Source organism: Lissotriton vulgaris, chromosome 12 (genome assembly GCF_964263255.1).
Source record: "Lissotriton vulgaris chromosome 12, aLisVul1.2, whole genome shotgun sequence".
In the NCBI taxonomy this organism is placed as follows: domain Eukaryota; kingdom Metazoa; phylum Chordata; class Amphibia; order Caudata; family Salamandridae; genus Lissotriton; species Lissotriton vulgaris.
The window spans coordinates 349117889-350173855 of NC_141700.1; the positions used below are offsets into that span (position 1 = coordinate 349117889).

A 1055967-nucleotide genomic window follows, 5' to 3' on the forward strand; every position below is an offset into this window, starting at 1 on the left:
CACTTATTCAGGGTACCAGATATAATTTGTAAGTCCGCTATTGCATGGGCGAAAGTGGCCTTTTCCACGCTAAAACGAGAAGCAAGGGCCTGGGCATCACAGCATAAAAATAGCTGCATGCAATATATGATGGTGAAGACTAAGAAGAAAATGGAAATGTACCTAATATTGGAGATGCCGGCCATGCATAGAAGATTATTAACGTACTTTCGTTGATATCTGTTTCTGTAGTTGCTAGTGGGCTGGCACAAGCCTTTAGAATGGCCCGATGCACATGCGATATGACCTCTGCACTAGACACTTTACATATTATTTGTATCTACCCCAAATGGACTGCTTTGCGTCACATGTATGTTTGACGTCTTCTTGTGCCCTTGAATTTTAAGCAAGTAGGATCAACTTTATTGTTACTGCAATTTTTAGACCATTTTTAATGTTTGCTGCTTTTTATCTCGGTTTTTAATGGGGGTGTATCATGCTCATTTATGAAATTGATGGATTATGTTTTTATTGTTGCTATACATGTTTTATTGTACTTTTAGGATTGCGTATGCAAATCCAATAACAATATTTTGATTGATACCCCATTAAATAGTTACCTTTTCTGAATTTCTTAGATATATCATCCCAACGGCTTTCTGATAAGATAACATTAAAATATTAGGTCTCAAACTCAACTTCTGGACTTCCTACTTAAGATAATGCAGCAATACATAAGAGGTTATTAACAGGTTTTACTTAACAATCACGTCTCCTGTTGCGAATTAGTATTGTCCCACTTAATCTGAATTTAAAACATGCTCCCTCTTTGTTGCATTTAGAGAAACAAACGCCTTGGCTAGGGGTGAAACAAAAAGGTTAAGTGCCGATTTAATGCCTAACAGAGACCATATATTCACTGATTTACTTTTTTCCTGCAGCATATTTTATATCGAGTAGAATCAGACTTGTGTGCAGTTTCTTTAAGTAAATGCTATTTAAAGTGGATTTTAAAAGTTGAGTTTGAAGGAGCAACATTAATTTACTGTATTTCAAATAAGCCACTGAGTACTTTCAAAGCAGCTTATCCAGCCTAGCCCACCATTCCATCGCTTTATTGAAAATACCCCTTCGATTTACAATTCATCATTATGCATTAATTTACTGAATAACATTGTCTGCATTTCAGCCATTGAAGTGAATAATTGAATCGCCAGCTACTTGATAGCAACAATGGGGCAGCACTAAAGCCCTTTCAAGAACCTCCCCATCAATTATTCAGCTTTAAGCTGTGATACAAGTATTTTGTCTGTGGGTGGTTTTACAATTATAAAGGAACTATTTTTACTTTACACTTTACACTCGCAGTGAGGTTTCCTGCCATCTGCATCGCATTCCCTGACGCTACAGGAGTAGCTTGTTGACTAACCCGTTTCCAGCCTGAGAGGAGGAGGTGAGGAGGAATAACATCTGCGTGGCCGCAGAGGAGGCGCGAGGCGCGGCTCCGGGACTGCGAGGCTCAGCTACCAGCTACATCAGCTGTTGCCTCTTCCCGTGCGAGCCGCGCCCCCTCCCAGTGCCCGCCCCCACCAAATTGCCTACAACCTCTCGCGGCTCCCGCTACGCGGGCGCCACTCGCAGTGAGGTTTCCTGCCATCTGCATCGCATTCCCTGACGCTACAGGAGTAGCTTGTTGACTAACCCGTTTCCAGCCTGAGAGGAGGAGGTGAGGAGGAATAACATCTGCGTGGCCGCAGAGGAGGCGCGAGGCGCGGCTCCGGGACTGCGAGGCTCAGCTACCAGCTACATCAGCTGTTGCCTCTTCCCGTGCGAGCCGCGCCCCCTCCCAGTGCCCGCCCCCACCAAATTGCCTACAACCTCTCGCGGCTCCCGCTACGCGGGCGCCACTCGCAGTGAGGTTTCCTGCCATCTGCATCGCATTCCCTGACGCTACAGGAGTAGCTTGTTGACTAACCCGTTTCCAGCCTGAGAGGAGGAGGTGAGGAGGAATAACATCTGCGTGGCCGCAGAGGAGGCGCGAGGCGCGGCTCCGGGACTGCGAGGCTCAGCTACCAGCTACATCAGCTGTTGCCTCTTCCCGTGCGAGCCGCGCCCCCTCCCAGTGCCCGCCCCCACCAAATTGCCTACAACCTCTCGCGGCTCCCGCTACGCGGGCGCCACTCGCAGTGAGGTTTCCTGCCATCTGCATCGCATTCCCTGACGCTACAGGAGTAGCTTGTTGACTAACCCGTTTCCAGCCTGAGAGGAGGAGGTGAGGAGGAATAACATCTGCGTGGCCGCAGAGGAGGCGCGAGGCGCGGCTCCGGGACTGCAAGGCTCAGCTACCAGCTACATCAGCTGTTGCCTCTTCCCGTGCGAGCCGCGCCCCCTCCCAGTGCCCGCCCCCACCAAATTGCCTACAACCTCTCGCGGCTCCCGCTACGCGGGCGCCACTCGCAGTGAGGTTTCCTGCCATCTGCATCGCATTCCCTGACGCTACAGGAGTAGCTTGTTGACTAACCCGTTTCCAGCCTGAGAGGAGGAGGTGAGGAGGAATAACATCTGCGTGGCCGCAGAGGAGGCGCGAGGCGCGGCTCCGGGACTGCGAGGCTCAGCTACCAGCTACATCAGCTGTTGCCTCTTCCCGTGCGAGCCGCGCCCCCTCCCAGTGCCCGCCCCCACCAAATTGCCTACAACCTCTCGCGGCTCCCGCTACGCGGGCGCCACTCGCAGTGAGGTTTCCTGCCATCTGCATCGCATTCCCTGACGCTACAGGAGTAGCTTGTTGACTAACCCGTTTCCAGCCTGAGAGGAGGAGGTGAGGAGGAATAACATCTGCGTGGCCGCAGAGGAGGCGCGAGGCGCGGCTCCGGGACTGCGAGGCTCAGCTACCAGCTACATCAGCTGTTGCCTCTTCCCGTGCGAGCCGCGCCCCCTCCCAGTGCCACGCCCCCTCTCACCTAACAACCACTTAACCGCATTACCAACGCGCATCGCGGGACGCGCGCGGGTCGGAGCCCGGGGCGAAGCCCGGGCCAAGGGCGGGCCCGTTGTTGCCCGTTAGTGCCCGATAGAGACCGGACCGGGCCATCCCTCTTACATCAACGAACCGGCAATAAACAACATGCCGCCAAAAACCAGAAGCACCTCCAAATCCAAATCGAAATCCAAACACGCGCAGGAGGTAGCTCAGGTAACAGGCCCCATTGACCTATTCATATCGCGGGTACATGAAACAATAGACCAAAGCATAGCCTTGATGGAAAAGAGAGTCTCTATGGACCTCATGAGCGCAAAAGCTAAGCGCTCATCTCTCGGCGCCATAGCGAACGCTGCATCCCCAATTAATCCAACCTCCCAAAACAGTTCACTTCTAGTGCTCCTTCCAACCACTGAACTTAACACCGTACCATCAGTAGTAGATTTGTCAGTTACGCACTCTGATTCGGACCCCTCATTGTCATCAGATGACTTGGAAGCAACCCCAGAGCTAGTTGGTTGTCACACGCAAGAAGGCACCCAAATTTCCAATACTCTATCCCAATATGGCGAGAAAGAAAAGGAAATATTGGAAACCCGACCTACACCCAGAGGTGAAACACAAAGTGCACCAACGACCAATCCAAATTCTTCATGCTCTAACAGCATATTGCACATTCCCGACTGCACCCTCCCGCACAAGCCAATATCCAGCAACAGCAACGCAGCCGAGCAATGCAAGACCTGCAGAATTACGTCACAAGTGCTAACTACAACAAAAGACTTACTTTACCAATACCTTAAACCCATCCAGTTGAGCATAAGAAACCTCGAGGCCCAACTAACAATAATATCAGCTACTCTTTTAGATACAAACACCAGGATAGACGTGAAGGGCCAGCGAAACACCATACACCCACCAAAAAAGCAAACCCAAAAACATTCTCAGAAACCAGCAAATCCTACAAATGCAACAGCTATAATACAAAAGGACCCCAACTCACTGTCTCTTATACCCAAATCAACAGAACATACATCTCACCCCCAGCAAGACAAACCACCGCAACAGAAGACAACACAAAAAGTGCAGCAGGCAGATAATAAAGGGAAGGCCACGGTACGAACCCCATGTCCAGCACAAGCCTCAGACCCTAGTAGGGTCCCCCAGGAGAATCCTGATTCCCAGCCCATGAACTCCCCACCCCCTCAAAAAACACTCAAGAACGTAACGGAAACAGCCCACAAAAAATACCCAGCAGTGAGACGCCCTGCCCACTTGCCCCCCGAAGCTACTCCATATACAATAGTGCTAACAGGAGTACCCGAGTTAGTAGATGACACCCCAGAAACTGCTTGGTCACTTAAAAACAAGGCCATGCAGTGGCTTAGCATAAACAGACCTCTTGAATCCCATCTATCAGGAGGAATTACGTCAGCACGTAGGGTAGCCTGGATAGGCAAAACCAGGAAAACAACACGCGGTGACTGCATTATAGTAACTTGCAAAGATCCCGCAACGGTTGACTATATATGTGCCTGGCCACAACTCGAGAAAAAAGGGGGAATAGACACTCGTCACCTCTCCTTCTTTTATCCCCCAATGAAACATCAACACAACCCCCCACCATGGGAATGGCATCATCACCACAAAGGCCAACGGAACCAGGACCCATGGCGCCAAACACCATGGACCCGGAGGGATTTCCCACCTGAATACCTTGATAGGGGGGGGCCAAGAGAAAGGTATGTCGATAGCCAAATTCCATACTGGCAGGACAGATCTTACCCAACATATGAGGGGTGGCAGGGTTTTCCGACCCAAAACCGCTACGAGTGCCTCGACATGGTCGATTGACCATCCACCATTAACCTTAAACAACCCAAAGTTGCCTCCTCACATCCAGCCGACGTCCTACAATCGTTAGTTCCCGACACACACCAGATAACTTCTTTCAAACAGTCTGAAGCATCAGAGACCCGAATGATCCAATATAACAATCTGCCTATCCTTCCGGCTCCAATGAATCTGGCCGCGAACAATGGATCACTTACAGTACAAACCCCAACCACTGAAATCTCGAACAACAGCAAAACAGCACATGTAACCTCGACAGTCAACAAGGCCACGACCATAGGCATAGTTTTCTGGAACGTTGCAGGCTTGACCGGAAAAATAACATGCCCTCAATGGTTGGAAATCGCACGAAGCCACCAAATCTTGTGCTTACAAGAGACTTGGCTCCTATCCCCCCTCCATCTAGCGGGATACAAAACCTTCTTTACCCAAGCAACGCCAAGCACAATGGGGAGACCAAAAGGTGGCCTCTTGATTTATATTTCCAACACCCTAGCAGTTAAGGTAAAAACCACGAAAGAAACACCAACCTTTCAAGTCATTCAGATCACGCACCATAACACCGCATCAAAGAACGTTCACATACTCATAAATTATTACAACAACATAGGCACACAGGATTGTTGTACAAACTTGGACGAAATGGCAGCCCACATATCAACACTCCAAAACTCGAATTTGAGCGAGTCAATAAAATATATCTGGGGTGGTGACTTTAACCATCATTTATGTCCAAATCACAAAAACGGGACCTGTGGCCTACAATCCGAAACTGGCAACCCGATTCCCCATTTCGCTCATACCCAAAGTGGAAACAAGCTAAATGAAATGGTATTCAGCCTGGACCTTGACTTTGTAAATGAGCTAGTGCACCCAGCCCAGGATTTCCGACCCACTTTCCATGGGCGAGGTAGCACATCCACTATTGACTTTATCTTAGCCTCCATCATCAGTAAGAACTCGCTAATTAACTACAAAGTAGGGTCCTGCCCGATCAGCGATCACTATCCCCTAAGTATGGAGATTATTTTGGAGAAACCAGGTCCTTTTATAACAAAAATCAGCCCTCTTGACCAACAAGCAATATCACTGAGGAAAAGAAATGGGTTCACAATCAAATGGGCCAAAGTTGATCCTGAGGTGACCTCGCAAAGAATATTTGAAAAAACGTACCCCTGGTTAAGGGACTGTCTCTCCGCAGAGGCTTCGCCTGAATTAATTATTACTTCCTTCCATAACATTCAAGGGACAATAAGAGATGAGTTAGTTAAACAAAGGCCAAACAAACCAATATCCCAAACTAAAAGATGGTTTAACTCAGACTGCAGAAAGGCCCTCTCGTCGCTAAAAGAAGCCCTCCGGCAGGAGCCAAGAGACATCCAACTAATCTCATCTCGGAGGAAAGCGTACAACGAAGCCAGGAAAAACCGCAGGTCCCAGATAAAGAGAGATCTTTGGTGCCAATTACATGAGAGCGCACTAAAAAAGGACAGCATAACTTTTTGGCAGACCATTAGATCACCCTTTTTTGACAAAGATACCGATCCGAATCCACTCGACGTAGCAGTAACAGAGTGCGAATGGGTTCGCCATTTTTCGAAAATTTTTGACCCACTACCTGCCACGTCTCGACCAGAACACGAGGCCGAAGCTGAGAACCATCTTCGCCCTATCAACTTACCCATTAATCTACGCTTCACAGTAACTGAGGTTAGAAAAGCAATTGCAGCATCAAAAACTGGCAAGGCTCCCGGCCCAGACGGGGTGCCCATGGACATATTCCTACACAACAGTGACTATTGGTCGTTAATAATAACTCGGGTAATGGCCGCAGTCACTGAGATCGGTCTCCTTCCATCATGGTCATCATCTACACTCTTGCCAATATTCAAGAAAGGGGACCGAAACGACCCAGCGTGCTACCGGCCGATCTCCCTTCTGGATGCCACGGGAAAAATTGCAGGTCGACTACTCCTGGACCGATTACAATCTTGGGCCCAGGAAAACAACATCTTTACAGACCTGCAATATGGCTTCCAGAAGGGGCTCGGTACAGTGGAGCAAGCCCTAAATTTGACCCTCTTGACCGACAAATATGTCCACGCAAAAGATGGGATAATTCACCTGGTCTACATTGATTTGAGCGCAGCTTTCGACTGCGTTCAGCACGCAAAGCTGTGGGAAATCATGTCGAACCTTGGAGTAGAACCGGCGATATTGGCTTTTCTCAGGGGCCTATACACCAACGCAGAAGGCCGAGTGCGCTATGGCATCGGCGGCGACCTGTCACGTCCTTTTAAAATCACGCGAGGAGTAAGGCAAGGGTGCGTATTGGCTCCCTTTCTATTCAATCTATACACCAACGGGATTGAAAAAGCAATGTTGGCAGGAAGCCAGGACCTCCCGCAAATTGATCGGCGGCCTATACCCATTCTACTCTACGCCGATGACTCGGTCATCCTGGCCCGAACAGCCAACCAACTCCAACGGCAACTGAATAAATATGTAACGTTCATGGACTCCCTAGGATTAAAAGTAAACACAAAGAAAACATTCACAATGTCCTTAGGCCCCAAATCTGGAAAATCAAAATCCATACATATAAACAACACCAAGTTGGAAAAAACGTCAGCTTACCTGTATCTGGGTATACTTGTGGACGACTCAATGACCTGGCGAAAAGCCATCGAAGCCAGAAATTTAAACTTTCGCCGAGCAACATCAGCGCTTTGCGCTTTCTCCAGGAAACTAGGAAAACCAGCCCCGTCGGAACTACTAACACTATATTACGCAAAATGCCATAGTGTGGCGAGTTACGGAGCAGGCATCTGGGGTCACGGAAACATCAAACAAATACAGGCAACCGAGAACGCCTTCATTAAGTATGTCCTGGCCCTTCCCCAAAGCTCCCCGATCTTAGCATCACATCGAGAGCTAGGGATGGAATTCGTGACAGACACCATACGCTGCCAGCCTCTCATTCTATGGCATCGCATTTGGTGCAATCCTGAAAGTCACGTAACACGCTCCCTCATCACAGATTGCCTGAGCCTAGCACATTGGAGAAAAATTCCCTGGCTTAACTATGTCTTCAAATTTTTTAAAGACCTTAATTGTGAACAATACTTTTTTGATCCACCCTCAATCGAAGACATACCCAAAAAACGGCTGAAAGATCTATGCCTAGGCCACTTGAGAGAACTCCGCAACCAGGCGGAAATAGTGAAAACGCAAAACGAAAAAATCTCCCAATTGCAAATAGGGAAATTGATACAGCCTTACCTTACGTTCTTTCTATCGAACTATGAAAAGTTTTTACTGACAAGATTCCGGTTTGACCTCTTCTTTCGCCTGGTCTCATTCCCAGAACAGAATAACTGGTCACGGAATTTGATTTGTTGTCCATGCGATGGGGCCTCCAAGCAAACAACGGTCCATGTCACATTGTTTTGTAAATATTACAGTGCGGCTAGGAAAAAATGGATTCTCCCCCTCTTACGCTCTAGTGGTCTTAGAAACACATATCCAGCGCTTGCCTACCTCCAGTCGCCGTTAAACCCTCATGAAGCCAAAATGACAGTGACTTTTTTAAAAAAAGTAATGAAAATACGACAGGACACTGTTTTGTAAAACGTTTCATGTGAACTCTAGCTTAACATTGATGGTTTTTAAATAATGTTGTACTTTTTATGATTATGCAAATTTTATAATCGAATAAAAGTTTATGAAATTGAAATTGAAATACTTTACATATCTGCTTATTGTACTCAAAATCTCACTTACCATGATCTTTGTACGCAGAGACATCATATTTGTAAAGATGGCACCAAATTCATGGGACTGCCTTCCTTCTAATCCCCAAAACTAAGGTTTCCAACTTCCAATTTAAGCCTAATGCATTAATAAATAATTTAATGTGTAAGAAATGAACACACCATTGTAATTTAAATCAGTCCCTCTTTTATTGCGATGCAAGCACACCAGAGAAGGTGAAATGATACACTAAATAACCGTTAGCAGAAGCTGAGAGAGAAATACTCCTCAGAGTGGCCAAAGAGAGACTATGTATATGTTAAAAATGGTTGACCATGGATCTTGCAGAGGGCTGTGTTCTAAAGCCTGATCTAATGAGAACCAGTAGGAGGTCACTGGGAGATGCAACCAATAGGTCCCAGCAGAAATTCTTTATCCTATTAACAGTTCGGTTGCATGAGGTGAGACAACCAGGAACTATCAAGTCGAAGTTGATTGATGGAGCTGCTTCGTCAAAAGCAACAGGAGAGAAGTGTTCGCCGCCTTGCAAATTGCACCACAACGGATTTCGATGTAGTGCATCAAATGCCTGCGCTTTTGGGAACAAGCCTTCCTATAGTATTCAGTAGGGTGTAGAACGAGAATCTAATGTTTTTTAAAGCGGTGTTCCTGAAAATATTCCTTTGTTGGCATTTTCCTTATTCTTTCACAGGATACTTGAGGCCTCTTTGCAAGGTGAGCGTGAGTGGTAAAAACAAGTGTCAAAAGCACCAGTGTGGTAATACAGTCGCATTCTTTGCCAAATTGTGTCTTCACATTTGAATATCACTTTTGTGTTAAATGCTGGGCAAGAGCGTCAACAGTTTTTAAAATTTAGATTTTGCTTATGTTTTTGGCTCTTCCACACAATTTTTGGCACATAATTGTCTCTGGTTGGACTTGGTGATGATTTCCTTCTAATAAATCATGAGTGAGGGTGATGTTTACTCCTTTCCTAATGGTCACAGTTACAAAACTGGGCCACATTTATCGAAGATTTTGCTATTTGCGCCTACCTCACTGTGAGTCCTCTGTATGTATCTTAACCCTCTCCCAATCCCAGTATTGCATAAAAGCTTTGAAGTCACCGGCTCCCTCACTTATGAAGCTCTGATGAAAACACACCTGTCTTCAACCTCCAGTATATATATATTTTTTAATTTCTATATATTTAGTTTGTTTTTTGGAGGGCAGTGTGTTCACAGGCAAGTATGCACATAAACCGCTGCTCAGAACAACCCAGCAATAGTATTCAAACCAGCAAGGTTTCCGCAGTGGAAGAGGGGTGAGGAAGTAAGTGTGTGTGTGTGTGTGTGTGTGTGTGTGTGTGTGTGTGTGTGTGTGTTCTTGCTATTGCTGAAGTGACAAATGATAGACACTAGCTCAAGGGTCACATCTGCTTATTTGAAATAGGACAAACAAAATTGCACAATAACAAAAAAGTACATCTACGTTCACAAATCTGGACTTGAGGGGATTTATTTTCGCAGCTCGCTATTTTAGTAGTACCTGAGGCACAAACTTTCCTAGAAAGCAAACCTCACAATGAAACAACAACTTGGGCTACCACAAAATGGAGCTGGAAACTACAGCTTAATTTTGCTAATGTGGTGTTACGAAAAGAAGCCACAAGATGAAGATGAAGTTTGCATTTAAAATGGTGAACATAAAAGGAATACAAACCAAAATATTGCATTGTAGGTACTTTTGATGGAGGGACGGTATGTGTGCTCTTTTTAAGAATCTCTATCTGCACCCTCATCTTCCCTTTGTAAACCAAAGAAGCCGTAAGTCAAGCAACAGGTTGCTGTGACAGTAAAGTGAAATAAAACCTTGCAAGGATGATTAGGGAATAGAACTGTCTTTATGGTAGGCTAAGGCATCCAAACAGTAGCACTTTAGAAACAAATCCAGCATTGTGGCTGCTAGCGCAAGATAAACATGGCGGCAATGTAGCGTGCTGTTGCGGGCATGCTCTTGAGGCCGTTCCATCAGTGGTATGGAGAATGTGGTTTTCTCCCCTCCCCTTAGTTTTTTGAGATAGGGACTTGGATTATTATAATGTGTTTTGGATGTATAACCTACCTATAGATGAGTTTGGGGGACCAGGGTGTGCTCCTTGACATTCTGGTGCAGTGGACGACGCGGCTATTGAAGGGAGAGAGTGAGAGACACTGCAAGTAGGATTTCCTACCAGGTCAGTTCAGGCGGAGTCAGCATAGTGTGATAGACTCCTGCATTGGGGGAAACCAGGGAAGGCAGGCTCTTGCAGCTACAATGGGTACGCGCCAGGCAAAGAAGTCCAAGATACTCTTGTAGTTTGAAAAGTCTATTCCAATGAATATTTCCCAAATGTTAATAACACATTAGGCTAAGCCAACGCGTTTCGGTCTCTCACCGAGAACAGGACTTAAATAAAGCAAAGCAACAGTTCAACAATACCAAATCGGTGTGGTCCAGTATGAGTGCTCCGGTGTGATAAGCTGGACACACAAGGGAATTCCCAGGGCTAGGTAACGCCCGACAACAAAGATACGAAGAATTAATCCAAGCGCAACGGTCCTTGTGAGTCTCTTGTGTGGGGTTGAGAAGCGGATTGATAAATGCCTGGAGGAGACGTGGGGGTTGGTGAAAGGAGCCACTATGAGCTTAGGACTGGGAGGAGGGGAAGGAGGGTAAAATGTAAGGTGCCAGATGGAAAGTAAGTGGTTTATGCCCTTTGGTTTCGGTTGATCAGTTAGGCTTTGAAGACACTTTAAAAGTGCTACATAAAAAGGCATTGAACAGGTATGCACTGCGCTCCAGAAAGTGAGAACAGACTAATGTGTCAGGGAAGTCCCTACACTGCTTATGACAGAAAACAACCTAGGCAACTAATATTTCATAGTGTAATATACGTAAGGACAATTGGCTACACAATATTAGAAAAATATATGTTTTATTATAGATTTTTTTAAGCATTTAAAAAGACATATGGCATAAAACAAGAAATTAAGGACAAAGAACACACATCATACAATATCAATAAAAAGTTCATACATTTATAACATGAAATGTTAACACATATTAGATAAGTTAAAAAATTGAGAGTGGCAAATTGGGTCTCTACGCGCATTTCGGCGAACCAGCGCCTTCTTCTGGAGTAGCCACACAAGCTCTAAAAAGATACATGTAAAAGAATGCATTAATTATACATGGTTCAATAAAAAAGAAAACATATAATATCCTATATCCTAACTCAGTAGCCAAATTGTCCTATTTCTAATTAAGAATTATTTATACATTTCTTCTTTTCATTTCCTTGCATTTATCTGCAGACATATCATGAGGGAAAGGTGTCTCAAGTAAATGGTCTAGATGAGTTGATACTCTGTGTTTCAGTTCGAGATGTTTATGAAAAACAGGAGGGTAATTACAGAGAAAGGCCTTTCCAAAGAAGGATCTTACTGGCATATATTGGCCTCTTGATATATATATATATATATATATATATATATATATATATATATATATATATATATATATATATGGAGAAGGCTTGTTTGATTGTATTAATTCACATTAATTCTAACTTAGTTTTCTAACTTTAGAATAGATGTCTTGTCAGTGGATGATACTCACAAGCAATAACAAAAAGTACACCGAAGGTTGATTGCACGTCTGATTGATATCCGGGTATTTTCTAAGTAGAAGACGTATTCTAGGTGTTTTAAAGGGGAGAGAGGTAGGAAATTACATCTGTTTATTAGTTTATCCAATATTTTCATCCCTCAATAATTATGTAGTTAGATAGCTCTTTTCTAGTTTACCTGATTTGGTGTGACTTATCAAAATTAATTCCCGCCAGCCGGAGACTTGTCATAGATTAGCCATGTTTAGTTTCGTCTCATTCTGTAGAACTGATTTATCTGTTTTAAGAGTAAAGGAAAGAATAATGGTGGCTTTTATTAGTCTGTTTATTCTATCTAGACATTTTCTAGCTTCATATTCAAATTAGAAAAGGGAGGTATGTTATCTAGGGCTTATCGGCTGCAATTAAGTTTTATGTCTTCATTTCTATGTTCTATGTTGTTGAGGAGAGTATTAGAGTCACAAGATGGATTTCGGCTCTCTGCTACATACGCCGTATACCTTCCTTTCATGAATCTGGGAACGTCTACATAAAGAGCTCTGCCGAATATCTCGGGTAAGATATCTCGCATTTATCAAGGTCTAAATGTAGCAGAGAGCCGAAATCCATCTTGTGACTCTAATACTCTCCTCAACAAATTTTTCCCATGATGTCCCATAGGCAGGGAGATCTTTTAAACATACCGCTGTATATTTACTTTTCACGAATCCTGGAACGTCTTGTTAAAAATTCCAAGGTAAGCCCAATACTCGCCAAGAAGTTTGAAATTCAACAATAAATGAATCTAGATAACTGTAAAAAACAGAATAGCGGACTTTACTCCTGGAACATAGAAATGAAGACATAAAACTTAATTGCAGCCGATAAGCCCTAGATAACATACCTCCCTTTTCTAATTTGAATATGAAGCTAGAAAATGTCTAGATAGAATAAACAGACTAATAAAAGCCACCATTATTCTTTCCTCTACTCTTAAAACAGATAAATCAGTTCTACAGAATGAGACGAAACTAAATATGGCTAATCTATGACAAGTCTCCGGCTGGCTGGAATTAATTTTGATAAGTCACACCAAATCAGGTAAACTAGAAAAGAGCTATCTAACTACATAATTATTGAGGGATGAAAATATTGGATAAACTAATAAACAGAGATGTAATTTCCTACCTCTCTCCCCTTTAAAACACCTAGAATACGTCTTCTACTTAGAAAATACCCAGATATCAATCAGACGTGCAATCAACCTTCGGTGTACTTTTTGTTATTGCTTGTGAGTATCATCCACTGACAAGACATCTATTCTAAAGTTAGAAAACTAAGTTAGAATTAATGTGAATTAATACAATCAAACAAGCCTTCTCCATATATATATATATATATATATATATATATATATATATATATATATATATATATATATCAAGAGGCCAATATATGCCAGTAAGATCCTTCTTTGGAAAGGCCTTTCTCAGTAATTACCCTCCTGTTTTTCATAAACATCTCGAACTGAAACACAGAGTATCAACTCATCTAGACCATTTACTTGAGACACCTTTCCCTCATGATATGTCTGCAGATAAATGCAAGGAAATGAAAAGAAGAAATGTATAAATAATTCTTAATTAGAAATAGGACAATTTGGCTACTGAGTTAGGATATAGGATATTATATGTTTTCTTTTTTATTGAACCATGTATAATTAATGCATTCTTTTACATGTATCTTTTTAGAGCTTGTGTGGCTACTCCAGAAGAAGGCGCTGGTTCGCCGAAACGCGCGTAGAGACCCAATTTGCCACTCTCAATTTTTTAACTTATCTAATATGTGTTAACATTTCATGTTATAAATGTATGAACTTTTTATTGATATTGTATGATGTGTGTTCATTGTCCATAATTTCTTGTTTTATGCCATATGTCTTTTTAAATGCTTAAAAAATCTATAATAAAACATATATTTCTCTAATATTGTGTAGCCAATTGTCCTTACGTATATTACACTATGAAATATTAGTTGCCTAGGTTGTTTTCTGTCATAAGCTTCATTTTCCCTGACCTAGGAACTATGGTATCCGTACTTTCAGGGGGTCCTTGTTAAATACACACTAAAAGTCCCTACACTGCAACAAATAGAAATGTTATTAGGTCCAATGAAAGTAAAATGTGCCACTCGAGGAAGGTCAAAGAACTGGGAGTATGGAGGAAGAGACATTCGCGAGACTCAAAGAGTGAAGTACATGGTTTTGCAGACACAGGAAAATACATGCAAACCTATATTAAAAGACATACCCCCTTGTTACGATCTTACCTTAAGGTTACTGCAGACTATAATAAGAAAAATGTAGGCAAATTAAGTTACCCGTGACTGAGCAATAAGTATAAAGCATATGGCGTTGATGTAGCTATCTCGGTGACTTGTATTGTCAATGAGGATATTAAGACGATGGGGGAGGGGCTAGAGAATGGTACAAAGGCACAGTGAATCAGATGAGAGCTGTTACTCAGACAGGGAAAGAGGGGGATCAAGTGAGTTAAGAAATACAAGAAATTCAGCTGTACCCACAAATGTATACTTCTAAAACCGTTTAGCAGAAGACTAGGTCCTCAAGGCTTACTTCCTAAATTTGGTTATGGAGGACATTTTTCAAGGTAGCATAGACATTAACTGGGAACAAGAAATCCAAAGGATACACTATGATCCCCATAAGTTGAATGCGAACAGGAAATAAACCAGGAATATTTTGTATAACTTCCAGTCATACTTCCTAAAGGAGAGGATATTGTCTGGGGCCTTAAAAATAAAGAAATCCACACATCAGAACTGTATTTTTCAAGTGCAAAGGGTATATGTCAGGCCACTGAAGATGGGCAGTGGGAACTGGGCCAGCTATTGAAGGAGATGAGGAGATTATGTGTGGATGTTCAAATGAAATTCCCCACCATTCTAGGGCTCATGTGGAAATTTAAAAGCAAAAAAGATGTAAGGGAGGTGGGAAAACTGGTTCAAGCAATAAAGTGTAGCACGTAAACAACTGAGATAGGATAAGGAGAGAAGGGGAGTACGTGGCTTTTAGTAATTAGCTGAGGAACAGGCAACAAGAGATTGCCCTAATAGGTACTCTTAGATAATGCAGGTCAAGAAGGGTTCCCATTAGAAGGAAGGGAACAGTTAGGGTGGAGAGCATAAGGGGGAAAAAAGAAAAATAAATCCAGTCCTCTAACATTATATTCCACGTAGATGGGAAGTGCATTTAAACAGGAGTATGGATAAAGAGGGGTGGGATTGATAGGACATTACATCTCATGACCTGGAATATGAATGGTTTAAGGGTCAGGAAGAGAGCAAGGATGGTAATGGATTTTTTAAGAATGTCAAAAGCCCATATACTAGTTGGAATATGTCTTCTCAATGACATCACTGACTAAGTTTGCTTGCTTGCTCCTGAAGTCTTTCTCGAGGAGAAATACATAAGTTCTGTTGTTGTAGGATTAGCTGTCTTTACTCCTAGGGTTGACTTCCAAACAGACACAAAACTTAGAGACACAACAGTGGCAGAGTAGCACACAAGGTGACTCTTTCAGTCAACTTAGCAGGTGTGAGATGCATCTTTATTAGAGGTGTGTGAAATTCACTTAATTTGCTCTTACGTAATAACGTGACATTTTGGCAAAATTATGTTTAATTATGCAAAATTCAAAACTAACATTTGTCACTTTATTTTAGTTTGAGATTTTTCCTCTTTGGTCACAAAGATGCATTTTGAGCTAAAAAAGTCAAAAAGAAAAGTATAGCAAACAACATCCACTCGCGCTCTGGCATTCATCTTGTTCCTGTGTGTATGCACTACATTTTTACACCGAATACCGCATATGCGTTGTGGCATAATAGTACAATTTTGAAATTTCGTAGGACGAGTTTTGTGACTAACAAAATTATGCTAATTAGACTGGCATAACACGAATTTTGCCTGGGCCTAATCTTTATTTGGTAAACAGCATCTCGACATGGCCCAAAATAGGTGCAATGTACATCATCGGACATCTAGTATTCGTATATTTGTAAACCTACCAGTACATTCATTTGCAATGACCACTGCCTTTGCGTGGAAATGCACAGGCTGAGCTCAGGTTGAAGCACGAGCGGGTCAGGGCAAGTTAACAAACATGGAGATTGCAGCAGAACTTTCACTTCTTGCAAGCACTCCAACAAACACAGCCTGTGCTGCATAACTACCCTACCCTGGTGAAAGGCATTGAATTATGCGTGCAAAGAGTATTTGTACATTCATAGAAAAAAGGTCCAATGAAAACATGCACTGAATGTGTTAAAACAATGGGGCATGTTACTCTTTTCTAGAAGTGTGAAAAACACATAGATCCTTATATAAGCTTATACTTCATCAGCGCGTGGTTTGTCTGGTTGGGTACCACCCACTGCTCCCTTCCTTTAAATTATGTGGGTGTCGATTATTCTGCAGACTGATGGCTTGCTGGGCACTGAACATGTGACGGCAAGCTGATAGTAGGTCAAAGTTATACTGTCTGCTTGGAAGACACCTGACTGTTAACTGCTATCCCCCATCTAGACCACCAGGAGTAGACCCGGATGACTGGGTGCAGTGCCGGATGTTTTCAGCATGGCAGCTGGCCAAAGAAGGAGGCCCATTCAAGGAAAGAATGATGGATAAATGAACAGTGCAGTGTTTGTAGCATTGCTCCTCCTAGCCCTTATCGGGTGTGAGAACAAGGGTGAACTCAATGCAACAAATTACACTGAAAACGTGCTGTGGATATAATTGTTGGGTTTTCTGGAAGCTGGCAGATTTCTGGCCAGAAACAGCCCCCCACCCCCACTATGTGGACATTGTATAGCACCCAGGCTGATGACAATCGCTTACCCTAGTAGCACTCACCCTGGAGGAAAGCATTGTGACTGGTAAATTCAGGCTGAGATTTGCAGCCAATGCCCCTTTCCATGTGCTCATGTCACAATACGCGCTGCACGAGCCCCCCTGACCTCACCATGTCCATCACTGAATGCCAACCCCCAAAAAGGGACAGCCCTCTCTGCAAATCACTTAGAAGACTCCCTTTGGCATGACGCTAAAGGCAAAACAAGATGGCGGAAACACCTAAAATTGTCCTTTAAGACCAAAACAGCAATCCATCTAGTAGGGGAGCAACACTTGGATGCTTTCCCCTCTGTGTCGCCCTGCAGGTGGCATGGCCAGCTGCATTCTTGCTCGTTTATAGTAAGAGTTTAAGAAGCCCGAGCATCGTAATATAGCGCACAAATATCTAGGCCAGTGTTCATGAACACAGCGGCTGGTTTTACTGTGGCAGGATCACATACTGTGCATGCAGCAAAAAGATAAGTGTACACTAAAAACAAAAAATGTCGAAGACCAACAACAGCAACCAAGATTTTTAAAAACACAAAGGAAATGGGGCATTAACTTATTATCCCTGGCAAAGGCTGAGTGGGGTTTTAGATACTTGTATTAGTGTGATAATGGATTCAAATATGGTACTCTATATTTTACAGTGAGTGATGAAAGATTATAGTAGTGTATGATGAGGTGTATTTGATTGTCACGTGGATGATGTCATTTGAGATGTCATCAGTGATGTCACTGACCATCTCATTAATGATGTAGTATGTGACATCATCACCAGTGGATTGCGGGCGCGAGAGTTACAGTTAATACAACTAACTATAATGGAGGAATTTCAATGGTTTTTTGTTTCGGTGAAATGTCCAGTGAATATATATATATATATATATATATATATATATATATATATATACCGTCTTGATTACGAACACGGTCAAATCTTTACGTTTGCCAGGGAATACGATCACCTCAAAGCCTCACACACAACTACAGCGGCAAGCACATCAACGGCTAAACCACCATTAAGGGCGGGAGCGGCTGAAACCTCATCTGTCTCAGATGGCAGCTCCAACATCAATAGTGAATCTGATAATGAGCTGGCAAGATCACAGAGGGTGGGGTTTCTCAAGTTCACCCTTGCACAGGAGCTAGAGGTAGTCCAGCGGGATCGCAAGCAGACCCTCCGCTCAGGTGCCCAGGGTGCAACCGCAGGCAAAACATCAACGCCAAACGGGCAGCAAGGAGGCGTTGCAACAAACTATTATGGGAAATAAAACACCCAGGCAACAATTATACACTGGCAAAGTATCAGACAACAAATGAATAAAAAATGGTGAGGCACTGAAATTAGCACAATGGTTTCAATTTAATAAATTGCATAAAAATATCATGAACAGATTCATTGACATATGGATTAAAAAAAGGAATAAAAAAGTTTCTCAATTGATATAATACAGAGATATGTTTTGATTTCTTTAGTCAGGTGATACAGTGTGGAGATGGTTCCGTCTACGCGTTTCTACACAGTAAAAGTGTCTTCCTCAGGACACTACCATCTTGTCACTGTAAATAGAATTGACAATATATAAAATATTATATTTCTGTGCTAAACAGTGCATGGTTATCAATATAAATCGTTTGAACAACTTTGCCAGTGTTTTTTGATACAAAAATTTGATGGTCCGCATAACATGTTCATTCTATTATCTTAGAAACTGCAGCATTTCTAAAACATGATTCAAATGAAGCATAGATCTTTTCATCATATAAAAAAGGGCATGATTGTGAGCCAAGAAAAAAGTTTCACAGCACATGATTTGATCAATACATATGTTAATTTGCACATGGAACAGTTATTATTTTACAATATATGAGAGAACATAGTTCATAGATAGAATTCTCACACAGGTTTATAATAGTCAAGAAAATACAATAAAGAATGAAAGAAAAAGCAGTATGCAGTATATATAAAAAAGTGAAGAGATCTAGTGGACCTCCTGTCGACTTTTCCTTAAAGTGTTGTTATCCTTTTGTATTAAAGGTGGTAGGAAATTTTATTATCTATTTGTCTTTCTTTTAAAAAAAATAATAAACCCTAATTTCAATGGAGGAATAGAAGGGGGGAGTAAGGTAAAAGTGCGTCGCAGAATACAATAAATTGGCTAGGAATAATATATTGCTTGTATAGAATATGTAATGTCGGTACTTACCGGAATCTTTTAATCCAGGTGGGTATAATCAGAAAATTCATACACGGTTTTCTTTCTCTGTTGGTAATTGTTAAGAGAGAAACCATACAAAACCAACTATTATAATCAGAAAGTTCATGTAAGGTTTTCTTTCTCTGATGGTAATTAATAAGAGAGAGATGTTGAGGCAAGACCATAGATAAAAGAGAAAATTCAAATTTGCTAGTCATGTTACGGATGGCAATAAATGGACAAAATGAGGTACAATTTTCATTTTCAAGTCTCTCTGGTTAGTTTACTTATCTCTAATAGATCGAAATGAGGTACAAATTTCATTCACAAGTCTCTCTGGTTAGCTCACTTATCTCTAAAAGATCGAATTAAACTGTTTCTGTATTAACTTAGTAGGTGCATATGGGATTCTCATTTGCATTATATATTGAATACCTGAGGTGCAGCTACTCCTCAGGCATTCTTGTCCCACTATAGCGATTCAATATATAATGCAACATAAAGTTAAAACAAGAGCCAACAACCACTGAAGACACACCAAATCTCCCTGTGTGTTTCGATTATTATGATCGCATCTGGTTTAGGAGTTTATCACACATCAACACGCAGGAGCACAACCCCCTCCCGAATCACCGCTTTTCTTATTTATATTCCTTCGTACACTATTACTTTTTTGGTTTGCGTACCCGCGCTGTCTTGGTGACTGCACCGCATTCCCTTGCCTGCTGGGTGCTGGTGCGATCCTTGTCATGTTATTTATTTATTTTTACTTTAGCTCTGATTTGCATGGATTTAACATCGCAGTAACATAATTGCCCAGGCAGCTACAACACCACTTGCTATTGGTCATCAAGCCCTACCTTAACTAGTGCTATGTAATTCAAGGAAGTGATGCACTTTCAACTTGTTTTTCTTGTTGGCTTTTGTTCCAGGGTGGGGTTGTAAACGCTTAAAAGCCTAATATATAACTGTGTTTTCATTATGAAAATGGCAATAACCACTATGAAAGACCTGCTACAGGATGCAGCATGTTTACTATTGCATTTGGCTTTCACAACACGCCTCCAGGGGCGGCCTTAGGCATGTGCAATCTGTGCACCTGCACAGGGCCACCAAACCCCAGGGGCCACCACGCCAATATATATCCTTAATATAATAATCCTCTGAGGATGGATACATATTTGCATGGTGGCCCCTGGCAGGGATTTGGCGGCCTCCGGCTCTGTTCCACTTCCAAACACCTTGACCACCCCCTCTTCACTGGCCTCCTCGCAACGCCCCGCACGCACCCCCTCTTCCGGGGCCCCCTACCTAAGCTCCCTGCCCAGGGCCACCATGAGCCTAGAGCTGCCCCTGACGCCTCAGTGATGTAAACTGTATTGATTTCTAACTAGCATGAATCTAACTTGTAATTATACATCATGATACTAACTAGGAGCATTTTCAGCCCGCTCGGCCACTTATTCGTGATATTTTTCAATTAACATGATGAGCGGATTAACATAAAGATTGGATGCACAGAGAAGGTGTCTTTGAGTATGAATTGTGCCCAATCCTACGAGCTATGAAGGGCCTTTTTCTGGGCGCTACATGTTTAGTTTTAGATTGGGGTTTGAAAGCGCACCACAGTAATGTAAACTGGAACGCTTTGTAATCAGCACGAATTTCACTATTAAATATACATCATGGCATTATCGTGAAGTGCTTCTTGTATGTGACGCGAAGCCAAAATGTCACTGCATTTTAAATTCACACAGCAACAGATGTAACCAACAATAAATAATCCTCCTCCAGGGCAGCAATAAATATAGGGCTTTGAAGTCTGTGTAGACTTACTGGAGTCACTATGGCATGTGAACGTGCTTTGTGAGTGGCCAGAGGCAAATTCATCGATATGGAATTATTCAGAAAGTTGATTACTCATCTACATTGTTTCTGGTGACCTTTGAACTCAAGCTCCCTTCACCGCTATCTCTACTCTTTTATAGACCACAGAAGTCGGCGTACAAGGAAACAGTGCTTTTTACAGCGTGTGCAGGTACAGTGGTGCAGTGTGCTTGTAGCAACATGGACAATTGATGGAGGATGATAGTGCTTTTAAGTAGCAGCCCTGTGTTTCTTCTTGCTGGTGCTGGCAGCTGTTGCCAGAGCTCCCTGGTGGGACGAGGGTCCCAGGGGCATGCGCTTACTGCCCTGGTGACAATGCCACCACCCCGGGAGAGGACTGCAACTCCCAGGGTGCAACTCTGTTTACACAGCTGCCGTGAGTGAGGGGGAGGCGTGTCCATCGTGCATAAAGCGCTGCCTCCCCACCCGCGGCGCTGGAAGCGCGCGGGGCGAAGCCTGGACGAAGCCAGGACCAAGGGCGGGTCCGTCTAAGCCCGTCAGAGACAGTAGGAGACCGGGCTGGGCCACCCCTCTAAGCCTTCGTGCTCAAGGACAATTTCTTTATTTTGCGCCTGTTTGGCTGTGTTGGCTTCATAACATTACTCGTGTGCGGTTATTGTTAAAATGAGTAAGCGGAGGTTAAACAAAGGTCAGGGGATAGTAGGCGCCTGCTGAGGGCTGAATCAGCACTCATTAATGAAATCAAACTTACAGAGTGGAGGCTGTCTTTGGAGCCCTTCCCCTTTCAAAGTAGACTCTCTATGACACCTGTACTTACTGAATCCAGAGTGATGATTAATAATGAGGCATCCCCTATCCGGTCTGGTGTAACATCATGTGTAGTAGTAGATCAACCGGTGGATATTGTTTCTTCATCATCCTCAGAGTTAGTGCTCAGTCCTGTTAGGCCCCCAGTTACTACTAGAGGGCAAAATTCCAAGTCTAGGATAGACTACACTGCTGAACCACCATCAAAAAAATGGAGGAGTAGGAACACCCGGAAACCAAGCAAATCTGGGCAGAGATTAAATGGAAAGGCAGCGAAAACTCTTTCAAGTGCAAGAGAACCTAGTGAGGGCCAATTGAAAGTCACTAGTTCTAACGTGACTGATAAATCTGTTGACCGAGTACTAGATGGGAACTTTTGGGGTAGACTCGAAACAATGATGTCAACCCTGCTGGAACCTATCATGTTAAAAATTACCACTGTCGAAAATAAGCTAGCTGTGGTGGAGGAACTTGTTAGAAACAAATACCCAGCTGTTTCTCTAGATACCCAGAAGCCAGACTCCAGTGTTTTAAATAATAGGGAGGTAAATACGGGGGTTGGCCTCCCTAGTTGCACTATAAATGGACAATCTAGGGGTAACCATGAATATGAATATGACCTGGGAGCCTCAACAAATTAAATCATAGCTCAGACTGGCCCAACTTACTGGCGGAATTCTGAAACTTTCCAACACATCTACTTACAAACCCATCGGCCCGCCTTTGGAGATTTATAGAATGCAGGCAAAGGGGGCTGTTGTATATGGCGGAAAACTTTGGGGCTGCACCTGCAGACCAGAGATCACCTCCACGGAGAACATATTTTTAAGACAACTCCTGTCACTGCTGCCTAGCACTCCTCTTTTACCCCTCCGGCTCGATTTAGGTATTAGATCGATAGAGGAGGAATTGGGCCTTAAACCACTAAGATTCTGGCGGAGACTGTGGACAACACCTGAGCTCCACAACTACAGGCAGGAACTTCAAGAGAGATAAGCTTACCAAATCTAGGTAAAATTCCCTGGCTTATGTATATTAAGAAAGAATGCGGGAGGTTGGGAATATCATCACTATGGTCTGATCCTGAATCTGCCGGTAATGTTATATCACGCAAGCATCTGGCCAAACTATTTTATGATAGCAAAATATCTGCAGCTTTGCACAATTCAAAGATCGGCACCTTAACAGAATCCTTTTTAAAAGTTAAAGATTTTTATCATTTTGAACATGTGTTTGATGATATTTTTCCAATTTTAACAAGAAAATTATATCTACAATGGAGACATGGAACTTTACCAATTAGAGCCCTTACCAGTAAGTGGGCTCCATCTACACCAAAAAACTGTCCTTGCTGTAATTGTGAGTCTGAAAGCGATTTGCATTTGCTGTTTTTCTGCCCAGCTTATCAAAAGTCTAGAAAGTACTGGATTGTACCTGTATGCAAAAATTTGGGATTTACTAACTGCATGCAGGCCTATCGAATATTTAAAACAGACCTATCCGGTTTTATTGTATTCACTATAGCAAAATTTCTGACAGCAATGTGGTACAAGCGCAAGCTCCTAACAATTTCTGCATAGAAAATACTTATATGTCCAAATGGCAAATTGTTTTTTTAGTGTTGATTAGATCTATAGTCTGCAGTTTTAGTTTTTTTGTGTAATACTACGTGTGGTGCAGTTTTGATTTTTACTTGCTCCTGTATTGTAGATGCTGTTTCTCTTTTAACTCACCTTCATGTTTTTACAAGTAATGCATTTTATCTGTACTATGTGAACATCTTTTATGGCTATAAAATTGCCGAAATAAAGATTTATGGTGATGAAATGGACAAACACAGGGTGGGAGCAATATCAACATTAATGATTCAGAGGCAGCAACTACTTAAGCTTGTACTAGGCAGCCTCCCCTCAAAGAAGGTTCCCTTGTGGCATTTCCTAATAATCCCCCTGGTACTGAGAGAGGAGTCTCGATTGTTAGGACGCCTGGTTCATACAAGGACAGAGAGAGAGAAGTGTGAACTCTGACGACCATCTTGAAACTCCCCAATGTCCCCTCGTTATTTAAATCTTCCCCCAGAAGTTAGCCCTTACACAGTGGTTCTGGCTAACACCCCTCCCCTAACCCATAATGCTTTTGAACATTGGGCGGCGTTAAGGAATAAGTCACTTAATTTTCTGAGTTTAAGGACCGGTTTAGAGAACCCCCTTTTCTCTGAATTTAAAATGGCCCAAAGAATAGGATGGGTAGGTCCCTCAGTTAAGTCATAGTGGTGATTGTGTTGTGTTAACTTTCAGTTCCCCCTTCCTAGTCCAAACAATTCTGGAGAGAGGAAATAATGGGCCTCGCAACTCCAATGACATATGTGGAACAGGAGCCCATATTACTATCGATGCCCAGGCTGCTGGCGCAAGTCGCCTCTTAGTTCCCATTCTGAATAGTTACCAAATAAAGAGACGGGCGCTGGGAGCAGGAATCACAAGAACAGAGTTTAATTCTCATGAGGAGAGCCTGTCATTTCAGACACGAAACAAGATGTCATCGGGAGGTGCTCTAACAAGTGAGCTGAGACTCTGTCTTTTATACTTTACAAAACACTTGGCATTACAATCAGGACATTGTGACGCAAAAGAAAAGACATCCCTATAATCCTCGTGTCAATCCTACCCCACATATGTTCACAATAGGGACCCTTGACCTGCTGATAAGAGGGGAGGCAATGACGCAGCTGAGTGTTCCGCTGATTATTAGGAGATGTGCGCCTGATCGTAGCCCAGGGGGTGGGGAGGCTAGGATCAATAGTGGGTCCTTTAAAGAGGAGTGACTCCATACAATAAGCAGTAAACAGCATCTCCTGGCTTAGGCGATGACCTCAGACATGTGTGGACAGTCAATCGCGGAGGGAGGGTTTACTAACAGAGGGGTTATTCATGAAAGGAGAGGAGGTGCTGGTCAGGCGCGGCCGTGACTCCCAAGGACAGGGTCTTGCAGAAGAAGAAGGTTTATGACTTGCCCATGTGAGGAGAAGGGAGGGGGAGCCAGGGTGGACACAGGGACAGAGTCGCATAGAGAGAGAGAGATCTTATGACCCGTACATGAGAGAGCGGGGGCAGTCAGGTGCAGCTGGGGAGGGCTATGTCAGCTAAGGCGAAGGATGCCTCTTCAAGAGGGAATGGGGGGGGGGGGTTTGCGTGGGTCAAGCAGAAGGGCTGCCTTTCAGGGCAGGGTCGCGCAGAGGGAGAGGGTTTCATGGTTTATGCATGTGAGAGAGAGGGGGGGGGTTTCAAATACACGCAGAAGGGAAGCCGGTGATTCTAATCTTAGGCGGCCAAAAGGCCAGGGTGCCTAAAATGGCTGTCATGTACACATGGGTACAGGCCTTTGCTGGCAGAGGGATGCAGTCAATGCTTTACGGTATTCATGGTGCGCGCAGGGAGAGGAGTGGGAAAAGGGAAATGAACGTTGCTTATGTACATCAATATTTCTAATTTTCTACAGTCGCCCCTTTTTACATAGCAAAAGTTCATTTTCGTAATCGATGATGGTACATATAAACAGGCACGGTCGCAGAATTAGCATTGTCGATATTAGCATATGGCAAATAATCATGGACAGTTGATGTGTTTGGCAGAATGCAGCACATAGGAAATTGCATTTGTCGAGTTCCTATCATTTCAAATCACTACATAGCATAAATGTTTCTGACTTAAAAATGTGACCAATGAACATTTTGACCAAGTAGTTGAGGGCGGAATTTAGTTCAATACACAAGATCTCTTCGTCACAGTGTCTTTTAGCAGTGAGCCATCACTGGTAGGCTCTAGTCCGTGTCTTTTCGTTGGCGCTGTTCAGCACCGGCGGTGGAGCTATAGGTCCAGCTCGGGTTTGTCCTTACGCGTTGCAGGGTGCGGTCAGTCCTCTGCTGTTAGACCACAGTCCTGTTCCCTAACCAATCCGTTTAGTGGCGCCTTATGCTCGGCACCTATATTTCCGTGGCAACACCCTATTCCCACTTGAATGCAGTTCTTCCCTTTGGCAAAAAGTCACGTGGAAAAGAGGGTGTGTGTTGTTCAAACAGTCGATAGGAGAGAGAGTGGAGTTGGGTCAGAGTTCCTGGGACACACAAAAGGAACCAAGGGAGCAAAGGATAACAAGCAGGCAGGCCCATCAATCGGGCCCAAAGAAGGGGGACAGAGACTCCAGGCACACGTGGGTTAGCAGACGAAGGGCTTCAAGGCGGCCCATCATTTTTCATTTTCCACGTTGAAATTGCGGTCTCGTCCCGTATCTTGTTGCTCTGCAGCTCCACCTTTGGTCGAGGTCACACGTGTCTCAAGATCTGCAGCCAGGCTGTACGTCACGTCTGACCCTTCTCCTCCGGTGATCGTATATCTTTGAAATAGGTACAAAACAAGCTTTAGAGAACTGGTCAGGAGAAGACATTTATGCATGTGAATTCTTCCCTCAATCCAACGCACTTGGGAGATACGCTCATCGGTCACAGTCAGAGGTCTATTACCAAGCAGTGCATATGTCGGCATTCCTACTGAGTTCATGCCAAGTTTATTCATCGTCCCATTTATAACTCAAGTGAGGATAAATAAGATTCCCATCAACTGTGCATTTCATCATATTCAACATTTCGGAGCATTTCCCTTCAAGGCTAGCTAACCTTTTCAAACAGGGCGGGGGTGCCATCATCGAGAGTCAGGTAAAACAGGGTTTTCTCGAGGGACGACAGTTACTCATGGTCATCATGTTTATATCCGGGACAGCAGCTGGGGTCTATCAAATGGGGCGGGGATGCTTCGGGCGCTCGCGCTTGGGTGCAAAAGGGGGTGGGGCAATCTGGGCATTGGGGGCCAGTCTGGACATTGACGTTTGTCTCTAACAACGATAAAAATAGGGTGCCATTGACATATAGTTCCCTTTTTAGGAGGGCCAGATTAGGGGACCTTAGTCGTCTCACCTGTCCTTTCTTTCTTAGCCAATTCGAGTTCATTCATTTTGCAGAAAGGAGAGGTAGTAATATGGCGAGATACAATCACTTTAGTTTTGGTCAATTTCGCTGAACACCTTCGCGTTCAATAAGTTTCCAATCAGACTAGTGCCAGCGAGGCACGACTTTACCATAAAAAGGAAGAGGAAATAGGGAGACTCTCAGAGAGTGAGAGTCGTCCGCAATGTAAACGAGCCATTTGGTACACGTATGACATGTAGAGAGAGAGAGAGAGAGAGAGAGAGAGAGAGAGAGAGAGAGAGAGAGAGAGAGAAAGGGAGAGAGAAAGGGAGAGAGATATAGAGAGGAAAAAGGTGGGATAGAGATAGAGAAAGACAGAGAGATGTGTACAAAAATAGGTCATTTAGTGCGTTCACAACACAGAACAGCAGGGGGTCAGGTAACGGAGAGACGCAAACAAAGGGAGAACATAAACCCCTACAGCACATACACACGAACTCAGACAGAGGAAGACAGTACATGTATTACATATATATAAGACATTCACGACAAAACAGAAAACAATAGTTGGCCAACAAAATCCATATTATATCCTACGTACTATCCTATTTATCCACGTGCTTAGCTCTTTCTACCCTTCCCTCCTTTTCCTTCTCGCTTGTTATCTCTGCGAGCGTTCTCAATTGCCAATACTTACACCTCGGTTAGTCGATCAGAAATTAAACTGGTCGCGCTATTTACCCATGGTTGGATCTTAAACCATTTTTCAGTTTCTTCCTTTGGTGGGAAGTTCTCCAGGCTGAGGCAACGGCAAGTATTGATCGGGAGAACAGTCGGACAGCTTGGCTATATTTATAAGAGTGTGAGAAAAGGGGGCAGTGCATTGAACATCAGCAACATTTCTAACTTCCCAGATGGGTGGTGCCGTGGTAACCCTTACCCACACACTTTTCCTTGTCCTTTCCCTACCTAGTCAAACGTCTAGTTACATTGTCTAACGTGTTATTTCTAGTCAATTTTCGTCATACAGTACCCGTCAAGTTTCTATGTCAGTCCATCCTCCCAGTCGCTATGTTCTAAGGAGGAACAGTCATGTTTAAGTCTACGTCTTTTAAAAACTTATCGTCATAAGGACTATGCACATATTCCCTCCTTCCCCTTTCGTCGGTGGTTCGACCATCGCTCTCCCACACTTCAGCCGACGTTCTGACGTGACCTGCAGAAGGGAGGAGAAAGAAGGAGTGGGGGGCAGCATTCAAAGCACATCAGCATGCAGTAGTCCGAAAATGTTTTACCTACCACATACTCGACCTATCTCCACGTACTGCATTTCTTTACCATCTCGGCGTTTAAGCCCAGAGGGACCAGTAATGTCAGATAGATAATCATTGACGATCCGCGTATCTACATGAGTTACTTGGTCGCAACCCCTTTTGTTGGGTGCAAGGGTGGCGGTCAGGTGGCATTTCTGTGGTGTCGTTTTAAGGGCGTCTAAAACACTTTTCCGGCTGCCTGTGACACATAATGTAGCTGCTAAATATCTGGTCCTTTTTAACCTTCAGCTTTCATCATACTTATTCTTCGCTCATCGTAGTAAAACATCCAAAACTCATTAATGCAACTGCTACAACCATGCTTTCTGTTTCAAAATACTTTTAATAAAAAGTGTTGATGTATAAATACAGGCCTACAACCCAGTGGACCGGCCACGGAGCTGGTTGAAACTGTACATAAGAAGAACGAAGTTGGTGGCAGTTCATTGCATAAAGTGCAGCAGTGCAATAAAATCGTATTAAACTTCCCTACAGAGCAAGCATGATGCATGTCAGCAATTCAGTTTTTAATTAATTCATAAATTCATTATCCAATGCTCATTCATTATCTAAATTACACCAATTCATTTTCCAAATCATAATCAGTACCCACTCTAAGTCAGTTCATTGTCCCAGCACATACTCAATATCCTTCATATCTACTTTCACTATCCAAAGACTGCATACATATCTCGGGACAAAAAGCTGCGCAATCAGGGTGCAACAAAGTTTATTTAAAAAGTCTCATTTTGTGTCGGCGCCATTTTTGGGTGGGGTCAGGCGAGTTCCAGCACAGTCAGAATGTCTCCAATGACTCGTGGTTGGACCAGAACCTTCCGCTGGTAGTTCAAAAGGTTTTGAATCATGTGGTAACAGTCTAACGACAGTCAAAGAGTGGGGAGGGCGGCAACAATTTTCCTACCGGGTCATTCTGGTGTTCCTCCGGAACTGAACAAGTCTGTGCCGTGGCTGCACTTTAGCCATTTCCAAACTGAAGCTGGCGCTGGCAGGAGTGCGTCGATGTCGCGGTTCCCAGTGAGGGGGACGGGGGCGCCCATGTGGAGGGATCGGGGTGCCCCCCGGCTCTCATAGAATCTTCAAAGTTGAGGAGAGAAGGCATGGGGCGTGTGCCCGTCCTGGGCAAAAGACCGTTTTTCGATGTTGACCCTCTTTAAGCAAGAGCATTGGGGCGTCGCTGGAAGCCTCCACCTGGAGGGAGGTGGGGGAGGCTCGTTCGCGTCACCTCCCCCTTCCAGCGACCCCGCGCCGTTCTCCGGCTCCAGTTGTTTTTGGTAAGGCCGTGTCAGGCGATGAAGATGGGGGGGGGGTCGGTGGCTGAGGCAAGACATCCCCCCCCCCTTTTTGACATGTGGCGGGACTACCTGTAATTGCCCAGGCGCTGACATGTGGCGGGACTACCTACAATTGTCCAGGCGTCGGCATGTGGCGGGACTTCCTGTAAGCGCCGCCGTCCTTGCTTCAGCTTCGGCCTTCTTTGCGGCCCGGATTCAGGCGAGAGTGAGAGGGAGGGGGTGGTCGGTGGCTGAGGCAAGACAGCCCCCCCCCCCCCGTGGCCTGCAGGGCAGCAGAGGAGAGGAGAAATGGAGAGGTCCTTATTATTCTTTGGGCCGCCTGCCCAACAGCCTCTCCTTCTGACCGCGGCCAGGCGAGCCTCGCATGCCTCGAGGCCTCGCCTTCCGGATGGGCGTAACCGCGGACCTGTTGCACTTCGGGAGCTTCTGGAATGGGGGTAGGTACCTATTGAATTGTTTCTATTTCATGTGACCGTTATTTGGGCGTGGTGGGCAATGAGGCAGACATGTTTGGAGTAGGAATAGGCAATGGAGCCTAGCTACCTCGTGGCTGCCTTGGTGTCAAGCTTGTCTTCCCTCGCCATTTTTATGTTTCTTATTGCGGGTTATTACTAACGTTTCTTATTTTATTTTTAGCGAAGTTGATAACTCATCAGTGGCCTACTGATTTCGCTCAACTCTTTTTCTTGTATTTTTATGCCATAACCTATTATAAGCTATAGCGACTAGTCCACACTTAATGAACATGTCCTTATTAGGTGTACCCTCCAGTGGAGCTGGATGGTTCATCTCTAATAAGCGGTCCGGGCTAAACAGGCTACCAACCAGTGGGGAGAAGATAGGCATGACGGATTACAACGGGGACAAAGGTCTGCATTACCTATCTTATCACAGCGGGCAAAGACTAGGCAGAATATTTCTATTCTCCGTTGTTTGGCGGCGGTGAATACCTCAAAAGAACCAATATCGAACAATCAATGTTCGGTCAATCAAACAATCAGTGGGGAGAATAAGTGGGCACGAAAAGTTATCGTTACCTACTCTTTCTCTACCTGCAAAGAGAGACCTTGTTCTTCCCTGTTTGCAGACAAAGAATCTCCAGACTATAATCCACTAACGACAGTTCGGGAAACAGTGGGGGAGGAAGATAGGCACGACGGATTACAACGGGGACAAAAGTCTGCGTTACCTATCCTTCACTGCTTGCAAAGGGAGAGCCTGTTGTTTTCTCTGTTTGCAGACGGTGAATCTCCAGAGGTTTCAACAAAGCGTAATACTAGTATTATCCAAACCAAACATTTCACAATTTGTCGCATTTACGCGACCTTACCCGGACCGGACCGTGTGGGCAGTTCTTCGCCTTCCTCCTTCCAGCGCCCGATCGTTCTCTTACTCCATGATTTTACCGCAGCAGTCCTGTGGGATTCCAGTCAGGACAGTAGGTCACTCGAGAGAGGTCCGTTCAGAATCGGTGAAGTTCATTCAATCGGCAGCCGGACGAGGGCCCTCTCAAGGCAGGTATACTCCGATCATTTAGATGTTCACCTCATCGTCTGGATCTCTCTTACTGGACCTTATGTCACTGATGGGCCCCGCGTTGGGACGCCAATTGTGGAACAGGAGCCCATATTACTATCGATGCCCAGGCTGCTGGCGCAAGTCGCCTCTTAGTTCCCATTCTGAATAGTTACCAAATAAAGAGACGGGCGCTGGGAGCAGGAATCACAAGAACAGAGTTTAATTCTCATGAGGAGAGCCTGTCATTTCAGACACGAAACAAGATGTCATCGGGAGGTGCTCTAACAAGTGAGCTGAGACTCTGTCTTTTATACTTTACAAAACACTTGGCATTACAATCAGGACATTGTGACGCAAAAGAAAAGACATCCCTATAATCCTCGTGTCAATCCTACCCCACATATGTTCACAATAGGGACCCTTGACCTGCTGATAAGAGGGGAGGCAATGACGCAGCTGAGTGTTCCGCTGATTATTAGGAGATGTGCGCCTGATCGTAGCCCAGGGGGTGGGGAGGCTAGGATCAATAGTGGGTCCTTTAAAGAGGAGTGACTCCATACAATAAGCAGTAAACAGCATCTCCTGGCTTAGGCGATGACCTCAGACATGTGTGGACAGTCAATCGCGGAGGGAGGGTTTACTAACAGAGGGGTTATTCATGAAAGGAGAGGAGGTGCTGGTCAGGCGCGGCCGTGACTCCCAAGGACAGGGTCTTGCAGAAGAAGAAGGTTTATGACTTGCCCATGTGAGGAGAAGGGAGGGGGAGCCAGGGTGGACACAGGGACAGAGTTGCATAGAGAGAGAGAGATCTTATGACCCGTACATGAGAGAGCGGGGGCAGTCAGGTGCAGCTGGGGAGGGCTATGTCAGCTAAGGCGAAGGATGCCTCTTCAAGAGGGAATGGGGGGGGGGTTTGCGTGGGTCAAGCAGAAGGGCTGCCTTTCAGGGCAGGGTCGCGCAGAGGGAGAGGGTTTCATGGTTTATGCATGTGAGAGAGAGGGGGGGGGGGGTTCAAATACACGCAGAAGGGAAGCCGGTGATTCTAATCTTAGGCGGGCAAAAGGCCAGGGTGCCTAAAATGGCTGTCATGTACACATGGGTACAGGCCTTTGCTGGCAGAGGGATGCAGTCAATGCTTTACGGTATTCATGGTGCGCGCAGGGAGAGGAGTGGGAAAAGGGAAATGAACGTTGCTTATGTACATCAATATTTCTAATTTTCTACACATATACATTCTTCATTGGGCTACTTTTACAAACCACTGAATCTCCTTAAACCCCAAGGTCCCTTTTATATGGGTAGTAACTTCAGGGGTATGGGGGAGCCAAAATTCTTGGTTCTAGTGAATAACTGCATCAACGCCTTGCGCACACTGGGGGATATTGATTGACTGGTTACAGGAAATTTGTCACTCCCTAATCCCTCAGCGAATGGTTTCGGTGTGGGGGGAACTTCTGGCTTACCTAGGATGGGAAAAGCTGGCCTGTTTCCACTACTACTGACGTATGTGAAAGTAATGAGGTCCCAAGAGCGATAATTGTGGAGGCTAACCATTTGTCTGAACCCTTGTACACCTTAAATGATCCTTTTCCATCTAATAGCACAAGAGAGGATCCAATTGGAACAGTCTCAGTTAATTGTTCTGTGAGTGGCAACTCCACCCTTTGTAATATTCTCTCTTGGAACATTGCTGGTATTTCTTCAAAGTTACCTAATCACCTGTGGGGAGAATTTATTAGTCATTTTGAGATCCTGTGTCTTCAGATAACTTGGGCAAAGGAGCTGGAACATTTGAATGGATATAGGAAATACCACTGCCCAGCAGTCAATAGTTTGAGTGGCAGGGCTAAGGGTGGTCTCTGCACATACATATTGAGCAGTATTAATACCACAAAGATAACAATGCTTGCTAATGATAATTACTATCAATTAGTTAAATTGGACCTAGATCCTTCGCATTCCATAATTGCACATTATGTATGAATGCCGGGGACAAAGTATGCGAACCTCTGAATGATGATGGGGCATGAGATGTTTGTCTCATTTTTGGCATTCAGTTCTGGGGGAACAATTTAACGAACTTATTTTCTCCCTTGATCTAGGATTTTTAAAGGAAATGTGTTCAGTTCCTGCTCCTATGGCAGGGGTCTTTGCTCTACCATTGACTATATTTTAATTTCTAATAGTCATGCACACAGTCTTCATTCTTTCTATGTTTCTGATCTTTCCATTAGTGATCATTTCCCTCTCTGCCTGGTGATTTTACTACCGTCTAATATAACCCTAAGACCCAAAAAGAATAATCAACTGCTAGAAAATATAGCTTTAGGGAGTACTAATGGGTATTCCCTTCATTGGACTATGGTGGATCCAGCAGCAATGGTCAAAACATTGGTGGGTAAATGTAATTCAGCCATAGAGACATGCCTGAGTGAACCAGCTACCTCAGAAAATATTCTAGCTTCATTTCGGGCACTATCCAATGCCGTCAAAGAGTCTCTAACTAAACGAAAAAGCACCAAGGATCATCATAATGGCTTGTTCGATTCTAGGTGCACCCAAGCTTACTCCCGACTAAAACAAGAGTTACATAAAATTCCTAGAAATAAAATTGATGTAAAGCTGGCCAGAGGCGCATATAAACAAGCAATTAGGGATAGAAAGGCCACACTAAAGAACAAGGTGTGGGATGCGCTACACAAGGCCTCAATAGCTAACGATAGCGTGGCTTTTTGGAAAGTTATTAGGGCACCTTTTCTGTCCAGAGAGGTGGGTCAGTCACTTGAAATAGCAAAATCGAGGAGCAATGGATTAAGCATTTTACAAAAGTGTACCTTGGCAAGGGAAATTTAGACATGACTGATAGTTGTGTCCAGGCGTTTGTCATTCGGAAATTCCCCCTCAACCGAAGACACTCTTTTTCACCCTGGATGAGGTGGAGCGGGCTCTCTCTGTTAGTAAGGGAGGTAAGTTTCCCGGACCAGATGGGTCCCACTAGATTTGTATAAATCTATTATTTCTCTCTGGGGCCCCCTTTTAACACAGGTGCTAAAAGCTAGTTGTAGCGCAGCCTTTCCACCCATGTGGGTGCAATCAACCATTGTGCCCATTTTTAAAAAGGGGACAGGCAGGATCCGGCGTGTTACAGGCCAATTTCCCTACTGGATACCATAGCAAAAGTAGCGGGCAGAGTAATACAGGAATGGGCAGAGGAAAACTCTGTTCTATCGGGCCTGCAATATGGTTTTTTAACCGGTGTAGGGACTGTGGAGCAAGGTTTGAACCTGTCTCTTCTGGTAAGCAAATACACAAGGGCCAAGAAGGGGACAGGGGCGGCCTTAGGCATGTGCAAGCTGTGCACCTGCACAGTGCCACCAAACCCCAGGGGCCACCACGCCAATATATTTCCTTAATATAATAATCCTCTGAGGATGGATACATATTTGCTGGTGGCCCCTGGCAGGGATTTGGCGCCTCCGGCTCTGTTCCACTTCCAAACACCCTTACCCCCCCCCCTTCACTGGCCTCCGCGCTCCGCCCTGCTCGGACCCCCTCTTCTGGGGCCCCCTACCTACGCTCCCTGCCCAGGGCCACCATGAGCCTGGAGCCGCCCCTGCAGGGGAATCTATTTCTAGCATTTGTTGACCTTACGGCCGCATTCGATTGCGTTGTTCATAACAAGCTCTGGTCAATTTTTGGTGTGATGGGGGTTGATATTCAGATTATTTATTTTCTTAAACGTTTTTATTGTGATGCCAATGCACGCGTGCGCTGTGGTGCGCAGGGTGAACGCACAGCCCCCTTTCCTATAAGAAGTGGAGTCAGGCAAGGTTGCGTCTTGGCCCTGTTTCTTTTTTAATCTATATATAAACGGTTTGGGGGAGGCTCTCTTAAAAGATAATCATGTCTTACCCCAAGTGGGGGGACGACCTATACTTGCTCCCTTGTATGCAGTTGATGCGATGCTGAAGTCTCGCACAAAAGTAGGACTTGAGAGGGTACTTGATATTTTCACCAATTTTATGAATGATCTAGGTCTAAGAATCAATTCCTCCAAGACCTTTATTATGCGTTGCGGCACTGGCATCACAACATTTAAAGATATGTTTGTGGCAGGACAGAAGATTGAGGCTACTAAGAAATTTTCATATCTGGGAATCCTTTTTGCCCGTAATGATTCCTGGGCACACGCTGTGTCTGCGAAAAATTGACGTTATTACATACTACTTCTGCCCTCAGTACTTTCGCAAAAAATTAGGTAAAAGATCACCTGAGAAGTTTATTAAGATCTACAAAGCAAAATGTGTTTCAGCTGCAGTTTATGGGACTGGGCTCTCGGGCCAGTTGATTTGCTCTCCATCCAAAGAGTTGAAAATTCCTTTTTAAAATATATTTTATCCGTCCCGAACGGTACTCCTGTTTGTATATGTCATGCGGAGCTAGGCCTTCCCTTTATTTCTGATATAATCAAGCTTGAGCCTGTGCTGTTGTGGCACAGACTCTGGAGTAAGGAAGAGGCAAAATTAAATAGAAGACATTCTCCTGGATGTTTTGAAATTGGATGGGGCCCTTAGAATTTATTATTTATTTATAAAGTTTTATATAATCCCTTGGATAATCCAAGTCTGCAATTTCCTACAAAACCTCGACCATTTAGAATACTTCACTAATCCCAGTGGCATTAGGAAAATAACTAGGAAGGAATTAAAACTAGAGGGCTTGTCCTTGTTAGATTCTGCCAGACTGTCATCTGAAATAGTAAAACCCACTGTCCTACACAACCAGTTGATTTTAATTACTTTTAATATTCAACCTTATCTTACTTTTGTCTAGAGATTATGATAGGTTCCTCCTTACTCGATTTCGCTTAGGGGTTTTTCACAGATTAGTCACCTTCCCTAAAGTGAATGATTGGTCTCATGGCCTCCAGCTGTGCCCCTGCGATAACATTTCTAAACAAACCACAATACATGTCATTCTTTTTTGCTGATTTTATTCCTATGCTAGGAGAATGTGGCTAGTCCCTGTGTTAAAATGGTTCGGGCTTCGTCAATGCTGATCTGCTTTTCTGGCATTACAACAATTTGACAATGTGCATAGTGTTTTTAGAATGGTAATTTTCTTGAAAAAAGTCCTGAGTCAAAGAAAGCAAATGCTTATTTAATCCTTTTTAATCTAGTGATAGTTTCATTAGCTCTATAATGTGTTATTTTAATTAATTTATGTAAATGAACTTTTATGTGAATTTTTCTTAACGCATGGCATCTTGTTGTCAGTATATTGCTACTGTGCTTTTATGTCTGTTTACAATCGAATAAACCTTTCTTAGGATTTTGATTTTTTGATTTGAGTGGTAATAGACCAGAGGCAAATTCATCGATATGCAAATTATTCAGAAAGTTAATTACTCATCTACATTGTTTCTGGAAACCTTTGAACTCACGCTCCTTTATCAATCAATCAATCAAGAAATTTGTATAGCGCGTCACTCTCCTTTAATCAATCAATCAATCAAGAAATTTGTATAGCGCGCTACTCACCCGGGGGGTCTCAAGGCACTTGGGGGAGGGGGGTCCGCTACTGCTCGAACAGCCAGGTTTACTGCTGCCCCTACTACTTTATAGACCACAGCAGTCGGCGTACAATGAAACAGTGTTTTTAACATGATTTCAGCTCCAATTAGACTTTAGAGCAGGAGTCACTGTAGCTACCAAGGCCAGTTTGTTAAAAATTGTTATGATTAAGGACTCTATCACCACCCCCTCTCCTGACGCTGTGACTACTCCGGTCCCCCATAACTCTTCCTCACTTTTGCACTTCCCTATTCTTGACTCGACCACCCTAGCAAAACTAGCTACCCGGGTCAAGTCTGGTTCCCCGGACGACTGTTGCCCCCCGTCTATATTGCGAGACATCTGCCTCTCTCTTCCCGAAAGCATTCTTCCATTGCTGAACTCGTCTCTTTCCTCGGGCACGGTGCCTGGCTCTTTTAAGGAGGCCGTCCTCGTTCCTCTCTTGAAGAAGCCAGGGGCCGACCCATCGGTCCCAGCTAATTACCGACCTATCTCCCTCCTTCCCTACCTCTCCAAAATCCTGGAAGCCCATGTTACGGCTAGCCTCTCACAGTTTGTCGAAAACTCGAACTTCCTGGAGTCTAACCAAGCCGGTTTCCGACCCGGCCACTCCACGGAGGCAGTCATCTTAGCCGTGCTCGACACTTTGAGAGGCAATGCTGACAAGGGCATTCCCCAGGCCCTGGTTTTGTTAGATCTGTCGGCCGCGTTCGACACGGTGGATCATGACATTCTTATCCGCCGTGTCGAGCAGGCCGGCCTCCAGGGCCCGGCGTTGGCCTGGATCCACTCCTTTCTATCTGGTAGGTCTCAGACGGTCAGTCTGGGGACCTTTCGTGGACCCAAAGTCTCCTCCACTTGTGGTGTCCCCCAGGGTTCTTCTCTGTCCCCCCTCCTTTTCAATCTCTATCTTCGCCCCCTTCTTCTTTCTCTGAGGCAGTGGGACGTCACCGTCTTTAACTACGCTGACGACCTACAACTCATCTTTCCTCTCTCCACCCCTTCTGCTGTTTCTAATTTCCATTCTGTTATGTCTCACATTCTTCTCTGGATGAGCCAAAATCAGCTTAAGCTGAATCCCGGAAAGACAGAGCTCCTTCTTCCTGGCAGGAGCTCCATCTACTGGGGTCCACACTTTTGGCCTTCTGGACTCGGCCCTCCCCCTGTCCCTGTGACATCCGTGAAGAGCTTGGGTGTCATCATTGACTCCGAACTCTCCCTCAAGGCCCAAGTGGGGGCAGTGGTCTCTTCCTGCATGTACCAGATCCGCAGGATCAGGAAGGTTGCTTACCTCCTGTCCCCCGCAGTCCTACTTCAAGTCACTCTGGCCTTAGTCCTTTCCCGTTTGGACTTTTCCAACTCTCTTTATCATGGCCTGCCAAAAACCCTGCTTTACAGGCTACAGGTCGTGCAGAACCAAGCGGCCCGTCTTGTATTTAGGACCCCTAAATGGCAGTCGGCCAAGCCCCTCCTTGCTAAACTGCATTGGCTCCCTATCAATCTCAGGGCAGCCTTCAAGACCGGCTGCCTAGTATTCAAATCCCTCACTGGCCCTTCTCCTAGTTTTCTGAAATCTCTTACCACCCCCTACTGCCCCCCCCGCACTCTCAGATCCTCTCATCTTCACCTCCTGGTCATCCCACCCTTTAAGCTTACAAGGATGGGAGGCCGAAGCTTCTCATATCTTGCCCCTACATTCTGGAATTCTCTTCCCCTTTCTCTCAAATCTGTCACATCACTCATCCTTTTCCGTAAGTCCCTTAAAACCTGGCTTTTCCCCCAATCTGGATAAACTCTAATCTGCCTCTTCAGTATCCCAATCAGCGCCAGGAAACCTACGGTGATAGTGCGCTTTACAAAAACCTCCTAACATAACATAACAGATGTGAAGGAACTGCTTATGGACGTCATATGTGCAAAAGTGGATTGTGTTTTCATAATAATACGTTTCAGCAAGGCCTAGTGCAGCGCTCTCTATGTTACACGCATTTCACTACTACTTTATATTGTATTGAAGCACTTTCCGCGTGTGCAGCTACAGTCGTGCAGTGTGTTTGTAGCAACATGGACAATTGATGGAGTATGATAGTGCTTTTAAGTAGCAGCCCTTAAGGGCCTGCTATTACTTCTTGTTCCCGCATGTTTACTATTTGATTGTGTTTTCAGAACTTGCCTCGGTCTTGTAAACCACAGTGCTCTCAAATTAGCATGGTGTTTACTTTTAGATATACATCATGATAAATGAGTCATTTTCTTCTGCCTCCATTTGTTGTGTTTCTATTAACATGGAGATGGCATGCACAGAGATGACAGATTTAAGTGTGGTTTCTGGCTAATTCTGGCCTGACAGTTGTGGTTATAAGGTCCAAGCCTACCTTGGCTTTGTGTTTAGTCATTCACATGTGCTTGCTTTTGTTCACTCACCTTATTTTCTTGTCTTTGTCCGCCCCCCATCCCACCCTCAATCGAGCATAGCCTGTGATTTACCTTTCTGATTCACTCCTTCTGATTTCAGTGAGTGATAATTTTTCGGATTTTTTTTTTGGGTTTCATGAGTGTGCATGTTTTTTCCACTTGTGTTCCAGTTGTTCTTATCTGCCAACTCCAGCACTTCACTTTATTTGCCCTCCTGTGCATGTTGGATTGGTAAACCGGGCTTTCGGACAGTCGGCCAGTAGCTGAGGCCAAGTTGTGTTTTTCCAGTTTGCTTTTGTCTGCAGAGCATAAGGGCAAGGTGTTAGTGTTTATAATTGGAAGGTGTTGATGGTGGATGCTTCCAGGCATTTGTAGATACACGTACATTCTATTAAACTCTGCTCATTTGTTTTATCGGGCTAGTGCAGGCCTTTACTTGGGATGTCACATATTGATGTTTGTTTTTTGTTTTTTTGTTTAAGAATTTTTATTGAGTTTTCAGACTAACAAGAGAAACAGGAATACAAAAACAAAAGGAATAACATCATATATCAGAATAATAAAACCAAGTAAAAATATTCTATAACAAATGATGGAAAAAATTTAATAGTAATAAAATGCTACTAGAAAAAGAAGGGAGAAATGAAAGAAAAGAGGAGAGGAAAAAGAAAGGAGAAAAAGAATAAATGTAAAAATGTATATGATAAAAGATGATGGAAATAGGAAGAAAGACAGAAAAAGAAAGAAAAATGAGAAGTATTTAGGACATAGATGCATGTGAAGTAAGATAAGTTGTGAAAGGTAACCAAAGAGATGTTTGTTTTTTAGCCAAAAGATGAGTGAGGCAGCTTCCTGCATTTTGAGCCTTCTGCAGTTTTTGGGCCTGGTATGAGGCAAGACCGTAAAGGAGTCTGGCATAGTCAAAGCGGAAGCTAACTAGTTCCCTGAAACTACTGCATGCTTCACTTAGGAAGTGTATGGTTAGGGCTCTCTTGTGGCGATTCATTGGGATTTTGTTTCAGCACCTATCTGATGTATTTACACTGCACATATCCCCACGTAATTCCAAAACACATAATTACACTACAAAAAAATTCTACTTCGCAACATAGCACATAATTCCACACCATATAATGCTACTTACTCCACATAATACCAATACAAACCATGGCACATGATTCCACTCAATCCAATGCCACAAAATTCTGCACCACACAACATAATTCCACTCCACATAATACCACTCAGGGCCACATAATTATACTACACATAATTACACTCTACGCAATACAACATAAATACACCACACATAAAGGCACTCTATGCCACATACCAGCAATCCACATAAATGCACTCACACCATAACAAATAATTCCAAAAAGCATATTTTAGCTCTACGCCACACATTTCCAATACACACCACAGAATTCCACACCAAACCACATATTTCAGATACACAACACAATTCCTCAACACACCACATACCTCCAATACATACCACAGATTTACTAAACATTCCAACACAACCCACATAATTCCACTCCACACCACATGCATCCACTACACTCCAAACCAAAACACATAGGTTAAAAGACATTGGGCCCGATGTAGGTAATTCCGATTTACCTACTCTTAAATACCGAATCATACCGATTCGGTATTTAAAAGCAGGTAAATTGGAAGGAGGCAGATGTAGGTAATTTTTATTTAACAATTACCGAATCTGTAAGATTACGTATTTTCCGATTCGTTAAATACCGAATCGGTATTTCCCTTTGATTCCTATGGGCCTTGAAGCCCATAGGAATCAAAGGGAAATACCGATTCGGTATTTACCGAATCGGTAAATACCGATTCCTGCAAGGGGGAACGGGGTGTCACTTTGACACCCTGTAGCACCCCAATTCCATGATTGTGTGCCATGTGGCATACACACATGCCCTAAGGGCATGTCTGTGTGTCACATGGCACAGGTATACATGCACAGATGTGCATGTACACCTGAATTCGGTATTTTACCACCCAATAGGATTGGGTGGAAAATACCGACTCCTAAAGGGCCTGTGGCACTCTTTGAAGTGCCACCTAAATCTGGATTTACCGAATCGGTAAATATACCGAATCGGTATTATACCAAATCGGTAAATTTACCGATTCGGTAAATTTACTGAATCGGTAAAAAATAGGCCCCCTTTGTTGGAAAAGGCATTTACCGGTCGACCGGTAAATGCCTACCTACATCGGGCCCATTGTCAGTTACAACGCCAATAGTGCTAATTCTTGCAAACGCTGACAGCGGTGGTCCTTTGAAACTAAGGGCTAGATGTAGTTAATTGTAATTTACCGATTCGAAAATACCGAATTTTACAGATTCGGTATTTTCGAATCGGTAAATGCGATGTAGATAAAAAGTCGGTAAAAGATACCAAATCATTTAGATTCGGTATTTACCGAATCGGTATTTACCGATTCGGTAATTGCCATCCACTCCTATGGGCCTGTAGGCCCATAGAAATGAATGTCAATTACTGAATCGGTAAATACCGATTCGGTAAAGTAGGGAAAGAGTCAAGGGTGGCAGGGTGTCACTTTGACACCCTGTTTTACCACTGAATAGTGCTGGTGTGCACATGTGGAATACATACATGCCCTAAGGGCATGTATGTCTGTCACATGGCACAGGTGTAAATGCACAGATTTGCATTTACAGAGGAATTCCTTATTTACCACCAACTAATAGTTGGTGTAAATGTAAATGTATTGGCATTTATATAGCGCACTACTTACCCGTAGGGTCCCAAGGCGCTTCGACCGCTGCGAAACCCTTCCTGGCTTCCCTGAGAGATGGTCCCTTAATGGGTATCTCCAGGGTGAGACCAGGCATCCCCGGCGGTCTGGTGGGGCCGTTAGTGAAGATGAGGCAAGCTAATGCCCAGAGTTGCCGAGTGTGATCGCTGATCAGAGTGGGCACCGAGGCGAGAGAATTATCGAGTCCGCTGACCCTGGTCCAGAAACCTGGTGGTAAATAACGAACCCTTAAAGCACAAAGGGCCCGATATAGGTAGGCATTTACCAGTCGGTAGTGGCCGAATTCGGCCGTTACCGACCGGTAAATGCCTTTTCCAATGTAGGGGGCCTATTTTTTACCGATTCGGTAAATTTACCGAATCGGTAAAGTTACCGATTTGGTATAATACCGAATCGGTATATTTACCGATTTGGTATATTACCGAATGGTATATTTACCGATTCGGTAAATCCAGATGTAGCTGGCACTTTAAAGAGTGCCACAGGCCCTTTAGGAGTCGGTATTTTCCACCCAATCACATCTGTGCATGTACATCTGTGCCATGTGACACACAGAAATGCCCTTAGGGCATGTATGTGTGCCACATGGCACACAAGCCTGGAATTGGGGTGCTACAGGGTGTCAAAGTCACACCCCGTTCCCCCTTGCAGGGATCGGTATTTACCGATTCGGTAAATACCGAATCGGTATGTCCCATTGATTCCTATGGTCTTCTAGGCCCATAGGAATCAATGGGAAATACCGATTCAGTATTTACCGAATCGGTAAATACCGATAAATGTTAAATAAAAATTACCTACATCTGCCTCCTTCCAATTTACCTACTCTTAAATACCGAATCGGTATGATTCGGTATTTAAGAGTAGGTAAATCGGAATTACCTACATTGGGCCCTAAAGCACTCTTTAAATTGCTTCCTACATCTCATTTACCGATTCGGTAAATATCGAATCGGTAAACGATGATTCGGTAAATACCGAATCGGTAAATACCGATTCGTTATTTACCGAATCGGTAAATATACCACCTACACCTGAAAAGGCTATTACCGGTCGGTAACGGCCGATTTCGGCCATTACCGACCGGTGATAGCCTTTCTACATCTGGCCCTAAGTTACTTAAGTAGCAAGTAGTATCTGCGCAATACTGTAGACGGGACACGTGGCCAAGGTCACACAGCAGAATGAGTGACACAGTCTTGGTCGCTCAGTATCTGCTAACAGTATTCACGTCTTTCCATTTCTTTTCAATAACAATTGTGAAGTGATTGTTTTGAATTGATGGTTTCTTAAATGGTTCCGAGCCTTTCTTTGCACTTGATTTTTAACTCGGGCCAGCGTTTGGGTATGATAATCGCGCAGCAGCCACTAGATTCGAATTTCATGGCTGAGTGGTAGATTACAAAGAAGGAAATGGATCTGTTATCATTGAAAAACAGAAGCCTCGACTTATCTTCTCGAGCAGGCCTGGGTGCGGGTGACCGAGGAACACTGTGCACTGTAATTACGAATGCCCTATCTTTTAAAACTTCATTTTTCTTGCCAACTGGGAAGATTGCCTGGAACTGAAACGAAACCTGTGGCATGCATAAGATATAAAGACCCTGCAGGCAAGGCTGACATTCAATTACTTTTCAGATTTCAACTTTTATTGTTTCTCAAGTGGCACAGAATTAAATACAAGAAAGTACAAAACCCTTGCACGTCCTTATGGGGGGAGCTTCCTCCTCTAAATGCGAACTGCAAAACTTCTTATGCTGGGTATGATGATGATGATGAGGGAGGAAGGACTCGCTACTGTAAGGTCCAAGTCTGGCGATGGACCTCAGACCCTGCAGGGCAACGGGGCAGGACCATTCAGGGCCCAAGAAAGGACAGATCAGCACTGGGCAGGTTATGAGCAACCAATGGGCAGATTCCACGGGCCTGCATGGCCCCAGTCCGTCTCTGCCCTGATGATGAGTGTGCTTGGAAGCCGGATCTTGGGCCCTAACAAGAGGCTGAAGGGAAAATGGGTGTTATGCCCCAAGTTCCATGCTTTTGCAGAGCCTCGTGCTCCTGCTTCCAAATTAATTTATAGATGTACAAAGGATGCCTGCTGTTTTGATTAGGTCTTGATTACTACAGTGAATTGGCTGTCTGTTGTGAAATATTTTGTTAGATTACAGTGGGCTCAGAGCCTGCCCATTGCTTACCATTGGCTGGCATCGTTGTCACTATCTCTCATTTGCTTGTTTCTTATTTGTCAGTTTTCGTTGGCTTTCCTACCTCTTCTTTTGTGTGTCCCTCGCCTGGAACACGAACACATTGCTTGTGTCCTTCCACTGCTCATTGTTCAGGCGCTACTTTTTTCTTTTTGTTTAAGCACGGTACAAAAGTACATGTGTTTTCCAGCTGTCTCCCTTGTGTACCTCGCCCTCCTCCTTGTTCCTCTTTCTTGCCCTCCCTCAGTTGCTGTTCTTGCTCCCTTCCCGTCGACTTTCCCTTGCTGTTCATGCTTCCCCACCAAACCTTTCCACCCACCCTCCATTTGTTTCCCCAGCCCCTCCGGTCTATCCTCCATTGTTTGTGTGTTTCAGCATCGCCACCTGCCTGTCGTTGTCAGCTTGCTTCCCCAACCCCTCCCACCCACTCTTCATTGTCAGGTTGCTTCCCCAGCCCATTCCGCTCACCTTCTGTGGTATATTACCAGCTTGTTTGTCCAGCATCTTTGACGCATCATCTATTATCAGTTTACGGCCCCAGGCCCTCCTGGCTACACTGAATGGTCAGCTTCCCCCCCCCCCGCCTCTTCTGCCTCCATTATCCATGTGCTCCCCAACTTCTCCCACCTACCTTCCTTTGTCGGCTTGCTACTCCCAACCCCTTGCATTCACCCTCCATAGGCAGGCTGCTGCCCCATTCCCTCCATTTTCAGCTAGCTACCCCAGTCCCTCCTACCCACCGTTGTTAGCTTACTTCCCCAGCTTCTCCTCCAACCCGCTCTTTACTGTCAGTTGCTGCTCTAGCTCCTGCTTCCCTTCCTCTGTTGTCAGCTTGCTGCTCCAGCCCCTCCCGCCTGCCCTCCATTGTGAGCTTGCTACCCCAGCCCCACCCACCCTTCCTCCATAGTCCACTTGCTGCCCCATCCCTTCTAGCCACTCATCCTATGTCAGCTGAATATGACACTTTACCCTGCATGCTTTTACAATGTATGCCATTACCCCGCATTTTTTACCCCACCAACTCTTTTACAACGCAGGGCTTTACAACGCAATCCATTACAACGCATTGTCCATTACAACGCAATTTACTATTCTAACTCCACCGGGCGTTGTAATGGGGAATGCCTTGTAATGATTTGCGGTGTAAAGGCCTGAGTTGTAAAATATTTTGCAGAGTAAACAATGCGGAGTAACGGCATGCATTGTAATAATGTCATTGTAAACAATGTTTACCATGTCAGCTTGCTTCCTTAGCACGTCCTGTCCACCCTCCATTGTCAGTTTGCTTTGATAGCCTCTGCAGCCCACCCACATTGTTCATCTGCCTCCTCAGCCACTGCAGCCCACCCTCCGCGGTCCGTGTGCTTCCCTTTTGTCTCTCAGGTGTCCTCTACCCTCACCTGAGTCTTTTTCTCCAACCCTCCCTCCCTCCATGTTGCCTCATCCCCAATCCACTTCTCTGTTTGTTTGGTTTTAATAAAGGAGGTTCATAAGTACTGGCCTCATCACAGCGCGTTTTAAAAATTATTTTTAGCCATGCTGTACAGCATGTCTAAAAAACATTACTATAGCCCATAGCTCTCATAGTATGGACTTATAGTCTTTACCAATGCTTGGTAGCAATGTGTTGTAGATGGCACAAGTTGATGCAAGATGCTGTAGCTCTCTTTTTTCTATTTTCCTGGAGGACATTTTTCACCCAGAATCAGATTTCTGCGCAACCTGGCATTAACGGAAGAATGGCCCTACATGTACTTTTGCATCTGGGCCTGCAAAAATATCTGACATGCTTTTCTGGAACCACTGCACTGATCACAGAGCAATAAAGGTTTAAAGATGCTTGTCATCAATCTGTGGCTGAGAAGACCAGGATCTATAGCGGGGGAAGGACTATCTCATCCATGGCAAGCACACAGCTAAGGGGGAACTGCGTTTACAACGCAACTTTTACCACGCAGTACCTTTACCACGCAACTTTTGCAACGCAGGTCGTTACACCGACTTGCGCTGGGGGGCACTGTAGGATAGGGAATAGTTTAATTTACTATCCAAAACCTTCCCTACTATCCACGGGGACTGGAGTTGGAATAGTAAATTAAACTATTCACTATCCAGCGCCCCCAACGCAAGTCGTTGTAACGAATTGCGTTGTAAAACCTGCGTGGGAAAGGCATGCGTTGTAAAAGCATGCGTAGTAACGACATACATCCCAGCTAAGAGCCTAACCTACAATTAAAGTGACTCATTGGGGCCAACATCTGTAGTTTTCCGTAATCAAATGTAGCTGCACTGCCTGCTGTTTACACCAAAGAAGGAAGATTCACTAAGACCTCATAAGAATCCATGTGATAGGGAGGAGGTGTCCCGTTCTAGTTAGGGAATTACATATTGGCAGTGTAGTACCTTATTTAGTAAGGGCCCATTTGAGGGTTATTAGAACCAGGTGTACATAAGAGTGAGGAAATGACACTACCCTTATAGAATGTCCATGTTCTTGTGTTTCGTAGGAGGTCAGGTGGTTCCTCTTCAATTATTTTGTCAATTTCCTCTCTGGAGCCGGTTAGACAGCTCCAATGGCCATATTTTAAGCAGGAAGGCTGCAGAATCATAAAGGACCCGTGCATGGCATATGGCCATTTGTGTCAATGCCTTTAGTTTGGAGTTTAATGATGGCTTCAGGGCAAAGCAATCCAGGCAGAGAGATTATATTTCCTGATTTTTATACTTCGAGACTGAGATCTACCCTGGGCAGCCCTCTGCCACCTGCAGTGCACATAGGTCTCATTTGCACCGATCTCATGTAACATGTGTCCTGCTCTTGGATGAGTTGGTGTCAATCCATGCCACAAGATGTTTCCACGTGATGGTGGGCAAGAGGTGAAAGAGATTGCACATCTGGGACTTCTGGTAGGACAGAGTCTCTAGGCTGAGATTGGTGTGGCAGAAATGAATTGTCAGGAACTGCTATGGTTGATATCTTCTCAAAACCCTTTAATGGAGGGTCTCCACTGTTCTCCTCTGTTTGCTTCTGCCACCGTTGAAGGATACTAGCAACTGGGTTTAGTGGACTTTCATGTGGTAAAACTCACACCTGGGTTGGAGGGAACGTTTGGAGGAACCAGACATTCTGTATTGGGAAATTGCTGCAATAGATTTTCTGATGCTCAAGATGGATCACGTGTTCTTGTCAGAAGAGAGCACATTACAGCAAAGGACCATGTGAATCACTCAGTTGATGATCTTTATATTCAGATGTTTGCTGTGTCATGGACCCTCCACTTAAAATGTCCTAAATGGGATCAATGTCAGTGCTGCTTCTTCATCTCTTCCTAGAATTATTACATGGCCTTGTGAGCATTTATGTGCACCTAAAGAGGAGGGGTCCGCCAGTGACAGGCTCCCTTTCTGCTCCAGAGGATGCCAAGCTGCCATGTTTATTTTGCTGGGACTGGTCAGGAAAAGTGTGGCAAATGGTGTCTTTACTATGCTACTGGCCTTTGGAGTGTGTTCCGAATGGCTCTTCTTTGACGATCTGCCGTGTATTCAAGTACTTAATTCATCTCCACTCAGCTCACAAATTCTATCCTGTGCGACCTTCTTTTGCCTCGTCTCACTGGCATGAAGATAAGAGGGAAGCCCTAGTGAAGAAACAGACAGGATCATGGTGACCCCATCTTTAAACTGTAGACTATTTATTGCCCTATAGTGTCTTGCATCTTGGTCCCTCATTGTGCACCGCCCAGAGGTGTACCTCACACTGCAACTTCAGTGGGCATCCATTCAGGCATTCATCAATGGTGGACTGGGAGCTGAAGGCAGACCTGGAAAAGCGAATGTAGTGAGTGAGTCCGGCTGTCACAAGGATGATGTAGGGGCAAATTATAAGAGTGTCTACAATATAAATTTGTAATTCCTTCAGGGCTGTTTACCAGGCTGGATATCTGATGATCTCTTTGACCATCATACCCAAAGCCGCCCCTGGCGCTCATCCTACAGGTATCTCCCACGGCCAGTGGAGTCCTAGTGTTCAGTGATATGCGTTGCAATGGAGGAGGGTGGGAGCGGTGTAACAATCTTCTAGCCGCATGTGCTTTGCTTGCTTCAGGGTATCTGGCTGCTGGCGAATTGATGATTCCCCGTTAGAATGAGCTCTTGATCTTGCTGGCCCTATACAGCCTGCGTTTTGCACATTTGAAGAAGGTGAACCTAAACTTTCTCACCTTGAAATCCATACTATGCGTTTAAGGGAGCCGAGTTTGCAGTTCTGTAGTGTTTCCTTTCTAAAGAATATCTCAGAAGAGTTGGTGCTAAGGCTGGACGCTTCCTATGTTTCGAAGGTTGTCTCTCAATTTTATCTTTAACAGGAGATTGCTTCCTTAACTGTTCTCTGAACCTTACAGCCTGATTCATCAAGCTGATTTGTGCTCGCAAAGGGCCAGATTCTGAGAATCTGGCCCTTTGCGAGTGCGATTTTTAGGTCTTGCGACCTATCAATGCGCGCATGCGCATTGAGGGGAGCGAGAATTCAAGTGCTCAAAATGCTCGTCAAACCAAGGGCTTTTTGGTGCGGTTTTCTTTGAGTTCACGTGAATCACGTGACCAAACAAGCACGCGCATCAGCCTCCCTCCCTCCCTCCTAATTGCATTTTTTCACGGCCGCACAGCACATCAAAGGGCTTCTCCCAGCGTGTGCTGTGCGGCTTCTCCTCCCCTAATTATTCATGGCTGGCCGGCCGTACTTTCAGTTTCCCGGCCGCTCATCTTCCCGCTTGTTTTTTTATTTTCATTCCCGTTCGCCAATGCTTGTTTTATTAACTGCATATTGATTACCACATTTGATTGTCCTATGTTACTTCAGATCTTTTTGATTGCGGTTAAAGCTGTTGTCTGCCGTTGTCTGTATCGGGCGATCATATTTTCATGTTTCGAAGAACTCTGGCTTCTCGTGCAAAGAAGGGAATATGCATAGTGTTCCATAACCCTCACAAGTTACTCTCCATGTAGGGATAATTGCCCTGCAGTGACCATCGTAATTCAATGCTTGTTTTATTAACTGCATATTGATTACCGCATTTGATTGTCCTATGTTACTTCAGATCTTTTTGATTGCAGTTAAAGCTGTTGTCTGCCGTTGTCTGTATGGGGCGATCATATTTTCATGTTTCAAAGAACTCTGGCTTCTCGTGCAAGGAAGGGAATATGCATAGTGTTCCACAACCCTCACAAGTTACTCTCCATGTAGGGATAATTGCCCTGCAGTGACCATCGTCATTATTCACTCCGCTTACAGCATTTCACGAAGAGCTTACTTGATGTGGTAGCAAGAATGTCATTTTCGTGACACCTAAACTGTTCAAGGTTGATAGCTATGCAATTCTCTTAATACGGGCGGGTGAAGAGGCTACACATACTCCCAAGGTTGACCATTTTTAGAATGAAGTGCTCAGCATCCAGGGGAGTTGTATGTCGCCTTTCTTTCTAAAGGGTTCATGGCAGGGATTGGAGCTTTTCAGTGCATTAAGAGATGAGGCGTCGAAGTGCTTTACAGCGGTGTACAGACAAAATATCGACTCCAAAATATCGACTGGACATAATATCGAGTTTTAAATATAGACTGGAAAAAATATCGACTGGACATAATATCGACTACAAAAATATCGTTTTGTCAGGTAAGTGAAGGAATATCGACTGTATAAAATATAGATAGCAAAAATATCGAATTTTTAATAATATATAATATTTTATAGTGTATTTTTATGTAATAATATGTGTGAATAGGGTGTATTAATGTTATAAAATATTTTATTAAATTAATTTTGTTTTTATAATAATTGTGTAATGTAATTCTGTAGCGGGTTGTGGGTTTATAGGGGAATAGGGTGGGAAGTAATTTAATAATAATTAATTAATTAATATATGTTTGTTAATATTTTTAATTAATAATTAATTGATAATTAATTAATATTAATTAGTTAATTAATTAATATAATTTTGAACATATTTTGTATTAGTAATTAATTGTTAATTAATTAATTGTAATTAGTTAATTACATTAATTAGAGTAAATTTTTAATATATATAATTTTGTGTTATTTTTAAGTAATTCATTTGGAAAAAATAATATTAATTATTAAAATAATTACAGCTAATGTTCTAATATATTTACTTTATTGTTATTGTTAATTAATAATTAATTGGTAATTAAATAATATTGATACATTTTGGGTAAAGGAGCATTTTTAGGGTTCAGGGTCAGTTTTCAGTTTTAGGGTAAAGGGGTATTTTTGGGGTTCAGGGTCAGTTTTCAGTTTTTGGGTAAAGGGGCATTTTTAGGGTTCAGGGTCAGTTTTCAGTTTTAGGGTAAAGGGGTATTTTTAGGGTTCAGGGTCAGTTTTCAGTTCATGGGTAAAGGGGTATTTTTAGGGTTCAGGGTCAGTTTTCAGTTCATGGGTAAAGGGCTATTTTTAGGGTTCAGGGTCAGTTTTCAGTTCTTGGGTAAAGGGGTATTTTTAGGGTTCAGGGTCAGTTTTCAGTTTTTGGGTAAAGGGGCATTTTTAGGGTTCAGGGTCAGTTTTCAGTTTTTGGGCAAAGGGGTATTTTTAGGGTTCAGGGTCAGTTTTGGGTTTTTGGGTAAAGGGGTATTTTTAGGGTTCAGGGTCAGTTTTGGGTTTTTGGGTAAAGGGATATTTTTAGGGTTCAGGGTCAACAAATAAGATTGTAAAAAATTATTTTTATTATTTTCATTTATTATTTAATTATTATAATTTAATTTAAGTAGTTTTAAGTATATTTTAGTAATTAAAATTTAATATTAATTTAATTTAACACTGTTTTTAATAAAGTCGATATTTTTTACATCTATATTATTGTTAACGATATTTTGTACTCGATATTTTTGTACTTACCTGTTTGTAGATACAAACTCGATATTTTGACTGTCGATATTTTGTCCACGATATTTTGGCAAGTCGATATTTTGTCCCTCGATATTATTTCAGTGATCCCTTTACAGCGAGTAGCACGCGACCCGAGAGCTCGAATTTAGTGGTCAGTCCATTTATTATTGGGGTTAGTGTAGTGTGCACATTCCAGGCATAAACGACAGTTTTGTTATGGTACGGTACTGACACAGACATGATTATTGGAGTGAGTATGTGAGAAGCAATTTCTTGCTGTAATTAACAAGATCGTTATTGTTTCCCAAAAAGACCTTGATTGATGGACGGAATGCTGAAACAATGTCAAACATTCACTCCCAGAAAAGAGATCTTGGTTAAATCCATTCTTTTGCTCACAGAGCCACCCAAGTTTGGACGCAGCCATATGCAAATCAGTTTTAAACCAGCTCCTCATGGGTACAGCCCAGACCGAACTGCTAAGCTAAGTCCTTCCTAGCTCACCATGCCAGTGTAGTCAAGCTAGCCCTGCAATGTGGGGTGATACCCTGAAACTGGTCCCCGGATGCTTGTTTCCAGTCCAGGGAGACAAAAAACACAGACCGAAAGTCTACAAGAGTGTGAAACATCACATGTTTTCACCAGTTGGAAACGAAACAAGAACAGGATACTTTAGTGCTTTAAGCTGCGTCATAAAGTTTGTAATCTGTTGCCTGGCAGCATCTGTGAGATGCAAATCAACTAACAGCAGGAAGCTAAGCTCCGGAAAAAAAATAGAAGTCACTGCTGAAGTAAGGGGTAAAAACACAACTCCCCCTTCGCATACGTTTAAATGCACGGAAAATGTTATTACTTTGTAGTCGTCAAGATAAATAAAAATGTCATCTTTGCCTATATTTTACAAAGAGAACGGACCCAGGAAACTCTGTCAAAAGCCGTAAAATACATCACCAAGAAAAGATGTAAATTAAAACATTAGCTTTACTTAAAATACTGTTGGCCAGGCCCCTTGCCCCTATGCGTTTTATTGTCACTGCGCCTGCAGCACCACTAATGCATACATGTAAATCGTCAGTGTGAACTATGCCCATGCTGTTAATAGGATTTCTGCTAATATTACAAGGAACAATTTAATAACAGCCCCAGCAACACTAACAATACATATTAAATCCAGTAAACTCAGCTGTCAAACTGCAAGTATTAAATCGTAATTAAAGCACTAGTCCGGGCCATTACTACAGTTTCTGTGTTAAATATTAAGGGACACCATCACACCACTCAGGGACACCATCACACCACTCAGCAACACCACCACACCACTCAGGGACATCACCACACCACTCAGGGACACCACCACATCACTCAGGGACACCACTACATCACTCAGGGACACCACCACATCATCACTCAGGGACACCACCACACCACTCAGGGACACCACCACACCACTCAGGGACACCACCACAGCACTGAGGGACACCACCACAGCACTGAGGGACACCACCACAGCCCCCAGGGACACCACCACACCCCTCAGGGACACCAACACAGCACTCAGGGACACCACCACAGCCCTTAGGGACACCAACACAGCACTCAGGGACACCACCACATCACTGATGTACACCACAAAATCAATCAGGGACACCACCACATCACTCAGGGACACCACCACACCACTCAGGGACACCACCACACCACTCAGGGACACCACCACACCACTCAGGGACACCACCACACCACTCAGGGACACCACCACATCACTCTCGGACAACACCACATCACTCACAGACACCACCACATCACTCTGGGACACCACCACATCACTCTGGGACACCACCACATCACTCTGGGACACCACCACATCACTCTGGGACACCACCACATCACTCTGGGACTCCACCACATCACTCTAATACACCACCACATCACTCAGCACCATAACAGCATCACTCAGCACCATAACAGCACTGTCCTTGCTGGCTAACAGCAAGCATTCCCATAGCCAATAGGACTCGCATTAGGAAAGTGTAAGCTATTGGCTTTGTAAATAACAATGCTATTAATTTATATATTTTCAATGCCAACACATATTAAACAAGCATTTGCAATGCAATAGGTCTCGCATTAGGAAAGTTTGAGCTATTGGTATTGTAAATGACAAATTTTTCATTTATGTGTTGGTTTTGAAAATAGCTAAATTAATAGCTTTGTCATTTACAATGCCAATAGTTTTAACTTTTGGAAATGTGACACCTATAGCATTTGTAATGAAATATGTGTTGTAGTTACGTGACTTAGATGTATTGATATTACAAATAACAATGGCTTTTATTTTTTTAATAATTAATATTTAAATAAAAGCTATTGTAATTTATAATGGCAATAGCTTTTTGTAAATAATTTTTGTGAAGATTATGTTCAATGTATTTTATTGTGACGAAAATCCAAGAACAGAAGTGAAATATTAACATCTTTTTGTGACATTTGTAATAATGCAATAGGTCTCGCATTAGGAAAGTTTGAGCTATTAGTATTGTAAATGACAAATTTTTTATTTATGTGTTGGTTCTGAAAATAGCGAAATGAATAGCTTGGTCATTTATAATGCCAATAGTTTTAACTTTTGCAAATGTGACATCTTTAGCATTTGTAATGCAATATGTGTTGTATTTACATGACTTAGATGTATTGATATTACAAAGAACAATGGCTTTTATTTTTAACAATAATTAATAGTAAAATAAAAGTTAGCATTAACATTCCCGCCGGCGGCCGGTAGTACAGTGAGTCACTGCCTCTTGACTGCCCAATTACGGAGACCCGGGCGGGGCCTGACCTTAGCAGTCTTTGCATTACAGGCTGTGGCCCCGCATGGGGGGCAGGTGATCGGATGTGACCTCACGAGACCTGGAACAGGCAAGGTCGGTCAGAAGCTGAGCGGGGCCGGGGCCTCGACTGGAGTCACGGGTCAAATTTAAAATTAATCAACATCATGATACCACGAGGACTGGGCTGAGGGCCTGAAGAATCATGCGCGGGTGGCGCGGTTTGCCGCCGATGGACGAGTCATTGCGGCCACTGTAAAAACATTCCTACGTCGTGTGATCCCGGAGCTGCAGCATTTTCGCTCAGGAAGCCTTCGTGAGTTGAGTAAGTTATTCCCAAATCAATACTGTCGAGTGATCCTGGCAAGACACACATTGTCTGTGAATCCCGTGCACATATAGGCTGTGGGAGAGCTAGGGCGGGCATAGTTTAAACTTTTGAAGCCAGAGCACGCAGCCGGGAGTCCGACTCTGCTGCAACTGCCACTGTGTTGTGCTGCGCTGCTGCCAGGGCTCCCAGCGTGGTAATGAACACTTACTACAAAGCTACCAACCCCCGGCAGACTCGTGGGTGGCCGCCGCTGGAGTTGTTGCCTAGTGCCGTAATACTGAAGCCTGCCAGTCACAATGTATTTGCGTTTGAGTGTTAAGTATAAACATATGCTTGGTAGATTCTGCCTCAAGATGTCCTTTTACACACTCGTGAGCTAAAGCGCGAGAGTATGTGTGTGCCTAGTACTCACTTCTGAAAAGATGCTGCCACCACTTTTGCTCTGTGACCGCGGTGGCTGGGACACGCTAGTAGCCAGAAGGAGGCGTGCTCACAACAGGCTGGGGAGCACGCGCACTTGTTCCAGGCAGCGACGGAGGCGTGGCGCGCACCGCCTCCCTGTGCCGTGTCGCGCGCTGTGGATCTCGTCCCCTTTTGCTCTTCCCAGTGTGCGCACCGCAGGGGCCTGTTAACTACGCTGGAGGCCTGCAACCGCCGCTCCCTGCGATGTTGGCGGAGGCTGGCGGGGATGCGCCCCCGGTCTGGGGGAAGCTGCCGGTTTTGCAGCCACTCTCGGTCCTTCCCCTGAAGCCGGGCACGCCTTCCCACCACTGCCTCCTCCACCCGGAGCCTCCGGAGCTGCAGAGGAGCCTGACTCTAGACGGACCGGAGTACGAGGAGGAAGAGGTGGCGATTCCGCTGACCGCTCCGGCGCCTAACTAGTAAGTACCGATATTCTGGGATATGGCAGATCTCCCGATGCATGGGGCAGGGGGTGTGTCTGTGTGTGCGTGCAGGGGGGGGGGTAGGGGGCGGCGGCGTGTGTATGCGTGCTTGTCTGTATGTGTGTGTGTGTGGTGGGGCGGCAGCGTGTGTTCGTGTGCCTGTGTGGTCTGTGTGCAGGGGTGTGGAGGCTGGCTGTGTGCGCACTGGAATATGAGGCACGAGAGGGTCAAATCTGCACTCGTGCCACTCTCGTGTCCACATTCCCAAATACTAGGGTTTCTCTCCTTAGCCACCAGGACCATCTATGGATGTTATCATGTATATATCGGACAAAGTAAAATATGCATAACATATATATTGTCTTTTTTGGACTATGGATCATCTTCATAGGATGGTTCATAATAACTTGAGAGACTGTATAACCACCGTCACAAGGTTAAAAACTGTAAAGTGTACTGCGATCTCAAATTAAATTAACAAATTGGTGGTTGAGACATTTAGCCAAAGATGTCCTGCGCATACTGAGGGGATCGATGGAGACTAAGCACAAAGAAGGAAGAAGACGCGTTGACACACAGCGAGGTCAGCTGAGAGGGACTAGGATAGGTGTATATGTGAGGGGCAGAAAAGATGGGGTATGTTTCGAAGCCTGAGGTTCTGCGGGTGATGGGTTCAGGCCTGCTGTCACTGAACTGCAGAGGGACCAGTGAATGGCCAAGAACAGAAATGTGAGAGGCCATAAGAAAGAGGGGGTACTTATACTGAAGACACCTTAGAAGCTCAGATTTATAAACAACTTTATTTGAGGTTTCACGAGGAGCAGTACAAACTGACCTGCAGAGAAATTAAACGCTCATAGATAGTTGGTGAAGTCCAATAAGGCATGAACATGAAAGGAGCAAAGCGTCACATGCAGTCATAGGGAGGAACTGATAATGACACAGTCGACAACGTCACATGCAGTGTCACTCACATATGGAGAATTTATGGGAAGGCACCAAAACCAAGTATGTTGGGTGGGGGGTTCAAAATAAGCCAGATCTCCGAACCAACCCAGTGACTGATTAGGATGTCGGGGTTTTGGGGGGTTCCCCTGGGGACACCTGAAAACTGCAGCCCCAGACCAGCGGGTCGAAGACACACACAGCGCTCGCTGCAGGGGAGGAAGATGGAACAGGTGTCGGTGCGGGAGTGAGTGTGAAAGACGTGGGCTGAGCACCTTCTTCCGTGCAGCACCCGGAGCCTGTGTCCACTGTCCCAGCCGGTGAGCACCTTCTTCCATGCAGCACCCGGAGCCTGTGTCCACTGTCCCAGCCGGTGAAACGTGTGCCCACCACCCGGAGGAAACACTCACTTCCCCGGGCGACAATGAGGAGCGAGCAGCTTTACCCGTGTAATTTGTTTTTAGACAGCTTTTATTTAGAGGCGGCGCTTAAAATTAACAAGGGGCTGCCAAAGAAACCAGAGGCGATGATGGGACGAGGCCAAGAACTGAAAGGTTGAGGACGAGGGGATCTTTGTATACAGTCCTCTGCGATTTACATTCTGCGGTGCCCGAGATATGACAACAACAGACTGAAATTCAGTAAACCAAGTCTTCAGGATGCAGTAATTAAACGCAACAGTACCGTTTCTCTGCAGCAAAAATAAAACATTTCCCAGTGATGTGCCTTAAAGCTAAACATTATTTCCGGAACCATTCTAATTACATCTGCCTACCAGGATGTATTCCTTACTATTATTTTAAAATTATATACTTTTTACCATGTTTAGGCAATGGAAAGCTTTCTTTTTGTATTCAGTTTTATCTATCCTTTCCCACGGAACATCGCCGCCGGCCTGCGACCAGGAAGTCAGGCAGGCCGGGCGGGACAACCGGAAACAGGAAGTAGGAGGGCGGGAGCCTACCCCACCTCCCACGGAAGAGCCGCGATTGTTTTGAGCACCGGAGCAGGCAGGAGCCTACCCTGCGCCCCGGTGCCGAAGAAGGGAGGAAGAGTCCTGCTGCCGGTGAGAGCCGAGGAAGCCGGTGAGTGGGGCTTCGCCTTGTTACTGGGCTGCGAGGGTGGGGGGCATGTGTGTGCGCGCGCGCGCGTGCGGCGGCGGGCTGTGTACGTGTGTGAGCGTGCGTGTGTGTGTATGTGTCTTGGAGTCTGTGTGTATGCGTGTGTGTGTGTGTGTGTGTGTGACTGTGGGGGGTTGGGGGGTTGCCTGTCTGGGTGCCTGTGTGTCCGTGTAAGTGTAAATGCGTGTGCATGCATGCGCGTTAGGCTGACTTGCTGGGAGTATGGGAGGGAAGTGCACGGCGCGGCACAGGACGGAACGTGCGCGTTCGCGCAGCCAAATCTGCCTGCTAAAGCTCGTGACAGTTTCTTGTCCTCCCATTCCCCTGTGTCAGATAGCTATAAGTCTCCGACCCCTGGACGCATCCTTCGGATGCGAATTCCAGGGCGAGACCTAAAAAATAATTGTCATTTACAATACCAATAGCTCACACTTTCCTAATGCGAGACCTATTGGCAACGCCAGTGCTTGTTGCATTTTGGGATTCATCATCCCAAATGCAAAAATCGGTAATAGCGATTTCGCAATTTTGCGAGGAATTACATTTAAGGAATCTCTATTTGAGATCATTCATAAATTTGCGAATTCGCAATTTCGGCCCGCTATTTACCGCGAGGTCAAACCTCGTGGTAAATAGCGAAAACTCAGAAAAATGCTTTTAAAAGCATTTTTTTCTGAGTTGCATGTTGCACACACACATGTCCTTTGGACATGTGTGTGCGCAACACCTGTTTAAATTTGCAGTTAAGGGGTGCTACAGGGTGTCCTTTGGACACCCCTGGCACCCTTTAAATCGCTATCTTATTTGCGATTAGCTAATTGCTAATCGCAAATAAGGAATACTCCCCATTCATTCCTAAGGGCCTTTTGGCCCATAGGAATGAATGGGGAGTTATTCCTTATTTCTGATTAGCAATTTGCTAATCGCAAATAAGGAATATGTAGGAATCGCATTTTATTTTGAATCGCGTTTTGCGAGTCTGTAATAGCAATTCCATATGAATCGCTATTAAAGACTCGCAAAACGGGTCTTTCATGAATCAGGCTGAATGTCTCTGACACAGGCACAGTTGCAGTCTTTAAACATCTGAAGGGCTGCGGTGCTGTATTTGGTAATGGCTACTTTATCCAGATAACCATATAGTCTCAAGGAATACACAAAGATACAAAATCAATTGTATATCAAACAAATACACAAATTATGAGCTAATGTAGTTAACTCACAAAAATGTGAAAAACACAATTCAAAATGTGATTTTATTTCTAAAAGGCAAACCAATATTCTATATTGAAGCATATCACTTTGTCTTTTTGATCCTAATGCATGCTCTCTTTCCGTAAGCGCCTATGGCTGCTTCCATGGAGGCCTCTAGCAGCCCATACTAGGTTCTATTTGCAGTATTTGTGCTATTCCCATTATTAAGATGAGCATACCAACTTAATTTTTAGCTTCCAATTTCAAATTCTGTCCCATTTACAGAGCTTTTTGAAACTTTCCATTTTCAACTTACTTTGCTTTCTATGTATTTGTACTTTATTAATCTGCTCATGCTATTTCACAGTGTTTCAGACCCTCAGGTGTTCACTGACCACAGGTTAAGAACCGCTGGGTTAGAGGATTAGAAAGTGCAGTTGCCTGTATGGTATGATGGGTACCTTTATCTGTATGAGGTTCTGATTCTATCACGATAGGCAAGGGTGCATTTTGGACAGTTGTTTAAAGGGGTTTTTCAAGGTAGAAAAAAAGGTTATTTTTCCTCAGGCCTCTATATATAACACTCACCAGAAACAGCCATTCCAGAAGTATCCTTTTGTTTCATGATGTCTGCTTGGTCTTTGAGGCGTGGTGCAACATCATTCACTAGATGGCTCCTTTCAGGAATATCTTTGGTGCAAATTTGTAGTGAGGTACCATGGTCTTTCACGTCTGCTTTTGTCTGAGGCTAGGTTGCAGTGCCAAGATTCAAGTCAAGGGCATTTTATTCATTTTAAATTAATTCTTAAAGTTTTCAAACAGTACAAGGAAGGAAATTAAATATGAACAAAGCAAAAAGGCAAACCCACAATACAGAGGGCAGTGAGCGGCACATGTGGATAAAAAGGATTTCTGAAATGAATAGCAACATACCGGCATATTGAAAAGTGACTTTTAGTCTACCTTTATGGGGAACGTATGTATATACAGCGGATCCACAGCAAATCTCCGGAAAAAGTCATCACAAGTACACAGGGTCGAAAGGCACTAAGCAGCATTATGTCCCAACACTATTTTCTTCTGGGGGCATCATCCTTGCGTAGACCACACATCCGACTCCCTCACTCCAAACATATAAGGGCATATTTACAACACTTCACTCAGCAAGCCACCTTGCTGGGCTGCATGAAAGGGAAAGGGCAGCAATGTGCCAAATTTGACAACATATGGCACATTCCTATCCTTTCCTTGGGCTGGCGCACATTTGGCTTCCTAGAGCCAATGCAGGCACTCTTCCACCATGGTGCAAGGGTGCCTGTGTTGTAAGCAGGATTGTTTTTATGCAGGAATTGGGACACCTTCCTACAAAAACGAAAGATAAAGATATTTCTCTCTGTAGGTTTTTGAAGTTTTCCTAGATCTGCCACTAATGGTAAATCTGGGTATGCACCAAAATCCATGCGTGTATGCGTGGGAACACCCACACTCCACCCATGGAACGCCTCCCTGGGACAGATTAACGCAAGGCATTGAGTTGCTCTGCCTTGCATTACTCTAGATTTATCAAGCCATGCAGGACCATGCAAGGTGGACTTGACCGGCTTGATATATCTGACTTTAGTGTTGCCTCGCCGTTGGGACTGCTTTCATGGCGCTAGGGCGACACAACACTATGATAAAATATCCCCATAGTCTCTTAAAAGGCCCCAACGTCACGCGGAGGTGACCTCAGTGGTTGGAGGGACGCATATAACTCAGCATGCTCATTACAAAACACTACGCAACAAGTCCTCAGTCTTCCGTAAGGGACCGTTGAGCCAAGTCCTAGTCACTGTGCTGACACAAGCAGCAGTGCAATCTCCTGCCACCTACCTCGAAGAGTGTCCACCACAAAGCACAGCAGAAACACGAGAGTAGTGCAGACCAGGAAAGTGCCCGCTATCTCATTGAGAACAGGCACCAAGGCCGTACAAAATGTGTGACTCTGAGGGCAGGATCAAGCAAGGTGCCTAAAAGTCCGCCAGGTCAAGAGGTCAGCGAGACACTTTGAGGCACGTAAATTGTCCATTATGTGCATCGTTTAGGGGTGTATGGACCTGTTCCCCTAGTTCATAGTAACAAGCCTAGTTTGTTGGCAGCTGTATCTTCATGTTTTTAGGAGCGCTACCCTCAGGCCGCTCTCCCATCCCTCCTTTAGCCCAGCGTTTGTAGCCAGAGGTGCCTCTTCATCATATGATAAAGTCGAGTCACCCACCCCCTTGTGCTAGTCATTAGGTACATCTGCGCCAGAGGCGCGTGCTTCACTGGCTCATCAGGAAATTTAGGTCAGCACCCGGAAGCAGCATGGCGTATCCAATAATAGGGGAACAGGTAGAGCATGTAGCCGGTGTGTACACCGAACTGCTTCGACATAAGAATGCTGCCATGAAAGTGGTGTGACAAGTGTACCAAGCTCAATCTGATCACGAACTTAAGGGTATTTTGTCATAGGATACACTAGACTATTCTTTAGGATTAAAAATTTACAAATATTTGCTTCAGGAAAATGACCCTTGTGTTGAAGAAGTTAGATCGTTGTACGATTTTCTCGATTTGGTATTTGAAGCTCAATTTTCCTGTCAAGTGTTTTTGCTTATATAATTTTCAAGCTGGTTATCATAGGCACGACGATGAGGGTGTAATGCTTCAATAGTTACCAGTAATCACTGAAGTAGCTAGGGTGCCATGTGCGTATGCAAGAAGGAAAGCGACACCCCATCTGTCAGTTGGGTAGTTAAATACATCTATAATTGGAGTTCAGTGCCCCTACGTCCCCTGGACGTTGGTACCACTGCACCTGCGGCACTATTGACAGCTATGCCCCTGCCATTAATCTCCATTACTCTTCCACGCAGCAGCCATTAAAATGGCCCTCCGCTCTGATGGTTCACCTTCTTCAACTGCTGTTGGGGGCGGGAGGCAGAATTAATGACTTTTGTGATTTATTTTTAAATCAAAATAAAGTTTTTAAATTGAAAAAATTGCAAACATTTTGTCCAAACTTTTTCTTTCCTTTTGTGCACCTCTCGAGTTCTCCACAGCCCATCCCTGATGGCACTGTAAGGCAGCTGACTGATTTTGCCTTGTGGCAGCACCAGCACGGGCTGTTGGTCCTGTATGGCTCTCCTTTGGAGGAGAAGGACCTGTTTAAAGTTTCTGTTTCCCATAGTGAAAATAGGGTAGCACAGTATCTCTCTGGAAGGGGAAGAGTTAGCTCAAGCTAGTGACGGTTGTAACTAGGAAGAATAGACTCAGTAATGAGATTCTTGGTAAGTAATTCTAGCATTAGTCACAGCTGCAACGTCACGTTGACCACTGATCCCAAGGATTCCTTGTAATTTGGAGGTAAGAAAAGGATTACTGTCTAGTTGTGCAAAGGGTATTACGTGAGACACAGCTCAAAGACAGTTTTGAAGAAATTGGTAACTGTAACTAGGAAAAGTGCGATGCTTAACCCCTCTCCACTCCAAACAGTGTCATTTTTTGGATTTTTGGGGCCCTGGGCAAGGAATATTTTTGGTTCCCCAGTTTGGAACTGTTGGACCCGGCCCTTTGGGCAGGTTCACCCCCAGACTTTTTGCTTTTTCCTAGCCTGTTTCTGGAACCTGGTGGTGGTGATTTTAGGCCTCTGCGCACTTTTTCACTGTGGTACAGTGTAAAGTGCTGGAGCTCTCTGTGTATGTATGATGAGTGACCTGCCCTCCCATAGGAATGAATGGGGAATATGTATGCCCATGGTAGTTCCTGATGTGTGGGGAGTGCAGGTGCGAGTTTGGTATGTATGAACTCGTGAGAATGAATGCTGCAAAATGATATATGCGGCATGACTGTGTCTGGTCTAGAATTACTACTTTTGGAAGTTGGCATATTTGTGTAAGTTGGTGCTGGCGTGTGATTGGCTGGTGAGCCTGGCCCAGAGTACCTGGGCCTGCTTGTGGATTGACTGTCTGGTTTGAGGATGACAGGGTCTGGAGAGCCCAGGAGGTTGTCTGAGTCAGCCCATGGATGAAAGGCAGCATCTGCTGCCAGGGAAGTGGGAGGAGATGGCACCTGATAGTGAAGGGCTGTGCCTGCCTAACTACAAAGCTGGCTCCACCTCCCGCTGGGCGACTGTCACCTCTGTCCCTGATACTGAAGGGACTTCCCTATAACCAGTTCTAGCTGGTTCTCACACTGCCTGCTTCAAAGGACTTCAAAGGACTTCAAACACTTTTCACTGTATAAGAAGGGGCTGTGCCCCTTCCAAAATGTTCTTGTTTCTAACTTGAATCTGCCAGGGGCATGCTGCTGCTGGGGCCCAGGGGAATCCCTGAGCCCTGCCCATCCCCTGGACCTCTGATGGACTTTTCCTGCTGGGGGCTCTGCTGCTCCCTCTCCTGGACTGCTGAGGTCCTGGACTGCTGAGGGACTTGTGGACTTGTGCGCTTTCCTGGACCCTAGCGCCTGGGAGGCGCTTTCCCTTGGATGTGCCCTGTTACTGGGGCTCTAGTTGCTGATGGGGCCATCCCTGGGGGCCTGTCTGTGCCCCTACGCTTGAGAGCGCTTTGTTCTGCCCCGCAGCGCCTTGGGAGCGCTTTGGTGCTTGCAGCCCTGGAAGAGCGCTTCGTTTTCTGCCCGTAGCGCTGTGGATCATGTTTAGCGCTAGGAGCGCTTTATTGTTGGGAGCCGGTGCCCACCCAGCGTGGATTTGCCCCACTAGATCGTTGTTTGGTCTGCGAGTGCCCACCTCCCTTATGTGCCGTTTTTGCTTCGGCTGCCCACACCGATATTTTGATTGCCTTGCCGCCTGCCTGTCTGAAAACGGGCCGCCACGCTGCCCGCGGCTACCCGGAAGTGCTTGGCCGGCCAATCACTGCGCGGCCGGCCGGAAGTCCCGCCCCCCGCAGCCCGGGTGCCGAGAAATGGCAACCGCGAGGCGAGGGAACAAGAGAGGAGGAAGCATGGCGGCCGGATCGCAGGGCTCCCAGGATGCGAGGGAGCCCTGCTGCAGCTGGGAGACCGCCGGAGAGGAGCGGCAGGCGGGGACGAGCGGAGGGGGCACGAGGCACATTGTCGGTGCCTGCCCCCACCGCGAGCGAAGGAGAGCCGCCGCCCGGAGGAGCCCGCCCCTGAGAGCCCGGTGAGTCGGCAGGGCTGGGGGGGCTCCGTGTGGCTGCGGTTGGTGCCGGTCAGGGCACTGAGGAAGGGCGGCCCCGAATGGCAGTGGGTCGCCCCACCGTGGTTGCAGAGCCCGTGAGAGGCTCTGGGGGCATGTTGTGAAGCTAGAGTCATATAAACAACAAAGGTACCAGAGGGTCTCAAAAAGTGTGCCCAGCGGAAAAGAAAAGCCAAACCATCCCTGACCTCTATAGAGATGCGTCACAGAGGGCTCTCAACAGGATGAGGAAAATACCCAGCAGTCACCAAACGGATCCGCCCTTCATCATTTGGGATTTTGTCCGTACCACCCGTCTGAGAAGATCGGTGCCACATACAGAGGTCAACCCGGTGGTAAGGGGGTTCCTCAACAGATACCGGCAATGTCAGTGTGGTGTGCCTCTCGATGTTAAGAGTGGCCACGGAAGTGACTGGGGTGTGCAGTGTTGGGAAATATGTGAAAGTGAAGAAACCAAAAAAGGAGGTGTATTAAAATTGGTTGAGAAAGAGCACAAAACAAACTTTATTCTCTGTGTGCCTAACTTACCAATATTAAAAAAGTTACCTAGGACTGTCTAATAATGTAGACCGCCTAGGATGGGCGTGGTCGACTAGTTTCTGCAAGTAAGGGACTACTGCGTCCTTGCATTCATCAGGACCAAGAATATAGATAAAACTACTGCACCGTGTGAAATGAGTGAAGTGAAAACTAACACCTGGAGAACAAACGGCAAGTGCATATGGTCACCTGATTGCTCCGGGTGCCTCTTACAATCTGTGCTGGTCACTAAGAGAAGAAAAGGAATTAAGGAAAAGCGATCACTCTCCTGCGGGCTTTACAAAACATCCATTTAATTTCAAATTAGACAAAACATCACACTCAGGGTATTGATGTAAAGATACTCAAAATGAGTATGGTCCGTTATTATAACATTTGGAAAGGGAATTCATGAGCCAAATGATTTTTTGTGCTTACCTAAATTTGTAAGGTAGGCTGGCCTCACCCCACCTGGCAGCGGCTCAGGGGAAGATGAAGCACCGCTCTAGAAAACATGGAAGCGCTATCAAGGGGTATGCCGATTTGAATACACCGACACTATGTATTATCGGCATGAGGCTCTGCATTGTTCTGTTTTTTAGCACGCACTTTGTGGACATCATACTTACGCTGTGCATCCTTATACTGACAGCATTGCATGAGTACTGCATAAGAGATTTAGGTGTACAAACTGAGACCATTGACTTGTGCTATGTTCTGGGAGGTGTGTACTTTGTTGTTTGTGCTCACTGTGTACAACATGTGATTGCCATGTTTTCTAGAGCGGTGCTTCATCTTCCCCTGAGCCGCTGCCAGGTGGGGTGAGGCCAGCCTACCTTACAAATTTAGGTAAGCACAAAAAATCATTTGGCTCATGAATTCCCTTTCCAAATGTTATAATAACGGACCATACTCATTTTGAGTATCTTTACATCAATACCCTGAGTGTGATGTTTTGTCTAATTTGAAATTAAATGGATGTTTTGTAAAGCCCGCAGGAGAGTGATCGCTTTTCCTTAATTCCTTTTCTTCTCTTAGTGACCAGCACAGATTGTAAGAGGCACCCGGAGCAATCAGGTGACCATATGCACTTGCCGTTTGTTCTCCAGGTGTTAGTTTTCGCTTCACTCATTTCACACGGTGCAGTAGTTTTATCTATATTCTTGGTCCTGATGAATGCAAGGACGCAGTAGTCCCTTACTTGCAGAAACTAGTCGACCACGCCCATCCTAGGCGGTCTACATTATTAGACAGTCCTAGGTAACTTTTTTAATATTGGTAAGTTAGGCACACAGAGAATAAAGTTTGTTTTGTGCTCTTTCTCAACCAATTTTAATACACCTCCTTTTTTGGTTTCTTCACTTTCACATATTTCCCAACACTGCACACCCCAGTCACTTCCGTGGCCACTCTTAACATCGAGAGGCACACCACACTGACATTGCCGGTATCTGTTGAGGAACCCCCTTACCACCGGGTTGACCTCTGTATGTGGCACCGATCTTCTCAGACGGGTGGTACGGACAAAATCCCAAATGATGAAGGGCGGATCCGTTTGGTGACTGATGGGTATTTTCCTCATCCTGTTGAGAGCCCTCTGTGACGCATCTCTATAGAGGTCAGGGATGGTTTGGCTTTTCTTTTCCGCTGGGCACACTTTTTGTGACCCTCTGGTACCTTTGTTGTTTATATGTCTCTTTGGGGAGAGTATCCAGAGTATGGTCTTTAAACTTCCCCTAGGTCCCCCCTACCATAGTTGTTGTTGTGAAGCTAGAGTCCCCCGTAGGGGACTCCACCGTGAAGGCAGAGTCAGGGCAGCCCCGGTTGGCAGTGGGTTGCCCCAACATTGACGAGAGCCCCGAGAGGCTCCCTGGGGGGGCCATTTAAATTGGAGGGGGGCGCCGGGGCACATTGTCGGTGCCCGCCCCCTCCTACCAGGGAGCACATTGGTTTTAGAGCCTGTGTGGCTCCAACGTCTGGGGCCTGTGCGATATGCCCAGAGCCTGTGTGGCTTCAGCATTTGGCCGCAGTGTTTGTTTAGAGCCCTCGAGGCTCTTGGCGCCATTTTGTTGATTTCGAGTCCCCAGAGGGGGGACTCCAATGCTGGGTGCACAGTTAATGTCAGAGCCTGTGTGGCTCCAACCTGGCGCAGTTTGATTCTCCAGCTGCCCAGCACTTTGTGGGCAGCTGCCACGTTTAGGCATTTTGTACTTTGAGACTGGCGCTGCATGGCAGCGCACCCTGACTTTGGACTCAGGGCATCTTTGCACCACAAGGCCAGTTGGCTTAGGGACTGCCACAGGTGGTGGCTTATGTAAGTCATGCGCAATGTGATTTCTATGGTTTTAATAGTAATTGCCTACTGTGTGTTTTTGCGCTATTGACTTATGTTCTGGCACCTCTGAATGTGTAGGTTTATGCATCATGTGTCTTTCTTTCCATGCGCTGCACCTCTGAATGTTTTAGGCATCATGTGTCTTCTTGCGCTGCACCCCTGAATGTATTTTATTGCATCATGTGCTTTATCCTTAACACCTCTGAATGTTTTAGGCATCATGTGTTTCTCTTTATTACTCCTCTGAATGTGTTCATGCATCATGGGTAATGTGTTCTGGTATACCCCTAAATATATTTTATTCTTAGGTGGTTGTCCTTTTTAGTACAGGTGGTCCTAGTAAGGACCTGGTTCCTGTTACCAGTGGATACTGGTTGTGATCTTTTTGATTACCATTTTATGTTTAGTATTTCTTATTCTAAAAGTACTATATCTGATTATGACAGTGGCCCATGTGGCCCTGTCTTGTGAATAATCCCATGTGAATATTGCCCGTGCCAGTTGGCACAATGTATATGTGTGATTTTATCTGATGTGATATTACAATACAAAAGTTATTTTTATAATAACCTTGTGTAGAGTCTCTTTTGTGGTGTGCCTAGTATGTTGTTGCTGTTGTGCGCTGACGCAAATGCTTTACACATTGCCTCCGAGTTTAGCCTTACTGCTTGTGCCAAGCTACCAAGGGGGTGAGCAGGGGTTATCTTGGCGTGTGACTTCCTTGCCCTGACTAGAATGGTGGTTTCTGCCTGGCTTTGGCGTCAGCCTTAACCTACCAGAAATAGCCAGTTCTGACATTGTGGGTCAGCGGTGCGGATTTGGACTTGTGTTTGCGCAGTGCCATAGCGACAACTGGCTACATTACAAAACTCTGCAATTTTTTTCAGATAGTCACATGTTTGGGATTATTGTTTTTGATTTTTTTCCTCAAGAGTGTCATTTTCAAATGTGTTTCTGCGCTTTATGTTTAGTGGCAGATGAGAGAAAGTGACAGGGCGGGACGCCAGTAGAGGGGGAGGTTCCCATAGCTTAGGAATCCCTTGCTGGGTCCAGTGTCCAATCCCAAATCCTGTCCCTGTATGGGTAGATAGGAGAGAGAAGGGGTGTGGAGGAGAAATGGCTAGCTCAGGAGGGTGGTTGTTCCCTGAGTGTAGTGTGTGTGTCTGGATTCCCCAGTGTGGTAGGATCCAGTGGTGGCAGCTTAAATGTGTCCAGTGCGTGTGAAGTCCCATTCCCAGTTCCCAGAGTATGGTGCCAGGTGCTCAGTAAGAGGGGTACAGGTTGTAAGTCAGAGACAGTGAGGAACTGTCTCACCAGTCTGGAGAGGGAGTGTGTGGATGAGTGGTGTCTTGAACTGGAGGAGTTGGTGTGAGTTTTTTTTTAAGGAGCTTGCACGTGAGGTGTACTTCTGGTGGTGTGCAGGAGGTCCTGCAGAGGCACTGGACAAGAAGGTGGATGTCTGGCGGTGTGCTAGATGTCTTGCAGAGGCATTAGGGAGTGATTCCAAAAGGAGTGGCTTGTGTATCTGATGATCCTGTGAAGGGGAAGAGATTCATGTGTAACCCAGCTAGGTCCCAGTAGTATGGTAGGGGTGTAGGGGCTCACGCCCTGTCTCAGTGGAGGCGGAGTGAGTGTGGGACGGTGTGTCCCACGTTGGCCTGAAACCCTATCTCAGGGCCTGGAGGGTTCCCTAAGGGAGCGCCAGGTCAGGGGCCTAAGCTGTACATAGGTCATTTGAGGAGGATCTTCCTGTGTCTAGAGGACGGGGAGTGTCTGTAACCAGAACTCCGGCGGTCCTGGTGTTGGGGAGTACCGTTCCTAAGTGGAGGGTGCAGAAGTCCTGGCTCCCTGAGCATTTGACCGTCTAGAGTGCTTGACCATTTGTGGGGCCTCTGGAGGTCGTTCCCCGAGGAGGGGGGAAAGCCAGGTTGGGGTTGTGGCCTCACCTGGAAGGAGTACTGTAGGAAAGTGTGTCACTGATATGCCGCTGGCGTGTGCTCTGTCTAGCCTGGGACATACTGAGAATTACCCTGTGATAGGGAGTACTGGAGGAGAGTGTGTCTCTGATACACCGCTGGCGTGTGCTCTGTCTAGCCTGAGACATACTGGGCCTGTAGTCATGATACTGGAAGGGGGTGCAGAGGGACGGTGTCCTTACTTCTGACCCCGGTGCAACCTGAGGGTTTAGATCTTAGGTTGGGAGATTAGGAAACTTCTAGGTCAGGAGGAATCTCTACCAAAGTGGATCAGCTGAAGAGACTGAGGGGGCTGCCCTTGCTGTGTGATGTGGGGCTCACCTGCAGTTTGTTGTTTCCACTAAGGTAGAGGAAAGGGGGCTTTGCTGTGTGCTGTGTCCCCCGCCTGCTTGAAGAGGGACTGTGCTGTGTGCTTTGTACCTCAGAAGTGGAATAGTTTCCAGGTGGTAGACCAGTGATGGAGTGAGGTCCTGATCTGGTAGGAGAATTGTGTTCTGGTGAAGTGCTTTTCTGTGAGGGTGCGGAAACCCAGAAGTAGAGGTAGGGTGGGGCATTCTTGCCCGTGACCTCTGGTCAGCCTGGGGGTGTGGACCCTAGGTTGTTGGATCAGTGGTAGTTGTAGCTACACTGAGGAAGAGTGGAGAATGGCTATTGTGTGCCAGGGGTTACTGCCCCCCACTCTGTGGATTAGTTAGGACCTGTGATTTGGATGGCCTATGGCCTGGTCTTGGCTGTGGATGACTAGGGAGTGCCAGTGGGGTACCCTAGTTGTGTCAGAGAGTTATTGTTTAGAGGAAACCATGTGGGTTCAGAGTGGCGTGGAACCGGAAGGTGTCCCTGCTGTGCAGGTCCGTGTCCGTGTTTTGTCGCCCAAAGCAAGGAAGCCCATCAGTAGAGTGATTGGTCTACCCTGCGTTTTGGCTGGAAGGGGGTTGTGTTGGACCCGGCCCTTTGGGCAGGTTCACCCCCAGACTTTTTGCTTTTTCCCTAGCCTGTTTCTGGAACCTGGTGGTGATTTTAGGCCTCTGCGCAATTTTTCACTGTGGTACAGTGTAAAGTGCTGGAGCTCTCTGTGTATGTATGGTGAGTGACCTGCCCTCCCATAGGAATGAATGGGGAATATGTATGCCCATGGTAGTTCCTGATGTGTGGGGAGTGCAGGGGCGAGTTTGGTATGTATGAACTCGTGAGAATGAATGCTGGAAAATGATATATGCGGCATGACTGTGTCTAGTCTAGAAGTACTACTTTTGGAAGTTGGCATATTTGTGTAAGTTGGTGCTGGCGTGTGATTGGCTGGTGAGCCTGGCCCAGAGTGCCTGGGCCTGCTTGTGGATTGACTGTCTGTTTTGAGGATGTCAGGGGCTGGAGAGGCCAGGAGGTTGTCTGAGTCAGCCCATGGATGAAAGGCAGCATCTTCTGCCAGGGAAGTGGGAGGAGATGGCACCTGATAGTGAAGGGCTGTGCCTGCCTAACTACAAAGCTGGCTCCACCTCCCACTGGGCGACTGTCACCTCTGTCCCTGATACTGAATGGGACTTCCCTATAACCAGTTCTAACTGGTTCTCACACTGCCTGCTTCAAAGGACTTCAAAGGACATCAAAGACTTTTCACTGTATAAGAAGCGGCTGTGCCCCCTTCCAAAATGTTCTTGTTTCTACTTGAATCTGCCAGGGGCATGCTGCTGCTGGGGCCCAGGGGAATCCCTGGGCCCTGCCCATCCCCTGGACCTTTGAAGGACTTTTCCTGCTGGGGGCTCTGCTGCTCCCTCTCCTGGACTGCTGAGGTCCTGGACTGCTGAGGGACTTGTGGACTTGTGCGCTTTCCTGGACCCTAGCGCCTGGGAGGCGCTTTCCCTTGGATGTGCCCTGTTACTGGGGCTCTAGTTGCTGATGGGGCCATCCCTGGGGGCCTGTCTGTGCCCCTACGCTTGAGAGCTCTTTGTTCTGCCCCGCAGCGCCTTGGGAGCGCTTTGGTGCTTGCAGCCCTGGAAGAGCACTTCGTTTTCTGCCCGTAGCGCTGTGGATCGTGTTTAGCGCTAGGAGCGCTTTATTGTTGGGAGCCGGTGCCCACCCGGCGTGGATTTGCCCCAATAGATCGTTGTTTGGTCTGCGAGTGCCCACCTCGCTTATGTGCCATTTTTGCTTCGGCTGCCCACACCGATATTTTGATTGCCTTGCCGCCAGCCTGTCTGAAAACAGGCCGCCACGCTGCCCGCGGCGACCCGGAAGTGCTTGGCCAGCCAATCACTGCGCGGCCGGCCGGAAGTCCCGCCCCCTGCAGCCCGGGTGCCGAGAAATGGCAACCGCGAGGCGAGGGAAGAAGAGAGGAGGAAGCATGGCGGCCGGATCGCAGGGCTCCCGGGATGCGAAGGAGCCCTGCTGCAGCTGGGAGACCGCCGGAGAGGAGCGGCAGGCGGAGACGAGCAGAGGGGGCACGAGGCACATTGTCGGTGCCTGCCCCCACCGCGAGCGAAGGAGAGCCGCCGCCTGGAGGAGCCCGCCCCTGAGAGCCCGGTGAGTTGGCAGGGCTGCGGGGGGCTCCGTGTGGCTGCGGTTGGTGCCGGTCGAGGCACTGAGGAAGGGCGGCCCGAATGGCAGTGGGTCGCCCCACCGTGGTTGCAGAGCCCGTGAGAGGCTCTGGGGACATGTTGTGAAGCTAGAGTCCCCCGTAGAGTCAGGGCAGCCCCGGTTGGCAGTGGGTCGCCCCAACATTGACGAGAGCCCCGAGAGGCTCCCTGGGGGGGCCATTTAAATTGGAGGGGGGCGCCGGGGCACATTGTCGGTGCCTGCCCCCTCCTACCAGGGAGCACATTGGTTTTAGAGCCTGTGTGGCTCCAATGTCTGGGGCATGTGCGATATGCCCAGAGCCTGTGTGGCTCCAGCATTTGGCCGCAGTGTTTGTTTAGAGCCCTCGAGGCTCTTGGCGCCATTTTGTGGATTTCGAGTCCCCAAAGGGGGGACTCCAACGCTGGGTGCACAGTTAATGTCAGAGCCTGTGTGGCTCCAACCTAGTGCAGTTTGATTCTCCAGCTGCCCAGCACTTTGTGGGCAGCTGCCACGTTTAGGCATTTTGTACTTTGAGACTGGCGCTGCATGGCAGCGCACCCTGACTTTGGACTCAGGGCATCTTTGCCCCACAAGGCCAGTTGGCCTAGGGACTGCCACAGGTGGTGGCTTATGTAAGTCATGCGCAATGTGATTTCTATGGTTTTAATAGTAATTGCCTACTGGGTGTTTTTGCGCTATTGACTTATGTTCTGGCACTTCTGAATGTGCAGGTTTATGCATCATGTGTCTTTCTTTCCATGCGCTGCACCTCTGAATGTTTTAGGCATCATGTGTCTTCTTGCGCTGCACCCCTGAATGCATTTTATTGCATCATGTGCTTTATCCTTAACACCTCTGAATGTTTTAGGCATCATGTGTTTCTCTTTATTACTCCTCTGAATGTGTTCATGCATCATGGGTAATGTGTTCTGGTATACCCCTAAATATATTTTATTCTTAGGTGGTTGTCCTTTTTAGTACAGGTGGTCCTAGTAAGGACCTGGTTCCTGTTACCAGTGGATACTGGTTGTGATCTTTTTGATTACCATTTTATGTTTAGTATTTCTTATTCTAAAAGTACTATATCTGATTATGACAGTGGCCCATGTGGCCCTGTCTTGTGAATAATCCCATGTGAATATTGCCCGTGCCAGTTGGCACAATGTATATGTGTGATTTTATCTGATGTGTTTTTACAATACAAAAGTTATTTTTATAATAACCTTGTGTGGAGTCTCTTTTGTGGTGTGCCTAGTATGTTGTTGCTGTTGTGCGCTGACGCAAATGCTTTACACATTGCCTCCGAGTTTAGCCTTACTGCTTGTGCCAAGCTACCAAGGGGGTGAGCAGTGGTTATCTTGGCCTGTGACTTCCTTGCCCTGACTAGAATGGTGGTTTCTGCCTGGCTTTGGCGTCAGCCTTAGCCTACCAGAAATAGCCAGTTCTAACAGGAACAAATTTGAATTGTATTACCTATGTTCTGCTAATAAAAGTCTATATAATGCCAAACAATATTGGATTATACTTTAACAATCACACCAAAACAGCTGAAGTTTTTCCTGGGACCCCAACATTCCTCAAAATGATATTGGGCAGAGCCAGAGGTGGCCATAGTCAGAGAGAACTTCTGATAGAGAAATCAACGTAGGAGTGAAGAGCGCGAGAAAGATCACCTTACCAGGGGGCTCCTAGGAAAGGGGGGGCCTTGGCAATTTCTCACTATGCCCATGCATGAAAACATCTCTGCCTCCATAAATGTGCGTAGATCACGTGTTGAGGCCACATCCCTCTTCTGATCACTTCACCACGATTTGCTCATGTCCAGTGGCGGCTCCTCTGCAATGGCGGAGGAGCGTCACTCTACTGCTTGGGGCATTGCTGTAACATTGTTTTATTTTTCGTTTACTAGTTCTGAGCCAGCTTGTGCATGGAGGAGCGTGCCATGGGAAGTGGGAGGAGGAGTGCTTGTGTGCACTCCCTAAGTAATCATATATGTTTGGCCAGCCGTCTCAGGCCGACCAAACACACATGCGCACTTCAGTTTCTCCAGCCCATCAGCATTCAGTAGCCGGACTGGAGAAACCCCACAGACTCCATGACCTGAGCGAGGCGTCTTTCCTGCCCGATCAGGCCAATCCCCGCGCTGCTCTGCAGCACAGGGATTGAACGGGAGTCTGTCCCAGGTGCTGCTGGGACCAGGAAGAAGCCAGCAGGAGTGACGAGAGGCTTCCGGCGGCATCAGGTAAGTTGTTTTATTTATTATTTTTAACATGCCCTCCGCGCGCTCCCCCCCACCCAACCACCCTTTATTAATGGCGGCCGCCACTGCTCTTACACCTAAATACACAAAACCCTGCACATAACACCATATTCGCATTGATATTATTTTTGGTAACAGCAACACCGACAGAACAAGGAAACAAAGCTAGAACGAATGTGTGATGTTCACCCCTTTACCACCAGTTTAGCAGAGTTCACCAACTGCTGCGTTATAGGCAGCTAAATAAAAAAAATGCTAGAAAGATATTTCTCACAATTCTTAAACTTTTTGTTTTTAAACCGAAATTAAATATCTTGTAAAACGGCAGAAAAGAGAGCCCCTGTTTTTGCAAGTTCAATACAATTTCAGTTTCAGTTTTTGAATATGCAAGCTTAAAAAAAATGAAAAAAGTAGAAAAACATGCATTATTGGGTTTCACACATATTGGAACCCCATCCAGTATTTTCTCCCGAGGTGTAAAACTTCGCATTTGGTCAACAAAAGAAATCCCGATACCATACTAGGGTAGTAACCTTTTATCGTCTTCATTCCTTTTGCACTCTGGAGCGAAGGGACCAAAATGTGGCTCACAAATTCTGGTGTCTTTGTTCGTCGGTGTCCATAAATGAAAGCCCTCCGGGAATGGCCTCTTGAATATGAAAGCCATCACGAAACTGACTGAGGTAGGGCAGTTCAGTTGCCTGGGTAATTTATGAAAAAAAGCTACATTTGCATATTTCTTCATGAAAAAGCTAAAATTGTTTTTTTATTTTTGCAGCAAAAAAATTTGAGGCAATTTTCCTTCTTGGAAAATGGATTGCTTATTATCTTGTTCGAGGTCTTATTGTGCATACCTGTTTTACAAACGTATATCCAAAATAGGATTTGTTTTCCTCAACTGCCACTTAACACTGTCCTTGGGATAAATATAAAAAAAATGGCGATGAGTAGTGTGCATCAGGCAGCGTGCGATGGATGGCAGCGTGACCTTAACAGAGCTGGTGATTATATGTGAAATGGCGACGTGGGAGAGAACGTGATGTGAATATGTGAGGGTCGCTCCCGCCCACTTTCTGAAAGGGATGGATGCTCAATTATCCACTTCGGTCTTTTAGCAACTTCAGATGACGCAGCTCAGAATGCATTGCATTCTGTTCATTTCAGCAGGAGGTCCATAACAGAGTGCGTTTTAACTGAAGAGTGGATGTAAGTGCTGGCGATGAACTCGTATCCTTTTTTACCTCCATTTGTAGGTCTGCCAAAAGAGAGCTTTAGTTCTCTTGTAGGTAAAAGACTGTGCCTTAATGAAGAACAGAGGAAAAGGGCATGAAAGGGGCCCTTCACAGTTTTCTCGCCATCTGATCTTATATCCATTGGTAAGCTATTTCTTTCTGTAAAAGGGTGCACGACTTTCCAATTAGATTGTAAATGAACACAGAGAGGATCAGACATAGTGCATGGTTACACTACATAACTGCTTTTAAAGGATCTGAACAGGACAGAGCAAGGTGTCCACTTCACAGATCATGACTGCTGTAGGTGTCCTTTATTAATAAGAATAAAGCAAACACAAGGAGATGATGGACGGAGCGCTGAAACTTTTCAGACACTCAACCCCAGTCACAGAACTGGGTTAAATCCATCATCGTTCTTTAGCTCACTTCACCACCTCAGTTCAGACACAGCTATATACACATCAGTCTTGACCCTGTGCCTCATGGGAACAGTCCAGCCTGAGCTGCCAAGCCAGGTCTTCCCTGAACCCGAAACAAGCATCCTGTTAAAGAATAAACCACATTTCATCCTGGGCGATTTAATTTGTAGTAGAGATACTCCAAATTCCGACCAAATATGTCACAACTTAGCTGTAATAATGAATAGGTCCCTATAGATATGTTCCATTCGGTGAACCATGGTGTGCAGCCGGTTTGCATGTATCATGCCCGGCCCCTTCCTGCACCTATTTGTTAGCTGTTAGAGCTGCACGCTCTACAGACATCTCACCAACCTCTGCGTAGTGTCAAGGAAATGCAGCAGCCATCCACCACCCTCCTAGCCCTTAACCCCGGCCGTCCCCCCAACTGCGTCCAAGCCGCTCCTGGACACACCCATGGACCCTTCTCTTGCAACTCCTGCAAGTTCGACGGCACCAAGAACAACTCCTCATCTACGAACACACAACAGACATCCGACACCAACCACCTAAAATGCATCCTGCTCAAAACCTGCTCGGTCCACAGGCACGCCATCGACCTCTGGAATCTACTAGACACCATCTCCCCGGACGTCGCCTTCCTAACAGAAACATGGATGAACGCCTCATCAGCCCCAGACATCACCATTGCCATCCCGGAAGGCTACAAGATCATCCGTAAGGACCGCACCGACCAAACAGGAGGAGGCATCGCTATCGTCCATAAGAACTCCATCCGCATCTCAACCAGCTCAGACGTCAACCTTGCCAGCGCCGAACACCTTCACTTCCAGATCCACACCGACCCCAAGACCACACTCAGAGGCACCCTCCTCTACCGGCCTCCAGGACCCCGTGCACAATTCAGTGACGACATCACTGACTTTATCACCCCACACGCCCTCCCCTATGAGGAATACATCCTATTGGGAGACCTCAACTTTCACCTGGAAAAGAGCAATGACAGCAGCGCCACCACCCTTCTGGACAATCTCGCCAACCTCGGACTCAAAAGACTTGTCACTACCCCCACCCACATTGCAGGTCACACACTCGACCCTATCTTCACCTCCAGCAAACATGTCTCATTCAGTCACACCACAGCTCTTCATTGGACGGACCACAGCTGCGTTCACTTTATCTACAATAAGACCACAATTCACAACCATCCTCAACCCACTCTGCGAAGAAACTGGAACAAAATCACCATCGACCAGATCTCCTCATCGCTTCTTCGAAACCCCCCCGCCCACTCCTCAAACCCCGACCAAGCAGCCATTAACCTCACCCAATGGCTATCCAACAGCGCCGACATCCTAGCACCGTTGAAAAAACGTCAAATCAAACTAGGCAGCAAAAACGCCTCCTGGTTCAACGACGATCTTAAGAAATCCAAGAAACTCTGTCGCTCCCTCGAGAAGGCCTGGAAAAAAGACCCAAACACCAGCACCAGGGACGCCTTCAAAAACGCCACCCGCATACACCACCAACTAATCCGATCTGCCAAGAAAGCCGCATTCAAAGACCGACTAGATAACAACGCCCACAACAGCAAGGAATTATTCAACATCGTCAAAGAATTTACCAACCCATCAGCCAACTCCAACGACATCACCCCATCTCAAGCCCTCTGCAACTCCCTAGCTTCATTCTTCCACAACAAAATCGCAGACATCCACAACAGCTTCGACAACCGACCCGGAGACCAACCCACCCAACCTTCTGCAGGACCTTCACCCCCCTTGAACATCCTTAATGACTGGAACCCAATCTCCACTGAGGACACCATCCGCCTGATGAACTCCATCCACTCAGGATCCCCAACTGACCCATGCCCTCACCACATCTTCAACAAAGCAGACTCCATCATAGCACCACACCTCCGAGATGTCATCAACTGCTCCCTCAACTCCGCCTCCTTCCCGGAAAGCTGGAAAGACGCAGAACTCAGCGCCCTTCTGAAAAAACCCACAGCTGACCCCACCGAACTCAAAAACTACTGCCCCATCTCGCTCCTTCCATTCCCGGCCAAAATCATCGAGAAAGCTGTCAACAACCAGCTCGCCACCTTCCTCGAAACCAACAAATCCCTCGACTCCTCACAGTCCGGCTTCCAAGCCAAACACAGCACTGAAACCGCCCTTATCGCAGCAACAGACGACATTCGAACTCTACTGGACAATGGAGACACAGTCGCCCTCATCCTCCTTGACCTCTCCGCGGCCTTCGACACAGTCTGTCATAGCACCCTTTTACAGCGCCTCAGAAACGTCGGAATCCAAGGAAAAGCACTGGAATGGATCACCTCGTTCCTCACAGGAAGAACCCAGAGAGTCCGCCTCCCACCATTCAAGTCAGAGGCCACTGAAGTCATCTGCGGTGTGCCACAAGGATCGTCACTCAGCCCCACCCTCTTCAACGTATACATGAGCCCCCTTGCAGCCATCGCTCGCCAACACAACCTCAACATCATCTCCTACGCTGATGACACTCAACTGATCCTCTCACTCACCAAAGACCCTAACACCGCCAAAACCAACTTACACGAAGGAATGAAAGAAGTAGCCGAGTGGATGAAGCACAGCCGTCTGAAACTGAACTCAGACAAAACAGAAGTCCTCATCTTAGGCACCTCCCCCTCCGCCTGGCATGACTCTTGGTGGCCAGAGGCCCTTGGAAAAGCACCTATCCCGACGGACACACACGGAACCTGGGCGTCATCCTGGACTCCTCACTCTCGATGACCAGACAAGTCAACGCCGTTTCATCATCTTGCTTCAACATTCTTCGCATGCTCAAAAAAACATTTCGCTGGATCCCCACCGAAACTAGAAAAACGGTCACCCACGCACTGGTCACGAGCCGCCTGGACTACGGAAACACCCTATACGCCGGTACCACCGCAAAACTCCAGAAAAAACTCCAACGCATCCAGAACGCTTCAGCCAGGCTCATACTAGACATCCCGCATAAAGAACACATCTCTGGTCACCTGAAAAACCTCCACTGGCTCCCCGTAAATAAGAGGATTACTTTCCGCCTCCTAACCCACGCACACAAAGCCCTTTACGAACTTGGACCCGAATGCCTCAACACACGACTGTCCTTCTACACCCCCTCCCGCCAGCTACGATCCTCCAACCAAGCCCTTGCCACTGTACCTCGCATCAACAAAACCACCATGGGAGGTAGATCCTTCTCCTACCTGGCAGCTAAAACCTGGAACTCACTTCCCACTCACCTTCGCCTTACTCAGAACCACCTAGCATTCAGAAAGCAACTTAAAACTTGGATATTCGACAAGTAATTCCCCACCCCTCTTCAAGCGCCTTGAGACCCTATGGGTATGTAGCGCGCTATATAAATCTCTTGACTTGACTTGACTTGACTTGATTGTGTTAATTTAGTTTTGGGTGTTACAGAACATTTTCCAATTTGTGAAGGAGATACTGAAGGCTTCATTTGAGTTTAGAAGAGAGGTTACTCTGTCGAAATGAGGGAGATATACCACCCGCATTACTACATCCACTTGAAATATGCACCATGGTTTTAAAGTAGTACCCCGTCTGCCAAACTTTAAATAAGGCCCTAAATCTAAGGCAAAATCTATTGACAGAATTTCCTTCCACCACACGAACAGTATAATATGGTCGATGAAATCCTACTGATAGGTTCCGAATTTTCAGGTGCTTGTTGTAATCAGAAAGAAGCTGGAACTGTAGGTTCTTAAGTTACTTTATTAATTAAGATGTTAAGTTATAATGTTAACCCCATCAGGAGCAGCTGTCCTGCTGCTCAGCCCTCACTCAACTGACATTCACAGCACAGCAACATTCCAATCATCCAACATTCCATATGACATACATACCAGCTGAGCAGCAGGGAAACACAAGTTATAACAGTGCTCCATGGTTTCAGGTAGCTGAGACATAAACATGTCTATAGGAAAATCTAAACTAATACATGACATAGCACCAGATGTAGGTAACCAAATACCCGTCGGTAACGGCCGAAATACCGAATTTCGGCCGTTACCGACCGGTATTTGGATATTGAGATGTAGGGGTCAAAAAATGTTACGAATCGGTAAATTTACCAAATCGGTAAATTTACCGATTCGAGAATTTTTCCGATTCGGTAAATTTGCCGATTCGGTAAATAAGAAATGGAAAAAATGACTTTTGAGATGTAGGTAACCTCTAAAATACCGAATTTCCATGAAATTCGGTATTTAAGAGTCTGTATTTACCATGCATTGAAAGCAGGTGGTAACCTGGTGCAGGCTATAAAAAAGGCCCCAAAATGCAACACTTTGACCAGAATGGCGGCATTCTACGTCCTAGCGATGCGCCTACGGCTATAGGCAGAAGGAGAGAGGGTCTGGAGAAGGGAGGAGCGGGTCTACAGGCAGAGGATCACCCTATTCCAACTAACTGAGGCAGAGATCCTACGAAGGTACAGGCTACACCCCCAAACCATCCTGGACTTGATCAGGGACCTACACCCACTTTTGGAGCACCCAACCCCAAGGGCGCACGCCATCTAAGCATGAGCGAATTTTGCGGATCTCGCGTTCGCGAATTTTGCGGATTTGCGGATTCGCAATCCGCAAAATCCGCGAATTCCCGCGAATTTGCAGATTTTTTTTTTTTTGTGTTCGCCCGTGTTTCTGCCAGTTCGCGAGGGTTTTGTACACTTTCGCAAATTGCGAACTTACCTGTCGGGTCGCAAGTTTCGCGAACTTGTTGTTTCTACGTGTCCAGCCTGTTTGGGACACTCTTCTTCATCACTGCCACTCTCTGTCACCACTGCCACTCTCTGACTACTCATGCCACCCTCTGGCCCACCCATGCCACCCTCTGTTTCATCACCACACCCTCTGGTTGTCCAGTGTACATTATTTTCGGCAAAGCAAAGCACACCTTCCCTGCCTCAAGTGACCTGAATTAATTTGGGGCTGATTCATGTGTCACAGAATATTTTTTTAGCTGGCACCTGCTTCCTTAGTGCGCCCTGATTAGTGATCTTTTGCACTTGCTAAGTGCTTTCATTGTTGCAAAATTAGTTACAACACCTGCCCTGCCCCAACTGACAATAATGAATTAGGGGCTGATTAATGGATTTTAACTTCCAGCCTGGCTCCTGCTTGTCTCCCTTAGCTGTAATTCAGGACCTTTGTGGCATATGTGTAACTATTCTGAGGTTCAGAGCAGGGTCACATAATAGTTTCAACTGGCAACTGAACTCTGGAGGGGCCCCTCAGGAAGCACTCCAGGAAATGGCTACTAATGATGAGCCTGAACTTTTGAACCTGGTAAGTAGTTACTTTCAGTTTTGCTAAGATCGTATTTCTGCAATTTTGCACTTATTCGCGGGGCGCGAACTCACGCGAACAGTGCGAGCAGTGCGAGCAAAATCCGCTGCTCGCGGATTTGCGGATTTTGCGGGAAATTCGCAAATCTCGCGGATTGCGGATTTCCCGAAAATCCGCAAAATCCGCGAGCGGAACGGATTTTCCGCCCACGCCTAACGCCATCCCACCCCATGTGCAGGTGCTGTGTAGCATACACCTGCTTGCCTCTGGGAGTTACCAGAGTGTGATTGCTGCAGTAGGTGGGGTGTCCCAGAGCTGCCTGTCCCGTTTCTTTAGGAAGTTCCTAGAGGCCATGATGCAGAGAATGCATCATTACATCAGCTTCCCTGAAATGCATGCAGAACTACTCAGGACCAAGACAGACTTCTATCAAATAGCACATTTCCCCAACATCATTGGCTGTATTGATGGCACCCACATCCCAATTTGCCCACCTGCTGCCACAGAGTACATTTACAGAAACAGGAAGTCAACCCACACAATAAATGTACAGGTAATCTGTGATGCAAACTACATTATCATGGACATAGAGGCCAAGTTTCCAGGAAGTACCCACGACTCCTACATCTTTCAGAACAGTGGGATCTACACACGCCTGACAGCGGGGGAATTTGGCGAAGGATACCTGCTAGGTAAAACACTGTGACACACCCTGATAGATATTTCAGATGTATGTGTATGTGTGCATGTGAGTAATGTCTTTTCTATTTTCACATAGGGGATAGTGCATATGCTGTCCGCTCGTTCATCCTGACACCCTACCTCAACCCCCAGCCAGAGGCCATACAACAGGGCACACTAATCAACCAGGAACATTGTGGAGCGCACCTTTGGCCTCTTGAAAAGCAGGTTCCTCTACCTCTACAAAAGTGGAGGGGCACACCAGTATACACCTATCAGCTGCTGTAAGATGATTGCCACTTGTGCAATGTTGCACAACCTTGCGACTAAGAAGGGCACAGAGGTGGAATTGAGCGACTATGAGGACCATGATGATGAACATGCACTGTCTGAACCCAACACAGCAGGAGTTGCTACACCAACAGATGGCAGACATAGACGGGCAGAGATCACACGCAAATACTTTTAAGTAAGTAAAGAGACCCAGACAGATGGAGTATGCACATAAATCAACAAAACCCGCCCACAAGGCAAGAGGTATATATATATGTATATACCGTGTATAGAACACTGATTGTCGTCTTACCACACGGGGTGTATTTATCACACAAATTATAAAAATGTTTTAGCAAAAATAACCTGTTTTCTACTCATGGTTAATTGCTATACATCACTTGCCTTAACAAATTAAAAGAAAAACGTATAAAAAAACGCTTCCTTTCCACTGACAGTCTCTCGAGAGGGGACAACTCTTGATAACCAATTAATCACAATCAAGCGAAAATACATCTGACATAGATGATTAACACCACAAATTTAATGTAACCGTGAAAAAATGTGAAAAAGGCAAAGTGACCCCTCACGGGCGAACCACCCAGGGGAGAGCTGGCAGGTACTCACTGTTCTCATCATTGGTAGTCACTTTGTCTATAACAGAAAAGAGTGTCCAACAAACAAACATAAATGGTGTAGGATAGCGAAATACACTCTCTGATAGTGAAAACAAATATAGTTAAAATTGACAGGCACACCTTTCAGTCAATATTTTATTATTTAATAGGGGTGAACTGTCAAATTAAAAATGTGTATAAGTAGCTATTTATGCACACCCAAATCACATGCCTAGGGGTGAACTGTCAAATTGAAAATGTGTATAGGTAGCTATTTATGCACACCCAAATCACATGCCAACATGTTTCAATGCCTGTAATTTTGCGGCAAATTCTTCAGGGCTAGACCGGTTGTCACAGCACTTCAAGTTGGACACATCCTCCTCAAAATCGACTGTTATGTGGAAGGAAACAAAATACAGCATCGTATCACTAGGGAAAACTGCCTATTGCTCCCCATTATACTCAACTCCCCAAATGAATAAAAACACTATAGTTACCCTCATATGGCTATTCTTGCTCGTACCAGCCTATGAGGGAGCTTATATGTCAACAATCCAATCTCCGTCTGTGAGCTTTCTTTTTGGATTGTAGTCTCAATCTAAACATTATAAAATCAAGACGACAGCATCAGGAACTATCGACAATACTGGATACTTTCTCAAGTGTCATGTTTTTAAACCGATAGAACTGTGCATGCCACAACACCTCCAGGTTCTAACATCAAACATGGAGGCAGTGGGATTTTTTGGAACAGCTCGATATCAATTTCCCTTATTTAGAGAAACAACATGATACTCCAATCATTGTGCACACAGAACTAAACAAGGAGCCAACAAAAGGGGAAAAAACCTCATTGCATGTCCTTGACGATAGAGGCCGCTATGCGTTATAGGTATGACCTTATACATAAGCGGAGAAACAAGTAAAAAGAGCATTTCATAATGCCACGTTTTAGTCAATCTCCTAACCTCGGGACCAAAGCCCTCCACCCCTACTCCTCAACGATCTACAATCTGGGTCGCGCAGGGCATCGTCCTCTCTGCCCGGCGTCCTGCTTCCAAAATCAAGGTTTCAGCGTGGTCACGTGACCAACGTGACTCGCGTCTAATGCAGGCGCCATTTTGGATCGGGCTAGCGATTTTTTCACAGTCCAGATCGCAAATTTATTGATAACGCGTTAAAAACCACCCTCTCTCTTTGCGCTAATCAGAGGGTTAACATACCAGGTGCACTTCACACAGAGTTCCTTAAATTTCATATTAGGCACTTTTGAACCGCCTTTAAGAAAAGAAGAGGGTGTTCCATAATTTGTTCTTACTGTTTTGCCCCCTTGTGATTGTTTTTATTGGGTCACACTGCGAAGATGAAAAGAACATAGAGATGGATGTGTTTGAAAATGTTTTTGAGATATGCGCTGAATATAAGACACTTGCAAAAACCACAGTTGATGGACAGAATGCAGAACAATGTCATACATTCACCCCAGTACAGAGATCTGGGCCTAAATCTATCGTTTTTTTGCACTCCACACCACCCCAGTTCAGATATGGCCATATGCAAATCAGTCTGACCCTGTGCCTCTTGGGAACAGTCCAGCCCGAACTGCCAAGCCATGCCTTCCCAGGACCGGAAACAAGCTTACGAGGACCGGTTTCTGGAATTTCAGCCATCTTCAGCCCGGCTTGCTTGAATCCAGTGAGTCCCATGCTCTCCACACCACTGGATTCAAGCAAGCCGGGCTGAATGCGTTCTATCATGGATACAGGTCAAAGTGCGGCGCTGTTCTTGTTAGATCTCAGCGCCCCCTTTGACACGATGTCCCACGGTATTCTACTCCGGAGGCTTGAGGAGGCAGGGATAGGGGGCCTGGCCCTGGAATGGTTACGTTTCTTCCTGGCTAACCTATCTTTCCGAGTGTCTGTTCCCCCTTTTTTTTCCTCCCAGATCCACTCTATCGATCAAGGGGTTCCCCAGGGTTCGGCCTTGAGCCCATCGCTCTTCAACCTTTACGTCCAACCTCTGGCTGCGGTCGCCAAGCAATGGGACCTTACAATGGTCTTCTATGCTGACGACACGCAGCTTGTGATCACCTTGGCTAAAGGCTCTTCCCCTTCTACTCTAGATTCAAAGAAGGTATGACTGCGGTAGCGGATTGGATGGCGGACAACTGCCCGCAAAACGTTGGTAAGACGGAGATTCTGCTGGTGGGTAGAAACGTCAAACTATGGAACGAGCAATGGTGGCCCACTGCCCTGGGGTCAATACCAACGCCCAAGAGAGTGGTAAAAAATCTTGGAGTCCTAATGGAGTCATCCCTCACTTTTCAAGCTCACACTAAGCAAGTAGCCACCATGTGCTTTGGCATTCTGCGGGGCCTTTGACCCATTTTTAAGTATTTTGATCCACCAACACGTCAACTCATCGTTCAGGCTACCATCCTCTCTCGCCTGGACTATGCGAGCTCCCTTTTTCTGGGGGCAAATAAGGCGGAAATACTTAGAATGCAGCGAGTCCAAAATGCCGCGGCCAGAGCGCTGGTGGGTCTTCCGCGCTTTTGCTCTGGCACTAGCACTATCCGGAGGCTACATTGGCTCCCCATTGGTAAGGGTATTCTTTTTAAGACACTTTGTCTATCCTTTAAAATCCTGAAATCCTCGAGCTTTGCCCTGTTGGGCAACCTGCTTACCCCCTATGTTCCATCTCGTCCACTCCGCTCCGCCGAGCAACATCTGGCGATGGTGCCTAGAGTTAGGCTCTCCCGGATGGGTGGATGCTCTTTTGGATACCTCGCGCCCAAGCTTTGGAACTCTCTGCCCGCACATATTCGTGCTATAGACTGCCTACTTGCGTTTAGGAAAGCTATCAAGACCTTTCTTTTCACCTCACTATAGTCGGGATAGGTTGTATCGCTACTTTTCAGTCTGGTATATGTTGTTTGTGCCCTCTTCGTGGCCAGCGCCGGGACGCCCCTTTGCTGGGGCTGCTGTTGCGCTTTATAAAACTGTCAACATAACATAACAGAACAATATGCTTCTACCAGATGCGTTGGGGGGGAGCTATCTACTTGTGACTACATGGTGGATGGACCAATTAAGAATCTCACATCTAAGGCTACAATGAAAGAATATCTGTAAAGAGCTCCAATTTGCAGTTTGGTGTGTCCCTCAAGATTAGGAGCCCCACAAACTCTTGCTAAAAAGCAGGACAACATGGGAACTTTCAGTAACAAATTAAAAGTTACGGGGATGGGACAGCTGCATAGGTTGCGATGACTTTATCATCTTACTCTGCATGTTATTGCATATTAGTGAACTTTTAATAGTTAATAAACGTATGATTATGGAAGCTGCTCAAAAGAAGGCTAAAGTAGGTTCCTATATTGATAACATAGCTATTCACAGTTGCTAAGTGATGACACTTATCTGTAATGCGGCAGTCTACGAAGAACAGCAGCTATGCTATGCCTGTTATGCTGTCAAGCTAATATGACTTGCTTTTAGAAGCTGCACCTCTTTTTTGTGAGAACAGAATTTTTGTACTGCGTTGTTCTGTGCATTAAAGAAGTTTTTGTGTCTCCCCTAAGTTAAATCCCCTTATATTCCATTTTATGAGTTTTGTATTACTTTGGGATGTGGTTATGGTCCTGTCTAACACAGCTGTTAATTAGTGCCAGCAGCACAGCCATAACCGTCATATTGATCATGACTATCATACTTGTGAAACCGTGGGTAACAGCAATGTTTGTATGGTTTTTAAAGACACGTGATTATACAGAAGGGTTTATGTGGGTGGTGGCACTGATAAGGTACTGCTATTTGGTAGTTTCATCTTGCATAAGGTAGAATGTTTAAACCAGTGACCCTTTGAGGAAATATACATTTTATGGTCAAGAAATGTTCCCTAACGTGTACCCCACCGTCTCCATGTACAAGCTTAAAGTGCATGTAACTTCCCTCCTGTGCCAGCTATGAAGACGCAAATACATTTGCGTCCAACGTTAACATGTCCTCTTTCAGATCCACCCTGAACGGGTTGAATATTCCGTTCCTAAGTATGCCGTGCCAACGTCTTTATGTAGTGTACTTTACACGTTTTCCAGCTCTGGCGAAGTAGGCCCCTGAATTCTGCCATCGAGCCTTTTCCCTGCCTTCTGACTCTGAACGCCTCAGCCTGGGCTGCCTCTGTACCCGTGACCTCTGCCTTACTCCCTGTGCGGCTAACGGCGCTTAGCTCAGCCTGCTGCCTGCCAAGACTGTATTCAACCTTCGAATTATCTGCTCCGCTCCTCAAACATACATTCCTGCCTACTAGTTCAAGTAAACATCCTTCCAGCTGCAGAGCAAAGGGCCCGGCCTCACTGTCTCCGTGCAAGTAATTCATAGCTTCTGTTACCATGGTAGGCCCATGCCCCCTCACATCTCATGCAGACACCTAGACGCCTATACACGCACTCACAGTCAGTATAGAATAGCCTCTTCCCAAGAGACTTTTCCCTCTAGATAATATGGTTCCCAAACATCAGATATCAGATACGATATAGGTACAAGTTGATCTGACATGCCAGACTTCTGTCTCTTTCCGCTAGTGTAAATGTCAAGTCCTCTGCACCCTCCAAGCTCCACGTCAATCACACGTCATATAGCTGCGCACGCATCCAGACTTCCGATTTCTACTGACTTTGCAAGATTCTGCTATGTATCCACCCACTTGTGACACTTTTATGTGACGTTTCTAGCACACACCTCTATGTTCACGCCTAGTTCACGCCTTCTGATTACGTATTGCTAACACGTGTATGCTTTTATCTTGTTTCTCTCAGCTGTTACGCCTACTGTACTGGAATTCATTATATGGTTTAAGTATAAAAGTTATGTCTTGTCAATAAAGTATGCTCTATCCCTTCCTGCACCCCAGTGGTGTCAGGAACCCGATATCCGGTACCAGAACCATTCCTTTTTAAGGAATAAAACCCCTAAGAACTCTAACACCACGGACTCTGCGTCTTTCTTTCCGATTGAGTTATTTTTGTTTAAGTACTTACCTGCATAGAAATTAGGACGGTAAATCAAATATTTACCACATTAATTTGGCGCCCGAACAGGGACCCCTCCCCCACCTCACGCGCCGGTTGGTGCGTTGCAACCTTTGCCCCCTGCCATAAGTCAAGACGGACAATTACGCGTACCCGCAGGATTTCCTGTATCTCCCTCTGGCCCACGGAGGTGACGGAGAGTGCGATCAGCACCCAGACGAGGCGGTGAGGAGTGCGGAGGATCCCGACCAGAGCCTAGCCGAAAGAAGCAAGGTCCGAGGTGTCAAGAGGCCCACCAGTTTCCGAAGTATCCACGTGTCGAGTCGAGTCGAGTCCAGTCCGGTCCAGTCCAGTCGAGTTTTCCGAGGCCTTCTGTTCCGTGCTTCCCGGTGAGTACCATTGCTGGGACGTATCTAGACGGGTGCATTATTATGTACCCGGTAAAGACGTGTTTGGGTACACAAACGCGGTCTGCACTGTTTTAGACAGTGTATCTGTACTGTTTAGCAGTATATCAAGCATTCAAGTTCTTGCACTGTTCTCGACAGTGTATCTGTGCTGTTTAGCAGTACATCTAGTATCAAGGTAGTCATATGTGTTCAAAATGTTTTTCATGTGATTAATGTCGTGGTATGAGTGACTGTCTGATGTACATTTTTGTGTTTTTGTGTAACTAGCTGTGTTCAGAGTAAGTAACAAGTATCGAGTATTCAGTCCTAAGTAACAAGATGCCGTTTTTCAATAAATTAAGACAGATAGGAACTAGGAAAGGGATACTAGAGGAAGAAATTCCTATCCCCCCTAGGGACACTCCTGGAAATTTTATGTACCATAAGCATGGCTTAGATGCCATATTGTATCTAGATTTATGGGCCGATTATACCAAGCACCTAGACGAGAGACACAGATGGCCTATTACAGGAACATGGGATGCCGAGTGCATCATGAAGGTAGAAGAAGCGCTATGGAAAAAGAAAGCCAGACAATCTCAGAAAGACGCCATAGAATTTTGGCGTAAAGAATCACATAAACGTGCCGAAAAAGCACTCCGTAAAGAAGACAGACATAGAGAAGAGTCGGATAGAGTCCGAGAAAACGAATTAGTTAATGAAGGGATCCGAGTGAAAGCAGAACAAGTAGACCGTATGCGAAATAATCTTGTAAATGGCATGTACTTAGTGGCCGAGGGTTCGCCTGAAGCCACTTCAGAAATACCGAAAAATCTGCCGCCACCATTGGTTCCGACTAAAGTAAATCACAGGACCACTAAAGACATATTTCTTACTTCCTATCTAGACGATGTAGCACCAGCTTACACCAATCCACGTGCCCGCGTCCCGCCTACTGACGGTGACGGAGGTGGCAACCCGCCTCAAGACAATATCCAGCCATTACCGCAACAAGGTTCACCTGTCCGACAGTCTGCTCCCCCTGCTCCTCCACCTCCACCACTTCCCACACCTAAGATTGGCACAACAAATCCGTTTACACCTGACCCTAGTAAGAGACAAGTTCAGGTACACATACAGACTCCACAGAGAAATAATGCTCAAGCCTCTGGCTCAGGAGGTGCGACAGGGGGTCTCCAGACCCCGCCAGCAACACATAGATTACACCTTAGGGACATGCTGAAGCAACGTACACCGCAATCACCCCGTCTCGACATACTCAAAGAACCCCTTCCAATTTGCAGATACGATCCAGTCCCCGGTAAAGATGATAGAATGTTGATAGCATCACTACGCTTGCGACAAGCTACAGATTACCTAGTGTTATTCCCAGGGATGGCTGATCACCTAGATAGAATATATCATTTTGTTCAGACTGGGGAAAATCCCGAAAGTATTAAGGAGGCCCTGGCACACCAGAAAGTTGACACTCAAGCATATGTATTACGTTTTTTCATAAATTGCTTAATAAGAGACCGAGACAGGCCTGGGGTAGACCAGGAAGAAATGGAAGCACTAAACAAGTGGGGTCAAAATATAGCCGACGGAAAGCATGATAAACTGAATTGTATATCAAGCATGTACAAGAAAATCAGAAAGGAAGTAATAGAAATACACAGAAAAGAACAAGAAAAGGAAAAAGAAAATGACAACTCCTCCGAGGAGGACGAACCTGAAGAACGAGAAACGACTAAAGAAATGATAGCGTACGTAGGTAAGGGAAATTACCTTAGGAAAGGCATTCGTCCAGAAAGCAAGAGAGTTTTTCTCTCTGGCATATCAAAACCAAGTTCTCCTGAACATCTGTTTCAGGTTACCGATAAAATTCTTCAAGAACAAATGGGGTACCATGTACTCAATTCTATGGACGAACAAGAACTAGCCCGGTCAGCAGTACTATGGGCTGACAATACTAACACGTACAATGATGATACAGTAGCACAGACATTTCTGAACCTTTCCCCAGACGAGCAGAAATTAGCTGGTGTATACATGATTCAGCATCTCATCACGTTATACAGACAACAGCATTCTGATCCAGGTCCCTTGCCTGATACATTAGAAGCGCTACTTATGAATAGATGGAGAGGCCTAAGTACCAGATTAATTCAAATAATTCTAGAACAACGCCGCAGATATAACACTTTCTTAGGCCCACAATATGTTTCAGCTCAGCCACCAGAAAGAAAAATGTGTAATTTTGAGCATTTTGACAGACAGAATCCTTTACGAGAAGTACACCCAGTCATGAATGCCAATCATGCCTTGGAACGTGTGTTTGTGTACACACCTTTAACAAAGTTAGAATTGTTAGAAATGAAGAAACTAGTACCCTGTCACGATAAAGACCCTGCAGGTTTTCACAGAGAACTTAAAGACATGTTACTCATGGGAGATTACACATATACGGATATTATGAAATTGTTAAAAGTACTGCTGCCCACCGGCATCTACGAGAAACTCAAGGAAAAAGAATGGGAGGTGGGAGATAAAAAGATTATATGGACCGAAATAGAAGACGAGGAAAAAGGTCGTACCCCAGGGGTAGGCCTTGGGGACAAAGCTAAAGCCTTACCAGGTTTAATAGTACAGGTCTTGCCAAGATTATTGACAACCAAAAAGGAAGACTGGGACGCAATCTCAGCATGTAAACAGAAACACGATGAAGATACCAGTGACTTCTATTCAAGATTCGAGAAATGTTTTATTATTAACAGTGGCCTAAAACCAGGTAGCGAGTCGTACCCACATCTTTTTGTAACAAAATTAGTCGAGAATTCCCTGACAGCAGTTAAAAACCGTGTATATAAAGTTGAAAGTACATGGCAAGCAAATACGCCATCCCAGATGTTACAAATGTTACAATACCACCAGAATAGAATTAGAGAAGAGCAGGATCACGAACAGAGACGTATGAAAGACACGAAAATGAAAATGTTAGTGGCACAATCGGTTCCAGCCGACGGTCAGAGAAAGAGTACGACCCAGACAGGCAATTCGGCAGCTCCCGTTAAAGGGACATGTAACTATTGCAAACAGCCAGGTCACTACGTACATGAATGTTCAGTCCTGAAACACAATATAGCAACAGGTAAAACTAAAGAAAGACCGCATCCGCCTAGACAAGACCAGGGTCAGCCACAGACTTCACAGAATTCACAGCCTATGCATGCTCCACCACATACAACACAGACCGCAGCGGTATCACAGCCACAGCCCATTGCCGCGACGCAGCAAGTTTCACGACAGATGAACCAGTATGCCCAATCTGATTATCCCGATTATCAGCGATACACATGAAACAGCCTAGAGAGGGAGGTTGGCTTGCCTCTCATTGAGATTCCTGTAGATCAAGAGGGTCCTTATGTACACAGTCAAGTATTGGGAAAAGACAGAAAGTTTTTAATTGACACAGGGGCAAGCCGCACAACGATCAGCCATAATGAAGTCCCAGGGGCACCCCTCTCAGGCTCACAGAATGTTTCCCTTGGTTTTTCAGGACAGCCTATTGTAAATGAGGTATCGAAACCAGTCCCCCTAGCTGTGGGTCCATTATCACGCGTTACAGACTTGTTACTGACTAAATCATGTCCAGAAAACTTGTTAGGTATCAAAACATTGAAGGCTCTAGGAGCTGTGATATGTTGTTCTCCGGAAGGAGTTAGACTTTTCCTGCGTGACTTTAAGGGTCACTATGTATTACGAGAGTTTGATGTCAGATTGAAAAATGTACCGAAACACCTGTGGGCACAAGGCCCAACCGATGTAGGTTGCATGCACATCACACCATACCGTGTTACACTCAAACCAGGAGTTGTTTTACCACGAATCAGACAATACAAGTTACCACCCGATGCTGTAGTGGCTTTACTGGAAATCATTGAAGAGCTCATTGCCCAAGGAGTGGTCGTAGAAACCGACTCCAATATCTGTAATTCCCCTATCATTCCGATTCTTAAACGTACTGATCCCAATGCACCGCCAGTATATCGGCTGGTGATTGATTTACGAGAACTCAATAAATGCATTGTCCCACAGTATCCTGTGGTTCCCGACATCTCATCCTTATTGACTGCTATTGATTCAGAAGCAACGTTCTTTACTGTAATTGATCTCAAGAACGCCTTCTTCAGTGTCCCTATTGATCCAGAGAGCCAATACCTCTTCGGATTCAGTTTAAATGGACGAAGTTTCAAATTTTCACGCGCACCTCAAGGATTCACAGAAAGCCCCAGCATCTATAGCCAAGCACTGAAAAGACAACTTGATTGTATCCAGATGCCAGTTAACACTGCCTTGCTACAGTACGTCGATGATCTGCTGATCACCGCACGAAGTGAATCCGAATGTGAACAAGCATCACTGACAGTTTTACATTTTCTGGCCAACAAGGGACACAAGGTGTCTCCTTCGAAGCTACAATTCTGTGTTCAGCAAGTTGTGTACTTGGGTCACTTGCTGTCCAAAGTGGGGAGACAGCTCACACCTGACCGCATCCAGTTAATTGTAAACATGTCACAACCCCAGACACAAAAGGAAGTGCGGGCCTTTATAGGCCTCACCTCGTACTGCAGACAATGGATTCCTCAATATGCATTTCTAGCTAAACCACTCATTCAGTTGACAACGCAGGAGGCAGCGACTTCGACTGCCCTTCCTTGGACTCAGGAACATACACTGGCCTTTGAGGAATTAAAGAAAGCTTTATGTCAAGCACCAGTTTTAGCGACACCGTGTTACAGTAAACCTTTTACACTTTTTGTTACAGAACGTGATGGTACAGCGTTGTCTGTCCTCACTCAAGATCAAGCAGGTTCACATAAGCCTTGTGCTTATTTTTCAAGTACATTGGATTCAGTAGCCCAGGCGCTCCCTGCGTGCTTAAAGTCAGTTGCAGCGACAGCCTTAGCAATCAGACAGAGCGACTCAATTGTATTAGGACACCCATTGACAGTACAAGTTCCACATTCTGTAGAGGTTCTTTTAAACCGAACCCAGACTCAACACTTGACTATAGCACGGCTGACAGGTTATGAATTGACGCTATTCCAGCCGCACATAGAAATCAGACGCTGTAACATTCTGAATCCTGCAACATTGTTACCCTCGATTATGACAAATTCAACCCCGCATGATTGTATAGAGATCATTAATGCAGTAACAAAGCCCCGACGAGACCTAACAGATGTTCCACTGACAAATCCAGACCTGACACTTTACGTGGATGGTTCATGTATGAGAACAAGCACAGGAGAATTAGTGGCCGCGTATGCAGTGACCACTGAAACTGAAGTTAAAGAAACACATCGTATTGATACACTGTCCGCTCAAGCAGCAGAGCTCATCGCTCTGACCCGAGCCTGTATACTAGCCAAGAACAGAAATGTTAACATACACACAGATTCACGTTATGCTTTCGGAGTCGTACACGACTTCGGAGTGTTATGGCAAGAACGAGGTTTCCTGACCTCTCACGGTGCCAAGATCCAACACGGTCCCCTCATTCAAGCACTATTAGAAGCAATACATCTGCCTTCAGGCATATCCATCATGAAGTGTAAAGCACATACTAAAGTTACAGACTCCATTTCCCAGGGTAACGACCTGGCAGACCAAACAGCAAAACATACAGCATTGACTCACACCCAGACAACTGATGTAACAAAGATCATAGTGCCGACACATTGTATGACAGTTAGGGATCCCACACTAGATGTAATCGATATTCAGACACATGCTACTCCAGATGAAATAAAGAAATGGACTGAACTAGGAGGGATCCAGACAGATCAGGGATGGATGACGAAGGGAAAATCTACATGGTTTCTCCCCGACTCTATGGTTCAAGTCATAATCAATACAGCACATAGTCCAGCACACCTAGGGGAAAAAGCTATGTTAGACAGTTTACAGAATCTCTGGTACAACAAACATTTACGAGCAGCAGCAAAACAGAAAGTGCGTACTTGCATGATCTGTTGTCAGTTCAATCCAGGTAAAAGCGTCCCTGTAGAGCAAGGTGGATTTCATCCTCCCGATCACCCTTTTGAAGTCCTCCAGATGGATTATATCCAGATGGACCGTTGTCGAGGATTCAAGTATGTCCTCGTAGTTGTTTGTGCACTTTCCCGTTGGACCGAAGCATATCCAGTCCCAGATTACACTGCCCCGACCACTGCCAGGCAGCTGGTTCGAGAATTTTTCCCACGGTACGGCTTGCCTCGTATCGTGTACTCAGATAACGGACAGCCATTCTCGTCCGAGCTCATGAAGCAGGTTTCACTTCTGCTAGGATATCAGTGGAGATTCCATTGCGTCCGACATCCCGAGGCAGCTGGCCTTGTAGAAAGGCATAACCAGACACTGAAAACACGCCTAGCGAAAATATGTAAAGAGAAAGGGGTCGACTGGATAGTCGCCCTGCCAGTTGCACTGTTCTATATGAGAATGGTCCCCCATTCGAGATCAGGGCTATCCCCGTATGAAGTGGTCTTTGGCCGACCACCAAATATGTGGGGAACGCCCATGCCTAAGAAAATAACCGATGTTGATTGTAATATGCTGACAGATTACCTTGCCTCCTTGATGTCTGCACTCCAATCATGTCGTTCACAGGTTGCCGCAGCTTTTCCCGACAACACTGATGTAAAGCCACATGATGTCCGTCCAGGTGACACTGTACTGATCCGCAACTTCGACAGGAAAAGCCCGCTAGAACCCCGCTGGAAGGAGCCGAAGATCGTCCTTCTGACCACGAGGACGGCAATTAAAGTTGAGGGCCGGAAGGGATGGATCCACACGAGTCATATTAAAAAATGTAATGAACTGTTGCCAGAGACTGACTCTTCCACCCCCTCAAAGGACTGCCTCGATACTAGTGACTTTAAAGTTCCCAAGAGAGAGAAAACTCCCCATGAGGAGTATAAATTGAAACTACGGTCTAGCAAGTCAGACAGTTTAATTGTTTAAGTCCTCCCCTAGGTGAATCGGTTAAATTAGTTTCTGACATGTATCCCCTAGACCGAGATAGAGAGAGAGAGAGAGACAACTCAAGAAACATGCATATTGTAAATCACTCCGTAGTCACTGCATAGTGACATTATTGATCATGTTTTTCCTAAGTCTTTTGGTTATTGCGGCCAGTATATTGCTGCCTATTTACTACCCTATCTTCAAGCGTGAACAATCTGTTTACAATGTCACTGCCGAACATTCTTTTAGTGAATTACCCCCTCATGAATTATCATACAGACTTGCGCTGCGCAATAACACATTCATTAGTATGTTACATCACTCCCATCAGACTAATAATGCTACCAACTGTTGGATATGTGGCCGGCTCCCTCCCTATCAGAAATACAAGGGAGTTCTGCCCCTCTTTCCGTACCCGTTCACTCACAATGGCTCATGTGGAGCATGGTTTAGAATAATTAATTCCTTAGATCCTGATATTGCTGTTTTCGAAGGAAATTGGGTTTGGGGAAACCTGAACTTAGTTCTGCTTAACGCCTGTTATCCTGACAAGAAGGGACTTCCCATTAGAATAGGAACTGATCTAGAAAATGAAGTATATGGATTAGGTAATTATACAATTAACCTCATGATTCTTACTGTTGAATCCGAAGCTGCACCAGTTCTCCCTGCTATGTCAGTATTACCAGTCACAGGTGACTTATGTGTCAGAAAGAAGGGTTCAGTACACTTAGGCCATAGTAAATGTACTACTGTGGTCGAATTCAGTGATCAAGGCAAGTCTTCATTTAGAGCTACCCGTCATTCCTACTTTGTTTGTGGCCATATCGCATACATACGCTTACCTCCAGATTGGGATGGTACCTGTTATATTGCCTTCCTTCTGCCACCTGTTTTTCTAGCCCCTCCTGATTATCACAGAAATACAAATCTAGTAAAGGATAGACTCCGAAGAGATCTCCCGATTGTCGACTATACTGAAACGACATGGGAGCAATACACAGACTTCAATAAAGGTTTCTTCCCCTACTTAGGTACTGTCTTTAATAGTAAACTGATACGAAAATTAACTAGAACCCTCGAAGCAGTAGTGAATGAAACTACCTCCGCTCTAGGCAACTTAACAGAGGAGCAATCTGCCATGCGGGTTGTTGTTCTCCAAAATCGTCTTGTTATTGACGTCATCCTAGCAGATAGGGGCGGAGCTTGTAAGGTCATCGGGTCAAGTTGCTGTGTTTTCATTCCAGAAAACGCGCCAACAGTATATAAAGCTATCACACGTCTTCATAAAATTGCAAGTTTGATACATCAGAATCCAGGCACCTGGACTTGGTCCGGTTGGTTCTGGACAACGTTGACCGCTTGGGAATGGAAGATCCTATCCTTCCTAGGCATTGCCCTTGTCATAGTTTTCAGTTGCTGCCTGTGCCTACAGTGTGGGCCAGCGATTTGTGGTCTATGCGCCACCTCATGCATTCCACATACCAGTTTCCACTCAAAACGCGAAAAGAAGAAAGAAGAGCAAATGATGTTACAAGAACAGACTGATCGATTTATGAGGATCGATATATCATGAAGGGTCCGAAGGGAACAAGGAGGGAATGAGGAAATATAAATTTTATGGTCAAGAAATGTTCCCTAACGTGTACCCCACCGTCTCCATGTACAAGCTTAAAGTGCATGTAACTTCCCTCCTGTGCCAGCTATGAAGACGCAAATACATTTGCGTCCAACGTTAACATGTCCTCTTTCAGATCCACCCTGAACGAGTTGAATATTCCGTTCCTAAGTATGCCGTGCCAACGTCTTTATGTAGTGTACTTTACACGTTTTCCAGCTCTGGCGAAGTAGGCCCCTGAATTCTGCCATCGAGCCTTTTCCCTGCCTTCTGACTCTGAACGCCTCAGCCTGGGCTGCCTCTGTACCCGTGACCTCTGCCTTACTCCCTGTGCGGCTAACGGCGCTTAGCTCAGCCTGCTGCCTGCCAAGACTGTATTCAACCTTCGAATTATCTGCTCCGCTCCTCAAACATACATTCCTGCCTACGAGTTCAAGTAAACATCCTTCCAGCTGCAGAGCAAAGGGCTCGGCCTCACTGTCTCCGTGCAAGTAATTCATAGCTTCTGTTACCATGGTAGGCCCATGCCCCCTCACATCTCATGCAGACACGTAGACCCCTATACACGCACTCACAGTCAGTATAGAATAGCCTCTGCCCAAGAGACTTTTCCCTCTAGATAATATGGTTCCCAAACATCAGATATCAGATATGATATAGGTACAAGTTGATCTGACATGCCAGACTTCTGTCTCTTTCCGCTAGTGTAAATGTCAAGTCCCCTGCACCCTCCAAGCTCCACGTCAATCACACGTCATATAGCTGCGCACGCATCCAGACTTCCGATTCTACTGACTTTGCAAGATTCTGCTATGTATCCACCCACTTGTGACACTTTTATGTGACGTTTCTAGCACACACCTCTATGTTCACGCCTAGTTCACGCCTTCTGATTACGTATTGCTAACACGTGTATGCTTTTATCTTGTTTCTCTCAGCTGTTACGCCTACTGTACTGGAATTCATTATATGGTTTAAGTATAAAAGTTATGTCTTGTCAATAAAGTATGCTCTATCCCTTCCTGCACCCCAGTGGTGTCAGGAACCCGATATCCGGTACCAGAACCATTCCTTTTTAAGGAATAAAACCCCTAAGAACTCTAACACCACGGACTCTGCGTCTTTCTTTCCGATTGAGTTATTTTTGTTTAAGTACTTACCTGCATAGAAATTAGGACCTGCGAAGCCATCATATCCTGTAAATCAGGATCTCTATCTGACTCTTGTCCCCCGTTGGTCCTTCCTCAGATAATTGATATTGTGAATCCCATTATAAACGCAATGGTTAATGCCTCACTCAGTTCAGGCATTGTCCCATCTGATTGGAAAAAAGCAATAGTGAAACCTTTAATGAAAAAACAAAATAAAAATACCACAGACCTCGCTAATCTACGACCCATATCCCTTCTCCCAGTCCTTGGGAAAAAACCTGAACACATGGTCCATCAAGAGCTGAAGAATTTTGTGAAATTGCATAACATCTTGCACCATCAACAATCTGGCTTTCGTTCAAAGCATTCCACCGAAACGGCTCTTATTGAACTTACTGATTCCATCAAAAATTTACAGGATGAAGGAAAAAACGCTGTCCTGATATTACTCGATATATCGGCGGCGTTCGATACCATTTCCCACAAAATACTCATTGGTAGATTGAGAGAGAATGGAATAATAGAGGGGGCTCTTGACTGGATAAGTTCTTTCCTGTCGGAGAGAACTCAAACCATCCTATTGGGACCTTTTCTCCCAAATGAAAGAAAAATCACTTCTGGAGTTCCCCAGGGCTCCATCTTAAGTCCGCTACTTTTCAATACTTACATGGCGCCCCTCATTACTTTAATTGAAACATACGGGATACTAGTAACACCGTATGCCGATGATACTCAATTGATCGTATCCTTAGATAAAAACTCCACAAATTATGAACAGAATTTTCAGAACTGTCTTACCGACGTTTTTTTGTGGATGAAGAACAACCATCATAAATGTAATTCAAGTAACACTGAAATATTGCCCATGGGTAAACATGTCAACTTTAGCCCCAGTAAATGGTGGCCAAATGGCACTACTCCTCCTTCCAGTTCGGTTGAAGTAGCCAAAAATCTGGGTGTACTTTTTGATTCGTCATTGTCTTTTGACCACCATGTAAGGAGTGTTGCAGGAAGCTGTTTCAATATTATAAAGTCATTGAAGAAATTCTTTGATTTTCTCCCCATCAAATCGAGAAAGTCTGTGGCAGTTGCTCTCATACTTTCCTGCCTCGATTATTGCAATGGTCTTATGGCAGGGGTAAAAAAGCTTACGGTAAAAAAAACTACAAAGCGTTCAACACGCGGCTGCACGATTAGTACTAAAACTGCCTTGAAAATCTTCTGTATCTGCAGCCCTCAGGACATTGCACTGGCTCTCTCTCCACAGAAAGATTCTGTTTAAAATCCTTTTGACTACCTTCAGGGCTCTAAATAACATTGGGCCAAAGTATCTTTCGAGGAGATATACCCGTTACAACCCTACTAGAGTTTTAAGAACAGTTGGCTGTAATTTAATCAATGTTCCTAAATTTCACTACAAAACCAAGGGTCCTTATTGGATGCAATAATGAAGGTGGTAAGCAGAGTTCTTCTTGAGTGTCTTCTGTACTGGCCTGAGGAGAACTCTGTTCTGTCAGACCTGCAATATGGCTTCCGGGCCAGGGTAGGGACTACTGAGCAGGGTATAAACCTTTCTCTATTGGTGGGGAAGTACACAAGGGCTAAGAAAGGTAACCTGTTTTTAGCTTTTGTGGACCTTACAGCCGCTTTTGACTGTGTGGTCCATAACAAATAGTGGTCAATTTTAGAAGTCACAGGGATTGAGCCAAACATCATTTATTTTATTAAACGTTTTTACTGTGAGGCCAAGGCCCGTGTCCGCTATGGTGTGAGGGGAGAATGTTCAGAAGCCTTTCCGATTAAGAGCGGGGTCAGACAGGGTTGTGTCTTGGCCCCGTTCCTTTTTAATTTGTGTATAAATGGATTAGGTGAGGCTCTTCTTAAGGATAACCAGGATTTTCCGATGATGTCTCGTACCCAAATAGGTCTTCAGCGTGTTCTAGATAGTTACTCCCTCTTAATGAAAGACTTAGGTTTAAGAGTAAACTCGCCCAAAACTTTCATTATGCGCTGTGGTACTGGTATCAAGAAGCATAAGGACATGTTTGTGGCAGGGCAGAAAGTTGGGGTTGCAAAGAAGTTCTCCTACTTGAGCATTCTCTTTGCCCATAATGACACCTGGGCCCAAGCAGTTTTAGCTAAAAAGGTTTGTTTTATTACGCACTACATCTGCTTTTATTACTTTTTCCAAAAAATTAGGAAAAAGACCCCCATAGAACTTTTAAAACTGTTTAAAGCAAAGTGCATTGCTGCAGCACTCTATGGCAGTGGGGTGTGGGGTTTTGCTGATTTACTCCCAATCCAGAGAGTGGAAAACTAATTTTTAAGATACATCTTATGCTTACAGAAAGGTTCCTTTGAAAGCGTTTGTCGAGTTAGGGCTTCCATTTATCTCCGACCTGATTAGGGTTGAACCTGTGCTTTTATGGCACAGGTTGTGGTCAAAAGATGAGGCCAATTTAAATAGAGAAATTCTTGAGGAATTGCTGAACCTGGAAGGGGCAATGAGGATTCCATGGCTAAGATACGTGTATAATTTTTTAAGGGATCTTGGCCATCCCGAGTTTTTCACCGATCCCCGCTCCCTTAAGCTTATAACAAGGAAGAAGCTAAGAAAAGACGGTATGCTGCTGCTAGACTCTAACAGAATGTCGTCTGAAATTTTAAAACCCATTGTTCTGCACTATCAGATGGCTTTAATCACTTTTAACATTCAACCTTACCTGACTTACGTACAAGGTGCCTATGATTGGTTCCTATTGACCCGTTTTAGGCTTGGAATTCTTTATTGACTAGTCACTTTTCCCACACCAAATGACTGGTCTCCAAATCTCCAATCCTGCCCCTGTGATAATTTGTCCCCACAGGCCCTGATCCATGTCACCCTTTTTTGTAAATGTTATACTGCTGCAAGGGCCATGTACTTGCCTATTCTTAAACAGTTTGGGTTGCGCCAATGCCGACCACCCTTTTTGGCTCTACAACTTTTAAATAATGAGCATACGGTGTTTTGGATATTGATCTTTTTGAAAAAAGTCTTGTCCTAAATATAGCAACTGTCCATGACCTGATACACTCTGTCAAGAGCTTTTTCTAGTTTAATACTGTCTTTAACTTTTTAAAATGTAGTATAAATTAATTAATATGTGTTTTTTTCTATATGACTTATTGTACTGTATTTTCTATGTGCTTTTATGATTGCCTGTGCAAACAATTGAATAAAGCTTTCTTGACTTGACTCTACAAAGTCTAACAAGTGCTTAATTCAAAATATCCAGCAAGCAATAAAAAAATTCAAGGAAATTGTCATTTCAATGGACCAGAGTTTTGCCCTTGATCAGTTGGAGCAATTAATGGTAAAATCCATGTAAGTTTGTCATTTTTTATACATTTTCTCTGGATGCATGTGAATAGGAGAGGGAATATGTGACAAAGCAGACATTTGTAGATAGCTGCTAGTGAGCAGTTGCTAGGATCTTCTCGTGGTAATGATTGTGAGGATTCCTTTACAGAGAGATACAAGTAACACTAACAGGAGCTGACTCTACTACTCTCTAATCCTCGCTTCGTAGTGCCAACTTTAGAGTCAGGCTATGCTTTACTGGCACTTTTCAGTAAACATGCATTGTACAGCATAAAGTTACAGAACCATTGTACATACAAATGTGCAACAATACTAAGATTTTAGTGGTCTTCAAGCTGACATAAAACCACATTGTTATTGTTTAATGAAATGCAACAGTGTACGTTAAGGCGTACTAGAACATTATTGTTTTCATAGTAAACATATATGTAGTAAGGCAAATATTTTGGGTAGATTCACTTTCTCAGAGCTGCACTGCAATACTAAAGCCTAAATTAATTTTGTTCCTCAACTTTAGAAACTGTACTGAATGCATTAACAGCAGAGGTCTTGGACCAGGCAGCCTCTGAACTGCTTTGCTATTAGCTCCTAGTGAGAAATAGCTTCATTTAACATGGCAGGTATTCTACAATCCCTGTATAAAAGCCTATCTCTAATTTCTTTATAATCGACAACCTTCTGAGACACTCAATCACTGATTAAAAAGAAAAGACATCAAAAGTCAACTGTAATAATTTATTACAGACAACTGTAATAGTTTATTACAGTTGACTTCTGACCTCACAATTCCTGCTGCACAAGACAGCAGCCAGGTGAAAGGCATGTCAGGTCACGGAGCAGCCGTTTAAATTAATGAAAATGTAGCTTTTCTTTTTTCTGCTCTGTTGTTTTTTTGACATTACAGTGTCAAGCAGAAAGCAGATGTTTATGGCAGCACCTTTATTGTTTGCACTCCTTAGGAAATAATAGAAAAATTAGAATCTGTCTGCACGTAGCTGCAGCGCCTTTTTTTTTTTTTACAAAAAAAATTGAATTCTATTCAACAGCTTATAATATCTTTTGTCAACAACTATCTAACAACTTTTTTGATGTGTTTAGTTTTGGGCTAATGATACTTTTTTATTCTTCATGTTTGCTAACATGGTCTCTTTTTCTAAAGAACTACGCACTAAGGATTTAAGTGGATAATGTGAAAGGTGATAGTGTGCCCATATATCATAAGGGATAAAGTGCCCCCTGTCATACGTTAAAAGGTTATTGCAAGTCACCTAGAAGTTCCCTACCCTTATAAAGGAGCTCTGCCTTTGGCCTCGTTCCTCTATATGGCCATGTAACTCCTCAGTCACTTGCAATATCCTTAGAGAGTAGAGAAAAGATTTTGACATTTTCTTTAAACATTCCTTCTTTTCTCGCAGATAATATCCCCAGATAAAGAAACTTAGACAGTACCTTTAAATCTCCTCTGCTCACTCTATGTACCGCATTCCATCTCGTGAGAGCTGTTTTTACGAGGTAGTGTGTGAGACATGCAATGTAAGACGACTCAGAGATACACATTTTGTTAATGGATGCAGATTGTAAGGCAAAAGTCCAGACCGTCTGATCAATTGTGTCATATATGCGAGAATGAGGCCATTATATTGCCACATGACCATTTTGGGAGCCAGACTGTCTCCCATTCAGTTCAATGGACGTACCAGCATGAACGAGTAAAGCAATGAATTAATCTGTGACAGCAGGCAGATTATAACAAAATAAAATCTGGAACTGAATCGAATTAGGTTGTTCTCAAAACTGTAATGCAGTGCCAATAATTGAGTGGCGATATTAAAAGACATGTAGTAAGCAGCACTACATTTTAAACAAATATTCAAATGCTGCTTAAATACGAAGAAAATAAAGGGGAGCATTGACACTGGGTCAGTAGGGACTTGTGAGGGTGTTAACTGTGTATTATTCATAGTGAACAGTGGAAGTTTCGTCTCTGGTTATAGTATTGTCCACAATGTCCATAAAGTCTACTGATAGAGCAACTACATTCACTTCAACACCTAAGGCATCAGCTGAGAGGGGTTGGATTCATTACAATGAATAAAACATCACAAAATACATTTAGAATTCAGAAACTACAATGCAGGTGGCAGACCAACGAATAGAAATACTACACATGACACTGCCATCAGGATGGCATTCCAATGCAGATTAAAAAGCAATTGTTCGTTTGTAATAGTTTATACGTGTATATTGTGTTTATTGATATTTTAAAATAGTTAATAGTGTTCAGTATGGGTGCATGTTTTAAAATAAAATAAATCACATTTATGGGTAACTCCCCAAAACAGGAACACATTATCTTTTTTTCATTTTAATTAGGGATGGGTTTGGAGGATGCACTTCCCATAAGCTTATGTGAATTAATTAATGGTTTTAATTGTAATTCGGATTGGGAGGGTTGAGGGTGTTTACCCCTCCCCACAAACTTAAAAAGGAGAATTCATTAACTGTTTTAATTTTAAATATGCAGCACCATTTTCGGGTTACCATCATTTGCTAAAATAGAGTTAATGAATTAAGGTTATTTAAAGTAAGGATTGGGATTTGGGGGTACTCCCATACAAACTAAAAATGTAATTAAATAATGGCTTTCTTTTTAATTAGTGCGGGGGGGGGTTCTCCAATAAACTTTTTTTTTGTTCAAGCATATTTAATTGATTTTTCAGTTACTTAAATAAACACAATTTATACACAATGTTGTAGTGAGGCTGCGTTTCATACAGTTGTTAGTTACATTTGTATTACAGCTAGTAGCTTAGTCTAGATTGTTATAGCTATATTAGGTAAACATATTCTGTTCCGGAATTACTAAGATTCTGATAAGCACATTGGCGTTAACACATTAACAACTGCCCAACCAACCCAGTCTGGCTACTCGGGTCTAATCGCAGATGCACTGGTACGTCTCGGTCTCTAGTATGCTGGGACCTCTGCATTAATGAACATGCTAACTAGTTAGGTATCCTGCCCGTGGTTGCTCTAGGCTCTATCACATAGTGCAGTATCAGTCCAGCGTGTATCCGCTATACATTAGGGGTTCTGGGTAGGTGAGCCAGCTCTATGGCTTTGAAGGCTTCCATCATGACATCCCATTCCGTAGAGATCGGGTTCTTGCGCATCCCCGGGCTTCCTTCCGCCGTAGAGCCGCACTCTTGGCTCCACCCCAGCGCACCAACTCATTATCCCAGGTGTATACTGTGGGGGGTTTTACCGACTTCCATCTCTTCCCCAATAAACAAATATTGAATTAATAATGGTTTTAATTTAATATATTGTTGGGGTTTCAAGAATTCTAACCTCCCAACTGCTTACAAAAGTTAATGAATTGCTTTAATGTTAGTTTAGCTTTGTGATTTGAGGTTATATCCCCTTATGCAAAAAATATAGCAAATTATTTAATGGATTTAATTTAAATTAAGGAAGGGGAGTTTTTGGGTTAGGTGTTTACCCCAACACAAGCTAAAACACGAATTAAATAATTGTTTTAATTGTAATTAGGGCTGGAGGAGATTTACCATATAAGCTTAAAAATGGGAATAAAAATATAATTAAAATTAAGAATGAAATAGTGATTTAAATTGACTGTGGGGATTTCCCCCAATAGACACATGCAATATAAAACAAAATCTAGTTTTATAGTGCATGTGTCTATTTGGCCCTGCTAGGAACCCAGTCATCTCAAACGTGAACAAAGTAGAACTAAAGTGGGCAGCCCTCTAGAAAATGCCTGTGACATCCTATCTGAAACTTAATATAAATACTGTTATTTTAATCCATAATATCAAGTTTTTTGTAGCGCATGACATCTCAGTGTATTGTACTTAACAATAGTCTAAACAGAATAGGTTAATGTGTAGCCCTGTGAGGCTTTAATAAGCAGCTCTTTATAGGTTGAATGAAGTAAGCTCTCTTGGGAAGTAATCCAGTTCTTTATACCTTTGTTTTAGGCCAATGGTAAAATTGAAATTTTGTATATTCAACTGGACTTTAATTCCATTTAAACTGATTTTTAATAACTTTACAATAACATTACTTACTAACCTATTAGCTATAATAGGAAATATTTGATGGATTTGATTTAAAGATTGAAGAACTTATGGGGGTTACCCCCAATAAGCTTAAAAGGGAATACAATAATGGATCTAATTCACATTAAGGATGAGGGTTGTGACTTTACCCCCCCCCCATACGCTAAAAAATGTATTTATTAAATTAGTTAACTGATTATTCATTTTATTTTTAATTCTTGGGTTTTAATCCCCTATAAGCTAAAAAAGAGAAATTGTTTTGATTTTAATTAGGTATGGGAGTTGGGGAGGTTTGGAACATTACAGTTTTCAGCACGTATAAATCTAATGTAAAATGGAAGCAAACACATTGAATAGAGACATCTAGCTAGTAGTAAACATTTTTTATATAAACTAATTTGTGATACATTTTATTAAGGAGAAATTTAAAAGAAGTTATTAGCGATGTTTGTTAAAAAAGCAGGAATGCATTTATTCAAATAACAGTATACATGTTTCTTTTTTCTGTTTTCTGTCATAAAAAAAGTTGTATTATTAAAATATTAATATTTAGTTTTAACATTTTTAAAATACCTTTAGAAGAAAGACAATTTGTTGTATTTAGTTTTTCAGTGGGCCTTATGCAGATCTTTATGTAGATTCACTATTACCTTTTATGCAGATGTTGCAGAAAAAGTAGAATGACTATCCCCATTCCTTGAGGCAAATAATATCCTGGAGGAGAAACTGGCAGGATTTATAGCTTTTACAGCACTGAAACTACTCTGGTCTGAGACAGAGGATGCCACCCGCATCTTGCTGGATCTGTCGGCATCATTTGACACAGTGTCTTATCTGTGTTGATTGTCCACCTTCCAGAGATTAGCGTCTTAGGCAAAGCTCATGACTCATTCATGTCTAGGGTCATAGTCGAGCAGTTAATACCCCACCTTTTATCTCAAACTACAATAGTATCACTTGTGGAGTCACACTGTGCTTGCTTTCTCAGCCTGACTTCATTTTACATCTGTCTGCACTGAAGCCACACCTATTAAGTATGGTGTCGTGTAGGTCTCCTCCATGAACCCAACAATCTTTGACATCTACGTACTTCTCCTTGCAGCCTTGGTAAGACCCTTCAGCTCCAAGATTCTACTTTATTCTGATGACACTCAGTTCATAATCTCGATCACCAAAGACCCTGAATGTACAGAAGTTAAATTTCAACAGTACATGCCGGTAGTGTCAGAGTGGATGCACTCTAATTTTCTCAAAGATAATTTTGAAAAAAAGAGATACACTTTTTCTTGGTCATTCATCTCTGTTCTGACCCTCTCACAGGTGGCTAGCCTCTCATAGACCCACGCCTTAATTTGGCTTTTCTATCATATGCTTTGCCATCATTCTTGATAAAGATTTGTCAGTGGCTCCTCAAGTAAATCATATTACCACTTCAAGAATGTTGGGAAAATATTTAACTACCTTAATGAAAATCCTCACAAAGCTATTGTACAAGCTCATTATTTTTAAATTGTTTTATGTAAATTCACACAGACTTACCACCCAGGTACAGAGAACACAAAATGTGGCAGCACGAGTCATTCCCAATCTGCCTTATCATGTACATATTTTCCCCCAACTTCTTTTGTCAGTTGTTCTTTATTGTTTCCGTGTTCAGTCATACAACACTGTAGTAAAAATCAACATGTCATGATACATGCCAACAATACAGTTCCCATTATCTAAAAAGTATCTTTGGGGAAGGACTACACAGCATGTGCACATGCAATCTAACTGAGATAACAAAAATATAACTAAAACCCTCAGAATTCAAGCATGCCTTGTATCCCATACTCACAATAACCATCCAAAAGTTTCACATCTTCTTTCCTTACCCAGCTACCAATACCCATTTGGTGCAGGATAGTATTGAGGCATTTGGGACATATTGTCCCCTTTATACGCATATTTCCCTTCAATCCACCTTCTGTATGATACTTTGATGTTCCACACGTAGGCTAAAATTGCTTCCCACAATTGCAAATGTCAATGTGTTGCATCATCTAAGATGGTTTTTCATCCATCTTGGGGTCAACAGTTCTCAGCATCAGCTATCAGTCAACACCAATCTGAGTTTGGGAGCACCCCCAGTTGAATGAGAGTTGTTGTCCATTTCCACCTGCCAAGGTCTGGGGCTGCTGGGAATCCCCAGTTAATAGCTATTTGCCATTTTGGAAGGATTAGTACTAGATCTGTGGATTTGCTTTTGACCTGCCAGTTTTTGGCCTTGACATAAGCCCCAATAAACATATATAACTATACCCCCACGTTTACACATCACACTCACTCCTTATCGTGAAAACAGACATTTTAAAATCCTTAGTCCTGATCCATAAATCAGTTCATGAATCAGAATCTTCAGAACTTCATTTGCAAATACTCCCTGAGCCACGCCTTTTGCTCTTCCAATGCCAAACTGCTGCTAATTACATGCAGTAATCGTTCTTGATACGGTGGGCATGCCTTCTAATTCAGAAGACCAATAAGATGGTGCGCCTTGACTCCTTACCTAAAATTGGAAGACAACTTCTCCTTTTTCAAGAAGAAGTAAAAGACCTGGCTGTTTACAGCCATACTCTGTGTAAGTTATGGTCCCCTGCTTACTGGCTTCAGTGGCAGGATGCCCTTTTTTGGATATTAGTGTGCCCTATGATAATAATGAACATAGGCTCTTCACTACAATACTGGAATGCACCATACTCGTCTTTAACAAATATCAGATAAATAGTTTGCAGCTCATTCAAACTTTGCAGCTAGAATTCGTTTCCCCCTTCCTCTTGGACACCTCTATCCGATCACTAAAACAAGTTCTGTAGCTGCTTGACGACAAGAAAGTCCCATTCAAAAACCTATGCATTTGTCATACAGAGGATAATCATTCCACATTACCCCAGCCTTTATATCTTGATAAAGATCATCTAACTTTTATGAAATCCTTGGCTATTTACAATCTAACCTGCAGACGTCTCTGTGCTATTCCATGTGGGTTTGAGTTTAGCGTCAGGATGACAGGGTGGGCATCCTGGCCAATAGATCTGTGGAAAAAGAATTGTGGTTTAAGGTAGTTATCTTATTGCAATTTTTAAAAATGTGATACATACCATTTTTGCTTATTGTACTCTGTGAAAACCGAAAAGAAAATCATTCATGTTTGACACAAATGATTTCAATAGTTGTTTACCTTTTAAAATCTCAGTTTCCTTCTTCGGAATGTTCGTATTTGAAGGGAAAAAAAGGACACCGAATTAGAATTATAGTCGAGTAATTTAATAGACATTTTTCAGTTTAAATTAACATGTTCCTCTTCTGGGAGACAAAGAGAACTATTAGTTCTTATTAGATATTGATTTTAGACATGTATTAATTGACTTTAATCAGATAAATATTGCAATATCTTTACAAATAATACAGTTCATTTAAATTGTATTAAAACTTTTAACAATTTCGGACATACTTTTTAAATGTTAATGTATTTTCTATTCTATTAGTCAGTGAGTTAGAACAGTTTCCTTCAGTTAAAATCATTTTGTTCCTGTCTTGTATTGAAGGGTAGTCTGTTTTCGGCATTCTGGATGTTGCAGTGACTGGTCGCGGTCACATTGGCTCCAGTAGCATTTTGTTTTTATCAACCTTTATACTGAGCTGAATTTCAATATTTTTGTATAATTCTTATTTGCCTAAGAAAATATAAGTCAAGTCTATGAAGATGATTCTAATACTTTATTCTTGTTTTGCATGTGTCCTACATTGGTTGGAAAATGACACAAGTTATGTACTGCTTTGGAGAGGAACAAAACAGTAACCTTTGGTTTATGTGGAGCAGTTTTTTTTAAATATATCTCGGGCTTTCCATGGAGCATATTTTGTTCCGTTTTAGGGGTCTTCATTTGGATTTTTGGTGGAGTTTTATGGAGTGCTTTTACAATATATATTTTTTTGGGCCCTTTGTGGTTTTTTTCTAGAGCATGAATTTTATTTTTTTTCTACATTTTTCAGGACATTTTAAATGGTAATGTGCTTGGATTTCTTTAGGCAGAAGTATGGATCATGGGTTTTTATCTGGAGTAGAAGGGGTTCATGGATTAATAAGAAGAGAACAGCCAAATGATTATTATTTTTGGCATTCTAATGTAAACAGAATCATTTCTAGGTAGTCTAACCCGGATATTGCACCAAATTATGAGATTTCTAAAAGTAATAGTGCCTGATTTTTCTTAAAACAATCTGGGGTCTGATTCACAAATACAACTTACACTTTTGGCTAATATACACTTTTGAGTATGTAATCCTAGTGTAAGTTGCTACTAAAACAAATCAGTAGTAAGCCCAGCAACACACACTGCCAAACACTGGCATTGCAATTTCTTCCCAGTACTCCCATAGAAATAATGGTGGTAGGGAATTAAAATAAAACACCATTGGAAATAATGTTAAATTAAGTGAATATATTTTAATATTCGAAAACATACAATTAATACATATTTAATATTTATTTATAAAATAATGTAATCTCCTATTTTATAAAGAAAATAATGTAACAATATTTTTATTAAAATGTAACAAACCTAATTTAAATTAATTATGTACACACTAATAATAAATATTATAGCATCATACTTTTTTTAAGTGGGAATTTATCTTTTAATTTAAACTTCAGAATAATATTATTAAATGTAATATATTTCCATTAATTAAAGATTTATTTCAAAATTAAGTTAATAGTGATGTATGATTTTAAATAAATAAATATATAAAACGAATTTACAGCAATATTTAACATAAAGTATTGTTAATACTAATTTTCGAGTTTTTAAACATTTCTCTATAGTTTACTTTAGAGACTGTAGTAGTGGAAGATATCTCTCAATGGTAAAGTATATCATCCATACCATTCAAATTTGGCTCCATTCTAAGGTTAGTAGATTTTATTTCTTGAAAGAACTAGTACAGTTATCTCCAATTTCATTGTCCTAAAGTAAAAAGTTTTCTAGTGTGTGTTACTTTGAGTGGGTCAAGTATTAGTATACAAGTAAATAGAAAAGATTGGGTGGGGAAGTCTTTTACTAGTTGCCTTCTGCTGTTTATGGTGCCTTTAAGTTCAATATGGATAGAAATTGGTCAACAACATAATATGGAATGTTAATGCTTTTTCTTTTACAAAAGAACCAGAGGAATCACATGAGGTTCTGGGTTTTTTTGTTCAGGTATTCTATTGTTTTACTTATTTCTTTCAGACAGCAGATGCAAAGACATTATGTTTGGTGGTTTTAAGCACTCTGTCACCAAGAATCACAGAACGCCTCATACATTTTGAACTGAAGTATCTTACTTACCTTTCAGTGAGCTCTCGGGTGACTAATTTTTACCCTGCAATGTAGTTAGTCCTTGCTTGACAACAATTTATTCCCTTTTTCCAATTTCACAAATGATGCCTTGTCATAGTTTTTCTTTATCTACGAGAAAGAAAAACAATGTTGCATTACTATTACATTAACCACAGCTAATTTCTATCTGATTTTTATTGAATGTATTCTTTCTTCTAATTTTGGGGTCTAGAAGTATGGCGGTCAGACGACCGCCGCCGGGCCGGCGGTGGCAACATTCGGGCCGGTGGCGGTCACCCGCCCACGATCGCAACCCAGAAAACCGCTGGTCCCATTTGCATGGCGGTGACGACCACGGCGGTGAGATTTTCCACCCGCCACTTTTCCGCCAGTAGCAGCGGAGTTGGAACGCTAAGATGGGGCCGGTGCAGGGCCAGGCTCCGCCCGCATGATTATGATGCCGTCAGTAGCCAGTCTTTCCGCGGCGGTGGGACAGCCATGGAAAGGCATGCAGAGAATGGCTCCGGGTTCCCATTGCAGGATCCCAATGTGTTTGGAGGGGGTGGGTGCACTGGGGGGGTGTGGGTGCACTGAGGGGGTACCAGAAGGCAGGCACTCTGCAATGCCTGCCATGCAGTGCAGGGATATGCAGGACATGCTTTTTTGGACATTGCAGCTGTGCTGCTGGCAGCAGCAATCACCGCAATGTTAAATGCCGCAATCCGACCACTGCGGTCCGATTTCGACTGTGGAGCATACTAATTGGACCGGCGGTTATGCCGCGGTCCTATTGGGTGGTGTTTTCCCGCTACCATGGCGGTCGGAGTGAATTTCCGACTGCCATCCTAATAGAACCGTAAGTTTCTCTTTTCAAAGAAGGTGGAAACATTTCTTCGTCTGTCTTTCTTTTCTTTGTAAGTAAGAAGCTGTCTTTATCATCTTCAATGAGATCTTAACTGAAAACCTTTAGGAAAATATCACGTTTTTTAAAATAAAAGCTTTTAAAATCGTAAATCTGTAAAAAAATCAAATACATTTTTCTTTATTCAATGTTTTATTTTCAAAGGTTTCAATGCACTGATCTTCTATTTATTCAGATTCCTTTCTCAAAGCATTGTATTTTTGGAAAATTCTTTCACGGTTATCATTAATATTTCTTTTAAAAGAATTCTATTAAACTACACACTTTTCAGAATAATTGTTCACATTTTGTGTTTATCCTCATGCTGCAGCGCTGCAGTGTTGCTTCCTGAGTCTGATCTGGTGGCAGATCTCCACAGAACTGTCGTCCTTACAGTCTATGAGCTGTTGTTTGGCCTATCAAGGCTCTGAGTGTCAGTCGGAGACTTCTGGGCCGCATTGTAATCGGCCCCTCAGTTTACTTTCCGACTGCTGCATATTAATGTCGGTGGTGGCAAACTAAACCAGCAGGTCATTCTGTCTGGTTTCCAAAGGGCTCCTTGAGCCTGTCAGCCAGTCAGAATCAGTTTGTAATCCTAAAGGGCTGGCCTTTCCGCCCTTGGGATTATGATGCACGGTTACCAGCATGGTTTCCATGCCAGCCTGTTTGACATGGAAACTATGTCAGAAAGCATGTTTGGGGCTACCCAGCAGGGCCCTCTTGGGTGCGCGGCCTCTGGTTTACGGCCATAATGCATGCTCCCACAGGGAAATGTAGGAATGTGACGAGCAGTGTTCTGCCACACCCTAATTAGGCAGTTGGCACAGCCGACCAGAGGTTAGTCAGTCCCAGGAACGACATATCATTATTAGTCCCATAATGGTATGCATTGTTATGGTTAATCCCACAGATATTATTAACTTGTCTTTTAAAGGTAATCATTGTATTAAATGTGTTGCACATGTATGAGTTGTAGTAAAATGCAACCAATGACAGGCCAACATATTTGGAGGAGGTCACAGGCTCAATGTTTTTGCATTCTCCCCCCTTTCGGAATGCCAGACCCACAAACATTGGGCCCCTGGTGGGATAAATGGTGGCTCTGTTTGAGCATTACTTAAAACTGCATTTAGAAATTATTCAGATGAGAAAGCTTTTGATGCTCCGTGCATCACTGATTTAGAAACATCTACTTTTAAAACTGCCTGCTAAGAAATAGATGAATCCATTGGTGATTTTGCCACATGGCTGCACAAATTAGTTAATAATAAGGATGCCATTCACCTAAATATTATTAAAGGATATTATTCAACATCATTTAAAACAAAAAAAAGCTTAAAGAACCTCTTGAACTATGCAGAATATTACAGATTGCTCAAATGCAAGAAATCGTGAAAGCAGGATGTTCAAAAACCTTAGAATAGGTTAGTTGAATAATGTTTTCAAGTAAAGTTAATGTGAATTGTAAGAAACTGGGTTATTAGTTGAGTGGGTTATGTACCACCTTAAGTAATAATCACACTCAAATCAAATCAAATCAAATTCCTTTATTCGGCATTTAGAAAATACCATAAAAGTACATAAAACAATTTAAAAACATTACAACAATTCAATTCATAACATTTCATTTTTCAGAGGGGACTTGATTAACAGGCATGACAATCAACTACTCCCACTCAAATTCCTATTCCTGACTGCCATTTTGATAAAATTCATAATACAGAACAGGGTATGTGCATCGTTAGCCTTTTGCAGGAACAATAAAGCTACCTTGGCGTGTTTGAACTTTACTCTTTTCAAGATTCCCACAAGGTACTTACGCCTTGGTAGACTATAAAAAGGACATAATAAAACAAAATGAAGGGTATCCTGCGGAGACCTATTGTCGCAGCCGCAGGTACCCTTCTGTTCAACCGTTAATATTAAATGATAATCACACTCCTTGTCAGGAGACCCACTAAATACAGTAATTAAACCTGAGCTGAACCATCTGGAAACTAAAACAGGCTTAACTTAGAAGCAATGGGTAAAGTATTTATGCCATACTAAGAAGTGTTAAAGTCAAAATAGAAAACAATAAAATCCCAAGGTGAATTAGAAAAACAGAGTACGATTTAATAAACAAAATGACATAAAAATGACAAAAATCTGTTACAGGGAACCAGAGAAAAGAACTTTAAAAGTTTTAAGTAGAAATAATACCAAGAAGCACATAGTGCCAATGATAGTCAATGGTTGCAGTTGAACAGGACCAAGGCGCAGTTTAATGCTGACAGCGATGGAGTGCGGGTCGAATACACTAACCAGGTTCGTTCTGGTGAAGGATTTTACCTTCTGACTTTAGCCCTTCAAATCCTAATCCATCACAGGAATATACTTCTAAAGGCCCCCATGAACTTTAGGAGAGGCACTTAAAGACTTGCAGGGTGTGAGGCAGAGGCAGCAGCAGGATTCAATCCAGGTTCAGATGCCATTGGTCAGCAGGGCATTTGCAGGAAAAGGCATTTTGTAGCTTGCTGTTTCCCTGCAGCTTTAACACAAGGTCAGCCTTATGACCCTTGGAGTCAACTTCTTTGTCCTGGGTACAAGGGGGGAGAGCAGGTCCAGGCTTGTACGCTCTTTTGAGGTCTTAGACAACAGATTCAGTGCTCAGCTGATCCACCACAACTCCAGGAGTGTTCTGAATTGGATGCCTGGCAGTCCAGGAGTTCCAGGGGGCTACACATCCCTCAAGGGTGACATACAATGTCTATGTGATGCAGGGGCCTGCCTAGGGCAAACACAGGTTCAACAAACCAGAGGGTAGGAGGAAAATGTACGAAAAATAAAAAATGACGTTTAAAAATCAGAGGTCAGTTTGAAAAATAAAAGTCAAGTTTGATGTCAGATTATAAAGGGATTCGTGATATTGACTTAAATCACAGAGTGGTACTGAAAAAACCCAAGTCCTGAAACTCAACACTGAGCACCAATGTAAGGAATTGCTTTATTAGTTGAGGGGTGTAAATACCCACCTCAAGTAATAATCACAATTCATGTCAGGGTAAACTACTAAAGTCACTAATTAAACCTAAGCACAACTCCCTCTTAGCTATGGCTTAGAGCATACAGGGTTAACTAAGAGCCAAAGTGTAAAGTAGGTATGCAGTACTAAAAGAGCAATAACGTTGAAATGTAAAGAAATAAAAACCCCAAAACAAATTAGAAACATACAATGAAAAAAATGACAAAAATCCAATAAGGAATACAGGTGATATGAACTTTTAAAGTTGTAAGTAGAAATAGTTCCAAGAAGCACAAAGTGCCAATGATAGTTATTAGTTGTAGTAGAACAGGACCTAGGCACATTAGATGCTGACGGCAATGGAGTGTAGGTCTGATACACTAACCAGGTAAATGCTGTTTACAAAGTTGTCCTTCTGAGTTAAGTCCTTTAAGACCCCATCTGCCATAGGAGGACACTCCTAAAGTCTCCCATGACCTCAGGGGAAGCACTTAGAGACTCACAGGGTATCAGCAGAGGCCACAGCAGGGTCCAGTTCACTGGTCAGCTGGGCAGTTGCAGGAAGCTTGTTGCGTCCCTGTAGGAGACCAGCCTTATAAATCTTGGAGTCCTGGATACATAGGGAGAGCAGATTTGGGGCCCGATGTAGGTAATTCCTATTTACCGACTCTTAACACCTTGGCTGCTAGGATCCCCATTGTTCATGACGAGCTCAGCTCGTCATAAGCACACAACCAGTGTACTGCATGACGAGCTGAGCTGGTCATGAACAGCGAAGGGGTTAAATACCGAATCATACCGGTATTTAAGAGTAGGTAAATAGGAAGGTGTAGGTAATTCTAATTTAAGAATTACCGAATCTGTATGATTCGGTATTTACCGATTCGGTAAATACCGAATCGGTATTGCCCATAGATTCCTATGGGCCATGAAGTCCATAGGAATCAATGGGAAATACCGATTCGGTATTTACCGATTCGGTAACTACCGAATCCTGCAAGGGTGCAGGGGGTGTCACTTTGACACCCTCTAGCACCCCAAGTACAGGCTTGTGTGCCATGTGGCACACATACATGCCCTAAGGGCATGTCTGTGTGTCACATTGCACAGGTGTACATGCACAGATGTGCCTGTACACCTGAATTCGGTATTGTACCACCGAATTGTTTTGGGTGGTAAAATACCGAATTCTGAAGGCCTGTAGCGCTGTAAACAGTGCCACCTACATCTGGGATTTACCGAATCGGTAAAATTACCGATTCAGTATTTTACAGAATCGGTAAATTTACCTATTCGGTAAATTTACTGATTCTGTAAAATAATGCCCCCTACATCTCAATCACCAAATACCGGTCGGTAACGGCTTGGTGACCTACATCGGGCCCCTAGTCTTCTGGGTTATTTTCAGGTCTCAAGAAGCAGGTTCAGTTAATTTCTGATCTTCCATAGGTCCAGGGGTGTTCTGCACTGGGTGCCTGGAGTTGTCCCCATTTATGCATGGCAGATGCTAGTTGGTGTAAATGACCATATGGGACACACTAACCAATGGGCTAAAGATTCCTAGGGCTAACCCTATCCAGTTTGTGGATTTTCAAGGTGGCTAAAATATTCGTCCATCCAAACTTCGGCTCTGAGGACTGGGTTTTGGGTGTGGGGATTGTCCATGGTAATCCTGGTGTCCTCCCACATTAACACTAAAATCCAGCTGAAGGCAATCCCTGTACCCCAACAAAATCAGAGACAAAGTCTGGTCAAATCAAAGCTGAGCTTTCAGCAACCAGACAGGGGATACACACAAAATGTTTTTTCCATTCTGTGTCCCTTACTTTGAAGTGTGCAGAAATGTTATATGTAAACTCAGCACACCTGTCAAACAGGCTATGACAATGTAGTTTCAAAGAGAGTCCCACTGTGATTGGGGCCTGACTGGCTGGAAGGACAAAATAGAGGTCCTACCGAAGCATCAGCTAACATTTGCCTGTGACAGGGGAAGCCTCTTTCAAATGCTTCCCAAGTGTCATATGAAAAACCTCAACAGACCTGTCAAGCAGGATATGACATTCAAGAAGGGCTTGACATTTGAACGTGAAACATGATGCTCAATCTCCCACCCCATTGGTCACTCTAAACCATTTCTGGGACATCTCTACCTCCCACTGGGAGTGGTGCCTGGCTGACTAGAAGGGCAAAAAGGAAAGCAGGCCTAAGTGTGAGCCACATATGCCTGTGACAAAGAAGGCTGCTTTGAAGTGCACTATGGGTTTGGGCAAAGCCCCCTGGCCATCCTGTCAAGGGGAGGACACATATTCTCCACACCCAAGGACTATTGGCCCGATCCTGAGAGCAGTTCAAACCTCACCACAGCGAGCCGTCATGCTGACATGTGACAGTTGAATTCTTACTCAAATACCTACTGAGGCTTTAGGCAGACAAACGGTAACGTTTGTAAATTACCTTTTCTGCAATAGTTAGACAAAATTCAACTTTACAATTAAATACGATTGTTTTTTATCTATTAAAAAGAGTCCTTGAAATATTTCTCTATCTGTTTCCTATGTGGAGATAACATTCATCACCCATATTATAGTATACCAATGCTTTCCTATGGAACAGTCAGCCCTGCTACAGTGAAAATAGATTTGAGGTGCTATTTACTGGAAGGACATGTTTAACATTAATCTTTACATGTCCTACATTTGAATATCATGCACCCTGTGTTCATAGGCAGTGAGGCTTACTTAGGGTTGAGTTATAAATATTTAGGGAGAGCTTTAAGCCTGCCAAAAAGGGTTAGTTTGACAGGTCGGGTTTGCAGTTTAAACTTGAACAGCCAGGTAACAGGTGGCAGGCCTGCAGTCATGTTGGCATTGTCACTGATGCGGGTGGCACAATAGTTGACTTGTGACATGTGACATTTAACTTTCAGGCACTGGGTACATCTTGGTCCTAAATACTAGGGACTTATATGTATGTTAAATATGCCAATCAGGAGTACACTGATTTTACTATGTTGAAAGGAGGAGCACACACACTTTACCACTGATTATCAGGGATAAAGTACCCAGACGTCTACTGCCAGCAAAAATAGGACTCAGAAAAAAAGTAAAAAGAATAGGGGTGGCCCTACAACAAGGGCAAATTTCCAATGGCAGCAAACATGAATGTGGTGAAGATTGGCATGACCTGTTGCAGACTGTCACTTCCTCTTATAGGTCTATAACCAGTAATGGGTCATGGATGTCACAGAGAAAATCACTTCGTAGTGCTATTCCAAAAAAAAACTAAGATGGCTACCTTCAGTACAAAAGGGCTCCCAGATAGTGTTGGGTTCAATCAGTTGGTCTGATATCTGAATTATTTATTGAGCTGCATCATACTCTTTTCTTCTATTTCATGATTTGCATATTTTTCTGAGCTTCATACTTGTATATGACAAATGTCTGACTGAATCTTTGCTATATATTTCTCTTTCTATAATGCCTTTAGCTTGCAATACACCTTCATGGTTTTTATTATTATACTTGTCAGTCTTTATTGTGAAGACTAATGTGCTTTACATTTAACTCTCAAATGTTATCTGATATTTTGATTTATAAGTTCAGTTGTGGAGCAACAAAATCCTAAGGGAATTAACACAACTCCTGATTCTTCAGTAGTGCTTGTTCTTTAAGTCTAGGAAAAAGTTCTACATCAGCACCTCTTTGCATCAAGAGAGCATGGGTGTTCCAGCGCAAGCACCCATTATTTTGATGTAAAGCCCTATCTACTAATATTGTCAGATGAGCTTTGCATCAAAATGTAATGCCTCCATGAGAGAGGTGTAAAGATGTGGTAACATAATTATTTCTACAAACAGTTCACACATTGCATGGGTATAACACACATCTGATGTATGAAATGTTTTAATAATTGTCTAAGTGCAGGATTTTGTATGGAAGGATATATTTCCTGTACAAACCCAATGCTACACATCACACACATGTTTTCACTTGATGTAAAGTTGGGTGCCTGGCGCTAGGCCGCCTGATTGTAAACAACATCACAGGGAAAGAGAGCAGGAGCAGTCCATATTTAGTAAATATTGCTCTGCGCTGCTCTTTCCCTCATGTATAATGCTGCTCATTAACTTTGGTTGCTGCAATGTGTTGATCTATCTTTGAGCAAATCTGCCTTCATGTATGGTTTCCAGCAGGACCGGCTTTAGGGTGGTGCGACCAGTGCTATGGAACTGGGCGCTGAGCTCAGGGAGAGTGCTGTGTTTTCCAATATCTTCAAAATTCAAAATTCAAATTCAAATTCAATTTTTTTTTTTTTAATTCAAATCTTATATGTTTATAAAGACCTGCTGCAGAGTTACGTGTGTCCAGCAATTTCAAGGTAACATTATAAATGTCAAGATAACTTTGATGATTTTGTCTAGTGGCAGTTTTGACTTAAAATAAAGTAGCACAGAGGATTAATATGCTGCAAAGAATGTCTACCATGCAGATAACAGCACTGTATTTTTTGTAGATAGCTCGGTGGGTTACTGCTTTTGTCACTGCGATCCTTTTGTTATTTGCACTTCATAAGATACATTCATAATATAGCACAATGAGCTACAAACTGTCTACAAGAGAGCTGCATGTAAACTGCAAGGTGTAGCTTAGAACATTATGCTTTTATAGTGTCATTCATTAGCTCTAATAGGATTCCTTACTCTAATCGCCCTCCTAGGCCACCTTCACAACTAACTATCATCCAGCTTAACCATTCTGAGAAAAAACATCTCCTACGTTTATTTATTTATTTATTCAGTGTTTCTATAGTGTGAACAAGATCCAGAATTTGGGTGTCAGAACGCTTTACATTTCCACCACCTTCAACATCAGCAGATATCCAATTCTTACACGTCAAGAATATGTCTACGTATTCCTCTAACATTGGCATATGCTTACCCATACACAAAACACATAAAAAGAATATTAGAAATCATTGGATTACAGTAAAGTATGTTGTGTCATAATTAAATTTAAAATAAGACCACTCCTGAGGTCTTAGATATCCATACTGGTTATAATAATGCTTTTTAAAAAAAAAAAAATTTATTGTCCTCATACGCCAACAAAGATATTTTCGGTATTGATTATACTGAGAATCTTTATGGAAGCTCTTTTTGCAGACACCCAATATGAATCTTACGGTAGCACCATGTCTATAGTCAGCTCAGTCTTGCACTTTACCCGACCCTTGGACTGATCTTAGGGTGGTTCATTCCGCAAAAAGGCATAATCATTGGACAAAGTTGATTTATAGTCTGTTAGACCTGACATCATTGGCTTGAGTCTCTCCTCCATTTTTTCTGTTTGCCTCCACTGTTTTACGATGTTTTGCTGGTATATGCTTTGGGCGCCGTGCCACTGCTGATCAGTGCCATAGCGCAAGTGCTCCCTATGTTAAATTGATGTATCTATTGTATCCATGTTTGGCTTATTTGGTTTACTGTCAGACCCTAGTCTAGTGCACCAGGAGTGCCGGGGCGTGTAAATACAAATGCCGCTCGTGGGCTTGCAGCACGTGTTGTGCCACCCACAGGAGCGGCCTCGTAAAAGAATGTCTACGGGTCGGTCATTGCGAGACCCACGTGCAGCCTAGTGCTGTCACGCAGGCTGCGCAAGTATACCTACTTGCCAGCCCCTCAAACCTTCCCTTGACTTCATGTTAGTCACCCCTACAGTAGGCCCGCGGGCAGGGTGCATTGTAAGTATAAGGTAGGACACGCCTGACGAAGTTGGCGTGACCTAATAGTGAATTACCGCCATCTTCGTTCTTCACTATTGCGAGGTAGCCTGCTCTCCGTTGAGTAGAATGGGCCGCCGGGATTATTAACGCTATGATCCTAGCTGGCTCGGGGAGCACGGTGCAATGTCGAGTTTGGTATCCCTGAACTCGGGGTTTGATTACGCATCCGTTGGTGTGGATGGTTTTTGGACTCTAGGTTCGAAAGTAACACTTTTAGAAAGTGTCTATTTTCTTGTCTAACCATTTCTGGTTTCTGCTGGTCTTGCGTGTGTGTGACAGGAGCTGGGTGGCTCCACAGGTCTGGATGAGTCAGTATGGGATGAGTGGGACATTTGCGTTGAGAGTAGGGGGAGAGTAGTTGTTGATAGCCTGCCCGGCCTGATACAATGCTGGCTCCACCTCCTGCCAAGCGGCTGATGGCTCTGTGCCTGCCATGGACGATCCTAGCCCCACCTCCTGCCAGGAGGCCGATAGCTCTGCTCCTGCCAGTGACAATGCTGGCTCCACCTCCTGCTGGGCGTCTGAGGACCCAGCCCTGCTCAGTGAATAAGCCAGGTGCTTCTGCCTGGCTCCACCCACAACAGACCCAGGATGTTGGGAAAGTCCCCTGCATGGACAAAGGGATCAAAGCCGAAAAGGGGTATAAGAGAAGGACCCCTGAACTACGAAATCAGATCACTTCTGACAAGGAACCCTGTAACCAAGGACAAGAGGCCTGCTGATCTGAGGACTTGCCTACCCCTTCTGCCAGTGTGCTGTTTGCTGGGGGGAATCCTGCAGTGCTTCTTTATTTTTGCCAAGGAACCAGGAGAGAGGAACTGTGTGTGTACTCTCACGCTTGCTAAGAAAATCTCCAAGGACTGGAAGAGTGCCAGTCTCCTGCTGAAGTCACAGGGCTAAAGGACTTCATCTGCTAAAGTGCTATTTGCTGGAACTGTGAATCCAGCACCTCTGAAAGAACCAGCAACCTCGACGCCGACGGACGTCGCCGAATCCAGCTCGACATCGTGAGTAACGGCTCCAGTGTCCCGCTTCCTCGACGCCGGCCGCCGGGCCCGATCGACGCCAGCAGCAAAGCCAGTGAGTAGTGAGTTCGGCTCCAGCTCCAAGGGACCTCGTGTCTGCACCGCTGCTGATCGCATCGACTGCGTGCCCTCTAGACGCCGTGAGCGCTGCTCACTCTGTGCAACCGCATCATCGACAACGACGCCTGCTGAGGCCTGATCGACACCGAAGACGCGACGCCAGATTGCTCGACGCCGCTGATCATCGTGTGCTTCATTTTCCAAAGGTACTGTGTTGTTGGGGGTCCGTGTGACTCCGGGCTCGACGTAGCGCTCCTCGCGGTCGACGCCGAACCTTTGGATTAACTTTGCCTCGACGTCGTGTAGCCCCCGTGTGGGTTACCCTGTTGCTAAGAACTGTATTGCCAAGAAGAAGATTTGCTTTGATACTAAAGACTTTTGTGCTAAAGAAGAAACTACCTTTGAACTATCCTTTTTCCCTTCCCCGAGTATTTAAGATTGTGTACATTTTTGTCGTTATTTGGTCTTGTGCTAAGCCTTATATAAAAATACTTATTTTTATAATACTACTGTGTCGTGTCCATTTATAGTGTATTCACTTTATTACTGTATGTGGTCATAAATGCCTAACACACAGCCTCTGAGATAAGCCTGTTCTGCTCTGCCAAGCTACCAAGGGGGTGAGCAGGGGTTATCGAAGGGTGTGATCCCCTTGCCCTGACTAGAAAAGGTGTGTCCCTATTTGTCAGAAGTGTATACCTCTGCCAACTAGAGACAGCCGGTTCTAACATTAGTGGCAGCGGTGAGGATTTGGACCTTGCATTTATGACCCATGTACAGTGATTAGTGTGCGCTACATAGTGAAAGCAGACCATAGCGCAGTCACAATCTAATTGGGAAGGATCCTATTTTTGGTTCTCCGCTTTTCTGAAACTTGATTTTTTAGACACTGCCAGTTTTGACCATGAGTGACACCGGAGTCACTACCCCTGTTGTTGTTGTGGAGGAGTTTGATAGGAAGAAGCTGAAGACATACGGGAAGAAGCAGCTGCAATACTTTTGCGAGCAGTTCCAAGTTCCTACCACAGGCCTCTCAAGAAAGGATGGATATGTCAAAGCATTGCAGGCCTGGGTGGAATCCAGAGATCCCACTGATCCGGTGGTGGTACCGCCAGTGGAAGGGGATGAGGAGGCGCCAGCGAATGGGCCCGAGTCCTCTCCTGGAAGCAGTGTTTCCTCCAAAGGTCTTTCCCCTGAAGAACGAGAAGAAAGGGCGAAGGAGCGTGCATACAACATGGAAATGGCAAGGCTAAAGATAAATGGGCAGTTGGAGTTAGAAAATGCAAGAGGTAGAAGAGAAGCTGATTTGGAGATCAAAAAGTTAGAGTTTGAAAGAGAGAAGTTAGCTTTGGAGCGTGAAACCAAGTTGAGGGAGTTGGACATCCAAGCTAAGAAGTTAGAATTGAATCCCTCTGGTGGCAGCATTCCATCTGGGCCTGCAGAAAGTAAGTTTTACTTTCCCAAAGATGTGATAAAAGATTATCATAGGAACAAAGATATTGGTCAGTGGTTTAAAGCATATGAGCTAGCATTGTTGGCCCACCAGGTCCCTGAGAAGAATTGGGGAGCGGGGTTGTGGGGTCGCTTTATGAATGAGGGGAGAGATACCCTGTTAGACATGCCTGTTGCGGATAGGATGTCGTATGCTCATATGAAGGATGCTTTAATGTTGCGGTATGGCCTAACCCCAGAGAAGTACAGACAAGCTTTTAGAGAATGTAAGAAATTGCCTGGTACAACGTGGGTTGAATATGTGTCTTATTTTTGCAGAGCCATGGATGGTTGGGTGAATGGGCAGCAAAGTGGAAAGTTATGAAGCTCTTTATGATTTGTTTGCTTGGGAGCATTTGTCTAATAACTGTTTTCCAGAGCTGCGCCAGCACCTGATTGATAGCAAGATATCTAACCCTAGAAAACTTGCTGAGGAGGCGGACCGCTGGGTCAGTACCAGGGTCCACAAGGGTCCAGTGGGAGACTCAGCCAAAGGTGGGCAGGGTCCCCAGCAGAAGAGTGGGGGGGACAAGGGTAAACAGAAGGAGTCTCAGAAAGGGCCCCAAAGTAATCCCCAAGGGAACCAAGGGAAAGGTTCCCAGCCTCCCCCTGAGAAGAAGCCAGGGGCCCGACGGGTAAACCTGTTCATAGGGGCCCCCTAACCTGCTACACTTGTGGGCAGGTGGGACACCGGTATTACGATCCCCAGTGTCCCATGAAGAAATCGAATGCACCGCCGAGAGCACCCCCCGTCAGTTGGCGAGTGTAGCCTTGGGAGGGGAGGAGATGGTTGTCCATGGTGGGAGGGGTCCCGCAGAGATGTCCCTGGTCTCGCTAGGAGACATGCAAATAGTCCCTCCACCCCCTCTGCCTAGTAACACTAGTAAATATAGGCAGTGGGTGACCATTAATGGCCATAGAGTGGAAGCTCTCAGAGACACCGGAGCGAGTGTGACAGCTGTCAAGTGTCACTTGGTGTCCAGAGAGCAGGTGGTTCCCCACGCATTCTACCCCGTGATAGCTGCCGACAACTCCCAGAAAGAGTGTGAGGTGGCTCAGGTTTCCTTTGAATGGGGGGGAGTTTCAGGTACTCTTCAGGTTGCTGTGAGGCCCGCCATGCCTGTCGATTGTCTCCTGGGCAATGATTTAGAAGACTCCCCTTGGGCTAAGGTGGAGAGAGAGGCGCACTTGAAAATGTTGGGTGTGCCAGAGTGGGTGTGTGCAACCACTCGATCGATGACAGCGAGTAAGGGTGTTGATGAGGTCCCGGAGCCTGACAGTACGGCCCAGGACCCAGCTGTGAGGAGAAGAGGCAGGAGGCGCGGGAAACCGGCCCCCGTAGTTCCCGTGGTCCAGGAGGAGGTAGACCCCGAGGGGGATGCCCTGGAGCCCACAGGGGAACAAATTGCCGAACTGGGAGACCTGCCCGAACTGACCCATTGGCAGCAGGATGGTGGTCCCACCAGGGAGGAATTCTGTGCCGAACAGAAGGTGTGCCCTTCTCTTGTGGGCATGAGGCAGCAGGCCTCAGCCCAATCCTCAGGTGATCAGTCAGGGTCACATTTTGTGTACTGGGAGAACGACCTCCTGTATAGCGAGCCTAAGGCTGCTGAGCCTGGGTCAGCCCGTGTGCTGGTGGTACCCCAGCGCTTCAGAGCCTTCCTACTGGGGTTGGCTCACGACGTTCCGTTAGCTGGACATCTGGGGCAGGACAAGACCTATGACAGGCTTGTCACCCATTTTTATTGGCCTCAGATGCGAAGGGATGTAGACATCCATTGCAAGACTTGTCACACTTGCCAGGCAAGTGGGAAAAGCGGAAGGAAGCAGAAGGCTCCCCTCCAGCCTTTTCCAGTGGTCAGCACCCCCTTTGACCGGGTGGGTATTGACATTGTTGGGCCCCTGGACCCCAAGACAGCCCTGGGCAACAGGTTCATCCTGGTCTTGGTGGACCATGCCACACGGTACCCGGAAGCCATCCCTCTCCGAACAGTGACGGCCCCCGTGGTGGGACGGGCACTGATGGGTGTTTTCTCCCGGATGGGGTTCCCCAGAGAGGTGGTGTCAGACCGAGGCACCAACTTCATTTCAAACTATATAAAGTCTCTGTGGAAGGAGTGTGGGGTAACCTACAAGTTCACCACTCCTTACCACCCTCAAGGAAATGGGCTGGTTGAGAGATTCAACCGGACCCTGAAAGGCATGATCATGGGTCTTGAAGAACCAATGAGGCGGAAATGGGACGTCCTCTTGCCATGCCTGTTGTTTGCTTACCGAGAGGTGCAGCAAAAGTCTCTAGGGTTCAGCCCCTTTGAGCTTTTGTACGGTCACCCGGTAAGAGGGCCTTTGAGTCTGGTCAAGGAAGGCTGGGAGCAATCTCCCAGGAAACCTCCCCAGGATGTATACAGCTACATGCTGGCCTTTCAGAACCAGACTCGGCGCTTCAGAGAACTTGCTCAGGCAAATCTGGAGGCCAGCCAGGAGGAGATGAAGCGATGGTACGACCGGAATGCCACTCTGGTAGAGCTTCAGCCTGGTCAGGAAGTGTGGGTCATGTCCCCTGTGGAACCTTGTGCGCTCAAGGACAGGTGGCCTGGACCATTTAAGGTTGTGGAGAAGAAAAGCGATGTCACCTACTTGGTGGACTTGAAATCTCCCAGGAACCCCTTGCGGGTCCTGCATGTCAACCGTTTGAAGCCCCACTTAGAAAGGTCCGAGGTGGGCATGCTCCTAGCTACAGATGCTGGAATGGAGGAGGAGAGCGAGCCTCTTCCTGACCTCCTGTGTGCTAAAGAGCAAGACGGGTCAGTGGATGGTGTGGTCCTCTCTGACACACTGACCCTTGAGCAGAAACAGGATTGTCGCCACCTGTTGGGACAATTCCCGGATCTGTTTTCCTTGGTTCCGGTGTCACTCATTGGTGTGTCCATGACGTTGACACCGGAGACAGCCCTCCTGTGAAGCACAAGGCTTACAGGGTGACTGACAAGGTGCGAGCATACATTAAGGAGGAGGTCTCCAAGATGTTTGCGTTAGGGGTGGTTGAGTCCTCTAGCAGTCCTTGGGCCAGCCCAGTGGTCTTGGTCCCGAAGGCTGCAGCGCCTGGTGCTTCACCGGAACTCCGGTTCTGTGTGGATTACCGAGGATTCAATTCAGTCATGAAGACTGACGCGCACCCCATCCCCAGAGCTGATGAGCTCATCGATCGGTTGGGGGCTGCCCGGTACCTCAGTACGTTTCATCTAACGTCTGGGTACTGGCAGATCGCCTTGACTGATGGGGCAAAGGAGAGGTCCGCATTCTCCACACCAGATGGGCTATACCAGTTCCGGGTGATGCCCTTTGGGATGAAGAATGCCCCTGCCACCTTCCAGAGGTTGGTCAACCAGGTCTTGGCTGGACTGGAGGATTTCAGTGCCGCCTACCTGGACGACATCGCAGTGTTCAGCGCCAGCTGGGAGGAACACTTGCGCCACCTCCAGGAAGTGTTGTTGGCCCTGCGCGGAGCAGGCCTCACAATCAAGGCCAGTAAGTGCCAGATTGGGCAGGGTTCGGTGGTGTACTTAGGGCACCAAGTAGGGAGCGGCAAGGTTGCCCCCCTGCAACCCAAGATTGATACCATCCTGGCTTGGGCGCCGCCCAAAACCCAAACGCAGGTGAGAGCCTTCTTAGGACTCACGGGTTACTACAGGAGGTTTGTCAAGGATTACGGTAACATTGTGCACCCCTTGACTTCGCTGACTTCCAGGAAGCAGCCACGAAACGTGATCTGGACTGATGCTTGTCAAACGGCCTTCGACACCCTGAAAACTGCAATGTGCACAGAACCTATACTCCAGGCACCCGACTTTTCGAAAGAATTTATTGTCCAGACAGACGCTTCAGAGCATGGCGTGGGGGCTGTTCTAGCTCAGGTGAATGAAGAGGGCCGAGACTTGCCTGTAGCCTTCATCAGTCGGAGGTTACTTCCTAGGGAAACGAGGTGGAGTGCGATAGAGAGAGAAGCATTTGCTGTGGTCTGGGCGCTGAAGAAGCTAAGACCCTACCTGTTTGGGACTCACTTCCGGGTTCAGACAGACCACAGGCCCCTCAGATGGTTGATGCAGATGAGGGGTGAGAATCCGAAACTGTTGAGGTGGTCCATTTCCCTACAGGGGATGGACTTTACGGTGGAACACCGCCCTGGTACCGATCACGCCAATGCTGATGGTCTGTCCAGATTTTTCCGCCTTAGTGATGAGGACTCCCTAGGTCAAGGGTAGTTCTCCCCACATTTCAGCTGGAGGAGACACGTGTTAGACCTGACATCATTGGCTTGAGTCTCTCCTCCATTTTTTCTGTTTGCCTCCACTGTTTTACGATGTTTTGCTGGTATATGCTTTGGGCGCCGTGCCAATGCTGATCAGTGCCATAGCGCAAGTGCTTCCTATGTTAAATTGATGTATCTATTGTATCCATGTTTGGCTTATTTGGTTTACTGTCAGACCGTAGTCTAGTGCACCAGGAGTGCCAGGGCGTGTAAATACAAATGCCGCTCGTGGGCTTGCAGCACATGTTGTGCCACCCACAGGAGCGGCCTCGTAAAAGAATGTCTACGGGTCGGTCATTGCGAGACCCACGTGCAGCCTAGTGCTGTCACGCAGGCTGCGCAAGTATAACTACTTGCCAGCCCCTCAAACCTTCCCTTGACTTCATGTTAGTCACCCCTACAGTAGGCCCGCGGGCAGGGTGCATTGTAAGTATAAGGTAGGACACGCCTGACCAAGTTGGCGTGACCTAATAGTGAATTACCGCCATCTTCGTTCTTCACTATTGCGAGGTAGCCTGCTCTCCATTGGGTAGAATGGGCCGCCGGGATTATTAACGCTATGATCCTAGCTGGCTCGGGGAGCACGGTGCAATGTCGAGTTTGGTATCCCTGAACTCGGGGTTTGATTACGCATCCGTTGGTGTGGATGGTTTTTGGACTCTGGGTTCGAAAGTAACACTTTTAGAAAGTGTCTATTTTCTTGTCTAACCATTTCTGGTTTCTGCTGGTCTTGCGTGTGTGTGACAGGAGCTGGGTGGCTCCACAGGTCTGGATGAGTCAGTATGGGATGAGTGGGACATTTGCGTTGAGAGTAGGGGGAGAGTAGTTGTTGATAGCCTGCCCTGCCTGATACAATGCTGGCTCCACCTCCTGCCAAGCGGCTGATGGCTCTGTGCCTGCCATGGACGATCCTAGCCCCACCTCCTGCCAGGAGGCCGATAGCTCTGCTCCTGCCAGTGACAATGCTGGCTCCACCTCCTGCTGGGCGTCTGAGGACCCAGCCCTGCTCAGTGAATAAGCCAGGTGCTTCTGCCTGGCTCCACCCACAACAGACCCAGGATGTTGGGAAAGTCCCCTGCATGGACAAAGGGATCAAAGCCGAAAAGGGGTATAAGAGAAGGACCCCTGAACTACGAAATCAGATCACTTCTGACAAGGAACCCTGTAACCAAGGACAAGAGGCCTGCTGATCTGAGGACTTGCCTACACCTTCTGCCAGTGTGCTGTTTGCTGGGGGGAATCCTGCAGTGCTTCTTTATTTTTGCCAAGGAACCAGGAGAGAGGAACTGTGTGTGTACTCTCACGCTTGCTAAGAAAATCTCCAAGGACTGGAAGAGTGCCAGTCTCCTGCTGAAGTCACAGGGCTAAAGGACTTCATCTGCTAAAGTGCTATTTGCTGGAACTGTGAATCCAGCACCTCTGAAAGAGCCAGCAACCTCGACGCCGACGGACGTCGCCGAATCCAGCTCGACATCGTGAGTAACGGCTCCAGTGTCCCGCTTCCTCGATGCCGGCCGCCGGGCCCGATCGACGCCAGCAGCAACGCCAGTGAGTAGTGAGTTCGGCTCCAGCTCCAAGGGACCTCGTGTCTGCACCGCTGCTGATCGCATCGACTGCGTGCCCTCTCGACGCCGTGAGCGCTGCTCACTCTGTGCAACCGCATCATCGACAACGACGCCTGCTGAGGCCTGATCGACACCGAAGACGCAACACCAGATTGCTTGACGCCGCTGATCATCGTGTGCTTCATTTTCCAAAGGTACTGTGTTGTTGGGGGTCCGTGTGACTCCGGGCTCGACGTAGCGCTCCTCGCGGTCGACGCCGAACCTTTGGATTAACTTTGCCTCGACGTCGTGTAGCCCCCGTGTGGGTTACCCTGTTGCTAAGAACTGTATTGCCAAGAAGAAGATTTGCTTTGATACTAAAGACTTTTGTGCTAAAGAAGAAACTACCTTTGAACTATCCTTTTTCCCTTCCCCGAGTATTTATTAAGATTGTGTACATTTTTGTCGTTATTTGGTCTTGTGCTAAGCCTTATATAAAAATACTTATTTTTATAATACTACTGTGTCGTGTCCATTTGTAGTGTATTCACTTTATTACTGTATGTGGTCATAAATGCTTAACACACAGCCTCTGAGATAAGCCTGTTCTGCTCTGCCAAGCTACCAAGGGGGTGAGCAGGGGTTATCGAAGGGTGTGATCCCCTTGCCCTGACTAGAAAAGGTGTGTCCCTATTTGTCAGAAGTGTATACCTCTGCCAACTAGAGACAGCCGGTTCTAACATAGTCCATCGAGCCAATTAATACAAGGAGTCCAAAAATGCTTCCTTTTCTTCCATACCACTTTATCTAAGCTAAGAGTATGTCTGATTGCCCTAACCCAATCTAAATATATTGGTACCTTAGTACTCAACCACAATTTACATATTTCTCTGCGTGCTAAAATAATTAAGTATAAAAATAACTAATTACTATCTTGAGATACTTCCTCATAATTGGGGGGAATTCCAAAAAATACTTGTTGTGTACTAACCTGTATTTCATACCCAAAGAGAGCTTTCATACCTTCTTGTACTTCAAACCAAAATTGCGATAGTTCAGAGCAAGTCATAAACATATGGAGATCGTCTGCTTTTTCCAGATGGCACTTTGGGCAACAGGGAGTAGGCCCCTTTGAAAATTTAGCAATCCTGGCCGGAGACCAGTATACCCTATGGAGAGAAAACAAGTGATTCCGCTTTAAATTGGCAGGGGAGACCGTAAGGTGTAGCAAATCAAAGGATACTTGCCACAGGGTCTGCAAGTCGACATCCGGAACTTGGTCTCTCCATAGATGTTCTGGGAGGCTGAACTCTCCATCCTCTCCTTCAAGTATTGTCCAGTATAGAGTGGATGTTTTGAGCGGAGTTGTTTTCTTCATTAGTAGTTCATCCAGGATAGATTTAGCACCTTTACCCTCTATGACAGCCTGATCCCAACTTTTTATTTGTAGATACTTAAATTTAGATACATTTTTATCTGTGAGAGCAGAAATGTCTTCCCAGCTCAAAAGATTACCTTCAGGCATTAGCTGGCCCCATAGTCTGATATTTGCGTTCTGGAGAGCTAGGGATAATAGATCTTTAGTCCATTCTGGGGCGCCCGGGGAGTTCCAAATTGGTGCTAAGTTGGCGTAATATTGGATGTTAAGCTTTTTCCTTACTCTGGCCCATACATATGCCATGTCTCTAAGAACCTTTAGACGCACTTTTTAAAAAAAACGCATATCTCCAACCTTAAAGATAAATGCATGAGACCCTCCCTGAGTCTCAGAGAGCATATTTTGAAACTTTATGTCTGTTTATGTACCCCCAAAAGTATCAAATAAACTGATTCCGGCTTTCAATAATAGGGTCCAGGCATACACTCTCAGATCAGGTGCGCACAGCCCACCTTTGCCTTTTTTCCTTCGTAGTGTTTTTCCAGGAAATTCTTATACCTTTTGAGGCCCAGATAAACGAGTTCCATTTAGCTTGTATTTTAGTTAATTTAGCTTCTTTAAAAGCAAGTGGAATGTTCTGAAATATATATATTATTTTGGGTAACAACATCATCTTTACTATATTAATCCTACCAAATAAAGTCAGAGGGAGAAGTGACCAGTTTTTTAGGGAATTCGCCATTTCTTTATTGATCTTTTCAAGAGTTTTTTCTGCAAGTTGGTTTATGTCCTGTGTAATTTGGATTCCCAGGTATCTGATTTGATTTTTCAGGATTGGAATGTGATTAATCTGAGGAATATTCCAACACATGCATTCTGATTTAGCTTGATTAATCAGGTATCCAGAAACTTGACCAAATTGCTCTGCCGCTTTGTAGATAAGTGGGATTGATTTGATAGGGTCAATGGTATATAACATCAAATCGTCCGCATAAAGGGCGACTTTTTTCACCCAGTTCTTATATTTAAAGGGTAGGATATCTTGATCTTGTCTGATCTTTTCTGCGAATGATTCCATGTATAAATCAAATGTAAAGGTGATAGCGGGCACCCTTCCCTTGTCCCCCTTTGACTTTTTAACGGAGAAGATAGACTACCATTTATCAATAATCTGGCCGTCGGAGCTTGATAAAATGCTGCTATTGTGCCACAAAAGTTTTTCCCTAGGTTAACCTTTGCTAATACTTCAGTAAGGAATTCCCAGTTGACACGGTCAAAAGCCTTTCCGGCGTCTAAGGTAATAACCGCTAATGGGATTTTGTTTTGAGAAGCAACATCTATCGCTCCCACCAATGTTTGTGTAAGTTCTTGTATAGAACGACCCCTTATAAAGCCTTTCTGGTCTAAATGTAGAAGTTTAGCTGCCGATCCGTTTAGTCTTTTTGCTAGTATATTTGCCATAAGCTTGTAGTCAGTGTTAAGGAGGGAGATGGGCCTATATGAGTCACACTGGTATGCTCTCTTCATTGGTTTTAAAATGAGAACCACTATGGCCTCTTTCCAAGAAGCAGGGATATTATCCCCTTCCTTAAATATACCGGAAGATAGTCTTTTCAAAATGGGTATAATTACTTGAGCTAATAGTTTGTAGTTTTCTGATGGTAACCCGTCAGGGCCTGGAGCCTTACTATTCTTAGCGGAATCTATCGCCGCAACTATTTCAGTGGAACTGGTCTCTCTATTAAGATTATGGGAGGACTGATCATCTAAAGCTTGAACCTGGAATTGGTCAAGCCATGAATATATTGATTGTTGTTGAGGGTGTAAATCTTCTCTATAAACTTCGTCAAAGTGATGGAAAAAGGCCTGTTCAATATCTAGCCTGTTCTCAGAAATCACATCCAAGTCTATGATCTGCACTTCCTTTATGGAGTTTTTTTCATTATCTTTTTTTGTTTACCAGGCTAAGAGTTTTCCGCTGGTCTCTCCATAATCAAAATGTGCTAATGCACTAGCCTGCCAGCGCTTCCTCAGCCTTCCGTCTAATACCTGCTCTAGTTCTAATTTGCAGGTTAGGAGATCTTTTTTATTGTTGTTCTCTTCGTCTGGGGAGCTGGGGGCTAGCACTGCTTGTTCTAAGGCCCTTATTCTTTCTTCGATCTGTGTTATTAGTGCCCTGTATGCTTTATGTTTTGCAATCTGATATGCTAGTAATCGCCCTCTCAAAAAGGCTTTATACGTATCCCAGACTATTGGGAGTGCGGCTGTGTCTAAATAAACGTGAAAAACTCTTTTGATTCTTCAAGCAATTTATTTGTTACTTCTTTATCTGAAAAGGATGCTTCTATCTATAGTCCATCTCTTGACCATCTGGTTGACCTGAGAGCTTTAAAGTTAAAGTAACCCCTGAATGATCGGAGATATGGGCAGCGAGATGTTTTATCTCCTCCACTTGTTGAACTAAATGTTCTGTAATTAGAAAAAAATCTAATCTCAATTTGTGACGGAGTTTCTTATTATGGAATGTGAATTCTCTTTTTATACAATTTTTTTGTCTCCAGATATCTTTCCAGCCAAACTGAGCTATTGCGGTAGATAATATTGCCCTGGTTTTAGGATTATGAGAGAGCCTGGCCGCAGAGGTTTTATCCATTTTTTTGATCAATTACTAGGTTAAAGTCCCCTGCAAGAATGATTGGATCTTCAAAATCTAAAAGTTCAACTAGGAGTTCTTTTAAAGGTAGGGGGTCATCAATATTTGGACCGTAATATCCTACAATCGTAAATTTATGTGTGTGTTGTTTTATCTTTGCTATAGCCCATCTTCCCCTTTTATCAGACCTTGACTGTATCAGATTTATCCCTAAATTAGATTTAATCAATATAGCAACCCCTTTAGTAGAGGACTGTTGAGAGGAAGTTATAATCTGTTGGATCCATTTTTTTTTCTCAAAGATGTCTCTTAACTCTTGTTCAGTAGAATGAGTCTCTTGTAAAATGAATATATTTTCGGGTGCGTCCTTTAAATACTGAAGGATTCTCTCCCTTCTATGTTTAACTTGTAGCCCATTCACATTCCATGATAGAATCTTGATATATGATGCTGTTGTTACCCTACCTTGCGCTATCTGCCCTAACAAAAGTATAAACATAAAAAATTCGAATCTGACGATTTGGACATTTTTTTGTTTTTTTTCCCCATGCTCCCCACCCAGTGTCCCCACCTCCCCCCCTCACTCCCCTAAACCCCCCGTGCTCCCCTGGAGAACCCCCCTCCTTTTCTTGGCCTAACTTGGCCATCGAGACTCTTTCGTCCGGGCGTGTCGTATAATTAAGTTGTGAGTGGTAGAAAAGAAATTCAGCCAACTATATATAGAAAGAGAGTTTGAAAAAAATATGACAATAATGATAGAGGATGCCTCATCTAGAATCTTTCAGTAATTTGAATGATTTTTAGCTTGTTCTCTCTGATAATCATCCGTGAGTAGTTGAAGGTATTCCTCTGCTTCATCTAACCGTTTTAGAACTTTCATTTTATTTTTATACATCACTTTCAGTGATGCAGGAAATTTGAGCTGGGCTGTAGCGCCTAATTGTTTAAAGGGTTCTAAAAGTTTACCAAGTTCCCATTGCCTAGACACTGTAATAGAGGAGACATCAGACCTGATCTGGTAGGAGAATCCTTCCGACGAGAGTTCACTAGTTCTTAAAGCTCTATTAAGGATCTCCTCTTTTAAAGTATAAGTCTGAAAATAGACCAGGATCTTTCTTGGTCTGCTTTTATTCGGTTTCAACCTGAATGGATCCCTGTGGACTCGCTGGATATCTTTTATTATTTCTGCTTCTGAAACCTCCAGCTCTATAGTTTGCTTGATCAATCTAGCTACAAACTCCTTAATATTGCCTGCCTCAGCCCCTTCCGGAACCTTCAGGAGGCGCAGATTATTGCGTCTTTGCACATTTTCTAGGGACTCCTTCTTTTCCTGGAGCCCTTGCTCCCTTTGTTCGAGATCCTCGAGCTTCTTGTTATGCTGGTTAGCAAACTTTTTTAATTCTACAACTGACGACTCCAGTTCGGAGGTTCTGGTGGCTAATGCGTCAAATTTCTCTTTTAACTCCTGCTGATTGGTTAGTGTGGCTTCAAAACCACTTTTTACCTCGAAACTCAGAGCTTTTAACATTGAGATAACTGACTGATCCATATTTTCTGCGCTCGGTGGGACCTTGAATATGTCGTCCTCACTGGTTGTGTTCGTTGTCTGAGCTGATTGAACTGGTTGAACTGGTACTCCCCCCTCTAAATAAGGATCAGGTCCAAGCTCAGGTTCCTTATCCTCACAATATGTTTGAAGTTGTTTGGGGATTTCTGCTGGCCCTGCGGCTGACCCTATAACTTGTTCCAATACCGGTTCCATCTCTACGCCTTCTAGGGGTTGGTATCTGTTGGAAGTTGGAAGACCTTTTATAGATGCCTCTGCTGAGACCTCATCAGACGGTTTAAGTTCCAGAACTGTAGGGACAGTTTTAAAATATGCCTTCAAAGACGGAGTTGGCTTTACCATTTCAGCTGACTTCTGTGCTTTTAAGTTCTTTTTACCAGTTCTCTTTAGGGATTTTGACTTAGTTTTAGGTGACCAGGGGGTTTCTGTTGAGACATTTAGCGTATTTTGTTTCCCTCCTATACCCCGGGCCCTGGGAATCTGTTGACTGTTTTTGTGACATATACAGTTCAGGATTTAAGGTTGCAAGGGAAGCTGGAGAAGCTAGTTTAACAAAAAAAAATCGTAGCCCTTTGCATTGTGGGATTTGTAGTTTTAAGTTAGAGTGTTCAATGCTCTCAATATTACGGTGTCTGTACCCGGCTGGTTATAATAATGCTTGTCTAACCAACCTGTGGATTGATCGAGATAACACGAGTGTCGGTAGTCAAAGGGACTATCTGTATACAACTTAGCTGAAAATAGCCATTGGAGATCAATCAATGACAGTAGCTTGATTTGTGAGGTGAGCAGTTTCTTTGTTCTACAACTAGCAGGGCATTAATCCGGCTCACACGAGCTTACTTGAACAGCTGAGTGTAAAGGATCACCAGGTTGACTGCAGACTTCCATAAAGTCTTAGTAGTCCCGGTTGTTCGTTAAGGGAGAAATGTACCCATCAGAAATGACTTAGTCTCCTTTTTGAATCATGGAGCATAGGTGATTCTTCTGACATTCGGTGGGAGCGAATTCCAAATTATTGGTGCAGCTCCCGTGAATGGTTTATCATATGTTCTTTTCTTCCAGAAGAATACTGGTTTCAGTAAAAAAAACCTCGGATCCCCTAGAGGGTTTACTGCCTCCTGACAGTGTAACTTTATGGGCCAGGTAATGTGGAGTTTTGTGGTGTATTGTCTTGTGTGTAATACATGCAAGTGTTAGCTCTATTCTTGCCTCGTATGGTAGCCAATTGAGCGCTTTCAGATGTGGAGTGATGAGGTCAAATTTTTTTTAGCCCGTTATAAGTCTAGTTGCTGCATTGAGACACGCTTTTAAGGGAACTGTTGGGATCTTAGGAAGTCCTGATGAAATTGCACATCCATATTTAATTCTTGATATGACCAGTGCCTGGATTGCCATTTTTAAGATCACCGGAATCGATGAATGGTTTAAATTTTCTGAGGTAACTCAGATGGACGCTAACTAGATGTTAAAGTGTACGCTATTAAACTGTCGATCAGCAGTCAAACATGCCACTGAAAAAGTGGAAAACATCCCTCTACGTGATATTGACATTTGTTTTCTCACCCACATCTGCCTAAATTAACACTCAACCCCCATTATTGATGTTCTCATCCCACTTGGCTTCTCAATCATTCGCTGCCACTGTAAGGATCATATTGGTCGTAGATTAGATTAGAAATACACACAGAATCCCTCAATTAGAGTTGGAATCCTTAATCAGTTCCAAAATTCAACCTCCCCCCTACTTTACTTCTGTCGACAACCTTACTTTCCACTATAATACAAAAGTGGCAGAACCTCTGGATACTATCGCTCCTTTAAAAACAAAAAAATCAAGAAGTATCCCCTCCAGATCATTGTTCAATAAAGACCGTAAAGAAGAGAGATGACAACTTAGGCTGGGGGAAAGAATATGGAGATGAGAACCCTCGCAGACCCATCCCTCCCTCCGCTGAGCCGAACGCCTAAAATAAAAAAAACATATCTACAGAGATAAATCTTCTTTCTTCTGAGCCCGAATTTGACCACTCCAGAAACAGAACTAAAGACCTTTTCAGCGTCATAAAACAGCAAACCTCCTCTTTCCCGCAACTGTCAACTATTGACTGTTGAGTTATGTGAAGAGTTTGCCAAATTCAATATTAAACCCTTTCTTAGCCTAGAAGATAACTTTTTGGCTATTAATCATTTAAACCTGCAAAAGCCCTTGGCACTGGCCATATACCTGGAGATCTGAACAAATCAGAACCCTTAATCTGGTTAACATACATTAACCTTTTAACAAATGCTATCGCTGCTGGGGCGGGATTCCTGATTCTTGGAGGGGGGAGAGATAATCGCAGTATGCAAGAAAGGAGATGCTTCTAGTCCCTCTAACTACAGGCCTATAAGCCTAATACACACAATGATGGCGTGGTGTCCTTATATCCGGAGTGTCTGTGGGAAATACCAGAAGCGATTCTGAATATTCTGTTTGTTAATATTCTAAAGATTAATGCTAGTGTGTCTCCTACTCAGGATGGTAATTCCAAGAATTGGATGAGGCGGGCTCACTCATGTAATGTGACATGCTTCATTATAGGCCACCTCGTCGCACCCTCTTAGGTGGGACTACCAGGCCTGACTCTACCGGGTTGGGCTGTCCTAACAGAGATCTTAGATGTTACTAGTTTACTCTGGATAACTTCGGTCCAGTCGGTAACTAAAACTACCTCAAGGTATAGCACAAAAGTATCCTTTTTATTTACGTGGTACTCGGGGTATGATTAAAAGATACCGTTAGGTAATTGCGGAGTATGACTATGGATGCTATGATCCTGGCATACTCCTGGGTTTAACCAACATGTTTCTGCCCTTCTTCCTAGCCTAATCATCTCTCCAAGCAGGCTTTTGTGCTGAAACTAGCACATGTGATCTTGTCTTCAGGTTTATGTTACTTTATTGGAAAGATGTGCTGCTCAAAATTCAAAAACTGTGTGTAGCATTCGTTGACTTAAGACTTAAGAGCAGCATTTGATCTTGTACACCGCAAGAGTCTTTAGAAAGTTCTCAAAGAAAATATAGATTTTGCTCTTCGCTGATGATTCTCCACGCATGTTGAAGACTCTGATAGGTCTTCAAACCTTATTAAGCAAGTTTTTGTTTGTTTGTGCTTCTGGAAGTCTAGAACTTAATGTAACAAAGACTACATTTATGGTATTCTGGAAGGGCAAAACTAGAAGCTGTTTCTGATGAATCACTTGAGAGGGTTCTTAGCTTTGACTACTTAAGAATTAGGCTGACTGATAAGCAGAGCTGGGAATCGCAGCTCAGCAAAAGCTACTTGCTTGTACTTCAAAGACCAAAAGCTATATTGAGACTTCATAAGCAGACACAGTCATGATCAATAACACTAGCATCATTTCCTTGAAAGGGCACGGTTAGAGAGAGAAGAGAGGGAAATAATGAAACCGTCAGTAAGAGCATATCTGGTCTTAAGTACCACTCCCTCTCTGGAACCTTACTTAAAAATTGTCACTAATCCCCTCCATAGAGTTTTGCTTATTAAATTTAGGATGAACTTGATCCCCTACACACTTGGTTGTTTTTCTACCTGAGCAAAACCTGAGGACGCTTCACCTTGCAAATGCGATAACTTTTCTACCCAAGATACTCTACATTTTATGTTCTTTTGTGGACTTTATGCCACCGCTAGAGAGAAATATTTAATACCTATTCTGAAGGATGCCGGCTTTCTCCAGGCCAGGTCAGCATCAATTTTCCTTCAAATGTTGGGCAACACGCACATCATTTTTCGTGTTGCATCTTACCTAACGGCTGCATTTAGATTAAGAAATAAACAAGCCCCAGGGAACATCTCATTTTAAATGTTGGTCCTGTGTGTTTAATTAAATTTTAATCTAAATTATAATTAATGTTTTTTAACTGTAAATTAGGCCAGGACGACTATGAATTGAATTCTGTATGTAAATTGCAATGTGATTTTTATTTGTGCTGTATGTACTGCCTTTTATGATTTTAACAAAAATCGAGTAAAGCATATTTTGACTGACACTAGCACTGGAAGTTTATGATGCTGAGGCCCAAACTGCTGTGCTCTTTGGACCTGAAATTTGGGGCTACGTTGATACTCATAAATTGGTAGTGGGTGACAACTTTGTAAGAGCCCTAATTTTCTTCCCGGACAGCACACCTCTCATTACTTTGTTTCTTGATCTAGGTACAAATGAATTGCAGAAGTTACCCTATTAAAACTCCTGATGCATTGGATATGACTATGGTCTACACCTGAGCTAATTGCCTATGAAGCTGGCTTGTAGGAATTGTTGAAAATGAGAGGTGCTAATAAAATTCCTTGGTTGACCACATTGCAACTTGGTGCAGGACACTTGGGCTGGCTACATTGTGGGAAATACACAAGGCAGATGTAGCTGTCCTATAAATGAAGTATTGGGCATGTGTGCGAGTAACCACTATACTATGAATGCAAACTCAGGGCACTTGACCAATCAGTTCATGAGCTTCAAGACAAGTCCTAAGTTCAAACCTTTCCTAGATATGACCACTCCCAACTTTGGCGAAAAGATTGCATGTTCAATTCTGCTTGAGTTGTTTGCCACTACGGAGTTTTAGCAAATAGACCAGTGATCAGGTCTCAGATAATTGCCCTGCATGTGGTTTGGCTCCCGAGCTGGAGGAACATGTTTTGCGATTCTGCACGGAGTATTGTTAACCCACTAGAATGTTTGAACTTAAAAATCACACGCTAGCTGGTTGCACTTAGGATCTTAAAGACTGATACCTCTGGCCCAATTGGTTTTCAAGTAAGCTGCTTTTTACTAAATGTATGGTTCAAACATTCAAAGATTTTGTCCCACTATTGCTTTAATGTAAGAGTGTGTGTATGCCTGATGGTTTAGTTTTAGCTTGCAGGCGTTTTTTCTGGACAAACATATGAGAATTTATTTGTAATTACATCCTTTTTCTTTGATTATCATAGATTAGTCTTTTATGCACAGTGCACTTTACGTTGTTGGAAGGCTTACCAGTGCTATATTGAGGCAGACAGACTTTGACGCTCTGTCTCATTTAATTGTCCTTTTATTTGCAATGTGCATTAAATCTGTGGCAGTTTTACTGAAAGTAATTGTTAATATGTTTTACATTACTGCAGTGAATACTCACAGCAAGACATTATGAGGTTATTTCTAAATGCGCCTAGCACAAAGATTGCTTTTTGACTGTGTTATTTTTATCTGTGTTGTTTTGTACACTTTGATGTTTTTTTATAAACCGAGTAGTCGTTTGAATGAACAAGCATCAAACTCTTATTGCCCCACTCCATCTCCTCTCCTCGCACCAAAGAGTCCCCTCTACCAAAGACGGTCTTCGCTTTGCCAAACTTTCAACCACTGGTGGCCTCTCAAACTTACTCTTTTAATGAGACAAAGCAATAACCACAATCACATGCAATTGAAAAACAATGCATCCTGGACTAAATTTGAAAATATCTCTGAAGAAGAAGTTACCAAAATAATTGCATGCATGAAGAACACCTCACATCGCTACCCTCCTCTCTCATCAAAATTGTCAGACACATCATCTCCCCAATATGGACTAAAATCATTAACTCCCCCTCATCCAGTGTCTCTGTGCGATCCTCTCTTAAACTTGGCCAAGTCACCCCCCACATCAAAAGCCAGACCCCGAGCCAAATAACATGAATAACTGCAGACCGAAAACTAACCTCCCTCTACTTGCCAAAACCATCGAAATATGTGTGCTCTTGCATCTTAACAACCACATTGAAAAATTCAACCTGCACAACACCTTCCAATATGGTTTCGGGAAAGACTGCAGTATGGTGACTGCAATCTTGAACATCATGAATGAGCTACAAAGAGCTCTAGATGATAGCCAGGCCTGCCAGTTAATCCTCATGGATCTCGCCTTGGCCTTTGATACAGTCAACCACAAAATATTCCTAAATACTCACTAACAACGTGCAGGCATCAATGGTATTGTCCTTCAGTGGTTTGCCTCATACCTGAATCAACAATCGCATCTAATCAAACTAAACAATTTCACCTTACTGTTGTAATTTAGCAATGATTAGATTAAGCATTAGCAGAAGACATCTTGTATTTAGAGACTATCTTGTCCATTTTGCGGAATCCATTTTGTATTTCTGGCAGCCATTTTGTTTGCCATGTGCTCACCATGTGCTCTGTCCTACCTTCCTGTTAACTGCTCTTGAAATCTGCCTAGAAACGAGATATATTTATCCTCTTCTGCACATGCCCAGTAGAGCTTACAGCTGTCCCTAACTTGTAACTGTCATTATGTGTCCACCAGAATTAGCTTACTGTCAGTCCTTCCCACTTACTGCTAGCACACTCTCTGTATGACCATGTATGTATTTGAAACCAGCATTCTGTACCTTGTACCGCCTTCTTTTGAGCCCCTGTGTGGGTACAAGAGGACCAAGCTCCTTCCAGTCAGTGTGCTACCTCATACACTACTGAAGGGTGTTGTGTGAATGTAGTTCCACCTCATGAGGTTTAATAAACTCTGTCTTTTCTATTCCAGTTTCTGTGCCAACTTCTTTTTATTGGTCTAAGGACTCTGAGCAGAGAAGGGCGAATCCCTTGGACTGGTAGGCCTGGCTGAGGCTTGCTACTACATTACCAGCAGTATCATTAATGCAAGGTGTTCCCCAAGGATCAATCCTGTCCCCTGCCTTGTTCAACCTCTATATAGACCCCTTGCAGTGATCCAGAAGCAATCCAGAATTGCCTACCACCTCAATGTTGATGACACCCAACTCTAAATTAAAATCCAATCATCCAATGCCATCCAGGATCCATGGTACAATCCTGGCTGACCAGCAGCCACCTAAAGCCTAACCCCAACATAACTGAAATCCTCCTCATCAAACCAAAAGGAAAGCCCTATCCTGTCCACATGTGGCTTGACAACCTAACTGTTCTAAACTGCAAACTACCTACCTTCAACTCTGTTAAGTCACTAGGGATTACACTTGACAACACCTGAACATGAAAGACCATATCAATGCCTCAACATAAAGTGCAGTGTAATCTCTAGTTCTCTCCAAACTGGACTACGTGAATGCAACGATCACGGTACCCTAAAAATCAACCTCATCCCTATGAACTTCACTAAACGCAGTGGCTAGAATCCTCTCTGGGGAGAGCTGCTATGACCACATCACTCCCAAACTTAAACACTCAACTGACTATCAGTCGAAGCCAGAAGTATACGGCCTGCATAATCGACAAAGCTCTCAACATCGAAAAACCTGTTTACCTTACAAAAAACTATAAAAAGCTGATTGAAAGATGTTGCGAAGTTCAAATACTCTACTCCTGATCCTGGCAAAATTCAAGAAAGAAAAAGCACTCACCCGCTTGTTCTCTAGGAATGTGCCAAGAGTTTAGAATGCTCAACCACAGCACTACACTTCAGAAGTCAATATCCCTGGATATCCTTCTCCCCTTAACCTCTTCGCTGCTGATGACGAGCTCAGCTCGTCATCAGCTACGGTGCTCGTATGCTGATGACGAGCTGAGCTTGTCATGTAACGCAGCTTTTTGAAAATTGCCGCACACAGCGGGAAAAGCCGCCGCAGCGATGCGGTTAATCCTCAAAGATCCTTAAACATCTCTACCTCTAGAAATAACTATGTAATTACTCTTCCTACAACTGGAACAATCTACCATTGTTACCCCTGAACTATTTCATCTACCTGGTACATCATCTATTGTTCTATTGTATATTATTATCCTGTATTCTTCTCCTTTGTATTCCTGCTAACCCTTGCTATGCTTGCTATGTAAACTCTGTAAAGCGGCCTAATACTCTCCAGTCAAGTTTGTGCTATAAAAAACTTGAAAAATAAAATAAATAGAAATAAATCTTTATTAGTAAAGTCAACCCCAACCACTGTGTTACGTTGTAAATCCTGAGCTTGCGTTTCTACAGACAAGCCACCCTTAAAATATACTGCCTACCAGTATGGATGGCATGGAACTTCTACACCTAGTAGTTAATTTTCTAATATAACATATCCTATGCATTCATTTACACAAGAATAAGTCACGGTCTCTGTATGATGTTTGTGTGATATAAAGTGCTCAGAAAAACTATACTGGTTTGAATAGTGCTATAAAACACATGTATTACATGTGAGATGGAGGATATAGTGAGATGAGGAGCACTGTTGGAGGAGGGTGGTTGTGAGAGAATCAGTGGAGGAAGAGGTACTTGGGGGGGCACCAACAAAGATTGTCGCACCAGGTGCCACCTGAACTGAAGCCGGCTCTGGTTTCCAGGTGCCCCAGTAGCGAGATAGATGCGTAATTAATTAAGTTGGGCCTGGTAGTCTCATTATAGCATCACTTTGATTACGGTTGTAATCAGACCTGTCAGCATTTTGCGATCCGTGAAATAATCACTAAATCAGCAGAGGAGCGCGACGGCTGCGATGTTTATCTTTTTGGCCGCAAATCCATGTACAGCCCTGCTGGACATCATGTTCACAGCTTGCATGCTCTGCACTGTGGATTCATAGCTGCACGCGCCTCACAGAACAAACAGGAAAGCAATGCTGTTGAAAAAAAGACAGGAAAATTAAACTAGCACTTCACTGTCAAACTCTGTAAAGAGTTGCTAATGTGTTTGAGTGTGAATAAAACCAATCTGCCCACTATGTCTCCTGTTATTTAATTTTGACAGATTTTTTTTTTTTTTTTAAGTCTTCCATTTTTTTTCCTCTGTCTCGAGGCTGCACTTTGGAAGTGAAAAATATCCAACAGGGACGATATTATCGGCAATGTTCTTTTTTTTTTATCTCTTTTGGTTTCATTTCACAGGAGAACAAATGAAGGAAAGGAGAGGAAAAAGAGGGTCAGACCCGTTTCTTAAAGTCACCGTTTTCAGTAGGTATCTCATGGACAGCTATACAAGAATTCTTATACATAAAATAATAAAGGAATGGGTCTATTTGTGAAATCTAGAAAGTAAGAGGCCAGGTGAAGAAGAAGTGGAAGGGTAATCTAGGGTAATCGCATTGCTGTAAAACCCTGGGTTTGGCTTTTGCACATAGTGGGAATATCAACATGGTCTGGGACTGCCGGCCACCCCCCGCCTTAACATGCAAACTATAGTTAACAAAACTCATCAGTCAAACAACAGAATTCTTTGGAAGGCAGGGGGTCTCGCGACCCCCCGGCCGTATTTATTAAAATATGAAAACAAATTAAAATTTGATTAAAATAACATTAGATTTACCGCAAGTTTAGACAGGTATGATGGGCTAACCTTAACAAATGTCTAATACAGCGTGTTTCCTAACCGAATCTAACTTCCAACATATCAATTTTGCATTCTAAAAATGTCTGGTCCTACGGCAAGGTCGTTAACTGGTGTCAGATCCTTTACCCAGCTACGCCCTCACATCTGAGTGCGCATGCGCGACAAGGGCCCGCTTACTGGGAGAGTTTGTCCCTCTCCTGGTTGCCCTCGTACGCTCCGTGAACTCCATTTAACCAAAAATGAGGGCCCTTACACTCGCGGCATTTGCTGACGTCATAGTGTATGTGCGGGATGGCTTCCAGCCCGAGGAAAGCGTTACTCCCTCCCCTGCACCCTTCCAAGCAAGCAGATATCCTGCCTCTGAGGTTCTAGGAGAGACCATTGTCCCCTCCCCCTGGGCAACCCCATTCGCTAATGGTGCCCCCCCCTAAGGACCTTAAATTGCTGCTCACCGATTATGACCTTACCGCCTGACCCACTTAATAAATATGACAATTCTAATCTATGAAGGGAAAAAAGGCCTAAGGAAAAACAATTAATGCATAAGCAACAACACAACCAATTAAGCAGATTAATATTAACATTGCCTGTACACGGGAAAAAGACCTAAGGAAGAAAACACATCTAACATTACAGCGTTGAAAATAATCTCAGAGGATACCTACCAATGTCCTTTACTTGAATTCTGTTAACAGGGATGGAGGGTGGGGAAAATTACAAGCCCCACAGCGGGGCGAGGAGCGAGCCTGGGAAGCGCGGGCACAAAGAGGACGCTTCCCACGCTCCCCAGGCTCTTAAACCCCCCTTTGCTAATGGTCCCGCCAACTTGACCCGGAAGTGTAAAACGGCTTCCGGGTCAATGGCGGGACCCGCGGACCAATCAGGGCGGGTGAGGGGGCCGGGCCCAGCCATGTGTGTGTGAGGGCCGAGCGCCCGCCCCTTTCCTCATGGTCTGGGACTACCGGCCACCCCCGCCTTAACATGCAAACTATAGTTAACAAAACTTATCAGTCAAACAACAGAATTCCTTGGAAGGCAGGGGGTCTCGCGACCCCCCGGCCGTATTTATTAAAATATGGAAACAAATTAAAATTTGATTAAAATAACATTATTTACATAATTATTAAATGCAAAATTCAGACATTAGATTTACAGCAAGTTTAGACAGGTATGATGGTCTAACCTTAACAAATGTCTAATACAGCGTGTTTCCTAACCGAATCTAACATCCTACATATCAATTTTGCATTCTAATAATTTCAGATCCTTTACCCAGCTACGCCCTCACGTCTGAGTGCGCATGCGCGACAAGGGCCCGGTTACCGGGAGAGTTCGTCCCTCTCCTGGTTGCCCTCGTACGCTCCGTGAACTCCATTGAACCAAACAGGAGGGCCCTTACACTCGCGCCATTTGCTGACATCATAGTGTATGTGCGGGGTGGGTACCAGCCCGAGGAAAGCGTGACTCCCTCCCCTGCACCCTTCCAAGCAAGAGGATATCCTGCCCCTGAAGTTCTAGGAGAGACCATTGGCCCCTCCCCCTGGGCAGCCCCATTCGCTAATGGTGCCGCCCCCTAAGGACCTTAAATTGCTGCTCACCGATTATGACCTTACCGCCACAGGCCAGCATAGTTGACCGACTATCTGGCACCCCCCCAGACTGCCTACACTAAAAGGTCATACCCTCCTAGCAAAACCTTCTACCCATGCTAGTATGTTCCCTATCAATAGGGCATTCCCTGTCTCTGTCAAGTGGACCCCGTGTCGCAGGTAGAACTGTTCCCCCCAAATGTAACCATGAGGTATACTCTGTAGGTGAGGAGTTCGAAACAGCTTGTCTATTTAATTGTTGGCCCTCTTTACCGAGTGATTCAACGCCCTGACTGATTCACCCCCCCTCCACTGAAGCCTCGGTATCAACTGTGACCACACTATAGTGCACCAGCCAACATGCAGCTGAAATGATTTCTTCCAGCAGGACCCTTCTGCCTAAGTCAACTAAGTCATTCCCCCTCCAGGTGCAGGATGATTACTGAGGGCGGTGTGGTGTGTCTTTCCAGTAAATCTGACATGTAGCCCCTAAGCTGACTGAGGCAAAGCCCCCCTCTGCCATGGAAGGAAAGATTGAAACCCCCACACTCCGCCCTCCGTCTACCCGATCCTGCAAGAAAAATTGGTTTGGCACGTTTCACATAAGAATGACCAACTACCCATACTACATGTGTCCTACTTTTGTCTTCCTGCCGTTGCCGAGATGTTGATGGTTGCTTTTGATGACCCTGTAGTAATTTCCGCCCTGCGTCACAGGCCCGAGAAACTCGAAAATAAACATAAACAAATCAGGTGTCAGGGGGTGTCGACAGACCCTTACAACATGTGCAGCCGCACATAACGCTTATAGGCATTGGAAGACCATCTCCCAATCCTCTTCACACTGTTGACATTCAATCCCCTCGTAGTGGCCTCAGTGGCTGCCCCTATCCGGAAAGAATGTGTCCCAAATTCCTTGGGGTTTAAACCTGCTTTGGCAATACTCATAGATAAAACTCTTTGGAACTGAAACCTGGTCAAAGGGGTGCCATCCGCATGCATTAGCAATGCTCCCCTTGCATCACCCGCCCGTTGTTTGATTAAGGCCTCCACATGTGACACTGGGCAGCACGGGTTATTCGGTGCCCGATGTAGAACTAAACTTTCTCCCCTAGCCTCCTGATCAGTCTTGGATTTCCGGATGGTAACCCGCATTGTGTCGCCCCGTATACTGGTATCTCTCAGCTGCAGGCCACCTATCCTGTCAAGTTTGTTGCTAGCCACTAGTTCGCCTACCCGGAACGCCCCGTAAAAGCCCAGGGAAAAGGCAGCCTTGAATAATATGACCTCTACCGAAGAGCTGCATGTGTCCAGCAAGGCGAGGAACACTACTGGCAGCAGTTCTAGACCTATCGGCCTTCTGCTATAAGCGGTGGCTGCCTGTAAGCGCCACCACCCCTTCAGCGCCTTTTGTATTAGGAAGCTGTTCGTAGGATCCCTGGCTCCCCTTGCTTGTGCGAAAAAGGAAACAGCTGCCTTATGTCTGCTAGCTGTCGCCCCTGAGCACCCTTCCTTGTGTAATGTGTCCATGTACCCATTAAAACTAGCCTCCTGATCCCATTTGTTCTCCCAATCCTGTCCCAGAAATTTATAGTAAGACCTGAACGCCCCTTCGTAAGCTGTCCTGGTCCTGGGAGCTAAGCTGACTGCCACGAGGTTATGTATTTGGGGGCACCAATCTGCCAAAGTGTCGATGGGAAGTGAGCTGGGGAGGCCTCTGCAGCTGGTAGGTGTTCCCTGGATACCTGCATCTTAAAGAGAGAAAGAACGTCAGCTGCGTTATTCAAGACCCCTGGAACATGTTTGACCCTGAAATGTACATTCAATTTCATGCACCTCAGCACAATCTCCTTTATCAGGCGCAGTGTGAATTTACACCGTGCTGCCTGTTGATTGATGCATTCAACCACCGTCATGTTATCTGACCAGAAAATGACCGACCGATTAGCCAATTGTTCGGGTCAAACTTTTAAAGCAACCCAGATTGGGAACAATTCCAGGAAACCAATGTTTGCTGTCAAACCGCTCTCCTCCCACCAGTTGGGCCATCTTTGGGCCACCCATTTATTACCAAGTATGGCGCCAAAGCCTACACATGGTCAGTCCATAGTCCTAACTCTGCTGAGGTCAGCGTGGGGGCCCCCCCACAGTACTCTGCCATTGAAATCCGCCAGGAATGCAATCCATATCCGCATATCCTGGTGAACCACGACTGACAGTCGTTTGCGGTGATGTTTTTCCCGCAAAGCCCTTCATGGCTCGCGCAATTGAGCGGGAAAATGGGCGTGCCATAGAGATGACCCTCAATGCAAAATTCAGCTGGCCAACTGTCTGCTGCAAGTGCTGTAAAGTGACTTTCCTTTTCAGCTAACATTGTTCAAGGGTTGCCCTGAATTTCTCAATTTTTTCTTTGGGTAACCTGAAACAACCTTCCACGGAATCCAATTCAATTCCCAAGAATTCCAGACATGTTGATGGCCCAACTGTTTTTCTTGCGCGAGCTGGACCCCAAAAGCACGCATGAGCACGTAAAATTCCTGCAATGCCCACGCGCACGCCTGTGAGCCTGCCAGACTAAGAAAAAGAAAATCGTCTAGGTAATGCATGACATACTGGTGGCCTGTAGCTTGTCTCAGAACCCACTCCAAGAAAGAGCTGAATGTTTCACAGTAAGCACATGAAATAGAGCAACCCATGGGCATACACATATCCATGTAGTATTTGCCTTCTAAGGAAAAACCTAACAAGTGTTGGTCTGCTGGATGCACTGGGAGTAGTCTGAACGCCGACTCAATGTCTGATGTCAGGACCCAAAACTCTCAACATTTCAACTGCCTGGTCAAAAGACTCGTATTTCACACTACAAATGGTCTCATAAATTGCATCATTCAATGATAAGCCCTTGGGTGCAGACAGATTGTGTATGAGCCTATACCCGCCCTTTTCTTTCTTCGGGTCCACTCCTAAAGTCGAGCAGACAAAATTCGGTACCGGGATGTCAGGGAAAAGACCTGCTACTCTACCTAGGTGCAGTTCCTTCTCTATTTTGTTTGCTACCCCCCCCGGGATTGTTCTTAACTGAAAATTGGTTCCTACACTGCGGTGTCCCTGTATAACCCCCAGCTGGAATCCGGAAACCATGTGTGAAACCTTCTTGGAGCATCCTTGCAGAAGTATGATTTGGGTATCTATTAAGCCAAGGAATCATACCAGCCACGATAATAGGTGAATGCTCAATTTGGGGTTGTCCTCCGCTATTCTGGTTTCCTCCTCCCTCTGTTACCTGACGCACTACATTTTGACCGGCATGCCGTTCCTGGGTGGGAAGGATGGCCGCATATGTAACACGCGTGCCTGAATTTGCAAGTGCCCGGTGCCTTGTTGCAAGTTCGCCTTTTGAAATTCCAGCACACTCCTTTCCCACCTGTATTACCTCTGGCCTTCTTGACCACTTCCCCATCTTGCGCAGGCCGAACGGGCTGCTGGGGCTTGGGGAGTATCCTTTGTTCCAGCTAGTGCTAGTACCTGCTGGTTGCCCCCTCTCAAACTGAGAGTGCCAGGAAATTGAGTCAACTTTGTCCCAAGCTAAAGATCTGTTAAATTCCCTCGCTTTCCTGAACGCTATGTCAGACTCTTTCCACGAGTCACCCCCATGATTCTCGTTGAACATTGTAATCCTGCTCTGATAGCAAGCCATCTCAGCCTGCATACCGGGGGAACGTTCGGCGGTAACCGCCATAAACACAGAAAAAGCCCTGATCCAGTTGATGAGTGTCTCCTCTAGCCTAAATTTGTACAACTGAGATCGCCATTCACTAGGCAACATCATCTCCTTCTTTGATTTAGCATATTCCCACTCCCTTTTGTCAATCAGCAATGAGAAACTATTTATATATTTATCTGTCCAAATTAATTCTTTCACACTTTGAGAGACATGCTGCGTCAAACTCTCTCCCTGGAGGGAATCGCGCCTTCGCCCAGTACCGACAGGGCAACCTCCTTACCACTTTCAGCGGGTTGCGTTGATTCAACGGTCTTGACTGTGTCCCCATTGTTCGCTGGACCTGTTTGGGGAGAAATCGGGGCGCTCGGCATGCTACTTTCGCCCCTAGCCACCATGATTTGTGCAACCATTCTCTGTGCCTCTGCCGTGGAGTCAACTGCAGGAGGTAACATTCCCCCAATCCCCAACCATGGAAGCACTGCTGCTATCTGTGCCGCTAATTATGGTGGTACCTGACCCGCCCCAGGTGATGGGCTTGCTGGAATTACCGGCGGTACAACGACAGGGACTGGGTTAATGGGTGGCGTGACTGGCGGCGGGACAACGACAGGGACTGGGTTAATGGGTGGTGATGGAGCGAGTTTCAGAAATAATTTTACTCTGGCTCGCGAAATTAAATCCCTGCTAACATGAACTAATTTATTAAAGAGTTATTGCATGATTTGTTGTACTAATCAATCTTGATTAAAGTTTTACATTACATCACACGCGGGACTAATATTAATGCGCTCATGTTGCATTTGCGAGTCTGTTTTGTAACACCTAACTAATATTGTTTTGTTAGTCCTATTGTCTTTTTCAACATTAATGCAGCTGATTATTTGATGGCATGTGCTTTTATTGTAGGTGCTTATGTGTTTGTCTATGTTGTGTCTGTTCATCCATGTTGTCTGTCTATCTTTTTACTCTTTCAGATATATAAAGAATCCAGCTGGACTTTGTGAAGAATGGTAGATATTAAATGTGCTGCTTTATTTGTGCGCTTCTGCTAGGTGACATATATTAATGGGTTAAATATTAGCAATGGAGGGTGGGTAACAGAAGGGTATATTTTGCTTGAATTAATCATTCTTTTGTGTTTGTTTAAATACTAGCCCGAGAGAAAGGCTTGAGGCCTAGTTCTGGAAAATGATGGTTAGCCTGTATGTGAGCAGAGCCAAGCACAGCCGTGTTGAAGCTTTTCCACAAAAACTATTCTTTGGAATAAACTGAAGTCTAAACAAAGAGACTTGGGCGTAATGTGCTCTGGATGTTATTTCTACAAGGCCAAGGAAGTGACAAGGGTTGGTTTGGCCGAGCTTTGGAGGAAACAGTGAAATGACTTTCGATACTGTATCAAACCTTCGGAAGCCGGTGTCGCTTCATGTCAATGAGCAATGATGAAATGACGTTTTCACTTTGGAAGCGGTGGCCTTTGGTGGTCTGACAGACAGCAACCAATCAGGGTGTTGGAAATTATTAAAACATATCGTTTAGCTAGATTAGTGAGTTAGAAAAGGTATAAAAACCTAGCCCATTGAGAGGAGCGGGGCTGACTGTTCCTGAGGGCGAAGTGCTGTCCGATTTCCTTTAGACACGTAAGAATTCTAAATGCATTTTTTTTTAAAGTTTTCCTTTTCAGGTCAGAAAGCTTAACATAGGGAATTAGGGTTGATGTTTATTAAATTCATTAATTTTGTGCAATTTTGAAGTGACAGACCTTTTGTGCCAATAAACTAATGAATAATACTGATTTATTAAAAATGTTTGAAATTAATAAATGAGCTAATAAAGATTTTGAAACTGAACCTTTGAAACTTAAAAATAAAAGACTTAAAACGTCAAGCTGGTCTTGATTAATTTAGTCGTTACCATCAGTTAGAACCATCAGCCAAAGTGGTCTAGTTAAATGTTATTTCTTATTTACTTATGAATAAAATGATATACTGCAGTTGTATATAATGTACATATGGGTTTGATAGTGTGATTAATTAGGCCACATGATTCAGCTTCTCGAATTTCTGTCTCAGTTCTATGGGCCTTGTTAAATATATAGTAAGGTGAGTATTAGGTAGTGAATGGTGATGCCGTAGAGACAGAATTTCTATAGCCATGCAGGATCAGTGGCGTGACTGGCGTGACTGGCGCTACCGGCACGCTTACTGGGATTTGCGGAGCAGGCGTGGGTGACCCAGGAGCAACAGGCGCTCTATTCGGTACTGGCCTCAGGGACCCCCTTCCTACAAGGGGCTTGCGGGGCGACTACTACCTTTCTTAGCTCTGCTATGTTTTGGTGGTGTCTCGAAATCCCCCCTTGGTCTGGGTGGCACTATGTTCCGCTTAGGCCTCCCCGTCGGCCCTGCCTGTGCTTCAACCCTCGCATCCAACTCAGCGACAGTCTTGCCCAATTTGTCCACTTTCCCCAATCTCTTGTCCAATGCTGACATTCTGTGCATCATGGTTTGAAACATTGGCTCCATGCGCGAACTCCATGCACCCCATCTGGCAGACATACCTACTGTTCTCGCACCTACACTGCACAATGCGTTACTTATTGGCACAAAGTGCCTTGTACCTGTCCAAGTCGGAGGCTCACAGGCTGCCCGTAAGCACCACGCAACTGTGACCGCACACACCAGCTAGCCTGGAGTGTTTGGACGAGCGAACTCTAGCCCCACAGCCTGCCAGAAGCAGTGAAATGCAGGCCTGCCCGTGTCCTCGGATTCCGCCGTCCACCGTGAGCTCCCCAGCTACCTGGTCCGCAGCGGCCCTTGTCTTTAAGCCTAAAGGAAAACATTGTTAAAACCGAATTCTGCAAAAGCTTCCCAAGTGCTTTGCCTCAACTGTTATTAAATCACACAGCCTGAATTTCAACACACCATTAATCCTACTGATCACTTTATCAAAGGCTGCAACTGGGCCGTGGTAAACAGTATGATAATTCAAAACGAGCTGTCTTCTAAACTGTTTTATATAGTGCAAACTTGACCTGAATCAGCTATCAGAGCGCTTCATTTAGCACCAACTCATTTCTTTGTTAGGCACAGTGAGATTAAGTGATTTGCCCGGAATCCACCTATAAACAGTTTTATATGATGCAACTCGACCTGAATCAGCTATCAGAGCGCTTCACTTAGCACCAATTCATTCAAAGAGGACACCTTAATTTATTAGGCACAGTGAGATTAAATGATTCACCCAGAATCACACCTTACCCAGAACTGTCCTGCTTTTCAAATTGCCTTTTAAAGTTTTGCCATGCAATCAGAGTGCTTCCCTTAGCACCAATTCATTCAAAGAGGACACCTTAATTAATTAGGCACAGTGAGATTGAATGATTTGCCCAGAATCACACCTTACCCAGAACTGTCCTGCTTTTCAAATTGCCTTTTAAAGTTTTGCCATGCAATATAAAGGTCTGCCCCCACCTAAATACACAGAAATCCGCTTTGTTACTAAAAAACCCTGCACTGGTCTCCCATTCACTTACTGCCGGGGGGACCCTGCTTCGCCCGTGTGAACTCGAGTCACGTATCCCTCACAGATCGCACCCGCTCTGTCGGGCCAGTCCTCGAGCGGCCGTACCGCAGAGCCCGCAACGTACCTTGTAGCTTGTAAACCTGATTATGAGAAAGCTCGCTCTCTGTGCCTGACGCTCCCACAGCAACACTGCACCGCTGGAAACGAAACCTCCAGATGCAGTCCCCAATCAGCGATCCTGCTCCTCCCGCTCGATGAGCACGACGACCGCCGCTCCAAATCGCCGAAACCTAAAGAAAGCTCGCTCTCTGTGTCTGACGCTCCCACAGCAACACCGCACCGCTGGAATCGAAACCTCCGGGTGAAGTCCCCAATCGCGATCCTGCTCCTCCCGCTCGATGAGCACGCCGACCGCCGCTCCAAATCGCTGAAACCTGCAATATAAAGCAAAGAAAATTACAAGCCCCACAGCGGGCGAGGAGCGACCTGGGAAGCGCGGGCACAAAGAGGACGCTTCCCGCGCTCCCCAGGCTCTTAAACCCCCCCTTTGCTAATGGTCCCGCCCCCTTGACCCGGAAGTGTAAAACAGCTTCCGGGTCAATGACTGGACCCGCGGACCAATCAGGGTGGGTGAGGGGGCCGGGTCCAGCCAATGGTGCGTGGGGGCTGAGCGGCCCCCCCTTTCTCAACGTGGTGTCCTACCGCTAATGGCTCTGGGGGTTGGAAATACCAGCCCCAAATCAGCACAATTCCAAAAAAAACAGGATGACTAGAAACCCTGTACTACTGTCCTTGGATTAACCTATGATCCGGAATGTTACTACAAAGGAGAATATATCAAACAAACACTCTGAGACACTTTAAACATGCCTATGTCAAAGGAGAATATTCTGCCTAAACAGTTTCATTTGATTTAAGGTTGAAATGGAATGATTACAAGTAAAATTAAATGCACAATAATGCCACACATTTTTCATTTTTGTGCCGCAAAATGTCCTATTTTGTCCAGCAAAATTTGCAAATCTATGCCGCAATATCCTAGGGGGTCTATTACAGTGCGATTCTATGAATGATAGAAATTGTGGCTCAAGAGGATTAATATTGAAGGAGGACCCGCACTTACAGCAAATTGTAAAACACAAAGAAACTCCAATGGCCAGTGCGAGAGAAATTAGGAAAACTCTTCTTCAACTCACACCTGTGCTTGAAGGAATATATTTATTTCCTAGCTGAAGGAATCTTAGACAGGAAAACAGCTATAAACATGAAAGTTGTGGTTCTTGGTAAAAAAAGGCAATTTGACCTTCGTTTACACCCTTTAGTAAGGGGGCATTTTGAATATAATTTTTGTTGGCATTTTTCACTTATTAACATTTTACATTTCAACTTCCAGACCATGTGCACAGTTGCTTGTACATTATAATTGTTTTGCATACATAGGGGAAAGTAGGAGAACAAAAGTTAAATGCCATAGAATACAATTTGCTTTCATATGCCTTATTTAACTGTTTACGCCTTAAGCATGCTGTTCCTTATAATCTTTGGACACGCTCCAGATGCAAAAATGTTTTTTTCTAGTTGTGGAGTTTGTAGTTTTAGCTAATATTCTCTTATTTCCAGTTTTTTCTATTTTGGATAAACTTATTAAACCAATATCAACTGCTCTATCCCGGGTCAACACTCACTTGCTTCTTCATTTGTGTCTCGTAAATCCTGATTCTTACTCACACCAAGGGGGTAGCAAACAGGGGTTGTGGGGGAGAGGGTGGATGTAGAATCTACAGCGGGTTGTAAACGTTATCAGTTAGTACAGTACTTCCCTTGTGGGCTTATTGTGATGGAATATAGTTGGTGGTGGGCTGAGTATGTAACCTCAGTTAGAGGGTCTCCAATAGAGCTCTCGTCATCTCCTGAACCAGTCAGTTACTCTAGGGCCGACAGTCGCCCGCCATATGCGGGCAATTTGTCTTTTGGCTTGGAGCAGGGCTAGATCAACAAACCTGTGCCCTATTTTTTGGGCCCTAGGCCTAGGGAATAAATCTAACAAACAAACTTCAGGGCAGTTAGTCACGGTGCGCGCTAAGACTCCATTGAAGATCTCTATAACTTTTTGCCAGTATGTTTGTAGTCCTGTGCAACTCTAGAGCATGTGTGCAAAATTGGTATCTGACTCTTTACATCTAGGGCATTTCTGATCCTCAACCCCATACATGATGTTATGCCTATGTGGTGTGAGGTAAGTCATGTGGAGTATTTTGAAATGTACAAGTTAAAATTGGCATTCCTTGAAATCTTCTTAGGGCTCCCCAAGGTTTTCTTCCATTCCACATTAGCCAGGGGTCTACTGACTAGGTCTTCCCATTTCTCCTGCAAGTGAGTCAGGGCCGGTTCCATCATTGCCAATATTGCCTCATTTTTTTTTTTTTTAAATATATTTTTATTGCAGGAATCAGTAAATCGTTACAATATCGACCAGCATTGTATCATAAGCAATATCAGCACGGTAAAACCCTCTGGCCCCCCCCGTAAGTTTCGTACACAGCCATCCGGCCCACAACCCTGGGGTCGGGCGGCGAAATGCAATGGGGGCTCAGCAGGATGCTTGAGCTGGTCCGGATGATCCACTGTCCATCATCTGCTTTTCCAAACAAGGCTATAAACCCAAAAGAAACCCCCCACCCTCAAAATACTACTTCTTAACCAAAAGAAACCCCCCCAACCCCGCCACCAGCGCCTGGGAGCTACCGCTACAGGATCTGCCATGGGACCCCTGGGGAAAGCAATGGGACTAACAGTGCAATCGTTTACCGGGACTCGGGGCGAGTCGCTTCTTCACCTTCAGAGTCGCTGGGGGCACAATAATCCCTGAGGGCCTGCACCAGCATTTCCCACTCCAACGCGGCCTCCTGCGCCTTTTCATTACGCTGCCTCCAAGCTAGTTGATACCTCAGCGCTCTCCCCCGCCGCCCATTTCAAAAGCTCACTGTGCCATCTGCTGCCTGTCGGACCAACTCGTGCCTTCCAGTTCCTGGTCACCTCCCGTTTAGCAAGGAGAAGCCCTAGGTCGATAAATTTACTAGAAATTTTATTCCTGGGGGTATGGGGGAACCAGTGTAAGAGCCCTACCGCCGCATCAAATGATAAGGACCTCCCCGTCACCTCCTCCAGGGTCTTCTCTACTTCCTGCCAATAAGATGACAATCCCGGACAGGCCCACAACATATGAAGGAGGTCCGCTTCCTGAGCTGGACACCTAGGGCATTCCGCCGAATTCGTGGCAAAATATCGCCTAATTTTCACTGGGGTCAGGTACGCTCTGTGGAGCACGTAATAGTGGACCAGCTGGAAACGGGTGTTGCGTGTGCCCTTCCAGGCTCGTCTCACCAATTGGTCCCAGGTCGTCTCCGGGATCTCCTTACCAATGTCCTCCTCCCAGCGGATTCTCAGAGTGGCAAGAGGAGCCAACCCTTCTTTGATCAACCTGCCGTAAAGGCAAGTGACCACCTTCACCGTGCCCGCAGACATCATCACATACTGGCACACTTGAGATAAGGGGGGCTCCTCCTGCCCGCTCTCCCAGTGTGCCTGGATTGCTCGGACAATGGCCGAGTGCAGCAGAAAATCACCCCTGGGGATCTCGAAGCGGTCAATAAGATCCTGAAAGGACAAGAGCGCTCCATCCTCGTATAGATCTCCAACCAGCTGTAAGCCGGCATCCTCCCAGGCCGCCAACCGTGACCAATCCCCTCCGTGCGGGAGGGCCGTCAGCATCCCCAACGGTATTTCAGGCGCATACGGTGTTCTCAGTTGGCCTCGGGCGTGGGCCCGATTCCAACACAGGCGGACAGTCCGCTCCTCCATCGACAAATCCCGCAGGGCCAAACGTTGTCGCAGCGCTATAAAGGAGAGAACATGCCTGGCCATGCCCGTCCCCCTCCTGTCCTCCGGGCCCCGGAACTCCCTGGCGATCTCCTGAGTGAAGGTCTGGAGCTGCGCCGCCAGATAATACTTTTCAAAGTCCGGCACCGCGAGCCCCCCCTCGTCTTTCGGCCTCATCAGGGTTTTGAAGGCTACCCGCCGGCGGCCCGACCCCCAGAGGAATCCGACCACCATAGAGCGTAACAGTCGAAACGTGGCCGGTGGGACCCAGATCGGTAGGGTCCGAAAGTAGTATAAGAGCCGGGGAAGCGCCACCATTTTGAGCAGGGCGATCCGCCCCGCCACCGAGAGCGGCAGCGTGGCCCAAAAGTCCATGCAGCCTCGAAGTGCTCGAATGCTGCGGGCAATATTCCCATCCAGGAGGTCGGGTTGGTCGTGGTAGACGAACACCCCAAGATACTTAAAGCAGTCGGGTTCCCATCTAATCTCCCTATCTAGGGTAGGGGCGGGAGCGCCTTTGCGCACCGGAAAGAGACAGGTCTTGGACCAATTCACTCGGAGGCCTGAAACCTCCCCAAACTCTGTGAGCGCCACCGCCGCTCCACGTAGAGCGTTGAGCGGGTCCTCTAGGAAGAGCAACAGGTCGTCCGCATACACCGAAACAAAATGCTGGCCTGCAGGCGTCCACAAGCCCGTATAGTGGGCACCCGAACGAAGGTGCAGCGCGAGTGGCTCCACTGCTAGCGCAAAAAGAAGTGGGGATAATGAACACCCTTGCCGCGTGCCCCGTTCTACTGGATACTGTGAGGAGATCAGTGGACCCGCCCGGACCCTGGCTGATGCAGAGGCATAAAGAACCGCGGTCCATCTAACAAAGCCCTCCCCGAGGCCGAATCGCCGCAGCACCGTGCAGAGGTAATCCCACTCCAGGCTATCAAAAGCCTTCTCTAGGTCCACCGACAAGACGACCGGGGACGGAGCATCCACAAAAGGTTCCCCTAGCAAACGGAACAACCTGCGAATATTCATAGTCGTGTTTCGCCGTGGGATGAAACCAGCTTGGTCCTCATGCACTAGGGAACTCATGTGTCCCAGCAGCCTCGAGGCCAAGACGCTACTCAGTATTTTATAGTCCACCGTCAACATCGATAGGGGACGGTAAGACCCTGGGTCGGACGAGTCTCGACCCGGTTTGAGGAGAGGAACCACCAACGCCTCACACATCGAGCTCGGGAGTCGCCCCAGCCTCTTCGCCTCCCTGTAGACCACCAACAATCTAGGGGCTAGGAGATCAGCGTAAGCTGCATAAAACTCCACGGGTAGGCCATCCAGGCCCGGGGTCTTGTTTCTCGCCATCCGTTTAATGGCCCCGCGGATCTCCCCCAGTTCAATGTCGGACCCCAGGGCCTTCGCCACTTCTTGCTCCACTGTGCGGAGCTCCAGCGGACGTAGATAATCATCGAGCCGGGCAGGGTCTCGCGCGGAGCGACTGCGGTATAAGCGTTCATAATAATGCCGGAAGCAGCTAAGAATCTCCGGTTGGGTGTGCACCTCGGTGTCGTCCGCCTCACGCATACTTGTCGTCAATTGGGATTGGCGCGTAGGGTTGGCCAACCACGCCAGCAACGCGCTCGATCTGTCTCCCTCTGCGATGGATCGGACCGTGTAGGCTTTATAATCAAAACAGCGAAGCCGTTCGACCTCTGCCGCTACCTTTTCCCTCGCCTCTGCCGTTCGCACCTGCAATTCCGGATGCCCAGGGCGGCGGATTTCAAGCTCGCGGAGTTGCTGGTCCGCTGCATCTAAGTCAGCCAGGATAACGCGCCTCATGCCCACTTTCTTAGAAATACAGTAACCCCTCACCACTACCTTAAAAGCGTCCCATTCTAACGCTCGTGTACTCGCGGTGCCACCGTTGGACGCAAAATATTCCACTACCTTGTCCCCCAGGTCCGCTCTGAAAACACTGTCCTCAAGAATCTCGGGTCGCAGCTTCCAGGTGGGCACCGCCGGCGCCCCGGGGAACCAGCGAAGGTCCAGCAAGAGTGGGTTATGGTCTGAAATGGTTCTGGACAAGTACTCAGATCGAACCGCTGCCGAAACCAGTTCGGGCGATCCAAGAAAGCCATCCAAGCGGACATGCAACTCATGAAGGCTCGAGAAGTATGAGTAATCCCCTAGACGCAGGGTGGTGCGCCCTCCAGATGTCCGTCAAACCCCATCGGGTTTGCCAATCCTGACGCCCCTTGGCCGTGCGACGAACCGGAGAATCGGGAAGTGGTGGATGGGAGCGGTCAATATCCACGTCCACCACGGAGTTGAAGTCGCCCCCAAGCAGAAGGGGTCTGGAGAAGAAGTGGGCCAACGAGCCCGATAACCTGGAAAGGAAGGCAATTTGGTCCACATTAGGAGCGTACACACAGCAAACGTTCAGGTCCCTCCCTCCCAGGGTGCCCGAGATGGCCACGTAGCGCCCCTCCGGATCTATTACAGTTCTCGTAACTTGGAAGGGGACCCCTGCTCTGATCCATATTAGCGCCCCTCTGGCATACGCAGAGTACGACGTGGAAAAGACCTGCCCCCGCCATCTACGCTGTAGCGCCGCCCCTTCCGCCTTGGTCAGATGCGTTTCCTGCAGCAGCGCCATTTGCACTCCCCTACGCACTAAATAAGCGTGGACCTTGTGGCGCCTGGACATACTGTGAAGCCCCCTTACGTTCCAAGTAACACATTTCAAGTTAGCAACATCAGCCATTGTCCCATATTGTTCTCGCCCAGTTTCCCCGGCCGGGCCCCCACAAAGAAAAGACATCATACATCCCAGTACTGATGGCGGCCATTTTCCCCAACCAAAACCACACAACCCAAGAACAAACCGAACTCCCACCCACCCACCCCAGAACAGGACCCAAACTACACCATCCAGATCCCATCCAAACCTCGCCCTCCATCAACCCAATACCCCCTACTAATCCTACGGTCGCCACCGTAGGAAGGCCTTAAGGGCCAGGTGCGGGCTGGGCGGAGGCAGTGGGCCCTCGACGCTCGAGCCACCAGGACTAAAACAAGCCCTAAACAGTAGCAAAACCCTCTCGGGGCAGAAACATGGGCACCCCACCCCTCCCTCCCTCCTAGTCAGCATAAGTGGACGGCAACCGCCTCCCCCCTGCCGGGCCCCCACCCAAAATAAGGCAGCACACCCCGTTACCCCTGACCATCCAAAAGGTCCTCCACCGATTTCGGTGTGATCACCGGTGTATGGGCACTATCAGTCACTGAGTCCTCCGATTCCGATGGCGCCTCCTCATCACCCGGGTTGTCTTCCTCCACAATGGCTCCGTCCCGTGCACCAGACAACTCCGACAATACTTCCAACACTCCCCTCCGCTCCGATGATGTCTCTGCAGTTGAGGGCCCTCCTGTACGGCCGCGGCGATTCCTGATCCTCCTGGATCGCCGTCTCTGTTCCGGCTCATCTGCCTGTTGGGACGAGGAGCCGAAGCCATCTTTCCCTGCCCTGTAAAGCTCCAGCCAGGCACAAACATCCTCCGGGGTGTCGAAGAACTGAGTTTTGTCGTCGACAATGATGCGGAGCCTCGCAGGATAGAGAAGCGAGTACTGGATGCCCTCGCTCCTGAGCTCGCGCTTGACCGCCAGAAAGGAGAACCGCTTGCGTTGAGTCTCATAGGTGTAATCTGGGAAGATGTTCACCTGACTGTTCGCCACTTTGAATGGACCATTATGTCTGGCGGCATTAAGGATTAAGTCCCTGTCCCGAAAGTGCAATAACCGTGCCACCACCGGTCTCGGGGCGCGTCCCTGTTGCGGTGGCCGCGCCGGGACTCGGTGGGCACGCTCCAGAGTGTAGAAGGAGGATAGCCCCTCCGGGGCCACTGTGTCACGGAGCCAGGTCTCCAAGTATGTCACCATGTCGCCCTCCTCGATCTTTTCCGGGAGGCCCACTACACGGATGTTGTTCCTTCTGTTGCGGCCTTCCGCATCCTCCGCCCTCTGCTCCAGGGACGCAATTCGGGATAAGGCATCTTTCATCGTTGCAGCCAAGGTCCGCTGCGCCGGCTCCAAGGTTTTCACCGAGCTCTCCACTTCCTTGACCCGGTCCGAAAGTTTGCCATGGTCCGCTCTGAGGAGGCCTAGGCTCGTCGCCACCTGGGCAATGTCCTGTTGGAGGGCCGATCTCGTGGTCGCTATCGCCTCCAGGATGCGGTCAAACTGTTGTTGCATCGGTGCGCCATCAGAACTTTTCGGGTCCCCACGTTCCTCTTTATCCTGGGCTTCCGAGTCTGAGGCTGTCGGGGTGGTCCCCTTGGCTCCTCTAGGTTTCCCCATGTCACCGGGGGCACTCCGTGAAGGTCCCGGAGTAGGCGTCTCCGGGCGCAGATGTCGACCACGACCTTCCCGGTTACTGGTTTTTTAAATCGTGTATGGGAGACCTCCTTCTCCAGGGCCTGTGGAGACTCCTCCGCTTCGGCTCACGCCACCGCCACGGCGTCCGAGGGCACCGATGAGGGGGCGGAGATAATCGCCGCCTAGTCGGGCAGGCCCGCTCAGCCGCTAGAGACCCGGGGTGAGGGTCACCAACTCCACCTGACGATTTGTGGCGCCAAAGTGTCGTGCCTCCCATGGAAATGGACTGGTCAGGAGAACGTAGCTGGGTGCGGTGTCGAAGGTTGGGCCACCGTCTGGGTCACAGGGCGTCTGCTCCCGGGGTCCCCTATAACGTGGGCAGCCGCCCAGTCACTCAACCGAGCGCAGGCTCGCTGGAAAAGGTCTGATCCAATTGATATCATGTACACAGAGCCGCCGGGGATGGCAAAGCCGGGCGCAGGTCGCTGCTCGCGCCGCTCCTCCGAGTCAGTGGGTCCGACCAGGGGGACAAAGAAGTCCGGGCGCCATGTTGGGTCGCACTCCGCAACTCCGCAAACTTCGGTGTTACTCCGGATCAACCCTCGTCCAAGCCCCACCAGGGGCCCCGGCAGGTCTCCATCGGTCCGCTCAGCGGAATGCGGGGTCTGGGGTGCCCCGCAGCCTCCGATTTACAGGATAATTCCGGGCTCAGTCCCGGAGCCGAGCTCTCAGGCGACCATCGCCATCGGCGCCCAAGCCACGCCCCCTGCCAATATTGCCTCATACAGCCAATTAACTAGATGTCCGGCAGATCCCAACGTCACCATTGTCTGGAGGGCCAGGTGCGTCCGCGGCTCATGTGTGTCCCTCCCCCAGAGTGAGGCCAGAGTTCCCCAGACATTGCTATAATTTAGGAATTGGCCTGGCCCTATCTCATGATACTCCAGGAATTCTGGAAGGGGGAGTAATTCTCCATCTTGGCAGCAGTCCATTACTGTGGTCCCTCCTGCATCCACCCACTCCCTCAACTGACCCTGTGTGAAGGGGGAACTGTCACCTATTTGGGGCAGTCCCACTATAGGGAGGTCAGGTGCATAGCGGGTAACTCTTGCTCAATGCTTTGTACACCTGTCCGAGCATTTTAGGCCCACTTTTAGCAGTATTCCCATAGTTGTAATCTTATGTTTGGGATTAAGCGTCCTAGGTAGTCGTAGCCCATGTGGGGGTTGCTCTGGTAACGCCAGTGTCTCAACTCACTTCCCGTCTAGCCACTGTGCTAACCACTGTAGTTGTGCCACCAGATAGTATGCCTCAAAATCCGGAACACCTAAACACCCCTAGTCAAGGGTTTTCTTAGGACCATGAGTGACACTATTCCGGCCACCATCCCATATTAGTTCCCTCAGCAAGGTGTTCTGGGGACCACCACAGGGAGATTCACAAAATAATTTAATAATCTAGGTAGAATAACCATTTTGTAGAGTGTTATTCTGGCCATAACCGAGAGTCAGAGAGAGCGCAAGAAAGACACATTTTCTTTTTTGCACGAAGACCCCTGCCTAGGTTCTTCCCCAACAAGGCCATCTGGCTTTGAAACACCTGTATGCCTAGAAATTTAATGGAGCTCGATGACCAGGAAAGTCCCTCGGGTAGGTCAATGGGTCTAGTCAGTGCAGGCCTTGCGGGAAAATCTGGGTCTTCCGAGTGTTAACTAGGAGACCTGACATTTTTGCAAACTCCTCTAGGATGTGCGGCGCTCTCTGTATTCCCTGCGTTCCATCCCTGATATATAATAAAATGTTGTCTGCATATAATCAGATCATATGCTACGAGAATAAAATTAAAAAGTAGTGAGGCACACTATTTTTAAATCAAGTGTAGATCAGTGTAACTTGTAATCTTCTTGGGTGCACATGGGTATCCCCCTCTGGCCTAAGGGAGTGAATTCAATACTCGGAATGAAGCACTAAGATTATCTTCCTTAGTGTCCCTCTGTTGCACTCCTATACGGTTAGAATAACCTTTTTCAAATTCAAATAATTCCACAATTGTTCACTGTCTCTTTATCCAGAAGATTTCCTTTTTATTGGATGTTTTAGCATCATTATGATAATTCTCACCAGTGAATGTACATCATGTAATTAAAGTAAACTGCTTCATGGTATCACATATATTTTACGGTAAACAACATTTACCATGAAACTTTTTCCCCACAGGGAATCACATCGCGGTTGTTACAACGCCCGCGTTGTGATTCCGCATACCATTACTCCGCAACTCAGAATAACGACCTGTGGAGGGGGGGGGGAGGTGTTGGATTTAAAATCCAACGCCTTCCCTCGTGTCCGCACAGACTGATGTTGGAATAGTAAATTATACTATTCCAACATCCAGCGCCCCCCCTCCGCAAGTCATTGTTCCGTCTTGCTGAGTAATGGTATGCGGAATCATAACGCAGTTGTTGTAACAACTGCATTGTGATTCCCTGCGGGGGAAAAAGACTGCGGGATAAAGACATATATTCATATTTTATATCTCGTTTTAATCATCCCAATGCATTTCGGGTCAAAGACCCTTCATCAGGGGACTGTTTGTCCTGAAAATATAAAAAATCTAAATCAAGCATTTGGAGCTTTCCGCTCTCTACAAACAAAGTAAATTACTTCAGGTGAACTTGGGATAGAAGCAAGTAATTTGAACTGGTGCCGGTTGTGCTCAAAAAGTGGGAGAACCACGAGATCCAAGCTGTGCCTTTTTTTATCAATAAAATAATTCAGCATTGCAACAAGTGACCTGAAGTATTCACAGTATCTACCTGGTCAATAATAAGGAGACCATGTCGATTGTGTTCAAGAGTGTATAACATGCCTATCCTAGTGTTGTGATCGAGACAGATGATAGAAAGCCTGTGTTAGTGATACAAGAAGCGTGAAATCCATACTGTGACATTTTGCTTTAAATAAAACAATTCGGCTTTACAAAGGTGACCCGGAGTGTTCACAGAGTCTAAAATTTGAAAAAAGTTATTCCAACCGAATAGGAGTCCAACAGGGCGACACTAAGGAAGATAATCTTAGTGCTTCATTCTGATCATATGCTACGACCCATCCAACTTTATTCTGTGGCTTCCTCCCTCAAGTCTGAAGCGTTCCGCTAGAGATTTCATCGCCAGAGCGAAGAGAAGTAGTGGCAATGGGCATCCCCGCCGTGTTCTTCCGTGTATGGAATAAGGTGGGGACACCACTCTGCCTGTGCGGACCCTTGCTGTGGGGTCTTAAAATAACAAACAAACCCATTGCATCCACTCATCTCCCAGCCCCATTATCTTAATCACCTGCAGTAGGAAATCCCAACACAGTGAGTCAAAGCCCTTTTCCAGGTCGAAAGCCACCACCACAGCGTCTGGGTATTTCGTCAGACCCTTATGAAATAAGACATGATACAGTCTCCTCAGGTTGTTAGAGGTCGACCTGGTCAGGATAAACCCGTTTTGGCAGTGTGCACCAGACTCTGCATGAGTGGCATAAGTCTGGAGGCCAATGCCCTGCTTAGTAGTTTAAAATCAAGATTCAGCATCAACAGCGGTCGAAAGTCCTCCGTACCGGGTGTATCCAATTTGTTTTTGGGCAGTGGGACCACCAATGCCTCTCTGGTGGGGACCGGGAGGAAGCCTACTTGTAAAAAGCTAGAACGCGCATGGAAAAAAGCCTACGACCCTGGGGCAAAAAAGCTTTATCAGGATGTGATTAAGTGCTATCACAAGGCCATTCATCAGGCTCGTTCGGCCTTTCTCACCAATGAGATTAAGGCCAGCAACAATCCTATCAAAAGTATCTTTAAAATACTTCATGATTTTAAAACCAGGAAAGATCCCTCTACTGCGTGTATCACGTCTGAACAACAATGCGAGGATCTAGCCACTTTCTTTGTTCAAAAAGTTGAAACTATTTATAAATCCTTTGCCACTGTTCCTACGGATTCTGCTTCCACTATTTTTCGGCCCACTACTATCCTAGCAGCCACCCCCCCCCCTTCTCCCACGACAAATTCCTTACTTTAAGTAAGAGGGTCAAATCTGGTTCCCCTACTGATCCCATGAAGCCTGCCCAATTCAGAGATGCTCTATCTGTTTTATTGACACCTGTATGTCAGATCATAAATTCTTCTTTTACGATGTCAGTAGTGCCCATGCCTTGGAAAACAGCGAGGGTGGTCCCCTTACTGAAAAAACCCACTCTGGACCCAGCTAAACGTGAAAACTTTCGTCCCATATCCCTGCTACCCTTGGTCGCAAAAATTGCTGAAGCCCACGCTAATAACTTTCTTTCTGGCCACCAGAGCAACATTGGTGCCTTAGATCGCTCCCAGAACGGGTTCCACCCAGGCCATAGCACCGAGACCGCGCTGGTAGCAGTGTACGAACATCTATGGACCTTCCTGGATGAGGCACAAACTGCGGCTCTCATCCTGCTCGACCTCAGTGCAGCGTTCGACACGGTCTCCCAGAAGATCCTCTTGCGCCGCTTGGAGGAGGTGGGGGTGGTACGTCCGGCCCTAGAGTGGTTCCCTTCTTTTCTATCTGATGGATCATTTCAAGTTGTGGCCACCCACTTCCTCTCCCATGCTCATGCCATCAAGCAGGGGGTTCCCCAGGGCTCGGCATTAAGCCCCGTCCTGTTTAACCTCTATGTTCAACCTCTGATGGGGGTAGCAAGGGACTATGGTCTGACCATGATTTCGTACGCCGATGATACGCAGCTGGTGGTGTCCCTCTCTGAAGACCATACTCGGGGTGCTGTGCATTTTTAGGCTGGCCTTGCAGCGTTCGCGCAGTGGATGACCACCAATTGCCTGCAACTCAATGCCAACAATTCAGAGGTGCTGCTGGTGGGGAAAGACAAGGGACTCTAGAGCAAATATTGGTGGCCGGATTCTATGGGCAGTGCCCCCACCCCTAAGTCGTCTGCAAACAATTTAGGGGTCTGGTTCGACTCTAAGCTGGATTTCAAAGAGCATACCAAGAAGATCGCTGGCACCTGCTTCGGTCTCCTCCGGGGTCTGCGTCCTATGCTTGGCTTCTTTGACCCTCCCACCCGCCAGCTGATAGTCCAAGCAACTTTTTTGTCTAGGTTTGACTACGCTAATTCACTTCTACTGGGAGCCAACAAGGCGGAAGTGACGCGCCTTTTAAGGGTCCAGAACGCAGCTGCCCGAGTCCTTCTGTGGCTCCCTAGAATGTGATGCGCATCGGGTGCATTGCGGCGCCAGCACTGGCTGACTGTGCCTCAAAGGATTCAATTTAAGGCACTCTGTCTGACCTTCAAAATTCTAAAATGGTCCTCTCCTGAGATTTTGTCTAATCTGCTGATCCCTTATGTACCTACTCGCAAGCTGCGCTCGGCCGAGCATTTCCTGGCCACGGTCCCCCGGGTGAAGCGCCTTAGAGCTGGGGGTCGGTCCTTTTGGTACCTTGCTGCTAAACTATGGAATTCCCTCCCTGTGATATCCGCAGTCTAGACTGCCTTCTGTCCTTCCGTAAAGCAATTAAAACTCTTCTATTTCCTAGGGTCTGGCTTCCATTCCTAGGGCCCAGATTCTGCACTCTGTTGGCATGGCTACAAGCGCCGGGACGCCTCTTTGCTGAAGCATCTGTCGCGCTATACAAAACTTCCAAATAAAAATAAATAAATAGTGCTGCAGCGAAAATTTTCTTCAGGTTCGGGGGCTAGGAGCACTACATATATATAATATAATTCTGCCAGGAGGGCATCTGGTCCTGGCCTCTTCCCTCTGGCCATTTCCCTAATTGTGGTACTAATTTCCTGTGCAGTGATTGCCATCCCCAGGTTTTCCTTGCTGCCTGGTCCACACCATGCAATCCAAAGCCCTCCAGGTAGGCCACTATTTTTTTTCCTGTACTTCCCCTGACCTACCATACAGTTTAACATAATAGTTTCTGAAAGTGTCATTAATAATTTTGGGGGAGAAGATCATCAACCCCTCCGGTGTTAGTGTGCTGGGGATCCGGGAGCCCTTGTTGTCGGGTCTTATCAACCATGCTAGCATTTTCCCAGCTTTCCCCCTTTCCACATGCTGTCTCTCCTGACATGTGCAGAAATCTAGGAGCCTCCGTTGTTCCCAAATTTCATTGCATTTACTTTTTACGTTAGACAGTCATTCCTTATTCTCTTCTCCTACCCCAGCAGTCTTATATAGCGACTGTATCTGTGTTTCTAATGTCTGGAGTTCCTGGTTAATCTCCCTCCTGGCACCCACTGTGTGGCCCATGCATTGTGCCCTCATCACCACTTTAAACGCGTCCTATTCAATTAAGGGGGTGCTTCCAGTGCCCTGATTTCATTCAAAATAAGTTGAAATGGCAGTGGACAGCTGCTGCTTGAAACAGTCGTCCTCGAGCAGGTTGGGATCTAGTCTCCATAATGGGATAGGGGCTCTATCTGGAGTTGGTGCGAATTTCAAAAGGAGAGGACTATGGTTTGAAATGGAACATTTTAAAATATTTCTGCCCCCCGTCAGAGTGGATGCTACTTGTTCAGAACATAGAAACAAATCTAGTCTTATGTGCAGGCCATAAAGTGATGAATAGAAGGAGTATTCCCTTCTTTGCTTGTTCTGTAGCCTCCAAATGTTTGACAGCACCCACCTGGATATCCATTCCCGTAGGCCCTTTGCTGTCATCGCTGCAATTGTACCCCTCAGTGGTGGCGTGGATCTATCTATGTCCGGGTCAACCACACAATTGTAGTCTCCCTTCAGTATTAAATCGCCTGATGTTATTTCTGACAGAGGTTTGGCAAGTCACTGTAGAATCTGAATCTGATCCTGATTCGGAGCATATATGCTTCCCAGTGTTACTTCTCTCCCATTTAGTCTCCCTTTCACTAAAACAAATTGCCCTACTGTGTCAATAAATTTGTGTGTTGCTTGGAAGGTGTGCTAGGTCTGATCCATATAAGGGCCCCCCTAGTTATGCTGAATAGTTTGTCGTGAACAACTGGCCTCGTCATCTATGCTAGAGTTGGGTAACTTCTTCCGTTGTCAGGTGTGTTTCCTGAAGCATTACTATCTGCGTGCCTCTGCATTTAATGTAGTTTAAGATACTGTAACGTTTTAAGGGAGAGCCCATGCCCGAATATTCCAGGTTAACAGCTTAAATTCTTCTATTTTACTCGATGGGAAAGCCATGAGTTATGTTAAATGACCCACTCCCCACCATTCCCCACATCAAGTCTCGATCTGGACCAGGAGTGGTGGACCCCAGAGCAGCAAACAACCCCAACACTACAACTCCCAAACCCAAGAGCGGACTGGTAACGGCCAGATCCCCAAACCTGCAAACAAACATCAGTTCAGTTAGAACACCACCTTCAGCTCCTCAGGTGGTTCACTCTGGTGAGGGGTGGGTAAAACAAAGATCCTTGGAAGAACGTTGTTTCCGTCCCGGTACCTCGGTTCATGGGGAGGTCTACCCACATTCGCCCTGTGGGGTTATGATGTCTGAAGTCTCTGGTTCCCAGGTCCTCATGTAAGCAAAGTCTTCCAGATGTTGTCTTTGTCAAAGTATTTCATACGCCGTGTGCGGAGTAACTTTCGGTAGGCCTGACTTATTTCCTGTGTTGTCGTCCGAATCGGATGATTGTGCTAATTGTTCCGAAGATGAACCTATTAGCTTGTCAGACTTTTGGGGCGACATCAGCAATGCCACCGCTTGCAGAGTAGCTTTTCTGTCCTGTTGCTTCTGAGAGGTTGTGGGCTTCTGAAGTGCTTTCACTCTCCTGGGCGATGTAGTCTATTCCGTGCTACGCGTTTCAGCTCTCAGGGGCCCTGTTGCGGTCCGGGCAGGGCAGGGGGGCACCTTTCTTGTACTCCTCCAACCAAAACCCCGTCTCCTCTGGTGTGTTGCAGATATGCGTGGTGCCATCCAGGATGATCCTGAGTTTTGCTAGGAAGATCAAAGAGTATTGCAAACTGGCCTCTCTGAGGGCCTTCTTGGCCTTGATAAATGATGTTTGTTGTGCTTGCACTCGGGCTGTGAAGTCTGGAAACATCAAGACTTTGCTGTTGTCCAGGATATAAGGCCAGTGAGTGCATGCAAGTTGTAGGATCAAATCCCTATATAATACAGAAGTTTGGCTACCACTGGTCCTGGAGGCCTCCCTGGGACAGGTACACGCCCAGGTACATGGTGTGCCCTCTGTAGGGTGAAGAACTTGGAGAGGGAGTCCGAGGGAATTTCTTCTCTCAGCCATTTCTCCAGGACCATTAACATGTCCGAGCCTTCTGTGCCCTCCAGGATTCCCAATATCCTGATGTTGTTTCTTCTATTCCGCCCTTCGGCGTCCTCCATCCGTTGTTCCAGTTCTGTCACTCTTGTGATTAGGCTAGGTGCATGGCTTATTGTTTGTGTTCTGGTAGAAGTTGGCAACTGTGGTTTCAACTCCTTTGACCCTTTCAGACAGCTTACAGTGTTCGGTCTGTAATAATCCCAGCCCCACTGACACTGCCCCTATATCTTGGGGTTGCACCTCCTTCGTGTCTGCTATCGCCGCAAGAACTTTGTCTAGGTGGATGTGCAATGAGGATTCCATGTGCGCAGGTTCGCCACCATCTTTTTCAGTAGGCAGTGGGGAGGGTTCACGTGTGTCGAGCGGGGTGTTCCCTGTCTTGTTCTTTGGTTTCGACATTTTGGTATTCACTATTGAGGATGTGATGTGGAAAAGAAAGTCCTAATCTCTCCCTTCTATATCCTTGTCGGTCAGGGGATTTCTAGTTGCATATGTTGTAGGTGTCACCGGTGATTTGGTTGTTCTCAGTAGTTGTGACGTCCGGTGGCAGGAGCCAGCGTTATTTTGTGCGGATCCCTTCCTTCACATGCACACCAGTGCCATTAGCACCTCTCACAGCTTTGTAGGCCACAATTGTCCCACTTGGATTGGCCTTTTCTACCTCGCCACTGGTGTTGCTCTCAGGGGCATCCTTTTCCCTCTTCGTTTGATTCCAGGTCCTACCCCCTGTCTTACCAGGGATTATCGCTTTCAGCACTTTGGGTCGGGATTGCTTATATCATCAATCGGGCCTGGTCTCTCCCTCAATCAGGCCCAGTAATCCACAGTCAGGTCTTATTGCCCCACCTTTGCGCCCTTGCCTCGCACCCTTTTTCGTCCCTGGCCTTTTGGGTCTTTTAAATTCTTCTCCCCCTACAGAGCTTGTTTACCCCTTCTCCCTCCTTCTCATGAGGAGTTTAGTCTCATTCACATAGCTACTGTCCTGTTTTATTGCCGCCAGACTCACCCAGGTGGGGGCCTCGTAGGTCTCGATGATCCGGCCCCCATCCCCCGGTCGTTCTCAGTGTCTGGCCTCTCCAATTTCGCCGAATTGTGAGCAGGTCTGCTGGGCGCTTGTAGGTTTAGCTCCCTACTCTGTGCCATATCGTGTTTCGGTTCGGCCCCCACCCAGGCGGGAGCCTCAGGGGCCTCAAAGGCCTGAACCCCGCACCTCAACCGGTCACTTCTTGTGCCCCGGCCGCCTGGCCTCGTTGGTCCTACTGACTCTTGTTTTCTTCTGCCGGGTGCCTGGAGAAGAGTTTCGTGCCAATTTTTGTGCTGGGCTTCAGGCCGAGGATGTGCTCCTGTTGCCGCATACCCTAATCAGCCGCTCCATCCATTTAGGGGGCTTCACGCTCTTAGCACGTCCGTACCTCTGTCTAGCACCCCCACCCCGCTTCTATTTTGCTGCAGGGCAGACCGTTGCTATGTAGGATCGAGTGTGGGGATTCCAGAGGCTTTCTTGCATTTGTAGGAACTCCGGCGACTCGGGCCTGTGGCCCTCAGCTGTTTCTTTGTTCGCCTCACTATGTTCCTGCAGTCTCTGGAGCTCTCTTTTTTAGCTATTCTCGCTTCCTGTGCTGCTACTGCTTCATTTTATCCCTCGAGAGGTGGGGGGCCTCCTCGCCCAAATATGGAGAAAGTAAGAATTTTATCACAGCCCGAGACAGAGTTTCGCACCTATGCGACCGCCATGTTGGTGTTCCTGGCCACGCCCCCTAGGAAGGGGATATTTTGAATATTATTGGGAGATGGCAGACACACTGATGAGGTTGCTGAAGTAAGAATTATTTTATGTATTAATTGAGCAGACGAATAATGAGGATCTTTAAAATGCTGAATGTGTATGAATTCATTTAAAACCAAGTCTGATAAAAGCGTAGATTCATTTACAGCCTCCAATACTTCTCACTTCTCAGCTGCATCAGATGTGGAACCTTATAGAATACAGTTGCATCACAGGCGTTGTGCTGTGATGTAGAGAGAATCGTTGGGACAAATACACTAATGGGGATGCCTCCAAATCAGCACAGAAAAGAAAGCATAATGTTGTCTATTCAGCTTTATGGATCGCTGATGCAACTTTAGTAATCTAGGTAAATCATGTCAATAAACCTCTTCTCTCTTCTCCTCCAAGTCGAGATCTGCTACCCGGATATCCTTAAAGCATGTGGTACCATCTATATTTTTGTGATCTCATATTGACTGGGGGAATGTCTCCATGGTGACACGTCCCTTGTATAAAAAGCTGTGGGTGTCAAGAATCTGAAGCACTTGGAGACCAGGACATCAGGCCCTAGACGTGAAAAGTGAGGATACTGATGGTCCCAAGAATGTAGGGGCCAGATGGGCCCATGGTAGCAGAATGTCACAACTGTGGAGCTGGATACACAGTTAAGTGAAAAATCTATTTGAAACAAACGGAAAACTGGAGTAAAAACTGAAAAACATCCTCAATACCACCCTCAACTTGTTCTTACCTGGAAATCATGCTCAGCTTCAAATCTTGGATTTTCTTTGCAACTTCACTCTCCCTTCCATCCCTTTTCTTGTCTTTCTCCCTGAGTCTGACATAACAAATGTGGACAGCTTAATACATTTTCCTTCCAAACTCCAATCCTCCCATCATTGAATCACCTCATCCTTTCATCTCCTATGCAACTTGTTCATTTTCTTCTCTAAACTCCCTTTAGTCTTTTCTTCCACCATCACATCTCCAATCCCTCCACCTCATCCATCTTTCTCCTTTCTCCATTTCGAGCACAACCCTGTACTATTGCAATTCCAATTCACTAATATGCCTCCTCGTTCCTCTTCAATTTTCAAATTCCATCCACTTCTTTTCAATTTTGAACCCATCCTCTGTTACTTTATATTCTCCAACTCATCTTCCATTCCATCCTGTGTCCCCTCTCATCATTCCAAGCCCCTCACAACCTGCCCCTATATCCACTGACACCTACCAATGCCTCTTTACATACTCCAAAACCCCCTACTTAAATTTTACAAAACCGATTTCATTTTTTCCAAATTATTTTCTGCACCTCCGATTTCCCATACTCATTCTACCCATCCTTCAACACTTTATTTTTCCTTTACCCACCCCAATCCCCTCGCATCCCTCAACTTTGAATCTCCAAACCTCCTTTTCTACTTAGTTTCCTTTCTTCCCAGTATACAATGCTCCTTCTCTGCTTTAAATTTCTCCACTTGTTGCCCTCCTCTCTGCTGTCCACTCCCTCCTTCAAACATTCTCCACCCCTTTATCCACAGTTCTCATTGTTTTATATTCCCTAAATATCCTCCAACACATTTTCTCATGCTTCATTCATTCTACCTTCCGACCCCCTCTAATTCTCTGTGCCCCACCCCTTGACTCCCCCAGGTCCAACTATATCTCTCCCTGAATTCCTTTCCCATCTTGTCACATCCCTATTTCACCAATCACCGCTCCCATCCACCCCCTCTTTTCCCTCTCCACTTTCAACCCCATTCTCCCTTTGCCCATCTGCCCAACCCACCACACTATTCACTCCCACCCTGCTTCGCTTCCTCCTTTCAACACCGTTGTCTCTTTCCCATCCTCCATGTACACTCCCTCTTTCTTTCCCATCCTTCAGCTCCCTCATCTTTGCTCCATTAACTGCAACTACCTTTATCCATTCTTGCCCAATAGCACTTCCTCTCATTATCCAAACACCACTCTATAAAATCCCTATTATATTGTTTACACATAACCCTCCCATCATTTCATGTTTCTTTCCCTCCCACCAGACAACATCATTCTTCTATCCCTCATCATGAACCACAGTCCTCCTCTGAAGCTCCTTCCCTCCATTCCACCGTCAACCATGCTTCAAACCTTACGACCCATCCTATCAGCCAACTCATAACCACTGTACTCTTGTTCAACCATTTAATCCACATTCTGCAATGTGCCTTCACTTCCCATTCTCCACACCCTCCCTCTTGCTTCTTCCAGCACTATGTATTCTTGCTCTCTCACCCTCCTATCCCCTCCTTCAATACCATCGCTGTACTCTTTCCCTAAAGCAAGTTTCCTCTTTTTCCACTCATCCTTCAGTCCACTCCCATCATCTGGAAACACCATTCATCATTCATCCCTCTCTCTAATCTTCCAGGCCCTTTCCCTTTCATCACTTCACATGCTGTGCTCCCCTCTCCCCTCATAACCCATCCTCACTTCATCCATTTTCTATTTTCCCCATACTTCAACTCACTCAATCATCTCGTCATATCATCTAATTCCTCTACTACTCCTTCAGACACTTCTCCTCTCCTTCAGGTGTCTTACATCCCATTTTCCAACCCAATCTATCTTCAACTCTCTGATACATTCAACTCCTTCCTTTCTCATCTAACCTCTCTCCTCTTCCCCAGTGTTTTTCCCTACCATTATGCAGTGCCCACCTCTTGCTCAAGGAACCGCTCCATCTCTACTCTTGCATTTCCCCTTGCCATCCTGTTGTCCATACTCTCTCTTCAGTCCCTCTTCCAGCTACTGCATCCTATCCTCTGGTACCCTTCAATTCTCACTCACCTCTACCATCCTCCATCCCTTCACCGAACATCCCCATCCTTCTTCCACCTCTCCAGAACCCTTCCTAAAAGCCACCTCCTTCTCCCATCTACCAACTAATTTTTCTCTTCCATATTCCAATTGAGTCCCATCTCATCCTCCAGTCCATCCCCTATCTTCATAATCCAATTACCCTTCCCTTCCATCCCATTCGCCATCCTCTCTAGCCTCATTGCTCCCCCTCCTGGCCCATTTTACTAAAGTCTTCTCTATTCTCTCACCCACTTGCATTTCACTAACATTTTAAATTCCTCATCATCCTCTCATTCTCTAATCACCCTCCTTCTCCCTTAAGCCCTAGCTGTCCATCATTGCTCTCTCCTCTTTTCTACACAAGCTTTATCCAACCTGTCTCTTCTCCTCACTTTTTGTGGCTCCAATCACAGTTTTCCGCACATCAGCCAACCACACTCCTGAGCTCCAACGCCCCTTTCCAATAGTCATCTACTCCCTCTCACCACACCTGTCCCCCGCTCCTATACCCTAGCCTTTTGATCTTTTCTCCAATTTATCCACAACCAACTCTTCTTCCATTTAGTCACAACCATCCCTCCTCCTCTCCAATGCCTCATCACTTGTCTCCAACCTCCCTTCCCCCTCCAGTCTTAGTATTGCAACATCCAATCTCCTTATGTCCCCACACTCAAGGACCTTACATATTCACCTGTGTAATAACCATTCTCCACTGTTACCGCTCAGCCTTAAACACTCATTTACCGCGCTTATCCTACTTTCATCAACCCCTCCGCTAGCCTTTCTGTAACCAGCTTCTTTCCATCTCCCTCTCTACTATATTCACTCCTCTCTCCTACATCATCCCTTGTCTTCTGCACTTCCCCCAAGTACTCTCCTGCTTCTCCAATTACCCCATTTCCACAAACACCCTTAATGCTCTCTTCCCCTTCACAATGATTTACCATGATCAAACAACCTATTTAACTCACATCTTCCATCTTCCTATCCATCTAGCGATCTAAACTTTCCTTCATTCACGCTCATATGCCCCTTCTTATTTTAGAATTCTACCTACTCTCTACCTTCTACCTTTCCACTCCCTTTCCTCCAAATCCTCTTTCTGCCAACTTCAATTACTTTTACACTTTCTATATGTTTCGTCCATACTTCAACTCCTCCTTCATCCTCCAGCGCCCCTTGTCACTTTGTACCTCGGCTCCTCCCAGCTCCCAGACCTCTCTTACACCCCTTCTTTAACCAAACCATTCCCTTTCTCATCCTGCATTCACCTTGCTTTCACCTTGAGCCCGCCCTTCCCGCCCCACTTCTTTACCATATCCCTTCCACCCTCTGTCAACTTCCCATTTTGCCCCAGTTTTGTATTCCAATCCCACTATTTGACCCCCTGCTTCCACTTTTTCACCAATTACAACTCTTTTCATACCACATGCATACTCCAACCACATTTTCATCTTCCCCTTGCATCCACTAAGCACACTCTCTCTCCCATTCTCCAGTCACCACTTCCACTCCCCTTCCCTTCTTCTATATTCTTATACTCCAGCTTTTGCCTGCTGTGAGAAGTTGGCCTGATATGCAGTGCTCACTATTCTAGTGATCACTATGTATCATTCCAAACGACCCTTATTGATGATTGGTTGTAAGTCAACCTTATAGACCAGCTATCCTAGTAGCATGGACAAGAGCAGTCTTTAGGCTAAACTCTAGAGGGTGTGTTAAGCCAGCTGTTATACCATCACATATACCCCTTGAACACCAAGTGAAAGGACACCACACAAGTTGTTATGAAAATAAAAGGATGTTTATTTATAACAAGTCTACCCTGATCTCTTTATGAGTCAGGGAGCTAAGCACACAACAAAACTCTTAAGAAAATACTTTAAGTTACACAATTTACACAAATGCCCGAGGGGCACGAAAAACCATATACTACAAAAGTGGAATGCGAAATACTAGCAGGTAAGTAACTGGATCCAGAGGCTTTAGGATCGCTAGGACTACACTACAGAACCTTCAGGTTAGGAGCAGGAGTCCTAGGGAGATCGGGTGCAGAGTGTGCACTCTCACGCGGGATGCGGGACAAAGTCTATGGATGCTAGATTTCGTAAAGTTAGTGTTATCGGACGAATCCGACTAGGTAGGCTGAAAACGAAAAAGGATCTGGACACTTAGATAGTAAACCTACGTTGGAGCACCGAAATACTCAAGTTACCTAGCCCAGGGGCTGCGGCTGCATAGGGTTCAAAAGACGTCGGGAATCCTCGTTACAGTCTATGGAGCCTGAAAGAAGAAGTTGCTGGCAGGCGACCAGTGATGATGTCTGGAGTGATCCAAGCCTAGATCGAAGATGGAGACGACCTGAAAGCAGAGGGGACTCAGTTCTTAATCACAAGCCAGTGATGAGATGGGCACCAGGATGGCACCGGATGAAGTCACCTCGACCAGGTGAGTGGGCGATGCTGGGCTCTGCAGTCTCTCGGACCAGGAGGCGTTGTCGGCGACCAGGATGGAGGTGCGAGCTGTCCCACGGAGGTATCTGCTGTCAGCGATGCTGGACCCAGGATTGGGGCAACAACTCTTGGCAAATGCAAGCCCACGTGGTGGACTCAAGATGGCGTCTGGAGTGGACCAGGAGGGTCCTGGGTGCTCCTCTGTTGGAGGGGAGCAAGGGCCAGTCTGGAGCAACCAGACCAGCGATGGAAGTGTCATGGTTCGTCGTCAGGAGGGCCACAAGCCAGCAGGCAAGTAGCCGGACAACGCGGTGAGCAGCAAAGAGCAGAAGGGCCCCACGCAAATCTCGTGGATGCTGGGGGCTGGACTTCGGTGCTGGAGCTGCTCAGGGTTAGGGCTTCTCAAACCCCAAAGCACTCACTCGAGGATCCCTCGGCGGTCGTGCTGGATAAGCGTCGTGCAGGTTCTGAAGATGGCCGGTCCCTCGGGTCTCGTCACACCCACGAATCTCAGCTGGGCTGATGATGTAGGTAGAGGTCAGAGATGGCAGGGAATCCGGGTCTCGTCGAGCTGGGCAGTCTTGATCCGGAGGATGGACTTGCAGCAAACCGCATGCGCTTAGATGGTGCCCGCTGGTGCAGGGTGGCTACTCCTTAGCCACAAGGGAGAGTCTTCAGAAAGGTTCAAGAGTTCTTTCGTGGAAAGTCATCAAGATTCAGAATTATCTAATTTGGGAAGGGGGCCCGCTCCTATCTTTATACTAAGAAAAGGGGCTGGCACGCGACTAGGTCCTGCCCATGGGTGGGACCAGGAAGGGGGATGGTTACACCCCTCTCCCCTGTCCGGACTTTCCCCAGCTCAGAGGCTGGTGTGCCCCTGGAACTGGTTCAAGCCGGCATATGCACAGTGAGCACCGGGGTGCCACTTGCAGTCACCTTCCTCTCAGCCCTGCCTACCTGGGATACACAAAACCCTGTCTGGGATGGTTCTAGCACCACCCCTGACAGGAAACCCTTTGTCCAAGCTCTCCTCGCTGGAAGGACTCCCAGCAGCAGGAGGTCAGACTTGCGTCTGTGGTGGCAGCATCCATTTTGTGATGCTGAGGCTCGAGTTAACTTTAACCGGGGTTCACAGTTACATACATGTCGTGTCCCTCTAGAAGGGTGGAATGCTAACCCCGTCGCCAGAATTGGCGAGGGGTTAGTATTCCAATTCGTATGACACCTTACTCGACATGTTTTGATAAAGCGATACCAGAGTTGGCAAATAACCACGAGGATTATAATGCACTTAAGAGTATATGGTACGCGTTATCATGGAACAGCTATTAGGACTTGGTTCCGCAGGCTGCAAACGGGCTCAGCTCATGCCAGAGCACCATCTCACATGATTCCAAGCACTCTGCCTTCAGGATTGTTAAGGCCTGCCATAGGAGTGACTGATAGGAATACATGTGTCCATTTTAGGTTCAGATATAGGTATACTATATCTAAAGCAAAGGGTGATTACACCACCTTGCCCCAGCTGTCGTGCAGCCAGTTGTGTCAGATTTAGATGGCCAGCCAGGGGTGGCATAATACATGCTGCAGCCCCTGGTAGGCCCTGGGTACACCTATGCCCTGGATACAGGGACTCATAAGGTGGCCCAGTACCAATTGGTATATGCACCTAAGGTACACGTGTCAATTTAGTGAGAGAACAGCTAGGCTGTGGGTCTGATTAGCAAGCCCACAGCCAGGGAAGTCGTAAACCAGTGAAGCAAAAAGCAAAAATCTGGGGTGATCATAGGATTGCAGACCCTACTCTCCTACAGGACCCCCCCCCCAAACTTTGGGACAATAAACTAACCTTGACCAGGTGAGTCTTCTTGCTATAAGTGGAAATACCTGGAGAGCCCATCTGCATTGCCATGATCAGTGCCAGGTCTATGCTCCACTGTAAAATCCATCCCCTGTAGGGAAATGGACCACCTAAATAGTTTGGGGTTTTCACCCTTCATCTGATTTAGCCACAAGAGGGGCTTATGGTCGGTCTGAATCTTGAAATGAGTGCCAAACAAGTATGGCCTCAGTTTCTTCAGGGCCCAAACCACAGCAAAGGCCTCCCTCTCAATAGCTGACCAATTTTTCTCTCTGGGGGTCAGCCTTCTGCTAATAAAAGCAATGGGCTGGTCGTGACCATCAAAATTCAGCTGAGATAGAACAGCTCCCACACCCAACTCAGAAGCATCTGTTTGGACAATGAATGGTTTGGAGTAGTCTGGACTCTTTAGGATAGGTGCTGTGCACATGGCCTGCTTTAGGTCATCGAATGCTTTTTGACAGCCTGCTGTCCAGTGAACTTTCTTTGGCATCTTTTTACTTGTCAGGTCATTAAGTGGAGTCACAATTGATCCATAATTTCTGACAAATTTCCTGTAATAACCAGTCATGCCCAAGAAAGCTCGAACCTGAGTTTGGGTGGTTGGAGGAGCCCAGTCCTTGATGGACTGTATCTTGCTCTCCAGTGGCTGAACCTGGCCTCCACCTACAAGGTGGCCCAGGTATACAACCTGTGTCTGCCCTATCTGGCACTTTGTGGCCTTGATAGTGAGACCTCCCAGGTGGAACTAAAGACAGCTATATCATCAAGATATGCTGCACAGAAGTCATCCAGCCCAGTGAGAACTTGATTCACCAGCCTTTGGAAGGTGGCAGGTGCATTTTTCAAACCAAAGGGCATTACCACAAACTGATAATGCCCACCAGGGGTAGAAAATGCTGTCTTGGGCTTGGCTTCCTCAGCTAACCTGATTTGCCAATACCCAGCTTTCAGGTCAAAAGTGCTTAAGTAGTTGGCAGAAGCCAATCTATCTATAAGTTCATCTGCCCTTGGTATTGGGTGGGCATCAGTCTTAGTGACTGCATTGAGGCCTCTGTAGTCTACGCAAAACCTCATCTCTTTATTACCACCCTGGGTGTGAGGCTTTGGCACTAGAACTACTTGACTAGCCCAAGGGCTATCTGAGGGCTCAATGACTCCCAGCTCCAACATTTTCTGCACCTCTGTCTTGATGCAGTCTCTGACATGATCAGGCTGTCTGTAGATTTTACTCTTAACTGGCAGACTGTCCCCAGTGTCAACCTCATGGGTACACCAATTGGTCTGACTGGGTGTCAGAGAGAACATATGTCTAAAGGATTGAAGAACTTGTTTGCAATCCTTTTGCTGATGATCAGAGAGGCTGCCACAAAAGACAACACCATCTACTGACCCATCATCAGGGTTCTGAGTGAGCAGGTCTGGGAGAAAGTCACTCTCCTCCTCCTGTCCCTCATCTGTGGCCATGAGCAAGCTCATGTCCTTCCTGTCGACATATGCATTGAGCCTATTCACATGGAGCACCCTGAGGGGGCTCCTGGGAGTTCCAAGGTCCACCAGGTAGGTGACCTCTCCCTTTTGCTCAATGATTGTGTGGGGCCCAGACCATTTGTCTTTGAGTGCTGCTGGGGCCACTGGCTCCAGCACCCACACCTTCTGTCCAGGCTTGTACACAGTCAGGACAGCCTTTTGGTCATGCCAAGCTTTTTGGAGTTCTTGGCTTGCCTCAAGGTTTTTAGATGCCTTTTCCATGTACTCAGCCATCCTGGAGCGGAGGCCAAGTACATAGTCCACAATGTTGGTTGCAGGCTTTTTGAGAGGTCTCTCCCATCCTTCCTTCACCAAACAAAGGGGTCCTCTTACAGGATGTCCATACAAAAGTTCAAAAGGGCTGTAGCCAACCCCCTTCTGTGGGACTTCTCTATAAGCAAACAAAAGGCAGGGTATCAGGACATCCCATCTCCGCCTGAGCTTTTCAGGTAGTCCATGAATCATCCCTTTTAGGGTCCTGTTGAACCTTTCAACAAGCCCATTGCACTGTGGATGATAGGGTGTGGTGAACTTGTAGTTGACACCACATTCCTTCCACATTGCAGCCAGATATCCTGACATGAAGTTTGCACCTCTGTCAGAGACAACCTCCTTGGGGAAGCCCACTCTGGAGAACACTCCAACTAGGGCTCTTGCCACAACACGTGCTGTAGTGGTCCTAAGGGGAATAGCTTCAGGATACCTGGTGGCATGGTCCACCACCACCAGTATAAACTTGTGCCCTGATGCTGTCTGGGGTTCCATTGGACCAACAATGTCAATCCCCACTCTTTCAAAGGGTACCCCCACCACAGGTAGTGGTATTAGGGGGGCCTTTGTTGTGCCACCTGACTTACCACTGGCTTGGCAAGTGACACAGGAGCGACAAAACTCCCTGGTATCTTCATTCATGTGAGGCCAGTGAAAGTGTGCGACAAGTGTGTCCCAAGTCTTATTCTGGCCTAAGTGTCCTGCAAGGGGAATCTTATGGGCCAAGGTAAGAAGGAAACCTCTCTGTGACAAGGGGATGACCAGCCTCCTGGTTGCACCAGATTTGGGGTCTCTTGCTTCAGAGTACAGGAGTCCATCATCCCAGTATACCCTGTGGGCACCTGTGGCGTTCCCTGCGGCCTCAGCAGCAGCCTGCTGTCTGAGGGGTTCAAGAGAAGGGCAGTCTAACTCTGCCTTCCCCAGGTCTTCCCTGAGGGTCCCCCTGAACCCAGAAACTCAACCTGATCAGGTTCAAGTTCTTTAGGCTCAGTTTCCCTCAGTTCTTTGAGGTCAGCCTCCTCTGAGACTTGATCCACAACCTGGGGCAAGGGGGAAGGCAATGCCTTAACCCTACTGCTCTTTCTCTTGGAAGGTGTCTGGTCCATTGTTCCAGAATCCAGCACCTGTTCAGTGGGGCATCTTCTGGCCTGTGACCTAGTCACAGCAAGGACATGTGCTGGCAAGCCTAACATTTCCATGTGAGTCCTCTGCTCCACTTCTGACCATAGTGATGTTTCCAAATCATTGCCCAACAAACATTCAACTGGGAGGTCTGAACTAACCACAACTTTCTTTTGGCCACTTACCCCTCCCCAGGAGAAATCAACAATTGCCATACTATGGTGGGTAGTGACATTGCTGGCATTGGTCACTAGGTAGTCTGTACCTAGTATGATCTGTCCAGGGTCCACAAAGCTAGGTGTCACCATTGTGACACTGGCACAAGTGTCCCTGTAGGCCTGAGCCATTTTTCCATTAATAAAAGGTGTCTGCCTGTATTTGCCCAAAGTATTGGGACTTGCATCAGGGGATATATCCATATCCCCTGTACAGACAAGGACAGCCTGAGTGAGTGTGCCAACTAGGTTGTCATACCCCTCAGATCCCAAGGTTAACCCAACTAATCCCTTGGGAGGTGCACTACCACTACTGACTGTACTAGGGTGTGCAGGTGCCTTAGGGGCTGTAGTGGTAGGAGTTTGCCCTCCTTTCTTGGTGCACTCACTAAACCAGTGAGTTTTACTTTTACAGTATTGGCACCACCTTTTTGACTGGCCTTCTTGAGTCTTCTTTTTCTGCTGTGAAGCCTGACCCCCACCCTCTTTGGTTTGTTGGGGACCTGTCGAAGACTTCTGGTCATTTTGTTCACTCTTGTTACTACCCTTTTGGTCTGCTTTCTTCTGACCACCCTGGTTCTGAGCCTGGTTCTGCTTAACCCTTGTTCTGACCCATCTGCCTGCCTTCTTTCCCAATTCTTGGGGAGAGGTCAGATCCGAGTCAACAAGGTGCTGATGCAACAACTGGTTCTGACAATAATTTAAAATCTGTTCTCTCATGATCAGATTGTACAATCCTGTGTAATCAGTAACCTTACTGCCCAGCAACCAGCCTTCCAAAGCCTTAGTGGCACAGTCCACAAAGTCAGACCAATCCTGAGACTGAATTTTCTGGGTGTCTCTGAACAGCAACCTGCACTGCTCAGTTGTTAAGCCAAACCCATCAATCAGTGTATTTTTCAGGACTTGGTAATTGTTAGCATCCTCAGCTCTAGTAGTGAGGAGCTTATCTCTACCTTTGCCTTCAAAGGAGAGCCACAAGATAGCTGCCCACTGACTCTGGGGGACGCACTGGACAGTGCAGGCCCTCTCCAAAGCAGTCCTCCATTTGTGGATGTCATCCCCTTGTTTAAAGGGGGGCACTATCTTACTCAGGTGTCTAGTGTCTAAACTCCTGTCCTTTTCTGTAGGTAAAATGCTGCCACCAGTGGGGTCTGCCCCACTCAATTTCTGCTCTCTAGCAAAGGCAAGTCTCTCTTTGGCCAAGGCAAGTTCTTCCCTTTCAATCCTCAGATTGACCTCCCTCATCTTGGCCTCATGCTCTCTCCTCTGAGGGGATGTCATCCCTCTGTGAGAAGAGGTCTGAGAGCCATTGGTTCAAATGGATCTGTTAGAGCCTCTGGATAGAGACCTAACTCGTCCACTCCCAATGTTAAGCCTGCCTAAGAGTGGGCCTGGGGGTCCCCCAAGTCCCTTTTCATGCCTGCTTAACTTGGTCCTGGTGAGTCTACTGACTTCTACCTGACCCTTGTCTGCCTCATCCCCTGACAACTCCTGATCCTCCTCCTCTCCTTCACTAACTGTTCCATTGAGGTGGAGGTCCGGGTCCCCAAGGGTTCCCTCTAAGGGGGGAATGCTCCCATCTGGATTAGGAGGGCTTTTGTTAGAAGCCCTCCTGGCATCATAAGTCTCTAAGAGACCAATCAGGAATGGGATGGTAGGGTTAGAACCCTGTTTTAGCTTCCTGGAGGTACACACTTGTCTCATCTCCTGGAAGCTAAGAGCTGCATATCTTGATATGACCTGTGGAGGGTCGACTGACACAAGGGGGGCCTCTGAGTTCCCTCCTTTGTCTGACATGCTTTTCTAGTGAGGTGTAAGTGGTACACTTGTTTGCCTACTGATCCCTTGCTAAGAGTTGTAGTCAGGGTGTGCTAAGCCCTGTTAAACTACAACAGCTGGTTCAGTAGAACTCAGAGTATTTTAAGCTAAGTTATATGTACCTTGGTACTTATGTGATCTTTCAAATGATATTCTTAGGATACGTGTGGTAAAACAACAGCAAGCTCAAATCCCAACCGCTGCTCACCAATGTGAGAAGTTGGCCTGATATGCAGTGCTCACTATTCTAGTGATCACTATGTATCATTCCAAACGACCCTTATTGATGATTGGTTGTAAGTCAACCTTATAGACCAGCTATCCTAGTAGCATGGACAAGAGCAGTCTTTAGGCTAAACTCTAGAGGGCGTGTTAAGCCAGCTGTTATACCATCACATATACCCCTTGAACACCAAGTGAAAGGACACCACACAAGTTGTTATGAAAATAAAAGGATGTTTATTTATAACAAGTCTACCCTGATCTCTTTATGAGTCAGGGAGCTAAGCACACAACAAAACTCTTAAGAAAATACTTTAAGTTGCACAATTTACACAAATGCCCGAGGGGCACGAAAAACCATATACTACAAAAGTGGAATGCGAAATACTAGCAGGTAAGTAACTGGATCCAGAGGCTTTAGGATTGCTAGGACTACACTACAGAACTTTCAGGTTAGGAGCAGGAGGCCTAGGGAGATCGGGTGCAGAATGTGCACTCTCACGCGGGATGCGGGACAAAGTCTATGGATGCTAGATTTCGTAAAGTTAGTGTTATCGGACGAATCCGACTAGTTAGGCTGAAAACGAAAAAGGATCTGGACACTTAGATAGTGAACCTACGTTGGAGCACCGAAATGCTCAAGTTACCTAGCCCAGGGGCTGCGGCTGCATAGGGTTCAAAAGACGTCGGGAATCCTCGTTACAGTCTATGGAGCCTGAAAGAAGAAGTTGCTGGTAGGCGACCAGTGATGATGTCCGGAGTGATCCAAGCCTGGATCGAAGATGGAGACGACCTGAAAGCAGAGGGGACTCAGTTCTTAATCACAAGCCAGTGATGAGATGGGCACCAGGATGGCACCGGATGAAGTCACCTCGACCAGGTGAGTGGGCGATGCTGGGCTCTGCAGTCTCTCGGACCAGGAGGCGTTGTCGGCGACCAGGATGGAGGTGCGAGCTGTCCCACGGAGGTATCTGCTGTCGGCGATGCTGGACCCAGGATTGGGGCAACAACTCTTGGCAAATGCAAGCCCACGTGGTGGACTCAAGATGGCGTCTGGAGTGGACCAGGAGGGTCTGGGGTGCTCCTCTGTTGGAGGGGAGCAAGGGCCAGTCTGGAGCAACCAGACCAGCGATGGAAGTGTTGTGGTTCGTCGTCAGGAGGGCCACAAGCCAGCAGGCAAGTAGCCGGACAACGCGGTGTGCAGCAAAGAGCAGAAGGGCCCCACGCAGATCTCGTGGATGCTGGGGGGCTGGACTTCGGTGCTGGAGCTGCTCAGGGTTAGGGCTTCTCAAACCCCAAAGCACTCACTCGAGGATCCCTCGGCGGTCGTGCTGGATAAGCATTGTGCAGGTTCTGAAGATGGCCGGTCCCTCGGGTCTCGTCACACGCACGAATCTCAGCTGGGCTGATGATGTAGGTAGAGGTCAGAGATGGCAGGGAATCCGGGTCTCGTCGAGCTGGGCAGTCTTGATCCAGAGGATGGACTTGCAGCAAACCGCATGCACTTAGATGGTGCCCGCTGGTGCAGGGTGGCTACTCCTTAGCCACAAGGGAGAGTATTCAAAAAGGTTCAAGAGTTCTTTCGTGGAAAGTCATCAAGATTCGAAATTATCTAATTTGGGAAGGGGGCCCGCTCCTATCTTTATACTAAGAAAAGGGTCTGGCACGCGACTAGGTCCTGCCCATGGGTGGGACCAGGAAGGGGGGTGGTTACACCCCTCTCCCCTGTCCGGACTTTCCCCAGCTCAGGGGCTGGTGTGCCCCTGGAACTGGTTCAAGCCGGCATATGCACAGTAAGCACCGGGGTGCCACTTGCAGTCACCTTCCTCTCAGCCCTGCCTACCTGGGATACACAAAACCCTGTCTGGGATGGTGCTAGCACTGCCCCTGACAGGAAACCCTTTGTCCAAGCTCTCCTCGCTGGAGGTCAGACTTGTGTCTGTGGTGGCAGCATCCATTTTGTGATGCTGAGGCTCGAGTTAACTTTAACCGGGGTTCACAGTTACATACATGTTGTGTCCCTCTAGAAGGGTGGAATGCTAACCCAGTCGCCAGAATTGGTGAGGGGTTAGTATTCCAATTCGTATGACACCTTACTCGACATGTTTTGATAAAGCGATACCAGAGTTGGCATATAACCGCGAGGATTATAGTGCACTTAAGAGTATATGGTATGCGTTATCATGGAACAGCTATTAGGACTTGGTTCCGCAAGCTGCAAACGGGCTCAGCTCATGCCAGAGCACCATCTCACACGATTCCAAGCACTCTGCCTTCAGGATTGTCACGGCCTGCCATAGGAGTGACTGATAGGAATACGAGTGTCCATTTTAGGGTTAGATATAGGTATACTATATCTAAAGCAAAGGGTGATTACACCACCTTGCCCCAGCTGTCGTGCAGCCAGTTGTGTCAGATTTAGATGGCCAGCCAGGGGTGGCATAATACATGCTGCAGCCCCTGGTAGGCCCTGGGTACACCTATGCCCTGGATACAGGGACTCATAAGGTGGCCCAGTACCAATTGGTATATGCACCTAAGGTACACATGTCAATTTAGTGAGAGAACAGCTAGGCTGTGGGTCTGATTAGCAGGCCCACAGCCAGGGAAGTCGTAAACCAGTGAAGCAAAAAGCAAAAATCTGGGGTGATCATAGGATTGCAGACCCTACTCTCCTACACCTGCCATGCCTGTCCTCCAGCTCCCATCAGCTCTAAATCGCCAAACCAAATAAACCCATTATGCAACATTCCTTACCCCTCCCAACAACCAACTTCCCGACCCTCGCTGTCCCATTTCTGGCACCTCATTCTCCACTTAAGGCTAATCCTTCTCCCAAATACCCCCTCCCTCTTCCCACCCATTCGCCACCACCCCTTTCACCCATTATTCTTGATGCACACCCTTTTTTCTATGCCTACACACAAGTCATCTTTCAGCCCCTTCTCCTCCCAAAACGTCCCTCTCCTGCTCTTCTAAAATCCTATCCAAGCACCACCTACATCTCCCATCTTTAAGCTGTTCTTCTATTCCCAGACTTTGACCTTCTATCAACATCTTCTAACCCCATTTCTCTACCAAATTTACTCTCCTCCCCTTCAGTCCTTCCACCCCATTTTCCTACCTCTCTATCTTCCAAATACATTCCAACCAGATCCATAAATCATTCAACTACCTTTTTCGCCCCACCTAACCTTCACTCGATTCCTGTTTCACCATTAAACCTTTCTTCTTCTCAATCTCACTTCTCACCCTCTACCCATCTTTCCCTTCTCCAACCACCCCATTTCCTTCCATTTACCTAACATTATCCCATCCACACACTTCCCTACTTCTTGCCCTTTCCCATTAACACATCAATCCCTTTGTGTTCTTTCAGCCCACTTCTACTTTAGTCCATAACAAACAACCCCCTCCAGCTTCCTCCATCTATAACAATCATCACTTTTCCGTTTCACAACTCGCTGCTCCTACCTCTCATCTGAACCAAGAGACCTAACTTATGTGAAATGCTGTTAGTCAGTCATCCTCAAACCCTCACCCACCTCTCTATTCAATCCTTCTGGTCCATCTCATCACCCACCTACTTCTTGCTCATCATGCAACAAATACCCTATGTATACCAAACTGAAACTTCCATCTCCCAGTCTAACGTCCAGTCTCCTGCCATTTTTCAACACAGTTTCTGACTTATTCTAACCTTCGTTACCCTCTTCCCATCCTCTGACATTTGCCTCATTTTCCCTCTGGCCAACTCCTCCTTGTTCCTCTAAATCGGCACTTCTCTTGCTTTGGTCTCTTCTCATCAAGCAAACTCCACACTCATTCAAGAACCAATCTCCTTCCTCTCTAACCCCCATAATCCCACCATATTTCTTCCCACTTCTGTGGACATTCCTCCATCTCCTCTCCATTGTATTCTACAAATGCCTTCCTTCCCCATTATTCAAACCTCTTCCACCCCATCCTTCAAAAACCTCTCCTCACATGGTCCAACCTCTCCATTATCCTCCATTTCATTCTATTCCGCTTCCCAGTCTTCCTATCCTTCATTTAACTTCCATGATCCTCTCACTAAAACTCAAACCTCTAAAAAGCCCGCTTCTAACCCAGCTTTGACACCCTTCTTTACCTCTCATCCGTCCCCTCACCTCCCATCATTCAACCACTTCCTCTCCACCCCAACTCTTCAACCTTCTTGTACCTGTCTGTGTATCTCATATCTAAACCCTGTCCTCATCCCACCCCTTCCGCTTCTCAACCTCTTTACTGCCACTGCCTTTTTCCCCTTGCACCCCTGTTTCTATGAGCGTTCTCCCCTGCCTTGACCACCCTGTTTTCCCTCTGCATTTCCTCTTTGTTCTCCAATCTACTGCTTCCCATCATCCAAACCTATTTTCTCCGATTCTCTCCTTGGTCCAACCAACTTCTTCAGCCTACATGCTTCTATCCTCCTTCCATCCTTCAACAGATGAACCATGCACTCCTTTCTCTTACTCTTCCCTGCACAAGCACCCTGCCACCTATATGGGTCGATCTTTAACATTTTATGAAAGGTTTCTGAAAGCTTTTGAAGTGCACACCTTTCTGGAAGTGATAGTATCTCTCCTGGCACCACAAATGGTCACAGAATTATGCATGTTTGAAACTAATATCAAATAACATGTGAGGGAAATCCCCACAAACATTAAACACCTTGAAGCAGAACCTTTAGTTGTAGCTAGATCACAGGATTGGAGATGTCAAATTGGAGTTGCTCTATTGATGACTTCAAAGATGCGTAGTGCAGGACTGGCACGAATAAAGGGCCTTATAATACAGAACTGCAGCCAACAGACCTGAAACTTGCAAGACTGTAAAAATCTGACTATGTCTACTGTAAAAATGGGCGTCCGGGAAATGTCCTGGGAACCTCATGCACTGCGTCAATCACTCGCGTGAGTGTTAACCTTGATTAAACATGCAATGAAAACAATATTTCTACAAAACCATTAGCATAATTAGACTCCAGTAAACAATCTATTAAACATTCAATGAAATATGACAGGCGTCGGCATCATCGATTGGTTGCTCAATAGTTATTTATTGAGTGTTCTTCTCTGAATTTGTTCAATATTCACAAAATCAAACATGAAGAAAACAAGTTCAATTATACATCCCAATGCATTTCGGGCTAGACAGTCTGCCCTTCGTCAGGGGAATCTGTGAGGTAATAATAATGCAAATTACTAAACAATATAGGCAGTGTATTCACGGCAAAACAGTCAAAGGGGACAGGTATTATTAATGTCGATAAACATGATGCTGCAAGTCGGTGCTTAGCTAGTGAACCAGGCAGAGAAACGTGACAAACAGAATGCGAAAAGAATACAGCATCCAAGGGATCACGTGAAGAAACCAACTCCAAGCTCCCGTGTTAAGAGAGGAAAAAGCGTTTTTAAAGTAGTTCTAAGTGGATAATAATATTCAAACCAAGACGCGGGGGGTGAACAATGGAGCTGGTGTGTATATAGGTGGTGCAGGGTTAGGCAAGAGAAAAAAAATTGTAGAAGTGAAGAACGCAATAATGAAGGCTTACTGTATATTAACTGAGAGACGCCCAGTGGCCCATGGTGGGTATGTTAACCTCGAGTCACTATCTTAGGGGAAGATCGTAAAACTGTAAAAAAACGGATGGTATGGAAAAATTCAAAAACTGATGAAATTTTAAAGAAAGCGCTAGCCTTAAGGACAAGGGAGCACGCAAGCGATACATTGATGATATTCTCATCATATGGTGCGGTCCTCTACAAAATCTGGAAAACAACATAACTCAGCTTAACACTATAAATCCTAGAATTCAATTCACACACCACATCTCTGCATCTCAAATCCCATTCTTGGACGTCCTAATCTCCATATCGCACGGGAGAATCGAAACCTCGATTTTCTCGAAACCGACTGACAGAAACAACGCACTGTCTTACCACAGCTTCCACCCGTGGTCACTAAAAAGGCACCTCCCTTACTCTCAGTTTTTGCGGATCAAACGCATTAACACAGACCAAACCACTGGCATGCAGGCCACTGAGGTCTTCAAGGACAAATATAGGCAGAGAGGGTACCCTGACACTATTCTTGAACAGGCAGCTACTCGAGCTTCCAAAGTAACACGTGAAGCTCTTTTGAAGAAAAGAACTGAACCCAGAACGACTAATCAAGAAGTGTTTGTTTCCACCTTCTCTACGCAATCCAAATTAGTGAAAACCATCATCCTAAATCGGTGGTCTTTACTACAATCTGAGCCAGACTTTGGGGGTAAATTCAACTCTCCACCTCTGTTCGCATACAAACGAGCACGCAACCTGAAAGAACTGCTCAACACTAGTCTTCCCAAATCCAATACACAGCATAAAGGTTTACTTAAATGTCTGAATTGTTCTAACTGTAACAATGCCATCACAGGCAAAACCATCAACCACCCTAGGTCAGGTAGACCCATCACTCTCAAATACACAGCAACTTGCAATAGCAATTTTGTTGTGTATTACATTAAATGTCCTTGTGACCTTTATTATGTAGGGAAGACAGAACGCAACCTGCGCACTCGCATCACAGAACACAAAAGCCGAATTCGCACTCAGAATGAAAACTCCCCTTTAGCGCAACACTGGCTCAAGTGTAGACACAACATTGCACAACTTAAATTTGGCATCTTGGAGGTTATTGAGCCTAACCCCCGAACGCGATCGAGCGCTGATACTCTCACAACGAGAATCCCACTGGATTTGGTTCATGCAAACTCTGATTCCCACTGGGTTAAATGATAAATTTGAATTAGCATGCTACCTGTAATTGTACCACTGTCTGCTGTCAACAGTATGTGATGTCTTATCAGTATGTGATGTCTTATCATCATGGACACTGTATATATATATATTTCTTTTCTGAAAGATCTTTTCTGAAAGACTTGTTCATATATATGAGGGTGTAGCATAACCCGACTTAACTCTCAGGCACTGGACCATGTTTAGAGTTATATATGTATGTATCAACGTAAGTTGCCGATTAATAATACAATGCAATGTATAAATTGGAGGCAAGGCTATGTGATACAATTCAGCAAAAGCGTATGTTTCCCCATTATAAGATGGCGGTACCATTTGTTGTGGAAATGACTCTGCGCGTTAGTAATGTCAGTCACCTCTTCTATGTTTACTTTTGTGCATAACCAGCCACACCGATCAGGGTGGTTCACGTGTGATCAAGGCACAATTGTGTCGAAACGCGTAGCGTGTTAACCTGAAAATAAACTCTTTATGCTAATTGTGGATTCCTGAGTGCGCATTTTTCTATTGCTGTGAAGCAATCCCTGGACTATATGGTAATCGGCTTTTGTGGTCCGCCGATCCTCATGCGCCACCTGGCCCAGGAGAAGAATCCCAGCAGGACCCTGTGCTTTGTTTGGAACTTAAACGGAGGGATTCAGTGCCGGCCGCACGACTACAACTTTGCAAGGAGCAACGAGACTTTGTTTGAAACCGGGTAGAAGACAACCGTCCCGACCCACAAGGTAAGCCCTCGATCTCCGACCGGTAGGGGTTAAGGGAGGAACAGTTGCACGCCGCGACAGTCTCTTCTCTGAAGCCCTTGCTGCACAGGATTGAGGCACGGGGTGGGACACGGGCGGCTGTATGTATACAGACTGTGGACATTTCCGTTACAAACCACAACCTACTACGTGGGCTATACGCGTCTGTCATCAGTATACCAAGACACCTATCCGGAACCCATAAGCGGCACCAGGAACTACTTACACAAGTGAGGGAATCCTTAGCATGACAACACCCTAAACGGTTGTGCATACCGTTCATATTTTCAGGGCATACCTACGAGTGCATGAGTTACAGAGCACACACAGGTCATAAATTCTACTGAACCGATCTTCGGCCATGAATGAAGAAGGGGAGAGGAGGCGCGAGGCAGCTACCCTCTTTGCTCGAGCCCCGGGCAAAGGATATACAAATCCAATTATCACAGAAAAAATAGATACCAACTCTTTGAATACCAACCTGAGAAGATATGAAAAACTTATGAAACAAGAGAGCTCCCGGTGGTGGGAAGCCACATCTCTACAAGATTATGTAGACAAAGCAATGGTTCCTCGTGGATTACGTATCTACATAACACCTTCACATGAGTCACCCAATCCGCAAATGCTGGAAGACTGGGCGAATAATTCCGCAATGAGCAGTAAGAATATGCTCAGCATTCTGATCAAGTACGCGTGGGAAGAACGCGAGGGTATCCTCAAGGAACTGAAAGACTTAGATGATGAATTTGCTAAAAGCCCTGAACAAGAAACAATAAGCAAATTTAAGGAGGAACTGAAAAGTCGTCTAAAAAAGCACGAAGACGACATTAAGTACCGCAAGCAACGGAAACTCCATAGGGACTGTGGTGACTATGAGAGTGGACGCATCCTAACCTACAGTCCGAAGTATGATTACTTATATAATCAGGATGGCGCACAGGCGAAACCAGTAGTTAATAGCGCCCAAAGGGAAGAACCTCAAACATCAGGTGCCACAGAAGACTCTGATTCTGATATCTCCAGAAGAACAGCAAGCACCTCATCGGAATTTGAAATCACAGCGAAACCGGCTAATTTTTTTCACGAGTTTCGGGTCCTGAGGACAAGACGGAAAAAAGCAGAGGAAGAAACCCCAACCTTCAAGACGAACGCGACCCGGGGAAGACCAAGGGGACGAGGAAGAGGCAGGGGAGGTCATCAAAAAGACGACTCAAGCTCCAGCAAAGGAGAAGAAAATACCAAAAAAACAGTGGGAAACAAACAAGGTGGTTACAAGAACAGAAAATAATCATGGATGAAAATACGGTAAATAAAACAATTATTAATCTGTCTTCACGTAGCCTTACTCTAAATGAAAAACGTAATCTTTGCTTAGGTTTAAGCTTTTGTCCTACCGAGACATTCGACTATGCTAACACTAGAGTCGACATTTTCAAATTTGTCAGAAAGGTCAAATTAAAGAAATGGCATTTCTTTAAACAAAACAGAAATTCTGACATTTCGGATGATGAAGAGAATATCTTTGAACTTATGAAGGAAAGTGATGTGGACATGGTAGATAGCGATTTGATCCCTACCACCTTGGGAACTGAAAACGAGGTAAACCAAGATGTATTAAGAACGGATAGGGCAGCAGGTACTATGTTCAAACCGAAATCAGTGTTTTGCCCTATAATGCCCCATGACGCTATCGACACGTTTCATGATGTGGTCACGAAAGAACTCACCAAACTTAAACACACGAAAAATGTATGGAGTTTTAAAGACATGAATCTTACTGGTGCACAGAGAAAATTTCTTTTTGAACTAGTGGAAGACAAAACATTGTATTGAGACCATCAGACAAAGGTGGTAATATTGTTCTGTGGGGTAAAGATATGTATGTGAAAGAGGCCCTGAGACAATTGGACACCAGTAACTTTTATGCAAAATGTACCATGACCAACTACAGTGACAGCGTATTAGAAACATGGGAAAAATTGAATGAGTGGCGCACTGAGGGCCTTTTGTCTTGGCAAGAATTTTGTTTTCTCAAAAAAGACTATCCAAAATTGCCTATTTTTTACCTGTTGCCCAAAGTCCACAAAAATGATAAGATCCCCCCGGGAAGGCCCATTATCTCATCCATAGGCAGTGTCAACGAAAATCTATCCCAATATGTTGATTATTTCTTAAGGGAATTTGAATGTGGATTACCCACATACATTAAAGACACCACTGACTTCCTAAACAAAATTGATAAAGTGCAATGGGTGGGGGGCTCCCTGCTCATCACGATGGATGTCAGTGCCCTGTACACTATCATTGATCATGTACAGGGTATGGAAGCAAGCTTCCACTTTCTAAAAAACCGAGATAGAAGTTTCCTAGACCATACCTGCATGCTCATTGAAATGATGAAGATATGTCTTAGGAACAATATCTTCATGTTTGACGGCGTCATGTACAAACAAATACGTGGCGCGGCCATGGGTTCAGCATTTGCGCCGAGTTTCGCGAATCTGTTCCTAGGGAAGTGGGAGGAAGAGATCAGGAGCGATACCAGCCTTACGAGAGAATTTGCGCAGATAACCACTTGGGTTAGATACATAGAGGACCTCTTCCTCATCTGGCAAGGGACTGAGGAGGAGGCCATCCGTTTCATTGAAAAACTTAATAACAACCAGTACAACATTCACCTGACATACAATATCAGTTCGGTGAGTGTTGAATTTCTTGATACGGAAATCAGTGTGGAGGATGGTAAACTCATTTCCAAACTCCACAGAAAAGACACTGCCGGAAACAGCTTGCTCCACGCTCTCAGCGCTCACCCGTATCCCCTGAAATGGAGTATTCCATACGGTGAGCTATTGAGAGCGAGGAGAAACTGTAGCACTAATGAAGGATATGAAATGGAACAAGAGAAAATATTGGAAAGATTCAGAGAGAGAGGTTACCCTGAGGGGGTTCTATCTAAAGCTGTCGTCAAAATCAAACAGGTAGACAGGGCTGATACTCTGAAACTGAAAGACATAGACAAGGATTCCAAGAATGAGACAAGGGTTATAACTACCTTCAATTGTAAATCCAAGAAAGTCCGGAAAATTCTGGCCGATAACTGGAATATCCTTAAATCTGACAACATAGTGGGTCCCCTCCTCAATGACAGACCACTCATCACCTATAGAAGAGGTAGAAACCTTCGAGATATTCTGGTAAAGGGAGACATCACTGCTAAAAGGCAACACATCCAGGGCCTCAAGGGCTTCTACCCTTGCGGCCACTGCAAAGCCTGTAAATCTAGCGTGATGGTGAACAATATTGAGATTCCAGGCAAAAAAGAACCCAAACCTATCAAACAGTTCCTAGCATGTAACACCAATTTTGTGGTATATGTCCTTGAATGTCCGTGCAAACTCAGATACGTGGGAAGCACCACGTGCATGGCTAAAAAACGGGTACAGGAACATCTTAGAGCCATAACACACGCTGATGTAAGATACCCAATTGCACGCCATTTCCAAGAGTTCCATCAATCCAACAACTCCTTCCTACGGTACTTTGCCATCGAGCAGGTTAATATAGGTAGAAGGGGTGGTAATCGTGAACTGGCTCTTAGGAAGAAAGAGTCAAAATGGATTATGGAGCTCGAATCTAAATTCCCCGGGGGGGCACAACCTTGATGAGGAGCTTGCCACACACCTTCATGAGGGATGAACTTTCCACTTGCCCTGTAAATTCCTCCCTCAGCTAGAAAAACATGATGGTCCAGGAATTGAAGTTACAGGTTCATTTAAACGTAGTAGAATGTATAGATAAATTACTGTGTGACTAAACTGCAAATATGTTATAACTCTTTATAAGCTAGATTTTATTAAGAGATTTTAACAGCTGTTTTTTATGTGTTTTTTGTAGGAAAATGGGAATGAGAAGTCTCTTCCATCACAGTCACCTCACGGTCCACCTGACCTTTTTCCTTTTTAATTGGATGAAAGACACCTTCACCTGTATGAAAGTTGGACTTTATTTCACCTAGAAGTGCACTCTATCCCTGCTGGTATGGTCTCGTTTTTGCACCTTGTTGTGTTTTTTTAGGGGTGAATAAGGTGATCTGTATGAATTGAATACAGAGTCCTTGGGCACTAGACCGAGTGGATTTCTTTTCTGAAAGATCTTTTCTGAAAGACTTGTTCATATATATGAGGGTGTAGCATAACCCGACTTAACTCCCAGGCACTGGACCATGTTTAGAGTTATATATGTATGTATCAACGTAAGTTGCCGATTAATAATACAATGCAATGTATAAATTGGAGGCAAGGCTATGTGATACAATTCAGCAAAAGCGTATGTTTCCCCATTATAAGATGGCGGTACCATTTGTTGTGGAAATGACTCTGCGCGTTAGTAATGTCAGTCACCTCTTCTATGTTTACTTTTGTGCATAACCAGCCACCCCGATCAGGGTGGTTCACGTGTGATCAAGGCACAATTGTGTCGAAACGCGTAGCGTGTTAACCTGAAAATAAACTCTTTATGCTAATTGTGGATTCCTGAGTGCGCATTTTTCTATTGCTGTAAAGCAATCCCTGGACTATATATATATATTTGATATCACACATGTAGATTGTGCACACGTCAAGTGGCAGTCTCTGCAGTCCTTTTACCAATCTATTTTATGTTTGCCACCCTTAATTCTGTATTGTCTGGACAAAGCCTGTAGTGCTTGGCTCATACTTGTAATATCAGAGGTATTGTAATATAATCCCTTGCTGCACTCCTCTCGGTGAAAAACACTGCTTTCACACTTCTCCTCACCCTTTTCTATCCATATCGTGTTTCCCCTACTCCCAATATGGCGACCGTTTAGCCAGTCCACTTTCTATTTTGCCCTATGTCTACAGGAAGCCCCATTCATTTCCGTTACGCTAGAAGCTCACGGTCGGCAATACTGCACCGATGCGCTTTTCTTTAAGGTGAGTGCCCACCCGGCATCTAATCATTTTTCACAATGCTTTACTATTATCTAGGGCCCATTTTATTTATCATTTAACTAAGCCTCACTTCACCCCGAAGGGACGCCTCAGTTTTCCTTCATCTGAACACTCCAACACGAGTTTAATAAACGGGTGAGTCTATGTCTCAAATGCATGCTCCCTTGTCCTTAAGGCTAGCGCTTTCTTTAAAATTTCATACGTTTTTCAATTCTTCCATACCATCCGTTTTTTTACAGTTTCACGATCTTCCCCTAAGATAGTGACTCGAGGTTAACATACCCACCATGGGCCACTGGGCGTCTCTCAGTTAATATACAGTAAGCCTTCATTATTGCGTTCTTCACTTCTACAATTTTTTTTCTCTTGCCTAACCCTGCACCACCTATATACACACCAGCTCCATTGTTCACCCCCGCGTCTTGGTTTGACTATTATTCTCACTTAGAACTACTTTAACACCGCTTTTTCCTCTCTTAACACGGGAGCTTGGATTTGGTTTCTTCACGTGATCCCTTGGATGCTGTATTCTTTCCGCATTCTGCTTGTCACGTTTCTCTGCCTGGTTCACTAGCTAAGCACCGACTTGCAGCATCATGTTTATCGACATTAATAATACCTGTCCCCTTTGACTGATTTTGCCGTGAATACACTGCCTATATTGTTTAGTAATTTGCATTATTATTACCTCACAGATTCCCCTGACGAAGGGCAGACTGTCTAGCCCGAAATGCATTAGGATGTATAATTGAACTTGTTTTCTTCATGTTTGATTTTGTGAATATTGAACAAATTCAGAGAAGAACCCTCAATAAATAACTATTGAGCAACCAATCGATGATGCCGACGCCTGTCATAATTCATTGAATGTTTAATATATTGTTTACTGGAGTCTAATTATGCTAATGGTTTTGTAGAAATATTGTTTTCATTGCATGTTTAATCAAGGTTAACACTCACGCGAGTGATTGACGCAGTGCATGAGGTTCCCGGGACATTTCCCGGACGCCCATTTTTGCTTTAAGCCCAAAGGTCCAGCAGAACCTTTTTACCTCTTGCACGCCTGGTACTAGAATATTGTAGAAGTGAATCTACTAATCTAATTGGCTAAAACTGATTACTGAGTGCACACGCTGCTGTGCCATCTTTTCAGACTATGTCTACTGTTACATTTTGAAGAGTACCAACGTCATGAAACTTAACTTGAGACATATGGAATATAGGATGCACATGGCTATAAAGGAGGTCATAACTGAACAGTTAGTTGTTTGATCAAACATTCAATTACATGACGCCCATGAAAACAAGGTACCAGTTTTAAACAAGCAGGAAGAAGGAGAAAGCTAGACCTGACTTCTGACAGGATAAGTTGAAGCACAGTGAAGTAAGCCCACACAACCACAAATGATGGGTCAGATCGTATTTATTAGCCATTAGTCACAAGAGCTCCCAGGAACTGACAACCAGGAGTCCTAGGAACAGCATTCAAAACCTAACATTCTGTATCCATAGAAATAGACATAAAAGATGGAAACTAGATTACTACAATATTTCCCTTCTTTCACAAAACTCAAACTTCAACATTTTAAAATGAATGAAAAGAAACTTTAGAGAACAAACTATCATAATAACATTGGGAAAATGAAAAGAATAAAACATTATAAAGAAAAGAAGAATCATACATTCCCAAAAGAGAAACCAGAATTAGAAAATTGCCAAAGGAATACATAAAATAGCAAAACAGATATCAGAGCAATACATAAATAAAAAACAACATTACATTTTAGAAAATGCTAGCATTCTTAAGTTACAAGTCCATGCGTTTAAGAGTAACCCTAATCCTACTGCTCCTCCTTGGTGGAACATAAACCAACTTAGAATCATTTTTACCAACAATTTCAACTTCTGAATTTCTCCCCCTATTAGCACATCCCAGCTGAGAAACAACCTTCTGAGGCAGTTTATACACACAAGCAAGATTCCACCAGTTTTTGCCATTAACTCTCACTGCAAATTTCGTAACAGCATCAACTTGAACTGGTGAACCAAATTTTGACAAATCCTTAGATACATTATGTGGTGACTTGATTTTAACCCAGTCACCTTCCTTTATGTTGGACACAAAATCTCTCTGAATGTTTGTTTTTTGATGACTTTTAATAACCTCTCCTCCTTGATACTTATTTACATTCACATCAGTTTGAGATTGATTATTTGTCAAGACACCCTCCTGTGTTGACTCATTCTGCATAAATGAACCCCATTTTCTCATCCAAGCTGGACACAGTTGGAATTAAGCTTCTCTTCCTCTCAAAAGCTTGAACGGACTTGAACCAGTAGTTGCATTTGGAGTTGTTCTATGTGCCCATAACATACTCTGTACAGCCTCCTTAATATTTAAATCAGAAGACACTGCCCATTGTATACACTCCACCAAAATTTGGTTATTCCTCTCAATAAAACCATTTGCTTGAGGATGATAAAGAGCCACCCTCTTGTGAACAATACCCGATTGAGACAAGAAGACATATATTTCTTTTGAAGTAAACTGAACTCCATTATCCGAAACAATCTCTTTCGGAAACCCCTCCCTTGCAAATAGACTTTGGAAGAATTTGATAACCTCATTAGAATTGGGATCAGTCATGAAATGGACCTCCCACCACTTGCTAAAGTAATCAGCCACAACGAATGCAAATTTACATTTGTTTGGTAAGATGTTGAATGGACCCACAAAATCCACTGCCAATTTCAACCATGGACCATCCGGCAACATCACATGTTGAATCGGAGGAGAAACAATCTTGACTACTTTGTCACTTGTATTGCAGATTACACAATCCTCCACCACAGAAGTAATCTGTTGGTCCATGGAGGACCACCAATAAAAATTACGAATTCTTTTCTTTGTGTTGGTCTGCCCCAAATGTCCTTCATGTCCAATATTAATTATGGCTGATCTTAATTTCTCTGGTGGTACAAATTTCTCCCCCCTCATAATCATACTGCCTCCTTCTACAGTTAACTCATCACCAACTTTCGCGAAAGGATGAAATTCTTTTTCCAGCAAATTTTCTTTAGGCCAACCAGTGACAATGTAGTGCTTGACTCTCTTCAAAACATTATCTTGCTCCACAGCAGCAAACCATTCATTCTCAGCGAAACAGCCAACTAGACATGCATCCACAGCAGCAATCAAACAGTCTTCTTCTATGTTTTCTTTAAAATCATTTTTAGACATGGGTACTGGGAATCTTGACAAAAAATCGGCACGGGTATTCTTTCCACCTGGTATGTGCGCAAATTGAAAGCTATACTGTAAAAGTTTGCTACTAAGCCTTGCTGTACGCGGTGTATGATCTTTTACAACCTTCCCTTGCAGAATGGGAATCAAAGGTTTATGATCCGTGAGAATGTTAAAATTCCTACCCCACAAAAAACATTTAAACCTCTCAATTGCCCAACAACATGCCAAGAGTTCTCGCTCAATTACAGAATAATTCTTCTCACTTGGTCTCAAAGCCCGTGACGCAAAACCAACAGTAAATTCCTTCCCATCTTTCACTTGTGAAATCATACCACCTAGACCATACAAACTTGCATCAACTGACACAGTACATTTAATATTAGGATCAAATGGTGTTAAAATGTTACATGAACTCAATTCTATTTTACGTTTTTGAACTCTCTTTCACAAATGTCATCCCAATTAAAGATTGCCCTTTTTTTTTTAGAAAATCTCTCATATGTGCAGTCTTCATAGAAAAGCTAGGAATAAATGTGGAATAAAATTCGCACATTCCCAGAAAAGAGGAAACCATATCTTTTGTAGTCGGACTAGGAGCATCTACAATTGCTTGTATCAAACCTTCCCTTGGTACTATACCTGCTCCCGAAATCTGATGCCCTAAATACTCAATTGATTGCACACCAAAAATGCATTTTAACTTATTAGCCACAATGCCATTCTGCTCAAGCCTTTCTAACACTTTAGACAAATTACAATCATGTTGAACTTTAGTTTTGCCAGCTACCAATATGTCATCTTGGTAAACAACAATCTCCACAACACCTTGCAAAACTTTCTCCATAACTCGTTGAAAGACTGAAGCCGCACTAGCTAAGCCAAGTGGCATTCTCCTAAATTGAAATGTCCCTATAGGAGATACAAAAGCTGTGATGTGTTTACAAGTTGGATCTAATTGCACTTGGTGATAAGCTGAAGCTAGATCAATTTTTGTAAAATATCTAGCCCCGCAAACTTAGAAAGAATATCGTCTATACGAGGCAAAGGATGAGAATCTATCCAAATTTCACTATTGACACTGCGAAGATCAATACAAACTCTCAAACTACCATTGGGTTTGCGTCTGACAACCAAGGGAGACAACCAAAGAGATGACTCAATAGGTTCATTAGCTCCGGATTCACACATTTTCCTGAGCTCATTAGCCAAATCATCCCTGACACTATGAGGTACTGTTCGTAATTTATGTTTGATAGGGATTGCATCTTCTTTTAACCTTATCAAATGTTTGAAACCCGAAATGCATCCTAAACCATCCCCAAACACTTTTGGGAACCTATCAAACCATGAACTAGATGTATCCTCTAACTCAAAATCCTCAACCACTGAAACTTGATCTTTCGTACCCGGTCTAAGCTCCATTTTGAATAACCCTTGATGGTACCAACCAAGGATATTGAGTCCTTTTTTAGCTAAATAGACCGTACCTTCAATAGTTCTATGTCTAAACACTAGAATAGCTTCAAAGAATCCTGATATTTCTATTTGCCTTCCCTCATAAGAGAGCGGTCTCCTGTCAGGTGGATAAAGTGACCTTTCCTTCCATGTCTTCTCAAATAGCTCATCAGTTATCATCGTTATACGTGCTCCTGAATCAACCAATAGATCTAAAGGTTTATTGTCCACCAAAACTTCTACAATAGGGTCTTCACAATCTTCACTTTCATCCTTGACAACCACTACCAAATCAGATAATGAGCTCACCCCTTCCCCATCACTCTCATCATCTTGTGTTTTTCCCTATAAACTGTATTCACAGTGTTCTTTGAGTTACAAACGTTTGCAAAATGCCCTTGTTTACCACACTTATGGCAAGACGCATTCTTTGCTGGGCACATTTTTGCATTCGGAAAATGTTCAGCAAACCCACACTTTGTACACACATTTCTTTGTTTGATTTTACTCTGAAAAGATTTAGTACTTTTTGACTCATTATTCCCTTTAAAGTCTACCTTATAAGGCACTTTTGCTTGACTTTTTGTGCTTTTCAGATTTCCTGACTCTTTTACGACACTAACAGAATCTCTTTCTGGTTTCAACTCTTTTTTAGCTTTTTGTGAAAGCTCAATACTTTTTACAATTGAAATAGTCTCATCCAATGGTGGATTTTTAAGTGTTATTAACTTCTCTTGAACTTTCCCACAGTTAGTATGAACAACAATTTGATCCCTTATTAACTGTTCAGTAAATTGTTCAAATTCACACTCTGACGCTAGAATTCTTAAAGCAGCGACATAAGCAATTATGCTTTCACTTTCCTCTTGTTTTCTAGTAAAAAACATTTGTCTTGCGGCGACTAAACTACTTTCGACATCAAATTGTTTTTGTAAAGACCTAACAATTTTCTCAAACTCATCTAGTTCCTCCCCATTTTCACCTAACTGCATTGCTGGCAAATGTTCTAAGACTGCTTGCCCTTCGAATCCAAGATTATGTTCCAGAATGAAACATTTTCTTTGTGCACTAAATCTACTGCCACCAATTGCCCCTAAATACTTTTTAAAAGCCCTAAACCATACTTTCCATTTCACAGGAGGGTCACCTGGGAGCTGCAAAAATGGAGAGGGGCTTGTACATTCTGCATATTTTCCAGTTAAATATTAAACTGTAAATATTAACTTGTTTGAAACCTATTGTTGTAATACTGTACCAAGATAAAGTTAATTATTTAAATATAAATACAATTTTACCAAAGAATTTTACCAAATGTACAGTAGTTATAACATATAAACATAGATTAAGGCAAAGCAAGTCATACAAAAAGCGAAATTATACTTTCCCTCCAGAAATGTCAATGTGCCGCAAATCCATTGGATGGCACTGTTACCAAAAGAATTATCAAGCTCTGTTTTGTCTTACTAATGCTTCGTTGTTAGCTTCAAAGTTTCTGTAGATGCCACGTTGTAAACCAGATTATGCTTCTGATGTGAGTTAACATTAAAGTTTTACTTTACACAGACGGAGTAGACTTATCACTCTTTCCAAACTGACCTGTTGTACTGCAGGCTGGAAAGACTGGCCCGTGAGGAACCCGATGTGTAGCGTCTTCATTCACTGAAACAGAAAGACGGGTGATTTCAGCAGCTAAGCAACGGAAAAAAACAAAGGAAAACTTGTGACGTTGCCAAATCACGTCCTGTCTCCACTGTTCCGCCGACGTTGCTTCGCTCACGCAGAAACAATCACCAAAACGTGTGACTTTGCCAAATCACGTCCTGTCTCCACTATTCCGCCGACGTTGCTTCGCTCACGCAGAAACAATCACCAACACCCACTGAAGATTCCACCACGTCATCAGTTGCCATACAGCACAGGAATGAGCAGATCTCCGGTTGACGAAAAACCATTGGGCAGCCAAAGGACATCTAACTGCTTATTCGACTGACATACGGTAAAATCACTATGTTAAGGTTGCGCTTCCGATCTGAAGCAGCAATATCTCTTGAAAACATAGGTAATGTTATTTCATGTCCTGCAAATATTTTTTTTCTTCGAGCAGTTGAATAAAGCGTGCCTTTTACTGCCAAATTCTTGTTGTTCAAAACAGATCTGCCAAAATTTATCCTTTTAAATGAAGAAAAATCAGGTTTACTCACAGTTTTCTTGAAAGTTTCCAGTTAGTCCATTTGAATGCCGATAGTATAAATCTTTTCTATATCAGCAAAGTTCAAATGAAGTCACAGACATCTTAGTCTCCAAAGTTTTTAAAGCATTTCACACTCATAATAATGTTGTTGAACACAGCTTTTGATACACGCTGAGATCACTGATCCCATCAGCGTAAGAGTTGAATAAAAAAAAAAAATATATATATATATATATATATATCGCAATATTTTCCTTCCAATTCGACTCCAAATACAGTTCAGCAGCTTGAACACACGTGGGTTAGGTGACTAATGGCCAGACCTCGTCGCCAATTTGAAGTAAGCCCACACAACCACAAATGATGGGTCAGATCGTATTTATTAGCCATTAGTCACAATAGCTCCCAGGAACTGACAAGCAGGAGTCCTAGGAACAGCATTCAAAACCTAACATTCTGTATCCATAGAAATGATCATGACCTAGTAATGTTCTGATATATAATAGACGGATCACTGAAATAATATAGACTGCCAAAATATCGACCTGCAAAAATATCGTTGCCAAAATATCGACAGACAAAATATCGACTTTCTATCTACAAACAGGTAAGTACAAAAATATCGAGTACAAAATATCGTTAACAATAATATAGATGTAAAAAATATCGACTTTATTAAAAACAGTGTTAAATTAAATTAATATTAAATTTTAATTACTAAAATATACTTAAAAATACTTAAATTAAATTATAATAATTAAATAATAAATGAAAATAATAAAAATAATTTTTTACAATCTTATTTGTTGACCCTGAACCCTAAAATATACCCCTTTACCCAAAAACCCAAAACTGACCCTGAACCCTAAAAATGCCCCCTTACCCAAAAACTGAAAACTGACCCTGAACCCTAAAAATGCCCCTTTACCCAAAAACTGAAAACTGACCTTGAACCCTAAAAATGCCCCTTTACCCAAAAAACTGAAAACTGACCCTGAACCCTAAAAATGCCCCTTTACCCAAAAACTGAAAACTGACCCTGAACCCTAAAAATGCCCCTTTACCCAAAAACTGAAAACTGACCCTGAACCCTAAAAATGCCCCTTTACCCAAAAACTGAAAACTGACCCTGAACCCTAAAAATGCCCCTTTACCCAAAAACTAAAAACTGACCCTGAACCCTAAAAATACTCCTTTACCCAAAATTTATCAATATTATTTAATTACCAATTAATTATTAATTAACAATAACAATAAAGTAAATATATTAGCACATTAGCTGTAATTATTTTAATAATTAATATTATTTTTTCCCAATTAATTACTTAACAATAACACAAAATTATATATATTAAAATGTACTCTAATTAATGTAATTAACTAATTACAATTAATCAATTACCAATTAATTACTAATTCAAAATATGTACAAAATTATATTAATTAATTAACTAATTATTATTAATTATCAATTAATTATTAATTATAAATATTTACAAACATATATTAATTAATTAATTATTATTAAATTACTTCCCACCCTATTCCCCTATAAACCCACAACCCGCTACAGAATTACATAACGCAATTATTAAAAAACAAATTCCATTTAATAAAATATTTTATAACATTAATACACACTTTTCACACATATTATTACATAAAAATACACTATAAAATAGTATATATTATTAAAAATTCGATATTTTTGCTATCTATATTTTATACAGTCGATATTACTTCACTTACCTGAAAAACGATATTTTTGTAGTCGATATTATATCCAGTCGATATTTTGTCCAGTCTATATTTAAAACTCGATATTATGTCCAGTCGATATTTTGGAGTCGATATTTTGTCTGTTCACCATAATAGACATAAAAGATGGAAACTAGATTACTACGCACAGGTTCAGTGGTGATTAGCCACAGACTTCTTTGTGTCCCTAGAAATGTTTACGTTTTGTCTACCGTGGCATGAATATAAGAAAAATGCTGCAAAACAGCAAAATTATATTCTAAGGGGGAGAGTCATAAGGTAGAGCCCTTGGATGACAAAATGAGAAACTCCTATGGCTCGATGTATAGTGTGGAAGTATGCATGTTCAATTATTGGACCAATACATTGAGGATGGTAGCCAGAGGCCAAAGACTGTTCTAATCAAGAATAGATAGTGTTTAATCACTACTTTATTAGGCAATGAGTAGCTGGCTCTGATATGAATGTATGTGGGGAACTAAGAAGGCAAAACAACTCGGGAATTAAAACAGGCGCAGTTTGAAATGATGAAGGAATGTTCTGCATAGGTGTTATAGTGCCTATTTAAGAAATCTCACAATTCATGCAAGCATCCTCTGTGCCTCTACTCACGAAGCCTCCTGGATAACATATGTTTCCAGGTAGTGAGGTAATCTCAGCAACTGTTGCAATGTTTTGTCATGTCTTGCATTCACATCTGTCTGATTAAGATATTTGTGATCATGCCTTAGGAATTCGTTTTATGGATTTATTTTTGATGTGGGCCTTCTTGGTTTCCATGTGGCTTGGAACCTTTAGAAACTGTTGGTGCTCCATTTATTTGTTTCCTGGTGTCACCTATTGAATTAAGCTACTCATGCCTCATGGAATCATAAGGAATTGCCTAATAGTTGGCTCTTCTTGCCCGTGTGGAACCCTCATTCCAAAAAGTTGTCAGTTTCATGCAGTTCCAAAGTACCAAAATTACCGCCAAGATATTAAAAAAATTAGGAAATATTGGCGCCCATTTTGTCAGCACAACTATATAAGTCACACTCATTTTCTGATACTGGCTCTATAATCTGTGCAGTTGTCTTTCCACTATTACTGGACTTCTCAAATGATGGAATGTGAGATGCTGTCAGACTCACAGTTACACTGTGGGGATGTCTAGACTTTGATGCTACTCAGTCTCGCCCACCTTGTACTCTAAGCAGGCTAAAAACCCACTCATAAGAAAACATCAGGAAAGGGAAATTGGGGAAAACATGTCACTGTTTAGCATCCTCTCTTGAACCTGGTTTAGAATAATATCATACATTCAAGTCCTAAAGACAGTAAATAACCATTGGGTGGTAAGAGTTTCACAGCCACAACTGCCTGCCTATGGAACTCCCTGCCAACCACACCAAAAAAGAGCCCAGCCTATTGACAATTTGAAAGTGCCTTAAAACCTGGCTGTTTAAGGCATGATTCTCACGTCTTAGTTCGTCTGATCTGTATATATCAAAGGCAGAGCCTAGACCCCTAGGGTATTTGTCGCGCTTTATAAATTATTCTTCATCTTCTTCTTCAACATTGTTTCTGTATAGTCTGCTAAACTGAACTATCTACAACAGTGAGTGTAATATATCTTTTAGAGTTGGGTAGCTCTCTGCAGCTATGAATGCTTGTGAACACAAATGGTTTTCCTACAACATATAATGTGAAATGTAATTCTAAAGTCTAACTTCTGTGTGCGGTGATTATATATATCTATGTAGAAACAAATCCATCAGCTACCTTGAATTATATTGAATTTGGTTTACAATATGTTAAGAACCTCAAAGTCTTTAGAAGGAATTGTCCTTCCACATACCTGTGGGTCAATACAATCAATCATGAAACAATAGCACCTTTTGAAGAAAATGCCCAACTCCATACAAACACTGAAGATGGCACTCCAACATCAATCAGTTCACTGAAAAAATTACACCTGACAGAACAGGAGGATTTCCAGAGATCATTGTAGCACAATTCAGTTATTCAAAGTGATTGAGATGCAAGCAAACAAAGTACTGCCATTTGAAACCAAGGTTCTTCAGGTTAAGTGCCTTGCTATACTAGAGCGCAAAGATGGCTTCCACATTTTAGTTCACATGTTCCCATTTAGAATTAGATCCTCACTCTGTGAAAGCCATCTTGGTTTGGGAATGATACACCAGACACTCACTTTTTCGGCTTTCATCTTTAAAGTATAAAACTTTATTTAAATCTACATTTGATATTAAATACATGAAAACAATATTCAAATGGCCATTCAGAATGACTAAATGTAAGAAACCAATAATGTACCTACTGCTTATGTCCATCTTTCTTGACTGGCCCTTGTGATTAATTTTCTCCTGCTCTGACCACAAAGTAAAGAAGACTGAGTTGATGTAACTGACAGGGATCCTGATGGATCGGAAATTTTTACTCTGACTGACAATTGGGTACAAACTTACCAATCTCCTCTGGGAACACAAAAGATATCTTATCAGGGTCTATCCATAAGGAATCCTAAGAAATGCCTTCACATTATGAAAAAACAAGTCCTCCAATTGATGCTTAATGAGCAACAAATATGTAGGTGACTACAAATAGGGTTTGGGCTCCTTCGTGAATTGTTGTGGGGCCTGCGCCACCTATAAGACTTTCAACTTTACATTAGAGATGGGTAGGATACTGGTATCAGCAACATTAGGGACAAATGCCACCTGGTGGCCAATATCCAATGGACCCAATTGTGTCCCTTATTATGATGGCAGTTAGCAGCAGGATGACTGCCATTGCTTCGGGCAGTACACCGCCCAACATTGATTCAGCAGTCCCATCTTCCAAATTAGGATGGGACCACTGTGCTGTTGGATGGAAAGTGCCTTTTTCTACTGCAGTTTGTGCTGCGATCCTAGGTAAAGGTCCACCCACCTCCACTGCGGGCCCGCTTGCAGTATTTTGAGTGTGGCAGTCAGACTGCCATGAGACCATCGGCTCTGCCGGGTTCAAGGATCACTCTGGCCCCAGCAGTCTGAAAGCAGCCTGAATATGCAGGCAGTGCCACTGCCGGCACCGCTGAGCATATTAGAAGTTGCCTTTTCACCGCCCTTTTCATGGCGTGAACCTGCCATGAAAAGAATGGCAGAGAGCCAACTAATGGCGCCCTAACAGGGTCCCCTGCTGGATTTGGGCCCTTGATGCATACGGGGGGCACCGTGCAAGAACATGTTGTAGGCGCTGTCATGGCGGCAGGCATGTTAGGCTTTCCTATATGCCTAACAGCACACTGCCGTGAGGCCGCTGCCCCACTGCCCGCCATCCATTCCACTCGTAATCCAGCAGGTGGGCACAATAAGGGCTTGGCGGTCCAACTGATGGCACGGTGGGGTAGGCCAATAGGAGGACGCCAAACTCATAACAAGGCCCTGAGTCTTTGGCAAAAAGCCTATCAAGGAGCCTCTTGGGCATTGAAGTGCCGGCCCAACAAGGCGTACATCACAGTGAGGAGTCATGCCATCCTTGGGTGGGTGAAGGCTTGTGCTCACAAAAGAAGACAATTTATATTTCCTCCGTAGTCTGGGGCACCAAATAAGAAGAATCCTGACTTTCTTTACAGAACTGCACATTTGTTATTGAAAAAGAGAAACAAATTACTGAAAATTGGTTGGTATATTTAGTGTAGAGACAGACTTGCTGAGCATGGGAATCATTCAAGAATGGTGGACAACTACTTAACGTGTCACAAAGCCATAGCTGTCACTCTTGGTGATAATTGTTGAGAAAATATCTAATCATAACCAATCTGCCTCTGCGAAAGAGGGGGTCAAAGTCCGCCCACCACCCGAGCGGCAATGGGACCGCCCACCTGCCATCCCAATTATGATGCGACTGCCACCACCGCAGCGGTCGCATCTGGCATTTTAATATTGAGGCGGGCGCAGCTGCCTGCAGCACCCGCCGCAATGCTAAAATGCCATGTTGTGGCAGGCACCGTGGAGTGCCTGCCTCCTTGTGCATGGTAATGACCCACCCCCGGGGCCCCCCAAAGCAAATCCCCGCCAGCCTTTCCATGGTGGCGATGCCGTCATTTAACCACATCCGTGCGGCAGGAATGTCACCACTGTGCTGAACATTCCTTAACTGGGTGTGGTCGTGACGGAACCATTCCGACATCAGCACAGCTCAACCGTGACTGATGACGGAATGGTTCCGTCACCCGCATTGAAGGGGTTAAAAACCCAGAATCCCAATGAGGCTGGCGGTGCCTGCTAGGCACCGCCACCATATATGTGCCCCAGCTTCGCCCGGCCGGCAATTATAACAATTGCCGACCGGTGGAAAAGCGGCGGCAGACTTTCCGTCCGCCGCGATACCCTCTGCCATCTTAATATGGAGGAGGTTTTTTCACTTTACGATGGCGGACGGATCGCCGAAGTGGTAAAAAAAGTCCAGTACATTAAGACACTTGGTGCATACTCCAATGAGCCATGTGGCTCAGTTTTAAGGGAGGTAGCCCAAAACATCACAATGGATTTTGCTAGCAGTATGCCCACAATTCCAAGTTTCAGAAGAATGGTTCAATATCAAAAAGAGGTGAAATATGCACAACTAACAGCACCACAAACATTTAGTGATATAAATATTTACCTCAACTAACAGAATCCTTTAACCATGAACTTTTCCTCGTGTGCGACAACAAAAACCCTCAAAAACACATACTAATATTTACTATACTGCATAACATCGCAACCCTTGAGAACAGTGAGATCTGGATGCTGTATGGAACATTTAAGTCAACACCCCATTTATTTTCCAGTTACACTATTCATGCCAACATTAGTAACACACCAATATACCTTGTTTATGGTTTTCTACCTGACAACATATACAGAATTTCTATCTGCAATAAACACTAAACCAATAAACAAAATTCCTAGATAAATAAAAATTGACTTTGAATTGAGGTTGATGAGCACAATTTCGAAAATTACCTAAATTCAAGGTTTTCTTTCAATTACAGAGACATAATATAATATAATTCAAAATATTTCATAAATCTGAAGAATATATGGCAAGTAGATAACTAAAATTTGAACTATGTAAACTAACCGCATAATATTTAGAATCGCCTCAATATGTAGATGAAATCTACACTTCTATTATACAATCAAATAGTTTACAAACATGAAGAAAAATTATTGACACCACTTCAAAATTACTTTGAGGAAACCCGGATTGGCCATCTAAACAGGTAGGGTTACAGAAGGAAACCATATTTTCAAATAGAGTAGTGGAACAGTTACTTGACCTGTTTAGAAGATGGTTCCAAAACTATTAATGTCATCTAGGGTTGGCACAATTCATTAAATAGTTTCATTGCCAAAAGTCATCAAAGCCTAAATCATTTCCTGGAAATTTCGATGAAAAGACAGAGTTTTCAAGAAATGAAACGTGCCCAATTTTTATATGCAGTCTGCAATGTCGAATTTCTTAAAAAAAGTAAATACATGTCATAAAGACTATTGGCAAAAAACCAACAGTCTTCCATGTTGGGAGCTGCAGACTACCTGGAAAGCACTGTGCATACCTTGCATTACTAATCTAACTACAAAGGAAAAAATATGACTCTCCAGTTTTGTTATTTCAACAATTGCCATTTAAAAAAAAAAGTACATGTATATTTTTTCACTTGCTACCTTGATGTGTTCTTTCTTCAAGTTTTGGTGATAATTTATCCATTTACTCACCACGATTCAATGGTAATCAACTAATCCAACATTTTTTTAACAAACCAAATCCTGAAAAATTTGTAAAGATTTTTTTATATAAAAACAGTCTTAACATTTGGGGTTAAAACCCAGCTGCTCCTTCTTCTATCTTTCTTTGATTCATTAGTATTTAAGTGAGCCATTTGAAATCCCAAAACAGGAAAATAAAAAAAATAAAAAGACACTTCTGAATCCACTAATCATTCTTCATTCTTCTATCATTCTTGTCCATTGAAGAACACGCTAGTTTAAAAACCCCAAGTCTTTTTTTTTGAAGAATCATTTAAAAAATAAATAATGAAATCCTTTGCTTGCCATGCTCGTTCTTCAAAGTCCCGCTTTTTCCCTTTAACAAATACCCTAAAAAGACCAACGTAAAAAAGAGGTTGATATTTAAAAAAAAAACAATTACAATATACACTTTAAAACAATTAGATCCGTCATGAAGTGTGTATGTACTAGCAACCTGCATGGAGATTTAAAAGTTATTAAAACACAGAATACATACAATATTAAATTATTTGACAAACTACCTCCTTTACTCTTTCTTTGCAATAAATTACCTTATCTTTATGGTACTACAAGTAACAATAAAATAGATTGTTCCAACCTGGTCACAGCTATACCGTTCTTCCAGCAGATTGATGTTCTACCCTACTGACTGTAGAGGCCGACCCCAGTCAGTCAGTCAGTCACTCCACTTTATTCGGTTAATTAAATTCATAAAAGTACAATACATAATGTACGAAAAAACACATACCTATGAAAACAATAGAGCAAAATATGTAAAACAATGACACTTATGTATTTCATCAGAGCCAGATATCTCAAAGTAAAAAAAAATCCAGAAAAATATTATCATTAAAATGTATACAATGGTTAGCATTGGGTATCTTTTTTTCTGAGCCTTACAGCAGCAACAAGGAAACAAGCAATATTAAAGATATCCCGGGGATTACTCAACATTTGCAAATAAAGTAATGCAAGTCTAACCTGTAAAAAACCCATTCCTTTCAATATAGGGACTAAAAACGTCCTACAAATATCAATGTAAAAATCACAGAACATCATAAAATGTAAAGTATCCTCTGATGTAAAGTTATCACATTGACACGTTTCTGCATCCTCAAGTTTTCACCACCCCGGGAGATCACCCAACAAGAAGTGAATCAAATTAAAACGGAACCTGGTCAGGAGCTAGCGGTGTAAAGGCTTGGTCACAATTTTCAAATAGGGTTCAATTAAAATAGTTGTTTTTATCAAAAAGTGTGCCCTAACTAAGGGTTTCTGTAGCTCCTGTTCTTCCCGTTCCATCATCAATATATTCTTAAAATTCATTTTGACCCACTTCACATCTTCCTTCCTGATCCTTTCTGGGACTTAAAATAATTCTGGCCGCCCTATTTTAGATAACATATGCTTAACATAGGACAGCCAGTTAATATTACGAGATTTATCGGGTTTATACAATCCCGCAAGATCTGGTGGTTCAGGGTTAGTTCTGGGTTAAGCCAGGTTTTAAGCCAACAAAGCAACGGGGCTGTGCTCAGGATATCAGAGACTTAACCCAACCCCCAATTCCTGATGTATAGCAAAAGTTGGGGTGGATTGAGGTACAGACAATAGACTACGTATACATTTATTTTGAGCTTTCTGTACCCCAGCCTGCTGTTTAAATGCCCATATATATGAACCATAGGCCGCAATAGCCAGACACTTTAATCTATATATCTTAAGAATGGTCTGTACAGGTCTAGCCCCCAAACGCTGAGCAAACCCCAATAGGGCTGAAGTAGATCTAATAACTGCATTTTTTTAAAAAAATTGTTGGGGTGTCCAAGAAGATCTTTCATCAAAAAGTACCCCATGGTATGTAAAAGAGGACACCATAGACACTTCCTACCCATTACAATAAAAAGATTTAGCTTTTCTAACTTTATAACCTGTTGTCATAATATGTGACTTCCCAATGTTCACTACCAGGTCCAACCTGCATGTAGGCCCCAAAAGCATCCAAAAGCCGCTGAAGGCCAACCGCAGTGCGTGCTAAAAGCACAGCATTGTCCACTTATAGGAGGACCAGGATTGGACAATCTCCTACACACGGAATATCCAAGCTCGCCTCCACTAAAGACTTGTCCAGGGCGTTAATACTAAGTGTAAAGAGCAGAGGCGCCACTATACACCCCTGACGAACGCCCCTTCCTGATTCAAAAGACCTTGTACATTTGCCATCTTGGGAAATCCTTACTGATGCTGAAAGGTCACAATGAAGATCAGCCAGAAAATAAACTAGACACGGGTCAATACCCATTTCCAACAAGATATTCCATAGCTTCGACCGGTTAACCAGGTCGAACGCTGAGGATAAGTCCATAAATGCCATCTTCAGGCAACCTTCTTTAGCCATGGTGTATTTACTTATTAATAAGTATAGGTTAAGACACTGGTCCATAGTGCTTCTGCCTTGTCTAAAAACCATACTGTAAGTTAGATAAAATCTTATTATCAGTAGCCCAATCTGTAATTTTAGTGAAGATCACCTTACCTAGTATTTTAACTGAAAGATCAATCAGGGATATCGGTCTATAACACAGCGGATCCCTTCTCTGGCCCTTTTTGAAAACTGGTATAATTATCGACTGGGACCATGATACAGGAAACCTTATTGTTCCAGAGGCATTAAAAACATTAACTAATATTTTCGCCCAGAATTTGGGTTCATATTTAAAAAGATCTGTAGGGACGCAGTCAGGGCCAGGTGCCTTATTACTAGAGGTCTCCTTTATACCTCTCTCAATTTCCTTCTCGTTAAAAACAAGTGGTACTAGGTCCTGCTGGGATGATAGCCTGGGGATAATGTCCAGTTTCTCATTGGAGACATAGATTGCCTCAAAATGGGACAACCACTGTGCCTCTGTAATATTGATTTCCTGTGGGTCATTTTCCCAACCGGAGAAGAACGGGGTGTTAACAATAGCCCAAAATCTTGAACTATCCTTTAACACCTTGACAGATAATAGAGCATTCCACGTCTCTGCCTTGATCTCTGATTTCCGCCTATAGACTGCTGTCTTATACTGCCTCTGTAATCTCGCTATCAATACCTTATCACGAGTTAAGCTTTTCAAAGCTAAAACTAGGGAACGGTGGGCAAATGAGCAATTGTCATTAAAGCATCTTTCTCCACGGGTAGTTCTGGGTTTAATATTAGTGGTCAGATACACTGCTATCTGTCTAAAAATGCCATCAAAAGCTCTAAGAACCACATCCTTAGGGCTAGAGGAATCAGCACATATTGCAATATGCCCTTTAGTTTTTTTGCACAGGTCCGTGAAAAAGGTATCAGGCGTTACTTTAGACCACTTAAGCCTCCTCCCCTGATCACGAGTTACCACACTACTAGCGCCCAAATTCTTTCCTCCTATTCCCAGTAGGCCACAACTTTTATCCAGTTCTAATATAACAGGGTTGTGATCACTAAAAGGCGACAGCCTGGCATTATAAAATACTACCTTACCTAACAGCATGGAACAGGAATATATAATCAATAATACCACCTCTGGCCTTAGATTTAAACGTAGGACACCCATCAGATTGATTAAAAAAGCGGGGTTCAAAAAGATCGGCTTCAGTCAAAAGGGCCTCTAATCCCTCCCCGTGTTGAATACTCAAAATGAGTGATCGTCGAGTAACTGTGCCCAAGGTGATCATAAGTAGAGCATTGTATATCACACAAGTGTATATTAAAATCACCCATGAGTAGTATATAATAAGAAGTGGATTGCTTCGACCTATAATCTTCTAAAAAGAGTTTCAAATTACTCAAGTGTTGATTCATAAAAAATGAAAATCTTTGAGGTCTTTTGTGCCGAACACGGGTTGGAAGTTAATATTGCAAAAACGAAGCTCATGGCATTCAACCCGCAGTGTGGTTTTAAAGGGAATTTCGATATGAATGGCCAAAAGGTGGAAATGGTGTTGGATTTCCTCTATTTGGGCATCCATCTGGATAAGGGGATCAAATGGGGCCAACATATTGAATTGGCAACATTAAAACCCTGCCAAAATGTGGGAGTAATATCTGTAGAGCACAGCAAATCCCTCACCAAACCCATCCAGCCAGCTCTTCATCTGTATGAGGCAAAAGCCCTAGGCTCGGCACTGTACGGTGCAGAGATTTGGGGCTACGATAATTCAACACCACTAACACTCATTGAAAACAAGTTTTTTCGTAACCTTGTGGGTCTCCCCAAAAGCACTCCGATGAAACCATTGCGGTATGACTTGGGGAGAAAAGCATTAGCCGATGTAGTCAGATTACGACCTCTTTTATATTGGCGGGGAATCTGGACAACCCCGGAACTCGCTCAATACGCCCAGTGTTTTTTGGAGGTAATCAAAATGGACAAATTTCACAAGATAGTGTGGTTGAAGGAGTTGAGTTAAGCTCTGGGGGAAATGGGGTTGAAGGGGCTGTGGGAAAACCCGGAGCTAGCTCACTTCCCATCGAAAAACAACTTAAAGGAAAAATACTGGGAAATGATCGCTCATTGAAATTGGAATGCCACTGACCCTTCTACTATGGAGGGCCGTTTTCTGGAAATTAAGGCTTCACCTAGTTTTGAGCCATTTTGGGACTGTATTACAAAACCTAGGGACAGGAAGCTTTATTTCCAGGTCAGAGTGGGGTTTCTCCCAATAAGAGCACTAACTGGGAGATGAGCGGCTGGCAATTCTATTATGTGCCCGGCCTGCAACAACGAAAAAGAGACTATTGCACATATTCCTTTTGTATGCAGGGCCTACGCTAATCCAAGATGAGTTTGGCTTAAAGCAATGTGCAAGTTATTAGGCACTAGGGACAGTAGGGTGGCATTAAGATTCATTTCCACCAGCAGCCTACCAGTCATCACATTCGCTGTTGCAAAGTTCTTGGGCTGGATGTGGTCTATCAGAAATACATTTCTTTCCACTGAATGATATTCTGTCCTGGGTGATGTCTGAATTTTTAATTTGTATAACAATGTTTTTAACATACCAGTGTTTTATGTGTATTTTAAATTCAATTGATCAAAATGCTTTTTTATATTAATGATAAACCCTGCTTTTAATAGAACTGTCAAAGCGGTTACTGTAACTATGGAGCAGTAACAATGTCATGTCTGTATTTATGCTTTTATGAGTTTTTGTTTACCTCAAATAAAGCTAAATTTGATTGATTCATAAAATCGCTTTCTCCAGAGTTATAAAAGTTTACAAGTAATAACTTGGGGTAGTTAGAGTTGCTTACTTCTACTATCAAACAGTTAAAAGAATCTAGTTCTATCCTTTTTATAGACCCCAAAAGCTTAAGGGAAAGAAGAAGCATTAATCCACCCTTTGCTCTACCAGCTGGAGCACGGCGGGCAGATAGGAAGTAAGATCTAAACCCGTCCAGCCAGAAATTATCCCCCTGTCCCATGTTTCCTGGAGGGCAGTTATATCATGTGATTTTATGAAATGTAACCAATTTGGGTAGTCTCTTTTGGATCTAAGACCCACGAGATTCCAGCTGATAATTCTACAGTTGATAGGGGTTTCAGCTCCTCTGACCCTATGGTATGGTTTTTAGAGCTTAATTCAAGTTCACAATCCTCTGTCCCCACCAGTCAGTCATTCATATCCATCTGGGTAAGTGAAAGGAATCTATTTGAGAGGTGTAAACCTTCCTCTTTGGGCCTTGGCAACTGGGCTACCAGTTTTGAAGATACTACTCCTCCCCCACTTACTTTCCCCGACCAGAAAACAGGACTTTTACTGTCAGAGGGGCACATCAGGGACTGATGAAAACTAGTGAAACTAGTAACGCTTACCCTATCAGGAGCTCGTAATGCGCTTACTGAGGGGTAGAAATATTTTATTGGCAAGGCCCTAATGCCCCCCCATGTGACTCAGTGGCGTCCCAAAACAGCCTGTTGACTATATCCCGTTTGTTAAAATTGACTATAGTACAGTACATGTTTGGGTCGATTTCCCACCCAGGACACCCGTCTAGCCATTATAATGTGAGCAGAGATCTCAGTTTGGCCAGAGCAGTAATGGTCACACCAGTTTTTTGTCTTATGCAGAAAGGCCGCCATTGATTCGTTATCAGGGGCACTTAGAGGAGGAACCCCTACAAGGACCGCAACCAAAGAAATGGCTTCTGGGGGGAGATTAATTCTACTTCCAGTGTGACTTCTATTTCTCTTTTTCTGAGCAGGTTTCTCGTTAATTGCCGTGGTCGAGCTATTTGATTGCGAGTTGGCTAGACTTATGTCAACATGGGGGGATTTCCCTCCCACTAGGCCCGGACCTTGAGAAACCTCAGGTCTACCAACAGAGTTAGGCATTACACCCCCCTTGAGAAAGAGAATGGTTGATTACCTGAATGTTTCTCTCTGGAAATGGGCCTGGTGTCTGATAGAGGATTGGGTAACAAGCCTAAATTTACATTAACTTCCGGGGTACGCTTTGTATACCTCATGAAGAAGTCCATGAAGGAGTCCAACTGCTCAAATTTTTTCTTTAAATCCGCCACATAAGAGTTCAAAGTATCAATTACATCTTTAGCGATACTAGTCAATATAGATTCAAACCGAGCACTGGAAATGTCCTCAACCAGATTCCGCAATGTCAATTGAATATTCTCATCCCCCACCAGCACCAACTAGGGGGTACTGTTTTTAGAGCCCTTATGCTGCTCACTGGCTTTTCTGCTGATACGTTTTTCCCCTACAGATCCCACAATTGGGCCCCTTCGAGTCCTTTCCTCAACCAGTGTGGGAACTTTGGGTATTGCATCCACACCCCATGACACAGCAGTATCGTAGGTCTGAGCTTCACTCCTCGCACTTGGGCCACTGATCATCATCATCAGGGTATATGTGGCAGGGGATCAGTTGCCTCAATCCCTTCTCCATGATTTTGGCTAGAACCCAGTCCCAATTCCTTTTTGGCGTTAGCTATCTCCTTATTCAAGGCTCCCACGGCCGAGGTCAAGTATGAAATTATAGATGGAGACTTTCTAGGGATTTGGGCTTTTAAAGCCCCCTGTTCTTGACTGCCCAGATGTTTATGCTTACCCATGAGTGGACGTTGGAGGAGTGGCCCAGCCCAGCCTCTTTCAGGTTCTGACGGGAGCAGACGGGCCCGCACTTAGCCCGTGCTTCACCCGGGCGCGCCCCGCAGGAGGGCTGCTGTGCTTTTAACGCGCCCCACTGGGTGCGGTGACGTGAGTGCCGGCTTGCAGGGCCCTCTGGAGGATGTAGTTTTGTTGGGCCGTTCCCCTCACGGCCAGGAAGTTGGAAGATCTGCCATTCCCCTCACAGTGGCAGCAGAGGCTGCGCAACCGGGAAACCCACTGCGGGTAGCTGCGCGCAATACAAGTTCAATAAAAATAACAATGGGCCTGGTCACCACAGGTCAGGTCAGTTTCAGGAGCGTCCCGCGCTGCGGGAGGGCCGCTGTGCTTTTATCGCGCCCCGGCGTGGTGGCACGAGTAACGGTTTGTAGGGCCCTCTGGGGGATGTAGTTTCGTTGGGCCGTTCCCCTCACGGCCAGGAAGTCGGAATATCTGCTGTTCCCCTCACGGCTGCTCGACAATGGGCCCGGTCACCACAGGTCAGGTCAGGTCAGTTTCAGGAGCGTCCCTGAGGCCGAAACAAAACAAAGAAAAGCAAGCTGCAAAATAAAAACGAAAGCAGGACATTTTTTTCATTAAAATGAATGTAATAACATCGTAAAATATGAAACAAATATATATTGAAATGTTACTATACATATGGGTAATAAGCTGAATATATAAAATGTATATTTTTAGAAATTAGAAAATCTAATGTAATTTTTTAAATTTATTTTTATTGAAGCTTTTAAATAAATAATGTGTTATCTTGTATTCATTATTTTTAAAATAACTATTCCAATATTACAATGTTTTATTTTAATATTAAAGGTTATAATGTTATAAAACATTTTTAGTTGTATGTACTTATTTCTTTCATTGGAAAATTATTTTTATTTATATTTAGTTAAATATTTGTATTTCTATATATGAATATATAAGGATTAACTTTGTGATATGTCTATTAAAACATTTCCCTGCCCCTTACCCCCTATACCCCTTACATTCCACGCCTTGTACAAAATGTAGAAAATTAGGCTTATTTTCATTAATGCATTAAGAAGTAAAAGAAATATGTAAATACATAAGTATTCAAAATGAGTGCCTGTGTATTAGTACACTTCCCCTCCCTGCCCCTATATCTTTTTCTTAATTAAGTTTACTTTATAAATTCTTATTTTTAAAAATACATTTATATAATGACACTAGAGTATTCAAATTAATACCTGGTAATTAATACTCTTATGCTATTTCCCTATATCTCTTACATCCCACTCCTAAAAAATACTGTGGTCATTTAGGCTGCCTTTTTTGTTTTTTATAATTTAATATTTTTATAATTTCAATTAGATATAAAGATAGTGTTAAAATAATACACTTCTCCACCCTATATCCCTACATCCCACTCTTTAAAAATACAATATTTAAACATACTTTATTTTTATTTGAAAAAAAATATATTTTAAAATTAAGCAACAAGAAGGGAAACATCCTTTACAACGAATCTTTTACAACGCAGTGCTATTACAACACAGGTTTTACAACGAAAACCATTACAACGCATTGCGCTGGGGGGCGCTCTAGGATAGGGAATAGAATTAATTTACCATCCAACACCTTCCCTAGTGTCCACGGGGACTGGAGTTGGAATAGTAAATTAAACTATTCACTATCCAGCATCCCAAAGCGCTATGCGCTGTAAAGGTTTGCGTTGTAAAACTGGCGTTGTAACAGCATGCGTGGTAAAAGCATGCGTTGTAACGTCATACATCCGTCTTTAAGTCAATATGTTCTGCCTTAATAACTGAAGAATACCATTCACAATCAAAAAGAATACGCCATAAACAGCAGAACCTCTTGATAAGCTACCTCAGAAGCATTTGTTTGGACATTTCTCTGCAATATGAGGGTGACTGAGAAAAGGAGCAGTAGCAAAGGGTATGAACTTTGTCAAGATTTTGATCTGAGTATTTTGCTTATAAACTGCCAAGAACAACTTTTTGAGTTGATTTATATTAGTATACCAGGAATGTAAAGCAGGGTCAGGCCAGAGGCATAGAAAAGGAGATTGAGAAACATCATGGGAGATCATGGGCTATAAAGAGAAATGGAGAGGTCAGACAACAGATCCCAGAGGCTCTGACAAGATCCAAAAGAATGCACTGCAAGATTGTATTGATCTGTGGAGTACTGGACTGTGGAAGCTAGGATCAAGATCTAAACCTCTCATTTCTGTGTTGAGCTCACCACTCCCAGGACAGTGTAGACTGCTGGAGCAGTTAAGCTTGGAGTTAGCATGCAGAAGTTGCCTACCAACTTTCTATATTGGTTGTATGGCTTTCCTATTCAATTAACTTGTCACTGCTGTCACTTTAAGTACTTTTCTTGTTTTCCTCTCTTCCCGGTTAGGCAGGGCTATTGTCATTTGCATTTTCTTTTCCCTTCCATCCCACAGTTTCTTTCTTTGCAGGTATCCTGAGGTGCCAAACCTATACCCTGTTCAGTGTGGTACTTATTATGGAACATTCTGCCAAGTACTTACCTTGTTGTAGATAGGATGCCGATATTCTTGACATTGATATTTTTGTTACGATATTTTTGTAGGTAGATTTTTTGACCTTCGATATTTAGTCAGTGATCCGGGAAAGGCAAAGGACCGTCCGCCTTACACAAGTTCTCGTAGTAAGGCAGGCGTTCCTTGCATGGCTTTGGCGGTGCTGTGTCGGCATAGAGCCGGCGCTCCACCACTAAACTTGTAATTGGCCTCTTAGATCTTTCCTTTTATGTCATAAAAGAATCCTATACATCTATAAGAATTCTCTTGGGAGTCTGTGACTTCCAGAGTGGCAGGGGTGTTGCTTTCTTTCTTAATAATTTTGAACAGTTTCCTAAGGTGATTTTTAACCATATTGATCCCAGACATTATGAAGGATGCCATGGCCTTGAATGTAAACCCATGTACCCTACACATTTTCCCTTTTGCATACACCCCTTTTTTGCCATTGCCTTTTTCTCCTTGCCCCAACCTCCAACTACTTTGTTGTTTTTCTGGACCTCCTTTTCAATGAGCTAACAGAGTCTTTATGCCAGGAGTAGACACAGGATATCCTTACAGCCAGAGCCTAAACTTTATGTGCTCAGACTCAATACTAGGGAGCAAAGCAAAACATTAAATGGTTTGTTTGTTTAAAGTCATTATCTCCCCATGGACAGGCAGCTATGTTTTCCCCAGTTAATTCAAGGTCAACTTGCTTTCCCATCATTGATGTTATGTTATGTATATTTGTAAAGCGCACTATCACCCAGAAGGGTACTCCACCGCTGAACAGGTGAATGTGCCTAGCCCTTCCTATGGTAGGTTGACTAATTGAAAAGCCAGGTCTTCAGCTTCTTGCCGAATTCAAGAAGAGAGGAGGAGGCTCTAATGTAGACTGAGAGGTCGTTCCACTCTTTAGTAGTGATGTAAGAGAAAGCCTGTCCTCCTGATCTGGTGCTGTATATGCATGGGATGTGTGCGAGTAGGAATCCTGTGGAGTGGAGGTGTCTGAGTGATTGGTGGAAGGAGATGCAACTGTTTAAGTAGGTGGGTCCTTAGTTGTGTAGTGCCTAGAAAGTGTTTGAGGAGTAGTTTGAATTGAGCATGTTTGTGTACCGACAGACAGTGTACTTTCCTGAGGTGTGGTGTGATGTGAGTTCTGTGTGGGAGGTTGAGAACGAGTCTGGCTGCCAAGTTTTGGGTGGTTTGTAGTGTTCTAGTGAGCTGCTTGGTAATGCGGAATAGGAACAATAGTCACTTACCTGTAATCTGTGGTTCTCCAGTATTGGTGTCTTTCATTGATTCACATGCCTGAATCATTCCCCGTCGTCGGAGTGGGAGACCACGGTACATAAAAAAGCAGTAAAATATACCCTTTGTACATAACAAAGAACAATATACCCAACCAGGAAGTAAAGTAGCCCCAGCTACAGTAAATAAAACTTCCACATTAGAACCTATCCAGGTCATTATGTATGGACCAAACTGCAGCCAATCAGGCCACAGCTCCCACCAGAATACTCTCCCCAGAGACCCAGGCTCTCAGATTTTGTAGCACCGGAGTGTACCGGAGTAAAGTATAGATAAAACAGCCTGAGTGAGACTCTGAGGGGAGGTGGGTGGGTGCATGTGAATCCATGAAAGACACCAATACTGGAGAACCACAGATTACAGGTAAGTAACTATTGTTCTTCTCCAGTATTAGGGGTGTCTTTCATAGATTCACATGCCTGAATCAGAGTAGTGAGCAGTAATAGCCATAATATCATACATAGCTCTTGGACGCCAAGGCACATAGCAGTAATGCAGGAACATAATGAAAAGCAATAACACAATAGGCGTCAAAAGAGCAAGAGGAGGTGGGAAAGAAATAGCAGAGGCTCACCTTATTGGAAAAGATTACGCAGGACTGCTCTTCCCACCGAGGCATCGGTATCGCTCGAAGAATCCAGACAGTAATGCCTCGTGAATGTGTGCCTGCTGGACCAAGTTGCAGCTCTGCAGATTTGCAGGAGAGGCACACCAGCAAACAAAGCAGTCGAAGAAGAGACTGCTCTCGTAGAATGTGCTCTGGGTAAGGTCTGTAGGGGTTTACCTGCCTGTTGATGGCAGAACCCTATCGCTGAAGAGACCCACCTAGCGATAGTTTGTTTTGTCACTGCACAGCCTTGTCTGGGTTTGCCATGCGCAACAAATAGCTGATCCGTCTTCCTGATGGCAGCTGTCCTGGAAAGATAGAACTTAAGACATCGTTTGATATCTAGCGAGTGTAGAGTTCGTTCAGCTGGTGTCTGCGGATTTGGAAAAAACGTTTTAAGTATGACTGGCTCATTCAGGTGGAAATCCGATGGTACTTTGGGCATGTACTTCGGGTTGGTGCGCAGAATCACCGAATCATTCGTGAATTGTAAGAAAGGTGGTTTAGATGTAAACGCCTGCATGTCACTGACCCTTCTGGCTGATGTTAATGCCAGTAGTAATGTAACTTTCCAGGTGATGAATTTCAGATCAACTTTATGAATCGGCTCAAAAGGATGGCGCATGAGTTGGGCTAATACAATATTCAAGTGCCAGGATGGAGGTGGCCGACGTACTGGCGGAAACATGCGAAATAAACCTTTAAAGAATTGCTGGATTATTCTTGAGGAGTACAGTGAATTCGTACCGTCCTGGCGGTATCTGGATATGGCCGCTAAAAACACTTTAAGTGTAGAGTGTGCCAAGCCTGATTTAGCCAGATGTAAAAAGAAAGGTAAAATCTTGTCTGGTTCAGCATGCATAGGATGTAAATCCATAGTTTTGCACCAAGCACAAAAACGCTTCCATTTAAGCCTGTAAGTTCTGTTCGTAGAAGGTGCTCTAGCATTGTTCAGGACTTCCTGACAGTCCTGTGGAATGTTTAAGTGCGCAAACTCATGGTGTTGAGGAGCCAAGCTGATAATTTTAGAGAATGAGGGTCTGGGTGATATATTTTGCCGTCCTGAATTGTCAGAAGATCCGGAATTTGAGGCAGCTGAACTGGTTCGCACTCTGAGAGGAGAAGAAGCTGTGTGAACCAATATTGCCGGGGCCACCGTGGAGCGATTAGAATCATACGACACGGTTGTCTCCTCATTTTCTTGATGACCTTGGGAATTAAAGGAATCGGAGGGAAGGCGTAGACAAAGAGTCATTCCCAGTTCATTGAGAGAGCGTCCCCGCAAGATTCCCAGTGGGGAATCCAGCTCGCGAAATGGACACATTTCTTGTTGTGGTAGGTCGCGAACAGATCCAGATCGGGGCGACCCCATCTCTGGAAAATTCGATCCAGTGCTGGCTGATGCAGCTCCCACTCGTGAGGGCTGCATTTGGATCTGCTTAGGGAATCTGCTAGTACATTGGCTACTCCTGGGACATGTACTGCTGCCAAGTTGATGTTGTGTGCCAGGGCCCTATTCCAGATTTCCTGATCTTGCTGAGACAACCGGGTTGATCTTGTGCCCCCCTGTTTGTTCAGGTAATGCATGCTCGTCGTGTTGTCTGTTCGGATCACACGGACGAGTTTGACAGAGTCGCTTGAAAAGATTTGAGGGCGAGGAAAATGGCCCTCAGCTCCAATAAATTGATGTGCCATGTCTTTTGCTGTGTGTTCCATTTGCCACTGATTGTCATCCCTTGAAGGTGAGCGCCCCAACCTTCCAGCGAGGCATCCGTGGTTACGATGAAACTGGGGACTTCTGCGAGAAAGGCGCAGCCTACTTGCAGGTTGCGTTCTTGAGTCCACCACAGGATTGCATTTTTCATCCGAGGTGTTAAGACGATGACATCTTCGAATGAACCGGATATTTGCACCCATTGGTGGCTGAGTTCCTCTTGTAGTGGTCTCATCCTCAGACGACAGTTTGGGGATTGGAGGATGCACGATGATAACATCCCTAGGAAAGACTTGAATCTTCGAACTGAAACGCACTTTTTTCTGAGGAGTGCAGTCGCCATTTCCTGGATCTTTGCTTGTCTTTCGCTTGAAATGAAGACTTGAGCGTGTTTGGAATCCAGAGTCGCTCCCAGGAAAGACGTCCTCTGAGATGGTATCAGGTCCGACTTTTTGAAGTTCATTGAGAAGCCTAAATTATGAAACAGGCAAAGGCATGTCTGGATATGATTGCTTGCGGTGGCATAGGAACTGGCCTTGATAAGGCAGTCGTCCAGATATGGGTAAATCTGGACACCCTGTAACCGTAAGTGGGCCGCCACCGGTGCCAACACCTTTGTGAATACCCTCGGGGCTGAACGTAGCCCGAAAGGAAGGACCTTGAACTGGAAGTCCCTGCCAGCCACTCTGAACCTTAGGAACTTCCTGTGCCTGGGGAAGATGGGTACGTGGAAGTAAGCATCCTGAAGGTCCAGTGTTGCCATGTGGTCGCCTTCCGTCAGAAACTGGAGGATCTCTTGGAGTGACAACATTCTGAACGTTAACTTCTTGATATATTTGTTGAGGGCACGCAAATCGAGGATGGGGCGCCATTCCCCCGATTTCTTGCGTATCAAGAAAAAACGAGAGTAAAATCCTTTTCCTCTCTGATGTTGAGGTACTTTCTCGATTGCCCCTTTCCGAATCATTGCATTGATTTGGACGAATAGCTCCCTGAGATGTGCTGGGGGCGGTCCTTTTGGAGGCGAATTTGGAGGGGTCTTCACAAATTCCAATATGTGACCTTTTGAGATTACATCCAAGACCCATCTGTCTGTTGTAATATTGGACCATTGAGAGTAATGCAGGGATATTCTTCCTCCAATTTGTTTCTGGCTGAGGCAAAGTGGCGGCAGGACGCTTTTCTCACTTTTTGTTGGCGTTGTCTCTGCCCCGATAGGTCGTTTTACCTCGGGACTGTGTATAAGTACTCCGTCTTTGGCCATAAGGTTGTTGCTTGTAAGGCTGGTACCTTTGGTTGCTTTGGTTGTTAGAATATGGGCGTTGCTGGTAATATCCTCCTCTACTGGAGAAGTTACCCCTTCCTTTTGCACCACGAAAGGAAGATTTACGGTACTGCAAAGTACCTAATGATCGTGCTGTTTCCGTATCCTTCTTAATGGATTGTAAGGCTTCGTCCACATGTGTGCCAAAAAGGAACTCGCCGTCATACGCCATATTTAAAACCTTGGCTTGTACTTCTTGTCTAAAGGACGTAGATTTCAACCATCCCTCTCTTCTAAGCACTGCAGCTCCTGCCAATTGTCTGAATCCTGTGGCCGCCACGTCCACTGCTGCGTCGATAATTTCAGACGAAGCACATTCGCCTTCTTGCAAAATTTTGGTGGCCTCAGAGCGGTCTGGCTCAGGCAGTTTCTGGATGTATGGCGATATGTCAGACCACATTTGTCTGTCATATCTTCCGAGTATTGCTAACGAATTTGCAGCTCTAACTGTGGTGGCCGCAATAGTAGATACCTTTTTACCAATGGTATCGAGGCGTCTTCCGTCTCTGTCCGTAGGAATCGAGATCTGAGTTGAAGGGTTCCTAGCCCTCTTTTGAGCTGCCTGCGCTATAACCGAGTCCGTTTTTGCCTGACCGATGAGACACGCAGGTGAAGAAGCGGGCGCTCTATATTTTTTGTCTACTCGCGGCAATACCGCAGGAGAAGAGTTTGGCGTGGCCATGATCTTAAGCCCTTCCTTCCAGATAAAGTCTAAAATGGGAATAGACCAACTTTGCTTCTGAGATAAAGTCTTAAAATTGTATAGAAAACATTCATCTTGTTTTGCTTCCATTGAAATAAGAAATCTTTTAGTAGCCTTGTCCATAATCCTATGGAAGTTCGCTATATCCACCGGTGGTGACTCAGCCTTCGGTTGTTCATCTGGGGATGGCGTATCTGCCTGATAGTCTTCATACTCCGACGAGTCAGATTTATTCAATTCCCCTTCCTCATGGGTGTCCCCATCAGAATTGTCATCCTCCTGCTGGTGGTGGGATAATGGTGTGGTAGGCCGGGTATTCTGTGTCTCTTCCGACCTACCAGCCCTTGCACTTTGACTCACTTGAGGCTGTGGGGAGGTAATATGAGAATCGCCCGACTCCGAAGGTGGGAAGCGGCGATAATAATCGCTCAGCATATATTGCAAATTCTCAAAAAGTTCCATTGGCATCTGCATCCCTGGCGCTGGTGTGTTCACCAATGTAGGTGCCTGAATTTGCAGTTCTTCTTCCTCCTGATCTTTAACCTGTATCAGTAAGTCAGAAGGACTTTCAGCCGCTTGGAACATGTCATCACCAGATTCTTCCTCAGAATCTAAGAGCCTGTCGGGCATTTGGAGTGGCGACAATGGCGTGGATTGAGATGACCTTTTCTGCAACAAAGCTGCAGTTGTGGCTGGAGATGGTAGAGGTATGGCAGTGCTTCTTGCTGACCATACTTGCAGGTCTGTACAAGACGACAACCTTGGTGTGGGTGGATTGTCTTGTAATTGTGGTAAATCCGAGCTTTGTGTCGTCGCCTTCGACGTTGAAGACAATGGCTCCTTGGACTTCAGAGGCGGTGTTATTTTCGTCGACGTGGTGGATTTCGTCGTCGACGAGGGAACCGTCGACGGAGCAGTCTTCATCGTCGACGGGGCCGTCGACGAGACAATCTTCACCTTCGTCGACGACGCTCTCGTCGACGCGTCCGTCGACGGGGTCTTTTTCGTCGTCGAAGGGTCCGTCGACGGTATCTTCGTCGACGATGGCGTCGACGTCGGCAAGGCCTTCTTCGTCGACGGAACAGCCGTCGACGACGACGAGGGTTTCTTCGACGACTGTTTCATTTTCGTCGACGTCTGATCGTCGACGAGAGGTGTGACAATCTTCGTCGACGAGATGGGACGAATCTGAACATGAACATAAGTTGGAGAGGAGGCTGAGGACATCACCATAGTCGATTTTGGTGAGGAGAAAGTCAAAGTAGAAGTCATGGCAGAGGCAGCCTGACTGGAATTCGGCAGTGCTGTTGGTGCCTTAGTCACAGGTCTCACAGGAGACACCAAAGACTTTTCTTTTTAAGCCTGGAAGCTTCACAGACTTCTCTGAGGATTTTTGACTTTTAGAAGTAGAAGGCTCACCAGCCTCTGAAGCGATCTGGTGCTTCGCCACCTTAGCCATAGGAGTAGGCACAGCACTCTCAGCCCTCCTCTTCTTTGACCCTTTAGAAGACTCTGAGGCAAAACTTCCTACCTCAGAGAGTGGAGCATCTTTATCCTTTATCCGCTGAAGCCACAGCAGCAGGCGACCCTCTCTATCCCTGAGGGTCTTAGGAGGAAATTTGCGACAGATCTTACACTCCTTAGCCTGATGGTCAGGGTACAAACAGTAGATGCAGCGAGTGTGTGGATCTTCCTTAAAACAACCTCGCTTTTCCACAAGAGTCACAGGTCCTGAATAGGGACTTTGAAGTAGACATTGTAGAAGAAAGAAACTTGACAAGTGAAGAAAGAATGAGCAGAGCTCAGAGGGACTCCCTATCACACGACGTGCGGTAAAAAATCTGAGAGCCTGGGTCTCTGGGGAGAGTATTCTGGTGGGAGCTGTGGCCTGATTGGCTGCAGTTTGGTCCATACATAATGACCTGGATAGGTTCTAATGTGGAAGTTTTATTTACTGTAGCTGGGGCTACTTTACTTCCTGGTTGGGTATATTGTTATTTGTTATGTACAAAGGGTATATTTTACTGCTTTTTTATGTACCGTGGGCTCCCACTCCGACGACGGGGAATGATTCAGGCATGTGAATCTATGAAAGACACCCCTAATACTGGAGAAGGAGTGTTCCCATACTCCAACTTGCTGGTGGCGAGGGCTACTAGTCACCAGCAACTAGTGTAGATTGGAAGCCATTTGAAGATCTTTCTCAGTATCTTCACGGTGTGAAAGAAGGATGCAAGGATGGTGTTGACTTGTGTTGTCCTGTCCAGTTTGCTGTCAATGGTTATTCCGAGGCTCATGGAGTGAGTTCTGGGTGTGGGTCTATGTTTGGCCAGCCAGCAGTTAGAGTCCCATGATGGATTAGGTTTCCCTGGGTGCAACAACCTTTGTTAGCTGTAAATGCTGGATAAAAAGGCTTTCCTAAATTAGTTTTTTGTCCTTCCTCGTAACTTAATATCTTCCAAAAGAATTACACATTAATAATAAAAACTCTATAACAAGATGGCAATTTGTTTTGCCAAATGAATTTATATGTATCATTATTGCAGTTTTTGGTTATTGGGCTGTTTAAGAAAAGCCAATATTTCAACATAGCTAACTTAGAGAAGCAGACCAGTTATTCACACAGGGGCAATATCAAGATGCATTAAAAAAATATTTGTGCACCATGGCTGCAGCCTTTGGCAAAGTAGAATGATGCACCCTTTTAGTGTTGGTGCAAAATGTGATGCACCCAATGTATCATTCCAGGCCTCGCTCTATCTTACTTACTGTGACATTGATACCCATTTCACTGAAACATACGAAGCATTCGCCAAGTCATTACTGTCAAAGTCTCAGGCCAAAGGCTGAAACAGGCTGGTCGAAGACAGTCGATGGTTGAAGTGGGTGAACACATAGCCCCCTCTATATATATTGTACGCAATAGGTCTGTGCGTCAGCTGATTTGCCAAAACACAGACGCAGAAAGCAGTATCTCTTTGGTGTCATTGATGCCTGTAACTGGGACATTAGCATATTAGGCTGCTTTACACTCTAAAAGCTCTGTCTGATCATAGCCAACTGCGGTTATCCGTCAGTTAGTAGGATGTACTGAGAAACAAGGGAACGCAAACACTGAGCACTATAAAGGTGCCATTGAAGTGTAACACATAGACCCTTGTTGGTGTTAGAACACTGTTTCACCTGACCCGGGGACATCCATCACAAATATTGGCTATAAGTAACTATAGGGAAAGATGAAAGGACTTATTTGGACCTACAAATAAATAACTAATGGCACACAATCGAGACCACCATCATTCCCTTGTAGTAACTCTCAAAAGTTAGAGACCAAAGCAAGTTATTTATTTTCCTTTTATTATTGTCACAAAAAGTGTCTGTAATAAATAATACATGTCAGCATTGTGTTGTAAGCCTTCATCTTAATAATTGTGAGATTTACACTCAACATTACAATTACAAGTTGGAGATACATTAAGTGCAGGATTCTTTAGCAGAATCAAAATATCAAAGCCCTATCTAAACAAGCACATTAACACTTGGCGAACATACATGCTTGTTTTGACTCAGCCTACACCATTAAAACAGGTTCTTGGTAAATCATATTTCAAAAAATAAATACATGAGATCTCCCGAAGCCTGGCATTTCATATCTGCTGGTCAGCTTGTGGCTTCATCTGACAGTGCTGGAACCATCACACAGTGCACATTGCATGCAAACATGCAGAAACATTAACTGTGACGCCTCTGAAACAATGCTGGCAGCCAATATGGTAATTGCAATGTTGTCCATGGATGACTGCAAAGCAAGCCTTTATCTTGCCTACGAAAATGCTCCGAACACAACAACACAAATGCTACAGTTAGAATATTAAAATGTTATTAAGTTGTCTGCATACCGATATGAAAGGACATTATGATTTATTTTGAAGGGTGCTGAGAAGTACAGTGGAAAGGTTTGTGCAAACTGTCAGAGAATTGCAAGAATAAGGGTTAAAACAAAAGGTTAACAAAAGCATTAAGTATTCTAAACAAACATTCAGGTTTGTTAAAGGTTTACATGCTATATAACAATAGTTGAAACAATAGTTGACCTGTTTCGGCCTCATGTGATTTGCAACCTTCTCCTTTTCAGGGGCAACTGAATCCAAAAACATATTAACCTTTTGGATTCCTCCAACCAATATATTATTTACAGTTGCTTTAGTGGTAGGTTTATTTACTACATATGAGCGCATATGTAAAGGTTGGTACTCCAAGATCTTGTAAAGTCATCAAGCCAACAGAGTCAACAATGGCACTTCTCGATTAAACAGTGCCAAGAATTGCCCAAAATTGTGATGTAAACCTTGAAGGAGAACCTTCCTTCGAGCGATCTCTAAAAAATATTTATACGTCAGCATCTGGAGGCTTTTCAAAGCTTGATAATATTAGTTCTAACGTTCGACCCTTAACTATTGTGAAAACCAATCTTCCCTAATCACAGATGCAAAAGTGTCCTCCTCACATTTCTTCCTCACGTGCTCTCATTGTCTTTGTTCTGAATTATATTTCTGAGTGCCGGATTACAGTAACTGATCTTGTCCTAATCAGGTATATTGTCCTCACATTTACATAATACCCATTACTTAGCCTTCATGTGCATTAAGTTTACAGTTCAACATTCTTCTTTTCTGCTCCCATTTCTGAATGTAATATCATTCCCCACAATCGCTTGGGTAATTTTTCTTGTAGATTAATGCATGCCGCTTGGCTTTCAGGTCCATATTCTATTCAATCCAGGTTTTAGAGATAATATTGATGTCAATAGTTCTATGCACGTTTCTTGGCTCAAAACAAGTTCTACCCTTTAAATAAATTTTCCATTGATTGTTTTGGCTTGCTCTTAGCTAAGGAGAACAACAGAATCACTCCTTCCAGGTGGACGTGTGTTACAAAAGCAAGTTAAAGAATATGAGGAAATGTTCCTATGAGTTGCAAAGAAGCCTGATTGACAAGGAACACAAAAAAGTGCTACATCTATAAACACATCACATGTTATCCTTTGGTAGCAGGTTTGTTAAAGTTCTGTAACTTTGCAGCAGGTGTCGCGCTTCCAATGGCATGTTCTGCATATTTCCTTATGAAGGATTCACTGCCATCTGTTGGAACTTCATGAAGCGGTGGGCAGCAGTGACCACATAAAAGTGTTTCTAGGAAACAAAGAAAGAAAAGGTGAGTCCTTAACAAATGTTTCTAAATAGTACTATGAAAGTTAAATGCTTATAAAAGTTGTGCAGTAAGATATTGAAGAGATTCCTGATCTGATATGAATTGCTCTTCCTCCCTGGCTCAACTGGGCTGGCAGACTTGGTCAAATGTTGACTCCTCTACCCACTCTCCCAGGCTCATTCATGCTAGCTGCATCTCAGGGAGCATCGGGCAAGGTAACAATCACTGGTTCTGATTCATCCTGACGCCTGGACCACCCCACGCTTCTCAGTCCTTTGTGCTCTTCTTTGCTTAGCTACTGATCAGTTCTCAAACAAACCTGACAAGATAGGTTCTGAGGTGGTGCTGCTTCGGCACACAGCAGCCTGCAGTCCCTGGGAATGCCAGTTGGACCCCCAACGAGGCTGCCTCTGCCTGAAGTGCTACTGCAAATGGATGTCCCATGGGTCAAAAGCCGCTCTCAATAGGTTCCAGCCACAATTTAACTGAGGTGTTCCTGCGGTACTGGGCTGGGGTTGCATGACAAGGCCTGAGAAGGATTGGTTGAATTGCTTTCACAGGATAAACAAAATAGACATGTCTGGTACTAGCAGGCCTATACATTTGGAATGGATAACATAAGTCACCAATGTTTTTCAAGAAGGTGCAGCTGATGACTTCAATGCCCAGCACTGTGCAAGTGGGAAGGGAATGACACGGAGCCCTTGCACCATACTTAAAAGTAAAAATACGATGTGCTGGGCTTTCTGTCTCTCTAGCATTGGAGGAATCAGCAAGCAGGGAGTGCAAAAGCATAGACTTTCCTACTCAGAATCTGCCACAGAATGTTGTGTGGCGGGGTACTCATGGAGAGTTGTCCAACCATGTAGGCGATATTTATTATCCCCCAATAGCTAATGAGTACAGCATGTCAATCATTTCTCCCAATATGGCAGCAATATTCACTTCACGCCACATTGGCATCATCCAGTGTGTGCATGTGATCTGTGCCTGGATACTGCAAGCAATGCCTCCTTCTAACAAGAGTACCATTGCACAGCACAGGCAAACATCACTTCACATTAAAAAGTGATGTTGTAGATGGTTTATTGGCCAATTTGCTGACGTAATTGTTGTCCTCACTGAATCCCCCAAAATGTGATTACTGTCAATGTCATGCTACGAAAGAATTTGGTAGTGTACTTGAGTATAAAATGCTTTAAAAAAAAAATTAGGTTGGCACAACTCCACCTACAATAGATCATATTAGGATGATGTCGGAGTGGATTCATGTGGGCATCTTTTTCACAGATTTCAATCAAATTTTTTATATCAATTATAGGGAAATTCAATCATCCGTCTCTTAGATGCGCGCACTTTTTCATGAAACTCAAATGTTTCTTCGCAAAATATCATCAGAATTTTCAAAAAATATTCAGACTTTCTCAAATTATTCGTGAATTTATTCATTCATCAAAAGAACTTCATTGACCATTATATTCATTGGTTCAATTGCTATTGACTTCATCAACAACGCTAGTTTAACACACACAATGCATTTCGGTTCATTTGCCGACCCTTCATCAGGGGTATGTGGGATAAATACAGAAAACCAAATGATCAAATGTCTAACTGAATGTACGCATAATCATTCATTTAAACATTACATTGATATTATGTTCCCCTATATATCAAACAGCAAACTACAGAAATCACTAAAAATAAAACGACATATCGGCTGAATTTGAACATGTGTAAAGAACAGTGCCCATTCACAGTCATCAGTGACAACAAAATTATCTAATGTTGTACGCGCTAGCGTATCAAGCATATTAAGCATTTACACTGCATTTTCTAACCGTGCATTTAAGTTATCCAAAAATGGGCATTGGCTAGTAAATATTCTAACCATCAGTTTACCAGAAAGCTTCATATCATACTGACCCGCCCTTAAACATGTACCTCATAATGCCTAATACACTATAACCAAACAAATGTATCGCTACCTTTAAATGAAGCAACCTCATGAGCAAGATTAAAAACATGTGAGTCTCCGTGATTGACAGGCAACACAGTACCTGATGTGCTGTACGTGAGCATTACGGGCAAAGGTATATGTGTAAAAATTACACGTTTATCACCCCATCCTGGATTTCCCTGGATGTCTAGTTCACAAAAATGTATCGGTTTGCTAGGTTTCCTTAGATTCCGGCAGAGCTAGGGTCCAAAATACACAGCTAGCCACATTGCAAAAAATGGGTCAGTTTTCCCTGTAAAAATGTGATGTGTCATTGTTGCGTATTAGGCCCTTTCCTGTTGCGTGCACTAGACCTACCAACACAAGTGAGGTGCCATTTTTATTGGGAGACTTAGGGGAATACAGTATAGTAGAACAAGTGTTATTACCAATTATTTTTATTTGCATTTCTGTCTTCCAAATGTAAGACAATTTGTAAAAAAGAAGTAATTTAAGAAAAAATGCCCTCTAATTCACAAGCTTGTATGGGTACCCATCATTTTGGAGATGTGTAAATAACGACTGCTTCTAAACTCTATATTTTTTTCCCATTTCAGAAATACATATGTTTCCTTGGTACCTTTTTTCACACTTTATATTTTACCAAATGAATTGCTATATACCCATTACCCAATGAAAAGCTATTGCAAAACGCAGCTCAGTTACTGGCTCTGGGTACCTTGGGTTCTTGGTGAACTTACAAGTCCTATATATACCCGCAACCAGAAGGTTCCAGCGAATGAAACTGTATATTGCTTTCAAAACTCTGCCATACTTAGGAGAAGTTACAAGTGAAAATGTTGGAACAAATGGCTGTTTTTCCAACTCAATCTTATTTTTTTTATTTCAATTGTTAGTTTCTATAGAAAAACCTTGAAGGATCTAGACAAATGACCCTTGGCTGAATTCAGACTTTTCAGAACTCTATAGTTCTCCGGCATCCATTATTGCTTTCATACCCATTTCTACCACTAACTGGAAGGAGGTTGAAAGCACAAAAAAAAGGAAAAATAGGCTATGCCCCAGTAAAATTCCCAAACTGTGTAATCAAGCATTTGCAATGCAATAGGTCTCGCATTCACGCAAGTTTAAGCTATTGGCATTGTAAATGACATTGCCTTTTATTTATGTTTTAAAATCCAAAACATAAATAAAAGTCATTGACATTTAAAATACTAATAGTTTAAACTCTTGCAAATGCAAGACCTATTGCATTGCAATAAAGGGCCTTCTTGACAGCTTGTTATCAATGGAGGAGACCGGCCTGCGATGTCTTCAAAGTAGTGATAAATGGTGCAGTGAAAAAGATGTGGAAGTGTTGTAAATTACACAGACACAAAGTGTGAAGTGAGAGTTACATATGATCCGAGCTATAAACACTAAAAAAGCACTCCAACATCTTTCACTCTGTGATTACACTGTCAGGACTCAGGAAGAAGAGTGGGAGAGGGGTAGGGGGCTATTTCCTGCCCTCTTTGTGATTTGAGTGTGGAGTGTGGCATTGCGCAATGTCATTGCTTCATTTGGCCTACTAAAAAATGCTCCATCTGGCTTCACCTCCTGGTGCAGGGCGGGGTGTGCTTGATGGCAGGCATGGAGGGATGGTCTCAGCTGCAGCTCTGCCTCGTACAGTGCCCCTGCTATTACTAGTGAGTTTGAGAAGCTGAGATCGTGATATTGGTATTGGTGGTGGTGGTATTGGAATTGCTGGTGGTTGTAGCAGTGGTGGTGGGATTGGTGGTGGTGGTGGTACCTGTATTAGTGGTGGTGGTACTAGGGTTGGTGTTGGTATTGAAGGTGGTGGTATTGGTGGTGAGGGTATTGGTGGTGGGGGTTTTGGGTGGTATACGTATTGATGGTGGTGGTGTTGGTGGTATTATTGGTGGTATTGGTGATGGTATTGGTGGTGGTATTGGTGGCAGTGGTGGTATTAGTGGTGGTATTGGCAGTGGTATTGGTGGTGGTGTCAACCTCAGCCCAATAGCAGACGATTATGTGCTACCTGGAATTCACATTACTTTATTCGCTAATCATTTCTAAATCCATTTTACTTGGGGGGTTGAAACAGACACGAGATAATTCTGTGTTAAAGGTTTTAAAATACCCTTTTCAGGGAAAAAACAGACACTTTCTTCTGCAGCACTTTTTTCCCATTTTCCCCCCAAAAATGCTGTATTTTGGCAAATTTCTTGGCCCCCTTCGGGGTAATCCACTAACCCTGGGTACCTTTAGAATCCTCAATATGTTGGAAGAAAAGGATGCAAATTTGGCGTGGATACCTTATGTGGACAAAAAGTTACAGGGGTCTAAGTGCAAACGATCCCAACTTGTCAAAAAAAGGCTTAGCATGGGGGGGTGGGGGGGGGGGGGGAGGCCTAGCAGCAAAGGGATTAATATAAACTAAGAAAACACTTAGAAAAATGTAAAATTCTGTTACAAAATATTTCATTAGGAGGATCATAAAGTGATTGTAATACGGCTGAGGGGATAGATAACTGTAAAAATATTGGCCTCAGCCATTTTTACCAACATAATAGCAAAGTACGACAGATAAATATTACATGGGTAATATCTTGAGAACAATTTTTGCACAGGTTGCAGATCGCTGATGAACTGTACCAATTAGCCAAGAGGGGATTTAATGGAAGCATACCCTGCCTCAACAGTAGTCAAAAACTGTGCACTCAATGCGGCAGATCCCACAAAAAATATAAGCCTGTGCTTTGTTTATCAAACAGGAATAAATGGCTGGATGGTAACCCTTCTTTGAAATACAGGCCTACCTGCCTTATAAACGCTTAAGGACCAGGTGGCCTGTTTCAAAGTAGCTTTTAATTGGTGTGGTATCAAAGTAAAAACCAAAGACTAGTCTAATTGCAACAAATCTATTGCAATCATAAAATTTGTAGAGATGAATGATTTTTCTTTTAGACCATCTAAACATTTTTTTACAACCAGGACCTGAGTGTACCATGGTCGCTCTTTGCTGGACCCACAGCCCAACGCATTACCCCTGTGAGGCCCTGTACCCAGGTGCTTCTCAGTCCAAATTCAAACCCAAGGGCAGCCACAGAAGATGCTGGATTAACTGAAACTAGGCTTCTAAGAATTGAACCTTTCATTGTGTTTAAAAAGCCTCATTTTGATTAGTCGAATTTTATGTGTATAAGCTGCTGGAGGATCGAAAGGTAACCTCCCATTCACTATGGCACAATCGACCTTTCTCAGCCCAGCCACTAACATTTTCCCTCTTTTATTAATTCTTATTTTGGCGGGGGGGAAAAGAGCTTGTGGTATCCACATGGCTTCCTCTTTTTCTTTCTCCCGTAATCAATCTAAAGTAAAATTAGATATCTGTATATATGTAGCGGAAACTCCTTATCACATGATTTTTTAATATAGGAAAATACCTCACTTAAAAGAAAATTATATGAGGCGTTCTCCGATTTACATCAAAATTAGATAAAGTTACTGCCAAAAATAGGTTACTCGGATCTTTATAACATTCATGTCCCCATTGAATCTTGTTAGACAGTATACATGCCACTCCCTCCCATTGCATGATCCCTCCCTGAAGATGTTGATTCACAATCCATCAGTCATTTCACCCGCCCACCAGGTCTCTTGGAGACACAGCACACGTGCCTCTTAAGAGCTCAAGTAATTTAACATCTCCAATCACAATATGATTTTTTGCTCATTTCTAATAGCAGGGATATTGCAGGTGCTTACTATGAGACAAAACCAGGTACATTATGATACTTGATTTAACATTGAAGGAAAGATGTGAGAATTCAAGGTACACCACACCTAAATAATGTATTAATATATTTACATTACAAATGTTAATGAAAAGGGTGAATGGCAGGAAGGAGATCAAACTCAATACAGTAGGAAACAATGTCAAACAACATAGGGGCTGATTTCGATCCGGGTCGGAAGGGCACCGAACGCGATCCGGCTGGAAAAACTACGAGCTGTACGCTTGTTTTCCGTCTGACTCGTACAGCTGAACGAGCGAGCAAGTACGATGCGAGCTACGTGAAATTCACTGACCGGGTCGTTTTCCGGGTCTGGACCACTCCGTACGTCTCAGCCGTAAGCTTACCATGCCGTGCAATGGATGCGATTTACGACCGAGCCAGTACGATGCACGCGTCGGACAGCCGGTTCGAGCTGAAGTTTCCGGCTCACAAAACATCTGGGACATTGTCTTTTGGGGTACGCGTCGGACCCCCTGTCACCCGCAGCCTTATGACTCGGACACAGGGGGATAACCAGGGGTCTCTCTAACACAAGCAAGTACAGTGTGGATGGCACCGATGCGTACCCACTGTAGGGAGCGCCTGTGTGCGAGCCATACCCATGTACGCGCCGTACAACCGGCTCCCATTGACTTCTATGGGAGTCTGACCGAACCGAGTCTGGCAGCATGCGGCCACATCGTACTCGCGCGGTCGGACTGCAGCAGTCCAGCTCGGTCGGAAAACACTCCGGATCCGGCTCGGTGGGAGAGCTTTCTGACGCGGATCGGAATCCGCCCCATAGTGTTAAAACCATAGCCCCTTGCTATGTCAACAATATACTGTCCATTATCACTAATAATAGCAAACTCTGGAACAATTCCAAAACAAAAAGTAAAATTATATGCATGTACAAAGCAGTTGTTAAGGTTAGACAATGTTCACAAACAACAGGTAATTTAATCACTGACTGACTAGGATCAATACACTGGAATGGGAGATCACAGGCCTTCCATCAAAATTGAGTGACATTGTTACAAACCAGGAACGGTAGCTGTTTGTGGCCTAATCTTTGCAAACACCTTAAACAATATAGAAACAACCTGATTAATTGGCAAACAACACATAGTGTACCTGGTAACCAGCAAATAACCCAGGATTGTCACAGCTTTCTAAAAGTGGGTTTTCTGATCCATGGGGCAGTTAATTGTCTTTGGCATATTTTGCTACCTGGGGTTTAGTGAGTCAGGGACAGCTGCTCCTCACATATGCCTCTCTCCAGCCAGCAAGCTAGTGAGCCAACAAGGTGCTGGACCAAAACATAAACTGCAAACCCAATCACCCCACTCTCTTGTAGCCGTAGATTTCTTAGGCAGCCCTTCTCTAGTCTTTGGTGAGGTTTAGGGGGTATTCAAGGCACTTTACCTGTATCTCTGGGATCCTTGGACTAGCGGGGGCTCCCAAGCATACATGGATAGCTGCTGCACCAGGAAAGGCTAGCCGAGTTTCAGAGGTGGTCTGAAGAATTGTGCCTAGCCATTAGGGTAGGGGCACCACTCAGCTTCACATTGTGGAAGTGTCAACCTGAGCAGTGTCCACATAGCTCCTGGTCCAAAGGTATTCAACAAGGTGCAGAAAGATACATCTCATGTGTCCAGGTCCAGGCAGTTGGAAAATAACCCACTGCAGGTTAGAGTCAGTGTATTCTCCAGCTTCATCAGTTAAGATGGGGCACAGTTTTACTACTCAGAGAGGAGTCTGGGAATGTCCTCTCCCTAGAAGGCAATAAAATAGTCACTGCCTATGAGTAGAAAGCCAATTGCACTTGCCTGGGTGATGCTCTGGCAGACAATCCCGCAAACAACGAATTAGCAAAAGAACAAGTGGGGGAATGGGCAAAACCCATCCTCCATCTTGCAACAGCCACTCTCACAAAAGTAAACCTTTATTAATAGATACAGGTAACCATTAATACTAAGCAGCACTGGTGCTACTCCCTTGAGATTTCGGAGACTAATTACGAGACTTCTCTCTCAGGGTACACCAAAAAATTCCCCTAAGGAGCATCGCATCCATTTTCAGTTTGATGGTCCCTATAGGAGTAGGCTTCCATCAGCTGTGGCCAATAAGCAAAACGACCGGATATTTTGCAGGGACGAAAAAATAATGAAGCAGTCAGTTGCACAGTCTGTCATGAATGTTCGTCGTTACGCTAAAATAATGGATTTGCCAAAAAGAAAAGTCTTGAATTTCGTACTTTAAACAGTTACTTTGAAGTCTATCTGCGACAGGCTGTTGAATGCCAAAACATATTTAATCCATGTGTCTGTATTTGACACACTCATGGGAGCCCTGTGAAGGCGGCTGGCGCTTTTTTCACTGTAGGAAGAGATGATTAGAGCTCAGTTCGAGCAACCTGGGCAGACGAAAGCACTTAAGACTTTAATTTGTCAAACCTCAAAGTAAAAACCTGTCAGCAAAAGCGGCATATAGAAGGGAGAATTTAAATGTATAATTCGGAAAGCGAAGGAAGAAACTTCTTGCTGAACAAAAGAGTCACATAATGAGATGTTATGTTTTAATTGTCGCGTTATAAAACCCGATCTTTCTTTTTGACTCCATTTATTTTTTTAGTAAAACTTTTGAGTAGGCACACGCGGTTGAATTTAGTTTTTCTAATAAAGTATGAAAAGCAAAGCCTAAATGCACAGCAAGCAGTCTCTGTAGATGGTAGAAACCATGTAAAACATATGAGGCACATGCACACATACCTACACCCCCCTCCGCGCCCCCTCCCCATTTCTAAAATGTTATTTAAATTCTGCATTTTATTAGTGGTTTGCAACGCTGTGAATGTCTGCACCTCGCAACTGTGCAATCCCTTTTAAACTTCTCTATGTTCACGAACAGGAAAGATGGCAACGTTAAAAAAAGGAGCAATAAATGGGCCCTGCGCTAGAGTGAGAACATTATCTCGGTTGAGAAGGGCTGCGAGCATGCCACTCAGCAGCCTTAGTGTGCTTTCCTGTGGAGCCACACACCTGTCCAGAAGTCCCAGGCTAAGACTAACAACAGCAGGGACAGGAGATGATTCAGCTGGACAGCTGTGGCTGGTGTGATTCCAGCTTTCCCTCAGGGTTAGACCATCTCTGGTGGGTTACACGACTGCACGGAATGGGTTCAGGTAAAAGTAAATCAACAACTCTTTGGGAGTCTGTGAACTTTGCACTTCTTTGTAAAGCTCCAAATTCTCCAACTATGTCCAACATCAAGATCATAAGGTTTTCCTGACCCTAATTTTGAGACTCGAGTTCAGTGAGTTATACTTGTGTTTAGAGACTGCCATGTACAAAGATTATAAGATAACTACCTTCTAAAATGTACATGCCTAGGGAAGGCTACTCCACATAACTTATGAGAGAGTACACTTTTCGGGGGAGAAGTAAGGTGAGTCATACTAACTGGAGCGCATCTTCCATTAGTGTAGTTGGTACGGGGCACTGAGGTTTAGTTATATGTGCGAGGGACACAACCGTTGTTTCAGTGTGCGTGGTGGGATCTGGGTCTTCATGCTGCTGGCCTCTGTGTCCAATCATACTGGCATTCCTTCTTCCTTCTCCTGCCCGAGCGACTCAGCGTGGGACATCAGTCAATCAGAATTCCACTTACTCTGTCACACCAAGTGCCACTGTGGTTAGTGGGATCCTCATTTTTGGAACTCTGATGACAGCCAGGGTAAGACTTCAGCCAATCACAAAGCTGTTTACTCTGTCACACAGAAAGCAGGGTTGTGATTTGCCCCTGCTCCACTCCCTCATTCAGTAAAATGCATGTGAGATCTGCAGAGCAGTAGGAGTGGCTGCATCTCCACTTACTGTATTTGATTAACAGGCTAGAATATGGTGAACGCTGTCATGGGTCCCCCTGAGGAGGGTTCTTTTGACACTGGGACGCAGGCAAGGATAGTCACTAGGAAGGGGTATATTTTGTGGGACCTAGTCCTGCATGGGCCAGGAAAAGGTTCTCTTGATGACCATGTCCAGGGATGGAAGGGTAATCTTTTGAGTTTTCCAGATAGAAGGGCAAATTAACTAGTGATAGGAAAGATAAGAAGCTGATCTGGAGGGGTTCACGAGGTGGAGAAAGAGAGAACGAGGACCTTGTCATTGGGAGCTATGATGGAGTATGCAGGAAAGACGGGGGAGCTAAATTCCGAGGATAGGGCTGGCGGGTGTCATATCCCAGCTTTTAGCTAGTAAATCTATTTGTCCTGGTAGGGCTGTTAGGGAAAAGGTTTATGTGGGACAGGCAGTCCTGCAAGGTAGTGGAAATTACAGTGGATAATGCATTTGGGGAGTTTGATTATGAGTTACAGAGAAGGGGGAGGAGCAATGAACTTGGTGTTTGATTATCATGGGGTATACAAGGCGATGTGTGAGCACCTAATAATTGAACCCTCTCATGTGGTAGTAGAGTCTATTTATATAAGGTCAGGCGTAGAAATGTAAAGCTAAACATGGGCATTTGTTTGCTTTACCTGGGCAGGTGTTTGGACATATGAATATGACGCAGGCCACATAGACAATATCTGTCCAGGTAGGACAGTAGAAAGGATAGAACTGAAACGCTAGTTGATATTTTATGAATAGTCAATGTATGCGGAAACTTAAGCTGATTATATAAAATTTAAAAGCTCTAACTTTACAACACATTCAGTGTATTTACTGTAAATGACAAGCTGATATTTTGGGACAAATCATGTGTACCCGCAATTAGAGTGGTTCATGCTGATTTGACAAGATTATTTTTGATGCTGCGCAATCTTTTACATGGACCTGGTGGAACTTTCAGGCTGTTTTGATGGATACTTCACGGTGTATGTCGATGAAGTTCAAGATACCGGGAGATGGCTTTTTATTATTTTATACATGCTGTACTTGCTATTTCGGGGCTTACCCTGAGGGTGGGTGGAATCTAAGAGGTGGGACTACCATTTGAATTTGTAACATCTGTATTTGCTACGCATTATGTGACAATTTGTTGCCTTTATATGGTGAGGTAAGTGTAGCTTTCCATTTTCATGGACATGGAATATACTGGCTTTATGAAAAGGAACACACTAATTCTAGTAGATAACATCATGATGCTTGGTTTGTGAAGACACTAAATCTGGAAGAACCAACATTGATAGGAAATCCTAGAGATGCATGGTATTTATTATATGGATTTTCGTGCCTCTTGGTGAATTAGCACAAATTATAAGTTTTCAAAAAAGCGTATCAACGGTGCTTAAAGGTGTGGAGAACCACCAGACTCCACAGACAACAGGCCAACGCCCTATATCAAATATACTTCACTCCCAAGCACACGTTATGTTTTTTTCAATGGTTTCCCTATTTCACATAAGACACAAAATTTTCAAAGCATAATATACACAGTCTTTATGGTCCTTTCTTTTCAGGCTTTTATTCTTTTAGTTTCAGCCACAGCCAACACGTGTTTCCTCGCTATTGGGGCGTAATCCCGCGACTTCATCAAGGCTGTATAAAACATAAACATACAGAATTCCTCTGTATTCAATTTTCCAAACACAGCCTGATTATACACTGCACTTACTGTACATTTAATATACCTTAGTGATCAAAGTATTAACATCAAGAAAATTTAGCACAAGGCGTGTTCAATCGGTTTAACAATTCCTTAGTATAAATGTACAAGAACCTCAAAAGAGGAGGTGAATATTAACCCGAAGGCGATGGAGAGAATGCAGAAAACGCAACAATTATTTAATCAAAAGTGAGTTCCACCTTATTGCCCAATACTGATATAGAAATAATCCGGGATGTGCCTGGTCGAATAACTGCAGTCTAACAGTCTAAGAAAACAAATCGAGCGTAGATGAGTATTCAAGTCCCTGAGCCCCATATGACCCATGCCAAGTGGCATAGTGATTCACAACAATTCCAAACACCATAACCCAAATGTGTTTGTCAAACATATACCTATATCTTTCAAGGTGTCGAGATCTGTAATCAAATTAGATATATACAATATAAGTTCAAAACCAACCACTCTTCCTCGATATCCAGATTTATTACAAATCACAGTCCGTCTTTAAATAATGAAATAGCACCTACTATAAATGTGGTGATACTTCTAAACCACATTGGGGTTCCAAATTAGTATCCCGTAATTTCCAGTAAAGCCGTCTTGTTGTAAATATCCTGCGTATCCATCGTAGATTTCTGCAAGCCATATGTAATAAAAGTTAGCTCTATTCTATAAACGATGTTTATAATACACCCCCCTATTTGTATACATGTTATATTCTCACACCCCAAATCCCAATAATCTATGCCTGCAAATTGTCCGCCAGACCGAGTGCTCTATATATGTTCTAAATCCAGTCACCCGCTGTATTCCGGATTCTCATTGATGCTATAAATTAATCGCATAGCAGAATATCAGCTGTTTAACTATTACTATCAAAGATCAAGTTTGTCAAATCCACTCCCAAGTGCCATCGATAATTATAAATATTAATGACGCAAAAATAACCGTCTGGTTGCACTTGTAGCATAATATATGCTCTCCTTTAAACGTTCCAAACACGGGTCCTATATCATATACACAATTATGCCTCCCCAAGTGCTCGAATGTTGTAGGATCTCGTTACCTTTTAATCAAGCAGAGTACATCCTCCCATATCGTGTCCTGACTTCTTTCGAGTGCGAAACGAAGTATACACATAGGGGGATGTATTATGAACATTGTTTATAGAATAGAGCTAACTTTTATTACATATGGCTTGCAGAAATCTACAAAGGATACGCAGGATATTTACAACAAGACGGCTTTATTGGAAATTACGCGATACTAATTTGGAACCCCAATGTGGGTTGGAAGTATCACCACATTTATAGTAGGTGCTATTTCATTATTTAAAGACGGACTGTGATTTGTAATGAATCTGGATATTGAGGAAGAGTGGTTGGTTTTGAACTTATATTGTATATATCTAATTTGATTACAGATCTCAGCACTGTGAAAGATATAGGTATATGTTTGACAAACACATTTGGGTTATGGTGTTTGGAATTGTTGTGAATCACTATGCCACTTGGCATGGGTCATATGGGGCTCAGGGACTTGAATACTCATCTACGCTCGATTTGTTTTCTTAGACTGTTAGACTGTAGTTAGGCCACCTGGCACATCAGAGATTATTTCTATATCAGTATTGGGCAATAAGGTGGAACTCACTTTTGATTAAATAATTGTTGCGTTTTCTGCATTCTCTCCATCGCCTTCGGGTTAATATTCACCTCCTCTTTTGAGGTTCTTGTACATTTATACTAAGGAATTGTTAAATCGATTGAACACGCCTTGTACTAAGTTTTCTTGATGTTAATACTTTGATCACTAAGGTATATTAAATGTACAATAAGTTCTGTGTATAATCAGGCTGTGTTTGGAAAATTGAATACAGAGGAATTTTGTATGTTTATGTTTAATACAGCCTTGATGAAATTGCGGGATTACGCCCCAATAGCGACGAAACAGGTGTTGGCTGTGGCTGAAACTAAAAGAATAAAAGCCTGAAAAGAAAGGACCATAAAAACTGTATATTATGCTTTGAAATTTTTGTGTCTTATGTGAAATAGGGAAACCATTGAAAAAAACATAACGTGTGCTTGGGAGTGCAACATTGATAGGACTTAGGGGGTGGGGGGTGGCGGGGGACGGCAGATCCTCCAAAGATCGGAGCCTGGAAAAAATACCTAGACTGGTGCCAGCGGGTGAAAGAAGTTGTTTATCAGAGCAGAGGATGCCCCGAAAAATGGGAAAAGATCTGTGGTGCTTGGATGAAATATCGATCTTAAGGGTACAGGGTTGACGGGGAGGGGTGGATGGGGAGGACCCGACACACAGGGGGTTTGAGATCCACTGAGATAGCTAGTTGATGACTGCAGCTGAACTGTACTCTCTTCCTACCACTGCCACAATATGATGTAAGTGTTAATGCATGTGATTGTGTTTGATGCCGCAGTTTAATAATAAAAAAAAAAATAAACTGTCAGAACCACGCCCTGTGAGACTCTGACATTAGTACATTGGAAGAGAGTCACATTGGTATTGAACTACACTGACAATGAGATACAGAATGCTTATGAATCATAAACTGAAGTAGGAGCCAGTGACACACACAGCGCAAAAAGACCCACAGATCATAGGCAGGTTTGATGGAAGGTCACAAGATTCAAATCACTATAAAATCCCCATAAAAAAGTTTTAAAAAGTGTAAAATAGCATAATCCACAGGATTTTTTGTATTCAATACACTAAATATTTTTTTAATGCGTATATTACTAGGAAATCAATTTTAGTGAGAAACTCATACAGTCTTTTACTTTGGCAAGGAGAGATTTCAATTTGCTACTGTCGAGAGGGTGACTTCTTTGAGTATAGCTGGGTATATCTAGGTTTTAGTGATCAGCAACCTCCTCTCGATCAATCAATGTTCCCAAAGATTCTACATAACCCTTGATCAAGATCAATGGAAATGTTGAGCTGTCCCAAGGTTTTTGGATGGGCACGGTTTCTAGGTGATCCCATTGCATAAAGGGGTTTCCCCTATAAGAAAGGATGTGAACTCTTGTAGCACTTTTGTGAAGATCTTAATTCACCTGGGTGGAATGTTTGTTAAAATTGTCTGTGTAAAATGTTGCTCAAAGAACCAATAATACCTAATAGCCAGTTTAACATTTGTCGAATACATACAGTACCCCATTAAAAATCAAGGGTCTGATTCACAATGCACGAGAGTAAGCATTTCTGGTTTCTTTAAATTCGTGAGTAAGTAACACTAAAGTAGTAAGGCACAACTGCTCAAAAAAAGATATTAGCGCATCAGGCCAAGAAATTCAGAAAGATGTTGGCCAATTAATATGTGCAACATGTAATCCAATTAGCCTGGATTTATTAGATGAGACTGTGTTTTGAATAGTTGTGATATAAATTTTAAAGAAGAAAGGTGACCTTTTGTGGTAGCAGTAGATTTCTATGGATTATCCTAAAAACATTTCGTACCAAGGGGATGGCTCACTGGTCAACCTAGTCCAATGTAAATAACGTACATGAGTATTTGTGGTTACTATATAGCAGTTATTTGCTTTAATATGGTGCTGTAGCCAGAGGTCTACGGTGATATAATGGTTAGTAGGACACACGTGGTCCATTTTAATGAACGGTTGGACTTTTATTGCAGCAGCCTTTCTCTATCACCACACCTTATGTGTGGATTTATTTTCTTAATGCCATTAAAGGCTAATTGGGATCATCATTAGTATGTTTAGAATCAATCTTTTGTTCTGTTGCTTATTCAGTAGTCTACTCCATGCTAGAAGTGAAAATCCCACTAATTGAAAGAAAAATGCACACAATGTTGAATTTAGTCAAGTTTTATTTGACCTCCATTCTAGTTCCAGAGATATTAATACCATGTGATAGTTATGAACTACTTTTGGATTTAGAGACTTACCACACAAGGAAATGGAATGGCAATTAATTCCCATAGAAAGAAGTCATGTGGCCGACATCAATATTTTGGCAATATTCCCCTTTTTCAATTGCTACACTGAAGAAATTGAGTTGTTGGTTGATTGGGGTGAGAGCCCTAGCCAAGCAGCAACCACAATCCTTGGCAGGGTGAGGCATAAGCCAACCCTAAAACAACTGTTCTCAACCCTCTGGTAGCTTGGCACAGAGCAGTCATACTTAACTTAGAGCAATGTGTGAAGTATTTGTGCAACACTTCAAACAGTAATAAGGTGAAAAACACCACACACAAGGGATCTCACACCAAATTAGGAAAATAGAACACATTTTAATAGATAAATCAAGACCAAAATAACAAAAACATAATCAGTAGAACCCAATATATGTAATTTTAAAGAATTCAGTGAAAATAACACAAACAGCACAGACCGGGACAAAGTCACAAGGTAAGACCAACTGTGATGGACCACAGGCTGACCTCTCGGACCCAGTTAGATCCGCTGAACAAAAGTATCATAAAATCTGGTGCACGGTTTGCGCAGCATTGCTCTGCGAGGCTTTGCATCTTTGGTTCTGATGGCAGTGTGTGGCGAGGCTTTGTGAGGCATTGCATCGGTTCAGGGGAGCTGTGCAGCATAGTTTGATGGGGGCTTGCGATGGTTCTGATGAGATGGTAGTGTTCTGTGATGCTATGAGTGGCTTAGCATCGTTAAAGTTGATTCTGAAGAGGCTGGCAGCTGTGGGGCAAGGCTTTGTGGGGCTCCAATGAGGACCACAGCTTGGTCCTCATTGGAGACCCACTTCCAAGGGTCCAGGACTGGGGTGGGACCACTTGGTAGGGCAAGACTCAGAGATGGCAGAGTTCAGGTGCTGGGTTCAAGGTTGTTGGAAGCCTGTTATATCCCTGATTCTTCTAAACAGGAGGCCAGCCAAATAGCCCAAGGAGTCACTGTGGGCCGGGTTCTGGGTTCAGAGATGCGGGTCCAGTCCTTCTCAACCAGGCAAGAGGGCAGCAGGTTAGCAGGCCTTCAGAGCAGCAGTCCTTAAGACTGGCAGTCTTGGAGGGAGGAGCTTTGCGGGCAACCAAGATGGCCGCGTGAGCACAGGGTTCCCGAGTCCCTCGTAACCTCCCAAATATATCCTGTCATTTATCCTGTTTCCTGTCGACATCTTCGTGCAGATGAACCACGGGAGAAGTGAAAGCTGAAATGTGTATCCCAATCGGACCCCGTAGGCCGGAGTTGTGGTGCTGGAAAGTTTGCGGCCTCCGTCTCTTGGATGCTCGGCCCATGGTTTGGCATGGCGCCCGGGGTGTAATTGAACAACGTCGGCCTAAGATCGCGGAGGCGGCCGGTCCGGCTTCACTTTCGTTTTTGGCACTTGGTTTGGATCCCGGGCCTGGGGATGCCTCATTGAAGCGAAAGCACGTACCCCTGTTGGTGCTTGAGCGTACTGAACAACATACGAGGTGACGGACCTTGGACTAGAGCGTGAGGCATCCTTTGTTTGGCTAATTCTAGTGCTTTGCCCGAGGGCCATTTTGCACTTTGGCTTTCTGGACTCTGAGGGGATAAGTCACATTGGTCGACTTCCCTAGCAGTTAGGTCTTGTCTACTGCTTGCTGGACTGGACACTTGTTTCCCCCACGCTCTTGATTTGGACAGCAACTGGGGATTTTCCTGAAATGGCGAGCAAACCGGAGGGGGCCACGCAGAAGTCAAAAGCTACCAGACGGGGTGGATATACTCAAACCAATGTCATGGACCAATATGCCCAGGTTAAAGGGTCACCCAGTGGACCGGGTAGGTCACTGGTGGAGGCGAAGGACTCATCGGCTCTGGTAACTGAACCAACTTTACAGGACGTGATGGCCGCCATCGATGGTATCAGGTCTTCCCTTGGGAAGCAGATGGAGACCCTTGCCCATAAATTGGATACAGTGGCGATCGATGTGAATTTGATTCGCACAGACCTTACAAAGATTAATGAAAAGGTCAAATCGTTGGATATAAAGACATCGAGTTTAATGGATGACGTCGTCTATCTGCAGACTGAGGTCCGTAACCTGAAGGCCTTGAATGACATTGTTGTCCGACGCCTGGAGGATTTTGAAGGGAGGGCCCGGAGGAATAATGTTCGTATAATTGGAGTTCCGGAAAAGGCGGAAGATCAAGCGGCTGACCTCTTTGTTGAGGACCTTATCATCAACAATCTAGCGCCCAAGGGACTGAGAAAGTTCTTTACTGTGGAGCGAGCGCACAGGGTCCCAGGCGGCAGACCGAAAGTGGGTGCCCCGCCGAGGCCTATGATAGCGCGGATATTCAACTTTCGGGACAGGGACGCTATCCTCCAGGCCTCTGGAGCGGGTGGGCCCTTGAAATTCGAGAACTCATCAATCAGTTTCTACCCTGATTTCACACAGACGGTCCAAAAACAGAGGCCAAGTTTTCTGGGGGTGAAGAGGAGACTTTGTGATATGGGTCTCAAATACGCAATGCTTTTCCCAGCCAAGTTGAGGATCGAGTATGAAGAACAGGTCTACTTCTTTGATAAGCCCGAGGTGGTGGCCGACTGGTTGGACACTCTGCCGGCCCAACAAGAACCAGAGAGAAAATCTGGCAGAGCGGAGGGAGGAACTATGGAGCAGGAATGAGCACCATCTGTCTGGTTTCTGGGGACACTAGGGGGTTTACCACTGTGGTGGTTCGAGTTTTGATGTATGGTTAATTGCAGATGGAATGGGGGTTGCGGGGCTATCGGAGGGTTTCTCTCTTCCTCAGCTTTACTTCTTGTAGCTTAGTTTAGATGTGGGGGTGACAGGCACACTGCGAGTTGGGGTGGATGTATAGTCGTAAGCAGGGGTGCAGGGTGGGGGTACTGCAATGGGTTGTTTGGGGGGGTGTTGGTTTTCAGGTTACTGTTTTCGCAAGGCGCTATATTGCAAGGCATTTTCATTGACGTGCTGGACTCAGACGGGGGTTGGGTCTTCTTTCTGTTTCATGATGGGGGTAGGGGGTTGAGGTTGATGCGCTGGAATGTTAACGGGTTGGGGCACAAGATTAAACGCGGGGTGGTATTGCAACTTTTAAAACGACATTCCCCTGATGTTGTTCTACTTCAGGAGACCCACTTGATAGGAAACACATGTCATGCCATGAACAGGAAGGGATATCGTCTTGTGGCACACGCTGGGTTCTCTTCCGGGTCCCGGGGGGTTGGAATCCTTCTTAAGAACTCTCTCCCGCTTGAGGCGGACTCTACGGTCCTTGATGAAAGGGGGCGATATGTGGCTGTGTCGTGACGGTGGGAGGGCCGCACGCTTTCCCTGGTGTCTATTTATGTTCCTCCTGGCCTGCAGTCCACACCTTCGCTGGCCTGGGATGGGTTCTACTCGATCTCCCTGGGGGGTTTTTGATTCTAGGTGGTGATTTTAATGCAGTGGTTTCCGGTATGCTGGATAGACACCCACCTATGGATCTCAGGGGGGCTCATGGCTGGCTGCCTGACTTCATTGACACAATAGGCCTGGTGGACTGCTGGAGACTGCTTCACTCTACTCAGCGGCAGTATACGTTTCATTTAGGCGCCCATGGTAGTCTCCCCAGAATTGATTATGTTTTGGTGCCGGCTGCACAAGCGTCCTATGTTGCGGAGGTCAGGCATATGGCTCGGGGCATCTCTGATCACTCCCCGCTGTGGCTTCGGGTTGAATTGGCGCCGGGCTCAGGGAGAAGGATAGCCCTTATTAACCCTTGGTATCTTCGAAATCCTAAGACTCGCAGTGAGCTTGTAAAGGCTGTGGATCATTATTTCCGGGAGAATGAGGGTTCGGTTTCTTCCCCCATATCGCTGTGGGAGGCTTTCAAGACTGTCATTAGGGGCCAAGCTCTCTCGTTAATTGCTGGAGTTAAGAAGCAGAAGGAGGAGGATGTGGTAAGGGTAGATACGGAGATAGCTGATTTGAACTGGAACTAGAACAAGAGGTGACCCGCTCTAGACTGCATGTCCTGCAATTGAAACAGCTGGAATATAGAACGTTGGTAACGGATGGTGCGAAGGCCCTTAGTCAGGAACAGCAAGGAATGGGTTCTATGATGTTGGGGACAAGGCGGGCAAATTAATTGCATGGTTGGATAGGAAAGATGGAGCTAGTCGTGTGGTGCCTGAAATCGAGATGGAGAATGGGGTTCTGATCACTAACCCGCAAGAGATAGTGGCATGTTTCGCCGATCATTTTCACACTGTGTACACTTCCGTGTCGGATAGGCTGGAGGAGGACTCTTGCTTGCTGTTGCGAGATATTGCACTCCTGAGCCTTTCTGAGGCTGACCGAGACCCTCATGGACTATAAAATCACTGCGGATAAGGTAGCGTTAGCTATGCGTTCCCTACACTCGGGTAAAGCAATGGGTCCCAACGGTCTCCCGATTGAGCTTTACAAGCTTCGTCCGGACAAGATTGCTCCGTATTTAAGAGACATGTTCCTGGAGTCCCGAGATCGTGGTCTCTTCCCCCGCGATCAGCAGTTGGCATCGATAGTGGTAATACATTTTTTTTTTTTTAAAAAGAGTGGCAGTCTTTTCCGCAGCACAGCAGTCCAGCTTTTTGGCAGAGTATTCAAAGTTACTGAAGAGTTGATGCCTGAGGTCCATTATTTATACCCAGTTGTGCCTTTGAAATGGAGAGAAGCTTCTAGAAGAATGCCTTTTAAGTGCACAGGTGTCCAGTGTTCCTGTTACTGGCCCCAGACTAACTACAAGTGCTATGCAGCCCTTTGTGCAAAGGCAGGACACATGCAAGTATAAGTGGGGCTGGGCCCATAACCTCCCTCCCATGCCAGTGATGGCCTATCCAGTCACACCCAAGTTTTCCATTGTGTGTGGCTGTTCAGGAGGAATACACAAAGCCTGTCGACTACACCCAGTAATGTGATTATGGGACAGGCTGCAGGCTCTGAATGACTGAGGCAAGAAAATGCACACTTTCTAAAAGTGGAACTTTGAAAATTGTAATTTATAATCAGACTGCACCGTAAGTTAGGATTTGTCATTGCAATTCCAGAGACCAAACATGAACTGATTGCCTGTTTCCATTTGGAAATTACACTTATAAAATGTAATAAGGTTACTCCAATGATATCCTATTGGAGAGGTGGGCCTTGTAGTAGTACACAACGAATTTAGGAGTTTCTCATTACCAGGACATGTAAAACCTAAACGTGCATGTCCTACTTTTTAAATAACTGTGCAACCAGCCCTCTGAGCTGTCCATGGCCTACTCTAGGGGTGACCTATATGTATTAAAAAGGAAAGTTTGGGCCTAGCAAAAGGTTTACTTTGCCAGACAGCGAGGGCAATTTAAAACTGCACACACACAGGCTGTAATGGCAGGCCTGAGACATATTGGAAATGCTACCTAAGTGGGTGGTGCAATCAGAGCTGCAAAGGCCCACTAGTAGCACTTAAATTTATGGTCCTGGGCACAGATAGTGCCACTTTGGCAGTGACATAAAAGTAAATTAAATATGCTAATTGGATGTAAGCCAATCTAACATGTTTTAAGGAGAGAGCAGAAAATAGTCTCTAGGGCGCGAACCCGCCGGTAACTCCTCTTCGTATGTGGCTAGTGTGTCACAGCAATACGCCAAGTCCTCCAACCAGTTGTTTTTTTTAGGTTTTAGTTTGCTGCTCCAGTGTAATGACACTCTCCTTTTTGCCATGAGTAAAGCGATCACGCACAGTCTTCGCCTTTGCACTTTTAGCTGCGGCACCAACCCCAGCAGACATATCTTGGCTGTGCATGGCAGCTCCGCACCCAGCATATCATTTAGGGCTTGGATCACCTGCACCCAATATTGTGCAACCAAGTTACAGTGCCACGCTAAGTGCATAAAATCAGCATTGTCCTGCCCACATCTTACACAGTTGGAGTCATCCCTTAAACCATACCGGTGCAGCCTGTTGGGTGTGTGATACACTTGATGCAGGTATTTATAGTGTATAAGTCTCAGATTGCCATTTGGTGTCAGCATTCCCGTCATTACACAGGATGTCTCCCACTCCTCATCTGTAAGTGTACCCTCTAGTGCAGCACACCACCTCTCCCGGGCCCGTGTAGTGGTACTCCCTATGTGTGCCTGCGCGCTGCTGTAGAGTCTAGAGACCAAGTGTGATGCGGAAGGAGAGGTAAGAACCATTTGCAGTGGGGCCAGTGTCTGTGGCTCAGCTGGGAATGTCGGATAATACTCCTTCACCGCTCGTTGTAGTCGATAGTAGTTGAAGCTAAAGAGCAATGTCGGGTTTTTAATGTAGGTCAGCTCGTGTAGTGTCACAAACTTCCCGTCTTTATACAGGTCGCCCCATCTGTCTATGCCAGCTTGCTTTAGCAGGTCCATACCAACTTGCTCTTGAGCCACAGAAATGGCTGGATGGTGTGCTAGTGGGAGTGCGGGTGCGTAAAGCGGCGTGCTGTGCGCTGTCCTGCCTAGCAGTTTCCATGCTTCAATTGTGGCATTCACCGGATTGATATCATGTGCATGTAGTCGTGGTCTGCTGTGGGACAGAATGCTTGTCAGCGGAATCGGGTCTGCATCCCCCTTTTCCACCGCTACATGCGTTAGGAAGGGTATCTCATGGAACCAGTAGTGCGCGAATTGCGCCTGGGCGCAGAGATAGTAGAGGTACATATCAGGGACCTTAAACCCACCCTGAGCGTATGGCAATGTCATTGTCTGTAGATCTATCCTGGCCTGTTTTCCGGCCCATATTAAAGACAGTATGAGCGATTTTATATTACGGAACACCTCTGCGGGGGGTTTAATGGGTATGTTGTTGAACAGGTACAAAAATTTTGGCAGCAGTACCATTTTCACTATAGCAAGTCTGTCAGCCAAGGACAGTGGCAGTCCAACCCACCTTTTAATTTTATCTTCCAGCGAGGATATGACTCTCCCGTAATTGGTTCGGATAACCAATTCTGGGTCTCTGTGGAACCACACTCCTAGATATCTAGTCGGCTCGTCTTGCCACTCCAGAGGATACTCCAGTGTGGTAGGCTTAGTGCCGTCAGTTAGTGCCAGCACTAGGGATTTGGACCAATTAATTTGCAGTCCTGAATGCTGACCATATTTAATATATTCCCGCAGCAGCGGGTTGAGATGCTGGTTGGGGTTCTTAACATACAGGACCATGTCATCAGCGTATAAAGATATGTGTATAGGTCGTGTTGGAAGTTGAATGGCCGAATGATGGTAATGCTGTCTGATCTTGCACGCCAGTGGCTCGAGCACGAGAGCAAACAACATTGGTGAGAGCGGGCATCCCTGTATGGTGCCGCGTTCAATGGTAATTGGGCCAGAGAGGTGTTTATTAACCCTAATTCGCGCAGTGAGATTCGTATATAACATGGTAATCCAACCTGTAAACAGTGGCGGGAACCCCATTCGAATCAGTACCGCGTGGAGGAAGGGCCAGTCAATGGTGTCAAAAGCTTTGGCCGCGTCCAGGAGGACCGCCACCACCTTTATGTCCGGGGCCAAGTAGTGCGCCAGTGCAAATAGGGTGCGGGTATTATGCGTGGTTGATCTGTCCGGGATGAAACCAGACTGGTCAGGCCTAATCAGCAGCGGCATGAGTGGTTTTAGTCTGTCCGCCAGTAGGCTTGCCAGTATTTTGGTGTCCACGTTGATGAGCGAGAGAGGACGATAGGAGTCGCATTGTTCTTCGTCCTTTCCGGGCTTCAACATGGCAATTAGGAGCGCCTCTCTCATTGACGCCGGTAGCGTCTGCGCCTCATGTGAGGCTTCATAGAGTCGCACTAGGTGGGGCGCGAGGATGTCTACGTACGCTTTGTAGAACTTGACCACAAAGCCGTCCGGCCCCGGGGCCTTGCTATTTGGGAGACGTCGAATGGTGTCTATGACCTCCTGTGTTGTGATAGGGTGCGCTAGGTATTCCCTGTGTCCGTCTGCCAACCATGCTATCTCAAAGTCCGCCAGATAAGTCAGCAGGTCCTCTTGCGGTATGATCGGTCGTGCTCTATATAGTGCCCCGTATGTGCCCATGAACTCCCCCATGATAGTCTGTATGTTGTGTGTGCGTTCGCCAGTCGTGGTTTGAATCACCTCAATGTGCTGCGGTGCCCTGCCCTTACAGATTTTCTCAGCTAGCGCCCTGCCAAGTCTACCCCCCTCGCCGTATCTCCTGGCTGTCGTTCGTTTGAAGATGTATTTCAATTCATCTGCCGCAAATGTATGGTGTTCTGATAAAAGGGCCCTGATGTCTCCCAGCAGTGCAGCATCCCCCGTGTGTGTGTACCGCTGTTCCAGTTCTTGTATGTCCTCCTCCCGCCTCTGAAGTTGGTGTCGTATGTCCCTCAGTATGCCAGAAGTTGTGCTTATGCATGCGCCCCGGATAGTTGCTTTGAACGCTTCCCACAGGAGGCAAGGGTCCTCCGTTGTGGGTGAGTTTAGCTCATAGTAGTCTGTGATCGCCTTCAGGATAGTGTCCGCATATAATGGATCCCTCAGTGCTTGTGCGTTGAATCGCCATACATACGGCGGCGGAACATAGTGAGGGATATGTAGCTTTATTAGCACAGGGCTATGGTCTGACAGTGTCCTGGGGAGGTGCTTGACGTCTTTCACCCATGTCAGTGTGTCCTGAGTGCCTAGCCAGAAGTCTATCCTGGACCAGCTGTTATTAGCCGCGTTTATGTGTGTCGCCTGACAGTCCCCAGGGTGCTTTATCCTCCACACGTCAACCAGGTGTAAGTCAGTCATCGCTTCTTGTAGCATTGCCCTCGCCTTGACATGTGGTTCCAGAGTATGTAGTGCTCTGTCTAGCCCATCTTTAAGTGTGACATTGAAATCTCCCCCCCATAGTATGTTGTCTGCCTCAACATCTGCCAGCGTGTGCCACAAAGTTTCATAGAAGTTGGAGTCATCTATATTCGGGCCATATACATTCACTAGTGCGATCTGCTGTTGTCTCACCTTGCCTACCACCACCACGTATCTGCCCTCCGTGTCTTTGCGTGTGTCCGTGATCTGAAAGTGGGTTCCCCTTTTTATCAGTATACTAACGCCCCTTGAGAAGGTTGAATAGTTGGAGCTAGTGATCGATTAAGCCCACCTACTCCCCAGTTTCGGTGTGTTAGTGGGCGCCATGTGTGTTTCTTGTATAAAGGCCACATCTACATTAAGTCTGTCTAGATATGCAAACATGTGTCGTATCTTCTTCGGATTTCCCAGGCCTCGTATGTTCCACGTGATAAAGTTCAGCGTGTTAGGGCGCGTCATCGCTGAGTGTCTGGCTGTCGATTCTGTGCGTTAGTGTTTGGTATATTGATCATTATGCAGTTTCCCAACTCTGTGCTGTGTGTGTGTCGTAGTACTCCTACTGGGAGCATAGTAAGAACCACTTCATTCCAAGCGACGGATGGAGTCGCAATGCCTCACAGATACAGTGCATATATTTGAACCTTCCCCAACTCCCCTCTCCACCCCCCTCCCACTTCAGCACCCAAACTTTGCCAAAGCCATCCCCATAAGAACTTCAAAACAATGTCGAAACTTGAGTTGGGGTACACCCGCGTGGGGGTGTCGCCAAGAGCACACGTCTCCATCCACATAGTGGATGTGGACGGGTGCGGAGTTCAGTCACATATGTGTCAGAGTTTGTCCCTCATCTCCCCCCCTTGCGGCTCTTTAGGGTGAGGCAGCAACTATCTCCATAAACAGTCTAACCTTGCTCTGTAGAGCGTGAGATAGTGCGCTCCAGTGCACCTACGGTGTCCCTTCAGTAGAGGGTTCCACCCAAGACAGGAGTGCCGTTACATCAGTTCAAAGGTTATGCATCCCTAGTATTGCTAGCTATCAGTTGCAGACAGTTACCTTGCGTCTTGTGGCGCAATATTTACTCACTGTTCAAACAGTCCTGCAGGTGCTCGTCGCAGCCAAAGGAAAAAAAACGTCTTTCTCTCATAGCAGCTCAAAGCAACTCGGCGTCCGCCCGGTTCGGCCAGTCCAAGTTCAATCGGCCCATTTACTCGCAGTAGCTCCTCAGTTCAGCCATCAATCGTTGTCGCTCAGCCTGTCTCCTTTTTCCCGCTCTTTGCGGCGTTTTCCGAGTGTCTTGACATATTCTTGTACGGCCTGCACCGTCTGGAGTATCACTGGTTTGCCCTCAGTAAGAATTCTGAGTTTCGCTGGGTAGAGCATTGCATACCCGACTCCCATGTCACGGAGTTTCTGTTTGACGGAGGCGAATTCCTTCCGCGCCATTTGTACCGCCATGGTGTGGTCGGGATAGAACTCCAGGGTGTTGCCCTGATACGTGATTTTGCCTTTTTCTCGTGCTAGCCGTAGTATGGTGTCCCTGTCCCGGTAATTGAGGATGCGGGCGATGATCATCCTGGGAGTGGCCCCCGGCTTTGGGGTGGGCGCCAGGGAGCGATGCGCGCGCTCAATCAGGAAGACATCAGAGAAGCTCTCCGTGCCAAATATGTCTTTCAACATGGCCTCCACGTACGCCTCCATTTTGCCGGTGTTGGTCGTCTCCGGCAGGCCCGAAATGCGCACATTATTGCGGCGTGACCTAGCTTCCTGATCCTCCACCTTCGCTTTTAGGGTTTCCAGCGTTCTCGCCATGGCGCCACATGACTTCGACGTGTCCCTGGAGAGATCTTCGACCGTTGATATTCGTTGTTCTGCTTCCACCAGTCGTTCCTCGTGGTTCTCCATTTTCGCCGTCATGGCATCCACCCTCAGGACGACCGCGTCCATCTTGTTGTTCATCTCCTGCAGGCTCTGCTGGATGGCACGCAGTACTGATTCCATGTTGGCGCCGTCTTCCAGGTCGTGAGCCCCCTCCGCGTCCGTGGCAGGCGCTGTTTTTGGCGTTTGTTTCTTTGATTCGAAGGGTAATTTTGATTGATTCTTATCTGGTTTCCCCATGCCGCTGGAGGACACAGTCGGACTGCTAGTGTGCTGCGCCGGACTGGTTGAAGCTGGGGACACTATCGCTGTTCGCTTCCGCCTCGGTGGATTGCCCTGTGCCCCTATCGCCGCTGATTTACTCATTTGGCCCCTCTCTATTCATTCTGTCATCATGGCATGTGTACCTCTTCGCGCTGTTGCAGGGGCTGTATCGCCGTTACTGTGCCGTCTTTGTTACCCTCACTGAAGAGGGAGGCGCCGGGAAGCCCAATAGGGTGTGATTACCTCGGGTCAACAGGGCCGCGTCCCTGCGTTGTAAGCTCGCTGGCCATCCGGCAGTGAGTATTGTTGGAAGGTAACCTTCGCGCTGTGCCTGTATCTCAGCGCCTGTTTCCCAGTTGTGAATGTCTTAGCCCCAGGAGTAATGCCATTTTCGCCACTAAGCTTCCAGCCGCCCCTTCCAGCCGACTGCTGCACATCTGAGCTGCCGCCCGCCACTCGGGTACTTACTCAGGGTCAATGAAGGCTCGCCGCGCCGTTTGCGGTCTCTCCGGCTGTGCGTTTCACCGCTGCTGCCATTTTGTGGTCCGTGGAACGCACCTCTGTCGCCGGTCCGGCACCGCCTGCACGGGCATCCAGGGCTTTGTCCCGGGCAGCGTAGTGTTACTGCTGCAGCAGCGCGAGGTCGTGGCCGCTTACTGGTCGTGTTCAGGGGCTGTTAGCACTTGTCCGACTCGGTGCCCCGGGTCGCGGTCGCTGCCATCTTGGATCGCCGGTCATCGCTACCGCAACGATCTTCGTTTTCTCCCTATGGCTTCTCGCCACGTTGCTGTAATGTCAGCGTCTCGTCACTCCCATCTTCCGATCACCATATCTCTGTCCGTGGCGGGCAGAGAAGCAGTTTTGGGGGATATAGGACCGCTTTTCCTTCACCCGTCCGGCGGAGCTGACTCACACGCCGGCCATTCCGCAGTGCGCCCTCTAGCGCCCCCGTGGTCCACCAGCTTTACCTGAAAAGACTGTATCCTGCAAGGTTGACCAAGTTGAGGGTAATTTAGCATTGGACACCCCCAACAGCTGCGGGGTATCACCTAATGAAACATATGAGGGTGCGAAGATATTACGTTGGAACATTGCGGGGCTGAAAAATAAGTCAGACGATGTTAGGTGGAGGGATTTTTTAAGTAAGTCTGATGTCATTGGGCTTCAGGAAACCTGAGAGACTAACAATCTTTTTTGTTTGGATGGCTATACCACTTATTCGTTACCAGCGACAGCCTCTGCAATGGGGAGGGCAAAAGGTGGGTTATTGATCCTGATTTCTTTGAAAATCTCAGGCTCCCACACTAAATTGGAAACAGGCTCACCTAATTGTTTGGCTGTACAGATTGTCCTTACTAATGCGTGAACCCTCCTCATTGTTAATTTTTATAATTCGTTTGATAGGGCTTTTACAAATGAACACTTGGTTAGTTTGTATAATTTTCTTGAATCATATAACGTGAAACAAATTACTTCTTATTCGGTTATTGTTTTAGGTGATTTTAATGTACATTGTTGTAATCAAAACTGTTATGTTTGGGATAGCCTTGGCCCAGCAGATCAAGCAGAGACACACTTTGAACACTCAACGCAGGGAGGTTTTTTTGGAGGAACTGGTGGTAGACAATGGCCTAACTTATCCCAATAAATTTAATGATGGTATAGTTGTTCCAACTTTTAAGGGTAAGGGTATGCACTCAATTATTAATTATATTTTTATTAGTGCAGCCCTGATTACTAGGGTTAGTGGCTACACCGCTATCTGGTCCGCGTTTAGTGACCACAATCTGGTCATTTTGACTTTGGCGGATGGACTTAGAAACCCAGCAAAACCAATAGAACCGCTGTTTTTTTAGATAAACGGCCTACAGACCCGGCCTGTAAAATCAAATGGTGCTCGGTTGTGCCCCAGATTTCCAGGTCAATTTATTGGTTGAGGTAGGATGTGAGATGCATACCTGTTTAAACGAAAGCTTAGGGGATGTTGATGTCCTAACGGCCTATACCAAAATTTGTATCCAGATAGCCTCTGATCTTATGCGGCCCTGTAAGGAGCAGCCAATAAAAGGGGAGAGATGGTTTGATCTAAACTGTTCAGTAGCTTATCGCAAGCTGCTGGCAGCCCTGAAAGCAAACCCATCAGATAAATCCGCCATAGCAGCACTAAGGAAAAGCTATAAAGTGGCTCTAACAAAACGGAAAAAGGAGATTAGAAATGAACGAGTTATTATCTATTGATGTTATCAAAAATAGTGCAAAATTTTGGGAAGTTGTCAATAAACCCTTTTTCCAAGACTCCATTAAGAATCCCCTTAATTGTAATATTCAGGAGCAGGCCTGGTACAATCATGTTAAATCTGTGTATGATGATGAGAAAACCCAAGGTCGCACTGGCACCACATTCGAGATTGAGGCTTATACCCTGAACTTCACAGAGCCAGATGTAGCAGAGGCCATAAGCCACATGACGAGCAATAAGGTCCCTGGACAGCTGATCTTTTTAAATCTGATATAAAGACATGGTCCAAAATACTGCGTAATGTTTTTAATAAGGCTTGTAAATCAGGTCTACCTAGTTCGTGGTCTGAGTCAGTAATAGTACCTATTTTCAAAAAGGATAACAGAGGGGAACCCAGTTGTTATCGACCCATTTCACTTATTGATTCCGCCGTAAAGGTGCTTGGTAGGGTGGTACTCAGTAAACTCACGGGTTGGCTATCTGAAACTAAAACCCTATTAGGTCTGCAATATGGATTTAGGAAAGGCAGAGGCACAACTGATCAATGCCTCAATTTACACATTTTAATTGGGAAGTATACAGTTGCCAAGAAGGGTACACTCTATCTGGCATTTATGGACCTTTCCTCAGCCTTTGACCGAGTGAATTGGTCCAAACTATGGGTTATGATCCTCAAACTAGGTGTCGACAGAAATATTGTGCATTTCCTTGTCGATCTGCATAGGGATTTAACTGCCACTGTGAGATATGATCAAAGGGGCAACTGAACCAGGGGAATACGTATTGCCAATGGTGCTAGGCAGGGGTGCATCTTGGCCCCTTTACTCTTCACCCTCTATATTAATAACCTGGACCAAGTCTTAGGTGAAGTATGCAAAGATATTCTGCATGTAGGGGAACGCCTGATCCCGGCAATCCTCTATGCGGACGACGCTGCCCTTCTAGCACGAACGGCGGTAGGGTTATAACTTCTTTTAAACTCCTTCGCTGCTTTCATAAAATCCTTGGACCTAAGTGTCAATTTTTCTAAATCCCATATTATGATAACTGGTCGCAAACCGAAAAGGGTTAAAACTTTCCACTGCGAGGGCAATGTGCTTACCAGGGTCTCTACCTTTCCCTATCTAGGAATTATTTTTGACGATCAATGTACATGGACCCCGCAAAAACATGCCAAAAGGAATGTTCTGGCCAAATCCACATCAGGTGTCCTGGGCTTTGTACGTAGACTAGGGGCCAGACCAATGCAAGCCCTTTTAAAAATATGTGGAGCGAAATGCATCTCCCTTGCGATGTATGGCGCAGATATCTGGGGCATTAGGAATGCAAAGGAAATTCAAGTTGTCGAGAACAAGTTTTTTAAAAACCTTTTATCTGTCTCACCATCCACGTCTGGCAACATTGTCCATCAGGAGTTTGGAGCTGGCTTGCTGGTGGATTTATTTGCTATTGCCCCTCTCCTGAAGTGGATCTCTACTTGGTTAAACCCTGAACTAGAGTTGAACCGTGAAGTATTAAGAGACTGCCTGGCTCTTGATCAAGCAAATCGTATCCCCTCGCTGAGTTATGTCCATAGGCTGAAAGGGAAATTGGGACGACCAGAGATATTTAACTCGCCTGATAAGTTGGTGAAAGGGGATATGAAATGGGCAAAGGATTCATATTTGTTAATGCCTACCATGGATAGAGAAGAAAGGGAGTTGGTAAAACCAACCGTAAGAGCTCACCAATTGTTAACATCTTGTGCAATTGAACCATACCTGAATACTGTTACAAACTCTAACCCCCGTTTTCTTCTGGTTAGATTCAGGCTCAGTCAACTTCATTTCCTCCTTGCTGACCCTCTGGGATGGAAAAGGGCAGAGGATCTGGGGGTATGTTACTGTGATGATGTATCTATCCAGGACACAATGCACTTTATCTTTTTTGTGAGCATTTTTTGCACATTCGGAAGCATTTTATTCTCCCAATTTTAAAAGATAAAGGTTTCTTGCAAGTCAAGCCAGCACTTCTTTATTTGCAGCTGGCTATCTAAAGAGTGGGAGACCTTTAGTATAGCCAGCTTTCTTATTGCAGCAGTTAGCTTGAGGAGGAAAATCAAGAAAAAGGTAACTGATTCTCATGATCTAGTTTGAATTAATTAAATGTAATCATATTTTTAAATGGACTAGTGCTTTTTAAGAAAAAATCCTGAAAAAAAAATTAAATGTTTGATATGCATCTAATGTGTGTAATTTTTTATTGTGATTTATAACTTAATTCTATGTATTGTATAGTATGCTTTTAAACTAACCGAATAAAGTACTTTTGACTGACTGACACTGGTAGAACAGAAACTTGGAGGCACTTGCATTTCAACAGTGAGACACAAAGACATTCAGCTGAACATGGTGCACCTACAAACACATTCCGCTCTTTGAAACATCCAGGCACCACATATTTATATATATATTATATATATATATATATATATATATATATATATATATATATATATATATATATATATATATATATATATATATATTCACTGAAAAAACCATAGGTTTCACACAAGTTATAGTTACCTGGAAATTTTACTGACATAAAACCATTGATATTCCCACGTTATAGTTAGTTGGACTCACTATAACTTGCCCGTGTAATGCACTGCTGATGACATCACATATTACTTCACTCATGACATGGCCAGTGACATCACTCATGACATCACTGATGACACCATCCAGTGAATGTGTGTCTTTCTGAAAAATAAATATGTTTTATATATGTATATGTAAAGGTCGATGGAGGAATACATGTTTAAATAAGTGTCTTAATGGATGTTTTTAAAAAAAATTGATTGGTTAACTGGCTTATTAAGTGTATCTTAGTGAATACATATATTAGCGAGTATTGTTTAAATATTTAAATGTTTGTATCAGTGTTTCATTTTGTGTATTATTGGCTGCATGGGTTGGTGACTGACTCACTGTTTGTATGAGTTTTGAAGACAGCATATGTGCAGGACTGTATGGGTGGATGAGTGTGTATATGTGTGTGTTCGTGAGTGAATGACTGTCACACTAGTATCTTTATCATTAACTACATTTGTTCTAATGTAGTATATGTGAGTATTGATGTATATAAGTGAGTATATGTGAGAGTGAGAGATTGAAAGAGTTCTTGTTTAAATAAGTATGTGTTTCTATAAGTGATTGTTTAAAAGAGTAAGTATGTGTAAGTTTCCTTAGAAGTAAGGTGGTAGTGTGTGTATAGCTGTATATGTAAATAAAATGGATGTTCAATAGTTTATTTGCATGTGTGAGTATGTGTGTGAGTAACTTTTTGATGACTGTCGGTGTGTAACAGGATGTATAGGTGTATCACTACATATGATGAGTGAGTATATGTATGAGTGACTATATAGAACTATTGATGAATGAGTGGATGTGTATATAGATGGTGATAATACTGAATTCGTTGTAACTGGTATGGATATCTCTTTTTTTTCGAAAATGTTAGTTTCTTTTTTTGACTATGTGTTTCAAGGGTTACATTACACTGAAAGGAGGTCTGTTACTCTGTCACAAGGATGGTGTCATCAGTGATGTCATGAGTGATGTCACTGACCATGTCATGAGTGATGTAATATGTGATGTCATCAGCAGTGCATTACACGCGCAAGTTATAGTGAGTCCAACTAACTATAACGTGGGAATTTCAATGGTTTTATGTCAGTAAAATTTCCAGGTAACTATAACTGGTGTGAAGCCTATGGTTTTTTCAGTGAATTTAATAGGTTTTTTAAATGCTAATTCCTAACTATAACTGGTGTGAAACCTATGTTTTTCTCAGTGAATTTCATAGGTTTTTTAAATGCTAATTCCTAACTATATATAGGGCCTCAAACCTATGTAACTGTGCATGAGAGCCAGTGAATGTGTGAGTGGCTGTATGGATCATTGTGAACTTGTATCAGGGATTGTATAAGAGAGTAAATATGTGTTAGTATATGTTTGAATAAGTAAGGGGTGTATAACTGTATAGTTGAGGAAATGGAGGTGAGTGATTCTTTGCATGACTGACTAGGTGTTTGAGTAACTCCATGGATGAGTGACAGTGTGTGAGTGTCTGTCAACACTGAGTGTATCGAAGGTTATATTAGAGTCTGAAGGGGTTCATCGTATTAGCACAAGAATAATGTCATCAGTGATGTGATCAATGACGTCAAATGAGATGTCATCAGTGATGTCATCAGTGATGTCATTTGAGATGTCATCAGTGATGTCATCAGTGATGTCATCAGTAATGTCACTGACCATGTCATGAATGATGTAATATGTGACATCATCAGCAGTGGATTGCGGGTGCGTGAAATATATAGTTAGTGCAACTAACTATATATGGGAATTTCATTGGTTTTGTATGATTAAAATATTCACCTAACTATATATGGTCTCAAACCTATGTTTTTTTCTGTGAATTTCAATGGTTTTTTAATAGCAAATATCAATAGCTGTAAAATAGATACTTCATTAAAATAAATAATGTATTTTATATTTATTTAATACAATTTTTTTAATGTTGAATTTTTATTTATTTTTTAAATTTTTGCCCCGGTGCGCTCCCGTTACGCGCACCGGGCAGTGCACCGGTAAGCGCAACTCTGTTTAGTGCCCCGGTGCGCGTAACGGTGAGCGCCCCGTCAGCGCAATTGCCGCGAACGAAAACAACATCGTGACGCGCCGATTAAGCGTGACGTATCGCGTAACCGCGTGATGCGTTCTTTCGGTGCGCTGCGTAAACGCACCCGGAAGCGCTCCGTGGCGCGACCCGGAGCGCGAAACGTAAGCATGCCGGAGCGCGTAACGTAAGCGCGTCGGGACATGTGACCTGAAAATAACACTTTTCATTGGCTCTCAACTTTTTTTTTCTCCAAATGATGAAAGCCCCCTCCTTTTTTCCTCATTCTTACTTTCTTCTTTGAGAGAGCAAGAGCTATTTGTGAGCAGAGAAATGGCTTCAGTAGTAGCTGCAGCCGGTGCACCCCCACCACCACCACCACAACCCAGAAAGGAAGGTCCACCACCCCAGATCCTTCCAGGAGTTGAAGAAGAGGAGGAAGAAGATGATGAGGAGGAACAGCCTAGGAGATTCTTGCGGGAAGAACCTAGGGAAAGGCATGCGAAAGTGCATTTTATATGGGAGTACTTCTCCATTCCTGCTGGGCAAAAAAAAGTGAATGCCCCACATGTCACCTGTTTGATTTGCAACAAAGTCCTCTCTAGGGGCAACCCAAAGAAAAAGTATTCCTTTGGGAATTATACAATGATCCGCCACATGGAGAGGTGGCATCCTAACAATTTGGCACAGGCTGAGGTACGGGACATGCTTCAGAAGAACAGAGATCCTCAGGCCAGCACCTCCACAGGTGAAATTTCGGTTGCAGCACCAGAAGGGCGCGAAATGATGCCAAACATACAAATTAAATTTGGTGGATTAAAGATGGTCTGCATTTATTGTGGAAAGACCATCTGCTACGGGCAACTAAGTATTTCCCTCATTAATGATGCTGTAGACAACCACCACTGCAGCAAGAAAAGAAAGCAGTAGCTTTTTTTTTTTTTTGCTCCTGTTGAGCCACTGTTAATTCCCAGTTTTTTGTTTCTTCCGTAAAAAAATATAAAATAGTTCATAAAAACCAAAAAAAACTAAAAATGTTCAGAAAAATAAAAAAATATATAAAACAACAAAAATAAAAATAAAAGTTCTTTTCAGAACTACCTTCCAATAATAAAAATTTGCTATAATTTTTTAAACTCTTACATACTTTTTTTCACTTTCGTGCGCTTCCCGGTGTGCGCACCGGTAAGCGTACCGTCCGCTTACCTATATAGGCCTCCTAAGACCCCCTCAGGAAACCTAGGGGGTCAGGGAGTGTCTACCATGCCCCCTTATACCCATTCCCAACATTGTTACTTTATCACAAACACTTTTTTATATTTCTACTTCCAGTCTGATACCATACACTGCCCAAAGATAAAATCACTGTTAAAAAATCCAAACTACCTGTCTAAACTTAAACCCAACAGTGCCCTATCTCTACTGATATATATTTTTTTTAATGCAAATTACAGCACGAAAATGGAAGGAGAGCAAAACATTGCCTTCAAAATTGTTCTGGAGAGCAACAATGAAAAAGTTATTGAACCCAATGATAACTTAGAATTCATGGATGAATCACGGGACTATGAACTACTTCAATGTGTACAATCAGTAGATTTCCTGATTCAAAATGAGGACATTTCCGACAATCAAATATTAGAAGTTCTGTTGAATTTGGAAAAAGAATCTGAAAAATAAATTTATATTTAATAATTCTAAAATTGTTTCAGACATTATTCATTTTTATATGTAATTCTTAAACTAGTACCAAATTGATTATAATGTAAAGTCAGACTTATAGTATACTGTTCAACTTTTTTGTGTTACATAGTAAGTTTGCTCATAGTTACTTCCTTTCTCCCACTATATTATCTCCAATGTGTATTTAACATCTCTTTAGCATCTCCTGCCTCCATGTTGTTTCTGCTTTCCTGACACACTATGGTATCAATTCCATATTCCACAATAACTTCGGTAACAAAATGCAAGATATCTACAAAGGAGACGGTGTATATTAAATTTTAGACGCTGCATTGGTACCTACATGTTGGTACTTAAATAAATTAAAAAAAAAAAACAACAAAAAGAGCAATTATTAAACATACAATTTTAGAAAAGTCTCTCATTCTTTTTTCCCCATGGTACGCTCCCCGGTACGCTCCCCGGTGCGCGTACCAGGCGCTACCCCCGCAAAAATCGAAAAAAAATGTAATTATTTTTTGCCCCGTGGGGCCCTTTTATTGCCCCCACATCAAACCTAGGGGGTCAGGGGGGTCTACTCTGCCACCTTATGGTCATTTCCCCCTTTGTTTTTGCCACCTCTTGTGTCTCGATCCTACCGAGACACAAGATGGCGGCCGCTCCGGACTGTTTCGAATGTTTACAGACACCCGTGAGCCAATCAGCTTTCCGCGTGCAAGTCGCGTGTCGCGCCCGGTGCGCTACCCGGTGCGCGTACCGGGGCGCGCTTACAGATATATATTTTTTTTAACCTAAATTACTCAAAATCCACTGGAGCACATATCTTGAGACATAGCAAAGGCACATCGGGCTACCAGTCCCTACAGCTTTGCCAAGTTTGGTGAAAATCCATTCAGCCGTACGAGCTAAAAGTGAGGTCGACCGCCCTATGGAAATTAACATGGGGAAAACACGTTTTGGGACTCCCCTTTTATCTCGGCCCCCGCTTGACAAATCCCCCCAAACTTTCAGGGAAGGACCGGGGCGCCGCAAGACCATTTTGAGGAAATTTTCAGGCAGATTCGTCAACCGGCGCAAAAGTTATTCCAAATAGAATTTTGAGATTTAACATTGAAAAAAATCCTAACTATAACTACCTACTGGCGACTGCCAGTAGGTAATATATATATATATATATTGGCAGCGTGAACAAGGGCTCTTGCTTGTCGCTAGTTCTGTTGGAATAAACAAACATCTTGCTGACTTTGTTGGTCCGTTCCTCATTCTTGCTGGCGAGGAAGCGGTGTCTGCGAGCGCAGCGCGTGCTGAGGAGGAGCTTTAGTTTCATATATATATATATACATATATATGTATATATTATATATATATATATATGAAACTAAAGCTCCTCCTCAGCACGCGCTGCGCTCGCAGACACCGCTTCCTCGCCAGCAAGAATGAGGAACGGACCAACAAAGTCAGCAAGATGTTTGTTTATTCCAACAGAACTAGCGACAAGCAAGAGCCCTTGTTCACGCTGCCAATATATATATATATATATTACCTACTGGCAGTCGCCAGTAGGTAGTTATAGTTAGGATTTTTTTCAATGTTAAATCTCAAAATTCTATTTGGAATAACTTTTGCGCCGGTTGACGAATCTGCCTGAAAATATAATATATATATATATATATATATATATATATATATATATATATATATATATATATATATATATATATATATATATATATATATCCGGACAAAGGCGGCCTCAGGTCGAAATGCGTAGGTCATTTTTTGTCTCCATTTGCACTAATTCCACTTTGCACTTTAATGAAAACAATGAAAAGAAAATTAAAAAATAAAAAAGACTTTTTGCAAGCTACACACCTGTTGCGAGCTCGCTGATTCAAGTGTACCTTTCTGTTTCCTAACATGACGGTGCTGAGACGTGTGGCGGGAAACACGGAATATCATATATATAAATATATATATTTTTTTTTTGGTAATACCTTATTCGATAACACAGTATCATAAAAGTAAATACAATTTCATCACAAGAGGTAAAATAGATAAAACAAATTTCAAAATACAAAAGCGAAGAAGCAAGTTAAAAAACGAATTAAAGTACACAACGGTAATAAAAACAAGCACTGGAGTTGCCAATAGGTCTCGCAGTAGGAAAGTTTGAGCTATTGGTTTTCTAAATGACATTTTATTTTTTTGTTTTGTGATTTACAATGCCCATACTTTTAACTTTTCACATTAGGAAAGTTTGAGCGATTGGTATTGTAAATGACACTTTTTTAATTTATGTGTTGGTTTTGAAAATAGCAAAATTAATAGCTTTGTCAGTTACAATGTCAATAGTTTTAACTTTCGCAAATGTGACACCTATAGCATTTGTAATGCAATGTGTGTTGTATTTACGTGACTTGGATGTATTGATATTACAAATAACAATGGCTTTTAATTTTGTAAATAATTAATACTTAAATAAAAGTTATTGTAATTTATAATGGCAATAGCTTAAACGTTTGTAGATACATTTTGTGAAGATTATGTTCAGTGTATTTTATTGTGACGAAAATCCAAGAGCATTGCATTTGCACCTACACACACATATGTGTTGTAGCACTGAGTGGTGTGAGGGTGAGGGTGAGTGGGTGTGTGAGGGTGAGTGAGGGGGTGTGAGGGTGAGAGTGTGTGAGGGTGAGGGTGTGAGGCTGAGTGAGGGTGAGAGGGTTGTGAGGGGGGGTGAGGATGAGGGGATGAGTGAGGGTGAGGGGGTGTGAGGGAGGGTGAGGGTGAGTGAGGGGGTGTGAGGGTGAGAGTGTGTGAGGGTGAGGGTGTGAGGCTGAGTGAGGGTGAGAGGGTTGTGAGGGGGGTGAGGATGAGGGGGTGAGTGAGGGTGTGAGGGTGAGGGGGTGACCAGTTAGATATGGTTGGTATATGTTAAACATAATGAGGATAAGAAATGGACCGTAGAGCGTTAGATATATATGTTTACGGTATTTGCAAATAGAGGAAAGCGTCCCCACCCCTGCAAGAAATACTGGCAGGATAAAAACACTTATTCATAATTCTATAGGTAGTATTTTTTTTTAGTGAGTTGCATCAGCACGCGTACAAACCAGTAGTAGTTTGCGATAAGGTATATTAATTACAGATATCCATATACTAGGAGTTAAGAGGGAATTGCAGGACTAGGTCGCCCTCCACTCAATCAATCAAAAATCACAAAAAACCTGGTCCTCAGGGCAATTATTCTTATAAATCTGTGAGCATCTGTGGATTGTCAAAAGATCATTCCAATCACACCTCTAAATCTAGAGATTGTTGCCATGCTCCAGACAATTGCCAAAAAATAAAAATAGCCAATCTCTGATAAGCCTATAACTAGACAACACAGTACAAACATTCACTAGAAGGACGACATTTGAAAAAATGTGTGAATAGCTAGATGAGACCTCACGGGCGCACCACCAATGGGGCCCCTGGTTGGTACTCACCAGGATGGCCCTGTTCTCATCATCGGTGTCACCTAGCTTAACGTAAACGTGTCCGACTCCCAAAGGAAAAGAAGACAGTGAATGGTGCAGTGTACGCAAAAACTTATATGTGACAAGGACTAACAACGTTCAACATATAACACAACAACTACTGTGCATACAAGATACAGAACCCTTTTATTTGTATTCTCTTGTTGCCAACAGTAAACATATATACATAAAAAGGAGAGATGCGAATACTACCTATCGATTCGCATTCAGCTCGCTGCCGACATGTTTCATTGCCTTGGTAAAATTCAGGCAATTTCTTCAGGGCAAAGATTATTGAAAAGCCACTGCCAGCAATACTGTGTTTTACGTGCTAACTGGCGGCTTTAACTTTCATACCGTTACAGCTACGTCTTTGTAAAATCATGGACCCACTCCCGATCGGTGAGTATGGTCTTTCCTCCCTTCTATTATTTATCAGTGGAGAATCCTCGTTCGGCGTCTTCTCAGCACCGGAGCTGAGAAGACGCCGAACGAGGATTCTCCACTGATAAATAATAGAAGGGAGGAAAGACCAAGGCAATGAAACATGTCGGCAGCGAGCTGAATGCGAATCGATAGGTAGTATTCGCATCTCTCCTTTTTATGTATATATGTTTACTGTTGGCAACAAGAGAATACAAATAAAAGGGTTCTGTATCTTGTATGCACAGTAGTTGTTGTGTTATATGTTGAACGTTGTTAGTCCTTGTCACATATACGTTTTTGCGTACACTGCACCATTCACTGTCTTCTTTTCCTTTGGGAGTCGGACACGTTTACGTTAAGCTAGGTGACACCGATGATGAGAACAGGGCCATCCTGGTGAGTACCAACCAGGGGCCCCATTGGTGGTGCGCCCGTGAGGTGTCATCTAGCTATTCACACATTTTTTCAAATGTCGTCCTTCTAGTGAATGTTTGTACTGTGTTGTCTAATTATAGGCTTATCAGAGATTGGCTATTTTTATTTTTTGGCAATTGTCTGGAGCATGGCAACAATCTCTAGATTTAGAGGTGTGATTGGAATGATCTTTTGACAATCCACAGATGCTCACAGATTTATAAGAATAATTGCCCTGAGGACCAGGTTTTTTGTGATTTTTGATATTAATTACAGAAACTTTTTTTAAACCCATCTGCACGTTTGACCTCTATATACAGATATGACATTTTCGGTTTATGCTGAAATCATTGAAGGGAAGCATAGTAATTCTTGTTCAAAAGGAGAGAACGAAAAACATATTCAATTGCCCTGGGAAGATCCTGGCAAAAATAAGCTCGCTTGAGTTAATTCACATGTGATGGAAAGCAGGAAGAATGTTCCCGAACATGGTCTGGAAAAAAACACTTTTGTCGCCCAAAAAACTGTAACTTGGAAGTGTATTAGTAAACCAAAAATCTTACTGCCCTAATCCTCTGTTTCCGTAGTAACACTTTGAGCAGTAGGATGTATTTCTGGGAACTAATATGGCATATCTCCTACACGCAGCAAAGAAGGCATAAGTAAGTGTACCATTTACGAGTCTAGGTAAGTCAGTAAATTCATATTTTTAAGAAATATTTAACAAAACCAGTACTCAAATGCATCTGGTTCTGGTGTTGCGGGCTGCTAATCAGCTGCTGTAGGGAAGGAGGGAAGGGGGCGAGTTGGAGCCCGGCACAGCGGCTCATTATATAGCTGGAAGAGGCTTTTGTCGGTGAAGCCGTGGGTGGAGCAACAAATGGGCAGGCTGTTTTTGGGGGGCTATAGGGGGAGCAGATGAAGCTCCAAATATAATTAAAGCGAATCGCTTGTAATATCGGAGCTACGCTGATGCAAATTGAACTATTTAAAAAAAGGTTGGCGAGCACTTGTGAGAAAAAGCGCAGCGCCCGCAAATAAAATTAAAGCGCTATAAATCCGGCGACACATTGATTTAAATCGAAGCATTTTTAAAAAGACCTAAAAAGAGATCAGTGCATGGTCCTCATGACTAGTGGAGCAATAAAGTAAGCAAAACCAGTACTCAAATGCATCTGGTTCTGGTGTTGCGGGCTGCTAATCAGCTGCTGTAGGGAAGGAGGGAAGGGGGCGAGTTGGAGCCTGGCACAGCGGCTCATTATATAGCTGGAAGAGGCTTTTGTCGGTGAAGCCGTGGGTGGAGCAACAAATGGGCAGGCTGTTTTTGGGGGGCTATAGGGGGAGCAGATTAAGCTCCAAATATAATTAAAGCGAATCGCTTGTAATATCGGAGCTACGCTGATGCAAATTGAACTATTTAAAAAAAGGTTGGCGAGCACTTGTGAGAAAAAGCGCAGCGCCCACAAATAAAATTAAAGCGCTTATAAATCCGGCAACACATTGATTTAAATTGAAGCATTTTTTTTAAAAAAGACCTAAAAAGAGATCAGTGCATGGTCCTCGTGACTAGTGGGGCAATAAGTAAGAACAAGACGGAGGGAAGACAGAGAAGGGGAGGGGGGAGGAGAAATGCGACACGGCGGGCAGGGGAGGGGGCCAAGCGGGGAGAGCGGCGATGAGGGTGTGAAGCAGCAGGGGCCTATGAAGTGAAGCTAAGCTTCACTTCAAAGGTGTGGGAGGAGTGCTGCTACGGCCTGGGGGAAGCTGGCTGGGGAGGGGAGGAGAAATCCAAGTAAGGCTGTGCGCGGGGAGAGAGAGGGGAGGTGCTGGAGCTGGGGAACAGATGGCCGTGAAAGTTTATGGCCCAAAAGCGCGTGCCTGTGGCCACGTGAACTCGAAGAAAACCGCATGAAAAAACCCGTGGTTTCACGAGTATTTTGAGCACTTGAATTCTCGCTCCGCTCAATGCGCATGCGCATTGATAGGTCCCGAGACCTAAAAATAGGAAGAGAATGGAAGGTGTACCTGGTGATTCAATGGGCAAAGAGTTCCAAATAATGAGGTGTACACAATAAAAAGTGAGTGAAGCAAATGGAGTTATTCACCTAGCGCCCAGCCAGGCGCTTATGGGAAAAAATGGGGAGAGAACAATGCCTCATTACAACAGAGCCTGAGCACTACATTTCCAGTTCAGGAGGCTCTTTGCACATGGATCCGCTCAATTCAGTTCAGATTCATTTTATTGATCAGTTACTTGAAAATCAACATATTAATTTTTTTTAGATGTCTTCCAATGGCGTTAAAGGTTTGATAAAATGATAATATTGTCCCGGTCTGCGCTACAGAAGCTAAAAGGGATGCACTTCTTGTATTTTTCATGTATAAGATAGTGCTGTGTTTCGTGGAACAGTGTCTTACCACTTCACCGTTATACGAAAATATGCGGACGTGGAACTAAAATGCTGCGCTTGGAGTACATGTAACGGCACGTAACCCACCAGGTAACAATTCTTCAGAGTGCAAACAAAGCACTCTGAAGAGTTGTTACCTGGTGGGTTACGTGCCGTATGAAATTAAAATATGTTTGGGGGGAAATGCCCCAATGAAGATAGCTGCTGACAGGAAAGAAATTAAAATGGGGCGCAACCTGAATAATGGCGACGGTACAAGGGCGAGATGAGATGACAAGTGATGCCACAACCCTTGGTGCTCTGCTGCGCGATCCTGCAGTGCCAGTCCAAGCCAGAGGGGGCGCCGTAGAGGCCGATTGATGCTGCCGGGCAGTGACGCCAGAGTACAGCTCGCTCTGCTTTGGCTGCTGCGCTCCCAGCTTACAGTTCTCGTGTGCAGAGGTATGCTGGTGCCCCTGCAGCCGTGCACAGGGGACAGTCCAGGCGCAGTCCCTACTCCCCCCAGCGTGAAGTCCCACTCCCCGCCCAGAGATCTAGCTTCAAGCTGCCGCCTCCGCTGCTGTGGTGGACAGCTCCTCTGCATACTTCCCTACCCCAAACCAGGCGGAAAGCTCACCTGGTTGAGCGCAGCAGCGCACGGATTCCAGCCCTGTGGGCTCAAGGAAAGGAGGATGTGTCCAAATGGCCAGAGCTGCCGGCTTTGGAGCAGGGGAACCAGGTTCGAGTCCGGGGTCGGGTCAACATTCTGTGATTCTGAGCAATTCACTTAATCTCCGCGTGCCTAACAAAAATGTCCTTCTGTAATGTAACTAGTGCTCCTGTAAAGCGCTCCAATACATAGGATCTAGTCAGCGCTATATAAAACTGCAAAAAAGAAAAGAGGCAACGGAGTGAATGACACGTGAGTCCTATTGCGACAGCGAGGTGTATGAAATACACGTTTCCTTCAATGAAGGCCCCGTGATGCTCGGGGCTTAGAAACACAGAAGTGCGGTATTGTGTGCCTCATAAAACAAGCTACTGTTGTTATTGTTATTAAAGTGAGTAGATACTTGGAAGCGAGGTTCACCTTACTTACACCCTCTGGAGCAGAGACAGTTCCACTCACGGTGTGCTCTTTCCGAGACACCCCAAGTCTGTGACTGATCTCAGAGAAATCTTGCCGGCAATGGGTATTAGTCAACGGGCGTTGTTTTAATTCCAAAGATGTGTGTGCATTCGGGAAAGGGGTCATCCGTAAATTCACGTTCCAGGGTTAGACTCACGAGTGATCACAGTGTGCGTAGGTGCTGGCCCCCAATAGAGACTCACACCCCGGGAAATGGATGCGCTGTTTGCATGAGACTTGACTGTGTTGTGTGTATAAGATCAGACTCTGTAGTTTGAAAATAGAGAAAGTAAACATGAAAGTCAGACTTGCATGGAAATGGAACCTATCTTGAACACCAGTGACGCGACTCTGCACGTGTTTTCAGCAGCCGCAGCCATGTGTGACCCCCGGCATAAAAGCGGCCAAAACTTGCTGTTCTACACCTTGTTGTCCGGCGCCCCTGGATGTAATAGAGGTTTCTGCTCCATGTATTTCAAATGAGTTTTGGAATATGCCAAGTTCTGACCTTAAAAATGCTCCATGTTTCTACTTTCTAATGAGCCTCGGGGCCTGTTTGCCTCTGGATCGATAAAGTGCTCACTGCCTGTACTCAATATGGTTTTGCTGGACCTCGGGCTCATTATTCATTGGCAGAATATGAGAATGCCATAAAATACCATAATTTGGAGATAATAGCAAATATACAGCAAACGTAAAAAACAAGAGCGGCTGGGAAACTGAAAGTACGGCCGGCCAGCCATGATTAATTAGGGGAGGAGAAGCCGCACAGCACACGCTGGGAGAAGCCCTTTGATGTGCTGTGCGGCCGTGAAAAAATACAATTAGGAGGGAGGGAGGGAGGCTGATGCGCGTGCTTGTTTGGTTACGTGATTCACGTGAACTTAAAGAAAACCGCAGCAAGAAGCCCTTGGTTTGACGAGGATTTTGAGCACTTGAATTCTCGCTCCGCTCAATGCGCTTGCGCGCATTGATAGGTCGCAAGACCTATCAAGTTCAGTCTAGTTTGTTCCAGGGCTAGAAAGTGCTAATTAATAAAGTGCTAGATGATATAATAACACAATTATACCGCTTGGTATCCTACTCCAATCTCAGTTGAGCAAACTTTGTTCGTATTTGCCATGCTTTCCCCAGAAATTTTGCAACTCCGCAAATTACCATCATAGATGTAGTGTCTGTTGTTAGAATGCGGAGAGCCACTGAATATTGCCTTGTTCCCAGTTCTCTACAAACTGGTCTTAGCCATCTTCTTCTGGGCCCCCTGTACGCCCTACAGGCAAACAAGAAGTGAGCTAGGGACTCAGTGGGATTAGCACACCCCGGGCAGGTAGCTTGATGGTGAGAGAGGTCTCTCCAGCTTCTAGTAAAGACATTCAGGGGTAGGGTTCCATACCTTAATTTCAAAAACAATGTTCTGTCTCTCAGGTTTCTAATGAAATCAAGAAAGGGTTCTATCTTCCTCTCTGGCTCATGGTCCAGGAACTGGTCAGTTAAAAGGCCCCCCTTTAGATTTTTCAAGTCTCTTGCTTGAATCCACTCCCAATAGAGTTTCTTGATGGTTTCTTTCGGGGGTGGTAACTGAGTGATCCACTCTTCACTTAGCCCCAAATTGATCGCCAGGTCCCTCAATTTTTTCAGCCAGCCAATTTTTATTGGAGAGTTCAAAGTAATAAGATCATCAAGGACAGCAGCATAGTTGGCAAGCTCCGGTGTCATTCTAAGGCGTACCCAATAAAGTAAAGGCCGAAGGCCAACAATGTCTTCAAAAGAGCGGCAACCCATGTCGTGGAGTAATGGTTTTAAGGGAGTGGAAGTAGGGAGACACACTAGCTCTCTAAGAAACTTATTCTCTGCTTTGACTAGGTCTGGGACAAAGCCCCACAGTTCTGACCCTTAGGTTGCAGCTGCCAGGGCCTTACCATCGTAGACTGCTAAAGCAGGGCTAATGGGTCTGCTAGAGGTCGCACGATGATCTCTAGAGATAGCTCCCGCCACTCTTTTAAGGCTTAAAAGCATTTTAGCTACGTGGGAGTCCCACTTCATTTTACGGTTTATCCTGACTCCCAAGTAGTCAAAGGCTTCCACTTCCTCAAGTAAAATGCCATTAAGGGAAACATTAATCCTCCTAACCTTCTTGCTGCTAGACAGCACCGTTAGTTTAGTTTTGGTGGTGTTAATTGTGAGCCCACGTTCCGCACAAAAGGCATTAAACCTATTTAAAAGTTTCTGGAGACCAGAGGGGGTTTTGGACATTAGGAGGGTGTCGTCTGCAAAGAGGAGGGCCGGTATCTTTTCACCTGCCAGGGTGGGGGCATCCACTGGGTCCTCCCTCAAATGGTCTGCCACCCCATTTATAAAGAGGGAGAAAAGGGTGGGAGCCATCACACATCCCTGGCGGACCCCCCTCTGTACTGGTATTCTCTCAGTCAGTTCTCCTGCACTCCCCCATCTGATTCTCGCGTAGGTACCATCGTGCAATCTTTTGAATAACTCTAGGAGATATAGCGGTAGGCCCATGTCATGCAGCACCTGCCACAGTTTCGCTCGCGGTACATGGCCAAAAGCAGTTTTAAGATCAATAAAGGCCAAGTACAACGACCCCTTGCCAATGGACACAGTTTTCCAATATGTAGCTGTAAATCTGAAGACTTGGTCCATTGTACCTATTTTCTGCCTAAATCCTGCTTGTAGGTGCGTTAATATGTCTCCCTCCTCTAACTAAGCCACCATTCTGGAGATCAGAACCCTGCCAAAAACCTTATGGATTACATCAATTAAGCTTATTGGTCTGTAGTTGGCAGGATCCTCTCTCATCCCCTTCTTGTGTATTGCGACCACTTCCGCTCCTTTCCAGGAATCTGGGACTGAATGGCCCTGTAACAGGAGATTCATCAAGTGTAAAATTAGATTGGCCCAAACAATGGGGTCATGGAGAATTAAATCGCCAGGTAAGCCATCCGGGCCAGCAGCCTTTCCAGGGGCTATGCTATTAATGGCTGCCTGAACCTCAGAGAGTGTAATGGGATCAACTAATTCAGGATTCGTAGTCTCTGGCTCGGGGTCTAGTTGGACAGCCGGTATTTGCTCAGCACCATCCTCACAGCTATAAAGATTTAAAAAGTGGGAAAACCATTGTTGTTCGGTTATATTGTTTGGGACGGAGTCAGTTCCCCTTCTAGTTAGTGTATTTATTAGATCCCAGAAGAGAGTTGGGTCTTTTAAAAAGGCTGCCTTCCTGAGTTCCTGCCAGTGATCCTCCTACCATGCCCATTTTGTCGATACAGTGATTTTTCTATATTCTCGTCTCGCTAACCTTACGGCCACAGGATCTTTTTTCCGTAGAGCTATAAAGATGGCTTTTCTCCTTTCTCAGCATTCTGCGGTAAACCAGGGATTGCCACTTTTATATGCAAGATTTTTCCTACCTCTAGTCCCCTCAATTTTGAAATGGGAGCCTATGATATCTATAAAGGCCTTATAAGATTCACTGAGATCAAACCCAGGCATGGGGTTGAGCATGGAATTAAAAAGGGAGAGTTACACTGTCTTAGATGCCACCTGGAGAGATATACTAGACAGTGTTTCCTCCTGACATGCCACCTTATGCCATTTTAACCTGTGATTGCACTTAGATGGAACTACTGCTTTTGAGGAAAGATGAGGATTTATGAGCTTCCCCTTAGCTTCACATCTGATGCCAGCGCAAAGTGGATTGTGGTCTCTATCGGGCATCTGTTTGACCTCCATATCTACTACGTTCCCCCATAATCTTAAATCTAGGATGATATAATCAATGCATGAGGGGCCATTCAGCCTGTTAAATGTCATAGACCCATTGGGGTCCGAAGTTGTTCTCCCGTTAAGGGCCCGCAGATTGTATTCCAGTGTCAGAGCATTTATCTGTAGGGCCCTGACCGTCCATCTCTTAATGGGACTCAGGTTTAATACAGGGATAGAGTATTTCATATCTTCCGCGCTAGTCCCCAGCAGATCTTCCTTACTTAGGGGTTCATACGTACAATTTAAATCACCTCCTAAGATGATATTGGATCGTGGAGGGATACCTGCTAAAGCCGTTTCCAGGGATAAAACTGTGATCGAGTTTTGATTGCTTCGGCTTCCTCTAGCGTATACATTAAAAAGGTCAACTCTATTGCCATTCAGGGGTCCTTTAAAGGATAAGTGTAGGATGTCCTCTGAATTTGCATTATGGACAGAAATATCTAAATTAATTGTTATCTTAACCCATATATGTAGGCCTCCCGATGGGCGACCCAAGCCTTGAGTTACGGCAGGGACAAAGAAGGTGGTATAGCCAGACTTATACAAGGGTACCAAGCTCCACGTCTCCTGGAACATGCAAATCTCATATTTATCAATGAATTCATGCCAATCTGGAATATCCAGTTTCTTTTTGAGGATGCCCTTCCACTCAGTAAGGGTCCTGCTACTTGTTAAGTGTGAACTAGGTAATAGTGAGCTCATAGGAGCGTTCAGTGTATTCGCTACTCCTATTCCACTTAGAACCGTAGGTGATGCATTGGTGAGTCAATCAACCTCACCCAAGCCTGCAAAGGGGGTAAATCTGTTTGATGTTTGGATGTTACAAACTGTCCCTCCCAAGGTGTTGTAATAATATGGCTTGCTTATCCTAGGTTGCCGAGGTATTAGTGACCTAGGATAAAAGTAGCTCAAGTCGTGTATCCTTATCCCCTCTCCACCGATCTCAGACACCTGGTACCAGTCATTTAGGTACGGAATGACCCTTCGGTCCCTGAAATTAATGATTATTACATCTCCCTGAGTGTCTTTCGGCCTCTGGCCTACCCACCCAAGCCTTCTCACATTTATGATTTCCCCATTGATATTGGGAGGTAGTGGTCTATTATTCACTAACCAATAAATCACTTTGTTTTTTAGGTCAGTGTACACTTCCTTTATCCCTGGTTTCAATTCTGGGACCCTTGTCAATATTGCCACGTATGGGGCGGCTTCTGGGGGCAAGTCAATCTCTACATTCGAGCCTTTGGAATTCCTGGGATCTAACATCCTCCCACTACGTTCTCAACACATATCTGCTGTTTTACTTGGGGGTGCTTCGGATTCCTTCGCCCTAGGTGTTTTAAATGTTTGTAGGTCGATATTGGTTTTAGAGGGGACCTGTATTTTTTCTGATACCTGAGATGTTGGTTTGGCAATTTTATTCCCTTTACTTAAAGGTGTCAATTTAGGGATATTATACACTTTACTTAGGTTGTCTGTTCCAGATTTCTTACTATTATCTGCTAGCAAACCTTTTAATAGGGTTGTGTTTGAGGTTATAGCTACTTCTAAGGGCTCCAGCTGAGTTGCTAGCCTTTTAGTTCTTTCCACAAGGGGTAACAATAAGGATCTTACCAAGTGCTCTATGTTCCCTATTAGGTCTTGATGTGGGGAGGGGAGAGCCAGTGTCTGGGCTGGGATTGTGTTCTTAGTTCCTATCTTCCTCATCATTGGGGGATTCCGGACAATATTAGGTAATTTTGCCCGCCTACCTTTGTGGGTATTCCCCCCCTCTTTCTCTTTAATGTAGGCTTATTGATTGGTGGTAGGGGTATAAGTTGCAGATTGTTCTTTGGAATAGACATTAAGGGATGGAGTATCAAGGATTCCTCAGGGATAATTTCTAGTGAGGGGTCTATGCTGGAATTCCTATTACTATAAGGTGTACTAGTCTCCGATAGTGTGGCAGCATTGCAAAAAATAGAGGGGATACTGATGTCATTGTTAGCAGATGTTGTCTTCCTACTATTCAAGTTAGGGGTTGTGGCTAATTGGATTGGCCCTAGCGAAGAGCGTCTGTTCTGGAGCTCTGTGGATAGACGACGCTCCACCATTTCAATCTCCTGCCCGAGCGCCGAAGCAGCTTTTGTAAGATACTGCTAATCCGTACCCCTTAATGACCCTCCCTCTAGTAATATCTTACCCTTATCTGCCTTTGCGCCCTTTGGAGACATTGTTCATGGACGCTAATAAGCTGATGCGCTAAGTTGCTTAAGCTACAAGATTGCACAATGATCTAATAAGCAAAGCAAACCAGGAAATATATGATGTTAAAACATACGGATGATTGCAGCCCAGTTCAGAGTTGTAGTTTGTAGGGGTGCTGGTTATCTCGGGGCATGGATGTCAATAGTATGGCCCGTCCCGGCCTCCTCTGGCCCCTGAGGGCCACAGAGGGCTCGCCCTTTGCCCGGGTTTAGCCCGGCGCGTCCCGCACGCGTCCTCGCGGGACGAGGGACCGAGCGCGTCTTTATGCGCCTCCTGGCGCGTGGAGATTCGGCGTCCTGCCCCTAAGGATCCTGGGGCTTGTAGGTGGCCAGCAAGCTGACCGGCGGAGCCAAGCCCGGCCGGTCGACAGTGGGAGCAAACAGCAGGAACAGGGGGGCGGAGCCAAGCCAGGCCGCGGAAGAGGGAGCAGCGAGTCCAGAAGGTCACCCCCGTGGAAGTTACAGCGTCTTACAGGCACCGGGGAACTCGGCCCGAGCGCGTCTTTATGAGACTTCTGGCACGTGGAGATTCGGCGTCCTGCCCCTAAGGATCCTGGGGCTTGTAGGCGGCCAGCAAGCCGACCGGCGGAGCCAAGCCCGGCCGGTCGACAGTGGGAGCAAACAGCAGGAACAGGGGGGCGGAGCCAAGCCCGGCCGTGGAAGAGGGAGCAGCGAGTCCAGAAGGTCAGCCCCAGTGGAAGTTACAGCGTCTTACAGGCACCGGGGAACTCGGCCCGAGCGCGTCTTTATGCGCCTCCTGGCGCGTGGAGATTCGGCTTTGTGCCCCTAAGGATCCTGGGGCTTGTAGGCAGCCAGCAAGCCGACCGGCGGAGCCAAGCCCGGCCGGTCGACAGTGGGAGCAAATAGCAGGAACAGGGGGCGGAGCCAAGCCCGGCCGCGGAAGAGGGAGCAGCGAGTCCAGAAGGTCAGCCCCAGTGGAAGTTACAGCGTCATATATATATATATATATATATATATATATATATCCAAATCAAAAGGTGAGCCCCAATGAGAGAGCCCCAGGTACGTGGTAATCTTCGAATCTTTATTTGAAAGCAGCTTGTGGCAGACAATTTCGCGCTGACATTCATCCGATAATGAGCCCTCCAGACGCGTTTCTGAAACAAAAGTTCCCTTCCTCAGTGGTTTAGGCTCCTCTGCAACATCGAGCCCAGTCCTGCACCAAACATTTGTATAGGAACCTGCCCCAGTGGGCGTGGCCTGTACCATGGCCTTGTGGTCCTCGTAGTGTCAGGGAAAAATTAAACCTCATGTGAGTTAGGTTCGACGTGCAGAACAATAAATTGTCAGTGTTCCCCAAGTGGGTTGACGAACTGCAGGCTCTTATGTCTGTCACTTTCACCAGCTGCTTCCTCGAACACCGCCTCCCGTGAAAATGATGAAGCCAGCTTGCCTTCATTATCGGGACCCGCTTGCCATGCGGTGGGTCTCTCTCGCGGCTGAGCTCCAGCCGCTTTATATCCAAATCAAAAGGTGAGCCCCAATGAGAGAGCCCCAGGTACGTGGTAATCTTCGAATCTTTATTTGAAAGCAGCTTGTGGCAGACAATTTCGCGCTGACATTCATCCGATAATGAGCCCTCCAGACGCGTTTCTGAAACAAAAGTTCCCTTCCTCAGTGGTTTAGGCTCCTCTGCAACATCGAGCCCAGTCCTGCACCAAACATTTGTATAGGAACCTGCCCCAGTGGGCGTGGCCTGTACCATGGCCTTGTGGTCCTCGTAGTGTCAGGGAAAAATTAAACCTCATGTGAGTTAGGTTCGACGTGCAGAACAATAAATTGTCAGTGTTCCCCAAGTGGGTTGACGAACTGCAGGCTCTTATGTCTGTCACTTTCACCAGCTGCTTCCTCGAACACCGCCTCCCGTGAAAATGATGAAGCCAGCTTGCCTTCATTATCGGGACCCGCTTGCCATGCGGTGGGTCTCTCTCGCGGCTGAGCTCCAGCCGCTTTATATCCAAATCAAAAGGTGAGCCCCAATGAGAGAGCCCCAGGTACGTGGTAATCTTCGAATCTTTATTTGAAAGCAGCTTGTGGCAGACAATTTCGCGCTGACATTCATCCGATAATGAGCCCTCCAGACGCGTTTTTGAAACAAAAGTTCCCTTCCTCAGTGGTTTAGGCTCCTCTGCAACATCGAGCCCAGTCCTGCACCAAACATTTGTATAGGAACCTGCCCCAGTGGGCGTGGCCTGTACCATGGCCTGGTGGTCCTCGTAGTGTCAGTGGGGCTCACCTTTGATTTGGATATAAAGCGGCTGGAGCTCAGCCGCGAGAGAGACCCACCGCATGGCAAGCGGGTCCCGATAATGAAGGCAAACTGGCTTCATCATTCTCACGGGAGGCGGTGTTCGAGGAAGCAGCTGGTGAAAGTGACAGACACAAGAGCCTGCAGTTCGTCAACCCACTCGGGGAACACTGACAATTATTGTTCTGCACGTCGGACCTAACTCACATGAGGTTTATTTTTTTCCCTGACACTACGAGGACCACAAGGCCATGGTACAGGCCACGCCCACTGGGGCAGGTTCCTATATCTATGTTTGGTGCAGGACTGGGCTCGATGTTGCAGAGGAGCCTAAACCACTGAGGAAGGAAACTTTTGTTTCAGAAACGCGTCTGGAGGGCTCATTATCGGATGAATGTCAGCGCGAAATTGTCTGCCACAAGCTGCTTTCAAATAAAGATTCGAAGATTACCACGTACCTGGGGCTCTCTCTTTGGGGCTCACCTTTTGATTTGGATATAAAGCGGCTGGAGCTCAGCCGCGAGAGAGACCCACCGCATGGCAAGCGGGTCCCGATAATGAAGGCAAACTGGCTTCATCATTCTCACGGGAGGCGGTGTTCGAGGAAGCAGCTGGTGAAAGTGACAGACACAAGAGCCTGCAGTTCGTCAACCCACTCGGGGAACACTGACAATTATTGTTCTGCACGTCGGACCTAACTCACATGAGGTTTATTTTTTTCCCTGACACTACGAGGACCACAAGGCCATGGTACAGGCCACGCCCACTGGGGCAGGTTCCTATATCTATGTTTGGTGCAGGACTGGGCTCGATGTTGCAGAGGAGCCTAAACCACTGAGGAAGGAAACTTTTGTTTCAGAAACGCGTCTGGAGGGCTCATTATCGGATGAATGTCAGCGCGAAATTGTCTGCCACAAGCTGCTTTCAAATAAAGATTCGAAGATTACCACGTACCTGGGGCTCTCTCTTTGGGGCTCACCTTTTGATTTGGATATATATATATATATATATATATATATATTTCAAAAGCACTTCCCTTCAAATCAGGAATGCTGACGCCATGTCTTTGCGCAGAAATTCTTTATTCGTCAGCTGGAACTGCTAGACGCGTTTCGCCTGCCCAGCAGGCTTGCTCACTGACTCTGATCTCTGATTGGGAGGCGGCAGGTGAACCCAAGCAAACTAAGGAGCAATATATATAAAAAAATTAAAAAAAAAAATTTCATTCAACTCTCCCTGATTCTTCAGGGGAGCTTCTTTAATTGTATAGTATTTTCATTCATACTGATAATAATTTTCCTCTTTCCTTTCCTATCTTCTCAAAATCTACATGCATCATTAAGAAATATCAATGATGATTCCTTTAAATATCACGTAATGTTACAGAGCTTCCAGGATCGCGCAACATTATTTATTCACTTATTTCATTTACTTTTCTGAATAAATGCTCTCTAAGAAAAAACAGCATACACGTGTTTTGCATTATATTCTTGGCTCCCTCAGGAGTGTTAATTACTGCTTCAAACACATCTTGTTCAACCTTGTGCTTGTTCCCCTTTCGCTTAATGTATTTAGAGGGCTATGACAGGTTCTGGACCTGAAGCCAATGATGTAATCCTTGAAACATGAGTTGCAATTTAAATCCCTAAAATTGTTGGGCCCCAGGAATTTAATTAATTTATTAAATGTTATGATGAATTTTGAATAAAAATTGTGGATGGTCTTTATTGGGATGTTTTATAGAACGGAGCAGAAAAAGTTAAAACTGAAAGACCCCATACTGGACTGCCTCAAAAACGTGTAAAATGGATTCAATAGAGCTAAATTGAGCCTAAACATTGGGTTGGCCTGCACTGCTCTGGACATATTCTTATTTGTCTCAGCGATTGACATATATAATTAAATAAATAAATACATAATTTTGGGTATGCCAACCATTAGTCCACCATTTAACCCGTTGGGTGCGTTGGACGGCCGTCGGACGTCCGACTTGACAGTGGGCGTTTGTGGAGGACGGCACACGCCCACTCATTAATTCACCCGCACTGTGGAGGAATTCGCGCCACAGTCAACGGGTTAAAGTAAATTGTTGGGTCATCTCAATAAACTAAACAATGCCAAAAAATCTAAAACTATGCCAATATAGCCTTAGAGCACGCCACAGTCGAAGTAGAAGGAGTTTAACAAGGGAGCAGGCCTTTAATGGCTGGTAGAGCCAACTACTGAGGGCTCTGAGACTATTACAACATTCTGCCCCTAGAGGTCATAATGTTCTAATTTGTAAAACAAAGACCTCAAGGGGCCCAAAAGTTTTGAAACCCCCTCTGGCTTTGTGAGGTCTTCGTTCACAGAAACAGCTGTTATCAAACATTGGAATGTTGATGCTCTGGGCTTCTACCAGCCATTAGAAGCCCAGATCACTCCATTGTCTTCAATGCAGAACTCAACATTGCAATGTTCTAATATAGCCTTATAGCCCGCCGTAGTGGGCTATACCGGCTATTAAAGGCCCGCTGAATCGTTAAAGGCCCGAGCTGAAGGCGCGGGACTTTAACGACACAGCGGGACTTTAATTGCCGGTATAGCCCTGCTACGAAGGGCTATAAGGCTATTAGAACATTCTGCCACTAGAGGGCAGAATGTTCTAACAAATTAAACAAAGGGTTCGCGAAGCTCGAGGGGATATAAATCCCCTCGAGCTTCGAGAAGCCTTTGTAGAACATTGGAATGTTGCTCTGCGGGCCTTTACCGGCCCGTAGAAGCAGGGAGCACTCCATTGTCTGCAATGGAGCTCCCAACATTCCAATGTTCTAATAAATAGTAAGGATCATTTTACAATGCTCCACTTGCATTATCACAGGGGTGCACCTAATCCCCCACTTTCCAGCACAGTTCTTGTGTAGCTAGGGTGCCATGAGCCCCGGTGCAAGCAAGGACATGATCCTCCTTGACCCCAGGTTGTGTAGTAAAAGAATACCATATTTAGGATGTAATCGGTTGCTCACATCCGGGCTCTAGTACCACTGCATTGGTGGACCTCATTAACGTTATGACTGCTGCCTTCAATAGATAATTTCCCATAATTTCAATGACCCTAAAAAGGCGAACAATATAACCATCGAACTATATATCAATTAAAATCAAAGCAATGTAAAGAAGGGCAAAATTATGTGTTTAAATCTGATGTTTGAATACTGAAAAAACAAAGAAACTCTTGACAACACCTTTTCATACTGTTTTAACACTTAGCCTAAAGTTCCTAAGGACAATCGCTGTCCTCCTGGTTGTCTGCTTTTGCAGTAAGGATGAAATACTACAGCCTTTACCATTGTATGCAGATTTATTTCTTCAACTTTTGGCACAAAAATACTTAACTTACATAACCAGACACAAGACGTTTCTCAAAACACTACTACATATCTCTTCAACAGTCTCTAGACCAGCATTCCTCTATGGACGGAGCAGGTTCTGCGGAAAAGCTATAACTTTCTAATGATGCACCAGCTATAAAAACATGCTTTGTAGTGTAGACAACTCACACATTATCCCGCAATACACACCTTCCATTTACGGTGTGCCAGGTACTTCTGCAGTAGGACTTGAGATTTCAGGCGCACTTTGGACTTCTTCGCCTTAGCAGGGAGGTCATTCAACCATGCATGCTTCAGACACTGAGCGGCACTTATTCTGCAACTGTCAAGAAGAGTGTAAGGTCAATACCGCTTCAAAAAGATAAATATACTTTGCTGAGCAGGTCGCCAAGAGTGATCTTTAATGACACCTGTATACACAGTATGTAGTAGCTGCGTAGAAGAAGACTTGGAGACAATTTCATAAGACGTAAACATCTCACCTAGAAGAACTGAATCAAAAGAAAACATTTTGATAGTTGCAAAGGAAGACTATGGAATGGGTCCCTTGACACAGGGGTAGCCATAAAGGATGTCATGCTAGAAGAGTGACACCTGGCATAATGGGGTGAATCAGCAGAGGATCCTGCATGAGTAATAGGATAAATGCAAAAAACAAGAGTACAGTGTGCATGACCCCTGATAGCAAGAAAGGTAGTCCCAGCTGAAGCCACACAAGACAGGTATTGGTATCCCGGAGTTCCCAAGCAGTAGACACATATGCATAGATGCATCAAGGTAAAATCCGCTCGTAAAGGTATTTTTGACCGGTATTTTTGCATTTGGGATGCATCATCTCAAATTTAAAAATCGAAAAATTCGGAAATCGCAAAATTGCGATTACTTGCATTTAAGGAATCTCAAATTGAGATTCCTTAAATGCAATGGATTCAAGTTTAAAAAATAGCGATTTCGCTAATAGGGCTCGCAAATTACCATGAAGTTGAACTTCATGGTAATTTGCAAAAACTTTGAAAAATGTACTGAAGTGTATTTTTCAAAGTTTCATGTTGCACACACACATGCCCTCAGGGCATGTGTGTGCGCAACATATGAACAAAGATCAATTTCAGGGGTGCAACAGGGTGTCCTTTGGACACCCCATGTCTTCCCATTCATTCCTATGGGCCTCTATGCCCATAGGAATGAATGGGGAGGTATTCCTTAATTGCGACTCGCAATTTGCGAGTCGCAATTAAGGAATTTTAAGAAATCTCTATTTGTTTTGTGATTTCTTCATGCATTGCATTTTGCTATTCCTTAATAGCGAATCGTTATTTTTCGCTATTAAGGAATAGCAAAATGGGTTCTTGATGCATCTAGGGGTAAGCCACTGCCGTTCTTCCCAAAAATGATTTTAAGGCTCTTTCTCCTCATAGTTAATAATGAACTTGGAAAACTCGTTTAGGTGCTGGGCCACCCACCATCTCGAACACTCTCCCCTTTTTTCTGTTCTTCTCTATTTCCCTGTGCCTCTCCCTCTTCTTTATTTCCCACCTCCTTTTTTCTTTCCCATCTCCATCATTCACACCACACCCCTTGCTCACCTGTATGCCATCTCTGTCCATTTTTCTCGGTATACCTCTCTCACCTTTGTTTCTCTCCCTCTCTTCTTCTCCATACCCCTCTCCTCCTCTCGTCCCATCCCTGTCTCCTTTTAAATGCCCCTACCTCGATCCTTGTTCCCTCTTCTACTCAGTGTATGTTAGTTCTAGTTTCATGCACTCATATTTGTCTCATAAATAAATGTAGTTGGTTTCCAGTGTCGTCCTAAGATGCCCAGATCTTCAGTAAACTGCAAGTCACGAATAAGAGCCCTGTACAAACTGTAAAATGTAATATTTCAGCAAGATGTCACAATTTTCTGTGATAAAAATAACTTTACAGGTACAATTAAGGGAAACAAACATATTAACTAATCACGTATTCAATCATACCTTTCAAAACAAATGACTCACAGCCACGATGTGCCCTGCAGGAGGTTAATGAGAGAGGCTCTTGCATGAAGCCTAATTAAAGAACTGCCATAAACAGTTCCCGTCAATATTCTCACCTAAGGTTTTCTCATGATTGGCTATCAAGGGGCACAATTCATACATACAGCCAGCGAAAGCACATTTTCGATGCACTGGTGCAAACTTTATGTGAGTTAACACAATTATACCCTTACCTAGAAACATTTAACAAGCATTTTCAATGCAATATGTCTCAGATTTGTGAGAGTTAGAGCTATTGACATTGTAAATAACATGTCTTTTTGATTTGGAGTGGAGTGGATGTATGTGGTTTGGAGGGGAATTATGTGGGTTGAAATTGAATTGTTAGTTGTGAAATTGTGTGGGTCGAATTTGTGTGGTGTGCAGTGTATTTGTGTAATGGAATTATGTGGCATGGTGAATAGATAAGAGGGAGAGATGCACAGAATAGATAGAAAGGAAGATAGAGAAGGATAGGAGATTTGTGCACGAAGTAGTAAAGAAGCTCCAGACAGAGGAGCAAAAAGAGTGTGTAAGAAAGGGGAAAAGAAGGGGAGAGCAGGCAACAGGTGCATAAAGAAGGAGCAGCTGTGTATGCAGAAGACATCCCAAGAACCGGAGTAGAGCGTGGGTTTGAGGGGCAAGGGAAAGAAGCTGCGCTCGAAGACCTGAGGTGAACCAATATGAGCAAGGTGGGAAGAGAGTGTGAGAGAGAGAGAAAGACGCGAGTCAGAGAGGCACCCAGGGGGAGGCGAGAGGGGCACAGGTGCACAGTACAGGAAGGTAGCATGTGTGAGCAGGCCGTATAGAGGAGACAGGGAGTGTGAGGGAGAGATGAGAGGGGGCAGTGGAATTGCTAGATGAGAGGGGGTAGTCGGAGTGTGAGAGGCAGTGGGTGTGTGAGAAAAAGATGACAGTGTTGGTGGAAGTGTGAGGCAGAGATGAGTTGTATTGAAATTGCTGTGGAATTTTGTGGAGTAGAGTTGTGTAGTGAAAATATGTGGATTGGTGTGCTTTGGAATTATGTGAATAGTAATTAAATGGTATTAACTGTAGTGGAATTATGTTGAGTGAGACTATGTGTTATGGAGTTAATTATGTGGAACGGTATTGTGTGTTGTGGGGATGAATAATGTGATTTACTGTTAAATATTGTGGCATGATGTTGAAATTTGTGGTTTGTAGGCGCTGCCGGATGGGCTGGTATGATAGGTCAGTCTGTTAGCTAGATTTTTGAAATGTTTAGACATGTCTTTGCGCCAGTAATCCGCTTTAAATTTTAAATTAAATAGCAAGTGACACTGTTCTTGATGTGTTGCTACATGATAACATAAAACCTTTGAGCAGCCTCTTCAGCCCTAGGGCACCACTCCCAGCATATTTACCTCAAAGCTTCAAGGATACATTGTAAAGTTAAAACGTTTCATCTAAGGGTTGTTTTTTTTAAATAAATATATTACCCTTCTTCCAAAGATGCACTCAGCAAACAACATATCCTGGAGTAAGGTTTTTGGAGAAAATATTAATCCTTTGGCCAACTAAATACACCTGACCAACATGCCACAACAATAGAGAAAGCAGAGCGTCCGTGAGATGGATGCAACACAAAGTAAGGAATTTAAAACACTTTCCACCTGAATGTATGTAGTTTTCTCTCTGGAACCCACAAAAACTTCACAGAAAAGGACCCAGTGTTGCCAGGTCCCTGCAGTTAATCCCCATTCCGGTAACAATTGTCATTGCCAGATGTGGTGTGGGGATATGCGTCAGGTTTGAAGATTTCAGAACTCCCAGTATCATGGCAGCAAGTCTGGCACTCTCATAATAAGGGTCTAAGTTTAATATGTAAAAGATTTATAAACTCAATGTTTTTATCAGACTAATGACAAAGTCACATGGTGTTTGTTCATATTAGGAAGCTCTCTACTGAATAAGAACTGCTTGTTCTATCTACACCTTGACACAAACTGATACCCCTTTCTGTCCGTAATAATCTTTCCCATGCTGTCCAGGATGCAAAGGATTGTTTTGAGTTTTACCAAGGTATAAAATGTGAGTACTAGTCCCATAGGACTGCATTCAATCCAACCGTGCAACGGTGTTAAAAAAAGGGCAGTTGTTTAAATGTTGTGGTACTGCCAGGTACTGAGTACTCTCTGGAGCGAGGCAGCAGCTTAGTGGAAGAGAAGAACAATAGTTACTTACCTGTAAACTGTGGTTCTCCAGTATTGGTGTCTTTCATAGATTCACATGCTTGAATAGATTCACATGCTTGAATAATTCCCGTTGTCGAAGTGGGAGCCCCACGGTACATAAAATAGTAGTAGAAACATATATACATAAAGTACATACATATATACATATATAGATATATGCATAAGTATAGAAATAGATATCAAAATATATCCAAAAGAAATAAAACCTTAAAGTACCATAGAACATTAGTCCATAGAAAGCATTGAGGGAGTGTTCACTTTAGCAACATATCAATGTCATTATAATAGTCCAAATTCCAGCTAATCAGGCTGTAACACCCTCTAGAACCTTCTCCTCAGAAGCTCAAGCGCTCAGATTTTCGTAGCACAAGAGTGACCAAGTGTGCATGAGTAGAAGAGAGCCTCTGAGGGGAGGAAGGGTGGGTCGCATGTGAATCTATGAAAGACACCAATACTGGAGAACCACAGTTTACAGGTAAGTAACTATTGTTCTTCTCCAGTATTAGGGGTGTCTTTCATAGGTTCACATGCTTGAATAAGAATAGAAAGCAGTACTCCATAATACCAGAGTCATAAAAGGCCAAAATAAAGATCAAGCATATCAATACACATTTGCAACCTGTACATGAATGCACAATAAAACCTTCTATGACAGGAGGCGGGAAGACACAGAGGCTCACCTTTATTAGAAGAGATTTCGCAGCACCGCTTGACCCACATCAGCATCTGCAGCAGTAGCGCCTCCAGACAATAGTGCCTCGTGAACGTGTGCCTGCTGAACCACGTTGCCGCCGTGCAGATCTGATGTGGAGGCACTCCAGCAAATTGGACAGTAGAGGATGCTACTGCTCTCGTTGAATGTGCTCGCACCGGAGGAGAAAGAGGCTTGCCAGCCCGTTAATGGCAGTAGGATATGGCAGAAGAAATCCAACGAGCTATGGTCTGTTTAGTGACTGTATGTCCTTTGCACATCCGTCCATAAGCCACAAAGAGCTGGTCCGACCTTCGAAAGGCAGCAGTACGTTGGATGTAGAATTTGAGGCATCGTTTTAACTCCAGAGAATGAAGAGTACGCTCAGAAGGAGACTGAGGGTTAGGGAAAAAGGTTTTGAGTATAACAGCGGAAGTCCAAAGGGACCTTGGGTATAAACTTAGGGTTAGTACGTAGTACAACAGCGTCCTTAGAAAACTGAAGAAACGGAGGCTGGAGTGGAATGGTTCAAATGGAGGCTTAAGAAGCTGGGCCAATACAAGATTCAGATGCCAAGAAGGTGGAGGACGCCGGATAGGTGGAAACAGCCGGAACAGACCTTTGAAGAATTGGTAAATGATCCGTGAGGAATACAGAGAAGTGGAACCATCATGCCGAAAGCGTGAAAGTGCAGCCAGGAAAACCTTGAGAGTGGAATGCGAAAGTCACAACTTTGCCAAAAGGAGGAAGAAGGGCAAGATTTGCTCAGGAGTAGCGAGCATAGGATCAATGTTTTCTGAATGGCACCAAACACAAAACCGCTTCCATTTCAGTTTATAGGTTTTGGTGGTGGAGAAAGCCTGTGCGTGAGCTGGACCTCTCTGCAGTCCGGATCAATATTTAGATGGGCAAACTCGTGGTGCTCAGGTTCCAAGTGTGAAGTTGGAGAGATGCCGGGTCTGGATGGCATATCTGCCCGTGGTTCATGGTGAGAAGGTGAGGCAGGGTACGAAGAGGGATAGGATCTCACTGGGGAAGAAGAAGAAGATCCGTGAACCATGGTCGACGTGGCCACCTGGGTGCAATCAACAGGATGTGACATGGTTGTGCTCTCATTCTGTGCATGAGGCGAGGTAGTAGAGGGATCGGCGGAAAAGCGTCTGCGAATGTTTTCGCCAGTTGATCGAAAATGCTTTCCCGCTCGACCCTTTGTGGGGATGCCAACTTGCGTAGCGTAGGCATTTGCGGTTGAGTGGTGTTCCAAACAGATCCAGCCCCGGCTGGCCCCACAGGCAAAATACATACTTCAGAGTTGGCTGATGGAGTTCCCACTCGTGATTGTCTGTGGCCGATCTGCTGAGAGAGTCTGCAAGGCTGTTGGAGGTGCCCGGTATGTGAACTGCAGTTAACTGGACTGGTTGTTGTGTTGCCCATTCCCAGATCTGTTGTGCCTGTCTGGAGAGCAGAAGAGATCTCGTACCCCCTTGCTTGTTGAGGTAGTGCATACTGGTGGTTGTCCGTACGCACCAACAGTGACTCTCCTTCCACCAGCAGACAAAATGATTTCAGGGCGAGAAAGATAGCCAAGAGTTCCAGCCGAATAATGTGCCACTTGCGATGGTCTACCGTCCATTTGCCGTTGACTGACAACCCTTCGAGGTGCGCACCCCAACCCTCTAAGGAAGCGTCCGTCGTAAAGGTGAGCATGGGGGCCGTTTCCTGAAACAGACACCCTGTTGCAATGTTTGGAAGGCGAGCCCACCATTCCAATGCGCCCTGGATGCGAGGGGTCAGGAAGACTTTGTCGTTGAATGTGCCTGAGACTTGCCGCCATTGTTTGTTCAATTCTTCTTGGAGGACTCGCATGTGTAACCTGCAATTGGGGATCAGCGGTATGCAGGACGAGGTCATGCCCAGAAAGGATTTTAACATTTGGACAGAAACTGACTTTCTTGAGCGTAGAAGAACCACCAGTTTGGCAATGCGATCTTGGCGCTCCTGCGAAACAAACACCTTTGCTAGATGTGTGTCTAATAATGCTCCTAGAAAGACACTTTGTTGTGCTGGACGGACATGCGATTTCTCGCGGTTGATGGAAAGACCCAAGTCTTGGAAGACAGACAGGCAAGTCTGAGTGTGTTGTTCAGCTGCGAGAAAGGATGGGGCCTTTATCAAGCAGTCATCTAAATAAGGGTAGAGCTGTATGCCCTGTAGGCATAGAGAAGCCGCAACCGGAGCCATGATCTTTGTGAAGACTCTCGGTGCGGAACGAAGGCCGAAAGGCAGAACCTTGAATTGGAAGTGTTTTGATCCTACTTTAAAACGGAGGTACTTCCTGTGCCTTTGATGGATTGGCACATGAAAGTATGCGTCTTGGAGGTCAATTGTGGAGAGGAACTCCCCGGGATTCAGGAACTGTAAAATTTCCAGCAAGGTCAGCATTCAAAATGTTTAGGACTTGATGAACTTGTTGAGGGCTCGGAGGTCCAAGATCGGGCGCCATTCTCCTGACTTCTTCCTGATAAGAAAAAAGCAGGAATAAAAGCCCGTCCCCTGTTGTAATCGAGGAACCACTTCGACTGCCCCTTTTTGAATCATAACTGCAACTTGTGCAAACAGTTCCTTCAAATGTGCTGGAAGGGGACCAGAGGGAGGGCGGTTTGTAGGGAACTTGAGAAATTCGAGAGCGTGGCCTTTTGAGATGACATCCAAGACCCAACGATCGGAAATACTTTTCGACCAATTGCAAAAGTGTTGGGAGATTCGACTTCCAATTTTCAGCGCAGGAGAACACTTTGTCTTTAGAAAGTCATTGTTTTTTAGAGGTAGCACCTTCTCTGTAGGTGGATTTTCTCCTATAAGGCCTGGAATCAGACTGCCTATTCTGATGTTGGTAGGAATAGCGCTACTTGTTTTCACCATAGGAGCGGTACTGGGAGGAGCCTCGAAAATTGGAGAATCTGCCCCTGCCACGTGCTCCATGAAATGGCCGCTTCCGGTACTGGAGAGAACCCAGGGCACGAGCAGTGTCTGTATCCTTTTTGATGGACTCTAAGGCGTCATCCATGTGCTTGGCGAAGAGGGACTCACCATCAAAAGGCAAATTGAGTACCCTTGCTTGTACCCCAGGCCGAAAAGACGTAGCCTTAAGCCAGCCCTGCCTTCTTAAGACTGCAGCACCTGCCAGCTGTCTGAAACATGTTTAGGAAACATCTATTGCGCAGTCTGTAATTTCTGATGATATCCTCTCACCCTCTTGCACGATCTTTTGTGCCTCTGCCCTGGAGGATTCAGGAATGAGGTCGACCAAAGCTGCAATCTCCGACCACATCTGATGGTTGTATCGCCCAAGGATGGCTAAGGAATTTGCCGCTCTGACCGTATTTGCAGCCATTGTGGTGAATTTTTTTGCCAATGGTATCCAGGCGGTGACCTTCCTGATCCGGTGGGGATGTTAAAGGAGAAGCCGGATTACGTGACCTCTCTTGGGCAGCTTGCGTAATGACTGAGTCTGGCTTTGGTTGAGACACAAGGCAGGCAGGCGAATCCTCTGGCGCCTTATACTTTTTGTTGAGGCATGGAAGCACGGCCGGGATTGAGTTTGGTCATTCCATGAGTTTGTGAGCCCCTCCTTCCAAATAAAATCAATGATCGGAATGGTATGCACTTATTTCAAAGGTTGAGCCTTGAAATCATAAAGAAAACAGTCCTGTTGTTTGCCGACCATTGGCAAGTGGAAACGCTTCGCAGCTCTCATCATTAAAAGGTGGAAACCCTCAATGTCCACTGGGGGAGAAGCCAGAGGAGAGGCAGGAGGAGGAGACAGAGTCTGGGCCTGATAATTGTCCCAATCCACTAGGACAGCGTCATCATCCTGGTCTGTATCATTCCGAACATCATCATCAGTATCAGGATCCTGAGGAACTGGTGAACGTGCCTGTGCAACTGGAAGTGACTCCCGTGTTGGAGGTAGAATGAAGAAACTGAGCAGAGCTCAGGGAGACTCCCTTCACACGACGTGCGGTAGAAAATCTGAGGGCTTGAGCTTCTGAGGAGAAGGTTCTAGAGGGTGTTACCGCCTGATTGGCTGGAATTTGGACTATTATAATGACATTGATATGTTGCTAAAGTGAACTCTCCCTCAATGCTTTCTATGGGCTAATGTTGTTCTATGGTACTTTAAGGTTTTATTTCTTTTGGATATATTTTGATATCTATTTATATACTTATGCATATATCTATATATGTATATATGTATTACTTTATGTACATATGTTTCTACTACTATTTTATGTACCGTGGGACTCCCACTTGGACGACGGGGAATTATTCAAGCATGTGAATCTATTCAAGCATGTGAATCTATGAAAGACACTCCTAATCCTGGAGAACCAACACTCCTCGCTAGCAGACAGGTATTCTGAAACCAGTGGTCAAAGTGGGTGGGATCGGCAGGGCATGGTGTGCCCCTACTTCTTTAATTTCATAGATTCCGTTCCCCTACTTTCTTATTTTAAAGTTGCGTTCGGGGACGGGAGGAGCAGGCAGAGAAAGAAAAGGACTCTGTCTTTTCCTTCTTGCCCAGAGAAGACGGGGACAGTGTCCAATTCTCCTGCTCTGCCTCTGTCAGCTGCCCCTCTTTCTTCCTCTTTATTTCTTCTCTATCTAGCTCCTCCTCACTTACTGAAAATCTTTCCTCCTTTCGTTTATTTGCTCCCCTGTGAAACGGATCCAAAAAAGAAAAACAGTTTTGCTGGAAACGTTGTCTTTTTCTGACATTTTTCAGTTTCTAAGTGCAGCCTTGGGATAGAGAGAAATAAAACATAAAAAATATGAAAAATAACTAACTAACTAACTAAAGCAAGACAGAGTGATTGCAAGGTGGCCAGGTTGATTTTATTCACACCTATACACACTGGCACCACTTTGTAGTGTTTGCCAGTGAAGAGCTCATTTTGTTTATTCGTCCCTCTTTAAACACTTTGTTTTCCCTGGGTGGGAAGGTGCACCATTCCTGGATGTACTAAAGTAGCTGCTTGATGGGTGAATTGGAAAACAAAATGTGTGCAGCGGCTGTGTTCACGAATGTGGCCTTTTTAAACCATACTGCATATGTTTTGTAATGATATAAGAAATGGATAATGAAACTGGTCCCTTCCGGGCCCTGTAGTCATGTCCTTCACTTTTCATGCAAACACACTCACTGATTTCTGAATAGTGAATGTGAAAGTGTTAGGGTAACCATGTTGTTCCTGCTTCCATTTCACATGCTTTACTTAATCTTGCATTCCCTAATAGTGTTTACTTTTTTCAGGATGTTGTTGCGTTTTTTAGGCAGCATATTTCTCTTGTCTAGTGCGTAATTTGAAATGAGTCACATCCAGGTGTTAAAAGCGTGGCATAATTGGGTTGTAGTGGAGGCAGTGCAAGTTTCTCTCAGTGGGGCAGTATGATGTTCAGTGAGGGAGAGGATGTGCCTCTATGGTCAGAGCGGCTGAATTTGCAACTGGGGAACCAGGCTCAGCCTTCATGACCAGTCCACCAGACCACTCCCCCTGAGGGAGCACATTCCCGTGCTAGACCTTGGAAGGCCCCACAAGACCTTAAAAGCCCAGCTGTCTTAGCACCAGTACGTGGACCCTAGAGGTGGCAAGTGTGGGTTAACCATGAACGCCTGCCCATCACAGTTCATTCTGTAGTTCACCTCCAGTCTTGCAGGCAGGCCTATGAAGCAGCAAACCATAGAGTGACAGTGACTGTCACTGAGGTCACAGGAACCTTGAGCAGGGTGGATCTAGGGCAGTGTGACCGCACCCAGCACTGATTTCAGGTGGGGGCACAGTGTTTGCAAGTATAATATGGTTTTAAAAGCACGTGCTGCCTCCTTCCTGGCCTCCAGCAATGTTTGGCAACAATAAACATTTGCATGATAACTCAAGTGATTAATGTTCTTAGTAGAGAGAGATGATGTTTTGTCTAGTGGAAGTTTTGACTCATGGAAAGGAAGCACAGAGAGTTAATGTGCCTGCTGCTAAGAACATGTACCATGCAGATTACAAAGTGCACATAATGTAAATAGGTCAGAGAGTTACTGCTTTGTCAGAGAGATCCTATTGTTACTTTCAGTTAATAAGTTAAAATCCTAACATAGGACAGTGAGCTATTAACTGTCATGTAAGAGCTGCATGCAAACTGCAAGGTATAAAATAGTGCGGTATGGCATTTTCCCCCAGTCTTTGATTATTCTAATGTTCCAAAAAAGGGTTCATTTGGATAGAAATCAATTTTGATTATTAAAGAGAACCCCCAACCATGGTATTACGTTTTAAATTCTGAGTTTGAGCTCCTCCAAACCAATCACTATTAAACTATGCTGCCTACTAGTATGGTTGTCATGTGACTTCTACACCTTGTAGTTCTTTGTCTTATGTAACACTTCATATACAGTGATTTACACATGTATGATTGATGATTATTTCTGTGTAATGTGTGTGATGCAAGATGCTCTGACACCCTGCACTGGCATTATTGGCGCTGTAAAGTTTCTGATACTTCCTTATTTTTACATTTTTACACATGCTCACATAACAGATTCTGCAAAGATGTTTCCTTATTAGTACCATTGGAACATACAACTGCAGCAGTGAGAAAGGTTACCAGTCAACCTTTGCAAAGGGCCTTCCACTTCACAGCAGCACAAGCCACATTTTTTAGTAACTTTTGATCCGTTTGAGCTATAAACAATTAATTCGTTAAAATCGTCAGATTATGCAGCAGATGATGTATTATGTGGCAAATATGGCAGAGGCATAATTATGTGGAAAACATTTGCAAACTAGGATATTTTGCCATTCATGTTTGAAAGGCTCTTGTGGAAAAAGGGAGAAGTGCTGATGACAGAAATCCATGGCTGGGAGAGAAATGGCTTGTGATTCCACCTTTGAGCGTATTTGAGACGTTCTGTGATTGGAAACGTATCCCACTTTGTGAATGTATTTTAATGACAATAACTGATATTAATCTGTAAATAAACATGCGTATTCATTGGTTGAATTAAATAACATAATAAGCTGTAACCGGTTAGTGAAATGGGAAACAAATAAATAAAATTGGATATTTTGCACTTTCTGTCACACCTCTGACTCCACCCACAGATCCAATCCTCAGGTTATTCCCGCCCTCTGATTCTCCGCCCACAGTTCCCCTACTTTTTCCCCCACTTCGACCACTGCAGTGAGTCCTGCACTTTAAAGTTCATATCAAGCACTGGAATGTGAGCTGTCAATGGCTGATTTTCAGCTGGAAAATAAAATGCAAAAGAATGATAAAATATAAACAAATTAACATAACCTCTTGCATATAACATGCATCCTAATTTCTTGCACCAATATAGCTATGGGTTATCAGTAAATGGGCAGTAAGAATAACTGCACAGTAACATATAATGTCAAAGAAAATATTGAAAGGCATCACTTTTCATGTACAATGTTTAGTCTACTCTATGGCTAGTTGCCTGCAGCAAGCGGTTCGCTGTAGCCCCACGCATTTTCTGACAGCCCATGAAGGCAAACCATTTTAATGTTATCTGCATCTAATGGCAAGGACATTTTTTGAAAGTGCAGGTGTTGGAAAATGGGTTATTGGTAGGGGCAAATGTAGGTCTGCCACTGGCAATAAGGCCACTAACACATGATAGGACTCAGCATAGGTCTTAGAAATGTATTCCTATGCTCAAACCTTGGTAACGTGGCTGTGAGCAGACAGGCTTAACTTCAAAGACAGGTATGTCTAGCATTTAAAAACCATTTCAGTAAATAATTAAGACACAACACAAAATACAACTCCAACACCAATTTATAAACATAGATAACATTTTTACCTTTTAAATGACACCAAAACGAAACATATCCACTGTAGGGAACCAGAGATATGAATTTCTAAAGATTAGTCACTTTCTAGTGCTTAGAAGCCAACAGTGACCCCTTTAGTCAATTCATTTTCTCTGACAGGGACACAACTTTAGAAATTGTTCTGGAAAAACTCACCACTGTGTTGTGCCCCCTTCTCCAGCAGGGGGCTCCAGTTAGAACTCCTTCCTGAAGTTCTGCTTGCGCGTCCCAAAGTATCCAACACACAATCCAAGGTTCTGGAATCTCCAAGAGGTTCCTTGAAAGTGTGAAACTTCAATTCCACAATCCACTTGAACAAAACCCTTACAAATCCACTGATACTCCAGGTTGGGAATTCTTTGTGGGGATGTGCAGGTGAGCTCTGTTAACCTGCATCTTGCAGGGAGTCCACTCTTTAGTCCTTTTGAAGCAGGTTTGGTCCACAGTAGTAGCTGTAGCTGTAGTTTCCAATGGTGCAAAAAGGCACAAACTCAGAGTCCAGGCCTTTGGAAATGCACTTCGAAATCTTCAGCGTGGATAGACCCTTCTGATTCTCTTCAGTTTCAAGCAGCAGGACTGGAGGGCTCTGCCCCTCTCAGATACTTATTCCAAGTTCACTGGGTCATTCAGGAGGTCACGTCTGACCAATGGGAGCAGGGTAACTCCTCAAAGTTATGACCACATCCTGTAGAGTGTGGCATTATTTTGTCCCAGAGTGCATCAAATCTTCCAAATCCATAATGGCTGATTTTCCAGCAAGGAGGTAAGAGCTGGCTAAACACACCCCCAAGATGGCTCATTTACTTAGACTCCCCCCCTGCATTTGCTCATACCTTCCTTAATCCTACCATCTGCCTAAGGTGGGAAGTTCAGAGCTGTAACTGAAAATGGTCTCTGCTCTCCCCTTTGACGAGCATAGTTTACGATCCCTCCCCCTGGTGTGGCATTCCTATGGAACAGCACACTGCCCTGCCAGCAGTGCTGGTTAACCCCAGGGGTTCTAGATCACCTCTTCAAGGCAGCCTGGTTAATCCACTTAACTCTGACCAAACAGGGCAGACCACTGGAAGGCTGAATGTAAACCTACAAACAAGAAAGCGTATAACTTCTCGTATGTACACTTAAGGAGAAATTCAACAATATGATGTTGTTGGATGTAATAATACCATTCTGGGAAGTCTTTGAATGGCATGTTTATCCCAATAGTTATTAATCAATAACTTTCTACCAAGTTACCCTATGTAACAGGGGATTTTCAATGGGGAAAATAACTTGGGACATTTTTCCAGCACCAGGACTTACAAAACATATTTTATAAGTACTTGCCTTACATCTGCAGGATCCCCACCCCATGTGCAACTAGGGGAGACTTTAGGGGCCAAGTCTATATTAAATCCTACACTTTGTAGAGACCCTGTCTGCACAGATATTTTGCGGTATGAATGGGTGTGAAGTATGTATGTGTGGTTTGACTGTTGTCTGATCTCTACCTGGTCATATATAGATCATTCAATGAATTTGTGAATAATTTTTCATGCTGCCAAATTGTGTAGATAAAGAATGTTTTTGTTGTTCTCTTTTAATGATAATAATGTTTAAAAGATATAACAAAGAGGAAAATGTTTTTTAAACAAATAAATAAAAAATAGAATGGAAATAAGAAACATGTAAATTTGTACTTTGTTATGCCCATGCAATAATTTAAGAGGCTAAAACCCTTAAAGTAATAGAGAGGTCACAAGGGAGTTTGTGGTTATAGTTGTTGTTATTTCAAATTTCTTTCCCCTCTTCTCCCTGACCTGCAAATTAGTACCTTAGAGGGGGTCCCATTATCTACATAGAGACTTTAGGGGCTCTAAATATGTATAAATATTGCAGATTCTCCCTTTACAGTGCTCCTAGAATCAAAGTCGAATTTGAGTAGCACTTTACCACAATGTGGGGAGTGAAATGTGAAATTTCACTTTACCCAGACATATAAAAACTCCTTTTATGAGGGTGTACCTTATAAATACCTGACCCCCCACCCCTGGGATACCTAGGGGAGACCCTGGGAGTCCCTAATATGCCAGAACATTGTATGTTATCCATTTTTAAGTGCCCCAAATACCAAACTCGAGTTTGGGCACAATTTACTTTTTAAAAGCAGTACTGGCATCCACAGCTGTTTTTAAACTGACCTCAGGCTTCATCAGTGCACACATGCAAGTGCAGAAAAAGGCAGCAGGCCTCTAAGCTGCCAAGACTCAGGGTACTGGGGACTTCTAGGTAGTTTCAATCCCCCTGCCCTATTATATACTAGGGGCCTATAGGGGAGGTCATGCCAATCACAGGCGCACCCCATTATATCATTGATTACCCTAGTGTATGTAGGTGTCTGAACTGTATTTTAATGTGTCTCTTTCAACATAGCACTGGCCCTAGGCCTGGTTAGGCAGAGCCCAGAGTCATTCAAAATCAGTTACCACCAGTATCAGTCAGCAAAATGTTGGGGGTGCCCAGGGCACAGGATGACTTTGCAACATAGCCCCCCCAAACGAAAGGTGATGGGTTACTAACCTACACTCTGGTAGTCCTCATCAGCTAAGGCGAAAAACCTGGAAAGCCCATCTGCGTTTGCATGGGCAACCCCAGGTCTGAGTTCCATTGTAAAGTCCATTCCCTGTAGGGAAATGGACCACCTTAACATCTTGGGATTCTCCCCTCTCATCTGCATGAGCCATCTGAGAGGTCTGTGGTCAGTTTGAACACGAAAGTGAGTCCCAAACAAATATGGTCTCAACTTTATCAGGGACCACACTATAGCAAAAGCCTCTCTCTCAATGGCATTCCACCTCTGTGCTAGGGAAGAAGCCTCCTGCTAATAAAGGTAACTGGCTTATCAAGGCCCCCTTCATTTAGCTGTGACATCACTGCCCCAATCCCTTGCTCTGAAGCATCTGTCTGAACCACAAATTCCTTTGTGTAGTCAGGGGCCAGCAGGACTGGTGCTGAACACATAGCAGCTTTCAGAGTGTCAAAAGCCTTCTGACACTCTGGAGTCCAAATCACCTTCTTGGGCCTCTTTTTTAGAAGTGAGTTCTGTTAGGGGCCCCACAATGGTCCCATAATTTTGAACAGCTCTTCTATAGTACCCTGTCAGTCCAAGGAATGCCCTGACCTGAGTCTGAGTAACAGGAGCTGTCCAATCAAAATATTTGGATTTTCGCCTGGAGAGGCTGTACATGGCCCCCACCTACCAGGTGACCCAGGTACACCACATAACTCTGCCCTATTTGGCCCTTGCTTGCCTTAATAGTCATATTTACAACAAGGGGTGGTGAGGGACAGAGTCTCTGAATTAAGCAGAGAGCTCTCACCCAGTCAAGAGATCGGGGCTAGATCCAACACCGTTTTTTAGCTCACTGCACCATCCCAGTTTCAGAACCTGGCTGTATGCAAATTAGTCTGTTCCTGTCCCAGTGCATGATGGGAACAGGGCAAACCAAACTACAAAAGCCAATTCTTACACTGGGAAGGAAACAAGCTCCCGGGGACCGGTTTCTGGCATTACAGCCGTCTTCGGCCCGGTTTGCTTGAATCCTGATGGTGCAATGAGCAAGGGTCCCACATCTGAGAATACCCTTCCACGCTTAGGGTGGACAAAAATATTTACAACAAGGGGTGGTGAGGGACAGAGTCTCTGAATTAAGCAGAGAGCTCTCACCCAGTCAAGAGATCGGGGCTAGATCCAACACCGTTTTTTAGCTCACTGCACCATCCCAGTTTCAGAACCTGGCTGTATGCAAATTAGTCTGTTCCTGTCCCAGTGCATGATGGGAACAGGGCAAACCAAACTACAAAAGCCAATTCTTACACTGGGAAGGAAACAAGCTCCCGGGGACCGGTTTCTGGCATTACAGCCGTCTTCGGCCCGGTTTGCTTGAATCCTGATGGTGCAATGAGCAAGGGTCCCACATCTGAGAATACCCTTCCACGCTTAGGGTGGACAAAAATATTTACAACAAGGGGTGGTGAGGGACAGAGTCTCTGAATTAAGCAGAGAGCTCTCACCCAGTCAAGAGATCGGGGCTAGATCCAACACCGTTTTTTAGCTCACTGCACCATCCCAGTTTCAGAACCTGGCTGTATGCAAATTAGTCTGTTCCTGTCCCAGTGCATGATGGGAACAGGGCAAACCAAACTACAAAAGCCAATTCTTACACTGGGAAGGAAACAAGCTCCCGGGGACCGGTTTCTGGCATTACAGCCGTCTTCGGCCCGGTTTGCTTGAATCCTGATGGTGCAATGAGCAAGGGTCCCACATCTGAGAATACCCTTCCACGCTTAGGGTGGACAAAAATATTTACAACAAGGGGTGGTGAGGGACAGAGTCTCTGAATTAAGCAGAGAGCTCTCACCCAGTCAAGAGATCGGGGCTAGATCCAACACCGTTTTTTAGCTCACTGCACCATCCCAGTTTCAGAACCTGGCTGTATGCAAATTAGTCTGTTCCTGTCCCAGTGCATGATGGGAACAGGGCAAACCAAACTACAAAAGCCAATTCTTACACTGGGAAGGAAACAAGCTCCCGGGGATGCACTGGGCCAGGGACAGACTGATTTGCATATAGCCAGGTTCTGAGCTGGGATGGGGCAGTGAGATAAATAACGGTGATGGATCAAGCCCTGATCTTTGGACTGGGTAAGAGTGGTCTGTTTAACTCAGACACTCTGTTCATCACCACCCCCTTTCTAAATCGTTTTTGGCCACTATAGGTGTGGCAGGGTATACTCAGACATGAGTCCCTTTCTCACTGCTCCATCAGGATTCAAGCAAGCCGGGCCGAAGAAGGCTGAAATGCCAGAAACCGGTCCCCGGTAGCTTGTCTCCTTTCTGGTGAAGAATTGGCTTGGTAGTTTGGTCTGCCCTGTTCCCATGATGCACTGGGCCAGGGACAGACTAATTTGCATATAGCCAGGTTCTGAGCTGGGATGGGGCAGTGAGATAAATAACGGTGATGGATCAAGCCCTGATCTTTGGACTGGGTAAGAGTGGTCTGCTTAATTCAGACACTCTGTTCATCACCACCCCCTTTTCTGTATCGTTTTTGGCCACTATAGGTGTGGCAGGGTATACTCAGACATGAGTCCCTTTCTCACTGCTCCATCAGGATTCAAGCAAGCCGGGCCGAAGAGGCTGAAATGCCAGAAACCGGTCCCCGGTAGCTTGTCTCCTTTCTGGTGAAGAATTGGCTTGGTAGTTTGGTCTGCCCTGTTCCCATGATGCACTGGGCCAGGGACAGACTAATTTGCATATAGCCAGGTTCTGAGCTGGGATGGGGCAGTGAGATAAATAACGGTGATGGATCAAGCCCTGATCTTTGGACTGGGTAAGAGTGGTCTGCTTAATTCAGACACTCTGTTCATCACCACCCCCTTTTCTGTATTGCCTTAATAGTCAGGCCTGCCTGCTGCATGGCCTGAAGCACTTCCCTTAGGTGGCTTAAGTGATCCCCCCAGGTAGAACTGTATACAGCTATATCCTCTAGGTAAGCTGCACTTAACTGTTCTAACGCAGACAAGACCATGTTCACAACCTTTGGAAGGTGGCATGTGCATTCTTTAAGCCAAAGGGCATTACATTGAACTGATAATGTCACTCTGGTGTGGAGAATGCTGACCTCTCCTTTGGTCCATCAGTGAAGGCAATCTAACAGTAACCTGAAGTTAAATCAAAAGTACTCCAGTACTTAGCAACCCCTAACCTATCAATGAGCTCATCAGCTCTAGTTATAGGGTCAGCGTCAGTTTTTGTGACTGCATTCAATCCTCTGTAGTCCACACAGAACCGTAACTCCTTGGGTCCCCCAGAGGATTAGGTTTAGGTACCAGCACCACTGGACTGGCCATGGACTCTAAGACGGTTCAATTACCCCCAATTCCAGCATCTTAGCAACCTCAGCTTTAATGCTGGCTCTGACATGGTCAGACAACCTGTACAGTTTAATTTTGACAGGTAGGCTGTCACCAGTGTCAATGTGATGCACGCACCACTCAGTGATGCCTGGGGTCAAAGAGAACAGGCCAGCAAACTTCTCCAGCACTTGCTTACAGTCTCTGTGCTGCTAGTCTGTCAAATTGGGAGAGAGTACAACTAACCCCAATGACCCATCTTGCACATTAGTGGAGAGGAGGTCGGGCACAGGCTCAGTTTCCTCCTCCACACCCTCATCAGTGACCAGTAAAACGGTCATATCTGGCCTGTCTTGGCGGGGTTTCAATCTACTCACATTTAGGACCATGTGAGGATTCCTGGGGGTGCCAAGGTCAACCAAATAGGTAACCTCACCCTTCTTTTCCAAGATTCGATAGGGTCCACTCCACTTGTCATGGAGGGCCCTGGGAGCCACAGGCTCCAACACCCACACCAATTGTCCTGGAGTATACTCAGGCATAGTAGCCTTTTGATCATACCAGTGCTTCATGAGCTCTTTCCTGTTTGCCTTGTACATGTACTCTGCCATCCTAGATCTCAGGCCCAGCACATAGTCCAGCACATGGTCCTTTGCTTCTTTAAGAGGCTTCTCTAAAGATTCTCTTAGCAGGCTCAATGGCCCCCTCACATGGTGTCAAAACACCAACTCAAATAGACTGAAACCAAGCCCTTTCTGTGGCCCCTCCCTGTAGGCAAACAGTAAGCATGGGAGGAGAACATCCCATCTCCTCCCGAGCTTCTCTGACAACCCATTTATCATACCCCTCAGGTTTTTGTTGAATCTCTTAACAAGACCATTTGCTTGTGGGTGATAGGGGATGGTGAACTTGTAGTTAACACCACACTCATCCCACACAGTAGTCAGATAGCTGGACAGGAGGTTTGTGCCCCTATCTGACACCACCTCTTTTGGAAAACCTACTCTGGTTAACACACCAAGCAGTGCTATAGCAACTGTAGGAGCATCAATTGTTCTCAGAGGGATTGCTTCAGGGTATCTAGTGGCATGGTCCACTACCACTAAGATATACCTATTCCCGGATGAAGTAGGTGGGTCCAGGGGACCAACAATATCTATCCCCACCCTTTCAAACGGAACCCCAATCATTGGCAGTGGTATTAGGGGAGCCTTTGTCTTGCCCCCTGCCTTGCCACTGGCCTGACTTGTGACACAGTAGCTTCAAAACTCCTTTACCTTTTCATACATATGGGGCCAGTAGAAATGGTTCACCAACCGGTTCCATATCTTTGTCTGTCCCACATGTCCTGCCAAGGGGATATCATGACCCAAAGTCAGGATGAGCTCTCTGTACTTCTGGGAAACCACAAACCTCCTCTTGACCCCCTCCTTGAGGTTTCTGGCATCAGTTTAAAGCAGTCCATCTTCCTAGTAGAGTTTATCAAACCCACTGTCATCCCCCTCCTCTTGCTTAGAAGCAATCCGCCTCAAGCTCTCAAGGGTGGGACAGTCACGCTGGCCCTTACTGAACTCCTATCTGGAGGGTCCACCTGCTCCTGTCAGTTCTGCCAAATCTGACAGCTCTGGCCCTCCCTCAGAGGCTGATCCTTCCCATCAGGGTAGATTCTTCCTACACACCTGGAGTTCCCTGGGCTGGCTCACCAGGCCCAGTACCCTTGTCCTTGGATTCTTGGCCCTTTGTTCCGGGGTCCTAGTGTCCAGCCTCTCACTTCTGGCTAGTCTGTGACATATTTACAACACATACCCACTCAGGGAGCTCCAGTATTTTCATATGGAGTTCTCTCTCCACCTCTGACTACACAGAGGCTTCAAGATCATTGCCCAGTAAACATTGGACTGGGAGCACCTTTGACACAGCTACCTTCATAGTGCCTGTCACACCTCCCCCTTCCAAATCCACCACAGCCATAGGATGGAGTTTGGCAACGCTGTCTGCATACGTCACCTGGTGAAACTCACCAGGTAACAACCTCTCTGGGGGCACCGGCTCATCCAGGACCATAGTTACACTAGCCCCAGTGTCTCTGATAGCCTCCACCTCAATCCCATTCACTCTAGGCATCTGCCTGTACTTGTCCATGTTTGGAGGTAAGGCAGCAAGGGTGGCAATATTTACCCCACCCAGGGACACTAAGGTTGCTTCCGCCACCTGACTACCCCCTCTCTGGGGCACCACTCTCCCCCCCTACACTGACACTGGCAATCCCTGTGGATGGCTCCTTAAGGGGGAGCTTCTTGGCACAGGCAGCATCTCCCTGTGTGTGCCCTGGCTGGTTACAGTCAAAGCACCTACCCACTTTTGAGGGATCAAAGAACCTACCATTCTTTCCCTGATTCCACCTCCCTTTGAATTTGGGTTGTCTCGGAGCCCCACTCCTTGTGCAAGTTTTTGTGGGTCTTTGGAGGACTTCTTCTGGTTTCGACCTTCCTTTCCCGGGGCTTTCCCCTGGGGAGGGATCTGTCCTCCTTTCTTCTGGTCACCCCTCTGGTGCTGAATGGAAACCCGGGTTCTCACACACTCATCAGCTGCTTCTCCCAGCTCTCTGGGGTCTGTCAGCTTAGAGTCCACAAGATACTGGTGTAACTTCCCTTTTGCACAATTAATCAAAATATGTTCTTTCAAAAACAAATTATACAATCCCTCATATGTGTCAACAGTGTTAACAACAATCCAGCCTTCCAGTGCCTTCACTGAAACGTTGACAAATCTACCCAAGACTTTGAACTCAATTTCTGGGTGCCTCTAAACTTCACCCTGTACTGCTCTGGAGTCAGACCAAATCGTTTGACTAAGCATGCCTTTATATGCTGGTATGATTCAGCATCCTCTCCCTTCAGGGTCCGGAGCCTATCCCTCCCAGCTACTGGAATCAATTCCCACAGGAGTGCACCCCAATACCTAGAGTGAACCCTACTCATTCTAAGGGCTCTCTCAAAAGCTGCAAGCCACTTTTCAATGTCATCCCCCTCAGTGTACTTGGGCACCATGCCCATGGGAAGTTTAGGTTCAAATCTACCAACCCCTGGACATCTCAACATCTTCTTCACTTTCGCTGCCATCATTCCTCTTCTCCTCCTCCCTCTCCCATGTTCTCATAGCCAATTAGAATTTCTCCTTTCCCAAGGCAATAAACTCTAATTCAGCCTGAAGCTGTCTCTCTGCAAGGGACAGTAGTGGTATCTGAGTAGGGAATCCTTCCCCACGCCCACCACCACCTTGCTTCACCTGGCTAACACTAGTCACAATGAAAGAGGTCTCATCCTCACCCCTCTCTTGGGTGAGGTTGGGGATCATCTTCCCACTCCCCCCTGGGTTCTCTGCAGCTGACCTGGCCCAGGCCTTTAGGGACTCAAGCAACCCTGCCTTCCTAAGCTTCTTGGAAGCAGGCAGTCACCTAAGCCTACACTGTACCCTAAGATCAGCCATCTTGAACTAGGACAGTATAGCCAGGTCCAGCTCCATGGATCCCTAGTTTTGGGTCACAAAAACTAGGCACAACAGACTTAGAAACAATTTGGACAAATCAAAACAATGGATTTAAAACAGTTTAGTACAAATTCCAAAAATCAAACTCAAAAGTTTTGTTCTAAGGCAATTTAGAGGATTTTTATAATCTTAATTCACTTTACTGAAAGGTGTACTTTTAAACACAAGTCATCATCCACACCGCTGAGCACAAAATGTTGGAAAGTGGATTATTGGTAGGGGCAAATGTAGGTCTGCCACCGGCAATAAGGCCACTAACACATGATAGGACTCAGCATAGGTCTTAGAAATTTTTTTCTATGCTCAACCCTTGGTAACGTGGCTGCAAGCAGACATGCTGTAAAGCATTTAAAAACACCATTTCAGTAAATATTTAAGCCACAACACAAAATAAAAGTCCAACACCAATTTATAAGAATAGATACGTTTTGTATTTTTTAAATGACACCAAAATGAAACGAATCCACTGTAGGGAAGCAGAGATATGAATTTATAAAGATTAGTCACTTTCTAGTGCTTAGAAGCCAACAGTGCCCCTTTTAGTTATTTTGTTTTCTCTGACAGGGACACACCTTTAAAAATTGTTCTGGAAGATCTCACCACTGTGTTGTGCCGCCTTCTCCAGTAGGCGGGGTCCAGTTAGAACTCCTTCCTGAAGTTCTGCTTGGGGGTCCCAAAGTATCCAACACACAATCCAAGGTTCTGGAATCTCCAAGAGGGTCCTTGAAAGTGTGAAACTTCAATTCCGCAATCCACTTGAACAAAACCCTTACAAATCCACTGGTACTCCAGGCTGGGAATTTTTTGTGGGGATGTCCAGGTGAGCTCTGTTAACCTTTAGCTTGCAGGAAGTCCACTCTTTAGTCCTTTTTGAAAGCATAGTTTACGACCCCTCTCCCTGGCCTGGCATTCCTATGGAACAGCACACTGCCCTGCCAGCAGAGCTGGTTAACCCCAGGGGCTCTTTATCACCTCTTCAAGGCAGCCTGGCTAATCCACTTAACTCTGACCAATCATGGCAGACCACTGAAAGGCTGTATTTGAACCAAAAAACAAGAAAGTTGTATAACTTCTTGTATGTACACTTTAGGAGAAATTCAACAATATGATATTGTTGGATTTATTAATACCAATCTGGGAAGTCTTTGAATTGCATTCTTATCCCTCTCCTATCAATAGTTATTAATAAATAACTGTCTACCCTGCTACACTATGTAACAGGGGTTTGCAATGGAAAAAATGACTTGGGCCATTTTTCCAGCACCAGGACTTACAAAAATATATTTTATAAGTACTTGCTTTATATCTAAAGGAACCCCACACCTTATGTAAGTAGGGGAGTCTTTAGGGGTTCTGAATCTGTAGAAATATTGCAGATTGTCCCTTTACAGTGCTCCTAGCATCAAAGTCGAATTTGAGCAGCACTTTACTACTATGTGCGGAGTAGATTGTGAAATTTCACTTTACCCAGGTATATAAAGGATCACTGACAGAATATTGACAGTCAAAATATCGACTTACCAAAATATCGAGGTAAAAATATAGAATGCCAGAATATCGACTTCCTATCTACAAACAGGTAAGTACAAAAATATCGACTCCAAAATATCAATAGGAAAAAATATAGACAGTCAAAATATCAAAGTTTTTTAAATATCTTAAAAGTAATTTAAAAGTAATATAATAATACATATAATTAATTTAAACGTACTTAAAATACTTAAATAAACTTAAAATTAATAAATAATTAATGTAACTTTAAAAAAAAAATAATAATAAAACATATATATATATAGATACCTGAGTATCCTATGTTACTTAATCAATTAGTTTCTAACCTTTTGCAGTTTGCTCATTTTTCTTGCTTCCTTGTGCACTATCTTTACACAATCACTCATGCACTTTTCCTATTCTATTGCTGCTTCTGCATGGCTTTTGCACTATTTATTTATTTATTTATTTTTGACATTTCTAAAGCGCACTATTACCCTGAGGTGTCCTGGCGCTGAAATAATTACTAGTGCATATGAACTGGGGCGTTAGTGTGAGAAGAGCCATGTTTTAAGAGCTTTCCTAAATGAAAGGAGGTCTGGAAGTTGTCTAAGGCTCAGAGGCAGCGCATTCCAGGTCTTCGCTGCTCCCATGGAGAAGCTCCTGCCTCCCCATCGGGCTTTCCTAATTCTTGGGATTACCACCAGTTCCTGCTCTGCGGATCTTAAGGGGCTTGTACCATTGGAAAAGTTTCATCATGCATTGGGGGCCTAGTCCGTGGGGAGCCTTAAAAGTTACACAGAGTGTTTTAAAAATTATTCTCTTGCGTACTGGGAGCCAGTGTAACTTCACTAGGTCTTGGGCTACAGATGCAAACTTGGGTGTGCCCATTATTAAACGAGCTGCTGCATTCTGCAGAATTTGAAGTTTATTTAACAGCCCCTGTTGGGCATTCAGCAGCAAGCTGTTACAATAGTCTAGCCGGGACAACACCAGTCCAGTGACCACTGTTCTCCTGTATTCGTCCGCGAGGAATGGTAGGACTTTGCGAATAGTTTTCAGCACATAATGGGTAGTGGAGGACAGAACATTAATATGTGGCCTGAAGGACAGTGAGTTATCCATTATTACTCTCAGGTTTTTGACCTTTGAAACCGGGGAGGGGGGATCCCCCATTTCCTCTGGCCACCATCGCGGAGACCAGAAGTTGTCACTGGACCCAAACAGCAATACTTCAGTTTTTGCTGAATTGAGCTTTAGGCAGTTGGCTGCCATCCAGATACTGATCTCCCGCATACAGCTTCTGAACCTATCTGCCGTGCTCTCTATTTCACCCGGAAGCAGCGACACCACAATCCGTGTGTCGTCAGTGTAGGAAGTAAGATTAAAAACAAAGGATCTAATATTTGGGGCAAAGGTGGAAACATACACGTTAAAAAGGGTCGGGCTCAAGGAGGACCCCTGTGGGACTCCACAGGGGAGCACAAATGGGTCTGATTCAAAATCCCCCAGGGTCACTATCTGGGTCCTGTCAGATAGGAAGGCTTGCAAGATTTTAAGTGCCTTACCTTGGATCCCACAGGCCCCCAATCGGTCCACCAATAACTTGTGGTGGACCGTATCGAAGGCCGCGGACAGGTCTAGGAGGATCAGCGCAGCTCTGCCACCTGCGTCCATCACAGTTCTTATGTCTTCGGCTGATTTAATCAGCGCCGATTATGTGATGTGCCCAGCTCGAAATCCATGTTGTGATGGGTCTAGACATTCACCAGTCCCCAAGAAGGTGCACTAACCATACCATGGAAAAATTAGGCTAGTTCTATTGGGATACCATGGACAATGTATCAAATCTGTATTTATACAGTTATTTCCTTGCACTCTACATGTAATCCCAGCTTAATACTAATAGAACATCAGGATTTATACGGCTATTTTGTACCATCTAATGTCATTCTTATATTTAATTTTGTTTAAAATTATGAGCAAAATAGACGACATTTGGATATGCCTAGATATCTCTTCTATGTCAATGAACATGTGATCGCCGATGTCACCACTTAGGGTGTTTCACTTTAAAAGCATATGTATAAAAGCAGTAGTTGTCATAAAATCTCCAGCTTGACAAAGGGCGAGTAAGCCCGAAACGCGTTGCTGTTTTTCGTGAATAAAAGCTAATATCTCTGCTGTACCTGGCTGGTCCGTCTCCTTCCTTTGGCATCACGCTGCGCTGTGCTGTGCCAAGCTGTGTGGAGCCGATTTTGCATATATATATATATATATATATATATATATATATATATATATATATGAAGTAAACAGTCCAGGTTCCTAAAGGTGCAGGAACCAACGGTCGGGACCTCGCAAAAACCTCGCAGCCAGCAATCCAATGGAGCCTTCACAAAAGTAGAACCACAATGGGTAACAGGGAAAACGTATTTAATAGAAATGACGCGTTTCGCTCTACGAGAGAGCTATCGCCAGTAGGTATATATAGTTAGGATTTATTCCCTATGGGATTTCTGAAAATTCTATGTCTAATAACTTTGGCGTTTGTGGACGGAATCGGCTGAAATTTGCAGGAAAATGGCACATTTTGTTTCTGATCAGCCCCTGGAAATTTGGTGGGGTTTCGTCAAGGGGGGGCTGAGAAAAAAGGGGGGTCCCAAAACGCGTTTTTTACATTGAGTTTTCCATAGGGCGGTTGGCCTCACTTTTAGCTCGAACGGCTGAATGGATTTGCACGAAACTTGGCAAAATTGTAGGGACTGGTAGCCCGATGTGCCTTTGCTAGGTCTCAATATATGTGCTTCAGTGGATTTTGAGAAATTAACGTTTAAATCAAGATATATATCTGTAACAGCGCTCCGGGCAGCGATCCGGTCCGCTTACTTTTCGCTTATCGGAACTTTGCGCGCAGAAAGCTGATTGGCTCTCCGGTGTCTGTCAACATTCTAAACAGTCCGGAGCGGCCGCCATCTTGTCTCTCGGTAGGATCGAGAGAGAAGAAGAGGTGAAAAACGAAAGGGGAATTTAATGAAAGGGGGCAAGGTATCCCCCTCTTGACCCCCTAGGAATGTTGTTGGGGTTATTAAAGGGTCCCGTGGGGAAAAGGAAAAAAAAATGATTTTTCACGGTAGAAGCGCTTCACGGGCCGCGAACTGGGCCGCAAACTGGTAGCGAAACGGGAATTCGCCATTTTGTGCTTCGTTAATTAAATTACTAGGTATAAGGGGGTGCGGGAGACGTATCCTAATCCCCTATGTTTCCTGAGGGTGGCTGAGGAGGCTGATATATGTTGATACATCTCTTCCAGCGGCTGTGCGTGAGCTTTTTTTTATTTTGCTGCGTGACAGTCCGGAGCGGCCGCCATCTTGTCTCTCGGTAGGATCGAGAGAGAAGAAGAGGTGAAAAACTAAGGGGGAATTTAATGAAAGGGGGCAAGGTATCCCCCTCTTGACCCCCTAGGAATGTTGTTGGGGTTATTAAAGGATCCCGTGGGGAAAAGAAAAAAAAATGATTTTTCACGGTAGAAGCGCTTCACGGGCCGCGAACTGGGCCGCAAACTGGTAGCGAAACGGGAATTCGCCATTTTGTGCTTCGTTAATTAAATTACTAGGTATAAGGGGGTGCGGGAGACGTATCCTAATCCCCTATGTTTCCTGAGGGTGGCTGAGGAGGCTCATATATGTTGATACATCTCTTCCAGCGGCTGCGCCATCTTGCCTTTTTTCCAATGCCACAATTTTGTCGTGCACGGCAGCCATTTTAGATGCCAGGCTGGTCCCAGGCTATCACCTACCCCTGCGGATGTAGTTTATGGCCCCAGCTGTAGAGAATTCAGACATGCCAACTCTCCTGATTCAGGCGTGTGACTACTGATTTCAGTGCTAGTCTCCCGCCTCCCGATTTCTGCAAGCAAAAACCCGGGGGCATATTACGAACAACTAGCGATAATTTTTGTCTCTAACTTGTTTAGAGACAAAAATTATCGCCGCACATCGGCGATTTTTATCGCAGATAAACCTTGCTATTATCGCAGAAAAGTCAGCGATATTCATGTATTATCGAGCAAATGCTCTTAGCCATGTTATCCACCTCCCATTGGATAACATGGCTAAGAACTGCTCAGGGCAGGTGTTAGATTTTGGAGATATTCGCGCTTAGCGCGAATATCTCCAAAAGTTGGTAATAGAAGATAGCGATGTTAGGGACTGTTTCCAGTCGCTAACATCTTGGTACGCCACTTTGCATGTCATTAGTGATAAGTATCACTGACATGCAAAGCGGGGCCCAAGATGTTCGCTATCTCCTTTTAGCTGTCACTAACTGGTGTTAGCGACAGCTTGGTAATAGGGAGATAATTTTATCTCCGCTTTCATGGCTTTTAAAGCCAAAAAAGCGGAGATAAACCCCCTTGATAATATGCCCCACGATTCCTTGGGGGTTTCAGCTGACAGGGCTTGGTATTGTGTTACATGGTAATTTTTCCAGGAAACGTCAGAGGGTCGATGCAGGGGTTCTAGAAGAGGTGATAAACCATTTAAGCCTCATGAACAAGCGCATGGTCTTTTAAAGATTTGTGAAGTACTCGGGGCGGCGGTGTGTGTGTGCCCTCTTTTAGGAGCGGGCGGGGGGGCACTGCCAGCAACTTGCCAGGTCAGGTAGTGTTCAACACGTGCATCACCCTTTCTCTGCCTGCTATTGCGCTCCATGCTTCGGAAAGGTAAGAAAAAGAACGTGCATTTGAGTTTGAAATGTCCGATCCTGCAGCAGCACACTTCCAAAGCCCACACATGACAATAACCCGATTCAAGGCCCCATTCACCCGTTTTTAAAAAAATAGATAACACTCCAACAAAGTAAGATTATAAAACTTTATTAACTATTAACTATAACGAACGGAACAAAAACTAAAAACATTTAAACATTTTTCAACACAAAAAGCAACAATGGTTAGAAGCTGTCTTTTGTGCGAATAGTCCCAAGGCAGCACAACGTGCAGAGTTCTGGACGGCACCCAGGTGATGTCGCCTGGGTGCCGCACTGGTTTTGGGATCCTACAATGCAGCACAGAAAAACAGCGTGGGGCGTCCCGGGTGGTGCGGGGGGAGGCCTCGTCAGTAGCGGTCTGTTGTGCGAATAGTCCCAAGGCAGCAGAACGCGTTGAGATGTTGATGGGACTGTGTCCAGTGTCACATGGCTGACACAACATGTACGACAGGCACCCAGGTGATGTCCAGTAAACTGCCGCACTGGTTTTGGTATCCTACAATGCTGCTCCGAAAATTGGCGTGCGGCGGCCCGGGGGTGGGGGAGGCGGCGTGAACGGGCCTCCCCAGGTGGCGGCCATCTAGCTGAGTTGTGCCCGCTCTTGCGGCTACAGCGTCTCGCTCACCATGTTGTTGAGTTGCTCCCACTCTTGCAGTGCAGCGATAGGCGGCTGCCACATGGCTCTTAAAATGGCGGACGGCTCCTCGGTTTTGGGCCTGGTCCACTGAAATGGCCCTGGGACACCTTGGAACTCGGACGCTTGCCTGCTAGGGCTTGGGCTCCATTCTCGAAAAGCGTCCCCTCAGCCGTGAAGATTCTACAAAAGTCTTGGGGGCCCCCGACTCCCGCAGGCTTCCGGTGGGGAGCGGCTGCCATGATTGCTCGCGGAATGACCACGACGGAGCCACGAGATGGTGGTGCTCTCATGCTGACGCCAGCTTCAGTCTGAATGATCCAGAAACAAGGTGGGGCTTTCATCGTTTGGGAAAAAAAAATGTTCTAAACCAATGAAAAGTGTTATTTTTAGGTCATATGACCAAGCCTTCCATCTTTAGGAAACCAAAAGTAAAATGAACCAATGAAAAGTTTTATAAACAAGTCACATGACCTGTTATGCGGCATAGGGCTACAAAAAGCGTAGAAAATCCGTTGGCACGTGAGGCGGCATCAGTAGCGGACCGATGTGCGAATAGGCCGAAGGCAGCACAACGCGCCGAGATCCGGATGGCACCGAGGTGGTGTCCAGCAAATTGCCGCACTGGTGTGGCCATCCTACAATGCTGCGCCGAAAGACGGCGTGTCCAGCTGAGTTGCGGTCACTGTTGCGGTACAGTGACTCGAACGCGCCGAGATCCGGATGGCACCGAGGTGGTGTCCAGCAAATTGCCGCACTGGTGTGGCCATCCTACAATGCTGCGCCGAAAGATGGCGTGTCCAGCTGAGTTGCGGTCACTCTTGCGGTACAGTGACTCGAACGCGCCGAGATCCGGATGGCACCGAGGTGGTGTCCAGCAAATTGCCGTACTGGTGTGGCCATCCTACAATGCTGCGCCGAAAGACGGCGTGTTCAGCTGAGTTCCGGTCACTCTTCCGGCACAGTGACTCGAACGCGCCGAGATCCGGATGGCACCGAGGTGGTGTCCAGCAAGTGGCCGCACTGGTGTGGCCATCCTACAATGCTGCGCCGAAAGTCGGAGTGGGGTGCCCCGTTGGCTTATGAGGTGATGTCAGTAGTGGACTGATGTGTGAATAGGTCGGAACCAGCACAAGGCGCCAAGATCCGAATGGCAAGTCCTGGATGTTGAGTGCCTCAGTTGAGAGTTCTGAGCAGTGCTTGTAAGACTGTCTGAAGCTTATTTGCACCTGCTGCAGCTTCACTATTGCCCTGGTGTGGCCAAAGGTGGCACATGACATAGGCGGCCGGCTCCCGAGGTCCGGCGGAACTTTTTGCCTTTTCCTTTCTGCTTCTTTTCCTACAATCCGTTTCATCTGAAGACACGACCAGGTCCCTGAATGTGTGCAGGGGGACGCTATTGATTGAATGAAAATGGCGGCTTGACACAAAGCTGACTCAAGTGTTACTGTTGATGCTATACAGACAAAAATTGGTTTTCAGTTTGTACATTCTTCAGGATTTTTTTTTCCATCCAAGTCTGATTGAGAGTTTGTAGAAAAATGGCTTCAGATTTTCCACATACTACTCTTCAACATTCTTCCTAAATGTAACAATGTGAAACTCACTAGGACAATGGCTGTTTCTGTTTCCTTTCCAAATGCTGCCAACAATATTTTCTGAATGGAGGACACCATCTTGTAGCATAAAGGGACGAAAGGGGTTCTGGTCTGGCCGATGGTTGGTGGAGACATTTTGACTATATCTTGGACCTGCCCGGCCTCGCCCAAAATGGCGCCGGTATAAATGGGACTCGTAACTCCTTGCCCGCAAATGTATATCTAGAAAATGTTATTGTAAGTGGCCGTGTCGTATTTTAATTACAAAATGTACGTCCACCGATTCCGCAACTGTTAGACACCTTTGTTCTTGCAACCTAATGGCCCGCTCGTTACGTTCCTCTACAGTGTAAATGTCTCCTCATCATATACGAATACAGTTTGCTCCGTGGCCGGCCCACCTGGTTATAGGCCCGTATTTGTATACTGACATTTTCACAATAAAGGTTTTTAAAACAAAACACGGTAGTAGTATTTACATTGGTAAAGTTTTTACTTTTAGTCACTGTTTTCGAATCAGTAAAGGCAAGTGAAATAAAGCAGTCCAATTACATGACGGATAAAAGGTATAATATGTAGGAACGCAGTAAAGATAAATGCTTAATAGCAGTTGTGTTTTTCATGTCTGCAATATAAAGTGATCGATAAGAATCTGATAATCAGGCGTATCGGCGACTAAGATAGCAGGCCGAATCTCTTTTACTCAACGGCTCCGTCATGGAAGGAAGAAACGCCCTTTTTCTCGAAAAAGGAATATATTTTACTTACAAGATAGTTGTAAATTTTCCGGGAAAGTACATTAGCCTGGAATATTATAACATATGTTTGAAAAAAAAATATTGTTCGAAAACAATAAAAAGCGTAATTTTTAGGTCATATGACCAAGTTTTTCATCATTAAATTAACAAAAGTAAAATGAATCAATGAAAAGTTTTATTAACAAGTCACATGTCCTGTTATGCTTACGTTACGCGCTGCGCGCCGCGCCTCGGATCACTTCCGGGTGCGGTAACGCGGCGTGTCATATAACGCATTACGCAACAACGTAGGTCAAGAATATAGTCAAAATGTCTCCACCAACCAGCGTTCGGAACACAACTCCTTTCAGCAGTCCAAAAAGTTCTGTTAAATGACAACAGAGGGGACAGGCAACAAGAACCATCAGTCAAAGAGGGGAGGGCAAGTTCTTCTCTTCCGGGTCATGTTGGGGCGCTACCGGAACTGATCGAATTGGTAGTCTACAGTGTTTCTGGATGTTTCAGACTAAAGCTGGCGTCAGCATGAGACCACTACCATCTCGTAGCTCCGTCGTGGCCATTCCACGAGCAATCATGGCAGCCGCTCCCCACCAGAAGCCTGCGGGAGTCGGAGGCCCCCAAGACTTTTGTAGAATCTTCACGGCTGAGGAGAGGCTTTTCGAGAATGGGACCCAAGCCCTATCAGGGAAGCGTCCGAGTTCAAAGGTGTCCCAGGGCCATTTTAGTGGACCAGGCCAACAAACCGAAGAGCCGGCCGCCATTTTGAGAGTCCTGTGGCAGCCGCCTATCGCTGCACCGCAAGAGTGGGCGTAATTCAGCTGGATGGTGGGCAAGACGCTGTAGCCGCAAGAGTGGGCGCAACTCAGCTAGATGGGACAAGGTTCAGAATTGAAGAGTCATCAAAAGGCAAAAAGTTCCGCCGGATCCCGGGAGCCGGCCGCCTATGTCGGGGGCGATCTCAGGCTACACCAGTGCTATAAGACTTGGGGAGGGTGTCGGAGCCAAGCGTCTTCTCCGAGTCCATGGCCATCACACCGCCCCTCAGGGGCCTCCGTCAAGCTGTTTAGGAAGGTAACATATCACATTGTTTTCTAATGCAGTCAGGTCCACAAACGACACTCACTTACTTTGAGAATAGTGAAGCTGCAGTAGGTGGAAATAAGCTTCAGACAGTGTTACAAGCGCTGCTCAGAACTCTTAACTATGGCACCCAACATCCAGAACTTATGCTATTTGAGAATGGCAGTGACATCGAAGCATCTCAGGGACCAAAACCATTAACGTACTTTCACGTATGAAAATCTTACTTGGGGAGGGGGCAGGAGCGAAGCGCCCCCTCCCAGTCAGCGCCACCACACCGTATGTTGAAAATTTGAAGCCATCGTTCTACAAAGTCAACCAAACTTGGATTAAAAATCTAGAAAAATGTACAAACTGAAAACCAGTTTTGGTCTGCATAGCATCAGTAGCAACGCTTGAGTCAGCTTTGTGTCAAGCCGCAAATTTGATTCAACAAAGCACAGACATTGAAAAAGGCTCAAATTCAGAACTCTAAACTATGGCACCCAACATCCAGGAGCTTGCCATCCGGATCTTGGAGCCTTGTGCTGCTTTCGATCTATTCACACATCGGTCCACTACTGACATCATCTTATAAACCAACGTTATGTAAATAGTTTTTTAATAAAATGTTTTACCCTGTTTCTTTGCTGGTGTGTTGTCTATATTTTTAATATTTGCATAGGGTTTGTCGTTATTTTGTGCGGGATGGGTGATGGAGCCGAGCTGTCTTGCAGCCCTCATGGTGTGGAGCTCAGTTCATCTCACTATTTTCGTATTTCTCATGAAGGGTTGTTCCTAATATTTCTATTTTAGCGAGATCAAAAAGAGATCCAATTAGTGGCCTACTGATTTTGCTCGATTACTTTTATTTTTTTTACACGATTTTTCACTATCTGCAAAGACTAAACAGAGTATTGCGACTTTGTGCTTGTTTGTAAATAGAGAATGATCCAAAGAGAACCAATTCTAAAACAGTAAATGCTTGGACAACAATCAATCAAATGGAGAGACAAGCAGCCACGACGGATTACAACGGGGGTAAAGGCCTGCGTTAACTACCCTTCAGTAGCTGCAAAGAGAGAGTACTACTAAGACAAAAGAGGGGGGGGGGTGCAGCGTTCAAAGCACATCAGCGTGCATAAATACAAAAATGTTTTTATTTATCACGTACTTGACATTTTTAAGCTTTTCATATTTGCTATTAAAAAACCAATGAAATTCACAGAAAAAACCATAGGTTATAGTGGATATATAGTTAGGAATTTGCATTTACAAAACCTTGAAAATTCAATGAAAAAACCATTGGTTTTAGGCCATATATAGTTAGGGATTTGCATTTACAAAACCTTATTTTACTCGCATAAAACCATTGAAATTCCATATATAGTTATAAGCGCTAACTATATATCGCGCACCCGCAATCCACTGCTGATGATGTCACATATTACATCATTCATGACATGGTTAGTGACATCACTGATGACATCACTGATGACATCTCAAATGACATCACTGATGACATCACTGAAAACATCTCATTTGACATGACTGATAACATCACTGATGATATCATTCATGTGATAATACGATGAACCTCTTCAGACTCTAATATAACCTTAGATACAATCAGTGTAAACAGACACTCACAGACTGTCACTCATCCATGGAGTTACTCACACACCTAGTCAGTCATGTAAAGAATCAATCACACCTCCATTTCCTCAAATATACAGTTATACAAACTTTACTTATTCAAACATATACTAACACATATTTACTCTCTTATACAATCCCTGATACAAGTTCACAATGATCCATACAGCCACTCACACATTCACTGGCTCTTATGCACAGTTATTTATATATGTCAACTCTCACATGTACTGTGTTTTACATATGTACTTACTTTGACATGTAGCACTGAGATATCCATTCACTCACCAATACACTCATGCACACAGTCAACCGCCCATACAGCTGTTTCCACATGCACTTTTGAAACCATACATCTAGTGAATCAACTGCTCACACATCTATGCACAGAGTCACACACCTCCCAGCTACCCACACACACTCACTCAGTATCCCATACAAATACTTGGGCAACCAATCAATAACCCATATAGTTACTCATATAGCTACTTATCAACACATGGAACAGTTTACAGAACAACAGACATAATGATGCACAAATTGAGACAGTTTAGTCATTAACCCATGCACTCAGTGAGACACATTTAATCACTCACTCATATAGTCAGTCATGCACCTACTAAATCCTTCATCCAGACACTTATATATCCACTCATTCTTCAATATGTAAGAGATATTTTAACTTTACAGAAACATACAGTCACTGGATGATGTCATTTGAGATGTCATCAGTGATGTCATCCGTGATGTCACTAACCATGTCATGAATGATGTAATATGTGACATCATCAGCAGTGGATTGCGGGTGCGCGATATATAGTTAGCGCTTATAACTATATATGGAATTTCAATGGTTTTATGCGAGTAAAATAAGGTTTTGTAAATGCAAATCCCTAACTATATATGGCCTAAAACCAATGGTTTTTTCATTGAATATATATATATATATATATATATATATATATATATATATATATATATATATTCACTGAAAAAACCATAGGTTATAGACCATATATAGTTAGGAATTCGCATTTACAAAACCTTATTTTACTCACACAAAACCATTGAAATTCCATATATAGTTAGTTGCACTAACTATATATCGCGCACCCGCAATCCACTGCTGATGATGTCACATATTACATCATTCATGACATGGTCAGTGACATCACTGATGACATCACTGATGACATCTCAAATGACATCACTGATGACATCTCAAATGACATCACTGATGACATCACTGATGACATCTCATTTGACATTACTGATCACATCACTGATGATATCATTCATGTGATAATACGATGAACCTCTTCAGACTCTAATATAACCTTAGATACAATCAGTGTAAACAGACACTCACAGACTGTCACTCATCTATGGAGTTACTCACAAACCTAGTCAGTCATGCAAAGAATCAATCACACCTCCTTTTCCTCAACTATACAGTTATACAAACTTTACTTATTCAAACATATACTAACACATATTTACTCTCTTATACAATCCCTGATACAAGTTCACAATGATCCATACAGCCACTCACACATTCACTGGCTCTTATGCACAGTTATTTATATATGTCAACTCTCACATGTACTGTGTTTTACATATGTACTTACTTTGACATGTAGCACTGAGATATCCATTCACTCACCAATACGCTCATGCACACAGTCAACCGCCCATACAGCTGTTTCCACATGCACTTTTGAAACCATACATCTAGTGAATCAACTGCTCACACATCTATGCACAGAGAAATACACCTCCCAGCCACCCACACACACACTCAGTCTCCCATACAAATACTTGGGCAACCAATCAATAACCCATATAGTTACTCATATAGCTACTTATCAACACATGCAACAGTTTACAGAACAACAGACATAATAATGCACAAATTAAGACAGTTTAGTCACTAACCCATGCACTCAGTGAGACACATTTAATCACTCACTCATACAGTCAGTCATGCACCTACTAAATCCTTCATCCAGACACTTATACATCCACTCATTCTTCAATATGTAAGACATATTTTAACTTTACAGAAACATACAGTCACTGGATGTTGTCATCAGTGATGTCATCAGTGATGTCATTTGAGATGTCATCAGTGATGTCATCAGTGATGTCACTGACCATGTCATGAATGATGTAATATGTGACATCATCAGCAGTGGATTGCGGGTGCGCGATATATAGTTAGTGCAACTAACTATATATGGAATTTCAATGGTTTTGTGTGAGTAAAATAAGGTTTTGTAAATGCGAATTCCTAACTATATATGGTCTATAACCTATGGTTTTTTCAGTGAATTTTCAAGGTTTTGTAAATGCTAATTCCTAACTATATATGGTCTATAACCTATGGTTTTTTCAGTGAATTTTCAAGGTTTTGTAAATGCTAATTCCTAACTATATATGGTCTATAGCCAATGGTTTTTTCAGTGAATATATATATATACATACATATATAAACATATATCATCTGTATATCTATATAAATACAAACATAAATGCATGCATACATATACTTATATGCATACAGATGCATGTTATTTACATGAAAGCTGAAAAAACACTAATAAAAGCAAAGCTAAAAAGCCACCTCATTACAAACAGAATGGCTTTAACTTAAACGAGGGCGAGATCTATTGCATTTTCAATGCTTGTTTACTTTGGTTCCATCAAGAAGGCATTCAGATGTGTCACACATTTGACATAAATTCTGAATGTTAGCACTCTAGTTGCACATTAGATCACTGTAGTAAAGCTACTGCTCACCAGGGATGTCTGCTGCTGGTATTCAAAGTGCATGTTTCAGTCTGCATGTCAGAATTTTTTTAATGAAATAGAAGAGGATTTGAGAAGTCACTCAAAATGATCCCTAATTTTTCTTTCTGAAGCACTAATCATACTTTCTATGGCAAAATTAACCCCCTCATGTTGTTCCTTTTTAAATTGAGTGTTTTCAGACTTACCACTTCATTCGATATTTGGGCTACATTTAGGCTCTTTTGTCTCTGGTGGCCATCTTGGGAGACTGTATGTCAGAATTTTTTAATGAAATTGAAGAGGGTTTGAGAAGTCACTCAAAATGTGCCCTAATTTTTCTTTCTGCAGCACTAATCATAATTCATATGGCAAAATATACCCCCTCATTTTGTTCCTTTTTAAATTAAATGTTTTAAGAGTTACCACTTTATTCCAATCAAGATGGCTTCAGGTGTGCCATACCTTTGTAATAAGTAGGACTGTTAGCGCTCTAGTTGTTCTTTAGAACACTCTGGGACATTCTGTCATTGGGCTATACTTGGGCTACATCTGGGTGATATTTGGGCTACATTTGGGCTCTTTTGTCTCTGGTGGCCATTTTGGGAGACTGCATGTCAGAATTTTTTAATGAAATAGAAGAGGATTTGAAAAGTCACTCAAAATGTGCCCTAATTTTTCTTTCTGCAGCACTAATAATACCTTCTATTGCATAATATACCCCCTCATGTTGTTCCTTTTTAAATTAAATGTCTTAAGAGTTACCACTTTATTCCCATCACGATGGCTCCAGGTGTGCTATACCTTTGTAATAAGTAGGACTGTTAGCGCTCTAGTTGTTCTTTAGAACACTCTGGGACATTCTGTCATTGGGCTATACTTGGGCTACATCTGGGTGATATTTGGGCTACATTTGGGCTCTTTTGTCTCTGGTGGCCATTTTGGGAGACTGCATGTCAGAATGTTTTAATGAAATAGAAAAGGATTTGAGAAGTCACTCAAAATGTGCCCTAATTTTTCATTCTGCAGCACTAATCATACTTTCTATGGCAAAATATACCCCCTCATGTTGTTTCTTTTTAAATTAAATGTTTTAAGAGTTACCACTTTATTCAAATCAAGATGGCTTCAGGTGTGCCATACCTTTGTAATAAGTAGGACTGTTAGCGCTCTAGTTGTTCTTTAGAACACTCTAGGAGGCTGCAGTAGAACACAAAGGAATCAACTGACAGTCTCTGTCCTTGTTGGATGTACATGTTTTACTGAGAATGTCAGACTTCATTTTCACATGACTGAGAAAGATAATGTGAATTTACAGAAAATATGCTTTCAGTTTAGCTTATAGATCCCCTTCCAAACCACTGTGGGAAAATCATGAGATATTAGTTTTCTTTCAAACAATATTCATGATATCACAGCAGAAGGTTTTTTCACATGGTAAAATCACCTTAGAACCCACCACAATTCCTAAAACGAGTATGGTACCATCAACAAATGATTTATAATGTAACTAAAGTCCTAAAACCCTCTATTAACTACAATGCTTTTTAATGAGGTGCTATCATGTATATTGGTCCCAAGATGGCTGCCAACACTTCTTGGATGAAGTGCTGACAGCCAATCAGATCAGATGTGTGGTTAGGCTCCGCCCAGATATATATCTTTTTTTGAACCTAAATTACTCAAAATCCACTGGAGCACATATATTGAGACCTAGCAAAGGCACATCGGGCTACCAGTCCCTACAATTTTGCCAAGTTTCGTGCAAATCCATTCAGCCGTTCGAGCTAAAAGTGAGGCCAACCGCCCTATGGAAATTAACATGGGAAAAACGCGTTTTGGGACCCCCCTTTTTTCTCGGCCCCCCCTTGACGAAACCCCCCCAAATTGTCAGGGGCTGCCCAGAAACAAAATGTTCCATTTTCCTGAAAATTTTAGCCAATTCCGTCCACAAACGCCAAAGTTATTAGACATAGAATTTTCAAAAATCCCATAGAGAAAAAATCCTAACTATATATACCTACTGGCGACCGCCAGTAGGTAATATATATATATATATATATATATATATATATATATATATATATATATATATATATATATATATATATATATATATATATTCACTGGAAAAACCATTGGTTATAGACCATATATAGTTAGGGATTAGCATTTACAAAACCTTAATTTACTCGCACAAAACCATAGAAATTCGCATATATAGTTAGTTGCAATAACTATATATCGCGCACCCGCAATCCACTGCTGATGATGTCACATATTACATCATTCATGACATGATCAGTGACATCACTGATGACATCTCAAATGACATCACTGATGACATCTCAAATGACATCACTGATGACATCACTGATGACAACATCCAGTGACTGTATGTTTCTGTAAAGTTAAAATATGTCTTACATATTGAAGAATGAGTGGATGTATAAGTGTTTGGATGAAGGATTTAGTAGGTGCATGACTGACTGTATGAGAGAATGATTAAATGTGTCTCACTGAGTGCATGGGTTAGTGACTAAACTGTCCTAATTTGTGCATCATTATTTCTGTAGTTCTGTAAACTGCTGCATGTGTTGATCAGTAGCTATATGAGTAACTATATGGGTTATTGATTGGTTGCCCAAATATTTGTATGGGAGAGTGAGTGTGTGTGTGGGGGTGGCTGGGAGGTATGTGACTGTGCATAGATGTGTGAGCACTTGATTCAGTAGATGTATGGGTTCAAAAGTGCATGTGGAAACAGCTGTATGGGCGGTTGGCTGTCTGCATGAGTGTATTGGTGAGTGATTGGATTTCTCAGTGCTACATGTCAAAGTAAGTACATATGTAAAACACAGTACATGTAAGAGTTGACATATATAAATAACTGTGCATAAGAGCCACTGAATGTGTGAGTGGCTGTATGGATCATTGTGAACTTGTATCAGTGATTGTATACGAGAGTAAATATGTGTTAGTATATGTTTAAGTAAGGTGTGTATAACTGTATAGTTGAGGAAATGGAGGTGTGATTGATTCTTTGCATGACTGACTAGGTGTGTGAGTAACTCCATGAATGAGTGACAGTCTGTGAGTGTCTGTTTACACTGATTGTATTTAAGGTTATATTAGAGTCTGAAGAGGTTCATCGTATTATCACATGAATGATATCATCAGTGATGTGATCAGTAATGTCAAACGAGATGTTATCAGTGATTTCATCAGTGATGTCATCAGTGATGTCATTTGAGATGTCATCAGTGATGTCATCAGTGATGTCACTGACCATGTCATGAATGATGTAATATGTGACATCATCAGCAGTGGATTGCGGGTGCGCGATATATAGTTATTGCAACTAACTATATATGCGAATTTCTATGGTTTTGTGCGAGTAAATTAAGGTTTTGTAAATGCTAATCCCTAACTATATATGGTCTATAACCAATGGTTTTTTCAGTGAATTTTCAAGGTTTTGTAAATGCAAATTCCTAACTATATATGGTCTATAACCTATGGTTTTTTCAGTGAATTTCATTGGTTTTTTAAAAGCTAATATCTTTAGCTGTAAAATATATTCTTTATTACGTGACGTATCACGTAGCCACGTGAGACGCCTCATGACGCGTCGCATAAACGTGACGTATCGTCTCTGCAGCGCAAACAAAACCCGTAACGTAAGCGCGCCAGAGCACGCTTACAGATATATATATTTTTTTTTAACCTTAATTAGACAAAATCCACACGTGCACATATCTTGAGGCCTTGCAAAGGCACATCAAACAAACAGTCCCTACAATTTTGCCAAGTTTGGTGGAAATCTATTCCTTTAAATTTTATTTTACTGTTTCTCTTGGTTTTCCCCTTGTTACGCTTACCGGAACGCTACCCGGTACGCAAACCGGATGCTCCAAAAACACAAGATGTCGGACTCCCGTTACGCTACCGTTTAGCTGCCCGGTTGGCGTACCGGGAAGCGCCTCTACCGCGAAAAATCGCATTTTTTTTTTTCTATTTTCCTTTTGCCCTGCGGGGCACTTTAATATCCCCCTCATCAATCCTAGGGGGCCAGGAGGGATCTACCTTGCCCCCTTTCCTTCATTTCCCCCTTCGTTTTTCACCACCTCTTGTCTCTCGATCCTACGGAGAGACAAGATGGCGGCCGCTCCAGACTGTTTACAATGTTGACAGCCAATCAGCTTCTCCTCAGACTCCCGTTACGCTGCCGGTTAGCTGCCGGTTAGCTGCCCGGTTAGCTGCCCGGTTCACGTACCGATTTGCGCCTCTACGACAAAAAATCGCAATGTCTTTTTTTTTTTTTGGCCACGCGGGGCACTTTAATATCCCCCTCATCAATCCTAGGGGGTCAGAAGAGGTCTACCTTGCCCCCTTTCCTTCATTTCCCCCTTCGTTTTGGCCTCCTCTTGTCTCTCGATCCTACCGAGAGACAAGATGGCGGCCGCTCCGGACTGTTTAGAATGTTGACAGACACCGGAGAGCCAATCAGCTTCGCTTCGCAAAGCTCCGTTACGCGAAAAGTACGCGAACTGGTGCGCTATCTGGTACGCTGTCACAGATATATCTGTTTTTTTAAACGTTAATTTCTCAAAATCCACTAGAGCACATATATTGAGACCCAGCAAAGGCACATCGGGCTAACAGTCCCTACAATTTTGCCAAGCTTCGTGCAAATCCATTCAGCCGTTCGAGCTAAAAGTGAGGCCAAACGCCCTATGGAAAAATGAATGGGAAAAACGCGTCTTGGGACCCCCCTTTTTTCTCGGCCCCCCCTTGACGGAACCCCCCCCAAATTTTCAGGGGCTGCTCAGAAACAAAATGTGCCATTTTCCTGAACATTTCAGCCGATTCCGTCCACAAACGGTAAAGTTATTAGACATAGAATTTTCAAAAGTTCCATAGAGAAAAAATCCTAACTATATATACCTACTGGCGACCGCCAGTAGGTAATATATATATATATATATATTATTACCAAAACATAAACATTATTTTTTCCGTACGATAGCGAAAGGGTTAAATTTACTATTCACACTCCAGAGAGCGCAACAGTAGGGAAAGCGTTGGATAGCGTAGGGGTAAAAATTACTATTCCCACTCCAGTGAGTGCAACAGTAGGGAAAGCGTTGGATAGCGTAGGGGTAAAAATTACTATTCCAACTCCAGAGTGCAACAGTAGGGCAAGCGTTGGATAGTGAGAGGGTAAAAATTACTATTACCTTTCCAGAGAGAGCAACAGTAGGGAAAGCGTTGGATAGCGTAGGGGTAAAAATTACTATTCCCACTCCACAGAGCGCAACAGTAGGGAAAGCATTGGATAGCGTAGGGGTAAAAATAACTATTCCCACTCCAGAGAGTGCAACAGTAGGGAAAGTGTTGGATAGCGTAGGAGTAAAAATTACTATTCCCACTCCAGTGAGTGCAACAGTAGGGAAAGCTTTGGATAGCTTAGGGATGAAAATTACTATTCCTACTCCAGAGAGTACAACAGTAGGGAAAGCGTTGGATAGCGTAGGGATAAAAATTACTATTCCTACTCCAGAGAGTGCAACAGTAGGGAAAGCGTTGGATAGCGTAGAGATAAAAATTACTATTCCCACTCCAGTGAGTGCAACAGTAGGGAAAGCGTTGGATAGCGTAGGGGTAAAAATGACTATTCCCACTCCAGTGAGTGCAACAGTAGGGTAAGCATTGGATAGCGTAGGGGTAAAAATTACTATTCCTACTCCAGAGAGTGCAACAGTAGGGAAAGCATTGGATAGCGTAGGGGTAAAAATTACTATTCCAACTCCAGAGAGTGCAACAGTAGGGAAAGCGTTGGATAGCCTAGGGGTAAAAACTTACTATTCCCACTCCAGTGAGTGCAATAGTAGGGAAAGTAAATACTTCATATATAAATATAAATAACATAAATATTAATACCAATTACAAAATAATTAAAATATTTTACAATTGTATAAAATATAATAATTAATCAATTAAAATTATAAATAAAAATAAACTAATAATACAAATTACCTACTAATAATAATTATTTACCAATTACCAATAAATTATTTTACAATATAAAAATAAATAAAAATTAGTCACAAACAAATATTTAAAAAATGTAATTACTTACAATTAAATTACTTCCCATGCTATCTATACTACTATTATAAAGAGAGAACTTGCACCTTTTGGCAAGGTAAACTCAGGAACCACAGAGCCAATCTATACACCAGATACATCTATGAAAATGTCAGGGTGTGTAGATGGACATAGGCTATATAAATTACAAAAAAAAGTAAATTTAAAAAATGATGTTTGTAAACAAAGTAGTCCCCCCCAGAAAGTAGCGCCGGCCGGGACCTAGCGCTGGCCACGACGCGACGTGCGTCATGACGACAAGGAGGAGGGCGGTGCAGTAATGCCTCGATTGCAGTCTGTCAGGGCCGTGTCTCTCTTCTTTGACTACGGCTCTGCAGCGAGCTGTGTGCGAAATGGCAACAACGGAGAGTGCGGTGGAGCGGAGGGTCCGCACTTGTGCACACTGAATGCAGCTCGGAGCTGCCGAAGGTTGCGGGGCCCGAGGAAAGGTGTGGAGGCAGCAGTTTTGGAGGAGGCAGGGGCGGGAGTGAGTCTGGGCGGGAGTGAGTCGGGGCGGGAGTGAGTCGGGCGGGCGGGAGGGAGTCGGTGCGGGAGGGGGTCGGGGCGGGAGTGGGTGTACTGCCCGCAGCCCCTTTCTGCCCCAGGCAACGCTGGGGCGGGCTGCTAGTTCCCCTATAAACACACAACCCACTACAGAAAATAATGTAATAAAAGTAACATATTTATCAATTAATCAATTACAATAAATTACAATTTATATTTTAATTAATTACCAATTAATAATTATTTAACAACTAATTCTAAATAAATAACAATAAATAAAATAACATATTTAATTAATTATAATTAAATTACTTCCCACCCTATTCCCCTATAAACTCACAACCAGCTACAGAAAATAAAATACTAAAATTAACATATTTATCAATTAATCAATTAAAATTAATTACCAATTATATTTTAATTATTTACAAAGTAATAATTAATTGACAATTCATTTTATATACATACCAATAAATAAAATAACATATTTAATTAATTATAATTAAATTACTTACCATCCTATTCCCCTATAAACATACTAAAATTAACATATTTATCAATTAATCAATTAAAATTAATTACCAATTATATTTCAATTAATTACCAATTAATAATTAATTAACAAATAATTCTAAATAAATACCAATAAATAAAATAACATATTTAATTAACTATAAATAAATTACTTCCCACCCTATTCCCCTACAAACCCACAACCCGCTACAGAATTATATTACACAAAAATTAAAAATTAATATTAACTTACCTTAAATTCGATATTTTTGTTGTCTATATTATGTCTAGTCGATATTATGTCCATTCTATATTTTTGATTCGATATTATGTCCATTCTATTCGATATTACAATTTTCTAGTCATTATTTTGTCAGTCTATATTATTTCTAGTCGATATTATGTCTATTCTATATTTTCTACTCGCTATTATGTCTAGTCGATAATTAAAACTCAATATTTTGACTCTATACTGTATATAAAAACTCATTTTATAAGGATGGTACCTTATAAATACCTGATCCCCCACACCTGGGATACCTAGGGGAGACCCTGGGGGTCTCTAATATGCCACAACATTGAAGGTTATCCATTTTTAAGTGCCCCAAACACCAAACTCGAGTTTGGGCACAATTTACTTTTTAAAAGCAGCCCTGGCATCCAAGGCTGTTTTTAAACTGACCTCAGGCTTCAGCAGTGCACACATGCAAGTGCAGAAACAGGCTTCTGGCCTCTAAACTGCCATGCCCCAGGGTACTGGGTACTTCTAGGAAGTTTCAATCCCCCTGCCCTATTATATACTAGCGGCCTATAGGGGAGGTCATGCCAATTCCAGGGGTACCCCACCATACCATTGTGTACCCTAGTGAATGTAAGTGTCTATTCTAATGTGTCTCTTTCAACATATTAGTGGCCCTGGGACTGGTTAGGCAGAGCCCAGAGTCATTCAAAATCAGTTACCACCAGTATCAGTCAGCAAAAAGTTGGGGGGGTGTGCCCAGGGCACAGGATGACTTTGCAACATCAGGTTTCTGTGCGTACATGTGCTTGTAAATCCGCTCCGCATCGTACGCAGTTTCTTTTATTATCCCTGACTAAACGTTTGAGTAATATTTTCACTTGCTCTTCAGAAAGACCTGTCTTTTCTCTGCTATCCCTGTGGCTAGCGCTTCGAAAGGACACATATTAGATACCTGTGTATTTTATGAAAGGCTGTAATCTTTACATGCAATTTGTTTACAATAAAACCCCTGCTCAGAGTCACGTCAGATCACTCCTGTCTGCAGTTCATTAGCTTCAGCTGCAGCAACCTGAGTCCTGACTAATGCACACTGGTCTTTTTAGGAGGAAATGGAAGCTTGTTGAAATGTCCCTTCCGTTTACTCCCAACTTTTAGGAAAAACATGCCTGACCTGTGTCTTTCTCTGGCAGCAGGACGTTGTTATAAAAGAGGATGTCACATCACAAAACCAGAGCGCTGAAGGCACAGGCACTGGCCAATCGGAGGAGCAGGCCGGGAGAACACCACGCAAAGTTAAAGGAATGGTGAGCTGGTGATAATCGGAAACACCAACACTTACTTAGAAAATGGAAAAAGCAGGGTCAGGGAGGAGGGGATCGGCATGGGAAGGAGGGGATCAGCACAGGGAGATTTAAGTACCTCTGCAGGCACACAAGGGAGCATTGCGCAGCAGATGTGAGAAAATAACAAGAATTACAGCCCTGTTTCTATAATGGACGTCTGAGCTCAGAGCAACTGAAAACATTGAGCGCTCAGATCAAATGCTCTTTGAGAAAGGGAAAAATAGTCCCTAAACAGATACTACGATGAGACAAGTGGAAGGGTGCAAGTACTGGAGCACTGCTCTATGGATTGAAAAGAGGGGCAGATAGGAAGGATTGACCACTAGCAAGCAATGATTTTTAAAGGACACTGAAACAAACCAATGAAAAGTAGTAATCCCACAAAGAAGTGTATACTAAAGTATATACAAGAAGTCTCGAAAGCACGACCTAACAAGCATTGGCATAGCCAATAGGTCTGGCCTTTGGGACTTTATAAGTGTTTAGCCATGCAACACTTGATTTTGTTGCACCAAGGATATTGTGCTGCATAACTAAATACTTATAAGTTCCCAAAAGAGAGACCTATTGGCTATTCCAATGCTTGTTTCTACATGTGCTGCATTCTGCAGCACACCTAAAAAGAGGGAATTGCCTCCTCTTATGATATTTTTTGTGCTGAAGGTGCCCCTCCCTGCATAAAAAACAATCCTGCCTACAACGCAGTCTCTCTTGCATCATGATGCAACACTGCCTGCGTTGGCGCTAGGGAGCCAAAAGTGCACCTGCGCTAGGAAAGGCCAGGCTTGCGGTGTGTAATGTTAAATGAGGCACATTCCTTTCCTTTCCCTTTGACACACCGCAGCAAGGTGGCTTGCTGCTGTTGCGCTGCATTAACCCTTCCATGCTTATGACGAGTCCAACTCATCATGAGGCATAGTGGAGCTGTGCTCATGAGGAGCTGGGCTCGTCATAATGGCCGCAGCACTCCCACGCGCAATTGATTCCCCTCATGTGCGGGAGAATCAATCAGTGGGCGGAGTCGTGACAAGCCCAGCTCATCATGAGCACAGCTCCACTGTGCCTCATGACGAGCTGGGCTCGTCACAAGCACTGCTGCGCCGCGCCCCCCTCCAAGCCATGGGGGAATTACCCCTGCGGCGAAGTTGTTAAAAAAGATTGATTAATCTGGCCCCACGTATTTAGGTAAGCCTAGATAAAGATTGTTGCCATAATCAATCCTTGAGGTTATTAATGTGTTTACTGATAGTACATGTGAAATGTGGAGCTATAATTTTGAGGGCACTCCCAGTTTGTTAGAAACACACACAGCAGATGTTCAACACTTTCTTTGACCCCAAAACGATATTGAAGAGTTGCATGAAAACATATTTTTTCATCTCTCCTACAAGAGCGAGATGTACACGGTGGATGCTTTGATTCCTTTGAGAAGGGCCTATGAGGGGGTCCTGATGGCTCTGTCCAAGATCTTATACAAGGGTTTTGAGGGAATCTTACATCTTTGATTCTTTCAGTTGATCTATCTCCATGGGTTTGTGTGACAGCAATTAGTGCTGAATGCAAAATTTGACTTCTGAGGTGTCTTTAATACTAAATGTTGCTCAGTTTGGTTGGTTATTAGATGAGATTACCACTGTTTTTGCATTGTAGTAAATGTTAGCTTGGAGGGTGTGATTATAGATGGTACTGGCTCCCTCATGTGTTGGTGAAAACTGGTTACCAACCAGGCCTGCTGAACCCCAAGTGCACAGACGTTGAGGATGTTTCTGCAAGAAGGGCATAAATGATGCAATGCTTTCAGAGGACTTTAATGCATGGGGAAAGTCAGATATAGATTGATTCATCAGAGAAGCAAACCTTAAACATTGAGACTCTGCTTCAAGATTCCCACAAACCAAGTCAAATTGGAAAGCGTAAGACGGTTTGAGGGAATAGTGTTATGTTTCTTCTCTAGTTCTGTTAATTCTCAAGACAGAAACACAAAACCAGAATCGTTCTGATGACTCCAGATTGTCCACGCCAGTAGTGGTATCCAGATCATCTTCTCTCCTGGAAGCCTCATCAGAGGCTGCCACGTAGAACAGATCTAGTATCTAGAATGCCAGGCAATGGACGCCACCTATGCCTTTCAATGCAGATCTTAAATGCCTACCTTTACATAGAACCACCTTAACCTTCCCAAGACAGACTGGATATTCTAAAGGAGGCGAACTACATCCCTTGCCTTCCAGGAGGAAGATGCCCGGGCAGCCGGTGCCAAGAGAAGTAAGCAGGCTCAGGAACATGCTAAGAACAGAGGTGAATGCCCTGTGTATACCCACATCCTTGGCCTTCCAATAAGAAGATAACTTAGCAGTTGGTACCCAGAGAAGTAAGTGGGCTCAGGAACATGTTAAGAACTGAGGGTTATTTCTCTTTGTCAAGCTCTATCTGAGTTTCTAACCCCTACTTCGGTAATCCCTTGTCAACGCTCCATTGCGACCTCGAGAGACTCAAGTGATTTCATGGATTAACTTTGTTGTGCTCCAATTTGAGTACAATATTATTGGTGACCAAGGGATATCAGTTGTAAACTATGGTACCCAACAGATTATTGGCAAACAAACATGCCACCACACCCAAGACAAAAGTCCCACACAAGGAACTAAGTAGAGTTGTGAAGGTGAGAATTCTGTAGTGGTGCAACTTCAGGACAAGGAGTTATGGAATGAGACTCAGAGTAAGCCAATGAGGCTCCTCGTAAAGACACTAGTAGATTCACATGGCTGCCTTTAAATGGATATTCTAGCCGCAGATTCTTCACTTTAGAATACTCCCAAGGTGCCAGACTGGATCTGGAAATCTTTGTCCGCAGCAATGGTCTGAACTGATAGGTGAAGTCGTACAGCTGTACGCTGACTCCATACTGCCCAAGAAGTGACGGAATGGAGTCGCATATAAACACTGGTGCATTTAGTTTCTCTCTTCACCTTCTGAGATGGATCCAAAGTTCCGCTCCAAAATTTGTCCGTTTTCTGATGACTTCTACACTATTTCATCAGTGCCCTAGGAACAATGTTCTCACCCCAAAGGACAGGTTTCAAGCCAGAGGGTGATCCAGTGCCAATGCTAGTGTCGGACCCAAACCAACTTCAGTTCGAGGCCTCCAATGTCAGATACAAAATAACCAAAGTGTAACCAGTCGGCCCGCATCTTGTCTCCAATGCAGTCACTCTGCCATGCCCCAGCTACCAGCAGAGGCTCCGTTACCGCCTTGGCTCTATGATCCTGTGCCAGAGTAGGTGGTGCCCCAAGACGTTGTTGATGATGGTTGGTGAATAATTTGCTCCCCCTAACTATACTGTTGATGCTTTATACATCAACTTACAGAAGACCCATGGGGCTTGACACATCCCCTGATGTTGAGCTTGACTTGCCGCTTGGGCCAACAACAGACGAGACTGCCACATTTGCAGTGGTGGCTCGAAGGGCAGCTGAGGCACTAGAAATGTAGCTACTAAGTCGATACAAAACAAAAGTTCAAACCGAGAAAATTCTGAGCCCTGGCTTCATTTTAACAATCAAGATAAAGCACTAAGATTTGACTTCCTTAGTGTCCCCCTGTTGCACTCCTATTCGGTTAGAATAAACTTTGTCAAGTTAAAATAAATTCCACAAATGTTCACTGTTTCTTTATCCAGAAAGATGTATTTTTATTGGATTGTCGCAGGGATTCCATGCTCAGACAGAACTGTGCATAGAGGCTTGGAACCTCAGTGAATTAGGGTGTGCCAAAACTCACCTTAGTACCCAAAAAATCCCCTACCAGACTAGCTTCAGTGTCTCATTGGTTATCACAAACCCCCAATGCTTAGACAAACCAGAACATGGACTTAGTATACTTCAGGTAACTTGGAACACATGAACACTCTTTCGTTATACAATCATTTCAATCCAGAACAAGGAGTAAAAGAGGACACGTGCATATTTGAAATGTTTATTCACTAATGCAGTGTTCTCAAACGCAGTATCTTAGCTAATACAAGCAAGCATATTATAAGAAATAAAGTAATCAGCATAGTCACTAGTCCATAGAACACCAACGGTGAAAGCATGGTATTATGCTAAAATGAATAGGGTTTAACAAAACCTAATTCTCACCCTCCCTAGCTAGTATATTATATTATATCTGAGAAGGTCTCTTTGGGTTTTAGCAGGGGGCCCCATACCTCAAGATCATAGTGGTAAGGGATCACATCATCTTCCACCAGCTGTCTGCATGCGAAGCACCATCAAGTGTGTTTGGGTGCTCTTGTGCAAAGCAATATAAAACGCGCCTAAAGCCAGAACTTGGCTGCAGCTGCATGTATGTTATGTCTAGGAACGTGCAAAGATCAGTGCTCACAACAACCACTGTGTTGAGATATCCTTGAAGGTTTCTGCACTCACTGTACAGACACAGCTCGCCAAGCAAGGCTGATATCAGAGTAACAACATATTATTCTCTCATGAATCAAAAACATTCTACTAGGCTCAAAGTAAAGCAACAGCTATGTGTCTTGTGCAAAAGCAGCAGAAAGGTAAAATGGCGTTTAAACTACTAAAAAGCTCATGCTAACTTAACACAACATACAGGCTATATGTATCTATATGACACCCTCCCTTGATCCAAGCACGGATAAGATAAGATAAGATAAGATAAGATAAGATAAGATAAGATAAGATAAGATAAGATAAGATAAGATAAGGGACTCAATGTTGAAAGCAGAGTTCAATAAAATATTCAGTTCAAATTCGAGTAGGTGAGGAAAAATAATTTAGTCCGCCCAAAAATCCCAAATCTCACCAGCATGACAATGTAATGGCCACTGTTAACAAAGCCAATAGGTTTGATATAAAAAATCGTCCATTATAATTACGGGAAAAATTTTTGGAGAGAGAGAAAAAATCATGACATCAAAGGCCTCAATAGGAGTCAGCCTAAAACTGAGTATGCGAAATAAGCAGCAACCGCTTCCAAAAGGAAGTCACTGTTATCATCCGAAAATAACTCAGCCATCCAATTCAATAGTGAGAAAGAACATACATGCTCTTCAATCACCGGAGCCTCTAGTACCATCAGAGGACAACTCGGTGGGTTTTCAATGAAGCTGTGTGCCAAGAAATCTTGCGCCGCTGCGTATATATTCCAACGACCCAGAACTCCATGCATCGCTGCAAAGGCCATAATCCCTCCGTCAGAACAAAGCAATTCATGAGTCACTAAGGGACTTATGAGATGATTAAAATCCACTTCAGGAGACACCAAATTGCAGAGACACAAATCCAGGGCCAAGTCGAAATCGCAGTTCAGGCAATGAAAGACAGGCTGGACACAGGTGAAATAGGAAAATAGAAACGATAATCCATATGCTGCACTTAAGGTGGCAAGGGGCAGCGCACCATAGTATTCAAGCATCCTGTTGCGAAACAGTGCTAACTGCGCCAGCTCGTCTGCGAACACAGGACGGGCATCCATTTTGAATAAAACAAAACAACAACAAAAAGCCAGCAGCCAGCGCCAGTAAAACGGTAAATCCACCAAATAGGCTGGAAAATATCAAATGGAAGAAAGCAGGAGCCTCCAAATATCTTTTGGAAAGAAGTCACTAGAGTAGACCACTGCTCACCACTTTAAAAAAATGAGCCAGCCCCGAAGTGGAGGACGCGTTAAAGATTGTATGAATCAGCTCACCGAAATGTAAAGGAAGGTCAGTATTTAATAAAGCATGCACTTCTGTGCAGATGTTAGCTAGGTGAAGGACAAATGTTTCGCAAGCAGATGTCAGGGCAACTTCTTTTTGTGACAACAAGGCTCTTATTCTGCTCATCTTGTTGAACTCTGACTTCAAGGTCGGATTTCTCGGCCAGATGGAAGCATCCAGGTTCCCATGCGTGGGTGGATACAACACATTTTTACAGTAAACCACACGCTCACTGACTGTTACAACATAAGCTATGCCTTTCAATAACCCACAGCAATCTTAATTATTTAAAAGTAAATAACTCCTGTTTGCTAATAAAGTAAAAGTCGGGACAATAGCGGGCACAGGTGTACCTTTTAAAACACATGCTAAATTAGGGCGTTCCTGATTACAAGAGCCATGCAATTGTATGTGTTTACACATTAATGAGTGATCTGGTGTTTCCGTACACTCCCCTTTCAGATAAACCTCCTTTCCGTCCCTAAGGCATCTGTAAGTGAAAGGGAGTGACCAGGCTTCATGTAAATAGGAGCTACCAAGTGTCACGTATCTGCCAATGGCAAAATATTTCATGCATTTTGTAAACCGGAAAAGCCCAAATGGTAAAGTTATTAACCCGTGGATAAGCCACGTAGCAGCAGTGGCCTCTGCCACTGAAAAGGGTAAACACTCCAAGCGTTGAATGTGTAACATGGAAAAAGAAGCATCTCTCATTGAAAGCAAACGTTGTTTTTCAGTCAAATTTAAAGGGGGAAACAGAGATGAGACATTAATGTAATTCCAAGGCACTTTTCCGTTTTTCAGTGTCTGCAGGGTCCATTCAAACTGCATAATAGAACGCAATTGATTTTGACCATGGTACAAAACAGACACTTCATCCTGTACAATTTCAACAACAGATGACACAATATTATCCAATGTGTAAATGCGGGAGGAAAGGGTGTTAATATTGTTATCCACTACTGCAAGCACTTTTTCCAAATTAGCTTGATCAATAGCCCTAAGGCGGGTAGCCTCTTCAATCTGTGATGTTTTCCAGAGTTCATTATAAACGGCATAGATCCATCTTTTAGATCTACCTTTAGCCGGGCCCTTTATGAAGTCATTCAAGTCAACCTCGTCAGTCAGTTTAGACAAATGCAATTTTACTGACACCAATGTAGAGTGTTTGAGCCAATTCTGACACAATTTGCCTACTGAATAAGTGGTTACAGAATGGTCACTCTCAAAACGGGGATCTACTCTGACCTGCGTAAAACCCTCAGCCAGGCCCAAAAAACGATGTTGGCACGAATCTGCACTTCTGTGCCACATCAACCAACCCTTGGGATCCAAACTGGATATGTTAAAAGATGAATTTAGCAAAAGGGTCTGCAACTCTCTAATCGAAAATTTTGTTGAATTTTCCCAACCCGAATATTCTTCCAAATCAGGGAAGGAAGGAGCATTTAATTTTTTAGAAGTAGCCAATCCAAAGCATGTTGTCTGTGAGATAGTAGAATTCAAAAACAACATATGATTTGGGATGAGACATGCACGGTGCAAAGCCTCAGTGCCTTGTACCTGCCCACTTTTAGAACCCCAAACTGATTTAAGGTCAATTGTTTCCTTCCACAACTCGTAGCCACCAACAGCTAGCTGGTCTAGAAAGGATTTCGAATACAATAACTTAGTATCGGTAAGTCTAACTTTGGACATGGATTTATCTGTCATTTTAAAATAAAAGGAAGCGGGATTGGACTGATTAAAGTCAGTAAAATAAGTGTACTTTTTCAAAAATGTATTCGAGCTGCCTCTTAAAGGAGCCGGGCAATGTTCCCACTGGGTATAATTCACAGTACTTCTCCTAGAATTCGTTTTATGTAAGTAGTGATTGCCAAAATGTTGGAAACCAAACAAATCACCATAATTTGCAGATTCTAAATATAAATACTCAGCATCAAAGGCAGCATAATATTTCAAATCAGCAAACAAAGCCTCTACGGCCTGAACATCCCAATCATCATAACGTATGTTTTGCTGAACCACATCCCCCATAAGAACTCTAAGCACATTAGGAAGATTAATAACTTCAGTCGGGCCATGGATTTGAAATTTAACTGCATCCCAGACTATTCCATCCAGGACAGGCCATGCAGTAATGTTAACAAAGGCCAAGTCTCTTTTCAATCTGTGGGCTGACTGTGATGAGGAGTGGGGAGCCAATGTTCCATTCAGATGTCTAATGCATGTTCTCTCCTCGACATAATGTCCATTGATGAATCGGAAAAAATAAAACACAAAACCAATTGACATAAAAAGATAGAGAGCAAAAAGCCCCAGCCAAATATAAGTCCAAGGAGGAATCAAAAAATGTTTTTAAACAAAGTCGCGTACGCCCTTAGCCTCGTGGGCTTCCCTGAAGTATGTGAAATAGTGTCAAATGAAAATCGGGATTCTGTGGCTAAACGAGTTTGTAAATCAGGCATCGATAAGTCAGTTGGGTAGGTGTAGTCTGTATCATCAAGGCGAGTACCAGGCAAAGCACTCAATAAAGGACTTGAAACTGCAGGCATCTCAAGGGCCACCTCCAGTGCACGATCTGAAGCTGAGGCCAATACAGAATTTCTCACCATCGAAGGACGAGACTGCCGGTGTCATACTAAGAAGAATCGGCCATTCTGTGTATTTTGACATGGTCAATGGAGATATACCTGTTCTCTTTACGACCTGGAAGCGGTGGTAAAATGACTGTTCTTCTGCCCTTCACCCCAAGCACGGGAACCGGAGCACGGGATGAGGGACCAAATTCTTTCTTGTTATCGATCTTCTCCCGAACCAGTTCTCCAACTTGGGGTAGCCAGCCAACTACTGGGATCTGCAACACATCATCCGAGGTGGAGGGCAAATGTTCCTTTGCAAGACTGTCTCTCGTCTCGTGTAGAGTCTGTAAAACATTGCAATGTTCATCTACGTCAAAGGAAGCAGCCGAACCAACCGTGTGTAGACGGTCAAGGTCCGGGACATACATCTTGATACCAAAGAGCATTTCGTATGGGGTCCGCCCACCCAGAGACCTTCTAGGGAGATTATTAAGAGCACGCTGCACGCCATTAAGATGGGCCAGCCAGTTTCTGCCAGTGCCTATAACTCGAGCTGTCAGTGATTGCTTTAAGTCACGGTTCATTCGTTCCACAACACTATTACCCTCAGGTCGGTATGGAGACGAAAACTTGAGTTGGACCCCCATCGAAGCCATGGCATCCCTATACGCCTTAGAGGCGAAAGCACGACCCTGATCCGAATGGAAGGTACCACATGCAAAAATCCCTACAAAGACACGCAAATCTCTGATGACAGTCCGTGAATCAGCGCTGCGATGAAGCCAGACCCATACAAAGCGTGTGCATGAATCAACTGCTCCTAAGATGTACTTATACGCAGTATCAGAAGAAAAAGGACCGCAGTGATCTAAATAAACACAACCTAATGGCTTATTAGAAAAAATGAACAACTGGGTTTGGGGCGGACGCGTAGCAGTTGAAGGCTTAATCTGCTGGCAAAAGTCACATTGAAGGATATAGTCACGCGTCTGTTTGTACAGTCCCCGCCACCAAAAACGTTGTTGTAATTGAGACACAGTGGCTGAAACGCCTGCATGCGCAGACGCAACACCTTCATGGGCCGGTGTGATCAGTGTATTTCTGCGATCCAAGTTGGGAATCAACCTCTCCCCAACTTCAGGAATTTTCACATAAGGAGCCTTATCGGGACTTAAGTGGTAAGTGTACTTCAAAGGGAACCCCGTAGGATATTTACCTCCCTTCTCAGTGGCAGCAACAGCCGCCAAGATATCTTCATCAATCTTACTTTTGAACCGTGTGACTGCTGCAACTAAATATGTCGATACCGCTGATTTTGCTGCTTCATCAGCAAGCGAGTTGCCGACAGCGTGGACTCCAACGCGCTGGTGACCGAGAGTATGAACTACAAACACGAGTGGCAACTGCTCTTTAAGCTCAGCCACTCGGACCCAGATCATTTTATGTTTTATTGTGCTACCCTTGGAATCACGAAAATCATTCTGAATCCAAAAGAACAAGTTCTCATTGTAAGACTGGACACAGTAGTAAGAATCACTTACGATAAGTGTTGTCACACTAGGATCACCGTACTCCAATGCAAGCATCAGAGCACGAAGCTCTGCCAATTGTGCGGTGCAGTCCCCTAGAGTCTGCGTGAGCACGACTCTGGGCTTGAACTCATCGTTCACCATGGCACCTACCAAAATGGCACAAGCGTAAACGTAGGCGTGTTTAGAACCATGCGCAACCTGTGCCGAACCTTCAGTGTATATGATGCAATGGAAATCCTCCAAAGGCCGCATAGCCAAAGGTGCAGGATGAACAAACTCATATTGCAAAAATTCCTGCACCCGTAAGGAGGCATCAAAAATGAACGTGACATCCGGAGACGTCAATGATGCAGCCCATAGTATCCACCGAGGGTGCAAAGCTTTAGAATTAGGTACACTGGCTTTCGTACTGCCTCCAAAGCAGGACACGGGGTAACCACCAACATACGTTTTCCCTGTGACAGAGCGCGTTCCTTCAGAATCGCCATCTGTACAGCCGTCAAAACCTTCTCCACAGTGGAAAATCGCATTTCAGCCGAAGTGTACAAGTGTTACTTGTAAGCAATAGGTACTGTCTCTCCTTCATTAAAATTGAAAAGAAAAGGAGAGTACCCTGCCTCAGGATATAAAGGCCCTAGTTAGAGGGTCCAGGAGATATATATAAAGGGGTGGTTAACCTAGGGATTGACACTGAACATCACAATCACATGGTCAAATCAAATAGACTAAACAGTTCATATTGAAAAATATATATTTTTAATTTTTTGTTTTCTGATCACACAGATATAAAAAGTTTCTTTTTGGAGTGTAGAAATATATTTTTTAGTATATCAATAGTGCATATATATCATAAATAAAACAAACACATATATAGAAACAAAAGCAGAGGGGAGATTTGTCCTACCCAGTAACGGCCAATACTTAACACACACCATATCATTCACACTCAATCCTCACTCTAACTAGTCTAGTACCATACATCATTCATTCTACCAATCAATTTTTCTACTCCTTGCAGGTATAGCACAACGATGGTGATGTGCTGAATATGTCAAGGTGTTAATCCAGATAGGTGGTTTTAACTACGGGTCCTGATGTAGTGTGGACAATAACCGTATTCATGGAGACATACGCCGACGCGCGTTTCGGTGACAAGCCAATAAGGCTGCACCTTCGTCAGGGCAAGGGGCAGTATACTGGGGCGGACACAATGGTAAAATTCTGATTTTAGCTTTGTTATTCAAGAATATCAAGCATTAGGCGACTCCTTAGCAGGTATAGGGGCGCCGATGCCGCTGGTGATGTTGAAAGCCAGGCTTCAGGCTGTTCAGATTCAAGATCGGTTGGCACCTTAGCGTGTTGTTTTTGTTCCCCTTTCCGTTTCAGGTAGTTCTATAAGGTCTGAGTGATAACAGACAACAATGAAGCCGGAGGGGTAGGCTCGTAAGGAAGGCGTTCTCCTTTTTGATATTTAAATCGGCACTGAATGGCACATAGGTCTCTGGCGTTCCTTTTAGAAAAGGGGTTCTTTTTGTCTTTAACACGGGGTTCCAGTGGCGCTGTACTATGTCGTTCTCCTAATATACGAAGAAGCCCCAGAAGGATAGAGATGCCTCAGTGATTTGCTGGCTGCTGATGTACCTTCGTCTTGCGAGCAGTCTTCCTTCAGATGGGGTTCCGCCGACCCGGTCCGTCGGCCGATGGACGGAGATTAAAAGTAAGGTATGTGAAACCCACAGTCCCAGGGATGATTCTTATCACCAGGTTGGTGCGATTATCACGAGTCAATAAGTATTTAGAAGCGAGCAGATCAGCCTGCAAAGATTGCAGTATAGCCGAGTGCTGAGGCAGCCAGTTTGATTTTGTAAAATTTGGTTGAATCAAAGCATACAAAGGCTTGATACGCTGGGCATATTCAGGTATGTAGGCCTCCCGAAATTCAAAAATCCCAGCAAAGACTGTCATTTTTTCAGGGTTGTCGGAGCGCGCAATTGTGCACATTTCTCCAAGAAGTGAGGAGCTAATCCTCGACCTTCATTGTTGAGCTTGTAGCCCAGGAACAACACTGTGTACTCTGCAATGTGAGATTTTGCAAAGTTAAATTTGTAACCGAAGTCCGCAAAGCTACAAATTAAGCAGTCAACTCGACACAGATGCTCCCACAGTTCATCATCCGTGAGATAAATGTCATCCACATATGAACAAGCATCTGGGTCTTCTCTCTCTAAGAGAAAGACTATGCGGGCAGCAAACACTCCAGGACTATTTTTGTAGCCCATTGGTAAATGCTTGAAATGTTTTTGGACACCGCCACAAGTAAAGGAGGTCCATTGGAACTCAGACCATCCAAATGGTGGGCATGAAAACCGTTGGAAATGTCAAGCGTGGTTTTAAACCGCTTACGCACGAGACTATCCACTAAAGCAGAGCCGTGAGTATTCTGTACTGCACAGGTACGGCAATGCGAGTTTAAATGCCAGTAATCCAATACCAAACGATATGAGCCGTCAGGCTTGGTTACAATAAAAAGAGGGTTATTCATTGGTGACACACAAGTTTCAATAACACCCTGATATTCTAATTGTTCAAGGATTTCCGCAACGGAAGCCTTCGCTTCGCGCTTTATGGGATATTGAGGTTGAGGCTGAGGCATAGACCGCAAAGGAATCTTGTAGTGCGGGGAAAATTTATCCAATCCACAGTGCGTACGATACAGAGCCGGCGCAAGGGCCTTAGCCCACTCTTCTGCAAAATTCAATGCATGCTCCTTCAAGACCATGTGTGCGAAACTAGGGAGGATTACCTCCTCCCCTCTCGGAGCTGCATGCACAAAAGGTGGGGGCCAGTCAGCCTCCGCTAACCAAATGTCATAGGTAGTCGTACGATTCTCCCAAAATACCCCTTCTATGGTACGTTGAATGTCACCTTCAATGAATAAGACTATTTCATAGAGTCTGTCAGGGGGAGCTACTCTGGAGTCAGGTGTCTCCACAACAACATAACGGTCAGTCGCTGTCACCTTCAGTAGTGGACGCAGGGCCTCTTGCACTATAGTAATCTCCACTGCGCTGTCCAGCAAGGTCAGAGCCCATGTCAGATTCCGAAGCTGGGTTCTCACTATCTGTGGCATATCTGTGTGCTGTTAAAGCAGCGACTTTCTTTTTCTGAAACTAGGGTCTCTCCAGTGTAGAATCGTCCTGCTTGCCTTTACCGTCTTTCGGGCGAGGCTGGTCATGTCCTTGTTGACCACCCCGACCCCTGCCGCCTCCTCCACCACCGGACGAAAAGACCGATGACTCCTGAAAAGAACGAGGAGAGCGTTGGTCAGAAACCTGAAAACGATCAGGTGATTTTATCATCGCGTGATCGCGCAAGTCATGTGGCCGCAGGCAATGGAGACGCAGTACGAGACTCCTGTTTCTGTTGTTGTTGTTGCTTACCCTGTTTTTGTTTTTTAGGCCAATTTTGTTTTTTGGACTTGGGCTGGTCATCGAACTCCGACTTCTGCCCTCGGGGTTGTTTTTTCTCTTCAGTAAAAAAAGGCTTGAGACCCCTACTATTGCGGCCCACGGTTTTATAAGCCGCCACAATAATCCTCGCCAACTGCCGGGGTTTTTCGGCATCGGGAATCGCCTGCAAAGCATTGGCAACCTGAAAGTTCACTGCATCCCCCTTGACATTAGCAAGAACGAGATCCGAAACCACATCAAAGGCGCCACAGAGACGCATACCCAATTCAACCGCAGCCTCTGGTCCGTGTTCATCTTTAACACGTTTAAGGGCCGTCAGCAGGACAGTCATAGACAGAGTGCCGTAACACCTCATGTAGACCGCCGCAAATGTCTTTCCCCAGGTCTCACAGTCACCGACTTCGGAGGTCAAGTACTTTGGTAAGCTAATTGTCAGAATCCTGTGTTTCTCATCAGGAGACGTGTTAGGAAATACTGCCTCCATGTTGGTCAAACTTCTCGGCAAGCCAGAAAGGAAAATCATCCTTTTCTTAGGGGCGCTTACCCATCACAGCGTTGACCATATCGGGACTGAGCTTCATTCCGCCCTGTCCGGCAGGAAGCGCCGCACCACCCGGGGCCCTGCCCGGGAGATTGCGGGTAATGTATTGCACTAACGACCTAATCACGCTAATTGAGACCACATGTTGTCGACTTAACTCAGCCACGTTACATGCTCCGTGCTGAGGATGAGGCGTAAATTCAGCCAAAACAGGCCAAGTTGCGCCTGAAATGGACAAAGGACCTAACCTCGGAGCTGATAATGAATGGGGTAGGGCGCCATTAAACCAAACACAATGCTGCCAAGTATCAATAGGAATCTCCTGTGCCCTATATGGTGCATATTCTGCTGGCACAGCCGTGGGAGTGTGCGTGTCGAACACACGAGTATCTGCATTCAGAGCTGGGAAGGTCACCCATGAGTAGAAAATCTCATGCGATTAAGCCACCTCTGCACTCACTACCAAGATCACGGCCATACCATCTTTGGGGACATTATAATTCTGCAAATGATTGAGCACCGCAATGCGGCTATGTTACGCAATGTCCACCGCAGCCATAGTGACACAGAAAGAAAAAAGGTACAAAGGAAACTTTGTAGCACAACTGGGTAGTAACTCAATGAAACCATTTTAGAAAGATTCAAGCTTGAAAGGACCTATACGAATACCGGTAGGTTTGTCCGACACCGCCGTTAACAGGAAACAACAATGAAGGGGTTAAGGACTGAACGATGTACTACTCAAGTATCATGCAATAAGACCACCAACGAATGGGCGCCATGTCGCAGCGATTCCGTGCTCAGACAGAACTGTGCATAGAGGCTTGGAACCTCAGTGAATTAGGGTGTGCCAAAACTCACCTTAGTACCCAAAAATCCCCTACCAGACTAGCTACAGTGTCTCATTGGTTATCACAAACTCCCAATGCTTAGACAAACCAGAAAATGGACTTAGTACACCTCAGGTAACGTGGAACACATGAACACTCTTTCGTTATACAATTATTTCAATCCAATCCAGAACAAGGAGTAAAAGAGGACATGTGCATATTTGAAATGTTTATTCACTAATGCAGTGTTCTCAAACGCAGTATCTTAGCTAATACAAGCAAACATATTATAAGAAACAAAGTAATCAGGATAGTCACTAGTCCATAGAACACAAACGGTGAAAGCATGGTATTATGCTAAAATGAATAGGGTTTAACAAAACCCAATTCTCACCCTCCCTAGCTAGTATATTATATTATATCTAATAAGGTCTCTTTGTGTTTTAGCAGGGCGGCCCCATACCTCAAGATCCTAGTGGTAAGGGATCACATCATCTTCCACCAGCTATCTGCATGCGAAGCACCATCAAGTGTGTTTGTATGCTCTTGTGCAAAGCAATATAAAACGCGCCTAAAGCCAGAACTTGGCTGCAGCTGCATGTATATTATGTCTAGGAACGTGCGAAGATCAGTGCTCACAACAACCACTGTGTTGAGATATCCTTGAAGGTTTCTGTACTCACTGTACAGACACAGCTCACCAAGCAAGGCTGATATCAGAGTAACAACATATTAATATTCGCATGAATCAAAAACATTCTACTAGGCTCAAAGCTAAAGCAACAGCTATGTGTTGTGTGCAAAAGCAGCAGAAAGGTAAAATGGCGTTTAAACTCCTAAAAAGCTCATGCTAACTTAACACAGCATACAGGCTAAATATATCTATATGACAGGATGTTTCAGCATCACTATGAAAATTCTCATATGTGAATGTACATCATGTAATTGAAGTAAACTGCTTCATGGTATCACATATATTTTATATCTCGTTTCAATCATCCCAGTGGATTTCGGTTCGAAGACCCTTCATCAGGGGAATGTTTATCCTGAAAATAAAAGAATCAAAATCAAGCATTTGAGCCTTCCGCCATGTAAAAGCGAAGTGAATTACTTCAGGTGAATTTTGGATAGAAACGAACGATTTAAACTGGTGCCAGTTGTGCTCAAGAAGTGGGAGAAACGCAAGATCCATGCTGTGCCATATAGTTATAAATGAAATGAAGAAATAGAATAATTCAGCATTGTAACGAGTGACCCGAAGTGTTCATGGTGTCTGCCTGGTTAAAAATAAGGATACAATGCCAATTGTGTTCAGGAGTGCATAACACGCTTCACTTAATGATGTGATCGGGGCATACAATAGGAAGTCTGTGCAAGTGAATCGTGAAGTCCATGCTGTGTCATTATGTTTAAAACAGTTCTGCTTCTCAAAGGTGACCAGGAATGTTTTCAGGTCTAGTTTAAAAAGCAAGCGGTATTAGGATAGGTGCCATGCGATTGTCGACAAGGTGATTATTTACAGAATAGTGAGACTCAAAGAGTCAGTTATTTGTATGCCTGTGATAACGATTTACGTGACTGTTTACAAAAATAACTTAACTCGAGGAGTCATTAATTAACGTGCCAGTGATAACCGTGGTTAATTTGAGAACGCCTACTTAGGTGATACCAAACAGGTATTACCAGATTAGCCACTGTTTTAGAATCGAGGTCTGTAAGAAAATTAAGGGCATTAATTAGCACGTATAGACAGAAACTCATAGAGCGAAACATTAGTCAATATATACGTGTGCAGCTTACCTATATGGTGGACGGTGCGATGCTCGAGACTGTGAGAGCCATATCCCAACGTTAACTCGGAGAGTATCGGTGCTCGGGATGCTGAGTGCTTTAAAGTATACATGCGTTAAGGAATAGGTGAAATAAAGATGGGACAGTGAATGTAAAAAGCGATTGCCATAGTGAAACCAGCATTGGCCTCTCGGCCGTGAAAGTGACGCGGCCGCGAAAGTGAAAGTGATCGCGCGCTGTGAGCAATGCGCTTCATGAGCATCACGAGGAAAGCCAGATGGCACCTCTGCTTGTAAGCGTGCATTCGCGCGCGTAACCGCAAGCTCTAGGCCGCCACAAGCAAAAGCGTATGGCTCCGGCGAGACCTGAAAAGGGACATTGTGGGTAATAAACAGGAAGACTTTCCAAATACTGCTTTTTCAAATGTGTTTTATACATGCCAAAGATTTAGGGTTCCATTTGGAGACTGGCAGATGTGGGGGATTAGATAAAGAAATGGTAGATGGCTCGTCTACCAACAACGCAGTTCTTCTGTCCCATTTTGTGCTGGGGGACAGCAGGCTTTGCAATGACAGCATATCAGCTGGCTCTGCTGTCAGAAGACCTTTACCTGAATGTTGTCTGCCACTGAGTCACCAAGCGACAGGTGCCCTTTCCTGTTTAGAGTGGAGTAGACTCACACTGGTCTTCCCTGTCTGGGGCTGACATGAGATGCTTGTCTGATCGGAGCAATGAAAGCTTACAGAAGTCCCCGGTGAAAGGAGAAAAGTCCCTGCTGGTCAGGACCATTGATTTATTTTTTATGAACTCTCACTTTGGGAGTTTGTGAAAAAACAAAAAACATGACAAGCAGGGGTAGAAAATTGTTTTACACTGGGCAAAATCGCACTCACTGCCTGCAACACACCTGATGGAGCAAGGATTTGCACGTAACGTGACTTGCTTGTAATCAGTCCTCTCGACATAACGTTAATATACTAATCAACATGTTTGTTCTATTAATATTGCATTTCACATAAACATTGGGTATCTAGAAGAAGCTTGCATATGTGTTTCTATTAATGTTAATCCTCTTGCAAATAATATGGCTGTTGCTACGCTGGATTTCTTAATGCGCATGCGTCTGTCATACTCACGTGACATGTCGTAACTTTCGCTTGGAGGGAAACTTTTGCTTCTGCGCACTAGAACTAAATATGGCTGCTCTGTGTTACCGAATGCCTGAAACTTGCTCAGCTGCTTTTACTAAGCTGTTCGTTCTGCTTAACATTAACGCAATAGAAAAATATAAAGTAATGGGAATAGAGTAGAGATAAGTGGTTTACAGTGCATTCATTTATTCTGTGTTCTCAAACTATTTCTTTTCTATTTTTACATGTAACTCATTTTGGGCCTGACGCCTACTGCTGAACTCCATCCTAGAGAAACTGCATCTGCGCCGAAGAAACACAAACCCTGAAGCACTAGCATTGAAACCCGGCCAAGTCATGACTTGCTTGAAGATGTTCCTGGGAAAGTCAACTTCTGAACCCTGTGAAGGAAGCTAAACAAAAATATGGACTACATTGGAATCATTATTGATACATTCACTGCCAGGTGGAATAAAAGTGCATGAGAAAGTGAAATGATGGGCGGGTAAGCAAGCATTAGTATTAATCTTGAAAAGTTTTCTTTTTATATAGAGTGATGACCTCTCCTCATTCCTTGTCCAGTCAAATTTGGGGATCCTTCCACTTGCAACATTGGGGGGTGGTACACTGACCTGAAAAATAGTATAACTAGGGTGGGCTTAGCTAGATAATTTGTCCGACTTGTCCGAATAGCTGACCTGTCACTGACCCAACTCCCTCAATAGGTAATTGAGAGCAGAGGTGCTGCGAAGCACTATGTCAGAAGATTCGCCTGACCCGATCGGGGTCTAGGAGCCGAGGTGCTGGCGAAGCACTTTGTTGGTGAATTCGATAACCCAATCGGGGTTCTGGCTGTTAGCTGCAGAGAGGGAATAGCGCAGGCGTTGCAACTGAACTGCGGGTGCCGGTCTTAAACTTTGGTGGTCCTGTCCTAATCCAAATTGGCTTTACCTGTCCTGATTCTGAATCTGCACCTGCTGGCCTACTGGCGACTGCAACTTTTGGGGTTTTCTGTCCTTTAACCCACCCGTGGCCTTGGTTGGTCTTCACACTATTCTAGGCAAATAAAAAATTGTGTGGGTTCGTCATTGTATTATTATTATTTTTTTACCCTTCCTACTGTTAAAGCTTTGAAATTACATATGTTCCATCTTCTTACCCTCCCTTTGTTAATTGCTCAAAATAATTTTTATTGCATATCATGTTCCTTTTCTTACCCTCCCTATTGCTAAATGTTTGAAAACTGTTTAATACATCTTTTGCATAGTTACATTCTTATTTTCATAATTGAGAGTCTTTTGGTGTTTAATCTTTGGATCATGACCATTTAAGTAATTTAGATAAAGAGTATAAACCTTTCCCGAGTTTGTGGTTATTATATGAGTGCAAATGTTATTTTTCCTATTATTCTAACACCCTGATCCAATAGGTTTGCAGGTACCATCGACAAGGATTGGTAAGTCAATGGTATAGGACCTAGTAGGTAAAATAACTGGTAGTAGAGCGAAGGTTACCTGATTAAGTTGTGAGTTATTGATTATGGGCCCAGGTGAGTATGGTATATTTGTAGTCTGGTGACGTGCACGCTCTATCACACCTATCACACCGACGGATACCCTTCAGGTAGTGAGATACCTGCCAGGCATTGCGCGGCTCCCAAAATATGTTGGGCGGTCCTGGACCTGGTGAGCCATCCACCATGGACTAAATGCAGTGCTTTAAATGGGCCGGTACTCACCGGTACTGAGTACCGGCATTTCTAAATTTTCTGCGCTTGAGTACCGGAACTTTTTTCATGCCTCAAAGACAGTACCGGTACTCATGGAGTAGCAGCCCAACTTAATTTGGCTTCTAAAAAAAAAGCACGACACACAGCTAACCGCTTTTGTGAAGCACTCGAGTGCTAATCTCCCCTTAACATCTCCTAATTGAGCAATGCCCCTCCTCCGGTTGTGCTCTCTAGCCCGGGATGCTGCAGCCTCCTGGGCACAGGAGATTCTTTCAGCAGACCTGCACGCTGGGCTATTGTGCTCTGTTGGCCATACAAACACCTTCGAAAAGTGGCGAAAGCTTTGTTTTTTTTAATTTCTTCATGTGCCCCCTGCTGTCCAGTTCCCTTCAACCGGTTTGCAAGGTGTAAACAACTTGGTGCGGGACAGATGAAAGGCCAAATTTGCATCTCACCCCTCTCCCTACTGATAAACACACTGCAGCCATAGCTTGTCAGAGCTTAACTTATAAAGAGGAGAAATAATATACATGCTTTTCCTTTAAAATGTAATTGATCAAGAAAGTTTGTGATATTGTGTTATGTATGTTTGATTTCTATAGCACTTTTCCAATGCTTGTGAGATCCAAGGCGCTATTACACTGGAAACAATTTAAGAAGGGGTTTACATTCAATTAAAAGTAAAATATTTATGACATTAGAAAATAATTTTAGTGAACTTTTTTCTTCGTGCCTTTGAAACAATTTCTAACATAAAGCGCCAATGAAACGAAATCTTAAATGAAGAGTTTCATTTGGTCATGAGGTTTTAGCAATGTTTTAATTAATGGCCCCTTAGCACTACCCGTAGCCCCGCCCCCATGGCTCCACCCCCATATCCCTGCCCGCCCCTAACCCCGCCCACATCTCAATTTGATGAGAACCTGCACTTATTTTTTTCCATTTAAAGCACTGTCTAAATGATGTCTTTTATTCAGATTGAGCCATAAAAAAACACCCCAAAAGCAAAATAAATAGATTACAATTTTATAAGGCAGAATCGAGGAAACTGATGAAAATTGCTGCCAAAGCGCCAAGAGTGCGTGTTAGGAATGTAATGCTTTGCTCCCTGAAAAAAATGTCAGAGGTCATCATTGCGTTGTCCCTAATCTTTTCACCCACGCACCTACTCTCGCCTGACAAAAAGGTCTTAAAATTCCCCATCTCTGAGGTTCAGGGCAGAGAGGTGCAGCCACTTAGAATTGACGTGCAGAGAGAACTTTTTAAGTGCCTGGCCACTTGAACAGCAGCACCTCAGTAGTTCTGGAGAGGAACCGAGGGCAATCTGAGGCCTTCCCGCCTCGCATTTAATTGGAAGCAAGCTGTTAAATGTCTCTCTGGCCTCATTAGCAAAGATAACTGTCGAGGGCTCTTCAAAGCCCAAATTGAATAACCACGTCGGAATTCTATAAATATTCAGAAATCCGACGAAAAAGAAATTGCATTCGCATCTTGGATTTTTTTTGCTACTGCACTGGTAACCTGCCATGTGGGTGATATCACCGCTCTCGAAGGCCACGCAGAAAAGATGGCTTCCGCCTTCGTTTTAAACTGAATGTAAAAGTTCACATTTTCTGGCATATACATAGAAAGCAAATTGGCACCCACTGAGGTCGACAGCCCACGCCTGGCGGATATGAATTGTGGCCGGTGGCAGAGAGAGCCACCCGAAATGTAAGCAATTTCTCTTTTTGCTTTTACAGTTGCATCGCAGGTAATAGGAAAATGGCCTGTCATGAATCAAGCGTCTTGCCCTCCTGAGCACTCTTTCAATTACATTTTTGTAGCGCTCTTAAGGCGGCTGAAGTGACCTGTGAAGTACCTCTTTTCTTTCACTAGAAGTTGGGAGATGAAGTCGCGGCCTGCTTCAGAGACTTCTTCAAACGCTTCTGCGTTAAAATCCCAGTTGCAGTTGACGATGTAATTCATGGTCTCGGTATCGTTCTCGCCCAAAAAAGGTGATAAGCCGCTGAGCCTGAAAGTCAAGAACAGGAAGTTGACAATCTCAAACAGGAACACTCAAAAGTTGTAAAATATTTATTAAAAATCAATAATTTTTCAAAAAAATACACACACAAACTTTATCATGGAAAGGAGTCATTTATCTGACGTTGATACACGGTGATGCCGAGAACTGCTACCTCTGACCTCACTGGCACGTGACCCCTTGTCCAATTGTAGCAATGACCAGACTGGCACATTACTCCTCATGTTGACCAGTTCCCTCTACTTTCATTTGAAGCTTATTAACTGAATGAGGTACATGGCAAAAATAATGAATAGATCTATACATTAGACCCCTTTGTGAGTGTGGAAGGGATGTATCTTATTGTCAGTAGCACTAGAAACCATGACCATTTTTTCACAGATGCAAAAAGGGCTTGGCTGACGTGAGCTCAGTTAACAGCAGGTTGGAGATGGCCTTTTGATCAAATATACAAGGATAACAATGAGTTGGAGTTAGTTGTCAAAGTGTAGACTGTGTGGTTGTTGACTAGGAGGAAGGAAAGCATGAGTCGGGTCTGGGATTTCCTCACATCATTAGTGGGTTACATTAAAGAACAGAAATAAACCAAGTATAACAATGGGTCAAAAGAAATGTAGCTATCTAGGTAACTGTGTGTGTATTGATTGAACACAATCCCTGAATCCAAGGTATTCCTGGTGAAAAAATGTGTTCCCATCAGATACCCGTCCTGTACCGCCCTACATCATTTGGGATCCTTCACCCGAAGGAAGTGGAATCAAATCCACTATAGGATTAGGTAGATTGTGTCCTAATCATATGTGAAGGAATTGGTGATGTATAAATGAAGACTATGTGATGGTATCAGGGGGCAAAGATAATTAGCAGTGCAAAAGGTTCTCTCTGTAGCGTGTGATAAAGTGAAGTTAATATTGGGTTGTGGGAGTGGATAAAATAATTTTATTGGGGTCCTACCCACACCCAAGGTTAAAAAACAGTGCAAAGTAGTGTTAACAAATAACTACTTGGGTCTTATCTAGGTCGACATGTTTCTGCAGTTCTTTTGGGCTCACAAGATACCCATCTGCTTCATCAGGACCTTAAGGATCAAGTGCTACTGCTGAGAAAAGTGTACAAAAATCATATCACCTGAGATCGCCGGTTGAAATGATCCATTGAGTCACCAAAGGACAAACAAACATACACATAAATAAATTACACACAGTTAGTGACGGTAGCTACAAATACACAGAGAATCTCTCGTGATGTTAATTTTTCTGCCAAATAATATTGGTCAATGGTTGTTAAACAATCAACCAAATGGTCAGGTAGAGAAATCCTGGAATGGAAAAGGTTGTATACACTCCCCCACAGTCTGGGGAATGAATTCTCCACCTCACCCGGCTACAGCTCAGGTACAAATGGAGCACCGCTCTATTGAATGTGAAAAGAAAAAATAATGAAAGAGGAAGAGTTCGCTGGAACTCCGTCAGAAACACACACACTTTCTCCCCAGCCTATTAGTTCTGCCGCTGTTTTGAATTCCACCCCGGTGCAGGGGAAAGTAGATGGTATTCGCAATGTAGCCTTTAAGTTTTCAGGTGCAACTAAGTTTGGTGCTTAGATTAGGTGTTTGTGCTCCGTTGCTTACTTGTAGGAAAACAAGTACCCATGTGTGTCTATCGGGTATACGGGCTGAGTGAAGGATCGAACAATTTTAACATTCAGAAAAGAAGATTCTCCCTCTCAGATCTAGGATCCTTTTGTAAACGGAAGCGCCAACGTAGCCCATTTCGTTACGTTAGTCCTGTGGCCCCCACCCGCTTACCTGTCCGTCGGTACTCCTCGCCTTCCTCTAGGCTGACAGTGGGAGGTACCGAACGGGCAGGAAGCGGAACATTTAAACCGCTTGCGATTGGCCGGCGAGGACACACGTGGCGCAACTTGTCACGTGCGTCGGAGAACTACAAGCGAACTGGGAGATGTAGTTGGTTTACTTATAGTCCCTCGCCTATGTTTACCAGATGCCGTTTTTATTGGCAATGTATAGCGTTGATGTTAGTAATAAAAACGCCCAATTTAATAGTACATTTTCAGAGAAAAGAGTGCCTATTATGAGGAACAGCACCAGTACTTTACGAGCCAGGAGGTAGCACGTGACGTTCTTTGTCACGTGTACCCCGAGACTACACCGTTGATGGGTAGTGTAGTTTATTTACTTATAACCTCTCGCCCAATGTTGTCTATAACCGTTTCAGCGCATTGGTTTACTTTAACATGTAATGCCCCGTTATTGTAATAACAAAACCATGTTAGACGAACTGATAGTTGGTTTCTTTGTAAAACCAGCGATGTATGTTGAAACTCGGCAAGCAGAGTATCATTGTTGCTTGGTCTACTATGCTCGCCTGTAGATTGTATTAAGGTGTTTAAGAGGACCAGTAGGTCTATACTGTGATTCAAGGCCCAATTGCTAGCTTCTATGTGTTCTATTTATATTGTCATACACTCTCCATTGCCATGATTACTGTGAATGGATGCCAGTGGTCATAGTTGGAGGTGGAACCAATGGATGTCAGTGGTCATAGTTGGAGGTGGAGAAATAGAACCAACTTGATATCTCTGCAACGTTCTGGCTCATAGATGCAGGACTTACTTCCCCGTATTCAATGGACAATAACCTATAGCGACATCCATGGGATGTCTTCGTTCAGACCTGTTATATCGGTTTGAAGTTTGTGCACCCATCTTTGTTCTCTTCGGTGTAAGAAAGTGCTAATGTCTGTTATGTGCTTAGGGATTATTGGTTGTTCCAGCACTGTCCATTGTAAGTCGGTGGGAGCATGTTGTGCCTCTAAAAAATGTTTGGTCATTCGTGTTGTCTGTTTGTTGCAGCGTATTGAGCTCTTATGCTCTGAGATCCTGGCCTTTACTTTTCTCGTGGTCATTCCCACATATTTTTTCTCGCAGGGACAGCTGATTAAGTATATGAGGTTGGAACTATTACAGTTCGTAAACCTCCGCTGTTCCCACGGATGGTCTGTCCCAATGTTGAGTGTAGTAGATTTACGAGTCTGGGGGCATGCTGCACATTGTCCACAAGGATGGTGTCCGATTACAGCAGGCATATCCCACAGAGTGCCTCTTGTTTTAGGGATTTCAATCTTAGGTCTTGTATGGACCAATTTGTCCTTGAGACTTTGTCCCCTTTTGAAGGCAAATAGGGGAACGGGCAGTTTGTCTTTTCCCGTATTGAGAATGCCCCAATGTTTCTTGACGATGCTAGTAATTTGGTTTGATAGTGTACCAAATGTCGTCACACAGGTAATTCGTTCTGTCTTCTGTTTGGGAGGCATTATTTCCAGTAGGCTAGCTCTATTATTGTTTTTTGCTCTTTTTTTGGATCGGTTTACCAGTTGTTTCGGGTAATCTTTATCCAAGAGGTCTCTTGTTAGATTTTTGGCATGTGTTTCAAAAGTTTCTTTATCAGTACAGTTTCTGTGTATGCGCAGAAATTGCCCATAGGGCAAATTATCCCTAAGGGACTTTGGGTGGCAGCTGTGGTAATTCAACAGAGAGTTTCGGGCCATAGGTTTCTGATAGAGCTCTGACTTGAGTCCATCCACTGTGCCGATGATCATAAGATCTAAGAAAGCCAATCGACATGCATCGAATTCCATGGTAAATTTAAGATAACGATTTTTTTGGTTCAGCCACTCATGGAATTCTTTGAGTTGGATTTCATTCCCACGCCACACCACAAGGATGTCATCGATGTAGCGTTTCCATGCTCGCAAGCACGATAGATGGGGGTTGGTGTCTGCGAGCACGTGCTGTTGTTCAAATTGGTGCACGTACAGATTAGCGAGACTAGGGGCAAAAACGCTGCCCATGCTAGTCCCGCTAATCTGTAAATAAAGGGAATCCTCAAAGGCAAAGAAGTTCTCCGTCATGGCCAGTGTTGCCAGGGTCATGATGAGTCTAACTGGGGTTATGGAGATTAAGTCCCGTGATAGTAACAAATCTTCTATCACCTGTAGAGTCTGCGTCTGGGGTATAGACGTATATAGACTCTCGACATCAAACGACACCAATAAATCTGTATTGATGTCGTATTCAATGTTGGGTAATAGTCTAAGGACATCTTTGGTGTCTTTTAAGTAAGAGGGCATCTCTCGCACCATAGGTTGTAGGAACACATCGACGAAGGTCGACAAAGGTTCCAAAAGCGAACCTATCCCAGATATTATGGGTCGGCCCGGTGGTGGACGTTGGGCCTTATGTATTTTTGGCAATTGGTAAAAATACGGGGTGACCGGGTTGGATACTTGTAGGTATTGGCCCTCTTTCGAAGTGAGCCAGCCTTCTGCTAGGGCTTCCTCAACGATGTGAGCTATGACGTTGGTAAGTCTAGCTGTCGGGTCTTCCTTGAGTTTTCTGTACGACCGATCGTCGTTGAGCTGGCGTAAGCACTCGTTCCAATATGTTTCCACATCAAGGATGACCACCCCTCCCCCCTTGTCTGCTGGTTTAATCACAATGAGGGGATTTTCAGTTAGATCTTTGATAGCATTTTTTTCATCTCTGGTCAGATTGGAAAACATCCTCTGCCTACTAGTGAAGAGCTCCTTAATGTCATGATTGACCGCTTCTTCAAAGGTTAGTACCTTGGGGGGTTGGCCTAACACGGTAGGATTAAAAGTCGAAGGTTTCTTCAAACCAGTGTTACTTGAGGCAACATCTTGTGAATTTTTAATGGCTTTATTAGCAAACAGAAAATGCAGCCTGATCTTGCGATAAAGTTTACTTAGTTCAATTTGGGCCTGAAATGGATCAGTGTGATTTGTTGAGACAAACCCAAGGCCTTTATTTAACACTTGCTCTTGGGTCTCTGTAAGTTGTTGGGAGCTCAGATTTATGACTAGACTGGTCCCGCTGCGGTTGTTGGTTGCTCCTGAGGGATCTTCTTCCCACTCCTCAGATCCATGGTCTGGGGTGGTATGTATGGTCTGTGGGTTGTAGTCTCCATAGAATGGAGACTACAACCAACAGTCTTTTTTAGGGGGGGGGCAGGAGAAGCCGGGGTCGCCAAAGAACTCCCAGACAAGGACAGGTCCGCTGGAACATACCACCCCAGACCATGGATTTGAGGAGTGGGAAGAAGATCCCTCAGGAGCAACCAACAACCGCAGCGGGACCAGTCTAGTCATAAATCTGAGCTCCCAACAACTTACAGAGACCCAAGAGCAAGTGTTAAATAAAGGCCTTGGGTTTGTCTCAACAAATCGCACTGATCCATTTCAGGCCCAAATTGAACTAAGTAAACTTTATCGCAAGATCAGGCTGCATTTTCTGTTTGCTAATAAAGCCATTGAAAATTCACAAGATGTTGCCTCAAGTAACACTGGTTTGAAGAACCCTTCGACTTTTAATCCTACCGTGTTAGGCCAACCCCCCAAGGTACTAACCTTTGAAGAAGCGGTCAATCATGACATTAAGGAGCTCTTCACTAGTAGGCAGAGGATGTTTTCCAATCTGACCAGAGATGAAAAAAATGCTATCAAAGATCTAACTGAAAATCCCCTCATTGTGATTAAACCAGCAGACAAGGGGGGAGGGGTGGTCATCCTTGATGTGGAAACATATCGGAACGAGTGCTTACGCCAGCTCAACGACGATCGGTCGTACAGAAAACTCAAGGAAGACCCGACAGCTAGACTTACCAACGTCATAGCTCACATCGTTGAGGAAGCCCTAGCAGAAGGCTGGCTCACTCTGAAAGAGGGACAATACCTACAAGTATCCAACCCGGTCACCCCGTATTTTTACCAATTGCCAAAAATACATAAGGCCCAACGTCCACCACCGGGCCGACCCATAATATCTGGGATAGATTCGCTTTTGGAACCTTTGTCGACCTTCGTCGATGTGTTCCTACAACCTATGGTGCGAGAGATGCCCTCTTACTTAAAAGACACCAAAGATGTCCTTAGACTATTACCCGACATTGAATACGACATCAATACAGATTTATTGGTGTCGTTTGATGTCGAGAGTCTATATACGTCTATACCCCAGACGGAGACTCTACAGGTGATAGAAGATTTGTTACTATCACGGGACTTAAACTCCATAACCCCAGTTAGACTCATCATGACCCTGGCAACACTGGCCATGACGGAGAACTTCTTTGCCTTTGAGGATTCCCTTTATTTACAGATTAGCGGGACTAGCATGGACAGCGTTTTTGCCCCTAGTCTCGCTAATCTGTACGTGCACCAATTTGAACAACAGCACGTGCTCGCAGACACCAACCCCCATCTATCGTGCTTGCGAGCGTGGAAACGCTACATCGATGACATCCTTGTGGTGTGGCGTGGGAATGAAATCCAACTCAAAGAATTCCATGAGTGGCTGAACCAAAAAAATCGTTATCTTAAATTTACCATGGAATTCGATGCATGTCGATTGGCTTTCTTAGATCTTATGATCATCGGCACAGTGGATGGACTCAAGTCAGAGCTCTATCAGAAACCTATGGCCCGAAACTCTCTGTTGAATTACCACAGCTGCCACCCAAAGTCCCTTCGGGATAATTTGCCCTATGGGCAATTTCTGCGCATACACAGAAACTGTACTGATAAAGAAACTTTTGAAACACATGCCAAAAATCTAACAAGAGACCTCTTGGATAAAGATTACCCGAAACAACTGGTAAACCGATCCAAAAAAGAGCAAAAAACAATAATAGAGCTAGCCTACTGGAAATAATGCCTCCCAAACAGAAGACAGAACGAATGACCTGTGTGACGACATTTGGTACACTATCAAACCAAATTACTAGCATCGTCAAGAAACATTGGGGCATTCTCAATACGGGAAAAGACAAACTGCCCGTTCCCCTATTTGCCTTCAAAAGGGGACAAAGTCTCAAGGACAAATTGGTCCATACAAGACCTAAGATTGAAATCCCTAAAACAAGAGGCACTCTGTGGGATATGCCTGCTGTAATCGGACACCATCCTTGTGGACAATGTGCAGCATGCCCCCAGACTCGTAAATCTACTACACTCAACATTGGGACAGACCATCCGTGGGAACAGCGGAGGTTTACGAACTGTAATAGTTCCAACCTCATATACTTAATCAGCTGTCCCTGCGAGAAAAAATATGTGGGGATGACCACGAGAAAAGTAAAGACCAGGATCTCAGAGCATAAGAGCTCAATACGCTGCAACAAACAGACAACACGAATGACCAAACATTTTTTAGAGGCACAACATGCTCCCACCGACTTACAATGGACAGTGCTGGAACAACCAATAATCCCTAAGCACATAACAGACATTAGCACTTTCTTACACCGAAGAGAACAAAGATGGGTGCACAAACTTCAAACCGATATAACAGGTCTGAACGAAGACATCCCATGGATGTCGCTATAGGTTATTGTCCATTGAATACGGGGAAGTAAGTCCTGCATCTATGAGCCAGAACGTTGCAGAGATATCAAGTTGGTTCTATTTCTCCACCTCCAACTATGACCACTGACATCCATTGGTTCCACCTCCAACTATGACCACTGGCATCCATTCACAGTAATCATGGCAATGGAGAGTGTATGACAATATAAATAGAACACATAGAAGCTAGCAATTGGGCCTTGAATCACAGTATAGACCTACTGGTCCTCCTAAACACCTTAATACAATCTACAGGCGAGCATAGTAGACCGAGCAACAATGATACTCTGCTTGCCGAGTTTCAACATACATCGCTGGTTTTACAAAGAAACCAACTATCAGTTCGTCTAACATGGTTTTGTTATTACAATAACGGGGCATTACATGTTAAAGTAAACCAATGCGCTGAAACGGTTATAGACAACATTGGGCGAGAGGTTATAAGTAAATAAACTACACTACCCATCAACGGTGTAGTCTCGGGGTACACGTGACAAAGAACGTCACGTGCTACCTCCTGGCTCGTAAAGTACTGGTGCTGTTCCTCATAATAGGCACTCTTTTCTCTGAAAATGTACTATTAAATTGGGCGTTTTTATTACTAACATCAACGCTATACATTGCCAATAAAAACGGCATCTGGTAAACATAGGCGAAGGACTATAAGTAAACAAACTACATCTCCCAGTTCGCTTGTAGTTCTCCGACGCACGTGACAAGTTCCGCCACGTGGGTCCTCGCCGGCCAATCGCAAGCGGTTTAAATGTTCCGCTTCCTGCCCGTTCGGTACCTCCCACTGTCAGCCTAGAGGAAGGCGAGGAGTACCGACGGACAGGTAAGCGGGTGGGGGCCACAGGACTAACGTAACGAAATGGGCTACGTTGGCGCTTCCGTTTACAAAAGGATCCTAGATCTGAGAGGGAGAATCTTCTTTTCTGAATGTTAAAATTGTTCGATCCTTCACTCAGCCCGTATACCCGATAGACACACATGGGTACTTGTTTTCCTACAAGTAAGCAACGGAGCACAAACACCTAATCTAAGCACCAAACTTAGTTGCACCTGAAAACTTAAAGGCTACATTGCGAATACCATCTACTTTCCCCTGCACCGGGGTGGAATTCAAAACAGCGGCAGAACTAATAGGCTGGGGAGAAAGTGTGTGTGTTTCTGACGGAGTTCCAGCGAACTCTTCCTCTTTCATTATTTTTTCTTTTCACATTCAATAGAGCGGTGCTCTATTTGTACCTGAGCTGTAGCCGGGTGAGGTGGAGAGTTCATTCCCCAGACTGTGGGTGAGTGTATACAACCTTTTCCATTCCAGGATTTCTCTACCTGACCATTTGGTTGATTGTTTAACAACCATTGACCAATATTATTTGGCAGAAAAATTAACATCACGAGAGATTCTCTGTGTATTTGTAGCTACCGTCACTAACTGTGTGTAATTTATTTATGTGTATGTTTGTTTGTCCTTTGGTGACTCAATGGATCATTTCAACCGGCGATCTCAGGTGATATGATTTTTGTACACTTTTCTCAGCAGTAGCACTTGATCATTAAGGTCCTGATGAAGCAGATGGGTATCTTGTGAGCCCAAAAGAACTGCAGAAACATGTCGACCTAGATAAGACCCAAGTAGTTATTTGTTAACACTACTTTGCACTGTTTTTTAACCTTGGGTGTGGGTAGGACCCCAATAAAATTATTTTATCCACTCCCACAACCCAATATTAACTTCACTTTATCACACGCTACAGAGAGCACCTTTTGCACTGCTAATTATCTTTGCCCCCTGATACCATCACATAGTCTTCATTTATACATCACCAATTCCTTCACATATGATTAGGACACAATCTATCTAATCCTATAGTGGATTTGATTCCACTTCCTTCGGGTGAAGGATCCCAAATGATGTAGGGCGGTACAGGACGGGTATCTGATGGGAACACATTTTTTCACCAGGAATACCTTGGATTCAGGGATTGTGTTCAATCAATACACACACAGTTACCTAGATAGCTACATTTCTTTTGACCCATTATTATACTTGGTTTTTTTCAGTATTTGTAGGTACTATAACAATGCTAGGTCAATAAACATTTCCCTCACACGCCCCCTTATTGCATTAAAATACATTAAAGAACAGCCTATCATGACAGCGTCCATGAAGGGTCAGACATTTCCTGACATCATTGGCGGGTTACATTAAAGTACAGCCTATCATGAAAAGCGTCCATGAAGGGTCAGACATTTCCTGACATCATTGGCGGGTTACATTAAATTACAGCCTATCCTGAGGGCGTCCATGAAGGGACAGACATTTGCTTTAATCGATGATGTGCAAATACAACCTGAAAGAGGACCCTTTTCTTAGACAGACCTAATAAATTTCACAATGGTTCATTCTAGTCAATTTATTTTGATTTGTGATCAGTCCTCATGTTTGTTGGCAAACATAAGCAACATTGGAACTGTTGGCTATTTTGATAGGCGAATGAGGGGATCTTTTTGCATCCAAGGACAGCCCACGGCATAAATTGCATGGGTACCTTGCAACATACATCAGCACGTTTGCTGCACTGGCCATACTGTAATGCACACTGCTGTACATTGTCTACAAATCAAACCCTTTATGAAGTAAAACACAAACAGCTCGAATAGCCAACATCATAAACACCAAATGTCTGTTTTTTTATTGTTTACAGAAAAGAAAGCCTGTTAGACACTGCTCATCACGTTGACCCATCTACCCACCCGCCATGTCGTTTATGCAAGTGTGTTGCCTGAGGATGAAGGGAGCGAGTGAGGCCTTGTAATCAAGTGTTCATATTTTTAGCACGAGTTAGGAAGTGGTTAACTACTTAAAAGAACAAACCTGCCATTCCAATCCATCTGCAATAGATCCACGTAGCTGTTCGCAGTTAAGACGGCCTTTTCAACTTTTGTTTACATGAACTTTATGCCCCCTTCATTTTCTACTGAATTTGCGTGGAGCGTCCGGGCCGCTGCTGACAGACAGGAACCAACCCAAGGTAGGTTTCACAGCTTATATCGATCCATTGTGAAGGGCACAGGTTCTACAAGTCAGGTGGTGTTTATCAGTCCAGTGCTGTGTTGTTTATGAGTCCAGACTGACACTTTTAATGATGTGTGCTATCTCCCTGACGGCTAATGTTCCTGTATAACCCTCAAAGTCAGAAATATCCCTGTATAATCATTTGTTCATTCCTGCAGGCATCAATATGTTCTTGCTATTTCAGCTTTTTGTATGCAATCAAAGTCATTCTTGTAATAACACTTTATTTATTATTGATTTTGGCAGCAACAGCTTGAGCACAGAAACATTAGCTGTTAGCAACCAAGCATGTTTACTTTAGGCCCCAATAACCAGATCTGTCTGCAGAGTGACATTTCTATGAAAGATTTACTGGAACATTAGCTGCCAATGAGTCAACACACATCATAAGTTGCCGTTTTATTACAATAAGCTACTTGTTTCACTCTAGTTTGCCAAAAACAGAGGACCTGCCTGCAGGAGGTCTGTGCCACAATGAATAAAAGTTGTGTGACCCATGGTCTAGGGGTACTGTCAGCAGCAGGGCTGCTTTATGCGGAGCATAAAGTTCATGGTAACAAAGGGTGAAGGTGCAGTCTTCACTCTGAACAGCTACCAGGTGCTATTACAGAAGAATTAGAATGGCAGGTTTGTCATTTTATGGAGTTAACCCCTTCCCAACTCCTGCTGAAAAAAATAATACACCGGGTGACCCCTTTAAAAAGAGCGTCATTTAAAAGATTGTAAAATTTTAGAGCCCAGTTCAACAGGAAAGAGATGAATTACATTCAGTGAGCAAGATGAAATATAGAGAACAAAGTGACGTGTATTTCAGAGCTATAAAACTACAATGCAGATAGTTACACAGTCCAGCAAGGCCTGATTTAGATGATGATACTAACAAAACCTCTATCAAATGAAACACTGAGGCCTTTTCTACACTACTCAGTCAATCATACTGTCATACACCCGCAGCGCGGGGACACACTAGTGAGTGTAGCCATGCGCTTTATCCATTTGTATATTATTATACACCACTTTAATAAGCCTAAACTTGACTCTGAGGAGGCAACCACTCCATCCTCCATCCAAAATCTTGGGGGCCCCACTGTAGGAAAGTAGTATCTGCTTCTTAATGTAACCCCCACTTTTTGCTGATGCCACACTGTTTTTGGACTAGTCTGACTTGGGATCCTGCTATCCAGGACCCCAGACTATCTGCTTTCTCCCTTAACATGCTATGCATGTACTTAAGTGCACTCCAGATTGGATACTGGGGTAACCTTATCAGTCCCTAGTATGTGGTACACTATGTACCCAGGGCATAGGTACCCCAGAGGCCTCCCATGGGCTGAAGCATGTATTATGCCACCCATGAGAGGCCATTCAAAATGACACCACAGGTCTGCAACAGCAACCTGTGTAAGTTGGTGCTTGCACCACTTACTTAGATATAGGTTCACTATATCTTTCTAAATCGCTACACTTAAAAACCTATCAGTCACCCCTATGGCAGGCCTTATCAATCCTGAAGGAAGGGTGCTGGGTTTTACATGAGAGGGTGCCCCTGCATGAGTAGGGCACCTCTGCAGCCTTCGGAGACCATTCTCCGGGGTTGTCTGTGATGCAGCCAGACATATAGGTCTAAGTGCATTATAACCTCGCGGTAAATGCTAACTTTAAAACGGCTGCTTGGAAACATTTTGTGTGTGGTGTCAAACACCTTGGAATCATACCTCAACACCAGTAACTGGTGTGGGAGGTAGGATTCCACCGTTCCAAAGGGACATGTGTGGGTCACTGGTTTGCCCGGAACCAGCTTTCTCGACATGGGCAGCACAAAATGGACGATGCCAGCCACAGACACAATTTCTGCTCTCCTGCTGCTGATCTACGCTTGAGCAGAGGAAGGCATGACAATAGGCATCCTGTCACAGGGAGGTGTGACTACCTCCCAGATGGGGTTTAGCGTATTGGAGCTGGGTGGGTGGACTCTGAGAGTGCCAGAAAGTCTGCACTGGGGGCACATTTGGTATCCTTGTGCATAGTCCTGTTCTTACCAGTTATTTTCTGGTATGACAGTGGGTAACAAAAGTGGTTACACAATGATGTGACAGCAGGGAAAGCTTTTTCCCTTTGGTCTGCTGCCTCACCTCAAGAGAAATAATCACAATTGGGCAATAGGTCGGCGCTTTCAACCACCTTCTTTCACCTCGCCACAGATTCGAGGGAGGAATTGGTGGCAGTGATTCCAAGGCTGAACACAAGATGATTTTCGTGATTTGTGACTCGGGTAACTCGAGAAAAAGTAATGCCTTCAAAAAGTCACAATGCCAATGCACAATATTTCACGTATGACAAACAGGTGTCCGGCAGAAGGATCAGTGTGGTGAAGAAAAAAGACAGTGGCATAAAATAACTTCTAAAAGTGTGAAAGGCCAAGATCTTTCAAGTCAGTAGTCTTCAGAAATTGGAATTGGCTACTTCAGAAATTCAGCTCCAACAGCACTGAATAAGAACAGGGCTGCAGAAAACCTGAATACAGAGGCAGCACTGTGTGAAACAAATCTGGGGGGAAAATAAGGCCGAGGGGAGATAACCCTGCCAAATATTTTATGGTTGAGCTGCAACGCAGATGGAAAAAGAAGTGACAGCCCTTTTATAGGGAAAAGCATGAACAGGAAACGAAGGAATTGATCACTACTTGAGTGGCCACCATAAAAGGCAAGGAAAATAACCTGAAACAGAAGTGAACTGTCACCTTTATTTGCGGAAGAATCAGGACTGCACTAAAAACAAATGAGTGCCATAAAAATGGCATCTGCAAGCTTTTTAAAGGAGAGTTGAGCATTTTCTATATTGAGTGTTGCCCAGGACATTATGAGGGAGGAATTGCCCTGCCAAGCTGAGAATAATAAACTCCTAAGACGCAAAGCCCTATGAGGAAAAGCTCCCATGTGAATACCGTAAGAGCGCAAACCAACAAGAAGGAAGCACTTGGACTCCAGGAGTGACAAGGTAAATGGAGCCAGTAAAGACAGCTTCTCCCCGCTACCGCTAAGAGACAAACTCTCAGGCGGCCGGCGTGAGTGCAATCCCATCCGCAGGCCAAACCCAATGTGCCTGTGCCAGTCATCTTCTCCCTCACCAGTAGGGGTCTCTACAGGCCCATGCTTACAGGAAAAAACACACCTGCAGGCCAATTGCTCTGACAAGCCACTATCAATGCAGATCTGGCTCTTTTGATTAGGGAGCAGCGGGAAGGAACAGAAGATCATTAGGTAGGTGGCAGGAAGCCACGTAAATTCTTTTATGTTTAGATTTGTACGGGGGTCATTTTCCAAGTGTGATCGGGGTGGGTGGCAGAAGGTTAGGTATTTACTTTTGCATTTGAAGGGCAGAGAGGAAGAGGGAGGTTCTATGCCAATGATGGTGGGGATGGGCGGAGGGAGCCCAGGATATTTTTGAATTGTTTTGAGGCAAACCACATTATGTATGGCTCCCCATTACTCTTCTGCCCCTTGCATTTGTTGGAACCAGAGGAAAATGATTTGGTGGGGGCATATAGGGATTTCTCACATAACATTATAGAAGGCTAAACTGTGAATAGTGGAGATATTTTTCGCCTTGGGCTCTGAGTGAGATCATGGACAATTCTTGTTGTCTATCTGATGTCATTCATAAATTCTCCGTAAAAAACATCCCATATTCAGTTACCCATCTATATAGCCTCTTACAACATTGGGTTAACTGCTAGGGGATATCTATGCAAAACACACAAGATGATGGACGGAATGTTGCACAATGGCAAAACATTCACCCCCAGTCACAGATCTGGGCTTAATCCATCGTTATTTTGCTCACCAAGCCACCCAGTTCAGACATGGCCATATGCAAATCAGTCTTGACCCTGTGCCTCATGGGAACAGTCCAGACCGAACTGCCAAGCCATGTCATCGCTGGATCATGCATCCCAGGACCGGTTTCTGGCTATCAGCCGTCTTCAGCCAGGATAGCTTGACTCCAGTGGCGTAGTGAGCACGGGATATCTATGAGCAGGGATAGAACTGTACATGCTGCACTTGCCACAGACCGCAGTGAGTAACTTCATGCGGAAACAAAAGGTATACCTTAGCATTCCCTGCTTTCGTAAACATATAGTTAGCTAGAGATGTCTTGTACAAAGTCATTGGCGGTGGAAGAGAACTGGCCAGAACAGTCACTGCAGGGAATTCAGCCTCAAACCTAAGAGCATAAATACGTTGTACAGCCTTACATTTTCCCTACACCTTTCTTTCGTTCACAGCTCATGTGTTGGACACAACACAAACGTTGAATTTGGATACAAACGTCAATGTCAAAAAATATATTTTGGCTGTATACTTTCTATTTTTTTAGTAACATGGAATTTGTTCCCCACCCCAAAACGACTCAAACCTATGCTCCTTGTCTTTTAATGTACAGTAAGCTTTGTCTAGATAGTACAGACCCCAATACCTCAGCCTTGATTGTTTTCTGATTTGTGCAAAGTAGACCTAGTCAAGTTTACAGTGCCCCGATGCCCTTACAGGTGTGGATCACAATTTAGAAAAACATACCACTAAATACATTGTTTTGTTATTACTATTTTATGAATTTATAAGTATATTGGTGATGTCTCAAATGGGCGGTGTGGTGTTTTACTGTACATTATTTAAAACTTAGAAAGTAGAGGCTTCTACATTTTAATGGTGTATTTTGGGAATATCTGTCATTCTGTGATATTTTTTAGAATATGTGTTTTCTGGCTAAATGTTTCATGTGTTATTCTATGCTTAAGTTACGTGACATCTTGTCTTAGACATTATGATCTAGTATTTAATTATATAGACACACACACCATAGCTGTCAAGGGTTAATATTGCTCTGTGTGACATTTTCATAATTTCATAATTATTATGAGTGGCATTTAAACGACGTTTCTATAACTTTCTATAATTAACATTAGTTTTTGCTGCTGTTAAATTTGGCACGGAATTCGATTTTAGGTGACAGCAAAGGGTGGGGAGGGGTAGCTCATGGGTAGAAAAGACAGATGGGCCCTGGAGAACTGTGACTTAGAGTATGATGACTGACCGGTTACGACAGGGCAGAAGCTGAAGTGAACATTTTAACACGGTGATGGTAAGAAACTGATGTAAATCAGCAGCAGGCACAGTATGAATGGTGCTGTCCCAACCACCCCTATCCCCCCCTCCACCCGGGGTAGAGCAGCAGTTGTCAGTCATAGTCCAATTCAAGCTGGTAGCTCACATCACAACTCTACCAGTCTCCCGAATGTTTTCTCTCTCTTTATCTCTCTCGTTACATCCTCCCTCTTTTAATCCCTGTCATATTTTCCTCTCTTTCTCCTCATCTTCCTATCCATCCTTTCCCATCACTCTCTTTACTGCCTCTTTCCTACTTATTTGTCAGTCGCCCTCCCCATCCCCTCTTTTTAGCTCCACCTGCCCTCCCTCGTAGCATGTAGTCTGTGAGTCCTACCAACGGGGTTAGAGCAGTAAGCTCCTAGACTTAGTCCTTTGCTCCCTTTTAATCTGTTTCTTTAGCCTCCCTTTTCTTATCCCTCTGCTCTCCTTGTATACTTCTATCTCTTTCTCTGCATTCTACCCACCCTCTTCTATTTGCTCTTCTCTCCTTCCCCTCCCTATCTCTACCACCCCCGTCATTTCCTCTCTTGGCCTGCCCCCTGTTATACATTTATCTCTCTTACCTTAATGTGTTCTCTTCTTTTTTCCCTCTTTTCTATTTCTTTCCTCTAATTTCTTTCCAACTCTTTCACCTCATTTCTTCTTCCTTCTACTGCTTAAAAAAAATATTTTTCTTTTTGTGGAGTATCCTCAACTCCTACTTTGATTGCATGTTTGTGGTCCAGAGACTGGATGTGCAGGAAACCTCTGGCGTAGTGAGGTGAAACATGAGAAAAGGATTACTTTTCAGCACTATCAGTCTGTTGCACACTGTCTGTCTGCATCCTAGAGAGATGATTGGCTTCATGGTAATGAGACAGGTCGCAAGGGTAGTTTGGTGTCCATTTCTTGTGCCGCAGAGACAAACGTGGACAGGACAGGCATGGCCAAATTCCGAACCTGAAGCTCACGCTTGCCTCTCTCAGTTTTCTTTTTAAATCATCCTTATTGGCATTTATAATGTTTAGTACAATACAACCCGTGTATGTTTGCAACATCGACAGTAGGTACCTGTTCCAGACAGTGGGGAAATTCGACATCCTATACAATAAACTTCAGTATTAAATAAACAGCAGACCCATCACAGAAGTCATTTCCCAGGTAAGTCTCATTCCCTAGGATGTCGCAACCTCTTGTCTGTCGGACCAGTCGTTAAGATCTCGATGAAACAAGATATTTACGGGGAGTAGTTGTGTCCATTGTCTGTGCTTCATTCTCGCACATTTATACCCTTTATGAGTCGGTATGTATGTTATTATACTGAACTAAGAGATGAAACAAGGAAACTCCAACTTAAAGGAATCTGAGAAACAATAGACACCAAGGCGGGGGATCCTAGAGGGGCGGGTAGGGAAAGGGTGATTCCCAGAGGGGGGAGGCTACTGGGACAGCGGGGCTAAAGGGAGAAGAAACGAAAGGGGCGAAATGGGGAAGAGGCCTCCTGTGGCTTCCCTAAATTGTGGAGCACTATGTCCGTCCCCTCAGCGCTACCCCTCAAGCCCAGGAACACCAGAAAGTCTCTAAGCCTAAACAGGACCGACCTCTGCCCTTCACACCCCCTCAGAGTCTGAACTATCCATCTGTGAATCTCGGTCAGTCTCGTTACGGGTATCCCACGCCCCCAGTACTTCCGCCCATGGTTCTGCCATAGGTTTACCCTGTTTCGTGACCTTGTTTTCCCAGATTAAAGCTCTCTCCTCCGCTCTGGCCCAACATTCAACATCCTTCTCCCAATGAGCTATCAGTGGGCTCTTTGCTGCCCTCCATCGTATGGCTATTCTCTGTTTCGCCAGCAGGAAAGCAAGATCTACAAATCTGTGCCCCCATCCGTCAAGCAAACTTCCAGATAACATATTATATCACAAACTAGGACCCTATTTATTGTTTCTACTACTGTGGTCCAAAATTGCTTTAGGTCCGGGCAGGCCCACATCATATGATCAAAGTTGGCATCTGACGTTGGACAACCGGCACAGGTCAGGTGATCCCTCTTATAAATTACATTTAACTGGTGAGGCGTAAGGTATGTTCTATGCAAGGTATTAAATTGTATAAGCTTAAAAGCCGTATTCCGTGACATCTTTTTTGGGCTCCCCAGGACCTTCCTCCATTCTCTCTCCGATAGCTGTCTACCCAGCAAGCCCTCCCATTTCTCCTGTATGCAGGGAAGACGATTCTGCGACATCTTCGTTATTGCCAGATAGAGCCATTTCACCAAGTGTCCTGCAGACCCTAGTGTCATCATCGCCTGGAAGGCCCCATGGGTGGTAGGCTCTCCCGTGTCATTGCCCCATAGTTCAGCCATCACCCCTCGTATTTTATGGTAGTTTAAAAACTGTCCTGGGGGTAGATCATGATACTCTAAAAAATCATTGAGTGGAAGCAGCTCGCCATCCCGGTAACAATCCCAACCGTCAATACCCCTGTCTCTTCCCAGCCCCGTAGCTGTTTCTGTGTGAAGGGAGGTCCCCTTCCCATCTGTGGAATTCCTGTAAGGGGTAGGCTTGGTGTACAGCGCAACACAGAGCCCTTTTGATGCATCTGTCCCAGCATGCTATCGCCACACCGAGAGGTACGCCCATGTTTTTAATCTTATGGCAGGGGTTGAGCATTCTGGAAAGCAAGGTTTCCGGGAGGTCTGAGTCAGCAGAGTTAACGTCTCTAGCCCCCTTCCATCTAGCCATTTAGCTAGCCACTGAAGCTGTGCCATCAAATAATAGATCTCAAGATCGGGGGCTCCCAGCCCTCCCACCATCAGGGGCATTTGCAGCGTCTACAAAGAGACCCTGTTGCGCTGACCATCCCACACTACATCCCTCAATAGTGAATCCAGGGCATTAAACCACCTTCTCGTGATCCCCACTGGAAGGTTGATGAAAAAATATAGAAGTCGCAGCAATACCACCATCTTAGATAGGGCCACTCTTGCCATCACTGGTAACGGTAACCTGAGGGAGCGCCAGAAGGTTCCATTCGACTGCAGCGATCTCAGGGCTCTCCTCAGGTTTCCCTCCACCAGGTCTGTCTGCTGATGGTATACCTGTATCCCTGGATATTTGAAGGAGTCTGGGGTCCACTCTAAGTCTACCAGGAGATCTACCGGCCTAATGCAAAAAATTGTTTTAATTGCGCCGCTCACCTGTCTTGCCTGTGATATCCCTGTTCCGCCTACAGCTTGTGCCGTTTGTTGGAATAATACAACACCACCATCCTGACTCTCCAGGAAGCTCTGATAAAAGAGGTCAGCGCTTCACTCGCTGTCGCTTTGTCCCGCCCACTTCCACCCACATAAAGGAAGTGCGCAGAGTGGACGCGCGCAGTGGGCGGCACGGCAAAGGCGAGCCAAAGGCAAGCCCGTCTGCGCCCGTCCGCGCCTGGCCACCGATCACTCCGCCCGTTTTTCCAGGACCACTCTTCTTGTGACTACATCATCTACAAAGCCACAGTCTCACCATGGACATTTTTCAATATACCAGTCAAGAGCTCCATTCACTCAATAAAATATCTCCTTATGTGGAAGGCATCACTCTCTCTCAATCGGCCGAGAGTATCATGACTCACAAAGGCTCCTTAAACAATGGCCAGTCCTCTGTAACAGTAAGCGCTAGTAATTCTTCAAACAATACCTTAACATCAAACCATAACAATTTACCAGGGATATACTGCAATGCTCGCTTTAGAAATTTGGAATTTACTAGACTTCCAGAAACCTGACCTTTTTTTAATTACTGAGACATGGCTCCATGAGTCTTCCCAACCCAACATCTCTATAGCCCTCCCCCAAGATTATCAGTTGACCAGATTGGATAGAACCGATACAAAGGGTGGAGACATAGCTTTTAGGGCCAATGTCAAATTACACATTATTGACGCCATTCTAACAGATTGGGGTGATATCTGTATTTTTAAAATAAACAGTCTAACTAATGGGTCTTGGAGAGGTGCCTTACTTTACCGACCTCCTGGCAACAGAGCTCACTTTTCCAGCCACCTAATAGAAATGATCGCTCCACATGTCCTGGCCACCGATAACTTCCTCCTATTGGGGGATTTTAATTACCATGCCGAACTTTCCAACCCGCACTCAAACAATCTTATGTCTAGTCTAAACAATTTAGGTCTCAATCAACTGGCGACCGATCCCACCCACATAGCTGGCCATACCATAGATCTTTCATTCACCAATTCCCCCCAGGTGAAGGTCGACCTACCAATTTCTGTTCTGTGGTCTGACCATCACTTACTAAAATTTCATATACAGGGAACTTTGACCTGGCAAGACTTCCTGGAAGAACTTATGTCAAGCAGGTCATGGAATAAAATTAACTTGGGAGATCTTTTCCTCACACTTCGTCCCTCCTTCCCCATCTGAACTGGATCTTCCTAATGGGGCAGCCAAATCCCTCGAGAAAGATATCTGCCAGACCCTTGGAAGAATTGCCCTGAGTAACAAAGTTAAACGTCCTCATAAACTCTCCCCCTGGTTCACTCCAGACCTAAAAACAGACAAACTAGCCATCAGAAAGACCCAAAGTAAATGGAGACACTCAAAAAATGCCGAAGATAGACAGGGCTACAAAATTATACACCGGCGCAATATGGACCATATTACCAGAGCTAACATGGTCTACTTAGGTGACTGAATTACTCAGGCCTCCAATTCCCACAAAGAATTGTACAAAATACTGAAAGAATTTACCAACCCCCCCTCCTGCAGGCCAACTCAGATGGCTTTGCAAGAGTGGGTTGCCTCTCTTTCATCTTTCTTTGTAGACAAAATTAACAATATTCACAGTCTCTTCCCTCATACAGTTAGTACACCCCAAACTGAGAGGCACACTGATAATCATCTCCTGCTCCTAAACATTCTTAATAGATTTCACAAAGTCTCTGAGGAAGACGTCACATACACCCTTGCGAGGGTTACATTTGGCTCCCCTACTGACCCAGTCTCCTCCCAGATTATGTCCAAAATTGGACCAGCAATCTTCCCCAGTTTATCTACACTTTTCAATCTTTCATTTTCCCAGTCTATTATGCCTTCAATCTGGAAAGAGGCCATAGCCAGACCCATCCTCAATAAGTCCACCACAGACCCGAAGCAGCCTAACAACTACCAACCTATCTCTCTCCTTCCAATTTTCGGGAAAGTTTTACAATCATTGGTCAATAGTCAACTATCTAAACACTTAGAAAGTTACAACCTGTTGGACCCTTCTCAATCTGGGTTTCGGACTTTTCATAGCACTGAAATGGCCTTACTTGAGATAGTCGATAACATCAGACTCTCTCTTGATGCCAGACAATCTGCCATCTTGGTCCTGCCTATTGGAGTGCTTATGGGAGTTTGGTGTCGGGGGCCTGCAATGAGCTGGCTCAGGAGTTACCTGACCGACCACACATCTAAGGTTCAGATAGGCGCTTTTACATCCAGCAGCCAACCCATTGACAAGGGTGTGCCCCAAGGTTCCATTCTGAGTCCCGCACTTTTTAATCTGTATGTGTCTCCACTGGCCAAGGTTATTAAAGCACATGGCTTTGAAACAGTGTCATATGCGGTTGACACTCAATTGTTAATCACCCTTGGACCAGATCCCACCGATACTAAATACAGATTCAAGCAATGCATGGTAGATATAAACGATTGGATGACAAAAAATCATCTTCAACTTAATGCTAGTAAGACCGAAATTATGCTTTTCGGTATTGCACAAAAGTTATGGGCCAATGACTAGTGGCCTTCCACCCTAGGCATATGTCCTTCACCTAAGACATCAGGCCGCAATCTTGGAGTGATAACTGATAATAAGCTTTCTATGTCAGATCATGTCAATCATGTGGCTCAGACGTGCTATGGACTAATGCGCAGTCTCCGCAAAATCTTTAAAAGGGTCCCATAGTCCTCTCGAATGCCATTAGTCCAGGGATTAATAATAAACAGCCTGGACTATGGCAACTCCCTGCTAGCATCCATAAATTAATAACACCTAACAAAGCTGCAGGTCCTGCAGAACACAGCGCCCAGACTAGTTTTAAATCTCACCCCTCGCTCCCCCTCGGCTCCCTAGCGAAGACCCTTCACTGGCTCCCAATTCGGAAGCGGATCAACTTCAAAATATGCTGTCTGGTTCATAAAACACTTAACAAACCGGGTCCACTCTACCTGTCCAACAAACTGAAAAGACATCAGCCAGTTAAAACCCTTTGATCTGCCAGTAAACAACTACTAACTGTCCCGAAGATCTGCTCCGTTAAGTACGGCAGCAGATCGATTTCCAAGGTTGCCCCCATGATTTGGAACACCTTACCTCTGCATCTTTGCACTGAAAATGATCATAAGAAATCTCGTAAGTCCATTAAAACCTAGTTATTCTGAGACTCCCACTTTGACGGTTTCCTTTCTTTTCACTCTTTGGTTTCTGAGTAGAGACTAGCGCTATGAGACCTCAGGGTGATATATGCGCTTAATAAAAATCAATACATAACATAACATAACATGAGATCGGGCCGCAGTGGGAATATACACTTTTTTTGATGTTTACACATAGTCCTGAAAGCTCTGCAAACTCTTCCAATATATGTTATGTTATGTTATGTTATGTTATGTTATATGTTGTTTTATATAGCGCACGGCTACTCAAAAGAGTGTCCCGGCGCTTTTTATTGAGAACCTATAGCAGAGTAAACACAACACAGTAATATAAAAACAGATCAAGGAAACAGAGAAACAGGGTAAGTGGCCTAAAGAGCACAACGCCAGGTTTTAAGGCCCTTCCTAAAGGTAAGCAAATTAGTGGCGCCACGTAGGGCCAGGGGCAAAGTGTTCCACAGCTGCGGCGCCAGCAGACTAAAGGAGCGGCCTCCAATGCGAGCCTTTTTTACCCGCGGAACCACCGCAAGAAACAGAGATTCAGATCTTAATGATCTAGCCGGGTGATAAAAGGCAAGTCTCCTTTGGAGATACTTTGCTCCCACAGCATGAAGAGCCTTATAGGCCAAGGTCAAGGCCTTGAAAACTATCCGCTTCCGGATAGGCAGCCAATGGAGCAGCTGCAGAAGGCCAGCAGCACTGGCTCGCCTATTTAGGCCATAAATAGCCCTCGCGGCCGAGTTCTGGACAACTTGCAGCCGCTGCAATAGATATTCCGGCAGGCCCAGATAGAGGACGTTGGAATAATCCAATCTTGATCCAATCATGGCCTGCACTGTCACCTTCCTGTGCTCCTCCGAAAGTAGAGGCAGAAACTTCCGGAGCATCTTGAGGAGGCCAAAACATGTTCCTGTTAAGCCAAGGATCTGAGATCTTAACGTCAGACCCTTGTCCATCTTGACCCCCAAGTTCTTAGCCAACTGGGACGAGCAAGACGGGCGGAACATATTAACAGGCCACCATGCCTGCCAGTCCAGGTCCGATGGACAGCCGAGGAAAAGTACCTCAGATTTGTCTGAGTTGCACTTGAGGCTGTTCAGCTGGAACCATTTAAAAACAGCCCCAAGGCACTCCCGGATACTCTCTCCATCAAAGTCTCCTCCTTTCTTACACGAAAAGAGGAGCTGGGTGTCATCGGCGTAAGATACGATCTGGGCCCCAAAAGACTCCGCCAATGCCGCCAAAGGGGTCATAAAGATGTTAAAAAGAGTCGGGCTCAACACAGAACCCTGCGGAACTCCGACTCCCAGAGGCGGCATCACGGCCGAGCTGGGTGAGGCCCAGACCGTTTGTCGACGGCCAGCCAAAAATGATGTAAACCAGATGAGCACCGTCCCCCTCAGACCGATCTCATGGAGTCTTGCGAGAAGACCCTCATGGGGGACGGTGTCAAAGGCCGCCGACAGGTCCAACATGACAAGCATGGCTTTGCCCCCGAGTCAAGTACCTCTTTTATGGCTTCAGACACCTCCAAAAGCGCCGTCTCGGTGCTTAATTTGGGACGGAAGCCAGATTGAGTAGCGTGCAGTACATTATGGGATTCCAAAAAATTAGAAAGCGCCATATGCACATGCTTCTCCAGAATCTTCGTAAGCGCGGGGAGGAGAGAGATAGGCCTGTAGTTGGCCAGGACTTCAGGATCAAGACCAGGCTTCTTAAGCAAAGGAATGACCATTGCCTGCTTCCAGGCCTGCGGGACCACTCCCTGACTCAAAGAGAGGTTCAGGAGTGGATTCGCCAGCGGATTTATAACTTCCGCCATTTTTGCCAGGAATTTGGCCGGGCATGGGTCAAGAGGCGACCCAGATTTGAGATTGCCCAAAAGTGCCAATGAAGCAGGAGCTGAAATAGATGGAAAAACGTCCATAACTGAACCCGGAGGGGCCGGTAGAACTGAACCGTCATCGGGACTGGCAGAAACTGCAGCCACCAACAGAGGAAAGGAGTCTTGGATCAGTTTTATCTTGTTGGTAAAGAAATTTGCCAGATCGGAGGCCCACGACTCCGAAGGAACAGCCTGAGTCGTGTTAGATCGAGGGGCCGTGAATTCCCTGACGATTGTAAAGATCTCCTTACAAGAATTAGAAGCGGCCTCTATCCTCCTTGCGAAATAGCCTTTTTTCTCCAGGTGGATGTCCCGATGTAGGCTTTATATATAATTGATATATGCGTCACTATTGGAATCCCTCGAGAGCCGTTAAGTAAATTGACCAAGATATCGTCTGCGTAGAGCGAGACTATATGTTCAGTCCCGTCGAGCCCTATTCCGAGGTTCCTACTCTCTTGTCTAAGGCACTCTGCCAGTAGTTCAATTGCCAAAGCAAAGAGCAGTGGTGACAAAGGACACCCCTGCCTTGTTCCTCTGTAGATAGGGTATGGAGTAGATACTGTTCCTCCCGTGTGCACTCTAGCCCTGGGGCATGCATATAAAAGGCGGACCCACTTCAACCAGTCACCTCCCAACCCCATCTGCTCCATTACTGCCAACAAAAAGTCCCACCTCAAGGAGTCAAAATGCCTTTTTGAGGTCTATGGCCATCACCATTGCATCGGGGAACCTCTCTAATCCTTGATGGTACGTTACATGGGATAACCTCCTCAAATTAATGGATGTTGAACGTGAGGGAATAAACCAGTTTTGGTCTTTGTGTACCAGACTCTGCATTTGTGGCAGAAGCCGCACCGCGAACACTTTGCTGATTTAAAAAAAAATCAAGGTCTAGCATTGACAGCGGCCTAAAATCTGTTGTGCTCGCCCCTTCCTCTTGGTTTTTGGCAAAGGAATCACCAATGCATCCCTAACCGATGGTGGAAGATGACCTTCTTTGAATGCCACTGTATACATTTGCACTAGTCTCGGGCCAGGTTCTCTATGAAGGCAACGTAGAATTCAGCTGGATGGACGTCTGGCCCCGGTGTTTTCCCCTGTGCCATTTCTTTGAACGGCAGATCTGATTTCTTGTAAGGCCACCAGTGACTCCAGAGGTTTCCCCGTAGCCCGATCCATGGTTCACAAACCCATCCCCTCTAGATACTCAGTTAGCCTATCCCTCTGGATTTCCGCCAGTTTCCCATATAACCTCTCGTAATAATCTCTAAAAGCATTGTTAATACCCTTTGGAGAGTAGATTACCTGTTCTCCATGATCTGTTTTTAACTTACCGCTCTGTCTGGGCACCTGTCCCCTTACTCGCATATAATTTGTGGAACACGCACCGCCATTTGGCGAGTCCGGGTCCCGGGGCTGGATTCCTGTGGGCGCCATCTTAGATTGGGTGAGTGATATCTTTCGCGGGCGCCATCTTGGAGCGTCCCGACGCTCGAGCTGCTCATTGAGACGCCTATTTAAAGTCGTCCTCTCCCGCGCAGCGGGAACGCGCAGTGGGAACGCGCAGTGGGACGCCGTCACTTAGCCGGAGTCGTGCCAGAGTCCTGCCCGTCTGCGCTCGTCCGCGTCGAGGTAGCGGGTGCGGGCTATGGACTCTGGCTTCCAGCCATCATACCACCATGCATAATACCGCGACGATCAGGTACAATCGCGCTGATCTCCTTTCCATTAGAGACGGTCTTTCGGCGTGTGGTCATGATTCGGTGTTCCCACTTTTGGGGCCTTATGACTGTGTCTGTGGCAGTTTTTCTCTGGATACCCCCATTGGGGTGCGCTCTGTTGAAAGGATTGCCCTAAGTACTCGTACTGACAGCACTGAGCGAGTAATCAGCATATGGAGCCTGAAGGTGAGATCATTGGTCAAGCACCATCTGTCCCTACGGGACATGATCGATAAGGAGTCTCCTGACCTCATCTTTCTCACTGAGACTTGGCTTCAGGATGCTGACACTGCTATAATAAATCTGGCATTTCCTTCCACCTATACAGTGTTTACTCTGAACCGCACGTCTAGGGGAGGTGGCATAGCCATGGCGACAAAATCTTGCTTTCCGGCTGATTGGAAAGCTCTTGATCTACCGATGTGCGAGAGCGCTTCTTTTAAGGTCACTTTCAGTCATCAGTTCACTCTCAGTGGCCTGCTTATTTTGAGGTAATTGAAATTTTTATGGTCAAGTATGTCCCCTAACGTGTACCCCAACGGCTCCATGTACGTGCTTCAAGTACATGTAATTTCCCTCCATGACCGAATATGAAGACGCAAATACATTTGCGTCCAACGTTAACATGTCCTCTTTCAGATCCACCATGAATGGATCGATAATTCAGTTCCTAACCATACCATGCCAACGTCTTTACATGGTACACTTTTACGTTTCTCCTGGCTCTGCCGAGCTAGGCCCTGATTTCTGTCTCCGAGCCCTTTCTGCTTTCCTGCCTCTGAAAGCTGCAGCATGGACACGTATCCCTGACCTCTGCCTTACTTCCTGCCAAGCGAAGCGGTGCCTGGCTCAAACTGGCCTGTCTGCCAAGATCGTATTTTGCCTTCAAGTTATCTGTTCAGCCTCCTCGAAAATACATTCCTGTCTAGTGATTTAGGTAAACATCTCCCCGGCTGCAGAGCAAAGAGCAAGCCTTCCTGTCTCCATGCAAGTAATTTACAGTTCCCGTTGCCATAGTAGGCCCATGGCCCCTGCACGTAGACACGCAGACATATATGCACGCACTAGTATTCAGTATAGATTAGCCTCTGCCCGAGAGACCTTTTACTCCAGATATTACGTCCTCCAAACATAAGATACCAGATATGCTATAGGTCCAGGTCGTTCTGACATCCCAGACTTCTGTCTCTTCTACTAGTGTTAAAGTTCTCCCCAGTTACACATCTATGTCACGTCATGCTAGTTGCGCGCGCATCCGCACTTTCTGCTGATTCTGCAACTTTCTCTATGCACCCACCCACATGTGACGATTCTTGTGATGTTTCTCTGACATGTACATTATACGCCTCCGTGTACGCCTATTACACGCCTTCTTTCACGCCCCTTGTTACGCACATGTGTTCTTATCTTCTTCTCTTCACCTGTTACGCCTACTGTATTGGATTCAATGATGTTACTTTACTATATATAATGTGTAATGTTAATAAAACGTTGACTGTCCCTTCCCGAACCCTAGTGGTGACGGAACATGATCTCCAACCTCGAGGTTTTTCCATTAAAGCCCGTATGACTCAGATACCACGGACTCTGCCTCTCATTTTTATGAGCTGTCTTGTAATGATAATTATACGGAAAAATAGATTAGGTAAAATATTTACCACATAATTTGGCACCCGAATAGGGACCCCTCCCCCACCCCACGCGCCGGCGATGCGTCGCAGGCCTTGTCCCCTGCCACAGCTGTGACGGACACCTATGCGCATCTGCAGGTTTTCCTGTATCTCCCTCAGGCCTACGGAGGTGACGGAGACTGCGGTCGACATCCAGACGAGGCGGTGAGGAGTGCGGAGGATCCCGACCAGAGCCCAGCCGAGAGTAGCAGTGTCCGAGGTATCCAGAGGCCCACCTGTTCCGAAGCACCGAGGCGCATGAGTAGTAGCAGTAGCGGTCCAGTCCAGAGTCCAGTCCAGTCCGAGGCCTTCAAGTTCAAGTTCAAGTATTGCTCCCGGTGAGTACCGTTGCTAGGGAAGCATCTAGACGGGTGCATTAGGTTGTGTCCGGTAAAGACAGGTCTGGGTACACAGTCCTGGTCCGTACGTGTTCACTTAGGTGAGCGCGGTATGACGTGTCTCTTTATGGAACCGGTCTGTACTGTTTAGCAGTGCATCTAGTAATTCAGTGATTCAGTGTTTCAGTATTCAAGCCTTCAAGCATCATTTCACGTGATCCCAAGTATTGTGTTTTATGTACTAGAAAGTATCTATGTATAATCATGGGGATGGGGGAGGCAGAGTGAGAATCCTTTCAGTCTCCTTAGTTAACTTTCATAATCAGAAGGGGGAAAGGATCACTTGTCCTGCTTAAACCTTGGGTTCACAAGTCGAGGAACTGGTATCTCCCAAACAAATATGACCCTCATACACGTGTATGTTGGTAATTTCTCTTCAGCGGTATATTCTGTGTCCCCGCTTTTCTACACGTGCGTGCGTAATCATTGAGTCATTTTTTGTCTTGTGCACCCTCCACCAGGAGGTTTTGCCTTAGGTTTAAGGCAGTAGTGATCGTGGAAAGTGGGGGGTCTAGTGGTGGTGTTGTTATTAAAAAATCCGGACAGCCAGACAAAGACAGTTTAATAAGTCTGGATTCGGACTACGATTAAAATTTCTGGTGCACTTTGCGAATTGATAAGGGATTCGAGTGCGCTATGTAAGATTTTTTTAAAAAGAGGTCAACATGTTTCAGCCTTTGGTAGTCAGAGGATCTATAGGCTTTCGTCAGGACCAATAGGGGTGAGTAAATAGTGAAAAACTGTGAGAAGAATAAAAGGTTATTGACCTGAATCTTCGTGACTTAAGGTTTCATTGTACCTTATTAATTCTGGAAATTGCTTCCTCTGGGATTTAGGCTGATCGAGAGAGGCCTTACTTAGTGCCTTCTTGCTCGGTCCTGGCAGCATGTGCTGACTCTGCCTGTCATCTCCAGGTCTGGGTACACAGTCCTGGTCCGTACGTGTTCACTTAGGTGAGCGCGGTATGACGTGTCTCTTTATGGGACCGGTCTGTACTGTTTAGCAGTGCATCTAGTAATTCAGTGATTCAGTGTTTCAGTATTCAAGCCTTCAAGCATCATTTCACGTGATCCCAAGTATTGTGTTTTATGTACTAGACAGTATCTATTCGAAATGTTTTGATGTGTTTTATGTCGTGGTATGAATGACTGTTTGCTTTTCATTACTGTGTCTATCGTGTTCGAGTCAAAGTCATAATGCCGTTATTCACAAAATTGCGTCAGATAGGAACTAGGAAAGGGATACTCGAAGAAGCAGTGCCTGTCCCGCCTAGGGACACTCCAGGATATTTTATGTATCACAAGCATGGCTTAGACGCTGTGTTGTATTTAGATTTATGGGTGGATTATACTAAGAATCTGGAAGAGAAGTATAGATGGCCTGTTTCAGGAACATGGGATGCTGAATGCATCATGAGAGTAGAAGAAGCATTATGGAAAAAGAAAGCCAGACAATCTCAGAAAGATGCCATAGAATTGTGGCGTAAAGAATCGCATAGAAGAACAGAAAAAGAATTCAGAAAAGCAGAGAGAGTTAGAGAAGAGTCCGAAAAAGCCAAAGAAAAAGAGTTACTAGAAGAAGGAGAACAGGTCAGATCAGAACAATTAGACCGCCAAAGAAATGCACTTATTACAGGCATGTATCCAGTTCTTGCCGAGGGCCTGCCCAGGGCGACCCCGGAAGTACCCAGTAACCTGCCACCACCATTGGTTCCGACTAAAGTACGTCACCATAAGACCGCAGCAGATATTTTCCTTTCTTCCTATTTGGATGATGTAGCTCCCGCATATACCAATGTTCCCGTACGTCCTACTAATAATAATCTGCCACAGCATATTCCTGCTGATCAAGCCACGACCCCTCCACGTCAGCAAATTCCCGCACTTGGTATCATTTCCTCTACTGTTCCCCCTACTAATCCTTTTTCGATAGATGCAGCCCAAGGTTCAATCCCGCTACAGTCAGGTTATGCCCATGCTTCCGCCTCAGGAGGTCCCTATCACACCCCGCCGCAATTACAGCGACTGACAATGAGAGAATTAGCTACACTGCGTACCCCGAAAGCGACCCCTTCTGAAACGCTTAAACAATATCTTACAGATTGTAGGTATGATTCAGTACCTGGCAAGACAGGACCCATGATGTTAGCCTCGTTACGTTTAAGACGTGTTGCAGATTACCTGGTTACACTACCAGGAATGCCCGAACAATTAGACAGGATATATCGTTTTATTCAAACGGGAGAAGGCCCTGAATGTGTTCGTGAAGCCATGGCATATCAGAAAGTTGATACACAAGCTTTAATATTACGGTTCTTGATTAATTGTTTGATAGGGGAACGAGATCGACCAGGTTTTGATCAAGAAGAAATGAATGTATTGACTAAATGGAGTCAGAATATTGCAGATTGTAAGCATGACAGAGAGAAATGTATAGATGCCATGTCTAGAAAAATCCGTAAAGCAATAGTGGCAATGCATGCCCGACGGGAGGCTGATAGGCCTCTCGAGTCAGACGATAAAGAATCCTCAGAGGAGGAGGAGTCAGAGAATCCAGCAGCATCTCAAGATATAATAGCGTATGTAGGTAGAGCAAAACCTCCTAAACAGTATTCTTTAAATAGTCCTTTTGACAGACCCATTCGTCCAGAAAGCAAGAAACGTTACCTTTCCAAGATACCAGAGCTATGTTCTCTTGAACATATTTTCCAAGTTACTGATAGAATCCTGAAAGAAAGAATAGGTATCATGAACTCACTACCTTACGTGATCAGGAACTAGCCCGGTCAGCGGTCCAATGGGCCGAGGATGACAGTATATATAAAGATGATCTAGTAGTGCAAACGTTTTTAAGTCTTACTCCAGAAGAACAGCGATTAGCTGGTATATACATGACCCAACATCTCATTATCGAGTATGAAAACCAACAGTCTGATCCAGGCCCGCTATATAATTTACTGCAAGACTTACTCCTGAGAAGATGGAGAGGTCTAGGTACCGATTTAATTGATATCATTCTAGAACAACGTCACAAATATAGTACGTTCCTGACTCCACGTCACGTTTCAGTCCCACCCCCAGCAAGACAACCATATCACCTAGACAGACAGAATCCCTTACGAGAAGTACATCCAATTCAGAAGCCAGATGATACGCTTGAATGTGTATTTGTATACACTCCCTTGACTAAAATGGAATTATTAGAAATGAAGAAAATTGTACCTTGTCACGATAAAGACCCTGCAGGGTTTCACAGTGAATTAAAAGACATGTTACTGATGGGCGATTACACATATACCGACATTCTTAAAATGTTAAAAGTATTGTTGCCAGCAGGGATTTACGAGAAACTGAAAGAGAAGGATTGGGAGGTGGGAGATAAAAAGATTAAGTGGACCGAATTAGAGGATGAAGAAAAAGGACGTACCCCAGGTTTAGGTCTTGGGGAAAAAACTCAAGCATTACCAGGATTGTTAGTACAAGTTTTGCCTAGATTATTGCCAATTAAAAAGGAGGATTGGGATGCAATCTCAGCCTGCAAACAAAAACCAGACGAAGACACTAGTGATTTTTATTCTAGATTCGAGAAATGTTTCATTATTAATAGTGGCCTGAAAACAAGTAGCGAGTCATTTCCACATCTTTTTGTAACCAAATTAGTTGAGAATTCCTTACCCCAGGTTAAGAACAGAGTATTGAAAGTCGAAAGTACATGGCAAGCAAATACGCCTTCCCAAATGTTACAAATGTTACAGTACCACCAGAATAGAATCAGAGAGGAACACGATCATGAACAAAGGCGCATGAAAGACACGAAAATGAAAGTATTAGTTGCCCAGTCTGTTCCAGCAGATGGTCAGAAGAGGGGTAACATGCAGAACAACCAGACTAGTCGTCCTACAGGTCCTGTTAAAGGAAATTGCAATTATTACAAACAGCCAGGTCATTTTATTAGTGATTGTGCCGTTCTGAAACACAATATTGCTACAGGCAAAACGAAAGAAAGACCACGTCAGCCTAGGCCAGAATACGTTCAACAGAATATTCAACAGAATCCGCAACCTGCTCCACAACATGCACAGCAACAGACCGTAGCAGTACCCCAGCCTCAACCCATTGCCGCAGCACAACACGTCACACAGCAGATGTACCAGTATGCACAGTCAGAGTATCCAGATTATCAACAGTATTCATGAAATAGCCTAGAGAGGGAAGTGGGTTTGCCTCTCATCGAGATTCCTGTAGATCAAGAAGGTCCTTATGTACACAGTCAGGTATTAGGAAAAGACAGAAAGTTTTTGATTGATACAGGGGCAAGCAGAACTACCATTAGTTATGACGAGGTTCCAGGGGCACCCCTCTCAGGCTCACAGAATGTTTCCCTTGGATTTTCCGGAAAACCTATTGTTAATGAAGTATCGAAACCAGTTCCCCTTGCAGTTGGTCCATTGTCCCGTACTACAGATTTATTGCTTACGAAATCATGTCCAGAAAACCTGCTTGGTATTAAAACGCTGAAGGCTCTAGGAGCTGTAATTTGTTGTTCTCCGGAAGGAGTGAGATTGTTTTTACGTGACTTTAAGGGTCACTATGTGTTGAGAGATTTTGATCCCCGATTACAGAATGTACCACAGCATTTATGGGCACAAGGTCCGACTGATGTAGGTTGTATGCATATTACACCATATCGTGTTACACTCAAGCCAGGAGTTGTTCTGCCCAGAATCCGACAATACAAATTGCCACCTGAGGCTGTAGTAGCCTTATTGAAAATCATTGACGAGCTCATTGCTCAAGGAGTAGTTGTAGAAACCGACTCCAATATTTGTAATTCTCCAATCATTCCGATTCTTAAACGTACTGATCCAAATGCACCTCCTGTATATCGTCTAGTGATTGACCTCAGAGAGCTTAACAAATGTATCATACCCCAGTTTCCAGTAGTTCCAGATATTTCATCCCTATTGACAGCCATTGATTCTGAAGCGGTGTTCTTTACTGTAATCGATCTCAAGAATGCCTTCTTTAGTGTTCCCATTGATCCGGAAAGCCAGTACCTTTTCGGACTCAGTTTAAATGGCCGAAGCTTTAAATTTGCACGTGCACCTCAAGGGTTCACGGAAAGTCCGAGTATCTATAGCCAAGCCTTGAAAAGACAACTTGACAGTATCCACATGCCTGCTAACACTGCCCTACTTCAGTACGTCGATGATCTATTGATCACCGCCCGAAGTGAACAAGAATGTGAACATGCATCTCTGACAGTCCTATATTTTCTGGCCGACAGGGGACACAAAGGCCCACATGCATCAAGCACTTTTGCACCCATGAAATTTTCTAAGTGCCACTCGCAATTTCCATTGATTCCTATGGGCCTTTTGGCCCATAGGAATCAATGGGAATAGCGAATTCGCAATTTTGAAGTCACATAATATTTGCGATTCGGTAAAAATTGCGATTTTTACCGAATCGGAAATATTTTGCACTTTCTATGATGCATCCCGTTTTGCGAATCCATATTTGCGATTCGGTAAAATTCGCAAATTTGGAAACGCAAAACGGGAGTTTGATGCATGAGCCCCAAAGTGTCTCCTTCGAAGCTGCAATTCTGTGTTCAGCAAGTTGTGTACCTTGGTCACTTGCTGTCCAAGAGGGGGAGACAGCTTACACCTGACCGCATCCAGTTAATTGTACATATGCCACAACCCAAGACACAAAAAGAAGTACGGGCCTTCATAGGCCTCACCTCTTACTGTAGACAATGGATCCCTCAGTATGCATATCTAGCCAAGCCCCTTATACAGTTGACAACCCAGGAGGCAGCGTTATCGACTGTCCTCCCTTGGACTCAGGAACATACACAAGCTTTTGACGACTTGAAGAAAGCCCTATGTCAAGCACCTGTTTTAGCGACACCATGTTACAGCAAACCTTTTACACTTTTTGTCACAGAACGCGAAGGTACTGCATTGTCAGTACTCACCCAAGATCAAGCAGGTTCACACAAACCATGTGCTTATTTTTCCAGTACATTAGATCCAGTAGCCCAGGCTCTGCCTGCGTGCTTGAAATCAGTTGCAGCAACAGCTCTAGCAATCAGACAAAGTGATTCCATAGTATTAGGACACCAATTGACAGTACAGGTTCCACATTTCGTGGAAGTTCTTTTAAACCGTACACAGACTCAGCACTTGACTATAGCACGACTGACAGGTTATGAATTGACGTTATTCCAGCCACACATAGAAATCAGACGTTGCAACACACTGAATCCTGCTACACTTTTACCGTTAAGTACAACAGACCCTATGTCACATGACTGTGTGGAAGTCATTAACACTATGACAAAGCCCAGACAAGACTTGACAGATATCGCATTACCAGATCCAGACCTGACACTTTATGTGGATGGTTCATGTATGAGAACAAGTACAGGAGAGTTAGTGGCCGCGTACGCAGTGACCACTGAAACTGAAATCATAGAAACACATCGTATTGACACCCTGTCTGCCCAAGCAGCAGAGCTCATCGCTCTGACCCAAGCTTGTATTCGAGCCAAGAACCTGAAAGTTAACATATACACAGATTCCCGTTATGCATTCGGAGTTGTACACGACTTCGGAGTCCTCTGGCAAGAGAGAGGTTTCTTAACTTCACACGGGGCCAAGATACAGCACGGTCCCCTCATTCAAGCTCTGTTAGAAGCAATACATTTGCCTACAGCCATAGCCATCATGAAGTGTAAAGCACATACGAAAGTCACAGATACCATTTCCCAGGGTAACGACCTGGCAGATCGAACAGCCAAGCATACAGCTCAGACTCATACTCAGATTGATATGACAAAGACAGTAGTTCCAACACATTGCATGACAGTTAGGGATCCCGCACTAGATGTAATTGACATACAGACACATGCCACTCCAGACGAAATCATGAAATGGACAGAATTAGGAGGGATCCAGACAGAACAGGGATGGATGACGAAGGGAAAAGCCACATGGTTTCTCCCCGACTCTATGGTCCAAGTTATCATTAACACAGCACATAGTCCTGTACATTTAGGAGAAAAGGCCATGTTAGACAGTATTCAAAACCTCTGGCTCAACAAACATTTACGAGCAGCAGCAAAACAGAAAGTGCGTACTTGCATGATCTGTTGTCAGTTCAACCCAGGCAAAGGCATTCCCGTCGAGCAAGGTGGATTTCATCCTCCTGATCACCCTTTTGAGGTCCTCCAGATGGATTATATCCAGATGGACCGTTGTCGAGGATTCAAGTACGTCCTCGTAGTTGTATGTGCACTTTCCCGATGGACAGAAGCATATCCAGTCCCAGATTACACTGCCCCGACCACTGCCAAGCAGTTGGTTCGTGAATTTTTCCCGAGGTTTGGTTTGCCTCGTGTCGTGTATTCAGATAACGGACAGCCATTCTCGTCCGAGCTCATGAAGCAGGTTTCCCTTCTGTTAGGTTATCAATGGAAGTTCCACTGTGTTCGGCATCCCGAAGCAGCTGGATTAGTAGAACGACACAATCAGACTCTGAAAACCCGTCTTGCCAAGATCTGTGCAGAAAAAGGGGTAGACTGGATAGTAGCCCTTCCAGTTGCTCTCTTCTATATGCGAATGGTAGCCCATTCTAGGACAGGGCTATCCCCGTATGAGGTGGTTTTTGGCCGGCCACCGAATATGTGGGGGACGCCTCTGCCCCGTAAATTAACCGATGTTGACAGTAATATGCTGACAGATTACCTTGCTTCCTTGATGTCTGCACTACAATCATGTCGTTCACAGGTCGCAGCAGCCTTTCCAGACAACACCGAGGTGAAGCCACACAAGATCGTCCCTGGTGATTTTGTGTATGTACGTAATTTTGACCGGACGAGCCCTCTGGAGCCCCGTTGGAAGGAGCCGAAGATCGTTTTAATGACTACAAGGACTGCAGTGAAACTCGAAGGGAGGAAAAATTGGCTCCACTCGAGCCATGTGAAAAAGTGCTATGGACTTCTGCCAAAAACTGATTCCCAGGACTGCCACATTCCAATCGTCGATACTAAACTCCCCCTGGTGGAGAAAACTCCGTCCCAGGAGTACAGATTAAAGTTGAGGTCTAGTAAGTCAGACAGTTTAATTGTTTAAGTCCCCCCCCTGGGTGAAGCGGTTAGACAGGTTCCTGACATGTACAAGATAGACCCACATAGTGAGAGAGATAGACAGGAGATCAAGAAACAGAAATATTGCAAAAATCTCCGTAGTCGATGTATTGTATTTTTACTCGTCATGTTTTTTCTGAGTCTTACGATTATATGCCTAAGCTATGTTTTACATATATATCTTCCTATACAAGCACATTCTTCTTTCAATGACTCCGCAGATCACACCTTTAGTGATCTGCCCCCGCACGAACTCTCATATCGACTTGCACTGCGCAACAATTCTTTCATCCGTATGTTACATCATTCCCATCAGACCAGCAATGCCACTAATTGCTGGGTATGTGGCCGACTCCCTCCCTACCAGAGAATGTCGGGAGCCTTGCCTCTTTTTCCTTACCCGTTTACACATAATGGTTCATGTGGTGCATGGTTTACATTAATGTCCTCATTAGATAGTAAGTCCCAAGTTTCCCAAGGTAATTGGATATGGGGAGACCTGAATACCGTTATGCATAAGGCATGTTTCCCTGACAAGGAGGGTCTTCCCCAAATGACAGGTACCAATCTAGAAAACGAAGTATATGGATTAGGCAATTTTACACTTAGCCTCATGATTTTGAATGTCCAGTCAGAAACTAGTTCGAACTTACCCTCGATATCAGTTTTACCAGTGAAGGGTGACCTATGCGTTAGAAAGAGTGGTTCAGTACATCTAAGACACAGCGATTGTAATACAGTTATTGAATTCAGTGACAAAAAGGCAAGTCTACATTCAAAGCTTCCCGACATTCCTATTTCATTTGTGGCCATACAGCTTATATAAGTTTGCCTCCAGACTGGGATGGTACTTGTTACATTGCATTCCTACTGCCACCTGTATTTCTAGCCCCACCTGATTACCATAGAAATTCTCATCTCATTCATGTTAGACCCAAGAGAGATCTCCCGATTGTCGATTACACTGAAACCACATGGGAACAATACACAGATTTCAATAAAGGATTCTTCCCTTATTTAGGCACTGTCTCAAATAGTAAACTGATACGTAAATTGACCAGAACCCTTGAAGCAGTAGTGAATGAAACTACTTTTGCCCTAGGAAACTTAACAGACGAACAGTCTGCTATGAGACTTGTCGTTCTTCAAAATCGTCTCGTCCTTGACGTCATCCTGGCAGATAGGGGCGGGGCTTGTAGAGTCATCGGATCCAGTTGTTGTGTTTTCATTCCAAATAACGCACTGTCAGTATATAGAGCCATAACTCGGCTCCACAAGATTGCAAGTCAGATACACCAGAATCCAGGCACCTGGACTTGGTCCGGTTGGCTCTGGAGCACCATATCAGCCTGGGGATGGAAAGTCCTATCCTTCCTTGGAATAGCCCTCCTCATAGTATTTAGTTGTTGTCTGTGTCTACAATGTGGGCCAGCGATTTGTGGCTTGTGCGCTACATCATGTATTCCCCATCCAAGTCCACATTCTCATGCCCGAATGAGAAAAGATGAGCAAATGATGTTATATGAACAGATAGATGGACTCATGAAGATTGACATATCCTGAAGGGAACGTAGGGGACAAGGAGGGAATGAGGTAATTGAAATTTTTATGGTCAAGTATGTCCCCTAACGTGTACCCCAACGGCTCCATGTACGTGCTTCAAGTACATGTAATTTCCCTCCATGACCGAATATGAAGACGCAAATACATTTGCGTCCAACGTTAACATGTCCTCTTTCAGATCCACCATGAATGGATCGATAATTCAGTTCCTAACCATACCATGCCAACGTCTTTACATGGTACACTTTTACGTTTCTCCTGGCTCTGCCGAGCTAGGCCCTGATTTCTGTCTCCGAGCCCTTTCTGCTTTCCTGCCTCTGAAAGCTGCAGCATGGACACGTATCCCTGACCTCTGCCTTACTTCCTGCCAAGCGAAGCGGTGCCTGGCTCAAACTGGCCTGTCTGCCAAGATCGTATTTTGCCTTCAAGTTATCTGTTCAGCCTCCTCGAAAATACATTCCTGTCTAGTGATTTAGGTAAACATCTCCCCGGCTGCAGAGCAAAGAGCAAGCCTTCCTGTCTCCATGCAAGTAATTTACAGTTCCCGTTGCCATACTAGGCCCATGGCCCCTGCACGTAGACACGCAGACATATATGCACGCACTAGTATTCAGGATAGATTAGCTTCTGCCCGAGAGACCTTTTACTCCAGATAATACGTCCTCCAAACATAAGATACCAGATATGCTATAGGTCCAGGTCGTTCTGACATCCCAGACTTCTGTCTCTTCTACTAGTGTTAAAGTTCTCCCCAGTTACACATCTATGTCACGTCATGCTAGTTGCGCGCGCATCCGCACTTTCTGCTGATTCTGCAACTTTCTCTATGCACCCACCCACATGTGACGATTCTTGTGATGTTTCTCTGACATGTACATTATACGCCTCCGTGTACGCCTATTACACGCCTTCTTTCACGCCCCTTGTTACGCACATGTGTTCTTATCTTCTTCTCTTCACCTGTTACGCCTACTGTATTGGATTCAATTATGTTACTTTACTATATATAATGTGTAATGTTAATAAAACGTTGACTGTCCCTTCCCGAACCCTAGTGGTGACGGAACATGATCTCCAACCTCGAGGTTTTTCCATTAAAGCCCGTATGACTCAGATACCACGGACTCTGCCTCTCATTTTTATGAGCTGTCTTGTAATGATAATTATACGGAAAAATAGATTAGGCAAAATATTTACCACAATTTACCGTCCTCCAGGGAACGACACTGTCTTCAAGGCCGCCCTTGCTGATGTGGTTAGTTCGTTAGCTCCTAGATGTGCTAACTTTAACATCGTTGGTGACCTTAATATACATCTTGACCAGACGTCATCCTCACCCATCAGTTCTTTGTTAGCGGACCTTGAAGCCATGCAACTGAACCAACTAGTTACCTCCCCCACCCACATAGGAGGTCACATCCTTGACCCCTTCTTTACCACCCTGGTTCGGGCTAGGGCATCTGACCCGATGGTGGTAGGTTGGACCGATCATCTGTTGGTTAAAGTGTCATTCCCTTTAGACGACCCACAATTTAAACCTGTGGACAGACTGATCCTTAAAAGAAACTGGCGTAAGCTCAAACTGGAGGAGTTTGTTAAGATCTTGGAGGCGCAGCCCTTGGGCAATCTGCCGAATGTGGAACAGGGATATGAGCAGTTCTGTAACTGGATCCTAACCGCCCTTGACTCTCTTATACCAATGCGCTGGTCGAAATGTCACGCCAAAACGCGCAGCCCATGGTATAATGATACTCTTGCCGAGCTCAAGAGAACATGCCGGCAAGCTGAGAGGGCTTGGAGGAAATCCTTTGACTCCACGTTAAAATAGCTGTATTTTGCCCAGCTTAAGATCTACCACAGGGCAATCTGCCAAACCCGGGCCGCATACTATGATTCTGAGTTTCTGAGCAGCCCTAACCCATCTAAATTAATTTTTAAGGTTCTCAAAGACCTGATGGGAAAACGGGCCACCTCGCTAGAAATTTGCACGGACTCTCACTGTGAAAGTTTGGCATCCTTTTTCGTGGAGAAGGTGCAGGTAATCTACCGAGGATTTATGTCATCTGTGCCCGGGGTTGAGCCTAGTGGTGTGATGGCTACGGTCCACGAAACTCTGTCCTCCCTGCCTGCTATGTCTGTTGAGGCCTTTGACACTCTGAGCCTCAAAATTAAATCTGGCTCTCCCTTAGATCCGCTGAAGCCAGAGCTATTTATTCTTCTCCCGCCCCTTTGCCGTGAGCATATATTGGATTTGATTAATCTCTCACTCGCTGAGGGCGTGGTTCCTTCCTCCTGGAAGCAAGCAGTGGTCAGCCCCATTTTGAAGAAGCCTAATCCTGATCCCCTGCTTCCTGAGAACTATCGTCCCATCTCCCTCCTGCCCTGAACCGCCAAGGTCACTGAGGCACACGTGAACTCCATCTTGTCTGCCCACCTCTCTCGAAATAATATTCTAGACGAGAGCCAGAATGGTTTTCGTGCACAACACAGCACCGAAACCGCTCTGCTCTTTATGACTGAGCATCTGCGTTCGGTGCTGGATGCGGGGCAGACAGCGGCGCTCCTCTTGTTAGACCTGAGCACCGCGTTTGACACGGTGTCTCATGACATTTTGATGCGGCGTCTGGAGGAAGTGGGAATTGAGGGGACGGCTCTCCAATGGTTTCGCTCCTTCCTTTCGGACCGGTTTTTTAAAGTGGCCATTCCACCTGGTCAGTCTTCCTTCCATCCATTGGGACTGGGAGTCCCTCAGGGCTCTGCGCTGAGCCCCACTTTGTTCAACTTATATGTGAAACCGCTGGCTGCAGTCGTTAGACAGTGTGGCTTAACCATGACATCGTATGCCGATGACACGCAGCTGGCGGTGACACTCAGTGGGGACCCTGAGGTGACTGCTCCCAGATTCCGTGCAGGACTCATAGCCGTGGCTAACTGGATGCGCATTAACTGTTTACAGTTAAATGCCAAAAAAACCGAGGTCCTGATTCTAGGGAAGCAGGCGGAACTCTGGGGAGATCAGTGGTGGCCTCCAGAATTGGGGGTGACTCCCATCCCAGCTGCCGAAGTTAAGAACTTGGGGGTTTGGCTGGATCCTACACTCTCCTTTACCAGCCACACAAAGAAGATTGCAGCTACCTGTTATGGTATTCTGCGAGGACTGAGACCAGTCCTCAAATTCTTCGACCCCCCTACTCGGCAACTGGTGGTCCAAGCCTCCATTCTTTCTCGGCTGGACTATGGGAGTGCACTGCTGCTTGGAGTGAATCAGGCGGAGGCTACTAGGCTGCAAAGGGTGCAGAATGCCGCGGCGCGGGCCATTGTTGGCCTTCCGAGACGTTGTTCTGTCTCTGCAGTCTTGACCTCTCTTCACTGGCTGCCGGTCAGACAGAGAATTAAATTCAAGGCCCTCTGTCTAACATTTAAGATCTTGAAACTCTCCTCTCCTCCAGCCCTTGCGGGTCTTGTTTCCCCCTATGTTCCCACGCGGGCTCTCAGGTCGGAATCTCTTCATCTGGCGATTAAGACCAGGTTCAGACTGAGTAGGATGGGAGGTCGTTCCTTTCGAGTTCTGGCGGCAGGATTGTGGAACTCTCTTCCTGTCCATATTTGTGCCCTGAACAGCCTGACTCTCTTCAGACGCGCCATAAAAACTCATCTGTTCGTTACTGCTGACTGATCCCCTGTCTTTCCAGCATCGATTTGTTGTGTTGTGGCACTTGATCAGGCGCCAGGACGCCCCTTCGCTGGGGCAGCTGTGCGCCTAATAAAAGTTATTAACATAACATAACATAACATAGGATACTAGAGATCGGGGTTCCCCTACCTTCTGGCCTAATCAACCAAGCCAGCAATTTCCGTCTCTGCCACCCTCCACATGTTGCCGTTCATGATATGCCTGAGAATCCAGCATCTGTAACCTATCCCATGTAGTGTTATAGGTAGACTTTACGTCTGCCAATCTTCTCTGAGGATCAACCCCAATTCCAGGCTCCCTAATTAACAAAAGAATCTGGACCTCCAGGGATTCTAGCTCTTGGCTGATTTATTTTTTAGCTCCCACCGTCTGTCTCATGCATTGCCCCCTGACTACCACCTTAAAGGCGTCCCATTCAATCAAGGTGGAGCTAGCCGTCCCCTTATTCTTCTCAAACTACATCGTTATGGCCCCGGAAAGCCGTTTTCTAAAGTTATCGTCCTGAAATAAGGCAGAATCTGATCGCCATAGTGGTATGGGGGCTCTCTCGGGTGTGGGGACGAATCTCATCAGTAATGGGCTATGATCCCATATGGCTCTCCCCAAATATTCCTTCTCAGTCAGCATCGGGCCAACTTGTCTGTACAAATTAACATATCCAATCTAGTGTGTAGATCGTAAAGGGAGGAATAGTAGGAGTATTATCTTTTCAGCTGGTTGTGTACTCTCCAGACATCCAGCAGTTCCCATCCTGCAATCCAGTCTCTCAGACCCCCCATAACCACTGATGCAGTGACCCTGAGTGGGAGCGTAGATCTGTTCATGTTCAAATCACTTATACAGTTAAATTTGACCCCAGTATCAAATCACCTTCTACCAACCCCGAGAGTGGTCTAGAAAAGTGAGTTATGAAAGCTACCTAGGCCTGATTTGGTGCATAAATGCTCCCCAGAGTCATCTCTTTACCCTTCAGCTTGCCTTTAATAAGCACATACCTCCCATCAGTATCAATGATTATACGACAAGCTTAAAACGGTACCTCAGATCTGATCTACACAAGCACCACCCTTGCGAATGCGGAGTACCCAGTCGCATACAGTTGCCCTCGCCATCTACGCCGCAGTCGAACAACTTCTGTCTCTGTAAGGTGGGTCTCCTGCAACATCACAATGTGTGTGCCTATGCGCTTTATGTAATTGGAGGGAGAACCCATGCCCCTAATGTTCCAGGTCAGGAGCTTAAACTCCTCAGCCTGTTCCTGATGTCTAGCCATTGCTCATGCTTAACATTCTCCACTTCCACATACCCCATCATTGTGCGCAGTGGACCCCATAATGTGGAACAAGAAACCCAACTATGAAACTCCCCATCCCGAGAGCGGACTGACAACGGTCAGCTGCCCAAACTTACAACAAACTATCGCTCCTAGCAGAGCGCCGCCCTTTTATCCAGTGGCGGTATCTTCTGGTGAGGGGGTGGCAGCGAGAAAGAGGCGTGAAAAAAAACAAGCATTTGCAATGCAATAGGTCTCGCATTAGGAAAGTTTGAGCTATTGGTATTGCAAATGACAAATATTTTATTTATGTGTTGGTTTTGAAAATAGCAAAATTAATAGCTTTGTCATTTACAATGCCAATAGTTGTAAGTTTCGCAAATGTGACACCTATAGCATTTGTAATGCAATATGTGTTGTATTTACGTACCTTAGATGTATAAATATATCGTAAAATGTTTGTATTAACTATGTACAAATTGACCGAAATGATTTGGGCCAAGAAGATAAAGGTGCGAGTCGTAGGACATTGAGAAACATATGCAGGGCTTTTATTTATTCGTGTGATACACCAAGTTCTACAGACAACCACCAGAGGGCGCCCGAACACTTCCATTGTGATCCTTATCATGGGATTATTTTATAGCTTGGATGATCATTCAGGAAAAAGAATGTATCTTTATTTTAAATTACTGATTTTGTTTTGTTTGCCTCTGTTTGAAATGCTATCATAATTAAACACGTCATGTCTTAGCTTGCAGAAGGGAGGCAGGTTCTCATTGGATCTGTGATTGGCTTTATTGCCCTTAATCTAACCAGCACGTACACAGAGGTGAGACCATTTAAACTTTGATAACAACTTGTAAACGTTTATGATTGAAACGATCTAAACTTTGATAAACACTTGTAAACATTTATGGCAGAGCAATATTTAGGGAAAGAGAGGTCTTCCATTACGCTTCGGATATTAGCGTGCCTGCCTACCGTAAGGTTCACCCTCCAAGTGACGTCAGGCGGGCCCACGCACTTCTGCGCAGGCGCAGAATGTTCTTGGCCGCTTCTCCGGCTCCGCTTGCTGATGGCGTACAAGAGGCGATGGACGGCACTGGAGTCCCTGGCCGCGTCGCCCCCGCCCGCCGTAGCAGCACTGGAGCCCCTGTCCGCATCGCCCCCGCCCGCCCATCCATTGGGAGCCAGGCAGAAGGAGCCCACAAGAAAACAGGGCAAGAAAAGAGCCTAGTGAAGTAAGAGGGGGGGAGCGTGTGTGTGTGTGTGTGCGCGCGCGTGTGTGTATGCGACGGCGGGGTGGGTTCTCTGTATGTATGGGTGCGTGCATGGGTGCTTGTTTGTGTGTCTCTGGGTATGCGCATGCGTGTCGGAGCTTCCGAGCCAGGAGATGGGCACGGCGCCCTGCGCGCCCATGAGGTGAAATCTGCGCTCATGCCCATCTCGTGTCCACATTCCCAAAAACGGCTGACAATAGTCGTCGAGCAGACACCAGCAATCAATGCTTCGCATTGAATGCATGTCTGCTCGACCTTAAAAGGGGGAAAGTCCGATCAAAAATGGCGGTAGACCCATCTGGTCTCGCTCACGGTGCGAGGGACGTCTGTCCCCCAAGGCATCAGATCAGGTTCACCAAATTGTTGTGATGTCTTCATATGGAACCACCCTAAGTGCTTGCCATCCTCAAGCAATGTCATCCGCCGTGCGTGGGGTCAGTTTCGGTAGTTGGATATCGTTTCCAGACTTGTCCTCTGAGTTGGGCGAGCGACTTGCCCGGTCCGAGGACAAGTCCCCGGCCCGGTCCTGTCCTCTAGGCGACATCAGCCATGCTACCGCCTGCAGTGCAGCCTCTCTTTCCTGTTGTGTCTGAGAGGAGGTGGGCCTCCGCAGTGCCTTTGCCTTCTTGGAGCGATGCTGCCAACCTACAGCCCCTCACTTCTCACCTCTCCCGCCAGGCTGTGACCTGGGTAGGGGTGCACCTTTCCCATATGCCTCCAGCCAGGTCCATGTGCCTCTGGCGTGTTGCAGAAGTGGGTAGTGTCCTCGAGAATAACACAGAGCTTCGCCGGAAACATCAAGGACTATTGCAGCCCGCCTCCCGAAGGGCTTTCTTGACTGCTATGAAGGAGGCTCTCTGTGCCTGTACTCTGGCGATAAAGTCCAGAAACATGGACACTTTACTATTACCCAATGTGTACGGGACCTTGATTGTAGCAATATGGCATCTCGATCTCTGTAATGGAGGAGCCTAGCCACCACCGGTCGCGGAGGCCCCCCAGGTGCTGGAGCTCGTCCTGGCACTCTGTGTGCCCTCTCCAGGGCGAAAAATTGAGTCAAAGTATCAGCCGGCATCACCTCCTATACCCACTTTTCCAGGAAAGACACAATGACTGACCCTTCCATATTCTCCGGAATCCCACCTACGCGGACATTGTTGCGCCTATTTCTTCCTTCTGCATCTCTCCGTTCAAGTTCCGTCACTCTTGCGGTAAGCTCATCCAACCGCGCTGACCCCTGCTTTTGGTCCGGCTCTAGTTCTGTAAGAGAGTTCTAGACTTTCGTGACCCTGTCTGCTAACTTACGGTGTTCTGCCTGCAGAAGTCCCAGCACAACTGACAACTCTTATATCCTGCTGCAGCGCCGTTTTGGTCTCGGAGATCGCCGCCAGTATCTTGTCCAAGTGTAGGTGTAAAGAGAATCTTTTTCTGCAGTATCCTCTTTGTCGTGCCCTCGGTGCTGGGGGGACGTTTCATGAGTGCTGGGCTAGGTACCCCCACCCCTTTTCTTCGGGCACCCAATTTTGCTCAGCAGGAGTCTGGGGCCGACTTTGCCCCCACCAATGGGCGGTTCCCCCACCTGTTGAGTCTGGTGTGAGGTCTCAGGGCCTTCAGGGATAAGGCTGTATGCTGCCTCCACCGTCTCACGCTCCCCAAGGTATCTGGCGCTCTGCACCTGGGAAAGATCAGCAGAACGTACTCCTGACAACACCTCCTCAATCCAAGTACAAATATTGGGTTAACGGGTATTTCAGAAGTTCGGGGAACATTGTCTATGGTACCCCTAAACCATTCCAAACAGACTGCCCAGCCTTGGCCTCCAGTCACCCACCTGCGTCACCAACACAAACAATCGGGCCTCTCAGCTCTCTCTGGCCTTTGGTCTTTGATTGCCTCACCGTTCAGTGGGGCATCTGGGCCCAGGTCATCCCGGTGTGCTCACAGCAACAGAGGTCCAGCCCAACACCAGCCAACCAGGTCCCGGCCCTCGGGCCTGCCAACCCGTGCCCCCTCCAGCTCCCACAGCAGCAACTAAGGATGTGCAGGACATTCAACCCCTTTTCCTGCAATGTCTGTAAAGTTCAGGGGCCCTCTGCCGCCTAGGGGCACATACCCCCAGTGGCAATGCGTCCTCTCCGGTGCCAGCGTGAAGGGTTGGTGAGCCAGCTGATCCCCAAATGACAGAATTCACACCACACTACCAGGTATCCTATAGAATCGCCGCACACCGTTTGGAGGGATATCCCCTACTATGGGAGATCTTTGAACCCACTATTGAATACCTCTATCATATGGACTACTTGTGGTAAGTAGCTAGTAGCCCCCACCACTGAGTGTAGATAGATTCACTTCACCTTTATTAGGTCCTGAAGAATTGCCACAGATTATTAGAACCATTAGGCAAGAAACATGTAGACCTTAGGAGATGAGCATAGCTTGTACTGAACCTAGTAGCCAGGAAAGCTGCCATTCCACATGTTTTTAGTCAAGCGGATAACCAGCCTGAATAAACATATTATTTGGATTATCCTACTTGTTTTAAGCCACACCCTTCACTGTATCTACACTTCACGGGCCACGCCCCCCCACTTCATCATACGGCAAGGAACAGAAGATCTCTGACAAAGAGCCCCTTTATGGGAGCCCATTGGGTATTGCAGCGCCGACCCAATGAGGAGCAGGTCCAAATGATGAAGCATGACACATAGCGTGCTGGTTGTGTGAGGACCCTAGTTCCGATAGAGCGGGATCCTCTTGATCCTTCTAACCTAAAACAGTGCCAAACTGCCATATCATACTCCATGGTAGTGGTCTGTTTATTTTCTAGGCATCACCGTGTTGAGGAGCAGCAAATCTTTTTTAAATATAATTGTGCAGGGCATCTTTGCTGGACCTCGGAAAAAAGCCCCTCAGTCCCTCCTCTTCGCTGAACAAACAATGCTTCCTCTCTCTCACGCTGCACAGCAGTAGCCAGCCCGTCTCCGAGGCTGCACTCGATCCGCCTTCACCGGTACGCACGCTCGTATACTAGGCCCGCCCGAGGCGAAGGCCGCAACGGTGTCATGTTGCAGCCGTTCCCAACCCAGGCTGCCTCTCCCTTCTGAAACCGGTCCCAGGATGCTTGTTTCCGGTCCAGGGAGGACCTGGCCTGGCAGTTTGGTCTAGACTGTTCCCATGGGGCACAGGATCAAGACTGATTTGCATATGGCTGGGTACAAACTGGGGTGGCGTAGTGGGCAAAAAAACGATGGATTTAACCCAGATCTTTTGACTGGGGGAGAAAGTTTGCATTGTCAGCATTCCATCCATCATTTGTTTTCTGTAACACTTCTCCCTTCTTTTGCACCTGGCAAATCACCACTCACGCCACTGCGATCTCACTGCTGTTAGGCGTCGCCGGTCCGTGCCAATTTGGGAGCCAGAGGCTCCGCTCCTGCGACTGCCTCAGTCTCTCCGACCCCTCTTCAGCGTGGGTGGCCTTCATTCGCCGATCCCACCTCTCTCTGAGCTGAGATTCGATTTTTCGGACGGCAGGAAGCAGCCAGCCCGTTCGACCGCTGAGTGCCAGGCAGGAGGGACACCCCCTCCAGTTATTAGAGGATTAATACGAGACCCAGGGGCGTAACACAAGGCCCCGCAACCCCCGCATTGCGGGGGGGCCACGCGAGGGCCTCTGGCTCCGGGGGGCCCCCAGGGGCCCCTCACGTAACATGCTGCTTGCGCACACAGTAGTAGGGCTAAGGGCTGGCTGTGACAAAATGAGCAGCGTGGGCCGGCCGGAGTTTGAAATGGTGGCGGCGCATGGCGTTGGGGGCCCCGACAGGGCCGGGCCAGGGGGCCCCTGCGAGTCTCAGGCTGACTGGGACTTTCATCTTTTATGGTGCGGGGCGCGGGCCGGCCGGCCGCCGGGGGCCCCGGACCGGCCGCCGGGGCCCTGGCCGTCAGTAGTGAGTGAGTGACTTCTTGACTACTGTGACTGTGAGGGAAGACGAGGCGGGCGGGCTGGGGGCCCCCGGGCCCGACCCCACCGACTCGAGTGTGACAGTCAAGTCCGAATTTCGGGGGGGGGGGGGGGTGGGGGGGCCGGGGCCCGGCCGTCTGTCTGATGCAGGCAGGGGAGGCACCGTGACCGAGGCAGGGCCAGCCAGCAGGGTAGTACACGGCAGTGTGGCAGTGGCAGTGCACGCCACTCTGATGCAAATAAAATTTATATATCCAATGGTGGTGCTGGTGCCGAATCAATTGATGAATCAGGCGGCGGGACGGGGACGGACAGACTGTGGATGTGCGGCGCGCACACACTTGTTTACTCCAGACTTGTCTTTAATTCTTCTTTCACTTTCATTTGCGATTTCCGCCGCGTATGCGCGTGCCGGGTGGGGTAGGACTGGCTGGCGAGGAGAGGTGACCAATGATGCCCTTCCCTCATTACATTTGTCAATGTCAGCACACAGCAGATGCGCAATCCGCAAACACAAGGTGTGGCATCAGGGGCCAGGGGCGCGCATAGCCCGCCCACCCCAAGGAGCCAGGCCAAGCAGCCGCCCGGCCCGCCAATAGTCAAGACAACTTAGAAGAGAACCCGGTGCAGAGTCACGGCGCTGCCTTAGCCTGGGAAGAGAAGAGGGCGAAGACGAACTGTCAACTGTAAGTGAACTCACCATAACAGTCACTTACACTATCAAAATAATGTTATTTTGGTGTGCAAAATATTTATTTTAATACTGTTTTAGCAAGTGCCAGTCCCTTCATTATGGCTTCCATGAGGCCGAATAACTTAGGACAGGCACAGCAGCAGTCGTGCGCCGCAGCTCCCCAGGACAGGCACCAGCAGCATTCAGTGGTGCACAGCCAGGAGTGGGGAGCGACGTAGGGCCTAATTGCAGGGGTTATTCCCAGCCAGGTGCAAAGAGGGGTTCTGGCTCGGGGATGATCATTGCAGGCATATTTAATTTTGGTGCTTCCGTGGGAGAGATGAAGAGCAGGTCTACGATTCTAGCCAGGGGTTAGTGCAAGGTGGCAAGGCAAGTTCACAAAGAGCCCTGCAAACTGTGTCGGACGATGAACTTTGGATTTATTACTGCAAGTCCGTGTCCCCTAAAATGTCTTTTTTAAACAATACAACCTCATAGGTAGGCTATGTGTACCTCAGTCAGCCTTTTCTCCTGGGGCGTGTCCTAACCCCCTCCCAATCATGCCTCATTGTACTGTAATGTTATGTGCTCAGAATAGCCATGCTACTTACTCTCTTAGCCACAGGTTAATGATAGCTGGTGACGCCGTACTGTAATCAGCAAATTGATTTTTATTAAATTGCTCAATTTTGAAAAAAATTACACTTTGCCGCCGAATTGTGACCCCTACCTGTGTGTGTGCCCTTCCATTTCTGGTGCTTTCTGGCCATTATAACATCTTCTTAGAGTTTATTGTTGCTCTAATGGGTGTCATTTCCTAATATTTATTTGTTTCCATTTCTTGATTTTGTTCTGGAGAAAGTGTCACTCATAGTTGTTGGAATGTCACTCATAGTTACACTGACATTATAATAATATCACACATAGCAACCTGAAACCTTGGCAGCTATGCTGACAAGGACATGGTGGGAGCCCTAGAGAGAGAGCAGGAGGCAGCATAGAGCACTGCTCGGGACCATGACAAGGGTGGGAGTGGGGCCCCCAGAGAGAGCATTCTCCAGGGCAAAGCTCATATGAGAATGGATGAGGCAGCCAAATGATGCCCTCAGGTAAGCACTCTTGTTAGAAGCACCATGTGGGCATCCGCAGGTGGGGCCATGGGGGGGGGGGGGGAAATGGTGCAATGCAGAGGGGAGAAGGGTGCAAGGTAGAGAGGAGAATGGTGCAAGGTAGAGAGGAGAAGGATGCAAGGCGGAGAGGAGAAGGGTACAAGGCGGGGAGGAGAAGGGCGCAAGGCAGAGAGGAGAAGGGTGCAAGGCAGAGGGGAGAAGGGTGCAAGGCAGAGGGGAGAAGGGTGCAAGGCAGAGAGGAGAAGGGTGCAAGGCAGAGAGGAGAAGGGTGCAAGGCAGAGAGGAGAAGGGTGCAAGGCGGAAGGAAGAAGGGTGCAAGGTAGAGAGGAGAAGGGTGCAAGGCAGAGGGGAGAAGGGTGCAAGGCAGAGGGGAGAAGGGTGCAAGGTAGAGGGCGAGTAGGGTGCAAGGCGAAGGGGAGAAGAGTGCAAGGGGGATGGTGATGAAGTAAAAAATGTGCCCCCCCCCCCCCCCGGAAACATTTCTGCGGACGCCCATGGCAACGCACACTACTTTGTGAGAGAGAGTGGAGTGAGAGAGAGAGTGGAGTGAGAGAGAGAGTAGAGCGAGAGAGAGAGTGGAGCGAGAGAGAGAGTGGAGCGAGAGAGGGAGTGGAGCGAAAGGGAGTGGAGCGAGAGAGAGAGTGGAGCGAGAGAGAGAGTGGAAAGAGGGAGAGAGAGAGTAGAGAGAGAGGGTGGAGAGAGAGGGGAGAGAGAGGGGAGAGTGGAGAGCGAGAGTGGAGAGCGAGAGTGGAGAGCGAGGGTGGAGAGAGAGGAGTGAGTGTAGAGAGAGTGGAGTGAGTGTAGAGAGAGTGGAGTGAGTGTAGAGAGAGTGTAGAGAGAGTGGAGTGAGTGTAGAGAGAGACAGTGGAGAGAGAGAGTCAAGAGAGTAGAGAGAGAGTGGAGAGAGAGCGAGTGGAGAGAGAGAGTGGAGAGAGAGAGAGTGGAGAGTGAGAGAGTGGAGAGAGAGAGAGAGAGTGGAGAGAGAGAGAGTGGAGAGAGAGAGTGGAGAGAGAGAGAGTGGAGAGAGAGAGAGAGTGGATAGAGAGTGAGTGGAGAGAGTGAGTGGAGAGCGAGAGAGAGTGGAGAGCGAGAGAGAGTGGAGAGCGAGAGAGAGTGGAGAGAGAGAGAGTGGAGAGAGAGAGTGGAAAGAGTGAGAGAGTGGAGAGAGGAGAGAGAGAGGAGAGAGAGTGGAGAGAGAGTGGAGACTGACTGACACGGAGTCTGAATACTGACGGAGAGACAGACTGGCTGAGAAACTGACAGAGAGATAGAGAGACTGACAGAGAGAGAGAGAGAGAGACTGAATGACTGACTGACAGAGAGAGAGAGAGAGAGAAACTGACAGACTGACTGACTGAGAGAGACTGAATGACAGAGAGACAAAGAGACTGACTGACTGACTGAGCAAGAGAGACTGACTCATTGAGAGAGAGAGAGAGAGAGAGAGAGAGAGAGAGAGAGAGAGAGAGAGAGACTGTGATGGAATTGGTGTCACAGTATGTATGAAGCTATGCAATGCCTCTTAAGATTGCTATTGTCTACTAATAAAAATGTATTATGAAAATGTGCTCTTTGTAGTTACATCTGCTTTTGAAATACTGCATTGTCGCTTTGTCTAATGTTTTAAAACGGAAACCAGAAGGAGCAGTGGATGCACTTTTGTCAAAACTCAACGATGAGTGGGCCCGATGTTGTATACCATGACAGGAGTCTGCATCAGGAAACCCACCTAAACTTGGGCAAACTTCCCCGGCCTACTGATGGCAGGGACCCTGTAATGAATGGACCACCACCTATGATGGCCTGCTGGCAGACTAAGCCCAACCTTTAACTCCACCATCCTGTGTTACTTATAACGGCTGTATTGGTGACAGTGGCGTAACAATCGCCCGCATCCCCTGCAGAATGGCGGGTCGCTGACCTGAGCGGTCTAGACTGGCACTGAGGATGGGAGGGGGGCCCCCTCCATGTAGTTTGCAGGGGGGGCCCCTCAAGTTTCGTTACGCCACTGACGAGACCATGACGGAGCCTCCCAGCTAAGCGACCGCCATGATCGCCTGCCTGTCTCAGCTTTTAGCCTGCTTTATGGTGGAGGGGGAGGGTCAGCAGCATGCTTACCACAGCACTCTAAAGGTTATTTATTTTATTTGAAAGATTGTATATTGTGCGAACATGACCTGTTAGGGTACCGGAGCACTGTACATAAAAGCATGCAAGATAAACAGGAGAAGGTATAAATACTAAACATGTAGGTAATAAGGCAAGCAGAATGCGAAAAACAGAACAACCCATGTCACAGAAGGTCAAAAGAAGTACAAATTGCATCATTGAATGTAGGCCTCCCTCCAAGGAGTCAGAATGGAGCCACTAGGTCACTTTCACAAGGTTGAAAGTGACCCAGTTACACCACAGATGCATTCTATCTCAGGAATCGGCTTACTTTTGTCAGAAGTCGGTCCGATTCCCTCCATGCACCTGCACTTCTCCGATGGTTACAATCATGATGTCTCACGAGGGCCACAGATCGTGACTGCCCTCCAATGCATATCATGTCACGAGCCATAATCCAATCAGGAACTATTTTGCCTTGTGGTGCACAACAGCTCAGGCCAATGAAGATAGTAGGCATAAAATGTAATTTATTGGCTGAAGGGATCCTCAGCCCCATCTGTCACCGTCAGTGCAGTGCGTGGCTTTCCAGCTGCTGGAAATGAGCTACCCGACCACCAGGCAGAGATGATGCGACAATTTATTAATGCGTGATAACTTTGTGCAGTTGCAGTAACAAGGGAAAAGCACCTAAAATGCGTTAGTATAACGCCAAAAGTGTGACATGTGGCAGGGCTGAAACACAGTGCATTTGAGAAAGGGTGGGTATATCTTTATGTTGATTTTCTAAGCTATTCTACGTGTTATAGTTTCCCGCCTGCCACGCCTTGAAAAATAGTTTGAAGGTGAATGACGATCCCTTGGCGTACAAATCACCAGATTGCGGAAAACCCTGAAGTAAATAAAATGTATCGGGTTGTAAATGAAAACAATTACTTACATAACACGAAATAACACAGAACATCAAGTTCAATGCAAAAATGTATAAAAAGTCATTAAAATCGCTCTGTGGCTGGAAAAAAGAAAACCACTGCAAGCAACTGACCCTTCAAACAGAAGCTAAAAGCATATTATGTCAATACCTTCCATGAGCATCGTTGACTTAAGCAAATGAGCTACTAAACTAATACCACTGGAAGCAGCCCCTCGATGCCCCCTGATAGCATCAATACAATTTGTGTATTTGCATAAAAAATTACGGCTGTTCCCATCTAAACATCCTGTATCTTACCTGGTATGCTAGATAGAGTCAAACCCCAAAAAAATGTTATGTTTTGAGAGCTTGGCAAAACATTTGTGTCAGTGTACTGGTGCATGCTGCATGAAAACACAATCCCGTCCGGCCGCAAAATGGCTTCCAGGATTCCCTAAATTCGGCTACTGGGAAGAGTCTTATACTAATTCTGTTTTGCCTTTCTTTTTTTTTTTTTTTTTTTTTTTTTTGAAAACCTTTATTGAGTCTTCACAGATTAGTACACAGCACGTCGCCTACAACCCAACCGGGCCGGCCGCTAACATAGCGTATAAGCAATAAATATGCAGTAACACAGTACATGCTGTCGTGAGGACTTGAGGATAAAGCACCAAAAGGAAATTGTGAAGAAGGAGTTGCGAATGGTCCTTGCCAAATTATGAGGTTTTCGTTTTTTGTTTAATACCTAAAAAAAGAAAAACATTCAAACTTCGGGAAATCACGTTGCCATCGACACAGGAAACTGGATGCCATTCAGGTGGAAATGTGCCTCTGAGTCCATTCAAATTGCGCTTTTCACATTTTGGTAAATACCGTAGCAATTGCCCCATTCCGTTATATCGCCCCCACCCAGTGCAGCCCCTCCTCCCACCATCATGCCCTCCCTTCTCATTCACTCGTCCTCATCCGACTCCAGTGTGTCCCCTTCAGGGAGTGGCTCACAAATCTCTCCCCGGTAAACATTCCACGGGGACCAAACTTTGTTCCACTTGGCCGGGCACCCCCTGGATAAATACCCCGCCCGCTCCGTGACCATGGTCCTATCCATATTCACACACCATTGGGAGGCCTTCGGCAGATCTGCCACCCCCCAGCGCTGCGCGATGTCCCTCTTCGCCATCATCATACCAATCGTCACCCAGAGGCGACCATGTCGGGACAGGTCAGTTGGTTCCCACACATTAAGAAGACAGCGACGTGGTTCTGGAAGCACGGAGACCTCTAGGACTTGTGAGACGGTGCGCATGACCTGACACCAATATGTTTGTATGAGGGAGCAGTCCCAGAGTGTATGGAGTAGTGTGCCCTCCTCCCCGCAGCCGCGCAAGCAGAAGGGGTCAGGGGCTCGCTGTATGTGATGAAGCAATGTCCTGGTGTAGTATGTCCTGTGCAGAACCTTGAGTTGGATGAGTCTCATTCTAGAGGATATGCCCGCCTCTTTAGGGGATGCCAGTGCCTCGTTCCATTCGTGTTCATCCATCTCCCCCACGTCCTGCTCCCATTTTCCCTTAAGAGGCACTAGCGGGTCTGGGGAATTATTCAGGAGTTTCCGGTAGGTAAGGGAGGTGGCCTTCTCCACCATATAGTCAGTTAGGAGGCGATCCTCTAGCGGGGACGACTCTGGGAGAGTTGACCCCACCGGAATAACCGCCAGCAGAGCATGACGCACTTGAACATACCGATAGGTTTCATGTGGTCCCATTTCGTAGAGTTCCTTCAGGCGGTCGAACGTGATGACAGCCCCATGGTCCCACATGTCTCCCACTGTTGAGATGCCTATGTCATCCCAGCGGGAGAACCCCTTGCTGGTCCGAAGGTTGCCCAGAGCACGTGAATCCCAAAGCGGGGTGAGCTTAGTGATAGTATCTTTCCAGCCTAGCGCAGCGGTGGCTGCGTGCCAGACGGAAACTGTGATCTTAGTGGGCCCCCTCAACAACCTGAGTTTACGCTTGTCATAGAGCGGGGCCAGCAGGGTACCCGCCCCTAGCTGGGCCCGATCCGCCTGGAATGCAGGGTCCGATTGTGATGCATGCAGCCATTGATTAATCGGTCTAAGCTGAGCCGCCCAATAATAAAGTTGAAGGTTAGGGAGTGCGATGCCACCCTCGTACCAACCTTTACAGAGCTTGGCGTGAGCTATCCGTGCCGGGCGGTTGTGCCATAGTAGACTAGTGACCACTGCCGCCACCCTTTTGAAGTACCTGGGGGGCACTGCAAAGGGGGTGTTGTCCAGAATATACAGAAAGCGGGGCAGGGATTTCATCTTAAAGAGGGCTGCTTTTCCCAGCATCGTTAGCGGTAATCCTGCCCAGAAGCTCGCATCTCGCCTGAGGCGGTCCAGCGGCGGCTCCAAGTTCAACTTTTCAAATTCCGTCGGGTCACTCGTAACATGAACACCAAGATATTTAAAGGACGTGCCGGCCAACCGCAAGGGGCAGTCAGAGCCAACCGCGGGTGGGCCGCCCGCCAGGGTGTATAGTTCAGATTTAGTCCAATTAATTGTGTAGCCCGACACCTCCCCGTGGGCATTGCAGATACTTAAAAGAGCCGGGATGCCATGGTCAGGGTCCGTCAGGTATACAAGCATATCATCCGCGTAGAGCGAAATGCGGTCCTCCCAGCCCTCCCTCCATTGAATCCCCTTGAGCAAGGGGGTGGTCCTAATGCGGATTGCCAAGGGCTCTAGCGACAGTGCAAATAGTAGGGGGGAAAGAGGGCAGCCCTGCCGAGTGCCGCGTTTGAGCGGAAAGGAGCGCGAAATGTGGCCATTCGCCACCACATGCGCTACCGGCATAGTGTACAGCAGTTTAATCCAGGATATGAAAACAGGGCCGAAACCCATGTACTGGAGAACCTCGAAGAGATAAGCCCATTCAACCATGTCAAAGGCCATCCTGGCATCTAGGGCCAAGATGGCCGCTGGTTCGTCGAGTTCATCCGTTTTGGCCAACACCCCATGCACCCGTCGTAGATTGAGTGAGGTGTTCCTGTGGGGCATGAACCCGGACTGGTCTGGGTGAATTAGATCAGAGAGGTGGGGCAGGAGACGATTTGCCAACAATTTCGCCAGGATTTTACTTTCTGCGTTGAGTAAGGATATAGGGCGGTATGAGGAGCAGTCCTCCGGAGGTTTGCCAGGCTTAGGGATAGCCACTATCGTGGCCGTTCGTTGGTCTAACGGGAGTACCCCCGCCGTACGGCACTCCTCATACATTCGAAGCAGGTATGGGCTAATAACAGCAGTGCGGTCTTGGAACCATTCAATTGGAATGCCGTTTGGTCCGAGCGCCTTGCCTGTATGCAGGGCCCCAATGGCGATCCGCAGTTCGTCAGCAGTGAAAGGCGTCTCAAGCTCAGCCGCCGCCTCGGGCAACAGCGCCGGGATGGGCAGATCATACAGTGCGCTTTGGGCCGCAATGGCCGTGACGTCCCGCTCCGGGGTGTAGACTTTCTCGAAGTGGGCAGCCAGCTCTTCTACTATCCGAGCTGGGTCCGTGTGAATGTTCCCCAGGACATCCCTGACCTGTTGGATCCCCTTGGCACTCCCGCCTCTTTTGTCTAGCCAGGCCAGCATTTTCCCTGCTTTGTCCCCCAAATCATACACTCGGTTTTGTGTGTCAGTGATGTGACCTTGGGCAATGTGTCGAGCATGGTCTGTATAGAGACGCTGGGCCAGCGTGAGCGCATGCAGTGTGTCGTCAGTGGGGTCCGTTTCATGGGCTGCGGTTGCGTCGTGCAGTCGTATCTCGAGCGCCGAGTGGTCCGCCGCCTGTTCTCGCCTATACGAGGTTATGGAGCTAATGGCTTGCCCCCTCAGGACAGTCTTATAGGCCTCCCATAGCACCTCAGCCGAGGCTGCGGTAGGCTCGTTCTCCATAAAGTAATGTGTTGTGGCGGTCTGCAGTGCTTTCCGGACCTTCGGCACCTTAAGATATGAGGCATGCATCGGGAAGACGCGGTGGCGTGAGCGTGTTTGTGAAGTAATGGTGAGAGTCAGTGGGGAATGATCCGAAATGCCCCCTGGGTGAATGAGCACCTCTTCTACGCGCTGCAAACCATCCCCAAGCGCCAGAAAGTGGTCAATGCGGGACAGGCTATTGTGGACGGTGGAATGGAAGGTGTACTGTCGTAATGTAGGGTGGACGTGCCGCCATATGTCTACCAGCCCCAACGCCTCAAGGAACCTTTGGAATCTGGAGGGACCCCCGGGGAGAGCGGGTGCGGGGAACCTGTCGAGGAGTGGGTCGGCAGGGGAATTAAAATCCCCGCCCAACAAGGTGTCACCCTCGGGGAGGGACAGTAGGAAATCGCCCAGGGCAGGCAGCATCACAGAGTGTAAGGACGGCGGGATGTACACTGATACTATTGTCAGGGGGCGCCCCTCCCATTGACCACTCACTGCCGCAAAACAGCCCTGTGAGTCGGTTTTTGTGCAAATGGTGATAAAAGTTGAGGATTTTCTAAGCAGGATACCCGTGCCCCGGGACCCAGTGGAGAATTCGGAGTGGGCCAACATTGAGTACCCCCGCCTGTCCAGGGCCTTGGTGGCAGTACCCATTAGATGGGTCTCTTGAAGGAGTACGAGGTCAGGTTTATGTCGCTTGACCTCGGACAGAACAAGGCCTCGCTTCACTTTATCACCCAATCCACGCACGTTCCATGCCAGAAGCTTGAGGGAGGAGCCGCCCAATCGCGTCTCACCCGCCTGCATCACGTTACGCCGCTCACCCACCACCATCGAAACTCAGGGGCCTGAACCCGCAGCACATGGCCCACCCTCCCAACATCGTTCCAGTAAACAGCACAGTACATTCTACATTGTTCAGACGATAGCATGAATTTCCCGTAAAACCAAACAAGTCCCCCCCCCAACACCCCCCACCCTGCCTCCCTGCCAAACGGACTCAAAACTGCCCGCCACCCCAACTTAGCAGAGCGCTTAACCCATAGCTGAAACAGAGTACTTGCACGTCGGGGGAGAGTGTCCCCCAAAGCAGGCGGTCCCTTTGCAGCCCTCGGGCGTCCGGGCCAGTGTCCATTAACGGCTCAGTAGAGAATCAGTGGGAGTAGAGTTCAGGAGTAACTCGATAGTCCCTTGTGGTATCTTCATTTGCCGCCAGCCGCTCCCAATTGGTCTTGTGGTGGTGATCCATTCTCGCTGGTCCTGGATGGGGAGCGGGAGCCCCGCCGGCTCGTCCCCCCCGATCTGTTGCGTCGACGGTTAGAGGTGCGGTCCACTGTGCGCCAGCCATCCAGCCATTCCCTGGCATTCTCTGCTGAATCGAAAAACCAGACCTTCTTATCCGCTACCACTCGTAGCCGGGCCGGAAACAGCATGGAGTACGGCAGTTCTTGGTCGCGAAGCGACTTTTTAACTTCGAGGAAAGTCCTCCTCTTGCGGGTGACCTCCGCCGTGTAGTCGGGGAAAAATGAAATCCTTGAATTCTGGATTTGGATGGGCGGTGCCACCCTAGCGGCCTGGAGGACTGCATCGCGGTCTCGAAAGTTGAAGAGTCTCGCCAGGATGGGGCGCGGAGCTGCACCCGGGGTGGGCGTCCCGCCCGGGACCCGATGGGCCCGTTCTACTGTGAAGAAGTTTGATAGTCCCTTCGGGGCCAGTTTGGTCTTTATAAGGTCTTCAACATATAGGTCCATGGCCCCCTTTGTTTCAGACTCCGGGACCCCCAAAATACGGACGTTGTTGCGTCTGGAACGCCCCTCCTGGTCGTCCAGCTTACTTTTCAAAAGTTTACTGTCCGCCTGCAGCCTCTCCATTGCCACCTGCAGGTCCGAAACGTCTTCTATCAAAGATTTGGTCACTACCTCCACCTGCTTCACCCTTTCGCTCATTTTCTGGAGGTCGGCTCTGATCAGGGTAACCTCCGCCGCGGTCGAGCCCACCGTGGCCTGCACCTGCTCCAGTGTCCGTAGCACGTCGTCCAGCGTGGCCTTTTTTGCGCCGTCATTGTCAGAACCCTTCCCCAATGATTTGCGCTGCTCAGATTGTGTGGCCGACTGGCCCTCATAGGCATATTTCCCGAGCTTCGCTTGAGCAGCATTCTGCCGCTGTCCCTTCCCCGCCATTGCTGTCCAGTGAGACCAAGTCCAAGCTGGAACGGGCCGGAGGTCCGTCGCTGTCCACGGGGGGGAAAAAGGGAATACAGGGGGGGTGCAGTACTGGTGGGATGCCAACGTCCGCTGGTACTATGCAAGCGTCGCCGGCCGCCGCGGAGCTTTGGCGGCCTCGGCCAGTTCAGCAAAATGGCGTCTGGTGCCGCGCAGGACCTCCGGTCCGCGTCGAGCGCAGCCAAGGGGCACAGATGCCCAGCGTCACAGTGTATTCCACAGGAGGGGTAGAGCAGCCGGCGTGGAAGGATCGCCAGCCAAAGGTGTCGGGCGATGGCGTCGTCGGCTACTTCCGGGTGGTTGCGCCGGGGAGGATGAACTTCCGCCCGGCCTCAGGATTCACTTGACACCGATGCTCGCCTCGTGTCACCAGGCCCGTCTCGCCCAAGGGACGGAGATGAAGTTTCGCCCCGAAATCGGGGTCCAGGCACTCCCAAATTTTCTGCGCCGGTGCCGCTCGGTCACCGCACCCAGTACACCCTCTTCGGACTGAGTAGTGCGCGGATTGGCATGCGGATTGTTGCGGGAAGCCGCCTTGCTACGGGAGCCTCTCTAGGTTGCTGCCGCCATCATCGGCTGCTAGCCACGCCCCCCTGTTTTGCCTTTCTTGAGCAGTGAAATATCCTAGACCGTCTCCTAATAAGTAGTATTTATTGCATAGTGCAGAAATTCGTTTTTCACAACCTGCAAGAAACCCTCAGACTTATAAATAACTCCTAGGTTGTTTTTTTTTGTTTAGACATGTTCTTTAAAGGATGCATACTCTTGTGGCCAGGGTCAGACTGGGTAGCGGGCATCGGGCATTTCCCCCGGAGGCTGGAAGAGTGGGGGGCGGTTTTTCAGCAGTGGGGCTGGTTTTGTTACTGGAGGCCAGTTTTGCAGCGGTGCTGCAATATCGGCTATCAATAACAAAAGCAGCAGTGCACACTTGTGCACCAGCCCCTACCACCAGGGGGTGGTCCGATGAAATTGCAAGGGCTGCTTTGGGTTCCCAGTCCTGCCCTGGTCATCGCAACCCTGGCACTTTTGTCGGACCAGCCCTTGATAGGAGGGGGTGCAAGTGTGAAGCACTGCTGCTTTTGTTACTGGGAGGTGAAATTGCAGCCCTGAGCCAACACTGGCCCCCAGTTACAAAATCGGCCCCCAACATTGCAAAACCGTCCCCCACCCTTCCAGCATCCCAGGGAAATGCCCAATGCCCGGTACGGCCAGTCTGGCCTTGCTTGTGGGTAGGCCCAGGCAGAATTTAAAAGAAAATTCCTCAAGAAGATAGGCTGGTCAAGGCTTAGTAGCACCCCTAATACCCACAATATTTCTTGCAATAGCAAACTTTTTTATAGAACTAGCCATGGTGTTGTGGGTCATGAAACAAAATGTCGAGACCAGATAACCACAGTTGCTGCTTTGAGCTTCTAGGCACTATTTTTAATTATAATTTTGAAATTGCATATCTCTGGTCCTACTGATTGGATTTGTAGTGTAGTTCCTATATTCCCAATAGGCTGTACGTATTGGAATAATATATCCTATAGATTTGACTTAGGACTGAGGTCGACTAGGTCTCTATCGAATGTATTAGCCTTAATTGTGAGTGCCAGCTAGGTCACTAGAAACTTTCTCGAATTCACAACAAGGGATTAGTTTCTGACAACCGCATAAACATGACAACTTTGTTTCCCCAAGAATAAACGTATCTTCAGAGTCGTGGAAACAATAGATAGATATTTTACTCAGTCAATCGTGCATGCTTCGTTTCATCAGAGGTGCAGAGAAATATAGAGACGGGCGTTTTCAATAAAAGGATTTATTGAACAGTCTTCTTTCTCATGCAAGTAAAGTAAACTGCTACAATCGTAATACTGGTTGCAAAGTATAATGCGTACAGTAAGAAGAGTATTATAAAATAATACTGTAAAAGCATTGTATAGTTTCTAAACCATAGATAAATACATACATAAATAACAAAGGCTAAAAGTACTCAACTGGTGCTTCTAAAATACGCCTACCCCAATATACCTAACCTAAGTCTAGTAGGAGGGAAGAAGTAAGTGTGGTGTAGCATAGGTTTAGTTTTTCTTTGCCAAGAACCTAACCAAGATTTCTCTTAGGGTCTAATCAGCTCCGTACCTTGGTTTTAGAATGAAGGAGGTCTGGTATCTCTGTCTCAGGACTCGATTTCCCAACACCCTGCGAGGGGAGCTTGGAAACACTGGAGCTGGATTCTCATCGAGAGAAAGGACAGCTTCTCGATCAGTGCGTCAGCTGGAGGGTTGGCTTACTTCGGCACTTGCTGTAGTGAGCTGCATCGGGCAAGTAGATAGTCGAGCTGCTCCAAACCACCGTGTGTTTGCTAGGAAAAGTGTAGGCATATTTATACCTTGAAGGTGCCTAGTTTGACGTAAAGTCGGGCAAAATAACGCCATCAAAGAATCCCAAGGGAATGGTAGTTCTTTGAAAACTCCATGAGTTCTTGGACAAATCAATATTAAAGCAAGGGGATGTCCCTGACTGCTGAAGCCGAGTTTTCCAAGAAATCATTGTGGCTTTTTGGAACGAGTGGAAGTAGCCATGCCTGTATTTGGACTGCATGGGTTATGTCTAAATATGGTTATGGTTTCTATACCTATATAAGGGCAATGTGAATTGTACCTATATAAGGGCATGAATCGGTAAATTTCGCTCTGATCCTAAAATGCCATACAACACCCACTCCACTTTATTATGTTCAACATTACTAAATTCTAAGCATTCAAAACATATCTAAAGCATGATGTGTAAAAATCCCTCCCAAAATACATAAAATGCATTCCAAATGGTTGTACATGAAAGATGAGCATTTGTGCTGTACGCATTTTAAAAGCAATGTTGTCATTCAAAGCATGTAGTGTGGCATTGGAACTGCTATCAGAATGAGGCATGAAATAACATTTATGAAATGGCTCTTAAATACAGAAAAAAGGTCGAGACCATTCCATGACAGAATATATAAACTGTTTAGGTTGTGGACAAGGTCAAATATTGTCTCTTGGAAGTGTTTCAAAGAATTCTTGTTCTCTAAGAATAGTTCCACTTTAAGCAGATTACTTTGCTATTTTTAAATCAAATAATGTATTCCATGTTCCAAAATTTGTGTGTGGGGTTTCTTGTGTTTTCACTCTATTACAATTTGAACTGCTGCATAAATAGTTTAAACATTGCCTCTAAGTTAAGCCTGACTACTTTGTGCAAGCTACCAAGGTGTAAAGCACAGGTTAATTTGGGGGTTGAGTGTGTTTCACTCTGACTGAGATGGTGGTTGCTGCTTGCGTAGGGTTTCACCGCCCCATCCCCAACCAGAAACCCAGCTTCCAATACTTACTGACTCCTCTGTCTACTGCAGAGGAGTCCTGATGCTACCAACCTCCTCTGCTAGCCATTTACCTACCAAAATCAACATGCACATTGGATTTTTTAGGACTGCTGGGAACGTATTACATACGATTTACCATGGTAGAAAAGAAAAAACAAGGGAAAATACATCTGCAAAAGGGAATGAGCAACTGGTATGTGCACCATAGAAGCCTCGCACAAGCAGATTTCACCTTATAATTTGCTGTTCACTGAATGAGACATGGTCAAAAATTTAGTTTTTTGCCACTTTTCAAATGCATTCACAGAACTTCAGTCGGTCTCAAGAGCAATCCATTTGATTTTTATGACAAAGACCAAAAACAGTGCACAGTGTTTCATTTCCCCAATTGCGAATAATTGTGGAAAACAAAAGTTCCTTCGTTAAAATCATCTTTTAGACACTTAGAAAGTGCCTGGTGTATATTTAGCAGTGCTCTGCCAACCCATTCCTTACATTTTTGCCCTTGAGCAAAATATGGCCCAAGGTGTCTCGCACACAATTATTTGAGCAATCAGTAGCCAATTCTAAAATGTGGTTAGCAGCACAACCTTTTAGCATTATTCTGTACTACACACATCAGAAAAGAGTGCAAATTGGATTTGCCATGAATCATGTCTGCATTAGGACCTTCGGAATTCTGTACCAATATAAAAGTGTGCCTCTAACCCAGACAATCCACATTTATCATACCTATTTTATATATATGCATATTTTCAAAACAGCACATGAGTATCATCTCAGACACCCTTAACAGATTACTGCAAATATGTTCTTGTGATTTACAAACATTTGTTGACTAAAATAAGCATGCAAAACAGTTTTTTACTTTCCACAGGAATAACAAAAAGTTACAACCGAATAAAGCACATCATATTAAAGTGAAACATCTATGTAATGTAGAAAATAATAAATCTAGCAATCACAAACGTACTTACAGCATGTACGTGATGACACCAACACTCCACATATCCGTTGGGAATGACACAAAATCGTAGTTTACGACTTCTGGGGCCAAGAATTCCGGGGTGCCAAAATTTACTTTCAACTTCTCCCGGGGCTTGTACCTTTATCGAGAGTAGAAGAAACATAAGTATCAATGGAGAAACGCCGATTCCAAGACCTATACCATTTTCTTTTTTGCATTCTGCAACACCAAGGACATCAGGCCACTGGCAGATGATAGAATACATTTCCCTTGTGCGAATAACAACGGGAACAAGGAACTGGAGAGATCAAGCTTAAACCTCTCAGTCAAACTCTGTATCAACTCCTCTACCATCAACCTTATTTGATCACCTGATGAAGGCCTAAAAAGATGATATTCTGAGGTGTCCTCCAAAATGTAATTTCTGTTTTCATCAACCAAGGACTTGCCTGTAGTAGAATTAGAGAAGTTTCTTAACCACATCGCTGCTTGAGAGATTCCTCTGCTGTGCTGGACAGCAATAAAAACAGGTGTGGTCGTGACGAGGTCAACTCGTTATGAGCACAGGAGCACTGTGCTGCATGACGAGCTGAGCTCGTCATGAGCATGGAAGGGGTTAAATTCTGGTTTATTACCACATATAACAGGGAGTCGCCACAGGTACACCAAGTCATGGCTAATCATTGGAAGCTACGAACATCTGACAGGATCATATCCAATGATGAGGCTTTGATAATGTAACATACAGAATAGTAACCCTCCCCATGACATGTTGGGAAACAGTGAAAACGAGTAAGGATGAGACAGAGCTGAGGAATGGGTCCCTTACTGCACAAAAACTATGCTTTAAGGCAATTTCCTCTTTGTATGTGTGCTGCAGAATGCCGCACACAAGCAAAGAAGAGAAAACTAGGAGAAATACAAATATTCCTCCTTGGTAGGCTGGCCTCAGGAAGGTATGGATTTTGACACATATCAATGTCTTCAATTCTTTGTGGATATGGTCTGGTGTCAAAATCCATGGGTGGATGCATATGAATGGTAGTTATTCAAGCTAAGACCTCACCAAGCAGAGATCTTACTAAGCATACATCAGCAGGGATATGGGTTTCATTTGGCAAAACAAATGAATGCTATTAAAAAATAAAATCACAACCATATATAGGATATTCTGACAGACAAAATATTTTAGTAGATTACACTACTGGTAGTGTGCCGAATCTAAAAAGAATCACAAGCTTTAAATGTGCGCAAACTCATTAATATATATGTAAAATGCTAATAATTTGTGTAGAATGCCCTGAGCAAGATGCACATGAACAAGTTAACTGTAACTCGCTCAAACACGTTTACCTTAACTATCACTCAATCACCAATGCTCATGAAACTGATGACAGCCGGAAGCATTTGCCAAATATATTAACAGAGCAGCCTCGTTATACATGTAATCATTAACAATATTGAGTTCATGACATAATGGTCAACATATAATGCCATATGCACATGTATTTTCATCAGTTTGCATTATTACATTGCAGAGCAGCACTGATTCATTGATACAGTCTTTACAATCCTCAAAATATGTTCAATTGCATCAAATATAATCTATTTTCTCAATGAAATTGCTTGCATTCCTTCTTTTAGGAACAGTAGTAATTAATGATCTGGAAAAAGTCGAACAAACTCATGCCCTATTTTTCTTAATCAACATTATGTTGACTTGGGGGCAGGTTTGTTAAGGTTTGCGCTAAGTCACGCATAGTAATGCAGAGTGGTGCAAGCCTCTGCTATGGTACTTTGGGCCAGATGTAGCAAAATCAGAAATACCGACTCTTAATTATCGAATTTTACCGATTCGGTAATTAAGAGTAGGTATTTCTAATGTAGGTACCAATTCGGTAAATTTTACCGAATCGGTAAAAATCGGTATGGGCCTTGAAGCCCATAGGATTCAATATCAAATACCGATTCGGTATTTACCGAATCGGTAAATACCGAATTTTGCAAGGGTGCAGGGGGTGTCACTTTGACACCCTCTGGCACCCCTGTTTTAGGCTTGTGTGCCACATGGAACAGGTGTACATGCACAGATCTGCATGTACACCTGAATCGGTATTTTACCATGCAATTGTATTGCATGGTAAAATACCGATTTTCAAAGCCCTGTGTCAATGTAAAAATTGGCACCTACATACCAAATATGCATTTTCGGTAATTTTACCGACCGGTATATTTACCGATTCGGTAAAATATACAGAATCGGTAATTTTACCGATTCTGTAATTTTACCGAATCGGTAAAATTACCGAAAATGCATGTTTTTTATCCCCCTACATCTCCATGGCCATTTAACGGCCGGTAACGGCCAAATTCGGCCGTTACCGGCTGGTAAATGGCCAAAATCTCCCACCTACATCTGGCCCTTAGTTTCCAAGGGAAAATGTATTTTGTGTGAGAAAGACGCAATTTTTTCAGTGCAAATAGTGCTTTGCACAGCTTTTTACTGCTTTGTGCCTCTTTGCATCCAGGGGACAGTTACTTGGATGGAACTTCATTACAGCACAATCACTCTTAAGTTTTTGATGCACAGCCTGATATAAAAAGGTGGTCAGATCAGGCTTTGTGACAAAACAATGTCTCCTTGAAGCAAGCCCTATGAAAACATGTTTTTATTATTTCTAAACATTCCACACATTGCATGCATGCTGCATTATACAGTACATTTTCATTGTGTGGAATATTTTACAATTTGTCTGGGCAAATAATTATTTTGTACTGGAAGGTTAGGCATCCAGTACAAAACCTATTCAAGACATGCCACTGCACCATGGCACTAAAATTGTGCGTGGTGCTTGGCAGACAGTTAGTACACTAGTGCATGGGAACAGCAGCGGACCATTTGAACAAATATGGCTTTGTATTGCTTTCCTCCCCTTGAACAACACAGCCCAGAAACTTTGACTGCTTCACTGCACCACGTTACGCCCCAAAATAATACATCTGCCCTTTGGTTGCCTTTATGGTTATTTGGTTCACATGCTTTAATTGTTCTTGGCCCACAGTTATGGTACTGTTGTTTCTTTTTCATAAGTATTTAAGATGATAGACTATTTACCACACTTCATATAGCTACTCTGTTTTGAATAGTTACGTTATTATCACATACATGTTTATAATAGAGCATTCTGTTCCAACCAACCATAGATGTGTGTTTGAGTTTCTATTTACTAGTCTTCAGGCCTCCAAATACAGCCATAGAAGCAACCACAAGTGGCTCCCAAACTCCAGCTAAAGGGCATACAGCGCCAGCTCGAAGTGCTTAAAAAAAAATGGTAAACTCTCATGGGGTTATGCTTGCAATGACCTTGGAGACTTACAGTTTTTTTCAAGTTTCCTGGGTAGGCGGAACTATTTTTTTGCTTTTTTTTAATGTTTATAGTACAGACTATCTCATTTAAATAAATAAATAATTAGTGCCAGCATGGGGAGCTCCCTCTTGCGCTGCTGTACCATTTTGTAAAGAAGTTTTGGTGGATGCCCGGGTCCCACCTGGGTACCCAGAGCTCCTCACATTGGGGGCCACAGGGGAATGCCCCCCTGGCTCCCCTGTCAGTACCCATTCTGGGTGCAGGTGGGTACTGGTTGCATTGTTTTGCTCCCTCCCAGCTAGGGGCAGCTTTTCTTTCTGCTCCTGGTGGGCAGGAACAATCCTGTATTGCTGAGCAGGAGCAGGGAGCAACAGTGTCCCAGAGGATGGTGTCCCCAGAACACAGTTTTATGTTGGGCCGAGTGGATATGGACACCTTGGCCACAAGATGGCTTGGAGATGGGGACCAATCCTCCCCAAATAAATATAGGAATGGGGTCCTTGGGCCATATTCTGGCTCAGGGAGGGGCTCCCTAATCCCCCTTCTTAAATAAATATTCCGCAGACCGTGGGGAAACAGGCACTTGGGGACCATTTAAAGGCTTAGGGAGGGGGGTATCAAAGCTTCCCATAAAAAAAAAGATCTGCTGACTCCCCCTAATGAAAAGGGCAGTACTGCTAAAAAAAGAAATCTGTTTTTGACACCCCACCGGGCACATGGGTCCTGGTATCACTACACTGATCACTATATTTTAGTCCCAAAATGGCCGATGCAACATCTTTGTAGCCATATCTTTGGATCTGCCAGTCCATGGTTCTACAGCCTCTATATACATACATTTTTAGCCTTAACACCTTGGCTGCTAGATGTTTCCCCCACTGTGGCTGGATTCCCAGATTTTCCATTGTTCATGACGAGCTCAGCTCATCATCAGCACAGCTCAACCGTGCCTCATGACGAGCTGAGCTCGTCATGAGCATGGAAGGGGTTAATTTTGCCTGAACTACAAAACTTTCTTAAACCAAATCACAAAATGCACAGTTTTTGAGTAAAAATCAGGATTTCTGCCAAATTTGGTGTATTTCCGTTCAGACATTTTGACTGTAGCTCTGTTCAATTTTCCTACAGGAAATTTCAAGGGGAAATGCATTTTGGGATTTCCCCATTTTCTTCGCCTCCGTTTCATGGATCACCCTAAAACTTTCCAGCATGAGCTGAGTTGATTTAAAGTTTTTTACGGAAAGCTTCATGAAGATTTGTCAAACAGCACCAAGGTGATTATCAAACCAAAAAATGGATTTCCTATGGAAACCCAGTGTTTTTTTTTTTTGGAAAACCTTTATTGTTACTTCAACCAGTTACAAATATGAGCCTACAACCACCAGGGCCGGCCGCTAATCAGTTTCATTACAGCAAGTCAGTTAGGACAGGACTCGGCAGCCCGGGAAGCGAAAGTACCACAAATTCGGTTAAAACTGGCTATTAAGCATACCATGCGAATGACAGGATTCTAAAGGCTCCATTTTACAATATAAAAAAAGAAGGATCAGGTGCCATACAATATCACAGAGTCGCATAAAGGGCGGGCAAAATAGTAGGAGTTCCACAGTTAGATCGATCTCATTTAGGACAGTGGCGCTAAGGCATACAATTCAGGATAAACAAGCATACAATCACAGTTTGCACCAGTGAAGCGCCCGCCCAATAATACTGAAATGCCATGAAAAGTATAGGCACAGATAAGAAAAATTCGATAATTGACAAAAGGGTGGACCCACTACGCTGACCCAAAAAAAGAAGAAAGGAAAGAAAAGGCAAAAAGAAAGATACGGAAGAGAAAAAAGGCCATGGAAACAAAGGCAAAAAAAAAAAAAAGATTCCGACCATATAGTTGATACGCAGATCTCAGCATGTTCAATCGGTTCCACTTCTGTAGGGGCAGGCACAGCTCCATGCACCAGGTCTGAATGCACCGCTGGGGTGTCTATCGGGAGTAGAGCTGGCCGCCGGGTCCCGGGCAACGAGTCAGGGTCCGGTCCCGATCTTCTAATTCCATCCGCTGCCGACATCAGTTTCCAAACCTGGGCCTCCATAGTCACCTGAAGTGCCTCGAGGGCTGACAGCACTAACCGCAATGACGGGCCACACTTAGCCCGCTCCGCCGGGTTTTGCATAACATCAGCATAGTGATCCACTCGAAGAGTCGCCCTCCCCGGGGGAAGATTAGTCGGAGCAGGAATGAACCGTGAGGGACAGATCGTCAGCATGCGTTCGTGCGCGCAGAGTCTCCAACCCAAAGGCACTGGCGATGCAAACGCTAGGCCTCCGGGTCAGGGACCCCCGCCACACCGCCTCGGGCATCACTCGTCTCCTCACCTTCGATACAAGACCAGGCAGCAGATCGGCAGCAAAGCCATCAAAAAGATGTCGAAAGTTCCATGGACCGGACCCTGCCGCCCTCACCGGTCCGCTGTTGTTCAACTAGGACCCGGCTGAACCAGCACTCAAGACCCCGGCTTCCAGACTGGGTTAGGCCTCAAGTCAAACCTCGACATTACTCCACTCCACAATGTCGGAAAAGTCTCGGGATTGCTCCATCGGACTGCAGATTAGTTCATAGACAAGGATATGGGGCGGAATATCAGGATAAATCACAGGATCTTCGAGCGAAAGACGGAGGTCAGCGGAGTCGGGAGACTATGCGGCCATCTTGCTTGCTATCGTAGCTCCTCCTCCGGAAACCCAGTGTTAACTAGAACAGCACAGTGGTGACTACTGAAAAAACTGAAGGTTACAGGGACGTTATAGTTAGATTCAGATTTCACTCATACAAAACCATTGAAATTCAGCAGTTATAGTTACCTGAGCTAACTATAACTTATGCCCCCGCAATGCATTCCTTATGACCTCACATATTACATCACTCATGACAAGGTCAGTGACATCACTGATGACATCTAAAATGACATAACTGATGACAATATCCAGTAAGTGTAAGGGTTATACTATTTCTAACATATGTCATCTGAGTGGCTGTGAGACTAAATATGTGTCTGAGTGGCTGTCTGAGGGGCTGTATATGTGTGTGAGAGGCTGAATGGGTGAATAAGTGGGTGTGAGTAGCTGTGTGGGTGTGTGAGTGGCTGTATTGGTGAGTTAGTGGGTGTGTGAGTGCTTGTATGGATGGCTGTATGAGTGACAGTACGAGTGGCTGTACGGGTGGGTGAGTGGATGGGGGTGTGAATGGCTGCATGGGTGTGTAGTGTAGTTCCTATTTTCCCAATAGGCTCTGCGCATTGGAATAACATAAACAGCAGTGTAGACGTAGGACTTAGGTCATCTAGGTCTCTACCGACTATGTTAAACTTAATTTAGGTTTGCGCCAGCTAGCTCAGAGGTCACTGGAAACTTTCTTGAATGAATAGGGACGGGACAAGCTCCCCTGGCTCAGACAAGAAGGGATTCAGTTTCAGACAACCGCATAAACATGACAACTTTGCTCCCTCAGAATAAGAGTGTATCTCTAGAGTCGTGTGAAAACAATAGACAGCTATTTCACTCAGTCAGCAGTGCATACTTAGTTTCACCAGAGTGCAGAGCAATAGAGAGACGGTTGTTTTCAATAACAAGGTGTTATTTATTGAGCCGTCTTCTTTCTCATGCAAGAGAAATGAATTGCCACAATTGCAATACTTAAAGTAAAGTAAAGTGCGTACAGTAAAAGTAGTATTATGAAATAATACTGTAAAAGCATTGATATGGTTTCTTAGCCATATGATACTTTAAAATGGATAAAATATATACATACATAAATACATTGACTAACGTACTCAACTGGTGCTTCTAACTAAGCCTACCCCGGTGTACCTGACCTAAGCCTAAAACGTGGGAAGGGATGAGTAAGTAGCAGTTCAAGTTAAGTTGGTTAAGATTATTTTGCCAAGAATCTGCATCAAGAATTCTCTCAAGGGTTTAGTCAGCTCCGTACCTTGGTAATAGAATGTGGGAGGTCTGGTATCTCTTTTCCTCAGGACTCGATATCCCAGCAACCTGCAAGGGTAGGATGGAAACGCCGGAGCTGGATTTTCTCGGCTGGAGAAAAAGACAGCATCTCTCTCAGTGCGTCAAACAGGAGGGGCGGCTTCCGTGGGCTCTCGCATTAGCTGGGCTCTCGGGCAAGTAGATGGCCGCTCTGCTCCAAGGCAACTGTTGGTATTTTATACCTGGAAGGTGCCAGGTTTGACGTAAGGTTGGACATAAGACGTCACTAAGAGCTAACAGTTGTTTCTGGACTTCAGGAGTTCTTGTTCAAATCAAAACAAAAGCAGGGGGGATTTCCCGGGCTGCTGGAGGCTTGGTTTGTTTAAGGAACGCGTTGTGCTTTCTAGGAGTAGATGGGAGTAGCCGTGCTGTGCTTTGGACTGCATGGGCTATTACTGAATATGCATCTGATTCTTATGCCTTTATCAGGATATTATTGATTATAACCTCACAAGGGCATAGATCGGGAATATAGAATTAGGGTCCTACATATGAACACGACACCCACTCCACGGATTGATGTCCATCATTAATAAAAAAACTAAGAAATAGTAAACATTCAATGATGCATGTGTGTTTTCCGACCCACCCCAAAATACATATTTCGCATTTGAAATGGTATATGGTAAATACACAAAAAATGAGTGTTGGTACTGTACACTTTTCAAGCAGTGTCATCATTCAGATAAATGCATAAATATATATATCAGCTGAATGAATTGCGAAAATTACACATGAAATGGCTCTAAATACAGAAAAGAAGGTCGAGACCATTTCATCACATATTTATACAAATTGCTGTATATGTGCTAGAGACTGAGGTAAAATATTGTCTCTAGTATCCTAAAATAGAAGCTCTGTTCTCTAAGAATAGTTCTACTTTAAGCAGAGTACCATGTGCCAAAATAAAAGGTAAATATTTTGAAAAATGGGCAAAAATAATTTCGCTTTCAGGGGAAAAATAGTTCCAAATATTTTCTGTAGCTTTGTTTATCAAAAACTGAATGCTGAATTCAGAGTTCAGGGAACGCTGTGTGCTCATTGTTTTTATTAAGAGTTATTCTCGTTGATTGGAGAGAACATTATTTCAGACAGACCTGCAAAAAATTGGTCTACCACATCAGGTGAAAGTTCGGCTAAGTTCGAAAATACTGCAACTGCGCAGTTCTCTGCGTGATTGCTATCATCAATGGTTGGATCAGCAATGCTCAAAGAAGGCTGTACCTGTTTGGTGCTGCTTTCCTCTCGTACCTCACCGCCACCTACTCGTAGTGGTGAAGTCTCAACGAATGCCGTCATCAGAATCGGTAGCTGCTGGGGACAACATAATGCATGAGTCGTTACAGGACCTAGCAAAGTATTGATTTCCATTGGTACTGCTGATTGTAGTGTAAGACAGACGTCCAACACGCATTCTTCTCAGCATAGCAGACATCGAAGCACAGTTATGATGCAATCTTGCCAGATCGGTCTGAATGAAAGAAACCAGGTTGTACTTAGATCTCTTAGCCGGGCCAATCCGAGGACCTTAGTGATATGGTCTTGGTATCGTATTGCTAGGATCGTTTCTTCCATCGTTGCTAGAGTCTTGTCTGTGGATTGGCTTGCCATATCGGAGCAGAAGGAGCAAAAATAAAACTCCTGCCACGAGTCCCAAGATTAAGGGTAGCCCGCCGAAGACAGAATGGACAAAATACGGGAAGATGCCCAGAACTGTTTCAAAGGGTGCTAACAGTCTCGAAAAAATTGTCTTATATACATGTGCGATGCCACTGGTATCAGACATGTTTAAGATTTGGCTTAACACTTCTACGAAATGTACGGGGCAATTTGTTGATAAAAGGGTATGTATCTCTGCTGCTGTCCTTGCAACTTGCAGATCATATGTTTATTTTGATGACGTTAAAGGCACAGTTATTTGTAAAAGAATAGACTTCATTCTGCTTAAAGTATCAATTCGAATAGAAGAGATATTCAACCGAGGCCATAACGCAGCCCCCATATCTGGATTGCTGTGTGGATACAATACTTGCATGCAGCAAACGGCCCTGGAAGCCACAGTTGTCAGATAGGCTTTTCCTGGCAGCATGCCACAACAGCTGTGGTCACTTATTAAAATGTAACTACCGTTAGAAAGTGGTCTAAAAAATGGCTCTATCTGTTTTGTAGGCGTGCCATGCAGGCGACATGAAAGGTTGTTTGAAGACCCTTCGCAGGCTCCATGCAAATTAATACCTTGACACAGAAGTGTACCGCTTAGTAATTTTTTACAATTTTTACCACTAAGAAATACCTCCTTGTTTCCTTCACTATAACATCTGTGTGTATAAGGTAAATCCCAGGTTGATTTGATGTATTCTTTACCCAACCTTTCATAATGGCCTGCTGGTATATACTCTTGGCAGTATTTAAACTGGAAAGTTGTAATCGGAATTGTAATCGTTCCATGTATTATCCATTCAATGACAGGTCTCTCTGACATTGTCAATGGTAATCTCTCAAGTTTTTCAATGCTCAGAATCGTATAGTCTGCTCCTTTTTGTGCCAAACTGATTTGTTTATCAGTAAGGTTAAAGATACCGAATAATGACGTTGTGTTGATTAAACGCCATGGCACGTAGCCTGAACGCAGATTTTGCAACGTCCAGCCAAGCTGTACAATAGAACGTAATTGAGACAGACCATGTTGTAACATTAGTAAGTCCTGCTCTATTATATCAAAAGCAGATGATACAATGCTGTCCAGTGAATATATTCTAGAAGACAGAGTCGTTAACCCATTGTCCACAACAGAAAGTGATTTTTCCAAATGTATACAATCAATTTCTCGTATTTTTTCTGCTGTTTCAATGTGCATTACTTTCCATGCTTCGTTGTACGCAGCGTATATACTGCCCGCTATGAAACGTTTTTTTTTTTTGTTTGTTTTTTAAAACCTTTATTGCACAGTTTAGTCAAACAAATACGGGCCTACAACCATCCGGCCGGCCTCGACACCATTTGAAGCACAATTGCAAGCTTTTGGGCGACTCAGTAGCATATCAGAGCAAAGCACAATTAATCTGAGATACACTGGAAGTATTCGCGCCACCGAGAAGTAGGAGAAATGAAGGTTTAATTTTAAAGTTTTTAAAGTATGTCCAAAATAGTAGGAACGAGGAAGGATCAGAGGCAAAACAATCCGTTCAGGACATAAGTGGGCAACGTTCAACAAAGAAAGTCAGCAAACAATATCAGCTAATCAAGCGGCCGCAGATGAATAGCACAGGAGAGATAACAAGCAAACATTATAGTGTACGGCAGCAACTACCCACCTCACATCAATCCACCCAATGACCCAAGGAAAAAGGAGAAGAAAAGAATAGAAGAAGAAGAAAAAAATTAAGGCCCATAGGAACTGAAACGAACAAAATAAAACCCACCCCCACCACCCCCCACCCTACACGCATGCAGAGGCTATGGCCTACCCCCCCCTAGCAGTGCGCCTGTCGCCCAGAAAGAGTACCCGAAATACAGAAGCAGAAGAAAGATGAAAAAGAGAATTGCATAAGACCGGAGGAGGGCCAGATGAAAATGAACAAAACAACCAACGTGTTCACCCTGGGACCCCAATCCGACACCGTACCAACGTTTACCTCCCCCAGTTGTCCATTCCAGTCCCAGCAATGTCCGCAAGAGAACGCAAAAAAGGAAAAAAGGAAAACATCCTCAGCCTTGTCCCTTTCGATCCAGCCAGTCGAGGAGGTCCAGATGAACAGCAGCCATCTTGGACAGGAACAGCAAATCCAAGGACCACAGCAGAGCCGAGCGCCATCCACAGAGGTCTGTCCAACTCAAAGCCAAACGGTCAACGGCTACCCAAAAAAGGAGAAAACACAGCAGCAGTCCTTGAAAGTCAACCGGCCAAAACCGTAGCAGCAACCCCATGGTGAAACAGAAGGACCCTCTGGTTGGCCACGAAGTAGTCGTAAGGCGTGGCGTCCAAAAACAATCCTCCAGCCGTTGGAGAGGTCCAAGATTCCCATACCTCTGTACATCCTGAATGGGTAGCGCGGCGGCTTCTATATCCCGTGCCTCCAGTGCCTCCACGTACATCTGGGTAGACTGGCAACCACATTCGAGCACAGGGTGTGGCAAGGTGCACAGCACATGGTGAGCAGCACGGCCAAGCGAGGGCTCTGCAGGCACTGCGATATCCAGTCGGCCCTCCAGGTCCTGGGCATGTGCACGCACGGAAACCCGCAGATCGCTCAGGGCGCCCAGAATAGCAGCGATCCCAAGGGGCGCCTCAAGAGAAGAGGACGCTGCAGCCTCATGCACCCGGAGGGCACGGCCATACTGTAGTCCTCGAGGCTGTCCACCGATGACCATCGCAAAAGCAGAGCACCAGTAGTCGATCCACGAAGCACAGCCACTTCGGGGGTCACAGCAGAAACTCTGTCCCTGTCGACTGACACACGGTTGCAGTGCAGCGTCAACCGCAATGAGCACCTCGAGTAATCGCCTGGAGTGCCGTCCAAGTGCCGAGCGCTCGGTTAAAGATGGCACCCACCGTAGCGCTAAAGAACAAGAAGGCTCACAAAGCCGGCCAGAAGTCGGAAGGAGGATACAATGTAGCGCTGGCAGCGATGAAATCAAGTGAGCGTAGAGGTGTACAGGGCAGGGCGGCACACTGTAGCAAGAAATCAATGCGACAGTCACTCGCTAGCAGCCAGCCCCGTCTGCTGCAAGCGTCCGCTGTCGTTGCGATCTGGGAAGGCCGTCTCCCGAGAACAAAGACCCGGTCACCTCCATGCAGCGCTGGAACGAAAGTAGTGACGTCTTGCCGGTTGCGCCGCAAGGAATACAACGGGGAGCACACCGTCGGAATCAGGATCGCCACCCGAGTCCGAAACGCCGACGCGTTAATAGGATAGCTTTCAGGATCAGCGGCGTTTCGGAAGGAGAAAGAGAGGGTCGGCGGAGCCGAGGAGTTAGGCGGCCATCATGGTTGCAGGCTAGGCTCCTCCCCCTATGAAACGTTTTTGACGCTGTTTGCGTGGTCCCATTATGAAATCACGCAAGTCAGCACCGTCTTTAAGTAAAGTCAAGTGTTTCTTAATTTCAGCCAGTGTGGATTTCTGTAGCCACTCAAGGCATAGTTTCCCTACACTGTATGTTGTAACTATCCCTGGATGTTGTCTCTGGGAGTATCTAGGGTCTGGTCTGGTCATTTTGAACCCCTGTGTTTTGTTCAGGAATCTATCTTGACAGTTATTCGTGTCTGTTGGCAAGATCAACCACTTTTTCCAATCAGTATGTGTTCTGTTTTGGTGTAAAATATGAGATACGTCTATCTCCACATCACTAGTGCTGTCACTATCAGGTATGGGTTTCGGAATAGACGGTGTATTTAAGTCTTTTATCTTAGCTAGGCCAAGACAAGTAGTTTGTTGAACTGTGTCATTCAAGAATATCATTTGTTCTGGGATCATGCAGGCCCCAAATATTGCTTCTAGGCCTTGTACTTGCCATAAAAAAACTTTTCTGAATAAATCAATTTAGTATTTGTCAACATTGTTTTCATTCCTGTTCTATTTTAAAAGAAAACATTCCTGGATCACTGTTATTAAACCCTGAAAAGTATTGGAATTTCTCAAAAAATGTTTTCGAACTGCCTTTTGGTGGAGTTGGACAGTGTTCCCACTGGTTATAAGATAAAACATTTCTAGGCTGAGCAGTTTTATGCAAATAGTGATCATCATAATGGTTGTAGCAGTATAGCTCTTCATAATTGGATGAACCCTGCAAGTAATCATGTTCTGTAAATTTGGCTGACATTACTAAATCTGACATCATATTATTAATGTTTTCAAAGTCCCAGTCATCAGAGAAGGTACTAGGTGTCACAAAGTCACTTAATGAAATCTTGAGCTGGTGGGGATACTTCAAGAGCTCGACCGGGCTAAAAATGTCATAATCAGTTCTGTCCCATGCTACCCCACCGGGTATTGGATTGGCTGTGATGTTCACTGATGACAGTTCTCTTTTCTCGATGTGAGAGGATTTGTGAGGCTTTAGGACCAAGTTGATGTTCTGACTTGCTGTGTCCATTGAACTATATTTCCCCTCAATGAATGTTCCCAAACATAGAACCATGCTGAGCCAAAGCAGGAGGAAAAGTACACCTAACACAATCCAAAATTCAATCCATGGTGAATTTAGATATGTTTCTTTTAGTTGGTGAAAAAGTTCAATTACTTTGTTTTTAAAAGTTTTTGTTGGAGGCTTTTCTTCATGCTCGCATGGATCTTCAGAGAATTCGTCGAAATTGATGAGGTAGCCTGATGCAGTTCTGTCAATTGTTGGAATTGCTTCCGGATTTTCATTTGCTTTTGCATTTTTCTTTGTTTCATTTGCATAGTCTGAGGCTACATCGTTGTAGACAGGTGTTTCTTGACGAACTGTAATTATTTGGGTTTCAAGAGGCACTAGTTCTATGGCATTATTGCATAGTCCTTTCTTATTCACTGTTGGTTTATCAAATGTGATTAGTCTCCTAGTATGAGCCTCTTGGAATGTAGCAAATTTCGGTTTTCTGCTATTTCTTTGGAGTCCACTTGGCCTACTACTTATTATCGGCCACATGATTGTAGTTTTACCAGGTCGATGAATACAACTCGGTTCTCCTTTTTACCAGCAAGCGGCGGTAGTACAACTGATCTTGTTCCATTGATAGCTAAGACAGGTACTGCTTTTCTGTAAGAAGGCCCAAATTCCTTCTTTACTGCAATCTTTTCTCTGACCAGATCCCCAATCTTTTGAATCCAGACAGGTCTTGCTGGGACAGGTGGTTTTTCTTCAGTGGCTGTTGACTGTTGTTTCAACTTTATTTTACTCAGGTTTTGTCTTGTTTCATTTAAATCCTGTAAAACAGCCAAACGATCTTTGATATCAAAGGTTTTTTCTTCTACCTCTGAAGTGTGACTATCAAGGTCCTGAATATGCATTCTAGTTCCGAACAATAGTTCGTATGGAGTGAGACCTTTTAGAGAGTTTCTTGGCAGATTGTTAAGACTACGTTGGACACTTGTTAAATGTTTGACCCACCCATCACCCGAACCTAATACCCTCGCCGTTATAGATTGCTTTATGTCCCGGTTTTTTCTTTCCACAACCGCATTTCCCTCAGGATGGAAGGGAGAAGAGTACCGCAATGCAATGCCCATACTGTTCATGGCCTCTTCGTAAGCTCGAGAGCTAAACGCAAGACCTTGATCAGAATGTAGCATGCCAATTGCGTATGTGCCGATAAAGACTCGCAAATCTTTTATAACAGTTCTGGCGTCAGCCGAGTGCTGGGGCCACATCCAAATGAATCTCGTGCAGGAATCCACTGCGACCATGATATATTTATAGTTGCCATCCCTTTGTAAGGGACCACAGTGGTCCAGGTAAACACATGCTAATGGTTTATCTGAGATTAGAAGGGGTGTCTGTGCTGGTCGTTTTACTGTTGATACTTTTATTCTTTGGCATATTTCGCATTCTAGAACATAGTTCTTAGTTTGCTTCCTAATACCCGGCCACCAATATTTCGGTTTTAATAATGATGCTGTGGCGGAAATACCAGCATGTGCAGATGCTAACCCTTTGTGTGCCGCTGTAATTTTTCCTAAACTGTGTTCCATGTTTGGAATTGCTCTATCCCCTACTCCAGGGATTCGAGCAAATGGAACATTGTTCGCATCAGTTATGTATGAGTACTTTACTGGAAAGCCTTTCGGGAGTGTTTTTCTGTCATCTTTTACTGACGCACTGACAGCTTGTAGTATGTCGCTGTCTATTTTTGTTTTTGACCGGGTGATTGCAGCTACGGAAGCCGTTTGCACAGCTGCCTTCGCGTTGATGACTCAGTGTGTGTATCATGTGAGTCTTTTGTAGTTCTTTCTGTAAAAGAACTATATTCATTATAAGACTGAACGCAGTAATATGAATCGCACACTATTAGTGTGGGGAATTTGCCATCGGTATTTTCAAGCGCCAACTTAAATGCTAGGTAATTCAGCTCGCTGAGCTGTACAATCTCCCAGAGATTGAGTTTTAGTGACCATTGGTCTAAATTTCCCTTCATGCCATTGACCTTTAACAATCGCGCATGCAGCACTATATGCTTGTTTACCCCCAACTGCGGGTTGTGCTGATCCGTCTGTATATATTATACAACCGTAATGTTCTAGAGGCAGGACTTCAGCTGGCAGAGGATATTCTCGTTCATATACTAGATCATCTAGTTTTTTCAGTTTTGGGTCAAAATAGTATTTCACGTCTTCTGTAGCAAATGAATTTTCCCATTCTATCCATTTTGGATCTAATACCCCTTTAACCAGATTACGAGGACTTGTCAATGCCTCAAGGGCTGATTCTGCTGAAAAAACAGCTATTCTTCTGCCTTGGGCTAGGGCTCTTTCTTTTGCTACAGCAGTTTGAACCGCAGTCAGATTTTTTTCTGTAGAACTGAATTTTAATTCAGCCTCAGTGTACACATGTGATTTGTAAGCTATAGGTACCGTTTCTCCCTCATTAGAGGTCAGGTATGTGAATCTGCATCTTCCTGGGATGACTCGGATTACAGGATTGCGTGCATTTTTCACGTGTTTGCAATTTTGTTTTAGTTAACATGTCTGTTTGCAGTGATCTCAAAATCTCTGTGTGTTTCTGAGTCCAATTGGTTTGTTTGAAATCTGGTCTTATTAATTCATAGAGAGGTTTAACCCTCTCAGCATAATTTAGAAAGTATGTTCTTCCGAAATTCAGGAAACCTAGTAGTGATTGTAAATTCTTCAGCGTTTTTGGTGCTTGGAGTACAGCACATTTCTCTAAGAAATTGTCTGCCAGGCTTTTGCCTTCACTTGATAATTCATATCCTAAAAATAGGACAGTAAGATGGGCAATTCGTGACTTTTTAAAGTTGAATTTGTAACCCTCTGAAGCGAAACCAGGTATTATGGTGTTCACCCTTTTTAAGTGAGTCTCCAGGTCATCATCTGTGAGATAGATGTCATCGACATATGATAATGCTTCATCATCATATATTTGTAGTAACTCTATTACCCTTGCTGAGAATAATCCTGGGCTATTCTTGAATCCCTGTGGGAGTCGGCAAAATTGTTTTTGTGATCCAAATATTGAGAAAGCGGTCAAATACCTGCTTTCAGGTGCAATGTTTTGACAGAAGAATCCATTAGAGATGTCTAATGTTGTTTTATATTTTTTTGCGCACAATGTTATTCATTAGTGCTGCACTATGTGAGTTTTGTACTGCAAATGTTTTATAACAGGAGTTAAGGTGTCTGAAGTCCAAAACTAGACAATATGAATCGTCTGGCTTGGAGACAGGAAACAAAGGATTGTTCATTTGAGAGGTGCATGTTTCGATCACCCCTTGATATTCAAGTCGATCTAAGATCTCCCTGACTTGTTTTTTAGCTTCTTGCTTAACTGGATAATGCCTTTGTGCAGTGGGCTGATTTTTTAACTGGATCTTGTGGTGTGGTGAGTCCTCATCCCATCCTACATGATTTTTGTATAAAGCAGGAGCTTGGGCTACTGCCCATTTTCTTGCCAATGTGTATTTTTTATGAATCGGGATGTGATTCGAGAAGGCAGGCATAATCATTTCTTCGCCATGAGGGCATTCCCTGACAAACTCTGGTGGCCAGTCTTTCTCAGCTAACAGAATGTCATAGCCTTTTGAGAGTTTTTCCCAAAAGAGACCCTTTATTTTCCTAGTTTTATCTCCCTCTATACGTAATGTTATTTCATATAGTTTATGAGGCACACTAACTCGTGTGTCTGCAGTTTCCACCTGAATGTACTCATTCATGTCCACTGTCTCCAGAAGATTCATCAGGATCTTGCGAGCTATGCTCACTTCTGCTGTGCTGTCTAGCATTGTCTGTGCCCACTCTCCGTTTTTCAGCTGTGTCCTCAGAATTCTCGGTCAGGCTCCTACCTGCTGCAGATCGACTTCGAGGGTCGAGGAAACGCTCAACGCCTTGCCGGACCCGCTCCGCGGGTCCTGCTTCGTCACCTGGCACTGCGGGCTGTGGGGCATTCGGAACTGAATTAAACTGTGTATCCTTGTACCGGCAGGGCTGCGAGTAGCATAGCAGGGACTCAACTTCCCAGGAGTCCCTGCTTGTAACACCTGATGCCGCTCTCCCTGCCGGTCACGCTCCCCCGCCCTGATATAACCTGCTTTGTTCTCTCTGCCTGCGGGAAACTTTACCGAGCGGAACGCCTTGCGGATTGTGGATTGTGCTCAGGCTCCTACCTGCTGCAGATCGACTTCGAGGGTCGAGGAAACGCTCAACGCCTTGCCGGACCCGCTCTGCGGGTCCCGCTTTGTCACCTGGCACTGCGGAGCTGTGGGGCATTCGGGACTGAATTAAACTGTGTATCCTTGTACCGGCAGGGCTGCGAGTAGCATAGCAGGGACTCAACTTCCCAGGAGTCCCTGCTCGTAACACCTGAGGCCGCTCTCCCTGCCGGTCACGCCCCCCGCCTTAGCTCTATTTAATTGTTTGGGGAAACCGCTGCGCGGTAGCGCCCGGGGCGAAGCCCGGGCCAGAGGAGGCTGGGCTTGGCACCCCATTTTTGCTAGTTTGTTCGATTGCTAGTAATGCTATTAACTGGTGTTTCCCTGTATTCTTCATTTTATTAATTTTGTTGAGATTCTCTAGGATATTGAGTTTTGTTTGTTTCTGGCTATTAGTAATTTGACTATTGCGCCACCCTTGTTGGCCTGACTAATTTATGTGGAGTGGTGTGGCTCACTGGTTAGAGGCGGCAGACCTGTAAGCAGAGAACGGCCCGAGACCAGGGTTCAATTCCCGACGAGGCAGGGTCTTGGACCAGGGTCAACGGACTCGATAATTCTCGCCTCAGTGCCTACTCTAACCAGGGAACACACTCGGCAACTCTGGGCATTAAGCTTACCTCATCTCCACAACGGCCCCCCACAGACGCCGGGGATGCCTGGCTTCACCCTGGAGATACCCAGTAAGGGACCATCTCACAGGGAAAACCAGGATGGGTTCCCCAGCGGTCTGTAGCGCCAGGACACTAGGGTAGAGTAACAGTGCGCTTTACAAGTATCCCACATTTACATTTACATTTATCCGGTGAAATGTCTATACCCACTCATATCTTTACTGAGGAGGTGGGAGCCAAACAAGGCACACTGGATAATTTTGTCATCAGATCGGCGCTGACAGCCGATAGGGATCTAGCTCTAGCAGAGCGACGCGTTAACAGGCGCCGCTCGATTGAATTCATTAGGAATAACAGATCCTCACAGGGCCCTGTCTTCCCCGTTTCGCCACTGGTACCCGACAGAGCAGAAGGCTCTAAGAGCCCTGAGCACCTGATGGACTCCAGTATTCCCCTGCTACTTCAAGATAGGGAGACCTCCCCGAATTCTATGCCCGTGCCTAACTCTATTATTAATCTTTCCGTCTCGTTGATTAGCATCCATGACGAGGTGGAACTTTTGAAAGAAAACCTGCTATTAGTGACTGAGCCATCACCTAAGATTAACGTTAGGTTGGATGAAGTGGATATTCATCATTGTCCCGGTCCTCCGCCTAAGAAGAGGCGTAGAAAGGACCTGGCTTAGCTAAGAAAAAAGCTGTGCTCTCCTCTTGCACTAAGAAGCTAGCTCAGTTATCTTCAAGTCCACCTCCGCCAGCTGTGAACACTACCTTCGCCCCAGATCAACAGGGTTCAGACTTTATGGAGGGCATTGAGAAAATGCTTAGATCTTTCACGTTGCCTTTGGTGGAGAGGCTGAAGAGGATAACTGTGCAATTGGAGGAGCTAGAGAAAGTTATCAAGGGTTCTCATATGTGCACCAAGGGTTCAATTGTGGAACCCCTTGCCCCTATACCCAGTAATGTCCCCCCGGCTTCTGTCCCACGGACACAGGATAAACAGCCCAGAAAAGTTGTGTCATCTGCTGCTTTATCTTCTGGACATGTAGCCAATAAGCCGGATAGTGAAATAAGGGGGTGTCCGACTATAGGACGTCCCATTTCCAAGCCCTTAGTTGTAGACGACAAAGCTAAGATTCACATACCCAAAAGACACAGAGTAAACCTCCCCCCTGAAGCAGCCCCTTTTGTAGTTATTCTAACGGCTGTTCCAGTCTTAGAATTGGGTAAGAAAGAAGATCAATTCCAACTTAAGAATAAAGCCATCCACTGGTTAAAACAGAATCGGCCCCTACCCCCACACTTAAATGGCGAAATACTTATGGTACGACGTCTTGCGTGGCTGGGTCCCAGCCCAAAAAATATTTCAGGGGATATTGTTATAATCAGTTTTAAAGACAATAGGGCGGCTAGTCACATTCTGAATTGGTCCTCCCCCACAGGTAGCAGCTCGATTATCCCAAGAGATTTGCCTTATTTCTATCTTATTATTATTATTATTATGTTTCTTATATAGCGCCTGAATCGACCCCCGAAGGGGTATCTCCCCGCTTGCCTTGGGAACCCGTCCTGGCTTTTCCCTGTGAGATAGCCCCTACAGGGCATCCCCAAGGTGAAAGCCAGGCATCCCGCTGCGGGGGGGCCGTTGTGGAGATTAAGCAAGCTTAATGCCCAGAGTTGCAGAGTGTGAACCCATGATCCGGTCAGGCACCGAAGCGAGAATTATCGAGTCCATGGACATTTGAGCTCAAGACCCTGCCGCGTCGGGAATTGAACCCTGGTCCCGGGTCTGACCTCTGCTTCAGGGTCTGCCTGCTCTAACCAGTGAGCCACACTTCTCCACTAGAGACTTGTTAAGTCGTGCTGGGAAGTCAAGCTCTTGGATTCCCAAAGCGGATAGACTAATAAGACCACCAAGGCATCCACAGTTTAATTATATGAGGAGACCACGCTATCATCACCCTGAGGGTCCTCATTATGCTCCTAGATCCCTATTTGCACCACAGTCTGTAATCCCTGCTTACCCTGCACGTCAGGCCTATTCAGATCATTGGAATCTGTACTCTAACGCTTCATATGCTCCATCTGTCCCATGGTCTTCTAACCAGTTCCAAATTCCCATCCACAACCGATATGATAGTCTGCGTGATTTGGAGGGAGTGGACTGACTGAGCTGGAAACCCCCAGTACAGATCCGCTCAATACATTCTCCAATCTTTTCATCTCTTGATAATGGCCCAGATACTTTAGCTGGTCAAAGTTATGGAACAACCACAGAGAATGTTTTAGGGACCTGCGAGGAACCAGATTTAGCAATCTCTGCTGAATCGGACCTTGTTATTCCTGAAACTTATGTCACCGGCTTAGAAGCTAATATTTGTAACCCAGGTCCTGAAAATGTGGAAGTACCCGCTGCCGGGGCAGTTAGGCAGTCCAGCGAGCCCCCGACTGCATGTTGCAACAGCACAACAGCTCCCAACTATAGCTTTTTATTTTGGAACATTGCAGGAATAAAGGATAGGGCCTCGGATTCCTCTTGGATTGATTTTGGTAATGCATTCGGTATACTGTGTTTTCAAGAAACCTGGACTACTGAAGCTGTTCATTTAAACGGGTTTAGCACTTTTCATGTGGCGGCTTTTCCATCTAAACGTTGGAGGAATAGTGGGGGGCTTTGCATATTTATCTCTAACCTTTTGGGTGCTGTGAAAATTAAGGTCGTTACCCAGGGAAGTTCCTACCAGATTCTTTTAATTCGGCTGGTTGCTAAGGTTGATATTATTTTGATTAATATCTATAACAACCAGAATAAATGTTTATTAACCGATACGGTTCTCTCATTGAGCAAGGATTTACAGGGGACCTTTACCCCAAAAGGTAGGGATTATATTATTGTTTGTGGGGGGATCTTAACCACAATTTGTGTGACCTAGGAGTAGGGGGGTGTGGATTTATCGGGGCAGGAGTAGATGATTTACCCTCACACTTTTCTCATCGGGACGGGGGGGATTTATTGAATGAACTGTTGGCATCTTTTAATTTAAATTTTGTAAACAGACTATGCTCTCCCTGTGTCGATTTCAGTGCAACCTTTGTGGGGAGAGGCCACGGTACCACCATAGATTATATTATAGCCTCTGAAAGTCACGCCTCTTGGTATACTGATTTCTCTACCCACCCGGTAGGGTTTAGTGATCATCTTCCTCTTTCCTTTACTATCAGATTTCCACAGGCTCAACATAATTCCCTGATAGAGAGACTGTCATGGCTGAAATCTTGTGAAATGCCCAGACTTAACGGGTATACTATTAAATTGAGTTATGCTGATGCAGAGACCATGCACAATAAGATTGTATGGGGATCTCTCGCCCATATTGAGAGGTGTTTAGATGAAGAGACTTCTAGTGAAGAAGTGCTGAAAGCCTTTGAGATTATCTCACGGAATATCCGAGATAGCTTGTCCCGGAGTGGGCGTGATTTCTCCTCCAGCACTTCGATTAACTCATGGTTTGATGCTGCCTGCTCCAAGGCACATTCCCTTCTCAAGGCTGCTCTACATAAAAAGAACAGGGACCCAGCAGAGGTGGCCAACTGTAGAAAAATCTATAGATTGTCCAGAAAAAACTGTAAGAATAACATTAAACAGGAGGACTGGAATAATTTGGTTTCTGCGGCCCAATCTAAGGACAGTGCCCAATTCTGGTGCACAGTCAACGCACCCTTCTTTAATACTCTAAATAGCGCGAGGATTGAGGTCGCCATTAGCTAAACTTCCTGGATCAACTTCTTTTCGGAAGTCTACAACCCAGAGGAGACCCTAAAACTAGTCGACATGGAGGGCATAGAAAAAGAGGCATCTCGGATTTTTAATAAAGTTAATTTGGGAATTTCAACTGGTGAAATGACCACCGCCATAGAGCAGAGTAAGGGAAGAAAGACCCCGGGAATTGATGGGGTACCTATTGATTTGTTTAAACATTCAGTAGATTTATGGTCCCCTATTCTGAAAAGAGTGATGGATGCAAGTGGCGAGCTGGGCCTTCCTAAAACTTGGTCCGATTCCATCATTATTCCCATTTTCAAGAAGGGAGATAGAGAGAGTCCTTCGTGTTATCGTCCCATCTCCCTTCTTGATTCTTTTATGAAGATTGTGGGAAGGGTCGTCCTAAACCGATTATCATCATGGGTTGAAGACGCAGGTGTCCTATCTCAGGTCCAGTATGGTTTCCAAGAAGGGATGGGCACTGTAGAACAGGGTAAAATTTCACACTCCTCCAAGTGAAATACGTTCGGGCCAAGGCTGAAAAACTTTATGTGGCATTCGTCGATCTAAGTGCCGCGTTCGATTGTGCTAGGCACGATCGATTATGGGAGGTGCTGGAAAAACTCAAAATAGACGAGCCCATTATCTCATTTTTAAGACAACTTTATGCCGGGTCTAGGGCAAGGGTGAGATTCGGTGTCAGTGGTGAATGTACCAAACCTTTTTATGTGAAACGAGGGGTGAGACAAGGGTGCGTCCTTGCGCCCCTTCTTTTTAATCTTTATACGAACGACCTTGAAGAGGTCCTGACGTCTAAAGTTATTGATTCACCTAGAATCAACACTAAACAAGTAGTGTCCCTATTATATGCGGACGACGCCGTTATTATGGCTAGAACCGAGAGGGGTCTGCAGCTAGCCTTAGATACGTATATTAATTTTATGGATTCCAGGGGCCGGTCTCTAAATGTAAAGAAAACCTTTGCGATGGTTTGCACTAGGGGCAAGTCCAAAACCTGCAAATCGTTTGCAGGCAGGGAAAAAGTGCAAACCACAAAAACTTTCACATATTTGGGAGTAGTTCTGGAGGGCGGTGGATACTGGGGTCCAGCAATTAGGAGCAGAATCCTGTCGTTTAAAAAGGCCACAGCAGCACTTATGGCCTTTTCGCGTAAAATGGGAAAAAGACCTCCAGCTATCTTACTTAAGATTTATTCTGCTAAATGTGTAAGCACAGCCATTTACGGGGCAGGTGTCTGGGGCATTCTTGATTCTAGAGAACTACAAACTGTAGAAAATGCTTTTTTAAGGTTTATTTTAGCTGTTCCGTCTAGTTCTTCTGTATACAATTGCCACACTGAGCTGGGGGTCCGTCACATTAGTGACCAGATTGCGATGCAACCATTACTTCTCTGGCACAGGGTCTGGACCGCAGACGAGTTAGTTTTAAACAGAGAAATCATGCTTGATGTCATGGCCCTCGATAATTCCCATAAAATAGCATGGCTATCTTACATTCGAAAGTTTTGCCTTGACTTGGGCAAACCTGAGTATTACACCGATCCGAAGGGGCTATATAGGATTACGAGGGCAGCTCTAAAGAGAGAATGCTGGTCTCACTTGGAATCCCTGAGGCTAGCGGTAGAGCTGAACAAAGTTACGGTATTGCAGCACCATTCTTTGCTCACCTCAGACAATATGCAGTCTTACCTGATCTGGTGTCCTAGGGGCTTTGATAGGTACCTACTCACCAGATTCATATTTGATATTTTTTTCCGCTTAGTGTCCTTCCTTCAAACTAATGATTGGTCAAAAAAACTTATTAATTGTCTGTGTGATGGGAGATCTGATCAATCAACACTGCATGTGATCTGTTTCTGTGGTTTTTACCATAATAAAAGAGTCCAATGGATTAAACCACTTTTGAATAAATATGGCCCATGGCGCCATTGTCGCCTTGCTTTGTTGTATCTCCAGCTCTTAAATGATGAACTCTGTGTGGCCACTATGACTGGTTTTTTAAAGAGTGTCTAAAATATATTTTTTTAAAAAACAGAGTGACTGGGTGTGTAAGTGGGTGTATGGGTGAGTAAGTGGCTGTGTCATGTGTTTCCTACATGAACATTGTTGTCTTCCCTATGTTAGCCTAATTGTGCATGTTGTAGATGTTTCTACTTTGCACAAGTTACCAAAGCACAAGCTTGTTTTTGTGACACATTGTGTTTTCACATATAGTTAGCTTATGTTTCTGCATTTTGTCCTTTTGCTGGAATTTAGTTTGCACCGCCTAGGCAAAGTCAAACAATACTGCTATTTGTTATTCTCTGTAGTTGGACATTAGAACCTGACATAATAGAGACACTCAGCTGCTGTTTTTGAGAACATGTTCTGTCATATAACCCAGGACCTGTTGTTCTAAACACACATAGAGCAGAGTCTGGCAGACAGTGCAAAGGTACAGAGAAAATAGACCTGCGTCAGCTGGGATGTAGACCAACTATCTATGAATTACTGAGGCATTGGGTTTGCTGCAAAGACCAGAGATCTATAATCATTTAGCTTTCATAGTGAGGGTGGGTTTAGGCAAATCTGTCAGATAATATGACAGGGCTTTTTAGGTCGAGCATGGAGTGGGCACAAGTGCTGCTCTGATGAAGATCTGCTGTAGTTCAGTACGTGAGGAAAGGCCCACCCACTCCGCCACCTATATTTTTCATTGGCTTGTGCCTTTGTCCTTCGTAAATGCTGCCTTTGGATTCGTTTATAGGCTTGTTAGTCCCTCCTTATTACAGCCATGTTGTCATTTGCACCCCCATTCCTACTGCCCCTTTACTTCGAGTGTTACACGGTACATGTTATTTAGGTTGTGAGCACAAATTTTTTTTATGAGGTTCTCCTACTGCCTTCACTACTCCCCCCTCCCTCCCCTTGTCCGTACCTTCTCACCCCCTCCCCCGCCCGCACTCCCGTTGTCTGTGCTTTCTTGCCCACTTCTCCCCGCCACACTCCAGTTGTTCGTGCCTTCTCCCCCTCACCCTCGCCCCCACTCCTATTGTCTGTGCCTTTTCCCCCTCACTCCAGTTATCCGTACCTCCCCCCTCTCCCTCCCGTTGTCTGTGATGACTACTGTTTGCAATGCAATAGGTCTCGCGTAAATGTGAGTCCTATTGCATTGCAAATGCTTGTTTGCTTAGCTCCCTTTCGGACTGAGCGGGAGGTGAGGAGGGTGTTGTCGCCGCTCATAACCCCTGCCTCCATTTCATTTCCTTGCATTTGTCTCTAAACTAAACTAAACATTTCTCGCCCACAATCATACCGTAAGTACAGAATGAGGGGTGAGCCAGGCTACCACCTTGTGTAGTTAGTCAAAAATGCAGTTTTAAAGGAGCCACATTAGGCGGTAATAAGGGCTTTGAACCAGACCAATAGCTGCTGGTCCAGACCAATAGCTGCTAGTCATTCAAGAGTTTAAACATAGGGAATGGCAGGGAGGCCTGCGGGGTGCATGTGTGTGTGTGTTTTGGGGGGTGAATCCTCTAAATAATCAAAGGGTAGTTGGTCCATCTAGCTAAGATTATTTCACCTTCCATTTCTTTTGAACTGCGACATTTGTTTACGTTGCTGGTACAATTATTGATTACATATTTGTGACCCCAGGTATTTTAAACATGGTTATTTCTTATCGAACAGTCCCCTCTCTTCATAGTGACCATAATCCCGTACTACTCGAGGTTGACTGGGGGGACTTCATGGGGCCGATGCCGGGGCAAGCAAAAACAGGGCACATTTTACGTCCAGTGGACCAGGGAAGAAGGCTCAAGTGGGCAAACGTGGTCCCGGACAATTTTTGTGCTGAAATCCTCCCAAAAATTGAGGACCACGTGGTGACTTGCCAGAACCCAAGCGCCCCAGATAACGAGATAATGGGGGCCTTCCAAGCTATTTGTGGCCAAATCTCGCTGGACCTACCGGTTAAATGAAGGCAGGGCGTCAACAACCAGCGCCGCTGGTTTGACGCAACATGCTCGAAAGCACATCAATCTTTAATGGCTGCTCTCAAAGTAAAACCTAGGGTGAGAGCGGACATTGCCATATTGAGGAAGGAATACAAGCGAGTCATCAAGGTTAGGCAGGATAAAATTAAGAATGAAGCCTGGGAGAATCTACTCTGCACGGACATCCTGCGGGATAGCTGGCAATTCTGGGCCATAATCAACCAGCCCTTCTTTTTCGACTCGACCAATTCCGTCATGGATTGTGTCATCCCGGATGACAAATGGCTGGCTCACTTCAGATCAGTGTATGGAGATACTGACACGGACGGTCAAGTGAGCAACTTGATGGTTCCTGAGGCACCCCCCATATGTTTCAATAGGGTCGAGGTTGAGAAAGCAATACTGGCCACTACTAAGAATAAAGCCCCTGGCCCTGACGGGGTGCCAGCTGATTTTTACATACACTCACCAAAGCTATGGGCTGGCGTTTTGGCCAACGTATTTACCGCCACTAATGGCAACCCTTTACCAACTACCTGGGTAACTTCCACCATTGTTCCCATTTTCAAGAAGGGTCACCGTGATGACCCAGGGTGCTATAGGCCCATATCCCTTTTGGACTTTGCAATCAAGATCTTAGGCAGAGTCCTTTTGGCCAGGTTGAAGGATAGTATTGAGAGCTGTGGGGGTTTGGCTGACATCCAGTACGGGTTTAGAGAGAAGAGAGGAACATTAGAGCAGTGCTCCAACTTACGCCTGTTGATCTCGAAGTATACAGTGGCCAAGGAGGGGTCATTATTCCTTGCGTTTATGGACCTCTCCTCGGCCTTCGACTTGGTGAACAGGTCTAAGTTGTGGGCCATTCTCCTGAGGATTGGGATTGACGAGGCACTGGTTAGGTATATGGCTTCACTTCATCAAGAGCTATTTGCAGTTGTGCGGGTCACCAATGAGGGAAGGTGTACGTCCCGTTTTAATTCCATGCGTGGGGTCAGGCAGGGCTGCATACTGGCCCCCCTGCTTTTTACAATCTACATTAATGGCCTGGGTAGTTACTTGGAAGAAGTGGATGGAGACGTTCCGCGCGTAGGAGAAGCTAAGATCCCTGCTCTCCTATACGCGGACGATGCGGTGCTGATAGCCCGCACTGGCGTCTGTCTCCAACAGCTCCTGGACGCCTTTGGTACCTTCATGGACCAACTGGACTTGAAGGTAAACACGAATAAGTCACATACAATGGTTGTCGGGCACCACTTAAATAAGGGTACAGCTAAAACTTTTAAGTGTAAGGGCGAAGTCATTACTAGAGTCTCGGCTTTCCCTTTCCTGGAGGTGCTTATTGTTGAAAGGGGTTCATGGGGCCCCAGGTCAGGGCAAAAAGCCTGGCGGTGGCTAGGTCATCAGCGGCTCTTATGGGCTTTGCAAATAGGTTGGGCGCCAGACCAATGGAAGCCCTCTTAAAGGTTTATAATAGTAAATGTATCTCACTGGCAATGTATGGTGCACCGCTTTGGGGTTATGTACGTCTTGAACCAATACAGAAGGCAGAAAACAGATTTTTACGTTCCCTTTTGTCTGTTCCACAGTCCACACCAACCTTCTCCATACACCCGAAGGTGGACCTGGATTATGTTATCGATAGGCTTAACATGGCACCTCTAATCTTCTGGCTAAAGATGTGGCTCAATAAGGAATTAACCCTTAATCACATGATTATGAACGATGTCATGTCTCTAGACCACCTCAAAAGGGTGCCATGGATGGACTATTTGAAGAAGTCTTTCATAGAACTGGGTCGCCCGGAACTCTTTACATCCCCCTTGGGTATTAGGACACAGGATGTAGATATTGTTAAGAAGCAGTTCATGATTAGGGCAAGAGTGGGCTGTGAGGAAAGGGAACTGCAGAAGCCAACAGTGAGAAGACATTATCTGTTAGTAAACTCTATTGCACTTGAACCTTACCTAAGTTTTGTCACTGGGCCATTTCACAGGTTTCTTCTGACTAAGTTCAGATTTAACCTGATACATTTTTACTTGGGTAGTTTAAAAAAATGGGATAAACCAGAGTTAGCCCCGCCCTGCACCTGTGATAATTTTTCTGTTTAAGACACCTTGCATTTTGTGGTTTCTTTTCTGAGTTTAGAAAAAAACATCTGTTACCTGTTTTAAGGGAGGCTGGTTTCTCCCAGGTGAGACCAGCTCTGCTTTATCTCCAATCACTGAGTAACATTCGCATCACATTTTGCATGGCAAACGTCTTAGTGGCGGCGGCTAGAACTAAATCACGTAAGACAGTATCGGGCTTTTCCCAATGAGTTGTATTTTAAAAACTTTTTATAGCCCAAATATTTTATCACATGAATTTGATTAGTATGAAACTGAATAATAGATTTTTATCTGTATAAAAATGTTTCTATCTCTTTGTATGATTTTTAACTAAATCGAATAAAGATTTCTTGACTGACTGACTGACTGTATTACATCTTTCCATTGTGATTTTCTAGCCTCTTACTGGGAGCTGCAGAGACAACTTTATGACCTCTGAAGTGTAGCTCAGATTCTCTGAGTGGCCAGAGACCGTGTATGTGACCAGGAAACGTACAAAAGGAAAGACAAGAGAATGAGCCTTAACATTGATTGCCCTTACTCAGTTTTTTCTAGCGAAAACCATTCGAGTGTGACTCTGATTACACAATGTACATGTGTGTTTAGTTTTGTGAAATGTTTATAAGAAGTGGATACTGGTGTGCTGTAGTCGCATTGCCTCGCAAACTGAAACAGCAACTTGCCAGGTGAGAGTTCAGGATTTTTGTGCTAGTTTGGCCCAACGGCCAGAACTGCCAACTTTGAAGCTGTGGAACCAGCTTTGAGTCTCTGCATGGACGCTAACATCCTGTGATTCTGGCAATCACTTAATCTCTGTGTCTAACAAAAATAAATGTGTCCTTGTGTAATGTAACTGGTGTTCGTATAAAGCGCTCCAGGACCTTTGGTCAAGTTCGTGCTATAAAAAACTGCAAAAAAAAGCTCTCGCCTTGGTTGCAATTCTGATTTAACCAGAGTGTGTGATCTTCGGCTGATCACTTCCTTCGATACTTTAAGAGGTAGGGTATTTTCATTCACATTACTTTTCGGTGGTCTCAGAAGAGAGCACCATGAATAAGTGACCAGGGACTTGCAGCTGCCCCTTCACCTGTTTTCCCTTCGTAAGTATATGTCATCCACCCTGTAGCCAGGGAGAGTTCAGGAACCACAGCACAGTTTTGCATGTTTTCTAAATATATAAAGGGCATAGGACAAGCACTTATCAGCACAGATGCAGTGCATTCAATGGTGTAGCACCAGCATTTCCCAGTACCAGTGCGCTACTTGTTAAATTGGGGAGTACCAACATGTCCCAGAAGTGATTCTTTTATTACAAATGGATGAATAGCATTAATTCCCATTAGGGCTGCTATATTCTTAGGCCATTATTAAGCTTATTGTGCAGGGTGCTCACTGAGAGGCGACCCTGCTCTGCTATACTATGAGTGGTTGGTGATTCTGGACCTGAAATTACTGAGCGATTCAGTGCTTAATTTGAGTTGGTATTTGCTGATGCTCAGCACCAGCACATAATTCGCAACACCAGTATTTTTGACAGTTCGCCACATGGTGTCACTGTCTGTCTAATTTTAAGATGAGAACAACACCTGAGTGTTTGATAATTCAAAATATACTACAAAATTAATAATACCTGCCACCCATGCCATTCTTATAGCTTTGGGTGGCATGGGGAAGTCTAAATTTTCACACTTTAAACAGTGTGATGATTAGCAGTTGTATTAGTACGGGCTTTGGCAGCGCTGACAGGGGCAATGAGTGGTGAAAGCTTCAGTAACCTCCTTAAGAAAGGCCCAGAATGTAAAAAGTCCAGACTCGCTTCTACCAGGTGCTGGTCTGTACCCTATAAGACCATGGTGGAAGAGAGGCAAGGGCTGCAGCCATCAATGTAATCACTGGGGGTTGAGGGAGAGAAGACAACACTCTCATGCCTCATCCTCCGCTTGGCCCAAACCAAGGATACTTGCAAACATTTCCCCAGGGTGCAAAAAGTATGGTCTGTCGCATGCCCAAGGGCTGCATTGTGAAGATCAGGTGGGATAGGTGGGTGTTGGGGGAAGCGCAGCATGTGCATGGTGTGGAAAACAAACTAAGCCTTCAAATGCTTTCTGTCTGCCACCCCCACTCTAACCTCATGCACCAAGAATGAACGAGAGCATTACCTTTTGATATAAATCTTGAGATACTCATCTAGTGGCTGAATTCCACAATGTGAAACCAGAAATCCTAGGATCAATCATGGCTTCCTTGCTTGACCAAACTGTAAGATCCTAGGCAGTTTTTTTATCTCACTTTACCTTCGTTTCCTTAATTACCTAATATGAGAGCACTGACGGCGCCACCCGCTCCTAGGGGCGTGGCGCCCTTAGAGTGCATCTGGGGCGGGAGGCCAGCAGGAATGTCTTCGAGGCAGCAGCAGGACAGGGGAGGGGCAGCCAGCAAAGCAGGTCCAAATGAGCCTATCACGGGAGACCAGAGTCGTCAGGGAGGCAGGGTCGACCTTCCCTCCCCCGAGGGTATAAGACCTCGGGGGAGGCAGAACTAACCCTCTTTGTCTTCTCCCTACAGCTCCGGCAGCAGACCAGCAAAAGAATTACGCTCGGGTAGCTGCACGTGGAGGAAAGGAGAGGGCCACACTGTGTAGTTGTTATGTGAGTGTTGAAATAATGCCTGCGTTGCTGAGTATGACGAGTGCTCAATGATCACAAGTAGTGGTCGTAGTAGTATGTGCAGAACTGTGAGTTCTAAGTCTAAACGTTTCTTTTGATTTCTCCTTACTTCGAGGAAAAGCGCTGCAGGAAGGATTACAGGTGTGGAGATTTTTCAAGCCCGGAACAGGAGCCGAGCCCGGTAATACTGGTAATGAACATTGGAAGCAAATTCTCAGCGCGGCGAGGAATGGCGGAAACCACCGGGCCGGTGAAGAATGGGTATGGAATGGTGATGCAGCGATTGTAGTGCCCTCTTGTAGTGGTAAATAAAATGTGAATTTCTATGATGCGTCCTATGAAAGTGTTTTAGAATTGCCCTGATCGAAGCATAGTGCAGGGATAGAACTGTTAATACAAGCCAGATGCGCTGCACACTCGGGTCGCTTGCACCGAGTGCGCTTTTATTTCCGGCACGATCAGGAAATGTGACTGAAGCTTCTCCGCTTATCAAAACGGACCGCTCTGCACCAAGTGTGCTTCTATTTCCAGCACAGTTTGATATTGTTGAGCTCAGTGGGCACAACAGGGTAACGTGCTCCTCTAGTGAAGCATAGGTCTCGAGCTAGTCAAGGATATATAACCACTTTCGGTCCGCTTCATGAATTGCCAAAGTGAAGGAAATTCAAAGGCATCGTGGGGTAAACGTGCTTTAAGGTATTCACACTAAGGGAATGGACGCCGATCTGGAGAACGGCATGTTGTTTACCCGTGTGGCCATTTTGTTTAAGGAAGTCGGCAGTTCAACGGGGAGGCCATTTGGAAGAGAGTTGGCGGAGCACAAACAAACCGGGACAACATAGGAAGCCCCATTTAAACCCACAACCCTCCGAAAGTAACCACGGAGAGATTATTTGGGTCATCCCGGCTCAGGATGTACTCCACAACAGAGGGGTGAATAGACACAAGCAAAGCGGCAATGTGTCCACAAGCGCGAAAGTTAAGGGAGTTAATATCGGTGCGAATTCTGGCTTAAGAAACAAAGGGGACGGCTAGATTTCTAAAACTTATAGTTGAAGAACAGGCTTCCTCCCGCGCATTGGGTGGCGCACAAATAACATCACGAAGGCCAAACCTGCTGAGGTTTATTGCCTTCTACCGACATCTCTACAATATGAGAACGATGTATCTTTGTCATAATTATGCTTTCACCATTGTATCAGTTACGTTATGAATTTTGTCAGATTTATTAAAAAGTTACAATTTGCCCGCAAATGTTTCAAAATGTCTCGGGGGGAGTTGCGGGGAAAGAAACCCCGCTGCCCCCGTTAATTACGATCAGGCAGGGAGAGGATGTAGCCTTAGGGCTGGAGCGGTCGATGTGGGAGCTAGGGAACCGGGTTCGAGTCTCGGCAACGATGCTCAACACCCTATGATTCTGGGCACATCTATTAATCTCCCCGTGCCCAACAATATAAATGAATGTGTGACGTGTGACGTGACTGGTGCTATGCAAAATGCTTTGCTATTTTCGCGTCTCATTTGCGCTGTATAAAACGCAACATATTTCGCTTGCTTCGCATCACTCGTGTGCTCTGAGCCACAGTTCCAGTGTTTTCATGCCCGTTCTCAATTTTATGTTTTTTCCAGTTGCAATTTGAAATCTGGCTCAGCCTTTTATCAGTCCGAGTGGCATATCAATGGAAATTTCAAAGGCGTACTCAGAGCTCCACTACTCTCTTGTCCACGGCTCCACTGTTTTCTTGGCTGGGCTTAGCGTTTATTTTCAGTTGCACTCTGAACGCTATAGCACTTCTGATGAACTTCCACAATGTTGTGTGACCTTGGGCATATACGTATGGCCATAACGCCTGGCATTAAAAAAGTACAGAGTTTACTAAGGCGGATTTCAGCGCTCTAATTAAAAGGTGCTTTCTTCACCCCAAACAATCATAAATAGAAACAGCTGCACCAGTTTATTTTTGGCCTCTGTTGGAGCAGTCTCTTGGCAGTCGGTAAAGCTAACTAAAATACCCCTTAAAGACGCGGCTCTTTCATAACTCTGGTTTTGACAAATGAACTCATAAACGAGGGAAAATAGCACAGGTATTGCGTGTTCCTACTAGCCCTCTTGTGGTCACTGTGCTTTTGTGATTACGCTACATGCTGAAGTAGCATTTTTAGGCAAGACATTGATTGCCACGGAAACTTGGCCACTTACATCGCACTTATTATCACGCTCACCACCCCATGACGAGGGGTTAGCCTAAAGGCGCCACGCCCCTAGGAGCGGGTGGCGCCGTCAATCTCTCTAATGGTTTGAAACAGTGGCAGAAGAGAAGCATTTACGCACATGAGAGGCCAAGCAAAGTATGTGCACGTGTCCCCCACTCCTGAATATTGGATACGACGCTGCAGCAGTTCACAGTAGTTTACTGATGGGTATCCAGTGTATCACATCTGATGAATTTTGGTCCTCGTTTTTGCGGTTAATATTCCATAATAATGGATTCGTACAGCACCGAAACACAGCATCACCGAATTACAAGTACAGTGTCTCGCAATGACAGGAGATACGAATCCAGAACTAGAAATTGTCCTGTTTCGAGAAGAAGCACTCCATGTACTCGGTTGCTCAATCCCTCATGGCGATGCGCTGTCCCTGTTGCCAAGGAAGTGGGAGAATAGGTCACATATGCTAAGGTCTCGCTACGTAAGATGACCTAGCCATAAGGAAATTACGCCGAACTGGGGAACCTGAAAATTAATTAAAAAAAAAAAAATCAATAAATTAATAATACGTGTTCATCAAACCATATGGAGTGAATTCAACATCACCACATTTCGTTAACATAATTTAGTGTGGCACTTAACATCATTACCAGGTTGTCAGCTATTAAGCCTCGGATTGGTGGAGCCCCCTTCTACAGTATGCAAAGTTAATGTTAGGGCAACGTGATGTTAAAGAGGACCTTCAATCCTTACCTAAATTGGGGCTGAGTTAGGGTGATCCGTATGGGTACAGGGTTAGTGTGCTAGATCCCGGGCGCCTAGGTGGTTCAACACGAACCCAGGGCCTGTTCATTAAATGTTACAAGTGGGCTGCAGCCATTGTGGTGACATTCCCCGAAATAGCATATTAAAATCCACATCAAGCCTGCACTGCATCTCGTTGTGCAGTCTTAACATGCTAGTTATCCCAGCGAATAAACCCTTTGTCAATAGACATATTCCTTAGCAAATAGACCTCTGGTCAGCAGACCTATCCCTTTAATGCTGTTCGCGTCACCCTTAAGGCAGCCCATAATCACTAATGGGCAGGGGCCCTGGTAATTCAAACATAGGACATATGTGAATATGCTATATGTCCTGACAGGGGGAAAGCTCATAGTCATTTGATCACTGTGTCATGGCTCGTTTCCAATATTAGCTTTTGGTTACCTTAGTCTACTTAATAACTGATAATGGTATTGTAACTGTATTGGTAAACTGCACCTTTAATAGTATTGATGCAAATCCTACATTATGAAGATCAACATGGCCAGACAATATTGGTTGCTCCTAACATATATTCTGGATGCGTAAATGTTCCTTCTGAATCTATCTCATAATCGTCGAAATTTGACACACAAATGAGAATATGTGGGAACCTGGCATACCTATGTCATTCTCATGATATTGGGTGTTAATTAGCCATTTCATCAGAGCAGTCCGTGAATGTGTGCAGATATTGCATGTAAGTCTATGTTCCAGATGGTAAAGTTTCATGCTAATACGTTCACTTCTACCAATGTAAGAAATCATTCGATATATGAAGAGGTATTTTTAACGTAACCGCCTGCAGTTAAGGTGAGGGTAAAAGTTCACATATTACGGCAAATACTTTATTAGCAAAAAATTGGGCGCCATCAGCAGCGGTGAAATCTTTGCATAATGTATTCCATGCATAATATCCTCGGGCTTGGTTGGCCATGCATTATATTGGACAATGGGTGAAGTAGCCTCCAAGAACATTGAATTTCGAGCCGCTTCACAGGCCCGCAATCTTGAACGTATAATTATTCTAAAGATAACACATGCCAAGTTTTTTGTCAAGGATTGCACGTCTCTACAGGTATTTGCAATCAGTCTGGAAGTTAATTTAACTGTCTACCTCTTACAATGGGTTTGGCAGGCACTGGTCGGCTGGATAAAAAGGGTGAAAAGCGGCAGGTGAGGTAAGCCACTAAGGTGCCAGATATGGAGTTTTTTGGCGTTGCGCCAGTCAGCTCACTACAGTGCAGTTGTCTTGATCAGGCCTCCACATAAGCATTATGATAGAGGGTGAGTTACCGTTGGGGGGCCCAGCGTGCCATCAGCTGTGAATTAACTGGCAGTGGTAAGAGCGGAGGCTGATTCCTGAGCATACATAAACAGGGGATTGGTGCAGAGGTGGGTCCCGGCAGTGAAGTTTGTTCGGTCGTGGGGGGGGAGCGCGCCAGTAAGCTACTCACCCTGTGGTGGGGTCCCAGGCAAGAAAAGGCGGTGGACTTCCTTTTTGGTATGGACTGGATGCCCCTTGGAAAGGACAGTCAATGTGGGGCTCTGGGCTGGCGGGAGAGGGGGGGCTGACCTGCTGGTGGTCCTTGACCTCTCCTCCCCTACCCAAGATGCCTTGGTATATGTTTATAACATTGAAGGGGGTATGCCCCAGTATGGTTGTCTCATGGAGGCACATTATTTACCTGCGGCTCCGTTGACCGGAGGGCGGTCAACTTAAGGAGAGCAGGCTATCTTGGTTGTGGCCTGCTGGCGCAGCCCGAAGGTTAAGAAAAAGGCCCCTTGGAGAGTGGGTTGGAAATATAATGACAATGTACAACTTTGAGATTTATTTATATGCTGTGGCATTGATAAGCAAAGTATTTTAAAGATTTACCATAAGCAAGATGAATAAAGGATTAATAATCCAAGATAAATAATGGATTAATGACACTGCTTAAAGATTCAATAAAAGACTACGCGGTGAACGACAACAACTTGTTTCGTGTCTTTTATGGGAGGGCGACTAGCACCCGGTATGCACACTATGACGGCGCCACCCGCTCCTAGGGGCGGGCGCCCTTAGAGTGCATCTGGGGCGGGAGGCCAGCAGGAATGTCTTCGAGGCAGCAGCAGGACAGGGGAGGGGCAGCCAGCAAAGCAGGTCCAAGTGAGCCTATCACGGGAGACCAGAGTCGTCAGGGAGGCAGGGTCGACCTTCTCTCCCCCGAGGGTATAAGACCTCGGGGGAGGCAGAACTAACCCTCTTTGTCTTCTCCCTACAGCTCCGGCAGCAGACCAGCAAAAGAATTACCCACCCACCCATCCCTGCAACAAGGAAGAGCATGGCGGGGTCCCAGGCAAGAAAAGGCAGTGGACTTCCTTTTTGGTATGGACTGGATGCCCCTTGGAAAGGACAAACAGTCATTGTGGGGCTCTGGGCTGGCGGGAGAGGGGGGGCTGACCTGCTGGTGGTCTTTGACCTCTCCTCCCCTACCCAAGATGCCTTGGTATATGTTTATAACATTGAAGGGGGTATGCCCCATTATGGTTGTCTCATGGAGGCACATTATTTACCTGCGGCTCCGTTGACCGGAGGGCGGTCAACTTAAGGAGAGCAGGCTATATTGGTTGTGGCCTGCTGGCGCAGCCCGAAGGTTAAGAAAAAGGCCCCTTAGAGAGTGGGTTGGAAATATAATGACAATGTACAACTTTGAGATTTATTTATATGCTGTGGCATTGATAAGCAAAGTATTTTAAAGATTTACCATAAGCAAGATGAATAAAGGATTAATAATCCAAGATAAATAAAGGATTAATGACACTGCTTAAAGATTCAATAAAAGACTACGCGGTGAACGACAACAACTTGTTTCGTGTCTTTTATGGGAGGGCGACTCGCACCCGGTATGCACACTACTAGAATTGCATGAATTTAGGATGAGTGTCATACAAAACCTTCTCTAGCCTGTGATTTAATGAACTATAATGTTGTCCCAGTTATAATAACAACTCAGAGGATGCTCCTAACAAATGACATGCCTCTTGATTGACTAATGACAATGTTGTCAGGATGGCATAAACATTACAAAGTTCATGTTTGAAAATTATCACTTCTAATAAATACCTTACAATGAAGTCCTATAGACGTGGGTGCATGAGACAGGCGCTGTACAGGGAATACACAATTTAGTAGCAACTGATCAAATTATTGCGGTGCTCTTGAAAGAAGGAGAAAGCACCCGCTTCCCCCAAACTCATCAATCCAACGATTGAATCAACAATTTTACCAGATTCAAGTCACACGACAAAGCAATCAAAATGCAGTTAGCAATTAGAACAGTCCCTCTGCGACGAAATGCGTTGGCTAAAATGCTAAAAGAGAATAAAGGACACAAAGAGGAACAAAAATTACAGCATTTTTCGTTCATTATAAATAATTGCTAACTGTATTTTGATTGCTTTGTCGTGTGAATTGAATCTGGTAAAATAACGAAGTGCTATATTCTGAGGTGTTAATGAAAAAACGTTTTAAGTCGAGCCTAAACAGCGCTTACGCTGTCAGGTGATCTGTTATATGTACTTTGTCGGGTCTGACTCCTCCATTGCTTAGGATTGGCCTTTGTGTGTGCCATTTAAAAATGGAAGTGTACTGATGGTTGGTGCATGTCCCACCTTTCCTTACAAGTTAAGTCCAACGAAGTATTGCCGCGGGAGCGAGCAGGGACGCGCACGCAGTCCCTAGTATGAGAATCCAACTTATTGAAATGCAAGTGCAGTTTGGCGCTTTATTACTTCTGATCGCAGTCTTGTTCTTGCCGCTCTTTGTGAAATGCGTGGCACCAGGTATATTTCTTTATGCACTTCAACCGCTGGCTGTCACAGAGAAGATATTGCACTCGGCCGGTGTGCCTTCCATACGCGATAACCAGGTTGCACATATATATTGTAGTTTGGCATTGGCAGTAAGCGCTTTTGTCATCCAGCAGAGGGCGCAATCCTTTTCTGAAAAGGCTATTTGACTACTTCTCTTGACAGGTATCTGTGTGGCACTGGAGATGTATGAGAACTCAAGAGTTTTATTTTTCATGTAGTTTCGTTCCTTTCTACATTCTTTCTTGTAATGTTACAAGCGCCCTTCTCTGGATTTTAGTATTTCGATATTATAAATGCCATTTTCTGACAGTTGGGCAAAGATTGTCATGTGATGTTACAAGTACCCGTTTCAGGCAGTGGAAGATGTTGGGTGCTACACTTTAAACTTACTGACAATGAGTATCTGAGGATATTATTAGTGGTACTATGTGGCTGTGCATGCTTTGGGGTGTTGAAAGATCTATTTGCTGGCAATGAGTGCCAGGGGATATCACCTGCACTACTTACTGATAGTGGATGTTAGGTTTTCCAATTGTTCACAGTGGTGGTCTTGGGATGATATCGTTGCCACTTCCTAACATTGAGTGTCTGATGCTACTAGTACCACCAATTAATTGGTAAATCAGACCATTTGCAAATGGATACTGCTTATAAAGGGTACACAGTGTGCAGAAATTGTGTAGCTCTTCACTAGTTTAAATAAATATTATAAACTTTCTTTGTGTCTCGTTTCTATTTATTGTGGACAAGTACAAGTGAGAGAACGAAAAGGTGTGACCTGCTACTGCAATCCTGAGAGAGCCTGGAGTTTTGTTGTCTGGGGTGCCAAATCACTTGTCTCTCTGGAAAAGTTAATGGGTGGGTGTATGGGTAAGTGAGTGGGGGTGTAAGTGGCTGTATTGCACAGTAAGTCTCTGTGTGAATGGCTGTATGAGTGAGTGAACGTGTGTGCTTGTATGGGTGTGTGAATGAGTATGTAAGTGATTGTGTGGGAGTGGCTGTATGGGTGAGTAAGCTGCTCTGTCACTTGCTGTATGAGTAGGTGGGTGGGTGTGTTAATGGCTCTGTGGATGAGTCAGTGGTGTATGGGTTTGTGGATGGGTATGTGAATGGTTTTGTGGGTGTGTGAGTAGCTGTATGGGAGGTTGTATGAGGGTGTGAGTGGTTCTGTGGATGCTATCATGATATGAAGGGGCATAACTTAAGATGTAAACACATTGTCTTACCCTGTATATGTTCAAAGTGACTCACCTTCTGGCCAATCCAAAGTCAATAATTTTAATTTGATTTCCAGTGTGGCTCACACATAAGATGTTTTCAGGCTGTAAAAGTAAATAAACGTAATTGTAATATGTAACAACATGACAGTCCGAGAAATCTACAAAAATGGGTAGGTATAGGTAAAACACGATTTATGTCATATTCTCTATGTTGAGAGTTCACTCCAAACCAATGAATGGAAACCTACACTCATAAAGTAATAGATATTTAATATGGGTGCATAATACATTGCCCATTTCAAATCTTCGTTCTCTATTTCTAAGCCGTCAACATTTTTCTGACTTACCACTTTTGCTTAAAAAAATATATACTTTTGTAACCACCGTTTGAGCCTTAGTTTCAAATTTTGTCCAGCCACAGCTGAGAAGATTACGTTGGAAGGTTTTGTTGTTGCAGAGGTGGCCGCTAGTGTGTTCTTCCTCCATCTTAGTGTTTGCTTTCAGTGTTTGTGGTTACTTTCAACCACGGAAAAACACAGAAGAAACGCTCGCAAGGTCATTGACATGTTCATTCGACAGGAAATTGGATTGTAATTCAGATCAAAGGTGCTTCAGATAGTGAAACAATGGGGGGCACGGCAGGTAAACCATCTATGCCTGCCAGGAAATCCAGAGTTACCTAATTCCCCCTTGACAGGCCCATAAATTAAACCAATTCTGCTAAATTTCTCCTTCAGAGGAAATCTGCTGATTTTTCAGCTGCTAAAGGTGAGAAAGGCATTAACAAAGTGGGCAAAATATGCTCTTCTTGTCACCAGTGCATCCCTGAAGACTATTGTAAATAAAAAGTTTTAATGGCCAGAGATGTCAGTTTGTCTCTTTGCTGTGTCGATAACAGTTTCACGCACGTGCTCTAATTAACTGCTGTTCGTACTTCATGTCTTGATCTGACAGTTCGGCGTTTCTGGCAAAAAGCGAATCTTTATGAACATGCAGTGTAAATCTGTGGAAATACGCCTGAATACCTGCAGGCATTGATTTCAATTATCTACATGTAAGAAAGATAACAATCTGCTGAGAAAACAGGTACATCTGCAGAGTCGATAGTGAAAAGATATTTTCGAACATCTGAACTTAATGCCAATAATAAGAAAATGTTTCTATGCAAAAAGCAAACTGTATAATTAATCGCTGTAAGACATTCAGCTGATCGATGCTTCTAATGCATAGAAAACATAGTACTTAGAGTGATAAAAATATGTTCAATACAATAGACCACCAACTCCGACTTGGAATGTTCCAGACATTAAAAGCAGCGAAAAGGTAAGAATGCATAAAGATATCAAAATGCAATCCAATGTTTTTGCAATTGATGCCTCTCAGTACCATCGATCAAATCCAAAATGAATTTAAAAATGCATACGTTCTCATTTCTATTTTATTAACAAATACAATACCAAAGAATAATAATGTTATCCTTAGTGGGCATTATTTGTGCAACAGGTGCATATAACAATAAAAGGGTAAGACACAAAAAAAAACCTCCCAGAAACTTTTCACCAATGACAAGTTATAAAAGAAGCAGAATTTATAATGTTTTTTTTACATTTTATTTTTAGAATGTTATATAGCGCGAAATAGACACGAATCAGCGGGTTATCAGAGCGCTTTCATGAGCACCAGTTTCGTTACAGGAGGACACATTCATTTTTGTTAGGCACGGGGAGATTAAGTGATTTATCCAGAACCAAAGGATGTGGACGCGATCCTGCCGTGACTCGAACCCGGTTCAAGGGCGACCGCCCTAGCCGTTAGGATACATCCTCTACCCAAGTTATGTACGTATTCAGGGCTCATGCCCATCAGGTCTTTAATGGCACTGAAATCCTGGACCCAGTTACTGAAAGTTTCTTTTCCCAATAAGAACAGAGTTCAAAAAGTTGTTGTTTTATGTCCAGGTAGCACCTAATGATGTTGTATTCCTGGTCCTCGGGACCCAATCCATGTAACTTTTAGAAAACAGGGACAGTATCGTCAGTCAAGCACAGCCCGAAATTTAAAATACCACCTTCTTTTGGCCTAACATCGAATGATGAGTGAACGAAGCAAGAATGCCTGGCTCTTTTTATAATGGTTTCTTTGACACTTAAACGTACAACTTCCATGTATCAATTCATCCGCCTGTCCGCCTTCGAATTTAACATTTCTATTCTTCTTCCACTTAAACGCTCTCATCCAGTCGTAAATCCACCAATCCTTTCATCCCATCATCCATTCACTCACAAGTCCATCCTTCCACTGACAAGTCAGTGCTTCTATTTGGACCCATATTCATCCGTTCACCTTTCAGCCTTACATCTATCCATTCAATGATCATTCTGTTCACACACTGATCCATCCACCCAGTGATCCATCTATCCTTTCACTCTTCCATCCACACATTCATTCATGCATTCACCTTCCCTTTATCCTTTCAGCAACTGAACTTTTCACCCTTCCATCCACCCTTCTACACATCCATCGAATCACCTTATACCCATCCAACAATGCATCCTTTGTTCTTTTTGCCCTTATTTTCAAATTTCCTTCCCTCCATATTTCATTGATTCCTTTCACTATTCCCTCCTTTCACTCGTTTTCTAATTACCTCCTCCTTTTCAGTTCCCATCTACTAAACATTTCTTTTTTAATCTTATTTCTAAATTCTTACATTTCTCTCCCCTCTTGTTGTTTTTTATGCTCTCTCTGTCCTTTTATTCCCTTGTTTGCAACACTTCTTTTCTCCTTTACTGAACTTGACTTACCTAGCATTCCCTGACCTCCTCCCATCTCTCCTGCCCTAGTATTCCCTTAGTGAAGCTCCTATTGGGGGAGTGATTCAGTTAAGGGCTGTGGAGGCTGGAATCAAAATAAACTGTCAACATAAGTGTGCCTCCCAGAACAGGAATTTACATGCATTTCTTGAATAATAATCTATATGGGTCTTCCTATTCAAGTCCAAAAATTGACTTTTTATCTTTCGTTGTTTTTGCTAAATAAAAAATACTACCCTGTAGTTGATTTTTAATTCAAATGAAGATTTTATTGCCGATTGTAAGAGGATGCTGCACAGACGCAATACTATCTCGTTTTGAAGCAAAAATGATCCTACGACTGGGCACCGCCAATAATGGGCTTCATGAGATGAGTGAAATAATGCACTTTATATGAAGAGTCTACACCACCAGTTACACTACAGCACATATTAATACTAGGCCTGGGAGGAAAATTCTTTTCCATTCGCGGAATTTGGGTAATTTTGCGTTCCGCGGAGAACGCAAAATTGCCCAAAATTTTGCATTCCGCGACTTCGCGAAATTGTTTGCTCATTCGCTTTCTTAAATGTGTGTTCGCAAGATATTTCCCAACAAGCACGCAAGCAGGGATTGCGAACAGTAAAAAAGCATCGCGAACAAGCAATTACGCGTGTTCACAGAATTTCTGCGTGTTCGCAGAGATTTTTTAACTGTTTTGCGGAGATTTGCGTAACGCGACTACACAAATTCCACCCACCCCTAATTAATACACAATAAGAAAATCTTTGCAAAATTACCACCTTCCAGCTCAGCTTGCTATCCCGAGACATGTCAACATCGATTTCACACAAGCTGTTGCCACTAAGTCCATCAGCTCTGTCCCTCTGGTCACAGAAAAAAACGGGCACCACAGCATCCACCTAATGGCTATAATGCACATTTCATAGATAGTGCATCCGTACAAGAAGCATTTCATACCCACGGAAAGTTGCCAATGAAGAAAACATAAGCATGCCCACACATCAGCGATGTCTATCTCCGCGAGATCACACTAGAGGAGATGACTTTATAAGGGTAATCATTCTACACAACGGCACTCCATGCCCAAACATGAGGTTTGACGTAGTCACCATGGAAACACACAGAAACGTAGAAACCAGGCACAGTCAAGCGTAAGCCAGCGCCATGGAAATTAGAGCAAATAGGGAAGCCAGGCTAATCAGAATGACAGGAAGTCAGGCGCAGGCCAGTCCAAGCGTTGATGCCCACTGGCTTCATACTTCTGGTTCCGCTCAAACGTAAGAAGAAATACCGAGTGTAGCGGAAAAAGTAATAGCAGCGTGTAGCAGCAGAACAACAGGAGCACCGCCATACAAAAAGGAAGCGAACGGAGGAAACGCAACTTCCAGAAAAAGGAGGAAAGAAAGTAAGGAGCTATCTAAGGGGGACTTTTGACAAAAAACAAGGACCCCCTGTTTTGGATAAATATCCTGGGACAGGGCAAACAATATATGTGAGATAACAATCCCAGGCATACAATTGAGGAAAAGAGTCAAAAATGGATTAAGGCAAACACACAACTAATTCAATATGAAAAAATACATTTTTAATATGATAAACACATATAGTAAAAAATCAATAAATTGATGCCAATTGATAAAATAACATTGTCACAATAAAAAGCTATATGATAAGAAAAACAGATGGTTTCCTGCCGACGCGTTTCGACATACACACTATGTCTTCATCAGGACTTTTACCATCATATTTCTTATTTTTATTAAAAGCTGCAGGGTAGTTTAGGACTGGTCTAAACATTTTTTCAACATTCGAGTTTCAGGCTCCCAAAGAAAGCTTGTAGGAAATCGTTATATAACATAAATCTGATCACACGTGATGCATGAATATCTTCAAGATTAAAATCTTTTATTGGTAGGATAGTATTCTAAAATGATGGTCCGATTCCAGACTACTTTGTATGTCTTAATATTTCAGGTAAATAGCGTAGGGTTGTGATTATTTCGCCATTGTCATATGACATATGTACAGTATCTCGATAGCTGCACAGCGTGTGTTCAGTAATGCACACCGGTAAAGTACTGGAGTTCAGCCACACAAATGCGGTACATCGGTAAAAAGACAACGATGCGATGTCTATTCAGACACTCTTATGCGCTTCCGTTTCTCAGCTCGTACATTCGGTACGTCGAAGTAGAGACAGCAGCGCGACGTATCTTTAAACACCCTTCTACGCTTCCGTTTTTTGAAAAGATTCCTCAATTGTATGCCTGGGATTGTTATCTCACATTTATGCTATCTAAGGGGGAACCAGCGACAAAACGCATGGCTTACAAAGCATGTTACCTGCATGTTGCAGGCTCAAGTCCAACACAGTGCTCCGCTAAACACGCAACAGGAGCAGAACCCCACACAGGATGTGCTCTGCCACTAACAGGCAGTACAAGCACAGATTGAGACTGATGCTCCAATATGTTATGTTATGTTACGTTATGTTAAATTTAATTTCTATAGCGCACGGCTACTCCGATGGAGTGTCCCGGCGCTTTATATTGGCAGCTCATAAAAAGAAAAACATAACAGATGAAGACATTCATTAACAGCAGAGCGACATATACTAAAGGGTAAAAAGCCAGGTTTTAAGGCCCTTCCTGAAAGACAGCAGATTAGAAGTACTGCGTAAGGCCAGTGGCAGAGTGTTCCAGAGCTGTGGTGCCCTCAGACTAAAGGAGCGCCTCCCAATACGGGCCCTCTTTAATCGGGGAACCGCCGCAAGAGACAAAGATTCGGATCGCAAAGATCGGGCCGGGCGATAAAAGACAAGCCTACGCTGAAGATATTTTGCTCCCGAGCAAAAGAGCGCTTTATGAGCCAGGGTCAGCGCCTAAAAAACTATCTGCTTCCGGATAGGCAGCCAATGGAGCGACTGCAGAAGGCCGGACACTCTGGCTCGCCTGCGGAGGCCAAAGATGACGCGTGCAGCAGAATTCTGCACGCCCTGCAGCCGCTGTACAAGATAATCCGGGAGACCCAGATAAAGGACGTTGGCGTAGTCCAATCTGGAGCCAATCAAGGCTTGCACCGTAATCTTCCTGTGCTCTTCTGTGAGCAGAGGGAGAAACTTCCGGAGCATCTTGAGAATACCGAAACATGTGCCCATAAGACCGAGGATCTGAGATCTCAGCGTCAGACCATTATCGATCTTGACTCCCAGATTTTTTGCCAGCTGGGATGCCCGTGCTGAGGGGAACATATCAATCGGCCACCATGCCTGCCAGTCAGGGTCCGTGGTAGAGCCAAAGAACAGCATCTCCGACTTGTCAGAGTTACATTTAGGCTGTTCTGCTGAAACCAATTAAAAACAGCCCGAGACATTCCCGAATGCTCTCTCCATCGAAATCCTCACCTTTCCTACACGTGAAGAGGAGCTGGGTGCCATCAGCGTAGATAACGATCTGGGCCCCAAAGGACTCCACCAGTGCCGCCAAAGGGGTCATAAAGATGTTAAAAAAGAGTTGGGCTCAACACAGAACCCTGCGGAACTCCGACTCCCAATGGCGGCATCTCAGGGGAGCTAAGGGGGGCCCAGACCGTTTGTCGACGGCCAGCTAAGAAGGATGTAAACCAGCTGAGCACCGTCCCCCTCAGACCGATGTTATAAAGTCTGGCGAGGAGCCCCTCATGGGGGACGGTGTCGAAGGTCGCCGACAGATCAAGCATGACAAGCATGGCTTTGCCTCCAGAATCCAGAGCCTCCTTAATGGCCTCAGACACTTCCAAAAGCGCCGTCTCGGTACTTAAATTAGGACGGAAGCCAGATTGGGTAGAGTGCAGCAGGTCGTTGGTTTCTAAAAAAACAGAGAGCACGCTATGCACGTGCTTCTCCGTAATTTTAGCCAGCGCTGGAAGGAGCGAGATAGGCCTATAATTGGCCAGCACCCCGGGGTCTAGGCCAGGCTTTTTAAGGAGGGGGATCACCATTGCCCGCTTCCAAGCCTGCGGGACCATCCCCTCCCTCAAAGAGAGGTTCAAAAGTGGATTAACCAATGGGTTTACCACATCCGCCATCTTCGCCAGAAATTTGGCCGGGCAGGGGTCTAACGGCGACCCCGATTTAAGGTTGGCCAGAAGTGCCAGTGATGCAGAAGGAGAGATAGGCGGAAAAACAGACAAGGCAGAATCCAGGGTAGGCGATGGATCTGACCCAACCCCACTGCTGGGATGTACTTCAGCCGACCTCCCAGGGAAGGAGTCCTGGATCAATTTAATCTTATCCGTGAAAAACTTTGCAAGATCACAGGCCCACGACTCAGAGGGAGCGGTTGGAGAGAGATTAACGCAGCGGGAGCGCCGTTTGCGCGCCAAAGGCGCGCCTAAGGTAAGCCCGTCTGCGCCCGTCCGTGCCAAGTCCGCGACAGGCGCAGGAAACTCTGACCTAACTCCTCCCTTAATAAGGTACCAGCCCAACGACCTGCACCGTCTACGCGGTACGAACAACTGCATCTGCAAACTCGATATGATGAACCTCAACGGTTCGTTCAGCTGTAAACTCTGCTGTTGGTCTTCTGTCAGAACCCCAGCTCAATCGCCCACCCCTATATCCTACCCCATGGTTAACCTGCCGCACTTTAAAGGAGGACTGATTAACGCCCGCTCCATGTGTAGGCACAGCCAAGACATAAGAGACCTTATCCTCAATTTAGACCTCGATTGCCTCCTGATAACGGAAACCTGGCTAACGGACGATAGCAATCCGGATTTAGCCATTGCCCCCAGGGTTTCTCCATTTTCAGAAAAGACAGACTGAAAGGGAGAGGCGGAGGAGTTGCTGTAATACTCAGAAACAGTTTCAACTGCCATACTTTTAACTTAGACCCCCTAAAAGACATCGAAGGTCTTGGTTTCTCAATCAAACTTAACGAATCCTCGTCCTTCTCAGGAGGATTGATTTATCGCCCACCCGGTAATGCCACCAGGTTCCTAGACACGCTGAGCGACTCTTTGGGCCACCTTCTTCTTAGATACCCACACTTCACTCTTGTCGGGGATTTTAACTTACACCTCGAGTCCAAATCCGACTTACAGACCAACAACTTTCTACAGACCCTAGAAATGTTCAACCTTCAGCAAAGTGTTACCCAGCCCACTCACTTACTAGGGCATACACTCGATGGGATTTGCACTAACTTTCCCCCTCTAACTACCCTACCCCCGGTCTCACAAATATGGACGGATCATTGTTTGATCCCGTTCCATATTAAAACCTCATGCCCGCAGACCACCAGTAAATCCAGCTCACACTTGGATAACCTCGTCAACTGGAAACAGATACAAGAAATTCTCGTGTTAAATCCTATCACCCAATCTCAGGCCCCTAATCTCACCGGTGACGCTGAACATGACGCTAATCTTTTCCACAGCTGGATTTCTCAGAAAATCAGAGCACGTGAACCTCCTAATTGCCCCCGAAGAACAGACAAAAAACCTAAGACCAATGCCCCCTGGTTCACTTCCGATCTAGCTACAACTCATCTATCTTGTAGAAAAGCCGAACGCAAGTGGCGTAGAACGTACGATAATGCCGACCGACTTTCATATATTCAGCTGATGAAAATATACCATTCCAACATTAAAACAGCTAAAAAAATCTTTTATATGAACGCTATTAAGGAGTCCAAACAGAAACAAAAAACACTGTTTTCAATAGTGAAGACGTTCACTCAGCCCAGAGCGTTACAACCTGAAATTCCCCCATCTCAAGAGTTTTGTAACAAAATCGCCGACTTCTTTGAGGAGAAAATTGACTCCATCCAAAAAAATGTCCTCCTCCTCAAGCAACTCAGGCTTCAAGCAATTCTGCTCAGAAAGTAATTCCAGTTGGAAGTCTTAAAAACTTCACACCGGTTAGTCTAGATCAAACTAGAGAAGTTATCTTGGCATGCAAATCTGGATCTCCCTCTGACCCCTGCCCCCCCAGAATTCTCCACCAACTCATTGACGTGGTGAACCCTATCATTAACAATATTGTTAATTCCTCTCTTAGCACGGGATCTGTGCCTCGTTTGTGGAAACAGGGAATAGTTAAACCCCTGATGAAAAAATCCAACAAATCCCCTTCCGAGCTCACTAATCTCCGTCCTATATCGCTCCTCCCTGCTCTTGGAAAGATCACTGAACAAATGGTTTACAGAGAACTCAAAAGGTATCTTGAAGTTCACAACGTACTCCACCCCCAACAATCAGGCTTTTGCCCCCATCACTCTACAGAAACGGCACTGATTGAATTAACAGACTTGATAAAGCTGCTGCAGGATCAGAAGAAGAAGGCCGTCCTCATTCTTCTAGACCTCACAGCGGCGTTTGATACCATCTCGCATTCCATTCTGATTAACAGATTGAAAGATATAGGTATCTCTGAGGTGGCTCTAGCATGGGTAAAGTCCTTTTTAACCGACAGATCTCAAACGATCGCTCTAGGTCCTTTCCTCTCCAAAGAGAAGAGGGTTTCATCAGGAGTTCCTCAGGGCTCCATCCTGAGCCCCCTCCTCTTCAACATTTACCTAATTCCACTCATATCTCTGATTGAGTCATTCGGCATACTTGTAACATCGTATGCCGATGATACGCAACTCATCGTGCCCTTAGAGGAAAACTCGACTAAGGCAGAACAAAACCTCAAAAACTGTCTGAAGGCTGTCTTCCACTGGATGGATATAAACCATCTAAAATGCAACTCCAGCAAGACAGAGATCCTCCCGATGGGAAAAAACACCATCTTCTGTCCAAGCCTATGGTGGCCGGAAGATTCAGCTGCCCCCCCCCCCCCAGACCGTAACAACTGCAAGGAATCTCGGTGTCTTGTTTGACACCGATTTGTCCTTCGACCAACACGTCAGGACTGTGGCTGGCCGATGTTTTGGAATTATAAAGTCTCTAAAATTTATTTTTTTACTTTTTACCGTTAGACTCTAGAAAAACCGTAACAGTGGCCCTAGTACTCGCACGCTTGGACTACTGCAATGGTCTCCTGGGTGGAGCAAAGAAGGCTACACTTAAAAAACTTCAAAGTGTACTTCACACCGCAGCCAGATTAGTTCTAAAGCTTCCCAGAAAATCATCAATATCCGCAGCTTTAAAATCCTTACACTGGCTCCCACTTCCTAAAAGAATATTCTTTAAGATTCTTATTGCTGCCTTCCGGGCATTCAATAACTCTGGCCCAAAATACCTCACCAGGCGTTTCCCCCACTACAACCCTAGCAGACCCCTGCGCTCCTCCCATGACAATTTAATCCTTCCAGCTAGGTTTAATCTGAAGACAAAAGGTGGCAAAACCTTAAACCACCTGGCCACTAAAGCTTGGAACCTCATGCCCAAAAACCTGAGGTCCCAAACCCAAGAAAAACACTTCAGAAAATTGCTAAAAACCTGGATCTTTAACCTTCCCGACGATTACACCATGGCAGCCATCTAATTCCTCAGCCACTATGAAGTAATTTGATCTCCTACCTGGAAATCAGCGCCATGATGCTCCTTCCGGAGCGACCGCTGCGCTCTATAAATACCCACACAAATTACAAAATTACAAATTGCAAAATTAGATCTAGGGGTTGTAAACTCCCTCACAACAGTAAAGATCTCCTTGCATGAATTGGAGGCTGCCTCTATCCTCCTAGCCAGGTAGTCCTTTTTCTCACGAAGGATATCACGATGATAAGCTTTGATTGCAGTCCTATAAGCAAGTCTGGCCATCGGGTCGTACTGAGAGCGCCAGGCCCTCTCAGCCACCTTGCACTGGCGACGAGAGGCAAACAATGCTTCCGTAAACCACGGAGCAGAAACCTGCTTTGATGTAGCCCGGGGAGCCAACACAGGGGCTAAATCATTCAGCCTGTCCGTCAGCCACAGCTGCAAAGAGTCCACATCCTGCTCAAGGTCACCTGAGAGGGGACACGGATGGTCAAGAGAAGCCTGAGCTAGCATCTCAGGAGTCACACGATGGAATGCCCTAGAAACAGGTCCATGCTGTCTAGGCGCATTGCTAGACAGTTTCTCCCTGCCCGGTACACAGAACCTGGCCAGCCTGTGGTCAGACCAGCGCACCGGAACAAGCTCTGTGTCCTCTAAAGGGGCCGTGGAAAAAACCTGATCCAGAGTGTGACCCTTGTCGTGTGTGGGGCCAGAAAGAAAAGGCACAAGACCGAGGGGAGCCGTAATATCGAATAACTTGTTCACATCCGGATCCTCACCCTCATCCATGTGGAAGTTGAAATCTCCCGCCAACACACAATGCTCAGCCCTCAAAGCTAACCCTGCAATAACTGCCTGAAGTTCATCAAAAAAGGATCCCGCCGGTCCAGGGGGTCTATAGACCAGCAAACCATTAAGAGCTTGATGGGGAGCCAGAGTAATGGAGAAGGCCAGGGACTCAGAACCTGTAATAGTTTCCATTGGGATGATAGAACAAGCGGCACGCTTATTCACCACAAGAGCCAACCCTCCTCCCTTCCCCTTCAGTCTATCTTGCCGAAAGATATTATATTCCGGTGGAATAGCCGTCATGATATCAGGATTGGACGATTCCCCCAACCATGTTTCTGTCAGCATCAGACATAATGGTTTTTCCATAACAAGGAGGTCAAAGATCTCCAGGGCGTGTCTGCACACTGATCTGGTATTTAGGAGCAGGCAGAGATGTTTCACACTCGCCTCTCCCCTCTGCAATGAAGCAGCAGGGGCGTAATCAGGTGTCCAACCACATCCAGGGCATTGCCTCTTAACCCTATGGCGTCCGGGAAAAACAACCCGACAGGCACAGGATACCTTTTGCAAGGAGCGAAGTTCCCAATAAACACATAAAGCTAGCACGATCAACCAGCTTAACCGTGCATCAAGGACAGCATGTTACCTGCATGAGGCATGCCCAGCCATAACACGTTGCTCCACGAAACAATCAACAGGAGTAAGATCTCTCCAGCCATCGAGCACGCGCTGACACCTGCTGCGCATGATTAGAACAAGACTGTTGCTCTGATACACCACGAAAGCAACCTAAATCAGAGCATACCCAGGCACTTCATTTGCAAAAGGAGCATGATTTTGGTACCACACTGTACACAAAGTCACAAGTAGGCACCACCATTCACACCATAAGCCGCTGCAATTAAAACTATGGAACCCATAAAGGAATCACCGGCCACTAGAGTTCGAAGGCACGACACAGACTATAACCATTGGGCACACCAAACTGTCACAAGCATGAAATCAGTTAACCCATTAAGAGAGATCACTTTAAGATAGCAATGCTCATCCTCCCCTTGTACTCAAATATAGGTTAAATAAGCCTCTTGAAAAGGCTCACAGCCATCAGAACATACCATTATAGACAGCCTTCCATGTAAGGACCAGTCCAAAATATAAGGCTCCAACCCATTTACCAACCAGGAAAAGGGTATGTCCTAAGAATAGAGTGTTGGTATACGTATCAGAGTACACCATGTACTTGAATAGAAAAGTAATTGGCATATCCTTTAATGCACCCACAGTGTCCTACAAGAACATTTGCTCTGAATAAGATTTTCCTCATAACAACAGCCCAGGTCCACCCCAGAAGGTTGAAAGGCGTCGTCGTAACCAACATTGAGGCCAAGAGCTAGCAATTACTGCTATAGTCAGTGCACAAGCTGCACTACATCATGGAACTCGTAATTTAGGACAATGCCCCTCTATAGGGCCACAGAACAGTACTGATATATATAAATAATATAGAGGACCAAAGGGAACTAGGTCCCCACTATAACCACCCTAAGGACATTAGTTACAACATTCGATGCTTTGTTACAAACAGGATTCATCCTCAAAAGATTTGAGGTGTGAGGAGTTTGTAAATATGTGTTGTTTATAAGTAATGTAGAACCATAGTGGGAATCATTTTTATTTTTCTATAAATGTAACATTTGTGTAATTTAAAGTTTTGTACGTTGTCTAAAATAATGTTAAATACCAACTGTCTTGAATAGTCGTGTAATATTTAAATAGTCTATGTATAAGTAAAAATGTGTATATAATTTGACTGGGAAAAAATATAAACACATAATTGGCAAAAAATTGTTCTTTTGAATTAAAAATCAACTACGGGGTAGTATTTTTTATTTAGGAAAAATAACAAAAGATACAAAGGCCATTCTTGGACTTGAATAGGAAGACTCGTGTAGATTCTTATTCAAGAAATGCATGCAAATTCATGGTCTGGGAGGCACAATTATGTCGACTAGTATTCCCGTAGAGCATTTCAATGAGCTTTTTGCCTACAAAAACAAGATGCCAATATAAATCTAACAAATGTTTTAATGGGACTCAGGTCCTCAGTTCCAGGGGCAACCCCCAGTATAGCTGCTAAACAGTTTGGTAAGGTTAGTTAAAGTTTTGGACAGTTGTATTACGTGCTTTTTGAAGCCTCGTTATTTGATATTAAGGAAGTTAAGCATCAAAGGTGTTCAAGTAATTTAAGGATGAAGTGATCAAAGTGCCCGCTGCAATAGAATGATTTTCTAGGACTTCAAATGGCAGAATGTCTTACAGAAACCTCATAAAACGTCTTTAAACTGAACCCATATCAGCATACATTAACACAGTAATGTACTTCAACTCAGACGTACAGCGCTCTCCAGTTGCTTTTTATCAAGTAATTTTGTCACTCAGTGGCATAGCTAGACGTACTGGCGCCTGGTGTGGCCCCTAAGTTTGCAGTTCAAGTGCAGGTAAGAGTGGGGGTTCGGCCAACAGATGACTTGTCCCAGGGAAAAGGGGGGGAAGGCAGTGGCGGCCGACTTCTTCTTGGGGAAGGGGGGATGGTGGTAGTCGACACACACCACTCCCGCCTCAAAAAAAAGCACCGCCTGGGGCGGACCACCCCTACGCCCCCCTAGCTACGCAATGTTGTCATTTTACTGGAAGATCTATGCTGCTGTGTTTGAACTCAAGATGCTCTGCAGCAGACATCTCTGTTTAGTCATAAGCATTTGTGTGGAAAGAGAAGCGAATATTTCAAAACAGAGCAATGAGATGTGAAGGACTGGGTTCTTTTGGACCCAGCGGTGCCAGGGCACAACACCTGAAACCTTCGTGGGTAACCTGCTCCGGCGTACAAGTCACAGAGACGCGGGACACTTCCTTCGACGTCAAAGATTCAAGGTTTATTTGCTGCAGGGAACACAGAAGTCACAGGAAGTACATCAAGTGTAGTTCGGGGAGACTGCTTCAAATTGGTTCTGTGGATCGCTCCTTTTATACAGTTTTTACCCATAGGATAACATTGAACACAAAAGTTTACAACCCGGTTCCCACATTTAGCTCCCAGAGGGGTCGCTTTGGTCACTTTGAAACACACAAGGTCCGGAACATAAGTGCGGAAACATTTGGCGGTTCCCAACTGTAAAAACCCATCTTCCCACCATTAACAAATTCCAATCAGCAGTAAAGTAGATCGAAATAGGAGCGAAGACAGGTGCAGAGGAAGACGGAGACAGTGGGGAGATCGGAAAGGGTGTAAAAGGGGAGGTATCGAGAAACACGAGATACAGGCATCAAAGGGACGTGCCTAATGAGATGCACGGCTTGAGACAATAAGCCCGTGCGGCAAGATGAGCCTCGAGCGGCGCCACCTGCCTTACAGCAGCAACCCCCCCCGTCATAAAGACACTTACAAAGAACATGTGTCTTCCGCAAATATCTTGGGAGTCCCAGGGTCGCGAAGCGGACAGCGTCCGTTCGCTGACTACTTGAGGGCAAGAGACAAAATGGATGCCGTATCTAAGATGGAACCCGTGGGTACAGATGAAAAACCCACATAACAAACGAACGGTTTAAGTTAGCACAGCGAAACTGCGCACACTTACTAAACTCGTCATTTGCGGTTCATAGATACAAGACTCGACCATATTCGTGCGAGTCGAAAACACCACTTACAATTGTCACGGAACCTCAGACGCTCCTTTTGCCCTCATGTAGGCAAGCACTAGTCGGAATCATATTCGATATTCATCAGACCATCAAGATGTCGTTGTAGCATAGCTCTGTCCAATCGAGTCCCCTTGGTAACAGATGGTTGTCTCATACACGTTGTAGCACAGAGGCCACATAAGGCAGGACCACACTGCACACAAAGGCAACACGTGAACAGGAACACTACCACAACTCCGATGATCATCAGAATCTTCCAACCCCAAGTCGATATCAGGCCCCAAAACCATCCAAGTAGCGTCCAATCCCCTACATCCACGTGTATGGATTCGGAGATCTTATGCAACTTCGAGATGGCTTGATAGACAGTAGGAGCATTATCTGGAATGAAAATGCAGCAGCTCGAATGGATCACCCTACATACCCCACCGCGATCTGCTAAGACGACATCTAAAACCATACGGTTTTGTAACGTCATAAGTCTCTCCGCCTGAAGTTCTGTGGTGATATTACCAAGGGCACTGGCAGTAATATTAGCTGTCGATTCTACCACTCGAGTCAACTGTCTCAGGTTCCTACTATTAACCATAGGTCCCCAAAACGGGAGGAAACCCTTGAAAAAGTCTCCTGCCTCTTGACCGGCAGTGTCCTCTTCGCTAATTACGCCTCGTACAACTCTAGTCTTATGGTAATCGGCATCTACAGTGAACGTCGGAGGCAACAGATTTGCAATAAAACATGAGCCCATGAAGTCTGCGGGCAACCATGTGTATGCACGATCATAACAGATGAAGTATGTACCCTTGGCAGCCAGAAACACAGGGGACGAGAACATTGGCAGAACGTAACTTTCAGTGCAAGCACTTGCTCCAGGTAGGGCTTGCGAACCACGACCCACAAGACAAAGATTACCAGTGTGGGGTACGACCCATATTGGAGGCGAGCTTTTAAGCTGCTTTTCACTAGTGAACATACTATATTCCCCTCTACTTAGGACCCTATAGGCTTGTACCTCCTCTTCAGGGATAAGAAAAGGATCATGGATCTCATCTTCCATATCCTCTATTGCCATCGATAGCAGCCTCTGATACGAGGTAGGACCAGAGTTGGGGGAACGTTGTTCTTGAATGGGGTGGAAACCCAGTGTGCTTCGAAACATTGTTTGGAATGCTCGAGCTGACCCTTGGGAACTATACGGTAACACCAGATATGGAATTCCCTTACCCGCAGTATGTGGCATCAACCCACACACCCAACAATTAGTAGTGTTAACCACTAACTGATGCTGATGGAGGAGCTGAATAAAGGAATTGTTGCGGAATTCTACACGTCTAGCCTGCTCGTGTTCCGGTAACATGTGAAAGGAATGGGGAGAAGCAGTAGTGGTAAGATTAGGGTGAGGAGTAGGAGTAGGGGTAGCAGGTAAGAAGTAAGACATAGTGTAATACACCCCACCCGCCAATAATGCAGAAGCAGTCAAAAACAACACAAACAATTGAAATATGAAACATTTGGTACGACTGAGTTGCTGCAGCTTGAATCTGTATGCCTGAGCTCCTTCCAAATCACTCAGCTTTGAAAATGCCATTCCCTACGACCGTCCGCAACGTTTCTTGACGCACTTCGTTCTGTGCAGCAATAGTCAATCCCCAGGAGTTCCTAGGAACCGACGGCCTTTAACCTAGCGTCAAGACCTACTGTCCAGAAGGAAGTACGCGCGCGGCCCTACGGCCCTTAATACACAATATGTATATATATAAGCACAATGTCTCTCAGCTGTGGAAGTAAAAAAAGATACAAGGAAGAAGCTTGATATATGTACAAAAAAATTTCAATGATACGAATGTTCAAAACTGATCATGGGAAACGAAGATATTGCAGTTGTCAATTTCAGCAAAGCAAGAAAATTTTATTTGTCCTTAGTGTGAGATCGCAAAGAATATCGATGTTTCCCGGGACGTGTCTGCTCGTCGAACAAAGGATCCGTTGAAGAAACAGCGTCCTGCTGATCAGTTGGTTGATCTGGTCCTGAGTCTTTTGCTGACAAGTGTTCAACAGTGGCTCTCTGCTGCGCTGAGGGTTCTCCAACAAGCTGTGCGTCGCTAAAAGGTACAAACGCCGGCAATGTTTCTGTTTCTGTTGACGCAATGCCTTTCCTTACCCACGGGTCTGCCGGCAGAGGAATAGGGACTCGCTTACAATGGGTAGCATGTACCCAATTTTTCCGCCCCTCAAGACGAACGGCAGTCCTCGTGGCCAGGAGTACCTGGTAAGGTCCGGTAAATCGGGGGTCCAGATTGTTCTTGCGTGAAAAGTTGCGAGTAACCACCCAGTCCCCGGGCTGGAGCTGGTGGCCTGGACCCTCCGTCTGCGTCGGCAAGGCGTCGTAAACCTGTTGGTGAATTAACCTCAGTTTAGCAGTCAAGTCATGTAAGTAGTCAATCAACATCGGATACTCAAGATCAGAGAATATTCCTGGCCTAGGAACCCCCCACACATTCGCAGGACGGCCGAACACTATTTCATAGGGACTAAGCCCTATTCGGGAGTGTACAGTCGCCCTAGTTGACAGTAGTGCTAGAGGCAAAGCATCAGGCCACGAAAGTCCAGTCGTAGCCTGAATCTTCGCTAGTTTTAGTTTAAGGGTGCCATTGTACCCCTCAACCAATCCAGCTGACTGGGGATGATTGGCGCTATGGAATTTTTGATTAATTCCAAGGCCCTTACACACACTCTTCATCACACTTCCAACAAACTCACTTCCGTTATCTGACCACACGACTCTAGGCATTCCATACCGAGGAAAGTATTCCTTCAGTAGGATTTTCGCAGTAGACAAAGCAGTATTGTCTTTGAGGGGATAGGCCTCGATCCATCGGGAGAATGCACAAACCACAACCAAAACGTATTTCAGGCTATTGCATCGCTCCATATGGATGAAGTCCAATTGGATCACCTCAAAGGGATACGAAGGAGGAGCAAAACTACCAGGGGGAGTTGGGGTTCCTTTGCCAGGATTGTACATTATACACACCATACAATTCTTCACCAAACGTTCAGCACATTTCGTAATTCCATCATTCTTCCACACAGCAGCCAGCAACTTGCAAATGCCTTTCGCGCTAATATGTGCTAACCCATGTGCCATTGTCACAACGGCCAGCACATACGCATCAGGCAACATCCATCTTTTCTGATCTGACAAATCAATCCAACAACCATTCGCATCCAACTTTCCCGTACTTTCTTTCCACTTCGTCTTTTCAGTCTCAGTGGCCTCATTCTGAATTGCTTTCACGCTCTCTATGGTATCTTCACACATACTTGATTCTGTAGGCCACCTAACCGAACTCGTCACATACATTCGAGTGCTAAGGTTCCGGGCAGTCTCCTTAGCAATCTCATCTGCAAACGCATTACCACGACCAACATCATCCGTCACTTTACGATGCGCACTACACTTAACAATTGCAACTTGCGCAGGCAAAGTCAATGCATCCAAAAGATCGTTCACAAGCTGGCCATGCTGTATTTTCGTGCCATGCGACGTCAAGAAACCACGCTCTCGCCACAATCGTCCAAAACTATGCGCTACACTGAAAGCGTACTGGCTATCGGTGTACACATTCACACGTTTCCCTTTCGCTAACACACATGCTCTAGTGAGAGCAATCAGCTCTGCAGCTTGGGCAGAATTCTGATTCAATCTTGCAGTCTCAACAACAGTATTCAATGTTACAACAGCATAAGCAGTAGTCACATCGCCATTCGGCAACTTAAAACATGACCCATCCACATACAGAGTGCCATCCGGGTCTTCCAATGGGGTGTTTTTAAGGTCCACTCGACCTTTTGTTTCCTCTTCTGTCCGCAAGTAACAGTCATGTTCTGCTACTTCATCTGACTCTGCACTAATTGGTAACAAAGTTGCCGGATTTAGGACATTACAACGTTTTATCTGAATGTGGCTTGCCAAGAGCGTCAATTCGTACCCAGACAACCTCGCACTCGTCAAGTGCTGAGTTTTCGTTCGATTCAAAAGAGTATCGACTGCATGCGGAACCATCACCGTAAGCATATTATCCATGACCAATCCTGCTGATTGTCGGATGGAGACCGCAGCTGCCGCAGTTGCTCTCAAACAACTCGGCAATGCTCTAGCTACTGGGTCTAAGGTCGAGGAAAAATATGCACATGGACGTTGCTTACCACCAAAAGGTTGCGTTAGAACACTCAAAGCACAACCTTCCCTCTCGTGAACATATAACGTGAACGGCTTACTGTAATCAGGGGTACCTAACACAGGAGCCGAACACAATGAATCACGTAATTCAGAAAAACTTTTCTGACATTCTTCCGTCCATGGTAAAGGAGTTGAAACATCCTTGCACGTAAGAGCCACCAATGGTTTCGCTAGTAATGAAAAATTAGGAATCCACTGCCTGCAGTACGACGTGATACCTAGAAAGGCACGCACATCTCTTTGGGTTTGTGGCACAGCCATTCGCGCAATCGCTGCAATTCTCTCAGGGGTCAATCTCCTTCCCTCCTTTGACAATAAGTGACCTAGATAGGTTACTTCTTGACAACAATATTGGAGTTTAGAAGGTGACACCTTGTGATTCAACTCACAGAGATGTTGCAGCAACGACACTGTAGCAATTTTGCAAATGTCCTGAGTATCAGCAGCCACCAATAAGTCGTCGACGTATTGGATTAAAGCCGCACCAACCGGCAACCGAAACGCATCCAGTTGACCCTTCAAAGCTTGACTGTAAATCGATGGACTTTCACAGTAGCCCTGAGGAGCGCGTTTGAACCGGAAGCTACGTCCACCAAGAGAGAAACCGAAAAGGTCCCTGCTCTCTTCGGCAATCGGGATGCTGAAAAATGCATTTTTCAAATCAATCACCGAGAACCATGAAGCAGTAGCTGGAATCAGAGTCAGTAGCGCCGTGATGTCAGGCACAACAGGAAATTGAGGAACCACAATTTTATTTACCTCCCGTAAATCGATAACAAAACGATAAACAGGCGGTTTGGTAGGATCAGTACGTTTAAGAATGGGCAGTACAGGGCTGTTGCACACGTTTCCCCGAGTCTCCTCAATAACATCTTTCTCGATCAAATCATAGATGATCGCTAACAAAGCTCGTTCACCATCAAGGGAGATACGGTATTGGGGAACACGTGGCAATCGCACATTAGATTTCAACTGAACAACATAAGGGGAGATATCAAGTAGGCCCACATCATTTGGACCCGTCGCCCACAAAGACGCAGGAAGAGAACTCAATTCCGGTGGAAGCTTATCGAGGGACAAATACATGGGAGAGACTACCCTCTCTCCTAACGTAAGCTTTACACCCGCAGGAGAACAATACAAAGTTGCATACAAACGTTTAAGCAAATCCAGACCCAAAAGATTTTCGCCACAACCAGTAGTCAAAATCAACGGAGCTTCGAGCTCACGAGGCCCAATTTTAAGGGGCAAAGGGCGCGAAACTGGATTGCTAACGGGGGCGCCAGAGAATCCAACGGAAACATTTGTTAAGCCAGACAAAGGTGCGCCAGGGAGTTTCGAATGCATGATAGAACTTTTCGCTGCACCAGTGTCCAACAGAAAAGGCTCAACGACGCCCGATGTAGCAACTGCGACGTAAGGCCCTCTCTGATCAACCGGAACTGATACCACTCCCTCTCCTTGTCTTTGGCTGTCCTAATAATTACTGTCGTCAGTCCCCTGATCGACGTAATAATCGTCTACATTGTACTGCGCAGATCGTCCTTGCGATGATCCACGTTGATCGAAACAGTTATTAGAATTTGATGAATTGTCAGAACGATCATTCTGAGCACCACGACCTCTACCACGTGATGCGTGCTGTGAACCACCACGGCCTCCTTTGGATGAATTACCACTATTACGTTCGTTTAAAGCAGGACAATTGAATTTAATGTGTCCCTCCTGTCTACAATAAGCACATTGATTGTACCCTAACGAGGATCTTTAGAAAGAGGAATCATTACGCGACTGCGATCGATTCGATTGCGACTGTGATCTATTCTGCTGAGACGCATTCTGATTAGAACGTGGCGGATACGCTTGTTGTAACAACACTTTAGTTTTTAGCTCTTTCGTCTTTTTATCAGCACGGTCATTTTCTTCTGTCTCTCTATTCTCGTAATATTGTGCCGTAGCCAATATCTGAGCTGAGGTAGAAACGGCCCATGCACTTTCTGAATTCTTTAATTTATTGCTGAGATCGGGCAACAAGTTCGACACGAATTTATCCACAAACAACCTCTGTCCACCCTCAGTACCCATATCCTGTCCACTATGATCAATGAATGCTTCCTCGAACCTCGTAAAGAAGTCGGAAACACTCTCATCTTTCTTCTGCTTACAGGCTGACAACTTGTCCCAATTTACCCTCATAGCTGGCATAAGCGTTTTCATTAATGTTATTATCCGCTGAGGAAGAGCAGTAATCAATTGTTCAGGCTTAGCACCACCGACTTGCAACCCATCTGACGCTACAATGGCTGCCCAATCCCCACCCAATTCAGTTGCGTGATCTTGGTGACGAATCTTAGCCCATACCGGTTGCGGTACGACGTTGCCAAACAACATGTCGATATCGGCAAGATTCATTACCGTAGCATCTACGAGCTGCGATAGTTCCTTGTAATACCCTGCAGGATTTTTGCGAGGGTCGGGCAAAGATTGCTTCACCTGTAACACTTCCGATCTTTTCCATGGGAGGTGTATCCATACTCTCTGGAAGAATGGCGGAACCGGGGGGTTTGCCCCAGGATTACCTGGCATCCAAACTGGCGGAACTTCACGCATAGGGTATTGGCCAGATTCGTCTACCTTTTCAATATCCTCGACAAACAGTGCATGTGGAATAGGAGCGGGTCGAAGAGATAGCAACCGCTCAATAGCCCGTCGGACATTAGTATCGACTATCAGTCCAGTTGCGAACTGAAGCCGAAGTTCAGACAGGGCGGTCAGCACCTCGTCAGGCGCATTGGCCGCTATCTGATCATGTAGGAACTTGCACATTTCGTCAAACACATATCTCTGAGTCGGTATGTTGAATTGATTAAACGTTTCGAGGACAACACGGGGTGGATTTCTAAGAGGGTTTACCATCCAACCCATCGCCATATTATATAGCGCAACACGTTCTCTGTTTCCAGGAAGCTGACTACGTCTCTGAGGACCATCAGAACCAGCAGACCCAAAAACAGGTCCGAGCGACTGAAAGAAGTTTGTCGCAAGGGGAGAATTACGATTACGAGTAGAGGGAGAAGAGTAAGACACAGGACTAACAAGAGAAGGAGTAGAGACAGTAGCAACAACAGGGGTTAACAACACAGGAGCAGTAGCGGGAGCAGGAGTATGTGGAAGCGGAGGAGCAGTAGGAATAGAAACAGACAAAGGAGCAGGAACAGTCGGAAGAGCGGGTGCAGGTTGAGGAACTGGTGGAGGAACAATAGGTGGAAGAACAGGTACGGCAGGGACCACAGGAGCTGCGGTACCCTGTACGTACGGAGGTGGCGACTTCATAAGATAGGACATTAAAGGATCCTCAACTGCCTCTTCCTTCTTATCCGACTCCGTAGGCAAAGCGGGATAGCATTTATCTATGGTCATACGCTGTAGCCTCTCAAACACTTCCTTATCCTTATCCTCCTTATCACGCTGGAACTGCTCAGCTTTCTTCACTATGGTAGCAACATTATCTCGCTGACTACATTTATTCTGTCTGATTTCTTTCTGTCGGGCTTCTTTGCGCCACAACCGAAAGGCATCAAACATGGCCGGCCTAGATTTACGTTCAAACAACTTTATTTCCAAATTATCTAAGATCGACGCCTCGAAGCTACCGTGAGGTGGCCAACGAAGGTCGCCGTCTTTCTTTGTATATTTAACCCAATAATCGTTAAAAGCAATCGGGCCTAGCCCATGTTTGCTATATAAGTCATAAGTAGGAGTTCCAACCGGAGGTATCGGACATGAGTCCTCCAGCAGGGAATCCGCACCACAAGGTCTAAAACAACTGAACAAAGTACTGCGACCAGGCATCTCGCACACTAGCCGAGTTTCACAAACTTCAAGGGTTACGGGATTTACCAAGTCCCAGCAAAGAACAAAACCCTCGGTTTTTGGCGGCTGCAGTCGTCAAACAATACAACAACAAAGTACGCTAGCAAAGTGTCACCGACAAAAACACTCACACAGCGTGAACAACAAAAACACTCGCTAAAGTGTCAACAACCAAGAACTCTGGGAGCGACCCACAAATACTTAACTCAAAGATCGATGGCGTCCTCAGGAAGGCCCGTCAATCGTCTCGCTATACCAAGGTCTACGCCAGGCGCCAAAACAGGTCTACAGTCAGGGCAGCAGTCCGTCGCAGCCGTCAGGAGGCGGGAATCTTCGCGGGAAAAGTCTTCGGGCCACTTATTTCGACAACAGGATCGATGAAGCGGGGTGCACCTTCCCTCGGAGATTTCACACGAAGTTCCTCACGATCGTCGGGCTTGGACCGGTACCACTGATGCAGCCCCACGTTGGGCGCCAACTGAAGGACTGGGTTCTTTTGGACCCAGCGGTGCCAGGGCACAACACCTGAAACCTTCGTGGGTAACCTGCTCCGGCGTACAAGTCACAGAGACGCGGGACACTTCCTTCGACGTCAAAGATTCAAGGTTTATTTGCTGCAGGGAACACAGAAGTCACAGGAAGTACATCAAGTGTAGTTCGGGGAGACTGCTTCAAATTGGTTCTGTGGATCGCTCCTTTTATACAGTTTTTACCCATAGGATAACATTGAACACAAAAGTTTACAACCCGGTTCCCACATTTAGCTCCCAGAGGGGTCGCTTTGGTCACTTTGAAACACACAAGGTCCGGAACATAAGTGCGGAAACATTTGGCGGTTCCCAACTGTAAAAACCCATCTTCCCACCATTAACAAATTCCAATCAGCAGTAAAGTAGATCGAAATAGGAGCGAAGACAGGTGCAGAGGAAGACGGAGACAGTGGGGAGATCGGAAAGGGTGTAAAAGGGGAGGTATCGAGAAACACGAGATACAGGCATCAAAGGGACGTGCCTAATGAGATGCACGGCTTGAGACAATAAGCCCGTGCGGCAAGATGAGCCTCGAGCGGCGCCACCTGCCTTACAGCAGCAACCCCCCCCCGTCATAAAGACACTTACAAAGAACATGTGTCTTCCGCAAATATCTTGGGAGTCCCAGGGTCGCGAAGCGGACAGCGTCCGTTCGCTGACTACTTGAGGGCAAGAGACAAAATGGATGCCGTATCTAAGATGGAACCCGTGGGTACAGATGAAAAACCCACATAACAAACGAACGGTTTAAGTTAGCACAGCGAAACTGCGCACACTTACTAAACTCGTCATTTGCGGTTCATAGATACAAGACTCGACCATATTCGTGCGAGTCGAAAACACCACTTACAATTGTCACGGAACCTCAGATGGCTCATAATAAACAACAATGCTAACTATATAGAATCGTCTCCCAGTCAATAGATAGCGGAAACCGGTTAGCTAGCTAGATTATAGGCACTGTGACCTCAGTGTTGATTTGAGCTTGGCAGAGCTCCCACACAGAGAAAATAATCTGGTGCCTTCTTGAAAGCAGCTTTCTGTGAGAAATCCCGAGCATGGAAGCTTGGCTCAAGCAGCAAGGCCTTTCTCAAAGAAAAGTGCCTATGGTTCATGAAGAGCAACATCAAAACAAGATTACTCAGAACACATAAGTAAGTTATAAATCCAACAGTGTAGTCAACAAGAGGAAGATGTAACGGTTAAATGACATCAAAATAACAAAAATAGGATATAAGGATCAGGAGTTATACAAATATTAAAAGGTGAACATACGAAACCATAAAAATCTAAACAACATATGTTCTTCCGTGGGTAGCAGTTGACCAAGTCCCAGACACCCTCCCTGGCTATCCGGCAATGGAGTGAGGATGGCCACGGCCTAATGATTCGCCTCAGTCAATGATTTTATCTTAAAACTAAGTCACCTTTGAAAAAGGTAGAATATGCCAGTGGGGCAAGTTGTCAAGACATGGCTCACCATGTCTCCACAAGGCCTGTGAAGTTATTTTTCTTGTACACCTGAAGTCTTGAGTTGAGCTGAAAGCTGTGAGTGGAACCGCTTGTGACATTGTAGCTGCCAACGTTCCCTCGTCATTGGGCATACTTTCATACCTTTTCCTATTCTCGTGGTTTACCTTCCCAATTAGAGACTATTATGGAGGCTGAAACATCAGCAGAGCAAGGCAGAAAGCCACTGTCTGGAAAGAGTTTGGGTGTCAGACACACTGTTTGAAAAGTCTCACAGCAATCTTGATTTTTGTGAAAAAAGCTCAGAGCAGGACAGTCCAGGAAATGTTGCCAGCCAAGGTTGCATATTCACCAGGTAGTCTTGTCACCTTGTTCCGTTTCTCCAGAGATAAAAACAGATTCTGAATTTAAACTTTCAGAACGTGTTGAAAAGGTTCTAGAGCTTCTGTTACTATTTTCACCCCCCCCCCCCCCCAAACTTCAGGGCAAGGTTTCTTCAACATCATACAATGGGTTCAAATGGGAAGAGGCTTCACCTATTAAAGTCAGGATCACAGACGAAATTCTAATTCTAACTGGTTTTGCTGTTTTCTTCTAGGTAGATGTCACGTTGTGGATCTCTGTTTCTTGGATTTTCCACGCTTTTCCCCCAGAATCGTTCCATAGCAGCAGGACCTGAAGAGATCCTAGAACCCAATAAGTCTTATGAGTAAACAAGAAGCCAGCTTCCCAGAACCTGTGGGGAATTTTTTGAATCAGATTCAAGTTGAAGCAGTTAAATTCCCCCCTCTTCAGCTGGCCAACAAGAATGTTTACAGGCAGGCCTCATTCTAATGCCTTCTCGGTTCAAAGCAGAAGTCTTACGGGAGAGTGGTGAGTAGCAGCAGTAGTGCATAAGTAATGGCAACCAGCAATCATCAGTAGAATTTCCTATGCAAATAATTTCAAAATTCCTGCACGTTTCCTCCTCTACACAGAGGCACCATGATCCCATTCATGGTCCCTAGAGATGTCATAGGGTCAAATAATCCCACAAAGCTTTGTTTTCTTTCTTTGCAAGAAGAAAGTACAGAGCCCTATCTGTCTTTCTCTCTCCCACCTGACGACTCCCTATGGCAATCTCTCTTGACCCTCGGGTATCAGTAGCACCCACTCTTCTAGGGCCAATTGCTTACCATCGCCACTTGACAATCTGTCAGAGCCCTGAGCATCAAGGAGGCCAGTGTTATGGCTTCTTTTTGTCCCGTAATTGCTGAATAAATACCTCTTCAAGCTGTATATTTACCAGTGTCAACTTCCTGTGGCAGGGGGTACCTGACAGAAGGCCCTGGCATGCTGCAGGCCTTTGTGCGGGCAGGGCTTTGATCAGTGGCAAGCTTCCACTGACAGAATATTCAAAAAGGTGTAGCTAGAGAGCACTAAGTATTTTGTTTATGGAATGCTTTCAATATTGGTTTTGAAGCATCTCTAAAGGGGAGGGATGGGGTGTGAAGGAAACTAATTACTGGTAAGATGTATAGTCAGGAGATTAGTGTAACTATCTACACAGGTTTTCCTTAGCACAGAAAAATGTCAACCATAAACTAGTATTTCTTACAACATATAAAATAATAATTCTTGTTTACGTGATTTTTTATTTTCACTAGTTAGTTATATTACGTGAGAATGGCACTGCATGATTTTCGAATGCAAAGTTAGAAATAAACACAGACTAATCAATATGTAAGCAGATGCAATCTAATTGATAGCATTGCACTTGTGCTCATGATAGTCTTGTTTTGTATGCTAGAAGTCACATGTTTAATCAATGTGCAGTTGAACCTAGCTTTTACAACACTAACGGCTGACTTGTATACTGTACAGTTTAGTAATTCAGTTCCAAAAAATAGTTAAAGTTCAATGTAAGCACTGAGGTCTGGCCTGCAGGTTTACATGGCTGCTTCTCTGCTCATTTGATAGGTTGTGCCCCAGATACAAGTGGCAAAAACGTTGCCATAGGTGCATAATAGGTATTTTTAAGTAGCCGGCACATTTACTACACACAAACACCTGAGTTATAAAAAGCGTCATTATGCCAGTTAAATTGCCAAAATGGTTACCTTGTTTTAGGAAAAGTACATGAAGCAGGGGCTGTGTGATTGCTTCTCTCTGCCCAAAGGCCATAAACGCCGAAGTCCAAGTTCATAAAAACAATAAAATCCTAGGAAAACGTGGCAACCAGATAGATTTCCTGTAGCACATTGCCAAAATAGATAACCGTTTAGTTACTCAGACTCAACCTCTGTTACATTTGCAATAAGAGTGAAACCTGGGTGGCTAAGTGAGTTGTGAGCCTGAAGCAGAGATGTGTGCAGCCCCCAGTCACATATTTGTGAACCAGTAGGACAGTTGTTTTTTGACATTATTATGATGGACAAAAACATGTGACTTTTGTCTATACTTTTAAAGATGCTGATTTGAATTTTTATAATGCTTGTCCAACTGCAGATTTTTTACTATTTCACAGCACTGAAAAAGACAGTTGATTGCCAGTGGTTAGACTTATTGCAAACATTCCTCCATTCACCTTTGTGTGTTTGTTGTAGCTACCTAAGTGGCAAGGGTATGCCCAGACATGGGCCCCGTGCTCACTGTGCCACTGGACCTAAATTGCACCAACTGATGACCCCCAATCACGGCGAGACGTGGTCTTGGGCTGCTTGTTTTCAAGTTTGAAGAGGACCTGACCTGGCAGTTCGGACTGGATTGTTCCTACTGGAGCAGGATCGAGACTGCTTTGCATATGGCTGGGCCCAAACTGAGATGGCATGGTGGGCAAAAGAATAATGGGGTAGAATGCTATCCCCAGTGATTGTCAGTGGTTAGACCTATTGCAGGCATTACTCCCAAAACATTTTGTATGCAAGAATGGCATCAGAGAGCAGATCGTCTAGGTAGTTTCTGGTTGTATCCCCTTGTGAAGACAGATACTTCTTCCCAGCATTGAAACCAACCAATGCTAAAGTTCTTTTGCCATCAAACTGTGCTTCGCTTCCGTTAGATATCTTTACCTAGCCAGTGTCCTTGGGCTAATATCAGGCCAGAAAGGAGACTATCTTTCACAATCACCACCTGGCTTTTTTTATTGCGTCTCTCAGCAGTTTACGTCTCCATTCCATCACTGAATGGGAACCATCACTCAACCAATAAGGTCAACATCTTGCACGTTGATAATCAGCAGTTACCTGTAGTCAGGCAACCTCCTTTCTACACCTCCTCTTGCGACTAACTGCGAGAGCCTCTATTTTAAAGTTCTAGGTTTGATGTCATGACAACTAAAATGACCAAAGCCTCATAGTCTTCACTCATGGGTTTGGATGATTGCAACCACACAACATTACCATCTCCTCCATGGCATGAGTGAATCAAGAGATAGAGGATTAAGCAGTTTGTTGGGGAAATGACAGGACCGCTCTGCGTGGTGTATGTCGACATAGGGCTTGACAACTGACATGCTATACAAGAGGCCTTGCAGTGTCCAGAGATGGCACATTCCATATGTAATCAACCCAGGCCATCTATTTAGAGGAAGGCCTATAGTAGAACAATGTTAGATCTGAGAATACAGCCCTTAAAAGGTAATTACTCTGTCACTGTGTTGTGCTATGAGTTTGTGTTCCTAGTAGCCAGATTATATCACTGCATAAATAATTTTGCACACGTTTATTATTTAACAGTGTTACAATATATATGCATTTCAAAATACTCACTGTTCACCAATCTATTTGTGCTGCTGCACATGCCACTCTTCCTTAGACTCTTAATTGTGAATCTTTTTGTTGAGCGTAAAATCGATTGACACTGCTACTGTAGCCTGTAGCTCTGAGAGACCTCAGGTAAGCTTTTCTGCAGACACTGAAGGTGCTGGCCTCCACTTTACCCACTAGCGTATCTAAACTTTACATATGTCAATGTTTCTATATCGCTTGATCGGTCTTCAGGCACTAAACTAGTTTAATTCTTCTTGCTCTGGGCTAATTTATTGTGATTTATGATTTTTGTGATCCTAACTCCAGTTTTGGACTTTTATATCTCCATATACACTCACACCTAGACAAGCTGAGGCTTTCCAAACAATGCAACACAAGCAATAACTAGGAAAGACACACTGTTGTTTTAAGAGAAACATATAAGTAGCATTAGAAACATGAAGTGGATAGTGAATCAGACATAAATCCCACATACATTTTGGATCATTTAGGAAAGACACTCTTATTTTACAAAACCAAGCCTGCCGCTTAGGTTAACTCAGATGATCACGAAATTAATTGCTACTGACCTTCCCTTCTTTCACACCAGATGCACTATATGGCAGAATTAGGAAGGAAAGGACAGGCTTGTGTTTTGGTCTTATACCACATCTAACAGTTCCTTGAAACTAACCTCTGATTTACGGTCAAGCCCAGTAGAGCTCAGCCTGCAGTGCACAGGTGTACCTGGCATATCACCAGGCCATAGACCCAACCCTTTGCAGAACCCCAATCCCTGCTGTGCACATCATAACCCCTCCCCTTCAGCCAGGCCATGTGTCCAACATATCACGGGTGGTTACGGCCCGCTGTGTGCTATAAAACGCCACACAAATAGGGGGATGGATGAACAGATACAGCTGTATTGCATAGATTTTTTTCAGGGTACCCACAAATTCTGGGCCCTCTGTGCGTGAATAGTTAATTCCTAGAGCCTGTTGAACATCAAAATCCTCACCACGACAAATTTAAAAAAAAACATAAATTAAGATTAATACACTAACCTTAAGGTCTAAGTGCAGAATGTACTGTTGATGCAAGTAATACACCCCTTCACAAATTTGTTTAGCAAACAGAATCGCATCCAGCTCAGTTAGATTGTAGTTATCATCAGCGATTCGATCAAATAATTCACCACCATCAACACTAAGGAGAAGAAGAAGAAAACATTTTAGTTTTCAAGCGAGTTCAAGCAAGGAATCTTGAGCTATTATGCGTTTGGCTGCAGATAAATTACTTGTTTATTTATTAATAGTTTTCTACATAATGGGCTAGACCGACACGGTTCACAGAGAAGTGTACAAAAGGACAAATTATCACTTATGGATTGCAGGAAAACTATCTGGACCAACTAAAAGAAAAATAAGGGGAAAATAATATAAAATCAAACAAATTACATATCGCATAGATGTCGTTTGTAATAGTGATACATGAGCAGGGTGGCATGGTTCAAGAGATAAAAAATTGTGAAAAATGCTAGGGAATATATCATTCTTAAATATAGAATGTAGACAATCCACAGAGCAGAGTTTGGTGCACAAACAAATGCACACAGGGTGTGCAGTGACCTGCATATATTGTCATTCTTAAATGTATCCTAAAAAGGCATTATCCTAATGTCCATATGGAAGGCGTTCCAAACCCCCGAAGCACTTCCACTGGAAAGTATTGCTTTAGTTTCTTTGTCTTTTTGATTTCTGGATTTCAAGAAAGAGGGTATCAGCAATCCAAAGTTTTTTCTGAACCAACTAAGATGGCTTGTGTCTTGGGTAGATTGGTCATAGAACCGAAGTGACGTACCTTCATACAATGTGGGTTTGTTTTATGCTTATGATTTTATCTGATGGTTTAGTATTTCTATTTTTCTATTTCGTGTTTTCATTGTATCATTAGATGCTATTTTTTACACAATGTGGTCATAGATCGAACCAAAATAAAACCATTTGGGATGAAATTAATTGAAGTTTTATGAGACACATCTAGGAAAAACACCAGACCCACAATGACATACTCTGTTCAGAAGACCGGCCATAAAATGCCAGAGATCTTTCTACATATTCGGTCTACAGATGCGTGGTTTCTACTTCGTTTTCAATTGAATCAAATATTTCTCACTTTTGTGGAGTAAAGACTTGTATAACATTTGAGTACTTGCCATTCTAAAGCCTCTTTGGGTGGAACAGAGGCCAATGGCCAGTTGGCTAACTGATTACCCCCCCTAATCTCTACTTGGCCTAGTGTTTCAATCCAGTGGGTCCACTCAGCCTTTCATCCTGCTCAGTTCAATAAAAAAATTACCATTCGGTTGAGTAAAAAAAAAAAAACCTTTTATTAGAGCTATTATACCCCTAGCTGTGCATATTTGCTGTATAAAAGGTTTGCCGTGTTTAGCTGGTCCTTGCACAACCTTGCACAAAATTATTGTGCAATGAAGCCCCATAGTAGCTTCTTACAGAATCAAAAATCAACTGTATTTACTAAAGGTCTGCTAACTTGCGCAGTGTAGATATGGGTAACACCAAAGAAAGGCACTCCTTCTGTACTTATGGAACTACAGGAGAATTTATGACTATTTGGAAGGCTACAGTTTGCTAAAGGGGAACTTCAGACATTTTTTAAACATGAAGAATACCCCTTTTCTGGTCCATCTTCTTTGTACTGTTTTGCGCAATGAGGTTTCAAAAGCTCTGAAAAGAAATATCACTTGCTACAAGTCTTGGCCATACCCTCAATTCATACTATTCATGAATAAATATGAAAACAGATCCTACTGTGCAAACAAAGACAATAGTTTCACAGGTTCTGTTGATTGACACTTGGCTATGCGCCTAAGTCTTTCTTCCACTGTTGGCCCGCCGCCTCCCACCTAAGCCTACTGCTCTGCCCTGGTATTTCTGCTGCGGAGCAGGGCTTGGCCATGGTGGCTCTGGTGGTTCCTTCTCAGCATCCAGCAAGGGATTCCTCTTGTCCAGTGGGTTCTGAATTCACCTCTAGCCGCACTTCGGAGTCCTGAATCAGGAAACTGATGTAACAGGGATCTCTGGAGCGCTCAAGCACAGGCTATGCTTCAGCTCCTCTCCCACCCTCAGCTGCGTCTGGATCTGCCGGCCTTCTCGGCACCCATTAATGGCTTACTTTCCGGGGCAGGAATCAACCAGGTCAGGACACCGGATATTGAGGGGACTTTCTTATTAGAACATTGACTTAACCAGCGAGGACGTGGCACCCCAGGATAATTTGGTTATACTACTGTTATTATTTGCCCGGTATAGATTTCTGGCACTAGCCTGTGCAAACTCTCTGTGAACTCCACATGAATTCTATGTGACAGTTCAGAGTAACTCTACAGATGTCTACTGATTCAAAGTCTAGGTCTTGATAAACTTACTTGAAACTGTTTCCGCTTGTCTCTATCTGTTGCTGTTGTCTGCCAGTGTGCTTGTGTCAGTAGTGATGCTGTATTTTATGAACAGGGGTCTGCACTTTCATCTTTTCTAATTGGATGTGACTGGCGGTACTGAGATACAGATTCAAGTTACTGTAACACCCCTTTGGATGGAAGGCATGGTTCACCAAATCAAAAAGGGAGCTCAGCAAAACCACTAGGGAAAAGCACCAGCAGAGCAAGGTAGATAAGCTCTCTGCCAGCCCTTTTTAGTTGAAGGATCAAAACAGGGAGCTCAAGGGGGCAGCAGCCTTCATCAGCACTATTAGAGTAGACCCTTTCACCTACTGATCTGACGACTATTCCCGATCTTAGCCCACAATCTCATTCACAATTGAACTCTGTGACCCAATCTGGTAATTCTTGTTGAAACTTTACCTGTTTTTAAAAAAAATATATCTTTATTGGCTTTTTGTCCTTTAATTTTTCTTCTTCTCATTACACTTTGCATGACAATACAGAATAACCAAGAGCAACATATAGGTCCGCATAATGCAAACGTGTTAAAATACTGTGTAGATCAACGCTATACATTACAGAGGCATAATCAGTGTGTGTCATAGCGCCCCCATGCAGCATCAGCAAATGGTAAACCCTGTATTGCTATGATTGCCTGCTCGCTCTTCTCCATCCCTATTGCTTGTTCGCAGTCGAAATCACTAGCTCTATGTCTTAACATGGGTCATCTTAAACAATATAGTAATACACAGCATAAATCCGGTAGTAGACGCAGTGAACATTGATGTGCAGTCGCTTCTATACCCAACAGAAGTGTTTCGTAACAGAAAAAAAGGAGAGGAGATGGGGATGCACCAATAAGACATATATTATCCAATGAACCTCAACTAACAACATACTAAAAACAAAAATAAAAGATAAGGGAGCTGTCATTGATGGGGAAATATGATAATCTTTGCTGGACTATGTATAGGACGGTGTACCTCTGCCCTCGCTGTGAAGAAGTGCGCCGGGTCGGGGCTCGGACCCATAGAAATTCTGAGAGGCAGTGCTGTGTTAATGGATACTTTCGCAGGAAAGAGGAGGGGGTTCTTCACATCAGATTACAACTATACTGTAATTTCTAACAGTAGGTGAGTCCCATCTGCTGATATCGTATCTCTCGTGAACCGGAACCGCTAGCATACCATTATGTGGCAACCGGGTGAGCATCATCCACGTCCCAATCACCCTCATTGTTGAATGCTGAGAGTATAGTGTCCCAGTATTGCGCAATGGGGAATTTGCATAGCCCTGCTGTTTCCTCCCTGTGTAGCGCTGTGCTTTCCGCCTGAGCCCAGATCGTAAGTGATCTCTTCCAGCTAATCGGTGCAGGGGGTTTGAGAGTTTCCACCTTTTTGTAAACAAGCCCTTTGCAACTATCAGCCCCAGGTCTCTAAACCGTGATGTTACTTTTTTTTTTTGTCCTTACATAAACTGCCAATATGCAAATCTCTCATGATGGCGGTACAGATGTGTCTGTGCAGAGTGCTAGGGATGTGGTGACTTCGCGCCAATCGCTTTGGAGGGAACTACAGGACCAAAATATATGTAGTAGGTTCACATCAAGCTGCCGACAGCGCGGGCACTCAGAAGTAGCAATTTTGAAATATCTGTAAATTTTATCAGGGGAGAGATACGCCTTATGCAAGTTGTAAGTTTGTAATAATTTGGATTTAGAACTTCTCGGTATAAAACTGGGGCAGGCCAGGATATGACCCCATTCCTTGTCAGTCCAGGGTTGGTCGCAGTCCGCCTCCCAGCGGGTACGGAGGGACGTCATTGGTTTCAGCGTGTGCGTAAGTAATGCTGTCACCAGCCAATGAACTTTGTGCGACCCCTCCCCCATGACATGTAGGTACTGTAATAATAAGTGCATCGGGCGTTCAGTCATTAGATCTCCCCAAAGAGTTGACAAGGCCCTTACTAAAGAGGTGTGTAATAAGAATTGTCCTACAGGTAAGTCAGTGCTGTCTGCTAGGGCCTCGATTGTTAACAGTGCACCGTTCCTGTAGAGGTCTCCTAGAGTGTCAATGCCTGCCATGCGCCAATGTGTAAGAGCCTCCTCAGAAGTACCCGCTCTACCCCTTAGCGTCCCCAAGAGTGGTATTACCAGGGCGTACGGAATAGTTGCGCGCGTGAGGCGCAGACTCCTCCTGTAACATCTATACGCCAACCCCAAATGTAGCTGAGTCGGACGTGGGGACTTGGCCGCAGGATGAAACAGATGATGGATTTGGGTATGAGTCCTTGGCTGTTGCAAGGTCGCAGTGTCTTCCAAATAGCTGTTGCTTAGCCACTTTGTTACCCACTGTAGCTGGGCAGCTATATAGTACAGTTCCATTCTGGGAACTGCTACCCCCACCTGACTGGAAGGTGCTTGTAATTTCCACAGCGCGACACATGGCCAGCCCTTATTCTATATAAAGTCTTGGGACATACTCTCCAATTCGCGGAAGATTTTGGCTGGGACATAGACCAGGAGATTAGAGAAGTAATATAGCAATTTGGGAAGGACTATCATCTTCAGCGGGGTGAAACGACTCATACCATTCAGTGGGGGCGTTTTTCCAGAACGGAATTAGGGCCCGCACCGCTGAGACTGGCCTCATTAAGTTGTCTTCCAGCAAATCATCGGGTGTCCGGTAAATAAATAACCCTAGACATCGGAAGGTGTTCGGGTAGCATGGAAGGTGTGAGTCGTTGATACACACGTCCATCTCTTCCATGCGTGCATCAAAGGGGTACACTCCAGACTTAGCCCAGTTAACTCGAAGGCCCAACATCGCCTCAAAGGTCCTTAACATTCCTGCTATGGACGCGGGATTGGCAGCAATATCACGGACATACAACAATAAATCGTCGGTGTATAGGGACATAGCGCGAACAAAGCATGTGTCCCATCCCCCACCGGTATGCCCCAGTCCTCACCATCGCTACGGAGTAGCATCGCCAGCGGCTCCATGGCCAGGGCAAAGAGTAGTGGGGACAGCGGGCAACCCTGGCATGTCCCCGTCTTACTCTGATGGAATCTGATAGGAGCCTACCAATATGGACCCGGACAGTAGGGTGTTGATATAGTAGCTGGACCATACTTAGGTAATGGTCCCCAAGCTCATATTTAGTGAGCCCCGCCGCCAGGTATGGCCATTCCAAAGAGTCAAATGCCTTTTCTAGATAGAGCACCCAACTACCAGAGCGAGGCCATCTATAGAGTGCGTATTGCTGTATCCGAAAAAAAACGACGGAGTTTCAGTGAGGTATTCCTGGTGGGAACGAAACCGTTCTGATCTGGATGTACCAATGTTTTCCCTAAAGGTGACAGCCTTCTAACCAGTAGTGACGGAAATACTTTATAGTCGGTGTTAAGTAGCGCCAGTGGTCGATAGGACCCCAGGGATTCAGGGTTTTTGTCAGGTTTCAGGAGTGAAACTAACAGTGCCTCATTCTGCGTATCAGTGAGTGTGGACATATCGAGAACGGCCTCATACATCTTCAGCAACTGCGGCACTAAGATATACGCAAAGGCTTTGTAAAATTCAGCTGGTAATCCATCTGGCCCGGAGATTTCCCATTGGATGACGCTATCTCGTATTTCCTCCCCGGAGAGAGGGACATTCAAGTCTTCTTTCTCTGTACGTGTGGGTTGTGGCAGTCTCATCTGTTCTAGATAAAACTGTATCTCCATGGGCGTGGCCTGTGCCTGAGATTTGTAGAGGCCCTGATAATGGGCAACGAACGCGGTGTGAATGTCAAGTTGTGTGTATGCTGTGTTACCTAACGTTGTATGCACAGATGTGATAGGGGTCGACGACTCTTCTTGATGGATGAGCCACGTTAATAACTTTCCGGCTTTTTCCCCATGTGATGCGTCCGCGCAGAGTGCGCAGCATAATTGAGGCATCGCAGCCTCTCTAGAAATCGTGCATGTTCGTCTCTACAATGGTATAGTCGTCTCCAAGACCCCTCGATTCCCTCTTTCTCTTGATCCACCAGTTGCCTCTCTAATGCAGAAAGGTCTTTTTCCAGCTGTACTCTGATGCCAGCCTGTGTACCCAGGCAATGACCCCTAACCACTACCTTGAGGGCGTCCCACTCCACCAACAGTGTTGAGGCGGTGCCCACGTTATCATCAAAGTATTGAGCCGCACTTGTAGCCAGTCCCGAAACGGTGCATCTACAAGGACATCTGGCTGAAGTCGCCACTTGGGGATTGGTGGTACCTCGTCCTCCCATCCCACCTCTACTATATGCAGATTATGATCTGAGTGTGTCCGTCCCATATAAGAGGATCGTAAAATGCTCGGAAGGAGCTCATTGGACACCAGAAAGTGGTGGAGGCGCACATGAAGTCCGTGCGCCCCGAATAATAAGAGTATATCCTGTCATGTGGGTTATGGTGATGCAATGCATCTGACAAGTGCCAATGCGCAGCCCAGTGATTTAGCGTCTTCACAGCGGTGTGCGTTGCCATGCCAGGAAGGGGGGGGGAAGAGATCTATCTAATGATGCATCCAGGACACTGTTAAAGTCCCAACCCAGTATCAAGGGGATATCATGCCACCCGGCCAATTTACGGGAGCTCAGTTCCAGGAAGATTGCCTGTTCCGTGTTAGGTGCATACAGCGATGCCAGTAGTATTTGCCTGCCATCTAAGATACCCTTCACTATGAGGTAGCTGCCCTCTGTGTTTATGTGAGAGTCCACCACCCGAAAACGGGTCCCCAGCTTTACCCATACCAGCATCCCTCGCACATATGCTGAGTAGCCCGTTGCGTACAGTTGTCCCCTCCAGTGCCTACGCAATCGTATTTCTGACTTATGCAAGTGAATTTCCTGTAACAGTGCTATTTGGACATGGTGACGTTTCAGGTATGAGTAAATAAGGTATCGGCGTGATGGGCTATGGATGCCCCTCACATTCCAAGTCATGATCTTAATAGGTGCCATATCATGTGTAAGTTAGTCGTAAATGCACATTCGCCAAGCCCATCAGTGGAAGGGGGAAGTACAGTGCGCATGTTTTGGGCTCCAGAGTGCGTCCTCCCACATACAATATCCTCATCACTCTCCTAGTTTAGTCCGTGAATTATGATATGACAAGCCAAAATATAATCATAATTCTGAACAACAATGAAAATTTAAAAAAACTTTTCACACAGACCAATGTATGTCGTACAATGGCACAGGTTAAAAAATAAATACCAAAAGGGCGACTGTTCAACAGTATGCCGAAGCATCTAACTACCTAAGTCAATGGGGGCATGCTCTGCCCTCTAATCTAACTACGTCGAGGGGAGGAGATAGTTTTCTTGGTGCTCCCCAGTCATTGACCAGTCATGGATTTACCAACTTTGAGCCTATCAGGAAATGCTTCCAGTCGCTCCCAATAGAACTACAAAGAGAGACAACTATGAAAATTAATCGAAGGGTCTCAGGGTCACTGTATGCCCTATGAGAAATACTGTTACTTTGAATAGTGAGGAAACCATGCTTACAGGTAACATCAGTGACATAAAGCAAACAGCCATATATGCCCTTCGCATCTGCCAGCGCATGACAATATACAACATATAATTATATACTTGCGTGTATAGGCATGAGACATAAATAACTTCAAATAACAGGAGACGCTAGTGATCATCAAACAATGTAGTCGGCCGACTGAGGGATGATGTCTGGCAGATCGTACGATTACTACGTAGTGAGCGGATCATCCGATAGTTCTTCAGGATCAACATCGCTGGACGGTCCTGTTGGCTGGAGAGGGACGCGCTGTCTTCCATCTGTGTCCACCTATGCTTTCCGCCGCTTGAAGAGCTCCCTGTTGCCCCGGCAATACCTGGTCCAAATCTGGACTTATCTTCGGAGAGGGCGGTGGGTGCCACATCTTCTTTCCCCTGGGGCGGCGGCGGCATGGCGCCTCACCAGGTTGTTTCCTGCTTACGTGACCGGATAAAGACATCGTTTCTGACAGAGAATACCTGTCTAGCCAGCCCTTGGCTTCTTTGGAAGTGGCGCAGAAATGTGTTTTCCCATTTGCCACTACTCTTAGGCGCGCTGGAAATAATAAAGAGTATTTCGAATCGTTTTGCCAGAGCCGTCTTTTCACTGCCATGAACGAGTGCCTCTGCTTTCATCACTTTTTGGTTGTCCACCTGGACATCGATCAATTTGCTGGTTTCCTGCAAGATCGTGCTCCTATTTCTATAATTCAATAGCCGGGTCAGTAAAGGCCTGGGATTGGACACCGGCATCAGGGGTCGAGCTGGCACCCTGTGCGCTCTCTCCACCACAAAGTGGTGAGAAAGGGTCCCCTCCGGAAGGAGGTCACGTAGCCAAGATCCTGCAAATGCCACAGGGTTTTTTCCCCTCTGTTCACTCCGGCAATCACACCATGCGCACCTTATTGTGGCGGGCCTGTCCTTCCACGTCTTCTGCCCTGTCTTCAAGGAAGTCCACTCTAATGAGGAGTTGTTGGATGTGCTTGTCCACTTACGCCACACGAGGGGACACCTCTGCCTTTGTGACCTCAAGTGCATCGGTGCGATCCGCTAACTTGCGATGATCAGCGTGCAGCAGCGTTAGATCTACAACTGCTTTATCTATTTTACTTTCCAGGGCAGTGCGGGTGTGATTCAAGGTTTCCCCCAGCTTTTCCACAGCAGCCAAGACCGCGTCCAGTTCGTCGGACATATTAGCTTGTGAGTCAGCCTCTGACATCTTTCCCATCTTGGCTCGTGTCTGCGGAGGCGGGGCTGACAAGTCAGGCACGTTTATTTTGAATCGCCTACCCTGCGACATTGACTCTCGGGCGACGTTGCTCCTGGACCGATACCTCACTGCCTGACATCCAATGTGGTTGATGTTACGATAAAGGTGATGATATGGGGTGATGATAATGATGTTCACCCCATATCCCAGAGGTCACTTCCAGATGAAACACGCACAACGGCTACTCCTGTGCCCTCATGCCCGCTCCTTTCCACAATAGCCAAAATCTAGCTCTCCAATGGAACCGAGACGTGAGAATGCCGGTCTTCCAGACACTAGGTTCAGCTTCAGGACCATTCACCTGAGGCCAGCTCACAGGTGCTTCTCCGATGTCAGGGTATTCCCGGGTCTCTCAACCAGGTAGGTGTAGGACAACCCTGCTATGGCGTCTTCTCTGTTGACTTCAGGGGCACCACCAAATATACAGTCACCATAAGGACAACTCAAGAGCACAGATATCTGCCACACTGCCTTTCAGTTGCAAAAACCACAGTTGATGGACAGAATGCAGAACAATGTCATACATTCACCCCAGTACAGAGATCTGGGCCTAAATCCATCGTTTTTTTGCACTCCACACCACCCCAGTTTCGACATGGCCATATGCAAATCAGTTTGACCCTGTGCCTCATGGGAACAGTCCAGCCCGAACTGCCAAGCCATGCCTTCTCTGGACCGGAAACAAGCTTCCGAGGACCAGTTTCTGGCATTCCAGCCGCCTTCAGCCCGGCTTGCTTGAATCCAGTGGTGTGGAGTGCATGGGACTCACGTCTGAGCATACCCATCCCACTCGGGGTGACAGTTGCAAAAAAGACAGTTGATGGACCGAATGCAGAACAATGTCATACATTCACCCCAGTACAGAGATCTGGGAATAAATCCATTGTTTTTTTGCACTCCACACCACCCCAGTTCAGACATGGCCATATGCAAATCAGTCTGACCCTGTGCCTCATGGGAACAGTCCTGTCCGAACTGCCAAGCCATGCCTTCCCTGGACCGGAAACAAGCTTCCGAGGACCGGTTTCTGGCATTCCAGCCGCCTTCAGCCCGGCTTGCTTGAATCCAGTGGTGTGGAGTGCATGGGACTCACGTCTGAGCATACCCATCCCACTCGGGGTGACAGTTGCAAAAAAGACAGTTGATGGACCGAATGCAGAACAATGTCATACATTCACCCCAGTACAGAGATCTGGGCCTAAATCCATTGTTTTTTTGCACTCCACACCACCCCAGTTCAGACATGGCCATATGCAAATCAGTCTGACCCTTTGCCTCATGGGAACAGTCCTGTCCGAACTGCCAAGCCATGCCTTCCCTGGACCGGAAACAAGCTTCCGAGGACCGGTTTCTGGCATTCCAGCCGTCTTCAGCCCGGCTTGCTTGAATCCAGTGGTGTGGAGTGCATGGGACTCACGTCAGAGAATACCCATCCCACTCGGGGTGACAGTTGCAAAAACCACAGTTGATGGACCGAATGCAGAACAATGTCATACATTCACCCCAGTACAGAGATCTGGGCCTAAATCCATCGTTTTTTTGCACTCCACACCACCCCAGTTCAGACATGGCCATATGCAAAACAGTCTGACCCTGTGACTCATGGGAACAGTCCAGCCCGAACTGCCAAGCCATGCCTTCCCTGAACCGGAAACAAGCTTCTGAGGACCGGTTTCTGGCATTCCAGCCGTCTTCAGCCCGGCTTGCTTGGATCCAGTGGTGTGGAGTGCATGGGGCTCACGTCTGAGCATTCCCATCCCACTCGGGGTGACAGTTGCAAAAACCACAGTTGATGGACCGAATGCAGAACAATGTCATACATTCACCCCAGTACAGAGATCTGGGCCTAAATCCATCGTTTTTTTGCACTCCACACCACCCCAGTTCAGACATGGCCATATGCAAATCAGTCTGACCCTGTGCCTCATGGGAACAGTCCAGCCCGAACTGCCAAGCCATGCCTTCCCTGGACCGGAAACAAGCTTCCGAGGACCGGTTTCGGGCATTCCAGCCGTCTTCAGCCCGGCTTGCTTGAATCCAGTGGTGTGGAGTGCATGGGACTCACGTCTGAGCATGCCCATCCCACTCGGGGTGACAGTTGCAAAAACCACACTTGATGGACAGAATGCAGAACAATGTCATACATTCACCCCAGTACAGAGATCTGGGCCTAAATCCATCATTTTTTTCACTCCACACCACCCCAGTTCAGACAGGGCCATATGCAAATCAGTCTGACCCTGTGGCTCATGGGAACAGTCCAGCCCGAACTGCCAAGCCATGCCTTCCCTGGACCGGAAACAAGCTTCCGAGGACCGGTTTCTGACATTCCAGCCGTCTTCAGCCCGGCTTGCTTGCATCCAGTGGTGTGGAGTGCATGGGACTCACGTCTGAGCATACCCATCCCACTCGGGGTGACAGTTGCAAAAACCACAGTTGATAGACAGAATTCATAACAATGTCATACATTCCCCCCAGTACAGAGGTCTGGGCCTAAATCCATCGTTTTTTTGCACTCCACACCACCTCAGTTCAGACATGGCCATATGCAAATCAGTCTGACCCTATGCCTCATGGGAACAGTCCAGCCCGAACTGTCAAAGCCATGCCTTCCCTGGACCGGAAAAAAGCTTCAGAGGGCCGGTTTCTGGCATTCCAGCTGTCTTCAGCCCTGCTTGCTTGAATCCAGTGGTGTGGAGTGCATGGGACTCATGTCTGAGCATACCCATCCCCCTCGGGGTGACAGTTGCAAAAACCGCAGTTTATGAACCGAATGCAGAACAATGTCATACATTCACCCCAGTACAGAGATCTGGGCCTAAATCCATCGTTTTTTTGCACTCCACACCACCCCAGGTCAGACATGGCCATATGCAAATCAGTCTGACCCTGTGACTCATGGGAACAGTCCAGCCTGAACTGCCAAGCCATGCCTTCCCTGAACAGGAAACAAGCTTCCGAGGACCGGTTTCTGGCATTCCAGCCGTCTTCAGCCCGGCTTGCTTGGATCCAGTGGTGTGGAGTGCATGGGGCTCACGTCTGAGCATACCCATCCCACTTGGGGTGACAGTTGCAAAAACCACAGTTGATGGACCGAATGCAGAACAATGTCATACATTCACCCCAGTACAGAGATCTGGGCCTAAATCCATTTTTTTTGCACTCCACACCACCCCAGTTCAGACAATGCCATATGCAAATCAGTCTGACCCTGTGCCTCATGGGAACAGTCCAGCCCGAACTGCCAAGCCATGCCTTCCCTGGACCGGAAACAAGCTTCCGAGGACCGGTTTCTGGCATTCCAGCCGTCTTCAGCCCGGCTTGCTTACATCCAGTGGTGTGGAGTGCATGGGACTCACGTCTGAGCATGCCCATCCCACTCGGGGTGACAGTTGCAAAAACCACACTTGATGGACAGAATGCAGAACAATGTAATACATTCACCCCAGTACAGAGATCTGGGCCTAAATCCATCATTTTTTTCACTCCACACCACCCCAGTTCAGACATGGCCATATGCAAATCAGTCTGACCCTGTGGCTCATGGGAACAGTCCAGGCCGAACTACCAAGTCATGCCTTCCCTGGACCGGTTTCTGACATTCCAGCCGTCTTCAGCCCAGCTTGCTTGGATCCAGTGGTGTGGAGTGCATTGGACTCACGTCTGAGCATACCCATCCCACTCGGGGTGACAGTTGCAAAAACCACAGTTGATGGACCGAATGCAGAACAATGTCATACATTCACCCCAGTACAGAGATCTGGGCCTAAATCCATCATTTTTTTCACTCCACACCACCCCAGTTCAGACAATGCCATATGCAAATCAGTCTGACCCTGTGCCTCATGGGAACAGTCCAGCCCGAACTGCCAAGCCATGCCTTCCCTGGACCGGAAACAAGCTTCCGAGGACCGGTTTCTGGCATTCCAGCCGTCTTCAGCCCGGCTTGCTTACATCCAGTGGTGTGGAGTGCATGGGACTCACGTCTGAGCATACCCATCCCACTCGGGGTGACAGTTGCAAAAACCACAGTTGATGGACCGAATGCAGAACAATGTCATACATTCACCCCAGTACAGAGATCTGGGCCTAAATCCATTGTTTTTTTCACTCCACACCACCCCAGTTCAGACATGGCCATATGCAAATCAGTCTGACCCTGTGGCTCATGGGAACAGTCCAGCCCGAACTGCCAAGTCATGCCTTCCCTGGACCAGAAACAAGCTTCCGAGGACCGGTTTCTGACATTCCAGCCGTCTTCAGCCCAGCTTGCTTGGATCCAGTGGTGTGGAGTGCATGGGACTCACGTCTGAGCATACCCATCCCACTCAGGGTGACAGTTGCAAAAACCGCAGTGGATGGACCGAATGCAGAACAATGTCATACATTCACCCCAGTACAGAGATCTGGGCCTAAATCCATCGTTTTTTTGCACTCCACACCACCCCAGTTCAGACATGGCCATATGCAAATCAGTCTGACCCTGTGACTCATGGGAACAGTCCAGCCTGAACTGCCAAGCCATGCCTTCCCTGAACAGGAAACAAGCTTCCGAGGACCGGTTTCTGGCATTCCAGCCGTCTTCAGCCCGGCTTGCTTGGATCCAGTGGTGTGGAGTGCATGGGGCTCACGTCTGAGCATACCCATCCCACTCGGGGTGACAGTTGCAAAAACCACAGTTGATGGACCGAATGCAGAACAATGTCATACATTCACCCCAGTACAGAGATCTGGGCCTAAATCCATTGTTTTTTTGCACTCCACACCACCCCAGTTCAGACAATGCCATATGCAAATCAGTCTGACCCTGTGCCTCATGGGAACAGTCCAGCCGGAACTGCCAAGCCATGCCTTCCCTGGACCGGAAGCAAGCTTCCGAGGACCGGTTTCTGGCATTCCAGCCGTCTTCAGCCCGGCTTGCTTGAATCCAGTGGTGTGGAGTGCATGGGACTCACGTCTGAGCATGCCCATCCCACTCGGGGTGAAAGTTGCAAAAACCACACTTGATGGACAGAATGCAGAACAATGTCATACATTCACCCCAGTACAGAGATCTGGGCCTAAATCCATCATTTTTTTCACTCCACACCACCCCAGTTCAGACATGGCCATATGCAAATCAGTCTGACCCTGTGGCTCATGGGAACAGTCCAGCCCGAACTACCAAGTCATGCCTTCCCTGGACCAGAAACACGCTTCCCAGGACCGGTTTCTGACATTCCAGCCGTCTTCAGCCCAGCTTGCTTGGATCCAGTGGTGTGGAGTGCATTGGACTCACGTCTGAGCATACCCATCCCACTCAGGGTGACAGTTGCAAAAACCGCAGTTGATGGACCGAATGCAGAACAATGTCATAAATTCACCCCAGTACAGAGATCTGGGCCTAAATCCATCTTTTTTTGCACTCCACACCTCCCCAGTTCAGACATGGCCATATGCAAATAAATCTGACCCTGTGCCTCATGGCAACTGTGAAGCCCGAACTGCCAAGCCATGCCTTCCCTGGACCGGAAACAAGCTACCTAGGACCGGTTTCTGGCATTCCAGCCGTCTTCAGCCCGGCTTGCTTGAATCCAGTGGTGTGGAGTGAATGGGACTCACGTCTGAGCATACCCATCCCTCTCGGGGTGACAGTTGCAAAAACCAAAGTTGATGGACCGAATGCAGACTAATGTCATACATTCACCCCAGTACAGAGATCTGGGCCTAAATCCATCTTTTTTTGCACTCCACACCACCCCAGTTCAGACATGGCCATATGCAAATCAGTCTGACCCTGTGCCTCATGGGAACAGTCCAGCCCGAACTGCCAAGACATGCCTTCCCTGGACCGGAAACAAGCTTCCGAGGACCGGTTTCTGGCATTCCAGCCGTCTTCAGCCCGGCTTGCTTGAATCCAGTGGTGTGGAGTGCATGGGACTCACGTCTGAGCATACCCATCCCACTCGGGGTGACAGTATCAAAAACCACAGTTGATGGACAGCATGCAGAACAATGTCATACATTCACCCCAGTACAGAGATCTGGGCCTAAATCCATCGTTTTTTTGCACTCCACACCACTGAAGTTCAGACATGGCCATATGCAAATCAGTCTGACCCTGTGCCTCATGGAAACAGTCCACCCCGAACTGCCAAGCCATGCCTTCCCTGGACCGGAAACAAGCTTCCGAGGACCGGTCTCTGGCATTTCAGCCGTCTTCAGCCCGGCTTGCTTGAATCCAGTGGTGTGGAGTGCATGGGACTCATGTCTGAGCATACCCATTCCACTCGGGGTGACAGTTGCAAAAACCACAGTTGATGGACAGAATGCAGCACAATGTCATACATTCACACCAGTACAGAGATCTGGGCCAAAATCCATCGTTTTTTTGCACTCCACACCACCTCAGTTCAGACATGGCCATATGCAAATCAGTCTGACCCTGTACCTCATGGGAACAGTCCAGCCCGAACTGCCAAGCCATGCCTTCCCTGTACCGGAAACAAGCTCCTGAGGACCGGTTTCTGGCATTCCAGCTGTCTTCAGCCCGGCTTGCTTGAATCCAGTGGTGTGGAGTGCATGGGACTCACGTCTGAGCATACTCATCCCACTCGGGGTGACAGTTGCAAAAACCACAGTTGATGGACCGAATGCTGAACAATGTCATACATTCACCCCAGTACAGAGATCTGGGCCTAAATCCATCGTTTTTTGCACTCCACACCACCCCAGTTCAGACATGGCCATATGCAAATCAGTCTGACCCTGTGGCTCATGGGAACAGTCCAGCCCGAACTGCCAAGAAATGCCTTCCCTGGACCGGAAACAAGCTTCCGAGGACCGGTTTCTGGCATTCCAGCCGTCTTCAACCTGGCTTGCTTGGATCCAGTGGTGTGGAGTGCATGGGACTCACGTCTGAGCATACCCATCCCACTCGGGGTGACAGTTGCAAAAACCACAGTTGATGGACCGAATGCAGAACAATGTCATACATTCACACCAGTACAGAGATCTGGGCCTAAATCCATCGTTTTATGCACTCCACACCACCCCAGTTCAGACATGGCCATATGCAAATCAGTCTGACCCTGTGGCTCATGGGAACAGTCCAGCCCGAACTGCCAAGCCATGCCTTCCCTGGACCGGAAACAAGCTTCCGGGGACCGGTTTCTGGCATTCCAGCCGTCTTCAGCCCGGCTTGCTTGAATCCAGTGGTGTGGAGTGCATGGGACTTACGTCTGAGCATACCCATCCCACTCGGGGTGACAGTTGCAAAAACCACAGTTGATGGACAGAATGCAGAACAATGTCATACATTCACCCCAGTACAGAGATCTGGGCCTAAATCCTACATCCATCCAAAGAGCAGATTATAAAATGTATACATGTTATGTTATGTTATTAATTACTTTTAACACGCACGGATACTCAAGAGTTTCCCGGAGCGAAAGCCAACAGCAAAATGCAGGAGCAGTGAGTTAATTAAAAAGCAAGGTCTTTAGCTGCTTCTTAAACAACCTGAGATCTTAAGTATTCCACAATTCATAAGGAAGGGAATTCCAGGCCTTGGCTGCCTTAAAAGAAAGAGAGCCTCCTCCCGTTCGCGTAAGACGAAAACGGGGGAGGACTGCAAGACGTAGTACAGGGGAGCGCAGTGGTCTTCCGGGGACATAGAAATCAAAGCCACTCTTAAGATACGATAGCTCTGATTTATAGAGGGCACCATGGGCAAGAGTGAGAGCCTTGAACTGGACGTGTTGAACCACAGGGAGCCAATGCAGGTCACGTAGGTGTTGCTTTATGCTAGATCTGCGAGGGATACCAAGCAGCACTCTAGCTGCCACGTTTTGAATAATTTGCAACTTTTTCAGCTGGTATCCAGGCAAGCCTATATAAAGTGCATTAGCATAGTCAATACGCAACAAAATGAGGGCGCAAGTCACCATTTCCTTGCCGGTCTGGGTAAAAGTGGCAGGTACTGCCTAAGTGATTTCAATGTGCCAAAGCACACTCCGGACAATTTTTGTATCAGCATAGAAAACCAGAGGTCCTCACTGAACCAGCCCCCCAGATTTTTAACCGGGATGCCAACAGAGTTGGGCCTGGGATACTCTGTGGGCCAAAGATACTCCCTGAATTGAGGGGGAAAAGACCCATACAGAAGTACCTCCGACTTGTCCTCATTGCACTTGAGCTGAGCCTGTGCAAGCCAGTTAAAAACGTCTGAAAGACTGTTTTTGGCTAGGTCCGGGGACAGGACGTTTTCCTTCCACGTGAAGAGGAGCTGAGTGTTGTCTGCATAGGCTATAATCTTAGCCCCCAGCTCCTCCACCAAATAGATCAGAGGAGTGACGTATACATTAAAAAGAAGGGGACTTTAAGAGGAGCCCTGTGGAACTCCAGTGTCACCTTTCTTGGGACCAAGGAGAATGGGGGCAGCCATACCTAAAATTATTTGAGCCAATCCCATGCTAGACCTGATATTCCAATGTTTGAAAGGCAGGCCAGTAGTAGACAATGGGGCACCGTATCAAAGGTGGCAGAGAGGTCCAATAAAATCAATGCCGCTCTGCCGCCTGCATCCAAACATTCTCTAATAGCCTCCAACATCTCAACAAGAGCATGCATTCTAGTCGCTAGATTTAATGTTACTAGCTATGAATTGGTTACTTTGTGACAGCAAAGATTCATTCTGGGTACAGACACCACTCCCCATATTGAAATGGCCACTATTTATGGCAGTGATTGGGCAGAAAACACACTCAATCACATTTGAATAATACATTTAGAAAAAGCATTTGAGAGAGTTGAATACCACGTGTGAGAAAGGAGCGTGGTCTTGACAGGGTGAGGCATCATGCCGAGAGCTATCTAAGAGGCACTCTGCGCTCATCAAGCCCTTACTCCAGAAAAATAAAAAACAATTGGTCATTGGGGCTTTCGCCGAGGTCCTGGGGTGTTTTCACACCTCTTAATGGACATCGGCTGCCTACAGCCTCTACAAATGAGCTGAAAATCCACGGTTTACAGTGGGTTTCATCTCGTTTTTCCTGCCAACATGTGATTCCAGATCCTCACAGCATGATCTTGTGGCGGGAGACAAAATCTTGTGACACATTGTGGCACTGTGTGAGTTGACAGGTATGGATTACAGGCTAGTTACCACTGTCCATTAGGAATGGTGTCAGTTAATGGAATGTCTTATGTTTACAATTACTAGAGGGGCCAAGCAGGGATGCCCTCTGTCACCTTGTTAATACCCCCTCAACATGGAGTCATTTCTAGGAGTACCTATTTTACACCAATATATTATACCAATTAAACTTCCTCATTTACAGTTTAAGCTCATGGTCTTTGCAGATGATATAGTAATTATAACAGCAGAACAAGGCTCTGCACTTCTAGCTATTGAAGAAGAGGCACCTAAATACAGTAAACAATTAGAGTATATATTAAACCCTTAAAAGTCTGAAATCCTACATATAGTATGACATAAGGCTGAGTCTGTTCAGAATGTCTGGGGAGATAATTAATTATATGGCCATTAGAATTACTACCTTTTATAAAATTATTAAAATAGCTAACTATCTGAGAATGGTGAATGTGAAGTCTCCTTATCATTAAGTGGATGGGTGGGACTTCCTATTTCAAATCTTGGAAGATGTAATACCTGTTTAAGGAACTACTTCAGTGTCATAGCAAAGGGGGGGGGGGGGAGGAGCACAAGTTTTAGGGGCAATCGCTAGCACCCAGCCCGCTCTTCAGTACGGCTGTAGCAGGGTGCCGATCAGAGAAATCGCCAGCAACACCCCCCGCTCCAATGTGTCAACAACTAACCAGGCTCCTTAACATACAGAAACATAAGCTGGTGTTTGTCAAAGCCTTAATGGATCAAACACATTGAGCAATACTGTTGGGACACTTTCCCCCTGCGGGGCACCACAAACACGTCATATAGAAGTACGTATTACACTTGAGGAGTGTGTGGAAAAATATGCTCAAACATTTTAAGATTTCTAAATTCTATAGGTGTACTATCATCCCCGAACTGTTAGACACTACTATGCAAATCCCTACTACATCACAATGGATTTAGAAACAGTTTCTCTATATCAGTTATAACAGCATTGCTCTTTTAAATTATTTCAACTAATGATTAGTCAGTTTAATGTTTTACATACTAAGAGTTTCTCCGGCACTTACATATTGTTTAGTACCACAGTCCTCGTTGCAGATATGATAAAACATTTTAGAAAATGGACTATTAAGGACTGCTGGTTGCTCTTACATTTTAATCAATGAAGTAGAAGACCATATACCAAGATGGGCAGAAAAATAGTCTGGATGGGTGGGGAAGGTGATCACTCAGGAGAATTGTATTCAATCATTAGGTATGAGTATGCTAGTAACAGGGTTGCTCAATATTTACAAGAACATTATAAGATGTTTTTTTTATTTCTTATCACTCGCCAAAGCTGCTAAGTAGGATACAGAAAAGGGGGTGGTGATGAACAGAGTGTCTGAATTAAGCAGACCACTCTTACCCAGTCAAGAGATCAGGGCTGAATCCATCACCGTTATTTAGCTCACTGCATCACCCCAGTTCAGAACCTGGCTATATGCAAATTAGTCTGACCCCGTGCCTCATGGGAACAGGGCAGACCAAACTACCAAGCCAATTCTTCACTGGAAAGGAGACAAGCTTCCGGGGACCGGTTTCTGGCATTTCAGCCGTCGTCGGCCCGGCTTGCTTGAATCCTGGTGGTGCAGTGAGCAAGGGACTCATGTCTGAGTATACCCTGCCACACCTGTAGTGGCCAAAAACGATTCAGAAAAGGGGGTGGTGATGAACAGAGTGTCTGAATTAAGCAGACCACTCTTACCCAGTCAAGAGATCAGGGCTGAATCCATCACCGTTATTTAGCTCACTGCATCACCCCAGTTCAGAACCTGGCTATATGCAAATTAGCCTCATGGGAACAGGGCAGACCAAACTACCAAGCCAATTCTTCACTGGAAAGGAGACAAGCTTCCGGCGACCGGTTTCTGGCATTTCAGCCGTCGTCGGCCATTGCTCACTGCACCATCAGGATTCAAGCAAGCCGGGCCGAAGACGGCTGTAATGCCAGAAACCGGTCCCCGGAAGCTTGTTTCTTTTCCAGTATAAGAATTGGCTTGGTAGTTTGGTCTGCCCTGTTCCCATGATGCACTGGGCCAGGACAGACTAATTTGCATGTAGCCAGGTTCTGAGCTGGGATGGTGCAGTGAGCTAAAAAACGGTGATGGATCAAGCCCTGATCTGTTGACTGGGTACGAGTGCTCTGTTTAATTCAGATACTCTGTCCATCACCACCCCCTTTTCTGAATCGCTAAGCAGGATAGGCATGAATCGAGCCTGTGTCCAAGATGTAAATATTTAGAAGCAGCCAGGTTCATATGTGTGTGATGCCGGTTGCTAGGATAGTAATTGTATTTAATATTCTGCCAAATTAAAAAAAAATACAAAAAAGGAACAACAGTGGATTCACTTAATCTACTGGTGTCAGAAAAAATGTGTAATGCAAACTAGTGCTCAGGAAAAATGATCTACTGCCCTTGGGCCAAGGTCGAGCTGTATAAAACTGCAAAAAAAATGTCTCTTTCATAATATTAGAATCTTACTTTTTCTGCAGCAGAGTAGATGAGCATTGCATTTTGTCTGGAACATTTTGAGGAAATGTTTCATTTTTAAAACAGATCTTTTTGTGATAGGATTCCTGTTTTTTATCAACTATCTTTATAACAAAACATGTCATAAATACTGTGGGTCAATGAACTAGAAACATACCTTCAAACTTCAGATTATACGAAGATCTACCCAGAAGACTCAAGCTTGGTACCCCCCATTTCAGAATTGCTGTGCAGCTTTTCCATGCTTTTATTCAATTTTCTGTGTTACTTACTACTCGAGGATCAGGGTGAAGCTGTTCTTGCACTCAAAGGCATCATAGAGCTGAATAAGGTTGACGTGGTTTAGCTGGTTCATGATATTTATTTCGTTTTTCACTTCCTCCTGTTAGGAAAGAGTAAATTCGTTAAACTATCAAGAGGAACACATTCACTTACCATTTAAAAGAGGTTTCTAGCATTACTCAGAATATTTTCTTCTATTTTTATGTTTAAAGTATTTTTATTAAGTACAGTACAGCAGTGAAGATATAAATGAAAAGGTGATTAAAGACAATCCACGACAAAATGAGGCAATGCTTCATCCAGGGCCGCAGCTACCCATAGCGGTCAACAGTCCCCTCCGTGTCAGAGCCACCCTGGGTGTCTCGCTAATACGGGGCACTCGTACTTTGGACTATAGGCGTAGAGCAACCCCGCTGTACTTCTCTTTCAACAGAACAAAACACCCCAACAACCCCCCATCCACCCCACCCCCTTTCCCACCCCCCTCCCGTCCGGTGCTGCATCAGATAAAACTCGGACACTCGCATCTCCTACTTGCAGAAACCTTACTGGCACTCGTAAGACTCAATCCCCTCAGTCTGTCCATTCACTGTATCGGTGGCGTGAGTCTCAGAAGTCTCAAGTATCTCGGGCAGGTAAGCTCCTTGAATTCAGTGGCCAGCAATGTGTGGAAGGGTAGCCACAGCTCTTGGAATTGATCTACGTCCCCAGCCAGTGTAAGTGATATTTTTTCCATTCCAAGGACATGCCACAGCCTATGTAGCCAACCCGTAATGGAGGGGATGGTGGGTGTACGCCAGTGTATTAAAATGTTCTGGATCGCTGAGCCCAGCGCAATAGCAATGTGCCTCCCCCTCCTGGATTTCAGTGGGTACATTAAGTCATTGGGGAGCCCCAATAGGGTGTAGGCGGGAAGGCGGGGCAGTTCGATACCAAAACATGCATCTATCTCATTGATCACCTCTGTCCAGTAATCCTGTAGCATTGGGCAGTCCCATAAAATATGTGTCAGTGTGCCAACTTGCCCGCAATTACGCCAACATGCAGTGTCTAGGAGGCGGTTCATTTCATGTAGGCGCTCCGGAGTGCGGTACCAATATGTAGAGACCTTGGTGAAGGTTTCGGTGAGTCCTACATGATAAGCAGAATGTCGTGCCCTGTACGAGATTTGCTCCCATTCTTTGTGGCTAAGTGTTCTCCCCAATTCTCTGTCCCACCTCTCCCTACCGGGGTTATAGAGATGAGAGGGCGGTGGTTGCAGCATTTTATACAGATCAGATATTAGTTTAGTGTCCGACTTACGTGTCGCCAGCCACCGTTCATAGGGCAACAGGTTCCTGTCTGCCGACTCCAGCACCTGTGGCTGCAGGGCCCAGTGCCGAACCTGCCAATACTTCATCCTATCTACCTCGGTCAGTTGGTAAGTCTCTTTGAGAGTCTCAAAGGGGAGGACTCCCCCCTCACCGTATACATGAAAGAGTGCTCTGCATCCCCTCCCCCGCCAGTGTGTATAGGCTCCCGGTTCTGTCCCTGGTGTGAAGTCCGGGTTGTCCACAATGGGCGTGAACGGTGAAGGGAATGTGGCGAGGCCAAAAGGCCTGCAAGTGCCGTCCCAAATCCGCAGCGGCACCCGTGTGATATGGGATGCGTAAAGGTTCGGGGGGCGGTGCTGTCTGCGCAGGAACGGTATTTCTTGAAGGGGCCGGCCCGCCACCGCCTGATCCTGGAAAAGCCAGTGCTTATCTGACTCCCACCTGCTCCATTCCACCAGATACCTTAGCTGCGACGCCTGGAAATACTTTTGAAGATCAGGGACCCCCAGCCCACCTGCCTCCGGCGCCAGAGTCGTCAGCGTCCTTTTCATTCGGGGTTTACGGCTTTGCCAGACAAAGCGGGACAAGTCAGTCTGCATCCGCCGTATCCAACCCTGAGGGGGCTGCAGCGGAAGCGCACGGAATAAATACAGAATTTGGGGCAAGACTGTCATCTTAATTGCTGCTATCCTTCCTAGCCAGGATACCGTCCCCTTGCTCCATCTCCCCAACTCCTCAGTAACTTTCTTGCCTAACACCTCGTAATTAGCCGCCACCATCCCCTGTAACGTGGGTGCTAATAGGATACCCAGGTATGGCACGTGTTGCCGTGACCAGTGAAGCGGGAAACGCCTCTGCAAGTCCTGTCTCGTCGCAGGCGCCAGGGAGATATCCAATGCAGTAGATTTCCCTACATTCATTCGAAACCCAGCTGTTTCCGCGAAAGCTTCGAGCTCCGCCATACATGCGGGTAAGGCCCGCCTCGGGTCCTCTAGCGTGAAAATGACATCGTCCGCATATAGGCTAACCGTGTGGACGTACCCTCCCATCCGCACCCCGATCGCATCCGGATTCTGCCTCACTCTCTGGGCAAAGGGCTCCATGTAGAGTGAAAGGAAAAGAGGGGATAGTGGGCACCCCTGTCTAGTGCCCCGCTCAATATCAAAGCGCCTTGAACCGCAGCCATTGACACGCACCATAGCCGACGGGAATTTGTAACAGTTAAAGACCATGCTCCTAAACTTCTCTCCTATACCCATCCGCGCCATCACCCGTTCCAGATATGGCCAGTGCACCCGGTCAAACGCTTTTTCGGCGTCAACCGAGAGGAGCATCCTCTCCCCCGGGATCCGCGAGGCTTTTTCCAGTATAGCAGAGTAACAGGGGGTTGATTCTGTTTAGGGAATCAGAGGCAGGAATCAAAGTAGAAACAGTTAAATGCACAAAGCCTCTGACACCATAGATCACACAAATTATTTACTATTCACGTCCTATTTATTGACAGTGAATGCTCATGTTTTTTTCGCAAATTATTTAGAAGTTCAATTTGGTACACATTGGGTGTGAACAGCTCGATTTTGATTATCTCCTTACATCAAAAAATATACATTCGATAACGACAAGAAATAGCTTACTGGCTATTGGATTTGATCAACGTGAGACAAACATAATGGCAAAATAAGTGGAAACAATTAATAAATTCAAATATAAACAATCCACACAAAAAATGAAAAAGTGAATTCATATATCAAAAGTATCTTATTTACAAATGGTATACTTAGGTCCTACTGTAAATCTCAAGGAGATTGTGTTACTCTCCCGGGGGATATTATTGGTTTGTCCCTCAGGCGGGAAAGTTAATTGTCCTGTACTGTGCCAGGGAAAGTCATGTGTTCAGGGAATTCTTTAATGCCTAGTGGTGAGATGCGTCTCTCACTATATGTCCCAATAATTTAGTTGGATCATATGGCATATATTCCTCTTGGCACCAAAGATGAGCCTACGCGTTTCGACCTTGTACGGATTCTTGACAGGAAGGAAACTTTGTGAAGGTCTTCATCAGGGCTCTTAGTAGGTGATGAGGAGCATCATGTTGCACCTACAGAAAAAGTTATAGGGGCATGTTTTAGTTGTGAAGTGTAGGGGGTATAGGACCATAATATAGTGCTTATAAGTAGTGGTTAGCTCAAATTTAACATGTATCACGTACCCAGGTTTGAGAAAAGTCAAAACTGCATTTAATGGATACAGCTGGCTTGCAGGGGACGAGAAGTAGGTTCCTCACACAGCGATATGGTAAAGCTGATTGGCTGCAGTCTTTTATTTAATGCTGTGGAGAGAAGCAGGGAGAAAAGGTTCAAATCTCCGTATGCGTACACCAAGTTCATTTAATAGCACGAGAGAATGAGTGTGGCGCCTGACTGAAGCTTCATGGGGACCGGTGATGTCAGTTGGGCAGCTTGCATGAGCCTTGTGCGCTCGTTGATAATGTTACAGGGTGCAGTTTTTGCCTCGTTAACTTGAACGTGTCTTGCAGCGTCTCATACCTGCATGCGTTTGAAGGGTTCTTCTTCAGCGCCACGGCGTCGTCATGGCGGGAGACATTCTCCGCAGTCTGGAGGCGCAGAGGGACCGTAGTAATCCCAGCGTTATATTCCTCTGACGCGTGGCTTCTCACTCGGCTCTTACTCGAAAGGATTTGCAAGGGTTCGGCAAGCGGGGGTTTTTTTTCTCTTTCTCCGCGTCCTGAGCAGAAATCAGAGCGGAGCTGCCATTGGTGCGTTCTACGGCAGTGTTGTTTCGAGGCTTCCGATAGGGCTGGATGTCGTTTCAATGGGAGCGTGGTTCTGTTGCTAGGTAATCAGGACGCTTGAGGCTGCAGTCGCGGAGAGCGGACTGCACTTTGTGGTTATGAGTTGTGTTTAGCACAGAAAGCCGGAGATTTCAGTTAATTCATTGAGTCCATGATTTACTGTGTCTAAATACATAATAGTCTTGGCTTCCTGCTTGGACAGATTGTTGTCTACATTTTGACCTTTTATTTGTCTGACCACAGTCCATTTCAGGTCGTCTGGTCCATGGTGTTTTTCAATGAAGTGGGAGACCATAGGTGCATTTTCCTTTTTGCACCGAATTCTGGAGCGGTGCTGTGATATCCTTGTTTTAATTGGTTGACTTGTTTTGCCGACATATGCAAGTCCGCAGGGGCAAATGGCACAGTAGATCACGTTACTGGTGTTACAGTTGGTGAATGTCTCGTGTTTGATTTGTTTTTGCCCATAATAGAAAATGGTTCCTTCAATGGTACTGTTGCATGAAATGCAATTACCGCATTTATGATGTCCTTTGACAAGCGGAAGGTTCAGTAGTGATTGAATTGAGCTGTCTTGTCTCGGTGATGTTGTGTCAGCTCGAACCAGTTTGTTTCTTACACTCTCATTCTTTTTGAGTGCGAAAATGGGTGGATTTTCAAATGGTTTCAGGCTCCGTACGGTGTTCCAATTTTTTGTGACTATTTTCTTAATTTCTGTGGTGGCTCCAGAAAATGTTGTCACACATACAATTGGGGTCTCATCTTTGTTCTTGTCTTTTGGAGTCAGAAGGGTGTCTCTCGGTATATACCAAGCTCTCTTCATGCATCTCTTGAGCAATTTCTTGGGGTACCCTCGTTCCAGCAATTTGCACATCAGCTCTTGCGCGTGTAGGAAATAGTCAGATTTCTTTGTGCAATTCCTGCGCAGTCTCAAGAATTGGCTGAATGGTAGATTTTCTCGGAGGTTGCGTTGATGAAAACTCGAGAAGTGCAGAAAGGTATTGCGATCGGTTTCTTTGGTATATAGTGTGGTGTACATAGCACCCTCTTCGTGCTTGATCATGAGGTCCAGGAAGTTTATTTGTTTTTTACTGTATGACAACGTGAATTGGATGTTGGGGTTACGATCATTGAGCCAGACGATGAATTCTTTCAATGTGAGCTCTTCACCTCGCCACAGCATGAAGACGTCATCTATGTAACGTCTCCAAACTTTTATATGTCCATCAAATGGGTTGTTATTGTAGATCCAAGTGGCTTCATATAGTGCCATGTACATTATGGCCATTTCCGGCGCAAAGGGACATCCCATGGCCGTCCCCATGGTTTGGAGGTATTGTGTGTTGTTGAATTTGAAAAAATTAAATTTCAAACAGGTCTCAGCTAGTTTGAGTAGGAAGTCAGTTGGGACGTTGTGTGGCCGTTCTCTCTTTTCGAGGAAGAATTCAAGTGCTTCCAGGCCATCTTCTTGCGGAATGTTAGAGTATAAACTCACGATGTCCATCGTGACCAAAAATTCCATAGATTCATCAAAGGGTTGGCCATCTAAAAGATTTATCGCTTCCATAGTATCTTTTATGAAGCTAGCAGTCTGGCCAACAAGCGGTTTGAGAAACGTATCGACGTATTTGGCCGGTCGTTCCAGTATTGAATTGACCCCCGATATAATCGGGCGGCCAGGAGGGTTCATTGGGTCCTTGTGGACTTTGGGTAGTATATACATTAGGGGTGTGCGAGGATTTTTATTTATTAAATATTCACCCTCTTTTTTAGATACCCATCCTTCTTTTCTGCCCAGGTTGACCAGCATTTCTAGACGATTTTTCAATTTGTCATTCCAGTTTTCATTCGTTTTCTTGTAGTATTTTTCATCCGTGAGTTGGCGTAAAACCTCAGCTTCATACATTTCACGCGGGAGGATAACGATCCCCCCGCCTTTATCCGCCGGCTTTATGATGAGACTCTTGTTGTCTTGAAGTCCCTGTAGTGCTACTTTCTCTTCTAATGTTAGGTTCCATTTGATGTATCTTTTCTTCTTTTTCTCTAATGTGTCTAGATCACGTAGCACGTTCTTCTCGAACGTTAGTAGTTCTACGGGCATCTGGCTGGAGTACGGAAAAAAGGTGGAAGGATTTTTCAGTCCAGAATAGTTTCTGGTGGGTACGTCTTGCTGGTTTTCAAAGAAAATTTTTAGTCTCATTTTTCTGAACAGTTGGATCATCTCCAATTTTGTTTGGCAAATATCTGGACGGACAGTTGGAATGAATGTGAGGCCTTTCTGAAGCACACTTTTTTCACTGTCAGACAAGGTATGGTTGGACAAATTGAAGACTGCGTTTTCACTCGGGTTCACCATCTGTAAACTCGTCTCCTCGTTGTGATCTCCCCTTGATATTGTTTGTTGGGGCGATTGTACCACCTGTTGCCTCTCGGGCGGCCACGAGATCTGCCTCTGCCTCTGTCGGAAAAAGGTGCCTGATAGAATTGGCGGGCTTGGTCGTCTCTGTTGCTGGTGGAGGCGTCAGCGTCACTTGAGTTGGTTGATGCGGAGGAGTCTTCTGAGAACGTTAGGAATTGTCTTCTACTTCTGCCCCCGTATGTACGTAGGGCACTGGTATTCTGTTGTTGTTTGTAGTAGTCCTTGTCCAGATAGGGGTAAGTTTTTTTCTCAGAGTAGTTAGTAATGTCTTTCAATAGTTTCTGTTTTTTGAAATCTTCTGTTGTCTTCTGGAAGATTTGATTTTCTTTTTCTAGTTTAGTTAGTAGGGCCTGGGCGTTCTCGATTGCTTTGTTGTTCTTAAAGGCTTCTTCCAGTTCTTTAATTAGCTCCTGTTCTTTTAGACCTATTCGTTCCGCAGTTTTAATTGAATGAAACATCCAATCTCGTGAACATTTAGTGCCGATGTGACTGAATCCTTCCAGATATTCGGGATCATCTGTAAAGATCACCGGCACATTTTTGACTTGTAGTCCCACCGGAGTAGTTCCTGCTCTTAGGTGTTCCAGTAGAACCTCCCCGTGAAGAGATGTTCTGATTTGTTTTTTCTTAAGGCGGGCAATTTTTTCTAGTTCAGTAGATTGCCCGACTTGAAGTGCGGTATTTCCTGGATTAAGTGTTGACGGTCTTTTCAGTAATGTTTCGATATCTTCCTCTCTGATACTCAGAGTCTTCGGTTCTGACATTTGGATATCGACAGAGTGAAATTGGATCGTAGTACTTGGGTACGTGAAAATTGTTTAGGTGAAGCACTGTATGTAAGGGATAGATGTTGTGTATATTGGGGTGTCTCACCCGTGTACCTAGGGGAAGTCGCAGCAGAAGTTTGACTTAGGGTTCTGCTGAATGGAGGGTGTCTCGCCAAAAGGGAAAAGTTAAATTTCCAAATGATCCCTCGTAGACGGCTGTCTACACTAAGATTAGCAGAGTAACAGGGGGTTGATTCTGTTTAGGGAATCAGAGGCAGGAATCAAAGTAGAAACAGTTAAATGCACAAAGCCTCTGACACCATAGATCACACAAATTATTTACTATTCACGTCCTATTTATTGACAGTGAATGCTCATGTTTTTTTCGCAAATTATTTAGAAGTTCAATTTGGTACACATTGGGTGTGAACAGCTCGATTTTGATTATCTCCTTACATCAAAAAATATACATTCGATAACGACAAGAAATAGCTTACTGGCTATTGGATTTGATCAACGTGAGATAAACATAATGGCAAAATAAGTGGAAACAATTAATAAATTCAAATATAAACAATCCACACAAAAAATGAAAAAGTGAATTCATATATCAAAAGTATCTTATTTACAAATGGTATACTTAGGTCCTACTGTAAATCTCAAGGAGATTGTGTTACTCTCCCGGGGGATATTATTGGTTTGTCCCTCAGGCGGGAAAGTTAATTGTCCTGTACTGTGCCAGGGAAAGTCATGTGTTCAGGGAATTCTTTAATGCCTAGGGGTGAGATGCGTCTCTCACTATATGTCCCAATAATTTAGTTGGATCATATGGCATATATTCCTCTTGGCACCAAAGATGAGCCTACGCGTTTCGACCTTGTACGGATTCTTGACAGGAAGGAAACTTTGTGAAGGTCTTCATCAGGGCTCTTAGTAGGTGATGAGGAGCATCATGTTGCACCTACAGAAAAAGTTATAGGGGCATGTTTTAGTTGTGAAGTGTAGGGGGTATAGGACCATAATATAGTGCTTATAAGTAGTGGTTAGCTCAAATTTAACATGTATCACGTACCCAGGTTTGAGAAAAGTCAAAACTGCATTTAATGGATACAGCTGGCTTGCAGGGGACGAGAAGTAGGTTCCTCACACAGCGATATGGTAAAGCTGATTGGCTGCAGTCTTTTATTTAATGCTGTGGAGAGAAGCAGGGAGAAAAGGTTCAAATCTCCGTATGCGTACACCAAGTTCATTTAATAGCACGAGAGAATGAGTGTGGCGCCTGACTGAAGCTTCATGGGGACCGGTGATGTCAGTTGGGCAGCTTGCATGAGCCTTGTGCGCTCGTTGATAATGTTACAGGGTGCAGTTTTTGCCTCGTTAACTTGAACGTGTCTTGCAGCGTCTCATACCTGCATGCGTTTGAAGGGTTCTTCTTCAGCGCCACGGCGTCGTCATGGCGGGAGACATTCTCCGCAGTCTGGAGGCGCAGAGGGACCGTAGTAATCCCGGCGTTATATTCCTCTGACGCGTGGCTTCTCACTCGGCTCTTACTCGAAAGGATTTGCAAGGGTTCGGCAAGCGGGGTTTTTTTTTCTCTTTCTCCGCGTCCTGAGCAGAAATCAGAGCGGAGCTGCCATTGGTGCGTTCTACGGCAGTGTTGTTTCGAGGCTTCCGATAGGGCTGGATGTCGTTTCAATGGGAGCGTGGTTCTGTTGCTAGGTAATCAGGACGCTTGAGGCTGCAGTCGCGGAGAGCGGACTGCACTTTGTGGTTATGAGTTGTGTTTAGCACAGAAAGCCGGAGATTTCAGTTAATTCATTGAGTCCATGATTTACTGTGTCTAAATACATAATAGTCTTGGCTTCCTGCTTGGACAGATTGTTGTCTACATTTTGACCTTTTATTTGTCTGACCACAGTCCATTTCAGGTCGTCTGGTCCATGGTGTTTTTCAATGAAGTGGGAGACCATAGGTGCATTTTCCTTTTTGCACCGAATTCTGGAGCGGTGCTGTGATATCCTTGTTTTAATTGGTTGACTTGTTTTGCCGACATATGCAAGTCCGCAGGGGCAAATGGCACAGTAGATCACGTTACTGGTGTTACAGTTGGTGAATGTCTCGTGTTTGATTTGTTTTTGCCCATAATAGAAAATGGTTCCTTCAATGGTACTGTTGCATGAAATGCAATTACCGCATTTATGATGTCCTTTGACAAGCGGAAGGTTCAGTAGTGATTGAATTGAGCTGTCTTGTCTCGGTGATGTTGTGTCAGCTCGAACCAGTTTGTTTCTTACACTCTCATTCTTTTTGAGTGCGAAAATGGGTGGATTTTCAAATGGTTTCAGGCTCCGTACGGTGTTCCAATTTTTTGTGACTATTTTCTTAATTTCTGTGGTGGCTCCAGAAAATGTTGTCACACATACAATTGGGGTCTCATCTTTGTTCTTGTCTTTTGGAGTCAGAAGGGTGTCTCTCGGTATATACCAAGCTCTCTTCATGCATCTCTTGAGCAATTTCTTGGGGTACCCTCGTTCCAGCAATTTGCACATCAGCTCTTGCGCGTGTAGGAAATAGTCAGATTTCTTTGTGCAATTCCTGCGCAGTCTCAAGAATTGGCTGAATGGTAGATTTTCTCGGAGGTTGCGTTGATGAAAACTCGAGAAGTGCAGAAAGGTATTGCGATCGGTTTCTTTGGTATATAGTGTGGTGTACATAGCACCCTCTTCGTGCTTGATCATGAGGTCCAGGAAGTTTATTTGTTTTTTACTGTATGACAACGTGAATTGGATGTTGGGGTTACGATCATTGAGCCAGACGATGAATTCTTTCAATGTGAGCTCTTCACCTCGCCACAGCATGAAGACGTCATCTATGTAACGTCTCCAAACTTTTATATGTCCATCAAATGGGTTGTTATTGTAGATCCAAGTGGCTTCATATAGTGCCATGTACATTATGGCCATTTCCGGCGCAAAGGGACATCCCATGGCCGTCCCCATGGTTTGGAGGTATTGTGTGTTGTTGAATTTGAAAAAATTAAATTTCAAACAGGTCTCAGCTAGTTTGAGTAGGAAGTCAGTTGGGACGTTGTGTGGCCGTTCTCTCTTTTCGAGGAAGAATTCAAGTGCTTCCAGGCCATCTTCTTGCGGAATGTTAGAGTATAAACTCACGATGTCCATCGTGACCAAAAATTCCATAGATTCATCAAAGGGTTGGCCATCTAAAAGATTTATCGCTTCCATAGTATCTTTTATGAAGCTAGCAGTCTGGCCAACAAGCGGTTTGAGAAACGTATCGACGTATTTGGCCGGTCGTTCCAGTATTGAATTGACCCCCGATATAATCGGGCGGCCAGGAGGGTTCATTGGGTCCTTGTGGACTTTGGGTAGTATATACATTAGGGGTGTGCGAGGATTTTTATTTATTAAATATTCACCCTCTTTTTTAGATACCCATCCTTCTTTTCTGCCCAGGTTGACCAGCATTTCTAGACGATTTTTCAATTTGTCATTCCAGTTTTCATTCGTTTTCTTGTAGTATTTTTCATCCGTGAGTTGGCGTAAAACCTCAGCTTCATACATTTCACGCGGGAGGATAACGATCCCCCCGCCTTTATCCGCCGGCTTTATGATGAGACTCTTGTTGTCTTGAAGTCCCTGTAGTGCTACTTTCTCTTCTAATGTTAGGTTCCATTTGATGTATCTTTTCTTCTTTTTCTCTAATGTGTCTAGATCACGTAGCACGTTCTTCTCGAACGTTAGTAGTTCTACGGGCATCTGGCTGGAGTACGGAAAAAAGGTGGAAGGATTTTTCAGTCCAGAATAGTTTCTGGTGGGTACGTCTTGCTGGTTTTCAAAGAAAATTTTTAGTCTCATTTTTCTGAACAGTTGGATCATCTCCAATTTTGTTTGGCAAATATCTGGACGGACAGTTGGAATGAATGTGAGGCCTTTCTGAAGCACACTTTTTTCACTGTCAGACAAGGTATGGTTGGACAAATTGAAGACTGCGTTTTCACTCGGGTTCACCATCTGTAAACTCGTCTCCTCGTTGTGATCTCCCCTTGATATTGTTTGTTGGGGCGATTGTACCACCTGTTGCCTCTCGGGCGGCCACGAGATCTGCCTCTGCCTCTGTCGGAAAAAGGTGCCTGATAGAATTGGCGGGCTTGGTCGTCTCTGTTGCTGGTGGAGGCGTCAGCGTCACTTGAGTTGGTTGATGCGGAGGAGTCTTCTGAGAACGTTAGGAATTGTCTTCTACTTCTGCCCCCGTATGTACGTAGGGCACTGGTATTCTGTTGTTGTTTGTAGTAGTCCTTGTCCAGATAGGGGTAAGTTTTTTTCTCAGAGTAGTTAGTAATGTCTTTCAATAGTTTCTGTTTTTTGAAATCTTCTGTTGTCTTCTGGAAGATTTGATTTTCTTTTTCTAGTTTAGTTAGTAGGGCCTGGGCGTTCTCGATTGCTTTGTTGTTCTTAAAGGCTTCTTCCAGTTCTTTAATTAGCTCCTGTTCTTTTAGACCTATTCGTTCCGCAGTTTTAATTGAATGAAACATCCAATCTCGTGAACATTTAGTGCCGATGTGACTGAATCCTTCCAGATATTCGGGATCATCTGTAAAGATCACCGGCACATTTTTGACTTGTAGTCCCACCGGAGTAGTTCCTGCTCTTAGGTGTTCCAGTAGAACCTCCCCGTGAAGAGATGTTCTGATTTGTTTTTTCTTAAGGCGGGCAATTTTTTCTAGTTCAGTAGATTGCCCGACTTGAAGTGCGGTATTTCCTGGATTAAGTGTTGACGGTCTTTTCAGTAATGTTTCGATATCTTCCTCTCTGATACTCAGAGTCTTCGGTTCTGACATTTGGATATCGACAGAGTGAAATTGGATCGTAGTACTTGGGTACGTGAAAATTGTTTAGGTGAAGCACTGTATGTAAGGGATAGATGTTGTGTATATTGGGGTGTCTCACCCGTGTACCTAGGGGAAGTCGCAGCAGAAGTTTGACTTAGGGTTCTGCTGAATGGAGGGTGTCTCGCCAAAAGGGAAAAGTTAAATTTCCAAATGATCCCTCGTAGACGGCTGTCTACACTAAGATTAGCAGAGTAACAGGGGGTTGATACTTATATTTTTTCCAGTATATGCACCAGCCTCTTAGTATTATCCACTGTCTGCCTGCCAGGGACAAAGCCGGACTGGTCCGGTTCAATCAGCCCAGGAAGATACTGCGCCAATCTCGCAGCCAGGATCCCAGTATAGATCTTGAGATCTACATTTAGGAGAGAGATTGGTCTATACGAGCTACATTGAGTTCTATCCTTCCCCGGTTTAGGTATAACTGACAAGGTCACCTGCAGGAGATCTGGAGGGATTGCACCGGGGCAGGCGAAGGAATTGAACAGTTTGGTCAGTACGGGTGCTAAGATCGTGCAGAACGTTTTGTAGAAAAGGGAGGAGTAGCCGTCCGGGCCGGGGACCTTTCCCTGCTTCAGCCTGGAAATCGCCGCAACTACCTCCTCAATCCGAATCTCACGTTCTAGGTAATCGGCCTGTGCCGGAGCCAGGGACTGGAGAGCTACCGAATCCAGGTAGTCATTGGGCTCACCCACCATCGAGTTATCTGCAGTGTAAAGCTCAGAATAGAATTGGCGAAAACTCTCAGCTATATCGACGTCTTCGGTGACTAACTGCCCCCCCCGCTGCCGCAATTTCTTTCACTCGACGGCTCTGGTGCGCTATTCTAAGTTTCGCCGCTAGTAACCGGCCACAGCGATCCCCCCGAGTAATAAGCGTGTTTTAGACGCAGCGCCGCGTATTCAGCCCTGTCCAAATCCAAAGACGAAAGGAGTTTCCTTGCCGCCTTCAGCAGTTTCCAAATCCTGGGAGCCCCAGTGCGACGATGCACTTGCTCCAATTCCCTGACTTTCTGCGTGAGCTCCTCCCGCTTAACTTTTCTCTCTGTCTTTTCGGCTGATGAAATCGCTATGAAGTCCCCCCTCAGAACTGCCTTGAGTGCTCCCCATTGAGTTGCCAATGTAGTGTCGGGGTTAGAGTTATGCAGCTGAAATTCCTGCACAGACTCCGTTATGCGCCGCACCACCGCCTTTTTGTGTAGGAGAGTGTCCCGAAGTCGCCAGACCCCTCGATGTACCGGTGTCGATGGGGGAAGGAAGGACCCCGAGACCGGCGCGTGATCCGAAAGAGAGATGACCCCTATCTCGGAGGCAGTGGCCATGTCCCGAACCGGCCCTGAGACCAGCAGATAGTCCAACCGAGCGTATGTTTTATGTGCGTGTGAGTAATAAGAGTAGTCCCTATCTAAGGGATGAATCCCCCGCCAGAGGTCATGCAGATCCAAATCAGCTAATTGTGTTCGCACTATGCTCGACAATTCCCCAGTCTGTGGGTGACGCTGCGCTGACCTATCTAGAGAGGAATCGAATACTAAGTTTAGGTCCCCTACCAGTATGATGTGTCTGTCTGGTGACGCTGTGACATCCACTAATGCGGAGTGTAGGAAACGGTCCTGGTGCTCGTTTGGGCTGTAAACTGATCCTATTGTAAACTGAAGGGGGCCCAACTTAAACCTATGGACTAGCAGTCTCCCTTTCTGTTCTACGAGTTTGTGTATGACCTCCCCTCTAAAAGATTTAGACACTAAGATAGCCACTCCAGCCGTTTTTGTGGTATTGGAGGAAAAGAACTGCATGGGAAAGGAGCGGGACCGCAACCTATGGCATTCCCCGGCTAGCAGGTGTGTTTCCTGAAGCAGACAAATGTCTGCCTGAGAACCCTCCAGTAAAGAGAGAATTGCCCTTCGTTTCGTGGGGTTGTTCAACCCTTTCACATTCAGGGTCACTACTTTCAGCCCCGCCATACCAAAACAAAGTCACCGCTTCCCAGCGGCCGGGTCTTAGCAGAGAGTACCACACCATTAGACAAATAGGCCTGCGAGCTCTGGCAATGCCGAATGGACTTAGCGTCAGCACCGGACAGATCCGCCCCCAACTCCCCCCTCCCGGTTCCCCTGTTCCCCATCTCCCAACTCCTCAACACACCCCCCTCCCGCGCCCCAATTCGAACCCCAAACTCCCCCCACCCTCCCATCCCTCCCTTCCCAATCACGACCCCCAGTCCTGATAGTCCCAGTCCTGCCCTCACCGGACAAGTCTGTGGTAAATGACCTTCGTGGGCGACCTGCCACAGGCATCCCTCCTCCGCCCTCGCCCTCCAGCCCACCCCTGCGCCTGCTCCAACAGTGATGCGTTGTCATTCTCCCCCCGGAGCCAAATTATGCGGTCAACGCCACTTCCTCCTCGACCGCCGAAGACCTGGAAACAGTTCGAATGGCATCCTCCATCTCTGCCCTAATGATGGGCGAGCCTGGCCTCCGAGGAGCGGTGGCCGACCTGCGTCTCGAAACTCTCCGCCAGCCACTGTTAGGGGGATCTCTTCTCCTTGGCGTGGAGGATTCCTCCTCCTCCGCAGTGATCCCCAGCACTTCGCACACATCCAGAAGAGACCGTAGCTGATGTGATTCCCCATTCCATCGGAAGATAAGGCGAAAAGGGTGCCCCCATGAGTAGGGCGTGTCGTGTTGCCTCAAGAAGTCCGTCGCAATCTTAAACGCCCGCCTCTTCTGGAGAGTTGTCGCTGCCAAGTCTTGATACAATGCCACTGGATGGCCTCGGAAAGTGAACGATTGTTTCCTCCTCGCCTCATCATGATCCTCTCCTTTAGCGGAAAATCGGGTAGGAAAGCTAGAATGTCTGGGGGAGGCCCCGTCGCACGCCGTTGCGGACCAACCCTATGGGCCCTGTCTATCCTAATGGGGAAGTCGGCAGACTCGCCCAGGATGTCACGGAACAGTTCCTGCAGATAGTCCATTATGCCAGTGTTCTCTTCCGAGGACGGCACTCCCCGAACCCTTATGTTGTTCCGCCGAGATCTGTTCTCCAAGTCCTCATTATGCAGTTGTAGATCTATGTGTTGGTCCCTGAGGCGGAGCACCTCCTGCTGCAGGTGCGTGATCTCCTCATCTTGCCTCTGCGTGGAGCTTTCGACCGTGGCCACTCTCTCGCCTAGTCCGTCCACTTCTCTACGTATTTCACGCACTTCACCGGCCACTTCTTGCTTTAACGCTTGAAAGTCGTCCCTCAGCGTCCCAAAAAGTGATTCCAAAAAGGATCTGGTGACTGGGGGCTCTCCACTGCCCACCATGTGAGAGCTGCTGGCACCTCCCGTCGGGGTTGCGTTCTTGTCTCCTTTCCCCTGGGATTTATTAAGCATCTCCGGAAGAGTGCGACTGCTCCCTTTGCCTCCCTTCTGTCCAGCCATTTGTCCTGGGCCTCCGCAGCACGTGTGCTATGCACCTCAGCACCAGCCAATCCGACACTCAACGTCAGGCCCAGAGCGCTAGTGCCCGTCAGTAGGAGCCCCTTCTTCCGTCGATCGCCCCAAGAGTCCACTGCTACACAAATTCGGGCCTGCAAGCCGCCCGGCCTGACAGCGGGTGGGGTGCCCCACCACGCCAGCAGCAGCCGCCGCCTCTCTGCACTCCCCAAGCGCTGTTCCGCCACTGGTCAAGCGACTCTCCACAATTGTCTGCGAGGCTACGCAGCTGCGGCCCAAGGTCAGCGCGCCGCTCCACCAACTGCTACTGCACCATCCGGCAGAACCTACTATGCCTCCAATGTCCGCTCACTCTTGGGGAGCCTTTCTCTGCTCAGTTACCGCACCCAGGGCCTCTTCCCCCTCTCGGACAGGCGCTATAAGCCAGGCGCCACCGCAGCTCCCAGATTCCCTCGGTGTGGTGCGCTGTAGGCTTCGATTCGCAGTGCCCCGGGAGCTCCGTGTCACCTCACGCCCCTCCAGCTCTCCCCTCACCTCTACTGCCGAAACCAGGGGGGGGGGGGGAAATGTCCGGGGCCCCGCTCCGTTCCAGCACAGTCCCGAGTTTCGGGCCTTCACCGACCCAGCCCCCGAGCGCACTGCGCAAGCCGCCCTGGATCACCCTTGCTAAGACGCGGAACCTCGTCAGTGCCTCCTCGCCTCCTGTGTGCTTCACTCTGCCTCCATGCAGTCCGCGGGGGCAATTGCCTCCGCACGAGGGCCCCCGGCTCGGCTCCACACCCCACTCGCTGCCTCCTCACCTCTTCCGAATGACCTGGGGGGGAGGGGGGGGGGGCCGCTCCGTCACCGCCCAATTTGCAGCTCTCCCGGCCTCTCTGGCACTGCGCTCCGGGTGCGTTGGTATGGGCACTGCAGCGGGGTTTCCCAGGCAGGCTCACTGGTCTGCAGGCACCGCTACTGCGCCGGGTTCTCTTACGCCGCCGGAGCCGCCCCTCCGCAGTTCCGACCACTGCCGCCTTCCGGCTAGGCCACAGCCGCGGCCTCAAGTAGCCGAGGGGCGGGCTCAGGGGCAGGCAGTCTCCAGGGTTTGCGCCGTCTTCGGGGCTCCGCTCCTCCGCCACCGGACTCCTGCGCTCGCTTCCGCCTGGTCACCGACCCTATGTTCACCGGCCCTCAGGCTGGACCCTGGAGACGCCAGGCGCCGCGACACCAGCAGCCGAGCTACAGCTCCGGCCCGCTCTCCTGCAGCACTTCGGGGCTCCGAGGCCGCCTCCACCACACTCGGCTCGTACAACGACGGAGAGTCCGGACCCTCGTCCAGCGGCGACCGGAAGCCTCCCCAGTTAGCTCCGCCACCTCAGGTAGGCAGGGGGGGAGAAATAGCTCAATTTAGGGGCTTCGGGCCTGGCCGGGAGCAGGAGCTCGGGAAGGACACGTCTTCCTACTCCTCCATCTTGGCCACGCCCCCTTCTTCTATTTTTAAAGTGTTTTCTTTTCTTATATGTTTACAAAGAAAAAAGATATGTCACGAATATGAAGTAATACCTTAGGGTTCTTAAGGGAAAACATACATGTAATACATGAACACATTTAGACGTAAGCACTGAACATATCTGTACTGAGACACAAAATGAATGACACATACGCATGTTTCTTAAAGTGATGTGTTTTCAGGACCTTCCTCAAGAAGAGAAGAAGGAAGTTTCATTTATGACGGAATATTAGTCCAGATCTTGGGCATGAAGCTTCAGAAGATTTATCTTCTGACCTTTTTATTTTTGCACCTATTGTCCTCCCCAGATCTCTTTTTTTCTCTTTAGTTATAACTTGGAAAAGACATTTCTCCCTGGGTTCTTTTTTATTTATTTTATTTATTTGTTTACATTTGTAATGCGCACAGCTACCCAACAAAGGGTTTCCCGGCGCGGCAGATCCCAATAGCAATGCGGTTACAGAAAACTAGATGTTAAAGAGCCATGTTTTTAAGGCTTTTCTGAATTTGATGTAATTCGACTCAGACCGCAATGTATGTGGCATTGAATTCCAGAGCGAAGGTCCTAGGAATGAGAAGGACTTGCCACCCATGCGTGACAGCCTGGTCCTTGGAATTTCAAAATGATTTGCCGTGGAAGACCGAAGAGATCTGGAAGGACGGTAGGGGCGCACCAGGTTTTGCAGATATTTAGGAGCGGTGTTGGTGGAAATCCTGTGCATAAAACATAGAGATTTGAATTTAACTCGGTTTTCAATTTTTAGCCAGTGTAACTTCCTGATGTATTTAGTGGTTGGAGTAGAGATGGGAATTTTACAGAGTAGTCTGGCTGCTGCATTTTGCACTGATTGCAACCTGCGGACAGTAGCTTTGTTCGCCCCCAGGTACAAAACGTTGCCATAATCTAGCCTAGATGTTATTAGGGCATTGACAACTGTTTTCTTGGTGTTTTCAGGCAGCATCCAACAGATCTTTTTTAGCCATTTTAATATGGCAAAGCAGGTGGCTGAAGTCTTTACCGCTTGCTGATGTAAACTGAGTGAGTCGTCAATAATGACGCCCAGGTTGCGAGCATGAGTAACCGGGGTAGGGGGGGTGCCCATTTCAGTTGGCCAATGTTGGGGTCCCCAAAGTTCTTTATTTTTGCCCAACACGATTAACTCGGTTTTTTCGCCGTTAAGTTTTAGGAAGTTTTTTTGCATCCAGTCGGCGATTTTACAGAGTCCGAGTTGTAGGGTGGAGGAATTATCAGAATCTGCAGCTTTCCCTATACCTGTGCCATTGTTCCAGTGCTCTGCAACCAAGCTAGTTCGTATCCTTATTTTGAGATTTCATGCTCAAGCAGTTTATGTGCTTCCTCACTTTTCTGTGGTTTCTCTGGTGCCTGCTTGTATCAGCTCCGCCTAGACCAATAAGTAGCTGGCTCTTCATCCTATTGCGGAACCTGTACTCTCTAGGAAGACCTAGCTACCACTTCCACTGGGAAATCACTTTTGCGCTGTGCCTCTACCAAGAGAATTTTACGTTCTCCTCTGTAGCCATGGTCTGCTTGTCTATATAAAGGATTGTGCTGCCAATGGAAGCTTCTCAACCTGGGCTTTTACCAATTGGGATGGCATCTCCATTGCTCCCCATTCTGAATTTAAACAAGACACCCTATGACTTTCAAGTACCCCACATTCTCCTTCCGCTACTTTGATAATTAAAGAACTCACTTATTATCATAAGCCCACAGCTGCTGTGCTCTTGCCTTCCTAATCGATGTCCTCCCGCATCCTCTGAGAATGCAGGAGGAAAATGAAGCAAAGATGAGTGCAGGCAGCTGCAAGGGCAGCAGTGGATGTTTGTTGTTCTGTATTTTTGTGATGGTTTCTCGGTCCGGTGGGGGGGTTAGATCCTATCCCCTACAGCTTTTATCTTCCCTTAACACCACTCTTAGGGCTTGAATAGTGAAAGCGAGCACAACGCCTTCAGTGGCACACATGTTACCACTGTGTTTGCTCCCTCAGGATGTGGAGTTAGGCATGGAGCAGGGTACACACTTTGGCCGGGGAGGACCCCATCAAATATTTTCAGAGAGACTAGCTAGACATACACAGGGGGAGGAGCACTGGTTTACTTAGGCCACCGGTGGTCACTGGTGGAAGTGGTGTAGTAGCAGTAGCTCCACAGCATATTGTAGATTGGTAATTAGGGATGAGGTAAGTGAATCATCGTAAGAGCACTGTGCGCTGTCAGGAGCACACTTTTCTGGTGTCGGGTGCCACTGCCCATCTGAACTGTTGAACCTTTGACAATATTATTATTAATAATGTGGCACCAAGGTCAACATAATGAGATTTATAGCTGGTATGAGAAAGTAACACGTGTGTTCATCCACAAGCAATCCAAGCAGTTAGTGAAGAAGGATATAATTAGGAGCTTGGGGACTGCAGCCAATTTGCCACAAGCCAAACTATACAGACAGGGAATAACTCCATTAAAAAATAGAGGTGGTAGGCGGAGGACAGCAGCAGCCCAGTATCAAGATGTTCAATGGAAGGCAATACCACTACCTGTTCCGGTATAGCCGGCAAGGCGGCTAGGGAGAAAGGTGTAAATGCTCCTGCCCAGGATGAGTTGGGAACTCTGAATAGTACTACAGCAACAAATATTATGAATCCTTTAAATGTTTTGTGAGCAAGCACTTTACAAAGACTGGCAGTGAAGAGACTGCTTCATTAAAGGAAGTTACAAAGCGGTGGAGAAGTGAAAAGTCTTAAACTATCAGATCAAATTTAAGACCAACCCCTCACAGAGATGTTAGATATGGTAGACACAGTAGACATAAACCAGATGTAACCTGAACTGTGACTGTCTTTATCACTTCTTTAAATTTAGAGACTTCAGCTACCCCTTCTGCATCTATGTTGAACATAATGTTATAAATGCAAAGAACACTTCAAGGAATATTTGAGGTAATAGTATTAAACAATGAGGTCTTAAAAGCCCCAAAAACGCAGCTGCAGGGTATCATTAGTGGATTAAAGCAACTAAATAACTGCATGCCGCCTCTAGTGAGAGCAGTGGAAGACATCTAATATAGTCCAGCACACGAAGGTGTAAGGACAGATATCAAAGGCCATCAAAATAGTGTCCTGCTGTTTATAGCACTAAACAGCCAATGTTCAGTAGAAACAACATAGGAGAACTGAGAATAATGAATGAATGAGATAGCATTTCTAAAGCGCATGGTTACCCGGGGGCATCCTACCACTGGCAGTAACGCAGAGTCATACTTCGAGCATATCAAGGAAAAAGAAACGTTTTCAGTTGCTTTCAGAAGTTCAAGTAGTTTGATTGCAGACGAATGTGAGGGGGGAGGGGATTTCATAGCTTAGCTGTATTGTACGAGAAGAGGCGACCTCCACTTTGAGTTCGCCTTATTTTCAAGACTGCCACCAAATGCTTATTTTCGGATTTCAAAGCTCTATTGGGCCGGTAGGATAGAATCATGGAACGAATCATTGGTGAGCCTTCTCCGGAAAGTGCTTTATGTGCAATGCACATTGCCTTAAACTGGACTCTCTCTTGAATTGGGAGCCAGTGCAGAGTGGCCAGAGTAGGTTAAGCTGAAAGGCGTTTAGGGATGTTCAGGAGCAGACAAGCTGCGTAGTTCTGCACGGTCTGTAATATTTTGGTTGTGGAGTGTGGAGCTCATAAGTATAGGGCATTGACATAATCAAGCCGTGACAAAATCAATGCCAGAACTAGCAGCCTTCTGGCCATAAAAGGTAACAGGGGCAGGAACCTCCTAGTCATCCTCAGAAGTCTAACCACTGGCTGCAACTTTCCGGGTTTGTTCTTTAAAATCAAGGTTGCAATCAAGCCAGACACCCAAGCTCTTAATCTGCTTTTTCGGGGCAGGGGTAAGCTCATGCAGCTAGGCCAGAATGGATCTATGTTAGGAGGGGCAGATTTACCAAGGAGCAAGAGCTCAGTCTTTGCCCCATTAAGCTTCAGAAATGAACTGTCCACCCATCTGGAAACCTTCTCGAAGGCAAAACACCATGCCAGGTCCAGAGTTATCCTGTTTATTGATGGAGACGACCAACTGGGTGTCGTCGGCATAGGTAACAATCTGTATCCCAAAAGGAGTTACTATTTCTGCGAGAGAGCTCATGTAAATATTAAATAGAGTGGGGCTCAGGGCAGATTCCTGGGGGACCCCGCATGTAAGGAGCAATTGCTTTGAGACGATTATAAAAGGAGAGTTCAGGATGAAAAGTGCCCACCGAAGGTAACCTGCTGATAGTAGACAGAAAGAAGCCAGTTGTTAGTAAACGCTCCAAGAGGAGAGTAAGTGTGCATAACCAGGAATCTAGTCCCAAAACGCTAGAGATAAGGGGTTATATTTACATCTAAATTGGCAGAGTGCGGCGTTAACCCAAGAAGGCTAACACTGCACCCCATCACTTCAGAAACTCAGGGCTGCACTGTATTTACAACAATACTGTGAGGTAAGTTTTAGTTTTGTATTTAATTCTGAATTTCCCTGGCCCCCACCCCCGTGCGACAACCTCCCCCACACAGTGGTTTTCGCAGGACTCTTCTCGTTCCTGTTGAAATTAGCGTCCGTGCACATTCTACAAAGATGTTTTGAAACGAAAGCAAGTGTGTGTATTTTGATATTTTTGGTATATTATGTTACATGTGATTACAATATTTAATTTAACTGTGCACTACATAGCCTTTTGTTAAATTTCCTTTCTTTACTCTCCGACATGTGTCGTTATGTTCTATTATGTGAGAGAATGGTGCCGAGGTTATGTTCCGTCACATTATGTGAGGTTATGCTAGGTTGTGTTACGTTGGACCACTTTACGTTGTGTTGCTTGTATTCCCTTATGATGCACGTCTTTCTGTCATGTTACATTGTTATGCATTATGTTAATCCATGTTATGTTATACATCTTTTGGTTCTGGCACGTTATGATGGGGTGCTATTTGGTATGTTATGGACATTACATCTCTTGATTTTACAATTCATTTAGTTATATAATATGTTTTGTGCGATATTATGCTACCCTTTACAGTTGTGTTATGCTACTTTATGCTATGCAATGGTTTGTTAGAATTCACTATGTTATGTAAATGGCAGTGCTTTATGTTACAAATCTGTTACGGTGTGCTTCATTTTGTCAAAATAGATGCACGGGATGTGTAGCGCCATAATGGCTTCAAGGGTTTGCATGGGAAACTTGAAACAGGACCTTGATGACAAGCCAGGTGATGGCCGGCACTTCTAGGAAGCATAGCAATACCTTAAACGGGGCCTTGAGGCAGCAGGGGTGTTATGCATGGGCCTGCTAGGGGATTGAGGTTAAATACAAGGTCAATGATATATGTGAATGTGATACATATATATTTTGAGCACAGCCTGCAGTACTTCCGGGATAGTGTCATACTCTCAAACTTGCTTGAAAATGCATCATTTGCCTATTTTATTTCTCCAAAATTTGCTTGTGGGGGAGGTAGTTCAGGCTTGCTTGCTCGCCGCAGTGAAGTACGACAATTGTTTTACGCCTCACCACTTTCAAATGTCACAAGCCACCACTGAGTTATGTATATTCAACCTGTTAGTGTGCAAGATGATAGAGTTGAGCTAACTTTGTTTTCAATAATAAATTAGATCCTTGCAAGAGTAATCTACTATACATTGATGTGTTATCAACAGATAATATCAGCCTGCATGCTTCCCAGTAAATCCAGCCAAAGTTTGGGATGCCGCATTGCAAACCATTTGGGGGCAAAGGGACTGTTTTGCATAAATGGTCGTAACAGCTTAGAACGTTCGGCTAGACAAACTTTTATTAATGGTAACCAAATGTGCCCCATTGATAGTATTTTTATGTATGCATGGTTTTACCATAGAGTTGAGAATTTCAAGCTTATGCAAATAGATGGAAGTGATCACTGCCAGTTGAAGTTTCAAATATTGGGGTTTGTGATATTAGAATGCAGGTCTGCCCACTACAAATAGTTTATCCAAAACGTCTTACAACCATGATTACAAACAAATACTGTTGCTGGTTGGCTTTCAGCAGGAACAAGATATAGTATAAAAGCAGAAGTGCAGGACAATTTTTTAAAATGACATATTGAACTAATTGCAGGTAGTAGAAAGTCTAAAGGTAGATTTAAAGGTTAATAAGAAGCAAGAGAAGAATGCTTTGAATGACTCGAGGAAGCTAAAAATCTGGTTTGGTAAATAATGTTGAAACGAAAAAAAATATTAAAAAAGGGTAAGAGATCTTAAAGAAAAGACACAATTACGAGGTTAAAGTCATCTTATGTACAGAAAAAAAGGGATTATAGGATAAAATTAAATAATAAGGAAAAAGCTTACTATGTTAAGTGCGCAAAGATATGCTGGAGATAAGAGAAATGAAAAATGTAAAAGACATTCTGGCACCTTGTGCAATAAGGGACAGAAAAGAAGGAAGGGAAAAATTTGTACTCCGTAGTGGAGGAGGTATGGGTAACGTATTTGGAGGAAATATATAGTAACAGTAGTGAAGAGGTAAAGCATTCAGTCCTACTGCACAAAGTTTTGGTTCTCTCAGATTGTACAGTGGCACTAATAGGTAAGACTTGAGGCAGTAACCAAGTGTGTATTTTTTCCAATGTCTTCTCAATTGAGTTTAAGCTACTTTGTATTATTCTATGTGAAATGAAATGAAATGAAACATACATTTGTAAAGCGCGATTGCTGCCCAGGGGCGTCAAAGGGCGTCCTATGTCTCCCAGATGAACGTGGACATGTCCTTCTCTTTAAAGCGTATCCTGAAAAGGCAACAGCTTACAATTCTCTTCATTTAAAGCTTTACAAGTCTTGTTCGTTGAAGGAAATTCTTGGCATAATTTGTCAAAATGTGCTCGATAAGTGATGTAGAACCTAAAGTCTGAGTTGCCATACAGCTGTGCAATAGTTATCAATATAAATGCACAATGTGTCACATATAACTTACATAAAAATAGTAGAGACCGTTCTATGCTATTTCTGCTGATTGCATATTGATGGTGTTATGCTTTTTAAATGTATGTCCCTGCCATGGTACCGTTTATCTTTAAGGAACTTATAAATATTACAAATGAGTTATCACCTCCTCTACTTTTGCCATATCCATCAGCCACTACTACGTATTTAGTTAACATATTTCAAAATAAATTGGATGTATTGATAGTTAGGCTCTTTTCACATGAACCAACAAATAAATCAGTCATCCTGTGCAGAAGATCCACATGGGATAACATAATCACATTGCCTATTATCGGTGTTATTCTAGAGGCACACTTTGTGAGATGTACATAGTTTGGCCAAGCTGTTTGTTAAATTTGACAGATGTCATTTGAAAACAAGAGGGGCAAATACACAGTTATATTTCAGCCGATAAACTATGATTTGCTTGCGTGATATAGTATCTGGCTGATTAAAATAACAAAATAGTTGAAAAATAATTTAGTAAAGAAATGCTCAAATCTTTACAGAAAAAACATTGAACTAACATCACATTCCAGAAAAGAAAGAAACACTATGATGTCCTTAAAAAAGCAATACACACTGGGGAAAGACTAAAAACCTATATTGAAAGGAGATCAGTGTCAATGAGCATTTCCTTTCAACAGACACAATTGAAAAATTCACCACCACTTGGTAGAAGAAAGCAGAAGAAGCAAATTATTCCACTCTGTCAACATTAACCAAGTAGATTATCAAGCAGACAAAAAGAAGTAAGACAAGGCACTGACAGACAAAGTAAAGTCACAGAATGTGATTTATATTAGGAATTGGGGACTTCAAAATATAGTAAATGGTAGGAGGGAAGAGGAGAATGGGAAAGGATATTGAACGCATAGGTAGCAGAACACTGTCTGGTGTTGGCAATTAAGATTTTTCCTTTGGTAATGGTTTTTCATAGTCAGTTGTGACTCGCTACAGTCAGACAATAAGGTTTTCAGGGAAGATGAGAGAAGACACATTGGAAAAATCCAATGGAGTCATGAATAATGACCTTAAACAAGCATCTGTTCAACTTCACTCAGTGAGGTCATTCGGAGGAGTGGAAGAATCTTTAGTGGCATGATGGTTGCAAATTCCCCCTTTTTGTCACTGCGTTTATTTGAGGAGCAGAGGTCATGCATCATTTGAAGGCAACACCCAGATTCCTGCTTTTCTCTCTGGATGAAGGCCCCAGAGCTAAATGCCACATTTAAGGAAGTGCTCTGGTCTCTGTCCTCCTGAGCACCAGAAAATTTGATTTGGTGCCATAAAAGTAGACTTTTCATTCATAAAGTTGTAAACCTGGCTTAGGCATGTTGCAAAGTTGGTTTGGCATCACTACATTTTGGTAATGAGGATGGAGTCTGAATATTCCTTACAGATATCTAAAAATGTTACTGTGTAGAGTTACTTTTGTCATATAAGATACTTTACGTCCTGTAATTTAGTTTTAAGTACATTGAATCACAGATATTGCAAATCTCACATTGCTCATTTTATTTGTCTGTCTGATACTGAATGGAGTGAGTGATAATTTGTTGCAAGAGTCAAATGCCATGGAAAGGAGATGGAATTCTATGAGTGAACACATGAATGTAGAATAGATCAGATATATGCTCATCTAAAAGTGTGAGATCATTTCACTGATTCATTTAGTTGCACAACTACCCTGTTAGTCTATTAGTTTGTGTCATGCGTGCTCTCAGAGGAAACAACACAAAAGGTTAGAGTTTTCCCTGACAGCATTTTGTGGCCCTTGATTTGCGCATGTGAATAGAAATTGAGACCATAATTCAGAGAGCAGCTGTTATATTTTAGCATCATATATGACTTCTATAACTAAGAAGATGTTTTCCACTACTGATACAATGAGGGTAATCAATTTTTTGTGCAAAATGAGCAATTGCAAAAAGTCTCAAACAGTACGTAACTACAAACACGTTTAAGGCGCTCAAACTTCCTGTGGCCCACCATCAAAGCCACTGAAAAACAAAATTTAAACACCAATGGAAGGTGCGTCAAAGTATATAGTAATATCAAGCATCATAAAGTTATGCAATTTCTACAGATTCAAGAAAAGTCCATGCAGCTTTCCTTCGAATTTTTGGTCAGTTCTTTTATTGTGGTATTTCATTCCATGTAATGAAAACATCCCCCTTGAGCAAGTTCATAGAATTTAACAAACATGTATCATACAGCCTACGCGTTTCGTCTCCTCCAGGACATCATCAGGGCTGTAAATAAGAAAAAAAGTGGAAATTACAATCACAATACTGTACATCAAATTATCATATCTCAAACACATCAATAACACACTGACATTAGGAAGCCTGCCTATATACCATTCTACAAATAACAAAATCATGCACCTGCCTATATAACATTTGATAAGTTGCTCCTTATCAGCAACTACATATCACCAAGGTGTTATGGGCAACCTACTCGTCCTTATAGTACATATTATTTTAGGAAGTTACCTTCTGGTAATCAGCATTGAACTAAGTCAATCTAAAATGTATGATTAAAACTTTCCTCATCAGAAACCTGCTCCTTTATCTTAGAGTGTTATCTCACCTCTATTCATAATCCTATTCGATGGAATGCTAGCTGTTTTTCACCCTCTCTTCATTAAGCGTTATTCCAATAATCAAAAGTTGGTATCTATTACATATAAAGAAAAATAGACATTAAGTCCTCAAACTCCTAAATGTATTAGACAAAATGATCCATTAATGCCTTTATGCCGGACTCCCCTATTTAAAAAATATATAAGTGAAGTGTGTCCTGTTCCAATGTCCCATCCGCCCATAAAAAAAGAAAAAAAACAATTTCTCCAGGTCCTTGAAGTTTTTTTAATGGAATTAACCAGTAATCTACAAGAGAGGAATCAAGTTTAAGAGGAATACAATTTATCCAATAAAAAAACCTAAGGTCGAGTGCTAATTCTATGATAGAAAATCTTTATTCTCACCTAATTCCTAACTAGCGCTCCTCCTTACGTCCAATCTTCTGCTCACTACTATCCACAAGTGGCTGGGCATTCACCTGGACACTACCAACAAAAACTGAATATTTGCTCAAAAAAATCCCTTAGATGAAATTTCCATAGAAATTTCAAGGTAATTAGTTGCCAGACTAATACTTAAACTAACATATATGATTGACATGTTTTTAAAAAAAAAGAGAGGACAAAGACCCCACTAGTAATCACATTCAAATCACGTCTCACCTTATTCTACTCATGCCTTCTAAGGCAAATCTTTATGTATTGAACAGCCGCCGTATAATTCCATTCCTCTGTCACCTTAATCTTATAAATGCCAGCAGTGGTCGCCTGAGCCAATACCCAAAGACAAAAGAAACAATCCTTATAGTATTAGTCACCAAAATTCCTTAAACTGCCATTCTCTTCCAAGCCGCTGAATCTCACCTTGTTATATACACCCCGTCCGTGTCTGTCCGTCCTTACTCCATGACAGCTGGGCTCAATAAATCCCACCGTAGCTTCTCCTTAGAAAGCAGATTTTCCTTAGAAGGCATCAGTAGAATGAGGTGAGACGTGATCATATATGTTAGTTTAGGTATTAGTCTGGCAACTAATTAGCTTGTAATTTCAATGGAAATTTCAAGTAAGGGATTTTTTTGAGCAAATATTCTGTTTTTGTTGGTAGTGTCCAGGTGACTGCCCAACCACTTGTGGATAGTAGTGAGCAGAAGTTTGGACGTAAGGAGGAGCGCTAGTTAGGAATTAGGTGAGAATAAAGATTTTCTATCATAGAATTAGCACTCGACCTTAGGCTTTGTTTATTGAATAAATTGTATTCCTCTTAAACTTGATGCCTCTCTTGTAGATTACTGGTTAATTCAATTTAAAAACTTCAAGGACCTGGATAAATTGTTTGTTTTCTTTTTATGGCGGGTGGGACATTGGAACAGGACACACTTCACTTATATATTTTTTAAATAGGTGAGTCCAGGATAAAGGCATTAATGGATCATTTTGTCTAATACATTTAGGAGTTAGAGGACTTAATGTCTATTTTTCTTTATATATAATAGATACCAACTTTTGATTATTGGAATCACGCCTAATGAAGAGAGGGTGAAAAACGGCCAGCATTCCATCGAGTAGGATTATGAATAGAGGTGAGAGAACACTCTAAGATCAAGGAGCAGGTTTCTGATGAGGGAAGTTTTAATCATAAATATTAGGTTGACTTAGTCCAATGCTGATTACCAGAAGGTAACTTCCTAAAATAACATGCACTATAAGTACGAGTAGGTTGCCCATAACACCGTGGTGATATGTAGTTGCTGAAAAGGAGCAACTTATAGAATGTTTTATAGACAGGTGCGTGATTTTGTTATTTGTAGAATGGTATATAGGCAGGCTTCCTAATGTCAGTATATTATGGATGTGTTTGAGATATGATAATTTGCTGTACAGTATTGTGAATGTAATTTCCACTTTTGCTCTTATTTACAGCCCTGATGATGTCTCGGAGGGGACGAAACGCGTAGGCTGTATGATACATGTTTGTTAAATTCTATGAACTTGCTCAAGGTGGATGTCTTCATTACATGGAAAGAAATACCACAATAAAAGAACTGACCAAAGATTCGAAGGAAGGCTGCATGGACTTTTCTTGAATCTGTAGAAATTGCATGACTTTATGATGCTTGATATTACTATATAATTTGACGCTCCTTCCATTGGTGTTTAAATATCACTAAAATGTTTGAGTTAACTATGTATATGTAACCACACTTTAGAAGGACTCATTTAATGCCCCTTTAATTACAGGGTATGTTCAATATAAGACAAATTAACCAACCCACTTTGTAGGGGAATTCCCCTTAAGATCCATAAATCACACTTCTTATTGTCAAAGCCTTATTCTATTAGATCAGTGTTATTAAAACATAAATCAAGTCAAGTCAAGTCAAATAGGCTTTATTTCGACATAAAAATATCTTAAAAAGCGTACATACATGATAAATTCATTTAAAACCTTACTAGGTTAAAAACATTAAAAAGCCCTTAATATACTAAGACTCGGTGTTGTTTCTGCAATTTCTGAGGGGGAAATTAATTAAATTAGCTAAAATAATAGGACAGAAACAGACCATATATTAAAATCATAATTAAACAATGTGCCTAAGTCTTTTTGACCGTATTCGCCATGCCCAACCTAGGTACTTCGAGGTGGCGCATGCGAAGAATGAACGAGTGTCTGTAAGTAAAATTCGTAGTGCCACATTACAATGTCTGGTGCCCAAGATGAGGCACATTGGTTTTATCCATTTCACACGAGGTACCTTATAGGCAGGGCACTCGAATAACAGATGGGGGACAGATTCACGACGCTGAGGGCAAAATGGGCACCATGGCGCAGTCTGGTATGGAATTTTCCAGTGGCATGTGAGCTCCATGACTGGGAGAAGACCTATTCTAAATTTAAAATACAGGGACCTATCCCATGGGGCAGTAATAATGTCCAGGTACAATTCTCTGATGGGGACATCTTTAGACTCCAAGAAATTCCTGGTGGACTTACAGGTCGTTGGGGAAGAATTTCTTTTACTTGCCACCCATGACCAATAGAGTTGTTTTAGCATAGATTTAGGCGGGGCCGACTGTTGGTGCCATGCTTCTTCCAGCCCCAGATTGACAAGTAGAGCCTTAATGTCCCTTAGCCATTTTATTTTTGCCCAACTAGTGGAATTAATTATCTCCCGTAGGCCATCCGCATAGCTTGAGAGCTCTGGCACTCTCCAGATGCGGGCCCACAGTAGCAGGGGGCGTAATTTTGCTTGATCTTCAATCGCCCGGCAGCCCATGTCCAGTTGCAAGGGTAGAATAGGGACAGAAGGGCCAAGAGACATTAGGCTTCTCAGGAAGGCGTTCTCGGCTCGAGTTAGCTCTTTCGTGTTTGACATCCCCCAGAGCTTTGCCCCATAAAGTGCTGCACTCACTCCTCTGGCGGAGTAAATGTCCATTACTGCCGCTATTGGTCTTGTAGATGCTGCTCTCTGTTCTTTCAACAGGGCCCCAGTCACTCTTTTTAGGCTCAGCAACATTTTAGTCAAATGGCAGTCCCATTTCATAGAATCCACCAAGCGGATGCCCAGATAGTCAAACATCTTGGTTCTTTCTAGTGCAACAGGTCCCAATGTTGGAGGGGGGCCGGGTTTTTGTGGGGGGGTTCAAAATAAGATACTTAGTTTTGTCTGTATTGATACAGAGACCTCTATGCTTGCAGAAGTTGTCAAATCCAGAAAGAAGCTGCTGGAGGCCCATTGGAGATTTCGACAAAAGTAAAGTATCGTCAGCAAAGAGCAAGGTGGGGATTAAGCGACCTGCCAGACGGGGCGCATCTGCTGGTATCTGAGTCAAGAAGTCCACCACCCCATTTACATATAGGGAGAATAGGGTTGGGGCAAGTACGCAGCCTTGCCGTACACCTCTATTCACCTCTATTCTTGGGGTCTTTTGACCATTTGGCCCCCAACGTATTTGGGCGTAGTTATTTTCGTGAAACCTCATGATCAGATGGAGCAAGTAGGGTGGCATACCGAGGTCACACAGCACCTTCCACAAGTTGTTTCTTGGCACCAAATCAAAGGCCGTCCGGAGGTCGATGAAGGCCAGATATAAGGTACCCTTCCCAATCGTGACGACCTTCCAGTAGATCATGAGTAGCCTTAGCGATTGTTCTATTGTCCCTGTACCGGCTCTGAACCCAGCCTGAAAGTCAGAGAGTATCTTATTCTCGTCTGCCCACTGCTGGACCCTAGATAAGAGGACCTTACCCGCCACTTTTTGGGAACAATCTATTAAGCTAATCGGTCTATAATTAGCTGGGTCATCTCTTGAGCCTTTCTTATGCAGGGGGACCACCTCGGCTGCCATCCAGGAAGCAGGGAGGGGGGCGCCTTCCATAGCTGCGTTCAGTAGCGATGCAATCAGCGTGCCCCATTCGCTTATGTTCATGCGGAGAAGGTCCCCAGGTAGGCCATCAGGACCTGCTGCTTTGCGGGGTACCAGAGATTTGATGGCAGTTTCAGCCTCTTTCCTGGAAAATAAGCTCTCCTCGTAGCTGCCATCACCTTGAAGGATCTGAGGTAGTGGGAAGTCCATCGCTTCTGCAGCAGGTGCAGTGTACAGTTTTGAGAAGTGTGAGTGCCACAGATCTTCGGTTATATTACATGTAATGACGGTGTCCAAAGGTCTGTGTTTCTTTCGTAACAAGTCCCAAAAGCCTTTTGCATTTTTTTCTGCACTAGCTGCACGAAGCTCCTGCCAGAAGGCATCTTCCCAGTCTCTCCTGGCTGCCTGTATTACAAATTTGTAGGACTTGCGTTTAGCAGCTATTGTTGATGCATCACCACTCTTTACTGCCATGATTAGAGCTCTCTTTCCAGCACGGCACTCCGATGAATACCAGCCTGATTTGCCCTGTCGCTTATCATGGTTTTTGTTTCCCTTAGATTTTAGTTTAACCATGAACAAGTCCCCTATCGATGTCGAAACCTCGCTAAACATAGCTGAAATCTTGTGCGGGCTAGGGGGATGGCTTTCCAAAATTTCAGAAGCTGCAGTGATAACGGCTCTGATGCAGGATAGTTTTTCTTCATCAATTGCCACTTTGTCCCATTTTAGACGTCTGAGGCAATTTGAGGGGACCACCCCCCCCCAATGACCTCTGTTCAGATGCGTCAGGAGCTCCAAGAAATGATCCGCTGTCCCTCCACCAATATATTAGGGATAATGAGAGTGCGTTGTGATCGCTTTCCAAGGAAGGCAGAACTATCATATCCTCCGAGTAGGCCCACAAGGGAAAGTTTAAAAGGATGTAATCTATCCTAGATGAGTGACCCACCCTATTATACGTGTGTGCCCCCTCTAGGTCTGACCGTGTTCTCCCGTTGGCTGCTCTCAAGCCAAACTCTAGTGTGAGGGAATTCAATTGGACGATTTTGGGTGTCCATCTTTTGACAATTGGAAGATCGAGGGACGGAACGCCTCTCCTCGAATCTTCGTCATGCAAGTCCAAGGATTCGTCGGCCATCAAAGGCTCGAATGTGCAGTTAAAATCCCCCATCACCAAAATTAGTGAGTCTCCACGACACTCCCCCAAGGCTGCTTCTAGAGCCAGGAGGGTTGGTGACGAGGCCCTTCCCTGAAGCCCCTCGCGTGTAAATATTAAAAATCTCCAGCTTCTCGACTTTGTTTGGGCATTTTGCAGTGAGCCACATCAAATCTGGTGATTTTTGGGGATGATGGTGCACTCGCCATCCTAATGATATGTCGACCCAGACTAAGAGACCTCCAAATGGACGCCCTCTTCCTGATACTGGGATACCTGCCGGGACAGAGAAGGTAGCATATCCTACTCTGTGCCTTGGTTCCACACTCCACGTTTCTTGGAATGCGCAGACTGCGTGAGGCTCTACAAGCGCCACCCAATCCGGGGCATCCAACTTATTATTTAAGCCTGTCACATTCCAGCTGATAGCCTTCAGGGTAGGGCGAATCGGTGACCCAGCACATCCAGCACTCAGGATCATGGTTTTGGGCCCTCAGCAAAGGATCAATTGAATCAGGTGGGTTAGGGTGTGTTGAGACATGGGCAATGTCCAGTGCAATGGTCGACACCCTTTCTAGGCTTGCCCTGATCCGACTCACCCTCTCGTCAATGTCTGGTGAGTCAACTACCACAAATGGTGTAAGTGGTGCATTTACAGGACTAGGGGCTAGGGCAAGGGCGCCCAAGGATGAGCGCTTGTGTGACAGGCCCTTGGAGTCCCGGGATAGTCTTCGTTCAGCTAGGACTATCTCCTTTTCTACAATGGAGACAGCCCGAGTTATAAATTGATCCATTGTACCTATAACTACGTCTCCCGCTGCTTTCCTAGACTTGCTTGCTCTAGTGCCTGTGGCCATACTCCCGTTGTTCCTGTGCCCACTTAGCAGAGCCAAGAGATATGGCCCGGCCCGGGCCTCTTCTGGCCCCTGATGGCCAAAGATGGTCCCGCCCTTGTCCCGGGCTTCTCCCGCGATGCTCCCGCGTGCTCCCGCACAGCGGGGATGGAGCGTCCCTTTATGGGGGCGTGAAGCGAGGGGTGGGAGGGGCAACAGGTCAGCAGGTGTGCCGGGAAGCAGGGGCTCCTGGTTAGGAGAGTCCCTGCAGCGGCGCTGATGGTGCGAGCGTGATCCCTGCTCCCTCGAGTCCTTCCAGTAGGCTGTGAGCAAACGTGCTCCCAACAGCCACACAAGCCCAAAACTGAGACGCGGCACCCGCGGAGCGGGTGCGGCTAGTTGTGGACAAAAGCAGCAGCGACCACAGGGAAACGCCGGTAAGCCCTCGGCGTGTATGTGTCCCACTGGAGTGAGGAGTTCCGATGCTTTTCACCCTCTGAGCGATGGGTGGGAGGGGCAACAGGTCAGCAGGTGTGCCGGGAAGCAGGGGCTCCTGGTTAGGAGAGTCCCTGCAGCGGCGCTGATGGTGCGAGCGTGATCCCTGCTCCCTCGAGTCCTTCCAGTAGGCTGTGAGCAAACGTGCTCCCAACAGCCACACAAGCCCAAAACTGCGACGCGGCACCCGCGGAGCGGGTGCGGCTAGTTGTGGACAAAAGCAGCAGCGACCACAGGGAAACGCCGGTAAGCCCTCGGCGTGTATGTGTCAAATTAACCAACCCACTTTGTAGGAGAATTCCCCTTAAGATCCATAAATCACACTTCTTATTGTCAAAGCCTTATTCTATTAGATCAGTGTTATTAAAACATAAATCGAAATGTATCCTTCAAATCAGATCATGCTTACATTGATTCAGTAGTTGTATTTGTATTCTGATTTCTCAAAATATGGTCCTGTTCATTTCAGCCGAATAGCTCAACATTAGGAGCGCTTTTTATTTATAACAAACAAACAAAAACATCTTTAGAGGAAATAAGTTTTCATGAAAAGCATATTTTCTGCACAAAATTTGACAAACTACGTTGTCCTAGAAAACAAATATCAAAAGAATTTACCAGATGAGTTCAAGAAAAGTAAAGCTTCTCTTCCAATAGTCATGACATCATCTCCATCATTTACATATCTTGTAAATGGTATCCATCGGCATATTGAATATCCCTCTTTTACAGTGTCAGCTGACAGATCATAATGTAATTACTTGCCATTTTTTCTGTGTTTATTTTAGTAATGAACAAGAAGCAACTGTAGTCCAGCCTTTCACTAAGAACCGTTGGTGTAATTTTATCTAAAAGTTCAAAACATTTTTTTATAACAACATGTTGTCTGTGAGAAGTTGGCCTGATATATGATGTCTCCAATTCTGGGGGCACCTTGTATCAGTCCAAACAATCCCTTATGGTGATGGTTGTAAGTAAACCTTATAGACAAGCTATCCTAATGGTAGCATGGACTAAGCAGCCTTAAAGGCTTAACTCAAGAGGTTGTGTTAAGCGAGCTGTTTTACCAATCACAATCCTGTAATATCAAATGAAAGGACACCACACAAGTTATATATTATAAAAAATATATATGTATTTATTATTAGAATGATCCTCTGTACTCTTTATGAGTGCAGAGGCACAAGCGTTTAACCAAAAGCACAGTTAAACATATGAAAGTTGCAGAGATTAGAACAGCCATTAATTCCTTAGCAACTGGCAAAGCTGTAGGAGAGGACTGTATCCCTTTAGAGTTATATAAAAATTGTATGGAAGAGCTGACTCCATTGTTTATTAAAGTTATTCAAGCAATCGGTAACGGAGAGCAAGCTCCAAAGTCGTGGAACCTCACTCAAATAATCTTTTTTTTTTTAAACGGTAAACCACCGCAGGAGAGAGGCTCCTATCGACCAATCTCGCTTATTGATAGCGATGCGATAATTTTTGCAAAAATATTGGCAACCCGACTGGCACCATTAATGTCTTATATGGTATCACCCCAACAACATGGGTTTATACCAAAAAGAGACACCACGGCACACATCAATATGGCCATCTCTGCATTCGACCTGGCAAGAACAAAGCTCTCCCCGCTCGGTATGATTTTATTAGATGCAGAGAAAGCATTTGACCGAGTGGGGTGGGACTTCATTTGGGCAGTGCTGCAGGAGTTTGGTATAAAAGGACAATTCTTGAAATGGATTCAATCATTATATGATATGTCGCTGGGAAAGGTCTGCTATATGGGAAAATGCTCTTCTACTTTCATGATTAGGCGAGGGACGCGACAGGGGTGTCCTTTATCCCCCTTACTATTTGCTCTAGGGATGGAACCTTTTCTAATTGCACTTCAGAGCCAAGCTCTTATTAACTCTTTTGTAAATGGCCCAAACTCTCTTGATATAACTGTTTACGCAGATGACGTCGCCGTTTTCTCTACGAATGTGTCTGAAACTATGACGGGCGTTCTAGTAGAAGCAGGGAAATATGGCTTAGTGTCAGGCTACCGACTTAACACCAGTAAAACCCAAATTATCCTGAATCATCAATTGCCAACCTCGGTGATAGGGATATGCGATGTAGCAACTTATTTGGGGGTAAAAATTGCGTCAAATATTGATGTAATTGTGGCATTAAGTTATGAACCGCTATTAAAGGAAACTGCTATATTATTTAAGAAATGGCACAAGCTTCCACTTAGCATTATTGGCCGAATAAATCTGGTTAAAATGAAAATACTACCTAAATATCTATATCTCTTTCGCTCTATCTCCCTAAGGGTAAATAATTCTTACTTTCACAGATTAGAAGTTATTATTAGCAGCTTCATCTGGGGTTATAAGAAAGCACGACGAGCTATCTCACTTCTTAAACTTCCTTTTGATCAAGGTGGATTGGGCCTTTCAGATATTAGATATTATTACTGGTCCTCTTTTTTGACCCACTTTTGTAGTTTGTTGATCCCTGATAAATGTTTATATTTCCACCAATTTTTGCTAGGAGCAGACGCACTTATGTTTTTTTATAGATTAAATGACCCCAATTATTTTAAACGCGTAAAGTTCAAGACGGTGCAGGATACCGTTTATATTTGGCGCTCCATTCTTACCAAGAGTAAATTATCTTTATTTCATGATAAAACCCCTCTATGGTTTTACCCAGGTTTTCCTGAAATTTTTCAGGATACAGCAGGTGGCGTATTATCAAAATGTGGCATTAATCTGCTCGGAGATTTATATGATCACAGGGGATTTTTATCATTTGAAAGTCTGAAGGCCTGCTATAAACTGTCAGAAGGGGCTAGGTTGTTTAAATTTGTTTATTGGGTCTGAATCATCACATAACAAAAAGAAGAACAGACAATAATCGCAATACATTACCACAGTCTTACATCAGATAGGTAAAATTGCATGTCTCGTGACCACAGGTTTTCTCTTTCCATGTGTCAAAGCCTTGTGTACTCAGTATGTGACTCATCGTAGAGACATCATGATGTATCGGAGAGGTGTCAGTGTGTCACCTGCCAGTAAACGGCGATGCATGTATTTCTTACCGCATCGTCGGTCCTTTTCCGATAGTAACTCTCAGTCGGGTGTGAGGTATCACTACAGGCATGTTAGGTGGGGCCAGTGATGCAGGTGTATCCCAGATTCTCTTTGGAACTATCAATGCTATGTGTGTGTTCAGTATATATCTGCGCCCGGGCTGTCTGCCGGTCTATTATTCAACGATTCTCAACTGTGGGGAATCAGCAACAGGGGAAGTGGGGTGTCGGGGGGGGGGGGGGGGGTTCTGACTATGGTTCCGTCGGATTTCTTGTTTTTTTTATTTTTTTTATTTAAAGACCTTTATTGAAAGCAAAGCCATTGACATCTCCAAGTCTCAATAGGTTCACATCGCACTGTATCACAAAAAGCAAGGAACATGTGAGCAATAATCAAGAAGAACTGTACACAGCCTTGTAGCCGGCATCCCGGAGGCCCGGCGGCGTGATGAAGTGTCGTTAGTCCAGTATAACCAAGTGCGATGCTCCTTCATGTGCAGCTTATTAGAACAGTGTGTCAACTGGCAATCCACAACAGTAATCGCGGCAAGAAGGTCTTGTGTCGAAATTAGGTCAATGGAACTACCCCAACAACATCCCAACTCCCTCCCCCCTGAGTGTGGCTGTGGAACTACTAACCCCATCCAGTCATGAGTACCTAAAGGTGTGCCTGCCATGTGTCCCGTGTCATCCCATCGTAAGAGATTTGCCCCCCCCAGAGCCGCCCCTAACCGAACCCAAGAGTCAAGATCCTCAGTGTGGCCCCCACCCGTCCCGACCCTCGCCCCGTCCCACTCCCCTCGGGAAAAGAGTCGCATGCACTCAACTCACTATTCCAACACCCGATCATGGAGATCTACTACTTCGGAGGTGTCAGAGTCGCCATCCTCCCCCTTTTGCAGGTGTTCCTTGTAAAGATCCCAGAAATTCTTTGGCCTACTCCTGGGCGGCAACAAGTCGCTGTACAGTTCTGTTTGAGTGCAGCAATATTGTAGGTCCCTCAACCATCTCGTCTTGGCAGGTGGGGGACCACGCATCCAACAGGCCGCAACCACCCTCCTGGCCAACAGCAGAGCCATATCGACCAGCCGGCGCAGAGAAGGGACCAACGGTTTAGAGTAACCAAGGAGCGCCAGCGCCGGAGTGCGCGGCCGGGTCTCACCCAAAATCTGGTCAAGCTCTGCAAACACCTCCCCCCAGAAAGCTTGTACACCGGGGCAAAGCCACGCCAAGTGGAAGAAGTCAGCAACCAATGTTCGGCAGCGTTCACACTCCGCAGAGGGGCGGAGGCCATAGCGGTGCAGTCGTTCGGGGGTATAGTACACCCGCTGGAGAAATTTAAAATGCACCAGCCTGTGCCTGCCATTCAGGGAGATCTTGCGCGTGCTGGAGCAGCAATATCGCCACATGACGTCGTCTATGGGGGTTTGCAAATCGCCCTGCCAGGCCGTTCTAGCTTTAGAGGGCTGTGGGCGCTAATGCGCCACTCCCAACTTGTTGACCTGTGAAATCAGCTTTGTAGGTGATTTGGATTTAATGATATGGGTCAGTTCCGGGATCTCCTCAGGCTCCTCCATGGAAGAGCCCAGGACCTCCCTGAACGCAGAGCGGAGTCTGTGAAATTGGAATTTCTGCAGCAAGGAAGGGCCCGATCCTGTGGGAGTAAGCTGATCCCAGGTTTTCAAAGTGCCTCCGGAGAACAAATCCTCCATCTTCATTATACCGAGATCCCGCAAGGCCTCAACCACTCCTCTCTCGCCCAATGGGTCCAGCCAGAGGGCCCAGTCTACAGGCATCAATGGGGAGTACAAAAGGGCGCAACCGCGAGAACGCATCAGGGAATGCCAGGCATGATTGGTCGCTTTAAGAGAATCCATCCGGCCGATCGATCGATCTGCTGGAAGGCAGATAGTGGCAGGCAAAGGGAGCGGGTCCGCAAACAACCGTTCCAGAATGAGGTGCGGCGTACGCGCGTCACCGTAAATCCACGAGTGCAGGTGTGAAGCCTGCGCAACTCGGTAGTAGCGCTCTAGATCCGGAGCCCCCAAGCCCCCCATCTCACAGGGGAGAGTCAGAGTCGCCCATCGTACTCTTGGTTGCTTGTCGCCCCAGGCCAATCGGATCATGACTTGCGTAAGTTGTCTAAAAAATGATCTCGACAGAACCACTGGTAAGTTAAGGAAAAGGAACAGGAATCGGGGAAGCACTATCATTTTCATAATAGCGATCCTGCCCAGGAGGGAGAGCGGGAGTCTGACCCAGGCATCGACATCCTCGACCAATTTATTGTATGCAACTCCGTAGTTATCCCGAACCAGGACCTCGGGATCAGTATGCAGGCGGATACCCAAGTACCGGACTGAGTCGGTGGACCATTGTAGTGGGTACTCCATATCAAAGGGTTGCGTCACCGGGGTGAGAGGAAAAGCGATGGACTTGTCCCAATTCACCCTCAAGCCCGAGAGCGATCCAAAGCGGACCACCTCCCGAAGAACCGCCGACAGGTTAGCTTCCGGGTTCCGGACGTACAGTAAGGTGTCGTCAGCATACGTCGAGATCCCTATTTTATAGGTGGGAAAACTTATACCCTCCAAACTGTGGTACTCCCGTACAGCACAAGCGAGGGGTTCCGCAACCAGAGCATAGAGTAACGGCGACAGAGGGCAACCCTGTCGAGTGCCCCTGCCAATGTATATCGGCTCCGACACTCTGTCTCCCAACCGCAGTCTGGCAGACGGCCGATGGTACAGTGCCCGAATTCTCTGCAGAAACGGTTCGCCCAGGCCCAGCTTTCGCAGTACTCTAACCATGAAAGGCCACTCAACCGAGTCGAACGCCTTTTCCATGTCAAGGAAAATAGCCAGCGCACTGTTCTCCTGCTTGACATGCTGCATCGTACCCAGCACCGTGCGTATATTGTAGGTTAAATTCCTGCATGGGACAAATCCAGGACTTTGGCATAGATCTTTGCGTCCACGTTCAGCAGACTTAGTGGCCTGTACGAGCCGCAAAGGTCCAGAGGTTTCCCTGGCTTAGGTATAGTGATCAGCAACGCTTCACGCATGGTGAGTGGCATCTCACCATCCTCGCAGATAGCATCAAAGAGGGCGACCAAGTGCGGGAGCAGAATATCTTTGAAGGCTTTATAAAAGCCAACCGTGAGTCCGTCGGAACCCGGCGCACTCCCCGATTTCATGCCCGCAAGAGCCTCTAGGATTTCGTCCTCGTGGAAAGGGGCCATCAGAAACTCCCTATCTGAGTTCTTGAGGAATGGCATGGCAATGTGATCCAAATAATCGTCCATTTCGCTCTCCACACCCTGCGTCTTGGACTGATACAGTTCGGAATAATAGCGTCTAAAGGTCCCTAGTATCTGCTCCTCTTCCGAGACTGTATCCCCCTCCGGGGGCCTTAGCTCCTCAACAACCAGAGGCCTCCGAGAGCCCCGAACCATGCGAGGCAACAAGGCACCTGGCCTATCCCCCTCACCATACACTCGGGCAGTGGCATATTTGCCCATATAGAGATTCTCTCTATCCGCCAGAGTCTGATACTCCGACAGGAGTTGGGTGAGCGCCGGGCCTTCTGCAGTACTAAGAGTCAATAACTGTCGATTCTCCAGTTCCGCTATCCTGGTCTCCAGAGCCGTGAGTTCCCGCCTGATGGAGCGTAGCACACTGGAGTGCTTAGACATAGCCATTCCTCTGATGAACACCTTGAAAGCCTCCCAGACCGTAAAAAAGTCATCAGCCGAGCCTAGGTTAGTAGCAAAATATTGTTCTATGTCTTCCGTAAGCTCCCCCCGGAAGGCTTCGTCTAGCAGAGCGAAAGGAGGGAACCTCCAGGTGAAGGCTGGTATCCCCTTCCTGTTAGTGGAGAGGTGTAATAGAATGGGGGAGTGGTCTGAGAGTGTGCGTGGGAGAACCTCGCACGCGCTGATACCACTAAGGACCGGAGGCGATGCTAACCAATAATCTATCCTAGTGTGCACGTTGTGAAAGGCCGAGTAGTGCGTGAAGCCGCCCTTCGTGGGGTGTTTGTCTCTCCAGACATCCACTAAGTCTAATTTGGTCAACTCGGCTTTCATGTATTTGGCTGAGGCCACCGGACGCTGAGCAGGGCCCGCGGAGCGGTCCCTGGAGGGGTCAAACACAAAATTAAAATCCCCTCCCCACAACATCCCAAGCTGAGCGTGTGACCTACAATGGGCGGACAGAGTCGCATAGAAGTCAGGGTGATTATAATTAGGGCCATAAACGTTTACTACCAGCAGGTCAAGTCCCTTACCCACACATCTAGCTAGGACGTATCTGCCCTCCGTGTCTGCATGTACCGGGATCAACTTCAGTTGAGATGTAGGGTTGACCCAGGTTAACACCCCGCGGGCGTGTGTCGTGAAGCCTGCCGCCACTATATTCCCCGCCAACCCCCTAGATTGCAACATCCTGCTGTTGAGTGGCAAGTGTGTTTCCTGCAACAAGGCCAGATCGACATGATGTCTATGGAGGTAGCTGAGGACCTTCCTCAACTTACGAAAGTCGTTCAGGCCCGAACATTCCAGGTCAACAATTTCAGTTTATGCGGGGTACATGTGGGAACATTCAGTGCATCATTAGACATTGCATGAGCCTATTAACCATTTTGGCAGCAGGGATGGGCAAGACAAGAAACAGCAGTACACTTGCCCCCACATTACCAGCCGGCATTCCCCAACAGGTACAGTTCCACGAGGCAGTCCACACTCAGTACACACAAACCCCTCAAACACCCCAAGGCAAAACCCGCCCCCAATGGCCCAGTCCCCAGATCCCACCCCCCATTCCCTCTCCCACCCACAGCCGACCACCCCCAACCAGGTCAGACAGGTCCCAAAAATTCCCCCCATCAACCCCCAAACAGCAGAGTGTTCGTCAGTTCGATACTCAACTCCCTGGAGAGTCGCACAACCAAAGGCACCGGGGCAAAGCGCGCCAGAATAGTACAACACCACAAACTGTCCCAATGATATTGTTCAGATCGGCACCCCGACCCTGCCCCACTTGCGGTCCAGTGCCCATCGGGAAGCAAATATAACAGCCCCCCCCAACCCTACCAACCCCCCCAACAATGCAACAGTGTTCATATCCCCCCCCCAATCAGTGCTCAACGACCTCCCCACCAGTAATCCCTAAAGCACATGTCCGAACATAGTGGCCGCTGCCCCTCCAAACAGTGCTGGCAGCACTCATGTAGGCCAGACTTACCGCCCCTTGTGGGGTGGTGCAGCGTTACCAGACAGCAGGAACGTGTCCTATCCTCGGTAGGAAGGTCCAAATGTTCCGGCAGAGCCCCTTTAGTCTTGTTCTTCCAGGTTTGATGCTGAGCCAGCGTCGTCTTCCTGACTCTGCCTAGCTTCCTTTCGCTCCCGTGTCCATACCTTCAGGGATTTTTGTAGTTCTTTGGGATCCGTGAAGAAATATGACCGCCCTCCTGTGTTAATGCGAAGCTTGGCAGGGTACAGCATCGCGTAGTCAAGGCCCAGAGTTCGCAGTTGTTTTTTATACGGCGCGAACTGTCGCCTCTCCTCCTGCCGTTTGGCCGTAAAGTCCGGGTAGAGGGAGATGTCCATACCCTCATGTTGGAGCTTACCCTTCTCCCTCGCCAAGCGCAAAGCAATGTCCCTGTCGCGGTAATTAAGGAGCTTTGCGATGATGGGGCGAGGTGGCGAGCCCGGCTGCGATTGTGGGCCCAACGTGCGGTGAGCCCTTTCCACGATGAACATGGGGGAAAAAGCCTCCTCCCCAAGTAGTAGTTTCAGCAGTTTTTCGACGTAGAGCTCCATCTTTCCAGTCTGCGTCGTTTCCGCCACACCTGTGATACGGACGTTGGACCTGCGTGAGTGCGCCTCCAAATCCTCCGTTTTATCACGGATAACCTGCAAAAGTCTACCAAACTGCTTCCTATCTTTGTCCCACTCGGTCTGGGCTTCCTCAGCTTCGGTGAGTCGACGTTCCGCCATGTCCAGGCGCTCCGCATGTTTATCCACACGCTCCGCTATGCGGTCCATGCGGTATGACAGAGCGTCTATTTTGGAGCCCACCGACGCAATGCTGTCCTGGATGCCCTTTTCCATGGCCGCCCCTTTTTGTAAATCGTTTTTGGCCACTATAGGTGTGGCAGGGTATACTCAGACATGAGTCCCTTTCTCACTGCTCCATCAGGATTCAAGCAAGCCGGGCCGAAGAAGGCTGAAATGCCAGAAACCGGTCCCCGGTAGCTTGTCTCCTTTCTAGTGAAGAATTGGCTTGGTAGTTTAGTCTGCCCTGTTCCCATGATGCACTGGGCCAGGGACAGACTGATTTGCATATAGCCAGGTTCTGAGCTGGGATGGGGCAGTGACATAAATAACGGTGATGGATCAAGCCCTGATCTTTGGACTGGGTAAGAGTGGTCTGTTTAACTCAGACACTCTGTTCATCACCACCCCCTTTTTGTAAATCGTTTTTGGCCACTATAGGTGTGGCAGGGTATACTCAGACATGAGTCCCTTTCTCACTGCTCCATCAGGATTCAAGCAAGCCGGGCCGAAGAAGGCTGAAATGCCAGAAACCGGTCCCCGGTAGCTTGTCTCCTTTCTGGTGAAGAATTGGCTTGGTAGTTTAGTCTGCCCTGTTCCCATGATGCACTGGGCCAGGGACAGACTGATTTGCATATAGCCAGGTTCTGAGCTGGGATGGGGCAGTGAGATAAATAACGGTGATGGATCAAGCCCTGATCTTTGGACTGGGTAAGAGTGGTCTGTTTAACTCAGACACTCTGTTCATCACCACCCCCTTTTTGTAAATCGTTTTTGGCCACTATAGGTGTGGCAGGGTATACTCAGACATGAGTCCCTTTCTCACTGCTCCATCAGGATTCAAGCAAGCCAGGCCGAAGAAGGCTGAAATGCCAGAAACCGGTCCCCGGTAGCTTGTCTCCTTTCTGGTGAAGAATTGGCTTGGTAGTTTAGTCTGCCCTGTTCCCATGATGCACTGGGCCAGGGACAGACTGATTTGCATATAGCCAGGTTCTGAGCTGGGATGGGGCAGTGAGATAAATAACGGTGATGGATCAAGCCCTGATCTTTGGACTGGGTAAGAGTGGTCTGTTTAACTCAGACACTCTGTTCATCACCACCCCCTTTTTGTAAATCGTTTTTGGCCACTATAGGTGTGGCAGGGTATACTCAGACATGAGTCCCTTTCTCACTGCTCCATCAGGATTCAAGCAAGCCGGGCCGAAGAAGGCTGAAATGCCAGAAACCGGTCCCCGGTAGCTTGTCTCCTTTCTGGTGAAGAATTGGCTTGGTAGTTTAGTCTGCCCTGTTCCCATGATGCACTGGGCCAGGGACAGACTGATTTGCATATAGCCAGGTTCTGAGCTGGGATGGGGCAGTGAGATAAATAACGGTGATGGATCAAGCCCTGATCTTTGGACTGGGTAAGAGTGGTCTGTTTAACTCAGACACTCTGTTCATCACCACCCCCTTTTTGTAAATCGTTTTTGGCCACTATAGGTGTGGCAGGGTATACTCAGACATGAGTCCCTTTCTCACTGCTCCATCAGGATTCAAGCAAGCCGGGCCGAAGAAGGCTGAAATGCCAGAAACCGGTCCCCGGTAGCTTGTCTCCTTTCTGGTGAAGAATTGGCTTGGTAGTTTAGTCTGCCCTGTTCCCATGATGCACTGGGCCAGGGACAGACTGATTTGCATATAGCCAGGTTCTGAGCTGGGATGGGGCAGTGAGATAAATAACGGTGATGGATCAAGCCCTGATCTTTGGACTGGGTAAGAGTGGTCTGTTTAACTCAGACACTCTGTTCATCACCACCCCCTTTTTGTAAATCTTTTCCATGGCCGCCAGCATGTCCCGGAGCTCTGTGGGCGCTGGGGCAGTCGCAGTGGCCCCCTTCGGGGATGTCTCCGGGGCCGTCGCATCAGGTCCCTTCGTTCTGCGCCGATCAAAAGAGAGGTTCGCCTGGGTGGCGTAGTTTTTCCCCATTTTCTGGTCTTGCCGCAGTGGAACCCAGGTCCAGGAGGTGTCTCGGTGTCCGCAAGGGTAGTACAGGAGACACACCAGCCAGCGATCCACAGCCACCAGACACCGGGTCTGTGTCAGAGGCCCGATGCGGCCAAGATGGCGTCCGTTATGGCGGACGAACAGTCTCCAATCACTCCGGCAATACCCACATTCACTAGACACTGGGTATTATTGGTTCTACAATATCAGCACCGGGCATCCTCGTGCATCTGTGGCGTGGGGACACGGGGACAGCAAGGCACCGCAGGGAGAATCCGATTCCGTGACCGCCCCGAAATGGCGCCTGCTCCGCCTCGTGGTTCGGGTGCTCAGTGTCCGCTCTGCTGGTGGCCCCCCGCTTGGGAGAACAGGTCGTTCTGATGTGGGGCAACCGCAGACAAAAAGGGGGGGGCGCTCCGGCGAAGGAAAAATCCAAGTGTTAGTCCGGCCGGAGACCAGTCCGCCCACGCCCGACTCTGAGGCCGCACGTCAGGCGACGTCGCCCGGCCTTCTCTCCAGGATAGCATGCGGCTTCAGGCCCAGTTCTTCACCGCCGAGTCGCAAGGAGCCGCTCTCCAAACCACTCGGAGAGGCTCGCCAGCCAATGTCCAAAAGGCACCCAACAGAATCTAGGGGTGTCGGAGGGCGCAGGAGAGCCCGCTATGGTAGATTGGACGTTTTAGGATGAATTTACAGGATTATTCCGGGGCTAAGGCGAGGGGCCGAGAGCTCACGCGTCCGCCATCGACGCCGGCTAGCTCCGCCCCCCGGTTCTGTTGGATTTCTGTTGTTCGGATAGGCGTAGGAGCTCGACGGGGCATAGGTGCTGCGCCGGAACGCATGAGGAGGGGAGTAGCTACACAAATACTGTTACAAATGTGGTGTGAACTAGGGGGTATTCTAGGGTCAACTCCCGAACAGACATGCTCCTGGGTGTCTGGTGGCCCTCAGATGTGTCTCGCAGTGTGTGGGGCCGAAGAGGATGGCTGAGTTTGGGGTTGTCCATCAGGTGGGGGCTCGGGGGGGGGGGGTCAGTCTCGTATGTGAATGTGTGTAGCAACTGCGCCCATTCTCAGGAAATAGGGCGTTTACGGGTCCCTTTCAGTTCTTCCTCCCGAAGTGTTTCTTCCTCTGCCTTCGCCCACTTTTTTACCGCGCCTATCCAGGCTGCCTCTGGTGGACCCTTTGGGGATCTCCAGTGCATGGCTATCCCCCTTTTCGCCAACAGGATTGCTAGGGACATAAAACGGTATTGTATCTTCTCAGTTTTTTTCCTGCGGAATATCCCCAGAGCACAAGCCTCCCATGTCGTCATATTTGTGACCTGGGTCGTGTCCCTCAGTGTTCGGTGCACTCTATCCCAGTACACTTGTATGGTGGGGCAGTCTCAGAACATGTGTCTAAAGTCCGCCGCAGGAGCGTGGCAGCGGGGGCATGTAAATTGCGTGTCAGGGTAGAATTGTTGAAGACGATGTGGTGTGAGGTACACCCTGTGAAGGATACTAAATTGTATATTTCTAAATCGTGCATTTCAGGAGACCTTCTTGGGGTATTCTAAGGCAGTGTCCCATTCCTTGTCGTGTACCACCCTTCCTATGTCTGTCTCCCATTTCTGGCGTAGCGGCTGCAGAAGGGGCTAGGTTTAAATACTATCAGATTAGGGATTATTTTCTGAGGAAGATAGAATTTACCTCTCTGACAGAATCTGAAGTTTGGAATTGTATTTACAGAGAAGCAGATAGAGCACTGATTAGTATAGGGTATAAAATATTTTCTGGATATAACACTAATGATATTCCTAAACTGGCGGAAAAATGGACTAGCAAGCTGGCAATGGAAATAACACCAGATCTTATTACCTCCTCTTTAAATAGCCTTAATCTTGCTGCTCAATCTTCAAATCTTAAATTGCAGCTAATTAAAACTATATGTCAATTGTACTATACACCGGATCGGATTCTTAAATGGGCAGTAAATAATAACTTCAGCGATCGTACAAAATGCCCAAAATGCGATTTAAGGGGGGCTGATATCATTCATATGCTTTTCTCTTGTCCGAACCTTGCTGAATTTTGGAATGGAGTAACCAAAGTTATCTCTACTAAACTTGGTAGTCCTGTTGTACTTTCATTAAAAGATGTATTTGTGGGAGTGTCAGGGGAAAATAATGTGTTATGTGATTTACTGAATATTTTAATTACCTGTGCTAGGCTGACAATTGCTAGAGTCTGGGTTCAACAAAATTCACCAATGGTTATGGAGTGGTGGAGTCTTGTTAAGGAAATACATAACATGGAACATTCTCTGGCAAATACAAGGGGTCTACAGAGTAAACGGAAAGTGGGCAGAATGTGGCGATTAATTATGTCATAAAATTGTTTCTTTAATTACTATTTTACCTTCTTATTACTCTACTGAAGATTAGCTTTAGTATTTTCTGTATATGTTTTGCTGTATAATTAGTTTGCTGTTCCCCGTGATGCAAAAAATAAACAGAATTAAAAAAACAAAAACATTTGAAAGTTGCACAATTATGGATGAGGCCCAGGGGCCACGCAAACCATATATTAAAAAAGTGGTATAAGAGATACCAATCGAACAGTGGTTAGGTAGGGCCTAGGGAATCGCTGGGAGCAGTCGGGACTAGCAATGCTGAAGTCGGGAAAAGCCCGCGGGATTCGGGTGCAGCGCTTAAAGCACACACATGCACCAATGCAATGTCAATGGTGCGTAAAAGTTAGAAAGTTACAGTTAAAGGAGACTTCCGCTTAACCTAGCAGGATGAAACTTTAGACACATACACTAGAGGTGTGTACCAGTGTAGGAACACCGGCGTTGCTGAGTTACCTCGCCCACATTAAGCGGGTGCACAGGTGCGAAGTAGTGTCGGGTTTTGTCAAGCTGGTTGATGGTGCTTGGAGCTGAAGATGCTGCAGGCGTTGAGACGAGAAGTGTCCGGTGTGATCCAAGGGTGGATCGAAGATAAAGATGATCTGAAAGCAGAGGGGACAGAGTCTGGGTCACTCAGCAGTGACCAGGAAGGAACCAGGCAATGTCGGGCGCTTTCATGTCGCTGTTGTGAAGCTTCTCTCCGCTGCCACGTGGACTCTGGGGCACCGAGGATGTCCCGGAGTGGATCACGAGCTGTCCCACAAAGGCTCTCGCTGTCGGCGGTGTCGGCTTCCGGATTGGAGCAAACAACCCTTGGCAAGCGCAACCCACGTAGGACTCGATGATGGCTTAATACTCGGACCAGGAGGGTCAGAGGGGGTGCTCCTTTTCAGAGGAGCGAGTGCAAGTCTGGAGCAACCAGATTCACAAGTTAGATTTCAAAGTTCATCGGCACAGGGGCCACTAGCCAACGGGCAAGTGACCAGGCCAACGCGTTGAACCAAAAGATGCAGAAGGGCCCCACGCAGCACTCGGTGAGTGTGGAGGGGTGAGCTTCAGTGCAAGAGAGGCTCAGGGCTGGGGCTTCTCAAACCCCAATGCACAGCTTCGAGGGTCACTCGTGGGCTGCACGGTCAGCGTCTCATGGTCTTTCCAAGATGGCGGGCCCCATGCTTCAGGTCGCCTCCACGGGTCTCAGCTCTGCAGGGACTGTGGATCCGGCTGTTAGAAGGCAGGCACGCTTGGTCTTGTCAAACTCTGTCGCTCGAGTTCCGGCGGGAACTGCAACAAAGCAAACGTCGAGGTGCTGGATGGTGCCTGTTTGCACAGGGTGGTCACTCCTTGACCACAAGGGAGATTCTTCAGTCTTCTACGTCGAGTAGGATGTCAAAGGGTCCAGAGTTTCGTTTCATAAGTTTCAGTCAGGATAATCTGAGTGCGTTGGCACTGCTCCCATTCTTATACCAATCTAGGGGGCTGGATTACCGGCTAGGTCCCTCCTATGGGTGGGACCCAGGAAGGGGGTGGTTACACCCCCTTCCCTTTGTCCAGGGTCGCGCTGGGACTGGGGCTGGTGTGCCCAAGAACCGGTTTGACCGGATTATGCAAGGGGAAGCCTTGTGCTCCCCAGGCACTGTCTGGTTTCTTTCAAACCTCCCTGCTACAATCCACTATCTCCTGTCTGGGGTGGTGTGACACCTCCCCGCAACAGGAAAGCCTTTGTCTAGGCTTCCTCGGCTGAGTTTCGGTCAGCAGCAGGAGGTCAGACTCGTGTCTGTGGCAGAAGCATCCATTTTGTGATGCTGAGGCTCTTTTTAAAATCAACCGCGTTTCAGTAAAGTAACATGTCTTCTCCCTCTAGAGGGGTGGAATGCTATCCCCGTCGACAGGACTGTCGAGGGGATAGTATTCCAAATCGTATGACACCTTACACAACATGTTTTGATAAAGCCAAACCAAAGTTAACATATAACCGCAATGGATTATAATGCACTTAATAGTATATGGTATGGCATTATCCTGGAACAGCTTAGGGAGTTGTTCCCGACAGCTGCAGACAGGCTCAGCTCATGCTCGAGCACCATCTCACGTTAAACCATGCACTCTGCCTCCAGGATTGATAAGGCCTGCCATAGGAGTGACTTATAGGTTTATATGTGTCCAGATATAGGTTTAGATATAGGTATACTATATCTAAGCAAAGGGTGATTACACCACTTGCCCCAGCTGAGTGATCAGCCAGTTGTGTCAATTTAAGAACCAGCCAGGGGTGGCAAAAGCTATGCGGCAGCCCCTGGTAGGCCTTGGTGGCACCTATGCCCTGAGCACTTATAGTGCATGGTACAGGGGCTGACAAGGACTCCAGTTCCAATTGGGTTATGTACCTATAGTACATGTATGTGAATTTAGACAGAGAACAGCAGGCTGTGGGTCTGATTAGCAGGCCCACAGCCACATTAAGTCGAAAACCAGTGAAGCAAAAAGCAAAAATTGGGGTGACCATAGGATAGCAGACCCTACTCTCCTACATTGTCTTAATTGAAATATCATCTTAGTTTAGACACAATTTAAATTCCCAGTATTTGAAGTGGCATTCTATTTGTATTGTGTTTTTTATCCTTGTAAAACCAGGCCAAAGGGGAATTTATATTACATGTACATAATTGCTCTTGTGATATCCATCTCACGTTAGATTTTCATGTGATCTTACCAATTAACATAAGCCTACACAAGGATTCAATGGACTAAAAACAATGACATGTTTAATGCACTTCAAATGTTGTCAAACGTATAACTTTTCCAGAACGAGGGTGATATATAACATTGTTTTTGTTGATGCAGATCAAAAGCATTCAAGGTATAAAAAGTCCCTGGATTTTTTCCACTTGAGAGTACTGGGTCATAACCAATTATGTTGCAAGTGCCGTTATTGTTCGTTGAATGTTGATGGATACTTGATAGGCAAAATAGGATGGGGCATGTATTATTTTCCAATGATTCATAATAAATTTATTTAAACTGGAATGATTGGGCAAAGTATTTTGAAACAAATGAAATTCTTGTCAACCTGTTATTTAATGTTTGATGTGAACAAGTGATTCCTTTATCCATTTGCTTTACTCACTAATTCCTCTATGTATTCCCTTCTCCTTAAACTGTTCAGTCAATGCTTTTTGACTCCTAAAGATTCTTGTTAGTTTGAATATTTTCACATAATTTATAAGTATTGGGAGAAGCATTTCAAGGGATGTTGGATGGAAACTCATTTAATCTAGTTAACAATTTATGCCAGAGATTTTACTATGATGTTTGCCAATTACGTTTTCCAAGTGCCAGCTGAAATTTCTATTTTGACATCCAAGTAATTAATGATACTTCTTTCTGATCTCTGAAGAGAATTTTAAACAATCATGTTTTTAGTTTATATGGTTGAAGTTTAATTCTAGTGTCTCTTTGGGCCACGCCATTAAACATATTATTAATGATCCTCAGATATAATTGCAAAAGGCCTATCCAATGTTTCTGTATCATGCTGTGTTTTTGCTCATAATGATACATAACCAAATGTGCACCACCTGATGGAATTACCAGATATTTCTGGGTATAGTCTGTTATTATAGCCTTATAGCCCGCCGTAGAGGGCTATACCGGCTATTAAAGGCCCTCTCTAGCTTTACAGGCCCAAGCCGAAGGCGAGGGCCTTTAACAAGGGAGAGAGACTTTAAAAGCCGATATAGCCCAGCTATGAAGAGCTATAAGGCTATTGGAACATTCTGCCACTAGAGGGCAGAAAGTTCTAACAAATAAAACAAAGCTTTAAGGGAGCCTGAGGGGATTGGAATCCCCTCAGGTTCCCTGAAGCCTTTGTTCACAGCCAGAGCTGTGAACAAAGAAACGTTGGAATGTTGGAGCTCCAGCCTTATACCAGCCATTATAAGCCCGGAGCTACTCCATTGTTTTCAATGGAGCTACCAATATTCCAATGTTCTAATTCCAATTAAAGTATTTGTAAGGCCTTATATTTCCATTAACATTAAAAGAAACATGGCACAATTGATATATGCTTTCATTATGATTCATTCCAAACTGTCTAATCCGTCAATTAGTCGGATTCATACATTTATGTCCACTGTCCATGGCATGAGGTATTTCTCACAAGTGAGGTCATTGCTGTAACAACATTTCAACACATTTGCTTAATGGATCTAATAAAGTATTAACATTACATATCAAAGATCATATGATTACTGGGAATCATACAGATGCTAGGAAATGTAGGGTTTGGTTACATTACGTATTGGTGTGTTTTGCTCATGGTGCATTTCTTATCTTTTTCTTCAGCCTATACAAAATCAATGTTTGCCAGATATTTATTAGGCAGATCAACATGTCTGTGTATCACCCAGGAGTTCCTCCACAAATAAAGCCTAAAACCAGGCAGGTAACCCATTTGTGCACTTGTTATCATAATGTTAGCTTTGGTTTTCACACTGGTTAAAATGTCATTGTTAAGCAGGCTTAACTTGATTTTAGGTTGTGCAAAAGACAAATTCGTTACATCAATATGAATGATGCTAAGATAGCCCTAGCTTTATAACAGTGAGCAATACATAAGTAGATATAGTCCAAAAATTTAAATGTGTTTTTCTGAACTTTTATTTGGATTGCCAATTTGTACTTAATTGTAATATCTGTTAGTTTTGCTCTGGCTTTAAATGTGTACACATGTGCACTCTATTAGTGAAGGTGTGTATGTATATTGTGCGATTTCTGTGGATTCACTCTTCAAAAGCCAAACCTATACTTTTTGTCCGCGCGCCTTATAACTCATCTTTGTTTCCGTTCTAATGCATTTTTCATTCCATGAATATCTATTGAGAACAAAGAGCCCTTGAATTTCTGATCACCTGGGACGTGGAGCCTTTTATGTCATCTATTAGAAATCCACTCTGATGTCAACTGAAGTAAGCAACCACTCTCATGCAGCCACTAATGAGATATATATGAATAAGGACTCTAAAGGTCATGCAATGTTCGGCTTTTGTTAATGCATGGATGTCTCTTTTGAGTTAGGATTCAACTGTCGTCAGCTTTTGGAAAATATTATGTTTTTCATTTTATATGATTAAAGTATAGGCTTTTATTTAAATGCCGCAGTCACAGAGGGGTGTGTTTAATTAAAGCAATAAAGCTGGATGCATCTCAGACCACTCGGTGAACACAGCATTATTAATTGGTGAGCTGGAATAAAGTAAAACACATAATTAATCATCCTGCCTTCCAGGGTACCATTGAATGAAAACACATTACTGTTTTCACTAATGTAGCATGAACCTTTCCAAAGTTGAAGGTGCTTTTCACAACACACAAAATACAGTCAGATAAAATCAGACATGAATGCAGAATTACTGCCAGCCACAGTCATCACTACCTCACAATGGAGAAAGAACACAATGAAGAACCCCACCCCTGTTGGCCCCTCGTTGGTAAAACACAGTTTTTGTGAATTTCCAGAATGAAGAAGCCCCCATTTCCTTGAAGAAGATGAGTAAATTCCTCAAAGATACATAACAAAAAAAGGGGATAAGACAACATGTAAGTAGAAAAAGGGGCAAAGGTAACAGTGAAGGAGAAGAGATTCTTGGGCATAGGTAACAGTAAAGGCACTATGTTGTAGTGGCATTACAGTATATGTAGGGCTAGAACTACAAATAGATAGGTATTAGAACATAGGAAGGGTAGTGGGTACTAGAATATAGACAGAGGTAGAGGTATTAATTTATACATGCAAGTAGAGGGACTAGCATATCGTCTGGGGTATTATGACTAAGATCGAGGTATGGGTAGGGCTATTAGGGCATAGGCGGTATATGTTAATAAGGGTATAAGTAGAGGTACTAGGATAAAGGCATTGACGTACAAGGGTACAAGGACAGGTAAAGGCACTAGGGTAAACATGGAGCTACCAGAGTATAAGTATATGGGTAGAGTTTCTGAAATAAACTTAGCAGTAATGGTAATATGGCATAGGTAGGATTAGAGGTTCTCATGTATAGGCAGTTTATACATACTAAGGTATATGTAGGGGTGGATGTACTAAGGGCTGAAGTAGAGATACTTGGCTATATGGAGAGGTGGAATACTATGTTATAAGTATGGCTGGAGTACTTGAGGATAGACAGTTTATCGGTACAAGGATATAGGCGCAGGAAGAAGATTAGGATAAAAACATTGTGAAAAACATAGTTATGAAGTGAGGATAAACGAACTTGGGTACAGAATGAGAGATAAAGAGGAGAAGAGAAAAGTGAGGAGCGGTGGAGGACCCATCATAGACAAAACAAAGAAATGATAGAAAGGTAGGAGCAAGAAGTACCGTACAGGTATCAGTGCTGGAATAAAGGGGGAACCAGTTGGAATCTGCTATCAGAAGCAGAGCTTGAGATGGGACTGGATTCAACGCTGGGCCATGTGACTTGTACCACCTTTGTCCGAGTTCCTCCAGGACACATACAGCAGCATCTGTACATTCAGTGTGCTTAACCTTAGGAATAGATGAGCCCTCTATTAAAACATGATATGACACACTAAAGTCAATCTAATACTTTTTTGTCCAGACCGGGAACAGTTGGAGGTCAACTACAGTACACAGGGGACATCAAATCTTATCATACTGTGTTGCCACACCCAGCATCCCATGAAGAGGAACATATAACCCCGCCCACGTTTATTGCTACCAATTGAAACCCATTTAATCAATCATAGAATAACGAAAGGTTGAGTTCAAACTTGAAATGTTTTGATGCACATCTAGCAGGACATATGGAAGAATTGAACACGGGATCATAGCTAAGTGATGAAGTTAACCAGGATTGAAACTTGTGGTCTTTAATAACACAAGGATCACTTCAGCAAATGCAGCAGCTTTTCATAAAATGCAAATTCCAAGTACATGCAATGACCTGCAGCGAGCAGAGTTACATTATGAGCTACTTCATGATTCTTCAAACCTGTGACCACAGAGTGCACATAGATCTCTTCAACAAACCGATCACATGAGCTTAAGCAAAATCCTGAAAACAGGACTATTAAGACTCACTTTCTGAACCAACCTTTTAGACACTTGGGCTGCGGTCACACATTAGAAGTTAAGAGCTCCAATCCACCTACTCTGAAGCATTCCCCAGCTACATCACTTGTTCAGATAGGTGGTTGTTCCTAGTTCTGTTGTGCTCTAAAGTAACTGAAAGATTTTCACACAGCACACAACAAAATTTCTAAATTAATAAATAAATAGAAAATTAACAACCAGAGTTACCATACCAGTATTATACCTTAAGGTTTGCTGGAGTCACATAGATCAATACAGCCGGTGTCTTAACACTCTAAGCAACTTCATTCTGGACTGGCAACCCACCCTTTACCCTCTAAGCTAACTACAGAGAACAAAATCACTATTACCAGTCCCCATCCCAAGACCCATTTTGTAATCCATTGTACCCCTGAATAGTTTCTTATGTCAGTGGTTTCTCATCAGAGAGGCATAAGAGATTAGGTGCTGTAGATTCAATGAGAAAAATATCAATAGATGGGAGAAGAAGAGCCTTTGAAGGAAACCAATTTGAACCAAACACACTACTTCAGGGATTAGGGAATGGAAATGTTTGTTGAATATTGACACAATGCAACACTGGAACTGAGGACACTGAGTCGGTAGAATAAATACCCAGAAAGGAGTCAATTACCTTAACTAAGCTAGATAATGTACCCAACACCGTGTCTAAAGAAAACATCAAATGAGTTAATTAGAGTTACACACTCTACCAAAGAACAAATACATTATTAACAGATTACATTGCCCCTTCATCAACAACACAATCACACACAACAGGTAAGGCAGAAACTAGTCCATATACAGTATGGCATCTGACAAGACCTTAAGTAGAGGGATGCATGTCAATAAATGACTTGGAATGCATGGCGTCAGAATACCTGCACCTCCTCTGTATATACCACCTCTGTATATACCAAGCAGAGACAACCCAAATATATGCTAAAATGCAAGACCCCATCCTACCAACCCCATCAGTAAGAAAGCCACACAGATTTACACACCTTATTTACTCATTGGGCCACCATACATATACTGGCATCTTATCATGGAATCCTGCCTTGTAGGAAAACCCACAACAGAAGACAAGCTGTATATGAAAGAATCGAAAGACCAAGTAATTTTTGAACATGTACTACATAAAAACCATGTTGAATTACATTAGCAAATGCAGTCATATTTATCATTGTCACCAGTTTCTTCAGGGGCAGAGTTTGCAACAATCAACACAGAGGAAATCCGAGGCGGCTGCACCGCAGTCCGTGTCTGCACGGAGGACTTGATATGCATTGTCGTCTTGTTCCCTGCCCGGCTGACGTATGTGAGGAGCAGCTGGAACGTTTGGGGACTGGAGGGAGCATCATATGCGAGTACAGAGACTGGGCATTGATTTTACTTCACTTCACTCACCCTGCACATCGTCCATTCCATTTTGGACACTCCCTGGGCAGCACTCACCTGATTGATGCTTTGTGGGACTTGCAGTTCCTACGAACGGCAAGTAGTGAGCCGGGACTACAGGAGGGGGAGTGACGATTCGCAGCCAATGAAACTGTGGCAGGTGTTATTTTAAATGAGGGAAGTAATCACCAGTAACATTTATGGCGTCTGAGGAAGGCAGTGGTCTGCCGAAATGCATTATGCCAGTAAAATCGATTAAAATGCTCCCAAACTACTCCCCGCTGTGGCCCTTGCTTCTTTGCTAGTTGGAGAAGATTGTTTGGATATATCAGGGACGGCGATGGGTACTTGCTTCGCTCCCAGCTACGCGAATCTCTTCGTGGGCTGGTGGGAGGAGCAAGTACCCAGGAGCTGCAGGGTTGGGCAGGAGGTGGGGGATGCGGTGTGTTGGCATCGATACATCGATGATCTTTTCATCGTTTGGAATGGTAATATCGAGACAGCCACTGAATATATCAAACTGCTCAATAATAACAACCTCAACTTGCGCTTCTCGGGTTCCATTAGTCCGGTGGCAGCGGAGTACTTGGACCTGAGAGTGTTTGTTGAAGATGGGCAGTTACACACCTGCTTATTCAGAAAAGAGACTGCTGGCAATTCAACACTCTTTGCCAGCAGTAGCCACCCACCACAATTAATCAACAGCATTCCCTACGGAGAGCTCTTGAGACTCCGTAGGAACTGTTCCAGGGATTCGGATTTCGAGGCGGCTGCCTCTGAATGCATATCCCGTTTCATGATAAGGGGATATGGTGAAGACCTATTGCAGGATACACTGAGAAGGGTTAAAAAGACATCTAGAAGGAGCTTGCTCACCGCCAGACCAGCTGGTTCAGGCCGTGATGCAAACAAAGACACCACTGTCAATAAATTCAGAATGATCACCCCCTACTCCACTGGGGCCAACGACCTAAAAAGAATGCTTAAAAAGAACTGGCATATCTTACAAACAGATACTGTACTGAAGGACGACCTTCCCCCCAACCCGCTGGTGACATTCAGCAGAGCGAGGTCTGTAGGCAACATGCTCGTTACTAGCCATCTGGAGAAACCCCCTCCAAGGGTAAATACCTTGAAGGACCAAAAAGGGTTCTTCCCTTGTGGAAGATGTAAAGCCTGTGCAAACAGCAAAAGGGTTCTCTCATACATCATACCAGATACAGGCAAGAGCATGCCCATAAGGAAGTTCATCACTTGCAGCACACAACATGCTGTTTATTGCCTACACTGCCCGTGTGGCTTGCGCTACATAGGCAGCACGATCAAAGAACTGAAACTGAGGGTCATGGAGCACCTGAGAGCCATCGACAAAGCTGACCCCAGTTATCCAGTGGCCCGCCACTTCGCGGAGGTACATGGACGGGACCGTAAACTACTCCAGTATTACGGTCTAGACACCATACCTATAAATGCGAGGGGCGGAGATCGTTTGAGACGACTCCGCAGACTGGAATCTAGGTTCATTATAGACCTTTCCACGAAGCATCCCAGGGGTCTGAATGCGGGGGAGGAGATGGCGTTCCATTTGGGAAAATAGAACCAAGTACAGTTTATATAGGCCATAGGTAGGATACATCCCCTTTCCCTTTCCTGTCAGAATATAACATCTTGGGAAGATTGGAGTAGATACTCCGGGTGATCTTAGAATATACACAGGGTCCTCATTGCGGCTGGAATGAGAAGTTGTACATGACATATGCGGACATACGCACCTGTTTGTTTGTTTATTTGTTTGTCTGTTCATAATGTGAGATATAATCACCCTGTGAGAATGTACGATAATGCACGATTTATCTCATAGATCCGGCATGTATGAATGCACTCACACAACAATGCATACAATTGTTGTGTGAGATTTGGATTTGTACAGTGAAATGATTTTGGGATCTTTCTTTTCGGTAACATATGATGGCATTTTCATGCAGTATATTTGTGGATTGTCATTTGATGCATCTGATAGAGGACCCTAGCCGATCCACGGCTTAATTTTCTAGTCTGTTTATGTCTTGAACAGTATGATTTGTGTGTATACCCACTTTCTGTATGGACTTGCCCATCTGTGGGCTACATCGCAAAACCTATGTAACATCTTCAGGTTGCGCACATTAACATTCAAAGATGGCGCCTACAGCAACCATAGTGGGGTTGTCCTCTGTCGCTTTCTATGTATTGAATTAGAAACTGCAAATGTCTTATTTAAATCCACCGAGCAATGCAAAACGTTGTTACCACACTGACGAAGGCAGCACGCCGAAACGCGTTTGTGGAGGGTGCCTGCAAGGAACAATAAATCTGCACTTTTCATAAGTAACCCCCGAGTGCTGTCATCTTTCTCGTATTAGAGGAGGAGTTGGAGCGTGATATATATATATATATATATATATATATATATATATTACCTACTGGCGGTCGCCAGTAGGTATATATAGTTAGGATTTTTTCTCTATGGAACTTTTGAAAATTCTATGTCTAATAACTTTGGCGTTTGTGGACGGAATCGGCCGACATTTTCAGGAAAATGGCAAATTTCGTTTCTGAGCAGCCCCTGAAAATGTGGGGGGGTTTCGTCAAGGGGGGCCGAGAAACAAGGGGGGTCCCAAAACGCGTTTTTCCCATTCATTTTTCCATAGGGCGTTTGGCCTCACTTTTAGCTCGAACGGCTGAATGGATTTGCACGAAACTTGGCAAAATTGTAGGGACTGTTAGCCCGATGTGCCTTTGCTGGGTCTCAATATATGTGCTCCAGTGGATTTTGAGAAATTAACGTTTAAAAAAATTTATATATCTGTGACAGCGTCCCGGATAGCGCTCCAGATCGAGTACTTTTCGCGTAACGGAGCTTTGCGAAGCGAAGCTGATTGGCTCTCCAGTGTCTGTCAACATTCTAAACACTCCGGTGCAGCCACCATCTTGTCTCTCGGTAGGATCGAGAGACAAGAGGAGGAGAAAAACGAAGGGGGAATTTAATGAAAGGGGGCAAGGTAGACTTCTCTTGACCCCCTAGGAATGATGTTGGGGTTATTAAAGGGTCCCGTAGGGCAAAAAAAAAAAATTTGATTTTTCGTGGTAGAAGCGCTTCTCGGTTCGCGAACCGGGTCACAAACTGGTAGCGAAGCGGGAATTTTGTCATTTTGTGTTTCGATTTAATTAAATTACAAGATGGAGGAAAAGCAATGTGAGTATTGGGTATAAGGGGGTATGGGAGACATATCCTGACCCCCTATGTTTTCTGAGGGTGGTTGAGGAGGCTTATATATAATACTTGTCTTCCGGCGGTTGCGCGTGAGCGGGTTTTTTTTTTTTTTTGCCGCTTGACTTCTGTTAACGTTCGATTCGAAGGAAATCAGGAAGTGTTGACCGCCATTTTGACACTGCGAGTAAATATATTGTTAAAAATAATTGTTATAAATTAATCCGTATTGATAAACATTGTCTGCGCCATCTTGCTTTTTTTCCAATGCCACACTTTTGTCGTGCACGGCAGCCATTTTAGATGCCTTGACCAGACCCACTCTCTGCACGCCGCCAATCCTCAGCATGGCTCCCCACCCTCGCAAGCATCTCCCCCATGCACTGGTCACCCCCGCTCTCTGTCTCATGCATGGGCCATAAACCTCCCCCCATCTGCGCTGCTCTTCCCTGAGAATCACACCCTGTGCCCGCCCGACACCACCCTTTCACCCTATTCACTATCGTACCCTCTGACACTCCTCTTCCTCTGTGTCCGATTGTCCAGGCCGGTCCCAGGCTATCACCTAGCCCTGCGGATGTAGTTTATGGCCCCAACTGTAAAGAATCACCCCTGTTCAAAGGAGTTACAGTAGATCAAGGCTCCCACCTCATGAGATCCGTCACACCACACGCGTTCCTACTATCTGATAATGATCCTGTATTGTGATTGGGGAGGGGATTCTCACTGTAATGGTGTGTGGGACCGAGCCTGAAGCGGAAGATTCCAGGGATGCCTTTTTGTACATCAAAGTCTTCACAATTATGTGTCACATTAAAAATATATAGCACTCCAACAAAGTAGTAGTATTATAACACTTTAATAACTTATAAATATATACAACGCTTCAACAAAGTAAACACGTTAAAAAAAAACTTTTTAAAGAACTATTTACATGACATTGCTTTAACCAGGATAGACAAAGAAATGACACAGTGATGTAAAAGTTTCTGAAAGAAATGCCAAGAACGTCCCATGTGAAAGTGAATTTTATCTGGCAATTTTTTTCTTTTCATTCTCATGAAAAGAAAGTTAATGCCAGGTTCGTTACCTGCCTCATCTGCAAAAAAAAAACTCTCGAGAGGGACCGAAAAAAAATATAGCTATGGTAATCATACCATGCATCGGCACATGGAAAGGTGGCACCCTCTTAATTATTCTAAAGCACAACTTCGAGATTTGGTGGATAATCCCCGACCGGCAAAAACATCCACCAATGACTTAGCAATAAGTGAGTCAGAGGCAAGGGAAACGGTCCCAAATCTGTAAAAGAACTTTAGGCAGATGAGATTGACTTGTGTAGCATGTGGAAAATGAATTTCATGCGGAGAGATGAGTATTACTTTAATAAATAGATCATATGAAAATCATCAACGTCCAAAACGTCCTAGAAAGTAATTTTTGTCATTTTTGAGGAAGAGAGATAACCTACAGTGGTACGGGGTCGTTTTCGTTCGTACTAGGGGGGCCAGGTGACATTCGTTCGGGGTGGCTTAGGGGCATTTAAAACAACTTCCCTGATACAGGTAGCATATAAAGTAGAGGCTAAATACCAGGATCTTTATCGATTGCTTTATGCTGTACAAAAATGAAAAACACACAACAAACCTGGACCATTCATATTTTCAATGTTTCTGCGCACTATACTTTTTAACCCTTAACTAATTGAGCTGCTTCATTTCACCTGCTTTTTAACAAAAACAAAAAAAAATCGGAAACAGTGCCCATTTATTCGATACTTACCAATCTACGCGTTACAACTACGTTTGCTTTTTCAAAAACCTTTAATAAAAATGTTGGTGCCCAAATACGGGCCTACAACCCCGTGGGCCGGCCACGGAGCAGGCTGGAACTGTAAATGGGGGGGTATTTATTTGTGGAAAACATAACAGAGAGTCAGTGGTCGTTGAATTTATAGTAAAAAGTGCGACAAGTGCAACAAAATCATATCGATAATTCATTGTGAGCAAGTACCAAAAGTGTCGACAATTCAAACCTTCAATAATAAATACAGTAATCAATGATGCATTAGAACTTAATATCAATTCATTGTTCGAACGTGTAATCAGTACCCGTCCCATGTCAATTCATTGTTCGAACGTATAATCAATACCCATCCTGGATCAATTCATTGTCCGAACATACAATCAGTCTCATCCCATATCAATTCATGTGCTAAAAACTGCATACATATCTCATGATATCAAGGCTGAGCAACCGGGGCACAACAAGGAGTTGAGAGTTTCATTTGTACCGGCGCCATTTTGGGTGAGGTCAGGAAGGTCCAAGTATAGTCAAAATGTCTCCACCAACTCGTGGTTGGACCGGGACCTCTTTCGGCAGTCCAAAAGTTTTCGTTGAAGGGTAGCAGAGGGGACTGCCGACATGAACCATCAGTCAAAGTGGGGTGGGAGGCAACAATCTCTCCTACCGGGTCATACTGGTGTCCCACCGGAACTGATCAAGTTGGTAGTCTTGCAGGATTTTGGTGATTTCAAGACTGAGGCCGGCGTTGGCATGAGCGCGCTGACGTCCCGAGGCTACGTCGTGGTCGTTCCGTGGGTGATCATGGCAGTCATTCCCCATCGGGGGTCGGGGGCCCCCGTGGCTCTTATAGAATCTTCAAAGTTGAGGAGAACGTTTCTGGACGCAGGAAACTAGAAGCGTTGTTGCACCGCAACAGTGGACGAGACCCCCGCTGGGTGAGCGGAGCATCATTACCTCGCAATAGTGGACGAGACCTTTTGTCGGGTGAGTGCAGCGCCGCTGCATCGCAAGTGTGGAGGAACCCTTTTGTTGGGTGAGTGGAGCGTTGGGGGTGCAGCCGAGGGGCCCCCACCTGTGGGGGTGGGAGAGGCTCGTTTGCGCCGCCTCTCCCTCCCAGCGCACCCCACGCCGACACCTGGCGTTGATATCCTTGATGTCCGGACCAGGACGATAAGAGGGGGGGGTCGGAGGCAGAGGCAAGACATCCCCCCCGTGGCCTGCAGGGCGCCGCTTCAGGCCCGAACGGGGAGCTCATATCAAGCACACGTGAGAAGCGGTTCAGCGAGCCCGTCTAGAAGAACACCCTCCGGCCTTGTTGACTGAAACTTCATGGACTCACGCCAGGAATTCAAGGCAGCGAGCACGTCGCCAAGTGTAGGAAAACCTTTACAGTATTCAGCAAACGTGCCGACAATTGGCGTTGATATCCGTGATGTCCGGACCAGGCGATAAGAGGGGGGGGGGATCGGAGGCAGAGGCAAGACATCCTCCCCCCGTGGCCTGCAAGGCGGCAGAAGAAGGGAATCGGGAGACCAGTACATTTCGGGCCATCCACCCCACGGCTGATGGCGGTTAGCCGGGCCCCGCCCTGCACGTGTCGAGGCCTCATCTTCCGGATGGGCGTAACCGTGGCCCTGTTGCACTTCGGGAGTTTCCGGAATGGGGGTAGGTATCTGCTGATTTGTATCTATTTCATGTTACCGTTAATGGGCGTGGCGGGCGGTGGGACACACATGCTTGGAGCAGTGGGGGGGTGGCGGAGCCTAGCTACCTCGTGGCTGCCGTAACGTCAAGCTTGGCTTTTTTCACCACTTCCATGTTTCTTATTTCTAGCGAAGTCAAAAACTCATCAGTGGCCTACTGATTTTGTTCGATTTCTTTCCCTTCCTTTTCAAGTGTGTTTCATGCTAAAGTTTCTGTTTAACAGGATACAGTGATTACTTCGTATTTTACATATGTCTTCTTTATTAGGGGTACTCTCCGGTTGAGCCAGATGATGTACCTCTAATAAATGGTCCGGGTGGAACTAGTTTCTCAATCAGTGGTGAGTAGATGGGCATGACAGATTACAACGGGGGACAAAGGTCCGCATTACCCACCGTTCACTACTTGCAAAGACTAGACAGAATATTTCTATTCCACGTTATTTGCAAACAGAGAATACCTCGAAAGAACTATTCCTTGAACAATAAATGTCCAGCCAATCAATCAATCAGTGGGGAGAAAAACAGGCATGACGGATTACAACGGGGGACAAAAGTCTGCATTACCTATCCTTCACTATCTGCAAAGGGAGACAGAATATTCCTATTCTTCTCTGTTTGTAGACAGGGTCCGATTATTGCTCTTTGAGATATTCCCTGTGACAGGGAATATCTCAAAGAGCAATAATCGATAAAAAATTAGTAGGATTATAACACTTTAATAACTTATAAATATATACATCGCAACAAAAACAGTAAACACCTTAAAACATTTTTTATTAAAACAGAAGCAAAAATGACAACTAACAGTAGTGATATCCTGGGCGGGTGATGGAACTGGGATTGTTAATGGAAAAAGATCTACAGAGAAAGGTATTGGTGAATTATACTTCTCCGGAAATTTAAAACTCACAAATGTTTTATTTGTGTAATCGTTTCAGGTCAAACGGATTGTGGGACAATGTTCAGAATGGAAGAGTCACCAAAAGGCAAAAAGTTCCGCTTGACCCCGGGAGCCGGCCGCCTATGTCGGGTGCGATCTCAGGCCACACCAGGGCAACAAGACTTGGGGAGGGGGTCGGAGCTAAGCGTCTTCTCCGAGTCCGCGCCATCACACCGCCCCTCAGGGGCCTCCGTCAAGCGGTTTAGGGAGGTACCGTATTACATTGTTTTCAAATGCAGTCAGGTCCACAAACGGCCCCCACTTACTTTGAGAATAGTGAAGCTGCAGCAGGTGCAAATAAGCTTTAGACAGTGTTACAAGCGCTGCTCAGAACTCTGAACTATGGCACCCAACATCCAGGACTTATGCCATTTGTGCAAGGCAGTGACATCGAAGCAACTCAGGGACCAAAACCATGAACGTTCACTCATGTATGAAAATCTTACTATTGATGCTTGACTGAGGCCAAGGAGATCAGAGTGCATGAGTCTCATGCTCGATCGATTGAGCTAGCCGGATCGGGCAACTAAAAGTATAAAATAGTTATGTAAATAGTTATTTAATAAAATGTTTTACCCTGTTACTTTGCTGGTGTGTTGTATATATTTATAATATTTGCATAGGGTTTGTCGTTATTTTGGGTGGGGTGGGTGGCGGAGCCGAGCTGTCTTTCAGCCATCATCGTGTGGAGCTCAGTTCATCTCACTAGTTTCGTATTTCTCATGAGGGGTTGTTCTTAATGTTTCTATTTTAGCTAGGTCAAAAAGAGATCCCATTAGTGGCCTACTGATTTTGCTCGATTCCTTTTGTTTTTTAAACGATTTTTCACTATCTGCAAAGACTAAACAGAGTATTGCGACTCTGTGCTTGTTTGTAAATAGAGAATGAACCAAAGAGAACCAATTCTAAAACAGTAAATGCTTGGATAACAATCAATCAAATGGAGAGAGAAGCAGGCACGACGGATTACAACGGGGGCAATGGCCTGCGTTAACTACCCTTCACTATCTGCAAAGAGAGAGTACTGCTAAGAGAAAAGCGGGGGGGGAGAGGGGGGGGCAGCTTTCAAAGCACATCAGCGTACATAAACACGAAAATGTTTTTACCTATCACGTACTTGACATTTGACAGCTTTTGATATTTGCTATTAAAAAACCATTGAAATTCACTGAAAAAACCATAGGTTATAGACCAAATATAGTTAAGAATTAGCATTTACAAAACCTTATTTTACTCGCACAAAACCATAGAAATTCGCATATATAGTTAGTTGCAATAACTATATATCGCGCACCTGCAATCCACTGCTGATGATGTCACATATTACATCATTCATGACATGGTCAGTGACATCACTGATGACATCACTGATGACATCTCAAATGACATCACTGATGACATCACTGATGACATCTCAAATGACATCACTGATGACATCTTAAATGACATCACTGATGACATCACTGATGACATCATTCATGTGATAATACGATGAAGCTCTTCAGACTCTAATATAACACTATCATATGCACTCATACACCTATACAGACACTCACACACTGCCACTCATCCATGAAGTTACTCACACACCTAGTCAGTCATGCAAAGAATCAATCACACCTCCATTTCCTCAACTATACAGTTATACACACCTTACTTATTCAAACATATCTTAACACATATTTATTCCCTTATACAATCCCTGATACAAGTTCACAATGATCCACACAGCCACTCACACATTCACTGGCTCTTATGCACAGTTATTTATATATGTCAACTCTCACATGTACTGTGTTTTACATATGTACTTACTTTGACATGTAGCACTGAGATATCCATTCACTCACCAATACACTCATGCACACAGTCAACCGCCCATACAGCTGTTTCCACATGCACTTTTGAACCCATACATCTAGTGAATCAACTGCTCACACATCTATGCACAGAGTCATACACCTCCCAGCCACCCACACACACACTCAGTCTCCCATACAAATACTTGGGCAACCAATCAATAGCCCATATAGTTATTCATATAGCTACTGATCAACACATGCAGCAGTTTACAGAACAACAGACATAATGATGCACAAATTAAGACAGTTTAGTCACCAACTCATGCTCTCAGTGAGACACATTTAATCACTCACTCATACAGTCAGTCATGCACCTACTAAATCCTTCATCCAGACACTTATACATCCACTCATTCTTCAATATGTAAGACATATTTTAACTTTACAGAAACATACAGTCACTGGATGATGTCATCAGTGATGTCACTGACCATGTCATGAATGATGTAATATGTGACATCATCAGCAGTGGATTGCGGGTGCGCGATATATAGTTATTGCAACTAACTATATATGCGAATTTCTATGGTTTTGTGCGAGTAAAATAAGGTTTTGTAAATGCTAATTCCTAACTATATATGGTCTATAACCTATGGTTTTTTCAGTGAATTTTCAAGGTTTTGTAAATGCTAATTCCTAACTATATATGGTCTATAACCTATGGTTTTTTCAGTGAATATATATATATATATATATATATATATATATATATATATATATATATATATTCAATGAAAAAACCATTGGTTTAGGCCATATATAGTTAGGGATTTGCATTTAGAAAACCTTATTTTACTCGCATAAAACCATTGAAATTCCATATATAGTTATAAGCGCTAACTATATATCGCGCACCCGCAATCCACTGCTGATGATCACATATTACATCATTCATGACATGGTTAGTGACATCACTGATGACATCACTGATGACATCTCAAATGACATCACTGATGACATCACTGATTACAACATCCAGTGACTGTATGTTTCTGTAAAGTTAAAATATGTTTTACATATTGAAGAATGAGTGGATATATAAGTGTCTGGATGAAGGATTTACTAGGTGCATGACTGACTGATTGAGTGAGTGATTAAATGTGTCTCACTGAGTGCATGGGTTAGTGACTAAACTGTTTTAATTTGTGCATCATTATATCTGTTGTTCTACAAACTGCTGCATATGTTGATCAGTAGCTATATGAGTAACTGTATGGGTTATTGATTGGTTGTCCAAGTATTTGTATGGGAAACTGAGTGTGTGTGTATGGGTGGCTGGGAGGTGTGTGACTCTGTACATAGATGTGTGAGTAGTTGATTCACTATATGTATAGATTCAAAAGTGCATGTGGAAACAGCTGTATGGGCGGTTGACTGTGCATGAGTGTATTAGTGAGTGAATGGATATCTCAGTGCTACATGTCAAATTAAGTACATATGTAAAACACAGTACATGTGAGAGTTGACATCTATAAATAACCGTGCATAAGAGCCAGTGAATGTGTGGGTGGCTGTATGGATCATTGTGAACATGTATCAGAGATTGTATAAGAGAGTAAAGTAAATATGTGTTAGTATATGTTTGAATAAGTAAGGTGTGTATAACTGTATAGTTGAGAAAATGGAGGTGTGATTGATTTTTGGCATAACTGACTAGGTGTGTCAGTAACTCCATGGATGAGTGACAGTCTGTGACTGTCTGTTTACACTGATTGTATCTAAGGTTATATTAGAGTCTGAAGAGGTTCATGGTATTATCACATGAATGATATCATCAGTGATGTGATCAGTCATGTCAAATGAGATGTTATCAGTGATGTCATCAGTGATGTCATTTGAGATGTCATCAGTGATGTCATCAGAGATGTCACTAACCATGTCATGAATGATGTAATATGTGACATCATCAGCAGTGGATTGCGGGTGCGCGATATATAGTTAGCGCTTATAACTATATATGGAATTTCAATGGTTTTATGCGAGTAAAATAAGGTTTTCTAAATGCAAATCCCTAACTATATATGACCTAAAACCAATGGTTTTTTCATTGAATTTTCAAGGTTTTGTAAATGCAAATTCCTAACTATATATGGACTATAACCTATGGTTTTTTCTCTGAATTTCAATGGTTTTTTAATAGCAAATATCAAAAGCTGTCAAATGTCAAGTACGTGATAGGTAAAAACGTTTTCGTGTTTATGCACGCTGATGTGCTTTGAACGCTGCCCCCCCCCCCACTCCCCTCTTTTCTCTTAGTAGTACTCTCTCTTGGCAGATAGTGAACGGTAGTTAACGCAGACCTTTACCCCTGTTGTAATCCGTCGTACCTGCTTGTCTCTCCATTTGATTGATTATTATCCAAGCATTTACTGTTTTACAATTGGTTCTCTTTGGATCATTCTCTATTTACAAACAAGCACAAAGTCGCAATACTCTGTTTAGTCTTTGCAGATAGTGAAAAATCGTGTAAAAAATAAAAGTAATCGAGCAAAATCAGTAGACCACTAATTCGATCTCTTTTTGACCTCGGTAAAATACAAACATTAGGAACAACCCTTCATGAGAAATACGAAAATAGTGAAATGAACTGAGCTCCACACCATGAGGGCTGCAAAACAGCTCGACTCCGCCACCCACACCGCCCAAAATAACGACAAACCCTATGCAAATATTATAAATATACACAACACACCAGCAAAGAAACAGAGTAAAACATTTTATTAAATAACTATTTACATAACTATTTTATACTTTTTATTGCCCGATCCGGCTAGCTCAATCGATCGAGCATGAAACTCATGCACTGATAACAAGCGTTGAGAGTTTGTAGAACGATGGCTTCAGATTTTCCACATACGATGTAGTGGCGCGAACTGGCAGGGGGCGTTTGGATTCTACCCCTTCCCCAAATAAGATTTTCATACGTGAATGTTCGTTCATGCTTTTTGTCCCTGAGTTGCTTCCATGTCACTGCCTTACACAAATGGCATAAGTCCTGGTTGTTGAGTGCCATACTTCAGAGTTCTAAGCAGCTCTTGTAACACTGTTTAAACCTTATTTGCACCTGCTGCAGCTTCACTATTCAAAGTAAGTGGGGTCCATTTGTGGACCTGACTGCATTGGAAAACAATGTGATACGGTGCCTCCCTAAACCGCTTGACGGAGGCCCCCGAGGGGCGGTGAGATGGCGCGGACTGAGAGGGGGCGCTTGGCTCCTGCCCCCTCCCCAAGTCGTGTTGCCCTGGTGAGGCCTGAGATCGCCCCCGGCATAGGCGGCCGGCTCCCGGGGTCCGGCGGAATTTTTTCCCTTTTGAAGAATCTTCCATTCTGGACCTTGTCCCACAATCCGTTTGACCTGAAGACACGCTGTCGTGGGGCGCCCCTTTACCGTTTTAGTTGCCATTCCGCCCGCTTTTGGTACTCTGTGCCTCTTCCGCCATTCAGCTGTTTACCGCCCGCTCTTGCGACTACAACGTCTCGCTCACCATGTAGTTGAGTTGCTCCCGCTCTTAAGATTTAACCGAACTTTTTGGACTGCTGAAAGCGGTTGTATTCCGACCGCTGGTTGGTGGAGACATTTTGACTATATTCTGGACCTGCATTGTCGCGTAATGCGTCATATGACGCGACGCGTTAGCGCACCCGGAAGTGCTCCGGTGCGCAAGGCGCAGCTTCCCGGAAACGATCCAGAGCGCGCCGCGCAGCGCGTAACGTAAGCATAACAGGTCATGTGACTTGTTAATAAAACTTTTCATTGGTTCATTTTACTTTTCTTTTCCTAATTATGTAAGACTAGGTCATGTGACCTAAAAATAACACTTTTCATTGGATTAAAACATTTTTTTTCCCAAACGATGAAAGCCCCACCTTGTTTCTGGATGTTTCAGACTGAAGCTGGCGTCACCATGAGAGCACCACCATCTCGTAGCTCCGTCGTGGCCATTCCGCAAGCAATCATGGCAGCCGCTCCCCACCGGAAGCCTGCGGGAGTCGACGGCCCCCAAGACTTTTGTACAATCTTCAAGGCTGAGGGGACGCTTTCGAGAATGGAACCCAAGCCCTGGCAGACAAGCGTCCGAGTTCCAAGGTGTCCCAGGGCCATTTTACTGGACCAGGCCCAAATCCGAAGAGCCGACCGCCATTTTAGGAGTCCTGTGGAAGCCGCCTATCGCTGCACCGCAAGAGTGGGAGCAACTCAACTACATGGTGAGCGAGACGCTGTAGCCGTAAGAGCGGGCGCTAAACAGCTGAATGGCGGAAAAGGCACAGTGTAGCAAAAGCGGGCGGAATGGCGACTGAAACGATAAAGGGGCGCCCCACTACAGCAGACAAGCCTCCGCCATGTGCTTCAAAACTGCATAAGTATCTCGTGATATCAAGGTTGGGCAACCAGTACACAACAAGCAGTTACGAGTCCCATTTACACCGGCGCCATTTTGGGCGCGGCCGGGCAGGTCCAGGATCTACTGAAACATAACAAATGAGGCTGACGTCTCTGAAGCAGTTGACGAACAGCAGGACATAGCAAATAAACATGAACTCTCTAAAGCTGTTAACTCACTGCAGGACAAAACAAGTGAACCTGAAACCTCTGGAATAATTGTCGCTCAAAAGAACAACACACAAAACTCTGTAGAGCCTGAAGAAAAAAAAACAGAAGGGCACTGTAGTTTCAGACACACTTAACACTAATGACTAAACAAAGATATTGTCTGTTTATGAAGCAGTTATCATCTTGACAGAATTGACAAAGAAGTGTACAGACACCAATGCTATTAAGAAACACAAGGAAATCCTAACGCATCAGCATTCTCGGAAGAGGTTGACACAGATAACATCTTAAGGAACAAAGAAAGACCTGTTCACTCTTGACACCCCAGGTGCTGTGTATGTTGCACTATAGTGCTGCATCGAGAAAACGGACAACCCTATTGATGTGGATTTTTCATTATTGATTATTGTAAAGAAATGGCGACTCCCCCCTTTAGCAGATTAGCTAAATGTTTGCGTAATTTAGGCATAAAAGTTATATTATTGTTGTTGTTGTTGTTATCGTTATAGTTCTGGTTAATTTCAAAAAATGGTTAAATATATTTACAGTTTTTGTTGCGTTTGTTATATTTAAATGTTAATAAAGTTTTAAAATCTAACTTTGTTGGAGTGCTATATATGTTTAAAAAATCGGGTGAATGGGGCCTTGAATCGGGTTATTGTTATGTGTGGGCTTTGCAAGTGTACTGCTACAAGATCGGACATTTCAAACTCAAATGCACGTTCTTTTTCTTACCTTTCCGAAGCATGGAGCGCAATAGCAGGCAGAGAAAGGGTGATGCACGTGTTGAACACTGCCTGGCCTGGCAAGTTGCTGGCAGTGCCCCCCCCCGCCCGCTCCTGAAAGAGGGCACACACACACCGCCGCCCCGAGTACTTCACAAATCTTTAAAAGACCATGCGCTTGTTCATGAGGCTTAAATGGTTTATCACCCCTTCTAGAACCCCTGCATCGACCCTCTGACGTTTCCTGGAAGAATTAGCACGTAACACAATACCAAGCCCTGTCAGCTGAAACCCCCGAGAAATCATGGGGCATATTATCAAGGGGGTTTATTTCCGCTTAAGCGCGAATATCTCCAAAACCTAACACCTGCCCTGAGCAGTTTTAGCCATGTTATCCAATGGGAAGTGGATAACATGGCTAAAAGCATTTGCTGGATAATGCATGAATATCGCTGACTTTTCAACGATATTCATGCATTGCGGCCGTTTTTTATCGCATTTGCGATAAACCTTGCTAATAGCAAGGTTTATGTGCGATAAAATTCGCCGAAGTGCGGCGATAATTTTTGTCTCTAAACAAGTTAGAGACAAAAATTACCGCTAGTTGTTGGTAATATGCCCCCGGGTTTTTCCTTGCAGGAATCGGGAAGCGAAAGACTAGCACTGAAATCAGTAGTCTCACGCCTGAATCGGGAGGGTTGGCATGTCTGGATACTCTACAGCTGGGGCCATAAACTACATCCACAGGGCTAGGTGATAGCCTAGGTCCGGCCTGGACAATCAGACACAGAGGAAGAGGAGTGTCAGAGGGTGCGGTAGTGAATAGGGTGAAAGGGAGGTGTCGGGCGGGCACAGGGTGTGATTCTCAGAGAAGAGCAGCGCAGATGGGGGGAAGTATATGTCCCATGCATGAGAGAGAGAGCGGGGGTGACCAGTGCGTGGGGGAGATGCTTGCGAGGGTGGGGAGCCATGCTGAGGATCGGCGGCGTGCAGAGAGTGGCCCTGGTCAAGGCATCTAAAATGGCTGCCGTGCACGACAAAATTGTGGCATTGGACAAAAACGCAAGATGGCGCAGACAATGTTTATCAATAAGGATTCATTTATAACAAAATATTTACTCACAGTGACAAAATGGTGGTCAACACTTCCTGATTTCCATCGAATCGAACGTTAACAAACGTCACGCAGCAAAAAAAAAAAAAAAAGCTCACGCACAGAGCAGTTTTTAGCCATGTTATCCAATGGAAGGTGGATAACATGGCTAAGAGCATTTGCTGGATAATGCATGAATATCGCGGACTTTTCAGCGATATTCATGCATTGTGGCCGATGTGCGGCGATAATTTTTGTCTCTAAACAATTAAAACGAAGCACAAAATGGCGAATTCCCGTTTCGCTACCAGTTTGCGGCCCAGTTCGCGGCCCGTGAAGCGCTTCTACCGTGAAAAATCATTTTTTTTTTATTTTCCCCACGGGACCCTTTAATAACCCCAACAACATTCCTAGGGGGTCAAGAGGGGTATACCTTGCCCCCTTTCAATAAATTCCCCCTTCGTTTTTCACCTCTTCTTCTCTCTCGATCCTACCGAGAGATAAGATGGCGGCCGCTCCGGACTGTTTAGAATGTTGACAGACACCGGAGAGCCAATCAGCTTTCTGCGCGCAAAGTTCCGTTTCGCGAAAAGTAAGCGGACCGGATCGCTGCCCAGAGCGCTGTTACAGATATATATCTTGTTTTGAATGTTAATTTCTCAAAAACTACTGGAGCACATATATTGAGACCTAGCAAAGGCACATCGGGCTAACAGTCCCTACAATTTTGCCAAGTTTCGTGCAAATCCATTCAGCCGTTCGAGCTAAAAGTGAGTCCAACCGCTCTATGGAAAAATGAATGGGAAAAACGCGTTTTGGGACCCCCCTTTTTTCTCAGCCCCCCCTTGACGAAACCCCCCCAAATTTTCAGGGGCTGCTCAGAAACAAAATGTGCCATTTTCCTGAAAATTTCAGCCGATTCCGTCCTCAAACGCCAAAGTTATTAGACATAGAATTTTCAAAAATCCCATAGGGAATTAATCCTAACTATATATACCTACTGGCGATAGCCAGTAGGTAATATATATATATATATATATATATATATATATATATATATATATATATATATATATATCACCACCTTTGAGATGGAGGAGGGAGCCGCTGGTGAAAGGGGCCGCCTGGCAGGGGAATCCTCAGCTGGAAATGGCATAGCAGCTTTGGATAACTAACAAAGGTACGATGACCTCCGGGGCACACTGAAGTGCCTAATATTACAGTGGACTGCTAATAAACCACTGAAAACTTGCAAAATTTCATGGCACTGCGGGACCCACTGTGGGTAGTTAAGGCAAGAATTGCAGCTCCCAGAATTCACCACAAGTAATCATCGGGCTACTAAGTGTGTACACCTGAAGCTGCACTACAATAGACAGCGTCAGTCACGGAAGTACAGAAGCCTGATAACACTGCATTGCCATGAGCCCAGGAAGAAGGTGCAGACAGCACTGAAACGCGTAGGCAGGCAAGAAAAATGACTGATGTTAAACTGCCTTTGAAATATGATTAAAAAGGATTTATACCTTACTGCTATTGTGTGCTTCTCTGCTGCAGAGCAATGGGATGAAAAAAAAAATATATATATATATATTATATATATATTGCACATGTTGACTGTTATTGACTCCGCTGCTCATGATACCACCCCTCATTACTGCATCCTCTTCTGTCGCCTGCCCTCATGTACAGGCCCCCGTAGTAATTTGTTTCACGTGAAGAACTGATGGATGTTTCCCTCAAGCAAAGATCAAACAAGAAATCAATGTGATTCTTGAAACAATGACTAGAGGACATTATTTAGACAAACTCAAAAACCTGGAAATGCCTTTCAAATGGAAACATTTGAGGAAACAGGTTTGTAGATAAAGATTCTTCAAATTATGCTTTCTCAAAAAAGTTTATTTCATAATACCATTTCACTCCCTGGCATCCTGAAAAACAAGGAGAAAATGAAGGTATTGGACAGTTTGAGGAGGGGATGCATGTGGCAGCAAATCTTCTTGAGTGGTGCAAGGGTGGGAAGACACTCTCAGGAATATACCGATTCAGGCTCAGCCTCAGGACAAAATGACCCAGGGCAGAGTATCTGAGGAGCAGTGTATGTCCAAACAAGTATTCGAGAGTGGGACTAGGAGAGTGGAGGGGGGAGACCAATAACGAACCCTCTCTCTTGGAGAAGGACACAGTAAGTGCTCAGCAAGAGGTAGGGGGATCAATTCTGCCTGGCAAAGGCATAAATATTCCACTGTCAAATAGGTTTCCGGCTCTCTCGGACTCTCACAACACTGGTTCAGGGGAGGGAAGGGCCCCAAACATCAAGGAGCGATCCTTATCTTCAGTACAGGCAGCTGGGCCGCCAGTGTTGGCTACAGGAGAAGGAGCCTCTCCTAGATGTACCTTAGAAGTAAGCAGGAAAGCTCAGGTCCAGCAGACTGTGGACCCATCATTGGCTGTATACCTTCTGTCTTTAAAGGCAGAGATAATGAATACATTTGAGGCATCGGAGAAAAACCAAAAAGAAATACGTAGGGTCTGTCAGGCTTTGGGTTATAAGTTAGATGCCCTGTCCCATCGCACTGACAAGCTAGAAGAGGGGGTAAACCAAAATAGAAGCAGTCTATCCAAAAACTTCGAAGGAAATTGAAAACTTACACCAGCAACATAAACAGTTAAGAAAAGATATGAAGAGGATTGAAATTCAACCCAGAAGAAACAATCTAAGACTGCAGAATATCCCTGACAAGGCGAAAGGTATAGTTATCAAGGCATTTGTGGTGAACATGTTAAGAGAAGGTTTCTTTCCGGAAGGAGTTTGTCAACTTAGAGCTGGATATTGAAAGGGTATACTGCAATCCCCTTGGGCAAAGTCCAAAGCGTACATCCTCCAGAAAGATTTGTTAACTTCCATACATCTATCCTGTTAGCTGCCTTGAAGCAAACATCTGTGTTTTTCGATTCTATAGCCTTGTAAGTAGCTTAGATCAACTTTTGTTAGGCGACTTAAATGTAAGACCTATATATAAGATTGAGTGCTATTTATTGATCAAGAACTAGATTGGGGATGTAGTGGGATTTTAATTAGTTGAGGCTAAGAATCAGTCACCAAAAATGAAAAATAGAGATGCACTTAATAGTCATAAGGTAGGGAGGTTAAGTACTATCTTTTTCTCTTTTTTAATCTTTTTTCATATTTTCTGAAAAAGGGACGGCAAGAGCGGGACTTTGGGGTCGAGGCACTAAAGGTGTAATGTCAATGCCAGACATAAAAGAGAGCATTTTCTATATAATACCTATATATAATACCATATATAATATATCTAATGGTGAACTGATAGGACCTAGATATTTTTGTAATACGAAAGATATTTTGTCTCGGGGATATGTTAGTCAGCAGTGGTTTGTTTGAGTACTGTTTTTATGTGATATTGTAATGAAATAAGCATTGGCACTGTGTGCATTAGTGTTTGAAGTGCATTTATTTGTATATATGTTGTTTAAATGACTGATGAAGTCCTTTGTGGGGACAAAACGAGTTGGCTGGACTGGCTAGGTGTGCGTTTTGTGGAGAAGATTAAAGAATGAACACAGATTTTAACATTAATAACCTAATATTGTAGTGATAATACAACACCACGGACACTTGGGAATATAATACTATTTTCAAATAATAACCAAATAGTTGGACTATACAATAGTTCAGAGTGCCCCCCCTTTGTATATATTTATAGCTCACAGATTATTGTCTTTTGGACAGTGTAAAAACATTTAGCCGCCCTCCTGCTAAGGCAGCACTTTCCAACGAAGCTGACAGTGCAGGGCAGTGTTCCCACCCTCTTGGCAACAATTGTTTGTCTCTTTCTTTTTTCTCTATGTTTTTGCGTTCAGATTTTCCTTTCTCTCCTTTTTCTCTATTTCTTTTGCTCTTTTTTCCCTTCTCTTTCTTTCCTCCTTTCTTTTTTACCGGTTTCTTTTTACTCCCAACATTATTCCCCTCCTTCTTTCTCCTTTGCTCTTTCTTCCTCTCTCATAGCTTGCTACTTCTTTTTCATTTTAGTCTTTACTTTTCTGTTTCTTTAAAAAAAATCTATGTTGCTTTTATTTCTTTCTCTATTTTTCTTCATCTCCTTCTTTCACTTTTTTCTTATTTTCTTTCATTCTTTGTTTCTTTTGTCTTCCTCTTTCTTACACTCCTTATTGCTCTCTTTCTCATTATATCTTTCTATTCCTTTCTTTCTTGTTTTTTCCTTCTTTCTTACTCCACTTATTTTTATTTTCATCTTTCTACTTTTTGATTATTCATTCAACTTGTCTCTGATTCTTTCTTTTTCCTCTTTCTTCTCGCATTGCTTAATTTCACTTTGTGGCTTTTCTTGTTACTTGTGCTTTCTTTATTAACCTCCTTCCTAGCTTCTTTCTTTTTCCTCTTTCCTTTCTTATTCCTTTCTTCAGATTTTGTTCCTTCCTTCTTTCTCTTTAGTCTTTTTTTTCTCTACTTTTCTTTTTTCTTTCCTCAGTTTCTTTCTTTTTTCCTTTATCCCCTGTTACTTTCTTTCCTGTTTTAGGGTGCTTAATTCATTGTTTGGGTTCTTCCTTGTTTCTGACTTTCATTTCTTTCCTTCCTTCATCACCTTTCTTTTGCCTATCTATAACTTCTTCTCTTTCTTTCTTCGACTCTGTCCTTCCTTTTTGTTGGCATCATATATTTTTACAGTCATTTCTTTACGCATATTAAAGCAGGTCAGACAGCAGACATTTTTCAGGCTCTAGCTCTTAAAATAAGCATTTATGGACCCCGACATTCTATATGGGATGGCCCTGCCATTCTATATAGAATGGCAAGGTACATAAATGCATATTTTGAAAGGAAATACTCTTTGGTGGAAGAAAACGTCTCTAAATGTGTTGTCTTCCACCAAAGAGTATACTCACTTTTGTACTCCTGAGGATTCGGATTTCGATATGTCCTGTCAGGATTTCTTTGCCCTAATGTGTGAGCTGACACCATCTTTCTGCAAACTCTTCCCAAGTTCCCTGAAATAAAAAAGATGATTGCACATCATGGCAAAGTGTAACTTCTTGAACTTTAGCAGAACTATTCTCAGTAGACTTCACAGATGTTGTCCAAGTGGTAGCAGGCAAAGAAGGAGGTCGAAGAGATGACATGGAGAATTTTGTTTTGCTTTTGAAATGAACGACAGACTTTCAGGCAGTGAAGGAAGTAATAATGGTGCCAAGAGAAAAACAGAAGGGGGGAGATGGAATGCTTTGGGTTTTAGTGGGGACAGGATGTAAATTACTCATGGTGTGAAAATCAATCAACAAGTGTTTTAATGTATTCTAAACTCTGCATTATGGTCTTTCTCATTCATAGTCCTAGGAAACACACTTCTTTCCTGGCATGCAATGGAAGGGCCCTAGCTTACTGAAGGTACATTCAGCGGTCAGCAATGGTTCTTCGCTCCCACACCAGGAGCCAGCCGCACAGCGTGCATCTTACAGCAGCGTACATACCCTGTCCTTGGCACTTTTCACTTTGATAATTTTGGCTGCCAAGGTGAGGCCTGATGACATCTCTGCACACCTGTGCACTTGGCCAAAGCGCCCCCTGCGGACAGATGAAACCAGAATCACAATTAGGACAGAGGGGAGGACAACAATTCATTTTGTAAATACATTATCTATGATTAAAAATAGCTCTGGGTACTGCGAGTGGAACCAGTCGGTCAGGCGCAGGGCTCTCCCCTTTCTGCAGCTTAGCAGGATTCCTTTTATCATCCCGGCCAGTTGTTTAATGCTTACATAACAGACTGTGCTGCATTTGTACGATTCCATTGGTCTCTGAGTGTATTATATTATGTTTTGAGGATATAATTGCACTCATTTACTCGTTAGTGACCCCTAGGCATGGTAAATAAGTGGAGATATTTCTGAACTGAAGTCAGAAAAGCATGTGCATCGTTATCCCTGGAGGTGCTTAATTTGTAAAAGAAAAAAAGAAGTGCCAGGGCCCTAGTCAGGAGTCCACTGCAGCTTGCACAACACATTACCACTGTCAATCACAATACTTACATAATTACTAACCATCTCACTGCTACTGTGACTATTCAGACTGTTCGAGTCTCCAAAAGCTATAAGAATGGCATGGGTGGCAGAAAATTGTTATTAATGTATATTGAATTAATATTCAACTGTTGTTCTGCTCATCTTTAAATTACACAAACAGTGCCGCAGAATTATATTTCATGGCTTGAATCCACAGTTTTCAAAATTAGCTCCCACTACATCAGCTACCAAGTATAGAGGAGAACCGACAGCCCCTTGGCACTAAGACTTGAGAAACAAGCATGCAGGAAGCAAGAGAAGATCTGGAGCAGACATTATTGGGACCCTGAAAAGCAAAGATATAAATCTGCACTTGCTAAATATAAAAAGATGGTCATAAATGAGAATGTCTCTACTATACCCAAAAAATTGAAAATGCTAGCAATTCCAGCAAATAATTGTTACAGGTCATAACGAAGCTAACTACAGTTACTAAAAACAATTCCAATTCCAATTCAAGACTTCTGTGATACTCTTGCCTGGACCTTCAGAAATAAGGTTGATCAAATCTTTGACCTTTTCAATAAATCTAACGACACCATGGAGATTGACGTTCAGGAAGCGACTGAATACTCCCGCTCACAGTTTTTACCCCAACTTCACCTAACCATATAGCCTCTCTCCTTCTTGCTGCTAAATCGGGCTCTCCAGATGACCCATGCCCCCAAAGATCCTAAACCTCGCAAGTCAGCCTACTGCATCTCACCTTTCATCTGTGTTTAATCAAATGTTTGAGCAAGGGATATTTCCAACTCTTTGGAAACAAGCCTGCATTCTCCCGCTCATCAAAAAACCTACTCTTGATGTTAACGATCCTGCCAACTTTCGTCCCATCGCGAGACTTCCCCTGCCAGCAAAAATTGTTGAGAAAATATTCAATGCAGAGATATTCAACTTTATTCTCAATAATCAGATTCTAGACCCTAGTAATTTTGGGTATAGGGCCAACCATAGAACGGAGATGGCACTGATAAAAACTACTGAGGAAATAAGAATGGCATTAGATAATGGAGGTTTAGCAGCTCTTATACTGCTGGACCTATCCGCAACGTTCAACACTGTGGACCATAGGCTACTGGTTCACCATCTGAACGCCATAGGAGTTAAAGGTAATGCCTTTACCCTATTAACATCTTTTCTGTCGGAGAGATACCAAAATCTGAACCTTGGCCAGTTTAAATCTTCACCCTTTATGTTACCATGCGGAGTTCAATAGGGCTCGTCATTAAGCTCAACGCTATTTAACATATATGTTGCAGAACTTGCCTCCTTAATCTAGAGTTTTAACCTAAAACCAGCATCCTATGCCGACGACACCCAATTGGTTGTATCTGCTGTGGTCAATAATGTCAACTAATCTGCAAGACTACATGACTATGTGATTGCCCTAAGTAGATGGATGGGCAGACATTGCCTAAAGTTGAACTCGAGCAAAACCGAGGTTATACTATTTGGCAATCTCTCTCCAGCATGGTCCCCTGCCTGGTTGCCCAATAGTCTAGGTTCATCCCCTCTTCCGGTGACTAAAGCTGAAAACGTAGGCTTTATTGTGGATGACAAGCACAGATATGAGGCTCAGGTTTCTAAGGTTGAGCCATCTTCTTTTTTCACCATCAAAACCTTAAGGAAAATGTTTCCTTTTATCCCCAAGAACGGATGTATGACGTTACTACGCGGTCTTTACACCGCACTACCATTACAACGCTGGTTTTACAACGCAAGTCGTTACCACGACTTGCGCTGTAGGGTGCTGGACTTAGGAATAGTAAGATTTAATATTCCAACAACAGCCAACGTACAGTAAGGAAAGTATTGAAATAGTAAATCTACTATTCCTTAGCCTAGAGCTCCCTCCAGCCCAAGTCGTGGTAACGACTTGCGTTGTTAAAGCAGCGTTGTAATGGTAGTGCGGTGTAAAGACCGCGTAGTAATGGATGTTCCCCCCAGGAACACCAGGAAAACTTTGGTCTCTGCACTAGTCCTGTCAAAACTAGACTATTGCAACAGCTTCTACATGAGCACAATGGTGTAATTAAAATTGAGGGGGACCCCTGCAAGGTACGTGAAGGGCCCCACTCCGGACTCTATCAAGAGCTCTCTGGCAGAATTGCTGTGCGAGGGGGCCCCCCTGGACCTTGGGGGTCCCCCGCACCACAGGGTCTGCGGGGTCTGTGTTACACACCTGCATAAGCTTCCAAGAAAAACTATTTCGGAAACTCCAGATTGTGCAAAATGCAGCTGCCAGACTGGTTCTTGACATTCTCAAATATCAGTCTGTAACTTCAGGAATCCGGGACCTACATTGGCTTCCTGCCAGCAAATTAAATTTAGGGTGGTCTGTAAGGCCCATAACGCCTTGTGTAGAGAAGGCCCAGAATTTTATGGAACATTTTTAATTAACATACCCCAAACAGACATCTTCGGTCTGCTAGTGCTAGACTGGTTACTACTACAATAATCAGAAAAGTGAATTGGGGAGGAAGGAGGTTTACTTACGGCATAGCCAGGTTGCGGAATTCTCTTCCACTATATCTTAGGGCCATACCCACACTTCCTGCCTTCAGAAAAGAACTTAAAACATGGCTATTCAACAACTATCTAGCTCTCGGCTCAGTATGCACATGTTCAGTTAAGCGCCAAGACACCTACTGGTAGTTGCGTGCTATATAAAATTATATAACATAACATGTGGCAATTGTCATAAGTGCCGGGGTTGGCAATTAAGTGCCAGTGCTCAGCTTAGGAAACCACTGGCTCAAATTAAGCACTGCATATCAGGCAGGGAAATTATGCTTTTTTTGCTTTTGCACATTGTTCATTATTTCTACTTGTCAGAATCATTGTAAGGATTTTTGGCGCCACAAGCAAAGACCTACTTTGTGGCCCGTGTTCTGAACATCTTTGTATTTTATTAACCATTTCTGCTAATTCGAGCCTACCAAAATACCAAACAATATTGAAGTATACCTTTAATTTTCAGAAACAGGGTCAAACAAAAACAGCCAAACTATGTCTTGGCTGGAGCCCCAAAATCCTTAAGATAACAAGAGGCAGAGAAAGTCTTAGGTAAAGGTAGAAAGACACAGGGAAGAGGTTGAGAATGAGAAACAAGATGATGTAGAGTCATCACTTTCCCAGGGGCCCTTTGGAAGATGGGGGCCCCGTCCAATCGCCCACTTTGCCCATGCCTTAAAACTTCACAGCGACCTGTCCTGACAAAGCCCATAAATACATACTGTGGCATGATTAGGGATTTTGAGTTGAAGGAGGCAGCAAACAGACTGTCTCTTCGAGGAAGGAACATCATGGAGTGGGTTTATTTCAAGGACAAGGAGCATGGTTGTCATTTAAAGTAGGGAGCCATTGGCCCATTTGGTTTTGTCTTTACATAACCGAAGGAACGCCTTTGTAAGACAATTTTCATGTATTGTACTCTGATATATTGAGTCATTGATTCAGCACATGAGCCGGTGGGCGTGGTTTAGGTGGAGAAGGGAAAGAAAAACAGATGCAGACCTATAAGGATAGCAACTTGGTACTTTTGTACTATTACAAGTTAGCATTACCTTATGGGTCCTCTTATCTCCCATTCCTTTCCAAATGAGGTGTGCCAGCACCCCAAAGGGCATTAATTCTGCTTCAGGCATTGCAACAAGTTAGCTTTATTTCCCTTGACATTTTCATCTTGCCTCCATCAATTAAAGGGGAGTCCTCCTACATGCATTCTGGTGGGACTCTTTCAAGATAGTCTATTTTTCTCAGTTTTCACCTATAGTAGTTCTAGAGGTTGGTCTTAAATGTTAAAGTTGTATTTTGCATGGCTCTGGGCCCATATGGGGAATGCTCCTCTCACACGCCTAAAAGGTATGGAACACGTGCAGTGGAGGTGGCGAGCTGAACATGGCTTGCCTGATGAGAAGCATCATGTGTTAGATTCCAGGTTAGAGAAATGGTTGGTGCTACTAGGAGGTGAACGAAGTCCACCAGCACTGCAGGGTGCAGTAGTGCTACAGAGTCTCATAAGATGGAGTACACCAATATTTCAAAGATGGGACCTCCAGCAGATACACAGACTCTTGATTTGGCAATTTGTAGAGTGCAAACAAGTGCCCAGAGGCTTCAAGTCACTAATGTGGTTAGTCTACTGGGGAAGGAGAAGCATTGCACGGTCATTTCTGTAAAGGAGGCATTACAAGGAAAAGAGCCAGGTCTTCAAGGCTCTTCCAATCAGGAGTAGGAAACATTTGTGGGAGTGCACCTAAGTGACATGGATGCTTGGCACCAATGCCAAGCACAGCTGGAGACACTATGGAAAGGAGGTTATGGATCACTACTGGGGGGGGTCAATATGGGGCTAAGCAGTTGTCGTGAATTAGCTATAATGCAGTATTTGTTTACTTTTGGATAATAATAGGATCTTCCAATAGAAATGTGTTGCTGAAGGGAAAGAAAAGAGCTGGTGTCCCCAGGATGCTTTGGATGCCAAGTGCCCTTGGTAGATGGCTCCAACGCAGACTATGAAGATAGGGGCCTTGGGTCAGATGTATAATATGGTCTTGCCATCACAAACTCTGACATTAACAAAATCGCAGGTTTTGTGACTGCAAAATGGCTTTTAAGCATGGATAAAACCTATTTTGTGAGTTGGAAAAGCCATTCTCACTCGCAAAATAGGTTTGGTGATTTATGACGAATTGCAATTAGAAAAGGATGTGAAAGGGGTTTCTCCTCCTAACAGTGATTTGGCATACCATGTAATAGGGTGGCATACCACAAACCATTGATCAGCTACCAATACCTCAAAATAGTTGATAACTGATTTGCTATTAATGTTAGGTGACCAGGGGAGAACTGCATACACCTGTCGATTTTTTCCCAAACTGGAACTTTTTGTTTTTTAAGCACCAACTGATCATTTAAGGAACACAGTCTGCTTTAAAAATAACAAATTTTTATTTGGGAATGTAAACATAGTGCTGGTGGTCAGCTGTTCTTTGAAGGCCAGCATCCCTGTGATTATAGCCAATCTCAGGAGGTCACAAATAGCGACCTGCCTAATTAATATACATTTAGTATGTCCTTCTAAGACCCTCTGCAACTGGAGATTTTGTGATGTGACTTATTTGTACATAAGTCCAATTACAAAATCAGAGACAGATGGCAAAACGTCAGCGCGTAATTTGTGGCAACTTTTTTCAACCTGCCTCTTAGTATATTTGACCCATATTATAAGATCCATGAAACGGCATTTCTGCAAGACCAAGAAGGATGTCTCCTAGTTCTTCACTTCTTTACCATAAGATTAGGGACCGAAATAATCAATCATAGGGAAATGTGCCAAGCTGTATCGATCCACTGATCTCGTTTCATACCACAGGGGCATCGTGGGAATTCTCTGTAGGAGGAGGCAGACTTCTGCGCCAGTGACACCACTTTTGTTCAGAATTTAAGATCATACATTGTACATTTCTGGAGTTACAGACATGAAGTTCGCCTGCCTGGAGTGATACAGGCATCTCTTCATTGAATATGAACAATCAACTTTTAATGAGAGAATAAACCCAAAAAGTAGTGCATAAGAGAACTGCATCACAGGTGTGTTTTACATAATCTTTCTGGGAGAGTATTCTGGAGAGACAGGCTTGCCATGAGAAAATCACCATTCACACCCAGGTAGACTTCCACTGCCCTCAAAGAAAACGGTGACCTTTGCAGTGAAGAGGAAAATGAAGAGGAGTTGTTCACCCCTTAGTTATGCTAATAGAAGCTATAGGGTGTTTAGAATCTGAATTACCTGTAAGAGAATCTTTCTGCTACAGGGAAAGGCAAGGTTGCTTGCCCATTACCATGTTAATTGGTGCATACCTAAATATTATATTTTTTTTAGCAATTAGTATTGTTTATGTGCTAGTATTCTGCAATTCACACGAGTACGAATGGCCCAACGTAATAATGAACACCTTAGCAATTACAAATATAATCAGAGGGAATAAAGCGTACACAGTAAACAGTGTTTATCACACATCCCTAACCAGTTACTCTTTTGGCTTATAATGCAGTTACATTTGTTGGTACGTCATGTTATACACCTGTAACCGTGCATACTTGTGGAGCAGATAGTCTTCAATTCAATGTCCCCAATCACAGTATACCTCCATGCAACTGGTTCCTCTCTCTCATGCAGCATGAGGGAGTTTGTAAATCTGAGTGTTTGCAACTGGTAAAACACTTTTTTAAAAGGTACTAAACCCATTTAATGATTCCAAATCATTATATGGGTTTACTTTCCCAAATCATTAAATGGGTTTAGGAAACCCATCAGAATCAGTATTTGAAAGGGGTGTATTGAAGACGTCCTTTCCAAATATTGATTGTTTATGGTCTGTATTAATGTTTTGCAACCGAAAACGGTTGCAAAATCTTAAAAGTTTTACCTCGTCCTCACAGAAGCAAGTAACCCATTCACAAATGGGAAGGACTCCCTAAGGGATCTCTTCCCCTCTTTTAAGAAAGCAAGCTATATTAAATAAAGAAAAGATTGCTTTATTTAAAAGCAGTCACAGACATGGTTGTCTACTGACCCCATCAGGAAACCATTCATGATTAAAGCCAAAAGTAATGGGTCGCAATTTACGAGGTACCTAATTAATATTAATAGGGTAGGCGGAATTGAGACTGACTACGATTCTGTACTTTGTGAATCGACCTATTAATAAGTCGGTCGGTTCACAAAATAAGAATACATTCGGTAGAAGTTGGTGCGCAGATTACACCCCTAACACCGAATGCATGCTTCGTACATAAGCTCCTTGGTGCTGACAGGAGGCATTAAGACACAGAACCCTTTTAAGGTCCCTCCAATGGGTAAGAGGAGCCAGAGAAGAGTGAAATGAGGAGAAAAGAACGCTACTGTAATTACGGCAGCAGAGTGCTTGTCTGTGGGGGTGCTGACGCACATCATTTAGTAACAAATGACAGAAGAACCATGGACCCAGGAGAAATGGGGATTGGCGGTGAGTAATGGAAGCAGTACATGTATACAGCCTTGGCACGCCCGAGACTGTGCCCAGTAGCATCAGGAACCCATTTGGTGAGAAGGCAATGGAGTCTTGAGTGACGAACTTAAGATGGCGCCTGACGGCGGCTGCAGTGCCTTCTGCACCTGATGACCCTGTAATGACAAGCCAGGCTATCAGTCGGTGATTGCAGCAAATGCTCCTGTCAGAAAAGGCTCATTTCGCCGATCCCGTCGACCAGCCTGTCATTATAAAGCTTTCCATTTTCACTCTGACACTCTGTAGAACAGCCACCTGTAGTGGGCCTCTGCCAAATTGCCCTATCAGGCAGGTGATAAATGGGCGTCTCGGAGAAAATAACAGGCACTGGCTTAGAGCAAACCGTAAAAAGTAAGATGCACAACGAGGCCCACAACCTCTTAATGTGGTAAAGTTAGAGTTAGTTAAGAATGAAAGCAGCAATAGTGCACTGCGTCACACCAAGGACTGTCCATACCGTCACTGCACCAGTATCCAGATTACAGGCTACTGACACTCTTCAAAATATCGCAAAATATGGAACAATACAAGTTTAAAAGTTAGCAATGAATTAAAAAATGTTTTAAGTGTTTTGATAAGTTTCGTTAATAATCCCGCCAGTTTTGATGCCTTCACAGAAGGATATTTTTGATTCACTCTATTGATATTGCAGTGTCTTTTTTTAGGTCTGCTCGATGACAGCTTTAACTGTCTCTGCTGGAGCAATATGCTACAATGCAAGGGGTTGCATTGTAAGCTTTGTTCTGTAATTGTTACTGACATTCATTCTTGATTTGCATACGTCATGCCATGAAGATCTGCATCTTCAATGCAGCAGTGGAGTTTGCAGGCCCCCTTCTTCTGAGCACCAATAGCTTCCCTTTTGAAGCTCTAAGGTCATATTAATTTACTCTACATTCAGGGCTTCAGTCCTTCCGATGTAAAGGGCCCCGTTATCTCTGTCTACTCACAGGCCCTCTTTTCTATGGCCATGGACCTCCTCACTTAACTGTTAGACAGAAGGGCTGGAGACTAGGAGCATTGAGAGAAAAGAAAGTCTATTAGCGCTGTTTTTTGGGTTGTGCAAATAACACATGAAATACAGGCAGCAGACTGCAGTCATTCATATAAAAATTACAAAACTACCAATATTCAGATTCACCTAAAGTTGGTTAGTTGGCGTGAGATCTGAGCTCAACAATATATTTCAAATGTGAATAATCTAACAATGGCTGACTTCCTTTACAGATGATTGGACCAATGGATACAGGCAGTTATGAGGAGCCGAAGTAGTACTCCAGTAGTACTACTAAGATACTCATAAATACCTTTGTGAATTGGGCCATATGTCGTATACTTGTAAAGCGCACAGCTGCCCCAGCAAAGGGGCGTCCCGGCGCTGTATACAGCTGGGGAACCCGTCCTGGCTTTCCCTGTGGGATGGTCCCTACTGGGAATCCCCAAGGTGGAGCCAGGCATCCCCGGCGTTGATGGGGCCGTTGTGGAGATTAGGCAAGCTAATGCCCAGAGTTGCCGAGTGGGACCCCAGGTTAGAGTAGGCACCGAGGCGAGAATTGTTGAGTCTGCTGACCCTGGTCCACGACCCTGCCGCATCGGGAATTGAACCCTGGTCCCGGGCCGACTTCTGCTCCCGGGTCTGCCGCCTCTAACCAGTGAGCCACACCACTCCGCAGTGTGTGAATCTTGCGCAGGGAATTACTTCATTTCAAGATAAACTCTTTAAATAGTAAGCGCAATTTGATATATTTTATTGCACTAAAATCAATGTACATGTAGATAGATAGATAGATAGATAGATAGATAGATAGATAGATAGATAGATAGATAGATAGATAGATAGATAGATAGATGGATAGATAGATAGAAGGGAGGAAAGAGAGATACCTTCCCATCTTCAATATAATGTTGTGTGTGCCCTACAGTCCCTTATGTCCCATATTCTCTTTAAAGGGCTTCGAGGGACCAGCTTTGCACGATGAAGAGGAGAGAAGTCATGATATATGAAACACACACACACCTAAAAGTCTTGCTTCCTGCTATCCTCAACACCCTCCATCCCTTAAAAAAGCATAACATGGTACCGGAAAGCCTGACACCTCCCCTGCTTTCTTCAGGATGTGCCTCCCATCTTGCCGTTAGGTTTCTTTAAAAATAATCACTGTACTCCAACTACCCTCTCCATATATGACATTATCTGGTATCCTATTACCCTTCCCAATCCCCCTCTGGGCTTGCCATCTCACTGTCCCAGACAATATGCTGCATACTCACGGTACTGGAGGATACCGAATAGCCACCGCATTCAGAAGCAGTTCTGTCAGAATGAAGCACTCCTGGCAAGCTCACTCCCATGGGTCTGTAAACACTCACCTGAGACTGGTGAAGCAGCAGAGGTGACATCAGAGAAATCACCATTCCACCACTCCACTCAGGTATGCTGGGATCCAAGGTGGGGCAGGGAAGAGTAGAGGCTTAACCATTCCTCGACCTTCTTTTATTAGGGACAGTGCTGCCATGGCACTGAATAGCCAATATGGTTGTTCATTGCTGTGACGTGCCAGCAGTAAATAACCAGGAACAGACTTTACTAGAGAGACATACACAATACACAATCTTATATATGCTATCAACAATATGATTGTTTTCCACTGAGTGCTTCCTTGTGACATCAAGTAGACAACAAGTGCAAAGCCTAAGCTGAAAAACTCCAAGTCATTACATTTTATATTGTGTTAAATTACTCATATTATCTTCGCCTGATCAGTTGATCCTATTCCAACACCTTCTTCACCTGATCCCCGTAAGTGCACTTTATAAACAATACAGACCTGGTGCCCTGTCTCCCGCCTGCCCCAAGTATTAAATGAAAATGTGCCTGCTGACCAACCACCCTCCTACATCAGCCAACTGAATAACAACACCCTTCTCCTAATTTTTAAAAACTGATATTGCTGTCGTCATTTCCTTCCCACCCTCAACACCTTTTTTCTCTCCCCACCCTCAATGTGTGAGGAGGGAGCCGGCGTCGGAGCATACTACAATTCCTCGTGAGTTGTAGGTCTTCAAAAAGCTGCAGCTGACTGGGGAGGAGGTAGTTGGTGACGCAAGACCCCTGGCTGAGTTTCTGTGTCTTCCTCAGGACGACATAGACCCATGAAAGGCACAGGAAAACTGCTTAAGTTGTAAAAAATTAAGCGCCAGGGCCCTCGTCAGGAGGCCACTGCAGCTTGCACCATGCATTGCCTCTGCCAGTGTTGCCGAGGACAGCACCAACACGATCCCTTACCATCACAGTCCTGCAAGTGTAACCGTTGAGAATATTCCAGGCCCCCCAAGCTATAAGAATGGCTTGGGTAACAGGTATTAGTCATTGTCAAAGTATGTTGAATTATTAATTACTGTTGTGCTCATTTCCAAATTAGACAAACAGCGCCACCATGTCGCAGACTGTCATAAGTGCTGGTGCTATCAAGTAAGTACTGAAAACCACAGGCTCAAATTAGGCACTGGAACACAAGTATGGTAGTGGCATGCTAGCCACCATGTCACATTGACGCCCCCCCCCCCCTCCGCCTCTGGGGTTATTTAACTAACACTTGGGGTAAGAGTGGTTTAATGTCTGCCAGAATACCAGCTTTAAGACTAGTTTTTATTACGTTGACGTCAGAGGAGTGAAAAATAAAACACATTTTTCAATGCTGTGGCATCAGAACAGAAAATAACCAGCATTGAATCTGGTGTTAGAGCTAATGTATTGCGGAAGGCACACACAACAAAGTCTTCATTTTCCATTTGAAAGCTGCACCTTGGCTGTATGCCCGGTCAGATTATGTCATGCCAGATGTCTTTTGATGGCTCAGTCTATCATTTTATCAAAATGTCGTATTTGTTATTTTCCACTAAGCTACACTATTTCTCTCTCCCTCACTCATCTTCACCCCTTCTGCTCTCCCTAGAACTGTAGTTAATGTTTCATTTGCTGTGCTATGTAAGCTTACTTTGTGTAAGAAGTGAATGTTACATGGACAGTGTTTAATTTGAGCCAGTGGTTTCTGGTGCTGGGCAATTAGGACAGTCTGCCACATGGTGGCGCTGCACATCTAATTTAGAGATGAGCAGAACAACTATGTTTATGAATACAATATACAGTAAAAACTACTAATACCTGCCTCCCCAGTCATCCCTTTAGCTTTGGGGACCTGGAATAATCTGAACTGTCACACTTACAGGTTAGAGAGATGTTGAGTAGTTGTTTTGGCAGTAATGACAGGGGTGATGGGTGGTGCAAGCTGCAGTGGCCTCCTGGTCAGAGCCCTGGCACTTATTAGTTTACAAACTAAGCACTGCATGAAAAGTGCTGTAACACCAGCTGGTGATATTGGAGCTGTAGAAAAAATGCAGATACATGTCTACAGTATCTAAAATACTGGTCATTTGTGCGTGGGTGAGTGCTCAGACTGCATCAGTGACCAGGGCAGGCTTTAGGACAGTGCTACTGGTGCGGCCGCACTGGACCCTGACCTGTGGAGCGGGGCTCTGTGACCTCAGGGGGGCACTGTGCTTAGCGATATCTTATGATAGGAGAGATGAAGGGCATTTTTGCAGGTGGTAGTAAGTGAATGGGACGTGGGGAGTCGAAAGTGATTGTCACACCGGGCACCACCCGTGGTAAAGCCCGCCCTGGCAGTGACCCTATGTACATCTTTCTTTACTTGACTGATGCTGTCTGATGTACCTATCCAAAAAATTGGCTCTTGTTGGCAGACAGGCTTACCCGCCCAGTAAGTGGTCCTGGCACACGGAGTAGCTTGTGCTTAGCGGGGCTTGTTTGACACTCACAATGCGATGGTCAAAAGGAGCAGCAGGTGATGGGCTGTCATCTGAAAAGATAGCAATAACAAAATCACATTCACAAAAATTATTTGAGCACTAACTACATTATTGAAACATCATGACATTTCATTAAAATAACTGTTTTGATATGTGTTCGAGGAATTCAACTGGCCTCAGGTGGAAAAGGTGTCCGATTTCATGCCCAGGCTTCAGGGCTGTAATTACAATTCTTGCATTATACACTGTGGTTGAACAAATCCATTAATTTCTGATCGATTCAACACCATTACTTGTACAATGGATGCTGTTTGAAGCAGACTTTTCTCACATACACCGTTCGAGGTCAAACTGGATCATGTTCCAGTAAATTTTTCTCTGAACTCTTAGTGTAAATGTTATCACAGCTTACATGCCAACAGGCCCTATACAGGCAGGAGTCTTACGATTTTTGAAGCCTAACATGGCTTTAATTTAGCAGTCTGAATTTACCTCTTCTTCAATAGAAGTCAATGGGAAGCGCATTCCTCCAATTTGTTTTTCTAAATCACCCACTTTCCTTTTCCAAAATGTTGGCATGTATTTCATAGCACATTTGGTCACAGTGGAGGCTTCCGAAGGATAAAAAATTAATTGAAACATTCGTCCCATGCATCATGCAGTGCCTTCTGCATCTCAAGCTGAGTAACAGGAGCTAGAGAAGGGAGTTCACTCAGCTTGGGAATGAAGAAGATGGAATGGGAAGAGCCCAGGGCCATGGGGCCAATCAAGCAGAAGCTGCTGTCCCTTGGAAGGCCTTTGGTTAGATCTGTGGACTCTGAGATGCACAGAGAATCTCGTGGTGAAGGTCTGGAACAATGTCCTTGGGCACTGCTGAGAAAACATTGTTAAGGAGCCTAGAAAAAATAGGGAGGATGCATTACCAGGCTGATAACCACACAACTATTTGGTACAGCCGCCATTTGCACAACTTCCTACCAGGAGTCGCCGAATATCTGGTTGGACTGGCCCATACCAAAGGCCTGGATCGCTGAGATTTGACTGAATTATGTGAGAAGAGATGGCATACATGGCAGCACAGATAAACTGGGGACCCACAAGTTGACAGGAGATCCTACATTTATATATTTTCATGCAAGCAGACTCAGTCCCTTCATGGTCCTAATTGTAATAGGAATTCCACAATACTGCACTGATTAAGGGTATGCATTTGTAGACCGAAGAAGCAGCAAACCTAAAGTGGGAATAGGTAGGGAAGGTGGTGCTGCACTGCAGGAAAGGGAAGACGGCAAACCCATTGAGAGGTTGGGCTGAGGAAGAAACGTGGCGCGCTTATCGGTCAGACACTGCCATGGGCTCTGCTTGGATAACTGCAGCAGGGCACAAGGTTTTCAGCAACTCAAAGATGCAGGTCAAACACACTGTAATGAGAATGGTGCAAGTGCCAATGACTTGAAATGTGAGTGCTGATCTGATTCAAGAGAAGACTGGGGGTGCATAATTGATGATCTAATAAACTGCAATATAACAATAGATCGAGTACCACAATGAACAGAGAACTGTGAAAGAGGGTACAACAATGGCAGGTGCATAATGTAAGATACACAGGCAGACAAGTCCTTGTGTAAACCTAAAAAGACTACTCAACCCTTAGAAACACATACTGTCCTTATCTGAAGATAAACCTGCAAGAGGAAGAATATCATTGACGTCGATCCCCCCAAAAGCCAGGGGTAGCAGAAGTGACAACACATGCCATTTGACCCTTCCAGACAGCACAGGAAGTTACACCACTTGACCTTTGACCCCTGATGGCACTGCAAGAAGTGATATTACATGACTGTAGACCCTGCGCTAGTACAGAAAGTGACATCATGACATCACTCCACCTTTGAACCACAGAGGATCACAGAGAATGACATCATGGAAGTAGATTAACCAGTAGTAACTTATTTTCACTGTAGCACTTAGAAAGAACTCTAAGCTAAATTCCATTAACCCAAACCTACTCAAATTGTTCCCATATAATGCCAGGATCAGTGCTATAAGAATCATTACTAAGATAAATATGACACATCAAAATTTATTTTATCAGAATCGGCTCTGTACCCAGTAAAGTCACGGCTGAGAGAGAGAGAGGCAGCGACTGCAGAAAGAGGCACAATCTGGCCCCCTGGCCACAAATGTCTCCTCCACTACGACGAGAGAGAAAGACAGTGATCACCCCTTCCCAAGAGACACTACAGCCTCTCCACCACCAGATTCCCTCTCCGTTCCCTGGTCAAATTCCCTCAATCAATACAGACCCACCTGCTGATATACATCACCTGCATTAAGCAGATTGTAAATAATCATAATAAACGGGGGCGAAGCTTGCCGCGCAGCATGATGGCCGCGTTTTAGGCGAGCTCCATGCTGATGCCCGTAAATATCCTTAACCACATCGCTGCTGAGGCTATTCCGCCACAGCGCTAATTGGGCGGGGTGGCCGCTCGGCGGCCGCATGCTGATGCCGGAACCGCTCCGTCATCAGCCGCGGTTGGGCTGTGCTCATGACGGAGCGGTTCCGTCATGGCCCCGCCCGCTCAATAGAACGCGCCGCGCAGGCGCGGCGGCAGGGCCATGACGGAACGGATCCGTCATCAGCACAGCGCCACCGCAGCGGATGACGGAGCGGATCCGTCATCAGCATAGAAAGGGTTAAAGAATCCCAATACATAAAACTTACTTGCCCTTAAAACGGTGCGCAGGGACGCCGCAAGCAGCCGAGCGTCAACCGGAGCAGAGTTGAAGAATCTTCGAGCACCTCTGCTGGAGAAAACGCAGACCGAGAACCCAGGCCCAGCCACGTGAAACTGAAACTAAAGTGGCGGCCTGTGGTAGAGGAAGACGCTGCGACGCAAGGTGCGTAAGGCGTCCCAGACTCTGACCGGGCCCGGCGGTGCCGGATTCACCCTGCCTGAGGCCTCGGAGACCAACCGCAGACACAGGGAGGTGAGCCGATATCAAAGGAGTAGGGGCTAACGCCGCCTGTATTAGCTGCTGTGAGGCGCTGTACTCCACGGGGGGAATCACGGCGATTTAAACACATGGACGGCGTCAGCGGTAGGCCCCCCAGGGTGTGAAAATTGGCAAGAGCGCAGCACGATCCAAATGAGAAAGGAGAGAGAGGCCTGGGAAAGGCCCTAGGAGACAGAGCAAAGTAAGAATTAAGGGAAAGTGACTGCTGCACCACCAGGAAAGATAACAGTTTAAATTGAGATTGAATGTCCCCCAAACAGGGCTCCTGGCACTGCGCATCACTGGGCACTTAATTGCGAGGCACCAACTTCCCTACATGTGCTGCTGACTTCTGGCCTTGCAGGCAGGAGATGACAGCTGGAGCTATTTGGAGCTCACATCTAAGGGCCTATTGCTGGCACTACTAAACCCGGGGGGGGGGGGGGGGGGACACCATTACCTACTCAGCCTGACTGGGGTGATTGAATCGCAGTACCCAAATAGCGTATAGGACTGCGTGAAACTCACGAAAGGACATCTTAGCCCAGCTTAAGCACCAGGGCACACGTTATTAGTGGGCGGACCTCACCAGCCACTTCGCATAATACCATCTGGCGCCAAATGACGCCTGACTGCCTAGACATCCTCGTTTTGTCAGAAATCTGGAGATAGCCGCGATTACTGAGAGTAGTGCGAAGGGTGAACGGGACAGATCTAATTGCATGCCGACAGCGCGTATAAGAGACCCTCAAGACAGGCGCAACTGCCTGCAGGACAGGAGTGAGAGCAGAGCTTCTGGCACTGTGCCCTACAACCCAACAAGACAGAAATAAAAAACATGGAACCACCAACGGGCGGCGGCGGAAGCACTCACCCCTGATATCTCACATTCCTGAGGGCGCGGATGAATGAGCCGGCCAGAAGTAGGGAACATGGGCAAGACGGCAACTGAATGATGCCAATGCCTACCGTCGACTCACCGAAGACCCAACCAAGAGACTTTCTAATGACATTAAAAGTCTCATTGAAGAGGCATCCTGCGAGGGATGGATTACATCTCAGGAAGCAAGGTTCTTGATCACGGCCCATCCAGTGGTCCCTTACTTTTATTGCCTCCCAAAAATACACAAGGAGAAGAGACCACCTCCTGGTCGCCCCATAATCTCAGGCATTGGGTCTCTTCTCGAACCGTTGTCCACCTTTGTTGATTTCTATCTAAAACCACTGGTCAGAGAGACACCTACGTACCTTCAAGATACCGGGGACGTCCTTCGCCTTCTTGCAGCGACCGAGTTCAATGTCGAGACTGACCTATTGGTAAGTTTCGACGTTGAATCCCTCTATACATGCATTCCTCAACAAGAGACCCTGGACTGCATAAGACATCAACTTGAATCCAGACCACCAGAAACCATCACTCCGATACCTTTTATCATGGAGTGTGCCAGACTGGCTATGATGGAGAATTACTTCCAATATCAAGATGCTCTGTATCTCCAAGTCTCGGGGACGTCAATGGGGAGTGTCTTCGCCCCCAGTCTGGCGAATCTATATATGCATCAGTTTGAGCAAGACCATATCCTGAACAATAGCAACCCTTACTTCTGTAAGGTGTTGCTTTGGCGCCGTTATATAGATGATATCATCGTCATCTGGAGGGGCACCAGTGCAGAGATTATTGATTTCCACACGTGGCTGAATACCAGGAATCAACACCTCCGCTTTACCGTGGAATACAGCAAAGAGCGGTTACCATTCCTGGATCTTTTGATTTTTCCAGAAGGGGGAGTGTTGCAGAGCCGGCTGTACAAGAAACCCATGGCTCGGAATTCCCTATTGTCTTACCGAAGCTTCCATCCGCAGTCACTACGTGACAACCTGCCTGTGGGCCAATTTTTGAGGGTCCGACGCAATTGCTCAACGAATCAGCTGTATGAACAACATGCAAGAGAATTGTCATGTAACTTGAAGGAGCGGCACTACCCCAACCAACTGATACGTCGGGCCAATAAGAGGGCCTTCAACAATAACCGAGAGGCACTGATTGAACATCGACATATGAAGGCACCCTCCGAAAGGATCACGATGGTACATACTTTCAGCACCAGATCGAACATGGTAAAGAAAATTGTTCTGAAGCATTGGAAAATCCTGAACACGGCTTCTGGGGTAATACCGAGACCCCTGTTTGCCTTCAAAAGAGGATCCAGCATCAGAGATACACTGGTCCATACAAGACCTCGTACACACAGGAAGGAAGTTACCACCACCCTTGACACCATTTGGAATACCACCCCGGTTCAAGGGCATTACCCATGTGGTAATTGTACGTCGTGTCCACAGACCTGCAAAACTCTCTCCATTGACATTGGAACTGACAGACCATGGAAGTTGCTGAACCACACCAACTGCAACTCGGAGAGAGTGATCTACAAGATCACATGCCCATGTGGTCTGGCATACATTGGTCACACGACCCGGAAAGTTAAGCTTCGCATCAGCGAACATAAGAGCACTATACGGTGCAACAAACAGTCCACATGTCTAACGAACCATTTTCTGATCAAAAAACATAAAGCTGATGACCTCAGGTGGGTTGTTCTGGAGCAACCTTTTATCCCACCTCACATATCAGATGTCTCCAGGTTTCTTTTCATTAAGGAACAACGCTGGATTTTTAAATTGAAAACTGATACAACGGGGCTGAATGACAACATACCTTGGGTGTCCATTTGAACATCTTGAAGCCAATAAGGACACCCTCTCTGGTCATTGGATGACCTAGCTCACCACCACCTGGTTACACTTCATATGAAACACATTCACTTTAGTGATGATATACAGTGTAGCATGGGTCATGATCCTGCCAGTTCAATTTCAAGGTATTAACAGTACTAGTCTAGACTCGTGTCACCTCGCTTTGTAGTCCCTGGCAGTACAAGACTTGGGGTCCATGGGAGTTTAATGCAACAGGTTAGCATCTCCCTCACTCGTGGCCAACCATTGTTTACCAGGACTAAGACCTATCCGAGAGACAGGGAGGGCTAGTTTATTATGTGTGAGCCTTCGTTACACTGACTAATGGGTTCCTCTCTTCTTCTCTCTCTCTAACACATTTGTATAAAATACGGAACATAAAACTAGCCTGATGACATGGGCACTGTCTGCACATTGGTTAGGCGTAATATCCGTTTTGGCCAGCTATTAACGGCGTTTTCACCTTTATTTGGGGTTTCCTAGTGAGTAATAGAGGCTTTAGCAGCGCCAACTACATCGTCCCCGAGGGTTGTTTACTGCTTGTTCAAATAAGCATGCGCGCACCAGGGACACTGCTTCATTCATGTCCCAGTGCGTTGCGCATGCGCCGTGGGCGCTCACATTTGAGTAGCATTCCTCGCATGCGTGGGCTGGCTACACATCATCGCGCACACTCAGTACTGAGAATGTAGCGCGTTTTGATGTGTTCAGCCACCACGCATGCGCAGTACAGAGGCCCTCGCGACACCGCCAACAGCGATAGGATGCCAGCTGTTGACGGTTGTCCAATTAGACAGGGTATAAGTACACGAGGCTCACCTCTCCCCGTCGCCTCCCCTTCGGCTTAGGTTTCAGCCGAGAGGTACCGACGGAGAGGTGAGTAGAGGGACCGTTTTCTTCGATCCTTCACTTTCCAGGGGTAAACGGTGGTTTCCTATAGAGACACCTGCATCACAGAGTTAGAATTGCCCAACAGACCTATTTTTAACTCAACTTGGGCAACCCCTCTTTGTTAATAGACCAGGGTTTGGGGTACAATTCCTAGCTGTGCCTATTTGTCCTCTCAGAAGAGCACAGGCTTTAGGTTCCCCCCTCAAACTCATGGGGACTGAGTAACCACTCCTAACAATAGTCCACCTTCCCTTGACCAATTTAATGTGGGGACTGTCATATTACCTGGCAGCTAGACAGTCATCACTAGGATTTTGCTTTGACCTGTCATTTACACAGTCATCACTTAAGTAAAAGGGGCACTCTCTACAGTTTGACCCAAAGAGCTCGTGATTGATTATTTTCTATGCCTTGAGCTACACCTTCCCATTGATCTCCATGGGTTAGCGACCAGATGGGGCAGTCAGACAACCAGTTTTATTTTGCACAGATTGTACTACCTGACTTTGACTACAGATCTCTGAGTCAACTCAGGATTGAACTCTAAATACTCCTTTTATGTTCTGTGCATAGAGCGGGGCCTCAATCTCCGAGCCGTTGCCGGGTGAGGTGAGGCTTGACCCCCACACATGGCTGGGTAAGTCTTTTACAAAGTGTTTGAAAATAATGTTCAGCAATGACTGATGGTTTACTCCTTAATGAAACCTTTACCATATAGCATTGTGGCTGTCCTAATAGGGACCAGCCTAGCTGAGTCTATACAATGGTCCTTTTTTATGTAATGAGTTTATTACGTTGTAAGAACATACAGTATTTGTTGTTTTTTTATTTACAGGATTACTTCCTCCAACAACCACTGATCAGGAGGATATGGTAGGATGGTCTACGTGACCTCTCCAATAATCTGGACAACTCTTTACTTCTTTTGGTTTGTCCGTCTCACGTTTTCACATTGCACATCAAGTTTGAGTGTATCTTTGCAGTAGCAAGATCTCTTTGTAGCTGGCCCTGAAGAATGCCGGTGTAGTTCACCTTAGGCAGAAACATGTTGGCCAAATCCACAGTACAGCAAAGTATCACAGTGATTTTTTCAACACTGTTCTACACTTCTTTTTAACCTGACGTCCTGGTGAATATCTCCAATAAAATTATTTTTCTTTGCCTTGACCGTCATTTTAGCTTCACTCTTCCTCACTCCCTGTTTTGCACTGCAATTTTTCAGCACCACTCTGTGGCATGGACACTGTACAAACATAACCAGTAGTGTGTACTATCTGGCCGATTCACCTGGGCCTAGATTTACCACCCTGGTCAGACGTCCTACATGACGATGCTCCGCCAAATGGGTGGGCTGATAGGACATCTACTATATACCCGTGTCATGTGACCACTAGGTCTGATTTAGTGCAATCCAAAAGGGGTGCTTGAATAAGGACCTATTAGACTCAGCGACCTAGCTTACAGACCCTCCAACTCTTTTTGTTCACTCAAGACGGATAGAACCCAGCCCAAAATAAAGTTAGAGAACACCAAAACACAAATGTATCGAGGTAGGGAGGAGCAGCCGCATCAACAGGAGGAGGCAGGAGCCACTGGTGGAGTAACACATTTCGAAATGCAAGGCATGTTCAGTACCATACAGGCTGCCCTCATCAATATTGACGGGAAAATTGACTCTCTCACATATAGAGTTGCTAGGATGTTGGAGCGCATAGACAAGCATAAAGAAAGACTGGTTAAGGCTGAGCACAGAATATCCAAAGCCGAAGATGACCAGGTGCAGATGGATGCAAAGCAGATGAAGATGGACAAACAAATGGCGGCTATCTCGGTGAAGGCAGAAGATTTAGAAGCGAGATCTCGCAGAAACAATATCCGCTTGACGGGCATATCGAAAATAATCAACACGGGCCCTATGGAAAGGTATGTGGAACAACTGCTCATTGCAATGCTGGGACGGGACACATTCTCTGAGATATTCATCGTGAGCAAGGGTCCAGATCACTGGCGCCGAAGCCACCAACCGGCACACCACCAAGGCCGATTATAGAGCGGGTACTGAACTACAGGGACCAAGATGCAGCACTTCAGAAGGCTAGAGAGTTGGGGAAACTAACGCACAAAGGTATGGACATATCAATTTACCCTGACTTCACAGTATCTGTACAGGAGGTGAGAAAATAGTTTGTCCAGGCAAAACAGAAACTATGGGACCTGAATATACCGGACGCAATGCTGTATCCGGCAAGACTTAGTGTCACAGATGAGGGAAAGGTGAGAATTTATAATCAACCAAAAGAAGTGCTCAAATATCTACAACAGAGAGAACACCCAAAACCAAGAAGGAGATCCCCCCGCGGGGGCCATGAGGAACAACATACAACCTCGGACGTCGAGTAGTAAGAAACTGCAAAGATTAGCGATCACCACTGACCATGAGAACGATGTGAAGCAGCATAGGTGCCAAGCCATGGATGAAGATAAGTATGCAGCCACCGGAGACGGAAATTATTGTTTCAACCCAGACGATAAAGGGCTACAAGACAATAGCCATGAACGGAGGCACAACATAAACAGACTCTAGTACCCCGCTGACATGCTGAGTTCGCAGACGGAGGCTGGGCAACTTCCGGATGGCCCAGTGATCAACCCAGATAAGTCAAACACTATCACATTCAGTATCATCCTGTAAATTGCAATAATGTGTATTGAACTTGCATATGATTGAACTCTATGTACCTTCAGAGACACTGCATACTTATTGAGGATTTACCTAGCACACTTTTAAAAATTATGCAATATATTATGCTTAGATTTGATGTGTGTCTTTTTTGCAGGGCATCTGCCCATGTGTGTAGTAACCGACAAGAAACGGACTGGCAGCCCTTGCCCTCAAGTGTACACCACAATAGTTCACTGAAAGGGTTTCTTCTTCTTTTCTTGTTGGTTTTATTATGGTTAATCGGAGTGGGATTGGCTTCGCCACTGGGGATAGGGTGGAGTGGGGGGTGGGACTGTAGAAAATGTCTGGTCGAAAAAAGATGCTATTCCTGCTACTACCGCTTCACACATGTACAATACAAGGAACGCAACAACACCAGGTAGCGATAGGTACACATGTCTGACACTGTCACAAATACTCTAAAATTAAAGTTTCTGATGTGGAATGTCCGTGGATTTCAAAACCTACAAAAAAATACATAAAGTACTTGCATATCTTGACAGGCACAGTATTGATGTGGCATTTATACAGGAAACACATCTCACCCCCACTACTAAAACATGGGTGGGGACCAGATGGGCATCATATCGCATAGCATCATCATACTCCACAAATGCTAGAGGGATTATACTGCTAATCAGAAATACCCCATTTCAGCAGCTCCACTCGCTAAATGATGATAAAGGTCGTAATGTTATGATGCAAGGTAATTTGGGGGGCACTGTACTTACTATAATGACATCATATGGCCCAAATACAGATGATCCTAGCTTTTAGGCTGAGATATGGGCCAAACTTAGGGAATTCCCTAGCGCACCAATAATATGGGGTGGAGACTTCAACACCTGCCTAGACCCAGTCAATCTGAATGATGCAGAATACTCCTACCCAGTCAAGAGTTCAGAGCTTGATCCATCACCGTTTTTTAGCTCACTGCACCATCCCAGCTCAGAACCTGGCTACATGCAAATTAGTCTGTTCCTGTCCCAGTGCATGATGGGAACAGGGCAGACCAAACTACCAAGCCAATTCTTCACCAGAAAGGAGACACGCTACCGGGGACCGGTTTCTAGCATTTTAGCCGTCATCGGCCCGGCTTGCTTGAATCCTGATGGTGCAATGAGCTAGGGACTCACGTCTGAGTATACCCTCCCACACTTAGTGTGGATAAAATCAATTTCTCAAATGGATAGATATTTTATACTATGCCCCAACAGCTAGAATTTGACTGAACGGACACATATCAGACCGTATAGAGGTGCCCAGGGGAACGAGACAGGGCTGCCCACTATCACCGATTTTATTCACTCTGATTCTGGAGCCCCTTGCTTGTAGGATACATCAGTGTCACCGGGAAGCCGCTCTACAGTTTAGCTTACAGCCTCTCAGCATTTCACTGTATGCTGAAGACATGGTACTGTTTATACGTCACCCTAATATACATTTAAACAGCCTCATTAGAGACTATATCCGTTTCGAACAGTATGCAGGGTTACGAATTAACTGGGACAAATCGGTAGTTACACCCTTAACACCGGCAACAACCCAACCAGCCCTAGATTATCCCTTGAAATGGCAAACAGACCTGGTGAAATATCTGGGGATATGGATACATAGAGACCCAGACCTAGTCGTGAGGGAAAACTATGGTAGAGCAATGACTAAACTGGATGAGCAAATAACTAGATGGATACAGATGCCTCGTCCTTGGCAGACAGGATTGCGCTACAAAAGATTATCGTATTGCCCAGGTTTTTATACCTATTCCTTAATATCCCAATATGGTTAACGCAAGCTTTCTTTGTAAAACTACGGTCAGCACTGCAGAGACTGACGTGGGCCGGAAAACAGGCTAGGGTCAGCTGGACTATATTGACAAAACCATATCATAAGGGTGGTTTTGGGGCTCCAGACATGCAGTTATATTTCTACTGCACACAAGCACAACATGCTCACTACTGGACCAAACAGCATGGGTACATCCCACATGTAGCAGTGGAAATAGACAGTGCACACCCTAACCCATTGATCACTTTCATATCGGACCCGAAGCCCTACACACATAGGGACATGATCCAGCCTGTGCATTGCATCTCAAATGTGTGGCATGCACTAGCACATAGAACAAATAAGCTGCCTATTTATGCACCTGCGCTTTCCATTGCCAACCACCCGAAATTATCAGTAACACAAGAGAAGAAAATAATGCTATTGCTGGAAGACATGAAAATCTCTACTATGAAGGATGTCTTCCCACACGGCAGATTCATACAAAGAAATGACCCGTCGTTAAGTACACACAATACACTAATGAAATTTTTTGCTCTTTTTGCGGCTACAAGCAGCGGTTAAAGAACTATATAATACCTACCCGGAGGAACCGCCAACACTATAGGCATTACAGGCCCTACTCAGTACTCCATCACGACAGAAGTTAGTCACCCGCCTATATAACACGTCACAATCCGAACAGAGTGAGGCACCTAATAGATCATTGGCTAAATGGGAACAATTGTTAGGAGACAAGATAGAGGAGCAGGATTGGGATTATAGCTGCACACAACTACAATTATTGACATCGAACTGTAACCTTCGGATCATACACTTTAAATTTCTCCATCAATTTTATTACACCCTGACCCAGCCCCACAGATATGGCCTAAGACCTCATGACAGATGTCAGAGGGGCAACACTATGAATGCAGATTTCCTACATTTGGCGTGGGCATGCCCCACAGTACACAAGTATTGGCAGGACATTATGAAGGCGATACCTACAATGCTAGATGAACAGGTACTGAACACGCCACGCCCCCTGTGTGTTTACTGGGATATATAAATTTGCACCGGCAAAAAGGCGGAAGTTTCTAGCCGAGGCACTGTTACTGGAGAAACAGCGAGTAGCCATTAGGTGGGGCAGTAAAAGGCACCCTAGATTCAAGGACTGGCTAACGGACATGTCATATTGCAGGGAAACAATGGAGACGTACGTGGAGGAACTACTGCTAACATCGAGGCCCCAAGATTTCTGGGAACCACTGAAACAATACCTCTTGGCAACACAGGGGGATGATTAATATATATGAATAAGCAACAATGTGCAAATACAAGAGATGCTTTGTGGTAGCTTCTATTCTCTTTTAGCCATTAAGTAAAAAATACTGAGCTTTAGGTTTCCTCTTCGTATGTAAAGTAATGCAATACCTATTGTCAATTGCTGAACTGTAAGCCTAAGATGATAAGTGACTTATTGTAATAATACGTAGAGATGGTACGTCTGCTATCAGAAATGATTGCATGAAACGAAAGTATTCTCTCATTGCACATGTAAGATCACATATGTCATGATGTGTACCTTGTAAATTAAAAAAGTATTACAATGTGTGAATTGTACTACTAACGAGACGAAATAAACAAAAAAAAAGAATTGTAATAAACACCGTAGAATTAGGGAACGCATTCCTTAATGGACACGGAAATTATTGAGTCATTAATTCCAGCCCTGTATCTCGCTGAAGAGTTAACGTTGAACACAGAATTGGGCCTTAGATTGGTGTGTCGATTCGATTTGAAAGCTTTATTCGATCATTCAGTAAACAATCATAAAAGCACACAAAATATTACATACATATCCAGTAAAAACTTAATAAAACATTTGAAAATATACAGATTCAGTACGATTACAACAAGGGGAGGAATAACAATCGGGATGGCAGCGATATATACAGGAAAGGGTATATTCACAGTTAGGTTATAAATTCCATACTTTTCCTAGCAGACACTGATTTTAGGATAAAAGTCGCAGTATAAAAACAGACATCCGGAACATCAAGTGCAAATAAAAATCTCATAGCTGTTTTAACAGTGGACACAGAGTATTTCTTAAAAAGGGGTTTAAGATAAGCAATACGGAGATGCAAATACAAGGGGCAGATTAGCAAAAAGTGCACAGTGCTCTGTTTGGAGGTTCCATCGCATGGACAGGGGGATGCCGTGTGTTTTTTCATCAGGAGGAAGACCACCAGATTATGAACAATGCCTAATCTCAATCTAGTAAGAACATACTGGTGAGATTGCTTGGTGACCACTTTTAGGTACTTTGAAAAGCCATAGCCTGCCAGGTCGTTAGAGTTGTAAAATAAATGTGTTGTAAACTGGCTGCTGGCTTCTCTATGCAGTTTTGCTTTAACCCCCAGATAGACATGTTTGAGCTCCTGTTTTGGAATGTTATTGGCACTTACTGGGTCCACAAAAACGTCCAGATCAAACACGTCTCTATATGAAGTCAAAACATATTTAAGCCATGGGATCTGGCTAAATTTATCCAGGCGGAGGCAGTCATTAATTATTCTCCTAGTGAAGCCTGTTTCATCCTTGGCCCAAATGGACCTCCAGGCCATTAGGGGCCTCAATCCTATTAAATCGGTCAAATAGTCCAACCCCACCTCTTTATGAACCAATTCATTTGAAGCCGACGTTGGGAGACAAAGAAGCCTCTTTAAAAAGTCATTTTCGGCTACTTGCAAATCCCCATGTTGGCAGTGGCCCCAGACACCCGAACCATAGAGTGCCACTGAGGCACATCTATGTCGGTAAACATTTAACATATCATGTGTACGGCGACTGCCTAATTTAGAAGCAAATCTAAAAAACCATGAGGCCCCCTTACCCATCTTACCCTTGATATTAAGGATCTCTGCGGCCCATGTACCACTGCTACTGAAAGTAATTCCTAGGTAGCAGAATTTATCCACCACTTCAATTCTTTGATCCCTAAACTGGAATGATCTAAACTTGTTCACCTTTTTCCCACATGCCATGATAAAAGTTTTAGAGTTATTAATTTTTAGTTTCCTCCCCTTTATAAAATCGAAAAAACAATTCATTATTCTCTGCAGACCTACTGGTGTTCTAGATAATAGAACAGTGTCGTCTGCATATAGCAGTACCGGAATCGCTTGGCCCTCAACTAAAGGTGCATCAGCTTGGACCATCTTCAGGTCGGAGTCCATAGCGTTTACAAAAATGGAAAAAAGTAGCGGGGCTAGAACACAGCCTTGCCTAATTCCTGATTTGACCTTGATCTTCTTGGTACATTCCCCAGCTTGGCCGAAACGTATCTGGGCTGACAGCTTATTGTATAATCTGGCCAGGAAATAGATAATTGCAGCAGGGGCTCCCAACTCAAGCAATGTGGACCACAATAAAGCATGATCCACCAGATCTAATGCGCTGGTAAGATCTGCGAAGCAGAGGAATAAAGAGCCCTGCTTGGCTCTAGTGTATTTGCCAATAATTAAGTCTAAATTAATACACTGCTCGATAGTACCAAGGCCCTTGCGGAATCCGAATTGGGAATCCGCAAGGATACCGTTAACCTCGGCCCACTCTTCAAACGCAATAAAAGCACCCTGTTCATTATTTTTAGTGATGAATCTAGAAGGGAGATAGGGCGGTAGTTCTTAGCCTCTCCTCTATCTCCCTTCTTGTAGATTGGTAAAATTATAGACTCACCCCATGTGGATGTAGTGCTTTCCTTTACAGACGCATTAAAAACCTGTGTCAGAAGGGGGCTCCATAACGATAGATCCGTTTTATATAGGTCAACCGGGACCCCGTCTGGTCCTGGGGCCTTCCCTCCCTTACTATTCCGGATAGCGTTATCTACCTCTAGCAATGTAATATCGAGGGGTAACTTTGGGCCAATGGCTTCAACACCGGAACATATAGAGTCCTCCCCGCCCGGGTCAAAGATTCCGGTGAAGTAGTGAACCCAACTATCCTCGCTGACCTGGGCAGATAATACAGGAAATTCCTCTTTTTGGAGGAAAGGACTGTTAACGGTACTCCAAAAAAGCTTGCTGTCCCGCAGCTCCGCCGCTTTGCCAGGTTATCCCACGCCTCCTCCCTTAACTCCTGTTTTCTATGGTTCAGGTAATGTTTGTAGGTTGCCCTAAGATGTTTAACAGCTTCCCTGTCCCTAGGGTGGTTTGAGAGTGCTTTCTTTAACTCTTGTAGGGACTTTGTGCATGCCCTGTCAAACCAGCCTACAGTAGCCCTCTTATTATTAGCATTGGTAATGGTGAGAGTCCTTTTAATAATATCCTTTAGTTTCTCAAATTCTGCGACAGTACATGATGCGACTGCATCACCATCTAAACAACATTGCAGCTCTTGGACACTGGCTACCACGATTTTACGCAGCAATTTTTCAGAGTTATCACCGCACCATTTGATCCTAATACCATTCTGCCTGCAGGGTATTATTTCAGCAACAGTCCCTCGATTGACTGGTGTCTTTATCCCCCAAATAGATGTCAGCAGAGTGATGGCATTATGGTCACTAAGGCCTAAATCAACTATTTCTGGTATGGCACAATGAGGGCTAATTTTGACTGAAGCCAACAGATAATCTATGACAGAAGCTAATTCCTCCCTACAAAAGTCGGTACAATATTGCCTTCACTGTCGTCTGCTGGCTGATGGATTAACAGATCAAATTTGAGCATGAATGTATTTAGGGAGTCACCATATGTAGTGTGGACAAAATGAGCCCGGTCCTCCCCATTTGCCCCATCAAAACCATATACATTTGTAAATGAGAAGGGGCATGTACGAATATTAAAATCCCCTCCCCATATGATGTCGAATGGGTTATGGATAGCCCTACCGATTTTCATAACAGCAATCTCCAGTTCATTAACAACACAAAAGCTAGAGGAATCAAACACATTGTTATAATGATTAATTAGCAAAATATCTCGACCCCCACATTGCTCCAGCCATAATACTTGTGAGTGGAATCCGATGGTGGTATGGGATTTTACTCGGACCGGAAGTTTAACAGACAGTAGAATCACCAACCCACCTTTTGCCCTCCCCATGTTAGATTCTTGCGCTAAACAATTATGGGACACAAATCCATCAAAATGTATCTCGGCGTAGACCACATCTCTTGGAGACAGAGTATGTCATATTTAATGATAGACTCCCTCCAACCAAGGGTCTCCTCCTTTTGTCGCCAGCCGGCGATATTCCAACTCACTAGTTTATATCCAGTTTCGCAAAGGACATCCTCCGGGACCAGGGGGTCTCTTGGGGGTACTAGATTTGCTGGCAAGTGCTCCTTAGAATTTTTAACCCCTTCCCTGCTCATGACGAGCTCAGCTTGTCATGCAGTACACTGGTCGTGTGCTTATGACGAGCTGAGCTCATCATGAAACAATGGCAGGAGGGATTTTCCAGCACAGGAGAAAAATCTCCCTAGCAGCCAAGGTGTTAACAGTGGAGACCAACGGGAGAATTATATCCGGTTGAACTACAACCGCTGGAGAATATTCCAAGGAGTTGGTGGTGGTGGGGGCCAATAGATGAATTATCCCCGGGGGAACTACAACCGCTGGCAAGCACTCCACAGGGTCATTTCCGAGGGGCTCAACGCTTCCATCCGTTGTTTCTTTGCTCATATCAGGAGTTCCCTCTATAAGTGATGGCTGGGCAGATGGGGGTAGTCAGTCAACTGCATCCAGACAACTAAACCAGTTATAATTGCAGAAGGGAGCATTCAAAGGCATGGGAACTGGTCTTACATCAAATCTTCTATTTCTTCCCCTCCGCTCAACCCTAATCCAGTCGTCCCTTCCTCTTCCATAGGTCATACAATTAGGTGGGAAAAAGAAGGACAGTGGTAGGGTCTGGATAATGGAGTCAAATGATCTATTAAAACCAGCACAGATATGGGAGACAGTTCTGGGGTCTCTAAAGTTGACTGTTATACAGTCCCCATTTATGGTCTTAACTGTCTTACCCAACCAAGGCACCCTTCTTACCATGATGATTTCGTTATGTAAATGAGCTGGCAGTGGTCTGTTCCAATTTAGCCACCTGGCTACCTTGTTTTTTAGGGAGCTAAAAGTTTCTTCTTCCCCCTCTTCTAAAGCGGGTGCTCCCACTAGGACCACCATAAAGCGATTTGCTTCAGGTGGAAGGTCTGGTAAGCGTGATCTGGTGGCTCTACACTCCTTTACTGATGCCGGTGGTCCCAGTTGAACGTCATCGGTTTTCCCCTGGACACTACTACCCCCCAATAGGAGAGCAGGTGTCTGCTTTGGTGGTACCTGGTTCACAGGGTTGGGACCTGAAAGACCAGGGGGTCTACAGTTATGGATTTGAGCCCCTACGTCTACTAAGGAGGGAAACCCCCCGGGTTGGAATACAGGGATTGAGGCTACACTCGGCTTGCTGGTCATACTTGGGTTCGCTAGTAGGGCAGATGTGACCTTCTCTATATTTGATAATCTAAGTTCGATTTGCTCCAGTTTGGCTTCTAGGGGGAATAAAATAGATTTAAATAATGCTCCCAAGCTTTCAATTGATAGGTCGTTACCGGGCTGGGTAACAGAAATGGATGGGGTTAAAACAACTGACCCTTTTGTAGGAGCTATTTGCCCCCCGTTGGAATAGATGGGGAGTTACTATCATGTTGTAGCTTAGCTAATTTTGCCTTACTTCCATCTTTCTTATTATAAGCCCTCTTTCTTTTAGGGATAGCCCCTTCTTTGACCCCCAGTGACAAAGTATTATTAATGGTAACACCATGATCAGAAGATGTAGATGCATGATTATCGAGAATTACATTAATTTCAGGCAGAATTTCATTGACTAAATTGTCCAAGTCCTGTGTAACATGTTCATCCCCTTCGGGAATAATGTCTTGACCTGCCACACAGGGTACTGCAGAAACAATATCCAGATTCCTATCTGGTGTTTTGGCGTTAGCAATAGTCCCCAGGGAAGATCTTTTATTTGGCGAAATTTCCTGTGACAAACGTTTTTCTAGAACAGATATTTCAGTGTCAATAAGGGTGTTAGCTCTGATTAAAATTTTTTCCAAACCTCCCACTGTTGACTCTCCGACTATCGCCGACTTACTCCGTGTTTCGCGTCCAGCCATGGTTTACAGAGTTAGTGGGCAAAGGTTCGATCGCCAAAGCAAAAGGGAGGGCCCGGTCCGGTCTAGACCGGTCAAGAACGGGCTTCGCCCGGCGCCGTTCCGCGATACGCGTGCGGGTGCTTGATCTTATAGCAAATGGGCGGGCTGGGCACCCTGAAGGGAGGCGGGGTCAGTCGGGAAGAGTCTTCAAGTGCGGCTGGTAGGCACGCCGCAAACACTCCTGGGACTCGCAGTCCCGCTGTGGTTTCTTCCGCCCACGATGATCAGCTACTGGAGGGACACAGGTAGGGAACAGAACTCCACTTTGCACAAGCTGCTCCACACAACTTCGAGCAGCACCCGCGAAGCGGGGGCCATGAGTCGTGGCTTTGAACGCCCAGGAGGGAGGGAGGCGGGGTCAGTCGGGAAGAGTCTCCAGGTGCGGCTGGTAGGCACGCCGCAAACACTCCTGGGACTCGCAGTCCCGCTGTGGCTTCTTCCGCCCACGATGATCAGCTACTGGAGGGACACAGGTAGGGAACAGAACTCTACTTTGCACAAGCTGCTCCACACAACTTTGAGCGGCACCCGTGTGTCACAATAAGAATTATTTAAACTCCTGCAAAATAGGTTCTGGTGTAGTTCTAAACCTGTTTTAAGTTCCATTCCTTTGTGTCAACCTACAATGCATCTCCCATGGCAGAGGCTGGATACAACAAATGCCTTCATGAGGGACATAGCTGTCAAGAGGCAGCATGATGTGCTAAACCTTAAGTCAGTCGTAGTGAACAACCAACATGAATGGTGGAATTTTTAATTCTAAACTTATAATAGTAAAAAGTGAAACTACAAATCCCTGAATGCAAGCTGTTTTTGCAAAGATATCGAGGACCAGCAAACAATGGCTCATGACATGAGGCCCCTTGCAAACTATGTAGGGGAGAATGTAGATTTTCCACAGCTTTGATGGTCTGAAATTCTGGATTTAATTAAAGACACAGAAGCTAATATTATTGCAATCCTCTTTATTGCCGCCACTCACAGCAACCCCTTTAAGAACAGAGAATTGTAATGTTTTTATTTTTTATTGTAAAGTTTTGTATAGCGCTAGCCAGACCCGAGGGTATCGGAGCGCTTCACAACATGGATTAAAGCAACATATTTAGGAGGTCATACACACATTGATTCAACGTGTAAGAGGAAGTCCTCAGTCATTAAATCATAAATGCAGGGCAAGAAGACACTGAGTCACAGTAATGAGCACATGCCAGGAGGGGAAGAGGTATAAGTCTTGGTGAGGCAGTGATTCTGACCAGCAGAGTGCAAGTTTGGGCTTTTCAGCCGCAATTATCCATTTGGGAGAGAGGAAGTGGTCTTTGAGTTGTCTTTTGAATTGTAAGAAGGTGGGGGTAGTTCTGATATGAACTGGGAAGGAGTTCCAGATTTTGGGGGCATTTCCAGAGAAGGATCGTGAAGCGGTTTTTTGTTTGCAGATTTTCAGCGGGATGAGGAGTAGAGTGTTGGAGCTTCTAAGGCTTCTTGTCTGACCGGCCTTCTTGAGTTTGACGGCCAGGTAGGCTGGTTTCCCTGTGTGGAGGGCTTTGTGAGTGAGGCAGGCCGTTCTGAAATTGGCACACATTTCAATTGGGAGCCATTTTACCTCTCTGAGTGCGGGCGAGATGTGATCATACTTCTTCACTCCGGTGCCCATTCTTGGCTGCTGCTTTGAGCTTAGATCTGAGAGGGGCTAGGTGGGATTTTGCTGGACCTGTGAGGGAGGCATTCCCATAGTTTAGTCTCGAGAGCACCAGGGATTGAGTGGCTTGTTTGAGGTCGTTAGGCGGGATGAAGGGTTTAATTTTGTTGAGAAGCTTCAGGTTAAGGAAGGCGCTCTTGGCAGAGTTCTTAATGTGTTTGGTCATGTCAAGTTTGTGGTCGAGGGTGATTCCGAGCGATTTTACAGAATCCGCCAGTGTGAGATTGACGTTTAGGGCATCGATTGCTATTAGCCATTCTGCGATTTGGGGGGTTCTCCTCTTTGTTGGAGAAGAGGAGGATTTCCGTTTTGTCTTTATTGAGTTTCAGGTGGTTTTGTGATAGCCAGTGTTCGACTACTCTAAGAGTGTTGTTGAGTCTGTGAATATCATCAACGGATGATCTTACAAGGTAGATCTGGGTGTCGTCCACATAGAGGTTGTTAGACCTGACATCATTGGCTTGAGTCTCTCCTCCATTTTTCTGTTTGCCTCTACTGTTTTACGATGTTTTGCTGGTATATGCTTTGGGCGCCGTGTCACTGCTGATCAGTGCCATAGCGCAAGTGCTCCCTATGTTAAAATGATGTATCTATTGTATCCATGTTTGGCTTATTTGGTTTACTGTCAGTCCCTAGTCTAGTGCACCAGGAGTGCCGGGGCTTGTAAATACAAATGCCGCTCGTGGGCTTGCAGCACGTGTTGTGCCACCCACAGGAGCGGCCTTGTAAAAGAATGTCTACGGGTCGGTCATTGCGAGACCCACGTGCAGTCCTGTACTGTCACGCCGGCTGCGCAGGTATCCCTACTTGCCAGCCCCTCCAACCTTCCCTTAACTTCATGTTAGTCACCCCTATGGTAGGCCCATGGGCAGGGTGCATTGTAAGTGTAAGGTAGGACACGCCTGACCAAGTTGGCATGTCCTGATAGTGAAGTGCCGCCATCTTCGTGCTTCACTATTGCAAGGTAGCCTGCTCTCCGTTGGATAGAATGGGCCGCCGGGATTGTTAACGCTATAATCCTAGCTGGCTCGGGGAGCATGGTGCAATGTCGAGTTTGGTATCCCTGAACTCGGGGTTTAATTACGCATCCGTTGGTGTGGATGGTTTTTGGACTCTGGGTTCGAAAGTAGTACTTTTAGAAAGTGTCTATTTTCTTGTCTAACCATATCTGGTCTCTGCTGGTCTTACGTGTGTGTGACAGGAGCTGGGTGGCTCCAAGAGGTCTGGATGAGTCAGTGTGGGATGAGTGGGACATTTACGTTGAGAGTAGGGGGAGAGTAGTTGCTGATAGCCTGCCTTGCCTGATACAATGCTGGCTCCACCTCCTGCCAAGCGACTGATGGCTCTGTGCCTGCCATGGACGATCCTAGCCCCACCTCCTGCCAGGAGGGCGATAGCTCTGCTCCTGCCAGTATCAATGCTGGCTCCACCTCCTGCGGGGCGTCTGAGGACTCAGCCCGGCTCAATGAATAGGCCAGGTGCTACTGCCTAGCTCCACCCACCACAGACCCAGGATGTTGGGAAACCCCCGGCATAGACAAAGGGATCAAAGACGAAAAGGGGTATAAGAGAAGGACCCCTGAAATAGGAAATCAGATCACTTCTGACAAGGAACCCTGTAACCAAGGACAAGAAGCCTGCTGATCTAAAGGACTGCCTACCCCTTCTGCCAGTGTGCTGTTGTTGGGGGAATCCTGCAGTGCTTCTTTATTTTTGCCAAGGAACCAGGAGAGAGGAACTGTGTGTGTACTCTCACGCTTGCTAAGAAAATCTCCAAGGACTGGAAGAGTGCCAGTCTCCTGCTGAAGTCACAGGGCTAAAGGACTTCACCTGCTAAAAGTGCTATTTGCTGGAAGTGTGAATCCAGCATCTCTGAAAGGACCAGCAATCACGACGATCGGACGCTGGGCCCGACCGACGCCAGCAGCAACGCCAGTGAGTGGGAGTACGGCTCTAACTCCAGAGGACCTCGTGTCTGCCCCGCTGCTGATCGCATCAACCGTGTGCCCTTCGACGCCGTGAGCGCTGCTCACTCTGTGCAACTGCACCATCGACAACGCCTGCTGAGGCCTGATCGACACCGAAGACGCGACGCCGGATTGCTCGACGCCGCTGATCATCGTGTGCTTCATTTTCCTAAGGTACTGTGTTGTTGGGGGTCCGTGTGACTCCAGGCCCGACGTAGCGCTCCTCGCGGTCGACGCCGAACCTGTGGATTATCTTTGCCCCGGCGTTGTGTAGCTCCCGTGTGAGTTACCCTGTTGCTAAGAACTGTGTTTCCAAGAAGAAGATTTGCTTGATACTAAAAGACTTTTGTGCTACAGAAGAAACTACCTTTGAACTATCCTTTTTCCTTCCCAAACGTATTTATCTCGATTGTGTACAGTTTTGCCGTTATTTTGGTCTTGTGCTAAGCCTTATATAAAAATACTTATTTTTATAATACTACTGTGTCGTGTCCATTTGTAGTGTATTCACTTTATTACTGTATGTGGTCGTAATTGCTTAACACACAGCCTCTGAGATAAGCCTGTTCTGCTCTGCCAAGCTACAGAGGGGGTGAGCAGGGGTTATCAAAGGGTGTGATCCCCTTGCCCTGACTAGAAAAGGAGTGTCCCTATTTGTCAGAAGTGCATACCTCTGCCAACTAGAGACAGCCGGTTCTAAGATTGGATGCAGCGGTGAGGATTTGGACCTTGCATTTATGACCCATGTACAGTGATTAGTGTGCGCTACGTAGTGAAAGCAGACCATAACGCAGTCACAATCTAATTTGGAAGGATCCTATTTTTGTTCTCCACTTTTCTGAAACTTGATTTTCTGAACACTGCCAGTCTTAACCATGAGTGACAACGGAGTCACTGCCCCTGCTATCGTTGTTGTGGAAGAGTTCGAGAGGAGTAAGCTTAAGAGATACAAGAAAGATGAGCTGAAACACTTTTGCAACCAGTTTGAAGTTCCTACCACCGGCCTCTCGAGAAAAGATGATTTTTATAAAGCATTGCAGGCCTGGTGGGAGTCCAGAAATCCCTCTGATGTGGTGGTGGTACCCACAGAGGAAGGGGATGAGGAGGTGCCAGTGAATGGACCTGTGCCCTCTCCCGGAAGCAGTGTTTCCTCCAAAGGTCTTTCCCCTGAAGAAAGAGAAGAAAGGGCGAAAGAGCGAGCTTACAACATGGAGATGGCAAGGCTAAAGATAAATGGGCAGTTGGAGTTAGAAAATGCAAGAGGTAGAAGGGAAGCTGATTTAGAGATCAAAAAGTTGGAGTTTGAACGAGAGAAGTTAGCTTTGGAGCGTGAAGCCAGGTTGAGGGAACTGGATATCCAAGCTAAAAAGTTAGAGTTGAATCCCTCTGGTGGCAGCATTCCATCCGAGCCTGCAGAAAGTAAGTTTTACTTCCCGAAAGATGTGATCAAAGATTACAATAAGAATGAAGATATTGGTCAATGGTTTAAAGCATATGAGTTAGCATTGTTGGCCCACCAGGTCCCTGAGAAGAATTGGGGAGCGGGGTTGTGGGGTCGCTTTGTGAATGAGGGAAGAGATACCCTGTTAGACATGCCTGTTGCGGATAGGATGTTGTATGCTCATATGAAAGATGCTTTAATGTTGCGATATGGTTTAACCCCCGAGCAGTACAGACAAGCTTTTAGAGAATGTAAGAAGTTGCCTGGTACGACGTGGGTTGAATATGTGTCTTATTTTTGCAGAGCCATGGATGGTTGGGTAAAGGGCAGCAAAGTGGAAAGTTATGAAGCTCTTTATGATTTGTTTGCGTGGGAGCACTTGTCTAATAACTGTTTTCCAGAGCTGCGCCAGCACCTGATTGATAGCAAGATATCTAACCCTAGAAAACTTGCTGAGGAGGCGGACCGCTGGGTCAGTACCAGGGTCCACAAGGGTCCAGTGGGAGACTTAGCCAAAGGTGGGCAGGGTCCCCAGCAGAAGAGTGGGGGGGACAAGGGTAAACAGAAGGAGTCTCAGAAAGGGCCCCAAAGTAATCCCCAAGGGAACCAAGGGAAAGGTTCCCAGCCTCCCCCTGAGAAGAAGCCAGGGGCCCCGACGGGTAAACCTGTTCATAGGGGCCCCCTAACCTGCTACGGTTGTGGGCAGGTGGGACACCGGTTTTATGACCCCCAGTGTCCCAAAAAGGATTCGAATGCACCGCCGCGTGCACCCCCTCGTCAGTTGGCAAGTGTAGCCTTGGGAGGGGAGGAGATGGTTGTCCATGGTGGGAGGGGTCCCGCAGAAATGTCCCTGGTCTCGCTAGGAGACATGCAAATGGTCCCTCCATCCCCTCTGCCTAGTAACACTAGTAAATATAGGCAGTGGGTGACCATTAATGGCCATAGAGTGGAAGCTCTCAGAGACACCGGAGCGAGTGTGACAGCTGTCAAGTGTCACTTGGTGTCCAGAGAGCAGGTGGTTCCCCACGCATTCTACCCCGTGATAGCTGCCGATAACTCCCAGAAAGAGTGTGAGGTGGCTCAGGTTTCCTTTGAATGGGGGGGAGTTTCAGGTACTCTTCAGGTTGCTGTGAGGCCCGCCATGCCTGTCGATTGTCTCCTGGGCAATGATTTGGAAGCCTCCCCTTGGGCTAAGGTGGAGCGAGCGGCGCACTTGAAAATGTTGGGTGTGCCAGAGTGGGTATGTGCAACCACTCGATCCATGACAGCGAGTAAGGGTGTTGATGGGGTCCCGGAGCCTGAAAGTACGGCCCAGGACCCAGCTGTGAAGAGAAGAGGCAGGAGGCGCGGGAAACCGGCCCCCGTTGTTCCCGTGGTCCAGGAGGAGGTAGACCCTGAGGGGGATGCCCTGGAGCCCACAGGGGAACAAATTGCCGAACTGGGAGATCTGCCCGAGCTGACCCACTGGCAGCAGGATGGTGGTCCCTCCAGGGAGGAATTCTGTGCGGAACAGAAGGTGTGCCCTTCTCTTGTGGGCATGAGGCAGCAGGCCTCAGCCCAATCCTCAGGTGATCAGTCAGGGTCACATTTTGTGTACTGGGAGAACGACCTCCTGTATAGCGAGCCTAAGGCTGCTGAGCCTGGGCCAGCCCGTGTGCTGGTGGTACCCCAGCGCTACAGAGCCTTCCTACTGGGTTTGGCTCATGACGTACCGTTAGCTGGACATCTGGGGCAGGACAAGACCTATGACAGGCTTGTCACCCATTTTTATTGGCCTCAGATGCGTAGGGATGTAGACATCCATTGCAAGACTTGTCGCACTTGCCAGGCAAGTGGGAAAAGCGGAAGGAAGCAGAAGGCTCCCCTCCAACCTTTTCCGGTGGTCAGCACCCCCTTTGACCGGGTGGGTATTGACATTGTTGGGCCCCTGGACCCCAAGACAGCCCTGGGCAACAGGTTCATCCTGGTCTTGGTGGACCATGCCACGAGGTACCCGGAGGCCATCCCTCTCCGAACAGTGACGGCCCCCGTGGTGGGACGAGCACTGATGGGTGTTTTCTCCCGGATGGGGTTCCCCAGAGAGGTGGTGTCCGACCGAGGCACCAACTTCATTTCGAACTATATGAAGTCTCTGTGGAAGGAGTGTGGGGTAACCTACAAGTTCACCACTCCTTACCACCCTCAAGGAAATGGGCTGGTTGAGAGATTCAACCGGACCCTGAAAGGCATGATTATGGGTCTTGAAGAACCAATGAGGCGGAAATGGGACGTCCTCTTGCCATGCCTGTTGTTTGCTTACCGTGAGGTGCCGCAGAAGGCTCTAGGGTTCAGCCCCTTTGAGCTCTTATACGGTCACCCGGTAAGAGGACCTTTGAGTCTGGTCAAGGAAGGCTGGGAGCAATCTCCCAGGAAACCTCCCCAGGATGTATACAGCTACATGCTGGCCTTTCGGAACCAGACTCGGCGCTTCAGAGAACTTGCTCAGGCAAATCTGGAGGCCAGCCAGGAGGAGATGAAGCGATGGTACGACCGGAATGCCACTCTGGTAGAGCTTCAGCCTGGTCAGGAAGTGTGGGTCATGTCCCCTGTGGAACCTTGTGCGCTCAAGGACAGGTGGACTGGACCGTTTAAGGTTGTGGAGAAGTAGAGCGATGTCACCTACCTGGTGGACTTGAAATCTCCCAAGAACCCCTTGCGGGTCCTGCATGTCAACCGTTTGAAACCCCACTTAGAAAGGTCCGAAGTGGGCATGCTCCTAGCTACAGATGATGGAATGGAGGAGGAGAGTGAGCCTCTTCCTGACCTCCTGTATGCTAAAGAGCAAGACGGGTCAGTGGATGGTGTGGTCCTCTCTGACACACTGACCCTTGAGCAGAGACAGGATTGTCACCAACTGTTGGGGCAATTCCCGGATCTGTTTTCCTTGGTTCCGGGTGTCACGCATTGGTGTGTCCATGACGTTGACACCGGAGACAGCCCTCCTGTGAAGCACAAGGCTTACAGGGTGACTGACAAGGTCCGAGCGTACATTAAGGAGGAGGTCTCCAAAATGTTCGCGTTAGGGGTGATTGAGTCCTCTAGCAGTCCTTGGGCCAGCCCAGTGGTCTTGGTCCCGAAGGCTGCAGCGCCTGGTGCTTCACCGGAACTCCGGTTCTGCATGGACTACCGAGGGCTCAATTCAGTCACGAAGACTGACGCGCACCCCATCCCCAGAGCTGATGAGCTCATCGATCGGTTGGGGGCTGCCCGATACCTTAGTACGTTCGATTTAACGTCTGGGTACTGGCAGATCGCCTTGACTGATGGGGCAAAAGAGAGGTCAGCATTTTCCACACCAGATGGGCTATACCAGTTCCGGGTGATGCCCTTTGGGATGAAGAATGCCCCTGCCACCTTCCAGAGGTTGGTCAACCAGGTCTTGGCTGGACTGGAGGAATTCAGTGCCGCCTACCTGGACGACATCGCAGTGTTCAGCGCCAGCTGGGAGGAACACTTGCGCCACCTCCAGGAAGTGTTGTTGGCCCTGCGCGGAGCAGGCCTCACAATCAAAGCCAGTAAGTGCCAGATTGGGCAGGGTTCTGTGGTGTACTTGGGGCACCAAGTAGGGAGCGGCAAGGTGGCCCCCCTGCAACCCAAGATTGATACCATCCTGGCTTGGGCACCGCCCAAAACCCAAACGCAGGTGAGAGCCTTCTTAGGACTCACGGGTTATTACAGGAGGTTTGTCAAGGATTACGGCAACATTGTGCACCCCTTGACTTCGCTGACTTCCAGGAAGCAGCCACGAAACGTGATCTGGACTGATGCCTGTCAAACGGCCTTTGACACCCTGAAAACTGCAATGTGCACAGCACCTATACTCCAAGCACCCGATTTTTCGAAAGAATTCATTGTTCAGACGGACGCTTCAGAGCATGGCGTGGGGGCTGTTCTAGCTCAGGTGAATGAAGAGGGCCGAGACTTGCCTGTAGCCTTCATCAGTAGGAGGTTACTTCCCAGGGAAACGAGGTGGAGTGCGGTAGAGAGAGAAGCATTTGCTGTGGTCTGGGCGCTGAAGAAGCTAAGACCCTACCTGTTTGGGACTCACTTCCGGGTTCAGACAGACCACAGGCCCCTCAGATGGTTGATGCAAATGAGGGGTGAGAATCCAAAACTGTTGAGGTGGTCCATTGCTCTACAGGGGATGGACTTTACGGTGGAACACCGCCCTGGTACAGATCACGCCAATGCTGATGGTCTGTCCAGATTTTTCCGCCTTAGTGATGAGGACTCCCTAGGTTAAGGGTAGTTCTCCCCACATTTCAGCTGGAGGGGACACGTGTTAGACCTGACATCATTGGCTTGAGTCTCTCCTCCATTTTTCTGTTTGCCTCTACTGTTTTACGATGTTTTGCTGGTATATGCTTTGGGCGCCGTGTCACTGCTGATCAGTGCCATAGCGCAAGTGCTCCCTATGTTAAAATGATGTATCTATTGTATCCATGTTTGGCTTATTTGGTTTACTGTCAGTCCCTAGTCTAGTGCACCAGGAGTGCCGGGGCTTGTAAATACAAATGCCGCTCGTGGGCTTGCAGCACGTGTTGTGCCACCCACAGGAGCGGCCTTGTAAAAGAATGTCTACGGGTCGGTCATTGCGAGACCCACGTGCAGTCCTGTACTGTCACGCCGGCTGCGCAGGTATCCCTACTTGCCAGCCCCTCCAACCTTCCCTTAACTTCATGTTAGTCACCCCTATGGTAGGCCCATGGGCAGGGTGCATTGTAAGTGTAAGGTAGGACACGCCTGACCAAGTTGGCATGTCCTGATAGTGAAGTGCCGCCATCTTCGTGCTTCACTATTGCAAGGTAGCCTGCTCTCCGTTGGATAGAATGGGCCGCCGGGATTGTTAACGCTATAATCCTAGCTGGCTCGGGGAGCATGGTGCAATGTCGAGTTTGGTATCCCTGAACTCGGGGTTTAATTACGCATCCGTTGGTGTGGATGGTTTTTGGACTCTGGGTTCGAAAGTAGTACTTTTAGAAAGTGTCTATTTTCTTGTCTAACCATATCTGGTCTCTGCTGGTCTTACGTGTGTGTGACAGGAGCTGGGTGGCTCCAAGAGGTCTGGATGAGTCAGTGTGGGATGAGTGGGACATTTACGTTGAGAGTAGGGGGAGAGTAGTTGCTGATAGCCTGCCTTGCCTGATACAATGCTGGCTCCACCTCCTGCCAAGCGACTGATGGCTCTGTGCCTGCCATGGACGATCCTAGCCCCACCTCCTGCCAGGAGGGCGATAGCTCTGCTCCTGCCAGTATCAATGCTGGCTCCACCTCCTGCGGGGCGTCTGAGGACTCAGCCCGGCTCAATGAATAGGCCAGGTGCTACTGCCTAGCTCCACCCACCACAGACCCAGGATGTTGGGAAACCCCCGGCATAGACAAAGGGATCAAAGACGAAAAGGGGTATAAGAGAAGGACCCCTGAAATAGGAAATCAGATCACTTTCTGACAAGGAACCCTGTAACCAAGGACAAGAAGCCTGCTGATCTAAAGGACTGCCTACCCCTTCTGCCAGTGTGCTGTTGTTGGGGGAATCCTGCAGTGCTTCTTTATTTTTGCCAAGGAACCAGGAGAGAGGAACTGTGTGTGTACTCTCACGCTTGCTAAGAAAATCTCCAAGGACTGGAAGAGTGCCAGTCTCCTGCTGAAGTCACAGGGCTAAAGGACTTCACCTGCTAAAAGTGCTATTTGCTGGAAGTGTGAATCCAGCATCTCTGAAAGGACCAGCAATCACGATGATCGGACGCTGGGCCCGACCGACGCCAGCAGCAACGCCAGTGAGTGGGAGTACGGCTCTAACTCCAGAGGACCTCGTGTCTGCCCCGCTGCTGATCGCATCAACCGTGTGCCCTTCGACGCCGTGAGCGCTGCTCACTCTGTGCAACTGCACCATCGACAACGCCTGCTGAGGCCTGATCGACACCGAAGACGCGACGCCGGATTGCTCGACGCCGCTGATCATCGTGTGCTTCATTTTCCTAAGGTACTGTGTTGTTGGGGGTCCGTGTGACTCCAGGCCCGACGTAGCGCTCCTCGCGGTCGACGCCGAACCTGTGGATTATCTTTGCCCCGGCGTTGTGTAGCTCCCGTGTGAGTTACCCTGTTGCTAAGAACTGTGTTTCTAAGAAGAAGATTTGCTTGATACTAAAAGACTTTTGTGCTACAGAAGAAACTACCTTTGAACTATCCTTTTTCCTTCCCAAACGTATTTATTCCGATTGTGTACAGTTTTGCCGTTATTTTGGTCTTGTGCTAAGCCTTATATAAAAATACTTATTTTTATAATACTACTGTGTCGTGTCCATTTGTAGTGTATTCACTTTATTACTGTATGTGGTCGTAATTGCTTAACACACAGCCTCTGAGATAAGCCTGTTCTGCTCTGCCAAGCTACCGAGGGGGTGAGCAGGGGTTATCAAAGGGTGTGATCCCCTTGCCCTGACTAGAAAAGGAGTGTCCCTATTTGTCAGAAGTGCATACCTCTGCCAACTAGAGACAGCCGGTTCTAACAGAGGTGGAAGAGGATGTTTAACTTTTTGAGTATGGTGGTGAGTATGTAGATGTTGAACAGTTGAGGTGATATAACTGAACCCTGGGGGACAACTCTGCTGATGGGGTGAAGGCCTGATTAAAAGTTTCTGATCTTTATTCTCTGGCTGTGTTCTGGAGAAAGAAGGAGAACCACTTGAGGACCACCTCTTCTGCCCCTACCCTATCATGGAGTACCTTGATGAGTAGGTTATGGTCTACTGTGTCGAAGGCAGCCGATAAGTCCGGGAGAACCCTGGGGGACACCTCTGCTGACGGGGTGAAGGTCTGATGAAAAGTTTCTGATCTTTATTCTTTGGCTGCGGTTCTGGAGAAAAGAGGAGAACCACTTGAGGACCACCTCTTCTGCCCCTACCCTATCATGGAGTACCTTGATGAGTAGGTTATGGGCTACCGTATCGAAGGCAGCCGATAAGTCCAGGAGAATGAGTGGGAAGCATTGGCCTGCATCGAGTGATTTGTATAAGTCATCGAAGACATTGAGGATCGCTGTCTCTGTGCTGCAACCTTTTCTGAAACCTGATTGGTGGGTGTCTAGGAGGTTGGTGTTGTCTGTGTGTTGCGTCAATTGGAGGAGAACGCACCTTTCCAGGATTTTGGCTAGGAGAGGAAGATTAGAGACGGTTCTGAAGTTGTTCAAGTCGTTAGTGTCTAAACCCGTTTTTTTTAGTAGAGGCGTGACTTGGCCGACTTTGAGGCAGACCGGTATGACTCCAGTAGTAAGGGAGCTGTTAATGATCTTGGTCCAGAGTGGGGCTAGAGAGAGATTGAGCTTTTTGGCTAAATAGCCGGTATAGGATCAGAGGCGTGGGAGGAGGGATTGGCGATGGAGATCATTTTGGCTATCTCTGCTTCGGAGATGGGATTGAAGACTTTCAAGTGTATTGGGGGGAGCTTGTGAGTGGTAGGTCCTATCCCTAGGTGTGGGGGACTGCGATTGACATCAAGGGAGAGCTCAATCTTTGAAATGTTGTTGTTGAAGAAGTTAGCTAAGTTCTCACACAAGTCTTTGGAGGCCAGAACTGAGGATGCAGGGGGTTTGGAAGTTTGTTGGCGAATGATCTTGAAGAGCTCCATAGGCCTGTTTTTAGCATTGTCTAAAGCGTTACAAAAGAAAGAAGACTTTTCATTCTTGATGTGTTTGTTGTACATCCCACGTATTATTTTGAGTTGGTCTCGGAGGATTGGGGACGGGTTGTTCTGCCAGAGTCTTTCAGGGGCTCTTAGTTGCCTTCTTTCAGAGTTTATGTCTGTGTTAAACCAGGATTTAGATGGGGTGTTTCTGACTCTTTTTAGTTTCAGAGGCGCTATTTCGTCTAGAATGTCAGTCTTAGTTTAGTTGTAGTGGGCGGTGAGATCTGTTGTGGTAAGATCCTCTGTGGGAATGGGAAGGGGAGCGCTTATCCTGACTTCCAAGTCCGCCAGAGGGATCTGAGATAGATTTCTCACCCATTGAGGGGGTTCTCGCTTGGGGGGCTGGCCTAGGAGCAGTTGGTTGATATTGAATTATTGAATAAGATGATGTGGTGGTCTGACCAGTCAACGGGCAGGATGTGGTCGATCGTGACTATGTCAGGATGGGCAATAATGGCATCAAGGGTTAATCCTACTTTGTGGGTTCCCTCTCTGCAGTGTTGGGTGAGGTTGTTGATATGTAGAAGCTCATTCAGGGTTTGGATCAGCAGGTTATTTTCGTTGTTCCAGTGAAGGTTGAGGTCAGCTAGAATTAAGTTGGTGTTGTCCCGAAGTGAGCAGTGGGCTATCAGGTCAGGTAAATGTTCTCCGAATGCAGCGGTGTGGCCGGGCGGGTGGTAGAGGAGGTGGCAGAGTATTGGTTTGTTCTCTCTTGTCTTGATGTTAGCGGTTAGACATTCAAAGGTGTTGTAGTTGAAGGTGTCGGTTTCCGTCACCGAGATGCTGGTCTTGTGTATGATAGCTACACCCCCACCTCGCTGATCTTTTCTGTCTTTATTGATGATCACAAAGCCTGGGGTACAAGTAAGTAAAGGTAAAGGCCAGAACCCCCAACCATCTTCTTTCTTTTTAAGCATACTGCCAAACGTAACATAAAATAAACATTTTCAAATTACTTCATTTAATAAAGAAGCCAAAACCAAAAACAACATTTGTCCAGAAATCCGACACAGCAAAACATCCAGTAGATCCATACTTCTCCCTTCAACTTCTTAATGTTGAGCACAAGCTAATTTACAAAATATCTAAATTAAACACGGGGAAGGGTAACTGGAAGAGATAATATTAGCCTCCATGTCTTTAATAAAATCCAGATTTTCTGACCATCAAAGCTGTGGAAAATCTACATTTCATGAAAAGACTAGAGGCCACCATTATTGCAAGTACAAAGCTTCTCCAACAAACAAGAAGTCTCACTCGCCACTGGTTTAAAATAAAACCTTCTGAAGATGACATCATTCAACCAGTCAGCACACCTCAAAATATCCTGCTAAACACCCCTCCAGCTTTAGATGCAGATGTACCTCTCACAGAATGTGCACCAAACAAACTCACATCCACATCCGCATTCTTCATAACCTCTTTCACCCAACGTGCAAGAGTAGGTGCAGACACAGCTTTGTGAGGATGTCTAAAAGATATCAACAACTATCACTCCGAAAAAACTCGTAACTGAGAAGTTCTCCTCTCATACTCCTTTACACAAAGTATTCCACATAACCTCTTATGCTCATCGAAATAAGGATAGAAAACTATTTTTGAATTAGTCTTTGTTCTCTTACTCAAATAAAAACAGACCCCTTCCCGGCTAAAAACCCTGCTTCCAACATCCAAAGCTCTCACATCAGAAGCGCTTCTAAAAAACAGTAAACACAGTAAAATAGTCAACTTATGTGACAAATCCTTCAAATTTAGATCTGTATTTCTTTCTAAATTCTTAAGTACTTTAGAAACTTCCCAAACAGAATTATACCTTGAGACTGGTGCTTTCAAAACTCTTATACTCCTCGTCAAACGCCTTACCAAAACATCCTGTCAAATGCTAAAACAGTTTAACAAAATATGTCCAGCAGCAAATGCTGACTTATGCACATTAATGGTCTTATACTACAGACCTTAATTAATTAATTAATTGTGGGTTTGTAATGCGCTAGAATCGACTCCCGAAGGCGTATCTCTGCGCAGTAGACCGCTGGGGAACCCGTCCTGGCTTTCCCTGTGAGATGGTCCCTACTGGGTATCTCCAAGGTGAAACCAGGCATCCCCGGCGTATGTGGGGGGCCGTTGTGGAGATGAGGCAAACTAATGCCCAGAGTTGCCGAGTGTGATCCCTGGTTAGAGTAGGCACAGAGATGAGAATTATCAAGTCCGCTGACCCTGGTCCACGACCCTGCCGCGTCGGGAATTGAACCCTGGTCCCGGGCTGTCCTCTGCTCTCGGGTCTGCCGCCTCTAACCAGTGAGCCACTTACTCAAACAAATGCATCAAATAGTTAGCCACTTCTACCACATCCACTGAAACGGGATCAAAACCCTCTCTACACACCAGCAAACCCATTTTTGTCATGCCAATCTATTAATCTTTCTTGTGCATGGTGCCCAAGATTCTCGAATATAGCCTTACAGCCCGCCTAGCAGGCTATATCAGCCATTAAAGGTCCGCTCCAGTATTCAGCGAGGACCTTTACTAAGGGAGCGGTACTTTGATGCCTGCATATGTCAGCTGTGGAGAGCTATAAGGCTATAACAATATTCTGCTAGAGGGCAGAATGTTCTAACAAATAAAAAAAAAAGACCTCACAGAGCCCGATGGGATGAAATCCCCTTGGGCCGCGTGAGACATTTGTTCACAACAACAGATGCGAAGGACAACATTAGAATGTTGGAGCTCTGGGCTTCTACTGGCCATTAGAAGCCCAGAGCACTCCATTGTTTTCAATGGAGCTCCCAACATTCCAATGTTCTAACAAGTTTTGAAGCCTCATGCGAAAGTCCTGGCACCTTCCAAACATATCTGAAATTTTTCACGCCACCAGCCTCAATTGATATGACATTACCAGTTTGTGCAACTCTCCCAACGGACACCACTGAATTTCCTGAAATATTAGAAACATTATTGGACAATCTATTGACATCTTCAAGGGTATCTGATATGAAACCTGTGACTTCGTAAGCGGTGTCACCAACATCATTGTCTCCCTCTACCTTGAGCACAATCAAAGTGGCACGGATAATAATAGAGAATGGAGGAAACGCATATGGCTTGAGATACCTCCAGTTGTGCCTGAATGCATCTAGTGCTGTTGACTCTGAATCCGGATGCCAGCTGAAGAATTTCTCTAACTTGGCGTTCAACCTGTTCACAAACAGATCCACCTGACAAGGGCCCCACATCTCCATCAGCCTCATGAAAGATAATCTGTTCAAGGTCCAATCACTAGAGTCCCTGTAATTCCTTGAACAGCAATCGGCCTCCACATTCTTAAACACCGAATGTTTCTTCCTGCACTAGAACATTCTGATTCAAACAATAATCCCAAACGATATTTGCAAGATCCGCCAAGTACTTCGAACGTGGTACCCCCATCTTGTTCACATATCTCACTGCTGAAACATTGTCCATTCTGTGGAGTATAGAACACAGTACCTTGTCCGTTGTGAAGCTCTTCATTGTAAAAGTTCCTTCCAGAAGTTCTAAACAATTTATACTAAGTCTGCTTTCCTTCTCTGACCATACTCCTCCTGTCAATATAGCACCAAAGCATGCTCCCCAATCTGCCACACTTGCACCTGACTCTATAATCGCCTTGGGACTCTCGCCAAAGATAGTTCTCCCATTGCCATCATTTTTCTTAATCACGACAAAAGCTTTCCTTTCACTTAGTCTGTAAGCACAATCTGCTCTGAATACTTCAAACCACTTCTCAAATGCTTGGCCTTCAACCTCTGAAGCGCCCGATATTTTGAAGGTCCTGGAAAAATAGCCTGAATCGTAGAAGTCAAAAGACCAACCATTCTTGCTAACATTCTTAAACATATCACCTTCAAGTTAAACACCTTCCGAATTGCCTTTCTTATTCTTTTTACCTTCTCCCTGGGCAATTTCAATTGACCTTGCACTGTATACCCCAAAATCCCTATAAAATGTAGACTACTGACTCTGAATCAGACATGTCTTCTGCCGGTTGACTACAAAACATAGATCCTCTAACAGCTGGACAGGCATTCCCGTGTGTTCCTCTACCTTCAACCTGTTCTAGTAAATTATCAAAATATAGTCCAAATATATTATCAAAAGCATTCCTCGGTTCCTTAAAAATGCAGTACAGAAAGAAGCGCGTTCGTAAAACACCATGAGGTGGAAGAAGACAAACTTTCATAACCTTTCTGCCCACCTGAACTGAAGAAATCTCTGATGAGGTTTCCATATCGGAGTGTCAGATAAGCATCTTTCAAATCTAACCAAACCATCCAATCCCCTGCATGCAAAACATCTCTTAGAATATGCATTCCTAACATCTTGAAATGATGGTACTCTAGCAAACTGTCCTGATACCTCAAATGTAACACCAGCCTCATACCTTTGAGATATATTGCTTACAAAACCTTCCAAGTGGCTTCTCACTTCCACAATTATACCCTTTCTTTCCAACTCTTGCACTTCTTTGTCCACCAACTCCAACTGGTCTGTACTGAATCTTATCATTTTCAGAAGACAGTGCTGAGCTGGCTCCTCCACAAAATCTATTTGATAGCCTAAAACTGTCACTAGAACCCAAGGGTCTTTTGTTACCTGTGTCCTATTGTGGAAAAATTTAGCATGTCTGCTGCCCAATCTTAACTGGATAACTGTAGGGTCTTGTCTTACCTGACCTCACAGGTTTGACGGTCTCCTCGGCCACTTGAAGACCTCGCTCTCTGTCTCTGGGGATGGAAATTTCCTAGTTGATAGGAGGTCTGGTATTGGTAGGGAGTCACCTCCCATTTAATCAATTTTGGTATTGTGCTTACAATGCCGCCCTTTACTTGGGAGCCAGGGAAAGCGATTATGCCTTAACCCCGCTCACTGCTTGGTCCCTTCACGGCCTAGTGAGCATGGAATAAGCCAGGCTGACCATCCAAGTCACTCACTGAACTAACGTGCGAGGTGTGCACCAACCTCCATAACAACCAACTTTCCTTCTTGAGCGACAGCGGCACAGAGACGCAAGCTTTCAACGAAAAAGCAGCAATTTAAATGTACACCTCCCCATGGATAAAAAATGATAATTTACTAAGTAACTCCTTAATAAGTTCCTACTTGCACCTAAACACAATGCTAAGTTCTTAATTCCAGGAAATATGCTACATATTACACAATTACGATGTTCACATTAAAAAAAATAAACCAAACTTAAGCATCCAATATCATTCAATATCTTACAATTTAATCTATGCAACTCCACCACTAACACGTCCATACTTCCATTCAGCATAATTTTGAAGATGGCTGGGGGATGCTGGCCTTTTGCTGAGTTTGGAATTATGTGAAAGTTCTATATTCATAAAGGGGATGCTTTGAGTGGCAGCAATAAAGAGGATTGAAATAATGTTAGCCTCTGGTCTAGCCATAAAATTCAACCAGGCCTGGGAAAACATTGTTTCTGTCAATGAAAGAGATGAGCCGGAGTAACAACTTCTAAATTAAATTCTAAAAAATTGCTGAAGAGGGAGTGGGCAGCCTTGAACAGGTATTGGAGACCAGAGGATAGGCAAACAAAAACCACTTCCTATGGGTACCCAATGTGTGGAAAGAAGTGAATAGACAAACTGTGCAAATAAATTCATTTTTTGAGTCTGTTGCATATAGTGAGTCTTCCAGAGTGAGTTTTACCACATGACTCTGTTGGGGGTGAAAACATGTTTTCCCTGATGACACAATCACAACAAGTGTGTAATAGTGGCTTTTCACATGGGCTGACAGTTTGTGGGCCTTATTTGTCATAGCTGCCTTTACACTCCTTAAAGTGCCTGTATTCTTGTGCTTCCTGTCCACACTAAATGCAGCAATATCCAGAGTCTGCAGTCTACCCTTATTGATATTTAGTGGGAACAAGTAGGCTATAAAAGTTTGTTGTGTGGTAACTTTTTCTGATAAGGACAAATAACAGTTACAAGTTGAATTGTGCACTGTCTCCAAAGATGGAATTGCAGCCACAAGCAGTTGCTGTATTTTTGAAGCGAAAATGAAACAACCTGAGAATTGTGGAGATTAAAATCTCACAGTTCCCCCTTTGCATTGCTGCCTTTGTGATCTACGAAGCCAGGGGTCTCAAAGCACTGAGATGCCCTCATAGCCACCACTGATGACATCCGCACCCTCCTCGATCAAGGCCAAACTGCAGCCCTCATTCTACTAGACCTCTCAGCAGCCTTCAACACCGTCTTCCACCACACACTAGCCGCCAGACTCCACGGTGTCAGTATCCAGGGAACTCCCTTAAACTGGGTTTGTTCTTATCTCTCTGGCAGGACACAAAGAATAAGACTCCCACCCTTCTTCTCTGAACCAACAGAGATCAGATGCGGAGTACCCCAAGGATTCTACCACAGCCCCATGCTCTTCATCATCTACAAGGCCCCCCATGCAACTATCGTCAGAAAACACTGACTTAGCATAGTATCTTACGCCGACGACACCCAGCTCATCCTCTTACTCACCAAGGAACGCAACATCACCAGGCACAGTTTCCAGGAAGAAATGAAGGATGCTGCATCCCGGAAGAGCAACAGCTGCCTGAAGCTTAACTCAGAGGAAACAGAAGCCCTCATTCTCGGATCCACCCCCCTCCACAAGGAACGAAACCTGGTGGCCCCCCCGCACTCGGAAACCCACCCACCCCCACCAACCATGCCTGCAACCTCGGCATCATACTCGACTCCTCACTCACCATAAACCGCCTGATCAGCACTGTGTCCGCCACATGCTTCAAAACCCTCTGCATACTCCGCAAGACCTTCAAATGGATCCCCTCCGACTCCAGAAAGGCTGTCACCCATGCACTTACCACCATCAGGCTAGATTACGGAAACGCACTCTATGCCAGAATCAACAAAACACTCCTTCGCAAACTCTAGACCATCTAGAACGCCACAGCCAGACTCGTCCTCAGCATACCACGACTTGACCACATCACCCAGCACCTCCGCGGCCTTCACTGGCCCCCTGTAGAAAAGAGATTAACCTTCAAACTGCTAACAAACGCCTACAAAGCCCTCCATAACCCCGGACCCCAATACCTCAATAAAAGAATCTCCTTCCACACCCACAAGAGAAGCCTCCGCTCCGGAGACCTAGCCCTTGCCAAGGTCTCTTGCATCCACAAAGCCAGAAAGGGGGGCAGATCCCTCTCCTACATCGCGTCCAAGACCTGAAACGAACTCCCACTCAGCATCAGACGAAGCCCTACACTGCATACTTTCAGAAAGGACCTCAAGACCTGGCTCTTCGGTTAACCTGGGAGCTGCCTGAAACCCCCCACCCCAGCCACTTGAGACCCCAACAGGTGAGTAGCGGGTTCTATAAATCCCTGATTGATTGATTGATTGATTGATTGATTGAAAGCCAGTGACATTGGTGGCAAGGAGCAAGCCAGTAGGGGCAGCAGAACCCTCATGTGACCCCTAAATGATGTCCATGATTAATATTTTTTCTAATGAAAAGAACACCACTGATTGAGCAATGTGGCATTCTAATGCATTTCTAGTCTTGAGATGTCCTTGCTGTTTCGTTCACACACATATATTCATTTGCCAGGGTAGGTTGGGATAGTATTCTGTTATAACCTAAGCATTGCATTTATATGTAATCAGCCTAGGTCCTCCTAGATGCTCAGCCAGAGTGAGATATGGTAACGGAATGTTGGTGTGACTGTGATGAGAGGAATGAATGGGTGCCTGTGTGGATGAGTGGTGACAGTTGGAGATGGGTTGAGCAGCTAGGCAGGCTGCTCCTGGTGGGGCTGGTACATGACTAGTAGCTGACTAGAGCTGGCTGGACAGAGATTGATACTACCCTGAACTGGAACCAAAAAAGAGGACTTGACATTTACAACATGGTTTCCAGTGTCTCAATGAACAGGGTACAACATATGCGTTGCTGCTTTGTGTGTCATTCAGCATGTCTTAAAAGGTCTGGACTGATTTTCTCTAGGAAAGGGAGGATGTATCCTGCTTTGGTCATGTTTAGGAAGATACCTTGTGTGAGTAAAGTATTAGTTGTATTTAGAAACAGTGTAAGTAGTTCTCCAGTGACAGATTTCAGGATGGTCAACAAGAGGGTGTTGATGTCATTGGTGGCTGTCTTGGGATTCGTGCTGCATTGTTTTGCTGGAAGTGGAACAAAGTGCTCCATTGTAAGGTTATAGAGTATTTCATGGACATTGGAAATGCATGGATCCTGTTCGATGCTGCTGTGATTGCTGAAGTCTAGTCAGCAGTTTTGCATGTCTAGAGCTAGGGAGGTTTTGTTGGTATTGTCAGTGATTGGCGTCTGGTTGAAAGTGAATGGGATGATGAAATTATCTGTCTAGTTCAGAAGTATGGAGGAAAATACTTCAGGGTTGCAATGGAAGTGATGGTGTGGATAAGAGTGATTCTGGGTATTAAAGTTAATAGAGGGCCCACGCCGGACAGATATGCGACACATTTTTTCTCCTTTACTCCTCTTAATCCTAGGCTTTATTTTCTGTGAAATTTTTGTCATATTCATAACTGAATGAAAAAGGGCTAACAAAGGAATTGAGACTATGGTCAATGACGACTTCAGGTTACAACTTAATTAACCCCTTGAGTGCTGCCGTCGGCTAACGGTCGTCACAAGCACTACCATGCCAGTGCTGCGCAAGTCCGTTGGCCGACATGGCCGCACCCGTTTCTTCGAACGTTCAGCACTGGCGCAGAACGTTCGAAGCAACAAACGGGTTAAACAGTCAGCAAAATTGTGCATGACAACAAATAATATCCATGACCAGGGGCCCAATTGTAACAAGCATTTGCAATGCAATAGGTCTCGCATTTACATGAGTTTGAGTTATTGGAATTGTAAATGACAATGCCTTTTATTTGTGTGTTGTTTTAAAAACAGATAAATAAAAGGCACAATGTCAATAGCTTACACTTTCTCAAATGCGTGACCTATTGCATTACAAATGTGTACAGTGCTATAAAAAATATTTTTAAAGCGTTAGGAGAATGCATGTCCTGTTTGCAAAAGCAGGCAGGACAAAGCCATTTCAGAAAATAGTGCTCGGAGGCTGTAAGTAAAGCCTATAGAAGTAACAACACACGTAACAAGGGGTGTTGCCATGGGATTTTATAAAATGTGCCAAGACGGTACTAAGACGGGGCTACTAAGCCTATTGACCAATCAATAGTTATGGTTTACATTCGACAATAACAAAAGCCAATGAAAAATATAGGTGAAGGGTGGGCGGAGCTTCAAGTTTCTACCTAAATACAGCATTCCTCGCAGAACAGTGCATGTGCTGGCCAGGCTCGACCTAAAAATCAGATAATTATGCAGCATATAATGAACTACCTCGGTACTGAGGTAAATTCATACTGATGAAAAAACTCAGATGTAGAATCACTTTTAAGTAGTTTCCCTTGGTTTACCTTGCACCAACTACTAATCTGGAATCAAACTTTTTGCAAAATAAATCATGCCACAATCTAGCCTACTTATTTGGTAAAGAAATTATATGTGATTACGAACAAGGCCATTGAGACAGCACATAAAGAAAAAAAAAGACAACACAAAAAGAGGGTCGGACTGTCCTCAATCATTAAAGAGAATTGGAATGCTAATACGCCAAAGCCAAAACAGACTTCGGAACAAAACAGAATACATTTATTATATAAGCAAATCTGAAGGTGTGTTCACACAAACAAATATGTATTTAAGAGGAGAACATTGCTCTCTCGTTTTCACCATAATGGGACCAGTGGCACTATACAAAATCATGGGTCTCCCCTGCATAATATGAGAAGGGGCCCGCAGCATCACATATCTCACAGATATTCATAGGCCTTCAGAGGCATGTGAGCTCCTTGAATATTGGGGGCTTCTTGCACCACGCCTCCGAAGGGAATATATGATTAAATGAATACGCTTTCCAGAGACAGCTCTGCCCTCCTAATTGTTAAGAATGGCTGCACGTTTCAACTATGTGTCCATTTGAACCACAAGAACCTTCTAAAGAGTGTTTACAAAATCTGTTTGTAAATCATGTGTAAATGTAACGCATGTATCTGTAACTTTCTGTCCTGAAAATGATGGCGCTGCCAGGGATTTAACACAGAACAGACGGGTGCTGTAGAAAATATTGTGCAAACACATTTCCGTAGTTGTTCACTGCTGCACACATGAGCTATGAGTACTGCAGGGTGGCATGCTGATGCAAACACACCAGACTCAGTGGCTTGAACAATATCTTATAGGCTGAAAGGCTACTTTGTGCCGTGATGTGCCAGGCTTTTAGTGTTGTACAATCCCCCTCCTCCACTGCATTCACATGGCAAGTTGTTGGACACTAGCCTTTAGATGTCTGTTTTACTTTTCAGTAACAGAAGATGGTTGCCACAGAAGCATCCTTTGCCATGACACTGTTTCCCGCCTCCCACTGCTGCCGGTGTGTGAGTTTTATAAACGTAAAATTCCATTCAGTGGCACAGCAAGGAGGGTTTAATCAGAAAGCAAGCAATGCACACGAGTTCAGTGACCAAACATAAGGGTGATGATAAAAAAGGCAACAGCGACAATGGGGATAAGAGGAACCCTTACAAAAATCGGACCTGGTGCTAATGCACCTCCTGCACTAAAGCTACGTCCGGTTATCACTAGAAGAACAATATTTTCCCAGAATAACTAATAATGCATAACTGGCACCCAAGCGGCCATTGTGCATTACCAGTGTGCAAAAAAAATAAAAGCATTATTAATAAAAAGCAGCCTTACTTGTCAGTGGCCTCGCAGGCTGGAAGTATCCGATTTTGCAGCGCTGTCGCTCTCTTTGTTTTACATTTGTGTTGGAGGTGAAGGGGAGGGAAGGGGGGGGGGGGCAAGGGGAGAGGGCTGAAGTGAGGAGAGGCACCCGAGAGGCCATTGTGGCGAGCGATGCATTTTGAAAACATTATGCCGGCCCCGTTAGTAAAACAAGCAGGTCACCAAATCAGATTGCCTGAAATTAACTAAGCAGCAGGTCCTTGTCTTATACACCAGGAAGTGAGGTGCACTGGAATGCTGACAGCGTTTTGTGCTGCCCAAATCCAATTTGCTGGGATTAAATAAGCAGCAGGACAGCGTGTACGGTAGCAAGGAGTGGATAAAGTAAATACGTGTGACAGCGTATTGAGCTGCGCGGCCCGACTCACAACAAAGGGATTTTTGTTTACGTAAAGTCTATGAAAATACAAGGAGAAGGAATATCGATAGTTATTAGAAACAAGCCGGCCTGAAGAGACACTACGTGCGCGCGCGCTGGCAAAAACGAAACCTATCGTGGGGCAAGACTTCTGTTTTGTGAAGCCCGCGCCCACGGAGTGCCTGGCCAGAGAAAGAGCCCCGCGGAGGCTGCCGATGTCCGGAATGGCGGTAAGTGGGCCTTAGTTGTAGGGGGGGCGCTTCTGTGTATGTGTGCAGCGGGGCGGGGTGGGGCGGGGGCCGGGGGTCTCTGTATGTGTGTGTGCGTGCGTGTGTATGTGCGCTGGTGTGTGTGAGTGTCTCTGTGTGTGCGGGGGCGGGGGGGATGTGTCTCTGTATGTATGTGCATGTGTGCATGGGCGCTCGTGTGTGTGTGCGCATGCGTGTGTGGTGTTGGATTGCGAGAGCATGTGAATGGCAGGCAGGGGATGTGCACAGCGCCGTGCGCGCCCTCGAGGGCAAATCGGAGACGGCAGAGGCTCGTGCATGGACACCGTCTTACATTCCCCCAGACACGCCAGCAAAAGATGTCTTCGCAGACAGCAGGCTTCGCCTGCTTTTACGTCTGCTCGACCTAAAAAACGAAAGTGCTTATTGCTCTCAAATTCATCCAGGTCTTTCGAATTCCTAACACTGCAGAATGCAAAGGAGAACACAGATACCTTCATTTAGACCTACATTTGGGACACATATGAATCACACTAAATATGTTCAAATATAGCATCTAGGTTTCATGGCTAAGGGCCATATGTATCAAGCAAATTAGCATTCGCAAAGGCCGAAATTCTGCGAATTTCGGCCTTTGCGAATGCTAATTTGACAATTGGTCTGTATCAAACATGTTTGATGCAAAATAAGGAATAGCAAAATTTGCAATTCCTTATTTTGCGATTGCACATAAGGAATCGCAAATTTTGCGATTCCTTAAATGCAATGTATCAAACAAAAAATATTTAAAAAATGCCATTAAGGATTTGCAAATTACCACCAACTTCTAGTTGGGGGTAATTAGCGAATTCTTTTCAAAAAGCTCTTTTCCAAAAAACAAAAGGTGCCATATGACGCCCATACATGCTCTTAGGGCATGTATGTGCGCCATATGCCCCCAAATGTCTTTTTCAGGGGTGCAGCAGGGTGTTCTTGAGACACCCCTGCACCCTTGAAGAAATTCCTAATTTGCAATTAGCTAATTGCTAATCGCAAATTGCACCTTCATTCCTATGGGCCTCCTGGCCCATGGAAATGAATGGGTAATTTGCGATTAGCAATTTGCTAATCGCAAATTAGGAATGGTAAAGAATCGCTATTTAATAGCGATTTTGTACATACATACCGTTTTGCGGTAGTATGATACATATGGCCCTAAATGCTGAAGAAAGCATTATAGAAGACCGAACAGGAATTTTTATCAATACTAATCTATGCAGTGTATAAAGACAACCTAATGTTTACATCCCAAATGAACGTATTGAAAAACACAAAAATAATTGAAGGAAAACCTGAAAGTGTATAATAAAACATTCAATGATATAACAAAGGGACCTAGATCAGTATCAAAGGGGAAATGGAGGAACACTGCGGTCTCAGCCACATGTGTTCCGTCTACGCAAGCACTACCACACTTGCCTTAACCATGCATATGCGTGGTTATGGCAGTGCGCGGTCTAGCTGCTGGCTGCTGCTCGGCAGAAGAGAGACAGAGGACGCAGTGAGGTAAGTGGCACTGGGGCTGTGGCCGGGGCTGGGTTTGTATGGGTTGGGGTTGGTTTTCAGGGTTTGGGGATCAGGGTACTTTTCAGGGCAAGGGTCATGGTTGTTTTCAGGACGGGGATTGGGGTAGTTTTTAGGGCTTGGGGGGTCCGGATAGTTTTCAGGGTTGGTGGGTGGCCAGGGTAGGTTTCAGAGCTTGTGGGTTGTGGGGGGGGGGGGGGTCGGGGTAGTATTTTGTAGGGCAGGTGAGGGGTTCGGGTAGTTTTTTGATTAGGGGTTAGGGCGTTAGGCCTAAGGACAGTGGAACGGGTTGGGGTAGTTTTAGGGACAGTACAGGGGTGGGAGGGGTTCAGGTTAGTGTATGTAAAGGGAGAGGTTTCTGGCCTCAGGGCAGTGGAGGAGAATGGGTAGTCGGGTAGTTTTTAGGGCTTAGGAGAGGGTGGGTCGTTTTTAGGGCTCAGGGGGTTTGCATCGTTATTTAAATTAGGGTTAGGATTTAAGGTCTAAGGGCAGTGGAATGGGTTGAGGTCAAAGCGGGGTGGGAGGGGGTCTGGTGGGAAGGTTTTGGGCCTCAGGGCAGGGGGGCAGGTAGGGGGTCTGTAGCTTAGGGCGGGTGGGGGGGGGGTCGGAGTAATGGCGACCTTAGCCATGCAAACCCCTTTACCATTCATGCTTTTACCATGAAATTAGGTGGTATAGGCATGCGTGGTTAAGATGAATTTGTGGTCAAGGCTGTGTGGTAGAGGCATGCGCCGTTTAGCTATGCGTGCCTCTATCCTACAACCGTACCAAAGTAACCTGGCAAGAGAAGGATATGATGAAAACTGTGACTTTATTGGACAGTAGAAAGAACTATACACTACAGAAGTTGTAAACACATAGCGAGCTGATGACTCACAAATGTGGAGATACGTATATCTGAAATATTTAAGAGGGAGAAGGAGCCACAGCACGATGCACTTTGGAAGTGTTACACATGTTTGATATTGGGACTCCAGAGTACTATAGCTTACTGGTCGTGGACCTATCCAATGGAGAAACCTCAGAAGAATTGTTTGACAAATGGCAAACGCAGCCTTAACTCAAAGCATCAGAAGACAGCTGGAACCATATCCATGAAGGGGACTATGAATATTCGAGATATAAACAGATTTATACTGATGCCACCTGTGTATTACTGTACTAAACCTTGGAGGATCCTAGACAGGCCCCTTCCATCTAAGGTGGCTTCCGTTTCTCTTTTTTGTATTGCATGTATTTTATACAAATCTTCATCTGACTCCTCTCTGTCACTACATATCTTACTGGATTAAAGTAATTGGGGCCCCTTGTTGAACTGACATTAGGAGTACATTGTAATCACAGGTGGTCTGCACTCACATATATTCTGTGTGACTAATGTATGAAAAGAATAAAGATGATTATGATATGAGATCAAACTGGAAATCCTGACTATTGCAGATCTCCTACCGTTGCACAGGTGGTTGAGGCAAGGATTACGGGCTATTACACTACTTGGGAAAGAGCTGTCACAGATCACTGGGTCGTGGATATTATCAAATTTGATTATTGTATAACATGTATCTCTAGACTTCAAGGAATCATCCTATGCCTGTTTCACGAACACCATGGAGAGACAAGCCCTTTTGGCAGGAGTGCTGGCATTGCTGGAAAACAGAGCTGTGATCCAAGGTATCTATTGTAAACTTTTCCTAGGGGACTACAGACCTGTGTTAAATTTAAAAAGAATAAACTTGTGAGTGAAGACATGTCACTTCAGAATGCTCATGCTGCAAAAGATCATTTCAATGATGTTGGGGCATATTTTCTTTCCACAATAGACACCAAGGATGCTTATCATTACATCCTGCTTCCTGTGAAGTACCAAAGGTGTCTGTGTTTTGCTGTTTAGGGTCACCATTTTCAGTTTACAGTCTTACATTTCAGGCTTAAATCGGATCCCCTAGTGTTCACTAAGGTTTTGGCTCCATCGGTGTCATTACTTCATCAGGAGGATATATTCATGTAACCATATCTGGATGACTGGTTGATCCATTCTTCTTCAGAATCCTTAACAATCATGCACACAAAGGAGGTTTTTTCAGCTCTAAGAGACCACAGTTTCTAAACAATCTTCATAAATCTCAACTGGCATGTTCGCAAGATTTGCATGTTCTCTGAGGTACTGTTTCAGACCGATCTAGGAACAGTGACTCTTACAGACATAACAATTAGGAAAATCCACAGAAAAAAATTAAAATGGCAACCCCAATGTGTAAATAAAATGTGGGGGTTATCCAGGAGAGCCCAGGATACACAAAATAAACAAAAAAATGAAATGTATTATAAACAAGTGGCGGGAGCCTCTCATTTATTATTCACTGCTCCAGAGAAGAAGCACCCCATAATGCACTGCGCAGGCTTTTTAAATATACTTTTTGACCATGGTGGTACCCCTAGCTTAGGCAGCTGCATCACCATGCATTTTTTATGTTTTGAAGGGCTGCATGAACCACAGCAGTCCCTCAGCAACATAAAAGAAAATCACAGTAAGTTTCCAGGGTCATTAAATCCATGACTCCAGGAGAGGTTGCCATTCTTTTAAAGTATACTGACATGGAGCTGTACGCTCTTCAGTTGGAGTGCAAGGATCCCTTGTAGCGGGTTGCAGTTTGTGGCCTGATTAATGCAACAACAAAATTCAGACATGTATTTACGAGTTTTGAATAAAATATTACATTTCAAGTAGATTGAGACAGTAAGTGTTCTTTAACCTTGTAATGTGCCTGTTTTATAAAGTGTCCATTTTATAATAATGATTGATTACTTTTAAGTCAATAGGTCTTCTATATACATGTTGATGTGCTCACCTTTGATAAAGCCAAAGGCCTGCCTTTTACATTTTATACATTTTAAAAAAAAAAGGGGGTCGAGTGCCTGCCATGCAGTAGGCAGAGGGCCTGCACCAAAACCCCGGCGCGCACGGCCAAAGGCCAAGAGTGGCAGGAGGTTGGGCGTTGGCGGGGGTTTGGCGCAGGGCCTGGCCTGCAAGGGTTTTACAGTGATGGACATCTGACTTTATGTAAACAAATTCACTGACAAAGCTAAAGGTTAAAGTGAGGCTTTAGTTCGGAATTGAAATGACATCTTTACATTTAAAAAAACCTCTTAGCTATTCAATGAAAGAAACAAAGGTTAAAGGGATAATATAGATAGAGGGAAATATTAATTAAAGCATTACATTGCCCTCCAGGCGTGTCATTCTCAGGCTACTGGCTTTTTCAGAGTAACACCACATTAGTAAAAGCAACCACATGTCAACATTGCACCACCATTAAAATAAATAGCACAGTATTAATAATAGCATTCATTATAATGGTAAACATTGCATTGTCAGTATCAATGATATGAATAAAGCCTTTTAAATACAAAAACATGTGTGGCAGAGTCATCCTTTAACTATTATTAGACTGCCGTTGCAGTCATATGACCAACTACAAGGGACCACACACTCCAGAACCCAAGAGCACAGAGCTTCAGCCCAGAGTGTGTTGAAATCTGTAAAAACTGGTTTCAGGTTTCTATTCCCCAGGAGACTTGGGGCAGGATTTATAAAGAAACATTTCTGGGGACTGCTGCACTTCTAGCAGCCTTCACATACTCATTACAGGATGTTGGTGGTGCCCTGCCCATTCCTTGGGGCACCACAGAGAAATTAGGCAAATTGTAATTCCCCACAAAGGGGTGCTCCCTCGCCCAATTGCTGCATGTTTAATAAGTGAGTTAATCATTCTTTGTTTCCTTTCCCCGGGGTCTCACGCTGTGGTATTTACATGTTTTATTTTTTTATTTTGAGGTGTTCTCCAGTTCCAAACGGGCAACCACAGCTTCAGGAGTCCTCGGGAGCTGAAGAGGAGGGGATGCTATCTCCCTGCACGTGTGTGCCTTTCTCGGCCTTGCGTGGGAGCTAGCATTTTGGCTTCTGCTCTATTTCTGTGCATTTTCCCTTTGGCATTCCTGGTAGGTAGGGGGCAGAGGCGGCCAAGCCCCATTACCCCAGACATAAGCATCCGCTGCTGGCACAGCTGGCAGCCGTGTCCTAGGACCTGGGGTGTGGGATCTATTGGACCTTACTTACTACCATAGGTCCTCAGGGAGATTTGGGTCACATGGGGTAACAATGATTTGGGGAAGGTGTCCCCACAAACACCTCCTCCACAAGAAAATACTACAGAGACTGTTGTGCTGACCCCCAGACTCTTGACCACCACAGGGGTAATTTCTGGTAAAATGGGAGGGCAATATGCCCTTGAACTCTTAATTTCTTTGCGCAAACGGGTCACACCTCACACAGCTGATTCTGGGGCCTCATTGGCCCAATTTTGCCACAACTTGGGCTGGGCTTGTTTTGCTCCTGGTGGCTAGCTCTAGCCACCATGAGCATTTCCTTCAAGCCTCCTGGCATTTAAACCTTTAAAGAGGCGCTATTCATGGTGAGGTGGATTTTATGGCTACCTGCGCCAGACCTGTCCTCTGCCTGACTCCCAATGCTCTTCTCCTTCTGGTAGGGGTGTCTTGCGCAGTCCCTCTGCAACAAGCCAGCAAAGCACCATGCCTGCTTCACTCACCCAGTCCCAGAGCTTCCTGGCTTCTTGAAGGGCACCGGTGGGTCCAGGACCTCTTCACAGAAGTCCTAGAGGAACTCTCCAAGGACACCCAGCAGATCCATTCCGTCAGCTGTTCCTCAGGGGGCATTACGGGCACATCGCCACTGGCCCTGGAGAGACTTGTCCTAGTCCTGGGAGTCACCTAAAGTCAAAATACTTCAGTCCAACCTTGCAGGGCATCAGGTGGCTTCTCCTTCCAGCTGCGCATCATTCGTCAATGTCGTTCCCAGGTCAAGGGGCTTACCGGTCAAGGTACTCCCTTGTGCAGGGGTATTGGATCTGGCACTTTTTGCAGGGTTTACCCCAAACCTTTTGCCTTCTTCCTCCTATTTTTCTGACCTTCTTTTTGTTGGCATTAGGACTTTGGGCATTTTACCACTGCTAATCTGTACTAAAGTACACATGCGCTCTCTTCTAAAACATGATATGATTGATTTCTCTGGGATTGGTATATTTGATTTACTAATAAGCCCCTAGTACAATGCATTACTAGTGTTCAGGGCCTGCAAATCAAATGCTACTAGTGGGCCTGCAGCACTGAGTGTGTACATGTGTACCCTTCAAACAAGCTTCAGCCTGTCACTGCAGAGCCTGTGGGTGCAGATTCTAACTGCCATATCGACATGGCAAGTTTACCTACTTGCCAGGCCCAAACCTTCCCTTTTTATTACATGTAAGGCCCCCTAAGGTAGGCCCTAGGTAGCCCCAGGTGCAGAGTGCAGTGAATTTGAAAGGTAGGACATGCTCTTTTGAGATTTACATGTCCTGGTAGTGCAAAACTGCTAAATTAATCTTTCACTACAGAATGGTCTATATTTCTCCCATAGTTTATAATTGAAGTGGCCTTATAACACTTTACAAGTGTAACTTCCAATGGGGAGCATATTGAAAATTTGAGTTTGGTGTCTCTGGGCTCACAATTTAAAAAACACATCTTTTAGTGAAGTTGATTTTTTGAATTGCAGGTCTGAAAATGCCACTTTTAGAGATTTGGCATTTCTTACTTTAACTGTGCCTCTGCCTATCCCTAGAATTCACGTCTTGGTCAGGGTGACTGCTGGGCTTTGTGAATTCACACTAGACAGTTACATACAAAGGGAGCTGAGGTGAGCCCTGCATATCCTGATGATCCATCACCAGGCTGAGGGGGCCTTCCTGAGCTAAAGTGGTGGGAGGAGTTGAAACTTGTACCTGAATATGGCTGTGCCTGTCCCCACACAAAGAGCTGCATACCTCCTTGTGGTGTGTCTGGAGCCAGGGCCAGGAAGGGCAGGGTCTTGTGCACTACAAAGACCTTTCTTTGAAGTTTCCCTACTTCAAAGGCTAAAATGGGTGTCAGTACTAGACCTCTGACATCAAATACTCAGAACACTCCTGGACTGAGCACATTCTGCCAGGAAGAAGAGCTGTTGTGCTACCAGGAGGGACTGCAACTTTGCTCCTTGCTTTGCTGTGCTGGCTTGCTGCCTACTTCTTCTGTCCTGGGAGTGAGAGTACTGGGCTTTGCTCTCTGCATCGTGCTGGATAGTTTCCTCAAGGGCTTGAGTTGATCTTTCCTCTATTGAAAGTCTCAGGGCCATCAAAGACTTCAGCTGCAGCACCTGGGCTCTTCTGCAGAGAGCCCTACTCTGCCAAGTAGTGCCAAATTCAGTTCCTGACCCTTGGAAGTGCGTTGGTGTGCTAAAAAGTAGAAATCAACACATCAACTTAGAGCGTCACTTCGGAACCGAAGCCGCTCCGCTGCCTGCACTGAAGCTGCGGTCCCCGCTCAATGCAACAACCGCTAATTACAACAGAGGCTCCAAAGCCACCGCAGCACCTGCGAAGAACAGCCACCATGTGAGTCCCAAGAGCTGTGTCACTAAAGTCCGTGATGTCTGACTCAGCACCTGTGGAACCTTGGTGTGACATTCGCACTGCAAAATCGACAACTCACGGCTTGACCCTCAACGCTACATCAACACCTATTCGCCATCGGAACAGATGCCTAACTGCAAATGCCACACCACCTTCCCTGCACCCCGCATCATCCCTGGGCGTCAGAGGCTCAACGACTCTGCACCGTTTCCAGGAACTGATACCTCACTTGCTTCATTGACGCCACACTTCCTTTGTGCAATGCACCATCCCAGAGCGCTGACGTGCCAACGACCTGCATAATAGTAAGGAGCCAACGCCTCACCTCCCCTATGCCTCTCAACGTCTTCAAGGTTCTGTAACTGGGGTCTGTGAGACTCCGTATCGCTAGCCTTAACTTGTGGATTCATCCCCGTCAAGCACGTTGAGATAGAAACACAGTATCTCTGGTTGGAGCTAAGACCTATACCTTTATTTAATATTGATCATTTCCGGACTAGTTGTGTTGGATTGTTGCTGTTTTGGTCTTGTTTTACTCTGATAAATATGGCTATTTTTCTAAACTGGTCCAAGCTACCAGAGGGTGACCACAGATAAACTTGAATGTGTAGCACACTTACCCTTTCTAGAGTGTGGATCCGTACTTGGACGGGGTGCAAACCACTTCCAACTTGAGACCCCATTTCTAACTAGGGGCTTTTTTGTGCATTGGAAAGTTCTATAAGCCAACCACTGGTCATTTCTAGGATGCCACATTATCCCTCTACCAATTTCCCAAATCTACTACACAGTATTCTTGGGCACCCCAAGCGACTTCAAGTTGTGGAAAGAGCTCCCCTGAGAGCCTCAGCCTCGCCCTTTAATGACACAGCTAGCCTGATCTCTTGCCACCAAATCTTCAAAGATGAACCCCTCCTGAGTTAGTTCAAGAGGTCTGGTACTCCTTTGTACCAGTGGGACTGGACTGTCCCAGACCAAGTGCAGTGTAACAAGCTAATTATGAGATGTATAATTCCTCCCCATCCATTCCTTTCCCAGAAACTAGGCCAAGAACTCCTAAAAACTGTATTTTGTGGAGGGGGCCATTGGTCCCTCTGCTGGAGAAAAAAGTAATTAACTTGGCCAAGTAGGGGAGTGGCAAAGACATGGAATCTGATCCTGAGCTGAGCCAATAAGATATGACAAATCTTAAAGTACCAGAAGGTATTTATGTGGGTCATTGGAGGCAGTAAATTCACACTTGAGTGCATGATTATCCCCAGGTTGGAACCTTGCTGGACCATGTAAGCCCTGGTAGTGAAAAATTACTTTAGGCAGATTTTGCCTATAATGAGTACAGTGTGAAAGAACCACAAACCTTCAGTAAGTATTGCAGCCCTACACTATGAATGCCCACTCACATTATATAGTCAATACCTGAAGAGTCCTGTCTAAGACAGACAATCTGTGCACAGGTTGCGCAAGATGGTAGTCTCACACACATGTGAACATGCATTTGCACATGTTCACATGTAACCTGTCCTGAGCCTCTTATTCTAGGTGCACAGCAGGAGCCTTATCTTAAAAGGCGGCCAATGAAGGTTAACACGCTCAGTTTAAATACTGTGAATTTACAGTGAGTGAAACTCGGGTAGTGATACTCACTTGCAATAAAAGTCTGAAAACCAGGCAGTTAAAAGCAAAAAATCCTGGGGACAAAATGGGTGGAAACGTTTTCCTACACACCCCACACACCTGAACACTTTGTGATCACAGATCTGAGAACAAATCCAATTACCACCATCTCCAGAGCAAAACATTATAAACAATGCCCTCCTGAACTGCAAGTCTGAATTATTACATTTAACTTCCATTTCTGCCCTCATCCACTACTGTTCAAAGAACCCTACTTCTGCTCATCCTCCGCACCCCTGTCTAATCACTGCTATACAATATCTTCCTTGACTGAACAGCAAAAACTGAAGGGGGGTTGCCTTTATCCATAAGGAGTTCCTGAAATGCAAATTAGTTAACTTAATAAACTAATCTTCGTTGCACTGCCTCATGTGGAAATTACAAAGATGAGCCCTGAGATGTAGTTTCTTAACGAAACACCACATGCAGATCTCTAACCCTAACCTTCTCAGATTAGTCAGTCAACTTCCGGATTCCTTTCACAATCCTTATCTTTACTTTACCCATGTTGAAGTTGAAGTTGGGGCAATTTGTAGAGCGCACGTATACCAAAAAGGTTTCATGGCGCTAGTACAGTGCAGTTCCCATAAATGACAACTTAGACTTCAAACGCTCTGATGAATAACCAAGTCTTCAAACCTTTTCGGAATTCCAAAAACGATGGAGAAAAACGAAGGTTGTCAGGGAGGGCATTCCAAAACCTGGGCGCCAAGAAAGAGAAACATGACCCCCCATGTTTCTTCCTGACAAAACAAGGGACAACCAAAATGTTTTTTGACGAAGACCGTAAATTCCTAGAGGGAGTTTAGATTAGGAGCCTGGATGCCATATAATGGGGAGCTAAGCCCGCTAAAGATTTAAAAATGAGGCAACCTAATTTAAATTGGCATATATGAGTAACCGGCAAACAATGCAGTTGCCTAAGAAGCGGGAGGGCATGGTGGAATCTAGACCAACTATAAATCAGCCTAGCAGCCTGATTTTGAATGAGCTGAAGTCGGCGCAATTCATAGGCAGGGATGCCAATATACAAAGAATTGCCATAATCCACCTTAGAGATACCAAGGGCTAAGAGGATAGACTTCAAAGCATCAATAGTAAAGAAACGGGAAACTTTCCGAATTATACGGAGAGATAGGAAACAAGAAGAAACAATCATGCTGATCTGAGTGTGCATCGACAGGTCACCACTAATTTTAATGCCCAAGCTTTTCACAGATTTAGACGCAGAGGGTGCAGGTCCAAGAGAGGGAGGCCAAAAGTTGGAACACCAAGGATTGGGCGAGCCTCCGATCAAGACGAGCTCCGTCTTGTCGGGATTTAGCTTTAGATGGTTCGTGCACATCCAATCATGGATGAAAATCATAGTGTTCTGAAAATGGGAGACAGAATCAAAGGAAGCAGAAAGGGTAAAAATAAGTTTGAGGTCATCAGCGTAATAAACACTGTGACCTCCTGACGATGCAAAGCATAGATTAAAGGAAAAATATAAAGATTAAAAAGAAGGGGAGAAAGAGCGGAACCCTGGGGAACACCACAGGTTACCGCTCGGGGGGGGGGGGGGAGAACAAAAAGGGGACAGCCCGACCGCCTGTTGGCGGTTTTCCAGAAACGAGGAGACCCAACTTAGGGCAACATCCAAGATGCCAGCGCATCTGACACGGTCGACCGTGTCAAATGACGCTGAAAGATCCAGGAGTATCAAAGCCTGGGAAGAACCATGATCAGCACTCAGTCTTAAATCATCCAAGACCGAGAGGATAACTGATTCTGTCGAATGAGTAGGCCGAAAACCAGCCTGATAGGAGTCTAGATGGTTGGAGGCTTCGATAAAGGAACTCAAACAATGAGTTACATGTCTCTCTAACACCTTGCCCAAGAAAGGAAGCAAGGAGATGGGACGAAAGTTAGAAGGGACAGTAGGGTCGGCACCTGCCTTTTTCAAAACCGGTACGATCTTGGCGGACTTAAAAAGATTAGGGACAACACCTGATGACAAGGATTTATTGAGAAGGGCAAGGGGTGCATCAGGACAAATTGAGAAGATCTTCCGGAGAATGTGTGAGGGACAGCTGTCAGTAGGAGAGCCCGATTTCGTAGAATTCACTAAACTGAGAAAGATCTCAGTAGATATAGGAGGAAAGTGCGTAATTGAGTGAGTGCTAAGAGGCGGGAGAGGGGGATCAAAGGAAGAGGAAGGGAGGGCAATGTGTTGTTTTATTATAGAGATTTTAGTGAAAAAAAAATCATGGAGGGAGTCACATAAATCTTGGGATGGAAGGGGTTTAGCAGTCACTCTATCCAGTTTGCACAGGCTGTTGAGGATGGAAAAAATGTCCTTAGGCTTGTTAGGAGAGGATGCAATCAATTTAGAGAAGTATTGAATTTTAGCTGCGAGAATGTCTTTTTTATATTCCCTGAGAATAGTGGAGTAGGACAACTCATCAGATGAGTCATAGCCCTGACGCCACTTACGCTCCGCCTGTCTAAGCTGGAATTCTTTTGTTTGGAGCGAGGAAGAGAACCACTTTTGTGAATCGTGTGAGCGCGAGAGTCGAATTGATCTCAAGGGGACCAACTCAGCACACGACAAAGTTAGCCAGGTGTTAATAGCCAAAGCCTGATCATGGAGGGATAGATCTCAATGGTCACCATCTAGTAAGCTAGAAGAGACGAGAGAGGCACACAAGGCGTTAATATTGGCTCGTCCCCAGTTCCTGACTTTAATGTTAATGGGAGGAGGGGTACTAACCACAGGGTTTAATGGTAAGGAAAAGGAAATCAGATGGTGGTCAGACCACAAACAGGGGAGGACCGAAAGTAAAGAAACCTCTAGATTAGCTGACCAAATTTAGTCAAGGATGTGACCAGATTTGTGGGTGGGAAGCTCAACCAGTTGGGTCAAGTTCAGATGAGTGAGTAAATCCGAGAACTCTTTGGACTGGGAGTTCTCCATAGGATCGCCGGGCCAATAATTAAAATCACCTAGGATCACAATGCGCGCATTATTCACTATCAGGTTAGCAAGGGTATCCCCTACCAGGGTAGAAAAAGCAGGCATAGACTGAGGAGGGCGATAAAATAAGACATAGACAAGCGAAGGAGAGATGGACAATGTTTTCATGACTAAAAAATCCCCATGATAAATCAGAAATGTAAACAGTAACATATAGCAACCTCAAACATATTGAACCTGGTTTTTATTACTGAAGCTTGAGGTGCTGCTGTTTTCTTATTCCTTTATTTGTGGGGCTAGTGCCATGCAGCACCGTAAGCTTGGGAAATACAAAATAAGGCATAGACAGAGGTGACACAGAAAGAGGCAGGTTGCACAAAGACATGGAATACATGGTCTGTGTGCATTTATGCACGAGTGTGTTAACATGTGTTAATACATTAAAGCCAAATCTATTGGTTTGCAAATGTTCTTTAACAAAAAGGCATAGGAAACATCAGATATTAGAACTTTGAACGACTCGGACAGTTATATCATAGACTGAGACATTGGTACTGAAGGACAACTGAGGGTGTTCATTCTATAAAACAAAAGGGAAATAAATAACAAGCATTTGCAATGCAATATGTCTCGCATTTACGTGAGTTTGAGCTATTGGCATTGTAAATGACAATGCCTTTTATTTATGCTTTAGTTTTAGTTTTAAAAACATAATTAAAAGGCATTGTCATTTACAAAGCCAATAGCTTAAACTTGCGTAAATGCGAGATCTATTGCATTGCAAATGCTTGTTAATGTTGTGATGAACAGCCATGTCACCCCAACTAGCTGCAAGAGGGCAAGGTGAACAACATTGAGTGGAGGAGGTCCTCAACACATAAGGAGGCAATGTTCCTGGTAGCTTAAGCCAGAGCGTGCTTTGCACCAAGTACACCAGCACCCCCATGGAGTCCACCACAAACAAAGGAGAATCCCAGCTCTCAGAATTTATGAAGAAAACTTGCCAGAATTCGAAGGGCCCAAGAGGCGTGGGGAATAGCGTTGCTCAGTGAGGCTTACATATGAGTCATTCCGGTGTGCAAATCCTGCACGGCCATCATGCGACTGGCAAGCCAGCCCTCTAGTAAGGGAGGGTTTAACATCCAGCAATAATCTGTCACCGCAAGCCGTTGAGAGATTAGTCTCTGATGGCAATTTATGGCAGTGTAAGTGCCAGAGGGAGGAGTAGGGCGTATATGTCAGTCTAATGGGGGGTTAGGGCCAGGGTCACATAGAGGGCAGTAAGCTTTAGGCAGCAGTCCCTCCCTATGCGGCAGGGAGCATTCAGACACAGTGGTGCCTAATGCCCTTGGGCGGCCCCACGCTCCTTGCCTTCCTTGTCCGTGCCCACTCATTGATCTGGGACAGAGTCCTGGGAGAGTCAGGCTGCCAAGTGGATTACAGGGCCACGTCGCAGGATCGGCCACACCACCTGTTAGGTATGGGCATGCGGCACAGTCTGTAGCAGTCCAGGGTGGATCTTACTCCGATGGCACAGCCGCCATCTTCTGGGAATGCAGGCGGGACCCAGAGCAGTCAAGCACCTCCAACGCCAGTGATGTGCCGGAGTGCTCACATTGTCAGCCCCCCCCCCACACTGTCCTGGAGCTCCCCAGTGATATTGAGTAGAGGAGGCTCGGAGTACCCTGCTTCCGCTGCTAATAGCGAAGTAGGTGAAAGAGCTCTGTATGGTTGCTACCGCAGACTAGCCAAAATGACTCAAGCATAGCTAAAGAGGTCATCGATTCTGTAACAATACCAGGGCTAACTCAGTTAATTGAGTACCCTACACCAGGGCCTGGGTACTCTTTAGATCACATTTCTGTAAACTTTGATTCCTTCAAAATTGTTAATGCGGTTCCGAGGGTCTGGAATCACCACTAATTAATTCTAGCTGAGTTATGTCTAAAGGTGCCTATAGTTAGGCCCAAACATCGCCATAAAATTATGACATTTCGAACATTATCAAAAGAGACAAAAGAAACCATTCATCATAAATTAGCTGTAGGAGCAGTACCCATTATTACTGATGATGTAGATTTGGCAGGAAAAAAAAAGCTAATCCGTGTACTGAGAAACCCATCAATTTAAAAGTACAAAGGTCTTTTAGAAAATATCCTTCAGCAACATGGTACAGTGACTTGCTAAGATCACGAATGCCGGAGTATGTGCCCCTGAAAAAGCAAGTTAAGCGGAATCATTCACTAAATATAACAAGGCATAACAAAGTGCATTGTGCCATAAATAAAATGTTAAAAGCACACCGATTACTCACAGCTGTCGCTTAGCCTGACTGCAGAATTAAACAAGCTGTGAGCGTGTACATTCCGAAACTGGAAGTTCGGGAGAGTCACGCCTGTCGTGGGGCGGGACTTCCATCTTCTGCAGGAAGCCCACGCCCACGGAGTGGCTGGCCCAGAGGATCAGTGGTGACGTGGGGCTCCCATGTCTGTGGGAGAGCCACGCGGAGGATGCAGAAGACCGGAGTGGCGCTGATGCGGTGAGTGGGGCTTAGTTGTACTGGGGGTGGCGGCGGCGGGGGGGGTGTGGTGTGTGTGTGTGCGCGCACGCGTGTGTGTCTCTGTGTGTCTCTGTATGTGTGCACTTGTGTGTGTGTGCGCTCGTGTGTGTGTGCGTGCGTGTGTGCTCATGTGTGTGTGTGCGTGTCTCTGTGTGTGTGCAGTCATGTGTGTGTGCAGTCGTGTGTGTGTGTGCTCGTGTGTCTGTGTGCGTGTGCGCGTGCGTGTGCGCGTGCATGTGTGTTTAACGCGAAGCGAAAGCGGGGGGGGGGTGGCTGTGTGTGTGTTGGCCATTACTGCATGCGAGAAGTGCATGAGGCTTGCAAGGGAGACTTGAGATGGGTACAGCGCGTAACTGTAAATGGTGAACGCGCGCGTGCCCCAGTCCGGCCTGCAGCCTGCGCGTGCCCATCTCCTGTCTCCCTTTCAAGGCCCTTGAAAGCAGAGTCGACAGCTATAGGTCTCGCTGGCGACAGCGCTTTCACGCTGTGTCGCCAGGTGCGAGACCTAAAAAGGTACACTGTACAGTGTTTCAAGGGATCCTCTCGGGTTATTGCCGTTAGTCGTTTTGTGGGTTCTGTGCACCAGGTTAGTGCATGAACGTCCTGTGTTTCTGATTGGCACAGAAAATCAATGATGTAGTGAGTCATCGTTATTATGGGTGACACTGGGTTCCAGCAGAGCAGACAATGTTCTTGTTTCAGGGAGACTTCAGCATCCAGCAAAATATGATTACTTTATGCTTGAGGAGGAAAAGTGTGTCCAGCAGGAAAGAGTTTTTTGCCAAGAAGCACATGGAGGAAGAGAGATTTGTGTGACAGGGGTCAGAAACATGAGAGGAGAAGCACTCAGGGCTTGTTTGGTAGGACACGAGTTATGAAGGGATTGACATTTTTGTGGGGGCATATTACTGTGTAGCTGAGTATGTTATTATGTAGTGTTTGAGGGCAGCAGATCATTTTGGCTGAATGATGAAGCACTATATGATTAGTAGCCATCATTTTTGATGTAATTGGAAAATGGTGCTGAAGCATTTCTATGGGTGTTGAGGAAAAAATCACTTAATTTAAATAGGGAGCATGGGGAAGTAATGCACTTTTTCTAGTTTAAAAGCAAGTGCCACAGTAGTCCATGTTAGGTGAGTGCTGGGGTAGAGTTTTTTTTGTGAAATTGATGGGTATGTTTTGGCAATTATTGGTGAGAGGATAGTTGGTATATAAGATTTTTTTTGCTAATCTTTTCACTCACCTACTGGTCTCAGGGAAGATGTAAGGATGCAATGTTTCCATGACTTGCACAAGTGTTGAGGCGCTCTCTCTCTCTCTCTCTCTCTCTCTCTCTCTCTCTCTCTCTCTCTCTCTCTCTCTCTCTCTCTCTCTCTCTTCGCTCTCTCTCTCTCTCTCTCTCTCTCTTTCGCTCTCTCTCTCTCTCTCTCTCTATCTCTCTCTCTCTCTCTTTCTCTCTCTCTCTCTGTCTCTCTCTCTCTCTCTCTCTCTCTCTCTCTCGAGTGTGGGGGGAGGTAGTTCTCTATTGTGGGTTTCTTGTCCCTCCTACTGCTGGTAATAGGGGAGGAAGTAGGAGAAGATTTATCCTGCAAAACCTAGTTAGAGAATTTGTGGTAGTGCAATTTCACATGCTAAAGAGAATGGCTGTGAAATACTGTGCTTTGAAAGATTGGGAGAGGACATGACTATTGTCATGACTAACGAATTTCTGGGAGGACATGAACTGAGCTGTGCAAAATATTTATGAAGAGGGTGTACAAGAAGGAGGCCTGTGTCACTTTATAACTTTCGTTTTTTTTTCAGGATATTGGATACAGGAATGGTGTGAAAATCAGGAATGCGTACAGTGTGGCCACTGGCACCATGGGCGGCTCTAGGTTCATGGTGGCCCTGGGCAGGGAGCGTAGGTAGGAGCCCCTGAAGAGGGGTCCGGGCGGGGCGGAGCACAGAGGCCAGGGAAGAGGGGAGGGGTCAGGGTGTTTGGAAGTGGAACAGAGCCGGAGGCCGCCAAATCCCTGCCAGGGGCCGCCACGCATATATGTATCAATACTCAGAGGATTATTATATTAAGGATATATATTGATGTGGTGGCCCCTGGGTTTGGTGGCCCTGTGCAGGTGCACAGCTTGCACATGCCTAAGGCGCCCCTGCTGGCACTCTTTATTAATGGTAAATGTAACTAGATATTGAGAGAGACAAGAAGTACTGAGAACCTGCCGTGCAAAACGCAAATCCTGTGTCTCGCAAAATCATAGGAATTGCGCCTGCAAAATGTTTTTTGCTATGCACTAAATCCATTTTGCTAGTCAGAAAAGCATTCCTGACTGCCAAAATGGGTTCTGTGCCCCATTATGAATCACAATGAGGACGAGGTGTTAAAGAAGCGTTTCATTCCAATTGAAGTTCTTAAAGATATGTACATCCCTTGATCCATCGCCCAACGGGGAACATGTTTTAAGCACCACTGGTTCCTTTTAAAAACGTTCTCATCCATTTGAGAATGCAAACTTAGGCATGGGGGGTACTGTTCCGTGCAGACCGCCATCCCTGGGTTTATAGACATGTGGTATTCCATTTATGTATGTAAGATGTAGAAAGGAGTTGTAGAACTTAGAATGTTATTACAGTTCTATGTTGGAGGTTCTGTGGGGAGTCAGTTGAAGCCTGACTGCGCTTGTAGACAGTCCTTGTGGTTGTTAAGCTGTCTTATCTTTAATTGGAAATACATCTACTTCTGGAACTTTATACTGAGAACCTGGATTCATTTACAACAAGACAATCACAGGGGGTCGTAAATAGCGACCTTTCTGTGACCCACTGTACCTGGAAATATTATGACGCAATAAATTGGTACATATATTGCATCATAAAATCAGAGACAGGTTGGTGCGCAGCTTGCAACTACATTTTGTGACCTGTCTCTTAATAGATCAGGTCCTATGCATTTTATACTCCACGCATGATAAGCCATACCTACTTCTTCCCTACAATATACCATTAGCCTCTCTTTTAAAAAAGGCCAGGTCAAAAATGCTACAAATAATTGTTTTTCTAAAAAATGCTGCAAATAATTGTTTTTCTCAAAAATGCTGAAAATAATATTTTTTTCTCTGAAAAAATAAAACCTGCTTCTTAACATATGGATCTGAGAATGAAACCACTCTTCTCAGGCCAGCAGGTGTTTACACACACACATACCTGGAGAAGATGAAGTCCCATCAGAGGTCAGTTTAACACCGTATAATTCCACTCAAATCCAGTTGTTATCCTGTGCCTAAAAAAGTCAGCTGTACATTCACATATGCTTAACTATGCACTGTGAGTTGCTCTGCCACACCTGTTCACTGTGACCAGAGGGAATTATCTACAGGGTGTGATTTTGAAGCCTAACACAATCCTTCAAAGTCCTGCTCCCGCTGGTCATGCTCTTACTCGATCTCATTCACTGGTGTTAGAGTTTGGTGAGAAATTCTGCCCTCTTCTATCCTACAAACATCCACATTCCTATCTTGTTTCAAAAGTCTAGCGAGCATATAGTGATATCAACAAAATGACCCACCTACAACGATGCTATCCTGGGCTCCAGAGACACTGCTTGTATCGTCTTGCCTTTCGCTGTCCGTTGGCTGATTTTGGCATCGAACTGGATCAATTGCTTGTGTACTTCCATGTGATACAACCTGGTCACACGTTTTCCCTTCCATAGCACTGTCTGGTTCTTTGCTAGGCCTGGGTACATCTGTACAGCTTTGAAACTGACTTTCTTCACCTTTCCCTTGCTCCTTTTCTGTAGTCTCTGGTCGTTTGGTACATTTTGGGATTGACTGTTCTTTCGACTTCACCTCTGAAGACTTATGAAAACGCAGATGAAGTTTCCCTTCTTTGGGTCCATGTGTAACCTGTTTGCTGTCCGGCTTCACTATATTTCCCACTTCAACTGGGTCCGTTCTACCGTCCTGATGGCATGGCGAATGTATGAATTTTCCTGGCAAAAGTCTGCTTCCTTCTGCCTCAGTCAATGCCAGAGAGGACGATTTCCCTTTCAAACTTTTTGGTGCCAGATCACAAGAGGTTTTTTCCCTAGTCACTGATATGGTCTCCAGTGTAGCAACCTGTTGCGAAGGCACAGAGTCACTGTAAAACAAATATCTTGTGTTAGGAAGATGTGATAATGATTTAGAGGTGCAGGTGGGCTAGCGCAATGACAAATGGCAGAAATTTTGCATCACTCTCCTCTTGACTTAACAGGAAACTGTTAGCAAAATACATTAATACTGTACACACCACTTCTATGAACTCCTGTTTCGAGAACCAGGATCTCTACAGCTAAATGATGAGTCATTAAAAAAACATCAACAATTATCCAGACAAAATAACTATATGAATTAATTGCTTCTTTGACTGTTACTATGTTATTTCCTTAAGTCATGGAAAAATGCTCTGTATTATGGTACTGTTTCTAATTCATTTTATATTTACTTATTAACATTTATTGTTTCGTCAAGATCTCTGACCATGCTGTTGAACTATGATTGTGCTGTAGAAATTATGCAATAAATAAAAACATAAAATAATAAACAAATAACTAAATATATAGAGGTCTAATGAGGTTTCCCATTTGCTGCCTGCTTTAGAAATAAACATGGCAATATCACTTTATTTTACATAGATGTACTTGTGCTTCATTGTGGCTGTCACTGGCTGTTTTAAGTCGGACCTACAGACAACTTTACTTGTCTCCCAGACTCATTCAAAACAAAACAAACAATGATGCATAGCACATAAAGGGGCTTTGGGTCACTGCATTCAGCCATTGCTTGCTTGACATGTCATTCAAGGTATGACTCTGCCTCTGTTAGCATGTGTAGAATGGGGCGATGGGTCCCCGCCATTCAGCCATTAGCTTTGTAGCCAGTGTTATTCATATTTTAGACCATGCCAGGCATCAGAGGCCTCATTACAGAAAATACATATTTTCATTCTTTGTGCCAGGCGCACCTTTTAAATGGGTGCTCCTAGTGCAAACAATGAAAATACGCCCTATTATGATGAATGCACTTCCCCCAGGGCACCTGTGAACACTGGAGCGGCTGCTTTGAAAAGGCTTTGTATTTTCAAAGTGCTGGCGGCAACCCTTCTGCAGTTTCAAAGGAGATTAGAGATCCCCTTGTGGGCAGGTGGAGTCAGTGACTACACCCTCCTGCAAGGGGAGTTTGGGAGGTCCATAGGACCCCCTTTCCTCCCTCCAGAGGGCTGCTCTCAGGAGGTACACTCACATTGTGCCACCTTCTAGGTAGCGTACTGTGAATGCACCCCCAAGAGCTTCTTTCCCTCTGCACCCATGTCTGTAATACAGAGCGGTGCAGAGACAAAGGGACAAAGAAGAGGGAAGTAAAGGCGTCCTCTACCGCCAGCAACACAGCAACTGCACACCAGTCCTCATACAAGCTGGGAAGTGTTGTTTGCTTCTCTGGGAAGAGCAGAGATGCCACTGCATACAGAGAGTGCCAGCAGAGAAGCAGGGTTGGTGTTGGAACAGCACCCGGATCACACTCCAGGGCCAAGTGCCATCTAACTTGTGCTTGCATCACCGCATGGTAATCAAGAAGTGAACTGCTCCCCCTTTACTGAAGATCGAAATAATGGAATATCCTCCATGATAATAAATGGGTGTCATGTCTTCTAGAAACTACTCCATTTCTTTTTGGCATGTTATTTATTTAATTAAACAAATATGTTGTAGTTATCCACAACAATTGCTCAGACCTTAGAATTACGAGAGACTTCAGCAGAAGCAACTAGGGATGGGCATTCTCACCTATAACTTTGCACAAGAACCTGCAAACCTCTGCTGGAAAGTTCTGATGCTAGCTGAGCAGTGTTGTAAGAGTTTACCTATGCAGATTAATGCTACTATAAGGTGGAGGCTCATCTGTCTCTGTGTTCTGCCTGCCTGTAAAGCGGTAGTTACTAACAGAACACTTCACCAAGCCGGAGAATACTTTCTGAGCGGAGCTCAGTAAGATTGGTCTGGGCAGCCCCTCCCCTGCCATGAGTAGCAATCCCGAGAGAGTGCGGACCCCATAGCATCTGGCTCCAAATAAAGTCTAAGCCCGGGCGGTGAACACCACTTCGCTTGCGTAGTTTGAGGACTTTTCCACACTCCGTGGAGCCCGCAGAGTTCTAAAAAACTCCCCTCCGCATAGCGGAGAAGTTAATTTCCTCGCTTGTGCTCCCCAACATCAAGTTGGCGAGTGCGAGCGAGGAAAATCCACCTCCCAGCGAGATGTTTGCTCGCTCGCGCTTCCCAACGCCAAGTTGGTGATCGCGAGCGAGAACACTCCACCTCCCGGCGAGATTTCTTAATGTGGGCAGACATATTTCTCAATGCGAGCAGTCGCAGGGGGTTGTGACTGCTCGTGTTGAGAGACATTCTGTTTGCGATGAGAAAGTTGCAGTTTGGGTAGAAAATCTACTCGAGCGGCAGAAAATAAAGAGTGCCCTCTTGAGCTGCGAATGATGCAGTTCGCATTGATTTTCCAGCATTGCACAAACACCCTGCGCTGAAAATCAATGCGAACAGTCATTAGCAAGCGCACTCCCCCGCTTGCGGAACTCTGCCTTTGCCAATCACTCCATTCTCACATCTCTGGCCGGTCTATAGCCCAGACTTCTGTCTCTTTTGAATTGGGGGCCCAGTTGGCTGCACTATCACCAACAATCACTACATGGCCTTTCCGTCACATATTCATCTGCCACTCCAGGGACTTCAAGCCCTACAATCTTGCTAAAAGGCTTACTATACCATCACTTTCTTTCAGAGACCCAACTGCCCACCTACTGGCTAAGACTTCTACATTAGGGTGCACGGCGGGGTGGGTTGATTTCATTGGGCCCAGTGTGGTACTGTGCATGCGGTGGTTATAAAATATCTACGAGCTCTAGTCTCTCTTTCCATAAGCACATGGAAAAAAAGTGTTTGTTTGTATTTGAAGGTTCTTGCCGTTTATAACATGTATAGGTATAGTGCTAAGATATTTATTGGTAGCAGCCCTTCAGTGCTTAATATGAGCCGGTGGTTTGCAGTGCTCGGCACCAGCACTTATTTGTCAACAGTCTGCTACAAGGTGGCGCTGTCTAATTTAGTGAGCACAACAACCGTTAATTATTAATTCAATATACATTTTTAAAAAAATCAATTACCTGCTGCAAACGCCATTCTTATAGGTTTGGGGGTCTGGGACAGTTGGTTAGTAGTTGTATTTTTACTATCATTGGCATGGGCGTCCGCAGGGGGGGGCAAGGAGGGGCGTTTGCCCCCCCCTTGAGTAACCCACCTTGCCCCCCTGCGGACGCCCATGAAAACCGTCACTTCAAGACAGGGTTCTCACTCTCTTTCCTCTCCTTTCTTTTATTTGCTTCCCTGTGAAATGGATCCAAAAAAGAAAGACGCTTTTGCTGGAAATTTAGTATTTTTCTGACATTTTAATTCCAAAGTGCAGCATTGGCAATAAAAGGCTAAAAATATGAAAAATAGATAAATAACTAAATAAAGTAAAACAGAGTGGTAGCAAACTGGCCAAACGTATTTTATTCACACTATAACACATTAGCGCCACTTTTACAGAGTTTGCCAGTGAAGCGCTATTTTTGTTTTCTTGTCTTTGTTTTCCCTGGACTTTGAACTAGTGCACCAATCCTGGAGGTACCAAAATGTGTGAATTGGAAAACAAAATGTGTGCTGCGTCCAGGGATGTGGTCTTTTTACCATACTGCTTACCTTTTGTAAGGATATAAGCAATGGCCATTGAAATGGGTCCATTCAGGGCCCTGTAGTCATGTCCTTAACGTTTCAGGGAAAAGCACTCACTGATTTCTGAATAGTGACTGTAAAAGCATTAAGTAACCATGTTGTTCCTGCTTAAATTTCCCATGGTTTGCTAAATTTTGCATTCCCTATAAGTGTTTGCTTCTTCCAGGATGTTGTTCCTTTTTTTTTTGTAGGCCGCATATTGATCTTGTCTAGTGCGTAATTTAAATTGCGCATCCAGGTGTTTATAGCCGGCAACAATTGGGTTGTAGTTGAAAACAGTGGGAGTTTTTCTAAGTGGGACAGTACGGTGTTCAGTGGGGGAGAGGATGTGGCTCTATGGTCAGAGCTGCTGAATTTGTAACTGGGAACCAGGTTCAGCCTTAATACCCAGCCCACCAGACCACTCTCCTGCGAGAGCACAAACACATGCTAGACCTTAGAAGGCTTCGCAACACCTTAGAAGTCCTGGTGTCTTCGTACCAGCAGGTGGACCCTAGCATGACAAGTGTAGGTTAAACTTCTCAAGGCTTGTCCACCATTATCCATACTCAAGGTCACCTCCAGTCTTGCGGGCAGGCCTATGAAGCAGCACACCCTAGAACAACAGTCACTGAGCTCACAGGGCCCTTGAGAAGGGCCAGCTCTAGGGCGGTGCAACCAGTGTTACCACACCGGGTGCTGACTTTAGGTGAAGGCATCATCTTTGCAAGTATATTATGGTTTTAAAAACACTTGCTCCCTCCTTCCTGGCTTCCAGCAATTTTTGGCAACAATAAAAATGTCATGAGGACTCTGGTGATTAATGTTCTTCCTAGAGAGTGATCAGAATTTTGTCTAGTGGAAGTTTTGACTCATGGAAAGGTAGCTCAGATGGTTAATGTACCGGCTGCAAAGAACATGCGCCATGCAGACAAAGTGCGCATAATGTAAATAGGTCAGTGGGTACTGCTTTTGTCAGAGATCCTTTTGTTACTTGCAGTTTATTAGTTAAAATCCTAACTTAGAACAGTGAGATATTAACTGAAATCTAAGAGCTGCATACATACTGCAAGGTATAAATTTGAGTGTTATGTTCCCCTCCCGTCCCCCAGTCTTTGATTATCCTAATGTCCCAAAATGTGTTCTTTTGGACAGAAATCAATTCTGATTATTAAGGAGAACCCCCAACCATGGTATTAGGTTTTAAATTCCAGGTATTGTGTTTCTCCAGACCAATCACTATAAAACTATACTGGCTACTAGTATGGTTGTCATGTGACTCCTACACCTTGTAGTCCTTAGTCTTATGTAACATTTTCTATACAGTGATTTACACACATATTGATTGTCTCTGTGTGATGTGTGTCATGTAAAGGGGAAACATCACTTACAACGCAACTTTTACAACGACATACCATTACAACGGAACTTTTACAACGCAAAATCTTTTACAACGCATGTATTTACAACGCATGTATTTACAACGCATGTATTTACAACGCAGGTACCTTTACAACGCATACCATTACAACGTAAGTATTGGTAAGTATATAATTATATTTTAAATGTTATATGTTTGGGGTGAAGGGGTATTTTTAGGGTTCAGGGTCAGTTTTTAGTTTTTGGGTAAAGGGGTATTTTTGGGGTTCAGGGTCAGTTTTTAGTTTTTGGGTAAAGGGGTATTTTTGGGGTTCAGGGTCAGTTTTTAGTTTTTGGGTAAAGGGGTATTTTTAGGGTTCAGGGTCAGTTTTTAGTTTTTGGGTAAAGGGGTATTTTTGAGGTTCAGGGTCAGTTTTTAGTTTTTGGGTAAAGGGGTATTTTTAGGGTTCAGGGTCAGTTTTTAGTTTTTGCGTAAAGGGGTATTTTTGGGGTTCAGGGTCAGTTTTTAGTTTTTGGGTAAAGGGGTATTTTTGGGGTTCAGGGTCAGTTTTTAGTTTTTGGGTAAAGGGGTATTTTTGGGGTTCTGGGTCAGTTTTTAGTTTTTGGGTAAAGGGGTATTTTTGGGGTTCAGGGTCAGTTTTTAGTTTTTGGGTAAAGGGGTATTTTTGGGGTTCAGGGTCAGTTTTGGGTTTTTGGGTAAAGGGGTATTTTGGGGGTTCAGGGTCAGTTTTTAGTTTTTGGGTAAAGGGGTATTTTTGGGGTTCAGGGTCAGTTTTGGGTTTTTGGGTAAAGGGGTATTTTTGGGGTTCAGGGTCAGTTTTGGGTTATTGGGTAAAGGGGTATTTTTGGGGTTCAGGGTCAGTTTTGGGTTTTTGGGGTACAGGGGTACAGGGTAAAAATAAATTAAAATTAAATTTAAATTAAATTACATTAAATTATATTTTTTTTAATTAATTTACGATTATAAAATTAATATATATTTACCTATACTTACGTTGTAATGGTATGCGTTGTAAAGGTACCTGCGTTGTAAAAACATTCGTTGTAAATACATGCGTTGTAAAAGTTTTTGCGTTGTAAAAAATGTGATGTAAAAGCATGCGTTGTAATAACATGCGTTGTATCATCATATATCCCATGTAAAGTGCTCTGACACCCTACAATGGTATGAGTGGCGCTGTAAATCAAATTAAATGCATCTGAGAGAGAGTGGTTATGGAGACTTGGGGGGCACAGTTAAAGGGTGGTAGTGAGGGAATCCATGGCAGAGGTGGTCATTGGGGGGCACTAACAAACATTAATGCACAGGACACCACCAGTGCTATGGTTGGCCCTGCCCTTGAGGCCAGTCTGCCTCACCCAAAGGTACCTCCATTGGCCTTGTTTCAGCAGCAGTAGCTGCAATTCGCCAGGGATTGGCAATGCAGGATTTTCACACACCAAACTAAGTTTGCAAACTTCACAGTCTCCCTGCTTCATTCACAAGCACTTTTAACATGTGCTGCCTGCTGTGGAGCCACTGGAATTAATTATGCAGCAAAGGATGACAACATTATGCCGTAGTGTTGACTAAATTATGCATTAAAAAAAAGGCTGCAGCGTAATGCAGTATATTTTCAGATATTTTATTATTTTGACGTGTGTACACATGCTAACAATCTCTGGAAAGATTTTGCCTTATTAGTACCAGTGTAACATACAAATGCAGCAGTGAGAAAGGTGACCAGTCAACCTTTACAATAGGCCATCCACTCCGCAGCAACACAAGTCACATTTTATATTAACTTTTGATATGTTTGAGCTACAAACAATTTATTAGTTTAAATGGACAGATCATGCAGCAGATCTTGCATTATGAGGCAAATATGGCAGAGCCATCATTTTAGAGAAAACATTTGCAAACTAGGATATGTTGCCATTCATGTTTGAACTGCTGTTGTTGAAAAAGGGTGAAGTGCTGATGACAGAAACTCCATGGCTCGGAGACAAAATGCTTGTGTTTCCACATTTTATCATATTTCTTACATTCTATGATTAGAAGCATATCCCCCTTTGTGAATATATGTTAATGTCAATAACTCATTATAACCTTAAATAATCATGTGCATCCATTGGTTGATTAAACTGGGCAGTGAAATGCCAAACAAATACTAGTCAAGTCAAGTCAAACATTTATATAGCGCACTACATACCCAGAGGGTCTCAAGGCGCTTGAGGAGGGGGGGGGGGGTTTACTTATCAAATATCCAGGTTTTAAGCTGTTTTCTGAAGGCTAGGTGGTTTTGGGTAAGGCGGAGGTGGATGGGAAGGGAATTCCAGGTTTTGGCCGCTAAGTAGGAGAAGGATCTTCCCCCCATGGTGGCTTTGTGGATGCGCGGAACAGCGGCGAGGGCTTGGTTGGACGAACGCAGTTGGCGGGTGGGAGTGTAGAAGGAAAGGCGCGTGTTGAGGCAGTCAGGTCCAAGTTCGTAGAGGGCTTTGTGTGCGTGGGTGAGGAGACGGAACGTTATCCTTTTGTTGACGGAGAGCCAGTGAAGGTCTTTCAGGTGACCGGAAAAGTGGTCTGTGCGGGGGATGTCTAGTATGAGTCTGGCTGAGGCGTTTTGAATGCGTTGGAGTTTTTTCAGCAGTTTTGCGGTGGTGCCGGTGTAAAGGGTGTTTCCGTAGTCCAGACGGCTTGTAACCAGTGCGTGGGTGACCGTTTTTCTTGTTTCGGTGGGGATCCAGCGAAATGGTTTTTTGAGCATGCGTAGGATGTTGAAGCATGATGATGAGATGGCGTTTACTTGTCTGGTGATCGAAAGAGAGGAGTTCAGGATAATGCCCAGGTTCCGTGCCTGGTCCGTCCGTATGGGAGCTTTTCCTAGGGCCGTTGGCCACCAAGAGTCATCCCAGGCGGAAGGGGCTGCACCTAGGATGAGGACTTCCGTTTTGTCTGAGTTCAGTTTCAGACGGCTTTGCTTCATCCACTCGGCTACTTCTTTCATCCCTTCATGTAGGTTGGTTTTGGCGGTGATTGGGACTTTGGTGAGTGAGAGGATCAGCTGAGTGTCATCAGCGTAGGAGATGATGTTGAGGTTGTGTTGACGTGCGATGGTTGCGAGGGGGCTCATGTAGACATTGAAGAGGGTAGGGCTGAGAGAAGATCCTTGTTGAACGCCGCAGATGACTTCGGTGGCCTCTGACTTAAAAGGGGGGAGGCGGACTCTCTGAGTTCTTCCAGCGAGGAACGAGATGATCCAGTCCAATGCTTTTCCTTGAATTCCGATGTTGCTGAGGCGTTGTATTAGGGTGCTATGACAGACTGTGTCGAAGGCTGCGGAGAGGTCGAGGAGGATGAGGGGGACTGTGTCTCCGTTGTCCAGTAGTGTTCGAATGTCGTCTGTTGCTGCGATGAGGGCGGTCTCGGTGCTGTGTTTGGCTCGGAAGCCAGACTGTGAGGAGTCGAGTGATTTGTTGGTTTCGAGGAAGGCGGCGAGCTGATTGTTGACGGCTTTCTCAATGACTTTGGCAGGGAATGGGAGGAGCGAGATGGGGCGGTAATTTTTGAGTTTGGTGGGGTCAGCTGTGGGTTTCTTCAGAAGGGCGCTGAGTTCGGCGTGTTTCCATTTTTCTGGGAATGTGCCGGAGTTGAGGGAGCAGTTGATGACGTCTCGGAGATGGGGTGCGATAATGGAGTCTGCTTTGTTGAAGATGTAATGGGGGCATGGGTCTGTAGGTTATCCTGAGTGGATGGAGTTCATTAGGCGTATGGTGTCTTCTGTGGTGATTGGGTTCCAGTTGAGAAGGTTATTCGGAGGAGGTACAGGTGCGGAGGTGAGAGGGGTTGACTGGTTTACGGGTTGGTTGTCAAAGCTGTTATGAATGTCGGCGATTTTGTCATGGAAGAAAGAGGCGAGGGAGTCGCAGAGGACTTGAGAGGGGGTGATGTCGTTGGAGCTGGCGGTGGGGTTGGTGAATTCTTTGATGATGTTGAAAAGTTCCTTGCTGTTGTGGGCGTTGTTATCTAGTCGGTCTTTGAGCGCTGATTTCTTGGCTGTCCGGATTAGTTGGTGGTGTTTGCGGGTGGCGTTTTTGAAGGCGACTTGGGTGATAGTGTTTGGGTCTTTTTTCCAAGTTTTTTGAAGGGAGCGACAGAGTTTCTTGGATTTCTTAAGGTCATCATTAAACCATGGGGCGTTCTTGCTTCCTTGCTTGATTTGATGTTTTTTCAAGGGTGCTAGTTTGTCTGCGGTTTGGGTTAACCATTGCGTGAGGTTGATGGCGGCTTGGTTAGAAATTGCGATGTCTGCACATTCTAGCCACACCTCTGGCTCCACCCACAGATCCAATCCTTGGGTTATTCCCGCCCTCTGATTGTCCGCCCACTGTTCCCCGCCCACTGTTCCCCTACTTTTTATCCCCCACTTTGACCACTGTGTAAGACTCAGCATCCCTGGACCTGTGATGAGGCGCAGCTGCGGGAGCCGCATGTGCCACATATTTACGGTGCCGGGCTTCCGCATAAGGGAGCTGGCCATTATTGTATCCCTAAACGTGCGCACGATCTCAGTTTGACAATGACTACACATAGAGGGACTCTAAGTTTCTTTTAAAAAATATAGCTAACATTTGGACCTATACATTTTATTTTGTATAAATTAATCGAATGTGTGTAAAATTTAGCAATGCCCAGGGAATTCTAGTAAAGGGAGCACCCACTGTCAAATCACTAGCATGTGTGATTGCTGCATTATTTATTACTAACTTTGACGTTGTGCTTTAACTTTGGATAAAAGTTATAATAAATTCTAGCACCAAGAAGCCCATATTGGTAAATATGTGTGCTACAAATAATCCCTAACATACACTGTGCATACAGTATATTTAATCTGGTGCTTTAATCATAGGCTGTTTTAAAGTATTCTGATAAAAATCGAATCATGCTGAAGACAGCCTTGATTGGTGTTGGATCGAGAACCCAGAAGCCTGCACACCTAGCAGACCGAGATAAAGCACCTAGTCAGAAAGTTTAGCGTTTTCCCTACAGGTGGTGTTTGTTGGCCCGTGGTAGGGTCAGTTATATGTTCTGGATTCCTGGCATTTAATTCAGCATATCCTAGTTCTGCGCATCAGTGTTTCGTGTGCCCCACCTGGCACACATCATGTTGGAGTATGGTGATGATGTTAACATTTTGCCCCCCCCCTGGAAAAATTTCTGCGGACGCCCATGATCATTGGTAGCAGTGCCAGAAGCAACATGTGGTGCAAGCTGCAGTGGCCTCCTGTAGAAAGCTTTGCACTTATGTTTTTTTTTTTTTTTTACAAATTTAGCACTGCAGCCCTTCCATTTCTCCCTTTGTAGGTACCGTCCTAGACCCGGTTCCTTTCTCTTGCTCCTCACTTTCTGTGCCTAACTAGAGCCCATCACTTCCTGTCTTCACAGCTAACTCGTCCACATTGTGCAAAGATTTTCAGCACTCCAGGCACAATAGCAAGCTTTTTGCTGCCACAGTTATGAGACACTGCTAAAAGAACATCTTTCAGGCATTTTTTTGCATTTACATATTTGTTTCTATATTTAATGTATTTATAAAGTACAGACCATGCCAGAGATCAATGGAGCATTGTTTAAAAATAGACTGCGATGCAAAATGATTATTAAAAAAAGACTCCTGCACAATATTTAGTAAGTCGAGTACAGGGTTAAATAGATTCCCAACGCTTGGACAAGGTCTATGAAAAGCAGAACTGGCCATGTGTAATTTCCTGACCAATGAGACCGCGGCTTGCACAAGAGACTTTCGACGAATTAAACGCCCCCGCCCGTCCACACGAGCGGGAGATTTTCTGCGAAGTCAGAGGTTTTTGCATAGTAATTGCGTCAATGCAAAGCAGCTTCCAATATTCGCGAGCCACAGGTGGGAACCAATTAAATAATCTAAGACTCAGCCACACTGTTAAATGCACGTTAGCTTTGAGCGGGAGAACGGCACATGTCGCAGCCCAAATTAAGAGCGCGCTGCCTTCTCCATTACACAACAAGGACTGAATGAACCACAGCCCTGAACACCTGAGCAGAAATGAAAGGTTTTGCATGCAGGAGGGGAGGAAATACAAATGAAATAGGACAGTCTGCGTTTTCTTGACTGTGTGTGCTCGTCCTGAAAGTTTAGAATCAAGAATAAATTGAAAACATTTGACAGAATAGATAATTACTTTTATGGCCTTTGGCCGAAATAAAGTTATCAAATGAATGAATGCATAATTACAGCCGTGATACCATCTGATGGCACCTTGAAGTTGCCCTCTGAGGCTGCTGCCCCCCCCCCCCCACCCCACCTTACTGAAGTACCGGCCCCCTCTGTCGCTGTACAAGAACCCTGTCAAGCAGTGCTTGAAATTGAAAAATAGAAGTGCAGGTACTCTGTATAAGAGTACCTGCTTGTTTCTGAGAAGTGCCGGTACTATCCAATTAAAAGTATTACAGTGCTCTTCAGAAGTGCCACTACTCTCCCTCTCAAAATTAAAAAGTGCTGATACGCCGTACCGACCTATTTAAAGCACTGCTATCAAGGCTTATTGTGGGGATTTTTTAACTAAAAAGAGGAAAACCATAAATCAAGCATATCCCCATCCTCCCCGTCAAGATGCAAAAAAAATGTTGAACCCATGTGGCCTCACAACTTACCTCTTCAATGCTAACCTAACCCCCACTCCCCCGCCGGACATGTTTTTATTTGCTGATGGAGCTTAAGGTCACTCGCTCATCAGGACTTCTTGTTTACATCCTTACAATGCTTCAAATGTCTTGCCTGGTACAAGCACGTTGTTTACTGCCTTGTGGGATTTGAAAATTATGCTGTTTTTATAGACGTTTGACATTTTGTATTTTGTTATTTATAGAGCAGTCCATTATACTGAAAAGGTCAAATAGTATTGCTATATTCTAGTGCACACCAAGTTAGGACAGTCTCAGAACTTAATTTGTAAAAGTAAAAAAAAGGTGCCACGGCCTTGACCAGGAGGTCACTTACAGCTGCATTGCCCACTGCCACTGTCAGCGCTGCCAACCACACTAACAACACAACTACTAGCCATCACACTCCTATAGTTGTAGCAATTCTGCCTATTCCATAGAACCATACTTAGACATAATGCAGACACCATTGGAAAGGAAACTATATTTGCAGTACAGGTTTGCACGCTTCCCCTTAATGTTTACACCTGTTCATGGCGCAATTTCCAAGCGACTACATGGTTCTGCCCTCTCTACACTGCTTCATCCGAAACACCAGTGCACGTCTTATTTGCCTACCCCACTTATTCTCGCCCTAGAGCAACGTTGCTTACACCTTTAGGTAAACAGCTGGGACGCGCGACCATGCTGAAGCTTTGCGCACATTTCGATCTGATCTTAGACAAGTGATAGCCTGTGCAGTCGCAAAGTTTATGGGCCATATGTGGGGGATAAGGAGGAAGCTGTTGCATATAGGATGAGATTGATTTCAAACAGATAAAGTGCATAGTTATCAATCAGCTGTATAGTATTTTATGATGAACATAAAATAAGGTTTGAGTTGGTAGTATTCCAAATATCTTTTGGCAACATAGCAGACCGCGTCAAAAGCTTTGCACCTCAGAGGATTTTGTTGCTTTGGTTGTATCAGTTAGAGGGTTGTCCAGCATGCGAACAACAAATCAAGCTTTTATCTTCGGGCTTGATGCTTAGGATATGATTTCATTATGTTATTCTCTTTTACATTTTTATTTATGGAATGAATTGTACATTGTATTGGCACGATTTCACTTGGTATTTTATGCTCTATTTGAATCCCATCCAACCTGTAGAGTATGAGTAAACTTGCACATAACATAACATGTGTATTTGTAAAGCGCACGTTCACCCCTAACGGGGTATCTTGGCTCTGACTAACAGATGTTTGTTGTTACCCAACTCAATGGTACTCATTTTATCGACCTAAGATGGATGAAAGGCTAGTGGACCAGCAGGGATTTGAACCTGTGACCATGAGGTCGAACACTGGCCCCTGCAGTGGATGCATTAGTTAGTTCACTGAGCCACCAGACCCGAGCCTTATGCTTTTCATTGATTTATTTTTATTATTTCGTTTTTTTTAATTTTGTGTTTATTATTGTTTGCATTTTTGCGTTTTAGAAATGTTTATTTTGCACACAAACAAGTATCAGAAGGGCCATATGAGTGGTTACTGTCATGATATAGGTATAGCTATGAGGATGAGATCAGAGATTCCGAACTGTGCAGCTTAAATAATAATGTTTTGTGTCTCATATTCATGTTTTGCAATGTACACTGTGGTGCTCTAGAGAGCAGAAAATAAACCTAACGGAGGCACAAAAAGACCAAGCTAGTTCATATATCACTTACATGCCAGGATTTCCAATATTGAATTTAAGGAGAGGGAATTATGTATTTACGCATCATATATCATTCCACTGATGAATTGACATGTTACTTTACACCCTCTACACAAGATGCCAATATAACCAACCAGAGCTTGCCATTTGCTTAGCACACCGCTTCAACTTGGGACAACCCTAAAATTTACACTTCGCACTATTATGGTCATACAACCAAATAAAGTTTGATGACTGACTATTCCAGCCAAGAATGGCTTTGGCCGCAAGTATTAATAATTTTTAACACATATTGAATTAATAAACAACTGTTGTTGTGCTCGTCTCTAAATTAGACAAACATTGCCACCATGTGGCAGACTCTCATAAGTGCCGGTGGCGAGCACCGGAAACCACCAGCTCAAATTAAGTACTGGACAATCTTAGTGTAGAGTCATCATTGCACAGTGGACTATCCTCCACTTGGGTGGAGTGTTTGTATCCTTTAGATGATATTCTAGCAAATCATGTTCAGGGGGTCGAACAAAAGCTGCACAGCTGCAATGAGATAATCCTGAAGGTGCAGCGAGACCGGGAAACTACTTTTCAAATGTGTCACTGCACCCAAATAATTGACAAATTACCTTCTGTCCCAACTCTACTGACAGAGTTACTAGGTACAACAAGGGAAGTTTTAACCATGCCTGTAATACCAACAGATGTCGAAAAAGAAGCCTTAAAAGAAACTGACCTGGAAGGTTTCAACTCGATCGCGGGGAAAAAAGGCAGTGAAACAGACTTAACCTCAGCTCCAATCAAGGCAAATACACCTATATCCAATCGATTATGTGTACCCGACAATCCAGATGTCTTGGATTTTCCACTTCAAGACCAACATATGCAGTCTCCAGCAAGGCAATCAAAAGCAACTAAGCCACTATCCAAACGGGATAGAAAACGGCTCAGAAGTCCAGAAAGAGCAAACAAATAAGCCAGGCTTCAGATCTAATCTTGGCAACGTCCGCCCAAAAGGGAGCCATCAAGAAGACAAAGTATCTCAAAACAACACGGAAGCTGCAAGCCTCAGGAAGCAAACAATTTCATCTCCTATCTTGCTTGCTATTCCTAATATATCAAATCATTATAATAGGGAGACACCATCACCAGAAAAGGAAAAAATATATAGTCTATTCAAACCTGCGGCAAGAAAGGAAAAACACATTCCAATAAATCAGGTCAAACAATCAAAAGCAGAGAGTACCACAAGGGTAATAAAGAAAAGCTGCCAGGGCGAAGCCACCTTGACAGAGGAAAATTGTCCAGACGTAAGCCGTACTTTGGAAAAAACCTCAACCAAAGTCAGGGAGGCCAGGTCAGGGGAAGGAAAATGTATCTACAAAAAGACTCACCGACCATTCGGATTTCATCCCGACAGTCTTGGAGTCTATGGTGGCGAAGAAAGAAAAGGAAAGTAGCTCAGTTAATGAGCTGCAGTACGACCCTGCAAACAACAACAAACTGGTTTTAACCCTCAATACGTCTCAAGGGGAACGCACAACATCCTTAATAGAAGTGTACTGCTCAAACTATTCAAAGCTCTTCCCCCGCTGAGCCATATCAACACTAATGACATAGAAAGCATTGAGTTCAAACAAAACTCTAACCTCATTGCTAAAGAATTCACAATAGTCACATTCACCAACAACACTCTAACCAAGCATATTTGGCTGCAGAAGGACTCTTTCGCCAAATGGGCTATTGAGTTAAAAAGGTAGTCCCTCCCCGTTACCCCAGCCCGGTACAACCATTACTTCACCCTGGAAGTCTGTTAAAAGGGACAATAGGCACGGATCATCATAGCCACACAAAGGATAAAGAGTACTTGGGCAGGAAAATTTCCATCACTTCAAAAATCCAGAAGCAATCACGCCTTCGGGCTCCCGGCATTCGAATACGGTAGGCACTCCCCTGGGAATGGCATGGACAATCCCTCTAACAGCTCCACACTTACAACAGGGTTGAAACATCTGTTCTTGGAACGTGCATGGTCTGCACACAAAAGTAGAAGATCCTGACTTTATGGAATTCATCATACAGTACAATATTCTTCTTTTTCAAGAAACCTGGCAAAAAACCCCTTCTCCAATAACCGGTTATAAAGAATTCTCTAACCCGGCCAAGAAAGCCACAAAACACGGAAAAGCAAAAGGGAGCCTAACCACTTTCATCTAACAGAAATCTCATGGCACGCTTCCATTATAGATCTGGACTGTTCTTGGATGCTATGCGTTAAACTCAATGCCCCATTGTCCCACAGTCTGCTTATGCCCAATACCTATATTCATCCTGCAGCCAGACAAAAGAGGCTAAGAATTGAACAACCAATCACATCATTAACAGCAGTCAAACTTGCCTATCCAGATGCTAACATCATACTGTTGGGGGACTTCAATATGAACCTACAACTTGGTAGGGAAAAGGGTTCCATAGAGACCACATCAGCCAGTAATCGACGGGACACACTTGGTGAGAGATGCGCAGCCCGCCTGGATGACCTCTCAATGTGTGTACTGAATGGTCGAAGCCCGACAGACTGCCCTGCAGCCCACACAAGAGTTACCCATAAAACACGCTCAACCATTGACTACACCTTTACGGATCATGACCTACTCCCGTACATCGTGAACTTTCAAATAAAAGATAGGGCGGAAAGCGATCACTAACTGCAATCATTTAACTTATTAGAAACCTTCGCAACTCCAGCAAAAGCAAAGGCGAAGTCTTCTCAAATACAATGTTACAATCTAAAATGCCTTTACCTGAAAAAGGACAACATTGAGGACATCACAAAAATGTATTCCAGACTCGTGGAAAGACTCAAGCTCGAAACACTGAGAATAAAGGCCTGGGAGTCTTTTATTCATGGAATAAACCAAAAAAAATTCAAAACATGCTTACGGCCATAAAGCAGGAAGCCCAATAGGGGAAGTCTGGTTCAACAAAAGACTGAGGAAACAAAAACAACAACTAAATAAGTACCTAAGACAACTACGATCCCGGGGACCAGAACACCCCCAGGAACTCCTCCTCCTAATATCAAAAACAAGAAAAGAGCAAAAAAAGGGACACAAAAATGGCCAAAAAAGAGATCACGAATAAATTTGCGCAAAACTCCTCCATGCGTGCAAACTAAGGGACTCCAAGCTCTTTTGGGAACACATTAACCAGCTAACTAACGGCAGGAACCGACACCATAACTCGGATGTACAGGATGCCACTTGGACAGTCCATATTGAACTCTTATACAACAAAACTCCACCTCCAATTGCTCCAAATAGTGGAACAACAACAGGCAAGGGGCCTGTGGGTGGGTGGAGGTCAAGCCAACAACATTTCGATCCACGAATCACCAGAAAATCTTGTGTTGTTCTCAGAAGAACAAGTATTAAAAATTATAAAAAATGTAAAGCCTGATGGTGCACCAGGTCCAAATGGACTCCCAAATGCCTTGTTACGGCATGACTACTGGTTTTGGTCTGGTCTCCTGTCCCCTTTCTATACCAACGCTGTAGCCTCCAGTTTGATTCCTGAGTCATGGAGAGGAAGCATTCTAACTCTAATCCACAAGTCGGGTTCTCGCTCGGATTCCTCCAATTACAGGTTGATTGCACTAATAGATGTGGAGGCGAAAATATATGCATCAACTCTTTTGGTGGAGTTAGAGGCTTGGGTTAGCTGAACACACCGAATACCCCACACGCAAACCGGATTTCGGGCAGGGATGTGCAACTCACCAACATCTCCGCGATTACCCTCCTAGACAATCAAGCCTTCTCAAAATCTCGGCCTTTTTTTGCCTGCTTTAAAAGCGACATTATATAATATTTCGAGAGCAAATTTATGGGCAAAAATTTATGACTGGGGGGTCCCACCCAAACTCCTGGAGGCCATCATCAACCTCTTTTCACATATATGGGTTCAAATCAAGAAAGGAGACGGGTGCAGCTTAACCGCCAAGATTCCAACTTTTAACGGGCTTAAACAGAGTTGCGTTTTAGCACCTTGCTTATTCGACATTTACACCTCTGATCTTGACAAGTGCCTCCGATAAATCCAAGCCGATCCACTAAAATTGGGTAAAATTCCAATACCGTGTTGTCAATACGCAGACAACATCGTCTTGCTAGGACAAACTCCCATTGTCCTGCAGAAATTGATTGCGGAGTGAGGATCCTACACCACCCTAAACCAACTTACTATTAACCATCAAAAAACAAAAGTTATGTGTTTCGTCAGGCACAATAACACATCTAAAAACATTAATTTTCTTGGAAATTGGGTAAGCACTCACTGACTCAGGCAACTTCCTATAATTATCTAGGCTTCCAGCTAGATTGCAAACTTAACTTCACGCTACAATTGGCCCTGTCATTTGCCTTTAAGATACTAAAAAAAAGCTCATAGGCTGCTCTACCGGACACCTGCTAAAAGAGATTGCTGCAAAATTTCTACCTCCCATTTTGTACGGTTCTGAAATTCTGAACATTAAAGATGCCAGTTTTAAACACTACACAATCCACATTTTTTAAGAGATTATTTTTCATACTGCAATACATCTCACAGACTCGAATCCGCCTAGAATACGGATAAAAAAATCAGATCCCAGCCAGACAAGGGGCACTAGTAATGTATTACTGGAGGATGAGGGAAGCAGAAGAAATGTGAGAAGTTGGCTTGATATATGATGTCTCCAATTCTTGGGGCACCTTGTATCAGTCCAAACAATCCCTTATGGTGTCTGGTTGTAAGTCAACCTTATAGACAAGCTATCCTAAGGGTAGCATGGACTAAGCAGCCTTAAAGGCTTAACTCAAGAGGTCGTGTTAAGCAAGCTGTTTTACCAATCACAATCCTGTAGTATCAAATGAAAGGACACCACACAAGTTATATATTATAAAAATATATGTATTTATTACTAGAATAATCCTCTATACTCTTTATGAGTCTAGAAGCACAAGCATTTAAACAAAAGCACAGTTAAACATATAAAAGTTGCACAATTATGGATGAGGCCCAGGGGCCACTCAAACCATATATTAAAAAAGTGGTATAAGTATCACTAATCGAACAGTGGTCAGGCCTAGGGCCTGGTGAATCACTGGGAGCAATCGGGACTAGCAATGCTGAAGTCGGGAAAAGCCAGCAGGAATCGGGTGCAGCGCTTAAAGCACACACATGCACCAATGCAAAGTCAATGGTGCATAAAAGTTATCGAGTTACTGTTTTAAGAGTCTTCCGACTGACCTAGAAGGACAAAACTTTAGACTTAGACACTAGAGGTGTATACCAGTACAGGAGCAACGGCGTTCATGAGTTACCTCACCCACAGGAAGCGGGTGCACAGGTGCAAAGTAGTGTCGGCTTTCGTCATGTAGATCTATGGAGCCTGGAGATGAAGACGCTGCAGGCGGCCAGAAGAGAAGTGTCTGGTGCGATCCAAGGGTGGATCGAAGATGTAGATGACCTGAAAGCAGAGGGGACAGAGTCTGGGTCACTCAGCAGTGACCAGGGTGGAACCAGGAAGGAACCAGGCAATGTCGGGCGCAATCAAGTCGTTGTCGTGAAGCTTATCTCCGCTGCCACGTGGACTCTGGGGCACCGAGGATGTCCAGGAGTGGATCACAAGCTATCCCACGCAGGTTCTCACTGTCGGCGGTGTCGGTTTCCGGATTGGAGCAAACAATCCTTGGCAAGCGCAACCCGCGCAGGATTCGAAGATCGCTTCTTACTCGGACCAGGAGGGTCAGAGCGGGTGCTCCTTTTCAGGGGAGCGAGGGCAAGTCTGGAGCAACCAGACTCACAAGTTAGATTCAAAGGTTCGTTGGTACTGGGGCCGCTAGCCAGCGGGCAAGCGACCGGACCAACGCTTTGAGCCAAAAGATGCAGAAGGGCCCCACGCAGCACTCGGTGAGTGTAGAGGGGTGAGCTTTGGTGCAAGAGTGGCTCAGGGCTGGGGCTTCTCAAACCCCAATGCACAACTTTGAGGGGGCCTCGGAAGCTGCACGGTCAGCGCCTCATGGTCTTTCCAAGATGGCCGGCCCCATGCTTCAGGTCCCCTCCACGGGTCTCAGCTCTGCAGGGACTGTGGATCGGGCTATTAGAAGGCAGGCACGCTGGGTCTTGTCGATCTCTGTCGCTCGAGTTACGGCGGGAACTGCAACAAAGCAAACGTTGAGGTGCTGGATGGTGCTTGTTTGCACAGGGTGGTCACTCCTTGACCACAAGGGAGATTCTTCAGTCTTCTACGTCGAGTAGGATGTCGAAGGGTCCAGAGTTTTGTTTCATAAGTTTCAGTCAGGATAATCTGAGCGCGTTGGCACTGCTCCCATTCTTATACCAATCTAGGGGGTTGGATTACCTGCTAGGTCCCTCCTATGGGTGGGACCCAGGAAGGGGGTGGTTACACCCCTTTCCCTTTGTCCAGGGTCGCGCTGGGACTGAAGCTGGTGTGCCCCAGAACCGGTTTGACCGGATTATGCAAGGGGAAGCCTTGTGTGCCCCAGGTACTGTCTAGTTTCTTTCAGCCCTCCCTGCCCCAATACACTATCTCCTGTCTGGGGTGGTGTAGCACCTCCCCGCAACAGGAAACCCTTTGTCCAGGCCTCCTCTGCCAAGTTTTGGTCAGCAGCAGGAGGTCAGACTTGTGTCGGTGGCAGCAGCATCCATTTTGTGATGCTGAGGCTCTGGTTAGGATTAACCGCGTTTTAGTAAAGTAACATGTCTTCTCCCTCTGGAAGGGTGGGATGCTATCCCCGTCAACAGGACTGTCGAGGGGATAGTATTCCAAATCGTATGACACCTTACACGATATGTTTTGATAAAGCCAAACCAAAGTTAGCACATAACCGCGATGGATTATAATGCACTTAAGAGTATATGGTATGGCATTATCCCAGAACTGCTAAGGTTTGTTGTTCCCGACAGCTGCAGACAGGCTCAGCTCATGCTAGAGCACCATCTCACGTAAAACCAAGCACTCTGCCTCCAGGATTGATAAGGCCTGCCATAGGAGTGACTTATAGGTTTATATGTGTCCAGATATAGGTTTAGATGTAGGTATACTATATTTAAGCAAGGGGTGATTACACCACCTTGCCCCAGTAGAGTGATCAGCCAGTTGTGTCAATTAAAGAACCAGCCAGGGGTGGCAAAAGATATGCTGCAGCCCCTGGTAGGCCTTGGATGCACCTATGCCATTGGCACCTATGGTGTACTGTATAGGGGCTGACAAGGTGTCCAGTACCAAATTGGTTATGTACCTATAGTACATGTCTGTGAATTTAGAGAGAGAACAGCAGGCTGTGGGTCTGATTAGCAGGCCCACAGCCACATTAAGTCGAAAACCAGTGAAGCAAAAAGCAAAAATTGGGGTGACCATAGGATAGCAGACCTACTCTCCTACACAGAAGACAACATCCCAGCCCACTACTGCAGGGAAGAGATCGAAAATCAAGAAACGTTAGCCAATTCAACCACGACAGTCCTGAAGGAATGCCTGTCAGCATTACAGCTTGAGGAGGCTTGGCTCACCCCTGCAACATATTCTGGATTTAAAAGTGTGATGAATAATGCCATCAAGCGGATCTCTTTGTCTACAGACAAAAATACCTTTGCAAAAAAACATCATGCTTGGGCTGTGATACAGACTTATCAGAGGCTGAAGCCACAACCGTACCTGGCTGAACATTTCTCCCATCAGAAAAGGCACTATCTGACCATGCTACAAATGGATTCATTTCCCTCAAAGGATCTGACACCGAAATGGAAACATACATGGCCATCCAGGGAATGTCGTCTCTGCAGTGAAGGCGACAAGCCTTTATTACACATACTATGTACTTGCCCTTTCTTACTGAAAAAATCGAAAAAATCATTGTTCGAGAGGCTCTAAGGAAGGAACAAATAAGAACAAGTAGAGCAGCAGTCATTAGGTGCCTTGGAGGGTTGTCGAGTCCCCTGTCTTGCAGGGCCATACAATTCTGCTAAATCGCGGCAAAAGAACTGGAAAAAAATGGGATCCAATCCAAGTAGCTAAATAATAACTGGTTGGCACACACTCCTTACATGTACTGTTACACCAGTCAACATTTTAACCTAATTAATCGCCCACTGTCCTCGGTCACAACCGTAAAGCTTTTTAACCGCATCCTTGCTAGGCTACATTGCCGCTATGCGCTGCAATTTTCTAAATCCCATTGTTTGTGACAAGGTCAACTCGTCATAAGCACAGCGCAGGTAACACCCATGACGAGTTGACCTTGTCGCAAGCATTGAAGGGGTTAATAATATGTTTTTTAAATGTACACCTAAAGTACTGTGTTTTTATGATGGTTTTCCATCCTTTTATGATTTTCTATTGAATCAAATAAAAGTATTTTTGAATTTAATTGGGTGGAGTGTTTGTATCCTTTAGACCATGTTAAGGAGCCGTCAGACACCAGGATCCATGCCAGACTTTGTAGGACTAACTTCATGAGAGATCAGGCCAGTCACAACCAGGTTAATTTGAACATGAACCTACTAACCACTGACTCCAATAGCCTGTTAAGCCTAGCACTTTGCCCTACTTGGTGTTTACTTTCAGCGCAGGGTTCATGGGTTCCAAACATAACACAGCATAGGGTTAAGATATCCAGGGCAGTCGGTTCACTCCTTAGTCTTCCATCCCCACCGGGCAGCAGGGTACTCGCTCCACTGCTGCACATGATATACACCTCTCAATGTGTCCTGGTGGCATTTTACGGGCGGCAGTCTGGGGTATTGTAGAGTGTATGACCTTACAAATGGAGGAAACCCATTTTTACAGAATGATTCTCTCTGTTCCCCTATCCACCCCCATTTCATCTGCCACAAAGAGTTGTGTTTAAGCTACCTGAGTGACTAAATTCGTATTCTACCACCATTGTTATGGCTGTCAATTTGGAAAACAGAAGAGGCCTCTCTTACAAGTGGTTGTTTGGCTTGCGACAGAGGCCTCTCCATCCCTTGGTTGACTCATGTAACTAAGTAATTTGAAGATATCGGTCACAATTTTCCAATGCAGCATCACGTCCCCATAGGAAGAAAACAAGTACAAGCCTAATTATTAGCGCAGGCGCCATCTCAAACACTAAGCATAGAAACATGTAAACCAACTGTTGTAGCCTATTTACATTCAAGCCATGAGAACTCCCCTACTTGTTATACCAGAGGAGAAGGGAACATTCATTACTGTTCCGTTTCATGGCTGAATCTAGATTGTGCCCAGGCAATGACACTTCTGGTCAATCAATGTTACATTTTACCCCTTTTTTGCTGTTTTTATGAAAGATTCACCAAACTGTTTTATTCCCGTTTATGAAATCTAGAAATTTCAGTAATGTACTCAAGCTTATCGCCATCTTCAACAGTTATCTGACGGCGAGACTTGCATTTATGTTCGTTCCTTCCTGTGCGCTGCAGTGCGATCTCGGGGCACAATGCATTTTGAAGAAACAGTTTTTATTGTTTATTTGTTATATGTTTGTTATATGATTATTTTTATACTGCTGATATATGTGCTATCAGACTGTATGATGTCAGTTTATTGAAAACGGCAAGGAGATGTCGGATTTGCATGTCTTTTTTAATTGCACATACGCACTTATTTTGGCACATTGTTTGTCACTGCACAACATTAAGGAAAAGTTGGACTTGTATGCTTGTTTTATTGCATTCACAGAATTCTATGGCACAGTGTTAGTCGATGGAAAACGCCAAGGAGAAGTTGGACATGTGCAATTGTTTTATTGCACTTATGTACTTTTATGGCTGCGTTGCAGCTGAATGAAGTTTTATGATTATGACTAACCACAGACCTCAAAAAGGAGGTGGAGAAAAAAACCCTCATATATGTTAAGGGGAGGTACAAACCTCTACCTCTCAGACAAAAATCTTAGTGGCCAAATCATCAACATTTATATCCGGATGAGTTAGAAGAGGAGGAGAAAGCTGCAATAGCACAACACTAATCATCAAAAATACAGACACATAAAAATTCAGTGCTGCTCCTCCTGATGGAGGAGAGAGGGTAAACTGTCCTGACCGCCACCTCTTCAGTCCCTTATAATGTAGCAAAAACCACGAGCCCCAAACCAATCCGAAGAAGAACTAGAAAATCCAATGTAGACACATTAAGCTGATATTCAAACAATCCAATAGCTTGTCAATTGTAGGAATTTCTTAAAGACGTAGACGCATCACAGTCAGGTCTACCTTACTTGGCCTCATTATTTACATTGCAAGAATGCTCAAACAAGCGCTAACCAAAGCTGCTACAAAGGAAAGGAGGAATAAAGCAGAGCAGACAGCAGTAAACCCTTAATTCAGAAGAAACACATTTTATATAAACATTGGTGGATGTGCAAGGGCTATGGTTTTCATACAATAGCAAAGCTTGCAATATTTTTTTAACAAGCATTGGAAAGCTGATAGGCCAGGCGTCGGCCTCCAGCCTATTTGCCTTGTCAATGCTTGTTTTGTTTTATCATGTTTTTCCAAATCTGTATTGGCGGGGAACCTGCAGGCCTTCATGAATCTAAACAACCATTTTCAATGCAATAAGTCTCGCATTAGAGAGTGTTTGAGCTATTGGCATTGCAAATGTTAGTGTTTGTTAGTTTTTAATTTTTTTTGTCAAAAAATCTACCACCAGGAGCAATTTGAAATGCTCAAAAGCTATTCAAGGGTATGCTCTCATTTCAAACAAGCAGTGTTGTGAGGGTGCAGTACCACAGGCTGTCACTAGGTGTCCCATGGGACGTCTTTTGGTCACATATGGCACTGCAACTCGCAACAGGACTAGGCAAAGGACATGGCACTGCGGTGAGAGCTGCAGACTGAGGAGCTGGGGATCCTGGTTCGAGTCTGCTGTCAGGCTCAACCTCCTGTGATAATTGGCTGACTGCTTAATTTCCCCAAGCCCACTATATAAATAAAAGGGTTTGTAAATTAACAAATAAACAAGAAAAGCAGCAGTGGCATCGGAGTGGTGGGGGCCTTGGAGCAGTGTTGTGGGAGGGGGAGGCATAGAAGTTAAAGCGACAGCAAGCAAATGATGAAACAGAAGTTTCACTGTGCACACAGTTAACGAGCAAAGAAGCAGGTCAACTAAAGAAAGAGTTCTCTCTAAGTACAAATAACCTAAACAGTAAGAACGCATGTAAGAGGGGCAGTCCTCATGGGAGGATGCAAAATTCGAAAAGGAAGGACTACTTAGTGTATTCATCAATGAAAAGCCATCATTTCTAAAGGGCAGCAACAGGAACCAATTAAAAAGACAGACGTGTGTTCAAGCCCATATCTTAGATGCAGCATGTCTCAAAGAGACAGAGCAAGCGCTGCACAGGCGAGACCTCAAAACACATTAAATAATTGCAACAAAAACAAAATGGGGTCTCAAAATCACACAATGACATAATTCCCGGCACTTAAGTGAACTACTTTGTGCATGGACTCATGAAAAGGCAGAATGCCCTCACTCACACTGGTTAGTCAATCCCTGAAGTAAGCTGCCCCATGCTGTATGCTTTAGTGAATGGGAGTAAAATGTGAACACCACCATAACAGGCCAAGGAATTAAGAGGGCTTCCTGAAAGCCCCCTATAAGTAAGGATATTCAGGTACATGCATCAATCTCCGCATTTGCGATTCCTTAATTGCGATTTTTAAGGAATCGCAAATAAGGAATCGCAAATGCCTATGCATCAAGAAATCGCTAAATAAATTGCGATTCCTTAGAATTCCTTATTTGCGATTAGCATTTTGCGAATCGCAATTAAGGAATCCCTTCCCATTCATTCCTATGGGCCTAGAGGCCCATAGGAATGAATGGGAAGACAATCTCAATTTGCGATTCGCAATTAGCTAATCGCAAATTGAGATTGCGATTTCAAGGGTGCAGGGGTGTCCAAAGGACACCCTGTTGCACCCCTGAAATCAAACAATGCACATATGTTGTGTACACACATGCCCTAAGGGCATGTGTGTGCACAACATGAAAGTTAAAAATATGAACAAAATTGCATATTTCTAACTTTTCGCAAAATTACCATGAGGTCCAACCTCATGGTAATTTTTTCTCTCTATTTGCGAAATCGCAATTTTTTAAAGTTTCATGCATTGCTTTTAAGGAATCGCAAAATTGCGATTCCTTAAAAGCAATCGCACTTGAAAAAATCGCTAAAATAGTGATTTATTCACTTTTAGGTTGATGCATCCCAAATAGTGATTTGGGAATCGCAAACGGCCGAATTTTGCGATTCGCACCGTTTGCGATTCCCAAATCGCTTGATGCATGTGCCTGATTATTCCTATAATTATAGTAAATTCAAAAGGTCTTGTCTGACACCAGACCTAAAAATGCAGGTCCTTTTTCTTTTCATACCCCTAATGCAGAGCCATCATTGTGATGTCAGTTCAATATTTTGCCTTTTCACTTAGGAGAAACGTGATTTTTTTCTTCATGTCCGTTTATGGATAGACTTTACGTTTGACTCCTGCGTGGCGTATCTGAATGAAGTCGGTTTTATTATAGCAAATGTTTTAATAAACCATGTATTTAATGCGTAAATCTGTATTTCCTGCTGTTTGTCTATAACGTCATAGTACAAAATGCCACCAATCACAGGTCGCATCAGCAATATTAAGGCCACATGAAGCATCCCGGACTAGTCTCTCTGATGTGGTTCAACTGTGACGACTTCTCAGCTATTTAACTTCGACCATTAGCACTCAAATCACAAAAGACTGCATCACTTTGCAGTGGTCAGCAGCTGCATTACATTTCCGATGCATTACATTGTTTACTTTGGCATATTACGAAACAAACGATGTTTTACGAGGCAAATTTGGAAAATTTCTTATTAATGCTGTAATTGCAGAGCCTATAAAATCCGAACGGGCATTTCCATAAAGGAAGCAGAATAAAGGTGGCATTTTATAACAGTGAATTAAACTAAACAGCTTAAATCCCACTGCTGTAACTCTCAGGCGTTTTAAAACAGTACACAGAGGCAGTTCAGATTCCTACAACTTCTAGACTATCAAAGCCACTGAGATCATTAACATTGCAATAGAAAAGGGGACTTAAGGAAATACAAATGGTGTGTGTGGTCTAAGCAAGTCATAATGTGTTGTAGAGCTGGATGTGACATGAATGGCCTCAGAAGTGCCATTGCCTTGTGCAGGAGATATTCAAGATAGATGCAATGCTAGCACTTAAATCCCATTCAATTTTAGAAAGTTGTGTGTAATCAAGCAATACTTTACAAATTGGAACAGACTATGGCCAAGCTACCATGACCTTCTTCATGGTCCATTGAGACAGCTCAGATTGCATTAGGATTACATCCACACAGGACTAAAGGCACATATTAACCCTGACAACACGGATATTGTCTGGTCTTTGACCAGATCAGATCATTCTACTAAAAGCTCCCCAAGCAAGACCGCATCATGATTCAGCACGCTACAATGGCCATCCTACTAGAGGCCACTAGACCCCCATGAAGTACCCTATACTACCCTGCCTTGAAATATTCCCAAACGTGTGCACCAACACCGGGTGAAACTTGTTGGCTGTACCTTCAGTAGCTATTTGAAAATATAAAAAAGCTTTTGCACGATTTCCCAATTATTGTTAATTACTTATGTTTGGATGTAACAATTTATTTGATTGCACATAACATTCCCAAAGTGAATGCCATCATGAAATGATTATTTAATGAGTAGGAGGGACGGCTCTCCCACTTGCTAGAAATAACATTGCACAAGCAACCAATTAATACCACATTCATCAGGTTTGGCAACTGAGCAAAATTGTTAGATTTGGAGCCCCAAATCTGAAGCCTACCCAGGTGCAGGAGGTAACCTTGTTGCTTCGTCAGATTTACCCCTGACACGAGTCTTTGAAGTATATTCTTCCAACCGCATCTTCTGTTGAGTTGTGGCCACATAATCAACACCCCTGGCAATATCCTGGGTATTTCCATGATCCAGCTTCTCACAGGTTTGGCCAACATCTATTACATGTAGAGTCGCATTTTCTTGCTGCTTGCCTTTGTTGAAACTGCGTATTGTATCAGAAGTGCCGGTGGTTTGTGTTGCTAAACTCCTTTCTTCTGATGGTGGTTTACAATCCTCACTTAGGATGATGGAGCCACAAGTGTTCACCTTTTCACTTTCTCCATTGTTTTCATCTGCTTCCTTTCCCTTTTTGGTTTCTAAAGAGAAACAAAAATGTGTTACCCGATGGCTCATATACATAATTTTTCCTCCTGTTTGGTAAAATACTCCCTAGATGATGTGCTAATATTTTCGGTTTCGCTTACTTGACAAATTTAGCATTGTATTTTCTAAAAAATAAACAGTTAGATTTGGTTAGAAGTACACAGTGGATATTATATGCCTTGCTTTCAGTGAGAAAGAGGCTAATAAAATAAGTCTCCTTTATGTCTTCCAACACAACAGGGCAAACAGCATTTGGACACTAAGCAACACTGTATTAACAATATGTCCAATGACACCTATAACCAATAAGATTAATTATATTCTTATCCTCATTAACATGAATGGCAGTTCACCAAGGTGGCTGGGGTAGTGGAAGCGACGTCATGAGGACCACCATTACCTATGGTATTACTACATGGGTCACACAGTGCCTCACCCATAGCCCTTCCACAGCATAACTCCCTATTTACTGCTGAGTAGTAACTGAAAGGGCAAGGGGTGGACAATATCTGAAGTAAACAGGATGTGTTTATACCCGTTTGGTTCCAGAGACAGTGGTACTATGAACAGAGCTAGGAAAACCAAAGAGAAAGAAAGAAGTTAGAGTTGCCATGGCTTCCCCTACTTGACGTTCATGTGGCATATAAGTCAAACATAATAGTAGCATTAGCAAAAGCAGACAGCTTCGAGTCTTCCCAACAGCCTCCAGTCTACACCAAAGATTGGTTGAAGTAATACTAATAAATAAGTTCTGAATGCTCCAAATGCACATTGAAAATGATTGATGAAAACTCCGTTGGTCCATGGCGACTTCACACTCAATAACAAAATGTGCCACAAAAACGAGGGCCAAGTAACACCATATCAAACCCATCTTGGCAAAATTAGCCAATCTGCAGGACCAGAGAATGAGGGTGATTAGCCAGGATAAATATAGTGTAACAGGCTCTGCTTTTCAAATAAATGGGCAAGCCAGTACTAACTCTTATGTATCACTTATCCAGACTCCCCCAGCTCGTTGTATTCACAATGTGAGCAGGTAGGTCTTAGGTAGGCAATAGCCATTGTCTTTACACCTTAGAGGATGGTTCAGTGTTCATGTAAACAATAGATATGTTTGCCTGTATTCATGAATAGGACACAGGCAATATCATCTGTTTCCATTACAGACATCGAGGAAATACTTGCTATTCAACCTTTACACTGACCAAGAGCTAATTAAATACCTATTTTTTAAAATTACTGTGGAAAAACGAATCCCTGAAAAGCATAAACAGGTGATTAAATTCTTAAAAACAAGTACATGGTTTCATAGGTATCTAGGATTTGATGGTGATGGGCTTCCAAATTGAAATGGGAGCAGTGAGGACATCTACATGTGTGAACTGGAGGATGTGTGTGCTGGAAGATAAAGAAGGCCTTGTACATGTGTGAATAGAAATATTCCCCTTCCTATTAAGAAACAGGGAAAGGGGACATTCTTAAAAATTTATTACAGAGGTAAAATCTTCTATGTAATACAAAAAACACAGAGGGAAGATGTAGTAAAGTATAGATTTAAGAGTGTGATATTATTTAAGAGAGTATTCTTGAAAGGAAAGTCCTGAAACGTTCGTCCAGTGACGCAGATGAGCATCTGAGGGGAAGAGATCTAAAATGTAAATATGGGCAGCTAAGCGCTATACATCTGAACGATACACATTGGGTTGATCTACAAAGCACAGGAAATAAAAAATATATATATTCTAGGTTGTTGATGGGTGGTTCAGAAAGACCATATCTGAAGCAAAGAATAGGCTAATACGATAATGCCATTCAGCATCCCAATGGTACCACAGGAAGAAATCATTACTACAGGACTCTGAACTGAGCTACAAACTGTGGGAAAGCTTGAAATATACACCCAGAGATCAAAGATTTCAGTCTGTCTAGGCTCAGACTGAACTAAATGCAATTAACTTTGTTGTCCTTTTGGAGTCACATCTTTTTTCCACTTCTAGCATAGTTTCCTGGACAACTTTTACCCTAATCTGAACGTCTTCTCTATGCATCAGGCATGTACCCCTTGAGGGTGGTTGTGAATTAGCTCCACAGTGTTTGCCATCACTATTTGGAAGGGCAATCCCTTTGATATGCAAGCTGTAGACAGCAGTCTCCTTTTTCTGTCTAGCATCATAAAATGAGGGGAAGTCCACTTCCAAGGGGGTTCCAGACATGAAACATTGATAAGCTTGAGGTTCTGTGAATTTTGAACCCGTTTTATAAATGTCATGGTTTCGTTACGAATTTGATAGTAGCGAACCGTAACTAGTGAGTACGGCAAGTACGAGTGATTTCACTATGCTAGAGCGATGGATTCACTGTGTATTTAGGGATTTTGCTCTGAACCTTGGGTTCCATTTTGTGTATGGCAGCCATTTTGTGGTTGCCCTCACATAGGCCGATGACTACGGCCGAATGAGTCTTTATTACACGTACATGTTAGCTCGAGTTCGGGCTGACTTTTGGATGAACCGAGTGAGCTGACCTCGTTGCCTAAAGCTGACCTTGTTAGGCCAGTTCCTTGCCCGATAGCTGATCAAGATTGAGGATCAAAGCACAGGACATTGTAGAGTTTGGTATGCACACACACACACCCTTTATCCTGCTTTTGATCTGTTTCTGTTCCTTCTTTTATGGTCTATTTATGATATGGGTTGTGGTCTTTTATTATGGGTTTGTCCGGCTTGTGCAAGAAGGAATGTTGGGCTTTCCTGTGTAATTAATGGTGGGCCGGACAACTGAAAAGTGGGTTTGTCGTCATGCGATGCCTTTTGCAATAAAACCTATGATTGGACAAATTGTAAATAGTGGGTGTTTGTCCAGAATGTGATTTTTGTCATAAAAGAGGATGATTCGTCTTGTAAATTTGAGCAGTCTCCGACGAATATACCTGTGTTGTACTTCGTGGACTTCTGTTCCTGGTTGCAGCCAATAAATTCGATCTTTGACGCCACCGAGAAGTATCCCGTGTCTCTGTATTCTAAGACAGGTGAACCCGAAGACTTTGGGCGTGCCTCTGGCGCCACTGGTTCTAAAACCCGGTTCTTCAGTTGGCACCCACGTGGGGCGACTTCAGTGGTACCGGTCCAAGCCTGAAGATCGTGAGGAGCTTCGTGAGGAAATTCTGGAAGAGGGCCCCCACTCCATCGACCCCGGCATGTCGAATGTGGACTGAAGGTTTTTGCTGCGAGGCTTCCCGCTTTCCTGACTGCTACGAAGGACTGCTGCCCTGACTGTCGCCCTGTCTTGGACCCCCTTTGTGACGATTTGTATGGCGAGACGATAGACGGGTCTTCTGGTAACGTGATTGATACCTTAGTTAAGTATAAGTGGGTCGCTCCCAGTCCTTTGTTTTTGGTTCCTTAGGTCTTTGATTTGGTTCTTGCAAGCACCAAAGCCGAGGGACTCGTACATTTGCGAGACTATCGTTTTTGGTAATCCCTTGAAGTTTGAAGCTAGATTAGTGAGCGAAGATGCCTGGTCTTAGCAAAATTAGAAAGATATTTTGTTGTGGTTGTAATAGGGATTCCCGATTGGAGGACTCGTGTCCGATACCTCCGGTTGGAACTCCGACTTATGAGCTCTATTCTGAACATGGCGTGGGCCCCATTACGTTTAATGAAGTATGGGTCCGCTATACTAGGAAAGATGGTGTCTTACGATGGCCCCAACATGGTAGTTATGATACCGAGATTTTAAATAATTTGGAAACTGTACTATTTAGGAAGAAAGCCCGGCCGGCGATGTTTGACTCTTTCCGCCTTTGGCATAAGGAAGCCAAACAGCGAGAAATTAAACAAGCTAAAAGAGATAAGAGAGAAAAGGGTATATCAATAATGCAAGCTGCTAGGCAGTTTAAAGATAATGAAGAAGAACAAGTGATTGAGGAGTTGCATAGGCAACATAATATGGCCATCGATAAATGTTATCCAGCTTTGCCACCTCTTCTACAAGGTGCAACGAAGGACCCTGAAAAGGATCCTTTGATGTCACATTTGTTGAGATTACCACCCCCTTATGTGCAGAGTGCTTCAGCACCTCCGCAACCTCCAGTTGTTCAGCCTCCTGTTGTTGCTCAGCCGCCAGCTTCTCTTCAGCTGGTTCCTCTTCCTCTGGCGCAGCATTCTCTAGGGCCGCCGGCTTTGCTATCAGTTCTGCCTCAAACTCCTTTGTCTTCTTCTCCTGTGCTTGCGACTTTTCCTGCTACTACTCCTATGTTTGTTTCATCTCAGAACACTTTTTCCCCTGTCCTTATGACAGCTTCTCCTTCTGTTTGACAAAGAATGACTGATACTGTTACTGGTCTTTTGTCCCCTTTCTTTGGGTCATTGAGTGTGACCCCTGTTTCTGCGCGTAAACAATTGCATAGCCAGCTTCCTTGTCCCGAAGAGCGGGCAGTGATAGATCTTTTGGCTTGAAGATGGGTTTCGAATATCTCGAGATATAATCTAGAGTCAGTTATGGATGTCTTCCAGCAATGGGAAGCACCAAAGCAAAGGTACGTTTTCAATGTTATGTGTATTTTCCTCCGTGAGAAATGGGAAGATAGTGAATTGGGTCAGATCCCATTGGAGTTACTTAATGTGCAGTCCGAGTTTGCGAAAGGGACGATAGTGGGTCCCGGTGTTGAGAAAGCAGTTGCGACGTTGCTTGCGTTAAGGAGCGAGTTTCCTTCTCAGCCACTGTTCGAGCCTGATTCTTCGGTTGGGAGGAAAGTGAGACAATATCCCATGAGAGAAGTTCCTCCAGTATGGCGCAAAGAGGTACCTGCTGGTGCGAATAATAATCCCCCAGGTGTAGCAGCTCATTTTCAGCGTGTTTGGGTACATATCCCGTGGAAGAGAGCTGAAGTTTTGGCTCTTAAGCAGACTCTACCTGATCCCGTAAGAATCCTGCAGGGTATTACAAGGAGTTGTCACAGACAGTTGACGCATGCATTATGAATTGAGCTGACATAGACATGTTGTTGGGTAATGTAGTTCCTCAACCTTTGTGGGCGAAGATTCGTCACGAGAATCATGCGCAAGAGTTAGGTGATACATGGGCGAATTTTGTTGTGGTGGATGGTAGACCGGTTGGTGGAGCTAAACCTGAGCCTTTAGTTGCAGAATTACCTGGCAGGATTATCAATCTTATGAAGACGATGATGCCTGCTATGCAAGTGCATTGGAATAAGTTAGCCGCATGTAAGCAGAAGAAGGACGAAAGTGTGTCTGATTTCTTCACTAGGTTCGAAGAGACTTTCATAGATCACAGTGGTCAAGATATGAGTATGGAAGGTGGCCAAAGGTTGTTCGTAGATAAGTTTGATCATAATTTGCTTCCCGAGTTGTGTAATAAGTTGAAGGACTCTGAGAGTTCATGGGCTGATCCATCGTCGGCCCAGATATTGGCTACTGCACAGTACTACGAGAATAGAGATAAAGAAGAGAAAGAGGAGAAAAAGACTAAAGAATTAAAGACGAAGGTTCTTTTGCAACAGGCGTATCCGCCTCGTTATAATCAGCGCGAGTTTCAGCAACCCCAACAGTTTCAGAGAGGTTCGCAGAAGCCCGAGTCTTTTCAGCAGCAAATTCCAGTTGGTCCTAATCAGTGTGCATATTGTAAGGAAGAAGGCCACTTCAAGAATAGTTGTCCGGTTCTGTTACCGCGTACGAATGGTGCGTCTGGTGTGAGAGGTCGAGGCGTTCAGCAAGTATCTAGAGGTAGATGACGTGGTGTGTTCCCCCAGAATGAACGTTCTTTTCCCCCACAGAATTCAATGAATTGCTTTGATCAACAGAATGTTGCGTCTGGTCGATCGACTCAGTACTATGCTGATGACTATTATGTTGAGAGTGAGAATGTTGACGGTGATGATTGCTAGGACAGCCATGGATAAAGAGAGGGAGTAGTGTCGGTTCCAGTAGACCAGAGTTGACCTTATGTTTCAGTAGTTACATCAGGTGTGGTAGAGCCTTTTCTTTTGGATACTGGTGCAGCGAAGAGATCTATCATGCACTCTAAACTCCCTGGCGCACCTTTGTCTGGCTTAAAAAATGTTTCGGTAGGATTCTCTGGCACCCCAGTTCATAATCCAGTCTCTAGTCCTTTGTCTCTTTCTATAGGGCCTTGTGAATTGGAAGCACCCCTCATTTTAACGACAGGTTGTGGTGAGAATTTGTTGGGTCTGGATTTGTTGAAGAGAATGCATGTGACATTTCATTGTTCTCCTTCGGGAGTACAGCTTACATTGAGTAAGAGAGTGATCTCTCCGATGTATTTGTTTAAAGATCGGCTTCCACTGGAATTGCGTTCTCTCCCTGATACTCTTTGGGCTACTGGTCCTAATGATGTGGGTCTTTTGGAGATTCCACCTTATGTTGTGACGCTGAAAGCGAATGCTAGATTGCCACGTATTCCCCAATATAGGATTTCTAGCGATGGTGAAAGAGCGCTTTTAGCGATCATCTATGATTTGATTGAGAAAGATGTGATTGAAGAAACGAGAGGTAGTGTGTGTAACAGTCCTGTTTTGCCTGTTCTGAAGCGTACTGATTCTTCTCAGTCGCCTGTGTATAGGTTTGTGATCGACCTTCGAGAGGTCAATAAAATTGTTGTGCCACAGTTTCCGGTTGTTCCAGACATTACTGCTTTGTGGACTATGATCCCTGCTTCGGCTACCTGGTTTTCGGTGATAGATCTGAAGAATGCTTTCTTCAGTATCCCGATTGCCGAGGAGAGTAGAGATATTTTTGGCTTCTCTTTAGTAGGCCGAAGCTTCCGGTTTAAGCGCGCAACTCAAGGTTATTGTGAAAGTCCTTCCATCTATAGTCAGGCTTTGAAAACACAGCTTGATGCGATTGTCTTGCCTGTTGGTGCTGCTCTTATTCAGTATGTGGATGATTTGTTAGTTGCTGCTGATGATGAGGAAACTTGTAAAGAAGCTACTCTTTCTTTGTTGCGATATTTGTCTGACCTCCATCATAAAGTATCACCTTCGAAGTTGCAGTATTGCCGCCAAGAAGTGACCTACTTAGGTCATCTCTTGTCGAAAGAGGGAAGAAGGTTGACCACAGGACGAATTCAAGCGATTGCGCAAATGACTGTGCCAACCACACTGAGAGAAGTGATTGCTTTCTTGGGTATTACCTCGTACTGTAGACAATGGATTCCAAATTTTTCATTGCTTGCGAAACCTCTGTTAGCACTTACCCTCAAGGATACTCCGAATCCTCTTCCTTGGTCTGACGAATGTCAGAAAAGTTTTTCTGAATTACGTGATGCATTGTGTTTGGCTCCTGTGTTGGGTACTCCCGACTACAGTAAGCCTTTTACACTCTATGTTCACGAGAGAGAGGGTTGTGCATTGTCAGTTCTGACACAACAATTTGGTGATAAACAGCGTCCATGTGCGTATTTCTCGTCGACTTTGGATCCGGTAGCTAGAGTGTTGCCGAGTTGTTTGAGAGCTACAGCAGCAGCGGCTGTTTCTATTTGACAGTCTTCTGGTTTGGTTATGGATAACACGTTAATTGTGATGGTTCCACATGCAGTGGATACTTTGTTAAATAGAACTAAAACCCAGCACTTGACTAGTGCACGATTGTCAGGTTATGAGTTGACGCTTTTGGCGAGCCATGTGCATATAAAACGATGCAACACATTGAATCCAGCTACGTTGTTCCCGATTTCTGTAGAGACAGATGTTCAGGAACAGCATGATTGCTTTCTCAGGACATAGGAAGAAACGAAGGGTAGAATTGATTTGAAATATACTCCTCTTGTGAAGTCTGATGGTACCCTATGGGTGGATGGTTCATGCTTTAAGCTTCCGAATGGCGATACGACTGCAGCATATGCGGTTACGACTTTGCATACGATTGTTGAAGCTGCACGTATTCCACAGAACTCAGCTCAAGCAGCAGAGTTGATTGCACTGACAAGAGCGTGTGTTTTGTCGAAAGGAAAGAGAGTGACTGTGTACACCGATAGTCAATATGCGTTTGGTGTTGTCCATAGTTTTGGGCGTTTGTGGAAGGAACGTGGATTCCTTACTTCTCATGGTACGAAGATTCAGCATGGTCAGTTGTTGAATGAACTTCGTTCTTACATTGCCGACGCAAGTTGCGATCGTGAAATGCAGTGCACATAAGAAGGTTACCGATGACGTTGGTCGTGGTAATGCGTTTGCGGATGAAGTAGCGAAAGAAACGGCAAAGATGTGATGAGTCGAATGTATGTTGTGGGTCCAGTGAGATGGGTTCCGGATAGAGGAATGTGTGAAGACACAATAGAGAGTTTGAAGTCAATTCAGGCTGAAGCTACTGAGAAAGAATTGAGTGTCTGGAGAGAGAGTACAGGAATGTTGGATTCGACTGGTTTTTGGATTGAGTTGTCAGAACACCAGCGATGGTTGTTACCTGATGCGTATGTGCTTGCAGTTGTTACGTTGGCACATGGAATGGCTCACATTAGTGCGAAAGGGATTTGTAAGTTGTTGGCTCCAGTGTGGGAGAATGCTGGAATTCCTAAGTGTGCGGAGAATGTGGTCAAGAATTGTATGGTTTGTCTGATGTATAATCCTGGCAAGGGAACCCCAACTCCAGCTGGTCATTTTGCCCCTCCGACGTATCCGTTCGAGGTGTTGCAATTGGATTTCATCCACATGGAGAGATGTAATAATTTAAAATACGTCATTGTGGTTGTCCGTGCCTTTTCAAGATGGGTAGAGGCGTATCCCCTAAAAGATACTACTGCCTTATCCACAGCCAAAGTCTTGCTCAAGGAATTTTTCCCTAGATTTGGATTGCCAAGGATGGTGTGGAGTGATAATGGAAGTGAATTTGTGGGCCAGATTATGAAGAGAGTGTGTGAAGGTTTGGGCATAAAGCAGAAATTCCATGCTGCGAATCACCCCCAATAAGCTTGTTTAGTCGAATGCTATAATGGCACTCTGAAGCTGAAATTAGCCAAGATTCAGGCGAGTTCTGGTCTCCAATGGCCCGATGCTTTGCCATTGGCACTTTTGTCAACTAGAACTACAGTGCATTCCCGAGTAGGCCTTAGTCCATATGAGATTGTGTTTGGCTGCCCGGCAAATGTATGGGGAGTGCCGAGGCCAACGAAATTCAGTGATATTGAATATCCTGTGTTGATTGACTACTTGTATGACCTGACTGCTAAATTGCGTGTCTTACATCAACAGGTTCATGATAACCTTCCACAAGAATCTGAAGATCCAGGACACGCCATTAATCCTGGTGAATGGGTGCTAGTGAAGAATTTTCAACGGACCAAGAATGATCAGCCCCGTTGGATAGGACCACACCAGGTGCTTCTATCAACACGAACATCAGTGAGAGTCCACGGCAAGAAGAATTGGATCCACGGCGTACATTGTTTGAGGGCTCCTTTACCTCTGCCGTACGACTAGTGGGTCCGGGAAGGTGTTGGCGATTCAGAGACAGTGCCAAAATTCATGATGTTTAGCGACGCACGTTTGGTTGGGACAAGGTCTGAGCGAGAGGACGATGATATTTTGCAAGCAGCTATTCCTCCGCCTTTAAGATTGGACACTACTGAGCCTGAGTTGTTGTTTCGAGATCAGACAGTGCCTGGTAAAGGCCGCTATAATTTTCGACCAAGAAACAATGACAAATAAAAAAATGATTTATTTTTGTTTTTGAAAACTGCACTCTCTCATCCGAAAAGCTGTTTTGATCTATTTTTCTTTTTTCGAACCGCCATCCGGGTTCAGCTGTAGGGTCACAGTATCAAGACTTGGAGTGTCAAGCCGTGTAGACACAAGGTCGACGATTCTGGTTTGTTCTAGGGCGTTCCCTGGACTTACAGACGTACACCTGAGCGAAGAGAACCAACTGCCGCGTACAGCACTGTTAGAGGATGGAGTTTTTTGAGATTGAGGGAGTTGTTGCAGAAATGAACTTTAAGACAAAACTGTGTAAATTGATTCGTAGAAAAAATAATGTTTAAACGTGTCTTATGGTGTTTTTTAGCATGACGTTGTCTTTGATGGGCTGGACTGTTTTCGCTAGCCAATTGACGTTTGCACCCACCACACAACCTATGTCTTTTCCTACTACTACTTCTTTGCATTCCTTCCATACTTTACCTGAACAAGAGTTAGTTAGAAGATCAGAATTCATAAACAATTCTTTTGTGCAGCTTTTGCATCAGCATCAGTTAGAAGTAAACACCACTAATTGTTGGGTGTGTGGGCTTATGCCGCATACTACGGATAGAGGTATCCCTTATTCGGTCCTGCCATTCAGCTACAATGGGTCTGTATGGGCGTATCAGACGATGTTTATTTATGCCCACGAAGTCTATCCCCTGCGTTCCATGAAAGACAACTTGAGTTGAGTAATAGTGCCTTAGTGAAGGGAATAAGAGATATGATCAGAGATATCGATACATATGAGACTATTCCTAAAGATGAGGCATTAGCTTATATCGGATGGAACGTGACTGGATATAGTGTTAGTCTGAGTGAAAAGCAGAGACCAAAGAAGTCACCTCTGATTTGGATCGTACCCCATCGTGGTCATTTTTGTCTGCAAGGTAATGGCAAGAATCCGAGAGCTCAGTTAGGGAAGAGTGTTTATACACAGACGTATGTTTTTGCGTCCCAGACTTGCCCACCATTTTTAGCAGCTAAGGGCACGTATTTTGTTTGCTATGATAGAGCATATACATGGTTGGCCCCTGATTTTTTGGGAACCTGTTATGTTGCATATTTGCTACCCCCTACGTATACTGCAGCCGCAGATTACCACAGAAAGAGAGTTGTTAGAGGTGTCTTCGATCAGTAAGATACCACAGGACAAGAAGTGGGAGACTTTCTCAAGCGTTTCCTACCGTTTTGGGGACCTACGGCTAACAATAGAAATATACGACAATTGACGAGAGTAGTTGAGTCCACCATAAATGAAACTGCTGGTGCCCTTAGTAATTTGACTGCCGAGCTTCAATCAGATCGTCTTATGACATTACAAAATCGTATGGTTTTAGATGTCATACTTGCAGACCGAGGTGGAGTATGTAAAATGATCCAATCGAGTTGCTGCGTTTTAATCCCAGACAATGCTCCCACAGTATACCAGGCCATTTCCAAGTTACATAGGGTCTCCAAGTCCATACATGTGGACGAAGGAGACTGGTCATTGACTGGATGGTTTTGGGAATTGTTATCCACTTGGGGATGGAAGATTCTGATAATCATTGGGATGGCTTTAGCGATTCTTTTCTCGTTTTGTCTTTGTGTACAGTGTGCTCCTGCTATACGTGGCCTTTGTGCTACTACGTGTGTAAGGAGACCTGTCTCGAGAGAAGCACTGAGTAATATGATGATGCTCCAGCAGAATCTTGATGATCTGATGAATATTGACATTGATTCAGATACAGACTGAGTGATTGCCTATGTAAGGGCAAAAGGAGGGTTCTGGGGAACCGTGAATTCTGAACCCGTTTTATAAATGTCATGGTTTTGTTACGAATTTGATAGTAGCGAACCGTAACTAGTGAGTACGGCAAGTACAAGTGATTTCACTATGCTTGAGCGATGGATTCACTGTGTATTTAGGGATTTTGTTCTGAACCTTGGGTTCCATTTTGTGTATGGCAGCCATTTTGTGGTTGCCCTCACATAGGCCGATGACTACGGCCGAACGAGTCTTTAGTACACTTACATGTTAGCTCGAGTTCGTGCAGACTTTTGGATGAACCGAGTGAGCTGACCTCGTTGCCTGAAGCTGACCTTGTTAGGCCAGTTCCTTGCCCGATAGCTGATCAAGATTGAGGATCAAAGCACAGGACATTGTAGAGTTTGGTATGCACACACACACACCCTTTATCCTGCTTTTGATCTGTTTCTGTTCCTTCTTTTATGGTCTATTTATGATATAGGTTGTGGTCTTTTATTATGGGTTTGTCCGGCATGTGCAAGAAGGAATGCTGGGCTTTCCTGTGTAATTAATGGTGGGCCGAACAACTGAAAAGTGGGTTTGTTGTCATGCGATGCCTTTTGCAATAATGCCTATGATTGGACAAATTGTAAATAGTGGGTGTTTGTCCAGAATGTGATTTTTGGCATAAAAGAGGATGATTCGTCTTGTAAATTTGAGCAATCTCCGACGAATATACCTGTGTTGTACTTCGTGGACTTCTGTTCCTGGTTGCAGCCAATAAATTTGATCTTTGACGCCACCGAGAATTATCCCATGTCTCTGTATTCTAAGACAGGTGAACCCAAAGACTTTGGGCGTGCCCCTGGCGCCGCTGGTTTCTAAAACCCGGTTCTTCAAGCTTTGTGTTCTAACTGCTGTATATAGTCCAACACAGACTATTTTTATGTTGCCGCTCCCCTCCAACTTTGACTGATGGTGATGGAAGATAATGAAACTCTGGCCAACTGGAGATGATTGTACTGAGGAATTACCGAAACAGAACATGATCCTTCCCCTTGTCATTGCCTCCTCGCTCTCTTGTCCATGGTACGAATGGCTCCCTCTGGTCAAAGCCCTATAACGAGTAATAGCTCACATCTTCTGCCACTGCTTATGTCACTGCCAAATATTCCACACTTTTCCTCTCCCGTCACTTAACTTGTTCCATAAGTATCTGCCTCCCATAATCCATTGTTTCCATCACTGTACACTTCTCCCATCACTGTCCGGATCTTTGGTCGCTGTCCACCACCACCACAAGCACTGCCCACCTCTTTTCTAACACTGTGCTCCATCACACCAGTATCCACTTCTCTGGTCACTGACTATTTCACAGCTAACTGTTCACCTCTCCTTTCACTGCCCCTCTCTGCTGGCACTGTTCCCCTTTCTGGCAGTGTCCACTTCTCCACTAGGTGTTCACTGTTCCTGTCACTGCACACTCACTTTGTGATTGTTGGTCTGTTTCAACAATCACCACCTTCCCATCAATTGCCACTTTTCCCATAACCCACTTCCTCCTTCACTGCCCATTTCTCCAGTCAATACCCCCTCATCAAGTAAAAATCCTCCTGTCACTTAATCTTCTCCTGTCAATTCTAACCTCTCTTATCAAATTCACTTTATATTCCCACTTCCCTCTCTTATCCTTTCACATTCACTCTCCTATCATTCACCGTACATCACTCCTACAGCTTCCAGTCCCCTGACACTGACTAGCTCCCCATCACAATGCGTCTCACCTGCCACGATCCATTTGTATTGCTGCCTACCACTACAATTGCACTTGGCCTGGAACGCTTCATATAGCTCCATATTCACCAGGCGTGTGCTCTATGGTTTGAAGATCCACGGTTTAATAGGGCTCTTTCACTCCATTACGAAATGCTTAATGTTTGGAGAAGTGTGGCTCAATGGTTAGAGTGGGCAGACCTCGATGCAGAGCTCTGGCCAGGCACCAGGGTTCGATTCCTGCCCCGGCGGGTCTCGGGCTCATTAATTCCCCATACCGGATATTCTCTCGCCTCAGTGCCTATTCTGATCATGAGTCCTACGCTGCAACTCTGGGCAATAGCTTGCTTAGTCTCCACAACGGCCCCACAATGCGAGGGATGCCTGGTCTGCACCATGGGGGTGCCCAGGAGTGGACACTTAACAGGGAAAGCCAGGAAGGGTTCCCTTGCGGTATTCGTACAAGCGCCGGGAAACCCACAGCAGGTAGCTGTGCGCTATACAAGTACAAAAACATTTACATTTACATTTGATAAATACAAATAAGCACAGGCACTTTACACAAAATTCTGTTGATTGCTTAGCTATGCAGGAGCACACGAGTGTAGACTTATATATATCTTATCAAGTGGAAAATCTAGCAGGGGGTTTATTATTTCTACGGAACATTGAACCCAGTAGCTGCTCTCCCATAGGGGCGTGGGGGCGTTGCCTCACTGCTTTCTCGCAGTGCGAGAAGGCAGAAACATAAAATGGTAAAAGTACCATTTTATGTTTCTGCTTCTCGCACTGCGAGATAGCAGAAGTGCGTCTGTGCCTAGTTTGGGGCGGGCGGAGGGGGCGGGCCTGCTCGAGGGCAGGAGGGGAGTGGCTTACCCTCTGTTGTGAATACTGACTGTATGGTCGGCCCCAGGGCCGAACAAAGCAGTCATGCGCACGTCCCCATTTTCTCTCTACATAGAGAAAATGGCCCGGCTGGAGTGCTCGCCGCTGCGCCTTGACAATCACAAGGCTGCCATTGCAGCCTTGTGATTGGCTTAGGGGAGCAGGAAGAGGAAGGCAGCCTGAAACGCGGCAGGACTGCTGAGGCGGCGCGTGATGCGGTCACGGAACTGGTAGAGGGAGGTAAGGTTTTTATTTTAGATTACTCCCCCGTGCTCCGCTTCTCCACCCCCGCGAACCCACCCACCCGTTTTGCTGGCCGCGATTGAGGTCACTCCTCAGCCTGAAGGTGTATTTTCAGTTCAGAAATGTAAGTGGTGACCCTCTGCAGGTCCCTGAATATCCAGATGTAAAAATGCGATTAGCAGCGAGTATTAGAGCAAAAACACCATTTAATATTCTGCCCTAATTAACACTTCTGGTCGAGGAGATGAGAGCAATGAGGGAATATAGCAACAAATAGGCACTTATTCCAAATAAAGGCTATGCAGAAAAGCCATAAAGGAACACATTTTAAGCAAGGAAATGAATCCTTTGAGCGTGACTACTTTTGTCAGCGTGGTATTGTGTGATGCAAGATTGAGGTTGCTCCTGGTTAGAAATAGCCTCTCTGCCTGCAGTCAGAGAAGGAGCATATTAACGGAGCTGAGTTGCACAGGCCGACAAAAGGAGGTCAATGGGTTAGTAAGAGGCAGTTATGTTAGAAGCACAAAGTACGGAAAGAGTGAAAATGATTTCTGCAAAATGATAAATCGTGTTATTTTGGTGTTTTATGCTATAGAGGCGATCACAGCACTAACGCATGTAAAAAGCCTTTAATGAGAAATTGTAATAATCCCAAAGGTTAAGGTAATTTTCAAATAGTAGCGCCATCTATTTTTCATCCAGTGTATACCTTTCCACCTTTTCTGCGTAACTCTCTTCACCTACTGGCTACTGTTTTGTCCTCTACCTCTCCTATCGCCTCTCTGTTGTTCCCTTTCCACCTATCTATCTTCCGTTAAAAAACGAAAATAAAAACGATTTATATCCCTACATTCCAGTCCATCGTCCTGCAATTTATTTACATATGACTAGGTTCACCTCTGATCTAGTGACACAGCTAGTATCACCCCTCTGTCTAACCCATAGATTCATCAAGCATCCATTTTGCGATTCCTTATTAACGAAAAATAAGGATTTGCTAATAAGGAATAGCAAAAGGCTATGCAAGAAGAACTTGCTAAAAAATAGCGATTTCTTAAAATTCCTTAATTGCGACTCGCAAATTGCGAGTCGCAATTATGGAATACCTCCCCATTCATTCCTATGGGCCTGGAGGCCCATAGGAATGAATGGGAAGACAATCTCAATTTGCGATTCTCAATTAGAGAATCGCAAATTGAGATTGCAATTTCAAGGGTGCCAGGGTGTCAAAAGGACACCCTGTTGTACCCCTGAAATCTGCATATGGGTACATCTTGCACACACACATGCCCTAAGGGCATGTTTGTGTGTAAAATGGAACTTGGAAAAATGCACTTTAGTGCATTTTTCAGAGTTTTTGCAAATTACCATGAAGTTCAACTTCATGGTAATTTGCTCCCCCTATTAGCGAAATCGCGAATTTTTTTAACTTTAATGCATTGCATTTAATGAATCTCAATGTGAGATTCCTTAAATGCGATTGCAATTTAAGTAATTGCAATTTTGCGATTTCTTAAATTGCGATTTTTGCATTTGGGATGATGCATCCCAAATGCAAAAATACCGGTCGCAAAGGGGCAGATTCTGAGACTCTGCCCCTTTGCGAGCATTTTTTTCAGCTTGACGCATCTATGCCTAAATCTGTTGCAAAAATAAGTTTGCCTTGCATTTCATTGACGTTCGAAATGTTTAGTTGTTCATTCAGAAGCTACACGTCAAAAAATATGTTCATGATAAAGTGCGCAAATGTACGGGGGTGTTTAGTATTTGTTTTCTAATGAGCTAATTAGGTTTGGAAGTTTCAGCCTAGAAACAAAAATCTGTCTGGGTTCGTTACGTTCGGTTTTGCTCTGAATAGTAAAATATAGTCGTCACTGGACCACTAATTTATGACAACCTCTCGGCATGTCGGGGAATGTGTGTTTGAGCCTATTTCCACTATTGAACTAAATAAAAGGGATTTCTGGTGAAACTTTCCAATCTTTATTTCGGCCATTTGGCCATAAAAGAAAACAATACACATATACAATACAATAAGTCAAAACATTAAAACATTGGAAGTACATATGTTAAAAATACTATAAAAACTGTGCATCTAAAATTTTAAGAAGGACCCAACACCTTTAAAATACGGTTGCGCGTATGCCAAACATTGGTAAGAAATTTTGATAATGCGAGGACAGTTGGGCCAGAGAGATCAGATTTTAAAATCCTATACATTGGAGCATATTCCCTGCCACCCATATTCCTAATCAATGGGAGAAGCCAGTATTTCCGCGCTGCCCTGTAGGCTGGGCAGAAGAAGGCCACATGTAAATCGGTTTCCTCCAAAGCATCACAGGCCAAGCACTGCGTCGTAGTGGGGGGCGATGACCAAGTACTTGTAAAGGACCGAAAGGGCAGTGAGCCGTATCTCCATTGGAGAAACAGCTTCCTAGCAAGTACCGGAAAGATAGGATCCAATGCCCTCTCAAACCTATAAAGGTCCTTGCTTTGCAAAAACACAGAGGATAGAGACCCTTCTGCCTGGGTAACTCGGGCCCTAGCTAATTTGTGTTCGTGGTATACGTTGGTCAGGGACCTTTTAGAGATGTTCAGTGCGGCATTCGCAGGGTCAGTCCATAAGTCAGGGAGCCCTAGTTCCATGCAGGTGGATTGGATGTTTTTGACCCAAGGGATACGGAGCGCTTTTGGGTGGTTCAATAATTCTGCCAGTTCCGCCCTGTATGCTGCTAGATCATTACTGCTCCACAACCTACGCCAGAAGGCTATGGGTCTCAGACTTATTTCATCAGATAATGGTCGTAGACCGAGGTCAAGCCTCAAGGGGAGGAGCGGGGTACTGGGGGGAAGCGCGGTTATCTGTCTTATAAACTTGTTTTCTGTTAGTGACAGGCTACGGCATGGTGTGTGTCCCCACAGTTCCGCCCCGTACATGATCGCTCCCCTGGCCTGGGCCTTGTATATCTGGATTAGGGCCCCCAACGGGCGATATGAAGAGCCGGTCATCATCCGGGCGATACCCCCAGTAGTTTGTGTAAGTTTGAGGTTCGCCCTACTCTGGTGGGATCCCCAAGTCATGGTTTCATTAAGAGTCACACCTAGATATTCAAAGGTGGCAACCCTCTCGAGCCGTACTACTCCCAATTGCGGATTCGGCCGCAATTTTTGGCTTGGGTTTAAAACCATGAATTTAGTTTTGGCCGCATTGATTTCTAGCCCCCTGTCCGTACAGAAGGCTACAAATGAATCAAGGATCCTCTGTATCCCCATGGGGGTTTTAGATAGCAGCAGGGTGTCATCCGCAAACATGATTGCGGGCACCCTGCTGCCATTTAGTTTGGGGGCGTCAGTATAGTCGGTGGCATTTAGGTGGGCGATTACCCCGTTGACGAAGAGGCAAAACAGGGTTGGTGCCAACACACAACCCTGCCTTACCCCTCGGTCAACGGGGAATCTATCAGTCAATTCCCCCGTCCTCCCACACCTCACTCGGGCATAATTATTATGGTGGAGCCTCTGTAAGATTACTAGGATGTCCGGGGGGACGCCCATCTCTGCTAAGACGCTCCAGAGTTTTCCCCTGGGCACCAGATCGAATGCGGCCCGTAAGTCCACAAAAATTGTGTACAGACTGCCGCCCTCGAATATTGCTGCCCTCCAATAGATAAGATTCAACCTAAAAACCTGGTCCACTGTGGATACCCCCTTCCTAAATCCCGCCTGATAGGGATTAAGGGCACCCACCTCTTCCATCCAATCCTGGAGGCGATTCAGCAAAACCCTGCCAAACAGCTTCTGTGCCACGTCGATTAAGCTGATGGGTCTGTAGTTGGCCGGGAGGAGAGGCGAGCCCTTTTTAAAGATAGGGACCACCTCTGCCCCCAGCCAAGTACCAGGAATTTCCATGCCGCTTAGAACTCCATTGAAAAGGGCAGTAAGGTAGGGGGCCCATACAATGGGCTCCTGTTTGAACATATCCCCAGGTAAGCCATCCAGTCCTGGCGCCTTTCCAGAAGCGAGACCTGAGATGGCAGCGGTGACCTCACCCAGCGTTATCAGCTCTCCTTCATAGCCTGGCCAACCAACCTCGGTGACAGTAGGAGATTCTCCCGGCTCAGAACTGTAAAGAGACTGGAAGTGAGCCTGCCACACCCCTGGGGCAATATTGGGCTCTATTGCCGATTGAAGGTGCCCCGACCCCCCATTCACTATCCTCCAGAAGAGACGTTGGTTTTGGATCGCTAGGGCCTTGCTAAGTTCTTCCCACTGATTTTCCTCCCACTCTGCCTTAGCGTGGGCAACTAGTTTCTTGTAAGCCCGCCTGCTTTGTCTTAGGCTATCCCCCCTAGTCCCTCCTTAATAAGTCTGAGGAGTTCTGCTTTTGCCCTTCTGCATGCCGGATTATACCATGTTGTTTTGCCTTGCCGCCCCTGTCTAGGTTTTCGTGAGCTACTAGAGAGATGAGGGGCCGCAGCTTTTATAAGGTCCTCATGAGCCTTGTACAATTTAGCCCGGGAATCATTATTGCTTGCCTCGTTGTCCAAACTCCCCACGGTTTCCAAGATGGGAGTTATCCCCTCATAGAGCATGGGGAGTTTGCTCTTGCTTGCAACCAAGTGCTCCCACCTGATTCTTCTCCTACTATTTTCCAGGAGAAGCGCAGGTTTGTTCCCTTCTACATTGGTCACAGGGACTTGAGGGCCAGGATTGACAAGGTCGAGCTCGAGCGCATTATGGTCGCTATCAGACCGTTCCATAACCCTAAAATCCTGAATAGTCAGCCACTTCACTATTTGGGCCAGGACATAATCCAGGCGAGACTCTCTTCCCATTCTGTTGTAGGTGGTTACTGGGTATATCTGATTTCATTCGCCCGTTACAGGCTCTGATTCCGAACTTTAGGGTTAGAGCTGTGATTTGTAGTGCTAGTGGGGTCCAAGCCTTCGGGGGGGGAGCTTCCACTGGGGGGACTGCCCATCTGGCCTCTTCTTCCGATGAGAACCCCTCCAAAAGACCAGGAAGTGGCTCAAAATGAGAATTAAAATCCCCTCCCACCACATAGAATGAATCACTCGGTAGTTCAGATATAAAGTTCGTGAGTTCATCTATGGTCGGTGATTCCTTTGCAATTCCCACTGGCCTAGAATAGATGTTAATTAACACAAGTTTGGCTTGGTTAGGCCAGGATAATGAAACCACAAGAATGTCCTCTGAGTTAGCCGACAACCGTGTTGCCGTGCAGCCTAGATGAGATGCAACCCAGGTCGTGAGCCCCCCTGACGGACGGCCCTTGCCTTCCCACCTAGCTGGGATGGAAAAGGACATGTAGCCTTGATGACCATAATTCTCTCTAGCCCAGGTTTCCTGGAACATACATACATCTCCAGTCTTGATGTAATTTACCCAGTCCAGGTCACCCAGTTTGTTGGCCAGTCCAGCAACATTCCAGCAGATTAGCCTTAGATGTTCGGGGGTGTCAGTTGCTGTGCCAGAAGGGTTGGAGGGGATGGTTACAGGTGCTGTTTCGATCAATAGTTCTTGCACGTTACCGACGGTGGGGGCCGATGGCTCAGGGGGACTGCAGGGGCCATTATCCAGGAGCTCTGGTCCATTTAATAGTTCAGGGACATTGCCAACACTATGGGCGAGTGGATCAGAGAGTCTGCAAGAGCCATTATCCTGAGTCACCGTAACATTCAATACACCAGGAATTTTACCAGCGATCGGGGGAGATGGATCAAGAACTCCGTCGGTGCCATTATCCAGAGTCACTGGGCTGTGAACAGAGAGTCAGTCAACCCCATCCAAGCTGTTCAAGCAGTTAAAGCGGTTGAAGTGGGAATAGGGTGTATCAGGCACTTGGAAGTTAGGGTGCTGTGCATAAGCTTTGTGTCCGCGTCTACGTTCCACCCTTATCCATTCGTCATGCGGAGGAGCATAGTGCATGCGAATAGGAGGGAAGAAGAAGGATACTGGGAGGGTCTGGATGGTGGAATCCAGTGATCGATTTACTCCTTCACAAATATGCAAAACGGTGCCCGGGTCTTTGAAAGTTACCAGAATGCAGTCCCCTATTATTGTTTTTCTGGTCTTCCATAACCAAGGGACCCTTCTAACCATAATAATCTTGTTATTAAAATGAGATGGTAAGGGTCGGTTCCAGTTTAGCCACTTGATCACCTTTTTCTTTAGGGATTGGTAATCTTCATTTTCGCCAGTTCTTATTTGAGGAGCACCTGCTAACACCACCGTTAAATTGTTTGCTTCTGGCGGAAGATCTGGTCTCCGTGGTCTTGGGACTGGTCGCCCCGGGGGAAGAAGGAGGGTGCTGCCAGCTTCGAGGAGGCCATCATTGGTCCCTGTCTGAGAGCTTTGGGGGGCAGAGTCTATTGGTTGTGAAGGCCTATGAGTTGGATTATTACGCGGTGCCTGGACTGGAATAGCCATTAGTTGCTGCAGGGGGGAGCAGTAGGAACAGCGATAGGCGCGATCTCATTGTCCTTCCCAGATTGGAGTGCATTTTTATGTTTTTTGCCAAAATCTAAGTGAGATAGTTTGGTTTTCCCCCGCCCCCCCCCCCCATGGACTTCCTACTGCGTTTACTAGGTGGAGGCCTGTGCAACTCCACCACAACACTTTGCTTTGGCTTGCTCTTCTTATTCATATTCGGGGGGGGGAGATTGGGTAACCAGGTTAACTGGAGTGTCAGATGACAGGGATGGAGCTGTGTCTGCGACTTTTTCAGGCAACATGCCAGGGGTGCTTGGGATTTCCCGAAGTAAGAGGGGGAAGTCCTCAAGGGTCGTCGGATTTAAGCTATTGGGGGGAGTACCCTCCTCTTGAGAAATAGGATACGGGATAATTTCTGTCAGGGGTCTACTCTTCATTGATTCAATGGATCGCCGACGATCCGCCCTGCGTCTCTCTAGGGAGTTTTCTTTGCCCCCATCTCCTTTGGCGGATTTGAAGTAGTTGTCCAGCGTCCCAGTATTACTACCCCCCTCCCTTGATGGAGTTTCACGTGTTGCCGGTGAGGGCATCACCTTATGCACAATCAGAGTTCAACCAGAGTTTGGGTGAGAAAGGATAAGGGGTATGGCCCAGTCCGGCCTCCTTTGGCCCCTGACGGCCACAGACGGTCCCGCCCTTGTCCCGGGCTTCTCCCGGGACGCTCCCGCGCAGCGGTACTCACGCGTTAGTTTATGGCTGTGGTGGAGGTGGGCTGGTCGTTGGGGGCGGGCGGGGAGGGAGAGCAGCCCAGGTGGAGCGGGCGCGGGTTGCTGGGGCTCCTAGGAAATGGAGTCCCAGCCCTCTTGCTTGCAGCCCTCGGCCCCTGGTGTACCCCAGCAGCAGCTTCAGCCCAGGAAGGAAAGCGCCCCTCTGCGAAGTGGGACCCGCGCAGCGGGTTCCGCGAGGCGTGGAGAAAGTTGCACAGAGTGTCCTCACGAAATCCAAAACGACAGAGGCAGGTTTGTTGGAAGGTCCCACGAACTGCAGGGCAAGCCGGTATTTAATTCACCTGGTCGTTGGGGGCGGGGCGGGGAGGGAGAGCAGCCCAGGTGGAGTGGGCGCGGGTTGCTGGGGCTCCTGGGAAATGGAGTCCCAGCCCTCTTGCTCGCAGCCCTCGGCCCCTGGTGTACCCCAGCAGCAGCTTCAGCCCAGGAAGGAAAGCGCCCCTCTGCGAAGCGGGACCCGCGCAGCGGGTTCCGCGAGGCGTGGAGAAAGTTGCACAGAGTGTCCTCACGAAATCCAAAACGGCAGAGGCAGGTTTGTTGGAAGGTCCACTTTCAACTTGGTTTCATTTTACGGAGTATTTGTACTGCAAGTTGTCTGTGAGCTGTCTTCACAAGATATAAGAACCCCTCACTCCTTCCACTGCTCGCACTTCACTGGACTCCATGTACTTTGAGGTGGAAGCGGATATCTTGCTTGCTTCATCATCATATTGACTTGGATTGTGGTTGGGTATTTCCTGCCTGTCTTAAATTGCTGTTTGGAGTGCCTATTTAGTGGAGTTTGTCAAATTGGTGAGTTTGAGCCAACATGGGAGCAGCACACGACAAGGAGCAGTAGGGACAGCAGTGGTTTTGCACAGTCCACGGGCTTGCACGCATTCAGAAGGCACACATGCTAGTTGGTAGTTCTATCTGTACTGAATTGTGAGTGTGTAATCACACATACCATCATAGCCATCTTAGATTGTCGCATTTTAATAACATGAATCACTGAAATATAATTTGTGGTATTCCGTTGTTTCAGCATCTTAATTTACATTACATAGCAGGGTACTTTGGTTGTCCTTCTTGGCACTGTAAAGGCTCGAGTTGTACTTTAATTTGTATTTCTTAAGTATCCTATTACTCGGGCCCTGCCTTCAGCTGCAACATCGGCACCTTCCTCTCCCTGCATGACGCATGGTGTGCTCCTGCTCACAGAACCTGTGAGAATAAAGTTTGATACCGTTTGTACTGACGTGCCTGATGTGTATGCAGACGTTTGAAAAAAAGCCAATCTGGAAAAAAAAGCCAGCACTGATTAACCACGTCTGACTTCCTCGTTCAAAGGGTTAATGTGGCACTGATGTACAACACTCGCACAAAAGGCTGGTATGCCTGACAATGAAGATTTCAGACGAGCAGAAAGGTGGGGGCATCTTTGTTGTTACTGTAAAGTAGAGAACGCACTTTTATACATTTCTTTGTTATTGATTGGGCAGAGTGGGTGGGTGCTATGAAGTTTGGGATTCAAGCAAGCGCTTTAGCTAGCCTAAGACCTCGCAGCATGGCATCACACTGTGTGTGCTGACCTGCTTAAACCCGCATTCCTGCCAATCCAGTCTATTTCTGGTGTCTGCATTAGTGATAATTAAGGGATTTGGGCAAAAGTAATTCTTGTAACAACATAATGAGTTCTATGTGTGTGAGCCAGGTGGGTGTCTAAGTGCCCATGGATGTCGGGCAAGCGTAAAGCTGCTCCAGTGTGCATCAGATGCCAGCTTATTGATAGAGAAGGGTTTCTGTGATAGAAGTGTGTGCCTTCTATTTGTTTATTTTACATTGCAAATCTAACATTTGGTGCCACTGCTTATGGATTGGCTGCTGTGCATTCTGTGCTTCGATGGAATTTACTGTGCCCCGGCATCCACAACCAAATGTTTCTGCACGCTACCAGGCTGTGGTAGGGCTAGGCGTTGACTGCGAGGGCTTGTTTAGTGCTTCAAATAGTTTCTTGCTTCAGTTTCAGCTTCAGCCATTCTTGGATTTGTTCCACATTGCTTTGTACATAGTTATTCGTGATATCGGACATGTATTAGGAAGTGAGAACATATGAGGACTCATGTGAGTTGCTTTCATGAGTTGCTTTGTCTGACACTAGTATGTAGTGAGAAATATTTAAGTGGGTGCTTGGCTCGCGTGGCTAGTATGCAGGATTAGGGGTGGCTGCTATTGACTGTAGGCATTTCCAACCAGTACAGAGGACAATAGAGTGGTCAGTTCAAACCATGGACACAATAAAAAATTGGTTACACTCATCCTGAACTTTTACACCCACTACTTTCAAATGTCACCAGCCGCCACTGATTGAACCCAACATGTTTCCCTTGGTTAAGGGACTGGAATGATATCCTGGTGATTGGAAGTCACAACAATTCTCTCTGAAACAACATTTTACTAGTGCGCCCACTGATGGTCATGAAATCCGGTCTACAAGATTCAAGCCACTAACACCGTTGTCACTCTAAGAGACTGTTGCTGGACCAATCCATGCAACAACTCACAACATTGTGTTATCTCATTACACAAACCCATCATTTGATGCAGTGCTTGGGTGCACCTTTTTTACTTCCAATATACGTTCCAGGGTTGACATACCCTAATCATATAGTTAGGTATCACAATTGCAGACTCTAATCGTAAATCTCTAGAAAGACTGTGGTCAACGCGTTTGCTCACTGTGGCGTGAGCGTTGAAAATACACAGTAGAACTATTTGCTACAAATGTTTAGTAGGACCAAGGTGGAAGTGGCATGTACCATCTCAGTGGTAATTAGAGTAAATCTGGGCCACTACTGACATCACAGGAAGTGATGTCTTTATTGAAAATACAAGGTAGGTGCATGTTAATAATGAAGAATGCAATGCAGCCGTTACAAACGTCCAGCATCTAGGAGAAAAGCATACATTTAAAGGCTGAGAAATCAGTGTTGGATCCATCACAGTAACTGCAAGAGTCCACAGGATGTACAAGCAGCAACACAGGTGTAAATGCAACACAAGCTATCCCTAGATGTCATGCTTGACAAATTTTGTCTATAATGGACAGCTTCATCATTTTCTGATTATCCTAAACCTTTATAAATATAGCATTATTATAGCAAAAATCTTGCATATCTCCTTACCTTCCACAGCTCTTCGTATTTCCGCCTGGACACCTCTAGTGCTAAGGACATGCTTTGCTTTGACAGATTTTTCCTCTGGTTTTTCTTTAGTCTTATCAAAAAAAGGTAGAAAAAGAAAAGAAAATATTGTTTTTATTTTGTTTTTTCCATTTTGCCCACTAAACAAAATAGGAGACAGTTAATTTTCTGGTTCTTTCACGGGAGACAATGTATTTGACGAGTACCCTTTTATTAAACCACATGTTCACCAAGAACAGAGGAAAAGACAGTGGACACTAAAGCCCAAAGTTTATGTGGCTCGCTATCCGACTAAGAGATGTGCACCGCAAGTGACAGTATCAGAGTCAATGGGCCACCTGAACAAAGAGGAAATGATGCAATGAATACAACTTCAACATTATGAATGCACCAAGTGTCCCAAACGTTTCATAGATAGCCATGCTGCTAATTGGTGGGTGGGAACACAAATTCTGTAGTGGTGGATACCAATATGTATTGGTGTGAGGAGTGGCCCGATGAAGAAGAATGCCACATAAGGGTGGGTGAGGGTTTTCGTCCTTAAACTATCTGTTGCAAATTGTTAGCAGCACTAAAGAATTGGTTACTCTAATTAGACCCTCTGCACCTCTTTTGTGTTGTATTAGTTAGCAAGAAGTCCTCAAATGACACCAGTAGAATTACACAGTGCCAGCCTTACACAAAATATCAAGGTATTCTCCGCATTCAATAGATTCTACAGCTGAGACCTTTGGCATAGGTGATACACCAACAAACACCAAATATTTAGAAATGTATATACATCCGAGAACTAGGCAGGTAGTGACCAATATCAAGAAGTGTTAAACTCTACACATTGAATAAAGAAAACTGCTCAAGTCTTCCCTTATATCCCCTGCAGTCACTTGCTGACATTTGCAGTACACTCAACACTGATGCACTTTCCTCCATTGACTAGCACATTTACCTACTGAAATGACTTCAGTTAGTGGTCCAAATATGGAATCCCTGGTACACCAAAATGCAGCAACCTTATCTTCTGCAACTCTCCCTTTTAAAAATTCCTTGATTTGACCAAGTGTCTTTCATCATAACACACCTTACTTTTCTCTTGATCAGGCCTAAGCCTTCCTCACAACAGCTATTACCACCTTCTGTCCTCTGTTTCATTCATGCTCAACCACCACAAACACACTGCAAGCACACAACTCTTTTATCTTTCATCAATTCAAACGACGGAGTCTTGTAACAGTATGCAGGGCGAAACGGCAGAGCAGTGCATGAGCGGGCACCTCTTTATCTGGATTTACTCCAGCTTCCAAAGCAAAAAGTACAGTTCCTTTTAAAACATTATTAACTATTAAATACAATGATAAAATCTTATTTCAATTCTTTATGATATTGCCCTATAAAATGTGGAAAAGTAATTGCATAATTAATTCGAGGAGATGATAGGAAGTTTGGGGATCCTGTAGCACATTAAGGATTATAAAAAGGTCTTAGCCAGCATATTGGTCCGAGAAATAAGCATTTTGCACTAAGAAACTGTGCTAAATGAAGCAGAACACGGACAGCGAATGCCTGCCTGCATTTTCTATATGTGCTTTTGCGTTATGCTTTTTCCCCCGAATTACTCAAAATCACATAATAATCGGTAATTCTGTGTCAAAGTTATGCGGAATTATAAAAATTGCTCCAATTACTCCAGAGTAAATGAAATTCTGCCCAGGCCTAGCCAACATTTTGGGACACCAACCACTTGTTCCCTTAAAAAGCAGCAGTAGACGTGACCACTGCAGTCCTTTTTTAGGTCGAGGATCTAAAGGCTGCGCTTGCGCAGTCTGGGGTCGGAGATTTTATGTCTCTTAGTAGTGCTGTTTAACCCGCATCCCTGCCCCGTCTCTTCTCCATTGGCTGGCTTCCTAAACGGAGGCCTGCCATTGGAGGAGAGATGTGTCACTCTAATTTAGCCCCGTCTTTTTCGGATTTGGGGGCGTAAGTTTTGCTGTTCTTTAGACAGTGACGTTGTCTGTCACTCAGAACCACAAAACCACGCCCCCAACTCCGAAAATGGCTGTACTTTTGTAAATGCAATTTTGCGCTGATTGTCTCTGCAAGAAGTCACTGAGTACTCCTTCCGACGGTATGTATGCTTTTTTTTTTTTGATGTTGCTGTTGTTTTCTGTTACAGCCATTTTGGTTTTTTTTTGCTAATCTTATGTTTATTCTCGTCTCTTGTTTCTAGATCTAACATGGCCCGTTGCGTCTCCCTGCAGCAGTGTGCACTACTGTGCACAAAGTTGTGCTGACTGCTGTTCTTTTGCAGTTCGAAGTAAGCTATCTTTTTATTTTTGCTAATCTTATGCTTCTTCTCTTTTTTCTAGGTCCAACATGGCCCGTGGCGTCTCCCTGCAGCCGTGTGCACTACTGTGCACGAAGTTGTGCTGACGGGTATGTATGTTGCTGTTGTTTTCTGTTACAGCCATTTTGGTTTTTTTGCTAATCTTATGTTTCTTCTCTTTTTTCTAGGTCCAACATGGCCCGTAGCGTCTCCCTGCAGCCGTGTGCACTACTGTGCACGAAGTTGTGCTGACGGCTGTTCTTTTGCAGTTCGAGCTAAGCTATCTTTTTATTTTTGCTAATCTTATGTTTCTTCTCTTTTTTCTAGGTTCAACATGGCCCGTGGCGTCTCCCTGCAGCCATGTGCACTACTGTGCACGAAGTTGTGCTGACGGCTGTTCTTTTGCAGTTCGAGGTAAACTATCTTTTTATTTTTGCTTATATTAATGTTTCTTCTCTTTTTTCTATGTCCAACATGGCCCGTGGCGTCTCCCTGCAGCCGTGTGCACTACTGTGCAGGAAGTTTTGCTGACGGGTAAGTATGTTGCTATTGTTTTCGGTTACAGACATTTTGCAATTTTTTTGATAATCTTATGTTTTTGCTCGTCCTTTTTTCTAGGTCTAACATGGCCCGTTGCGTCTCCCTGCAGCCGTGTGCACTACTGTGCACGAAGTTGTGCTGACAGCTGTTCTTTTGCAGTTCGAGGTAAGCTATCTTTTTATTTTTGCTAATCTTATGTGTCTTCTCTTTTTTCTAGGTCCAACATGGCCCGTGGCGTCTCCCTGCAGCCGTGTGCACTACTGTGCACAAAGTTGTGCTGACGGGTATGTATGTTGCTGTTGTTTTCTGTTACAGCCATTTTGTTTTTTTTGCTAATCTTATGTTTATTCTGTCTTTTCTAGGTCCAACATGGCCTGTGGCGTCTCCCTGCAGTGATGTGCACTGCTGTGCACAAAGTGTTTCTGATATGCTGTTCTTTTGCAATTCGAGGTAAGCTATCTTTTCGATTTTGCTAATCTTATGTTTTGTCTCTTTTTTTCTAGGTCCAACATGGCCCGTGGCGTCTCCCTGCAGCCGTGTGCACTACTGTGCACGAAGTTGTGCGGACAGGTACATATGTTGCTGTTGTTTTCTGTTACAGCCATTTTGTTTTTTTTTGCTCATCTTATGTTTCTTCTCTTTTTTCTAGGTCCAACATGGCCCGTGGCGTCTCCCTGCAGCCGTGTGCACTACTGTGCACATTGTGCACGAAGTTGTGCTGAAGGCTGTTCTTTTGCAATTCGAGGTAAGCTATCTTTTCGATTTTGCTAATCTTATGTTTCTTCTCTTTTCTCTAGGTCAAACATGGCCCGTGGCGTCTTCCTGCAGCCGTGTGCACTACTATGCACACTGTGCACGAAGTTGTGCTGACGGCTGTTCTTTTGCAGTTTGAGGTAAGCTATCTTTTCGATTTTGCTAATCTTATGTTTCTTCTCTTTTTTCTAGGTCAAACATGGCCCGTGGCGTCTCCCTGCAGCCGTGTGCACTACTGTGCACGAAGTTGTGCTGCCGGCTGTTCTTTTGCAGTTCGAGGTAAGCTATCTTTTTATTTTAGCTAATCTTATGTTTCTTCTCTTTTTTTCTAGGTCCAACATGGCCCGTGGCGTCTCTCTGCAGCCGTGTGCACTACTGTGCACTAAGTTGTGCTGACGGCTGTGCTTTTGCAGATTGAGGTAAGCTATCTTTTTATTTTTGCTAATCTTATGTTTCTTCTCTTTTTTCTAAGTCCAACATGGCCTGTGGCGCCTCCCTGTAGCCGTGTGCACTACTGTGCACCAGGGCCGGCCCTAGGCATGTGCAAAGTGTGCACCTGCACAGGGCCGCCAAACCCCAGGGGCCGCCAGACGAGGATCGGATCGGAAGGATCCGATAATGTTCCGATCCGATCATGTTATAGCAATGCAGAAAAGGAGTGTTAAATGTTGCTTTTAGTTTCTAGATATGAATGCCTGCTTGTCGCTATTGTGTTTGGCGAGAAGAAAGCTTCAGCTCGCACGGCATGTCTCCTGTCACACCCCGGACTCTGTCATTCTGAACCTTCTATGGCAACACCAAAATATGCTCTGAGTCCAAACAGTTCAAAAGAAACACAAATCAACTTAATGGATCCTGCCTTTTAAGTATACTGTGCAAACAAACACAAAGTTGACGGCTTGGCCCATTAAAAAAAATCAAACGCAGAGGAAGGGAGATTGGAGAGAATTATTTACCTCTTTACAAAGTAAACTGAGGAAAAGAAAGTAAATAATAGCAGCGTGCAACTTGATCTATAGACGTGTTGTTTAAGTGATGTTTTCAGCAGTTTACTTCTGAACACACAAATTAGCACAGTTTAGAAATAAGATGCAATTAGGCCTTTTTTTGACAAACAATGTGCACAAATCTCTCAAATTCCAATACTGTTGGTATACAGTAATTTTTCCGGCTAATCTAAAATATTGTGCAACCTGCGTGCAAATGAATTTAGAACCAGCAGATTTCCTGTCTCCTTCACACTGGTGTAAGCAAACATATAATGTGTGGGCGTACAAACATCACCACCATTAAGGACCTCAATACGAGGTCCCTGGATGAGGGGTGTAAAGTCGACACCTCCAGAATTAACGACACAAATGGTCTTGTTAATTCTCAGAGTGAAAAAATGAATAGAGATTCTGGGTTGAACACTGAGAATCCTCTAAAGAATAAGAAATAACTAAGGGGATTGATAATTCCATGTCTAACACCGCAAGTAATTCCCAGGATTTCCCTACAGATTTCCTGGAGATTTCAGCTGCTTTCAGCCACGGACCTTGGACCCGCTAAACTTAAAGCATGATATGTTCTCACTAACGCCGCAGCCCTCATAATTCCTGATGGGACATTTGACAGGGTTTCTAGCCCTATCAGGAACTTCGGATATCTCATTATCAGGGAATAACATTTTACATTTCCAAACTGTCACAATAGTGCATGCGCAGATTGCACTGTGAATGCATGTCGCTGTATATACTTTAGGACTCAAAATCATCCTATTATAAAAAGTAAAAAAAACATACATCTTTATTGAAGGCCAGATAATTACAACAATTCAAAACATATTACGCCTGGTGTCATTACTTTTCCAACCGGAAAAATCACGTATTGTTAGAAAGAGCTTCAGATCCTCGAGGAAACAAGCTTAAAGGAAGATGCAAGACTGCACTATTTGCCAAAATCACAAAGTTCCCCAAAACATGAATCAGGTAATGCTGTGGTGCTTTACCTGATTAGATGCACAAACTCAGGAAATGGTGGTATGGGCTACAGGGATCTGTCTGCATGCCAAATGTAGATGGAACATCACTGAACGGCCTCCAACACTTTTGTGGATTGCCCTCATCGCTGATGCTCTGTTCAAGTGAAAGCAAAGCCTTCTAGAACTCATCTCTCAAGATAATAATTCTCAACAAGGAACTGAAAGCTAAGTTTTGCAAGAGGGATCCATTTTCCAATTCTGTGAATTTTCTCTTTGTTCCAAAACTTAAACTGTGAATGAAAAGTTCTGTAAGAATTTTTTTAGGAAGGATTTTCTGACATAAAAACTTTTTGCAGATTTCTCCAGTTAAATATGATTTTCTGGAAATGCTTTTTCTGGCAAAACCTATTTTGTGGTCTTTGTTCAGATGATTTTTAATTACTCGCTTAACTTCATGAAGCTAAGTATTGAGACAACTTCATGTAGTTTGCAAGGAAAACGCATGCTACTACTCATATCCCTATTCCCAAATCCCACATACATCTTTCTATTACATTTACTAATATTCAGCAGATTTACTAATATTCACACTGCAAAAACCAGCAGTCATATATTTAGCGCTGTCCCAAGTTTCCTTTGTGTCCGATCACGAAATGCATGTACTTTTGCTCAGGCAAAGTGCATCGAGTTACATTAAAAGGACTGCAAAACTTACAAGTTAAATTCAAGCAATACGAACTGCACTCCAGACCTGCCCCACTTATTATACCACTTTACATTAGAAATCCGTAGGTGACACTGCTTTCTCAGTTCAAACCGTCAAGCTCTGGAACACACTAGAAGCTAGTATTAGAAGCACCCAAGACCATATACACTTCCATAGACAGTTGGAAACTTGGATATTTCCTAGGTAACTGTACCACCAGTATCCCAGCAACGTAGCCTAGAAAATAGTCAAACCCTCAAGTGTAATCTACAGCTTACAACCCACGAACTGCAAACAAATCAACTAGCACACTGCTTTTACTATGCAGGTAAGCAACAAAAAAAAAGTTGACATATGACCATGGCCTTATATAATTATGCACTTCCATATAAAAGAGTTATGCCCACTGTAAGAAATTGAGTTTCTGTTGCAGTACCCCCCCACAATTTTTGCCTGATACCTGATGCACTTTTTCCTTGGTGTGCTCTGGGTCAGGGCCGGCCCTAGGCATGTGCAAAGTGTGCACCTGCACAGGGCCGCCAAAGGCAGTGGCGGCCCCCTGGCAGGATTTGGCGGCCTCCGGCTCCGACCCCGGCTAGCAATGGCAGCGTTGTTCACAATCTTGTTGTTAGTTTCACTTTGCCCAGCGACAGGGTCCCAGGGCCGTCAATCTTAGCCCACTACCAATGACCGTATGACATGACGGCCCTGGGACAGCCCCCGCGTGCTGTGCGCAGTGCGGAACTGCACACCTGCTGCCGCTCTGACGCGTCACGGTGGGTCACGCTCCCGCCAGGCCCAGGAGAGTGCGTGAGCGGTGGTGTCACTGACTGTGCGTCGTCATCGTGTCTGCAGTGTGACTGTGAGATTGAGAATATTACGCGGCCACCAACGATCATCAGAGAAGAACACCTGTCCCGTGTCCGACTCCGAGTCTCCGGATTGCCAGGTATTGCCAACAGTTCTGCAATGCGCTCATGACTGTGTACAGTACACTTACTGCAGTGCATCTTTACAATTACTTTGACTGAAGTCGGACATTGTCACCATCCCGCAGCACATGCCATCTTTACAGAGCCTTATTGTCACTGCGGCGAAATCTGCACATATTTGTAATGCAGATGCTGGCTAGATATCACAAAGTCTTTTGCTTTCTGTCTTCCAAATCAGTGTTCAGAGGCTATTTATTATTTTCCTGACAATGTACCCTGTGAATGATAAATATGGAGCACCAAAAGAAAAGTGTGACATCAAACGTCCTTCTGGAAGTAGTCAAAGACTTTTCAGACATTAAAAGGGACACACTTCTTATCATTACAATGACATTAAATTGTAAAGTAAACTGGCTGTTTGGCTAGGTTCCCTTCCTGACGACTACCTGACTTTAGTTAAATATATGGCAAACTGTCAAAATTAAGGGATGTTTGCGCCTTAATTTCTCTCTGACTGATTATTAGTATTTAGGTTTTCCGGATCTGGATTTACTTGATGCGAAAGATCTTGACCCACTTTTTTTTAACCAGAAAAATCATACAATGCATCACCCCCCACAAACACCCACACCCTTTCGTACCCCTTACCCTATGCACAGGTCCCCCTATAAATGTTCAACCTACTTACAGCAGGTGGTAAATGTATGTGGCAAATCCACATGGAATATGGGGTTCCTTGTGATTTAATGGCTGGAAAAAACGACCTCACGCACTGAGGGGCATATCATCTAGAAACTGAGTTAAAAATATCGCCGCTTCAGCGGCAGAAAACTGTCCCTAAATCGGCAATGATGGGCTTGATAATACGCCCTTGAGAATTCCAATAGAAGCCCATGTTCACAGCAGAACATGGGCTTCTATTGGAATTCTCAAGGGCGTATTATCAAGCCTCTTATCTCCACTTTAGTTTTCTGACTTTGGAATGGCTTAATTGCGGGCCCTTTTGTTTAGATTTCTTTTTTGGGTGGACAGTGGTGCAACCTGAGGTTGGTGCATTAATCTGACCAGGGGCAGAGACATGCTGTGGAAGCTGTACTGACCATGGGTCAGTAAAACCCAGGGGATCCTCCTGTTAGGCCACAGGTACTACTGCTAGTGTCACTGGGTAGTGGTAACTCAGTTTCCTTGTTGAACATTAAAAGAAGGCGACTTCAGGCAGGATAGAATTGGTGCTCACTAGGCAGGTCTTACTTTCGTTCTTGGATCTGACTATGTTGGCAGCACAATCTTCATATCTACAGATGTTGGATTTGTCTTTGTGGATCCTGGCTTGTTTGGCTCATTTATTGTTAAAATTACTTTCACCTCATGAAATGTCCCTCTTGGACATTAAAGATAAACCATTGGTGTTGGCAGCAAGGTAAGCAGGGCCAGCCCTAGGCTGGGGACTGCGTGGTAATGGCATTTTGTTTGCTTTGATACTTGCACAAGTGCCACCATTGCCTTTGCCTACTAACGTAACGTTTGTTCTTGTGCTCGTATTATTAAAACACCTTCCTGAGCTCCGCCCCGTCCAGACCTCCTCTTCTGGGGCCCCCACCTACGCTCCCTGCACAGGGCCACCATGAGCCTAGAGCCGGCCCTGTGTGCACGAAGTAGTGCTGACGGGTATGTATGTTGCTTTTTTTTATGTTAGAGGTAAGCGATATTTTTATTTTTGCTAATCTTATCTTGCTTCTCTTTTTTCTAGGTCCAACATGGCCCGTGGCGTCTCCCTGCAGCTGTGTGCACTACTGTGCACAAAGTTTTTCAGACGGGTATGTATGTTTCTGTTTTTTCTATGTTAGAGGTAAGCCATATTTTTATTTTTGCTAATCTTATCTTACTTCTCTTTTTTCTAGGTCCAACATGGCCCGTGGTGTCTCCGTGCAGCTGTGTGCACAGCTGTGCACAAAGTCATTCTAACGGTCATTCTAACGGTATGTATGTAAGTGAGATTTTGTACAAATATTGTACAAATATTACACATTTAGAATTCTTTATATGTTTTGCATTTATTTAAAAATGGTATATGCATGTCTGTTACTGTTAATTTGTGTTATGCTTTTTATATTAATAATTTTTTTTAAAGTTACGATTTTTAACATACTACTTTTTGCTTTACATTGTGTATTTTTTTATATTATAGCTGCTACTATAGCTGCTACTTTAATGATCATTTAGTAATAATGTTTGTAGGTATTTTTATTTAATGTTTTTGACGAAAGTGCTGTAACGAGTTCATTACACATTTATTTGAATACGTGCGGGTGGGGGACGTTTTGCACGGAAATGTCAATGATATCTTCCGGCAAGTTCTACAGGTAAGAGCAACTTTTGTATGGTAATATTAGTGTAATAATGTTTTTGTTTCTGATGTCTTTTTCATTTTTTTAAACGTTGTAAGTATTCACAGTTTGTATCCTGTTTGTGAGATTTCTAGACTTCACTGCCCGTGTTACTGCAACATACAGGTAAGTGCTATTTTGTTTACATACGTTTGTTGTGCTTTGTATTATATTGTGCAAAATATATTGCTTTTCCTAATAGATGCAATCGAATTTATTACTAATGTTTGCCGAGATTTGGATTTGATGTTTTTGACGAAAGTGTGAAGAAAACTTTATTAAGGGGATTACCTTATTTTGATAGAACAGGGTGGGGCACGTTTTTCTCGTCAACGTCAGGTACCCATAGCTTCTGGCAAGTTCTACAGGTAAGAGAAACTTTTGTGTGGGGATGTTAATGTAATATTTTATTATTTCTGATGTTTTTTCTTTTTTAAAATACTTTGTAAGTATTCACTGTCCATGTCCTGTTTGTGGACCGTTTGTGAGATTTCTACACTTCAATGGCCGTGTTGCTGCGACATACAGGTAAGTGCAATTTTTTTATATATTTTTGTCAATCTTTGTATTATATTGTGTATAATGTATTGGCTTGCCTTATAGCTGCAATTGATTTTATTAATAATGTTTTGCGATATTTGTACTGTATTTGTTTGACGAAAGTGCGGTTAATACTTTAATACGGGGAGTACCTGATTTTCATACAGCAGGGTGGGGCACGTTTTTCACGCAAACGTCAGTTCCCGATATCTTCCGGCAATTTCTACAGGTAAGAGCAACTTTTGTGTGGTGATGTTAATCTAATAATGTTTTTGTTTCTGCTGTATTTTTACTGCTGTTTGCGTCTTGGATTTTGTGCTCGTATAATAGTTTTTTTTAACTTTTCTTTTACACGTTGTTATAGCTCCTGTCCGTATCATAAGTGTTGGGGCTGTAAGTGATGCGTTTTGCGCGTGTCAGGTAAGCCATCTTATCTTTTGTGCTCCTCAAATGTATTTTTACGTTGGATCTGACAATTTAGTTACACATATTATATTGTTGCAGCTCCGATAATGAATTTTCTTTTTTTTGTTTTCCAGGTCGAGCCTGCCTCGTGTCGCCTTAATAAAAGCTATCTTACGTATTGTGCTCCTGTAATTAGTATTTTTTTTTTTTTAGGTCTACCACATCTCGTGATTCCTGCTCCGGTCGTCTCTGTATTTCAGATACGTTTTGGTGCGTTTTACGCTGCATTTCTTCATCTCTAATGCATTTTTTTTCTTTCATTACTAGGTCTACCCCATCTTGTGCCCCTCTTGTGTTGGCTGTGTGCAGCAGATGCTCTTTGCACGTGCTGTTTGCGTGAGTCAGATAAGCTATCTTGTGTTTTGCCCTAGTATAATGATGTTTTTTTTGTTGCTTTTTTAAGTTAAGTAAGCTATGTTATGTTTTGTGCTTCTATAATATATTTTTTTGTTTCATTTACAGGTCTACCTTGGCCCACGGCTCGCGTACTTTCACTTCTGTGTAAGGGCATGGCTAAGGTAAGTTATCTTTAAAGTCGCACTTCCCTGCTAACAATCAGAACAACTCAAACCTACAGTCCTTTTAATCTCAGCTTCGTGCTCCGACTTCAAATTTCCATACAGCTAGACAGCTACACTCTACGTGCAAAGCGTCCTATTGGTAAGATAAAAAAATAAATATTTTGCCCAAATTTGTTGTATACTTACTTCCAGAGCTACTTTTTCAAATTCTATGCCTACTGTTATGCTTGCAAGGGTACGGTCAATTTTATTGAGTTTTGTTTGCTTTTTAAAGTCATATGTAGTTCATGTTGATTTATTTACTGGCATCATTTCTATGTAAGTTAGGAAGCCGTGCAAAACAAACCTTAAGGTAAGATTGCAAAATTATTTAACATGCTTGCATGATACTGCATTTTTTTTCTACAAAAATTTAAACTACACTTGCATATTGTTTTTACTGCACGCACGACTTTGTAGTAAATGCCCAGACAACTTGGTGCCACATTGCTTTTTTTTTTTTAAACTGTCTGTGGCATTCGTGCGCGTTCACATTCAATTCACAGGTAATTGCCACCTCTTCACTCACAATGGAATACACTTCTTGCCAGACAGCCCTTTGATTGCTAGAAGGAAGCACCGCACCCAAACATTAACATACGACTACACGACAACATTTTACCTACTTGCTGTTTTTTAACACTACATGTGGTCTTCCTTTGTTATTTGTTTTAAGCAACTGCAATTTTAAAGTATAAGAGCGAACATTTTTATATCTGCAACAATGTTACACCTTTAGCTTTTATCAGTAACATTTACGTGCAGCTTGTATTTCCTAAAACACTTTGAAGCACATTTGGAGACTTTGTTGTCGAACAGCATTTAACATCATGCAACTGTTGCCATATCTCATGTTCTTTGGTAGCTGCAGTGTAGGAAGGGGTGTATTTTAAAAACATAATCCTTCATAGAAACTCCCTAAAGAGCACTACCAATGTTCGTACAAACTCATGCAGCAAAGGTAAGAACGGCAAAAGGCCCATGTAGCTTTGCTGTGGGGGGCTGAGGGGTGTGGGTGTATGCTGTAATGCTATAGCAGGTACCCCTTGAGTAAAGCACCAGTCTCCTCGTGCGCCATCTATCAACAACATTATGCTTAAGTGCCTAATAACAGACTTCTGTTTTTACCTTTGAACACTTTTGACACATCAGTTGGTGGTGACTAGAATACAAGTCTATGGGGAGTACCATGCCTAAAGAGTGATAAAAAATAGAGCTGAGTTGTTTTCTTTTGCCTGCCCCCGTGCCTTGACGCTCCCTGGTGCCCCAGTGCCTTTATGCTTCCCAGTTCCCCAGTGCCCTGACGCTCCGTGGTGCCTCCGTACCCTGACGCTCCTTGGTGCCCCAATGCCCTGACGCTCCCTAGTGCCCCCGTGCCCTGACGCTCCTTGGTGCCCCAGTGCCCTTATGCTCCCCAGTGCCCCAGTGCCCTGACGCTCCCTGGTACACTGGTGCCCCGTGCCCTGACGCACACTGGTTACCCGTGCCCTGATGCCCCCTGGTGCCCCAGTGCTCTGACGCTCCCTGGTGCCCCCGTGCCCTGACGCCCCCTGGTGCCCCCGTGCCCTGATGCTCCCTGGTGCCCCCGTGCTCTGACGCTCCCCAGTTGGTCACGCTTCCTGGTGCCCCAGTGCCTCACGCTCCCTGGTGCCCCAGTGCCCTGATGCCCCCTGGTGCCCCAGTGCCCTGACGCTCCCTGGTGCCCCAGTGCCCTGACGCTCTCCAGTGCCCTAGTGCTCTCACGCTCCCTGGTGCCCCAGTGCCCTGATGCCCCCTGGTGCCCCAGTGCCCTGACGCTCCTTGGTGCCCCAGTGCCCTGACACTCCCTGGTGCCCCAGTGCCCTGACGCCCCCTGGTGCCCCAGTGCCCTGACACCCCCTGGTGCCCCAGTGCCCTGACACCCCCTGGTGCCCCAGTGCCCTGACGCTCCCTGGTGCCCCAGTGCCTTGACGCTCCCCAGTGCCTCACGCTTCCTGGTGCCCCAGTGCCCTGACGCTCCCCAGTGCCTCACGCTTCCTGGTGCCCCAGTGCCTCACGCTCCCTGGTGCCCCCGTGCCCTGACGTTCCCTGGTGCCCCAGTGCCATGACGCTCCCCAGTGCCTCACGCTTCCTGGTGCCCCAGTGCCTCACGCTCCCTGGTGCCCCGTGCCCTGACGCTCCCTGGTGCCCCAGTGCCCTGACGCCCCCTGGTGCCCTAGTACCCTGATGCTCCCTGGTGCCCCAGAGTCCTGACGCTCTCCAGTGCCCTAGTGCTCTGACGCTCCCTGGTGCCCCACCCAGTGCCTTTATGCTTCCCAGTTCCCCAGCGCCCTGACGCTCCCTGGTGCCTTTGTTCCCTGACGCTCCTTGGTGCCCCAGTGCCCTGACGCACCCTAGTGTCTCCGTGCCCTGACGCTCCTTGGTGCCCCAGTGCCCTGATGCCCCCTGGTGCCCCAGTGCCCTGACGCTCCCTGGCGCCCCAGTGCCCTGACGCTCTCCAGTGCCCTAGTGCTCTGACGCTCCCTGGTGCCCCAGTGCCTTTATGCTTTCCAGCTCCCCAGTGCCCTGACGCTCCCTGGTGCCTCCGTGCCCTGACGCTCCCTAGTGCCCCCGTGCCCTGACGCTCCTTGGTGCCCCAGTGCCCTTATGCTCACCAGTGCCCTGACGCTCCCTGGTGCCCTGGTGCCCCGACGCTCCTTGGTGCCCCCGTGCCCTGACGCTCCCTGGTGCCCCGTGCCCTGAGGCTCCCCAGTGCCTCACACTTCCTGGTGCCTCAGTGCCTCACGCTCCCTGGTGCCCCCGTGCCCCGACTCTCCCTGATGCCCCAGTGCCCCGACTCTCCCTGGTGCCCCAGTGCCCTGACGCTTCCTGGTGCCCCAGTGCCCTGACGCTCTCCAGTGCCCTAGTGCTCTGACGCTCCCTGGTGCCCCAGTGCCCTGATGCCCCCTGATGCCCCAGTGCCCTGACGCTCCTTGGTACCCCAGTGCCCTGACGCTCACTGGTGCCCTGACGCCCCCTGATGCCCCAGTGCCCTGACACCCCTTGGTGCCCCAGTGCCCTGATGCTCCTTGGTGCCCCAGTGCCTTTATGCTTCCCAGTTCCCCAGTGCCCTGACGCTCCCTGGTGCCTTTGTGCCCTGACGCTCCTTGGTGCCCCAGTGCCCTGACGCTCCCTAGTGCCTCCGTGCCCTGACGCTCCTTGGTGCCCCAGTGCCCTTATGCTAGCCAGTGCCCCAGTGCCCTGACGCCCCTTGGTGCCCCAGTGCCCTGACGCACCCTGGTGCCCCAGTGCCCTGACGCACCCTGGTGCCCCAGTGCCCTGACGCTCCCTGGTGCCCCAGTGCCCTGACGCTCCCCAGTGCCTAACGCTTCCTGGTGCCCCAGTGCCCTGACGCTCCCTAGTGCCCCCGTGCACTGACGCTCCTTGGTGCCCCAGTGCTCTTATGCTCCCCAGTGCTCTTATGCTCCCCAGTGCCCCAGTGCCCTGACGCTCCCTGGTGCCTCGTGCCCTGACGCTCCTTGGTGCCCCTGTGCCCCGACGCCCCCTGGTGCCCCCGTGCCCTGACGCCCCCTGGTGCCCCCGTGCCCTGATGCTCCCAGGTGCCCCCGTGCTCTGACGCTCCCCAGTGCCTCACGCTTCCTGGTGCCCCAGTGCCTCACGCTCCCTGGTGCCCCCATGCCCTGACTCTCCCTGGTGCCCCAGTGCCCTGATGCCCCCTGGTGCCCCAGTGCCCTGACGCTCCCTGGTGCCCCAGTGCCCTGACGCTCTCCAGTGCCCTAGTGCTCTGACGCTCCCTGGTGCCCCAGTGCCCTGATGCCCCCTGGTGCCCCAGTGCCCTGACGCTCCTTGGTGCCCCAGTTCCCTGACACTCCCTGGTGCCCTAGTGCCCTGACGCCCCCTGGTGCCCCAGTGCCCTGACACCCCCTGGTGCCCCAGTGCCCTGATGCTCCTTGGTGCCCCAGTGCCCTGACGCCCTCTGGTGCCCCAGTGCCCTGACGCTCCCTGGTGCCCCAGTGCCTTGACGCTCCCCAGTGCCTCACGCTTCCTGGTGCCCCAGTGCCCTGACGCTCCCCAGTGCCTCACGCTTCCTGGTGCCCCAGTGCCTCACGCTCCCTGGTGCCCCAGTGCCCTGACGCTCCCCAGTGCCTCACGCTTCCTGGTGCCCCAGTGCCCTGACGCTCCCTGGTGCCCCCATGCCCTGACGCTCCCTGGTGCCCCTGTGCCCTGACGCTCCCTGGTGCCCCAGTGCCCTGACGCTCCCCAGTGCTTCACGCTTCCTGGTGCCCCAGTGCCTCATGCTCCCTGGTGCCGCCGTGCCCTGACGCTCTCTAGTGCCCCAGTGCCCTTACGTTGCTTTGTGCCCAAGTGCCTCACTGGTGACGGCCCACGAACGCTCAAGCTACCCTACTCTGCTCGCGTACCCCCTCCCTGCTGGGGGCCTAGCCCCGGAGCTGACTACATCCAGAGCGCCCCTCTCCAGCGTGTCTCCGGGGCACAGGGGGGGACAGGCCTTTGGATAAGTTGACACAACATGTCAGAGGTGGTCAACAGAATTAGAATCAATATATTTATGAGGTCATTTTAATAAGTGAACAAAATATACCAAAATGCCTTCTAAACTTAAACTCGGATTTCCAAAAAGTGGCCTAAAACAGTACACACTAACCAGAAGTGGGCTCCAGAACTATACACACTCATGTGGCTTCCAGAGCTGGTGAGGTAGCTTACAGAACTGAGCAAAAGACTCTAGATAGTGAGTCCAGGACTTGAAACAAACCTCCACATGTGTTCCACAGAGGTGAGCATAATTCTCCAGTTGGTGTCTACCGAATTGGACAATACGAGAGAAGTGACATCCAGCACTAAATAGAAAACTCCAAAAGTCCCCAGAAGTTTCTCCAGCTCCTGAACTTCCCTGGCAGAGAGTCAGGCACCCTGATTTGTGGGTTGGTGCTCCTCCACCAGGGCTTGTGAGGGACACCCTGTAGGAAGATGTCCAGATGCCTGTATGAGAAGACTGAATTGCACAAGACGGGTGGCGCCGTCTCAAAAAGCATCCTCTCTCAGAGCAATGAAAGTGAAATTCGTTAATTTACACAACAAACTGCATGCCATGATGGATTGAAAAAAACCTGCTACAGACTGTCAACCAGATGCTGAGTCAAGTAACTTCATTTCTTATTTTTAACGTCTTAGTTTGACTTTTCAGCTTAAAAGGAGAATAAAAATATTGTTGACGGTATTAAAAACTAGTCCACTGACACCGCATGGTGTATGAGGTCGCTGTAAATTGACTGCCGTTCCCTGGAAAAGACCAGAACGTCAAAAGAACTCTGAAACCGCGCTTCATTTTTTTACACGACACTAACAGTCTCGTTTAATTAATTTAGCGATTAATTAATTAATTGATTCTTATTTAGTAGAAGACGAATGCCTGCTGCGAGTGTTATTCGTCTGGCTCATGGATGACGGACAACAGTGGACCAAAGGGGCTCGCGGCCGTGGTGCGTCACAGACGCAATGTTCTTGTTTATTTCAGACGTTAACTGTTCTGACCTTTCCAGGCCTGTCATTTTCGTTAAATTAGCCACCTGTCGGCGCCTTCGCAGGAGCCTTAATGAGAGCAGTATGGCTACAGCGTGCACACTGCTGATGGTTCACTGGTCACGAAATCATGTATGCAGGCTGCTGAGGTATTTTAGTTCTTCGTGAACTCCCCCTTTTCATTGCACCCGAAATACACTTCAGCCATTAACAATAATCTGCATTTTAAGTTTCAAAATACTAGCCTAATGACGTCAAAGCAATAATTGTTTATGCGTAAGCCACTTGTCCATCTAATTACAAGGGAAATTGAATTTTAATGAACTTGATGCAGCCAAGTAGCAGCCCACACTTTTGGTATTGTTATTGTTAAGTAGCATAGGTGAAGCCCATAATCTGCCAACGGAATGGCGCCACAGAGCTTTTCGGTAGCCTGGGATATGGCTTTCCAAACTTTTCCATCACACACCACAGGCCTGGTGTGTGGTCGGTAGGCTACGTATGTCAATTTTAATGAGTTGTTTGGTTTTTGGGTGGATTACCGAAAGGCTGTACCAAGCTACACACGCATTCCCTTGTTTGGTGTGGTTAATCGTTTCCAGGCAACTGTATCAGGGCAGAAGGCAACTAGTGCTGTTGGATGCCTTTATAGCCAGTTAATAGCATATCCAGGTAGAATTGGGGGTATGTTCAGAGTTCTGTCTTAATGTATACTGTTTAAAGTTTTATGATGTATCTTGGTGGGCACTGAAGTTGTGGGTACATTAACACTCAAATACATGGCAAGTGTGTGCTGTTTTGTGAGATTTAAACAAATACATACCTGTCTAATGTTCTCTGGCTGACGTTATGAGTTTTTATGGTAAATGCTTGTTAAACTTTGTACAATGTACATAAAACTTGGAAATTAGGTGTAAGTAAAAAAGCATAGTTGAGCATTAACTTTTAAATGTATTAAAAAAAGGTACAACAACTAACCAGAAGTTTACAATAAACTAAAATACGAAAATATGTGTGTGTGTGTGTATATATATATATATATATATATATATATACATTCATGCCAAGCTCCCCCTCCCCCTATGATTAAGGTGTTTGTTAACACCGAAACGCGTCAGGGACAGGAAATGGAGGGAATCTTTGCGTGGTTTGCAATAAAGGTTTTGTCAAACCATCCTCCGTGGTGTGGCGTCTTCATGATCTGGGGCATCTGGATGAATGTTATACGCGGCAGGCTCCGAGCCGCGGAAGATGCACCGCCTGTCAATATCAGGTCTGCGAGGCTGCTGCACTGTCATTGCCTGCCAGCACGAGGGATGCATTAATTAAACCATGCAGGCAGCCCACAAGCACACTGGAGTGCCAAAAAAACGTAAATTAATTTGGGGATTTTTAAAGAATGAGGCACTAAAACGGAACCTACTGGAAGGCTTAATTTGGACTTCAACACCCAGCATGCCACTTACTGGGAAGTGACTGCATATTGGTGAAATAATGTTGGAGGACGGACCGTGTCTTGCCAAGCTCCCCCTCCCCCTATGATTAAGGTGTTTGTTAACACCGAAACGCGTCAGGGACAGGAAATGGAGGGACTCTTTGCGTGGTTTGCAATAAAGGTTTTGTCAAACCATCCTCCGTGGAGTGGCGTCTTCATGATCTGGGGCATCTGGATGAATGTTACACGCGCCAGGCTCCGAGCCGCGGAAGATGCACCGCCTGTCAATATCAGGTCTGCGAGGCTGCTGCACTGTCATCGCCTGCCAGCACGAGGGATGCATTAATTAAACCATGCACGCAGTCCACAAGCACACTGGAGTGCGAAAAAAACGTAAATTAATTTGGGGATTTTTAAAGAATGAGACACGAAAACGGAGCCTACTGGTAGGCTTAATTTGGGCTTCAACACCCAGCATACCACTTACTGGGAAGTGACTGCATATTGGTGAAATAATGTTGGAGGACGGACCGGGTCTTGCCAAGCTCCCCCTCCCCCTATGATTAAGGTGTTTGTTAACACCGAAACGCGACAGGGAATGGAGGGACTCTTTGCGTGGTTTGCAATAAAGGTTTTGTCAAACCATCCTCCGTGGAGTGGCGTCTCCATGATCTGGGGCATCTGGATGAATGTTATACGCGGCAGGCTCCGAGCCGCGGAAGATGCACCGCCTGTCAATATCAGGTCTGCGAGGCTGCTGCACTGTCATTGCCTGCCAGCACGAGGGATGCATTAATTAAACCATGCAGGCAGTCCACAAGCACACTGGAGTGCGAAAAAAACGTAAATTAATTTGGGGATTTTTAAAGAATGAGGCACGAAAACGGAACCTACTGGAAGGCTTAATTTGGACTTCAACACCCAGCATGCCACTTACTCGGAAGTGACTGCGTATTGGTGAAAATATGTTGGAGGACGGAGCGTGTGTTGCCAAGCTCCCCCTCCCCCTATAATTAAGGTGTTTGTTATCACCGAAACGCATCAGGGACAGGAAATGGAGAGACTCTTTGCGTGGTTTGCAATAAAGGTTTTGTCAAACCATCCTCCGTGGTGTGGCGTCTTCATGATCTGGGGCATCTGGATGAATGTTACACGCGTCAGGCTCCGAGCCGCGGAAGATGCACCGCCTGTCAATATCAGGTCTGCGAGGCTGCAGCACTGTCATCGCCTGCCAGCACGAGGGATGCATTAATTAAACCATGCAGGCAGTCCACAAGCACACTGGAGTGCGAAAAAAACGTAAATTAATTTGGGGATTTTTAAAGAATGAGGCACGAAAACGGAACCTACTGGAAGGCTTAATTTGGACTTCAACACCCAGCATGCCACTTACTGGGAAGTGACTGCGTATTGGTGAAAATATGTTGGAGGACGGACCGTGTCTTGCCAAGCTCCCCCTCCCCCTATAATTAAGGTGTTTGTTAACACCGAAACGCGTCAGGGACAGGAAATGGAGAGACTCTTTGCGTGGTTTGCAATAAAGGTTTTGTCAAACCATCCTCCGTGGAGTGGCGTTTTCATGATCTGGGGCATCTGGATGAATGTTACACGCGGCAGGCTCCGAGCCGCGGAAGATGCACCGCCTGTCAATATCAGGTCTGCGAGGCTGCTGCACTGTCATCGCCTGCCAGCACGAGGGATGCATTAATTAAACCATGCAGGCAGTCCACAAGCACACTGGAGTGCGAAAAAAACGTAAATTAATTTGGGGATTTTTAAAGAATGAGACAAGAAAACGGAACCTACTGGAAGGCTTAATTTGGACTTCAACACCCAGCATGCCACTTACTGGGAAGTGACTGCGTATTGGTGAAAATATGTTGGAGGACGGACCGTGTCTTGCCAAGCTCCCCCTCCCCCTATGATTAAGGTGTTTGTTAACACCGAAACGCGTCAGGGACAGGAAATGGAGGGACTCTTTGCGTGGTTTGCAATAAAGGTTTTGTCAAACCATCCTCCGTGGAGTGGCGTCTTCAGGATCTGGGGCATCTGGATGAATGTTGAGGTTCCGTGACGATTTGAACCCGTGTTTTCAATATTGTCGGAAATACATAATATTGGTATCAGCGAACCGCAAATGATCCATTTAGCATATCCTGGTGTTTTCGCTATGCTACGAGCAAGAGCACTCCTGTTAGAACACATTTCTGATCTACCCACGGCATCCATCTTAGATCATGGCAGCCATTTTGTGTTTCTTGCCCTCACATACGCAATAACCTCTGATCACTTCATTTCGATTAAGGACACGTAGCCTTAGCCGGAGATTCACCTCTTTCATGACACGTGCACCTTAAACCAGATCACGCTGTAGCTGCATGACTCGACAAAGGCTGCCTCCTCTGCCCGAGGCCAGTCCTGCTTAACTGGTCTTCGTGTCCATTGTCCTGATCACGATTAGGCGGCCGAAGCGGGTAGCCTTGCCCATTTACAACCCACAAACATCTCTTATCCCGCTTTCCTATCTTCCACACCTGGCTCCGTTCCTTTCTTTCTGAATCTTTATTAGGGGGAGGTAACGAAATTTACAATGAGGCGGTCCGGCTCTTGAATGCAATATTGACAAGGGATTGTGATGAACTAGTGGGAACCCCTCTTCGTAGATGTTTGGTATCAGATTTTATCGACGGTTCCTGTGTAACGCCAAATATTTATTGTTTTAGACACAAAGGTTTTGAGAATGTATTACATGTAAAGAATTCTCCCCCAGCTTAAAATTTTGTATATAAGGAGCAACCCTCTTTGTACAAATTGAACAGGCTCCTAGACACTGCCCATGCGTGGTTTCTGTGACTTCTGTGTCCCTGCAGTAATAAACCTTTGGTCTTTGACGCCACCATCGAGAAGCCCGTGTTTCTGTTCATTTGCGCACCAAGGCAGGTGGAACTCCGGGGTCTTTGGGTGTTGTTCCCTGACACCTCTGGACGGAACCAAAAAGTCCAGAACTCCAATTGGCGCCCAACGTAGGGCGACGTCATTCGGTACCGGTCCAAAAGCCTGAAGAGTTCGAGAAGCTTCGTGTGAAGATTCCTGAGGGAGGCGCCCCACTTCATCGATCCCGGCATATCGCAAAAGTGGCCCGAAGTTCTCTTCCACGAGGGTTCCCGTTCAGGACGGCTGCAGTGGGCCGTTGCCTTGACCGTCGCCCTGTCTTGGACCCGAGGTGCAGTCCTTAGTACAGCGAAACGTGACGGGTTTCTCCTTGGTGACGTCTTCAGTGCCTCAGTTAAGTATTTAGTGGTTGCTAGCTGGTTACTTCGTGAGGGTTGTTAAAATCCTTTTTGGTTCTTGGTTTGGTTTTGTTTCGTAAGATTATCACTGGTTGTTCTGGTTACGATAATCTATTTGGTTTAGTTTGGGTATCGATACATCAGTTCGTTTTGGTAGGCCTAAGTTCTTGGTTCAGGTGCACATATTTGTTTCTTGTTTTGTTTGTTTTGTGTTCCGGACTGAAAAATGGTAAGTCGGAGAAATTGTATGTTGTCTTGTTTTGGTTGCAACAGTGACTCACGATTGGAGGACTCATGTCTGGTTCCTCCGATTGGGACTCCCCTATATGACTTGTATTGTAAACATGGTGTGGGTCCTATATCTTATAATGAGGTGTGGGTCCGATACACTGAGAAAGATGGTGTCCTTAGTTGGCCACTGCATGGTAGTTTTGAACCCGAAATCCTTGACAATTTAGAAGCGAAATTGTTTAAGAAGAAAGCCCGGCCGGCAATGTTTGATTCTTTCCGTTACTGGCGAAAAGAATCCAAACAGAGAGAAATGAAAAGGTTAAAGAAAGAACAGAAAGAGCAAGAAGAGTTGACTCTGGAGCAAGCGGCTAAGCAGCTGCAAGTTAACGAGTCAGAGAAGGCCATAGAGGTGGCCATTAGAGAGCATAATTTAGCGATTGACAAGTGCTACCCTGCCTTGCCATCGAAAACAGCTAAGATACTAGAGGATTCCGAAAACGATCCTCTGTTGTCTTATCTGTTACGGTCACCTCCACCGTATGCACAAGGTGCTACGGCTCCACTTGTACCGAATGTTCAATTGCCGGTTGCTGGACAACCTGGTATTCCTGCTCCTGCCCCTCAGAATCAAGTTCCTGTACCTCCTGTGGTTAATATGAATGTTCCTACGGCTCCTCCTCCTCCTGGGTTGCCGACTTCTATACCTGTATCTGTCTCGCTTACACCTACTGTTCCACAAACTATCTTTCTCGATACTCCTACTGTTCCGCTATCTGTTCCTACCTCTACTGTGTTCTCTACGTCCGCGAGTGTGTTGACTCCACTTTCTGTTCGTCGAAGAATCACTGATTCTGTTTCTAACATTCTGTCTCCTTTCTATAAAACCTTAATCAAGACTCCTACTTCTGACTCTGTTCAGAGACGTAGTCAGCTTCCGAGTACTGAAGAACGGGGAATTTTAGATTCCACGGCTCTCAGATGGATTTCGAAGAGTAGGAGATATAATACGAGAGATGTGCTAGATACATTTATGCAGTGGAAGGAACCAACACAACGGTATGTCTTTGATGAGATGTGCTCGCTGTTACGTGAGGAGATAGAAGAAGATGATGTTGAATCAAATTTAGAAGACCTAATTAAGGTTCAGAAAGAGTTTGCTGCAGGAATGATAGTAGGCCAAAATATAGAAGAAGCGATGGAACTGATTTTAAGTTATAGGAATGATCCATCACTTCGTTCACCGAGAGATTTAGCGAAAAGCAAGATGAAGTTAAGTCGCCAATATCCAATGAGGGAGGTTCCTCCAATTTGGCACGAAGCTGTACAAGCCGATAATGTTAATGGTATTGTAGTCGCTCCGGCCCAATTCCAAAGAGTGTGGATACACATTCCGTGGAAGAGAGCCGAAGTGCTAGCAGTGAAGCAGGCCTTGCCAGACCCGCGTAAGAATCCTGCTGGATACTATAAGGAATTAACACAGACAGTTGAGGCTTGTATAATGAACTTAGCGGACATCGATATGTTATTTGGCAATGTAGTTCCACAACCAATTTGGGCTAAAATTCGTAGAGAGAATCATCCAGTTGCCCTAGGTGGTGATTGGGCAGCTATTGTTGCAGCGGATGGTCAGCAAACAGGTGGTGCAAAACCCGAACCCCTAATTGCTAATCTTCCAGGTAGAATAATAGACTTAATGAAGACTCTGATGCCCGCATTGCGTGTTAATTGGGACAAGTTGTCCGCATGCAGGCAGAAGAAAGACGAAAGTGTCTCCGACTTTTTCACCAGGTTCGAAGAGACTTTTGTAGATCACAGTGGTCAGGATATGAGCACAGAAGGAGGACAGAGACTGTTTGTCGATAAATTTGTGCATAATTTGTTACCTGAGTTATGCAATAAATTAAAGGATTCAGAGAGTGCGTGGGCTGTTTCTACAACTGCGCAAATACTTGCAACTGCACAGTATTATGAAAATAGGGATGAAGAGGAAAAAGAGAAATCAGACAAGAAAACGAAAGATTTAAAAACTAAAGTTCTTTTGCAACAGGCGTATCCGCCTCGCATGAATCAGACTAATACGCAACAGGGCTCGTATCAAAGAACAGATTATAGTTCACCGAGACCTCAATATCAGTGGAACCAGTGTGCGTACTGTAAGAAAGAGGGTCACTACAAGAATGAGTGTCGGATCTTAGCGCAAAATAATGCAGCAGCAGCTCAGAGAGGTCGTGGTGGTTTTGTACAGAATTCTAGAGGTCGAGGGCGAGGTGCTATGCCTCCACAAACGAACGATCGTCCTTCCAATCACTTTGATCAACGAAATGGACAGTCTACTCAGCAAAATAGATCTCAACAATATCTTGTTGAAGACTATTGTGAAGTAGATGAGGGATTTCAGCAAAATGGGTACTAGGACAGCCATGGACAGAGAGAGGGAGTAGTATCAGTTCCAGTGGATCAGAGTGGGCCTTATGTCGCAGTAGCAACATCAGGTGAAGTCGAACCGTTTCTGTTGGATACTGGTGCAGCAAAAAGTTCTATCATTCATGCGAAACTCCCTGGCGCACCTTTGTCCGGCTTAACAAATGTTTCTGTAGGTTTTTCAGGCGCCCCTGTTTACAACCCCATATCTGGTCCTTTGTCTATTTCTGTTGGACCGTGTCAATTGAAAGCACCCCTGATTTTGACGACAGGTTGTAATGAAAATCTGCTTGGCTTAGACTTGTTAAAACGACTATATGCGACATTGTACTGTTCTCCGGAAGGGGTACAGCTTACATTGGGTAAAAGAATCACCTCTCCGATGTACTTGTCAATGGATGCACTCCCGCCAGAGCTGCGTTCACTCCCCGATTCTCTTTGGGCGACTGGTCCTAATGATGTAGGCCTTTTAGAAATACCACCATATGTAGTTACTTTGAAAGCAAATGTAAAATTTCCAAGAATTCCTCAATACAAAATATCTAGTGAAGGTGAGCGTGCACTTTTATTGATTGTGCAAGATTTGATTAAGAAAGGTGTGGTTGAAGAAACTAGAGGAAATGTTTGTAACAGTACTGTATTACCGATTTTGAAACGAACTGATCCTACAAAGCCTCCAGTATATAGGTTTGTCATCGACCTCAGAGAAGTTAATAAGATTGTGGTCCCGCAGTTTCCTGTGGTTCCAGACATTACCGCCTTGTTAACATTGATTCCTGCTACAGCTACTTGGTTTTCAGTCATTGACTTGAAGAATGCCTTTTTCAGCATTCCGATAGCCGAAGAAAGCAGAGATATTTTTGGTTTCTGTCTAGGAGGTCGAAGTTTCAGATTTAAACGCGCTCCACAAGGCTATTGTGAGAGCCCATCTATTTACAGTCAAGCATTAAAAAGCCAGTTAGATTCCTTTGTCCTTCCTCCAGGTTCTGCTCTAGTACAGTATGTAGATGATCTTCTAGTGGCTGCCGATGACAAGGAAACTTGCAAAGCAGCTACGATCTCGTTATTGCATAATTTGTCTAATTTGAATCACAAGGTATCACCTTCGAAAATGCAATACTGCTGCCAAGAAGTGACCTACCTAGGTCATCTCTTGTCAAAGGAGGGAAGGAAGTTGACCCCAGAAAGAATAAAAGCAATTACGCAGATGAGTGTTCCTCGCACACAGAGAGAAGTACGTGCCTTTCTAGGTATTACCTCTTATTGTAGGCAGTGGATCCCAAATTTTTCTCTTTTAGCAAAACCGTTGGTAGCTTTGACTGGGAAAAATGTTCCGAGTCCGGTGCCATGGTCTGATGAATGTCAGGAAAGTTTTACTGAATTACGAAAAGCATTGTGTTCAGCTCCTGTATTGGGTACACCTGATTACAGTAAGCCATTCACGCTCTACGTTCACGAGAGAGAAGGTTGCGCGTTGAGTGTTCTGACACAGAAGTTTGGTGATAAACAACGCCCTTGTGCGTATTTTTCATCAACATTAGATCCGGTAGCTAGAGCGTTGCCTAGTTGTTTGAGAGCTACAGCGGCAGCTGCGGCTTCCATTCGACAATCTGCTGGTTTGGTGATGAACAACATGCTAGTGGTCATGGTTCCTCATGCGGTGGATACACTCATGAACCGAACCAAGACACAACACCTTACCAGTGCGAGACTATCTGGTTACGAGCTGACATTACTAGCGAGTCATATTCAGATCAAAAGATGTAATGTATTGAATCCAGCAGCGCTGTTGCCGGCTAATCAAGAGTCGAGTGATTCCGAGCCACATGATTGCTGTTTTAGAACGGAGGAAGAGACTAAAGGACGTATTGACTTGAAAGACACTCCATTATCAGATCCAGATGGCACGCTGTATGTGGATGGGTCATGTTTTAAATTGGAGAATGGTGATGTGACTGCTGCTTACGCAGTAACGACTTTGAAGACGATTGTGGAGACTGCAAGAGTGGGTCAGAATTCTGCCCAAGCTGCAGAATTAATAGCTTTAACAAGAGCGTGTGTTTTAGCTAAGGGAAAGAGAGTGAATGTGTTTACAGATAGTCAGTACGCATTTGGCGTGGCCCATAGTTTTGGCCGTTTGTGGAGAGAAAGAGGTTTCATTACGTCCCATGGGACTAAGATTCAACATGGTCAGCTAGTTAACGACTTGTTGGAATCTCTAACCTTGCCGACTGAAGTTGCGATTGTGAAGTGCAGTGCTCATAAAGCAATCACGGATGATGTTGGTCGTGGGAATGCTTTTGCTGATGAAACCGCTAAACAGACAGCTAGAGACATGATGAGCAGAATGTATGTTGCTACGTCTGCAAGATGGATTGCTGAGTCTGGAATGTGTGAGGATACAATGGAAAGTGTGAAAGAGATTCAGAAAGAGGCAACTGAGGAGGAAAAACGTGTATGGAGAGAAAGTACGGGCAAGTTGGATTCGAATGGGTGTTGGATTGATTTGACAGAACAGCAGCGTTGGATGTTGCCTGATGCGTATGTGCTTGCAGTGGTGACAATGGCGCATGGAGTAGCGCATATAAGTTCTAAAGGAATCTGTAAGATGTTGGCTCCAGTCTGGAAGAATGATGGGATCAGTAAGTGTGCAGAGAGAGTGGTGAAAAATTGCATGGTATGCCTGATGCATAATCCTGGCAAGGGAACTCCAACTCCTGCTGGTCACTTCGCTCCTCCTTCCTGCCCCTTTGAAGTGATTCAGTTAGACTTCATTCACATGGATCGCTGTAATAATCTGAAATACGTCCTGGTGGTAGTTTGTGCTTTTTCCAGGTGGATCGAAGCATACCCACTAAAGGACAATACTGCCCTATCAACTGCCAAAATTCTTCTCAAAGAATATTTCCCTAGATATGGTATGCCACGGATTGTATGGTCAGATAACGGAAGTGAGTTTATAGGGAAAGTTATGCAGAGTGTGTGTGCCGGCCTAGGCATAAAACAGAAGTTCCACAGTGCGAACCATCCCCAGTCTGCTGGTTTAGTGGAGGGTTACAATGGCACCCTCAAGCTGAAACTAGCTAAAATACAAGCATCCACAGGTTTACCCTGGCCAGACGCACTTCCTTTGGCTTTGCTATCAACGAGAGCAACTGTACATTCTAGAGTGGGGCTTAGCCCCTATGAGATTGTCTTTGGCCGCCCGGCAAATATTTGGGGTGTGCCGAGGCCTAAGGAGTTTTGTTCTCTAGAATATCCTATGTTGATAGACTACCTTTACGACTTGACTGCTAAATTGAGTCTTATTCACCAACAGGTTTTCGATGCATTGCCAAAGCCTCCGGAGAGTCCAGGGCATCAGCTGAAACCCGGCGATCAAGTTGTAATAAGAAACTTCGCGAGGACGAAGAACCTTCAGCCCAGATACGTCGGCCCCTTCCAGGTCCTGCTTGTGACAAGAACCGCAGTTCGTGTAGCTGGTCGCAAGCATTGGGTACACGCATCTCACGTTAAGCGTGTACCTTTGCCACTTCCTTACGACGACTGGGTGAAGAAGGGAATTGGTGCCTCCGAATTTGAACGCACGCCAAAGTTCATCCCTTTCAGCGATGCCGGATTGATCACCGACACTCCAAACTCTGACTCTCCTCCTGAAAAGACTCCTTTGAACTCTGAACATTTGTCCCCTGCATCAGAAAAAACTCTGTCATCTGCGAACTTGAACACTGCAACAGCTACCAGTGATACACTATTTGCCGATCAAACAGTACCTGCAAAGCAAAGATACAATTTACGACCTCGTAATATGGACAAATAAAGCAGGCAACTGCCCATTGTGATATTTTGAAATTTTGAACTTTTGCCTTCAGCCAGGAAGTTTGCTATTGTTTATTGTTTTAAAATTGCCTTGCCGTCTGGGTAGCCGTAGGGTCGTGGCTGTGTGCCTAGTTGAATCTGCGGGGGTCTGACACAAGGTCGATCTTTCTGTTGGTTCTGGGAACTCCCAGGGCTGATAGAGGCATTTTCATCTACGTACACATCATCAGTGGTCGCGAGCGGATTGTAGAAGATGGAGCTTCCTGCGCTGCAACGAGAAAATGTGATTTATGTTCGCAGAAACAGACTTTACAGAATTCTTCACAGCAAATGCTTTTTGATACAATGTGCCATTACATTCTTGATTGTTTTGATAACGTTGGTGGGTGGAATCGTTTTCGGTATGAGTTTGATTTTTGTGCCAGTAACTACAGTACCTCCCCTTGATCCTGTTACTTCTACTGTTTCCTCTATACACTCTTTTCACTCGTTTCCTGAACATGAGCAAGCTCGACGCTCAGAATTCATTAATAACACTTTTGTACAGCTCTTGCATCAACACCAACTGGTAGTTAACACTACAGACTGCTGGGTGTGTGGCTTGATACCCCACACTATGGATAAAGGTATTCCCTATCTGGTTTTGCCTTTCAGCTACAATGGATCATTTCAGGCCCTTCAAACCACCTTTGCTTATGCCCTTGAAACCTATCCTCCACGTCCACCACGTTCCACTAAATATAACTCTGCCAACAAAGCTTTAGTCCAGGGAATTATTGGCATGATCAAGGACGTCAATAATACTCTATCTTACCCTAGAGACGAATTGCGAGTATATTTGAGTTGGAATTCTTCAGAGTATCGCCTTAGTTTGGGAGAAAGCAAGCGTAAAAGCTCAACTCCAATCTGGGTCGTACCTCACCGAGGTCAGGTCTGTTTGCAAGGTAATGGGAGAAATCCGAGAGCTCAGCTAGGGAGGAGTGAGTGCGTAGAGACTTATGTGTTTCCGGCTAACTCTTCCCCTGCCTTTCTTACTGCTAGGGGTACCTACTTCATCTGTCGAGACCGAGCTTATACATGGTTGCCTGCCGACTTTTCAGGTTCATGTTATATTGCTCGATTGTTACCTCCGACATACACTGCTTCATCTGACTACCACAAAACCAGAGTAGCGAGAGGTGTCTTCAGCAAGGAAGATACTGCTGGTCAGGAAGCTGGAGACTTCTTTAAAGGTTTCCTTCCGTTCTGGGGGCCTATGGCCAATAGTAGAAACATACGTCAGCTAACACGGGTAGTTGAATCTACTATTACCGAAACTGCTGGTGCCCTTAGCAATTTGACAGCTGAGCTTCAGGCGGATAGACTCATGACGTTGCAGAATCGTATGGTTCTAGACGTTATACTTGCAGATCGAGGTGGGGCATGCAGAATGATCCAATCGAGCTGCTGTGTCTTTATTCCTAATAATGCTCCAACAGTCTATGTGGCGATCTCTAAGCTACACAAGATTTCCGACTCTATACACGTAGACAAGGGAAACTGGTCCTTCATGGAGTGGTTTTGGACTCTGATCTCAGCGTGGGGATGGAAGGTTCTAATGGTCATTGGTGTCATCTTAGTATTCCTATTCTCATGCTGCCTGATTATCCAGTGTGGTCCTGCTCTGTGTAGTCTTTGTGTTGCAACTTGTTTTAGGAAACCACCTGCGTTTGGAGAAAAGGCACGAGAAAGGATGATGATACAACAGCATGTCACTGACCTGATGAGCATAGAATTAGATTCTGACATAGACTGAGTAATTGCCTATGTAAGGGCAAAAGGAGGGTCTGAGGTTCCGTGACGATTTGAACCCGTGTTTTCAATATTGTCGGAAATACATAATATTGGTATCAGCGAACCGCAAATGATCCATTTAGCATATCCTGGTGTTTTCGCTATGCTACGAGCAAGAGCACTCCTGTTATGAACACATTTCTGATCTACCCACGGCATCCATCTTAGATCATGGCAGCCATTTTGTGTTTCTTGCCCTCACATACGCAATAACCTCTGATCACTTCATTTCGATTAAGGACACGTAGCCTTAGCCGGAGATTCACCTCTTTCATGACACGTGCACCTTAAACCAGATCACGCTGTAGCTGCATGACTCGACAAAGGCTGCCTCCTCTGCCCGAGGCCAGTCCTGCTTAACTGGTCTTCGTGTCCATTGTCCTGATCACGATTAGGCGGCCGAAGCCGGTAGCCTTGCCCATTTACAACCCACAAACATCTCTTATCCCGCTTTCCTATCTTCCACACCTGGCTCCGTTCCTTTCTTTCTGAATCTTTATTAGGGGGAGGTAACGAAATTTACGATGAGGCGGTCCGGCTCTTGAATGCAATATTGACAAGGGATTGTGATGAACTAGTGGGAACCCCTCTTCGTAGATGTTTGGTATCAGATTTTATCGACGGTTCCTGTGTAACGCCAAATATTTATTGTTTTAGACACAAAGGTTTTGAGAATGTATTACATGTAAAGAATTCGCCCCCAGCTTAAAATTTAGTATATAAGGAGCAACCCTCTTTGTACAAATTGAACAGGCTCCTAGACACTGCCCATGCGTGGTTTCTGTGACTTCTGTGTCCCTGCAGTAATAAACCTTTGGTCTTTGACGCCACCATCGAGAAGCCCGTGTTTCTGTTCATTTGCGCACCAAGGCAGGTGGAACTCCGGAGTCTTTGGGTGTTGTTCCCTGACACCTCTGGATGGAACCAAAAAGTCCAGAACTCCAATGTTACACGCGGCAGGCTCCGAGCCGCGGAAGATGCACCGCCTGTCAATATCAGGTCTGCGAGGCTGCTGCACTGTCATCGCCTGCCAGCACGAGGGATGCATTAATTAAACCATGCAGGCAGTCCACAAGCACACTGGAGTGTGAAAAAAACGTAAATTAATTTGGGGATTTTTAAAGAATGAGACACGAAAACGGAACCTACTGGTAGGCTTAATTTGGGCTTCAACACCCAGCATACCACTTACTGGGAAGTTACTGCGTGTTGGTGAAAATATGTTGGAGGACGGACCGTGACTTGCTAAGCTCCCCCTCCCCCTATGATTAAGGTGTTTGTTAACACCGAAACGCGTCAGGGACAGGAAATGGAGGGACTCTTTGCGTGGTTTGCCATAAAGGTTTTGTCAAACCATCCTCCGTGGAGTGGAGTCTTCATGATCTGGGGCATCTGGATGAATGTTACACGCGGCAGGCTCCGAGCCGTGGAAGATGCACCGCCTGTCAATATCAGGTCTGCGAGGCTGCTGCACTGTCATCGCCTGCCAGCACGAGGGATGCTTTAATTAAACCATGCAGGCAGTCCACAAGCACACTGGAGTGCGAAAAAAACATAAACTAATTTGGGGATTTTTAAAGAATGAGGCACGAAAACGGAACCTACTGGAAGGCTTAATTTGGACTTCAACACCCAGCATGCCACTTTCGGGAAGGTTTTGATGAAAATATGTTGGAGGACGGACCGTGTCTTGCCAAGCTCCCCCCTCCCCCTATGATTAAGGTGTTTTTTACCACCGAAACGCGTCAGGGACAGTAAATGGAGGGACTCTTTGCGTGGTTTGCAATAAAGGTTTTTTCAAACTATCCTCCGTGGAGTGGCGTCTTCATGATCTGGGGCATCTGGATGAATATATATTGGGTGATCAAGGGCAGTTTCTGCCCGAAACGCGTCGTGCCAAAGAAAACCTGTACAAGGATAATTAACTTACCTGTGACACTCGTATTGCTGCGTGGTGGTCCGTGGTCAAAACCGATACAAGCAGAGATATATATATATATATATATATATATATATATATATATATATATATATATATTAAAACGATGTTTACTCCCAAGGAAGGAAACTTTGGTCACACCTGAAGACTCAACTTTTAGCTTCTTTATTTATGGAAAAACAACCGGCTTGTGGCACTGTCCCAACATGTTTCGTTCCTCCTGGAACTTCCTCAAAGGTAAGCCTCGCTCTCGGACCAGTTGCGCTTCACCCCACAGTTCGATGTAGTGGAAATTCATTTCTTTGCCTCCAGTGGCATTCTTTTAAGGAATCACTTCCGTTTTAAAATGAATTGTGGGACTTGTGGTCGCGCATAGATCCACGCCATTTTGATTTGCAGTCCGATTTATTTTCAAGTCTTTTCTCGTTTGTTTTTAGTGTCTCACTTGGTGTTCTATCTTTCCTTGATGACTTCTGACACTTTATCGGATTTGTTAATCAAAAGGACTGTCTAATAGTAAACCCTCCAGTGGGTAGAGCGTGATGATGTTTTTCATTTTGGCGCTTGTTTTCCCATGTTGATTGAGTTTGAGCAGTGAGCTTTCACGGGTCAGCCTTCATTTAAAGCCGACTCCAGAACCAATACCGAGGTACAGTCCCCGGCGTTGCCAATCTCCCTTTTCGGTTTACCGAGTCCAACAAGATGGTTCTGGGCGGGAGATCCTCGGCGCTCTTGTGGCGGTGTTTGACCTTCGGCAGAACCACGCCGATATATATTAAAACGATGTTTACTCCCAAGGAAGGAAACTTTGGTCACACCTGAAGACTCAACTTTTAGCTTCTTTATTTATGGAAAAACAACCGGCTTGTGGCACTGTCCCAACATGTTTCGTTCCTCCTGGAACTTCCTCAAAGATAAGCCTCGCTCTTGGACCAGTTGCGCTTCAACCCACAGTTCGATGTAGTGGAAATTCATTTGTTTGCCTCCAGTGGCATTCTTTTAAGGAATCACTTCCGTTTTAAAATGAATTGTGGGACTTGTGGTCGCGCATAGATCCACGACATTTTGATTTGCAGTCCGATTTATTTTCAAGTCTTTTCTCGTTTGTTTTCGTTGTTATATATATATTTTACCTACTGGCAGGCGCCAGTAGGTAGTTATAGTTAGGATTATTTTGTATAGGGAATTCGCAACATTCTATTGGGAATAACTTTGGCGCCGGTTGAGGAATCTGCGTGAAAAGTTCCTCAAATTTGCCCCGCGGCGCTCCGCTCCTTCCCTGAAAGTTTGGGGGGGATTCGTCAAGCGGGGGCCGAGATAAAAGGGGGGTCCCAAAACGTTTTTTCCCCATGTTAATTTCCATAGGGCGGTTGAACTTACTTTTAGCCCAAACGGCTGAATAGATTTCCACCAAACTTGGCAAAATTGTAGGGACTGGTAGCCCTATGTGCCTTTGCTATGTCTCAAGATATGTGCTCCAGTGGATTTTGAGTAATTTAGGTTAAAAAAAATATATATATCTATAAGCGCGCCCCGGTACGCGCACCGGGGCGCGTACCAGCGTGCTACGCGAGTTCGCACGCGGAAAGCTGATTGGCTCTCGGGTGTCTGTCAACATTCCAAACAGTCCGGAACGGCCGCCATCTTGTGTCTCGGTAGGATCGAAACACAAGAGGTGGCAAAAACAAAGGGGGAAATGACCAAAAGGGGGCAGAGTAGACCCCCCCTGACTCACTAGGTTTGATGTGGGGGGGGGTTTCGATTTGCATGGGGGGAGCGCCCGGTACGCGCACCGGGGAGCGTACCGGGGAGTGTACCATAGGGAAAAAAGAATGACAGAGTTTTTAAAAAATGTAGCCTTTTTTTTTATAAATTGGAGGTAGTTCTAAAAAGAACTGTTTTTTTCTTCTTTTTGTTGTTTTATATTTTTTATTGTTTTTTGAACATTTTGTACTTTTTCTGGCTTTTATGATTAATTTTATATTTTTTTGTTATTTTTATGGGGAGAAACAAAAAACAGGGAATTGTAAACGGCTCAACTGGAGCAAAAATAAATCAGGAAAAAATTAAGGTTTTTTGGGGCAATTGTGGTTGTCACCAGCACGGTTGATGAGTTTTATGCTTTGCTCACCATAGGTAATTGTTTTACCTCAAAATATACAACTGATTTTGTATTGTCCAAACTAGGGTTGTATGTTTGGGACCATCTCCCTTGTCTCTGGACCCGATGGAGTGGGTTGCTTACTTTTGGAGGTGCTGGGTGAAGATTGGGGAGGGTTTCTGGCCAGTTCTCTGACCTCTGCCGCAGCATAGTTGTTAGGGTGCCGGCGTTGCATGTGGCGAATCATGGTGTTATTGCCAAAAGAGTACTTTTTGTTAGGGTTCCCCCTTGAAAGTTCAGTGCCACAGATTAGGCAAGTAACCCTTGGCGCATTTACTTTTTTGAGGTCCTTTGGGATTGAAAAAAACTCCCAGATAATGTGCTGCTTTGGCCTATATGGGGTATTATCGTCTGGCAGGAACCTCCTCCTCTCCTCCTCCTCCTCCTCCTCCTCCTCCTCCTCCTCTTCTTCATCTCCACCACTGTGGTGTTGTGGTGGTCCTCTTGGTTGGTGGTGGTGGTGGTGGTGGCTGAGATGCTCCTGCTTCTGCTGCTACTGAAGCCATTTCTGAGTACAAATTAGTAATAGCTCTGGAAACAGGTCTTCCTCACTCAAAGTACAAAGTGAGAATGAGGAAAAAAGGTGGGGGCTTTCATCATTAGGAAAAAAAAACTGTCCTGAACCAATGAAAAGTGTTATTTTCAGGTCACATGACCAGGGCTTTCATCATTTGGAAACCAAAACTGTCCTGAACCAATAAAAAGTGTTATTTTTAGGTCACATGACCCTACGCGCTTCCGCTACGCGCCCTGGTGTGCGCCCAGGGGCGCGTGGTGTAAGCTCATCGGATGGTTACGTAGCGCGATCATATGCGCTCGAGTGCTTCCGGGTGCGCTTACGCCGTGTGTATCACGCGGACGCGGCTACGCGATACGTCACAATGATGTTTTCGTTTGCGGCAATAGTGCTAACGGGATGTTCACCGGTACACGCCCCGGGGCGCGCCGCAAGTCTGCGCTTAGCGGTGCGCTCACCGAGACGCGCACCGGTAGCGCTCCAGGGCAAACAAATTAAAAAAAACATAAACAATATACATAATAAAAAATAGAATTACATAAATATAAAATAATACAATATAGGATTAATTATAAAAAATATTACATTTCATAGCTATAGAAATGTGCTTTTAAAAAACCTTTGAAATTCACTGAAAAAAACATAGGTTTGAGGCCCTATATATAGTTAGGAATTAGCATTTAAAAAACCTATTAAATTCACTGAAAAAACCATAGGTTTCACACCAGTTATAGTTAGCTGGAAATTTTACTAACATAAAACCAAACCATTGAAATTCCCACGTTATAGTTAGTTGGACATCACTCATGACATCACTGATGACACCATCCTTGTGACAGACTGACAGACCTCCTTTCAGTCTAATGTAACCCTTGAAACACATATTCAAAAATAGAAACTAACATTTTCAAATAAATGAAGATACCCATACCAGTTACAACAACCAATTCAGTAATTCCACCATCTATATACACATCCACTCATTCAGCAACAGTTCTATATAGTCACTCATACATATACTCACTCATCATATGTAGTGATACACATATACATCCTGTTACACACCGACAGTCATCCAAAAGTTACTCACACCCATACTCACACATGCAAATAAACTATTGAACATCCATTTATTTGCATATACAACTATACACACACCAGCACATTACTTCTAAGGAAACTTACACATACTTACTCTCTTAAACAATCACTTATAGAAACACATACTTATTTAAACAGGAACTCTTTCAATGTCTCACTCTCACATATACTCACTTATATACATCAATACTCACATATACTAGATTAAAACATATGTAGTTACTCATAAAGACACTAGTGAGGCAGGCATTCACTCACTAACACACACATATACACACTCATCCACCCATACAGTCCTGCACATATGCTGTCTTCAAAACACATACAAACAGTGAGTCAGTCACCAACCCATGCAGCCACTTATACACAAAGTGAAACACTGTACATATATTTAAATATTTAAAAATTACTCACTAATATATGTATTCACTAAGATACACTTAATAAGCCAGTTAACCAATCAATATTTTATTTAAAAAACATACATTTACACACTTATTTAAACATTTATTCTTCCATCGACCTTTACAAATACATATAAAACATATTTATTTTTCAGAGAGACACATATTCACTGGATGGTGTCATCAGTGATGTCATGAGTGATGTCACTGACCATGTCATGAGTGATGTAATATGTGACGTCATCAGCAGTGCATTGCAGGCGTGCAAGTTATAGTGAGACCAACTAACTATAACGTGGGAATTTCAATGGTTTTATGTCAGTAAAATTTCCAGCTAACTATAACTGGTGTGAAACCTATGGTTTTTTCAGTGAAGATATATATATATATATATATATATAAATCAACAGCAGTTTCCAAAGCTCAGTGTTTCAACGACCCAGGAAACCACACGAATCCAACGTAATTGAAGGCACAAAGTTTATTCAAAGGTTGAGTCCAACAAAATCTGACGCGTTTCGGGCATCCGCCCTTGCTCACAGACAGTCAGTTAGTAAGACTTTCAAAGTTAAATACCCAGTGCTTAACAGTTTTTTTCAATTAGCATTTTTTTCTTTCTCAAACATAGCACCATGTGTTCATAGAAATGAAGGACATACTCCAAAATTAGTACTCGGAAGTCTGTTTTTCAAAAAATACTGCTAAAAGCTAATTTTGACTATATTGAAAGTGGCTAAAATCCCCTTTTAGAACAAAGAGAAATAAATCCATTGTTTTTAAGGAAATGCAATTGATGGCCAGCATAAAATGTAACAAACATGAAATAGTTTCTCACATAATAAAAAAACAACAACCAATTCAGTAATTCCACCATCTATATACACATCCACTCATTCAGCAACAGTTCTATATAGTCACTCATACATATACTCACTCATCATATGTAGTGATACACATATACATCCTGTTACACACCGACAGTCATCCAAAAGTTACTCACACACATACTCACACATGCAAATAAACTATTGAACATCCATTTATTTGCATATACAACTATAGACACACTAGCACATTACTTCTAAGGAAACTTACACATACTTACTCTCTTAAACAATCACTTATAGAAACACATACTTATTTAAACAGGAACTCTTTCAATCTCTCACTCTCACATATACTCACTTATATACATCAATACTCACATATACTAGATTAAAACATATGTAGTTACTCATAAAGACACTAGTGAGGCGGGCATTCACTCACTAACACACACATATACACACTCATCCACCCATACAGTCCTGCACATATGCTGTCTTCAAAACACATACAAACAGTGAGTCAGTCACCAACCCATGCAGCCACTTATACACAAAGTGAAACACTGATACATATATTTAAATATTTAAAAATTACTCGCTAATATATGTATTCACTAAGATACACTTAATAAGCCAGTTAACCAATCAATATTTTATTAAAAAAACATCCATTTACACACTTATTTAAACATGTATTCTTCCATCGACCTTTACAAATACATATATGAAACATATTTATTTTTCAGAGAGACACACATTCACTGGATGGTGTAATCAGTGATGTCATGAGTGATGTCACTGACCATGTCATGAGTGATGTAACATGTGACGTCATCAGCAGTGCATTGCAGGCGCGCAAGTTATAGTGAGTCCAACTAACTATAACGTGGGAATTTCAATGGTTTTATGTCAGTAAAATTTCCAGCTAACTATAACTGGTGTGAAATCTATGTTTTTTCAGTGAATATATATATATATATTCACTGAAAAAACCATAGGTTATAGACCATATATAGTTAGGGATTAGCATTTACAAAACCTTAATTTACTCGCACAAAACCATAGAAATTCGCATACATAGTTAGTTGCAATAACTATATATCGCGCACCCGCAATCCACTGCTGATGATGTCACATATTACATCATTCATGACATGGTCAGTGACATCACTGATGACATCACTGATGACAACATCCAGTGACCGTATGTTTCTGTAAAGTTAAAACATGTCTTACATATTGAAGAATGAGTGGATGTATAAGTGTCTGGATGAAGGATTTAGTAGGTGCATGACTGACTGTATGAGTGAGTGATTAAATGTGTCTCACTGAGAGCATGAGTTGGTGACTAAACTGTCTTAATTTGTGCATCATTATGTCTGTTGTTCTGTAAACTGCTGCATGTGTTGATCAGTAGCTATATGAGTAACTATATGGGTTATTGATTGGTTGCCCAAGTATTTGTATGGGAGACTGAGTGTGTGTGTGGGTGGCTGGGAGGTGTATGACTCTGTGCATAGATGTGTGAGCAGTTGATTCACTAGATGTATGGGTTCAAAAGTGCATGTGGAAACAGCTGTATGGGCGGTTAACTGTGTGCATGAGTGTATTGGTGAGTGAATGGATATCTCAGTGCTACCATGTCAAAGTAAGTACATATGTAAAACACAGTACATGTGAGAGTTGACATATATAAATAACTGTGCATAAGAGCCAGTGAATGTGTGAGTGGCTGTGTGGATCATTGTGAACTTGTATCAGGGATTGTATAAGAGAGTAAATATGTGTTAGTATATGTTTGAATAAGTAAGGTGTGTATAACTGTATAGTTGAGGAAATGGAGGTGTGATTGATACTTTGCATGACTGACTAGGTGTGTGAGTAACTCCATGGATGAGTGACAGTCTGTGAGTGTCTGTTTACACTGAGTGGATCTAAGGTTATATTAGAGTCTGAAGAGCTTCATCGTATTATCACATGAATGATGTAATCAGTGATGTCATTTAAGATGTCATCAGTGATGTCATCAGTGATGTCATTTGACATGTCATCAGTGATGTCATCAGTGATGTCATTTGACATGCCATCAGTGATGTCATTTGAGATGTCATCAGTGATGTCATCAGTGATGTCATCAGTGATGTCACTGACCATGTCATGAATGATGTAATATGTGACATCATCAGCAGTGGATTGCGGGTGCGCGATATATAGTTATTGCAACTAACTATATATGCGAATTTCTATGGTTTTGTGCGAGTAAATTAAGGTTTTGTAAATGCTAATCCCTAACTATATATGGTCTATAACCTATGGTTTTTTCAGTGAATTTCAATGGTTTTTTAATAGCAAATATCAAAAGCTGTCAAATGTCAAGTACGTGATAGGTAAAAACATTTTCGTGTTTATGCACGCTGATGTGCTTTGAACGCTGCCCCCCTCCCCCCCCCCTCTTTTCTCTTAGGAGTACTCTCTCTTTGCAGATAGTGAAGGGTAGTTAACGCAGGCCTTTGCCCCCGTTGTAATCCGTCGTGCCTGCTTCTCTCTCCATTTGATTGATTGTTATCCAAGCATTTACTGTTTTAGAATTGGTTCTCTTTGGTTCATTCTCTATTTACAAACAAGCACAGAGTCACAATACTCTGTTTAGTCTTTGCAGATAGTGATAAATCGTTTAAAAAAACAAAAGGAATCGAGCAAAATCAGTAGGCCACTAATGGGATCTCTTTTTGACCTCGCTAAAATAGAAACATTAACAACAACCCCTCATGAGAAATACGAAACTAGTGAGATGAACTGAGCTCCACACCATGATGGCTGCAAGACAGCTCGGCTCAGCCACCCACCCCACCCAAAATAACGACAAACCCTATGCAAATATAATAAATTTATACAACACACCAGCAAAGTAACAGGGTAAAACATTTTATTAAATAACTATTTACATAACTATTTTATACTTTTTGTTGCCCGATCCGGCTAGCTCAATCGATCGAGCATGAGACTCATGCACTCTGATCTCCTTGGCCTCAGTCAAGCATCAATAGTAAGATTTTCATACATCAGTGTACGTTCATGGTTTTGGTCCCTGAGTTGCTTCGATGTCACTGCCTTGCACAAATGGCATAAGTCCTGGATGTTGGGTGCCATAGTTCAGAGTTCTGAGCAGCGCTTGTAACACTGTCTGAAGCTTATTTGCACCTGCTGCAGCTTCACTATTCTCAAAGTAAGTGGGGGCCGTTTGTGGACCTGACTGCATTTGAAAACAATGTGATGCGGTGCCTCCCTAAACCGCTTGACGGAGGCCCCCGAGGGGCGGTGTGATGGCGCGGACTCGGTGGGGGCGCTTGGCTCCGACCCCCTCCCCAAGTCTTGTTGCCCTGGTGTGGCCTGAGATCGCCCCCGACATAGGCGGCCGGCTCCCGGGGTCAAGCGGAACTTTTTGCCTTTTGGTGACTCTTCCATTCTGGACCTTGTCCCACAATCCGTTTGACCTGAAGACACGTCCTGCGGTGCCCTATTCCGACCATCACATATTCCTGCGCCAGGAAACGGCGTGGGATGCACTAGAAGGGAGAGGCGGCGCGAACGAGCCTCCCCCACCTCCCCAGGTGGAGGTTTTTCAGGTACACCCCAGCGCTTTACGCAACCAGCTGAGTTGCGCCCGCTCTTGCAGCTACAGCGTCTCGCCCACCATCCACTTGAATTGCGCCCACTCTTGCAGTGCAACGATAGGCGGCTGCCACAGGACTCTCAAAATCGCGGCCGGCTCTTCGGATTTAGGCCTGGCCCACTAAAATGGCCCTGGGACACCTTGGAACTCGGACGCTTGACTGCTAGGGCATGGACCCCATTCCCAAAAGCGTCCCCTCAGCCTTGAAGATTCTACAAAAGTCACCGGGCCCCCGACTCCCGCAGACTTCCGGTGGTGAGCGACTGCCATGATTGCTCGCAGAATGGCCACGACGTAGCCACGGGGTGCTCTCATGCTGACGCCAGCTTCAATCTGAAACATCCAGAAACACTGTAGACTACCAATTCGATCAGTTCCGGTGGAGCCCCAACGTGACCCGGTAGAAAAGAACTTGCCCTCCCCTTTTTTGAGTGATGGTTCTTGTTGCCTGTCCCTTCTGTTGTCATCTAACCGAACCTTTTTGGATTGCCGAGTGAGAAAAAGAAAGGTGGGGCTTTCATCGTTTGGGAAAAAAAATGTTTTAATCCAATGAAAAGTGTTATTTTTAGGTCATATGATCAATCCTTCCATCGTTAGGAAACCAAAAGTAAAATGAACCAATGAAAAGTTTTAAAAACAAATCACATGACCTGTTATGCGGCTTTGGGCTATAAAAAGCCAAAAAAATCCGTTGGCCCGTGAGGCGGCGTCAGTAGCGGACCGATGTGCGAATAGGCCGAAGGCAGCACAATGCGCCGAGATCCGGATGGCACCGAGGTGGTGTCCAGCAAGTTGCCGCACTGGTGTGGCCATCCTACAATGCTGCGCCGAAAGTCGCCGTGGGGTGCCCTGTTGGCCTGTGAGGTGGCGTCAGTAAGTGGGGGCTGTTTGAGGATCTGACTGCATTGGAAAGCAATGGGATGCGGTGCCTCGCCCCCAAGATGGAGGCTCCTCGGCTGCAGTGGGGCGCCCCTTGGTGTTTCACTCGCTATCCAGCTGAGTTGCATCCGCACTTGCGGCTACAGTAGGCCGAAGGCAGCACAACGCGCCGAGATCTGGATGGCACCGAGGTGGTGTCCAGCAAGTTGCCGTACTGGTGTGGCCATCCTACAATGCTGCGGGGGGGGAGGCGGCGCAAATGAGCCTCTCACGCCTCTCCAGGTGGAGGCACTTCATCTGCAGTGGGGCGCCGTCTAGCTGAGTTTCGCCCGCTCTTGCTGCTACAGCGATAGGCGACTGCAACAGGACTCTTAAAATGGCGGCCTGTTCTTTGGATTTGGGCCTGGTCCACTAAAATGGCCCTGGGACACCTTGGAACTCGGACGCTCGAATTTTTTTCCTTTCCTTCACATGCAAAAAAGGTAAATGCCCGGTACGTTACCTGCCTCATCTGCCACGATGTACTCTCCAGAGGAACCAAAAAAAAATATAGTTATGGTAATTATACCATGCATCGTCATATGGAGAGGTGGCACCCGATTAATTATAGTGCTGCCCAAATTCGAGATTTGGGACACCGGAGAGCCAATCAGCTTTGCTTCGCAAAGCTCCGTTACGCGACAAGTACACGAACTGGAGCGCTATCCGGGACGCTGTCACAGATATATAATTTTTTTAAAACGTTAATTTCTCAAAATCCACTGGAGCACATATATTGAGACCCAGCAAAGGCACATCGGGCTAACAGTCCCTACAATTTTGCCAAGTTTCGTGCAAATCCATTCAGCCGTTCAAGCTAAAAGTGAGGCCAAACGCCCTATGGAAAACTCAATGTTAAAAACGCGTTTTGGGACCCCCCTTTTTTCTTGGCCCCCCCTTGAGGAAACCCCCCCAAATTTTCAGGGGCTGCTCAGAAACCAAATGTGCCATTTTCCTGAAAATTTCAGCCGATTCCGTTATATATATATATATATATATATATATATATATATATACATACATATATATATACATACACATTCATACCCATAAGAAAGATTGTCCCAAACAGAGAGTTAACACAGGTAAGTTTTCTCATTCATTCATTTACTTGCAGCAGCAGACTTGCACAATGGTGACCGGAGCACAAACGGTGACGCCACACGCGTTTCGGGTAAAAGTCTCCCTTCCTCAATGGCGTGGTATCAAAGTGAGGCAGTCTTTTTCTCCTTAATAAAGTATTTCATCACTTAGTGGGCGTGGCTCGCTCAGCCTTATGGTTCACGTAGTTCAGCAGTTAGTGTTGCACTGTAAGCATGCCTCATTAGTCTGCATGTATTCAATAATATTACCACAGTGGGTCGATGTTCCAGCTCACATTACCAAGACTGCTTATCTCTTGCTGACAAGTATGAATTACCTCCCACAGCGGCAGCAATGTTGGATTCTCTTCTTGCCGCCTGGGACCGCTGTTTTGCGGCAGGGCTTCTCCACGGCTTGGAATAGCCAACACAGGTAAGTTTATATATATATTTTTTTGCTGCGAGGTACAAAAAGTACAGCACTAGCGGGAGAATGTTTACCTCGATTTTATTTAGGTATCAAAGCACATATATATTCCAACAACAAAGGATTACCCATATGGAGAGAGACTCACAGGTAAGTTCAGTCCCAGTGTGAGGGTGCAGCGAATGGGGCAGACACACCCAGCAACATCAGCTGCCAAACTCGTTTCGGGCTCCTGCCCTAGGTCACTGGCAATAAGGACTCGCACAATTGAAATTGGCATTCAACTACTTTATTCATAATAAGCCCCACCCCTGGCTTCCGGGCATGATGGTCATTGTTGTCCTGCAAATGCGCCTCCATTGGTTTTCATGTGGCGTCCCTTCAAAAAATCAAAACACCCCAGTGGGTTTGCTGCAATGTCTGTATCCCACTATGCTGCCAATACACCCCCCCCCCCCCCACGGAGAACACCGGCCTGCCGTGAACACCAGAGGGTCCGGTGCTCGTGATCCGCCATTGCCCGGTAGGCAGTCTCCGTGACCTGGCCAGCCACATTCAATTCCAACAAAAAAGAATTACCCATATGGAGAGAGCCTCACAGGAAAGTTCAGTCCCAGTGTGAGGGTTCAGCAAAAGGGGCAGACACACCCAGCAACATCAGCAGCCAAACGCGTTTCGGGCTCCTGCCCTTGGTCACTGGCAATTAGAACTCGCATACATGAAACTGGCAGTCAACTACTTTATTCATAATAAACCCTGCCCCCTGGCTTCTGGGCATCATGTTCGTTGTAGTCCTACAAATGCGCCTCAGTGGGTTTTCATGTGGTGCCCCTACAAGAAATCAAAACACCCCAATGGGTTTGCTGCATTGTCTGTTTCCCAGTACGCTGTCAATACTTTACCCCCCACGGGGAACACCGACCTTATGTGAACACCAGAGGGTCCAGCGCTCCTGATCCGTCGTTACGCGGCACGCAGTGTCCGAGACCGGGCTAGCCACATTCAAATCCAACAACAAAGGATTACCCATATGGAGAGAGCCTCACAGGTAAGTTCAGTCCCAGTGTGAGGGTGCAGCCTCACCCAGCAACATCAGCTGCAAAACGCGTTTCGGGCTCCCGCCCTTGGTCACTGGCTATTAGGACTCGCACACATAAAATTGGCAGTCAACTACTTGATTAATAATAAGCCCTGCTACCTGGCTTCCGGGTATCATGGTCGATGTAGTCCTGCAAATGCGCCTCAGTGGGTTTTCATGGGCGCCCCGTCATAAAATCAAAACACCCCAGTGGGTTTGCTGTATTGTCTGTATCCCAGTACACTGCCAATACTTTACCCCCCATGGGTAACACCGACCTGCCTTGAACACCAGAGGGTCCGGTGCTCCTGATCCGTCGTTATGCGGCGGGCAGTTTCCAAGACCTGGCCAGCCACATTCAATTCCTACAGCAAAGGATTACCCGCATGGAGAGAGCCTCACAGGTAAGTTCAGTCCCAGCGTGAGGGTGCAGCGAATGGGGCAGACACACCCAGCAACATCATCTGCCTAACGCGTTTCGGGCTCCCGCCTTTGGTCACTGGAAATTAGGACTCACACACATGAAATTGGCAGTCAACTACTTAATTCATAATAAGCCACGCCCCCTGGCTTTCGGGCATCATGTATGTTGTTGGCACATGAGTTACAGTTAGTACAACAAACTATAAGGGAGGAATTTCAATGGTTTTGTATGAGTGAAATGTCCAGCTAACTATAATACCCCTGAAACCTATGGTTTCTTCAATGAATTTCTAAGGTTCTTTAAATGATAATTACTAACTATAACCTGCCTGAAACCTAAGTTTTTTTCAGTAAATTTCAAAGGTTTTTTAAATGATAATTCCTTACTATAACCTGCCAGAAACCTATGGTTTTTTCAGTGAATTTCAATAGGTTTAACACCAGTTATAGTTTGGAATTAGCATTTAAAAAACCTATTCAATTCACTGAAAAAAACATAGGTTTCACACCAGTTATAGTTAGCTGGAAATTTACTGACATAAAACCATTGAAATTCCCACGTTATAGTTAGTTGGACAATGCACTGCTGATGACGTCACATATTACATCAGTGACATCACTCATGACATCACTGATGACACCATCCTTGTGTTAGACTGACAGACCTCCTTTCAGTGTAATGTAACCCTTGAAACACATATTCAAAAATAGAAACTAACATTTTCAAAAAAATGAAGATACCCATACCAGTTACAACAACCAATTCAGTAATTCCACCATCTATATACACATCCACTCATTCAGCAACAGTTCTATATAGTCACTCATACATATACTTACTCATCATATGTAGTGATACACATATACGTCCTGTTACACACCGACAGTCATCCAAAAGTTACTCACACACATACTCACACATGCAAATAAACTATTGAACATTCATTTATTTGCATATACAACTATAGAAACACTAGCACATTACTTCTAAGGAAACTTACACATACTTACTCGCTTAAACAATCACTTATAGAAACATATACCTATTTAAACAGGAACTCTTTCAATCTCTCACTCTCACATATACTCACTTATATACATCAATGCTCACATATACTAGATTTAAACATATGTAGTTACTCATAAAGACACTAGTGAGGCAGGCATTCACTCACTAACACACACATATACACACTCATCCACCCATACAGTCCTGCACATATGCTGTCTTCAAAACACATACAAACAGTGAGTCAGTCACCAACCCATGCAGCCACTTATACACAAAGTGAAACACTGATACATATATTTAAATATTTAAAAATTACTCGCTAATATATGTATTCACTAAGATACACTTAATAAGCCAGTTAACCAATCAATATTTTATTGAAAAAACATCCATTTACACACTTATTTAAAGATTTATTCTTCCATCGACCTTTACATATACATATATGAAACATATTTATTTTTCAGAGAGACATACATTCACTGGATGGTGTAATCAGTGATGTCATGAGTGATGTCACTGACCATGTCATTAGTGATGTAACATGTGACGTCATCAGCAGTGCATTGCAGGCGCGCAAGTTATAGTGAGTCCAACTAACTATAACGTGGGAATTTCAATGGTTCTATGTCAGTAAAATTTCCAGCTAACTATAACTGGTGTGAAACCTATGTTTTTTTCAGTGGGAAAAAAAAAAAATATATATATATATATATATATATATATATTACCTACTGGCGGTCGCCAGTAGGTATATATAGTTAGAATTTTCAAAAGTCCCATAGAGAAAAAATCCTATGTCTAATAACTTTGGCGTTTGTGGACGGAATCGGCTGAAATTTTCAGGAAAATGGCACATTTTGTTTCTGAGCAGCCCCTGAAAATTTGGGGGGGTTTCGTCAAGGGGGGGCCAAGAAAAAAGGGGGGTCCCAAAAGCGTTTTTCCCATTCAATTTCCATAGGGCGGTTGGCTTCACTTTTAGCTCGAACGGCTGAATGGATTTGCACGAAACTTGGCAAAATTGTAGGGACTGTTAGCCCGATGTGCCTTTGCTAGGTCTCAATATATGTGCTCCAGTGGATTTTGAGAAATTAACGTTTTAAAAAACAGATATATCTGTGACAGCGTCCCGGGTAGCGCTCCGGTTCGCGTACTTTTCGCGTAATGGAACTTTGCGAAGCGAAGCTGATTGGCTCTCCGGTGTCTGTCAACATTCTAAACAGTCCGGAACGGCCGCCATCTTGTCACTCGGTAGGATCGAGAGACAAGAGGAGGAGAAAAACGAAGGGGGAATTTAATGAAAGGGGGCAAGGTAGACCCCTCTTGACCCCCTAGGAATGATGTTGGGGTTATTAAAGGGTCCCGTGGGGCAAATAAAAAAAAATTGATTTTTCGCGGTAGAAGCGCTTCCCGGTTCGCGAACCGGTAGCGAAACGGGAATTCGCCATTTTGTGTTTCGTTTTAATTAAATTACAAGATGGAGGAAAAACAATGTGGGAAATGGGTATAAGGGGGTACGGGAGACGTATCCTGACCCCCTATGTTTTCTGAGGGTGGCTGAGGATGCTCATATATGTTGATACATGTCTTCCAGCGGCTGCGCGTGAGCAGATTTTTTTTTTTGCTGCGTGATTTTGCTGCGTGACGTCTGTTAACGGTTGATTCAAAGGAAATCAGGAAGTGTTGACCGCCATTTTGTCACTGCGAGTAAATATATTGTTAAAAATAATTGTTATAAATTAATCCGTATTGATAAACATTGTCTGGGCCATCTTGCCTTTTTTCCAATGCCACACTTTTGTCGTGCAAGGCAGCCATTTTAGATGCCTTGACCAGACCCACTCTGTGCACGCCGCCGATCCTCAGCATGGCTCCCCACCCTCGCAAGCATCTCCCCCAAGCACTGGTCACCCCCGCTCTCTCTCTCATGCATGGGCCAAAAACCTCGCCCCATCTGCGCTGCTCTTCCCTGAGAATCACACCCTGTGCCCGCCCGACACCTCCCTTTCACCCTATTCACTACCGCACCCTCTGACACTCCTCTTCCTCTGTGTCCGATTGTCCAGGCCGGTCCCAGGCTATCACCTAGCCCTGTGGATGTAGTTTATGGCCCCAACTGTAAAGAATCACCCCTCTTCAAAGGAGTTACAGTAGATCAAGGCCCCCACCCCATGAGATCCGTCACACCACACGCGTTCCTACTATCTGATAACGATCCTGTATTGTGATTGGGGAGGGGGTTCTCACTGTAAGGGTGTGTGGGACCAAGCCTGAAGCGGAAGATTCCAGGGATGCCTTTTGTACATCAAAGTCTTCACAATTATGTGTCACATTAAAAATATATAGCACTCCAACAAAGTAGTAGGATTATAACACTTTAATAACTTATAAATATATACAACGCTCCAACAAAGTAAACACGTTAAAAAAAACATTTTAAACAACTATTTACATGGCAGCCTGCTGCAACATCCATCTCAAAGCATTCACCGTCCGCTTGATACTGTCCTTGCCCCTCCTTCCCCGGAGTAGCAACAATGGGCTGCTTTGGTCTGTCTTTTAGTCGGCTTTGGGTTATAAAAAGCCTACAAAATCCGTCGGCCTGTGAGGTGGCATCAGTAGCGGACCGTTGTGCGAATAGGCCGAAGGCAGCACAACGCGCCGAGATCCGGACGGCAACCAGGTGGTGTCCAGCAAGTTGCCGCACTGGTCTGGCCATCCTACAATGCTGCGCCGAAAAACGGCGTGGGGCGCCCCTGGGTGGGGGGGAGGCGGCGCGAACGGGGCCTCCCCCGCCTCCCTAGGTGGAGGCTCCTCAGCTGCAGTGGGGCGCCCCTTGGCGTTTCAGTCGGCATCCAGCTGAATTGCGCCCGCTCTTGCGGCTACAGCGTCTCGCCCACCATCCAGTTGAATTGCGTCCACTCTTGCGGTGCAGCGATAGGCGGCTGCCACAGGACTCTCAAAATGGCAGACGGCTCTTCGGATTTGGGCCTGGTCCACTAAAATGGCCCTGGGACACATTTGAACTCGGACATTTGCCTGCTAGGGCATGGGCCCCATTCCCGAAAGCGTCCCCTCAGCCTTGAAGATTCAACAAAAGTCATTGGGGCCCCCGACTCCCGCAGGCTTCTGGTGGGGAGCGGCTGCCATGATTGCTTGTGGAATGGCCACGACGGAGCCACGAGATGGTGGTGCTCTCATGCTGACGCCAGCTTCAGTCTGAAACATCCAGAAACACTGTAGACTACCAATTCGATGACTTCCGGTGGAGCCCCAACGTGACCCGGTAGGGAAGATCTTGCCCTCCCTTCTTTTGACTGATGGTTCTTGTTGCCTGTCCCCTCTGTTGTCATCTAACGGAACCTTTTTGGACTGCCGAGTGAGAAAAAAAAGGTGGGGCTTTCATCATTTGGGAAAAAAAAAAGTTCCAATCCAATGAAAAGTGTTATTTTTAGGTCATATGATCAAGTCTTCCATCATTAGGAAACCAAAAGTAAAATGAACCAATGAAAAGTTTTATAAACAAGTCACATGACCTGTTATGCAGCTTTGGGCTATAAAAAGCCTACAAAATCCGTTGGCCTGTGAGGCGGCGTCAGTAGCGGACTGATGTGCGAATAGGCCGAAGGCAGCACAATGCGCCGAGATCCGGATGGCACCGAGGTGGTGTCCAGCAAGTTGCCGCACTGGTGTGGCCATCCTACAATGCTGCACCGAAAGACGGCGTGGGGTGCCCGGAGGGGGAGGCGGCGCGAACGGGCCACTCCCGCCTCCCCAGGTGGAGGCACCTCAGCTGCAGTGGGGCGCCCCTTGGCGTTTCACTCGCTTCCAGCTGAGTTGCGCCCGCACTTGCGGCTACAGTAGGCCGAAGGCAGCACAACGCGCCGAGATCCGGATGGCACCGAGGTGGTGTCCAGCAAGTTTCTGCACTGGTCTGGCCATCCTACAATGCTGCGCCGAAAGACGGCGTGGGGTGCCCCGGGGTGGGGGAGGGGGAGACAGCGCGAACGGGCCTCTCCCGCCTCCCCAGGTGAAGGCTCCTCAGCTGCAGTGGGGCGCCCCTTGGCGTTTCACTCGCTATCCAGCTGAGTTGCGCCCGCACTTGCGGCTACAGTGCCTCACCCGCCATCCAGCTGAGTTTCGCCCGCTCTTGCGGCACAGTGCCTCACCCGCCATCCAGCTGAGTTCCGCCCGCTCTTGCGGCACAGTGCCTCACCCTCCATCCAGCTGAGTTTCGCCCGCTCTTGCGGCACAGTGCCTAACCCACCATCCAGCTGAATTGCGCCCGCTCTTGCGGCACAGTGCCTCACCCGCCATCCAGCTGAGTTGCGCCCGCTCTTGCGGCTACAGCGTCTCGCCCACCATCCAGCTGAATTGCGCTTACTCTTGCGGTGCAGCGATAGGCGGCTGCAACAGGACTCTCAAAATGGCGGCCGGCTCTTTGGATTTGGGCCTGGTCCACTAAAATGGCCCTGGGACACCTTGGAACTCGGAAGCTTGCCTGCTAGGGCATGGGCCCCATTCCCAAAAGCGTCCCCTCTTTTGACTGATGGTTCTTGTTGCCTATCTCTTCTGTTGTCATTTAACAGGACCTTTTTTGACTGCCGAAAGGGGTTCTGGTCCGACCGCTGGTTGGTGGAGACATTTTGACTATATCCTGGACCTGCCCGGCCTCGCCCAAAATGGCGCCGATATAAATGGGACTCATAACTCCTTGTTGTGTACTGGTTGCCCAGCCTTGATATCACGAGATACGTATGCAGTTTTGAAGCACATGGCAGTCGGGGACGAGTACTGATTGAACATTTGGATATCCCTTTTGATATTAAGTTCTGATGTGTTATTGATTACTGTACTATTGAAAGTTCGAATTAACGTCACCCATGGTACTTGCCCGCAAATGTATATCTAGATAATTTTATTGTAACTGGCCCTGTCGTACTTTAATTCTTACTTGCCTGATCACCAGTTCCTGAACAGTCACCAGCGTCACCAGCATTACCAGCGTCCCTGCTCTCAGCCTACATCTCGCAGCACCCGCTCCGCGGGTGCCGCTTCGAGGGAGCGGTGGACACTGTAACTCCGGGGCTATCCTGTGGAGGTAAGGCGGTAGTGGGTGTGAGGTGCTAGCGGGGCTGCGAGTGTGCGGGGACTTCGACACCCAGAAGTCCCTGCAAGACCAAGGAAGAGCTTCCGGTCCGCTCTCCCTGCTGGCCCGCCCCCCGCCCCCCACACGAGGCTTTTTAGCGCTGGCTTGCCCTGTAACGGGCGGGAGTCTTACTTGCCTGATCACCAGTTCCTGAACAGTCACCAGCGTCACCAGCATTACCAGCGTCCCTGCTCTCAGCCTACATCTCGCAGCACCCGCTCCGCGGGTGCCGCTTCGAGGGAGCGGTGGACACTGTAACTCCGGGGCTATCCTGTGGAGGTAAGGCGGTAGTGGGTGTGAGGTGCTAGCGGGGCTGCGAGTGTGCGGGGACTTCGACACCCAGAAGTCCCTGCAAGACCAAGGAAGAGCTTCCGGTCCGCTCTCCCTGCTGGCCCGCCCCCTGCCCCCTATATCTTAACTTCCGCCTCCCGCAGCGCGGGACGCAGCCCGGGCGAAGACAGGGCAAAGACTGGGCCGTTTGAGGCCGTTCGAGGTCTGAGCGGTCTGGTCTGGGCCCCTCTTCTTACACCCTCCTCCTGCATCCCGGGATCTGTGTTTGCCTATTCCTGTTGCCCGGGTTGCTAGCCATAGTTAGTCCACATGTGTACCCGCGTTACACGTAATGGGGCGGCCAAGGGAGGGTTGCTCCATAATGGGCCTATGGACGACTTCATCACGCGGACAAGCAAGGCGATAGATCATGAAATCACCAAATAGCAAACTAGAGTGTCCCTTGATTTGGAAGCGGCTAGGAAGCTGTCACTCGATTTTGCTTCCCACAAGAAATCCTCCCTTGGACACATAGCTTCTGTTACTTCCCCTAATCGCACTTGCAATCGGGAGGGTGTTGTAACGTTGGTTGATGTTCACGATATGCCTGTTTTGCCCATCCCCCCCACACCTCTAGGTCCACCTGCTCTGCCTGACGGCCTGCCCATTGCTGAGGGTAGCCCTCTCGTTCCCCCCATCTCTACCCCACAATCCTTTGATACATCTTTGGCCTCCACCTCATATGGCGGCCTCGATAGCATCCCGCTGAATTCTAACAAGAGAAAACGTTCCCCCAGTCCAACCTCCCCACGGAAAAAAATGACAACGCAGGGGGGCAACTTGTCCATCATTGATAATACAATAGCTGATGGTAGTCCGGTTACGTCTTTCTCCTCCCCACTGGTTCCTTGTGGCGAAAATATCGTGGGGAAAGCCCCTTTAGATCCTGGAAGCACCTTACCAACTGAGAGAACAGATCCGGGTTGGATTAATCAAGAAGGGAGGGAGAGGGAATTTATAGGAGTGGTTTGGGAGTCTCTAAAAAATCTTCTATCTCCCCTGGATTTAAGGCTTTCTCGTATAGAGAACAACCTCCTTGAGATGGAGAAAAGCATCATTGCCTTGGCCACTCTTGGCCTGAGAGGCCTTGAACGCCAGGGTCTGATAGACAGTAACATGGTCACACAGGTTCCTACCCCACCTCCCACAGCTATTCCTGGTTTGCTCCCTAATCCTACTGTGCCCTGTCCTACCCAGCCTATCCCCAAACCCCGCACCAGGAGTCTCATTACTGCAAATCCGCCCCTCCAGCCCAGGGCTAACACCTCAAATGCTCCAACAACACAATCTCATATTGGCACTACATCAGCTGCACCGAGAGCACAGAATTCTGTTAGCTCTAGTTCCCGACCTGCCCAGGCCCCTCGGAACAAACCCCCTACCCATTCTTCTGGGGGCCCTCATACCAGGAGTAATTTTCGAGGAGGTTACATCGATCTTCCTCCTGAAGCAAATGATTATGTGGTGGTTTTGACGGGTGTCCCGGAATTAGAGAATGGCCATTACGAACACCAGCATTCCCTACACAATAAAGTCACGTATTGGCTTAATACCTATAGACCTATCCCCAATGGTAGGAGGAGTAGAGTCTTAATGACACGAAGAGTTCCGTGGGTGGGAACCACAAGAAAATCGACCCCCGGTGACTGCATAGTCGTAACCTTTGATGATGTCTATACGGCCAAACATATCTGTTCTCGTGGGAATCAAGACTGGGGCTCCTCTATTGCTCCGAGGCCTCTGTCATTCTTCTATCCCCCCCGTGCTGTATGCCCGCAGGGGGGTATTTGGCCTACAGTCCCCCAACAGCCCAGTTGGGGGTACCCTCCCAATGTGTATAATCCAAACAGTGGCTGGCTTGGAACTGCAACTTCAAATAGGTTTGGCAGCCTGGAGGATGTCGACTGACTCCTAACGCCCCCAGTAACAGCACTACTAAGTAATCCCAATAGCTTTACACTGGAGGCGGGGAGATCGTCTTTGGCGACTACCGTGGGTGTGATTAGTACTGCCCCTCCGACCCAGTCTTTAACTCAGGTCTCCCTTATACAGGATCTGGTGCACCTTCCCACAGCTGTTTGCTCTCCTACTACTCCCTTAGTTTTAAGCATGACTGCCCCCGATGCCTCGCCACCTGCAGCTCCTCTCCAGTCTTCCCGGGTTGATGACATCCATGCTGCCTTTCCAGTTTCTGAGCCACAGTCTGGTAAGACCTTGGCAGGTGTTTCCCAGCTTAAAATTCTAAGCTGGAATGTGGCAGGGCTTGCCCGGAACTTTGACAAACCTGACTGGATTTCTTTCATGGAGCCTTTTTGGATCTGCCTCCTACAAGAAACCTGGTGCCTGGAGCCCGTGCATAGGGTCGGCTTCACGACCTACTCCTTGCCGGCCTCCAGTTCCAAAGGCAGTAAAGGCCGCCCTTCTGGTGGCCTTCTCATCTGGGTCAGTATATCGTTGGGGCTCACGGTAAAACATATAAATACCCCATCCCCAGATCTTTTGAGACTCACTATCCAATGCCCGGGGGGCAAGACTCTAGAGCTTTTTAATTTGTATCTCAGGGGGGCCAGGGCGGAGGAACTCTAGCCCCTTGTTTTTAACTGGAGTTGAAGAGGAGCTAACTGGCTGCAATATTGACTCCTTCATTATCCTGGCCGGGGATTTTAATTGTTGTTTTGAGCCTCTGGCCAGTGACGACATTTTGGACACATGAGAGGACGATGCCAAGAGAGGTATTCCCTTGCTTGCTCTTGACCCCATTAAGAAATGGACACAGAATGCCATTGATATTAACGCACTTTGCCTGGAATACGCCCTCAGAGCCACTAATGGCCGTTGTAAGTCAGATACTGGGGGTGCGCACACATTCAACAGGACTGGACACACCTCCAGAATTGATTACGCACTGATAAACTACAACCTGTGGGAATATGTCCTTGATATGGTCGTCCAACAAACCACGGATAGCGACCACAATCCCTTGGTCCTATCGCTTGCTCACCCGTGGGACACAGGGGCCACAGCATTATCCCGGCTAACCTGGAAATCATCCCATGAAGTTGTTCCATCTAACTGCGGGAGGCGATTGAAATGGGCTAAGGTTGCTTCTGATGTTGCAAGAATGGCTCAAGTAAAGACCATAATGATGGAAGCTAAGTGTGTCGTAGGCACGCTGGACTCCGACACCCCCATCCTCGTGCCATTTGTGGAGACCATTGTATCACTTAGCAATCTTTTTTTGGTTCCTCAGGGGAGGGGGGGGTCCAAGCGGAGAAACGAGACTAGGGGCAGAGATCAATGGTACTCCCCCGTTTGCCGTCAAGCAAAAAGTGAGCTTATCCTGGCGGTCAGCGCTAAAGACCCGGCTTTGATCTCACTAGCTAGGAAAAATTACAAAAAGACCCAAGCTGTGGCAAAGGATGCGCACGAAACTAACTTCTGGAGTGATTTAATGGAGGCTGGCTCCAGAAAGGATTCAAGGGCTTTCTGGGCTCTGATTAGAGGCAGGGACAGGCCTGTTGATTCCCTGCTAACATGTAACATCACAGGGGAAGTTTGGTTGGCCCACTTTTCTAAACTCTACTCTAACTCCTTGGGGGTTTTGGGTCCAAGTAGGGGTAATAGTCATATAGTGCCAGACAATAGCCCTCATCTTGGCCCCACTTTTTCACCTAGGGAGGTGGAAATAGCAATCAGGTGTATCGTCCCCAACAAGGCGGCAGGCCCAGATGGAGTCCCCGGTGACTTGCTTCGTAGCAACGCAGAGGTCTGGAGCCTATATATTGCTAAACTCCTGAATGAGGCACTGGTGGGTGGTGGTTTCCCGGATTCTTGGAGGGGTGCGGAAGTCGTCCCCATTTTCAAAAAGGGCTGCAGGGACGACCCTGCCAACTACCGACCCATAAGTCTGCTTGATTCCACTCAGAAGGTAGCAGGGAAGGTAGTTTTGGGTAGGATTCTGCAGTGGGCCGAGGAAATGCAGGTTTTGTCTGACTTTCAGGCCGGTTTCAGATCCGGAACCGGTACGATTGAGCAAACATTCCGTTTCCTAATGCTTTATTGGAAAGTGGTTAAACTGGGCAAGGGCAGTCTGTATCTCGCCTTCATCGATCTGCGGACTGCCTTTGACCTTGTTCCACGTAACCAACTGTGGGCTGTACTTGAGGGTATGGGTATGCCCGCGTACTTGTTGGCCTTAACCATCAAATTCCATGAAAGCAACTTTGCCCAAATTAGATGGGGTCAGCAGGGCCAAAAAACCTCTCGGATTTCTGTTGACAGGGGCGTCCGCCAGGGGTGCGTGCTAGCTCCCACTCTGTTTTCTCTATACCTAAACGGAGTGGTAGAGCACCTTCTCCAACTACCAGCAGATGCTCCCTCCCTGGCGGGTAGGAAGATACCAACGCTCCTGTTCGCAGACGATACCCTGCTGATTTCGAAATCCCCGAAGGGCCTCCAAACCCTGTTAACGAGGTTCCATGGCTTTTGCGACGCAAGGGGCTTGGCTATTAACATCAGTAAAACCAAGTTCCTTGTGTTGAATCCCCCCAGGAAGACAGTCCACCCGCCATCTATAGACTCAGTACCTTTAGAAAGGGTCAGGGAATTCGACTACTTAGGAATCAGACTTTGCGATTCCATGAGTTGGAAGGCGCACCACCAAAAAATCATTTTGACACATAGGAGGGTCACGGGCGCCCTCCTAAAAGAACATCGCGCCTCATCCCTCAAACCCATTGGGGTGATACTTGATATCTACAAGGCAAAAGCTGTGAGCGCGGCATTGTATGGGGCTGAGTTGTGGGGCACCCAGAAATTTGACACTCTATCCCATCTGGAGAACAAGTTCCACAAAGACCTAATGCGGCTCCCCCACAGCTCTCCCACTCTACCCCTTCTACTTGATACAGGAACACGATCCATAGCCGATCAGGCCAAGTTACGTCCCCTCCTTCTGTGGGCCCGTATATGGAATGTCCCTGAACTTTCAAGTTATGCGGATGCACTAAGCGAACTTCTTTCAACCCCGGGTTGGTATAAGATCGGTTGGCTCCTGGGAGTAAAGCGCCTCCTTTGTGATTTAGGCCTGGATGACGCTTGGACCAATAGATCTTCACCACCTAAACAGCTGTTAAAGAAAATATTCTGGATGTGGGTGGATAACGAGAAAGTGTCCCATTCGAATCTGTGCAGATCTGCTGAGGAGTTTTTGGCTATCAAATGCCGTCCCTTCAGAGAACCCTACCTTGATGTGATTTCGAATCCAGTAGATAGGGCGTTGTATTTCAAATTTAGGGCTGGGGTTTTGCCCTTAGGCACAAGGACAGCTAAATGGAAACCACCTTGGCAAACCATAGAAACTTGCCCTTTCTGTACGACCAGGGATGAATCCATTCCCCACTTGTTGTTCGAATGCCCAGCCTACGCTGCTCCCCGCCGCAGATGGTTGAAACCGCTCTGCACGAGGCTGGGCACTCGGTCACACTTGGAGGCCCTACAGCTGTTAAGATCAGACCCTCACCCACTGCTTGCTTGTGGACTGGCAAAATTCCTGGGGTGGGCTTGGAGGATAAGAACCGCGAGGAGAATGATCCTCCAGTAAGGGTGCCAACCTACACTTCATTGGCCCGGCTGTTTTTTGTATGTGTCCCTTTCCCATTATTCCCTTTCGAAGATGATAATTATGTGCTTGTATAAATGCTTTTAGAATGGATGTTATTTACTATGTTGTAGATCTTAAATTGTTCTTCTTGAGATCTGTCAATTTTGATGTATAACTGTTTTTATGCTCACATTGATTTTTTACTGTAATGCTTTTATGAAATGAAATATTTCGAAATAAAGCTATTACCATACCATACTTTAATTATAAAATGTACGTCCACCGATTCCGCAACTGTTAGACACCTTAGTTCTTGCAACCTAATGGCCCGCCCGTTACGTTCTTCTACAGTGTAAATGTCCCCTCATCATATACGATTACAGTTTGCTCCGTGGCCGGCCCACGTGGTTATAGGCCCGTATTTGTATACTGACATTTTCACAATAAAGGTTTTTAAAACAAAACATGGTAGTAGTACCTAGATTGGTAAAGTTTTGAATAATAGCCACTGTTTTCGAATCAGTAAAAGGCAAGTGAAATAAAGCAGCCCGATTACATGACGGTTAAAAGGTATAATACGCAGGAAAGCAGTAAAGATAAATGGTCAAGGGCTGTTGTGTTTTCCACTCCTGCAACATAAAGTGATCGATAAGAATCCGATATTCATGCCTATCAGCGACTAAGACAGCAGGTCGAGCCTCTTTTGTTCAACGGCTCCCTCATGGGACGAAGAAACGCCCTTTTTCTCGAAATAGGAATATTTTACTTGCAGGACAGTTGTAAATTTCCCGGGAAAATACATTAGCCTGGAACATTGTTAGTGATAAACTGTAAATGCATCTGGGTCCTTTGCTTTACAAGTCAGAGTGAGAAAAAAAAAGGTGGGGCTTTCATCATTTGGGAAAAAAAAATGTTCTAAACCAATGAAAAGTGTTATTTTTAGGTCATATGACCAAGCCTTCCATCATTAGAAAAACAAAAGTAAATTGAACCAATGAAAATTTTTATTAACAAGTCACATGACCTGTTATGCTTACGTTACGCGCTGCGCGCTGCGCCCTGGATCGCTTCCGGGAAGCTGCGCCTCGCGCACCGGAGCACTTCCGGGTGCGCTAACGCGGCGCGTCATATGACGCATTACGCGACAACGCAGGTCCAGAATATAGTCAAAATGTCTCCACCAACCAGCGGTCGGAACAGAACCCCTTTCAGCAGTCCAAAAAGTTCTGTTAAATGACAACAGAAGGGACAGGCAACAAGAACCTTCAGTCAAAGAGGGGAGGGCAAGTTCTTCTCTACCGGGTCCCGTTGGGGCTCCACCGGAACTGATCGAATTGGTAGTCTACAGTGTTTCTGGATGTTTCAGATTGAAGCTGGCGTCAGCATGAGCGGCAACAATGGGGGTTCTGGCTCAAACGCAGTAAGGCTGCGCCAATATAGTAATCAACAAAGAAATGCCAGTACTGCACATTAGTTCAATATTTACAGAAGAATTGAGTAACAATCCTCAATTCGAAAGACCACTCTTTCAGTCTAGTTTCTTAATAGGTACTTCTTTTTATTTTGAATTTTGTTTTTTATGTATTTTATATTTTTGTTGTTGGACCTTTTAACAAAGATTATTTCACAAAAGAAGAGACTTGAAAAGGTATATACAAAAACATCCAAAATATCACAACTCAAATGCAATGTATATCGTTTTTCAAAATATATGGTGAACACATTAAACATTCAATGGACAACACTGAGTGCACTTAGGGACATAGACAAACAAGACTGAACGAATTGGTGACACAGTGACAAAGTAAACTGTTCTGAAACAAGTGTAAGCGCCCTGTATTTGATAAAGTTATTTTGAAAACAGGTGCGGATACTTCTACTCAATAAACCACAAACCACTTGCTAGTGAATATTTTCATACAATAGACCATCAATTAATTCAATTTTTGAGTGCAATCATGAAAAGATTGGTCTATTAAGAGAACGGAGGTCAAGAGAACAGAGGTCGACGCGTTTCGAATCCCTTTTAAAGCAGGGATTCTCATCAGGACCGTGTAAACTCAATCTAGAAAAGTAAATAAAACATTCTGTCAGTCATACTATCTAGCAACTCTCAACTTCAAACAGTCACACACACTCTCAGATCATACCTGCACTTTATGTTTCAGTGGTCGGTCTCCCAAAGATGGACAATAGATTTAGCTGGAATGTTAAGAATTCAATAGGCTTAGTTAATGCTGGTTTGCCAGAAATGGAAGCAAATCAAATGGTATTTCTCAGTCGTGATACTTACATTGACAAGCAATGTAGCAGCGTGGTCAGTTTTTCGGTTGTGTCAGTTTCCTTAGTATAAGCGGTTCTGTAATGAGGAAGAAAGAAAGATTGTCCAATTTCATTTTTGCGCTTGTGAATTGTGTACTTTGATGACACGCGTTGCTCTTACTTAGAACGGATACGACATGGGCGGGCTCTGGGGTGCCCGAGTGGAATTAAACTCTTTTAATTTGACTACGCGGATAAAGCGTGATTTCAGATGGAGGGTGCGGGGGTTAGTGGATGGTAAGGGATCTTAAAGTTGGAAAAATTAGCATTCGTTGTGACCTCAATGGCAAATTCCTATATATTTGTAGTTCCGCGCTCCCTGTTGTTTACGTTTTAAAGAGAAGAGGGGTGGGTGAAAAAATCTTACCGGTGCTAGTTCTTTAGTCTCCTCCATACGCGTCTGCATCTATTGCTGAGGCGCGTTTGTGATTGTTCCGGTTGACCCGGTTGTTAAAATGATTAGATCCTGCTGCCTGAGCTTATGGGTATTGTAGTTTAGTCCGTCTGTGAAAGGTGTTGTGCTGATTCCAGTAGCCAATTAAATTGAGTCATTTCCTGCTTAGTGTGTAAGGTTATGGGTAATGTAGTTTGGTCCTGTTTGTGGAGCGCATTGTGCCGATTCCGATAGCCAATTGGATTTCGTCATTTCTTGCTTAGTGTACTTTGAGGGATATGTAGTCCAATTGATTTTGTTGATTTAATACATTGAAATTCCGTGTTTATACACGATTAAACAATTCTCGATAATATATGAATTATGCACACTAAGGTGGAATTTGAGATCACAATTGAAGTTGAAGTACCATTCATTTCCACAGGGTCCACGAATTCTTCACACAGATGGTGAAACATTCATTAGGGAGATCCAACATCTCTATTCATAGGTTATAGAGTTCAGACATTTCATTCAAGCCCCGAGTGGCTGAGTTGAATTTCAGAATCAGCATCGCTTCTCGTTGCTTCAGTTTGGCCTCTAAATCTCCACCCCTCTGGTCGTGCTCTAGCTTCGAAATCACAGTCCATCTAAAATCGAGGTCTCCATGTGACTCGTCAATCCAGTGTTGCACGAGAGGTGCTGTGGTGATTTTTTTCTTTATTCTTGATTTATGTTGAGAAATTCTCTGTCTGACTTCCTGATTTGTTTTTCCTATGTACAATTTTGCGCATGGACATAGGATGGCGTAAATCAAATCTTTTTATTTGCAATTTGAAAAGGTGTTATGTTTCCATGAGATTCCTTCATGAAAGAGGCGTCAGCATGAGAGCACCCCGTGGCTACGTCGTGGCCATTCCGCGAGCAATCATGGCAGTCGCTCCCCACCGGAAGTCTGCGGGAGTCGGGGGTCCCGGTGACTGTTGTAGAATCTTCAAGGCTGAGGGGACTCTTTTGGGAATGGGGCCCATACCCTAGCAGTCAAGCGTCCGAGTTCCACGGTTGCCCAGAGCCATCCTTGCAGGCCAGGCCCAAGTCTGTGGAGCCGACCGCCATTTCGTGAGCTCCGTAGCAGCCGCCTGTCGCTGTACCGCAAGATTGGGTGCAATTCCGTTGGATGGCAGGTGAGACGTTGTAATAGCAAGAGCAGGCGCAATTCAGCTGGCCGAGCGAGGCACTGTGTCGCAAGAGCGGCCCAAGTCAGCTGGTCGAGTGAAGCGCTGGGGTGTAGCTGAGAAACCTCCACCTGGGGAGGTGGGGGAGGCTCGTTCGCGCTGCCTCTCCCTTCTAGTGCACCCCACGCCGTCTCCTGGCGCAGGAATATGTGATGGTCGGACTAGGGCACCGCAGGACGTGTCTTCAGGTCAAACGGATTGTGGGACAAGGTCCAGAATGGAAGAGTCACTAAAAGGCAAAAAGTTCCCCCTGACCCCGGGAGCCGGCCGCCTATGTCGGGGGCGATCTTAGGCCACATCAGGGCAACAAGACTTGAGGAGGGGGTAGGAGAAATTCCGGGAATGGCGGCATGCATTTGGATCAATGTTGCAGCAGGCTGCCATGTAAATAGTTATTTAATAAAACGTTTTACCCTGTTACTTTGCTGGTGTGTTGTATATATTTATAATATTTGCATAGGGTTTGTCGTTATTTTGGGCGGGGTGGGCGGCGGAGCCGAGCTGTCTTGCAGCCATCATGGTGTCGAGCTCAGTTCCTCTCACTAGTTTCGTATTTCTTATGAGGGGTTTAATGATTTTTCACTATCTGCACAGACTAAACAGAGTATTGCGACTCTGTGGTTGTTTGTAAATAGAGAATGAACCAAAGAGAACCAATTCCAAAACAATAAATGCTAGGATAACAATCAATCAAATGGAGAGGGAAGCAGGCACGACGGATTACAACGGGGGCAAAGGCCTGCGTTACCTACCCTTCACTATCTGCAAATAGAGAATACTCCTAAAAGAAAAGAGGAGGGGGGGGCAGCGTTCAAAGCACATCAGCGTGCATTAACACGAAAATGTTTTTACCTACCACGTACTTGACATTTTAAAGCTTTTGATATTTGCTATTAAAAAACCATTGAAATTCACTGAAAAAACCATAGGTTATAGACCATATATAGTTAGGAATTAGCATTTACAAAACCTTGAAAATTCACTGAAAAAACCATGGGTTATAGACCATATATAGTTAGGAATTAGCATTTACAAAACCTTATTTTACTCACACAAAACCATTGAAATTTCATATATAGTTAGTTGCACTAACTATATATCGCGCACCCGCAATCCACTGCTGATCATGTCACATATTACATCATTCATGACATGATCAGTGACATCACTGATGCCATCACTGATGACATCTCAAATGACATCACTGATGACATCACTGATGACATCTCACATGACATCACTGATGACATCAATGATGACATCCCAATTGACATTACTGATCACATCACTGATGACATCATTCATGTGATAATACGGTGAACCTCTTCAGACTTTAATATAATCTTAGATACACTCAAAGTAAACAGACACTCACAGACTGTCACTCATCCATGGAGTTACTCACACACCTAGTCAGTCATGCAAAGAATCAATCACACTTCCATTTCCTCAACTATACAGTTATACACACCTTACTTATTCAAACATATACTAACACATATTTACTTTGTTATACAATCCCTGATACAAGTTCACAATGATCCATACAGCCACTCACACATTCACTGGCTCTTATGCACAGTTATTTATATATGTCAACTCTCACATGTACTGTGTTTTACATATGTACTTACTTTGACATGTAGCACTGAGATATCCATTCACTCACTAATACACTAATGCAAACAGTCAACCGCCCACACAGCTGTTTCCACATGCACTTTTGAACCCATACATCTAGTGAATCAACTGCTCACACATCTATGCACATAGTCACACACCTCACAGCCACCCACACACACACTCACTCTCCCATACAAATACTTGGGCAACCAATCAATAACCCATATACTTAATCATAAAGCTACTGATCAACACATGCAGCAGTTTACAGAACAACAGATATAATGATGCACAAATTAAGACAGTTTAGTCACTAACCCATGCACTCAGTGAGACACATTTAATCACTCACTCATACAGTCATTCATGCACCTACTAAATCCTTCATCCAGACACTTATACATAAACTCATTCTTCAATATGTAAGACATATTTTGACTTTTCTGAAACATACAGTCACTGGATGTTGTCATCAGTGATGTCATCAGTGATGTCATTTGAGATGTCATCAGTGATGTCATTTGAGATGTCATCATTGATGTCACTGATCATGTCATGAATGATGTAATATGTGACATGATCAGCAGTGGATTGCGGGTGCGCGATATATAGTTAGTGCAACTAACTATATATGAAATTTCAATGGTTTTGTGTGAGTAAAATAAGGTTTTGTAAATGCTAATTCCTAACTATATATGGTCTATAACCCATGGTTTTTTCAGTGAATTTTCAAGGTTTTGTAAATGCCAATTCCTAACTATATATGGTCTATAACCTATGGTTTTTTCAGTGAATATATATATATATATATATATATATATATATATATATATATATATATATATATATACACATTCATACCCATAAAAAAGATTGTCCCAAACAGAGCAAACACAGGTAAGTTTTCTCATTCATGCATTTACTTACAGCAGCAGACTTGCACAATGGTGACCGGAGCACAAACAGTGACGCCAGACGCGTTTCGGGTAAAAGTCTCCCTTCCTCAATGGCGTTGTATCAAAGTGAGGCAGTCTTTTACTCTTTAATAAAGTATTTCATCACTTAGTGGGCGTGGCTCGCTCAGCCTTATGGTTCACGTAGTTCAGCAGTTCGTGTTGCACTGTAAGCATGCCTCATTAGTCTGCATGTATTCAATAATATTACCACAGTGGGTCGATGTTCCAGCTCACATTACCAAGACTGCTTATCTCTTGCTGACAAGTATGAATTACCTCCCACAGCGGCAGCAATGTTGGATTCTCTTCTTGCCGCCTGGGACTGCTGTTTTGCGGCAGGGCTTCTCCACGGCTTGGACTAGTCAACACAGGAAAGTTTATATATATTTTTTTCTGCTGCGAGGTACAAAAAGTACAGCACTAGCGGGAGACTGTTTACCTCGATTTTATTTAGGTATCAAAGCACATATATATTCCAACAACAAAGGATTACCCATTTGGAGAGAGACTCACAGGTAAGTTCAGTCCCAGCGTGAGGGTGCAGCGAATGTGGCAGACACACCCAGCAACATCAGCTGCCAAACGCGTTTCGGGCTCCTGCCCTAGGTCACTGGCAATAAGGACTCGCACACGTGAAATTGCCATTCAACTACTTTATTCATAATAAGCCCCACCCCCTGGCTTCCAGGCATGATGGTCATTGTTGTCCTGCAAATGCGCCTCCATGGGTTTTCATGTGGCGTCCCTTCAAAAAATCAAAACACCCCAGTGGGTTTGCTGCAATGTCTGTATCCCACTATGCTGCCAATACTCCACCCCCCCCCCCACGGAGAACACCGGCCTGCCGTGAACACCAGAGGGTCCGGTGCTCGTGATCCGCCATTGCGCGGCAGGCAGTCTCCGTGATCGGGCCAGCCACATTCAATTCCAACAAAAAAGGATTACCCATATGGAGAGAGCCTCACAGGAAAGTTCAGTCCCAGCGTGAGGGTTCAGCAAAAGGGGCAGACACACCCAGCAACATCAGCAGCCAAACGCGTTTCGGGCTCCTGCCCTTGGTCACTGGCAATTAGAACTCGCATACATGAAACTGGCAGTCAACTACTTTATTCATAATAAACCCCGCCCCCTGGCTTCTGGGCATCATGTTCGTTGTAGTCCTACAAATGCGCCTCAGTGGGTTTTCATGTGGCGCCCCTACAAGAAATCAAAACACCCCGATGGGTTTGCTGCATTGTCTGTTTCCCAGTACGCTGCCAATACTTTACTCCCCACGGGGAACACCAACCTGCCGTGAACACTAGAGGGTCTGGTGCTTCTGATCTGCTGTTAATCAGCGGACAGTCTTCGTGACCGGGCCAGCCACATTCAATTCCAACAACAAATGATTACCCATATGGAGAGAGCCTCACAGGTAAGTTCAGTCCCAGCTTGAGGGTGCAGTGAATGGGGCAGACACACCCAGCAACATCAGCTGCCAAGCGCGTTTCAGAAAGAAAAAAAAAAGTGTCTACAGAGGGGACACCGAAACGCGTAGGTTTTTGTTGTTTGCCTAAGGATTATTCGTAACCTGTGGAAATAAAGCAACAAAATATTTTTTGAAAGTAAATGCCCGAGTGCAACCTATTATTATCCTTGGGGGAAGTGTGTGGAGATTTACAGTGATCGGGCTTGGTCACGAGGCAACGCACAGCAAGCAGAGCGCCATGCTAGCCAAAGGAGCCAAAGGAGGAGATATATATATATATATATATATATATCCTGCTCCGTTGTATGCCAGAAGCGGGGCACTCAATGGGCGGGTGCCGGTCTTTGCGGCGGCATACAGCAAAAAATATTAAGCTCCAAATCCCTGCACATCAATGCAGAAGAAAACCGGCACTCACGGGGCTTCTTTTTACAGCAGCAGTTTATTCCAAAAACAAACGCGTTTCTGAAAGGTTTCCTTCGTCAGTATTTACATACTTTAGCTTATTGAATATCATACAATGATTCATAAGTATTGACAATCATATGGTTAAATGTGCATTTAAGCAGGTAGCAAATGGAGCAGTCCGATCAAATTATGTTGCCAAGTTGTGTATTCTCTTTTTAATCTGTTTTTATTATAATTATAAAATGAGGGAATTTTTATGAATATTTATGAATGACATTATTGCATTGGAACAACTATAAATGTGTACTAAATACCATGATAAGTGCTATGTTGAATTTCGAAAATTACATGTAAAGTCTGTTTTCGAGCTTTATCACTTACTTTGCACGGTGTCACTTTAAAAACAGAAAAAATGTTGAGCACGTCATGTGACCAAAGGCTCCGTGTAGCCCGAAACGCGTTGTGGCGGTAACTTGCCCAAATAAAAAAGAATTGAAGCACACAGTCATGTGGAGTCCGTTCTGCTTTTCTTCGAAATATATATATATTCACTGAAAAAACCATAGGTTTCAGGCAGGTTATAGTTAGGAATTATCTTTTAAAAAATCTTAGAAATTCATTGAAAAAACCATTGGTTTCAGGGGTGTTATAGCTAGCTGGACATTTCACTCATACAAAACCATTGAAATTCCTCCGTTATAGCTAGTTGTACTAACTGTAACTCTCGCGCCCGCAATCCACTGCTGATGATGTCACATAATCAATCATTCATGACATGGTCAGTGACATCACTGATGACATCACTGATGACATCTCAAATGACATCAGTGATGACATCATCCAGTGAATGTGGTTTGGTTCGTTATTTAAATATGTGTTATATATATAGCAATCTGTATTGAATAATGAATGGCTATATAAATATCTGGATGGAGAATTTAGTAGCAGTGTGATTGACTGTTTACTTGACTAATTTATAGCGTTTCACTAAATATATTAGATAGTGACTAAGCTGTGTGAATATCTCTTATTACTTTGTCAGTTGTTGGGTAAACTGCTGCACCAGTTGGTTACTAGCTACGTGAAAGTCTATATTAGTTATTGATTAGTTAACTGGTTATTTGTATGGGAAAGTGAATGTGTGTGTGTTTCGGTGAGGGATCTGTGACTGCCCAAAGATATGTGAATAGTTAATTCAGAACGTATATGAGGTTAAGACTCCGTGTTATAATAGTTGTTTGGGTGAGTGAATATCTTTATGGGTGTGGTGATGAGCAAAAACATTTCTCAATGGTACATGTCCAACAAATGAGAAAAATAAAAAACAGTGTGTGTGACAGTTATTGTTTATAAATAAATGTACATAAAACTAATTGATTGCATGAGTGACTGTATAAATAACTGTATACTTGTAATAGTGATTTCATAACACACTAAGTATGAGTTACTATCTATATGAATAAATGAAGTGCTATTTATATAAGTGTGTAGCTGTAAATAGGATACATTGTTTGCAAAGGTGGGTAGGATGACTGCATAACTGAATAAGATGTGTGTTGGTGTGTAATGTCAGTATAGGTGTATAAGTATATTTGATAGTGTTCTATTGATCATTGACAACATGTATGAGTGAATTTATAGGTAATTGATTAGATGTGTGTGTAGATGTAGGAACCACTGAGTCAGTTTTTAGATACTTGTATTGCTGTGTCAATGGATTCAAATATGGTACTCTGTATTTTACAGTGAGGGATGAAAAGTTATACTAGTGTATGATGAGGTATATCGGACTGTCACGTGGATGATGTCATCAGTGATGTTATTTGAGATGTCATCAGTGATGTAATTTGAGATGTCATGAATGATATAATATGCGACTCATCAGCAGTGGATTGCGGGCGCATGAGTTACAGTTAGTACAACTAACTATAAGGGAGGAATTTCAATGGTTTTGTATGAGTGAAATGTCCAGCTAACTATAACACCCCTGAAACCTATGGTTTCTTCAATGAATGTCTAAGGTTCTTTAAATGATAATTACTAGCTATAACCTGCCTGAAACCTCTGGTTTTATCAGTAAATTTCAAAGGTTTTTTAAATGATAATTCCTTACTATAATCTGCCAGAAACCTATGTTTTTTTCAGTGAATTTCAAAGGTTTTTTAAATGATAATTCCTAATTATAATGTCATTGAGCATATCTGTTTTTTTCTATCTTTTTAATTATCATCCCATTCTCAACGTCGTAAAAACTGCAAATATTACCATTCTTCAATGTATTCCTTCCACCAAGAAAATCGCCTCAACCCAGAACCACAACTAACATTAATGATATACAAACTAGGCGTTCCCCATGTAAAAAAAAAAAGCACCCCTTCCCCATATTTTCAACAACAAGCCAAATCTGCAATGCTACCTAAAAAACAGGCAATAGTTTTACTTACCACTAACAAATTAATATCAACATTTAACTAGTGTAAGGACTTGGACTATGTATTGCATGAATTACATCCAACTCACATCCATATATAAAAACGAATATGTAATAGAAGTTCTAATTATGCACTTCCAACACCCAACAAAATCACAACACCTAGCGCCACCACCACTACAACCACCCCTCCTGACCCCTCCCCCTCTACTTCCTCAGAGGCAGCGTAAAACAGGACAACGGACCGTCCCAAAATAATATATCCCCTCAACAGCACACTAGCTCAATGTTCAGAGATGTGGCAATCAACTATGTATAAGTGAAGGAACTCGCACATCAACAATAATGTACACAATGTTAATACTACCGGTGATATGCTATACACAACTCACTATACACACCAAAAACTTTTCAGTGTGTAGATATACTATTGAGATGTGTAGTGTACTGCACAGTGGACGCAACCATATTATCTTAGACACTGGGGAATATCTCGGTCATGTAGCTGTGTTGTTTCCTCACTCTCCCACCCCCTTGAAGCAGAAGCGGAGTGGGCTGGTCCAACATACGCAACTCCAGCGTAAGACTATAAATAATTAGCCTACACCTTGGGCGTGGTTCACTTCTGCAAAGAGAAAAGACTCTGCCACAGCGAAAGTCCTCACCCTGCCACGTGGCTGCCGCCATGACCACGTGCCTCCTCGATACAGGCCCATTGCGAACTCAGCGCCACAGCACCACAGACTTATGTCTGTATCAACTACTGCCTTCGATCTACACTGCGGACAGCAGGGTTAACAACTTGAATTCAGCTTTGGATCTACACTACGGACAGCATTGAAGTTAGCCTTGATTTATGTAAGGCAGAGACAATTGTACTCTATGTCCTCAGACTTTTTTAAAATAAGTGACAAAAATTCTTCGTCGATATCTGTGCTGACTACTGCCTTCGATCTACAGTGCGGTCAGTAGAATTTACAACTTGATACCAATTTGGCATCAGCATTACAGACAACATTGAATTCAGTCTCAATTTATTTAAGGCAGAGACAATTGTACTGTATGTATTTAGGTTTGTTAAAATAAGTGGCAAAAATCATTCGCCGATATCTGTGCTGACTACTGCTTTCCATCTACAGTGTGAACAGCAGGGTTCACAACTTTAATTCCGCTTTGGATGTACACTACGGACAGCATGAAATTGAGCCTTGTTTTATTTAAGGCAGAGATAAATGTACTCTATGTCCTCAGATTTTGTAAAAGGATACAACAAAAATAATTTCTTGATGTCTGTGCGGACTACTGCCTTTTATAAACAGTGAGGACAGCAGGGTTCACAACTTGAATTCAGCTTCGGATCTACACTACGGACAGCATTGTATTTAGCCTTGATTTACTTAAGGCAGAGACAATTGTACTCTATGTCCTCAGATTTTGTTGAACTATGCGACAAAAAACATTCCTCAATGTCTGTGCTGACTACTGCCTTCGATCTACTTTGTGAGGGCTCACGATTTAGGTGGAATGGCGATTACACATGACACATTCGAGTAGGCAAGAGACATTGTAACAGTGTGACCCGCCCGAACCACGAATCATCGCAGGGTGCGCACACGCTGTGTTTTTCATGTACCACTAACTCACTGCACCACAAGTCATTCCCCCGTGGCCTTAAAAGGGCAGAATTATCTAGGCAAAAATCATTGCCCCGAGTGTGGCACCCCTGGACCACGCATAATCGCAGGCTACGTACAAGCTCAGCGCCAAAGATATTACTAACTCAGTGCACTTATATAACATCGCAAAGAAGAGTAAACAGTTTTATGTCACAGTCAGGCATACTATCACTTTTAAATAGAATTCATGCAGAATTCAATCGACAAAAGACATTACTCCAATTACTGTACCGCCCCCTCCCCGACCACGCATCATTGCAGGGTACGTACACGCTAAGCACCAAAGGTACTACAAACTCAATGCACCAAAAATCATCGCCACGTGGCCTTACTAAGGCAGAATTCACAAGACAAAAAACATTACTATCAGTACAGCCTGCCTGGACCATGCATCATCGCAGGCTCCACAGAACCCTGTTGTTTCAGATGTCACTAACTCAGTGCCCCACTTATCATCGCTGGATGCACACACGCTAAATTACCAATACTGCGCATTTCTAATCAACCCCACGTGGCCGTGGGCTCTTGCTAACCGTGACCTCCTGCCTACACCAAGTTCATCAGAGCTCACAATTTAAATAGACTGTTGATTCATTATTTTCAGAGTACAATATCAAACTAAGTATAACACCTATCAAACCTATACAATATCCCTTTAATATGCTTCATTCAAAAACTTCTTTTATATCAGTTATAGATTTAGTTGAATAATAAAATTCACGCTGCAAGTGAAAAGGCAAACTTAAAGACAGTCTACACTACGGACAGCATAGGTCACAATTTGAACCTCACTTTTTCTTCATTGGATACCTGAATTTCTTTTTTGGAGATAAAAATGGCTACACCACTGGAAGAATCATCTGATTCTGATAATTTTTTTGCTGAAGAAACGATAACCATCAATGGTGGTGTATGGCGTTTTAGAATCCGAGCAACATTTACTGATTCATGCCCTTAACCGATTCCCTGCTAATGACGAGCTCAGCTCATCAACAGCTAGGGCGCTGCTATGCTGATGACGAGCTGAGCTCGTCACGTAACGCGGCTTTTTCAAAATTGCCGCACACCGCGGGAAAAGCCGCCGCAGCGATGCGGTTATATAGGTGCAATTCACATTGCCCTTATTTAGGCATAGAAATCATAACCATATTTAGACATAACCCATGCAGTCCAAATACAGGCATGGCTACTTCCACTTGTTCCAAAAAGCCACAACGATTTCTTGGAAAACTCGGCTTCAGCAGTCAGGGACATCCCCTTGCTTGAATATTGATTTGTCCAAGAAGTCATGGAATTTTCAAAGAACTACCATTCCCTTAGGATTCTTTGATGACGTTATTATGCCCAACTTTACGTCAAACTAGGCACCTTCAAGGTATAAATATGCCTACACTTGCCCTAGCAAACATACAGTGGTTTGGAGCAGCTAAACTATCTACTTGCCCGACGCAGCTCGCTACAGCAAGTGCCGAAGGAAGCCGACCCTCCAGCTGACGCACTGATCGAGAAACTGTCCTTTGTCTCGGTGAGAATCAGGCTCCAATGTTTTCAAGCTACCCTTGCGGGGTGTTGGGAAATCAAGTCCTGAGACAGAGATACGAGACCTCCTTCATTCTAAAACCAAGGTACGGAGCTGATTAGACCCTATGAGAAATCTTGGTTAGATTCTTGGCAAAGAAAAACTAAACCTATGCTACACCACACTTACTTCTTCCCTCGTACTAGACTTAGGTTAGGTACATTGGGGTCGGCGTATTTTAGAAGCACCAGTTGAGTACTTTTAGCCTTTGTTATTTATGTATGTATTTATCTATGGTTTAGAAACCATACAATGCTTTTACAGTATTATTTTATAATACTCTTCTTACTGTATGCATTATACTTTGCAACCAGTATTACCATTGTAGCAGTTCACTTTACTTGCATGAGAAAGTAAACTGTTCAATAAATCCTTTTATTGAAAACGCCCGTCTCTCTATTTCTCTGCACTTCTGATGAAACGAAGCATGCACGATTGACAGTGTAAAATATCTATCTATTATTTCCACGACTCTGAAGATACGTTTATTCTTGGGGAAACAAAGTTGTCATGTTTATGCAGTTGTCCGAAACTAATCCCTTCTTGTGAATTCGAGAAAGTTTCTATTGACCTCTGAGCTAGCTTGCACTCACAATTAAGTTTAATATGTTCGATAGAGACCTAATTGACCTCAGTCCTACGTCATAACTATAGGATATATTTTTCCAATGCGCAGAGCCTATTGGGAATATAGGAACTACACTACAATGGTACTTTTCTTTTTCCCCTCAAAGTACATGCAGTCCAGTATGCAACAGTCAATGCTTTGAGTGCAGGGTGAGCACATGCTAAACACCAGACATACCACTAACTCAGTACACCATACATAATCGCCACAAGGCTTTATTAAGGCAAAATTCAGTACTCAAAAAACATTACCCCCAGTGCGGCCTGCCCGGACCACGCATCATCACAGGTTACGTACACGCTCAGTCCCAAAGGCACTGCTAACTCAGTGCACCATAATTCATCGCCACATGGCCGTATTCAGGCAGAATTCAACTGAATCTTCATTCATTATTTATAGAGTGCAGTACCAAACAAAGTATAACGTCCCTCAAACCTTCACAATATCCCTTTAGTAGCCTTCCTTCAAAAACTTCTTTTATATCAGTTCTAGGTTTAGTTGAAAAACAAAATTCACGCTGCAGGTGCAAAGGCACACTCAATGGTAGTCTACACTTGGAACAGCACAGGTCACAACTTGAACTATAATGTCCCTGAAACATACATATTTTGACAATGTATTCCATACATGTTTCATCTTTTATTTCAATCGAGATTACAGATTATGCAGTCCAGTAGGCAACACGCTGAGCACCATACGTACCACTAACTCAGTGCATCATAAATAATCGCCACGTGGCCTTATTAAGGCAAAATTCAGTAGCCAAAAGACATTCTTACCAGTATGGTCCGCCTGAACCACGCATCATCGCAGGTTCCATACAAACCGACCCTACCTTTTTGCCCACAACTCATGAACCCTTTACGATAGAATCTTCTGTGTATTATTTCACATATAGTGTGCCTACCTTTGTACAGCAGAAGTCATAAACCGTTATGGATTGAATATCTGTGCATGATATCATGATTACTATTCTACTTGTTACCAACAGCAACGTAATAAAATGGAGTTGAGCACACATGCTCATACCCACTTCAACTATCTATCTATGTCTGAGTATTTATTATGTTTGTAAAATGCTAAAATGCTGCTCCTGCACCCTACCACATTATATTGCACTGTAAACAGCGTATGCAACCATCTTACCTCTGCCAGTAACAAAAACTTTGATTATACAACTTACTGGATCATTAAAATATTGCAAAGAAAGTGTATAGTAAATTTATAAGTGTGTGCTATTTCTCGTTTTTGTAGCATATTTATATAGTAAGAAGTCGACCCAAAACTATAGCAGCAAATTACATGAGCACCATATTTACAGTACATTTTCAGGCACGCATAGAATACGTCATTTCTCTACAATAACAGGATGTGGACGCGCCTCGAACCCTCATATCCAGCACCAAGTTCGACAGTATACCTGAATGACCACATATGTATATATATAAACTGCACTTTATGTGCCAAAAACTGCAACCGAAAGCTTTCACAGCCCTGTATTACTGCAACTACAACACTCCACTGAATGTACAACAAACATTTATATTCGCAGAAATGCGTCATGTCCACCATCTTTTATGTGTGCAACTATGGATGAATATAGGGTCAGTGATACCCCGTACCTTCCATGTTGCCATGTTGTGGGACTTTAGAGACATAATGACAAATTTGCGTTTAAGACCCAGGTGATGGCAACACTACAACAGGGACACCCAAATCAGTTGATTTCTCATATAGCTCACAAAGGAACCACGCACATAGCTCCCGAGTCATCGTTCACAGCATCGCACAGCACTGGCATACGTCAGTGCAGCCCACTCCGCTTTTGCTACCAGGAAAACGCAACAACGCTACATGGCCCAGATTTCCATTGTAGTGATTTCTTACTTCCAGGTCTAGTTGTCAGAACGGCACACACACACTCCCACATGGCTGGTATACACCCACACCACACCCATCCAGCAAATGCGTCACTACACATGTGACCATACCAATAAAAAAGACGGGGTGCAGGTGTTCTATGCCATTTTAGAGTTGCTCCCATCGCAAGCGCTGTGATGGCCCGTCCTAGTGGTTCGGACGCCTCATGTAGGCCTGAACTACCAAACAGGAGAGCCCACTACCACGTGCGTGGCCTCGTTGGTCACTGAGTTAGTGGTACAGCAAGGACTGAGCGGGTGAGGAACCTGCGATGAAGATAGGTGCACAAGTATGTCCTTTGCCATAGTGATATCAAGACTCAGCACCAAATCTGAGACTTTATGGTGGCAGAGCGGGACTGCATGATGTAGAACGTACCCTGTCTGCAAAAAGGTGAGCAGTGAGGCCTGAGTGCGCAGCGGACGGAGTCGATGGGCTGCAGCAGACTGGATAAAAAAAAGGCGACGCAGCGATATAGGTGTACGCTGTCCTATATACCGTATCTTATTGCATTTGTCTTTTTTTTCCAATAGCAGGAAAGTTTTTATAATCAGTCAAATGTCCATCGTTCGTGATGATTGAAACCACATGTATCACTGCGAACCACTTGCTTTCACAACCGGATAAAAAACATTACTACTATACTAATTGTTCATAAATCGAAGCCCATTAAATAAGTTGGAACTGTACAAATATTTGTATTTTTAATATGGGAGGGAAGGTGTGTGAAAGGGGAAAGAGGAAGCCGAGGCATCAGGTCCTTTCATAGAAAACTTGGTTTGCATTTTAAAAGAAAGAACACTAAAACCTACTCTCTCTTTATGGGGGTCTCTTCCATGTTATATTGTCATAGGAACACCTACCTTGCCACTGGGAACGTCTACATTGCAACTCATTGGAGATACGAGAGAGCCGCTAGCAAACCGGCTGCTAACATGCATTAATGCATCTTAGCGTCGCCTAGTAAATAGGGCGATATAATTTTCACCGCATTTTTGGCTGTTTTTTAAAAATTGCGGCAAAATGTCAGTTGTTAATACACCCTCAAGTTTGCTATGACACAGGGGAAACCTCGACTCCCTGCCATAGCAAACAGCAGTGTCCCGGGGTAGACACCCTGAGACACAGCAGGAGCCGCTCCTGGGGGGGTGGTGTTCCCCAAGGCTTTCGACTTTATTTTGTACCACCGCGGAATGGCGATCCCTTGGCTACAGGGCCCCTCGGAACCACCATAAAATGTAATATTTTAGACCCCGGGATTTCGTCCTCCCAGGTACCTAATTTTTAAACAAGCACAGCAGCCCACGCTTCGTTTTTATTTTTATTACGGCGGATCCATGCACCCAGCGCAAATTTTGCTGTAGGGTCCTTGTGGGATCCCCTAAGCAGGTCTAGAGGGTCAAAATATTTCTTACCTGCCCCCTTTATACGTTTTGAACACTTATCCCACTAAATTCTAGATCCTCGCACAAAATGGCTGCCAACACTTCCTGGTTTCGAATGTTGACAACCACTTTGTGACTCCCCTTTTTTCTCGGCCCCTCCTTCATGAATCACCCTGAGACTTTTAGAATAGGAGCGGACTCGAGCGCCCCACCAGTTTTGAAAATTTCGCAAAGATTCGTCAACCGGTGCCAAAGTTATTCCCAATAGAATGTTGCGGATTTCCGATGGAAAATAGGTCCTAACTATAATTACCGCCTGTAGGTAATATATATAAATATATATGTGAAAAAGCAGAGGCCACAGTAGGGGAAAAACCATGGAGGCCTCTTTATTCAACTGCACTTCATGGCGAATGCATGTATACATATATTCAACGAAAAAACTATAGGTTTCAGGGACGTTATAATTAGTTGGCCATTTCACTCGTACAAAACCAGAAAATTCTGGTGTTATAGTTAGTTGAGCTAATTTTAACTTGCGCCCGCAAAGCACTGCCAATGACGTCACATATTACATCACTCATGACATGGTCAGTGACATCACTGATGACATCACAAATGAACCAGTGCGTATCCTGCTGAAAACTTTAAAAAAAAGCTTTTTTTGGCCCTGGGGATTCCTGTGGGACCCCCTGACCAGGCCTAGGGGGAATAGGTGTTTCTACCCTGCCACCTTTTCTTCATTTTTCATCTTTTTTCTTGTGAATCAGTTCTAACTAGTCACAAGATGGCTGCCAACACTTTCTGGTTTGAAGAGTTGGCAGCCGATCAGAGTCAAGGTCGTGCTCGTGAAGGTTTGTGAATCGACAGCGGTCTCAAGATATATCTTTTTAAATATGAATATTTCAGAAACTACAGAACGGATCTACACCATTTAAAAAAAAGAACGCTTTCTGAACTAAGAGCTAACTTTTTGCCAATTTTGGTATAATTCCATTCAGCAGATCGGACTGTAGCCTGAAAGGATTGACACCATTTGACAAAGAGTGCTTTCTGGACCCAGAGCTACCTTTCTGCCAAATTTGGTGTAATTCCGTTCAGCAGTTCAGGCTGTAGTCGTGTCGAAAGTTTCCTATGGAAATTAACATGGAGAAAACATGTTTTGAGACCCCCCTTTTTTCTCGGCTCCCCCTGTGGACTCCAACATGGTGGCCATGCCACAGGGATTGGGTCCTCGGGCAATATCGGCCTAGGGAGGGAGGCCACGCAGGCCCCCCTTCCCATTTAAAAAATAAATAATGCTGGCCTGGCACGGGGGATGGGGTCCCTGGGGCCGAAATTCGCCTTAGCCCCCTCCTGTTTAAAAAAAAAATATATATATATATATATATATATATATTACCTACTGGCGGTCGCCAGTAGGTAGTTATAGTTAGGATTTTTTTCAATGTTAAATCTCAAAATTCTATTTGGAATAACTTTGGCACCGGTTGACGAATCTGCCTGAAAATTTCAGGAAAATGGCCTCGTCGAGCTCCGGTCCTTCCCTGAAAGTTTGGCGGGGATACAATAAGCGGGGGCCGAGATAAAAGGGGGGTCCCAAAACGCGTTTTCCCCATGTTAATTTCCATAGGGCGGTCGATTTCACTTTTAGCCCGAACGGCTGAATGGATTTACACCAAACTTGGCAAAATTGTAGGGACTGGTAGCCCGATGTGCCTTTGCTATGTCTCAAGATATGTGCTCCAGTGGATTTTGAGTAATTTAGGTCCAAAAAAATATATATATCTATAGCAGCGCACAGGTGCGCGCACCGGAGTGCGCTCCAGGCGCGACACGCGAGGTGCGCATGGAAAGCTGATTGGCTCTCGGGTGTCTGTAAACATTCCAAACAGTCCAGAGCGGTCGCCATCTTGTGTCTCGGTAAAATCGAGACATAAGAGGTGGCTAAAACAAAGTGGGAACTGACCATAAGGCGTCAGGGATAGACCCCTTTGACCCCCTAGGTTTGATGTGGGGGCTATAAAAGGGCCCCGCGGGGCATTTAAAATATTTTTTTTTTTTTCGTTTTGCGCGGGGGAAGCGCTCGGTGCGCGCACCAGGTAGCGCACCGGGGAGCGTAAAATGAGGGAAAAAGATGACAGAGTTTTAAAAAAATGAAGTTTTCATTTAGAAATTGGAGGTAGTTCTTAAAAGAACTTTTTTTTTTCTTCTTTTTGTTGTTTTATATATTTTTTGTGTTTTTGGAACTTTTTAAACTTTTTTTGGCTTTTCAAAACAGTTTTATATTTTTTTTGTATTTTTTAGGGGGAGAAACAAAAAAAGGGAATTGAAACTGGCTCAACTGGAGCAAAAAAACAAAAAACCCAAAAAATTATTTCTTTTTGGGGCACTTGTGATTATCACCTGCAAGGACGATGAGCTTAACACTTTGTTCCCCATAGGAGATAAGCTTGCCACAAGCCTTACAAGTAATTTTAAAATCAGCAAATCTTGGCTGAATGCAAGGCATCACCTCAGATGTTTCTGGTTGCGAGGAAGAGGGTTGTTTTCTTTGGGAGGGGGTCCTTGATGACTGGGGGAGGTTACTGGCCAGTTCCCGGAACTCTGCGCGAGAGTAGTTGTTTGGATGCTTTCTTGTCATGTGCCGAATCATGGTATAGTTACCAAAAGAATATTTCTTATTTGGGTTGCCCCGTGAAAGTTCATCATCGCAGATGAGGCAAGTGACTTTGGGCGCATTCACCTTTTTTTGCCCCTCTGGGATTGAAATAAACTGCCAAATGAAGTGTGGTTTGGGTTTATAAGGTGTGTTTTCTTCAGGCAGCCATCTTCTTCTCCCCTCCTCCTCTTCCTCTTCCTCCTCCTCCTGTTCTTGACCACCAATATAATTTGGAGCTGGTCCTCTTGGTGGTGGTGGTGGTGGTGGTGGCTGAGATGCACCTGCTGCTGCTGCTACTGAAGCCATTTTAAAGTACAAAAAGGTACAGAGAGTTCCAAACAGATCTTCCTCAGTCAAAGGACAAAGTCAGAATAAGGAAAAAAGGTGGGGGCTTTCATCATTTGGAAAACAAAACTGTCCTGAACCAATGAGAAGTGTTATTTTCAGGTCACAAGACCAGGGGCTTCATCATTATGAAACTAAAACTGTTATGAACCAATGAAAAGTGTTATTTTCTGCTCACATGACCCGACGCGCTTACGCTACGCGCACGGGGGCGCGCAGCGTAAGCGCGTCGGAAGTTTACGTTTTGCGATCGTATTCGTTCGAGTACTTCCGGGTGCGCTTACGCCGTGCGTATCACGCGGTCGCGGCTACGCGATACGTCACGATCATGTTTTCGTTTGCGATATTGGCGCTCACGAGACGCTCCCCGGAGCGCGCCCGGGGGCGCTTTTCAGAAATACGCTTTTCGGGGCGCACTCCGGGGCGCGCTCTGGGAGCGCTCCCCCCAAAAATTAAAAAAAAAAAATGGGATAATTGTAGAGACAGGTAGCCCTATTCTGAAGTGGTTTGTAAAAAAATTTACTTTATAAAAATATGTATTGTGCTACATTGGGCTTAATATATGTTAGAGCCAAAATGTAGCCCAAATGTAGCCCAAAGTAGCCCAATGAAGCCCAAAGATGGCCACCAGAGATCAAAAATTGTAAATGTAGCCCAAAATTCAACTAGATGTAGCACAACTGTAGCCCAATGACAGAATGTACCAGAGTGTTAAAAAGAACAACTAGAGTGCTAACAGTCTTATTTATAAAGTGAAACTTATAGTAAGGAATTAGCATTTAAAAAACCTATGAAATTCACTGAAAAAAACCATAGGTTTCACACCAGTTATAGTTAGGAATTAGCATTTAAAAAACCTATTAAATTCACTGAAAAAAACATAGGTTTCACACCAGTTATAGTTAGCTGGAAATTTTACTGATATAAAACCATTGAAATTCCCACGTTATAGTTAGTCGGACTCACTATAACTTGCGCGTGCAATGCACTGCTGATGACATCACATATTACATCACTCATGACATGGTCAGTGACATCACTCATGACATCACTGATGACACCATCCTTGTGACACAGTGACAGACCTCCTTTCAGTGTAATGTAACCCATGAAACACATATTCAAAAATAGAAACTAATATTTTCAAAAAAGTGGATATACCCATACCAGATACAACAACCAATTCAGTAATACCACCATCTAATACACATCCACTCATGTGTATGTATATGGGTTATTAGATATTTTTATTAGTATCAGTATGAGTGTCTATATGGTTTGGTGGGGGTATTACTTAGCACATAGATGCATGAGTGACTGACTCTTTGTTTGTATGTGTTTTGAAGACAACATATGTACAGGACTGTATGGGTGGATGAGTGTCTATATGTGTTTGTTAGTGAGTGAATGACTGTCTCACTAGTGTCTTTATCAGTAACTACATATGTTTTAATCTAGTATATATGAATATTGATGTATATAAGTGAGTATATGTGAGAGTAAGAGATTGTAAGAGTTCCTGTTTAAATAAGTATGTGTTTCTATAAGTGATTGTTTAAGAGAATAAATATGTGTAATTTTAAATAGAAGTAAGGTGGAAGTGTGTGTATAACTCTATATTCAAATAAATGGATGTCCAATAGTTTATTTGCACGTGTGAATATGTGTGTGAGTAACTTTTGGATGAATGTCGGTGTGTAACAGGATGTATAGGTGTATCACTTCATATGATGAGTGAGTATATGTATGAGTGACTATATAGAACTGTTGGTGAATGAGTGGATGTGTATATAGATAGTGGAATTACTGAATTGCTTGTTGTAACTGATATAGGTATCTCCATTTTTTTAAAAATTTCAGTTTCTATTTTTGAATATGAGTCTCAAGGGTTACATTATAGTGAAAGGAGGTCTGTCACTATGTCACAAGGATGGTGTCATGAGTGATGTCACTGACCATGTCATGAGTGATGTAATATGTGATGTCATCAGCAGTGCATTGCACGCGCAAGTTATAGTGAGTCCGACTAACTATAACGTGGGAATTTCAATGGTTTTATATCAGTAAAATTTCCAGCTAACTATAACTGGTGTGAAACCTATGTTTTTTTCAGTGAATTTAATAGGTTTTTTAAATGCTAATTCCTAACTATAACTGGTGTGAAACCTATGGTTTTTTTCAGTGAATATATATATATATATATATATATATATATATATATATATATATATATATATATATATATATATATATATAATATAAAGGTTAAGCCCCAGAGGATGGGGCCCCCGGGGCCAAAATTTGCCCAGGGAAGGAAGGCCCTGCAGCCCCTTTCCCTTATGTAAAACATCATTATTTTTAAGGAAAAGGCTGCGCCCCTTCCCTGGCCTCCCTCCCCAGTTAAAACAAAAAACTGGCCCTAGGGGATGAGGTCCCCGGGTCCAAAATTGGCAGAGGGAAGGGGGCTATGCATAGGGTGCCAGGAGCCGCGTTTGCACAGTGGTGGAGAAAGGGGGCATTGCGTTCGACAACTTCCCAGAAATCCTGCTGTGTGGGACTTACTGGAGGTAACAGGAGGGTTAGTTGGCCCTCAAGGATGTGCTTGAGGGTCAACTACCCCTCCTGTTACCTCTAGTAAGTTACACACAGCGGGATAGCGGAGAAGTCTTGGGAGTCCACGCCCCCTTACTCCACCACTCTGTAAACGTGGCTCGGCTCGTGGTGCACTACTGGTTGGGGGATCAAGCCCACTTTATTGGTGAGGGACGTTAGGGGCCAAGAAGCCCTCCCTGATACCTCCTGTGCACAGCAGGATTACTGAGAGACAGAAACCATAGAAATTCACTGAAAAAACAAAGGTTACAGGGACATTATAGTTAGGAGTTAGCTTTTAAAAAAACCTTAGAAATTCACAGTAAAAACCAAAGGTTAAAAGGACGTTATAGTTAGCAAATAGAATTTTAAAAAACTTGGAACTTCACTTAACGCAACAAGGTTACAGGGACGTTGTATTTAGGAATTAGCTTGTAAAAAAACTCAAAAAGTCACTGAAAAAAACAAAGGTTACAGGGACGTTTTAATTAGCAAATAGAATTAAAAAAGACTTAAAAATTCACTGGAAAAAAACAAAGGTTACAGGGAGGTTATAGTTAGGGTCAGATTTTACTTGTACAAAACCAGAGAAATTAAGCAGTTATAGTTAGCTGAGCTAACTATAACTTATGCCCTGGAAATGCACTGCTTATGACCTAACATATTACATCACTCATGACATGGTCAGTGACATCACTGATGACATCTCAAATGATATTTCAAATAACATCACTGATGGAATCATCCAAAGAACCACTCACAAACCTACTCACACCCCAATTAAACCTCTTGTACACCCACTCACACACCCTTACAACCACTGATATACCCATTAACAGACCTATAACAGTACTCACACACCCACTCAGTCCTCCGTAGAGCCACTCACACACCCACTCCCTCACTAGTACATCTACTTACACAACCATTCACTCACACATACTCCCACTTATACAAAGAGTTACTCACCCATACAGACAGCCACATAACCACACACTCGCCCATACCACTACTTATACATCCACTTATTTACCTTCAAAGTCACACACTCTTTCACTCAGCCAATCAGCCTCTCAACACAGCTGTTCACTCACCCATAGAAGCCCTCACACATTCCTGTACTCATCCACATAGCCATCCACACAGACACTCACTGTCCAATATAGTCACTCACACACAAAGTCACATAACGAAACACCTATTCAAACAACCGCTCACTCACCTAAACATCTACTTACACACCCAGTCACTTACTCATACAGCCATTTAGACACCCCCTCACTCACCCATACAGTCACTACACACCCACTTACCCACTGATGGAGCCACTTAGCCTGTCACTTGCCCACCCATACATTCACTGACACTCCCACTCACTCACCAATAAATCCACTCAGACAGCATATCACTCATTCAAACAGCTGCTTACACAACCACTTATACACCCATATAGCCACTCATTCACTCACACACCGATACGCACAATGATACATACAGTCACATAGCCACTCATACGATCTATATTAAAAGTAGTATCACTCATTAGTAGTACACCCAGTATACTACTTTAGGATTTTTATTAGCATATGTTTAGCAATCATAAACTCTTACAAAATACTTACACTCACTGGATGGTGTCATCAGTGATGGCATCACTAATGTCAATCCCTTAACTATAATGTCCCTGTAACCTTTGTTTTTTTTCAGTAAATATACATATATAAATAAAAAAGCAACCACTGTGTCTTCACGGAAGAAAACAGGCACTCCAAAATGATGAGTGTAAAAATTGTTCAATGGTGACACAACACACAGTGCTTCTCAGACAAAACAGCCCGTGACCAGACCAGGGCCCTTTTGGCTGAAACGTGTTGGGTGTTGTGTTGTCGATAAAATACTTTATCAATCATCGCTCTGGAGTGCCTGTTTTCTTCTGTAAAGCGACATGGGAATCAAGGATGTATATATAAAGCCAATGGTGGTCACTACTGGGTCGTTATAGTTAGGTCAGCCTTTCCATCTGAAATACCTTTTTTGTTTTACCAATAACTTTGGTACTGTTGAATGAATCTGCATGACATTTTCTGAAAAAGTGATATTTTGTCTAGTTTGAGTGTGAAAAGTTTCAGGGCGTTCATCAAGCGGAGCTGAGAAAATGGGCGTCCCCAAAAAAAATCCCCATGCATGTTCAGCCCTACTGCAAAAACTGCTAAACGGATTTACACAAAATTTGTCAGGAAGTTAGTTCTCAGAGTGTGTGCTGTCAAGATTTGGTGTAAATCCGTTCAGTAGTTTGAGTAATTGAGGTTCACAAATATTTATAGATTTGTACTGTTGAATTTGAGGGACCCTTGTGAGAGTCCCTCGAGCCCAATTAAAAAAAACTACAACATCCTGATTGACACAGGGAGCTTTTTTCCCCTTTGGCCAATTCACTCCCGCAGGAGTCAGTGAAGCGAGTGCTCCAATTAGCTGCCAGCAATGTGAGAAAAATGTTGCAGCCATACATTACCGGACTTGGGGATTTAGCCATTTATCCTGATGTGTCAACATCTAAATAAAATAAAATAAGGGGACAGGGTAGGAATACCCTGCCCCAAGGCTCTGTGTGGGGGGACCCTTTGGGACCACCATGGAGCTAAAATAAAAATATAGGCCAATTTGGATGCACTCCCACTAGACTCCTGAAGGATCGTGTCAAAAAACAAAATGGTGGTGTGCCATATGAATTTTTGGGTGGGGGTGTTAGTAGGCCACCTCCCAGAGCCCATTTTGAGCACCAGGACCCAATCTTTGGGGCTGAAAGGCAGATAAAAAGGGGAGGGCGTAAGGAGACTCCCCTCCCGAGCCTTTGCAGGCTTCTCAAACCCCATCCCACAAGGACAATTTATTGTAAAAAATAAATTAAAGGAGGGTGCCGCATGACTTCTCTTGGGTCTTCATAGGTTCCAGAGACCCAATCCCCCATGGCTGATTGGTTAAAAAAGGTGACCTGGCTTTGTGCCCCCACCCGAGCCTTTGTAGGCTCTGGGGACCACATCCCCTGGGCCTGATAAAAACTTTTAAAGTCCCCAGGTAGCCCATCCAATGTGGTTGGCTCAAGTACTCTGTTCCGAGGAACACACCCCTGTGACAGAATAATTTCCCTTCCTGCATCAGTTTGGACAGCAGGCATATGTTTGCTCTCGACTGGTGGGTGAAAACATGCCTTCCATGTCTGAAGGAGCTCGGGCAGGGAAAGCAAGTCTGCTCCCAGTCGGTGTGTAACTTAAACATGCTCCTCCTGGGTGGGAGCGGACTTCAGTTTCCCTGCCCGCATACATAAGTAGCTACTTCCACCGGGTGGGAGCAATGCCGGCTCTTGCACTATGCTGGTGCCATAAGGGATCACTCAACACTGTGTTTGGAGGGTGCCCCGGGTAGGCACTGGGGCACCCACCCATAATTTAGAACTGTCTCGGGGTCCCTTGGACCACGATAGGTTCAGGAAGGGGAGCTGCATGCCCCCCTTCCCTGTTTAATTGCAATTGAGCCCAGGGGATGCCATAAGATGCTGAGCCCTAATAAGGCTCATGGAGGGGGGCCAGGTGGCCTCGAATTTTTAATAGCGTATGGCCATGGGGAATGGGGACCTGGAGGCCGAATAAGGCTCGAGATGGGGGCACACACCCTTTTCCCTTAATTAAGCAATTTAGCCCATAGGATGGGGTTTCTGGGGCCTTTTAAGGCTTCAAGAGGGGGCCATGCGTCCCCCCTCCTATGATTAAAATATGGGTGGGGTAAATAGTCCCTGGGGCCTCTTAAAACTCAGGGAAGGAGATCAAATGTCCCCTCTCTCCTATAATTAAAATATGACCAAGGAGATGTGGTTCCCGGGGCAAATACTGGCTTGAGGAGAGTGCTGGAGGACACCCCTTTCCGGCAGAGGTTTGGCTGCTCGCTGAAGGCTGGATGCAGGACCTAGGCACAGGCCAGACCCTGCAGCCAAACCCACGATGTGCACAGTTAAAGGCCATGCGTGGCACAGGATTGCTTGAGTGCAAGGGTTGGACGCCTGGTCTGACAGCAGGCCATGCTGTGCAACTGCCCACCACGACATAAATTTTGTCCTTCTCTAGTCCCTCCTTTTGTTAAAAAAAACAAAGGCCGTGCACGACAGGGGTTGGATTTACTTATGGTAGTAAAATATTACTTTATGTTAAAAAACACCTAAAAATTCACTGAGGAAAACAAAGGTAAAAGAGCCCTATGTATGAAAATATTTTCCCATAGACACAGAATGGGTAACCTTGGGCGTAGTATGCGTGGTGGGGCTAGGCAAAGTGGGCGAGAAACTACGCCCACCTACGCACTTCGCGTAGCCCCACTACGCGCCGCCTGCCCCCTCCCCTCCAAGGTAAGTGCCTTCTTATTTACTTTTATTTCAATATTTTCAAAAATTAGGTATGGAGGGGAGGGCGGGAGGGAGGCGGGTGGCAGGCAACTTCGCTACGCCCACGGGGTGGGCGTAGTGTTGCCTGCTACGCCTACTTTGCAAAGGGCGTAGTAGGCAATACTACACCCACTCCGTGGGCGTAGCGAAGTCCTTCGCCCAGGGTTAGGTAAAACCCTTTGATACACCTGGCCCAAAGTGGCGTCATTTGAGAGGTCTTCAGTGATGTCATCAATAATGTCATGTACATGTCATGAGTGATGTAATATGTGAGGTCAGAAGCATTGGATGACGGCGGCGCAAGTTATAGTTAGCTCTGCTAATTATTACTGGTGAATTTCTGTGTTTTATTTTAGTTAGTGTTGTGTTGGCACAGACATATTCACCTAACTATAACATCACCTTAATCTTTAGTTTTTTCAGTGAATAGATACATATTGATTATATACCTGTCTTGGGTTAAGAGAGATACCATACATAGTACAGGTACGCTACTATGTAATGCTCACACAGAAGTGTGGCTCAATGATTAGAGCGGCAGACCCTGATGCAGAGGTCTAGCCCGGGACCATGGTTCAATTCCCCGCCTCGGCGGGTCTTGGGCTCAAAATTCCACGGACCTGATAATGCTCGCCTCGGTGCCTATTCCAATCATGGAGTCCCACTCTGCAACTCGGGGCAATAGCTTGCTTAATCTCCACAACGGCCCCCACAACGCTAAGGATGCCTGGCCTCCACCTTGGGGGTGCCCAGGAGTGGACGCCTCACAGGGAAAGCCAGGATGGGTTCCACAGCGGTATTCGTACAAGCGCCTTGAGACCCTTGCGGATGAGTAGTGCGCTATACAAGTATCAATTTACATTTTACATCAACAAAGACAAGCAATATAAGGTAAACACATTGAAGGTTTTAACAAACAAGCGTAGTGAAAAATTACCCTCATTTAGAGGCTGGTGGATGAGCAGAAGTCCTTGCTTCTGGCCCCAAAGCACAGGATCCCTCGCCATGTTTAGAGATTGATTAATTCATTCATTTAAATATTTGTCAAGAGCAGCTGTCGCTCCAAAGGGAGCATCCTGGCGCTATGATGAAGAGGCAAAGGTGAGTGAGTAGATGTGAGAAATTATTCTGTTTATACAAATGAGGATCAGAATGCATCCGTGATCCCGAATATCCAGGTTTTCAGTGACTTTCTGAATAGGGTCTCTGATTCTGTCGCCCTTACAAGTGCGGGCATGAGATTCCATGCCTTTGTTCCGAATACTGCAAGGGACTTCCCTCCTTTGGTTTTGTATCTAAAGGTGGGAGGCTTAAGAAGGTTCGCTGTGGAGAATCTGAGAGTCCTAGCCATGATGTTATGAGTGAACTTAGATGTCAGATATTTGGGTCCAAAGTCTCTAAAGGCTCTAAAGGTGATTGTCAAGATCTTAAATAAAATTATTTTCTGTATGGGCATCCAATGCAGGGTATTAACTGCTGGGGTGCCCGTTGATAGAAGGGGAATTTTCAGCACCAAGCGAGCCATAGCATTCTGTACAATTTGTAGCTTTTTTACTACCTATTTATTTGTCCCTGTGAAAAGGCTATTGCAGTAATTTTAATCTAGAGATCCTCCCAGGGGCGGCTGGTGTTAATGGGCGTAGATGGCGTCGCCCTCCCTACCCCCCTGAGGGAGAACTTGAAGCAAGATGTCGATGAGCATAAACGCCCAGCAGCGCCAACTTCAAACAAATGACGAGTCCGACTTGCTGATCGGCAATAATTGTAGACATGTCCTGCTGCGCATGTGCCAAGGGCGAGGTAATGCTCAACCTGCAGGCACAAGATGCGCAAGTGATGTCATTTTAGTGTGAGGCAATGCTATTTACAAGGAGGCCTCCAGGCGCATATTACAGTGGCCCGGGAAGGAGTTAACCAACCTCCATTCATTTCAAAGTTAGGGGGTGGGCCAGACTGCGGCCGAAGGAGACAAAGAGGTAGTGGTTTTGTCATCCCGAGAGGGGGCAGGGTGTAGGAGGGGTGCCTCTCCTGAATAGTTTGCTGTATCACGTGTTGAACTGGTTTTGCTTTTGAAAATGTTAGTAATAAAGCAGCCTGACTGAGCCCGAACCTGACGCTTCGGAGGGGGCCTCATCTCGTTTCCTACTAACAGATACCAGCCTTTAAGTACCAGCAGTAGCACGCATCTGGTCAGAAACCTCATCATTAGCTTTCTAACTGCTGTTTTATAGCCTCCCCTGACTGTCGTGCCCAGAGATAAGGGCACTAGGACCCTGAGACAAGGGGCAGGGGACACCCAACACCACATCCGGTGAGGGGAGGGGACAAGGGGACAAGGGACATTCTGCTGCTGGACCTCGGGGCAAGAGGTCACAATCCATGCACGCTGTAGATATAGCAATAAAGGCATACCTGCTGATCACCATCGTGTCCTGTGTGGTTTCCTGGGTCGTGCGACACGACATCTGGTGACGAGGATTTGACGCACTGGACCCTGTGCCCATCTGAAGGTTGTCGCGATTTTAAACCAGGCGCCCACCCTGGATCGCATTGTGCACAAAAGAACTGAAAAAGTGCCCCCAGGCGAAGAGCAACGACGCGGGAGCCCACCCAGATCGCTGAAAAAAGAAGACTGCGAGCTCCGGTAAGCGCCGCGTAATGAGCGCGAGTTGAAAAGAAATTGGCGTGAGCTCTTGCGAGAGTCTCGGTGGCCATTTTAGGATCAGGTGTGAGAACCAATCACTGAGCAGGAAAAGGGGGCGGCCATTTTTAAGTCAGGCAGCGCCCGGATTGGAAAAGAATTCTCGCGAGAATCTCGGCGGCCATTTTGAGGTCAGGCGAAATCAACCAATAGGAGTGGAGAACAGCACGGCGCCCCTTCTGAGGTCAGGCGAAGTCTAAAACATAGCAAAAAGAGCTAATTTAAGAGGAAAATGACCAAAATAAGGAGCAATAAAGGCGAATAAAGGAGAAATAAAGGCAAAAGGGGCAAATTGAAGAAGAATAAGGATCAAATAAACAGCAACAAAGTAAATATAAAGAAAAAGGTGATAACAAATAAACAAAGTACAAATGAAGAAATAAGAGACTTAAAGAGCATATTAAGAAGAAATAAAACAACAAAGCACAGAAAAACAAGATAATAAAGAAAAACAAAAGGTGATAAGGATAAATAAATAAGAGAAAGAAGAACAAGGCAAGACAAGAACAAAAAAGGGCAGAATGGCAGACCCGAAACCAAGCGCACAATACAGAAGACCGCTACCATTTAGTTTGTCAGAGCCACAAACAGGAATCAGATGGGAAAAATGGGTGAGACGTTTCGAAAGATACGTCGAAGCGACCGATGTGACAGAGGCCAAGCAGCTAGGACTATTTCTTAATTTAGTAGGGGATGAAGTTGAAGATTTACTAGTGACACTGCCAAAAGAGGAGACTACCACCTATGACAAACTAAAAAAAGTGCCCTACAAACAAATTTGATCCGCAAAGAAATGTGGACTTTGAACGATACAGCTTCATAATTGCATTTCAGCAACTGGATGAATCATTAGATGATTTCGCAACAAGGCTGAGGAAACTCGTAACACACTGTGAATTCGACAAATTTGATAATGAACAGGCGATACGGCTACGCATCATTGAAAGTTGCTGTGACACAGAGTTCCGTGCAAGGGTTCTAAAAGAACCAACATCCCTAGAAAACATCCCATCATTGGCAAGAGCTGAGGCCAGAGCGACAGCATATGCAAAGGAAATGGAGCAAGGAAAGACACGAAATGTGGAACAAGTTCAAAGCATAACGAATAACAACCGCTCGGGTGGTTGGAAAAAAGACAGAACCGAACAAACGGTGAAGAAGCAACCGGAAGGAACATGCTACAGATGCAGACTTGAGTTTCCGCATAGAGGGCCATGCCTGGCATTTGGCCAGACATGCCGGAAGTGCAACAGAAGAAATCATTATGCCAGCATGTGCCAAGGGATGATTTTCAGAAATGACCGAGGAAGATCAGGAAGGCCACGTATGACAACAAGCAGACACGTCAGACACGTTGAGACAGGACCAAGGAGTTCCTCCATAGAGTCAGGTGAAGAGGAGGAAGAAGAAAAGACAGAACGCCTGCACCTCATGTCGGACGTCACCACTGAATCAGCCAATGAAAGTGAAGACAGAAAAAGAATATGCCTTGTGGACAAAAACAAGATGAAAAAGACAGAGTCTGTAACAATAGGTGTGGGGCCACAGAAAGCAAAGTTCGTTCTGGACAGTGGCGCAACACAACATGTAATATCATATGTGTCTCTGAATACGAGAAAATGAAAATAAAGCCAACACTGAGACCATCGCGAGTGGAAGTATTCACATAGGGGTCCAAGAAACCGGTAACGAACATGGGAAAATGTATGGAAGAACTGACATATAAGGACCAAAAGACAAAGGAAGAAATACACGTGCTAAAAGGTGACATCCCAGCACCATGCCTATTGAGCAACATCACAGCTCAGATGATGGGTCTCCTAGAAATGACCTACAGCATGTCTGAAAAAAAAAAAGCATCCTGAAAGAATACCCCAAGCTACTGCAAGGACTAGGAAAACTAAAGGGGCGGCACATAACGTTGCAAATTGATGAGATAGTAAGGCCAATAGAGCAACATCATAGAAGAGTACCAATACACCTGCAGCCACAGGTAGAAGAGGAGCTGGAAGCACTACTGAAACAGGACATAATAGAGCCAGCAGAAGGACCAACACCCTGGGTGTCACCCATTGTGGCCGTCCCAAAGAAAGACACATCAAAAATAAGAATATGTGTTGACATGAGGATACCCAATAAAGCCATTGAACGTGAGAGGCATCCCGGACCACATCTCGATGACATGATTAGCTGCCTCACAGGCACAAGGCGTTTTTCTAAATTGGATTTGTGTAAGGGATACCACCAACTAGAACTAGATCCTCAATCTCGATATATCACAATGTTCTCCACCCACCTAGGTCTCTTCAGATACAAACGTCTGAGTTTTGGAATCTCATCAGCCGCGGAAATATTCCAAGAAACAATACGGCAAATAATAAGGCCAGTAAAGAACAGCTTAAATTATAGCAATGACATTCTAGTGTTCGGAAAATCAGATGAGGAGCACGACAAGGCTCTGAGGGAAGTATGCTCTCAGCAAGAGCAGGCAGGTCTGATGCTGAACGAGGACAAATGTGAGCTAGAGCGTGACAAACTGGTATTCTTTGGCCACATTTTCTCAAAAAAGGGAATGCGACCGGATCGCAGCAAAGTAAAAACACTGGAAAGGCAAAGAAACCAAAGGATGTAGCAGAAGTAAGGTCGTTCCTTGGTCTTGCCAGTTACTGCGCAAGATATATTCAAGACTTTGCAACTGTAAGCACACCCCTAAGAGAACCAACAAAACAAGGGCAAAGTTTCACATGGACCGAGGAATGCAGCAAAGCATTCGAAGAAATAAGACATGCTGTGACGGCATGGATCACCTAGCGTATTTTGACCCAAGACTGTGCACCGAACTAACGGTGGATGCAAGTCCAGTGGGACTAGGGGCGATACCGGCGTAACATCAAACAGGAAGAGACTCCCCAAGACACATAGTGGCATATGGAAGCAAGAGTCTGTCGAATGTGGAAAAAGGATAGAAAAAGAAAGCTTGGCAGTAGTGTGGGCATGCAAACACTACCACATGTTTGTCTACGGAAAACCATTTACGATCATCACAGACCATCAAGCACTCATAACAATATATGGCAATCCAAATGCAAAAATACCACCGAGGATAGAGAGGTGGGGGATCAGACTCATGGACAATAACTTTAAAATAATCCACAAGCCAGGAAAGGAGCACAATCCAGCTGACAATGTATCAAGACACCCCCTGCCACAAGCTTCACAAGCGACAAAGATGGCAGAGGAATACTTGAATTTTGCACTGAAGCTAAGCACACCAGCAACCATAACAATGGAAGAACTGGAACAAGAAACAAAGCAAGACCCCACCATGCAGGCAACAATGAAAATAACGAAACAGCAAAGATGGAGACACATAAACAGCAACAGCAGCGTGGAAAATGGGGTAGAAAGAGAAGAACTGCAGGCATTCAAAAAGATAAGCGAGGAGCTGTCCGAAAGTGGCAATGGGATAGTGATGAGAGGCACCCGAATAGTAATGCCCCGGACGCTGAGAAAAAAGACAGTAGAACTCGCACATGAGTCACATCGCGGAATTGTAGCAACAAAAAAAATGTTGCGAGAAAATGTATGGTTTCCAGGATTAGATAACATGGTTGAAGAAGTTGTGATGCACTGTCACATCTGCGAAATAACAGGGCCCTCATCAAAGCCGGAACCACTGCAAATGATCCCAACTCCCAAAGGCGGTGTGGACGGAGCTGGCGGCCGACTTCTATGGCCCTCTGGAAACAGGAAGCTACCTGCTGGTGATAATCGATGAGTTCTCCAGATTCCCCATAGTGAGACCAGTGGCGTCAACATCGGCAAGACACTGACATCGACACGAACAGCCAGTCACTTTTAGCAGTGCTATGTAACACTCTGGGGTTGTGCTGGAGATGGCTTCTCCTTTTTTAGGTGATAACTGATACTGGGGCCGGTCTATGTCTGTAGAGGAGCTACGAGCATGAGCTTAGATGGTAGGAAACCTGTTGAAGTGCCCCCTCTCTTTGCTGACCTTCAGAAGGCCTGTTTGTTTTTGACCTGTGGGAAGTAGTACCTATGCTAGTCATATTTAAGATTTTTAAAGCTGTTTACGCCAGTTTAAGGTCATCCCAGAGAGCTGACGGTGTGGCAGGACTCGAATTTTAGAAAAACGTATGTCTTTGTTTGTTCCTATTTTCCCAAAAAGTTGGGGGAGGGGCCGCTCACATCGCAGGCACTTTGCACGCCCTTTTGTGCACATCAGGGCCCAGGGTAAACTGCTTAAAAAAGTATGTGCACCATATGTCGTCCGCGTGCGCCTCAGATTCGATCTACTCGACCCCCCTGGACCTGGCCTTGATTGACAAACTGTTTTAAAGGAAGCACAATCACTCTTCCTTCCAAAACGGGATGTAATTTGCATTCCGTATTGGAAGCAAGAGTGATTGTGCTTCCTTTAAAACAGTTTATTATGTTCATAACCAAAATTGCAGTTTATCTCACACTGCAAGCTCTTGTACAAACTTGTTTGTTGTTGGTAGTTCTTTGTTGTGACTTGTGCTTGTCTGATAACGATGCTGAGCCCCAGTGATGCGGTTATTATAAGGGGTGCTTCTCACAGTTCCCTGCCCTTCTGAGGATGACAAAAAGGCTGCTGGTGGTGCAGCGATGCGAATGTACAGCCCACTGAAGGTACAGACAGATGGTGAGTTCAGGATGGAAACACAGAGCATGAGATATGGGTGGGCAGGCCATCAGGATGGACGGATCGAAGGACAGACAAACAGCAGCCAGATTTAAAGATCAGGGGGCAGCCTACTATAGAAACCAATTGAGGCACAGAGAGCACAACCAGGTGCAAGTGACCCCGTTCTAGTCACAACCCCCTGAACTGAGGGGCTAGATTGGGCGGCAGTGTCAGTTTCTCTCATTTCTCGCCAGTGGACGGCGGGAAAGGCACCAAGGAGTTATTGATGGGGCAAAAGTAGAAGGGGCATCTAGGCACAGGGGAGTCCAAACAGGATGGAACCATAAAAGGTGCTTACTGGGGCACAGATAGAAGCCATATAAGGGGGTGGTTAATTGGAGTGGAAGGATGGAGATATGTGGCATCAGATACTGAAGGATTGTTTATCAGAGGGCACTTAAAGGAAATGTTTGGTGTTCAGGTTGAAGATATTGCACAGCGTCTGCATCAGCATCTAAATACTGATACGCCGCGGTTAGCTGAGCTCTGGGGATTGCCAGAGTGATTACAAAAATGGTGAGGAGGACCACCGAGCTTCCCTTATAGCGGTCAGGCTTGATTGCTAGACTCACTCACCACTGGGCACTCACCCTGAACTTTTATTCTCTTACACTTTCAAATGTCACCAGCCGCTACTGGATCCTCCTCCCTTTTTGGGCAGTGCTTTTGCTGGCATAGCAGAGGATCTTTCAGCAAAGGTAAATGCTGAGCTGGTTGCCATCTTGTTGCAGCCTGCTTGCAATTCCTTTTTGCTTTAAAAATACAAAAAATTGGCGTTGCAGGGTTTAACTACAAAGCAAATAAAATGCAATAGCTATTTTTCTTTTTTTTTTTGGACCGCTCGAAAAAACAGTGAAGGATGCTTCGCAGTAAACAGGTGGTGTCTTCAATCACTGTGGTACAGGTACCAGTGTTGGATTGGAAGACCGCAACCCCTAAATGTGTGGGGAACCACAAGTTTGGCTGGGTAATTTACAGCAGTACTTCTATCCCACCACACACTGAATGACCTCCTATATCGTAAGAACACATTATCAATGAGCAGCAGTCACAAATATCTAAAACTCCATTCTAAATTTCAAGAAAAGGGTTCGCATAGTTTTTTAGTATATGAATTACCTTCTAAATTTGAGCTTAACAAAACATATTGAAACTCAAGTTATCAATACTAGGTGCATTTCTCACCTTCAGCACTTTTTAAAAAAGACATTAAAACATGCCCAATCCATTGTTTTTGAAGTGACTAAAATAACTCCTGGTTATAAGTTTCATCTCGGTTGTGCTCATTTTATTCATTCTATCCTGCTCTTCTGTGATTTCAGTAATATTTGGCACTCTATAGACACATGTTCTAATACATCATGATCATTTTGTCAACACCTGTACTTATAATTGTATTTGAAACAGAGTCTTTGCATTTTAGTTGGGGTCCGATATGCTCATTGGAGGATTTTCTGTTGTGTAAATACAGTTTGTAGATTCACACTAAGTTTTAAGTCTGGAAGCAACCAAAACCTTATTCGAACAGCGAAGGGCTTTGGGTCAGTTCCTTGCTTAATTTCAACTGGTGTTTGCTGGTGCTTAGCACCAGCACTTAATTTTAAACACTGACACTTACAAATCCACCACATGATGGCAGTGTTTGTTCATTTTTTAGGTTAGTACCTCAGCAGCATGTTTAACAATTAAACATACAACAACAAAAAATAATACCAACTAGTTACACTTACAGGAGTGTGCTGATTATTATTTGTGTTGGTACCGATATTTGGCAGCTGTGGCAGTGGATGGGTCAAGCTTCAGTGGCATTCTTAGAAATACCTTGGGCCATGGCACTTACTTAAGTACTGTCCTCTTTCATATATTGTTTAGATAAGCCCACATGCGGATTGCACAGTTTACCGGCGCAAAAAAGTCAATTTCTTTGCAGCTATTGAGACAGTGGTTGGTTAGGCACTGCATTGGAGTGCATTGTGAGGCATGTAACTCTGAGACTCTGCCTTAGCATGGAAACCATATTAGATTCTTCCACCTTATTTTCATAAAGGAGCCCCTTTTCTTCATTTCATATCTTCCATTCTGCTACTGCAGAACAGACTAGTAGGTCCAGCACTGTCAGATGTTAACATTTATGTAAAAAGAGGACAGTGAGTGAGCACATCTACTCACTATTCACATATTTCGAATAAGCTGTGGAGATTATCCGTACAAAGATCTTGGGGGGACTAATAAATGGCAAAGAGTATTACTTAAAATTTGGTGGATACAGAACATTTGCCAAAAAGCAGCAGATATTCTGTATGTCCCATTTAGAGCACATGGACGTCCTATACATTCTAAATAGGGCGGACAGGATATTATTGCTTTGTGGTGGATGCCAAGCATCAATAAAACTCCAAAAAAGACCAAGGATTTTATTATAGTTTTTAAAATCCTGCAATTCGTCTGAGTGAAAACCAAAAATGATCATGTTTTTGGTGGAAAAAAATTCAATAACAGTTTTAGTATTGAAATGCGGGAACTAACAAAAACCCTATATGCACTTCGATCTAAATAGATTAATCATTTTGAGGTAAGAACTCCCATTTTGTTTCTTTTACAACTATAACAATGCTACACGTGCTCATGATGGCCACTTACTGCCTTTGTGATATTAAGGTTGGCTGCTAACCACTATCAAAAAGTCCTTATTTAGCCCCCCTGGGACACACAGGCCACGCCCACCACCTGTCAGGCAACGCCCCTCCCTCCACCTCTTATTTAATATGTGCTTCCACCGGAAGCGCAGTGGACGAGCGATGCGGGAGCGCCGTTTGTGCGCCGAAGGCGCGCCTAAGGCAAGCCCGTCTGCGCCCGTCCGCGACCAGACCGCGGCCGGGGCCAGATATGCTGCCTGTAATGGAACACATGGTGAAAGGATAGTGTGGTCAGGTGAGGACTTAAGGGCTTTTAATCCCCCATTCGAATGTTGCTCTCATGCAACAGATCCTCAGACCTTCGCTCCCCCTCAGATCTGTGGGACATGTGGGATAGCTCTTGGCACTGAAGACACTGTGAGGCTCCCCAATCCCAAACCTCCAACTCAGATAGGCCTCAGAGCAGGCCTACTGAACTGCAGATCCCTAGCCTAGCCAAACACTCAGATGATGTTTGGCTATTACTAGAAGAGCAGGAGTGGGATGTCCTGTTTCTAACAGAAACTTGGATCAAGGAGGACAACTTGACCACTATTGCATTAGCAGTCCCTCTGGGATTTAAAATATGTCTCGCCAACCGCCCAGGTGCAAAAAGAGGCGGAGGTGTAGCTATTATCTTTAAAGAGCAGCTAACATTAACATCTTCGCCCCCCACTACTATTCAGGGAATTGAAGGCCTTCACTTCTGTTTTCAGGTAAGCCCTCAGCTATCGCTAGCAGGATTAGTAATTTATCGCCCTCCGGGCGGCGTAGACCCCAACTTACTCGCTCTGCTAGACACGATTGTTCAGAGCTCCCTCCTCCACCCCCAATTCATTGTGGTAGGAGACCAACATCCATATGGATAAATCAGATTGTGCTGTGGCAGAGCTGCTCAGAGCTATGTTAAATACGGCCAGGCTTAGGCTGATCAATGAGAGCCCTACGCATACAGGGGGCAACACGCTCGATCTTATTTTTTCTAATATTAAGGATGTGCAGCCTGAGGCGCCACTTCCTCTGACATGGTCAGACCACTCACTGGTCCCATTTAAACTGAAAATGGTATATGACATTCCAGCTTCAAGTAAATGTTATTTCTTGAAGAGACAATGGAAAAAACTGACCCCCGATACTATGGGCCCTGTCCTGGCACAGACTACCCCATCTCTGAACGCCAATGCGAATACAGATGCACAGCTTCTTAATGAGTGGGTCGGAAAGATGGTTTCTTCCATTGCACCGGCCTCACAAGCACTATCAAAGAGAGACTCCCACTCAGTCCCCTGGTTTTCACAGGACCTGAGAAAAGAGAAAGCAGCCTGTAAAAAGCTGGAAAGACTATGGAGAGCAAACTACGGGTTGGAAGAAAAAACTATATATAAGGAAGCATCCAAAAAACTACGGAAAGCAATTAGAAAAAATAAAAAACAATTTTATGCGGACTCTATTCAACAGGCAGAACAGTCAAGCAAACAGATTTTCAAGGTGGTACAGTCTTTTTTTAAACCCAAGTGCATCGAGAGGGAGGTTTCGCCGTCACCTACTCTATGCGAACACATCTCTGAGTTCTTTGACCAAAAGATCAAAAAGGTGTATGAATCTTTTGGACCAGAAACAAAAACGGTGAAACAGGACCTTGTGATTAAAGACGAGCCGGGTGAGACCATCACCCAATTTATGACTATATCCCTGAGTGAGGTGAGACAAGAACTTATCCGATGCAAATCTGGCTCGCCAGACGACCCGTGTCCAGCTAAATTATGGGGCTCTTTAGCTGAGTTTGCAGCCCCCACATTACAACATATCTGGAACTCATCCACCACTTCGGGAATATTCCCGAACGTCTGGAAACATGCTACTCTCCTCCCGCTGAAAAAAAACCTAACGGGGATCCAGAGGACCTCAGTAATCTTCGCCCGATCTCACTGTTAGCTGCCCCTGGAAAAATGTTTGAGAACGTTATACAGCGCCAACTGAGCAAATTCATAGAAGTAAATAAGGTACTACATGAGACACAGTCAGGCTTCCGACCCGGCTTTAGTACGGAGACAGCGCTTATTGAGGTAGCCGAGTCAGTAAGGTGGTCGATGGATGCAGGTAACTCAGCGCTGCTGGTACTCCTGGATCTGTCGGCCGCCTTCGACACAGTAGACCACGACAGACTACTCAGACGCCTGGCCGAGATAGGTATCCAGGACAAAGCACTGGGATGGATACACTCCTATCTGTCCCAGAGAACTCAGAAGGTGGCACTAGGGACGGTCTCTTCAGCACCCAAAGTCCTCAGCTGCGGAGTCCCGCAAGGGTCGGCTCTCAGCCCCCTTTTGTTCAACATCTACCTCGCTCCTCTCTTTACGTTGATTGCCAACTGGGGTGTCAAGGCAATTTCTTATGCCGACGACACCCAGTTGGTATTTCCGTACTCGAGGTGTCGCAGGAGTCCTTCTCGAACTTCAAAGGCTGTCTCCAAGATATAGCCCATTGGATGAATACGAACAAATTAAAATTAAATGCCAATAAGACCGAAGTAATCTTCTTTGGCAAAGGCCCTACCCCCGCCTCAGAACTTTGGTGGCCTACGGAGATGGGCCAAGCCCCCTCACCCAGCCGCACGGCAAAAAACCTTGGAGTGAGGTGGGACGATAGCATGTCCTTCACCTCACACATCCAACAAGTCGCCGGCTGCTGCTTGAGTAAACGGAGAAATCTCCGTAAGATCCTGAGACTCCTCCCGGAGAGCTGCCGGAAAACGGTAATCCATGCCACTGTTACATCAAGGCTGGATTACGCCAATGGACTCTACCTAGGCCTACCAAAATACCTGACGCAAAAACTTCAGGTAGTTCAAAATGCGGCTGCGAGACTGTTACTGCGAATCCCTCTCAAGCAGTCAGTCTCTCCGCATCTACGATCATTGCATTGGCTTCCAGTTGCCAGCAGAAAAAAATTTCAAGCACTTACGCTGGCTTTCAGATCTCTGCATGGCTCCTGCCCAGAGTACTTGAAAAGCCGGCTCCCGAGATACTCCCAAACCCGCGCACTGCGGTCCAATTGCCGCGTTCAACTGGCTGTCCCTCGAACTAAAAAGGCTCGACTAGGCGGTCGAACTTTTTCGGCAAATGTTACCTCTCTATGGAACACTTTACCACAAGCAATCCAGCAGGCCCCTTCCGAACCTTGCTTTAAGAAGCTGCTGAAGACGTGGCTCTTCACTCAACCTCGCTAACTCTCTTACTTCTCGCCTCCAGGTCACTTGTGTTCTCCTAGCGCCGGGACACCTCCTAGCGAGGTAGCTGTTCACGCTTTATAAAATGCTGTATTATTATTAATATTATTATTTACTCCTCGAATTTGTGGGAAATAGAAATAGTATATTTATTTGCAACAGAACAAAGCAAGACGATGGGGGTCAAACCCTGTGTGCACTGGAGAGTTAGTCCTTTGAATTATTTTCCACTTGTTATTACTTCATGTAAACAATCTACTTCTCGTGGCCCACCGTCAAAACCACAATTTTACACAATCATTAGCGATACTCTAGTAGGAGCGTTAGTATATACAAAAACTATGCAGTTAAATATTGAAGTCCAAAGAGAAGATCCTTATGATGTCTGCTTCATATTCTGTTTCTTTATTTTGCATCAAATCATGTCATCAATATCATTCAACTTGAAAATAATTAATCTTTTACACAGCAAACGTATTTTGTCACCTTCTGGGACATCATCATGGCTTCAATCTGTAGAAATCCACTATATCCTTATCCTATGCACTAGCGAACATCCTGTATTATAATCCTGCCATCATGTCAAAATCTCTTCTTCAAATCTTTCCTTCCCAAAAATATCGTTCTCCAACAGATTATTTTACTTCCAAGAAAAATCCTCAGTCCTTTTCTATATCCGAATTTTGCATCACTTCAAAGTATCTCTGCCAATATGTCAAAAAGGGTCTTCGCCGGCCCGATAAATCCGGAATATATATATAATATATATTTATTTGCTTTATGACCAAAGTTCTTCAGTCCATACATCGACTAGGCAGGTGAGGAGTGGAGGAGGGTTTTGCTATCTTGCTCGTAGGGTCTGCCTGGGCAGAATACCATAAAAAGGCAGGGAGCAAAGAGAGAGCAGTGCAGGGGAGGAAAACGGAAGACTTTTGACCAAAAATTTTTTAACTGTAATATTTTGTGTTCTTTTATATATTTTGTCAAGATAAAATATGTGGATTTATGTAAAATGATTCTTTGAAAAACGTATATGTTTTAATAAATTGTGTATACTGTGTATATGAAAGATACTGGTTTTTAATAAGAAAGAAATAATAAAAATAATTAGATACACCAAATGTTATGTTTTGACTTAAATGTTATGTGTGGTGGGCAGTTGGTATAATTGACTATTACAAATGGTATTGTATACCTAGAACTTGAATACACAGAAAGGAAATTCCTTTTTAGTTGTTACATGTCCCGGTCCTTTCTGGGATAAATAGGGAAAACTCTCCTCTTTTTTAGTACAGCAGGCAGAGCTACTCATCTTGATGGCGTCTGAAGATGACCAGTGGCCGAAATAGCTGAAATGCCAAGCAGCTACTCTTCGGACCACCTTCCAGCAGTTTACCCTCATAAACTATGCAGAGACCCAGCAGTAATTAGACTCACTCAAGAAGAACCATTTGAATGAGTACCGAGCATAGCAGCCAATATTCAATGCTTCCACCCCCAACAAATCATGATACCCTCTTTTACCATCACACCCTCTGAATTTATTGCTCAGCAACAATCTTCAAACATCATTTGATCCATCCAGCTAATTCACTCTTCTTGGACCAGTAAACAATCAGCTTGTGGCATCTTAAGATATCCTGTTGCTAGTTACTATGGAATGTTATGATCTGCATTCAGCTGCTGTTACTTAGAACTGTATGTTAGTCAGTTGAAGCTTGCTACTACTCATGTCAAGAGGGCTTATCTGGATGGGATCCATTTCATGAATAAACATCTTATCTTCCATCAAACCTTCTTTTGACCTTCATTACTACAATTTGGCGACAGAGAATGGTCTTTCTCTGATGGATGGATCTCAACATTATCTTTTTCAATATCACCTTTCCAAGTGGATTGGATATTCTACATATTTTTGATATCTTCTTCTACAAGGTACTGTCACTACTTTTATTTATACTTGGATTGAGGCGATATTTAAAGGATTAACAATAATAACAGAAGGGAAGAACCTACAATCCATCAGTCTTCATCTGAATCAAGAGACAAGGTTAAGCAGCCCTCACATTTAATTTTCTTGCTCTATATATTTAAAACGATTTTTGGGACTATTACTTTTATGTTCCACCTTGTTCGTTTGATCTGGGCATGCTGGATTGCACTGTAGAGTGCCTTCCGTATGTTGGAATTTCTATTTGGCTGTGGGCACTTACTGCATGTTTCAACGTTTATTTGGCTGTGTTTTGTACGTCTTCTGATGAAATTTTGTTTTAAGGCTTTCGAGTAACGCTTGACTGAGCTCAGATCCATGCAGATTTTCAGAGGCGGATTGGTTGCATCTTTTAAATCAAGAACAACGCCTACCTTCCCATGTTTATCTCCAAATACCGACTCTCGGGCTGATCCACTGCCTCGAGTTGAAGCCGACGTCACCAGAACACCGGCTCCCACGGAAAGCTTCGCGTCACTTCACAAATGCATTCTGGGAGATGCGCGTGATTTCATCGCGTCTCACGCTGACGTGGCGGCCATCTTGGTGTTACCTGGCAACTAGCTTTGATATCTCAGTTTCAGCACGATCTTTCGAGGAGAGCCTAATATATTTATAAAAAAAAAAAGAGAAAAAGCCACGGGAAAAGACATCGCGCAGTGAGCGAAGTCCCTTTCTCCATTATAAACATTTCTTGGAAAACGCGTTCACAGTTGGATTTCTTTATTGAGTTTCTATCATTTTTAAGTTTGTGCACTTTGAGGTATTTTTTTTTAGAACTTACTTTCAACTTGAAATAATTATTTTTATATGTGCCATTACAGTGACACAGTTCGTAGCGGTTGGACATTTGGTCAATTCACTCAGTGATACACACACTAATACTGTGAAGGATCTATTCTTTTATGTGCGTCTTCACATAGGATTGCTTGTTTTGATAAAGGAGTCTTCACAGCGACACACGCGCTATCGTGATAACACTATTGCCTTCAAAGGTGTGCCTTCTGAGACAGCTTATAGGATCTTTGGGCATTATATTTTGCATTATATTTTATGATGTGATGTTCTTTGATATTGCTAATTATCTAGTGTGTTTTTAATAGTTTTTTTGCTCTTTCTAAATTTTTCTAGCTATACTTTACATTTAGACATCTTAGTACTGTTAATATGCAAAACGTTACTGCACCTCCATTTTTTTTGTCTTCACCGGGAGACCCTCCAATTAAGCGGCAGAAATGGCGTAAGGTACTTGAAAGATACGCACGTGTGGGTGGATCTTCATTGAGCGCAGAAAGAAAAACTTCTCTGCTTCTACAATGTCTGGGATCAGAAGGTCAGGAAGTTTTCGACCATCTTCCTGACTTTGATGATTCTAGTCTCAATGAATATGAGATATGTATAGCCAAACTAGATCAACATTACTTACCAAAGGTAAGTACAATACTTGAGAGGTATCATTTTGGACGCAGGACACAGTTGGAGGATGAGAGTATAGAGAATTACGTTACATCCCTCAGGAAATTGGCCTCTTCCTGTAAATTTGGAGCGACCTTGGATGAAAGGATTTGCAATCAATTTATGATGGGTTGCAGCATTGAACGTGTCAGAGAAGAACTCTGGCAAAAGGATGAGCCTAATTTGGAGGATGTAATTGTTTTGCAAAGAGAATTGAACAGTCTCTCAAATGTGTGGATGTCGTTAAATAAAAAAAATGGCGAGAGCAAAGAAAAAAGCTCTGTTCAAGTCATCAAAACGGTTCCCCCAGTGAGCTCATACAATAAGATAACTATATAAAAAAAAGGTGTACCTAGGCAGGTTTCTAAAAAGTTTGATTTAACAAAAGTTAAATGTTTTCACTGTGGCAAGATGGGTCATTTTGCAAATGACAGAGAATGTCCTGGTTGGAAAACAATGTGTGGTAAACGTAAAAATAAGAATTGCAGAGGCAAAATTAATGAAGTGTTCTATGATGTTGAAGATACTTATGAGTGTCAAGATGATGTTGATTGTGGACAAATTCAGGTACAAGTTGTCCATAACGGTGAAGGGAAACTTTGTCCTTTGGACAACATTTTAGTAGAAGGAAAACCCACTAGGGTTCTTTTTGACTCTGGTGCAAAGATAAGAAATGTGTTACTTACCTGTAACTGCAGTTATCCGGTATTGGTGTCTTTCATAGATTCACATGCCTGAATCATTCCCCGTTGTCGAGACTCCCGTCTCGACGACGGGGAATGATTCAGGCATATGAATCTATGAAAGACACCCATAATACTGTATAACTATTGTTTCTAAAGAATTTTATGTAAAAGAACTACAAGGTAAAGTTAAAGTTTTAAGACCAGATATAAGACCTTTTGCTTATGGAGGAGAGCCTATTAAATTGTTTGGTTATTTTTGGGGTTCAATAGATTATAAACAAAGGTTAACCAGTACCAAAATTTACATTTCACAAAAGGGTGACATCATTTTGAGCTGGGTCCACCAAAGAGATCTAGGTGTGATGTTAGATCCAGATTCGTCACCACCTATTCTGTTGAAAAAGGATTTCAAGTCAAGTGAAATTGCTGTTGTAAATAACTTTAGTAACATTGATTTCTCAAAAGGTTTAAGAAGTACATTTCCAAACATTTTCTCACAGAAAAACAAGGATGTCTCAAAGATTATGTACATCACATTCGTTTGATTCACAATGCTAAACCTGTTTGTAGCAGTCCGTAATATACCTGTGGCATTAGAGAACAAGTCAAGAATGAATTAGAGCGACTTAAGGAAGAAGGTATTATTGAAGATGTTGAGGCTACTCAATGGGTCGCTCCGGTAGTTGCAGCTAAAAAAGGGGATGGGTCTCTTCGTCTATGTGTGGACCTTCGAGAGTTGAATAAAAATGTTGTGGTGGATATCCCCTTCCTAGAATCAACGACTTGTTGATGTCATTGAAGGGAGCGAAAATTTTCACTACCTTATACTTAAAGTCTGCATACCACCAGATCAAATTAAATGAGAGCTCAAAAGACTTAACTGCATTTGTTAACCCGTTTGGTACATTTTGTTTTGCAAGACTCCCTTTTGGCCTGGTCTCAGCGGCCTCGGTTTTTCAGAGGGCATTGAAGAATGTTTTGAGAGATCTGACAGGGGTTAGAGTCTATCAGGATGACATTTTAATCTTTGGAAAGGATAATAGTGAACATGATGAGAGACTCTTCATGGTGTTGGACAGGTTGAATTAACATAATCTGATGGTAAAGATTGAGAAATGCAATTTCAGGAAGAGCTCTATAGAGTATTTAGGGCATACAATTTCAGATGGGGGTGTATTACCTAAAGACAGATTCGTACCATTCAGAAAATGGCTTCCCCACTAGAAAAGAGGAGTTAATTCGTTTTTTAGGGATGACAGAATATTACAGTAAGTGTATTGATGGGTTTGCTTCTTTGTGTGTCAACATGAGAGCGCTGCTCCGAAAAGGGTGTGAATTTTTCTGGAATGAAAAGTGTGAAAAAGAATTTTGTACCCTTGAAGAAAAATTGAAAAATGCTCCCAAGTTATGTAGTTTTGACCCGGAAAAGAAGTCCTTTTTGATCACAGATGCGAGTTTAAAAGGGCTTGTTGCGGTTCTTGTTCAAAAATATGACTCTCAGGAAAGAGTCATACTCTTTTTTTCCAGAGGTTTGCGAGGTGCTGAGTTACAATATTCAGTAGTTGAAAGAGAAGCCCTCGCTGTGTATTGGGCAATAAAGAAATTGAAGAACTTTCTTTGGGGCTGTGAGTTCGAGGTCAGCACTGATCACAAGCCGTGGTGTGAAATTTTCACAAAGAAAGGTATAGATGCTGTCTCAAGTCGCATAACTAAGTGGGTTGTTGGATTACAGGACTACAATTTTGAAATCAAATACTTACCTGGTGTAGAAAACAAAGTGGCTGATGCTTTACCTAGACTAGTTGCTGAAGATGGATTTGACAAGGATGATGATTTTGAACAAGATGAGGACATGGTTTGTACCATTGATGATTGTGCAATAGAGTAAGATGGGAAAAAGCTTTATCAGAAGATGTTGTTCTGACCAGAGTTTTACAGAATCTTAATAAAGGTTGGAAGGGTAAACACAAAGATGATGAACATCTTGAGAGATTTTGACATGTCACGGAGCAATTATCTGAGAGTGGTTGTTTACTTTTAAGGGGTTTGAGACTGGTTCCTCCTATTTCTCTTAGACAGGAACTCATTTCTCTCGCACATTCAATACATCAAGGCATACCCAAGACAAAAGAGACACTTAGAATGTCCTATTGGTGGCCGTGCATGGATTTGCAGGTAGAACGCAAGATAAGAGATTGTGTTTAATGTGCCTTGTGTGAGAGAGTTAACAAACTAAAGGTACAACCCATGGTTGTAAGGGATAGACCTAATGCTCCTTGGAAAGAAATTGGACTTGACATTCTTGGCCCAATACAGAGTGCAGGTTCAGAATGGTATGTCTTTGTCTTAATTGATTTTTGTTCTAGGTGGCCTGAGATAGGAGGGATAGAAACCAAACATGTCACTTCATTCTTGGAAAAGATTTTTGCAAGGGAGGGCATACCCTCAACCATTCTTATGGATAATGGCGTCCAATTTGTATCTAAGGAGATGGAATCATTTTTGTCTAAACATGGAATCAAGCACAAAAAATACTCTTTATACACCCAGAAAGCAACTGAATGGTTGATAGGTTCGACATAGTATTGAAAGAGGCTTTTGACATGGCTCGTTTCTCAGGTATTGACTGGTGTACTCAAATTTGGAAAAAGGGTTGAAGCCTATAGGTTGTCACCACATGCAGTCACTAGAAGGACACCCTTTGAACTATTTAGGGCTAAATGTCCGAACACTTTTGTTGCACCACCATGGGTCAATGACATGCAACCAGAAACATTTTCTCAAAATGAAAAAAGTAATTGGAATTTGATTGAGTCTACAAAAATTGATGACAGGAAAAGGCTACATGATTTAAGGAAAAATGTAAAAACTACTGCTGTAAAAATTGGAGATTGGGTTCTTATAAAAAATCCTTTGAAGAAAAAGTGTTCTTCAAAATTTTTGAAACCAATACAAGTCATAAAAAAAATTCAAAAAAACTGTTAAAACTTCTGATCACCGCATTTGGAATTTGAACAGTGTGGTGGTGGTTGGGAATGATTTCATTGGTGCTTGTGATAAAGAATTTTGTACGTCTGATGAGATATGTCCTGGCTATGTTCGAAAGTCTACTAGGATTACTTCTCGTCCTAAATTCTTGAAAGATGTTGTTAAATAGAATTTGCATTACCTTTATTATGATATAGTTTCTTTTTTGTTTTTTATAAAGAATGGAGCTATGTGACATCTTAAGATATCCTGTTGCTAGGTACTTGGAATGTTATGATCTGCATTCAGCTGCTGTTAATTAGAACTGTATGTTAGTCAGTTGAAGCTTGCTACTACTCATGTCAAGAGGGCTTATGTGGATGGGATTTCATAAATAAACATCTTATCTTCCATCAAACCTTCTTTTGACCTTCATTACTACACAGCTCTCCTCCATGGTTTCATTCCACCACCAGTTAAAAAACAATTGCCTTTGAATTCCAACTGATCATCTCCGTCCGTTCGTGAAGACTTTTGCTAATTCACTCACATTACCCTCCACCATTTGCTTATTGGTTACGTTATCAGCATTCGTGTAACACACATCTGTCATCAATAAGAGTATTTTAGCACTATGACCTGTCTGGTGACCACGGACACTCAGACATTTGCCACTGAAGGTACCCTACACTTATTTATTCTTTTATCTTTCTCTTTGCCATTCCTTCCTAAAGATACCAAACATTTTCTTTCAGCACATGGTTGCCTCAGTAATTATCTTTCTGAGGCTGCAGTGCATTCCGGTATGCTATTATATATACCTCCCTATACTATGAACAGCCTCTGTTACAGTCTCTTCAGTACCTTAATGTTAGGGCTGACACCCTTGGGTGGTAGCTCCCTGTTAGAATTGGCCCTCTCTGTAGGTTCACCTCCAAAATGTTTTTCTTTACCCCCTCATGTTTGCTCAGTTTGTTTTTGTTGGCCTTAGGACCCTGCGCACTTTACAACTGCTAACCAGTGCTGAAGTCCTTCTGCTCACTCCCTAAAACATAGTGAAACTGGCTTACACCTCAAAGTTTTTGAAATTGTATTTGTAAGTCCCTAGTAAAGTAGAAGGCCGTATACCCAGGGGTAGTAAATTAAACGGTAATAGTGCACCTGCAGCACTTAATATGCCACCCACTTAAGCAGCCCCTTTAAAATATATTTCAGGTCTGCCATTGCAGCCTGTATGCAGTTTTAAACTGCCAATTTGACTCGACAAAATATCCTCTCTGCCGAACCTAAAACTCCATTTTTAATACACACAAGTCATCCCTTAGGTAGTAAACAGCCTATAGGGCAGGGCAAATTGTATTTAAAAGGTTGGACATGCATTTTTAGATTTTAAATGTCCTTAATTTGAAAATCTCACAAATGTCTTTTTCACTACTGTGGGGCCTACCTCTCCCATAGGGTAGCATTGGGTTTCCTTATTACATTTAATAAGTTATAACCTTCAAGTGGGAGCAGATGGAAATAAAATGTTTGGTGTCTATGGAATTTTAATTTAAAATCCTCTTTCAGTGTAAAGTTAGATTTTAAGTCACAATTCTGAAAATGCCAGTTTTACATAGTTGTACACTCATATTGGGTAACCCGATACACCCTTGTGGGCTTGGGCAACAAAATCTTTGATCTGGTACAAGTACCTACAAGGGAATTTGCTTCACTATGTAGAAACAATTTGTAATTCCATTATGAATCCCAAGCAATGGATTCAGATATATAAATGTAAATAGTTTAGTGTAATCAAGGATCAGTAAATCATATACAGATGTGTGTATTTTTTGTAGAATGGAAAATTTATAATAATATTAACAGATTTGAAGAGTACAGTACAGCCTTTACAAAAGCAAAAGTGACACAGATTTCATAATATTCCAAGGAAAGAACACCTACAAGTCATTTAGGTCCAATACCCCTTTCCAATATTGATTGCAGACAACAAATTCTTCCTGCATATTAGGCAACGTTCTTATAGAGGAAAGTGGGTATGCTGATTGACGTTTCGGTCTTATAACGTTATGCATCTATAAGACCATCTTCAGGACTTCAGGACAAAAACATTCTTACGTAGAGCGAGGACCCTTCTGTAAAACGTAAGATTACAACAGTTCAATATTACATATAAGGATAAATGAAGAAATACACCTGAAAATGTGAATGTGAAGAAAATTATTCTACTTGTGTGAATCATAAAAGGAACTGCAGTCCATAGTTGCACTCATTTAAATGTAAAAGATACGTGATCAACAGACAAGCCTTTACCACCCTTTTTTAAAATACTGCAATGCACTATCGGGGAAGTATATCAAAACTGATTTTACAGGTCAAGGATACGAGAACATAAGCAATATAAAAATATATGTGTGAACAATTTATCATTATGTTGAAAAATGAGAGAGATTTACAGTGTACTTTAAAAAGGACCCAAAATTGACTGACTCTTTTCCGTTTCCTTGGCGATGGCTCTGGGTGTTTTTTTTCTTGGGTGCTTTCCAGAGGCAGAGCGAGGCTGTTGGAGTGCTGTGGCTCCGGGTTTGTGCGGCCAGAGGGGGAAGTCAGCGGTTGAGAGAGGATTGAGGTTTGAGGAGGCGTGCAGCTGGATTTGGATGCTGTCTTTGCCGTTTTGCTGCGGTTCTACTGCTATTGCCTCTGTGCTGCTGCTGCTTTGCTCTCCTCTGCTCTGCTAACATACTGTTGGAGCCAGAGGGAAAAAGGGAGTAGTTGTTTCGAATTACTTTGCTTTCTTTGCTTTCTGCCCCTGAATCTACCTAGCGATACCAAGGGGGATGATGAATGGAGTGTTTGAACAAATCAAACACTCACCCCCAGGGGGGCGTGGTTTGCAGCCGAGAGGAATGGCCGCGTTCTGAAGCGGCTCCTCAGCCATCGCCGGTATTTCTAGCACTAATCCTCAGCCTGTGCTTCTTATTCCCCCTACAATTGGGGGTGATGCTCTACTGACTACCTGGACACAATCATCTGCTCTCCGTCCGCCTCCGGACTCCTGTGACCGCGACTGGTCCCCGAGGCTCCGCTATCTCTCGGCCTTAAAATGGCGGCCATGATCACCGGCCGGTGTGTCACCTGACTCCGGGGCCGCAGCGGGAGCCTGGGTGCTGCTGCGGGGAAGACCCGGCCTTGGCAGAGCTTCGGAGGACGGCGACCTGATGTTTCATGCCGATCCCGTCCTGCTGACCCCCGCAAGTGCCGACTACAGCAGCTAGAATCGGGCCCCCCTGGTGCTCGGGGCGAAAACTACGTGAGTCCCCGGCTTTGGGCCTGCTGCCGGGGACCGCTTAAACATTGCCCAGGACTGTCCTAACTGCCTGCGCTGGTCACCGCCTGCTGCACCGCCTGGGTGGAACTGCCCCTGGCCCTTGCGGCCTTTGGTTGGGGCCATATATCGCACTCTGGCACTCTGTGGGGCCGGCACGGACTGGGGCTCGGTCCTGCGACGCGGGAGGAGGTGTCTGCGGCCTAACAATACGGACTTACGTGTGCTGCTTGTACTCGCCCCGGCTTCTGGAGCCTGCTGGGGCTGGAGGGGCTCACGTTGTGGGGGGCCTTGCCTTTTATGCCCCAAAGGGTGCCGACCGGATGAAGTAGCCAGGTGACTGCTGGACGTTGCCTCAGACTTGGCCCTGGGACACACTAGAGGCTCGCCCCGGCATTCCGCGACACAGTGCAGTGACAATGTGAGCTCTACCACGGATTGTGGATCTCCGCGGCGTGGCAGGGTCCCGGGGCGTTCCCCCCTCTTCTCCTGGGCTAACTGGCTGGACTCCCTCCTGTGCTGGACGCTTATGTGCCCGACCTGTGACCTGCATAACCGTGAGTAGCAAGCTTTCACCTCCCTACGCACTACGGTCGACCTGCTCCTCTTTCCCTGCTCACGCCTGGGCCCGGAGCTTTCTGGTGGCAGCGTCCCGGTAAGTGTGGTGACGAACAGCCCAAAAGAGGGTGGCGGAGGCCTCCTCCTGATTGCTTGGGTTTTGGCCCGAGCCACTGGAACACACCGTACGCATTGGATTCCATGCTAAAGGCAACAAGCCCTCCAACCAGAGACAGATCAATAAACTCTTGTGGGGCTCTAAAGGAAAGCACAAAGAGGCAAACCCCGAGAATGTACCTAAAACCGCAACCCCTCCTCCTGAAGCGCGACACCCACTCTAGAAGATGTGATGGAGGCGATTGCTGGTGTCCGCTCGTCGCTGGAGACCTGCATAGACTCTGTGAACATAGAGGTTACACTGCTGCAGGCAGACCTACGCAAAATGGATTCCAAAGTAAAGGACATAGAAATTAAAACCACAGCGCTTATAGATGACACCTCCACCCTCCAACAGCAGGTGGCCCAACTTCAAAAACAACAGCTGCAAATGGGAGAGCTCCTTGATGACTACGAAGGGCGAGCAAGGCGCAACAACCTCCGCGTCCTAGGGGTTCCGGAACGACTGGAGGGGGCGGCCACTGATCTCTTTGTCAAGAACTTGATCCTGCAACATCTTCAGCCAAAGCAGCTGTCAAATTACTTCTCCATCGAGCGAGCGCACAGGGTCCCGGGAGGTAGGCCAAAGCCGGGCGCTCCCCCCTGCCCCATCATTGCCCGGGTGTTTCACTTCTGAGACCGTGATGTTATCCTTCAGACCGATACAAAAGGGGATGATGGACGGAGCGTTTGAGCAAATCACACACTCACCCCCAGTCAACTGATCTGGGTTTAATCCATCACCATTCTTTAGCTCACTCAGCCACCCCAGTTCAGACATGGCCATATGCAAATCAGTCTGACCCTGTGCCTCATGGGAACAGTCCACCCTGAACTGCCAAACCATGTCTTCCCTGGACCGGAAACAAGCATCCTGGGACCAGTTTCGGATTCATAATCCTCATCAGCCAGGCTATCTTGAATCCAGTGGCCAAGTGAGCAAGGGACTCACGTCTGAGCATACCATGCCAACTTAGGGCGAACAAAGCGATACAAAAGGGGATGATGGACGGAGCGTTTGAGCAAATCAAACCCCCACCACCAGTCAACTGATCTCGGTTTAATCCATCACCATTCTTTAGCTCACTCAGCCACCCCAGTTCAGACATGGCCATATGCAAATCAGTCTGACCCTGTGCCTCATGGGAACAGTCCACCCTGAACTGCCAAGCCATGTCTTCCCTGGACCGGAAACAAGCATCCTGGGACCAGTTTTGGATTCTTGATCCTCATCAGTCAGGCTATTTTGAATCCAGTGGTAGTGCGAGCAAGGGACTCACGTCTGGGCATACCCTGCCAACTCGGGGCGAGCAAAGTGATACCAAGGGGAATGATGAACGGAGTGTTTGAACAAATCAAGCACTCACCCCCAGTCAACTGATCTGGGTTTAATCCATCATCATTCTTTAGCTCACTCAACCACCCCAGTTCAGACATGGCCATATGCAAATCAGTCTGAACCTGTGCCTCATGGGAACAGTCCACCCTGAACTGCCAAGCCATGTCTTCCCTGGACCGGAAACAAGCAGGACCGGCTTCGGATTCATAATCCTCATCAGCCAGGCTATCTTGAATCCAGTGGTAGAGTGAGCAAGGGACCCAAGTCTGGGCATACCCTGCCAACTTAGGGCAAGCAAAGAGATACCAAGGGGGATGATGAACGGCGTGTTTGAACAAATCAAACACTCACCCCAGTCAACTGATCTGGGTGTAATCCATCATCATTCTTTAGCTCACTCAACCACCCCAGTTCAGACATGGCCATATGCAAATCAGTCTGACCCTGTGCCTCATGGGAACAGTTCACAACGGAACTGCCAACCCATGTCTTCCCTGGACCGGAAACAAGCATCCTGGGACCAGTTTCGGATTCATAATCCTCATCAGCCAGGCTATATTCAATTCAGTGGTAGTGTGAGCAAGGGACCCACGCCTGGGCATACTCTGCCAACTCAGGGCGAGCAAGGCTATACCAAGGGGGATGATAAACGGAGTGTTTGAAAAAATCAAACACTCACCCCCAGTCAACTGATCTGTGTTTAATCCATCAACATTCTTTAGCTCACTCAACCACCCCAGTTCAGACATGGCCATATTCAAATCAGTCTGACCCTGTGCTTCGTGGGAACAGTCCACCCCGAACTGAATGTACTAAGTAGTTTTTTAGGGCGGCAGGGGCACTTGCTGAGCACCAGCGCGCTTGGCATTAGTGTGACTGACAGTCTAAGCCTAGCCCCTGCTTATCCCCCATATTAAGCTAAAGAGGAAGGGGTTCTTATTATCCACAGTTGGACCTGGAGGGTGAATCTAGAGGTACTCGGGGAGCTGAATACCCACAATTTTCAGTCCAGTATCACATTATACACCCGGAAGAGTCAGTTAAGGTAAAGGAGACGAGGAATGAAAGTGCCCTCTTCCTTAGGGAGCCATCTGGCCTGCCTGAAAATAGAGGGGCCCAGTCTATTGAGAGTGGTCTGGCCAAACTAAAGAAGTCAGAGGTGTCTCTTGGTAAGAGATATAAATTGAGATGATGTACGCTTTTAAGTGGGGGACCCGTTGCTGAACAGCACGACCAAGCCTGTCAGGTTTTAGCTACTCCAGCAGCAACAGCAGTAGGTCTCAAGCAAAAGAAAGCGTCCAACAGAGTAGGAAAACCTGTGAAACTTACTCCTGTGAAGAGCAGGAAGAAAAAAACGCTGCATTTAGTTAACGTGACTCCTTCTCTTCGTCATACTTTATGGCTAACACTCAGGTCACTGGGAAACCTGGAACTTAGGCAGTGACGGACTCAGCGACAACCCTAGCGACTGCTGAGAATCAGAACTTACTGGCTGCAATTCCTGTTTCTAATCGATACACCCTGTTAAGTGGGTCTCCTATGGTTTCTTTGGTAGAAGGTGGCAGTCAGATTGAATTAGACGAGCCAGATGACTCATCCCCGACCTCCCCGACCTCTGCAGTACAAAACCTGGATTCCTTACACAGGATGTTAAAGCAATTATCTATTGAGATCGGAGTACGTTTTCCGACCTCTGAATTAAATCTGAAAAAGATTCAAGATACTTGTACTAGCCTAGAGGAAATTCTAACAGCATTGACCCATCGGATGGAGACTCTTGAGAGCAAAGTGAAGGAATTGGGCTTAGAGGTTCAAGATAACTCTAATGAGGTGCAGAGACTGAAGGAGAAAGAGCGGGATTTAACAGAGAAGTTGGAGAGGTTAGAAAATATCTAGAGGAGGAATCATATCAGGGTTTTAGATCTAAAGGAAGGCTTGGAAGGGGATAATGTAAAGGCCTATGTTATCAATGTTTTAAGTACAGCCTTTCCCCAAATTTCTACAGCTAATATCTGGGAGTCTGAAATCCAGAGAATACACATGGATCCATTCAAGTTGAATCCTGCCTGGAAAAAGCCCAGGACAATACTAATCTACATTCAAACTTATTTGCTAAAAGAGCAATTATGGGAGCTGCCCTAAAACTTAAATCCATCCAGGTCCAGGATGCCACCTTTAGGATTCGGTCCGATATCTCCCGGGTCACAGAAGATAGAAGGTGGGAACTGGGCAAGAGAATAGATGCATTGAGAGACCAGGGAGACCAGGTACAGTTGCGATTCCCTGTTTTCTATAAAATTGTATGGGCTAACAAAATGTATAACTTCAGATTCCCAGAGGAAGTAGATAGCTTCTTGGCACACACCAAACCCAGTTAACTTAAGTTTAAGGGGCGTCTTTGCCGGCACCAGTCATTACTATCATTCTTCATATTTTTTTCATTTCTTTTTTTTTTGGGAGGCTGGAGGGACCCGACACACACAGGCAATACTTGTTGCCAATGGTTAATCAGGGAGGGTTCCCGCAGGGGGGAGGGGGGTTATAGGGGTTGGTGGAGAGAGGTAATAGTATTCAAATTTGTTGGTGGGGGGCATTGGGAAAAAATAAAAAATAAGGTGTAAAAACAATCTCATGTGACATAATACCCTCTAGTAGCTTTTGCAGTCATAGCAGTGAGTGGAGACAAGACAGTGATTGAGGATAGACCCATGTGGGGAGGGAAGCATCATCTTGACTTATTAAGCTGGAATGTAAATGGATTTAGGGTGAAAGGGAGACAGCGTTTAATCCTTCAGTACCTAAAAAATACCCCAGCTAGTATTTTAATGATACAGGAGACCCATCTTTTACAATCAGAATGTAAGACATTATTTGGAAAATTAAGATGGGTGGATAAGGTCATTGCAACAGACCAGTAATGTTCTTCGAAAGGGGTTGCTGTGATAATTAAAATAAATTCATGAGTAGAAGTAATTAAGTCTCAAGTTGATGGTGGAGGGTGCTGAGTTATAGTTGCAATTAAGTGTCGGGAGACAAAATATACACTAGTTAGCTATTATGGGCCTAATGACGATGATACCACTCCCCTGAATCACCTTTGTCTCACATTAGCAGATTATGATTCAGCTCTGATCTTGTGTGGAGATTTTAACATACTTCTAAATAATAAACTAGATAGGTCCTCCCTTTGAGCAGTGCCGCGTGTTAAAGCTTATCTCCTCGTCATGCTGAAAAATCGTAATATTTTTTATCTATTGCAGAAAAAAATGGGTTTGAAAAGGGAATATTCCTTCTACAGCAAGAAGAATTCTCATTATTCAAGAATAGATTATATATTCATGGAGTATTCCGATCTTGATCAAGTCAGCACAACAGAATATCTGCCCATACATTTATCTGACCATGGTGCCATACTCCTGAAACTAGAACTTCCCCCAGAGGTATCTTTGAGGAGGTGGACTTTAAATAGAAGATTTATCTTGCAGTCCTCAACCCCTGGCTTTCTGAAGATAGAAACTGTTTGTTTCTGTCACGATTTGCTCCCTATGTTCTCTTGTCCACCACCAGGGGGCTGAACTGTGGGACTCTCCAGTGTTCTAATATGCTTCCTGACACTCCCCTGCAGGCATATCTTGACTTCCAGCCATTTGGACACTATTTGGTAATTGACATCCATTCCCTATCCATGCTGGGTTTTGTGAAAGTCAGCCTGTTTAGACTTAAAGCCAGCCTACTCATGCCTGAAACTCCATTACCCAGAATTCCCTGCTCACTGCTTTGTCTCCACCCCTGCAGGCCAAGGATGGGTTGAGGAATTCAACTCACCTGTGGCTGGCTGCTGCTAGCCTGCTCACACCAGCTGCATGTGATTACTGTGAGCTCTTTTAAGCCCCAGCTCCCTTCAGGCAAAGGTTGGTCATTGTAGCTGTTTACCGGTGAGACCAATCCTTGGTTCCAGAGTTCCCTGAGCTTTTGCTATTCTTGTTTCCAGTGTTTCCTGAGCTTTAAGTATGCCTTGTTCCTGACCTGCTGCTGTTTTCCCTGTTCCTGAATTAGCACTGCCTGCAGTGCTACCTTGACCCCTTGTTCCTGAACTGCAGCAGTTTCCCGTCTCCTGAATTAGCACTGCTTGCAGTGCTACCTTGTTTCCTGAGTTCCTGAGCTATAGCTATTCCCTGTACCTGAATTAGCACTGCCTGCAGTGCTACCTTGTTTCCTGAGTTCCTGAGCTATAGTTATTCTTTGTTCCTGGGCTTAGCTATTTCTTGTTCCTGATTTGCACTGCTTGCAGTGCTCTCTTGACTCCTTGTTTACTGAGCTGTAGCTATGTCCTGTTTCCTTGAACCTGTATTGCCTGCAGTGCGACCTTGACTCCTAAGCTCTAGTAATTTCCCTGTTCCTAAACTAGCACTGCCTGCAGTGCTACCTTGACTCCTGAAGATTTGGTAGATCCTTGTTCCTGAACCAACACTGTCTGCAGTGCTGCCTTGACTCCTGAGCCTTAGCTCACTTCTTGTTCCTGCCCCAGCACTGCCTTCTCTGCTACTTTGTTTTCTTGATTCCTTAACCTGCACTATTCTAGTATACCCTTTTAGCCTCCCCTTCTGTATATCCATTTCCAGTCCCTGCCTTGCTTCCCATTTCCTTGGTTCCAGTTCTAGTCTGCTGCTTTTCTATTCTGCTGTCTTACTTCTGTTACCTTGTATGTTTGTTACCTGATTTCTGCCAGTGTGCCCTGTCATTTCCTTCCTTTCCTGTTAAGCACTCCTCCTTGCTAGCTCCTTGTCTATTTTGCTTGTGTTTAGTTCTACCCCATTGCTGTTACTGCCTTGCGCGTTCCTGTTTGATCGCCAGGATCTGTGGGCACAGCGGATTACCTAGGTAGTGTTTCTTGTTCACTATGAGTTTTGTCTTTGAGTTACATTTATAGAATCACTATAGGTATAAGCTCCACAGACCCTGCCTTTGCATGTATATCCTACATGTGGGTATTTGCAGTTAGTATCTGTAAATGCAATTGCGGGTAAGAAACTTACTGAGCTTCAGTCTTACCATGTGGAGCTCCTGAGTGCTTTACCCCACACCCCCCTTTATTGTTAATGTTGTATTATATATATGTCTTGCACGTCCATCCTGGGTGTAGTTAGTCTGAATGCTAAATTCCTTGTGAGTGCCCTTCCTTTCTGAGTCTTACCCATCTTGTTCACTTGTACAGGCTTCCCCTTTGGATCCCTCTTTCTCCTCTGACTCCCTGTATGATCCTGGGCAGTACTGTACTCCTCCTTTCTGTGTACGTCTTCTACCCAGTTCCCAGTCCTTGTCCAAGTCCCTGACTGTGTTCCCCACATAGTCCCGGACAATCCCTGACAGTTTCCTCCAGGAGAATTTGGGGTCAGCTATCATCCATGTGGTCTGGGACACCTTCAAGGCCTGGCTGAGAGGGATACTAAAAGGAGCGGTTGTGGGTTGGGACAGGGCTGATAGGAAAGAACTAGCTGACCTGGAAGTAAAGTTTGCGGGGCAGAGACAGTTTTAAAGGCGAGTGGTTCTTCTGGAGCAGATAATATAAATCTAATTAAGAAAGTCGAAAGCCGCTGCTGAAGTTTAGAATCAGGTCTGAGGAGATCTTGCGCCAAAAATGGGAAGCAAGCAAAATGAGCTCCTTCGAGCAGGGGGAGAATTGTGGGAAACTTCTTGCAATGAAGAGCAGGGTTGATAGATCTAACAACTATATCAGCAAAATTAAAGTTGGTTACCAAGTTGTAGAGGATAAGGGTAGTATAGAACGAGCCTTTGCACAATTCTTCCAAGAACTCTACAAAGATGATCTTCAGGTGGCAGAAGATCATATTGATGGGTGGCTTAAAGAGAAACATCTCCCTACATTAGCTGGGGGCAGCCAGGGAATCCTCACATGAGAAATACCAGGACCCGAGATTTTAACTATTTTAGATGCTGCGAGGAAGGGGAAAGCAGCAGGCCCGATGCTATTCCGATCGAGGTCTATACGAGGTTGAGGGAGCAAATTATCCCGGTCTGGCTGAAATTGTTTAATGGTATCTTAGACGGTACATCTCCCCTGCCTGACTCCTGGAGTGATGCAGTCATTGCACTGATTTTAAAGCCAGGGAAGAACCCAATTCAATGTCAGTCATACCGCCAAATTTCTTTACTAAATGTTGACTACAAAGTCTTTGCTGGAATCTTGAATAACTGGCTTAGTAATGTTGTTGGGCCAATAATCCACTTGGATCAAAAGGGTTTCCTGCTAGTCCGACAGATGTCATGTCTGAATTAATACATTCTTTAATTGGGTCAATTGACTTGGCTTCGTCACAGGAGCTCCCCCTCTCAATCATTACTGTTGATGCAGCCAAGGCCTTCGACCGGGTGAACTGGCACTTTTTGGACAGGCTTCTGAAGGTCTTTGGTTTTACTGACAGATTTAGGGAAGTGTTGAAAAAAAATATAAGTCCCCCCGGGCTCAGATTTTGGTTAATGGCAATCTATCCCCTGTAGTCAAGATAGGGCGCGTAACTAGGCAGGTTTGCCCGCTCTCTCCCATTTTATTTGATTTATATATAGAGCTGTTAGCTCAGAGCATAAGATTAAATCAGAAGATCGTCCCTTTTGAAATAAATGGGTTTGTACAAAAGTTAGCACTCTATGTGGATGATCTGATTCTTTTATCATCTAATGTTAGCACTACACTTTCAGAGCTTGTAGCTCAAGCCCACATTTTTGGAAGCCTGTCAGGTTATGAGATAAACAATGAGAAGACCGAGATTATGGCCTGGAACATAACTGATCAGGAGGGGAATTTTACTAAAGAACTTAGATACTTAGGAGCAGAGGTCTTCAAACTTTTTTAGGTTGAGCCCCCCAGATGAATTTTTTTAGATGTTGGGCCACCCCCACCAACTGTCAGAAATTTCTGGAATCTGATACACTACATAATCGAATGCCATCCGCATATCCCAGGCCATATTTGGCAAATAACTGATTGAACCTACTACATCCACAGCCATTTAGAACCATTAGCTCAAAACTTTACTGCTTGAAGCTTAACAATGGGCATTGTACATCTCAGTAGGAAAAAACAAATTACAATGTTGTTCAGCACATTACTCCTTGCACATAATGTTCATATCGTTAGATTTCTGAAGCCATATCTGTATATTTTATTAAAAAGGAGAAAGAAAGTGAGATCCTTGGTTCCTTGTTATATAGATCACCATGGAGTACAACGGTTTTATCGTTCAGGAAGTTACAAACTTTTCCTTCCTGGAGGTTTAGATGCCTTATTATTGCATGTTGCTCGGTATTCTGCGGTTTTTTCTACAAATTGATGATTTTATCTAGCTTGCTTACCCTGATTCCTCAATCTTTCCACACGTGTTCTGCTGCTGTGCCTGGGCTACTAAAAACTCTGCTGCCACTGCTCACCCTACGCCTGGTCTGTTGATGTTAAGTTTAGGTTATGCTAGCTTGATCTCTGTGGTCTTTCTGCCCTACATTGCTGTAAAGAGGAGCTGGACTACAGTGGACAACATAGTCAAGACTATCTCACTGAGCTCCAAAGCTGACTAGGCATACTTTTCTAAATACCTGAAAAAGCATGCTCCTAACCCTGCTTTGTTACCACTGGCCAGGAGCTCCAGCCTGCCCTATCTTTTTAGTTGGGTACACATTGATGCTTGTTAGGAAATCTCAGACTCACACGCCCCTAACGTTATTGAAAGCTATGCCTCCAAATGCACATTCCTCTGGAAGAACGAATAATACAGCAGTGCTACCAGGTATTTTTTACTCTTTTTAGCATTATCGAAAAACAGAAGTGCTGTTGAACAAACAGGGCTTATCACCATTTCCATTGCAAGAAGATTAACTTTGGGAGTGAACCTCAACCTACATTATCACAAAAAAGTAGATGTCTTATCTCATGGTAGAAAGCAAGATGCCACTACTTAAATGTCTTAAATATATCGCTTGTGGAGCTCCTTACTGACCAGCCTTTCTTAATTACTACTACGGATAATGCACATTGAAGTAAAAGTTGCACTCCACTCCTGATTGAATCTACATACATCCAAGTGCTCAAACCCTGTGACCAACTAGTAGTGGACCCGCTCTCCCCCAGAAGGCCTGGCTACTCGTCTCTGGCTACTCCATTTCCAGGCCTTACTCTGCTACCTTCATATAGTGTCTTCTGCTGCTTCCAATGGGACCATGAAGGGCAGTTACTACGAGGGCTACACTCAGTTTTTGCCCTGTCAGGCCTCCAGCTGTACTACCTGCATCTGGAGTACAAACATCCAGCAGGCACAGGTGCTTTTGTGATTGAAAGGTTGTACACAATTTTAAATACCTCATTGAAAAGATGGGTTGGCAGTCACCATTGTCCTCTGCTAAAATGACTTGGGTGTGCATGTTGCGCAGCTGTTGGGGATACCTCTTAGATCTGCTTGGAGGGCAAAAGCCAGAACACCAGAACTTTGACCCCAGTGACAATACAGGAAGAGACATCACATGGCCTTTGACAAAGTGACATCACGTCTTTGCTACTCAACTAAACGGCTATCATTTATTCGACCTCCGAAACATGTATGGCTGAGTGGACCTCCAGGGAATCGATCCTGTGACCATGGGATCAAAGACATTTCTGAGATAAAGAATGGCTCAGGCACAACAGTCAGAAAAATACACAGAAGTACATTTTCATCATGTAACTGCGCTAGGACAGCTGCACCTTTTCAGTCACAGCTCTGAAAAACATGGACGGTGGATAATTACCAAAATAATACACAAACTTGTTCAATGGCGGCGGTTAAAAATCTAGTGAGCACCTGAGTGTTTTCATCCACTGGGCTCTGATCGGTATATAAAGATTTCTATATCTCACCCATGTGATCGGGAGAGGTGAGGAACAAATGGAATACCTCATTTTACTTAAATAGAAAACAGGCAGGCTCTCTATCTGTATGCACGTGTGCAGTTTTTGTGCAGAAGAGGGCACCTTTTCTTACCGTTCGGATCTGCTGTCCTGTCTTAACACAAAGGACGCCAATGTGCCCTACAGGCAGAGGCACAACTAGGGCCAACATTCGGCGGGGGTTGGCTGATTATTCCATCAACAAGCAGAGTGGAGATACAGGGGATTTAAGAAGCCGTGAAAAAAGAACAAAGCCGCGATTAGGAAGCAAATGGTCTTTAAAAGTACTCAGTGTGGCTGTGTGTGTTTCCGGGAAGCTAGGTCATCCTGGTCTGCCACACAAGAGGGGTGGGAGGGTGGGCCGGAACCTTTTGACCTTAATTGGCGTTGAGCGCCTGCCTGCACGTCAGTGTCTGAGAGGCAGGTTTGGACCAGACCCCATCACAATGTCAGAGTCCCTGAGAGAGCTGAAGACAGCAGGGCAATGTTTTTCTTTAAATTACAAGAGTATGGCACGTCGCAAATGTACTCGCGACGTGGGACAGTGATATTTTAAGGTGAAGCGTGCGCCCCCCTCAAGATGATGTTGCGCCCCCCCAGGGGGGGGGCACGACATCACAGATTGAAAAACTCTGCTTAGGAGTGATGATAACTCCGGACCCCGCCCAAATTCCTAAAACAAATCTAGGTAGAGTTTCAAAGGAGGTCAATGTTCTACTAAAAAGATGGCAGAGCATCCCATTGTCACTTTATGGGCGAGTCAATCTGATTAAGATGTGTGTCCTTCCAAAATACACCTACCTTTTCAACAACATCGCTTTAGAATTTGGAACATCTGATATTCTCAAAATCCAGGGCAAGATATCTTCCTTCAATTGGGCAAGTAAATCGATCTGGTTATCCTGGAAAAAACTTGGGCGTAAACTTCAGCGAGGGGGGTGGGCCTACCCGATTTCAAGCTGTACTGTTGGGCTTACCAACTAAAGAACTGTAGAATGTTATTGCTCTCTCCTGGTAACTCATTGATAGACTGCATGTTCAAAGCCATGTTAGTAGGGGAAGAGGAGGAGGCTTAGTGTACAAGTTCGGCTCTCCTAAATTCTTCAAAAAAATCAGTTTAAAGACTCTGCGTTCGGCGGCTAGGTTGTGGTCTGACTGCCAAAATTGTTTAGGACTATCTTAATATAGTGAATGGGCTCCAGTATGGGATTCTCCCGGTACACCGGAGTTTCTCTTGGACACTCTTGCTTATCCATTAAAAGAGGGAGGAGTTGTATTTTGGAGAGACCTCGTACTGGGCGATTAATGCCATTCCTGGGAATATTGGAATCATATTACTAACTGTACTTTGTCAAAGTTCAAGTTTTACCAGCTCTCTTCCTGGTGTATGCTGGCCACTCGTGGATGATAACAGTATGGAATGCGAACTACAAGATCTAGCTCCCAGGAAAAATGAAGTGGCGCAATGGTATAATCATCTCTTGGTAGCAACAGATAGAAAGATGGATCAGCCATACAGAGCCTCGGAGAATTACGTGCTGAGCGAGGAGCTGGAAACCTTATGGCAAGTATCTCTAGATATTCTTTACCCCATGATTAAATATGCTGCACTCAGAAAAAAACACTTTTTCACACTCAATAGGATCTATTGGTCCCCACTCAAGTTATCCTAGATAAAGGGTGGTGGTGAAGCCAGCTGTCTGAGATGCAGCCATCAGAATGCAGATGATGTCCATGTATTTGTTTCCTGCCCTAAGATACAAGAATTTTGGACAAATGTGGCTAAGACTATCTCAAGAGCCCTAGGTAGCATTGTGGAGGTGAGCCCATCTCTTATAATATTTGGTTTTGCTCCTGCACGGGGGGGGAGTTTCAGACCCGATAGGGCCCCAACCAAGACTGGTGTTTTACCTGATTTTGCTGGTTAGGAGGGAGATTTGTAAATTATGGCGCCAGATGATACTTCCCACTTGGAATGCTTGGAGGAACTCTGTTAGATATTTCAGAACGCTAGATCAAAGAGTAAATGCTCATAGAGAAAAGCCAGAAAAGGGGCTGTTTTGTGATCTTTTGGATGATGTGGCATCTGGTTGAGTGTAGGGACAATGACCCAATGATTAAAACCTCTGGTTAGCTCAGGTTGTATGTTATGGGTTTTTCCTGTAAAGAACATAAGCTGAGAGTGGAAACACCAAGCTAATACGCATCAGAGGTGATACAGGTCGAATGGGTGCTATAGCTACGGAGGTCATGTGAGATGAGTCCCCCCAAAAAAATTTGCCTGACAAATAAGAGTGAATCTATGAATAATGATATTCACCTATATTCACCGACTGTAAGGTACATCTAACTAATACAAGTCAAGCAACAAAAATGATGTTGACCACAAGGGAATGACAGTAGACCACTCTCAAATTAAATCGTATGAGTCTAAATGCACTTTGTATTTGGATTGTCATGTTTATTCAAAGCAAAGTGAAAAGGTCACTAACTTGTGCCATCACTCAGTCAAACTCTTGGACTCTAGACCTAGTCCACATAATGTTCCCACAACATTCATTATGAAATGCATTGAAATATCATTATGCAAAAACGTTTTTCTCGTTGAGAATGAATTCTATCAACAACTGAAAGATGTAGCAATGGGAGCTGTTTTTGCTCCAGACACTGCAAATATTTTTGTAGCTTGCTATGAAGGACAATTCATTGAAAGTATTCTCAATCAATACCGAGAGAATATCTTCAAATGGATAAGATACATCGATGATGTCCTGCTGATATGAAAAGGGAACCATAAAAGACTATTGATCTTTCATGCATGGATTAACGCATGTAACCCCACATTAAAATTAACAATGAAAGTATATCAGCACCAAATACATTTTCTAGACCTCGCGGTCAAGGTTGATGAGAATAACAAACTCTATACGACACTATTCACAAAACTTATGGCTAGAAACACTAGAACAATCATCCGCAAGCTCTTAAAGATGCATTAACGTTTGGACAATTCCTGCGTTTATGTTAAAATTGTTCCAAAAAAGAGATCTAATTCTTGGAAGCAAAAGAACTTCAAGGGAAATTGAAAGCACATGGCTATCCTTCCAGACTCCTCAAAAGAAATAACTAAAAAGAGCATGGTATAATAATAGAGAATCCCTCTTGAAAATAAAAAAGTTCTTTAGCAGACTCACTTGTGGCAGCCTAGTGCCAAAGGAGACACCCTTAAGCCATGGTGCCAGGTGGCCTGCATTGTGGTCAGAATCATTTTTGCCAGGAAGGGATACCACCTGCAAAATAAAGAATGCAGCACACATGCAAATAGTAAGCAATGAGGACATATAAAGATATTTTGTCTTGTTACACCAACCTAGGCACACCAATTTAATGCAAACCCAGGTTTATAGCAGTTGGTAAATCAGCGCTTGCATCACAATCCATGGGTGGATGCACGGAAACGCCCATGCTCCACCTTTGTAACTCCTTCCCAATCCAAGGTAAAGCCAGGTAGTGCTATGGGTTGCCTTGTGTTACTTTTCAATTTACTAAGCTATTAAATCAGGCTTTGTTTGGCTTAGTAAATCCCAAAATACATTTTGCATTAGGGCTGCGTCAATATATTCATGCAACCCAGATGCAAACAGTAAGTAAATTTGGGGCTAAATAAAAAATTATAAAGAGGCATCTCAGACATTTCAAACATATATTGGTATGGAGGGTATCCAAAAGCAATTTAGACGTAAACACAATCAGTGGTAGGATGCCAAACCTGACAGGACTTGGCCATCTGAGGTTTAATCTCATCTAGAAATCTTTCAAGAAAAGGTCTAGATTTAATTGATAAGAAGGAAGGCCTCAATGTAACCACCACATGGACCCATCCTTTCAATATAATATATAGCAAAGGCCTGTAAGACTAGTTTATTCAGTGTTTAGTTTAAGGGTTTATCAAATCTGGTTGGATCCAGAGATGGGAAATATCCCATCTTTCAAACATAGGTGAACAAGCAATATCATGACTTGGCAGAGCTTGTTTATGCAGGGTCAATGCTGAGTTGTTCAATACACGGATCCACAATGTTACCATTCTTCTGTCTTATCTCCCACACCCAGTCATTTTATCCGGAACATGACGAGAGCGGGGATTTAGGTTCAGCCTTCTTAATCCATTATATGTTTTTTGGCCAACCCGCTTCCGGTAATATTTGTTTGATGTGTCTTTCCCATTTGTGTGATCCCGCTGACATATCATGCAGGTTTACATTTTGTGTATGATAAAGAAGTAATCCAAATCTGGGACTGCAGCTATGCAGTTGAAGAGACTCACCTGCAACTCTGGCAGGTACAACTTGACCCATAATGCCCATCTGCCTCCCATTTCACACTGCTGGTCAAGGCTGTGACTTCCTAAGATGCAATTAGTTTGAAGGCTTAGGACTACGGTAGTTCATTGACTTAGATAGCTGAAGAGCCACCAGATCTATATTCATTCCGCACAGCATTATCTTCGGCTGAGACTAAGACTGCCCTGAATCGGTCATGCACACAGGATGCTCCTCGGTGTAGGAAAAGGCCTCTTTTTGTATGATCAAGCCCATTTTTTGGGGGGGGGACTAGTGCTGCTGTGTATTTTTTACTTTTGACTGGGGCCCTGCTAGACAGGCTCCAGTGCATGTGCTCTGAACCCTAAACCTTGTTAAAATTGGCTGAACTCATAATTTGTATATTTAACTTACCTATAAATCCCTAATAAATGGTGCCAAGTGAACCCAGGGTCGGTTAGTTAAATGTCACTAGTAGGCAGCAGCACATATTGTGCCACCACTAAAATGACAATGCAAAACATGACTGGAGGTCTGCCACCAGTAGTCTTGCTGTGCAGGTTAAACTGCAAAACGACCCTGTAAAAGTAACCCCCTTTTGACACATTTTTAAATATTAATACATCACCCCTCCTTTTAAATATTAATATGTCACCCCTAAGTTAGCCTTAAGTGACCATAAGGCAGGGTATGTGGTATTTATAGTAGATAGGACATGTAAACGCTTAATGTAAAACTTGCCCTCTCTGTGAAAAGAACTAAAAAGCTATTTCACTGTAGCTGGGTTAGCCAATCCGTATCAAAGTATTAGGAGTTAATATTAAAAATTAAATAATGTTATATACACAAAGTTAATCCTTAGACTTTTGAAAAGTATTTATCACAAGTCTAATCCCATTGCTAGATTTGTGCAACACATTTTACAAAAGTTACTCTTTTTTAAAGTCAGCATTTGACTGCCTAAAACCTCTAGAAGCCAATTTCCATGTGCTTCCAAATGTCACCTTGCGCTGAATAACTTCTTGGATAGGTGTGAACTTGTTCCCAGAGCTGAGACAACGGGTGAGGATGTGAGGATGTGTCCTGTTCCTCTGACAGTATGACCATCTAGGCAAGGCGAGGAATGTAATTATCTTCAAAGGGGCCTGTCTTATCACAGGCAGATGTACTTCACACCTGGGCCTGCACAATCTACTATCCCCTAGCCAGCCAGGCTCCAATGCCAGTGGGAAAGGAGCTGCTCCCCAGAACTGGCTTTGAGTGACCACAGAGGAGGGGTTGCTCATTTCCCTTGCAACACCTCTATGGTGGACACAGGAGCTCTGTACAAGGGAGGGAAGGTTCTACCATGTTAAATTTAGATAGGGAGTGGCACAGTGGGATTATTTGCATCAGGGTGCACATGACCTGCAGCACAAGTGGGTAGGGGACCACTGGGAACTGTTCCCTTATTGGTTAGGGAGGGGCCAGGAGTCACCCCACCCATAGGCTACTGTGAGGCATAAATGTGGCACCACTGGGCACCATCTTTATAACACTGCTGGACCTATGGAAGACAGACTGCAACTGCTGTTGAACCTGTGGGAAGAACCTCCAAGGGCTGGACCTGCTCCCACTTCTACTTAGGACTAAGAAGTGGTCAGTTGGCTGACCTATTGTAAAGCTACAGAGACACAAAAGCTGAAAGAAGCCAATTTTCTTGAAAAGAGCCCAGATGACCAGTTACAACTGGACCTGTCCTGAACACTGCTGGTGGCTACTGTTGGAGTGAGTACTGACCCTCAAGTGCTGTTCCTGAGGTCCTGGAACAAAACCTAGTGTCAGAGTGTACTCCTCCTGCCTAACCCTAACAGTTGGGACTTACAAAATGTTTGCAAGATTCTGCCTGAAAAACCATTGTGGGGTTGGGTCCAACCTGCCCACTGATCCCCCGAGGGTGCATTGCTAGTGGGCCAGATTTTGCCTTAGTTCCTGCTATGTTGTCCACTCGATGTTGCGATCAGTTGGCATGAAGGCCACTTCATCTCCATCCCCCAGTTTTCTTGATGCCATTTTCACTAAGGAATCGATTGACGTCAAAGACTGCGAAGGTGTGAAAACTCAAACTGCTTTCATCTTCATAGCCGACCGCATAAGGACCCCATCCTACTGCAACTTGTCACTGTCAAGCCTGCTTTGGCTTTTATTGTTGTCTACGAGGGCTGATGATCTGTATGATCTGTCTGCCTCAAGAACTGTTTCTAAGACATGAAGGTAACCATTGGACCAGGACGAACCTAGTTCCTGTACACGACTTGTAATCAACAGCGGTCGCCCTTAACTTTTTTCCCAGTTCTTGAATGACCAGCTGCCTGCAGGTGGTGCTATGCGCATTTCGGCACAATTTTTATTTAAATCTTTGAAAATCCATATCATTGGTTCCTCTTATTCGATTTTTGTCATTTTGGTCTTCTTTTGTTCATTAAAATATTCTCTATTTTCATAAATTGGAATTGGATTTTTATCATGTTGTGTCTATGATACTTCTAAATGCTTACATAGTTTTCTACGTTAAGCCTGTTTGCACTGTGCCATAGATACTAGAAAGGGGTTGAGCTCAGGCTTAAATTACTGAAACCTTCACTGGCCCTAAGATGAATAATCACATTATTACTTGACGTGGACTATACCAACTGATATTCCACTTTGCTACACCAGTTAACACAGGAGGAAAGAATGCATCTTGTGTATGTCTCTTTACATGCTATAGTATCTAGTTTCCGAGCTTTAGGCCATGTGGAGTCTATACGGCAGTTGGCAAGCAGTGCTCATATGCTCTTCACCATGGACATAGGACTAGGTTAGCCCATTTCCAGTCACAAGGAGATCATCAGCAAGATTTTGATGCCATCCCTGCCCGGTACTGGACTACTCACATTCATTTATTCATTCCAGACTATGGTTAAATATCAGATCCAGAGACAAAATCTTAGAATTCTCACCAAAAGAGTTAGGCCTGTCCCATCTGCCACCTGCCACAGAAGGGTGCGGATCCAGAGAGTTGAGTAGGCCTTATCTGTCTATCAGGGATCCCCACATGGTGGTTGGACAAATACATTATGGCATAGTAGGAGGATTGCAGGTGATTGTGAAAATCAGCCATGCCAGCAATCTGCAGCCCTTTTGCAGCCAAAGAAAGGGCCCTCCATGACACAAAACACCTTCAGTAATGCAGCTTCAACGTTTCAGGCCTGATAAAATTGCTAACCACTATTCAAGCATCCATCCAATCAACTGAGATTGCTGCAGTGATCGTTTCTTTACTGCTGCCAACAGAAGGCTCAAATATGGGATTCCAGGACTAGCGCCTCAAATAACAAAATCTGTGCTCCACCAAGGGCACCTGTGAGATCTAGTGTCCCCAACTCCCAGAGTTACTAGGATCAACACATGGGCAGACAAGAGGTGAGCCATAGGGCTACCTGCACAAAGCATGCAATCTATGACAGTCTCTGGCGTGTCCTGTAATGGTCAGCTGCAGCTGGATAGTCTATGAGCTTGTATGCTGCTCTTCGTCTGTGTGCTCATTTCCTTTATCTACCCTAACTATTATTTTAGGGGATGGAGAAGAACCACTGCACAATGAATTTTTGAGTTACTCTAATGCTGCTTCCTCAAATCATTCATTTTCAAATGTTGGCGTTGCAAACAGAAAGTCCCAGCAATGATAAAAAAGGGACCTATAAAGCAAACACTGGAAACAGCACACTATCTTCTCTGCCAAAACATCCAAAGGTGCCTCGTGGTCTATCTGCCCATTCACATGGGCTAAAAGGCATCCTCATCTATGATATGGGGAATTAGAGTAAGAGACTGTGTATATCATCTATTTTTAGGACTAGCATTCAAGACCTCTTGCATATACTTTATTATATACTTATATTTGTATGTACTTTGTGGGCTCTGGAGATCATCCCTAGGACTTGTCTGCTTCCGATTAGGGACTTTTTTTTCTGTTCAACTACCTCTATTTAACTGTCTTGATAGAAAACGACCAGCAGAGGTCAGTAAAATACCAGAATTGCTTTCTGCTGAGGGACTTTCTTTTTGTACAATTTCTGGCAACTGCCTCTATTTAACTTTCTTGATAGAAAATGACCAGCAGAGGTCAGTAAAAAACTAGAATCACTTTAGCATTCTCTAGATTTCAGTCCATAGAAATTGTCTTCCATGAGCACCTGTAGACAATAATATTTTTTTCAACTCTTGTATTTTCAGTGGTATAACCACCGAAGGCCGTGATTTTATATTAAAAACAGAGCTTTGGAATATACCATTTCCAGCTGAAAGGCAATATTTCTCCCCATGTGTTCCCATACCTGGCATGTCACGCAGTTTGGTGCTTACTTTCCCTCCATATTAAAGATCAGTAGAAGTTTCAGCACCCAGCCTCATGTGCTGCATAGCTAAATACATATAAGGTCCCAAAGGGGAGACCGATTGCTTTGCACATGCTTGTTATAGGGAAGTTCCCAAGACAGGTCAAACTGCAAATACACTGTTGATGTCAAGTAGAAGGTCCTAGGGGTGTGATGCAGTAACACACTTGCATGTCCATCTGTGGAGGTTGGCATTTGGTGCTTCCAAAAGCACGCCTTGCCAAAACCAATAGGTCAGAGTTATAACTCAATGAGCCTCTTAAATGATGGATGAGCTTGTAGACAATCTCAGGCATTTTGTCACTCATTCTTCTCACGCACCGATTCATCAACCCATTGACTAATTCTTGCATTCATCTATTCACAATATTACACACACCAATTAATTTAGAGGCACCTTTATCTGTAAAACATACTTATTAGTCTTGCCATTGCTTCTTATTACGGTGTGTGCTGTATAAATACTTCTGGTTAGCCAGTCAGTCAAAGGCCTGCCTAAATCAGGTACAGTTTGTCAATATAGCTGCCCATTTAGCAGTAAACCCTGGCTTTCTGAAGCAAACTGGGTGAATCAAATTTCCACCAATCCAGAATATAGTTTAGTGTACAAAATATCTTCAACACCACTTCTAAGGCTTTTCATCAGTATGATTTTGCTGAATGGCTGCAGAAACAAACTTTCAATTGATTTTAGATACATCTTGGAACTTGCTACGAGCGTCCCATGGTGCTCTGCGATTTCAATTTATATTTGTAATCAACCTGTGTAACTCCTGCTTTTTTTCTGTATGAAATTCATAAACCACTGTTAAAAAGACCCTTTGCCTGAACTGGATCTAATAAAAGCCATAAGAAATGGGAGGATATTATTTTTCATCTGGGTTATAGGCTTGCATTGTTTCTATATTCTCCAAAACAATGATTCTCTTCTCAAAACTGTAGTATTATTAGAACTGCACAAACCATCTTCATTATGGTAGTTTTCCCGTTTGTGGTGTCACAACTGTGAAAATGTGTTAAATATACTGAAAAACACTAATTTGCGAGATTTTGCAAAAATAAGTACTGTAACGACATTGAACAGCTCGCAGTTCTATGGCAATTAACATAAAAAGATGCTCTGGTGTCTGAAAAATATGTGTGAGAGAAATTAATGACACCAATATCTGCCCCCTGAATTCTCATACGAGCACACTTTAATATAACATTATTGATTAGAAAAAGCATATGCGTTCAATAGACTCTAATGCAGTAAAAACAATGCAATGAAAGGCTAGATTCACACATTGCAAATTGTCTTTCAAAAACAGTTAAAGGAAAAGAAAACAAACCTCTGTGTGAATTTCTGCCAAATTTCCTTTTTTCCATGGAACAACACCTTTGAGAATAAAATCCACAATTCGTGAATTTTTGAAGGTTTCCCCCACAAACGAGACTGCCTTGTCCATGGCAGATACCATATTTTCCACCCCTTCCAGGGCTTCCCTTTGTTTTGATGCGTCCTGGTGGACACTTTTCACCAACCTCAAGATTTCTGAGCAAATATCCTGAAGCTGGCTGTGATGGAGGTCAGCAATGTAGGAACAGCTTCTCTGTGTAACCGGTAGAACAGCGGGCTCCGGCAGGGCCCTTAGGTGGTCAATCCCTTTCTCAATGCAATCGATGCCTTGGTGCACACTCTTCAATTTCCCCATAACGTCTTCTTGGAAATTCAGTATCTTGTCCACTTTGTCATTCAACAGATTGAGTTTTTTCTCCATGGCTGTGAGATTGTTACTACCTGTGTTTGGTGAACGAGGCCCGAATTTTCCAGAACTACCAGGAGTGTCCAAGTTGCTTTCATACATCTTGGCCAAAGAAGAGGTCAGGGAAACCGGTTTACTCATTTTACCACAAGTAAATTAAACCAGAGGCTGTCCGAAAGCTCAATGTAGGTGCTCCCTTCCTTAATCTCACGCCCAAGAAATTCTGTGGTAAAAATCTGGAAATTTGGAAATGCCTCTAAAGCCTGCTCTGGTGCAAGGGACATTGCACGACTGTTGTGTCACTGGGATTAATTGCCTGCATTATCTGCCTTCCTCAGTTAGGCTTTTAAGCAGTTGACCGAACTTGGCGCAGAATTTTCCGTAGGACCCTTTGACGTCAAAAGGGAGCTTAACATTCCTGCTCGAGAGGCTGTTGACAGCCAGGCATTTCAACAATGGACAATGCTTTTCACTGCCTTCGAAAGGAGGCGAATCAATGTTTGCTGCCGTTCAGGCGGTTCAGTAGTTGTTTTCCGTAGCCAACGGCTGCCTTTTTTTTAACGGATTTAGCGTTATGCATTTTATGGAGATAATATTTACAAAAAAACATTTCTGACAGAGTTATAGTTCCGTTTCATAAGGTACAGGAGGAGGGTCTCATGCCACAAACATAGGGAGTTTTTTTTCTAATACACTTGGCAGCCTCTCCACTCGAAGGTAATAATAGGAACACAGTGACAGGAGCTGAACTTCTGACACTAGTCTGTCATGGCTGCCTTGTATAACAGCTATCTGGCGTATTTCAAATTATAATCTATATTTAAAATGTTGTTGGAACCCGCATGGATGGATATCTTTATATAGGAGCATAAACTCGCAATATTGGTTAAAATCAAGGTTACTGTTTCTAGTAGCCTCTCTCCACTAGCACAGAATGTTATTTGGAAACGCTAAGTTTCAGACTAAAGCAATTAATTGTTAAGGGCTTCCTTTGTTTTCCAGCCTGATGGAAGATGAACGGTACAAACAAAACACAGAAGTGCCGGGCGGATGCACGATGCAGACAGGCCGGAATTATTTGCTGTACTAAGCGCCCTCTAAGTAGTCATTTCTGGGGACCAAGCTGGCCTCCGCGCGCCTCAGTGTGCAAGTGCTCACAAACAAGCAGCACCTCGAGCAAGGGAGTCTGTATACGACATGCAAATGAGAGTCTCAGTCAGGGCATGGTGCAAGGGCAGACGATAAACAATCGGAAACACACAGACACCAGGGTGCATATTTATTAAAGGGTTGCGTTGCTTTTGCGCTGTGCAACGGGGCGCAAAAGCGATGCAACTCTTAAGTGCGATTTCTCAAGCCACGCAAGGCCACCCTGCCCGCCCTGAGTGGCTTGATAAATCTGGAGTAACGCTGTGAAATCGCTGCGTTGTGTTACTCTGCCCCGGGATTTCCGGGAAGGCGTTCTACAGGTGGTGCGTGGGTGTTCCGACACAACACCCATGTATTTTGGCACATTCCTAGCTTTTCCATAAGTGGTAGACCTGGGAATGCATCAATACTATGCTGCCCTAGGGGATGCGTTATGAGAATTATTTATAATTCTCCTCGTTTTGTCCTCTTTCTGTGTGTGGGGGTATGTGTGGGAATATAAAGTGGAATGCACGGACAGTGAGAGAACAGGTGTTTAGTGTGCAAATGTATTTTGTGTCAAGAGATATTAGGAGGAAGTATTGAGCAAGGATAAAAAAAATGATCTAATGAACAATTGTTATATTTCGCCTTTGCTCAATTTCCCTGAAATTTGTTGGAAAACTTTGCACATTGTTCAAAGTGCTAAAGGTTTTTGTGTGATCTGGTCATCTGAAAAATATTTGCTTTGTGATTATTCATCTTTGCATTTGTCATATTTAAGGCGATACATTGTGTAGTAGAAGCTGTATCCCTAAGAAAACAGCAGGAGTTTATAATCCTCTGCAAACTAGGTTTACGAATATTTTTCTGCTAAAAATATATGTGGTAGTTGTTTCCCTTCGCTGAAGGAAGTTATGTAAAACATTCATATTGGACACTGGATATAAAGCTTCCCTCTCTCAAATCATTTATATTTTTACTTCCTACTCTGAAGGGTAATAGACCTAGCACAGGTTCTGAGCTTTCAGCGCAATCAAGCAATTTAAAATACAAATATGAAAAAAGTATCTTTTGGCATTTCAGTTGCCCTTTTTAAATGAGAAGATATCACTTACAGTTTCCTGGTCCTGAAACATTCCTTAGTGTGAGGGATTCTTGTGTTGCTCCTCTGGCCAGTACCATGGTAGCCTTGGCTTTCAGTGCATGAAATCATTCCTGGAGTGTTGGCCCTGCCTCAGTGTACACCAGACTGGCCCACACTGCCTTCCTCTCATGGAAATAAGCTGTGCGTTCTCACTCAAGCATCCTCGCCAGGTCTCTAGAAACATATTGGATAAGGAAGGTCGTTTCCCCGGGAGAGAACATGCTGTTCCTTATTGGAATCCTAATGCTCTATGTCGATAAAAAGCTCCAAAAAAAAACTTAAGAGACTCACTTCACAGTAGTCCAAAAGAGCGGCACCAACACAGACCTTTGAAAAAAGGTTAGACCCCTCCACCACCCAAAAAAACCAATCAGTCTCAGGGATAGGCCAGTGACTAGTACACACAGCTGAAGACCCATTCTTGAAAATGCATCAATAAGTTTTGCTAGAGAAATTTATCAAAAACGTGTAACCTTTTACGTCCCATAAATGCGCTATAAATGGTTGGGGGGATTAAAAGAAAAGAACAACCTTACCTTTTCCAATGCCACAGCATGCCTCTCCTCGTCCTCGCTCTTCTGCAGCCCTGGAAGCACCCAGGCTTCCAGACTCTGACTGCCAATCATAACCCTGCAGGAGCAGCATTGTGATTGGTCTGAGCATCCTGTTTGGATGCTCATGCAGTGCCTGGTGAGGCTGGGCATTTTCTCCACCACAGCCCAATGAAGAACATGCCAGTGTGCATGACAATTCCGGTCAAAGCGTCATGGTGCACTTAGGAGTGGTCAAACCTCTCCTTCTCCCTTTAATGCGGGGATCTCGGTTCCGCCCACTCAACCTTGCTTGAGTCTAAAGAAAAATAAAATTACAATAACTCCTTGGTGTTATTAAATTTTTCTTTTAAACTGCTCAAATGAGCAGTGGGGTGATGCTCCTCCGACTTAGCAGAGGAGCTGTTACTGGGTAAATAGTGTAAAAAGGGGGTGGTAAAGGATGGAGCATCTGAACCAATCAAACACTCACACCCAGTCAAAAGATCTGGGTTTAATCCATCACCGTTCTTTAGCCCACTCTGCCACCCCAGTTCAGACATGGATATATGCAAATCAGTCTGACCCTGTGCCTCATGGGAACAGTCCAGTCCGAACTGCCAAGCCATGCCTTCCCTGGACCGGAAACAAGCTTCCAAGGACCGGTTTCTGGCATTCCAGCCTTCTTCAGCCCAGATCTCTGTACTGGGGTGAATATATGACATTGTTCTGCATTCTGTCCATCAACTGTGGTTTTTGCATTTGTCACCCCGAGTAGGATGGGAATGCTCAGACGTGAGTCCCATGCTCTCCACACCACTGGATTCAAGCAAGCCGGGCTGAAGACGGCTGGAATGCCAGAAACCGGTCCTCGGAAGCTTGTTTCCGGTCCAGGGAAGGCATGGCTTGGCAATTCGGGCTGGACTGCTCCCATGAGGCACAGGGTCAGACTGATTTGCATATGGCCATGTCGGAACTGGGGTGGTGTGGAGAGCAAAAAAAAGATAGATTTAGGCCCAGATCTCTGTACTGAGGTGAATGTATGACATTGTTCTGCATTCTGCCCATCAACTGTAGTTTTTGCATTTGTCACCCCGAGTGGGATGGGTATGCTCAGACGTGAGTCCCATGCTCTCCACACCACTGGATTCAAGCAAGCCGGGCTGAAGACGGCTAGAATGCCAGATACCGGTCCTCGGAAGCTTGTTTCCAGTCCAAGGAAGGCATGGCTTGGTAGTTAGGGCTGGACTGTTCCCATGAGGCACAGGGTCAGACTGATTTGCATATGGCCATGTCTGAACTGGGGTGGTGTGGAGTGCAGAAAAACGATGGATTTAGGCCCAGATCTCTGTACTGGGGAGAATGTATGATATTGTTCTGCATTCTGTCCATCAACTGTGGTTTTTGCATTTGTCACCCCGAGTGGGATGGGTATGCTCAGACGTGAGTCCCATGCTCTCCACACCACTGGATTCAAGCAAGCCGGGACGAAGACGGCTGGAATGCCAGACACCGATCCTCGGAAGCTTGTTTCCGGTCCAGGGATGGCATGGCTTGGTAGTTCGGGCTGGACTGTTCCCATGAGGCACAGGGTCAGACTGATTTGCATATGGCCATGTCTGAACTGGGGTGGTGTGGAGAGCAAAAAAAAGATAGATTTAGGCCCAGATCTCTGTACTGAGGTGAATGTATGACATTGTTCTGCATTCTGTCCATCAACTGTAGTTTTTGCATTTGTCACCCCGAGTGGGATGGGTATGCTCAGACGTGAGTCCCATGCTCTCCACACCACTGGATTCAAGCAAGCCGGGCTGAAGACGGCTAGAATGCCAGATACCGGTCCTCGGAAGCTTGTTTCCAGTCCAAGGAAGGCATGGCTTGGTAGTTCGGGCTGGACTGTTCCCATGAGGCACAGGGTCAGACTGATTTGCATATGGCCATGTCTGAACTGGGGTGGTGTGGAGTGCAGAAAAACGATGGATTTAGGCCCAGATCTCTGTACTGGGGAGAATGTATGATATTGTTCTGCATTCTGTCCATCAACTGTGGTTTTTGCATTTGTCACCCCGAGTGGGATGGGTATGCTCAGACGTGAGTCCCATGCTCTCCACACCACTGGATTCAAGCAAGCCGGGCTGAAGACGGCTGGAATGCCAGACACCGGTCCTCGGAAGCTTGTTTCCGGTCCAGGGATGGCATGGCTTGGTAGTTCGGGCTGGACTGTTCCCATGAGGCACAGGGTCAGACTGATTTGCATATGGCCATGTCTGAACTGGGGTGGTGTGGAGTGCAAAAAAACGATGGATTTAGGCCCAGATCTCTGTACTGGGGTGAATGTATTTCATTGTTCTGCATTCTGTCCATCAACTGTGGTTTTTGCATTTGTCACCCCGAGTGGGATGGGTATGCTCAGTCGTGAGTCCCATGCTCTCCACACCACTGGATTCAAGCAAGCCGGGCTGAAGACGGCTGGAATGCCAGACACCGGTCCTCTGAAGTTTGTTTCCGGTCCAGGGAAGGCATGGCTTGGTAGTTCGGGCTGGACTGTTCCCATGAGGCACATGGTCAGACTGATTTGCATGTGGCCATGTCTGAACTGGGGTGGTGTGGAGTGCAAAGAAACAATGGATTTAGGCCCAGATCTCTGTACTGGGGTGAATGTATGGCATTGTTCTGCATTCTGTCCATCAACTGTGGTTTTTGCACTGGGTAAATAGTGGCACTTTTGAGTCTACCTACCTGACGTACACTCCTGATGATCTTCCTCTTTAAAGAACAAATGCATGTGGCATTGCTGTGAGCCAATCTCTGTAGGGATGTATGCTTCGACACCATCAAGAGCGGGTTAAACAGGAATGAAGACTGGACAACGCTATTATGAAGACTTCCTAACAAAACTTTGAACTGTTCTGCCTGAACCACCTCCACACAAACCACATTTCTCGGACCGGTTTCAGAACGATGCTCAGATTTGCACTTTCCCACCTGATGTTCAATAATTGAGAATGATTAATCTTCAATGAAAGTATGGCACCATTATATAATAATTGATCACAAATGACTTTTATTAATTAATTTTTTCACATGTCAGATTTTACATATATGTCCAGTGCATATGTTTATAATTGCCATTGACTTAATATGCAGAAAAATGCATGTAACATACTGTTTTGTTAAGCTGCCCCCTGAATGCAATTTTAGATCAGGTTTCAATTGTCTATAATTAACTTGTCTAAGTCTGGTTGCTCTTCCCATGTTTTCCTGTATTCTTTTCTTTTCTATTATTCTCATGTGGCTTTCCATTTAGAATTTCCTTTCTTTTCCATTATTCTCATGTGGTTACCCAATTAGATTCACATTCGCACAATTATAAACACATTAGACAGTGCACGATCCCCGTCCGATGCACCACTTCACAAACTCTATCCGGACAGTCTTTTTTCATTGTCAATTCCTTACTCACCTAAGATGGCGGCAGTGGTTTGTTGATAACTACGGCATTACACGTTATGCACCCAGTTCCTCCCATCGCGCTACGGAACTACTGGCGCATCGCCGCAATACTGCTACTGAGGTAAGTGTTGGCACTTTGCCCTCAATTCTCACACCCCCTTAGTCTGGTGGCATGCCTTCGTTCTAAACCCCCTCCTTTTGCCCCCAGCTACACAGAGTCAGTTGCCGATTCCTGCACACGCTCAAACCATCTTGGAAATCACAGCAGAAGCCGATGTTTCGGCTCGCCCGCCACAACCTTGGTATTCTGAGCAGTAGCCGTTATCCCGGCTCGCTCACCACATCGTAGTGTTTTCTTAAAATTACCAGGTAAACAGTTTTACATCAAAAGTCTTTATAGCCCATCACGGAGCACACAGGCTCTTGATGGAACCATTTTCAGTATCCCTTTTTTAGTACCAACCACCGCTCTACCAAGCATAATTGCTCCTCCGAACCCAACCATTTTTTCAACGAGGTTTGTTATTATTTTACTTCACGCTTATCACCTGCTGGGTAGACTCCACTTCTGACAATCTAGCGGCAAATTGATCTTTTCTATTCAAGTTCCCCTGCATTTGGAACTTGCATTCTAGCCCTCAATACACTCTGTAACTCACCAATTAGGGCTCACCATCGCTGAGCACCCACACCGTGTTAAGCGCACAGTTACCCGTAATCACAGACTTCTCTTTCCTTTTTCCTTCGCCCTTCTTAACTCAAAAGTTACCGATATGTTACCTCTCAATTATGAGTCTTCCGCTTCTCAGTCACGTTATCACCGTTTTCACAATCTGTCACAACTGTATAAATTTAGTTAATGCATTGACATGCTGACCTACTGAAAGGATTATTTTTTCCTTATTGTATCTAGTCTTGACAGGTTCCCCTGTTTTTTCTTCCCCATTCTTTACCCCACAGGCATTATGTTAAGCCCCAGGCATTCTATCTTTGTAGTCCTGATGATGATCCTTGTATTCTAAGAGCTTGTGATCGAAATGTCGTAGAGAATTGAAACAGTACCACTGTTTTGTGATCTGTATGAAAAATGTGGTCACTGTGTTGGTTGGCTTGCTTGATTCTATGATTATTTCAAGCCACCATAGCTCTACTGTTGCCTGAAACCCTTTATGTTATATTTTTTATGTTTGTTTTCTTCCAGATCGGGTGCAGGATCGTGTCCTGTTTCATTTTGTGTTGTTCCTCATGTATACTATTTTTGATATACTGCACATTAAAAATTCTCTGTCTGGCTGGACACTAAATTTCTATAGTGCCCATTAAGGTCTATATGTTATTTGTCTCTTGTATTCTCTACCTACGGACAATTGATCTCTAAAATGCTTCCAACAGTGAGCAGCAACTCACCTGCAGGGTAGGTGGATCCAGTGGTGACTTCCTGTGCATTCTCCCATGTAATACTCACCAAGGAAGTGCAGGGCCAGGTATGGCACTCCCTTTCTGCACTTTTGTGCCGAAGAGGAGACGGATGGCTTTAGTAAATTTGTCTAAAGATAGTTTGACAAGGCCTACTGCTAGGATGTCCAGCCCTCGATTCTCCTTGGGTTTGGTCTTCATAGTAAGGCTGGAGTCTCTGGCAAATCAGGACCCCTCACACAGGGTCGATAACAGGTTCCTGCTATTCTTGTCGGGCATGTCTAGGTGGAGGAAGTTGTTCCACTCTTTTAAGACTCTGAACTCCTCAAGCCACTGGAATGTTCCATTCAGATATACACGCGGACAGCCAATTAGACACTAGCACAATCCCAGTATATATGAACCTATTACCTCCCCAACTATCCCACATCCTTCCTTCCTGGTGGAGATTCAGTGTTGCTCCCTAGCCATCAAAAAGGTGTCTTGCCTAGTGCCCTACTAGGCGTGAACTTAATGCAGTCTGCAGCCTCTCACTTACACGCCTACACATAAATATAGAGAATGTGTTCTTACATTTCAGTCACAAATAAACAGTGTCATGACCAATTTCATCAAACACATGCTACACAGGGAACTGGTTCACACAATAGTGTATTAACCCATTACAACTTACCAATATGATGACAACAAATTTTCAGTGGATTATTATGTGCCAGTGTTTGTAGTGTGCTGAGATGCTTCTAGGACAATTCGAACAGACAGTCAGGGGGCAAAATGGTTTGCGCAGGATTGGCAGCCGGCATATGTAGGGGCTGTCAGGTAAGACGTGAAAGGGAAATCAGATGCCCAGGCAAAGAACGACAGGCAGGATGCAGGCACTATATGAAGGGAGGTAGGGGAAAGGGTAGAAATTGCAGGAAAAGTCAAGCATCAAAAGGATAAAGAAAGGAACTATAAGAAGTGATAGGAAAGATGGCATGAGTTAAGGACAGAGGAGGAAGACAAGGGAGTGTGTTGACAAGGTAAGAAAGGGATAGATGGTGGAATGAGGGGACAAAGTAGTGGATGACCCCCCCCCCATTTCAAATGAAGTTGACAATAAGAAATATATGTCTAAAGGTAGATATCACAATAGTTGCGCCAAACAGGGTTGCAACCATTTTTTTTCATGTGAGGTTTTGACTGCAAATGCGGTTGGCTGTGGATTTAACCTGCATAAACAGTGGTGGAGTGGAAAGCTAAGATGTTGGAATAATTGATGAAAAAAAGACAAACTGAGTAATCTCATAAAGATGTGTCCATGTATGCACTGGTGTGAGCGAGTCAAGTTAGGAGGAACAGCAAAGGCACAAAAGGAAAGGGGCACAGGGAGTTAGGTTGCAGGAGAGAGATGTAACTAGAGGTTCACGGGAGAAGGAAAGTGAAGTCACAAATGAGAAACACATCAAAGACACTGGGAGGAAGGAAGAAACTGTAGCATGAAGAATCCGCAGAGGTGGGTTTGTGAGAGACAGAGGGGGAAGTTAAAGCATCGAGAGGTGGTGGGGAAAACCCAAAAAACACATCCTAAAAAGAAAAAGAAATCCTGAAATCTACGCATGTACATACACACCACAGTATCACAAAATATTGCAGGCACTAGCAAAGCTCCATACACTTGTGTCTGTCTGGGTGTTTGCCTGCAGTTGGCCTTTATGTTTGTTAGGACTCAATGGAGAAGCCCACCTAGCAACATAGAGACATACTACCATCCTAAAAGTGTTTGGGGTACCCTCTGTTCGTCACAATCACTCATTAACAAGTGTGATGTATACACAGAGGACCTAAAGACAATGGATGGAACCTAACTGGAACACTAGGTAGAGAGCGATCACAGTCATCTTTGGCATCAAGAATACCTTCAAATAAATATATGTGAGATGTGGTGTGCAACAATGCAACAAACAACATAGTTAAAGAAATAAACCAAGTTTATGAGGAAGATAGAAAGTGAATTAGATAAATGCCATAAAAACAAAATCTGGTAAATCAACAAACAGGACAAAAATATTCCTATTAGGGAGAATGAAGGCAAGATCAAAGACAATTGGTCCGATATCCTACTGATGTCTGTTACGGACTGTCGGCTCATTTGAGCCACTCTATGTTGCTTCCTGATTCTTACCACAAGGAGTCCTAATCAAGAGTCCAAGGAAGTAAGTTTTAGACAAAAATGTAGTCTTATATCATTCAGTTGAGCCATGTTGACATTCATCTTAAATGGGCACATAAATACTCGACCACAATGTTACAAAAACAGTATACAACTCTATCCAACAAAGCAAATACCTCATGCTCTAAAGTAAGCTATTAATAGTCTACACCAGCTAAGGTAACCTAAGGCTAACACGCTGGAAGCACACACATTGCAGGTCTGTCTCAAAACTTCACACTCCAATTATAATACAAGCATTTGCAATGCAATTGGTCTTGCCTTTGGGACCTTATATGTATTTAGCTATGCAGCACATTAGCCTGGGTGCTGAAACATCTACTGTTCTTTAACATGGAGGAAAAGTAAGCACCAAACTGCGTGACACGCAGGTATGGGAACACATGGAGAGAAATATTGCCTTTCAGCGGGAAATGTTATAGTTCAAAACTCTGTATATACATTTGTAATTGTACGACTGTATGCTTTACTTGTGGAAAAGCTTACGCTCTCTAGAGTAGGCGTGAGTTGGTTATGGTGACAAGCCAATAATATCATCTATAGTCCTGATTCGTGCGCACGCTAATTTTATCCAGATGCCCTAAGTTTTGGCTGTTTATGATAAACATTATGACAAAGGCAGTAGACATGGGTTATCTACTGTGAAAAGGATTTGTTAAACCAAATAGGCCTCACTAGCTTACAGGCTGTAGACAGGTATTCGATTACATGTAATCGAATAGATTACCATAGTAGCCAAGTATCAAGTATTTTGGTGTTGAACACACACTCTGACAAACCCTAGACATAGAAGCTTTTCAATGTGATGATTCTTGTTAGACCCTATAAGGGGGTTGGAGGTATTGTACATTGTTTTGCCAAATGTAACTCTGTATATATTTAATAACTGTATGCATGATGGTTGCTATTCTTAAACCCAAGCACTTGCCATTGCCAATACTTTTTGTAAAGTACACTCCCAAGACTCTGCCTTGGGTCCTTTCGTGTTTATGGGCTATTTAGTGATATGACAAATCAGTAAATCTTCAGAAGGAAATGTCATTACTTCAGGGTCTCAAAATTGGGTACTCTACTTTTTGTGTATTGTGGCAGATGTAAATATTTCCGAAATAAACGCCACGCAATGGTCAAAAAGCTTAGGGCATCTTACATAACGTAAGGTCTGAGGTTCCATTTCGTACTTGATTGCCAACAGATATGATGATAACTGTGTGAATTAAAAGGAATGCTCACAGTGAATACAGGCCAGAGCAGAGCAGTCTTGAGACAATGAACCTACCCAATGAAAAGCTCCTGTTGGTCATAGAAAAGGCACCTTTAAAACCATGTTAGTCGTTTCTTAAGGAAACAATATGTACAGCTAGGTTATTTATGTCTAGTCGTAATCACTCTCATTTGAAAAAGTAGAGGATCAGACATGTTTTGGGCAATGCAGTTTTAATAGTCTATACCGGTGATAAGAGCCGTCAAGGTCACAATCGACTTCCCAGAGAACCTAAAGAGCAAGTTAAAGCTTTTATTGGTCACCAAGCATCCCCCCGAATACCACGGAAAGCTGCATGCGGCTAATCACTAACGAGAAAAAAAAGAGTTGAACATATCTCACCTACCTTAGAAGAATTGCTATATCCTCTCTCCCTGGCAGAGTCAAGTTCAAAGAGTACTGTGTGGTCTATAAGCAAACCTAAATAACTTGCTTCTAAGCTCAATATGTCCGGTTGCGTTTGTGCTACTGGAAACACGCACCTTTGCATGATAGAGATTGAAAAAAAAGTTATAAGGAACACTCACATGTCAACAGGCTTTCTTTGCATATATACCGCACGACTCTGGAACAACTCCAAACTTACTCTTTCATTAGGGAAATTAAGAAAACGTCTCAACCCCCCTTGACAAACATCTTAACATCAAGGATTGGATCCCTTCCCTACCGCTGTACTTTTGCTCTCTTCTCCATATCTGAGTGTCACGAAGCGGAGCTTCCTGACTTAGATGAACTCCCTGACTCGGACGGACGGGGTGTCCTTGCTAATGCTTCTTCCTTTCCACCCCGTCCGCAGGATCCTTTGGACGTTTCCTGGATCTCCCCGGCTCTGCCTCAGGGACGTGTACCTCTGTATCCTGACCCTGTGACGCTAGGGGCATGTCCAACTACACTCGCCCAATCAGGTCAAACGACGTCACTCGAGACTGACCAACCGGAGGAGGCGGGGGCGTTTAAGGAAGCTCCGTTCTGGATTGCCGGCGCGAAACCTTCGGAACGCCAGTTGGAACACGAGGAGGACGCCACGGAGGAAAACGGAGCCGCTGTCGTGGAACCGCTGCTAGGACCCCTGAAGCTGAATGACGACAAGCCAGGAGGCCAACGATACCACGAGCCGCCCCGCCACACTTCCAGGGGAGAAGTGTGGCTCCACAAGGTACGGGGTCGTTTCCAAGGGTTGTTCAAATCACGGGGTGGGACGGGGTAGTCTGAGGGTGGTCACTACTGTCGTATCTTGCCGGCCGCCTACACTCCCTGACTGATAGGTTTGGTGATAGTACCCTGGTGAACCCTCACTACCCTACCCTCCTCCCCCATTTGTATATATCGAGCCCAGCCCCTAACGTGGCTGTTTTTCTTTCCTTTTCTCCGAGTGATCTCCAGCCCTGTGGTCAGCTCCCGCTTCCTCAAGACTGGAACCGAAGACCCGGACCCGTCCCCAAAGGAGAGGACCCTCGTGTATTGTTTGTTTCCCAGGAGACTATACTTTGAAACCTTGAACTTATCTCGGTGTTGTTAAACCGAATAAAAATAGTTATAGACCTGCTCCATCTCGTAACGATTCTCATTCTCCCGTCCCCGTTCCCCACAAGTGGTGCCGTGACTCGGATCATCCAGTGAACCACGCCATCCGATACAAGATGGAGAATCTCTTGTCCCAAATGGAAGCAGACCGGACTGCATTTTCCCAAGCCATTCAAACTCAGTCCGATAATATCCTAAAATTGGCGGAAGGACAAACCCAGTTGATGACTGTCATAGGACAGGGAAGGGCTACAGCCCCACCTCCAGGTACTGTCGTTCCATTACAGAAATTTAGCACAGGTGAAGACCCCCTTGCTTTTTTTTTGAACTTTGAAAGAGCGGCGAGAGCTAGTTCCTGGCCAGGTGATAGGTGGCCCTTCTATTTGGCACCGTTGCTGACTGGTGAGGCCCAGGCAGCATATCAGACAGTAAACCGGGATGGAACAACTGCATATGCGGTTGTGAAACAATACATCCTCGATAGGTTGGGGGTAGACGAAGAAATCCATCGATTAAGGTTCCAGCAAGAGAAGGGGTCACCAGGGGATCTGCCCAAAACTCTGTTCTTTAAACTAAAGGAGTCTGCCGACCTGTGGTTAAAGCCAAATGAAGGGAACCTCGACGCCATTATGAACAAAATATATCTCTAACAGTTTATCGAGTCCCTTCCCTATAGCACCCAAAGGTGGCTCAAACAACATGCGGGGTTAACCTTGGAGCATGCTATCGAAATGGCTACCTGTTATGCCCGGGCTCAGGGTAAGCCGTACATGAAAGAGCCCGAACGAAATACTAAAATCATTTCACCTGTCAAAACCGAGAAACGGTTTCAAAAACCCACTCCTGAACCCCCGAAAGTCCGGTTCCAACGACCTGAACTTCCCAATTCAGGGCCTCAATGTTACGACTGTGGAGAATGGGGACATATTGCTCGATTTTGTCGAAAGAAAAAAGACAGAGAAGACGAACCTATGGATGTGAGCTATTATTATTATTATTATGTTCCTTATATAGCGCCTGAATCGACCCCCGAAGGGGTATCTCCGCGCTTGCCTTGGGAACCCGTCCTGGCTTTTCCCTGTGAGATAGCCCCTACAGGGCATCCCCAAGGTGAAAGCCAGGCATCCCGCCGCAGGGGGCCGTTGTGGAGATTAAGCAAGCTTAATGCCCAGAGTTGCAGAGTGTGAACCCATGATTAGGTCAGGCACCGAAGCGAGAATTATCGAGTCCATGGACATTTGAGCTCAAGACCCTGCCGAGCCGGGAGTTGAACCCTGGTCTGACCTCTGCTTCAGGGTCTGCCTGCTCTAACCAGTGAGCCACACTTCTCCACTGTGCTATGCTCCCAGGTCTATCCTGTATGCACAAGAAACCGGAACCACCTTCTATGTACGTGTCATATTAAACGGTACTAGTATACGAGCCTTGCTAGATTCCGGGTGCAAACATTCAGTAGTAAGGGAAGAGTTAGTAGACCACCACTCTCACATTCCAGGGAAACGGGTTAGTATCCGTTGTGTCCATGGGGACGTCAAGGAATATCCCGTAGCTAAAATCACCCTTCATACTCCTTCAGGAAAGAATATGGAAGTCATAGTGGGAGTTATGGCGGGTTTACCTGAGCCCATAATCATAGGGACTGATAATCCTTCCTTTAGTGCTTTGCTGTTGGAAACCCTACAACATCTATCTCTGCCTCATGATACCTTGTTGGCCGCAGAACCTTGGGCCCGGGATACTCACTTCAGGACTGCCCAATTGAATGACGCAAGTCTCGCCAACGCATGGCAGGTGGCACGAAGTGGGCAGGATCCAACCACTAGAACTTCTCCCACGTTTTTAGAAAAAAATGGTTTATTGTATAGGCTTGCCAAGGCTGACGCTGAACCCCAGTTGCTGGTCCCAATTGACTTTCGAGAGCAGATACTGTTCTTTGGTCATGCTCATCTGCTAGCTGGCCATTCCGGGGTGGAAAAAACGAGCCAGTCTATACTGCGACATTTTTTTTGGCCTGGTATTTATGCCCAGGTTCAGAAATACTGTCAGGAGTGTAGAATATGTCAGAAACGGAATCCATACACTCCACCTCCGGCCCCATTGGTGCCCATGCCTATCATAGGGGTTCCGTTTGACCGTATCGGAATGGACCTCATTGGGCCTTTGCCCAAATCATCCCGCGGCCATCAGTATGCCTTGGTTTTGGTTGATTATGCTACGCGGTATCCCGAGGCCTTTCCTCTCAAGTCAGCCACGTCAGTTGCAATAGCTCAGAGGCTTGTTGAAGTCTTCTCACGCATGGGCTTCCCAAAAGAAATTGTTACAGATCAGGGTACCCCTTTTGTGTCCCGTTTGATGCAGCAAGTGTGCAAACAGCTCAATATCAAACATATCAAAACCTCTGTATATCACCCCCAAACAGATGGTTTGGTTGAGCGTTACAACGGCTCCCTTAAGTTGACACTAAAGAAACTGTTGTCGGGTGATGGAAAGAACTGGGATCAGTTACTACCCTTGGCCCTCTTTGTACTACGTAGCCAGAAACAATCCAGCTTAGGGACGTCCCCATTCGAGTTGTTGTTTGGGAGACCACCTAGAACGCTCCTCGAGATCACAAAGGATAGCTGGGAAACAGAAGGAGCACAAGAAGCTGAAGCCCTGTTGGATTATACTAGACAACTTCAGAGTAGGCTACATAAACTCAGAACCCTAGCTCACGAACACTTAGCGGTAGCACAGACTAAACAGAAAACCCTGTATGACCGTGGTACGAAGTGGAGAGTGTTGGATGTAGACGATTGGGTTCTGATTCTGTTACCCTCTTCTACGCACAAAATGAGGAAGGAGTGGCAGGGGCCTTATAAAATCCTGAAGAAAATAGGACGTACCACGTATCTGGTACAGTTAGGAAGAGGCAAAACCCAAATGTATCATATTAACATTCTAAAGAAATGGTTAGGTCCACCCCCACAGTCAGTCAATGTGGTCTCCCCTGTACTTCATACTGAGCATACTGTTGATGCTGCCCCTGTGAATCCTGACTTATCGTCGACCCAACAGGAAGAAGTCAGAAAACTACTTTTGTCACATTCAGCTGTTTTTTCTGATCAACCGGGCCGTACTCACTTAGCGGAACACAGCATACCTACTCTCCCAAATACAGTGGTGAAACAGAAGCCCTATCGCATTCCTGAGGCCAGACGCTCGGCTTTCCAAGCCGAAGTAGACAACATGCTGAAGGCTGGGATCATAGTTCCTTCCCATAGCAACTGGTGCTCGCTGGTGGTGTTAGTACCGAAACCTGACGGTAGCATCCGTTTTTGCATCGACTTTAGGGCCGTTAACCGGGTATCCAAACAGGATGCGTACCCTCTACCCAGAGTCGATGAGTTATTGGAACGCCTTGGGGAGGCTCGGTACATCACCACCATCGATCTCACTAAGGGATACTGGCAGATTCCCCTTGCTCCCAAAGACATGGAAAAAACAGCATTTTCAACACCATCTGGTCATTACCACTTTACGGTACTCCCCTTTGGTTTACATGGGGCGCCAGCTACATTTCAAAGAGTTATGGACACGCTGCTGGCACCTCACCTACAATATGCGTCTGCTTACCTGGACGATATTGTGGTGTTTAGTAAAACCTGGGAGGATCATTTGTCTCACCTTAAAAAAATACTGTCCAGTCTTGGGGAGGCCAGTCTCCACATCAATGCAAAGAAGTCCCGATTTGCTTTCCAGCAGGTAAAATACCTCGGGTATCTGTTGGGCGATGGACAAATTAAGCCCCAGATGGAGAAATTGGAAGCAATTAAAGCTCTGCCTTACCCAACTTCAAAGAAAGAACTCAGGGCCTTCTTAGGACTGGTGGGTTATTACCGCCGGTTCATTGCTCAGTTTGCTAGCATGGCCGCTCCTCTCACCGACCTCCTTGGGAAGAATACCAAATCTGCTGCACTTCCTGCTCCCTCTCTAGCGCAGTCTTCGGCTTTCCAAGCCTTGAAGGACGCTTTGACTTCCTCATCTGTTCTCATTTCCCCTGACTTCCTTAAACCCTTCATCCTCCAGACTGACGCTTCGGGGGTTGGCATTGGTGCGGTCCTTTCTCAGGAGGATGAGACTGGGGCTGAACGGCCCGTGCTCTTTATCAGCCGCAAGCTGTTTCCGAGAGAACAGGCCTATTCGACGATTGAAAAGGAGTGTTTGGCTGTCCGTTGGGGTGTTGAGAAACTGAGATACTATCTTGAGGGGAGGCCATTTGTTTTGTACACGGACCATGCTCCTTTAACCTGGCTTCAGCGTAATAGGGGGAACAATGATCGCATTTTGCGTTGGTTCTTGGCCCTGCAGCCCTTCCAGATCGAGGTCCGTCATCGAAAGGGTACATTGCAGGGGAATGTTGACTTTCTGTCCCGCTATCCGATTTCCCCCGATCGGGTCAATCCTGGGGGTGGGATGTGTCACGAAGCGGAGCTTCCTGACTTAGATGAACTCCCTGACTCGGACGGACGGGGTGTCCTTGCTAATGCTTCTTCCTTTCCACCCCGTCCGCAGGATCCTTTGGACGTTTCCTGGATCTCCCCGGCTCTGCCTCAGGGACGTGTACCTCTGTATCCTGACCCTGTGACGCTAGGGGCATGTCCAACTACACTCGCCCAATCAGGTCAAACGACGTCACTCGAGACTGACCAACCGGAGGAGGCGGGGGCGTTTAAGGAAGCTCCGTTCTGGATTGCCGGCGCGAAACCTTCGGAACGCCAGTTGGAACACGAGGAGGACGCCACGGAGGAAAACGGAGCCGCTGTCGTGGAACCGCTGCTAGGACCCCTGAAGCTGAATGACGACAAGCCAGGAGGCCAACGATACCACGAGCCGCCCCGCCACACTTCCAGGGGAGAAGTGTGGCTCCACAAGGTACGGGGTCGTTTCCAAGGGTTGTTCAAATCACGGGGTGGGACGGGGTAGTCTGAGGGTGGTCACTACTGTCGTATCTTGCCGGCCGCCTACACTCCCTGACTGATAGGTTTGGTGATAGTACCCTGGTGAACCCTCACTACCCTCCCCTCCTCCCCCATTTGTATATATCGAGCCCAGCCCCTAACGTGGCTGTTTTTCTTTCCTTTTCTCCGAGTGATCTCCAGCCCTGTGGTCAGCTCCCGCTTCCTCAAGACTGGAACCGAAGACCCGGACCCGTCCCCAAAGGAGAGGACCCTCGTGTATTGTTTGTTTCCCAGGAGACTATACTTTGAAACCTTGAACTTATCTCGGTGTTGTTAAACCGAATAAAAATAGTTATAGACCTGCTCCATCTCGTAACGATTCTCATTCTCCCGTCCCCGTTCCCCACACTGAGTTATCGACAATTTGCACTGCAAAGCCATTTGTATGTCTTTCTATCAATACAAGTTGGTTACGTAAACTAGTGCTATGTTGGATGCTGCCCTTCGGCAATACATTCGTGTTCTATAAATTTCCTAATAAAATGAAATAACAAAAGAACCAATTACCTAAAAGCTACTTCCCTTTACTTTTGAAAGACGTTTTCTATACCATATCATTCACTGTGATGTGTTTTTACAGACACAGAAAAGTACTTTTAGTAAACACAGCAGAGGTCACGTGGCAGACACAACAACCCTTCTGGGTGGCGATGCTCACTCAGGATCAGTGACAAAGACAGAGATTTGCACAGCCCAATCCTGCTCACCAAGTATTCAAAAGAGTCGACCTTAAAACCTGATTCACCGCAAAATAGAACAAACATTGGCAAAGCCAATAGGTATGGCATTGCCTACCAGCCTTTTGGCTTTGAAAATGCTTCTTTAGTATGTTTTTTGTAAAACTTTTCTTAGGAAGAGATACCAAACCCTCCCCAATATTTAAAAAACTGAACCCGTTTTACCATAGTTCTTTTCATTGAGCGATATATCCATTACACACTCAATCAAATAGCTAACTAAATTAACTCCGAGTCTGGTTTTTATCCTCCGCTTCGCTGAAAACATTGGCTTTCCTTTCAATATCAGGATTACTAGAGCAGGTCAATGGTTTCAAGTTGGATAGAGAACGACCTGGTTCAAAAAGTTGGCAAACAAAATATAAACTGGTCAGATCGCAGGTTCTTTGTGTTTTTACAACTAACTCGAATAACCTTATGCACTCTAAAAAGCACAGGTTCATATTTCCTAATAGACCTATCTACATCGTGCGTAATACATTTTTAAAGAATACTAAACGCAGGTAATGGCAAACTTCCAGATCGTTTTTATTAACTTAAGGTTTATTACAAAATATTTGCCTTCATTCTACAGAAGTAAAAATAAGTCGAAAATCAGTAATTGCAATACAAATGTTTCAGCAAAACAAAATATACAGCAAAATCAGATCTAATTTCACTAATGACATAGGTGGGGAGGTTAACATTATCTCTACAATCACAGGTTCAGATTGGAGCAAGGCCGTCATGTTGGAGAGCAAAGGGGTGGAGTCTTTAATCCACTCAATCTAACACAGAAAGCCACGATTACCAAAAAATAGAGTCTCATTACTTATCGCAAGTCTGCAAAATATACTTCGACTAAAATCAGCCACGTGGCTGTTGAGCGAATTTATAGAATATTTACCAACCTGGTAAGGAGGAAGGCTGAGTCTGCCTTGACAGCATTAGAGCGCATGACCTCCACAGCACCGTCTAACACACCTGCACGCCTAATAAAAGCACCATTTCGAAATGACATGGAGTCTCGTTCACAGAAGTCTGAACAATTCAGTGACCTCCCTATGCCCATTTCACCAACCTTGCGTTTGATTTACAGCTCGTGCCACTGCTTCTGGGGAGATTGCAACCAGTCACATGGGTGGCGTTGTGCTCAAACGACGCGAGCCGTACATGTGCACATCGCCGGTCCGGGCGCGTGCACATCTCCTGTCCCCCTTCCAAACAAAGATCGACGACAATAGATCTCGCCAAGACAAGCACCACATGCGCTGCGTCGCTAGGCGAGATCTAAAAAATCATGAAGGGGCAGGCACGCACCAGCTCAAAGATGAGTTGAAGCAAATCATTTCTAACACGGCAGACAAATAAGATTTAGACAAGAGAGGGAACACAGAACTCTCAGTACACAAGGAAAGCTCTGTATTGTTCTCTTTGCGGAGGCATGCTGGGAATCCTAATCTTACCAGATTCACCAGCAGCTTACAATACAGTGAAGCCCAAAATCTTCTGTGAACTCTTGAAAAGAAATGCAGGAGCAACCTGATTAGCTGTTTAATATTGTCACTCACCCCTTTCCACCCAATGGATCAGTATGGGTCCATCCACTTTATCAACAAATTATTCTCCTGCTGTGTCCCACTGGGATCACCATTATCTCGGTTACTTTTTAATATCTGCATGAAACATTTAGTTCAGGTAATCTCACAGTTATCAGAAAATACAAATGTATGCATTTGACATTCAGCTTCGCATTAGAGTAGGTAGCAGGTTAAATCTGAAAAACAATACCACAAAGACCCTGAAGCATTTACATATGGAAGATCGACTATTACCTTAGACTCAGTGACATGGAAACAGAAGCTCTCCTAGCTAAAAGTCTCGCCAGCTGGCAAAATTCCATTCCAATTGGTGAAAAAAGTAGGCAACACTTCACCCTGGACCAAGCAGTAAGAAGTCTTGAAGTGTGCATTCACATAAACCTTTTGTTCACACATCAAATAAAAAAGCGCAAATAATATCAGTTACCAGTTTACGGTGGCAAGAATGACCAATACTCACAGCCATAAAGACACCACATTGAACTGAAGGGATCTGTTGTGTCAATACTAGACTGCTGCAATATCATCAATGCCAGAGCACCTACGAAAGACATCCACAAACTCTGAGAATGCAAAACTAAGAAGCAGTGGTGTAGCAACGGGGTTGGGGGAGCGGTTCAGACCAGGCTGCATGAGTTTTGGGGCGGCGGCCTCCCCTGCTCTTACGCCCAGTCTCGGGGCTACCCCCACCCCTCTGCAAAACAAAATTGAAATATCGTCTCTAGCGCCACCACCTACCTCCCCCCCCACCCCCCCCCCGCCCCCCCCCCCCCCCCCCCCCCAGAAGCTCTTCACTCCGGGCAGCAAACACAGGCACCGCCACGGGCGGACATAGAGCTAGCTATGCCACTGTATAAAAGAACACATATAATAACAGTCATAAATAGGCATTTAAAATAATAATGAATAAAAAAAAATCAATTCATAGATGGTACAACTTTTTGAAAGCCAATTAAGTAAAAATCCAGGAAACCAGTGTATACCTAAAATAAAAGTTTCATTAAAGCATTTAAGATTATTAAAATCATACAAGTCATTATGCCTGATGACGTCTAATTTTCAGATATTGCCAAAGATAAAATGCAACAATCAGGCACACCAATAGGCCGTCCAGCGTTGGAATAAAACACAGGGCTGGTATATACTGCCTAAAATTATACCTACACATAAGCGGAATAATATATTTCTTCCTCGGGAAACAATAAAGAGTACAAAATAACAAAGTGCAGGGTTGACTGAGTTGACACAATGCCACATGGGCACAAACCCAGCTCCCAAAGTAAATAACAAGCTACAGGGAAGCACAGCATTAAAGGGAGATAATTCATACAGAATCTAGTAAGTATGAAACAAAGCTGCAAGTTCTGAATTAACATCAAATAAGACTGAAAACCGGGGCAATCGGAAAGAGCATTATAGCAAGTAACCGCATATTTCTGGTTATTAGCTTCCCTTCGTTTTAGAGCAGCTTTAGCTAAACATTCCTCCTTCAATCTATCCTTAATACTGTCAAACAGATGGTAGGAGTATTAAACAGTTGGGCAACCCCAAATCTTCCAAAGTAGACTTTACATATAACAACCAAGGAATCGCTAAGGCATTCTGTCATTTCAAGTAGTCCTCCTAAATAAGCTGGTTTAGAGCAACCGTATCCCTCTTCCAAATCGAGTGACAGCGCATTACAGGTGGCAACTTAATTGTACATATTAAGTGCGGCACCCCCTCTCACTATGGCATATTATGTTAGGACAAGAGCTGAGTAAGGCTAAAAGCTTCCTAAAAATATACCCTCAACTCGCTGGATCTCATCAGCATCCGCCATACCCCAAACAGCCGCCCCCTAGCTGGCTGTTGTACCAGATTTTACTGCATAAATACTTAATATGTTGGAAATGGGCTTCGACCATTGTTTCTTTGTGAAGTTGAACAGGGCTAATACATATTTTTCCCAGTGTCAAAGCCCTGTTTACAACCATATTTTTCCATGGATACTTGGAGTCTAACAAAATACCCGGGACGAAAATGTTTCAGCCTATTCCACCCTACGGTTTCTAATATGGAATACTGGACGAGGTCTGATGCGCTTCCCACAAACAAATATGAAATATTTACTTTCATTCACCTGGCGGTCCAACTCCCCATACAAATTGTATAATCCACTATGACACCCTGCAGTGCTTGGCCAGTTTGTGCTATGAGCACCGCATCTCTGCATATAGTAGTATGGGGAGTGAGCGTGATCTAATGTACAGAATTAACGATTGGTTCCAAGATGCCAATGGACCAACCTTTACTATAGCAATAGGCACAACCACCAAAAAGTGTTGCCCACAGATCCTTGTGCTCCAAGAAAATTTCCACTGGTACCCCATCAGTGCAAGGGGCTTTAAGGCTACTGCATTCCCTTAGAGCCCTCTGTGCCTCCCCTACGCCAAAAACCAAGGGTGGGATCACCTCCCCAGGGGCGATTTATTTGCAGCTACTAAGGGGACAGTCCTACACTGATATATCTCCATAAAATGATCTATCCATCCCACTTCCGCTACATGTACCTCTAAGGAAGGACCTTTAGAGTCCTAGAAATACAGGGCGTTCACCACCTTCCACCTTCCAGAATCTGGAACTAGCAGGTCTGTCCAACCCCTGAAAGCCTTCGACAGCAAGCTGCTGCACAGGAAAGGGAGATATCAGTGACTCACACAGGACATATTAGGGAGAGGGACTACTCTACACTGAGGCCAGAGATCTCATGCCAGGTGCCATTAGGAGAGTGCTGGTGCCCCAGGCGTTTAGAGAATTTCTCCTCACATTGGCCCGACATTCCCTTAGCTGGGCACCTTGGCCTGACACAAAGTTGGAGCAGGCTTGCCAGCCACTTCTATTGGCCAAATATGTCCCAGAAAGTGAAGGAGTTTGTCAGCTCTTGTGTCACCTGTTAAGCCAGTGGCAAAACAGGACCCCTTAATCTCTCTATCAGGGGTTGGAGTTCCCTTTGAAAGGGTAGACATGGACAGAATGGGTCCAATTGAACCTCCTGCAGCATCTGGAAACACATTCATACTGGCAGTAGTGGATCATGCTCCCAGGTATCCTGAGGCAGTTTCCCTTAGGACTACTACAGCCCCCACACTAGTCAAAGCCCTCATTGGTATCTTTACCATAGTAGGGTTCCCTAAGGAGGTGGTATTAGACAAAGGGTCCAACTTCATGTCTGCATACCTGACACACTTGTGGAACGAGTGTGAAATGAACTACAAGTTCACTCCACCTTATCACACACAAACCAAAGGCCTTGTGGAAAGAATCAACAAGACATTGAAAGACATGATCATGGGACTCCCTGAAAAACTCAAAAGGAGATGGGATGTCCTTTTGCCATGCCTGCTTTTTGTTTGCAAGGGTTTTCCCCCTTTGAACTTCTATTTATCCGTCCTGTTAGGGGACCACTTTGCCTTGTGAGGGAAAGCTGGGAGAAGTCTATCCAAGAACCTAAGCAAGATATTGTGGACTACGTAATAGACTTATGTTCCAGAATGGCAGAGCACATGGGAAAAGCTTCCAAAAACTGTGGCCAGCCAAAAGCTCCAGAAGTTCTGGTATAGCCAAAAGGTTGCACTGGTGGAGTTCCAACCAGGGAAGAAGGTGTGGGTTTTGGAGCCTGTGGCACCAAGGGCCCTCCAAGACAAATGGAGGGGTCCTTGCCCTATCCTAGAGAAGAAAAGTGAGATCACCTACTTGGTAGACCTTGGCACTAGCAAGACACCCAAAAGGGTGGTACGTGTGAACCACCTCAAACCTTTCTGTGACAGGGATATGTGACCATGTTGATGATTACTGATGAGGATCAAGAGACAGAGTGAACCTCTCCCTAACCTCCTCACTTACAGTCCCAAAGATGGGCCAGTAGCTGGAGTAATCAAGATGCTGGAGTTAGGGGTTATTGAACCCTCCGAATATTCCTGGGCCAGTCCATTGGTCTTAGTCCCCAAACCTCACCCACAGGGTGGAAAGAGAGAAATTAGGTTCTGTGTGGACTACCGGGGTCTCAATGCTGTCACGAAGACAGATGCTCACCCGATACCCAGGTCAGATGAGCTTCCAGACAAATTGAGGACAGACAATTTCTCAGCACCTTTGATTTAACTATGGGGTACTAGCAGATTGCCATGGCCCCAGGAGCCAAAGAAAAGACAGCACTCTCCACACCTGGTGAGAATTATCAGTTTACTCTTATGCCCTTTGGCTTAAAGAATGCCCCTGCCACCTTCCAAAGGTTGGTGAATCAAGTCCTTGCTGGGTTGGAGAACTTTAGTGTAGCATATCTGGATGATATCGCGGTCTTCAGCTCCTTCTGGCAGGATTGCCTGATCCACCTGGGGAAGGTTTTACAGGCCCTGCAATCTGCAGGTCTAACTATCAAGGCATCCAAGTGTCAGATAGAGCAGGGTACTGTTATATATGTTGGCCACCTCGTAGGTGAAGGCCAAGTGCAATCCTTACAACACAAGATCCAGACAATTCTGGGCTGGGAAGCTCCAACCACCCAAGTCAGGGCATTCCTTGACTTGACTGGGTTTTACAGGAAGTTTGTGAAGGGGTATGGATCCATTGTGACACCCCTTACAGAACTTACATTCAAGAAGGTGCCCAAAAGGCTTTTGACACCCTGAAAGAGGCAATGTGCTCAGAACCTATTCGCAAAGCTCCAGACTACTCCAAGCAGTTAATTGTGCAAACTGATGCCTCTGAGCTAGAGATAGGAGAGGCCCTACCCTAGACCAACAATGATGGCCAAGACCTGGCTGTTACTATTATAAACAGGTGGTTACTCCTCATGGAACAGCGTTGGAGTGCCATTGAGAGGGAGGTCTTTGCTGTGGTTTGGTCCCTGAATATGGTAAGACTATACCTGTTTCATACTCACTTCCTTATCCAAACGGACCACAGACCACTCAGATGGCTAATGCTGATAAAAGGTGAGGACCCAAAACTTTTGAGGTGATCCATCTCCCTGCAGGAAATGCACTTTATAGCAGACACAGACCTGGGACTTCCCATGCCAATGAAGATTAACTTTTCAGGTTCTTCTATTTATACAGTGAAGACTCTCTTTGGAAAGGTTAGTCTCATCCTCTTTCATTTCGGGGGGTGTGGGAAAGTACCCCTTTTGCATGGTTACCCCACTTTTTGCCTGATATCTAAGTGTGCCATGGGTCCCTGCCAATCAGGTTTCCAGGGCCTATGTTTTTTCCCAAAACTGTACCTTTCTTCCCATAATTGGCCCACCTTTGGCTCACATGTAAGTCCCATAAAAGGTACCAGTGGCACCAAGTGCCCTGTAGCCAGAAAGGGTCTCTAAGGGCTGCAGCATATCTTGTGTCACCCTTTGATGCCCCTCACTAATCAAATAGATACTGCCTTTGCAGACGTTTGGTTTGTTGCAGACAAAGCTTAAGAGTCGACATGGCACATAAGCCTGCGTGCAATGCCCACCAATTGCAGCCTGTGGTATAGGTAAGTCACCACTCTAGCAGGCCTCACAGCCATAAGACAGGGTGCACTATACCACAGCTGAGGGCACAGCAGCATGAGCAATGTGCCCCTCCAGTGTCTGTGCCATTCGCAGACACTGTAAGTGCAGTGGAGCCACGTTAAATGCATGGGCTGGGAGTTTGTTATTACGAACGCCACAGCTCCATGATGGTTTTACTGAATGCTAAGAAGTTTGGTATCAAACTCCTCATCATAATAACCCTACACTGATGCCAGTGTTGGATTTATTACCAAATACACTCAGGGGGGATCTTAGAGATGTTCCCTAAAAAATAACCAACTCCCTCGTGTCCACCAGCCTTGCACACACAGATATCTTTCTGACCCACCCTGAGGTGGGAGCCCTTGTGCTCTCGTGGGTCGGAGACAAAGGCCCCTTGGGGTGGAGGTGCTTCACACCTAACCCCCAAGCGGGAGCAGCATTCAGGGCGGTAAGCCTTAAATGCTTCCTGCTCTTTAATACGCTAGCCAGGGCCTCTCTAGCTAGTGGAGATGCCCATCCCCTTGACCAAGTCCCACTTTTGGCAGCAAGGTCAGCAGGTTAATTAGTAATCAGGAGAGGTGTGTTTCCTCTCTGCCAGGAGCAGTCCTAGGGTGCCCTGGACTGAGGTGACCCCCTCCTTAGGCAATCCTCCATATTGAATGAAAGGGTTCGACCCAATCGGGTTAGGGGATGTCCCCTCCCCAAAGAGAGGGGACATTCTAAGGGTGCAATCACCCTAAAGGCCAGCAGTCCATTGGCTACCAACTGCCCGCACCTCTGAATTCAGTATCTAGGGGCACCCCTGAACCTTGATCCTCTGATTCAATGGACCAAGGAAGAAGATGGAATAATATCGCTGCCAAGCCAGGGACTGAACCTCTACAGACAGACTATCGCTGCTGGAGCAGGAACTGAATCGCTACAGACTAAACTCGACAAGCACCCCGCCACCTGTAATTGGTTCAACAACTGAACCTGCTGTCCTTCCCGAAACCCAGCAAGGCTTCCAAGAAACCCAGAGATCTTTAAGCCTTCACCAAATTGCCAAAAACCTCCTTTTGAGCTAGAGGCTCTAGTACAGGGCATTCGCTGGTACAAAAACCGTAGCAGTTGAGGACCGACACTTGTGATGCTGTGATTCACTACTGCAAAAGAACCCCAAGACAACAGTGGTAGAGAACCGACACTCGTGTCAGAGTGACTCTACCCTGCCAGAAGAAAGTGTTGCAGGTGGACTGACTCCATGTCCTAGAGGGTTCCTCTCGGCCCAACGACCCAAGCTGTTCAAAGCTCTGTTCCCAAGAGCCTGTATCCTCCTGCAAGTGGCCCGGTCGGCCTCCTCCTGCCCTGCCTGCACAAGTGCAGCCTCTCCTTGATGGTCCAAAGTCAGCAGAACTCCTCCATCCCCTGCGCATTACCGTGCCCATGACCACGACTGCTAGATAGGCAGTGCCTCCCTTCAATCTACAGTGACTCGCTGATCATGACTGCAATGGTAACGGGATTGGTGGGTTACTGAATCCCATTCATCTCCATTGCTCTCCGCTCATTGCAAGGGTAAATATCAATGCTGGTATAGGCCACCGTGGCGTAGATACTGATTCCTGCACTTCTTTGGGTACCTACAGTCTCCATTGACTAACAATGGCCTCAGTTACTTCTGCACCCGGCAGCTCCAGTACTACTGGTGGTGCACTAACCTCCCTTAAACTGAACCTTGCCCAATGTTGGTCTAAACCCCCAAAGACTGGAAAAGTGAGTTGTGTACTTAGCTGCTAATGCATAACACAGTTTTCCTTCCCTCGGATTGCATTGCATTCTATCTGTTGTATACGACTCTCGCTCTTTTCTAAGTACCCAGTGTTACTGTTTATGATTAATGCTAAAAAAGTATTTCCAAGACTGTAAAGCAATTCCACTACCTTGCAAAACTATTCCTACTACATTTTTACAAATATTACTACTTTGAAAACTGTTATTTACCTTTGACTGAGTATTTCTTGTTGTAAAAATAAAATAACCAAATAATATTTTTTTATTCAATACAATCGGCCTGGATTCAGTCTTTGTGTGTGTGCTATTATCGCTTGCCTGAGTGTGTACAATTAATGCTTAACAAAGCCCTATGATAAGCCTAACTGCTGGACCACACTATCACAAATAGAGATTTTAGTATTATCTACTTAAGCCTCTGTAAGCCTCTGGGGATCCACTGGGCTCTGTGCACACAATACCTTACTTTGGTATAATATATACAGAGCCAGCTTCCTACATGCCTACATTAGGGTGTGTTAAGTTCTAAAGCTAAAATACTTGACAAGCGTGCTTCATACTTTTTAAATGTCTCCAACTCCAGCAAGTGTGAAATTGTGAAGTTTAAAAATAAGAGAAGCAAAACAGGGGGACAATGAGTCAGCCATAATGGTGGCAATCACATGTGTCCTTATTGACTGCTGATTAGCAGATTTCAGACTTGGCTTGTCTCTGCTCTCCTTTCAAACAGAGACCTTGTATGCACAGTGGCTCGTTTGGATTAATTTACAAGATAATAAAAATGTTTGTCAGCTAAAGAGAAAACTAAATAACATTTATCTATTGAAAAACAGAGAATGAGCGCAGAATCAGAATCATTGTTGTCTGAGACATCTTCACTGGAGAATAAATTACATTTTAAGCCAATCTTAATTCTTAGTATACAAATTAAACAAGCATTTACAATGCAACAGTCTCGCCTTTGCAAAAGTTAGAGCTATTGGCATTGTAAATGACAACATATTTATTTATGTGTTGGTTTTGAAAACAGATAAATAAATGGCATTGTCATTTACAATGCCAATAGCTTAATTTCTTGCAAATGCCACACACAAACACACAGACCCACACAGAGCCCAACACACACACACCTACAAAGCCACACACAGAGCCACACACACACAGAGCCACACACACACACACACACACACAGCCACACACACACACACAGCCACACACTGACCCACACACAGACAGAGCCACACACACACAGAGCCACACAGAAACAGAGCCACACACACAGCCTAATTCCAAGAGCCAATGTAGTTAAAAAAATTACTAGTCCAACCAGTCATGGCCCACAGCCACTTTCTATCATAAAGTTTGCGTAGACGATCTGCCAATGCCGGGACCCTATTGCGACTTTAAAGTGGTGTCAGCTTGTCTAACTAACAACACCTCACCTGTGCATAACTGTGCTCACCAGGTCTTACGATGTTGGCCAGGAAGTATTTAAAAATATTCATATCGGCCAGCCCCTGCCAGTGTGGGCTTTGGAACCAGGTCAAAGGCAGAACAAAGATCTACAAACACTAAATACATACACCCGCTCCCATAACCACTCTCTTCCAGAAAAGCATTTAGAGGCAGCTTGCTGGTGCTATTCCTAAAGGGGTGACCACTTCCTTTGCATCTAGCCATTCTTGTAACCTTCCTAGGATTCTGCTGAATAACTTCTGGGAACAGTCAATATGGCTGAAACTTTCCTAGATCATTAAAACGAATACCGTTGAATTGCGGGGAAATACACACCTAACATTCAGACACGGTTGGATGATTCAGCTGTGGAATGTGCTACATCATCATTTCGTTAGAATATGTGAGAAGAAGAAGACTATCATCGATTAAGGGTGCGACTACAAGGAAAACAGCTGCCAAAGAGAGGCTGGCGTTAAACAGGGTGTTTCTTCTCACTGGGTTCCGATAAGGGGCCAATAATGGATGGTAATGGTATCTGCCTCTCACGCAAGGTCGCAAGTCAGACCCCTAGTGCGCCACTCACCTCCAAGCCCCTCCTGTCGCTCAAGCCTCGGTACAGCCACAGCAAGCCGGCCCCTCCCGGCCCCATATGGTGGGCGCGGCTCGCGCCAGCCAGCTCCTCCTGCTGTCAACGTGCGACTGGCAACCTAGCTCGGGCCCAGACCGGCTCCATTCAGAAGGTTGCCAGTGCCACACCCCGCAACTAATCAGCTACCTCGCCGGTACCTCAGGGGGAGGAGTCACAGCCAGACAACATCAACCGTGCACGGAACCAGGAAAAACAAACGACCAGTGGACAAGGAAATAAAAGGAAGACAAATAAATCAACTTCCGGTAAAGTGTAATAGGGTTGCCGCCTTAGAAAGGAGTGTTCTCCGAATGCGTAAAAAGGCATCAGGAGCATAACGAAATATAAGTGCGGGGTAAAAGACAACAACTGTGTATGTCTCATGCTTGATTTCACCGTGACTGGTGCGTAATTTTATGATATGAGTATGTTATGTCACTATGGTGGCCAGAGTTTGAAAAGGAAAAAATCAGGACAGGGCAGACATAGAAATGATTAGAGGCTGACAATGATACAGAAAGACATTATCATGCCTTGTGAGAGACCGGGTGGCCTTCCTCATCCCTCACCATGTTATGGGCATCCGCATGACCACTGTATGGGTGGGCGCTGGCTGGCAGGAACGCGGGTAGACCACTAGGCACAGCGACATATACAACAAAACCACACATTTAGTTTTCGTGTTGGCAATGGCCTCGACCGACCATTTGCCCCTGTATTTAATTCCTCAGACCGCGCCTGGCCCTCAGAGTGAGAAGCGGATACATTATGAAATACACTTTATGGCAGTATGGCCTCTGGCCGAACCCGGCTCCCGGACCGTGACTTAGCGACTTTGTGTGTTCCTTTCAGGTAGTGTGAGCCATTATCTACAAACTCTTAAGAGATGGAAGGGATATAGAGGTCAACTGAAGGAACAAGTACTCGCCATTTGTCACTAAGCCCGGTCCTTTTCAGACGGGGGGGGTCGTGTTTTTGACTGTTTACATCTTCTCCAATGGCTGGCCACCATTTAGGAGGCCAGCCAATGGAGAGGAGGGGAGAAAGAAAGTAAAAAAATACGCCCCCCCAATCCGAAAAAGATGGGGTTTAGATCGAAAAAAGAACGTCACTGGGACATCTTCTCCAATGGCTGGCCACCGTTTAGGCCAGCCAATGGAGAAGAGGGGCGGGGCTTAACCTCGCTACTCCAAGCAATTAAATCTCGTGAGCTCGAGTGCGCACCCGACGCCACGCGAGACCTAAAAAGGGGGCTACATGGAAGTGTGTTGGAGCAGTGCTCTAGTAAAGTTGATAAATGAGAAAATTAAAAAAAAATAAAGCACAGAAGAAAAGAACGTGGTTCGCATCAAATTCAAGTGCTGTGTTGTGGTTTAATGAGAAGGAATACCTTACAGGCGTATGGTGAGGAACCTGAGCACTCTTGTGTGCTAGTGAAAGCAATTTACACGATAAAATTCAAAAGAAGTTCAAAGTTTTATTCACTTTGTTCTTTCGCAAATGCAATTCATCCTTCTGAATTAGAACATATTCATTGAAGTAAACAAAATGTAAGTTGAATACTGTTTGATTATTCCATAATCAATCCATGAATTGGAACAGTTCAATATATTAGGTTTGTAAATGTGAATATCCCGATGCATTTCGAGCTAAAGAGCTCTTCTTCAGGGGGTCATTCTGAGGTTCCGTGACAATTGTAAGTGGTGTTTTCGACTCGCACGAATATGGTCGAGTCTGGTATCTATGAACCGCAAATGACGAGTTTAGTAAGTGTGCGCAGTTTCGCTGTGCTAACTTAAACTGTTCGTTTGTTATTTGGGTTTTTCATCTGTACCCACGGGTTCCATCTTAGATACGGCATCCATTTTGTCTCTTGCCCTCAAGTAGCCAGCGAACGGACGCTGTCCGCTTCGCGACCCTGGGACTCCCAAGATATTTGCGGAAGACACATGTCCTTTGTAAGTGTCTTTATGACGAGGGGGATGATACTGTAAGGCAGATGGCCCCGCTCGAGGCTCATCTCGCCGTGCCGGTTTATTGTCTCAGCCGTGCATCTCATTAGGCACGTCCCTTTGATGCCTGTATCTCGTGTTTCCCGATACCTCCCCTTTTACACCCTTTTCGATCTCCCCACTGTCTCCGTCTTCCTCTGCACCTGTCTTTGTTCCTTTTTCGATCTGTTTTACTGCCGATTGGAATGCACTAATGTTGGGAAGATGGGTTTTTACAGTTGGGAACCGCCAAATGTTTCCGCACTTATGTTCCGGACCTTATGTGTATCAAAGTGACCAAAGCGACCCCTCTGGGGGATAATGGTGGGAACCGGGTTGTAAACCTTTGTGTACCATGTTGTCCTATGGGTAAAAACTGTATAAAAGGAGCGATCCACAGAACCAATTTGAAGCAGTCTCCCCAAGTTGCACGAGTTGTACTTGTCGTGATATCTGTGTTCCCTGCAGCAAATAAACCTTGAATCTTTGACGCCGAAGGAAGTGTCCCGTGTCTCTGTCATTCGTACGCCGGAGCAGGTTACCCACGAAGGTTTCAGGTGTTGTGCCCTGGCACCGCTGGGTCTTAAAGAACCCAGTCCTTCAGTTGGCGCCCAACGTGGGCTGCATCAGTGGTACCGGTCCAAGCCCGACGATCGTGAGGAACTTCGTGTGAAATCTCCGAGGGAAGGTGCACTCCGCTTCATCGATCCTGTTGTCGAAACAAGTGGCCCGAAGACTTTTCCCGCGAAGATTCCCGCCTCCTGACGGCTGCGACGGACTGCTGCCCTGACTGTAGACCTGTTTTGGCGCCTGGCGTAGACCTTGGTAGAGCGAGACGATTGACCGGCCTTCCTGGAGACGCCATCGATCTTTGAGTTAAGTATTTGTGGGTCGCTCCCAGAGTTCTTGGTTGTGGTTACTTAGTGGTTGCATGGTTCCATTGCATTTGTAGTTCTTGGTACTTTGTTGTGTTGTTTGACGACTGCAGCCGCCAAAAACCGAGGGTTTTGTTCTTTGCTGGGACTTGGTAAATCCCGTAACCCTTGAAGTTTGTGAAACTCGGCTAGTGTGCAAGATGCCTGGTCGCAGTACTTTGTTTAGTTGTTTCAGACCTTGTGGTACGGATTCCCGACTGGAGGACTCGTGTCCGATACCTCCGGTTGGAACTCCCACTTATGAACTGTACAGCAAACATGGGCTAGACCCGATTACTTTTAATGAATACTGGATCAAATATACGAAGAAAGATGGTGACCTTCGCTGGCCACCACATGGTAGCTTCGAGGCCCCGATCTTAGATAATCTAGAGGTTAAATTGTTCGCGAAAAAGTCAAGGCCGGCCATGTTTGATGCCTTTCGGTTGTGGCGTAAAGAAGCCCGACAGAAAGAAATCAGACAGACTAAGGGAAATCAGAGAGATAGTGCTGGTACCATTGTAAAGAAAGCAGAGCAGTTCCAGCATGATAAGGAGGTTAGGGAAAAGGAAGTGTTTGACAGATTACAGCGTATGACTATTGATAAGTGCTATCCTGCTTTGCCTACGGAGTCGGAAAAGAAGGATGAGTCAGTTGAGGATCCTTTAATGTCCTCTCTTATGAAATCGCCACCTCCGTACGTACAGGGTACCACAGCCCCTGTGATTCCCCCTGTACCTGTTCCTGCACCTATTCTTCCTCTGCCTGTTCCTCAACCTGCACCCGTTCTTCCTACTGTTCCTGCTCCTTCGTCTGTTGCTATTCCTACTGCTCCTCCGCTTCCACATACTCCTGCTCCCGCTACTGCTCCTGCTTTGTTAACCCCTGCTGTTGTTTCTGTTTCTACTCCTTCACTTGTTAGTCCTGTGTCCTATACTTCTCCCTCTACTCGTAGTCGTAATTCTCCTCTTGCGGCTAGCTTCTTTCATTCGCTCGGACCTGTTCTTGGGTCCGCTGGTTCAGATGGTCCTCAGAGACGTAGTCAGCTTCCAGGTAATAGGGAACGTGCTTCGCTATATAATATGGCGATGGGTTGGATGACGCACCCCCTTAGAAATCCACCCCGTATTGTACTCGACACGTTTTGTCAGTTCAATATACCAACCCAGAGATTTGTGTTCGAGGAAATGTGCAAGGTCCTTCGCGATCAGATATCGGCCGACGCAGCTGACGAGGTGCTGACCGCGTTGTCTGATTTACAGCTTCAGTTTTCGGCTGGACTGATAGTGGATACCAACGTTCGACGAGCCGTTGAACGGTTGCTATCTTTTCGTCCCACTCCTATACCTCAAGCCTTGTTTGTTGAGGATATTGAAAGACAGCCAGACGAGTCTGGTCAGTTTCCTATGCGAGAAGTTCCACCGGTTTGGATACCACCTAATCCTAATGCCGCTCCTCCGACGACAGTGTGGCATTTCCAGAGAATATGGATACATCTCCCATGGAAACGCTCGGAAGTATTACAGGTGAAGCAATCTTTGCCTGACCCACGCAAAAATCCTACAGGGTATTACAAAGAATTATCGCAGCTCGTAGATGCTACGGTAATGAATCTTGCCGATATCGATATGTTGTTCGGCAATGTCGTACCGCAACCGGTATGGGCTAAGATTCGCCATGAAAACCATCCGAATGAATTGGGTGGTGCCTGGGCTGCCATTGTAGCGGCAGATGCCGGACAAACGGCTGCTGCTAAACCCGACCAGCTGATTGTTGACCTTCCTCAAAGAATTATAACATTAATGAAAACTCTTATGCCAGCTATGAGGGTGAACTGGGACAAATTGTCAGCTTGTAAGCAAAAGAAGGACGAGAGTGTTTCCGACTTCTTTACGAGGTTCGAGGAGGCATTCATTGACCATAGTGGTCAGGATATGAGCACTGAGGGTGGTCAAAGGTTGTTCGTGGATAATTTGTTTCGAACTTATTGCCCGATTTGAGCAATAAATTGAAGAATTCAGAAAGTGCATGGGCTGTTTCTACCTCAGCTCAGATATTGGCTACGGCACAATATTATGAGAACAGAGAGAAAGAAGAGAGCGACCGTGCTGATAAAAAGACGAAAGAGCTGAAAACTAAAGTGCTGCTTCAGCAAGCGTATCCTCCACGTTCGAATCAGAATAATTCGCAACAAAATAGATCGCAGCCGCAATCGAACCGATCCCAAACTCGTAATGACTCCTCTTCCCAAAGATCCTCGTTAGGGTACAATCAATGTGCTTATTGTAGACAAGAGGGTCACATTAAATTCAATTGTCCTGTTCTAAATGAACGTAATAGTGGTAACTCATCTAGAGGAGGTCGTGGTGGTTCGCAGCAGGCACCACGTGGTAGAGGTCGTGGTGCTCAGAACGATCGCTCAGATAACTCATCGAATTCCGATAATTGTTTTGATCAACGTGGATCGTCGCAAGGACGATCTGCACAGTACAATGTAGACGATTATTACGTCGATCAGGGAACTGACTACAGTAATTACTAGGACAGCCAAAGACAAGGAGAGGGAGTGGTATCAGTTCCGGTTGATCAGAGAGGGCCTTACGTCGCAGTTGCTACATCGGGCGTCGTTGAGCCTTTTCTGTTGGACACTGGTGCAGCGAAAAGTTCCATTAAGCATTCGAAACTCCCTGGCGCACCTTTGTCTGGCTTAACAAATGTTTCCGTTGGATTCTCTGGCGCCCCCGTTAGCAATCCAGTTTCGTGCCCTTTGCCCCTTAAAATTGGGCCACGTGAGCTAGAAGCTCCGTTGATTCTAACCACAGGTTGTGGTGAAAATCTTTTGGGCCTGGATTTGCTTAAACGTTTGTATGCAACTTTGTATTGTTCTCCTGCGGGTGTAAAGCTTACGTTAGGAGAGAGGGTTGTCTCTCCCATGTACTTGTCTCTCGACAAGCTCCCACCGGAATTGAGTTCTCTTCCTGCGTCTTTGTGGGCAACAGGTCCCAATGACGTGGGCCTGCTTGACATCTCCCCTTATGTTGTTCAGTTGAAATCTAATATACGATTGCCACGTATTCCCCAATATCGTATTTCCCTTGATGGTGAACGAGCACTGTTAGCGATCATTTATGACCTGATCGAGAAAGACGTCATTGAAGAGACTCGAGGAAACGTGTGCAACAGTCCTGTACTGCCCATTCTTAAACGTACAGATCCTTCAAAACCGCCTGTTTATCGCTTTGTTATCGATTTACGGGAGGTGAATAAAATTGTGGTTCCTCAATTCCCTGTTGTGCCTGACATCACGGCGCTACTGACTCTGATTCCAGCTTCTGCATCGTGGTTTTCGGTGATTGACTTGAAAAATGCGTTTTTCAGCATCCCGATTGCCGAGGAGAGCAGAGACCTTTTCGGTTTCTCTCTCGGTGGACGCAGCTTCCGGTTCAAACGCGCTCCTCAGGGCTACTGTGAAAGTCCATCAATTTACAGTCAAGCCTTGAAGGGTCAACTGGATGCGTTTAGGTTGCCGGCTGGTGCGGCCTTAATCCAATACGTCGACGACTTATTGGTGGCTGCTGATACTCAGGACATTTGCAAAATCGCTACGGTATCATTGCTGCAACATCTCTGTGAGTTGAATCATAAGGTGTCCCCTTCTAAACTCCAATATTGTTGTCAAGAAGTAACCTATCTAGGTCACTTATTGTCAAAGGAGGGAAGGAGGTTGACCTCAGAGAGAATTGCAGCGATTGCGCGCATGGCTGTGCCAACAACCCAAAGAGATGTGCGTGCCTTTCTAGGTATCACGTCGTACTGCAGGCAATGGATTCCAAATTTTTCATTGCTAGCGAAACCATTAGTGGCTCTTACGTGCAAGGATGTTTCGACTCCTTTACCATGGACGGAAGAATGTCAGAAAAGTTTTTCTGAACTGCGCGATTCATTATGTTCGGCTCCTGTGTTGGGTACTCCCGACTACAGCAAGCCGTTTACATTATATGTTCACGAGAGAGAAGGTTGTGCTTTGAGTGTCTTAACGCAACCTTTTGGTGGTAAGCAACGTCCATGTGCATATTTTTCCTCGACCTTGGACCTGGTAGCTAGAGCATTGCCGAGTTGTTTACGAGCAACAGCGGCAGCCGCGGTCTCCATCCGACAATCAGCAGGATTGGTCATGGATAATATGCTTACGGTGATTGTTCCGCATGCAGTCGATACTCTTTTGAATCGGTCGAAAACTCAGCACTTGACGAGTGCAAGGTTGTCTGGGTACGAGTTGACGCTGTTGGCAAGCCACATTCAATAAAACGTTGTAATGTTCTGAACCCGGCAACTTTGTTACCAATTAGCACAGAGTCAGATGAAGTAGCAGAACATGATTGTTACTTGAGGACTGAAGAAGAAACAAAAAGGTCGAGTGGACCTTAAAAACACCCCATTGGAAGATCCGGATGGTACACTGTATGTGGATGGGTCATGTTTTAAGTTGCCGAATGGCGATGTGACTACTGCTTATGCTGTTGTAACGTTGAATACTGTTGTTGAGACTGCAAGATTAAATCAGAATTCTGCCCAAGCTGCAGAGCTGATCGCTCTCACTAGAGCGTGTGTGTTAGCGAAAGGGAAACGTGTGAATGTGTTTACCGACAGCCAATATGCATTTGGCGTCGCACATAGTTTTGGACGATTGTGGAGAGAGAGAGGTTTCTTGACGTCGCATGGTACGAAGATTCAGCATGGCCAGCTTGTGAATGATCTTTTGGATGCACTGACGTTGCCTAAGCAAGTAGCGATTGTTAAATGTAGTGCGCATCGTAAGGTGACGGATGATGTTGGTCGAGGTAATGCGTTTGCGGATGAGATTGCTAAGGAGACTGCCCGGAACCTTAGCACTCGAATGTATGTGACGAGTTCGGTTAGGTGGCCTACAGAATCGAGTATGTGTGAGGACACTATCGAGAGTGTGAAAGCAATTCAGAATGAGGCCACCGACACTGAAAAGACGAAGTGGAAAGAAAGTACGGGAAAGTTGGATGCGAATGGTTGTTGGATTGATTTGTCTGATCAGAAAAGATGGATGTTACTGGATGCGTATGTGCTGGCCGTTGTGACAATGGCGCATGGGTTAGCACATATTAGCGCGAAAGGTATTTGCAAATTGCTGTCTCCTGTGTGGAAGAATGATGGTATTACGAAATGTGCTGAACGCTTGGTTAAGAATTGTATGGTGTGCATGATGTACAATCCTGGCAAGGGAACCCCAACTCCTCCTGGCAGTTTTGCTCCCCCTTCATGTCCCTTTGAGGTGATTCAATTGGACTTCATCCATATGGAGCGATGCAATAACCTGAAATACGTTTTAGTTGTGGTTTGCGCATTCTCCCGATGGATCGAGGCTTATCCTCTCAAAGACAATACTGCTTTGTCTACTGCGAAAATCCTACTGAAGGAATACTTTCCTCGGTATGGCATGCCTAGAGTCGTGTGGTCAGATAACGGAAGTGAGTTTGTGGGTAGTGTGATGAAGAGTGTGTGTAAGGGCCTTGGAATTAATCAGAAATTCCACAGCGCCAATCATCCCCAGTCAGCTGGTTTGGTTGAAGGGTATAACGGCACCCTTAAACTAAAGCTAGCGAAGATTCAGGCTACGACTGGTCTTTCGTGGCCTGACGCTTTACCTTTAGCATTACTGTCAACTAGGGCGACTGTACACTCCCGAGTAGGGCTTAGTCCCTATGAAATAGTGTTCGGTCGTCCTGCGAATGTGTGGGGGGTTCCTAGGCCAGGTATTTTCTGTGATCTTGAGTACCCAATGTTGATCGATTGTCTTCATGACTTGACTGCTAAACTGAGGTTAATTCACCAACAGGTTCACGAAGCATTGCCGACGCAGACGGAGGGTCCAGGCCACCAGCTCCAGCCCGGAGATTGGGTGGTGACGCGGAACTTTTCGCGCAAGAACAACTTGGACCCGAGGTTCACCGGACCCTACCAGGTCCTCCTTGCCACGAGAACTGCAGTTCGTCTTGAGGGGCGGAAGAATTGGGTGCACGCCACCCACACAAAGAAAGTCCCCATCCCGTTGCCAGCAGACTCGTGGGTGAGGAAAGGCATTGCATCAACTGAAACCGAAGGATTGCCGGCGTTTGTACCTTTTAGCGACGCACAACCTGTCGGAGAATCCCCAGTGCAGCAGAGAGACACTGTTGAACAATTGTCAGCAAAAGACTCAAGACCAAAACATTCAGCTGATCAACAGGACGCTGTCCCTTCAACGGATCCTTTGTTTGACGAGCAGACACGTCCTGGGAAAACCCAATACTTTTTGCGATCTAGCACTAAAGACTAATAAAAGATCCTGTTCTGTCTTTTGACAATTGCATTATCCCGTTTTCCGTGATCAGTTTTGAACATTCGTACCATTGTAATTATTTTGTACATATTCATTGAGCTTCGTTCCTTACACTTTTTGCTTCCACAGCTGAGAGACATTGTTTTTGCATATATATATATTGTGCATTAAAGGCCGTAGGGCCGCGCGCGTACTTCCTTCTGGATAGTAGGTCTTGACGCTAGGTTAAAGGCCGTCGGTTCCTGGGAACTCCTAGGGATTGACTATTGCTACACAGAACGAAGTGCGTCAAGAAACGTTGCGGACGGTCGTAGGAAATGGCATTCTCGAAGCTGAACGATTTGGAAGGAGCTCAGGCTCATAGATTCAAGCTGCAGCAACTCAGTCGTACCAAATGTTTTATATTCCAAATATTTGTATTGTTTTTGACTGCTTCTGCATTATTGGCGGGTGGAGTGTATTACACGATGTCTTACTTCTTACCTTCTGCTACACCTACTCTTACTCCTGACCCTAAACCTACCTCCACTGCTTCTCCTCATTCCTTTCATATCTTACCCGAACACGAACAGGCTAGACGTGCAGAATTCCGCAACAATTCCTTTATTCAGCTCCTTCATCAACATCAGTTAGTGGTTAACACTACTAATTGTTGGGTGTGTGGGTTGATGCCACATACTACGGATAAGGGAATTCCATATCTGGTGTTACCGTATAGTTCCCAAGGGTCTGCTCGAGCATTTCAGACAATGTTTCGAAGCGCTCTGGGTTTCCACCCCATTCGAGAACCACGTTCCCCCTACTCTGGTCCTACCTCGTATCAAAAACCTTTGTCGATAGCAATAGAGGACCTAGATAGCGATATCTATGATCCCTCGCTTATTCCCGAAGAAGAGGTACAAGCCTATAGGGTCCTAAGTAGAGGCGAATATAGTGTGTTCACCAGTGAAAAGCAGCTTAAAAGCTCGCCTCCGATATGGGTCGTACCCCACATTGGTAATTTTTGTCTCATGGGTCGTGGCCGAAGATCGCAAGCCCGACTTGGAGCGAGTGCTTGCACTGAAAATTACATTCTGCCGATGTTCTCGTCCCCTGTGTTTCTGGCTGCCAAGGGTACATACTTTATCTGTCATGATCGTGCATACGCATGGTTGCCCGCTGACTTCATGGGCTCATGCTTCATTGCAAATCTGTTGCCTCCGACGTTCACTGTAGATGCCGATTATCATAAGACTAGAGTTGTGCGAGGCGTAATTAGCGAAGAGGATACTGCCGGTCAAGAGGCAGGAGACTTTTTCAAGGGTTTCCTCCCGTTTTGGGGACCTATGTTTAATAGTAGGAACCTGAGACAGTTGACTCGAGTGGTAGAATCGACTGCTAATATTACTGCCAGTGCCCTTGGTAATATCACCACTGAACTTCAGGCGGATAGACTTATGACGTTACAAAACCGTATGGTTTTAGATGTCATCTTAGCAGATCGAGGTGGGGTATGTAAGGTGATCCATTCGAGCTGCTGCATTTTCATTCCTGATAACGCTCCGACTGTCTATCAAGCCATCTCGAAGTTGCATAAGATCTCCGAATCCATACACGTGGATGTAGGGGATTGGACGCTACTTGGATGGTTTTGGGGCCTGATGTCGACTTGGGGTTGGAAGATTCTGATGATCATCGGAGTCGTTGTGGTGTTCCTGTTCACGTGTTGCCTTTGTGTGCAGTGCGGTCCTGCCTTATGTGGCCTCTGTGCTACAACGTGTATGAGACAGCCACCTGTTACCAAGGGGACTCGGTTGGACAGAGCTATGCTACAACAACATCTCGATGGTCTGATGAATATCGAATATGATTCCGACTAGTGCTTGCCTACATGAGGGCAAAAGGAGCGTCTGAGGTTCCGTGACAATTGTAAGTGGTGTTTTCGACTCGCACGAATATGGTCGAGTCTGGTATCTATGAACCGCAAATGACGAGTTTAGTAAGTGTGCGCAGTTTCGCTGTGCTAACTTAAACCGTTCGTTTGTTATTTGGGTTTTTCATCTGTACCCACGGGTTCCATCTTAGATACGGCATCCATTTTGTCTCTTGCCCTCAAGTAGCCAGCGAATGGACGCTGTCCGCTTCGCGACCCTGGGACTCCCAAGATATTTGCGGAAGACACATGTCCTTTGTAAGTGTCTTTATGACGAGGGGGATGATACTGTAAGGCAGATGGCCCCGCTCGAGGCTCATCTCGCCGTGCCGGTTTATTGTCTCAGCCGTGCATCTCATTAGGCACGTCCCTTTGATGCCTGTATCTCGTGTTTCCCGATACCTCCCCTTTTACACCCTTTTCGATCTCCCCACTGTCTCCGTCTTCCTCTGCACCTGTCTTTGTTCCTATTTCGATCTGTTTTACTGCCGATTGGAATGCACTAATGTTGGGAAGATGGGTTTTTACAGTTGGGAACCGCCAAATGTTTCCGCACTTATGTTCCGGACCTTATGTGTATCAAAGTGACCAAAGCGACCCCTCTGGGGGATAATGGTGGGAACCGGGTTGTAAACCTTTGTGTACCATGTTGTCCTATGGGTAAAAACTGTATAAAAGGAGCGATCCACAGAACCAATTTGAAGCAGTCTCCCCAAGTTGCACGAGTTGTACTTGTCGTGATATCTGTGTTCCCGGCAGCAAATAAACCTTGAATCTTTGACGCCGAAGGAAGTGTCCCGTGTCTCTGTCATTCGTACGCCGGAGCAGGTTACCCACGAAGGTTTCAGGTGTTGTGCCCTGGCACCGCTGGGTCTTAAAGAACCCAGTCCTTCAATAGTGTTCTAGGAAAGAGGCGGAGAATCGAATGTTACTAATCAGGTCCCGAGTGAAAGGCAAATGGGCAGATGAATGGAGGCGAAATGGTGATTAAGCCTACTATTAGCAAGTGAGACAGTGACGTGAGAGATAGTTGAAAAGTGAACATGCTTTTTGAAAAACGGTTTGGAAATGGTGCATCAAGAATGGTAAGTGAAAAGCTGAGTGTTGGTCGTGGAGTGAGTCCAAATTTCACCAAGGGAAAAGGATTGTGAGATATAACGTATTAAGAATGAAGAATGAAGCTCTTAAATTTGGAAAAGTTTCAGGTTATGAGGTGAATGCCTCCAAAACAGAGACAATGTCATGGAATGTCAACTCAATTACTTATAATGAAACATCAAGAGCTCACCTACGGTACCTGGGGATTAATATAGTTAAAGACATAAATCTGATAGCCTCTTCAAATTTTGTTAAAGTAGCTGCGCAGTGACGAAAACTGATGAGAGACTGGTCACACCTTCCGCTTACCATTCTGGGTAAGGTAAATCTTGTAAAAATGTCTATTCTGCCAAAGGTTTCTTTTTTATTTAATTCAATTCCGCTTTTTTTTATCCCAGATTAATTACTAAGCTGCAGAGCGCGATTTCTACTTTCATTTGGAACAACAAGAATCCAAGAATCTCTTGGAAAAAGAGAAGGCGTTGCAGGGAGAAGGGCGGGCTGGTGGGCCCAGATCTCCAGGTTTACGCATGGGCATTTCAGCTTTCACATGCACGAATGTTATTAAAAACATCAACAGAAACAGGCGTAGGTCATATGTTTTCCACTTTGCTGAACTGTGAGGGAGTTGGACAGGGCAGCTTTTTGTTTAAATTTGGAGACCCCAAATTTAAAAAAAAAATAAAATTGAAGGTACTACAGGGGATGGCCAATACGTGGCATAAAGTGAGGCACACGGTCAAACTAGGTTATTACTCAAGTAGAGCCCCTATATGGGATTTACCCGCGCCCCCAGCCTGGGCGGAAGATGTACTAACACTACCACTTAAAGAGGCTGAAATTATTTCCTGGGGTGACCTGTTTATGGATGGATCTCTACTCCCTTGGGATTATTTGGTCAACAAAGTTGGGCCTAGACTTTCAAGATTCAAATATATACAAATATCAAGCTGGGCTCAGACATACCGCACACAGTCTTCGCGGAACAGCAGCTTACCTATAGGGGGATGTAGCGAATTAGAGATGTGTCTGCTGGACAATCCCCCTGTAAAGAAGGAGATCTCGCTTTGGTACAATAAGATCTTAGAGGAAGCAGACGGAAAATGTTGCCTCCCAACGCTACTGTGGGCTGACTCAATGCCAGGCATAGACGTGGAAGAACTTTGGTTAACTTCATGCAGGGTGATGTGGGACTTGGTCAAACCAGCCTGGCTCCGAAGGAACCATCTATTCACAATGCATAGGGCCTACTACTCCCCGCAGAGGCTGTCAAAATTCTCCCTGACAGGCCCGGTCTCTTGCCCAAGATGTGGACTAGAGGCAGCGTCTGACATTCACATGTTTTACGAATGTCCGCAAATTACTTCATTTTGGGATTCCATAAGTAGCAAACTGTCCTCGTTATTTGACTCTCACATCTCTATTGATCTCGGCCTTGTCATCTTCGGACTGAGCGGTAAATCCCGCAGCGCTGCCTCCAACCTGGTGTTTTATTCCATTCTGGTGGCGCTTAGGGAAATTTGCAGGCACTGGAAGGACGTCTTGCCGCCCACCTTCTACGAATGGCGTTCTTCAATCCTCCAGATCTCAAAACTCAATCTGGCAAGGGGTGGGAACCAGGGTAGGAGAGCTTTTTGGAAACAGCTGGAGCAGTCACGTTGAGCCTGAGTTTTTTTTTTCCCAGGTCCTATGATTAATGCAGACATGGCTCACCCTTGGTTCTACGGCAAGACGCCGTGGCACCTTTGGGGCCCTGGCACCTCGGGCACTATCGACTAACAAAATTGCCCTTACGCTTGAGTTTTCATGGCTTGCTGGTAGTTACTGCTGGGACTTGGCCGCCACCCTCCCTTATGCTATCCCTGCCAGCTGACGCTGAGACAGTACAGAGGCGCAGCCCGATTTCCTGCTCTGTGGCAGTTCTTGTTTTGATAGATTGGAGCCATGTATGCAAATGAGGATAACAAAAAAAAAAAAAAGAATGTGAAAGACGTGCATGCATGCAGTTTAAAGCTTTGATGTGAGAACTCAGAAATAGGAAAACGATTTGAGATAGCGTGCCGAATAAGAGAAACAGTTGGAGATAGCGTGCCGAATAAGAAAAAGTTAGCGTGGTCAAAACGGGGTCTACTTTGCAACAAACAAAAGCTGGCATGACCTTGAATAAAGTGAAAGGTGCTCGTAAATAATTTAAGTATCCCCTGATAAAAAAGGTCGAAATACGCTCATGCAGTCATAGAGCTTACCGTGAGTATAACGTGGAAGGCGCGAAGAAACCAAACGCTATGAACGCGGAAAAGATACCTCCCGTGTAATGCGGAAACGTTTAAAGGGTATGCGCATGCGTGGAGTGAAAGTAAACAAAAGAAATAAAAAGTGGACGGCGGTGTTGTGGTTTAATGACATCTATTTCCACTTCTGGTTGATATCAAATATTGTCTTCATTTGCCATAACAAAGTAGGCGAAACAATCCGTAGTGGTGCAAACTGCAGGGAGTTGGGGCTATACAAGTAGGCCATAAAGAGAGGAAAATCATGATCCTCACCAAAATGCCTTTGTGGCAGACCTGGAAAGGATTACATAGAGCTTTCAAATCCAGACCTAACTGTGAGATACAATCAGCTACACTTTGACCAGGATTAGAAATTGGTACCCATGCAGATCTGAGAAGGTACAAGAAACTACTTGTTAAGAAGGTGGTTTATTATATGGTGTGGTTGTGAAGCCTCACCGTGTATAAACCCAATACCTGTACATGTTTTAAGGGTCAGAGCACTGACACTTAGCCTGATTAGTAGGACTCAGTTCACCTTTGGAGTTTATACAAAAACACAAGCAGTGTCAATCTAAAAACTTGAGCATGATCCTGCAAAAAGAGGCATTCCCTCACAATAAGCACCAGAGTCTCGATGGCTCCTGACACCTTACAAAAGACAGTGAAGGAAAAGTGGCTGACCTATTTGGAGTCCCCATCAGTGACGATGTTCTTATACAAGAGCATAAGTAAAAGAACAGCACACATAGCCCAGAGTCGTACTGAACCGACTCAGGACGATGTCAGACCATGCATTGAGAAAATTGTAAATCCACAAACTGGAGTCCCAGCTACTGAGGTGCCTGATACCCAAAAGATTTGTAAATTAAAGGAGTTAGGTCCTGGGACATGCAGTTGGTTGGACCATAAGTATACTGGGAAAAGTTTCAAGTACCAACCACACGCTTTTTTCAATCCTTACAATTAAGGAAAACAAACCAGTATTACTCTTAGGTTTGTTGGGCATATCTTGTTCGTACCCTTTTTAATTTCTATGTTTTCATTTTCTTCAGAATTTTTCATGTATGAAAAAGAACACAACACATTTTTACCATTTACACATAAATATAAAACATTATTCACATATAGTTACACAATGTACAATTTTTCACTTCATATACACAAATCCTTTTTCTATCTATACTTGACAAAGTGACGCTCAATATCAAATTCAATAAACCGCATATAAATGCTGACAGCAAAAACGTATTTTCAAGAATAAAACACACATGAATTCATTGGTCTAGAAACCAGTTAATGTCTATTTTATATGCAGACGCGTTTCGAACCAGCTGACTTCAGTTCGTAGGTTCTCTTCAGGGCTCTGTCTTTAGTAATTACCTAAAAAATGTGTACAAAGCAAAAGTTCGTTTTAATTCACTATTTTTAATCACTTGTCTTCTCTATCTAATCCGACTGTCGCTATTTGTACCTGTTTGTCCAGCAGCCGCCGGTCTACAGGTTTAACTTCAATCCACCCAATTCTCGTGATCTTGGTCCTGCACCCAGAGTGAAAAAAATTCATCACTATTCGTGCAGAATATCACAGTTTAACAGTGTCAAACCTCATGTCTCCCAGAACATACCTTTCTATATCTTTAGAAACTCGGGGCTCTTTTCCGAATATCTTTGTGCAGAGGCGCTTATTCTTTGCTTTAGAGGCCAATCTCAACCTAGAATTATAACAGGCACCCTGTCATATTTCAAAAAGAAGGGTTCTTTTCACCTTTTCTTCGCGTTTATAATTTCTAAAGCATACCTGTTGAAATTGTAGTGCACGGTCTGCGCCCTCCGTTTTTCTTAATTTCTATACGCGGGGGCGTTCATCTAGTTGCCTTTGATTCATTCCTGACCTAAAATTCATAAATATGCCCCGGTTATATCTGCGGGTATTGCTCTCTTTCTTTCTTTACTCATTTTCGAACTCGAGAAGACATACCTGTTTTATTTGGGCATTCAAGAGTCAATCACCAGCACTCCTGGATGACAAGACAATGACCCTATACAATCCTGAATTAAGGACTTAGACTGTTATAGACACCAGCCCCTCTTGCCTTGTGACCGTATTCCAGGACAACAATGAGTGGTCTTCTTCTTTGGCATATTACACAAGTGTATATGTAAAGTGCACATTCACCCAGAAGGGTATTTTGGTGCTGAATTATAGCTTTCCCAACAAAGAAAGCCTTAAGCACAAGCAAGTTATATACACAATTGTGAAATTATTCCTCAAATGTCAGATTTAGTTATTGATAAATGTTCAATCTTTTATGGACATTCGTCCACTGCCAACAGGTGTTTTGTCGATTGAGAATATTGCCCCACGACATCCTCAGGGGTAAAAATTAAACAAAAGCCTCTACTTTACATAGGCCAAGCATATGTCCTCAGCATGAAGAATAATTACCATGTGACATAATACTCTTTCTCCTCATGTCGAAATCTGACATTTGAAGAATAATTTCATAATTGTGTATATATCGTGTGTGTGCTCAGGTCCTTGTTGTGGTTTATGTAACCCTAAGGTTCCTTTGAGGATGTTGGGTGAACATCCTCCCTTTTGAGCAACCCACTAGCGCGGTTACCTCAATAGATATTGTGGGCACTGCCAAAGTGAGAGCCAGTACTCCTAAATCACCCTTTGTTTGCAGTCTGAATTATAGCTGTATTTTGTTGGCGAAATCAATGGTGCTCATTTTATTGACCTTGGATGGATGAAAGACTGAGCTAACACACAAGGCTTTAAACATGTGACCACAAGGTCTACACAGGTCCTAAAAGTGGATGCATTCAGTGGCTTAGCTAGGGGAGGTGGTGGAGGTGGTTGGCGCCAGTCGACACTGTTTTTCGAGGCGGCGGGATTCATGTCTGCCGACTACCACCATCCCCCTCGGCCTGAGACCAAGTCGTCTGTCGGTCGTCACCCCCGCCCCCCTCTCACCTGCACCCAGCAAACTAAGAAGCCGCTGCGGTGGTAGTACTGAGCCACCAGACCAGGCAAATGCCACAGCATGGATTGCCACTGAGAGAAGATTTCTTCAGACAAAGAGAGTGTGTTTGGTAAACTTTTCAAAGTCTTCACAAAAATATATATTAGGCAGCATCAAGAGTACCATTTATTTCATCTTTGATTGGAGTCCAGAAGCTGATCATCCAGGAAGACACCTAACACAACATTCCTAACCTGTCACACTGCCAAATCCAAAGGAATTTTAAAGGACTAAGAAACATGTGAAGCTGGTTGAAGAGGTGCAATGCCTAAAGCCATCCCGAAAAAGTTGTCCAAGCCACAGATTAAGAAGTCTTCCTACAGATAGCGTGTAACCCATTTAGTGAACAAAGAAAAAAAAATTGAAGTCAATAGACAACATGCTTTGGCCACTACAGCTCACCTAATTACAATTATAACATTGAACATGGCCCACCAATGTTTGAAGGAAGATTGTTTTTAAGTAGTTCACACATAACCAGCTCGAAAACTGTGGGTCTCAGCAGTTGATGCTTTGATTTGAGAGGAAATGTCCGAAGTACAATATGACTTGTGTTCGGGTAGGGGTAAAACCAGGATTATAACTTCAGAAGAACAACAGTATGTACTAAGAGGGAAAAAAGTACACAGGATAGGTAGCAACTACTGGTGGCAGTGAATACGTTTTTAGGACATATCAAAGTGGACATAGTCCATACTACCTCAGCTGAAACAGTGATACTGATATTAAAGATGATCCTTGTTACTCATGAAATCTTCATGAAAATAAATACAGAAATAAAGAGAGTTTCCAGGGTACTTGACTTGAGCTTCAAAGCCAACACTGACAAATCCACTTTGCGTAAAAGATGAACAAACCAGACATATTCTGTTCTTTAAGACAATGTAGGCTCACCCAACACTCGTCCAGACACTGCTGCTTGCTCTGCTTTTAAATCTCCCCTATAGATAGTGGCACAGCCTACCTTAAAACACGGACTTCATTTACATACATGCCTGAGGAGGTTATAGACCATATATAGTTAAGAATTAGCATTTACAAAACCTTGAAAATTCACTGAAAAAACCATAGGTTATAGACCATATATAGTTAGGGATTAGCATTTACAAAACCTTATTTTACTCGCACAAAACCATTGAAATTCGGATATATAGTTAGTTGCACTAACTATATATCGCGCACCCGCAATCCACTGCTGATGTCACATATTACATCATTCATGACATGGTCAGTGACATCACTGATATCACTGATGACATCATCCAGTGACTGTATTTTTCTGTAAAGTTAAAATAGGTCTTACATATTGAAAAATGAGTGGATGTATAAGTGTCTGGGTGAAGGATTTAGTAGGTGCATGACTGACTGTATGAGAGAGTGATTAAATGTGTCTCACTGAGTGCATGGGTTAGTGACTAAACTGTCTTAATTTGTGCATCATTATATCTGTAGTTCTATAAACTGCTGCATGTGTTGATCAGTAGCTATATGAGTAACTATATGGGTTATTGATTGGTTGCCCAAGTATTTGTATGGGAGAGTGAGTGTGTGTGTGGGGGTGGCTGGGAGGTGTGTGACTCTGTGCATAGATGTGTGAACAGTTGATTCACTAGATGTATGGGTTCAAAACTGCATGTGGAAACAGCTGTATGGGTGGTTGACTGTGCATGAGTGTATTGGTGAGTGAATGGATATCTCAGTGCTACATGTCAAAGTAAGTACATATGTAAAACACAGTACATGTGAGAGTTGACATATATAAATTACTGTGTATAAGAGCCAGTGAATGTGTGAGTGGCTGCATGGATCATTGAAAACTTGTATCAGTGATTGCATAAGAGAGTAAATATGTGTTAGAATATGTTTGAATAAGTAAGGTGTGTATACCTGTATAGTTGAGGAAATGGAGGTGTGATTGATTCTTTGCATGACTGACTAGGTGTATGAGTAACTCCATGGATGAGTGACAATATGTGAGTGTCTGTTTACACTGAGTGTATCTAAGGTTATATTAGAGTCTGAAGAGGTTGATCGTATTATCACATGAATGATGTCATCAGTGATGTTGTCAGTGATGTCATTTGAGTTGTCATCAGTGATGTCACTGGCCATGTCATGAATGATGTAATATGTGACATCATCAGCTGTGGATTGCGGGTGCGCGATATATAGTTAGTGCAACTAACTATATATGCGAATTTCAATGGTTTTGTGTGAGTAAAATAAGGTTTTGTAAATGCTAATCCCTAACTATATATGGTCTATAACCTATGGTTTTTTTCAGTGAATTTTCAAGGTTTTGTAAATGCTAATTCCTAACTATATATGGTCTATAACCTATGGTTTTTTCAGTGAATTTCAATGTTTTTTTAATAGCAAATATCAAAAGCTGTAAAATGTATTCTTCTTTTAAATGACACTTTTTCCCCAAACTGCCTTGGTATATTCCAATATATGTCAAAGACAAAAATGTAAGTGGTCCAATCAATTTTTTCCATAATTTGAGGAAGCACAGAAACATGTGAATAAATCTGTTTCTGCTTACATGAGAGACTATGGAATGGGTTTAATATACAACAATAACTTGCGTTCCAACATTCAACACATCTACAGAAGAGATGGTGTGCACTTCTCTGATGAAGGGAATGGAATATTCGTCCTTTATTTAACCCCTTCCATGCTCATGACGAGCTCAGCTCGTCATGAGGCACAGTTGAGCTGTGCTGATGACGAGCTGAGCTCGTCATGAATACAGGAGAATACCGATTTCCAGCACAGGGGAAAAATAACCACAGCAGCGATGTGGTTAAAAGTGTGCATTGGAACCTACTTGTAGGTACCTAAATTAGCCACAGAACACAATAGCTCATTTCAGAGCTACCCTACCTCTGATCATTCAAAACGTTTATCTTTTTCTAATTTTTTTTTCTTCACCAAAGTACGCTCCCCGGTTCGCTTACCGGTGCGCGTACCGGGCGCCCCCGCGAAATTTTCAAAAATGTAATTTTTGTATTTTTCCATATATCAGCGTCCTAATCCCCCCTCAGAAGACCTAGAGGGTCATAAACTGTCTACTGTGCCCCCTTCTACCCATTCCGTACATTGTTTGTCCTCCATCTTATGTATCAATTCTACCGATACACAAAATGGAGGACTCCCGTAACGCTGCCGGTTCGCGTACCGGGGAGCGCACCGGTAAGCGCTCGATAAAAAAAGGTGGGAAAGTAATTTACAGATAAACTACTACAGACACTTTCACCAAATTTGGAATAGTCCCTACTACATACCAGTCCCTACCATTTTCCAAAATTTGATGGAATTCCATAGAGCCATTCAAGTTGTAGCCCTGTCTAAATAACCTGAGGTAAATTACATGGCAAAAACACATTAGAAAGAGTTGACATTTTCAACCAATGATAACATTACTTTCAAGTTGTATTTTTATGTGCTGACATTTGATTGGTTTGGTACATGAATATATATGAAAAATAAGAGGGAAAGACAGCCATTTTGACTGGAACTCCCTGAGGCACATTTACAAAGCATTTCCTGAGAAACCTAAGACACTTTTCCAAAGGGAAGTTAATAGTTTTGAAGGAGAAATATGTTGTGCACCTAAAGTTATTTTTATAAAAACGTTTCCTGTTAGATATTTACTGTCCCTCAGTTATAGTTATAGATTGAGTAAGGCTTCTCTGTTGTAGTCATAGATTGAGTTAGACTTGATCACATGCAGTACTTTATATTTCTACTTCCTGCCTTGTAGAATACACTGCCCAAACATAAATTCACTCTTAAAAACTCAGAACTATGTTGTACACGTTAAGTTAAAAATAAAAATGTTGAAGTTTCTTACTTAAACTCTATTTGTCTCTCTCTTTTTATTCTACCTTAACAGCAATTATGGATAAAAAAGCACAGGAACCCAAAGTACAACCTGAAATACAGGACAATAATGACGATTTTTTTTAATGTGACAGTAGACGAACAACTGTTGGAATTTATGGACAATTTTGATAAACAAGAGACAATTTATGAAAATAAAGATCATGAAATTTCAGATGAAGTACTACTTGAAATTTCCATAGATTTTTAAAATTAATATCAATAAAATTTTATTTATAAATTAAAAATTGTTTAAGACATTATTCATTTTTTTTCAAAATTTAAGATATAATAGTAGAGTAATTATAAAAAAAGTCAGACTAATGGTAAAGAGTACAACATTTTTATATTACTATGTGCTCAGGGAGTGCTCAAAGGATCTGTTTCTACTTTCCCATGAATCTAGGAGAATAATTTACTTACTTGATGTCTTTTAAAAATGTGTTTTTTGACTTAAAATGGCTCAAAGGCTTTGTAAATATGCCCCATGCTGACTATGAATCTCTAGCAGTATATATCAAGAAAACTAAATGACTTCAATAAACGTTTTTAAACATATCAAGTAAGCAAATTATTCTCCCCCATTCATGGGGAATTTACTTAAAATGCTCTAACACACATGAGGGCGTATTTACAAGGCCCTTGCACCACTTTTGCATCACTTTTAACATGGGAAAAATAACTTGAAAGTGGCTCAAAGGCCTTGTAAATATGCCCCATGCTGGCTATAAAACTCTAGCAGTACATATCAAGAAACCTAAATGACTTCAAGAAACGTTTTTATACACATCAAGTAAGCAAATTATTCTCCCTGAATCATGGGGCAAGTGAAATACTTGTTTAAAGAAGCAGACACCATTTTTTCCTTCTCTGGGGTAGGTCTGGAAATGCTTTTTAAAGGACACCTTTGAGCAATTGATGGCACTTTTTCCTCAAACTGCCTTGGTATATTCCAAAATATGCCAAAGACAGAAATGGAAGTGGTCCAATCAATGTTATCCACAAATTGAGAAAGCGAGGAAGCATGTAAATAAATCTGTTTCAGCTTACATAACAAACCATGGAATGGGCTCCATCTACAACAATAACTTGCGTTACTACATGCAAGATATCTACCAAGGAGATGGTGTGCACTTCTCAGATGAGGGAAACAGAGTTTTCATACAAAATTTAAGCCTGTGTATTGATACCTACTTAGAACTTACACAGAACCCAAAAGCTCTTTTCAGAGCTACCTTAACTATAATTACTCTTTTAAAATTTCGAATGTACCTTTTTTCACTAATTTTCACTTATGTTCGCGTCCCGGTTCGCTACCCGGTTCGCGTACCGGCAGCTAACCGCGCGAAAAAATCTAAATTATTTTTTCTTACGACATATATGAGCCTCCTCAGCTACCCTCAGAAAACATAGGGGGTCAAGATACTTCTCCCATGCCCCCTTACACCCATTTCCCACATTGTTATTCCTCCATCTTGTGATAAAATTTGTCCAAAACACAAAATGGCGAACTCCCATTACGCTACCGGTAAGCTACTCTGTTCGCGTACCGGGACGCGCCTCTACTACGAAAAATCGCAAACATTTTTATTTTTTGCCCCACGGGGCACTTTAATATCCCCCTCATCAATCCTAGGGGGTCAGGAGGGGTCTACCTTGCCCCCTTTCCTTCTTTTCCCCCTTCATTTTTCACCACATCTTGTCTCTCGATCATATCGAGAGACAAGATGGCGGCCAGCCCGGACTGTTTAGAATGTTGACAGACAACGGAGAGCCAATCAGCTTCGCTTCGCGAACTTCCGTTACGCGTCAGGTACGCGAACCGGAGCGCTGTCACAGATATATCTGTTTTTTAAAATGTTAATTTCTCAAAATCCAGTGGAGCACATATATTGAGACATAGCAAAGGCACGTCGGGCAAACCATATCTACAATTCTGCCAAGTTTCGTGTAAATCCATTCAGCCGTTCGAGCTAAAAGTGATTCCAACCGCCCTATGGAAAAATGAATGGGAAAAACACGTTTTGGGACCCCCCTTTTTTCTCGGCCCCCCCTTGACGAAACCCCCCCCCCAAATTTTCAGGGGCTGCTCAGAAACAAAATGTGCCATTTTCCTGAAAATTTCAGCCAATTCCGTCCACAAACGCCAAAGTTATTCAACATAGAATTTTCAGAAATCCCATAGGAAAAAAATCCTAACTATATATACCTACTGGCGACCGCCAGTAGGTGTTATATATATATATATATATATATATATATATATATATACATGCAATCTCTAGTTGGAGCAATGCGCCTACCTGCAAAACTTTGGACGTTGGTGTAAGAAACACAGCTCGTAGCCCCCCCCCCGTCAAAGACATTGCCACTGTGTGTTTGTTTCTACTGGGGACAGAGTATGCAATTGTTACTGTGTGAAGGGGCAGACAAGGTTACTTACCATCACATTCACCCATGCAGGCAGCCGCAGCGGATTTGTTTTCAATGGCCAACAGGATTGGGTTACCACTGAGTGCACAAGTGCTTTATTTCTTAAAGGGCACCCGCAATAGAAGACGGACCGGTGCGGAGTAATGTTTGGGACCGCGTATGGAGTGAATCCAGAGTGAAGGAGGAGCGTAGTAAGTCATCCAATGGGAGTGGACATCTGAACTTTCGAAAAGGCTCCCAGGAGTACTATCTTGCACGAGTGAAACCGGCACTGATGAAAGCCGAGTTGGCTGAAACGCATCTGCCTGAGCGTTTCACGGACTGGAGATATTTACCTCTGTGCGCTATACTGCAAGATCGTTTTGAATAAATATCACGATTGCCCCTGAGCATGTGTCGGCCCATTCTTCTGGTGAGTGGGATTGGTTCTATGTGTAGCCAGAATGCAGGCACTGGCAACCGACACGCATTCTCGATTTGGAGCAACACGCGCCTACCTGCAAAACTTTAGACGGTGTGAGAAACACAGCACATAGCCCCCCCCCCCCCGTCAGAGACATTGCCACTGTGTGTTTGTTTCTACTGGGGAGAGAGTATGCAGTCGTTACTGCGTGAAGGGGCAGACAAGGGTACTTACCATCACATTCACCCATGCAGGCAGCCGCAGCGTATTTCTTTTCAATGGCCATCAGGATTGGGGTACCACTGAGTGCACGAGTGCCTTATTACTTAAGGGGCACCCGCAATTGAAGACGGACCAGTGCGGAGTAATGTTTGGGACTGCGTATGGATTGAATCCAGAGTGAAGGAGGAGCCTAGTATGTCATCCAATGGGAGTGGACACCTGAACTTTCGAAAAGGCTCCCAGGAGTACTATCTTGCATGAGTGAAACCGGCACTGATGAAAGCCGAATTGGCTGAAACGCGTCTGCCTGAGCGTTTCACGGACTGGAGATTTTTACCTCTGTGAGCTGTACTGCAAGATCATTTTGAATAAATACCACGTTTGTCCCTAAGCATGTGTCGGCCCATTCTTCTGGTGAGTGGGATTGGTGTTATATATATATATATATATACATATATATATATACACACCAATTGGTTTGGCTTTCACGTGATAAAACTTGCAATATCAAACAGTGAGATTCATAAATGCTGTGGTGGAGATAATGACGCTGTCAGCCCAGAGCTAAATAAAATGCCTGAATAGCTTACACATTACACACAACTTATATTTGGGTGAGGAGTTACAAAAGATTCAAAGCAAATGTATAGGGTGACAAGCCCTGAGCTACACAGGCTCAAGAAAAGTGGATTAATGTGTGAAGTCTGGGAATATGAACAGGAACAGAGCTACAGGATTGCATGCTGCTCTCCCAAGATATGTCTATGTTCCTTGAGTCACATATAAAAATGGGGGGAGAGAGGGGATATTGTAGAACAAACATCAGCACAACCACTCTGCATATAGAGTGAAACAGAAAAGAAACAAACTACTGAGATGTTCTCTATGTAAAGAAAATAGTTAGCACTTGTGCACATGTGGAGGCTGAGAGGGTCTTATTAGGCTCAATAATGGAGCACATCGGATCACAGCTCCAAACTGTGAGGCACAGGACAGGCGGGAGGATCCAACCTCTAGTCAACAGTAGACCACGAGTTTCCTCATGTAGGAATGCATCCACTACTAATGATTAACTTGACGTATAGATCATATTTACATATTCACCTACACTATGTAAGATAGAACTAGATGGGGTAGGTTAAAGTACGTAGAAGGGCCACCCAGCTAATGGTATAATCCTAGTGATGCTTCCACATGATGGAAACGGAACAATTAGGTTGATACTTTAATGGTGATGAAGGAAGTATTCTAAAAACTACTTTTCACCCTTTTCTTTTTTTAAGGTTTAACCTTATTTAAGATGGGGTTCAGACTGAATAAAATACTCAAACCATCCTGTTCCTAAAACAATGTTATTATCACTCAAGTCTGACAATACATCCACAAACACTTCCTCTCAATAAGAGACCTGGATGGGCCCCTTAAAAAACAAATTTTTAAGTATGTACCAAGTCTAAATATTTTTCTTTACTTAAAAACTTCTCAACCTGCTTTTTGTTCTGTTCATACAGTGCCATGGAAAGCATTCAGAAACTTTAGGGATGGTGGTGCTATATCCTTCAACGAGCACCCCATTCCTAACAGAAACTGGACCATCCAATGATCGCCACAGGTAGTGTGAGAAGAGGGCTGCACTCCCCCGGAATGGGGAAACAGCCATAAGAATGCAGCTTTTACCAAACAATACATTTACAACATGGCACTTACAATGCTCCTACCGTCATCACGCATAGCCTTTACCACGCACGATTTTACAACAAGTATCCCTTACCATTGCATGCCTTTACAATGAATTACATTGTAAAGGTATGAATGGTAAAGGCATATTCCTGGTAAAGGTGGTAAAGGCACTACCCCGGCATGCCCCTTTTCCAGACCTCAGATCTCCTTTTATATATTATTTTGCGACCTAGTAAAATGTATCAGATTAAAGGGAACCAAGACTACAACTCCCCGAAATGGTGCCCACCTTAGGTCACCTTACCAGTGACCAGCACAGCTTGGTTTGGGAAAAATATCATGCTCTCAATACGGCATTTAATGTAATTTACACCCTGGACCCATGAGGTTGCCATTGTTATGTTTGCTGGCACACCCCAAGCACATGGTCTTTTTAGCGGCACACAATGTGCCTGAAGGTATTTGCATGGCTGCCAAGTGGAATAGTCTCACACACGACACATTCAGCCAGCATTTGTTTTTAGGACTGTGACCTTTTGAGCACGTCAAAGATGTTTCAACTAAAACTACAAGTCCCAGAATGCAATTTGCTGTTGGGTTAAATTTTGAAATGAAGTGTCCCATGACATGCAGCTCTTGGGCCTGATTCACAAACGGCCTCCGCAGAAAGTCAGCAGTGAGAATTCTCACGTGAAGATTCTGCCCCAAGTGCAGAGACTCCTCCGCGACTGCGGGGCCTATGCCACAAGTGCGGAGGCCCTTTGTGAATCAGGTCCATGGTGTCTATGTATCTAATAGAGCATTTGTGGAAGGAAGGTACAGGGGTGGCAAGGGCCTATTGTGAAGAGATGTGTTACAGTCGCACAACCAGCCCTAACACTATGAATTTCAGTACTTGCATTCCTGGGTTTAATTGGAAAAAACAATACACACTGTATCCAAGGCACTGTATTTTGTGATCCAGTGGCTGCAGCATTTTATTTAATTGTGGATTTATCAGACTAGACACAAGGTACCATATGGTGCATCATTTTCGGATTTTCCCGAAATGTGTATTAAATTCAAATAGATGAAACATTGCTATAAGGCCAGACACTAGGCGCAACACCGCACTAGATGCGTTGAAACAATCAACTGGTCACCTTTTAGCTGTAGATGGCTCTAGTCAAAATGTAAAAGAGGTGAAACTTGTGCCTAAATAGTTTTAATATAACCATTAGATAAACTACTTATCGGCTTCTGTCTGCAAAAAAAGCACTATCCCTAAATATTGAATTGTAATTCAAACAGGGCGGTAGGAACCAGGATTCCTTGTTTGTCATTAAAATATTTGTGTCTATTTAAGCAAATGCATATATTCACATCACAGGCACTATACTCAAAGGGGTAGTTACTTTTTAAGAGGACACTCGTGTAAGAATTGCAAACACGGAACATCTCTTTTTGGTGGCCTGAAGTTATAACTAATAAGGTACCTTCTAGCGAGAAGCAGTCGTAATAAAAATGTAATGTGCAGTACATTACTGCAGGACAGTCTTCTATTGGAAGCAAATGAATTCAATGCTCCCACACTGTGAAAACAAAATGATCACGAAATTGAAAATCAATTTTGAAACATAATTGGGATGAGCAGGATAAAAAGTCACACTTTTCATTACAAGTTTACGGACTCGCAATGATCCATGTAGAATTATTTTTGGAACCTTTCGAATTTGACCAAAGTTACTGTTCTAGTGTAATTTAAAAGTACTTAACTTACCTTAAAAGATTTGGGAGAAGCCGCATTCTATTTCCTCAAAGTCGCATTTAAATCCTAGCCAGTATTAAACAATAGTGTAGGATGAGACCACCCCAAATTTCTGCGATTTACCACTAATTGTTCCAGCACAATCTATGGAGTGAACCCAAATGCCCCCCTCCCTCTGCAATGTTGCTTTTAAAACTCTCCCAGATAATTTCACCACGCCCATCAACCAGATTTGCCGTTGTCACCTAAGTCAGGTACTGTCACAAAGCAAGTGGATAGAAACTTCTGAATTTGCAGGTAAGGCTCTTCAGTGTTGAGCTCCGGTGGCAGAGGCGAAGGCTGGAAACCTCTCAGAACCCCTCCCTACCCTCCTGTTTGTAAAGGCTTTCACTGGATGGCTGATGGAAGCTCTCAGATTTCCCTGATGGTAAACTCCAACCAAGGCAACTGTCATTATGCGATTTGGAGGCAGCAGCATTTTCCTACACCCACATAATCCATCATTTGCTGCATAATCTATAGATAAATAAAAAATCCAGCTCAAATGGACCAAATGTTACAAAAAATGTGCCACAAGTTTCTGCGCAGTGGAAGCAATGGCGGCTCCTCCGCTAAGGCTGAGGAGCATCGCTCCACTGTTCGTTCAGTAGTGGAAAATAAAAATAAAATGATAATAACAAGAAGTTATTATCATTTTATTTTCCTTTTCGACTACGGTCGGGGTGGGGCTGGCTCGCCGCAGAGGGAGCAGGAGAGGCTTGCACTCCACACTATATGCGCATGATGCTTTCTTCGGCCCTCTAGGGCCGGCCTAACAGTCATGTGTTGTTGCCATGTTCTCCATGGGCTGTGCTGCACAGCCCCGTGGAGAACATGCCCAGCCTCCACAGACACTGCTTGAGCAGCCAAACAGGCCGCTCAGACCAATCAAGACGCTGCTCCTGCAGCATCGTATTTGGCTGGCAGAGTCTGGAAGACTGGGTGCTTCCAGTGCAGGCTGCAGCCATGAAGAAGACAAGACGAAGGAGTAGAGGCGTGCAGCGGAGGCGACAAAGCAGGTACATTCATTTATTTTATTTTTTTAATCTTTTCAACCCCCCCAACCACCCTCATCACCACCCCCGTCCAGAGGCAGCCGCCACTGAGTGGAAGGCCGTTTGTAAAGGTTGACTGGTCCCCTTGCTGCTGCTTATTGCGGTGTTTTGGGTGTTAAACAGATACTAATGAGGTGAAACCTTTGCCGAGACAGTGTTAACCTATGTAAAAATGACAAAATATTGAAGTAATAGAATCCTAAAATGTGCTGCATTATGCTGCATAATTTTTCTTTACTTGACACCTAATTTAGCCACCCTTGTTGCATAACCTAGACTTCCCTTGCCATATAATTCCTGTGGGCCTGGCCGTGGCCCATTTACGTCATGAGACCCTTTTGCATACTAAAGTTGATGGCTAGTACGTTGTTCTACAAACTGTTGCACCATTCTGTCTCATATCCTTGTTTGATAAAAACAATTGTATAAAAAAAATTATGTGGGTACAAGATATGGGTACAATTGTAAGTTACAAAAATAGATAGTGCATAGAAAAGAGCGGCACATCCCATTTTAATTACGGATGCCCATGAGGTACCTTTTACATATTGCGCTAAATATCAAATCTCTGCCGTTTCTCAGTGCTATAAGTTACAGATGTTACTACAACGCAATTTTTGGTACTCAATTGACTCACCATGCAAGGATAGAAGGCCTAGTTCGCTGAGTCTAGATTCGAACTTATGATCTCCTTTGTCAGCAGCAAAAGGTAAGCTCTCTGAGCAATCCCATGGGCTAATTGTCTGGTCCAGTGTCGTTCTAAGCCAACATCAAAAAGCCTATCTACTTCAGCTACCTGACCCTCTAGTTATGAATTGAAAACAACTTCTGTACGTCACATTTAAACATAAATGTTTAGTAATAGAGATATCTATGCCGATAGGAAGTGTTATCTTTCTCCGTCCTTAGTAGTGGCAGGTAGACAATAAGTCTAGAATTAAAAATCACCTTTGGTAAACAGATTCTAACATAGTCACAGTGAAACATATTGCCCATTATATAAGAAACGCAGACTTGGCTTGTTCTCATAATAGATTAAAAAGTACCCTAGGCCATAGTATTTACTTATTCTCTGAAACTACATTTGATCACACTGAATACATGAATGTTGCTAAGGTATAACATTAGCGAATCCTAAATTAAATCTCCATACCTATGCAAAGCAGGTCCAAGATGGAAATATAATGACCACGCCACTACTGAAACAAAATAAATAAAAATATATTTGAAGAGGTTTTCTCCCAACAACTCTTGAAATGTTTTGTTACGTTCGCATGCGCGCTGCTCCCATTGGTTTCAATCATAAAACAGTGCTCACCCGCTTGGCAGCCCAGACGCCATGCCCGAACGTCATGGTTACGTAACGTGCCTAAATACATAGCCCGGAAACAAATTGAAAATGAAAGCTCACCGCGAATCTCTTGATGTAGTCGGAGACGGAGAACCCTCCCGTGCTGAGGCGAATGGACCTGTGGAGCGCGGATTTCTGGTACAAGGTCCCCATGTTCTCCAGATGGCAGTGCGCCCAGCCTGCCCAAAGTCCTTCACTGAATTAAGAGCACAGCCTTGATGGAGCTTGCTAGAATGGCGGCCGTGCGATAATGCTGGAATTCAATCTTATCAGACACTACAGCAGGCATTTCAGCCATGCCACCTGCTTATCTGTGATACTCGGTAGTATCTCTGAATCCCTGCAACAAGCTTCCTGTGGCGCTGATATGCTGCCGCTACTTTAAGCCATTGACATGCAATCAGTGGCGATGGAAGGCAGCCATGCTGTCTGAACTTGCTGTCCCATGGATACATCATTTTACGTCATTGGATAAGTGTTGATTCAAAGTTTGCTGAAACACCAATACTGTACGTTTTCTTTGGCAGTGAACTCAAGGGACAAATATGACCTCAATTTTCCATGTGTCAACAACCAGGATTGCCAAATAGTTTGCCTTTTAAAAGTCAAAGCATTAATGTCTCGATTTCAAAGTTGTTTGGTGTTTAGTTAATGGAAGATTGTGTGCGGCAGTGGTAGCAATCCCATCATCATTGATGACATCACTCCGGTCGCTCATCACGGAGGCTAGTTGACTCCCCTTTGGCTATACTGAGCAGGCTAAGCATACAGGGCATGGCCTTTGGGCAGGCCTAGTATTCTGCACACCTTCCTCCAGAGTAAGCCCAGTTTGGCCTCTGAAAATGCCAGCAGGCTCTGAGCGTAGAGCCTAGTCTAGGGGCCTTCCCTGTGTTGAAGCCCCTTACGCCCCAAAAATGTCTGTTGCTCTGTTCAGAGGAGCTAAAATTTAAATTCTTTGATAAAGATGAATAGTATTACTGCAACTATATGTCTTAACAAAGAATAGAGAATAAAATATGCTGCTGTTACCCGCGAGCAATACAAAGCCTAATAACCTGCTCTCAATTGAATAAGATTTTTAAATCAGCAGCCAGCGCATGCTGTGCATGATTCAGAGTAGGGGTGCGAAGGCCAAGACCTGCACTCTGAGCTTAGTGTCTGCCGCTTGGGCTATGGGCACTGCAACATTTCTCGCTTAACACAATCATGTTGATCATTGCAACCATTACTCCTACCTGTGTACTGCTTATGACCTCACCACTCATGATGTCACAAATGAAGCTATGGTTGAGTTGCTTTAATTAAAAAAATACAGCAAACTCCAGCATGTAGTGATGAAGGCAGACGGAGGTAAGTTCAAGTTGTTTTTATTTATGGCTACACAGTAGACAGGACCCAACAGACCGCTTGCTATCCAGCTCCAACCACCCACCGACTGCTCAAAACCTGCATCCTCAACAGTGAATGCTACCTAGCAACATTAGAACTGAGATGAATGGACAGCGAGAACTAAGAACTCTCTGCTCCCAGCACTGAACAAGGACAACATGAGCACAACATATGAGCACAGTATAAGAATACAAAATAGGAGTATTTAAGTTTTTATACAAATCAGAATATACGTTCAAGCTAAGGTTTTGGGGAGGGTTTTAATGTTTGTGTAACACTTTATATTTTCTAGTGAGTAAAGAGTCATCATTTTTCTGCAGCGCTGTATTTTCAGTTAATATTTTTGAGTATTTAAAAGGTACACCGGTCTGAGACCAAAAGAAGAAATCACAGTGCACAGGTGGAGGAGATCAGCACTGTGATCTTGGTGCAAAGCCTTTCACCACGCAATACACACAGCTCTGTGCACTCTGAACTGTCTGTGCACAGACTTTGGCTTTTAGAACAGACCATGGCCTAAGTCACACCTTGCATCCAGTCAATCTGGCCTTGGTGCCCAGTTTTAAATTAAACATTTAAAACATTTTTTTTTTTTACTTTAATAAAAAAAAATTAAATCAGCAAATGCCTATAATCAATCAATCAGGGAATTGTAAGCCCACTACTCACCCGTGAGGGTCACAAGGCGCTGAGGGGTGGGGTCTGCAGATCTGTTTAGCCAAAGAGTCAGGTCTTGAGGGTCTTCCTGAAGGTGTTCAGGGAGGGGGCACGGCTGATGTCTGCTGGTAGCTCCTTCCAGGTCTTGGCTGCAATGTGAGAGAAGGATCTTCCGCCTGCTATGGATCTGTGGATGCGCAGGGTTTAAGCCAGTGCAAGGTTGGAAGATCAGAGGTTTCTTTTGGGTACGTGGAAGTTGATTCTGTCGTTGAGGTATTTGGGTCCGTTGTTGTGTAGGCAATTCAATTCAATTCAAAACAGCTTTATTTGGTTGGGACATACAACCATAAAAGCACAATTTATAACACATGACAGTTTAAAATTGATAAAAAAATCGACATACATGTTAAAAGGGCATACAGTTACAAGTTTCCATTATTCGTCCTACGTTAGATCAGTTCTCTTAATGTAAACATTAAACACATTGAGTTAAGAGTAACACCGGAGCTTCACAAAGTGCAGTTAAAAGTGCATAGATTATAACATGACTCCAGATTTAAACAATAGACTCATAGCAGCACAGCATGGTTATGATTACGAGGGATCGAATCACATGGGCTTTAGAAGGTACATGATTAATAAAACTTCCCTAAACATTACACACATTGCAACTTCTCATAATTAGGGTTAAGAGTAACACCGGAGCTTCACAAAGTGCGGTTTAAAGTGCATAGATTATAACATAACTCTAGATGTAAACAATAGACTCATAGCATGGTTATGATTACAAGGGATCGAATCACATGGGCTTTAGAAGGTACAAAATCTAAAGTGCACGATGCAGGATCAATAAAACTTACCTAAACAAAATAAAGGGTAAAATTAACGTTAGAACAGCATACTCTTTCTAGCCTTAATTGCACTTAGAATGAATGTAGCGGTATAAAACCAAATATCAGGTTCTTTAAGTGCAAAAAGTAGGGTCATAGCAGCATTAATTGTATTGGTTTCACACTTCTTAAACAAAGGTTTGAGATAAACAATCCTAAAAGGCAGAAACAGATCACAAAGAAACAGAAAGTGCAAAGTGCTCTGTTTTGTAATCCCATCACAGGGACAGGGGGAAACGGGGCACTGATTCATCATAGGGAACGCAACCAGGTGATGCACAAGGCCTAGCCTCAATCTTGAAAGTACATAACGATGGGAAGATCTTGTAACGAATGAAAGATAGGCTTGAAAAGTCATCGTATCAATGTATAGATGGTAAAACTGATACGTGGTTTGTTCCCTTACTGATTCCCTCCTGCGTGCATTCTTGTGGGACAGGAACGTGCTCTTTAACTCCTGTTTTGGCATAGCTAAGGTTTCATTTCGCATACCCAATTTAGGTTGGTCAAAAATGTCCCCGTAAGTTTCAGTTAAATAGTAAAGCCAGGGTATCTTCAAGTACTTTTCCAGGCTTAGGCAATCATTTATAATGGACTTGGTAAAAATAGTCTCCTCTTTTAGCCATAATGATCTCCATAGCTGAAGCGGTCTCAATGCAATTAAAAGAATCAAATAGTTTAGACCAACCTCCCAATGGATAAGTTCAGAGGAGGATGATGCCGGAAGGCATAAAAGTTTCTTTAAAAAAGAGTTCTCTTCCACCTGTATGTCGTGACAAGTTACCTGACCCCAAAGCCCAGCCCCATAGAGTGCAACGGATGTGCATCTTGCTTTATAGATCTCAATCATATCTTTAATACGGAGGTGCCCCAGATTAGTAGCGAATTTAGAAACACCGTATATGCTCTTTCTCAATTTCGCGCGAACCTGAGATGTTTCATAATTCCATTTCCCATCCGAAGAAAAGGAAATACCCAAATAACAAAAGTTATCCACATTTTGTATTTTGTTTCCCTCGATAAAAAAAGGTTTCAGGCATTTAATTTTCGGACCACATACCATTGTAAAAGTTTTTGTTTTGTTTATCAGCAACTTACTATTATTAATAAAAGCTGCAAACCCATCTATTAACTTCAGAAGGCCAACCAGTGTTCTGGATAAAAGCACGGCATTGTCCGCATAAAGCAGAACCGGCACTTGCTTGCCCTCCATTATTGGGGAGTCCGCCTGTATCGTCTTAAGTGTGGCATTTACCTCATTAATAAACAAAGTAAAAAGTAGGGGGCTAAAACACAACCTTGACGGATACCGCGTTTTACATTAAAATTAGGAGTACATTCACCCTTCTGGCCATAGCAAACTTTAGTTGTTAAGTTTTCGTATAACCTGGCCAGGAATTAAATAATAGGTTTTGGTGGCCCGAGGTTAAATAAAACAGGCCATAGAACTCCATGATCTTGAAAGTACATAACGATGGGAAGATCTTGTAACGAATGAAAGATAGGCTTGAAAAGCCATCGTATCAATGTATAGATGGTAAAAATGCGCTACTTAAATCCACAAAACATAAAAAAGCTGACCCTGTTCAACTTTAGTATACTTTCCAATTAAAAGCTCCAAATTAATACACTGTTCCAACGTACCTAACCCTTTTGTAAAACCATATTGTACCTGTGCCATGATATCATTATCCAAAACCAAATCCTCCAATCTTAACAATAGGACTCTACTCATAATTTTTACTGAGGAGTCGAGTAATGAGATCGGACGGTAGTTTTTTGTTTCAGATTTGTCACCTTTTTTGTAGATGGGAATGATTACAGATTCTCCTCATGAAGATGGACAACCCTCAGTTACAGTAGCGTTAAAAACTCTAGTTAGTATGGGTCCCAAAAATTCCGGTAGGGATTTGTATGCATCAATGGGTACACCATCAGCCCCTGGTGCTTCCCCCCCTTTGCTATTTCCTATACCTATCAGGTCTTCCTCCAGAGTTATATCAAGCGGGATAATAGGCCAATAGTGTTGGATATTTAAATCTACCAAGGAGGTACTGCTGGGATTAAAAAAATACTGAAAAAATAGGCCACCCATTCCTCTCTACTCACAAAAGTTAAAAGTTCTGGGACAGATTCAATTTTAAGTAATTTAGAATTTACTGTATCCCAAACAAGCTTATTGAGTTTCAGCAGCGAGTGCAAGGTTGTCCCACACCTCATATTGAAGCTCTTTCTTCTTTCGTTTTAGGTTAAGATTATATTCTACTCTGAGCGCATGGACTGCTGTACTAACTATCCCTTGGTTTATTCGTAAGGGCTATTTTCAAGCGATTCAAAGAGATAGTACAAGAGTGGTCAAACCCACCCATGGCCTGTATTTGTTTCCTGGATGACGTCACAGTCAATAATTTAGAAATGCATGCATCGATCTGAAAAAAATTGGACAGTATCCTATGTGGTTCGGTCCCAACTAACAAGCTGTTGTCTATTTCGTTGCCACACTCCTGGACGATTTTTAAAAATATTTCACAGGAGTTTGTGCCACTCCATTTTATTCTTATACCGTTGAGGCGAGACGGGGTGATGTTATTCATAACTGTATATGTTTCAACTGTCTTACGCCCCCATATATACAAGCAAATTATAATTGAATTATGGTCACTCATCAACAAATCAGCAACCTGCAGGATAGAACATAGGATTGCAATGTTAACAGAGACTATAACATGGTCAATAAAACTATGTGAAGACCTTCCTGTGAAAGTTGGAATCTCCTGCCCACTCCTATCCTTAGCACATTGCAGAGTATCCAAATCAAATTCAGTCAGTACTGCGTTCAGGGTATTTCCATAAGTAGTATGTGGAACGTGTAAATAATCATTACCCTCTTCATTTTAACACCCACACACTTTTGTCATTGACAAAGGGCAAATATTAACATTGAAATCACCGAGCCAAACAATATACGGCTAGGTGCTTTCCCTAAAAGCAATTTTATCTAATTCCAGTTTCAATTCTAAAACAATGCTATGACGGGTAGAATCAAATATATTATTGTAGAAATTGATCAACAACACATCCTGGACATCCCTGTGGTGCAACCAGAGTAACTGTGAATGATGGCCTATATTGGTACTTCTTTTTACTTTCACCAGTAAATTATTTTTTAATAAAATTAGCAGTCTCCCCTAGAGGGAGAAGGTATTGCAGGCAAATTATATGCAGTAAACCCATCAAAATAAACATTTACAGTACTCCAAGTTTCACACAAACATACTAATGAACTGATAACTACTTCCATCCTAAGTCAGACTTTCTTGCGATTCCAGCTATATTCCAACTGGCTATAGTATATCCTTTGCCCGGAGAGGTTCCTTGATCGAGTACATATGGAGAGGTTCCTTGACAGATAGGGGCTCTGGTGGTGGCTTCGCCCAAAGAGATTCCTTTATGGGATACAAATAGAGAACTACCTTGACCGATAGGGGCTCTGATGGTGACTTCACCAAAAACCTCTATACTGTCATCTGTTGTAACACTGGTAAATGTTTTTACAGTTGCACTAGGCCTATTACTCGGATTGAAGTTATCCCTTTTTTGGAAGGTTTCATACATTCCTTGGGGCGTAGATACAATATTGTCCCTTAATGGACAGTTAGTCATAGTGATAACATCAGGGACTTTGTTGAGCCCACTTCCTAATGACGGGCCTCTGTCCAAGGGCCTAGTAACTCCCTCCCCCCATTCAGGTGTACTAGCTTGTTGTGTAGGCATTTGTTGGCGCGAGGGAGGATTTTGAAAGTGACTCTTTTCTCCACAGGGAGCCAGTGGAGACTCTGTAGATGTTGACTGATGTGTTCATGTCGGTGATGCCGAGGACGAGTCTGGCAGCAGTGTTCTGTATTGTCTGGAGTTTTCGGAGTAGGAACTTGTTGATGCCGGGGCAGAGTGCGTTTCCATAGTCCAGTCTGCTGGTGAGGAGTGCTTGGGTGACTGTCTACCTTGACTCAGGGGGGATCCACTTGAAGGTCTTGCGGAGGGTGTTGAAGCAGCTGGAGGTGATGGCGTTGACCTGTGGCTTTATGGTGAGGGATGAGTCTAATACGATGCCGGGGTTCTTGACGTGGCCTGAGGAGGTAGGTAGGCTTCCGAGGGCGGTCGGCCACCAGGTGCTGACCCATGCAGAAGGGGTGGTACAGAGGACGAGGAATTCTATCTTCTCGTCGTTGATCTTCAGGCCGCTGTTGGTCATCCAGAATAGCAACGTCTTTCATTCCTTTCTGGAAGTTGAGTTTGGCAGTGGTGGGGTTTTCGGTGAGGTAGAGGATGAGCTGGGTGCCGTCGGCGTAGGATATGATGTTGAGGCAATGTTGGCTGCGAGAGGGACCATGTAGATGTTGAAGAGCGTGGGGCTCAGGGATGAACCCTGTGGGACTCTGCAGGTGATTTTTGTGCGGTCAGAGAGGAAGGGTGGGAGTCTGATCCTTTGGCTTCTTCCGGTGAGGAATGATCGGATCCTGTCCAGGGCTGTTCCTTGTATGCCTGCGTCGTGTAGTATGGCGACTAGTGTGCGGTGGAAGACGGTGTCGAAGGCTGCTGATAGGTCAAGTAGGATGAGGGCTGTGGAGTGGCCTTGGTCCAGGAGGGTGTGGATGTCATCTATGGCGGCGAGTAGGGCGGTCTCTGTGCTGTGGTTGCTTCGGAATCCGGATTGGGACGAGTCGAGGGCAGCATTCTCTTCAATGAATTGTGTCAGTTTCCTATTGACTGTTTTCTCTGCAACTTTGGTTGCGAAGGAGACAGTGGGGTCAGCTGTGGGCTTCTTGATCGGAGGTCTGACTTCTGCAAGCTTCTAGTTGTCTGGAAAGGGGGCTGTTTTGAAGGTGGTGTTGATGGTGCGTTGTAGTTCGGGTGCGATGGTGGCCGCAGCTCGGTGATAAATGTGAGGGGGGCAGGGGTCGGTGAGGGCCCCAGAGTAGATGCTTTTCATTGTCGAGGCGGTGTCTTCGGCCGTGATTGGTGTACAGTTGGAGATGGTGGACTGGCTGTTGTTTCTGGGGGGCGGGGGCCATCTATGGCACGTGGTGGATGGCCAATAAAGTTGTCGTAGAGGTTTTTAATCTTGAGGTGGAAATAGGTTCCAAGCTTGTCGCAGAGGTCTTGGGATGGGGTGATGTCTGTGGCTTTGCTGCGTGGGTTGATGAATTCTTGAATGACACTGAAAACTTCCTTGGAGTTGGCCAGGATTTTGTTGTGGATACAGTTCCTCTTGGTGGCTCTGATCTGGTTGTGGTAGTCTATCATGGCGTCCTTGTAGGTGGTGTGGTTTTCGGTTGTCTTGGTGTATCTCCAGTTCTTCTCCAGGCGTCTGCAGGTGCATGTGGCTTCTTGGAGAGTGGTGGTGAACCAGGCGGCTTTCCTGGGGTGTTATCTGTCGGAGATCCAGGTGTGGAGTTCTCTGGCTGCGTTGTTTGGTTCGGGTGCCCAGGTGTGGTTGTCTTGGGTGAGGTTGGAGTTAAGTTGCTAGTCTGTAACCTTGCTCCAGTTCCTACCTGGTGGGTGTGGGGCTGGTTTGGGTGCCTTGGATGTGTTGATGGTGAAGTGTACGCCATGGTGGTCAGTCCATGGCAGCTGCGTTGTGTGGCTTAATTGGACGCTGTTTCTTGCCGCGAAGATGGGGTCGATGGTGTGTCCTGCTCTGTGAGTCGGTGTGTTGACGAGTTGTTTAAGTCCGATGCTGGAGAGGTTGTCACAAAGGATAGTGGAGTTGGGGTCGCTGGGGTTGTTCAGGTAGAATTTCAGGTCTCCAATGAGTATGTAGTTTGTTGAGGCGATGGCGTTGGGTGCGATGAGGTCGGTGATGGTGGTGGCGAAGGGTGTTCAGGGGTCGGGTCTGTAGACGAGGGTTCCTCGGAGTGTGGCTTTGGGGGTGGTCTGGATCTGGACGTGCAGGTGTTCGGCGGAGGGGAAGGTTTCGCTGGATGTAGTGAGGCAGAGGGTGCTCTTGTGGGAGATGGCGAGGCTCCCTCCTGGGTGGTTGGGCGGTCTTTCCTATGGATCTTGTATCCGTCTGGAATGGCAATGCTGATGTCGGGGTGGAGGATGCATTGGTCCAGGCCTCTGTGAAGAAGGCGATGTCAGGAGAGTGAGAATTGAGTAGGTTGCAGATTTCCATGGCGTGTTTGTGTATGGAGTGTACGTTTAGGAGGATGCATTTTAGGGTGTCGCCGGTGCTGGCGTAGGCGGTGTTGGAGGCCGGTGTGGTGATGAATGTCTGGTGGCAATGGGGGCAGGGTAGCTGGCCGTGGGTCGTGTTTGACAAGGCCTGTTGGCATTCTCTAATTCTTCGAGGGTTGATTGCGAGGAGAGTGGTGATATCGTAGTGATGGGTAGTGGGATGCCCAGGATTTCTGGTGCTGGCCGCAGTAACCTAGTCGGATGGGAGCAGACGAGCTTACCTTTAGCGAGCCTTCGGCGCACCGGTGGTGAGCCTGCTGCGCGACTGTGCAGCGGCTGCCATTAAGTAGGGGAGGTGGGAGGAAGGAGAGGCTGGGAGGTGGGAGCGGGGGAGAATGAGCGGGAGAATTCCGGGGGGTGGGGCCGCAGGGGCAGCAGCGGCGAAAGGAACATGCAGGCACGAATGAATGAATGAATGAATGAATGAATGTGAATTTGTAAGGCGCTACTTAACCCGGAGGCATCAAGGCGCATATGATGGAAACAGCTGAGTGGTCGGGGGATCCCAGGAGAGACAGCTTACAGGTAGGACTCTGAGAAAAGCCAGGTTTTTAGACTTTTTCGAAAGAGAGCAAGAGACGGCTGGGCTTTAAGGTTGGCTGGAAGCGTGTTCCACAATTTGGGGGCAAGGGAGAAAAAAGCTCTCCCCACCTTGCCTTGGCAATTCGAGGTGTAATCAAAAGATTTTTATGAGCTGATCGCAGGTCCCTGCCAGGGGTGTAGAAGGATACAAGAGATCCAATGTCCTCAGCACCCAGACCGTGAAGAGCACGGTAGGTGAGGACAAGAACCTTAAAATTGATCCTTGCCTGCACAGGAAGCCAGTGGAGATTTTTTCTGATCCCCGAGACGGAAACACGTCTGGGGGCATCCACAGCAAACCTAGCTGCAGCATTTTGGACAATTTGAAGGCGATGAATTAGCTTTTTACTTATGCCAAGATAGAGGGCGTTACAGTAGTCCAAGCGAGGGGAAATGAGGGCCACTGAGATCTTTTTCCGAGCATCAGGGGAGAGGTAATGAACGAGTTTCCTGAGTATCCTTAGTACCACACAGCAGGTGGAGACGGTCCCGCCAACTTGTTTGTCAAAAGCAAGAGTGGTGTCAATGGTAACCCCCAAATTCCGAGCGGAAAGGGAAGGCTTGGGGCAGGTTCCCAGAGCAGGCGGCCACCACTCCTCCGACCAGAGATCTTGCTTGCCCCCAAAGACAAGGACCTCAGTTTTTTCCCCATTGAGTTTGAGGAAATTCGATGTCATCCAACCTGCCACAGCTTCCATGCAGTTCTTAAAATTTAAGGCTGTGGACTCCACAGAATGGGATAAGGAGACCATTATCTGAGTGTCGTCGGCGTACGACAGGACTTCCAGTCCAAAAGATCTAACAAGTCTTGCAAGTGGGGCCACATATATGTTGAAGAGTGTGCCCTGCGGGACCCCACAATGCAAAGACTTGGCCGGGGAAAGGAAGTCACCCAGTTTGACCTTTTGGGCACGCTGGTTAGGAAAGGATGTCAGGAGACCCAGAGCTGGTCCTTCCACTCCTATCTCACCAAGTCGCATGGCCAAGATGGAGAGGGACAGGGTGTCAAAAGCGGCTGTAAGGTCGAGCAGGATAAGAATAGTAGATTGACCTCTGTCGACCTCAGCACGGATGTTGTTGACTACCACTGTCAGGGCCGATTCCATGCTGTAAGCCTTCTTGATCCATGCTGAGAAGGATCTAGCAGGTTAGCTTTATCCAGGAAGGCACTCAGATGGTGATTAAGGTGGGCCTCAAGCATCTTAGCGGGGGCAGGGAGGAGGGATATTGGACGGAAATTTTTTAGAATCCCAGGATCCAAGGTGGGTTTCTTTAATAGAGGTTTGACAATGGCCAGCTTCCAGGCTGCGGGGAAGACGCCGTTCGTGATTGCCAAGTTCATCACAGATGGCAGGGGTCTAAGGGGGATCCCGATTTAAGGTTGTCAAGCAGGCCATTTAAGACTTCATGGGACAGGAGGGGAAAATCAGGTAAATGTCCTCTCGGAGTCAAGGGCGAGCTGGGTCTTGAAGGCAGATCAGCTAACAGAGCGTAGTCCTGGATGGAATTAAGGGCTTCTAGGTCAGAATAAATGTCTCCGATTTTGGTGTGAAAAAACAAGGAAATCTCATCACAAAGTTTTTGAGATGCAACAACGGGATCAGGAGATGGAATAAGAGACAGGGAATCCACAATATTAAAAAGATCTCTGGGGGAGCAGAGGGAGGTAGTCAAATTGGTAAAATATGACTGTTTGGCAGTTAAAATTGCGGGTTTAGCGGGGGCAAGAATATCAACTGCCTCTGTGATGATATTAACAAGCTCCTGAGCGGCAATATCCGTATCAGATTTAGAGGAGGACAAAGTTTGCGAGAAGGGGGCTAAGGGTCTCATTGTTAAGTCCTTTAAAATTCCTTTTCAGAGTCCAGATGTTATTGTCCTTTAAGGGCAGATCCAGAAGCCCAGATGTGAACTCCAAGGGGACTGACTTATGGTCAGACCATGAAAGGGGAATGGGAAGGCCTACTACCAGCCTAGGGTCATTAGTAAAGACCCCATCTAGTGTATGACCCGCGGAGTGAGTTGAGCATCCCACCTTTTGTGAAAGCCCACAGGAGGCCAAGGACTCGTGTCAGGCGAATTAGAATTTTCAAGATGAAAATTAAAATCGCCAAGGATGGTGAAATTAGGTTTGTCAATAAATGGTTCAAGAATTTCTAGGAGACAGGCGGGGAAGGCCAGTCTCGGGCCCGGGGGCCTACAGATTAAAATACCCGTGAAGGATACTGTGGGTGAGGGACTAAGGGAAAAATGAACGGCCTGGAAGGAGTTCTGAGGGGAGGGGAGGGATTCGATACGGCAAGTTGAAGAGGTTTTATGTAAAATACCAATTCCCCCACCTTTTCGACCTGTTCTGTTGAGTCTCGCAAGGGCGTAGCCTTCAGGGATGGAGTCAACCAAATCAGGACCAGCTGAATCTGAGCCCCAAGTTTCAGTAATAAAGGCCAAAGAAGGCTTGTTTTCTGAGATAAAGTCTCTAAATGCAATGTTGTTTTTCACTAATGAGCGAGCATTTATAAGGAAACCAGATTCTCCAGAATGGGGAGAAAAGGATTGTATCTCCCTAACTGACGGAATACATAGAGGGGCGCGGGGGGAGAGGTGTTGTAAGTAGTGTTAGAGCACCGACAGTCGAAGCCATATTGCAGTTCCTCCGGTGCGTATTTATGACCGCAACGCCAGGGGGGGTCTAAGGGAGTAAACAGCACCTGAGAAGTAAGAGGGGTCCGACGCATCAGTCGGTCTGGCCCCTGGCACCTCCTTGGCGCAGACGGGCAGGACTCTGGCACGACTCCGGCGCAGGTCCGGTGCGTCCGCTTCTCAAGTCCGCTGCGCGGAGGCATGCCCATCCCCTTTTAAGCGCGACTAGAGCGCGTCAGAGCACCAGAACTCACCCAATATGTCTGCAGTGGAATTAGTACCCGGGACCAACTCGTCAGCGTCTACGCTCGGCTGAGAGTGGCCCAGGCAGCAGGGAGGTGAGGGGAAGACTAAAAGCTTATTAAATCAAGCAATTGTACAATAGTATTTTTAAAATTACAAAATTCACGAAAATGTCAGGAACAGAACCTCCCGGCTTCCGCCTCAAGAGGGATGCAAACAAAACAGCTAATCAGGCGCAGGGCTCTGAGAAACACCTTTTAAGCTCGACTAGAGCGCGTCAGAGCACCAGAACCCACCCAATATGTCTGCCGTGGAATTAGTACCCGGGACCGACTCGCCAGTGTCTATGCTCGGCTGAGAGTGGCCCAGGCAGCAGGGAGGTGAGGGGAAGTCTAAAAGCTTATTAAATCAAGCAATTGTACAATAGTATTTTTAAAATTACAAAATTCACGAAAATGTCAGGAACAGAACCTCCCGGCTTCCGCCTCAAGAAGGATGCAAACAAAACAGCTAAAACGAGAAAATAAAAACAGTGGTGGAATTAGAGCAAGACACAGATGGGCACAATAACAGTGGCACAACAGGGAAAAATTAAGGAAAAAAACGGGTGAGAAAGGTTACGGTGGTTGCAGGCAGTCTGGTCGCAGTTTGAGCGGGCAGCAGGCGCAGGAGCAGGCAGCAGCCTCGAACCTCCCAAGAAGGAGGGCGGGGTCTGGAGGCAAGAGATGGCACAGCAGAGCTGATGGGAGAGCGTGGACCTAGACCGAGGGTCGGATTATAATATCGCAATTTCTTTGATCGGTGGGCCCCATAAAGTACCTTCACTATACTTCAGACAGTCACTGTACCTAAAAAAAAAAAAAATGAAAAGACACCCATGTCTTTTCAAATTTGAACAGTTCTTACTTTTTTCAAAGTTGGTTTATCCTCAGATCCAGATTTATGAATAACATAGAAATATAGATGAATAGCTGAAGAATGGAGATGCTATTCACTGAGCTTGAGATGTCATTAAGAATACCAGGGTGTATAACATCCCAGTTATTCACATTTTACTCACCTGTAATTTGAGGTTGTATATGACCCCCGACCCCCAAATTATCTGCCCCTGCTTCCAACATGTATAAAGGAACAGGGGCTCTCTACACAACGGACTATTTATGATAAAGTAACAACACAGAAAGCCACCTTGCAGCACTGCATTACAGGAAAAGGACAGGAATGACCACAAGCAAATGTGAAGTGCACCACACTAATCAAAGTTCCATATAAATTTAGACCATTCTTTGCAAGTGAAAAAATCTTTTTTTTCCTTTTTCATAGAAAATGATTTAGACCAGCCAATGCAATTCGTCCACTACATGTGGACTTCGTCAGGTTAAAAGTTTGTCTTTCTGGGTATGGTTACCAAAAATGAGCCATAATTCAGTATATTCGGACCGTGCAAATGCCTGGTCTAGATATCAGACATTTATTTAATGGGGACCCATTTGCTTAGGGGCATATAGTTCCCATCTCTCTTCCAGAGTATCAAGCAGACCAGCACCTGGATCTGTTCTATCACCTGCCATTTTTCACAGAGACGCCAACTTGGCAGACGGGTGATAGCCGGATTGAGGCGCTGCTCTGCTTGATACTCAGGAAGAAAGATGTTCTTGATGTATTGAAGATTAATAAAGAGAACTGTTTTTGCGACTTCACATAAGACCTCCCATGTTTTTTCGGTAGTGAAGAAGAGTATATTGGGACTGACACCATTGAACTATGTGTTTAACGTGAGAAAGAAAATGATGAACAAGCTCTATAATACAATTGTTGGACTCTTCAGGCACTCCCTTTTGTGTTTTTTTCTGTTTAAATTGATCTATGGTTTTAGAGTAGTTTGACCATTAGAGGGTGAGTGCCTACTAACATGACCATAAAAGACTAGTATTTGTGCAGCCATCCGTAGCCATAACTACTCTTGCTCTGATATTATTTGTGCTCTGACTGACTGACTGACTGGCTGGCACAAAAACGTTTCAATTGCATCCAGCTTTAAAGGGTTCAAGGTGCTGTTCCGGCAGCTTCAGCAACATCTGAACTCTCGGCTGATATATTTTTGCCACATGCTTCTTAGACTTTGAGGCAGACTTTGGAAACCCAGTGAATACTGGGATTGGGTTTTCAAACTCTGTGGGCACTTATGGGTTCATACACCAAGATGTAGAGTTAGCAAACCCAAAAGCAGTTGAAAATAAAAAAATACAAATATTATTAAAAATAAATATATAATTAAAAATACATAAAAGGAAGCAATTCTCCTGCTTGGAAGTCTGTTGTAGGTGGGGCACAGGTTGCATTTGTTTTAAATGTTTATCGTTTCCTACGGTTGTGCAAATTGTGGAATTTTCTAGTGGTGGGTACAATTTTTTACTCTAAGACATACCCCCTTGGCACTGTAACTCTCTGGTAAGAAAAACTGTTACATATAAAGCACAGCTTCCTTAGGCTTAATAATTTAAATCTCATTAGGCTCAACACAGACTGTGAGATGTTTATGAAACAAGAGTTCATTACTATTATATCAAATGCAAAGCCCAACGTGCCACTGCTATGGCGAAGTAGGGGTAAAGTGATGCCTACAGAAGACCCTATTTTGGAAATTGCAAACCAGCCTGGGTCTGCATGGGTGCACAGCTTGGCCAAAGACCATGCCCTGCTCCCATATGTCCTTTGTATAGCATGATGGCAATGCACAGTGGTTTATGTGCATTCTGAGTCTCAGCACGAGGCCTGGCTGAAGGAAAGGAATTATAACCAACCACTGCCATGAAAGGCAAAAGCGATACACAGCGGGTTATTCTCCATATAGGGTATTACTGCAGCCGGGCATTCACTCAATTCCAGCGGTGCATGTTCAAATGCCATGTGCCGTGTGTTACGGCCACACAGTGGCTGAATACACGCCTAGCTGAAGGACAAGCCTAAACTCCAACTCCTGCAGCCTCACAAAGCCTGGGCTCATTACTTGGCCGAAGGCAGAGTGCTATGTGAGAACAATACATAACACAGCGCATCACATAGCAATAAATAACACATCAGCAAAACAACTGCAGGTCTTAAGAGATTATCAATTAGGTCAATGGCGAAATGATATGTAATGTTATGACCAGAGGTTTGGAATGTTAGGTATAGTTTCATAGCCAATTATAAGTAGCGAATTTGAGTGTCTTTGTAAATTAAAATCGTATCTGTAGCTTAACCTAACTGTGTGCTTTTTCTAGGAATTTCTGAGATTTTTTAAAACATCTATAGAAGATTCTATTTTCTTTAGATTGTGCTAGTGTTTGTTTTACAATGACTACGTTGGTTAATAAAAAAAATAGAATTTGGAAATTGATGAATGGTGAGATGATCAACCTTCTTATGATAAATCAGTTATACTCAAAGTACGGCCCTCCTAACCTTTACACGTGGATACCTGGTGAACAGCAGCACTGGGCAGCTGTTTACATGACTGAGAACTAACATTCAGAAAAACGTTAAAAAAAACGGGCAAGTTTTTATTTACAGGTTAACTGGTGTAAAAGAAAAGAAGCAAAGAAGGTGCCCTGCACCAAATAATCTTTTGGAACACTCTTTTTTTAAAGACATCTTGCAACAAACTTGCGAAAACGTGACAGAGTTTCTTTAACATTGAAAAGGCGCATTTCATTAATATGCAGAAGCGTTTCTCGTTAGTACATCAGATAATAAAATAGTGCATTTAGAAGATTTTTTTTAAATTGATACTTTTCAAATATGAACGTAGAAACCATTTATGCCTCTCCACACCCTGCCTGCCAACCATGCCAAAGGTGAGCTAGCAGCCAAGTCGGTTGTCATGTGGACCCTTCTGGGCGGTTTGAGTTATTATAGATGGACAATATTATAGTTTATTAAATCAAGAACAAAAGAAGGTTTTGTACAGAACAGGTCATGGAAGCATGTATTTCAAGGTGCTCCAATATGTGATAATGAATAAAAAAAGGAATCAAAGTGAAATAAAACAAATGCATTGGATCACTCAGTTTGGCCAAGTGAGGAATCCGGGATTGATCCCAAGTGTCCTTGTTTCCCATTGTGCATTTCATTCCAATTCAATATTCAAGTTACTTCCTTTGTAATTTTAGCATTGTACAATAATCTTAAAATTCAGAAAAACAGTGAGCACTGACAATGTTGGACTTTCATATATATTTCTTTTTGAAAAAGTGTTTTACGAATGCTTTTCTCTGTCTTGTCAACAATAGGCATGTTTGTGCCTAATTTATATAACTTAAGCGTAATCTTAAATGAAAGCTAATTATTGTGCAACCTGTAGCTTGTGTAGTTACCTGTTTTATGTATGCTCAAGCAGATCGCTTAAGAGTCTCTTCCTCAAAATTTGGTTCAAGTAGAAATGTCTTGAAACGGCGAAATCGGAATTGCACTGCAGGAGCAAGGCCCTTGCTAGCAGCATTCACTGTGACTTGCAGGATCAATGTGCTTACCGAGACACTGGTATCTCTCAAACATTTAGAATGCAAGTGTAACTGAGCGTGGGCAATTCAAATGAAAAGTTAATTGAGGTTCTTTATAATTTCGAATACAGGGTGAAAATCGGAGCCATGCAATAAAAAGCAACACGAAAGTTGTGATTTTCACACCGGTGCATACAGTCACGTAGCACGTGCAACATCAGAAGTTCATGCAAGAATTAGCTGTGCTCTACATAGAAAACAAAGCAACTTTACACACCACTAAATAGATGCATGATGTTTTAAGTTCCCATCAATAAATGGTCTCATATGCTATTAATCACTCATAGTAATGTCATCGATGTCAAAATTGAAGTCATCAATGAATATATTGATTATGTCATATGAGATGCCATGTGTGGTTAATGAGCAATTCAAGGCTGGAGTAGATTTGTGGTTGGATTGTTCACCATAATTGACACATTTCAGTTGTTTTTAGGTTGTGGATCATTGCCATAACCACCCTAACCGCAACATCCAGCCAATTGAATTTGCAGGGGGAATTCCTTTGTTCATTGGTAAACAATATTCATTTTACAATTTAACTCTTAATTCCCCTTTAACAAAGTTTTTTTTTAAATTGCATAATCATATACTTTAGGCCCTTGCCAAAGTAAAGAACTATGTACATTACATCTAGCTGTCCATGTTCTCCTGTGGTGCAGGACATGGAATTTAGCCATCTTCTGCACCCAACCTCTATTCCCATGGCAGACTTAGGGGGAAGTGCCCAGACTTTTGCAAACACACAAACCAGGGTCCAGGGCCACAAAGAGCTAATGTGGCAGAGGATACATAAATGCTCCGAAAGTGCTGGAGCCACCAGTGGTTAGTGATAGAATGGCTTGCGGGGGGTCAAAGGGGTGTGAGGAGTAGGAGCTCCCAGATTAGTGGAGTATCATGATTAATCTGATCACTTACAGGCAATTTATTACCCTGACTCCACCTCCTAAATCCAGTTCTTACATCATGGGGTAGATCAGCATGCTGGAAATAGCCTCCCACCCCACCTTAATCCTGATTCCATTTTCTGGTTGGATGCTTTGGGAAACAAAGTCCAGACAGAAAAAATGAAAGACTAAACTAGGTAGCCCTACACAACACCAAGTGCATGAGCCAAAGCAAGCCGAGGATCACAAGAAGCCCCAAAAGCCAAAGACATAACCAGTGCACACAGAGGAGGAAACCCTCAGTCAAGTGGATGCATCCAAGAGCTAACCCCTATGAGACAACAGGAGAGTAAAGAAGTTTACACTAGCTATTGGCCCAGGAACCCTTCCCACAACTACAACAAACACCAGAATAGAGAGTGCAGCAAAACTCCCCACAAGAAAAGGTGTACTATTGGTGGAAACACATCTAGACTCCATGGCCCAATGCATAGGATTATAAATAAAAATGCTCTCACAGCATTTAAAAACAAGCATTTACAATGCAATGGTTTCGCCTTTGGAAAAGTTAGAGCTATTGGCATTGTAAATGACAAATTTTGTATTTATGTGTTGGTTTTGAAAACAGATAAATAAATGGCATTGTCATTTACATTGCCATTAGCTTAATCTCTCGCAAATGTGAGACCTGTTGTACCCTACGGACGAGCTCAGCAGACAGCAATTACTACCACACACACACCCCCAGAGCCACACACACACCCACCCAGAGCCAGCCACACACACCCAGAGCCACACACACACCCACCCAGAGCCACACACACACACACCCAGAGCCACACACACACACACACACACACCCAGAGCCACACACACACACACACACAGAGCCACACACACACCCAGAGCCACACACACACACACACACCCAGAGCCACACACACACACACACACACAGAGCCACACACACACACACACACACCCAGAGCCACACACACACACACACCCAGAGCCACACACACACACACACACCCAGAGCCACACACACACACACCCACCCAGAGCCACACACACACACCCACCCAGAGCCACACACACACACCCAGAGCCACACACACCCACCCAGAGCCACACACACCCACCCTGAGCCACACACACACCCAGACAGCACCATACATACATCTTAAAAGTACACAATCCGTTGTGTGTCGGGCCGATGCCCCGCACACCGCCCTACTCTACACACGCTAACATGTGCTGCATCAATGCCCACAGAAGAGTGCCACAGCCCAGCCACCGCCCTGCATCTCTGGCGCTGCACAGATAAACAACTGTTGATATATGTGATACCAATGCAGCAAACCCGGCTGCCGTATCATTAGAGACAGGCATGCATCCTTTTATCGTCGTCCTGCTACTATAATGCTTCCTATAAATGACTTTGATGTGCCAATGCCGTTCCCACGTTTCACGTCTCTACCAGGACAGGTCCCACCAACAGGGTCTATACCCCAAAAGCTTTACTGTCATCTTTATGATATTGACAAAATGGGTGCCAAACAGAAGGTGGGTGGCATTAATCTATGTAAGCATTTGGAGACAAGTCAGCCTGCACTATGAGTCATTGTGATGCAGAAAGAAGCAGGCAAACTCTTCCTGATGTTCATGTTATAACCATCCAGTGCTTAATTTGAATAATAACAATTACTCGAATGTACATTTTTGTGGGGTGGGTGGGACGGAGCGGCTTTAATCCGCAAAAGCACACAGCTCAACCCCCGCTGTCAGACGGGAAAGACAAAATACATGTGCCAGAAATCGGATCCCGGGTCACTAACTATGTAGCTCATTTGTTCAACAAATAGACATGTTTTCTCTTTTAAAAGCGTGGGGCGCACTAGACTCCTGTCACAACTGGGGGTTGTGAAGTGTCAGACAATGCGCTGAAATGTGAACTTTTCCTGTTCTGGTGCTTTACTTCTGTCACGTGAAACACACGAACCACTGATAATGGACCTCGATGCTGTAGGCGTAGGGTGTTGGGCTGGAGTACCGCTAAAACCCTACACCACAGATTCCCAAACTCCTCCTATAATAGTCTGAATTAAGATAAAGTATGTGTCCAGGCCTCCAGCTCGCACTGTGATGCACGATCAAATCCTTAAGTATAGTTTGCAACCATAGCTGCACGTGCTCCTGGGCAGAGTGCATGAAGCCCCTCCCTGTTTAGGAGGGAGACTTGAGACTTTGGACTTTGTAAGCATGTTTTCATGACAGGGCTCTCCAAAACGTACTACTATAGCTCTTGCCTGGTCTCTCCGAGACCCATTTGTCTTCTCTGTAATCAATCCTACATTCAGGGCAAAAAGAGAAGCCCATATCTCACCTATTCTGGTCACTGTTCGCTGCATGCCCATTGAAACCAGGCCCATATACAAGGCGGCCCTACACACATTCACACCTCACTACCAAGTGGAGAAACCTAAGCTGTCTGGAGGCCCCAGGCCATCGCGATATACAGAAGTCCTGGTGCTCCACCCTCCAACCCTTAGCAGGCTCACGGTCCAATCCTTCCCAGGAAATGGGACAAAAATATGACACCCCTCACCTACATACCACCGCCCCACCGGCGATCTTCAAAACGGAGTTTAAAACCCTAGACATTTCCCCTAAATGTCCCCTTAGTTAGCCTTTCCAATTGAAATGTGCTCTCACATCTAATATCCTCTTAGCGAACCTCTCCTATGTCCATTTTATTTGAACCAGTTGATCACCTGCTCGCTGCTCCTACCTACGTCCTCGAACTGTAATTTTATGGCTTATTAACGATCTGCTATTTTTAATCTTATGTAACGATTTACTGTAAAGCGCCCCAGTACCTGATGAATGCCCGCGCTATTTAAAAATGTGAGAATACATAAATAAATAAATAAAACTCCGTCCCTCTTGTGAACACACTTTACTAGAATGGATTGCCTGTGGTAAATGTACTCCACCGCCTCTCTTTAAACACCTCCCCTTTCAGGGGCGCCCAAAGTTTGCGTGTGTGCATTTATCGGATGAGGGGGTCTGCACAAAAAAAATCTGCAAAGACGCCCAGCCAGGCATGGCTCATTAGGGCTTCCGAGAAAGACGCCGCTTCGTTTTTTTGCTGCTACTGATTGCGAGAGTCCGTAGTCCGGCCTCCTCCGTCCCCTGGCGCTATCGAACCCGTGCCAGGAAACGGCTTACTGGGGCAGAACAAAAGCTCTCCTATTTGACTCAGCAAGAATCAGAGGGTCAACGAGGGGGCGGGGTAGTGAATACCTTACTTAAGACGTCTGGATCTCAAGCTCTAGCGCCCCCGCATTACAGTACACATGCCACGTGTGATCGTTGACGAACCTGTTTCTCGGCCTGCATCATTAAGTCAAATGCAAATTGCAAGCGTGTGGCTTAGTCAGGCTGAATAATGCATTAAGCAGGTTAACAGAAAACAACACAGTACTGAACACACACATCAGACAGCTGCATGTCTGTCAACAGTTAGCTAAGTGTACGCTTAGATTGGCACGTCATATAGGGTACAAAGATATGCGCACTGGAAGAATGAGCCGAAACTTTAGAACTTCGTGCACAAGATATTCGGTGTTTTAACTCGGAGCAAACATTTATCCATCTCTGTTCCCACTCAATTAGGAGCCAGCAAACTGGCCGATTGGATTACCCTGGGCGATTCATCAATTGCCCCCTCCACCTTTCAGCGGGCACTCGCCAGTTTTGCTTCAAAAACTAACGAGAGAAGCTAACATGTCACTGCATCCTCGGCGCAAGCTGACTGAAGCACGTCGGGACACAGAGAGGATAAAAAAAAAATAAGCACATGGCCTGCATATCCTGTGGGCGGTTAAAGAGAAGAAATACGATGGACTGCTCTGAGTGTCCACCCAGCCTCGACTCAGCACCCAGCAGACAGGGCAGGGGATCACATTTCAGTGACATGTGGTGGAAACAAAAGGACGGTGCACTGCACGATTCTTGTGCAATGTTTTGGCGCAGGCTAGTTCCAAACAGCTGTGACTCACTGAAAGCATGCCCGGCACGGCGACTGAAAGAATATTACAATCTGCTGTCCCTGTTATGCTTTGCCACTGATGTTTACTCCTAAGCAGGCAGTGCGCACTTCTACAAAAAAGTGCAATCATGCAAGGGTTACAAACTATGGGGCACAAAGCAAACAGCTGAAATATGTCGGCAAACCCCACCTGGGGCAATAAAGGTTACCAATAACTGAGGTGCAACTGCCCCTTAGACACTTGGGTTCCGGCGCTAGTGCAGTTGCTGCACTAAATTAAAATGCATATGGAGTGTGCCACTTCGTGATCAGCAAGGATATAACACCCAAGGGAAAAAGACTGAAAAAAGAAATAAATGAGGGTGATAAATGATATTAAATTGAAACGGAGTGCAAGAAGAAGAATGGGAAATTACACCGGGTGCCATAGGGATACGAGGCAAAATGAAAACAAAGGAAATCGTAAGTTACCGAAATAGTAAATGCGCGTGATTTGTCGATTTGTATAAACCTCAGCCCTGAACGTGTGGAAAGCAGGCACAATTTGGACAAGTAACAAAGCCACTTACCAGCCATGGAGGGAATCAAACGCGTGAGAATGGTTAGCCCCGGTCCGAGTAAACAGGGACCCGGAAGACACCGACCATGCGTGCATGTTTCTTAAGTGAAAGTAATATGCGTGAGCAAAGAAAGCGGACTGTGCAGTGCAGTCAGACTAGGAGAAAACGTAAAGGTGTTTAGAACCAAAGAGTGCTAAATATTAACCAAGTGAGTGAGTCTGGATAAATCAGGGTGGACTTGGTGGCTAAAGGAGAATGTATGGAATGTTAAAAAATAAATTGGGAAGTAAATTAAAAGGAACGCACCTGGGAGAAAAAACTGAAAATATGGCGAGATGAGAAATTAAAACAAGTCAGGTCCCGGGCCGGCAGCCAATCACAGCGCGGCCCGGGGAATTACGTCACTGGGGTGTCCCGGGCCGGCAGCCAATCGCAGCGCGGCCCGGGAAAAAGGGGCGGGGCTTAAAAAAAGCACCAGAAACGCCCCCGAATCGCGTTTTCGTGAGAAAGCGCGATTGACAGCCTCTGCCTCCCAATGGCTAGCCTCCATTTATGGAGCTAGCCAATTGGAAACAGAGGCTGTCCTAACCTCACTACTAAAAACAAAAGATTTCGACTGGGAGGGGCTTCGCCCCTCGCCAAAAGTCGAAACCTAAAAATGTATTTAGACTATTTTTTTTTAATTGTGTGTTGATTGTACCATTGATTTGAGGCAGGTTCTCGTTGTCCCCATTTTCAGTTTGTTGATAGTATATGGATTCAATAACGCTGTAAGAAATTGGATTATTAATTGGGGTGAGGAACGCCCCACCCCAAGGAATAATTGCAGCGTTTATCAGGGTGAACTGTCAAATTCACTAACTTTACCTGAGCTCAAACCACTGGTAGCTGTGACACATAGCAGACAGGCTTTACTTCGGTCAATGTGTAAAGTATTTATGTAGTAGTAATAAAGTGAGACTTGACTTAGTAATAAAGTCAAAATGCAAAAATCAAAAATTGAATTACAATAACAGAGTAAAATATACTAAACAAAATTACACCCAAATTACAAAAATCCAACAGGGGAAATCAGAGGTATGATTTTTAAAGTTTTAAGTAGGAATGATGCCAAGGAGAAGAAAGTGCCAATGATCGAAATTTGCCGCAGTAGAACGAGACGGTTGCTGCAGAAAAGGCCTCTTATGGCTTGATGTATCCAAGTAGCTTAAACAGGAGGGCAGCCTTCTGAACCTCGGAGTACACTTCTTTGTCCTGGGTACAAAAGAGAGCCGGTCCAGTCCTTCAGGGCTCTCCGTCATATAACAGACAGCAAGTTTTATCCTCCTCTGTGTTCTGAAGTTGGAGCCTGGAGATGGCATATTTACACCTAGCATTAGATGATGGGTGAGAAAAGACTCCTGGTCATGTCATAATCAACGGGGTAAACGTTTCCGGGGCCAACCCTACCCGCATTGGGAATTTTCAAGACAGCAAAAGTCTTCCGACACCCACAATTTTGGCATAAAATACGTGTGTGTGTGGTGATTACCAGACAGTGGCTATGCAAGAACTGTTTTGGCATCCTGATTTCTTGCCCCAAATATTTTATGTAAAACCCAAAGACAGAAGGTCCTAGGTAAAAAGGAGGGTTAAACAGCAACTAGAGAGTGGCTACACAAGAAATGTCATGACATCCCATCCTCTACCTTTCAACTGTGCTTTAAGTATTATATGTAAACCCAGCAGACCTGTCAAGCAGGATCTGACATTGTAGTGTCAAAAAGGATACCCACATCCCCCAACCTGCATTTTCTGTGAGGTTCGGAGGAGGCATCTCTGCCCATTCAGGTCAGCCTTTTATTTTCTACGGAGCGGCATTTCACACTTTTTACACACTTATTCAAATGCTAATTACTGGCTGGGAGAATTTGGAGAGCAAATGCAAATTTGTCTCAAAGAACTTCAGGCAGTGAAAAGGTAACTTCGTAAAGGTTACTTTTATTTAATATTCATTCAAAATCAGACCACCATTAAATTGTATTTTTAATAACTATTAAAAATAGTGGTTTAATTATTTTTCTAGTTAGTCCCATTCCAGCATACAATATAAGGATTTTATTCTGTACTCTGGCTTCCTACATAGGACAGCTAGGTCTGCTACAGTGAAAAAATAGCTTTTGGGTGCTAGTCACTGTAAGGACATGTTAACATCACATTTCTACATGACCTACTTTTTATATACTACACACACTGCCTTGTAGGCTACATAACAGTGATTTACGTATATTTAAATGGGAAGTTTTTTCCTGTCAAAAGGGTTTGTTTTGACAGGTGGAATTGCAGTTTCTACACTCCTACATTCAGGCCGCACTGGTAGGTCTGAAGCCATGTTTGCACTGTAACTGTAGTTAATGGCACAATAGACCCTGCAGTTTACCAGTGGCATTTAACTTCTAGGCACTATGTACGTTTTGTGCCATACACTAGGCAAGTTAAAATATACCCATTAGGAGTATGCCAATTTGACTATGTTAAAAGGTGGACCACAGGAACGCATTGACAGTCGACCCCAGGCAGGGGCCCAGAAAGGCAGCCAAAAAGCAAAAACACAATGTAAATAGAAATAAACAGATGGTAAAAAGGAGAAGAGGTCCACGCAGCGTCTAAAAGGAAAGGCAGCAACTCTCCTTCCAGGAACAGGATTCATGGGGTGACTGTTGATAGAGGAGATGGGCAAAATAGGCGGACATTGAGGTAGCTCTTTTAAGGTACACTTGGAGAGAGACACCTTTTTTTCTTTTAAGTAGTTGGGTGCATGTCTCCAAGATTTAGGGATACTTCATGATGAGGACTGGAGCAAGAAAATGATACAAATAAAATGCAGGAGGGAGCGAATTGGAGCACTCAGAGTAGCAGCACAAAGTTAACCATTTCGAATGGAGGAGTAGGCAAAAAAGCTACTACGGGCAAGAGATGTAGAGGAGGCAACATTTCAAAGGAGAGTTCGGGGGCTCCTAGAGGTATGTTGTGCAGTGGATAGACACAATATCGATGCAGGGGGACCAGGTTCATGGCTGATAGCCAATGACATGCTTAATAGTTTGTGACAAAGCATCACATGCCGGACCACACAACCCTGCATGCAGCCATGCTGTGAAACAAAGAACAATGAGGGCAAATGTAAAGCAAACGTGGTCACTTCCATCAGGCAGAAAAGGAACAGGTGCACCATCTTCATCTCTTGTTGCAATGATCCATTGCTTCTGTTCAAGCGAGGCTACTTATTGCTTTGAATAAAATAGGGTTTTTTGTGCCATGCGTACATCAATGCACTTAATTTGGTGATCCACAGCAAGGGAAATCTTGATTATATGGAGGACAAGATGCACAGCTTTCTGTACCTTTATGCAACACATCCTTTCTTGTAATGTTAGGTCAATTGCCCCCCAACACCCCCCCCCCCCCCTCCCTCAGAGGTGCAGTACCAATAGACCGAAACTTAAAAATAATGAAATAGAATGCCATTTGGGTAAAATAAAGCATTTCCACCCCTCACATTTCACTTGTACCTTATGAAAACGCATGCTATGACGCAGCTAGTTATAGGTCAACCTGCTGCTGCCATTTTATTGAAAATGCCATTTCAGCTCAATCATTCAATGGCAGTCTTTGGAAGAGTGTTTTTTTATGTTACCCTAATTTATGAAGCAATTTGATTATTTACTCGGCTCAAACTATTGCGGGTTGCAGTTGACATTCCTTTATGTTGCTGTTGATCAACAAAGGCTCCTCCAGCCAGTGTTACCCAAACAGCAGAGCTGAAACAATAGAAAATAACTGGCAGAGAGAGCAACAAGCAATGCCCTGCACGCATCCATCAATTTGGGTTTCTAAAAACAGGCCCACTTTGTAAAGTAACACCTCGCTAATGTGGAACTGTCAGCGATATCAGTGTTGCTATTAACACAGGCCATTTATAACACACATTGGCTTGCCTTTCAGAATTTATTATATGCAAGATTGGTTTCAAGTCCCTTAATATGAACTTCACTGTAGTCTAAACAGTAGAAGACTCATATGTGTATAATGTAACAAAGTTTTGATTGAGGCAACAAGTCGTACCCGCCTACAGGACATATACACGAACAATAAAGGCAGGCTTGTGTATTCAGGCAGTGCTTCCTTCGGGAATTAATCTGAACACGGATGCCACAGTGCTTGGTGATGTGGCCGAGTTGTTTGCTTCTTTCCATGAAGATTAGAAGAACAGAGGGGCAAGGAATGGGACAAGCATTAGGCATCTGCACTGTTCTGTTATGTTCCTTCTCTAAGCATCCTCTTCCACCTTCCTCTCCTGCACCTTACCTCGCCAGGGGCATACAAACTAAAGATAGGCCTTCTGGCCCCAAAACAACCTCCAGTTTCAAGCCCTTCTCTTGATGTCTTAATTCTCAGCTCCAACATTTGTACTCCTCCAGCTTTCTCACGCCTCAACCTCCACATGACTGAGCTACCTCCTTTTAAACACAATCAATTAACAAAAACACAAACATCTAGAGCCAGATCTCCGATTCAACCTTGACCCATTCATCATCAAAACCTGGTTAGGACACTACACCCATCTCAGGTCCTCCATAAGGCACTTTGTGCACCCTATATGGATCTCTTTGCCCTCAGACAGGAAGCCTTGTCAGTGACTGCTTCTACTTTGGAAAGTTGGAGTAGGGCTAGAAGTCATTTAAAATGGCACTTTATATACATACCACACGCTTTCAATAGTTTTACATGACTGACTGTGAATCAGTCCTTCTCTCTTTTGGTCACTTCTCACCTAAATTCCCAGGCACGTTTCTGCTAATATACAGACCATGGCCAAAGCAACCAGCATTCATGATGCCTTTCTAGATGTGATCTCCGACATCACAGTAAATTAAAACAATCTCTGCATCCTAGCAGACATGAACATCTGGGCCTGTATTACGTAATGTTCCCTAAGGGTGCAACAGGCATGTGCATCCCCTTGGGGTATTCCCAAGTCACTTTGGTACTACAGAAGAGAATGTATACGTTTGTGCAGTCCCTTCTGTAATACCAACAGCACTGGAGCACATATAGTGTCAGTGCTATTATGAAAACGCGTTCTCATTTCAAGGGGACATAGACCCATGCAAATGAAGGAATTACTTTGCCTCTGTGCTCATGGCCTATTACAAATGCAGACAAAGAGGCAAGCATGCCCTTAGGAGGTGCAGTGCCAATTACAAACAATTCTAACATGACTTATTCTTAGGAAAGTGGACTAAAAGAGCTACCTACACTTAGATCTCTATTTTCACTGAAAAAAATCTACTTTCCGATCAGTTGGGTTTCCAGCCTGACAGTGGTTCTGAATCCACCCTGATTTCCACCAGGGATAGCTATGATAACTGTGACAAGAAATTGATTTGCTACCGCTGCTAGGCTTGTCCTCCATCTGCGACACTGTTGGCCACCACTCCCTCCAAATGAATTTAGAAGATCTTGGCCTCTAGGAACCAAGCTGAATCTCTTCCTACCTCTCATATCAAGCACGGTCTTGCTTTTGCCTTACAAATGAGATCCTATCTACACTGTCTGATATACGTAAAGACTCGAACATCTATCCACTCATCAATTGTTGCACACCTGAGCTCACTACTGGATTGCATAACCTTTCTCAACCTAAACAGCTACAGCAATGCCTGTGCACACAGATATCCTGATACAGAAAATCCCTACTGGCCTAGACGCTGGAGGACTTGAACACTGTCTCTGAGTTGTAAACAAACAGGTGTATAAAACGAAACTCTTGCAAATCCAAGGTCCTTCCTTCGAGAGTGGAAAAGCTACCAGCACACAGCCACTGAGCTCCAGCCTGTCACACTTTCCCAAAGTGAACCAAGTCAAAGGAAGCGCTTTCCACACCTTGCAAACCTTTTGTCCTATCTTCTCACACCTAGGCTTCCCACAGAAAGTGCAGGCCCCATTGCCATGGTCATATCCCACCCAGACTGCACAAATAGTCAAAGGTGGAAAGGCACTTCTTCAACTCACGCTGAATTGTCCTAAAGGCAGTGAAGATGACATGTCTCCCTCTGTTAATCAATCAAAACTTCAAACATACCTTCAAAATAGAAACCTTCACTCTAACCAGACACCCCTTAGACAACCCCTCGATACATGAAAGCAACCATAAGTGGGACCTCCTTTTACAGGTAGCCAAACTATGGAACTCCCCCTGGCAAAGACAAGCAACATCCAAGGCCACCTGAAATTCAGAAAGGTGTTAAAAGTCATGCCTCAAACTTTGACTTTGCCCCAGTCCAGCGCAACCTAATGTAAAAATGTTAGCAATGCTTTACTTATATTCACTTTACTACATTTATTCCTTTAAAAATCAATATCTAAACTTCTATACTTTGGTTTTTTGCCCTTGTTTTTTTGTAATATAGTAATAATCTATTTTCTAAGCCTGTGTGGACTCTTTTTGTGGTGTATTAATTGTTAGTGTGTGTGTGTGTGTGTTGCACAAATACTTTACACATTGCCTCTTTAGATACGCCTACTCTGTGCCAAGCTACCACAGGGTGAGCACAGGATATGTTTTAGTGTGTATATAGCATACCCTGACTAGAAGGTTGGTTCCTGCCTACCACGACCCACCCATGTGCTGTCTGTGTAATTAGCCTAGCATGCAGGGCTCATGCCACGTTATCCCTGTGGCGCATTTTTTCGCACTATAATTAGCTGAGTTGCCAGCCACTGATTCCACTAACCTCGATTCAGCTTAGTGTTAATCACCAAACCACAAGTATCCTTAATATTTGACCCTGTGTAGTATTACCCCTGTGGCACCTAATAGTGCACTATAATACCATACCTATAATACCATGCCTGAGCTGCCCCTCTCCTCCTGATTCTATTGTGCCTGAGCTTGCAAGCATTCCCTGAACACATGAATCAATGGCTTGCCTTGCTCCCACTGTTGCGGGTCTCCTGGAGTATTTTTCCTTGTGCACATTTAGACAAAACAAAACATTTGTTCCCCGTTAAGTGATTCCATCCATTAGTTTACACCTCCTCGTCACATCCCTCATTTCCTCTTCCTTCTCACATACTCCAGCTCCTCTGAGATTTCCTGAGTCAAGACCTTCTTCAAACTTAGGACAAGTTGAAGTACTGAGCTAAGTAATTGAAATCAGGTTAGTGCACACTATCCTTTTATAGTAGTAACAAGGCCAGAGTATCGAGGTCCTCAGACGATAGACTTGTCTTCAAGTTTCCTCTCAGTGACTTGCCTCCAGTTCACCTTGATTGTTCTTGCAACCTTGGCCTTTGAACTATGTTTTCTACAAGGACTAGAGACTTCGCTCTGTGTTTCTCCGAAAAATAGTAGTACCTAGAGAATTCTCCTTTGAGTGTTTGAATCATGTGCGACCTTGTACCAAAATGAATGTTCATAGTGTATCTTGGGAGAGTCATACTCCAATCCACGTTCCTAGTATACCTTGGGCGTGTCATGCTCAAACCTGTGTTCCTAGTTGTACCTTGGGAATGCAATACTTCAATCTATGTTCCTAGTACACCTCTGGAGTGTCACAAACTTCAACCCATGTTTCGAGTGTAGCCTTGGGAGTGCCAGAAACTCCAATCCATGCTTCATGATTTACTTTGGGAGTGTCGGAGACTGGGCCCAGTATTTGGAGATCTTCCTCGATGGCCCCGTGTTTTCTACCTGCAAACCGGATATCCTACTTTTATTCCATGTTAAAGAAGAAGCATGTAAGAGATTGTTACTAAAGTTAATGCAATACCAATGTAGAAGGCCTGCTAGTGTACTGAAGGTAATGGATTTTTCTTATTGTTTTCAGTGTATTGAGTCCTCACAAAAACGTACATTCCCACTTTCACAGACGTCTCTGGAGCGACACATCCTGCTGAGCAGTGCGCTTCACCACAGAGCAGATCTAGTATCACAAGTCTTGGTTTTCTTATTGTGTCCCTTTCCCCGTGGACCCCTTGCCCCCTCCTCCTGGGAACAGTATGTGATTTATGACTCCCAATCCTGGATCTCACACGTATCTGAGAAGGATAGGAGGATGAGCGTCATCTCTCCTGTTGAGACCAGGTGAGTGCATGACATTGCCTGGCCTGGGTGCATACTTCAGCCATTCAGGAATCCCATTTCGAACAAGCCCTCACTGCAGGGCCACCCCCAAACTTTTTGATTTCCTCTTCCTACATTTTGCTGGATTCCTTTTTGTTGGCCTTAGGGCTCTGCACATTTTACCACTGCTAAAGTGTGTGTGTGCCCTCTTCCTAAAACAGTTTAATTGGCATATTTCTTTTTGGCATATTTAATTCACCTGTAAGTCCCTTGTAGAGTGGCATATCATACACCCAGGAGTTGTAAATTAAATGCTCCCAGTGGGCCTGCATCACTTATTATGCCACCCACTTAAGTAGCACCTTAAAACGTGCCCCAGGCTTGCCACTGTCATGTAGACTTGGCATTTAAAACCACTTGCCAAAGTCTTAAACTCCTCTTTTATTACATAAAAGGGAACCCTTAAGGTAGGCCCTAGGTAGCCAATAGGGCAGGCTACTATGTAATTGAAAGGTTGTACATGTGCTATTAAGTTTTACATGTCTTTGTAGTGAAAAAAAAAATCCCAAATTTGTTTCTCACTACTGTGAGATCTACCCCTCTTATAGGATAATATTTGAGATTCCTTATTACATTTAATGAGCTGTAATTACCAACTGAGAGGAGGTGGGTCTATCATATTTGGTACCTATGAAAATGTAATGCAAAGCCCTCTTTAATGGTAAAGGCAAATTTAACATTACAGTTTTGCTTATAGCCTGCCTTGGGACACGCGACTGGGTGTAGCTGACAAACTTTGTAAATTCCCCCCATAAAGTAACACAATAATGGGCTTAGCACAGCCTTATTGCGCACTCAACTGCCAGGGGGCAACCAGATATTTATTGTTCAGCTATTTGATGTTATCTGCAGTTTGCGGTGTGACCACAGGAAACGTTACAAAGTCCTGTGAATTTGAGGTCATATCGACTCACTCCACGTCGCTTCCTCGATCTTGTAAGCTTTCCTCCGACAACAAGTCACTAGGTGACTTCGGATTTCAGCTGCTGCTTGCAGTGCTCTGTGCTGGTCCTGTATCATTTGTTCTAGGTTGGGTCCATGGCACAGCAGTGGTGATTGCTGCTTGTGTCCTTTTCCCTTGCGCGGCCCAGATTCAGTACTTAGATGTGATCTCCCAGATTTAACGCTGTCTCGGTTGGCGTCCCTAGGGTTCATAGAGTCTAGCCAGTCCCATGCAGCGATAGGAGTGTCAAAGAAGTGTGTCTTGCTTTCGCCACTACCTGCAGGTGCGCCGGGAATAATAGGGAATATTTATTTTCCAGCTTACGGAGTCGCCGTTTCACTTCCAGAAAAGAACGTTGCTGTTTATGCCCTGTTACTCAGTAGTCTAGAAATAGCATTACAAGACTGTTTTCTACCTTTAGTTCACAAAACAGCAGTAGTCTGGGGCCAGTTTCTGGAGGGGGGGGGGTTACGCCGGCACCCTGTGTGCTCCTTCTAAGGCGAAGTGTTGTGTTGGTACACCATCTGGCAGCAATCCCTGTATCCGGTTTTCGAAGTAGGTGGTAGCGTCTCTGCCTTCTTCGCCTTCTGGAAGATTATGATGCGCACATTAATTCCCCTGGAACGGCCTTCGGAATCTTCTGCTCTATGCTCAAGTACTTTAACCTAGGCAGAAAGCTCCTTTAGGTGTTTTTCAGATTCTTGAGCCTTGGGGGATAGCTCGGCTATGGTCCAGTCTGCTAGCTTCTGGTGATCTGCATGCAGGAGGTTTAGGTCAAGGGCCACTTTATCAATCTTATTTTCTAGTGAGGTGCATGTTTCTTCCGCAGTGTTCCCCAACTTTTCTACTGGGGCCAAAACTGCGTCCAGTTTACTCAACATGGTGTCTGTGGATGGCTCCCCAGCTGATTTGTCTGGTTGGGATCAAGGCAAAGCGGTTGGCCAGCAGGCCCTCCAGCACCGGAACCAAGTCAACCCATGTCCGACATGTGACACCAGGGAGTGAAGTGGCGAGTTTGTACGTGTCACCTTCGCAAGTGTTACTGCAGCTTTGTGCTATGTGATGTTATGTTACAGGTCCAGTTGCTGCGTGAGATTTGATCCATTGTGGATCACAATGACCGGATCAGCATGTTAAAGAGTCAGGGCCTGCACTATTCTCAATTTTCTGTCCTCTGGTCATTCTCGGTGTGTGTCTATAATTTGAGCATATATGAATGCTTTAAGTGGTTCTTGGTTTCTTGGTACCTTTTATGTTGTCACCCTTCTATGCAGCTGTGACCAAGGGTGTAAGTTATGTTGACCACTATGGTTCCCGAGTGAGAGTGATACGTTGCTGCGACATGACCTCCCTCGATAGTTCGCTGTGGATCAGGCACGGTTCCAGCATGTGCCCTTCCAGCAAGTCTCACCTGCTGTTACCGCCGGTGTTCCATGGTTCATCTGCCTCTGTCCTTTTTTTACGATGTATGCTGTTCAGGGTGATTCCAATCCTGAGCGGCCAGCAAAGCCCTCGCCTGTTGTGTTCAAAGGCTGCCCCCCGCTGCGCTGGTGCTGGGCGGTCCTCGCCTGTCCAGGTGCGCTCATTGCACCTTCTGTTTTTAGGTGAGGGCTTCCTGGATGCATACTGGTTCAGGTATGTACTCGTCCCACAAGTCGGCCTGCTATGTTTCGAGTGGGGCCTCGGATCAGCTTGGCCCACCCAGGCCTCATTCCCCTGTTTCGATGAGCTCAGTGCTGTGTCTGGGTCTCCGCACCTAGTGAGGCGACGTTATTTTACTCGCAATGATATCCCTCCGCCACCCCTGCTTGATCGCTTTTGGCCTCCGCGATCAAGATTTTCAGCTATCAAGCATTGCGGGAGCGTCTGCAGGGATGCTGATGCTCCTTCTGCTCTGTGGCTCCTCTGGGCTCGCCGAGTTTCATGCAATCTTTGGGCTCACGTGACCTGTCCCGGCTTTGCTGGTGCTGGGTGGTCTTCAACTATCTGGGCACACTTGTTGCGCCTTCTCTTTTAAATGAGGGGGCATCTCTGCATGAGCACTCCGTCAGTTTCTGGCTTCCTGTGCAGTGCTGCCTTTCATGCCCCGAGTGGAGTCCCAGATCTGCCTGATCCACCTAGACCTCATCTCCTCGCCCCAGTAAACCACACCGCCCAGGGGTGTATCCTGAAGTTCCTCACTAAGCAGGAAATGCAGTTTTGTGGCCAGCTGCTCACCTCCTCTACCCCACTTTGATCGCTTCTCACCTCTGAGATCGTGTTCGTCCCTCATCGGGTGCTGTGGGGGTGTTTGGGGGCTGGCTGAAGTGCCCACTGCGCAGTTGCTGCTCTGGGCCTGCCGGGCCTAGTGTGTGTCCTCAACGACCAGATATCCCTTATTGTCACTTTGCGCTTTTTTGGCACTATTTTCACTTTAAAACTTTAAACATCAATATCTCCAGTTGAACTAAATGGATTTTTGTTGTTTTTTGGTTCAAATAGTGTATTAAATTGAATCTATTTTTCTCAATTGGTTTGGGATTTGTCTTGAGTTCTGTTTTCACTCTATTAATGTTTGTGTGCTGCATAAATACTTTACAAATTGCCTCCAATTTAAGCCTGACTGCTTCTTGTGCCAAACTAACCATGGTTAATTAAGCACATGATAATTTAGTGACTTATTGTGGTTCACCCTGCAAGTGAACTGTGCCTGTTGCTTGACCTGGGCTCACACCCCAGTCAACCAACAACTCAATTTCTCAAAATGCCAGTGGGAGATTGCTACTAAAGTGGTTATTTATGAACTTCTGTGGAGGCAATTAATCATCAATATTGATAACATTTCTTAAAACATTATAATCATTGTGGCAATGAGGGTGCATGAAATAGATATTTTAAAAGTAGCCTGCTTAAGAAACTCTAGACATTTCAGTTCTATTCAACCCTTATGTAATCTCATTTTCCAAACCGCATCGATGTCTGTATTTCTATGTAGTTTTTCCAAAAGTGTTTTGTAGGTTTTTTATAATGTTAGTTCAGTATTTTATTTCCATAATCCTGATAGACCCACACCAAACCATGTGTCATTTATCTGCTAGTTTCAAAATACATTTGGCATTAGATTGCCATTTTGATACACCCCGTCATCCAGTAAAAACCTGTAACATGGTGGATACTGTACACCCTCAAGCCTGTGCCTGGAGGATCAGGGGGTAGGAGCACTTGCAGCAGTAAAAAGACACTTTGCCAATAAACAGTTGTGTGATGTGGCATTCAATGTTCTGTATAATAAATTTGACATTTATTTAAAAATTGCTCCAAAGATAAATATTGCTGCTGGGTACTGTAGGATTACAGAACAAGGGGGTCACAGTAGATGAACCATCAAAACAATCACATCAACCATAAAGAACTATGTAGACAATGTTTTGCGAATTCAAGTATATTTATATCAGTGTTTAAGTCATTTTAATGAATTATACATTTGTAAATAAGTGCTCCAAGAGGGGGAATCGTGCTCAAGGAAGTGCTCTTGTGAGGATTTGAAGGTGTGAAACAGGGATGTTTATACAATATTAACAATGTGCTATAAAAAATAGTTCTCCAGTTGCCTAATTGGCTCAGTAATTTTGAATATACAGTTACAAAATAGACACAGTAAAACAATTGCTATTACCTATGCTGCAAATCAAAAACCAGTACAGGTACAAAGTCAAGGTCGATGTTGCGACCCCATAGACAAACAAAGGTACATTGAGTGAAAGGCAGCACTGCACAGGATTCCATAATTTATAGTGTTCATGTCTAGTAAGATGCTCAAAAGCAAGTGAAAGAAAACAAGAATTTCATGCCAAATACGAACAATGTCCCTTATGGTCTTGAATCAGACTCTTTTGTAATGGTTGGGATCATTAACCCTGTATAAAAACATGTTCTGATCTGCACCTAAAGCCAGAATAAGCCCAAAGTATGGAGTCGAGTCAGTTAATAAACTTTGTATACGCCCTGTAAAGGCTGCCCAATAGTACAACTTAAAATCAGGAAGTTGCAAACCACCATATTTATAAGGAAACGTAAGAATTTTTACCGATCACCGAGCCCGTTTATATCCCCAAATAAAACTGCGAATTGAATCCTCTAATTTATTGATCGCCAAGCCTGTTTGTATCCCTGTATAAAACTGCTTATTGCACCCTTTAATCTACTATATCGAATTCATGAGCAGAACATTCTAGGGGTGGTGGATGGACCTGCTGGGTTAATCAGTATACAGGCACGAGGTAACCGGAAATCTAACAGACAAACCACAAAATATTTTAAGAAAGGTCTTATGCAGGCAGACCACATATAGGGGACCTAGCAGAGTGACTCCATGACCCTGTTCAGGTAACTGACCGACTAATGTAAAGTCAAACCACGATGGGTTTATCCAGATAAACATTGCATTGTTAGAGAACAACTCGAGGCCCCATACACTGATCCCACCAGGTTAACTGAAAACACGATTTACATTAAGACAAAATCAGGGTTAAACAAGGTGTGTTTCATATTTGCTGTGATAGATATGTACAGTGTGTGCTCGTGTCGTTTATTTCAGAGGGTTAGCTACAGTGTTTACTTTCGAATGTATGCAATGGAGGGTTGAATGCATGGACGGACTGGCCATACCGGGCATTGGACTTTTCCCGGGGAGGCTGGACGGGTGGGCCGGTTTTGGAGTGGTGGGGGCTGGTTTTGCAGTGCTGCTGCAATATCGGCCTGCAGTAACAAAAGCAGCATGTGTTTCCAGTCTCCAGGAGCCAGGCAGGGCTTCCCCAGGGGCTGGTCTGAGAAAATTGCCAGGACTGCTTTGAGTTCCCAGCCCGGCCCTGGTTGAATGTTGGACTGGCAGTGTGATGGATGTAAATACAGAGAATGGATGGCTAGGTGTACGATTGCACTGTCTGTAGGTATTGTATGCAGAGCTTACTGGGTGGTAGAACATAAATGTGCGGAGTTGGCTGGTTATTCACTGTGTGGCAAGGAGTACTTTTGGTGGAAATAGTTTGATGGAAGTGAAGGATTGTTAACGGGGACTGGTGACATTAAAATTGCCAAGGCGTGTAAGTTTATTTAGAATGTCATTGTGGTGAGACAAACACTTCTTTTTATTCACACCTGTGCGCATCTTATTTATACTCTGGGTCCCGTCCAGTATTAAAACATTGCATATCCATGCTGATGCTAACTATCTCTAACGACATAGGTTTATAAATAAAGATATGACCTTCGATTTCTTATTGACGTCAAGGTATATTATTCGGACTGCAGCTTTTGTTCATTAGCATCAGAATGTTTAACATGCATGAATATCGCGAATGTCCCATTCTTGCGAAAATGTAAAATCCTTCTATGAATTCAATATGATATTCATGCCTATTTTTCTGTATATTATGCATATGCAAAGTATTGACATATATCAACTGTATAACTGAATAATGATTCCTCTCTTGCACAGCCTTTCTCTCTTCCCATCAATGTAACCCTCCTTTCTCACTGTGCATGTACTTCTTTTTACCACTGTATATACCTGGTTGCAAAACTTAATAAAATGCTTTTAACTAAAAAAAAGGTGGTCATTGTGGTGGGTGCTGGTTGTGGAGGAATCTGTGAGGTTGTTGGGTTGCACACAGAAGTGTTGCACTTAGATTAGTTTATTTACTGACTAGGAGTGTGTGTGTGATATAATGACGTAGCAAGGACAATATAGGCCACAATACTCATTCATCAGCGATATGCAGAGGCCTCCCAACCCCCTGTGCTCCAGTGTCACTGTACTTACTGCCATAAGGACAGCTAATCTCTTTATGTAATATACAATGCATAATGAGGTGTGTGTGGAGGAGGGGCGTGGGTAGAAGCGTCTGCGCTAGGTTGAACTGCTTGTTGAAGTCTGTGGAGAGAGGTGTTAATATGTTAAAGTATCCTGTGGGGTGGCTGTGCCATTTGGGAGTGGCGACTGTGGGTTAGGAGGTATTTAAACATTTGTATGGCAAGTGTGGGTGGGTATAGAGTGTCCGATGTTGTGAATGCATACCCTGCGTTGTGGTGACAACTTTGATGGGAAAGTGCATTTAGAGTTGTGTGCTGGGAATGTGAAGTAGGATTTGTGCATGGATTGCGCTTGTGAAGTGCTGCTGCATAAATGTGTTCGTGCAGGAATGTGTGACTGCAAGTTGGGTGTGAAGTTCTGTGTGATGGAAGAGCTGCAATGTAAAATGATCTGTATATCATTGTCTGGCAGTAGGGACATGAACAAACTTTTGTGTATGATTGTGTAGCATTCTGTGTGTGGTATGTTCTGTGTGTGGTAAATATGCAGGGGCATTGTGGGCTGTAGTAGCTGCCTCTGCTGGTGTGAAGGTTTTACATGTAATTTTCGATCTAGTGATTTTAATCATGAGTATGGGTATCTTCAATTAATGTCACTGTATGTAGAGGGCTCTGTATACTGGGGAAGTCAGAAAGTATACCATTTTGTTTACTGGTTGTGACTGGATGTATGGGGCTGGGTAGTGAGTGGACATAGGCCTCGTGTAAGGATTGTGTGGTGCGGAAAGTGTATATAGTTGTCCCGTCCATGTCCTGAATTCAATTGCACATAGGATTGGCCGTGTGGTGGGGTCTTTTACTTGCGTAGAGGTGACAACTCAATACTGGGCTAGGGGTGTATTTAGAGTTATCCAAACGGTGGAGGTCTCTTGGTGTACAGAGTCTATGTGGCAACACAGCTATGTTAAAACGGGTGTGTGGAGTTGTAATTCTGCACATAGCCAGCGGCGTAACAAAGGCCCCCCGCAGTGCGGTGCCCCTGAGCTCTGGGGGGCACTCATCACAGTAACCTGGCCTGAGAGCTCCGGAGTGAGTCCGGGGGGGGGGGGGGAGGGGGGCTCCATGTACTTTGCAGTGGGGCCCCTCAAGTTTCGTTACGTCACTGTGCATGGCTGTGTGAAAGGCTTGATTTTGTGTTGTGGGCATTGCTGCGCGTGGTTACCATGTTGGTGTCAAAGAGGAGTGGAAGGAGGAGTCTGTTTGGCGGGGATGCTGAGTGTAGATTAGCCTATTTGCAAATGACTGCATACCACCACGTACCCACGAAAGGCCCATCTTGATATATACAGTTTAGTCGGGTGACCATCACTTCGATGTAAGCAGTGCCAGTAATTCTAATGCATAGGAAGCTGCCTGTGCTTCAGGTTTTGTCTATGCCAAAGGACGGGATGTGCCTTCTTTAAGTGGCCGTTATCTCAAGATGTGCCAGGGCTCAGAACATAAGCCAATATATAAAAGTTGTACGGTTAATTTGCTGGTATGATGTGCTCAGTTAAGCAACCACAGGCGAAGTTGAGCATGCTGAGGGAATTCATTAATACCCAGAATTCACAGACATCAATATAATTGCATACACTATTTTAGATATGCACCCGTATTTTTTGATGTCTCTTGCCAAAACAGGCAGTGCTTGAGGTCTGAACACTTCACCACCCCGCGAAAAACAGCCCACCCACCTTATAGCATCTATGCTTTGACAACAAGACTTTTGCAAAACTTTAAGTAATCCAGGTGTCACAGCACAATCATCTTCCTGCTTACAGTAAAGGTAAAAAACCATGCATGCTTAGTGTACAGTGGGACTTTTAGAATGGCACTCAGAGGGGCTTTCACTTACCCGATGCCACCGTCTACATCCTTGCAAGGTACTACTAGTATTATGAACCAGCATGTAGGGCCCGGGGTCGCAGTTTCAGAGGCAACAGTCTCCGTACCAAGCTGCAGCAGGTGGAATCTTCGCCCGCGTCGACGTCTGCGCCACAGGGTGTGCGGCTTAACGCAGCCCCATCAGCAAGGCTCAGGGGACCTTCTCCCAGGCCAGGCGCAGGTGTGGACGGCGCGGGAGGCTCGCGGCCAGTGGTTCACGCTGCTGACGGCGGCACGCTCGTCACGGCGCCTCCTGCCTGGCGGATTACTGCGAAAGGTCAGGCCCGGAAACCCCTCGCGGGGATAGGGACGCGAGCCATGTTTGCTTCTCTTTCGGTGGGTAAACTTTCCATGAGGTAGAAACGATTCCATGCATGGCCGTGCGGCTGACACCCCTTTCCAAATTTATTTCATTGGAAACAAAGCACTCGGATGACGAGACGAGCCGGGGCCGTTTTTAAATAAAACAATGGCCCGCCCGGGTGCCCTGATATCAGAGACGTGCTCCCAGATGAACCTGCTGCAGCTGTAGAGGCGTTCTATTCAGCCTTTCTCGCATGTCATGTGCGGGCATGTGTGTGGTATAATGGAGCCCTGGTTTAAAAAAAAAAAAAGACAAAAACTAAAGTTAGTGCGAATTCTTCTCAAATGTATTGTATTGTAATTACATTTATGTACTGTTTACTACCGCCCGACAAGGCGTCAAAGTGCTTTTTCGGCGAGTAGCACGCTACTCCAGAACCATAAAGGATTAGCGGTGAATTAATAGAGTGAAACATGAAAGTAATTTAAGTGACGGATATGTTAGTCAGTTATTTGGATTGAGAAGTAGAGTGGAGGGATAGAAGAGGAAAAAGGTTTCCATTTATATAATGCTTGCTACCCCTGAAGTGTTGAAGTGCTTTTTCGGAGAGTAGTACGCTACTCCGGAAGCCATAAAGGATTAGTGGTGAATTAGTACATGTGCTGCACGTGTGACACCAGTGGCATAGCAAACGTGCCATGAACCATGGAAAACGGATCCACTGTCCCTTCGCTGGTAGTAAAAAAAAATAAAGCAGTAATCAGCCTGGTGCCACTGCACCATTGATAGCTACGCCCCTGAATGTCACAAGGTGCCTATGTTAGCCATGTTAATTCATGTCACCAATGAAAATAACTGCTGAGAAGTGATAACTCTGTGCACCAGTAACAGATTTGCCTTGTTAATCAGTACAGATCGAGATTTCTGAATTTAGGTTGTAATCTCACCAATATTTATTTTACACTTACCCACATTCCAGGTATAAGAGACTATACAGCATGTTTGACCCATGCCAGTACATAACACATGAAGGATAGTGGTGGTCTCAAATTGCCTGCGCCTCAGTCCGGGCTTCATCGAGACGCATCTCACACCAAAAATAAGCTACCCCCAAACAATATAGCCAGTATCAAGTAAACAGTATCAAGTACACATACATTGTGCTTCAGTCTTAACTATGAGAAACAAAACATCTCATAATAATTGTAATACGTATTTTTTTTTCTTTCAGACTGTTATGAAACAAATATTTGTACAAGTGAGACCACCACTAGCAATCACGTGTTCTGTACAGTCATGGATCTAACACACTATTCATAATAGTGACTGACTGAACTTTTTTTTCTTATTGCCACAGCATTACTCGTTATAAGAGTAGAAAAATCCGGTATGAAAAAAACACCCCTTATTTTAGCTTTAAAAATGTTTAATTTTTTGGGGGCGTGGCCACGAAGATGACCGAGATGGCCGCCTTTGACAGAAGCTCCGCCCGTTGGGCTGGGCAAACTTTGTTTTGCGATGTGAGTGGACTCTATGCGCCACCGAGTGCTCACCATATGCTCCTGATTTTCAGCGGGGCGCTCCAGGGCCAAGTTGGGGCGTCCCTCCCGTGATCGACGTGTGGAAAATGTCCCGGTGCTGGAGGCGGGCGCTGCCCTGAGGCTCCTGACGCTGACACGCCGGCCAACGGATGCGGTGAGTGCGGCCTGGTTTCGGGTCTGGCTCTGCCCTGCGCTTCCCCCCCCCGGTGCGATTTGGGGCCCTCCTCCCCCATCCCTCCTGCTGCGGCTTGCGACTGGGCCCCGCTTGGCGCTTCGGGTCTTGTTGGAACCAGGAACACAAATATTACATGCCGGCTCCTTACAGCATCATGAATGCAACCTGTTCGTACAACTGAATTTTGCCTTGGAAAAGCCCACGGCCAATAGGCCACTAGGGCGAAACACGTGTCGGCTGTCCTTTTTCCGCAGATGTAACCAAAAAAATAAAAAACACTCACTTAAAACTTTCAAAGAACGCTTGAATTTTCTCTTTGAACTCTTGTTGACAAATCGTGAGGGCACTAATCTTCAAATTTTCTCTACATTTACCCTTACAATGGCTTTTGGGTGAAGCCTTTTATGAGGAATGTGCCACAACACAATTGGGCCCTGACAATTGTAGCACCTAAGCCCAGAGACTTCCACCCAATCAGTTAACCATAACATGTTGGGCATGGGACAGATTGCGCAGACTGTTGGGCCTTGATAGTCTGTATTGTCCGGCGTTGCCCCTTCCCAATCCTTCGTGGTTCCCCATAACAGCTGAGACTTTGATTCTTCGCACTCTGACAAAATTTCACATTTGCACGGTGGGCGACCTATTCTCCGAAGGCCACGTTTTTTCAGTGTCGGAGGACACCTGTTTTTCTGAACGCACCTTCATGGACACGTTCATCTTGACTCGATTGCACTCCATGCTTCCGGCTTCTTTTCCTTCCTATCCGAATGCCCCAGACCCCACTCCACCACTAACACTGCTAATTCAAAACACTAACGGTGCACATTTGGTCTCCAAATTATATAAGCAATTTAATGAATCCATTCCCTTTTCAGATGTCAAGGTTCGGGCAGAATGGGAGGGAGACTTGGGTAAGCCCATAACAGACGACAAATGGGAATACTGTTGCAGGGCGACTAAAGAGGTCTCTATAAATAGTAGACACAAGCTATTATATTTTAAGTTTCTTCGAAGAATGTATCACACTCCTGTGCATTCGCATAGAATTGACCCCCAACAGACCACATCACTGCCGGAAATGTTGGGCTCCTTCTGCAGACTTTGCCCATCTCTCGTGGACTTGCCCGAAGATACACCTTTATTGGTCCTCAGTTCAAGCCACGCTTAGCGACATGCTCTCCATGCAACTGGAGCCCGTCCCTGAGATCGCCTTGTTTGGGTATGTGGCTAACTTCCCTCGGGCAATCAGAAAATGTGTTGCGCTGGGCTTCTTGTTGGCCAAAAGAGAGGTTGCCATATTGTGGGGCAGTAAGATCCCCAAAACGAGCGGTTTGGCTTCGTAGTTTGGCATGCTGCAATACAAGTTGCGAGGAATATTCCACTCTGATACCTGGCCCTTCACGCCCAGTGGACATTTGGGGCCCATATAGGAACTATATTACCAAGACCAGACCCGTTCTGCCATCACAGACTTCACAGGGGATCATCCCGGAGGGGGTGGGCTGGACACACTGCTTTTAGTTTTTTTTCAGACATTGTTCATTGATTTTGTGATCCTTCTTTATACGATCACCTTTGATGCTGCTGTGATTCCAGCAAAGTATTGGTGTATCTGTGTAATATGGCGTTTATTTATTGTGGATTTGTGCTTTACGTATGTTGCCTTTATTCTGGAATATTGTCTGCACCCCATTTTCCATGTACATCTCTTCCTGCTTTACTGACTGTATTTTATGATGTGTCTGCTGCTTTTCGCCATGACTGATGATCTATACTACAATGTATTGACCCTTTTTGTATTCTGGTATATAAAATTGGGAAAATAAAGTATTAAAAAAAAAATGTTTAATTTTACCATAAAATTACAGCCTTGACTATTTTTTTACATCTATCCTACCACCATCCTGCATCAAGTCTTAATATTGCCCTGAGGAAGACTTTGATCAATCATAGTTTTGCTTCTGAGGACGAAACGCATCTGCACGTTTATTTATGAGGAGCAAAATCACAATGAATGAGTTGTCAACAGGCTCCTCTGATTTAATGGACGTTGGCCAGCATATGGGAATACATGACCTGGAACTATTAAACTCAAATATTTAAAGGTATACCTCAAAACAAGTTTACAGGACACTGAAATGTGAAGAGTTTGGTTATTTTCTATACAGGACATGCTTTTTCGTCTATTTCACTTACTTTTGTGAAATTGTATAATTGTTTTGTAAACTCATACAGGTCATTAACTATTTGTGATTATTGACGGTGCTACTATTGTCAATAGGATCCTAACAATTATTGGAAAAGTTATGCACAAGAACACACTAAATAAACTCTGTGTGTTTGCATAAATCAAATTGTTACAATTTATGGTCTATGGGGATCTTTCTCTTCTTTACCAGGAAGCACTGAATGGTCTGGTGAGATTGTCCTGAACTAGAGGTTCACCTGTGCTTGACATTCTCAAGTGTTTGGACGTTTGCAAAGCTCTCGTCAGAGGAGAGTACCATGTTGTGCTTTTCTAATTCAAACTCTGTGTAAAAACAGCATGCACGATTTTAACCCAGAAACTAGGGAGTAGTTCAAGGACTTAACTTTCAATGGACGATCCAAAGTAGGGTCTCTGATTTACAGACGTGTGTAGCAGCATACACGATCAGGTGTCTTTTTGCCCATCACTTTCGGCACCCAAAGTCAAACGTCTTGCAGGGCTGTTCAGTGGTCCACATGCAGAGAAAACAGCAAAGATGATAGCAAGCATCAATCTCAGGTGACCAGTTTAATTTGCCACTAAACCCAACACCACTAACCCAAAGTTACCCAGGTGGTAAATATTTTCTGTGTGTGTGGAGTGAGCCCGTAGTAACCCCCATACTCCACTTCCCCCCCCCACAACTACCCCTCAGGCACAGTGAGTAAATTCAACTTAAATTCTTCAAATAAAATCATGCAATTATCATTGTGGTTATCACGAACATTCTTGAGATTATGATTACTTATCAATTGATTTACTTGCATTTTATTATTCGTGTGGCTTGGATAGATGGGAGATTTTACTATCAAAAAACTTAAGACAGAAATGAAATTCAGTAAAATGATTCAACCACAAGAATAATTAGACTAAAAGCCACATATTAGCGCCACCATACTTTATACACCCAAGAGGAAGACAGACAAAGCAAGATCGGCAATTTGAGAAGGCGTGCAAGATAATATTTTCAAAAGCGTTCATAACTTTATGGTCAAAGACCCCAACAAGCTGACTACACAGCTCACGCGAAGTTGCCACGTCAACTTTGCTCTTATATCCCACAATCCTGAACAAATCCTAAATACACCGACATTACTAAACTAAGACAGGTGTTTTTGCTTTATCTAGAGGTATTCCTTGCCAAACCATCTAAGGCTATTTTAATTCAGATCTCTATTCTGAACTTCGTGAATAGGGAGTTGGGTCATCCATTAAGCTCAGCAAAAAACATGACTGGGTACCTAGACTCAAGTCAGACTTGAAATGGGCCGAGAAGACAATCCTACTAGACTTTTGTAGGTGTAGCCTCAGGACTGCCTTACAAATAGTTTTCCCCGAAGAAGTACTGGGGCATCTTATTCCTCAATTACAAGTTGGCCGGAAACGGGCGAGGCCTTTAGTGCACTGGGGAAAGAAGAGCTAACCCAAGTTGCAGTATTTACTAAGGTAAATACCTCTGACCAAAATTTACCCACCACTCATAATCGGAGCCCAAGTCTATCTTTGCAGAACAGTTCAGTATGAAGCCTCATTTTAATCATCACTTGTGCTGGGTAAGATTTGTTTTACGAAAAGGAAGTATACCACCCATTGGAGCATAGCGGGCAACATTGTTTACCTAAACAGAGCACTGTAAATATATAAATGTGTCACAGGGCATTGTAAACATACAACGACTATAAATGCCCATTGCTTTTCTCCAGACAGATTAGAACACTCCCGATTGTTTCATGGTAAATTATCTCTATGAAATAGGTTTGCTGTGTTCCCATGTTTTGTAGTATTTGAGACTCAGGATATCTATCTTGGCATCACAAACACGTGGGGCCTTCTAATCAGCTTCCCACTTGCAGGCATTAGGTCTTAAAATGAAAGGGTGCAGTGACGTAGGCCACAGTTTGACATGGCTAAAATTAAGTTCAAATCTGAAATGCAAGTTTAAAGGAAGCATATCCTCCATGTATGTCTACAAGTGTCATACACATTTCAAATTCAATGTTTAAAATGCAGGCTTCAATAGCTTGAGAAAAAAATGTGCCATTTTGATCTGAACTCCATTTCCTAACTTTTGTTTAATAGTACAATTCAGAATCACAGAGTCTTGGTGCATATACAAATAACAAAAAATAAGGAAAGCAGTAGATTATGATCATCTACACTTCCTTCATATGATTAAGTGGTCATATCTGTTAAATTAAGTTTAAAAGCGGACCCCTCCTCATTGCTAGATCCTTGACGGCTGGCACCCGAATGTTTCATTTCACAACACATCCCAAAGTCTTCAGTAGAGAACTTCTTGGCTTGAAAAAAGTGCATTCCAGGGGCATTGTGAACCCCTGCTTTAGCAGCTATTGTGGGCTGGGGTTCTTTATGGGCCTCTTTCATCTGCAACTTTCCAGAAGAATTACACAGCAAAAATGAATGGCAGTAATCGACACAGTGATATAATAAATACTGTGTTGCAGAAATCCCAATAGGAAAATAATTATTTTTATTTATGAATAAAAAAAAGTAAACAAAGAAAGTGAACAGTAATCAAGAAGAGCGATTTGAAGAGCTCAGGCATAGTCATATGCAGCCCTAATAAAAATAAGCAGTAAAGCCACAAGCCCCATTAGATAACATACAGTAGTTTTATATTCAGTACAGTGTCAAGGATAAAAAGTCGATAGTGTTTCAATCCCTAACATAATAATGGGATCATCATCAGGACTAGAAAAATATGGCCTCAGAAGGATGCCTTGTTGGAGCACACAATGAGAGCAATCAGTGTTATGAGGAGACGATAAAGAAAACCGTATGGGCCCAAAAGGTGTTAAAAAATTGGTTGGAGCCAAGCAGATCCCAGTAAGCCCAATTGCGAGAGCAAAGTGGATATTTGGCCTGCCACCTGGGGATTAACGGGTAGCGCGGCGGGTGTCCAAGGACAATTTCCAAGGGCAACCTGTTATTGCTGCAGATTCCTCCACGTGAAGCAAGGACAGAAAAAACAAATCTTCCAAGAATAAGACATGATAACGGCGTTCGGTAGGAAGGTACAATGACCAGGGACAAGGGTTGTCGGACCTCACAGGCAAGAGTGGACTCATGGGACTGAAATGCAACCTTTTTGTTGATTGTATTGGGGCCGCACATGACTAATCCTGAGCTCTTCTAATCACTCTTCATAATTACTGTCACACTTTCTAAGTACATTTTTTTATTGATTGCTTAAATCTGTCATTTTTGCTTTTTTCAATAGGTGCATAGCCGTTATCTAAATCTTGTATATGCAACACATTACCACAGTACATAATAGCGCATATTCAATAACACAATGCATGGTCACAGAGGGATGCAAAGAGATGTTTTGCAAATTATTGACATCCCAGTGGGCACGGATATGGCATATGTATCCTATATCAAGCATGACATTGCTCAAAACACTTATGGTTTCCGTTCGTGATACCATAAACTCTGAACTGTAGAGGCGGATATTAACCTAATGAGGACAAAGTAAGAAGGAAGGAAGGGCAGAACTTGTATGCAAAACGCTGTAACCTGTTAATACATGCCCAAGAACTGACTGGTTCATATTGACACCAACAGGCACACAAAACCCCGTTACCCTGGTTACTCCTTTACATGAGATCACCCTTAACCACCACTAACTCAGTCCTCCGGCCACGTAATTCTAAATAGATCATTTTACATTGTGGCTTATTCTGAGGAGTTAATCCCTTCCCTAATCCTTCTATTATCCGCCGTTGCATACTTGACAGCAGGCGAATATCCGAAGTTGGCCTGTGGTTACCCTAAGTAGCCTTCTTTGAGTATTACCCAATTACCCCTCCAGCCACCGAATTATCATCATACCTTGTGGCTTAGCTTTAGTGGTATACCTCTGTGCAATACAGTTACAAAACAAGGGATCCACCTTTTCCGTTCTCTAGCATTTAACACTCCGAACTGGCCAGGAATTACCATTGGCAGCCAACCTCATTATGCCAAGTGGTAATTCCTTTATTCTACACTCAAATCCAACAATAGGGTTCGCAAAGAGCTCAATAAAGGTTTTACTTTGAAATCAATAAAGTTTTCTCTAAAGCATTGACCTTCTCGGTCTAGTGTTCGGAGTCATGTACCCCAAGCGTGCTGCGTCATGCAGCTCACACCCTGGTCACGTGATCAGAAGTTACTGGCAGTTACCCGTAACAATGACCCCTCCGGAGACAAGTACATACGGAGTGGCAGTATGTCTGACACTAGTGCCTGATTCGGGGGTACGCGTGGCATTACCTCCAGACATATTTAGGTCATTCACAGCACAAAGTCGCCATACCCATTAGACCTCCCGGATGTCTCTCAAGAGATACCACTGAACTCACTTAACTGTTGTATGTGATTTTATATGTGTTCTTCTCTTACAGAGTCCCTTGGCTTTTTGGAACTCCAGAAGGCCGTGGGGTAAAACTGAGTTTTACCATTCATGCACCTCCACAGGTCAGGGTACGCCTTAGAGAGCACACACCACCTTGGCGGTCTGGTCCTGATGAATGCTTATATAATGCAGTTTAACAGCAGAAACATGTCGACCTCTAACCACTTTTAGACTAATTCGGACGCGCCTGGTCAATCTAGCCAGACAGTTAACGTCCGTTGCACCCGTTTAAATGATATCTGGTTTTCCACCATTAAAATTACTTTTGGATAAAACCAGACATCTTTTAACTTGCATCACATTCACTGCTGCACTGACACTATCTCACCAAAACCCGCTCCACTGTAATTCAGGCGTCACATCACACCAGGGTGTCACTCGGCCTCTCTGGTGGGAACCCTATGATGAAGCATGTCACCAACTAGGTTGGTGAGTGAGGGTTCTTTTAAATAAGAGGTTTTCCTCATGCTGTTCTCCCTCCTTTTCTTCGTATTCACTCTTTTGTTGTTACGGAGTTTACTCATCATGGGGAATAAGAGTGATTATCCCTCTCTCTATTGTTGATAATATAGATTAAGCAACGCACAGCTGCCAGAGTATTTTTCTATACCTGTTCTAATTAGTGACCCCAATTTTGCTTTAACATGGAAAACCTAGGCCTTTCGTACTCTAAAAAAGAGGTGGATGCCCTCTTGGCAGACATTCCCTTTTCTCAGATCCCTCTATTGCACAGACAATCTCACAACAGAGTGGGAAAAACTCACTGAGCAGAACAGAACCACCCTACATGGCACAATACTCACTGAGTATCTACGGAACAATGTAGGGCCAAAAGGCCTTTTGGTGACCAATGCTTCACGTATCTTTCTGGAGGATGCTCTTTTCAGAAAGGAATGGGCCCAGATTGCGTGGCACGGTACCCGCGACTGGTTAGTGCTCATAATAAAGAAAGCCCTTCGTCTATCTGAAGCAATGTTAGTGGAAATTCAGTTAACGGAGACACTTCAGAACAACTCACTGGGTACAAAAAGAGGCTGGATGAATTAAATAAGGAGGTCAACAAATACAAAGACACCCTTACGCAGTCCAAGGCACAGAAGTTTCAGAAGGACCTTAAGCGTACACGAAAACCTATCCCTATGCCAACCCTGACTACGTTCCCCCACCACGGAACGCATATAGCACAGATGGCTGAGACGATGATGCCTCTACCACGAGTGGGTCAAGTGGGGACAGTTTTAAGCCCAGACAGCGAGGGAGAGGTAGGAACAGAATGCAACAATACCAGCAATCATGGCAACCCTTTCCGCAAACAGGGGAAGGAGGTTTTCATAATCCCACCACAGTTCCAGCAGATGATGGGTTGGAATCCGAACTTCATGCCACATCCCCAATTCCAACAAAATATGTATCACCCTCTTTTTTTTTTTTTTAGAGAGGGGCTGGAGAGGACGTGGCAAAAGAGGAGTTACGAATCAGGTACACTGGGAACATGAGGAAGTGGCGGGCGACAACACACGGAGCAAAGCCCGAGACCAACAAGTGGGCCCCAGCAACCAGAAAGTTTAATCAATAACCTCTCATCAGTCGTCCTCACGGACTATGAAAACACGGTCCCAGAGAAGGGATTGGGTTTTGTACCCACGGCAAGTCTGGACCGGTTCAAGCTCCACTGCTAACCGAATTTTTCTGGATATTAAAACTAAAATGTTTCTTTGAAAAACAAGCAATTGAAGGTACCCCAGTCCCCATTGGGGAATCAGGTCTAAGGTTGAAATCGACCTTTACACCTCCACTCCGTCCCACCAGAAATCGCAGCCTTTGAGCAGGCTGTGTTCAATGATTTTGAATGTTTCCAGGAGCCGGCAGTCTTCAAGAACATGCGTGCAGGAGAATTTCAAACACTCCAGTCTTTGCAGTCCAACACCACCATTGTCATAAAATCAGCTGACAAGGGGGGTGGTGTTGTGATTGAAGGCGCAGTGGCTTATGACACAGAGTGTAGACGCCTTCTGAGTAACCATGTCAACTAAACTCGCCTCGATACAGATCCCTCTCCACACCTGAAAGCCACGATTAGGGACCTGGTGGACTAGGCTGAAACTAACAGATACATCATCAAACATGAGGCTGATTTTTTGACAGCTAGCAGGGGTGTCATTCCATACTTCTACACCCTGCCCAAATTCATAAAAATAAAATGCCCCCAGGACATCCAATTGTGTCAGGCATTGGCTCACTGCTTGAACCTTTGTCGCAGTACTGCAACTTTTTCCTCAAGCCCTTGATCCAGGTGACTAGCACGTACCTTAAGGACACCAAGAACCTACTATCCTTATTACAGGGAATTGACATTACCAATGAACTCACTTTCCTGGTCTCATTAGATCGAGAGCCTCTACACCTGCATCCCTCAGGATGATACCATCAGGGTTATCGAAGAGACATTGGAGACAGTGCCATGGAACGTTGTAACCCCTATGGAATTCCTGGTTACATGTGCCACCCATACCTTAAAATGGAATTTGTTTGAAAACAAGGGAGAGCTTTACCTACAGTCAACTGGCACTTCGATGGGCAGCACCTTTGTCCCAAGTGTAGCCTGGCTATATGTGTACGATTATGAGTGCAAATACATCTCATCAGCCCGGAACCCCTATGCGTCCTAGGTATCCTTTTAGAAGTGGTGCATAGACAACGTGTTCCTCATCTGGCAAGGAACTGAAAATGCCCTTTTGGATTTCTTCGGGTGGATAAACACTTGCGATCTCAATCTGAAATTTACCTACACTTACAAGGAGGATGAGATGATCTTTTTGGATGTTGTCATCATGAAAGCTGGGAATCGACTACAGACCAAGACACACCACAAACCGACAGCCAAGAACAACTTGCTGCATTTCTCCAGCTTTCACCTACGCCCGCTGCAGGAAAATCTCACCTTCGGCCAATAACTTCTTCTCAGACGCAACTGCAGCGAACTGACTGACTTTCAATCCCAGGCAGAGGATCTGACAACTAAACTCCAGAAGCGGGGGTATCCAGATAGAATTCTGAAGAGAAGCTGCAAGAGGGCCAGGAACCAACAACGGGGAGCCTTTCTGGAAGAGAATCCCAAAACCCCAGGACAGATACCCCTCACATATGTGACAATGTACAATGTGGCTTCTAATGCTGTTAGAAAATAAATTAGACAGAACTGGAGAATCTTGGAGAGTAACAACCACAAGTGGGAAAACCGCTCTTCTCCTTTAAACGAGCCAGGAGCATTAAGGATACCTTGGTACATATACATCCAAGGAGATTGGACAGAGATGAAAACCAGTGTGTTCTGAATGCCTGGGGACTCCCCTCCCCGGTAACAGGTAATTACCTGTGTGGGGCCTGCAGCGTTTGTTATTTTGACCTCCTCCACTAGGAACCTAGTACTAGAAACTGGGAAGTTATGGTTACAAAAGGCCCACATCAACTGTAATTCCACTAATGTGGAACCTGCAGTTCCAGGTATGTGGGCATGACAACGTGCAAGATTAAACAACGGATATTCAAACACTGCAGCAACATCCGGTGCCGGAAAAATATCACAAAGCTCACTGACCATTTCTTACAGCATAACCATACCACTAATGACCTGAGTTGGACAATCATTGAGCAACTGAGACAAGGTCTTAGTACACAACAAGCGCTCTTCGAGAAGGAACAACGCTGGATTTATCGCCTGTCCACACACAAGACTGGGCTTAATGACAATATTCCTTGGGGTTCAGTAATGAAAATCTGACATCACCAACCTGGACCACCATTGTGCCTCTTTGGACATTTAACTTTGCACCCCTAGTGGGATCTCATGAGCATGAGAGGGAATCCCACTGCCCAGACAACATGCTTGGTAGGAGTAACTTCCCCACATTGTAACCTGTTAATACATGCCCAAGATCTGACTGGTTCATATTAACACCAACAGGTACACAAAAGCCCCGTTACCCTGGTTACTCCTTTACATGACATCACCCTTAACTACCACTAACTCAGTCCTCCAGCCACGTAATTCTAAATATATCATTTTACATTGTGGCTTATTCAGAGGAGTTATTCCTTCCCTAATCTTTCTATTATCCGCCGATACATACTTGACAGCGGGAGAATACCCGAAGTTGGCCGGCGGTTACCCTAAGTAGCCTTCTTTGAGTATTACCCCATTACCCCTCCAGCCACCAAATTATCATCATACCTTGTGGCTTAGCTTTAGTGGTATACCTCTGTGCAAGACAGCTAAAATACAAGGGATCCATCTTTTCTGTTCTCTAGCATTTCACACTCCGAACTGGCCAGGAATTTCCATTGGCAGCCAACCTCTTTATGCCCAGTGGTAATCCCTTTAGTCTACACTCAAATCCATCAATTGGGTTTGCAATGAGATCAATAAATGGTTTGCTTTGAAATCAATACATTTTTCTCTAAAGCATTGACCTTCACGGTCTAGTGTTCCAAGTCACGTGCCCCAAGCGGGCCGCGTCACGCGGCTCACACCCTGGTCACATGATCGGAACCGGCATTTCACTCACCGGCTGCAACATCGCAGCAACATTTGGGTCCGAGGTCTATTGCAGATAGGTCTGATGCGGGAGAGTGCTGTTTTGGAAATAAGTGGACTGGGGGTTCTTCCTGGGTAGTGACCGGCTACCTATGGGACCAGGGTTTTCGCTGATTTCATCTCCTTTTGTTCCACTTAGATCTCATTGTCAACTCTAGCCCCCCAAACCGGACGCATGACGTGAAGTCAGTTGTTACTTCATGTAAGCCCTGAGTTTTCCATGTTTCGCCAATTTTAAATGCTAATTTCAAAGCGCGCTTACCAACCATTTGCGCTTTTTAAATGGGCCCGTCACTAAGCACTTCAAACTCTGATGCATAAATGATAATGCATTATTTACCCTTAATATTGAATGCGCAAAAAGTTACTGATAGTTACCCGTAACAAGGACCCCTCCAGAGACCAGTTCACACGAAGTGGCAGTATGTCTGACTCAAGTGCCTGCTTCGGGGGTACGCTTGACATTACCTCCAGACACATTTAGGTAATTCACAGCACAAGGTCGCCATACCCATTAGACCTCCCAGATGTCTGGCAAGAGATACCACTGAACTCACTTAACGGTCGTATGTGTTTTTATATGTGTTCTTCTCTTACAGAGTCCCTTAGCTTTTTGGAACTCCAGAAGGCCGTGGGGTAAAATCGTGAGTTTTACCACACACCTCCACAGGTCAAGGTACGCCTTAGAGAGCGCACACCGCCGTGGAGGTCTGGTCCTGATGAATGCTTAACATAACGCACTTTAAACGCAGAAACATGTCGACCTCTAACCACTTTTAGACTAATTCGGATGCACCTGGTCAATCTAGCCAGACAGTTAATGTCTGTTGCTCCGCTTTTTAATGATATCTGATTTTCCACCATTAGAATTACTTTTGGATAAAACCAGACATCTTTTAATTTGCACCACTTTAACTGCTGCACTGGCACTATCTCACCAAAACCCGCTCCGCTTTAATTAAGGCGTCGTAGCACACCAGGGGGGCGCTCGGCCTCTCTGGTGGGAACCCAATGATGAAGCATGTCACCAACTAGGTTTGTGAGTGAGGGTTCTTTTAAATAAGAGGTTTTCCTCATGCTGTTCTCCCTCCTTTCCTTTGTATTCACTCTTTTGTTGTTACCAAGTTTACTCGTCAGGGGGAATAAGAGTGATTAGCCCTCTTTCTCTTGTTGATAATATAGAGTTCTGAGCATGGCCAGATCAAATGTAAAATGCCTGCATCGGCTGAGTGACATCTGGGGCAGGCCGAGTCTGTGCGACGGAAGTGTTTATTAATGTTGGCTGGGGTAAGGTATGCCCGGTGGAGTACAAAGAACTGTATTTGGAGGAATTGTTGATTACAAGGTACACAGGAGGGGCCCTCCAATATGGTTCAGTAAAGACACACCCCAGATCCCCCTCACAGTGCTCCCATAGAGGGCTGAAAGAGAAAGCAGTGTGGTGGCGTAGCGATGATGCGAACAATCTGACCAGATGAACCCCTTGCTCCCATGATGTGTAGATATTGTATTATGTGGTGTACCGGAGGTTCTGTGGCTAGCATACCCCATCCGGCAGATAGGGAGGCTATAAGTGAGTGGTGTGGAGGAAACTCCCGGGATGAATACCCTCCCCCTCGACCAGTTCGGCATGAGGGAATCAGAGTTCCATTGCGGAACAGATCCACAGTGTCTTGAATACCTGCAGTGTCCAAGCGGCACAGCTCCACAGCCGTAGTAACATACTGGCCCCAGGGGTGCCCTGTAGAGGTAAGGAGGGGGCAAAATGTGTACAGCATGGGTAATGAACAGACACCTGTGGAAGCACTCATAGGCTATTGAAAGCAGCATGTTTCCTTTTTTATTTATGATATAAATAAAAATACTTCTATTCCTATTGGGATATCGAAGGGGGTGTGGCCAACTGCTGAACATGGCGGTTGCCTCCTAGAAGTGCTCTGGCCCTGGGAAGCATTATCCTGTCATAAAGGTGGTTTTCTGCGAAGACGAATATTCCATTGCTGCGGGCTCCGCTGAAAGGCAACAGAGCCGATAATAGGAGCTGTGTTCCAGCCCCCGGGAGGTAACCGGCAGGACGCTGCACGACCCGAAGCCGGAGAGTCAGCAGAACGGCGGGGATAAACAGCAGGTCACAGAAGCACCGGAGCGTGGATCCCTGGTACAGAATGCCTGGGTGCAGGCCTCCGTCCTGGGACAGTGCAGAGTGCGACCGGTGCTGAGGCAGCCCAGGGGAGGACGCGCAGAGATGGCGTTGAAGTGCTTGGTGTCCCGATAGTGGATTAAGAGGTGAGCGAGCGCGAGCACTTCCTGCGGGACCGGAGGACTCCAAACGTGAGGGCCTGCTCCAATTGGTGGCAGGTTGCAGAGTACACCAGTGCGCAGGGAGACACGCGCCCGTCTGCCGGGGGCACGCCTGGAACCAGAAGTGGTAGCGAGAGAGCCTCTGGGCCACGTGGAGTGTGGTGGAGTCCGGAGGGTTCGCGATGCGGAAAAACATCCCCGAGGTCAACATAAAGGACAGGGTGAGCTGCATTACCCTTGAATGACAGTGGGCATACCTGGAGCAGTGGTGGAGTAGAGACCAGCATACGGTGAATGGAGGAAGTGGGTAAGGGGAGTGGTGACGAAGGGAGACGTGACACATGAGTCAGGTTGCCTCCAACGATGCCTATTCGGCAGCAAGTGGTGCCTGCCTCTGGAGATGGGTGTACTACGGCCTACGCTGTGAGAACCTTCCTCCCCCCTGCCAACAGGACCGCGTTGTGTGAGGACCAGGCAAACACAGCACCACGCCGCTGCGGAGCAAGTGGTCTGCTCGATACATTGATACCTGCTAGTGCAGAGGTGACGGAGCAGGAAATCTGCAATTGGAGGAGTGCGGATAAGGATTGCGTATCTGATTCAGGGTAAACTGTGTGCTCCGGCAGGGCAACAGAACTGTGGGACTTTGTGCAATTGTTTGGACTTAGGAGTGCCTGTCGCCTATGGGACTTCATGCATGATATTGTCGTTTTGGTGGCAGGCGGAATTCACCAAAACATCGAGATGGGGCGCCTAAAAGGTAAACAACAGGATGCAGGTAATGGCCTGACCATGTTCCTGATACTTCAGAATCCATGGACGCCTCCCAACTGCTTAGATGCATACCACCCAGTAATGGGAACGAGACCACTGATAAACTGGACCTAATATTACAAGAAGTGCGAGACTCTAGAAAGACCATCGAACATCAAATCCGTGTCCTCACGACCGGTCCCTCCCTGCTCCGGGCAGACCATGCCAAACTCACAGACAAGGTGAAAGACCACACAATAGCGTTGGATGAACTGTCTCCCCAACAGACCCAAAACACCGTCCATAATAAACAACTGCAGAACCAAGTTGCCACCCTGATGGACCGTGTGGAAGATGCAGAAGGGAGAGCATGGAGAAACAATATCAGCACCATTGGTATGACGGAGAGAGGTGAAGGGAACAACACAGCTCGCTACATGGAAAGATGGTTCAAGGAACATGTAACCTCTGAAGGCCTCTCTGACCAGTACTGCATCGAACAAACGCATAGAATTCCCACTGGTCGCCAGAAACCGGGGACACCGCCTCAGCAACTCATCGTAAAAATGCTGAATTATAGGGATAGGGACATTTTGTTGCAAATATCAAGAGACTTGCCCCAGATTTACTTTGGAAACACCAAGGTATCGCTCTGTCCCGACTATACTCTCATGGTGCAGAGGCAGCGTTCTTCCTTCATGTCAGTTAATAAGAAATTGCGAGGATTGAATTTGAAATACGCCCTCCTCTTCCCGGCAAGATTAAATGTAATACATGAACAGAAAACACACTTTTTCGAGATCCCAGAGGACATGGAGGAATGGTTGGAAGTGACAGAACCAGAAAAACTCACGAATGCTACCTCCCATAGCTCAGCACACAGCGTCCGAAGAGTTGGAACGCCTGGCCAACGCAACACACGGGGACTGCGCAAGAAGACCGCGCAGTCCCACCCAACATTACAGCAAATGCAACGAAGCAAGGAACAGGCGATCCTCACAGTCTCCTCATTTCAGACTTCCACACAGACTGGCGATATTACCTCCTCCGAAGTGGACACACACAGGTAGGACTCTGAGGGGAGCGTGGCTCTATTTCCCACTGTGACTACGCAGACGGCGGATGGTTTGTTTAATTGACGGATATGTGGGCCCGGAACAGAACAGTAATGTGAACTAATATTACGTCTTTTGTATTTAAATGTTGAAATGGCACCAAACCACATAAAGGTATAGCCCAGGGAGCCGATAGAACACCACTATTTACAGGAATAAGAGATTGCGCCAAATGGATGGTTTGGCCATGTACCCCAAACTGCGAGAGCACTTTACGGATGTAACTCAGGTTTATATTTGTCGTGTTCAGTTGTATGGTCCGGTATAGTTCTTCAACCAGATCGAGTATTGGGAAGTTTAAGGGAGGGAACTAGTTCGGTTTTGAGTATTCAACTGGGGTGGATCTGTACCACACATCATGTTGACCGTTTGGCAGTTAGACCTCGGAACACAATGCATATACATATTACATATACAATACTAACGTGGAACGTTCGGGGACTGGGCTCTGTTCAGAAGCGGCATAGGACACATGCTCAGTGGCTGAGATGCAAGGCGCAGATAGTATATGTACAAGAATCACATATGGTGGAAAAAGAAGTAGGGAAGCTTCGCAGGAAGTGGAGAGATCAGATCTCCTCCACCATCTGCTCAGGGTTCGCACGGGGTGCACAATCTGGGTCAGACACGGGGTGCCTTTTACGTCACTGGAGCAACGGGGGGCAAGCAGAGGTATTATATTTTCGTACGAGGAACCCTAGATGGCCAACAGGTAGTACAAGGCTCTATTTATGCACATAATTCTGAACAAGAGAAATTCTTGACCATGCTGTTCCTTGCAGTAGCGGGATGGGAGATGCATCCATGGATTGTTGGCGGGGACTGTAATACTGTCATGGATGTTATAATGCTCAACGGGACAGGAGTACTTAAACAGGCGAAGGCACTGTGCAGGTGGGCTGAGGGCTGGGGTTTGTGTGACGTGTGGAGGATGAGACATCCAACACTTCGGGAATATTCCTTCTATTCACCGGTCCACATGTTGCACACAAGAGTAGATAGAATAAACTGTAAAAAAAGATTACAATGTAGGTGATATCTACTACCTACTTGGCAAACACCTTCTCCGACCACAACCCAATGGAAATAGTGATTAACTGGGGCAGGGTGCCCAGCTGCAGATTATGTTAAGAGGACGAGCAGTGGTTTAATATAGGTCTAAATGGCGCCACTTAGAAAATCTCACAGTTTATTTCTTTAAGAAGCGTATTTGACGGTGCTAAAAGGTAGAAGGAACCACTTTTATCCTTCCAAGTACGGCTACTGCCTTGAAGAAACACTCCTTAGCACACGTAAATCACAATACTGCTATATATGCAAGTGTTTCCCCAGTTGTTCCAATATAGTCACGAAGAGTTCTTGTTCTTTGTAATTCAGGTTCAAGTTTATTCCCGTTCACTGGAAACTCTCATACAGCCGACATGTTTCGTTGTATATGGGCTATTTCAAGATCCGTTATTTCTTCAGTAATATGCAGTGATAATTCCAACCCGCATAGGGGTTCTACGGGGGTCTTCCGTTGTGGTTAATCAATGTAAGTTGTCAGACTATTTATGGCTTCAATTTCATCAGGATGGCTTTCGCCAGTTCGGTTGCTTCTTGAGCAGTCCCCCGTTCACGATCAGCGTGTCCGCTCGATGGACACCTGCAGATTATGGCCACAAGTGTTGGAGGACTCAGTGTTCTGAGCTACTATGTCTGACACTATCCAACACTATTTTGCGGAAATTAGCAATACAGCGTCTAACAGGTTAATTGAATGGGGCACCTTTAAAACGGTTATCCGCAGGAAGGCAATCAGCACAACGGTGGGTACCCGGCAGGAGGTTCACAAGTCCCTTATAGACATAGGAAAGAAAATGGGCAGGCTAGAACAGGAAACTGCAACGGATTATGACAAGCGGGCCCCCTTGCAAGAGGCCAGAATTAGGCATGCAGAATTACTAGAATCTCTATGTAATAGATCGCCAAAAATACACACAGCTGAGACATGCTGAGGCGGACAAGTCTGGGACACTGTTAGCCAAATTGCTACGGGACGATCCCCCCACCATCATCATCATTAAAGAGGTCACTACCCTTACAGGGGATAAAGTTATTACCCTGGGAGATATTAATGTGGCATTTCGCCAGTACTACGCTGCACTTTAAAGTGAACCTACAGATAGAGTAGACACACAAATAGACGATTTTTTTTCCACCGTACCATGTCCTCAGATATCAGCAGACGCTCAGAAGACATTAATGGAACCCATTACACAGTCAGAAATTAAAATTTCTATCAAAGGACTCCCCAGAAACAAAACTCCTGGGTTAGATGGCCTGCCAGCTGAATTTTATGATATATATGCAGACTCACTTGTGCCCCAATTGGAGATTTTATACAAAGAGTCGTTGGATAAGGGCTCCCTGCCCCTCACTACAGCACAGGCGCTAGTGGTATCACTTCTGAAGTCAGGTAGGGACCCCACTGACATGGCTAGCTACCGTCCTCTATCATTGTTAGTGTTGGAATATAAAATACTTAGTAAAGTGCTAGCCAACAGACTTCTGCCGACTGCATAAACTGATCCATATGGTTCAGACTGGTTTCCTACCCGCCCGCAGTACGTCCTTAAACACCAGGAAACAACACCACCTCCTGACAGAGGCCCCAATACGCTATGCCCACGCGGGTTGTATCTCATTGGACATGCGTCAGGCGTTCAACACCATTAAGTGGGACTACATGTTCAGAGCAATGGAGAAATGTTGCCTGTATATAAAATGGCTTCGCCCATTGTATAATGCCCCTATGGCTAGGGCGCGCACAGGTAGGCACATCTCAGCGGTATATCAGATACATAGGGGGGGTATTGCACCGTTACAACGCAACTTTTACAACGCACTACCATTACATCGCAACTTTTACAACGCAAATACCATTACAATGCATGCCATTACAACGCATGTCATTACATAGCAGATACTATTACAACGCATACCATTACATCGTAAGTATAGGTAAGTATTTAATTTTACATTATTTTATTAATTTAATTTATAATAAAATTAAAATAAAATATTAATATATTAATTTAAGTAATTTTGGGGTATTTTTAGGTTTTAGGGCTGGGTTTGGTTTTTGGGGTACAGGGGTATTTTTAGGTTTTAGGGCTGGGTTTGGTTTTTGGGGTACAGGGGTATTTTTAGGTTTTAGGGCTAGGTTTGGTTTTTGGGGTACAGGAGTATTTTTAGGTTTTAGGGCTAGGTTTGGTTTTTGGGGTACAGGGGTATTTTTAGGTTTTAGGGCTAGGTTTGGTTTTTGGGGTACAGGGGTATTTTTAGGTTTTAGGGCTAGGTTTGGTTTTTGGGGTACAAGGGTATTTTTAGGTTTTAGGGCTGGGTTTGGTTTTTGGGGTACAAGGGTATTTTTAGGTTTTAGGGCTGGGTTTGGTTTTTGGGGTACCGGGGTATTTTTAGGTTTTAGGGCTGTGTTTGGTTTTTGGGGTACCGGGGTATTTTTAGGTTTTAGGGCTAGGTTTGGTTTTTGGGGTACAGGGGTATTTTTAGGTTTTAGGGCTAGGTTTGGTTTTTGGGGTACAGGGGTATTTTTAGGTTTTAGGGCTAGGTTTGGTTTTTTGGTACAGGGGTATTTTTAGGTTTTAGGGCTAGGTTTGGTTTTTGGGCTACAGGGGTATTTTTAGGTTTTAGGGCTGGGTTTGGTTTTTGGGGTACAGGGGTATTTTTAGGTTTTAGGGCTAGGTTTGGTTTTTGGGGTACAGGGGTATTTTTAGGTTTTAGGGTTGGGTTTGGTTTTTGGGGTACAGGGGTATTTAGGTTTTAGGGCTGGGTTTGGTTTTTGGGGTACAGGGGTATTTTTAGGTTTTAGGGCTGGGTTTGGTTTTTGGGGTACAGGGGTATTTTTAGGTTTTAGGGCTGGGTTTGGTTTTTGGGGTACAGGGGTATTTTTAGGTTTTAGGGCTGGGTTTGGTTTTTGGGGTACAGGGGTATTACGACTTAAAAAAAATTAATTAAATTATTTTAATTAAATTTAATTAAATTAATTACAATATTTACAATTATAAAATTAATTGAATTACATTACTTAAATTAAATTAATTACTTTTTCTATTTATTTAATTTATTATAATTAAATAATATTATTTAAAATTTATAAATTAATTACATTTCTTTGATTATATTAAATTAAATTATATTTAGTATTATTTTAAATTTAATTATATTATATTTATTGTAATAAATGATATTATATTATTTACTATTTATATTTTTTTTTATATTTAATTAATTATATTATATTAAATATATTAAATTAATTACAATTTTAATATTATTTAAATTACTATAATTAAATTAAATTAATTACTGTTTTAAATTTTTTTACATTATATTTAATAATTTAAATTAATTAAATTAACTTGATTACATTTTTTTTAAAAAAGATATACTTACCTATAATTACGATGTAATGGCATGCGTTGTAATAGTATCTTCTATGTAATGCCATGCGTTGTAATGGCATGCATTGTAATGGTACCTGCGTTGTAAAAATTGCGTTGTAACGGTCTGCGTTGTAAAATAACGCGTTGTAACGTCATAGATCCCATAGGGGGATGAGGCAGGGCTGCCAGCTATAGCCACTTATATTTATATTGGCCCTTGAACCGTTGGCACTAAAGGTCCGGGCAGAACTGAATGATATGGGCATAAAGATCGGAAACACCACACACTTGTATGCATACGCTGATGATATTCTCCTGTATCTACATGATCTCCAATCACCCATGGATCCACTAGCTGAGGTGTTTGAACACTTTGACCGAATATCAGGTCTTGCTATAAACCCAGTGAAATCGAATGTGTTCTACTTCAAAGAGCAAGTCTCCCCTATGGAATTTCAATTTGGCACAATGAGTTTCCAGGTTGCACAGCACACCTTCAAATACCTGGGCATTCAAGTTTATCAGACACACACAAACATGCTGGATGGTAATTTACACAGAGCACTCAGTGCCCTACGCTCTAGCATTGCTTTTTGGACCACACTACCGTTATCAGTAGCTGGTAGGGCGGCAATCACAAAAATGGTGGTCCTCCCGCGACTGCTTTATTATTTTACCACTTATGATACCAAACGCCACATTTAAACTAATGAATACGCTATTAATCGAGCTCATATGGGGATCGGGTAGACAGAGAATAAGTTTCAAGAAGTTACAGCTCAGCACAATGGGAGGAGGTTTTGGTGTACATGGCCTCAGAGCGTATTTTTACGCTTGTCAACTACAGTGGCTATCCTTCTCGACTGCGGGGCGTAATCTACAAGAGATAGGATTCATGGAACGGGACATAGGCCGAGGGACTTTACATGCCCTATTACTGCCCAGTAGTAAAATCCCACAAAATCTCCCTCCTTTGTTACACACGGCACTACAGTGCTGAAAAGCGGCATTACAGTACACTAGTGCTTCCCCTTCAAATGCCGGTAATAACCCCCTGCTCGGAATACCTCTGCTGGGTGGACAACTAACAGTGCACAGAATTACACCTTGGTTGGACGCAGGGATCAGCACAGTGGCAGACTTGTTTGGCAACGAGATGCTGTTGGACCATGATAATTTCGTCAGAGGGAAAGGAGCGCCTGCCTACTTATATTTAATACACACAGCACTGTCGCATTATGCCAAAGCACATTGGGCCCCACAGAGGCAAGAACCCCTGACACATGAACTAGTCAAAAGCCTGCACTACATGGGAAGAGGTAGACACCTCATCAAGTGGGTGTATGTGGGGATACGATCTCATACAAAGGTTGACCTGACCCCACAACGGAATGCATGGGAGGGAGACGTAGGTCCGGCCTAGAAGATAAGGAGTGGGAGAAGATCGTGGAACACCCAAAACAAATATTGAGAAACGCTAGGTTTAAATTTACACAAACCAAGATCCTACATAGAGCTTATATTACCCCACACAAATTATACAAGATGTTCCCACAGACGCAGCACCACTGCCCCAGATGTTGAACGGAAGGCGCTGACCATGTGCACATGATATGGTTGTGCCCAATTATTAGGATGTCCTGGGACTCGATTAAACGCCACATGGCTGAGATCACACACCGGGAGAAACCTAATACCATAGATGACTGTATTTGGCCACTTTTTTCCTTAGGCCCAAAATACTAAGTACAATATAGGTTTGTAAATCTGGCACTTCTTTTGGCAGTAAGGGCCCTCACTACGCGATGGAAAACCTCGCCCACTGCATATGCGTGGCCCAGCGAATTACTACGATGGGGTGGGGTAAGGAGTGCCATAATAAGATGGGAGGAGGTGCAGAAACCTCCAATAGCACTAGAATGGGATGCCATGATGGAAACTTGTAAATCATTGGACAGATTTTTATACCGCCGCTGATAGCACATAATAGGACACAAAGAGCTGAGATTCTACCCTGAACTGTCTAGTGTATGAGCTAAGCACATTGTAGGAGGTATGGTGTTGTGACGCAGCAGGGCTAAAACCCATGACCTGACATAAATGCATCTAGGACTAGTGGGAGGGGAGTAGTTATCGATACGGGAAGGTTCGTTACTTGTTAATATGAGACAATGATATGGTTTATGCACAAAACTTGACAATGTTACAAGTTACAGCAATGGTACAGAATATGTAACAGACAGCGACGATAGTAGGCACGATCTGAAACAACTGATATGTCAACTGTACTGTGATGTAATGTATTGAATGCTTAATTAAGAGAGGGGGTGTTCTGCCTGCCTCATTAATAATTGCATAATTGTCATGTGCATAAGATCTAAGACGCTGGCTGTCCCGCTGATTTGTAGACAACATGAACACGTAATAAAAATTAGTTTAAAAAATATATATTCCTATTGGGATATCTACGACACAGTCTTTATTATATCACTGTATTGTTTACTGCCATTCATTTATGTTGTAGGGGACCATTGTTCCTGTATATTTAACTGTACCCCAGTTCCCTCTCAAATTACTTGGGTTATCTTTGTTTTCTGCAATATACTTGGCAGAAGAAAGCAAATACTTTATGCTAAAAGGAAGAAAGATGGTTGATAGAAAAGCAAAAGAAGGATTGTTGAGTGGTTGCATAAGTGGGTGAAAGGATGGATAAGTGGGTGAAAGGATGGATAAGTGGGTGAAAGGATGGAAAAGTGGGTGAAAGGATGGAAAAGTGGGTGAAAGGATGGAAAAGTGGGTGAAAGGATGGAAAAGTGGGTGAAAGGATGGAAAAGTGGGTGAAAGGATAAATGGGTGAGTGAAAAGATGGGCGAGTGATGGGCGAGTGAAAAGATGGGCGAGTGAAAAGATGGGCGAGTGAAAAGATGGGCGAGTGAAAAGATGGGCGAGTGAAAAGATGGGCGGGTGAAAGGATGGGCGGGTGAAAGGATGGGCGGGTGAAAGGATGGGCGGGTGAAAGGATGGGCGGGTGAAAGGATGGGCGGGTGAAAGGATGGGCGGGTGAAAGGATGGGTGGGTGAAAGAATAGAGGAGTGTATGAAGGATGGGTGGATGGTTCAATCAATCAATCAGGGGTTTATAAAGCACGCTACTCACCCGTGAGGGTCTCAGGCGCTAGGGAGGTTTGGGTAAAAGAATGAGAAGGTGAGAGGATGGTGGGTGAGGGTATGAGGATTGAATTAGGACTAGATGGATGGATAAAAGCGTGGCAGAGCAAATAGAAATCGAAGAGGATGGATGATTGATGGCTGAAAGAATGGCAGAGCAAGTGGAAATCTGAGAGATGAAAGGAGGGGTGGGTAGTGGACGGGTGAAAGGATGAATAGATAAATCCTTGGATGGAAGAGGCAAAGAGCTCCTTTACAGAGACTCGGGTTCCCTTATGTTATGTGCTTTGGATTATCAGATCTTTGGTTCAAAGTGGGGTACTTTTATTTTCTGGCTACTCCCTTTGTGCAGTCTGATGGAAATGTATGAAAGTCATTCCCCATCTTTGGACACATAATTTTTTTCAAAAAGTACTGTAATCCTTGCCGTTTGGTAGAGGAAACCTCCAGTCACAGTGGAGCTCTTCCCTGCCTTGAGGGGAATACCCGAGTCCCAGTGGCATGGGGATTTTCTTTGATCTTTTGGCAGCAGGAGTGGGTTACTTTGAGTTGACCTTTGGAAGTACTGGAGACGACAATGGGGTGAGGGACAGGTAAGTGCTGCCATGTTAGATGGCTGGGATACAAATTACCCTGGTATAGGTTAGCAGTAAACCACCTTTCTGTAACTAGAAGTGTCTGACAAATATTAGGTAGTCTGTGGGAACATTTGTTTGGCAGCAATCATTTATAGAATTAACTGCATTTAAAAAAATACTTCAGGAACGTGGGGTCAGATAGCTTCCAGAAACAGAAGACTTTTTGCTGCTTGCTGGAATGATTTCCATCTGCTTCTCAGAGCACCATAGACAGCTCAATGTCTCCGTCTTGAATTTCAAAGACTGGAAATCTGTGTAAGAGGCTAATAAAAATAATTTTTTTACGGACAAGAATAAAGGGGTGTCCAGATCTAACCGCACAGCCTTAATACCATGTATTCTTCTCTCCTTGAGCCAGAGTGTACAGCAGGTCCCAGTGACTGAGAAAGTTGTGAAACCAGTGGACTAGCTGCAACTGGACATTTCTACTGAAATACACACCCATTAATGGAAACTGTGAAGTGGTGTCCAAAGAATCAGTCGCCAATACGTTGATATGTTTTCATCAAGGCAATCATGCCCTGATAATTCAGAATGAGGACTGTGCCCTGGCTATGCTAGATATTGTTACAACAAAAAGTACCCAGGAGTCAAAAACACATTCTACTCACAGGCAACCAATTACACGACAAAAAGAAAGATTGTGGAACAAATGTGGTTGAACACGTAAAGCCATTTAGACAGATATCCGTGCAACACATACCCAAGGTGAGAATTTTCCCATCAGTTGTCTCTCTGTACCACCACTATTACATCATTTGGGTTCTCCTTACCAGGAGTTAGTATGCACACAGTCACACAAGTTGTACAGGGATGACTGTGCGAGTAAGAAGACTCCACGATTGTTATTTCGCTAAATGGTGTCAGTGTGGTGTAACAACTGAAAAAGCAGTGCAAGAGAAATTAGTGAAGTGAATAAAATTAGGTGAGACTGAGTAGAATGATTAATTTTAATGTTTTCTCTCAGCTCCCTAAGCTTAAAAACAATAGTGAAAAGTGAAAAAAGCAGATTTAACATAATATCTGCTCAGCGAGTGGTCGACATGTTTCTGCATATGAGGACAAGATCCTCTGCATTCATCAGTACCTAGATGTTGCTACTGCTGTGAAGTTATGTGAACAAATGATAAAAAGAGATTATATCACCTGTTTGTCAGGTGCAGGTTCTCCTCCACAATCTAAAGTAGTCATGCAAACACGGAAAATGAGAAGAAACATGCATGTTTATCAAAAAATACACTCTACAGTAGTGATATTCTTGTGTTCATGTCGTTCCGATTTAGTTAGCATGATATCACTCACCCAATTTCTGTGGGGACAGCGCCTCACCTACACCTGGCTGCAGCTCAGGTAAATAAGGAGCACTGCTCTGTTTTACAAAGACACACAATTGTAAAAACATTCCACTGTCTGTCCCATTAAGAGGCTAAATCCACAGTTACATAACAGATGCAATGTCAAAGTATACATCTGTCTGGCCTCGTTCATTATGACCCCAATGTTACTCGTTGTAGTCTAATGATTTTATGCCCAATATCCCTGGTTTTATTAGGTCACCAGTTGTCTATATACTTAAATATTCCTAAACAAATTATGTTGTATGAACCCACGAGTAAGTCTGGATTGCATGTTCAAGGTCTCCTCACTATCAGCAGACGAACACTAATGGCACAAGCGTCTTGAAAGAATATCGTTCCAACCTTTATCGGCAATGGTATCAAGCAATTAGCCTGTTGCCGTATTCTAAGAAGAAGGCAAAAATGCCCTGGTTGGCTCGATATCAGCCCGAGTGGTATCCCCCAAAACACCCCGTAGGAGGAAGGATATAAATACCACAGTTCGTACATTGCAAGTCTCACCCCCGAAAGCTTATTTTAAAAAAACAAGGCAAAAGTGCCCTGGTCGGCTCGATATCGGCCCGGGTCGTATCCCCACACATCACGAGGGTAGAAGGATATAGATACCGCCGTACGTGCATTGCATGCCTCACACACAGAGACCATTGTGAATAACGGTCGGCTAACCCCCGCTCACCTCTCCGTCGGTGTCTCAAGGCGTTCCTCTGCGCTATACTGGGGAGGCACCAATCGGATGGGGCACGATCTATTTCAATGTTGGTTGTTTCCTCCCATGTGCGGAAGCGCGCATGCGATGCTGGGATTTGTGGACATAGATCGTTTGTTTACATGCCGTATATACGTGCATAGGATACATATGCAGGAGAATAATGGCATCAGGGCTGTTTCTAATGTTTCTAATGTTTTATTGAAGTTGAAAAAACAGGCTGTTAATTACAAGTGCACACATTTTGCGAATCAGAACATTTTTTTATTAAACGCAAAAAGGGGTTATATTTCTAAACAATCAAACCCATAATTTTGTAAAGTCAAATTAGATAATATTGTTTGCTACTCTGGGTTTGACAGGATTATATCAATCCTAGTGTATCAACCTGATCATACACGGAATTCTGGGAGTTTTAGTCATAGGTAGTTATTTACGACAACGAGTAAAAGATTTTAGGGTATTTTAGGTGTATTACCATATATGCAATACCAAAGAAAGACGCTGAAAATATAAAAACATTCCGAATCCGACTATTTATTGTTCTCTGGAATTGAGGCTCATACCAGAAAGGCCATTTACAGTCCAAGTATGCCATTTCTTCTGGACAAAGTTATAATGAGCCCAAACTTAATGGCCCATCGTCATATCTCATAATGCTCATTTTTACTATGGATAGAGATGACCGTACTGGTAAGAGTGTATATTTAGATAACATGTCTATACCCATATGTAGGGTGTTGATAACATCAGTGAAACTGATGGAGACCATGTATGAGCATGAGTGATGCAGGTAATAGCGGCAAAGGCCAAATGACCATTCATAGACTTCCAATGAAGTCAGTATTTTGGGTGCAGTGCTGGAGTTCAGACATGTGATTAATAATAGTTATTACATGTTATTAAAGTCTGTCCGACTATATCACCGTAACCTCCTGTCTCACCATAGTGATATCATAATGACATCCAAGGGATAGGCTTATTAAGGCCATCTTTGTCACTGTATAGCTTGTAGACCCACCTCTGCTCAATTTTGAACAGAAATTTGCCTACATCTGGGCAGTGATCTGGTATGGTGGGCTGTTCCAGTATCGTCCATGTAAAATTATTTGGGCCATGTCCAACTTCCAAAAAATACGCTGTTAGGCGTGTCGCCTGTTTGCGACAGCGAACTGTACTTTTGTGTTCACCAATGCGCGTTCTTATCTTCCTTGTCGTCATGCCCACATATCTTTTTGGGCATGGACAAGTAATGAGATAGATGGTATTCTCACTTTTGCAATTGGTGAATTTTCACTGTTGCCACGGTCGCGTTGTTCCTATGTCAATGTCTCCTGGGTACTTTTTGTTGTAATGAAGTCTTTGTGAGGGGCATGTATCCAGTACAGAGTCGTTAAAGTAGCCCATGGACCCTCTTCTAAGTAGTGTGTGTTATAGTAGTGAGTGCAGCCGCGGCTGCGGGTCCCTATGTAATTGACAAACAAAAATACCTTTTGTTTGGTCTTCCCTCTGTTTGAATTTACTCAGGTGTTGTTTCAGCACTCCCTGTGGGTCCTGGAGAGGTTATATCATTTAACACTTGTACTGTATAGCTCTGACCTCGTTACTTTGTAATATCCACAATGGCCTCAAACTGTGGTCTAGCTTTCGAAGACACTGAAATACAGAATATTCTTGAAGAAAACCCTAGTCTACTGGACAGTGTCCCCATTGTAGTGAGTACCAATGATGAGGGTTGGAACAAGATCTTGATTTTAAAAAAATCCCACTCTAGGACTATAGTGCATGGTATCACTATGGCAGAGTATTTACGCGGTAATTGTGCACCGTCAGGCCTAATCGTGACCAACGCTCCAAGACTTTTCTTGGATGACAAGGATTTCCTTAAAGATTGGTCAATGATTGCCTGGCGGTGCACTAGGGACTGGTTAGTCCTCATCATCAAAACCGCCAAACGCGTTGCAGATAAAATTTTGGTTGAAATACAACTACTTGAAGGGAAAATAAAACCACTTTAAAATCAACACTCTTCAAAACTGAACAAGACGAATGCAACAAAAAAAACTATGAATTCAAGGAATCGATCCTTTTCTCTAAATTAGAGAAATTCAAAAAAGATTTAGCCAGATTCTCCACCGAAAAGGTTTATCCTTACTAGTGACTCTTACGTGGCTCCATCATTCAATCACAATGGATGCGAGGAGGTTCCACTTATGCTACCTCGAGTTCCGATGACAATTCAAGCGACTCTGCCACGTCACAACGTGGTAACGGTACCAACTCGTTCAAGGGACGTGGTAACAGAAGGGGACGAAGAGGAAACTTTAATAACTTTGGCCAAAACCAATTCCAACCGTTTTGGCAACCAGGCCCATGGATGTATGGCCCTAATTTCCCTTCCCAGATGGGTCCAGGCTTTTTTCCTCACCAAATGCAACAAGCACAGGGGGCCCAGCCTTTTTTAGGGTTTTGCCCCAGGACAAACAGGGGCAGGAGAAGACCAGGACAGGGACCTCAGGTCCGATGGACAACACCAGTACAACAACCTACAATGGACCTGAGGAATGGCAAGAAGATACCACAGGACGGAGCGGGAACGAGCGGGGGAACCAACCAACCAGCCTCGTGATCAATCTGAGTTCCTACTCTTTGTCAGAAGATGAAGAAAATCTCCTTAATCGAGGATTGGGTTTTGTAGCCACAAACAACGGTGACCAGTTTACAACACAAGTGGAATTAGCAAAACTCTTTAGGAAGATTAGATTGCATTATTTTTTTGCCATACAGAATCCTGGTAACGATGTACAATCAGTTGTCAATACTGGCTTAAAAAGACCATCGACCTTTAATCCGACAACTATTGGATTACCTGCACGCGTCATCAACACACTCTTTAATACCGATCCATCCAAATCTTATTTCAACTTACCCAATAGAGAGAGATCGGACTTGCGTACTTAAACAACAAATGAAGCCATCACGATAAAGCCTGCGGACAAAGGCGGTGCAATTGTCATTCTTGATACAGAGACTTATAGAACAGAATGTCTCAGGCAACTTCAAGACCGTAAGTCCCATCTTCCTCTGAAAGATGATCCTACCGAAAAATTGAAGATCAAGATTTGTCAACTGGTAGAAGAGGCCACATCGGAGGGATGGATTACACCACAGGAAGGTCAATATTTGTGTACTTCCCATCCTTCTGTTCCTTACTTTTATTGCCTCCCCAAGGTCCATAAACAACAGAGACCACCTCCCGGGAGACCTATAATTTCTGGCATTGGGTCAGTTTTAGAACCACTATCCACGTTTGTGGATTTTTTCCTGAACCCAATAGTCAAAGAAATGCCAACGCATCTGAAGGATACTAAAGACATATTACGGCTACTTCCCGATATTGATTTTGACATCTCTACTGATCTACTCGTTTCATTCGATGTAGAATCTCTTTATACATCAATCCCTCAAACAGAAACTCTGGAAGTGGTGGGCATCTTACTGCAAGAGAGGGATCTCCAATCTACTACACCAGCCTCTTTCATCATGAACTTGGCCGAACTAGCCATGAAGGAGAACTATTTTAAATTCGAAGACTTCCTACCTCCAGATATCTGATACGAGCATGGGTAGTGTCTTCGCTCCTAGTTTGGCTAATCTCTATGTTCATGTATTTGAACAGACGGAGGTGCTCAACCATGACAACCCCCACTATGTATCGCTTCGAGTCTGGAAGCGATACATAGATGACATCTCTGTTGTGTGGAGAGGCTTTGAGGCAAATCGGATGGAGTTCCACAAATGGTTGAACTCTTGTAATGATTATTTAAAGTTCACGGTGGAATTCAGTAAGACTCAGCTACCATTCTTAGACCTTTTGATATCGGCAACAACTGAAGGTCTTACCACAGAGCTATACAGAAAGCCTATGGCATGGAATGCGCTCCTCAACTACGAGAGTTGTCACCCTAGAGCCCTCAGGGACAACTTGCCTTTTGGGCAACTCCTCAGGCTCAAGAGGAACTGTTCCACCAAGGAGGCTTTTGAGAAACATTCTGAGAAATTGTCAGAACATCTACGAGAGAAAGATTACCCTAATAAAATCATACGCCAATCAAAGAAAAGGGCGTCCAACAATAACAGGGATGCCCTTTTGGATATTGCTGTCCCTAAAGAGAAAACAGACAGGATGACATTCGTGAATACTTTTCACACGAAATCCAACCAAGTCCGGAAAATCATAACAAAAGATTGGTCCATTTTAAACACGAGTGGGGATACTCTACCTGTCCCATTGTTTGCCTTTAAGAGAGGACAGAACATAAAAGTTCAGCTGGTCCATACTAGACCTAAAAATAGACTGATTAGACAGGTTGGTACCCTATGGGATCTCCCACCTGTACAAGGACATCATCCTTGTGGAAATTGTTCCGTATGTCCCCAAACATCCAAGTCCACTACGGTAGACATAGGAACAACGCGACCGTGGCAACAGCGAAAATTCACCAATTGCAATAGTGAGAATACCATCTATCTCATTACTTGTCCATGCCCAAAAAGATATGTGGGCATGACGACAAGGAAGATAAGAACTCGCATTGGTGAACACAAAAGTACAGTTCGCTGTCGCAAACAGGTGACACGCCTAACAGCCCATTTTTTGGAAGTTGGACATGGCCCAAATGATTTTACATGGACGATACTGGAACAGCCTACCATACCAGATCACTGCCCAGATGTAGGCAAATTTCTGTTCAAAATTGAGCAGAGGTGGGTCTACAAGCTCAACAGTGACAAAGATGGCCTTAATGAGCCTATCCCTTGGATGTCATTATGATAGCTCTATGGTGAGACAGGAGGTTACGTTGATATAGTCGGACAGACTTTAATAACATGTAATAACTATTATTAATCACATGTCAGAACTCCAGCACTGCACCCAAAATACTGACTTCATTGGAAGTCTATGAATGGTCATTTGGCCTTTGCCGCTAATACCTGCATCACTCATGCTCATACATGGTCTCCATCAGTTTCACTGATGTTATCAATACCCTACATATGGATATAGACATGTTATCTAAATATACACTCTTACCAGTACGGTCATCTCTATCCATAGTAAAAATGAGCATTATGAGATATGACGATGGGCCATTAAGTTTGGGCTCATTATAACTTTGTCCCGAAGAAATGGCATACTTGGACTGTAAATGGCCTTTCAGGTATGAGTCAATTCCAGAGAAAAATAAATAGTCGGTTTCGGAATGTTTCTATTACATATATGTTAATACACCTAAAATACCCCTAAAATCTTTTACTCGTTGTCGTAAATAACTATCTATGACTACAACTCCCAGAATTCCGTGTATGATCAGGTTGATACACTAGGATTGATATAATCTTGTCAAACCCCAAGTAGCAAACAATGTTGTCTAATTTGACTTTACAAAATTATGGGTTTGATGGTTTAGAAATATAACCCCTTTTTGCGTTTAATAAAAAATGTTCTGGGGGGCGTGGCTAGCAGCCGGAGATGGCGGCAGCGTAGAGGGAGAGCTCCGAGGTTAGAGCGGCCTCCTCGCATATCCGACAAGTAATCCGTTGACTACAAATTCCCAGCGGGAAGGTACTGAAGCCCAGGACCGGGCGGCGCACCCGGCAAGAACAACAAAGAGAATCCGTCTGAGGGAAGCGGAGATCACCGCTCGACCCGCTCAGGCCACGGAGCGGAGCAGAAGCTGGGAGGTTGAGTGATCCGGGACCCGACGGGAAGTACTGCGGGCTGGGCACGCAGGCACCGGAAGTGACCGCTGGTGGTGTACCTCCGACTGCGGAGGGTGTCCACGGGCGCCGAGACCCAGGTGCCTGCGGCCGAGAGGCTGGCTGACATCCGTTGCGACCCGACGCACACCAAGGACCTTCCCAGGCCGCGGTAAGGAGGCAGAGAGTCCAGCCACGTCGGAACACGGGCCCACCATCTTAGCCCGGGCACCTACACACCCGGGGCGCAGGGCTGCGAGTGAGACACTTACCCCGGCGAGGCACCCAGAAGACAGCGTGGGGGCATACAAATCCTTGCCCGGACCACGGGACGCCTGGGGAGAGGGTGCGCTACGCCGTACGATAGTGGCGCAGGGACAGTCTTTAACGCGCCGACACATACCACCGGCCCAATCGCCGCAATCCAGCAGCTGAGTTCCGGGTCCGGGACCCCACACCCCATGCGGTGCACACTGCGCCTGTTCCTGGCCCTGTGGGGGAGTGCGACGCATCATTGGTGGAGTCACCGCCGAGCGTGATTGCTGGGGGGCACTGTTCTCCCAGCAGCGACAACGGACAGTGGGCGCCTTCCTGCAGCGGCCGACAGTGGGCCCAGCTGGGGACAAGAATCGACGGGAGCTGCTCCGACCATCAGTCACGGAGTGAGAACACGGTGGGGGTGCGGTCTGAGAGGAGGGACGGCCAGAGCCACCGGGCCGAAGTGAAACTGCGCCAAGTCATCAGCGAAGGGGTGTATCCCAGGCGGACCACACTGTGACACGGCCAGGACCGTGAGCCTCACCGACAGTCTGCGCATGGTAAGCGGCAGGTACCATAAATAGCCCCCGTCGGGGTCCGGCCAGGTGACAGGAGAGCTGACATCCTTACCCTATTGGGAACTGCGGGCACACGCTGGGGTCACCTCCAACCGGACTCAGCTCCTTGGGCGCGTCGTTCACAGCCGCCACTCAACTGTGGACCACCACCGCGGCAAGAGCCGGAATGGCAGGGAAAGGACCGAAGGGCGGCAACACGCAGTCAAGACTTGAGAGATATGCGTACCTTAAGACGGCGTCCTCCCCGACAGACGCGAAGATGCAGGCGAGCAAAGCAGCCGATTCAGCAAATGGGAAGAACGACTCTGGAGGACGTAATGCGAGCCCTGGCGCAGATACAAGTGACAGTGGGGTCGATCTCAACAGAAATCACACTGATAAGAGCGGACTGCCACAAAATGTCCGAGAAAGTGAACTCGATGGAGGTTGTGACCAAGTCGCTAGTGGAGGATGTCTCGGAGCTGCAGATCAATATGGAGCGGATCTCGAAAGAAAACAGAGACCTGCGTGAAAAGTTGGACGAGCAGGAAGGGCGCTCGAGACGGAACAACATCCGTATAATAGGAGTTCCAGAATCGGAAGACACTGGGGCGATGGACCTATACGTGGAAGAGCTGATCAAGCAAGAACTCAAGCCCAAGGGTCTTTCCGCCTTTTTTTCAGTAGAAAGGGCACACCGAGTCCCTGGAGGTCGCCCGAAAACAGGAGTAACCCCACGACCAATCATTGCCCGCCTCTACAATTTTAGGGACAGGGACGCGATTCTACAAGCGGCAAGAAACTCACCCCCAATTAAAATACAAAACTCCACGCTAGCGTTCTTTCCAGACTACACGGCTGAGGTCGCGCGCAGGAGAAGGACATTCTTTGAAGTGAAAAAAGAACTTAGAGCGAGAGAACTTCCTTACGCAATGCTCTTCCCGGCCAAACTGAGGGTAGTGGCGGACAATAAAACGTGGTTCTTCGATACCCCGGAGACGGCACACGACTGGCTGGAGGGCTGGAGACCAACGGGCCTGCCTCGCCGCTCCAACAGACCGAACGGGCACCGCAACAATGGTGTGCGACCGAGTTCCCAGGCGTCTGGTGAAGACTCAACGCAGCATTCGTCCCTGGGCGAGGTTCAAGAGTGTGAGGACAACGAAGAACAATGACTTCCCAGGTTTACATTGACAGGCTAAAAGACACTTTGCTTGGACGGGCCGCCACGGACACTGGGCGGAGGGCCTCCGCGGACATGATGGAGGACCGCAGACTCCGGAGAGTCCTTCACCCCAACGAGCAAGTACTGTGTTTTGGGTTTGGGTTAGGCACTCTGCTGAGTTGGGGGGGCGGGCAGTTCTGAGTCCGTGTAGCAGGGGGGCAGGGAGGGGGGGGTGTTGGGGGTAGAGGAGGTTTTGTGTTTAAGCTGTTTCACAGGTCAGGATTGAATTGGCAAAGCACACGTACACAGCATGGTGAGCTCCAGGCACTTTCCCACACTATATCCACGATGGCGCATAGGCACCCTTCACCGCAGAAGCTATGGCACACACCACTCGGAATGACGTAGGGGGGGGCGGACCCGGAGTCGGGACCAGTGGCTCCTTTACAACTTTTATCATGGAATGTGAGGGGCCTGGGGGATAAGATCAAGCGAGGTCTAGTGCTGCAAAGTATAAAGAGACTTAACCCGGCCCTGGTTCTACTGCAGGAAACACACCTAGCAGGCACTGCCACACGCGCCCTCGACAGGAAAGGCTACCGTATGATTGCTCACTCAGAATTTACTAGGGGGTCTCGTGGTACAGGGATCCTCATGCACCGGTCCTCCAGATACATAGTGCAAAACACGAAAATAGACACACAGGGGCGCTTTGCGGCTGCTCTTGGACAGTGGGAGGGGAGGCCGCTGAATGTGGTCTCGGTGTATATTCCGCCGGCTTTGCATGCAGTCGCACTCCCAGAACTGGGGAAGTTTCTGCTGGAGCTCCCAGAGGGGGATCTCATAGTGGGAGGGGATTTTAACGTAGTGGTACACAATACCTTGGATAGATTCCCGGTATGGGCTCAGGCTCCCGGGCCGTCCCGACTGAACGACTTCCTCAAAGCACAGGGTCTGTTAGACCTTTGGAGAAGTTTCCACCCGACAGCCCAACAATACACTTACCACTCAGCGGTCCATCATAGCCTCTCAAGGATTGACTATTTCCTGGCGTTAGGCCACGGACTCCTCGCGGTCGAGGATGTACGGATTGGACCGAGAGGTGTCTCGGACCATTCCCCGTTGACACTGACTCTTTCTAACCCAGAACGGTCCCGGAAACGCATCTACCCGATATACCCGGGGTATCTTAGGGTGGCTCAGGTGACCAAAACACTTAAGACAGCTACAAGATGTTACCTCGCGGAGAATGACGGTTCTGTCTCCTCTCCTTCTGTTCTGTGGGAGGCCTACAAAACGGTTCTCCGGGGACAAGCTGTTTCCGTTATAGCGAGACATAAGCGCACTCAGAAGCAAGAACTGATACACCTAGAGGACGAACTCACCAAGGCCAATGATGACCACATGGCTACTCCGACAAGTGCCACGCTGCACACGCTCCAATTGTGTCAGCGACGTCATACTGATTTTATACGCCAGAGAGTGGTAGAAAATATGGCGGCCATGGCGCACAGGATATACGATATAGGGGATAAGGCCAGCAAGCTCCTAGCGTGGCTGGAAAGGAAACGGGAGGGGCAGAGGTCGATTCTACGACTGAGAGACCCGCAGGGGGAAATGCAAACCCGCCCCTCACTGATAGTCGAACTGCTTGCTGATCATTTTCAAACAGTATATGCCCCAGAAATAGAAGTGACGCGGGAAATGACGGAAACGGCTCTTGCGGGAGTGCCCACCCGTACACTGTCTCAGGAAGGGATGGAGGAACTAGAAGCAGAATAACGACTGAAGAACTACAGTTGGCAATCGCAGCGCTGCACTCAGGGAAAGCCTTAGGTCCCAATGGAATACCGATTGAATGGTACAAGACCATGTCGGAGACGTTAGCCACACCCATGCTTCACATGTTCGTGGAAAGCCTGGAAAGGGGAGAGCTGCCGCCTGACCAGCGCATGGCGACCATCGTGGCTATCCCAAAGCCTGGCAAGCCACCTGAGGATTGCGGTTCCTACCGGCCGATTTCCCTCCTCAATGCAGAAAGTAAAATACTGGCGAAACTACTGGCCAACCGGTTATTGCCGCACCTCACGCATCTAATACACCCGGACCAGTCAGGGTTTATGCCTCATAGAAGTACGGCAATGAATCTCAGACGCTTGCATGGAGTGCTGGCAAGAGCCCCATTACTGACTGAACCTACAGCGATCCTCTCGCTGGACGCCAAAATGGCGTTTGATTTGGTAGAATGGCGGTATCTCTTTGCGGTCCTACAACATATGGGCTTCGGCCCGAAATTCGTGGCATGGATCAAGCTACTGTACAGCGACCCTGTGGCGCGAGTGACGGCAAATTGCCACATCTCGAGAGTCATTCCGATAGCGAGGGGCACGAGACAAAGCTGCCCGCTCTCGCCACTACTGTTTGCCTTAGTGCTGGAACCGTTGGCCACGGTCATTAGAACCACCCGGCTATTGCGAGGCATAGACTGGGGGGACGACTGGGAAGACAAAGTATCACTGTACGCTGACGATATGTTAGTATACCTAACTGACCCGGCAGAGGGCATTCCAGTATTGTTGGCGCTGTGTGAACGACATGGTGTGGCCTCAGGCTATAAAATCAACTGGGCGAAATCAGTGCTCTACATGTTGCACGGGACTCCACCGCACTTGCACCGGGACTGTCCTCTATTACTGGAGGATGTCTCCTTCAGGTACTTGGGGATCCAAATCACTCGGGACCACGTGGCCTTTCGGGAACGGAACTTAAAGCCATTGCTCGACAGACTAAAGGCAGATGTGCGGCATTGGAAGACCCTCCCGTTAACATTACTGGGCAGGGCGGCGCTCTTCAAGATGATGGCGCTGCCCCGTTTTCTCTACGTCTTGGAGAATACACCCGCGATGGTCCCGCTATCCTTTTTTAGACAGGTATCAGGGCAGTTATCAGGCCTATTATGGGGAGGCCGACCGGCTAGGGTCGCTCAAGCCAAAATGATCAGGGACTGGTACAGTGGAGGTATTGCGCCCCCGAACCTAGAACTATACTATTGGGCGGCGCATCTCAAGGTGATTAACCAATGGGTACATGCACCACAGAATGACCCGGCATATCTTGCTGACAGGCGGCAGCTAGGCACTAACACCCTTCTGGCCCCGCTCTACAACAAAGGGTTAATGGCGAAATTGATAGGCCCGACTAGGCACACTGTCACACTATGGCACAAAGCCCAAAGAAGTCTACACTGGGAGGGTGTGATCACACGACTTACACCTTTGTGGGACTCCAAATCCCTGGGCAACCTACGACACAGCAAGGGCTTTACCCAATGGGACAACATAGGGATCTCCACAGTGGGTGACATGTGGTTGAGGGATGAAGTGATTCCGTTCGCGACCCTGAGGGAGCAATACGAGCTGGGCACTACTGAAACATACCGGTACATACAGATTAGGCATGCTTTACTGGCTGCCATCGCCCCGGGCACTAAGGTCCCAGAATCGGCTCCTTTAGAAGACCGACTCCTTACAGATTATATGGAGTCTAGCGCCACCTCACTCATGTATCGCAAGATAGTGAACAACCTGCCTGACCCATTACAGAAACTGAAGGACAAATGGGAGGAGGAGCTCGGGGAAATGGACGAGGCAAACTGGAATGCGGCACTGGCTTCGCCTAAGGAAGCTGGAGTCTCGATGAGATTCCTCTTAGTGCAATTCAAAATACTACACCGGGTGTACTACACACGCACCACCCTACAAAAAATCCAGAGGGCAAATCACCCATACTGTCTGAGAAATTGTGGGGAAGAGGGCACGCTGTTTCACACCCTATGGACATGTCCCAGCATGGTAGAATCCTGGAGGCGGGTAACACGCACTATGGCCCAAACTCTGCAGCTCCCCATCACACCTGACCCTAGAATCTGCCTGCTGAATGTCTGGGGCCCAAACAACCTGACTCCACAGGGGCGGCAATGGGTGGTAATTGGAATGATGCTAGCAAAGAGGGACATAGCAAAGATATGGGGGGCTTCAGAGGCACCGACCTTGGCACAATGGTGCAGAAACATGGACATGCTCATGATAACAGAGCGGGCGGTGTACCAGCAAAGAGTCAACCCACGTAAATGGAACAAGATATGGCTGCCATGGAACACATATCGAGGGGAACCTTGTGAACCGTTGCCAGAGGAGGAAGATGTAAACAGTTCGGACGAGGAAGAGGATATGGGATAGGTGTGGGAAGGAAGTGGGGGCTATAGGCGGGGCAAGAGGGTTCAGAGAATCCCGTGCCCTCCTGACATGGATGATGAGTGTACTCTCTGCGGGACAATAGGCCTTCATTGATATACTGCTGCGAAAGATTGAGTACTCCATGTGTAAAATGCTACAGAGTTGCCAAATTATGACCTGAAAGTTTAAAGTTATGTACTAAAAAGAAAAGTTGCGATAACGGTCGGATGCAGCCGGATGTTGACACGGCACCGACAATGATATAATAATGACCACTACCTTCTCTAGATGCAACAATAAAAACAAATTTAAAAAAAAAAAAAATGTGATTCGCAAAATGTGTGCACTTGTAATTAACAGCACGTTTTTTCAACTTCGACAAAACATTAGAAACAGCCCTGATGCCATTAATCTCTTGCATATGTTTCCTATGCACGTATATACGGCATGTAAACAAACGATCTATGTCCACAAATCCCAGCATCCCATGCGCACTTCCGCACACGGGAGGAAACAACCAACATTGAAATAGACCGCGCCCCATCCGATCGGTGCCTCCCCAGTATAGCGCAGAGGAACGCCTGGAAACACCGACGGAGAGGTGAGCGGGGGTTAGCCGACCGTTGTGCACAATGGTCTCTGTGTGTGAGGCATGCAATGCACATACGGCGGTATATGTATCCATCTACCCTTGTGATGTGTGGGGATACGACCCGGGCCGATATCGAGCCGACCAGGGCACTTTTGCCTTGTTTTTTTAAAATACGCTTTCGGGGGTGAGACTTGCAATGTACGAACGGTGGTATTTATATCCTTCCTCCTACGGGGTGTTTTGGGGGATACCACTCGGGCTGATATCGAGCCAACCAGGGCATTTTTGCCTTCTTCTTAGAATACGGCAACAGGCTAATTGCTCGATACCATTGCCGATAAAGGTTGGAACGATATTCTTTCAAGACGCTTGTGCCATTAGTTTGCGTCTGCTGCTAGTGAAGAGACCTTGAACATGCAATCCAGACTTTCTCGTGGGTTCATACAACATAATTTGTTTAGGAATATTTAAGTATATAGACAACTGGTGACCTCATATAACCAGGGATATTGGGCATAAAATCATTAGACTACAACGAGTAACATAGGGTTCATAATGAACGAGGCCAGACAGATGTATACTTTGACATTGCATCTGTTATGTAATTGTGGATTTAGCCTCTTAATGGGACAGACAGTGGAATGTTTTTACAATTGTGTGTCTTTGTAAAACAGAGCAGTGCTCCTTATTTACCTGAGCTGCAGCCAGGTGTAGGTGAGGCGCTATCCCCATAGAAATTGGGTGAGTGATAACATGCTAACTAAATCGTAACAACATGACACAAGAACATCTCTACTGTAGAGTGTATTTTTTGATAAACATGTATGTTTCTTATTTTCTTTCCGTGTTTGCATGACTACTTTAGATTGTGGAGGAGAACCTGCACCTGACAAACAGGTGATATAATCTCTTTTTATCATTTTTTCACATAACTTCACAGCAGTAGCAACATCTAGGTCCTGATGAATGCAGAGGATCTTGTCCTCATATGCAGAAACATGTCGACCACTCGCTGAGCAGATATTATGTTAAATCTGCTTTTTTCACTTTTCACTATTGTTTTTAAGTTTAGGGAGCTGAGAGAAAACATTAAAATTAATCATTCTACTCAGTCTCACCTAATTTTATTCACTTCAATAATTTCACTGCTTTTTCAGTTGTTACACCACACTGACACCATTTAGCGAAATAACAATTGTGGAGTCTTCTTACTCGCACAGTCATCCCTGTACAACTTGTGTGACTGTGTGCATACTAACTCCTGGGTAAGGAGAACCCAAATGATGTAATAGTGGTGGTACAGAGAGACAACTGATGGGAAAATTCTCACCTTGGGTATGTGTTGCACGGATATCTGTCTAAATGGCTTTACGTGTTCAACCACATTTGTTCCACAATCTTTTTTTGTTGTGTAATTGGTTGCCTGTGAGTAGAATGTGTTTATGACTCCTGGGTACTTTTGTTGTAATGAAGTCTTTGTGAGGGGGCATGTATCCAGTACAGAGTCGTTAAAGTAGCCCTTGGACCCTCTTCTTAGTAGTGTGTGTTATAGTATGCTAGATTTTGAGCAAGCCTTTGACTCGATAGAGTGTACATACATATAGGCAGTCCTTCGAAAGATGTTGATGCAACAGGGGTTTCTCCAGTGGGTACAATTGTTACATGCAAATCAGACTGCCTGTGTGCTACTCAGAGGAATAATGTCCAACAAAATCACCTTGACCAGAGGAACAAGACAGGGATGCCCCCTGTCGCCACTGCTGTTTGTGGCAGCGATGGAGCCCCTAGCGACAACACTTAGGAAAAATATAGAGGGATGTGGAATCCCCTTTGGGGATAGTATACATTATGTATCCCTATATGGGGATGGCATGTTGGTGTATTTAAGACACCCATCCCGAGCGGGAGGACGGCAGAGTGGAGATTCTTCGCATGTATCTATACTATGTAGTAACCCATTTGCAATATGCTGTTCAGTGGCTGGAGGAAGGGATCAAATGGGAGAAAACTCTACTGCCGGGCACTTATGGTGGAAGTCCCTTTCCTGAGCTACTCATGATGGAGCATCGATTCCAAACAAATACCCATACCTAATTCGATACTTGGCGAGAGTGTGGGAAGAGACAGTTAAAGATAATCCGCTAGTCACCCTACTCCCCTGACATGCCTCTGTGGGTGTTAAGACCATTTTAAAAAATGCAGAGTCGATGTCTATCCAAAGATGGAAGGACAGGGGTTGCCTAACTATGGGGGACTTTTACAGTAACAGTAGATTTATGACACGAGCGGAGGCCGTGACCACTTTTGAACTGGGAGCGGGACAATTCCTACAGTTCAGAAATATTTCAGCTGTGGCTAGGGAAATGTGGAATTCCTTCCCAGAGGAAACACGCTGTACCGCTGTTCTAACAACATTATTATCAATGACAGGAGGGCCGCTTAGTTTCCCATATTTATAGGCCCCTTCCAGACGACAGTGCAGACAAGGTAGGAGGAGGAATCAGAGGAACCCATATCCGAACGGGAATGGGCAAGAGTGCATTGAGGGGTTTATGAAGTGAGTTCTAATGCAGGTTTTAAGTTCATTCAATGTAACATAGTACATCAACTATATTTAGCACTATACAGATTAAGTCAAATCTATTCAGACGATCAGACGCCTACCCAAGGTGCGGGGAAACAGCGGCCCGATTCGTGGACATGAAATGGGCATGCTGAAGCCTGGGTCCATTTTGGGAGGGAGTTTTGGAGCTAATACACAAGGCTACTGGATGGTCTATTTTCACGACTATACTCTGTCTTATTGGATTTAATACCCAGCCCTAAAGAGAAAAATCTAGGTAGGAAATTCGTAGTCTTGGGGTTGGTACTTGCTTAAAGAAGGATAGCAATCTCATGGCTGAGCCTGGCTCCACTGCTTATAAGTCGCTGGGTGAGGGATCTGAATGAGTGGGCGGCGGCGGAATTGAGTCGAATGAAATATACAAGGAAGGATGATAGACTTGAGGAGGATGCACAGGCATGGCCCACGATAATTGCAGATCTGGGAGACCATCAGGGGGTTGAGGGGAGGTAGAAGAGGGGAATAATACATTATAATCTCCAGGAAAAGTAATGGGAAGGGAGATCTAAAACAGATCTGTGGATCTGCATTTCAGATGCTGAACACAGAATCACAGACGAGAATATAAACAATGGATATCTAGACACGAAAAGGGGTGGGTGGGAAGGGGGGGGGTTGCGTGGTATAGATGTGGTATAGATGTGGTAGTAATTGTGTTAAATTGAATTCTGATTCTGTACCTGAAGAAGTAATACTAATATTATGTATCCTATAAATGCCACAATCTTGGAATATTCAGGAAAATACCAATAAAGATTGTGAAAAAAAATGTTTTCCGATCAAGACAACCCTAAGAATAACATATGCTTCTCCTAAGAGACTTCTTCCATGTACCAATTTATCGGATAGGGGCCGACAGAGGTCTGGGGGAGCTCTGTCAGAGCTGACATCTACACCCCTACTCTGCCAGGTGGTTAATCCAATTTCCTATGGTCTACAAAAAGACAGGACATTTTAAATTAGTAGCAAAGGAAATAGAATGTATACTCTGCTGTGGAACGAAGAATATCGGGTGATTTGTCCCAGTCACAAAGACTACATATCAAGACGGTCACTAAGTGTCAAACTAGAAGTCTTCATCCATACCATTAGATCAATGCACATATCTTGCCTCATCTTCCTGTGGCTTCACCATTCATTTAAGCCCTTCACAGATGAGTACCATTGTTGGCATCACTGCAAGGTGACATTATCAAAAGACTCAGATTGCCGACATGTAGAACTCAAATGTTGCAATGCAGAGTGTTGCATTCCACAGTAAGTCTAAATGTTTTATGAAAAAGTGTATTTCACACATGTTTAGAATAAGAAATCTTTATTAAAAAGTATATATAGTATAGCTGCCATCTCCCAAACAGAGATATAAAGTAAGTTAAAAACAGTATAGAGTGCCATTTACAAAATTAAAATATGCTGTATCAGCTGCTTGGACAAGCACATTAACAGTTCAGGTCTGGAAATTCAAATAATTTCCAAATTAAATAAAAGGTTAAATTAGAAAGTTCTGTAAGCACTGGAACGGTGTGTGTCAATATTCTGAATTTTCCGATGCTTTCTTACACAGCAGGGACAGTTGATTCTGGGAAGAAAGAAAAAATTGATATTTAGGTTTGGCAATTTGTTTCGCCAGTTGTGGTACACATTTCACTATACAAAAAACGTCACTCTCTCTGCACACATTCTTGATGTCAATCACACAGTCAGTGGCTGGGACCACTAGAACCTTTAGGTGCATTTCAAAGATCACAGGGCCATTATGTTCATCACAGTACTAGAACGTTTTAGATGCCTGAGCCAAACAGTCCCAGCGATAAGACAATCGGCCCCTAATCTATGTATTGGTCGGCTTGTTTCATACTCATCCATGATGTGATCTACATGGTCACTGCTAAGAGAGTCCAGACTCCAAACACTCAATCTTTTAGCGGGCATTCGAATTTAGAGCAGTAGTTCAGGCAATACAATTCAAACAGATCATGCATGTTCTTCTCTTTTACAAACAAAAAGCTTCCAGTCTGCAAGCCTAAGCGGCGGCTGCAGTATAAACATATGAATTAAATGAGGAAATGTGATTTTAAAAAGTTAATAGTGACATCACAGAAGATAAGCTACCACAATATGTCTGACCAAAGTGACAGCTGGCAAATGTGAGCATTCGCTGAGAACTACCAGGTGATAGATGAAAAATCTCATTAGCCTCAGCACACGTTTGCACTTTACCCATATCCCGTCCTAGAGTGCTCTAAATTTGCAATTACTAAGTACTTCTTTCATTTGAAAGGGGGAGTAATAGCACTTTTCAGCAAAGTTGCAATATTTATAATCGGAAAGTACTGTAATTTCACAGACGTCAACAGGATTTCAGAGAAAGAGTTCCTGCACTTTATTTCCATACCAAGCACTTCATACTTTCCTGTGAATGGGCACACATCTAGGCTCCCAGATTTGTGATGTCCTTGGGAGCACCTACCAGTCTCCAAGTGATGGCTTACTTCCAATAAAACGTATTTTGCGCCTGTGTGCTGGCCCTCTAAAGCATTGGATCTTGGGAGTAAATTAGTCAAGCAGTTAACGCCAACCTTGGAAGGTGCTGTGTGTAGATGCAGAAGGGGTGCAAAGCAACAGGACTATTACATTATCAATATTCAGACAAGTTTATTACTTGGTAAAACGTAATATCTCTGCAACATCAACAAATATGAACAATTATTTGTTTTTTCCTGGATATCAGTGATTTCCATTAAGTATTAAATTAAGTCTGTTTTCAATAGCTCTTCTGGTCGCAACCACAGTTACCAAATCAAACAGACGGCGATCTCTGCGATGGCAGACAATACGCCAATGTTACCCTGTGAGGATTCCGGACCATAGCTAGTTCTGGAACTATTCAGTTTGCTGAAAAGACTTTCATATGCTGAGCCATGTAGATGCCTTTAAGCTACCTTGCAAAGAAAAAGAATTTACATCTGCCCCAGGGGCACACACTATCCATGGTCAGTCAAATAATTTACTTAATGGTCAGATTTTTGCAAAGCCCATCGCAATGTATACACTTCAGGGGTATCAAAGTTGACAATGCACGTCAGTTTTTATAACTCGTTCCAAATATTCAGTCCCAGAGATTTACAAGTCCAGATTTCTGGAGGCACTAACTGGAAAGCTAAAAGTTGTGGTACAAAACTCCAAATCTAAACCCGGGGGAATACTAGGAAGGCCCAGTTGGCAGAATAAAGTTTAAAGCCTGAATCCTTTGACCTGCTGATTGCCATTGAAAAACTGCAAAAGGTTTGGTAATAACATCAGAACTTCCTATGGAATCCAGGCTCAGCTACTGAATTTTGTCCTTGCAATTATTACTTAGAAATTTGAAAAGCGTCGATGGCTGATTTATTCTCCTTTGGTACGATGGTGCTAACTGGAACATGAAAGAAGAGTCTCTGGAGCAAAACTGCACCTTGTCCAATGGAACTTGTGGTGAATTGACATTACTGCCTTTGGGCACGTGTAGTGCAAAAAAGGTCTATTTTACTACAAGATATGGAGGCTCCTATTATGCAGTCTTTTCTTTCTTCAATCTGAACAGCAGCCAAGCAGGAGCTAGGTTTCCCAGAAAAATGAAGAAATCAACTACAGTATGACATCACAATGAGAACACCAATCGGATGTAGAGTAACCCAATAATTATGTTGATTGCGAACATCAAGTCCTCTTTTCTTGCTGCTCGCAGTCAGGATAAGTACTTTATATTTCTTTATAAATAGAACATTTTTTATATTGATATTCTTTATTGTGGTGGCTACGTATTTTAACTGTTTTGCTTTACATGTTCTGTTGTGTTGCACACGTGTCACATGGTCACTCTTAGCTTGTCATTTACTCTCGCTGCCTGGAACAGTCATTCTTACCATTAGAGATGTCCCCCTGTGAGCTGCTTACTGAACGAGACGGTCTCTCTTCAGGGGCGGCTCTAGTTTCATGGTGGCCCTGGGCAGGGAGCGTAGGTAGGGGCCCCCGGAAGAGGGGGTCCGGGTGGGGCGGAGCGCGGAGGCTAGTGAAGAGGGGGGGGTCATGGTGTTTGAAAGTTGTATAGAGCCAGAGGCCACCAAATCCCTGCCAAGGGCCCCCACACAAATATGTTATGTTATGTTATGTTATACTGGTTTTTGTATAGCGCACGGCTACTCAGAGAGTGTCCCGGCGCTTTGGTTTGCACACCTATCTCATAACATAACAAGAAAAAGAGAGATAAAGACAGAGGATCCAGAGAAAAAGAAAAATCCAAGTAAGCAACTAAGAAGTAAAAAGCCAAGTTTTGAGCCCCTTCCTAAAGGCCAGTAAGTTTGAAGTACTGCGTAAGGCCACTGGCAACGTATTCCATAGCTGGGGGGCCAGCAATCTAAAAGAACGGCCTCCAATACGTGCCCTTTTGACACGAGGGACTGTGACGAGGAACAAGGATCCTGACCTCAAGGGCCTGGCTGGATGGTAAAAAGCCAGCCTTTTTTTAAGGTATTTCGCTCCGGAGGCATGCAGAGCTTTATGTGCCAAAGTCAAGGCCTTGAAAATTATCCGCTTCCGGACGGGAAGCCAGTGCAGTGCCTGCAAGAGGCCTGAGGCTCTGGCACGGCGAGATAGTCCAAAGATTGCCCGTGCTGCCGAGTTCTGGACCACCTGCAGCCGTTGAAGCAGATATTCTGGCAGGCCGAGATAAAGAATGTTTGAATAATCAATTCGCAAGCCAATTATCGCCTGCACTGTAATCTTCCTGTGCTCCTCCGATAGTAAAGGGAGAAACTTGCGCAACATCCGGAGCAGGCCAAAACAAGTGCCAGTAAGGCCGATTATCTGAGAGCGCAGTGTTAGGCCGTTGTCAATCTTAATCCCTAGGTTTTTAGCCACCTGGGACGAACTTGCTGGTGGGAACATGTTCTCTGGCCACCACACCTTGCAGTCCGGATCTGAACTGCACCCAAAGAAGAGGACCTCGGATTTATCCGAGTTGCACTTGAGGCTGTTATGTTGGAACCACTGAAACACAGCCTCAATATGTATCCATCCTCAGAGGATTATTATATTAAGGATATATATTGATGTGGTGGCCCCTGGGATTTGGTGGCCCTGTGCAGGTGCACAGCTTGCACATGCCTAAGGCCGGCCCTGCTCTCTTTCTTCAGCAGCCTTCGCTGTCCTCAGTTGATCGGCCATTTCCTCCAATATTTTGACCGGGACAGCCTCAGGGGCCCATTCCTCTTTCGGGTCCGCCTCCTGGTGTGGCATTCTTGCTTTTTCTCTGCCACTCACATGGTGAGTTGGCCTTTGGCAACTCCCCTTCATTTGTATGCACGCTCCTCTGCTCTGGTTCCTCATGTAACCCCTCACTGTGTTTTTTTCTCCTTTACTGGATTGTTTTAATTATTACCGTTTTCACCTGGTCTGAAGAGGAGGATAACCAGCAATTTAAAGACAACTTGAAGTCTTTCAGCAAAGACTCCACACAACAAACTATTTCAGTCTCTTTGTTGGATGTTTATTCATCTTTAGAGGCATATTTTCTAAAATGATTGCTTCTTCTAAGGAAGTTTGCTCTGGTAAAAGTAGAAAGCGTACCGTGACCTCTGGGTCCTCTAAAGGAATCTCAATAAAAAATTGGTCCTTCCACCAGAGAGGTTTCAAAATTGGGGCCTCCCTCCTCCAAATTTGTTGTTTCCATCTAAGAGACACTGATGAGGATGATGTCTTAGATGACACAGATGATATTAGAGGATCTGCTGATCCTTAGGTTTATGGGCCTCGGTAGAAAAGGCATAACATTTCTCCTGTTGACAGTGGTGCATCTCACCCTGTGTCTCAAGAGTTGGTGGAACACCTCGGTGAAACTATGTTTAACCCCTCATTTATTCATCACCCCCAATATAACCGAGAGGTTTCCTGCCGACCTTGTGGGAGAGTATGTTTCCTTTCATTTCCATAATACCCTAGATAATTCTACAAGAAACAAACTGAAATCCGAAATCTTAAATAGCTGCGGAATTTTGTTCTTGCAATTATTACTTAGAACTTTAAAAATTGTGGATGGCTGACTTATTGTCTTTGGAGACAATGGTAGTAAATCGAACATGAAAGAAGAGTCTCAGGAGCAAAACTGCACCTTGCTTTATGGAACTTGTGGCAAATTGACATTTCTGCCTTTGGGCAGGTGTGGTGGAAAAAGATTAATTACATTCTGTCATTTTATGCTTGTGTACTTAACATGAGACTAGCTGTCTCCATTCTGATTTCTATGAGTAAATCGATCACTCGTACATGCTCTTATTCTTCAGAAATAAATGTAACTTCGAAGAAGAGGAATGACAGTACATGGATAGACTTGTGCATGATTTGTGCGCATTCATTCCTCAGGAGATGGAGGCAAAATACTCCTTTCAGAAAAATACACTTTTGAAGTCGAGGAAAATAGACTTTACAACCTGGTTCCAATCTTTGGTCTGCTCCTTGAAACATTGTTTCAAGTGGGTGAAAGAAGAGTCTTAGGGCCCGATTTAGATATCGGCCAAGATATATATCCCATAGGATATAGTGGGATTTATATTTTGGAAGACGGGATATCTGTCACTGTTATGACGGAGTAGCCCATCAGCTGAGATCTAAATTAGGCCCTTAAATACTTGCGGCTTTCAAATGATAACCTGTAGGTGCTAAGAATGCACTTTAGAGGTCCAGCCCATCACTCGCCTCTTTGCTATAGTCAGTCAAGCAAGCTTTATTCGACGAATTGTCATAAAAGCATACAGTACATATAAGTTTGATTTTAATAAAATATTTGATACTGCAATGCATAACCAGCATTGCTCCAGAATTAACGCGGATGACGTTAAGATTTGTCACATCGTTTTGTATGCAGAACAGAACACATCCAGTCATGGGCTTTCTATTACAAGTGATTCCGTTTCCCAGATAAAGTAAAGCAGATGGACAATCCCCAAATTGACTGTTGCGCTAAAGGAAAACACATCTACATGTATGGATGGAGAAGACCTTTCTAGTTTAGCACTGCAATGAGATGCGTTAACTGTAGCTGGTTTATTTTCTACACTGAAAACACATTTGGTGGTCATTATATGACAAACCCACTTAAATAAAATGGTTTTGCTGCTTCAAAGGAATAAAGTAGTTTGGCATTTTCAAACAAATGAAAGCTTTATTCTGTACTGTGCTGGGCTATTCAAGGTTTTCATTATCTTTTGCAGGTTTGCATTCACAGAAGAGCGCAATTTTGTAAAATCACACAAAGAAGGGAAGTGTGCTTTGAATGTAGGCTTGTTACAGTGGCTAGTCAAGTGCATTAACATTGAAATTCAAAACAATACAGAGACTATAGGGACACATTTTGAAAGGTTTGATCTTTATGATACTTGGTCCTTTAGGTTTTGAATGCAAAGCATTCTGTAGGCGCAAAGGTTGAACATTTAGTGCTGAACTGCGAGCTTATATATCCCGTAAAGTGCAACCAACGGCCTTGCTCCAAGTCACCTAGCACATTGGTTACGGACCCAATTCAACAGGAGCCTAGAGACTGGGAGTCAAATTGGTTCCATCAGGCCCAGCTCTGCAGCTCTGTCACAAACTCATATTTCCTATTAGATATGTGATGCATTTAGCAGCATACCAGCCCATAAAATAGTGGCTTTAAGAGTTATATAGTTTGTGACAAAGTTTGGAGAACACTTATTTAGACTTACGATTAGTTTTTCTATGGTCTGTACAGCACCATTGTCCAGCAACTTTACGTCAACTTTCTCCAAGTCATCTCCAGCAAAGCAGACATTCTAGAACACAGCATGAGAGGTTTTACTCAACACATTTTTACAACAATGCTTGGATGAACTGAAATCAAAAACCTAGAACATGCAATGCAAAATCACAGCAAGCGAGAACCCACAGTAGACAGATAGAAAAGGGCAACATATTCTTAACAAAGAGTCAGTTACTTAGCACTAGAAACCTGTACTATGGGTCTGTTTAACATAAATATCCCCTCTTCTTTGGAGCCAGTTCCATTATTTACTGATAATTCACAAAACTGTTGCATCAATCAATCAATCAATCACGGCATTTGTAAAGTGCGCTACTCACCCGGGAGGGTCTCAAGGCGCTGGGGAGAGGAGTATGTTACTGCTCGAACAGCCAGGTCTTGAGCTGCTTCCTGAAGGAGAGATGGTCTTGGGTTCGCTGAAGGTGGGTGGGGAGGGAGTTCCAAGTCTTGGCTGCCAGGTAGGAGAAGGATCTTCCTCGGCGGTGGCTCTGCGGATGCATGGTACGGTGGCGAGGGCGTGGCTGGTGGATCGTAGCTGGCAGGTGGGCGTGTAGAAGGTCATGTGGTCGTTGAGGTACTTGGGGCCCAGGTCGTGGAGAACCTTGTGTGCGTGGGTGAGGAGTCTGAACGTGATTCTCTTGCTGACGGGGAGCCAGTGCAGGTCTCTCAGGAGTCCGGTGATGTGGCTTTGTCGGGGGATGTCCAGAATGAGTCGTGCAGAGGCGTTCTGGATGCGTTGGAGTCTTTTTTGAAGTTTGGCTGTGGTTCTGGCGTAGAGGGTGTTCCCGTAGTCCAGTCGGCTGCTGACGAGTGCCTGGGTAACGGTCTTCCTGGTTTCTGTGGGGATACATCTGAAGATCTTGAGGAGCATGCGCAGGGTGTTGAATCATGATGAGGAAACGGCGTTGACTTGACTAGTCATCGAGAGGGAGGAGTCCAGGATGAAGCCCAGGTTGCGTGCGTGGTCCTTTCGCTTGGGAGCGGAGCCCAGGGCAGGGGGCCACCAGGAGTCGTCCCAGGCAGAGGGTGATGATCCCAGGATGAGGACTTCCATCTTGTCAGAGTTCAGTTTCAGGCAGCTGTTCTTCATCCAATCGGCGACGTCTTTCATCCCTTCGTGTAGGCTGGCTCTGGCGGTGGCGGGGTCGTTGGTGAGGGACAGGATCAGTTGGGTGTCGTCGGCGTAGGAGATGATGTTGAGGTTGTGTTGGCGTGCGATGGCTGCGAGGGGGCTCATGTAGACGTTGAAGAGGGTTGGGCTGAGAGAAAATCCTTGTGGTACGCCGCAGATGACTTCGGTGGCCTCTGATCTCAACGGGGGAGGTGGACTCTCTGGGTTCTTCCGGCGAGGAACGAGATGATCCACTCCAGTGCTTTCTCTTAGATTCCGATGTTGCTGAGGCGCTGCACTAGGGTGCGGTGGCAGACAGTATTGAACGCCGCAGAGAGGTCCAGGAGGATGAGGGCTGCTGTTTCCCTGTTGTCGATCAGGGCTCTGATGTCGTCGTTGGCTACGATCAGGGCGGTCTCGGTGCTGTGGTTGGCCCGAAACCCGGACTGCGAGGGGTCGAGGGATCCGTTCGTCTCGAGGAAGGCGGCGAGCTGTCTGTTGACGGTCTTCTCAATTACTTTGGCAGAAAAAGGAAATAGCGAGATGGGACGGTAGTTCTTGAGGTCGGTGGGGTCCGCCGTTGATTTCTTCAGGAGGGCGGTAAGCTCGGCGTGCTTCCAGCTCTCCGGGAAGGTGGTGGTGTGGAAGGAGGTGTTGATGATGTCCCGGAGATGGCGTGCGATGATGGCGTCGGCTTTGTTGAAGACATGGTGTGGGCAGGGGTCGGTTGGTGATCCGGAGTGGATGGAGTTCATCCTGCGGGTGGTGTCTTCGGTGCTGATCGAGGTCCAGTTGCAGAGGGTGGTGGTGGCGGGCGTTGGTTTTATGGTTGGGTGCGTGGTTGGTGCATCGAAGCTGTTGTGTATGTCGGCGATCTTGCGGTGGAAGAACGAGGCGAGTGAGTTGCAGAGGTCTTGCGAGGGAGTGATGTCGTTTCCGGTGCTGGGGTTGGAGAACTCTTTCACGATGTTGAAGAGTTCCTTGCTGTCGTGGGCGTTGTTGTCCAGTCGTTCTTTGAGTGCCGTCTTCTTGGTGGAGCGGATCAGCTGATGGTGTTTGCGGGTGGCATGCTTGAGGGCGGTCCTGTTGTCTGTGGACTGGTTGAGCTGCCAGGCTTTCTCGAGGGTGCGGCAGTTCTTCTTGGAGTCCTTGAGTTCGTCGGTGAACCAGGGGGTTTTCTTGCTGCCGGGTCTGCTGGGAGGGTTCTTTAGTGGTGCGAATTCAGGAATATAAATTGCTGGCATCACAATGATCATGCATCTGTGCAACTTGCATACTTTAAGGCCAGACTGCATTTCCTCTTGGCTGATGGTCATTTTCTGGCTTCTGTTCTCTAAGAATTATTCTATTGTTTTCAGACCTCAAAAAGTATAAATAGGGTAACCAAGTGGGATGACAAACCAGTATAACCGGACTTCACTTTACCACCGTATTAGTGTTACATTCATTGAAGTTCAGAAATAACATCGAAATGAAGCCATGCAAGATGCCAGCACCACACTACTGACCACTGCAACGCAAGATGACTACACAGAGTGGCGGCCAAGCAAGAAAAAATGCTCATCAGAAATAAACTAGCCGTAACACAGTAGAAGGTACATATAAGAAAAGTAGAATGCACAGAAGAGAAGGACACCTGGGTGGGTGTACCCTGAGATGCACAATAACTCGGCTGGCACTGAAGTGGTTTCTAGTTCATTAAACACACAAGATGATGGATGGAATGTTGCTAAGCCACTGGAGTCAAGCTATCCTGGCTGAAGATGGCTGATAGCTAGAAACCGGTCCTAGAATGCTTGATTCCGGTCCAAGAAAGACACTGCTTGGCAGTTCGGGCTGGACTGTTCCCATGAGGCACAGGGTCAAGACTGATTTGCATATGGCCATGTCTGAACTGGGGTGGCTTGGTGAGCAAAATAACGATGGATTAAACCCAGATCTGTGACTGGGGTGACTGTTTTGCCATTGTAACTTCAAAATATATGGAAGGTCCCCCTGTTGAATGTACACAGGTAGGGGTAGAATACTATGAAAAAGGAGAGACCTGTGGTTTGCATACAACTAAATAGAGTCACAAATACTGACTTGAACTAGACTATGCTAAGTGGAAACCGATTCATGTATATCAGTCACTGCAACACATTGTGGGAATGGTTTGAATTTCAAGCACTGCCGATTTTTATCGCTCCCTAGAAGATTATAATCAATAAACAAAATCTAACAGGTAAACACACAACAATAGAATTAAAAGGTATAAACACGATTTATTAAAATACCTCCCTATGAGGGTTACAATCAAACCATTCCCACAATGTGTTGCAGTGACTGATATACATGAATCGGTTTCCACTTAACATTCAGTCCATCATCTTGTGTGTTTTGTGGTTTTTAGTTCGTTCAGGGGTTACAGAAATAAAGTAAAGATTTTTCGGTGTTGCTAACTTTTCTGGAAATTGAATCATTAAACCCCTGGACTTCAAGGTCTTGTCCATTTTCCAGTGACCATAATCCAGTGAACAAAACATTTTAGGTGGGGACTTCAACAAGTCTTGGGACAGGAGTAAAGGCAATGCAAGCCTGTGGATGGTGTCTGATTTGGAAATCGAAAGGAATGAAATAACAAAAAAAATTGGCAAGACAACAATTTATTTTTTGTTAAACTGCACCCATTACAAAATACAGAAATAATATTTGGTGGATCCACTGAACGTTGAAACAACTATATATTTATTCAACAGTGAGGGTCAGTACCTGCCCATCAGTAAGTGGAATATTGACAAACGGGATGCCGCCATCCATGAACAATGGTTCACCGCCTGAGGAAAGGCATCGGCTTTTCGCAGGCTGAGTTCGCTGAAATCTGCAGTAATAGAAAAGGCAGAGGTATTTCCCCTCAACATCACAGATTTTACATTTTTTAAAGGCAGAAAACGAAAAAATTCTAGCTCTTCTAGTGAATTAAAAGAAATAAAAACTAAAGTCAGACTTGAAGCTATACATATGACCAACCTACCACCATCTAGGACTTACGCTGCATGCGTACCAAAACACCAATTGTTGGTCTTTCAAAATGTTCAGGGGGAGAAAGCATTGCATATACCAGACTATCCTGGCTTGGAATCCCCTGAACGGTATGTGCTCTTACCATGGAGAATTGTTTGGATGGGGAATCACAGACACTGATTGGGAGCAGATGTCTACACTCAAAAGTTGCAGAGCATTCTTTCTCATTTTCCCAGCAGAGTACAATCCTTAATCGGTTTGCAATCTCCTAGATTTCTCACTTAACGTATAGGGAAGTGTCATTTAGCTCGAACACTGTAGGCTCTTTAGCCCACATTACTTGGTCACTGTGGGGTCCATGGCAGACTCCCAAACATTAACTGTGTCCTCTCTCGGATGACCAGCAAAAAAGACCCTCAATTGGGATGTATACATCGAGAGTTATTTTCTCCTTCAGCGAGACATTTCTCATTGAACTAATCTCCTGTTCGTATCTTATGAGGTATTCTTTCACAGAAGACAGCTACTGGAGTTACTCGTGAAATGTATTCCATGTAATTTCACAAAAAGTAAATTTGTTATGCAAATAAAATGTTGCAGATCGCGGAACCTCTTTGAATCCTGTCTAAACAGGTATGGGCATTTGTGATGAGGACTGCTTCGTGTACCACAAATAGGTACACATCAATTAAGAAGAGTCTCAAATCAAGGGAACATTGCATCAGCACAGTGTAAAACTGCACTATTGCATAGCAATATTAGGAGCCGCCATTCTTGTATGATTGATTGAATACATTTTATAATCTGGAAAACAAAACAATATAGTAATTACTAGGAAAGCACCTCTGTGGAGCACCATGGAGCAGATCACCACATCAGAAAAGAGTACACCTATTGAACAACAAAATAAATCAGAGCATATGGAATTTAAACACAAGTCCTGCATAATGAAAAGCAAGACTACTAGTGAAGCAACGAAGAGCTACAGACTGTGTGGCCTGCAATAGAAAAAGCAACCAATGGTTGACTCAGCAACTCCCTAGATTTACATAGGCTACATCTTGATTGAGGAAAGCACTGAAGCCTGGCTGCAACCTACTGCAAACTATGGAGCCATACTGATGTAATACACATTCTTAATTTGACTGAAACTGCAATCCCCTTTCTTACAGAGAATCAGACTACACATTACTGCCAACACGCAATTAACCACAAGACCTTACAAAATGCAGCCAAGATTGCAACCAAACACTGGTACACTTTGAATTAGATTAAAAACATCTCATCAGTCCTTGCAGCGCTATTCATGATAGGCTAATGTACTGCATTAGTTATACAAGGGCCTCAATAACAATTGTCCAAGATGAAAACATCCACCAAGGGGCAAAGCTGAAAGCAAAATCTAATTTGCTACTTGATCCCGTAACAAATAAGTTGACTGAAATGGACTACCTAAATCAAGCGTATGACCTTTTTACAATCCAAGCTGGAAGGACAATGCTCCATAAGGATCCCCTCCAAACACTCCACCAACTCCTAATTAAATATAGGCTGATGAAAGGAAGATGGTCCAACCACAAAAGGAAACATGTCCATATTTCATATGCATCATAGTGATCTGTAGTTCTGCATTACCGAATATACCAGTGGCTTGGTTAGCCAGTAAGGGGGACATGGGCTAGGAGCACTCCTTCCAGCCCATCCAGATATCCTGTATAATCCTGTCTCTCCACCTGTTTTTCGAGAATTAATGCCGCTTGGAGGGTGTCGGAAGAGGATGGTTCGGTGATTGCCTGGTTTTCTATACTCCCGGGAGCTTGAAAAAGGAGTGTGCACACGGGCGGCGGTCTGGGGTCTGCAATCGAGGTGGCCGCATGTGACGACGGGGGCGTTGCATAATCCCCGGGCAGACTGACGGTGCTGCGGCCTCGGCTGACAGCCACGCGGGGCTGTGCGAGCTGGCGGCCGGCCTGCGACACTGGAAGAGTGGAGGCCGGAGGGAACCCGCATTGAGGAGCCGCTGTAGCTCGGCGGCCGCATCGGCCCGCGGTGACAGAGGAGGAGGCTGAATGACCATTACTTCGCCAGGGGCGGTAAGGCTGGGGGTGCATGTCCTTCTATCCAATTGCCCCCCTCCTTGCGCTCCCTCACGTGTCCTCTGATTAGCGCTAAGACGCCCATGGGCATATGCGCGCTTTATAAAACTACAAATCAAAATCAATCAAAGTCAGGTCCCCTGCTGGGCACTGGGGGTGCTCCTGCTACGGCGGCGCAGTCGGGCCGCGTGGGGGTGCCTCCAGGTGGGGCACAAGGTTGACTTTTGGGAAGTGACTGGCCGTCTGGGTTGTGGGTGGGAACTGCCTGGCGTTCCCCGCCTGCTTTGGCTGCCATCTGTCGGCGGTCTGGTCGCGGAGAATTAGCACGGCACCGTGCGGGGTAGAGAGAGGGTTGCCCTGGGAGCCGCTGATAGAGTCGCCACCTGAGAACAACTGCTCTTAGAGAGGTGGGCTGCTGCGGGGGGCGGCCGGAAGTACCCTAATTGCCGGGACCTGAGCACTAACGGTGATCTAGATAGCTGGGGGCCCTGCTGAGACCATTTCCTGGAGGAGAGGGCGCCATCGCCAGCGTGGGGGGTCTGCGCATCCCCTGCTGCGTCACAGGTGGTCATTGGCCCCCGATTGGCGGTCTGATCGGGCCGTGGGGGTCCGGCGGGTGGGGAGCCTGGCCCATGAGTCCCCCACACACACACTTTTTCGCCGCGCAGCGCTTGGGTGCCTGGTGACCGGCATCGCAGAAGATGAGATCAACCCCACAGCAAGTATAACGCGCGACAAGGGTGGGACTGGGTCATCCAAGCAGGGGCCCATAGACAAATTCACGGGCCCGGGAGCCGCAGTGGGGTCCTCTGGGGGACAACAGGGACCTGTACCGGACAATGCAGCACTTATGGCTGCCATTAAGCAGTCTAGAGACATGCTGGTTGCTAAGATGGGGCGGTCGGTGCCGATGTAATGCTGCTACGGCAGGATTTGCGCAACCCTGTGTCTCGCATCACAGAGGCTGAGACCCGAATATCGGGAGTGGAGGACGACCTCACCATCTTAAAGAATAAAGTGGTGGCCATGGAGACCAGTCAGAGGGGCCTTGCGTTGCGGGTGGAGGATATGGAGGGAAGGGCACGGCGTAACAACCTCAGCTTTGTGGGCTTTCCGGAGGGCTGCGAAGGGGGAAACATGGAACAGTTACTTACCCAATGGCTGGAGAGTTGGCTCCCCCCGGATTTCATGTCTCGGTGCTTCGTTATTGAGCATGCTCATCAAGTGCTCATGCAGAAACCCCAACCGGAGTCCCGCCCGCAGCCTGTCATTGCAAAACTCTTGAACTATAATGACCGTGATGTTATTCTGAGGCAGGCGCAGATTAAGGACCCACTGCAATGCGAAAACACTCGCATCCTCATCTTCCCAGACTACACGAAGCTCGTCCAGCAGCAGAGGCAATCATTTCTGGCAGCTAAGGCCAGACTGCAAGATCTTAAACTGCCCTATGCCCTGCTGTACCCTGCTCGCCTGCAGATGGTCTAACGCTCCCGCATGCATTTTTTCGACTCCCCAGAAGAAATATTCAAATGGATGGATGAGACAGTGAGGGTGTGGGCCCATAAGCAACCTGAATTGGACTCCGATTACTCGTCGTCAGGGGCAGCTCAGAGGGGACCCCCACTGTATTCACAGAACAACAGCAGATCACGGTCCAGGCATCGCTCTGGTTCCCGTAAGGCACCATCCTGGTCCGGTTCGGTCCTGAGCCGCAGGTTCCTGTGCCTTTACCGACATGCAGTGGTGGGGCGGTATTATAGCGGCTTGAACTGTTCAATGTGGAGAGACTAGCAGATGGGCAGAGTTCACTTGCTGGGCGGGCACTGACGGTGAGAGTTTAAGCGTTAGATGGGTTATAAGTTGGGGATCCATTGGACAGGGCGGGCTCTCCCGTTGGGGGGCGCGAGCCGATCTCACCGTGACAGATGCTTCATTGTTTTGGTTGAAATATAGGGTGGGGGGGTTGGTTGGAGGGGGTTCGGGGGGTTGATTGTTTGCACTATGCCACACTGACAGGGGGTCCACGTACTCCCATCGGGCTCGTCCCCATGCCCGTGTAAAGCTGGACATACTCTCACTACCGTGGCGGCCTGCCATGTGATTGTAAGTCACTAGGTTCACTTTGTTTTCTTAGCTGGAATGTGCGGGGCGCCGTCAACAAGATTAAACATGGGGCCATCCTTCAACAGGCCATGCGGGCTGGGGAAGATATCCTTATGCTACAGGAGTTACAACTTTTGGGGGATAAGGCTCTTTGTCCTCAGAGGTATGGATGTCAACAGGTATTTCAATCCCAGCTTTGTGGAGGGGTCGTGAGGGGTAGCTATTCCTATTCATCGGAAGGTTCCATATGTACAGGACAGGCGATGGATTGACACGCAGGGGAGATTTGTATTTCTTCACGTTAGGTTGGGGAGGACTCCCTAGTACTGGGTAGCGTGTATGCCCCTCCCCCGTTACAATGGAACTTAGTGAAACGTATTCTGACTGTGTGGGCAGATGTGACAGACTGGGTGGGAGAGGGAGATTGGAATGATGTGATGGGCATGGGGGCAGATCGATAGAGGGAGAGGGGGGGCATGGTGAGTGGCAGGATTACAAAACTCCATTCTCTGGCGACAGGTTTGGAGTGGATCGCTACATGGCGACATTTACACAGGCATGATCGTGAGTACACATTTATCTTCAGGGCATGATTCCTACTCCAGGCTCGATTACATTTTAACCCCACAAATACATGCTAGTAGGGTGGAGGCAGTGGATATTCTCCCAAGGGGCCTATCTGATCACTCCCTGATTGCTATTACAGTTCGGTTGGGGCGAGGGAGGCAGCCATTCCGTTGGCAATTGTCGGTGTGGCACTTGCAAGATGCCGACTACAGGGAATGTATGGGCACTGCTATTGACGAATATTTGGGGGTGAATATTGGGTCAGTTGCGGGGGCTGATGTGGTGTGGGAGGCAATGAAGCCGGTTTTACGGGGAAGGGATATAGCTTGGTGTGTGGCGGCACGTAGAGAGCGGGGCGAGGCGGTACTCCGGGCGGAGATGGGCGGAGATTGACATTGAAGCTCTAGAGTGTCGGGGTCGGGCAGACGGAGGCAAGCAAGCTAGGCGACAACTGTTACTAGCGCAGCAGAATTATGCGGCGCTCCTCCTGGATGAGGCCAGGCAAGCGGGCTGGCTACGCGAAACAGGGTATACCAATGGGGGACAAGTCGGGTAAGATGCTTCATAGGCTATGTCAAGGGATATATCATGCACAGACGCTCCCAGGTGTCTTGTACGAGGCTGGTGAGCCTCTCAAGAGAGCCACTGGCTTTGGCCAACAGTTTTGCAGCATATTATGCAGACTTGTACGCCCCTAAGGAATACCTATCCCCGGACGAGATCAATCAATTTTTGGCTGACCTCCCACCCAGGGCCCTGACGGATGCTGGAAGGGAGGAACTGGAGCTTCTGCTGAATGACGAGGAGTTGTGAACTACCTTGGGGGAGCTCAACTCCAGGAAGGGGTCGGGCCCCAATGGGTTTCCGAGCAAATTCTTTAAACGCTACTTCTTGCAGCTGTCTCCTCACTACCGTGCGATGGTGGAGGCGCGCAAACGTGGCTCTCTCCCCCCGGACTCGCGACACGTGGAAGTGGCGGTGTTTCACAAACCCGGCAGGCCGCCGGATCAGCATGCATCATATAGGCCTATTTCTCTGCTGAATGTAGAGGCAAAGGTACTGGTGAAGGCCTTGGCGAATTATCTGTTGCGTCACATAGCCAGGCTGTTCCACCCGGACCAGGCGAGCTTCATGCCTCAATGGGCGACTAGGCATAATATTAGGCGGGCCAATGTTGCAGTGGCAGCCCTACAGCATCTGGGCACACCGGCAGCGTTGCTACTGGCAGATAGGGCGTTTGATTCCCTCAGTTGGATATATTTGTTTGCATTGCTGCGTCGGTTGAATCTTGGGCCTCGGTTCCTCTCCTATTTGACCCTCCTATATACAGATCTTACAGCTTCGGTGCGGATAGCGGGCGCGATCTCCTCCAAGTTTGTAATAAGTGTGGGAACGAGACAGGGGTACCCTCTATCTCCATATTTATTTGCTCTTGCGATGGAGCCATTTGCGGCGTGGGTGTGCATGGACGCGCAAGTTCACGTGTAGCGTAGTTCCTATTTTCCCAATAGGCCCTGCGCATTGGAATAACATAAACAGTAGTATCGACGTAGAAGTGCGGATCTTCCAGGCCTCTACTGACTATGCTAAACTTAATTGGGTTTGTTACCAACTAGCTCAGAGGTCACTGGAAACTTTCTTGACTGAAATAGGAAGTGATCAGCTTCCCTGGCACAGACAAGAAGGGATTCAGTTTTCCAACAACCGTGCAACATGACAACTTTGCTCCTCAGATCAAGAGTCAATCTCTAGGGTCGTGTGAAACAATACAGTTATTTTACTCAGTCAGGTTGGTGCAGTTTACTTTCACAATATGTAGAAAATAGAGAGACGGGCGTTTGTCAATAAAGGGTTAACATTTATTGAACAGTCTTTCTTCTCGTACAAGAGAAATGTATTGCCACAATTGCAAGACTTGTTATTATAAAAAGTACGTACAGTAAGATAAGTATTGCGAAATAATACTGTAAAAGCATTGATATGGTTTCTTAGCCATACAATGGTTTAAAAGGAATAAAACATATATACATTCATATATACATTAGGCTAAAATACTCAACTGGTGCTTCTAACTACGCCTACCCCAGTGTACCTGACCTAAGCCTAATACTTGGGAGGGGAGTAAGTAAGTAGCTTTAAGTTAAGTTGGTTTTGCCAAGGTTTGCTTCAAGAATTCTCTCTCAAGGGTTTAGTCAACACAATACCTCTGGAATAGAATGATGGAGGTCTGGTATCTCCCTCAGGGCTCGATATCCTAGTCACCCGCAAGGGTAGACCAGAAACGCTGGAGCTGGATTTCTCGGCAGGAGAAAGGCAGCGTCTCTTCTTCAGCGCGTCGAGGAGGAGAAGGAGGGGGGACAGCGTCCGCGGGCAGCTTGCATCTGCTGGGCTCTTGCAGGGGACGGCTGTTCAGCTCCTAAGTTCACCACACCATCGTTCGCTAGTTAGCAGCGATAGCAGCTATGATATCTTCAGCATAACAGCAGCTTCAGGCGACTGGCAACAGGACTTGCTTAAGGCCACGTTGGTAGTATTTATACCTGAAAGGTGCCATGTTTGACGTAAGTTTGCTGGACATAAGACGTCAATATAGATGTCACTAGGAAGTGATCGTCTATCAGTGCTCATTAGAGTTCTATTACTAATCAAAACACAGCAAGCGGGGATTTCCAGGTTTGCTGAGTTTTTATCTTGTTGAAGAACTCAGTGTTAATCTAGGAATCTCAGATAGTGACTTCTGCTCTGTCATTGCACTAATTGGTTGCAAAGGAAGTGGCAGAGAAAGCTATTCTGGAATGTGGCTCTGTTCGTGTGAGGCCAGAGATGAGTTTCTGTATATCGCACTTGAACGGTTATGCCAATATAGGGAATAAATGGATTTATAGCCGAATAGGGGCATAAGGTCACAGTATCGATCAGGGTCCTAGATAAGCACGCAACACCCACTCCACGAATTCATGTCCATCAAATTACTAAAACTAGAGCAATAAGATGCATGTGTAACATTGCCCACCCCAAAATACATATATGCATTTGAAATAGGCGTATTTGTAATACGTGAAAAATTAGGTACTGTACGTTTTTGAAGCATAGAAATCATTCAAAAATTATAGCATATGAAATCAATGAACGATTATGCAAAAAGAATTACACATGAAATATCTCTGAAACAGAAGAAGGGCGAGATAAATCATCACATATAAATGCATTGCAATAACATGTGCTAGAGGCTGGTGTAAGGTTGTTATGTCTCTAGATGTGTTTAGAAAATAGAAGTGTGAAGCTTCTGTTCTCTAAGAATAGTTTTTACTTTAAGCAAAGAATTTTTTATGCCAAAAAGGGTGAATATTAAAAAGTGTTCAATTCAAAGAATTATTGCTTGAACGGGGAAAATAGAGTTCCAACGCTTTTAGCAGTTTTTGTTGTTCAAAACTGAAGGCCGAATTCAGAGTTCATGGGAACGCTGTGTGTCGGAAAGTTTCTCCAAAGTTATTATTTCTGTTCGGGTGAGAACATCATATCAGACAGGCTCTCAAAGAATTGGTCTACAAAATCAGGTGACAGTTCGACCAAATTCGATAGTGCTGTAACTTAGCAGGTGTGAGAATGATTGCTGTCATCATAGTCGGGATCAGCAATGCTCACAGAAGGTCGTACCTGGGTGATGCTGCTTTTGTCACTTGCTCCACTGTTACCACCTTGTCGTAGCACAGGAGTCTCAACGAATGCCGTCATCAGGATTGGTAGCCGCTGGGGACAACACAATGCGTGAGCCGTTATCGGACTGAGCAAAGTATCGACGTCCATTGGTACTGCTGATGGAAGTGAAAGACAGATGTCCAACACGCACTCATCTCCGCATAGCATACATCGAAGTACCGGTAAGATACAGTTCTGCCATATAGGTCTGAATGAAAGGAACCAGGTCATGTTTAGATCTCTCAGCCTGGCCAATCCAAGGACTCTAGTTATTCTGTCCCGTTAGCGGATTGCTAGGATTGTCTCTTCCATTCCCATGGGAGCTATGTCTGAGCTGTGGCTTGCCATAACGAAGCAGGAGGGTCAAAAATAAAATCCCTGCTACAAATCCCAAAAATAGGGGTATGCCGCCAAAAACAGAGTGGACAAAATTAGGAACGATTCCCAAAATTGCTTGAAATGGTGTTAGCAATCCTGTAAAAATCGTCTTAAATATGCCTGGGATGCCTGTAACACTAGACATGTTAAGGAGTTGGCTAAGCATTTCTACGAAATGCACGGGGCAATTTGTTGATAAAAGGTCATGAACCTCCGTAGCTGTCCTTGCAACTAGAAGATCATACGTCTCTTTTGATGACGTTATGGGCACTGTTGTCTGCAAAAGCACAGACTTCATTTTGCTTAAAGTATCAATTCGTATAGAATAGAGATTCAGACGAGGCCAGATGGGAGTCTCTGTGTCTACAAGCCCGCTTGGGAACAATGCGTGCATACAGCATTTGACCATGGATGTTACACTTACTAGATAACTTTTCCCTGGCACTAGGCCACAACATCTGTGATCCGTTCTAAGAATGTAACTCCCGTTAGCAAGTTGCATAAAGAAGGGCTCTGAGTTGCAGGTGTGACTAGCTGGTGGCATGAAAGGTTGTTAGAATTACCTTCACAGGCTCCGTGTAAATTAATACCCTGGCACAAAAGTATACCGCTTAGTGAATGTTTACAATTTTCACCACTAAGAAATATATTTTTGTCGCTGTCACTGTAGCATGAATGTGTGTATGGTAATTTCCATTCTGATTTTACATATCCTTTACCCAATCGTTCATACTGGCCAGTAGGTATGTATTCAAGGCACTTTTTAAATCGGAAAGTTGTTATCGGAATAGTGATAATTCCGTGTATTATCCATTCAATGACAGGACTCTCTGACATTGTCAATGGTAATCTCTCAAGATTGCTCCTTTCTGTGCCAAACTTATTTGTTTATCAGTAAGGTTAAAAATGGAAAATAATGACGTTGTGTTGATTAAACGCCAAGGCACATAGCCTGAACGAAGATTTTGCAGCGTCCAGCCTAATTGTACAAAAGAACGTAATTGAGATTGGCCATGCTGTAACATTAGCAAGTCTCTGTCTATTATGTCAAAGGCAGAAGATACAATATTGTCCAACGAATATATTCTGGAAGACAGAGTCATTAACCCATTGTCCACTACAGAAAGTGATTTTTCCAAATTAATACGATCAATTTCTCGTATTTTTTTCTGCTGTTTCAATTTGTGTGACTTTCCAAGCCTCGTTGTACGCAGCATAGATGCTGGCCGCTATGAAACGCTTTTGACGCTGTTTGCGTGGTCCAAGAATGAAATGGCGCAAATCAGCACCATCTTTTAGTAAAGACAAGTGTTGCTTAATTTCAGCCAGTGTGGATGTTCCTAGCCATTCAAGGCAGAGTTTCCCTACACTGTATGTTGTTACTATCCCTGGATGTTGTCTCTGGGAGTATCTAGGGTCTTGTCTGGTCATTTTTAACCCCTGTGTTTTATTCAGGAATCTATCTTGACAGCTGTTTGTGTCTGTAGGCCAGATTAACCACTTTTTCCAATCAGGATGTGTTCTGTTAAAATGTAAAATTTCAGTTACGTCTATCTCAATATCTGTTGTTGTATTATCAGGTATTGGCTTCGGAATAGACGGTTTGTTAAGGTCTTTGATCTTAGCTAGGCCAAGACAGGATGTTTGGTGTATTGTGTCATTTAAAAACATCATTTGTTCTGGTATCATGCAGGTTCTGAATAGTGCTTCAAGGCCTTGTACCTGCCAATCTTTTGTACCCCAAATGGTTTTTCGTTTCAATGTTATTTTTCCAATAATCTAAACCAAATGTCATCATTTTTTTCATAAAATGCTTCTGAATATATTAATTTAGTGTTTGTCAGCATTGTTTTCATTCCTGTTTTATCTAAGATTTTGTAATAAAACGTTTCTGCATCACTGGTGTTAAACCCTGAGAAGTATTTGAATTTCTCAAAAAATGCCTTAGAACTGCTTTTAGGTGGTGTAGCACAATGTTCCCATTGATTATACTTAAAAACATTTCTAGGCTGTGCAGATTTATGCAAATAATGATCGCCATAATGTGTAAAACAGAATAACTGTTCATAACTAGACGAATCTTGTAAATAATCATGTTCTGTGAATCTAGCTGACATTACTAAATCAGACATCATGTCATTAATACTGTTAAAGTCCCAATCATCAGAGAATGTACTAGCTTTTACAAAGTCACTTAAGGAACCTTCAGTTGATGAGGATACTTCAGGATTTCGACCGGACCATAGATCTCAGTCAGTTTTCTCCCATACTACCCCACCAGGTATTGGAATTGCTGTGACATTTACTGTTGACAGTTCTCTTTTCTTCACGTGGGATGATCTGTGTGGTTTCAGGACTAGGTTGATGTTCTGACTTGCTGTGTCCATTGTACTATATTTTCCCTCAATGAATTTTCCCAAACAAAGTACCATGATGAGCCAAAGCAGGAGGAAAAATACACCTAGACCGAACCAGAACTCTAACCAACGGGAAATAAGGTAGATTTCCTTCAGTTGATGAAAGAGTTCCGTTGCTTTTTCTTTAAAAGTCTTTTTTGTTTCTGGCATCACTTCGGGGTCGTTTTGATCTTCAGATAAGTTGTCGAAGTTGATGAAATAACCAGAGGCAGTTCTGTCAATTGTTGGGATTGTTCTTTCAATTTGTCTTTCGGTAGCATTTTCTGATGCCACATTATTGTAGACTGGTGTTTCTTGACGAACTGTTTCAATCTGTGTCTCAAGAGGCACAAGTTCCATGGCATTATTGCATAGTCCTTCTCTGTGCACTGCAGGCTGATCGAATGTGATTAGTCTTTCAGTTTGAACCTCTTGGATTGTTGCAAGTTTGGGTATTCTGTTGTTTCTTGGGAGTCCACTGGGCCTACTGTTGATTATAGGCCACATGGTTGTGGTTTTACCAGGTCGATAGACACGACTCTGTTCTCCTTTTTACCAGCAAGGGGCGGTAGTACTACTGATCTTGTTCCGGTGACTGCTAAGACAGGTACTGCTTTTCTGTAAGAAGGCCCAAATTCCTTCTTCACCGCGATTTTTTCTCTGACTAGATCCCCAATCTTTGGAATCCAGACAGGCCTTGCTGGGGCTGTTGCTTGTGGTGCCTCGTCAGTGGTATCTGGCTGTTGCTTTAACTTTATGTTGCTTAAGGATTTTCTTGTTTCATTCAGTTCCTGTAAAACAGCCAAACGATCTTTGATGTCAAAGTCTGTTTTCTTATCTTGTACCACTGATATCTGACTATCTAAGTCCTGAATTCTCATTCTAATTCCGAACAATAGTTCGTATGGGCTGAAACCTTTTAGAGATTTTCTTTGCAAATTGTTAAGACTGGTCTGGACACTTATTAAATGTTTGACCCACCCAGCGCCTGAACCTAATACCTTCGCTGTTATAGATCGCTTTAATACTCGTTTTTTTCTTTCTACCACACTATTCCCTTCGGGGTGCGACGGACAAGAATACCGCAACCCAATTCCCATGCTGGCCATGGCCTCCTTATAAGCTCGAGAGCTAAAAGCAGGACCCTGGTCAGAATGGAACGTGGTAATTGCGTATGTGCCGATAAAGACTCGCAGATCTTTTATAACCGTTCTAGCGTCAGCCGAGCGCTGGGGCCACATTATTTAAGTGTGTTTAGCCTTAACGATGTACAATGGGACGCGCTTCTCTTTTTGATAGCGCGGATAGATTGCCTGATGCTTTCTATCATAGCTTCTGACACTACACTGGCCGGTTCTCCACTGCGATCTCTGTTTCAGTCTTCACAGTTTTTTGCAAACTCATGAATGCCTTCACTCATTTCCGGCCACCAGTACTCTGATTCTAATTCTCTCAGAGAGTCCCTGATTGTTTGGTGTATCAGACCCAATCCCATGTGTGCTTCCTGTAATAGGAAGCCCCTCCGGTCCCTGTTTGGAATTACCCTATCCCCCACTCCAGGGATTCGAGCAAAAAGAACGGAGTTTGCATCGATTACGTATGCATAATTGAGTGGATAGTTCACAGGCAGTGCTGCACAGTCGCCTTTTACGGTCGTTTTTACTGCCAGCATAGTTTCCCCGTCTATGTATTTTTCTGTACGCTTTTTTGTGGCTACGGAAGCCGGGTTAGTTGCTTCCGCTGTGGCTGCATTAGCCAATGAATTCCCTGCAACGTGAACGCCATCACGTTGAAGACTGTGCGTGTATCACGTGAGTCTTTTGTAGTTCTTTCTGTAAAAGAGCTACCTGTTTCCAGAGCAATTTATGCTTTATTGTGGCACCTGTGTCATCTTTGTAATCGTTTTCAATCCAACTCTGCAGTTTATTATTGTAAGAGTTGACGCATAAATGAGAATCGCACACGATAAGTGTCGGGAATTCACGTTCTGCATTTTCAAGCGCCATCTTCAAAAATCTGATTTCAGCTCTCTGAGCCGAACAGTTTCTCAATGATTCAGTTTTTGTTACTTTCGGTCCGAATTTACCGCACAGCCAACGACCTTTAACAATCGCACAGGCTGCATCGTAGGATTTGCTCTCTACATTGAAATGCTGTACAAATCTATCTGTATAGATTATACAGGCGTATTGTGGGAGAGGCAGAATTTCGATTGGCAGAGGATATTCTTCTTCATATTCTAAATCATTCACCCCCACATGCATCAAGCATTTTTGGAGTCGCAAACGGTGCGATTCCTTAAAATCGGCCGTTTGCGATTCCAAAAGTGCTTTTTGGGATGCATGAAGCAATTTTAGAAATCGCAACATTTTTGCGATTTCTAAAATTGCGATTGCTTTTAAGAAATCGCAAATTTGTGATTTCTTAAAAGCAATGCATGATTACTTTTAAAAATGCGAAATCGCAATTAGGGGGTCAAATTTACCGAGTGGTTGAACCACTCGGTAAATTGCAAAAAGTGTTTAAAATGCTGAAAATGCATTTTTTTCAACATTCATGTTACGGACACACATGTCCTTAGGACATGTGTGTGTGAAACATGATGCGAAAAATAAATTTCAGGGGTGCATGGGGGGGTCCTTTGGACCCCCCCTGCACCCATGAAATGCATTAACAAATTGCGATTTTCAAAGTGAAAATCGCAATTTGCTAATGCCTTCCCATTGCTTCCTATGGGCCTTTTGGCCCATAGGAACCAATGGGAATAGCGAATTCGCAAATTGTATTTCGGTAATTTATGCGATTCGGTAAAAATTGCGATTTTTACCGAATCGCATAAATTTACCGAAAATATTCATGCATCCCGTTTTGAGAATTATAAATTGCGAATCGCTATTTTTCGCAATTTAGAATTCGCAAACACCTGGGATGATGCATGTGGGGGTTTGCCGTGTGCTAGTTCTCGTTCATTTGCTAATGCAATTTGCACTGCTTTCACAGTTCTTTCTGTGTGACTGAATGTTTTTTCTACTTGTGTGTACAAGTGAGATTTAATTGAAATTGGTACTTTTTCACCCTCATTAGAGGTTAGGTACGTGAATCCGCATCCTCCTGGGATGACTCGGATTACAAGATCGCGTGTGTTATCACGTGTATCTAATTTTGTTTTAGCTAACATCTGTTTGCAGTGATCTCAAAATTTCTGTGTGTTTTTGAGTCTAATTGATTTGTTTAAAATCAGGTTTAATTAGTTCCTAGAGAGGTTTAACCCTCTCTGCGTAATTTAAAATGTAAGTTCTTCCGAAATTCAGAAAACCTAGTATGGATTGTAAATTCTTCAGCGTTTTTGGAGCTTGGAGTACAGCGCACTTCTCTAAGAAGTTGTCCGCTAGGCTTTTTCCTTCACTTGATAATTCGTACCCTAAAAATAGTACTGTCAGATGGGCAATTCGAGACTTTTTAAAGTTGAATTTGTAACCCTCTGCTGCGAACCCAAGTATAATGGTGTTCACTCTTTTCAAGTGAGTATCCAAGTCGTCGTCTGTGAGATAGATATCATCTACGTAAGATAATGCCTCATCATCATATATTTGTAGTAACTCTGTTACCCTAGCTGAGAATAGTCCTGGGCTGTTCTTGAACCCCTGTGGGAGTCGACAGAATTTTTTCTGCGACCCAAATGCTGAGAAAGCGGTCAAATATCTGCTTTCTGGTGCAATGTTTTGACAAAAGAAACCATTAGATATGTCTAATGTTGTTTTATATTTTTTCCTAACTATGTTATTCATTAGGGCTGCACTATGCAAGTTTTGTACTGCAAATGTTTTGCAACATGCATTAAGGTGTCTGTAGTCCAAAACTAGACGATATGAATTGTCTGGCTTGGAGACAGGAAACAAAGGATTATTCATTTGAGAGGTGCATGTTTCGATCACCCCCTGGTATTCAAGTTGATCTAAGATCTCCCTGACTTGTTTTTTAGCTTCTTGCTTAATGGGATACTGCCGTAGGGCAGTTGGTTCACTTATTAACTGGATTTTGTGAGGAGGTGAGTCCTCATCCCATCCTACATGATTTTTATATAATGCCGGTGCCTGGGCTACCGCCCATTTCCTTGCATAAGTATATTTTTTGTGAATCGGAATGTGATTCGAGAAGGCAGGCATAATCACTTCTTCGCCACGAGGGCACTCCCTGACAAACTCTGGGGGCCAATCTTTTTAAGCTAACAGAATATCATAGCCTTTTGAGAGCTTATCCCAAAATAGAACCTTTATTTTCCTGGTCTTATCACCCTCTATACGCAATGGTATTTCGTATATTTTATGGGGCGCGCTAAGTCTGGTGTCGGCAGTTTCAACCTGAATGTATTCATTCGTGTCCACTGTCTCCAGATGACTCATCAGGATCTTGCGGGCTATACTGATTTCTGCTGCACTGTCCAACATTGTCAATGCCCACTCCCCGTTTTTCAACTGTGTCCTCAGTATTCTCGGCATGGTTGATTACTCTAATACTGGCTACCTTCTTTTTTGGAAATTGAGATTTTTTACCCTGAGCAGGTTTCTTGTCTTTGGACTTGGTGTGCTCTCCTGGGTCTGACCGTCCTCTTCTTTCCGATTTCTGCGAAAAAGATCGAGAGGGACGTGTATCAATACTTTGATATCTATCAGGTTTTTTCAGATTATCCCTATTTCTAAGGTTATATCTTTTCTCAGAGGGCTCCCTCTGGGGAGACTGGTGTTCTCGAGTCGGAGTTCTTTCCCTCCGTCGAGGAGACCTTCCTCTGGACTGGAAAACTTTCTTTGGGAGTGGTTTGTTTATTTCCATCCCAGCTCTTTTTAGGAGTGTTTAAATTATTTTTAATAAATAATTTTTCAGGATTCTCGAGCAGTTGGGGCTTTACGGGTTTCCCACCCAAGCGGTCTCTACCTAATTCTTCATAGCATTTCTCTATGATTCTGGCAAGCTCAACTGGCTGCTCTGTTATATCGGTTTCCTTCAACTTCTGGCGGATCGCCACAGATGCTGCTTCTCCCTTTATGTTGGCTAATAATATAGCAGAGACCTGCTTGAAGTCTTTCCGTAATTTCATACCAAGATTTAAAGCGGGCTCTGGACCGTATTCATTTTGAATCTGTTTTAGCACTTCTGGTATTACCGCCATAGACGGAACACCATGTGTTTTTGTGTAAATGGAAGCAAAGACTGTACCCCAAGTGTCGCAGTCCTCCACGTTTGGTGCGATTCCCATTGGAAGGCAGATGGTCAAGATTCTGTGTTTCTCTATAGGGGTAATATCCGGAAACACTGCCTCTATTTGAGTGATTTTCTGTGCTAACCAGAAAGGAATTTGTTCCCGTTTTACGGGTGTTTTACCAAGACATGACTGTATGTTCTGTGGTGTAATTTTATTAGTGTTCCCCTGATGAGGGGTCAGCTGTGGTACATTAACAGCTGGTTGGACTGTTGCAGTCCGCATTACATATTGGACTAATTGCCTATGTATTTTTATAAGTGTTTTTAGCTGTACTAACAGCTCTTCCTTTGACATTTTTGCAATGTCCGGATGTGGTGTGTAGCTGGCTAGAACCGGCCACGTTGCTCCTGGTCTACCTAGTGGACCGAGCCTGGTAATATGATCATTATGTTTTAGGTCGCCATTAAACCAGAGCAGGTGCTCTTGGAATTTTAGTGGGATTTCAGTCTCCTCGAAAGGAGCGTACTCTTCCGGAGGTCTCTATCTTGTAATAGTGAAACTCTTTTGTTCTAGCGTTTGCCGCTGGAAAGTTTATCCATGAATAGAATACCTCTGTCTGCCGATATTCGTGTGCCTCTATCACGAAAATTACTGTACCACCTTGTGGTGTCAGTCCGTTTTCTATAAGTTTTAAAGTTATAGATTTTCTTAAATGTACCGGGATGTCGATAGCATCCGGGTCTGTCTGTAGGAGACTCGAGTCTTCCTCTATTAGTTGGGCTGCCAGCCTAGCTGCTTCCCTTTCTTCTTCACTGTCTGACATTTTATAAATGCAGGCTTTGCAGAGTAGGTCTCCAAGGAGACAAAGATTAGGTGCATAATATTTTGGAACACTGTATCCTTCAACGTTGAATAAACGAGAGCTTTACATAGGAATCTCTTCCTACTGAGTTCGGGCGGATTTTAACCTTTCACCCACTCCAGACGTCTATTGGAGTATTTACGGGAGAAAGGGGTCTGTGTGAAATATGCACGACTGAGTTACTCTAATGTCTTGCGTTAGTTTATCGCCTTAGCAAACGTTGGGCGCCATGTAGCATAGTTCCTATTTTCCCAATAGGCCCTGCGCATTGGAATAACATAAACAGTAGTATCGACGTAGAAGTGCGGATCTTTCAGGCCTCTACTGACTATGCTAAACTTAATTGGGTTTGTTACCAACTAGCTCAGAGGTCACTGGAAACTTTCTTGACTGAAATAGGAAGTGATCAGCTTCCCTGGCACAGACAAGAAGGGATTCAGTTTTCCAACAACCGTGCAACATGACAACTTTGCTCCTCAGATCAAGAGTCAATCTCTAGGGTTGTGTGAAACAATAGACAGTTATTTTACTCAGTCAGGTTGGTGCAGTTTACTTTCACAATATGTAGAGAATAGAGAGACGGGCGTTTGTCAATAAAGGGTTAACATTTATTGAACAGTCTTTCTTCTCGTACAAGAGAAATGTATTGCCACAATTGCAAGACTTGTTATTATAAAAAGTACGTACAGTAAGATAAGTATTGCGAAATAATACTGTAAAAGCATTGATATGGTTTCTTAGCCATACAATGGTTTAAAAGGAATAAAACATATATACATTCATATATACATTAGGCTAAAATACTCAACTGGTGCTTCTAACTACGCCTACCCCAGTGTACCTGACCTAAGCCTAATACTTGGGAGGGGAGTAAGTAAGTAGCTTTAAGTTAAGTTGGTTTTGCCAAGGTTTGCTTCAAGAATTCTCTCTCAAGGGTTTAGTCAACACAATACCTCTGGAATAGAATGATGGAGGTCTGGTGTCTCCCTCAGGGCTCGATATCCCAGTCACCCGCAAGGGTAGACCAGAAACGCTGGAGCTGGATTTCTGGGCAGGAGAAAGGCAGAGTCTCTTCTTCAGCGCGTCGAGGAGGAGGAGGGGGGACAGCGTCCGCAGGCAGCTTGCATCTGCTGGGCCCTTGCAGGGGACGGCTGTTCAGCTCCTAAGTTTACCACACCATCGCTCGCTAGTTAGCAGCGATAGCAGTAGCGATAGCAGCTATGATATCTTCAGCATAACAGCAGCTTCAGGCGACGGGCAACAGGACTTGCTTAAGGCCACGTTGGTAGTATAAGGTCACAGTATCGATCAGGGTCCTAGATAAGCACGCAACACACGGTTTTGAGTGGGACCAGGGGCTGTTGGATAGAATTACCCTATACGCAGATGACGTCCTTTTTTTTCTTACAGAGGTGAATAGAACGGGACCCCGGCTCCTGCACATCATGCAGATATTTGGGGAAACATCAGGACTTTATATGAACCCCCGCAAATCTACGCTGTGGGTACTTGGGGGCCGATGCGACCTTGGTAGCTGGGCCTCAATGATCCGATTGGCAACAGAGGGGCTGAAATACTTAGGCGTATTTATAACTCATATGCTGGCGGTCGCCTGGGATCGCAATCTGGTGCCGGTCTGGGAGCGAGTTCACGATGATTTTAAGATCTAGGCCAGCATGCCACTGACCATCTATGGCAGGTCAGCTATTTATAAAATGGAGGCCCTCCCTCGCCTCCTATACCAGTTGCAAAATCACCCCTATCCGATCTCCCCCCGTTGGTTTCGGCAGGTAAAAGCGGTTCTCGGGCAGTTCCCATGGGAGGGGGGCCTGGTGCGTGTGGCCCTACGGACGTGTTTTCTATCTATGTATAGTGGAGGGCTTGCATCGTCCGATATCCTATCCTATTTTCAAGCATCTCATCTACTCATTTTGAACAAATGGTGGTATGGTGATAGGGGGTTCCGGCGTACGCGGTGGAGAGGCGACTCATGGGGGACCATTCGTTACATGCAGTATTATACTCTGCACCCCTGCGATGGCCATTGACCCCGGCAACTAAGCTGGTGTTCCGGATTTGGAGGCAGTCACTGCGTAGAATGGGGTGGTGGATTAGGTTGACGCAGGAGACCCCCTTTCGGATAATGGGTGTCTGCCTCAATTGGCTGCCCTGCAGAGATTCAAAGGATGGGATCTAGTGGGGATCTTGGCCTTGGGGGATGTCCTGAGGGCTCAACACTGACATTTTTTGGGACATGCAAACTGAGTTTCACGTGCCGCAGTCCCAGTTTTTTAAATATCTCCAATTTCGACACGCCCTGTTGCCTAGCCTGGTGGGGTTAGAAACCGTGCCTGAGTTCAGCCCCTTGGAGGCAAAGGTCTTTATGTGGGGACCTACAAGACCGTAAGATATCGAAGATATATCAAACACTGGTTATTCATTGCTCCTCCACGCTGCAGAAACTCCCGGAGGACTGGGAGTGAGATCTAGGACCCTTGGAGGAGGATTGGTGGAGGACCTAGCTGCCCCACGGGGGGCTGCCGTTTTGGTGTGATTACGCCTGGCTCAGTTTAAATATCTGCATAGGGTCCACTATACGAGAATACAGGTGTGGAGGGCTGGGTTGGTGGCCTCTCCGCTGTGTCTCTGCTGCCAAGAGGGGGAGGGTATGCAGCTGCACACGGTTTGGAAGTGTCTGTCCCTTGAGCGTTTCTGGAGGGGAGTCTTCACTTGTCTGTCAGAGGTTTTGGGCTGGGACCTCCCCCGGTCACCGAAATTGGCCTTATTACATGTTTTAGAGGGGATAGGGGGCAATATCTATAAACGCCATCTGTTGTTTGGGCTCACATTGACAAAAAGGGATATAGCGCGGGCATGGAAGGCTCTGAGGCCCCCTACGGTGAAGGCATGGAAGAGTGGGCTAAACTTTTGCATGGTACTCGAGAAACTGATTTTTCTGGTCAGAGGATGCCCCCTCAAACATTTTAAAATATGGTCAAGGTGGGCGGACTACCAGGGATTATCATTGGATCCAGTTTCTGTGGAGTGGAATTAAAGATTATAAACATGGGGTTGCGTGGATGGGTCTTGGAGAGCGCAATGGGAATGGGGTTCCGGATGGGCCTCTTGACTCAATGTTTATGCAGATCCAGTCAGGGTGAATGGGTAGTGCACTTGGGAGGAGGGGTGTTTAGTTTTATGCTGTATTTCCCTTAAGTTCTTCTTGGGCACAGTGGTAGGAAAATGTCAAAGTCAATGTTGTATATTCTGATTGTGCAGAAGTCGCTGGGTTGCAGGGCTCTGCGTTATATGTGCCTTTTGACTAATAAAATCTGTTTAAATAAAAAAAGAACATAAAGTTGCATCTAAATGTGCAATGAGTGAATGCTGGGAAGAATTTTTGAAATTATGTCAATCACAGATAAGAAACAGATTTTGAAAATACGGTAGAAATAACTGTGTGCTGGACCGACTGCCCAAACATTTCCCAAAGATACTGTAGCTGCAATAATTTGATGCTTTTTTACCAGAGTCCATAAAATAGAGACTTTTAGAAAGAATTAGGTTAGTATTTATAATCCAAGATTTAAAATCAAGAGGCAAAGAAATGATAAGCTGGTGTTCTTGCTTAAAAGAATTCAACAAGAAGGAAGAAGGAAATAACTGGTCTTCATGATACAGACTACAAACTCATTGCGTAAGAATTGAAAAAAGGAAAAAAAAATACATTACCTTTTGGAAGCCTGTGGGGTAACTCCTATGGTATTCGATTTTCCAACCTTTTTGCAGGTTCTCACAGCTGGTGTTCCATAAGCGGCCCTTGCAGGAAAAAAATGCATTTATGCCAAGTCTCAAAAATTAGATTGAAGTATGGAGCTAATGTACACAAACCATAGCATGATAAATTAGCCAGCAATGAAACTAGAAAAGCCTTAAGTCTGAAAACATCTACCAAACAAGTTTAGTCAAAGAATAATGTTGACATTTACCTGAAATTCTCAACAAGCACTTGCCCAAAATATGCTGCAATGGTAAATTAACCAAGCCCCAACATAGGTGGAAAGTAAATTGTTGGTTTTAGGGATTTAAAAATGATCCAGTTTGGCTAGATGCAGGTGTGTACTGCTTCACAACCGTGCCTGTGCTCAGTAAGACTGAAGGTCCCAAATCTGCTGAGTTTCTCTACTAAAAGGCTGTTCATTGTAGACCCAGGAAGGCTGGATTCAGTCAGGATTTTCCGGACAGCCACTAAATGTAAATTAGCACCCTTTAGATTAACCACCTGTAAATTTATTTTACGTAGGTATCCTGAAAATCTTTCGAAGCTCAAGCACCTACCTGCTACAAAGGATGTTGGTTTCTCATCTTTTCTTTCATAGCTCTCAGCCCACTCCCCAGCTGCTGCTGTTGGGCTAATGTCACAAGCCTCCTCTTGTGCCCTGAAAACCCTGCTGCTGCATGCTAATCTCAGATGGTATCTTCCCTTGTTCTGGGTATGCGTACCAGTGTCTGAATTGTTCTTTCCAATGTTCTGTTGTGAGTCAAGAAAGGTAGGATGGAGATGCTCCAGGGCAAGATGTCCCTGTACCAACTCATACATAAGCAATCAATAACTTGTGCATTTGGACAATTGAGAGCAATGGACTTTTGACATTGCAGGAGTCATAGATTAGCTTCTTGAGTGTAACCAGGATTACCAGCAGAGCAGACGGACTCCCAGTGCGATCCTACAAGTAATGTGGTTTAACAGAGCGAATGTTCGCATGATCCAATGAGGATGGAAGTACCGAATGTGGAAATTGTACCAAAAAATCAAACCAATAGGATGCTCCCGTTTTGAGACTACAGGAAGGCTTGGGATGATTCATCTCAGAGACCTGCGCCTAATGACAGATTGTAGTGATGAAGTTTCATGCGTAGAGGTGATGAAGTAGATTTAGCAGAGTAGTGTCTTTGTAAGTTATTTATTAACTCCATAACATCTGTGGTAGCAGTCCCACCAGAAGCAACCTGCTTGCTGCTCAGCCCATCTTCCAACTGGCAACACCAGGTACCCAAGCATTCACTCATGTCCATTGTTAGAAATGGGGGTCTCTAGTTGGCAGAGGTAGGTACCACTGTCCAAATAGGGACCCTTGATTCTAGTCCGGGAACGGAGGAAACCTTCTAAGATAACCCCTGCTCACCCTCTAGGTAGCTTGGCACGAGCAGTCAAGGCTAATCAGAAGGCAATGCGTAAAGTATTTGTACCAACACTCACCGTAACACAGTGAAAACACCACAAACTGACTCCACAACAGTTTAGAAAAATAAAGGTATTTAATCTAAACTACACAAGACCAAAACGACAAAAATCCAACATACAGAGTTCAAGAATATGGTTTCAAAAGAGTTCTTAAGGTTGTAATATAAAGTTCCACAGTTGCGTGAAAAGTTCACAGTTGCGTCACGTTTCAGACACAGTACCTTTAGTTGCAACAATGTTCCAAAAGCAGAAGCTGGTGCGGTGGAAAACAAGCGATGCGTTGCTCCTGAGACCCTGGGGAGGCGATGCGACTGCCCCGCTGCAGCAGCGGGCGTGTTGCGACAAATCCGGTCTGTATGGGGAGGAAGGCCACTTGTATGGGTTCCGGTGCGTAGGTTCCGTAGGAAGTTTGTTCTCGCAAAAGGTACGATGTGGCGATCTCTGGAGTTGCGATGATCTCCAGGGCGACGATGCGCGAACCAGCAGTGATCTTCTCTCTTGCAGCTCTTCGATGCGATGGCTTCTGCGACGACGCTCGCAGCGACGTGATGCGGTCTGCAAGCAAGCAGTGCGGCGATCTCACCCAGCGACGACAGGCTCTGCGACAACACTCGCAGAAATGTTGGGCTTCCCGCACCGATCAGGTGCGTCCCGCAAACGAAGGATGCGACGGCTCTGACAGCGGCAACAGGCGCTGCGACGATCTCGACCTTAGTAGCAGCGGGAAACTTCTCGCACTGTCGGGGATGCGCTCCGCAGTGAGCGATACGATAACTTTTCAATTGCAAAAAGTCTCTCGAGCTTAGTTGCAAGCTTCCAAGCACAGGTACAACTTCCAGAGGCCCCACAACTGGATCAAGCACTCTAGGAAGGCAGGTTCCTTCTTGATTGCAGGATGATCTAATTTTCTGTTGTCAGGGGTCCTGTACTTATACCCCTAAAAGTCTTTTTTCTCTTTGTGCAAGTGGGCCCTGAGCCCGGTCTGAACCAGTTCTGGGTGTTGCTAGAGCACTTTGTTTGCCTGGCTTCTCCTTTCCTTTCAGAGTGAGGGTCAGGGTCGTCAGCCGCCCAGCAGGAGGTGGAGCCAGCATTGTGGCAGGCAGGCACAGCCCTATTCAGGCCCAGGTGCTAACTCCTCCCACCACTTAAGTTGCAAATGCAGTCATTCAGCCTAGGGCTGAATCCGCCAGCCTCCTGGGGAATTCCCATCCCCTGTCACTGTCAAACCAGACAGTCAATACACAAACAGGCCAAGGCACAAGGAAGGTCAGACAAGAGAACAGCAACTTTCTAAAAGTGTTGTTCTCAAACACAGGATTCAAAAACAACCTTTCCTAAAAGATGTGTTATTAAATTCCGAGTTCAGGGTTACTAGACTCTGTCCTATCTTGTTCCTATGGGAAGAAATGCTGGTAGCCACTGTAGCCAGCATCCCCCATGTTAACCTATGGAGCAAGATAGCCTTACAATAGTGAAAAATGAAAATGGCCTCAATTCACTACCAGAGCATGTCACCAGCACCAGTACATGCTCTACCTTTCACATACACTGCACCTTGCCCAGGGGGGGTACCTTGGGCCTTCCATAGGGGTGACCAATGTGCACAAAAAGGGAAGGGTTAGGCTTGGTCAGTGGAGACACTGACCAGGAGGACATGGAAGTTCACCGACTGCACACAGGTACTGCAGTGAGAGGCCTGAGACACCATTTTGGGGATACTCATGTGGGTGGCACAATCAGTGCTGCAGGCCCACTAGTAGCATTTGTCATCACCAGCCCTGGCACACCCAGTGCACTTTACTAGGGACTTCATGGTGATACAAATATGCCAATCATGTATATCCAATCATTATAACAATTTACACAAAGAGCATATGCACTTTAGCACTGATCAGCAGTGGTAAAGTGCGCAGAGTCCTATTGCCAACAGCCACCGGTCAGGAAAAATAAGGGAGGAAGAAGTAAAAAGTTTGGGGATGACCCTGCAAGAAGGGACAGTTCAAACATCCATCACACAAACATTCCATACAGAACACTCACACTGGCTGAGCAGCTAGGTAACGGGGAACATTATAAACACAACATGAAGATACTATATTATCTCCTCCCCTTAAAATAGAAAAACAACAAAACTAAAAGAAAACTACTAAACACAACAACGTGCAAATGAAGTTAATAGTCCATAACCCAGGGATGTACGGTAAAAACCACATCACGAGAGGGAGCAAAGACTAAACCAGGAGGAAAGAAGAGTGAAAAGATACACACTAAATATCACACATCCTCCTCCTTTAATAATGAAATAAAAGGAAAGTATAGAGAACATTAAGCTCACTGACACAAAGTGAGATAACACCGCATGAAAAGACATGTGAAACACTGTGAAGAGAGAGAGAGAGAGAGGCACAGTAAAAAAACATTTCAGAGAACTCTAGCACCTTGAAGAGAAACATAGGAGGAACGCACACCCAAAACACAAACACTATGGGTGGACTACACCCATGTAAAATGTGGAGAAGGGACTAAAAATCAACTTGCCACCCCTCATGTAAGGGACCCTAAAAATGCAGACAAACTGTGTAGATGGGACTTAGTCCATTACAACGTCAGGAGATCATGGAGTGCAAAAATGGGAAAATGACACCTAATGGAAACTATGTATATGGGACTAACACCCACTACAATAAACAAAACATGAAGCACAAGGTGACTTGCACACACTACATGACCAACGTGACGCACATGGTGACTTGCACACACTAGGAGCATGACAACATTGCGTTAAGTGTGACTAAAACCCATTTCTTGTGTAATAGGGAAAAAAAACTCTTAAGCCCCCTAATATAAGGGTACTGTGGCTTACAGGGTGGAAGTGGGACTAAAACCCCTTCCCATCCCCCAAGAAAGAGATAGAGGTTTTGCAAAGAACAAGACCAAAACACATAAAAAACCAAAAAGACCACTCTCCTGTGAGGGTCGATACACCCACCCAACATAGGAAATGGGCTACACAACAACAATGCCAAGTAGGACAGGAAGAATAAGATGAAACATCCAATATCAGCATAGCAAGAAAGTGGACAAGTTGCAAATTGTATACTACATGGCATACGCTGAAAAAAAAACGAGAACATGTAAAATATGTCCAAAATGGTCAAACCAAGACCTGTAAGCAAATTACAATTGTGGAAAACAAAACTAAACATATTCAAAGTGTGTACTCTGCCACGACCAACAGGCATGGAACTACATGCCCACGTGAGTGAGCAACAACCACCTTCAACACTGAGCCTGAATAAAAATGTGTGAGGACCCCACAGGAATTACAGTCAGCATACATGTCTAGCCTCACGTGTGTAATTGCATTGTCCAATACAGAAAACAAATCCCAAAGTCAAACTTTTAAACGGGAGCCCTCCCTGAAACGGGTGCATTACTGAAACTTTCCTTTACACAGGAATTAGTACAGAGCAGTAGTACACTTGGATCCAGCGACATCCTGGGTCTGCTTCAAATGTCAGTGGTTGGCAGAAAATGATCCAAAACAAGCTGGACACAATGGGACACTACGTAGCCCCAGCGCTTGCATGCTGCCTTCAATCTCAAAATGGCAGCACGCATGTGACGCAGCACCGGATGGCTCAAGGTGCATTGCTGCTGGTAAGCATCCCACAGTAGCTAGGAGCGGTGTAGAAGCAAAGATATTATAAGATTGTTCAGCTGCTCTGCGCAACACCAACATGGTAAGGTGCGCGTGCTCGATTTGAAATTTAAAACGCAGCGTAACAGTTTTACCAGCCTAACTGTAGTCGAGTCATTTTACTTGATAAAACAAATTGAAAACAGTATTTTCCTCACCTTGATGGTCCCTCTTGCTGCAGACAGGGAGTCCAAGCCATGGAAAGTATCATTAAATTGCCTGCACACGCAGAAACCTGCCGGTACAGGGATTTCACGGTATGCCTCAACTGGATCAATGTCAACTACTGCCACCTTACATGGGCCGATGTCCCAAACTCGGGTGTATCCATGGGAGAAATGATTAATAAGCAATGCGAAGCTGGCACACGTGAACTTTCCTCAGATCCAATGCGGACAAAGACCATAAAGCCAATGTCAAGCAGCATGTGTACTCCCCAAAAAATTGTCAAACAAACGCTTTAAGAGTCCATTTTGGTGGAAAGTTGAGCTACCAACCTTGCTTTTTTCTTTTGAAAGTCATTAAGAAAGATAGCAGCCAGAGGGATCCTAAAGATATCGAGGGGAAAACAGTAATGCAAGAGGACTAGCAGACAGGGCTTGTGTAATGCCATAAAAAAGCAACATATTCCCAAAGGGCTCTAGGCCGGTCTGGGTGTAAATGAAGTGGGGAATTCAATGATTAAAATCAAAACACGGCACAGAGTTGCAGCAAGGCTTCTGTTCATCTACGAGTAAATCAAGACACCAAACCACTGGAAATACCATCAATATGCCCAGAAGAATCAGCAATACCATTTGCCTTGATAAGTCACAGACTGACTACACAGCCAGGATGTAAAGGATGGAACTCTTATTAGCGGAATTCAATCTACACAGGTCCGACAAACGAAAATGACCTCAGTCATCGATCACCTTCCTATTACAAACAGTAGAGCGAAGAGAACGAGGTTCTCAGGCTCAGTTTGGTAAAACGGGTTTAGTAGGCGCATGGTTATGTCTCCTTTTATCAGTAACGAAGGGGTAAAGGCTGAGAGAATGGAGTACAGAACAGTTAAGCTCAATAGATACCCTACCCAAAGACAGGATCAATAGCTTTGGCTAAGGATTTAGGTTTATAAATAAGGAGTCTTTCCTCTATACCGATGGAGGATAAAATCAGCCTACACTTGGACAGCATCCTGGTTTAAAAGGTGCCTATGAGGCTACCTGTATTGGTGTGAAGAATAAAGCAATCATGTTGTATGTTTGGGACTGGGAGCTAGCTAGTGCAAGGGTGGATCAGCTGAGGGGGAACTGTTTGACAAGCACTTGCAATTTTACTTGCCAAATAGTGAACTAGTTAAAAAGTTTAGTGGTCGATTTTAAGGTATGGGACATTGACAGCTATGCTGCCTTTAGTGTTTAACTCTGTTAAAGCATGCTTTTTAGGACATTGGGATCTGCAAAGCTTTGTGGGAGCAGTTTTATGGAGCTTCTTAATGGGCTCACATAACTTCCAGTTTGGTTCACAATTTCGAACATATGACCAAGAACTGTTTTTCCTCTTTAGTGAACCGACAAAAAGACTGTCCCCCGATTATCTAGTGATAGTTCCACGAGTCCAGTAAATCTAGAGAAAGAAAGAGCTTTGAAGTCACAGTGGAAGTTGAAGCCACTTGGACTAGCCAATGAGTGTTCTTGAGATGTCATTCCAGGAGTCCTATTAAAAGAGAGTAAAGTAGGTTATCCTCTCCAGGAGGTCTGGTATTCATATTGAGAAGTGGTACTGGACACATTAACTGTACTAGATAGAGAAGGGCCAATATATCAAGTTTAGGTCTCCTTCAAACAAAAACCAATCCAATTTTCGTGCATTTTGATTGTCTTTTTATTATTGTTGTTTTAAGAAACAAATCACTTTAATCAGCCCAGAGTTAAAATAGAGCCGCGAATCTGCACATGGCGGTAGAGCCTACAGTATATGCAAGAGTGTGAAGGTACATGCAGACTCCCTAAAATTTGTGTGTCTATGAAATAAGCAACTGTTTATTAAATGCACCTATTATTTTGCAAGATTGAAATTCAGTGAAGTCTCAGCGATTTCAGGCACAAAAGGTAAGAGTAGATCCATATGGAGTTTCCAGAATCAATTGTGAGGTCACTTCCCGTGAGTTCATCAAGGTGCCAAGGAGCATAGTGAATGTTGATTCCGAAAATGCCAACGACATCAGTAACAACAGGCTAGACTGGCGACAAGAAATGGCATAAACTTATGCCACCACCTCTGCTTCATGGCAGCTGGAGTTTACGTGGGAGATTGACGTACTAACAAAAAGCCATGAGCACATTGCATGGTTAGGTACCTTTAGTGTATTGTATAGTCACAAAAACAATAACGAGAGCTTCATCAGAAATATTTTGTGAACAGCAAGACACTCTAAAGTCCCACATGCTAGTCAAGAGTGCACCTTGAGCAACCAGCATTAGGGTCCAAGTGCCACGCAGTAGCATCGATATTATACAATTAAGAACAAGTTAGGAAAGCAGTTCTTGTGGCCTCCGCCTAGGTGCCAAGGACTTCTTAAGTAAGATTATCAAGATCACCTTCCAGGTTACAGCAAAGTCCCTGATACAGGAGATATCAAGGTACTCCATTCTCTTATCAGACCATTTTAGAGTATAGAATGCTGCAACTTCTTCAAGAACACTTCATACAAGAGTCGCATAGTCAGCTAGATGGCTGATCGAGACTTCTTATTTCAGCTGCAGATCGAATTTTCTAAATTCCCTGCATCAGACAATCCACCACTAAGCATTTCCAACATTTTATTAAGTATACTTTGGAAACTGAATTATACTAAAGAGGCATGCCTGCTCTCCACAGAGGTTCTCCTGAGTTATTTTATCAGTGCTACTATACCTTGATACAACGGAACACAAGATGGAGGCATATTTCTTGTAGAGTAAGGACGGCCGAACTACGTGTAAAAGCAGTAACCCAAGCTGCTGAGGAGTTGGCAAAATCGGATTACCCTGGAGCACTCCGGCATCCAAGATGTTTAGACATAAAACCATGATATTTGAGGGATTCTGTGTCCTGTGCCTTGATTAGAAATGGTTCAAACATAGTCTTTTCCTACAATCCAGAGCAGTATAGATCTGTTCAGGGAAAGTAAACCTTGAACTGCACCAGAAATCTTGGGCAAGGGAAGTCTTTGTCGAGCAGAAACTACAAGATGGATACCTTGCAGATACCGAAGATTCCCTTTAAGGAAACCCCATAAAACCAGGCTATGTGGTTCCTTAGCAGCTGGAGTCTATAGGTATTTTCTACTGGGGAAGATCACCCTTAACACCTGAAGAACATCAGGCCCAAGGTGGAAGTGTTCCCAATAGGTAAAATAGGATGCCATTATAACGAAAGAAACTCAAAACTCACTTTGTTAAATACGATGAAACAAAAATGTCCTTCATTACCTTCGCGCTTAGATGTGGGCAGGTGGTGGAGCCTGTCTACAACTTGGTGCATAATATGGTGTTTTGGGATATTTTCTACTGCACTAGACCCAGTAGTCCCATGCGGTATGATGGCTGCTTGACTATTCCTAACTAGTTCTCACCGTGAACTATTAACACTTTGCTGCATCTTCTTGTCATCTATGAGCTAGTACTAGACTCCACTGCTTACTGGTGCTACATATTGGATCTGCAGCTCTTTCAAACATCATCCACTCTGACTTGTATCACATACCTGGCTCATCATATTCAGATTTTTCTCTGGTTGTGAGATTCATTTCCCTTGCTCTTCTTCACTTCTTTGTCCATCATTTCACACATTTATTGCTATTGTTGGACCTGGCCCTCTCCGCAGGGTCACCCAAAACCTTTTACCTTGACCACTCCTGTTTTCTGAAATTTGTTTTTGTCATTAGGACTCAATACACTTTACCACTGCTAACCAGTCTAAGTTACTTGTTCTCTCTCTCCCTAGAACAAGTACATTAAATGTGTCAATTCCGATTAGGCCAATGTTACCATGCAAGACCCTAGTATATAGTAATACATGTACCCAGGGCCTGTGAATTAAATGCTCCTGGTGGGCCTTCAGCACCCCTTATGCCACCCACTACAGTAGTACTTTAAAACATGCCTCAGGCCTCCCATTGTAGCTTGTGGTGCAGTTTTAAACTACCATTTCGACCTGGCCAATCAAACTTTGTTCCAGGCCTAGAAATTGAAGATGAGGATGGCCTAATACACAGGAACTCATCGGCTATACGCGTTTAAACGATTTCATAAAACATTGTACACTACCCACCGCCAGACCCCGGTGGACTTTGAATCATTTTTCAAGGACACCGCCATAGCCTAGCTGGCAAACGGCCAGAGCGAGTTCCTTCTAGCGTACCACGTAGACGAGAAGATCATCTCCCCCATTATGCAATTACAATCTGGCAAGGCTCCGGGGCCAGACGGCCTATCGGCCGAGTTCTATAAATTATATTGACACTTAATTATCCCGATATTGAGGCACGTGTTCGAGGAGGCCCGAGAAACCGGCATTCTGCCTCGAACAATGTGCGAGGCGCTCATCATTTCCTTGCCCAAACCAGGTAAATCGCCCACGCAACTAGATTCGTACAGACCCCTATCCCTTATTAATGTAGATGCTAAAATCCTTGCTAAACTAATCGCAAACCGTATCAGTTCCCTTATGCCAGTGCTGGTCCTTCCGGATCAATCTGGGTTAGTCCCGACTAGGAAGTGCAGCCCACAACCTGCGAACTTTGGTCGCACTGATTCACGACATAGATCCTGAAAAAGACGCGGCTGCCATATTCCTTGATGCCACCAAGGCATTTGACTCCCTGGAGTGGGACTATCTTTCCTTTGTCTTGGTGCGCAGGGGATTTCCCCCCTCCCCCCACCCCCCCCCCTCATTTCTGGCCCGGATTAATTTTTTATACACAGGACTTCGTGCCACCGTGATGGTCAATGGCCTACGATCTTCCTCCTTTCCACTGGCAAGGGGCACCAGACAGGGATGTCCTCTTTCCCCTCTTTTGGCCCTATCCATTGAACCCCTCACCGCAAAAATTAGGCAACACTACCGAGATCACGCCATCATTTATCCAGAAAGGCAGATACTCATCTCTTTATGTGCTGATGACCTCACTATATCAGAGTCATCCAGACATCAACCTGAATCCCATATTACGTTTATTTATTCTGTTTGGGCAACTATCAGGGGTCAACATTAATTGGAGTAAATCCCAGATATATCCCCTCACTGATTCCACCATGAAATTCACAACAGACTTTCCTCTTAAATGGTGTGATGACCCCCTCACTTATTTAGGAATAACTGTCTCTCACGATCGTGAGGAGCTCATGAGAGCCAACTATGGGCAAGTGTTAGACTCCATCACTGATAAAATTGCGGGAGGGATTGAGATGCCCCTGTCCATGGCTGGTAGAGCAGCCATAATGAAAATGGTCATACTACCCAAACTGCTATATTTATTTGTAAATATCCCATACGCCCCCAGTCATCACTTTTTCTGGTCTATCAAGACTCAACTCATACAACTCCTGTGGGGAGGGAAACAAGCCAGGCTAAAATGGGATATACTCACACGTCCCTTTGGTGCGGCTGGGTTCTCTGTACTGCATGTTGAATTATATTTTAGCTGTGCACAGGCACACTATGCTCCATACTGGATAACCCCCCCCCCTTAATGTCTCACCTGGTGATAGAAGACGGCTACATGACCCCTACCCCCAGTACCACTTATCTTAGTGCCCCCGGGGTCCCCAGACATCTCGCATCCACCATCATCCAATGCACTGTTAGTGCATGGCATGGCCTTGCCAAGGCAACCCCATTCACACTAATGTATTCCCCGCTCCTGCCCCTCCCCGGAAGAGAGGATCTCCCGGTTACGCAGGAGGGTGGCTGCCGCCGGCTTTTTCGCAAACTCTCCATTCACGCCTGGAGACACCTTTATACAAGTGGGAAGTTTAGCACTAGCGATGAATTATTTAATGATGTGAACCCCATCCCTTTAGAACACTTCTATTACATTAGACTCCATCAGGTTGTGAAAGCCATCACACCCACCTTCCCCCTTGAATCCCAGTAATGCCCTTGCTACATGTACTATTGCAACAGGATGACCCAGCACATGTGCTCTCGCTACTATACTGCACTGTACTGTACAAGCCAACAGAGAATATGATCTACCATATGCCCAAAACAGATGGGAGGAAGAGCTAGGTCACCCCTTACCGAGGAACAGTGGACGTACTGCTGTAAACAGACAGGAGATATCTCTGCCAGCAGTAGGTTTAGAATTATACATTACAAATATGACCATTGCTTATATTATACACCAGTGCAGATGTACAGACTGAAGATTTGAGCTAACAACCACTGTGATCGCTGCAGAAGGGAAGAGGCCAACTTTAGACACTTGGCCTGGGATTACCCACCTATACAGCATTATTGGGCAGAGATACTCACTGCGCTAGACCTCATGACAGGCCTACAGATCCCCTAACTGCCCTGTTCGGATACACTGAACCCCTCGCTGCCAAAATGCGCAAATACACCTCCTTGGTGCTGCTTCTCGCTAAAAGAAGAATCACCAGTAAATGGGGCAGAGGGAGAGAGACTACATTTAAGGACTGGCTCCGGGACATTATTTATTGTCAAGAGCAATTACATATATATGCAGATCTTCAACCCCCCTTATCACGTCCAAAAGACATCTGGGGCCCCTTGCAAACTTATTTATTGGAACATGCTTCTGACACGGACGCGGAAGCCTCATGATGAGCAACCAACGCCCCCTGGCAGAGCTTTTCACCTGGGCCCGCACATGTTGTACATTGGAGGATAAGGGACAATAGGGGACACTACCTCATACTTTATAGGCCGGAATACCCAACCACCATAGTCATGCCTCTCTAGATCACAGTACATCAGTGGAGCCGTTCACTGTCCATGGTTCTGTTGACTGTTAGTGTTTGATGCTATATGTGTACAATGATATCCCTGCCTTTACAGCGGAGTGCTCCATCTAACGCGTCCGGCCCGGAAGCGTTGTAGGCGGCTTGCTATGTATCCCCCGACCCCCTTTTAAAATGTCTCCTGCACATTCGAAAAGTCACATTGCCGGCCCGATTGCGGTTGTAGGCAGTATGCGGAGATGTATAAGTATTGTTGGTCTATAATAAAGATTTTTTTTCACCAAAAAAATACTTGTGCCAGGCCTAACTCTTCCTCTTTAATACATATAAGTCACCCCTAAGGTGGGCCCTAAACAGCCCCTAGGTCAGGGTGCATTGAATTTAAAAATGGGACATGGGGTTTGAAGTTTTACATGTTAGATGATGTTGTGTTACATTGTTGCATTTACTAAAAGCAAACCTTTGATTGAGAACAAGTAGAAATGTCATGTTCGGTCTCAAATGAATTGTAATTTAAAATACTCTTTAATGGTAAAGTTGTATATTAAGTCACTATTAAATTACTCTGAAAATACAATTTTTAGAAAGTTGCAAAAAGAACAATTGATGAGCAGAATGCTGAACAATGTCAAACATGCACCCCAGTACAAGAACCTGGACCTAAATCCACCAGTTTTTTTTTTTGGGGGGGGGGGGGGGGGGGGGAAGATAGTGAGCAAAAGAACAATGGATTAAACCCAGATCTGCGATTGGGGGTGAGTGGTTGATAAGTTTCAGCACTCCGTCCATATCTTTTTGTGTTTGCTATGTTCACCCTAAATGGCCAGGGGTATGCCCAGATGTGGGTCACTTGTTCTCTGTGCAACTGGATTCAAGCAAGCCTGGAAGATGAGGGGTGAAACCCCAAAACCGGTCCCAGGATGCTGGTTTCCATTCCAGGAAGGACCTGGCTTGGCAGTTCAGACTGGACTGTTCTCATGAGGAACAGGGTCATGACTGATTTGCATATGTCTGAGTATAAACTGGGATGGCAGAGAGCAAAAGAACGATGCATTAAAGCTAGATCTGTCTCTGGGGGTGAGTGGTTGATAAGTTTCAGCACTCAGTTCATCATCTTGTTGTCTTTTGAAAGTCAGCATTTTCTTGTCCTAACCACTTGGTGCCTGCTGCCAGTGTCCTGACTCTAAAGACCCTGCTGTTAGACTTTATGTATTCCGCTCAGATGGGAGAAGTTCAGGTATGGGCAGGATGGATGGGGCAGAGCTCTTGTCTGCCCCACTTGTACTTCAAAAAGGCTTGCTTAGAGCCTCTGGAATGAACAGAGGCACCATACTTGTACTGAGCAGTTCCCCCTCACACTGGCGCCAATTTGCACAGCTCATACCCATCCATTCCTGCTGCTCAGCTTTCCTCTCCACCGCTTTGCCATTCAAGGAAGTACTGCTGGTGACCCACACCAGAGAAAAGCAGCCACAAGTCATCACCAGCCTCTGTCATCTGTAAGCAGCAGGTTCGCCAGTCTGAGAACAGCTGGATTATTGCTGGTTTACTGCGGGAACCTGCTTGGTGCTATAAGCGGCTGAGTGAATTTGCCTGGTCCGGGTCAGCTCAAAATTCAGCCCCCAATGGTGCCTCCAAAATTTTTTTGAGGTGGGGCAGGCTAATGTGGTTTGAGGGGCATGTTTTTTTGTATGGCCCTTTGGCGCACACTAAACAAAAGGCAATGGTATATTTAGAAGAACCGGTCTCCCTGCCTACTATGTTTTACCGTTTCAAACACGAGACCCCTTATATGGGAGAAGGGGTAAAGGAGGGGACAAGGAGCTAGTTCAAGAGGTCCAGAAGCCCGTGCTCCTAGCAGTAATTACAAAATTCAATAGTAGGGCTAGTGTTCCTAAGGAAAAACGTGAGGGGGAAAAAGTCACAATCTCTGAGTGTAAAGAGTACCTGTACCAGGGTAATGGGAAAAGGAAGTCAATGGGACTGTTTATGTTGCCATCACACATCCCCTAGAGGATATCATGCTTCATCATTGGGCAGTGCTCCTCGTTGGGCCGGCACTGCAATGCCCAATGAGTCACCAACACTTTAGCAGGCATCTTTTTTGAGGCTCCCGTTTGATGAGTGCAAGTTAGGTGGCTTGTGACGTGGGGTGTATAGTGCAGGTTAAAACTTGTTAGGGAATTTCTAATGCTGTCATTTATTATCATGACCATGAGCCAGGGCGCTAGTGTGCTGTCCTGTCTGGGCAGAACCGGGCCGGGAATTAAACAAAAAAGTATAGGCCCAGGCTGGGCCTGGGCACTTGGGGGTGGGGGGGTGGCGCGGACTTTACCTTTTGTTTAATCTCGGCCCACAGTGCCATGATGAATCTATTTGCCCCCAACCCCCCTCTTCTCTACACACCCTCCAGATGCCAACCCCTGATGTCAAGCACAGACAGAAAGAGGGCCAGGGCTAAGAGTTCCTCGGTGGAGAACCAGGAGGCAAACTTCCAATGATTCTGTGGCCCCTCTTCATCGAGGTGAGGGAAGGGAAGCAGAGTGAGAGTTCGGATTTACAGACCATAGCATGCGCACAGATACCACTTTCACAGTATGCCAAATATACAGTGCACATAGAACTTTCAAACATATGGGGGTGAAAAACCCCAGAGATGAGACTGAAAACACTTTTTAAACAGGGGAGGCCGGTGTGCTGCTTCTCCTTAATGCACAGGTACAAACACCTATAGATACGCTGAAATAAATGCTGCCACCACGGCCACAAACCCCGGCAAAGAGCTCAGTATTCACTGTCTAGAAGAGGGATTCACGTTGGGTGTCAGTTACTCTGTGTACTAGTGTAGGAAGGGGGAGGCTCTAGTTGGCACAGTGTAGCACTAGCGACAAGCAGGGACTCTCTCTTCCTCGTCAGGGCTGAGGGTTACCTTCCAGACAACCTCTGCTTACCCTCTAGGTAGTGTGGCTTAAGCAGTCTTAGGCTAATCTTTGGGGCACATAGGGTTAAACATTTGCAATATTACACCATCACAACCAACCCACCACACAATGACACCAAACTGTATTTGTAAAAAAATATACATCTTTATATAGATTTCAAGCAGGTTTGTAAATACAGTTGTCAATCTTTCAATAGCGGTTCCAGTTTACTCAAGTTCAGGTTGCCACAGTTCTCTTTTAGCAATAAGCAATCTTTTGGGCCTTCTGCCCAGGTTCGACAAGGTTCAGTGTCTCGTAGCGCCTCAATGAGCTCTCTGCGCGGGCCTCGAGGGCCAGGAGCTGTGCGAGCCTCGGTTTCAGAGGCGGCTCGCGTTGGGAGCAGATAGCGCGGTGCGAGCTCGAGTTGCAGGTCGCTCGCACCGTGAGGAGGCAACACAGTACCTTTCAAATTCTTGTGGAGCGGGCGACTTCCAGGGGAGCTGTCCCACGTCGCGTTGCTTTTCCGGGGTCGCTGTTCGCTGCGGATCTCAGCCGGGCAGGTCACGGGTCATCCGGGGCGGCGGTGCTCTGTGGCGGCAGGGTCCTTTCCTCGTCGTTCGCTCCGACCCTGGAGGCGGCGGCTGTGTGGTGACGGCCAGTGGCAGTACGGTCCCCAAGTGCAGGACGTACCCAGCCAAAGTACCGGTTGCAGTTGTGCGCTCACAGCTGAGCTGTCGGGCAGGCTACCGACCAGAGGGGGGTTTATCACAGGGCGGCTGTCCGTCTTCGCAGGTGGATTGACGGCTCGAAGCGCAGTCAATTCGGGAGCTTGGACCGGACGGTTCCTCCTTCACTTTGCTCTCGGGCTCCCGGTGCAGTTGCGGTCACGGTGCTCAGGCCAGCGGCGGCTGGACCTCACGTTGCTCTCGCTGTTGCTTTGGGCCCCGGTCACGGTGCTTGGGGGGATGTCGATGCCTTGGATTACGGGGAGCGTGGCAGGATTGCCCAGCGCTCCCAGACCCCTCTGTCAGTACTGCAGCGATAAGCAGCACACACAGTCGCTTTCTTCAGGATGTAGCGCCCACTGGTCCTGGGGCGCTGGTCAGGGGGCAAGTTCAACAGCAAGCCCTTGGAGATCTTTCAGCAGAGTTTGGCACAAAGTTTCTCAAAGCAAAAGTCTTCTTGTAGTCTTTCCTTTTCCTCTCCTTCTGCAGCAAGGCACCAGACACAGGCAAGAGACAGCACTCTTCCTTGTCCTTCTCGTCGGGTAGAGTTCCTTCTGTAGCCCAAACAGGATCTAATTTTCAAGGAGCAGGGCTCCTACTTTTATACTGCATTTCTTTTGTTCTCGCAGGCCAGGGGGGCCTTTGCATAGCCACTTTCAGTCCTTGAGCACTCCGGTGGGTGTACTCCGGCTTCTGCTTTCAGTGTGAGGGGCAGGCGCATCAGACGCCCCACAGGAGGTGGAGCCAGCATTGTGCGGACAGGGGCAGCCAGAGTACCTTGTTGATGGGGCTTCGCCCTTCCTGGGCCAGGTGTCGGCTGAGTCATCAGTCGCTCCCCAGGAGGGTGGAGCCAGCATTGTGGTGGCAGAGCACAGCAAGATTCAGAGTCAAGAGCCACTCCTACCTCCCACTAAGGTGTAATCTGCGCATTCACCACCTGTTATCCCCCAGCCCTGTCACTCACACATCCCAGACAGTCAGATACACATACCAGCAGAGGCGGGCTGAAATGGTTAGGCAAGCAAATGCTAACTTTCTAAAAGTAGCATTTGCAAACACAGGATATTAAAATAAACTTTACTAAAAGAAATATTTCATCATCCTGAGTTCAGGCATACTAAACACGACTCTCTACCATGCTCCCTGAGCCTGCTGGGATTATAGGGTGTAATAATTCCAGCAGCTCAGTCTGGCCTAACGGGAGCAGGTAGCCTTCGATAGTGAAATACGAATTTAGTTGTAAGTCACTACTAGGACATGCCACACACCTCAGGGCTTGTCCTACCTTACACCTACAATGCACCCTGCCCGCAGGCCTACCATAGGGGTGACCAATATGCAGTCAAGGGAAGGTTCAGGGGCTGGCAAGTGGTTGCACTTGCCCAGCCGGCATGTCAGTACGAGACTGCACGCGGGTTCTGCGGTGGCAGTCCCCAGACACATCTGACGGCTGCTTCTGTGGGTGGCGCAACCAGCGCTGCAGGCCCACTAGCAGTATTGGCATCTACAAGCCCTGGCACTCCTAGTGCACTTTACTAGGGACTAACAGTAAATCCAATGAACCAATCATGGATACCAATCGCATGTACAATTTACAGTAGGGAGCACTTGCACTGCGGCACGGGTCGGCCGTGGCGTAGTGCCCTGAGTATCGGAAAACCAGCAAAACATCGGAGGCACACCAGCAAAAAGTGGAAGGGAAACTCACGCCAAGGTGCCAGGTCTAACATGTGTCCCCTCCAGCTGAAATGTGGGGGGAACTACCCTTCCCCAGGGAGTTCCACATCACTAAGGCGGAAAAATCTGGACAGACTGTCAGCGTTGGCGTGATCGGTGCCAGGGCGGTGTTCCACCGTAAAGTCCATACTCTGTAGAGAAATGGACCACCTCAACAGTTTCGGGTTCTCACCCCTCATCTGCATCAACCATCTGAGGGGCCTGTGGTCCGTCTGAACTCGGAAGTGAGACCCAAACAAGTAGGGTCTTAGCTTCTTCAGCGCCCAGACCACAGCAAATGCTTCACGCTCTATTGCACTCCACCTACTTTCCCGTGGAAGTAACCTCCTACTTATGAAGGCTACGGGTTGGTCAAAGCCCTCCTCAGTCATCTGTGAAAGAACAGCCCCTACACCATGCTCTGAAGCGTCTGTTTGCACTATGAATTCCTTGGAGAAATCAGGAGCCAGGAGCACAGGCGCCGTGCACATGGCAGTCTTCAGGGTGTCAAAAGCCTTCTGACAGGTGTCAGTCCAAATCACATTCCTGGGCTGCTTCTTCGAAGTCAGCTCTGTCAAGGGGGTCACGATCGTGCCATAGCCCTTGACAAACCTCCTGTAATACCCAGTGAGCCCCAGGAAGGCTTTCACTGCAGTCTGGGTCTTGGGGGGGTTCCCAAGCCAGGATGGTCTCGATTTTGGGTTGCAAGGGTGCTACCTTGCCACTCCCCACTTGGTGTCCCAAGTACACCACTGAACCCTGCCCAATCTGGCACTTGCTTGCCTTGATTGTGAGGCCTGCTCTGCGCAGGGCCATCAACACTTCCCAGAGGTGTCGCAGGTGTTCTGGCCAGGTGCCACTGAACACCGCGATGTCATCCAGGTAGGCGGCACTGAACTCATCCAGTCCAGCCAACACCTGGTTGACCAATCTCTGAAAGGTGGCAGGGGCATTCTTCATTCCAAATGGCATCACCCGGAACTGGAAATGCCCATCTGGTGTAGAGAATGCTGACCTCTCCTTTGCCCCATCGGTCAAGGCGATCTGCCAGTACCCAGACGTTAAATCAAACGTACTGAGGAACCGGGCAGCCCCTAGCCGATCAATGAGCTCATCAGCTCTGGGGATGGGGTGCGCGTCAGTCTTCGTGACTGAATTGAGTCCTCTGTAGTCCACACAGAACCGGAGTTCGGGCGTGGCTCCCGGCGCAGCAGCCTTTGGGACCAAGACCACGGGGCTGGACCAAGGACTGCTGGAAGACTCAACCACCACCAGGGCAAGCATCTTGGAGACCTCCTCCTTGATGCAGGCCCGGACCCTGTCAGTCACTCTGTAAGCCTTATGCTTCACAGGTAAGCTGTCTCCAGTGTCCACATCATGGACGCACCAATCTGTGACACTCGGAACCAGGGAGAACAGATCTGGAAACTGCCCCAGCAACTGGCGGCAGTCTTCCTGTTGTTCGGGGGTCAGGGTGGGTGAGAGGTTAACTCCATCCACTGACCCGTCTTTCTCACAGGCCACTAAGAGGTCAGGAAGGGGATCCGACTCCTCCTCCATTCCATCATCAGTTGCCAACATGCCCACTTCGGACCTTCTTAAGTGGGGCTTGAGGCGGTTGACATGTAGGACCCTCAAAGGGTTCCTGGGCGTCTTCATGTCCACCAAGTATGTCACTGGGCTCTTGCGCTCCACAACCTCAAATGGACCTGTCCACTTATCCTGAAGGGCACAGGGTTCCACTGGGGCCAGGATATACACCTCTTGTCCAGGCTGAAGCTCGACCAGAGTGGCATTCTGGTCGTACCACCGCTTCATCTCCTCCTGGCTTGCTTCCAGATTTGCCTCGGTAAGTTGTCTGAAGCGCCTGGTTTGGTTTCTGAAGGCCAGCATGTAGCTATATACATTCTGGGGAGGTTTCCTGGGAGATTGCTCCCAGCCTTCCTTTACCAAACTCAGTGGTCCTCTCACGGGGTGACCGTACAGCAGTTCAAAGGGACTGAACCCTAGGGACTTCTGTGGTACCTCGCGATATGCAAAGAGCAGGCATGGTAAGAGGACGTCCCACTTACGCCTCATCGGACCGTCTAGGCCCATGATCATGCCTTTCAGGGTTCGGTTGAACCTTTCAACCAACCCGTTTCCTTGGGGATGGTAAGGCGTGGTGAACTTGACCGTTACACCACACTCTTGCCAAAGGGACTTCATATACTTGGATATGAAGTTGGTCCCCCTGTCGCTCACCACCTCTAGGGGGAATCCTACTCGTGAGAAAATTCCCATCAGTGCACGTCCCACCACGGGGGCCGTCACTGTCCTCAGAGGGATGGCTTCAGGGTACCGGGTGGCATGGTCCACCAAGACCAGGATGAACCTGTTGCCCATGGCTGTCTTGGGGTCCAGAGGCCCAACAATGTCAATACCCACTCGCTGGAATGGCGTACCGACCACAGGGAAGGGTTGGAGGGGAGCCTTGTTCCTTCCTCCGCTCTTCCCACTTGCCTGGCAAGTCGGACAGGTTCTACAATGAGCGTCTGAGCTCTTGTGCATTTGGGGCCAGTAAAAGTGGGTGACAAGCCTGTCATAGGTCTTGTCCATCCCCAAATGTCCTGCTAAAGGCACATCGTGAGCCAGACCCAGTAGGAAGGCTCTGAACTTCTGGGGTACCACCAGCACACGGGCTGACCCAGGTTCAGCAGCCTTAGGGTCTGAGTACAGGAGGTCGTTCTCCCAGTACACATACTGTGTTTTGGCCTGAACACCATTGGCCTGGTCTGCAGCCTGCTGCCGCATACCCACGAGAGAAGGGCATTCTTTCTGCTCCTTGCAGAATTCCTCCCTGGAGGGTCCTCCTTCTTGCTGCCAATGGGTCAGCTCAGGCAGGTCCCCCAGTTCGGCAATCTGTTCCCCTGTAGGCTCCAGGGTATCCCCCTCAAGGTCTGCTTCCTCCTGGACCGTGGGAACCTCAGGGGCCGGTTTCCCGCGCCCCCTGCGCCTTCTCCCTAAGGCCGGTTCCTGGGCCTCTCCTTCAGGCCCCAGGACCTCTTGATCACCCCTACTGGCTGCCATTGACCGGGTGGTCACGCACGCCCAGTCAGGCAGACCCACCATCCGCAGGTGAGTCATTTTCTCCACCTTTTCCCAAGGGGAGTGCTCCAAGTCATTCCCTAGCAAACAGTCAACAGGCATGGTTTTCCTCACACAGACCTGCAGAGTACCAGAGACCCCCCCCCCCACTCGAAGGGAACTTGAGCCATCGGACACTGACTCTCTGAATTATCAGCATTGATAACCCTACAGTAGGCATGGGGTACAACCTGCTCTTGAGACACCAGGTGCTGCCTCACTGCAGTCACACTGGCTCCTGTATCTCTAAGAGCTTCAGCTTCCTCACCATTGATGATCACCACCTGCCCATATTTCTTAGTGTTAGAGGGCCGGTAGTTTGTAGGGACCATCTCGCTGTCTCCTAGTGAGACTAGGGTCATCTGAACGGGATCTCCACCCCCCGGGACCATCACTTCTTCTCCTAAGTGAACACTAGTCACTTGACTGGGCGGAGCACCAGTGGGCGCTGGTTTTCCAAACAGGCGACACTTGGGGTCACTGGATATGTGCCCCGGCTCACCACATTTGAAACAATTGAAGGGCCCCTTTGGAACAGGTTTACCTGTCGGGGCCCCATTCTGCTTTGGGGGTGGGGGAGGCGGAGAACCTTTCTGCTGGTCCCCTTGGGGATTACTTTGGGGGCCTTTTTGGAACCCTTTCTGTTTTCCCTTGTCCCCCCCACTCTTCTGCTGGGGACCCTGCCCACTCTTGGCGGAGTCTCCCACTGGACCCTTGTGGACCCTGGTGCTGAGCCAGCGGTCCGCCTCCTCAGCAAGCTTCCTCGGGTTGGACAGCTTGCTATCGATCAGGTGTTGGCGTAACTCAGGAAAACAGTGATCAGACAAGTGCTCCCATGCAATTAAATCAAAGAGACCTTGAAAATCATTCACTTTGCTACCCTTCACCCAACCATCCAGTGCTCTGCAAAAATAAGTCACATACTCCACATACGTATTCCCAGGCCGCTTAGTACATCCCCTAAACTTCTGTCTATACATTTCAGGGGTAAGCCCGTACCTGTTCATCAAAGCTTCTTTCATGTGGGAATAGGACCTCTGGTTTTCAACGGGCAAATCTAGCAGGGTATCTCGCCCTTCGCTAAGGAACCTTCCCCACAACCCCGCTCCCCAATCCTTGTCAGGGACCCGGTGGGAGGACATGGCTACCTCGTATGCCCTAAACCATTGTCCTATGTCATCCCCCTTAAAGAACTCTTTAACTACATCTTTGGGGATGTGCACTCTTGACTCTACCTGCACTGGCGATGTGCTGCCACCAGAGGGAGGATGATCCAAGTTTCTCTCCTTTAGACTCATCTCCCTCATTTTCAATTCGTAATCCATTTGGTGCTTTCGCTCTTCCAGCGCCATTCTTTTGGTTTCAAGCTCCAGTTGGATTTTTAATTCTGCCAGCTTTCTTTCATGATCCCTGGTTTCCTTCCTGTCTGCCAGCTCCTCTGGCGACAGGCCTTTACCAAAGCTGTGCACGCTGTCTTGCCTTTCGAGATCCACCAGATCCATAGGTGCATTCTGCTCTTCAGTCGCATCTTGCTCCGCGAGGGCATCTTGATCCTCCGGGGCCTTTCTGGACTCTATCCAGGCTTTCAGGGCCTTGTAGAGTTCTGGCTTGTTCTTGCAACCGGCTTGCGGAACCTTGAGTTTCTTGCAGAAAAACTTCAGTTCATTCTTTGAGTATTTGTCCAGCTTTGCGGCGTCCCACTCCACCTCCAACATCTCAGAGGTCGTGGACTCCGCTCCATCCAGGCTCTTCGTGCCCGGCATGGTTTCTTCGCTAGGGATCTTCTCTCGGTAAAGCTACAACAAAACCTGCGGCCAAGTAACTGGACTGAAATCACTGTGCAATGGTCAGAAGTTAAGGTATAGATACTGCAAATGTAAATTCGAAAATCCTCACCGCTGCGTCCAATGTAGGAAGGGGGAGGCTCTAGTTGGCGCAGTGTAGCACTAGCGACAAGCAGGGACTCTCTCTTCCTCGTCAGGGCTGAGGGTTACCTTCCAGACAACCTCTGCTTACCCTCTAGGTAGTGTGGCTTAAGCAGTCTTAGGCTAATCTTTGGGGCACATAGGGTTAAACATTTGCAATATTACACCATCACAACCAACCCACCACACAATGACACCAAACTGTATTTGTAAAAAAATATATATCTTTATATAGATTTCAAGCAGGTTTGTAAATACAGTTGTCAATCTTTCAATAGCGGTTCCAGTTTACTCAAGTTCAGGTTGCCACAGTTCTCTTTTAGCAATAAGCAATCTTTTGGGCCTTCTGCCCAGGTTCGACAAGGTTCAGTGTCTCGTAGCGTCTCAATGCGCTCTCTGCGCGGGCCTCGAGGGCCAGGAGCTGTGCGAGCCTCGGTTTCAGAGGCGGCTCGCATTGGGAGCAGATAGCGCGGTGCGAGCTCGAGTTGCAGGTCGCTAGCACCGTGAGGAGGCAACACAGTACCTTTCAAAATCTTGTGGAGCGGGCGACTTCCAGGGGAGCTCTCTCACGTCGCGTTGCTTTTCCGGGGTCGCTGTTCGCTGCGGCTCTCAGCCGGGCAGGTCACGGGTCATCCGGGGCGGCGGTGCTCTGTGGCGGCAGGGTCCTTTCCTAGTCGTTCGCTCCGACCCTGGAGGCGGCGGCTGTGTGGTGACCGCCAGTGGCAGTACGGTCCCCAAGTGCAGGACGTACCCAGCCAAAGTACCGGTTGCAGTTGTGCGCTCACAGCTGAGCTGTCGGGCAGGCTACCGACCAGAGGGGGGTTTATCACAGGGCGGCTGTCCGTCTTCGCAGGTGGATTGACGGCTCGAAGCGCAGTCAATTCGGGAGCTTGGACCGGACGGGTCCTCCTTCACTTTGCTCTCGGGCTCCCGGTGCAGTTGCGGTCACGGTGCTCAGGCCAGCGGCGGCTGGACCTCACGTTGCTCTCGCTGTTGCTTTGGGCCCCGGTCACGGTGCTTGGGGGGATGTCGATGCCTTGGATTACGGGGAGCGTGGCAGGATTGCCCAGCGCTCCCAGACCCCTGTCAGTACTGCAGCGATAAGCAGCACACACAGTCGCTTTCTTCAGGATGTAGCGCCCACTGGTCCTGGGGCGCTGGTCAGGGGGCAAGTTCAACAGCAAGCCCTTGGAGATCTTTCAGCAGAGTTTGGCACAAAGTTTCTCAAAGCAAAAGTCTTCTTGTAGTCTTTCCTTTTCCTCTCCTTCTGCAGCAAGGCACCAGACACAGGCAAGAGACAGCACTCTTCCTTGTCCTTCCCGGTCCTTCTCGTCGGGTAGAGTTCCTTCTGTAGCCCAAACAGGATCTAATTTTCAAGGAGCAGGGCTCCTACTTTTATACTGCATTTCTTTTGTTCTCGCAGGCCAGGGGGGCCTTTGCATAGCCACTTTCAGTCCTTGAGCACTCCGGTGGGTGTACTCCGGCTTCTGCTTTCAGTGTGAGGGGCAGGCGCATCAGACGCCCCACAGGAGGTGGAGCCAGCATTGTGCGGACAGGGGCAGCCAGAGTACCTTGTTGATGGGGCTTCGCCCTTCCTGGGCCAGGTGTCGGCTGAGTCATCAGTCGCTCCCCAGGAGGGTGGAGCCAGCATTGTGGTGGCAGAGCACAGCAAGATTCAGAGTCAAGAGCCACTCCTACCTCCCACTAAGGTGTAATCTGCACATTCACCACCTGTTATCCCCCAGCCCTGTCACTCACACATCCCAGACAGTCAGATACACATACCAGCAGAGGCGGGCTGAAATGGTTAGGCAAGCAAATGCTAACTTTCTAAAAGTAGCATTTGCAAACACAGGATATTAAAATAAACTTTACTAAAAGAAATATTTCATCATCCTGAGTTCAGGCATACTAAACACGACTCTCTACCATGCTCCCTGAGCCTGCTGGGATTATAGGGTGTAATAATTCCAGCAGCTCAGTCTGGCCTAACGGGAGCAGGTAGCCTTCGATAGTGAAATACGAATTTAGTTGTAAGTCACTACTAGGACATGCCACACACCTCAGGGCTTGTCCTACCTTACACCTACAATGCACCCTGCCCGCAGGCCTACTATAGGGGTGACTAATATGCAGTCAAGGGACGGTTCAGGGGCTGGCAAGTGGTTGCACTTGCCCAGTCGGCATGACAGTACGAGACTGCACGCGGGTTCTGCGGTGGCAGTCCCCAGACACATCTGACGGCTGCTTCTGTGGGTGGCGCAACCAGCGCTGCAGGCCCACTAGCAGTATTGGCATCTACAAGCCCTGGCACTCCTAGTGCACTTTACTAGGGACTAACAGTAAATCCAATGAACCAATCATGGATACCAATCGCATGTACAATTTACAGTAGGGAGCACTTGCACTGCGGCACGGGTCGGCCGTGGCGTAGTGCCCTGAGTATCGGAAAACCAGCAAAACATCGGAGGCACACCAGCAAAAAGTGGAAGGGAAACTCACGCCAAGGTGCCAGGTCTAACAACTAGTTAATATGCAAGTCACTACAGCTAGGAAAATCAGCGGATAAGATGATGATTTGCAATAGTGGCTTGAAAGAAAACTTAACACGAGATTGTGAATAATTCCATTGTAGAGCATGCAATATGACTCAAATTCCAAGAAACTGTTACTAGAACAAGAGACGCCCTAATAGTAAGAGGTGTTCATTTACTAAGCAGTGCAATCACTTCTTATTTTAACTACTCATATCTTCTGCTAGAGCTGCTGTTCAGCGAAGGAGCAGAGGGAGAAGGAGCTGTTAATGACATATAAATAACACTTACATGTCACAATGGAAGTAGTGTTGTAAACCACGGGTGAATCTTCATGAGGCCTCACCGGCTGAATCCCCTCATTTAAGAGGGCCACTACATCAGCACATTGAAGCTGCAGCCAGGAAGAGTCACATGAGTCACTCCTTTTCACTGATCACCATTGCAAAAAGCACAACTGTACAGTATTCCTGTGGGCCGATAATATGACCCATGTGTTGTCATCTGCCCACTGGAAACAGGTAATGCACATATGATGTGAGCTTTTAGTGTAGTTCCTATATTCCCAATAGGCTCTGCGCATTGGAATAACAAACGATAGTTTAGACGTAGGACTGAAGTCGACTAGGTCTCTATTGAATATGTTAGACTTAATTGTGAATGCCAGCTAGCTCAGAGGTCACTAGAAACTTTCTCGAATAAACAAGAAGAGATTAGTTTATGACAACCCTATAACATGACAACTTTGCTCCCGAAGAATAAGGAGTATATCTCCAGAGTCGCGGAAACAATAGATGGCTATTTCACTCAGTCAATCGTGCATGCTTCATCTCACCAGAAGTGCAGAGAAATAGAGAGACGGGTGTTTTCAATAAAAAGGTTATTTATTGAGCAGTCTTCTTTCTCGTGCAAGAGAAGTGAATTGCTACAATCGTAATACTTGCTATGAAGTAAAGTGCGTACAGTAAAAAGAGTATTATGAAATACTGTAAGAGCATTTATATGGTTTCTAAGCCATGTGATACATAAAATAGATAAAATACATACAATGGTAAATAATGACTAAAAGTACTCAACTGGTGCATCTAAAATACGCCTACCCTGGTGTACACCTAACCTAAGTCCAGTACAAGGGAAGAAGTAAGTGAGGTGTAGCTTGAGTTAAATAGTTGCTGCCAAGAACCTATCCAGGAATTCTCTAAGGGTCTGATCAGCTCCGTACCTTGGTTATAGAATGAAGGAGGTCTTGTATCTCTCTCTCAGGACCCGATCTCCCAGTAACCCACAAGGGTAGCAGGGAAACACTGGAGCTGGATTTCTCGGCAGGAGAAAAGACAGCGTCTCTCTCAGTGCGTCAGCGGGAGTGTCGGCTTCCTTCGGCACTCGCATACAGCAGGGCGTCGGGCAAGTAGTTAGTCGATCTGCTCCAAAACCACTGTGTGTTTGCTAGGGCAGATGCTGGCATATGTATACCTGGAAGGTGCAGAGTTTGACGTAAGGGTGGACATTATAACGTCACTAAGAACTCGAAGTTCTTTACACAAATCAATACTGAAGCAGGGGGAATTCCCGTACTGCTGAAAACTGGCTGTCTTTAAGAACTTGTTGTACTCTAGGAGCTTAGTGGAAGTACCCATGCCATATTTTGACTGTATTGGCTGTGCCTAAATATGGTTATGATTCTTATGCCTATATAAGGATATGATAAGTTATACCTATATAAGGAAATGAATCGGGAAAATTACACTAGAACCCTAGATACGTTACAACACGCACTCCACGTTGAATGTCCATCTTTACTAAATACTAAGTAGTTATAACATTTCTAAGCATGTGTTTACAATCCCACCCCAAAAAATAAAATGCATTTGAAATGGTTTGTACACGAAAAATGAGTATTGTACTGTACGTTTCCTAAGCAGTGTTATCATTCAAAATAATCCAAGTAGTTTTACATTTTGAAATGCTAGCTAAATGATTCACGAAATTACATTTATGAAATGGCTCTTAATACAGAAGAGAAGGTCGAGACCATTTCATCACAGATTTATATAATACTGTACATGTGCTAGAGGCTAATTTCAAAATATTGTCTAGGTATCAAAAAATAGAAATCTTGTTCTCTAAGAATAGTTCGACATCAAGCAGATTACTCTGTGCCATAAAAGGGGAAATATTTTGGTATTGAGAAAAAATAATTTCTTTGTAGTAAAAAATAGTTCCAACATTTTTTAGAAGTTCTGTTTATCAAAACTGAAAGCCGAAATCAAAGTTCAGGGAACGCTGTGTGCTTGTTTTTCAAGAGTTATTCTTGTTGCTAGGAGAAAACATTAACTAAGATAGGCTGGCAAAGAATTAGTCTACCACAGTAGGTGAAAGTTGGGACATTTCCGAAAAAGTAGAAATAGCGCATATGTGAGATGCATTACAGTCAGCGTTATCTGGATCAGCAATGTTCACAGAAGGTTGTACCTGTGTGCCGCTTTCATCTCGTACCACACCGCCACCTAGTCGTAATGGTGAGGTCTCAACGAATGCCGTCATCAGAATTGGTAGCCGCTGGGGACAACACGTTGCATGAGCCGTTACCGAACCAAGCAAAGTATCGACATCCATAGGTACTGCTGATGGAAGTGAGAGACCGATGTCTAACACACATTCTTATCCACAGAGCAGGCATCGTAGAACAGGTAAGATGCAATCTTGCCAGATTGGTCTGAATGATCGAAACCATGTGGTATTCAGATCTCTTAGACGAGCCAAGCAGAGGACCTGTGTTATCCTATTTCGGTACCGCAGTGCCTGGATCGCTTGTTCCATGGTAACCTGGGTATCGCTGGTGACTGGACTTGCCATATCTGCGCATAAGAAACAAAAATAGAATTCCTGCTACGAGTCCCAAAATGAGAGGCAGGCCGCCGAACACAGAGTGCACGAAATTCGGAAAAATGCTCAGGACTGCTTTAAAGGGAGCTATTAGTCCCGAAAAAAGGTGTCTTAAATACATGTGCGATGCCACTGGTATCTGACATGTTTAAAATTTGACCTAACATTTCTACCGGGCAGATTGTTGATAATAATGTATGCATCTCTGCTGAGGTCTTTGCAACTTGCAGATCATACGTTTCTCTAGACGAGGTCAAAGGCACTGTTTTTTGTAAGAGAATGTCTTTCATTCTGCTTAATGTATCAATTCGAATAGAAGAGATGTTCAATGAAGGCCAAATTGTTGCCTCCTTGTCTGGCTTGCTGTTTGGATACAATACTTGCATGCAACAAGTGACCCTGGATGTAACACTGACGAGATGTGGCATGTTGCCAGGAACGCCCTAACAGCTGTGGTCACTTAACATAACGTGGCTATCGTTGGAAAGCTGCTTGAAAACAGGTTCATTTGTGTTGCTGGAGTGCCGTGCAAGTGGCAAAAAAAGATTAGATGAACTCTCACAGGCTCCATGTAAATTAATTTCTTGACGTAGAAGTGTACCAATTAGTGACTTTTCACAATTTTTTCCACTAAGAAATACCCCTTTGTTACCCCCACTCCAACATCTATGTGTGTAAGGTAAATTCCAGGTCGACTTGATGTATCCTTTACCCAACCTTTCATACAGGCCCGCTGGTATATGCTGTAGGCAGTATTGAAACTGGAATCTCGTTATTGGTATTCTTATGGTACCATGTATTATCCATTCAATGACAAGTTTCTCGGAAACTGTTAATGGTTTTCTTTCTAGTTTTTCAATGCTCAGCACCGTATAGTCTGCTCCTTTTTGTGCCAAGGAGATTTGTTTATCTGTAAGGTTAAAGAAAGAAAATAATGACATTGTGTTGATTAGACGCCAAGGCACATAGCCTGAACGCAGATTTTGTAACGTCCAGCCTAACTGTACAATAGAACGTAATTGGGACTGGCCTTGTTGTAACATTAGCATATTCTGTTCTATTATATCAATAGCAGATGATACAATGCTGTCCAAAGAATACATTCTGGAGAACAGAGTCATTAACCCATAGTCCACAACAGACAGTGATTTTTCCAAATTAATGTGATCAATTTCTCCTATTTTTTCAGCAGTTTCAATTTGCGTCACTTTCCAAGCAGCATATATACCGGCGTATATGAAACGTTTTTGACGCTGTTTGCGAGGTTCGAATAAGAAATCCCGCAAGTCAGCACCTTCTTTAAGTAAGGTCAAGTGTTGCTTAATTTCAGGTAGTGTGGATTTCTGTAGCCACTCGAGGCATAGTTTTCCTACACTGTATGTTATTATCCCTGGATGTTGTCTCTGGGAATATCTTGGGTCTGGCCTGTTCGGTTTGAACCCCTGTATTTTGTTCAGGAATCTATCTTGACAGTTATTAGTGTCTGTGGGCCAGATGAACCATTTTTTCCAATCAAGATTAGTTCTGTTTTGGTGTAAAATATGGGACACATCTAACTTCTCATCTGTAGTGCTATTTCTATCAGGCATAGGCTTTGGTATAGACGGGTTGTTTAAATCTTTTATCTTAGCTAGGCCAAGACAGGTTGTTTGTTGAATGGTGTCATTCAGGAACATTATTTGTTCTGGGACCATGCAGGCTCTGAATAATGATTCTAATCCCTGCACTTGCCACTCTTTTGAACCCCAGATTGTTTTTGTTTCAATGTTGTCTTTCCAGAATTCAAAACCAGATGTAGACAGTTTTTCATAACATTTAGCAGAATATATCTGTTTTGTATTGGTTAACATAGTTTTCATTCCAGTCTTATTCACATTTTTTAAATAAAACGTTTCTGGATCTGTGATATTAAACCCCGAGACGTATGGAAATTTCTCATAAAATGTTTGAGCTGCCTTTTGGCGGTGTTGGACAATGTTCCCATTGATTATAATTTAAAACATTTCTAGGTTTTGCAGATTTATGCAAATAGTGGTGCCCGACATGATTAAAGCAATACATTTCTTCATAATCAGATGAACCTTCTAAATAATCATGATTTGTAAACTTTGCTGACATTTCTAAATCAGACATCATATTATTAATAGACTCAAAGTCCCAATCATCAGAGAAACTGCTCGGTGAGACAAAGTCACTTAACACCTAGGCTGCTTTGACTTTTCCCCTCCTGTGCAGCAAAGTAAGATTTACCATTGTTCATGATGAGCTCAGCTCGTCATAAGCACAGCTCCACTGTGCCTCATGACGTGCTGAGCTCGTCATGAGCATGGAAGGGGTTAATGAAACCTTAAACTGATGTGGATACTTCAAGAGTTCCACCGGGCCATAGATGTCGTAATCAGTAGCGTCCCATGCTACACCACCAGGTATAGAAATGGCTGTGATGTTTACTGATGTTTTCAACATGAGATGACTTGTCAGGCTTTAGGACCAAGTTGATGTTCTGACTTGCTGTGTTAATTGTACTGTATTTTCCATCAATCATTCTTCCAAAGCTTAAAACTAAAATGAGCCAGAGCAGGAGAAAAAGTACACCTAACACAATCCACAATTCAATCCATGGTGAAATCAGATATATTTTTCCAAGCTGATGAAAGAGTTCTGTTATTTTTTCTTTGAATGTCTTGTTTGCTGGCTTTTCTTCATTTTCACTGGGATCTTCAGAAAAGTCATCGAAATTGATGAAATAGCCAGAGGCAGTTCTGTCAATTGTTGGAATCGCATCAGGATTGTTATTAATCTTTGTAGTTGTTTCTTCCTTTGTCATATTAGTATAGTCAGAGGCTACATCGTTGTAGACAGGTGTTTAACGAACTGTTGCAATTTGGGTTTCCAGAGGCACAAGTTCCATGGCTTTGTCGCATAGTCCTTTTTTATTCACTGCAGGTTTATCAAATGGGATTAGTCTTTCAGTTTGAACCTCTTGAATTGTAGCAAGGTTTGGTCTTTTGCTACATCTTGGGAGTCCACTGGGCCTACTACTTACTATTGGCCACATGGTTGTGGTTTTACCAGGTTGATTGATACAACTCTGTTCTCCTTTTTACCAGCAAGGGGCGGTAGTACTTCTGATCTTGTTCCGTTGATTGCTAAGACAAGTACTGCTTTTCTTCACCGTGATCTTTTCTCTGACCAGATCCCCAATCTTTGGAATCCAGACAGGTCTTGCTGGGACAGTTGGTTTTTCTTAAGTGGCCGTTGGCTTTAGCTTTGTGTTACTCAGACTTCTTCTTGTTTCATTTAAGTCCTGTAAAACAGCCAAACGATCTTTGATATCATAGGTTTTTTGTTCCACCACTGAAGTCTGACTATCGAGGTCTTCGATGATCATTCTAGTACCAAACAAAAGTTCATACGGAGTGATTCCACCCAGAGAATTTCTTGGCAGATTATTTAGACTACGTTGGACACTTATTAGATGTTTGACCCACCCATCACCCGAACCCAATACCCTTGCTGTTATAGATTTCTTTATGTCACGGTTTTTTCTTTCCACTACCGCATTACCCTCAGGATGGAAGGGACTAGAGTACCGCAATGCAACACCCAATCTGGCCATGGCCTCCTTGTAAGCCCGAGAGCTAAACGCAGGACCCTGGTCAGAATGTAGAGTGCTGCTTACGTATGTGCCCATAAAGACTCGCAAATCTTTTATAACAGTTCTGGCGTCAGCCGAGCGCTGTGGCCACATCCAAATGAATCTTGTGCAGGAATCCACTACGACCATGATATATTTATAGTTACCGTCCCTTTGTAAGGGACCACAGTGGTCCAGGTAAACACACGCTAATGGTTTATATGAGATCAGAAGGGCCGTCTGCGCAGGACGTTTCACAGTTGATACTTTCATTTTTTGGCATATTTCACAGTCTAGAACATAGTTTCTAGTCTGTTTCCTCATGCGCGGCCACCAATATCTCGGTTTTAATAAAGATACTATGGCGGAAACACCTGTATGTGCAGTGGCGAGCCCGTCGTGCGCTGCTAAGATTAGTCCTAACCCATGTTCCATGTTTGGAATTGCCCTATCCCCCACTCCAGGGATTTGAGCAAAAGGAACATTGTTTTCATCAGTTTTATATGAGTACTTTACTGGAAAGCCTTTCGGGAGTGTTTTACCACTGTTTTTTACTGAAGCAGGGCCAGCTTGCATTATTCTGCTGTCTATTTTCGTTTTTGAATGAGTGATTGCAGCTACGGAAGCCCTGTGGACAGCTGCCTTTGCGGCTTCATCAGCCGTGAATTCCCTGCAACGTGAACGCCATCACGTTGATGACTCAGTGTATGGATCACGTGAGTCTTTCATAGTTCTTTCTGTAAAAGAACTACTTGTCCCCAAAGCATTATGCTTTATTGTGCCACCTTTCGCATCTTTGAAACCGTTTTGAACCCAGTTCTGCAAGTATTCATTGTAAGACTGGACGCAGTAATACGAATCGCACACTAGGAGTGTGGGGAATTCGCGATCGGTATTCTCAAGCGCCATCTTGAAAGCCTGTAGTTCAGCTCGCTGAGCTGTACAGTCTCCGAGTGATTGAGTTTTTGTGACCATAGGTCTGAATTTACCTTCGCGCCAACGACCTTTTACAATCGTGCACGCAGTACTATAGGCTTGTTTACCCCCAATTGCGGGCTGTGCTGATCCATCTGTATATATTATACAGCCGTAATGTTCAAGAGGCAGAATTTCGGTCGGCAGAGGACATTCGTACTCGTATTGGAGAAATACTTGTGTTTTCAAGCTAGGGTCAAAAACGTATTTAACGTCTGTTGCAGCAAGAGAATTAACCCATTGTATCCATCTTGGATGTAAAGCTTTAGCATTTGGAATGCTCACTCTTGTCGCTGCCTCTAAGGCAGGTACAGGTGTAACGACTGATATGCATTTTCCCTGTGCGAGGGCTCTTTCTTTTGCTATAGCAGTTTGAACCGCTGTCAGAATTTAATTTTCTCAGTTGAAGTGAATTTTATTTCAGCTTGTGTGTACAAGTGTGATTTGTAAGCTATTGGTACCGTTTCACCTTCGTTATAGGTCAGGTACTAGAATTCGCATCTTCCTGGGATGACTCAGATTACAAGGTTGCGTACGTTTACTCGTGTTTGCAGCTTTGTTTTAGCTAACATGTCTGTTTGTATTGAAGGTAAAATTTCTGTGTGTTTCTGAGTCAATTAGTTGGTTTGAAATCAGGTTTTATTAATTCGTAAAGAGGTTTAACCCTCTCTGCGTAATTCAGAACGTAACTTCTTTCAAAATTCAGGAAACCTAGAATTGATTGTAAGTTTTTCAGCGTTTTTGAAGCTTGGAGCAGCGCACATTTCTCTAAGAAATTGGCTGCTAGGCTTCTCCCTTCACTTGATAACTCATATCCTAGAAACAGGACAGTGAGGTGGGCAATCCGTCATTTTGAATTTGTACCCTTCAGATGCGAACCCAAGTATAATGGTGTTCACTCTTTTCAAGTGCCTGTCCAAATCATCGTCTGTTAGATAGATGTCATCGACATAAGATAATGCGTCATTATCATACATTTGTAGTAACTCTGTTACTCTGGCTGAAAATAATCCTGGGCTATTCTTGAATCCCTGGGGAGACGGCAAAATTGCCTCTGGGCCCCCAGACTTGAGAAAGCGGTCAAATACCTGCTTTCTGGTGCTATGTTTTGACAGAAGAAACCATTTGAAATATCTAATGTCGTTTCATATTTTTTGCGCAAGATGTTATTCATCAGTGATGCACTGATACAATACTAGACGATATGAATTGTCTGGTTTGGAGACAGGAAACAAAGCATTGTTCATTTGTGAGGTGCATGTTTCAATCACCCCCTGGTACTCAAGTTGATCTAAGATCTCCCTGACTTGTTTTTTAGCTTCTTGCCTAACAGGATACTGCCTTTGTGCAGTAGGTTGATTTTTTAACTGGATTTTATGGTGAGGGGATTCCTCATCCCATCCTAAATGATTTTTATATAATGCAGGGGCTTGGGCCACTGCCCATTTTCTTGCATATGTGTATTTTTTATGAATTGGAATATGATTTGAGAAGGCAGGCATAATCATTTCCTCGCCATGTGGGCACTCACTAACAAATTCTGGTGGCCAGTCTTTCTCAGCTAGAAGAATATCATAGCCTTTGGATAGCTTCTCCCAAAAGAGAGTTCTTATTTTCCTAGTTATGTCCCCTTCTATACGCAATGTTATTTCATATAATTTATGGGGTACACTAACTCTGGTGTCTGCAGTTTTCACCTGAATGTACTCATTCGTGTCCACTGTCTCCAGAAGATTCATCAGGATCTTGTGAGCTATGGTCCTTCTGCTGCGCTGTCTAGCATTGTTTGGGCCCACTCCCCGTTCTTGAGTTGTGTCCTCAGGATCCTCGGCTTGTTTTATCTTTTTGCTTGCTACCTTTCTTTTTGGGAAATTGAGATTTTTTACTTTGGTGAGCGGGTTCCTTGTCTTTGGACTTGACGCGCTCTTCTTTATGTTCTGACCGTCCTCTTCTTTGCGATTTCTGCGAAGAAGTCTGAAAAGATTGAGAGGGACGTGTATCAATATCTTGATATCTGTCAGGTTTTTTCAAATTATCCCTATTTCTGAGGTTATATCTTTTCTCAAAGGGCTCCCGTTGTGGAGACCTACCCCCCCTCCCGTTCTGGAGATCTATCTCTCCCTTGGGGAGACCTTCCTCTGGGTTGAGAATATTTTTCTCTAGGAAGAATTTGTCTGGTAGTTTCCTATTTCTTTTTAGGAGTAATTAAACTATTTTTAATGAAAGTCTTTTCAGGATTTTCTGTTAGTTGTGGTTTTAGTGGTTTCCCACCCAAACTATCTCTACCTAATTCTTCATAGTATTTTTCAATTATTCTGGCAAGTTCAAAAGGCTGGTCTGCTATTTCTGTTTCTTTTAATTTTTGGTGGATCGCCACAGATGCGGATTCTCCTTTTATGTTGGCTAGTAGTATAGCCGAGACTTGCTTAAAGTCTTTCATTAATTTCATACCTGGATTTAAAGCAGGCTCTGGACCGTATTAATTTTGAATCTGTCTTAGTACGTCTGGTATAACTGCCATAGACGGAACACCATGTGTTTTTGTGTAGATTGAACCAAAGACTGTTCCCCAAGTGTCACAGTCCTCCACATGTGGTGCGATCCCCATTGGTAAACAGATTGTCAGAATTCTGTGTTTTTCATGAGGTGTACTATCAGGGAATACTGCCTCTATTTGAGTAATCTTTTGAGCCAGCCAGAACGGAATTTGTTCCCGTTTTGCGGGTAATTTAACATTGACTGATTGTATAGTGTGTGGTGTCATTTTATTTGTGTTCCCCTGGTGAGGGGTGTGCTGTGGAATTTTCATAACAAGTTGGACTGTTAAAGTCCGCATGACATATTGGACCAATTGTCTATGTATTTTAATTAATTGTTTTAATTGAACTAACAGTTCTCTGTCTGACATTTCTTCAATGTCAGGATGTGGTGTAAAGCTGGCTAAAACCGGCAATGTGGGTCCTGGTCTACCTAGTGGACCGAGCCTGGTAATGTGATTTTGATGTTTTAGGGCACCATTAAAACCAGAGCTGATGCTCCGGGTAAGTTAGTGGAATTTCAACGTCCTCGAAAGGAACGTATTCCGCTGGAGGTTCCTCTGCTTTGTAGTAATGGAACTCGCGTGTCACAGCATTTGCTGCTGGAAAAGTTATCCATGAATAGAATACCTCTGTCTGCCGATATTCATGTGCCTCTACCACAAATATGACGGTACCACCTCTTGATGGTACACCACTATTTATTAGTCTGAAGTTACACTCTCTTACATTTAGCAGGATGATTATTGCATCATCTTCATTAAACCCTGTAACGTCTAAACCCAGTTGATTCGCATCTACTGCAGCTCCACCGGTTGCGTTGTTGTCGCCGTTAGTTGACATTGTTTAATGAAAGTTTGCGGAGCAAGTTTCAAGGAAACAAAGATTAGGTGCACAATATTTTGGAACACTGTATCCTTCAACGTTGAATAAACCAAAAAACTAATACATAGGATTCTCGTCCTACTTAGTTCTGGCGGATACTAACCTTTTACCCACTCCTGACATCTATTGGAGTTTTTACGGAAAAAGGGGTCTGTGTGAAAAGCACGACTGAGTTACTTAGTATGTAGCGTTAAATTATCGCCTTACCAAACGTTGGGCGCCATGTAGTGTAGTTCTTATATTCCCAATTGGCTCTGTGCATTGGAATAACAAACAATAGTTTAGACGTAGGACTGAAGTCGACTAGGTCTCTATTGAATATGTTACTTAATTGTGAATGCCAGCTAGCTCAGAGGTCACTAGAAACTTTCTCGAATACACAAGAAGGGATTAGTTTCTGACAACCATATAACATGACAACTTTGCTCCTCAAGAATAAGGAGTATATCTCCAGAGTCGTGGACACAATAGATGGCTATTTCACTCAGTCAATCGTGCATGCGTCGTTTCACCAGAAGTGCAGAGAAATAGAGAGACTGGCGTTTTCAATAAAAAGGTTATTTATTGAGCAGTCTTCTTTCTCATGCAAGAGAAGTGAATTGCTACAATCGTAATACTTGCTATGAAGTAAAGTGTGTACAGTAAAAAGAGTATTATAAAATAATACTGTAAAAGCATTTATATGGTTTCCAAGCCATAAGATACATAAAATACATACAATGATAAATAATGACTAAAAATACTCAACTGGTGCATCTAAAATACGCCTACCCCGGTGTACCTAAACTAAGTCTAGTACAAGGGAAGAAGTAAGTGAGGTGTAGCTTGAGTTAAACAGTTTCTGCCAAGAATCTATCCAAGAATTCTCTAAAGGTCTAATCAGCTCCGTACCTTGGTTATAGAATGAAGGAGGTCTTGTATCTCTGTCTCAAGACTCGATCTCCCAGTAACCCGCAAGGGTAGCAGGGAAACACTGGAGCTGGATTTCTCGGCAGGAGAAAAGACACTGTCTCTCTCAGTGCATCAGCAGGAGGGTCGGCTTCCTTCGGCACTCGCATACAGCAGGGCATCGGACAAGTAGTTAGTCGATCTGCTCAAAAACCACTGTGTGTTTGCTAGGGCAGATACTGGCATATTTATACCTGGATGGTGCCGAGTTTGACGTAAGGGTGGACATAATAACGTCACTAAGAACTCGAAGTTCTTTACACTCTCCAGGAGTACTGGAACAAATCAATACTGAAGCAGGGGGAATTCCCGTACTGCTGAAGGCTGGCTGTCTTCAAGAACTCGTTGTACTCTAGGAGCTTAGTGGAAGTAGCCATGCCGTATTTGGACTGTATTGGCTGTGCCTAATATGGGTATGATTCTTATGCCTATATAAGGATATGATAAGTTATACCTATATAAGGGCATGAATCGGGAAAATTACACTAGAGCCCTAGATAAGTTACAACAAGCTGGTTACCTCCTGCCAGGGGCAGCACCAGAGACTGGGGCGCAGGAGCAGGCACTCAGCAAAGCGCATAGAAAACAGAAATGGGGCAATGCGGCTGTGCAGAAAAATCAGCCCCGTTTTAGCGCTATGTTCACTCCGCACATAAACAGCATTCTTGATGAAATGTCAACTTGTTACATAGGCAAACAATAAAAACGCGCAGACACGATGTGAAATTATCTCTCCATAAGCTGCCACCCGTAAATGACTTTGACAATGGAGCTAATATAAAGATGAATGCAGCTTGCAGTCCCACTGTGGGGGCCCTCTGGTCTTCAGTTCTGCACCTCCTGTGGTTGCCTACATGTACTAACTTCGGTCCTACTTACCTATCCATTGACCCCACGCTCCTACTGCACCCAGCCCTTTCTGCTGTGCATTATCCGATAGCAAATGCAATTTGCAAAAGACACTCACCTGGCGGCGGGCGGCAGACAGTTGACAGCAGGGAGTGGGACAGCCAGGGCTAGAAATAAATAAATTATGGGGTGCCGGGAGAGGGCCTCTCGTCGTCTCAGTCTCTGGGTTCTGGAATGGGGGTCACATGCACTTTTTATTGCACGAGGCCCAATGTGCATGCGTCACCAGCAACACCCGCGCCCCACCCCCCTAAGGTGTGTTAACTGAAGACTAAGAGCAGGCCTCGCAGACGCGGCGTCCGAGACATCTGCGCGCCAGGCGCGCGACCCACCCACCCACCCCCTAAAACGGCACTGCTGCACCTGCTCCAATGCATTATTTATCCTGAACAGAACGCAGTCACAGATTATTGAAATTAATAGAATCCTATTCAGTCAAGCAGATTGATTACATTTTGCTTTTTACCACACAGAGGCTCCGGAGCAAGTGAGACGCACGCAAATGCAGCAGAGTACAGTAGTGAGTCAGTGACTGACTACTGAGTGTACAACAAAACTGGCCCCCAGCCCAAAAACCGCCACCCAACCCTGGCAGCCTACCGGGGGATTGCCTGGATTGCCCGTCCGGCCCTGCCCTAAGATCCCTCGGGTGTAAAGTGGATTTAAACCACCAACTAGTAGTGCACCACGAGTTGCGTTTGCAGAGTGATGGAGAAAGTGGGCGTGGTCTATGAAGACCTCCTCGCAATCCCACTGTGTGGGACTTATTGGGGATAACAGGAGGGGTAGTTGGCCCCCAAGGACATCTTTGAGGGCCAACTACCTCTCTTTTTACCTCCAGTAAGTCCCACACAGTGGGATTGCGGAGACCTCTTAGGGGGCCACAACCCCTTTCTCCTACACTCTACAAACACACCTCCTGGGTCACAACTAGTAGGGGAAGGAAGTCCCCTTGAGGGTCAATGAGGGCCAACTAGCCCTTCAGCTACCTCCAGTAAGACGCACACAGCTGGATTGCTGAGAGGTGAGCAGAGGCCACGCCCTCTTTCCCTACCACTCTGCAAGTGCGCCTCCTGGTGCATTGCCGCTTGGGGGAAGAAGTCCACTATAGTCATGAGACCCTCAGGAGGCAAGGGGCCCTCATACCCCACCAGCAGTGGACTTAGAGGCGTGTTTGCAGAGTGGTGGGGAAAGGGAGCATGGCTGACCCCTAAGGACCCTCAGCATCCAAGGAAACTTCCTCCCCCAATCAGCAGCACACCAGGAGGTTTGTTTGCATAGAGGTGTAGAAAGCATGCAGAGCATTCAACGAGTTGTAGGATTTGTCAAGGAAGGGGTGGCTGCATGCCACCCCTTAAATAAATAAAAGCCTGAGCTTTTATTTATTTGATAGGGAGGGGCCCCTGTTTGGCCATTTTCGGCCCCAGGGACCCCATCCCCGAGGTCCAACCCCTTTTTCTTATTTAAAAAAAAAAAGGGGGGTGGGAGTCCAAACTGAGCCCATCCCAGGGGTCTGGCCTGTAGTGCGAGTGCTCTGGTCCCATCCATGGCACACACTTTCAGAACATTGGGGACTGCAGGGGGAGCCTGAAGGTCCCTGCCGGCTCTCTGGCTCCTGCATTGTTTTGAGACCCTGGAAGCTGGTAACAATTAGCTCCCTGTATCTCAAAGCAATGTGTTTCCCTACTCACTTGACAGCAGGCAGGGAAACAGACATGCTCTGCTTTCAGCAAGCAAGAGCATTTTCTCAAGCAGAGTCCCAAGATGACTGCCAAAACTGCCTGGTTAAAGTGTTGGCAGCCAATCAAATTTTTGTAGGATCCACGTGCCCCCTGCATCTCCAGATATCTAATTTTTTTTAAACTTTAATATCTCTGAAACTACTAAATGGATTTACACCAAATCACAAAAGCCCACTTTCTGGACCAAAATCTAGCTTCCTGACAAATTTGCTGTAATTCCGTTCAGCAGTTCGGGCTGTAGTCATGTTAAAAAATGCAAAGAATCCCCATAGAAATATTATGGGGAAATCGCGTTTTGAGAACCCCCCCCTTTTTTCCTCAGACCCCACTTGATGGATCACCCCGAAACATTCAACATAGCAGTTGGGGGGAAATTTTGTGGAGATTTGTCAAGCAGCACTAAAGTCATTAGCGAAACAAAAAATGCTTTTCCTTTGGAAACTTTAGTCCTAACTATAACTACATACTGGCCCCCTAGGCCCGGTGCTCAGGTCCCCTGGACCCTGCCAAAAACTTCAATTTTTTTTGTTTTCACTGTGAAAAACATTGTAGATTTGCAAATTTGCGCAAAAATTCAAAGAAGAAAAACAAGCTCAGTCTCCTGGGCTTGTTTGCATTTCAGCCCCTAGGTGGGCCAGGTCCTGGGGCATATATAAGTATATATTATGGGGAGGGGGTGCATGCGCCCCCCATAGGTCTTAAGGCCCCAGGGACTGGTGCCTCCCCCTGGGCATGGCCAAGAAATATCACATTTACGAGGGGGCTCCGGTGGACTCCACTCTAAGGCCCATTTTGACCCTAAGGTCCACCACCTCCTTGGGGTCAGGCGTATGCAGATATGGGGGGAGGGGGGTCCATGACGTACCCCTCAGGCCATGTACGGTCCCGGGGACCACTACCTCCCTGAGGCTTGCATATTTTGAAAGGGGGAGCGAGCGGCCCAATCCCAAACCATTTTAGACCCTGGGGACCACCACTTCCCTGGGTCAGTCCTTTGAATTATAAAGGAAGGGGCCGCACACACCCCTCCTGGAGCCATTAATGGCTCTGGGGATCACCACCTACAGGGCCAGCTCTCTATGTATTGAGGTGCCCACCCTCAGGAGGACATAGATGTTGGTTTTCACTTGGCAGTAGCTTTCACAGCTCTCACTGAGCAAGAGCAAAGAAAAAGTCTGCCTCCAGTGGGTGGGAGCAGGAAAACTGCTCCTGCTTGCTGGGCGTGGATTTTTCATTTGTTTTCCTGCCCACTCTCAAGCAGGCTGGAAAACAGATTAAAGAATTGCTCCCACACACAGCGAGCAGCAGTTTTGGCTGCTCCCTGTGTGCTGGAGCAATCCTGGCTTCCGCTATGGTGGGGTATCAGCAGGGTCCGCAGAGGCATTAAGGCTTCTCTTGCAGACCCAAACGCTGCACACTGGCTGGAGCCAGGGTACTCAGCAGCAATTGGCATAGTCTCTGGCAATGGAGTTTCCAGGGCTTAAATCGGGCCAGAAAGGGGGCTGCATGGCCCATCTTCCCCATGAATGCATTATCATCTATTGGAGAGCTATCTGTAGTGACCGACGAGTGGGTTCTTTCTTGGCCTCTCCTGGTGACAGCAGAGTCCTTGGTTCTCCATTTAAATTACTACGAGTATGCAAATGTGCACAATCACCAAGAAGCCTCTCTCATTTGGTTCCCCTCCCACCTTAGTAGTATGCAATGGTCTTCCTTCCTTTTGACAGTATGATGGGCAGCTTACTAAAATGTCCCCCGTGCATTTCCTGATGATTTTGGCGATGCCTTTTTGATGCCAGAGAATATGAGAACATTGCCACCAAACAAAGTAGCACTTACTTTATATAGTTAAGAGGAAGTACCCTTGTCTGGTGGAAATTTGCCTCGGTTGTCTCTATCTTCTCTATAGAAGATTTCATGTTACCACAGATTTCTGGAAGACGATGCTTGAGGAACAATCACACTGCTGAAATTAAAAGCACCAAAGGTCACTGGAGACATTTCCTTCTGGTCCTTTACGCACCTGTAGTGTAGAATATGCACTAGATATTTACCAGAGTTGTAGTGGAGAAGTATGGCTCACTGGTTAGAGGAGGCATACCCTGAAGCTGAGGTCAGACCAGGGACCAGGGTTCGATTCCCGACGCGGCAGGGTCCTGAACCCAATTGTCCACGGACTCGATAATTCTCGCTTCGGTGCCCACTCTAAGCACGAGTTCACACTACGCAGCTCTGGGCAACAAGCTTGCTTAATCTCCACAATGCCCCCCCCCCCCCGCGGCGGATGCCTGGCTTTCACCTTGGGGATGCCCAGCACGGGTGATCTCACAGGGAAAAACCAGGAAGGGTTCCCAAGGCAAGCGCCGAGATGCCCAAGTGTACATCGAGCGCCATATAAGAACACACATACATACATATATACATATAGAGTTAGCACTTACTACCTAGAAAATACTATTTGTGCAAAACGGTTGACTCTTGTTGGATAAAGGGGCAGGTGAGGTTCCATTCTGGGCTAGTCACTCACACACCCACAGACATACCCACATAGACCTCAATTCTGCCACTCGCACACCCATGCCCCCATTCAGTCACTCACACACCCACTACTCATATCTACTCACAGACACATACAACCACTCACACCCATATACCCACATACCCACTCACAAACTCATACAGCAACTCACAAAACCATACACACACACTTTCACAGACCCAAACAGTTACCCACAAACCCAAACACACCCCCACAACTGCTCACTCACCAACTCACAGACCAATACAGCCACTCATACCACCACTCACTAACTGATCTACTTGCACACCCACAAACACTACTTGCACACCAACAAAACTACTCATACACCCATATAGACAGACAAACACAGACTCACAGACCCATACAGCTACTCACACACCAACTTACAGACCCATACAGCCACTCCCATTCACAGATCTATACAGCCAATCACACACCTCCTCACTGACTCATACAGGCATTCACTCACCGACCCACATAGCCAGTCACTCACCCACTCTCAAAGGTTACAGGGTACAGTTGGGAAATAAATCTGTAGAAATTCACTGAAAATACCAAAGGTTACAGAGACCTAGTTAGGGTCAGATTTCACACTAGAAAGTCAGCAGTTATAATTATAACTTACGCCCCGCAATTCCCTGCTCATGATCTCACATATTACATCACCCATGACATGGTCAGTGATATCACTGATGGCATCAACCATAG

At 45.1% G+C, this 1055967-nt stretch overlaps 1 protein-coding gene and 1 long non-coding RNA gene across 5 annotated transcripts; both read right to left on the reverse strand.

Annotated features, from left to right (window-relative positions):
• Nucleotides 1–227899: 227899 nt before the first annotated feature.
• Nucleotides 227900–937370, reverse strand: MYLK3 (myosin light chain kinase 3). Of its 4 annotated transcripts, none has more exons than XM_086945117.1 (13): nt 937136–937370; nt 708242–708332; nt 683115–683484; nt 655214–655788; nt 593683–593788; nt 581263–581356; nt 504171–504280; nt 483035–483176; nt 453384–453454; nt 414357–414485; nt 351149–351301; nt 284391–284523; nt 227900–229768 (listed from the first exon to the last, which is right to left on the reverse strand). In XM_086945117.1, exons 1-13 carry the CDS (start codon nt 937187–937189, stop codon nt 229697–229699), a joined length of 2100 nt encoding a protein of 699 aa, XP_086801243.1. In that variant the 5' UTR covers nt 937190–937370; the 3' UTR covers nt 227900–229696. The 4 variants fall into 4 exon arrangements, with proteins under 4 accessions (XP_086801243.1, XP_086801242.1, XP_086801240.1 ...); XM_086945116.1 differs by lacking the exon at nt 937136–937370 and adding an exon at nt 897716–897977; XM_086945114.1 differs by lacking the exon at nt 937136–937370 and adding an exon at nt 837469–838189.
• Nucleotides 937371–987861: 50491 nt separating this feature from the next.
• On the reverse strand, nt 987862–1013176 carry LOC147674050 (uncharacterized). The gene is made up of 3 exons (XR_015302545.1): nt 1013086–1013176; nt 991798–991906; nt 987862–987948 (listed from the first exon to the last, which is right to left on the reverse strand). It is a non-coding gene; the product is annotated as an uncharacterized LOC147674050 (long non-coding RNA).
• Between the last annotated feature and the right edge of the window lie 42791 nt (nt 1013177–1055967).

What these genes read in the sequence shown, in the direction of transcription:
- MYLK3 (XM_086945114.1), bottom strand. Translation starts at nt 838,023, where the DNA reads ATGAGTAAACCGGTTTCCCTGACCTCTTCTTTGGCCAAGATGTATGAA. An exon ending in CCAGGATAGCATCGTTGTAG is followed by an intron (nt 593,789 to 655,213) that starts GTGGGTCATTTT and finishes CTATCTTTTCAG; the next exon opens with ATGACAGCCCATCACCTGCT. An exon ending in GGTGTCATCACGTACATGCT is followed by an intron (nt 351,302 to 414,356) that starts GTAAGTACGTTT and finishes CTTGACTTTCAG; the next exon opens with GCTCAGCGGCTTATCACCTT.